This window comes from Trichophyton benhamiae, assembly GCF_000151125.1.
Source record: "Trichophyton benhamiae CBS 112371 chromosome Unknown contig01989.5, whole genome shotgun sequence".
Taxonomy (NCBI): domain Eukaryota; kingdom Fungi; phylum Ascomycota; class Eurotiomycetes; order Onygenales; family Arthrodermataceae; genus Trichophyton; species Trichophyton benhamiae.
Window position 1 is genome coordinate 1,081,427 of NW_003315112.1, and position 831,907 is coordinate 1,913,333.

At 49.4% G+C, this 831,907-nt stretch overlaps 273 protein-coding genes and 1 pseudogene across 274 annotated transcripts; 135 read left to right on the top strand and 139 right to left on the bottom strand.

The window, feature by feature from the left end:
* Positions 1-2,147: 2,147 nt before the first annotated feature.
* ARB_05094 (uncharacterized protein) lies at positions 2,148-3,041 on the top strand (the record flags this gene model as incomplete). The annotated part of the gene is made up of 2 exons (XM_003016755.1): positions 2,148-2,433; positions 2,575-3,041. The coding sequence occupies 2 exons, from the start codon at positions 2,148-2,150 to the stop codon at positions 3,039-3,041; spliced, it is 753 nt and encodes a 250-aa protein (XP_003016801.1).
* A 125-nt stretch (positions 3,042-3,166) lies between these two features.
* On the bottom strand, positions 3,167-3,502 carry ARB_05095 (uncharacterized protein; the record flags this gene model as incomplete). Its single annotated transcript, XM_003016756.1, has 1 exon — positions 3,167-3,502. One exon carries the CDS (start codon positions 3,500-3,502, stop codon positions 3,167-3,169), a length of 336 nt encoding a protein of 111 aa, XP_003016802.1.
* Positions 3,503-3,630: 128 nt separating this feature from the next.
* On the bottom strand, positions 3,631-4,560 carry ARB_05096 (uncharacterized protein; the record flags this gene model as incomplete). The annotated part of the gene is made up of 2 exons (XM_003016757.1): positions 3,631-4,422; positions 4,477-4,560. 2 exons carry the CDS (start codon positions 4,558-4,560, stop codon positions 3,631-3,633), a joined length of 876 nt encoding a protein of 291 aa, XP_003016803.1.
* An 884-nt stretch (positions 4,561-5,444) lies between these two features.
* ARB_05097 (uncharacterized protein) lies at positions 5,445-7,667 on the bottom strand (the record flags this gene model as incomplete). Its single annotated transcript, XM_003016758.1, has 1 exon — positions 5,445-7,667. One exon carries the CDS (start codon positions 7,665-7,667, stop codon positions 5,445-5,447), a length of 2,223 nt encoding a protein of 740 aa, XP_003016804.1.
* A 1,625-nt stretch (positions 7,668-9,292) lies between these two features.
* On the bottom strand, positions 9,293-10,724 carry ARB_05098 (uncharacterized protein; the record flags this gene model as incomplete). The annotated part of the gene is made up of 3 exons (XM_003016759.1): positions 9,293-9,528; positions 9,639-9,961; positions 10,102-10,724. 3 exons carry the CDS (start codon positions 10,722-10,724, stop codon positions 9,293-9,295), a joined length of 1,182 nt encoding a protein of 393 aa, XP_003016805.1.
* A 134-nt stretch (positions 10,725-10,858) lies between these two features.
* ARB_05099 (uncharacterized protein) lies at positions 10,859-12,572 on the bottom strand (the record flags this gene model as incomplete). Its single annotated transcript, XM_003016760.1, has 2 exons — positions 10,859-12,231; positions 12,299-12,572. 2 exons carry the CDS (start codon positions 12,570-12,572, stop codon positions 10,859-10,861), a joined length of 1,647 nt encoding a protein of 548 aa, XP_003016806.1.
* Positions 12,573-14,785: 2,213 nt separating this feature from the next.
* ARB_05100 (uncharacterized protein) lies at positions 14,786-16,531 on the bottom strand (the record flags this gene model as incomplete). The annotated part of the gene is made up of 1 exon (XM_003016761.1): positions 14,786-16,531. The coding sequence occupies one exon, from the start codon at positions 16,529-16,531 to the stop codon at positions 14,786-14,788; it is 1,746 nt and encodes a 581-aa protein (XP_003016807.1).
* A 691-nt stretch (positions 16,532-17,222) lies between these two features.
* ARB_05101 (transcriptional regulator PacG/VIB-1) lies at positions 17,223-19,004 on the bottom strand (the record flags this gene model as incomplete). Its single annotated transcript, XM_003016762.1, has 1 exon — positions 17,223-19,004. The coding sequence occupies one exon, from the start codon at positions 19,002-19,004 to the stop codon at positions 17,223-17,225; it is 1,782 nt and encodes a 593-aa protein (XP_003016808.1).
* Positions 19,005-20,549: 1,545 nt separating this feature from the next.
* On the bottom strand, positions 20,550-24,092 carry ARB_05102 (uncharacterized protein; the record flags this gene model as incomplete). Its single annotated transcript, XM_003016763.1, has 2 exons — positions 20,550-23,823; positions 23,953-24,092. The coding sequence occupies 2 exons, from the start codon at positions 24,090-24,092 to the stop codon at positions 20,550-20,552; spliced, it is 3,414 nt and encodes a 1,137-aa protein (XP_003016809.1).
* A 2,018-nt stretch (positions 24,093-26,110) lies between these two features.
* Positions 26,111-26,963, top strand: ARB_05103 (glucosamine-6-phosphate deaminase, putative; the record flags this gene model as incomplete). The annotated part of the gene is made up of 2 exons (XM_003016764.1): positions 26,111-26,605; positions 26,658-26,963. The coding sequence occupies 2 exons, from the start codon at positions 26,111-26,113 to the stop codon at positions 26,961-26,963; spliced, it is 801 nt and encodes a 266-aa protein (XP_003016810.1).
* A 488-nt stretch (positions 26,964-27,451) lies between these two features.
* On the bottom strand, positions 27,452-29,012 carry ARB_05104 (betaine aldehyde dehydrogenase, putative; the record flags this gene model as incomplete). Its single annotated transcript, XM_003016765.1, has 2 exons — positions 27,452-28,475; positions 28,537-29,012. 2 exons carry the CDS (start codon positions 29,010-29,012, stop codon positions 27,452-27,454), a joined length of 1,500 nt encoding a protein of 499 aa, XP_003016811.1.
* A 988-nt stretch (positions 29,013-30,000) lies between these two features.
* ARB_05105 (uncharacterized protein) lies at positions 30,001-31,704 on the top strand (the record flags this gene model as incomplete). The annotated part of the gene is made up of 2 exons (XM_003016766.1): positions 30,001-30,250; positions 30,323-31,704. The coding sequence occupies 2 exons, from the start codon at positions 30,001-30,003 to the stop codon at positions 31,702-31,704; spliced, it is 1,632 nt and encodes a 543-aa protein (XP_003016812.1).
* An 827-nt stretch (positions 31,705-32,531) lies between these two features.
* ARB_05106 (N-acetylglucosamine-6-phosphate deacetylase (NagA), putative) lies at positions 32,532-33,881 on the bottom strand (the record flags this gene model as incomplete). The annotated part of the gene is made up of 2 exons (XM_003016767.1): positions 32,532-33,452; positions 33,504-33,881. 2 exons carry the CDS (start codon positions 33,879-33,881, stop codon positions 32,532-32,534), a joined length of 1,299 nt encoding a protein of 432 aa, XP_003016813.1.
* Positions 33,882-35,288: 1,407 nt separating this feature from the next.
* ARB_05107 (uncharacterized protein) lies at positions 35,289-35,732 on the bottom strand (the record flags this gene model as incomplete). Its single annotated transcript, XM_003016768.1, has 2 exons — positions 35,289-35,456; positions 35,607-35,732. 2 exons carry the CDS (start codon positions 35,730-35,732, stop codon positions 35,289-35,291), a joined length of 294 nt encoding a protein of 97 aa, XP_003016814.1.
* Positions 35,733-35,794: 62 nt separating this feature from the next.
* ARB_05108 (DUF895 domain membrane protein) lies at positions 35,795-37,274 on the top strand (the record flags this gene model as incomplete). The annotated part of the gene is made up of 4 exons (XM_003016769.1): positions 35,795-36,175; positions 36,212-36,849; positions 36,921-37,016; positions 37,076-37,274. The coding sequence occupies 4 exons, from the start codon at positions 35,795-35,797 to the stop codon at positions 37,272-37,274; spliced, it is 1,314 nt and encodes a 437-aa protein (XP_003016815.1).
* Positions 37,275-37,804: 530 nt separating this feature from the next.
* Positions 37,805-40,542, bottom strand: ARB_05109 (C6 transcription factor, putative; the record flags this gene model as incomplete). Its single annotated transcript, XM_003016770.1, has 4 exons — positions 37,805-39,433; positions 39,491-40,005; positions 40,060-40,235; positions 40,313-40,542. 4 exons carry the CDS (start codon positions 40,540-40,542, stop codon positions 37,805-37,807), a joined length of 2,550 nt encoding a protein of 849 aa, XP_003016816.1.
* Positions 40,543-43,839: 3,297 nt separating this feature from the next.
* ARB_05110 (extracellular salicylate hydroxylase/monooxygenase, putative) lies at positions 43,840-45,351 on the top strand (the record flags this gene model as incomplete). The annotated part of the gene is made up of 2 exons (XM_003016771.1): positions 43,840-44,435; positions 44,520-45,351. 2 exons carry the CDS (start codon positions 43,840-43,842, stop codon positions 45,349-45,351), a joined length of 1,428 nt encoding a protein of 475 aa, XP_003016817.1.
* A 303-nt stretch (positions 45,352-45,654) lies between these two features.
* On the bottom strand, positions 45,655-47,784 carry ARB_05111 (uncharacterized protein; the record flags this gene model as incomplete). Its single annotated transcript, XM_003016772.1, has 1 exon — positions 45,655-47,784. One exon carries the CDS (start codon positions 47,782-47,784, stop codon positions 45,655-45,657), a length of 2,130 nt encoding a protein of 709 aa, XP_003016818.1.
* Positions 47,785-49,250: 1,466 nt separating this feature from the next.
* ARB_05112 (uncharacterized protein) lies at positions 49,251-50,998 on the top strand (the record flags this gene model as incomplete). Its single annotated transcript, XM_003016773.1, has 2 exons — positions 49,251-49,647; positions 49,827-50,998. 2 exons carry the CDS (start codon positions 49,251-49,253, stop codon positions 50,996-50,998), a joined length of 1,569 nt encoding a protein of 522 aa, XP_003016819.1.
* A 1,668-nt stretch (positions 50,999-52,666) lies between these two features.
* On the bottom strand, positions 52,667-54,919 carry ARB_05113 (uncharacterized protein; the record flags this gene model as incomplete). Its single annotated transcript, XM_003016774.1, has 3 exons — positions 52,667-54,361; positions 54,507-54,616; positions 54,709-54,919. 3 exons carry the CDS (start codon positions 54,917-54,919, stop codon positions 52,667-52,669), a joined length of 2,016 nt encoding a protein of 671 aa, XP_003016820.1.
* Positions 54,920-55,103: 184 nt separating this feature from the next.
* Positions 55,104-57,496, top strand: ARB_05114 (uncharacterized protein; the record flags this gene model as incomplete). The annotated part of the gene is made up of 2 exons (XM_003016775.1): positions 55,104-55,439; positions 55,541-57,496. 2 exons carry the CDS (start codon positions 55,104-55,106, stop codon positions 57,494-57,496), a joined length of 2,292 nt encoding a protein of 763 aa, XP_003016821.1.
* Positions 57,497-59,930: 2,434 nt separating this feature from the next.
* ARB_05115 (uncharacterized protein) lies at positions 59,931-60,869 on the top strand (the record flags this gene model as incomplete). The annotated part of the gene is made up of 3 exons (XM_003016776.1): positions 59,931-60,007; positions 60,069-60,155; positions 60,221-60,869. 3 exons carry the CDS (start codon positions 59,931-59,933, stop codon positions 60,867-60,869), a joined length of 813 nt encoding a protein of 270 aa, XP_003016822.1.
* A 1,222-nt stretch (positions 60,870-62,091) lies between these two features.
* On the bottom strand, positions 62,092-65,852 carry ARB_05116 (uncharacterized protein; the record flags this gene model as incomplete). The annotated part of the gene is given in 9 exon segments (XM_003016777.1): positions 62,092-62,240; positions 62,296-62,461; positions 62,481-62,647; positions 62,698-63,243; positions 63,299-63,433; positions 63,480-64,669; positions 64,779-64,963; positions 65,077-65,515; positions 65,713-65,852. 9 exon segments carry the CDS (start codon positions 65,850-65,852, stop codon positions 62,092-62,094), a joined length of 3,117 nt encoding a protein of 1,038 aa, XP_003016823.1.
* A 497-nt stretch (positions 65,853-66,349) lies between these two features.
* Positions 66,350-70,514, bottom strand: ARB_05117 (uncharacterized protein; the record flags this gene model as incomplete). The annotated part of the gene is made up of 6 exons (XM_003016778.1): positions 66,350-66,850; positions 66,911-67,090; positions 67,151-67,338; positions 67,390-67,669; positions 67,729-70,240; positions 70,297-70,514. 6 exons carry the CDS (start codon positions 70,512-70,514, stop codon positions 66,350-66,352), a joined length of 3,879 nt encoding a protein of 1,292 aa, XP_003016824.1.
* Positions 70,515-71,101: 587 nt separating this feature from the next.
* Positions 71,102-71,905, bottom strand: ARB_05118 (uncharacterized protein; the record flags this gene model as incomplete). The annotated part of the gene is made up of 1 exon (XM_003016779.1): positions 71,102-71,905. One exon carries the CDS (start codon positions 71,903-71,905, stop codon positions 71,102-71,104), a length of 804 nt encoding a protein of 267 aa, XP_003016825.1.
* Positions 71,906-73,466: 1,561 nt separating this feature from the next.
* ARB_05119 (uncharacterized protein) lies at positions 73,467-76,020 on the bottom strand (the record flags this gene model as incomplete). Its single annotated transcript, XM_003016780.1, has 5 exons — positions 73,467-75,162; positions 75,233-75,338; positions 75,401-75,670; positions 75,793-75,842; positions 75,998-76,020. The coding sequence occupies 5 exons, from the start codon at positions 76,018-76,020 to the stop codon at positions 73,467-73,469; spliced, it is 2,145 nt and encodes a 714-aa protein (XP_003016826.1).
* Positions 76,021-76,763: 743 nt separating this feature from the next.
* On the top strand, positions 76,764-79,046 carry ARB_05120 (uncharacterized protein; the record flags this gene model as incomplete). Its single annotated transcript, XM_003016781.1, has 4 exons — positions 76,764-76,790; positions 76,879-77,008; positions 77,090-77,155; positions 77,239-79,046. 4 exons carry the CDS (start codon positions 76,764-76,766, stop codon positions 79,044-79,046), a joined length of 2,031 nt encoding a protein of 676 aa, XP_003016827.1.
* A 362-nt stretch (positions 79,047-79,408) lies between these two features.
* ARB_05121 (uncharacterized protein) lies at positions 79,409-84,002 on the bottom strand (the record flags this gene model as incomplete). Its single annotated transcript, XM_003016782.1, has 4 exons — positions 79,409-80,392; positions 80,461-81,201; positions 81,253-83,547; positions 83,619-84,002. The coding sequence occupies 4 exons, from the start codon at positions 84,000-84,002 to the stop codon at positions 79,409-79,411; spliced, it is 4,404 nt and encodes a 1,467-aa protein (XP_003016828.1).
* A 559-nt stretch (positions 84,003-84,561) lies between these two features.
* Positions 84,562-85,395, bottom strand: ARB_05122 (uncharacterized protein; the record flags this gene model as incomplete). The annotated part of the gene is made up of 3 exons (XM_003016783.1): positions 84,562-85,021; positions 85,078-85,244; positions 85,327-85,395. The coding sequence occupies 3 exons, from the start codon at positions 85,393-85,395 to the stop codon at positions 84,562-84,564; spliced, it is 696 nt and encodes a 231-aa protein (XP_003016829.1).
* Positions 85,396-86,548: 1,153 nt separating this feature from the next.
* ARB_05123 (uncharacterized protein) lies at positions 86,549-87,391 on the top strand (the record flags this gene model as incomplete). Its single annotated transcript, XM_003016784.1, has 2 exons — positions 86,549-87,039; positions 87,082-87,391. The coding sequence occupies 2 exons, from the start codon at positions 86,549-86,551 to the stop codon at positions 87,389-87,391; spliced, it is 801 nt and encodes a 266-aa protein (XP_003016830.1).
* Positions 87,392-88,032: 641 nt separating this feature from the next.
* Positions 88,033-90,707, bottom strand: ARB_05124 (uncharacterized protein; the record flags this gene model as incomplete). Its single annotated transcript, XM_003016785.1, has 2 exons — positions 88,033-90,281; positions 90,359-90,707. 2 exons carry the CDS (start codon positions 90,705-90,707, stop codon positions 88,033-88,035), a joined length of 2,598 nt encoding a protein of 865 aa, XP_003016831.1.
* Positions 90,708-92,851: 2,144 nt separating this feature from the next.
* ARB_05125 (uncharacterized protein) lies at positions 92,852-95,288 on the bottom strand (the record flags this gene model as incomplete). The annotated part of the gene is made up of 6 exons (XM_003016786.1): positions 92,852-93,708; positions 93,767-94,125; positions 94,179-94,214; positions 94,356-94,615; positions 94,668-95,093; positions 95,172-95,288. The coding sequence occupies 6 exons, from the start codon at positions 95,286-95,288 to the stop codon at positions 92,852-92,854; spliced, it is 2,055 nt and encodes a 684-aa protein (XP_003016832.1).
* A 231-nt stretch (positions 95,289-95,519) lies between these two features.
* Positions 95,520-96,281, bottom strand: ARB_05126 (uncharacterized protein; the record flags this gene model as incomplete). The annotated part of the gene is made up of 1 exon (XM_003016787.1): positions 95,520-96,281. One exon carries the CDS (start codon positions 96,279-96,281, stop codon positions 95,520-95,522), a length of 762 nt encoding a protein of 253 aa, XP_003016833.1.
* Positions 96,282-97,867: 1,586 nt separating this feature from the next.
* ARB_05127 (uncharacterized protein) lies at positions 97,868-101,682 on the top strand (the record flags this gene model as incomplete). The annotated part of the gene is made up of 2 exons (XM_003016788.1): positions 97,868-98,041; positions 98,194-101,682. 2 exons carry the CDS (start codon positions 97,868-97,870, stop codon positions 101,680-101,682), a joined length of 3,663 nt encoding a protein of 1,220 aa, XP_003016834.1.
* Positions 101,683-102,411: 729 nt separating this feature from the next.
* On the top strand, positions 102,412-103,384 carry ARB_05128 (uncharacterized protein; the record flags this gene model as incomplete). The annotated part of the gene is made up of 3 exons (XM_003016789.1): positions 102,412-102,526; positions 102,593-103,201; positions 103,257-103,384. The coding sequence occupies 3 exons, from the start codon at positions 102,412-102,414 to the stop codon at positions 103,382-103,384; spliced, it is 852 nt and encodes a 283-aa protein (XP_003016835.1).
* A 1,962-nt stretch (positions 103,385-105,346) lies between these two features.
* On the bottom strand, positions 105,347-106,316 carry ARB_05129 (uncharacterized protein; the record flags this gene model as incomplete). The annotated part of the gene is made up of 2 exons (XM_003016790.1): positions 105,347-106,009; positions 106,113-106,316. The coding sequence occupies 2 exons, from the start codon at positions 106,314-106,316 to the stop codon at positions 105,347-105,349; spliced, it is 867 nt and encodes a 288-aa protein (XP_003016836.1).
* A 538-nt stretch (positions 106,317-106,854) lies between these two features.
* On the top strand, positions 106,855-110,180 carry ARB_05130 (universal stress protein family domain protein; the record flags this gene model as incomplete). The annotated part of the gene is made up of 7 exons (XM_003016791.1): positions 106,855-106,943; positions 107,117-107,286; positions 107,429-107,711; positions 107,739-108,129; positions 108,254-109,098; positions 109,130-109,495; positions 109,583-110,180. 7 exons carry the CDS (start codon positions 106,855-106,857, stop codon positions 110,178-110,180), a joined length of 2,742 nt encoding a protein of 913 aa, XP_003016837.1.
* Positions 110,181-111,615: 1,435 nt separating this feature from the next.
* On the top strand, positions 111,616-123,422 carry ARB_05131 (nonribosomal peptide synthase, putative; the record flags this gene model as incomplete). The annotated part of the gene is made up of 2 exons (XM_003016792.1): positions 111,616-112,263; positions 112,335-123,422. 2 exons carry the CDS (start codon positions 111,616-111,618, stop codon positions 123,420-123,422), a joined length of 11,736 nt encoding a protein of 3,911 aa, XP_003016838.1.
* A 290-nt stretch (positions 123,423-123,712) lies between these two features.
* ARB_05132 (uncharacterized protein) lies at positions 123,713-124,573 on the bottom strand (the record flags this gene model as incomplete). The annotated part of the gene is made up of 1 exon (XM_003016793.1): positions 123,713-124,573. The coding sequence occupies one exon, from the start codon at positions 124,571-124,573 to the stop codon at positions 123,713-123,715; it is 861 nt and encodes a 286-aa protein (XP_003016839.1).
* Positions 124,574-126,676: 2,103 nt separating this feature from the next.
* Positions 126,677-128,281, bottom strand: ARB_05133 (uncharacterized protein; the record flags this gene model as incomplete). The annotated part of the gene is made up of 3 exons (XM_003016794.1): positions 126,677-127,123; positions 127,149-127,605; positions 127,713-128,281. 3 exons carry the CDS (start codon positions 128,279-128,281, stop codon positions 126,677-126,679), a joined length of 1,473 nt encoding a protein of 490 aa, XP_003016840.1.
* A 286-nt stretch (positions 128,282-128,567) lies between these two features.
* On the top strand, positions 128,568-129,487 carry ARB_05134 (uncharacterized protein; the record flags this gene model as incomplete). The annotated part of the gene is given in 3 exon segments (XM_003016795.1): positions 128,568-128,669; positions 128,689-128,887; positions 128,976-129,487. The coding sequence occupies 3 exon segments, from the start codon at positions 128,568-128,570 to the stop codon at positions 129,485-129,487; spliced, it is 813 nt and encodes a 270-aa protein (XP_003016841.1).
* A 585-nt stretch (positions 129,488-130,072) lies between these two features.
* Positions 130,073-132,043, top strand: ARB_05135 (uncharacterized protein; the record flags this gene model as incomplete). The annotated part of the gene is made up of 5 exons (XM_003016796.1): positions 130,073-130,087; positions 130,161-130,313; positions 130,398-130,733; positions 130,805-131,932; positions 132,017-132,043. 5 exons carry the CDS (start codon positions 130,073-130,075, stop codon positions 132,041-132,043), a joined length of 1,659 nt encoding a protein of 552 aa, XP_003016842.1.
* A 422-nt stretch (positions 132,044-132,465) lies between these two features.
* ARB_05136 (uncharacterized protein) lies at positions 132,466-133,705 on the top strand (the record flags this gene model as incomplete). The annotated part of the gene is made up of 3 exons (XM_003016797.1): positions 132,466-132,591; positions 132,647-133,407; positions 133,465-133,705. The coding sequence occupies 3 exons, from the start codon at positions 132,466-132,468 to the stop codon at positions 133,703-133,705; spliced, it is 1,128 nt and encodes a 375-aa protein (XP_003016843.1).
* Positions 133,706-133,979: 274 nt separating this feature from the next.
* Positions 133,980-134,747, top strand: ARB_05137 (uncharacterized protein; the record flags this gene model as incomplete). Its single annotated transcript, XM_003016798.1, has 3 exons — positions 133,980-134,252; positions 134,339-134,461; positions 134,622-134,747. The coding sequence occupies 3 exons, from the start codon at positions 133,980-133,982 to the stop codon at positions 134,745-134,747; spliced, it is 522 nt and encodes a 173-aa protein (XP_003016844.1).
* Positions 134,748-135,717: 970 nt separating this feature from the next.
* Positions 135,718-137,237, top strand: ARB_05138 (uncharacterized protein; the record flags this gene model as incomplete). Its single annotated transcript, XM_003016799.1, has 4 exons — positions 135,718-135,951; positions 136,025-136,156; positions 136,231-137,079; positions 137,139-137,237. The coding sequence occupies 4 exons, from the start codon at positions 135,718-135,720 to the stop codon at positions 137,235-137,237; spliced, it is 1,314 nt and encodes a 437-aa protein (XP_003016845.1).
* A 3,924-nt stretch (positions 137,238-141,161) lies between these two features.
* On the bottom strand, positions 141,162-141,731 carry ARB_05139 (uncharacterized protein; the record flags this gene model as incomplete). The annotated part of the gene is made up of 1 exon (XM_003016800.1): positions 141,162-141,731. One exon carries the CDS (start codon positions 141,729-141,731, stop codon positions 141,162-141,164), a length of 570 nt encoding a protein of 189 aa, XP_003016846.1.
* A 723-nt stretch (positions 141,732-142,454) lies between these two features.
* Positions 142,455-143,468, top strand: ARB_05140 (uncharacterized protein; the record flags this gene model as incomplete). The annotated part of the gene is made up of 3 exons (XM_003016801.1): positions 142,455-142,740; positions 142,816-143,033; positions 143,094-143,468. 3 exons carry the CDS (start codon positions 142,455-142,457, stop codon positions 143,466-143,468), a joined length of 879 nt encoding a protein of 292 aa, XP_003016847.1.
* An 855-nt stretch (positions 143,469-144,323) lies between these two features.
* On the bottom strand, positions 144,324-144,679 carry ARB_05141 (uncharacterized protein; the record flags this gene model as incomplete). Its single annotated transcript, XM_003016802.1, has 2 exons — positions 144,324-144,426; positions 144,489-144,679. 2 exons carry the CDS (start codon positions 144,677-144,679, stop codon positions 144,324-144,326), a joined length of 294 nt encoding a protein of 97 aa, XP_003016848.1.
* An 898-nt stretch (positions 144,680-145,577) lies between these two features.
* Positions 145,578-148,406, bottom strand: ARB_05142 (uncharacterized protein; the record flags this gene model as incomplete). Its single annotated transcript, XM_003016803.1, has 2 exons — positions 145,578-147,656; positions 147,717-148,406. The coding sequence occupies 2 exons, from the start codon at positions 148,404-148,406 to the stop codon at positions 145,578-145,580; spliced, it is 2,769 nt and encodes a 922-aa protein (XP_003016849.1).
* A 243-nt stretch (positions 148,407-148,649) lies between these two features.
* Positions 148,650-149,823, top strand: ARB_05143 (uncharacterized protein; the record flags this gene model as incomplete). The annotated part of the gene is made up of 3 exons (XM_003016804.1): positions 148,650-148,793; positions 148,993-149,273; positions 149,319-149,823. The coding sequence occupies 3 exons, from the start codon at positions 148,650-148,652 to the stop codon at positions 149,821-149,823; spliced, it is 930 nt and encodes a 309-aa protein (XP_003016850.1).
* Positions 149,824-150,464: 641 nt separating this feature from the next.
* Positions 150,465-150,761, top strand: ARB_05144 (uncharacterized protein; the record flags this gene model as incomplete). Its single annotated transcript, XM_003016805.1, has 1 exon — positions 150,465-150,761. The coding sequence occupies one exon, from the start codon at positions 150,465-150,467 to the stop codon at positions 150,759-150,761; it is 297 nt and encodes a 98-aa protein (XP_003016851.1).
* A 474-nt stretch (positions 150,762-151,235) lies between these two features.
* ARB_05145 (NlpC/P60-like cell-wall peptidase, putative) lies at positions 151,236-152,272 on the bottom strand (the record flags this gene model as incomplete). The annotated part of the gene is made up of 3 exons (XM_003016806.1): positions 151,236-151,521; positions 151,575-151,903; positions 151,973-152,272. 3 exons carry the CDS (start codon positions 152,270-152,272, stop codon positions 151,236-151,238), a joined length of 915 nt encoding a protein of 304 aa, XP_003016852.1.
* A 1,556-nt stretch (positions 152,273-153,828) lies between these two features.
* Positions 153,829-156,243, top strand: ARB_05146 (RING finger domain protein, putative; the record flags this gene model as incomplete). The annotated part of the gene is made up of 5 exons (XM_003016807.1): positions 153,829-153,894; positions 154,011-154,147; positions 154,172-154,724; positions 154,823-155,808; positions 155,841-156,243. 5 exons carry the CDS (start codon positions 153,829-153,831, stop codon positions 156,241-156,243), a joined length of 2,145 nt encoding a protein of 714 aa, XP_003016853.1.
* A 406-nt stretch (positions 156,244-156,649) lies between these two features.
* Positions 156,650-157,647, bottom strand: ARB_05147 (uncharacterized protein; the record flags this gene model as incomplete). Its single annotated transcript, XM_003016808.1, has 2 exons — positions 156,650-156,914; positions 156,974-157,647. The coding sequence occupies 2 exons, from the start codon at positions 157,645-157,647 to the stop codon at positions 156,650-156,652; spliced, it is 939 nt and encodes a 312-aa protein (XP_003016854.1).
* An 861-nt stretch (positions 157,648-158,508) lies between these two features.
* ARB_05148 (uncharacterized protein) lies at positions 158,509-160,822 on the top strand (the record flags this gene model as incomplete). Its single annotated transcript, XM_003016809.1, has 4 exons — positions 158,509-159,245; positions 159,323-159,928; positions 159,987-160,258; positions 160,320-160,822. The coding sequence occupies 4 exons, from the start codon at positions 158,509-158,511 to the stop codon at positions 160,820-160,822; spliced, it is 2,118 nt and encodes a 705-aa protein (XP_003016855.1).
* A 231-nt stretch (positions 160,823-161,053) lies between these two features.
* On the bottom strand, positions 161,054-162,262 carry ARB_05149 (DUF833 domain protein; the record flags this gene model as incomplete). The annotated part of the gene is made up of 2 exons (XM_003016810.1): positions 161,054-162,101; positions 162,207-162,262. 2 exons carry the CDS (start codon positions 162,260-162,262, stop codon positions 161,054-161,056), a joined length of 1,104 nt encoding a protein of 367 aa, XP_003016856.1.
* A 454-nt stretch (positions 162,263-162,716) lies between these two features.
* Positions 162,717-164,933, bottom strand: ARB_05150 (MFS siderochrome iron transporter MirB; the record flags this gene model as incomplete). Its single annotated transcript, XM_003016811.1, has 7 exons — positions 162,717-163,114; positions 163,291-163,630; positions 163,696-164,115; positions 164,172-164,276; positions 164,326-164,390; positions 164,453-164,612; positions 164,679-164,933. The coding sequence occupies 7 exons, from the start codon at positions 164,931-164,933 to the stop codon at positions 162,717-162,719; spliced, it is 1,743 nt and encodes a 580-aa protein (XP_003016857.1).
* A 3,620-nt stretch (positions 164,934-168,553) lies between these two features.
* On the top strand, positions 168,554-170,399 carry ARB_05151 (uncharacterized protein; the record flags this gene model as incomplete). Its single annotated transcript, XM_003016812.1, has 2 exons — positions 168,554-168,629; positions 168,688-170,399. The coding sequence occupies 2 exons, from the start codon at positions 168,554-168,556 to the stop codon at positions 170,397-170,399; spliced, it is 1,788 nt and encodes a 595-aa protein (XP_003016858.1).
* A 3,101-nt stretch (positions 170,400-173,500) lies between these two features.
* On the bottom strand, positions 173,501-174,907 carry ARB_05152 (uncharacterized protein; the record flags this gene model as incomplete). The annotated part of the gene is made up of 2 exons (XM_003016813.1): positions 173,501-174,490; positions 174,566-174,907. The coding sequence occupies 2 exons, from the start codon at positions 174,905-174,907 to the stop codon at positions 173,501-173,503; spliced, it is 1,332 nt and encodes a 443-aa protein (XP_003016859.1).
* A 167-nt stretch (positions 174,908-175,074) lies between these two features.
* On the bottom strand, positions 175,075-176,708 carry ARB_05153 (uncharacterized protein; the record flags this gene model as incomplete). Its single annotated transcript, XM_003016814.1, has 3 exons — positions 175,075-175,245; positions 175,403-175,533; positions 175,598-176,708. 3 exons carry the CDS (start codon positions 176,706-176,708, stop codon positions 175,075-175,077), a joined length of 1,413 nt encoding a protein of 470 aa, XP_003016860.1.
* A 650-nt stretch (positions 176,709-177,358) lies between these two features.
* Positions 177,359-178,102, bottom strand: ARB_05154 (uncharacterized protein; the record flags this gene model as incomplete). Its single annotated transcript, XM_003016815.1, has 1 exon — positions 177,359-178,102. One exon carries the CDS (start codon positions 178,100-178,102, stop codon positions 177,359-177,361), a length of 744 nt encoding a protein of 247 aa, XP_003016861.1.
* Positions 178,103-179,106: 1,004 nt separating this feature from the next.
* Positions 179,107-180,367, top strand: ARB_05155 (uncharacterized protein; the record flags this gene model as incomplete). The annotated part of the gene is made up of 4 exons (XM_003016816.1): positions 179,107-179,165; positions 179,189-179,425; positions 179,491-180,166; positions 180,233-180,367. The coding sequence occupies 4 exons, from the start codon at positions 179,107-179,109 to the stop codon at positions 180,365-180,367; spliced, it is 1,107 nt and encodes a 368-aa protein (XP_003016862.1).
* A 321-nt stretch (positions 180,368-180,688) lies between these two features.
* On the top strand, positions 180,689-182,668 carry ARB_05156 (uncharacterized protein; the record flags this gene model as incomplete). Its single annotated transcript, XM_003016817.1, has 1 exon — positions 180,689-182,668. The coding sequence occupies one exon, from the start codon at positions 180,689-180,691 to the stop codon at positions 182,666-182,668; it is 1,980 nt and encodes a 659-aa protein (XP_003016863.1).
* A 764-nt stretch (positions 182,669-183,432) lies between these two features.
* ARB_05157 (LysM domain protein, putative) lies at positions 183,433-184,931 on the top strand (the record flags this gene model as incomplete). Its single annotated transcript, XM_003016818.1, has 3 exons — positions 183,433-183,850; positions 183,907-184,171; positions 184,238-184,931. 3 exons carry the CDS (start codon positions 183,433-183,435, stop codon positions 184,929-184,931), a joined length of 1,377 nt encoding a protein of 458 aa, XP_003016864.1.
* A 1,200-nt stretch (positions 184,932-186,131) lies between these two features.
* ARB_05158 (uncharacterized protein) lies at positions 186,132-187,946 on the top strand (the record flags this gene model as incomplete). The annotated part of the gene is made up of 1 exon (XM_003016819.1): positions 186,132-187,946. One exon carries the CDS (start codon positions 186,132-186,134, stop codon positions 187,944-187,946), a length of 1,815 nt encoding a protein of 604 aa, XP_003016865.1.
* A 648-nt stretch (positions 187,947-188,594) lies between these two features.
* On the top strand, positions 188,595-190,097 carry ARB_05159 (uncharacterized protein; the record flags this gene model as incomplete). The annotated part of the gene is made up of 1 exon (XM_003016820.1): positions 188,595-190,097. The coding sequence occupies one exon, from the start codon at positions 188,595-188,597 to the stop codon at positions 190,095-190,097; it is 1,503 nt and encodes a 500-aa protein (XP_003016866.1).
* Positions 190,098-190,671: 574 nt separating this feature from the next.
* On the top strand, positions 190,672-191,769 carry ARB_05160 (HVA22 domain membrane protein; the record flags this gene model as incomplete). The annotated part of the gene is made up of 3 exons (XM_003016821.1): positions 190,672-190,700; positions 190,742-190,921; positions 191,007-191,769. The coding sequence occupies 3 exons, from the start codon at positions 190,672-190,674 to the stop codon at positions 191,767-191,769; spliced, it is 972 nt and encodes a 323-aa protein (XP_003016867.1).
* Positions 191,770-192,710: 941 nt separating this feature from the next.
* Positions 192,711-193,372, bottom strand: ARB_05161 (uncharacterized protein; the record flags this gene model as incomplete). Its single annotated transcript, XM_003016822.1, has 2 exons — positions 192,711-193,229; positions 193,370-193,372. The coding sequence occupies 2 exons, from the start codon at positions 193,370-193,372 to the stop codon at positions 192,711-192,713; spliced, it is 522 nt and encodes a 173-aa protein (XP_003016868.1).
* Positions 193,373-195,937: 2,565 nt separating this feature from the next.
* On the top strand, positions 195,938-200,314 carry ARB_05162 (uncharacterized protein; the record flags this gene model as incomplete). Its single annotated transcript, XM_003016823.1, has 4 exons — positions 195,938-196,234; positions 196,373-199,708; positions 199,779-199,862; positions 199,925-200,314. 4 exons carry the CDS (start codon positions 195,938-195,940, stop codon positions 200,312-200,314), a joined length of 4,107 nt encoding a protein of 1,368 aa, XP_003016869.1.
* Positions 200,315-200,658: 344 nt separating this feature from the next.
* On the bottom strand, positions 200,659-201,988 carry ARB_05163 (uncharacterized protein; the record flags this gene model as incomplete). Its single annotated transcript, XM_003016824.1, has 3 exons — positions 200,659-201,461; positions 201,634-201,873; positions 201,931-201,988. 3 exons carry the CDS (start codon positions 201,986-201,988, stop codon positions 200,659-200,661), a joined length of 1,101 nt encoding a protein of 366 aa, XP_003016870.1.
* A 351-nt stretch (positions 201,989-202,339) lies between these two features.
* On the bottom strand, positions 202,340-203,878 carry ARB_05164 (uncharacterized protein; the record flags this gene model as incomplete). Its single annotated transcript, XM_003016825.1, has 4 exons — positions 202,340-202,962; positions 203,018-203,252; positions 203,312-203,529; positions 203,596-203,878. The coding sequence occupies 4 exons, from the start codon at positions 203,876-203,878 to the stop codon at positions 202,340-202,342; spliced, it is 1,359 nt and encodes a 452-aa protein (XP_003016871.1).
* Positions 203,879-206,898: 3,020 nt separating this feature from the next.
* ARB_05165 (uncharacterized protein) lies at positions 206,899-207,327 on the bottom strand (the record flags this gene model as incomplete). The annotated part of the gene is made up of 1 exon (XM_003016826.1): positions 206,899-207,327. The coding sequence occupies one exon, from the start codon at positions 207,325-207,327 to the stop codon at positions 206,899-206,901; it is 429 nt and encodes a 142-aa protein (XP_003016872.1).
* A 358-nt stretch (positions 207,328-207,685) lies between these two features.
* Positions 207,686-208,045, top strand: ARB_05166 (uncharacterized protein; the record flags this gene model as incomplete). The annotated part of the gene is made up of 1 exon (XM_003016827.1): positions 207,686-208,045. The coding sequence occupies one exon, from the start codon at positions 207,686-207,688 to the stop codon at positions 208,043-208,045; it is 360 nt and encodes a 119-aa protein (XP_003016873.1).
* Positions 208,046-209,177: 1,132 nt separating this feature from the next.
* ARB_05167 (uncharacterized protein) lies at positions 209,178-211,531 on the top strand (the record flags this gene model as incomplete). The annotated part of the gene is made up of 5 exons (XM_003016828.1): positions 209,178-209,614; positions 209,707-209,732; positions 209,792-210,187; positions 210,243-211,375; positions 211,439-211,531. The coding sequence occupies 5 exons, from the start codon at positions 209,178-209,180 to the stop codon at positions 211,529-211,531; spliced, it is 2,085 nt and encodes a 694-aa protein (XP_003016874.1).
* A 2,432-nt stretch (positions 211,532-213,963) lies between these two features.
* On the top strand, positions 213,964-214,344 carry ARB_05168 (uncharacterized protein; the record flags this gene model as incomplete). Its single annotated transcript, XM_003016829.1, has 1 exon — positions 213,964-214,344. One exon carries the CDS (start codon positions 213,964-213,966, stop codon positions 214,342-214,344), a length of 381 nt encoding a protein of 126 aa, XP_003016875.1.
* A 2,076-nt stretch (positions 214,345-216,420) lies between these two features.
* ARB_05169 (NDT80 / PhoG like DNA-binding family protein) lies at positions 216,421-218,368 on the bottom strand (the record flags this gene model as incomplete). The annotated part of the gene is made up of 2 exons (XM_003016830.1): positions 216,421-217,951; positions 218,121-218,368. 2 exons carry the CDS (start codon positions 218,366-218,368, stop codon positions 216,421-216,423), a joined length of 1,779 nt encoding a protein of 592 aa, XP_003016876.1.
* Positions 218,369-229,057: 10,689 nt separating this feature from the next.
* On the bottom strand, positions 229,058-230,190 carry ARB_05170 (uncharacterized protein; the record flags this gene model as incomplete). The annotated part of the gene is made up of 3 exons (XM_003016831.1): positions 229,058-229,354; positions 229,456-230,086; positions 230,174-230,190. 3 exons carry the CDS (start codon positions 230,188-230,190, stop codon positions 229,058-229,060), a joined length of 945 nt encoding a protein of 314 aa, XP_003016877.1.
* A 495-nt stretch (positions 230,191-230,685) lies between these two features.
* Positions 230,686-231,890, bottom strand: ARB_05171 (uncharacterized protein; the record flags this gene model as incomplete). Its single annotated transcript, XM_003016832.1, has 3 exons — positions 230,686-230,979; positions 231,040-231,541; positions 231,616-231,890. The coding sequence occupies 3 exons, from the start codon at positions 231,888-231,890 to the stop codon at positions 230,686-230,688; spliced, it is 1,071 nt and encodes a 356-aa protein (XP_003016878.1).
* Positions 231,891-233,001: 1,111 nt separating this feature from the next.
* ARB_05172 (uncharacterized protein) lies at positions 233,002-234,532 on the top strand (the record flags this gene model as incomplete). The annotated part of the gene is made up of 3 exons (XM_003016833.1): positions 233,002-233,196; positions 233,287-233,495; positions 233,551-234,532. The coding sequence occupies 3 exons, from the start codon at positions 233,002-233,004 to the stop codon at positions 234,530-234,532; spliced, it is 1,386 nt and encodes a 461-aa protein (XP_003016879.1).
* Positions 234,533-235,824: 1,292 nt separating this feature from the next.
* On the bottom strand, positions 235,825-237,393 carry ARB_05173 (uncharacterized protein; the record flags this gene model as incomplete). The annotated part of the gene is made up of 4 exons (XM_003016834.1): positions 235,825-235,868; positions 236,056-236,370; positions 236,435-237,147; positions 237,236-237,393. 4 exons carry the CDS (start codon positions 237,391-237,393, stop codon positions 235,825-235,827), a joined length of 1,230 nt encoding a protein of 409 aa, XP_003016880.1.
* A 2,602-nt stretch (positions 237,394-239,995) lies between these two features.
* Positions 239,996-241,867, bottom strand: ARB_05174 (uncharacterized protein; the record flags this gene model as incomplete). The annotated part of the gene is made up of 4 exons (XM_003016835.1): positions 239,996-240,598; positions 240,777-241,400; positions 241,550-241,654; positions 241,826-241,867. 4 exons carry the CDS (start codon positions 241,865-241,867, stop codon positions 239,996-239,998), a joined length of 1,374 nt encoding a protein of 457 aa, XP_003016881.1.
* Positions 241,868-244,977: 3,110 nt separating this feature from the next.
* ARB_05175 (uncharacterized protein) lies at positions 244,978-246,528 on the top strand (the record flags this gene model as incomplete). The annotated part of the gene is made up of 1 exon (XM_003016836.1): positions 244,978-246,528. The coding sequence occupies one exon, from the start codon at positions 244,978-244,980 to the stop codon at positions 246,526-246,528; it is 1,551 nt and encodes a 516-aa protein (XP_003016882.1).
* A 442-nt stretch (positions 246,529-246,970) lies between these two features.
* ARB_05176 (uncharacterized protein) lies at positions 246,971-248,969 on the bottom strand (the record flags this gene model as incomplete). The annotated part of the gene is made up of 3 exons (XM_003016837.1): positions 246,971-247,063; positions 247,130-248,608; positions 248,664-248,969. The coding sequence occupies 3 exons, from the start codon at positions 248,967-248,969 to the stop codon at positions 246,971-246,973; spliced, it is 1,878 nt and encodes a 625-aa protein (XP_003016883.1).
* A 2,184-nt stretch (positions 248,970-251,153) lies between these two features.
* Positions 251,154-251,795, top strand: ARB_05177 (uncharacterized protein; the record flags this gene model as incomplete). Its single annotated transcript, XM_003016838.1, has 1 exon — positions 251,154-251,795. One exon carries the CDS (start codon positions 251,154-251,156, stop codon positions 251,793-251,795), a length of 642 nt encoding a protein of 213 aa, XP_003016884.1.
* Positions 251,796-252,831: 1,036 nt separating this feature from the next.
* Positions 252,832-253,587, top strand: ARB_05178 (uncharacterized protein; the record flags this gene model as incomplete). The annotated part of the gene is made up of 3 exons (XM_003016839.1): positions 252,832-253,099; positions 253,161-253,213; positions 253,276-253,587. The coding sequence occupies 3 exons, from the start codon at positions 252,832-252,834 to the stop codon at positions 253,585-253,587; spliced, it is 633 nt and encodes a 210-aa protein (XP_003016885.1).
* Positions 253,588-254,226: 639 nt separating this feature from the next.
* ARB_05179 (uncharacterized protein) lies at positions 254,227-255,953 on the top strand (the record flags this gene model as incomplete). The annotated part of the gene is made up of 2 exons (XM_003016840.1): positions 254,227-254,723; positions 254,792-255,953. 2 exons carry the CDS (start codon positions 254,227-254,229, stop codon positions 255,951-255,953), a joined length of 1,659 nt encoding a protein of 552 aa, XP_003016886.1.
* Positions 255,954-256,293: 340 nt separating this feature from the next.
* Positions 256,294-257,596, top strand: ARB_05180 (uncharacterized protein; the record flags this gene model as incomplete). Its single annotated transcript, XM_003016841.1, has 2 exons — positions 256,294-256,460; positions 256,576-257,596. The coding sequence occupies 2 exons, from the start codon at positions 256,294-256,296 to the stop codon at positions 257,594-257,596; spliced, it is 1,188 nt and encodes a 395-aa protein (XP_003016887.1).
* A 220-nt stretch (positions 257,597-257,816) lies between these two features.
* Positions 257,817-258,497, bottom strand: ARB_05181 (uncharacterized protein; the record flags this gene model as incomplete). The annotated part of the gene is made up of 1 exon (XM_003016842.1): positions 257,817-258,497. The coding sequence occupies one exon, from the start codon at positions 258,495-258,497 to the stop codon at positions 257,817-257,819; it is 681 nt and encodes a 226-aa protein (XP_003016888.1).
* Positions 258,498-258,646: 149 nt separating this feature from the next.
* On the top strand, positions 258,647-259,381 carry ARB_05182 (uncharacterized protein; the record flags this gene model as incomplete). Its single annotated transcript, XM_003016843.1, has 3 exons — positions 258,647-258,846; positions 258,920-259,002; positions 259,071-259,381. The coding sequence occupies 3 exons, from the start codon at positions 258,647-258,649 to the stop codon at positions 259,379-259,381; spliced, it is 594 nt and encodes a 197-aa protein (XP_003016889.1).
* Positions 259,382-259,616: 235 nt separating this feature from the next.
* On the bottom strand, positions 259,617-260,498 carry ARB_05183 (uncharacterized protein; the record flags this gene model as incomplete). The annotated part of the gene is made up of 1 exon (XM_003016844.1): positions 259,617-260,498. The coding sequence occupies one exon, from the start codon at positions 260,496-260,498 to the stop codon at positions 259,617-259,619; it is 882 nt and encodes a 293-aa protein (XP_003016890.1).
* Positions 260,499-265,027: 4,529 nt separating this feature from the next.
* ARB_05184 (uncharacterized protein) lies at positions 265,028-265,561 on the top strand (the record flags this gene model as incomplete). The annotated part of the gene is made up of 1 exon (XM_003016845.1): positions 265,028-265,561. The coding sequence occupies one exon, from the start codon at positions 265,028-265,030 to the stop codon at positions 265,559-265,561; it is 534 nt and encodes a 177-aa protein (XP_003016891.1).
* A 1,049-nt stretch (positions 265,562-266,610) lies between these two features.
* Positions 266,611-268,315, bottom strand: ARB_05185 (snoRNP assembly factor Naf1, putative; the record flags this gene model as incomplete). Its single annotated transcript, XM_003016846.1, has 2 exons — positions 266,611-266,683; positions 266,841-268,315. The coding sequence occupies 2 exons, from the start codon at positions 268,313-268,315 to the stop codon at positions 266,611-266,613; spliced, it is 1,548 nt and encodes a 515-aa protein (XP_003016892.1).
* A 525-nt stretch (positions 268,316-268,840) lies between these two features.
* ARB_05186 (uncharacterized protein) lies at positions 268,841-271,609 on the bottom strand (the record flags this gene model as incomplete). Its single annotated transcript, XM_003016847.1, has 1 exon — positions 268,841-271,609. One exon carries the CDS (start codon positions 271,607-271,609, stop codon positions 268,841-268,843), a length of 2,769 nt encoding a protein of 922 aa, XP_003016893.1.
* Positions 271,610-272,314: 705 nt separating this feature from the next.
* ARB_05187 (uncharacterized protein) lies at positions 272,315-273,740 on the top strand (the record flags this gene model as incomplete). The annotated part of the gene is made up of 3 exons (XM_003016848.1): positions 272,315-272,587; positions 272,648-273,445; positions 273,495-273,740. 3 exons carry the CDS (start codon positions 272,315-272,317, stop codon positions 273,738-273,740), a joined length of 1,317 nt encoding a protein of 438 aa, XP_003016894.1.
* An 858-nt stretch (positions 273,741-274,598) lies between these two features.
* ARB_05188 lies at positions 274,599-274,683 on the top strand (annotated as a pseudogene). Its single transcript has one exon. The product of its transcript is annotated as a tRNA-OTHER (tRNA).
* Positions 274,684-276,211: 1,528 nt separating this feature from the next.
* Positions 276,212-278,350, bottom strand: ARB_05189 (C2H2 transcription factor (Rpn4), putative; the record flags this gene model as incomplete). Its single annotated transcript, XM_003016849.1, has 1 exon — positions 276,212-278,350. One exon carries the CDS (start codon positions 278,348-278,350, stop codon positions 276,212-276,214), a length of 2,139 nt encoding a protein of 712 aa, XP_003016895.1.
* A 12,104-nt stretch (positions 278,351-290,454) lies between these two features.
* ARB_05190 (uncharacterized protein) lies at positions 290,455-292,950 on the bottom strand (the record flags this gene model as incomplete). The annotated part of the gene is made up of 1 exon (XM_003016850.1): positions 290,455-292,950. One exon carries the CDS (start codon positions 292,948-292,950, stop codon positions 290,455-290,457), a length of 2,496 nt encoding a protein of 831 aa, XP_003016896.1.
* Positions 292,951-293,333: 383 nt separating this feature from the next.
* ARB_05191 (uncharacterized protein) lies at positions 293,334-293,495 on the bottom strand (the record flags this gene model as incomplete). The annotated part of the gene is made up of 1 exon (XM_003016851.1): positions 293,334-293,495. The coding sequence occupies one exon, from the start codon at positions 293,493-293,495 to the stop codon at positions 293,334-293,336; it is 162 nt and encodes a 53-aa protein (XP_003016897.1).
* Positions 293,496-293,624: 129 nt separating this feature from the next.
* On the bottom strand, positions 293,625-294,019 carry ARB_05192 (uncharacterized protein; the record flags this gene model as incomplete). The annotated part of the gene is made up of 2 exons (XM_003016852.1): positions 293,625-293,953; positions 294,010-294,019. The coding sequence occupies 2 exons, from the start codon at positions 294,017-294,019 to the stop codon at positions 293,625-293,627; spliced, it is 339 nt and encodes a 112-aa protein (XP_003016898.1).
* Positions 294,020-294,308: 289 nt separating this feature from the next.
* Positions 294,309-295,235, top strand: ARB_05193 (centromere protein Cse4, putative; the record flags this gene model as incomplete). Its single annotated transcript, XM_003016853.1, has 4 exons — positions 294,309-294,353; positions 294,492-294,788; positions 294,836-294,896; positions 294,958-295,235. 4 exons carry the CDS (start codon positions 294,309-294,311, stop codon positions 295,233-295,235), a joined length of 681 nt encoding a protein of 226 aa, XP_003016899.1.
* Positions 295,236-295,696: 461 nt separating this feature from the next.
* ARB_05194 (uncharacterized protein) lies at positions 295,697-298,643 on the top strand (the record flags this gene model as incomplete). Its single annotated transcript, XM_003016854.1, has 4 exons — positions 295,697-296,085; positions 296,280-296,619; positions 296,756-297,098; positions 297,169-298,643. The coding sequence occupies 4 exons, from the start codon at positions 295,697-295,699 to the stop codon at positions 298,641-298,643; spliced, it is 2,547 nt and encodes an 848-aa protein (XP_003016900.1).
* Positions 298,644-300,269: 1,626 nt separating this feature from the next.
* ARB_05195 (conserved glutamic acid-rich protein) lies at positions 300,270-300,861 on the top strand (the record flags this gene model as incomplete). The annotated part of the gene is made up of 3 exons (XM_003016855.1): positions 300,270-300,361; positions 300,432-300,511; positions 300,584-300,861. 3 exons carry the CDS (start codon positions 300,270-300,272, stop codon positions 300,859-300,861), a joined length of 450 nt encoding a protein of 149 aa, XP_003016901.1.
* Positions 300,862-301,362: 501 nt separating this feature from the next.
* On the bottom strand, positions 301,363-303,381 carry ARB_05196 (uncharacterized protein; the record flags this gene model as incomplete). The annotated part of the gene is made up of 4 exons (XM_003016856.1): positions 301,363-301,530; positions 301,601-301,984; positions 302,055-303,055; positions 303,129-303,381. The coding sequence occupies 4 exons, from the start codon at positions 303,379-303,381 to the stop codon at positions 301,363-301,365; spliced, it is 1,806 nt and encodes a 601-aa protein (XP_003016902.1).
* Positions 303,382-304,494: 1,113 nt separating this feature from the next.
* On the top strand, positions 304,495-310,801 carry ARB_05197 (transcriptional corepressor of histone genes (Hir3), putative; the record flags this gene model as incomplete). The annotated part of the gene is made up of 5 exons (XM_003016857.1): positions 304,495-308,771; positions 308,873-309,053; positions 309,110-309,265; positions 309,324-309,623; positions 309,677-310,801. The coding sequence occupies 5 exons, from the start codon at positions 304,495-304,497 to the stop codon at positions 310,799-310,801; spliced, it is 6,039 nt and encodes a 2,012-aa protein (XP_003016903.1).
* A 359-nt stretch (positions 310,802-311,160) lies between these two features.
* On the bottom strand, positions 311,161-313,855 carry ARB_05198 (uncharacterized protein; the record flags this gene model as incomplete). Its single annotated transcript, XM_003016858.1, has 6 exons — positions 311,161-311,462; positions 311,548-311,608; positions 311,660-312,199; positions 312,255-312,382; positions 312,438-313,455; positions 313,514-313,855. The coding sequence occupies 6 exons, from the start codon at positions 313,853-313,855 to the stop codon at positions 311,161-311,163; spliced, it is 2,391 nt and encodes a 796-aa protein (XP_003016904.1).
* A 343-nt stretch (positions 313,856-314,198) lies between these two features.
* On the bottom strand, positions 314,199-315,449 carry ARB_05199 (uncharacterized protein; the record flags this gene model as incomplete). The annotated part of the gene is made up of 4 exons (XM_003016859.1): positions 314,199-314,828; positions 314,888-314,947; positions 314,999-315,167; positions 315,229-315,449. 4 exons carry the CDS (start codon positions 315,447-315,449, stop codon positions 314,199-314,201), a joined length of 1,080 nt encoding a protein of 359 aa, XP_003016905.1.
* A 763-nt stretch (positions 315,450-316,212) lies between these two features.
* ARB_05200 (uncharacterized protein) lies at positions 316,213-316,797 on the top strand (the record flags this gene model as incomplete). The annotated part of the gene is made up of 1 exon (XM_003016860.1): positions 316,213-316,797. One exon carries the CDS (start codon positions 316,213-316,215, stop codon positions 316,795-316,797), a length of 585 nt encoding a protein of 194 aa, XP_003016906.1.
* Positions 316,798-317,008: 211 nt separating this feature from the next.
* On the bottom strand, positions 317,009-319,176 carry ARB_05201 (uncharacterized protein; the record flags this gene model as incomplete). Its single annotated transcript, XM_003016861.1, has 5 exons — positions 317,009-317,095; positions 317,169-317,785; positions 317,869-318,734; positions 318,805-318,871; positions 319,068-319,176. The coding sequence occupies 5 exons, from the start codon at positions 319,174-319,176 to the stop codon at positions 317,009-317,011; spliced, it is 1,746 nt and encodes a 581-aa protein (XP_003016907.1).
* A 1,437-nt stretch (positions 319,177-320,613) lies between these two features.
* Positions 320,614-322,274, bottom strand: ARB_05202 (Zn-dependent hydrolase/oxidoreductase family protein, putative; the record flags this gene model as incomplete). Its single annotated transcript, XM_003016862.1, has 2 exons — positions 320,614-321,856; positions 322,045-322,274. The coding sequence occupies 2 exons, from the start codon at positions 322,272-322,274 to the stop codon at positions 320,614-320,616; spliced, it is 1,473 nt and encodes a 490-aa protein (XP_003016908.1).
* Positions 322,275-322,733: 459 nt separating this feature from the next.
* Positions 322,734-324,309, top strand: ARB_05203 (uncharacterized protein; the record flags this gene model as incomplete). Its single annotated transcript, XM_003016863.1, has 2 exons — positions 322,734-322,907; positions 322,975-324,309. The coding sequence occupies 2 exons, from the start codon at positions 322,734-322,736 to the stop codon at positions 324,307-324,309; spliced, it is 1,509 nt and encodes a 502-aa protein (XP_003016909.1).
* A 1,196-nt stretch (positions 324,310-325,505) lies between these two features.
* ARB_05204 (conserved proline-rich protein) lies at positions 325,506-327,936 on the top strand (the record flags this gene model as incomplete). The annotated part of the gene is made up of 2 exons (XM_003016864.1): positions 325,506-326,446; positions 326,505-327,936. The coding sequence occupies 2 exons, from the start codon at positions 325,506-325,508 to the stop codon at positions 327,934-327,936; spliced, it is 2,373 nt and encodes a 790-aa protein (XP_003016910.1).
* Positions 327,937-328,697: 761 nt separating this feature from the next.
* ARB_05205 (GTPase activating protein (Gyp3), putative) lies at positions 328,698-333,597 on the bottom strand (the record flags this gene model as incomplete). The annotated part of the gene is made up of 7 exons (XM_003016865.1): positions 328,698-331,244; positions 331,265-331,639; positions 331,771-332,002; positions 332,192-332,362; positions 332,418-332,781; positions 332,976-333,295; positions 333,356-333,597. 7 exons carry the CDS (start codon positions 333,595-333,597, stop codon positions 328,698-328,700), a joined length of 4,251 nt encoding a protein of 1,416 aa, XP_003016911.1.
* A 186-nt stretch (positions 333,598-333,783) lies between these two features.
* On the top strand, positions 333,784-335,363 carry ARB_05206 (uncharacterized protein; the record flags this gene model as incomplete). Its single annotated transcript, XM_003016866.1, has 2 exons — positions 333,784-333,840; positions 333,996-335,363. 2 exons carry the CDS (start codon positions 333,784-333,786, stop codon positions 335,361-335,363), a joined length of 1,425 nt encoding a protein of 474 aa, XP_003016912.1.
* Positions 335,364-338,965: 3,602 nt separating this feature from the next.
* Positions 338,966-339,232, bottom strand: ARB_05207 (uncharacterized protein; the record flags this gene model as incomplete). The annotated part of the gene is made up of 1 exon (XM_003016867.1): positions 338,966-339,232. The coding sequence occupies one exon, from the start codon at positions 339,230-339,232 to the stop codon at positions 338,966-338,968; it is 267 nt and encodes an 88-aa protein (XP_003016913.1).
* A 3,682-nt stretch (positions 339,233-342,914) lies between these two features.
* Positions 342,915-343,658, bottom strand: ARB_05208 (uncharacterized protein; the record flags this gene model as incomplete). The annotated part of the gene is made up of 2 exons (XM_003016868.1): positions 342,915-343,158; positions 343,300-343,658. The coding sequence occupies 2 exons, from the start codon at positions 343,656-343,658 to the stop codon at positions 342,915-342,917; spliced, it is 603 nt and encodes a 200-aa protein (XP_003016914.1).
* A 979-nt stretch (positions 343,659-344,637) lies between these two features.
* ARB_05209 (uncharacterized protein) lies at positions 344,638-345,582 on the bottom strand (the record flags this gene model as incomplete). Its single annotated transcript, XM_003016869.1, has 3 exons — positions 344,638-345,166; positions 345,230-345,385; positions 345,458-345,582. The coding sequence occupies 3 exons, from the start codon at positions 345,580-345,582 to the stop codon at positions 344,638-344,640; spliced, it is 810 nt and encodes a 269-aa protein (XP_003016915.1).
* A 1,138-nt stretch (positions 345,583-346,720) lies between these two features.
* Positions 346,721-347,926, bottom strand: ARB_05210 (uncharacterized protein; the record flags this gene model as incomplete). The annotated part of the gene is given in 3 exon segments (XM_003016870.1): positions 346,721-347,347; positions 347,367-347,688; positions 347,739-347,926. 3 exon segments carry the CDS (start codon positions 347,924-347,926, stop codon positions 346,721-346,723), a joined length of 1,137 nt encoding a protein of 378 aa, XP_003016916.1.
* An 869-nt stretch (positions 347,927-348,795) lies between these two features.
* On the top strand, positions 348,796-350,200 carry ARB_05211 (cytochrome P450 oxidoreductase, putative; the record flags this gene model as incomplete). Its single annotated transcript, XM_003016871.1, has 2 exons — positions 348,796-349,244; positions 349,270-350,200. The coding sequence occupies 2 exons, from the start codon at positions 348,796-348,798 to the stop codon at positions 350,198-350,200; spliced, it is 1,380 nt and encodes a 459-aa protein (XP_003016917.1).
* Positions 350,201-350,636: 436 nt separating this feature from the next.
* Positions 350,637-352,164, bottom strand: ARB_05212 (uncharacterized protein; the record flags this gene model as incomplete). Its single annotated transcript, XM_003016872.1, has 2 exons — positions 350,637-351,539; positions 351,601-352,164. 2 exons carry the CDS (start codon positions 352,162-352,164, stop codon positions 350,637-350,639), a joined length of 1,467 nt encoding a protein of 488 aa, XP_003016918.1.
* Positions 352,165-352,791: 627 nt separating this feature from the next.
* Positions 352,792-354,223, top strand: ARB_05213 (uncharacterized protein; the record flags this gene model as incomplete). Its single annotated transcript, XM_003016873.1, has 2 exons — positions 352,792-353,800; positions 353,874-354,223. The coding sequence occupies 2 exons, from the start codon at positions 352,792-352,794 to the stop codon at positions 354,221-354,223; spliced, it is 1,359 nt and encodes a 452-aa protein (XP_003016919.1).
* A 2,402-nt stretch (positions 354,224-356,625) lies between these two features.
* Positions 356,626-358,682, top strand: ARB_05214 (uncharacterized protein; the record flags this gene model as incomplete). The annotated part of the gene is made up of 2 exons (XM_003016874.1): positions 356,626-357,589; positions 357,706-358,682. The coding sequence occupies 2 exons, from the start codon at positions 356,626-356,628 to the stop codon at positions 358,680-358,682; spliced, it is 1,941 nt and encodes a 646-aa protein (XP_003016920.1).
* Positions 358,683-367,438: 8,756 nt separating this feature from the next.
* ARB_05215 (uncharacterized protein) lies at positions 367,439-368,563 on the top strand (the record flags this gene model as incomplete). The annotated part of the gene is made up of 3 exons (XM_003016875.1): positions 367,439-367,786; positions 367,842-368,294; positions 368,396-368,563. 3 exons carry the CDS (start codon positions 367,439-367,441, stop codon positions 368,561-368,563), a joined length of 969 nt encoding a protein of 322 aa, XP_003016921.1.
* A 191-nt stretch (positions 368,564-368,754) lies between these two features.
* ARB_05216 (uncharacterized protein) lies at positions 368,755-369,488 on the bottom strand (the record flags this gene model as incomplete). The annotated part of the gene is made up of 2 exons (XM_003016876.1): positions 368,755-369,319; positions 369,451-369,488. The coding sequence occupies 2 exons, from the start codon at positions 369,486-369,488 to the stop codon at positions 368,755-368,757; spliced, it is 603 nt and encodes a 200-aa protein (XP_003016922.1).
* A 108-nt stretch (positions 369,489-369,596) lies between these two features.
* ARB_05217 (uncharacterized protein) lies at positions 369,597-369,953 on the top strand (the record flags this gene model as incomplete). The annotated part of the gene is made up of 1 exon (XM_003016877.1): positions 369,597-369,953. One exon carries the CDS (start codon positions 369,597-369,599, stop codon positions 369,951-369,953), a length of 357 nt encoding a protein of 118 aa, XP_003016923.1.
* An 800-nt stretch (positions 369,954-370,753) lies between these two features.
* On the bottom strand, positions 370,754-371,632 carry ARB_05218 (methyltransferase, putative; the record flags this gene model as incomplete). Its single annotated transcript, XM_003016878.1, has 1 exon — positions 370,754-371,632. The coding sequence occupies one exon, from the start codon at positions 371,630-371,632 to the stop codon at positions 370,754-370,756; it is 879 nt and encodes a 292-aa protein (XP_003016924.1).
* A 1,196-nt stretch (positions 371,633-372,828) lies between these two features.
* ARB_05219 (uncharacterized protein) lies at positions 372,829-374,443 on the bottom strand (the record flags this gene model as incomplete). Its single annotated transcript, XM_003016879.1, has 2 exons — positions 372,829-373,899; positions 374,024-374,443. The coding sequence occupies 2 exons, from the start codon at positions 374,441-374,443 to the stop codon at positions 372,829-372,831; spliced, it is 1,491 nt and encodes a 496-aa protein (XP_003016925.1).
* Positions 374,444-378,090: 3,647 nt separating this feature from the next.
* ARB_05220 (uncharacterized protein) lies at positions 378,091-380,254 on the bottom strand (the record flags this gene model as incomplete). Its single annotated transcript, XM_003016880.1, has 2 exons — positions 378,091-379,181; positions 379,267-380,254. 2 exons carry the CDS (start codon positions 380,252-380,254, stop codon positions 378,091-378,093), a joined length of 2,079 nt encoding a protein of 692 aa, XP_003016926.1.
* A 71-nt stretch (positions 380,255-380,325) lies between these two features.
* ARB_05221 (uncharacterized protein) lies at positions 380,326-380,916 on the top strand (the record flags this gene model as incomplete). The annotated part of the gene is made up of 1 exon (XM_003016881.1): positions 380,326-380,916. One exon carries the CDS (start codon positions 380,326-380,328, stop codon positions 380,914-380,916), a length of 591 nt encoding a protein of 196 aa, XP_003016927.1.
* A 4,127-nt stretch (positions 380,917-385,043) lies between these two features.
* ARB_05222 (uncharacterized protein) lies at positions 385,044-385,997 on the bottom strand (the record flags this gene model as incomplete). The annotated part of the gene is made up of 2 exons (XM_003016882.1): positions 385,044-385,824; positions 385,888-385,997. The coding sequence occupies 2 exons, from the start codon at positions 385,995-385,997 to the stop codon at positions 385,044-385,046; spliced, it is 891 nt and encodes a 296-aa protein (XP_003016928.1).
* Positions 385,998-395,966: 9,969 nt separating this feature from the next.
* On the top strand, positions 395,967-397,668 carry ARB_05223 (C2H2 transcription factor (Con7), putative; the record flags this gene model as incomplete). The annotated part of the gene is made up of 4 exons (XM_003016883.1): positions 395,967-396,398; positions 396,427-396,608; positions 396,807-397,144; positions 397,304-397,668. The coding sequence occupies 4 exons, from the start codon at positions 395,967-395,969 to the stop codon at positions 397,666-397,668; spliced, it is 1,317 nt and encodes a 438-aa protein (XP_003016929.1).
* A 1,791-nt stretch (positions 397,669-399,459) lies between these two features.
* ARB_05224 (uncharacterized protein) lies at positions 399,460-401,344 on the top strand (the record flags this gene model as incomplete). Its single annotated transcript, XM_003016884.1, has 7 exons — positions 399,460-399,512; positions 399,570-399,751; positions 399,847-399,929; positions 399,968-400,533; positions 400,591-400,741; positions 400,917-401,025; positions 401,121-401,344. 7 exons carry the CDS (start codon positions 399,460-399,462, stop codon positions 401,342-401,344), a joined length of 1,368 nt encoding a protein of 455 aa, XP_003016930.1.
* Positions 401,345-401,991: 647 nt separating this feature from the next.
* On the top strand, positions 401,992-403,648 carry ARB_05225 (uncharacterized protein; the record flags this gene model as incomplete). Its single annotated transcript, XM_003016885.1, has 3 exons — positions 401,992-402,053; positions 402,212-402,366; positions 402,438-403,648. 3 exons carry the CDS (start codon positions 401,992-401,994, stop codon positions 403,646-403,648), a joined length of 1,428 nt encoding a protein of 475 aa, XP_003016931.1.
* Positions 403,649-405,264: 1,616 nt separating this feature from the next.
* Positions 405,265-407,716, bottom strand: ARB_05226 (pentatricopeptide repeat protein; the record flags this gene model as incomplete). Its single annotated transcript, XM_003016886.1, has 2 exons — positions 405,265-407,043; positions 407,111-407,716. The coding sequence occupies 2 exons, from the start codon at positions 407,714-407,716 to the stop codon at positions 405,265-405,267; spliced, it is 2,385 nt and encodes a 794-aa protein (XP_003016932.1).
* A 590-nt stretch (positions 407,717-408,306) lies between these two features.
* Positions 408,307-413,086, bottom strand: ARB_05227 (repressor protein; the record flags this gene model as incomplete). The annotated part of the gene is made up of 2 exons (XM_003016887.1): positions 408,307-412,434; positions 412,499-413,086. 2 exons carry the CDS (start codon positions 413,084-413,086, stop codon positions 408,307-408,309), a joined length of 4,716 nt encoding a protein of 1,571 aa, XP_003016933.1.
* Positions 413,087-413,771: 685 nt separating this feature from the next.
* ARB_05228 (uncharacterized protein) lies at positions 413,772-417,260 on the bottom strand (the record flags this gene model as incomplete). The annotated part of the gene is made up of 5 exons (XM_003016888.1): positions 413,772-414,426; positions 414,508-416,258; positions 416,315-416,440; positions 416,499-416,776; positions 416,954-417,260. The coding sequence occupies 5 exons, from the start codon at positions 417,258-417,260 to the stop codon at positions 413,772-413,774; spliced, it is 3,117 nt and encodes a 1,038-aa protein (XP_003016934.1).
* A 512-nt stretch (positions 417,261-417,772) lies between these two features.
* Positions 417,773-420,885, top strand: ARB_05229 (uncharacterized protein; the record flags this gene model as incomplete). The annotated part of the gene is made up of 5 exons (XM_003016889.1): positions 417,773-418,046; positions 418,204-418,410; positions 418,471-418,934; positions 418,995-420,719; positions 420,778-420,885. The coding sequence occupies 5 exons, from the start codon at positions 417,773-417,775 to the stop codon at positions 420,883-420,885; spliced, it is 2,778 nt and encodes a 925-aa protein (XP_003016935.1).
* Positions 420,886-421,230: 345 nt separating this feature from the next.
* Positions 421,231-424,539, top strand: ARB_05230 (uncharacterized protein; the record flags this gene model as incomplete). The annotated part of the gene is made up of 2 exons (XM_003016890.1): positions 421,231-421,659; positions 421,732-424,539. 2 exons carry the CDS (start codon positions 421,231-421,233, stop codon positions 424,537-424,539), a joined length of 3,237 nt encoding a protein of 1,078 aa, XP_003016936.1.
* A 1,347-nt stretch (positions 424,540-425,886) lies between these two features.
* Positions 425,887-429,463, top strand: ARB_05231 (cytochrome P450 oxidoreductase OrdA-like, putative; the record flags this gene model as incomplete). Its single annotated transcript, XM_003016891.1, has 8 exons — positions 425,887-425,995; positions 426,060-426,266; positions 426,337-426,484; positions 426,547-426,875; positions 426,942-427,919; positions 427,982-428,349; positions 428,371-428,529; positions 428,588-429,463. The coding sequence occupies 8 exons, from the start codon at positions 425,887-425,889 to the stop codon at positions 429,461-429,463; spliced, it is 3,174 nt and encodes a 1,057-aa protein (XP_003016937.1).
* Positions 429,464-430,022: 559 nt separating this feature from the next.
* Positions 430,023-433,217, top strand: ARB_05232 (centrin-binding protein Sfi1, putative; the record flags this gene model as incomplete). Its single annotated transcript, XM_003016892.1, has 1 exon — positions 430,023-433,217. One exon carries the CDS (start codon positions 430,023-430,025, stop codon positions 433,215-433,217), a length of 3,195 nt encoding a protein of 1,064 aa, XP_003016938.1.
* A 614-nt stretch (positions 433,218-433,831) lies between these two features.
* Positions 433,832-435,102, bottom strand: ARB_05233 (RNA polymerase II transcription factor SIII (Elongin) subunit A, putative; the record flags this gene model as incomplete). The annotated part of the gene is made up of 2 exons (XM_003016893.1): positions 433,832-434,824; positions 434,917-435,102. 2 exons carry the CDS (start codon positions 435,100-435,102, stop codon positions 433,832-433,834), a joined length of 1,179 nt encoding a protein of 392 aa, XP_003016939.1.
* A 597-nt stretch (positions 435,103-435,699) lies between these two features.
* Positions 435,700-436,932, bottom strand: ARB_05234 (uncharacterized protein; the record flags this gene model as incomplete). Its single annotated transcript, XM_003016894.1, has 2 exons — positions 435,700-436,058; positions 436,146-436,932. 2 exons carry the CDS (start codon positions 436,930-436,932, stop codon positions 435,700-435,702), a joined length of 1,146 nt encoding a protein of 381 aa, XP_003016940.1.
* Positions 436,933-439,483: 2,551 nt separating this feature from the next.
* ARB_05235 (uncharacterized protein) lies at positions 439,484-439,780 on the top strand (the record flags this gene model as incomplete). Its single annotated transcript, XM_003016895.1, has 1 exon — positions 439,484-439,780. The coding sequence occupies one exon, from the start codon at positions 439,484-439,486 to the stop codon at positions 439,778-439,780; it is 297 nt and encodes a 98-aa protein (XP_003016941.1).
* Positions 439,781-439,971: 191 nt separating this feature from the next.
* ARB_05236 (MFS alpha-glucoside transporter, putative) lies at positions 439,972-441,413 on the top strand (the record flags this gene model as incomplete). The annotated part of the gene is made up of 5 exons (XM_003016896.1): positions 439,972-440,433; positions 440,501-440,672; positions 440,728-440,765; positions 440,821-441,222; positions 441,279-441,413. The coding sequence occupies 5 exons, from the start codon at positions 439,972-439,974 to the stop codon at positions 441,411-441,413; spliced, it is 1,209 nt and encodes a 402-aa protein (XP_003016942.1).
* A 319-nt stretch (positions 441,414-441,732) lies between these two features.
* Positions 441,733-443,357, bottom strand: ARB_05237 (uncharacterized protein; the record flags this gene model as incomplete). The annotated part of the gene is made up of 5 exons (XM_003016897.1): positions 441,733-442,163; positions 442,226-442,743; positions 442,797-443,146; positions 443,206-443,305; positions 443,353-443,357. The coding sequence occupies 5 exons, from the start codon at positions 443,355-443,357 to the stop codon at positions 441,733-441,735; spliced, it is 1,404 nt and encodes a 467-aa protein (XP_003016943.1).
* Positions 443,358-444,587: 1,230 nt separating this feature from the next.
* On the top strand, positions 444,588-445,346 carry ARB_05238 (uncharacterized protein; the record flags this gene model as incomplete). The annotated part of the gene is made up of 1 exon (XM_003016898.1): positions 444,588-445,346. The coding sequence occupies one exon, from the start codon at positions 444,588-444,590 to the stop codon at positions 445,344-445,346; it is 759 nt and encodes a 252-aa protein (XP_003016944.1).
* A 423-nt stretch (positions 445,347-445,769) lies between these two features.
* On the top strand, positions 445,770-446,113 carry ARB_05239 (uncharacterized protein; the record flags this gene model as incomplete). The annotated part of the gene is made up of 2 exons (XM_003016899.1): positions 445,770-445,934; positions 446,000-446,113. 2 exons carry the CDS (start codon positions 445,770-445,772, stop codon positions 446,111-446,113), a joined length of 279 nt encoding a protein of 92 aa, XP_003016945.1.
* Positions 446,114-446,539: 426 nt separating this feature from the next.
* ARB_05240 (uncharacterized protein) lies at positions 446,540-447,619 on the bottom strand (the record flags this gene model as incomplete). Its single annotated transcript, XM_003016900.1, has 1 exon — positions 446,540-447,619. One exon carries the CDS (start codon positions 447,617-447,619, stop codon positions 446,540-446,542), a length of 1,080 nt encoding a protein of 359 aa, XP_003016946.1.
* A 1,325-nt stretch (positions 447,620-448,944) lies between these two features.
* ARB_05241 (MFS peptide transporter, putative) lies at positions 448,945-451,028 on the top strand (the record flags this gene model as incomplete). Its single annotated transcript, XM_003016901.1, has 8 exons — positions 448,945-449,154; positions 449,210-449,261; positions 449,319-449,362; positions 449,424-449,751; positions 449,808-450,153; positions 450,210-450,388; positions 450,443-450,810; positions 450,867-451,028. 8 exons carry the CDS (start codon positions 448,945-448,947, stop codon positions 451,026-451,028), a joined length of 1,689 nt encoding a protein of 562 aa, XP_003016947.1.
* Positions 451,029-452,384: 1,356 nt separating this feature from the next.
* Positions 452,385-454,758, bottom strand: ARB_05242 (malate dehydrogenase, putative; the record flags this gene model as incomplete). The annotated part of the gene is made up of 6 exons (XM_003016902.1): positions 452,385-453,462; positions 453,529-453,877; positions 453,939-454,017; positions 454,082-454,194; positions 454,248-454,354; positions 454,496-454,758. The coding sequence occupies 6 exons, from the start codon at positions 454,756-454,758 to the stop codon at positions 452,385-452,387; spliced, it is 1,989 nt and encodes a 662-aa protein (XP_003016948.1).
* Positions 454,759-455,572: 814 nt separating this feature from the next.
* Positions 455,573-455,938, bottom strand: ARB_05243 (uncharacterized protein; the record flags this gene model as incomplete). Its single annotated transcript, XM_003016903.1, has 1 exon — positions 455,573-455,938. The coding sequence occupies one exon, from the start codon at positions 455,936-455,938 to the stop codon at positions 455,573-455,575; it is 366 nt and encodes a 121-aa protein (XP_003016949.1).
* Positions 455,939-457,589: 1,651 nt separating this feature from the next.
* Positions 457,590-459,597, bottom strand: ARB_05244 (uncharacterized protein; the record flags this gene model as incomplete). Its single annotated transcript, XM_003016904.1, has 4 exons — positions 457,590-458,063; positions 458,233-458,912; positions 458,972-459,275; positions 459,328-459,597. The coding sequence occupies 4 exons, from the start codon at positions 459,595-459,597 to the stop codon at positions 457,590-457,592; spliced, it is 1,728 nt and encodes a 575-aa protein (XP_003016950.1).
* A 438-nt stretch (positions 459,598-460,035) lies between these two features.
* Positions 460,036-462,364, top strand: ARB_05245 (uncharacterized protein; the record flags this gene model as incomplete). The annotated part of the gene is made up of 2 exons (XM_003016905.1): positions 460,036-460,459; positions 460,494-462,364. The coding sequence occupies 2 exons, from the start codon at positions 460,036-460,038 to the stop codon at positions 462,362-462,364; spliced, it is 2,295 nt and encodes a 764-aa protein (XP_003016951.1).
* Positions 462,365-463,050: 686 nt separating this feature from the next.
* ARB_05246 (uncharacterized protein) lies at positions 463,051-464,399 on the top strand (the record flags this gene model as incomplete). The annotated part of the gene is made up of 2 exons (XM_003016906.1): positions 463,051-463,220; positions 463,313-464,399. 2 exons carry the CDS (start codon positions 463,051-463,053, stop codon positions 464,397-464,399), a joined length of 1,257 nt encoding a protein of 418 aa, XP_003016952.1.
* Positions 464,400-465,874: 1,475 nt separating this feature from the next.
* Positions 465,875-466,402, bottom strand: ARB_05247 (uncharacterized protein; the record flags this gene model as incomplete). Its single annotated transcript, XM_003016907.1, has 1 exon — positions 465,875-466,402. The coding sequence occupies one exon, from the start codon at positions 466,400-466,402 to the stop codon at positions 465,875-465,877; it is 528 nt and encodes a 175-aa protein (XP_003016953.1).
* Positions 466,403-468,760: 2,358 nt separating this feature from the next.
* Positions 468,761-469,234, bottom strand: ARB_05248 (uncharacterized protein; the record flags this gene model as incomplete). The annotated part of the gene is made up of 1 exon (XM_003016908.1): positions 468,761-469,234. The coding sequence occupies one exon, from the start codon at positions 469,232-469,234 to the stop codon at positions 468,761-468,763; it is 474 nt and encodes a 157-aa protein (XP_003016954.1).
* An 813-nt stretch (positions 469,235-470,047) lies between these two features.
* On the top strand, positions 470,048-471,235 carry ARB_05249 (oxidoreductase, zinc-binding dehydrogenase family, putative; the record flags this gene model as incomplete). Its single annotated transcript, XM_003016909.1, has 2 exons — positions 470,048-470,635; positions 470,789-471,235. 2 exons carry the CDS (start codon positions 470,048-470,050, stop codon positions 471,233-471,235), a joined length of 1,035 nt encoding a protein of 344 aa, XP_003016955.1.
* A 492-nt stretch (positions 471,236-471,727) lies between these two features.
* ARB_05250 (uncharacterized protein) lies at positions 471,728-472,414 on the top strand (the record flags this gene model as incomplete). The annotated part of the gene is made up of 3 exons (XM_003016910.1): positions 471,728-471,759; positions 471,821-472,181; positions 472,241-472,414. The coding sequence occupies 3 exons, from the start codon at positions 471,728-471,730 to the stop codon at positions 472,412-472,414; spliced, it is 567 nt and encodes a 188-aa protein (XP_003016956.1).
* Positions 472,415-472,962: 548 nt separating this feature from the next.
* Positions 472,963-475,314, bottom strand: ARB_05251 (uncharacterized protein; the record flags this gene model as incomplete). The annotated part of the gene is made up of 3 exons (XM_003016911.1): positions 472,963-474,487; positions 474,590-474,807; positions 475,003-475,314. 3 exons carry the CDS (start codon positions 475,312-475,314, stop codon positions 472,963-472,965), a joined length of 2,055 nt encoding a protein of 684 aa, XP_003016957.1.
* An 820-nt stretch (positions 475,315-476,134) lies between these two features.
* ARB_05252 (MFS transporter, putative) lies at positions 476,135-478,084 on the bottom strand (the record flags this gene model as incomplete). Its single annotated transcript, XM_003016912.1, has 7 exons — positions 476,135-476,346; positions 476,402-476,750; positions 476,805-476,857; positions 476,900-477,290; positions 477,355-477,560; positions 477,636-477,731; positions 477,814-478,084. 7 exons carry the CDS (start codon positions 478,082-478,084, stop codon positions 476,135-476,137), a joined length of 1,578 nt encoding a protein of 525 aa, XP_003016958.1.
* A 1,544-nt stretch (positions 478,085-479,628) lies between these two features.
* ARB_05253 (uncharacterized protein) lies at positions 479,629-481,099 on the bottom strand (the record flags this gene model as incomplete). Its single annotated transcript, XM_003016913.1, has 3 exons — positions 479,629-479,973; positions 480,046-480,461; positions 480,541-481,099. 3 exons carry the CDS (start codon positions 481,097-481,099, stop codon positions 479,629-479,631), a joined length of 1,320 nt encoding a protein of 439 aa, XP_003016959.1.
* A 2,233-nt stretch (positions 481,100-483,332) lies between these two features.
* ARB_05254 (uncharacterized protein) lies at positions 483,333-484,217 on the bottom strand (the record flags this gene model as incomplete). The annotated part of the gene is made up of 1 exon (XM_003016914.1): positions 483,333-484,217. One exon carries the CDS (start codon positions 484,215-484,217, stop codon positions 483,333-483,335), a length of 885 nt encoding a protein of 294 aa, XP_003016960.1.
* A 3,677-nt stretch (positions 484,218-487,894) lies between these two features.
* ARB_05255 (uncharacterized protein) lies at positions 487,895-489,300 on the top strand (the record flags this gene model as incomplete). The annotated part of the gene is made up of 3 exons (XM_003016915.1): positions 487,895-488,021; positions 488,127-488,938; positions 489,001-489,300. The coding sequence occupies 3 exons, from the start codon at positions 487,895-487,897 to the stop codon at positions 489,298-489,300; spliced, it is 1,239 nt and encodes a 412-aa protein (XP_003016961.1).
* Positions 489,301-490,870: 1,570 nt separating this feature from the next.
* ARB_05256 (uncharacterized protein) lies at positions 490,871-497,012 on the top strand (the record flags this gene model as incomplete). Its single annotated transcript, XM_003016916.1, has 2 exons — positions 490,871-496,681; positions 496,737-497,012. 2 exons carry the CDS (start codon positions 490,871-490,873, stop codon positions 497,010-497,012), a joined length of 6,087 nt encoding a protein of 2,028 aa, XP_003016962.1.
* A 932-nt stretch (positions 497,013-497,944) lies between these two features.
* Positions 497,945-500,256, top strand: ARB_05257 (uncharacterized protein; the record flags this gene model as incomplete). The annotated part of the gene is made up of 2 exons (XM_003016917.1): positions 497,945-499,479; positions 499,665-500,256. 2 exons carry the CDS (start codon positions 497,945-497,947, stop codon positions 500,254-500,256), a joined length of 2,127 nt encoding a protein of 708 aa, XP_003016963.1.
* Positions 500,257-501,647: 1,391 nt separating this feature from the next.
* Positions 501,648-503,075, bottom strand: ARB_05258 (uncharacterized protein; the record flags this gene model as incomplete). The annotated part of the gene is made up of 1 exon (XM_003016918.1): positions 501,648-503,075. One exon carries the CDS (start codon positions 503,073-503,075, stop codon positions 501,648-501,650), a length of 1,428 nt encoding a protein of 475 aa, XP_003016964.1.
* Positions 503,076-503,515: 440 nt separating this feature from the next.
* On the bottom strand, positions 503,516-506,865 carry ARB_05259 (uncharacterized protein; the record flags this gene model as incomplete). Its single annotated transcript, XM_003016919.1, has 3 exons — positions 503,516-504,596; positions 504,657-505,772; positions 505,829-506,865. 3 exons carry the CDS (start codon positions 506,863-506,865, stop codon positions 503,516-503,518), a joined length of 3,234 nt encoding a protein of 1,077 aa, XP_003016965.1.
* A 1,339-nt stretch (positions 506,866-508,204) lies between these two features.
* On the bottom strand, positions 508,205-512,358 carry ARB_05260 (uncharacterized protein; the record flags this gene model as incomplete). Its single annotated transcript, XM_003016920.1, has 3 exons — positions 508,205-509,124; positions 509,267-511,598; positions 511,681-512,358. 3 exons carry the CDS (start codon positions 512,356-512,358, stop codon positions 508,205-508,207), a joined length of 3,930 nt encoding a protein of 1,309 aa, XP_003016966.1.
* A 1,259-nt stretch (positions 512,359-513,617) lies between these two features.
* ARB_05261 (uncharacterized protein) lies at positions 513,618-517,544 on the top strand (the record flags this gene model as incomplete). Its single annotated transcript, XM_003016921.1, has 6 exons — positions 513,618-514,106; positions 514,207-514,950; positions 515,072-516,475; positions 516,543-516,642; positions 516,729-517,063; positions 517,230-517,544. 6 exons carry the CDS (start codon positions 513,618-513,620, stop codon positions 517,542-517,544), a joined length of 3,387 nt encoding a protein of 1,128 aa, XP_003016967.1.
* Positions 517,545-519,481: 1,937 nt separating this feature from the next.
* On the top strand, positions 519,482-521,186 carry ARB_05262 (uncharacterized protein; the record flags this gene model as incomplete). Its single annotated transcript, XM_003016922.1, has 3 exons — positions 519,482-519,515; positions 519,585-520,208; positions 520,261-521,186. 3 exons carry the CDS (start codon positions 519,482-519,484, stop codon positions 521,184-521,186), a joined length of 1,584 nt encoding a protein of 527 aa, XP_003016968.1.
* Positions 521,187-522,119: 933 nt separating this feature from the next.
* On the top strand, positions 522,120-524,758 carry ARB_05263 (uncharacterized protein; the record flags this gene model as incomplete). The annotated part of the gene is made up of 9 exons (XM_003016923.1): positions 522,120-522,407; positions 522,483-522,680; positions 522,735-522,983; positions 523,038-523,161; positions 523,216-523,258; positions 523,373-523,670; positions 523,724-524,099; positions 524,155-524,282; positions 524,339-524,758. 9 exons carry the CDS (start codon positions 522,120-522,122, stop codon positions 524,756-524,758), a joined length of 2,124 nt encoding a protein of 707 aa, XP_003016969.1.
* Positions 524,759-525,415: 657 nt separating this feature from the next.
* On the top strand, positions 525,416-526,051 carry ARB_05264 (uncharacterized protein; the record flags this gene model as incomplete). The annotated part of the gene is made up of 3 exons (XM_003016924.1): positions 525,416-525,534; positions 525,672-525,798; positions 525,881-526,051. The coding sequence occupies 3 exons, from the start codon at positions 525,416-525,418 to the stop codon at positions 526,049-526,051; spliced, it is 417 nt and encodes a 138-aa protein (XP_003016970.1).
* Positions 526,052-526,854: 803 nt separating this feature from the next.
* Positions 526,855-529,665, top strand: ARB_05265 (uncharacterized protein; the record flags this gene model as incomplete). The annotated part of the gene is made up of 5 exons (XM_003016925.1): positions 526,855-527,092; positions 527,163-527,240; positions 527,418-528,158; positions 528,225-528,401; positions 528,458-529,665. 5 exons carry the CDS (start codon positions 526,855-526,857, stop codon positions 529,663-529,665), a joined length of 2,442 nt encoding a protein of 813 aa, XP_003016971.1.
* A 178-nt stretch (positions 529,666-529,843) lies between these two features.
* ARB_05266 (uncharacterized protein) lies at positions 529,844-532,605 on the top strand (the record flags this gene model as incomplete). Its single annotated transcript, XM_003016926.1, has 6 exons — positions 529,844-529,850; positions 529,945-530,461; positions 530,573-530,737; positions 530,799-531,904; positions 531,966-532,348; positions 532,411-532,605. 6 exons carry the CDS (start codon positions 529,844-529,846, stop codon positions 532,603-532,605), a joined length of 2,373 nt encoding a protein of 790 aa, XP_003016972.1.
* Positions 532,606-533,341: 736 nt separating this feature from the next.
* On the bottom strand, positions 533,342-536,691 carry ARB_05267 (uncharacterized protein; the record flags this gene model as incomplete). Its single annotated transcript, XM_003016927.1, has 3 exons — positions 533,342-536,230; positions 536,282-536,482; positions 536,557-536,691. 3 exons carry the CDS (start codon positions 536,689-536,691, stop codon positions 533,342-533,344), a joined length of 3,225 nt encoding a protein of 1,074 aa, XP_003016973.1.
* Positions 536,692-537,060: 369 nt separating this feature from the next.
* On the top strand, positions 537,061-539,530 carry ARB_05268 (uncharacterized protein; the record flags this gene model as incomplete). Its single annotated transcript, XM_003016928.1, has 6 exons — positions 537,061-537,208; positions 537,262-537,379; positions 537,427-537,559; positions 537,635-537,919; positions 538,098-538,761; positions 538,821-539,530. The coding sequence occupies 6 exons, from the start codon at positions 537,061-537,063 to the stop codon at positions 539,528-539,530; spliced, it is 2,058 nt and encodes a 685-aa protein (XP_003016974.1).
* A 624-nt stretch (positions 539,531-540,154) lies between these two features.
* Positions 540,155-541,828, top strand: ARB_05269 (uncharacterized protein; the record flags this gene model as incomplete). The annotated part of the gene is made up of 1 exon (XM_003016929.1): positions 540,155-541,828. One exon carries the CDS (start codon positions 540,155-540,157, stop codon positions 541,826-541,828), a length of 1,674 nt encoding a protein of 557 aa, XP_003016975.1.
* Positions 541,829-542,305: 477 nt separating this feature from the next.
* On the bottom strand, positions 542,306-547,240 carry ARB_05270 (BTB domain and ankyrin repeat protein; the record flags this gene model as incomplete). Its single annotated transcript, XM_003016930.1, has 1 exon — positions 542,306-547,240. One exon carries the CDS (start codon positions 547,238-547,240, stop codon positions 542,306-542,308), a length of 4,935 nt encoding a protein of 1,644 aa, XP_003016976.1.
* A 2,246-nt stretch (positions 547,241-549,486) lies between these two features.
* ARB_05271 (autophagy protein Atg13, putative) lies at positions 549,487-552,508 on the top strand (the record flags this gene model as incomplete). Its single annotated transcript, XM_003016931.1, has 3 exons — positions 549,487-549,618; positions 549,687-549,767; positions 549,857-552,508. The coding sequence occupies 3 exons, from the start codon at positions 549,487-549,489 to the stop codon at positions 552,506-552,508; spliced, it is 2,865 nt and encodes a 954-aa protein (XP_003016977.1).
* Positions 552,509-553,805: 1,297 nt separating this feature from the next.
* ARB_05272 (isoamyl alcohol oxidase, putative) lies at positions 553,806-555,456 on the top strand (the record flags this gene model as incomplete). The annotated part of the gene is made up of 2 exons (XM_003016932.1): positions 553,806-553,970; positions 554,038-555,456. 2 exons carry the CDS (start codon positions 553,806-553,808, stop codon positions 555,454-555,456), a joined length of 1,584 nt encoding a protein of 527 aa, XP_003016978.1.
* Positions 555,457-555,592: 136 nt separating this feature from the next.
* Positions 555,593-557,569, bottom strand: ARB_05273 (TPR domain protein; the record flags this gene model as incomplete). Its single annotated transcript, XM_003016933.1, has 1 exon — positions 555,593-557,569. The coding sequence occupies one exon, from the start codon at positions 557,567-557,569 to the stop codon at positions 555,593-555,595; it is 1,977 nt and encodes a 658-aa protein (XP_003016979.1).
* A 2,886-nt stretch (positions 557,570-560,455) lies between these two features.
* On the top strand, positions 560,456-561,143 carry ARB_05274 (uncharacterized protein; the record flags this gene model as incomplete). The annotated part of the gene is made up of 2 exons (XM_003016934.1): positions 560,456-560,706; positions 560,771-561,143. 2 exons carry the CDS (start codon positions 560,456-560,458, stop codon positions 561,141-561,143), a joined length of 624 nt encoding a protein of 207 aa, XP_003016980.1.
* Positions 561,144-561,711: 568 nt separating this feature from the next.
* ARB_05275 (uncharacterized protein) lies at positions 561,712-563,911 on the bottom strand (the record flags this gene model as incomplete). Its single annotated transcript, XM_003016935.1, has 2 exons — positions 561,712-563,663; positions 563,695-563,911. The coding sequence occupies 2 exons, from the start codon at positions 563,909-563,911 to the stop codon at positions 561,712-561,714; spliced, it is 2,169 nt and encodes a 722-aa protein (XP_003016981.1).
* A 598-nt stretch (positions 563,912-564,509) lies between these two features.
* On the top strand, positions 564,510-569,136 carry ARB_05276 (uncharacterized protein; the record flags this gene model as incomplete). Its single annotated transcript, XM_003016936.1, has 4 exons — positions 564,510-564,810; positions 564,905-567,688; positions 567,743-568,393; positions 568,541-569,136. The coding sequence occupies 4 exons, from the start codon at positions 564,510-564,512 to the stop codon at positions 569,134-569,136; spliced, it is 4,332 nt and encodes a 1,443-aa protein (XP_003016982.1).
* A 222-nt stretch (positions 569,137-569,358) lies between these two features.
* ARB_05277 (uncharacterized protein) lies at positions 569,359-570,487 on the bottom strand (the record flags this gene model as incomplete). The annotated part of the gene is made up of 2 exons (XM_003016937.1): positions 569,359-570,008; positions 570,082-570,487. 2 exons carry the CDS (start codon positions 570,485-570,487, stop codon positions 569,359-569,361), a joined length of 1,056 nt encoding a protein of 351 aa, XP_003016983.1.
* Positions 570,488-570,942: 455 nt separating this feature from the next.
* On the top strand, positions 570,943-571,068 carry ARB_05278 (uncharacterized protein; the record flags this gene model as incomplete). The annotated part of the gene is made up of 1 exon (XM_003016938.1): positions 570,943-571,068. The coding sequence occupies one exon, from the start codon at positions 570,943-570,945 to the stop codon at positions 571,066-571,068; it is 126 nt and encodes a 41-aa protein (XP_003016984.1).
* Positions 571,069-574,337: 3,269 nt separating this feature from the next.
* On the top strand, positions 574,338-574,967 carry ARB_05279 (uncharacterized protein; the record flags this gene model as incomplete). The annotated part of the gene is made up of 1 exon (XM_003016939.1): positions 574,338-574,967. The coding sequence occupies one exon, from the start codon at positions 574,338-574,340 to the stop codon at positions 574,965-574,967; it is 630 nt and encodes a 209-aa protein (XP_003016985.1).
* Positions 574,968-576,720: 1,753 nt separating this feature from the next.
* ARB_05280 (uncharacterized protein) lies at positions 576,721-579,809 on the bottom strand (the record flags this gene model as incomplete). Its single annotated transcript, XM_003016940.1, has 4 exons — positions 576,721-577,659; positions 577,815-578,838; positions 578,901-579,183; positions 579,302-579,809. 4 exons carry the CDS (start codon positions 579,807-579,809, stop codon positions 576,721-576,723), a joined length of 2,754 nt encoding a protein of 917 aa, XP_003016986.1.
* Positions 579,810-580,303: 494 nt separating this feature from the next.
* Positions 580,304-583,048, top strand: ARB_05281 (uncharacterized protein; the record flags this gene model as incomplete). Its single annotated transcript, XM_003016941.1, has 2 exons — positions 580,304-580,778; positions 580,836-583,048. The coding sequence occupies 2 exons, from the start codon at positions 580,304-580,306 to the stop codon at positions 583,046-583,048; spliced, it is 2,688 nt and encodes an 895-aa protein (XP_003016987.1).
* Positions 583,049-583,416: 368 nt separating this feature from the next.
* ARB_05282 (uncharacterized protein) lies at positions 583,417-584,079 on the bottom strand (the record flags this gene model as incomplete). The annotated part of the gene is made up of 2 exons (XM_003016942.1): positions 583,417-583,757; positions 583,821-584,079. The coding sequence occupies 2 exons, from the start codon at positions 584,077-584,079 to the stop codon at positions 583,417-583,419; spliced, it is 600 nt and encodes a 199-aa protein (XP_003016988.1).
* A 1,189-nt stretch (positions 584,080-585,268) lies between these two features.
* ARB_05283 (uncharacterized protein) lies at positions 585,269-587,495 on the bottom strand (the record flags this gene model as incomplete). Its single annotated transcript, XM_003016943.1, has 3 exons — positions 585,269-585,626; positions 585,755-586,767; positions 586,821-587,495. The coding sequence occupies 3 exons, from the start codon at positions 587,493-587,495 to the stop codon at positions 585,269-585,271; spliced, it is 2,046 nt and encodes a 681-aa protein (XP_003016989.1).
* A 1,823-nt stretch (positions 587,496-589,318) lies between these two features.
* On the bottom strand, positions 589,319-591,394 carry ARB_05284 (uncharacterized protein; the record flags this gene model as incomplete). Its single annotated transcript, XM_003016944.1, has 5 exons — positions 589,319-590,656; positions 590,720-590,924; positions 590,993-591,104; positions 591,166-591,288; positions 591,352-591,394. 5 exons carry the CDS (start codon positions 591,392-591,394, stop codon positions 589,319-589,321), a joined length of 1,821 nt encoding a protein of 606 aa, XP_003016990.1.
* A 3,783-nt stretch (positions 591,395-595,177) lies between these two features.
* Positions 595,178-598,423, bottom strand: ARB_05285 (uncharacterized protein; the record flags this gene model as incomplete). The annotated part of the gene is made up of 2 exons (XM_003016945.1): positions 595,178-595,603; positions 595,682-598,423. 2 exons carry the CDS (start codon positions 598,421-598,423, stop codon positions 595,178-595,180), a joined length of 3,168 nt encoding a protein of 1,055 aa, XP_003016991.1.
* Positions 598,424-599,588: 1,165 nt separating this feature from the next.
* ARB_05286 (uncharacterized protein) lies at positions 599,589-600,415 on the top strand (the record flags this gene model as incomplete). The annotated part of the gene is made up of 2 exons (XM_003016946.1): positions 599,589-599,991; positions 600,183-600,415. 2 exons carry the CDS (start codon positions 599,589-599,591, stop codon positions 600,413-600,415), a joined length of 636 nt encoding a protein of 211 aa, XP_003016992.1.
* Positions 600,416-601,185: 770 nt separating this feature from the next.
* On the top strand, positions 601,186-602,343 carry ARB_05287 (uncharacterized protein; the record flags this gene model as incomplete). The annotated part of the gene is made up of 2 exons (XM_003016947.1): positions 601,186-601,515; positions 601,657-602,343. The coding sequence occupies 2 exons, from the start codon at positions 601,186-601,188 to the stop codon at positions 602,341-602,343; spliced, it is 1,017 nt and encodes a 338-aa protein (XP_003016993.1).
* A 1,088-nt stretch (positions 602,344-603,431) lies between these two features.
* On the top strand, positions 603,432-604,833 carry ARB_05288 (uncharacterized protein; the record flags this gene model as incomplete). Its single annotated transcript, XM_003016948.1, has 2 exons — positions 603,432-604,262; positions 604,321-604,833. 2 exons carry the CDS (start codon positions 603,432-603,434, stop codon positions 604,831-604,833), a joined length of 1,344 nt encoding a protein of 447 aa, XP_003016994.1.
* Positions 604,834-605,640: 807 nt separating this feature from the next.
* ARB_05289 (MFS transporter, putative) lies at positions 605,641-606,756 on the top strand (the record flags this gene model as incomplete). Its single annotated transcript, XM_003016949.1, has 2 exons — positions 605,641-605,936; positions 606,114-606,756. 2 exons carry the CDS (start codon positions 605,641-605,643, stop codon positions 606,754-606,756), a joined length of 939 nt encoding a protein of 312 aa, XP_003016995.1.
* A 1,026-nt stretch (positions 606,757-607,782) lies between these two features.
* Positions 607,783-608,812, bottom strand: ARB_05290 (uncharacterized protein; the record flags this gene model as incomplete). The annotated part of the gene is made up of 2 exons (XM_003016950.1): positions 607,783-608,423; positions 608,485-608,812. The coding sequence occupies 2 exons, from the start codon at positions 608,810-608,812 to the stop codon at positions 607,783-607,785; spliced, it is 969 nt and encodes a 322-aa protein (XP_003016996.1).
* A 673-nt stretch (positions 608,813-609,485) lies between these two features.
* On the bottom strand, positions 609,486-610,326 carry ARB_05291 (uncharacterized protein; the record flags this gene model as incomplete). Its single annotated transcript, XM_003016951.1, has 2 exons — positions 609,486-610,207; positions 610,263-610,326. 2 exons carry the CDS (start codon positions 610,324-610,326, stop codon positions 609,486-609,488), a joined length of 786 nt encoding a protein of 261 aa, XP_003016997.1.
* A 776-nt stretch (positions 610,327-611,102) lies between these two features.
* ARB_05292 (zinc-containing alcohol dehydrogenase, putative) lies at positions 611,103-612,335 on the bottom strand (the record flags this gene model as incomplete). Its single annotated transcript, XM_003016952.1, has 2 exons — positions 611,103-611,280; positions 611,350-612,335. The coding sequence occupies 2 exons, from the start codon at positions 612,333-612,335 to the stop codon at positions 611,103-611,105; spliced, it is 1,164 nt and encodes a 387-aa protein (XP_003016998.1).
* Positions 612,336-612,725: 390 nt separating this feature from the next.
* ARB_05293 (acetyltransferase, GNAT family) lies at positions 612,726-613,976 on the bottom strand (the record flags this gene model as incomplete). Its single annotated transcript, XM_003016953.1, has 1 exon — positions 612,726-613,976. The coding sequence occupies one exon, from the start codon at positions 613,974-613,976 to the stop codon at positions 612,726-612,728; it is 1,251 nt and encodes a 416-aa protein (XP_003016999.1).
* A 1,178-nt stretch (positions 613,977-615,154) lies between these two features.
* Positions 615,155-616,190, top strand: ARB_05294 (uncharacterized protein; the record flags this gene model as incomplete). Its single annotated transcript, XM_003016954.1, has 4 exons — positions 615,155-615,289; positions 615,346-615,785; positions 615,837-615,870; positions 615,927-616,190. 4 exons carry the CDS (start codon positions 615,155-615,157, stop codon positions 616,188-616,190), a joined length of 873 nt encoding a protein of 290 aa, XP_003017000.1.
* Positions 616,191-617,776: 1,586 nt separating this feature from the next.
* Positions 617,777-619,848, top strand: ARB_05295 (G1/S regulator NimO, putative; the record flags this gene model as incomplete). Its single annotated transcript, XM_003016955.1, has 2 exons — positions 617,777-618,271; positions 618,328-619,848. 2 exons carry the CDS (start codon positions 617,777-617,779, stop codon positions 619,846-619,848), a joined length of 2,016 nt encoding a protein of 671 aa, XP_003017001.1.
* Positions 619,849-620,579: 731 nt separating this feature from the next.
* On the top strand, positions 620,580-621,694 carry ARB_05296 (uncharacterized protein; the record flags this gene model as incomplete). The annotated part of the gene is made up of 2 exons (XM_003016956.1): positions 620,580-621,020; positions 621,083-621,694. 2 exons carry the CDS (start codon positions 620,580-620,582, stop codon positions 621,692-621,694), a joined length of 1,053 nt encoding a protein of 350 aa, XP_003017002.1.
* Positions 621,695-622,036: 342 nt separating this feature from the next.
* On the bottom strand, positions 622,037-622,601 carry apg12 (autophagy associated protein Atg12; the record flags this gene model as incomplete). Its single annotated transcript, XM_003016957.1, has 2 exons — positions 622,037-622,263; positions 622,328-622,601. The coding sequence occupies 2 exons, from the start codon at positions 622,599-622,601 to the stop codon at positions 622,037-622,039; spliced, it is 501 nt and encodes a 166-aa protein (XP_003017003.1).
* Positions 622,602-629,055: 6,454 nt separating this feature from the next.
* Positions 629,056-629,390, top strand: ARB_05298 (uncharacterized protein; the record flags this gene model as incomplete). Its single annotated transcript, XM_003016958.1, has 2 exons — positions 629,056-629,182; positions 629,254-629,390. 2 exons carry the CDS (start codon positions 629,056-629,058, stop codon positions 629,388-629,390), a joined length of 264 nt encoding a protein of 87 aa, XP_003017004.1.
* A 2,030-nt stretch (positions 629,391-631,420) lies between these two features.
* Positions 631,421-632,124, bottom strand: ARB_05299 (uncharacterized protein; the record flags this gene model as incomplete). The annotated part of the gene is made up of 2 exons (XM_003016959.1): positions 631,421-631,820; positions 631,895-632,124. The coding sequence occupies 2 exons, from the start codon at positions 632,122-632,124 to the stop codon at positions 631,421-631,423; spliced, it is 630 nt and encodes a 209-aa protein (XP_003017005.1).
* Positions 632,125-632,952: 828 nt separating this feature from the next.
* On the top strand, positions 632,953-633,980 carry ARB_05300 (uncharacterized protein; the record flags this gene model as incomplete). The annotated part of the gene is made up of 3 exons (XM_003016960.1): positions 632,953-633,402; positions 633,553-633,815; positions 633,947-633,980. The coding sequence occupies 3 exons, from the start codon at positions 632,953-632,955 to the stop codon at positions 633,978-633,980; spliced, it is 747 nt and encodes a 248-aa protein (XP_003017006.1).
* A 170-nt stretch (positions 633,981-634,150) lies between these two features.
* Positions 634,151-634,980, bottom strand: ARB_05301 (uncharacterized protein; the record flags this gene model as incomplete). The annotated part of the gene is made up of 3 exons (XM_003016961.1): positions 634,151-634,482; positions 634,606-634,896; positions 634,968-634,980. 3 exons carry the CDS (start codon positions 634,978-634,980, stop codon positions 634,151-634,153), a joined length of 636 nt encoding a protein of 211 aa, XP_003017007.1.
* Positions 634,981-635,570: 590 nt separating this feature from the next.
* Positions 635,571-636,575, bottom strand: ARB_05302 (uncharacterized protein; the record flags this gene model as incomplete). The annotated part of the gene is made up of 1 exon (XM_003016962.1): positions 635,571-636,575. One exon carries the CDS (start codon positions 636,573-636,575, stop codon positions 635,571-635,573), a length of 1,005 nt encoding a protein of 334 aa, XP_003017008.1.
* A 1,463-nt stretch (positions 636,576-638,038) lies between these two features.
* On the top strand, positions 638,039-639,058 carry ARB_05303 (uncharacterized protein; the record flags this gene model as incomplete). The annotated part of the gene is made up of 1 exon (XM_003016963.1): positions 638,039-639,058. The coding sequence occupies one exon, from the start codon at positions 638,039-638,041 to the stop codon at positions 639,056-639,058; it is 1,020 nt and encodes a 339-aa protein (XP_003017009.1).
* Positions 639,059-640,759: 1,701 nt separating this feature from the next.
* Positions 640,760-641,529, bottom strand: ARB_05304 (allergenic cerato-platanin Asp F13; the record flags this gene model as incomplete). The annotated part of the gene is made up of 2 exons (XM_003016964.1): positions 640,760-641,213; positions 641,366-641,529. 2 exons carry the CDS (start codon positions 641,527-641,529, stop codon positions 640,760-640,762), a joined length of 618 nt encoding a protein of 205 aa, XP_003017010.1.
* A 1,699-nt stretch (positions 641,530-643,228) lies between these two features.
* ARB_05305 (MFS drug transporter, putative) lies at positions 643,229-644,972 on the top strand (the record flags this gene model as incomplete). The annotated part of the gene is made up of 2 exons (XM_003016965.1): positions 643,229-643,442; positions 643,531-644,972. 2 exons carry the CDS (start codon positions 643,229-643,231, stop codon positions 644,970-644,972), a joined length of 1,656 nt encoding a protein of 551 aa, XP_003017011.1.
* A 779-nt stretch (positions 644,973-645,751) lies between these two features.
* Positions 645,752-647,710, top strand: ARB_05306 (uncharacterized protein; the record flags this gene model as incomplete). Its single annotated transcript, XM_003016966.1, has 1 exon — positions 645,752-647,710. One exon carries the CDS (start codon positions 645,752-645,754, stop codon positions 647,708-647,710), a length of 1,959 nt encoding a protein of 652 aa, XP_003017012.1.
* A 678-nt stretch (positions 647,711-648,388) lies between these two features.
* On the bottom strand, positions 648,389-649,826 carry ARB_05307 (subtilisin-like protease SUB6; the record flags this gene model as incomplete). The annotated part of the gene is made up of 4 exons (XM_003016967.1): positions 648,389-648,630; positions 648,692-648,797; positions 648,859-649,425; positions 649,503-649,826. The coding sequence occupies 4 exons, from the start codon at positions 649,824-649,826 to the stop codon at positions 648,389-648,391; spliced, it is 1,239 nt and encodes a 412-aa protein (XP_003017013.1).
* A 3,197-nt stretch (positions 649,827-653,023) lies between these two features.
* ARB_05308 (cytochrome P450 oxidoreductase, putative) lies at positions 653,024-654,794 on the top strand (the record flags this gene model as incomplete). Its single annotated transcript, XM_003016968.1, has 3 exons — positions 653,024-653,224; positions 653,345-653,578; positions 653,643-654,794. 3 exons carry the CDS (start codon positions 653,024-653,026, stop codon positions 654,792-654,794), a joined length of 1,587 nt encoding a protein of 528 aa, XP_003017014.1.
* Positions 654,795-654,922: 128 nt separating this feature from the next.
* ARB_05309 (uncharacterized protein) lies at positions 654,923-656,170 on the bottom strand (the record flags this gene model as incomplete). The annotated part of the gene is made up of 1 exon (XM_003016969.1): positions 654,923-656,170. The coding sequence occupies one exon, from the start codon at positions 656,168-656,170 to the stop codon at positions 654,923-654,925; it is 1,248 nt and encodes a 415-aa protein (XP_003017015.1).
* Positions 656,171-657,000: 830 nt separating this feature from the next.
* Positions 657,001-657,636, bottom strand: ARB_05310 (Mitochondrial import inner membrane translocase subunit (TIM22), putative; the record flags this gene model as incomplete). The annotated part of the gene is made up of 3 exons (XM_003016970.1): positions 657,001-657,215; positions 657,273-657,471; positions 657,568-657,636. 3 exons carry the CDS (start codon positions 657,634-657,636, stop codon positions 657,001-657,003), a joined length of 483 nt encoding a protein of 160 aa, XP_003017016.1.
* An 847-nt stretch (positions 657,637-658,483) lies between these two features.
* ARB_05311 (uncharacterized protein) lies at positions 658,484-659,852 on the bottom strand (the record flags this gene model as incomplete). Its single annotated transcript, XM_003016971.1, has 2 exons — positions 658,484-659,734; positions 659,790-659,852. The coding sequence occupies 2 exons, from the start codon at positions 659,850-659,852 to the stop codon at positions 658,484-658,486; spliced, it is 1,314 nt and encodes a 437-aa protein (XP_003017017.1).
* Positions 659,853-660,203: 351 nt separating this feature from the next.
* ARB_05312 (uncharacterized protein) lies at positions 660,204-660,738 on the top strand (the record flags this gene model as incomplete). Its single annotated transcript, XM_003016972.1, has 2 exons — positions 660,204-660,459; positions 660,641-660,738. The coding sequence occupies 2 exons, from the start codon at positions 660,204-660,206 to the stop codon at positions 660,736-660,738; spliced, it is 354 nt and encodes a 117-aa protein (XP_003017018.1).
* A 2,216-nt stretch (positions 660,739-662,954) lies between these two features.
* ARB_05313 (uncharacterized protein) lies at positions 662,955-666,080 on the top strand (the record flags this gene model as incomplete). The annotated part of the gene is made up of 6 exons (XM_003016973.1): positions 662,955-663,176; positions 663,227-663,352; positions 663,493-663,536; positions 663,613-664,129; positions 664,188-664,374; positions 664,438-666,080. 6 exons carry the CDS (start codon positions 662,955-662,957, stop codon positions 666,078-666,080), a joined length of 2,739 nt encoding a protein of 912 aa, XP_003017019.1.
* A 415-nt stretch (positions 666,081-666,495) lies between these two features.
* Positions 666,496-668,100, top strand: ARB_05314 (uncharacterized protein; the record flags this gene model as incomplete). Its single annotated transcript, XM_003016974.1, has 3 exons — positions 666,496-666,693; positions 666,764-667,981; positions 668,005-668,100. The coding sequence occupies 3 exons, from the start codon at positions 666,496-666,498 to the stop codon at positions 668,098-668,100; spliced, it is 1,512 nt and encodes a 503-aa protein (XP_003017020.1).
* A 458-nt stretch (positions 668,101-668,558) lies between these two features.
* On the bottom strand, positions 668,559-671,991 carry ARB_05315 (uncharacterized protein; the record flags this gene model as incomplete). The annotated part of the gene is made up of 2 exons (XM_003016975.1): positions 668,559-670,118; positions 670,177-671,991. The coding sequence occupies 2 exons, from the start codon at positions 671,989-671,991 to the stop codon at positions 668,559-668,561; spliced, it is 3,375 nt and encodes a 1,124-aa protein (XP_003017021.1).
* A 935-nt stretch (positions 671,992-672,926) lies between these two features.
* On the bottom strand, positions 672,927-675,112 carry ARB_05316 (uncharacterized protein; the record flags this gene model as incomplete). The annotated part of the gene is made up of 3 exons (XM_003016976.1): positions 672,927-673,549; positions 673,691-674,659; positions 674,734-675,112. 3 exons carry the CDS (start codon positions 675,110-675,112, stop codon positions 672,927-672,929), a joined length of 1,971 nt encoding a protein of 656 aa, XP_003017022.1.
* A 2,315-nt stretch (positions 675,113-677,427) lies between these two features.
* On the bottom strand, positions 677,428-678,501 carry ARB_05317 (uncharacterized protein; the record flags this gene model as incomplete). Its single annotated transcript, XM_003016977.1, has 5 exons — positions 677,428-677,506; positions 677,574-677,736; positions 677,795-677,939; positions 678,000-678,209; positions 678,283-678,501. The coding sequence occupies 5 exons, from the start codon at positions 678,499-678,501 to the stop codon at positions 677,428-677,430; spliced, it is 816 nt and encodes a 271-aa protein (XP_003017023.1).
* Positions 678,502-680,579: 2,078 nt separating this feature from the next.
* ARB_05318 (uncharacterized protein) lies at positions 680,580-682,513 on the top strand (the record flags this gene model as incomplete). Its single annotated transcript, XM_003016978.1, has 4 exons — positions 680,580-681,421; positions 681,480-681,887; positions 681,916-682,081; positions 682,277-682,513. 4 exons carry the CDS (start codon positions 680,580-680,582, stop codon positions 682,511-682,513), a joined length of 1,653 nt encoding a protein of 550 aa, XP_003017024.1.
* A 1,578-nt stretch (positions 682,514-684,091) lies between these two features.
* ARB_05319 (uncharacterized protein) lies at positions 684,092-685,868 on the bottom strand (the record flags this gene model as incomplete). Its single annotated transcript, XM_003016979.1, has 4 exons — positions 684,092-684,727; positions 684,796-685,142; positions 685,262-685,478; positions 685,560-685,868. The coding sequence occupies 4 exons, from the start codon at positions 685,866-685,868 to the stop codon at positions 684,092-684,094; spliced, it is 1,509 nt and encodes a 502-aa protein (XP_003017025.1).
* A 1,084-nt stretch (positions 685,869-686,952) lies between these two features.
* ARB_05320 (uncharacterized protein) lies at positions 686,953-688,566 on the top strand (the record flags this gene model as incomplete). The annotated part of the gene is made up of 5 exons (XM_003016980.1): positions 686,953-687,135; positions 687,259-687,386; positions 687,484-687,725; positions 687,795-688,003; positions 688,075-688,566. The coding sequence occupies 5 exons, from the start codon at positions 686,953-686,955 to the stop codon at positions 688,564-688,566; spliced, it is 1,254 nt and encodes a 417-aa protein (XP_003017026.1).
* Positions 688,567-696,968: 8,402 nt separating this feature from the next.
* Positions 696,969-700,584, bottom strand: ARB_05321 (morphogenesis protein (Msb1), putative; the record flags this gene model as incomplete). Its single annotated transcript, XM_003016981.1, has 4 exons — positions 696,969-699,567; positions 699,648-700,009; positions 700,148-700,189; positions 700,357-700,584. The coding sequence occupies 4 exons, from the start codon at positions 700,582-700,584 to the stop codon at positions 696,969-696,971; spliced, it is 3,231 nt and encodes a 1,076-aa protein (XP_003017027.1).
* Positions 700,585-701,531: 947 nt separating this feature from the next.
* On the top strand, positions 701,532-703,452 carry ARB_05322 (uncharacterized protein; the record flags this gene model as incomplete). The annotated part of the gene is made up of 2 exons (XM_003016982.1): positions 701,532-701,744; positions 701,845-703,452. The coding sequence occupies 2 exons, from the start codon at positions 701,532-701,534 to the stop codon at positions 703,450-703,452; spliced, it is 1,821 nt and encodes a 606-aa protein (XP_003017028.1).
* Positions 703,453-705,116: 1,664 nt separating this feature from the next.
* On the bottom strand, positions 705,117-705,725 carry ARB_05323 (uncharacterized protein; the record flags this gene model as incomplete). The annotated part of the gene is made up of 2 exons (XM_003016983.1): positions 705,117-705,310; positions 705,476-705,725. 2 exons carry the CDS (start codon positions 705,723-705,725, stop codon positions 705,117-705,119), a joined length of 444 nt encoding a protein of 147 aa, XP_003017029.1.
* An 86-nt stretch (positions 705,726-705,811) lies between these two features.
* ARB_05324 (uncharacterized protein) lies at positions 705,812-707,332 on the top strand (the record flags this gene model as incomplete). The annotated part of the gene is made up of 4 exons (XM_003016984.1): positions 705,812-706,079; positions 706,137-706,214; positions 706,372-706,526; positions 706,583-707,332. The coding sequence occupies 4 exons, from the start codon at positions 705,812-705,814 to the stop codon at positions 707,330-707,332; spliced, it is 1,251 nt and encodes a 416-aa protein (XP_003017030.1).
* A 1,674-nt stretch (positions 707,333-709,006) lies between these two features.
* ARB_05325 (uncharacterized protein) lies at positions 709,007-710,848 on the bottom strand (the record flags this gene model as incomplete). Its single annotated transcript, XM_003016985.1, has 2 exons — positions 709,007-710,426; positions 710,490-710,848. The coding sequence occupies 2 exons, from the start codon at positions 710,846-710,848 to the stop codon at positions 709,007-709,009; spliced, it is 1,779 nt and encodes a 592-aa protein (XP_003017031.1).
* A 409-nt stretch (positions 710,849-711,257) lies between these two features.
* ARB_05326 (uncharacterized protein) lies at positions 711,258-712,279 on the top strand (the record flags this gene model as incomplete). Its single annotated transcript, XM_003016986.1, has 3 exons — positions 711,258-711,300; positions 711,438-711,703; positions 711,773-712,279. 3 exons carry the CDS (start codon positions 711,258-711,260, stop codon positions 712,277-712,279), a joined length of 816 nt encoding a protein of 271 aa, XP_003017032.1.
* Positions 712,280-713,060: 781 nt separating this feature from the next.
* On the bottom strand, positions 713,061-715,774 carry ARB_05327 (PHD finger domain protein, putative; the record flags this gene model as incomplete). Its single annotated transcript, XM_003016987.1, has 3 exons — positions 713,061-714,929; positions 714,999-715,624; positions 715,768-715,774. The coding sequence occupies 3 exons, from the start codon at positions 715,772-715,774 to the stop codon at positions 713,061-713,063; spliced, it is 2,502 nt and encodes an 833-aa protein (XP_003017033.1).
* A 2,240-nt stretch (positions 715,775-718,014) lies between these two features.
* ARB_05328 (uncharacterized protein) lies at positions 718,015-720,496 on the top strand (the record flags this gene model as incomplete). The annotated part of the gene is made up of 3 exons (XM_003016988.1): positions 718,015-719,948; positions 720,009-720,352; positions 720,414-720,496. 3 exons carry the CDS (start codon positions 718,015-718,017, stop codon positions 720,494-720,496), a joined length of 2,361 nt encoding a protein of 786 aa, XP_003017034.1.
* Positions 720,497-720,907: 411 nt separating this feature from the next.
* Positions 720,908-721,636, top strand: ARB_05329 (uncharacterized protein; the record flags this gene model as incomplete). Its single annotated transcript, XM_003016989.1, has 1 exon — positions 720,908-721,636. The coding sequence occupies one exon, from the start codon at positions 720,908-720,910 to the stop codon at positions 721,634-721,636; it is 729 nt and encodes a 242-aa protein (XP_003017035.1).
* Positions 721,637-721,805: 169 nt separating this feature from the next.
* On the bottom strand, positions 721,806-723,481 carry ARB_05330 (uncharacterized protein; the record flags this gene model as incomplete). The annotated part of the gene is made up of 2 exons (XM_003016990.1): positions 721,806-723,325; positions 723,412-723,481. The coding sequence occupies 2 exons, from the start codon at positions 723,479-723,481 to the stop codon at positions 721,806-721,808; spliced, it is 1,590 nt and encodes a 529-aa protein (XP_003017036.1).
* Positions 723,482-723,843: 362 nt separating this feature from the next.
* Positions 723,844-724,807, top strand: ARB_05331 (uncharacterized protein; the record flags this gene model as incomplete). The annotated part of the gene is made up of 4 exons (XM_003016991.1): positions 723,844-723,867; positions 723,945-724,129; positions 724,194-724,612; positions 724,680-724,807. The coding sequence occupies 4 exons, from the start codon at positions 723,844-723,846 to the stop codon at positions 724,805-724,807; spliced, it is 756 nt and encodes a 251-aa protein (XP_003017037.1).
* Positions 724,808-725,818: 1,011 nt separating this feature from the next.
* Positions 725,819-727,483, top strand: ARB_05332 (uncharacterized protein; the record flags this gene model as incomplete). The annotated part of the gene is made up of 1 exon (XM_003016992.1): positions 725,819-727,483. One exon carries the CDS (start codon positions 725,819-725,821, stop codon positions 727,481-727,483), a length of 1,665 nt encoding a protein of 554 aa, XP_003017038.1.
* Positions 727,484-728,530: 1,047 nt separating this feature from the next.
* ARB_05333 (uncharacterized protein) lies at positions 728,531-738,137 on the top strand (the record flags this gene model as incomplete). Its single annotated transcript, XM_003016993.1, has 14 exons — positions 728,531-728,573; positions 728,671-729,109; positions 729,171-729,479; positions 729,566-729,909; positions 729,983-730,576; positions 730,641-731,115; positions 731,311-731,485; positions 731,549-731,983; positions 732,036-734,843; positions 734,894-735,588; positions 735,641-736,124; positions 736,183-737,269; positions 737,320-737,565; positions 737,755-738,137. 14 exons carry the CDS (start codon positions 728,531-728,533, stop codon positions 738,135-738,137), a joined length of 8,517 nt encoding a protein of 2,838 aa, XP_003017039.1.
* An 87-nt stretch (positions 738,138-738,224) lies between these two features.
* ARB_05334 (uncharacterized protein) lies at positions 738,225-738,467 on the top strand (the record flags this gene model as incomplete). Its single annotated transcript, XM_003016994.1, has 1 exon — positions 738,225-738,467. One exon carries the CDS (start codon positions 738,225-738,227, stop codon positions 738,465-738,467), a length of 243 nt encoding a protein of 80 aa, XP_003017040.1.
* A 1,669-nt stretch (positions 738,468-740,136) lies between these two features.
* Positions 740,137-740,976, bottom strand: ARB_05335 (uncharacterized protein; the record flags this gene model as incomplete). The annotated part of the gene is made up of 4 exons (XM_003016995.1): positions 740,137-740,203; positions 740,250-740,614; positions 740,647-740,757; positions 740,866-740,976. The coding sequence occupies 4 exons, from the start codon at positions 740,974-740,976 to the stop codon at positions 740,137-740,139; spliced, it is 654 nt and encodes a 217-aa protein (XP_003017041.1).
* Positions 740,977-743,457: 2,481 nt separating this feature from the next.
* ARB_05336 (uncharacterized protein) lies at positions 743,458-743,819 on the bottom strand (the record flags this gene model as incomplete). Its single annotated transcript, XM_003016996.1, has 2 exons — positions 743,458-743,634; positions 743,775-743,819. The coding sequence occupies 2 exons, from the start codon at positions 743,817-743,819 to the stop codon at positions 743,458-743,460; spliced, it is 222 nt and encodes a 73-aa protein (XP_003017042.1).
* Positions 743,820-744,420: 601 nt separating this feature from the next.
* ARB_05337 (uncharacterized protein) lies at positions 744,421-745,034 on the top strand (the record flags this gene model as incomplete). The annotated part of the gene is made up of 2 exons (XM_003016997.1): positions 744,421-744,593; positions 744,713-745,034. The coding sequence occupies 2 exons, from the start codon at positions 744,421-744,423 to the stop codon at positions 745,032-745,034; spliced, it is 495 nt and encodes a 164-aa protein (XP_003017043.1).
* A 517-nt stretch (positions 745,035-745,551) lies between these two features.
* ARB_05338 (uncharacterized protein) lies at positions 745,552-747,582 on the top strand (the record flags this gene model as incomplete). Its single annotated transcript, XM_003016998.1, has 1 exon — positions 745,552-747,582. One exon carries the CDS (start codon positions 745,552-745,554, stop codon positions 747,580-747,582), a length of 2,031 nt encoding a protein of 676 aa, XP_003017044.1.
* A 77-nt stretch (positions 747,583-747,659) lies between these two features.
* ARB_05339 (uncharacterized protein) lies at positions 747,660-748,589 on the bottom strand (the record flags this gene model as incomplete). The annotated part of the gene is made up of 1 exon (XM_003016999.1): positions 747,660-748,589. The coding sequence occupies one exon, from the start codon at positions 748,587-748,589 to the stop codon at positions 747,660-747,662; it is 930 nt and encodes a 309-aa protein (XP_003017045.1).
* Positions 748,590-748,941: 352 nt separating this feature from the next.
* ARB_05340 (uncharacterized protein) lies at positions 748,942-751,291 on the top strand (the record flags this gene model as incomplete). Its single annotated transcript, XM_003017000.1, has 3 exons — positions 748,942-749,184; positions 749,241-750,368; positions 750,422-751,291. 3 exons carry the CDS (start codon positions 748,942-748,944, stop codon positions 751,289-751,291), a joined length of 2,241 nt encoding a protein of 746 aa, XP_003017046.1.
* Positions 751,292-751,770: 479 nt separating this feature from the next.
* Positions 751,771-754,233, bottom strand: ARB_05341 (CP2 transcription factor, putative; the record flags this gene model as incomplete). The annotated part of the gene is made up of 5 exons (XM_003017001.1): positions 751,771-752,078; positions 752,140-753,152; positions 753,224-753,736; positions 753,836-753,969; positions 754,144-754,233. The coding sequence occupies 5 exons, from the start codon at positions 754,231-754,233 to the stop codon at positions 751,771-751,773; spliced, it is 2,058 nt and encodes a 685-aa protein (XP_003017047.1).
* A 4,871-nt stretch (positions 754,234-759,104) lies between these two features.
* On the top strand, positions 759,105-760,095 carry ARB_05342 (oxidoreductase, short chain dehydrogenase/reductase family; the record flags this gene model as incomplete). The annotated part of the gene is made up of 3 exons (XM_003017002.1): positions 759,105-759,316; positions 759,373-759,923; positions 759,980-760,095. 3 exons carry the CDS (start codon positions 759,105-759,107, stop codon positions 760,093-760,095), a joined length of 879 nt encoding a protein of 292 aa, XP_003017048.1.
* A 1,743-nt stretch (positions 760,096-761,838) lies between these two features.
* ARB_05343 (VHS domain protein) lies at positions 761,839-763,252 on the bottom strand (the record flags this gene model as incomplete). The annotated part of the gene is made up of 2 exons (XM_003017003.1): positions 761,839-763,059; positions 763,238-763,252. The coding sequence occupies 2 exons, from the start codon at positions 763,250-763,252 to the stop codon at positions 761,839-761,841; spliced, it is 1,236 nt and encodes a 411-aa protein (XP_003017049.1).
* Positions 763,253-763,772: 520 nt separating this feature from the next.
* ARB_05344 (myo-inositol-1(or 4)-monophosphatase) lies at positions 763,773-765,122 on the top strand (the record flags this gene model as incomplete). Its single annotated transcript, XM_003017004.1, has 1 exon — positions 763,773-765,122. The coding sequence occupies one exon, from the start codon at positions 763,773-763,775 to the stop codon at positions 765,120-765,122; it is 1,350 nt and encodes a 449-aa protein (XP_003017050.1).
* Positions 765,123-765,361: 239 nt separating this feature from the next.
* Positions 765,362-765,955, bottom strand: ARB_05345 (uncharacterized protein; the record flags this gene model as incomplete). The annotated part of the gene is made up of 2 exons (XM_003017005.1): positions 765,362-765,735; positions 765,811-765,955. 2 exons carry the CDS (start codon positions 765,953-765,955, stop codon positions 765,362-765,364), a joined length of 519 nt encoding a protein of 172 aa, XP_003017051.1.
* A 783-nt stretch (positions 765,956-766,738) lies between these two features.
* ARB_05346 (nuclear membrane fusion protein Kar5, putative) lies at positions 766,739-768,779 on the top strand (the record flags this gene model as incomplete). Its single annotated transcript, XM_003017006.1, has 4 exons — positions 766,739-767,710; positions 767,787-768,008; positions 768,172-768,502; positions 768,556-768,779. The coding sequence occupies 4 exons, from the start codon at positions 766,739-766,741 to the stop codon at positions 768,777-768,779; spliced, it is 1,749 nt and encodes a 582-aa protein (XP_003017052.1).
* Positions 768,780-769,490: 711 nt separating this feature from the next.
* Positions 769,491-770,111, bottom strand: ARB_05347 (pre-rRNA processing protein, putative; the record flags this gene model as incomplete). The annotated part of the gene is made up of 1 exon (XM_003017007.1): positions 769,491-770,111. The coding sequence occupies one exon, from the start codon at positions 770,109-770,111 to the stop codon at positions 769,491-769,493; it is 621 nt and encodes a 206-aa protein (XP_003017053.1).
* Positions 770,112-771,099: 988 nt separating this feature from the next.
* Positions 771,100-774,067, top strand: ARB_05348 (lipase/esterase family protein; the record flags this gene model as incomplete). Its single annotated transcript, XM_003017008.1, has 4 exons — positions 771,100-771,168; positions 771,232-771,637; positions 771,828-771,969; positions 772,021-774,067. 4 exons carry the CDS (start codon positions 771,100-771,102, stop codon positions 774,065-774,067), a joined length of 2,664 nt encoding a protein of 887 aa, XP_003017054.1.
* Positions 774,068-774,446: 379 nt separating this feature from the next.
* ARB_05349 (uncharacterized protein) lies at positions 774,447-775,097 on the bottom strand (the record flags this gene model as incomplete). Its single annotated transcript, XM_003017009.1, has 1 exon — positions 774,447-775,097. The coding sequence occupies one exon, from the start codon at positions 775,095-775,097 to the stop codon at positions 774,447-774,449; it is 651 nt and encodes a 216-aa protein (XP_003017055.1).
* Positions 775,098-775,870: 773 nt separating this feature from the next.
* Positions 775,871-777,508, top strand: ARB_05350 (vesicle-mediated transport protein Bfr2/Che-1, putative; the record flags this gene model as incomplete). The annotated part of the gene is made up of 2 exons (XM_003017010.1): positions 775,871-776,115; positions 776,164-777,508. 2 exons carry the CDS (start codon positions 775,871-775,873, stop codon positions 777,506-777,508), a joined length of 1,590 nt encoding a protein of 529 aa, XP_003017056.1.
* A 117-nt stretch (positions 777,509-777,625) lies between these two features.
* Positions 777,626-778,885, bottom strand: ARB_05351 (uncharacterized protein; the record flags this gene model as incomplete). The annotated part of the gene is made up of 3 exons (XM_003017011.1): positions 777,626-777,828; positions 777,956-778,766; positions 778,835-778,885. The coding sequence occupies 3 exons, from the start codon at positions 778,883-778,885 to the stop codon at positions 777,626-777,628; spliced, it is 1,065 nt and encodes a 354-aa protein (XP_003017057.1).
* Positions 778,886-780,082: 1,197 nt separating this feature from the next.
* On the top strand, positions 780,083-782,088 carry ARB_05352 (bZIP transcription factor AP-1/Yap1, putative; the record flags this gene model as incomplete). The annotated part of the gene is made up of 2 exons (XM_003017012.1): positions 780,083-780,529; positions 780,604-782,088. 2 exons carry the CDS (start codon positions 780,083-780,085, stop codon positions 782,086-782,088), a joined length of 1,932 nt encoding a protein of 643 aa, XP_003017058.1.
* A 1,199-nt stretch (positions 782,089-783,287) lies between these two features.
* Positions 783,288-785,381, bottom strand: ARB_05353 (uncharacterized protein; the record flags this gene model as incomplete). Its single annotated transcript, XM_003017013.1, has 1 exon — positions 783,288-785,381. One exon carries the CDS (start codon positions 785,379-785,381, stop codon positions 783,288-783,290), a length of 2,094 nt encoding a protein of 697 aa, XP_003017059.1.
* Positions 785,382-786,746: 1,365 nt separating this feature from the next.
* On the top strand, positions 786,747-790,671 carry ARB_05354 (uncharacterized protein; the record flags this gene model as incomplete). The annotated part of the gene is made up of 3 exons (XM_003017014.1): positions 786,747-787,004; positions 787,059-790,503; positions 790,559-790,671. The coding sequence occupies 3 exons, from the start codon at positions 786,747-786,749 to the stop codon at positions 790,669-790,671; spliced, it is 3,816 nt and encodes a 1,271-aa protein (XP_003017060.1).
* A 195-nt stretch (positions 790,672-790,866) lies between these two features.
* Positions 790,867-794,944, top strand: ARB_05355 (uncharacterized protein; the record flags this gene model as incomplete). Its single annotated transcript, XM_003017015.1, has 3 exons — positions 790,867-793,745; positions 793,914-794,686; positions 794,757-794,944. 3 exons carry the CDS (start codon positions 790,867-790,869, stop codon positions 794,942-794,944), a joined length of 3,840 nt encoding a protein of 1,279 aa, XP_003017061.1.
* A 1,328-nt stretch (positions 794,945-796,272) lies between these two features.
* Positions 796,273-797,115, bottom strand: ARB_05356 (RNA polymerase II mediator complex protein (Med7), putative; the record flags this gene model as incomplete). The annotated part of the gene is made up of 2 exons (XM_003017016.1): positions 796,273-796,791; positions 796,852-797,115. The coding sequence occupies 2 exons, from the start codon at positions 797,113-797,115 to the stop codon at positions 796,273-796,275; spliced, it is 783 nt and encodes a 260-aa protein (XP_003017062.1).
* Positions 797,116-799,184: 2,069 nt separating this feature from the next.
* ARB_05357 (uncharacterized protein) lies at positions 799,185-800,799 on the bottom strand (the record flags this gene model as incomplete). Its single annotated transcript, XM_003017017.1, has 3 exons — positions 799,185-799,876; positions 800,010-800,171; positions 800,322-800,799. The coding sequence occupies 3 exons, from the start codon at positions 800,797-800,799 to the stop codon at positions 799,185-799,187; spliced, it is 1,332 nt and encodes a 443-aa protein (XP_003017063.1).
* Positions 800,800-801,718: 919 nt separating this feature from the next.
* Positions 801,719-803,576, top strand: ARB_05358 (uncharacterized protein; the record flags this gene model as incomplete). Its single annotated transcript, XM_003017018.1, has 2 exons — positions 801,719-802,822; positions 802,887-803,576. 2 exons carry the CDS (start codon positions 801,719-801,721, stop codon positions 803,574-803,576), a joined length of 1,794 nt encoding a protein of 597 aa, XP_003017064.1.
* Positions 803,577-804,464: 888 nt separating this feature from the next.
* ARB_05359 (uncharacterized protein) lies at positions 804,465-805,149 on the top strand (the record flags this gene model as incomplete). Its single annotated transcript, XM_003017019.1, has 2 exons — positions 804,465-804,742; positions 804,798-805,149. 2 exons carry the CDS (start codon positions 804,465-804,467, stop codon positions 805,147-805,149), a joined length of 630 nt encoding a protein of 209 aa, XP_003017065.1.
* A 255-nt stretch (positions 805,150-805,404) lies between these two features.
* Positions 805,405-807,045, bottom strand: ARB_05360 (carboxylesterase, putative; the record flags this gene model as incomplete). The annotated part of the gene is made up of 4 exons (XM_003017020.1): positions 805,405-806,436; positions 806,505-806,676; positions 806,736-806,808; positions 806,880-807,045. 4 exons carry the CDS (start codon positions 807,043-807,045, stop codon positions 805,405-805,407), a joined length of 1,443 nt encoding a protein of 480 aa, XP_003017066.1.
* A 4,234-nt stretch (positions 807,046-811,279) lies between these two features.
* On the top strand, positions 811,280-814,155 carry ARB_05361 (uncharacterized protein; the record flags this gene model as incomplete). The annotated part of the gene is made up of 4 exons (XM_003017021.1): positions 811,280-811,501; positions 811,567-812,982; positions 813,044-813,481; positions 813,544-814,155. 4 exons carry the CDS (start codon positions 811,280-811,282, stop codon positions 814,153-814,155), a joined length of 2,688 nt encoding a protein of 895 aa, XP_003017067.1.
* Positions 814,156-814,325: 170 nt separating this feature from the next.
* ARB_05362 (uncharacterized protein) lies at positions 814,326-815,857 on the bottom strand (the record flags this gene model as incomplete). The annotated part of the gene is made up of 2 exons (XM_003017022.1): positions 814,326-815,089; positions 815,143-815,857. 2 exons carry the CDS (start codon positions 815,855-815,857, stop codon positions 814,326-814,328), a joined length of 1,479 nt encoding a protein of 492 aa, XP_003017068.1.
* A 976-nt stretch (positions 815,858-816,833) lies between these two features.
* On the bottom strand, positions 816,834-818,154 carry ARB_05363 (uncharacterized protein; the record flags this gene model as incomplete). The annotated part of the gene is made up of 2 exons (XM_003017023.1): positions 816,834-817,526; positions 817,594-818,154. The coding sequence occupies 2 exons, from the start codon at positions 818,152-818,154 to the stop codon at positions 816,834-816,836; spliced, it is 1,254 nt and encodes a 417-aa protein (XP_003017069.1).
* Positions 818,155-818,898: 744 nt separating this feature from the next.
* On the bottom strand, positions 818,899-824,865 carry ARB_05364 (uncharacterized protein; the record flags this gene model as incomplete). The annotated part of the gene is made up of 7 exons (XM_003017024.1): positions 818,899-819,095; positions 819,190-819,378; positions 819,417-821,894; positions 821,968-823,636; positions 823,710-824,341; positions 824,418-824,512; positions 824,603-824,865. 7 exons carry the CDS (start codon positions 824,863-824,865, stop codon positions 818,899-818,901), a joined length of 5,523 nt encoding a protein of 1,840 aa, XP_003017070.1.
* Positions 824,866-826,393: 1,528 nt separating this feature from the next.
* Positions 826,394-827,111, top strand: ARB_05365 (phosphoserine phosphatase, putative; the record flags this gene model as incomplete). Its single annotated transcript, XM_003017025.1, has 3 exons — positions 826,394-826,677; positions 826,747-826,895; positions 826,966-827,111. 3 exons carry the CDS (start codon positions 826,394-826,396, stop codon positions 827,109-827,111), a joined length of 579 nt encoding a protein of 192 aa, XP_003017071.1.
* Positions 827,112-827,466: 355 nt separating this feature from the next.
* On the bottom strand, positions 827,467-828,333 carry ARB_05366 (uncharacterized protein; the record flags this gene model as incomplete). The annotated part of the gene is made up of 2 exons (XM_003017026.1): positions 827,467-827,836; positions 827,894-828,333. The coding sequence occupies 2 exons, from the start codon at positions 828,331-828,333 to the stop codon at positions 827,467-827,469; spliced, it is 810 nt and encodes a 269-aa protein (XP_003017072.1).
* Positions 828,334-829,879: 1,546 nt separating this feature from the next.
* Positions 829,880-831,058, bottom strand: ARB_05367 (uncharacterized protein; the record flags this gene model as incomplete). The annotated part of the gene is made up of 2 exons (XM_003017027.1): positions 829,880-830,813; positions 830,916-831,058. 2 exons carry the CDS (start codon positions 831,056-831,058, stop codon positions 829,880-829,882), a joined length of 1,077 nt encoding a protein of 358 aa, XP_003017073.1.
* Positions 831,059-831,907: the final 849 nt, after the last annotated feature.

Consider the following 831,907-nt stretch of genomic DNA (forward strand, 5'->3'; position numbering starts at 1 on the left):
ACCTGACCTAAGCCATGGTGACTAAGCAGTCATGTGTCGTGAAAAAAATCAGCGCCCCGTGACTTTTCCTGGCTTAGCTAAGCATCTAGACTTTGCGCCTTTTTGCTTTTTGCGACGTCGCGGCATCAAAAGCGACGCAGCGAAACAGCACGCAACAGCAGCGCAACAGGAGGGACTGCGAGACGGCGGAGGTGAGGACGCTGCGTTGCTCTCAAACTCGCCTTGTCGTGGTAATTCTCCGACCGGCTCGCCTCCAGACCCGATGACACTGTAATCACCACTACTCCGTACACTACATACATACTTACAATGGAGCAAGGCATGGATATTGCTACTTACTCCTGCTACTTACTACAGCTAACTACTAGACAGCTGCGGAGACGGTGAGCCCACGAACAAGCAGGATCCTCCGCAGCTGACTGCAAGAGGCAACTCTAGACCTCCTCGCTTCGACGGCGGCGGGCTGGTTTGGTTTGGCTGTCGTCCGTCTTCTTCGTCAGCCGGGAACTCGCCTGGCTGGCAGTCTGCTGATCTGTTTCACCAGGGGCTCACCGTTCGAAAGTGTATGTATAGCCCAAACCATCCTCAACAAAGACCGCCCGACAGGGCCTCTCGGGCGATCCAGACAGACAGTGACTTACCGATCAGAGACAACGAGACCACAGCGCAGGCGGGCTGGCCAGCTTACGGATGGCGACCTGTTCCAGGCCTTGTCTCGTTTGTTTTCTCCCCCCCCTTTTTTTACTGTTGTTGGTCTGCCGTTGGACGGATTGGCCGTTCGTTTGTCTAGACGGGGACGGGCATATAATTCAGAGCTCCCAACATTATTTTTTTGCTCGTTTCCCTGTCACACCGTCAACGCCTTTCTTCATTATTCCTCCCGATGGATGCACCCCCAGAGAAGTCCTTCTTTATTCATCAACTCCGCAAGTAGATCACTCCGGGGTAGCAGCTCATCTATCTCGACTATTGAAAATCCAGGCTGGCTCGTTGCCTTCGATGCCTAATAGTACGGATTCAAAAGAGAGTGCTTTGGTCTTCACTTCTTCTTTTCCGCAGAACAACATTATTTAGTTGCAGAGCGGCAGAGCCCATTATTCTCAACAAGATTTTACACCTTATTTGCCGTCAAATCGTACCTTGATCGCCCAGCTTGGAGCCTGGCCCGCGGAAGTTAAGCGTACATACGCATATGCAGCCCGCATCACCAGTCGGTCATTTTTTTTTCTTCCTTCTGCCATGTACGGGTACATGCACGATAGACTACACAGGGCGTATCCTGCCCATCCTCCCCCTCCATCACGCAATTGCTGCTCTGTGACAATCCCAGCGGCGCTCCTGCTTCCATCTTCATATCGAGCATGAAGACAGAAGACAGAAGACAGACAAACAGACGGACAGCAAGGCTGCCTGCCTTTCTGCCCAAACCTCTCCTTTTCCCTCCAACCCCCTTTCTCCCTTTCCCCCGTCAAAACTCCATCTCCTTTTCACCCCCTGGATGATGATGTAACCAGCGCCTCCTCATAACAAAAGGGTGAAAACTGGGGAAACCCCAGCAACCGGTTGGCACAGCCGTCCATCTATCGTCTTCCTTTCTTTTCTTCCACCCATCGCTCGTCTCTTCTAGTCCTGTCTTGTCCTTTTCTCCCTTCTCCTTCGCCCCCCTCCTCCCCATCCCTGACACCACGTTCGGACCGGTCGACAGGCTGACAGGCTGACGGGCTGACGGGAGCTGGACTTGGTAGCCAACCGGATACTGCGCAGCCCAATCCAGCCTCTCCGACCATCTTCCATTTACAACTGCACTGCTACGCTCTGCATCCATCCACTCAATCCATACACTCTCCAGCAGACCTCGCAGGCGCAAGATAATTTAAAATCCTCGTATCTTCAACCCTCAGCCAGTCATGGGAAAGGCGTGCTGGGCGGACCAGCCGGACTTGGTCACATCCTCCGTTTGAATCGTAGTTTTTATTATTCACTGTTATTACTTTCGGATTTCCCAGCGCCCTTGGGGACCTTGTCTGCTGCCCTGGTCTAGTCAAGCACATCTGAGAGCTAGCAGCCATGGCTAGCTACTTGGATGGCAAACTCCATATACCTTGTTGACTCGCTAGTTCACCAAGTATCCGACTCTAGAAAAGTCCATGGACGGAGCAGCCTGCCGTGTTTCATCTTTTTCCTTTTTTTTCCCTCTTCTCTTTCGCTCTCTTGGTTTTTTTATTTTTATTTTTTTTTTTTTATTTTTATTTTCATTTCTTGATGGATGCCTTACCAAGGTTACTCCTGCGAGGAAACGAGAGAAGCGCTTCTTGCGACGGACCTTGATCGTTGGTTCTGCCTCTTCCGTCCCCCTTTTTTTGATTGTTGCAATTATTACCTTGCAGCTCTATTTTTTCCTTTCCCTGGCTTTATTTCTTTCTTTCAGCTTCGGTATTTAAAAGCTTTGTCTCTTCCGCTTCCCTGGGAATTTCTTCTTTTCTTCTTCTCTTTCTTTTCCCCAGACTTTTCCTTCTCCGCATTTTCTGACGTTGAACAAGGACTCAAAAGGCACAGTTATATAGCCTCTCCTAGCCAGCCAGCTATTGAAACAAGCAATACCAGACAGCTATCAGTCCAATCTATCAATCAATATATTCGTCAGCTCGTTTGATCGTCAAGAACCTTCATTTGCAAGACGTGTCATTTCTATCAACCAATATCAACGGGGCAGGATCCCTTCCATCTACCAAATATCTTCAGCCAATACCACGACCACCACCAAAAAATACACATCGACAATGGCTTCAACCATGACCCGGTCTGCTCATTCCTCGTTGCCGCATACCATGCATCCTTTCCCGAGCACTGGTGCCGACTCAACTAGCCCATCCACCAAACAGCTCTCGGTCTCAACACTCAGCCTCGACATCCAGCGAGCCATGCAATCATCCTCCAGCCAGCCAAAATACATCTCTGCCGGCAACAATGACTTCGAGCACCCACCTCCACCGCCTCCATCTCCAGTCGGTTTTCCCTCCGGCTCGACTAGCTGGAGGTAGACTCCTTCCGACCACATAACCCTGACAAAATCATACTCCTGTCCTGATGTCCCGCCCCGGATACACGGTCAACGAGCCAACGTCCAAAATCTTCAGCTGCTTTTTCGTCCTTTTTCTTTTCGCAATTATAATCTTAATTTGCATTCGGGTCGGGATAGAACGGAGTTGTTTTCATAGATGGCTTCCAGCTTCTTTTCTTCTTCTTTCTTTCTTTTTCTTCTCTTCTTGATATCCCTGTCCAACGAGCTGGTTTCTTCAGGTGTTTCCCATACTGTTTTCTCAGCGAGATATTGTTTCCTATGTCGGTTTTGCTTCTTCAACCCAATACTCAGCCACACAACAGTGGTCTGCTTGCTTCTTTTCTTCCTCTGTTTGCCGGAACACATGTCCTCCTGACTGGGTATGTTGTATCCGTGACACCGATGAGAGATTTTTTTTTCTTTTCTTTCTGTATCAATCATCCTCAAATAACCGTCTTTTTCCAAGTTCCAAAATGGGCTCGTAGTTGGCTACAGAAATCAATGCCTAACGTAGTCGAACGGTCATGAGACTGTCGGGGAAATATTTCTCTCAATCCAACAAGGCCTCCTCAGGAGCCTGCAGGTTCGCTAGCCGTAGGCGTTGTAGATCCCGTCTGCACCCCAGACCCACGACTACCCTGGTTGGAAACCTGGCCGCTGCCGCTCCGCTCGGCGTACATCTGCTCCAATGCACGCATCGCATCCCCATCACCCTCCAGGGCCAATTTATTCAACCTCTCAGCCTCCGCGACAGCCGCTTCAACCCTATTCCATCCCGCAATTTTCTCTTCCTGAATCTGGCTCTTTTTTAACGGAAACACAGTCCTGACAGCATCGGTTTCGCCCCTGGAATGTTTCGCCTTCGCCAGCCGCGCCAGGAATCGTGCCTGGTTGCTCATTGCAATCCTGGATGCATCGCCCATGTCCTCCCCAAACACGCTTTGGCTCTGACCGCCCGAGCTGGATATTAAATTGGCCTTTTGGCCTACGATCCTCACTCGGTTGGCGCACAGGAGCTCGCTGCTGTCCTCTTCATTTCTCCAAAGCGGAGGAGTTGAGTTTGGCTGTCTCTCAGATGAGCGAGTGAACATCAACTCCGTCCCAATCATGTCGGCCCAGGAACAGCTGAATATCTGGTTACCATATGAAATTATCGGATTAGGGGAGTGAAGGTCCATTATCTGGACTCGGCTTTGCGACTCTTGCTCTTGGTCATTGTGATCTTGCCCTGCGTCACCGTCAAGCGAAGGTGTCATGGAAGGGTCAATTGGAGAGTGGATTGGAGTCGAAGTAGATGATCGCTTTCTTGGAGGTCGTATGGGCCCGTTAACCGAGGATAGCTCGAGGTTGATATAAGCTGTCTATATGTAGCTCTGGTTAGCACCCGGTCGATTGTAAGCCGCGACCTCACGTACCTCTGTTTCAAACGGATCATACTCATATTCGTAATCTGAATCATTGCCATCCACGTCCATAACAATAGCCTCAGGCCGATCCATGGCTGTGAATAACAGCACCCGTCCTGTGTGATCTTTAGATCTTCGCATAGACACCCTTAACAATGCATGAAGCATGTCAAAAAGTCGCTTGTTGAGCCGCAGCCGACTTTTCAGCGCCAAATTACGTCATCAATATGATGATACCAATTTAAATGAACACACTCGAATACTGTGACTGGTCTAGGTGTTGATTCAGCTTTATGGACGAATCCTAGATACCTTAATCGCCTTACTCTATTGAGATACTTTATCATATTGAACAACTATGCTTCCTAACCAAAAAGTCAACTTTTCAAATCATCTGCAACTCTGCTGCTCCATATGTATCGAAGCTTGGAAATCTGGTATAAGCTGCGTAGAGTGCAAACGAACCAACAATTACCGGTGCTGATCTCCAAGTGAAACCGATCAAATATGTAATTTCAGATATACAGTCATCACTTATATAAAGCCAATGGGAACTCCATTGTCTTAAACAAATCACACCACAAAGAATTTGAAGATCCGTAGAGTGTAAAAACAAGAAAATATCAAGAATCAATAAAAAATTCCAACGAGCGAAGGAGGAAGGGACCTCGGTGAAGAAATGACAGGACGCAGATGCAAGCTAGACAAAAGAAAGACAAAGTGATATGCATGAACTTTATGTACTCGGGACGAAAGAACTGGGTTATTTGCTAAGGAACGAGAGGGATAGGTAGCGAGAAAGCGAGAAAGAGAGTCAAGGGTCAGGAGTCAGGTATCGGTGGGAAGGCTTGGTTTGGGGACGGGCGGCGCCTAGGCTGTGTATGCAAGATGAGAATTTTTGCCCCAGAGAGAAAGAAATATGCAGAGATGCACGGAAGAAAGGGAAACCTTTAGGGAAATGTATATAATATGACGCCTTAATGCAGCAAAGACCGATTCTGTTGATGAGTATTGTTCGTAAAGGATATGTCGCTGCCGGCACTCCTTGGCCTCTCGGGGCTTCCGCCTCGATGCTGGACTAGTCGGTCTGTGCTCTCGCTGTAGCCATGCCTTGGCTTGGATGGCGGTGAGTCGTGGTACGGCTCGTAGCGGGAGATATGGTTCAGCTTGCCAACTTCTTCGTCGTGCATGTACCCGTGGGATTTGGGCCTGAGCAGAATTGAACCCCGAGGATCGAGTGGAGTTAGGTTGTCTAGATCTCTGTCGAAATTTTCTGTGAAAATACAAGTTAGCCGTGGGGAACGGGAATGGTAAGAGTGAAGTACGAGAGCATGCTTACGTTTCTCCTTGTGACGCTCCTCGTGCGGATTTTTGCCAAACAGTGTCATTATACCGTTGATCAAGATGAGTATGCCCAAAATGGCCGCAAGACTAGTCTGGACGGCAAGGAGAGCAACACCAGTCACAGTCTTTGTTGTCTTCGAGATACCAAACTCGTCAACAAAGACGATAATGCATGCAACAGAAAGTACTCGGACAACCTGGATGGAGATATTAATCCATCGACCAGATTTGGTTTCGAAAGGACGAGTCCATAATAGAAGAATGAGCATGAGGCCTTCAACAACAAACTGACCAGCAGATTGAGCGAGGCCATGCCCATCTGCGCCAGCAATCACGCAGCCACGGGCAAAAAGGTACACGATAACAGGCACAAAAATCCACCAGTAATCCTTCTTATAGTGGTCGTAAAAGAGACTGTACTTGCGCCAAGCTTCCTTGTCCTCAAACAGAGCTGAAGCAGTTCCCTCCGTCTTCTTGAGGCGTTGGGCAAGGGACCAGATGCGGAAAGTGAAGTATCCAAGAACACCTGTGAACAGCGCCAGGGTGACTGCAGCAAGAGTTTTAGCGGCCCACGAGTCACCACGAGTGAACTGGAAAATGCAGTAGAGAGTCCAAATTCCGTAAAGCAGAAGAATCAAGTTGGTGATGGTCCTAGCAAGGAAACCCCAGTAATGTTGTCGGAAGTTTGACAAACGCTCTGGGAACGTGGAGTACAGAGCCCAGACTTCCAACACGACCTTCCCTAGTAATATGCCTGCGGCAATGACAGCGATGACAATGGCAAAGATAAGTAAAACAGTCATGAAAGTATTGGCCGCTGGAATAGAGAGTTCTTCAACGCCCTTTTTGATGCCGCTAAGTCGGTTGTTGACTTCCTCCTGTATATCACGGGCCAGGAGCTGGACATGGCGGGATGTGAGGTCAAGCGAGCGCTTCTCAGCAGTGCCATTTGTGCCATTTTTTTGTACTTGCAGACTCCGAAGATAGTTGACGCTGTTTTCCGTGAGGTTTCCGCCAGTCGCATTCCGAAAGTTATCGATGGATTGCTGTAGGTTTGTCCAGGGGAAAAGGCCCAGGCTGAAGCTAAAGTTTTTGGTAAAGCTCCTATAGACGGGAGGATAATCCACACTACACAATCCGTTCAATGCAATGGCCTGAAAAACACCCATAACTTGAATGAAAGATGGACTTGCGCCAGGTGCTCCAGGGTGAGCGGTACCGCCTACAGCACCAGCGCCAGAGAAGACCAGGGCAGCACCAGAGATCCCAGCGGCAGCGTACGATACCATCGGGGTGTTTAGGGAGTGTCCATTGCCAACAGTTGACTTGATGCAGGAGAGTTCATTTTTGTCGTCTTTTTGATTCAGCTTCAGTGTAGCTTCGGCGTCTAAATCTGGCACCATGAAGGCAATACTCGGTATTCTGGATCCAAACTCTTCCGAGATCGGTTGCTGACCTTTGGCAGTGAAACGGCCGGCAGGCACTAAAGTAACCGTCAGTACTCCTGGCTGGTGTCTCCCGTATTGAGTTGAAAGCAATATATACATACCAGGGCAAAGTTGGTCTATAAACGTGTCTGACGAACATGGATCAAGATTCTGTGTGAACGTCTGTCCGTATGCAAGGATGGTAATGGTGGCAGTGACATTTTGTGTTTTGATGTTCATCCCAACGAAATTGTAGGTGACTGTCTTGCTTGCGCGGTTAAGGATGAAATCCAGCTCCTTAATCTCGATATCACTGTTCTGAAGGCAAGAATTAAACCCATTGTTCTTGAGCACGTCTCCAGCAAGCGTAAGCCCAGCGTTTAGGGACATGAAAGCCCACGCAACGGTGGTAAGGGATATGAACTTCATTTTGCCGAAGGACGAGTCGAAGTTGTATGGGCTTCCGAAAGGGGTAGTGACCGGGCCTGACAGGCCACTTTCTTTGGAGGGAGACTGTAACCGAGCGACGGACAAGATATGCGTATGTGAAATTCAAAGCGGATAAAAAAACGAGAGTCGAGAAAGGTACGGAAATGCAAGAGAACGACGGAAATGCGTTTGCTAAAAGACAGTATGACTAGCAGGGTCAACCCGCATAGTACGATGCAAAAGACGGTCAAAAAGGAACAATGCTGATTCTATTCTTGCACGCGGAGAACATGAGGAAATAAAGGAAAATGATAGAAGGAAAGGAAGGCGGCAAGACGAAGGCCGTTCAGCATTGACGTCCCTCAGGGGCTAAGCGATTGGCCGACTCTCCATAACCGTGCTAAAAACGAAGGATAAAAAAAAAAGATGGGCGGTTGGTGATATCGAGAAAAACGGCTGCCCAGATAAAACCGATAAACGCAAAGACGACACAAGCGAAGGTTAAGGACAGACGGAGATAAACAAGGGAGGGACTTTTTGCTGTCGCAAGAAAAAGTATGTGGTATGGTGATATTGTTTCAAGAGTGCCTTTGCAGAGGCCCTTTGGGGGAGGAGATGAGCAGCCGCCGGTGATTGGAGACGACGCACCTGGATGGCAACATGTCGTTTCTCCGGACCATAAGATTTAGCGGGCCAATGCAAGGGTGTAGCCACTCGTAGGCCACCGTTGCTCCCCTTTCGCTGGCAAACCAAGACATTCACGGCGTAATTATGGAGCTAAGGGGGACATCTTTCGCGCTGACCTTCAGTCATGCATCCGCCACGTATCCACCGAGGCACAAGCACATCGCTGCTAGTGGTATGGAGCATGACTTATCTGTCGCTCATTGATTGTGGTCCGCAGCTGTTTCAATCCAACATGGCATATATTCAGCCATGCATTCCATAGAAGGCTGTGTGAACAGAAGGGTTGCAAGCAAAGGAAGAGAAGGCGAGCTGCAGAACATTCGAGCAGGATAGTGGGCCAGGGTAGGCTCAAATTTAAGAATTAAGGATTAAGAAACGTCAGGAAACCCCTGGGCAATTGGCGGGTCTGATCCACCGTAGGGCAGGCGGGAAGCTAGACCATAAGCCACAGCCACGGCCAAGACGGTTCTGGCCTGGACTCTTGGTTGAACTGTTGAAGGCTGAAAAGAACGAGTCGGCTGGCGTTCTTTCGAGTCGTTTGTTCGCTTCAAAAAGGAGCTCTTTTCCGGAGTATGCCTTCGTGGCATACCATAAATAACTCCAATAGCCTTTAGTTAAGGGTGTCAAGCCGCCCTCTGCTGCCTGTCCCGCATAGATAAGGGCTTGGAAAAGTTGACGTGTAGAAAATTGCATCTCCAGTTATCTCCAGGAGTTTATGAATTCGAGGACCAGAATGGGGCATGGGGACTCCATTTTTAATCAAGTCTGGAATACTCCGTACATACATTTATTCGGACATCTTGGGCACTCCGATAGAGCAGGGTTGTAGTACATGCTGCTGGCTTCGTTGATAGAGAGTCCACTCCTCCCCTCGTCTCTTCCATGTCACCTCGTTTTGTCCGGGGAGCAATATATTTCGGAGAACGCAAGCCAGCAAGCTACTTCTGAGCCTTGTTCTGCTGCTCTCGCATGGCTGCTCTGGCACTACGACTTCCCCCGAGTTTCGGTCCACGTGGTGCGTCTGCCTTGGAAGTTTTAGTGTTCCGGGTACGGGCTCCGCGTCTTCTCGAGTGAATGGCGTCAAGGAAATCTCTACGGAACTGATCTGCTATTCGATCATCTGCGGCCTGATCGTCCTCATCTGCGTGGCTCTGGGGCTCTTCATAGACATCGACTGATCAACCCAGTAATGTTAGCATAATACCCTCCAGCTAGTGTGCAGGATGGGCAAAGGCGAACGCCGCACTGGAAAAAAGGAAGTAAAACCAAGGTGACAAAACTTACGTTTACTTTCGCGCAAAACTTCTTCTACGAGCCGATCTCGCATTATATCTTCACTATTACGCCTTCTCCTCCCGCTGCGAGTTTGTTTGCCTTTGTTCACCGTTTCCTCATCTTCGGGTGCCGCGGAATCACCCTTGGCAAGGTTCCTGGTGGCAGCCTCTGTCCTTGCAATGTTCTGGAGCTTCGAGTCTGGTCCGAGGTCTATCTCGTGTAATTTGCCTAGAGTTGCAGGCTGTCTCTGTGGAAGCTGCAGGTCGGCAGCAGACGTATGTTCCGCCGCCTGCCGCGACTGGTTCTGGCCATCTGCAGGATTGGTAGGATCGCTGTTTTCCGACGGTAACGTCCCATGGCGACGTTTAGCCATCTCAGCTTCTATAAACGCCATCCTTATCACGTTAGTTGTTGCACCTGTAATGTGCTGACAAGACGGACGAAAGAAAACATGGGTGAAAGGTCTGCGTACATATGCTTATCAACGTCGACTTTCTGGCCTGAGTGTCCAACAAACCGATCTGATATACCACTTAACCGGCCTTCGGCCGTGGTCTCAGCAGCTGGCACGAGAGCATCACTCCGCGACGAACGAGACGTCGAGAACTCGATGCCGCCTTTCCTGGCCTTGTTCTTGCGAAGTCGCAATATATCAGCGACTCCCATCTCGTCTGTTTCCACGCCATCTGGAGCCGATGATGCCGGTGTATCAGGCGCAGTTGGTGTTGATGCCTTCGCTTCCACTTCGTCTTCGGGTCTCGTATCGTCAGCTCGTCGGCGCATGAACTTCCGTCTCTTCGCAGGGTTGAATAGGGGCGCATCGACATCCATGATGAGTATCAGCAGGGGAGTATCTCCTCGTCTGGCGGTGTTTTTGCTGAGCTGAAGTTGATTGAACTGAAGTCGATTTGATTTCTTTTCGCCTTCGCCGGTAGGTTTCTGGATTATGTAATATAAACTTACATAATCTAGAACTTTCGTTGCATTAGTTTGGGAACACATAAAAGGTAAAAAGTAACGATGACAACAAGAAGGACAAACAAGACGCGATGGATGGATGGGCGTGGATGAGAAGTGGAAGAGATGAATGTGCATGGTAAGTATAGTCGTCAAGCTATGTACAAATTGATAATTAATAACGAAAACCGCAGCAGCCTGCCACCCGTTTTTAAAAAGCACCAGCAAATATATACGCCTGTCCCAGATTCAATAATGCAAGAGAAGATCGATCAGCTCAAGGCCACCTTAGCACCATATTTGCTAGAACAAGTGACGGTAAGCAGCTCGGTCCATGGATGTGGGTCTCTTGACTCGATGTTCTTGAAGGTCTGCATGATTCTGACTGTAGTGTAGGAAGCTTCGGTAAGAGCAAATTGTTCTAAGACATAGCCATTATTAGTATGCGAGCGGAGAAATGGTAGGGAATAGAAAAGAGACATACGGCCGAGGCAGATTCTGGGACCACCATTGAACGGCAGATAGCCCCAGCCAGGACGGATGGTCTCCCATCGCTCAGGCTTGAACTCGAGAGCATCCGGGCCGTAGATGTCGGTACGACGATGCATGGAGTATGCACTATATATGACCGACGTTCCCTTGGGTACGAAGACGGGAGATTGGCCGTCTGGGCCACCGCCGCGAGGGAGAATGGTGTCCCGGATGGCACTGCGGGAGTTGCCTGGCACAACGGGGTATAGTCGAAGAACTACATCATTTGTTAGGGTGATCCAATAGCTGATGGGGGGAAGGGGGAAAGGGAGGGGAGTGAAGAACGCACCCTCATTCAAGGTATAGCGGAGATACTTCATGTTCTTGATCTCTTCAAAAGAGGGAGCGCGGCCGTCGAGTGTCTGAACCTCAGCCTGGAGTTTCTCCCAGACATCCTGGCGTTTCGATAGGGTGTTCCATAGCACACTGAGCAGACTGGCAGTGGTATCACGGCCGGCAAGCAGGATGTTCATAAGTTCCGACCTCAGCACCAGCGGATCCTGTGTCTCCTTGACCAGCTCGTCCAAAAAGACATATCGGCCAGACTCATCGGCTACGTCTCCAATCTTCTCCCGCGAGTTGTACCGTTCGATTCCTTTCCTGACATAATGGTCCGCAAAGGCATGTACATCCTTGACTCCCTGCCTGTACTGCTTGTTCCCCCAGCTGGACGGCAGCCCAAACCTGAAACGCTTCCCAATGTAGCCTGTGCAGTAGTCGAACGATTGGCCGAAGATGTCGCCTTTGGGGGCGGTGCTGCGGTGGCCGGACAGAGTGCTGGCGGACTCTCCGAAGAGGAATTCGGTAGCAGAGTCGAGTGTCATACCAAAGAAGAGCTTCTGCAGGTCGACCGTCGAGCCGTCGGTGGGGATCAGCTCGATAAGCTCGCGGACGTGACGCTCGAACATATTCAGGTCTGCGATCTGGGAGCGCGAGAAGTTGGGACGCAGCATCGCCCTGGAGTGTTCCCAGTCGCTGCCATCGTTGGTGAAGACTCCGTTGCCGAAGAGCTCGCGGAAGCCGGCTTTGCGGCGTGGCGGCAGTTGGTAGTCGTTGAACTTTACGGCCAGCACTGTCTTGACGTTCTCCGGTTCACAGGTCGTTATTACTGCAACTGTTAGAACTTGGGCGCTCTTCGGCTATAGCTAAAGGGGAGGGAGGAGGGCGAATATGACACATACTCGGCAGGCCGGTGAGCTTGCTGGTGAAAGTGTTGCCGTACTTGAGGTAGCGCTTCCGGACGTCCTCGAGGAAAGTGTCGTGCTTGTTGCTCTTGATGGCCTCGAAAAAGAGCCCCAGGCCGAAGATGGGTTCGAAATCGGGATATGCTGGCGCTGCCTTGCAGCCATGCTCCTTTGCAGCACGACGGCGGGCGAGCGCAGTCTGGATGTACAGGGCAAACCTGTAGAGGACGAAACTACCGAGCAGCAACCAGCCGAGCGACAGAGAAAGCATCTCGATCGCTCGAATATATATATATATATATATATATATATTAACTTATATATAAACTGAGACGCCCACCGGAAAAAGGACGAATATATATATATATAATTTATTTTATATGAAAATAAGACGGCGGATATCGATGAAGATCTCGGAAGGTCAAGCAAGACAAGAGAAACCAGGCTCCAGACGAGCGGGCGTTGCGGTATATAGAGACGGCCAGACAGAATAGCTAGCTCATCCCCGCCGATTCCCCCAAAGTTCAACAAGGCCACGGCATTTCTCTGCGTCTTCTTTACTTTCCACTCCACAAAAGTCTCTCGGCTGTCGGTTGGACTTCACATGGAACACGATAGGCTGGCTGAAAAACGAGGAAGCGGTACAAGAGCTGAAAGACACGGAGCAACAAGCAGGCCGTCTTGTCCCGCGGTGTCTGCTCGTCCTGGCACAAACTCGCTGCACAACCAGGCATAACTCGCTGATCAACCTGCCAAATTCGCCCGGCATGTCCGTCTATTTAACGAGCATCTCAATTCGCTGGACAAGCCCGGTACAAGACAGCCACGTACGCCAGTTGGGCACGGTCATACGGAGTGGTGGGAGGAGAGAAGATAGCAGCTACAGCTGTGCGATGGCAGATCGGCTCCGACACCGATACCGACACCGACATCACGACATGGTCACCAGAGGATGATTTCACCACGACGCGGAATGATGGACATCTTTCTCCGAGAGATTGGTCGATGGTGTTCGTGATTCGCCAGGCACTGAGTATGGAGCAAGTAACCTCCATGGCAGTGCTTAAACTCGCATGAGGCGCACTGGATCCTGCATACTCTTTCTTACTGTGTAGGAGCGATCTACACCCCGTTTCAGGGCTTATATGGGAAATGGACGTCGTCAGAGGTGCTCTTTTTCTGGTTTCCCGCACGGATGAATGTCCATTTCCAGCGGTCACCGCTCTCGGCTTTGGCCGTTGCGATATGGGCCAGGTAGCATGCAGTATGCGGAGCGACCGGGCCAGTTAACAGATACAGATACATCTCCTTATATGCGTCCGATGACAGTCTACGTATATCCAGGATATAGGGTCAATCAGATAGAGCCTGTCTACGGAGTATACTCCTGAGGGATACCTGATAACCAGGAACAGCCCGGTAATTATCCGTGAGGCGAGCAAAAAAAAAAAAAAAAGAAGGGCTGGGAGTTTTATCGCTGCTTGCTTTGCTGGCTACGGTGTATCTCGCACCACTGAGCTTGTCCGTCTCTCATGTCTAAGATACATGGCAGGGTTGCAAGGCTCCATATCTCAGCGCAAGACAAGGGGCTACTGTGGTTCCTGGGTTCAGAGGAAGGCAATTTAAGATATAATCGAGACTCCTCAGGGAGGATCCAAACCAAGGAATAACTAATGGTTATATCGTCATTTCGGGATGGAGCAAGCTATTGACAGAGCTCTGATTGGTCCGTAATAACTCCGAGTAACGTGACATGAATATACCCGACCCACCGAAGGTGAACCCCTTTTTGCATTTCGACCTTGCAGCCCGCCGGCGAGAGGAATCCAACGCACCCAAACATGTCTCTAGGTGTGATTGTTGTAGAGCTGCAGGGCAGTGTTGGTAGGTAACAGGAAGAGCAAGGAGTTTATTGGGAATTCTCGATCGGCCAGCAAGCTTGATGTCTGCCGCGCGCTTATCTCACGTGAGCGCCAGTTAGCTTTGGAAAGTGGACACGCGATTCATAGCCGCGAGCCGAGGTAAACAATATCAACATCGAGTTATAGTAAATAGAAAGTAGAAAGTCATAAGAGAGAAAGAAAGTAAAGAGAAAGAGAGAGAGAGAGAGATGGTGATGACATAGATTCGTTTTGGCTATTTAACATTCGCATGCATGCATGCCTCGACCCGTGCCCTGCACCTAGGCACTGTAATACGTACTTACTAGACAGTTAACAGATATATGAACATGATGAATAAACGATACTATGAATTTGAAAAAGACCCTGTCCGCCGCGAATGGAAAGAGAGTGAGAAAGAAGAAAAAAAAATAAAGTCAAACGCCGCCTGCTGGAAGACTCGAGAAGACTGAACTCCGCGCCAAGGAAAGCAAAGGATGGTATGTATGTAATGTATGTATGGGTCATCAAGGAGTGAGATGGTGAAGGACCGGTCGTAGAAGGGTTGTGGAAGGATTGTAGATAGAGAGAGAGAGAGAGATGTCTAGGAAGAAGGTGACGAGGGGAGAGCAACGGCCACTGCCACGGCGGCGCCAAAGATGCCGCTCTCTGGCGCAGGGTCAAGGGATATCATCGGCTTGTCTGACTCGGTCTCAGTGGCGCTGTCTGAACCTGAATCTGCAGAATCGGCAGTGGAGTTGGAGCTGGAGTTGGAGTTGGAGTTGGCGTGGGAAGTGAGGCTGTTGAGGTAGGCCTGGCAGGTACTTCGGAAGCCCGGGTACTTGTTGATGACTGTCCCGTCACAGGCAATGGTGACTGCTTGGCCGATCTCGAGGTCAGCTGTTGTGCTGAGGCCCTTGGTGAGCAGGAGGTCGTCTCGGGTGTGTTCGGGCGAGGAGGAGGCAGGGGACTCGCTCTCGTTGCTTAGACGCCAGAGGGAGTATATGGCCGTGGCGAGGTATGCGGCCCCTCGTCTGGAGACGCACTTGCAGACAGTCTGCAGAAACTGCATGTCTGCCGTCGAGGGGGCCACGGCAAATGCATGGCTGGCGGTCAACATGGCTGCCGACTTGTCGAGGGTGGACGAAGTGTCTGCCTCGATGCAGGCCACGATGGCTGTGTCGAGGGAGTACGGCAGACGTAAGGATGCCGGCAGTTCACCCGCAAACAGGCCCGCGACGGCCACGGCCTCGACGACGATGAGACGCACGATCTCGCCGATGTACCGGCCGGTGACCAGGTACTCGAGGGGCTGGTAGTCGGGCTTGATGTGGGCGCGGTTGAGGTCGTCGTCCCAGCGAGTCATGGGCAGCACGCCGCCGCCGCCAAACATGCTCATCTCGGTGTTGATGATGACATGGCTGGCCTTATCGAACCAGGCCGCGGGCCTGTCGCCGAACTTCTCGCGCCCAATGGCCCGGGTCGGGTAGTGGATGGCGACGTTTGTGCCGGTGCCGAGGATGAGGGACATGCGGGTGGACGGGTCGATGTAGGCGCGCGAGAGCAAGGTGGCCGAGCTGTCGTTGACGATGGCCTCGATGCGGACGTTGAGCTGGTGTTTCCGGCACGCGGCCATGATCAGGTCGCCCAGGTCCTCGCCGACGGTGCCGTTGGAGCAGAGGAAGCCCTTGCCCATGCTGAGCACGAGGCCAGAGCGGATGGAGGTCTGGTCGATGGGGAACGACCAGGAGAGGCCCATGGGCAGCGGCGAGGAAGAGTCCCGCCCGTAGCCCTCGTCGCCGGCCCGCAGCATGTCGAGGATGCGCAGGGCGATCCAGTCGAAGAAGGCCCGGCCCTCGAGCAGCTTGACGGGCTCGTCGATGGCGGAGGAGGCGATGCGGCGGATGTGCATGGCGCCGTGGCCGGCGAGCTCGACGAGGGCGACTCTGAAGGTCGAGCCCCCGACGTCGAGGGCCAGGAAGGTCCCGCGCTCGCAGCCGGAGGGTAAGGCATGGTTGAAGGAGGGCAGCATGCAGACGGGCGAGGACTTTGCACAGCGGTCGAGCTGCAGGCGGATGCCGGCGGCCATGGCGGCGAGGCGGGCGGTCGACAGGTGGGAGGTGAACTGGCGCTGGACGTCGGCGGCGAGGTCATCGAGGGAGCGTCTGCACCGCAGGGACGACGGCCGTTTCTCGCATGTCTTTGAGGGTGTCTTTGAGGGTGTCGTCGCTGTCGTCGCTGTCGTCTTTTGCTTCTGGGAGAGGCGGAGGAGGCGCTGCAGGACGGAGAGCAAGCTGTCGAAGAGCTGGCGGAGGCGCAGGGCGACCTGCTCGAGGGTGCCTTTGCCCATTTTTTTTTTTTTTTTTTTTTTGATACTGCAGGCTGGACAGGCTGAGGATAGACGAGAACAAGCTGCGATAGACCGGGGAAGAGTGGTGAAGAAGACGAAGACGATGGTATCTATATAGCAGGCTATGCTGTGTGCTATGCTGTGCTATGCGGTGGTGCAGGGGACGAGCGGGTGTAACTGGCCGCGCTCATGGTGAAAGACGAAGACGCCAGCAAGGACGGCAGAGACGGCGATAAAATAATAAGCAGACGACAAGACGAAGCAGCAGGAAGAAGAATCGTAAAACAAGAGCAAAAGGACAGCGCAGACGAAAAGCAACGAGAGTGGAGGCCGCAGGGTGACATCGAGAGCTGCGATGCGGGCGTTGCGAGAGACATACAACATCACCCCCCAGCACATAGACATACATACACACCATACATACTACTAAGAGCACAGCAGCAGCCATGATTAACCTCGCACGGCAGCTCCATAGACGCAGGCGAGTAGCATTGCAAGGTTGGCCTTAGTAAGGATGTAACATGGGCGAGCCAGAGTCGCAGTCGCAGCGTTAGTGTTGCCTAGTGTCGCAGCGGGCGGCTTTCAGGGGGTGGCAGGCAGAGAGAACAGAGATCGATATTAGCTAGTTATTTGATATGTACAGAAGAGAAGCGAAGAAGAAGAGGAAAATAAGAGAAAGACGGGGCCAATGCTATGATTCAAAGTAGACTTTGCTCCGGCGGGCGGCCAGCGCCTTTGCATCGCCGGCCAGCGCGGTGTGGTGCACGACGTGCGGCCGGTAGACGGCGTCCACGGGCGCCTGCCACTCCTCCAGCGCCAGCGGGAAGTACTCGTACAGCACGTCGGCCCTGTCCTCCGCCTCGCCCATGATAGCCGGCAGCTGGTGGTTCTGGTGGTGGTTCTGGTGGTGGTTACTTTGGGGTTGATGTTGGTGTTGATGTTGGTGTTGATGTTGATGTTGATTCAGGGGGTGGTGTTGGTGATGATGATTCAAGGAACCGTCGTAATGGGATGTAGATCTCTTCCGCCCGGGCTGCTCCAGCTGCTGCTCCAGCTCGGGGATAGGGAGCGAGTGCGGCGAGCTGGCCTCCTCGTCGTTGAAGGTCAGCGTGATGGGCGGGATCCCGGAGCTCATCCGCCGTCGCTTGCTCGACCGGCTCTCCTCCTCCTCCTCCTCCTCCGCCGCCGCCGCCGCTGCTGAGGGATCAGATATAACAGCAGCTGCCGCCCTCTCCTCCGTCTTGACCGGCGAGTTTCTCTTCCCGCCGCCTGCTGGTACACTGCCGGCGGGATTGGCTGGAGGACCTCCTGCGTTGGCCCTGGCCAGAGCTGCGGCCTGCGTGTTCTTCCTCGAGGCCGCCGCGCTGCCGCTCAGGGGCACATCCTTTCTGGACTGGAAGTTGCGCGGACTGCGGCCTCGCACGATGATCGGGCCCGACTGGCTCTCGCATATCGAGATCTTCGCCCCCGTCGACAGCGTCGCCACGATCTTCAGCCTCAGCACGAAATGCTGCTGCAGCTCCCGCCGCCGCCCGTTGTTGGCGGTTGCTATCCGGAACTGCAGCCGCTTCCACGCGATCGAGAAGGTAGCAAAGTCCGCGTCTGCGTCCTGGCCGCCCATGGTGTCCAGCACGACCGGCGCAGGCTCCTTTTCCGTCTTGTCTTCCACCATTCCTCCACCGCCAGCACCACCACCAGCACTACCAGCACTACCGCCGCCACTGCCACCGCCAGCAGCACTCCCCGATGCATTGGCGGAAGAAGAACCACCCGCCGGAGTCTTCCATGGCACCGAGATGATTTTGACCGGGTTGCCTTCCACCGACTCCGTGGCAGAGACCGTCAGCTCCTGCGCCAGGATGGGTATGCGGTCGCCCTGCTCCGTCATGATATACCGGAGTGTCCGCGGCAGCGTCACCGAGCCTGTGATCTGGAACAGATTCCGCCGGTAGCAGGTCAGCTCGGCCGGCCCAACGCCTACTCCTACTCCCACGCCCACGCCCACGCCCACTCCCATGCCCATTCCTACTGCGGGTGCGCCTGTGTTGACGGCCACCGGTGTGTCGCCGCCGGGAGAGGCCGACCAGCTCGACTCGGCCAGGAAGAACATCCCGTGTAGCTGCGCCGTCATGTTCAGCGAGGTCCGTCGTAGCGAGTAGTCCAGTAGAGTAAAGTTGTAGGCCGGCACCGAGAAGGACAGCAGCTTGTGGCCGTGGTCTATCGAGTCCTCCTCCGTCCCTTGTCCTTGTCCTTGTTGTTGTTGTGGTTGAAGTTGTTGTTGTTGTTGATGCTGCTGCTGCTGCTGCTGCTGTATATGCTGATGCGGCGGTTGTATCTGCTGCTGATGCGGTACCTGATGCTGCTGCTGATGCTGCTGCTGCTGCTGCATGTCGACATCAAAGAGCGTCGCGGGAATCATGTCTGCGATCTCAGGGAAGGGCTCCTCGAACTGGCTGCTCGAGAACCGCCGCATCATCGGCTGCTGCGAGTAGCTCATCTCGTCCGCACTACACACATTAGACCACTACACCGACATAGACATAGACATCGCAATAGACAGATAGAAGTAAATACCTAGGGAACGTCTCGTCGTAGGGCGAGGGCTGCGGCATCTCCATGGGCGCCATCGGGGCCATGAAGTCGCCGTGCGAGATCGCGGGCATCGGCGAGCCCATGTACGGCAGCGCCATCGCATCGTAGCCGTCCATATATGGCCATTTTTCTTTTCGTCTATCCTCTCTCCGTCTGTTCGTCTTATATAGTCCTGTGCGCCGTCTGTCGCAGTGTAGAAGAGTGGCGGCCGAGGCGGAGGCCAGCCAGGATAAGCGAGCTCTCCCTGTCACTAACTATTCCAGCCGGATCTTCGTCTTCTTCGTCGTCCTCGTCGTCGTCCTGGCCTCCGTCTTAATCTCTATCGTGTCGTCGTCGTCGTCGTCCTCGTCGTCTTCTCTTGTCACGGCCGTCTCGTCGTCCTCGTTGTTATCTGGGGTAAAGCGCAGGAAGAAGAAAAAGGAGATCTTCCGGCCTAAACTTGCTTAGCCTCCAGCTAAGGGCTTTAACTCTTCGACTAACTTAGCCTCGTTTACGGCGATGCGACTCGAAGATACACACTTGAAAAAGAGGGACGCAGAAAAAGGACGGACGAGATAGCGCGAGATAGAGAGAAAGACGCTGAGATAGATGCGTGGAGCAGCTGGAGAGCCAGGTCCGTGGTGGTGGATAGCCATGTCGCATCCCGGCCATCACTCACATACATATACATATACATATATACCATCCATACATACATCCATAACATATATCATCATCGGCCTCCCTCCCCCCCCCCCCCCCCCTACCGATCCCCTACGATCCCCAGCGGCCAACCCTGCTCTCGACAGCTGGACTCGCTGGACTCGCTCGCTAGTCTGATCGGACTGACCGGCTGGCTCTCTTTTTCATCTGCCATCCTCTCGCCCGCCCGCCTGGCTCTTCTAGAAGCTTTCCCTAGTCCCTTTTCTCCATCTTAGCAGCCTCCTCTTATAGCCCTCGCCGGTCAGGGGCCGTCGGCTCGAGAGAGCAGCAGAGCCAGAAGCGTCGAGGTCGAAAATCCCCGCTGCCGGCTAAACTCGATCAAGCAGGTGAATAGCTGCAGGCATTCAAAGTAAGTACTTAAGTCCTCAAGTATATGGTGGAATGGGTGGTCGATATGCGGAGCTCGCCGTCTCCCCCTTTTGCAGTGTTGTATAAGTAAAATAATAGTAAACGCCAAAAAAGAAAAATAATAATAGTAATAAAAAAAAAAAGAAGAAGAACAGAGAAGAACTCCCTTGGTGATGCTAACAAACAAGCAAGGAAACAGGGAAGCGACTGGCCGAGGTAAGTAAAAGGTCAGCGTCCCCAGGCGGCGGCGTCACAGGTCAGTTCCTCGAAGCTGTGTAGCACAGAGAAGCCCATCGCCGTCAGGCTGTCAGAGTTGCCATCGCCGTCAACCTAAAAAGTAGTGCAAGTTACTTTCGTCAGTCAAGAAGCCATGGCTTTAATCATCATCAGTAATCAGACGCCAGGCTACTGGCCAAGCGGTGCAAGAAGTGCAAGAAGTGCAGAGAGTGCTAAGTATAGCGCGGGCTAGAAAGAAGTATCCTTGTAGCCAGACCGGGTCGTCCTCGTACTCTGACGCACCCTGATTCGACGGAACAGGGATGCGATGGAGTCGACAAGGCAGATCGAGATACAAGAATAATATAATGAAAGAATACAAGTCAAAGCGGGTTGAAGAAGAAGAAGAAGAAGAAGAAGTAAAAAGAGGGTAACTCACGCAGTCGAGGATCACTGTGTTGCCGCCCTGCTTGCGGATCTCCTTGATGCCCAGCACGATCAGCCCTTGGACCAGCATGGCATATTCTCCGACAGACGGAGATATCACTGGCGACGAGATGCCGCCAGCACGCACTCGAGCCTCCCTGACCGCCGGCACCAGTCGAGCCAGCGACGACCGCGCATTGTACACCACCACGCTGCCCACCAGCGTCTCATTGCTGTGGCCGTGGCCGTGGCCGTGGCCATGACCATGGAGTTGGTCGTGGAGTTGGTCGTCCGCCTCCAGGCCCAGCTGCAGCCCGTCAATCATCATCTCCCCGTCTCCATCTTCTTCGGAACCTGCGTTGACGACATCATTATTATTATTGGCAGACGCAGCATTCCCGTTTGCATTAGCATTAGCAGGAGCAGGAGCAGCACCAGAGGTTATGCTTGTTTCCCCAGCTTTCTTCGCCCGTATGATGCCGCAGTGTGGCCCTCCAGCCAGCGCTGTCCGGTACACCTCCGCCACCCCCTGCCTGGAGCTCGTCCGCACATGCTCGATCACCGCATCTGTGTACTCCTCGCCAAACACAAGGTCATACTCTACCTCGCCGCCGCCAATGACGCTGCTGCTGCTCCTGCTGCTCCCGCTCCTGCTCCCGCCCTTCAGCCCGTCTGGCTGCACCCAGCTCTGCACGTCCCGCAGCACCATCGAGCACAGCGGCCGCGAGAGCGCCATCGACCATCCCAATTTGGCAAACCAGCGCCGAAGCCTCCTCCGCTCGACCGGGTCAGTCCTGGGAATGCCAAGGTAGACCCCGGGCAGGCGAGATCCCAGCTGCAGCTGCTTGATGTCCGGGTGTTGCCTGAGTGTTTGGATCGCTCGACTGTGGAGTGAGCTGCCGATGCCCAAGCGGCGCCGCGCTGGATCGACTAGTATCGCGCCTATCACCCCGGTCCCCGTCGAGCGGAAGAAGTACGTTGCGCAGAAGCCGTTGATCGCGTGCGTGCTGCTGTTGCGCACCACCAGGTGGCATTCCTGCACATCCGCACTCTTCAGCAGGAAGGTATCCGCTCTCACGTTTGCCAGGATGCTGCTGGTGCTGCTCGTGCTGCTGCTGTCGATGCTGCTGCTGCTGGGCCCCATCTCGTTGTTGTGCGTGTTGCTGCCCGTACTACTATTAATACCGCTCTCGCTCTCTCGTATCGACGTCAGCAGGGTGTCCAGCGCTGCAGAGTCTCGCTCCTCGTTCCATGTCTCGACCAGCCATTGCTGCCGGGGCTGGCTCGTTCGTCGTGCCGTGCTCTTGCTCAGCGTCCCCGGCATCCGTCCGGTAGGTGATACCTCCCCATAAAGCACCCTCACCAGCGCCTGTAGAGCTGCATCTGTAAAGTCGTAGGTACACACATACGTCCCGATCGTCGGGTCTTTGGCAAAGTCGTACGGCGAGCTCACTGCTACCACCACGACCGCCTTGGGTCGCTGGTAGCCCGCTGAGTTCCGTCTCGCACTGTTGTTGTGTGTGCTGTTATTGCTGGTACTGTTGTTCATGCAGCTGCTGTTGCAGATGAGTGAGACGTGCTTGGTGAAGCCGTGCTGGTATAGGTTCCGGTTCGAGTCTGCAGTAACTATGATCACCGCACTGGCCCGGTTAATCAGGTTCTCGTGGATAGGTCGAACGCCGCTGGCACTGTACGATGTGTGAAGAACCCTTCCGTTCCTCCGTCGGGCCAGGGACCGTCCCAGTTCGCGAAACACGGCCTCACCACTCTTCATATTGGACGACATCGAGCTCGAGGAGGCGTCGATCGAGTTTGTCGACTCTCGGCTGCGCTCACCACCAGCATGCCCTGCTGCCGCTGCTGTTGCTGCCGCTGTTGCTGCCGCCGCAGACGCCGGTAAAGGCTTGACCAACGGTGTTAGGAGTAGCAGTTCTTCATCCGGTTCGAGTATGCTGGACAACGGTAGGAGGTTGCCCCTATCCCTGACCACCGTTATCGAGCTGTTGTATGCTTGCATTGATAGGTTTGTATGCGAAGGCCGTAGTCTCGATAGCAGGCTGATTCCCGGCGGGTTCAAGGCCTGTTCCCAGTTCGTTCTCCTGGCTTTCATCGCGGATACCCTGGCCAGGGACTGCCGTATCCTCTCCTTGCTTATCATCCCGTTCTCGACTCCCAGCCTCAGCCCGCTGATGGCCTCCTGCTGCACCGTAAACGACCTGCACAGCAGCACCAAATCACATCCGGCCTTGAGGGCCATAACCGTCCCGCCTCCAACGCCAATATTGCTGCTCAATGCTTCCATCTCTAAACAGTCGGAGACCACCACCCCCTGAAAACCTAGATCGGACCGTAGTAGGTCCTCAATAACCTCTTCAGACAGACAGGCATGCATCACGTTCATCCCCTGAGATATCATCGAACAGCCGCCCACAATCATCGAGTCCAGCCCTTGAGAGATTGCGCTGCGGAAGGGGATAAGTGCGCTGAGCCGGAGCTGATCAACCGTGTCTGTGATGACTGGGACATCCGACTGCGATACCATCACCTCCAAATTCCCATATGAGGGGAAATGCTTCCCACACGTAGCTACTCCTCCATCTTGATACCCTTTCATCGACTCAACTCCGTACGTAGCAACTTCTTGCGGATCGTCTCCTACGCTGCGCACTCCCAGCGGTTGGTTTTTGCCATCTGTCAGCACGTCCAGCACCGGTCCCAGGATCCAGTTTACCCCAACAGCTCGAAGTTCCTGTGCCGTCGCCTTAGCTACCTCTCTAGCTAGCTTTGTCGAGCCCGTGGCCGCGACCCCCATGGCGCTGGGGAACTGGCGTATATACGTATCATCGAACAGACTGTTGACGCCGCCGTTCTCCTGGTCCAGTCCGATGAGTAGCGGCAACTGATGGCCGGCCTGCCGGGCGATAGTCTGAAGCTCCAGAACGAGCTTTGCCGTTTCATCTGCGGCTATCCGGGAGTTAGTTTTTGTTTTGTACCTTACAGCAAGGTAGCTAATTTATTATACGACGGTTGTAATGGGAGCGCAAAAAAGTTATGCGGAAGTAACGGGAGTAAATGAGAATGTGGGCAAAGAAAAGAAAAAAGTAAATCAAATCTCGAGAGAAGGGATGATTGTACACTTCAGGTTCTTGGCTGACAGTAAGATGGCTCCGAGATGGTAGTCTTCAATCAGCGAGCGGATCTGGGGGTCGACGGTGGTACCATCGAATCCCATGACAAAAAGCTGTCCCATTTGCCTGTATCCGATATCCAGCAGCATCGTGATGATGCCGGAAGCTTCAAGTCAGCCAATGTACCCCTCTCTGTAGTGTGTTCGTCGCATCCACGGCGCATTCGACGGCGCACGCAGTTGAATATGCTCTGGTTTGGAAGGACATAGCTGGAAAGCTTTTTGAGCCAGCCCGTAGCACCGTAGCAATGGCAGGCACAAGCCGGTATAAAGCTCCCAACAGCCCAAAGCGCAACCAGGCCAAAGCAAAAAGGTACAAAGCAAGGGCCGTCGAACGAACCTGAGGTTTGCATCCCACTCAGGGGCTGCCATGTCTGCTCTGGCCGCCATGGCAGGCCAGGCATCCCGTGCCTCTCCCCCCACGCCACCAGCGATGCGACTGTGCGTCGTAGCGTGTGTATATCAATTGCAGCGAGCTTGTGTGTGTATCGTCCGCGCGTGTCTGGCGCCCTGGAGAGACGGTGCGATCGATCGATCGATGGGACGGGCGAGTGAGACGGCGGGAGTGGGTAACTAGGTAACTCGGGGGCCGGACGGAGCTGGCGACCAGGGGAGCCCAACGCAACCCTCGGGGGAGACCTGTCACAGGCCCTGGTCGGCTGTCACGGTCGCAGTGCAGGTCGACGGCGTCCAGCATGCACGTAAGCGCGTCGAGGCCGCCTTTTTAGCCGCAAAATGAGGCTACAAGTCGCATAGAATAACAGCAAAAGCTGGAGTTGAAGTCGAGAAAGCGACAAAAGCAAGAAGAGAAGCTCAAAGAAGGTTGCTTAGTAAAAGATTAGTAAGGCTGATTAAGCAGATGACTAAATGATAAGATGAGTAATAATAATAAGATGAGTAATGTATGACTAAGATTATTACTAAGTTCTGACTAAGATTTCCTCTTTCGTCTCTCCTGCTTCTTCTTCTGCATCAACTTCAACTTCAAACGTCGAACTTCTTCCTTCTAGAGATCAACAGTCACGGCCAACATTACCGATGGCACAGACAGTCAAGTACAACAACGGGAAGTCTTCAACACTCTTTGACTCATCGACTCGATAAATGCGACGTTGCAGTGTAAGCCCCGCGTATTTACATTACGGTGTAATCTTGGATACCGCCCCGATACAGCCGATACTAGCTCTAACTTACCGCAGTTCATCTACTTCGTCGGCCTCGACTTGATACTTCGAGATGCATAAACTTGCAGGATGACTGCAGCAACGATGACAACAGTATGGTGATGGCAAGAAAAGCAGATCGCCGGTGATATGGAGAGTGGTCCAGAGAAGTCTGGAGTCGGGGTCAAGGCACCAACCTTGATCCCCCGCCCGATAGAAAACGCAGCATGAGTCTCCTCTGGAGTATACATTTGAGTTGTCAATGTATACGGCGTAGCATCACGCGCTCAGGAAAGATGTTACCTTTGGTTCAGGTTACAGTGCAAAGCAAACTATGATCCAGGACCGAGAAATGCTGGCTCCGGAGGGATGACGTTGGGTTGTGGTCAAATTGGTAAAACTTATATGAGCACTCATCGCTGCTTCGTTCTGGCCGATATCCTCTCCTTCAAGCCCAACCTCTACCATAGACTCCTTTTTTTCAGCTGAAAGAGTCTAGTCGAGTCAATATGTGGGTTTCACCCCCTGATTATTCGCTGGGTGCTATATACTGACGGCAACTAGGAGAGTGATCATCAGAAAGGACCCGGTGGCTGTGTCTGAATACATAGCAGACTACATCGTCAGTATGTTGTCCTCTGCCAATTCTTCCTACTCTTCTTGGCAGGAACCTCTCTAATATATTCATCATAGGCCGCATCAATGCGTTCGCACCATCGACTGCCAGGCCGTTTGTGCTTGGGTTGCCGACTGGAAGCAGTCCCGAGATCGTATATAGGATCCTAGTCCAGCGGTACAAAGCTGGCCAGATATCCTTCAAAAATGTGGTGACTTTCAACATGGTATGTTTACTCGTCTCTACTACATAGAAAAAGATCTAAACTAAAGTGTTAGGATGAATATGTTGGACTGCCCCGGGACCATCCGCAGAGCTATCACAGCTTTATGTACAACAATCTCTTTGCCCATATCGACATACCACCCCGAAACATCCACATTCTAGACGGCAATGCTCCTGATCTTACCAAAGAATGCCAAAACTTTGAGGCAAAGATCGCCAAAGCCGGCGGCATAGATCTCTTCCTGGGTGGAGTTGGTCCAGACGGCCACATTGCCTTCAACGAACCTGGATCCAGTCTCAGTTCACGCACCAGAGTCAAGACCCTGGCCTACGACACCATCCTTGCCAACTCCCGTTTCTTCAACAATGATCTTTCCCAGGTGCCTCGCACTGCACTTACAGTCGGCATCAAAACCATCATGGATGCGCGAGAGGTTGTTATCGTCGTGACTGGCGTGCACAAGGCTAAGGCCCTGCAAAAGGGCATCGAAGGAGGCGTTAACCACATGTGGACCCTCTCCGCTCTCCAGCTACACCAGCACCCTCTCATCGTAGCTGATGAAGATGCAACTCTCGAGCTAAAGGTGAAAACAGTCAAGGTATGCTCGCCTACTCTCACCTTATATAAATACAACCTAACAATATGGATAGTACTTTGAAAGCATCGAGCTCTCCGGCACGGACGCACGCACTCAGGGCCCTCCCCTTGTTCAATTCACAAAGCCATACGTGCCCGTGGCTCCACCGGCAGACCTCGGCACCCCCGTCAGCTCGAGAAAGGGCCTCAAAATCGACACTGCTTTCAATGCCAAAGATAGCGATCCGGACGAACTCACGCCCGACAGCATGTCTTCGCGCATCGTCGACTCTGCTATTGCGGGCCTGGACGAAACCATGACCCGTGGCGGAGATCTGATTTTCGACCGCATGGGTTCTCGAATTCCCACACAGGGATGAGATTGATGATTTGAATGCATGATGGGACGAAAGTGAAGTATTGGCTGGTCTCTTTATCTTTCTTCTCGGTCATTTTAACATAGCATTGTAGTATTTATCATTACATCCAAATTAGTCTGTACCTGGGTTGTCTATTAGTCTTTGTGTGTGTTTGGAGTGGTTTACGTGTGATGTTTGATGTATATTATGTGTTTTGCATGTGTTTAGCGTTCCGTCCAGCGTTCCGTTTGCACATATTTTTTTTTATTTCAGCATTTGCAACAGAAAGGAGCCTTAGAAATTGGTCACTTTTATCTGCCTTTTACTATTTACCACTATTTACCACTTTTGCAGTCATTTTTTAAACTATATTCATTGAATTAAATATTGAGCGGTGTGCTAGTCTGTTTACTCCAGCCAGCCGTCTCCCGCCTATAAGCCAGGTATATCGCCGAGTCAACCAACTGGATCAGCAAGCAGCATCCGGGTAGTTAAGACTAGCTAGGGAGCTACAGCTTCGTAAAGCTGGTCGCTACCACACCGCTCATATCAACCAGGGTGCTCTTTGTCCTGACCCAAGCCTCGATCCCGCGTCGACCGTTCTCAACGCCAACGCCGCTCTGCTTCCATCCGCCCACGCTCATCTCAGCCGGGGACTCCCCCCACGAGTTGATCCATGTGATGCCGGCCTCGAGCTGGTCAATTACCCGATGAGCAAGGTTGATGTTCTGTGTAAAGACGCCAGCGGCAAGACCAAGAGGTGTCTCGTTTGCTCGCCTGACCACCTCGTCGACCGTCTCGTAGTACAGAATCGACATGACGGGGCCGAATATCTCTTCCTGGACGATTTTCATCTCGTCCCGGCAGTCGGTGAAGATGGTGGGTGTGATCCAGTACCCCTTGTCAAACGATGCAGAAGGTGAACTGGCCTTGGGCTTCTCGAGCCCGCCGTACAATAACTTGGCCTTGTCCTGCTCGATGCCGTGTCTGATGTAGTCCGTCACCTTTTTGTAGTGAACATCCGACACCAAGGGACCGAAATTGGTAGCTGGGTCCATCACGTCGCCGGCCCGGACGTACTGCATCTTCTTGAGCAGCAGGCTTTCAAAGTCCGCTTTCAGGCTCGAGGGAACGAACACTCGAGTCCCGTTCGTGCAGACCTGGCCTGTACTAAAGAAGTTTGCTAGGATGGCCCCGTCAACGGCACTGTCTAGATCGGCGTCTGGCAGCACGATGAAGGGACTCTTCCCGCCCAGCTCCATGGTGACGTACTTCATGCCTCCGGCCGCAGAGCCAGCGACCTTCTTGCCGGTGGCCACCTGGCCGGTGAACGAGACCTTTGCGATCGCCGGGTGTGCGGTGAGATAGGCGCCGACGTCTCCTGCGCCGTGGACAACGTTGAACACGCCTGCTGGGAGGCCGGCCTGCGTGTACAGGTCTGCGAGGATCTCGCCGTGCAGCGGAGTGAACTCGCTGGGCTTGTAGACCATCGTGTTGCCCGCAGCCAGGCAGGGGGCCGACTTCCACAGCGCTCTATATACATCAGCCAGGTAGTCAGCGACAGGATGAAATATGGTAAGCAGAGCCAGCTCACATCTGTATGGGATAGTTCCATGCTCCAATGCCGGCACACACGCCCAGGGGCGCCTTTTTCGTGTAGACCCAGGCGTCGTCTCGTAGCTGCACCGTCTCGCCGTTGAGCCCGCCGCCGGCCACCATGCTGGCAAAGTACTCCAGCACATCCGCGCCCGTCGTCACGTCGACCGTGCTCGTCTCCGAGAAGGGCTTGCCCGTGTCCGCCGTCTCGACCCGGGCGATCTCGTCGTTCCTCTCGCGCAGCAGCTGGACGGCCTTGAGCAGGATGCGGGCGCGGGCAACATGCGGCGTCCTCGACCACGCCGGAAACGCCTTCTGCGCTGCCTTCACGGCCTGGTCGACATCAGCGCTCGAGGCCACGCCGACGTCAGCGAGCACTTCCTCTGTCGCCGGGTTGACGCTCTGGAACGTCTTGTTCGAGGTGCTGGCCTGCGGCTGGCCGTCGTAGTAGAGACGCTGCGGCTTGAACGACATCTCGACTTCTGCAACAACTGCAACAACTTCAACGATAGCAACAGCCAGCAATGCGGACGAGCAGCAACACCGCTTAAGATCGAGCAAAAGCCGAAGAGCCCCTCACGGTGATGTCACTCTGCATGCGAGCAGCTTCCTTTTCGTCTTGGCCGCGAGGAAATTAAGCAGAAGCGAAAAAAGGGCCATCTCCGAGGTCTCGGTTTCAGCGCAACCCTAGGGGACAGGCCCATATATCGCCCGGGCAGATCTGGCGACACCGTCATCCCACCCAGCGGAACAAGTGGAGGAGGCGCAAAAGTCAGAAACAGACGAAAACGAAGGGCGGAAGAGGGTCCCCTAACGGCCTCCCCCGTACCGCTGCCTCGACGGCCTTCAGTAGTGGTCGGTGGTCAATTGGGGGCAGTCTACGGAATCCCTGTGCTAGATCGCTGCCGACCCCAGCATCGACTCCGGACAATTGCTGGCCATACGAAGCGCCGTTTGACCCAGCTCGATGCCATGATTTGCGCACTCGAAGGCCCCATGTCCAGCCCGGTGCAAGCTCTCGCAGCGAGCGATGGCGCGGAAGCATGTCCAGAGACTCCGGTGGCCAGGGATTCGATCTCCAACTCGCCGCCTGTGGAGACGCTGCAAGATGGCCGTGATTGGTGCCGCAGGGACAGGTCGATGGAGAAAACGAGCTGGAAGTTATCCAGAGTTCGTTTCTCGGCGAGCAGTTTATCTTTTTTTTGCCCTACCCTTCCGTCGTGGACGGGGGCGGGCGAAGGAATCAGGTCATTTATAGGACTCTATATATATCAGGGGAGCCGCCGCCTCAGGGTCCTCTTCTCCTGGTGCCTGTTCCCATCCCTCCTGATACTAAAGTCATTGCCGCCAGGGGCTTGCTCGCACCGCTCTTTTGGATAACTACAACTGCCGACTTCGCAAACTCGGAGTACGCTTAGTGTTTCCCTTTGCCTACCCAGATTCGACGATACACCTGTTTGAAATGGCCAGCCCAGTCACTCACATTGCCCCGGCAGATGCCGACAGCTTCGACTATGTCATTGTTGGCGGTGGCACGGCCGGCTGTGTGATTGCTAGCAGGCTGGCAGAGTATCTTCCACGGAAGAAGATCCTGCTCATCGAGGCCGGCCCTAGCGACTACATGGACGACCGTGTTTTGAAGCTGAAGGACTGGCTGGGCTTGCTGGGCGGTGAATTCGACTATGACTATGGCACGACCGAACAGCCCATGGGTGAGTTTTGCAGGCATTGACTCGAAGTAACTTGTTTAACGAGCGGGAAGAAGCTGACATTCATATGTGCAGGTAACAGCCACATTCGCCATTCTCGGGCAAAGGTGCTGGGAGGCTGCTCAAGCCACAACACCCTAATTTCCTTCCGTCCGTTTGAATACGACTGCAAAGTGTGGGAGAGCAAAGGCTGCAAGGGCTGGAGCTTCGACACCTTCACTCGTGTGATCGATAATCTCCGCAACACCGTGCAGCCCATCCACGCCAGGCACCGCAACCAGCTCTGCAAGGACTGGGTGCAGGCCTGCTCGACCTCGCTCAATGTCCCTATTATTCCCGACTTTAACAGAGCCATTCGCTCCGAGGGCAGACTGACCAAGGGAACCGGCTTCTTCTCGGTGTCTTATAACCCGGATGACGGCCGCCGCAGCAGCGCCAGCGTTGCCTACATCCACCCCGTCTTCAGCGGAGCGGAGAAGAAGCCCAACCTCACCGTCCTGACTCACGCCTGGGTGTCCAAGGTTAATGTCAGCGGAGACACCGTGACCGGAGTTAACGTCACTCTCCAGTCAGGCTCCAAACTGACCCTTTGCCCCAAGCGGGAGACCATCCTCTGCGCCGGCGCAATCGACACCCCCCGTCTCCTCCTGCTCTCCGGCATTGGACCACGCGAGCAGCTCTCCGCGCTCTCCATCCCCGTCGTCAAGGACGTACCTGGTGTGGGAGAGAACTTGGTCGACCACCCCGAAAGCATCATCATGTGGGAGCTCAACCAGCCCGTTCCACCAAACCAAACCACCATGGACTCCGATGCAGGTGTCTTCCTTCGCCGCGAGCCCATCAACGCAGCCGGATTCGACGGTGACTGCGCCGATATCATGATGCACTGCTACCAAATCCCATTCGGCATCCACACCGGCCGTCTGGGCTATGACGTCCCCGCCAACGCCTTCTGCGTCACCCCCAACATCCCCCGCCCTCGCTCCAGAGGCAGACTCTATCTCACCTCTGCCGACCCAACCGTCAAGCCAGCCCTTGACTTCCGCTACTTCACCGACCCAGAGGGTTACGACGCTGCTACCATCGTAGCTGGTCTCAAGGCAGCCCGTAAGATCGCTGAGGAAGAGCCATTCAAGAAATGGATCAAGCGTGAAGTCGCCCCGGGCCCAGCCACCACCACAGACGAGGAATTGAGCGCCTACGGCCGATCAGTCCATCACACCGTCTACCATCCTGCTGGCACCACTAAGATGGGTGACGTCCAGAACGATCCTATGGCCGTTGTCGACCCAACTCTCAAGATCCGTGGACTCAAGAATGTCAGAATCGCAGACGCCGGCGTCTTCCCTGACATGCCTAGCATCAACCCCATGCTTACTGTCCTGGGCGTTGGTGAGCGCGCAGCTGAGCTGATTGCCGAGGAAGCAGGATGGCGCCCATCTTCCTCTCGTCTGTAAACCACTGTTCACGACGAAAACCATCCAATTTTAACGAGTTCGGATGATCTAAAACGGTTCTGGTGTCTTTTCCCATTTTTGAATATATATATACCATCCGGGCAGCATGTTTTTCCTTTCCTTTAACATTTTTCCCTGGCTTTGGGATCCAGAATTAGATCCTCGATATATAGAGAAGCAATAACGAATGTTATGTCTATACAATTTCATCCTTTGCAGTATCAAGTGAAGGCTCACATGCCAACAAGTTGATAGATGGTAATGATGGATAGATAGATGGTAATACACTGGTAACTCTTAAGAATTTCGATGTACTACGTTACAAAAAAAATACGTTGATTTGCCTCGTCTTATCCGGAATTAGGTTATAAAAAGACCCACTTTTGTTATCGATAAAGAAAAATCCGTCTTCGGACCTGGCCGTGTTCTCAATATGGTTAGACTGAAAATATTTTCCTCCTTTTGTCCCATGGGAGCACCTGGCGCTAACTACTTTCGGCATTGACTTTGCCGCTTCTGGAACAGCACTTCTTTGGGACTAGCGGACAGTGCTGTACAAGCTAGTCCCAATCAGGCTAGACGGTATATAAAAGTGACCTTATTTTGACGCCGAATTCAACGTATTTACGGGAAGGAAAGATGCAATGCTGTTGCTGAATATCATCTATTATTATACACTTTTGTCATCTATCATAACCTCATAATCAAGTTTAGATGTAAACTGTAGCTATTTAACATGCGTTCATGCCGGAAAACACAAATCAATGCAAGCGAGTGTCAATGCAAAATGAAATACAAGGGTAGACACCAGATCTTCGAGCCTTCCTTCAAGCCTTCTCCTTATCAAATACCTTGACACCGAACTTCCACACCTGGTCAACGGTCAGGGTGCCCATACCTCCATCAGCAGGTCTGTCTTCTCCAAGTACCACAAGGTCTGCATCTGCTCCCGGGGCCAAGGTACCCTTTCTATCAATTATACCCAACATCTTCGCCGGAGTCTCGGTAACGGCAGCAATCGCCTCGACGGTCTTGGCTCCAGCCCATCGGCGGAAGTTGTTCACACACTCGATCAAAGTGGCTGAACTTCCGGCCAGCTTATCTGATCCCTCCAGAGTGAGCATGGCGCCTTTCTTCACGATTCGGTCTCCGTTGGTCCACTCGTAGACACCGTCAGGCATACCGCATAGCTTCATTGCATCCGTCACAAGGATCATGCCGGCCGGATGGGCGTTGTATGCTATCTGGATGCTGGTGGGATGCAAGTGGATTCCATCCGCAATGATACCATAGAACGGACGATGTTGTTCAAACTGGCCCAGAAGACCGAAGATACCTGGATGACGGTGGTAGAAGGGTCTCATGGCGTTAAACATGTGTGTGATCATGGTTGCTCCCTTTGAAACTGCCGCCATGGCTTGTTCGTATGTTGCATCCGAGTGGCCAATCGAGTAGAGGATGTTCTGTGACTGGATTGTCGGGATAAGAGATAACATGTTGCCCACCTCGGGAGCGGCGGTTATCATCTTAATAGGCATGCGGTCTGGAGGAGTTTGGTTCTTGCAGAAGTTCTCTAGCCCGTAGCACTGGATGAGGTCGTTGACGTCGTTTGCAGCGATGAGGACTTCGGGATTATGTATGCCATTCTTTCCTGGGCTGAGGAACGGACCTTCAACGTGGGCGCCGAGGGACTCTGCGCCATCTTCTGCCCGACGGCGATGACCAGATGGTCCTAGAGATGGTAGGACCTTGTCCAATGTTAGTCAACGTTATACCCAGTTAAACGGAGGACGACCTACCTTTGGATATACTTCTTTACTCTGGCTGGTGACCGTGGGTAGGTATGATGTCACTCCCATCTTCACCAATGCCTGCGCAGCATCCCTCAGCCCATCATCAAACATCTTTTTCGTCGGCTGAGGGACCGAGAAATCAAACCCGTTTGCCCCGTTTATCTGCACGTCGATAAAGCCTGGGGCAAGGATACGTCCACCCAGATCAATGACCTGATCAGGACACACCTTATCTTCATAAAAGGCATGTTGGCCCTGCATGATCTTGCCAGAAACAGAGTCAACCCAGAGATCTTGTTCGATAAGCTTCTGCCCGTTGGGTACACGGCAGTTCGTAAACTTGGTGACCCGGGGAGCAAGGACTTCTCTGGTAATCGACGGCATGGCGTCGATATATCTTATACCAGCAGAGATGCGCGACCCTTTATGAAGAAGAAGGCAGGCAGAGGGTCAAGATATTTTTGATTTGAAAGTGTGTGGTGGTAGTCGGAAGACCGAACTACGACAAAGCTCTTGAACCCCATGGGACGAATGTACGAGATTATATGTCTCTGGTATTGTTTGCCTTCCCGGAGTTCCCTTCATTGGCCCCCATCTTCCTCCAATAGGCGGCTTACCTTGGAGCAGATGTTGTCGCCGTCCTAGGTTGGGCCATCCTCTGTTCCATCTGGCAGAGAGCCTCGAAGTTGCCGTCGCATCCAAACAGCCCTCTGCCTGTTCAAGCAATGAAGTCATAAATGCGACATAAGAACCTTATTTCCTCGCCGTTTTGGGTGGAGTCCATACGCGAAACACAGACAATACGGTTTTAAAGACGGTATCGTATGGTAACTCCGCAGAATCAAAAATACGATAAATACCACGGTATCCCAGGTTTCTGACTCAGCGATCACATGACACCTGATGCAACCAAAGACGGAAAAAGGAAGTTTGACGTCGCAGAACGAGACGGCGAGGGCGGGCAAGGGGCAAGATGGATGGGATGGGAGGATATCACCCCAGACGCTCTGCAACCCAAAGGAGAAGCTGGTGGTGTAGGCGTGTAGACGAGGATATGTGGTGGGGGGATGATCCTGGAGCGATAACCATTATGGAGGGCGGATGGTACCATAGCAGGCGGACGTTACTGTCGCTGATATACCCCAAGCAGGCGTTCCCATACTTCCCAATAAATTATTATTATTCCGAGAACGAGGTTGTTCTTTGTGGAGTTGAAGGCAAGCTTTGATACCCCAGATAACCGCGGGCGCTAGGCCAGGGGTTGGCCCGAGCCAGGCGCGCTTGCTGCTGACTTAGACGCGCGGATAACCACTTGATACCAAGTGCCATTTCAATATATGCATTGGCATGCATATATCTTCTGGTATATAGCCATCTATCTATAACTCATATAGATACTGGGATATTTCCTGTATAGTCTGAAGTTGCTTGATACCCTCGATATCTTCCGTCTATCTTGACTTGAAGTTGATGGCAACGTCCACAGTAAATGTAGGGAGAAAGTGAATATCATCAATATGGTAACCAAGAGCACTACCATAGAGGAACTGCCACTCTTTAATGATATACCCTAGATATCAGATGTCTTATGGAACATTCTAGCTGTCCTGGTAGAATGATGTGAGCTGCTTTACATGACACTCTCACCTTCCTCTCTGTCCTGTTGCTATAGAAATGGCGCTAAGGACAGAGCCCAGCCCCCATTTTCCAAAGTGAGGTGAGGAACCATGTAGAATGCACTCTATAGCCTGCTTTTTGGCGCTATTTTCCTCGCATTCCTATGTGTATCCTCTACTTTGAGCTCTCACTTCTTCGCTTACTGCTTTTGCCCTCTCTTTTCTGTCCTCCTCTCTCACCTTCTACCACACACTCCCACCTCTTTATTTGAATCTCTTTAACCATCAACTTCTTCTTCCTTTCTTCCTTTTTCCTTTCTCCTTCAGCCACCTTCTTCTTTCTCTACACCCCGTCTATCATCCTTTCTGCTCTACTAAACGCGTCGTTCACGGCTCTACAACTTCTCTACACAAGGTAAACAATCTATTCTAATCCCATAAGGTCCGGACTGATGCTGATATCACCTTCCTTTGATTATTAGCACGCATATACAGTCTCCTGTGAAGATGACTTCTGTAGCCTCTGGTCCGGATGCAGCCATTCCCGTGGGAACCTACCAGCATAATGGTCCCAGATGGATGTATCGACAGCTGAAAATTGGCCGTTTCTATACCCCATGGTTTGCATCTCCTGTGGCACAGCTTATCTTGGTGTCCTTGGTCTGCTTCCTTTGCCCTGGCATGTTCAATGCTGTTAGTGGCCTTGGTGCAGGTGGTCTTGTTAACCCTCAGGATATCGATAAAGCCAATGTTGCCCTCTACAGCACCTTTGCGGTTGTGGCCTTCTTTGCAGGCTCCATTGCCAATCGGCTTGGTCTTCGCTACACCCTTACTTTTGGTGGATTCGGTTACTTTCTCTATGTTGCCTCTATTTTGTCCTACAACCATAACAAGAATGCTGGTTTTCTCATCTTTGCTGGAGCTCTCCTCGGTGTTTGTGCCGCCTGTCTTTGGACTGCTCAGGGAACTATCATGATGAGCTACCCTGATGAGTACTCCAAGGGCAAATTCATCTCCTGGTTCTGGGCTATCTTCAACTTGGGCGGTGTCATTGGCTCATTGGTAAGTAATCCCCCCTTTCAGCCATCCAATCCATAGCGAACACTAACCTTCTGTTCGAAGGTTCCCCTTGCCAATAACCTTCACAACAAGTCCAACTCTGTTCAGGATAGCACCTATATCTTGTTCATGGTCCTCATGTTTGTTGGCTTTCTCCTTGGCTTTGCTCTTGTCAATGCTAGAGACATCAAGCGTTCAGATGGCACCCGTGTCATCCTCATGAAGAACCCATCCTGGAAATCTGAACTCATCGGCCTTGTCACCGTTCTTAAGTCTGACTGGTACATTATTGCTCTCTTCCCCATGTTCTTTGCCAGCAACTGGTTTACCACTTACCAATTCAATGCCGTCAACTTGGCCAAGTTCAACATCCGTACTCGTGCCTTGAACAATGTTCTCTACTGGATTTCCCAGATGATCGGCGCCTTTGTCTTTGGTTATGGTCTTGATGCTCCTCGTGTTCGTCGTTCTATCCGCGCCCGCTATGCTCTCGTTTCCCTCTTCCTCATTACTATGGCGATCTGGGGTGATGGATGGTTCAATCAGAAACAATATGACCGTGCTGATGTCACTGAGACCAACCGTATGGACTGGACTGACCCTAACTATGCTGAACCAATGGTCCTCTACATGCTCTATGGATTCTATGATGCTGCCTTCCAGACCTGTGCTTACTGGTATGTTGCTTTTTTCTCCCTACTCTCTTTAACTTGTCCTATAACGACTAACAATCTCTATCCCTGAATAGGTTCATGGGTGCCTTGACTAACAACTCCCGCAAACTTGCCAACTTCGCTGGTTTCTACAAAGGCATTCAATCTGCTGGTGCAGCTATTGCGTGGCGGTATGTATTTTATCTTTGTATACATACTATTGATGTATCACTAACAAATTTGTCTATAGCATTGATAGTCTCGGTGTCTCTTACCGCGCGATGTTCATCTCTAACTGGGCTCTCCTTGCAAGCTCTTTGATCATCGCCGCGCCCGTTGTCTGGAAGAAAATCAAAGACATCACTGATATTATGAAAGATCTGAAGTTCTCCGATGAGAACCTGGAGGAAGTTTCCACCGCTGCTGCTATGGAGCTGCGTGGTAGGTAGTCCATCACTTACAGCTTTTGTTTCAGCCCCATCAAGCCTCCTGATACTTAAGCACTACTACCCTTACAGCTATAGGCTGTTCTCTTCTTTTTTTTACTCTTTGATACAAGTCCCGTTTTGATGACTTTATCTTGATCTTTCATCCTCATGTTTATGCTCAGGGCATTGGAATTTTTTCCTCTGCCAGAAGCCATCAAAGTTGTTTGTTCTAGCCCTTAGTCTTTCTTACAGCTAAGGATGAAAAATCCAAAAACATTTGCTTTATAAATCTCCTTCGCTTTCACCGTAGTTTTAAGGACAATCCTATATCCAATGATTTAAGGGTTGTTGCTAACCTTACTTCAAGGCCTAAGTACCCAGAAACTTTGTAGAAGTAATCCACATAGGAATATGGAGTACTTCCCTGGTTACTCTTTACATAATTCTAAGGAGGAGGAATAGTACTTAAACCAAGGACAGCTAAGGACATCAACAGGGGACATTTCTAAGAGTATTTTATATACATAATCATCGTATCATATCCTCTATCTCTAAGGGTCGTGAAGCCAAGCCTGACCGTCTATATCCATACCCAAATCCGTACTCTCAATTTCCTTGAGTTCTTCTAATTTTTTATCGTTATCATCAAATTCTCCCTTGATAAAATCATCTCCAAGCTCAGGTAGAGTGAAGGTAGCATTGATAGCATCATCTGTAGTCAAGAAATCTGTAGCAGTGTTTTCGTCAAAGTTGATCAACGCATCTAAGTCGTTTTGAGTAATATCCGCTTCGTGGGCGAGGGTCATGAATTCAGCTAGACTGGGCTCTGAGGGATCAGTGCTGGTGTTCAAAATATCATCCACAGTAGGATCGTGGCTTATATTTTGCAGACTTCCATTCTCACTGCTTGCTGAATTTGGCGGCGTCGAAACAACAACTCCAAAGTTGTTGGTGTCGACGGGCTGTTCGACATTACCTAGGTCGGACTTTAGGGACAAAACTGGATCTATGAAGCATTCTGGGCTCGGATCTGGCGGGGGCGTAAGGGTGTTCACTGGTTGTTCGGGTTTGACCCTTTGTGGCTGCTTCTCCTGCTCCGTTGGCTCGATGTTTATGTGAACGCCTGCTTTACGGATAGCGGCTTCAAGGAACGAGGTTGCAAAATCGGCAGATGCATAGATCTCGCGCAGACGTTGCAGGATTTGCATACACTGATAAAATCGTCCAAGGCTGGCAGATCGCAGGTTGATGTCACTTGACTTGATATCGAGTAAGTGTATAATGACAGCCGGAAGGAGAACAGTAACTCCGCTTGTCGGGAGGTATCGCGTCAAATCCAAAGTATGTAGCTCCTGAGCAACCTTTGTGATTTCCACCGCCGCAAGTCTGACTTTCGCTCGAGAAAAGGATTGTAGTTCCGCTTCGATCGTGGTCGTAGAGTTAGCCGGTAGGACTTGTGGTCGGTGTAGGGCACTCAGGGTAGTCAAATAGATCATCTGGAGAAGGCCACGGTGAAGGTGAAGCACTTCCTCTCCACGAGATAAGCTCCATGAAGTCGAAGGGCGATACACGGTCACATCCGGCTGTCCGGATTTCCAACTCTCAAGCTCAATATCACATGCTCTAACTTCACAAGCTTCTGTGGCAGTTTTCTTCGGCACCAACATCATAGTGGTTTCGGTTGTGCCGCCAAATTTATGGCCAAGCACAGAATACTGTGCTGACAGGACGTGGCTGATGCACAAGCATAATTTCGTTTTCTCAATGAACATCATGGCAAGGTCCTTCTGATACCTGACGTTATGGGTCAACTCGCAGTCTCCTAGAACCTGAAGAACTTCGGTGGAAAAGGGGGCGATATCAAAATCATCAATCGTCAGCAAGGGCATGTCGCAATCTTCGTCCTTTATTCTAGTAGGTCTTCTCATCCCCAGAGCAATGAGTCTATCGCGGGTATAGGTACTCCACCATATTCTCTTCCAAAGCTTCTGTCGTTTTGCATCCATGTTTGAAGTTGACGGGTCTCTGTGGAGGCCGATGGTATGAGCAAGAGAAAGTCCAACGCCCATCCAATGCCATGTGTCCTTTTGGTCATCCGGCATTTCATACCAATGCGTCATGAGAAGTATCGACTGGACAAGAGATATCCGATCGGACTCGTAATCAAAGTCATATAGAAGCTATGTCAAATCAGTAATTGGTTTCTCTAGTTGCCCGTGGAATTATTCTATACACACCCTTGCTTTTTGAAAGAAAGCTTTGCGAGCAGCCTTCCGCGACCCAAACCCAGCAGCCTGTAGATGCTTGATATCGACAAACGCAGTTCCGGCAAACATAACTGCCTGGAATAACAAAAGACTCAATCTCCTTGATGCATCATTTCGCATGATTACACGTAGAAAATCGTCCAGGTCGAGTAGAGGCATATACGTATGCACGTATTGGATGTAACTCTTAAGCAGCTCGTTCCTAAGAGAATCACTGGGGATAGTCAAGGCCCCCTTTCGTTCCAGGTAGTCGATGTCTTCCGTCAAGAATTTACATGGGAGAGGCTGGATATAATCTGGCAGGCTGTTCCTGGGGGAAGGTCGAGGAGGTGGGGAGCGCATCTGTCCAAGCCCGGTAGATATCAAAGGCGTAGCTGTGACCTTCGGTGGTACGGTGTAGAGAAATGGAGAGTTGATAGTTGTGCTGCTCGATAGCCGTCTCCTCCTTTCCTCATCTTGCATACGCTGTCTCTTCTGGGTTTGATCTTAACAGAGTTCATTAGTAACAGCCACACAGGGATAGAAGGAGGGTATCTCACATATCATATGAGGCACATGCTGTTCGTTCTCTGGGTATCTTCCCGGCGATACTGAGGGCCATGAATCAGAGAGAGACGGGAACAGCCTGTTAGAATCAGACTTGTTGCCGAATATAGATGAATGATCCGGCGACGAATCCTTCGGTGTTTCCACCGCAAGCTCGACATGATGTTTCCTATACAATCCTTTTAGCTGGCGTTCCATTCATGAAGGGTTTCGGTCTACTGGTGGTGAAGTCCAGCGGTTACTGACTTTTTGCGTTTACTCTCTGCAACGACACACTCGACATCATCTAGACGGCAATTGGTACATGGAGAGCCATTCTCAACAACATCACAACGAACTTTGCGAGCCCGGCAGCAACAGCAAGCCTTTGATGCTCTTCTTTTGACTGGGCGAGCCGAGTTCTGTAAACTGGCCGCGTTGGACTTGCGTTTATTCTTAGACAAATTGTTGTCTAGAGATTCGGGAGACGAGACCATGACGAAGAACAGTGTCCCAACGTGTTATTGCATGAACTGCGGCGGGACGGTGATAATGATGGTTACAGGCGTAGAAACATGAACAGAATGAGAAGCAGCAAAAGCGGACGTGTACTCCGTATAAGTATACGAGTGTATATGACAAAAGGGCGTGGTCTGTATCAACAACTTGCTTGGAAGGAAGAAAAATGTCAAGAACAGAACAAGCGTGGGGTATGGGTGGGATGGAGCTTTCTAATATATGGAGGCCTCGAACTTCAAGACATCGTCATAGCCCCTAGGTTTCTCGGACTTATACACAGGCAAAAGGGGGGGACGGCATTATTGGCCAGTAATGGGGCGAGACCGTACTTATACTTCTTCCCCAGACCCCTGTAACTATAGAGCAATTCGAGTTTGGGGAAATAATCTTCTTGGACAGTGGGGAAGGTTGTGTTTCTTTAGTGGAGATTGGAACGCTTCAGAAAAGACGGGTTCACCCCCCCGGCGAATGTCGAGTTCGGAATATGTCCTTAATCTTTCTGGGGATGCGCCTAGTTATGTACAGACAGAAGTGTTGCAGACCAGCTTTTGACGTTCCTGGATCGAGCTTAGGGATAGCAATGCTGGTGTTGCTGCTGAGGGGTTGTTTGTTTTTGGTTTTTTTTTTTTTTTTTTTTTTTTTTTTTTTTTTCGCTAGGTTTTTGTCACACGACATCTTCCACCCGGCCGGGCGAGTGCAAACTATCGGCCAAGCCCATCTTCGAAAGTTGAAAATGCGTACGAGTACCGTAGTAAGTAATTTATGGAGTACTCCGTTTCGATGGATCTATACTGCCGAGATCCCGCAATTGGGAATCTGGAATCTGTCAAGACAAAGCTACCTTGTGTTTGAATTCAATCCCAGATTGTTATTGGGACAGGTACTGTGCCGAACCCAAACCATGAATCATAATTCTGAGTTGCCCCTTAAGGCTGTAAAAAGGGCCAACTAACTAACTAGTTGGAGAAACCCCCCCAGAAGTTGGAGATATTCGATGGTGGCTGCGTAAGTGACGACATGCAGGATACCCCCCTCGTGGTGCATTAAAAATGCTCATGGATCGGACATGAAAAAAAAAAATGTCAAGTGGTCACAGGCAAGCTTGACGTGGAGCTGCATGCCACCCTGTACGACCAAGCTCCACCCCTGTAGATGTGCAGCACGCCTCGTGGAGTTAGTTTCTAGCACCATATCAGGGCTGGCGAAGGGGGGTGAGGAACCCAAACGCTTCTAGCAGAAAAGGCGGAGAGGGACCCCGATCGCCCAGTCCCAGTTCTGTCTGGCTCGTGAGAAGTCGGTCAAGTTTGAGAGGCTCGGAAAGAAGGCCGTTGGGAGTGAGTGGCGGCCCCTTCTGTCTGCCACCAGGTCAGGAGTGCCATGGTGACGGCGAAACCTCCGGCCGAGCCTCTGCCTGTGATTGGTGGCCAAACGCAAAATGGCATTGCTTACTCCGTACGTAGGCTTTCCGCAATACGAATGTGTTCGGTCTCTGTCAAGCTCTTGTTTCAACCCTTGCTCGGATCACGGCACCGTTCAGCCAGGGAGTCACAAAAGCTCAATAATAATGGCCATGCTCCTTTCTTGTGTGCCGGCCGCCAACGACCATCATCAACCATCCTGGCTGACGACGCGAGTCCTTAAAGTCTCGTCTATCGAAGCTGAACTGTCTTATAGTCATCTCGTAGGATGATAACTAGTTGATGCTGTGCGAGGTGGCCATCCTCAGTCGCGAGCAGCCCTTACTCTCTGTCTCGCACGAGTCGCCGTACGAGTCGCCAGTCGTCTCATCTCTCCAACTAGTGGCAGTCCATAAGTCACAGTTAACCAGGCAGTCGCTCCTTGTCCTGGCTCCAGAATGCTCGTCTGCCCGTCTGCCAAAGTCTTGATGTCGTTGTTTTGGCGTTGTTGGCGTTGCAGAAGAAACGAAAAAGGCAGAAAGTCGGTGCAAGTTCGGCACATGACCTCGTAGCCGCTGCTAGTCCCGGAAGGGCAATTGCTTGCAGCGAGATCGGAATCTCCACCACCACCACCACCACCACAAGCAACAAGCAACAAGCAACAAGCAGCACCAAGCAGCGGCAAAAGCATGAAGAGGCATGAAAAGCATGGAACAGGTGTCAGCATGAAGCAGCAGAGCAGAGAGGAGAGAGGACGGCCATGGAGGATTCATGCATGCAGGGAGTCACGGCGTTGCGGGCGGCAGATGCGACGACGGCCAAGGTCGTGAGTTTCCGCAGGCAGATTTACATATTTGACACTTGACAGTCCGGCTCACCATGCAGCGCAGGTTTGGTGAACTATATACGTCGACGGCCTCCTCCGAGTCGTAGTTACGCAAGCGTAGCTTTCAAATGGTTTCCTGCTGAGTAGTAACTGGTATACGAGTGCTGGTTGGTGTCAAAGCGGCCGATGTCGAAGTCTGGGGTGACGACGAATGATAAGCTATGGGGTCCTTGGCCAGGGGCCTCTGCATCGGCCTCGCTAACTGGTTACGGAGTCCCTGAGGGACGGCAGCCTCAGGGTTGGTGAAAGTGCAATTTTAGACCCTGTTGGTGGCAGGGCGGCTAGGATATTGCTTTTGAGGGAGCTCATTTCGCCTACGGAATGCCACCGGCTGGCTACCCGTTGGCCCGACCACTCCATTGCAGAGACAGCTGTCCACAGCTAACGACTTACTTAGCCTTCCAAGGCAGCGAGGTAGGTATAGGATGTAACTGCGGTTGGGTAGACGCTCCCGATCAAGAATGTATCCCGAGAGCAGTGACATCAGCTCGGTCATCTGCAGCTATATTATTATAGCTACTCGGTACTTCTTATAGCTCCTTATATTGCTCTCTCTATGGAGTAAACTTGAAGCCCAAGCAGTGACTCGCTTGCAGGATGGTCTCTGTCCAAAGACGGAGCCATGGGCCTTAATATGGCCAGCTAAGACCCGACTACATACTTAGCTGCTTCCAAAGGAGCTGTTCTTCCTGGCGGGCCCTTTCCACTGCCAGAGCCTTCTCTTTGTATCAATGACGGTCGCATCAAAGATAGTGGTTGATATTGAACGAACATGAGCTGTTCAAATCAAATATCATCAACCTTCGTCAGGCCAAAATTTGGTTCTCTCCAAATCCTATTTTTAGCATCACAGAACTAACCAAAAGAAGAAGAAGGCAGCAACATTCTCGCTGCAGCATAAAATGGTCGAGTCTCAGCGAGATGCTTGCGGAGCCAGACCTCCTGATATTGTATATTTACATTGTCAAACAGATAACTAGTTACTTGCCACGATGAAGATAGCAATAATCGGTGCCGGCATCAGTGGATGTGCGGTCTATCTCGCCTTGAAGAAGAGACTCCCAGCCGGAGAGGAACATGAATACACCATCTATGAAGCATACGAAACCTCAGCATCATCTCCACAAAACTATGCTGATGGAGATGTACATTCCTCGAGCTTCGTCGTGGGTGCCGGACTGGCAATCTGCCCAAACGGCTTAAGCTGCGTCAGACGGCTTGATGAAGATATATACCACACCATTACTAGGATGGGATACCCATACGCATACCAGCAAATGAAAAGCTCCCATGGATGGAATCTCATGAAGATGGAAGCCTCTGGCTCGAATCCAAAGATCAACTCTGTCTCGTTGAGTCGGCATGCCCTGTGGCGATCCTTTCGAGATCGTGTCCCGGATGATATCGTCGTCAACAAGCGAGTGGCATCAGTCGTTGCGAAGCCAGATGGACGAAATATTATCAAGTTTGTTGATGGTAGTCCAGATGTAGAGGCAGACTTAGTCATTGGTGCCGATGGACTCAAGAGCGTCACTAAGTCAGCTTTGTTTCCGGAGGATAAGGAAGACCGATACCCACCACATTATGAGTGAGTCTCTTTTCGACTATATTACCGAATGAACAAAGAGGCCATCTGCTCAAGTATGAGTTTGCCCAGCTAACAATGCCTCAGAGGAGTCGCTGGAGTAGGCGGGTTCTTCCCGGCTGACCAACTACACGACCAAATCGAGCCGGGTACCATGAACCTGGTCTTCGGCGGAAATGGGTTTTTCGGCTACTGCTACACCAACAGTGACAAGGATGAGCCAAATCGCCATATACCTCAAGGAGTACTCAAACCAGGCAACACGGTAATGTGGTGGTCTACATACGAAGCTAAAGAATGTCCCGATACCAAATCCATAGACAAAGCCACCATCATCCAAGACGTAAAATCCCGACATGCCTCGTGGAAAAGCCCCGTGGTGCAGAAAATACTCGCTTCAGCAGATATACAGAACATGTATCCTGTCTGGACTGTGCCGGAACTGCCTACGTGGGAAAGACATGGAGTTGTACTGATTGGTGATGCGGCACATGCTCTCCCACCTACTTCTGGACAAGGTGTGTCTCAGGCAATGGAAGATGTAGAGTGTTTCTCTATATTACTGTCTCATAGCTTGGGCAAGGAAGGCCAGGAATCTTCCGAGGAGAGTGCGCTTAAGGCTCGAAAGGCGAGTATATCGTGGGCAGCGAAGAAGTTCATGGGTATACGCATGCCTCGGATCAAGGCAATTATCGACCAGGCGAGGAAATATCAAATTCAGAAGCGGAATCTTTCTGTCTTCCAGGAATGGTTTATGTATTTGATGATGTACCTTATGAGTAAGTCGGATCTTTTGGGTGTTAAGGGAACAGGCACTAATGACCCGTTTATAGGTTTCTTTCCAGCTCCGCCTTGGGTCAAGGAAATATATTCGTATGATATTGAGAGTGAAACCCGAAAAGCCATTGAAAAGTCATAGCTATCGTTGGAACTTGTCCAAGGGGAAAGATTGCCCACCCAACCCTAGCCTCGTAGCCCGAATTGGGTTTATATATCTGTATAATAGGACCTCCCTACTCCCTACTCGTATATAATTTTTTTTTTTTGGTCAATTAATTAAACCTGGAAATCTCATTGCTGTGTGGTATCTAGGTGGACAAGCTAGTCAAAAAAAACAAACACCAACATAACAGAAGCATCAGACTCATAAACATCAAAAAAAAGGACCATAAAAAGGTTAGCAAGCAGATTCGTGATTAGTACTGTAGTTCCGGGCTTCTAATCAATTGCCACCTCTTCCCATTCTTTCAATCGAGCTCATAATGCCACTTCGGCCAGGGGTTTTCGCCATAGCGATGCCACTGGGAGCGGCTTTAGTGCCAGATGGAGCTCCAAAACGTGGGATTCGGGGAGTATGGCTTTGTGGAAGTTGACGGGGACGGGAAGAGGTAGAGCTCTTTAGTCCAATATTGCTGCTGCTGCTGCTGCTCGCAGCTGGCGTTGGCTGGGAAATAGGCATCTTCTCGCTTCTTTCTTCCTCATTTAGTTCCTCACACGGTGGAGTAGATGGTTTCTCTGCTGGCTCTGGGGCTGGTTGTGAATCTTGTTGCATCTGAAGCCACTCATCCACCACTGCAACTAGTTCTCCTTTCTCTGCCCTTTCAGCCTTGAGTTCGGAGCGTAGGGCCTCGCTATCTTTCTTGAGTGATATCATCTCTTGTTCAAGCCCCTTGATCCGGGCCTCCAGTACCCGTTTCTCAGCCTCTAAGCCTTCGTTCTCTCGAAGCATTGTGGCATCCCCTGGTGCGGTCTCCTCATCAGCAAGTCTAGCTTTTGCTCCATTCAGCTCAGACTGAAGGTACTTGATTTTCTCCAAGGCATCCTTGAGCTTGTTTTCACCTTCTTTTACTCTCTTCTCCCAACGAGCTTCATAACTCTTCTTCAAGGCGGCAACCTTTGTCTCGTGTTTACCCTTGTATAAGGCGTGTAGTTCACGAGCAACTCTTTCTACAGCATCTTGAACTTCTCTGGCGGTCTCATCTGAGCTCCTGGTGTCACAGTTGATCGGCTGAGCGGAGCCTTGTGTACCAGTACCATTGTTGCTCCGTGCAGCCGAAAGCTGGCTTTCTAACTCGACCAGCTTTCCCTCCATCTGTTCTCTGGCCCTCTCGGCCTCCTCTGCTCTATGAGCAAGTTTTTCTCTTTCTCTCTCGCCGTCAGCCATTTCTGCCTTGACAGATCGCAACACATCTTTCATCTCCTGACTCCTCCTTTCCCATTCAGCCTGTTCAGATTCAAGGGCTTCCTTTTTAGCTGTTTCATTCCTAACCTGCTCCAATGCCTCTCCAACACGCCGTTCAGCGTCAGAGACAGAGTCTTTGAGGCTAGCAACTTCGGCATCTTTTCCATTGAGAGTAGCCTTTAGAGAGGATATCTGCGACAAGAAGGATGATTTCAAGGATTCCAACTCTCTAGGAGTAATTGAAGGAATAGACCGAGGAGTCGCAGGTGGTGGTATATCAAAGTCAAGAAGAGAAAACTTGTTCGGAGACCTAAAATTCTCCCCCGGCTTTCTTGGCGAGTTTCGTCGAGCCCTATAGGGAGACTTCTGACCCTCAAGTGTACCGTTGGTGGGAATATCCAATTGGTCCGTAAAGTCTAGAAGGTTGGCGTCATCCTCAACGCGCATATACTTCCGTACAGGAGAACGTGGGACACTGGATGATTCTGTTTCGCTAGATGACATGCCTGGTTCTCTTTTGTTCAACGCTCGTTTCGCTGATCTAGGAGTCACTTGTGACATTTGATCTCTAACATTTGGGGTAAACTTAAGTGGAGAGTCGTCTCTGAGCTTGGAAAAGAGAGTCATGTCGGCGTTAGGCACTGCTGAAAAGGTACTGAGACTTGTATGATCTCCCACACTGTTATCACCATGGACACTGTCGCATAAAGAACTATCTCCTTCGTTTTGATGGCGGACAATGCTCATGTGCTCATGGGTATTTTCTTCCACAACTGTGGCCAAAGACTGGCGTGAGGACTCTGGTTCAACGATTTGTTTGTCCTCGGGGGTTTCACCCGCCTCAACAGTGTCAGCTGGTGTATCCTGTGGTACGTTTTCTTGCTCGTTCATATCAAGGTCATGTTCGGTGTAATCTTCGTATGGGTTATGTGTGGGCTCAATATGGCAGCTCTCATCAGCGTCAAAGAGCGCAGCTGGTCCCTCGTCCGGTCGATCTGTATACTCAATATTTATCGAGTCTTGAAAAGGAGAGCTAGGAGGATTTTGGAAGCCGGACTGGTCATGGTGGTGGTCCTCGTGAATATCAAAGACAGGGGAGTTCCTGGTTTGTTTTGATGGTGTGGTGTTTTCATCGTAGTACAAGTTATCTAGGTCCTCGGCGTCTCCCATGGGACTTTTCGATAGTGGTGAAGCAAGTGACTGAAGGTGTGATGGACGAGAATTGAGTCTCGAAGGTGATAGAGGTGACAGCGGACAGTCCATTGTCACAATCGATATTTCCGTCGTTTGCTGTGACTTTTTTTTTTTTCTTTGCGTTGTTACTTAAAATTCAGCATTGAGGGTATCCTGCATAGGATATCACAAAAGTCTATCAAGTGATGAAAAAAGCGATGCGTCGCTGATGGGCCGAGTGAATGTAATATATCTCCCAGTTTTGTCTGCCTCTTGTGTTGCATGAAGAAAAGAAAAGCGAGCTTTTGCGATTGTTTTGATAGTTTGGCCCAGCAACCGAGTAAACAGAGGATGACATAATTCATGACATAAGCTCGGAGTGGGGTTTATTGAAATTAGATACACACTCGATACGGCGCTAATACAAAAATTACAGCACGGTGCAAAGCTTGGCGCTTAAAGCTTAAGTAAGCGTGAACCTTATATGCGCCGCGTCTTTTTGCCTCTTTCGGTACTTTTCGACTTCATCTTATCAACATGCAAGATGCATGCAGAGTGCGTTGTTCACTCTCAATGCGACTCAGGATAGGCCAGACGGCCGGGATATCACGTCCCTGCGGGTTTGAGTGCGGCGGTTTGACGGCGGAAGATCGTCAGTTGCGTTCGTCTCATATGAACACCCAGCGGGGTCTCGAGACGAGTACCTTGTACCAGACAGCCGGCCTTCTCCACCAGCTAAGACCGGCTTCACACAATTTCTTTGGCTCAGTTGCCGCTTGCCCAAGGTCAGAAGCGGTACTACGTCACCGTGTAATTCGGCGGCTAAGGACCATGTTATCCATGGGTTCTGTGTACCAGTCAGACCGCCACTCGTGATCAGACTTTTTCTCATTTCTCCTGAACAGCGAACTTTCTTCCCACTTCCACAACTCTTAACTCCACCGCCAGCCCAGCAACGCACAACAAACACGACCAACCTGCACGCTTGCACAAGCCGTCTCAGTGATTTCTGGTCTCGAGTCCACCTGTTCTGGTTATTGAGAACCAGCCCAGGACAGACGAGCTCACGACAACAAGCAACCGTTGGCAGACAGACGTGACTGAGCAGCCTGACGAACACCACCTTTTCCCTAAACCCCTCTTCGCATCAATAAATATAATTGGCCTTCGCTGGCAATACTTCCCCAAGTTTTACCTTGATATTGAATCTTCCAAGTCGGCAGAGCGTGCAGTGTCTCGTCTTCCATCTCAACTGACAACAGGTTCTGGTTGAAAAGAGGGAACGGGGGTTGCGTGGGAGGATAGCCGTAAGAACCAGACTAGAATATATAGAACCATGAGATTAACACCTCAGGCAAGACACCATAACTCTTCTCCTCCGACTTCGTCTCGCGCCGACGACGCTTTCCCGACCGTCCAGCTATTCATCCTAGGTGAGTTGACGCCAATGGCTTGTCTCATTAATGGCCTTGAACTGCACTAACAAGCTTATAGCGGTATGTCGCTTTGCAGAGCCGATCGCATTGACCTCCATCTTCCCATATTCATGGGTAATGGTTAAGGATTTCAATATTGGAGACAAGAGCAATGCGTCCTTTTACGCCGGAATTATCATTTCCGCCTTTGCCTTGTCGGAGAGCTTGACTGGAATGTTCTGGGGAAGCCTGTCGGACAAAGTTGGTCGCAAGCCTGTTCTTCTCCTAGGATGTGCTGGTACTGTCTTGTCTCTTATGATAGTCGGGTTTTCCCGGAACTTCTGGATGGCTCTCCTCGGCAGAGTTGTTGGCGGCCTCCTGAATGGTAATGTTGGGGTTATCCAGACAATGGTTGGCGAAGTTGTTAAGAATCCAGACCATGAGCGTAAGTCAGACGTTCTGATATCATTTATTTTTGCTTACATTTATATACTAACATACTATAGCGCGAGCATATGCTGTTATGCCATTTGTCTGGTCTATTGGGACAATCATAGGCCCAGGTATATCCCTTTCCCAAAACACTCCTTTTTTTACCTTGCAGTAACTGCTAACTCTTACTAGCGATTGGAGGCACGTTTGCGCAGCCATATAAATCCTTCCCTTCGCTCTTCTCTCCATCAGGCTTATTTGGTACCTTCCCTTACCTTCTCCCTAACATAATATGTTCGCTGCTACTCTTTATCAGTATCTTTGCTGGGTACTTTTTCCTAAATGAAACGCATCCCGACCACCAACCCCAGCATACGCGGACTGAAGGTGCAGAACAGCATACCGATGAGGATGATAATGACACTATTGGTGCTCCACTTTATGCTGTTGCCACAGCGGGATCTACAGCTCACGCTGGTGCAGACTTGACTGCCAAGTCATATGGCACTTTCAACGAGGTTGACATGCACGAGGATGAGGAATGGTATGTCAGGCCAGATGGGAAGTCCCTTCCAGCCCCGGATGCGGGTAAAGTCTTCACAAAGCGTGTGACTATGCTCATAATCGCCTTGGGTATCTTCACCTATCACTCCATGACCTATGACCATCTTCTCCCGATTTTCCTTCAGGATCAGCGAGACGGACTTATCAATCACCGCCCAACCTCTCCGCTGGACATTCCAGGGGGATTAGCCCTATCCACGCAAACTGTTGGCTTGATCATGGCCGTTAACGGAGTTATTGCCCTGGTAATCCAGGCCTTCGTCTTCCCTGTTGTCACCGAATGGTTAGGCGTATGGAGCGTCTTCGTTCTCGTCACTATCCTCCATCCCGTGGCATACTTTATTGTGCCTTTCTTGGTTTTCCTGCCAATCCGCCTCTTATACCCTGGCATCTACACATGCCTTACGATCCGAAATCTTTTCTCCATCCTGGCCTATCCCGTGCTGCTCATCTTGATCAAGCAAGCCAGCCCGTCGTACAATACCCTCGGAAAAATCAACGGCCTTGCTGCATCCGCTGGAGCAGCCTGTCGAACACTTGCCCCGCCGATTGCCGGGTACCTTTATACTGTCGGGACCCGAATTGGGTTTACCGGAATTGCCTGGTGGGCTAGCAGCCTAGTCGCTATCTTTGGAGCCCTGCAACTTTGGTTTATGAGCGGTAAACCACACACAAGTGTTTCCATACTGGCTCGCCCACCTTGCTTTTCCAGACATGTGGAAACTCATCCTCCCATCATCCACGTCCATGTGGAAGAGCAAGAGCAACCGACGCCACATGAACGTCAGCCATTGGTATAATTAGGTTTCCACGGGGAAGCCCCGGAGAGTGATTCAAAGTGATTTCCTTTCTTTCTCTTTTTAATTTTCCAATTTTCAAGGAGATACCTTCATCGCCTATTAAAACGATTCCTGATTCAAAGTCAAGACTCGAAGATGGACTCTTTATTCCTTCATTCAATTTAGCCCAAAAACTTGTTGGAGTCATGGTTTTACTTTACATTTCAACGACATCCGCAGTTACTTTACGATGTTTATTGTTTTGCTTCTACAGGCAGGCAGCCTGTTAAATGTGAGAAGCACGGGTTCGGTTTCATTGTAATGTCATATATTATCATGCCAAATTGAATACATAATGATCTACTATTAGCTGTTCCCAAGTAGCTTTGATTTAAATATATCAAATATATAAACGATGGCTCTGGTGCCAGCAAAACATAAGATTAAGCAATAAAAACGGATGGTCATCGATCAATATAAACACAAATTTACAAAGCAGTCGTGAACCTGCAAATTTCGACATGTAGAGACCCTAAAGAAAAGCGCCGATTCACCCATCGTGTCAACAAGACATGCCTACCCAAGCGATCAAAATGCCAAGTTCAAATCATGACCAGCATAACTAGTTATCTGCCTTCTCCCTCGGATGAAATAGGGAGATAAGAACGCCTTTCTCTGAAGCGCTGTAAAACGGTACTCGGTTAGATGGAACAGCCAAAGAAAACCCAACAATCTTGATGGGAGTGGATTAGCTTAGCATAACGTACCTGAATCCATGTCTCTGCCCACGGCTTGACTGCAGCCCAGGCTAACAAACTCGCAGTTGCAATGATGAATATGAAAACAACAGCCTTGTCTTTATTTGAATCTCGCTCTAGATGTTCAATATTAACGTTAGCAAACGCTCCACCAACCCGCCACCACGCCCTGTTTATCCTCTACCGTAACACTCACGGAAACAAGTCGTAAAAACATTCTCTTCTACTGCACCCTTGCATTTCGGCAAATGCTGGTCTAGGCAGAACCGTCTATTGCAATCATTACAGCTTCGTCCCCCGTGGTCTTTCGCCTCGTCGTCTCCCTCGCCACCGTCCGGCGTGGGCAACTTCACCACCCCATTGCCTCGGCCGCTGATGAAGTCTCGAAAGGACAGTGTATCTGGTGACCGTGGATCTAGCGGTGCGACTGAGCCTGGCGGGCCGAGAGGTATGATAGTGCTGTTTGTCCAGCAAGTGCACTTGCAGAAGGACGTTGGTTCTAGGCAGATGAATTGCTGGTTAGCCGATCGGTTCGGATGGAGATGATACGAGGCGAGAGAGGAGCTGACGTACTGCCCGCGGAAACAAGGGAGAGCAACGGCACGATGAAGAGCAGCAACACCTGGAGCCGGATTCCTCGCAGTATCATGGTCGCAGATGTTTGGCTGGCTTTATCCTGCTGTTAATGTCTTTCTTTCGCCCTTCAAGAGGCCGCGAGTTGCGGTAAATGCGACGGATGAGGTGATGCTTATGTAAGATCTTATCTTATCAGTTAAGCTGACGATGGACGAGCGGAAGAAAAGACGACGATGAACAGCGGCCTACATGAGATGAAAGAAGATGAATGAGGGATGGAGGGTGGAATTTAGTGTAGTTGGTGTAGTTGGTGTAGTTAGTGTAGTTGTTTAATTCATGCGTCGTGGTATCTATGCTATTTTCTGCCCCGGGAGCTATGGCTCCTGTTCTCCCTCTGGCGCCTCTCCTTGCCTGCCTCTCTTCTCCTCCGTTTCCATGCTCGATTGTTATCTCCTCTATTCTCCCAGAACCATTGAGCAAACTCGCTGTCCTCAGCGGCTTCCTTTCCACGCTTAGCACCGGGCTTGGTGGGTGAAGAAGGCAGCTCCCTCTCCGCAGAGGGTGTATCCAGCCTGTCATCGTCATCATGTAAATCATTCACGTTAGAGTCCTCTCCCCAGAAAGTGATCTTCGTAGGGAGCGCAGTATCCGGTGTAGGAGCCAGACTCCGCATAGACCTGGACTGCAAGTCTTGTGCTGTAAAGGGAGTCTGCGGCTCAGTATACAGCTTGTCACGAGCCTCGTCCTCACTGCCAGAGTCTTCTGCGTTGCCGAAAAAGCTGAATTGGGTGTCGATAGTCAGCTGGGGGTTTGGGATTGAGATGTTAGACGGCTTGGGGCGCTTGAACAGTGCTTCTAGCGGGTGGACTTTGGGGGTATCTTTATTTTCTTCAACGGTTGGGGCTGGAGTTTCCTGCTCGACAGCCTCTGGTTTCTCAGTTTCAGACTCTTCAGAGCTAGATGTTCCAGTGCTTGAAGTGTCGGAACCGTCTTCCTCCTCCTCCTCCTCCTCCTTTTCATCAGACTCCGATTCAGACGAGCTATCTGACCCTTCTGAGCTGGTGTAGTCCTCGCTGCTGGAGGATTCGGCTGCTGAAGACTCGCATTCATCACTAGCAACCGGTGACTCTCCACCCTTCTTCGCATCTGACTTGGGTATCTGCTTAGACACTACAGACGTCGTATGAGCCGGTCTCTCACTCTTCTTTGGCGGCTCCTCCTTGACATTGCCCTCCCGGTCTACCCATCCTTTCCCTTCGACGTACTCTCCAGTAAGCTTCGAAGGTGGCACATTCTCCCCTGTCTTGACAAAGCTTGGATGCTTGACTGTCTGTTTAAACTCGTGGACCGTCACAGACTCAGCTCCTCCCTTCTTCTTCTTCTTCTGTTTGCTCGAGCCTGACTTGGTCTTTGCCGACTTGCTCGCCGGCGGCACAGTGCGGAACAAGCACTCTGAGCCACTCGAGTACTTTGACGGCTGCTTGCTCTTCTTTGCCTTCTTCGAGTCCTCGTCCTTCTTTTTCGATCTGCCCGAAGAGGAACGAGGCTCAGTCCATCCTCGCATTACTTTCCGCGACGCCGGCAGCTCGTAGCCCTCGATAACGTGGTCAATGGCCCTCCGCTTGAGAGCCACACCCTTCTCTGGCCCCGTGGATGGTGCTCTGACCTCTGGCTCAGCGTGCAATTGGCTGCTGGGAGCCGGTCTGGCCGCTTCTATCTTCAGCTTCCTGCCCTTGAGAAATGCGCCGTTGAGCTTCCTGGTGAGCTTCTCTGCCTCGGCCTTGGGGAGACTGACGAACCCGTAGTTGTTCTCCGGGTGCGTCTCTATCGTATGCAGCGAGATATCAGTGGCAAGCGGGCGTATCGAGGGCTGCAGCACTGTCTCGAGGATCGCGGCGTCTAGAGGCGTTATGTGCAGGCGTTTGACTGCGTCCGACATCCGCCCTGGTCGAATCTCTCTGCCGCCGGCTGTTTCTTTTCTGCCCTCCCGAAGCCTCCTGGTCCTCCTCAGCACGCTGCTCCGAGTCTCTTCTGCTCGTCGTGGTGTGTCCTAAACGCTGGTTGCTGCAGTTTGGCGCTGTGAAGAAGAAAGAAGAAGCAATTCACATGAAGCGACTTTTTTTCCTTTTCCCGCCAAGCTCGTGACCTCCAAAGCGCCAAAACCTCGAATTCTCCGGGCGAGCCGTCTCACTCACAGCGAGAGCGTCGACCAACCTCAACTCCTCGCACTGCACGGCAGCTCTGCATCCGCCACCATCCAGCAGCCGGCAGAGAGCAAGGCACTGTCCGTCTGCGTTGCTGCGTCCTACGCCTAGCTGAGCTGGCCGTCTCTCCGTACTCGCGCAGGCCGCTTGTCGACGTTGGTGCAGGGAGGTACTTGGACAGCTCGTAACTAACTACCGGACCCTAGAGCAAGGCGAGCCAGGGAGACAGATACACGACGGCCATCCCCCAACAGGACAAGGAGCTGGAACAGGAGAGAAGAGACCTTGAGAGAGATGCTAACCAGCCTCTCCCGGCTGATACGGACCGTGCCGGATACCTTCTTCGCCTCCTGATACGCCTCCTCGTTCGCATGGCAACCGGTGTCCCGTTGGGAACAACGCATCGCCTGCAGCCTCCGTTGCCCTTCGACCTATCCTCGAGACACCGTTAATGCCCCTTTGAACACCCAGGTATAAGCATAGGGAACTGCTGTTTGACCATAAGTCTGCTCGATTCACTCGGAAATCACCTATCCTTGACCGCCGCGAGATAAAATCAAAACAAACCTCTGCTCTCTGTCCATCAGGATGGGAAACGCAGCTACAAAAGAAGCCAGGCCTTCGGGCCTCAGGCATGGACAGTCGCGCACATACCATGACACAGATTCTCCTCATACTAGAGGCGCACAGGAGCGGTCGTTCCTTGGTTTATCAGGCAATGACAGAGGCACATCGTCTTCAGAACCACGGCGGGAGACAAGACAGGAACGGGAAGCTCGAAAGCGTGAAAAAGAACGAGCAGCAAGGATAAAGGAGAGAGAACGGAGTATGAAGACAGAACATGTTGACGGTGGCTATCTCGTTACTCAGGGTGTCTATGTTGGCACAGAGGACTTCAACAAACCTATTGTCCGACAGCTGATGGTATGATAAATATATGCCCTCTCCGGCAGCTATGTACTTGTATGACTGACAATCGATTGTAGATCGAGCGGCGAATTGCTCCGTTTTGGAGAGGTTTACAGGACTTCTCAACTTCCTGGGCAGAACATCAGATCATGGCTGCTGCTCGAGGCCTACCTATCCCCCCGGCAGACGAAGTCCCTCCAGAACTCGAGTACAAGGCACCGCCTCCAGCATCCCAGGAAGACCGCCAGAACGATAAATTCCTGAACACGCTTACCGTTCCAATAGCCTCTAGGTCTCAATCCTTCAACTCTGACAGCTCAGCTGGCGCACGGAAGACTCCTCCCCAGCCGCAATCCCCAGCCGGCACAAACCCATCTGGGTCACAATTATTCAGAGGACGAGCTAAGACTCTGGCATCGTTAACCACTTCATCCAAGTCGAATTCAAACATGGCACCGCGAGAAATCCAACTCCCGCACGATCCATTTGTGAACGGCCAGCCAATCGAAGTCTACCTCTACAAGGACCCCATGGAATGTCCGATCTGCTTCCTCTATTACCCGCCATACCTCAACAAAACCAGGTGCTGTGACCAGCCTATCTGTTCAGAATGCTTCGTACAGATCAAACGGGCAGATCCACATCCGCCTGAACACGAGCAGCCAGGAGCAAACCCGTCCCGGGACGCTGAGTCACAGACAAACGAGTCTGAACACCAACTTGTAACCGAACCTGCTGCCTGCCCCTTTTGCGTGCAGCCTGAGTTTGGTGTAACATACGCGCAACCCCCGTTCCGCCGTGGTCTCGCTTATGCCCCAGGACATGGCGGCCATCACCTGGGAGCAGTAGCTTCGCCAATGTCGTCGTCAAGCTCGTTGAACTCCGCGAATGCAAGCCCTGGTACGACTACGACACGACGACGTGCCACCTCCTTATCTGCGGATGCACCGGGAGTCATCACCACCGATAAGATTCGCCCCGATTGGGCGCAAAAGCTAGCTACAGCCCGAGCAAATGCCGCGAGACGATCAGCCGCTGCCACCGCTCTGCATACTGCAGCATATCTGATGAACAATAACAACAATAATAATAGCACATCCAGTTCGAATGGTGAGTCTAGAAACCTGGCAAATATTGGAAGACGAGCTCTCCTACGCCGAGGCACTGGTAACGACAGCCCTACTAGCCGGAGCAACTCCACCCATGTCAATGCCTTTGCTTATCTAGCCGAGAGGCGCGCAACCGAGCGTATCGATGGCGAGGAGCAATCCAATAATAACTCTGCAAGGGGTACATCAAGACGAGAACGGAGCAGAGCGGAAGAGATAGAAGAAATGATGATAATGGAAGCCATCCGCCTCAGTCTTACAACCGAGGAAGAGAGACGGAAGAAGGAAGAGAAAGAGGCGAAGAAAGAAGCGAAGAAGCGTGAGAAGGAAGCCAAAAGGGCTGGAAAGTCTGCAGCTCAGAATGAAGAATCCTCCAGCACCAATGAAAGCAGCAGTTCTACTACCGGCCTTACTTCCACTGATGCAGGGCTTCCAGAAAACGTCTCCTTGCAGGATAAAGGTAAAGGCGTAGCTCGCCCAGCTCCAGATCCGGTTCCAACTCCAGCTGAACAAGGGGAAGCATCGTCTTCATCTCAGGCGACTGAACAACCACCTAAATTAACCCTCAACACCCCCCTTGCTGGCGAATCCTCCGCGCACGCAGGAACGTCTCCTTCACCTCGACCACATCCACGCTCCCATTCCAGCGCCTCATCATCCGACATATCACTGGTTGAATCCGCATTCGACGACCAAAAGGACACTGGCACTCCCAACGGTTCGAACCCCAACATTGACGCCGTGTTTAATTTCCGCAGCCTCGCAGCCATGGTCGGTGATGCAGAGAACGAAAGAACCGAGGCTTCAAGCCAGCCGGTCCCAATTCCCGCCAGCGGCCAGGCTAGCGACTCCGGGAACTGTGACCCTCAACGCGAAAGCTCAAAGGCCCAAGATCCCCCCTACGAAGGGAAAGAAGCTCAGTCGCAGTCCACGGAGATCTCCTCCCAGTCTCCTATCAGTTAGATGCGGGTGTTTATACAACAGAACTTATATACACGGCAAGACCTCGACTTCGAACGGGTTGGTTTCTGCCCGACTCTCCTTTTCCCCGGGTGACATTCGTCGAACCCCGTTTTGTTTTTTCCTTTGTTGTGATCGTGATGGGCGGATGGTAACTATGAGACTGGTATCAGGGGAGCACTTTGCACTTTTTTTTGATCAAGGATAAATTGCATAGCTCTGTCTATGGAGTTCACGGTTGGAAACTCAGTGTCATTCTCTGTCTATTGGGTAGGATTTTGATCTTTTTCTTCTTTTCTTCTCTTTTTTTATTGTTTAAAATTGTTTTATTGCACTCACTGGCTTTCGCTGCCGGACTCCCTTTTTTAATTCTTGATTCTTTTTGTATAGATACGTTCTTCTAGCATTGCAAAGGTCTCTCTACTCGATGGACTTTCTACATCATTCACCTGGTGGTTGTCTGAATATATAACTATAGCGCTTGTCAACCCCTTTCGAAAGCCAACTGACCCGTTATATTAACCGATTACATGCCAGGGATGTGATATAGCTGTGTTCACCGGGCCCCAAGACCCCCATATGTCACCGTTGCTACCCTGATACAGGGTAACGCCGTCTGTCTCGCTCCAAAGGGATGGCTGGTAAGATCACCACTTATGCAGCCAAGATCAGAATAACTCGTTTCCTACTTCTTCCTCTTCGAAGAAACAGTAAACAAAAGGGCAGCTCGGGCTCCTGTTCGTTTACCTGCCTTTACCTGCCGCCGTCAGCTGCTATAAGAAGCCCAACGAGGACAGCCGGTGCCTAAATATATATACATACTATACACTCGACCGTTGCGGGCCTACGATATGTCGCCGGGACTGAACGTCGGATCACCAGGCAACGCCACCGACGAAGCTGCAGAGACCGAGGCAGCGCGAGCATCTCAGTCAATGTCGTCGCCGTCGCTGTCTCGAAGTGCCTCCAGAGCGATGAGGCCTCCTCTGATGCCGCATTCGACCGCCTCGTCCAGCGGCAGTGTGCAGGGCGACAACACAGGCGTTGGTGGCGGGCCGGGTGGGTGTCTTTGGCTACCTTACTTACTCCCCCCCCTGACAGGCATAAACAAGATAGTTAACTAACATGCAACAATACAGGCCCGCTGCGTCATCCCAGGCCCATGACTATATCAGACATCCATCTAGAGCTGGAAAAAGAGCAAGAAGCAGTGGTATGCATCTACCGTCGCCGCCCCATGACCGTGTTAGCGAGCAATAGCATACCAACCTAGACACAACTCGGCAGGTAAACCGTCTCACGCGAGAGCTTTCTCTTCTGCGTGCCCAGACAGCATCCGTCGCCTCAACGGCGTCGTCCACGTCCACAAACGTTAACGACCAGGCCGACGGGGCACCGTACAGCGCCGTAGCCTCCCCCCGAGCCACGTCAACCTCCCGCCATAGATCATCGTCGACTCTTAGCTCCCGAAGCATCGGCGGATCGAGCTATGTGCCCGGCAGCGCCGTTGCAGCGCTGACAAGCGTTGTCCCGTCGCGAGACACCGGAGCATCGTCCTCACGCCAATCGATGGACTTCCAGCGCCCGACTGCTAGCCGTGAAGCGTCTGGATCGTTCCCCCGCCTGCCAGAAATGGCGTCTCCGCCGCTACATTCACCGCATAGCTTGGAGGAGTCGGCGATGCGAGCTCACCGTCGGTCGGAGTCAGTCTCGAGCACGACTCGGTACGAAGAGGGTGCGCGGCACCGAGCCGAGCTGGAAGTGGTCAAGCGGGAGAACGAGAGTCTGAGACGGCGGGTTCGCGAGCTCGAGAAGATTCTGCGCGAGCGTCGTAACTAACAAGTAGCTTCGAAGCGAAGCGGGTTGTCAGGCCAGGGACAAGGATGCTGCTAGACCGGGACGTGTATTCCGTAGACATGGGCTGATTTTCAGAGACAGGGTTTCTTTTTGTGCGTTCTCAGAGTATTCAGTGGCCACCGTATGGGCCAGCAGTAGCAATTGACCAGTGTCATCAATCTTTCCTCTACCCCTGGCTATAGCCACGCCGTCCCAAGTGATATCCAGGACAATGACAACCACTCGACGGTACTCCCGTAATATAAGAATAACAATAGCCGCCCGCACCGCCTCGTTTCACATGGAAAAGGCGAACGTCATAGGTGGCTCGTGCGATGCGACGTCACTTGTGGCGCAGGCGGTGACTTTTTTCTGCCCCGCGCGCTTGTTTTCTGCGGGCGCTTCGACTATAAAAAGACAACAACAGCAGCAGAAGCAGAGAAGAAGAAGAAGAAAAAGAAGAAGAAGAAAAAGAAGAAGAAGAAAAAGAAGAGGATTATATCAGATATACTTACGCTGGGAATACTGTGACTCGACGCTGTTTAGCCTTGAATACGCCTGAATATACCTGAGTTTGCTTTAAGGATTATCTCGACTCAATATGTCTTCTACCGTGCATGTGGCGAACATCTCGTCCAAGACCTCCGAGAAGGAAGTCAGAGATTTCTTCAGCTTCTGGTAAGTCGGGGCGAGAAGACGCTGTCTCTTACGGGTCAATGCTAACGGGCGTCCTGCTTAGTGGAAAAATCACCTCGTTGTCGCTCACCCCAAGCAGCGGGGACGCTGAAGCCACCCAGTCGGCAACCGTCACATTCGAGAAGGAGACGTAAGATATTACCCACAATCCCCCCAAGTAAAACATGATAAAATACTAACAAGGGTACTGGATAGTGCCGCTAAGACTGCCCTCCTGCTGGACCAGACACAACTCGGCCCCTCTGCAGTTAAAGTCACTGCTGCACCAAGCATCGACGACCTAGCTGGTGAAAAGGCTACCACTGCTCACGGAGCCAGAGACGAAGCCAGCAACCATCTTGAGCAAGAAGACAAGCCACGCTCTCGAATCGTTGCAGAGTACCTGGCCCACGGCTACGTCATCAGCGACCAGGCCATCGAGAAGGCCATCAGTTTGGACAAGACTCACGGCATCTCTGCTCGATTCAACGCTGTCCTGAAGAACTTTGACTCAAAGTACCATGCTACCGATAAGGCCAAGGGCATAGATGAGAGCTACGGCATCTCTGACAAGGCTACTAGCGGCTGGCGTGGACTCAGCTCCTACTTCGAGAAGGCCCTAGATACCCCCACCGGTCGCAAGATCAGAGCGTTCTACCTTCAGAGCGACAAGCAGGTCAGAGACATCCATAACGAGGCTCGTCGTCTCGCAGACCTGAAGCATGCTTCTTCTCCGTCCCCTGAATCAGCCATGGGACAGACAGCACAGACTACTGAGGGTGCCCCAACTGCTCCCACGGGTGTCCCAGTCGGAGACCCCTCTGCCCCCAAAACTGCATCAGGAACCGCCGCCGATGCCAAGTAGTCGGCAGCTCAGCTTACCTTCTATTTCCCCCCCTGTTTCTTACTTTCTTCTCGGCTATGCTTGTTTTATATCCTTATAAATATGTTCACTTCTGTGCCTAGTTATGATATTTATGATATCTAATGAAAATACCAGTATCGTTCCAGTGAGCGATTTATCATGAATCAATCAATTGCTATACATGACTGCAGTATTTCCATTCACCATCGCTCACCGTATTGATTTCCCCCTCGTCCATTGCAGTAATCCGTAGAATCAGAAATTAATAGCCCGAAGATCCCAGCCCGTGAAAATCTTCGCTCAGTCTCCTGTGCTTCAACTGCGATGTCTCTGCAAGAGGATGCACTGGGTTGCTCTCCAGCCCTGTCACACCTGGATCTTTGCCGTGTGGATCGGACGGGTTATCGATCGAAGACGTTCCATGGCTTGGTTGTTCTGCTTTGCCGGACCAGGTTGGGATATCGCCTTGCTGGCTTCCGCCCTGTCTCGATGGAGGAGGAGACTGACGGCCGGACTTTGGAGCGGACATATTTTGTTTTTTCCTTTGCTTTTGGTTTGTTTGAGAGTTCGACGTTTGGAGTAGCAAGTATTTATATCGATGTGATAAATATATCAGATGGATATCAGATATGTGTATGGTTGATTGTTCTCTCTCTTTCTTTCGATTGAGATGTCAAAAACTTCAACATCATCAAGAAACAGCCTCCAATATATAACCATCCATCATATCTACATCCTTGATTTTTACCCGTATGACGTCAGTAGGTATATCAGTTCGAGAGCAAACACGTCTCGCCACGTAACTGGTACCTAGTCCCTATGTACCTTTTCCAGGGATATGAGCCCAGTAGCACCGGGATATATACATCTTCCTCCTTGTATTCCTCCTTGTAGGATATGCTTGCAAAGATCTACGTAAAAGAAGCAGATAAATATGTCATCATATTTGAGACTAACAAGATGAAAAAGCTGCTAGACATTTCGTCCTGGGATATAAAAAGGGAGTAGCAAACGGACAATAAGCAAAAGGTAAACCACCCCAAATCTAAAATGGGAACAAGGGGGAAAAAGGGCCGAATAAAGTAAAACATTCTTATCATTTTTTTTTTTTTTGTTTGGTTGGTTATATTTCAAATTTTTTCGTTGGTTGGCTGAAGAGAGTGAATTCTTTTTCGCAAAAATCATTAACATTAGATAGATACCTACTTTAAGTTTTCCAATCTTAAGAACCACCGTTTGCCTTATCTGCTTTCTCGGCTGTCATTGCTATTTTGGTAGCTTCGTTGATCACACCTTGGATTATTTGCTGTTCCTCGGGGTTCAAAATTTTGGTTAAGTTCTCGTATAAGTGTGGTTGTTCTTGTTGAAGGTCTGCAGAAGTATGTGGTTAGCGTGAACGGGAACAAACAGGTACGGAGGGACGTACTCATTAACACATCCTTGAATAGGCCGTATGGTTCAACCTTGTCAAACGGTGACTCCAGCAAGCTAGCTTCATATAGATCGTCTTCCTCCTCATCGTCAGGAACTTGACCGATTTTCAGGGCCTGCAGAGGATTGTTAGTATTCAAGCACATGTTGAAATACATACCCTGTCTTAAGGGAGCATACCTCTTGGTGCAGGAATTCAATGTAGGCAGAGCTTTCATCAGTCACGTCAACTTCCGGACCTTCAGATGCATCCTGTTCAGACCATTCCACATCCCGACCACTCCAATCATTGTCTCCATCATCATCTTCATATGGGAGATCTGCATCTTTGGCTGCTTCGTCTCGCACTACACACACATTAGTCCCGCACTGTATGTAATATATCCATAACACTCACATTTAATTGCATTTGGCAAAGTCTGGAAGAGACGAGTAACACCCTGGAGAAGACGTGGCCATCCTGGCTGGATGCTAGCTGGAACATCTTCGGCTCTAAGAGTCAAAAGTGCAGAAATGGCCACAATTGACAGTTTCTTGTCATGAACACGCTTGAAGTTGTCAATGTTGGAGAACCAGGTGCTGAAAAACTTGTTCGTCCACTGGCCGCCTTCTAGAACCTGGAGTGAGAGGCCGGGGTTATAGTAGATGGCATTGATGACCATCTCCATAAGGTGAATCAGATATGACTTGGTTTGGGTTTCTTCATTGCTCAAGACCTGCATGGCCAGGCTGATGAAGACAGGAATATATTGGTCTGCGTGACCGCGGAGATTTAGCATGATAGCCTCTGCAAGCTTACAGCCGCAAATTCTATCTACACCACCACTCTTTTCATCTCGGAAGATATCTTCTACCATACTAACGACGGCTGCGAGATATTCTGGGTTCTGAGCCAAGGTGGCGGCACCATAGGTCACGAAGTTGTCCAGGGCAGGTAGCATATCTAACGCGGGAAGGTGAGCAATTAATAGAATATTAAGGACAACGGATATACAAACCTTCGAGGTAAAGCTCCGCACCAGCCTTGAAAGTCTTGTGTATAAGCACAAATGCCTGCCACATACTGGGAGAGATGGACTTGGCAGTAAACGTGCAGGAGTCAATGATCTCAAAGATCTCATTGTAAAGATCTGCTAAAGTTAGTTATTGTTTCAGTCTCCTTGTAGAAAAAGTACTAACCAAAGAGCTTGTTCTCCAATGTGATTGTAATCACAGGCATGAGAACACTTTCAAGGTGCAAAAGAACATCCGGAGTGCTCTCAAGGGTGAGTATCAAAGTACCAATAGTCTGCAACACACCGATTGCCGTAATACTCTTGTCATCCAGCAGATCACCGTACATATCGTCCTCAGGCTTACTTGACTTTCTCTCAAGGAGACCCTGGACAATACGCATATAGGTGTCCCTAAGCTGCTCGCACAAAGCGACGGCGAAAGGCGTAAGTTCGGCGGAAAAGACCTCCACAAAGTCTTCCATGACATTTGTAAGAGCATCGACATCGACTTCATTTGCGAGTTTCAGGAGTTGTTGCATAATTTGAGGAATATTTGTTCGCATCGAAGAGCGGATGATGCTATGACGGATCAATGGTTGAAGAGAAAGGGCGGCCTCCACTCTTACAGGCAGGTCAGGATCAGCAAGACAGTCGAGGATGTTACGGTAAATTGTCATGAGGTTGTTAGGATCCTTGAAGTCCAGCTGCTCGAACTTCTCCAAGACATCACAGGCTCGTGCTCGCAGATATCCGTGTGGACTACGGAATTCGGGAAAAACGTGGCGGACAAAGAAGTACTCCACTTGATCTGCGATGGGGCTCTTTTTCCCCAGTATAACAGAGGAAAGGGTTCCGATCATCCGAAGAGCACCCTCCTTTTCTCTTGGGAGCTTCTGCCCATCGGGCGCAGCTTCATACTTGCTGACGATTCCATTCACGAAGGTAAGGATGGAAAACGTTTGCTTCTTCCTTGTCTTTGTCAAGGATACCAGGAAGTTTGTAGCGGCGACTCCTGGAACAGTGGCCTCCTCGTAGACGTTCAGCTTTCGATGCAAATACTCTGATGGATCAGTCTCAAACATTTCGATATCCTCGTCTGATAAGCATAAGATAGGGAAGATGAAATGAGCTAGGAGGTTATCCATATGAGGCTTGAGGATCTCCCAGGTAACCTTTGGCTTGATACATTCCTGGAGGTAGATAAGGGTATAGGACAGAGAGGGTCTGCTCAACCATTGGCCCTTGGAGACCCATTTGTCTATTTCCTGAAGATATCCATTCAAAATTTCGGGAGCAAAAGTGGTGATAAAGGTCTTTGCAAATTCAATGTACTCGGGGCCACTTGATTTTGAAATTGCAGAAGGATTACCATAGCTAGGTATTATGGTTAGCAGGACATACGAGTCACGAGTTTGCGCAAAATAATCGAAAAGGGGTAGCCCAATTGTATCGAAAAACCATGTTGATGATCTCCTTAACATACCGAATGAACAGGCGGTTCAGATTGGCGTATGACCACTTTTTGCACTTCCACCAGTGGGACTGTTCTCGTTCATCTGTATCGTCTTGCATAGAATTTGCTGGGGGCACCTTTCCTATTACTCTTAAGAACAAGGTACACCAACCGACCGTTGCCTGCTGAGTAGTAAGGGCGATGGGAAGTTCAAACTGCGACGTTGTTAGCAAGAACGGCCCTGCACCCGAGACAAGGGCAACGAATAAGGAAAAAAAAAAAAAAAAATAAAACAATAAAAAATAAAAATAAAAAATAAACCACATACATATATAGCATTTTTGAAGGCCTTGATGACAGTTCTTAGCATCTCTCCGGCCTCAACACTCTCCTCATCAATGAGACGAGTTCCAATATTCAACAACTGAGGAAACGAGATTTCAACAATCTTATCAAAATCGCCTCGCATCTCACCGCCCTTGAATCGATAAACCCTACATATCGCCAGGAGACACTGCAGACCAGCAAAAACAGAGTTGGCATCATTTCCATTCAACAGCTGAAGCATTATATCGATATAATCCGGCCATTTTTCAGGGAAATCGAATTGTAGAATTTTGGAGAGAATGGGGATCAACTGAACCCGGATATTAGGAGGCGACGAAGCGAGAACGGGAATAAGTCGGTTGCGCAACGATGGTCTCTCGTCCTCAGGTATCGACTTGTATATCGAGTGTTCTTCCTCCGGCGCCCATCCTCGAGTGATCCTATTCTTCAGATATACAACCGCTGCGCAATACGGTGTTAGCCTTGATCCTCATCCGACCAAGCAAGGAATTGCCCGGATCTGGTGATGCATCCTTACTTGAGAGTCGAACTGCTGGATCCTGCTCGGCTTCGAGAATATCAATAAGGGCGTTCGGGAAGCCCGGCTGGTTCTCTGCCTAAAAAATACGTGGGTTACAGGTTAGCTGTCAATTCAGCAAACAACACGCCCCAGCAGCCAGCACCCACATATTTCAAGTCCAACTCAGCCTGTCTCCTGGTATCCCCATTGCTGTCTAGGGTCGACTTTATACGGTCCCTGAGAGTAGCGACATCCATTGCGCGCAACCCGGTCCAACGTCTTTTTTTTAAAGAAAAAAAAAAAAAAAAGGTAACCCGTAGTGCTGTATACGCACGATCAGGTAGACTCGACGAGGGGCTACGCAGTCCCACTGACCTCGAGCAAACGGCGTCCGAGCAAAGCAGCCGGGGGGATATAAGGGCTGGTAGCGGTGCGGGTGCGGTAGCCTGGCTCTTGTATATATCTCAGCGTCTCTCCTCGCTTCTGACGTTGGAATTGAAAGCAACGAGAACGATTTGGCGGGGACGAATTATTTTTGGCGGTGCCTTACGCTGTAATTACGTACAGTAACGTTGGGCGATCTATGCTGTGTGCGCGGTGTATTTACAGGCCCGTACGCCGTGCCTTGTATTTTTTATTTTGACTTTTAAGCTTAAAAAATATATTTGAACCGCGCGAAGAAAAGGGGCAAAAGGGGTGTTTTGATATTGCACGAGAGCGCGGCAGACGCTGGGGCTGGAATTGAGATAGACGGCTAGAGGTAGAGTGAAGCTGCAAAGATCACATCTCGCTTGATCATCTCCTGCGCCAGCTGCATCTTGTTGTACAGGGATGGATCTCCAACAAGCTTGGCAGCGTTCTTGACCTCGCGGCAAGTTTCATCCAATCGACTAATTACCCGCACGATAGTGCCCTCCATGACGTCCGTGAGGTCCGTGATGCGGTTGAACGTCATCCCTCGTGCCCACTCGTACACAACTTCCATCAGGTTGAACCGTGGTTTGCTCGCAAAGTCGTTAGCGTCGTCGGATGAGAGCACGACCTGATGCTTGATCTGCAGGTCGTTCACCCGGTCGGATATTGCTATGATAGCTTCCTTGCCGGCCTCCAGACGGGGTGTCAGGTTTGGTTCGTTCTCTGTCTTCTCCTGGAAGACAAACGCGGAGAGGAGGGCTACGATTTCCTCTGGCTCGTACTCCGCCAACACGTTCTCAAGTATCAGCTCGGTGAGTACCAGTTCATCCGCTGAGTGGATCTGGTACCAGCGTCGCACAATCAGTTGTTGTTCAATAAGACACGATCGGTAACGACTTACCTCGCAGGCGACCTTTCCCTTGAGTTGAACTCGGCTGGCTTCGTCGACGAAGCCCAGGTCTTTTAACACTTGGATTCGTTGTTCATAATCAGGCAGGAGCTGGAGGTTTTGATCTGACATTAGCAGTTTCAGCTGCGAGATATTTTCCTTCACCTGCCATTCGTCATGTTGCATCTCAAACTATCCAGCAAGTGTCAGCCTATATCAGCTTATATCATCGTCCATTAGGACTAGGCTTACATGTTTGAGGAACTGTGGGCATTGAAGGCATGCACAGGACCTCGCAATCTTAACTTGTTGAGCCCTTTGCTCCAGCACTTCCCTGACAGACATGTCCTTGACTCGTTCCCAGTCAAGCTCATCCCAGGATTTGTCTGTCCACGATGCGCAAAGTTTTGAAAATTCCTTATCTGCCACTTTCAATGCCTCTAAGTGAAAGTTAGCTCAGCCTTATAGATCTCATACATTGGGTGACGGACCTTTATGGATATTGAGACACCAAGTTGGGCCGCCAACCCGCACCGTTGTACCTGTCACACACTCGAGATTGGCGATCGGTACTTTGCAACTCTTTAGAACCATGTTCTCAGGCGATGTGGGCAGCGGGTGGAAGTACTCCCTGAAAACGGGCATGTACGGAAGTATATCACTGGGAAATCTTCGAGATTCAACTGGGCCGATCTCGAAAACGTTCAAGGATGGTATAGGTCCACCGGTGACTCCCTCCTTCATCAGTACTCCAGCCGTCCTGACTCCATTCTATAGATGAAGAGTTAGACTTTATTTACGTATTCGGACGTATAACATATATTGCTTACCTTTTTGAATACAACCAGCTGTTTTGCGGCGTACATACGTTTGCCAACAGGAGAAGCCAGGAGCAGTGTATGCAGCTGAACTGTTAGACGTTCATACTCAACGCTTGCCTGGTGGCAGGCCGCAAGGTCAACATCACAGACTGCACAAGGCTCTCGCTTTATCTTTTCCAAACTGGCTTCAGACAGCTGCACTTGTTTCTCATGTTCAGGGAGAAGTGCCTGCGTAGCATTTTCGCTAAAACTTCGCTTAATCATCTCCTCGATCTTCAACGCTTCGACACGTAAAAGATTCAGCATCATGTTATACGTGAGTCTGAATTGAGATCGTAGCTTCGTCGGGTCACCGAGTATCATCTTCCTCAGTGTCGTGATAGGCGGGGCTTCGTCACGGCCGGATGTGACAATAATAACCGATCCAACTGTGTCAAGACCACGACGACCAGCCCTACCAGCCATTTGGGTATATTCTCCAGCTAGGAGGTCTCGGAAGCCCCTTCCGTCGTGCTTCCGGTATCCAGAGAAGACAACTGTGCGAGTAGGCAAATTTAGACCCATTGCAAAGGTCTCTGTTGCAAATAGGATCTTTACAAGTCCTTTTGCAAACAATATTTCGACAATTTCCTTAACGATAGGAAGAAGGCCACCATGATGGACGCCAACACCTCGACTAAGCAGTTCACGAACCTTACGGATCTGTGGGAGATCTCGATCTTCAATCCGGAGACGAGTCAACGATTTTTCCACGACCATGTGGATTGCACTCTTATCTGCAGCAGTGCAGAAGTCCTGATTAGAAAGAGAATCCGCATTCTCTCCGCATCGTTTCTTAGAAAAGACGAAAATGCACGCCGGAAGCATTTCGCGTTTTCGGAGATATTGCACCAAATGTACCCATACATTACGGTCCTGTGCAGCAGAGGTCCTGCCACCGCCACGTCCTGTCCTTGCAATATTGCCAATTCCCCGAGCTGATGGCTGCCCTCTGCCTCTTTGTTGAGGGCCACCCCGTTGCCCTGTACCGCGTTGACCACTTCCACGCTGACCCTGGCCACGTCCCCTCTCCGACTGATGCCCACTCCGAGCTGCCTGAGCCTCTGCTGCTTTCTGAGCTTTGACTTTATCACGTCCTGAGAGTATATCATCGGCATCTTTCCAGCCTTTTTCAATGAACCGTTTCTCCGAATCAACTATTTTGTATATTTCCTTTCCAGCCCAGAGATAATGTTCCAGTGGTACTGGTCGTTTTGGCGTTGAGATAACATAAATATCTTTCTTCTTTGTCCGTCCCACCCACGAAGCAAACTCGTAGGTGTTAGGTACCGTGGCAGATAGGAGGATGAGGCTAACGTGCTCCGGCAGCATGATGATGACCTCTTCCCATACAACCCCTCTTTCCAAGTCATTAACATAATGGACTTCGTCGAATATGACAAACTCCACGTCACGTATCAAATCGGCGCCTCGATAAAGCATACTTCGAAGAATCTCCGTTGTCATAATCAGGCAGCTTGCCTCTGGATTAATCTGTATATCTCCGGTTAAGATTCCAACATCATCAAATGTACCTCTGAAATCGCGGAATTTCTGGTTACTCAAGGCCTTTATTGGAGATGTATAAATCGCTTTAGTCATATGCTTATTTGCTAGAGCGATTGCATATTCTGCAACTACTGTCTTTCCGGCAGAAGTGTGAGCAGCGACAAATACGGAATCTCCATTCTCCAAATGATACACTGCTTCCTTTTGAAAAGTATCCAGTTCGAATGGATATTCCCGGGCCATATCGGGAACAAGCTCGTAGAAATTGGTTATCTCCTTATTCACATCCACGACATGAGCCCACTCTTTGCGAGACTTTTTCAAAGAAGACTGGATGAGTTGTCCCCTAGGCTCCAAAGCAGGGTATTCCACAGGTAGAAGTGCATCGATATCCTCTTCATCCTCACTAGTTGAGTCTTCGCCACCTTCTTCAACGCCTGGTTTTCTGGCAGTATCTCCAGATTCCTGGCTCGGTAGATGCTTAAGTTCAGTTTCATCTTCACCTTCAAGTGCTTTGCGGACTTCTTCTACTCCTTCTTGGGCATCTTTGGCCTCTTCGATTTTAAACTTGAGCCCACGGGTGAATCCAGGGGGTATCTCTAGTAAACCACCTTCAGAACCGAAATTGATAACTCTGTCAAGACCTGATGATTTCTTCGGTGGACTTTCCAGAGTCTGGCCTTCATCCAGCTCCGCCTCTGCATCAATGGCTGAAATGTCATCAACTGCTTCAAGGCCACCTGGTGCAAATGGGTAGAATCCTGCAGCTCCTCTGACGAAATCTGCACGACTCGCTGGTTTTCTTCGTAGAGAAGTAGAGTTCTTCGCCGTAGCACTTCCGGCTGGAACAGTGACTTCATGGTAGCCGGTGACTTTACCTTCTAAGCCTTCACGGTTGAACCTGATGATGGTCCGACTCTGGGTCGGTGCAAGCTCAAAGAGCTTCGAGTAGTCTGTTGGATAGTCCCATCGCCTGGTGTGACAGGTGTAAGCATGGTATCAATAATCCGGGGATATATTGCAACTCACCTCTGAAGTTTGTTCAGCCAGTGAGTGTTGAAGCGCGGAGACGGTATCAGAAACTCTCTCTCCAGCTCAGCTTTCAGCTCCTCTGCCGGTTGGATCCTGCGGCTACGCGGCTTCTCTACTGCATCATCTTTAGCCCATGCATCAAGGTCTCCATCTGGATCTATAGCATCCATCTTTATCTTGAGTTGCTGCATAGCAGCCTCTAGACCGTCCGTCATGGCGGCGCATTGAAGTCTACCGTCCCTATTATTCTCTGGCGAGCCAAAAATACCAGCTCTCGGTACAATATCAAGAAATAGCACCTGTTTCCTAAATTCACGCCGTTCTTGTTATGGTTCAACGTTTCCAAGCGCCTGAAGACGCCTTGATAGAAATTCGCTTGTTTCTTTCACGTGACTGGGTTTCAGCCTCAACTTCAGGAACGATATCAACCAGAACCCTGATTGATATAATTTGATTGGCAGCATTTACTATTCATCTAGCTAGTAATTTTCACGGCAGGAGTCACTCTGTGTGTGGTTATTATTTTCCTTTTCTTTCCTCTCATGTTAGTATTGAAAATGGTATCTTCCAAGGTGTATCCAATTTTCCAGGCCGAAAGGATGTGGAAGGCGAGTTGAATTAAATTGCTATATGTCTAGTTACATATCTCGACAACTCATTATCATGATTCTATACCCGTGAACTTTTCTCCTCTTCATGGCGAACCATCCAACTTACGACTCGCTCGAGCAACGGCTTCTTGGGGCCTAATTCACAAAAATCAGTTAATAAAAGCTGTTTAATACATTGTGCGGAACTTTCACTAACCTTGCTGTGGAGGTGGTTCCTGAGAACGCTCCTTTTTCCGCCCTGTAATGCACCCAAAAACGGTAGATGCGCTGGGAAGGATTAGGGCGACGGTCTGAGCAATAAAGAGATATATCGCAACCATATCCGTCTCAGACTCGATGTGGTTCCGAGCAACAATAAGTTCCGTCCAAAGAATAAGCATCCAGCCGAAAAACAACATCATGAGTGCGGATCCTAGCGGTATTTGGATGTACTTGTTGAGATACCACGGCATCTTCTTCCCACCCTCTCCATAATGGCGGTAATGATATGCAGCAATACCTAGCTGGATAACCCCAATAAGGAAAGAGAACGCCAACATGGAATCGGCGATTTGCCAGAGCAGGAAGAACGTGTGCCAGCCTTTAGTGAGAGTTCTCCATCCGAAGAAGAAAAACTGGTATTCTCCGATGCCTTCAGGGAGGTTTGTCTTCCAGCTCACCCAGGCGGAAACCGTATTTAGGATCATGACACCCGCTGAGCCTAGCGTGAGAATAACCGTGGTGATGAGATCGCCCGACGAGACGCCGCCGAAATATGTAATGGCGTAAATGAAGTTGAAGTAGACTGGTAATAGAGAAAGGGCGTGAAGTTGCTTTGCTCGTACAGCTTGGTACCATTGGATTTGTGTATACCAGTTATAGGCTAAGAAGCCAATGTTGCTGGGGCAGTTGTTGCCAATTCCAGAAACAAATTGGGCTGGAGTCAGCATCATGCTGGCGTAGAGCAGCCACCTGTTGGTGACGCTGAACCCCTGTACGACCTGGTTTGCGGTCATTTTGACACAGAGCCAACTCAGGGCAATTAACTAGCTGCGGGGAAGCCAAAGCAGGAGGATCTATCAAGCAGCCAGCCACTATGAGGCAATCTATGAGGAGATATTAGTTATGATTTTAAAACACAGGGTTTGTAGAGTAAGATTCTTGCATACAGTAAGTAATCAATTGGACAACGGTATGGAGAAGTGAAGCAGCGCTGGCGCCTATATGGTCTCGTCAACGCCGTCCTTGACCAAGGGAAGGTCAAGCTTTTATCCCTAGGCCCCTGAAGAGCCGCATCGCGTCCTATGAAGAGCGAGGCTGAGCTCCTCGTGCCCTCCATTCTTTACTGGCTGCAGCTTTGCCGAGACTGCAGCTTAAGCGACTGAAGCCCTGTCACCAGACCCTGTTGCTCGTCTGTGCCTTCGCCCCGTCCCGATATCGTTTTAGTGCAGCCATAAATAGAAACAGGCGGGAAGCCCTGAGCTGCGAAGCGAGCTGGTGATTTGCTGGAAACTGGTAGTATGCTTGGCTGAAAATGACCAGTCCAGGGTTGATGCAGCTAAAATTTGGAGAACCTGGCTAGTGGCGAGCGTTCGCAGCTCGATAGGGGGTATATATTTGCCTCTTGATAGTTAGTTGACTCATGTTCTGCAGAGCCTCGCCTACCCTTGTCAGAGCTAAGTAACTAACTAGATGTTACATTCATTCTTCAAGCGAAGAAACCAACAAGTTGCGTAACCCTGTTAGATGGTTAACTAGTTACCAGGATAAGAGGCTGGATAGTCGATAGTTAGCTAATCCTGGGGCTCTGGGGCCATACATTTCCTTGCCTGAAAAGGATCCAACAGTGTTTTTTCATTGAACTTACTCCTCGATGTATCAGACCAAGTAGTTTGAATAAGTAAATAAATCAGATTTGATTAGATTAGTGGAACTTTTAATTAGCAAAGACCGAGCAAGCATGAATCAAGACACAAAACGATTGATAACTGGGTAGAATCTCCGTTGAATAAACAATATTCAACTCCAAACCTACCCTTGTGTTTGTTGTTGGTATGAAAAAAGAATATATAAGAACCCCCAGGCCATACCTGTCCCAGCCAACTCAATGCACCAAAAAAGCACTATACAAAAAGAGAGATAGAGAGAGAAAGATGATATCGAACGCTTGCTAGCGGGGGAAAAGAAAGTATTAAAAAAAAAGAATCAGCCAAAGGAAGGAGGCTTGGGAAGCAGAAAAAAAAAAAAAAAAAAAAAAAAAAAAAAAAAAAAAAAAAAAAAAAAAACTAAAATAAAAGGCCGTAGATCAAAAACGAAATAACAACGCCTATCCAAACTGACAAGTTGGGTATTTTGCAAGCGGGTTTGGGCCACGGAGCCCTTTATAGAGTATATTTATTGCTGAGCGAATTTTTTCAGCTGTGGTGCCCATGCATGTTACCTGCAGGTAAAGGCCGGGAAGGTCTTGCGATCCGGAATATTGATATGGTATTCGAATATTCCCTGCACGGTGCCAATATATCTTTACCGAGAGTTAGCATTTCGATTCGATAAATGAGGACAAAGGCAAAGGGAAACTCACAAAGTCCGCCCATCATCACTCCACCCGACACCAGCAGTTCCCACGCCCCACCCCGATTCTCGACCGCCGTAAATTTCTCCAGAAAGATTCCGGATCCTAGGACTGGCTCGAATGTTATCGAGCTCTAACACACGGCGGTATTGTTGTTCCCATTCACTGAGCCGCTGGTTTTCTTCCACAGCGGCCTGGCGTTGGGCTCGTAGGCGCTCTGCAGCTAACGTAGATCTTAGTTCGGAGTCCATTGTATTACGTGGGTCGAGACGCTCACCAGGGACACGAGTGGGCCTATCAGCACGGCGGGGGATTGACCGTGAGCGTGCAAGACGCTGGCGTTGTCCTGTATTGGGCCGGCTACTACTCGACGATGTATCCTCCGGCTGCTGTGCTCTAGATCCACGATGGGTAGAGTTAGACGGGCCGGTCTGCACGCCGTCTTCGTTAGGTGATGGGATGCGCGGGAAGTCTTCCTCCATACTCAGATTGTCTGTCTCATCGTTAGGTGCTGGGACTTGATTGGGTGAGTAAGGCCACCTCAATGACATGCCTGGGTGAGGGATTAGTGCGGAAGATGTATGCACGGTTGGACGGGACGAGCTGTCCTGAGATAGGATGACGGAGTTGCGTCTCCGAGGGGCTCCTGTCCGGGGCCTTTCGGAGTTGCGAGATGGCTCATTGCGAGTTATATAATGATCTGGAGGTGGAGGAGGGGGTGGTGGAGGCGGCGATGCGCCTAAATACTGACTTGAGGGCCGCTGCTGGTAAGAATAAGAGGGATTGGGCAGAGGACTAATTAGATGAGGCAGCCTCTGGGGACCTTCTTCAATAGAAGACGCCCAACGAGCTGTATTCAAGAAATCGATAATCTGTCTCTCGCGTGCAGTTAGATCACGGGCCAAACTATCTCGCATTACTTGTGACTCTGCCTCGATTGCCGCTCCACGACGTCGGTGGCGGTTAGAGTCAATGGCTCGCTGTAATGCCTCCTCGGCTTCATTTAATCTGGAATGGGTTGCAGCATTCTCTGGTCTGTGAATATCACCATCCAAATCGAGGTCCGATTCCGGTTTGTCGAGATTGTCTGTTTTGACACGTTCAAGACTCGGCTCGTCTACATCGAGAGTTATAATTTGGCGCCTGGAAAAGCCCTGGCGAACATCCGCTATACCAAAGCGTCCGTGATCTTCAACCCAAACTAGGAGGTCCCAGGGCTGAGGAGAAAACGACATGCAGCGAATAGCACCACCGTCAAAGCAGGATCTGGAGGATCTAAAGACACAAAATATATCTTCACGTCCAGATCTTCCATCTGGATCATCATTGAATATGTCTTTGACGCTAAATACCGTGATGACACCAGCCTGAGATGCAACTGCACAAAGGTGGCTGGAAGGAGAAAATGCGACGGTGAAGCAACATCGGTCGTCATAATGAGGATCGGAGTCGAGCTCAACGCTTCGAAGGAGTGGCCAGGTCCATTCTCGGAGCAGTTTACCACCATCGGTTGAAACAGCATTCTGTTTATCAGGGGAAGGAATGGCTCGGTAGAAATATACCCGATTCTCATCGCCTACTGCTGCAAGCAGCTTTGAGTTGGGGGAAATAATGGCAAAGTTCATGCATACGGGATGACGGATTGTCTCGATAACTTCCATTCGCGGTAGTGAGAAGATACTCACTGTGGTATCATTATTGCTACATAGAGAAGTCAGCTTTGGTATCCTGACAAGAGTAAAAAGGAGACACAGACTGATACCAGGCTTACCTGAGAACTGCGATATCTTCATCGACGAATTCATCTCCATTGGCTGGAAGACGATGAAGGGTCACAGAATTGACGATACTTCCCCCGAGCTCACGTACACTGACATCTATATAACGAGTTAGAATCCCATGTCAGGGGAGGAATACAATATATACGGACAGTGCTCACTAGGCGGATAGGGGAGTGCCCTCCTCGATAACGAGGAATCAAAGTCAAGCGGAAGAGGAGAGTCAACATCGGCAGGCGAGCCAGGCCCAGCAGGCTCCGGCAGAGGAGAGGCTGCATCCAGCTTAATAAAGGCACAATCTCCACTCTCCGTGCCGCCTACGCCAATCCATCCATTTCCGGCGGTAAGGCATTTTGGATCGAATGGGACAATGGTGAGGATCTCTCTCTTGCGTGACGAGATGTGGATGGCGTAAATTATCCTCCCAACGGCTACATATATCCTATCTGGATCGGCTGTGCTGATATAATGGCGAAGCTGGTGGTGTCTAGATCCAGGAGAAGGGGTAGAAAAGTCAATAAAACCAGTTCCTCAGAACATCACTTCTACACACTAATTGCAACAGCTGTCAAAACACCAGCACGTAAAAGGAGAATATGGTCACTGACGTATTGGGGATTTTAAAGGGGAAGAAGCGTCGGCCGCCGGGTAGGAGAAGGGCTTCAGTGGGTCGATGCCTGCGCACAAATAACCGCCGTTAGCAAGGGCCTGCAAGTGGCCAAACGGCCCGCGGGGAGACACAGCTGCAGGAGACGCACAGTAACTCGGTATCAAGGGCCATGATAGACGGGCGGATGGGGGCACATGGAGGGGGGGCTTGTCTCGCCGGCTCTAGGCAGGTCTCTCGCGTGCCAGGCTCAAGCTGGCGGCCCGCGCAAACCAGACTCGTGGGCCGGCTAGATGCAGCAGCTGGGCAAAACAATCGTCTGCGAGCGGCTGCCCGTGTCTCAGGCTGGCCGTCTGTCTTGTGTCGGCTGTCTGTCCTTGTCGGCTGGCGTGTTCTCTCTTGTCGCCGGGCGGTTGGTTGCTGCGAAGGCGATGGTGAGGTTGATGTGCGAGAGGGCAAAAAGCTCGATGACGGAAGCCAAAAAGGAAAAAAAGAAAAAGAAAAAGCTGGGGAACTTTCCTTAAGGGGGAGGGCAGCTTGGCCCGAGCTTTTTCCCAAAAGGACGAAGACGAGGATCACGTTATAATCACGTGTATGTTGACTAATATATGACTAAAATTGTGACTAATAGATGAGTCAGCGCCAAGAAGTCGTTGCTTTTCTGCCGGTTTCTAACGCGACCGCCTTTCCCGATGCGGCCTAGCCCGCTTATCGTCCTGTTGGCTTTTTTTATCTGAAAATTTTTCTCGCAGCTTCGAAAAAACTTCTTCATCTCCAACATCAACTTCCAACCTCACCCCGTCGCCAACCACCACCACCACCATCAATCCCTTTCCTCTCTCTCGCGCTTCCTTCGCTTCATCCATTACGCCCCTTCACTTCTTGTTTGTGTTTGTTTTTGCTCCTCTTCACACATAATGCTCGCCTCAAGAATCTGCCGCGCGGTAAGTAGTAGCATTGCAAGGGAAGCTCTGCAGGAGCTCGAAAGAAGTCCATTGAACGCAATTTTTTGACTGACATCTAACCGCCTAGGCTCCTCGCGTGCCTACACAATTCATTCGCTCCCCTGCTTTCAGAGTCCCATCGACCCCGTTCAGACGATGGAACTCGACAGAGGGTGGTGAGGAGAAGGTCAAGGGCCAAGTCATCGGTATTGATCTTGGTACGTCTTGATCCCTATATATGTGATAGAATTGATTATGGGATTATCAATGGCCATGGGCTAACAATTGGCTGCTCACAGGTACCACCAACTCTGCCGTTGCCGTTATGGAGGGAAAGACCCCAAAGATTATGGAAAACTCTGAAGGTAAGCCAAACAGGCGGTGTTTCATCTGATCGACATACAAGAAATAAAGAAGTAAAGTAAACATGGACTAACGATCTACATAGGAACAAGAACCACTCCATCCGTCGTTGCTTTCACCAAGGATGGCGAGAGATTGGTCGGTGTTGCTGCTAAGCGTCAGGCTGTTGTCAACCCAGAGAACACTCTCTTCGCTACCAAGCGATTGATTGGTCGTAAATTCACCGACCCAGAGTGCCAGAGAGATCTGTCAGAGGTTCCTTACAAAATCGTTCAGCACACCAATGGTGACGCCTGGGTTGAGGCTCAGGGCCAAAAGTACTCTCCCTCTCAGATCGGTGGTTTCGTCCTCCAGAAGATGAAGGAGACCGCTGAGGGATACCTCAACAAGCCAATCAAGAACGGTGTTGTCACTGTTCCTGCTTACTTCAACGACTCTCAACGTCAGGCTACCAAGGATGCTGGTCAAATTGCTGGTCTTAACGTTCTCCGTGTCGTCAACGAGCCCACCGCTGCTGCTCTTGCCTACGGCCTCGAGAAGGAGCAGGACCGTGTCATTGCTGTATACGATCTTGGTGGTGGTACTTTCGATATCTCCATTCTCGAGATTCAGAAGGGTGTGTTCGAGGTCAAGTCCACCAACGGAGACACCCATCTCGGAGGTGAAGATTTCGACATCACCCTTGTCCGCAACATTGTCCAGCAGTTCAAGAAGGACTCTGGCATCGACCTCTCCGGCGACCGCATGGCCATCCAGCGTATCCGTGAGGCCGCTGAGAAGGCTAAGATGGAGCTTTCTTCCGCTTCTCAGACTGAAATCAATCTCCCCTTTATCACTGCTGACGCTTCTGGCGCCAAGCACATCAACTCTAAACTCACTCGTTCTCAGCTCGAGGCTCTCGTTGACCCCTTGATCCAGCGCACTGTTGAGCCAGTCCGAAAGGCCCTCAAGGATGCTAACCTTACTGCCAAGGATATCCAGGAAGTCATCCTGGTTGGTGGTATGACCCGTATGCCCAAGGTCACCGAGTCCGTCAAGAGCATCTTCGGACGCGAGCCTGCTAAGTCCGTTAACCCCGACGAGGCCGTTGCCATCGGTGCTGCCATCCAGGGTGCTGTCCTTGCTGGTGAAGTCACCGATGTCCTGCTTCTCGACGTCACTCCCCTCTCCCTCGGTATCGAGACCCTCGGCGGTGTCTTCACCCGTCTCATTAACCGCAACACCACCATCCCAACCAAGAAGTCTCAGACTTTCTCCACCGCCGCTGATTTCCAGACTGCCGTCGAGATCAAGGTCTACCAGGGTGAGCGTGAGCTCGTCCGTGACAACAAGCTCCTCGGAAACTTCCAGCTCGTCGGTATCCCACCAGCCCACCGTGGTGTCCCACAGATCGAAGTCACTTTCGACATTGATGCCGACTCTATTGTCCACGTCCACGCCAAGGACAAGTCCACCAACAAGGACCAGTCCATCACCATTGCTTCTGGCTCTGGTCTCTCTGACTCTGAGATTCAGAACATGGTTAACGATGCTGAGACCTACCGTGCTCAGGATATCGAGCGCAAGGCCCTCATTGAAGGTGCTAACCGTGCCGACAGTGTCTTGAACGATACCGAGAAGGCCCTCAAGGAGTTCGAAGAGAAGCTTGACAAGGCTGAGGCCACCCAGATCACTGAGAAGATCACCGCTCTCCGTGAAGTCGTTGCCAAGTGCCAGTCTGGTGAAACCACTATCACCGCTGAGGAGCTCAAGGCCAAGGTCGACGACCTCCAGACCTCCTCTCTTACCCTCTTCGACAAGATGCACAAGGCCCGCCATGAGGAGAGCCAACAGCAACAGCAACAGCAGCAACCACCACAGGGCGAGGAGAAGCCCAAGGATGGAAGCAACTAAAAAGTGAATCAGAAAAATCCCCTTGATACCATCAATTGAATTCTTTGGAGTTGGGACGCTTTGTTAGTCATACGGAGGGTCATGAGGTCGTCGGATTTGTGCCTCTTTTATGTAAACTAACATTTGTATTTTTATAAATAACGTGTGTAATATTAGAAATGAATGCTTAAGACTAATAAAATACCCCCTCTCACAAGAATCTATATATCAACAATAAAGCATGCCCCCCCCCCCCCCCACCCCCCCTTTTTTTTTTTTTTTTTTTTTTTTTTTTTTAGAAATCTCATTAATTACCGTTCATTAAAAATATGTATTGGGAGATATCAACAAAATACCTAAATACAACCCCCCCATCCAATCAATCATGCCATAGCAAAGCCAAACAAGACGTCCATGTCCACCCACTGCCGTCCACACTTCTTCAAGTACCCATCCACAACCGATTTGACTGTGTCAAACCGTGTCCTATTCCATGCAATAAGTGCTAAGATTGCCTCTCTCTTTTCTACCGAGGCCTCCTTCTCCGCCATCCCCTTAGCTTTCTCAACATCCCACAGTCCAGCAAAGTACAGCAGCTGGTTATATAGCTGCTTTTCACTATATTCATAGTGCATACGACCAAGACAACCTTCAGCACGTCCACGAGGCCCTAAACATCGTTGGCCGTAAACGCTCATTTGACGAGTTCGGTTGCCGCAGGCAGAGTCGTCGCAAACGAGCCAGCCTTCGTAGTACTGTGCGGTCTGGGCTCGGATTTGACTTTCTAGCTGTGCAACAATGGATATGACCGTAAATGCTTTGCCACATGAGGGTTCAGGGCATAATAGGCCGTTGGGAGAACACATATCTCGTGAGGCAACAAGGCCCTCAAACGTGGATTTTTTGCGGCAGAAGCGGCATTGGAGGTTTAGCCTGGCAGCTTTCTCAAATCTAATTGAGTCAGGGATTTGTGATTCAAGGGCGCATAACTCTGTTTCTTGCTGGCCGTGTGTGGCGTTGCTTGAGATTTGGTATTTTCTAACATCCAGGCCGAGACATTCAGCGAGTCGCGCAGCGTCTGTACCGGGAATAGGGGCACATAGTCGCTCAATCGGAGGGAATATCTGCTTTAACAGGTAGAATTCCACGTCTGGCTTCAACCCAGAATCGGGTTTGATGACATCTTGGAGGGTGTATGAGCGTTTAGCTGGTTGCAGCGAGGATGTCTCTGAGTCACCCAACGTTACTATATAAGAAATAACATCATTTGGGCGTACGGATTTGCCCCTGGCAAGCTCACGCAGAGCTACCTGTGCGGGAGGCATAGTCTCCTTGTTTGGGTATTCATCTGGTTTTTTTGATAGTTTCTATGAGATAGGTTAGAGAAAGTATATCAAGGTGTCAATGTAGAATAAGCTTTAGAGGCTCGACGTACCGTATAAATGACATACTTCTGGACCGGAATTGCATATTCATGCATCTTCTGCGCTAGTTCCCGCAAGTAATCATGGATTTTGTTAAGGACAACTTCAACATCATCTCCTGACAAGATCTCATGCAGTAACTTGGTGGAAACCTCCTTTGACAAAGCACAGAATTCTCGACGCTTCATATCCAAACCCTTAACTTCGAGATGTTCAACGTACTTCCCATCAACCTCTGATAAGTTAATTGCGGCATATTTCTTCTTTGCGTGCAGAAGAAGCCTCTTGAACACATTGTCAATATCAATCTCAAGAAGTCTGTATCTCTGATTGACCAAACGTTTGAATTCATTGCCAACTTTGAGTGCCTCCTGAACATTGTCTGTGTTAGTATTGATCATGACTGAATCGGTATCTCCGTAGATAACTCGAAGTTGGTTAGTCTCTGCAAGTTCCTTCGTGTTCCGTAGAATTTCTCGTCCTTTGAATGTTGTAAGCATGGCAAGAGGTCGGGCATAAAATCGTGATTGTGTATAACCCAAACATCCGTACATGGAATTTGCTGTTAGTTTCAAGGCTAACTGTTTGGTATCCCAAAGAGCAAGTTCTTCGGGAGTAGCACTTTTGTCTTTCATCAATTTTTTCACTTCTCTTCGGCGGCTGACAAGAGTGGCAATGAGACGTGGTAGGATGCCTAACGGTTGATCGCTATCTGGGACCTCGGGAACACTCTCCTCTCGGTCATTTTCAGACTGTGTACTCATTAGTATACGTGCTCGCTATGACAAAGCTAGGGTACTCACTGATGCATGTCGATCTACCGTTGTGAAGCAGATATTGAACTCCTGGATGATACTGGGGTACAAACTATTGAAATCCATGACGAGAACGTGTTTGTCGTACAGACCCTTTTCAGGTTCAAAGACGAGGCCACCCTTGTATTTCTCCTTCTTCTTTTTGTCTGCTCCATCTTCTTCTCCTTCATTTTCCTCAATCTTGATCTGGGTCTTGTGTCCATATTTGTCCGGGCAAATATATTTACCACGGTAAAACTCATGAAGCAAAATGTACTCATTTCGCTCGGCTCTAGTTCCGCTAAGTGTTCTAGACCAGGAGTTTCCAGCCAGGTTGGTAAGGACTTTAGTTAAAGGAAGCATCTGTAGCTTGAGAACAAGTGCAGCAATGAAGTATGTATCTGCTTCACAATGGCTGAGAAAGTTCATCAGCCCTTCTTTACTAGTTGCCCATGTTTTGAGAGCAGCTTCGGTGTCGACTTCTCGGCGCTGATCACCCTCGCCCAAGTAAAGTTGGCACATTTCAGTCAAGGTCCACGACTGACATTTCATCATCAAAGACTTGCCCATGTCATTAGCAACATCGCAAAGAAGTCTCCCTGCTAGAAGTTGTCTGTCACTGAAGAATCCGGAGCCTTTTGAGAAATTCTTAGGCCATTCGCCACGCTTCAGTCTGCCAATTCGGTGCCATCCAGGGGTTTTCTTCTCCTTCAATCGGCTGAGTAGGACGTTAAAATCCACCTCTTGAAGCTGATGGCCCATGATGACGTCTGGGTCAATTTTTTCGAACAAAGCCAGGAACTTGCTGAGAAGAAATTGTTCAGTTTTCTCGAGCATGACAGTACCACGCTGCTTTTTAGCTTCGGCTTCAAATCTAAGGGGGTAAGAGAGATTTGAAGGCCTCATAACACTAAAGGTCTTGCAAGGCAGGTTCTCAGGTGGTGTGGTATCACTGAGAGAAAGATTCTCATATACACGAGCCGAAGCAACGATAATCTCTTGCTTATTTTCCTTGACATTTAACTGTGTTCTGAAAGACAAGCTCATGAGTGTCAATGGGGGCGTTTCAATCTCCTCGGAGTCTGGAACTAATGAAATTTCGGCAGGATTTGTGACCTGGCACTCAAGCTTGCACCATGAAGCTCCATTGACCGCTGTGAAGTCTGCATCTTCAATTTTTAACCAGCAGGGACCCATGATATTCTTCCACAGGACAAATTGCTCAAAAAGAGCAGTATTCGTTCCGAAAACATGAGAAAATGTCTCGCCTTTCAATTCCATCGGTAAGGCAGGTTTCGTGTAGGGATACATCAGCTTGAGGTATTCGGCTTCTTTAGGAATGTCTGGCAACTCAAAAGCGTATTTTCGAGTGCAAGGTTTGATTTTATGCATCTCAACTTTCGATCTGCTCATGATATTATCCACCTCCCCATAGACATCTTCCATGTCAACCTCTTCACTGGTAGTTTGGCCACGGATATATTTGTATTCTCGGGGAAGGAAATATAGTTTCCTAAGAATATTGTCGACTTTAACAAAAGCACTCACGTAGTTGTTGTTGGTCTTATTCTTGACTTTTCCGAATAAGCAGAGACTACCGTTAATTTCAGTGTAGTCCAACCAGAAAAACCTCAAGCTACCGTCCTCCTCCACAGCTTCCTGACAGGTAAGTTTTCCGAATCGTTGCATATCAGTGACCGAGCTGTTGAGAACATTCAACTTGTTCGTTACATCATTCCAGGATGAAGGATTGATCATTTCGGTTGTGGCCCGGGCCGGAGAAGAAGCCATAGGATCATCGTATACTTCTTTCTTGACTTTTGGAGGCGGCCGCTTTCCAACCATGTTGACGCTTGGTGTATTAGCACTATGGTCCGCAACAGCTTCTGCTACATCCAGCATATCGTCGTCTCCATCATCGTCGTCTTCTTCCTTTTTGATTACAACTTGTTTCGATCTCGAGGTACCGGCTGTCTTCCGCTCCACTGCACTAGCAACTGGGGATGAAGGTAATGGCTGCTCACTCATAATGGCATCGTCGTCACCACCATCAAGGAAAACATCATCTTCAAATTCCACATCTGCTGCTGAATTATCTTTTGGGTGGGGACTATCATTCTCCTGGTCGATCTCGGTCTTCTTCACTCTTGGCTTTGGTTGAGCTGGAGGGGAAACAATCCGTACTTTTCTCCTGGTCTCGGACTTTACGGATTTCTTGACAGGAACATTCAAAGGGGCTATATTCGTCTCAACGTCACCTAGAATATCCGCAAGAAACGCTTCGTCATCAGCCGTAGCAACAGGCTAAATAACAGAAATTCGTTAGACACGGTCACTGCCATATTTTACCGAGGAGTGAAAGTAGAGGCACATACCTTTGGTTTCGAGGCCTGTTTGGTGAGGGTGGCCGTAAAATACTTATTAATTCCATTGTTTATTTCCTCCTTTTTCTTGTTATCTTCTTCACGCTTCCGCTTAGCGGCTTTCCCCCTGACTGGCAAGCCGTCACTGTCACTGTCGCTAGCTGCAAGTCGGGTATCATCCCACTCTTCCCGACCGTCGTCTGCGTAGCCCTCGCCATTATCATCAACCACAAAGTCATCGCGATCTAGTCGTTTTCGGACAACCTTCTTATACCCTTCCTCGTCAACTTGTTCGTAAATATCTTCGTCTTCTTGAATTTCGTAAGTCGAAAGCCGCTTCTTTCCAGAGGCACGGAGAGCCCTCAGCTCTTCTAACTTTTTGGCACGAGAAGACATGATGAAATTGAAGGCCTAAAACGAAAGAAAACAAATCATAAAAACGCAGTGTCGTTAAAAGAGTGTCGACTAGGCGAACACTCTGGTCATGATACCTCGTCGTCCTTGGGGGAAAAGACGAGCATTTCTCACAAATCGCGCGTTGTGAGATCCAAACCAATTAACAAACCTTAAAACACCGCGTTTCGCGTCAGTTTGACGCGCGCAAATAAAAACTTTAGTCATGTGACTAACCTTATTTGAAAGTTAATTTTTCAGCAATTTAAGCGAATAATATTATGAGAATAACATTTGCTCCAGGTCATTATTTCAACAGGAGCAAGAGCTCGTCTATAGATGGGGAGTGGAACGTGCCGAGCGAGATGAAGACGAAGACAGTCATCTACGTTCTATAGAGCACACTTAAAAGAAGTTGGAGTAATCAGGGGTTTGACATAATAGGTTTAGAGTCTACCTCAAAAGACAGATATTTGACATTCGTTAATACATTAAAACCTCATGACCAAACCACCCGTTAACGCCCAAAGTCCGACACCATTTTTTTTTTGTTTCGACTAGCTTAGTTCATCTGTTTGATGAGGGCGTTGATGTTCTCCTCACGGTTACCAGTGTCACCACCCTCGATGAAGTGCTTGAACTTGCGAGTGCGGAAACCACCAGTAGGGTTGGAAAGCTTGAATGGCCACAGGAAGTTGCTGGCCTGCTTGAAGTTGGGGCCGACAGTGTAGATCTCGTGGATCAAGTCTTCCATGCAGACAATGCCGTACTTGCCAAGGTTCTCCTCGATAAGCTGGTTGTCGGTAAGGGCAACACGCTGCTTGTTGATCTTTCCGTAACCACGCTTGTAGACGAGCTCACGGACGCTCTTGAGGTTGGGGTAGCCGTAGGCAATGTATGGGTCAACAATGGTCAACATCTCAGCAGTAGCCTTGGTGAGCTTGACGAAGACTCCGTTGTTGATCTGGAGAAGACGGAGAAGCTGCAGGATCTTGCGAGGCTTAGGAGCAATCTTGTTGATACTATACAGTTGTTAGAATGCAATGTTATTTGATTGAGAAATTGAATTGGTACTAACCCCTTGATACGGACAACGAAGACAAGCTTGGGCTGAGCAGGGACATAGAGGGTGCCCTCCTGCTTGCTCAAACGAGCCAAGCGGATCTTCTCGCGCTCAGCATCACGGTACTCCTTGACATAGGACTCGGCACGCTTGAAGATGACAGCACGCTTGTTCTTGTTGGCCTATAGATAACATTCAGTCAGTATAAACGTTATCCACCAGAGATGCTGCAATATATATTGTTTTGAGTTGCAACTTTCAGACCCGAAAGATGGTTAAAGTGAAAGCGACAGCATCGACCTGAAGGTCTAGTCGCATCGTTGGTGATATCATCACAATACAAAGCAAGAAACATAACATAGGCGCAGGATATGCAAAATAATGGTGTCAAACTAACCTTGCGGCGCTTCTCAAGTTCAGCGGTGCGGTTGGCTCTGGCCTTCTCCTGGCTCTTGCGCTTCTTCAAGAGGGTCTCAGGAACAAGGACCTGGTCCTGGGTTGGGACAGTGCTAAATGCCCGATGTCAGTATAGTCCGATCCACGTATAGTGAAATAATCTCGCCGAGTGTAAGAACTGCAGCTTATAGTGCCACATTCTCAACTGAAGGCGTTTAATAAAGACTCGACGAAATGTTTTTAATCAATGAAGACTTTGGATTGTTTTCACAGTAGGTACTAGCATATCCACGCATATACAGTTGGATTTAGCTTTCCCGGTTGCTTGAACTATCGCAAAATATCCTCAGTTGACAAAGCCCCATGCAATTACTGCGCGGGATAACTGTGCCTGTCTATTTTCGCAATCATATGGACAACCAATGCCTCATGCAAGGACCGGTATCCAATTCGCGTAGACCCGACAATAAATTTCAAGGAGAAAGCTATGACACCTTCAGCCTCAATGCCCCATTGACGTCTCCCTATAGACCTCCATTCCTTGCTATCTGTAGGCCACTTGGAAGGGTTTCTGAGGGAGCGCCGGGATTGTTCGAGCTGGTGCTAACATCAATCACAGTCAAGTGATACGGTGCAAGCGACTCCAGCGAGAAGGACGGACTATAACCCAACACTACACACACGGGACTGAGATTAGTGAGGAGAAGAGAGAAGGGAAGCATACGTAGAGGTGGGAGCCATGTCGAAAGAGTCTGAGGTCGACTTGTGCTGAATTTGCTGGTCGAAAATGTCGTTGAAGTCGCGAGGTCAAAAAGGAAGCAGAAACGAAAGTTTTGAAGAAGTTTTTGTGTTTTGTGGAAAGCAGAAGGCGCTAGTCCTGATTAGTCAGTGGGCATCACGTGGATGTTGCTTTTGGACTTTTAGGGCTAAAGTTGATGAGTCAGCGGTTTTATCGATAAGAACGAACGACGCAGGAAAGACCTTGAGGACAGCAAAAGAGGAAGAGAAGAAGACAAGCAACATAGCGCGAAGAAGAGAAACCCGACAAACAGGAGGTCACAGGCAAGTTACGAGACAATAAGCGCTCACTATGTCGTCCCGTCGCGGTGTTGGACTAGGAGCGTTTGTGAATAAGAACCAGGCTTCGCAGTCCTTTGCAACCCATGGCGCCAACCTGAAGTCAACACATGCGAGCTCTCTCCAGACACAGTTATCAGTTTTCCAGTCCCTCCTACATACCTTTGCCCTCGAACATGGAGAGACTATCAAGTCAAATCCGACCTTCAGAGCAGAGTTTGCCCGCATGTGTCATGCCATAGGAGTCGACCCACTAGCTGCCAGCAACATCAAGGGGAAAGGGAAACGGGGACTCGGCGAAGGTGGTAGTTTCTGGACGCAAATACTCGGCGGAGATGTCAACGACTTTTACTTCGAAGTTGCTGTCAGAGTAGTTGAGCTTTGCCGAGAGACGCGCGCGGAGAACGGCGGCTTGATCAGTGTAGAGGCTTGCCGGAAGGTGGTGGGAGCTGGTAAGGCTATTGGAGGTGGATTGGAGGTTTCCGAGTACGCCGGCTCTCTTGAGTGTGTGACTTATGTTTGGCTTAACTACTGACATTGTATTAGGGATGATATACTCCGTGCTGTCGAGTCTCTGGTACCACTCGGATCCGGCTTTAAAGTCGTCAAAGTTGGGAGCAAGACATTCATCCGGTCTGTTCCCAAGGAGCTTAATACGGACCAAGCCACCGTTCTGGAAGTCATCCAGCTCCTAGGTTTTGTAACGGTATCTATGCTACAGTTAAATTTACAGTGGGAGAAAGCGAGATCGAAGACGGTTATCGATGACCTTCTTGCGGACGGTCTTGTATGGGTTGATTCACAGGCTGAAGAAGCGGAATACTGGTCGCCCCAATATCTACAAGATAGCGGGTGAGATGGTCGTGTATTTGACTTGAAGCTGAAAAAACTTCCCGACTCACTAGTTGGCCTATCTTCTTACCCACACACGAGCCTATGTCGCCCGTGTTGAACACCGTTGGTGAACGCACCCACCGCTAAATACTAGGAAGACGGACGTTACCTGTTGCCATCCAACGATTGGAGGCCCTCTACCACCGCCATGGTAACGAAATGTTGAATACTGAAGCCTGAAACACCTGTCCGGTATATTCGGTGCCCACCTAAAGTTATGGATGGCCCGATGATAGTCAGCTGCGCCCGGAAGGCAGGAGTATTTATATTTAGAGTCAACATTCGATAGTCGAATATTGAAAAGTGAACCACTGAAGTTTTGATTTATTTAACCTGCCATTGATCGTTTATAATATGCATGGACATTTTTGAACCCTGCCAAATGGCGTAGATGCAGACTCAACCCCAAGCATTCACTGAAGACAGAGCCGGTACACGTAAATAGGAAAAGGAGTAAAAAGAAGACAAGAACCATTAAGAAAACGAAAGTAGGAAATGATGCTGACACAGAAAATCATAAAACACATCATTTCATTAACTTCTTGGGTGTCAAAAAAAGGGGGGCTTGGTGATAGAAGAAGGGGATTAGAAGGGATAATTCTTTCATGCTCGGATCGCTCCACCAAGGGCACCACCGCCGAACTGCTGGTTACCGGGCCTTCTACCTTGTCCTCCAATACCACCACCACGGCCACCACCACCTCGCTGTCCGCCTCTGCCACCTCGTCCACCACCTCGTCCGCCATGACCCTGGTCACGTTGGAACGCATTGGTCATGCCTTGTGTTCGTTGTTCAAGGGTCTTCTCGTTAGCTTCTAGCAGAGACATGGACTTGTCTGCAAGAGTAACGATTTGACTCTGGAGTCTAGAAAGCTCAACGCCCTTGCGGAAGACAATGGCGTCGTTGACTTGGTCGAGGGCAGCGCTGAGTTCTTCGTGAGAGATCATGCGGCTGACAATAGCAGCAATTCTCTTCTCAGAGAGCTCGAACATGGCGGCGAGGGTGCTAATGGAGAGGGTATCGTAGAATGGAGCGTAGGTGAACAGATAGGTACGTAGACCTTCCTCTTGGATTTGTTCGGCAAGCATGACTTTGATCTTGTCGGGCTGGGCCATCAAGTCCCAGATCTTGATGGAGTTGAGGGTGGCAGAGGCCTTCTTCCAGTCGCCGGCTGCAAGGAACTTGGCGCTCATGATAACACCATCACGGGTGTTCTCTGGTGGGCCGGTGAAGACTTGTCGCTCGTTGTAATCGAGCATTCTTCGGAATGTCTTGGAGATAATGCGGCGCTTGAGTTCGGGGGAGGAAGAGCTCTGGGCCATCAGGGGAACCTCAAGGAACATGCTGGAGGTAAGGTAGATGCACTCGAGGAGCTCAAGGTTGATGTGCATGTGGAAGGGGAGCTGGCGTTGACGCTCAAGTTTCTCCTGCTCGGGGGAGACAGAGGAGTATCTCTGCATGATGATTCCCTGAGCCAGAAGCTCCTTTTGTCGTCCACTTCCGCAAACCTCAGAGAGGGTGTTTTGGGCTTCATAGACAAGTCCGGCACGGAAAGCGCAGAGACCAATCTGCACAAGTGTCCGGTTGAAGAGGATCTGTGTGCTGACGTCAAAGTTGGAGATGTTCTCTGTGAGATGGGACATCAACATGAGGTCTCTGGCGCGGTGGTATTTATCATGAAGGGCGAGGAAGTAGATCTGGCAGAGCATAGCACGAGCTCTGATGATGCCGTCACTGTACTCGAACAGATAGTTACAAAGGGTTTGTACCAAGGCGGTGACATCTGTGCTCTTTGCTCGAGGCGTGATCGATGAGTCGAGCTTCTCAGGGACAACCTTCCAGGAGTTTTCTTCCATTATGTTGACAACCTGGGCAGGTTTGAAGTAGACGTGCTCTAGTCTTCGCATCAGAACTCTGTTCACGCTATCTTGTCTGGGCTCGGACTTCTCGATCTCATTGAGGTTCTCAACGTAAATCAAGGCACGAACAATGTTGTTGTATAGTAGCTGCTCGTCACTGAGTCTCTCAATGTACTCGGCTGTGTGAGGGTCGATGTGTTGCAGCGAACGGGTGAGCTCATCATCTAATCGTTCAACCAGAGAGACGATGCTTCCAGGAACCTTGAGAACTTCACCAGGAGCCAGCTGTGGCATCTTCTCATCATCTTCCCACTCTTCAGCACCTTCAGTGACAACATACGAAGGGTTCTCCTCCAGGGTCTGGAGCAGGGTTGTAATCTCTCGCTCAGCGAGTTTCCATTGATCAGTACCCAAGAAGTTGTTTACCGAGGTGGTGCTGAGGTCGAAACGAGTAGAGATGAGGGTCAGGAGGATTCGGATGGTGTGGTATGGTGTTGTGGCAACCTCGAGGAGTTTTTCCATAGTTCGGATCTGCTCCATGCGGTCGGTGTTTTTCTTGCCTCTAGACTCCACAACAACACGGAGGTGCTTGAGAATACTCTCTGGGGTATACTGGAGAGCCTTTCCACCACGGCCAACGGTCGAGAATCCAGTATCGTCTCCGATAAGAACATCCTCAACCCGGGTAGCGGCACGGGGAGCACGCTCCACAACCACGACTTCTTCCTCCTGGTCTGGTTCCATGTACTCCTCCTTGTTCTCTCTGTACTTTTCGATCTCGGTGACATATTCCTTATTGTTCTTCTTTAGACGCTGCTTGACAGTGTTGAAGCCCTTGGCGTTGTTGGCGTTCATTTTCTTTGTGGACACCTTCTGCTTCGCAAGCGTCTCGTTCATGAAGTCCTCCAGATCGGCAATGGCTTTGATATAGACCTTTGGAATAGGACCAGACTGGACAATCTTTGCAGTCTGCCTGTTCAGCTTATCAAACTCTACACCACCCAAGTCAGTTTTCTCTTATCAAGGAGCACCACCCCGCAGTCCACGGCCAACCATTCTGCAGACATACCTGTAGAAATAACAGCCCAGTCATTGATTCTCTCCGCATTATCAATGACCTTGATTGTGTGTTCCAACTCCTCTAGCCTCTTATCCTTCGCACTCTTCATGACCGTAACCCGCTCCTCATCTTCGTCCGACTCAACGGCGGCCTTGGTCGACTTGTAGAACTTGCTCGCACCCTGGAGACCACCATCGTCATCGGAATCACTCTCCTCCTCCGAGGACTCCTCCTCGCTGGACTCTTCTTCGCTGGACTCCTCCTCATCGTCTTCGGGCTTATCGCGATCGCTGTAGAGCTCCTCCTCGTCTGAGGACGAGCTTTCGCTGTCACTGCCGCCGTGGAAGAAACGAGACATCGTGCTGATCAGGACAGGCGTGCGGGCTCCTTGTTTCGTGTGCTGATCTCTCGACAAACCTGACGGTAACGCTGGAGATATCTGTGGTCTGGTCGGTGGTGGTTTCGTTCGCTCGCTCGCTTTCTTTTCGCTCGTCAAAAAACGACAAACTCGATAAAAAAATCTAAGCGAGGGTGGCTAGCCTGATCGGGTTAGCGCGGGTCATATAACAGCCCAGGCATCGACAGGCAAAATCGCCAACGACAGTGCTTCCTCTGGCATTTGATAGCTGCTGATAGCTGTTGAGCGCCTTTGATGGCTGATACTTCTTTCACTGATCAGGAGTAGCTAAAATTATTACTGAATTTGTCCTCAATATGCTCATTCCTTTTTCAAGAGTGCCTGTGTCATGAAGTCAACTTCATATACCCAAGTCCCCTGGACTAAAGATGTAGCTATAGCAGAGATCATCTATCAAGGCATGACGGCAGTTGATTCGGTCGTTGGTACCTAATCCTGGGTTGTGCCATATTCTATCACGATAACTACAAGAAACCAGACGCCGTCGAATGCTTTCTGCAATTGCGTGCCTCACTTCTGCTGTTTGCAGATGACTACATTGCCCACTTAATGGATCTATAATATATGGCCACCTAGCGGGTAAAACATCGCGGGGCTATTTCATATATCTATTCTGCTAGGCTCTGTACAGAGGGATTGAATCTCTTATCACAGAGCTTCATATCGAAATACTGCTTGATGGGTTTGGCATCTAGCCATTGAACGTGGCACTCACTCCAGCCAATCTCTAATCAAGCCAACACTACTCCGTACGTTCTACCATGGATTCGTCCTAATGTCGCAGGACTTTAGCTATAAAGCCTCACAGTTATCTGGAACCCAACCACTCAAGACCAAAGGGGCAGGAAGATATTGTCGTATGACTTCTATTGCCCCTTTTCACCTCGAATATAACTTGCTTGACCAGGATCCAAAGTAAACATCAGGAATACTTTTCAGAAGGGAAATACTTCGATCTATTGCCGGCTCATTTTTATCATTCTAGCTAGACTTAGATGTCAGAATGAACCTTTTCTTAGCTTCTGAATACCCTAGTCACTGGACGTGAGCATCTTCCTATATATCTACAACTAACTACACCCCCAGCATCTCTTTCCAATCTAGAGTGAGGCGGGTCGATATAATATGTTATGAGATAACATAACTACCAACTCCAACGCTATGGTTAACAGACTAGAGATAAAGGCGTAAAAGAAAAAAAAAAAAAAAAAATTCGAAGTTCGAAGAATGACGTATCTCAAAAAGTCAAACGGTAAAGCTGATAGAGAAGATGAAGCGAAGCAAAGTGGGAATATAGAAAGTATAAGCCTTTAATCGGCCCATCAAGCGGTTACATCCTTGTTTGTGGATGTTGTTATACTGGAATAGAAAACAAAAAAATAGAGAAAAAAAGACGACCACTTGAAGGTCAAGAGATATAAATGTTGATAAAATAGGGGAATAATAGAAGGGAATATATAAAGGTAACGGAATGAAAAGAAAAGAAAACAGGGGGGCATTCATATCTCCTTCTCCTTTTTTTAACCCTTTTGTCTCATTCGTTCCAGGAGAGGCATCATTTTCATCCACCAATACCTAGCCAACATACACAGAGCATAGCATTCCACTATATTCATCATCAGTGATAATTCTGTTCTTGTCCTTTCTCTCATTCGTCGGAGCTAATTGCCTCATCCATCGTCAACCAAGTTCGATTCAATTCAACTTGTTTATCCCAATACCCTAAAATCCAAGTGGTGCGGGCGTTCCATCGCGTGATATAAGTGTGTGACCTGTTTGGCGCGCGCAAGACCATTGGCTATGTGCACGTATATTGCAGATGCCTTGCGAAGAGTATATAATGTTTGATGAGTGGAGTGGAGAGGCAGGGGGCGGGATGTTGGGTAAATGTACATAAGTGAGCCAAACCCGGGATTCAAATCCAGGGAACGTTAACCCTTTCCAGAGCCCGATTGCGTTATTGGCTTTTTAGGGTGGTAGTTTGTTTGAAGCTGTACGGCCAATGGAGGTGAGCTATATCCCCAATTGGTACAGTTGGAATAAAATAAATGTGAAATGGTATTTGGAAAAATTTTCACGTTCAATCAGTGCCACTGGTTCTGGTTCTGGTTCATGAAGCCATCTCCCAGTGCCCCATCTTCGAGACTGCGGATGAAGTCTCTATTTCGGCCGTGTGAACCGTTGTTTCTTGCCCGGCTAGTTCGTCTTTGACCTGGGCCGGAAGCGTCAGGGTACCCGTCTGCCGGAGGTGGGTAGTACGCCGGGCTAGGCTGGAGTCGAATGGGTGAGTTGGGGTCCAAGTGACTAGCTACCCGTTGTATAGACGGTGGAATACCACTCTGCTGTTGATCCATTGTCGTAGCCCGTTGTCGACCTGCGCGGGTAGTTGCTTGCGCGTATAGGTTTTGAGAGGAGCCATACTGTGTCTGCTGCGGTGGCATGGACATATGGCCAGATTGCATGATGGGCATTTGATATCCCTGTTGTGTAGGATAGGGTGGTGGTGGTCCCTGTTGCTGCTGAGGCTGTTGCTGTGGAGGCGGGGCCGGGTGTTGTTGCTGTTGCTGGGAATTATACATGTTGTTGTAGACTGGTGGAGGTTGATTGTGCGGTGTGTTGAATTGGTTCATTTGAAGAGCATAAGCAGACTGGGCGGCAGCGGCAGCGGCAGAGTTTGCTTGGGCTTGGGCCGCTTGTGCCTGTGCAGCTTGGGCGCGTTGTTTGGATGCTGCTTCTGCTTGTTGCTGTTGTTGAACTCCGGGAGCAACAGACTTATTAATAACGGAGGATTTGAGGTGGACCGGCGGGACGAAGGGCTGGGTGAACTTTTGCTGCGTGATAAAGGGGTGGAGTTTGGCTTGTTGCGGAGACCATCTTTCAAGAGGGTTAATGGATAGGAGGCCGCGAACAAAATCAATGAATGCCACGCGGTTGTTCATTTCTGTTGATCAAAGAGTTAGTTATAATTCACCGCAACATGCTTGGGGCAATACACATACCTCTGTCAATTTCGGCCTGCTTCATGTTCTTTCGCGGCATTGCGTATGACCTGATGATTTCCGGCAGTGTGGTAGCTTGGAAGTACTTCTTGCTTGGCTGTTCCTTGGTGTTGTGCTCGCGAGAATATTGTTCCATGCTCTTCAGTCTAAAACTCTGTCGGCCAAACTCATCTTGTGTCTTCTCGAAGAATTCACCAGCCTGCTTCCCGTTCTCGAGCATCCATACTGGAGGCAAGCCCAGCATCTCTGTTATTCTAGCTATTTGGTTGTATTCCGATGATCCAGGGAAGAGAGGAAGCCCGAGGAAGAGTTCAACAACAATGCATCCGAGGGACCACATATCAATTGCCGAGGAATATCTGCAGGGATGTTAACAATTAATTCTAAGAGTGCATTGAGTAAAACTACTTACGGCAATCCTAGGAGAACTTCGGGTGAGCGGTAAAATCTAGACTGGATATAGGTATAGACAGTTTGTCGCTCGTCACACGCGGATCCGAAGTCGATAATTTTGATTATAGGGCTCTCGAGGCTTTTTATCAAATATGTTAGTTATCAATTGTAAATTTCAAGGAAAGCGGCAACGTACTTTTTTAGCAAGATGTTCTCCGGCTTTAGATCGCAATGTATCAATCTAGCTTTGTTCAAGAGTGCGAGCCCGTTAAGCAACTGTTGAGCGAACACCCTCACGAGTGTGGTACTCAATCCACGAAACTGATTCTGCTTAATCAACTCGTAAAGATTAACGCTGAGCAACTCAAACACCAAGCACAGATGTTGACGATGGATGAAGGTGTCCTTTAGTCGAAGTAGATGGTGGTCATCGTTCTTGTCTAGTTTGCTGCTAATCTGCTAACTGTTAGCTGCAAGTCTAGTCCGACAAACGTTAGCATCGACATACCAAATCCAAGACCGAAACTTCCATCATACTCTGATTGAAGTATGCAGTCCTATTCTTGATGACTTTCACGGCAATGACTTCCTGAGTCTTTAGATTTTGACACTTGACTACTTGTCCAAAAGTTCCTTGGCCGAGGACGTCAAGGATAAGGTAGCGGTTCCTAGTTGACAAGGAGTCAGTATGCTGCTGTGGACTCGACGTGTGCAATGTGTCAAGAGCGTCGTACTTGTGGTTTGCTTCCTCACTGCCGAGAATATCGTTGACATAAAGAATATAGTCGCTATCGTCGTTATCGTAGCCATCGTTCTTGACACCTTTGCTTGGCTTCGTCAGCACACGTCGAGGATTCCTAGATGATTCGTACTTGAAGGTCGGGTTGCAAATTCGATATGTTGCTGGTAGATGTGTTGTGAGGGCTTGTAGAGGCTAGTGTGAAAGATAAGATAAACAGATTAGCATTAGCGTCGATATAGCGATAAAGGTGAGCGCTGCGGGGAAGCATACACTGATGAACCCTCCCTCTGGGTTTGCTCGTCGGAAAGCTGGCTGCTTGTTGATCCTAGGTTGTAGCTCACTGATGCATTTGATACTCTGGAACTTTGGTACGGGACCCCTGCCCATGCCGACACTAGGACTCCCGCCAGCTGACTGAGGCTGATACGAAACGGGGCGATGAGATTTTGAGTCTTGGCCAAATGCGGAATGGAGCTGAAGGGTCGCCGACTGCGGATAGTATCTCTCCGGGCTCATATCGTTGGACTGCACTGGGGGTAGGCGTGGGGCATGCGGTCGTGAGGGTGCGGCTGGAGATGTGTTAGTAAGATGACGGTCAATGTAAGAGTTCGCTGCGTGTTAAGGAAGAGCTGGTTTATGAACGGTGAAAAGGAAACGGTCATCGTTAGGCTTAGAGTGTAGTGATGGAGGGTTGCTGAAATTCCAGTCCACCTTTGGCGAGATGGGAGGCGTTGAGGCTTCCTCTCGCTCAGTGCTGGCTATGGGCTGTATCAACAGTCCGCCAGCGAGGATAGGCAGAGAGTGAGGTGATTGAGAGTGAAACAGGACTGAGAACATACATGGTGGTGATTGATATGATTGCGAGGCCGAGTAGTTGTTTGCACTGGTCGTAGGCGAGGGATGTGAGCTGGACTTCGCGGTGGGAGGGAAGGCATATGTATTCTGGGCGGCGTTGGGACTCATGTTATACGGCAAAGTGGGCGAGATAATGTTCATGGGAGAGTATCTGCGGGCAGCGGAGGAGGTCTCTTCATTAGCGAGGTATTGCGACGAGTTTCTCTGGTGCGTGGGCGGTCGAGCAGAGTACTTGGCTCTGTTGTAAGGGTCCGCGTCCTCCATGTGGGTGTCATGATCCAGATCGCGAGTGTTGGGCGTGCCGGAGCCGTTGCCGTTGCCAGAGGGCGAGGGGACCATGGAGGTCGGTCTGAGGCTTGCAGGCACCTTAGACACGCTGCCTGGTGGTTGATACGTCTCGTACGTGAAGCCGCGAGGAGGCTGGTGTGTCTGTCCGTGGTCGACGGCTGAGTGGCCAGTGTTGGGAGTGAACTGGCCAGGCTTGTTCCCCGGTATATCGGAGTAGTTCTGCCACTGTGGTTCCATATTTTCTTGCTGCCCGAGGAGCTTGCAATAATAATAATAACAATAATAATAATATCCGCTCTATCAGCCTGCCTGCGTGGATTGCTGTACGTGCTCGTTCGCCTCTTGTTTACCACTGGGGTGGCTTGTTTGACGCAAAAGCGATTGCCAAACGGGACACCGGACTGAACTGCCCGTCCGTGTGCAGTGAGCAGAGGCAGCAGGACACCCTGATACTCTGTGTATTTCGGCTGTGGGTATGTCTGCGAGTCGGAGGAGCCGGCGCTGCAGAGGCGTAGACGTTGCGACTGGGGGAGTATTTCTAATATGCTAAACGGGCGGGCGAAACGTCTAGCAGCGCATCATCGAGCCGGCGAGACGTCGACAAGCTCACAGGCAGAAGTAATTGCAGTATCCACGGCCACTTGCCCGGCCATGCAGCAGTCTCGTAGACCTGGAGCAGATATTACTGAGCGGCCGCTCGATGGCTGCAGCGGGCAGTGGATGGCTTCGACGGTGGAGGAGCAAGACGGGCGGCGGTGGCGGCTGGGGGGGTGGGATGCGGCCCCTGAAAAAGGACTCAGCGGACGGGCGGCAGGATGAAGAAGCCCTGGGCCTGTCAGGCTGCTCGCTCTGGCTGTCCGTCTGTCGAGTGCTGCTGTCGCTCTGCGTGGTGATGGATGCGATGAAGTGGACGAGGACAGGCGAGGGAGAAGTTGAGGTTGCAAGTCCGCGAGTTGCGAAGTCAGCACAGGCGCTTTTCCCTCCCCGTGCAGCAACAACATCAACAACGTCAACCTTCACTCAACGTCAGCGCCTGGCCACGCTACCGCTTGCAACCACGCCGTCCTCTGCGTTTACCTGGATAGACTGGCCTTTTGTTGTTGGGCTTACGGGCCGGTAGTGATGGTAGTGACGATGGCTACAGACTGACAGGGCTTGCTACGACTACGGTGGAGAGACGCAGCTTGGGTGCGCCGTAGATGTACCTGACTCCAGCCCAAGGACGTCGAGCTGCCTGAGCAAAAGCAAAGAAGAACGAGGACGGAAGAAGACGAGTAGCAACAGGGGGTGAGGAACCGTCGGCGGCAGACTCGGTGGTGAGAAGAAGGTCTGTCACTTTGCTCGCCTCCTCGTCGAGTATACTTAACACCCCCATTTCTGCGGCTTCCATCTGGGCCTTGACAACCAACCCCCAAGCAACGGAGTAACAAATAAACGCATCACTAACAGTCTTTTTTAGACCTCCAAGACCTCCAAGGCAAGAGAGAACAAGTACGAAACCATGGCTCGGGCTGACTAATCTCGCATATTTAGTTAACTAGTGAGCTGCAGCCTGGAGAGCTTCGAAGGTGATAAAATGATAGCTGAGAAGTGAGAGAGATGAGAGAAGAGATAAAGAAGAAGGAAAGTGGAAGAGAAAGAAGGAAAAACGAGGTCACTGACGGCATGGCTGGTCTCTACTGAAGGACTAACCCCGGGGTAAAGAGCTCTGGTTGGTCGTCGAGTCGATATATCAAGCGTAACGGCTCGCCTCTCACAGGAAGCTAGCCAACTATCTACATAAACCCGATAATACATCCATATATTGCCAGCTCTGCTCGACGATGGCAAGGTTAGACCAGGATAAACGCCAGGACGGCTCGTCAGGGACCGCCACTGATGCGCCAGCTGAACCCTCACAGCAGGATGTCCAAGGAACTGACGAGTCGAGCCGCCTGCGAGCCCTCAATGCCGACATCAGAGATCAGGACGATCTCGAGAGAGATATCACACGCCAGGTGTGTTGGCTGTTGGACATGTTTCACCCTCCTGTCCCCTGGGCAGACCTTAACTAACCCTGCTCAATATAGGCCGACAAAATATTAAGGGAGCAGGCTAATGAGCGAGATATACGACGCCTTGAGCGTACCAGAAACGAGAAAGTGTACAGTCTTGCCCCGACTCCCGATTCAACCCAGCTGTACAAGTTGACAAATATATATGGTGTAGAAAGATCGAATCTCAGGTTCTTAGACTTCATCAGCGACTATCAGAGCCCATCGGTACTTCTGCCCGAGTAAAGTACGAGGCAGATATCAAGAATGCGGAAAGTCGCTTGACGCAACTTGAGACGGATCTAAAAGAGATACAGCAACGTATCGAAGAGCGCGGCGGAGAAGAGGATGCTGCTGGTACCAGTGCTGGGCGTGAGGAAGGGTCGGCGGCTGGGAGATTGCCCAACGAGTCACGGAGGGACTATCTCATACGCACAGGCAAGATTACTCCCTTTTCGCGCATGGGTGGGGGTGCTGGAGATGATGCAGGAACCACGCTGCAGAGCGCTTTGTTCGAGGCGGAGGATGAGCGAGACGAAGAACTTGCGCTTGAAGCTGCTGGTGAACAGCCCGTCGCTTCACATCGGCACTTGATGAAACCTGGGTTTGATGATAGCCAGTTTGACGAAGCTGTCCGCCCGACGAAGAGGCGCAAGGTAGCTGGTGGCTCTGGCGTGGTAGCTAGCTCGCCTATCGTTTCAGACGATGAGTACCTCGATGCTGATGCTGAAGAACCTGAGGATGAGGAGGAGTCTGTAGACGAAGAAGAGCTGGATTCAGATGAGGCAGCAGGGCGAGCTCGGAGGAAGAAAGGAAAAAGCAAAGGGAAGTCAAAGACTGCCGGTGCCATTGAAGACTTCAAGGGGGTGGATGATGGAGACGAGCGAGTTTACCAGTCACGACTACGGGATTGGGTTCATAGACGGTCTGAAGCCCGTGATCGCGCAAAATTAGAGACGCTTCGCCTTTCAGGGGAGGACAATGCCAAGCCAGAGGACGAACAGACGTCAGATCAACGTTTGGAAGAAGAATGGCACTTGCCGCATCCAACTACTCCCGATACGGAGCTGGATGGTGGCTACCGGCTTCCAGGAGACGTATACCCGTACCTTTTCGATTACCAAAAGACAGGCGTCAAATGGCTATGGGAGCTGTACCAGCAACAGGTTGGCGGCATCATAGGAGACGAGATGGGCCTCGGTAAGACAATACAGGTTATTGCTTTCCTGGCTGGTATCCATTATAGCAAGAAGCTCAAAGGTCCCATCATTGTCGTCTGCCCACCTACTGTCATGAAGCAATGGGTTAATGAGTTTCATCGCTGGTGGCCACCTTTCCGTGTCTCAATACTACACACCTCTGGAAGCGGGATGGTCAATATCAAAAGTGAAAGCCAAGCTGAAGATAGATATACCTCTGGCGTCTGGGGGGATCGAAATTCTACCACACAAAGAGGCAATAAGGCAGCTCGCCGCATCCTGAAAAGAGTCCTAGAAGACGGCCATGTACTGGTTACCACCTACGCAGGGCTGCAGACCTACTCCTCGCTTCTTATACCTGTAGACTGGGGCATCGCTGTGCTAGATGAAGGCCACAAGATACGTAACCCAGACACTTCAATCACCATTCATTGCAAGGAACTACGGACATCTCACCGCTTAATCCTTTCTGGCACACCCATGCAGAACAATCTTACAGAGCTATGGTCATTATTCGATTTCGTCTTCCCCATGCGTCTGGGCACCTTGGTCAATTTCCGAAACCAGTTCGAGTTCCCCATTCGAACAGGAGGGTATGCAAATGCCTCCAACTTGCAAGTTCAGACCGCAGCAAAGTGCGCTGAAACACTCAAGGATGCCATAAGTCCATACTTACTACAACGATTCAAGATGGACGTCGCAGCGGATCTGCCCAAGAAGAGCGAGCAAGTCCTCTTCTGCAAGCTAACTAAGGTACAGAGAGCGGCGTATGAGGCCTTTTTAGCATCGGGCGAGATGTCATCCATCTTGCGTGGACGGCGAGAAGCACTCTACGGCATCGACATGTTGAGGAAGATATGCAACCACCCGGACCTGACACAGCATAAGATCCTGTCCACAAAGACAGATTACAACTATGGCAGCGGCGCGAAATCGGGGAAGATGCAAGTTGTCAAATCCCTCCTGGAGCTGTGGAAGGACACAGGTCATAAAACGCTTCTATTCGCTCAGCATCGAATCATGCTTGATATCCTAGAACGTTTCATTAGAGGGTTTGACGGGTTTAATTATAGGCGTATGGACGGTAATACACCTATCAAAGTCCGTCAAAGCATGGTGGATGAGTTTAACAACAATCCAGACCTGCATGTGTTCCTCCTCACTACGAAAGTAGGCGGTCTGGGGGTAAATTTGACGGGTGCAGACAGAGTGATTATCTATGATCCAGATTGGAATCCTTCTACAGATGTGCAGGCTCGTGAGAGAGCATGGAGGCTGGGCCAGAAACGTGAAGTTACAATCTACCGGCTCATGACCGCAGGAACCATCGAGGAGAAAATATACCATAGGCAGATCTTTAAACAGTTCCTAACGAACAAGATTCTGCGGGATCCAAAGCAGCGCCAAACTTTCCAGATGAGTGACATACAGGATCTATTCACACTGGGTAACGATGGACCCACGGAGACCAGCCAGATGTTCAAGGATGCAGACATCGTGTATGAAGACGACGCAGCAAAGGGTAAAAATGCCGGATCTTCTGGCCGCCAGCAACGACGCCGGCAACCCGAGAATAAACCAGTGAAGGAAGAGGACCAGAAAATCAGCCGTGTGACTGGCGTTGCTGGGATGGAAGAATATCACGACGAAACCAGTGGCCCCGGTACCCCTCAACAGGAGAAGGAGGCAGAAGGAGAATCCAAGAGCAAGACAGACGCCCGTCTGATGGAAAATATCTTCTCTCGTTCTGGGGTCCTCTCAGCCGTTGAACACGACCAGATAATACACGGAAAGCGAGCAGTCAAAGCGGACCCGAAAATAATCGAGACCGAAGCCAAGCGTGTCGCAGCAGAGGCAGCTAGGGAACTCCTCAAGGCAGAAGAGGTTGCTCGCACCGTACCAGCTGGTACACCTACTTGGACTGGCCAGTTTGGCACTGCAGGTCGTCCCGGCCTCGACGTGGCACCGGCCGGTACATCGTCTATCTATTCTGGCGGCGGGAGCACTGTCCGTCGAGCCATGGGCGGACCATCATCTGCCAGCCTACTCGCTAATCTTGCCAGTCGAAGTTCTGCAGCAGGCGGTAGAGCAGGCACTGCATCCGGCTCTGGATCTCCTTCTGCCTCTGCCTCTGCTTCGGCCTCTGCGTCGAGAACAGGCACACCGCGAACAAGCACACCGACGGGGAGAGACTTTCTGGTGATGATACGTGACTATATCATCACGCATGGAGGAGCAGTGTACACGCAGATGCTGATCGACCATTTCAACCGATTCTGCGACTCTCCCCGAGCCACGGCCGAGTTCAAGGAGATCCTCCGTACGATAGCCGTGCTGGACAAGTCAGGGACAGGGACGCGGGCGCGAGGTAAATGGGTCCTGAAGCCTGAGTATGCTAAGAAGTGACTTCATCTTGTAGCCAGCAGCCAAATAAAACCCTTGATCATCATCCATCGTCCTCTTCATCTTCCCTCTCTCCATGTTTTCTATATAAAGCGAGCGTCGCCTATGAAACCTGCGTATCAGGGGTAACCGTATTGTAACTTATTCACGTGATACACACCACTTTTTGCTTCTTTCAGCAGAGTTTTGATTGTCCCAGCCGCGTATCGTACTGTCACGATCTACGATCCAAGAGCTTTTTTTTACTTCAAGACTCTGTCTCACTTTCTTTTCTTCTTTTTCCTCCTGCAACAGACAATAATAATATCTTCGACTCTCGCTTCGCTGCATCTTTTGACAGGGCTGCGTGTTTCCTTTCTTCTCAGCTCTTCACGTTCTTTTAGTCCCGCTCGTTCCTGTTGCCCGCTGTTGCTGTGTGTTCGAGCGTTCGTTACCCATAACTACCGGGTACTAATAATAATCACCACCTTTTGCCGTTCGCCCTTCACGGAGCCTCCTTCGTCACCGAGGGCCGACTCAGCACGATTCAAAGGCTCATATTACTATATCGTCAGCCTTACAGGTACAGGAGACGGATAGTCGAGATATCCTACGGTCATTTTTCAAAGTGCCTCCTCATCGAACAGCCTTCTAACGAGGTCGATAAAGGCTGCCAACCTAAGGCAGCCGGCAGCTTCACCAGAGTCCATTCAGTCGACCGAGAGTCATTCTGGTAGACGATAGTACGTCAGAATGAGGTCGTTCAAATTCGCCTTCGTTTTCCTTTCGCTGGTTATACTAGTATCACTCGTTTCAGCATACGCACCTGCGCGGAACACTGGGATTGCCATAAGAGCAGATGCAGCGTGTGAGTTTATTACGATATCTACAACTACTTCAAGAGTCCAAGCTGCTAACTTTTGACCCTCAACAGCCTCTTCAGGTGACTCGAGCCAGACAGACAAGCCGAGCCAGACAGGCGAGAATAACAGCGAGGCCACGGGGTCAGACAGCCAGAGCAACAGCCAGAGCAACAGTGACGAAAACACCAGCAACAAAGATAAACCCTCCCCAACTGATAACAATGGAAGCTCCAAGACAAGTGACAAGGGAACCAAGACGACCAAAAAGCCCAAGACTACAGTTGATCCCCGTCTTCCACCGGGTGGCATTGTGATGGTTACTCCTGGTCCCTTTGACCCATCGACCTACGTTAAGATCGGAGCAAACGCTACATTTGCATGGAACTACACCTCTCTCGAAATTACTCCAAGTGCCGTTGATATTGTTGCATACTGCTCGAAGAACGACCATTATTACACCATTGCTTCCAACCAGTCCGTTCAGGAAACCGGAAGCGCCGTCTGGGATACAAAGCCCTACAAAACTGCCTCTGTGCGCCTCTTAGTCGAACATTACACTCTGATTGTACACGACTCTAAGCGCGGCCCCACTGATGTTGCCCCAGCTGGTGAACTTGGTGTCTCCAGACCTTTCATCTTTGGAGTTTACGAGCCACATGACAACCCTAACCTCAAGAAGAGTACGCTTAGTCCTTGTTAGCCCCAAGCCTTTTACCTATACTAACACCTTTATAGAACGGACTATGGGCAGTGCTGCTATCTCGACCACCGATCGTCAAGCTGTCTGGTTCATGATGGGAATGGTTGGAATCACCATTGCGTCATTTACCTGGTTTGCCAGCGGACTAGGCTTATTTGCCTAAAGAGCCATGATTCCAGCCCTCATCTATTGACACGACCTTTGTTCCGAACTAAAAATATTTACAACATTTTAACTATTCTTTGAGCCATTATTTACTGATGCCCATCTGTTTGATTGAGATTGATATTGCGAGCGACGTTTTCTTCCATTTCCCTTTTCTTTTTTTCACCTATTCTTGATGCTTGTTTAACTACGGATCTAACAACGCCTTCGAAGATATAATTCCCCCTTTTTTCTCTTCTCCTTCTCCCCTTCGATAATAGTTCACTTGATAGGGCTGGGCTGGGCTGGTCGAGGCTGTATATAATCTGTCCGTCTGTATCTTTGGTGTGGAGTTTTTTGTGCTTCGGGTTTTGGTTGAAATAAGGACGTTTTTTCACGCAGAAAAAAATAAGAATGTCTTTTCAAAACAATACTAATAATCATTTCGGCCCTCTCAGTGATAGCCAGATCCATACCGCAATTAGGTTCCTGGGGCAAACATGTGGCTTTTCTTACGCCAGGCTTTCAAATTATGTACCTGCATTGTTGCTTGCGCGATCTGTAAGCACGCGCCTAGCTTTAAGCTCTGCGTGACAAACAAACCTGCATTTACCATGCGTGGCAGAGGGGGCAAGTTTGGCGATCAAGGGCTGTGGAGTTCAGCGGATGCATCCTGTTGGTGATGACATTTGTATTTTGCCCGGCTAGGCCTTAGCTTCCTGCTGTCAAGCTGCCAATTTGAAGGGGAGACTGGTATCCATCGACCGATGTTTGTTTTGCCGATACAATCAAAGTTGATTCCAAATTACGAGTATGAATAATCAACAAACTACTTCCCCATGACCAAATATCGACCCATTTTCAAAGTCAAAAGTAAACAGCGTGATATATGACTACATCACTATATTTGGATGTTTGCTTTTTGGCTAATTAAAAACATGAATTTAGATATATGTGATTAGGTAGATAGATGAACATATAGGTACGGAGTATGAAGGGGTAGTACTGAATAGTCATATGCTAAACAAATTGCGGTCCTTTGCTTAAACGACGAGCGGTGAGATGCAGGTATGTATGTGTGTTGTTATCCCAAAATGATAGATTAGTTTGCCTGGGCCTCCTGATGGCTATAAAAGTCCTGATGTAGAATGCGGTAAATGGAGATGGGAGGAAAAACAAGCCAAATACAGCGAAAGACCAGCTGGCCTGAAGATTCGCCTCTTTTCACCCGATATCTATCGATAGCCGAGTAGGATCATCGCAAGAAATCATAAGAATATGTTGTTCTATCGTCCACGTCACCAGATTGGCTGGATATGGCCCAAGGACCCTCAACCGGGAAACCCGCTTAAATGGCCGATGGGAAGAAGGTTGAAGGATGTCTTGACCAATAAAGGCCCGGATATGTTTATCGGGCGTATCGATAGAGCAAGCCCAACCCCACATACACCTCGATGGTCGAGATGGCACGATATATACAGCTATCCAGGCGATGGTGACAAGAGCATGTTACCACCTATCCTGCCATTTTCTGACCGAAAGCTGCAAAGATATGACTTTCGAACGAGAAAATATCGTAACGTGGATGAGAAGGCCTGGAGCTTCGTGGAATATCCTGATCCCGGTGAAACAAACAGTGTGAATACGCCAGTCACCGTCTGGGATGTGAATGGTATCAAATATTCATATCCCCATTGGCAGCTTCATTATGGAGAGGGGTTTGGAAATGCACACTAGAGGTTTGATGCTCTGTTGAGTGAGAGATCAGATGCATTGCGGATGGAACGGTTCCCAGGCCGTCTTGCAGTCACCGTTGGATGTAGTTACTGCCTTTGGTTTTCTTACGGTAGGAAGCTGCGCGTTGGAATTAATCATTTTTTTGCATGAGACGCATGGGGATCTCTTTATGTCCGCGTACGAGGCAAGCATATCCTATTGTAACGTGTTAAGTGAGATGTACGCGAGAGCTGATATGTATTAATCAACGCACCAGAAGATACTGAAGGTCCCACTGCCGCTGCCGTGACTGAATGCAACCCAAGATCTCAGTAGCTAACTTCGACTGGTTCTGCTGGTGACCAGTGCTGACATGCCACGTTTCTGAATTGTCTCCGGCAATGCCACTGGACATTTGAACGTGGAAAGTAGTCGATACGCTCTGTATGTCCATGCAAAACTTCTTGGTTTCGTCAGAGGGTATAATCTGCATACTGATACCCGGTATATTTTTGCTCTTGAATGATTCGACAATATCTTTCCAAGCCCCGACTGTAGATTCTAGCTTCTGTTTTTCAAGTGCGTCTTGCTGTAGAGACTTCATCTCTTCCATCTTCTTCTCTTCCTGGTCAAGGGATGCAAGGGCTTCCTCGTAATCGCACTCCCACATGTTGTTCATGTAGGGGTACTCACCATTCCGGTCCTTGAGCCTCGCATCCACCCGGTCCAGGATGGTGGTCATCTCAGGTGAATTCCAAGAAGACTTGAGGCCCTCAATCTCGGCCATGCAGCTGGGAACTGATTGAGACAGTTCCTGATATAGTTCTTGGGGGGTCTTTTGGTACTTGTCACACCCTGGAGGCTGGTTGATGATAGGTTTCAGAGGGCCTAGCAGACGCCCAGGAAGAAGGTCTCGCAGTTGGTTAATCTATGCTTGGTCAGTATAGATACATGCGTAAAAGCAAAGGCCCCTATAGACCTCGTAAATTTTAAGGCCCTTAGGGGCGGAGCGGTGCTGTATGTCCACTTACTCTACCGTGCATCTGCTGTAGGGTACAGAGAGCAGTCAGGAGCCGCCGCTCATCATCCCAGCTTTCTGGGTCCTTGGAGTCTGCCATCTGCAAGTCCTCCGCCGGTTCCGACTTGACTACACTGCCGTCTACCGCCATGCTCGGAGGAGGCGGTGCATTCGTTAGGCTGGCAGCTGTGTTATTGCTACCTGTCTGGGAATCCATCTGCAACGTCGCAGTCGGCTCTCTCTCGCTGTTTAATCACGGGTATCACTGGATGATTGGATATAAGGAATTATTCAAAAAGCAAAAAAAAGGGCCTAGCCACGGCTTTCCCGCTCATCCGCCCTGCCGTGATCCTCTACTGCTTGGTATTGCCGTCCGTTTTCCTTTTGCATGTGTTGCTCCAAAATACGTCGATGAGGTCAAAAAATAGATATCACGTGAATTAAGGTGCTTAGTAAGACCCGCCGCGGCCTTTCCCTGCGAACTTCCGACTCTTCTTGATCGCTGGCGAACTAACTAGTTAAGCGAGCTAGTCGAGACTCGCGGTTAGTTATCTCTGTTAAGGGCGGTCAACTTGCCTGAGAGACGACTTATATTCTGGGCTATATTTCCTCCTGCTCAGTGACGAGACAGGAGTTGTTGGCGGCTGTGCTGCAAAGAGGTGAGTGAAAGCCACCTTGAGGACCCACGGATTTGCCCGCTGACTGATATCATAAACTTGGCAGCTTGCGATCTCTTATCGGTGGCACGCTATCTCATGACAAACTGCATCCGACTCAAAACATTCCACTGCCTGAAGAAGACGGACAAAGAAGAGGACGACACTCAAGACGCTGTTCGCTGTTTGTGCGGTGCGAAGTTTCCACCTTAGACCGCTTTGGTATCATAGGGAACGGGGTTTACTCCAAGTTGTGGCTGGGCTGTGATGCTGTCATCGCAGTCTTTGCAGTCCTCGCCGGCAACCAGTACATCTGCTTTGGCCTCAGATGCTGCCTCTGGAATACACCATGACGGTCTAGGAAACCACCAGACAGATGGACCTTGCTATTCAACGCTGGAGAACCGCTTGCGTTCACGATCCATCCAGTTCAACACCTCGAGGACAGATGCAGCACTGCGGGAACGGTCAACAGCCAGCTCAAGGAAGAGCAGCTTGAGGAGACTACCATCTCCACCGCCTCCAAGGTACGTGAGTCTTTCCCTGAGCTGTGGATTGCTTTTCGCTTTTTGTCTGTGTTTCTACATTCTATTCTATTTATCCCATACCCGTCAGAGTTTCTTGAGCGCTCTAGGCAAGTGGAATGAAGTGCGGCATGGCCCCTGGTTTCTAGGCATCTGCTTGAGTGTCTTAGCTTGCAAATTCTCTATCGCATGCTCGCGATATACATGCTATGTATTTGTGTTGGTTTGCTTGCATAACGCTTCTAAACTCAAGAGTTTGAGATGTGGATGCCCCGGCCCGCCGCCAACAAAGATCGATGACCCGTGTCAACTAGTGTCTTACCCGATTGAGATATTTTTTTTTTTCTACAAATACCTTCATTATCTTTTCCTTCGGCGAACCTTGAATTTTGAATGCGTTTCTCTGGCTGATGAATCGCCTGACCATTACCTGTACTAATGATCACCCCTTATTCTCAGCGCCTATAACCGTGGAGTCTCCTTTGATACCTTTGACAACCGAGATGCCACCGAATTCTCGTTGACGTTGAACTACAAACATAAAGATTACAGGAATACGCGCCGCAGTCGGACCTTCCTTTGCGGCACTGACCAGAACGATTATTCGGACTTTGCTCTGGAATGGCTTATCGACGAACTGGTAGATGACGGAGATGAGGTTGTTTGTCTACGGGTTGTGGACAAAGACTCCAAGATTGCGAGTGATTCCGGCGTTGAAGAAGGCAGATATAGACAGGAGGCAGAGAAGCTACTTTCGCAGGTGATTGCAAAGAATAAACACGATGAGAAGGCCATAAGTTTGGTCATGGAACTTGCGGTTGGTAAGGTTCAGGAGATCATTCAGCGGATGGTACGTTGGTGTCTATCTATACCAGACAATGCATGTAATAACTAACCTTATCGATTAGATTCAAATATACGAGCCTGCAGTACTTATTGTGGGCACCCGAGGCCGGAGCCTTAAGGGGATGCAGGGTCTACTTCCTGGTTCTGTATCGAAATACTGTCTGCAACAATCACCTATTCCCGTCATAGTTGTGAGGCCATCGAGTAAGCGGGAAAAGAAGAAGCAAAAACGTTTGGCTGCAGACCCTGCCAGAAAGAGTTACAGTCAATTTTTGAAGATGAGTGAGTCCCGAGGGGGCTTGGGCATTGATAGTTCACCCAGTGGGAATAGCAGCACTTCCAAACTTCCTGGCGAAGAGGAAGAGACAGGCGAGCCTTCAACCGTAGCCAACACCATTATAGCTTCCTCCACCAATGGAGACACCGAGGAGAATGGCCATGATCCCCAACCTTCTACGCCAAAGGGCTCCTCCGGCGATGCCGGTAACGACGATGACGACGACGATAACGCGGCCGGAACCAGAAGAAATTCTACTGTTACAGAAATTGAATCACCTTTAAAAAGCCCTTCTTGTCCTGTCCTGGAGAGCCCCAACATGAGCGCTAATGAAGATGAAGAGGACGTTGAAGACGAGGATGATGATAACGATGGAGGTGAAGGTGATATTACCTACACAGATACAAGTTCTCGGTTGACTTCTGCAACGTCGATTGCAGATACAGACTCCAAGGGTGATTCAGCGGAGGAGACATCCGCATCTCAGTGTGGTGATACGCCAACAAACATGGAAAGCAAGGATCGTACGAGCAATAGCAATGGCAGTGCGGATGAGACCCATGATGGTGGTAGTAACATCGACCTGCCTAATTATGATGCTGCAAATGCTAGCTCCACTGAGGATTCTGCCTTAGCTCATGTCCCCGACCTTGCTGGACAACCAGTTGATAAGTCTTCAGCAACAGGGGCAACATAGTAATTTCGATCTGGTCCTGATGCTATAAAGCCATCGCCACAAATCACTTGCTGCATTGGTTATATTTCCAAGTTCCACAACAACCTATACATTGATGGCCATACACCATACCACCCGACCATCGCTTCGATATACATACTGCGCTGGCTTCCACCCTCTAGTTGGATACAAGGTCCAAATGCCCCCTCCTCCCCTCAAGGTTTTTCCTCTCATGCAGGCATCATCAGATGCTAACCCCTTAGCTCGACGCTCCACGTCCTCTGGTTTTGTTCTCTTCCCACGTAATGCAACTGTGCAATTTTGGCGTTCAGATGGCCGGGAATTGATGCCGGATATCCAGGCTCGTTGTTTCTCTCTTTTCTTTTTCTTTTTTTCTTTTGTTTCTATGAATTTTCTGTAAGAAATTTAAGCCTTTCTTTCGATTTCGCTCCGTAACTCCGTAATCCACGACGTAAACTTCGTATATCCGATTCTCATGTACAGCCCCAGCCGGACGCGACGGGCTTTCCCTTGCCTCGTTCTGTTCTCAATGTATTCAATGTACTCCGTAGACGTTTCTTTTTTTTTTTTTTTTTTTTTTTTTTTTTTTTTTTTTTTTTTTTTTTTGTTCTTACTTTTTATTTTTCTCAAGGCAAAAGAAATTCCACTGGGTTCTCATGTATATGCAGTTTACCCTGTCACAAACCTTCGGGCCATGAACACATCCTCGAAAGTCCTATCCCTGTCTCGCCTACTCTGCATATCATGGCTGAACTATTTCAAAGATGTTTCCCCAACCCACATTGGCGCATGTACTGGATCTCAAGCATCTGGCGGCTGTTGCTTGCGGGCTCCTCTGGTTGGCTTGTTGGAGGAGAGACGAGGAGGGGGGAAGATGGTGATGACTACCAGCATTCGTGTTGCGCCTCAGCCCCCTCACACCGACTGGGGCTTATTATCAAAGGATTGCGTCTTATCCGCTTCTTATCCCTTTTCCTCCCCTGACTGCTCAAAATTTGGTCTGCTTATTTCATTCAGGGGGGAAAAGCGAGGTTTCTGGTTGGTCCGATCACGTGAAGAGCGGAAAGGGGATCCTCCCTAACTAGCTAATTTCGACCTCACGCCTTCAGCCTTCGTCCACTCACTCCCTCACGGAATATTATTATTCGTTTTGGAAGATCTTTCAAGCTCGAAATTTCGTTTCTTTTGCAAGTCAAGTCCAGACGGAGATATTGAGGCCGGCCTGGCGAATAATGACAGGCCCAGGCTGCATGATTCATCCTGAAGCAATACCTTGCTTGAGGGCTGTTGACATCTCACAGGCCAAATGATTGGTACCATCAAAGGCCATTCCAAGCCACCCGCTCGAGAAGCCTGCATGGACCGTCATGGGGCCGGGCCAAGGAAGACGCATTGACTTATCCATCGGATCGGGCGGACACATCTGCAGAAGCAGGTCAAGAATAATGTGTGGAACAAGTCAATTGAGGAGGGGATACATGCTGGAACTGACATGGATCCATTACCTGGGTCAATTGCTCCCAGTGGAAGCGATTGGCATAGAGCATCTAGGGTCAAATAATAATGAGATGTGTTTCTGTCATGCATCGAAGACCGTATATCCGTGCCACAGCTGTCAACCCCAAGGCATAAGTACTTATGCTGTGGAGAAAGTGAGAAGGTTGATGCAGACTCGAATGCATGTTTCTTTGGAGTCCCTGCAACTCAACAGCCACGTCGATGTTCGCATAATTTCGAGGTACCGTCTACTTGTATCCTCAAATCAGGTCATTGGAGTGAACAAAGTAATCAACTGGTTAGCTTTTGGACTAATTGACTAGTTGGTCTCGTATAAAATCCCGACCTTTTATACTAAACTCGGAATAATCAGGCTGGACTCCTCTCTGTTTGCTCAATTGAGCGATGCTTACGGAGGACTCCGTATAGTTTCTTGTTTTCCCGGTCTTGTTGACTTTTTTCAGTATTTTCATTGATTTTATCTTCCTCTCTAACTAACTAACTTTTGCTTCCATCCTTCCCCTTTCCAGCCTATCGGATACGGCCATATGAATAATTTTCAAAGATTCCCTCCTGGTGTGGACTCGAATATTGACTTGACTAGTTGAAGCTTGCTCAGCGAAGAGCCAATCAACACTCATATCAACCCTGCTCAAAGCAGAAATACATCAAACGGGCCGATCCCTTGGACATGGCAATGATGAATTGAAGCCAATGGCCTGTTATTATTACGATCTTGTGTGTCCTTGCCTGTCTAGCGTTCGTTGTTTTTGTTGAAGCGTTGTTTTACTTGCAGTGCATCTTACACGTCCAAGTCTTGAGCGTGGTGTGGCGCATGGTGCTAACTTATGCATCCCAAGGGTATTCCTGGAATATGGCTACTCCATGCACCCAATGTTAGGAATGTTTCTTGCAATTGACCCACAAAGTACTCCTCCCACCAGCTAAGCTCAGGAGCTTCCAGCTGAGATTCAAATTTGGGCTTTTTCCATCTCGAAGATTTGCGGATTACAAAATGAATGGGCTCCCGGCCTCACCCCTCCATTGTTAGACATGGCAATGCTGATGTTTGTCTGAATCTTTTTGGCTACCAACGGCCGAACACTCTCAAGCGGCAAACATTCGTTGGTTTTGAACAGGACAATCATCTCAGCTCGACTCGCGGAGACAGTATGGCACCCTATCTCTCAACACAAGCGAGTTTCCCCCTACCTGTCGATCAATTCGAAAACCACCCAACTTCTAAAGTCCCGATTGTTCAAGTTAAAGAAGAGCTTGCGCAATTTTGCCTTGAGCTGTCCTCGGATCTAGAGGACTTCTGTGCCAAATCCGGAATTACCTCCCTTCAAATCCTCCTTGCAGCGTGGGCGATTACGCTTCGTTACTACACTGCCTCGGAATCTGTGACAATTGGGAGTATAGTATGGCATTGCGACGGGCCATGTTATAACGGGCAATATGAGGTGGGGTTGGACGATGATACGCCTCTACTTCGAGCTGTTGAACAGTTTAAGCACCAGCCAGACTGTGTCTCTCGTGATAGCAATAGCACTTCACCCGACACATTAATGGTTGATACTTTTGTGATACAAAATCTTTCAACCTCGGCGCTTCCATTTAATCACAGCCCTATCTTTAATATAAGAGGGTGTAAAATTCCCACCTCAGTAAGTGTCTTATACTGTACAGAACGTACAAATAATAACGGTGATTATCTAACATATACATAAATTGACAGCATACCATCATCGTTGACATAATCAACAATGGACGCAGGGAGCAAGTGGAACTAGACATATACCTCAATGAATCATGGGGGAAGCACATAGTCAATATGTTGAGGACCTTTGAGCAGGTTGTGGCTGAGATGCTTTGCAAACCTACCGGAAAGTTGGGAGATTTGGACCTATGCAGTGCCTGGGATATTACGACGCTGGCTACCTGGAATGGTGAAATATCAACTGAAGGATCTGACAAATGCGTCCATGATATGATTAGCCTGCGTTGCGCTGAAGACCCGAATTATACCGCCATTCAATCCTGGGACGGAAACATGTCATACGGAGAGCTTGATGAGCTTTCGTCTGCTTTAGCAGTACGACTGATAGCTTCACATCCAAGCGTTGGACCGGAAACATTCATCCCGTTGCTATTTGAAAAATCTAAATGGACTGTGGTATCCCTACTCGCCGTGATCAAAGCTGGTGCCGGATTTGTACTGCTAGATCCCTCTCTACCACTAAAACGTCTTGAAGATATCTGTCGTCAAGTCGAAGCAACCGTGGTCATTACTTCTCCTCAGCATTCTGTTCTTGCTAGCACTTTGGAAGCCCCAATGTTTATTGCCAGCGAAAAAACAATTGGAACACATACTCCGTTGGATTACCACCTAACTTCGGCTCAGCCTTCAAATCCACTTTATGCAATATTTACTTCCGGCTCCACTGGAAATCCGAAGGGAATTGTCATCGAACACGGTTCTTTTCTTTCTAGCGCCCTTGCATATATTAAGACTGTGGACTTAAACCGGACATCCAGAGTCTTGCAATTTGCATCTTATGCATTCGATGTTAGCGTTTCTGATATCTTATACAGTTTACTATCTGGTGCTACACTTTGTATCCCTTCGGATGCCGAGCGTAACAATAACCTGGTAGAATTGATTGACCGTTTGAAGCCGAATTGGATGGACCTCACCCCGTCTTTCTTGAGATCTCTCTCACCTGCGGACCTTTATACCGTCAGGACCATTGTTCTAAGCGGGGAGGCAATGACTCAAGATGTCATTACTAAATGGGATAGCGAAGTACGCCTACTTAATGTATATGGGCCGGCTGAATGTTCTATTCAGTCTACTGTCCAGACTGCTGTAGCAGCTGACCCTGTAAACATTGGTCATGCCATCACCGGAGCCTCCTGGGTAGTTAGTCCATCAGACCATAACCGTTTGATGCCGATAGGCGCCATTGGAGAGCTCCTGGTCGAAGGGTCCCACGTTGGGCGAGGTTACATAGGCAACCCAGAAAATACCCAGAAAGTCTTTATCAAAAGCACAGAATGGTTACCAGAGTTCCGAAAAGACCATCAGGCGCTTTATAAGACCGGTGATTTAGTACAATACCAGCCAGATGGCTCTATGCGGTATATTGGTCGAAAAGATACCCAGGTGAAGTTACGTGGGCAGCGTATTGAGTTAGCTGAAGTTGAGCATTATGCTCGCGAATGCTTTAGCGAAGCAAGGGATGTTGTGACAGAAATGGTTAAACCTCAATACGAAGGCGGGACCCCGATGCTCATTGCATTCGTCTATTGCCCAGAAGATCATATTGGGCGGAATGCCAGTGAGTCCAGAGAGGAAGCCATATTTGCCAAACCGGACGATTGTTTCCGTGACCGCAGTGCTAATGCCCGGGAAAAGATGGCCAATAGCCTCCCCAACTATATGATTCCAACTATATTCATCCCACTAGCCCGTGTTCCCCTTTCGGCTACTGGGAAAACGGATAGAAAGCTCCTACGATCTCTAGCTGCTGCTCTACCTCGGGTTAACCTGGACTCTTACTCTATGAATATCAACAAGTCACGAATACTACCGTCAACGGATATGGAAAAATGTCTTCATTCAGTTTTTGCAGAAGTCCTCAACCTGGCTCCAGAAATGCTCAGCATTGATGATGATTTTTTCCGTAGTGGTGGGGATTCCATTACTGCTATGCAGGTCATCACTCAGTGCCGTAAACAAGGGATTGTCCTAGCTCTCAGTGAGATCTTCCGTTTAAAAACAATAATGAAGATTGCAAAAGGGGCTACGTTTGGGGCTACGACCACCCTCTCACGCCAGCAACAAGAGGACCACATCGGAGTTCCATTTGGTTTATCTCCGATTCAAGACATGTATTTCGAAGACTGCCCTGAAGGGCACAACGACTTCAACCAAAGTTTTTTCCTTGCATTTGCCCGCCCTGTTGGAGAGGTTGAATTGACGAATGCCATAGAACGTCTCATCACCCGACATTCAATGCTTCGAGCCCGTTTCCATCGGTGTTCGGAAGGCAAATGGACACAGAGCATTTCCCGGGATGTACTGGGTTCATACCGTTTAAGGAGCCATCAATTGTCACGTAGGGAGGAAGTGACAGCTATTATGGTCAAGAGTCAAACGAGATTGAATCCTCAAACCGGTCCCCTTTTCTCAGTGGACCTCATTGAAATCGCAAACGACAAGACCCAATATGTATTTCTCGTGGCACACCATTTGGTCATCGATCTAGTGTCTTGGAGAATTCTCCTTGCTGAGCTGGAAGAGGTCCTGGAAACCGGGGCCATTTCACAAGACGTCCCCATGCCGTTCCAAGCCTGGTACCGGTTGCAATCTGAGTATGCTCAGAAATATTTGCCGCCGCAAAAGGCCCTCCATTTCAGGCCAGTACCTATAGAAACAGATTACTGGGGCATGAAAGGCAGAAAAAATATTTACGGCAATGTGATTCACGCACATCTGAAAGTCGATGAAGGATTGACGTCTAGATTGCTAAAAGATGCTAATCTAGCATTTGATACCCAGCCGGTAGAGATTCTGCATGCTTCTCTCCTGCATTCGTTTATGAAATGTTTTCCTGACAGAGAACCTCCTCTAATTTTTAATGAAGGTCATGGGCGAGAACCATGGGATAACTCAATTGATATCTCCAGAACCGTAGGCTGGTTTACAACAATCTGGCCTACTGAAGTCTTAATGGATGATAGAAAAGATGTTGTTGACTTAGTCCGTCGTGTCAAAGATGGGAGACGAAAGGTTCCAGGTAGAGGTTGGCCATATTTTGCTTCCAGATATCTAAATGACGAGGGAAGAGAAGCTTTTAATGGATACACACCCTTCGAAGTTGTTTTCAATTTCCACGGGCTTTACCAACAGTTGGAACGCAAGGATGGTCTTCTCCAGCAAGTCCCCTGGAAGTATGAGGCATCGTGTGATAACGGACCAAACGTTGTACTTCCTGGACTGTTCGAAATTACGGCTGTTATTATTCATGGCAGTCTCCAGTTCGAGTTTATGTATAGCCGAGAAATGAAGCATCAAGATGCCATTGGACAATGGATCCGAAACTGTGCTAGCTCCCTTCGTGAGGCTGTAGAAGGCTTGATAGCACACGAGGAATCTCCAACATTGAGCGACTTTCCACTCTTACCCCTAACTTATCAGGGTTTAACACAGTTGACTACGGAAGTCCTTCCTCAATCAGGGTTATCATTAGCCGACATAGACGAAATATACCCTTGCCTTCCCATGCAAGAGGGTATATTGCTCAGCCAACTTCGAAACAACTCTCATTATCAGACCCGGACTATGATCGAACTGATCTCGGCCAATGGGTCAATAAATATGGATAGAATTCGGGACGCATGGCAACAAGTTACTGACCGACATTCTTCCCTCAGGACAGTCTTCGTCAAAAGCAGCCTTTCCACCGCTATGTATGACCAGCTGGTATTAAAATCCATGCCAGCTCAGGTTAATATACTTCCATGTGCCGTTGATAATGATGCAGTTGAGATACTCCACAGGGAGCGGAGAACTTTCAGCGAACTCGGAAAACCTTTGCATCTTCTCACAGTCTGTACGAATTCGGACGGCCGAGTGCTTGCTGATCTTGGCTTTAACCACGCCATCATTGATGGTATGTCCATTTCGACCTTGCTTGAAGATTTTGAGCTTGCATATCTCGGAAAACTTCCACCATCCCAAGGCCCACGTTACAGCGAGTTTGTCACCTATATTCGGAGCATGTCACAGCAAGACACTCGCGACTATTGGATGAATTATTTGAAGACCTCTGAGCCCTGCCTATTCCCAGTTATTACTAATGGAACCTCCTTGGTCTCAGAAGAGGAGCCGAACAGTCTAGAGAGAGTTAAAATCAGCTTTGGTAACCTGTCAAGACTGCAAGACTGGTGTAGGGCACAAGACATCACTCTATCAACCTTGCTCAGAGTGTCCTGGGCTCTTGTTTTACGTTGCTTTACCCATATGGATGATGTCTGTTTCGGGTACGTGAATTCCGGACGAGAGGCCCCAATCGATGGCATTGAGGGTATTGTTGGTCTATGTGCAAACATTATCACCTGCCGATTTGACATGTCGAACGCAAGGAGAATTGCGGATATTATTCAATCTGATAAAGTGGATTTCCTCAATTCCTTGTCACATCAGAATGCCTCGCTAGCGGATATCATGCATGAAATAAATATGGCGAACCAGGCTCTTTTCAATACTGTTCTATCAATACAAAACAAATCGACTGCAGGGGATGAAAAGAGAGATTTCATGGTGGATGAACTCTATGAAGTCGATCCAACTGAATATGATATCAGTGTTAATATCGAAATTTCCGGCGCCGGCAAGAATATCGATGCATACCTCGGATACTGGACTTCAAGACTTTCTCAATGGCAAGCAAACAACGTTTCCACAACCCTAAGCCATATCGTCTCTGAGATAGTGGCCACTTCAACCCTTCCCACCGTGGGCCAACTCGATTATTTTGCTGCAGAACATAAATGGCAGGTTGCAAAATGGAACATCGATGAAGCGGCCACGGTGAATTGTTGCACACATGAAATCATACAGACACGTTCTAATCGCCAGCCTGAAGCCCAAGCTATTTGTTCATGGGATGGAAACTTCACATACCGTGAGCTTGACGAGCTATCCTCTAAGCTAGCTACAAAACTAATTGGTGCCGGCGTGAAGCCTGAAGCTATCGTACCGTTATACTTTGAGAAGTGTAAATGGGCCCCTGTAGCAATTCTAGCAGTTCTAAAAGCTGGAGGCGCATTTGTTCTTCTTGATCCATCATACCCGAAGCAACGCCTTCAGAAAATATACCATGATAGCAATGCTACCTTAGTTGTTACGTCTCAGCACCTTGCCACGGGTGCCGAACAGCTGACTGACAGGGTTATTATTGCCCATGAAGATATATCAGCCTGGGATATCGATGAAGCCTCTTTGAATATGACGTCTGTGACTCCCAAGAATGCTATGTACTCAATATTTACCTCAGGTTCTACTGGAGAACCGAAAGGTGTTATTATCGAGCATGCAGCATTTCTGACCAGTGCCCGTGCGCATACTGCTGCACTTCATTTAGACTCTAGAAGCAGAGTGTTTCAATTTGCTTCGTATACCTTCGATGCCTCGGTGTGCGAGATACTCTCCGTCCTTCTTGTTGGCGGCTGTATTTGTATACCTTCAGAGCAGGACCGTTGGAATGATATACCCGGAGCCGTAGCACGGCTCGGTGTCAATTGGATTTTTATGACGCCTGCACTGGCTAGGTCTCTAGATCCTTCTCGCTTCCCCTCCCTGAAGACCATGGTGGTTGGAGGCGAAGCCATCACCCCTGTCGAGACGCATCTTTGGTGTGATAAATTACAACTGCTGCTTGCCTATGGCCCCTCGGAGTGCTCGGTGATATGTTCCGTTACAAATCCTGTAGCAACAACCACAGACCCTCGAAATCTTGGGCGTATCTTCTCTGGCTCTTCTTGGATAGTGGATCAAAATGACCATAATAAATTAGTTCCTATAGGTGCTGTTGGTGAACTGCTCATTGAGGGGCCGCTTATTGCCCGTGAATATATCAACCGCCCAGAAAAGAACGCCGAGGCATTCATAGAGGATCCATCTTGGCTGTACAATTTCCGATGGGGACAAGGGTCGCGGTTTTACAAAACAGGCGATCTGGTCCAGTATGCTATCGACGGCACAATTAGATATATAGGGCGGAAGGATACGCAAGTGAAGCTTCGAGGACAGCGACTTGAACTTGGGGAAATTGAACATCGCCTGCGCAGGACTTTCCGAGGCGCCAAAGATGTTATTGTCGATGTTGTTCTCTCTAGTATCAAGAAAACGCGGATTTTAATCGGCTTTGTGTACTGCGGGCATACAGAGACATCATCGCTGGACAGATTGTGGGATAATCCATCGCAGGAATTTAGCCTGCTTGTGCAAGAGGCAAAGAAAAGTTTGCAAAAGGAGCTCCCAGGCTACATGATCCCGGACATGATCCTCCCGCTGGCAAGCATCCCCCTGACCAAGAATGGCAAATGTGATAGAAAACTATTGCTAAAAGAGGTTGAGGCAATGTCCGCCGAGTCTCTCCTCATGCTCAGTAATGAGACCCTATCAAAAAGCATGCCATCGAATGCCATCCAACGGAAGCTCCAGAGCCTTGTATGTCAGGTGCTCAGTCAACCAGAAGACGGTGTAGGGATGGATGATAGCTTCTTCCATCTCGGAGGAGATTCTATCAGCGCTATGAAGCTGGTCGGCGCTGCCAGGTCTGAGAAACTCAGAGTAACTGTTGCCGATATCTTCAAGTACCCTCGACTTGAAGATTTGGCGTCTGTTTTACAGCATCATTCGAATGACCAGACTGGATCGATTGAGCCATTCTCGCTATTGGGAAGTGGTGAGGCCCGCGAATCCATTATCCAACAGGTTATCAACACGGGTTCTGTTGAAAGGGAGGAGATTGAAGATATTTACCCCTGCACTCCGCTACAGGAGGGTATGATGGCGCTCAGTATTAAAATCCCTGGGGCTTATACCATGCAGCATGTTTTCCAGCTGCCAGAGTCAGTTGATACAAAGCAACTTCAAGAAGCATGGGATAAAACTATCGACGCCCACCCTATCCTCCGAACACGCATTTATCAAGGTGATTCTGGAAATGCCCAGCAAGTGGTTGTTCGTGAAAAGTTCTGTTGGCAACAATCAAGCAATTTGAATTCCTATCTTGATCAGGATCGAAAGCGGCCAATGAGGCTCATGGAACCTTTGATTCGGCTCGCCTTGATCAAAGAACAGGCCGATACTCCTAGTCAATACATGGCATTGACACTACATCATGCTCTGTACGATGGATGGTCAGAGTCCTTGCTCCTGGGAGCTGTTGAAGCAGCATACCGCGGCGAAGAATTGAAACTAACACCGTTTTCACCGCTCATAAAACATATTTCTGATGGTCATGAAGCTGCTGGCAACTTCTGGCGGACCCAATTCTCTGATATTAAATCCGCTGCCTTCCCTTCGCTGCCATCAGAGAACTACTCTTCTACCCCTAGCGCTTTCATTCAACGGTCAGTTCGTCTAGGATCCATCCATCGGAATGGCTTCACTCTCAATTCTCAGCTACGGTTAGCATGGGCCGTGGTCATCTCTCAGTATACAGCATGTGAGGATGTTGTATTCGGCGTGACCGTCACTGGACGAGATGCACAAGTGTCGGGAATTGAAATGATGACTGGTCCTGCTCTTGCGACTGTTCCTCTCCGAGTACGGCTACAGTCAAGCATTAATGTCAGAGGCAACCTACAGCAGATTCAAGATCAATTTGCACAATCCATACCATTTGAGCAGTTTGGGCTGCAGAATATTAGTGCTCTAGGTGAGGATGCTGCTGCGGCGTGCCGATTTAACAGCCTGCTTCTGGTTCAACCGTCTGTGGAGGACTGCAAGCTAGATATCTTCAACAATTCTGTCGCTGTACCTGATCAATCAACCTTTGATACCTATCCCTTGACTCTCCAGTGTACTTTGGGAAGGGATGTCATTGATATTCAGGCAATATTCGATGCCAACGTACTGCCTCATGAAACGATGGAGAGAATCCTCGATCAGTTTGCCCATCTTTTCGAGGAAATATCAAAGAACATAGACAAGCCCATGGGTACAATTGGTTTAGTCGGCCCAGAGGATATGAGAATGCTGAAAGAGTGGAATGGCAAGCCACCACAGAAACAGGATTTACTTACTCACGAGCTTATCCAAAGACAATGTGAACAGCAACCTGATGCCCAGGCAGTTTGTGCCTGGGATGGTGACCTCACATATGGCCAGCTGAACGACCTTAGTGGACAACTGGCGGCGTACCTAAACGGACTTGGAGTGGGCACGGAAATGATCATTCCACTCTGTTTTGAAAAATCAAAATGGACAACAGTTGCCATGCTTGGAGTGATACGGGCCGGTGCTGCATTTGTTCTTCTCGATCCCTCTGCGCAGCCAGTCCAGCGGATGTCAGAAATGTGTCAACAAGTCAGTGCTAGCCTGATTCTTTCATCTGCAAAATACGCCTCCTGCCTCCAGCAGCTCAGCTACCAAGTTGTCACCATTGCAGAGGCAGAACCTATCTGGACTACAGATATCAGCACCTGGCGGCCGCCATCTATCAGTCCCAGCAATGCGATCTACTCCGTATTTACTTCCGGCTCTACCGGAAAGCCCAAGTGCATCACTATCGAACATCTTGGATTTTCCAGCAGCGCAGATGCAAACAGGGAGATACTGGGCCTAGGAAGCAAGACGCGTGTCCTGCAATTTTCTTCATACTCTTTTGACGTCTGTATTGAGAATAACTTAACTACCCTGGTGGCTGGTGGCTGCATATGCGTGCCTTCAGAAGCAGATTGCAAGGGGGACCTGGCGAAATCCGCCCGAGAGTTCAAGGTAACCTACGTAGATTTGACACCTTCGGTTGCCCGAATCCTTGAGCCCGAGGATATGCCAACCGTTGAAATTGTTATCCTGGGTGGAGAGGCTATGGCATCTGAAGATATTGCTCGTTGGTCAAAGAAAGTCCGTTTAGTCAACGCCTACGGTCCAGCCGAGTGTTCAGTCACTTCTACCATTCAGCCAGACGCCGGGCATCAGGAGAGCCCAGCGAATATCGGACATCCATGTGCAGCCAGATGCTGGGTCGTGGATAGACATGACCAATCAAGGCTACTTCCCATTGGGGCCATTGGTGAGTTGATCATTGAGGGTCCAATTGTTGGTCGTGGTTATTTGAATAATGCTGCAGCCTCTGAAGCGTTCATTGAGGCCCCGAAGTGGCTCTCCACTATTAGGGAGGGCGAAAGTTATCGCATGTATAAGACTGGAGATCTTGTCCAATACAACTTTGACGGGACTCTTACCTATATCGGAAGAAAGGACCTGCAGGTCAAGCTTAATGGGCAGAGAATCGAGCTGGGCGAGGTTGAGTCTCATGTTCGGCGGTGTTTCCGTGCCAGCCGAGATGTAGTTGCCCAAGTGGTAGCTCACAGTCAACTCGGTAATAAACCACGTCTTGTTGCATTCGTCTGGCAAGGGCACGAGCAAAATGGCATCGTGAAGGGCGAGGAACCCTCATTGTTTGAGAGTCCTAGTGACCAATTCCGTGCCGATGTAAAACTGGCAGAAGAAAAGCTCCGACAGTCTGTTCCAAATTTCATGGTGCCAACTACATTCATACCCCTATCCAGGCTTCCTATTGCTGCATCTGGAAAGACGGATAGAAAAGGCCTACTGACTGCGATGCAGGCGTTATCGCGGGAAGATATTCAAGCATATTCCCCGGTCAGAGAGAAGCGACCAGTGTCAACAGATATGGAACGGAAAATTCAAGCAATCTGGGCCAAAGCATTAAAAATGAGCCCTGCCGATATAAGTGCTGGAGACAGTTTCTTCCAGCTTGGAGGCGATTCGATTACTGCAATGAAAGTTGCTGCAGCCGCCAGGACAGAAGGTGTTTTCATCTCACTTCAAGATCTCTTCCAAAACGCTCCTCTCGAGAAGCTCGCCAAAGCCGGAGAGGTCAAAATAGACGTTGCGGATGAGCCGATTGACTGGAAGAAAGAGGTTGCTGTCTGCCCAGAGCTTGAGATGCCCCTGAGCAAATTCTCTCCTCGTCAATCCAGCAGCGACAAGATCGAAGTTATTCTCACCGGCTGTACCGGCCTTTTAGGCAATGAGATCCTCAAACAGCTCGAGGCAAGTGCTGAGATCTCGAAGATCCACTGTGTAGCCATCCGAGCAAAGGGAACAGGAGTTGCAAGAAAAGGTAACCTCAACTCCGAGAAAGTTGTGACATACACTGGCGATCTCTCCCTGCCCCGACTTGGTCTATCAAAAGAAGACGAAGAAACGATCCTTGCTCGCTGTGGAGCAATTATTCACTGTGGCGCCCTGGTATCCTTCGTTCAGGGGTATCAAACGCTCTACGGCCCCAATGTAGCGTCTACCAAGGAGCTTGCTAGGTGGGCCATGAAGAGATTCATCCCCTATCATTTCGTCTCGACTGCGGGAGTGGGCCATCTCAGTGGCGCCGACTTCTTCGACCAGGTCTCTGTCTCTGAATACCCACCGCCCACTGACGGATCGGACGGATACACTGCATCGAAATGGGCGAGCGAGGTATACCTGGAAAATGTGAACGAGAAGTTCGGTCTACCAATTTACATTCACCGGCCTACTAACATTCTCGGCACTGCTACGTCTCAGATAGACGTAGTTAACAACCTGTTGACATATTCCCGCAAGATGAAGATTGTGCCTCGCTTCATAAACTGGACGGGATATCTGGACCTGATCAATGTCAAATACGTTGCCTCGGATATCATTGAAAGTGTGCTGAAATTGGGACCTGCTTCCACAGGCAGATACCAGGTGGAATTCATACATGAGGGAGGCGAGATCGTTGTGCCTATACAGCAGTTGGGGGAGTATTTGGGCCAGGAAGCCGGTGGCGCTGCATTTGAGACTGTGACCTTGGATGAATGGGTTGCGAGGGCGAATGAGAGCGGAATAAACCCATTGGTGAGCGAGTATCTAAAGGACTTGAGAGACCAGGAGATTGAAGTATCCCTTCCACTGGCTAAATGCAATCGCACGATGGAGGCGTTGGCCAAGTTGAACATGGACGTGGGAGTCAAAGGTACCAACGGCACAAACTGTTCCAGCACAAATGGAACAAATGGAGTAAATGGAGTTCACTGAATCTGCGGGAAACATGGATGTATTTTTTTTAAAAAAAATAGATTGCTATAATATTTCCTTCAGCTATTCTCAGTTAGAGAGTCAGGTAGACCATGTCTTGACAGTAATTAGTAGGGTATAAATTTGTCCATCTATAGATCTAATCATAACCTATATAGTGACATTTCAGAAGATGGCATCGTATCACATAATATCAATAATATCATAACGCATAAATATTCCCAACCAAAACCGCCAGCCCCCAACCAGCGAGGAGTAGGACAAAATAGCAAGAATAAGAAGCGTAGCACCTAACCATGCAACACCGAAGAGCGAGAAAAACAGTATCCGAGAAGTGGTACATCTTCACCATTATCGTCACTCTGAGCGATTTCAGCCCCCTTTTCTACCTCTGAGCTTGTCAAGGTTTCCTCTATTGTGGGGGAAGATGCAGCGAAGTAGTCAAAGCTATTTCGCCTTGGAGACGAAGGCTGGCTGTCATCATCCGATTCTTCGTCCAGATCATGAAGAAGTTCAGGTGGCTGCTGGATGTTGTCTCTAGTATAGTGATTATAATCTGTCTCTTCTTCTGGTTCTGCATCGGAAGGGGCAGAATCTAGTTCGTTGTATAGTGTTGAAATGGAGCGCTTTCTCTGGACAGCACGGTTGTGGGCATCCAACATGAAAACGATGTCCTCTCCGCAGTCTGATCCAGATCCAGAGCTGCAGCTGCAGTCTGATCCGCACTCGTCATAATCATCATCGTCGTCGTCGTCAAATTCGTCATAAACGTCGTCATCATCTTCACTGTCAAAGTCGAAATCGGAGGTAGGATTCCCGTGTGTATCATGAATGTTGTCGTTGTTGAAAGTCGTTACAGCGTTTCCAGCATTAGCATAGCTAACAGCCTGATTGAACCAGTCTTCCTGCTCGTTCTCTGCCTCAGCCAGGTCTGCCATGAGGCCATCTAACATGTTTGCATGTGCGGTGAGGACCCTGAGGTTTCTATCAGGCTGTCGAGCGGCGTTCATCAGCTTATGGCGAGCCACCTGGGCAAGAAAGTAGGTCTGAGAGAGGCTCATGTTGCTTTGTTGTCTCCTGCTCGTCGATGGCGATGTTGACTGTGGTGGGAGAACAGAAGGAGAACAGGAATCCTCGACGGCGTCCGCCATGATGATATCCCCCCCTTTGCTCATGGCAGATTGACTTTCTGACTCAAAATGGCGGAATGCGCTGATAAGATAAAGGGAGCCAGACAGAGAGCCCGTAGATAGCGTTATCGGCGGCTCGTTCACCTGCAACTCATTTACTGGGTGAGCCAATAGCGATGGGAGAGAGGCTTAACCAAGGAGAGTTCAGGGGTTTTAGGTTGATTCCTAGGCAATCTGCGCCGGCAACGGGAGGTCAGAACACAGGTTTAAGAAAAAGTGGCAAGGAAGAAAAGCACGACGAACATACCCAGCACGCACGGCGAGACGGCGCCTTTTAAAGAATGCAGCGAGCGTATTCTGGCAAACAGGGTGTGCGGGATGTGCTACCAGGGCTCCCCGACCCTGCTCCATCCATCCGCGTTATGATGTAATGGGTTCGCGGCAGAAGCAGGAAAATCCTGGTCGCCAAGCGCGCAGCCGACGCGAAAAGCCGGCAGATGCAGGCTTAGTCACGGAAGACGAACTGCTATAGCAGGGCTATTATACTTCCCGTCGGAGGTCGGTTGCTGGAGTTTGTCGAGACGCAGCTGTTGCGGCTGTTGAATGTGAGGTTGAAGTCGAGGTCGCGGAGGAGAAGAAGAAGACGCAGACGAAGACGGGCGGGTGACTAAGCGCCGGCTCTATCTCGACCTCACAGCTTCGGCGGGCAACGATGATAGTCAACTACCAGCAGAGCACCAACAGCTGCTGCGAACGGACGAGACAGTGATACCCAGAGATGCTGGCCTCCGCCTGGCTGGGCGACGGCAATGGGCTGCGTACTCGCCGTAGCATCAATGTCCTGCTTGATACCCTTGAACGGCCACGGTCTAAAGTTCAAGATCAACGGGCAGCAGCATGAAACGAGACTCTAGACTCAAGATCCAGAGCCCGTGAAGATGCAGAATCTGCGGACTAGCTCTGTCAAAGATACCAGATGACCCTCCATACCAGTGTAACTCCCGATGCGATCCAGACTCGGATCCTCTATGGGAAGGGGAACGGCAGTTTGGTACGCGCCCGTGGGACAGCTCATTCAGGGAAGCCATCTCGAGTTCGCGCCTGGCTTTGCAGTGGCGTCCATTGAGCCTCGGATATTGGACACTGACTGGCGCGCTGGCGACAGCAAGGTAGTTCTGGTAATATCCCGATGACCCGGTCAACTGTTTACAAAAAAGTGCGGTTGCGTGGGCTCCCGAAGCTTATACCAGAGCTAGAGAATCGAAATAATGTGGACATTTCAAAAGCGAATTCTCCTATTTGATGGGAAAAAAAATCTTTGTATCACTGGTCGGCGGCAGTGGGGTCATCTTCGGCATTTGATTGCGCGGAGTATCCATTTTGTCCGGCGCAGCTCGAGATAGCTACTTGGATCTCGGAGTAACTCGCTGTTCTAGGCCTACACCACTACAAAGAGCTCTGGTCCTCTTCACAGATCAAGTTCCGAGACAAGATCGAAGGACATCGACCACTCATATCCCACCACCAAAGATGCAGGGAAGTAAAAGAAAAAGAAAATACGAGATATCACTGCTACCTAATTTCCCGTCCATGGTTGCTACGCGCAGCTCGGCTGATCTGAACCACCCAACCCACCCAGACCCAGCCTCGCGCGGATGACGGACCTACCACAGCATGCAAACCTTCCAGCAACCAACTCACCTTAACCTGACTGCGCAGGCTCCTTATTTCTCCGTTTGGTTCCACAAATTTGCCAACAAAAAAGACACAAAAAAAGTCGAGATGCGGAGGATGACCTGCTTAGTCATATTTACTGCGTTACTAAGCAAAATAAGCTTAAAGGGATGACGTCATCCCGTGACTTGCGGCTCTCTGTGAAAGCAAAAAGGAAAAATATTGTGATTTTGATATTGTTCAGTTATGCCGATGACCTTGCCACAGAGCCAATTTGGGCATGAGGATCCTTGGGTGTGTTAGCAATTGTGTGGCTTCGCTGTGGATGGCAGGAGGTATGACCAGCTCTTCACGGGCCACGTCAAAGGGGGCCAATTGAACCCCGTAACTCTTCTTCTAGAGTACTGCACAAGAGGAGCTAGATAAAAATACATTGCAGGCGGCAGGGAGCTAGCCCAATCTCAAAGAAAAGCCAGCTCCAGCCTCTGTTGAGCCAGAATCGCCTCCCCCAAAAACATTCGCAAAGTCCAGCCTAGGTGCTTCCTCCCCCCTCCTGGGCGCCTCGGGGGTGTCACGCTTCCGCCTCTTCTCCAAATTCGCCTTGGACGGGAAGGTAGGAAACATCTCTTTGGGCTTTGGCTTGGGATCTTCACGAAAGTACGGGTGGGACAGACATGACTTTGCTGTTGGTCTGGCTGCCGGATTGAGCGCGAGCAGGTGAGAGAGCAGACTTAGGCCTGCAGAAGTAAGATAGGGAAACTTTGAGCGAGATAGTAGCGGGATGGCCGGGCCAGAAGGATCAGAAGAAGACGGTGGGAGACGAAGTGATTTGGCGTTAGGGAGGGAGCGAAACCCTGGCCATGTCTGGGATGTTGGTGGCCCGGTAAGGGCGAATATCTAACTGTATCAGCAGGTAACTCACTTCTAACGAGACGAAAGACGGTAGGGAAGACAGAAGATTTACCTCTGAGAGTTGGGCTACTTCGTTCTTGCCACGAAGCAGAGGCTCCTTGGTCAACAGCTCCCCAAATATACAGCCAATGCTCCACATATCGATCTCGGTACCGTACTTGTCTGCTCCCAACAACAGCTCTGGCGCCCGGTACCACAGCGTAACAACCAGCTGCGTCAATTTCGGCGGTGGATCGCCATAGTACCTCGCCATTCCAAAATCAGCCAGTTTGATCTCCCCACGGTTGTTCATCAGTAGATTCGAAGTCTTCAGATCCCGGTGCATGATCCAATGTGAGTGCAGGAACTCAGCTGCACCGAGCACCTGAAGGAGGACCGTCTTTGTCTCGGAGGGCAGGAAGGGCTCTCTCATCTCGTCTAGTAGGCTCTTGAGGTCGTGTTCGATGAAATCCATGACCAGGAAAACGCTGCGGGAAAGCCGAGTAAGGACAGACAAGGAGGTTAATGACTATCAATGTATCTGGGCTTTTCACCAACAACCACGAGCTAAAAGGGGGGAAAGGGCATGGCTTACTCGTCCACTGCGTCGCCCATGACCACTTCACGCAGCTGGATGACATGCGGGTGTCTCGAGGCAAGCAGGGTCTGTATCTCGCGCAGGCCGGTGACGGGGAATCCATCGTACGCGTTCTCCATCTTGAGCTTCTTGATGGCCACGATCTGGCCTGTGGCCGTCTCTCTGGCCCTCGAAACCCAGCCGTAGGATCCTTCTTCAATTGCATTCAGGTTCTCGAAGTTGTCGATGTGTCTGCAGGGCCCCCATTCCGGGGCTGGAAACTGCAGCAGCCTTGCCGGTGGTGCAGGTGCAGCGCCAGCATCGTCGGGGGTTTCATTCGACAGCCGGCGTCGTTTAGTAGGCGGTTCACTTCCATTTTCTGGCTTATCCGGCTGTTTATCACTGGGCTCCGTCGATTGTTGTGTTTGTTGTTGTTGTTGTTGCTGCTGCTGCTGCCTTTCTGCGATGAGTCGCTGTCGCTCTGCCTTTGCGCGCTTCTTTGCCTCCTTCTCCTGCTTGCGCCGCTGGAGTTCGGCCTCTGTCTCCGGGTTATCGTCTGCCCATCGAGATTTGGCAGGGGCTGACATCTTCGCGGCCTTGTCTTCACTTCTTCCTGTCTGTTCTTCGAGCTCTCGGGGCTACGGAGTTGATGTCTGGCCGGACTTAGGATGTTCCGCTGGGAGGATAAGGCCGAAGAGCCCCTCGACACAGCGATATTACGGATGACATCGACCTTCTACACAGGCACTAGAGACCGCGGAGTGATGGAGTGATATAGACCTAGACTGATTCTCTAGTCAAAGAGAGAGAGAGAGACGACACCATGATCGAGCCATTTCAAGTACGGTTGGAGCCCCCTGATTTCAATAGCGAATGAAGCCCACGAACGGACCAGAACTAGTTAACACGGCTACAGGCAACATTCGCGGTGCCCTTGACGTGCGAGAGCTGCATCAAGGATATCTCGAAGCCGTTGTATGAGCTGTCCGGTTAGTCTCTAACTCCCTCTGGGTTGGCTGGTCATGGACGGACACCTATTGACAAACTACAAATTAAAGGCATCAAAAAGGTCGATGCCAGCTTAGCAGACCAGTTGATCGTGGTTGAAGGCACCGCTGCACCCTCTGCCATCGTGGCTGCTATCCAAAGCACTGGTCGGGATGCCATTTTACGCGGCAGTGGGACATCAAATAGTACGTCTACAAAGTTGGCAAGATACAAGTCACATCTTTTACTGACGGGGTGGGGTGAGGAGGAAAGATGCTTCGGTGTGTATCCTAGAAACACACAAGGAGGGCGTTGCAAATAAGATACGAGGCCTGGTACGCATGGTACAAGTCTCCAGCGGCCTGACAATATTCGACCTGACGATCAACGGGCTCTCGCCGGGGCGATACTGGGCCACTATCCGTGAGACAGGAGACGTCTCCCGCGGCCCCGAGTCCACCGGTGGAGTCTGGGAAGCCATCAAAGAGCTGAAAGAGAAACAGCAACAAGGCAGCAGCGGCAGCGGCAGTGATCCACGGGGAGTTGTGGGCAGTGTGGACGTGGACGAGAATGGCAAAGGCAATGTCTTCCTGGACCGGCCGATAGCCGTGTGGGAGATGATCGGACGCAGCATGGTGGTATCAAGGCAGCGCGAGGGCCCCTTCAGCATCGATGACGAAGACACCATCGTCGGCGTCGTAGCTCGCAGTGCCGGCGTCTGGGACAACGAGAAGATGGTGTGTTCATGCTCGGGCAAGAATGTATGGGAGGAGCGCGAGGAGCAGCGCTCCAGGGGGATTGTCTGATGTCTCTCAACAACACGACAAGAGACTGCTCCAGTCTTCAATGCGGCCTGAGGGATATATAAATGTCGCATCTAGTGAATCTACCAAAATTACCAACCGTCAGCCAGCATTGAATAATTTCTTTGTAGTCGTTGGCAGCCACTGTGATTCGCCGCTCTGCTAACCGCCGGCCTCAGCTTGGCTGCAGCAGCGCCGGGGACAGCGACAACCAGCTCTCGACCAGACCAGACGAGAGGGTTTGTGTCTCACCCAGCAGGCCCGTGGATGGGCGGCGTCGGTGGGCTGACTAGTTATATAAAAAGGGCCAGCGTCCGTCCTAAGCGCCCGCCGTCTCTGCATGCTGCATCGCCACGAGCAGCCAGAAGAAATCCTGCAGCGCATCCCTGGCCATCACACCCGGTCACAGTCTTGTCCGCTGGGCGCGCCACCCGCCATCGGTCCAGCCGTCCGTGGAAGCTCCCGGTCGATAATTCGCTGGCGAGAAAAAGACGATACGAGTCGATATATCACTGCTAAGCGCCCGCCCTGAGCTGCTGAGCCCGCCGTCAGTTTGCGTCCGTTGCTGCCAGGACACCATCAATCGCCATGTCGTTAAAGCAGGTCAGTCCCTCCAGGCTCTAGAGACAGACGCGGATGCGCAGAGGAAGATGCCATGATAGACTGACGCGGACAGCAGGAGATCGAGACCTGGGTCCAGGCGCTGGCTCACTACGATAACAACGAGTTCGAGGACGCCATCGCCGTCTTTGGTGGGATTGCAGACACCTCCAAGATCCTCTTCAACTGCGGCGTCATCTACGCTACGCTGGGCGAGCATGCCAAAGCAGTACGTCTGTGTTCTTCTTGTTGTTTTATAGTTATGCTGCTATGGGAAATGGTGGGATGCTTGCTAACGGGGGTGGTTTGCTAGGTGGACTGCTACCAGAGGGCCATCGCCCTGGACAAGTACCTCGCCATAGCGTACTTCCAGCAGGGAGTATCGAACTTCCTCATCGGTGACTTCGAAGAGGCCCTCGCCAACTTCAACGACACGCTGCTGTACCTGCGAGGCAATACGACGATCGACTACGAGCAGCTCGGCCTCAAATACAAGCTCTACTCGTGCGAGGTCCTCTTCAACCGCGGGCTGTGTTATATCTACTTGCAGGAAATCGAGTCGGGCATGAACGATCTGACCTACGCTGCTAAGGAAAAAGCAAAGCCAGACCACGATGTCATCGACGAAGCCATTGCTGAGACAGCCGAGGTAAGCCTTGCTCAGTTTATTTATTCTTTTGTGTGTGTGTGTGTGGCGTATTCTGATGAGCTGTTGTCTAGGGATATACGGTGTTTTCTATACCGGTGGGCGTGATATATCGCCCAAGCGAGGCCAAAGTCAAGAATCTCAAGACCAAGGAGTATCTCGGCAAGGCGAGACTGGTGGCTGCTTCTGATAGGGCCAACACCTTCACTGGCTTCCAGGGTCATGAGACCAAGATACCCGTCTTCGAAAGTTCTCGAGATGACCGGCCGCCAGAGAACATCTCGTATGGTGCTACCAATCTCGTGCAGAAGAACCTTGCAGCCAGGAGCAGACAGCAGTCTGAGCCGCCTATCAGCCGCAATGCTTTCCCTCCAACACCACCGCCAGACGAGAAGGCTTCCTCCCTTGCACCTAGCAATGGGTCTACCGGTAGCTTGACCCGCAAACAGTCACTGACCAGGGCAACTCGACCACCTGTTCTCGAGCTAGGAAGGGCATCCTCTGAACAGACACAGTCCATTGGAGGATCTACAGCTGTAGATTCACAACAACCAAAGCTCCAACAGGAAAAACCCCGGGTTGGCACTGTCCGAACTGCCTCTGAGCCACGCGGGCCAGCCTCGAGACTCTCGGCTATACGCTACGGGCCTCCTCCAAATGGAAAGCTGCTCTTCCGCGAGACCACCGGCCAGCATCGACGGCCCATGTCCAACATCTCCCCCTTGTCAGAGGAACCACAGGCTTACTATACCATGTACGCCCCCGGACTGGGACCAGGCTACACCGCCGAAAACGGCCACACTCGACTTCCCGAATACATCAACGAAGAAGGCTACGAATCCGAGCCCCTCGACGACGATGCAGGAGAATGCATCCAGTTCGAAATGGTTGGCAGCCGCCCACCCCAACACCAGCTCTCCAGCCGCCACCGGCATTCTTCCCGCCGTCCCGAAATCAAAAAGATCCGCGTCAAGGTCCATGCCGACTCGGATACGCGCTTCATCATGATCACGCCCACCACGGAATATGCCGAGTTCGAAAACAAGATCCGTGAAAAGTTCGGGTTCACGGGTAACCTGAAGATTAAAATGCAAGATGACGGGGATATGGTCACCCTTGCGGACCAGGATGATCTCGACATGCTCGTTGCTGCGGCCAAGCAGGTCGCTCGAAAGGAGAATAATGATATGGGCAAGACGGAGGTAAGGGTCTCATGCATTCCGCCTGCTGGCTTTGCACCATGTGCCTAGCTAACGCGTCTGGCATGTCTTTCTCTTCTTTTACAGGTCTGGGTTGCCGAAATACTTGCATGATGGGATTTGTCTTCACTTTTAAAGTACGGTCTATTATGCTGTGGCCTTTTATATGGCGGTAATTAGTTCTGATAGATGGCGTTTTTTTGGGGGGATTTGGGTTGCTTTGGTAGGCTTAAAGCTGGGGTTAGCATGGAGTTTTTGGTCATGTCCATACTGGTACCTGTTATGATTGATGTCTCACGTCTTCTCCTCCTCTTATGATCTTTCATGCATCTATCTCTTCTCTCCGTCTTTTCCTCGTCGTTTTATCCATCAATTCCTTGTATATCGTCGTCGTTATTGTCCATCCGCTTTTCTTCCTCACTTGTTATGCGATGACTAAGCAATCCTATCAAAAGAACGACGTCTTCAACTTCTACAAAACTCCGCATATGCAATTAATAGGGAGAAGACGAAAGGAAGACAGCGGGTAATCGACAATGACAGACCTCACACCAGCAGTCAATGACCTGCTCAGGGCTCGCGGCAGCTCTCTTCTCTCCGGCGAGACGAGTAGTCCCTCCGACGCCCAGGTGGACGAGTTCTTGAAGGAGGCTCATAGAATCGTACGTGGCCATCCCGCCCGCCCAATGCCCTACATAACCCACTAACGGACAGTAGAACGTCCATATATCGTCTCTCCTGGCATATCTCAAGTCCATACGAACCGTGTATCTATCCACCGTACCCGCCAGACCATCCGGCCACACGCAAAACACAGACTTCAACCCGCTCAGCCCGTCTTCAAGCTCGATATCTTCCCACCTAACCGACCCCGAACGAGACTCAATAGATTCCTCCACTGCGTCCTTACTCCAAGATCTATCCCGCTCTATAGGGAACCTTGCATCAGCTGAATCGCTACGTGCCCAAACTCAGGCGTCTGTGTTGCGCAAGAAGTACGGTCATGGCAAGCTAAATGAGCGCCTCTGGCAGTGGGCTGGAGGCGGGGGCGCAGTGGACGTGCCTCGGTCATCCGAGCAGGAAGAAGCAGAAGATACAGAGAAGAATATCGTTGGCATGCGTGAGAGTGTTCTCTGGTTTCTCAGGCGGGGGCTCGAGGGTGCTGCGGAGGTGCAGAGGGAGATGGTGGAGAAGAGAATCGAGAGGGTCAGAGAGAAGGAGAAGAGTGTGCTGTATAAGGCTAAAGCTGGCCAGATGCCTATTCATATGCAGGCCGAGGGCAGTAGTGGTCGAATTAGTGGTGGAAGTGGACGATATGATGGTGGAGACGAAGATACGTTACGCGGCAGAGATGTTTCTATTGACGAGAAGGAGGCTGCTGCTATTGAATCGCAGCTTTCACCGGAGCAGCTGCAATTGTTTGCGCAAGAGAATGACGGCATGTTGAAGTATTATGAAGATACTCTCGGCAAGGTCCAGTACGTGCAGCGCTATCCATCTGTTATACATATTAACACCTGCTAACATAAACAAAGAAATGCGGAGAAATCGCTGCTGGAGATATCTTCTCTGCAGCAGACGCTGGTGGCTCATCTAGCTACGCAGGAAGACTATATCAACCAGTTGGTCCGGGACGCTGAATCGACGCACACCAATGTCGGGCGAGGCAATAAGGAGCTGAAGCGGGCGAGCGAGCGACGCAGCGAGGCCCAGATGGTTTTCTGGGCTACCGTTGTCCTTTGCGTCTGGTTGATCTTGTGGGATGCCATTTTCTAGTCAAGCAAACAAGCCTAGGGGGATACTGCAGCACTGTTTGACCTAGAATAAACGACTACCCCGAAGTGCTAAATTAGGACTCGACGAGTGCCACGGGTAAGGACTTAACAGTTTAACAGCGTAATATCCCCCGAGTGATATCCAGACTGCGCCTTCTCAGCCTTATATGACACCCCCCAACCTGATATCAATGATGTTGGCACCAACTGCGCAAAAGTACGGAGTACATCTACAGATCTACTGTGTACCTCTTTTTAGATCAGAAAGAGCAAAGATGGGCACTGTGTTAGATATCCTGCCACAAATCCCAGCTGCAGATCCCCAAGACGGAGACGGCGATGGTTCCAGCTCCGACTCCCAGCTTGGTGTCGAGGCTCAAACCCAACCCCAACCCGAACCGACCTCGCAGCTATTTACCGCCGGCCGGCTGCTCGTCTTTTCTCCACTGAAAGTAAGGCTCAACCCGTCCGCGGGCTGGACCTTTGCCGGCGAGCTTCCTCCATTCCACGCGCGAGCGAGCCTCGATCCGCCTGACAGGAAGATATATGTGGGCATCACCGACGGCCAGCCCCAGATACCGACACACAGTCCTAACCAACCTGTGTTTCTCTCTCCTTTGACCCCTTGATGCAGGACAACTACTTGCTGCGCGACAAGAAGCGGAGGACCGTCCCGGAGGAGTTCGTTGTGTTTGGCCCGGAGTATGAAACGGTCGAGAGCCGCAAGAAGGCGGCCCTGGAGTTGCTGTGGAATGGCGTATATTGTGGATAAGGCAGCGGAAGCTTCCGAAACGTGAAGCGTTCATTATATGCACGCTTGAACAGCTGCGCTGGGAGGCCAAGTTCCTGGAGAGCGAGTGGTTCATCAGGGGCAACAGGGGCAACGGGGAGATCTTCCCGCCAGACACCGCCGACAGCAGGGTCCTGGAGGCCATCCTCGAGCTCGAGCAGATGGCGCCCTTCCAGCCGCAGCCCAACTAGACTTTTCTATACTTGATTTCTCTTCTTCTCAGCTCAGCTTCTTCTTTGCTTCTTCTCTATAGGCATCTATATAAAACACGTGACGTAGATCTGAAAATGGCAAAAAACGACGTCGACGATGCAAAACGCCAGACGAAACGCAGCAAAAACACGACGAGACGAGCTGAAACGCCGACTGGACGCCCATCGGCCTCCCGTCCAATCGATCTCGGATTCCCCCCCAGCGCTCCCGAGACTCCTTTGCCTTCGAGAAGCTCGTCGGCTGTCCAGCCTGTCCAGGCAACCCCCCAGGCGGGCCACACTGGATCCCAACACGAACACCTCGATCCCTGCCGGACAGGCCGGAGCAACAAACGAATAAAGAAAAAGCGCAGCGAGGCAGCGAGGACGATGGAAGAGATCGGGCGTCGCGGGTGCGTCCAGTCAGGATGGTTATCGCAAGGTCATCGGGCAGACAGGAGCAGGGCTGTGCAGCCTCTCAGCAGGCCCGGCGGCCCTCCCAGCAACGACCGACAAGTGTCAGCGAGAAGGCCTAGAAGCAGATGAAACAGACGTGAACGCGATCAGCCATGCGGCCGCTTTTCTTTTTCTGGGGCCCTTTTGCCCTTCTTTTTTTTCTCCCCCTGGTCCTGACGGAGTGCCAGGTACCTCTGGCCATGTACCGCAATCCCGGTCGACCTGCAGGAGCGGCTACGGGCGCTGAACACGCGAGAACATGAGACAGCGAGCCAGCGCCAGCGAGCAGAGCAGACCGGACAGACAACTACTATATATAACGAGCTACGCTGCTCGCTCGCCGGCGGTGAATTCTTCGTCGTTCTGCTTCGTCTTCTTCGTCTGTTCTTCTGTCTGCCTCGGAGTTAGCGGCGGGAAGCACCCTCGGATCCACCTCCGTCTTGCTCTGCAATTCCCCCTGCGGCCTTTCGCCTTCTTCCTTTCTTTTGCCTGTCACACGCCCGACCTGCCACTCTGCTGCTACTTCTACTTCTCCTGCGGCCTCTCTCTGCTTCTCCTGCTTCTTCCCTGTGCAAGATGGCTCCCGCTGCTGTTTCGACCATCGCCCGCGACCGTCTGGATACTGTCTCACGCCACATCATGACGCCCAGCTTCTTCACCCCCGCGGCTGTGCCCAAGGCTCCAGAAGACCCTCTGTTTGGCCTCGCCGCTGCCTGCAGAGCTGACACCTCCGACAAGAAGATAGATCTCGGTATCGGTGCCTACAGAGACTCCGATGCAAAGCCATGGGTCCTCCCCGTCGTCAAGAAGGTCGGTTTGATGCTGCTGATGCTGCTGATGGCCAAAAATGCCACATGAAGACACATGCTAACAACTATCACAGGCCGACCGAATGCTGCGGGAAGACCCCAAGCTCAACCACGAATACCTTCCTATCGCCGGACTCAAGGACTTCACCACTGCTGCTCAGAAGCTCATCCTCGGCGAGAACTCCCCTGCCATCAGAGAGAACAGAGTAAGACAACCAACCTCGTCCAGTCACATATGTCTACATGAAAAGCAGCGCTGACCGAAAAACCACCCCCATAGGTCGTCACCTTCCAGACAATCTCAGGCACCGGTGCCGTCCATCTTGGAGGCCTGTTCATCTCCAAGTTCTTCCCTTCCACTCCCAAGCCCACCATCTACCTCTCCAACCCAACATGGCCCAACCACCCTCAGATCTTCAAGACCGTCCACCTCGAGTCGGCCTACTACCCTTACTTCAACCCGGCCAACAAGGGCCTCAACCTCGAGGGCATGCTCAAGGCCATCCGTGCAGCTCCCTCTGGCTCCGTCATCCTCCTTCACCCATGCGCCCACAATCCCACCGGTGTAGATCCCACCCAGCACCAGTGGAAGCAGATTGCCACTGTCATCCGCGAACGCAACCACTTCCCCTTCTTCGACTGCGCTTACCAGGGTTTCGCCTCCGGTGACCTCGCCCGTGACTCCTGGGCTGTCCGTTACTTCATCTCCGAGGGCTTCGAGATGTGCGTCTCCCAGTCCTTCGCCAAAAACTTCGGTCTCTACGGCGAGCGTGCTGGTGCCTTCCACTTCATCACTGCTCCCGGACCGAACGCCGCCGAGGCCCTCTCCAATGTTGCCTCCCAGCTTGCTATCCTGCAGCGCTCCGAGATCTCTAACCCCCCTGCCTACGGTGCCCGCATTGCCTCTCTCATCCTCAATGACGCCACTTTGTTCAAGGAGTGGGAGGAAGACCTCCGAACCATGTCCGGCCGTATCGTCGAGATGAGAAAGGGTGTCCGAGAGCGCCTCGAGGAGAAGGGCACCCCAGGTACCTGGGACCACATCACCAACCAGATTGGCATGTTCAGCTTCACCGGTCTCACCGAGGAGCAAGTCCAGATCCTCCGTGAGAAGTGGCACATCTACATGGTACGTCTTTACTCTAACCCAACGCTTTATATACTATTAATATACTAACATCCTCTCAGACCAAGAACGGCCGTATCTCCATGGCTGGCCTTAACGTCCACAACATCGACTACTTCGCTGAGGCAGTCGATGCCGTCGTCAGAGAAACTACTAAATAGACTACACCACACTCCATTACAACTATCGCCTATCACCCATAACTACCCCTACTGGTTGAATGTATAAAACCCCCTACCCAAATAATTTCGGATATACCTTTTTATTCCCTATTCCGTTGTCTTGTATCTACTTATCTCTCTTCATCTCATTTTCTCTTCGGGGGGCATTGGAAAAGAAAATCAACTAAAAAGAGCATCATCACCACTGGTTAGTTACTGCACTCGCTAGTCGGTTACTTATTTCATGATATGATACGAACATTCTGTTTACTCCATCCCGTCCGTCCTGTACTATTTACAGCATAACTCCTATCAATTGACTTTTTAACACTGTCCATCCATCGGTTTCACAAGTATACCTGCATGGTAGTTCGTATCATATCAAGTCTCGGCGCATCTACGCCCTGCCGGCTATATATTACGCACATTGACCTGCTTGTGATTTTGTTCGCTGCGGAGTTCGATCATGCTCAACGGCGTCTCAAGGATCTACGCATAGACTCGCATATGCACATTTCTCGCACCCCCCTGTCGTTACATACGTGTTTGGTCTGGTATCAAACAGGCATCATCGCCGATACGAGATTCATCAAGAATTTGATAACCAACCAACGAGTTAACTAACAAGCTAGGGAACTAACCAGGAACGCCTTGTTTATCTGCTTATAACACTCGGCATATAGCAAACAGCCAAACATTCACACTGCTCCGTCAGAGACCAAGAAACTCCAAGAACTAGTATACAAACAAGCCCCTGACATGCTACCATATGTTAGGGTATCATCTCTGAAAAATTCAATATCCAGCCAGCTCAGTCATCATGTAAAGATAGATAGTGAAAATGAGTAAAGGTCATCGAGGGTTAGTAGGACGGTGCCTAGCAGAGAAATATACGGGGTACTTGGAGGTCTATAGCAAAGGACCACAGAGGAGCCATACTCTTTGAGTGTGATAACTGTAACAATCTGGCAAGATGGCTATTCTCTCTGCTGTCAATTGGTAAGCGTGCCTTTTTGGCTCAGCCGTTTGATAATATTCTGCTGATGCCATCAATGTGCTTTTGATATCCTGGGAAAGGTGCAGACTGCTACTGCGGTGATGATGTTAGTGGCAAGGTGGTGGATTATCTCCACTGCATTTAATCGTTATCAAAATATCTCCAAGTCGGTCAGTCATGTCGCGAATTTATGTCCCAGGGCATGCTGGCGGAGGTCCGCGACATACTGAACTCTCATTTTGTCCATTCCCAGAATCATGTGGAATGGGTAGGAAGTCGGCAGCATAAAACCCAGCGAAAATAGGCTGCAAATCCGGGCTGGAATGGCAGCTCGTCATCTGCTCCGTTGTGATCCTGAGGCCGCATTACCCGGGCATTCAACGAGCTTCGGAAATGTGAAATATAAACATTGTGTTGCTCGAAGGCTTTCCAAATATCGAGGCAAGGTCTTTTATTGAAGAAGTATGGACGTGCTTTCCGCATCGCACGCCACAGAAAAATAAATATCTCCTCAACTCCATTAACCAGCCAAGTACACAACCCGGGGCACTTTTCCGCGGGAAGACAGCACTAGAGCCACTAAAGATATGCTGTGCATCTTGCTTTATATTCAAAAATGTATGTTCTGTTTGAACTTTTGCGTGGTATTTAACCTGTCCACCCCCGACAGCTGATAGATAGGTAGCTTTGTGCTAGGGATATAGTGAGAGAGGCGCTAATTAGTTATAGACTGTGAAACATGGGCCATGTTGTTGTCATTGTTGTCAGACTGCTCGCCATGCAATGGCGAATAAGAGAGTCCGAACAGGGTAAGTTTGCAGGCATGGGATAAATATCTCGAAGATGAGTGAAAGTCTTCGACTCTGCAGGCGAAGTCCTGTTTTTGTAGCAGCAACTTATGCAATAGTGTCAGGGGTACATGTAAGCTTTCGCCGTCAACTGGGCGATAGCAGGTCCTTGAGACTGAATTGCTGGATTATTGAATCGCACCTTTCCATAAGTTAGCATTTTGAACACCTATACGGCATACCTGTGTTCTTTCATATTTACATACTTTCAAGGTGAGCCTATACTCGTCTTCAGGCTGATAGGCAAATATCCCAAAAACAGAGTCCTTTTTTTTGCCTTTCACTCAATTGGTGCAGGCAGCTCAAAAGTATTTCCTCACCCATAAGATATACCTATATGTGAACGCTGGGGTTAAGAATGCTTGAGTAGTGCAAGTAGCTCGAAGATAGTTTCTCGTCCCTGGATCGACATAGACATGGACGCTGTAGTTGAGAAGAGATTTTTGTAACTCTTCTAATGCCTGCTTACGTCTCTTCACCAACGACTTTGCCAGGGACACGAGAACAGTCATGGTATAGGTTCAGTCATAATAATCGTACTGCAGGCATCCAAATCGAAGATTCGAAGATTGTTCCTCGTCCCTGGATCGACATGGACATGGACGTTATAGAACACTCATTATATATATAGCTTGAAGATAGTTCCCCATCCCTGGATCGACATAGACATGGACACTGTAGCCCATGCGATGAGTGCGTCTAACTCATTATTCCACTCGAGTCGATGATTGGTAGTCAGCTCTCCCTGGTTATAAGAGATGGATATGAGGCTTCATCGCATATAGCCGTTATTCTTATGTGGGCAAAAATAGAGTCCTTGGTAAGAGGTTCGGAAACGTAGGACGGGCAGTCGATGAACGGGCGACACAAACGCATGATGGCAGGCCAGGAGCAGGCCAGTGAGGAGTAGTTACGCCTCGCGGAGTAAAGAAAGCAACAAAAAATATTTCGGGGATATTCCATGAACTGCATCTGATCCCGATGTGGTGCGGTGACTTGATGGATGATACTTTGTCGCCTCACTCATTGCGCTCCATAGATCAACGATGCGTCTGCTGACACGACTCGCCCCCTTGAGCAAATGGTTGAATCCAGAATCCTTCTGCTAAGCATGAGTAGAGGATGATTCGGAATGGTCAGCCGCCGTTAGCAGTTGGTAGAATCAACCATGATCTCAACAGCTGTGTATAAGCCTCGCATAGGCATTAGCAGCACATGCCTTGATCGAAAAGAGACAGGAGAAAAGTAACACGGGTAGCTGGGTTGGGATTGATGAGGCAGTAGGGTTATATTTTTGTAACCTGAGACGTTCCTGGAGGTGTTGTGTGGATGATTTGTCGGGGTGAGTGCATCGACTCTGATGATATATCCAGATGCAGCGAGTGTAGCTCAGAGTAACTTAGGACTGTTATGGTATATGCAGCTGCGTGGTATATATACCCCCGGGGATACCCCTATAGGGGTGGAATAAAGAGACATGAAAAAGAATGTACTTCAGGGACGAAGTAGAAAAGGAAGAAGAAAAGGAATCCAGGAATTGGGAGATTGGGCAGGCTTATATACCCCAAACCCCCCTGGATAATATTCACTTATAGATAGGTATGTCACTGACGTGTCAAAGTCCCAGTGACTGCAGCCGGCCACTGTTACAAGACAGTGACTCAAAAAATCGGGTATATACTTATATCAGTGAATAAAGAAATTCAATACCAAGAAGTAGAGTGTACCAATTATTATGCGAAGAGTGGAGCTTGAACCCTGAAGATACGGGATACAACATGGAATATCCTATACACGCAGCAAAGATCAGTGAAATGAAATACATACCAAAAAAATACATCAAAAACCAAGGTGACAAGCATAGCAAGCAGGGTTAGTAAGATTGTTAGTTCAATAAAGGCCTGCTTAACAACCGAGATTGATATTCCCGTAGTTTCCAATATTACCACTTCCACCGCGTTCATAACACAGCCACAGATGAGACAAGAATGATTTTCCATATCAAAGAAAAGATCAGCGTAGATTCTCAGTCCAGTTCATCCATAGTAGTCACGTCCCCGTCACTATCAGTCTCTCCCCTTAGAGATACTTACTCGAAACCACCATGCTTGTATCCAGCGAAGTAGCACCAGCCACCAACGCCTTTGCTTCCTCCTCCACCATCCCAACCTTCACCCAGCATGGCTCCAGATCAATAAACCCACCATCTGCCAACGCAAAGATGGCGCCCATCACCCAGGCCCGACAGGAAAACTTCTCGGAGTCCCGTATGCTTGAGGACCGCACACACTCGTCTACCGCTGCCAACCACTCGGCGTTGACATCGGGTAGCTCGCCCACCTTGAGCGCAACCAACATGGCCCGGGAGGTAGTAACCTCTGCAGGTTGAATGCTATACTCCCATTCTGCTTCATCGTTGGGCCGGAGCTGCTGCAGAACTGTGCCGGCGGTGGGTGAGTGGGCAATAAGCAGAGCCCAGTGATACTTCTCGTGTTGACCCATTTCACTGAGGGTCAAGTAGATGCCGTTCGGCGAGAGGCGGATGCCATCGTCTGAGAGATTCGAAGTCGAGGAGTTCGGAGTGTCCGTCTCTGGAGTCAAAGATGGAGTCGTAGATGTGGATTGGCAGGTGGATGTTGGCTCCGCCATGGCTCGTTTCTATGTTGATCTTTGCTCTTGCAGGCGGTTTCGTTCCGATCGGTTATCTGGGGGGGAGGGGGTATTTTAGCCTTTCTTGCGCAGCCCTGGGGATGGGTTAGGGCGCTTCTCTATGAGCCCAGCTGGCTCGGCGGCGGGTCAGAAGTTGCCTGCAGAGCGAGATATCGTCATGATCTCAGCAGAGGGACACGAAGATGCAGCTGAAGTTGAGGCGTCGTCGGCGTCGCATTTTGACAGCAGAAAAGTTGGGGGGGTAAAAAAAGAGGGGCACGTGATGGATTTGCACTGTTTGCATTGGTTTTTCTTGCTTATAAATAAGCCTTCGGTATAATATTAATACCCGTCCGTGATTAGTCATGTGATTATATAATTTGGAAGGTATTAATATTTGACCGGAAGTTTATTAATCATCAGGAAAGCTTGTGTAAACAGTGCAAACAAGTCCTCTTCGGGGCTGATAAAAGGCTGGGCTCTTCAATAAAACAAATGGTTGTCTTCATTTGTTGGATTTTCATCTCTCACAAGTTTCGGGTTAAATAGTCAATGGGTTAGGAGAAAGGGAGGCGAACATGGCTCTTCCATCTAGCGAAGTTATCGGCTCCCTGGGACGCCGCTATATCTTCAAACAATTGATCCAGGAAAGACCACATCTCGGCCGCGTTTGGTTGGCAACGTGAGAGTACACCAGCCCTCAATATTATGCTGGACTAACGCATGGGATATTTCAGGTCCGGTCAAGAAAATTTCGTCTTGAAGGACATCCCAGAAGCTATATTTTCCAGTTTTAATGAAGATATCCGACCACGGCTGCGTGAAAGCCCATTTCTACGACTACCCTGTGATACGATTCCAAACCAGCGAACTTTTGTCTACAAATATCTGGATGATGATCTCCTAAGCCTTGTTAGAAAGCAATTACCGGTACAAGCCCGAAAACAAATTTTAAAAGCCAGCTTGAGAGGTATTGCGGAACTACATAGCCACGATATTGTTCACCTAGGTAAATGAATGACGGGTCCTTTTACCTCAGCCGTTCTCATGTCAGTATTAGTGTGAGTCTAACTGAAGATTTTAGATATCAAACCTGACAATATTATGGTTAACTACCGTGGTACTGGTGCAGATATGACCGTTGACCAGGTCCAGATTATTGATCTTGAAAATGCAGCCTATCTTCCCAAGGGGAGATGCATCAAAGGAATGCTTGCTGGTAATGATAACTGGCGAAGCCCTGAAGCCCATCTGAAGGGCGAACTCAATAAGCCATCTGATATATTTTCCTTTGCAGCTGTGGTAAGTCTTCTATTCGAATTAATTATTTACTTAATGGCTAACTTATGATTGCTTAACCAGTGCATCTATGCCATGCTTGGAAAAGTCATTTTTGGTGCTGACGAGGATTTGCGCAAACACGAAGCACAGGGTGCGTTCCCTTACGTTATCCGTTTGCAACGTCAAGTTTCATATTTCGGGGATCGCAAGGGATTCAATGGGCTCATAACACATATTGGAGACGATGAAATCAACTGCCAGGTCCTTGGGTTTTTATGGGACGATCGAGTGGCTGACTACCACCCTTACAAGCCTTTCTCAGAGTGGTCAAATGTCATTGATGATGCCGAGTTCAAGGATATTATCTTAAAGATGACGAACTTGGACCCCCAACAACGGGTGACGGCACATGAGGCATTGGAGCATCCCTGGTTTTCCGGCTCTGAAATTGATTAAATGCGTCAACTTTCCCACATGCGTTCGTTATCCCATGATCTGCTTTCTCTGCTTGTATTAACCTTCCGTAGATTATCTCCCCCTATTTGATTTACTAAATTGTATCTCATTAAAATTAATGCTTTTTATATTTGCTAGCCTTGTTTTCGATTCAATATGAAGATCTCCAGGGTAACTAGTATCCATGGGAAGAGAGGAAGAGTGTGGTTGATGGGGGTGATGGAGCGAGTTTGACGGCGGCGGTCGTGATTCGTCCCATGACTATTTACGCGCCGCAGAGCTAACCAACTAGTTAGTGTCCTCTATCCTCATTGGCGTAGCCAAGATAGTTCTCCGCTTCTCCCTCTTAAGTACTCCGTAGTTATTGCCCTTTTAACGCTTAATATTACGGTTTGGCAGAGCGGTGGGTGAACAATCTACGTAATCGTATTGATCAATCATGTTAGGTACGTAACCCTGATTAGACAAGTGAGCTAAGATAAAGGTCTAGTTAGTTATGTAGATTACCCAAAAAGCTTTTTGATCCCCTTTTCACTAGTTAACAACTTGTTTGCTTGGATATTTATCGAAGTCTGCCACTACACTAAAAGGAGTGAGCCCACACTAATGGTAGGCAGAGCTGAAGTTTGACAATATTTAAGGCTATAGAAGCAGTGATTGCGATAGCCGCTGGTCATCGATTATCATGTACATAGAGCATGGCGCCAATTAACAGTAAAACAGAAACAATCCCCATGTCGAGGACCGGAATGGGGTCACCTTCCTAAGTACGGAGTAACCTAGGTGCATTCTGTGCTTCTAATTGCGCCATCCGCCGCCTCATGACGTATCAAATCCACAACAAGGATCGACTGCTCATTTATAATAGTGTTTGGACGCAACAACCTTTTCGTCCTTGTCAAGCTCGAATACGGTGAAATGCTTCGCAGGATCGTTCTGGCTTGGATGTTCTGCCTCCCTATAAAAGATACTATAAGCGCTGAAAGTTATTGGGAGTAACCTGAGAGTGGGAAGACCTACTTCATAGCCAATGTCACGGTCTCAGGCTTGATAGTATCTTTGTACTTTTCAGCAACTGCAGCAAACTCATTCTGGACTTCCTTTGAAAGAAAGGCCCTTTCCCAAACGTCCGTTTTCGTAACAAACGCAACCCTGATTTGTCGCCCCGCGGAGGTAGTAATATACTTGATGAATTGACAGGCTCTGAACATGGTGGTCTCGGAATTTTCGAAGAGGACGAAAGGTAAGGATAGACTTGGTTTATGTCAAATATGGGAAATCAATAGATGGTGATTTGTATGGAGGACAGGTTGAAGAAGCGGATTTCCCATGGCTGTCAGGATGAGAAAATAAATATATAGCAGTCAAATAGTAGGAGGTGCCAGGATAAGCGCCAGGATTCGAGTCACACATTTGGGGGCCGTGATCCAACATGTAAACCAGCGTCCTTCGACCAAACGGCTTCTTCAACAGGCTGCTCTGCGCCTCAAATGAGAGAATTACGGCGCGGTCCCCTGGTGATGAGACAACCATCCCAGCTAGTTGCATGCGGCCCACATATCGCGTAGGCGGTCTTATCACCTATTAACCAATCAACCCACAAGTGAGGGGACCTGTGACCATCGTATCTCTCAGTGCTTGAAGAAAATGGCTGCCTAGCGACAGGCTATGGCATAAGTGATATACAAAGAGGAGAATGTTAAGGGTATGGGTGACCGGAAAGACCAAATCTCAGTACACTGGAGTATGCCCTCCAAAGATAAGAAAATTCATAAGACTCATGTAGTAAATATTTATGTGTATAGGACGTATAAGGCAGACGAAGGAAGGTGTTTGGCCCAGCCAGAACGGATCCTAAGCCATGTTTGGCTAAGAACATTAAAGAAAGCAGTTTGTGCTGGTGCTCGTGCTGAAGGAGAGAGTAGTCTATAATATAAGCGATAAAATCAAAAGAGCCAAATGAAACGTATGGTTAACAATCTGGGAGAAGGAAAGAGGGAAACTTTTTGATCCATCCACGTAACCCAAAGAGATTAGAAATTCAAATCACACCGTATCGCGCCATGCCTCCCGTCATTCAAAACAATTCAATTCAATTGATCAACTGCGTTAGACACGCGGGGGCCCTTGGCCTAGGGGCGCCTGACCTTGTTGTCCCTGACCTTGACCCCTGGCTATGATGGTAGCGGGATGGACAGAACCCTGCGGGGTCGGGCTCTGGCTGGAGGGACCGGGCTGGCCGTACATCTGGGCTGGTGGACTAGCTGCCCTGAATGGGTTATTTGAATTCTCGTAGTCGTATTGCTGGTATTCGGTAGCGGGTGTATTGGGTGACATGCCTTGACGGCCAGATGGGTTCTGGTTAGGGTTCTGGCTCAGGCGTCTGTGTCCTGTCGAGGGTCCGCGGATAAGATGTTCTTGTGTAACATTTGCTGAGGACGGGGTGCTTTCCATTGGGGGACGGGAGTTAAGGGCGCTGGCGAATGCAGCTTCGGGGTTATGTGGTGAGTGGACGTTGGACGTTGAGTTGCTCGCTGTGGAGCCGCGGTATGTTAGGCCTGAGGCGGAAGTTGCTGCTGCTGCTGCTGCTGCGGCACCTGTACCAGCGCCCGGGCGAGGAGATAGGGGTGCAGGATCCGCAGAGAGGGCCTCGTCCATCTGGTCCGTTGGAATCATGCGTTTGGCTTCCTTGTTGGCGGCATATTCGTCCTTGCTGTGCTGGGCTTGTTCATGGGAGATGGAGACAGAGTACGATGGCTTGGAGATATCGCCGAGAGCGGCATCGCCACCTCCAGGACCGTAGATCGGGATTTTCTTTATAGCTAGGACCAATGCACAGAGGAACTTGGATCGTCTGGTGGCTCGAACCACTTCATTATGCCAGTTGGATTTGTGGTGGATTTCAACCTTGAGCTCAAGTTTGTTCATCTCTCCGAGACCCGAGACTTCGATATCGACATCTGGGCCAAAGTCACGGGCGTTATCCTTGGCCCGGACAAAAGCTTGCATCTCACGTTTGAGAAGCTGTATATCGCCGAAAGAGGTACCAAAGTCGCAGGTTAGCGTGATCTGTTCACGCATGGCCTTGGAGCGAGTGACATTTTCAATCCATTGGGTGTTGAGCACGATATTGGGTACCTGGATGGTCTTGTGGTGCTGAATGTTCCGGAAGACGGTGAACAAAAGAGAGATGTGCTCAACCATGAGCTCATTGTCGTTGATATGGACACGATCACCAACATCGTAAGGATGCTTGACGAATAGGTAAATGCATGAGCCGAGGACCTCCTGGGCAGTGGCAGCGAAAACGAAGGAGAGGGACAAAAGAGCCGTAGCTCCGGCAGCCAAGGTGGTGCCAAACCCCTTGTTTAGGAATGCGACGAAGACGAGAACGACCAAAATGAAGACGACGGCTAAGAGGAGATTGTCAAGGACGTTGATGGCCTGGTCAACATCATGCATGGACTTGCTCATGGACTGTCTCGCCTTGCCGAACTCAGTGACTGTAAGGATCATCTCGTCCAAGCTGATATCGCCATTATCATCTCTGTCGAGAGCAGCCATGCACTCCTCCGCTTCGGCACGGTGGTCTGGCCCAAAGACATCATATAAGTCATCAAGGTACAGAGCATCTCGTCCCTGAAGCACAAACGACATCCACAGGCGGCGAGCCAGGGCCTCAGAAGATTTGCGTTTCTCGAGTGCCAGAATAACAATTGAATGGGCAGAAGTGGAGTTAAAGACCTGCTTTCCTGTAATTTCTTGCGCGACATGGCCGAACGCGGCAGTGATCTTATCACCTACTCGGCCCACGTTCTGGCCGACGTTCTGGATCAAACGCATGGGAGAGGCAGATCCTGAACGGCCATGGCCCTTCTTCTTGCCTGTTATGCCCATGATGGAGTCGTTGATAATGTAATCTTCCATTTCGAACTCCTTGCAATACTCCGGGAACATTTTGCGGGAGGCAGCGTAGAGCATGCTGATCAGATGGACGTTTCGTTTCGACTCTTGGATCTTCGAGTCGAATTGCTTGCGGTGGTAGGAGATTGAAATCAGCTGAACGAGGACCTTTTCGGCAGCCAGAATGAGAGATGAGATGAAACAGGCAAACAAGATATTGTTGACAACCGTCTGCCATGGCTGGATCCGGGGGTCCTTGATATTATCGGGGTTACGAGTCATGACCTAGACACAATAGTATTTAGCATTAGTAGTAGAAGCCGATGTTGACAGGAGAATACGCACTGGAATAAAAGTAGCCAGGGAGGTAATGGCCCATCCGACGAGGGAGAAGGGAATCTCCAACGCCCTGAGGATGAGAGCATATTTCCTGGTCCCTGAGCTGACGATACCGCAGAGGAACTGAAAGACGAACGGCACATAGTGAGCCACGGCCTTTGACACCCACAAACTGAGCCAGACGATCTCAACCCAGGCGAAGAACCAGACGATGCGGACACCACCAATGCTGGCAGTGGGAGCAGCAACGGCACCAACTATGATAGGCACGGCAAAAAGCAAAGCGACGGGCAGGACGTAGATGAAATATCTAGTGACGACGGAGAAATTGAGGATCTTGTTGTAAAATCTCCCCATACGGGTGATGGTCCCGTCTTCGTCTGAGGTGGCCGATCTGTCACCGTAATGGTGGTGGCCGTGAGCTCGACGGCGGCCGCCTATCTGGCGTTCTGCGCCCTCGCCGCCGGCATCACCACCACCACCATCATGATTCTTTTCGAAGTAGTGCTCGCCGTCTTCTGGTTTGCGAGCACCGGTCTGTGACACACTAGGCACGGCCGTCAGAGGGATGTCGATAGTGGCGTCCTTGGACATGCCGCTGCCGTTGGGATTGCCGTTGGAACTGGGATCTGAGTCCGGGAGGATGGTGAACCTGTCGTGGGAGAACCGCTTGCCGATGCCAGGACGGCTGGACATGGGGAATGATTGACAGGAGAAACGCGAGCAAGCAAAGCAAAAGCAGATATACGGCGGGAAAGAAGGAATATATAAATATCTACTTCGATGAACCGGGAATAGATGTAATGAATGTCAGGGTTACTGTGATATCAAACGAGCGAAGGGAAGATCCCGGCAAGAAACAAATGAGCGTGACGATGAACAAGGAACAAAGCAGGTAAAGACTGATCAGCGGAGTTAAAAAACGAGAGAGAGAAAAAGATGGAGATGGAGAAGACGAGAGGAGAGGGAAAAGAAAAGGCCGAGATGAAGAAGAAAAGAAAAGACGGCAGCGAGAGGCGGCGGGTTTCATCTCCACCAGGCCCAGAACAACGCTCCACCGGCTTCGTGGGCATTGAGCATTACGTATCCTTGCGTCCAGAGGGCTGACAGGTCGACATTGGGGAGATGACCGTACGCCGTGCGTCTATAGCAGGGGTAGAATTAGTTACTCTGGTCTTCGGCGAATAGCAGTTAAATTAACTGACTAGCTAGTTGGATTGGACCGAGTTTGAGTCCAACGGCTGATGGATGAAATTGTTCCTGATGAGCCCAGAGATAAAAGTCGAGACAGCCCTTGACGGTCCTTCAGCGTGGCAGCCAGGGCCTCGATGCTATCAAACAGCTCCGTAAAGCCAACCGTGCCCACGATGACCAGCCAGTCCGTCGGGGGCAGCAGACAGACACCCCCCTCGATGTAGCACTTCGGGTGCGTCGAGAAGGCAAACTCCCTCACGGCCGGACAGGTCGAGACCTGCTCATCCTCCCCCAGGGCCACAGGCACCAGTTTCTGCTGCAGGCAGAGCATCGTCTTGGTGACCCATTCCTGGCCGCTGGCGGAGAGCTGTGGGCTTGCGGCTGAGAAGCGGTTGCAGTAGCGGTCTCCATAAGCGAGAGCGTAGCCGTCCGGCCCACAGGGGATCCCTTTCTCGAGACACGCCGAGTAGAAGCTGCACGAATTCGGGGCTGGCGACGAGCATTCATCTGGTTCTTCCCGTCTCGCCAGAGGGCTGATGCAGCAGCGGCCGGTAATGGGACAGCTGGGGTGCCTACAGCTGTCAGTACCCGATTCCAGTCCAACGCCAGAGCCAGAGCGAGGAGACAGATACCATTTGGAGGTTCCGAAGCACCGACCGGCGACCTGGCAGATTCCACGGCCCTGTTGGCGTCGACAGTTAGTCGGTTGTTAGCTGGCGGTGCTGGATGTCGTCGAAGAAGTGTCGTTGACGTCGAGATGTTGGAGTTTTCCTACTTCGGGCGTCTGGCAAGGGACGAGAGGGACGTCGACGGCCGAAGCAGCAGCAGCAGCAGCAGAAACCGTGAACAGCGCGAGAAGAAGAGACTTCATGGTGAAGACGATGGTATATCTATTGTCTATGATCTATTTATTCTCTAGGATAACGGTTTGATGCTCTATGGATGCTCTGTGGCCGGCCTCTCGCTTTATACCCGTCACCAAGGCCAGGCATACGTACTCTACGCCCTCGTCTTCAGCCAGATACGCTCGCTCTTCGTACCAGGAGAGTGAGATATTCTCGTCTTTCGTCTCATCAGGTCCGTTTAGCTCCTGGATGCCTTAATTTCCTAGGGCGCGGATGGCTTACGGGCCGCAGTCAGGCTCAGGGGTAGGGTCGCCACGAACCTCTACCAAACACCCTCCTTTTTTAAACTGACGGTCCGGAGTGGTGATACAGGAGCACTGCTTGCTAACTGCTTCTTCTGCTAGTCAAACGCCGGGGGATAATGATATAATTAGGTCACTTGGACCCCCGGGACCCTGCAATCTGACATCTCAAACACGGCCATGTCGGTGCCAGGAGACACTGCAACTCCGGTCCTCAGCCCTACGGATATTGCCTGCGGCCATTGACCTGATGGTTATTGTCTTGCATTTATCTTGTCCATGGTACTCGGTGTCGGCTGTCGCTGTTGTTGTCCATATCGGGATGGATATGAGATATAAAGATAGAGAGGCATCATGGTCCAGTTGTATAACGCCATCCCATCATTCTCGGCCAACGTCGAGAGATCATCAGGATGCATCCGGCAACTATTCTGCTACTCGCGATCCCTGCCCTAGCCCAGCCCAATGGCCCTGGCTCTAAGTTCAAACGAGACTGCATCGGACCTGACGTCAATGACCAAACCATCGCCCTGATCAAGCACTTCGAAGGGTTCTTTCCTCGTCCTGCTCCAGACCCAATCGGCCTTCCAACAGTCGAGTACGGCCATCTCTGCCGCACAAACGGGTGCTCTGAAGTCCCCTTTTCGTTTCCCCTGACCGAAGAGACGGCTACCGAACTGCTCATGCAGGATGTCAAGGTAAGGACATAGTAGGGCTGCAGAGGTTGAGCTAGCTTCGGAGAATACCGATCAGCCTGCCTTGCCTGTGGGCTGTTAGAACAACCCGATAGGATAGTATTTTTGTGGATGTAGGAGTGGATGTCAATTAATATATATTGGATATCATGCTTATTTCGGTGAAACGAGCTGTGATATTTTTAGTAATTGCGGAGGAGTATCTTGATGGAGGTTGAGTAAGATTAACTTAGCTAAGACTATAGTAGAACTGCTATAGCAATAGTAAGAGGTCGAATATTAATAGTAATAAAATAGACAGTTAATGTGACAAGTGGTATAAGAGGAGCAAAAGTCTTACATATTCAGGGGTAGAGGCTTAACAAGAGTAGTAAGAGCAGGGGTTAACTTATAGCTAAACCGTAGTTAACTGGCCGACCTCAGCCCATCAACTAAGAAGAAGAATAGTAGGGTATACAAGAAGAAAAGACTGCTATCTACCAGTTCGATTTACTCAAAGCGAACGACGTCTGGACAAGGCTTCTCGCCGAACCCTGAGATGCTGTTCTCCTGCACCTGGTTGACATCGTCGTTGGGTGCATTCCACATACGATCCCCAGAGTCCCTAGAGGAAGTCAGCAAATAATGAAAAGAGAATAGACGACGAAGATGAAGACTTATAGGATGAACATACATCATCAGGCCAACATGGTGAATGGTATCTGGGTTTCCACAATCACAGCTTCCGCCGAAGAACACGGCATCTCCCGGCTTACGTTCAGCAAAGGGGTATTTCCTAGTCCATCGTTAGTAACAAGGTAAGCCATCATAAGGAAACATGGAACATACTTATAGCGCAGCTTCTCCTCTGAAGCACAGTACATGGATCTAGTAACTCGCAGGCCTTCGCTGAACAAATCTCGCCCGGTGACCTGGCAGACAGCCCAGCCTATGAGGCCGGAACAGTCGTACCCGATCTCACCGTTCTGCCAGGGAGGCATGTCGTGGGTTGGGCCTTCGCAGCTGCCTCCTCCCCAAGCATACGGTACGCCCGCTGCAGTCAGAGCCTTATCGAGGATCTTCTGGCCGATACTGCCGTCCCCTGGGGGTGGGGGGTCGTTATCGTCTTCTCTCTTGATGCAGCATTGTATGTTATCGCCGCCTGGGCATGGCCACTTCTAGACGGCAGTATTAGCTTTATAACTAGTTCATGGGTAGTAACAGATGTAGACAGATGGATGTCATACTGGGCCGGATCCCTTGTCGAAACGACCGCCTGGACAACCGTTTGAGAGGCTGCGGCAGAACCCATGGCCGGCACCGGTGCTGCACTCATGTTCAACGCAGCATTGGACGTCGGCTGGATCGTTTGGGCAGAGAGCCTGAGAGTATGAGATGCCTTTGCAGGCACTTGTCTGCTGGCATGATCCTTCGCCCTCGGGAGCCGTGCATTTGGATCCAACGGTTCGGGTGAGGAGGGCAGTGCGGGCGGGAGAGGCGCTAACAGCGCTGAGGAGCAGGCTGATCAGGACTGGAGAAAGCTTCATCTTGAAATGTCAAGTATAGTTGAAAGTTGATGGTTATCCAAGTTGTCGTTTTCGAGCTGTAGGTGGTCGAAGGGGGTACTCATATATCTATAGCTGGACGATAAATATAGAAACAATCCCACTGATCAGCACTGCGGCTCGACTTTTGTGATACGACTTGAACTGCCATCGTTTTGACTGTTGCTGGAACCTGATCTCCAAGTGTGTCCGGTCTGGTCTGTCTTTGGCTCTTGTCAGGGCGTACTCCGTACGCAGGGCGGGTAAGAAGGCAGTGCTGGATTTCTCAATACGAGATCGACTTTTTATTCCGCTCCCGCTTGGCTTAGGGATACGAAAGGCACCGTTGCATCAGTACTTGTGGATAACAGCCCTTAAATTATGCTTAAGATGTTGATATAAGCTGGAGTCCTTGTAGTAAGACTTGGGGGAGGGGGTCAGTTAGAAGATGACTGCTCAGGGACCAGAGCGAGAAGCTGGACTGGCGTAAGAAGACACCACTCCTCAGCCTCTGCCTGTATTATCTGCGCATTCTCGGTCTCTTCTAGATCTGATCTTGTCCTTAACTCGGCCCTTGTAATATGTTGATATAGATGGCTCACCATCCCTATCAGGTTGTCAATACCAACAACCAAGTCAACTCAATCGAAATCAATCGATATCAAGCAGGTTAAATCAAGATGAATCTCTGCCGTCACCACGGTGCTGATCAGTAGTTATACTCTCCGTCTCTGTCTGTGAAGACACCCGCCTCCAGGTGTGCAGGCAGGTAACTAGGCAAAAAGGACTGCTGACCCGTCGACGCGACCTGGTCCATCTGCACTAACCTCATCTCCAATGGTATGTATTCTCTTCTCTTGATCTTAGTCGGTATCGGGCATGCTGATAGACTACTAGACGGCCGTCTGTATGTCTCTGGCTGGTCGACCAGCGGCATCTGCGACATCTACAGCTCGTCCAACTGCGAGGGCGTCAGCAACACGGTCGACAAGGACCTTCAACGTCTGGTCTGTCCAGTTAGATGTCCGTCTTTCTGTCTTCTCTGGGTATATCTGGACATTCTGTACCAGGTGTGCATCTCTTCTGTATCTATCCGAGTCGTTTGTTCAATTGATCATCGTCGAGTGTTTAGTTGAGGTTGGATATTCCGCTTTTCCGCCGGCAACTACGGAGTATCACCACCAGATAACTGTCTAATGGACTATAGAACACATAACCAGACCTTTTTGATATAAAATGCAGCCTCCTACTGATTGTATATAGCAGTATATAATGTCTCTTGTCTTCTTCTGCTGCTTCTTTTGTCTCTCAAATATATTGATATCAATAAAGGATCATCTCTACCATCGCAGCAGCCACTGCTACTACTCTATAGATGCTTGCAAGGCATCACTGCTTGGTCTCTGCCAGCATCATCTGAGTCTTCTCGGTCTCTCCTCAATCTGATCTCGTTCTTAAATCGGTCCTTGTAGATATGAAGATAGGGTATAAATGTGCCATCAGGTAGTCAATATCGACAACCAAATCGACTCAAACAACATCGAGCGAGTTGAATCAAGATGAAGCTCTCTGTCTTCTGCCTTTCTTCTCTCTCTCTCTCTCTCTCTCTTCTCTGGGTATCTCGGGTATGTATCTTGTATCAGTCCATTGAGCCTTCGATTGATCGCCAGCCTCCACGGCCACGTCTCTCCACGGACTGTACATAGTTATCGCATCTCCCGTTGGCCGCTGACGTCTCCAGCAGGAAGATCAGCCGCTAATGCAGCGCGAGAGGAGAAAAGGATGCGGAATACGAGGCCAGGCGGCGCGCAAGAAGGCGATCTCGCTGCTCGGCTGGAGAAGCGCTGCCCAACCACCAGCGCCCGCAGCGAGCGAGCAGTAACAGCCGATCGCCTCGCATAGCAATCGCAAGCAAGCAGCAAACATCTTCTGGAGCGTCAGCAGGGGGTCTACATATCAGCCGACTGGAGAGAGCATCCAAAGTACCTCGAAGTACCGCCGGGTCGCCCGCGAGACATCCGGGTTTCATCTTGCGTCGCCGTCGATCGTCTCATCTCCAACCTTCACTTCCTCAACTTCACTTCTGCAACCTCAACTTCTCACATCTTCAACCTCAACTTCCACCTCTCACTCTCATGTCCCCAGCATGGCCTCCCTCTGGCGGCTCCTCGCCCTCGGGCTCAGCCTAGCACTCGCCGCCGCCCAGACGATCACGCCGCTCGACACCCGCGGCCAGCTGCAGGTCGGCAGCCCGCTGTACTCGCTCGACCTCGACCCGGAGCCCTACGACGACCGCGTGAAGCTGCATCTCTACCCGTCGACATCGAACCTCTACGCCCCCGATGACTCTCTCAAGGTGATCTCCTTCTTTTCTTCTTCGTCTTCGTCTTCTGCTGCCGCCGTCGTGCTGCTGTGGTGGTGTTGTGGCGGCGGCAGCGGCGGCGGCGTTGGTGTCGTGTGCCGTCTGCATAGTTCTGTATAGTTATACTGACTGCGGCGCAGGGCCTTCGCATCGTGGGCCGGCTGGTCATCGTGAGCCACAGGAACGTCCAGCGGCTCAAGGAGACGGACATTGCGTATCTCTCCTGCGACCCGGACGACTACCCGGGCAACATCGACCCAAACGACACCCTGGGCTCCCTTCTCGCCGCCTCCCGCCGTCCCGCCGCCATCCTGCTGTACACCACCCACGCCGTGCGCTGCGACTACGAGGCCGACCACGACGAGGACCCGGCCACCACCTACAAGACCATCTTCTCGCTGCGTGACCCGGAGCTCGCCAACGCCCTGCTCACCTCGACCGAGCGCCATAATGCGACCATCTCGACCGCCGGGCCCGTCACGGCCGCCCAGTCGCTGCAGGAAGACCCCCAGCCCTCGCGGCCGCACCAGGGAGACCCGCGCAACAACGGAGTCGAAACCACCCGCAACACCGCCATGATCATCCTCTACACTGTCACCGGCATCATCACCCTCCTGTTTCTAGCAGTCATCGTGACCGGTGCCATCCGTGCGCACCGCCATCCGGATCGCTACGGGCCTCGCAATGTGCCCGGTAGAGCCAGGCAGAGTCGAGCAAAGGGGATTGCCAGGGCCATGCTGGATACGTTGCCCATCGTCAAGTTCGGCGAGGACAGAGAGCAGCGCTCGAAGCAGCATGACGTCGAGCTCGGTGACGATGCCCATCCCCATACCCGGCCAGAGTCTCAGCAACAGAATCCAGAACAGACAGAGGCTGTTGCTAATACAGATGTTGGTGCACCTGCACCAGCACTATCTACAGCGAATGTCCCGGTAGAGCAGCAGCAGCAGCAGCAACCTCGCTCTGCGTCTCCGTCAGGCTCAGCTGCCGGCTCAGCAACTTCTGAGCGAGAACCATCTACTACCTGTCCCATCTGCACGGACGAGTTCGTTCGTGGCCAGGACGTCCGTCTCCTGCCATGCAACCACTCCTTCCACCCAGAGTGCGTCGATCCATGGCTCGTCGACGTCTCCGGCACCTGTCCTCTCTGGTACGTCTACCTCTACATTTTACTTGTGTATGTCTACATATATACTAACAGCCTGATAGCCGAATAAATCTCAACCCGGATGCACAGGAACAGCAACAGCATCACGATACCATCACCGGCATCGAAGGGGACCCTGCCATTGATGCCAGGGAAAGAGACAGGATCAGAAATGCCCGTGCCTCGACGGGAGGTACTTCCACCGAAGCCGGAGGCGACGAGGCCATGCTCCAGCATGCTCGTAATCTACGGTCCAGACACGCAAATGCAGAGGAACGACGACGCAACCGGCTCTCTGCCCGCTTCGTCGAGCGCTTCCGTATACGCACCAGGCCGCACGGGGAGGCCGACGCTCCCCCTGTCCCTGTCCCCAATACCACTACCGCTACCACCGCCAACGCAGGTACAGGTACTACCACAACTACTAACCCGAGTACGGAGCCGAGTACCAACTCAAGTACTTGATCTACCTACCCATTTAACATATCTATTCTCCTTCTTGTTGATTATTTGATGTTTTATTTTCACTGTTACGGCGCATGGTGTTCGGTGTCACCAAAAAAAGCTCTCCTTACCCGGGATGTCTTCGCATGGACGGATCTTACTTTCTTTATTTCTTACCTGTCTACGGCTACTTTTCTTGCATTTATTTATTTGGGACTTTAGCTGGCTGGATACATGGATGACCCACTTGTGTACATATACCTACATCTATCCACGGCTGTACATACTGCTCACAGCTTGAGCAAAGCACATTGCCATCTACACCGAAAAAAGAAAAAAAATACCAGCGATCTGTAGATGAGTTTTGTCTATCCTATTATACACGCATGCATGCTACCAGCTATAATACACTACACTACACCACCGCCTATGTCTTCTTCCAGGGGTACATGACCTCGTCGTCCTTGCGTATCCAGATCTTCGACTTCTTCTTGCTCACCATGTGCTCGACAAACACGTCCTTTGCATAGTTTGCCTTGAACTTGCGGATCCAGCGGGGATCCCACAGCTCGCTCGCAACCCCGAGGTCCTTGCAGCATCTCATCATCGCGTTGGACTTGCACCCTTCCGTGGCAGTAGGTATGCCGTCTGGACTGAAGTAGTCTTGCTCACCGCGGGATACAGATACAAGCCTGCAGCTTGTCAGTATCATTCATCACCAGTAGATATAATGGAAGGATGTCAGACTTACCGTCCATGGGCGACAAGAGCGTATTCTCTTGTTACTGTCTTGCCTGTAACTATGCTCTCACTGCGCGGTACAAGACCCCACCCGCCTGGCCCAAACGCCTTGTTGAGTATACGCCTGTACTTGATTTCAGGCAAGTACACTATCCCATCAGGCTTGATCTCGACATCGTCTGGATCAACAGGTGCAAGCAGGACCGCAGCAGCTTCCTTTGAGAACGGCTCGGCGCTTAAGCCGTGGTATGAGCGAGTCCAGTCGACGTGGCCATTGGGCACGTTTGCGGGCTCCAGCACGAGATCTGGAGGGGCATCTGCAAGGCCTGTCTTGGTGATGTTCTGTATCGGGTGGGAGGTCGGTGTTGTCGTGAATGCCGGGGGTGAGGATGTGTCTGAAGATGAAGCTGGAGTTGCGGGTGTCGAGGAGGCGGGTTTAGGAGCTGAGCTTGACGAAGCCGGTGAAGAAGAGGACGGGGAGGACGACGGGGCCTTATTGTAGCTGTTGTATGTCCTCCTGGGGTAGTTACTAGAGGTGCTTCGAGTGTATGTTGTTGTTGGCTTTGAAGCTGCTGTTGACGCCGGCTTGGAGGAAGACGATATCAGGCGCGAGGCCGGCGAGCTCACCGCGAGGCTCGAGTATGTCGATGGACGAGACACGCTGGCCCAGCTCACCCTGCGCATCGCCCGTGAAGCCATATTTCTTCCTTCTTCCTTATTCCTTCGTTAATGTCCTTTTTGGCTGGCGTTCAAGTTGGCGTTTGAGGCCGAAGAAGAGAAAAAGCTGGAGATCCCGTGATCGATTGGTTGATATTGATAATAATAATACAGGCAGTAGGAAGACAGGAAAAGAGAGATAGAGTACAGCCCAGAGAGCAGAGAGCAGAGAGAAGAGAGAATATAGCCGGTACAAGAGGAAGAGACAGGTCTAAGCATCGCGAGTCTCGGTTCGCTGGTCGTTGCCGTGGCGCTTCCAGCACTCCCGGAAGGCCTGCATCTGTAGACAAAAACCGCCGTCAGCATCACCGTCAACAACCAGAAACGCCGTAAAGACAGACATCGCAGCCTCAGATCCAGCGTGCCGGCAGGAGAAGAACCCTCCGCTGGCCGCAGCTGCGTTGCTCGGTGGCCTTCCGGGCTGCAAAGAAGCAATATAAAAACATCCCCCTCAGAGACACTGGAAAGGAAGAGACACACCTCCTTGCTGCACGCCCGCCAGTCCCTCTTTGCGTAGTAACAGTCGTTCATCTTCAGCTGCTCGTCTGGTCTCTGTCAGTGCCACTGTTGTCAATATCTATCGCGGTCCACAGGGCGTTTCTACCTGCGCAGCCGGTGCTGAAGATTCGCTTGTCCCTGTGCGGGTCAGCCAGAAGAAACACCACAACACAGTGAAGTCGATGCAGACAAAGGATAAATAGAGGATAAATACCAGTCATCAGGCTCGTCGTCGTCGACTTGGACCGTCTGCGGCCGCTTCTCCGTCCCGGACATCGTGGTGGCCCTGTCTGTCGTGCGCTGCGGCTGCTCGGGCAGAGGCAGAAGAAGATGGAGACGAAGAACTCCTCCAAGAGACTCAACGTCCTGGTATATTCCGGTGCGCAAACCTACCCTGACTGGCGAGAAAACATTCTGACGGCGCCTCCAGGCAATGGCACGACCGTGGACTCCGTGCGGCAGTGTCTGTACACCTTGCGCCGCATCCTGTCGCCCAACTACGCCGTCATCCCCGTCACCGGCGAGATGGTTGTCGGCGAGCCCTGGACCGCCTCCTGCGCCCTCTTCGTGATGCCCGGCGGAGCTGACCTGCCGTACTGCAGGACCCTGAACGGCGAAGGGAACCGGCGCATCAAGCAGTTCGTCCAGCGCGGCGGCAGCTATCTCGGCCTCTGCGCGGGCGGCTACTACGGCAGCGCGCGGTGCGAGTTCGAGGTCGGCAACAAGAAGCTCGAGGTCGTCGGAGACAGAGAGCTGGCCTTCTTCCCGGGCATAGCAAGAGGATGTGCCTTTGCCGGCTTCGTCTATCACTCGGAAGAAGGGGCCAGGGCGGCGGAGCTGCAGGTCTCGCGGTCTGCGCTGCCCGTGGGGAGCGTCCCGGATACCTTCAAGTGCTACTACAACGGCGGCGGCGTCTTCGTCGATGCGCCCAAGTACGCCGACCAGGGGGTAGAAGTGCTTGCCAGCTACACGGAGAAGCTACATGTTGACCCGGGCGAGGGCCAGGCGGCCGTTGTCTACTGTCCGGTGGGAGACGGTGCGGCCATCTTGACTGGGCCTCATCCAGAGTGAGCTATACCTTTACCATTTCTGAGACGACAATACAATTTCGATATGGTGATATATTTTTGGCTAACGAGGGTAGATTCTCTGCTGCGAACCTGGACCGAGACGAGGCTTCGGCCCCTGACTATTCCTCTGTCGTGGATCTGCTGGCCAGAGACGACAAGTTCCGGACGGACTTTCTGAAGGCATGTCTGGCCAAACTCGGTCTCCAGATCAACCAGGATACAGCTACGGTACCGTCCCTCTCTCAGATCCATCTCTCTGCCCTCGAGCCAGGCGCTGCTCTGCAGGTTCTGTCCTCTCTGGACGATGTCGTCACCACAGAGGATGGCGAGGACTACATCAAGGATGATAATGATACCTTCATCCTCGAGAAGCGGCCGTCCTCCATGAAGATGAACAAGGTTGCAGAGGCACTGCCAGAAAGCTCAAGCACTCCGTCGACCACGACTGAGGCTGCTGCTACTGACGTTGAGGACAGAATAGTCGATTATAACGCCGTCGTCAAGCGGCTGGTGGTTAACGACGAGCTACCAGATACCAAGACGACCCCTTACTTCAACCACCATGCCTTTTACTCGAACCTGAGGGAGTATAGACACCAGTCGAAAGAGGACTCCCGGGCCTTTGGCTCGCATATGCTATATGGTGAAGTCGTTACCAGTACCAATACCATTTTAGAAAAGTGAGCAGATCAGCCAAACCCCCAACACAGCTTCATGGTGTGACTAACAGGGATGAAGAAACTCCCGTCTACTACGAAGACTACCCAACGGCACCACGGCCACGGCTACCGTCCAGGTTGCCGGTCGTGGCCGTGGTTCGAATGTCTGGGTCTCTCCGCCAGGCCAGCTCATGTTCTCCGTCTGCGTTCACCACCCAGTCGACAAGCTCATGTCTGCGCCTGTAGTCTTCATCCAGTATCTCGTTGCCATGGCAATTGTCCAGGGCGTCAAGACCTATGATAAGGGTTACGACACCTTACCAATAAAATTAAAATGGCCAAACGATATATGTATGTCATCAAACAATCAATCATTTTTTTTAGCATATACCCTGCTAACCAGCATTTACAGACGCCCTGGATCCATCTGATCCAACCTGCAAAACATACACCAAAATAGGCGGCATCCTCGTCAACGCCCACTATTCATCAAGCGAATACATCGCCGTGGTAGGCGCAGGCCTCAACGCTCTAAACCCAGCCCCCACAACATCCCTAAACGCCCTCCTACAAACCTTCAAAACGACATCAAACCCAGAACCTCCGTCTCTGGAAAAACTCCTAGCCCGTATCCTTACCACCTTCGAAGAGTTGTATGCCCGCTTCCTCCGCACTGGCTTCGACAAGGAGTTTGAAGACATGTATTACTCCAACTGGCTTCATATGGACCAGATTGTCACGTTAGAGGCCGAGGGCGGAGTGCGTGCAAAGATCAAGGGTATCACGAGGGACTATGGACTTCTGATTGCTGAGGAGTTGGGATGGGAGGACCGGCCAACGGGGAAGGTCTGGCAGTTGCAAAGTGATAGTAACAGCTTTGATTTCTTCAAGGGGCTGTTGAAAAGGAAGATGTAATGCTTTGGTAGCATTAGGAGAAAAATCATTTGATAGAAACTCCGTAGATATATATATGTATACCGAATAACGCTCAAAACGCCTAGAGTCATGCAGGTTCATTCATATACAGTTATACCAATAAAGCCAGCCCAGTCTATAAATGGGCCTTTGCCTGTGTCTCTCACTCTCCAGCTCTAGATAGAAATCAGCATTAAAACAGCCCAGACACAGTCAAAAAGCGAAGTAACCCTACCGTTCAACCACAAACTCAAATTCCCTGTCTCCCTCCCCAACTGGAATCTTCCTCGCATCATCCCCATAAAGCGTGCGTTCAAAAAACTTCACCCGCCCTGACTCCTCAACCAAAATAACAGTCTGCTTCTGCGTCCCGTACATCCCCTTCAGATACAACGTATGTGCCTCCGCACCATGCGAAACAACAGCATCCACTCCCTCATCCGGATCTCCAACTGCAGGTATGAAGATACTCTCACTTAAAAACGGTATATATTCCTCCAACGTGGCACGATCATGTAATCTCGGCAGCGTATCCGTGCTCAACACGCCCAGTAACCGCTCAATAAGCTCCGATTCACTCTCCTGTTTGGCATAGCTCTTCTGCAGCGCTTCCTTCACCAGCCTCTCGCCCTCCAGAATTTTCGGCCATGACCGATCCCCAAACGCCGTATTGCTTAGCCCAACCGTCTGGTTCCGCCCCGTAGCTATCCAGGGTATTTCATCGCCCGCCGAAGCACGGTTGGATACTATACCCAACGGCCCCATTACATCGCCACATGCAAGACTGAATCCGCCGGCCGCCTGTCCCTCGCCCCCGGCAACAAGCTCCTCGATGTACTGCTGGGCCGTCATGGGGCTGTCTGGCGGCAGCACAAGGAAGCCATTGATAATGGATCCTCTGCTGCGGAGACCAACGACGGACTCGGGGGTATTTTCTCTGTAGTTTGTAAGAACGGCCAGGCGGCCTTGTTTGGTCACTCCCATCCATGTCCCGTGGACTTCTCTGGCGAGGTCCCGCGAGCCTAAGACATGGGAGTTTGGTTCTGCCCACCAGTCTGCGGCTGATGTTGGGCGTCGGAGGTATTCCTGGGTACATGTTAGTTGGCGATTCTTTGATGTATGTATGAGTTGGGTGGGTACGGGGAATGTACGTCTCTGTTGTTGATGAGGATCAGACGATAGCCCGGATGAGCGGTCGAGATCAGAGCTATGCACATGATATACTATAGCACTGGGGTATTTATCTCCACCTGGTAAGAATAGGGATATATAGTCGCTGCTATAGGGAGCCGGTCGGTGTTGATGGTGTTAGCTATGAGGTTTGTCTGCGGATGCGAAACTTCGAGGCTTTAAATAGTTGGCGCAGGCGAGGCTTCGGACCCACTTTTTGCATTTAAGGTTGTCGGACCACTCTAAAACATCGTCACCTGTAACTTGCATATCCAACACGGTACTTATAGTTTGGAGTGACTATACTCTATCATGAAGATGGCAAGGGATATAGCCACGGGTGTGCGAGTTCATGCTGGTTATTTTGTAGAGTAGTATCTGGAGTATCCAACGAGGTACCTGGACAAGGTAAGATCGCTTGTTAGCCGACTAGAATACAGCTGATATACCCCAGGTAGCCTCATCTAGCGGTGTAGCGAGATTCCTATTCGTGAAATAACAGAAGACGTGGCATCTCGCTAGACGGACAACCAACCGTGTAACCAAGCAAGGAAAGTTATTGGTTAGTGGTAAAGGAAATTTAACGACGAGAGAGAAGATATATTAAACAAAGTGTATTAAATAAACATGCGGTATCATCCAAACAAATATGAAGATCGCCTTTTTTTAGTTTCCATCCATATATGATATGATAGCACAGATCTAAACTGTAGATACTGGACGTCTACACCTTAACAGCCGCAGCATCGGCGCCCGAGCTCTCATCGTCAGACGAATCCTTGTCCGCAAACGCAAGACTCTGCTCTTTTCCAAGCACAGGATCACGCAGCACGAGAGAGAAGGCAATCAGTAGCACCGAGAGACATATTCCGGCAATACACAGCAAGCGCTGGACATGCTTGTATGCTTCGACGGCATGGTCTCGGTCAGGGGTGCCGATGGGGTTGGCGGTGGCAAAGGGGAATGGATCACTGTATATTTCTGCCGCGAGGGTCTGGTTGGATATGCGCTGCATCAAAGCCTGGGGGAGGATTTGGTTCCATATCGAGCCTGAGATAGTGTTTCCTAGGGCTGAGCCGATGTTATACGAGGCCAGGAACAGACCAGTGATGACGGCGACGTCTGTGACATGTTAGTTGTGGGCTGGTATAGCTGATATCGGTGGAGTGCATGACTTACGTTCGTGCTTGGTAGCGGCTTGGATGGATGTTTGGGCAGGATACGGGAACATACCACCGGCTAGGTGGATGTTAGCTGATGTATAGTACATAATGGCATAATAGGTTGGGTACACTTACCGATTCCAAGCAAGACTTGAGCGCCGATGACACCTGCATGGCTGGAATAGCCTGATCCACCACGGTAGTAAATCAAAAGGCCAAAAGCAACCAGGAACAGCACCGTTCCAGCAACGATGATAAGCTTGAGTCGTCGGAAGAAGTAAACGAAGACACCCATAGCAACACCCGTGATGACGGAAGCAAAGCTGTAAATGGAGGTGATGCGGGTAGCGCTCTTGATGGACTCGTTGAACGCAACCACCAGCACGGTATAAAGGAAATCTCCCTGCATGTACCATGCGGTGTTAAGCATAATGGCGATTCCAAGCGCGCCCCACACACCACGGTCTTTAAGCAGCTATAAAGCATACAAGTTAGCCAAGGGTACCTTCGGCTCAAATTCGAGATGGTAGATAGACGTACTCTGAAAGGAACCATGGGATGCAAGCAGGTAGACTCCCAGTAGAGCCAGACGGGGATAAGCAAGATGCCAATGACGAGCGGTGCGATGACCTTTGCGGTCTTCCATTGCGTTTCGACACCACCTGCGATGGTGAATGGGACGAGAATCAAGGCGAACACGCCTAGTAGCAGGATGACTCCGACGATGTCAAGTTGCCAGAACATGGCGGTGACGATCTTCTTGCCGCCGTAGATCTGGAAGGGGGTCTTGTAGCTGTCTAGGGCACCGGCTTTCTTTGCGCGGCGCTGGACAATGTACAGGATTGTGATGGCGGGTATGGCGCTGACGGGGTATATGATTGCCCACATGCCGATACCCCATTGCCATGTTGAGTGAGTGATGACGGCGTTGGTGATGTCTCCACTGACCCAGGTGTTGATCTAGAGGGGAGTTAATATGGGTCTTGGATTGGGGTAAAAAGGTGAAGAAGACTTACGAGGAAAGGCGTTGCTGGGATGTAGGAGAAGAAGAGACGGGTTTGAAGCGAGGTCACGTCTGCGATGAGGACTTCAACCAGGAGTAAGATCGATGTATAGCCGATCTATACGGTGTTAGTAGATGTATCATGGGGGAAGCAAGCTATAACTCACTTGGTACAGCACTGCACCGGCACAGAACGCCTTGACGCCGTCTGAAGTAGCCTCCACAATGGTTCCTGCAGTAGCACGTTAGTATGTAATCCTAGAGTTAAATATGTAATACCGATGTCCAACGTACCAATAACGTAGAAGACAATGGTGAACAAGATGACTTCCGCTCTGCCAAAGACATCCGCCATTTTAGCGGCGGTGGGTTGAGCAGCAGCCGCAATGACGGCACGCAGGACATTGACGGTGGCCAGCAGACTGTGCGAACTATACGACGCAGTCGCATATGTCTGTACTCATGAAGTATTTAGCATTATCGTGAAGTGTTAGATAGACATCGACGACGTGAAACTGACCTGGAATGTAAACCGCAGCGTGCCATCAAGACCATAAGCATAAGCAAGCAGGAAGATGCCGATGAAGAGAATAATGCGGTCCACGAGCGTCATATGCGAGGAAATGACCTCAACACGCAGCACGCCGGGGCTCTTCTTGCCCAGTATCACCGGCTGCCCATCAGCAGCGGGCACATGGCCGTTACTCTGCTGCGTCTTGTAATCGGGCGGGGCATCAGCAGGCGCGGCGATCTTCTCCTCGACTTCTACGGCCATGTCTTCAACTCAGGCCCCCAGCTCACGCGACTCAATTGAAAACATACAAGCACAGGAAGTAAAAAATGGTAGACGTCGAAAAACCAGGGTCGTTCTCAACGGCGAGAAGGGAGAGGGAGAAACTGGGTCTTTTAAATAATAACCGCAGCAGCTCCATAACTAACTACCCGGAGGGCCCCTTGCGCCCACTGCAAGGGTCCTCATCTAATCAATCAGTGAAATCAGCCAGCTTTAGCTCGAGCAGTTCCGTCCTCTTCCACGAGTTCCAGCCAATGACACAGCCGCGAGGGGCGAAATAGGCTTTGAAGCAAGGAAAATTTTTCTCGCGCATGTTCGTTATCAGATTGATAATCTCTTGTCTTGTCTAATCTGATCGCGGCTAGGTTTGAAGCCATGCCTGTTTCGGCAAGAAGGTGGGGTCAGCACAAGAAGCGAAGCGAGATTGATACATCTTCTTTACGGACGACGGAGCTTTTCTCTGCGTTGTTCTGTGATAAGAGAACGTGGTGATGAAAGAAGAACGTGAGAGGAGGGAAGAAGACAGGTAGGTAGGTAGTATCTGGCTGTGGCGGTGGGATAGATGGACATGAAAACTGGGCGTTAAGTTGACTGTCTTGCTGGTTTTGCTCGTTGTACAAGAAAAGGAGAGATCATGTCATGGATGTAACTACTCGGCCGGGGAAACAGAGCCGGGCAAAGCCGGAGCAACAAGCAGCCTCTTTTTTGACCTGACCCGTGAGAACGGGAGGCATCCACCTGCTGGACTCGCTTGGGTAACTGTACAGTGCTACTTCATTCGCTGGGGGTGCACGGCCGGGGGATGACAGGTTCGTTTCCGCATGGCGTGGCATATCGTGGCACGGCATGGCATGAAGATAACGAACGACTTATGGTGTCTCGGAGGATGAGTCTCCAGGAAGATGGACAGTGACTTGACAATGGAAATTCAACAGGAGACAAAAAGGGAGAGAGTGTGTGGGTTGACTGGAGAGTAAACTGAGAGGGGGTATTGATAGCTCAACCGGACATCCCACAAGAGGCAGCACTTGTGGAAGTACTGAAGTACTCCGTGACATGCGGCTGGTTACACCGGAGCATGCAGGAGGCAGCAGGGAAGAGACGAAACGGCCTGTCAAGACAAGAACCGCGGGAAGGCTCCGTCCGTTTGTGATGAGTAATGATCACCTGATAATTATCGCAAAAGATACAGCCCCCGTGATTGTGCCGACCTTACTAAGCAGCGAGATACCAAACTTGGTAAAGTCGAGGGGATAAATACGCTTACTCATCATGGTACCTACTATAACCAAACTTACCATCTCCATCCAATAAGACAAGGGTATCTCTGTATGTATCTTACCGGCACGTTTATTCTTCCATCTCCGCAAAAACGCCTGGCCGTCTTACCTAAGCACCCCAATCTCCCTTCCCCACCTGACCAAACCCCAAAAAAAGAAGCAAAAGAAGCAAAAAAAAAAAAAAGAAAGAAAAAAGTGGCTTCGAAGTTCTCCATCTGCAACCAACAAAAAATCTCCATCGACATCCCGAAAGACAAATAGAAAAGCAAAACAGGGGGTTGTTTGTATGTGTGAATGTTTGTTGCGAACCTTTGCTTTTTTTGTTCCCGCTAACTTTTTATTCTCTTATTTTATTTTTCTCGGTCGCCTTAAGTTGTTCCGCCAATAAGAGCCAAAAATAGCTTAATATCTGCTCCGGAGTCATGCACAGCCTGCATCCCTGTTGGTGGGAAAGTGGAAATTAATTTCATGGAATAATGGTAAGTATTATACCGCTTAAATTAGTCCAGTTTCGATGCGAGGAGCACGAGGAGCCCGAAAAAAAAATAAAATAAAATAAAACTCTGGCTATCTTGAGATTGCAGAAGCTAGGCTAGGCTAGGCTTGGATGGATACCTGGGCCTTTTTATTTTTCCTCTGCTGGAGACGAGGAGAGACGGGGCTAGGCTGGACGAGAAGATGTCACCACCCAGCAGTTATTGGTTGTTGTTGGGCGTGAGTTGCGGCAATAGATGGGGAAGATAAGAGAGGGAAAAGTGGTAGAAAGCGACAAAAAGTGGATAAGAGATAAAGAGTAAATAACTCCGTAAAGTGTTGGTTGGAAAAACACCGCGGATGACCGAGCAGTGTTTATATATATATATATATATATATTTATGGGTGTGTGTGAGAGTGTGAAGGATGCAACAGGCATGCGATGGAGGGCTGGCTGACAGGTTACAGGTTACAGGTTACATGGTGCTTGTACGCTGGTCCTGGTGCTACCCAGCGAGGGTGCAGTGGAAAGTCAGTACTATAAGCAGTGCTCCGTCGTGGTGCAGGAAGCGGTTATGCTTAGTGGTGGTGGAGTCAGCAAGGTGCACTGCATCGGGCGTGCGAGAGTCGTCTATTTTTACCCGTTCGCGGCGAGACGCCCGAGGGTTTGGTAGGCGTTGGGAGGGTGGAAACACTGGAGGAGTTAGTGACTGTTGGCAGGAAGCAGGTTGATTATTACATTGCTGTTAGTGATCAGAGTGAGCCAGCAGTTAGAGAGCAAAAGAGGCGTCGTGCGGCGTTCTCCGGGCACATGCTGGAGTTGGCCTTGCCTGGTGGTCGACAGAGCAGCAGCGCTGGCCGCCCGTCGCCTGTGAGCTGATGCCATCGCCGACTCTGACTGGACGGGGGAGGGAGGACGGGGGGCGCAGGGCCTTCTTCCATGGCTTCCACTGGCCTTCTGACGCAGGCGAACCGGCATCATCGCATCATCGTATCAACGCCATCGCTCGCATCATCATCGACGTCCAGTGCAGGCCAGGCTCTTCCGAGTAAGCACGCACACGACTTGCGCGGAGATATTAGTATTCACCACCATAATTATTATTGTGGACGGGGCTGCCTATCACCCAGACCACATCCAGGTCGGTCGACGAACGGAGTGAAAAAGCGAAAAGTGACGGGTCGTCCGAGGCAGACAAGCAGCGACGCACCGGCAGCAAAGGACAAGCACAAGGCGCCAAGCCAAGCGGCCGGCTGGAGCTTGGTGCGAGCTTGTTGCCTCGAGGCGGGGCGGCTTGGCGCGTCAATCAGCAGCGGGAGGACGAGCACGCGGTTGAAGGCAGCGCTGTGATTGGCGCGGCAGCCCATGGCGGGTGAGGGTCTTGCCAAGGCGCGCCAAGCGGGAAAGAGCCGGGGGGGGCGGTGGTCGATAAGGCAGAAAGAGGAAAGGGCGAAAAGGCAGAAGGGGGAAGGAGCGCAGGGGGTCGAGGGCAACTGCGTGCTCAAAGGAGGAAACTGCTGCTTGCGCTCCCACGTGGGATGCGCCTTGGACGGAGCCCTCGCGAAGTTTAGAACAGTCAGCAGAAAAGCCAGAAAAGCCAGAAAAAGTCAGAAAAGTCAGCGAGAGGTCGAGCTAGTTAAAGTGACTTCGCCGCGAGGTTAAAAAGACGTCGACTGCCGTTTCACCTTCCTCTGCCTCTCTCTCTCTCTCTCTCTCTCTGTCTCATCCTCGCCCTCGCCCTCTATCTCCCGCCATCTCTCCCTCGCTCGAGCTCGCTCTCTCGATCTCTCGATCTTCCCCCCCCTGCTTCCTCCAGCAAAGCAGCGACCGAGAGAAACACCGCCATCATGCTCGACCAGTACACCTACATCTTCGCCATTGGCACCATGTTTGCCATGCTTGACGCCTTCAACAACGGCGCCAGTAAGTTGAATCCATCTATCAATCTGTAGTAATAGATGACAGCGACTGACTGAGATAGACGACGTGGCAAACTCGTGGGCGACCAGTGTCTCCTCGCGCTCCATCTCCTACCGCCAGGCCATGATCTTCGGCACCGTCTTCGAGCTGCTCGGAGCCATCACCGTCGGCGCCCGAACGGCTGAAACCATCAAGAACGGCATCATCCCCAACTCCGCCTTCCAGGGCAACGCGGGCGTCCAGATGCTCGCCTTCACCATCGCCCTCGTCGGCGCCTCCTCCTGGGTCATGTGGTGCACCCGTCACTCCGCCCACGTCTCCTCGACCTACTCGCTCATCTCCTCCGTTGCTGGTGTTGGCGTGGCCACCGTCGGCGCATCCAAGGTCCAGTGGGGTTGGAACAACGGCAAGGGTCTCGGTGCCATCTTCGCCGGCCTGGGAATGGCTCCCGCCATCTCGGCTGGTTTCGCTGCCTCCATCTTCATGCTCATCAAGCTGGTCGTCCACATGCGCAAGGACCCCGTTCCCTGGGCTGTCTACACCTCGCCCTTCTTCTTCCTGATTGCCGGAACCATCTGTACTCTGTCCATCGTGTACAAGGGATCCCCCAATCTCGGTCTCGGCAAGAAGCCCGCCTGGTACATTGCTGCTGTCACCATGGGAACCGCCGGCGGTGTCTGCCTGCTCGCTGCTCTCTTCTTCGTCCCCTACGTCCACGCCAAGGTCATCAAGAAGGACGCCTCCGTCAAGTGGTATCATGCCTTCATGGGCCCGCTCCTCTTCAAGCGTGCTCCCGTCGCCCCTGCTGACCGTGCTGCCGTCCCCAACTATGCCGTCGTCCAGCACGACCCCGATCTCGACGAGACCCCGGCCGGCGGTGATGCCATGGCCAAGGCTGAGAACGGCTCCAGCACCCCCGACGACAAGGAACAGAAGCTCGCCTCCATCGACGCTCCTCCGCTCACCCAGAAGGAACTCAATGCTCAGGGTGACGCCCGTCTCAACGCCAAGCTCCGCAAGAAGCGTGGTCCTCTCGGCTGGGCTCTTCGCACTCTCCACGACAACCCCATGGGTCCCGGCCAGATCTACGAGATCCACAACATCAAGATCATCCTCAAGCGTATCCCTGCCACCATCGTCGCCGGTCTCCTGTACGGTATGCACTACGACATCCACGCCGCCCAGACTGGTATCGCCGGCACCCCTGAGGGTTCCCGCATGGCCCGTGTCTATGACGCTGCCGAGAAGTACCCCAACGAAGTCGAGCACACCTACTCCTTCGTCCAGGTCCTGACTGCCTGTACCGCCTCTTTCGCCCACGGAGCCAACGATATCGGAAACTCCGTTGGTCCCTGGGCCGTCATCTACGGTGCCTGGTCCACCGGTGATGCCGCCAAGGCCAAGGCCCCCGTCCCCGTCTGGCAGCTCGCTGTTCTCGCCCTCACCATCTCCTTCGGTCTCATCACCTACGGCTACAACATCATGAAGGTCATGGGTAACAAGCTCACCTACCACTCCCCATCCCGTGGCTCCTCCATGGAAATGGGTGCCGCCATCTGTGTTCTCGTCTTCTCCCAGTACTCCCTGCCCGTCTCCACCAGTATGTGCATCACCGGTGCCACCGTCGGTGTCGGTCTCTGCAACGGCACCTTCAGAGCCGTCAACTGGCAGCGAGTAGGCCTCTTGCTGCTTGCCTGGATCATGACCATCCCCGTCGCTGGAACCATCGGTGGTGTCCTCATGGGCCTCTTCCTTAACGCCCCTCACTTCTAAACGCCATCCCCCTCTCTATCTCTTTATTTCTCTTGTATTTTCATTTGCATCTTTTTCTTCATCTTTTCTCAACTGGCTTGATGACTTGACTCGTTGCGCGCCCGACCACATCCGGACATCTCATCTGAAATTTTCCCCAACCGCCTTTCCTTTCTCATCTTGTAATAAAAACGCCCTGAACGCGACCCGTCATAAGATACCACCTCTACCTAACCTACCATTATCTAATAAAAACATCAAACGATTTCTTCTTTGACTTCGTTCTCATCGTCTTCTTTCCCTATACTCCGTCAGTATCATTCAAGCAAAACAACATCCATGCATGTCTTCAGTGTAAACAAGCTTCGTACTCGCCTATTCCACCCATGAGGCCAAGCCATCAAACACCTCAAATCACACTGCATCAAGATATGTACTACCAGACAAACATATTGAAGTACCCATTTTTGCAAACTCCGCATCTCGGGTAAGATCAGACAGTGGAGCGCAGACGCAAAGTAAACAGTCCCCTGCCATGTCATATCGCATCTTGCATGCATAAGTTTTTCGGTTTCGTCTCCATGCTCATGCTGCATTCCCACTCTTTTCCCGCCCCTCTTACCCGCCATGCCTGTCCCTGCACCCTACTTAAGTTGCCAAAAACTCAACTTAAGCTTTTACTCCCTTTCTCTCGTCATTCTCGCTTTTCTCCTGCGAAACAGGGTATATGTGCACGCGACGACCAAGTCTGTTCTGACATGGGACGGCATTTTGGTACGCACCGGTTCGTTCGTGTCCATTTCGGTAGTTCGGTTGGAACATGGTGGTTGGCGCGGTAAGCGAGAAATTACTTCCCCCCCTGCTCCTGGCTCGCTTTTGTCTGGACTAGGCGACGGTTGGTGTGGTGCATCGTGGTTTCGGCTTGGCTCCTCTTGAGCCAGGAACATGTGTGTATTCTGCGGTCGTCGGGTTGAAGGAGATGTATATCTGGGGTTTGATGATGTCCGCCTTCGTCGAGGCGGAGAAGGTGATGTCGAAATAAACTTGGGCTTGTCACGTCGATCTTCTGTTAAAGCGGGGCAAGGTGGAAGGTGATTGGTTGGATGATTAGTCATCGTGCGGAAGTATTGTTACATTTCTATCCCTACGTTGGACAAGCATGAGGGCGAATATATATATTTGATAAATTTGATAAATAGAGTCTTTGAGAAATACAAGAGGCGCGTGGGGTCCTGGCAAAATATCAAGACGGCTGTGTTACACTTGACACGTTAAGGCCTACTCCCTTTCAGCCATTTTCGTTGACTGTCTCCTGGGGTTACCGCTGGTTAGCCCCTTGTAAGACTTCCTACGGGCTATGGGCACGTATGGCTATCTTTGGTGGATAGAATGAGGTTGATTCTCTATCTACGGTTGAAGCTAGCCCTCCTTTCTACATACATGCCCCACCTAACTGTGGTACTACCTTAGGTACTGTGGTAACAACCACCTCACTTTCCAAAGTCCGTAACACTCCTACTCTGGTATATTGGGGCAAATCCACCTACATGACCTCTCGTTATCCTTGTGTTAGTATGGGGATGCCGCAACCCCCCTAGTGCAATTCGCCGCGGGTTAATCATCTGGAACCCACTTGAGTATCAGTTAGTATATATTTCATATCCCAGTGTGCTGTTGCTTCTGTTATTGTTTGCTGCAAGTTCGAGCCTTCTTTCCATACTTATAGAGTAAAACTCTAACATGGTAATTAAACAGCCAAATACTCGGAATGCTGGTTAGCTGTAATATGGTTGGAATTTGTGGGAAAGAATAAGCCTTGGAACACGCAGGTTTAGAGGTGCCATCGAGGTACATCGGTCGGAAATATCGTTATCCACTAGATAAGGAAGGAGAAGCCAGGCTGAGAAGACGCGGGATGGTACGGGATTGGAGTATCTGGTAAGTGATATGCTACCATATGTTGGGGCGATGTCAGCGGCATGAAGTTATCCTTATGTGCCATCGTAGACGTCAAGTCAGACGGGCCATCGGCATCAGAGGGACAAGCAGTTGGTTTATGATCTGGCCAGGCGTAGTGTTAAAGAGGCTCTCGAGCTATGAAGATTGCTTTAGTTGCTCTGTGGGTATCAAAGCTTCCGAGGTAGGCCAACCATGCGCAGTGCGTAACTGCATCAAGTCAACCAAGGGTGGGAGAGCCACATGCATGTGTCCGAGTAACCAAACCTGCTTGTCATTGATGTGGGTTCGCTCTTATGTAGTTAACATTTGACACGCAGCGGAGGTTGCGGAGAAGAACGAGAACTTGAAATCGAAGCTGAAGAATCAGCCATATTTATAGGGCTTACTTTTTGCCGCATTCACCACTCCGTATCTTCACTCTGTTTACTTCACTGGATTCCCCTTCACTGTGCGAGGATGAGCCGCCATGAGTAAGCATCGGAATAACCCAAGCTAGGCCTAAAGCAGACAATTATTTACCGGGATATCACATGACACAGATAAATCCTGACTTTATCATGTGACCCACAAATAGCAAGTGGGGCCCTTACCCCTGATCCTGCAACATAAAACTCTGCTCGTCTATGTATCTAGCACATACGACCACAGGAAGTGGAAAACAGAGCTTCCCGTCCGCTCAGCTGTACTTAAGCCACTTGCCGGTCGGTTAGTAGTTGGGTGGGTGACCACCAGCGAATCCCGACTGTCGTATGTTTTTTGATCACCCATTTTTTTTGTTTCCTCTCGATAAATATTGCTTTTTCACCCCCCTGAATATAGCCTACATGAAGCCACCCAAATTCGCCTACGCAGCAGGTGCATCATTATTGACGCGGCACAATCATACAGATCATATTACTGCCTCCTATCATGGTCGTGATCAGCTATGAAGTACGTAAGTAAACTTATCGGAGTGGACAGTTGATATTACTATTCTACTTTTATAACATATTCATCGATCTCGACCTCCCCTGAGCGACTCCTGAACCACTTTGGCGATGTAGACGAAACACAGCATACAATATACTAATCCTTTGCCGACTCAGTTCTCCGTCCAGCGCTGCGCATAATATATAAAGTGCAGAGTAAATACTGAAGTCAGTGCAAGCTAGAGTATCACCATACTACTTGAAACATTTCTTGAGTAGCCCTTGGACGAGGTTATCCTTGCGCACGAATTCTTGTGAGAAGCTCTTAAGGCCATCAGGCGTGAGTGCACGGCGCACATTCGCCGCCTTTTTGAATCCTTCACGTGCCCCCTTGACTTGGACACCTTCAGCCCCGATCAGTAGACCAAGAATGGCAAAAGGAGCTCCCGCCGGGTTCTCGACAATATCAACGATCGTAAGAGCAGCGTTGCCGATCTCACCAATGATAAGGGCGGCCGTAGCAAACCTGGTAGCGATGCCAACTGCCTGTCCTGCAAATCCCACAAAAGGTATAATCGAAAAAACAATGGATAGAATGTTTAGGATAAGCTCCTTCTTCTTTGTATCATGATGCTCTTTGCCAATCTTTTTGATTTCCTCGATCGATTTGGAAGTGTCCTGCAGCATAAAAACAGGCATGCTGAGGGATGTGATAACATCAGTAATGTCAGCATCCAAAATCCCCATGTTCAGCTCATAGGAGGTGATATATGCAAGGCCCAACACATCATCTATATGAGGAATCGCTTTGTCGATCAGATCCTTGGGGTCCTCGACTTTGATCTTATTCTTATCTGGAATGCGGCTGGGCACATTCACATACTTCACGTAGTTGTCGTCGCAAGGTTTTGGCGGGCAGAACTCATCCTTTGGAGGACAGGTGGGGCAGTAATCCGGCTCGGTAATCGTTGTCCATTCAATCCACTCCTTACTAATGCCAGCGTCCTTCAAGAGGGCGTTGTAAAATCCTTCCTCGTCTCTCACGGTATACTCAACAGTGCGGCCTCCAAGGTCGGCGTGGTCCGGGTGGTCAAGGTTCACTTCCGTGCAAGGGCCTTCTCCCTTCGCATAGGGGGTAGACCACTTACAGTCCATGTATTTGAGACCCTCGCCGGTTTTTAAAGCCGTGAAGTTCCTCAAACGGGGTTCGATGGAGTCCTTCACCCAGTCGGCATACCACTCAAACTATCTCGCGTTAGTCTGGATTCATCAAAGATAAACAAAGAAAAGGTTCACACAGCGCTGGAATCGATAGCGTACTCTCTGCTTATAATCATCTGAAGACGAAACTTCCCTGTACTTATCAACGGCACCTGCAAGCTCATTAGTTAAGATATCCATCAGAGCCATGCCACGGCAAGGTGTCGGCACCTTGCCGATATTTGCGTCTAGATCTTCGATGGTCTTGGGCCATGCGTTTGGATCACAGTCGAGATCAGCTGGTTCCAGCGTCCAATCCATGGTTCCGTTTTCCCTGATTCCAGTAAACCAACCCCCTAAATCAAGGGCCCAGTCGCTAGTTCCGCCCATATTCAGACCTTGAATCCAAGAAATGCGCCTCGCTTTAGTGTTATCATCCATATAGGCAGCCCAGTCAGTCATGCCCTGACCCCGTGTGCCGTCTAAATATTTAAGTCAGCCAATGGTAATAATGTACAAACAACAACAGGTATGAAGTATCGATATGTGGGGAGATGGCTCGCGTTCTTTAGCAGGAGATAATTAAACATACTATATCATGGTTAGCAAGGTCCAAAGCTATATAGAATTTAGTGAGCTAACCAGGTCATAATATCTGAGTCCGTCTCTGCATCATACCACTTCTTAGCCTCGAAGCCCTTTTCTCCTTCGTCGGTATACTCAAGAATTTTCTGGAGCTCAGCATTTGCAACTGTCATTTTTAAGTCAGTGGTCTCCGTATACTTGGTAGAAATGATGAACTAAATGAAGATATTAGGACTCACTATAACCACCCGTGCCAGTGCATTGACCTGGCTCTGCCTCTGAATGCCCATAAGCACCAGTAAATGTACACTGTGGGCCGGTGCAACTTGGGTCTGACATTCTAAAACTTCGCCCGTAGCTAGAAACACCCACAAAGACCTTTTCAGGTACCACACCGGCCTTTGTGATCATAGCAAGGGCGCTATATGTTTCTGTGCGGTTAATATGTGAACGAAGGCAATTCCCATTCGGACATCCAGGGTTTGCAAACTTGTTCCCGTAATCTAGAACTTCGATTAGAGTCTCTTTGTTGGCGATTAATTTTACGGAAGTTGGGAGTATACATACCCCATTGACCATGAAGATCATACGTCATGTAAATGAAGTAATCAACGACCACTGAAATTGCACGAACTGGGAAGGGTTTGAGGTACCAGTATGACGCTGGAATAGCAATAGAAAGGGATCGTGATCCAGGGGCGGTTCCGAGAAGGACTCGTAATTGAGTAAGAAATCTGTAATAATTCTCTGCGTCGTAGGGGTTTGATGCCGGAATTCCTTGGTCCGTGGCACCAGGGTACTCCCAGTCAAAATCAATGCCGTCCAGATTATGGCTATCAAGGAACTTCACAACATTTTGAGCGAATATGAACCGGTTCTTCGGGCTTACAGCCTCCCGATAGCGACTGTAAGTTCCAGGTTCCGTTGACTCGGCCCATCCACCCACAGATAAGATCTTTTTGAAGGGTGCCTTCATCGCATTGAATAAATCGAATTGCTCCCGAATATTGTCTCCAATATTGATGTTGAAGTCCTCAGTAAGACCTGCAAATGCAAAATGCACGTGGGTTAGATCTTTAAAATTCTCTTCGATCTTTCTAGCGTCAAGGTATAAACAGTCCCGGTTGAAGTTATAAGCCTGAAAGTAACCGACTCGAGCAAAACTACCTCCCGGAGTCTTATTGCCCACGATTTCAGTACCGCAATTGGAGATACAGCCATTGGTACCAGGTTTAAAAGACCCAGGGGCACCTGTATCAGCCGGAGACTCTGTGCAGAATTCAGCAGTTATGCCGCAAAAGCCCCAGCCTGAGCAACAAGCATTTAAAGGACATGGGTTGAGCTTTGCTAGATCCCAACCATCAAATTCACCAGAAGGCTTCCTAGTTCCAGGTTTCTGTGGGCCGCAGTCAACTCCAGCAATTTCAGCTGGCATAGGGGTATTTCCTTTACTAAGGCAGATAACTTGGCCAGGCTGAAGTCTGTTACAGCCGGCCCAACCCCAGGTCCCCTTATTTAGTTTGTCTATATCATCCACCGTAATCCCGTAATTGTCAGCGATGGCAAAGCAGCCATCTCCGGCAACGACAGTATGTGTAGCACATGTGCCGTCAGGTTGGGGTTTTGGCCTTGTATCTGGAAGAGTGCTTTCCGAGCAGCAGACCCACTGTTTTGGCATTAGGGTCGAGCAGAGATTTGTCGTAGGGTTGAATTTGAGGAAATCGCTGCCGCGAATACCGCATCGTACTGATAATGCCGTGCAGCTGTCCCCTACTCCGACTTGAATGGCTCTGCAGTCCGCTCTAATTGAGAGTGAGTGAAAACCAGACTTTGCGTGCGGTAACATTGGTCGGGTATGGCGCCGCATAGGCCGGGTATCTGATTCAGTGAGATTGCTAGACTCGCCAGCAGTGAGAACGCCTAGCTCAGCAATGTTTGCAAGGACTCGACTCCTGGGAAAATAAAGACACCCCCCATTAGCCCATTGTTTCAACGCACTCTGGACCATATATAAGTCCTCGGTTTTTTCAACCGCAAATAGGCCAACAGTGCGTGCTTCCCTGATTGAGGTATTACACGTCTGTATAGCCTGAGCCCCCTTTCTGAGAACAACACCTATAATAGAACAATTAGACACACGGAGTATGCGATCGGGCCGGAATAAAGAAGGGCGAAAAAAGAAATTTGTAAAATTGGTATTACTCTCAGCCTGTAATTAAATCCGAAGTTTACCGCACTTATTCAGAAAAAGGTAGACGGGAGTTCCTTACTAAGAAGCGTAGGTCACGAAGTTAGCTTCGGCGACATGACATTGTGAAGTTTAAAATCTTACCCGAATTTATTGATAGTTTTAGCAGCTGCAGTAATCTGGACATCCGCACCAATATATAGACCAACGACCACGGAGCCCAGTTTAGCGAGAAGAATTTTTTCACCGCAAGAAGCACTATTGGCAAGGTGGGATGACAATATGCTAACAGCGGAGGTAGTATCATCCCCTGGCTTGAGAATGGATGGGTTGATGGTGAAGAGGACATCTATAATGGCCCCTTTTGCACCACATATGGATGAGGAGACGGGCTTCATAGTATTGGGCATTAAATCCTGAGTCTCAGCTGTTGCATTCTTTGTGATATTGTTTGAGTTGTTTGTAACGGGGATGGATGAGGCAGCACGCTTGGGTATTGGTTTTTCGGAGCTAGCTGTGCAGGCGCGGATTATAGGATATCTGGTCTCAGTGCCTTGAACGTTAAGGTCGAACAGTAGGGGCAATTTGCAATCCGTGAGGGCTGGCTGGGTGTATAGAAGTGTCCAGTTGGCAGGATCAGAACCTACGACGCTACAGCGCTGAGGACATCCATCGATAAGTCTTGAGATCCAAGGATCATCAATCTCGCCAGGCCCTAACTGAGTAAGTGGAACAGTTCCTAAATCGAATTCATGCTCCGTTGAGTTGAAGCCTGTAGTTTTGAAGACTGTTGGATAAGTCTCTATTCCAGGGTCTGTGTGGTTCTGGCTTGCTGCCTTGACGGTAAGGAACAAAAAGAGCGTAAGAAATGAGAATCTCCCCATGGTGGAAGTATCACAAGTTGAAAGCGAGTGGTGGAAATTTGGCTGATCTCACAGTTGCCTTTGAGATAAGGCCAGGTCATAGTTCTATTTTAACGTCATTCTGAAGCCAGCTGTGACGCCCCTTTTTTTTCTACAAGGGCTGAAATGCACCAGCACTATCCTCTTTAGGTCTCCGAGGCCTTGCTGCCAACACAGCAACAGAGATGGGGCTGGGTATTTCCGTGTAGAGAAAGAGAGATATCAACCAACGCCGCAGTAGGGGTTCGGCCATGAGTAGTAGCTGTTTCTATCCGTAAATAAATCCCCGGAAGAAAAAGAGAAACATGACCAATAGCTAGCCTAGCCTGCAGGGGTGAGAGGGAAATAGTTACGGGCTTGCCACCAGAAGCGAATGTGCATGCAGGCCACATATTTTCCATGCATCTACCCCCAGCTGTCAGGTGAATTTGTTCAAAATATCATCTTGGCCGAGTTACGCTGGACCGTTAGCGCGGCGCGATGCATGTTCGCTCGTCGCCCTTGCCATGTCGTTATACCAAGCAATCTTCGCGCGCGATCCCGTCGGGCGCTAGTGAACTTAGCTAACTCTAATCTTATTACCCAACCAATAATCTTTGGGCCGCTAGATATAAAGGTGGAGCACTAATAACACTAAATGTGTCGATATATACATATTCCCGCGCATACCCAAGGTCGCCTTGGCCACAGGTGCAATTAGTCCTATTGTTGTCCGGCATGGCCCCAGTCCCCATTTCCCTGGGGTCGGGTACTACATAGCAATGTAACCTGCAATTGAGCAATCTACCGGCAACTCAACGAGGCTGACCCAACTATACTATTTGCCTATCCGAATAGTATCAACCCCTGGCCCTGGCAGGCCCTCGCATTACATCCAAGCGGACTCGGAAATTGCATTTTCTTGAGTAGCATTAGCAATTATAGGCTGGTCTTGGGGCCTGCCTTTGGTGCTGTGACCAGCGTCACCGCCGTGTGGCAAGTAGATGATGATATTGAGCCTTTTCCCTACATATTATCTCTCTTTCCAGGTCTATGTTCTTATTGTGTAAATCAGACAGGCCTTTCAAGCTGGAAATACCCAACGGCCACTCTTCTCAATTCATCATTTGTTCTACCATTATACCCATCCATTCCAATTGTGAAACTAGGCATGTTCACCATGCGCGGTATACTCATTACTTTCCTCCTTACCTGGCTGCTATCTCTTTCTACCTATGCTAGCGGCGCCGATGATGAGCTTAAGGACAATAAAGTATCTCACGTTTTCGAGCGCATATGGCTGTGGGAGATGTATGACTTCATCTGGTAAGCTTTCTCGCCCTGATTTAGTCACATGAAATTCGCTAATTAGTTATCCGTGCTATAAATAGCGAAGTTGACACCCCCGAAGGACAGAAACTGCTCTTCCCTATTGACAAAACAGTTGACCGGTGGAGGCACAATGTTGGCTCACAAAGGGATAAAAGATTAACATACGCCCAGTTCCAGAAACGATTGCAGGAAGGAGGAAATCCTCAAGGCGGCGCACTACCTATGATAAACTCACCGGCAGAGGGAGACCCTTTCAGGTCAGCCAGACAGCTCCTAGACCTAGGATGGGATGGCAAATTTTCACTGAAAGAGGTAGCTCCAAGGGTAAAAGATGTGACATACAGAGGCCTCATAGCCGTGACTGAGCAATATTATTCACAATATCGTATCGATCTGGAGAAGCAGCCATGGGGCAGTGCAAATGATCCGGTCCGTATCGCGCGCATTGCGACCATTACCGAGGCGATCAGGACCCTTCGCTATCAGGATAGACACCAGTACATCACTGATACCGTTACATCGAAGAAAATCGGAGGGCTCGGGTTGGCGAAGGTGGTGGCAGAAAAACTCCCGACGGCACTGACATATGAAGGCAGCCCACTAGGTCCCGAATACTACGAACGGACAGATTGGCAAAAGACTTACAACGCAAACTGCATAGGCGGAGATGATTCAAAGCCAGGTCCAGAGTTAAGAGCTATAGGAGTCACAGAGAATAAGAAGTTTAAGGAGATAGTAAGTTTGATTCTCTGGTATAAGTCAGCTAACTACTATCGAAAATACTGACAGGGACAAAAACAGATGTTTAACTTTGGTAAAGAGAATGATAAGGACTCCTCTGCAAAAGACAAGAACCATCTTCGCACCCTCAATCTCTGGAATGACGTTCAAAAAAAAGCCCATAAGTCGGTGGAAGAACTCATACAGTGCAAGTGAGCTAGATAACATGTTCGACGATAGGAGTACTGTATATTTAACTAGCCGGTGACCAAACAAATAACTAGGCGGTTAGATGTTTGTTATATGCAGGGTTGTTAGCTACTTAGATGTAACTACAGAAGGGATTCTTTGTTTAGTCACAGTTATAACTACCCTGTCAACTACCCAAACTGGTTAGAGCAGCCGAGCAGCCAACCGAGTTCTGTGACTATTTAAATTGGCCAGCAGCTCGCACTTTTGTCCTCAGCAAACAACGCCAGCATAACCTCACCGGAGCCAGCAGTACCTTATAAATACGGCCAACAGAAGCAAAACACGATGCATGGAGGAGTGCTAGAAGGTGAAGAGAAAAGATGTGACTGTGATGATATGTTCTGTTACCTAGACGCAGACGAATGCATCGAGTACCAGGCCTATCAAGCCCAGCTCATCGCTGCCCTTCGAGGTGAACAGGTGCCAGACGAAGAACACCTTGACAATCAATACCACGCCCCTCTTTGTCTCATTCGAGGCATCCGCTGTCACTATGAGTTTGCAGCCAGCTCCGCCGTGAAGGATGTTTGCGTCTCCCGTCCGGCTCTCGCCCGCGCCCGCAACGCTCGCCTTATCATGAGCAACGTGATACCTGGGCCTGAAGACATGGACGACACTGACCGGACCAGACACCCCTACTGTATCTGGAATCCTGATATTGCGGCCGAAGATACCTATCGCCAGTTAGCCCAGCGCTTCCCTTCAATGCGCTATCAGGTAGGCCGCGCCTGTGCTGCTGCTGGGTACGATGGTCTATATGCAGAATTGGACTTGTTGCCAGACGTTTCAATCGCCGAGGAGGCGAGGGAGAGCGAGACACCGGGTGGGCAGGCCATCTTCAAGATGATAATGGCTGCCCCCTATCGCTACGCTATTATGAATGATTACGACCTGTCTATCAACCTTGATAGTAAGGACCCCGGCGCTCCCGCGTTCTTGAACGGCCACACAACTGTGCGGTGGAAACTTCAACACCGTAAGGAGTTACAAGAAAAGGCATACAATTTTAGAATCTGGAGGGCGAGGACATGGAAATGGAGCATTGAAGAAGACGACCATCTTGATGAAAAGGAGTCGCGCTTGCCTGACAAGTACAATACCCTCACTCCAGAGGAGGTTCGACTTCTTTACACCCCTCTCCCTCAGGATCTACCAACCATGAAGAAAGACCTTCACATTCAAATGGCAGCTTACGACGGCAACGTAGACCGCTATGCTCGCTTGGCATCATACTGGCCGATGGATGAGGTTGAGCGGGTCTGCGTGATACGAGGAATATACTACAACACAATGTTTGCGCGCTTCTGGGCCGAGGAGATAAAGCAAAATACCCGACGTGTGCAAGGTTTAAAAAAAAACGGATTATCGCTTATCAAGGAGGCTATCTCTGCTCGCCGCATCATGATCAACGACGTTGAAGAATTCATTAACGGATGGCCGGAGGGTGAGCCACAGCCAAGGGTTATCTGGAAGCCCCTGAAGCCGTGTGAACATGTACTCAAGCTGCTCGCGGAGAGAGTACCCTCAATGAAAAAGACAGCTGCGCTTGCATGTATATTCTGTGACTACGAAGACGCTTACAATGAGATCAACTGTACGCCACACCCCGACCTCGCCATGGCAGCAAAAAGGTCTCTCAATCCCTTTTACCTTCGAGACATTAAGCAAAAGGCAGCCGAACAGGGTATTGACCTTTACAAAGGCTACGTTATGCCAATATGGCTAGATGAGAGCCTGGAGATCCTTAAGTCACACAGTATGTATACAAATTTAACAGACGGTATGGGAGTGCACTGGAGCGATGATGTGTGGAAGAATCTTCAAAGCGTTTTTGGAGGAGATGTCCCCGAAGATTATCCGGTTCAATTATACGTATGGGCATCACCCGAGAGACTCCGGCTGCTCGATATTTGCGAGACAAGCTGTCCTTGCCCTGCGAGGTACTACCCGGACTATGAGGAGAACTGGGAGGAATACGTTGAACGTGCCAAACTACGCAAGGAGCGCATGAGACGAGAGGAAAAACATAGCAAGATCCGGGCGGCTGCCGCACTTAGACGGCCCGGGGAGAGTGAAGATGCCTGGAAGGCCAGACAAAGTTTATATTTCCTCAGGTACAATGGACGCGTGCGCGCAGGGGAACCCGAATGGGTTGAATTTGCTCGGAAGGCCAAAGAAAAATATGAAGCCATTGTTGCCAGTGAGGGCGGGGAGGTTAGCGAACATGAAGCTTCCTCCCCTGACTCAATGGTTGTATGGATCTAGTAGCCATGTAGTTATTCAATGATTCCTTCTCTTCATTCTCTCCATGCCGCACTGTCAGCTCAGACTACCTGGTAGATAGGCGAATGTAACCCAAGACATAGCATGCATATTTCATGATTGTTTGTATCATGCCTCGTCCGCATGGGGATGGGAGGCCGGTCTACTCGGTGTAGCCCCTTTTCAAGACACCGATAGATGTGGTGATTAAAAAGTCTCGGCAAATGTAGCTAATCAACAGTATGTATGAATCTCCTGACTGACCGAATCGCAAGGTTGTTCGTTGTCCCTTGCACCACGCCTGCCGCAGCATCATATGAGCCATGGACAGGGGGTTTGATATATATTCCGCCTGGTATAAACTTCCAAACAAGGATTAAGAGGTGCATACTTTTCCCAGTGAATTTCTGGACAGGGTCGACGTGCATGAGTTCTAGACCATGTTCACGCATATGCCCATGTATGTATGCACATATACTCCCATGCGGACCGGAGTTTCTCTTATCTCCCACCGCTGCCACCAGGCTATGAACTTCCTGGCAATTCAGATGAGGGCAATAGAACTGACCAATCCTCCCTTCACCTTGCTGCACAATCTCGGTAAAAGCTGGATATCTGGTTCCTGATCGTTTGATTTGTCGAGATACCTGTGCGGCTGGCAAGAGGAGAGATTTATATAAACCCCAGGATATAGGTAGGCGAGGAATGTGCCAACAGCAACAATCAAGCCGTTCTCGGGTTAATCTCCTCCCGTCGGACTCATCATTATGGTTTCTCTCAAAGTTTGCTTTCTGCTCCTTGCCAGCTCGGAGTTGGCGTTTGGCGCTGCCCCTGGCGCACGTTCTCGCCGCAGAGGTACCGCTCCCGCCAACCCGTACGACAAGGATACAACCAGTTACTGTACCTGGTGGCTTGATTATAACGAGGAGCTTCCATGTGACCAGGTGCTCCAGGCAAACTCCATTACCCTGGAGAAGTTCCGGCGTTGGGTAAGTGGCGGACAATCTAATACCCCCATTAACCAGTGGGAGAATCATAAGGCTAACCATAAGGCTAAGAATCCATCAATCACCGGTAACTGTGAGGGCATGACTGTAGGCAAGTCCTATTGCGTGGAAGCAGCATTTGAACCAACGCCAACAGCTTCGCCAACGGGGCCATCAGGGCCAACGGGCACACCTGGTAGTAAGTTTCTCAAGCTGCTCTGTGAAATAGGGAGGATGCTAACATGTCCGTCTTAGCCATTGAGACCCCTTTGCCAACACAGCCCGAGATTGCCCCTAATTGTGATGCATTTCACCTTGTCAAACAGGGAGAAGATTGCGGTACCATTTCTGCCACTTATGGAATCACCAGTGCCCAGTTTCTAGCCTGGAATCCAAGTGCTGGCAAAGACTGCACCGGGCTTTGGGCAAATGCCTATGCTTGTGTGTCTATTGTTGGCCATGAGCCGCCCAAGACTACATCTCAAGCTCCTCAACCAACTCCAACTAAGCCATCTAACGGGTAGGCATAACCATACTACCACCACAAGCGCAGACAGAAATGACTAACCAAGCATGTGCGCGCTAGTATTGAGACGCCTCTCCCAACACAGCCTAAGATTGTGGACAACTGCGACAAGTTTCACTTGGTCCAGTCTGGTGAGGGCTGTGCTGCCATAACATCTAAGTATGGTATCTCCTTAGCACAGTTTACACAGTGGAACCCAGCAGCTGGTAGCAATTGTGAAGGCCTCTGGGCTAACGCATATGCCTGTGTCTCTATCATCGGCCACGAACCCATGCCGACTCCGACCAAACCTAGCAATGGAATTGAAACACCACTGCCTACCCAGCCTGAAATTGTCGACAATTGTAACAAGTTCTACCTCGTCCAGTCTGGCGATACATGCACCACAATTGTGTCGAAATACGGCATCACCCTATCTGACTTCACGAAATGGAATCCCAAGGCCGGAAACACATGTGCAGGCCTCTGGGCTAATGCCTATTCCTGCGTGTCAATCATCGGGTATACTCCAAAGCCATCACCAACCCCGACCCCAACAAAGCCTCCAAATGGTATTCAAACACCCACTCCGATCCAAAACGGGATGGTTACGAACTGCAACAAGTTCCATTTTGTTGAGAATGGGAATACCTGCCCGGTCATTCAGGCGAAGTATAAGGTCACGTTGGCAGATCTCGTTAGATGGAACCCAGCAATCAAGGCTGATTGTACCGGCTTATGGGCAAAGACTTATCTCTGTGTTGGGACTCTTTGAATCAACCAGCGCTGGCAATATTCTGTTTGAACAGAATGTAAGTCTGTCTAGGTCACTATGAGTAGTTCCATATCATCTGCTTCGGGCTCCGGCCGTCAATGTCGCGTTTAGAGCTTTCATAAGCTCTACTAGGTAGCCAGATAACAACAATCCCCGTACGTAATTCACAACTTGATACGTCTTTGAGCTAGAGATCATTTTTAAGGGTGGGTATCAAGAGATCGAGGCGTAATAAGTGCGGTGCAAGCTGATATTTATCTCGAAAATGAGACGTGGGCTTTTCTTCAACCCTAATCCTAACACTTCTCTCGCCTTTGCTTTTTCGGGCTCCTTCACACCCTCAGCATCCAAGCGCCATGATGGAAAAACCAGGTAAAAATGAAAGAAAGCACTCAACTAGGGCGTCGTTGAGAAAGGCAGCGATATCTTGTCAAGTAGTTAGCGGGCATGCGGATGCTTGGTCAAACTGTTGTCGTTGATGTTGTCTCGTCATGACGTGGCAGCGTGGTGACGAGATGGTTTGACCAGCGTCTCGGATATACGATACGCCGCTAGCTAGTTAACTAGTTAGGTCGAAGTGAAAGCTGTAACTAGTTTAAATGTGACAGTGGTGGCGTAGCTAGCTATTCACTAACTAACTAGTTGGTTGTTATATATACGAGACGCTGGTCTCCTGAACCTACAACTCCAACGTCTCGTCACCAAAGACAACAGCTTAACCAGATAACAACTTAACCAAGCTTCCGCATGCTCGCTACTTAACAGATCTGATGCTCCTCCTCTAGTGTAGTGGCAGACTTTGACAAATTAATTATTTACGATGGATCATTCAAGTCAACAACGTCAATATAAAGTTTTCGGAAAGTCAGTGCTGGTGGTTCAGCTTTTCTCTTCCGATCTATATAGCTATCGCACGAGTCATCAGCCATCACCAGGAGAAGTCATGTAGGTACCTAAAGTACGCCCCGGATTTCTTCAAAGCAAACAATCACTGCATAAACAAAAGCGTGGGTGCTTCGGGGAAGCAGTGAGCCCACACTAATAGTAGGCAGAGCTGAAGTGTTTGACATAACTTTAGGAAAAGCACTCATATCTCCCCATCTCACTCCTGCTACTCTGTTCTATTTCATTAACTAGCTCCCTTATTGCTCTTCAGTCCTTTATACGGTGGCACTCGCAACTTCAAATTCTACGCCGACAATGGAGGGCGCCCAAAAGCCAACGTCTGCTATTGCTTACGCCGGGCCTCTCCTCACCCCAGTCACCTCTACCAGCACTCCATCCACACCTCGTCTGAGGAAACGACAAAAGGAGGGCTCTTCTGAAGATGACGGACCACTGCTGCTTGGGGATAACGAGATTCACAACGAGGACTACAGATGCGGTGGTCCATCTCTAGTTAGACTGCCTGCCCAGAACAGACACCTTGCGAAGAATGATGAATTTCTTCTTGCGTACAAGGAATTGGAAGATGCTATCATTCATGTACTCCATATATGGAGCATCGACGTGCAGGGTAGAACTCCTCTCCAGAGAGCTCACCAGACTGAAGGCTCAGTTACTTGGGTCAATACTATCCTCATCTCAGCGCGTAAACATGAACTCAGCAACACATGGTTCAGGGCCTGCAAAGAGATCAGACAAATCCTTCTCGACAACAACCTAGGTGATGTATCTCTTGAAATGATTGATGAAAGAGCTTCTCAGCGCATTTTATCAGCTCCAGTGCCGCGTGAAGACCCATTTTGTTCCATGTGGGAAGATCTTCGCTCACGGATTTTGAACATTCTTGGAGATAAGGAATGGACGATGCTGTCGCCGCAGAAACGTGGGATATCTGGCGGGAATACTCCTGTCACGATCGTCATTCTCGTAAGAGAGGATTCTACCTCTGATTGGACGGTGGTCAGAGAAGCAATCGTGGAGATTCTAGACAGCATGGAGTTACACCATGTTGCCGTTGAGCTGCGTCGTGGGTCGCTTCTACAATTCCACACTCGCCCATCAGAGGAAGGATTTCTCACCAAGGATGACTGGAGTTTTGAGCCGTGTATGGGTGGAAGCATTGGCCCTCATTCATCAACTTTCTCTTCCTTTACCTTCGGAGGCTTTGTGGAAGTACAACATCCTTCCGAGGGATGGAAGCTCTATGGATTGACGAATCATCACTGTGTCACTGCCCTCAACTCCACTGCAGACTGGGATAAACAGGGAATTATGCCGGGTGATCCAGAAAATAATCTTACCATTGACTACCCAAGTCTTGACGACCACCTTCTTGCTATACAACACTATAAGGCAAAAATTGAAGAACTCAGTTCTTCAGAGAGTTACGTTTCGATAAAGAAACGTATGGACGAACATGACCCTTCTGTTTCGCGCAACGAGCAGCATGCTTATGAATGCACTCGGACTGAAATCTCACATTTGAAAAATACATTGAATCATGCTCACAGGTATTACCTGCGTGATCAGCTGCTTCTCGGAAAAGTTTACGCATCTTCTGGGTATCGAATGAACATAAAGAAATGCATCCTAGACTGGGCCTTATTGGAAGTGGACAGCAACCGTGTCTCCAAGAACAAGTTACCTTCAATCAACGACATTCCTAGGGGCTCCCGTGCATCATACCTGGCTACAAAAGAGGTTTTGGATGGACCTGTTGCTCTGGGAGAAGAGATGGGGGTCTGCAAGACCGGCCGAAGCACTGGATTCTCGGAAGGGATGCTAGGTGAAATCAGAGAGACGGATATCCAATGCTGGTTCCGGGATGCGAGTGGGAACTGGGATAAAAGGCGGGGGCTTGCATATCTTGTTTACCCAAAGGCTCCTCGGCTTACTTTTGGAGAACCAGGGGATTCAGGATCGTTTGTCTTCAGCCTCCAAGGCTCGTTTGTGGGACTGTACATGGGAGGGGATCGAGAAGCGGGAACTGGCTTGCTTATCGAAGCCAGTGACCTATTGGAGGATATCAAACAAGTGACAGGCGCCTTAGATGTTCGCATTCCGTCGTGATCGAGAATGTTTTGGCTTCATCGCTCTTCGTTGTTGTGTATGAACCATAATATTATTGTGGTGGATCTTTTCGGTCAACCTTAACTCCCGGGCCGCCGCACGGATAACTATCATGTGACTGTAAAATAGCAATCCTGTAGCCAATAATAAATTTCATAAGTAATACTCAACGATCTGTCCAATTAGCAAAGCTCTATATGATTCTGAGATAGTTGATTGGCTGGGATGCAAATAAAATTAATAAAGATACCTTCAATCAATAGCAATATAGAGATCCTGAAAAATTGATGAGTTACAAGAGGCTTGATGGCTTCGTCGTGCGATTTTCAACGTGCTGAGCCACCGCTGGGCTTTTTGCTGCACCGTCCTGGAACACGACCGCAAGGGCGTTGGAGCCTTGAAGGGCGTGATGAGAGCTGAGAGCCAGTTGGGCAATAATCGTGTTCGTTTCGGCGCTAACCGGATTCGCGCTGAGACGTCGCATCATCCCATGGTCTGAGGTAACGACAGAACTGACCACAGTTCACAGACACGGAGTATCGTCAACCGAGACACATACCTATATCAAGGTCCTACCATTACGCCCATAAACACTCATATCATTTTCCTAGTCCATGGCCGCGGTGGCTCAAGTCGCTTTCAGCAACAATGGCACTGGCACTTCTTACCCTCCCCCCGGAAATCCAGATGTTGATCTTCTCCTATCTGCCCAACAGCACCATCAAGAACCTACGTCTAACATGCTCATCCATAAAAAATGCCGCCCGTCTCAACCTGGACCGAGTCTTCTTATCCATTCAAAAGCGAGATATTGAGGTATTCCGCAGCATAGCCAGTCATGACACTATGCGCCTGCAAGTCAAAGAAATCATCTGGGACGACGGCTCATTCAGCCAGAGTCCTCTTGAAGAAGTTGTAGAGCAGGACGGGGAGTATTATGGACAAGTGAGCGGTCTGCCGTATGAGAAGGTTCCTGCGGAGCAGGGGTCCTCACCAAAGTTCTGTCCAAATTGGTTCTCGCAGGAATGCGATGAGAATATCTCGGGGTTCGCTGCAGATAAATTTGGTCCCGGAATGGCGGAAGAGATGATGTGGTGGATGATGAAGCTTCAGAGGCCCCTGCCGTGGAAATCATGGGAAATGTATAAGGAGTATCTGCGAGACCAGCTTGAAGTACTTGATTCCGAGGCGGATGTTGAAGCACTCAAGTTTGGTCTGGAGCAGTTTCCTGCTCTTAGGAGGATAACTATCATCCCGACAGCGCACAGGAAACTCTTTGAACCGTTATACCCAACGCCTAACATACGGAGCTTTTCGTGTATATTCAATTACCCCATTCCGCAGCCATGGCCAGTCTCGAACGAGGATACATTTCCCGTCAACGCTACGCCATGGACCGAAGATGCCGAGGAGTTTCTCAAAGAAAGATGGCGAGGCTTCCGGGTAGTTACGAGGTGTCTTGCAGAGCAAGCTGGTAAACACCACGTTTCGGAACTGGTCATTGATCCGGGAAACCTCAAAACTGGCATTAACTACAATATCTTCAATACTCCTTGTCGAGAACTCTCTAACTTTACCACAATGCTAGAGCAACCTGGCTTCAAGCGGCTTGATCTAACTCTCTTTGTCGGTGGGAACGAGGATATCGTCTGGACACCGTTTAAAGACAGCCATTACCACTCCGCCTTTTCCAAATGCCCAGATCTAGAGCATATTACCTTCGGCACGGATAGGGGCATCTATGCAACCGAGGAGCTGTCGATGGAACATTTCACTTCCCTGCTATCTCTTTTCCCCGTGCAGAAGTGGTCGAAGCTCCGACACTTTGGCCTCTCAAGCTTTCCCGTGGTACAGTCTGATATCATTGACTTGCTCGATGCGATGCCTTTGACGCTTCGGACCGTCGAACTAACCGGGTTACTCTTCATCAACGACGGGGAGAATTACAACTCTCTGCTGACTGCAATGCGTGACACGCTTAATTGGAAAGAGAGAGCCGTTGGGGACAGGCCTCAGGTAACTTTCTGGACGAAAAGCTCTGTCAACATGCTGCATGCGCACATGCAGAAGACCGTCAGCAACTATCTGTATGGCGATGGAGAGAACCCGATGAAGGTTGGACCTGATAGGAAGATGTATTTTTCGGGGTAGAAACGTGATAGAATACTAAGAGAGAACTCTTGTCCTGGCCTTATGGAGGTCTTCGTGGGTTGTTGGGTGTTATTCATAGTTCTTCGTCACCTTAGGTCTAATTCTCGTTCAACCCACTGGCCACCAGTTCAGCCTTCTCTCGTGGCCCATGAATATCTTTTGATCTTTTCTTAGATGCTCAACTGTAAGGACTATATGACTATACGACTATGTTCATGTTTGTTGTTTGTGTGGAGCTGGTGGTGGTGGCAAGACCAGCTTCCCTTTTGGCAAGTTAGGCCGAGCCCAGCGTCATCGCCTCTAACTAAACCTTACCTAAGTCACCGCAAGCAGCCCGAGAGAGTCCATTGACACACCCAGTGACAACCTCCGTCGACCAGCGGCTGACAGCTCATGACACGTCTCTGGCGCACAGCTGGATCAATTGGTTAAGGATTTTCGTTGACCGCAGCCCGCAGGACAGGCAGCTACATTCTTGCAGCATCCAACCAGCTAGCCAACTACAGCCAGGGCTTACAGGGCTGAAGCAAGCTCACCAACATCCCACTTCCACTCTAACCAACTAGTTACCGCGATGTTTGGCATCATCGCGGACCTGCTGGCGTGAGTCTACACCGACGAGCCGTTGGGCATGCACTGTATAGCGTACAGCTAATTGACAATTCTGACAACAGGGCCGTCGCCACGGTTCTCTTCCCGATCTTCGCATCGTACAAGGCCCTCCAAACCCGTGATGTGACCAACCTAGCTCCCTGGCTGATGTACTGGGTCGTCTACTCGGCCATCACCCTCGTTGAGTCCTGGACGTTCTTCATAATATCATGGTGCGTTCCCTAGACTGATATGCGTCGAATCAGAACTACAAAATATACTGACAAGCAGACTGGCGGACAGGTTCCCGTTCTATAGCTGGATACGTCTCTTTGCCCTCTCCTACCTCGTCCTTCCGCAAACACAGGGCGCAAAGAAGCTCTATCTCGAACACGTCGAGCCCTTCCTTCGCCATCATGAGCGTGAGATTGAGGAGCTTATCGGCCAGGCCCATTCCCGCGGCAGTGCGATGGGACTGCAGTACCTGAAGAAACTCATCGATCTGGTCAGGACAAAGGCGATGGGTTTACCGCCTCTCTGGGAGGGGCAGGCACAGGGACAAGCGGACACCACTAACGTTGCGGCACCGTCGTATGCGCAGACTCTGTTTTCGCGGTTCAATTTGCCCTCTGTGGGTGCTGGGGCGGCTCCCGGCGCTGGTGGTGCCTCAGGTGGCTACGGAGCACCGGATTTCGTCAGTATGATAGGAAGCGTGCTGGGGGGAGCCGGAGGGGCAGCAAAGAGCCCTGACGCCCAGGCAGCGGAGCTAAGTGCGTCCGGCCGTCTGCTACCTCGCCATGTCGCTGCTGCCCCGCGGTCAGAGCAGGCAGCATACATCGCTTCCCAGCGAGACCATCTGAGGGTTCTCCTGTCGGCGTATGATCGGGAGTTCGGAAGCCTTAGCTCCGGCGCTGGCGTGCCCGATGAATCCGTCGGAGGCTTCGAGAGCAGCGGCCTCCGCAAGAACAGAAGTGATAACTCGTTTGAGAACATCGAGCATGAGGACCTAGGTGCCTCGTCGGCCTTTGATACACATCGGTACGCCGACTATCGACGGCCGAGGATGGGTGATTTCGAGTGAGGGGACGGCCATTATTATTATTATCATCGATTATTGGGTCTATGCATGCATCTTGGGTCAACATATATACATTTCCACAACTATCCTAGGTAACTCAATTACTGGATTTAACTATCGGCGCCATCTCGGCTGGCTTTTCTTTTTTTTTTTTCTTCGGAAGTAATAACGGGTAATCAAGTCTCCCAGTCAGCCCGCAGAAGAAATACTTCTTCATGCGAAATGACGCTGTGAGCCTTGCTCATGCTTACTCTCCTTGACTAGCTACCAGCGGGTAACCTGTCTACTTGGTACGTGCCACCATCTACCTGTCTGTCCGCCTGTCTGTCCGTGGGCTCCATGGGTCACACTGGGCCTCCGTACGCCCTTGCCTGTCTGCTCCATCTGCTCGCCCTGTCAGCCATGCATCTCCCGGCGCATCCAAGGTAGCCATTAGTTCCTCCGTGCTCTCGCTGTGTTAGTTTGCTTGTCCCGTATTTACGTCTTTAAGTTACCCTTCGCTGCCGTCCTTGACTCCTTAACTTCTACGCCTTGCCTCTCTCTCCCTTCTTTGCCGCCACTCCTCGCCCTCTCGTCTGCAACCGTCCGCCGCAACCTCTGCCCGCTAGCTCTTCCGCCCGTCTCTTCCTCTCTTCCTATTCGCGCCTTCAACTCTTTTAAAGCTATTTCGACTTCACGAAACACCGTGAATATTACCAATTTATTTTACTGTATCAGAGCTGTATTGTTTCTGGCTTAGCGCTGTATCGACTCGGTAATACGGCAATTAGTCAGCTTAGTAAGCACCATTACTTCCTGAGCTATGACGACATCGAGTAAACAAGCAAGCCATCGCGAGAACTTCTTTGATATCAAGTTGAAGTTGCCATCTCATTATTATTATCATCATCCATTATTTATGATGATTATTATGATTCTTACATGACTCATGGCAATGGATTCAATCAATGTAAGGGCAAATGGAAGACAGCGTGGTCCGAGGCAATGCTGGCCTCTTGCTCGCAGCCCTCTTCCTCGCTGTCCTCCTCCATCCTCCAACTCTCTCTGCGTGTCTCTCGCTCCCACTCCCTCCTCATCTTCTCCTTCTTCTTCTCCATTTTCAGCTGTTTCTTTAACCCCTCCTTTTTCTCCTTCTTTCTCTTTCTCTCTTCCTTCAACTTCATCTTCAACTCCCTCTTCAACTCCTTTTCCCCCTCCTTCTGCATCTTCAACAGCCTCTTCGACTCCATTTTTCTCTCCTTGATCTTCTCCTTCACTTCCTTTAATTCTCTCTTCATTGCTTTCTTCTTTTCCCTCTTTATCTGCCTTCTTCCCCACTTCGCGTACCCCTCTTGTATCAACTCTTCTACTTCCTCAAGGTGTCGTTTGATTTCTGCTTTATCTTCCTCCGGGTCACTACTACCAATTAGCCGGCGTTTTTCAGCAATCCGGGGATCAAGAGTACTCACTCTCGCTTTACTCTTCTATGGTATTTTATTTTACCATTAAGTTTGACAAGAAGATATCTATTCTCCGTCCACCAAAGAAATACACCCCAGTTGATATAAATCCTACAGGATGGTTAAAATATATATATCCTGCCATCAAGGATAGTGGTACTTACCATTCTTCGCCGTCATGCCGTTCACCTCGTCCCCTGCTCTTTGTGGTAGAGTCGGCCGGTGGAGGAGCAGTACTACTCATATTTTGGATATTTGACTGGATGTATGGGCTGTCTTGAAAACTAACGGTAGGGAGAGAGCAAGTGTATCTTTGGTAGGGAAGGTATCTGAAGGACTGACAGTAGAGACGAAAAGGATAGAGGGATAAGAAAGTAGATGACAAGAGTCGGGTTCTACTTACATAGTTACTGAAATATCATGCCATCGTCTCAAGAGTCTATGTCGATTACGTCTGCCTGAATTTGCCCCTTAGTCGATGATGCCAGCCACAACTCTATCTAGTCGCTCAACTACAAAATGTAAAACCTTTCTCCCCATCCTTTTATTGGATATTTCGCTAGACAGCCCCGATACCTTTTCAGACCAAGGAAGTAAAAGTAGTAGCACCAATAGAAGAGTACCATGATAAAGTTAAGCTATATTACCACCTAGTAATGGATTAATAAAGGCTGCCCCAATGTCTGTATCTATCCACTCTCATATTCCCCATTATGCAGAAAGGCGTTGGATTTTTCACATAGTAATAAGGAGGAAAAGCACAGGGAAGAGAGGGGCTGATTTTCGTTTAATCTGAAGAACATATAACATTATTCAACCCGTAGAGTCGACCCTGGTGACTTCTTCTTGGCGTTGAAATCGCCACCGGCATCATGAGCCACAACATAACTGCATTCCATACCCAGGCGTTTTCCAGTCTCTCATCTTCGGTCCCTCACACCCTTTTTTTGTCCCCTGTCCGGGTACGTTTTATCTGATAGACACAGCAGTAGATGAGTGGAAAAGTAATGGGTTGACGTCTGGATAAGCTTAGCGTGCGGCGTTGATCTTCCGTTAAAGTGGGACCAGATGGGTCGTTAGTCAGCTCAATTGAGCAAGGATAAGGGGCAGGGTGGATGAATGGTATAAGAGGTCTAGTGCTGGTGGAGTGGTAAATATTCGTCTAGTAAGGACCTGCTATTTGAAGCATAATAGATCAGAAGCGAACAGAGACAAGTATGACGATGGTCACTCTACTTAAAGGATCAAGAAGGATAAGTGCTTCAGGCAGATATACTGAGTCTACAACATATTGCTTTCGTAGAATCCTCTCCAGGTAAACAAGTTGCAGAATGTAAATAAAATATACTGTTGATTCTGATATGGTGGTACTGGTAATTGTACAGCGATTGGGCGAGTATTGAAGTTGGGGCTTCCTAACAGTCCACGCTCGGCACCGGGTGTATTGTGGAGAGGGTGTCTCTCTTTTCTTTATCTGTATTAATACTCTAATGGTATTATACATCATCTCCTCGTCGGCTAGTCTAATCTGTATCTTTATACTTTTCGAGTTAGACTCCTTACTTCCCAAGCCCATTCGCTATCTCATCCATGTTCTTTCCTGATATCCGGGAGAATGGCCTACTCTCTATGGTACCTCTTGCATACAGTTAGTACACACTGCCTATATATATGGTATAATCTTTTTTTGCATGTAAATGGGCTTACCAATGTTAAGGTAAAGGGTCATAGAGTCAGTATTGGTAACATCAGGGTCAGCAGTATCACCATCCACAGCAGTTAAGCCCATTATATTGATGACTGACCTTTCATCATGAAGTCATAAAGTGATTGATAGACCTTGAGAGCCTCTCAGGCTTTTGTTTATCTTCCACAACAAACAATAATGTCTGATACTTCACTCTTTCCTCTTTCGGGACGAGACTCTTGCTTACATAATACGCTTACCACATCTCTGAGTCATCAATTAGTCACCTCTTAGTCATGTACTGTCACTCGTTATTGTAACTTACAATACCGTCACAAAACCACCAAAAAAACCCAAAGTCAAAAAAAAAAAAAAAAAAAACTTCTTTTTTTTTTTTTCCGCACAAGAAGAAGAACGACGACGAAGTTCGACGTTCGACTTCAACTTCAACTTGCAACCACCAACAACAACAACTATCAACAGTCCACAAAACCAACGAAGAACCCCCGGAAGCGCCTCAGAACCCCCTGTTGCGCCTCTTTTCCTTCTTTCCAGGAAACAGGGCGCTCCGCGGTCTCGCTCAGCCGTCCTTTTCGCCCGCCTGTCTGACCGTGGTCTAACTCGTCTTTCTCTTACTACTTCTTCACAGGCAGGGCCTCCTTTCTGCGGGTGAGTTGCCAGCGCTCGTTTCTCCCTTGTTTGCTGTCCGGCTGCGACCTCTGCGGCAATCTCGACCTTTGCGCCGTCTCCCAGTGGCTCGTCTTTTGCGCCGGAGTTGCCGCCTCTGCGTGGGCGCTGGAAAGTCGGGCTCTTGCCGCACTGGACCCTCCTCCCCCCCCATCACCATCAATATCTATCCTTTATTTTCTCCTGCTAGCACTGCTGAAAACTGCTGCGAGAGGCCCAGCTAACAGGTCTAGTCGCAGCATCTCGAGTTGGAGCTGGAATCTCTTGAGATCCTCTGTTCACCTCGACCTTCCCACATCTCACCTGCGACGCCGCTACGAACCCCCTACATAATACAGCCCAACAACTGCCCTGTTTAATGACATCTGTCTCCCGGCCTAACCTCCGCTTCGGCGCGGTCGAAGGCTCTCCTAGGATGGGACCGCCTGCCGTCCCAGCTAACCAGCAACAGCAGCCACAGCAAGCACAGCAGCAGCAACAGCCACAGGCCTCGTCCCTTGGTGTAGGCCCTTCAAGCAACTCGCGGGGCCCTTCGCCGCATGCTTCTCCTTCTCCCATTCCACAGCCCTTGGCCAGCGGCGGTCGTCCCCCGTCTTCTCTCCAGGGCTCAGGGAATAACTTGAATTTCATAGCTGATATGGACCAAAATGACCAGGTTGGTTTTCTTTTTTCTTTTTTTCTTTTTTTCTTTTTTACCCTTTTTCATTTTGATTTTTTTTTTTCTGCCTTTTTTTGATATATATAAAAAAGATATAATTATATATATAAAAAAAAATGCGTTAACACTTAATAGCGAAACATGAGGCCAAACCACCAGCCATATCGACCGCATCCCAATGCTCGAGGCGGTCCAAACATGAACCCTCGATACAACAATACCCAGCAACGACCATACAGTGGCTATCCAAACCCTCCTCATCAGCACCGGCATCAAAACCATCACCAACACCAACACCAGCATCAGCATCAACATCAGCACCAGCACCAGCACCAGCAGCCCGGATCGAGCCCCGCGCTCTCCCACACGAACCCGGCTACTCCTCAGATGGCTCCCGTGCCCCTGACAAACCCGCAGATGCAGGCCCAGCAGTATGGTGCTTATCCGCAGCCCATGGCAGCTCAACAAGTAAATCAGCATCCTTTCCCTCCTCGTCCTCCTTCTACCAAGTTTCACAGCAAACGCCGCTCTTCTTATCAAAAAAAGCACTATTCTTCCTCACATTATACACCTGCTCCTCCCTATCATCACTACCCCCATCACAATGCCCCGATTCCTCTTCCTACTCCACCACTACCACCACCACCTCCTCCCCAATTGACCAATCAATCATATCAGCCCCCTTCTTATGACCCTCCATCTCTCTCTTCTCAACCACTACCACTTCCTACTCCTTCACCAATCTCTACACTAGAGCGACAGCCACACGAAGAGCAGCAGCAACCTTCTTCTCACATGTCCCTCTCGCCAGAAAGCGGTAATTTTGAACATCTTCTAACAAAATTCAAATCTCAGGGCTACCCTCCATACGATAACAATGCCTACTATTACCCTGGCCAATATGGCATGCAGCCCATGCCCATGGTCCCCTCGTCTCCCCGAAATACTTACGGAATCCCTCAACAGCCTTATATGCCCGGCCACTACGCAGCTCAGCCACACCAGATGCCACAGGGTGTACCAATTGCCAGATCTTCCTCTCAGATGTCTGCTACTGACCGGCCCGGCAGTAGCCTGAGCCAGGTCCCTCCAGCTCCTGGCCCAGGCGGTCCAGGACACCACCACACAAATAGCCGTAGTAACAACAATGGAAGCCCCGTCAACCAGTCCCCGTTCGTCGTCCCAAAGAAGCACAGCCCTCTGATCATCCGTGACCCCAGCAGCGGCTCCGTCGTAAAGCCATCAAGCTCGCCTGCTCGTGGATCCGCTTCTCCTGCTAAGCCAGGTGTGACGCCTACTTCCACCCCGCCGCCTCGCACCGCCAGCCGCGGAGAACCAGATGCTACCGATGCCAAATCCCAAACCGGAGAGGAGAAGAAGCAGAGCTTCCAGAATGCTGTTGTTCAGAGTCTTCGGGAGAAGGAAGCTGCCGCTTCTAAGGCCGAGGAAAAGACTGCTGCCGAAAAGCCCACCCCCAAGCCAGAAGCGACCCCCGCCCCAGCTCCAGCTCCAGCTCCAGCTCAAGCTGAAGCTCCAGCCCCAGAACCAGTCCCAGCTGCCACTACCACTCCGGCAAAGGAAGAAGAGAAGAAGGAGGAGAAGCCAGTCGTAAACGAACCCTCCAAGGCCGTTGAGGAGGACGAGATCGATTATGATGCCATTGAGAGGGAGATGGCTGAGATTGAAGCCCGAGAAGCCGCCGCTGAAAAGGCCTACCAAGAGAAGAAGGCCAAGGAGAAGGCCGAAGCAGCCCTCAAGGAAAAAGAGAGGGCTGCTGCCGAGGAGGAGGCGCTCAAGAAAGCTGAGCGCGAAGCTGAGGCCGCCGAGGAAGCACGTATCAAGAAACTCGAGTCCGGCGAGAACGAGGCAGACAGAAAGGAGCGCGAATCTCTCTTTGCTTCGCTTAGAGGCAAATCAGCTACCCCAGCAGAGAGCCCAGCTGTTGCTACTCCCGAGAGCGGCACCGCAACGCCAGTCTCTGATACCTCCATGGGACCACCACAGAAACTTCTGGCCGGTGGTGTTGGAAAGCGTGAGAAACCTGCCTCGCTCAAGCTCGAGACAACCAAGCAGGTTGAACCACCACAGCCTAGCGCCGCCATGAAATCTCTGCACTCCGCCCGATTCCTCGAAGATCCAAGCAACGTCTCCTACCCACCCTCCATTGTCTCTCCCAACCCAGCTCTTAACAGCAACGCCCCCGCAGACCGCAAGTTCAAATACAACAAGGAATTCTTGCTGCAGTTCCAGAACGTTTTCAAGGAGAAACCCTCCGTCGACTGGGATGCCCGCGTCCGCGAGACTGTTGGCGATGGATCCGCTGATTCTGCCCGTACCCCCGTACGCACTCCTGGCCCTCGATCGGGTGCTAGCCGTGGCCCTGCCCAGGGCCCCATGATGGGCCATTTCAACCAACCTGTCCGGACACAAACACTACCCCCTGGCTCCGATCGGTTCCCTGTCATGAATACGCCCCGAGGCTCGTCCAAGGGCGGCAACCCATTCGGCCAATTCGGCCCTCTCAACCCCATGGGTGCTCGATCTGCTTCTGCTGCTGGTTCGCAGCTTGGTGGCTCCCGTAACCCAAGCCACAGAGGTGCTCGCACTGGAAGCAGACAGCAGAAGAAGAAGGAAGAGGAATTGAGCAAGACAATGCCTCTAACTGCTAATGCCGACATCAAGCCTCTTAACACTTCCACCACCGGCTGGAAACCACGCAGCATAGGCCAGAAGGGACCTACCCTCGCCCCAGATGGCCACCTACCACCTGATGTTGTACAGGGTAAGGTCAAGAGTAACTTGAACAAGATGACGCCCGAGAACTTCGACAAGATATCCGGCCAAATTCTCGACATTGTTGCTCAATCCAAGGACGAATCTGATGGCCGCACCCTCCGACAAGTCATCCAGCTCACTTTTGAAAAGGCTACTGACGAAGCCCACTGGGCATCCATGTACGCCAAGTTCTGCATGCGTATGCACGAGAGCATGAGCCCTGAAATCAAGGACGAGAACATCCGCGACCGCAACGGCACAATAGTAGCTGGAGGCAGCTTGTTCCGCAAATACCTACTTAATCGCTGTCAAGAAGAGTTCGAGCGAGGCTGGAAGGTCAACATGCCCGAGAAACCCGAGGGTGTCACCGAAGAAGTTGCCATGATGTCTGATGAATACTACAAGGCTGCGGCTGCCAAGCGACGTGGTCTGGGTCTAGTCAAGTTCATTGGTGAGCTGTTCAAGCTGGGAATGTTGACTGAACGAATTATGCATGATTGTGTTAAGAGACTGGTTGACTATGACGGTGTACCTGATGAGGCTGAGGTAGAGAGTTTGGCCAGTTTGTTGAGAACTATTGGTGCTAGTTTGGATAGCTCTGAGAAGGGTCATGCTATGATGGATGCATACTTCGCCCGTATCAAGTTGATGATGGATACGACCGAATTGCAAAGCAGACATCGCTTCATGCTTATGGTACGTCCATGCTCCCTCTTATCATGCATGTCAAGCTCTGGTCTGCTGAGTACTAATTTGATAATTATAGGATGTTATTGATTTACGGAAAGCCAACTGGATATCAAAGGATGCTGATAAGGGCCCCAAGACTATTGCTGAGATCAGAGAAGATGTATGTCCCCTTTTAGTTCCCTTAACATACTTTTATATATGTCTGTATGCTAACTGTTGTAGGCTGCCCGCGCTCAACAAGAACAAGAAGCCGAAAGAGCCCGCCAACAAGCCAGCAGAGGCGGTGGCGGTGGTAGCGGCCGCATGCACCTTGGCCGCGGCGACGCCCGCAACTTCAGCGGTTACGGCGCCCAAGTACCCCCACCAGATTACTCCAACAAAGTCGGCAGCGATGATCTACGTCGTCTAAAGACAGGTAGAAGCACAAACCAGCCTGCTTCCTTTAGTCCATCTGGCCTGCTTGGCTCGAGGAGCGGAAGCGGACGAAGAAATCTAGGACCCGGAGGAAATCTTGTGCGAGGTGGCGAGGATAGCGGCGCAAGTAGCCGGACTGGAACACCACCAGCCGGAAAGGAGAAGAAAGATGAGTCTTCTCAAAACGCATTCGGGTGAGTACAACATACCTTCTACTACGACACGCATATCCGTACGATGCTAACAGATTGATTTATAGTGCCCTAGCAGCTCTGGACGCAGGCGATTCCTTAGCAACTTCCCCATAGCCGTACTTAGACCTTTCCGTTGCAGTCTCAAAACAAATATGAATGCATCATATCATTTTCACAAAATTCGAGCCCGTCGTACTAATTTTAATCTCCCTCCACCTTCGCCGCCACGCCATCACTACCTCCCTCGGCTTCTTCTCTCCCTTTTACTTCTCATGTTTGCTTCGCCCCTGCATGTCCATGTTCCATCTTGTTCTTGTCATATCACTGTCTCGTCCCGTTCTTGTCTATCTAGTTTCCGCCTTTCAAAAGCAATATATGCACCGTATACCCCGTTCCAGAAGCCAGTGTAGACCCAACGACTTCATCCTTCACCCTCCATACCCGAAACTCCTGCAAGGCTTCTCTCATCCACCCCTCAAACACCTCATGAGACCGCAACTGCTGGCCAACAACGCACAGCGTAGGTCTCTCGGGCCGTTCCTCGCCCACTGACGGGCGCAAGCGACATATATCAGCACACGTCGCCACGAACGGAGCAATCAATGCATCGTTGTATATACAATCGCATGCAACCAGTAGGTCGAAGCCGGGGTCATCTTCGGCAACGTCAGCGCCGATCGAACGTTTCAGCATATCAGGCGAATCCAACTCCCAATCCAACGGGACAAATTTGATCTTCTCCGGCACTCCACCGCCGCTATAGTCGCCGGAACCACTTCCATCATCTCCTCGACGAGCAGGGCTGTTTCGCCGTTCACGTTCTGGCCGGTGGTGATGATGGTGATGGTGATGTTTACCACCCTTTCGCTCAACCCTTTTGCCAGATCTATTGCCCATTGAACCTGCATGCGAAGACGAAGAATCCATCTTCCCATTCGTATGCAGGTTCTCATTGAACAGCTTCCGAACATACTCTTGATCAGTCGCGGCGTAACACCCTACTTTCGGTCCAAGGGATACCGCCAGCACCGCCGAAGTACCGCATCCCAGCTCGACGACGGCCGATTCCGAATTCAAAACGGATGATTTCCAAAGGGGGTTGTCCTTCTTGCAGAGCCATTCTGCTAGTTTGGGAGTAACTTGCCAGAGAACTATTCCTGTTATCAGTATTTTCCTTTTTCATTTTCTTTTCTCTTTCGTTCTAATTCAGTTCAGCTCAGCTCAGTTAGGTTGTGTGTTTGTTCGTTTAGCTGTAGTTTTTCCTTCCATGTGTTTTGTAACCGTGTCATGTTAGGTAGTGAAAAATTTGAACGGGTATTTCACTAATAATTGCTCGAACATCCCATCCCAACCATCCACTAGATAGATGTAACGGTAATGGATATATGGGTATGTACGTACCAGCACCTGTAGTTCCGCCTGTTCTCTTCGAGGATAAGATGGTTGGCGATTGGCGGATGGTCAGCTCTTCTCCGCCAACGGTGAGCTCGACAGTGTTTGATCGAGGATCAACAAAGCCCAAGTTACTCGAGGGTATAGGGTGTGAAAATTGGATAAAGGCATCTAAGACGGTCAGATAACGTAAAGAATTTGCCGTTTGACTGGTTTATGCATAGCTACCGTCTTCTGCGTCTTCAACCTCGTGTCCAATGGTACCCAGCAGACCGAGAAGGTCCATGATGAACGAATGTGGCGTATTGTCAGCTGCTGGCGATTGTACCTGACATATAGATGTTTATTTCGCTTAGGATCTGATCAAATGGCATGTCTGCGTCTGTTGCGATGTGTTTGAAGCACTGGATAGTGTCAGTGTAGTTGCTAGGTCGTTTTGGCTGGGTTATCTGGCTTTTTATTTCCAGGGGCGGAAAAGCCGCTAGCTAAAAGTATAAACGTGATAATGGAGTATGGGAGCAATATGAGACTTCATAAATGGTATATATGTTCATTCGTGTATTCATTCAAAAGCTATGTACATGCCTGAATATTCTATATAATATCAAGACGAAGAAGAAAAGATCTGGCGATTAATTTACCAGCGGTAACGGGCTGGTGGGCCGTTGTACCGGAGGGAGTACACACCACGCTCAATGCTGTTGAGGAGGATGTATCCGCTCTTGAAGTATGGGTAGGTGCTCCAGCTGCCGTGGAAAGAGACTTCTCCGTTCATGTGGTCGTCCTCGGGGTGGCAGTCGAAGAAACCGGCCTCCTTGAACTGAGAGCCATCGGGCTTTCGCTCAATGGAGCTGACATCGACGATGCGAAGACCAGAGCCGTAGTTGGACTGGTAGGTTAGGCCGTTGAGAACATACTGGTTGTGGTCAATAGACTGGGCAGGGGACTGGTAGAAGCCGGTGTACTTGGGCTTAGCGAGCTGCTTGATGTCAAAGATGTAGGTCGTGGTGTGGTTCTTGCCGAGGGCAGTGCCGTCCTTCTCGTCAAGCTCGTCGTCGAGAAGCAGGTAGGTCATCTTCTTGGGGTCGGCGAGCCAGCCCTGGTGGGTGTAGGCAGAGCCCTGGTAGGGGGTCTTGGAAATGATCTTGGGGTTCTGCTTATCGGTAACGTCGTAGATGGTGAGGGAGTCTTCGTTGTAGCCGAAGCAGATTTCCTTGCCCTTGTACTGCTGATCAGGGCCAGTGTAGATGACGCATTGAGCTGGATGTACATTAGTATGGTTCGGCTCGATGATATGGCTTGGATCACAACTCACCATCGTGGACGTATCCGTCTGCGTTCGCGCAGCCACGGGAAGTTGGCTTGCTTGGGTCAGAAACATCGACCATGAACAGACCGCCGGCACACTCAGTCTTTCTGCCGGTTCCAACGGCATAGATCATCTTAGTTGCTTCGTGGTGGACGATGTTGTGGGAGCTGCCAAAACCGCTGAAGAAAGCGGTCATGTCATCCTTGATGGAGAAGGTCTTTGGCTCCTTGAGATCGAGCAGCTATATACCTTATTAGCAACTTACTATCGTCATCTAGGAAGTCAAAAACTTTAGTTTACCTTGCGCATGTCAAAGACTTGGAGACCGTGGTCACGAGACTCAGCTCCAATGTAGACGTATCCGTCAATGACCTTCATGTCACGCCAGATACTGGACACAGTCTGAGTCGGCAGTCGGCCCTTATACTCGAGTCTTCCATCCTTGAGAACCTCAACGAAAGCAGTTCCATCGGTCTGACCGATGGCACCGAATTCACGGCCATCCCTCGAGGTCCAACCTGTTACCTAGTCAGTATTTGACATTCCGGCTAGCGCATTACGCAGTGAGGCGGCACTTGACTTACCCCAGACATCGTTACCCTCACGAGTAGTGCTGCCCATCTCTTGGTGGGTAAGGAAACCGTGCTGGTCAACCTTGTTGCAGGAATATTCTCCAGACTTGCCGTGTCTGCAAGGAACAAATTTGTTGGTAGAGTTGCCATATCGTCCAGGAGCGAACATTCCCTTAGCTCTGTACTCTTCACGCTCAGCGACCTTCATCGACATCAGTCTGTTCATGGCAAACTCATTGGCGGCAGAGGCCAGGCCAGCTGCAGCAAGCAGCGAGACAGAAACGGAGAACTTCATCTTGATCAACAACAAACAACTCTGGAGATGGAGATGATGATGGGTTGGAGGGGATGGAGGAGAGAAAGGGAAATATTTCTGAAAGATGTGAAAGACGGATGGCCATCTTTATAGTAACGATGGTCGTAGGACGCTCTCCCGTCATTCCCGTCAGTCCCGTCTCATCTCCGTGGTTAACAAATACGGGGGTATAAACCAGTCCCACAGAAAAGCAAAGTTAATATGGAATTGTTCTATTTTGATTCCCTGCTTGTGCTCTCCAGCTTGTTATCTCGACGTTGCAAGGAATATCCCCGAGGCCCATGAGCTTTGCTAGGGTCCTGCTGGCTGCAACGTCAAGACACTGTGCAGAGGCAAAGGCAAGCCCCAGAGAGAGTGAAAAAGTAATTCCCCAGGTTACAGCACGAGCGTGGTGACAAGTCTGACATGTCAAGATATTGTATTGCAGAGCTTTGCCATCTGATCACGACGTCGGGCCTTAGACCCGCACGTAGCCGTGATGGTGTGCTTTGGTTGGTCACGCCAAAATGTTTCAGCATCCATTGGAAGAAGAAACGAAGGACTGACTAACACTTTGAGGACCTTCACAGAAGCGCTAGAATCCGGGGTATCAATGATGGAAGAACAGGGAGCGAAGGCGGATAGAAAAGAGTGAAAATGCACTGCGGAAACCTAAGCGATGGAAATGTTCCATGCCAAGTTATCTTTTGCCAGGATGTGAAAGTTCACAGGCCCTTCTGCTTTACGAGATTCCCCATCTCAGCCGTTGTTCACCATACATATCTGTTGTTCAGAAAATCTGACTTCGGCTGCGTGCCTCGCGTTCGTCCTTTCGTGAGCCGCTAGACAAAAAAGGGTATCCTTTCTCCGGACTGGTCTGCTGCCTGCCAAGTCGACATCTCCATTTTCTGGGGGAGGAGAAGAGGAGGTCATACTCCGGAGTTCGCGTGCCAAGTGGAGAATTCTAATCTCGTTACGAGCGGTCAAAGATATTGCAATGTTTGAAGCTTCCGGGAGAATATTGGACGGCCTTGGATTTGATTCATGTCGCCTCCCGCGGCTGATTCTGGGGGACTAAGCTAGTTATCCCTTGGTCCGGCCTGCCCTGAAATTGGCATTGATTCGATTCACTCTAGCTTTGCGCGGTGTCCAGATTAGACGCACCCCGCATGTGAAATACTTCGAACATTTTCGTATATAAAGCAAGTATTCTGCCTGGGAACAGAGAGTTAGACTTTAAGCTGCGAAGCTAATGTCGAAGATCCTCTCCCAACGATGACTGGTGGCTGGACGGGATGGATAAAAGTGGGCACTTTTAACTTTCGTTTCTTCCTGTGTCCTGAGATCACACACTCTGTTGACCTCCTTGAACGAGACTAGTGTGGCAACGATAATGGCCTTTTCGTGGGCTGGTGTGCAGGTCCAAATTTCTGAGGACTTCGCGATGTGGTCAAGGCGATGCTCAAGGATTGGAAAGGAAGCATTTTGATCGACACCGGAGATCCCAGGTTGAACCCAGATGGCTGGGATGAAAGTTGATACATAAGGTATAAGGCGACTGTCCAGCCATGCATGGAAGTTGTTCAGGTTGTTTCGTTCTGGTTCTCTGCGTTTGCGTTCTCTATCATCACACGGGGGGCTTGGAGCCACACTGAGCCTTCTTGCATAGACAGACCCCCTCTTTCCTCACTTTCGCAGGTACGGGTTGTCAGAGTTAGACGCTAGTCGACTAGTATGGGGGGATTAGTGCGGTTTACCCCTGGTTTCCACGAAGAGAGACTCATCTTGGGAATTGGTGAAAAGAGGCTGTGTGGAGGCTGCGGAGATACTTGCCTGGAAGAGTAGATGGCGTCTTGAGAGGGAAACCCTTCCCCCAGAAACCAAGGATACGGATACCGTTTAAGTCTGCAGCCGTACTGTGCCCAACAGGTTCTCACTGCAGAACCGGGGAAGCTGATCACGTTTGACGTCGTAGGCCAGATTGAAATTGTTTGCTTGCCGATATCCACTCCGATAAGTGTTGATGAAATATACAACTATTAACTGATAGAAAACTAATCCTGCGATAAGACAAGTGCGATAGTCATGGTTGATTATATGATTGATGCCATCCACGGTGGCATGGCCCACTTTGCAGACATTCCAGGGCCTTCGATACGGCTATCAGCTTCTTGACTAGACCTTAATACGTTATCTGGATATGTATCAAGACGGAGACGTTGATATCGTCATTTAAGAATGACGCTGTGATTTGTAAATGCGGTCGCTAGATTCGGGCCACTGTGCATGCGTTGCAAGCCTAGGACAGTCTTGCCGAAGTCTTGATATCGTTCAGTCGAGGATAATTCATGCATGATTCACGTAAAAAACGGGGTTTGCACCTAGGGCTTGCAGGCATATCCCTGAGGTCGGGAACCCCTCACCTGACCAAGTGAGGAAAGGTTTTCTAAAGAGAGCAAGCATCCAGGCCTGGGCATCTACGAGCCCGATCCTGGGGAAAGGATGCCGAGAAGCCGGATAGGAAGAAGGTCGTAGAGGAGGAAGCCTTGCACGCCCGTTCCTGAAGTAAAGGAATTATTTGACTCCATATCAATAGCTAGAATATTGGCCATGTATGCCTTTTTCGGCCAGTGAAAGTAAACATGAAGAGTAAAATAAAGAGAAATGTAAGATGTGAAGAGAGATTGATTAGCACTGTCTGCTAATCCCCAGGCCGGGTCCATCCCCGCACTCGTATGTCAGTAGGCCCGTTGGATAATCCTGGCAAGTCAGGCAGTCCAGGATACAACGTAGCTGGCTTTAAGTGTTAATATAGCAGGGTAAAGTAAATAACCGAACAGGTATTATACTCCCTGCTACTACGCTAGCTATGTCATCATGTCCACGGACGAAGGAAAAAAAAAAGGAGGAGGAGGAAAGGAAGAAAGAAACGTATCATAGATAAGAATAGAACCACGGAAAACCGGAGAAATGGAGAACAGACCAAGGAAGCCAGAGGAAGGGCGAGGAATAGAGTGCTGTTAATTGGGCATGCCGCACTCCTCGCAGCTGCATGGGGGGCAGTCGCCCAACTCTGTGCCGCAACTCCAGCAATCCGGCAAGGCTCCGCAACCAGGGGAAGGCGAGCGTGGAATGGCAGCCTCCAGTTCCTGCTGTTGTGCTTGCTGTTGTTTCTTCTGGCTGCCTTGGTATGTAGTAGTTGTAGATGCAGCCGGCCGTGATATTTTCTCCAGCTGTCTCGGATTGACTGATTCTCTCTTCGCCTTGAAAACCTTGAACTTGGCCGTGGCTGTTACCTTTGAAGAGCGGTTCAAAGATACCGGCTCCAGAGCAGACTTGATACTGACATTGGTGTGACGGCCTTGTTTGCACAGGGTATTTAAATTATCCATAGATTTCTTCGGCTGAGCTGCCTTTGTAGTTGTTGCGGTCTGGTGTGCTGGCGGCATCTTGGAAGCGCGTATACCTGTCTTCCTCAGGCTCCGTCCTGGCTCTGGCTGTCCTGCTGGATGTCACTGCACTGAGATGTGTCCTTTGAGGGGCGTACTCTTGAGGGTATCTTGAACGCTCTTTTATGCTGTCGAACCTGGTGGGAAGTTCCTCGTTCCTCTATCTGCAATCAGCTCAGCCAACCTACCTCGACGTCATCTTCTCTTCACCCCCCAGGGGCAGGACAGTGAAATAACAGTGACAAGCAAGCAGCTTTTACACATTCACCTCACTCCATCTCCTCCGCCTGCATCTTCGTCTGCATCTTCGTCTTTCGTCTTTGACGTCGTGAGTTTGTGTTTTTATAGAGGAAAAAATATGGAAAAAAGAAAAAAAAAACATTATAAATATTGTGCTCACGCTTACTATCCCAAAGAGGAAATAAGCAACTACATCGACGATTTAGAGAGAAAAAACGCAGAAACGACGATAAAAAGACAACCTCGAGAAGACGATGAAGACGGCAATGAAGTTGATGATGGAGACGATGAAGATGAAGACAAGGCAGAGGTGACGGAGGACGTTGAAGCTAAGGATGATGGAAGAAGGGCGAAGAGTAGCCTGGCTCCCCCGACGCTGTCACTGCCACTGACTACGAGTTACTCTACAGCAAGATCACTGCCGAACCGACAAGACCGAGACGTGCCGGGCAGTGACAAGCCGGAAAGCCTGTCGTGATAGACCGGTTGGTGAGACACGAGCTGCCGAGGATGCAGCACAAGATCGGATCTATCACTGGCAGCCAGATCTGCGGCAAGCTTCCTAGTTAACAGATAACATACACTCCATAAAGAGTCATGATATTCAATCAATAACACTCGCCATGTCGCACTTTGCCTTTTTGCCAGCCTGGACGAGTTGCTCTCCGATAGAGAAACGCCACGAACTGCTAACTAGCTGTGTTGGCCCGGGCTATATACAACTTCTCCCGGGGTAGAGCAGTCTGCCTGACCGTCGGCCAAGTCGCTGCCCGCGAACCCAAGGATCTTGGAGTTCCCGACTGATTGGCTACAAATAGCCGACTGGGACGAAAGAGGCAGAGCAAGTGGTTGATGGCTCGCTCAACGGCCTGTCTGGGTGCAAATAAACCGGGTGCTAGTTCTGGTAGAGGTGGACGCCAGGGCGGGAGAACCAGCGAACCCTGAGCTGGGCTTGGCCGGGTAGCAGGAGTCTCTCTGCAGGCAGTCCCTTTTGCGGGTGAAGAGGCCCATGTTTGCTTTTGCTGGCTGCTCGGAGGGAAAGGGGGAAGGCAAGGTGACTGGCCGTCCGCTGGCTTTGCCAAAGCGATAGAGCGCCATGATAGACCTGATAGAACGGGAGCAGAGACAACTAGAGCAAACGGGCTGAGTCTGTCTGCTGCCTGCCAGCCTCTTTCTTCTATATATTTAGCTGTCTCCTTTACTGTGTTCTCTCTTTTTTTTTTCTGATACATCCCGCCCGTTGCTCAGCAGTCGACTAGTTAGTGGCTTTTAAACTCGCCTGGTAAGAAAAACCCATCTCCATCAGCATCTCCACCCAGGGGGCCCTCTCCTCCTCCCAACAACCTCAACAAAGTCAACCAGCTAGCTCGGTTAACGACCTGCTCGACCACGGAGCACTTTGGCCGGTGAAGACGCAGCAGAAGACGCCATCGATCATCACTGCTAACCAGTCGCCGGACAAAGACAGCCTGTCGTCTTTGTCCCCTTGCTGCCTGCAGAGAGCTCCAAGCAAACCCGCCTCGCACACCAACCAGATCTCCATCGATCCACGCGAGCTGCCCCCCGAGAGCCTTTTTTTTTTTCTTAGCCCTCTCTGCTTCAAGCCCAGCATGTCGAAAGACACGGTCTTCTACCCTCGCGTCTTGAAGAGGGGTCCCTTCACCGTCGAGGCAGCCGGCTACGAGCCCGTCGAAGGAGAGACCGTTCCACGACGTCACCCCTCGGCCAAAGACGAGCTTCTCAAGACGCCCAACCCAGAGATTGCTACCACCTACGACAACCTCAGATGGAGCGCAAAGACGTACGGGAACTCCAAGGCCGTCGGCTCGCGCAGGGTCGTCAAGACGCACGTTGAAAACAAGAAGGTCAAGCGGCTCGTCGAGGGCGTCGAGCAGGAGGTCGACAAGGAATGGACCTACTTTGAGCTCAGTGGCTACAGCTACCTGACCTTCACGGAGTACGAGCAGCAGGCTCTGCAGCTTGGTGCCGGTCTCAGGAAGCTCGGCCATCAGGCCGGCAGCAGACTCCATCTCTTCAGCTCTACCAGGTCAGTTCTAGCTCTCATATTGTTTTGTTTCTCATGAAGAAGAATATTTTATTCAATTTTAGGGAGATCATCCTGGGCTAACGTTCTACTAGCGCTCACTGGCTGTGTCTTTCTCACGGTAAGCTTGGCTATAGCTTGTTATATATAGCTGCAAAGGTAGCTTCTAACATCATCTAGGCGCTGCATCTCAGTCCATCACCATTGTGACTGCGTACGATTCCCTCGGCGAAGAAGGTGTTCGGCACTCCCTCCAGCAGACTCACAGCGAGTCCATTTTCCTAGACCCTACCCTACTCCCACTGCTACGAAAAGTCCTCAAGGATGCAAAGGATATCAAGAATGTCATCTACGACACCAATGCGGAACCTAAACAGGAGCACATCGATGCACTCAAGGAGGACTTTGACTACATCAACATCATGACCTATGAAGACCTCCGGAAACTGGGCGAGGAAAACCCCGTTGACCCGGTACCCCCATCCCGCGACGACCTCTGCTGTATCATGTACACCTCTGGTTCGACGGGTCCGCCAAAGGGTGTCCCTCTCACCCACGGAAACGTTGTCGGTGCTAGTAAGTCATCCGCTTAAACTGACGAGAGAAGGTACATGGATCTGACAAGTTTTAGTGGCGGGTGGTGATTCAATTGTTGGCCCTTATCTCGGCCCCAGCGACGTGCTCCTGACATACCTACCTCAAGCCCACATCCTCGAATTCGTGTTTGAGAACCTCTGTCTGTTCTGGGGTGGCACCATGGGCTACGGAAGCCCCAAGACCCTCTCAGACACGTCCGTCAGAAACTGCAAGGGTGATATCCGCGAGCTCCAGCCAACTATTCTCGTCGGTGTCCCCATGGTCTGGGAATCCGTGAAGAAGGGCATCATCGGTAACGTCAACAAGAACAGTGCCATCGTCAAGAGCATTTTCTGGGCTGGTATGGCTGCCAAGGAGTTCCTAATGTCCACTGGTTTGCCCGGCGCCGGCATACTAGACTCCTTTGTCTTCAAGAAGATCAAAGATGCCACCGGAGGCCGTTTGCGCCTCACTCTCAGCGGTGGTGGACCAGTCTCAAAAGAGACTCAACGATTCCTCTCCATGGCCGTCTGCCCCATGATCAACGGTTACGGTCTGACTGAGACCTCTGCTATGGGTGGTCTCAACGATCCCATGGCCTGGACCAACGATGCCATAGGCGAAATCCCAGCTGCCGTCGAGATGAAACTCGTCGACTTCGCTGATGCAGGCTACTTTACCAAAAACAACCCACCCCAGGGTGAGATCTGGATCCGAGGTGTGAGTGTTGCAAAGAGCTACTTCGACAACGACGAAGAAACTAAAGCTGCCTTCTCACCTGACGGCTGGTTCATGACCGGTGACATTGGCCAGTTCGAGCCCAACGGCCATATCAAGGTCATTGACCGCAAGAAGAACCTCGTCAAGTCCCTGAACGGCGAATACATCGCTCTCGAAAAACTTGAGTCCATATACCGCTCTGCTCCCGTCGTGGCCAATATCTGCGTATACGCCGCTCAAGACCAGGCTAAGCCTGTTGCCATCATCGTACCTGCAGAGCCAGCCCTGCTCCAGCTTGCAAAGTCCAACGGTATCCAGGGAGATAGCATCGGCACCCTTGTTCATGATAAGAAGCTCAACTCCATCATCTTGAGGGACATGCAGAATGTAGGCAAGTCCGCCGGTCTGCGTGGCTTCGAGATCATCGAAGGTGTCGTCCTCTCAGATGAGGAATGGACTCCTCAGAACGTAAGTCATACACCTTCCTTTATATATATATCATAAACTTCCTTCTCTAACCACGTTGAACAGGGATTTGTCACCGCAGCACAGAAGCTACAGCGCAAGAAGCTGGTGAACAAGTACCAGAAAGACATAGATCGCGCCTACGGAAAATCTTCGTAGAATGGAGCGAATTCCCCTCGTCCAGACCAATACAGCGGGCATCAAATCTCACATCATCCGTTTGCTCTCCTAGAAGCATCTCACCGCCGCCGCCTCTCCAACTATATAATATACCACTCAAACAAACAACAAAACAAACAAAGCCTTACTCCTTCCTCCTTGCCCGACTGTCCAGCTTTTACCATCGACTTAGCTTGCCGTGTACTTGATCGATTGGCCATATATAGCTTTGTCTCCTTTTTTTTTCCTGGCCATTACTCCTTTCGTTTGCTATTCCCATCCTTACATTTACATTTATACCTACCTCCTGATGTCTCCATGTATGTTCCTGTCTGATTCCACCCACTCCTTCCTTCGGTAGTCTATTTTCAGTCTGTCCGAGTCCAAGAATACTCTCACCGCTGGAATTTTGCAAGACTTTCCTTTCTTCTTTTTCGTTTCGTATGGCTTTTTTTATTTTTATTTTTCACGACCGTTAGGAAGGAATAGTTGAAAATTCTAGTTTAACTAATTATTACCATGCCCGTCTCCTAATTCTGCATCAGTGGGTTATCTTTCCTTTATGCATGCATGCATGGAGAGATCGAGTTGTCAGTGCATATGCAAGGCGAGATGAATGAGATTAGATGAAAGGAGCAGGAGAATTGCGGTCAGACCTTTGCAGGGCTTGGACACTTACCTAACGAGGCATATGAAGATATCAGTATTTACTGTCCATATCCGACATCCAGTTACATCTTTTATGTATGTATGCGTAGGCGCAAGGGTTTTTGATATGCCAAAGACGGGGCTTCAACGACCAGGGAGTAAACCAGTTAACTGGCTACCAGCAGGGATAAGTTGCAAGACAACCAAATACGTTGGATGCAGCAATGGCTACAAGCAATACTCCGGGTCTACAAGGCGCCCGAGTCTCACCAAGTTGTGCCCCCTGAATCACCCTGAACGTCCTTTTTTTTATATCTTGGTGACCAGCGGCGAACGTTATTCATGCAAGTCATCCTCCAAGCTAAACCCCTTTGGGCCAGCAGCATCCGAGCTTCTTCTATCAAACTTCAACGTCTCGACTTCGCCTTTTTAACAATCGAACACAGCATTATCATCGCCAGCCAGACAGGCCAATCACGCACATTTGCAGCCAGCCAGCCTCTTGAGACACAAGACACCATGTCATTTTGGACGTATGTAAGCACCTATCCAGAAAGAAGCAAAAACGAAGACTCCGCTAGCCTTGCATGGCATATCTGAAGGGTCAGCCAGCAAGGGAGCTTTGCCCTCCTCTAACCTTCAAAAAGGCGGCAAATTGAATGAAGTGGAATGGACTGCGCTGAATTAATTGAACGAAATCACCAGATCTTACCGCTCGCTAAAACCTCGGACTCGTCTTCTGTTCGGCCTAGGCCTGATGGGTTACGCAGCCTTTGGGATGTGGGCATCACCCAAGCTCGAGCAATCGCTAGGCATGACCCCATCAAAGGAGGAGCAAGCAGAGCTTGATCGGAAGCTCTCGATTAGCGTCTCAAGAGTGGATAAATGAGAAAGGAAAAGATGTCCGATGGAAGTTTCTACGCAGGCGCGCAATACGTGGAGAAAGAGCTTCAGGGAAAGCCAACACGACACCACATACGCATACGCATAATGGCAGCAGCTATACTTTACCTCTTTTTTCCATTGTCCGTCGTCCGTCGCCCGAAGAGATATAAGTTCAGACTTTTGAGTTCCGAGTGCGTGTCCCCAACGCGGTTTGAAGCAGGGTAGTCGAGAAAATTGGCAAAGAAGGATGCGTGCAACAGGCATCTCCTATTCTTCCTTTTCTTTCTTTTCTTGTTAATTCTTTTGGCTAGGAGGCGTGAGCGTCGGGCAAGGGAGGGATGGTGAGAGAAGGGCGAAACGAGAAAGCAAGCAATTCGGATGGGTGATCAACTAGGCAATTGAGGAGGGAGTCGTCATTTCTGTTCTACTGCCGGTCTCGGGATACACCGTTGTGAAACCACAAAGCTATTTTGACCATCCTTCCCCCCGTCATTCAGCCAATTACCCAACTCACCAGGCCCCCCTCACGAGCTTACGAAGATATGAGTCTCTTCCTTTCTTTTACAACTATTTCCTGGCATCCAGAATTTGAGCACATCCTTCCTTGTCCTCAGCTCTTGGTCAGGAGCCATCTTTTCTCATTTTTTTGGAGCATCTCGATGCACCGCCCGGCTCTGCCCTGCCTGCTTGGCAAAGGCACGGAAGAAGTGGTTTCTTACTACTATTTTCGGGGATACCCCAACTAAACAACGCGACGATGACATTGTTAAATTTCATTTTGTCTACGTTGCAGTGGCGCAGTATGCTGTGTCATGTCACCATACTCCTTTGGGCGTTTCGTTGGACTCTGAGCCAGAGAATCCCATGTATAATAGTTGGCGCTTAATATTCCTTTCTTGATGTTGTTTCTTTTCCCTCCCGAAACATCCTGGTCTTTGCTTACTTCTTTCCCTTTCGAATTCGCTCCATTCCATAATCTTATGCAGCATGGACACCGCCTTGCCTTGTCTTTAGCTGGCGACGGAGGGCGGCAAATTTATGACGAGCATGATGGTCGATGTGCTGATGGACTCTGGTCGGCCGATTATCATAGAGATGCCTTGGTTAACATGCAGCATGCGGCCTTCCTTGAAATAGCCTTCCATAACATGCTTGGATGGATGCTCTTGTTCGTTTTTTCTTATCTCTTTCCTTTTGGCTTTAATGCCACCAATGCCGAAAGCTACCATGGTTTATACACCATTGCTTGCCTTGACGGCTTCATGGAAGCCATATCGTGATACCACGGTTGCCAGGAGAGTGGAACCCAACCTAGTTCCGCCTCTTACTTGGCCGTTATTTTCTTTTTCTTATAACGACCTTCCAATTGTCAACCATCTCTTATGAGTTGCAAAGAATGGCCTCTTTCCTAAAGCCAGCTATTACGGGTCTCACCGGCTACGTTTCGCTCTGTCATGGCGCATAATTTTGTCCCCCTGATCGTATCACATATGGGAGAAGGGGTGGGAAGCTCAGGCGAACCACTCTAGCAACCACCTTCTGCGATTCGTTTCCCGGTGGATTGTCCTACACTCCCCTCCTCCTTCATGCATCCCCCCCCCCCCCCCCCCCCCCCCCCCCCCCCCCCTTTTTTTTTATCTTTTTATTTTCTCGGATAGAAGGCCTTGGCCGAATTCCAAGTTTCCCAACCTCCCCATTGCCTATCTATCCATGTCCGGGGAAGATAGCTTTAGATTACCTATACCTATATCCAAACTTTTCCACTCCATTATATTCTCAACACGGCACGGCTGGCCACACAGGGATTGTTCTGGTTCAAGGTTCGATGATAAAATAATTGAAGGAATGTAGGATCTTAGTTTCTCCTATCACAATCTTGATTTCCCTAAATGAGTTTTTTTTTTTTTTCGGGTCTATCTGAGGATTAGCAGTTTTAGCAAACATACATGTAGAGAAAAATAAGCCAGGACAATCCTTGCGCGAACAGGCCTGGTTCGTGTCCAGGAGAAACGAGGAGACCCAAATCTTGAAAGGAGATAGGATGGGGTGGAATAATTGGTATGGGAATAGGGGTATATGCCCTTGAAAAAACGCCGACATCAAGTCATAAGCTAGAGGCAGAAAAGTCTAGCGGTCATCACATCAATTCAGAAAAAAGATACAATAACAAGAGAATCAAACAGTAGTTGGCTGAAGAAAAGAAAGCAAATGTCCCTAAGCCTGGAAGTAAAAGGTGGAAAGGAAGGAAAAAGGGGCCCAAGTTCAACGTTTTTGACGGAAGATGCCTTCCTATGTATGATTTTGTAATCCATCCCTTTCCCATTTTTTGACCAAATGTCCATTTCACCGTATTGCCCTCAAGATTCCCACCCATGAATAAGTATAGAAAACCCTAACTGCCAATTAATAGGAGAAAAAGTATTAGGAAAAAAAAAAAAAGAAAGAGGAAGAAAAGGAAGAAGGCGGGTTCATGAAACCAAGCAAGCAAGCAAAAAAGGGAAAGTCATCAAACTGCAGCACCTCCAACAATAGTATAACATGCAAATCATCATTATAATTTTTTTCCTTGTTTTTTCTTCCTCACCATCTTTCTTGTGAGGTGCTGAAACCCTAATCATGAGAAGCAGAATAGCCATTCATAACATACATGAAGTACGAAAGGTCGGTCCACCCAGCGAATCAGAGGATATCAAGACAGTGTCGCTTGTGGAGAAGAAAGAGTCATCATTATTTGAGGTTCGGCCGTGTGTGGAAACGAGCATTGAGGAAGTTATCGGGCCTGGCTTCTGGGGTAGCTGTAGGTCGGGAAGCTGCCACAGTCTGCAGTAGAAAGGAGGCATAGGCTCCTCACGAGTCCAGAGTAGTGTTGAGTTAGATTATTAACGATCAGTCGCTATCATGGCTGTCATCTCTCATTAATGTCGAAGGCCCGAAGGTTCAATAAAGAGAAATAGGGGAAAGGGGCAAGAAGTAGTGGAAACAAAGGAAATTGCGGGTCAAGGAGGTAAAAGAGATATTCAAGGAAAAGATGCGCCCAGGCGGAAAAGCAAAAATACAAGTCATTACCAGGAAATGGCCATCCGAAGACCAGTGTGCAGTGTCTTCAAAGGGGAGAAAAGACAGCCGGTCCTTGGTATGCTGATGGTGGAATGTCTTGATGCAACAGGTGGGGAGGGGGGCGGGTATAAAGAAAAAGAGGTAAAGTGAGGACATCCCTCAAAGAAATGCCATAATTTGGGAGTGTGTAATCAGCCAGGGAGAAGAGAGTCATAAAGAGTGAAGTGCGTAGAAAAATTAGGGAAATGAAGTGATATTTGTGGAGTGCGGGATGAGAAGAGGCGGTTGAAGATGAGTAATTAATAACGAGCGTAGTGAGCAGTCGGTCTGCTCGTGTAGGAATTATGCATTTTCATTCCGTTCCTCAGCCCATGGTCATCCTGGCGGTTGAAGTAATGATTGTCTGCGTTGTCATGATGCATTAGGGAAACCATTGGCTCGAAAGGCTCGACATATCCGCCATCCTGTGGATCCTGGCTTTTTGTTGTAGTAATTTGATCATTGAAAGTAGGCATGTGGCTGCGCATGCCAGACGGTTCAATGCATACCTTTCGCTGAACAGCTGAAGCCGAGTTATACGACTGATGGCCATATGCATCAACATTGGTGTCTTTCATAGTTTCCATTGGATTCATGGAATCGTTCATCATTCCGAAGTCAAACCCGGGTGAAGAGGAAGATGAGGAAACTAGGGATCCTGCGGTTAATGGAGGCTGATCGGTGGCCGTCATTCGTCGGCCATGGCTTTGGTCATACGTAGAAAGCAAAGGAGGCGGTTGTCGTGTGCTTTGCACCATCCCGTTAGTAAGACCGCTCATTCGCCCGTCTCCTGAAGCTCCAGTGTCGCTCTCGGGTCCAATGCTCGTCGTACTTTCACGCCGTCCATCCTTGTAATGGCCGGGAGATCGTCCTCGGACAACCATGGGGTATGAAAGGCGCCTCGCAACTAAGATCCACTGTGGCGACGATTTCGAGTTGGGATCACTGACATCGGCGTAAAGTTCGGTCACCAGCTGGTAAAACTGTTGCTGCGCACGACGTTTGCCATTGTTAGCTGTTGCCTTCTGAAACTGGATTCGCTCAAAGGTATGGGATGTTGGTGCGGTCTGTACCGCCTGAGAGTGACCGCTCCCAAATGCAGAGCCACAGTCGAAATGCATGGGAGACTGAGGGGGCATCGAAAATGCCATATGGTGATGGCCGTTGCTCACTGGCCCTGCGTTAAGCATCAAGGATGGTGGTGGCTGTGGTTCGAGAGAAACTTTGCCTGGGCGTCTCTCGGACTGCTTATCACGCTTTGGCGTGTGCTGGACCAGTTCCCGCACCTCGTTTTCCTGTCCATGAACCACTGCAGAAATGGCCATGGCAAACGATTTGACCCTCGGGGTGGTACCGTTGGAAAGCTGAATGTATGGGGTAGAGCTCTGCATCTGGATCCAAGGCCGCAAAGTGAAGGAACAGGATAGGGAAAAGTAATTTCGCCGGTAACAGGTCCATTTACCGTCAACCTGGAAGAACCCCTTGTGAATCTTCGCGTTGATGTCCGGCCTCACAGGGTGGTTGTTTATCAACAGATTGTGCAAGACGGTGGTTTCGTGGAACGGTGGAGCTTCAGGGCTTGCTGAGCTCGACTGCCTTGATGCTGGTGAGTCGAAAACAAAGCCCCCGGAAGCACCAAACATTGTGCCACCCTGTGCATTCGAGTTCATATCCATCGGTCGTGTTGTCTGATAATTGGAGTAGCGGGATAGATTATTCATCGCAAGTCCGTTGGAGTTTGGAAACACGCTCCTGGTAGGCTGATGGTATTGGAGATGGTAGCCATCTCCCCTGGGCATCATACCAGGCGACGCGGGCAAAACTCCCCCAGAAGATTGCATTGTGGATGGAATTCCAGGTTGTGGTTGAGTGCAGCTATTCCTCCCAAAATACACAAATTTGTCAGATATACCAATTCAGAACATAAGGAAGGTGTTTACCTTGCGGCACCGGTACATACAGCGCAGATACACTATGCAGTCTGTAATCAGTCATATTCTGGTCCAACTCGTTCCTCGATATACACGGCGGAGTAGTGGCAGCAGATGCCACGTCCAACGTAGCAGAGTACGCGGAGGAAGAGTTCAAGCTGGCAGCCGAGGACAGGGAGCTGGAGGTTGATTCTGGAGAATGCCTGGAGGTCAGGGAGGGATAGGTTGAGTCTATAAAATCCGATGTGAGTTCACTAGCACGTAAGCTAAGAATCATGGGCTCTTTTCTCTCCCTCCTGACTATTAGTTAACTGGCTGGTCTTCTCAATCCAGGGCACAGTAAAGCATGGGAAGTTCTCCAGTAAGGGGAAATGAAATTGATAGTAGATGCCGTGCATTCGTGTGCTTGGAATAAATGTGAATAAACAAGCCACGTAACACGGACAAAACAAATGAGGGGTAGAAAGAGAGCAGGAAACGAGCAGATTTATACTTGAAAATAAAAGGGAGGAAGAGAGGGAAGGGTTTATAAATGAAAAAGCCAAGCTTATGTCAAGGTAGACTGGTCAAAACCAATGTTTATCAGGAGTCATAAGGGGTGGGTGTGCCGGAACATTGTAGACAGACAGGACAAACTCATAAAAAAATAACGACACTTCATAAATCATAGTAAATAGATCAACTTACAGCTCATGCTGCCCCTATAGCAATGGTAAAGGGTTGAGAGTCCGTGGCCGTATTATTGCTGAAAAGGAGGTGGTTGGTCTTTGGTAGGTGTCTAGTTATAGGTAGACAGAGATGTGGTTCTGATGCCTGGAATAGGTCTGATGCACCAGGTATTCTCGTGACCTTCTTTTGTTTTGGGGGGATATCTTTAGTAAAAAAAAGAGCCTCGCAACTCAAATCGTAAGTGTCAGTCTCCCTTGGATGTTGCCTGTAAGCAGATAGTGACAAGGTTGGAAGAGTGCTTTCAAGCTTCCTAGAGATAACAGTGATGTTAGATATCTGCTGCAACTGTTAGGAAGTATACACACACGCACAGGGGAAAAGCTCTAAGAAAAACAACAGCCAGAGCGTTTTCATTTTCAACAATAGGATTAAACCTTGTGCTGTTTAATATCACACCTTTATTGCAGAACCAGATACAAGATGGGTACACCATGTCATGCAGTTAAGGTGGAAAAAAAAGAAGCTGGGAGCCTACAGTACGGGATTCCACAGTGGGTAATGGAAGAGGTTTGGGGGGAGGTAAGAGAAAAAAAAAAAAAAAAAAGAATGAAATAAGAAAATAAAAAAGCAGGCAGGGTCACCCTTACCAGTGTGGGAGTGGAAGAAAAAGTAAAGAGGAATGAAAATAAAAAGGATATATAGCAAAAAAACGTGGATGAGTCCTGGTCAACAGTGAAGAAGGGGATGAAGATGGAGAGGAAATAGCTCCGGATAACTATTTTTCAAGTAGCACCAGATGAAATTAAGCTTACCAGGCTTCATTTGTCAGATCAAGGCCTTCGCTCACTCTGGGGATGATCAACAAAGGTAAAAATGGGAAAGACTTGGCTTTGGGAAGAGGAATAAGGTTGAAATATAAAATTGACCAGAGAGCAGAGGCCTCCTATCCTTAGACACCAATAAACCGAGATGGCCCGGATAATGGAATTTGGCCAAGTGGCGTGGTGATTGGCCGCTTTTAGAATCTTAGGCAGAGGCCTGGCTACCAGCCTGTTTGGGGTGTCTGTCTGGTAGTTAAGCTTTCGAGATCTTAAACAAGAGCGGTGGGAAAAGACCAAATGTGCCAGTGTCTGCAGTCTCTCAGAGGCTGATGAGAGGCGTGGGGACTGGAGGTGTGTGTGAGCGCGCGTGTGCGTACGGAGTACGCAGCAGGTGTGTGTGAGAGAGAGAAGGATGGTGAGAATATTGATCGCAACCACTCAAAGAGTATTGATGGAGTCGCGCGTGAGGGCTGAGGAGGGTCCCTTGACCAGGTTGTTGGACGTCATGGGGAGACTATAATCGCCCAAGAAAGAAAAGAAAAATCATAAAACAAGATGGAAGGTTATTTTTAAACCAAAATTTACGTCTAGGGGGGGGGAAGGGGAATTCCAGCGCATCGGTGTACAAAGGAATGAGGTGCCAGAAATGCGTCCAAGGCCAGACGTAAAGGCAGACGGGAGTGCTTTGGGGGCACATAGTCATATGTATGTAGTATGCATGTATGTATGCTGTATGTATGGCGGAGACCCGGGATATCAAGGACCAGCGAGGGTGGAGAGAGATGTGAGAAACGGAGTGGAAGAAGGGAGCCAGGGATGGCCAGTTGGGCCAGATGGGAATATGGGCCACCTTCACCTCTTCTTCCCCCCCCTCCCCCCCTTATCCTCAAAAGCCAGAGTGACCATTAACCAGTAGCGAATAAAAGAAAATAAGGGTCCGGGGGATCACCCACTAGAGAATTAGTTAGCCCTTGTCCAGCGGAAGCTAAGAAAAACAAAGCACTGTCTCGCACCCACACACGTAATAGTACTGCGCAGTAATGAAATAACCAGATCAGCTCGACAAATCCACTGCTAAAAGCAAAACTAAGGCTGGGCGAACACTTCTTGAAGCATATCGCGAATAAGGTGCAATAGTAGGCTGAAGACAGACACAATGACGTACCGCGATATATGGTGGATGGGAATGACGGAAGAAAGCAGTTTCGAGGGAGGTATCGAGAGGTATTCGACACGGCATAGTTCAAGCCAAATGCAGGCTGGTTGATGTTGGTTGGAAAGGCACATCCTTGTTAGGGATCCTCCCCTCTCTCAAAGGAAATGCTCGATGAGAGCATATATTCGGGTGATCTGCACCAACAAACCTGCAATATCATCCTCACCTCCTTCCTTTTTCCTTTCTGGTTCCCTCACTTCCAAGCTGACCACTGCCCATGGTAGAATGCATTATTCCGTTCCACAGATATGCTCACTACCAGAACGATTAGCCTGGACTCGCTTGCTAAATCTTGCTAATGGGTTTCAGTACATACTAAACAGCAAGAGGAAGATTGGAAAACGTATGAATGTACCTAGCTTGCTCCCGATAAGCGTCATATTTTCTTTTTCCAATTTCCATTTTTTTTTTTTTTTTGTCTCTTTGCTTCTTTTCTCAGCACTGTTCTCTTTTTTTCATTTTTCAAAATTCAGTTTGTTGTTACTTTTTGTTTTTCCTTTCTTGACTTTTGCAAAATAGGTTTGGGGACCAATAGAACAGGGGGTGATATTGGAGAATCTGTAGGAACCACACATATAGATACTTCATAGTCATCCGGGCTATTCTTGGTATCTTCGACTTGGTCGTGGAATTAACCAGGGTAGGAGTGGGGAATTATGCGCCAGGCCGGACGGGCGGCCCAATAAGCCAGCTTTCGGAGATGGCCTAGCCCACTCAAAGCCGAATTTGGTGTATACATAACAACATGCTATGGTTGAAGCATCTGATGCTCTAGGCATTTTCATGAGGGTAACCTTTACCCCCGTACGTTTAGGATCGTGTGCCGAAAAGAGCTTATTTAGTGTGGTCTCGTCTCAGGGACATGAGAAAGACCAGAATTACTCCGTAAACGGGTTTCTAAGGCATTAACATATCTTGGTGTTCCGTACCTGACTCGAACATCTTGCATTCAGACAAAACATCTTTCCTCAGGACAAACAAGAATGGATAGATCAACCTGAATGGCATCAATTTGGTGGAAAACATAATCGCACCCCTTTCGCAAGGTGGTTAGTTATGGTTGGATATCCGGAAGGCCTTCGAGCCTCGGCTGAAGCAACATTGATCAGTCAGGTCTACCCTCCCAAGATCCAGGAAGAGGACCCAGTAAAAAAAAAACAGTCTTATAGAGGATAAACGGCAAATCGGCTGGATTAGCCAAAGACTAATATCCTCTTTTTTTTTTGCTCTTTAGCCTTTTTGCTTTGCTCCCCGCCAGGTAACGGACGTTAACCGGGACCACTCTTACATATAATTGTTGATATAAACCGTGGGGGGAGGGGCAGGAGGCCCCATTTCTTGAGGGACGAGCCAGCAGTTTCCACCGCCTCTGGGTATATTGACAAGGATATTCCCGTAGCTATGGTCCACACAATCCAGGCACCTCACGTGTCGAGGGTTCAGATATACGGGAAATAAGCGTATATGTAGCTGATTGTATGTGTCGAAGTCTAAGTATATCTCGAGAGGCCCCAGGGCCGACGCTGCGACGGTTTCTAGCTCCAGTCGCGATCAACAGCCGCAGCTCTGCAAGCTCACAGTGTGGAAGAGGCGGACGAAGAGGGTCAACCGCGACGCCACAAGCCAGGATTAGCGACTGAAAGAAGGCCAAACTTGGACCAAAAACAACTAGTAACTCCATCAATCACAGGCCGAACTCCGTAGTAAAATCCAATAACATCCCTTCTCCCTCCGGTCTGTCTGCTCGCTGTCCTTATCTTGTCGGTCGTGTCTGCCTCAGCCAGGCCCAGCTTGGCCGTAGGCTAGTTAGTTAGATAGTGAGAAAGCCAGCTGCGAAAAAGCAAGCAGGAGTTAGTTAGGGAAGCCAAAGGGAGGGAAAAGCAACGAAACTGGAAAAACAAAGCGGGCACCGCGTAATAGCAACTAATGGGCCAGAAGAACCAGGCGATCGCCTCGACCACAGCCCGGCTGGCCTGACGATCTGACTATTGGATGGCTGCTTTGGCTCTTTGGCTCTTTGGCTCTTTGGCTCCTTCGCAGCAGTGAAGGTGAGGATGATGATCGACGGAGGTTTGACTTGCCCAAAGCGGGCGTGTTTGGGCTGTTTGCACGTGACGTTGCTTTTTCCCGTCCTTTTCTCGTCCAAGCAAAGCAAAGCAACTTTTCGACTTCATCCCAAAAGTTGCTCTGCAAAAAAGGACAGCGAGTTGTTACTTTTCGTTGCTTTTTTGCCCGCCAGCTCGCCGTTCCTTTTTCCTGCGACTCTTTTTGCGGTTTATTCCAGGCCGGACGGCTACTGTGCTGGTTCTGGGGAAGCTAGTTTGCCGCGCTATTGCCATGATTCAGGGCCGGGAGGGCGAGTCAGGGAGCGAGGCAGCAGGACGGCTGCAGGTGGTGAGAACCAGCTGAGAATTCGGCCGTTCGTGAGTCGGCTCTTTCTCCTATAGCAGCTGTACGTTAGGAAGCTAAAGCTTGAAAAGAAGGTTGTTCTATCCTGCTCGGGCGCGCGTTGTGTGGGCGGAGTTGCTCTGGGAGGACAAAAGAGAAGAAAAAGGTCGTGAGGTCGTATGTGAACAATGTCTTGCATATCTGCTGCTGTCCTGGGCGTGGTACAAGCCAGCACCTCTGCATTTTTGCACGACGGCGGTGGAGAATCCGAGAAAGCAAGAGGCGTGCCATTGCAACCCTCTTCGATCTTGATTACGGAATGATTTATACCTGGACATGCTCTTTTCGAAAGTACTCAGTCGGTCTTGACTGGGCAGACGCCTGTATAGTACTCCCGTACACTGCGTCTCCAAGCCAACAAATACCGCTGGGGCCTCTCTCTCCACCCATTCGTCGACGGGTACCTACATGCATCAACCGAGTATATGGGGCAGGGTATCTTCTCTTGGAACTTCAAGGGGCGTCTAAAATCAAGAATCCATGCATGTCCACCAACTACTAGCAGACCAGTTCCATCTTCACTCTGATGGAATCCGAATTCCATCTTATCCTTGACCATAAGCTATGAATTACAGGGCAAATAACATACCCTGCCGCCGAGTCGACGCGACTCCATGTTCGAATTCGACTCTCCTGTTAGGGAAAATGGCCGTTCGTCCGTTTTTTTGCCCCCCCTATATGCTGCAATTATAACACTACCCATGCCCACTCTTCCTCCAATCATCAGTCTCCTCACAGACCCTTGAGCCTCCTCTTTGCCGTGCATCTTACTTTCACGCATTCTGCTCAAAAAGAAAAAAATAAAAATAAAAATAAAAATAAAAAGACGTTGAGCGCTGACTTTCGGCTTCGAGGCAAGGTACATCTATGTGTGACCCTGACGTTGCTTTTGGTATGTATGTGCCCATCCCGAAACTGAAAAGAAGTTGCTCAGAACACAGCAGCTATTTTCTTTTTCTCTGACATTTGTCTTTGGTGTTGTTACCTTCTCAACTCCGTACCCGCTGCATATAGCTAGATCGACAGTTGATAATTGGTTTGCTCGAAATAGAAACAAATATCAACTGCCCGTCTCTATTGCGAAACATAGACCTCCTTTCTTGCATTGCTGCTTTTCTTGCCTCTCAACGTCATCCGAGGTAATGTACTCCGTGCTGTCAATCCTGTTGGGTATCTTTTTCCCCTTATCCGAGAGACACACATCTACTCCGTATCTCATGCGGATTTTACTAGGTGTGCCAGTTCTTGACCTCGGTCTTGGGCTAATAATTTTAAATCAGACTGTCAGCAGCACTATCAGAATGTGTCGGGTTTATCCACCTGCGATTCGATCTTAGAAGTGCTCGAGGCTCCTCAAATCAATTATTATGTTCAATAAGGTTACTTGATGTGGACTTCAAATTCCTGATTCGCCGTTAAAACTCCATATTTGACAAATACACAACTTCCACGACTCAGTCTCGAAAGTGTTGACATCCACATGGTCGCCTTTGTATTGTTTTGTACCTTTTCTTTCTCCAATCTCGCAGCCGGGCTCCCTACCCGCCCAAACGTTTTTTTTTTACATATGTTGCTGTGTCACTGTGGCAAGTGACAACTCTTAAACCAAATCCAGCAGCCGGGATAGAAAACAAACTTAACCCATAACCCGAGAGGCCTCAGTAACCGAGACATTCGCCTTTCCCTTGCTCTCAAGGAGATCCAGGTCCGTGGGCCCATCATGGCCATTGTATGAAGCAGGGAAATCAGATATCAAAAGCCTCAGTCAACACCTGTCACAAAAAGCCGTCTTGGTCTGCTCTCGACTAGCCCCCTTCAATACGGAGTATACCCATACCTTTTCCAAAAAGCCACAGAAAACGAATTTACAAGGTCTCCGTGGCATGCACTTCAGTCGAGCTTTTACAATCAGAGCTCCAACTGTAAGTTAGTCGACCTCTACTTTTTCCTGACATATCGACCGGAGGCACGCTCGTGTTACATTAACCGTTGAATACCCGCTTCCTCATTCCCGATCGGCTCCACCGGAGACAGCCCCTTTTGTAATGTTTCATTCCGTTCTCGCGATGCCTTGGATACTATACTGTCTGGGGACCAATTGGCCTTTAGCGAACTGGTTACATGCCCAGAGAATGATTGTTATTTGTTATTCGAGGCCTTGGAAGCTATTGTGGTTTTCAAGAAGACTAGGTATCTATCTTTTGGGACAACGGCCCCCTTGCATATTTCTTCCATGAAGGGGGCTGCCTCATGCCACTTTCGCGCAGGTCACGGGTATGTTGACCCGTACATCATATTCACCCAACAGGAGTTAGCATAACTCCTGAGCCAGCCCGAGCTAATGCGTGCATACGTTGCCCTCGGTTTCCATTTTCCGTATATCCCTTCCAGCTTCATCAATGAACACATATGCTGCTTTCATATGCATCACTCCGGGTTTGTAGAACATGCCCTCAGTACGTTCCTCAATCTCCACGTGAATTCAAGTTGCTCCAACCATAAATGAAATGGATGGTTACTCTTGAGATACCCCAACATAGAAATGCTGTGCTCGAGATACGTTCTCGACGTGAGCGTTGGCTCCATGTACAAAGTACGCAGGACAAATAAAGGGCAGACGGAGAATGTGAAAAAAAAAAAAAAAAAAAAATACCCTCTCGAGAAAACCAACCGCAAACCCGGTCCGTTTATTGGCCTGAAGGTGTTTGATTCTTGCATACCCGTGCCCGTTGCATTGTGAAAAGAATGAAACATAACAAAACGGAAATAAGAAACCAAACTAAACAAAGCCATTCTGCCTTGTAGGGTGAATACATGGAACCCGCATCGCAGAGACGGCAAGATCAACTGACTACGTAGATCAGGGGAACTGCCAAAGTGACATCCTCATGGCCTCTCATATCATCTCATACATGGCTCGCGGCCTTGGCAGACCGTCTGTGAAGCAGCCTTCATATTCCAACAGAGAAAGGCATCTACAATGGTTTTCCTAGTGTGCAACAAAGCTAAACTACCGTCCCGTCAGCGCCTGCTAACAGTTTTTCTCTAACCAGTGAAGAACCTGTCCGACAACACCTAACCATATCCGAGATGATATGCATGAAGCGCGAAGTCGATATTAAATCTAGTTCTGTCTCACAGGTGCACTTATATCTCGATCAATAAACACACGCACGGTGCGCACGCAGCTTGTGGGCTAATCTGCGGAATGCCGAAGGGGCGAAATTGAGAGAACGGCCAGGATTCCGTACCCTTTTACGTGTCAACCAGGTAGAGGTAAGGCCAGGCCCCTGATAGACGGGTGTGCAAGAAGTAAATACCGGTCGATATGCAAATAATAATGTCGACAGGAGCACCTTGCACAGCGGCGTCTTCAAGCCGTGCCTTAACTGGTTGCTTCACGATATACACCCCAGCATGGACATGGGGCGTATTCGCCGACGAGCTATGATTGGCGCAAGCTACGAAAACCGTTAAAAGAGAGCGCTTACATTTTTTTTTTTGGAGATCTCGATTCTATCTGCGCATCCATGCTGTTTGTACAATGATCTATCCGTCGAGGAGTGGAAATAAGTGGTGATGCATGATTGGCGGTGCAAATGTCACACGCTGCTATGTCAAGGGCAAAGGAGGCGAGCAGTCAAGGCTAGATGAGAGGGTGATAACATGATATCGCTGGGTATACCGTATCACGGTGAAAGGTAAGGGTCCATGTTCCTGTGGTATAACAAATAACTATGCCTCGCAGGTGGTTAACCGTCATGGCCAGCTATTTTCGACAACGTACACGTACGTCTGCTGCTGACTACTTCTCTACAATAACCCAATGCAGCCTACCGTTTATTATTCCTATCGTGTTCCGGTCTTCTCCCCCCATACCCCATGCTCCATAACGGCTCCTTCACTTTTCGCCCTCTCCGTGATCTTCTTGCGGTGGTGGGGGGCGAACCAGACGGGAGAGAGTTGCAAATTTGCCCTGTCATTCCTTGCTTGCCTTTGCCAAAAAGGTGTGTTCCGTACCCCGTCTGGAGTTGCTATTTCTGACGTTACGTTTTGCCCAGGCCGAGCTTCAACCCTTGGTTTCTTTTCTTTTGTTTTACTCTTCCTTTTCTTTTTCCCCCTTTCCTTCTCCTCACTCATGCTTCGGACAAGACCGACCTTCGGCCCTTTGGGATCAAAATCGCTACCAAACTTAGAGAGCGATAAGCACGAATCACGAAGGAGCCAGGGAAGTGGCAGAGCGTTTCGAAGGGAAGATCCAGGCTCACTCAGGTCTACCCACTGACCTTCTTGGCCGCTTTAGATTATGCTCTCTCCGCGCGGGAGCCTTGTCGAATATTACCTAGATCTCACTTTGATATCAAGGTGCTATGACCTGCAGATGGACGCCTTGCCTCCTGGTTCGCTCAGCCTTCCCAACTCCAAACCACTATCCAGTTTCGGCTATCCGGCAAGACGAGCTGAGATCCAAAGCCAGAGGGTGAATGGAAGCCAGCCTGGGGAAAAGTGATTTCTTAGCGGAAACGAATAATCCCGCAAAATCCAGACTCCTCCATGGCTATTAACCCATCGAGCAGAGGAGGAAGGGTTGCATCTGGGACGGCTTACGAATCTTACTCGGATCCGTATATTGCCTCCTCCACGCGCATGTATGGGGAACGGGGGCTATGTTCAGCTGATAATATATTAGGGTTATGAGTATACTCTATTCCATGATCGCCGTTGAGCAGTTTTCATTTCCGCGGGATGGTTTTGTTTGCGGGAGATATCAAAGAGGTATTAAATGTGGTATAGAGGAGGTGCTGGGGGGGTGCCTGTAGGTACCTATGCTACCTGATGCAGGAGGCAAAACTTAATGTGACATCGCCTTCTACAAGATATCAAAGTACTTGCTTGCCGGTAGAGACAGACAAAGTGTACACATACACACAGTAATTTAAACATGACTACAACATGACTACAAACAAGCTTTTTATACAGGTATCTCCTGACCAGGGGCAGGTGCATAACATGAACCTCAGCCCTATACAAGGCCAAAGAATCTATATATCATAGGGCTGGATATTAACGACGCCCGTCTGTCCATGCTGTCTCCAGACGTCTGATAGAAACAGTGTGAAGCGCTTATACCAGAGCCGCAGGTCTCCTCTTCCGCCATCTCAAATTGCCCGTTTATGCTGCAGTGACATCACATACATATCCACCCCGTATATCAACCAGCCCTACAAGCAGAAACAGAAAGACAGAGTTAAGCCTCCACCACCCCCAACGGCGTTCCATGACACCGCAAAGCGTGTCGGTATCATGGTTCACAGCCACATGGCGAAGGAATGGTGCTTCCATCCTCAAGAGCCCTGACACAGCACTAAGATAGGCGTGGATTGCTATGGCATGGCACGGCGGCATGGCAATCCATAGCAGCCCAACAATAAAGCTCACGAGGATGGCACTTTTGTGAAGGACTCACGAATATCGAATATCAGAAACGGTGACACCTACACGGAACCATCATCCTCTCTATGTGTAGCGTGGTACATGACCGACGATTGACTTCGAATAACCACAGGAGATGTGAAGGGAAAGGGTGTGTGGGTGGGTGGGAAGTGGAAAGGAGGCAGTGCTTTTCTATATCATTAGCATTAGGCCATTGATTCGCAGAGAATAGAGCGTGGAACGAAATGCAATTTTATCGAGACATTATAAACAACAGCTTGGATCCCATTTCCCAAATGAAAACAAAAAGAGCAGGGGAGGAAGGGGAGGGCAGGATGAAGATAAGATGGCGTCAAGGTAGAGGATTGAATGAAAGTCATTATTTGGAGTCCGCGCTCTTCTTAGCGAATTCGACTCGAAGAATCAAGTGTCGATAACCAACTACACACTCATTAGTTTCATGTTCAAACGGAGGGACCAAAAAGACGAAATGCATCAACTTACAGCCATCCATTTTGTCACAAGCACGAGCAGCATCACTCCTGTCCGCAAAACTGATGAAAGCAAAGCCCTTGGCCATATTTGTTTCTCTGTCCTTAGCAAGGAAAACTCGCGTGACTCGTCCGAATCGCTCAAACATATCGCGAAGTTCTTGTTCTTCAGCCAGCTCGGAAACCTAGTCGATTGAAGAGAGAAAAAAAAAAGGAACGGGTTAGCCAACGAAGATATCCTCACAGAATAGTGCCCAGATATATAATTAGTTGGAATAACACTCACATTGGTAACACGCAGCGTCGCCAGGTCATCTCTCTCATACTTGCCACCCATCTTATCACCAACACCAGCACCGCCTTTCCTCATAGCAGGAGGAACATAGCTTCCTCCGCTCTGGCCCAGTCCACCAGGAGCTGGCTTATCATCGCCGCCATCCATATCCATACCCGCACCTCCAGCACCCTCGTCAACAGGTGCCATGGTATCTTTGAACGGACATCTGGCAGTGAAATGCTCGCCGTTACAAATTCGACATTTGACCTTCTTGTCCTTCAACTGTTCCTTCAAACTGCCCTTCTCGCCCTCCTTCTCGACCTCCTTAGCCTGGGCCTTCCAGTTCACGCTGGGGCGGAATATAATGTTCTCTCCGACGGAGGTGGTATCGAACGAAGGACCTGGCGGATGGCCCTTCTCCAGGCCGAATTTAGCCCATCCTCTTCGCTCAGCTACGCGCGGGTTGACGTGCTCTTTGACGACTGTTGTGCGGATACGACGGGTGGTCTTGACTTTCTTGCCATCGTCGTCGAAGCGGTATGATATCACGGTCTTGGTACCGTCTTTGTTTGTAAGTACTTGCTGGGGCGGGAGCGCGTTGGAATCATCGAATTCCTCGTCGTCAGCCCAGTCAGCTGCCCTGTAAAGAGATTGTTAGTGTTATTTCAAAGCGAATACTTGAGAAATTGCGCTGTGGCGGCTCTTGGGGGGTATTCTCTCCACGTACTTTGGGGGCTGTGCCATTTTTGAACTCTCTTTCTATATATATTCTCTCCTTCCACTGGTTCTTTCAAGACTGGCGATAGCAAGGTGCAGCGCAGTGGTTTGATTAAGCAGCTCGACTGTTCGTGTCTTTTTCTCTACAGAACTAATTTTGATATCAGATTTCGTGGAGTTTAGTTATCTTTGTGCCCGCGATAGATTATGTAATCATAAGAACGTTAAAAATGCTCCTACCAAATTTTATACTTTTTTGACACAAACAATTTGTTCTAAGGAAGAGAATTATTGAGTCCAAGGTGGAAAGAAATAGGGATGGATAAATAGTTTAAATGGGATATATACAGCGGGAAAATGAATGCTAGTATGTAAAAGCAGTCATCCCCCCGTGAAGGATCAAGTGTACGAGCAATCTTTCAAAGGCCCAACGCACATGAAAACGCCGATCTACCGGCATGAGACGTCGTTAAAAAACAAAAAGAACAGCAGAAGAAGGGGAAGAAGAAAGTGAAAAAAAGTCTACAGCTTAGGCTTGGTGAGGTAGCCGTTGCCCTTCTTGAGCCAGGAGACAGCATCATTGACGAGCTCGTCGACGATATCCTTGGCTGGCTTCTTCTCGTTAACCACAGCGGCAGCCTTGCCCATGAGGTGAGGGCGGGCGTTGTCGATGGTCTCGTCGTCAATATCCTCCATGTGTTCAAAGTCGTGCTCGACAGGGATGATACCCTTGCTAGTGAGCTCCTTGATCTCCTCGGCACGGTTCTCCTCCCAGTTGGTGATGTATGCGTTATTGCGGACTCGCATAGGCCGGCCCTAGAACATGTTAGTAAAAGCTGGCAGAAACCAGAACAATGGGGAGAACAAAATGCATACAGTGAAGATGATGGTTCGGACGTTGTCGTCGAAACCGGCGGTGCGAACAGCCTCCTGGTGGTCCTTGGGGGCACCGGCCTCATCAGCAAGGATGAATCGAGTACCAACCCAGACACCGGAAGCACCGAGCATGAGGGCAGAGGCAACGCTCTGGCCGTTGAAGATACCGCCGGCAGCAACAACCTGGACGGGCTGGCCGGTCATGGGGCTGGTCTTGCCCTGGCAGAGCTTAGCCACGGTAGGGATAAGGATGCTGGTAGGGACGTCTCCGGTGTGGCCACCACCCTCACCACCCTGGGCGCAGATGATGTCGACACCAACGTCGAGACACTTCTGTACATGCTTGGGGTGGCCGATCATGTTCATATAAAGAATTCCAGCCGCGTGCAGTCGGTCAACGACATGCTTTGGTGGCACACCGACGGCAGAGACGAACAGCTTGGTGCCGCTCTCGATAACAACGGTGATCAGCTCGTCAAGCTTTCCCTTGGTGTAGTCGTAGCTAGAAATTGAAGCAATATCCGTTAGCAAAAGAAGGAACCTCGGTACCGCATCCCAGGACCAGGGTAAACAAACTTGGTCTTTCGAGCGTTGCCTCCAACCTGTGGGAGCAACAAGTCGACACCAAACGGAGCGTTCTTGTCGACGAGGTGGCTCTTGATCTCCTCTACCTGCTCTCTCAACATGTCTGGGGTGTAGCCGAGGCCGCCAATAACACCCAGTCCACCAGCGTTTGTGACAGCCGCAGCGAGCTTAGGACCGGCCGCAACGTTCATGCCAGCCAGCAGAACGGGGTGCCTGATCTTCAGGAGTTCCGTGAGAGGAGTCTTGATCTGTTCTGTGTCCGTCATGGCCTAGTCAGCAGTCTCGTTCTCCCGTCAAAGTCTTCAAGTCTTCCTGGTGTTTTCCCAGGGCCAGGTACTGTTCTGGAGGGCGGGTCGCAAACTTACGTGGAGAAGCCATGGCGGGAGAGAGATAGCACTGCTCTGAAAAGACGAGTATATATAGTCAGACGGAGTCCTGTAGCGGTAGCAAGAGTCGCAGAGTCGCAGGAGTAGAGGGAGACAGAAGCGAAGAAGTCGACGAACGAAGGGTTGTTGGCGGCTGGCGCAGTTTTTATCCTGTGAAAAAGAGCCTCGGCTCGACGGCGGCGCCCTGGGGTAAACGCACGAACTAGCCGAGCTTCACCTGACAGTCATACGAGGTGCAGCCCAGGAGGCCGGGGGAGCAGCAGGAAGACGAGCTGCGCCGATGGTCGAACACGGCCGTGTCCAGCAGTTGGGAGGAGACTCCTCGTCGCCCGCAGAGCAGCCAACCGAGAGAGTCTTCTTACGCTGCTTTTGTAACTATCTCTTCCGCTAGTTAGTTATGGCCTCCGAGACCATCTCGCCGTCGGATCATCTATAACTAGAGTGATGACTAAGCAGACAAATCTCCGATGGAGCCAAAACAACGGATGGAACGACGGCGAGCTTGACGGCGAGCCCAACAGCAAACGGAAGAGATGAGCCTTCTTTGTCGCCCGGGTCGAGGTCTTGCTGGCTCCCTGGGCTCGCTCGGTGAGAGGCCTAGTGCTCGAGTCTGTTACAGCGGTGTCATCGTGTAGGGATTTACTCTTTTTTGCTACTCTTCTTCTATACCCCCTAGGTGAACATAGATATCTTAGACTAACAATAGCAAAGGACCCCTTGTTTGGTTAAGCATACCGTATCCGCGTCGGGGAGGCATTATGTTGGGCGTGCAGCTGTCACTTTTAGAGCTGTATCATTAAGGGAGTACTCCCAAGGCACGCTGTCCCACCGTGATAGGTCTTTGAATCACGGTACTCAATGCAGGCAGAAGCATGGTTCACTTCAAGCACCGGGACTGCAGGCCAGACCAACTTGTTGCAATATTTCCTCTAGCCTATTTGCTACCGCTGGGAGAATTGGACATGGTTGCCGGTTGGTGTCTACATCCGCGATGGCCACTCCACACCCCACTCAGCGAGCCTTCATTGCTCTTGGAAGCAACCTGGGAGACCGTGTAGCTATGATCGAAGAAGCATGTCGAGAGATGGAGGCGCGAGGCATTAAGATTAGGAGAACTAGCTCTCTTTTTGAGACTGCTCCGATGTATGTGGTGGATCAGGGGACTTTCCTCAATGGGGCATGCGAGGTAAGAAGTTGATCTCGCTTTAATAGCAGTTGTTTTTTTTTTTTTTTTTTTTTTTTTTTTTTTTTTTTTTTTTTTCTAACACTTGGGTAGGTCGAGACTTCAAAAAGCCCCATGGAATTACTGGATACCCTACAATCGATAGAGATTGACATGGGAAGACGCAAGGTTATAGATAAGGGCCCTCGTAACATTGACCTGGATATCCTCCTATATGGCCATGAAACTGTCTCCAACGACCGGTTAATTGTTCCCCATAAGCTCATGCTCGAGCGAGAATTTGTCTTACGTCCTCTCTGCCAGTAAGACCATTTACCCTCCGACCCCATCTCAACATCGATACTAACAATAACCCAGGCTGATACCCAATGAATACCCGCTGGTCGAGGGGGAGGGCAAAACGTATACCTCTCACTTACAAGCTCTTCCTCCATCTAACCCTCCCCCCATAGCGATGATACCAATGCCCGCAGGCCTTCCCCCAATCACACCTACAAAGCCCTCCCGTAACACTCTTCTAATGGCAGTCCTCAACGTCACCCCGGACTCCTTCTCCGATGGCGGGATCCACTCTTCCACAGACCCAACTGCACTCCTTGAAACAGTCAAGGCATATATAGATGCCGGAGTCTCCATTATTGATGTAGGAGGCGAGAGCACTCGCCCCAACGCTGAACCAGTCACTGAGGCAGAAGAATTATCCCGTGTTATACCGGCTATAGAACTCATCAGATCTCTGCCTGAAGCGTCGAAGATCGCAATCAGCATTGACACATACCGTGCTAATGTAGCTGAAGCAGCTGTCAATGCAGGTGCGGATATAATAAACGATATATCGGCTGGCCTCCTCGATCCAGAGATGCTTCCTACTATGGCCCGACTGCAGAAAACAGTCATGCTGTCACATACGCGAGGAACACCAAAGACAATGAACAAACTCACACATTACCCTGACGGTGTGCTAGCCGGAGTCCAATCTGAGCTAGCTGAACGTGTTCATGCCGCTGAACAGGCAGGTGTTCGACGATGGCGCATCATTGCCGACCCGGGTGTCGGCTTTGCCAAAACACAGGACCAGAATTTGACCATTCTCAGAAACCTTGACCAGTTACGGCAGGCAGAGGAGCTTCAGTATATGCCCTGGCTCGTGGGGGTCAGTAGAAAGGGGTTTGTTGGTCGTATCACGGGAGTCAAGAAGGCTGGTGAACGCACTTGGGGTACTGCTGCGGCTGTTACGGCGGCCATAAGCGGTGGAGCCGACATTGTTCGTGTACACGATGTCAGCGAGATGGCTCAGGTTACTCGTATGGCTGATGCCATCTTCAGGCCGAGCTTGTAAACCCGAGCCATTGAGGCGATATTATGTCTTGGACCTGGAATTTCTGTAGATATAGCGATATAATATACTTGATCTAGGATAGTTGCATCTGGCCCTACGCGTATCTTAGCATCGTCCAGGCCTCGTTCCCCTTCATACGTGATTCAGCGTTCAATAATGCCAGCGATTCTTACTCTACGGTCCAAATTAGAGAGCATTAGCTCGGACAACTCAGGCCTTCAATTTGAAGCTATTAGCATAGGAATACGCCCCTATAGAGTAGGTGTTTCTTTCATATCTGATTATTATTTTGATCATGTAGCCCCTAATTAACGTCAATCTATCGCCGTGATTATTAAGTGAATAACAGCTTCAATTCTAATTGATGGAAGCAAAGTTGAAGTCTGTGCTGGCGGGCCGAAACTTAGATTCAACCACCTGGCCCGCCAGCTTATTTGGCAAGTCCAGGGGTACAAAGTAATAGGAAGTGCAGGCCTTACTAAAATGATAACCTTGATCGTATATTTCGTAGCTCGAGGGATCACTTAATAACTAAATTAACATTGGAGAATTTACCCAGCAGTCACCCTAACTGATGACCAATTTCTAATTACCAATCTCAGGAGTATCATTTCAATTACTGGGGAGGGTATTAACCTAGCTGCAATCTGGGCCTCAAATTATTTACACAATAGATAGCTTGATTCTCAGTTATTTGTTCTCATATTTTCCATAGAAATTCTAGCTATATTGAATTGCAATAGAGAGGATATAAATCATGCTATATTGGCAGTTTGAAGATCTACATTTGAAAAGTCACATGTAGTTTCCCCCTTTAGATATAAGTACTGGACGGGGATTATGTACATGTTTAATTGATATCATGCTAGAAGAGACAATTATTCACGGGTAGACATGAATCAAACTTGGAGTATGGGAAAATGCAGACAATTGGAACACATAAAGTCATTCAAACTATTCTAAATACATTTTTAAATCGCCCAACAGAAAGAGCACCGAGACTGCAAGGCCAACATTGAGTGTTCAACGAATACAAACGGGGCTAAAAAGTAGAAAAAGCCCCGAGAAGGCGAGGGTTGAGAAACGAATAAGTACACGCACACGCATTAATTCACTGACCACAAACCATAAAACACGTCTTGCCCACCTACCTCCAAGTACATATTCCCAACTCCCATAAGCTATGATTGGACCCAAGTAGTGGTCAAGAGCATCCCATGGTGGAATCCAAGCCGAGAGTTGCCCTCTGCCTTTTTGCTAGGAAAGTAGCAGACCGAAAAAACTCCATGATGCTAGAGAGGAAACTTGCTTGAGAGAGAAAGAGAGCGCCCAAATACTAAAAGGGAAATTGGGGATGAATCATGACTTATGGGAAGAAGAGGATTAATAGTAAAATTCTCTGAAACAGCGTTTAAGATCAGCTATTGAGATAATGACGGATAGCGCCTGCGGAAAAAAAGACGTCAGACTGTGTATATAATGAAATAGAATTCAGTGAGATAAACGGTTAAATCCTCACGTACCATGAAGTCTAACAGCGCCATCACCAACCAAGTTGGTCAAATTCTCAAGATCATCGCCCGCGGTAATCCCGAATTTCCGAACAAAGTCCTTGGCTGCCGTTTCCAGGTCGCCGTAATCATCACCAGCCGGAAGTTCATCTTCAGGGCGGCCAAAGTAAGCATTGCTTGATATCGAAGTAGCGCCTTCAAAGTTGCTGAGTCGAGTCTTAGCCTCGGCCTGAGCTACGGGGTCAAACTGCTCTCTGCCGAAAAACTCATCCGACGAAATACCCTTCTGGTTGCCGAATTTGGATCTTGTTTGCTCTAATTCTTCATCTGCATGGAATTCGTTAGTGATTAATGCAAAGAAATAATGGATGAATCAGCAAGTTACACGTACCATCAACTGCGGAATTAGTATGTCCAACAGCACCGAATCCCAGCTTCTTTGGAGCTGGAGCCTTGGGCTTTCCAACTTGACCAAAGCCAAGGCGTCCCATACCCATGCCCAATCTCTCAACCTCACTTGCACTCCGGTCATGACTCCGTGTGGCTCCAAAGCTAGTTCTGGGGCTTATTGGAGTAGGAGAAACTATGGATGAAGCAGATTTCCCTTTTGTAGCAGCCTCCTCTTCAGCCCTTTCAGACTCAGGATCGTATCCCAATTTTGCAATTCTCTCCGCCTCTTCTTTTGCCTTTCTCTCTGCCTCGTCAAAATCAATAGCGTCTGCTCCAACAACCTTCTTTGCGCCCAGCTTAGGTCCTTTCTTGGCCCCGAGAACTGATGTTTTCTTTCCAGTGGCAGCTGGTCCCTTGCGGACAGCTGTTGCCGTCCGGACAGCGACAGGGGGGGGAGAAGCATTGCCCTTTTCGGTGCTAGAAAGTGGAGATTTGGGTCGCGATCCGTTACCGTTGGGCCCTGGAGTGAGGAAAGGGGAGCTGCGGCCTCCAGAGGACGGTGTGCCAACACGTGAAGGGGGGTTGCTTGGTCTTTTGATGGATGGTTTGTCCCAAGATGAGAAAAAATCATCATCCGGATCGCCAGCGGGTGTGGATGAGCCTTCTGGGGTAGCTGTTGCAGCCACATCCGTGATCACTACCTCCTCAGGATACCTATATTAAGTTAGCCACATGAGGGCTGCAAGCATTACACCACATGACTGGTGCCCAAAGTCCATCCAGACAGGGATGCAAGACATACTCTTCTGCATCTTGAGCTGCTCGCCGCTTCAATTCTTCTTTGTACTTCACCGCTGCACTGGAAGTATACTTTATTTTGGAGTCCTTGCTGTTTAACGCAGCCGTCCCGCCATGTGACTGGAAATATTTGGTAGCCGACTCATTTCCGCCCACTTTCATAACGCGTAGCTGTTCCCATTGCCATTCTATAATCAATGTCCCATTAGTATGTGCGATCGACACCGAGGATCTGTAATGGGCGGTGAAACACACGGTCAAGATTGGTTGAGCGAACAAACGAGATATGGACGCCGAGGTTTCGATGATTCGACGAACAGTCAAGGCAAAGGTATATTCCAAAGGGAACCGACGACCACGTCGGGTTCTTCGACCCGCAATCAAAACATATCTAGCTGAGGTTAGTAGCCGTTGGAACTGTCAGGGGCGGAGAAGCGGAATGGCGGGGAGAGAGACACGGTACCTTGTTTGCGGGTTTGGTCTTTAGTTTCTCAAAGATTTTCTGAGACTGCGCCTTTGTAGCACTCATGGTCAGGTTCTGCAGTGTGCCTGGTATCGTCTCCGGGTTTCTGAGCAGCGGCAGCAGGCCTAGCAGAAGAGCGAAGTCGTTGAAGGCGAAAAGACATCAAAAAAAGGAGTTTCAACTTCGTAAAAGCGTTCGATTCTGCCACTCTGGCCGCCCTCGCCGCACCTTACCGTTTTTGGATATCACGTGGTATTTAGAGATACAGCTGATGTAAGAATTAGATAAGCAGATGATATAATCCATTGCTTATGTAAGTTTAAAGGTTCCAGACGGCAGAAGCAGAGTTTCGAGCTTTTTGCTTCAAACACAGCAACGACGGGGAAGAAAAGACGAAGAGGAAGATGGTGAGCTGAAGGGCAGCTCATGGAAGCATTGGGAATTGATATTCTGACAGATAATGGTTCATTTACAGCACCATGAGTTCTCCAGCCCGATTTCGCCCGCTTCGACCTGATTCTCTGCTCGTGCGCCTGGCCCGGAACAGCAGCAGCAGCAGCAGCAGCCTGGTTACTCCAATCCTTATACGATATAACCGTTATGCGACCCAGAGCAGTCTGGGTAGCTCGAAAAATGGACAGTCACCGAGGAAGTCGATTACTGTAACCAGCGATGACGGTGCGGTCAAATGGGGACAACTTTCGCGTGCAGAAAAGGCTGCACGAGCTACACAGCAATCTGTCAATTTTCTCGTCATTTTGGCCGGGGCTGCGATGACGGTTAGTATGGATGGAGACTACTGCAGCTATTTGAGCTGCCTAATACGGAGGGGTTATGAGAAATATATACTAATTGGGGTATCGATTGCAGTGCGGAGTTTTCACGTTTCTATACCTCGACGTATTTGCGCCTGACAGCAAGACGAACCAATTCAATCGTGCAGTGAATCGCGTGAAAGATAGCGACGAATGTTTGGCTCTTCTTGGAGATAGGAAGCAGATCCGAGCCTATGGGGAGACGTCATGGAACAAGTGGACGAGAAACCGTCCAATTGCGTAAACAGCCCAATGCCTGCAAATACGGAGACACAACGGCTGCTAACCAATCCTTTAAGCACCACAATTGACAAAGATAGTAAAGGCAACGAGCATATGAGGATGAATTTCCACGTACGTCATTATCTTCTCCGTGGTCCATTTGACCGAATTCTCACACCTAACAAACCATCACAGGTCAGCGGCCCACTCAACGATGGTGTGGTGTTGGTCCACCTGGTCAAGATGGCTGGACAGAGTGATTTCGAATACCACCTCCTCGCCCTAGATGTTAAAGGTAAGCGAAAGGATTGAACTTCCATCCTTATCCTCAGCCTTGTGTACCAAAATGCGCGGCTGAATGATTGAATGAATCTAGGTCATCGCCGAGTTTATCTCGAGAACGCCGGTGCGGGCAAGAAGTCCGGATCAAAAATTTTTGGCATTCAGTGGCGGTAGTTCACATGTTCTCGGTGAGTGTATACTTATGGGTATGTACGATATTGGGTATCTCTACATGTGGTGTCACAGTCCACCTCCCAACTCTGAAGCTGCAGCCTTATGGCTTTGGTAGACCTGAAACTGGCTTCCGGTGGAAGTATGTTTATCTTGTGGCTTCATCTTTGGATCTAGTCCTCTCCTGTTATGTTAAAGTTGACTCCGGCGATATATGTGCCTTGTTTTTGCGACGGGCAATTAAAATACAGGGCAATTGTACGTATACGCACTTTGATTTCCGTTTATCTCTCCTGCGAATTTGACTGGCCCGAGGTTGCCGTCAATGCATGGTGATCCGTCAGGATAATTGCGGAGTACTCCGTACTCTGTACATCGTCAAAGATCTCCTGCATTGCTGTATGTGTGGGCTGTCTAGGGGGCGTTTTTTCCTACAAGGTCATCGTTTGGCCCCTCGCTCCGATGCATATACTTATTTCGCCTCTTATCAGCCAACACTTGCAGGGATACGATACCCCGGTTTTTTTCTAGAACAAATGATTGCCTGAGTCTCAGAGTTATCTCATTTACTGGCCGCATTCCTGGAGGCCAGGGGGACACGCCTCTGATTACCAACCAACAGGCCGTCTGCTATGAAATAGTTCACTTAACTATTTCCATACCCCTACCTGGAAAATCAATAGATTTCTGATATGCTGGTACGCCTCTATAAAATATAGGCCAGAGTAAGCCACTAGTCACGGAGGATAAATGGGGCCGGGCCCATAAATTGAGGATTACAGATAACTCGTAACTTATGTCAACAGTTGGATCAAACCACACGAGCACGCTGCAAGACTGGCTTCGCTTCTTCAGATCTCCACCAGCTCTTTCCATCTTCCCCCGGAAAGGAGTATTTTTCCATGCTATGCGCCTTCATCTGCACACTATACCCAGGCTCCATGGGTGTAACGTAATACCCGTTCCGCACCCGAGCCGGATATTCGAAATGCTCATGTAAGTGGTCCACATACTCCAGCACACTCTTCTTCCCCGTCATCACTACATAGTCAATCGTACTCAAATGCTGGGTGTACTCCGGCAGGCCTACGCCTCCTGAATGGGGCACGACAGGGACACCAAATTTACGAGCCAGTAGTAGGATGGCTAGGCATTCGTTGACGCCGCCAACTCGGCATGCATCCGGCTGGACGACCGAGAGAGCGCCTGACTGGAGAAATTGTTTAAACATCACACGATTTTGGCACATTTCTCCAGTTGCGACACCAATGGCGCCGTGAGGCGTGTCTTGAAGGGCTTCACGGATGGCTGCATGGCCTAGAATGTCGTCTGGAGAAGTGGGCTCTTCGATAAACCACGGCTTGAACTGCGCAAGCTCCTTCATATGGGAGATGGCCTCGGGAACTGACCACACCTAAACGCACAGTTAATAACTCTGGAATGATGACTATCAATCTGGCTTGACCATATACTTCTGAGTCGTAGGACTGTTGCTTTGTATAAATGTGCAGTTCGCTTATTTAGGCGAAAGGTCATCCGTATAGGGCAAATGGTCTTGACAAGAAAACATGACAAAAAATGGGTTGACATACCTGATTGGCATCGATCATCAGAACATTTCCCTTGTCGTATCCAATGGCATCCCGAGCGATCGCCAATCGCCGTTTATCCATGTCCAGGTCTCCGCCAACTTTCAGTTTGAAATAACGGTACCCATCCTGGACACTCTTCTCAAGCAGGCTCTTCACCTTCTCCTCATTGTAGCCGAGCCAGCCAGCACTGGTCGTATATGCCGGAACTGCTTGGTTACTTTCCGCCTCCTCAATTCTCTGCCTCTTGTCAGGCTCCACCTCCCGAAGTAACTTGATGGCTTCCTCAGGTGTAAGGGCGTCAGTAATGTATCTAAAGTCAATGCATTTCACCACTTCTTCGGGCGTCATGTCCGCGACAACCCTCCAGACAGGCTTGTTGAGGGTCTTTGCCCATAGATCCCACAGAGCATTGACGATGGCTCCGAGCGCAAGGTGGATGACGCCCTTTTCAGGGCCGATCCATCTTAGTTGGCTGTCTGACACCAGATAGCGCCATGTCTTGCCCCAATCAGCGGTTAGAGATTCAAGCTCTTTTCCAACCAGTAGTGTTGCCAGCGCATCAATGGCCGTGCAAACAATCTCATTACCTCGGCCGATGGTAAAAGTCTTTACGGGCGATATTTTCTAGTCAGCCTGCAGGAGCGGAACATGAAAAAAAGGCAAAAAAGCAAAGGGTAGACCCGACGGTTTGGGTGAGTGATCAGAGCTGAGAGGCAATGACAAGTCAAGGCGCTATTATTTTGCTGTACAGGACAAGGTGGCCACATACATACCATGCCATGACCTGTGTGGGTCGAGTCAGTCTGTAGCACGCAGTAGGCGGCCGAGTAGTCAGTAGCTGCATTCATAGCATCGGAGCCAGTGTTGTCCAGCGATGTCTAAGAGTAATTCCCAATGGTCAGGCGCAACTCATTAGCGAAGGAACACTATAGGACAAGGCCATAAGGCACGGAGTAGATACGGAGGATTCCGTCGTGAGTAAAGGGAGATCCTTTCCCGGCCCCCAGAAAGAAAGCAACAAGTACGGAGTAAAAGGCATAGTAACATACAGGGAAGCGCACATCGTGCGAAGTGAAGCCCGTGATCTTCATGCTGGTCGTCTCGTCTCGAAAGCTGCGTATGCGGCTGTGGGATTTGCTGTTGATGCGCTCTGTTTGAACTACTGCAAGATCCCTCTGGGTGATCGAAGATTTGGCTCCTTTTTTTGCGCTTGATGCTATCTCAGATGTGGAAAATGGTGCGGCAGAGATGCGACCTGTCACCTTTTCTGGTTTCTCGGCCAGCTCGTAAGTTAGTTATATAAGTAAGCGGGCGCTAAACGGTGGAGAGATGTCCGGTGGCTTCTGGGTCCTTGCGCTGCCCAGGGAAGCCAAAGCAAGGCCTAAGGCAAAGCCTAGCAAGGGCCTGCAGAGGCGGGGAGGAGGGGAAAAGCCCGGGAAAAGGCCCGGCAAGAGCAAGGCCGGTTAAGGCCAGTTAAAAATGGTCTCTAGTTCGAAGACTCGGGCTCGGTAGAGGCAAGGTAAATCAGTTAAAGCCTAGGTAAAGGTTAGTGAACGGATGCCTCTAATTAAAGAAACAGAAACATTGGACCCATAGACATACTTATATATAGACATCCCTTCAGCTGTTGGCCCCCTTTTCATAGCAGCATTGCTTTATAAATGTCTCAACGCGGCATTTCCCCTGGTTCCTTGGTCTTTCTGTGGCCGCGTTGCATCCTTGAAGCAGCCGTGTTGCATGCATCTGCATCTAGTACCAGCACCAGCACCCATGTTGAGGTCAGGATCGTACTCCGTATGCTGTCAAATTAACTGAGAAAAGCATAAAAACACTCGCCCGCCGGCCGTCTGCAGCACGACGTAATATGCTCAATAATCCGTACCGATGGTCATCCATTGGCTGCGGTGGCTGCTCCCGATGCAGACCATCTCCAGGACGCCAGACGGTGGAGCTTTGACTGGGAACGAGGCGAGACTCTTCCAAGCAGTTAAGTTAACAGCGAAGCCACTCTGATATGCATGCTGGCAGGCCAAGTTTTTTCGTGCATGCAAGCCCTGCAAGGCCAGCAAGCCGGGTAGTGAAGCGAATATATCGGGGTGTCAAAGGGTGAAAGTTGAAAAAGACTTCGCGATGTATTTTTGATGGCCCGGTACATTGCCTAATAGGGCAATCATTTGCATATCAACGATTTCCGAAGCGCTGCGCTCCTAGTGGCCAGTTAATTGTTTTTTGTCCAGCCTTCTTGGCCAATCAACAACTATTACTAGTGGCTCATTACTAAAAATAGGGGCATAATTAAGGATGATTAGTCATATCACATCTTAAGTTGACATCCTAAGCATTTAAGGGGCATTAAGGGGCTGTGAAATCATTATTAGTTAACGGTTAATATGCCCGCAGCTCCACGGAAACCGGGGCCTTATTTTGGAAGAATGTTATAAGAATGGCCTCTAGTTGGTTAATCGATGTGTAAACCGAATCCTGAGGTAGATGCTGGTCCTGTTCCCCTGGAAGAATAACCCTTGAATAGGCGACGAAGATCCCAGGTAGAGCATGGGGTTCCTGAACAAATTCCATGGTGGAAGGGATCAACCGCCAGCAACAGGTTGCATCCTAGATAAACCTGGGTGTGCTCTGCACAATAATATAGGGGTGACTATATACCCCTGAAGGTCCACTGTGACTGCTGCAGGGACGAGACCCGAATAGTTCATGCTCTAAGGCTGTAGTATCTAAGTAGTTCGTTCGTATTAGGATTGCTGAATGCCAGGCGCCCATGAGCATGGTCAACAGACGGACAGAGGAAGTAAGTCAGACAAAGAGACTATACTTCCATCCATGAATATTTTGCGAAGGAAATTCATGGTTAACGCTCGGAGGGGTCTCTTGCATCCACTTTCATGCTATTGTACGTAGTAATCTCCGGCTACAACGCGGTCAGGCCCCTAATGTATTTCTTCTCAGGGGAGACTGGCCCTAGGGGTAACTAACCCGCCCAAGCTGGCTCTGTCCTAGCCACCAGTCTCGCGATAGATAATTCGTCGCCCGAACATGACCATCTTCTGCCTCAAAAAGCGAGCCGATCTCTTGGAGACGGAACTGTGAACGCGCCGCCACGTTATGAGCCGAGTTGAGATAAGACCTTTATATTTTCTTAGGGGGCATGGCCGGTCCCTGTGGTTCCCGCCTTGTAAGGACCTTATGCGGAGCCCTTAGCTTTAATACCTAAAATGAACGGAACGCTGACGCTATTATTGCCTCTCCAGGAGCTCTTTGGACGGGTATGACCGAATGTGATATGGTACTCGGAGCCGCCTCGCTTGCCAATATTTTTTGGGGTCGTTTCAGGGGAATCGATTGCATCACGACGAAACCTGCGTAGAGAAAGATCTTGGCACACATTTTGTCTTATTGATCTCGTGCCACAGGATGCGCTGGAGCAATGGAGATGACGCGTTGAGTCAGTAACTCGAGCATGAAGGTCCGGAGAACGGAACATGGCTGCATCGAGCAGAAGATCCGTCCCAAATACCAGGAACCAGCTTGTCAGAGCATCAAATGGCCACAAGTGGTGCAAGAGATACGGAGTACTAACATCACCAAAAAAAAAAAGGAGGCTAAAGCCTTCTTGCTTTTCTCGTGTATAACTGCGATGTTATGGCGAATTATTAATATGGCGTGGGTTAAGTCCTTTCCGAATAATTTGATACTAAGGCTTGGGAAAACAAATGAATAAATATAGATTAGCTAATACGAAAGAGTGGAGCCATATTAAGGTTTAAGTGAAGGTCCAAGCGGAGAGTCCCGTCTATAATGAGACACGCTAGCGGAGGCGCTAACCCCGATAGGGAACGCTTTACGAAGCGCCTCGACCGGGGAATTTGGTCGAAGTCGAGGGTACGGAGTAACCTGCATCCAAGTTGAACCCATGCATATACGCCAGACTCCGTTCCCTGAGCTACTACCTGTTCAGGTGACGGGGTGGGGGGGGTGGAAGATGCATGCCAACGGGCAAGCAGCCGCTGTGCTGCTCGGTCGAGCAATTGGGCGACCTCCTTAAATACCAGGCATGGTCTATGCTAGGAAATCACTTTTCTTCACCCATATTCCAGCTCCCCATGACATTTGTCTTCTTCCTGCAGTTAATAGCGATTGTGTTGTCGTTTGATTCTTTATTTTTATTTTGTTTTCTCCTTGAAGCATGGGCTCCTGCATAAGCCGTCAGCTACCTGAGGATCAGGAGCGCCGAAGACCCCGACTATTAACCAAGTGGAAGCAACGCCGAGCACTGAAGAAAGCCGAACGGCATTTTAGAAGGGCTAGCCCGACGTTTGAGGAGACGAAGGAGATCGATACCCTGCGTGCAACAGAGTACACACCCTTGAAGGACCATGTGTATCTAGACTATACTGGCGCAGGCTTGTACGGTGAGAAGCAGCTCCGAACACACTTCGACCTGCTTCGGTCCAGCATCTACAGCGATTCCAGCTCGACTTCGAACGCAGCTGCAATCCAGCGAATCAGAGAACACGTCCTTTCATTCTTCCGGGCCTCTCCGGACGAGTATGAGCTCATCTTCACAGCCAACGCATCCCATGCCCTTAAGCTGGTAGGAGAATCTTACCCATTTACGCCACAAGGCGAACTGCTCCTCTTGTGGGACAACCACAATTCTGTTCAGGGACTTCGGGAATTTGCCCGTGGCAAGGGAACACCCATCACCCATGTACCTGTTATGCCACCGAATCTGAATATAGATGAGGCGTTCCTAAAAAAATCGATCTGCACCAGCTCCGATAGCCATCGACTTTTTGCATATCCTGCCCAATCAAATTTCAGCGGTGTCCAGCATTCGTTGAAATGGATTGAAGAAGCCCAAGCTCATGGATGGGATGTTGTCCTAGACGCTGCCAGCTTTGTTCCGGCAAATCGTCTAGACTTGTCCCAATGGCATCCCGATTTTGTCCCAATTTCGTTTTACAAGATGTTTGGGTATCCCTCTGGTATCGGCTGTCTGATAGCTCGCAAACAGACGTTGGCGAAACTCCAGCGCCCATGGGTATCAAGTGGAAAAGTCCCTACCATGACCATGAATTTGCTTGATAGCACCGACAGCTCTGACGGGGACCAGAACCTGGTTGTGGCTCGGAAGTGGCACGAGGTATTCGAAGATGGTAGTGTCGACTTCTTCGGTCTTCCCGCCGTCGAGATCGGGCTTAACCATCTATCCAGCATCGGTATGGAGACTATTAGCAGCCGTGTCAAGCTGCTCGCTGGCTGGCTCATCGATCGCCTCCTCGAACTCCGCCATTCCAACGGCCAACGCGTCGTTATCGTATACGGACCCCAAAACACCGTCAACCGCGGCGGAACTATAACCTTGAACTTCTTCGATCCTACTGGCCGCGTCATAGATGAGCGTGTTGTGGACAAACGTGCTCTCCCTATTAATCTTTCCCTCCGCACAGGATGCTTCTGCAACCCCGGCGCCAGTGAAGCTGCATTCTACCTCACTGAAGAAGCTCTGCTCAACGCATTCAACCAAGAAGCCGCAGCGAAGGAGCAAGAGGGCAACCCGAAGACATTCGACGAATTCCTGCTTGACATGGGTATGAAAACCGGCGGAGGCATTCGTATCTCCCTGGGCCTAATGACCAATTTCGCGGACTGTTTCCGATTCCTTCAATTCGCACACGGATTTATCGATAATATACCGACTGAGACGGACCTCAAGCCACGGCCACACTGCTAGTCGATGGTTTTCTTTGACGATCAATAACGGTTAATGATTGGAGGATATGTGATAATGACTTTTGGAAAAATTTGGGTATTGTTTCAAAACGGCGTTTGTGAAGTAAACGGTTGATGACTGCATAGGACACGAATCACGAAGCATTTGAGCATTCACTAATTTATATGTCTATTCTCTTCAGCTTATTTCTGGATTGACTTGTCAAATGTGATTAGCATAGTGATGTTGTTGTAAGGTTGTAAAGTTTGCATGGTTAAATTTATTTTTATCTTATCTGATCCGCGAGCTAATTGGGCTCACTAATTTCGTAATTCTTGCCATGGAAGTTATATGCTTTAAAACAGCCAAAACCAATAAAGCAAACAAAGAACAGGAAAAGTGTCAGTAGTTTCATTTCTAGTTTACAGATATCTCCGAGAAGAGAAACAGCTTATACTAAGAACTAGCTTGAGAGGCCTCTCTTTTCGCTCTCAGAGAAGAACACAATCATACGCCACAGCTTCTTCACCAGAACCTCTGCCTCTTCGTCAAGTGCCTAGTTGAATAGATACGTTAGCAGGTCCGATAGAGACAATAAACAACAAGGATATGGAAAACTTACCCCTTCAAGCTGCTCCACGAGATCCTGAGGGTTACCTCGCTTCCGGATATGTTCCTCCACAACATCAACCAGCATCTGTTCCTGGACACCGAGATACTCCATGATCTTCTTCTCAACGAAAGGTTTGAGCTGGTCGCTAAGGACTGCCTCGTCCACAAACTCCCACTTAACATCCCACTGCCAGAGACCTTCTTTATCTGAAGGGATCTCGGCTGCGAGTTGCCTGGCAGCCTGAGCACGTTCTTCATCAGTGAGCCCTGCGGTTTCGGCAATAGAATCGAATTTGATATCTGTAAGGGGGCGTCTGGCAGTTGCAGAGGAATCTTCTTCGTCTTCAAGCAGGCCCTCAACCTCAGCAACGGTCCTTCGTTGAGCTTTCTGAGCAGCGGCTCCAAGAGATAACTTGAATCGCTGAGGCTCCTTGCGCGGCTGGCTGCGAGATTCCATCTCTTGAGCTTGGCGGGCGAGGAAGTCTTCTGCCATACCGCGAGCTTGTTCTTGTTGCTGGGCTTCTTTAGCCTTTTCTCGCTCCTCGGCCGCTCTGTCGGCTTCGTCCATGGCAGCCTCCCGATTCCGGAATGTAGCACGCTTGCGAATCCACACTCCACGGTCAGCATAGTATTCTTCTACCTTCCGGCTTGCTTCCGTATCATCATTCCACTCCCGTAACCGTTTTGCCATAGCTCGCTTCTCTTCTTCCGCACGCTGTCCTTCTTCCCGCTCTCGATTCTTTTCTCTCTCCACAGCAGCTGTTCTGCTTCTTTCGCGGTTTAGCCACCGTCTTTCCTGATCTAAAGCTTGCTTCTCCAGTTCTGCATTTCGCTTCTCCTGGTGCCTTCTTTCTACCTCAGAATCGCTTGCATCAGTATCGTCCTCTTCCGGAATAATCTCCGTTTCATTGTTGACAAACGATACACCCTTTTGGTAGTCCTTTGGAATTTGGTGTCCATATCCCTTTGGTCCAGATGGGGCATTTGGTACACTTCTATCACGGGGCCCAAGTGGAATCCCATTAGCGCCGCCAGCAGGGCCAGACGTTGAACGCGATGGAGACGACAGTCTGTTCGAACGCGAATGACCAGCATTCCTAGCTCGCTCTAGAGACTCGATCTCCTCTTCTCGCTTCAGTCGCTCGAGATCCCGACGATTGCTCCTTTCACGGAATGCCGCAATCTCCTTTGCAACAGTTTCTCTCATCTCAGCAGGGATATCTGAAAGCTCATCCTCCACAGTGATCGGAATGGTAATCACTTCAGCAGAAGTACCATCAGCCTGCTTTTCTCCATCACCCATCGCCGTATCACCATCCTTATCCACTCCCTCTCCTTTGACTTGAGCAGAAGGGTTGGTAAGTTCTGCTAAAACAGCCGCAAGATTCTTTCTCGCGGTTTCGAGACGTGAATGTACTGCTTCCGGTTCTTGGGTATTGTTGGACTCATACTGCTCAAGGTATTTAAGGGAGCTATCGTCGACAACAACCTACAAACTTGTTAGCACTACAAAGAAAAACAAATAATAGGATATTTAAACTTACCATTAGTTTACTCATTTCAACTTCTTCATCGTCCTTTTCACCGTCAGACGGCCGCTGTTTGTTGACAGGAACTTCGATATCCCTTAGCACCTCGACAGCAGTATTAAGACTTTCTGGGTCCTCGTACTCTGCAAAACCAAACTTGCAAGGCTTATTGTCCGCATCAGTTGCCCGAATCCAGCGCCTGAGGTTACCCGCCGATCGCAGAATGCGTTCAACGCCTTCGTCACCACCTGTGCCTTCAGTTATACCACTAACAAAAATCGTGCGTACAATTTCATCCTTTGTCGGCGGTTGCAGCTGCATGATCGCTTCGCGTATATTCTGACGCTGCGATTCTATTGAAGCTGCGTGGTGCTGGCCTCCCCTACGCCCTCCCGCATCTCCACCCCGCTCACGGCCACTTTCATGCGGAGTCGTCGATTTAGGAGGGCCTGAAGTGCCTAGGCGAATTACAGGCGCGGAGAAATTGATATTTGGCATGTTCGCAGGAGGCTGGAAGTTTGGTGGAAAGCCGCCGGGCCTGCCTGGCTGTTGGGCGTTGTGCTGCTGCATTCCCGGTGGTGCACCGGTCCCTGGAGGTGCCATACCCGGAGGTGCCAATCCTGGCGGACCTTTTCAACGATAAGAAACCACAGGTTAGCTATACAATGTGCAAGTTACGCGGTCAAAGGGGACTAAAGAGGACAGGCGAAGCTCACCACCAAGGCCTGGGGGCGCGCCAGGATAGCTCCCAAAATCTGGCGGTTGGCCATACGGCCCTGTAGCTATAGACAAACGGTTAGCATTCGCAACAAACGAGTAAATTGGCCAGTCCTACTTACCTTGGTATGGATTATACATCCTGCTTCTCTTACACACGTCCTATCCTGGTAAAAGCAAAGAAACGGTAGAGGACCAGCGCTGTAAACGGGTTCAAAGGGCGGTCGGTGCGTATAATTAGCACGACAAAGCAGTCATCTCTGGGAATATCCTCTGCGTTGTCTCACTTCACGTCCGCTGTCACTTTTCTTGCACTTCTTCTTGAGCGCTTTTGATGCCTTTGATGCTTTTGATGGAGGTTTTTAGTCGCAGCGGATGGCCCGTGCTCGATGTCACGTGCCATAGTTCTTATTTTTACTTTGACTTTTATTTTGACGAACGAAATCGACGACAACAACAATGACAACAACAACGATGCAAATGAAGACGAGGCCGATAAGTGAGGGTTAAGATGGAGCATGGCAGATGAAACCTGTGTTATTGATGTACGCCACAGGGGCTGCATTATAGAAGTACTATATTGATGTTTATGAGAAAAGAGAGGCTACCCGAGTACCACGCCTTCATTGTGATACCCTGCTCTCGTCCACATACCTAGCCTCAAGTGATCCAAACGGTTTAATATTGAGCTGTTGAAATTGAGCTGTTGACATGTGTGAATACGAAAGAGTATTTTTCGTTTAGGGGGCTTCAAGACCTTTCAAATCCCAGTTTTGGATTCCTTAATCTTAATCATGCTTGATATTCAGTCAAAAACATGAACTGCGATAATCATACTTACAAACGTCGAGAAGGGCTAGTTTTTTTTTTTTGAATTGATAATTCCCAGTCATGCGAAAAATAGACTACGGAGACAGAAACGGCTAGCAGGCTATCTTCGAACAGGCAATAAGCTTGTTTCTGATATCTATCGGGAGCTGAAGTTGCTATCGTGATCTTTGGAACGTTTCAGTGTGATAACTCATGTATTGAATTCATTCGAGTCATTATAAGAGCTACTCTAGAAGTGCTGCTGGTTCTCTATCCCTGGAAATGTTCCGTCCTACGTCGCCGTTGCAGTTGTATCAACAGCGCAATCATAACTACAGGTGCCTTAGATTTGAATGTGTTAAGCACCGATACCTCATGATTTCAGAAAGTGTACATAAATCCAGCCAATCTATTGCTGGGAATCTTCCAAGTTTCCTGAAATCGGTGTTGATGAACTGTTAGGTTCATGCGCATTCAGAACTACGCATGTTGTTTATATTACTTGATAACTTTATGGGCAAGAGAGAGACTTTGCGATTCCAGAATACTAGAAAAGAGGTCAGGATGATCAACCTTATCGGGGCCATCTTCCGCCTGATACACAATCGAAGGCAGGTCAAGACCAAAGGTGTGAAACCATGTGGTCCTTCATGCATCGAAACAAGGTAAGTACCCGTGCAGATCCGGATCTCTCCCCAGTTTGATTCGACGGGTCATTATGGATATACTTGGAACGGGCTGCTACAATTTGGCAATGATAGTCAAGAAGCGGCAGATCTTGTCATGCGACAGAGAGTCATTCACTACCTCGAGTCAGCTAGCCTTCGAGCCGTTATTCGAGGGTTGTATATAATGTGATCGTCTACGCTGGAGCTCAAGAGAACTGCCGTGCAAAATCTCTTCATTAAAGGAAGAAGAAGAAGAGGCAGAATCTCGCAACGCACATTCAAGGCGTTTCTCCTTGGTCAAGGCACAAACATGCTCGCCTCAATCAAGTCCGCCATGGAAGGAGCCGCTAATCTGGTGTCTGGGCAAGCGGAAAACACGAAAAGAGCCCGTGTCAGAGTAGTGAACAATACCACCAGGCCTATCGTCGCCATCTCGGTGATTCACAAGTGCCCAGGCAGCAGCAATAGCCACAAGAGCCATCAAGAATGGGCAATGGTGCAGCCGGGCAAAGCATCCATGCCTGAAATGGAAGTCGAATACCCAGCCGGCTCTGGCTTCAGTTCCAATGCTGGCGGTGACAGCTCGTGGCTTGCCGTCTGGTACAGCGAGGACCTGCAGGCGCTCTGGCACTGCGAACCAAGCGAGTCGATGTTTCCGGTCGATATGCTAGACAAACAGTCTCGAGAGGAGATCCAGAGGGTTGAAGAAGCCCTCGCTACAGGCAGCGAGCCAGGTTCTAAAGGCGCACAGCTAGCTACTGCGCTGGCAAGGTCGACGACGGATCGAGCATTTAATTCGAACAGCCTAGAGGGATTAGTGCGTCATCAGTTGCGGGATGAGGATGCAAACGAGGTGACTGAGTTGGTTATCAATGCCAATGAGACGATGACTTTTAAATCCAAGTCTGGCACCACAGAGGCCAAGGTTAATTCTCAGCCAGCTGCCGCATAGTCCATTTAACTAGTTAATCGTTTGACGAGGGCTCCGGCACAGAGATGATTGATGTGTTGGGCTTGAAGCTGTGAGTTACTTTCTTGTCCAGGGCTGCTTAGTTGAATACTCTCTTTTTTGTTTCGGGCAGTGCAAGCGACCTGTAATTGAACCACGACTGTTCAGATAGCTTAAGTTAAATTAGCTTGATGAATAACTTGTTCGTATTGGATGCTTATATTGCCCCTTTTTTTGAGCTTCGTTTGTTGCTGGCCAGTTGCAGTTGAAAGGCTGACTGGATGGCTTGAGCCTGGGCCTGGTCAAGGATGCATACAGCTAGCTTGGTGATGGCTGGTCAGAAGGTTAACTCAACGGGTGTGGTCTTCGTGTCAGCCTCGCATCGTTCCGTCTGGTGTGTTCATTCGTAGTTAGTATTATTGATGAAGGAATTAGGCTGTCTACTAAAAAAGCCCTCTTCAAGAGGCGGCTTCTTGTACGATGAAGAAAGGAACGGTGAGCAGGAGATGTCTCTGTTCGATCAAACGGGCATTTTTTCGGCAGCCGCCAATCTCGGGTGCTAACCGACAAATTACCTGGGGGATGGACGGGCTTCTAACTAGTATGGGTACGGGGAAGAATGAATGGACGGTAGGGAAAAAAAAACTATTTATATCTTCTCGTGGCTGCGGCTTAGAGCCCACCAGGGAGCCTGAAGGGTAAAAAGGGGTAAACAAGCACATTGACATATGGACCAGACCTCGTTTCCAGCTGCGATGGTACTGGTTACGGAGACGAATGGCTGAACCTAAGCAATTTGTTCATGGCCGTGAACAGCTCGTCTGCCTTTTGCCTGGTTTCAGCCGCCCAAGCCCATAGAGGAAAGGTGAGACGTATAAGAGGGAGCTCAAGGCCCGCCCGGGGGATTTATATATCTATTTCCCCATCTCAGAATCAGTCATTCGTTTGTTCCAAGCCAGCAAGCAAGAAAAGTCTCAGCACATACCTTCTTTATACCCTTTAATATCTTCTTAATCCGTTAATCCAGATCTTCGTCAAGATGCGCACTGGTATCTTTGCTCTTGCTGCCCTCCTCGTGAGCGGCGTCATGGCCGATGATGGAGAATGGCGCAAGGTTGAGCCCCATACCATGAAGGCTCTCCGTGAGCTCCGTGCCCGTCAGAGCGGTGGCTCTTCGTTCATCCCTGGCACCACCCAGGGCCACGGCAAGAACTGTGTCGACGCCTTTGGAGCTGGATACGAGCTGTGTGCCGACAGCAAGGTCTGCTACAACCCAACTGAGGGTGATCTCTGCTGCTCTGAAGGCTGTATGTCCATGAATTCGAGCCATTCATTCCTGATACCAAACACCTGCTGACCATCTGATAGACCCCTGCCCAAATGGAAGCTTCTGCTTGACCAAGGGATACTGCTGCCCCAACGTGAGTCATTAACTCTTGTGGTATATATGTATCAACAGGCAGGCTGCTAACTGCTTTTCCAGGGACTTGACCCCAAGGAGTGTGCCAAACAGCACAACGTCGAGCTCCCTCCAACCTATGGCAACGGCAACACCAAGCCCTCTGGCGCCCCCTATCCCACCGGCAGCACTCCTCCCACCGGCGGTTCTCACTCTACCGGCGCTCCTAAGCCCACTGGAACTCTCCCAACTCGCACCGGCACTCTTCCCACTGGCACTCACACCGGCCCAACTGCCACCAGCCCACCAATCTACACTGGTGCTGCCACCCACAACACCGTCCAGGGAGCTGCCGCCGCCATTGTCGCTCTCGGCCTCGTCCAGAATTTCTTGTAAAGAACCTTCTCGATCGTTCCCTGACCTTCTCTCACATCTCTATCTGCTAAACGAAACGTAATGGACGGTGGTTGTCGCAGGGGGGTATCTCGTATCTGGCGGGCAAAGATGTAGTAGCTAGCTTTTGTGTCGATATGTAATCTAATGCTGACTTCTTCGGTTTCATCTCGTCCCTCGACTCGTCTTCTTCCTCTTCTATGCGTCTTCCACCGTCTTCCAGGCCGTCTTTGTCTCCATCGTCGCCGCCGCCGGCCCCGGGTCTGGACAGCCTGGGCAGCTCGCAGGCTGAATAATCCAAGGATTTTAGTTGCTTGCTCGTGGCACCGCCGGCCCGGGATACCTGATCAAGCGCCATCCGGGACAGAGGAACATGCAGGACCCGGTCAGCGCCAGCAGCAGGCCGGTTGTTGCGGGTGTCTCTTTGTCACATACATACATATATATATAGCTGGTGACCTTGGTCGTGGGTTTGTAGACGCGGAGGTTTGACTAAGTTGCAGTTGCTGCCCCTCAGCTTGACATCATCATCATCATCATCATCATCATCACCTCGAACTCGACATTGAGAGCAGAGCAGAGGACAGAGGCCGAGGACGACGAGACCAGACGGAAAAAGAAGAGGCACAGGATACAGTCGAGATGCCATTCGCACAAGCAAGCAGCCTGGAGGCCTGGAAGGCCCTGGAGCAGCACCATACCACCGCCGGGCGCCACATCCGGCTCAACGAGGAGTTCCAGAAGGACTCGCAGCGCTTCGAGAAGCTGTCTCGCACCTTTTACAATGAAGCAGACAAGTCGGAGACGCTGTTCGACTTCTCCAAGAACCTTGTCACGCACGAGACGGTCTCCCTGCTCGTCAACCTGGCGCGGGAGGCCGGCGTCGAGGAGCTGCGCGAGCAGATGTTCAAGGGCGAGCCCATCAACTTCACCGAGAACCGGGCCGTCTACCACGTTGCCCTGCGCAATGTGAGCAATCAGCCGATGCAGGTCGGCGGGAAGAGCGTCGTCGAGGACGTCAATTCGGTGCTGGAGCACATGAAGCAGTTCTCTGAGCAGGTCCGCAGTGGTGAGTGGAAGGGCTACACCGGAAAGAAGATCAAGACCATCATCAACATCGGAATTGGCGGGTCAGACCTGTAAGTCTTCTGTTGGCGCCGGGTAAATAAATACTTACTAGTTGGACGCATGCTAATTGGTGCTGTAGCGGCCCTGTTATGGTGACCGAGGCGCTGAAGGCGTATGCTGACCGTAGCTTCAACATCCACTTCGTCTCCAACATCGATGGCACTCACATCGTCGAAGCTCTGCGTGACTCAGACCCAGAGACGACTCTGTTCCTCATTGCCTCCAAGACGTTCACCACTGCCGAGACGACTACCAATGCCAACACGGCCAAGGACTGGTTCCTCAAGACCGCCAAAGACGAGGCTCACATCGCCAAACACTTTGTTGCCCTTTCTACCAACGAGCAGGAAGTCACCAAGTTCGGCATCGACAAGAAGAACATGTTCGGCTTTGAGTCCTGGGTCGGTGGCCGCTACTCTGTCTGGTCTGCTATCGGCCTCTCCGTCGCCCTGTACATCGGCTTCGATAACTTCCATCAGTTCCTCGCCGGTGCTCATGCCATGGACAAGCACTTCCGCGAGACTCCCCTTGAACAGAACATCCCTGTCCTCGGCGGCCTGCTGAGCGTCTGGTACAGCAACTTCTTTGGCGCTCAGACTCACCTGGTCTCCCCCTTTGACCAGTACCTACACCGCTTCCCGGCCTATCTCCAGCAGCTTTCCATGGAAAGTAACGGTAAGGCTGTTACCCGCAACGGCGAGCATACCAAATATACCACTGGTGCTATTCTCTTTGGTGAGCCAGCCACCAATGCCCAGCACAGCTTCTACCAGCTGCTGCACCAGGGCACCAAGCTCATCCCCACCGACTTCATCCTCGCGGCTGAATCCCATAACCCCGTTGAGGGAGGCAAACACCAGCGTATGCTTGCATCCAACTTCCTCGCCCAGGCAGAGGCTCTCATGGTCGGCAAGTCTCCCGAACAAGTCAAGGCTGAGGGTGCCCCTGACGAGCTGATTGCACACAAGACCTTCCTGGGCAACCGCCCTACCACCTCCATCCTGGCCCAGAAGATCACCCCGGCTACTCTAGGTGCCTTGATCGCATACTATGAGCACGTCACCTTCACCGAGGGCGCCGTCTGGAACATTAACTCCTTCGACCAGTGGGGAGTTGAGCTCGGAAAGGTCCTTGCTAAGAAGATCCAGAAGGAACTCGAGACCTCTGGTGCTGGAGGCGACCACGACGGCTCGACCAGTGGCCTCATTGCTGCCTTCAAGAAGAAGGCATCCCTTTTGTAAGTAAGGGATAAACGACAAATGACTTTGTTTCTCGTAGCTAGATGATGATGACTTTGCTGCTTATGCATTTAATAACTATGAAAATTTGTATTGATTGCCAGCGGTCTCTAGACCATCCTTGAGCATTCTATCCTGGGAAATTTAATCCCCGGTCATACTCTGTATTGTAGTATCCTCCGTAGATCTTGTTCGTCTCGTTGCCGCAGCTGTAGATTGTATAGATTTGCCCCTGAACGCCGCCAAGTCTGATAACACTGTGTGCTTAAGAAAATGAACCCCAGAAAGAAACATCTACCGCTCTACCATCCGGACGCCCGCAAGGGAGTATTATTGCATTAATATGACTTTTCTCAAGCGGATACTGATATCCAGCCCGCTCTACTTGGTACTTTTCTCCTGTCTCTGCGCCGTCGTGAGCGCATCCCGGTTAACACACCTGGACAATCCCGCAAAACCAGCATACAAATACGGTGATAACCTCCCCATCAGCTGCCTGAACAGAACAATGTAAGTTGGCTCCCTTTTGGTTTGCTTGTTTTATGGGATCGTATTTAACTATGAAATCAACCAAACAGTGACGATGGCCAACACGTACGAAATACAACCAATTCCTACCATCCAGCAGCGATCACCGATTAACCAACCAACAGGTCACCGATGTAGCTGGAAAGCTCCAATTTATACCCTTCCCCGAATGCAATGAGACCGGCTTGCCTCTTGCGTTTCATTATGGCGTCTCCGAAACAATAACCTGCACCATCGACTCGCTCTCCGATTCCCTCTACCACCTACTAGAATACTACGTCCACTCCGATGTCCCTCTCGCATGCCGCATACCTACCGCCCCCCTAGACGGGTCCAGCACCAAATTCAGCTCGAGAAAAGATGACATCAAGGAGAAGGACAAACATAAGAAGAAGAAGAATAAGAGCAAAAGCAAGGATAAAGACGAAGACGAAGCAGAGAGCGGGGATGAGCTTTCTTCGACGCCGTTTACGCCCATGACTTTTGCGGTGCAAGGAACACTCCAGTACAGCCATTTGCACATGTGGACGGATATGAATGTTCTCTTCCACCGATCTACAAGCATACAGTCAAAGGGCGCAAAGCCTTCCAAACACCACATAAATGGCCAGGTTGTAGCTGGATCGGCGTATTCGTTCCCGCTGGCAGCTAAACGGGATAAGGAAGGGAAGCTTGACAAGACAATAAGCGTGCCTCTGGACCCCTGGGCGGCGGGGAAAGGGAGCAAGATTGTTCGTGGGGAGCCAGTCACTTTCACATTTAGGGTCGGATGGGTGGATGAGAGTGACGTCTCCTTCCTCTCGGCACAACCTCGTGGAAGTTGGAGTGCATTCGGAACGATGATATGGCGGGTCAGCATGTTTGTTATGGCCGGCGTCGCTGGAGGTATTCTTGCTATATGGTGGGATCGAACACTTGGATCAAGACGAAAGGGAAGCCGATGGGACGGAGATGGGTTGTTAGGCAACATATCCGGTTCATCAAAGGGGTTCTTTGGATCACGACGTGCTGGTACGGCGTCCAGCAGCACTACGAGTATAGGTGGTTATGGAGGATACGGGCTAAGCAGCGCTGGAAGTCATGGTTACAATGGCTTTTCTAGCGGGAAAAGAGACTGATCTCCATGATGCCAAAGCATCTTGTCCTTTTTTTCTTTTGAATGGATGTTGATAAAAATAGATTTTGACACGTTTCTAGGAGGAATCTTTGATATAGTAAATGTACATGATAAAATGAAATTAAAAGGCATTTTCAACCTTCATGATGCTAGTTATACATTTGACTTCACACGCCCATAACCAGAGAATCCACAACCAACAGCCAAAGATTGGGGTCACACTACCATCCCTGCCTCTTCAACTCCATGCATCTAGCAACCTGAACCTTGAACGACTTCTTAAACAATTCTCTCCACAGTTTCGACTTTCTGGCCTTCCGCTTCCTGCCCCGACGAAGATGGAACCTTTGAGCGTTTTGGTCGGACCTGATCTTATTTCTCGAAACCACACCCTCCAACATAGAAAAAGCAGTCGTGGCATCAATGCCTCTCGATGGGTCAACTGCAATCGTACGGCCTAGTTTCGGGCCCAGTTTTAATTCAGGGTATTTCGGAACAGCACGTCCTCCCTCGTTTGAGCTGTTTGCAACCGAGTCTCGAACAGCTCGCGTCACCCGCCCAACGTCTGCATTTTGAAATAGGTGGCGGAATCCAGCTGTGATGTTTGAGCTACTGGGCGGATTCGACGAGCCCACTCGCTCATATACATCGTCTAGAAGGTTGCTAATCGAGTCCACATCGAAGTTGTTCTGGCTGGGTGAAGGTGTCTTTTGCTGTCTTTGCTGCTGCTGGGAGTCTGCCGGGGCATCTTTCCGTCTATCCGATAGTGGCTGGGATGTAGATATGGTTCGTACCGGCTGGCAGAGCGGTTGTGATATGTATGCTGGGCGAGAGAAGTGTTGGCGGACGAGGCGGGAGGTGTGCTTCGAAACCAGGCCATTGGCCATCCGTCGGACGTCCATCACGACTGGCACAGCTCAATGACCATCCGATGCCCCGTATCAGCGTAAAACGAGCGTCGTGGCAGGCTGTAGCGTCTCTTTCTGCTGTTTCTTGTCGCTGCTTCGTCGTCCCTTTTTGATACTTAAGGTTGAAAAAACGTCCATCGAAAATGCCATCGGAGAAACTCCGGCCTTTTGTTTTTCCGTTTGTCTCACGTGACATCTCTCAAGGTTTTATCGATAAGGAAGTTTCGACGTCGCGAGTTGAATTAAAAGAAAATACAAAAACAATTGACGATCAGCGACGACGACGACAACGAAGAGCCGACGAGAAGAAGGCTAGAAGTAGTCTAGAAGAAGAGACTGTCGTGTGTTTATAGCAGGAGAGCAGTGTGCGATACCGCCAGAGCCATGTCGTCCATCACCATCGCGAGTCTGCCTAGGATGGCCCGGGAGACGCTCTCTGCGATCATCCAAACACCCGCAGCGGCCAGCAATCTTGCTATCATAGATGTCCGAGATTCTGGTTCGTCTGTTCATCCCCTCATATCCCTCCGTGCGACGTCTAACTAGGCTGTATTGTCGTCGATATAGACCATGTCGGCGGCAACATCGTCACTTCGCAATGGGTGCCCAGTTCCTCCTTTGATGTTCATGTCCCAGAGCTTATCCGGACTCTTAAGGACAAGGAAAAAGTCGTCTTCCACTGTGCTCTGAGCCAGCAGCGCGGCCCATCAGCTGCTTTAAAATACGCGAGAGAACGAGCCAGAGTGCTCGGTGAGGATGAAAGCGCCAAACAGACCATCTTTGTTCTTGATGGGGGCTTCGTCAAGTGGCAGGAGGTCTTCGGCAACGACCCGAAACTCACTAATGACTATGTCAAAGATATCTGGGACGACTACTGATTATAACCTTTACGATGATGGCCTTTTTTATTCTTGCCAATTGCTTTGCATATGATTAGCGCGTGGTAGACTAGCCTTGACTAGACTATTGACAGTAGCGAGGCAGTCGGCGTTCTTACACTTTATACATAGATCTTGCTATTAGCATGCGACTCACGATTACAGAACATTCAGAAACAAAAATACCAAAGATTCTAGGTGTATATATACATGTAGAAGTATTTACTTGGTGTAATTACATCCGAACTTCACCACCAAAGCCTACCGGTCGTCTCTTGCCCCCGCTCTCAGGAACAATAGCCATGGCCTTGTAGATCCTACCCATCCCTCCGCCCCCACGCTCAACGAGACGCTGCCAGGAGCTTTCTATCTGTTTGCGCTTCTCTTCATCTTTCACATTGCGAAGTAGCTGGGCCGCCCTTTCTGCAATGCCTAATGAACGTAGAAAGCTCCCCTGCTCGTTAGGGCCGTATACTTCAACACCAGGACTAGCATTGAGAGCAGACTCAGCAAGGCCAGTGAAATCCACATCAGCGCTAAGGTCGACTTCTCCTGGGGTTGCGAAGGGCGACACAACCTGGTGGTTCTTGATTCCGCGCAGAGAATTAACGGGAATGGTAGACGACGGCCCATAATCAAGTATCAGCGCTGCGCCAGCTGGGGTGCGGGTCGGTGAAGGGTTTTTATCAGTTGGATTGGGTCCTCCTATCAGTCGGGCTATTTCTTGGGCGTAGGTATGACTTTCTGGGCTGATCTCAATTGTTGATCCACGAGTCGACTTAAGTGCCTTGTACCGAGGTGACATTTCTGGCATGACGAGCGATGCTGGAGTAGGAGACTTTGCGAGTGCTAGTCGGAACTCAAGCTTCTTGTCATTCTTGACGCTACTGTCGTCGCCATCGGGCTCACGTTCTGCCTCGGGGTTTGTAGCAACAACCAGCTCTCTCCATTGTGTTCCATTCAGGGGTAGCGAAGGTTGTCGAAGTTCAGCCGGTCCAGTCGGTGTATTGATTGTTTCTGGAGGAGGGGAGTGAACGGCTTGGAATGCATGGATCGGAAGGGCATCGAAGAACTCGTGAGCAATGATGAATGGTGCCTTGTCCTCGGCTGGTATCATTGTTAGTCTGTAGGTATTACGGGTTCAGACAAGAATGGAAGTACTCACTCTGAGGCAATATGCGTATATGCTCTGTCCAGTAAACCGGTACTCCTAGGTGAATGCTAGTGCTCTTATAGCCAATATCACACTCTTCCATCGGTGCATCTCCGCAGAGTGCCTTCTTTTGGATTTCTCGCAACGTTGGACTGGCCTCTATCATGTATACTCCCTCAACACTCGAAGCAAACCCTTTAAAGTTCCTAACCGACTGGTACATATCCCCCATCAGTTGAAATTTCCATGCTCATTATGTAAAGAAAAACTTACTCGTAATATATCCGCCATCAATGTTCCCTTGCCTGGCCCAAATTCCATCAATTGGACTCCACTGCTGCGTCTCCCCTGAGACAGCCATTCCGTTACTATCCATATTCCTAGCAGCTCGCCAAACATTTGAGATATTTCCGGCGACGTAACAAAGTCTCCCTCCTTGCCGAAGACATCACTGCCAGGTGTTCCACGGGATGTATAGTAGCCGCCTTCATCGGAAGTAAGGCACTGACGCATGAAGGCCGCAATCGAGATCGGTCCCGTAGTCTACGTCAAGAAAGAATTAGCAAACCAGCATTCAAATCTAACTTATAAATAGTATTCAAGGAGTAGCACGGGAAGAACCAACATTGATTGCATCCGTGATTCTCTTTGCCAGGGGAGTCGACCATTCCCGCTGCGAAGCCGGCCTCAACGTGGATAGACACCGCCGGCCGTTTGGCACTGCCAGCCGCGCGGGTCGACTGGCATTTGCCAATCGGTATACTATCCTAGAGGCACCATTGCTCATCTTTCGGCGATGAGAGGTGCTGTTTCGACAAACTGTGACCTCGAAGAAAGCATTCAAGACCTCAAATATCCAAGACGGACAAGCATGCTTCCCGAGAGGTCGTGCTTATGTAATTAAGATTCGACTTCGGCGTTTCTAAGCGCAAAAAGGAACGTTTGGGATATAAAAAGAACAGACGACGGTGAGATTTGGCTGATGGGCGGGATTGGCATGCACAGCAACGATGACAGGGAGGTAGGCTGTCAAATAGAGGCTCTTCCGATGCGAAGGAGTCTTCATCTTGGTGCCCGGGGTCTGTCTTGTGCTGCTAAATATGGGCTGCCAGTTGTGCACAAGTTTCATCAAGCGAACTACACCCGGAGGTCGGACGGACATTGATCTTATCATGAGAAGGACAAATATGCGGGAACATGAGAGGGAAGACCATGTCGCACAATATCATTCAGCCAAGGTGCTATCATGCCTTGAGCTGCTCCGGAAGACTTTTGATCAGCTGAACAGTACTTAGCAGACTACGAGTGTCCAAAGCACCAATATGCATACTCCTCCGTCATCACATTTTCGTCGCAGTTAACTCGCTGGCTGAGTAGTAAACCCTTCCTCATCACGTCTACATGTCTATTGGTTGAGGTGTAGGGAATCTAATGTGCTGCAATAAACGGTTCTTTGATACCAATATTACTTACTGCTTTATAATTGACATTTTGGAGGCATGTCAATTTTACGTTTGGAGGCCATCATCCGGGCATTGAAACCATTTGGGTTCGCTGGCAGAATTGTCCGTTGAACCATGGGTTGACCAACATTTGACCTACCGAAGGCTTGCCCAAACGTCCAGGCCCATGAAGAGGATGGGCAAAATGCAGCACTTTGCACGGGGCAGTCTGGGGACTGCTGAGAGGTCATCGACAAACCACTAAGTGGCAAGTTCATTCCTCTGGTTTGTGGGAAGCGTATCTGTGGAAGACGGAACCTGCCCGGGAGTGGCGCAAGATTGGGAGGATTTGATTCTGAAGTTTGACTGAGAGTCAATTCCTAGCAGGTGGGATAGATATCTTGATGACATGTTTATTGATGCAATAAATTAGTGAATACCCCCCATAGGTACCAGTGCCTCTTGAAGAACGACAATGACATTTAACTCGTCGAATTATGAATTTCTGGTGTCAATTGGGCTCGAGCTTTGAGGCTTCTTACCTGCTTAACTGGCAGAATTTTTATGGTTTGTTGTCCTTGAACCTGAGGTTCTAGCTGTTGCATCATAACAGCCACATTCAATGGCTTAGCCCGAAGTTTCGGTGGGCGAGGAACATCTTCTGCTTTCGTAATCTCTCTATTATTATCAAATTCACCGTTGTTTTGGCATGGGTGTTGACTCATAAGATGGAAGTAGTGTTATTCATACAAAAGCAAAGAAGTAAATGTCCTCATCAGATTGGTTATTGTTGTACATAGGTGCAAAATGCAGAGATCAGGCGATGGCAGAGTTGTTTCACGATCGAAAGCTCTCAAGAACATCCAGTATGAGATCCAGCGCTGCCGCGCTAAAATGAGTGGGCCAAAGCATAGAATTGTTACTAACGTCTCCGGGACCTAGACGGCTGGGAGTCAACCATCATTGTATCATACAAGTCAGGCTTGGCTGAATTGTGCTGTTTTTCGGTTTGTCTCCGAGCTCTTCCCCAGTTCTGGCCGTTGTGCCTATGGTCTTGATCATAAGAATTGGGCTGTTGCTGCCGTGGCTGTTCTGCTGGGTCCGCAAACCCAAAACGACCATCTTGAAACTCCGCAGGACGACGATTTTCACGGCGCTCCTGGTCTGCCAGCTCACGACTACTGTCAAATGCCGATTTGGTCCTGGTAGCAGAAGCAGAGTTCGATTGCGCTAATACTGTAGCCGGGTTAGCTGTATCTATCCGAACCTGGATCACTCTTCCATCTGCCTGTACGTTTACGTTAGTTGGCATGTCAAGTCATAATAAGGTGGAGGTAAAACAAAGTTGGGGCAAACCTTTTGTGAATTGAAGGCCGCCACAACGCTATCAGCTCCCCGTCTTTCAGCGAATACCATCTGCGCTGTTACAGAGGGGTATGACTTTGTAATTCTGCATTGGAGAATATCCCCTCCAGTGGGGCTGAACGCAGCTTCAATGTCCTCCGCAGTGGTTCCAGGCGCAAAGTTACTGCCAATGACGACACAGGGGCCAGATGCACGGCCTTTAATATTCAAACCAGGTCCTTGTGTCTTCGTGCGATCGGTATTTTCAATTATTGGGAGAACGCCTGATAGCAGGCGACTTTCTCGGGTTTGCCGTGTGGTTGTAGGCTTTGCCTGTTGCTTCTTCACGCCCGCGGACGCCACACGCTAAACGATGATGACTGGTCAGGATACGTTCTGGTTGGGCAAGCTGCAAGGATCGCGGGGGAGGGAAACCTTTTCGACTCTGCTCGCAAGGCTCCCAGTAACTGGGGAGCCTCTTCTGCTAGACACATTGGATCCTGGAGTGCCCGATTTTCTTGCTTTTCCGAAAAAATCGTCTGTCAAGGCTTGCTTTTGACGTCGGAGACGGGCTATATAATTTGAAGCGAAATAAATCAGCCAAAGCGAACATCACCATAGTTGTTATATATTTATCATAAATTCCACTCACCATTATGAATAATTGCTTCAAAAGACGCGCTCTCTTCCTTCTTGTTCGGAGCCATCTCGGTCCAAGGGCGTTAGTTAACAAATTTGACGGGCTTAACAGCCGTTGACTATAGGGGGGGAAAGGCTGCAGTCGTTAGGGCCGATGTCGAAAACTCCCCGAGCTAAAGACACAAAAATCCGTGGTTTGGGTGCGAGAGAAAAGGCTGGAGAGGCGAGAGTTCATGAATGTCCGTTTTGTTCAGTGACGACATGAAAGCTGAAGTTGTGAAGAAGCGCGCGCATGCGTTGCTGACTCATCAGCCTCGTCTTTTTGCCGCCTTTTTTTTAACTTCCTTCTTTCCAACGTCGAATATCAAAAAGTTAAACAGGGTTGAGAAGACAACTTCGACCAGAAGACGGAGACAGCAGGCTTGTGAGTAGGGAAAGCCTTACTACCACACCATTATACCCCAAGGCTCCCCAGCAGCACCGTGAAGTGCGTCATTGCCTAACTCAATGGCAAATTCTGGAATTTATGTTATACTCCAAACCAGATGGCAACTGTCGGGGCCAAAGTCTGGGTCACAACAAACCACCAGCAAAAGAATCAACGGTTCGACCCAGCAGAAAGGGTAAAACGTCAACTAAGGCCTTGACTATGGCTGCTGCTGTGTTGGCAGATAAGTATCTCCTCTCTCACTGGGAGTTGGATATTTTCTTCTTCTTTAGTCAACTCAGGTAGCTGTGTCTTCACAGCTATTGACGCTTGGTTAATGGAGTTGGAAGAGATGTTTTTTTCTTCTAATATTTGTTTCTATTTCTATCCTTCCACTGTTCTCCTTCAGTAATGGAGGCTGATATGAATTCGTCTGCTCGCCAGGTTCCTAACCGGGATACTGGTAGTATGTCTGTTGAATCAACTACCTCAAGGGGATCAGTGAAGAGGAGCTGGAGTTTCCCCCGGGTCTTTGGAACGCGTTTTAACAGACAAGTGTCTGCCCTTTCTCCCCGGTTGATATATCTCCCGGTTGCTCACGTACATGTAGGGATCAGCCACCGGCCCTTGTCTCGGACGGCATGGAGGCAGCAGACCGCTCCGTTTACAGCACCCAAGGCCCTGGGGTGAACTCCAGGAGCACACGGAGCAGCTTCCGCTTTTTCTCCCGCCAAAAACTCTCCACTCCGCCTGATTTTTCCGAAACACCGCTCAGGCGGGCAAAGTCAGCGCAGGGCTTTTTCGCAGGCACATTCAAGGCAACCCCATTTTTCAAACGTGCCAGCGTTGTTCCGAACCAGGCTGACCGGAATGAGTCTGATGATAACGGCACTGGCTTTGCGGACTCTGACTCGGATCATGAGAGTGACGTGCTTTCAACGTTTGCTCCCATACATCCTGGAGAGTCGCTGGCAGTTCAGTCATCTGGGTCCCTTGGAGAGACTAATGATAGCCATCAGCTTAGCGAGGAGACTCGAGAAGCAACCTTGGAGGAGAAGAAGAGCCTCCTCGACCCCACCCCAGAATCGTCAACTCGATCCGTCATTTTGGTGTCTCGGAGACTGAAGAACTACTTCCGAAAAAACAGGAGCTTCTGGTCTCATGAGGTATGTTAACACCCTGGCTATCTCTGATCTGCATGCACTTCACAGCCCCTAACGTTGAGTAGAATCCAAAACCTCGCCCTGTTGGCAGATGTACCCCTGCGAACAAAGTGAGTCCAGATTGCTGCCTCCCTCCTTCATCTTTCAATGTGCCTCCCCCGTTTTCCTGCATGAAATACATGGAAATAGCCCCTTCCCCTTGTCACCCCTGCTTCCTTCCCTAACAGTTTATTTACATCTAGCCTCAAACCGGTTATGCTGACCAACCATAGCCTCCCACAGAACGCGACCTTGCTCGGCAGCGTCTGTTAGAAGATTCTTTGCTCATTTGCCCAGAGAAGTTCCCGATTGCGGCGCAGAGGCTAATGAGTGGCGGGATAACGGCCAACTCCTCTTGTGTAGCCTCACTATCCGCGGTTTCTTGTCGGGGTCATGGGCGTTCCACAATTAGTCTTTCTTTAACCACTCCGTCTCCTCGGTTACCAACTCATTTGCGGTATATGGTGGAGGCTATCGATAGACCGTCAGCTGAGCAGTTTATAGAGAGTACAAGCGCTCCACCATAGTCCGGGCAGTTATATGGGTTTATTTGCTCTGTAATAAATGTTTAATAGACATAAGAGCTCGATAATATAATGACCAATGAGGTGACTTTCATCGAACCATAAAAGCGTATGAATGGATAAAAAGCCACTACTAGGCTCCCTAGGTCTGTACCGTGCACCAGTCCATGAAGACTAGCATAATCAAGACGCACTCGGGTACACTTCCAACATGGGTACAATGTTTCTGCTCCAGTTTGGCCCTGTCCTTACTAAACAACTCTATAACTAACCATCTCTTCACATGGGGCCTATGAAACGCTCCTCTACCACCTGGTATTTTCATTGGATATGGAAGCTTCACGCAAGTCCTCAGAGCAATAGACCCGATTTCCTGTGCTAAGGTTATGGTTTTAGGGGCTTAGCTACCCAGTCCTAATACTGCTATCCCTTTGGTTAATTGACGCATCACGTATGCTTGGTATTATAAGCCGGATAATATCCTTTCTAGGATGGCGATTATGGTAGTAGACATTTGGTGGCACCGATTCTCTCAAGGCACAAAGGAGGTATCAGGCCAATACCCGGGGTCCTAACTTCGTTCGTATACCCCTGAGTCACGAAAGGGCCACCTCCATCAGTTTTACCACGTCCGATCGCCCCTGCCCCCACGTCCTCTACCGCCCCGGTCGTGGCTCCTTCCGCGGCCTCGGCCTCTGCCGCCGCGGAACGATCTTTCACCACCATACTTGTCCGGAGTATGTGGCATTTCCACAGGTGCTTCACCACCCATCAACTCATGCAGACCTTGCGGCCGAGCAAGACGTCTATACCAACCGTTTTCAGCGTCGTTATCGTTGCTGGTACCATTGTCATCATAGTTGAGCTCCGAATGTCGTAGATTTGAAGGTGGATGGGATGGACCTTTTCCTCGATTGCCTCCTCCGCGTTCAGTTTTCCCTTCACGTTTTCCTTGACGCTTCAGCTTGAGCTGCCTCTTATACTCAGCTTCGGCTTCATCGTCTGAGAACTCTATCTGGTCATCTCCCACTTCCTCATCATGTAAATTCGAAGCATCACTTCCCTTTAGACCCCTGAGTGGCTGTGTGAACACAAAGGTTGAATGGTCAACAACATAAAAGACAGGTGTTTCTTTCTCTAATCCAGCTTCTTTAACTGCTTCTGCATTTGGGAATCGAACGGTATATAGAGGTTGCTGAACACGGCCGAGTGTTTCCGATACCACCCCGATTACCTTCAGGTTGACGGAGCATAAAACTGAGCCTGTTTCTAGGACCTGATATTCGCCAGATATATTTGCTCGCACCAGCACAACATTATCCACAATACTCTCGACATTTCCTAGCATCTCAACCTTCATTTCAGGAGTGATAGTGATGTCTGGCATTGGTACAATCTCATCTGGCTTCTCATTCGCCGTTCTGACTTCAGTTATCACCGCCCTACCACCGTCCCCTCCTTCATCGTCCGATCCGCCCTCTGCAGCCATCAACAAACGAGCCTGCTCTTCTGGACCCAAAAGTTCATAGTCATCATCATCATCCTCGTCAGAGTCACTTGAGTCAGAATCAGTCGAAGACTCAGAAGAAGACTCATACGGAGACGAGTCAACCTCCCACTCGGGATGATCGCCTCCGTCAGGTTGTTGCTCTCCTTCAGTAGCTGGGGGTATTCCTTCTATCATTTCAGCCGCAAGCGCAGCGATTTCAGCTTCTGCGGATAGAGAAGCATCAGGTATGGCATCCGTCCTCTCTTTAGCATTAGGGTTACCAGCAGAGTTCGTAATGTTCTCATTGGGAACCTCTATTCCATCCCCAGACATAACCATATCTTCTCTATCGGTAGTCTCGGGTACCTGCCCGACCGTGTTCGGTGACGGTTTAGACACACTTTCAAGCGGTTGATTACTACTATTTCGATGGTCTTCTTCACTGAGTAGCGTAAGACCTGGGATCATAATGCGCGGCCTCCCAGATCCTTCTGTGGCGATGGTTTCGTTGTTCGAAGGGACTGCATTCCCCGGTTGAAGAGACGGTCCCACGTTTAACGGTGTATTATAAATGTCGCTCCCCTCATCCTTTGGTGTATCCGTGGCTACTGTAGAAATTGTACCATTGACTGCAACGGAGTTATTGTCCATCCTGGGCTGCTCGGTAGGTAGGCTCCCAGTGTGAGTGTCGTCGCCCATCGCAGTGTCCTCCATGATATACAAAGTATAATTCAGGGTTAAACAAGGAAAATAAAGGTATCTCCAATGATCTCAAATCATAAATGTAGCAGATTCTGCAGAGCCAAATCAAAGTGAATCAAATTTCATCGTCACAAGCTGTGGTTTTATATCAGCGACTTTTGTCGAAGCTCAAAACTTTCTTTGGGTTTTTATAACTTTTTAACCTTTTGCGATAAGATAAGGTACTACGCTAGCATTGATTAGGGACTAGTACGGGCTTACCTAATTGTTTATATCATGTGACATGGCTGGCGCCCACCTTTAATGTTTTCACAATTTCGGTTCAGTTTTAGAAAGTATTGATTTATTTGCTTATTGCCTACAGTTGCATATGGTAAAAGGATAGTCGGGGATGAGTCATTAATTGGAATGCATATGCCTCAATATTGAGATGTCATAATATTTCTATGGTATCTATTTTTTCTATGTCACTGGCTAAATTCATCACATCATATCCATCATTACTATGGCTAAACGAAACAGCAAATGAGGGCCATTCTATACGATTATAATTCTCCTCCTTTGATCCAGATTCAACCCCCAGACTCGGAATGACATATGTGCTTGCATTTCATGGTTTTCGTGAGGCCGTAACTCCTCAGGAAGGGTCTGAGCCAAGACCGTGTCTCTCAGGTCAAGGCACCGCTCAAACTCTGACCAATTCCAGGAACATTCTGAGCCAAACGCCTCCCCATCATGGAATAAACCCCCTTCCCTTGCCACGGAAAAACTATTCCAATTCGAAGACCACTTCTCCGGGAGATCTATCCCTGGAAAGAACTTCATGCTGCTTCCAAGGGCTGTCTGTGAAAAGGCAATTGCATTCATGAGTTTCTCGGTTACTTCCGCCCATGATTGAAAATCGGAGGTATGAGACTTGATTGCTTCGTAGGCTGGGTTCCAAACACCCTCCAGTACGTCCGGAGCCAGGGCTATAGGTTTGAGAAAGGACCAGAAAAATTGTCGAAGGTTCCAGGCATATTCCGTCTTAATACCTGTTGCATAGTTATCAAGCAGGCCTACCCTTTCTTTGACAACCATCGATCCCACGCCTGACCAGTCCCTCTGGTGCTCCTGTTCCGTATGCCGGATGAATTTCCAGATAGCAGCTTGATCACGAAGCATCCAGCCTAGTTTCTCTTTGTAGCTCTGCCAAGTAGATTTTAGATTTGCTTCTAGTGTATTGAAGCCCGTCAAGCGAAGAATTCCGAAGTCAACAACAGCCTTTCTCTCAGCGGTAACTAAATCAACGTCCGAAGCCATCGGAATCTGTGTGGGATCAACCTCACACAGCTCTAGTAGACTTGAATAAAATTCTTGAATCTTTTGGGTGGTGGTTTGAGAGACGTGTCGAGGCACATCAAATGGCCATATCGTCCCATGCTCTTGACCACATGGAAGCCGCCACGTCACATCATCATCATTTGGATAGGCAAGAGCCATACTGACCAAAGACAAAAATGAGTATGTTCCCTTCCTTGGGTCACGTCTCAGAACAACCGGGTAAAGCGACTCGTTCAAAAGAAATATTGAATCATCCCCTATCTCATATTCCTTTTCCTTCAGCGAAATCAGTATATGGCCATGGAGTCCCTTATTGATGACTATAAAGTGCTGACCATTTTGGGGGTTTTTAGTCACACTGTCCATAGGGGAAATATCACATAATTTGACCGCAAAAATACTCAGCGACCCGTCTGAACCAATCTCTACCTCTTGATCAAGCCCTACCGGCAACTTCTCTGGGTTATGAAACTCAAAAGGGTATAAAATCAGTACAGACTTTGATTCTCCAATTTCAATTTGGTCATCAGTATCGTTGACCCATGTAGTTATGTCGAATGAATTGTCTACCTGTAGACGCTGGGAGTAATCGGGAACCCAAGAAGGTAAGTTTAATCGATGTTCATCGGCTCCCAGTAGGTCAAATAATCGGAAGCTAAGGTGGTTCTGCAAAAGGTATGCAGTTATTCCGGTATAAACGACCTCTACAGGGAGACTGTAATCGATGCTAATTCCAGTCTCACCTAGAAGTCCAAGTATTGCATAGATTTTGTCTCGGGGATCTAGGCATTCATGAGTTAAGGCGTGGCGTAAGATGATATAATAATTTTTGTCTATCAGCCTTGTCCATGCATCTCTATTGAATAATAGAAGTGAAGCGCAGCGCCGTATGCCGTTCGGCATGGAGGGCCAATATGGCCACGGTATCGAACGGTCTCCGCAGAGTATCAGTGGGCGTTTGGCATAAATGAGCTGTTGGACAAGCCATAGACCGGAAAAACATGGCCGCTTGAAGAGAGATTTCAGTGCACTCTTCGGTTCCTCCTTCGTAGCGGCCACCCGACTAAGTACTGACCGTCCCATTTGTATCAAGCTCAATAAATCTAGAGCAATGTCACTATCTCCAGAAGGAGCTCCAACAAAGATCATCGACTGTAACGCGTTCGCAAAGACACACTTAATCAATGCCACCCATCGTGACTTATCATCGCTGCTATGTTGGTCTATGGAAATTAAGTCTACCCAAACTGGTAGTGCTGCGCTTAGATGTCTGACAGCTTTGAGACCAGCTTCGCAGTTTTTCGTGACATATATAACATCGCAACTGGGGTCAACATATACCGGGCGATTCCTTGGTTGGGGTTTATGAAGTATGTTTGTAGATGCCTCTTCTGGATATTGGGGTTTCTGTTCTGAAAGCTTTTCGTTGGAAGAGTCTTCGGAAATGGAAGTAGGGTCGTCGAATGGGGAATAAGACAAAGTTTGGTAGGGCAGAGCTTCCAAGTTCCTGAATGGTAATTCCATTAAATCTCCTCGAACAGGATCATCGCTCTGACCGGGGTGCAGCCATAACAACCTGATGTATCCTTCAGTAGCATTGGGGTAGGTGTCAAGTCTATTGGTATTTGCTACCGAGGGTACCAACTGCGGATCATTGGGAGGTTTAGATCCTGGTAAGGACGGGATAGATATGTCATCATAGGAAGTATTAGGATGGGTATATCTCACTGTTTCCGGCCAAGAAAGATTCAAATGAGACAGAGATTCGATATGAGGAACAGTCAACGTGGAAGTCACTTCAACTGACTCCTCGTGTGACCAGCGAGATAAACAAGATTTACATCTGGCTGTATCGTCTATGATAACAACATCTGGACGTTGACAGCCAGCCTCATGCCAGTGATGCATTTTAGCAATATATATTGTTCGTTCGGAGTGTGGTAGAAACAGAAGTAACACGATGGATTCTGTGACTCTTTCCATCGAAATATAAATAAGGCAGCAACTAGATTAAACTTTCGGAAAGAGCCGCATCCCGGTCCAAGGTTAATCCGATATAAAGTGACGTCACGTGGCAGGTCTCGGGCCAAGATGGCGTTTTCGACCTCCATGTTTATAATCCAAAGCATCAAGCTCAATTCAAGCTATTCTCCGCGTTTTGACGAACTAGTCGACATCATGCCACCTCCTAATTCCCCGGGAGATGTCCCAACGTCGACATCTAAATCAAAGTAAGCTCCAAGAACTTCACTTTCAATTCTAAGCGAGCTAATCTAGGGGCCAACTAGACAGGCTCCTCCGCCTTTCTATCTTCCCATTAACACAGTATTCTACCTATGCCTTCTCTCCAACACCCTTGCCGCCGCACTATCGCCTATCCAAGACTGCGATGAAGTCTACAATTACTGGGAACCCGCACACTACTTGACCCATGGTCACGGCCTACAGACTTGGGAGTATTCTCCCGAATACTCCATCAGGAGCTGGTTATATGTCGGTCTACACGCTGGTCTAGCTAAGGCTCTGGGACTTTTTGCACGGACAAAGTCAGCGCAATTCTATATGGTGCGGTTAGCCCTTGGGCTTTTTTGCACGATATGTGAGACGCGCCTGTTCGCTGCGATTTCTCGGTCACTTAATCCGAGAATTGGGCTTTTCTTTCTTGTGATTGCGGTATTTAGTCCTGGGATGTTTCATGCATCTACAGCGGTCCTGCCGTCCAGCTTTTCGATGTACATGTCTATGCTGGGGTTAGCTGCTTTCCTTGATTGGCAAGGTGGATTGAAAACCGTTCAAGGGATCATTTGCTTCGGTATTGGGGCCATGGTCGGCTGGCCATTCGCAGGAGCATTGGCTATACCATTTTTACTAGAAGAGATTGCAGTGGCTTGGTCTCTAGGAGATATTGCACCCGCTATCAAGCGGGTATTGGAAGGGGTCTTAAAATGCTTGTTAATCTTGGTATGCCTTTCTGTCTACAAATCCAGCCGTTCAAAGTACTGACAATTAATTTATTGGCAGTCTGTTGTGGTCTTGGTTGACAGCATATTCTACCGTCAATTCGCCCTTGTTCCATGGAACATTGTGGCCTATAACGTCTTTGGCGGCTCCGGCAAAGGTCCCAACATTTTCGGGACCGAACCATGGACTTTCTATTTCAAAAATCTCCTGCTCAATTTTAACATGTGGGCCATTCTTGCGCTCTCCAGCATCCCTCTGCTGGTTCTCCAGGCCCTGTTCCGTCCTCACAAAACCTCTGCACAAACACTTTTCAGATCAGTGACTCTGGTAATGCCGTTCTACATGTGGTTCGCCATTTTTACTCTTCAACCTCACAAGGAAGAACGGTTCATGTACCCTGCCTACCCGTTCCTAGCCCTCAATGCCTCCATCAGTCTGCATATTGTTCTTGCATATATCGGATCGTCGGATCCTGGAACATTGATTGGCAAAATACCCGCTAAAGCGAAGCTCATTATAACTGTCATCCCTGTGTTACTGGCCATAAATATTGGACTTTTAAGGACCGTAGGCATGGTGACAGCTTACAGCGCTCCTCTACAGGTATTTGATGCGCTACTGCAAACGGACGGTGCTCCACCTGAGGGTTTCGTATGTTATGGAAAGGAATGGTACCGATACCCATCTTCCTTCTTCCTTCCGAACAATAATCTTCGAGCGAAATTTGTCCAGAGCGAATTTCGAGGGCTGTTGCCAGGGGAATTTGCTGAGTCCGGGGCTGGTCTTGGATATTTCCCAGGAACATGGACTGTTCCTAAAGGGATGAATGACCGAAACCTGGAGGATCCAGAGAAATACGTAGGTTTAACGACAACTTTTTACCTAACGGATGCTAACATGTTATTAGACTGATATTTCTCAATGCACATATTTGGTGGACTCCTATTTCCCAGGCGACAAGGAGACTAAGCTCGAGCCTCACTATATTCTCGACACCGAGATGTGGGAAAAGGTCTCATGTAAGCCATTCTTGGATACCCGCCGCACCGGTGTCTTAGGACGAACAATCTGGATTCCAAACCTACCTTTTATACCAAACAAATACCAGCGTGTCTGGGGAGAGTACTGCCTGCTTAAACGAAGAACTGTCTGAGACGGACAACGCATACTTATGTCACAAACTACCTACTGCTCTCAACGAAAGCTGCTATAGTCACTGACACTGTGACGCCTATCGATGCTATCAGAAATGGCCTACGGGCCAGAAAGCTCCCGTACAACGAGCAGGTCGAGCCAGATAAACGCTCCGGATGGGTTGGCAGAACAAGGAAGCCTTGCCGACGATGAATGAAATGACTGGGTTTCTGACATAGCTGCTTGTGTGGAGGTTTTGCATGGGGAGGAGCAAATAAATGACCAAGGGAGGATATATGTGAGGACAACCTATGAGCCGTGCTGGGCGCTATTATAGGATAGTTGCGTGAAAATAAAGGGATACAGCGATGCTTCCGCCGAAAGAAGCGATCCTGCCGCTATACTTGGAATACTACTCGGTATCTACCAGCCAGATAGAGAGCAAGGACATACGTCTGGGTGTGAGTAGAAGAAGAGACTAGTAACTAATAAATGCTCAATAATCAATTCAAATGTCAACTCCTTCAACTGACGAGTTATAAGACCGTGACTTGACGACTTGAAGCAACAGAACCGTGTAATAGGAGATAGGAGGACACCATATGAGAAGCTAAATATCTACGGCCTAAGGCTGTACCTTCTGCTGTACTGTTGGCTGCCCGGACACACTTATACTTCGCGCGTATAGGCGGTATTATGTAGCGAGAGAAACAGAGATAGCTGAATCTAGATGACTGCAATGGCTCTCAGAAACTGAGGAGAGGATGAGATGAATTCAGGGGCAGTCGAGGCAGGACGAACTAGGAAGCATCCAAATACTAGCCCTCTGGGAACTGGGTATATGAGGCACTCTGTTAGTGATTCTTTCAAGCAACAAGCGTTGATGGTGTAGCGGTAGCACACGACTCTTCCATCACACCGACTGATAAGTTGAGATCCGGGTTCGACTCCCGGTCGACGCAGCGCTTTCTTTTTTGCTCTTTTTTTTTTTCGTCTTTTGCTGCTCGCTTCAAGCCGCTGACTAAGAATTCTTATTAAGCCCATCCAGTCAATGACAAAGCGCCAATTAATAAGCGCCTGCCAACCTCGGTTCAGCGCCGTTCTGGCCAGCTTGCAGCTCGCAGCTTGGTTTTGGTTGCTTGGTTGCTTTCCAGCTTGCCCTTGGTTCGCCTGGAGTCAACCAGCTCGCGAAACAGCCTATATGACAGCTTGCTACGTCGTCACCCAGCGACTTTGACAAAAACTTAGATGAAGACAAAGTTCGCTCAAGGTCAAGTCAATTCAAGAAGATGATGAGAAAATAAAGCTGTCGATTATGCTAGTTTGATGATGCGTAATTGTATACCTATTCGTACAAAATGCTCCCTTCCCTCTCTAAGTAACGCAAACGCAAAATGCAAAAGAGATGCCGAAAACCACCGTGTTTTCCATGCCCCGTTCAAATTGCCCAATGCACGCATTCGTCGCCCATTTGCATAATTTCACTCCATTGCGTCGCATCCTAGCCAGTTTCCAAGTTCAACCGCAGTATGGTGTGCGGTTCGAATGCTGCCGTCATCGTTCATTATGGTTTTTTTCTTTTCTTCGCTGCGATCTCATGTCTCCTTTGCTTCGGCGCCGAACTAACTCCACCAATCCATGTTCATGTCGATGATGATGTTCCATGCATGTTTCATGCCCAACTTCATGTAGGAGAAAAAAAAGGGAAGGGGAAGGGGAAGAAAAAGAAAAGAAAAAGGTAAAATATGGAAAAGCAAAAAAGAAAAAAAAGGTAATTAAGTATGAGTTCGTGGTAAGTATATATAAAAAGTTGCTTATTTGGAAAGGGAAAGAAACAAAAAGAAAAAAAACAAGGGGGAAACCAGCCAACCTATGTAAGTAGTTCGAACCAAAAAAAAAAAATCATAAGTACTCATTAACACGAACAAGCAGAAAGGAGAAAAACGTCCCAAGAAGCCTCCCAGAATGACAATAAAAATGAGGAAAAACGCTTGCTTTGCTTTCATCTTTCATTGCAGTAGTAATATTTTGTGTAAGAATGTCATCTTCGTCTTTCCTTCCTTGTTCCATTTCCTTTTTCTTTCCAGAAAGAGAAACTCCGATATGCAAATGACGAAAAGGGAAAGAATGGTGCTAAGAATAGGATAATTGAGTAATGACGTCACTGCCAAGACGATCGATCGGCCAGGCCCCACTTCGGTCCGGCTTTTGATTCTGCCAAACTCTAAAACCGCGTGGTTTTCTTGGTTGGGGTGTGGCCGTGACGTCATAATAAACATCATACCCTCGCTCTCGAAAGGTAGCTTCAAGCTCGCTCTCGAGATGGGGTGTACGTGTTTGTGTGCGTGTGCGTGGGTGTGCGGTGCGCAGTGCGTTGGGTGCTTTTTTTGTTTTTTATTTTTGCAAAAAAGTCAGGAATCCACAATTCGATGAATGCTATGAGCCAGGGGAGGAAGGGGAGAGAGGAGAAGAGAAGGAAGGAAGGGAGGTTTAGTCCTCGCGACCTCTTCGCTTCTGCTTGCCCGGCCAGGTGACGTTGGGGTGGACGACGCGCATGTGCCGGGTTAGAGCATCGTTGCGCGAGAAGGTCTTCTCCTCAGTGCACAGGTGGCAGCGCACCTTTTGCTTGCGGGAATTGTGTATCGTATCTTCATGGCGTGTAAGGTCGTACGGCCGCGAGAAGATAGAGTTGCATGGCTTGCCTGTCGATGGGTTGGTGCGCTCACATCGGTGAGGTCCGGCCTGGGAGTTACGGGCGCTAAGTCCGCGTGCTCCCAGCGTCGAGTTGTCACGCGAGAGCATGTGTGAGCCGGGCGTAGTCTGGCGGTGGGCCTCGCGCTTATGTTTTTGTAGCCGAGCGGGTGTCTCGAAGCGCCGGGTACAGCCGTGGTAAGTACAGCTGTAGGTGCCAGCTTCAGAGGTAGTGTCGTCTGGTCGGCCGGTAGCCAGATCTGAGTCGTGATCCTGCATCTTGCGGTCGACGCCAGCGGCCTGGTCAAGGCCGGCTAGAGCGGCAGCGAACTCGGCGCTGTTCTGCTGGTGCTGGGGGTGGCTGTGGTGTTGTTGATGCGGGGGCTGGTGTTGTTGTTGGGGAGTGTTGGTCTGGTATTGTAGTACGTCCGCACCGGCAGTCTGGCCGAGGAAGTAAGGCTGGGGAGTATTCTGGGAGGCGGAGGAAAAAGGGGCAAAGGCATCGTTGGAGAAGTCGGTATTGGCCAGTGTTGTTGCCACGGCAGCCTCAAACTGAGAAGCCTCGGCCTGGGAAGGGAAAAGGGGCATGCTACTGCTGTCTGCAGGAGACTCGTGGAACTCAAGCATGGCATCCTTGGGTGATATGGTCTTGGGCTGCTCTTCGTGGCCATTGTGGCTCATGAGCTCCATTCCTCGCAGAGACGAGTTCATATGCGATGGGTGGTGAAGCGCATTCTGGAAGACGCTGACCTGCTGGGCCCAAGGAGAGGCATCCCGGGGGGAGTTAGCTCGGGCGTTCATGTGACCCTGAGGTGTGGCTGACGAGTTGTGACTCAGTGTTGATACGGAGGGTGGGAGAGTATAGGAGGGGAAAGTAGTTGCTTCTTCCTCAACGGCGTGAGCTGCCTGTTGCTGACGATGCTGTTGTTGTTGATGTTGTCTCTGCTGTTCAAATACAGCTCGTCTCATTGCCATTTCCATATCTGGATGGTCCCCTGCATTTCGGTATGAGGAAGACGGGTCGTAGGAAGGGAATTGTGGCTGACCCAGAAAGGAGGCCTGCACGGGAGTCTGCTCGGGAGTGGGCAGAGGTTTGGAGGAGCTTTGGTCGTAACCTGAGTAGCTGTGGTAGCCTGAAGTGAGGGAGACGTTGGAGGAAGAGGATGGGGTGCGCCTATGCTGGGCGGGTTGCTGATGCTGTTGTTGCTGAGATTGTTGTTGTTGCTGAGGTTTTGCGATGGCGCTTGGGGTTCCGGGTGTCTGGCCGGGTGCTCTGGGAGAGAGACGGTGACGGTTACGTTGTTGTGGTGGCAGCAGCGTCTGGAGATCTCCTTCATAAGATAGGCCGGACTGCAACAGCATCTGGTTGTTATTGTTGTTGTTCGCGGCGGCGGCGGCGGCGGCAGTGGTGGTGCGGTGGTTATTATTGGTGTTGCTGCTGCTGGTATGCGGCGAAGACTGGAACACCTTTATTGAAGGTGGCGGTGGAGTATGCGATAGACCGTCTTCCCGAGGCGGGAAACTCTCGTCGGGCATAGAAAAGCCGCCTGCGCCGTGGTATAAGGAAGAGATGAAGTCGGTCTCAGGAGAGCCCTGGACAGAGAAGACAGGGGAGGCGGAGTCGTAGGCGTAAGGGGAGGCCACGGCAGAAGAAGAAGACTCTGGCGGCGGCGTAGAGCAGCTGTGGTAAACAGGGAAGGTCAACGATGGACTATCACTGATATCACTGAAGGTCTGGTGGTGGTGATGTTGTTCTTGCTGTTGGTCTTGCTGGAGGTTGTGGTTGTGGTGTTGGTGGTGTTGATAGGAAGAGAGAAGCAGCTGCGACTCGAGCTGGTCAAGCTGGTCGAGCTGGTCTTGTAGGAGGGTTTGCTCTGCAAAAGGGCCGGTGCTGTGGCGGATATATGATGTCGACAGTGAAGGGATGGAGGACAGCATCCTCTCTAATAGATATACCTGCCCGCGAGTCCGGAAAAAGTTGCAGCGAGGTTCAAGTGGCGAGAGAGCCAAGACCTCAAATCAACCTCCTTTAGGGCTGAAACTCTGTGGAATGCCTTTGCTTTGTACCACTGGATTCGAATCAAAAAATAATAGTAATAATAAAAAGAATATATAGTAATTAAAAAAAAAAAAGAGAGAGAGAGAGAGAGAGGGAGGGAGAAAAAGGTGGGAGGTTGTTTGTTATATCTGCGGTGCGGCAACCCAATGCGTGGTCATGGAAGTTCCCTTTGCGTTTTGGCCCTTTTCTTTTTTGCTTTTCAGCTCCCTTCGGGTGGCCTTGGTAAGTTGGTGTAAGGTGTGGCTGGTGCAGGGAGGTTATGCTGTGTGAATTGGAATGTCGTCGGCTGCGGCTTTCCTTGCTGGTTGGTGGTTGTTGGTCTGCTGTTGACTTGATGTCCTGAGGAAAGTGATGGGAGCAAAATATCCAGGCAGTTCTCTTTTCTTTACTATATAGTATCCGCGTCTACGTAAAAGTCTAATTGTTTTTTGCAAAGGTTAATCTACGCTAGGCCGGATCGGGAAGATTTGACGTGGCTCTTTTTTCATTATTGCAACCTTAATCTTCACCGCCTTTAGTCATCCGCGCTAGGCTGGATCTGGATGCCAAGGCCGTTTCCGCACTAAAACTTCGGGCTTGGGGGCTTGTGCACAGGGCTATTATGCAGGACATCGACGACATCGAAAGAACATGGAAGAAGCAAGCAGGGCGAGCCCTCGACGACGAGCAGACGAAGCGCCCTTGCTGCCTTTCCCGTCTCTGGACGCAGAGCATCAGGGGTCCCAGAGAGGCCCCAGAGAGCGCAGGGAGAGGGAGAGGCCATTAGGGCTATTTTCCCAGGCCCAGGCCAGCATGTCCGTACGCCAACCCTAGCTAACTACTTAAATCACCCCACGACTCGCGGAATTAACAGGTTACTTCTTAAGACTAGATACAAACACAAAAAGGGCAGCCGAACTACTCCGGTCTCCGTCCTCCGTCTTGCTCCGTACTCCGTATGCGCTTCTTCTCCCTACCCGGAGATACTGGAGTCGAAAAGGAAAAAGCGAAAAGGAAAAAAAAAAAAGGTGTCGAGTGGTCTGTGGCTTTACCCTTGCCCTGTCCGGTTACACCGATCGAACTCCGCCACAATGACATTAACAAACTAAGAAGTCAAAAAAGCAACGAAACTCAACCTGCATGCATGAATGCGACCTGATGCAGTAATTCATCGTCATTTGGTTGTCCCTTCTTGCTTCTTCCGGTTACGACGAGATTCTAATCGGGCTCGCTCTTTTGCAGTGGCTTCGTTGCTTTTTGGAGGGTGATGAGTTTGCTGCTCTCTTCTACTTCTTTTTTTTTTTTTGGCTTTCCCTGTCCCGTCTGTACTTGCTTGCTTACTCGCTACTTACTTCACATGTACACTGTGCGGTTAGCTCATCATTAATATGAGCGACTTATGTGGCTAGTGAAGTCGATCGTGGGGATCGTCGTCAATAGCAGCGCATAGTTCGAGAGCACACAGAGAGATGATGATTATGGTGGTGGTGATGATGATGATGATGATGAGACCTCCACGTTCTGTTACTCCAGCCACAGGATTGACCATCCATGGGTGTAGTGCTGTTCCGACCACGCTGCATCATCTCCAGCTGTCTTCTCAATAATCCTGTGTTATCCCCCTCCCCCCTCCCCATCGCTGCTGCGACGAGCCCGCCCTGGCTCGGCTGTCTGACTCGTGGTGGTCATCTGACCTCGAACCCCGGACGGACTTATCTCGGCCGCCCGGAACATCAAAAACCTCAAGGTCGACTCGACAGTTACATAGGCTGCGCGAACGGGAATAATAATATTAATACATCCAGCTTATCCCCGACCGGCAGCGAGGTTCTCGCCGGTGACTACGGTGACTACGAGAATGATTACTATCGATGACTACTCCTGACGTGCCGATGACACAATCACTCGGCCATCGGGTCTCTGAGACGCTTCGACCCAAGCTAGTCAGATACCCTGTCGACCGGGTTCAGTTTGACAAATCAGAATAATAACAGGAATACATTATTCAATATTGCTGACTAGTCATTAGAGGGCACGGCAACTACTTCGTGTCCCGTCGTAGTGGTACGTAGGGCCTAGCAAGGGACGGTAGGCTCGGGAAAGGGTTTGTCTGGGTAAGGATAGGATAGTTTCCGAAATCCTGGGCTCTCTCTTAGTTAACTATCTCTTTTTCTTTTTTCTTTTTTTTTTTTCTCTCCCCCTTCTTAGTCTTTGTTGCTGTTGATTTACTGACTTTACGACACGGGCAGAATCCGATACCCAGATTGCTCCGTTGACTGGGTTCACGAGCTCGTCAATTCCTGGTCACCACTTTTTAGTTACTACTGGGCATCGCGTCTCTTTTCTCGGCCTTTTCCACCGGGAATCTCGAGATAGCAGAGCAAGGGAAACAGCCAATCCACTGGATTGAAAGAGCAAAGCAAAACCAAAAAAAGCAATGAGAAATCCAAGATCCGTAATTCGATAGATCACAGAAGTTAATCTCAGATCTCAATCTCCAGTTCTGAAGTTTAGCCAGGGAGAAAGGAGGAGAAACATGTGGTTTTTAGTGGTGGTGCGATGGTAAATGGTCTGTCTTGTTGTCGGCTGTAGATCCATATTGCACCATCAACCCTCTTGTACGGCCCAGATGCGAGCGATCATTCGTCCGCCCATTGTTTCGCACGACTATGGCATTATTTTAATTTAGGGGTCTGAAGCGAGACGCAAAATGTCGGCCTTAGGGATTTGAACGATAACCTAGTTGGTGTTTCCCCCTTGTTCTTGGTTTTGGTCATGTCGTGATTCTGATGCGAAACAAATCTTGGTCCCGAGCTGGGAGTCAGGCAGGAGTGGACATGAACTGGGCATGAACCGTGTGAGCAGTGTAACGCTCGTGTTGGTGGTTGATGTTCATGGTGACGCTTATTGTCAGCCATTATTAATTGTTATGATATCAATACACATAACCCCGTACCAAGCGGTGTTAGTACTACGATATCTGCCCGTTCGAGATCGATGATTCCATCATCAACGACATCAGATCTCGTCATGTGGCGGTGCAGCGAGTGAAAAAAAGACAGCATCGTTCTTCACACCTCGACAGGGCTTGCAGCCAAAAAGCAAACAAGGAAAAAGAAGAAAAAGCAAGAAGCTTCCCAGAAGTGGAAACGAGAACGATGATTGATGGATTGAAAAGAGAGCCAAAAAGCAAGAAAAGGCAGAGGAACGGGAAGGGTTAAGCGCCAGTGTACCATTGGCGAGGGACGAGGTAGTTGGTACATGCACGAGATTTCGCGGATAACCTCACGATACCAAGATACAGGAGCAGCGCAGCCTGCCGGACGGTTATTTCACCTCGGAGTTGGCATCAGGAGACAGAGACGGCCGACGGCCAGTCTACGGGCCCGACATCCGACGCCGACGACGACGACGACGAGGAGGAGCATGAGCTATCGGATGTTCCGACGGAGCAACTCGCTGCTATCCTGCCTATATTCCATTTACTAATCGAACGGAGCATCTGCCGGGCTGTTGATAACCTAGCGGGGAGGGCAGAAACTCGTGGCAGCTGTTGGGAGTTCCGAGGAGCAAAAGTACAAGCTACCCATGCGCAAAGGCGGGTACCTACAGCCCTACGGACAACCAAGACGGACGCTCAAGCGACCATCCTTCCCCCTTTTTCCCAAAGGAGCACACCGCACTTCTTCACGATATCCCATCAGCCAACTAACGAACTGGCCAGTGGAGAGAAAATGGCACAAAAGAGGGAAAAAAAACCCACCTTCCAATCACGATGGGGAGAAATGCCTGCACAGCCACAGCTTGAGTTACCCTCTTTTTTTGCTTTTCGCTTTTTTTTTTTTTTTTCGCTTCGTGTGCCCGATCTGTCTCATCTGGCGGCTAAAAGGAGCAGAGAACGTGAGCCGCGATGACGATCGGGCGTTGTCGATCGGTTGAATGCTGCCGAATACGGCGCTTGGCTCTGGCTTGCTGTGCGGAAAACGAGAAGGGCCACAAGTGAGGCTGTGCTGAGCCACGGTGGCTAGTGCAGCCAACTCAAACTAGTCATGCGCGGTGATGGTGTTTGATGGAGTCAGCGATGGGATGGGAATGGGGTTTGGAGAGATTGACAGGCAGTTTGTGGTGGTTTGTGGCTTGCAGGGCCCATGGTCCCTCTCAAGGGTCAAGTTTAGGTGGCATGGAGAGCTCGACGGATGCTACATGTCCAGCGCTATTCTTCCTACGGAGTACGCTCGCTCTTCACCGGTGACATCCTGTATATCGACCAGGCTGCTGGCAGGGCAAGCGAGTCATGAGATCCTCTTTGTCTAAGACATGCCGTGGCCAGAGCTCGTCAGGTTCGCTCCCTAGTTTAAACTACTCCGTACCAGAGTCCAGGCCTGGAACCAACGTGCCCGGCGCGCAACGGGGCCGACGGGCCTCTAGGCCAGAAGCCAGCAAGATGCAAAAGAGATGCGATCGGTGGGAAAAGAAAGGAAAAGGGAAAAAAAAAAACTCTTCACCCAGGACACATGGCATCTCGTATCCTTCTTCCCAGCGTCGTTCTCTCCGCTGATGATTGGCTCTATGCAGCCCTATCTCGACTCCCCCACCACCCTTGCGAAGAATTTTTTTTTCTTTTCTTCTTCCTCTTGTCTGTTTCTCTCCCTGACTAAGATCAGCGCTTCCCAACCCATTATCATCTCGCTTGCTTGCTTTTTTCTTTTTTCCAACCTTCCCTCTTGTCTATCCCTTGCATATCCTGTCCCTCCCCCTTCTTCCTTCGTCCACTCTCGTCTGTGCGCTTGATGAAAATTTTACTTTTCTATTTTTAATTTTAAGCCCAAAAGCTTAAAAGTAAAAATATTCTGCCGGTCTTGGCGTGCAAAGTCCTCGCATCAAGCAGGGAAAAAAAGGCTTTTTGCAGGGAAACGAAACAAAGACAGAGAGAGGCTAGAGAAAAGGGACGGAAGACGGCGACCGGAGATGCGAGGCTTGATCTTGTGTTGCACGGCCTGGACGTTTTTTTTTTCCCTCTTTGTGGCTGAGGTGTCGAGCTTGGACGACACATGGCATTCCTACGAAAAGGAACCGCATCCGCACTTCTACCGGCTCTGCTCTCGACAAGCTAGCATACTTATATCGCATCGCTTGCTCCTCTCCACACGTTCTTCTCCTCGCAGAGCCATGATAACTGCCAATACAATACATGGGCCCCAATCCGCTTGGCGCAATATGTCACCTCGTTTCTTTTGCATTTCTCGTTACCCACACCGACAGAGCATATACTCACGGAGTTCTTCAGAGCAGGCTTAGGGTTAGTAGGTAGGCATATAGATGATCGATGAAACAGTGGAAAGCGGGCGGTGGTGGACCGTCAACCCTCTCTCTGCCCCGGCCGAGTTAGGAGTGACAACCCCGCAGAGAATCCTGATTCGCAGAGCAGAGCATGCACATGAACCCCGTGCTTATTTAGACAAAACTCGCCACTTGAGATGTTCATTGCCAGGCTTTTTCGGTTTGGGCCTTTCTCTTTTTGGGTGGGGGGGGGGGGGGGGGGGGGGGTAGGTTTGAGGGACTGGACAGTGAATTCGCTATCCAACCGCCCCCCCTTTCTTCTCTTCTCAGCGTACAGATGTTTACGGCGGCGCAGGTGTTTACGTCGCTTTGACAGAGATATTCGTCAATGTCAGCTGGGACTGACCCTGACACGAGCACAGGCATTGACCTTTGACCAGTCTTGAGCTGAGTGAGTATGGTTTGACAGGACGAGGCGAATATTTTTATTTTATGTTTCGACGGATTTTGATTTTGATTTCGTCTTCCTTCTTACCAGTCCCAAGGCTCTGGGATCCAGGGGTCCATCCTAACCGTCTACCAAGTTTGGGTTGGGCTGGTACCTTTTTGCCTCCTCCCCCCCGTGAACACTGACATACAGACACATCCTTGAAGCATGAGCCGTGACTTGCATGTCGACTATCCCTCGACGTCTAAGTCCCCTCCCCACCCAGCCATGACGTACGCATGCAAGACTCGCTAATGTATGCATCGCTGTTGATTATTTTCCTGATTACTATTCCCCCTTAACTAGTTAGTTACTTTCTGTCTGACGTGCAGAACCGTTACGCAACCAGCGCCCCGGAAAGGAATTAACAGCCACCTCGACTGTTCCCTCTCACCACACATGTATATGCGGGCATATATATGAGGTGACGGAACTCCGCAGCCCATGGGAACATATATAAACATGCATACACGACGCCACACCTATTTTCAAGCCACAACTCTCTTTTTACTCGTCTCGTCATACTCCTTTTTTGCCTCCTCTCCCGTTTCTCCGTTCGGTGAAGAAACGAAGAATAAGAAATAAGAAATACTAAGCTGAGGGAGGGAGTGGAACCTGGAGAAGAGTTGAAGGTACTCTACCGACTTATTTTTACGCATGTGCACCTATCATCACCGAGATATGCCTTGGTACGATATGGCCATTCTCCGTGCGTCAATTGGAAACCAGCTGGCTACCTTTGCCTCCCACTACCACTCCCACCAGCAACTTCTAACCTACCACCAGCAATATCTTACCTACCATCCAATCACCCAAATACCGATATCCCATGAAGGTAGTTGCTCTGAGGCAAACGAGAGGAAGAGAAATATGTAGGGCATTACGTATTCTCGCCTCTCTGCCCTCACGCAACCAACACCATCACTTGATCAATCAGGTGTGACAGGAAGGACGAACATGCAAAAGACCAAACCGTCCAGTCGTTACTGTCAAAAGCCAGAATTCAACCAGACCTTAATGTAACGGGTACATTTTTCAAAATGGTTAAACCCCAGGGATCTAAAACGAACCTAACCCATCGTGCCGGAAACTTGATGCGCAGTACGGAGTCTTCTGATATTATCAGTCCAATTATTAACCACCCCCAACGACCTACCACGGACGAGAGTGAAAGGCCCAGTGCCCCCTTTACCTAACTAACTAACCGTCGCCTTTCTTTTTTCCTTCTCATTTCTTCTTCTCCTTCTCACTAACTAAACTAACTAACCCCCAACGAACCACCCTAACTGCCCTATCGACTCCCCAAACCCCCTTTTTCCCAGCGACTCTCATGTCCATCTCTACTCCAGCAGCCCAACCAGCATCCTTTTTTCTGCCGGTGGATATTGGTCTTCCCTCTTTTTTTTTTTCTCTTTCTTTCTTTCTTGCTTTCTTTCTTTTTCTTACCTCCTGGCTGGTCATCATTTTTCAACTAATTAATATTATTTTTTGCAATCGGTTTGTTGCTCAATCTCCTCCACAGCCTCAGTTATGCAGTACTGTATCTCCAGTTAAAAAGGCCGATAGGCGTTCCCTCTTGTGCTCCGCCGAATTCAGCTTACTTCGAAATACCGGGCGCCTGTCTCACGGGAACATCTAGAGAACTAAGCACTACCAGCAGACTACAACACACACGTATATAAGACCTCGAGTCGCGGAAACTGCGGAAAGACGTGTGAAAGAAAAGAAAGAAAAAGAGAAAATAAAATAAAAATCAGGTTCATCCGTCTGCCCGCTCTGTAACTAGCCTTAGCTAAACAGCTGCACGGTATGATTGATTGTTCTGCTCTATCCATGCACACCCATCTATACCTGGCGTATATGCCATTCCGGACCAGTGCTGGTTTATTTGGCTATCCTTCCATCCGTACCTTGATAGTTAACTAAGCAAGCAGCTGCTTGATTTTTGTGCTCTTGTTGGCCGAGGACGCCTCACTCTCCTGTTAGCTGCTGCTTGTTCCATTACACTACGACCAACTATGTATCTCGACTCGCTAAGCCCCTTTACTATCCAGCGTTGCTAACCAGCTAGTTAACGAGTGCATGTATGCAGCATCCAGCAAAATGGGCCATGGGGATTTTTATTTTCTCCTTTTATCCTTCGTATATGTCTTACCAGCTACATGTCAAACTTTGCGGCCCTCCTTCTTCCACCTTACACCGATCCGGGAAATGGTACAGCCATGGCCCTTTCACGCTCCCCGTGGACGTCGACGGAGAAGAGGAAAAAGGACGTCGGGATTCAAGGCAGGACACGAGAAGCCATCTCACCAGCCAGCTAACTCGCTCAAAAACAGGGAATCGAAACGAGGAGGAAAAGAAAAAAAAGGCCCGCACCAATGTTTAAAGTGTCTTCTAGGCGAATTTCTAGAAGAACTTTCTTCCGGGTCTTTTATTTGCGTTTCTCGTTGCTTTTTCTCTTCCTCTTGTTTCTTCTGCTGGGCTGGCTGGCTGCTGGCTGCTTTTGCTGCTTGCTGTCTAATTGCTGGTGGTGCTGAATTTTTCATTTCCCAGTTCAAGGCCAGGGACGGACCGAGCACCAGCGCCAGCGTGAGCACGAGTGAGCATCTGTCCACCAAGGGAGGGGGGGGGAATTCGGGGATGGCCCCATCTCTGGATTCTGGGTCGGAGTTTTGGCGACCCAGTTCGTGATCAGGATTCGGAATTCTTTCATTTATGCAGCGGCCTTGAATAGGAAACGAACAGGGATGGTGTGAGGAGATTTTTTGCTTCTTTATAGATCATTAATGATATAAAGTGATTGTCGGCAGATATGGTTCGATCCCGGCCGACGAAAATAAAGGGGAGAGGGGAGTGAGTTGGTAGGAGTTTCTTTTTTTTTTTTTTTTTATCTCTCCTCCTCTCCCTCTCTCCCTCCCTCTCTCTCTCTCTCTCACCCCGTGTTGTTATGCTTATTGTGACTACCAAGGAAGAGAAGGTTCGGTGCGTGCAGCATCAAGGAACAAACGTATCAGAGATGTTGGTTTCTGGCTTGCGCTGACTTTCTTCCCGTGTCTGTTCGCTGAAGAAGTCCGAAGAGTGATCTGATCTGCCAGGCCAAAGCAAAGCAAGATAGCAAACCAGCATCTGGTATGGGCATCAGCGCATTAAGGTTGAACCGCATAAGATAGTTATTTTAAAAATGGGTCCCATCATCTGGTCTCATGCTTGTTCAGGTCGCAGATTGGCTGTGCTGTTAGATTAAGATGACCGACCAAGAGTTGGTGGTGCTTTGTCTCCATCCAATATAATGGCTGGGACGTGGGATGTCACTCTCGAATATAATGCCTTTCTCCGAACCACTCTGTCTACAGCAGTCAGTTTGATACCTACCTATAACAACGGCGGTTATAGGGGCGACAAAGAAGGGGGTGATGGCTGGCCCGATCGGGAAGGTATACACTGTACACCGTAAGACACACACTCCCCCCTCTCCCCCCCTTTTTTTTCCTGTCCCAAGGCGCACACGTCGGAGTGTCCCGTATATGTACGGATTGCTGCGTATGATATAATGCTGGACTCGATAATGAGGTGCAGACGGGGGGAGGAAACTGATCGTGCAACAGGCAGAGCGAAAAATAGGAGTGGGTCGTTCCCACCATCCCGCTCTGCCCTGAACTGCAAGTAAATGTTATTATTATTATTATTTAGTGTAGTGGTAATATTAATAGTCGTAGGGTGCTCCGGATGGAAAATATCAGTCCCCAAACTAACTTACTACTAGTTAGTTGGCATTAAATTCTCACTCCAGCCAGCCAACAGTCCGCTTCACCAGACTCTGCTTGCGTTTCATGGACGCAAAAGCAAAGAAAAAGGGGACGCTCAAAATGTGAGCAATCAGGCGGCTCTCGACTTTATTTATTTTTATTTTATGATGCTGCTGGGGTATCAAGGCAGAAAAATGTGATCGTGAATCTGGGAGTTGAATCCCCCTGATCTCAGGGGGCCAGAAAGAGAAATAAGCACGCAGTCTTTCTCAAACCGCCTCGATGGAGACGAGACGGCCATCGAGTCGATCGAGGTCTTCTCCGTAGTCTCCGTACAGTAAACTAGTAAACTAGTTAGTGCGATGTCCGCAGACGTGCCTGAGGCTGCTTGTTTGTCTAGTTACCGAGGGCCATCCAATAGCATCCCGCATGCTTGAATCATCGCGTGCGCCCATCAAGTCTTACGATGAAGGATCTGTTCCTTTCGGGTATGGCCTCCGATCGATCGCTCGATCTCCTTGGAGATTGGCCATTGGACCTCCCCCCCCCCAGCCATGCAGCGAGTGATGCAGTTGGGTGTCATTTGTCAGAGGGTAGTCTGCAGCCAAACAGCCCTGGCCCCCGTTCTCGAGTCATATGGGATCTCTTGATACCTGACCCTACTTAACTGCCTAACTAACCGCCAGACGAGAACGGATGAATCTGGAAGCTGCAGGCGCTTCCCGCAGCAAATACGAAGGATTTCACCGTCTCTGCAAATACGGTCTGGTCTGAATGGCGACATCGGGCCTGGGAGAAACAGCCGACGTCAATATTTAGTCCCAACGATCATGGACAACTCAAATCCGTCCTGGTCTGGCCTGGCGATGGGATAGTTAACAAGTTAGTTAACAAGGATGGTCCGCTATGACCGGCCGGCGTGTTTGTTTGGTTTGGGTGTTTTGGCGCGGGATGAAGATAAGCAGACATAACTAGTTAACTATCCCATCCTGCAAAACCGATGGATGCGTGTCTATGCTTGTTCACCGATATTCCTTCCCGGCAAAAAAATAAAATAAAAATTGGGCGTTGCATCCATGTCGAATCGCTCTTCGTGTATGTATCCCATCTCAGATTCGATATGAGCGAAGTGTATACGAAGTATAGACCATAGACGATACAGGAGCGTGTTCACCGCTCCCGTAAGCGTTGCTGATATGACGTCGTAAAAAGCGCATCTTATGACATGCCCTGCATAAAGCCCAGCATCTCCTGACGTGCAAACTCGCGATATACAACCATGCTTGATTTGCGGTGATATCTCGGGCCCGAAAACAAGCTTCATCCTAGCATTCATGGGTATTTCGTGGTATGGATGGATGGTAGGATGCTGGCAGTCGTTTTCATCCATCCATCCATGAATTCGGTGTATGTGATATTCTGCATATATGTGTCAGTTATGTCTGTCGATCGACGCATACGGCATGCATATCAGATACATACTTACAAGCAGGGGGGGGGTGAAGGGTGTAAAGAGTGTGGAGTGTGGACTTGATATTCAGTGCGTTAGAATTATGCATTTTGACACGTCGTTTCAACGCTCGAGCCGATCGATCCTACGGCGAACGTCAGGCATAACAAAATGTACGTGCAAATAAAACCAAATCCCGATGGTGCAAAGGTGCAAATCAGGGGTATGTAAGGGTCGTACTTGTTGTGGGGTTGGAGTTGATCATCTGGTGATATCAATTGAGGCATTTGCTGATGGTGGGATATGGATATCAAATTGTCAAAGCCTAAGTTTATAACATGCTATTATTGAGAAGTAGTAGAGTATTGAAACCGAAACCAATATTCATTCATTCACTTTTATTCCTACAGAGAGATAGATAATCCATATTGAGCCACCAACGGCTCAAAAAACCAATCAATTCAATTCAATTCAAAACATGCAAAAGGGCACCCGAAACGCAGCAGGCAACCAAGAAAGAGCAAGAACCAAACATATAAATAGGCAGAATAGATACGACTAGTACCTCCAATTCACACATATTAGCTGTATAGATAGATGATAGATAGATGGTAGACGGGATCCGGTCCGTCGGGTTCAGTATCAATTTTGTATGTTTTTTTGTTTGTTAGTTAGTGAGTCCCGTCCCATCCCATGCCAGTGGGAAAGGGGGGAAACCCAAGAAGAGAAAAGCAAGAGCAAAGAAAAGGAAACGCAAAGGAAGGACTTGATGTATGTGATGCAATATGCGCGGGAAGTAAAATATATTAAGGAGCGGAATCGCGGAAACCAGCTGAAAAAACGCATCAAGCGGGAAAAGGTAAATAAAATAGATAGAAGCCGAAATGGAGTAACCAAGAAACGTAGATAGAGATGAATAGAACGGGGATAGATATCGACCCGAATATAGTGAGAATGAAAATGTGCTTTGCACTGGTATATAGAAAAAGAAGACGAAAAAAAAAAAAAAAAAAAAGGGAGAATGCTGAAAAAGGAGGCCGTTCAACTTGATACACGCAGGCGGAATAAACCGGACCACAAGGATGTCAGACGAGGCTTCTTGGACCGATCTGCTGCCTGTCCCTGAGCCGTGGCAGGAGACGGAATGTGCACTGACATTGCGCGTGGTAGAGGGGGAGGGGAGGATGCCCCTGAGGTAGGCAGGCGGGGGGTACCGACCAGGGACATGGAGCGGGAGGTCTGCGCAACACGGGAATTTGGTCGTGGTTTGGGAGCAGACGGATTTCGCTTGATGAGTTTGCGAGCTTGGGGCTGTTGGAAGTCAGCTGGTGCTGTCACTGTTCGAGACATGGATGGTGGTTTTGCTGGTGGTTTAGAAGTAGGAGCTGGAGGTGCCTCGGGGGTAGGAGCAGAAGCTGAACCAGATGCCTTGACTTGGGATTGGGCTTCGGCAGGAGTTGGCGTTGTAGTGCCACTTGCCTCCTCGAGAGGAAACGATTTGGTCTTGCGGTACTGCGACTTGTAGTCCTCTCCGCTGGTCTTGGGGGTAGAGAGCGTGGTGGAGGAAGCAGACGCGAGGTTCGAGGTAGGCACAAGCGAAGGACAAGACATCGAGGCCCGACTCTCAACAACAACGGCATCAGTTTGAGGGTGTGCCTCGTCTTTATCAGTGATATCCGTCATGGAACTTCCGGTGAACAAGCGAGAGGATGCTCTGGGCCATTGGGAGCGCCTGCTGGAGCGCGGCCGAGGCTGAGGGCCGTAGACAGATCGCTGGCGTATGGCAGTAGTTTCTTCCTCGACGGTAGCAATCTGGACTGTGTCTGGCACAACCATGGAGGCACGCAAGAGAGCGTAGAACCGGGGCTGTTTAGATGCCTGTTCTGCAGACGATGGTGACGCTGTGGAAGCGGGAGCCGGAGCCGCCTGCATCTGCTGCAGGGGTATCAGGGGCGGGTTTGGCTGCGGGTTCTTGTTCCTGGTGAGATCGGAATCGAAGACCATGGTGTTTCGACGGGCCATGTCTGAGGCTGCTGGGGTGCCGCCTGGGGTGTTGTAGGATTGCGACCTGACTGCTACTGCTGACGCTGGCCGGGGCATTGCGGCTGCGTTGGAGGTAGCTCGTCTGGCTACGGCTGCAGAACCAGAAGTAGTGGGACGGGGCCTAGCAGCAGCAACTGAGGCGGATCTGTGGGCGGTGGATTGATGAACCTGGCGGTCGAGACTGGAGGTACTTGATGAAGCCATTGGGTTTGTAGCAACGCCGGCGGCAGCAGGAGGAGTAGCGGGAGAGCCAGTGCCGTAGTAAGAGTGACTTCTGACAGCCGAGGGAAGAGTTCTGCGAGTAGATGCTGCGGAATCAGCTCGAGGGAGACTGGAGGTACTGGCCGAGGCAGACGGGTTGGCCGAGTAAGCATGATATGTCTTAGGGCCACCGGGAGCAGCAGACATGGGCCTTGCAACAGTAGAAGAAGTAGAAGATGTAGTAGAAGTAGACGAAGTAGTCTGCTGGCCCTGTTTGTCCAAGCTGGACGAACTATTTGATGCGACGAGACTGGAGCCAGAGTATGCATGGTACGAGGGACTCTGTGTTGACGCCGGCGGCTGGACAGGGACAGGGGGAGGCCTCCTGGTTGGCTGTGGAATCTGATGGACGGACGTCAGACTGGACGAGCTTGAAGACGACCCAGAGGCCGACGTAGCCGTCGAAGCAGCCGTAGCATTCGCAGAAGTCGTAGTACTAGCATTCACAGAAGTGATAGGAGAAGTCGTAGCAGGAGTAGTAGTAACAGGGCCAGCGGTAGGGTATGCTGCATGGTAGGACTCCTTTCTGAGCAGCGATCCAGGAGAGCGCCTGACGGCGGAGACAGCCTGGTAGGCCTGTCTCTCGATGGAGGCCGCGTCCGAGGAGGAGGCCGCCGAAGCCGAAGCCGCCGCCAACGGCACCGAGGAGGCCGAGTATGCATGGCGGTAGGGCTCGTTCCTGGCGGCCGCGGTGGACATGGGCCTTGCAGCGGTGGACCGGGGAGCCGGAGCATAGGAGGCGGCGGACTGGGACTGGGACTGGGGCTGGGGCTGCTGGGGGTGTCCGCCTACCGCGACGGAAAAGGGTCTATCAACGGGATTCAGGTGTCGGGTGCGAGAGGCAAGCGGCCGGCCGTTTGGAAAGGAGAAGCTCTCGGCCCAGGGGTTTGTCGATGTTGATGTTGATGATGTTGGCGATGCAGTTGTAGTGGTGGTGGTATCGAACTGCGGGAGGTTGTTGACCAGCGAGTGCAGCGACTGGAAGTTGCCGATGGAGGGCAAGTAGACGGGCTCCTCGTCCTCGGGCACGTCTGGAGACGCAGATGCAGGGCCCGGATAGGCCTGGTACTGCTGCTGCTGCTGCTGCGGACTGTAGTATCTCTTGCTATCCTGTTGTTGTTGTTGTTGGTGTTGGGTATGCAAGGGCGGGAGTTGCTGGAGCTGCTGCTGGCGGTCTCTGGGGCGAGTGCCGCGGATATACTGGCTGCCTCTCGACGCCGAACGGGGCTGCATCATGGCTCTTGGTTTCTCTCTCTTCACTTCGTTGCTACTGCTGACTGACTATCGTTACTTTACCTGAAAGACGGAAGAAAGAGAGAGCCTTATAAAGTCTGGTCTGCTCAGCGACGGACAGGGAATTAGATTAAAAGAGACGAAAAAAAGGCGAGCCACCCGGCACTCCACCAGGTGCGCAAAAGGCGAGGTTGAAACGGCTCCTGAAACAGCGTGAAACGAGCGTGGACGAGAAGAGCGAGGGACTCAATCAAACGAGGGACATCACCGGTGATGGACGAAGGAAGTATATGAAAAGAGGTCAAGAAAAAGAAGAGGCAGGGAGAAGAGAAGTGCAGAAGGGAAAAAGAGAGGAAAGTTGCAGGTTGAGTGTGGATGCTGCGTTACACCGTGGCCGTGGATGGAGGGATGACCAGCCAGTCGAGCGGAAAAAGCAATTCACTTAATCTCAGGTAAGCGAGAGAGAGATAGAGAGAGGTCGATGAAGCGAAGGTGAAGCTGAAGATGAAGTTGAAGAAGTATTCATTGGCAATGCCAGCAGTCATGAGTATGATATGATACAGACTCCATTAAGAACAGAACAGAACAGAAAAAGCAGAACCCCTTAACCGATGAACCCCGAAGAAAGAAACCCAGTCGTAAAAGCGTCTAACCACCGAAACCATAAAGGGTGCCTAGAGGGTGTTATTAGTATAAGAAAATAAGAACGGTAATAAGGGAAACGTACGGCCCTGGCGCTTGAGAGCGTAGACGACATCGAGAGAGGTGACTGTCTTGCGCTTGGCGTGCTCGGTGTAGGTGACGGCGTCGCGGATGACGCCCTCGAGGAAGGACTTGAGCACGTTGCGGGTCTCGCCGTAGATCATGGCGGAGATACGCTTGACACCACCACGGCGGGCGAGACGGCGGATGGCAGGCTTGGTGATGCCGTGGATGTTGTCGCGGAGGATCTTGCGATGGCGTTTGGCACCGCCCTTGCCGAGTCCCTTTCCTCCCTTGCCTCCTACAGGTCGTTAGCCTGGCTCACTCACTCACTTCAAGCAGAGTAGAGACACTTACGTCCAGTCATGATGAATAGAGTAGATGTAGAAGTGGAAGTTTAGAGTAGAGACTTGACTTGACTTGACTCTTGACTGAGAGTAGATGTAGATGTAGTAGATGTAGTAGTTGTAGTGTAGTTGTTGTTATGAAGTTGAAGTTGAAGAAGCGAAGAAGTCGAGAGCTTTTCTACTTTCGGCGCGTCGGGCGTGATCTGGGGATCAGCCAATCAGCGTCGAGGATCAGGATCACTAAGCAGATCAACCAGCAGAGCGCGAGTTCTGATCTAGACAGCCCAGCGAAGGGCCGCCAGGACGCTGATGCGAGGGGAGCCAGCAGCTGAAAAGTGGCAGATCAAGGGCCAAGTGAGTGATCCTGCCCTGGCTTCACTGCCCTGCGCCTTTCGCTGCTGGATCACCGCTGGATCACGCGCAATCTCCGTCTTCTGGCTGCCGCTGGCCTCTCCAGATCAACTTCTCGCTCGCCAGATCAACCCTGCTTAGCTAAGCACGCCTGCCAAGCCGCCGCCCCTACAAATATCTTCGCCTTTTCCGCCTTTCGCTTCTTCCCCTCAACTTCTTCTCTTCACCAGCAAGACATCAAGAAGCATCTTCATCACGAAGCATCTCTCTTCATCAACAAGCAGCTTCATCTTCATCTTCTCATCAAACAACTCTTCTCAAGACTCTCAGTCAGCTCTCTCGATCTATCAAAATGGCCAGAACCAAGCAGACTGCCCGTACGTCATCCTCACTCCTCACCTCTCCCTCTCGCTCTGTCGCGTTTCTGACTGTGTCCAGGTAAATCCACCGGTGGCAAGGTCCCCCGTAAGCACATCGCTTCCAAGGCCGCCCGCAAGGCCGCCCCAACCACCGGCGGTGTCAAGAAGTCCCGTCGCTACAAGCCAGGTAGATGCCATCACTCGTCAATCTTTAACCTCGAGCTGTCTTTTCTAACACAATAAAATAGGAACCGTCGCTCTGCGTGAAATCCGTCGCTACCAAAAGTCCACCGAGCTGCTCATCCGCAAGCTCCCCTTCCAGCGTCTCGTCCGTGAAATCTCCCAGGACTTCAAGACCGACCTGCGCTTCCAGTCCTCTGCCATCGGCGCCCTCCAGGAGTCCGTCGAGGCCTACCTCGTCTCCCTCTTCGAAGACACCAACCTCTGCGCCATCCACGCCCGCCGTGTCACCATCCAGCAGAAGGACATCCACCTCGCCCGCCGTCTGCGTGGTGAGCGTTCTTAGAGCACTCGCGCCATCCTTCTTTTTTTAACGACACACGGTCTGGGGGTTCATGTTTTTCTTCTCTCTTGCTCTCTTGCTCTTTTTTAACCACTATCGAGGCTCGGACATGGGTTTGGTCAGAGGCGTTTTCATCATGTTATTTTCTCTTTAAAACTACCTTATGTGTATAATATCCAGCTGCAAGGCTGAGGACGTAGCTTGATCTTAATCGACTCACTTTACGTCTACCTTTTTTTGCTATTTTTCTCTTGTTATTCTTCGCGTCGTGGTCGTGTCAGTCGGTCGGTCGGTCAGTCATGGGGCGATGCGGCTGACTCGGCTCGTTTCGGTAGATTTTTCACCAGTCATCAGCATCACCACGATAACCACAGTATAACCACCAGACAATATAGACAACACTAGACAACAGTGTATAGAGATAGCGACAATGATACTGATTCTGATGCTGCAGTGCCCTTGAGATGCTGCGTCCTCGTCTCCTGGCGCTCCGTCACTCGCGCGCCTTCACCTCCTCCTCCTCCCTCGCAAAGCCCAAGCCATCCACTCTCCCTACCACTACTACCACTATCACTCCGACTTCAACTTCGACTTCGACTTCATCTACGGTATTGTCAACCGCCTTCTCACGCATCCAGGCTTCCTCCCTCGGCCGCGCCCTGCTCTGGTACGGCGACAAGCAGAAGAAAAGACCCTACTGGACGCAGTTCTTCAGCACCGTCGTCATCTTCCTTCTCTCCGACTTTAGCGCCCAGCTGCTCGTCCCCTGGATCACCAACGACACCACTCACGATGACCAGCAAAAGACACAATCAGGAGATAACGCAGAGGCAGCGAAGGGGATTCTAGAAAAGTACGATCCCGTGCGCACTCTGCGGCATGTCAGCATTGGCGGGTTCGTGGCTATTCCCAGCTACACATGGTGAGCCTACTATCTCCAACATCATCCAACATCATCTATACAGCACCGCTCTATCCTACATACTACTGAGATCTGAACATTATCCTACGAGAATATCCTATGAGAAGATCATCCGTTGACAGTAGTGACAGGTTCATGTTCGTCCACAACAACTTCAACTACGCCTCCAAGTTCCTCTCGATAGCAACCAAAGTCGTCCTCTCGCAGGTCATCTACGCGCCCCTCTTCAACGTCTACTTCTTCTCCGCCCAGTCGCTGCTGTCCGGCGCCAGCTGGGCGGAAACCCTCCAGCGTCTGCAAGTAACCCTGCCCGTCAGCATCGTCAACAGCGCGAAGATCTGGCCGGCCGTGTCGGCGTTTATGTTTCTGTACATCGATCCGGCGTTCAGGGCCATATTCGCGGGCACTATCGCACTGGGGTGGCAGACCTATCTCTCCTGGCTGAACCAGCTTGCTGCAAAGGAAGTTAGGGAGAGAGAACTCGTCCGTGGGAAAGTCACTGTCTAGACATTCTTTTAGATCTCTTTTCGTATATATTTTTTTTGGCTGTATATAGATTGGTATATAGATGGGTATATAGATGGTTGCATAGAGTTGGTAGCTCGGCAGGCAGCAACATCTCCTTCTCTCGTTCATCAACTCAACTCTGCTATCTATGTCGTCCTCCTCCTTCGACTTCCTCGAGGGCTGGACAAGCGATGACAGCCACAGTCTCTCCGCCAGCGAGTCGGAGCTCGACATCTCGCCCGACGAGGCTCTCCTGCTCGCCGACCTTATCGCCTCCGTCGCCGATAAGCCGGCATCCTCTGCTACAGCCTCGAGCCAGCATCATCACCAGGCCGCCCCAGACATAGAAGACCATGAATACCTGCGTCTGGCGCTGGAGGAGACCTTTCTCCCGGACGACGATAGCATCCCGGACCAGGAACATCAGCATCAGACTAGTAAGGCGATTTCTCTATCTTCTCTAACTCTTTACTGACTTGGCCTGGCTAAACTAACAGCGCTCTGCAGCAGCCCGCAACCCCATACAACTAGACCAACCCAAAGACGCAGATAAAGACAATGCAGATGGGAACAATGGAGATAGAGACAGAGACAGTGATGTCTGTGAAGAGAAAGACTCTCGCACACCCCTCGAACGCTTCAGACGACCCCCCATGAAAGGCCTGTCAGTCTCCGACCTCGTCTCCCCGGCCTGGTGCGAGCTGCAGTACACATATACCCTCCTCCACGGGCCCAAGCAGACCACGCCCGCCATGAAGCGCGGCACAGTCGTCCACCAGAAGCTCGAGAACGAAGTACACACCTCCGTGCCCGTGACCGTGCTCAGCAAGGAAGACGCCTGGGCCCTGCGCATCTGGAACGTGATATACGCCCTTCGCACGCTGCGAGATACCGGTATCACACGCGAAATGGAGGTCTGGGGGATGCTAGACGGGGAGATCGTGACGGGCGTGATCGATTGTCTCTCTCGCGACCGCCCTACTACACATGCTGATCTGCATCCCTTGCCCGCGCCGTACTCTGGGGTCCGCTCGACTAAACGACTGCATAACACGCGCGCTGGATGGGCGTTCGAGCACATCGGGCAGAATATTATACCACTGTGCGAGGAAGGGGGTATATATATTACTGAAGTCAAGACGAGAGATGCGGCGAGGACCGGTACGAGGCTACCTGCGCTTGACTCGCCTTCTTTCAGGCCTGCGCGCATCCAGTTACAGCTTTATTACCATTTCTTGACCCGCATGGTGGAATCAGAGGATGTCAGCGTGTTTGATATTGCGGAGAGGTATGGGCTGAAGCCTCATGCCCCGCTGTCGGACGCCTTTCTGGCGCAGGTCGGCAGCATCAACGACGATTACTTTGAGAACGAGGCTTGTTCGTGGAGTCAATCGAGGCCCGACGAAGGAGGGGATGGAGATGCTAGTTCCATCGGTGATAGACTGGATTCGCTGACGGTGCTACTGAATCATAACTCGCTGTCGAATCTGTGGGATCTGCTCAAGGAGAATCTCAGACTGACCTTTTTACGGCCATCTACGTCTGCTTCTACCTCTACGTCTACTTCTACTGCTGCAGGGGATAACCAGGTGACGCTGCTATCGCCTATACTAACAGTGTCATACATGGCTCAGGACAGACCAACCGCAGACACGGAAAGGGAGCCAGAAAATACAGAATCAAAAGAAGAGGTACCAACTGATGCAGAATCAGGATCAAACACGCCCACCCCGTCAGAAACCCACAGCCACAACTACACACAACTAGGCACACGCTCGTTCATCTTCGACCCGGACTCGCTCTACCCCTATCTGATCGAGGGCTTGGCCTGGTGGCACGGCCGACGGCCTGCTCACGCCATCCCCGACTCGCAGGCTTGGAAGTGTCAGTCCTGTGACTTCAGGGGGACCTGCAGCTGGCGCCGGCAGCGGTTCGAGATGCACATGCAGAAGATCCGGGAGAGGGGCAACAGCAACAGGTAGCTTGCGATCTGTTTGATGATCTATTGATCAGCTGGGTCATATAGGCAATAATATAGTATATAGCTAGAAGGGTACCCCCCCCTAATTGAACTGATTTGATATCCCACTTCTCCATACATGAGTCAGTCTCGAAGGGTCCAAATTAGACTGCCGACGTGACACGCTTGATGTAATAGCCGTCCCATCAGACTGGAGCTGGGCCGTGGCAACGTCCCGGCGAGCAAAGTCAAGCAATAGCCTATCTGCTGGCCTCCATGAACGCGTCAGGCACAGCGTGGAGAAGTGTTTAAATTGGCATTGGCATCTAATAGGGGCGGAAGTTCTTCGGCAACACATGTCGTTGACAGCTATTGCCTTATCACCGTTATTACTGCTGGAATATATCAGACGTCCATATATCTGTCGGCGTGGGTATTGTAGACTCCGATGAAACTCCGTGGTCTGTTGATGTAGCATGATATACCACGGTTGATCAATATGTAGCTACGGTGCCGCAGCAGCAAACACCCACCACGGCGAACTCTCCAGTACCTTGGGTGATTTACATCCTAGAATAAATCAGATATACTCTATAGACATGGTATATATGCAATTACTCCGTGTCACGCTGTAGTGGTGGAGGGTCGGACGAAATTGCTGATATCAAAATATATTTTTGCATTTTTTATCAAATTTAATTATTTCCACCAAAACTACCAAATAATCAAAACAACATTGATAGACCACCCACCAGCCACCCAAAAAACGGCCGACTGACGGATGGAAAGCCCGGAAACTAGTACTCTGTAGATAGATAGATGGGTTAATAGCCGATATGGAGCAACCGCCTGGTGTGTTGCTGGCCGTCTTGCCCTCCTCATGCCCGCTCTCTCTCAAGGTGTCTGTTTATCTGGCAGCGAAAGACCGCCAGCTTGCCAGCTACCTACAGGGATACCAGCTACTACCAAGAGATCACGCTTATAGGCGTCCGTCAGCTCATCCTGGGATCATACGAGGCCAGCCAGGCGTCTCTTTACCCTCTCTCTCTACACAAACACACACACTCTCTATAATTGTCTGTTGTTGTTGTTTGCATGGTATGAATGGTATCGCGATTACAAGATAGATTACAGGATGGTATCTGTGACAGCCCCTGGTAGCTTCAAGTATCCTCGCACGCATCCGCAGCACCGAAGATACCTAATGCTACCCCAGCTGGGCCTGCAGGCGTTTGTTACGCATCATATTTAACCAGCCCAGCATGCCGCAGCCATTGGGCGCAGGGCGCTGGAGCCGGCCTGCAGCGTCCTGAGTGTTTACTTTCAATACCAGGCAGCGTCACGGCCGATACGGGGATGCGGCGTCACGTCTTGTCACGGCGCCCGACCTGGCCTGCTTCTTCGCCTTCGATCGCGCTGCTTTTCGTCTTTTTCCTCTCTCTCTCTCCTTTCGCCTGACCTGAACTCGCCTCCTGCTCTGCGTCCTGCGCCTCCGACACGCTGATACACGGGTACGTTGACGTGGGCTTGCTCGTCCAGTTGGTGATACTTAGATCTGGCTGAGCTGACAGGCGATAGCTGTAGATAAACCACCTCACCACTTACTCGCTTGATCGCATCCCTCAATTGACGACGGCGACGACCCACAATGACCACGCGCAAGAGACGACAGGAAGCCGGCGAGGAAGAGGAGCTCCAGGCTCTTCCTAGCGACCAGAGTGACGAGGAGGAGGAGGAAGAGTAAGTCGCGTCTTAGCTGTTTTTGCGAGATGGTTGTTGATGGCGAGGCTGATGCTGACGTTGGTGCTAGGTTCGACGATGAGTCTGACTTTGAAGGCGAAGAGGAGTCGGAGGAGAACGAAGACGAGGAGCCTGCTGAGGAACCAGAGCGTGAGTTTGACTTTCTTACCTTGTACAGGATGGCTGCTCCTCGGGACGTGATGGGATGCTAACGCGGTGCAGCATCGGCTAAACGACGCAAGACTGGTCGAGCAGCAGCTGCTAAGAAGGCTCCTGTTGACGACGAAGAAGAGGATGAGGAGGAAATAGAGGAGGAAGAGGAGCAGGAGCAAGGAGAAGAAGAGAAGGACGAGGAGGAAGAGGCTGAAGGCGACGACGAGGAGAAGGACGGCGATGCTGAAGACGACGATGAAGTCGCTGAGAAGCCTGCCTCGGACAAGAAAGCTGCTGCTGCCGGAGAAGAGGAAGAGGAAGAGGAAGAAGAAGAAGCCAACGAGTGAGAACGAACTCGCTGGCATGTACGAGAATGTGATCGGGAAAACTGAACCTGAAGCTGATTTATGAAATGTATTTGATAGAGGAGGACAATAGGAGTGTTTGTTTGTGTTTATCTGGGGGGTATCATCGTATATTCTGTAGGGCTGAGACTCGGGAGCCATGTAGATGGGCTATCCGTCTACATACTTCGTCAAGAGCCCCTATTCACGGCATCGCCAAAGTCGATAAAAAACTACGGGACGGATGTAAAGAAATGAATTTTTTATATTTATATCGCCCCACTCCCCTGCCGTTCGATATGCGTACACTATTAGCCCGTAAGTACCTGGGATACGGTCACTATTCGTTCGTTCTGGCGCCCTGAGGCTGCACGGCCAATGAGAGTGAACATCATGGCATTTAATGCTATGTATAGAGCAAGTAACTCATGCATGCAGATAGACAGACACGTAGATACAATCCATATAAGTTTAAGGAAAGAGACGAGTTTATAAGCAAGCAGTCTAGCCGTCGCTTCCGCTGCTTCGGAACGTCGCGCAGAGCTGGCAGTATTGGTGCGTGAGATCGAGGATGGGTTGAGGCAGGTTGGTCGCCTGCACGATGCTGCGGACTTTGACCGCGCCCTCTTCCTCGATCAGCTTGCGGATGATGTACAGCAGGTCCGGGGAGAACTGCTCGACGTTAGCATCACCAATCAATACAAGACAGCCTAGAATAGCAGGAGACTGGGGGGTGACATACCTCAGAGTACCAGCGGTACTGCCAGGCTATCAACCTGATCAAGGCGTTGAGCATGCCTCGCGTATCGTTCTGGCGCTCGTACATCTTCAAGATACCCCGTAAGGCCTTGGGCGAGAACCGCACAGACAGACAGTACTTGTACGCCTCGATGGCCTCGGGCAGGTGGTGCAGTCGCTCGGCCAGCTCGCCGAGGATCTCCCACTCGGTAGGCGATTTCTTGTAGTCAAGGGACTGTTGCCGGGACTGCGCCATTTCAGACCGCCAGATGGTGTACACCCGTAGATCTTCGTACAGCACCATGAACAGGTTGTCCAGCCAGCGCTCGCACAGACGTTTGTTGTGGAACTGGGACGTGGAATTGGTGTTTTCCTGCTGCATTTGGTTCTAGTTAGCATCGCGTTTCACCTTCATCTTTGTCAATATAAGTCAAGGAAAAAAAAAGAGTAAAACGTACATCGTCGTTGCCGGACTTGACTACCTCTGAGGCAACTGTCTGGTTGGGTTTCTCGATCCCATGGTGCTCAGAAGACTGCTTGGGTTCGCCGCCTTCACCTCCATTTTGCTCCGAGGCTCCCTGCTCATTCTCAGACTTGTCACCATCATCATCGTCGTCGTCGTCGCCGTCGCCGTCGCCGTCTTCCTGGGTTGTCCTGGTAGCCTGACTTGCGCCGTCATGTAGGGCTACTGTGCTGGCATTGTGAGTGGTGCTTCCTGGTCGGGTTGCCGTCTGTCGTTCCACCCTGTACTCTTCCTCCATGACAAACACCTCGCTTCGGATCTTTAGGAGCTGATCCCATCCAATGCTTGCGGCAATCTTGGTCAACAGGTTGTACGCCTTCAAAAACGTTCCCTGATAGTTGCCTGCATGCAATTTTCGTAGAGTTGGATGCACCATGTCATGCGGAGTGCCTTCTTTGGGTTGGCCCTCATCAATCTCGTCCAGCAGGCTTTCGGGAAGCACAGGAAGGATGACGCGGGTTGGCTGAGGCATCCGCGGTGAGTCTCGGTCCTGGTAGTTGAACATCGGACAAGAGTTCAGGGTCAACAGTGCCAGATTCCACTTTTCAAGGCTCACATATACCTCCGCCAGCCGGATCCAGGAGCTAAACTCGCTCGGTGCCGCCGTCACGCTGCGTTTGGCGCACTCAAGCGCCATTTCATGCTCACCTTTGCTTTGACAGAACGCAGCCTGGCAGTCCAGCAGAGCATAGTCCATGGGTATATCCTTGAGAGCATCGTGCATCAATCGAACAGCCTGCACCTCTTCATCGGCTGATATCAGAACCCGTGCAAGAAGAGATGATACCTCTACTTCTCGTGCTCGGAGCTTCTCGAACAGGTTAATGCCAGACACATATCGTCCCGTTGTATTGATGTATTTTAAAAGGCCGGAGGTAAGATGGTTGGTGACTGTGTTGGGGACTTGGGTTTCAGGGTCGGAACTAAGTTGTCGGCCTAGAAAAAATAGGGGGAGGTCCGCCGTTAGCCAATTGTACACTATTCATGACATATTTGAAGGATAACGAACCGTTGAAGAAGAGCCTTTCTGCCGCATCGAGGAATTTGTGTTCCATCTCCGTGTTGGTGATCGGGTTGAACCGTCTCACGCCCACGATCTTCTTGATGGCATCCCCGCTTCCGTCGTCCGCATAGGAGTAGGACCTTAGCACGCCGCACACGAATGTCTCCAGCCATAACGCTTCAGTTGCAACACGCTTGTCCCCTCGCTCGTCGATGCAATAGCTCTCCAGACTTCCGGGGATCTTCACCTCAACCCTCATATCTACATGAGAGAACGCATTGTAGCAGCTATCCCGTACGTTAGCGGCTTGTATCGACACCGGAGGGACCATAACTGATGGATATATAGTATATACCAGTATATTCCCGCAACCACTTTATGTTGCTTGTCAATCGGCGAGTAGGTAAGAGTGTTCACGTAGGCCGCTAAGCTGGCTGATGAAGACGCATCTATTCCCGTTACATGGTGATATACTCCGGTCTAGGCCACCAATCGCTCAGTTAGCCCAAAAAAGAATAGTCGCTTGAAGGATAGCTGCCACGAGCTAGGAACGGCGCATCTAACCTGGGTGTTCGCAGCAGATTTGGACTGCTTCACTAGGTGAACGAGATCTGGGGGTCCGAGTTCTCTCAGGTTCTGTAGGGATTCCGTGCGGGCATCTATGGACGAGTAGAGCGCATCGTCTTCCTCGATAAGCCTGTCTCATGCAATTCCCGTTAGCATACAGTCAACAAAACCCATCTGTAGCAGCCCCAATCATGGCATTATCACGAGTGATAGCTCAACGCATGCCGGCTGGCCAACACTTACTCTGGAACAGCTGGCGAAACCATAGTCACTAGTCGCCCACCCCTAAAAGAGCAGCTCTAGGTGTAGGCAAAAGAAAGACAGGAGAAGCGCTTGAATAGCAGAATTGGATGCCTCTTCTCTTCGAGCAGTGACTTAATCAAACGGCATAGTGAAGCCGGCCGGGCAGGATGGCGCTGTTGGGAGGTCGTTGTTGGTTGTTGTCCGCTGGCCAGTTAGTTCATATTTACTTCCCTGCAGGCGAGCGAAGAGGCGGTGCTTTTTTTCCTTTACTTACGTTAACTTACGCATCCACGCATCTCGCGCCATGCCCGATCGGGAAGTTCGCGACCTCCCAGCTTCATCTTCGCCCGTCGCAGGCCTGCGCTTCTACAAGCCAACAACCGCCGCCAACAGCTTCGAACGAGGGCGATTTCCAGTGGTAGGAGAGTAGAAGACGGCCTGATTGTCTCTGGCCAGCTTCTTCATCGGCGTTTGGCTCGTATTTGCTCCTATTTTATACCCTTGGAGGCCCCGGGCTGGACCCTATTATATATCAGTGGACTCTCACAGGGCAAAACCGACCATGTCTACCTTTGCAGCCCTGAACATAGAGGCCGATGACTCTCCGGAGGAAGAGATCGATGACACTCGCGAGATCCAGATAGAAGAGGCCCTCAAGCTATACCAGACTGCCCTCAAACTCCACTCGCTGGGGCCAAAGCACTACAAGGAAGCCGCAGAAGCTTATGACGCGCTCTTCAAGTCAGAGATATTCAAGCTCCCGCAATACACAGATCTCGGAGCAGACGTATCAGACGATGGTTTCATAGAAGAAGTTGACGAGCCGTCGGCCGTCTCGGTTGCTGCCGTGGATGAGACCGAGACCGCTGCCAGTGCGCTGCCGCAAACTCTTTACCTGTCATACAAGAATTACGGCCAATTCTTGCTGGACACTGTTCGACATGCATGGGAGCAAGGCGGAGACATAGCTGATACCACTCCTTCCACTGAATCAGCCATCAGACACTTTGCGGACGCCCTGGAGCGCGATGATACTGATCTTGAGCTGTGGCGCAAGTGTGGTAGGGTTGGGGATGCCCTCAGAAGTCACCGCATCTCGAGATTCTGCCTGGAGAGCGTTTTTGAAGGGAACGGGGATGGTATCGACGATGGATTTGAACAGCTAGGCATTGAGCAAGCCGGTGCTGTGGGCGATCTACGGAAGTTTTTCACTGCTCTACACGACCCCTTATCACTCGCACAGCTGCCGCAGAAACAACCAAGGAAAGCTCTGCTTAATTTTTTGCAGCGGCAGATAGATCCATTTCCGTACCTCCCTTCCGCCTTGAAGCAGCTGAACGGGGGTTCTATATCCTGTGCACTCGCTCTTCCTAAAATTAAACGCCTTACTGTCACCCCTTCCGCCAACTCCTGGGCTGCTCTAGGTGAAAAGCTCCTTGAGCTTCTAAGCAAGGATGACTCTGATCAGGGCACAGCCGAAGTACAGGGGAACCTGCAAATTTGTCTAGCAGACTCGGATGTCACGATGGCATCTCCTGCGGCCACTCTCCCAATCATCCAGGGCCGAAGACCATCCAAGCACAAAAGCTCTACTTCCACCGATATGGGCGAAGCAGAATCAAAACCTAAAGCGAGCACTGAAGAAGCTACTGCTAAAGATACTGAAATGAAGGACTCCGCCCAAGCCGATGAAAAACCAGAACCCAAGGGTAATGGTGAAGTGAATGGAAATACTGGCGAAGATGCTCAAGATGATACAGCCAAAGAAAATGAAGATGAAAATACCGTTGACAAAGACAAAGAGGAAGGTGAAAAATCGAATGAGCCCACGGATGATATAGAACCAAGGCCTGGTCCCCAGACAAGAAAGCGCTCTTCAGCCTCAATAGTCAATGAAGAACCAACAGACGGAGTAAGGACAAAGAGCAAGCGTATCAGGGCGCGAGAGTCGATTGCCGACACACAGGCACAGCCAGAGGAAGTGATTTTTGACCAGACAAGGTACTTCGAAGATAGGCTCGAGATCTATACCCACGCCGATGAGTGGATGTTTAGCACCGCCAACGATCTTCTGTCAAAGTTCGGCGTTGAGGAGCTTGGAAGTATCGATCAAATAAAGCAGATGCTCGCTTCTACTGAATCTGATCAAGACACCACGGAGATCACTCCTGAAACCTTGGCCGTACGTGACTTGAGGTACATAGTTGAGAACTGGAGTGATGCCTTTGGAAAAATAGCATTGCACAGTGATATATTTGCAGATACCCAGGATGGCTTAAAGGGCGTGAGGAAATCCGGTCTCAGTGTTTTCCTTGAACACTCCAAACAAGTTGGCGCAAAGGCAGAACAAGAGGTAGATTTGGTTGACAATGAAAGTTTGGAGCAGTTTGCAGAAAGCGTCAATAGCAGCAATCTAACTATACAGGAGGTTGCTTTCAAGTGGCTTGAGAAGTATCTCAAACCCGACCTACAATCTCTCGGACACGACATATCCACTGTCACGGACTCTAGCTATGCAACGCAACGGATGCCGCAAAACACTCGGGACACCCTTACCCAGATATTGGTACGACTAGATGGATTTGTCTATGCCAGGATGAGAGAATTCGCCTTGAGCCTGGAGAAACGGATCCTTTCGCATGCGCACGAAACACCATACTCCTTCACGCCGGATGACCTTACCGCCGTGGAAATGTCACAAAGCATTTACGAGCTGCATCTGGATATATATGATTCGATTATCTGCCAGAAGGAAAAGGATCAGGAAGCGGCCGTTCTACAGCAGGATAGGCTTAACCGATGGAGGGCCCTTACGCGCGGTTACATCAGCTACTACCTCGACCTATGTGCCGTGGATAATCGACAGACTGCCATTGTTCTAAGACATCTATGGGCCACAACTTTCCACGAAAATATGCTAGATGACCAGGATAGGGAGTATGTTTTGGCATGCCTCGGTGATATTCGACGCGCTCTAGTATCGTTGGGGGACCCGGTTATCACACTGGCAAATAATACCACCATGCCAGAGATATCTACAACTGCAATTGACCAAGAGGTTTCTCGCCTTAAGGCTATGAGCTTCTTCACGGACATATTTGGCTCCGGAAAAGATGATCCTGTGCATCTAATTGAAACTATAGAGCCGGTCCTGGACCCGTCTGCAGTTCGGTATACCGACGAAAATGGCAACGTATCTGAAAATATCGAGCCTTCAACAACCGTGCAGAATTTGATAGAGTTCCTTAACCAAGGTGATGCGACTCTCAAGCTGTTTCTCTGGCGCCGTCTTCGCGAGGCATATGATTCCATCGATTATCCAACGAAAGTCGTCTCTTGCCACTTCCGGGCCCTGGAGACTGTTGTCCAGGAGCTGGGTCGCCCAGCTCGCATGGATTTTCCTGTATATGAGAGGCGATCTAGCCTGCTGAAGTGGCTAAAACTAGCGGATGATATACTTACCAGTGTCATGAGGAGGGTAGTTAACAACTCCGAGGTTTCTTTCGAGTGTTTCGACTGGGCCCACCTGCAAATGTCCATGTCTTCCCTTGCTCGTCTTTCGAGGATCCTTCAATCTTTCGCCTTTTACGAGGATGGGGTTCGTGTTGGCCAAATAACGCCGGCTGACGTTCGCCCTGCTTCAACTGCAAAGTCCCTGGAACAGTTCAAAGAAAAGTTACGCGGCTTATTTGTGAAGATATGGATGGTGCAGTATGCACTTTTAAGAGAAGGTATTGGTCAGAACAAAGACTTGTTTGATACCCCCTTGGATGACCGCATACACTTCTTACGGTCTGTTCACAACGCGCTCGGGCTTCGGTCATATTGCAAATACCCGAAGAATCTATTCGTTAAACTTATGAGGGATGAACTCTTGACATTAGAAACTGATGACGTCTACGAAGATGACCTTGCGCAAGTGCTGTACGACTTATACAAGTTCAAATTCTCACCTCACCTGGACGTTTCGTTTGAACATGGCTGTCCATATGAGCCTCTCGATCAAGAAATAGCTCTGAAGTTAGTTGACTTTACTATTTCTCAGACGAAGCGGATGGATATCAAAGATTATTTGAAATCGGATCTAAAAACGACTGTCGACGCGCTACAAAGGCAAATAGGACTGATGGGCAAGTCAGAGGTATCCACTCCTCTCAACAAGAGAATCCTGTCTAGATTTTTGAAAACCCCAATAAACCCCCTGGATCTTTTCCGTTGTGTACAAGGTATCACTGGACTGTCTATGATCCCCGTATATTCCAGGAGTGCCGAACTTGCTGATAAAGGCTGGTTCACCTTCCTGGGTTCCGCGGCGCTCGCCAAGTTCCGGTCTTTGAAGAAAATAGGTCCCACTCCAACAGATGACCTAGATCTCGCTGCTACTCTATTCCGCCATGATCTGGAACATGGAAAGGATCGGTGGGAAACATGGTATCAACTTGCTCAAGTATATGATCTACGACTTGAAGAAGACGTCGCTTGGTCTGCAGAAAAGCTCAACAACGACAGAGAGGATCTTGCAACTATAGAGCGCAGAGCTATTCACGCGTATTCTATGGCTGTTGCAACTGCTGTCCAAACAGGTGATTTGAAGCCCAGCGAAAAGAAGCAAGTTTCCGATTTATATGCGGAATTTGGCCTTCGAATCTATGCATCTACAAGAGAGCCGTTATCAATGGGTGCATTTGATGTGTCTCCATTCATGAGACACTTCAGCAGTGATGCAGATCAGAGGATGTACGAGGGAAAGCCGTTCAGTGCTATGAAACCGTTTTCTGCATGGTACTTTGCGAGCTTTCTCTTCCACAAAGCAACTAAGGAAAATCCGATGAACTGGAGGTAAGTCTTGGTTCCATGTATCCCTTGGATGGTGCTGTGCTGATGATTTGCCCTAGAAACCACTTTATGTTCAGCAAGTGTCTGTGGAAAATGTATTGCAGTAATGACCCGCTCAAGGAACGATACAAAACCATCGAACCGTCGGATATCCTGGACTCTTTGACAGACGCCATTGATGCTCTCCCGAAAAAGAAAGATGGCCGAGCGTCAGAGCCGATTCTGGAACCCCATTTCAAACTTGTTTCAATCACACATAAACTTGTGCGACGAGGTGATCTCAATGTAAGTGGGACATAATTCCAGGTACTAAATAATTACATGGACTAATAATGCAACAGCCGAAGGAAGCTAGCGAAAAACTACTTGCTACCCCGTGGGCTAAAGGGTTATCACCAGCTACAGACTTGGAATCCTGGAAACCATTCATCCTGGGGGTTCTTAAACAGCTTCAAAATGCTGATAAGTCCAATTGGCATCATCGTATTGTTTTAAGGGTTTGTATTCATATCCGGTTTGGTCATATTAGGTCACGCTGCTAATCTTGCTATATAGGCTGCCCATATAATATACGATGACTCGAAAGACAAGGAGGCCGCAATTGCGGCAAAAAACGACCTTACCCAGCATATCTTCACGAAGACTATGACCGTACAAGTCTGGCGGCCAGAAAACGAGAGAGCCGGAAGACATTTCGTCTATACTACCCGATATGTTTACTTTTTCGTTCAGCTTCTGGATCAGCTTGATGATCGTGCAAACCTGGATATGTTAGTCCGTCGCGTGAGACGAAAAGTCAATGATTATTTGAACTTTCCCAAGCTTTGGGAGGATACGTGCATTACGTATATAAAGGTAAACATATAAGCCCAGCGTATTTGTGATCAGGCTGGCTAATGAGTATGCAGTTGCTTCGACGTATAGGTAACATACCAGAGGGAAAGGAAGACGCCGTCTTCAAGGGTGTTAGCCTCGATGACTTTACTCTCTACTCTGGCCGTTTGGATGCCTGGTGTCAAAATCCAGCTAAGGAGGAGATACCGACAATAGAACTGTTGCGAGATGCCGTGGAGCTGAAAAAGTTGAACGGAACCGTTATCAAGTCAGGAATGTTTGACGATCTCGTTGCTGATATATATGCCCAGCTATATGAGAAAACGCTGCCACAGTTTGTCGAGCAAGTTGCTGGAGAGGAAAATCGGGAGCGAATGAAGGTAGACCACTTGCTTATGGCGGGTGATTCTGGTGATGGGGCGGAAACACCTCCAGCGACAACTTCTGCGCAAGCACCAGCGCCTAGACCTCGGGCAAAGGGGGTGACTAGAAAAGAAGTGCAGAAAAAGGCTGATGCTATTGCTGCCAAAGCCCCACGCCCTGCACCTAAACCTGCAAAGGCTGTTGAGGACGAGGCCAAGCAAACCCAGGCAGAGCGTCAGACGGCGGAGGAGCAAACCGACAACGGTCCTGCTACCGAAGCTGCTCTTGATGAAAACAAGGAGGAGAAAGGTAAAGAAGATGCCAACGCAGATGATAAGGATGAGAACGACGGAGTAGAAAAAGAGGATGAAAATAATGAGGAAGAAAAGGAGGAAGAAAATAACGAAGAAGAGGAGAGGGAAGGGGAAGAGAATGAAGAAGAAGACGAAAAAGAAGGTGAAGATAACGAGGAGGAGAAGGAAGACAACCCTGAGGAAGAGGATAAAGAGGGAGAAAATATTGAGGATAAGGACGCGTCTGGTCCTGATCCCAGTATACATGATACCACGGAAGAAGAGAGTGGGCTCAGTGAACTTGAGACTGAAGCAGGTTCAGGGGACACTTTGAAGCCGTCTAGTCCTATATTCCAGCACCTCCTCAGGGCCCGCATGCTCTCCCCAAAAGCAGGGTCGGAGTTATCAACTGTCACCAGCGGTGAAGGCGGGGATAATGATTCGATCCCCGCTCCATCTATACAGGATACCAAGATGGAGATAGACGGGGAGGCTGAGGCTGGAGATGATGGATCTGACACAGAGGAGTTACCAGAAGATTGACGGTAGCCCGTTTTCACAAACTGTATTATATACTTCCTGATGACTTTCTGCTTTTTTGTCACTCGGATCAACAAGGCGTTCTTCATATATACGATCATTCATATACTGAGCTCCTTTGTAGCATATATTTTATAGCATTACCATTGTTAAATAAATATCAGTATATTTGATATCAATTATTAGAGGTTCTGCAGTTAATATTATCCACAGAAGCCCGATACAACCGCATAGAAGTGCCCCCGCATTTATCGATATTTCCAAGAACCCATATTAAAATCTGGTACAGCTGTTAAGGGAATATACATGAAACAAACAGGGAATCGTAAATCGTAAAGTGTCCACCCAAGGAAACCCTAGGTTCAATCATATGCGCCTTCGGGAGCTAGATCCCACTGTCTGGTAGTTAACTTTTTCGGTTTTCCAGACTGTGCAAGTGGGCTGGACTTGATATTGAACTTCTTCATGTCGAGCTGGGTATTCTCAGTGTCACTTTCATTAGCGGGTATGAAGCTGTAATCTGTGGAATCAAATCGACCGGGTATAGTGTTTTTCTTGGATCTAGTTTTTTTTGTTGGAGATCTAGAATGGAGTTCTCTTTCCAGTTGCTCTATTTTGCGTCGTAATGCATCATTTTCAGATTCTAAGTCGTTTATTCTTTCGGCTGAATCGGGAGCAGGATCTTCGTGTACTTGGGGGTGTCAGCTCTGGTTCCGGTGCTGATATAACTGAGCTTGATATGCACTTACTCTTAATACCTCGGGAAAGGATGTCGATCTTCATATCTAGGTGGTTCTCATTTCGAGAAGTCTAGAGCGAACATTAGTATGGGTTGGTACAAGCAGGAAACTGGATAATTACCTCTTCATCCAAGGCAGCTTGCCACCGTCGTTTCTCTTCGTCCATACGTTCTTCCATCTCGGCCCAACATTCTTCTCGAATATCTTGTTCGATGACTAGACATCGCTCTTCAGCAGCTTTGAGCTTGAACTCTGCTTCAATCCTCAGGGCTTGTTCCTCAGAGAATCTGACAGCAAGTGCTTCATATTCATCACTTATCTGCGCAATTTCCAAGGCCGCGAGTTCTAGCTGGTCTGCATAAGCGGCTTGAGCCTTACTTGAGGCACCAGGGCCGGGCTTTGGTGTAGCTGAGCTAGGGGGAGCAGATAGTATCGTGCTGGTTATAGATGGAATTCTTGGAACAGTAACCTCTCTAGCGAGAGCGGAGTATCGTAACATCTGAGAGGTTGCGTTGAAATCACCTAGGGGGTCGGCCATTACCAGCATGACGGCCCTTTGGGAATTCCTTGGATGTGAATTTGACGATGCATTGTTTGGTGACGGGAAGGAATTTGAAAACAGGAGCTCTGTGAGTTTACACTGCCTGAATGGTACGAGGGCCTATTAATTCCAAAATTAGATGAACTCCATGCAAGTATATAGAATCGAAACGCACCTTATTACCATCCTGGAGATCTGACTGCATCTGTAGACATTGCCCAAGATACATCAGACTCTCGTTAATTTTACCAGCTTCCGCAAGCGTGGCTCCGGCAGTTTTTGCGTTTCTTGCTCGCTCAGAACCTTATATCGGCTGTTAGTATATCTGTATCCTCGTCCGTAAAAGGTAGTAACTTACCCGCAAGATCAACAATGGTAAATGTATGTCCGGCCCATGATTCGTAACCATATCTCCTATCCACGACCTTCTTTTTGACTTCAACGCAGAAGAACCCGTGGCTTCTAGAGCTGACGCTGTTGCTTCCCGTGCCTGTAACTCTTCGCTCAGTCAATCCGGTCTCAAGGACCATCAGGGCTTCCTCATATGTTGAGCAAACAACTTTCCGTAACCCGGCAACGACTTTACGATCTGTTGAGCCTTCGGTTGATTTGAAAAGCAATGGTCGTCGACGGTCTTTCTGGTTATTTGCAGCTCGCGTTCCGTTAACTTGGCTGGCTGGAGAGAGGAGGTCGAAGATTCGGTCGTTATACACTTCGTACATCGACACAAGGACAACATGCTCATCGGTTTCAGGGACGGAGATTTCAATGCCACTTGTATCAGGGTCTTGGGGTAAGATGCTAACTCGAGGGAGGTGGGGGCGACGCGAGCTTGTTCCTATGAATGAATCCTTGAGATGCCGTTTAGTAACATTCTTTGATGTGTTGCTGTGATTTCTGTTCCAAAAGGGCAATTGAGAGGGAAGCTTTGGTGATGTGCATGGGCTCCAAGTTGTGTTTTGATTATTATCGGACTTATAGGTTGGAAGCTGAGGGATAAAGGGGTATATATGTGCTTTTTGGTGTATTTGTTCAAGTGCTGAATGAGATAAAGCCGATGTATGTACATTCTTCCCCAATAATGCTGAGATGCCGAGTTGGGATGAATGGCCTACCATGGGCGTCTGAGACCTGGACATTGGTGTCTGCGCTCTTGAGATCCGTCCTCGATCTCCGTCACCATAGATCATCTCAAGAAAGTGGTCTGCAGCGTAAATCTGGGCTTCTGACGGATCTGATGCTGCAACGGAATCGAGGAGAGGATTCTCTGCTTCATCGTCCGGAACTTGTATGGTTTTTTCGAGAGACCTAAAGATGATATCAAGAGACATCTGTGTTATACCTCTCTGCGTCTTGGATCCTAGGATCGTGTGGCTCTATATAGACATGCCATCAATATCAAAATCGCTAGTTCAGGAACCTGTTGCAGCCTACCTTCCCACTTCCTGTGACTCCCAGCGTCGCCACCAGGCTATCCCTGTTTTCCAAAAGCACGGCATTAATCAATGATGGCATGCCAGACTCCTGAAAGACGTCGAGCTGTGTAGCTTCTTCCTCGAACACTTTGGTGAATGCGAATTTCTCGACGGCCCGTTTTCTCGCATCATTCGGCGGCTGGACTGTGATGTGAGTTGGGAACGGCTCATCGCCCTCGGGAGGCTCAATGGACAAAAAGGGCTCTTGTTTTGCATCATGTTTGTTCTGGATCGGCGGGCGTAGTCGCAGATAGACCTGGAACAGCGACGTTTGTCCGCTCGAAGACTTCGGCCGCTCCATCGCTGTATATATGTAATTTCCAGTCGACCTAGGTGTCTGCTGTCCGTTTCTTTTTCCCCTTCCTTTTGCTTTTCTGAGGCGACTCGATCTCGACCGTTAAAAGTTGCTTTGGTAGTTGTGAGTTATCAAAAAGTTGGCGCTGGCAGAGCGACTTTTGAGCCGCCTCAAAAACACTAGCGGTTGCCGGGGCAACGCGAGAGCGATAAGCGCGGGAATAGCCGCGGTGGTGTATAAAAATTAGGATTTATACCAGCTAGAACATACATAGTTGATTAAACTAATATAACACTTACAACACGGCAGACGTGGAAATAAGAGGAGGGGGAGCCTGCTGCGGGGCTTCTTAGGTAGCAGCAGCTTTTGTGCGTGACACTCTTCCGCTCGTTCGACGGGATGCTGCATCCTTGTCAGCCGCCTTTTTCGGTGCCTTTGCAGCTGGCTTCTTCTCTTTCTTCTCTTTCGCTTCTTCTTTTTTGGTATCTTTCTTCTTCTCGGTCTCTTTCTTCTCCTTCTCCTTGGTATCCTTCTTCGCCGTCTTTTTCTCTTTGGCGTCTTTGGTATCGTCTTTCCTCGCCTTCGCCTTCGTCTCCTTCGCCTCTTCCTTCTTCGCTTTTCCCTTAGCCTTCTCCTTGGGCTTCTTTTCCTCCTTTTCTTTCTTCTCTTTGGCAGTAGTCGCCTTCTTCTCCTTCTCCTCCTTGGCCTTGGACTTTTTAGGCTTCTTTTCCTCAACTTCCTCGTCTTTGGCTTCTTCCTCTACCTCGGGCTCTTTGCTGTCCTCTGATTTAGTCTTATTTGCCTTGGTCTTCTTTGCACCAGCTTTGGCACTCGTTTTGGCCTTTTTAGTGGCTGGCTCCTCGGCCTCGTCAGCTTCATCAGTCTTCCTCTTGCCTTTTTGTTGCTTGGGTGCCTTTTTGGTCTTGCCACTCTTCTTTTTATCATCCTCGTCCTCGTCGTCGTCTTCATCCTTCTGATTCTACTCCAGAGTAAGTATATGTATATATCTAGATAAGTGTAGGATATAATGATGCCTACCTTCTTCTTGGACGCTCTCACTCGAAACCCGACCTTTCCAGGGCGGTTCATCTCCACATCCTATAATAACACGTCATTAAAGAAAACTTATACGGCGAATGACGAACATACACCCTTCCAGTCCTCATCATCGACATGGCCTTGTTCGACGGCATCGGCGATTTTCTTCTGGCTGTCGGCTGGGATCTCATCGTAGCCATCCAGAAGCGTCATGTCACGGTCTCCATTCTCATCAACAATCTCCTGGATACTCGCAATTTGCCTTGGAGTCACACACCCCCTAGTATCACGAATCAGTATTCGCGCGATGACCAAACACGACAGTAGATAGCACAACTTACCAGTGCTTCCACGCCCAGCTTTGGAACTGCTCGGTGTCAACGAATGTGCCTAGTCTAAGCTCTCCCTTAAGGATCTTCTCCTTTTTCTCCTGACACTCTTTATTCTTGCAGCCAGCCCTGCCAGTACTGGCCAGCTCTAGTCGTGCTTCGATGTTAGTATAGCTCTTGCGGGTCGCGTCACGGCGCGTCGTATACAACTCGAGAACAAGCAGCTCAAGCATCCAGAAAGTAACGGTATAAATCTACTCACCAATACGATAGGTTGGCATACTGATCTACCAGTCCGAAGGCACAATACGATTGCAGGCCGTGATGATGTCAAGCGTGAGAAGTTGAAAGACTGCGACGTTGCTTTCTTTCGTGGTCTGCGACCAACATTTAGGGCTCGACGGATGTATAGCAGCAACCCTTGCGATTATTACGCACGCTCGCCTATTCAATGTCGGGTATTTGGACGCATGAACAGGGCTTTATTTAGAATATTTGACACTTGGAATTGTTCAGTAAAGCATCAGTGGCTTGTAGGAATACGCCTGTGATGGTTGCTCTGCAGTAGAAGGTTAATACACCATAACTACGCATCTCTCTTGCTCCCGAGGAAGACTGCAAATAATTTCACGGCATCTAGTCCGAATTTTACGTGATTTCACTATCAAACTTATCGTAATCTGATTCACTTCATGTTTAATCAAAATATTCAATTTACAAACTGCGTACTGATATTTTGTTAAAATATATCACGTGACCTGCGATTTTGGCCTTTGAAGACGTTGAAAAGAAGAAGAAAAAGATTCAACTTCAACTTTGACGAGCTTCAGCTTTCTTCTTCAACGCAGGATGCGGCAGGCAGTTTACACGGACGGTTCCGAGCTATTTCACGTATCCATTTGTTAAGGCGAATATAAGATACACTTGGGCATATACACATACTAGGAGATACCAAACCCATAGCCTGTCAAACGACCACTATTGGGCATCACCACGATGTCAGAGCCGATCCCAGAATCCATTCCCACAAGTCAAGATCCCCGAAGCAAACGCCCCACGAAACGGCGGGCCCTTACCCCCCTCTCTGAGCAAGCACAGGAGATAAAAACGCTGTTTAAAGACCCCTCAAAAGAAATCAGGTTACCGGAACCATCGAAACCAAAGACCCTTGCTCCGCCGCCGGAAATAATAGCGAATGTCCAGGGATCCTCCGCGGGAGCTGGATCAGGAGAGTTCCATGTCTACAAGGCTAGTAGGAGACGGGAGTATGAACGGATAAAGCTTATGGAGGAGGAGCTGAAAAAGGAGAAGGACGATATCGAATTCAATAAAGCGAGGGAAGAAGCTAAGCGGAAGGATGAAGAGAAGACAGAGAAGAATAGGAGGAAAAGAGAGAAGAGAAAGAAAGGCAAGGGGAAGAAGGGAAAGAGTGGTGGTGATGATGATGGTGGAGGAAACGATGCTACTGATGCGGCTGTCAAGGGACGTGCTACGAATGGGGATGCTACTGTGTCGGGGACCAAGGAAGACGGACATGACAACGGCGAGGTTCCCGGCGTTATTATCCATGATGAGGATTGATACGCGGGTCTAGACGGGTGATGCTGTACTATAAAGAGATGATATGATACCCAGGCGAATTTTAGTTTTTGATATGACACGGCCATGCACACATGCATGCGGCCAATTGATTTCTCTATTCCGTTTAATTTTTTTTCCCTTGCATTATGTATTGACGGCGATTTTATGTGCCAGATCGACATATCCCAATCATGAAAATACTCCAGACCGTTTATTCTTCACCGCCTCCCATGTTGGCAGCTTGGTTTAGGGATTTAGCGCTGCAGATATCATCAACACGCAGTAGCAGGCATGCAGACTAACAGAAAAGAAATGTACGTTAGCAACCTATGTAAAAACTAGGGGAAATGGTAAGAAAGGTAAAAAAATACCTCAATAGCGGTCTTGACACTCTGCAGTTTGACGGCTTCGGGCTCCCATACGCCATACTCCTTCATGTCAACAAGCTTTCCGGTATCACCGTCGATACCCCAAGTGCTGCGGCCTTCGACATGCTTGGCTCTCAAAGCAGTGAGGACCTGGATTGGGTTGGCACCGGAGTTCTGGACTAGAGTTCGCGGTATGACTTCCATTGCATCGGCGACGGCCTTGTACGGCCATTGCTGGACACCTTCGACCGACTTGGCTAGGTTAGCAAGCTTGACGGAGACGGCCATCTCAGTGGCACCTCCACCAGGGGATAGGCGAGGATGGTAAATAACGTTTCTGGCCACGGACATGGCATCTTGAAGGTTTCGCTCAACCTCGTTAAGGATATCCTTGGATGGACCTCTGAGGATGATGCTGCAGGCTTTCGGGTTCTTGCACTTTCTGAGGAACGAGAAGTATTCATCGCCGATCTTTTCAATTTCGAAGAGACCGCACTGGGTTCCAACATCGGATTCCTGTAGGTCATCCACACGGTTGACGATGGTAGCTCCAGTAGCACGGGCAATTCGATTGTTGTCCATCTTTCGCACACGTCGAAGGGCAGTGATATTCTGCTTAACTAGGAAATGTTGCGCCAGATCTAGGAGAAGTTAGTCACGTCAAAGCCGGGGTCAATCCAATTACAGAGGTAGAATATCATACCGGAGACACCCTTCTCAGTGATGACCAAGTCAGGCTTAAGAGCAATGATGGCATCACACATGCGCTTGACCTGCTCTTCTTCGATCTGTAGAATCTTATTCCAATCGTCCTCTTTGCTGACTTCAATGTTGGTCTGGGATTCTCCCTTCTTATACTCCAAAGGACAGTCAAGAAGGATGATTCTTGGGTTTTCTATCCTTCTTCGCATCTTGGGATGGGTTATATCCTTATTGATAATGACACCATCTATAACCTCACTGTCTTCGATCTGGCCGCCGGGGATTTTCTCGACACGCGCATATCGTTTAATATCAACTTCCTTTCTACCACTGCCGTTATCAAGAGATACGGTTCGCACTGCCTTCAAAGCTAGGCCGCACATGAGTTCTGACCAGCGAGAGACGAATTTGGTTCCGATCGATGACTGTATCAGACTGTACATGGCCTTGTCATCGTCCACTTCGACAGGGAGGGATATTTCCTCGATTATGGCAAGAGCGTCGGAAAGGGCTCGCTTGAAGGCAGAGATTATGAGAACAGGGTGGATGTTGCGTTCGAGCTGGGGAAGCGCATGCGCCAGAATTTCTCCGGCTACAAAGAGTATAGTAGTTAGTACAGTCCCAAAGATCATAACAGATACACTAAAAAAGGACACACCGAGAACAATGACAGTCGTAGTTCCATCGCCAACTTCTTCATCTTGTGTCCGGCTCAGCTCGATCATGCTTTTTGCGGCGGGGTGAGCAACTTCAATCTCTCGAAGGATTGCATGGCCATCATTGGTCAAAACAATTCCGCCCATGGGATCAAGAAGCATCTTAAGCATGGCTTTCGGACCCAGACATGATCGGATAATATCAGCAACGCTACATATCCCCCCTTTCGTTTAGTAACCATATCATCGTAGATAGAGGGGTTCGCGGCAGGCTTCCTCACGTTTTGGCAGCTGCGATATTTGACATCTGTGCCTTTCGGCCAATCTGTCTCCCTTCATTCTGGGTATCTGGAGCCTGATATTAGCAACGGTACGAGAGAAAGTAGGCTGCAGGCAGAAGCCCGGGAGTATTTGGACCTACTCATAACAACCACAGGGGCCTGCATCTTGGGCAACGGCGAGCTCGATTATAAAAGAATAACAGTATAAAGGGAGTCCCAGGCGGAACAAATGAACAAATAAACAGGGCTCGGCCACAAGACACCTCCCACAGCGCAGATATCTAGACGTGCCGGAGCTTTCTTCTTGGTCTTCCTGTTCTTCTTCTCTGATATCAACTTTCGACTTTCGCTTTTTGCATAGAAAAGCTTCATGTGGGAGAGATCCCGCACTAGACCCAAAGAAGACTAGCGCATTTTACTCCAGCTTCGACATCAACAACATTTTGATTCTTTGCTAGATGATGACAGGAATACGTCTTACAACAGGATTTTATATTTATACTTTTACATTATATATAATAAAAGGCCCAATACGTTCATCCTCCTCATGCGCTCGAGTTCGGCCTTAGGTTGAAAAGCGGTTAGAATGACTCTCAGGTTTCGTGGACGTGAGCGGCTAACTTACTGCTGGACCTCTTTTGAGGTCACTATTGACCCCCCTGGAAAGGGGTCAACCTTGGATGAGCTGATACATCCATCTAGGGCCAGTATCATTCTGGCAATGATTTCCTTGACATTATTCCATCGCCGGCTCGTCCTTCAGGTGAGGGACGAAGGACGAGCCGGCACACAATCACCTCCGAGGTTGTCCTCGGAGGGACCTCTTATCCAGGTGGATATATTCCCATAATTCTTTTATTGAACGGTACTTGGTCTTTCTATTATCCTGGCTTGTTAGTTGCGCAGTAATACTAGAGGAAAAACGCGACTATACGTACCTTTTCCCCCATGGTAGGGGGACCCATGCCCTCGGCTGGAAGTGTGTGTTTCCTATTAATTCTTCCGATCTTGTCGGTTTTCTGGAACCTCACGGCTCGGCCGGGGGCGCCGGGGGGGCACACCATTGTCGGTGCCCCCCGGCACCTCTCGTGATACGAGAGGTGATGCCCTTATTTCACCTCCAAAATTGGAGGTGATATCGATTTTTTCGATACCCAAATATAATGGAATCCGGAATATCAAGTTTTCCAACAAACTCTTGACAGAGGAAAACGTAATAAAGGGTGATATCTATCACCACCCTCCCCTTAGCCCGGCTGGTGTTTGGTCCGAGGTAAGGGGGGCCAAGGGGAGGGTAACGTCTGCAAATTGCTCCCCCCAATGGGGAGCGATATGAGGATATATTATCGTCGGTTATATTAATACCGAATACCGATATCGATACCCTTTATTCGCTTGTATGAGGAACAAGCGGGTTAGCAACGTCAACCATGGCTTCGAAGGAGCACGTTTCTTACCTGTCGTGTACATCTTATTGCAGCAATAGCAGATAATAATCCTGATAGGCAGGATATATACATAAGACAGCATATATATGTCTGGTGAAGAGGAGAGTATATGTATAAAAGAGTGTGGTTTCATTTGTGTAAAGAGTTGTTTGTTATGGACAGGAAGAAAAGAGAGAGAGGGAGGAGAAAGAGAAAGAAAAGAAGGACAAGAAGGAGAAGAAGGGGCTTTTATAAGGACATCCCACCTGAGGACGGGCGTCAAAACAAACATGCACACTATTCCAAACAGGGACGCTCGGCGGCGACAACAGGCTGTGAATGCCCAAAGGGGAAGGACACCTCTATATCAGATGGCCATCTCTTACTGTGCACGAGGCCTGTAAGGTACACTTCCACAGCAAGGGTCATAACCCCTTTTTTCGCGCAATTTCATCTTCAGCCACTCGGACCTGTTTTCGCAGAGAGACTGCGGGTCCACCGGTCCGCGAGCAGCGGTTTGAGGGTATCCTATGGTCTGGCCAATTCCAGTGATATTGAACTTGCCGCTTTCACACCCCCGTGCGACGCAAGCACGCTCAAAGTCGTCCTCAATTGCTCTGGACTCTTCGTTCGTGGTCCCCCAGGTGCCATAGCCTATGGCGAGGCCAAACTGGGCCCCCAAGTCCTCGAGCATCATTATCGCATCGGTGGGGTCGCAGTTCCTCCCGCTCCAGAGAGTACGGGGTTTATATCCGCCGATTGGGATGCATGCAAGATCTATACAAGGGCGTATGCTTCCGATGATCTTGCACAACTCCTGGGGACAGCGGTTATTGGTGTACGGACGTTTTGCAACCCTCGTGAAGAGTGGATCCGCGCCGGGCGGGACATCTTCTGGAGTCCGGTATCCAGTTGCCCTGGTTAGTGAAATGTTAGCATGTGTATAGTTACCATTGAGGATACGAGGTGCATACCCGCAGAAATAGACATTGCACATTTCCGACCGTATCAGCCAGGCAGCCCAGAGCCCCTTTGCCCTGCTCCCCGGGCCCATGGGGCTTTCATACTGGCAGGGAAGACACCATATAGTGGCATTCACGTCTTTGCGTTCTTCCCATCCAGCTTCCACAATCTGAGCGGTGTCCGATGCATTGGCGTATGGCAGGGACTGAAAGTCCACCTTCTCATACCAGTCAAGCTCGGTCACTGTATCGATACTATTCTCTCTGAACCAGTCCCCGCATCCTCTCGGGACAATAAACTGACAGAAGGGATGAATCTTATGGATCTTTTTTATCGTGCGATATGAAAAGTGCTGAGGGTGGCTGTTAGAAATCAAGACGATATCGATAAAGGGGATATCCTCGATCTTGCACGGCGGTGGATTGAGGCGGCGTTCCTTCACTCCTCGATACACACACGTATCTTCAAATACAGGGTCACAAAGGACAGTGAGGCCACTCCAATAGAACTCCATGTAAACACTCGAGTGTCCCATCCAGGTTGCGTAGATGTCATTCACTCTCGCGGTCCACCGAAAGTTCGGAAAGGTAACATCCACTGCAGGGATTTGGAACAGGCGCTTGAATCTTTCATGGAGTCTCCTGAACTGAGAGTTAGTTACCCTTTGATGACAAGTGGGATGGTTATGCGTGTCATATTTTTCTTACTGTAAGTGTGCCTCCGTGGTTTTTTTGTCCCTCTCGTCAATCTTTTCCATACGCCTTTGGAAAAGTTCTGAGCCTAGTGGCCTATTCGTTTATTAGCCTGACTAAACCCACAATATACATTTATCCAAAGAGAGAATACATACTCCCAGCTGTTTACGAATGCCTCGGTATCAGTGGTTGCATGAAGCTCATCTGTCTGGGGACAATGGTACTTGACCAGGGTAGCTTTATAGCAGTAGGAGTCGGTCGGTTCCCCTAATTCTGCAAGTTGCATATCGTGTTTCTTCTTAAGGTCCAAGCAGGCTTGGATCTTATCTTTGACCCTCTTGAATATACCCGAGGGCCTAACTTGAAGGTCAGTCTGAGGCGACATCTTTGTCACGCGTATTAATATCAAGCTCTAGTTGGTATCGTTATCCTTCTAGAGCAAGGGGTATCGTCTGATTTACGGCCTAGGATGGTTAAAGATTAGAATCATTTCAGCATTTCGGGGAAAGAACTCCCTTTTATATACTACAGCACTACGGATGTAAGTCGAATTCGTCATATCTAATTCCAATGGCTGTCAACACCGTCATTTCAATGTCGTTGACGATATCGACAAGTCAATGACATCAGTTTAAGTAAACATTCAAGATTACATCATCAACCTTATTTAAGCCGCACGGTGTTATTATTATCCGTAACTCACAAAGTTAAATTACATAAGCAGAGTCAAAGCAGCGACGGATATCAAAAAAAATAAAAAGTTGCGAGCTTCGATTCGGAGTTTGGATAACAAGAAGACGATTTGTCGCGATATGAGATAGGCTAGAGCTGTACGGGTACACATATGTTGGGAAAAGATGCTGCGGCAATTGCCTCCAGGTCAATGGAACCGAATGGGGCGGCTGCTGACCAGGCAAGTTCTGTGGCAGCAGCGAAGCTGAACTTGACAGCAGGAAATGCCATCCAGACGGATAAAGGGTTGTTTGCACAGCTTTCCGATAACCCCTTTTTCACAGCTGTAAGTGGTGTAGAAGTCGAATCTCGGCTAATATATACACTAATACTCATTTTTGCTCAATTGATAGGGATTTGGATTAGCAGGTTTAGGAGCAGGCCTCACACTTGCGCAGCGTGGAATTCGACATGGGGCTATACTTTTACGCAGACGGATGTTGGTTGACGTGGAGATTAGCATAAAGGACGACTCCTACCCGTGGTTTTTAAACTGGATGACGCTCTACCAACGCTCGCAACTTACGAATCAAGCTGCTCGAGGGCAGACGCAGACATCCTTTATGGATTCACTGCTGAACAAGCTCACACCCGGTATGCGTCACCTGTCCATACAAACCGAGAAGATCGAACACGCAAACGGGGCGATGCACACGCACTTCGCCCTCATACCGGGCCCGGGAAAACATATTCTCAGGTACAAGAACGCATTCATCTTTGTGAATCGCGTCCGAGAAGCCAAGTCGCGGGACCTGCAGACTGGGCGTCCATGGGAGACTGTGACCCTTACCACGCTATACTCGCAACGGCATATCTTCGAAGACTTGTTCAAAGAAGCACACGAGTACGCGGTGAAGACGCATGAAGGAAAGACTGTTATCTACAATTCCTGGGGAGCAGAGTGGCGCCAATTTTGTCAGCCTCGGCGCAAGAGACCATTGAGCTCGGTCATCTTGGATGCAGGAGTCAAGGAACGAATTGTGGCCGACGTAAAGGACTTTTTCTCAAGTGGAGCATGGTACCACGATCGTGGTATTCCTTACAGGCGAGGCTACCTGCTCCACGGCCCCCCGGGTACCGGCAAGAGCTCTTTCATCCAAGCGCTGGCTGGAGAACTAGACTACGATATCGCAGTACTCAACCTTAGTGAGAGAGGCCTGACGGACGATCGATTGAATCACCTGCTTACTATCATCCCGGCACGGACCCTGGTCCTACTTGAAGATGTGGATGCGGCCTTTAGCTCACGGCGCGTACAGTCCGACGAAGATGGATACCGGGGTGCGAACGTCACCTTCTCCGGTTTGCTCAATGCGCTCGACGGGGTTGCTAGTGCAGAGGAACGAATTATTTTCCTCACCACTAACCACGTCGATAGGCTGGACGAAGCTCTAGTGCGGCCCGGCCGAGTGGACATGACCGTTCGTCTTGGCGAAGCCACCAGATACCAAGTGTCTCAGCTCTGGGACAGGTTCTACGGCGAGCTCGACGAGTCTAGCGCGTACAAGAAGGAGTTCCTTGACCGGCTCACGGCGCTTGGTATTATTGAGGACGAAGATGGCCAGAAGCGAGACCGGGCTATGGGAACTAGCGCCGCCGCTCTCCAAGGCCTGTTCCTATATAACAAGGGAAACATGGATGGCGCTATCTCGATGATAGAAGGCCTGGTCAACCGTGACGCTGCATAGAAGCTCCCCCCTTCACGTGTACCATACTAGAAACTAGAAATATATATACTCAGTACGACCCCCCGTGCCACACCTCCGCACCGCATGAACAAATCCAGGATCCCATGGCCCTGCGGGCGGTTACGCACCCAGCCTCCCTGCTACCGGCCACACCAACCATGCCCTGAAGAAACGAAATCACACCCCAGCCAGGCGATGATGCTTGTGGTCCTCCTTTGCGGTCCCTGCAACCGCCAGGCCCAGGGGGACCCCTTCTCACGTGATAAGCCTAATTTTGATGCCCGTTTTTAACTAAGTGGGTCTTTCCCTTTTGGCTCATCAAAGCCTCAATATAAAAAAAGCAAAACATCCGACCGCATGTTGCTCTCGACAACGACGACAGGAGGTTCGCCAGGGCGAGATGCTATAATTACGACTCCAATAAGCAGACGTGAAGGGCGCTGTTTGCTTGTTAGAAGGGCTACACTAGTTCTTCTAGTGCCCTCCAAGCACCGCATTGGTCGCGCCGATCCCCTGTCCTCTCCAAGCGCCTGGTTCGTGACGGGGATGCAGGGGGCCCCCGCCAATCGATGGACTGGTCACATCTTCTGCACCACAGCCTGCCAATAAGTACGGCGGCTACCCATCCCGTCTCCGTGCAGAGCGAATCGGAAGATGCCAATCTTGACAACCCAGCACATATCGGGAAAGGTTTCATGCACGGTGATTCAGCCGATCCATCGATTCCTTCCTGAAATGGCCCTCCTCGCTAACACTGGAAGAATGCAACAAGATTCTTCCAGACAGAGACTTTGATGTGTGGCGTGGGGGAACAAAATAAGGGACTGGTGGGAATTTTTCATGGTGTGGTGCTAAAAAGGCCCAGCGGTAAACCGTCGCACCGCCTTCGTTGATCGTTCTGGTTGGCCATATCCCGTCATCCGGGGGTTCATTTTTGTGCCCTGTACGATAGATAATATGTGATCCGCCGTTTTCACAATGCGGGGGCTCACTTTTTTCTTCCTTCTTCTTCTCTTTCATAGCTGAAAGAGAGAGAAACTGCTTTGTTTCTCCCGTCTCTGATTTTCCCTGTTTCTTTTGCTCACCGAAAATCCTGCTGAATGTGCTTCGTGCATCGCATACCCGGCCAGTATTCCTGTTAACTGACGTCCGTTGGCCTGACCGTCTTTTTTTTTTTTTAATTTATTACACATCAGATGCCTGATTCCCCTGAGGGACAATTCCAATTGTCTCCCGCCATGCAGTCCTCGAACAAAACCGGGCAGAGCAGCATCAACAGAAGCAGCAGCAACGGCAACATCAATGCTTCTATGCGTGCACACCGCCCTCGAAGGACAAAATCTCCTCGAATGTCTCCTGTTCTCGAGGATACAAAAGTTGGCGGTCAAACTGAAGCTGTGATTTTGCGGATAATCGAAGACACAAATAGTATTATACCATCTCAACAGGCACGTACGGAGCCAAATTATCCAAATAACACGGCATCCAGAGAAGATAAGATTTTTGTCTTTCCACAGCCTCACAGAAGGGTATCTCCGTCGCCGTCATCCATGTCGAGATCAAGCATGCCAAAGTCGGTAGACAGCCAGTCACCACCACCAGTCCCACGGCTAAATGGGAACTCTCAGCATAAGTTTGCTGTCTTTCCTCCTCCCCGGTCATCTACCCCGAACAGATCCAAGTCGACGACTTCCTCGTCACGTAAAAGGGCGAAGACTGTCAGTTCTACAAACTCCCAGGGCGATTCAACCCCGGGAGGATGGTCATCACCTTCGACTTCGGAGGGCGAACCCCGTGATGTTGGCAATTCGCCAGGACAGGACAATTCATCACCTCTTCCTCCACCTCCACCGCCTCCGATGAGATCTATATTTCCTCGATATGATCCTGACCTGCCTCTGAGTCAACAGAGATATTATCCGAATGCAGGATCACCTAGAAGTAGTTCGGACCAAGCACCGTCGCGAGTAGACTATGGATCTCTTTCACCTCCATCTACTTCTGCATGCCCCAGTTCATTTACATCCATCGATGGGCCCATGATCGCTCCAGTGGAATCCCTTGAAAAGCTATGGAATGCCACGTGTGGTGAAAGCTCTGGATCTGATGCCGGCACTTTTCACCTGAATATCCGAAGGTAGGCCTCGTCTGGTATTTTTCATGGGATATCTAGTCTAAAACTAACAACGACGTAGGATTGATTCGTTCACGTATAATATCGGTGCTGGATCTGTGGCTTTCTACACACTGAAGACTGACACAATCAGTGATTTTGAACTTCACAAGACACACCCAACCAAGCCGAACACCAAATCTCCGGTCGTAACCCTCAATCTTGACGACATCCAAAACCGCAGCAGTACTACCATTCCCATTTTCCCGAAACTGGCAGAGATCCTAGCAAGGGAGCAGTCATTAGAATTGGCAAGACAAAATAAGCTATCCCCTGTACAAGCCATGGAAGCCGAGAGTGCTGCAGTGAGCCAAGTGAAAGCAAAGGAGACTTGCCTCTTTGAGTGGCAGGATGCCCAATCACGCTATAAACTACACTACCAGGCGATGATGAACTCCTCACCAGCTACTCCTGGAAGCCGCCCTCAATCAGCCCGGTCAAGCGTGCCTACATGTCTCCTTAATGCATCAGTATCGAACTCTCTACCTCCATTCGGCGGCCCATCATATGGCCCTACCGTTGTCGTGTCAGCTCCTAACAGCGGGTCGTCCTCGAGGGGGACTGATACACCGTTGGCAGCCGTGGATTTAGAGCACATGACTCTTACTATCTTTTCGACCGATATTCTTTCGGCGGTCCCATCGCTGCACAGCATTGATACCCTGGTCGCAGCCATTCTCACCGTAACCGTCTCCAACGAAACCACCAAGCAGGTTCTTGAAAGCATCGACATCTATGCCCCCAAACCAGAGGAATTCCCTGACCCGTACCGGCCTCCAACACCAAGCCCGGCCTCTGTTCTTGCAAACCATACCCCGACCAACAGCAATGGCAGCGCTAACGAGCATTCCAACCCCATTTCGACATCCACCTCCACTCCCAATAACAAGCCTGCTTGTATTGAGGAAGAACGTCGATACTTTACACCAACCGGCAAACAGATCTTCACGACTCAAGCTGAGCGTGAAGAATACGAACAAGAAGCGGAGTTGATGGCGCAGGTTAGGCGAAAACAAAGGAAACCGAAAAGGAACCAGTCGGTATCATCCTGGAAATGGCCTTGGAAAAGACAGCCTGAAGTCGAGGAGATAGACCTTGAAGCTGGCATTGGCAGATCCTCCAACGCAGTCAAGCAACAGCAGCGGCGGCAGCAGGGAGGTGGTGGACATGGCACCACGACAACAACAAAACAGCAGCAGCAGCAGCAGCAACAGCAGCAGAAAAAGAAAAGGAAGCCCGCTCTGATGGTTGAGGAGATTGACGTTGAGCGGTACGGACGGTATGCGGATGGGACACCGCGTGCAGGGGAGAAGTTACCTGGGCCGACCCGGGCAGCGCTGCGGGCGTTATTCTGGTTCTTCTCACTTATAATGTGGTGTCTTACTGCTTGTGTGAAGGGCGTGGCCTGGACGCTTGTTAGTCTCACGCAGTGTGTAAGTGGTAAGAAGGGTTAGTTGAATGGTTTTAAAAAAGGATGTTTAAGTGAACGGTGTACTGGAGGCAGGGCATGGTTAAAAACGGGGTGTTTTTCGGCAGGTGGTTTTTTAGACTTCTTTTTCAACGAGTGTATTTTGTCTAAATATATAGATTTTTAACGGCTGACGGCTACTTTGAATGAAATGATTTTATCCAACGATTCAATTGATTGCTGGCTTATTTATATAGGAGGTTTGTTATTTTCATCAGATGCTACATACACTCTAGCTCAGTTAGAGTGCTGTAGCCAGTCTGGGGTTTGTTTTGGTGGTTCTATTTACTTGTACCTAGGTAGTCTGGTCTATAGGTGAACAGACATAGGTAGATCTATGGATGCATGCAGTACGTATGTATAAAAAAACAGAGTTTTTTTTCGACAGGCAGACAGGCAAGCAAGCAACGCAGCAGGCTGTTGAACGGACATAAAAGAGATAGCACGGCTAAGGCGAAGACGACAAAGGCTGATGGATGCGGGACAGTAAACGAGAAGAATAACGCCGGTACCATGATGATCATCAATCAAGAGAGGAATATGTATGCATATGCAAGAAGTAAAAAGAGGGTATGTATGTATGTAGGTAGGTATCCAAGCCAATGGAGGGAGGGCTGGAGACAAAGAGGTAGGTAGACAGTAGAAGTGAAGAGGACAAACGGGAAGTAAAGAGATAAAAAAAAAAAAAGAAGAAGAAGAAAAAGAATCGGACAAGAAACGATTGACGCGAACGATGGAATATCGGATTCACTGTTTGAAGCTTTTGAAGCTCCTCCATGCGCTGGGGGAAGAGCTGTTGGCACCCGTACTCGGCCTGCCGCTAGGATCGGTCTTGAACTTCCTTGGTCCAGCCAATTGAGATAGCCGATCCTTGCCCTCTCGGATAGCGGCTCTTCGAGCCTGGCGTAGAGTCTCCACGCGAGCCTGGGACAGTTTGAAGCGGCGAGCGAAACAGTCCATCATGAGCTCGTTGGGGTCGATCATGCGCTTGGGAGCGGTCTGGACGACCTGGAAGATCTCCATGGGATCGCCGAGGGAGACGATTTGTTTCTGGTTCATGCGGAAGATGGAGAGGGCAACGCGGAAGAAAGTACGGGAGCCCTCGTAGAATAACACGTCCCAGACGCGTAGGGTTGTTTCGAAGGGCAGAGTGCTGATGAACATGGACATGAGCCAGTTTGTGAGGCCCAGGGTGATATCCGGCAGCCGGGTGGCGGTACTTAGGTTGGGAGGTTTTGATCTGGAGGTTGTAGGGGCAGTGCTGACGACTTTTGTGTAGACGGATGGGAGGGATTCCTTGAGGGCGACCATGAGGATCCAGAGGTCTGCGTTGGCGCCTTCGAGGCTGATTTCGTGTGTGCCCGGGAAGAAGGAGGAGGTGATGATGTGGAGGAGCCAGAAGGCCTTTTCCTCGGGCAAGAAGAGGATGAGGAATCCGGCGATGAAGTTGAGCGACTGGGTATATCCGATATTAGAATTATGTAGGGAAAATGCATATAGTACACGGCGAAGGGACTGGATGATGGGGGTGTCTGGCGAAGATGAGCTGTGTTTGAGATTGCTGCTGCCGCTGCCGCTGGAGGCGCCGGCGTCCTCGGAGGAATCTGGCTTGTAGTGGACGTTGTCTGGGAACGTTCGATGGAGATCCCGCTCAATGTGTTCCTTGTCGTCGTTCATGGGGCTGCGGAGGGCCGTCTCGACGAGGCGTCTGTACAGGCCCGGGTTGCGCCGTATGTAGTCGTATCCGCCGGCGTACCAGAACCAGGCCGCTCCACGGCACTCTGGCGGGATGCCCTTGCGGATGTACTTTTTCAGCTTTGCAGACCGGATGGGGAACGTCGTGGGCACTGCCTCGTCGATGCCGCTCGCCTTGAGCAGCGCATACCACTTCTCGCTCCGGATCTTCTGGTATTCGGCATAGGATTGATACCAGGAGTCGTACTGCTCGACGGTCACGTGGGTGGTTGCTTTTCGAAAGCCATATTGGTCCCGGGTCTTGGTCGGCTTGAGCAGCGGCGGCGGCTCAGAGCTGATGGACAAGTCGATGAAGGGTGGTTGTAGCTGTTTCTGCGGGGGCTGCATGTCTGTTGAAGTAGTAGTAGTAGCAGCAGCAGCAGTATCGGGAGGAGGAGGAGGAGGAGGAGGAGAGGCAGAGGGCGAAGGGAGAGCTGTCCGGGGCCGCGGTGAAGGGCTTTTATCACCAGCAGGCTGGCTGGGAGCAAAGTCGAAGTTGAAGTCGGCGGAGTTGAAGTTGCCCGGCGTCAGTGACTCTGGTTCGGGGGTGTCTGGGGGCGTGCTGGCGGGTTTAATATTATTATTATTATTGTAGTTATCATCCTCGCCGGCACCAGTGCTGAGCAGGGCCCGGACGAGGGCAGCGGACTTCCGCTTAGCAGGCGAGCCGGGAGACGGGTCGTCTGCGAAGCCGTCCAGGTACATATCTATGGCATCGTCGACACTCATATCGCCATAGCCGAGTGTACCCTGGCCCTCCTCCTGGCTGTTGTGCTGCAACTGGTCCTCCTGGCCGCGGTGGTCTCCCTGTTTCCCCCCCTGGCCCTCCTCCTCTGAGATCTTGGGGGACAGCTCCGTGGTCGAGCTGGTCTTGGTGACGACGCTGCTCCTCTCGGTGCCGCTGGTCTGCTCCACGCTGGAGGCCACGGTCATGGCGGACTGCAGGCTGGTCCGCGAGGGCGGCGGGATATCAAAGTGCAGCTCCGGCGTGTAGTAGCGGTGGTTGTTTGGCCGACTTGGCGAGAGGGCCATGGGAGACGGTCTGGGGGAGGGCTTGTCCGCCTGAAACGGCGAGTAGCTCTTCTGCTGCCGGACATTGGGCATGGATGGAGACGGCTTCAGTCGCGGCTGGGGCGAGTAGGGCCGCTGGTAGAAGCGTTGTTGCTGGTGCTGGTGCTGGTACGGCTGGCCTCCTGACGCCGAACCTGAAGCGGGAGCTGTAGCAGCAGGCGAGCCATGGCCACGACCGGCCCCGTCTGCGGGCTGTATCTGCGTAGGAGACTCCGTGAACGAGGCCGCATAGGAGGCCTTCCGCAGGCCAACCGGCGGGTGTTGGTACTGCTGCTGGTGCTGGTACTGCTGCTGGTGATGCTGGTGCTGTCGAAGGGGTCGAAGGCGGGTGGACGACGCACCCTTCCGCACGGCGGGAGACAGCGACGGCGACGGCGAGGAGGAGACAGAGGAGGCGGACGAAGCTGGAGAAGGAGATGGAGATGGAGATGCCGCCGCCGCCGCCTGGCTAGCCGTGCGGGTGTCTGCAGAGGGCCTCCTGGAGCCACGCTGTGTGATCATGGCCACACCAGAGACAGCGGCGCCGCTGGGACATTGGTTCGTTCTGGCCGCGGAGGGAGGAGAGTCGGTCGGTCGACGACGGTCAGCGGCGTCTGTATCTGAGTCGGAGTCGGAGTCTTGAGTCTGAGTCTGGGGCGAGTGTCGAGGCCGCCGTCCATGGCCGGCTGGAGGGAGAAAGACGCAGCTGGGGCGGTGGTTGTTGTTTTTTTTTTGGCGATGGCGATGGCGATGTCGACGTGACTGACGGTGGAGGCTGCAAGGGAGGCCGCCGGGTGGGAATTTTTTCTGGAGCAAGGAAGGCCGCCCGCAGAAACAGCCCTGGAGCGCGCAGCAAGCTCGAAGACGCAGATTTCAGGCGGGCTCAGGCAGAGACGAGGGCCGGTCTGCTCGAGTGGTGAGCCTTGGTCGAGGCGGCTCAGCGAGAGACCAGAAGCGCCTCGTATCCGACATCTCGAGCACCGGCATCGCGGCTGGCGGACACGAGAGCAGGAGGAAGCTATATATATATATATACGGAGTACATGCAGAGAGAGACAGAGAGAGAGAGAGATGGAGACAGAGATGGAGATGGAGATGGAGGAACAAGGCCGTCTACGGTGTTGCTGCGGCGTCTGGGGGAGTGAGTGGCTGCTGGTTCTTTGATATAAGAGCCAACAGAACATCTCCCCGCGGCATCTCTCCATAAATAGGCATTGATGAGACCCTTGTGATTATGCAGGAGGGCCGTCTTTACGCTGGCTGCCTGTCTTCAGACGAGGGTGCTGGTCGCCAACAGGTAGAGATGTACGGGGGTTGGCATATCACACACACTCGCACAGAGACAGACAGCATGGGATCGTGCATAAAGAAGACGCAGAGGCTACACGGGGATGTTACAGGCGGCCGGCAGGGAGCAAGACAGGCTGGCTACTCAGGTGCTCTACGCCCTGTCGTACACGGCGGTGCTGGCTGCAGCCCCGGGAGGACGAGATGGCTCCCGTTCATTCTCAACCTCCGCCAGGCCAGGAGACATCATAGACATCATAGACAGCATAGACACCACGATGAAGAAGACCACGATAAGACGAGGAGACACGCCATGCTGCGAGTGAGCGGCCGCAGGGTTGCTACTAGCTGTCTTCAGACCATGCAGGCTCGCGTACGGTGCATACGGAGGCCTACCAAATACGGAGCACGGAGTATGCATATAGCAATATTTGGTAGCAGCTCACGACGACGACGGCAGCGTTTGATACAGCTCGAGCAGCAAAGGAAGAGCTTAAATATGTTACAGCCACTGCCACGGCCCTTGAAATCGCCGAACCAGAGACCAGAGAGAGGGAGGTTGGCTGCCTCCAGCAGAGTCGACCCCTGGTTTCAACCCTTGGCCCGCCGGAACCCAATATCAACGCCTGTTCTCTCGCCACGGTCTCCCATCCCAGGCTATATCGTGAGAGTTCGAGATGATGATGATGATGCTCGTCTACAGAGTACATACATCTCTCTCTGTCTCTCGGTATGGACTCGACCTGGGACACATCTCTGACTAAGGACGGCTCGACGGTGATCCAGGAGGCCAGCGAAGGGAAGGATTGGCATCTACCCCAGCTCCCCGACGACGAGGCCTACGTATGCACCCATCGACTGCGCTGTCGCTCGTAATATGATGCCGCGGGAACTGGATGGCCGCTGCAGCGCTGTCTGCTGTCTGCTGGACAAGCGGTTTCACGATTCACGCACCCTCTGCGCCTGTGGAAGGCAAAGCGACTCCCTCCTCGTCTTCCTCCTCTTCTCCTTGGACAATGGCTCCTCGACGGATCCGCTTAGCATGCTCCACCGGCTCAGCACAAGAGGAGGGCTGTTTCACCCGTTGTGCCTGTTGTTGGCCATCATCATCTATGGCTGCCACCGCGATGCATCTTGGTCTGATGTACTCCGTACAGAGTGCCAGAGTGTCTGGTAGCTGGTACGCTGGTACTCCGGGCCCAGGCACATCCACCGGGCTGCCAGCCATGTACCGGTGACCAAGGACTGTTCTTCCAGCAAGCTTCTTCTCTGTCCTACTGGGCTCACATGCGACCCAGCGTCACAGATAGACATTCTCCCTTTCGACTGTTCACTTTATATATATTATTATACTTAGGACGATCGGAATCATCCTCCAGGGACCCGGTTCGCAGACAAGCAGCATCGCCGGCCAGCCTTCTAGGGCTTTTCTTTTCTTTTCCTCCGCCGCCTCTCCCTCTCCTCGCTTGCACGAGGCTTCTTCTTCTTCTTCTTCTTCTTCTCTTTCTCCTTCTTCTCCTTTCCCTTCGCTTTCGGTTTTGCCCCCCTTCTCCTCGGTCGAACTGCAATCATTCATTCTTGCGAGTTCAGCCTCTCGCTTCCCTTTTTTTTTATATGACCCCCTTTTCAACGCCCAGGGGAGAATACCGCTTCTTCCCTCTCTCCACGGCCCTGCTAGACCTGCATTAATATAGACCTTGCTTCTTCTTCTTCTTCTTGGGCCTTTTTTTTTTTTTACCTTTCTTATCTACTTCTCGCAGCGATGGCCTCCAAGGCAGGACCTTTGGCAAAGCCGTTTATCGACACCCGATGGGCTGATGTACGTGCAATATCAACCGCCCTCCCTGCCCCCCAGAGAAAAGTGATCAATATCAGAATCAGATCGGAGATGCGATTATTGATTAACTAGACCTTGCGACTCCACCGGCCACTGAATTTGTGCTGACCCCGTCTCGACAATCGTCAACTTAATAGGGCCTCCGAGGAATCGCTGCTCTCTTCGTCGTTGCCAGCCATGTCACCCTCTGCTTTGCTCGCAGCGTCATGCCGCCCTCCATATCGACCGACGGGCCCCGGAGGCTGTTCCAGAACCCTTACCTGCGCCTCATCGGCCAGGGAAACGCTGCCGTCTCCGTCTTCCTCGTCCTCCTGGGCTTCGTCAACTCCCTCAAGACAATCCAGCTGATCCGCTCCGGCTGCCACCAGGACGCCCTCTCTACTCTCTCGGTTGGCGCATTCAGACGAACGGGCCGGCTCATGCTCCCGGCCACTGCGGCAACGCTGGTCTCCTTCTCTCTGTGCAATCTCGGCCTCTACGGCCTTGCCAGGAGCTCGGATGCCTACTGGACCATGACCACCGCCGCGGCCCCGAGCCCGACCATACTAGACGGCATCAAGAGCGTGGCCTGGGAGATGATTGCTGTCTGGATCGTGGGAGAAAACAGGTACGACCAGCCGCAGTGGGCGCTGGCGCATCTGTTCAAGGGCTCGTTCTTCATCTACATGGTTCTCCTGGCAACCGCCAGTGCCACCCCGGCCTTTAGACTTATCGCTCTCTCCATCCTCTATGCCTGGGGCTGGATTGCCGGCGACAGTACGTTTACCCCCACCCTCTCACAGTACTTTATATACATAATACTAACCGAATGTATAGCCATTGTTCGACCAAATGTATTCGCCGGCATGATCCTCGCTGAACTGACCTACCTCCCGGCACCAAGGAAGTCCAAAGCGACAACTGTCATCCCTTACCTCGTCGTCGCATTGGGCCTCTATCTCTGCTCCTTTCCCGACCGCTTCGCCGACCAGGCCCAATGGTCCCGCCAGCTCGAAGAGCTCGGCCGCATCATCTTCCCCAAAAACGCCGCCATGGGCCGTGCCTGGCCCAACATCGGCGCACAGCTCCTCTGCTTCGCCGTCATGTACTCGCCTCAAATGCGCCACTTCCTCTCACACAAATGGCTGCACTGGATCGGAAGCCTCAGTTTCGCCCTCTACCTCCTCCACGGCATGCTCATGCGTACCGTCCTCGTATGGCTTGTCTTTGGACCCAACTACCTCCTCGGCATCACCAAGCCAGGCAAACTCGCAGATGGGACCGACGGCCAAGTCGTGCCCCAGCCAGGCGACCTGATCATCGTATGCTTGCTGCCCGTCTTCTTCGCCATCCTGCTCCTCGTATGCTCTCTCTGGAATCGCTTCGTCGAGCCATACTTTGGCTACGCGACCGCCGGTCTCGAGTCATTCGCCAAATCGCTCTGTCGGAACCAGTGGCCCTTTAACTCGCTGAATTCAACGCCGAATGGCGAGAAATCCATCCTGCCCACTACTCGCAGGGATTGAGATGTCGTCACTTTTGCTACGGACTTCTGCTGCTGTCTCATGTTACATCCCCTTTGGTGTGACACAGAGGCACAGCAGATTACTTCCTTTTTTTTCTATTTTCCTTTTTTTTCGTGTATATTTGTACCATGTTCCATCGAAGTCGGGGTTCCATCAGCTGCCCTTCTACCACCTTGCTGGTTTTTCTCCTTTTTTTTTCCTTTTTTTTATCCCGACGGTTCATTGATCGGAGTTGATGCTGATTTGTCCATTTTGGCCTGATACTAACCATGTAGCGTTTTCCTTCTGGTTTTGTGTTATTTACAAGACGCATTTATTTCCCAACCTCCTCATTCGCCATTTTGCATGAAAGATAGAAGATCATATCCGACTGAGATGGCATTCTTGAGATACCTTGTTATGTCCGGCATATACTTCTTGTATACCACGCATATTTCAAAGACTAGACGAAGCGGTTTTTTACCCATCAATACAAAAATAGTAATGCATTTTATCTGCATCCATACATACACGCATCCAAGGAACTGTAGAAGTCGAAACAATGCCAATCAATCGCCCAGGATTAAAAGAAAAGAAAAGAAAAACATGCGTCATGATAGTCATGTTCTAAAACACCGTCTCTTCGTCTATACATCCACCCCGGCCCTCTCCCTGTTGCCCTCACGCACATCTATTTCCCTTCCCCTCCATTCCCCGAAGCATACTTCCTCGTCCAATCCCTCGCGATCTTCTCGTACTGTTTCCGATCGTTACTGTATTGCTCTGCGATCCTCCCTTCCACCGCATCATCCGGCATCGGCTCCACAAGAAGCTGTCTCGCAAACTCCAGCACGGCATATAACTTCGACGACGGCTTCCATTCATCTGACTTGAGCATACCCAGACACATCGTTCCCTTGTCGTCGTTGGAGACGTTGGGATGGTATATTTTCGTAGCGAAGGAGACGGTCGGCGGCTTAAAGGGATAGTCTGTTGGTAGAGTGAGTCTGATCTCGAATATTCCGCCCTGCAGTTGTAGATAATATCATTAGCAGTGTGGCTGGACCCGAGAAGGTAACGGTGACGCACTTGGTACGGTGAGCCCTCGGGGCCTTTCATCTCGACGCTCCATTTGTATAAGTCCGAGTCATCTGCCAGAGCGACCGTGACGCCGTCTGGAGGCGAGCTTAGAAGCTCGTTGAGTTCCTATTACACCCCCCATGGTCATCGGTTAGCCCATGGCTACTAGATAGATGCACTATACAATATGGGCCATAAGGTACCTTTGAAATGCGCTTCTGACTCGCCATGACGCCGTCTCCGAGTATCGAGTAGCCGAACGCACGACTTCCAAAATTTCGCCTGGATGTGTATCGAACAGGCCAGACAAACGACTCGGCGAGGAATCACTGCCCTTTTATATGCCGGCGCTTGATGTTGGATGCTAGGCAGCAGCAGGCAAGGGCTCGCGGGGTAGTCAGCTAAAACTGTTGGATAACCAACTAGTTAACTAGCGGGCGAGACAAGGATATTTATTTCAGCCAGTGGGAAGGGCTGCCAGGCTCCAGGCTGCTGTACTGCTGGCTGGACTAGCGTATGCGACGGCAAAGGCGCTGGAGATTCGACTCGCGGGTCGCTTGGTGTGTTGAGCTTTTGAGGCGAAAGTTGACTTTGGCTTCCGCGAAAAGTCGGGTGAGGCTGATCTGCCCCTTTTAGTCATTTAGTCATCCTGGAGAATAGCCGATTGACCAGACTGGCCGGAGCTATTTTTCTTTGATGACCTACGAAAGAGATCCGGGCTCTTCATTGGAGGCTTCGAGGAGCGATATTGGATACTGCTCATTGTATCCGTGAAGCCCGACCCCATAGTAACTAGTGAGCTACCATATTGAATGCGTTTCTCTACGAAGTACAGACACCTCTAGTTGGAGAAGCCTCTAGAGATATAGGACATTTATCGCGAACATAAAGGTCCCGGGGCTTGTCCGCAGGGTCCCTTGGTGTTAGTTGGTCCAGCCTCAGATGGCTGGCATAATCCGCGTGCTTCCATAGCTGGACGTATTACACGAACTTGTTTGCATCGCAAGAAACTCGTTGTGTTACGGTACTCTGTTTGATATCACAGTGGGCATGGTAGAGTATGTTTTGTAGCTCCTACAAGCAACGTCGTAATACCTCTGCCCTTAAATGTAATACGATGGCGTGACTCACCAACGACTGGCCATTTGAGCGCTTTCAAACCCAGCCGGGTTGGATCGGTCAAGGCGTCCCGTCTTGACGTCATGCTATTGCTTGATCCTTGTTAGTTCTTGTCGGAGCCTGCCGAGAAATTCCTGCAGAAATTTAGATGCGCAAACGAATGGAGGCTCCCAGCACCAGCAACGAAACAACTCTACAGCGGTTGTCTTATTTATCAGCCCATACCCACTTGATAATCAGGTGCTACCCGGTGGCCCGAGGAGAAGAAATACCAAGTTAAAGGGCATTCAAGGATGTAGTGGCCTGTCTGAACATGTAGAACGCATATGGAGTCGCAAAAGAGTGGGTGAAATCCAGTTGTCAAAATATGGATTTCGTCAAGTGCAAAGACTGAGGAAATTGGCTATCTCCTGACCCTCCTAGCCGCCAACATCACTTCCGATCCACCCATTTTGTTCCTCTACCCTGATCCTCCACTGGACTTGATATGACGATAAATGTACTCCCCGCTGAAGCCTTTTTCTCCGACTTGTAGATGTGAATCGAAACCACTGGCATGAACGCCAAGCAATGGCTATGACGCCATTTAAGTTCAAAGCGGGCCGGGCCGCTGATGCTTATTATAGACACACGCAGAGAGGCTCAACATTTGTCTTCGTCTTTCTTGGAAGTGCGTACGGATTAATGGGGTTGAATATTTTTGTTCTGTTGGTAGACGAGTATGCTGACTAGCTTTTCGAAAGAGACAACAGTATCAGCAAATATTTACATATAGAACAGGCCAGATGTTCTCAAGAGGAATAGTTTTCTCGAGACACTCGACTCTACAAGGTTGGTTCTTGGGAAAAGTTGAAAGGTACAGCTAGAGGGCTCACTGCCACGGGTACTTCATACAGTCGGAGAGACGCGACTGGATATGTATCAGTTACGATAACACATTTTGCGATGGTAAGCAGGAAAGGTACCCCTTGGGCAAATCTTCGCGGGTACTCTTCCAAAGGTAAATCAAACAGCTATCCTTTTCTACTCGGCAAAACATCCATGTTTGCGCTATTTTATTGGTTATGTATCAATTTTTATGGACTCACGCGTAGATAGTAGTTGAGTGAACAGGGTAATTAATTGTGTTGATATTATTTTTAGTTTTATGTAAGTAGAAGAACTGCTCTTCACAAGCACTGCCAGTTTCAGAACAAATTATCCCAGAATTAAGTAAGAGATTAATATATCCATTCATTTCCATCCCATTAAACGAGGTATCATATATCGTTAAGAGAAAAAAAGCCCGTTGAACTCCAGAAGATTTTTTTCCGTTTCCATGTCACATCCAATTCGTCCGCTCGCTGATAACCCAAGAATCCCAAAAAAGCACTTTTAATGACTGAAAATGTCGGTTTGTTCGGCACGTTGATTGAATGAACCACTTATCGGAGAGCAAGGTAAGTGGCCTCGGCGTGGGCAGCCTTTCGCTCCTTGGAGTCGTAGGACTTGGGGCTGCCAATGCGGGTCTTGGAGTTAGAGCGGGACAAGACCGGGGTAGATGGCATAGTGCGCTTTCCATTGTCAAGAGAAGTGCGAGGAGTGTGGAAGCGGGAAGAAGCAGCCGAGAAGGCGTTCATGGAGTCGCGCTTCATGTGAGGAAGCTCGAAGGAGGCGTAGTGGATGGCGAAGTCGGTAGCGTTGGAGGCCATTGTGATTGTTTTAAGTTGTTTGGTTGAGGTGGTGTTTGTAGAAGTAGATATGATTAGGTTGTTTGTTGTTGCTGTTGAGTATAGACTCGAGTGGATGGCAAGTAGATCGTTGATTGATTGTTGTCTTGGTGTTGCGTTGTGTGGATGTCTGATTGTTGTGGATGCTGATGATGATGAGAAGGACGAAAACTCGAGGGATGGAGCTCCTTCTTATAGACGTCCCGTCGACCACTTTCGGTGCCTGTAGGAAGTTTCTAGTTACCCGTGGGCCCACGACGGTACCGTGGGCATGGCCGCACAACCCGCCCTGGCCCCCCTCGACCCTTTCGTCGTCGCCATCCGCCAGCGTCTTCTGTCTACTTCTTTTTTGCTTTGTAAATCCTTCCGTGTATAAAACTTAAAAGAGCGGGTCCGATCCCCTGCGGGTCTGTGCCTGGATTAGTCAGGTCGTCTGACTAATGACACCCCGTGACGTCACTTTCCGTCGCTTTTCGTCGACCTCAACTTCGACTTCATTCGCCTTTTGCTGCTTTGCAACCCGCGTGTTGATGTCTACGAATACGGGCCCGCGGCTGCGATGACTCGGCTGAGCGTGCGGTGCTCTGTGTCATCGGCCTCGTACAGTGCGAAAGGCGTCGCGGGAACAGTCAGACCATCGCATCAGACCATGTAAAAATAGCTTCGGGAAACAGAGACTTTTCCACGGCCCCTCCAGCGAAAAATTTTTCCCAAAAATTTTACACGCCTGCCTGGCTCGCAATTCCCGCCGAGGGCTTCTAGACGCGCGAGCGGATCGTTTGGCATAGCCAATGGCATGCAAGAACAGGCATCGGGCCGTCGCGATAAAAAAAGACTGCGCAATTTTTGCAGCCTGACCTGCAGCGTCTGCACCCTGGACGTCATCCACTTCGAATCTTCCCTGCCTCAGCTGGCGCCGGGCGTCTAGGCTGGGATGAACCAGCGCCAGCACCGGCTCAGTGTGCCCTGTGCACAGATGATGGCTGGGCTCACCGGAGCTTCCCGTCCGCCTGCTAAGGTCCTGGCACACATTTGCGCGAAGCCTACAGAGGACGGAGTACCAAGCTTGGTCTCGGAGTACGGCTAGCCATGCACGTGTAGTGCGTAGGGCGCTGAGTGTTATTATTGCTAGGTTTCATTTAGACGTGAGATGTATCGGAGTCCATTATTCCTCGAATTATCCGGATGGGAGGCACCTTGTGCAAGCGATTCCCGTTTCTCTGGGCCAACTATGGAACAGTACCCGAAATACAATTTGAGAATAGATGAAGCGGATGGATCGATATACGCCGTATCCATTCATCTGTCCACGATTCCACGAGGCATGCTCGAATTTTTCGTCCAAGGTAGTTGGAAAAAGTTAACGCGCAATGCTGGATGGATATGATTTTCGGATCTTCAGCCTGGTGGGTGGTGGCCAGACTTCACCTTGCAAGGAAGCGACATGGATTGAGGTTTTCGTTACCTGGTGTGTCCACTCATGCCCGTCTGTGCGTGCATGTTTTTCCATCACCAGGTTCGCAGGTTACAGTTCAACGTCTGGCCTGGCCGAGTTGCCGTTATCCCTGTCAACGATTATTGATACCCAACATCCCAGCCACATTCCTGCTTAAATTTTCACACCACTTTTGCTCTCCTACTGCTTGCTCCTTCGAGGGATGCAGGAACCAAGACGTGCCGTCTTAACCACTTTTCGGTTTTCTAGTGTCGGGAAGGCCCTGCGTCTTCGAAGCTCGGGTTTGAGCTCAAGGGTTACGATCATCGCCACCCGTTAAATCACTTACTAGTCCAGGAATAGGATAATCAAGGAAAACAGGAGATCCACTCTGGCGGGATGAAGAAAAATTCCTGTCTCGCTGCGTGTGTTTACTCAACGTGCCCCTCCAAACACCCCTCCGAGTATAGATACGTAAACAGTGTCAGGATGGATGGTATATACTGCTGACGTTGATCAAGTAGATCATATAAAGCAAGACGATCATATAACTAGCAGTCACCAACCAATATCCATCGGCTGCTCGGCGACTCGGTGAACTTTCCGGTGAGCCTGGATGAGTAGTCTGCCTGTTCGTCGCACATGCATTTGTCTCATCTTGACCTTGAGACGTCTTTATTTGCGTTTCTTTGTGGCATTTTGATTGAGGCTGAGCTGGTGTGGATTCTCGGCATGGACATGGATGTTTCCTAACCAACGACTGTGAATATCCGGCCAATATGCTCCGGGTTGTTTGGCTGGCTTGTGCCTGGACTCTATCACGATCGCATTCTGTTGGCTCATAGGCTCAAGGGCTGGTCGGCAGACGTGTGACAAGAATGGGCGGTGACGAGTTTATCCGGTACAGGTGTCTGGGTCCATTTGCTCTGGATGTCTGTACTCTGAATGGTTCGAGCCTGCCTTCCATGCATCTTCCATCTTGATTGACCGCCCATCAGTCACACCACATCTTGCATCCCTTGACGCGAGAATGCGCGTAATGCCGTCTCATCTGACTGTGGCGGATTCACCTAGATGGATCGACCTTTACTCCCGGAAGGTCCAATTCTGAGTACGGATGATTATTCCAGTGACGAGACTAATATCACACGCGGAACATGTTGTCCAGTGGCCTGGTAAGTTCTATATCAGCTGAGCCAGGAGACTAGCTGACACGATTGATGACACTGACCTGAGATGCAAGGATCGAGGCCTATGAATGAGTCGTTGAAGTTAAACGATGTGTGTATAACCTAAACAACAGGATCATCTAGAATATGTTATTTTCTTCAGATAATTCCATCAAACCGCCTACAAAGACGGGTCGGAGGAAAATAGTACTACCAACCAAGTCCAAATATACTCCGTACATGAAGATACCTTTCAGCTGCGGAACGCCACATATACCAGGCGTAGAACATTTCCTTGATACCTGATATGCATCTAGCTAACCTGTTCAAGCCAATACTTGGGCAGTTTCCTTGGATACCATTTATGGCGGCAGCGCATCATATACCGATCCTTGGCTAAGATAATGCTACAATAATAATGGGTATATGCAGGATGTACTTGATACCACAGGCGAAGCATAATCAACAAACTTTAGCTAGGATCATATCGGAGCTGGTCTATCATATCTGATAGCCAACCTATACGCAAGGCAATATAATTCGCCGCCAGGCTGACAATACGTATAGAAGTGCGCTTGCCCCGAGCTCCCCCCCCTTTCAGAGGCCGTTGTTTCAAACATTTGATTGATTCTGGAGTCCCTCGCAGCCCAGAGTACATTGGTTGAGGAATACGGCAATTTCCCAGCAACCATACTCTAGTTGAATCCACAGTGATTGGGTATTCTGAATTTGTCTGCCTTGAGGCACTGTCGACAAGGAGATGTGCAGCCGTCCAATGATGTGAAAAACACCGTGGTCTGGTTGGGATCCAAATATAGAGTCGTAAGGAGGGAATCAAATTAAACCATGAACCAACTTGTCGCGCCCTGCCATGATATGATTGACGCACATGCTATTCCTAGGGCAAAGCACTCGCTGCATGCATCGGGCGCATACCAACATCCACGTCAAACGAGGAAATCAGGAATGCAAAGTTAAAAAAAAAAAAAGGGAGAGGAAACCCAAAATATTATATTTTTGTCATTGAATATGGATGATTCTTTGTTGGTTGTGCCGGTTTCTATTCCCGTTGTAACATCACCATTACGCCCATGATTCCAAGCAAGACCGTCTTCATCCATGGGTTTTCTGCCAACATGATCGTCACGTATCCAACGGCTGGAATGTATCCTCGCACACTACCTACAATATCGAGTTTGCGGTCAAGGTAGTCTTGGCCCTGTGCGTAGAGTTCGGTGTCATCTGCGATATTGTTGTCGCCTTTTGTGAGCATCTGATGGGAGACGGGTGAGGATAGGCCGGGTCTATACGTGAATCATCAGCAGTTATTCGATAATATGACACGCGTACTTCCTTCAATCGCCGTTCATATGATCTTCAGACCGTAAATATATCCCGTTCAATGTGGTCATCACCTCCCGCTCCAGATATGGTAGATAACTCACCCACTGCGTTTATCCGCCTCCCTCTCCAGCCTTCGTTGGCTCTTCTTCCCTCCATCTCCTGTTCCGAATGCCTTAATAACTCGATGAACGATTGGAATATCCTTCCCCTGCACATTATACACCACGATCTCCCCAACTTCTGCGCGCGGACTATTGTTCCATAGAAACAGTAGGTCGCCGCGCTGGAAGGCTGGCTCCATGCTTCCTGATAACACCACAACAATGGGAGAGGACGAGTTCGTGTATACGGATAGGGCCTTCCATCCCATGAAAGCCGTGGAGAGGACGAGGGCAAAGTTGAGGAGCTGAGCTAGCGTCTGGCGAGGGTTGGAGAGGTAGGGGGCGAGTTCGGCGAACATGATGGCGGCGTCCTCTTGATACGGGTATTAATCAAATGGAATAGCAATTCTTTTAGTCCCAGCTATCAGGCACAGCTCATTGCCATTCGTGGTGCCGAGCTGTCGAGCTGCTTGCTGGTTGACGCTGCGGTTGAAGGATGTTGCGGCTTATCTGTTCAGTTGGAGTGAAGCTCTTGGCTTGGCGTTTGCTTACTTTTGAAAACACTAATCAGTGACATCTACAAAGCGAGGCTACACGCAACTACAAGGAGAAAAGAAGATGAGATGGCCGAATGTCTCAATTTCCAGCTATAGTGGATGAACCACGACAGAATAATGGTAACAGTGGAGGTGTAAACACATAAGATACAGGAGAAAAAAGACCAAAGAAATGGGGGATTTCACGGGAAATTGTCAATCTCATGTATTAGTTTGGATGCGGTGCGCTGCAATTTGGGTAAAGAAATAGCTAAAAGACGAGAATATTTAAACAGAGAGAGAGAGCAGGTCTTGGTCCTATTGTCGAAGGAAGACGCAGTCTGTTCGAACAAAGGGTGAGTCCGGCTCTCTCTTCCTAAGCCAAATCAAGTGCTTGCGGCCAATCTCGAGAGAAGCGAAGTAGTGTTTGGAGTTATTTTCACTGTTTTCAATAGATCAGTCAATCCAAGGAGAAGAGAGCTAGATGAATAAAAAACAAGATAAAAATTTGCTCGGCACGGTACTTCATTCTCCTTCATTATCATGTTGCACAATTTGGTTTAGGGAGGAGTTGGTTCAATTTCTTCTTGCTTCCATTCTTGACCGACCGAGCAGGTCGATACGATGAGTTCGTTTAGTATGCAACCTATAGGCCATTTCAAATGACTTTAGGAGATCGGCTGTTGCTGTTTGTTTGTAAGTAAATAAGCTAGGTGAGTAATTATTAAAGAGATAGAAGGAATCTCATAAAAGCATAAAGCCTGAACTTGATAGTTACGAGAGATGAAAAAAATGGAACAGATTAGCCTTGACAGTCAGGAAATTGGGAAGCGTACCTGAGCTCCACGACATCATCAATGTGGTTGCACATGGCCACGAACAAATCGAAAAACAATTTGCCGCCGCTCTCCATCTCCATCTGCATGGTTCCACTCCTCTTGAAAGTCTTGCGACTTCGGATTATCAGAGCTAGGAAGTGAGCGCGGAGTCGTGACTCGGAGTCTGGCGTATGGTCGTACGTATACCGCGCCGATCGAAGGATAATATCGACTGGGATACCAGCTTGAAGGCCCTGCTTACGCAGTGAAAGGCGCTTCAGCTCATCCAAGCCGTACTTCTCAGCAGCGCAGTAGATGACTGTGTCTCGTAGGAGATAATCATTCACACCAGAGTGGAAGATTGTCGCTTCGCATGACCCGCGGCCACCGGTTTTAGAAAGATCCTGCGCATCTTCGAGTAGCCAGGTGTTGCGACGCTTGTTATGCATCAAGCGTGGGTAGTAGTCCCCCTTGTACAAGAATTCGAGGACGCAGGACAATATCTCGGGTTCTCTGGGCAACACACATTAGGTACATGTGTAAGCAGGTGACTGGCAACATTTACGAGAGACTCACTCATCAGGCAGGGCAATCTGTTTCATATCACCATCGGAAGCTTGCTCCCTAATGGCAGACGAAAAGAAAGGCGAAATAGAAAGGATGTCTTCATGGGCAGCGAACAGGCGACTTTCTCTGCCTACCACCAGCGTGATGATAGGGCTCGTAAGGGTGCTAGCCATAAATCAATGTCGGTTATATGCGCAAACAGTCTGATAAAATGTAGCATGGTGGGGGTTGACTAACCTCCCAATCGGCGGACTATCCAGACTCTCCTGCAGTTTAGTTCTCAAGTTCTCGCGGTATGTCTTCTTCGCAGGCTTAACAGACTTGCCCGCCCGGTCTTTTGAGGAAAAAGATCGTTTGAACATGGCTGTCAGTGGGAATCCTAGCGAAGAACTGGAGTTATCCTAAGGTCACAGGGACAACCAGCGAGTAGCGAGGGTCGAAAAACGAGCGGCCGAAGAACCTCGCGGACATATATAATGAGCGTATTGATGGGAATATAAAGGAAAAGAAGTTTGACGCTTTGCAGTATCACGCACGTCGCATGGGAGCCTTGGAAAGCTGTATCCAAGAACAGCCTTCCTCTGCCGTGTCCCTGAGAAGCCCCGGTGAAGGAGAACGCGAGGACGTCAGCAAAAGAACGCAGATCCTTGAATAGGCTTTGCGCATGAGATGACACGCAAGTGCTGTCTCGATGCGGAATCTTGACCGGTCCTGCGAAGCGTGGTGTAAAGAGAAGAAGAGAAGAAGAGACGAAGAGACGAAGAGACGAAGCGAAGTTGATATCGATTACGACCGGTCATGTGACGCCTTTCTGACTCAGACTGTATAATCACTTACGTAATGACCAATCGCGATGTTTTGATTTTCACAGTCTGGCGAAATCCTTATTCTTCAATAGTAATTAATACCTTGGATCCCAACACATATGGGATTGGAATACTATCACACAAGCTCACGAGGCGTCAGGGCTATCTTGACCGTGTTACATTCATGTTCGATGGGCTGGGATCTTCGGGTCCTTTGCCGCTGGATCACAAACGGAATTAAGTGACATTAACGTGTTAGCGGTTCATGACTCCGGCCACGCCAGCTTTAGATACTTGTTAGTCACTGTGCTCAGAAGGCATGCTTCCCGAGGCGTGTCCGGAAGGCCGAATGCGTGTGACATAAAAACTATTCTACGGGACTTGGTGTACACTGTACCGGGAAACTAAGAAGTTCTTCTATCGGACTCGGACATAGTTACGTACATGCTTACGACTTGCCTTGCGCAAAAGTTGACCGGTTTGATACCCTGTCTACCCCCTGGAACCGGGCAAGTGAGGCATTACCGACACCACCAGTGAATCCCGATCTGCTCAGTGGTAGATGCCGCGTTGCTTCTGAAGACATACAGATCTCCGAAGCTGGAGTTTATCCCTACAATACAGGGAATGGCGCGATTTTATCGGTGCTTTCGATGTCTCATTTTTATATTCCGTATTATTTCTTATTTATTTCCTAGGATGATGGGGCCGCTGGCTTCTTTGCAATCATAAGATACATTGGTGTAAAAAGCCCAGCCCTACCACCAGCAACAAGGTTGTCTGCACCCAATGACAGCTCGTCGGCTGTCTGCGCAGTACCTGATGGCGCAAGCTTGGCAGCTTCGAGGACTCTTAGTAGTGTACTGACCGACGCTCGACCAAATTTGGTCACTCGAAGAGCACTGAATAGATCCCACAAGCTGCGAGCCTGTAGTTCTCCTGCAAGTGGTGCGTACCAGGGGATTATGTCCCCTTTGTCAGCCATATCCTCCTCATGTTCGAGGATGAATCCAGCCGCCTGTATGGCTTCCATGGCATGCTTCCGAGGCATCATGGTGGCGATTCCGTTTCCACGCTCAATCCCTAATTTTATGGCACGGTGCGAAGGATCTGAATCGTCGTACTTGTCCGTCATTACCCATTCATACACGCCAAATGTTCCACCGGGCTTCAGAACGCGGTAGATCTGCTCATATACCCCTTGTAGAGATGGCGCATGAACTGTTGCTTCAATGACGTACACGGCGTCAAAGGAGTCATCTGGGAAATCCATCTCCTTCGTTCCGCAATAGTCAGGAAATGAGGTATATATAGCTGGTGACTGTCACAATAAGACTCACCATGAAGTCACTTTTGACAAAGGAGACGTCTTCACTTCGGCCTTCCTTCTTTGCATGTGCCGTGGCTCGTTGGATCTGATAACCGTTGTTGTTTACACCAACGACCTTGCAGCCGGTGAAGGTAGATATCTCCCTTGCCGGGCCACCAACCCCACACCCCACGTCAAGGACCTTCATGCCTCGTTGAATGCCCATCCGAAACGCAAGATAGTGTTCGTGCCTTGCCAGAGCCTGGAGGAAGGGCTCGCGAATACCAAAGCGACAGAAATGAAATGATTGCGCCCATGCTTCTTCGTAAAAATCAGTTGCGAGGTCGTAGTAGCTATCTTCTCGTTAGCGTCGCAATATCAGAGAGACCATAAGGCTACTTACCTGTTCACTAGTGACATGTAATTATCTTTTCTCTCCCCGCGCTCCTTTTCATCCCAGAAGCCAACATATTTGTCCGTAATCTCGCGATGCGATTCATTGCCTTTCTTCAGCATAGCCAGGAAAGCATTGTGCTCTTCTGCCGACCTCCCATGCATCGGGTCAACCGCAGGGGCAAAGTGGTCAGCCATCTTCTCGGTGGTTTCTGAGATATCTTGTCCGCGGCCAAGGATAGAATCTGGGGGTATCTCAAAATCCTATATATAAATTCATCCCACTATGGGGGACAGGGGACCTTGCCGCTGTGCCAGAGATCAATGCGAGGCCCCAAGCCTCACGTCATGACAAGGCCTGAATTTCCGAGCCCGCCACGCCACTCCAGCGTCTACGTCTCCGAGATCCGTCTAGCGACTAGTCAGCCCGCTGCCGCCAACTAATTTATCGGGGTACGCATCTTGACTAAGGAACGTCGGCCGGCTTTACCTCAGCAACGCTGTTCGAGCAGTTGGTGGTGGCTTCTGGGCAGCCAATCACTAAAAGGCGCGCTTGGTAATCCGCGGAGGAGGATCACGGGATTCACTGGTCGAAACTCTAACTTTCGTTTTCGTATAGTTTCGGCGTCAAAGAGAAACTCCGGGGCCAGAGTACACAAATCATAACACAATTAACACGGCTTCCAAATTATAGGAGCTGACTGCAGGCCGCAGAGTGCGGGATGCATCCTTTCCCACGCGTGATCAGTTTTGCTTGATTCTTCGTTTCCGTAAGCAGACACGATGGGAGCACAAGTCTGGCTGATCGTGGCCGCTTTTGGTACACTCTGTCATTTTCTCCTTGGATATCTCAGTCCAAAGTATGATCCCCGCGAACCGAAGCTGCTCCCGCAGTCGATCCCGCTGGTTGGCCATGTCATCGGTATGGTCCGTCACGGGCTTGGCTACTACACGACTCTCAGGCAAGCAAATCCCTCAATGTTGGGCAAGTATTGAAAAGCGTGACCAGTGTGGTTAGTTGACCGTGGAAATGCAGAGACGTGCCGTCGCCTATCTTCAGCATGAGCATGCTGAACAAGAAGTTATATGTGGTTACTTCTGCTGCTTTGGTCTCAACAATCCAACGTTCTGCAAAGTTTGTCTCATTTGAACCTTTCTTGAATGAAGTCGGAGATTGGCTCGCTGGGGTCAAAGGCGATGGACTGAAGCTCCTCCAGAAACCTATTAAAGGTGGTGGAAGCCTCAGTTCGGCGATGGTGCACGTTATGGCTACCGCTATTTCAGGCAGCGGCCTTGATAAAATGAACGATACCATGATATCGTTCCTCCAAGCATCCATGGAGGAATTGTCGACTGCAACTGAAGATCCCATTGATCTATATGCATGGTGCCGGGATGCAATAACAACTGCTAGTAGCGAGGCGGTTTGGGGAGCTAAAAATCCTTTACGGTCTAAGGAAATGCAGGATACATTTTGGTACTTCCATCAATTGATATATTCGTGGACTGGCTCGATGTAAATGTGTTGACAGATCATATAGGGAGTATGAAACGAACTTGCTCATGTTATATATCAATATTTTGCCTCAATTCACAGCAAAGAAGCCTTTCAAGGCACGAGAAAGACTGGTGAAAGAATTTTTGAAGTTCTACGAAGCAAATGGACAATGGGAGGCCTCGGAGTTATCTCTCGCGAGATGGCAAATTCAGCACGAAGCAGGCGCTACTATTGAAAACATTTCACGCATGGAAGTTACCTTGTGCGTTGGTGTTCTCTCGAATACCGTTCCAACCCTGTTCTGGACCACTTTTGAAATTTTCTCTCGCCCCGAGCTCTTGTTGAAACTTAGGCAAGAGGTCTGGGATAATGCAGTGCATGTTTCTGTGAGTTCGGAGGGCAACACTGTCCATACCCTTGATGTCGCAGACGTACGAAACAAATGTACCCTTCTCCTTGCTACCTTCCAGGAAGTGCTACGTCTACGGTCCAGCAGCGCCACGATTCGTACTGTTCTTGAGGATATTGAGATAAATAACCAGCATCTACTCAAAAAGGGTTCAATGCTACAGCTTCCGGCACCGTTTCTCAACCTTGAGGAATCTACCTGGGGCTCGGATTCAGCAAACTTTAACCCTTACCGATTTATTGATTGTGATAAGGAGAAAGTTGGTCGTCTAAGATCGAAGGGTTACATGTCTTGGGGTACATCTCCTCACATGTGCCCAGGAAGACATTTTGCAAGTGGGGAGATTTTACCTGCGGTTGCTATGTTTTTGGTACGATATGATATTACACCTGTCGAGGGTAACTGGCAACATCCTTCGATAAATAGAGAGGTGATAGCAGCATCGATTCCTCCACCAAAGGAAAAGTTCCTGGCTCGACTCTCCGAGAGGGATAATCGGGATGCATTGAAATGGGAGTTCAGGCCTTCCGCAGAACACGGAAGATTTAAATTAGTTACTGGGTAATGGTATTATAAAATTGTGGGAAGATAAAACTTGATGATAGACACGTTTTACTCAAACTGAGGCTGTAATTACCATTGATCTGCTTCTTGCCTTCACTCCGCTCTGTGCGACAACTTCTACTATTCACACTTTGAACCGCGGCCTTGGCAGGGACATGGGGTTGCTATTCTTGGCATACGTCAATTTTAAGTTCTGTGCCTGTAGCTTATTTAGTGGGTCTCTCTTGTTGTGAATTTCTTCTCTTGACCCAGGATACAGAAAAAAATTTCATTACTCCTTACATTCCTCTCATTTACTTTCTTCTTCTATCTTTCATTCATTTCCTCCTTCCTCCTAGTACTAAGTAGACTCTATTTATATTAAAGCATTCTTGTATTTTTTTTTTCTATTAAATAATTTTGGAGTTTTAAATCAACCATCGCTGTGGTTTGTGAACTTATGAAGTAGACTCATTTACATGCATCGAAGCAAGAATTGAATATTGGCCGCCTGCTCCGGCCCATGAGAACACCTTCTCACGGAGAGAAGGATTGTCAATCTTGGTTGCGACTAGAATGTCGTCCGTGTCAGGGCCTTGACCACATTGGTAAGTTGCGTTGATACCCCACGTATACGCCTTTCCTTCAGAAGTAATAAGAACATTGTGATCAGACCCTGCAGCAGCAAAGGCGCAGTTTGGAATGGGAAGTGGAGTGGGTTCAAGGAGGATACGCGGCTTTCCGCGTTCGGAGATAACAATATGTGGGTCATCAAGGTGGAGTGTGCTGTGGTCAATACCCATTTGAGCGCCGTCCATGCGACCCCAGACAAGACACTGGCCGTCTTGGGTGATACCAATGGAATGGTGACGTCCGCCTTGAATCATCTTCAGCTTTTGACCAATAAGCATGGTTGCCTTCTGTGGTCGAACGATGGTGCTGCCACCCTTTCCAGCTCCCACGTTAACGGCAGTTTGTCCAAAGTTATTCAGGCCCCAAGTCCAGGTATCTCCGTTGGAGTCGATGGCGAAGGAATGATCACTGCCTGCGTGGATGGAGATAATTCTCTTGCTTTTTGGTAAAGCGACGAGGCCAGGAATAAGGCCAATGTCGTTGCGTAATTTGTCGATGGACGCGTTCTTGTTACTGGCAGTCTTGCGTCGATCAACTCTGATATGACGGCCTAGCTGGTCTTGCTCGGGGCGGCCCCAGGAGAATACTCTGCCCCTGTGGTCAAGAGCAAGGCAGAAGTTGTTGCCAGCACTGATTTGAACGATTTTCTCGAGGCCGGGTATCATGACTGGGTCCGATTGCATTTTGATAAGCTCTCCATTCCACCATCCACGTTCTCCCTCGGTAGTCTAGCAGAAAACATGTTAGAAGTAGCTTGACATAACAGGAAGGAAAACGAATGTAACATACCACAAATGAGCCCCATCCATAAACAAATCCATCCTCAGTCAGAGCAAAAGTAGCACTGTCACCTGCAGCTACTTGGCAAAACTTGGTATCGTCTGGGAACTTTTCACGTGGAATGGCTGTAGGAATGGCCTCTCGTGGGTTAAGTTCAACCTCGTCGCTTGCAACAGATTCGTCATCCTCGGCCATATCTTTTAAACCGCCATCCCAGGTAGTCTCGCGTCCAAGGGCACAGTTGTCATTGACACCCCAGGTCAGGATGTGGTTATCGTGTGTCAAAGCAGCTGCATGCATGCCTCCAGCGCCAATATCAACGACTCCAACCTTTTCTGCATCGAGGTTGGTATTCAGACGTGGTCTTTTGACGTCGATTGCATTTTTTGGGCCAAGGCCAAGCTCAGCACTGCTGCCAGAGCCAAAGACGTAAACATTGAGCCTCTGCTTGGGTATGGTGTTGGAAATAGATGACTCGGTTTTCTTTGGGGCCCTGGTCTTTTGGACTGCTCCGCGGCCAGCACGCTTGCGTGGGACACTCTTGGGAGCGGGTTCAGCCTTGTGAGGAGCCATTGTATTAGACAGTTGGTACGGCTGGTGATTTGAGATAGAGTAGAGAAAGTAGAAATTCTAGAAAAGGTGTTCTAGAGTGACTATGTAGTTGAGAAGAAGGTATGCTGCAAGAGAGATAGTAATTTGGCGAACGGCAAATTACTTCGGCATAGTAGTCGGGAGGAAGCCGACTACTATATAGTCTAGCGCTCTTCATTGTTCCTATTGATGGTTTTTGTCTTGTGTTCTTCGATCTGGAGTGTTGTTGCTCTGATACTTGGCACCGACCGAAAGCGGCTTAGTCGCATTTGTCTTGGCGACACTCCCCTCTCCGAAACTTGTCTTCGTCATCAAAACCAACATCAACAACTGAAGGTCAAAGACTAGCAACGTTGGAGGACAAAGGGGACAATAGTACAGGACATATATTTCATCGCTGCCGTCCTCGCAGATTCATTCTAAATACTCCAAGCTATCTTTTTATTGACGAAGGACATGTCCTGATCATCACCGCGCAATCGACTCTATTCACCTCTGTGTTTTGGTTAGATTCAACAATAAATTCACTAGATACCCATACCCATATCCATATCCAATTCTGTTACTATCACCTTCTTGCCCTGCTATTCATATTACCCGCAGGACACCATGGCAATGCAATACATGAAATCGATTAGGAGGAAACCAGTGGCGAAAACAGAGTCGACATCAACGCCAGCAACAGAAACACATGGTCCTGTATTGACGGATGAGGACGAGGCATTCCTACACCATGTTGCAACCTCATCGTCTATATCAGGAAGTGATAGCGGTGACAAACAGCCTGGAGGATCCAAAGATGAACAAGGCAGGGCACTTGTTGATGAGCCGTTGGACGATGACTTGAGACGTTTGGCTGAGGATAGAGGCTCGCAGGAGAAGCTCGACACTCCTGATACTGAGCCTACCGCCGCCACTGCATCGTCTGCCTCCACTGATCAAAAGAAGATGGAGAAAGGACACAAGTCACGCAAGAGCCTGTGGGGGATACTTAAAGATAGAAAGTGGATGGGAGAAACCGAGAAAGTAGACAAGGGGAAGGCTAAAGTGGCTGATGATACCCAGTCAAGCGGCGAAGCGGCCGGTAAAGGAAAAAATGAGGAGAGAAAGGAGGATCAAGATCTATCCAAAGTCCTAGAGCAATTGAACCTGGCAGCTGTCAACAACCGCGTCTTTTCGATTAGTAGCGATACACAGGCGCTTCTTGAACAGTTCAAACAAGTGTTCAAAGACCTGGTCAACGGAGTACCAACGGCGTATCGTGACCTTGAGTCCCTACTCACGAATGGCGACCAGGAGCTACAGAAGAGTTATACCAAGCTACCCAGTTTTCTTCAGAAGCTTGTCGAAAAGTTGCCCAACAAGATGACGGAGAAGTTTGCGCCAGAGATTCTTGCAGCAGCATCGGCTAGAGCGAGCAAGAGTGGTATCAACATGCAGCATGTAGACAAGGCGACCAGCACGGCAAAGAAGATAGGCATTGAAGTACCCAACCTGAAGGAGCTGGCCGGCAAGCCTGCAGCCCTCGCGGGATTGCTCCGGTCTATCATTGCATTTTTACGTGCTAGGTTCCCTGCTTTGATTGGAATGAATGTTCTTTGGTCTCTGGGGCTGTTCAGTATGTGTCAACCTCGGTGAACCTACGCTGCTTTACTGCTTTACTGAACTAACCATGCTAATAATAAAACTAGTTCTACTTATGGTTCTATGGTACTGCCACAAGCGCGGCCGTGAGGAGCGGCTTGCGAGGGAAGCTAGCATGGCCGGAGAAGGTGAGAAAGCAGACGGTGAAGAAGCTAGGGTGATCGATGTCACAGACGAGGCATCGCCGTCGATGACGCCTGCGGCCGTGGGAGCACCAGCAGCAGCCACAGGGACGGTAGCAAACACCGAAAGTGATGCCCAACTCACAAGGCAGGTGGAGGGTCAAGTGCAGGCTGCAACGACGCAGATCGAAGCCCCGACCACTGCCACCTCAGAAGTAGCTGCAACAGACAAGGAACCACGTCAAACGAAGGAAGAGGATAATGTGAAGGTATAGCCTTCCGGGAGCCAATTGAACCATGCAGAGCAAGGAATGGCATTGACAGTGTGGAAGGTGGAAATACCACATCAGGGGATCAGTTTAGAGGTAATAAGTATATTTGCGATATGGAAAGGGTTAGCAAGGTAAATACTATTTTTAACGCATCGGTTGAACACGTCAGGAGAGGAAAGGTTGAAACGTCTTCCCTAGCAAGCGAGGCAAGCTGGAATTATGTATAGCGCACAGCATTCTATATTTTCTGCATGTGCGGAATAATCTCGGCTACCTGCAGCAGGCCTGTACGTGCATACGCTGATTCTGAGACGAGACATGATAGAGATAAGATCGGGTGTGTGCGGTTTTCTCGTTTAGCTCCTTTCGGTTCCAGTCCAGGGTTTTGTCAATTTCTTAGTTAATAATAATGGAGATAGTCGATTCACTGTTGTTAAAACGAATACTGAGTGCCGGTTTATGACGTCTATATGACTTACCCACGTAATCATGACTCCGTCTATTTGCGTGGTGATAGAAACGAGCAATCGCTGCGCTGTCGATGTATGGCTAGCTAGCGCTGTTTATCTCACATCTCAACAGCAAGATCCAGTACATTATGCACATCATTATCGTCATATTGCAGTCACAATCCTTGCCCCATGTTACATACCCTTTGTCTCCCGCAACATACGTTATCATATGCATGGAGCAGATGGAATTGCAATCCCACTTTCAGACCAGGGAGTGAGAATACGGGCGGTTAGAAAGAGTGGAAGTGGAAGAAAAAGGCGGAAAAGGCAGAAAAAGGGCCCCATCTCCAACTCCATCTCCGTATTTATACAGTCATACGGAGTGAGTACAGTGGGACTTAATCACAGTGGATTTGGTAGCCTTCGTCGCTGGTTGGAGTCATGCATGGAAGACGGAAAACAAAGTCTCCTCTTTCTTGCTCCTTTCCTTTTTTCTTCCCTGCAAACGAAAACTGTCATCGACTCATCCGGCTCGTGAAGCTGGGGGGAAGGCTGCACGGAATGTGATGTATGCTGTTCGGAGTGCAGAGTGGGCGAACCTGGCCTGGTCCCGTATGTATTAATCTGGACTAGCGACTGATGCGTGTAAAAAGACCCTGGTACCAGGCGGAACGAGTAACATGTCTCGCGCCAGCTTCCCCAGACAGGATCTGATGCTTGAGGATGCAGGGCCCCTGGTCAGTCTCCTGCAAGATGAAATGCCATCTCGCTGACCGGTCTTCTAAATCAGGAGGAAGTACCCCGTACTCCGTAGTTAAGGGGGACCATCAGAGAGGAGACGACTCTGTAGTAACTATGTAAACCGTCAATCCATCGCCCGTAACAATGTAATTAACTAGTTAACTAGCGCTCCGTCTCGTTCGATGCATGACGTCGAGCTGAATATCAAAAAAAAAAGCCAACGACGGGGCAAAACACGGATCACGTGCAAATAAGTTTTCTGGCAGTAAAAGACGGTGAGGAGCGGCTGACCAATCACCGCGTTCCGAAAGTGGAAACCCACGCCAAGACTCTCCGAGCGGCAGAAAATGCTCCGGGATTACGTTTCTCCGTCGCCGACCGCCTCGTCATGCCGATCTTTGCCAAAAGCGGAATTGAGAGGGTGGTCCCTGCGTTTTGCCTTTCTTTTTTCTTCATCATCGACTTTCTTCTTCTTTTCACCTTTCGACTTCACCAACTTCACGACAAGCCAGAGCAGCGTCGTTCCTCGCAGACAAGCACCCCATCACCAGACACAGAGACCACCACCCGTACCAAATATCGTCGATTGCCCTTTTTCTCTTCTTGCCAGCATGGCGGTCGCTGGGCTCTAAATTCTCCCTGCTGGGGGGGCATCGTACCCTCTAAGGGACCCCCCAGCCCGAGATTAGTCCATCGAGTTCAAACAACAAGAAAAGAAAGAAGAAAGATTCTACCAAATCGACCTCGACGATATTTGAAGATAACTCTTTCGACGACCTCTGCTTCGTGCGTCGGAATTGCCCCCTCTTGATTGCAATTTATTATTATCGTTGTAGACGCAGCTTTTTTTTTTTTTTCCTCGACCGTTTTTCGCCTTCTCTAAGAAAAAAAACCCCTCCACCACCACATTCTACCATTATACTATACCTCCCCTCCGAGCCATTGTCACCTCCCCTACTCTACACGGCCGAATATAGTACCCCAATACTATATATTCCTATCTCCTTTTGGCTGTTTAAACAGGTGTATCGAGGCTCGTTCGACAAGATCAAATTCCCACCTACAACAAACCTTAAAAAAATCTTGAGAGCAAAAAAGGAAAATTTTTCCCTCCCTTCAACATTGATAACGCAAAAGTAAAGGAGGGTGATCAAGGACAAAAGATCGACAATGGGTCGTTCCGGAGTAAAGACATCTCGGCCATCGTCGTCCATGTCTCGTTCAAAACAGCGCCGCCAAACCATTAGCGGAAAATCCCGTTCGTCGCAGCTCAAACTTAGGCTGAAGAAAAACAACAAACGCAGAGCGCCGCCTTCTATCTCAAGTGGTGATTCATCCAGTGAAGATATGAATTCTGGTAACGAAGACGATGACGACGAAGATGGCGGGGACTCGAGTGAAGATGATGATGAAGATTCCACCCCAGCAGCGTTTGCCCCGTCTTATGGTGGCAAGAAACGACTTGGCCATAAGACGGGGCGTACTGGTGGGATTTCTTTGTTGCAGGACAGGAAGCTGAAGGGTGAGCAGGATGCTGCTGCCGACGACGATATTAATGAAGATGCAATCTCGGTTAGCTCTGTTAGCTCTGTTAGCCCCGGTGATATCGACGATTCCGACGACTCTGATGATTATCAGGGTGTTGATGAAGTCAGTGATGGCGAAGACGAAGAGTTGATGCTGGAGAAAATCGAAGAGGAGATCATTCTGGAATCTGAAAATGAAAGGTCTACGTTAAGCAGGCTGGCCGGTAGTGTCAGCGGAGGGGACGAATGGACGGGGTTGGATGACCTTGAGCACCGTCCTTTCTACTCTGCTGGCTCTTTCTTCGATGATGAGCATCTTCTCCTACAGTCCGGAGGACACAGTGACGCCGTTGATGCAGGAATGACCAGCGAGGCGGCTGAGACACCTGTTCAACGACGAGTTCACTTTGAGACGGATGACTCGTCCGACTCAGATAAATCTAGTGATGAAGATGAGCTATTTCCCGACTTTCTACATCAGGATCAACTTGACCCTGATCTACGACGCATGATCGAGACGGATTCCACTCCTGGGCGATCACAAAGTTCCCTTGATCTGTTTGTCAACAGTGACTTCTGTGACTTGCCTGATAACATCTATCATGTGGAGGAGTCCGATAACTCGATGGGAAGCTCGAGTGGTTATGAATGTAGGTTCCTTGTTGCTTCTTCCACGAAGCAGATCAGCTTGTTCTTTTTTGTCGTTTCTTTTTCTAAAATATTTCTTTTTTCTCATATACTGACTATCGCCTGTTCCTCTCTGCAGCTGATGATGGTGAAACCACTGATGAGGAGGATTACCTTCCCCTCGCTACCATCACTCATCCAAGGTCCCTTCTCCGCAGAGAGTCGAGTGCCTCACTCTCCGGGGACGAGGAAAACAAGGCTGACTCTTGTGTTCCTCAGCGAGGACCTCTGAGAGGAACCTTCATTGCTGATCCACACAAACCAGTTGCTGTCGTTGCTCCCAACGGCAGACAGCTAATTCTTATACCTCCATATGCATCTTCCCGCCATGAGTGGCTCGAATCAGCTGCCGGTAGCCTGGTTAACACCGCCAACAACTCGCCTCGTACTAGTACGATGCACAATGTCGACGACAGTGATACCGATGCACTGGTATCTCCTCGTCACACCGACATGAGCCCTATGTTAAGCTCCAATGCCAACCTTATGATGAGTGCACTGGGAAATGACTCGGTAGGCCAGGTCACGGGCCCTCCGGAGGCATTCTATCCTACCAACGGCTACTTGATGGATGCTAGTTTCGATGAAGACGAAGATGACAGCGAAGCCATGCTTAACGTCGATGACTTCATCAACTTCAGCGACGATTCGTCTGACGATGAAAGGGATGACTCGGATGAACCAACTTCCCCAGCTGCTACATCTACTATTGGCTGTCAAACACCAACACCTAGACGCCCTTCTGGTACTGCAACAGACAACGACGAGACCCCTACACAGGCCAGCAGTGCTGAACGACTTCTCAACCACCTTGATCGCGGCATTGTCACTGCCTTCCGCCGCAATCATAATAGATACCAGGCACTGATCCGTCTCCCCCATCACAGGGAGTTTTTACCTGCAAACTCTCCATCTCAGCCTGCAAGCGCCTTCAAACGCTCGAATCCTCGCACGCCCACCAGAAAGAGACAGGCAAGCACATACCTTGGCAGCGAGGCTGTCCGGAGAAAGCTGGTAGACTCACACCGCAGCAGAAGAAACACTGTTGCTTACTGAAAGTATATCATATGTATCCGGAATGACACAATCGAAGTTGGTCTACAAGAAAAACCGATAAACACGGCAATGGATCACCAAACTCTCCCCTCTTGCCCGCTATATTACTAGCTACACAAGCGCAGGCGCAGGCACACGCACACACACACACACACACACACACACACACACACAGGCGCCACAGTAGGGCCGCACAATACGTGTCTTACTCATCTATCTATCCGATGTGCTGTCAGTGTCAGAATTGATGTTTTCGATGTTCAGTTGAATAACTATATTTTTTAATTGGCTCCCTCCAACCTCTGCTTCAATTCTTTTCAGTCATATTATATCACATTACACGATCATTGACGATCTTCTCCCAAAAAAAATAAATAAGCTCCCCGTCCCTTGTTTACTGTTCGCATCGTGATCGATATACCTGTCTGAATACTGTGGATGAACTAAAGCACATATCAAAGGTATAAACGAACACAATAACGATATTGCCACCCTCTGTTTTCCCTTTCTGTTGCCTTCGAACTATATGATTATGTCTCGATTGTTCATACTCGCATGTGCTATTGTGTTACGTACGTATACTCCATTGACGAGTATTGCCTGCCTAGTGTTTTGTGATAAGCGTCTATGCGTCGAGCGCCTTGAGTGTCGCCGACTAATTGAACAATATAGGAAAGAAAACAATGAATGAAGAAAAAAAAAAATGAAAATAAAAATAAAAAATAAAAAATGAAATGAAAAAGGGCAATCGGATATGCGTTACGAAGGAGCCGACTGGAAGGAAACCATATGCCATTCTGGCCTCCCAAAAAGAAGTATATTGTAACTTGATTTACTGTTTTTGATCATGACAAAAGTTATATGACGTCAAAATTCTTGCTTACCGTTCGTCTCGCTTCTCTTCTTTGACCTTCAGTTGCTTGATCCTGTTTGAGGACTTCATCTCATTTGTTGTCGTATAATTATTCCAATAGCCACGCATCTCTTATCCAGGCTCGTGGCTTTCCGTAGTTTGCCTTGCTTGCCTCATTTCTTGTTCCCATTATTCCGGCTCCGCGCGGCTGATATCATGTCATAGTGCTTAACATGCGCGAGCTTTGATTGCTGAGCCAGAGGATCCTGCCAACTTCCCTGTCATTCTGTCCATAGTTCGTAGAAGGTGTCCCTGGTTTCGAGAACCCCCATATCACGATCTCGTTCCGCATCTCCTTTTGTCCTTCCCATGTCCTGCTAGCTAAGCATCTTCCCGTAACAACCCACAGACGGTCAGAACTCGGATATAGCAGGAAAAGAAACAGGAAGAGCAGAACAGCCTGACTTGGCCTCTTGGTCTCGCCAACGTCCTCGCTATCCAAGCTTATGCCCAGCCGGCACATGTGCTCTTGATCAGAACATATCGTGATCGAAAACACACCCCCGGCCCTTTTGACCGAAGCGCGAGTTCAGACAAGATACTTCGTCATGAGAGGGCACGGCTTGTTTGACCCCCCTTCACCTCCCCGGTGTGAAGCCATCGCCGCATATGGAGTACTCCGTGGGCAAGCAGAGAGGGGGTTGACTTTCGCTAGACAGCCAACCAGTTAACTAGCTAACGAGTTAGCCAGTGCTCCGTACGGAGTAGAGCAATGTTTCTTCGGCTCCTCGAACGCCTAATTAGCCCGTGTGTCCATGTTTTGTCTTTTGGGGCTATCGTTTGGACCAGGAGGTGATCAGATATGCAGGTCGTATATGTAGAATAGCCTTCCATGATGCGATTTGAGTTAACAGGGGGAGTCTGTCATTGGATCTGAATCTGGAGAAGTATGCATGCGACTCCCTGCAATCTAGTAGCAACTTTGTGTTTGTGTAGCTGCTGGCTAGCTCGGCTAGTCAGGGGCAAGCTACTGTCTGGAATCCGTGGATCGTTCCATCGCCGTGGAAAGCTAGGACGGTTGTTTCTGCGGAACGAAGACAGCCCTGCCCTTGTACTGATCACGGTTCAAAACTCCGGCGAGGGAGGCCACAAGGTCGGGAGAAACGCTTGGTATGGTATCTTAGGAATTCTTGATATTGTGGATTGTGGGCTAAGAAGGTAGTTCTGCGCAACTACTCCATACAATCCCTAGCAATTAAACCGCTGGCAAGAAAGGGGAATCAGATATCCCCTCGCCCCAACGGCCTTGACGGCATCATCTACCCAGTCCTGACAAGCATATCGGGGCTCGTTGGAGTCAATCTTTACCGTACCATCATACTGCCTTTTCGGAAGAAGGTGTAGAAGCGCACACGTCCTTGAAGCCAAGTAACCCAGTATTCCAGGGAGCTCTTTTTACCCTGGGACGAAACAATCTCATCTGGCTTTTTCTCCTTCTCCCTGGTCTCGAATGAAAGCTCGTTGAGAGAGTTCCGTAGACATGTCTTTTTTAGGCTCGGCAAGTGGCTGGATTGATTTCAAAAAAGCGGACGTGGTGGTTGCATGAGTCGTAAGCAACTCGGTTATACCCTGTAGGGTGGCTTCATGGGACTTGATCTATCGTTGTTAGCCAGGTGAGGGGCGAGAAGGTGAAGAATATAGAGTTTTATATACGAGATATCCTGTACCGATTTGCGGCCTGGGTAGAAAACCTGGGGAGTACACAAGGCCTTGCGTTTGCTAGTGGATTGTACGTAGCCGACGTAAAAGTATGGACAGGAAGTTGTCCTCGCCCTGGCGAGTGTTATCCCTGAGTGAGTCGATATTCCCGCTAGTTCCTGCAATCATCTGAAAATGGCGTAGCAAAACTGCAGCATACAGTTTTACTAGATAGTTATTGGACAAGGATATCTCTTTGATACGGCTGCCCCCGGCTATGCTTGTATATAGGTGGTCTGTATACATAGTTTGGCGGCTTCATTGGAGACAGCGATGGTTAGGTTATTGCTAGTTATCATATTCAGAAGAGGCGGGTTTGATCAATTTAAATATCGTGGTGGATGCTACTTTGAACCCTTCCTATACAACCAGGGGCCTGGGAAACGTTGATTTCTCGAAGATGGAATGAGGTAATCCCAAGTTCTCTCTATGTCTTCCGAGTCTTCCTGTTGATCAGGGGTATGTCCTTCTACGCCATCGATGCTGGGAAATAGCTGGTCAAACAAGAATAGTGGCCTTTTTTTTTCAGGAAGAATATAGATGTCCAATTGACTGATGCATGTATGGACCTCAAAATTTCATTGATTTTCTATGGTCTTCAATAGAGCCACAGAAGAATGCTGATTTGGACACGGAGATACACTGTTCATGCAGTTAGCTGCCGCCTCTGTATGTTAAATATAGAAGGTTAGTAACCTTCTTACGCCCGTAGTATACTCTAGCCAACGTGTCAATTGTATATAGCTTGACTGAATAGAAGTAAAAAGATCGTGATATTTTGTTTGAGGCGTATACAACTCAGTAAATGTATTGAGTGGGAAATGATCTGGCGGCCACTTGCTTGGGAATATAACCAACCCAACATATCACTTAAATAATAAGTTGCTAGATGGCTAACTACGATATTTGCTTGCCCAGGTAGCGGTGAAATGTAGTATCTGTCAGGATATCTTTCGTATCAAGTAACAATGGAAAGCTGGCACTTGAATGAACCACGCGGTCTTTCATGGCGTGGCTGTTGATATCAATCAAGTTGGTCAGAGTTCGTCAAAGCTCAGCCTTGCAATGCGGCTCTTTCAACGGACATCGCGTGGAGGATTGTCACTCGATGACTATCAGACACAATAACTGTCTTTAATACCGCGATATCTAATAGCCAATCTAGAGCTAGTTCAGAATGCGAGATATCTGATCGGCCTATATTGGTGGAGACTCTTGTTGATATTCCATATACGGCCCCAGATCTCCCTGGCCCTCTTCCTACCCAAGGTCAGATCTATAATGCACCCCTTCTTTCACAGCGCGCAGATACAAAAATAGTCCAAATAGATGATAAACATGCGGTTAAATATGGCCTGGCTGTGCAGTCTCCTTTTCCAGGGGGCCAGAATACCATCTTCCTGAGGGCAGTCACCAATATCCAGGTTCCTAAGCTATGCTCTGTACACCATGCATGACGCTGAAATTGAGGACTTTGACTCTAGAGTTGAAATGAATTATATGGGCATGGAATTAATCGACGGTCAAACACTAGAGGCATGCTGGGACACCCTCATCATCGACGAAAAAGAGGACATCGTGGCAACGCCCATGGACTAACTACTTCATAGAACTACGCTCTTACCATATCCAAGATACTACAGCTTTCTCGGACGTTAGCCTTTCTGGGACCATGATGTTCGGCAGCGTGGAGCCAATTCCGGCGATCAACGGACTGGTCGAGATCGAAGAGGACTTGAATGAGGCAATGATTCTCAGTTACACCGCTCGCAGGCCGAAAGAGAGAGCTGCATTCATGAGACAAGTCTGCATTCACATAAGCAGATCTACAATGCAAGAATATCATTGTCAAGGAGAAGGAAGTTCATAACCCAAGCAGGAAAGACTGGAAATATGAGGTTACTCCGATTGACTGGGAAGAGGCTGGATGGTACCCTGGCTACCAGGAATATACTCTCGCCGCACATGCATCCGGCTGGTAGACTGACTGGCCAAACCGGCTACCGAAGCTGATGGACCCATATGTAATGACCTTTGAGTTTGCGTGGATTGACAGAATATGTACATGTCGTATTAGTTAACTACGGCGGCCTCTTAAGAGAGCTGTCAAGTTCCTCTCTTCTCGCTCCTCTCCATGACCCCAATCATATAATTACTCCTGTTCTTTCGAAGGGTTGGGGTCTCCAGGAATAACAACGATACTAAGTGCTCGCAAAAGCACATTATTACGTGTCTCGAGGACTCCGTAAGACCTCGCGTTGCCTCGTCTCACCCTGAACAGCCGGGACTCCATAGCGGTCTGGCCTGATTGGTAGCTTCACCATTCGCTAGAGGAGACCATGACATCAAGGAAGCTGTTATGTTGGAAGGTGCCGAAAGCCGAACAGTTCCAAGACTGCGAGGGAGGGTGTCTTGCAAGAATGTCCACTCTGAAGCCCCTTTATTTAACTGATGCTACCTGTTTCAACTCTTCGGAGAATTTTCTGTTTGGTGAGAAAAGAATTTTTTTTCCTACCTGCTTGTTATGGGGGGTAGCTAAGTACATGGCAGAAGAAATGGCGAAGTTGAACAGCGGAAAGCCGAACCCCTTTTAAAGGCCGATTGGAAGACGCCGCTGCGACATTGACTGCAATCCCTGGACCTTCTACTACACTAGGGGTTAAGTCTGCCAGCCGTTGTGTACGGAGCGTGCACTCGTTATGCATGACCTGGCTGTGGATCACATGTGTGAATGCATCTACGTTTTTAAGTAGTTACACCGGGAGTCCATGGGGCTGGACCATAATAATTTACAGCAGATGCAGTAGCGTTTGGAAGAAGCAGGGCATTATGAAATCCATCCATTCATTCGATGGAATAGGTATGACAGACCGTCTATTTATATGCGGGTATAAGAGAAATGTAATAAGTAATAAATCGGTCGTCGGTCAAGTATAAGGGGCTATTTTTGCACTATAGGAATGGCGGGTCTGCTGGTGAGACCTATTCCAGGGGAGCTCGGGGACTCCGGAAAGCAAGAAACCCAGGCAATACTGCATATTTATGGAAGATGTGTGCTGGAGTATAGTCCACACTTCGAAGAGCGAGAAACGCGCCCTTTCTCGACCTTGAGACCCAACAAGATATTATTTCAGAATACAAAGAGACGCTGAAGTAGGATGTCTTTCGGCTTGGGTCAAAAAGAGAGTTACCGTTCGACAGCCAAGGTACCAAATCAACGCAACTCTTCGTTACCCCTGCCAAGTAAACGTTGCGGGTAAAGTCTCCTGTGCGACCTTTTCTGCCAGGCACCAAAGGCTCCTCCACACGAAGATGGACCGGGTCAACAGAAGGGGAGGTATAAACTGTATGGATATACCCTGGCCAGACAGGGGTGTATTTGGCTCAAGCATCCGGAATGCTACAACCTGCAGGCCCCGGTTTGAACAGACTATCTCGGAATACCCCGTACTTGAATCAATATTTACGCCAGAAGACCGGTCTCTTCACTGGTAAAAGCTATCCATCCGACTCGCGTACTTCTGACAGCTAGAGTAGAGCGAAGATATCTTCATGACCATTGTTGGGTGGCTGTGTACTTAGTTGAAACGTGCTTTTCCAGCACGGGGAAACTCCGCCCGAAGAGGGGTGCAGGTAGTAACAGGGCTACACTGCTTGGTACCTGTCCTAGGAGTTTTCGGAAGATGGGAAAGTCTTTTTCTGGTAGTCTGGTGTGTTGAAGGTTTCTGCTGAGAACCACCGCTGGGCCGGGGGGTCCATTGATCTACCCAGAGTTAACGACTAGAGAGAAAGAAGTTTCAGGAACGAACTAATAGGGGCGCCCTCTCTTTCCCCTCAGGCATTCCAAGGCCCAGAGATTTTCCTCCCTGCTGTGGCTCAAACGCCGAGCTGGGAACCTTGGAAAATCCACTCTTCCGGCAGGGTTTATTGAGCACAAGAAAAGGTGTTTTCCGCAGCGGTGGAGAGGATGTGAGCTCTTGTCAGGATACGAGATCCTAACGACCGATCGCAAGGTGTGGCGAGTATTCTCCGTGAGCTAGCCATGTCGGTACGACATCAGTGCTCCCTTCTGCCATTCGTCCCTGTTTTTTCTCAGTCACCCTTCAGACAAAAGCCCATTTCCGGGACGTCATCGTTAGCAGTAGTTATTATCCGCAGGTAGAATATGGATGATTTAGACAGGTGTCGTAGGCGTTGCGCTGACAGGCAGCATACGAAGAGCAAGCCGTCGTACAGCGTGGCAATGGAGTATGTATGCCAACATTCCCTTCTCCTGCTCTCCCCTCTTCGCAGTTTCACATTGAGACCTGCTAAGAATCAAGCTTTGCTTGGGTGGAGAAGCGATGGCCGGCGCTAACTAACAAGAGGCGGCCATGCAGAATGGAGCACTGTTGCCCGTGAGATTCCGCGAGAGCACAGTGGCAACCATATTCACGCCCGCCAGCCAGCCGTGGAAGTAAGTAACTAAGTGCAGTCAATTTGACCTGTACCGGCCCCCAGTTCCAGTTGCAGTTCCAGCTCCAGCTCAGAGCCAATACCAGGTGCCAGCTGGAGCAAACCTGGGCAAAAAATAGAAACCGAGTGCGGAGCGGGCAGTCGACCTGTGCGCCTGTGATGTGCGCCAGACATCTCCTAGCCGCTGGATCGCCCGTCTGCAGCGCGCGTTCGACGGCCGACACGCCCCGTGTAACTGGCCCAGCGTCCAGCTGCGTCGTGGATGAGCGGCTAGCGGTGACTTTGATATACTCGAGGCTGCGCGGCGAGTTTGCGGGCGGCGGAAGTCGCTGGAGGTACCTGCTGAGTCAGCATCCCCTTTTGGGGAACTTCCAACGTCTTCTCTTCGACAGCAACACAACAGCAACAGCAACACAATAACAATAACAACAACAACAGCTACTACTCTATGCTCCGTACTTGCAGACGGTACGGAGGACGCAGAGACAGGACCGGCGGGAGGTTGCAGGGGCCGACAGCATGACGCTGCAGACAGGGTGCGTCGCAGATGCGTTGGGCGAAGGTCGGGGCTGGCGGTTTCGAAAACGGCCTCTGCAGAGCTCGGGGGGCCTCGCATTGCCGGTTGAGCCAGTAGCATAACTCGCGGCGGCATTTAGCCTCGGTGACTTGCCTGGTGGATGTGCAAATATGCTAAATTTAGCCGGACGAGGAGCTCTGGAAGCAGAAAAAAAAAGGGGGGGCGTGAGAGGGGAAAGAAGATTGCCCCTAGCCAGCCCTGCGCATTAGCCATATGCAATGAAATGGACGCTGATGCATGCAACAATAATCCACTCTCTCAAACCAGCAGAAATCGCCCCCTTGCTTCTAGATTGTATGGCCGCTGGCGGTTATTGAGATACTATGGCGAGCTCGCTGCTCTGCTTGGAGGATGGCTTGCTCTTTGCTTTTGCCGTGAGTCTGCTTGGCAATGGCCCAAAACACCCCGGCGCTTCACCCCGTTATGGGATAGGGCAAGGTCATGCCATAGTGACTCCATCCACACACTGTATTTGCAATCCGGACTGATGCAAGCTCCTCGCTTCCCCTGTCAGTTCAGCCCACCCTGGCGCGAACTTTAGGCTCCAGCGCTACTCAGTGCAGCGCTCCATACCAACTATACCCATGATGATACTCATACTACACTTACTCTCAGCCGGGCAGCGCGAAACAAACCATTGACCGAGAGGAAGCACCTGTGGAGAAAACTTGCGTTCCCTTTTTTCCTTAGCCGTGGCAACCCCCGTCAGCGCAGGCACCCCCATAGGCGGGCGGCGCTCTTCCAACGCAAAACGGAAGGGCGGGAAAATATCATGTCTTCACGCTTGGTATACCCGGACTGGTGGGATATTAAATGACCCTCAAAGCCCCCCTCAATTCTCCCTGATCTTTTGGTCCTTCTCTCCATCATCTTTTTTCCTCTTTCCCCCTCCCCCTCCCCTTTCTCCTTTTATACTCTTCGTTCTCTACCCTCGTTTATTTAAGGCTCTTTATCTCTTTACTCAAGAGATAATAGCTACTTACTACTCTAATCTTAATATCGCTGGCTCGAATTACGTCAGTGCCGCCCCTCGTTTAACCGTTTCCCATACGGACACAATCTTTTACTACATCTGGTTCACACAGTCGCTACTCAATTCACTCGCCTTTCAATATGAAGGCTTCTATCGGAGCCTTGGCGCTCCTGTTGGCCCAGCAGGCCAGCGCTGCCTACATCCCTACTGGCAGTACCAAGGGAAGCCCCTTAGTCCGCCGTCAATGGGATGGTTTCAACGGAGGAGGTGAAACCGTTGACCCCGGGTACAATGAACCACCACCCTGCCCCGAGTGTGAATCTCAGTGCCCTGGTGAAAACTGCGGAGGAGGATATGAACCACAACCTCCGTGCCCCGGTGGAAACTGCGGAGGAAACGGTGACGGAGGCGTTGGAGGTGGCATCGGTGGAGGAATCGGCGGTGGCATTGGAGGAGGCATTGGAGGAGGCATTGGAGGAGGCGGCGACGTAAGTCCATCATCCAGAAGGCATTAACCTAGCAGATAACTAACATTGTTAATAGTGCTGGGGTGGAGATGGTGGACAACCTCCTGCCTGCTTCCCTGTTCCAGGCAACACACCTCCAGATTGTACACCCGAACAGCATGATGGCTTTGATTTTATTGGCCTCATTGAAGGTGCTATTGATTTCTTCGGCGGTTGCGACTTCTCTGGCTTCACCTGCGTGGATGGGATTGTCAAGGGGGCTTTGCAACTCGGTGGGAAGGCTATCACTGCTTTGCTCGGAGCAGGTGGAGACAACGTTCCCACCATCTCTAAGCCCGGCGGTGGATTGACCATTACTTCTATCGTGATGCATGCTGAGGTTACAGTCCAGGTTATCCTCGAGTTTACCATGAAGGATGGTTCTATATGCCGACAGTTTGCAACCTGCTCACCTAATGGTGAAACCATCCTTAACGAACAGTGTGCTGGTGCTGTTAGCGTGAGTTTCCGTCTCTCAGTCACGAGCAAGGTCAGTGTCTGCGCGGTTGCTATCACGAAGATTAATTTCGGCTGCGAGCCGCCAACCATCCCAACCTGGCCATTCCCACCACTTCCATCCCCAACTACCAGCCTCCCGCCACCAGAGACGTCAGGTGGATACACAACCATTCCAGGTACCAGCGAGAGCGGTGGTTGGTCTTCAATGCCATCTTCATACAGCATGCCAACTTCCGGATACACGACCGTTCCAGGCACCAGCTTACCCTACACTACCCCCAGCGGCGGTTTCCCAACTAGCAGTGGAGGTATCCCCGGTCAAACTACTGTCCCAAGTTCTCCTGCTCCTACCACCTGGACCTCTCAGTCCATTTCCACCATTTACACTACTTCTACCATGACCGTCACCAGCTGCCCGCCAGAAGTTCCCGACTGCCCAACTGGCTCCACTTCAGTTATTACGATTCCTGTCACCACAACTGTCTGCCCTGTCACCATGACCTCCGCAATTCCTGGACAGCCCGGACAGCCAGGTCAACCAGGTCAGCCCGGACAGCCAGGTCAACCCGGACAGCCAGGTCAGCCAGGTCAACCCGGACAGCCAGGCCAGCCAGGTCAGCCAGGCCAGCCAGGTCAGCCAGGCCAGCCAGGTCAGCCAGGTCAACCAGGTCAGCCCGGACAGCCAGGTCAGCCCGGACAGCCAGGTCAGCCCGGACAGCCAGGTCAACCAGGTCAGCCAGGCCAGCCAGGTCAACCAGGCCAGCCAGGTCAACCAGGTCAGCCAGGCCAGCCAGGTCAACCAGGCCAGCCAGGTCAACCCGGACAGCCAGGTCAACCCGGACAGCCAGGCCAGCCAGGTCAGCCAGGTCAACCAGGTCAGCCAGGCCAGCCAGGTCAGCCAGGCCAGCCAGGTCAGCCAGGTCAACCAGGTCAGCCCGGACAGCCAGGTCAGCCCGGACAGCCAGGTCAACCAGGTCAGCCAGGCCAGCCAGGTCAGCCAGGTCAGCCCGGTGCTCCCGCTCCTTATCCACCAGTCGTTCCCAGATGTATGGTGACCTGGTTCACCATCCCCAAGTGCGATTCCAACAGCCATATCGATTGTCTCTGCCCGTCTAAGGAATTCGCCCTGAAGGTGGTCGCCTGTATCCGCTCTTGGTCAAAAGATGAGGAGGAGACCCAGGCCGCACTTTCCTTCTTCCTGGGTATCTGCGCCACTTACATTCATCAGAACCCTGGTCTCGTCGACCACCTCCCACCAGGCATGCCCATTGCCCCAACTTTCCCTCCAAATGGCCCAGCTCCTCCAGCGGTCACCCTTACAATCACACCTACTATGACTGGAAACCACACTGCTCCCCCCACGACGATCGTCGTTCCCACGATTAGCTTCGCCACCCCTACATCCGGTGCTCCCAACCATGCCCCTTACCCTGTTCCTGCCGTTCCCACATCGGAAGGTGGTTCGGCCCCAACTCCGGCTCCTGGTGGTTCTCCTGGCGGCGTTCCTGCTCCTGCCCCACCATACGGCAGCACTGGCTTCATGACCGTCTCTCCTACAGGTGGTGTTCCACACCCAACATCTACCACCGAGCCCTACATTGGTGCTGCTTCTAGCGTTGAGGCCTTCCTGTCTCAATGGGTCATGATGGGCATTACTGCTATGGTCGGTCTGATCCAGTTCGCTCTCTAGATTACCTAAAATTTAGAGGTGAATAATTGCCTGGCAAAGCTCGCCAATCTCTTATATGTTTATTATTTATCTCATGTCTTTGTCGATGTCTTGTTTTCTTTTTAGGTCTAGCTAGACCGTTAATAGTTCTCCCGTCCTACTAGACATCTCAAAATAACATTCCTTTTATATTTCTTTTTTGTGTCTTTAGTATTCTTTGGTTTTTGACTATATTATTTTGAAGAATTTTTCTATAGGGGAATGGGTGGTTTCAAATATCTCTAGTCTTATTAATGTGCTTTTATTGAGGTTTGTGTTATGGACAACATAGTAATGCAGTTTGAGTTGACCATATATCTATCGCATCTCACCAGATGCCTGCAGTATTGATTTGACTACAAGCACTGATCCATTTATCCATTATTATATCCTGCAAATACGTTATTATCCCAGTAAGTTCACATTAATAATGCTGTAAACCGGAGCAGTTGATGCCACTAGTGTAATGCTAACCGTTTCTCGTTCTAGGTATTTATCGACCGATATCTCCCAACACAAAGATGCAATCTTCTGTTGATGTTGATGTTGATTGATAGATCGATCAAGAAGCTTTTTATATCATGCAGCTTAGTCAAAGTTAACTTTATTCAGCTTAGTCATACTAAGTTAATATGTTACCACGTGACACGACCGCCGCGATCTTGACCGACGTCAACGCAGGAAGACAAGCAGAATTATAGGCTCATATTCAAAACAGCATACAAAGACTACGTTGACAAGCAAGAAGGTAGATGTGTGGTTTGGCCGCAGGGAAGAAGCGCCTAGCCGAAGACAAACACTCGAGTCTCAATGCTCTCACGGGGCTTTGCGCCAGCCGGGGTCCGGGGGTCGGCAAAGGAAGCATGGGCTGTCCGCCTGGCGACTGCGTCCTCCTTACTGTCCATGATCATGAAGGCTAGCCTGTCCTCGTTGGTCATGCCAGACCAATAGTACCATTTGTGGGCTGGACTGTACTTCAGCATCTGCGTCTCGCTCTTATGCTGGGGATACCGCAGCTCGATGCGCACCAGGTCGTCATCCGGGACCGAAGATGGCATAGCGACGGCGAGTGGGTATGACTGAACCGTACCGTTTATCGGTCTCCAGATGTTGAGCACCCGGTATCGATCCTTGAGAAGCTCTGCTACTTCCTCGGGCGGGAAGAAGAGGCCTATCGCTTCCTTCGTTGATGTGAGGGTTTGATCGATGTGAGCGCTGATTAGCGGGGAGTGTTCAGCGCCAGGCTGAGAACGGCGGACAATGTGGTTGAAGATAAATATGCGTTTGGCCTCGGGGAATAGTTCGCCGACGAATTTCTCGACTTCTGGATACCAGACTGACTTGATGTTTTCCTCGTCACAGAACGACGGGTCCGCGGCCGAGGGCACGTTCGATACGCCCTGGAAGCCATGTTTTGCAAGCGAGTATTCAGACTCCTTGCCGCGGATGTCGGTTATGGAGATGGTGTGTGTGCTTAGAGGGTAGTTGGGCTGGGTTCCGCCCTTGAGATGGCCCTCCATGAGGTTGTATGGCTCCGACCCGTCTTCAGGATACTCGAAAAACTGCATCGGGGCTTCTACGTCGCCTCGGGGTATGTGGTTAACATCGTTTTCGAGGACGACATGGGGGTCGGATGTGGTCGTGGTAGCAGTAGCCGACATGATCAATTGCCTAGATGAGCAGCGGTTAAGGCAGTGCGAGGAATGGCCTGATGTACTATCGATTGCAGAGGAAACTCGAAAGGGGTGAGTGTGTGCAAGGGAGGGCGATATATGCCCTACATACATATATATATAGGTGTTTGTCCTCTTGCTACCCCCCGTACACTTACTTCCCCATGCAGGCCACCTTGCAAGCTGCATTCAGAAGCATCCATACGCCTCGCATGCGCATATGCCAAGGAGCGACTTAACACAAGCGAGCCGTCATTCGAAGGCGAAGGATATATTAAAGAAGCATTCCGAGCTAGTCATAGTGACCGCTAGAGAATCGACGCCGCTTGGGGTTTGTGCCTCAACCACGGCCCCTTCTGGCTAGCGGAACCAAGAGCTAGAGTCAAACTGCACAATATATATCGAGCCTGATACCCTGTAGCCGGGGCCGGCAAATGTATCATCCCTGGGCCTTAGGTGTTGCTGATAACTACTACCTGCCCCGCGCCGGGTACAGAGGCCGGCGTACAGAGTGCGCAGGAAACTCGCTCGCTCGCTAGCTAGCTCTACCAGGGTTCGTGCAGAACCAGAGTATCAATATCCTCATGGTGGACGTGGGAACGAGGAAGAGAAAGAAGAAGAATCGGAAGAAGGAATGGACCCGAGAAACAACAAAGAATGTGCTTGATTAATTTCATGCAGGGTATTACGTCGAAAGGTATACAAAGCCCCATCGCTTAAACAAAAGGCTCGCGCAACGCCAGCTCTGGAACGGCTAAAGCCACAGCGATCGGTTCCATATTCAACGACAAACAATCGCCCATTGTGTGATCTTCCTCCTGTGTCGCATGGCATGGCATCCACCCCATGTACAGCATGCAGATGTAGCCAATGATCTACCCAACTGCGCCCTTGTGTATGCCCATAATCGAAGGCAAAAAAAGAAAAAAAAGTGAGCAAAGGCGACAGAAGTCGAAATGGAGAATAAAAAAAACAAGGAGATTTCCGCCTGTAGTGAGATTTGTATGTGCAACGCCTATAACACTTGAGTTTTGCCCGCCGGCCCATAAAGAAAGAGAGAAAGAGAAAAAGGTGGTGGGTGGCGGGAGGGAGAACAAAGAAAGGAAGAAAGAAAGCTCCCTGGTATATCCCCGCCATATTCGATCGTGAAGTACTCCGTTAGCCATGGGAAAAAAAACAAAATATCACGATTTCCGAGGATTTGCCCGGACTAGATGAACGTCCATGGTTGGAGGGAAATCGGGGTGCAAAGAGCCAACCTTCGGGGGATTGTTGTTGTTGCGAGCGGGAGGCTGCTCGTCATCCGAGCCCATGAGAGTGGTCAATAGGCTATTGACCAAACGAGTATCTATCCACCCCGGTGGCTTTGTGTTCCTCAGTCGTTCGATACGAGCAAGGTCGTCTTCAATCTCCTCCGGCATCAGAGCGGGCGGAGTTGGCGCGCTTGATGACCCATTTGGTCGCTGGTGATAGCTACCCAGGATGTAGTAGGGAAGATTTGTGCGAGTAGAGTTCTTTTCCGTTAATTCTCCGAGAAGGTTCAAGGCACCTGTGCCATTAGTGCGGGTGGAACGAGTTGCGTGGACGTTCTGGCTGGCCGAGCGCTCCATATCGGCTGCTCCAGGCGTAGCGTCTTCCTGGCTGCTTGCATCGCCGGAACCAGATGCCTCGTCCTTGTCTACAGACTGTCCGTTTGCGTTCTGGTTCGCTTGTTTGGCACGCTTGGAAGCAGAAAGGAAGTGGACCGCAGCGACGTGGGCGGCATTGCTGTGCATGGCCAATTCTTTCTCGGTGAACAAAGATAGGATATTGTACGCCGGGGCATTCTGCTGCTGGGACATTCTCGACTTGGCTCGGTCTGCGGGGGTCGACAGGCCATCATGGTTTGGAGACGCGCTGAACTCTTCGTCTATCGCCTTGCGCTTGCGTTTATTGATTGGTTCGCTCATGATGCCGCTTCCGATGTCGTCGGCGTCAAGTCTATGTCGCGTGTGTCTTGTTTTTCGATTGCCCTGGATCCCACCAGGACTGCCGGGGTTGGCTATGCTGAACTGATTAGGGTGGAGAAGCAACGCGTTGGTGTCAGCAACATCCAGCTGTTCTTTCTCTCGCATAAGCCGATTTTTTCGGTGGGAGACTGATTGGACAAGTCGTTCACGGATGGTCTCTGTGAGCCGCTTGTACTCTTCGGCAGCGAGCTGGATCCGGAAATCCCGTTCTTGTTTGATGCGGTTCAAAGAGTCACGGTGTCGGTTCTATAAGAGGGGGGAGAAAAACATTGAAAGTGACATCAGAAAATGGAACCTCCTTTATAAAACATCCAGTCAAAGAAAGGAAAAGGAAAAGAACTTTCCAGTCACAAAAAGTGACGGAACTTACCATCATAACAGCCAATTCTGCATCTCTCTCCTCCTTGCTTCGATTTATCTCCTGAACGAAGTTCGAATACCATCTCCCGGAGATTGGGGTGTCTGAAGTTATCTGCCCACTGGCAGCTAACTGTGTCAATTGCTTTGCAACATCTTCGGGGGAGTCACTGATGGGCCAGTCCTCATAGACCTGTGCGTTTGAGATCAACGCCATCTCATTCTGAAGCTCATGCACTCGCTGCCGGAAATGATAGTCTCTGTTATTCCCGAAGGCCTCCTTCAGCTCGTTCACTCTGTCTTGGAGGGCATTGCGTCGCTTATCTCGCTTGGAAAGTGGAAATTGGCCTGGAGGTGGGGTGTCGGTGTAACGAGCTGTCGAAGGCCCAGCAGCTGCCGAGGGAGATGCTGGAGCAGCTGCAGGGTATGCCATTTCGCGGAAGTTGCCTGGTATTCCGCCAGATGAGTAGAGCGCTTGTTCTCAGAGCGGGTTGAGTCAGTCGTCAACGTCACGGAGGTGAGAAGGCTCGGCTATTGGGACAACTTTGAATATTAGCACCCATCCTCAACCGAAATCGAGCACAGCTAGCACGGTATAGAAAGAAAACAGCAGAACAGAATATCTGGGCGAAAGGAAAAGGGGAAAAGAGAACCACACCTGTTTAGATCGATCCAGTCAACACTGGAAGTAAAAGAGAGAGAAAAAAAATTCTTTTCGAGGTAGCGAGAATAGTCAAAGGTAGCAAGGACGGAGGAATATCGCTCTCTTGCTAGGACTGCCTGTATTCTCGGGTTTCCAACTAGCTATCTGATCTCGTTGCGAGGAGATGCTATATTGCTAGTTTGCAGGTCTGCGGCAGATGGTGTAGAGTGTAAGCGCTGCGGCTGGCAGACCCCCTCTGGAGGTCCGTATCTTTGCAATATAGCAACAGCTGCGGGTAATGCAAGTATAGAAGGATGTACTGCCAGGATATCAACGCTGGGAGGAGGACGTAGGGATTTGCGAAGCCAGGAGGCCGAATGGAGGGCGGAAGCAGAGAGAGGCGCAAACCGGGGGTGTTTTTTGGCTTGGGGCTTCGGCCGGCAGGAATAGGAATGCAGTCGAAACTGGAGGCAGTGAATCAGAAGCCGCAGGAGGTGACGGCGGACTCTGTAGGGCAGGATTCCGGGCTCGGTGAAGTGCGGCACATCGTCTGGCGCTGGCGGCTTGCTGTCGTCGTCGGCGTCAGGACAAGCAAAGTCGGAGTCGCTTTTTCTTCCTCTTGCGCTGATGTCACGGGGCCCGGATAAAAGTGGTGCCATTAGCCGCCGTCACGTGGACCGGCTCCCAATAGATGATGTAAGGTCCATTCCTTCCAATACATCCATTATTCCAATAACTACATGCACAGGAAGACAATATAGAAGGGCTGAAACGGCGGAGGCGCTGGTGTTGATGCAGGCTGTTGGCCCATAAGTGTGGAAGATACATATATTTGACTACATTCCATGAATGGCTAGATGGTACGCTTTAACAGAGAGAGATTATCTAAGTTAGCTAGTCCAGAAGTTCCAGCATTCGTAGCCCATGAGGGTACTCCATAAGACGCAAAGGAGCACCGAGCAGTGAGGACGCTGGATTATCGTCTTTATCAGCCAGCCAGTCGAGCAAATGTCATGCGGCTTTGCGAGGGCTAGACTTGACACGTGACTAACGCAGCTACTCGTCACATGACCTGTTTATTCCCGTCTGCGTGTCCAAATCCACAAACGGAAACAAAACACTGCGATTGTCTGGCCGCAAAGCAGGAAACGCGGACGTTGACCGAGGCACTGTGGTAGAGTGGTTAATACGTTGCACTGCTACCGCTATACAGTTCTCTGCATACATAGCCATGCAATTCCTTCGGGAGCCAGGGTTCGAATCCCTGCGGTGTCGCTTCTTTTTTTCTCCTCCGCTTGCCCAGAGGAAACGCGTTTTTTAGGATGTCGAACACACATGATACCTACCCTCTGGCTGTAGACGGATATATCACATAACCAGTATGGAGCAACATATGTGTGGCAGCTCTCGTCTGTTGGGCTCTTTGTTCTGGGCCTTCGAGACTGTTACAAGTGACTGCGGACAGACACTCGCTGCAGGCGTGCTCATGTCTCTCCGTAGGACGGCCGTCCTCTGCTCCGTGGAGTTCAATAGGGCAGAGCCTGCCTATGCTCAATATACATACCTGGACCAAGTTCCGTCCCTGTGTTTCAGGGAGAACTACGGAGTACCACGAGAGTAGTTCAAACCTGATGTGATCCCTGAGGACGCCTTTCTCAGACCGAGAATCACACATGCATAGCCATTTTGGAAATATCCAACTGCAGCTGCAGCTCTTTTCACCACCTGCCAATTGAACGGAGACAAGTTTTATTATCCCACATGTACGTGTAACTTCGTCTGTGTCACATTTGGAAAGCTCTTTGCCGTCTCTCCTACATCGTGCACATCACTTTGGTAAGCATGCGAACATCATGATTCCAAGCCCAACCAAGGCTTGACATATACACAGTATACGACCATTTCTTGCCACGGAGGCTCCCTGTATAGCTTTCTCGTCAGCACCTACTCAACTGTGTCCATTCTCGAGCAACATGCGACTTACCCTCGACGATAAATACGCCGGACACTTTCTCAGTATAAACCCCAGATACCCAGTTTAGTGTAACCCAGAGGTTATCGCTATCATACCTAGACTAACATGCGGTAAGGCATGGCTCGCCCGAGTCTAAAGTGCTCATTGAGGCGCCTTTTCAGGGTATCGAGTCAAATAATGTTGGGAAGCGGCGGGTATAAGGAACGTGCACCGCCAGGCTGATAGGCTCAAGCTTGGGTGTCGTATGGGTGAAATGATCGACCAACATTTCCCTTCGAGAAGAATGAACGAATGCGACAGGATAAGTAGCATTGGCAGCTTCATTTATTAACTCGCAACTGTTATTCTTTTCGAAGCCCTATATGGCATGGGTGGGAGCATTCAAGCCGGCCGAAAAGGCTGACTTCTTTCTCGAAAATGATGCGTTGGGCATCAAGTTACCCACCCAGACGCCGTTTGGAACAAATATGCTCAATCTCACCAGGTAGAAAGGAAAGGTTTGCGGAGAATTAAGGCGGTGGACGTCATTTTCTAACTGATATACGTAGCAGTCCTGAAACGAGGCCAAGTGGTAAAGTTACGGCTGAGGCGAGGAGGCGGGAACTCCATACTAAACAAGCCAGCTCCTTTTAGTGCAAAATCGTTGAACTAAGGGATAAGCTTGTTTTTTTTTTTTTTTTGTCGCTGGTCATTCTACGTCAATCAAGCCCTGAAAAAGGCTGATGACGGAAGTGATGCCAAGTAGGAGTGGGATTCGTAGGCACGCACACGTAAGAGCAATATTAAACGAGATCCATATGTATTATTCTAAACATGGAATTAAATAGGTAGGGGGTATTCGGTGAAAAGAGTAAGGGGAAAAAAACAGGCATATAGGGCACTCAAAGGGGTGGGTTGTGAGATGAAACAGAATGAGAAGAAAAAGAGTAAAGAAAAAGGGGGACGCCATCATGGGATGTTAGGAAAGCGGACATACATAAGGAAGATAAGAGATGAGGGATGAAAGGAAAGAGAAAGTAATTGAGAAGACATTCCTGGAAATCGAAAACTGGAAAGAGATAGAAGGTTTTCCATAAAACGCCCCCTTATCCAAGCCCGTGTTTTTTTACCTACCTGTACCTCGTTACAAATGAAAAGGGGATGGGAGGGGGAAAAGGAAGTAGAGAACCTGCATGTATGCCGGGGTAAGGGAAAGGAGATACAGTAGATATGGTGATAAGGGAAGAGAGAAAATGATGTAGATGTAGAAAAACTCCTGGTATCCTGGCAAGCTGACTCCGTATTTTTTTCATGTTGCGTTGCGCTGTTCAACCCCGTTTTTGTGCATGTTAGAAAGACCTAACCGGATCAGACCCGAACCTGGTATAAACCGAATCGAAGACCTTAGAACTCCTCCTCTGGAAAATGTGAAATTCGTTCTGCCAATGCCGTTGTGCTTGTTTGCTAGTAATTTGTAGGTGAATCATGTAGATGGCTGTGATAGGGAGCGCCGGATGACGAAGATGCCGACTTCCACGCCTTCTCGCTCAGCGTCGTCCATGGGCTCGGTTACTGCTCGCTTGCGGATGCCATCGACGACATCTCGAAGGACCATGGCACTAGTGACTTCTCTGTCCATACCCATACCTTTGCTGGCGGTGTGGTGGCGGGTGCGGTGGTCGTTGCGCCAGTAGTCGTCAAGTATCTCACGGGCACGAGGGGATTCCTGGGCAATGTACCATTCTGTCCAGAGGTCGCGGGAGAGCGGGATGCAACCGGGAGAGGCATACGAAAGAGTAAACGTGGTTCGGTCGCGATATGTCAGAGAGGAGCAAAGCTGAGAGACTTTCGAGTGCATTGTCTCGAAGGGGTCCATATGTTTGAGCGCAGGCGTGGAGCTAAGTGCCGTACCGATGTCGGAAGGCAGGGAGTGTAGACCGACAAGGTTGCGTAGTAAAGGGTCCAGGATAGGGTTGAGATAGTGTTGTTTGAAGCATTGGGCGCCACGCAGAGTGGGGTATACAAGAAGTAAGGTACCGTCACGCGGCGAAAGTTCTCGAAGACGGTCTAGAAGTACTGACGGCCCGCTGGTGGTGAACAGGTTTTGGTATTCACATGTTGAGGTTGGTGGGAGGTAGCGCTCGACGGCAGCGATGTTGACGCTGTATGGGGGAACAATCGGCGTGGGCACGTATGGTGCTTGTGACTGCGCTCCGCCAGATAAGGATGACGAGGAAGAGGCGCTGATGAACGGGTAGTGAGGTGCAGCCGTAGCGTTAGAGAAGACGGTCATGTTAAAATAGTCGTCTCCGGGAAAGAGACGATTGGGTGTACTTGGTGGAGAAGTTGGTAGGCTGGAGAGGGAGAACTTTGGCGGCACTGCATGGGTGATGTTGATATAGGGCGATTGGTCTGGTTGGAGGCGGGACTGGATCGTCTGAACAATGGGGCTAAAGACGCAGGCAGGCGAGAGAGAGCTCGAGTTGGGGAGATTATTGGACGGAGGACACGGGAGAGTTTGGGAGACCAGCTGGACAACCTTTGCAGGATCCTTGGATATAGCGAGGAATGATACTACAATCAAGTCAGCAACAAGTTTGCATCAGTATGAAGAGGGGGGTGGTGAGAGAGTGGGAAAAGAAGTGTCATATGGTCGTACCAGCAGTTACAATTCCCTTCTGCAGAAAGAGAAGTCTATCGTTCCCGTCCTGCAGCGGTATACCACTCGGTATTGGCAGCGGGTGGGAATCATCTGCACTGTCCGGGTTGTTCTGGTCCGGTTGTTGTTGTGTGGATTGCTTGGGAGTGCAGCTATCCTGGGGCTGTTCCTCCTTCATGGTCACCTCTGCAACGCCGGAAGATTCCTCCTCTGCAGGGACTGTGGCTTCGGACGAGTCATTGTTGGGAGCGCCGGTGGCGGCAGGATTCCATTGGACATGATCATCCGATTCAGGCGGCGTGATGGGTAGTGGAGATGGATATGAGACGTCCATCCGCGAGTTGGGAGAGTCAGCAAAGGGAGACGAGGACTTTGACGGCGAGGCTGCTGGTATGGCGCCGTCGATGAACGAGCCAGAGGGCGAGGTAGACGGCCGCTGGTCTCTCTCCTGATGGGCTGCTGCTCTGGGCATGTTGTTGGGTGATGGCGTGGCTATCCCCAGCTCTTCGAAGGATGGCAGCTGGAGCTGTCGGTTCTGCTTGGGCAGGAACTGCATGGCCAACGAGGATGAGGACGAGGACGAGGACGAGAAATGCCGGTCTAGATCGTGGCGTAGGCCGTCCGACGATATGCTCCTCCGAATCCGTTTGGGGAACAGCGGAAAAGCGTTCGACGCTGCCTTGTCCGAGCCGTTGTTCTGGCCGAGGGCGTAGCGTGACCTTGGCCCTGGGGAATTTTGACGGACAGAGAGGCGATGATGCTGCTCTGCTTGCTCTTGAGGCTGCTGCTGCTGCTGCTGCTGCTGCTGCTGTTGTTGGCGAAGATGGAGGCTGCTGTCTGTCAAGGTTCGCTCACATGATACGCTACGACGGCTCTGGCTAGGTTGCTGCTGACGACAACCGGCGAAAGGGAAGGGGAAGACGAGACAGGAAGACGGTCCTCCGGTATCGATGTGTATCTTGTCGTGGCCGCAGGTTCTCATGTTCATATTACCATCGGTGTGGAGGGCCGCCCGAAGCAGAGGGTCATTCTTCTGCTGGAGCATTCACGACAGTCGAGATGGCTGTTGATGCAGGCGTGTTTTTTTCGTCTTGCTCGCAGGCTCTGCCACAGAGAAACGGAGTCGACCAGCGTATGGGTTATGTGATGAAGAGGAAGAAAGAAAGTAAGGAAACAGAGGGAGGGCGGGCGGAAGAGAGAGAGAAAGAAAGGCGGGCTTCTTGGGTCGACAGAGAGATTGGCAATTCAGCTGGAGCTAGGCAGCGTTGTGTATCTCATTGGCGGCCCGGTAATGGCTTGAAGGCCTTGAAGACGGCGTCGAATCAGTCAGCCCTGAGCCGTGATCAGGAGGGAGTAGGGCACAGTCTTTCCTCACGGGGGGAGGGGGGGGGAGGAGGCAGCCTGAAGCCGTGGAGATGCAGAGCAGGAAGAAGCGGCCCTGGCGGCGAGATATCAAGGATGTCTGCGGCGAGCAAGACGCAGCAGAGAGAGGAGAGTAGGGGAGAAGCGGAGGGGGGCGTCCACGTCCGCCCTCGAGGCCCGCGAGAGAGACGCAAGGAGGCAGGGAGTCCAACCAAAAGCGCAGCAAAAGCACTGGCCGTACCGGAAATACGACAGCTGCGGCCCCGGTTTGCCCGCGTCCATGCGTAACTTTGCGTAACTTTGGTATGCAGATTACCGGGCGCTCGAACCAAAGGTCTAGACCGGGCCAAGAGAGGCTCGGCGGCTGAAGTGTTATTCTCGGGAGTTTAAAAAGCTGAGTGTTATTCAACATCAAAGACTGAGGAGGACGAGGAAGACGACGACGACGGGGTCGAGGGCAACGAGGCCGCAGACGACGGTGCTGGCGGCAGGACGGGGGTCGTCGGCGTTGGCTGGGAACGAAGGGGGAAAAGAGTCGACGTTGGGTCGGGGTGCGGTCGAGGGGTTTAGTAGACGGCCGGGTGTGAGTCGAGGGTGATAGATCAGACATGGACTCGTCTCGCCACTTAGTTAACTCCAGGCAGCGAGGTTGCTTTTTCCTCTGGCCCTGGAGTTTCTGGCCACCAGCCTCGTGGGCACGCAGACGAGCAGCAGACAAGAGACAGTCTCACGGTCTCACAGTCATATGGAGCTTGCTGGCAAGCAAGCCTCGAGTTCCTCCCACAGGCGAGCTGGCTGCCGTTCGGTCCGCCTCACATCGCTTGTTTCGGGCCCTCTTGCCTGCCCGTCTGCCCCTGGTCCCCTCCTGTCTCGCTCGCGTTGCCTGGCTGCTCCGTTCCGGGTCTGGCGTGACCGGCGCCCGGTAGCATGTACTTATGCTCGTAAGTATCATGTATGTACGTACGCCGTACGTCTCAGGATATGCGTCTGTGCAATGCCACTAGTGGTGTGCAGCCGTGGGCCATGGTGGATGCAGATCCAAGTCGGTCACCCCAAGCTTGCTCCACGTCACACAGCTGCCCTTCTTCTTTGATCTCCCCCCCCCCCGTCGTCTGAAGGCTGGCTGGCCGCTCCGTCAGGCAATAATGAGTAAGGAGAGCTCAAGCGAGGACTGTCACTGTCGAGTGCAAGTTAAAGCGTAGGATGTAAGTGTAAGCGTAGGCACACACATCACCTACTCCGTACTCCTCCTTTTTTTTTTCGTGAGTTAACGAACATGGGGCCGGGACCGGGCCCTGACGTCTGTCAGACGGTCCAGCTTGCTGTTGGACATTCGATAGCGAGTTCAAAGTTCGTCCAGAGCCAGGTTCTCGATCCCACCCCCTCCCCCTCCTCCTCCTCCTCCTTCTCCTTCTCCTCCTCTCCCCACCCTCTTCCGTTACTCTCTCACTCCCTATTCCCTCTCTGCTTCTGGGCCTCCTTTTCCTCTCCAATCCACCCAATCGAGAGGCAATTAAAGATGGGCGATGGCGAACCGCCAGCCAAGGAACGCCAACGTCTAGGCCGCTCCTTTTACTATATATGGGTTCTCCAGGGGGAACATTGGATCAACTGACTCCTCCTGTCTCTGCTGGTAGGCTAGTTAACAGCCGGCAGCATCCTATCATCCCCCATCATCCTCTCGTCCTTATCTCGTCCATACGGACAGATTCGCGGTCATGGTACTCCGTATGCAGTGTTGCATTCTCCGTAGTTCCATCACCACCCTCTTCTTCATCTATCTTAATACAGATAAAGAGATAGTCCATACCGAGTACTGTGACGCAATTAGCACGCCCAACTAAAATAGACGATGATCCCAATCGATCACTTACATCGATTCGTGAGGGTCCATCGTCTGCCACCCAGCCATGGGGGACCCGTCTCGCCAAATTCAACCTAGCTTCTACTATGGCCAGCCATTTTATCCAGGACATGCTCCATATCAGATAACAAGCTACACGCTTTCTTCTCCGCAAATAACATGTCTTGCCCTCGCGTCAGGGGGAAGAGACGCCGTCAAGCCTTGATAAACTGAACCCACAGCTCAAAAGAAAAGCACGGAGGAGTGGATGCCGGGAATATACACGAGAGTGTGGAGAACATCACTAGTATGTCAATTATCCCCTAGACTGTGGCTAGAGGCCTGTCGGACCCTACGCTGGGACATTGTTAGCGGCCGCGGTAGGCGTAATTAATTCTACCCAAAACCACATAGTTATACTCACTGATCTTGCTGCGTTATCCTTCCTCATACAAAAGATTTATGGTTATATACCCCCTAACGAGGGAACGAGCACCTTGCCAGCCAACCCTCCCGCAATACGTAGTTACGGAGTACCGCACCATGTACCATGTACTTCCAGCCCAGGAGCTCGGATACATCGTGTCTGTCCGTCCTCTAGCTCCCTTTTTTTCCCTTTCTTTTCTCATGTCCCAGTCCAGCTGTACGTGTAATGTGATCCGCAAAGTGCGGCACCATGGCCGCGAGCTGAGACCCCCAAACCCCATGATTCAAATCCATCAGCCCAAGTCTGCGCGTATCCCATGCAAAGACGTTACCATTGGGGCCAGCCACGCATGCTCGCGCTCATCCCGTCGGTACGAAGACCCCCTCCCCCCCTGAAGTTGGCGATGGCGATGGCGATGGCGTTTCGCTGTAGGCGAGCGAGACGTGAGGTACCGTAACCAGATTTGATGGCCGGTGGAGACAAAAAGACATGCGACGGAGAGCCGTCTGGGCCGTTCTCGAGGACAAGAAGCGAGTTAAGCTTCCTCTATTGAGTTCTTCGCTGAGTAGCTTATCTTCTTTTCGCTGCCTGTGCTTCGCCGGTGGCGGCTGTGCCTTGATCTTGCCCTGGTGTTTGTTGATGTGATGTTGGCTGGTTTGGAGACGTCACCTTTTTGTCCCTTGCTGCGTCCACAGCCACAGCCACCACTCCTCAATTCACACTGGCCAGTCATCCAAGCCGTATTGGAGGAGAAGTCGATGCAGTCTCAAGCCACTGAGGCATCCTGATGAGGGCCCTGTTCGAGTTCCGGCCGCATTTTCACAGCCACATTGTTTGCCTGGATATACCCTCTCTTTGAACACAATCCATCATCCCACGAGAGGGATGCCTGGCTATCCCGTTTACCATGCAGATACAGCCATCGATTTGCCCTCGGAACTGCGTCCCGTTAGCCATGGCGTCCCAATTTTGAACTTGAGCTCCTTTGATCAAACCGGGGAGGGTGGCTTGTCCGACTTTGGTGAATCACTGCACGTCTCCAGCCCGTTGACTGGCTCTGCATGCCTTTTGAAACAAGAATGCGGAAGAAGCCCTTCCTGTCTTATGAACAATGTCCATGGAAGGAGTTGAAATTGGGTTTGGATAATATCCTGGCTCACTCCGGCGGGTCAATTCAGACTCCTCAGCATGAACATGAATGTGCCAATATTTATCAAAGACCAACTGCAAGTTGATCTCATATTACTGCCTTGGCAGTAATTGATGCATTCAACTAGTGTGCTGCCTTACAAGAAATTATATCAGTTGATAACCCATTTTATATCGTTGGCTCAGAATGGCAAATTCCTCAAACCCATATCTCAGTCACTGTTTCATATGCCAGGGCTTGGTACGGTCTACCAGTGAAAAGGGGTAAGGATGAGAGTTTCTTTCTTGAAGATGATATTCAAATGTCATCATGACGGAATAAATACCGTTTACTCTCCCTATAGTTTTCGGGGAATACCACAACCGACATACCAGGTGCTATCAACACCTATTAGTCGTTTATGATCAGGGCTTTGGTTCAACAGATTGAAAGGACGAAGATTGGTAGAGCAGGAGGAACCAAAACGTTGTTCTCCCCTGCTTTGAAGTGATACTCGTATATGATCTCGACGCATATACGGTTAAAGGGGATGAAGTTGGTCGTGAGATGCATTGATAATCCGCGCGCCCTACGAACTGACTGACGGGGATGAGACTTTTTGACGCCTTTCCGTCGTCTTCTAGAATCAGGGCGATGACTGCTATTGTTTTCTATCGCCACCTAGTAAATATAGGTAGGATTGTTTGATCCATGATAGCTATTTGACACGAAGCTGAAGTTAGATATGCGGTATACCCATCCGGGGACATACACATAATCCACATGCCGTTTGTTGGATCAGGGGTACTTAAACGATGGTAAACGCCCAAGAAACAGGGTAGTTAAGTGAGGTTCACATATATGGCAGGTCAGGCAAGCAATGACAGAAATGAATTTCTGATAATTTATACTACACGAAACATCACTGTACGGTTCCAAAGAACGAGCCTGGTCATACATCCATACCTTAACGCCCGGCCATAACCCAGAGCAATAAACATAGCCTCTCTTCTAACTTACACTGCAACAGCTGTGCTTCTACTGTGCTTTCGAGGGGTAAACCCTTGGCCTCCAGTGCGAGGCAGTAGTTGAGAGCGAGATCTATTCTTCTTCGCCATCAAAACAAGTTCCTCCCATTTCTCATGCTCAATATTCTCCTTGGGCATGAACAAAGGCTGTGGGGTATCTTCAATATGGATCCTAGGCCTGCCATCTGCAGTAACGCCTAGGTCATAGTCCAGCGGCCGATGAGGGATCTTATAGCCAGCATCACGAATCTCGAAGCACTGATAGACAAGCTTTCTGGTACTCAGATCCATGTATACGGATCGGTCATAGGTCTCCATCCAGTAATCATAGCCCCAGAAATAGTCATTAATGACTGCCTTCGCAAGGGACTGCATCCAAAAGTTGAAATTTGGTAGCTTCATGGACGGCTCCATCAGTCCAACATGGGACATCCAGTTGGACACTCGACAGGCAACAGATACTATGCGTATCAGGGGTTCAGAGTGGAAGATGTGAAGGACGACGCAGGCTGGGCAGCCGTTGGTCATGCACCAGTCAGGCTCGTCGGTAATAATAGAGCGAAGCCATGTAAACGCGTTGCGTGCTTCACCGTGGAAAGCCAGCTCTGGGTCTGATACAAGATAATCTGGGAGCGAACGGGATGCTATGTCGGTTGCGTGGATGATGAGTTGCTTCAAGGGCATGAATACAGCATGAAGGATGTCTCGGTGTAACTCGAAGACTTTCTTTTCATCCGCAGAAACGCTGGGTTCATGGGCAGGACAGAACCTAGGGGACGATCAATCAGCCCAGGAGAGCTTCACCAGGAAACAAGCCTATCATGACACTCACCTGAGCATTATGTTTTCACCCAGCTGCTTCCTTAGAGCCCGAAATACGGGATTCAAGGCCAGCTCTTCCTCATCCCGTTTTTTGACCCTCAAGGGAGAAATAACCTTCATGGTGTCGAGCTATTGACATTCCAAGGGAGCTGAACCGGTCCGCAAAGCCTCTCTGGCGCTCGAACTCACAAATTGATACCACTATTCCGGCCGAAAACGCGTGGAAAGGATCACAGGCAAGCAAAGGGAAAAAAGGACACACAATATTAGTGCAAAGGTACGGTCAACAAGAATAAAAATAATGGTCCGATAATTGCATGGTCACATTCCATTGATCCGGGACATCCCCATCCCTCGTCAGGCGGGCAGGCAGATGACCATTATTCTTCCTTCTGGGTATTATGAGCTATCTCTTTACTTCAGAGTATGGACTTGATCCAGGACAAATTGGAAGTGACGAGCAGGCAAGTGCAAGACTCAACCTTCCTGGTTGAAAGGAAGAAAATAAAAAATAAAAAATAAAATAAAAATAAAATAAAAATAAAAATAAGCAATAAGAAATAAGAAGTAATAACGGATAACGATAAACTAAAATGCTAGAAAAAGGGCTCTGATGAAACATCTGATGAGATATCAGTGTTCAATTTCCGCTGCATGTACTCCGTACATAGCTACCCCGGTAGGTGTTTCAACATGGGTGAGCCATCGCTAGATAGATAGTCGGGTCAGTCAATGTAACTCATTGCATCCTCTTGCTCGGAAAACAGCTCAACGGTAATCTCAAATGCACAAGGAAGGACCCTGGATACTCTATGCTCCTGTATCTTCAAGGGTGTTGGATGATGAAAGTGAGGGGGTATCATGGATCAGACTATTGCCGTTGATTCCCACCGAAATCACACGAAACGCCGCATATATTAGGCATGGCAACTCGTTCCCCCGACGCTGCCGTTGCACAGCTCAAAGGTCCAGAAGCATCGAGGGCAATATCAGTTGTCATATAGCGTGCCAGCTGGGGATGGGGCCGGTGCAACAGCATATCAACAGCATATAAACTAAACATCGACTGGTCATTAGTTTCATATTTCAAAAGCTTGTTTGATAGTGTCATGCTGCTAATCGACGATCTGAGGATCCAGATTGCTGTCCAAAATGTGTTGAGTACTGGCATCCCTTGTCTTGTGACATTGATGCCCTGAGGTTGGCCAGAGAGATCGGATCCCCGAACGATCCATGAAACTAGATCTCCCGCTTGACGGGCAATCTCCATTCTCCGGAGGCGGCAGACCTTGTCGGTACTCGGAGACCTTCCAGGGCGACGACTTGAAATAATAAAACAAATAGCATGTTAAAAGATGATCGCATGGTATATATTATTTGCGGGAAGCAGATAACAAGGGCATCGAAGGATTGCCAATATATCTGAATTTGGTGCAAGAACCAATGTTCACATCATTGACATCTTGTACGGAGTGCTCCGTACTAAAGAGTCCAAACCCAGATAGATCTTCAAGAGAGGGCATCAATATTTTTCGCCTAGCTTTTCGCTGCTTTCTTTTCTTTTCTTCGTTTTCCTTTTTTTTTTTTTTTTTTTTTTTTTTTTTTTTTTCCAACCCCCTTTATGTTTCTTATTTCTTTTTCCCCTTCACCCCTCGAGATGCCTGTTAACCCAGACCTGTCATGCATACTTAGATAGAGGTCTCGTAACTATCGAATGGCATTTGGATGCGCTAGTGAAGCCGCGTTGCGGCAGGGGCTGGATTAGAAGCTTCGCAAGTTCTCCGGCTGCTTCGAGATGTCTACTACTCCGAGTGACGGCGTATCCGTACAGAGTACTAGGGAATATGCCCAGACCAGCCGTAGGGAAGCTCAGCTTTACCTGAGGTTGCTCGGAGCTTGCTCATAGGGACGAATAGTTTGGGAGCCTTTGCTCTTGCGGAAGACCTACTGTACTATTCCACTCCCTAGTCTCGTTACAAGGACTTGGGCATTACCGTTCATCATCAGCATCTTGACCGTATCTTCCCTTTATTTCTTCTTCTTCAGAAGGGAGGAAACAGTATCAATTAGGCAGCTCTACCCCGAGCCCAGTTTGCCAAAGGAGGCGGCCAATGATTAAAAGTGCGCAGGCTCCCAGGAAATCGGGATGCCGTCCCTTGCGAGTTGAAGTATATCTGGGGCTTTTGTTTGTCCCTCATTCGCTTATTCCTGTTTCAACCAACAATATTTTTGCACACATTAGCCTTCGATCCCATTTAAAACAAGGTTGGGATACCAAAGACGTTTACGTAGAGGATCAAATCCTTTTGCCTGGCGTATCTCCGCAAGAAAAAGGAACTGTCACTTCCCTGTCCCTTGGAAGATAACTGTCCTTGACCGGCGAATCAAAGAAATACGGGCGAGCATGGAGAACATGACAAAAAGAAAGTTCCCCTTTGCGTTTGATATTTTGTGGCTGATTTGATTGGCTTTCTTTCCTTTTTTCCCTCTCATTTCTTTTCTCCCTTGCTTGATTCCATTCGAACAATAATATATCTGAAGTTTTCTAAGAGAAGGAATAATTAGTTCCTGTGGCTTGATGTTGAGCTTCGTCTCCCTAACTAGCGAAAGCACTATGAAAGCTAACAGGTTGCTCGAAACGTGGAAGATCATGGGGAGAACAAGAGTACGCTACTAACGTTGCACATCCAGAAGCTGGATGGAAGAGTTCGGCGAGTTCCTGCCGTCATACCATATACAGCTGGTCTTAACACTTTACTTGTATGCAAGACAGGCCGAACAATGAAGGCGATGCCATGGCATGCACCTGTACTCCGTATATGAACTCCATCTCTCCGTACTCAGCTGTTGAACACCCACCCTCCAATTTTACATGTCCTTCTTTATTGGCAGACTCTTGAACGCCGGCGAGAACACGAGCAAGCCGTGCTGGGGTCAGGGTAGTTTAGGCTCCTAATAATAAGAAGAGTGAGAGAGACATGCCCGTACTTTAGCGATAGGAATTCTGTAAGTAGATGTCAATAGACTGTTGTTCACACAGACTTGAGGGGCCAAAGGTGAACAAGTCAGCGGATGTGCCTGCTGCCATGAGGCAAAAGGGAGAATTTGGAAAGTATCAGCATTGCGGAGTAGCGGTAAATCCATATCACTCGACATACCCCGTAATTGCTGATGATAACGCCATATCTCGAGGTCATTATGTATTTCGCCCCCCCTGTTTGAGCTGTTCAGGGGAAGGGACCGGAAGAAGCCTGGAAGCGGAAAATATATCCCCTTCTTGACTTTTCAGCGTGCTCTGCATCTCTGCATCCGAATTCCAAACTTCTGTTATTGTCGTACCGGGAGCTTGAACCGGATGTATAATGTTTCGTAAGACTCCGTTCCCTCTGCCGAAGACTTACGTATACACTCGTTAAATTTTGGTGATGGCACACTTTTTTCATCTTGCATGGCATGGATGACGGGGTTGAGATCGAGGTTGAGTTAGGGGGGGTTACGCCCTCCGGGAAACTCAAGCTCAGGAACAATGCACGATGCCAATTGGCTTAGACAGCCGCCTCTCCTCTCACCTTTCCTCCCTTTTGTCCTACTCCCTAATGCCGCAGCGAGCAGGGGTCAAAAAGGTTTCCGGATCCGAGGAGTTTTGACTTGAAGTTTTTTTTGGTTCAGGGTGGCGGTGGTGGCCAGAGTCATAGTAAGTGCATAGAATGCACGATTGGATCGTTGACCCTTGCTCTTCGTCTGTTGTTGTCAGCCGATTGTGTCACCAAGCAAGAACGTTGACCGTTTGAATTGATAATTCTTTATTTTCTCAAAAGGAAATAAAAGTCAGGAGAGCTATTTACCCTTTGTTCCAGAAGAATCGAAACTGGATTACTTATCTATCCCTTTTGACACGTGGAATAGAGGCAAAAAAGTGCAGTTGGACTGCATATATGTTCAATGTGGCATGCATGGACGAGAAAAGGGTAATCGAGTACCTTGGATGGGAGAGCAAGGCTTCTCCGTATTCTTCTGCCGTTTTGGGCAACGGGCTGCCTCTGATGATTTCATGCGCGCTGAGTATGCAACAGCTCGGCCCCTGGCCTATTTTCTTTCCTTGTTCCCTGAAGAGGAACGCGGGTCTTGGTCGTCCTGTGAACATGCCGAGCCTGAGTGATTTCAGAGAAGTACGATTCTTTTACTCCATACATATGATGAGAACTGCATGAGGCCTCTCAGTAGTATGTATACTGCGGAGACCAGGCGATGATCATTGTGTACGGGTTAAAGGCATTGCGCTGACACGAGAGGAATCCCTCCCGCCACAGTATCAGCTCAACAACAAAGGTGAGGTTTTAGACGCCGGCATACTCCCATACACATGCCATGCCATGCTACCTGCTCCAGGTCATGATGGCAGTTAGGTTTAAATATATATACAGCCTGCGATAGGATTAATTAACCAGCTCTCGGGGATGGTACACTAGGGTTAGTTCCCACCTGCTAGCCAGTACCCTTCCTCTTGTTCTGAGGGTGAAGGGGGGCAGAAGCTTGGTGCCTGATGATCGTAGATCTGGCTCTGAGGCTCGAGAATCTAGCTATATACGTCACGAAAATGGGGAGAAGAAGAAGGAAAGTAGTCTGTTGGTGATAAGTCGGGAGGAGTGAGGCTTGAAACTGAGTGCTGCCCACACCTCGGCGTGTACAGGATATCATTCGTTGGAGATGTGAATTGTTGAGTAACCGAGTCTCAGAGAAGACAATACCGCAACTGCCGTTACTGATGAAAAAGCGCAAGGGGGAACATTTGTTTCACGAGTTCCATCACTTTGGAAAAGTGGCATGGTCTACGGAGTAAACGAGATGTCGAATGCTTTGCCTCCGGGATCCGTAAGTACATCGTCCTCCGTGCCATGGTGTGTTGGCACAGATGTCCACACCGGAAGCCTGGGACGGCGCACTGAGGGTTGGTTTCTATTTTCAACAGAGAGAGTTCTTATCTCGAGCAAATGAACTTCCATTGCTTCGTATTTTTTGTCGAGATGGAAAGCTGTGGATAACTCGGAGGCACTAGAGGATGTGGCCATGAGGCTAGATTTTGGAACGTCAAGGAGGGTCAAAGTCAGCCATCCACGTTTCGTCAGAAGCGGCCGCGGCCTGGATTAAACCTCAGCTGGTCGAAAAGCTTGTTGCGCATGGCCTTTTGGGGTTTTGGCAAATGCTAATATATGGGAGACTCGTTACTAAGAACAACCACCCCGTATTTATAAATAATTCTGCGTCTGACGGGGTTATGCCTCAAGTCTCCAGACTCTGCAAGGTGGTCATGTCTGTAATTACCTGTTCCTGAAGCGAAAACTAACGAGCCACCCTCGCTTGCACTGAACCGCGGGATTTTGCCCTTGCGAGTTCATGATTCTTTCTTTCTTTCTTTCTTTTTTTTTGGGCTGGGTTAACCGCGGTTCTGAGAAAAACTAGAGTGGAGTTGGGTTGAGGGGAAGGAAGGATGAAGGGAAAATGAAGAGATGTTTTGACACAAACTGAGTCAGAACGTGCATCGGGCGTGATATCCCAAGTCCATGGAAGATTTTATGGGCCACTTTCATCCAGGTTCCCAGCAGTCGACAGCGTGTGACCTCGTGCAGGCTCCCCAAAGGAGGACAGTGCCTCTTTGAATCCTTCTGAGCCCGCACAAAGTCACCCTCACATGGTGCATACGGCGATGGACTGCGCAATCTTGAGGGAAAGGGAACAGGGTCACCTTAATGACACTCTGACTGGGGTGCTTTCACTCGGTATCGGAGTATATTCCTCGTTCGTCACGAACAGACCGAACCGTTGTCCGGAATAAATAGATCTATATATGATCTTGAGTCTCACCTTCCAGGCAATCTATACTTCATCCCCCATAGTTGTTTCTGCAGCCCTCTCAGATGTACAGTGTGAGGGGAGGAAGGGAAAAAGAAGCAGCTAAAACGGTTGTTAGTCTGCCGGAGAATTTCTTTAGTGTTTTGTAATTAACCAGATCCCTGACCTATAGCAAGGATGGATGTACGGGAGCACTTAATTTGTGATTAAGTCAGCCAACCCATACATACCAGGACAAGGAGACTATTTACTCCATTCGTAGTAGAAGCGGACACACAGACCTCTATGGAGGACAGCTTTTTAAACACCCATGCAGGATGCTCCAACCTGACATCCTAACACTAACACTCCTCCGTACACATCCCTCCATCCTGCGGCCGTGTCGGTGCAAACCAAAAAAAAAAAAAAAAAGGAGAAGAAGTGGTGTGCAATCCCAGTCCCACACTCGGCAGTTGGATGCAACTTCATACGGAGCTTGGTTTAAAAACGACAGATTGCAGTGTAAAGGACCTTCTGTCGATGCATGCTCGTTCAATCTTTTTTTGGTTGGTGGAAAGAGTGTAACGCTAAGCCCCAGATTTATTCTTCCCTTGATGTTTCTTGTTCTTCTCGTTTCTTTTTCTTCTCTCCTGTTCCCTTTCTTCTCATTTCTTTTTCTCCTGAGCGTTTTCCTTTTTCCTCTCTTCTCCGTCCTGTCGGCGGAGGACCGATGGCCAGCGAAAGGAGGGATGATCCACGACGAGCAGCAGCTCGGCCAGGCCAGAGTGGAAATAATTAACGGGAATTAGTTTAATCCCGGGAAAGACAAGCCCGCAGGAAGTATACTTTATGGGCTGTATCGAGCTTGTAACACTGGGGTCGCAGCCCAGGGTGCATGGACTTGGCCTGGTTCCTGGTTGGTCTGCTGCATCGATCGCTCGCTGGGCGGGGAGTACATCGGGGACCATCCTCCCCGACATCAGGTTATTGTTCGTAGTCTCCTGGACCGCGCAAATGCAGTGCCTGAAGGCGATGCATGCGAGGGCCTGCCTGGTCGTCGTGGAAAAGCAGAGATGAGGTTGAGGTTGGAAAAGGCCGAAAAGCTGCGTGGAGTCGCCCAAAAGGGGGCTAGCACGTCACGGGGCCTGTCACGAGACCAGGAGCGGGTTATAGTTCCTCCGCACCTCGTGACCTGTCCCGTGACCGCTCTAACCCGAAAAAGAAAACAAAAACAACCTCCCGGCTCTCTTTTTTCCTTAGTCATTACTTTTTGCTTCCAACCTCAACCTCCATCCTGCAGCGAGTTTGTTACATTCACGCTTCTTTTTTTTTTTTCCTTTTCCCCTTTTTTCTCCAGCGCTGGTTGGGCGTTGTTGGTTACGCTAGCGGACGTACTAGTACGGCGTATACTGCGGTTGTAAATAATACACCAGAGGTGAGGTGAGTTCTCCTCTTCCCCCGCTGGCGCGTTGCTGGAATCAAAAGGCACCAGCAGCCCTGAGCTCTCAAGGGAGGGGACCACTACCAGATGTCCGAGTACCCCTGGTTGCATATAAATACTTTCCAGCCACGAGTTGATGCTAATTCCAACCCCTTGCTAGACTCCTTTTTTGGCTTCTAAAATTGATTAGCCAGGGCTGACTTGGACAGGGATCCTCAAACTGAGATCTAAACCGCTGTCTTTCGAAGAAGCGCTTCGCACAGTCGATTCCAACGTCAGCGAAAGCAAATAGGCCAAAAGAAATATTAAACGGCGGGCAAGGTTGTGCCGTCTGCGGAAGGTACAGAAGTGACAAAACCAGAGTCTTTTGAACAGCAACATCTCACTCATCGATCCGTACTCCGTATTTTGACCTGGGAATCATCAAATCACGGAAGAAAAGAAAGAGAGAAAAAGCAAACAGGAAAAATAAAAAAGAGAGAGAGAAACGAAGTCAAAAAAAGTATATCAGTGAAGTTATTGAGAGAAAGCAAGACTGGCAGGACTCCACATATAGGTTGTCCACACACTCACATCGTACTTCTCGAACCCTCCTTCGCAAACCCTGGCTTGGTTCTCGGTCACCTTTTTTTACGCTCCAAAGGTGGAGAACGACCTTTCCCCCATCGGCATACTGCGGTATCCGGAACCTCTCGCCTCCTCCCCCCTTCCCCAAGGCAAAAGGGAGAACAAAAAAAGAATTAAAGTACAAAAAGGAGGAGAAGGACAATTTCCTTTTTTGGCCTACGGAGTATCAGACAAGCTGGACGTGGCATCGTATTTCCCTGGCATATCTCGAGTTTCTGCTGTTCAGACCTCACTTCGGCCTCCAGCGGCTGCGTCTACTAACCAGAAACTGGATCAAAGCAACGGCGACATATTGATCCGATTACTTCGAGAAGAGAGGAATCCCTGATTGGATGATCCAGGCACAAGTGTTCTTTTGATATTTCGCTTGTGATTGCGCCCTCACCGAAGGAAGGCCGCCTGAGAGAGGCCGAATTATAAAATTACGTCCCCACAGCCAACCAGACGATCCACACGCCTTTTAACTTCTTCTTCTTCTTTTTTTTTTTTTTTTTTTTGCAAGGAAGGACAGCAGCATTATCTTCCTGCTTTTGACCTTCGACCAGTTGGTATCTGTACCGCAAGCCGCCAAAACGCCATCTTGACGCCAGTATCAGTTTCCTTCAGCTCAACTATCAGGTGCTGCATCGATTAAGTATCGGTACTCCATACAGTTCTCTTTCTCACTCTACAGCCTCCCTTCTTCTTTACTTAATCTCCGTGATTAGGTTCACATAAGCAAGAACGTGACAGCGAAGACAAGAGAAGCAAAGAAACGGCCAATAGTGCTGCCACTCCTTTTTTGCTCATCCATCATCTTTTGACTCCATCCTCAACCTTCCTTTCCACCTCTTTATCAGCCCGCAAGGAGATACAAAAAACAAAAAAAGGGCATTGGAAGAGATATAACTCTCCATCAAATCCATAATTTACCACCAACTCCTTGAGCGGTCCACTTGGCGGATCCCTATTATTTTTTCCCCCAAGCAATTGGGTCGTCGCCTCGGTGCAAAACCCAAACGGACAAGCCAGGCAAAAAGCAAAGAGATTGTCTTTTTTTCATTCGTTCCGACTCTCCCCAAAGGCCCACCCTTGATAGACGCTCCAAACTACCCTTTTAAACGGACAGCTGGGAGGTTTGGACTTTATTTTTTCTTTGGTCAAAAGCCGGCCGCCTTGCCACTGTCTCAGCACTACGACCACCACCGAAAAAAAAATCCCCCCTTCCTGTGCAGCTAGGAACATTCCAACCCTTCCTTTTTTAGTGTCGCATTTCCATCTCGAAACAGACGCTATTAATACTTCCTGGTTTCTTCTATTCCCATTGACTTTGGCGCTACTGCGAATCGATCACCAGGTGCTGTCAGCAACGAAATAGCACCACACGCTACCGTCTAGACGTCCCGATTGGAAATAAAGCCATACTCTCTTTGTACTGGTGTCCTTTTCCCAAGGGTCAATCTTTTTTTTTATTCCTTTTTTTATTTTTTTATTTTTTATTTTTATTTTTTTTTTTTTCGCTTGCGACCTGCTTAAACTTTTCCGGTTTCTCCCTGGTTCACGCGGCTTCTTCCCCCTAAAGTTGACGGACAACGGGCACTTAAGCACGCTATATTTGAGAAGTGCATATCCAAAAAAGCATACAGCGGATACACTCAGCAGCAAAGGAAAGGGAAAAAAAAAAAAAAGGAAGAAGAAGCCCCTTCTCCACGCGACCGTTCTTGACGAAAGCAACAATAAGGACCAAACCATCCTTCGTTCATCCCCCCAGCCCTTTTCGAACTACTTCTTAAATCCAACCCTAGTTCGTTTCCACGAGCAGTTCGGCGCGTCAAAGTCCATCTTTGTTTTTTTACTTCTTCGACTACTTTTCACCATCTGTTTACTCGACTTACCAACTACCCGCTAAGAACCCCCGAATTCTTAGCTTCCCCCTCGCCATCGCTGGACCGGTCTTTCTCAACGGAGCACACTACCAGGACAAGCTTCGAAACCTATCTTCTATCACTCTTTTCATTTGCCGTCTTTGCTCCTTTCGACAAATAAAACCATTGGCGCGCACCAACCTCTTCGGTCTTTGGCTCCTGCTTGTGACTACTACTGCTCCTACTTCCCCGGTTTGAGGTAAAACTCGTTGGAGGAGAGAGAGCCAGAACATAACACCAGGGGAAGCTTTGTTACCGTTGAACATAACGCGGCCGAAGCTATTTTATATGGACAGGCCTGCCTCCGACTACGCGCAGCCAGGTTTGAGCCCTCAATATCCAAGTCTCCCGGAGGCACAGTCTGAACAGTCAACCGCAGATCAGGCAACTGCTTCTGCTGCCGTCGCATCCCCTACCCAGACCGAAGCTCGTCGAACACCTCAGTCCCAGTACTCAGCGCCTCCAGAACCTCGATCGGGCGGTATCTCGGCCTCGAATACCCCCCAACCAGACTACAACTTGCATCAGAACTCTTCCCATCCACCACCGCCTCCGGCCGCCGCGCGCCCGTCTCCGTACCCTGAATACCTGACGCGCCAGCCTCAGTACCACCACGCTCCTCATACTCAAGCCGGCGGGCCGCCAGGTATGGCTCAAGCAACAAGTCCGTCCATGAACCCGCAAGATGGGCAACAGAGTGACCATCGAAGTCCCGCGCAAGTAAAGTCTGACACCGAGGTTCCTATAGATCCCTCGATTGCAGCCTCGAGTCCGTCCTATCCTCCACCATATTCTCCTTACGCTCCTCAAAGTCACGACATGGCGCAATATCAGAGTCACCCTCCGCAGATGTACGCGCGACCAGACTGGCCACACCAGTATGGCGCTCATCAACCTGGAATGCCAGGCCCTTATAGTTCCCCGGCTTCGGTGAGTTCAGCTTCCCCCGCTGCCACCGCTGGGCCACGACCTGGACAGGTACGGATCCTTCCATTTTAATGTTTCCTCTCCTCCCTTTCTTCTCTTTTCTTTAGAGGGCAAGTTTCTTATGCCTTATGACCACCAGTGGACTGAACAGGCCATCTGATGTGTTTTTTTCTTCTTTGTCTTGCATTAGACTCATTATAGATCCCAGGTTTTCTCTTTTGTGCCTATCCCTGGCTCTCAACAACACAAGCGGCCTCGACGACGATATGAAGAGATTGAGCGGATGTACAAGTGCGGCTGGAATGGTTGTGAAAAGGCCTATGGCACACTAAATCATCTCAATGCACATGTCACAATGCAGTCACACGGCGCTAAGAGATCTCCAGATGGTTTGTATTCCCTTTTTATTCTCCTATCCTTGTGTCTTATAGAGGCTACTCTATATTTTCCTTGCCATCTCCCTGCCATCTACCCCCTTGCATCCCTTAGCCTGTGTAACAGAAGCTTGGGTCGCTGCTCGAAGCCTGCATCTTGGTGGAGTGTGCAGTAGCGTCTGAACCAACCCCAAAGCTTAAGCAGCTACCCTTCACTATGCCAAGACTGTGCTAAAGCTAGTACCAACTTTCACTTTTGGCATCTTCTACCTCACGTCTAACTAGTTATTGTTATTTGACTAACGAGCTGTTGATACTTTATAGAATTCAAAGAGATCCGCAAGGAATGGAAAGCCCGCAAGAAAGAGGAAGATAATCAGCGCAAGGCCGCCGAGGAGAGAGAACGGGCTGCAGCCCAAGCCAACCAGGTTGATAGCAATGGCGCTCCGAGTGGTAGCGGCCAGCCCAGCCAGCCAACTACCTCCTACGCTGCCGGTGTTCGGCCTCAGCTGCCGCCAATAGGCTATCAGCCAGCAGATGGTCAAGTGCCAGGTCAGTATGGTGCTCCTCCTGGTGGTTTGGTCTATCCGCCTGGCAATGGCCAGATGCCTGCTACCTACTCTCCAAGTTACCCCCATTCTCCTTATGGTCAGGGCAGCCAGGTCTACCCACAACCACCGCGTGAGTGATATCACGACCCTGTTTTTCTACATTTCTTTGTTATCTACCTCTTCCCCATTCTCCTACATACTTTTTTAATTCCCCCCTACCCTCATGTTTATCCTCGTTACTTGCCGGTTGTCTACCCTTGCCCAAGCTACAGATTGTTGGTCGTACATTCAACCCCTATTCCTCGTATTCTCACAGCCCCGGTGAGATCTGGCAACCAAGAAAGTTAACTGGGCAACGTTCACCTTACTTATCATGCCCTGTTGTCTTCTTGGAAAGCGAAGTTAACACCAAGAGGCAATTCAAAGCAAGAAGCTGATCCAACTCATCTAATTGGCGATGCTGAACGCTAACATGATCATCCCAGAGAACCAGTCCAACAACTATCCATAAATTAATCTAATCAAGACTGCGGAATAGCCCCCTCCCACCACTCCCCCTTTTTTTGACCCTACACTTTACGCTATAAAAAAACACTTTCTCCCACTCGTCTGTTGATGCTCCAATTACTTTAATTGCGTTTATCCACGGCCCTACCCTCTCCCCTATGCCCCTTCTCCCCTGTGCCCGGCAAATTTTTTATCTTACATAAATTTTTATCCCCAGCAATGGCTTGTTACCACCCTAGTTTTTGCTTTCTTATTTTACACGCCGTCGCCCAACCCAACATCCTGGATGAAGAAAGGGGAGAGAAATAACTAGCTAATCCTAATATGTTTGCTGGGAGCCGGGGCCTCCCACTTACATTTCTCCTCATTCCTCTTCTACACTTCCCTCCCAGAATATTTCATTACCATGCCGCCCCTTTCAACTAACCCGGTGGCCCTATTATGTCTCTATTACAACTCTTGATATCCATCTCGCCTTTCATCTCATCTCTTTGGTCGTCTTTTCTTGCATTTCTTTACTGTCTTTGTTTCTGCACTTAAACCCATCTCAAATCAAATAGAGGAGGATCTCTTCGCCCTGTATGAGGAACCAGTGAAGCGAAAGGGAAACGGAGGAAAACATAACACAAAACAAACACATGACAGTCCCGTATAAAGGGGGAAAAGGAACATGAACTCAAGGCCTTTTTTTAATACTCACGAGCAAATGGAATGAAACCGATATACCTTGGTAACAACTCTAGAGGCAAACGGTGGCGGTGGGCGGCGGTCAGAAGGCGTAACGTTCTTTTTTTGTCTTTATTCCTCAAATTCTCTTGCTTCTTGCGTTCTTTTGATTTCCTGCCAGGGGTTGCTGGTTGTTGGTTGGGTGGTTTGAGGCGGTTTTTGCATGGTTCTGAAGCCTTTTCTCTACCCTTGGTTACTTGCTTGTTGCTTGCTGTTGTTGCTGCTTTTAATATGTTTATTACCTCCCTATTTGAGTCTCCTTTTGTTTGATGCTAGTTTAGCTCTTCCAGCTGTTTTTATTTAAAATGTATTCTCTCTTCGCCGTCTCTTTCCTCTCGATAATGTATTCCGTTCAGTAGAGTCGGCAATCACTTTGCTGCCAGAATTGGTAGACCTGTCCTTGATTTGACAGGGGGGCTGTGTGGTGTAGTTCTCCCTGTACACCCAGACACCAACCAGTGTATAGTGTATATATTTCTCACCAGATAGTTATAGCTCCTATATGTTTCGGAGGCGGCAACAAGTAACATCGGCTTTTCTTCTTTATTCGGTTTGGTATGTGTTTGATGATGTCAAGCTGGCGCTAGTTATGCCGAGCACAGGGTTTAGTTAACTTATCCAAGTAAAATAAATAACTATCCATCGTCGCTTCTACCAAGGCGGGCAGTTCAATAACCAACATTGCGGGGAACAAATATGGGACTGAAGCGTGTCCTCGTCATCGCAGGCTCGGACAGCTCGGGAGGGGCGTAAGTATCGGCGCCATTCATAGACAGAAGCGTTGATTGATGTTAATCACCGAATAGTGGCCTGGAGGCTGACCAGCGAGTTCTTGCTGCCCATGGCTGTTATGCACTCACTGCAACGACGGCATTAACCGCGCAGAACACCCTTGGGGTCCAGGATGTCCATGTTGTGCCGACAGAGTTCGTAAGAAAGCAGATTAAAGCCGGCCTAGAGGATGTTGGGGCCGATGGGGTTAAGATAGGTGCGTTGGCAAGGTCCCATCGTCTCATACTTCTCTGCCTTGATATCAAGATGTGACAACTATTAGCCGAGTACTAAAAATATATGTGTATCCAGGAATGCTGGCTTCTGCTGAAACAGCGGTAATGGTGGCGGAAGAATTGAAAGCTCATGAAGTGCATTCAATCACATTAGACCCCGTATGTCCATTGACCTAACGCGGGAGAAAGACTGTTAGGGTCTAATTGTTTACATGAAGGTTATGATATCTACCAGCGGTTCACAACTGCTGCCACAAAATGCAGTTAAAGCAGTGCGAGAACATCTGCTGCCATATACCACCGTCCTAACCCCGAATATCCCAGAGGCAGTTCTTCTGCTTCGAGATTCCGGTGTGGACGTGAAGGAGCCAGAGAATCTACATGATGCAATCGCTCTCGCAAAACAGGTCCATAAACTTGGTCCCAGGCATATACTGTTGAAGGGCGGTCATCTCCCTCTGAACGCCCAGCGAGAGAAGCCTACGGCGGATGCAGATGCGGCCATTGTTATTGATATACTATACGACGGCAAGACAGTGACTTTAGTCGAAGCTACCTTTTCAAGGTCTAAGAACACCCATGGTACCGGGTGTTCCCTTGCATCTGCGATTGCAGCTAATCTTGCTAGAGAAATGGAAATCACACGGGCAGTGAGGGAAGCATGTCGATATGTTGAAGCTGGGATTAACACCAGTATTGATTTGGGAAAGGGAAATGGACCCATTAACCATTTTCATTCCCTCTACTCACTGCCTTATGCACCGTAAGTGGTAATAACACTGTGGGAGTTTATGTCCTTGCTACTAACACATTATGAAAGTGGGCATTTTATAGATTACATCCTGGAGCGGCCAGATGTTCAGCCAGTATGGAAAGCTTTCACTGAGCATGAATTTGTGCAGAAGCTTTCCATCGGGGCGCTTCCTGTTGAGAATTTCAAATGGTACCTTGTTCAAGACTATTTATATCTGGTATGTGGTACGCCAACTGGGAGGCTTGATATATAGCACATTCTAACACCGGCAACAGGTAAATTTTGCACGAAGCAATGCACTGGCTGCCTATAAAAGCCATACTATCGATACAATTGCCATGGTAAGGAACCATACTTCAGATGAAGGAGCTCATCCGCTGATTTTGTCCTAGTCTGCCCAAATTGTCCTCCATATCCAGCATGAGATGAAACTGCATCTCGACTACTGCGCCTCATTTGGTCTATCAAAAGAGGACATTGAAAGTTCAAAAGAGAGCTTGAGTGAGTCCTCTACCAACCGATGGCCCCTCGTCTGGGATGACTATTGACCGTTTAATTAGCGTGCACGGCCTACAGTCGGTATATCCTTGATATAGGCCAATCGGGTGACTGGCTTGCCCTTCAATTTGCACTTGCTCCTTGCCTCCTCGGCTATGGTGCAATAGCACAGCGGCTCTTCCATGCTGAAGAAAGCGTTCGAGAAGGCAATAACTACTGGAAATGGATTGAAAATTATGTTGCAGATGATTACTCTGCAGCCGTCAAGCTAGGCTCAGGTGAGAACTTCTACATACATACCATCTTTACATGTTTCTGTTAAAGCACCTCTAACTGGCTTACTCTGGTAGCCACACTCGAGAAGCATTCAAGACACATATCGCCTTCCCGTGTGGAAGAACTGGTCCGGATTTTTATCCGAGCCACGGAGCTTGAGATAGGATTCTGGGATATGGGTTTGCGGGGGGAGTAGCTGGGCTCAAAATACTGCTTATTCTGCCCCGCATGGCAGCCCTGACACAGAGAATATAGATACAAGATACAAAGTATATAAATCACCCCAAAAGGGCAGATTACTCGTTAAATAAAAGAAACACCAGCCAGGTATCATCGCAGTGTTAATGAATGCTGCTAGGTATCTCTTTTGCCTCCGATTTCTATGCCGAAGTGCTTACTAAGTAGAATTATGTAATAGATTACACGTGACCATGACATAAGCAGAAAACTCAGTTTGACTTTTGAAAAGAAAAAATTCAAACGAAAAAAAAAAAAAAAAACTCAGAAACTTTTTTTCCGCTTCGAAATATTTATTTCAACGCCGCGCCTCAACTTCATCTCATCAACAACCAACGCCCCAACTCGCCAAACTTCTTTCACATCCATATTCTCCTTCTGATCTATTCCGGAGAAAAAGGCTGTGACTGTTACTCTTCATTTTTCCGATCTACTCCTCCTTTGAATCCTTTGATCATGTCTTACGGCGGTGGCGGTTACAGAGACCACCAGGGTGGTGGAGGTGGTTACAACTCCAGGTAAGCATAAGCTGGTCTATTTCTGAAGTGTCTGTCAGTCGCTCGCTGGACAGAGGGACCGTTCGGGGGTGGTGACAGAATCTCTCGACTCAGTTCTTCGCGGAGCAAGGAGGAGGGAGCCTCGTTCTAAGACGTCCACTAACTCATTCAAGATACAGGGGTGGCGGCGGTTATCAAGGTGGGAGCAGCGGATACTCCAACGGACACTCCAGCGGCCCCAGCTATGGAGGCGGCTTTGGAGGCGGCTATGGAGGTGGTGCCGGCGGTGACAGAATGTCAAACCTCGGGGCTGGCTTGAAGACTCAACAATGGGGTATGTCTGCCTATTATGGGGAACGTTATCATCTTCTTGGAAAATGTTATCACTAACCTGCTTATTTCTAGATCTCAGCTCCATGCCCAAGTTTGAAAAATCCTTCTACAAGGAACACCCAGATGTTTCGGCCCGAAGCACCCAGGAAGTTGAGGCTTTCCGAAAAGAGAATGAAATGACTGTCTACGGAAAGGATGTTCCGCGCCCCGTTCAGACCTTTGACGAGGCTGGTTTCCCACAATACGTCATGTCTGAGGTGAAAGCCCAAGGGTTTGCCAAACCAACTCCGATTCAGTCTCAAGGCTGGCCCATGGCCCTCTCTGGACGTGATGTTGTCGGTATTGCAGAGACTGGTTCCGGAAAGACTTTGACCTATTGTCTGCCGGCTATCGTGCACATCAACGCACAGCCTCTCCTTGCCCCTGGTGACGGCCCTATCGTCCTGGTTCTCGCGCCAACTAGAGAATTAGCTGTCCAGATCCAGGCTGAAATTACCAAATTTGGAAAGTCCTCCCGTATTCGGAACACTTGTGTCTACGGTGGTGTCCCTAGAGGCCCGCAAATACGTGACCTGACACGAGGCGTCGAAGTTTGCATTGCTACGCCTGGTCGTCTTATCGATATGCTCGAGTCTGGAAGAACTAACCTTCGAAGAGTTACCTACCTTGTCCTCGACGAGGCTGACCGCATGTTGGACATGGGTTTCGAGCCTCAAATCCGTAAAATTATCAGCCAGATTCGCCCCGATCGTCAGACTTGCATGTGGTCTGCTACTTGGCCTAAGGATGTCCGCCAGCTGGCTAACGACTTCCTTCAAGATTACATCCAGGTGTACATTGGATCTCAAGACTTGTCTGCTAATCATAGAATTACCCAAATCGTTGAGGTCGTATCAGAGTTTGAGAAGCGCGATCGAATGATAAAACATCTCGAACGCATTATGGAAGATAAGAAATCGAAGGTCCTTATCTTCACAGGTACAAAGCGTGTCGCCGACGATATCACCCGATTCCTCCGTCAAGACGGCTGGCCAGCGCTATGTAAGTTATTAACCATGTTCACCTTGTTTTCTTTTATGAACCTGAATCATTTACTAACATATGCGGGTTTAGCTATTCACGGTGATAAGCAACAGAATGAACGTGACTGGGTATTGAACGAATTCAAGACCGGCAAGAGCCCGATCATGGTGGCTACAGATGTAGCTTCGCGTGGTATTGGTATGATAAATCTGCAACCCCCCTTCCTCCCCTTCTCCAAACCCATTTCCATCATGTCATAGACATTGCTCTATCTCGAGCCAATGCTGTTGACATGTCACCCATCTTGATGTCGTGTGATCGACTCAAATGCTTTGCTCTCATAACATGTTGGTAAACATGACTACTTGGGCCTTCCTTATGGTTTCCCTACCCAAGGAATCCTTGGCTTTAGGATGCAGTGTAGCATGCCGTGCTTCTGATTATGCCTCTCCAATCTGTTAATCCACGCCAGGAGAGAGGCAGAGTTCTATTGTCTGAACTTTTCAAACTGCGTTTCTAAGTTTATCCAGGACCAAGAGTAACTGTCAAACCCATGGACTCGTAAACAGGTGGATTCTGAAATCAGTCCGAGAGAGTTATGCATCGAGTCCCACACGACGGAGAAAAGGGCCATGGCCATTTGATTCTCTCGTCTATCTTTAATGTCTGCTAACCCCAGTGTTGTGAAGATGTTCGCGATATCACTCATGTGCTTAACCATGATTATCCGAATAACTCGGAAGACTATGTCCACCGTATCGGCCGTACTGGCCGTGCTGGTGCCAACGGTACCGCCATCACCCTGTTCACCACTGAGAGTACGTATACTTCTTATCTCCTATTTCCATATTCATCCCCATAATAATGATATGATACTAACTGTCACTTAGATGCTAAACAAGCCCGTGACTTGGTTAAAATTCTCACCGAGTCCAAGCAGCAGATTGACCCCCGTCTTGCTGAAATGGCTCGTTACGGTGGTGGCGGTGGTGGCGGCCGTTACGGTGGCCGTGGCCGTGGCCGTGGTGGCTTCACTGCCTCTAACTCTGCTCCTCTTGGAAACCATCGACGATGGTAAATCACGTAGTACTGCCTGAACAGCTTTCAATCTTTCGATTCAACTGTATTGAGGATAACTGTCTACCTCAATATGTCGATACCTCTCAAATTACCGTCCTAAGGACCAAAAACCGTCATCGCGATTCCGCACGATAGACAGTAATGTCACCTTCGGCTCAATTTCCTTATTCCCTTTAACCCTTGCTTTTCTCTCTACGTTCGAACTAAAAACACAACTGGGCCATCCGAATACCTAGATTTCCTCCTGCTTGTTCAACTTTTATTTCTTTGCTTTCATATGTTCCGAGGCTTATACAGGTCTTCCGCTTTTAAATTACGGGCGACGGGAAGTTTTGTTGCTGCTTTATGGTTTAAAATTCTTCCCCCAGATTGACTGCATACCCATGGATTGTACTTCGACCACGGAAGGGTTGAAGGTATATCTGTATTTTATTAATCTTACGTTTAGACATTAAAAGTCAAATAATTAACAGTTCATTGATATTTACTCTCAGTCTTCATTAGACTTATTCGATGGTTATCAACACTGTAGTTCTAAATAAGGCTAGTTAATAATGCGGCTCAAACAGGTCTGAAAATTGATATTGACACAAAGCCCAAGTCTATCAAGTGATCTAGGAAATGTTTTTATCATCTTTCTTGAATGGTGGGTAACTTTAATGACAGTAAAGAAATCATTATATATATTAATACAACTAAACGAAGCGGGTATCCGTCGACATGTATCCGAAGAGTGAAGGGTATCTTGCCTGAAAACACAGTCCGCATTCCGATATTGACCACTTAAATGGTTGTATTAAACGCCATGATTGCGGTCAGATTCAACATCATTGTCAATTACTTCTCGGCTTGTAAACTGCTTGAAGTAAGGGGCAAACATAGACAACCTCTCGCAATCTTTGGTGAGCCAATCTCGATCTGAGTCTGAGAGGAAGGATGGCACCGAAGAGCTTTCAGGAGAGGACTCGGATGCTGATAGCATAGATCGAGGGTTAAGGATTCTCCTGTATAGAGAAATGGACTGCCACAAAACTCTAAGCAACTCAATGCGGTTGGGACCTTCTAAAGCTTTGCCTGGTGCAACAGAAGACTGGACTTTGAGTTTTCTCAGTGCTTTTTGTACAGTGACGTCTTTTTCTGCATCGTCTGGTCCTGCATTCTGTGCAGTGGTCAGTTCTCTTCCATTACCCTGAGATGAACCAACAAAGCCCGGGTCTACGGGCATTCTTTGGTATCTAATGTAGCCGAATGCAAGTAGCTCGATGGCATCCTGAGTACGCAACCTTAGATGGGTAAGGGCTTTGAGAAGGCGTGTTTGGTGTAACTCAGCAGGTGCAGTTGTCGGGCTATCAAGAGAATGTTTTAGTCGAATCTTGTTTATATTAGCTGAGTCTGAAATGAGTTTCTCCTGGTTAACAAGAGCCCGGACAAGCTCTATATATCTCAGTATGTAGCTTGGGTCCAGTTCTGGGGCAAAAGAAGAAATATCCAGAAGTCTGTTTGCAATGTCTAGAACATTTGGGTTGTTCCTGTCGCGGGAACAAGTGCTGAGAGCGATGGTAATGGTCTTTCCGGCGACTAAATTTTCGGGAACCATGTGGTTCTCGACCACTTTTAGAGACTCAGCGCTGGCTCTATGGTGGCGGAGAAGACGAAGGTATTCATGACAAGAACTAGAGTCAGGTTTGACATTGTGACCACCATTGTCAGTAGTAAGAGTGGTCCAATAATGCCGACCGTTGGCCATTCCATTATGTGCCATATTTTGGCAAATTTGGATCAAGAGTGACAGCTCGATGTTAGTTGGAGATGGAAGATTAACACTGGGATTCTTTTTGGAGCCGGCTTTTCCTTTCAGCGCCGTACGAATTTCCGCAAGGTCAACGGGATCGAATAGGTGTAGCAGCATTTTCCTTTCTTCCTCCCTCTGCCTCTTATCTTCCTTTGTTAATAGTTCATCGTTGTTTGATGTTTCTTCCTGTATGTTTTGAAGGCGTATAACTTCGGATTCAACAGCCGGTGGAACTGGAAGGCCCATACATTGCTTGTACAAGCGTAGAACATCCAAATATGACTTCTCAGTATTCTCTATTGTGAGTAGACGGGCCATTGAAGTTACCAGCTTTGAATCGAGTACCAAGTCTCCTTGCCGCCATTTGCCAATGATCTCACCCCACAGCTTCTTTCCGGATGAGACAGCTATCCTCATCCTTCTGGAGATTTCTTTGACTGCCCTTGGTCCTTTGTTAGGGTCTAAAGTATCGGTGAATTCCAGTACAGATGTTCGTATGGCGTTCAGAATTATGGTATATGTGACTGAATTCGGTGCACTTTCCCCATATTCCGGGATATCTCCTGCAAAGGCCCAGAGACTCTTCATATCGCGGTTGCGAGCGCACACGTTCAGTACGGCATTTATGTGTATGATATTAGGTTTAGACTCTGACTTGGAGTTTTTCAAGGATTCAAAAAGGTTGAGGGCGGTTTCAGACGAGTGCTTTGCCGAACCGGTCGCCAACCCCGACAGGAGTATTGTAAAAGTTTGCTCGTTTGGAGGCCGGCCTCTCTTTTTCATCTATAAATGGAGTAAGAACACGCCGTCAGTCACATCGTGGGGAGTTAATGGCGGAAAGCAGACTTACATCATTGAATAACCTGACTGCCTCCTTTCGACGCCCAGTTTTCATCTTGTGCTCTATCAATGTATTCCAAGAGACAATGCAGTCAATCTTTGCATTCTGCGAGGCCCAAACCAACAGCGTCGCTTTTTCCTCATGGCCAAGCTTGAGTAACTGGCTCACCCTTCGAGCTAATGCCACCCTGTCATACTTGATATATTGCATCTCCCTCTCGAACTCTGCTTGGCTCATTCTCTTTTTGGGCTGCCGTTTTATGTGCTCATCCTCTTCATCTTCATTCCCTTCGCCCTCTTCTTGGTCTTCCAAGTTCCTATCCTTCGCTGTTTCTATAGCTTCTCTTTGAGACTTCCGCTGCCATCGGTTCCTCTTCTCTATTGTTAGATAGCGGTCCTTGGTGCCCCATTGTGTTGTACCAGGGCTAACCCCTCTGGGCACACTGGAATCGCGTCCTTTCCAAGTACGCAAAGGGGTATAATGGCGGACAAAATAGCTAGGGTGCTGGGTTCGGGAGACTGCAGCAATGGTAGTTGCGCTTGTGGTGGAAATTAAGATAGTGCTCGCCCGCGAAGCACGAGTGCAACTGAGTTTGGTATTACCACAACGAAGCATTTAAAAAACAATGTAATTGCTATCCGTGAGTGAGTGTAAAAGATATAGACGCTTTCAATGTCAAATGCCTTTGATACCAAATCTTCGCTTTCTTCAAGAGATAAAAATAAACTTTTGGAAATTATTCTGCTGCTTCCCACCGCCTTTATGGATAAACTATATTCCTTGATTATATAATCAAACAAAAGCTTACATCAGCAAAATTTGGTGACGTCACTACAATTTGTAGTTATTGAATCTTCCTTAACCAAGTATATAGATGGAGTGTTAAATACCAAGGAAGGGCTAAGATAATAACATTATATTCTATTCCAATCAAAGAAAAACCAAATGGTTTATAATTTATATCTTAAAGAGAGGCAGTAGAAAGGAGCTAAAGGCAAAAACAAGTTTAAATTCCCAGAGAGTATTTGGGTATGAGGCTTGCTCGGGAACAAGTAGGTGCTTAAGAGACGGATTTAATTGTTCATAACGGCAGCCTAGAAGGATCCATCATTAGCGTACTGAGTAAGTAGAAATAAGGGTTACCAAGGAAATAGACGTACTCTTGCATCTTCATAAACTGGTACCAGGCCAGTCCAGTGTTCAAACTACAGGAAGCAATGTTGGTTAGCTTGCATATTAAAACTGCACACGTATTCAAGGGAGCTGTAACAGACCTGGTAGACTCCTTGGGCAACGAGAACTTCCAGCCCCTTGACAATTTTCCAACCGGCAGGTGATGCTAGCTGCGCAATAGCTGTCACATCAGGTTTATAAGCCATATCTAGTATAATGCATTCTTCAGAGCCCTCTTGAGCCTTCTTCATGATGAAGGTAATCAATTCTTGCAAAGGCTTGGCGATTTCCTGGTCACCGGGTATGGTGCTAATTGCTACCTTAGGAAAGGTTTGGACCGATTTGATGTCCTCAACAACCTGGACGTTGTATTCAGCTGGGAAGCTGGACGCCAGTTTAGTTAGGTTTGCAGGTGTCCTCCCAACAAGATAGATGGGGGAATATCCCATGCTATGAAGCGAGTAGACAGCCGCTCGAGCAGTTCCACCACTGCCAATGGTAAGGGCAGATTCTCCATTTTTCAAATATATTGCTCCAGCATCCTTTAAGCATCGGGCCATACCTTGCCAGTCGGTATTATATCCGACTAACTTCCGAGTTGCTTTACCCTCTTCAATGACAGGAACAATGGTATTTACGGCACCTATGATCTTGGCTTCAGGGGAAATTTCATCAAGTAGTTCCATGATGCGCTCCTTGAGTGGAATAGTCACTGAAGCACCGCCAAACTCTTCCGAGTAGATGAATTCCTTGACATCTTCGACGTTGTCTGTCTCTAAACGACCATATTCATGTGGGAAGCCGGCCTCGGCAAAGAGCGTGTTGTGCAAAGCAGGAGACCTTGAAGCGGAGATGGGTTTCCCAAAGAGAGCAAACTCCTTAGCATCCAGTTCACCCATGAGCGTGAGAGCTTGTCGAATTTCCTTCGCGGAGAGCTGTCCTGGTGCGGCCTTAAAGGGAAGAGCAGGATGTGAAACTGGGGTCATGAACCCGTTCAGTATACGGCTGAGGCGCCCTTTATTGCCCATATTGATAGCAATTATTGGGATGGGGTAGGACCTCTCTGCCCAAGCTTTGAATTGCTGAAGGGTCAGGTTATCGTCAAGAGATTTAGCAACGCCAATGAGTTTGATAACGTCGCCATATTGTAAAGCTTTGTTGTAGTATTGAATCCAGGATCCGTTAGACCACGAGAGCTGTCCATTGACATCGTGATGGGATGCAATGATTTTAGAAAATCCTTTTATCTCAGTCACTGCATGCAGTAGGTTATCTGGGAATGATATTTCTAGGTCAACGAATTCAGATCCCATACGAATGGCAAGCTTATATAACCCCAATGCCTCATCAACGGCACTGTCAGGGAACAAACCTCCCTGTGCTTTGGTGCGAATAGTGAAGATGAGTGGTAGAGACGCCTGGCTCCGGAGGAAGGATATTTGCTCCGCAACATAGCTGATAGAGGGGATAGCTGAAGTTGAAGAAGGGTCTTTGAGAAGATCAACTCTTAATTCGACGGCGTGAGATCCGAAGGAGGCTGCTTGGAGGATATTTCCACATGGTAGAAGGTCTGGAAGGGTTAGGGACACAAAAAAAGAATGGCTCCTCTTTTTCAACAGCTCAAGGTGATCTGTTTGGCCCATGACCACATTGAGAAATCTCGTGAAACCTTGCATTGCCGCATCCAGCTCGCTTGGCTTTGAGTGATGGCTATAATACTGGAGATTGCTGCATTCCTGATACCATGGTTCTCGACGAAGCCATACGCCCATCATGTCTTCAATGTAAGCAGGGCGAGACTTGTCCATCTCAAGATATTCAATAACCTTCTTGATGTTGCGCATGATAAGGAAGACGTTGCCTTTGGTTTTATGATAATTGATCAAGAGGTCGCGCGCTTCTTTAGTTTCAACAATGCCGCCGCCACAAGCAAAGACGTGCCCTACTGGTTTCTCAGCTATGACATGCTTAAGCAAAGCGAGTTCACAGTCTCGGAACCCTTCCCATCCTTTTTCCTTGATGATATCCGGAATATTTTTCCCTTCAATCCTCTCTAGCTCGGTGTCAAGGTCGATGAAGGTGCGATTAAGGGCCTTGGAGATACCATATCCACTAGTGGTCTTACCTGCACCACGCATGCCAATGAGGAATATAGATGCAGCAGACCTCGAAGATTTCCGATTTTCAACATTTCCTTTGATTATCTCCTTCCCATCCAGCGTCACTTTGAATGTTTGAGACAAAGTATCCCACCATGCGGGCCAAGTTTTTCCTACACATTCCTTCTCTAGAATCAGGGTGGGTTGGGAAGAGGCGGCCGACGCTAGTACACTGAAGCTCATAGCAACACGATGATCATCGTAACAATGGACTCCATTGAACGGTACCTTCAATGCCATACGGTCAATACCGTCAATTTCAATACCATCTTCGTGTTCTCTGCAAGTAACCCCGAACTTGGCAAGTTCGTCCTTCATTGCCTTGATGCGGTTGCACTCCTTAACTCGCTGATTTGCTATGCCATAGATACGGGTAGTATTACTGGACTTGTCTTTGGCAACGGCTGCAAGAACGGAAGCTGTTAAAAAAGCATCGGTCATTGGTTCCATGTCAACGTTAGCGATGGGCTTCAAGGCACCGTCTGTAGGTCCGGTAACGGTGGTGGAAGTGTCAGTCTGCTTAACATCACAGCCCATGGGACGCAATACATCAACGGCAAAACGAGCATCACCCTGGAGTGATTTCGATCCGATGTTAGGAATAGTACAAGTGGTTCCAGACATGGCAGCGATGGCGAGAGGATATGTTGCCGAGCTAGCATCACTCTCGATAACGTATTCGGGTGGATTCTTGTATTGACCTTGCTCAATGTGATAGGTATATTCTTCGGTCGTGGACTTTTCAACATTGATTCCAAAGGATTTCATCATAGCAGCCGTCATGGAGATGTAGGCCTCAGAAATGGGCTTTCCTCCAACAAGCTTGAGGGTGACCTTTTCCTTGGCGTACGGTGCACACATCAGTAAAGAAGAGACATACTGCGATGATACCTTAGCGGCGAGTTTTATCTCTCCGCCCTTGAAGCCGCCGCATGCAGGAACCTTGAGGGGAAGGCTTCCTTGTTGTTCGATGTATTCGATGGGTACCCCGTTAGCTTTGAGAGCATCAACCAAATCGCCAATCGGGCGTTGCTTCATTCTGGCATTACCTGTTAGGATATTGTGGGACACATCTGCCTTGTTATTGGAGAGGGTTGCGACGGTAGTCAAAAATCTTGATGCTGTGCCAGCATTGCCCAAGTATAACTCGTGGGAACTGGCATCTAGCTTACCGCCCTTTCCATTGACGACGAGAACCTCGCCCTCTTCCTCCCATGAAAAGGTGGCGGCGCCTAGTGCTTCTAGAGCATTAAGCATAACTTCTGTGTCGTCGGAGTGTAGAAGGTTTCTAATGCGGCAGGTTCCAGAGCCAAGGGCAGCTAAAACAAGCGCTCTGTTGGAAATACTCTTGGATCCAGGAGGAGTGCAAGTAACCTGGAGTGATTTTGGGATTCCGGGGTAAACTTCGACACTGGGTGCGAGAACGACTTTGAGCTGCTCGTTGGACACAACACTTGCCTTCTGTTCGTAGGTACGGCCAATGGCGGAAAGGAGAACAACCTTCTTCATCGGCCCGTCGTTCTTTTTATCGACAGCCATGAAGGCAATGAGCTTGTCAACAGGGCATTTCTTCCCTGCACTTAGACGTCGAATTCGGGCGTCCTTGAGAGATGTAGGCAGTCCATATCGCGTCAGACATTTGGCAAGACGAGCCACGGCGGCACCTTTAAGAACTCCCAGATAGCGAGCGAGTTCCACTTCCTTGATCATTCCGATGGAAACGCATTCTCCGTGAAGAACTTGTGGGGCGAGGATTGCCTCGATGGCGTGGCCGATAGAATGGCCAAAGTTAAGGAGATTCCGTAGCCCGCCTTCTCTTTCATCTTTGGATACTACATCCGCCTTGAATCGCGCTGAAGCTAAAATGGTTCTCTTAAGGATGTCCTGGATACCACTGAAACGAGAGCGTTCTGGGGTATTTTCAGTTTTGAGTGCTGCGGCAATGGCGTCTGCGTTTTCCTCTAGTTCTGCAAATGTCGCTTCACTTGAAATTGCGGCAGTCTTAGGGTAGTGTAAGCAAGTTAGGTTTCAAGGGTGAGGAGGCTGGAGCAAGCTAACTACTCACCTTGATGACTTCTGCCATTCCGTTCGTAAATTCCCGTTGTGGTAGTGTGTTCAAAAATTCCATATCCAAGTATATTTTCTCTGGCTGCCATATGGAGCCTATCAAATTCTTTCCATTCGGGGTATCAATAGCAGTTTTACCTCCAATTGAGGAGTCCACCATGGCCAGTAACGTAGTCGGCACTTGTACGAACCGAATGCCACGCATGTATGTCGCTGCAACGAAACCTGACAGGTCCCCAATCACCCCACCTCCGAGAGCAATTAGCACTGTGTCTCGACCACATGGCGGCTGGCAACTCAGCATCCAGTCCTCGATTTCTGCCTTGGTTTCACGGCCCTTTGACGACTCTCCTGGCGCGATCTTGTAAGTAAGCAGCCGGGGTTTCGGGGATTTTCCGGCTGCGGCTTCTTCGAAGGCCTTTTCAAATTCCGGAACGTACAAGGGGGCTATGTTCGTATCAGAGATGAGGATATACGTCGACGAGGAGAGCGTCTGAAGAAGATCTTTAGCAACATGGCGCCTCCAAATGCCAAAATCCGCGACTATGCTGTCACGGCCTAGGATCTGAATTGTTGTTGGCTCCATGGTGAAGGGCCCGACAGTTCTGAGGCGTGTGTGGGGAGCTATAGAGCAGGGGAGGGGCAAGCTCTCTCAGCCGGTCCTTGTGCTGGTAGTCGACAACGGTAAAACGAGTCCAACGTCGCGGATTAATTCATTCCAGGCCCGTAAGCAGTCAGCTTAGCACCGTCCTCAGAGTCGCGGCCGGCTTCAATTGAGATGGATGGTTGCCAGAGAGGAGGAGAGAAGACCGAAAATTGAGCGCAAGCTAAAGAAACTTAACTAGTTAGTTAAGCTCCCTGAGCTATGAGTAATATCTAGCCAGCCCCGACGATCGGAGGACCTCGACCTCTCGCAATATAATAATTCAACGGAAACAGCGAAGAAACAGCCGCCGCAGGCGTAATATTTGATTTTTCCAGATAGTCTCAAAATACAGCAAATTCACAAGCAAAAGAAAAAGTCGACGTCGTTAACTTTTTTTTTTTCCGGTTGAAGTCGAAAGAGGGTTTCTGCCATCATTCACCGCCTTCGGTCCGGTCTTGGTCGTTTTTCTAATAATAAATAATATCGAGAGAAGATAACAAAAAAGGCCGCGATGGGGACAGGATATAAAAAGAAAAAAAAAGCAAAGAAAAGAAAAAGGAGATAGATGGCGGGAGCGTTCTATATTCGTACAGCTATACGTAGACTAAGCGAGTTCAGCGCTTGCTTAATACCTGCCATACCCGTCACCTCGACCTCGACCACGCCCGGAGCCCCTGGAGCCGTAGTAGCCTCCTCCTCCCCTGCCATCATAGGATCCTCCTCCTCCTCCTCCGCCACGCCCATACCCGCTGCTTCCGCCGCGCTGGTAGTGAGCGCGGTCCTGGTAGGCGTTGCGAGGAGGGTGATTGTAAGCTGGGCCGTCGTGTTGGGCCCAGCTATGTGGAGGTGGTTGCTGGTAATGGCCCCCATATCCTCCGCCGTATCCGCCGCCGCCGCCGCCGCCGCCTCCCCGAGGGTACCCTCCCTGAGACCGGTATCGATCAGGGCCGTTGTACATATTTGGGGGCGCAGGATTGTACCCAGGTGGCCCTCCACCCATGTGTGGTGGGGGAATATAGCCTGGGGCTACATGTGCAGCAAAGGGGTTGGGGCGGTCGTTGCTGGCGTAGGATATCTGGCCTCCACCTCTTCCGCCTCCCCTGCCTCTACCACCGCGGCTAGAATGGAGTGGTGCTCCTCCGAATGACCGCCCAGAGTGTCGAGCTTTGTTTCTGGTGATCTCTAGATCTGCCTTGTCAAGAGCTGGCTCCTTGAACTTGACACCCCGAAGCAGCATGGATTTATGGGTATGCATGGACCTGGGCATTTCGTAGTAAACACTGTTTGTGTCGCAATGTGTTAGCAGACAGACAAATATATACGTAATACATATTAATGTAACCGGGGGCCAGATTTTTTACCTTATTGACCGATCCTCATCGAGTGCAGGGATATCGGCGCCATCCACCTCCAGGGATAGAGAACTATGGGGTAGGTATGATTCGTTCTTCTCGACTTTCCCACCTAATCCCTCGCTGATACGCATGTTCAATTTGAGCTTCGACGATACTTGCTTTTTGGAGTAGAAATTGGCTGTCAGAGATTCGTAAAGGGGGTGTTTTTCTGACAATAGTAGTACATCCTTCCCCATGGCATTGCGGGCTTGCTCTTCCTCCGACAACAGGTGATACCGCTTACCCATGGCTGCCAGTAGACGTTTCTCGTCGATAAATGGCAAAAGAGCAACTCCCTGCCATGCAAACTTTTTCCCGTTCAGGTCAACGGGGAAATCTTCGGGGTAAAAGTCGATAATCTCGCTGTTCTCATCAGACATGAGGTCCCGGAATACCTCTGGAATAGCATGGTTCGAAGCTGCAGGTAAGACACCCATCAGCTGTTCAAATGGCTTGAAAGGAGTCCCTTTTGTAAATTGCACATCCATTTCGCCAATGTCAACAAAGTCGGCGGCAAATGGCGCATAGTGGTACGGGTAGTACCAGGTCCAGGACGGACATCCCTGGAAATAATACAAAAGAACCCAACTCAGTCCTTCAACGTATGCCCGAGCTACCTTATGTCGGAAAGCGATATCTTTGGGGCTTACTCCGAATTTCTGTTCGTAATACCGGTCTGCATATCCATCTTCCCACAGCCGCACCGTATCCGGGGGCATTTCATCTTCTTTGGGCTTTGCCGGGACCTCAACTGTGTCTTCCTCTTCCTCATCCTCTTCTTCTGCTTCCGCTTCTGTATTTGAGTTTTCAAATACGTCCGACTTGCGTTTGCCAAGTTTTGAGCCGGGTATCCCTGAAGGTGCTGAGTCCTGAGCATTTGTAGTATCAACGCCGTCTTCTGCTGTGCCACCGGATAAAAGCTGGGCCTTGAGAGCGGCGGCAGCGCTTTTGTTTGCCATGTTAGCCTTGTAGACTGCGCCGCGGTTGACAACCATGGCGTGTGTCAGTTCTCTCTCAGCTCTCGATAATTCGCCTTTCCCAGGTACGACGAGAGGTGGAATATCTGGAACTGGTTCAGCACCGCGGGAGCCTCTTCGCTTCTTCCGAGCATGGTCGTTGTTATTGTTCCTGCGTTGACGGTCTTCCTCCTGGCGTCGTTTAGCATTTGCATTCCTTCTCTCCTCGGTCTGTCGCCGACGGCGGAAGATTGCGTCTTCCTGTTTGGCTAGCCCCTGTAAAATTAATTGTGCCTTTGCCAAATCAACCCGGCCATCCTTCGTTAGATAGCCACCCATTTGTGGGATATTATCACGCCAAATTGCAATGAGTGTATCTATGCCGTTCTCACGAATCTCCAACGACGGAAGATGAGGTAAGAAGTCGTTACCAACGAAGAAACACATGAATACCCAGTCATCCAAAGCTCTCTCGAGATCAAAAGGAAATGGTTGTTGAGGGACCTGCATTTCTACAGCCAGATATTCACGAAGTACGGAAACATGAAGCCAGATGAATGGTTTCAGGGGGTTTCCTTTTTGTTTTTCATCAAACTCCCCTCGCTTTTCTTTCGCCTTTCCTGTGCAGGCCTCTTCAACATGGCCGGCTTGCCCACATAGTTTGCAAGTTCTGGCTTTTGATTCCTGGAAAAAGACATCTTCGCGCAAAACTCGGAAGTGTGGCTCATGAGTGCCTAGCCCCAACATAATCAAATCGGCATCCTAAAAACTAGTCAGCGACTGCTTATGCTAGATGTGTAGAAGTATACGTTACTAACCAAGCCGTAAATGACATGCCGAGTATTGGGATCATACTCTGGACAAGCACGCTGAGAACGAATGAACTCCATAATTTTGTGTTCTCCCTCCCCTGGAACTGTGGCATCGGAGATAATGACTTTCAACTAATAAGAGCAATTAGTACACATCCAAGCAGGTTCAATGATGATGGACTCGACTAACCTTTTCCCAACCAGGGTCAGTGCTTAGCTTATATGCGACCCAATATCGCAGTGCAAGTGCAAGGATATCCATAAATGGTGTTCCTGGCGTGATGACATTGGTATCCCAAGTTTTTGTAATCACCTCTTCAGTAATTGTTACATCTTTCTTCCCACGTTTCTGCTTCTTGAGCAACTTTGCGAATTCCACTTTCTTTTCATCTTCAGCCTTTGCATCTTGCGCAGAACGGAATCGACGGGAGCGTTGCTGGTTCATTTTTGCACGCGGAGCGACGCCATCTAAAGTGAAAGAACCCAACATTAGTACCAAACATATAACAAAACGAATAGATGCTAGTGGGGAAAGAGAATGAAAGGCTGTAACTCCCCTTGGCGACTATGAACACATCATGCATATATAATGTAGCCGTCCGAGGGGAGACCTCTAGATTCCCCACAGCCGTAAGCCCGACATACCAACAGCAATCATTAGCACCTTTCTTGGCCGGACCATGTTCACCACCCTGTCTGTATATTTGAAGATTTCCAGCATCATCTCGCCCTCGTTTGCCGGTGGAGGTTTGCCCTCGGGATGCGTACATGGGTGGACGATACCATTCATGTCCAGATACAGGTTATCCATCTCCTCGCCATTTGGGTTCGGTTTGGTGATATCGACTGGTATTTCCTGCCCGTCTATCTCCTGCGGCTGTTCTTCAACGACGGCGGAAACAATCTTTGGGTACTTGGACGAAAGCCATCGGAAGAGGGCTGGAACACCCATCGCGACGTCGTGCCGGGAGCTATGCCGGCGGTAACGATGGGAAAAGAAAACCCAGTCTCTGTCTGCAATTTGCTTCCTTTGCGCTAAACGACTGATACCAATGATAAGGCTTTCCGAAGCGTGTGCACTCTTGGTTTGCCTCTCTTCTGTTCTGCCTCTGCGTCTTCTTGACGTCGCTTTCGGCTTTTTCAATGATTTAAGATCAAAAAAATATCGAATATTTTTCCGAAACCTAAATTATGACCACAGAGTTAAAATAGCTAGGCCACGTGATATCTGCATTACCTAAGGTATCTGGAGCAAAATAAACTACTTGCAGCGGATTTGAAGGTTGATATTGATATTGTTACTGGCCGCAGAGACAGCGAGAATAGAAGAGAGCCAGCGTTTGAGGGCGTGGGACTTGCTGCTGCCAGCTCCGAGTTTACTTTAGCCATTTCCTTGTCCCTACGTGAGCATGTGCGGCCCCATTGACCGGCGGTGATGGTGCTGTTTCGGTTCCATAACACACGATGTTTCGCATCCTCGAATCCCAAGCTCCCGCGCGGCAGACAGCGACTGACACGATAAATACGCTGAGCAGTCGGCTGCAGAGCTCTACGCTGCTGGAAGATCGCCGGGCAGCTATACTTGGGCTCCGGAGCTTCGCCAAGGGATATCCTGCGTCTGTTGCATCCGAGGCCCTGAGGCCACTGATCACTTCTCTCCGCAACGATGTTGAGGACGTTGATACGATCAAGCTGGTCCTGGAGACGTTGCTGATGCTTTTTTCTCCAGAGGAGAATAGTGTGGGTTGCATTGGCTGCCTCGCATTACTAAGTGGGAAACTAATTGTTCATGTCAACAGCCGGAAGCATCAGATGAATTAGCACTATGGCTAGCGGACGAATTTACTCAGGCAAGTCGCTCATTAAATTTGGCAGAAGATAAAGATGCTGACAAGGCAATGGACAGAGACAAGATAATATTACAATCCTCCTTGACCTTCTAGACACCAAAGAATTTTACTCCCGGCTCTACTCCCTCCAGTTAATATCTCAGATTTCGGCAGCTCGCCCGGAGAGAACGCAGGAATGTATATTGACAGCACCATTGGGCATATCTAGGATTGCTGCGGTATTGGATGACTCAAGAGAGCCAGCTCGTAATGGTACGAATAAGAATATCAGCCCAAAGATCTTTCTGGACTGCTAACCTTTACCTCCTGTAGAGGCACTTCTTCTTCTCATTGCACTCACAGTGTCTTCTGCTGAGTTGCAGAAAGTTGTGGCCTTTGAAAATGCTTTCGAGCGGATATTTTCCTTGATAGAAGCTGAGGGATCTCTGAAGCATGGATCTAGGACATTAGAGGATTGCTTGGCTTTGCTGGCCAACCTTTTACAATTAAACCCCTCGAACCAATCTTTTTTCCGGGAGACAGGTTGCGTGAGGAAGCTTGTCCTGCTTTTGGAAGATGCAATGAAGGATCGTAAGCCTGACGAAGAATTCCCAGTCTGGATGCTGGAGCAACGCAATAAAAATATCTGGGGAATCCTTGCTATTATCCAGCTATTTCTTGTCAAGCGCGGTATCAGCACTCCAGTAAACCAGATGGCTTTCTGGCAGAGTGGAGCCATGCAACAACTGCTTATAGCTGCATTCAATGAAGAATTTGATGTTTCTCTCAAATCAAAGGTCAGTTCCCCATTTCCAGTTAAGGATTTTTAAATGTGTTTAGCTAACATTCAAGCGAAGGCTCTCCTTGCAGCTTCGGACTTGATCTGTTCCAATGCAACGCTCCAGGAAAAGTTTTCAGATATGGAAGTTACCATAACTTCTACACCGGCGGATCAGAAGCTGGTTAATGGAAATGCACCAGCCCGGACTGTCGAAAGGCTTAACGTTCTAGAAGCATTGTTGCGCCTGACCTTGCAACAAGGCCCGATAAACATGCTGGATGCCCGCCTCGCGTCTTGTGACTGCATTCAGGCTTTCTTTACGAATCATTCAGGAATCAAGCTTCACTTTTTGAACAGAGCAATAAGCGGCCACACAGGTGGCGGCGATGAGATTCCAAACATATTGTCTATCCTTATCCGCCCATTAGATTTCGATACTACAAAAGATCCTTACCAGCTATGGCTAGCCTCTGTCCTGCTATTTCATCTAATATATGAAGACTCTGAAGCTAAGGCTGCCGCAATGAAAGTTACTGAGGGCGATGCCGAAAGTGGGGAAGAGGTGGTAACGTGTGTTCAGGCAATTGCTGGTAATTTGATCACCGGTATCCAGCGCAATGATGACGAGAGAATATCGGTTGGATACTTGACCTTACTCTGTGGCTGGCTATTTGAAGACCCAGACGTTGTCAACGACTTCTTGGGTGAGGGAAGCAGTATCCAAAGCCTGATCCAAGAAGCCAAACAAGAGGGTTCCCCAGAGTCACTTCTTCCGGGGCTATGTGCTGTTCTTCTTGGGATTATATACGAATTTTCAACAAAGGACTCCCCTATTCCCCGGTCAACCCTACATCAATTGCTGATAAGCAGGCTTGGAAGAGAGCAATATATTGACAAAATCACAAAACTTCGCGAGCACCCACTGGTTCGGGACTTTGAGGTTCTACCACAAACGGTCCAGGGGCAACATGACTCTGGGCTTCCTGACATCTTCTTTAAGAAAACCTTTGTGGATTTCCTAAAGGACAATTTTAGCCGACTCATTCGGGCTATTGACCGCGATCCTGGAATGGAAGTACCTGTACTGGCAAATGGAATTCCTAAGGGGATCTCGCGCGAACTAGTGGACAACTTGAGAGCTCAGGCTGAAGAGCGAGCTCAGGCTATTCAGAACCTGGAGTCAGAGATGTTGGATCTGCAGCGTAAGCTAGACCAGGAGCATATGGACCACAAACGGACCAAAGATTCTACCAACCATGAGTTACATAGGCTTAATCAGGCCAATGAGTCAATGAAAAAGACGCACCAGGCCGAATTGTCTAGATTGGAGGAGCAACATACGTTGGCCAAGAGTGAACTTGTCAGGAACCATGGTGAGCAACTGCATGCTCTCGATAACCAACTAAAGCAAACTGCTAGTGAGCATGAAAGGCGAACTACTGAGCTTAGAGACATGCATGAAAGCGAGGTCACAGAATTGAAGCAAATGGTGCAGAAACTAGAGGCGAGCCTTGATAAGGCTAACAAGGACCACATCCTGGACCTCCAGACTGCCCATGAAGAGTACTCGACAAATCTATCAAATCTAGAAGCAAAGAACCAACGAGCAGAGGAAAAGGCGCGGCAGGCGGAGGAGCATAACAAGATGCTGGAGAAGAGCTTGAAGGAAGCTCGGGAACGAGCCGAGAAGCTGCAAAAGGCCAGTGAGGAGAGCGAAGCCGCTCGCAAATCAGCACAGAACGAATTGGAAGATCTGCTGATAGTGTTCAGCGACCTTGAAGCAAAGAGGAAAGCAGACAAGGTAGGTTATCTAACCAATATCCTTCTCTCTAATCGAACGTTGCTAACACCGGTTTTAGAAACGGTTGGAAGCCCTAGGCGAAGAAGTATCCGACATTGACGAAGATGAAGACGAGGACGAGGATGATGAGGATGATGAGGACGAAGGTGAAGGGGACGCGGAATGATTGCCAGCTGGATGGTAGTGCATCTGATAATCAGACTTATTGCGGAACGAGTGACGAAATAATCATATATTCTTAGCCATTGACATCTATCTCTTCTTGAACATTGCTCCTAGAGCTATTTCCTGTTTGCCTTTCTTCATCCGAGTCGTTCCTTTGTACATATGAGTCACCAATGTGAATGTGGCTGCTCAAAATCCTGCTGCGAAAAGGGGGTTTTGGGCCAGAATTTCCCACTTGCCGCGCTGACTCACAAATTCCGGCAGGGCTTAAATAACTAGCTGCGACTGCTCGCCCCCCACACACATCTCACACGCAGCAGAGTCACAGCACTATCTTCGCGACGCCATGTCTATCGATTTTCCAAAGGAAGAGGAGGCCATCCTCAAACGATGGAAGGAGATCGGGGCCTTTGAGCGTCAGGTCGAGTTATCCAAGGGCAAAAAAGAGTACACCTTCTACGATGGCCCGCCATTTGCGACTGGATTACCCCACTACGGGCATTTGCTTGCTTCCACCATAAAGGACATTATTCCTCGATACTGGTCGATGAAGGGCTATCATGTCGAGCGCAGATTTGGCTGGGATACGCACGGCGTTCCGATCGAATATGAAATTGACAAGATGCTGGGAATGTCGGGCTCTGAGGCTGTTGAGAAGATCGGCCTCGAGGCCTACAACGCTGAATGCAAAGCTATTGTCATGAGATTTTCTACAGAGTGGAGGCAGACCATTGACAGGCTGGGTCGTTGGATTGATTTTGATAATGATTATAAGGTGGGAGCGCTCTTCCCATGGATATGATGGTGGGCTAAAATGACCTTACTGACGGTTTGTTTGCTTGTCTAGACGATGGACACCACCTTTATGGAATCTATCTGGTGGATATTGAAACAGCTATTCGACAAAGGCGTTGTATATCGTGGATATAGAGTCATGCCCTATTCGACCGCACTTAACACCCCGTTGAGTAACTTCGAGGCTCAGCAAAACTACAAGGACGTTCAAGATCCGGCCGTTGTCGTTTCATTCCCACTCCTTGATGACCCCCAGACTTGCCTTCTGGCTTGGACGACCACGCCGTGGACCCTTCCGTCCCATGTTGGACTTGCAGTTCATCCGGATTTTGAATATATCAAGATTCACGATGAGGCCTCAGGCAAGAACTATTACATTTTGGAGGCTCTTCTGGGGACACTTTACAAGAACCCCAAGAAGGCAAAGTTCAAGATACTGGAACGTGTCAAGGGTTCTGATATGGAAGGATGGAAATACGAGCCCCTCTTTGACTACTTCTACGACAAGTTCAAGGATCATGGATTCCGCGTACTCACTGCGTCTTATGTTACCGCCGATAGTGGTGTTGGAATCGTCCACCAGGCTCCCGCGTTCGGTGAAGAGGATTACAACGTTGCTATGAAATCCGGCGTCATTAGCGGGGACAGGCTGCCTCCAAACCCTGTAGATGAAAGGGGTCGATTCACCAAAGAAGTCAGGGACTTTGCTGGCATGCATGTCAAAGAGGCTGACAAGGCGATTATCAAACACTTGAAAGGCACAGGCCGAGTAGTTGTTGATAGCCAGATTACCCATAGTTATCCTTTCTGCTGGAGATCTGATACCCCTTTGATTTATAGAGCAGTTCCTTCTTGGTTTGTCAAGGTCACACCCGTTATTCCCGCTTTGCTGGAGTCTATTGAACAGTCATACTGGGTTCCGTCTTTCGTCAAGGAGAAACGCTTTGCAAGCTGGATAGCAAACGCAAGGGATTGGAATATTTCTCGAAATCGTTATTGGGGTACACCTATCCCGCTCTGGGCGAGTGAGGATTTCGAAGAGATCGTTGCTGTCGGAAGTGTGCAGGAACTAAAGGAGCTGAGTGGTTATACCGGTGAATTGACCGACCTCCATCGTGACAAGATTGACCACATCACCATTCCTAGTAAGAAAGGAAAGGGCGTGCTCCGTCGCGTGGAGGAGGTGTTTGATTGCTGGTTTGAGTCCGGAAGCATGCCATATGCCTCACAGCATTATCCGTTTAAAGACAAAGAGCGTTTTGAGGACAAGTTCCCAGGTGACTTCATCGCCGAGGGTCTTGACCAGACTCGTGGATGGTTCTATACCCTTGCAGTTTTGGGCGTACACCTTTTCGGAAAGCTGCCATTCAAAAACTGTGTTGTCAATGGAATTGTCCTCGCTGAGGATGGGAAGAAGATGTCAAAGCGTCTAAAGAACTACCCGGATCCAGGCTTAGTGATGGATCGGTACGGCTCTGATCCGCTTCGACTATACCTCATCAACTCGCCAGTGGTCCGCGCGGAGCCATTGAGGTTCAAGGAGTCGGGCGTCAAGGAAATTGTTTCCAAGGTTCTCCTGCCACTGTGGAACAGCTACAAGTTCTTTGAAGGCCAGGTTGCACTGTTGAAGAAGGTTGAAAATGTTGACTACATGTTTGATCCTAAAGCGGAGTCCACTAACACCAACGTCATGGATCGCTGGATCCTGGCCAGCTGTCAAAGCTTGCTCAAGTTTGTAAACGAGGAGATGGCCGGTTACCGACTCTACACGGTGGTTCCAAGATTACTTGAACTCATTGACAACACAACTAACTGGTATATCCGATTCAACCGAAGACGCCTAAAGGGTGAACTTGGATTGGACGATACACTGCATGCCCTCAACACCCTTTTTGAAGTCCTCTACACATTAGTTCGTGGACTAGCCCCCTTCACGCCTTTCATCACCGACACCATCTATCTTCGCCTCCTACCACATATTCCTGAGAAGCTCCGAGGAGAAGATAGTCGATCAGTACACTTCCTTCCCTTCCCAGAAGTTCGAGAGGAACTATTCAATGAGACAATTGAGAGACAAGTCGGGCGAATGCAGAAGGTGATAGAGCTTGGTAGAGTTTCTCGTGAGCGCCGCACCATCGGTTTGAAGTGTCCTCTGAAGTCCCTTGTTGTTATTCACAAGGACCAAGAATACCTCGACGATGTCCGCTCACTAGAGTCATACATTGTGGAGGAACTCAACATCCGCGACCTGATCCTCTCATCCGATGAAGCTAAATATAACGTCCAGTATAGCGTTGATGCTGACTGGCCAGTTCTCGGCAAGAAGTTGAAGAAGGACGTGCAGAAAGTTAAGAAAGCCCTGCCGTCACTCTCTAGTGACGACGTGAAGAAATACGTTGAGACTGGGAAGATACTAGTCGACGGCATCGAACTAGTAGCGGGTGACCTTGTTGTGAAGCGAGGATTAAAGCGAGACGAAGGCTCCTCTGAACTGGAAACCAACACTGATGACGACGTCCTTACCATCTTGGATGCAGCCTTGTACCCAGACCTTGCAGACGAAGGGATTGCGCGAGAGATTGTCAACAGAGTCCAGCGCCTCAGAAAGAAGGCTGGCCTGCAAGTAACGGATGACGTTGGGATGGAATATCGTGTTCTGTCTGATCCTGATGACATTGGAATTGAAGGGGTGTTCGACAGGCAAGCCAAGGCTCTTGAAAAAGCACTTCGACGGCCCATGGATAAACACGTCGTTACTGAGGTCGAAGGGAAGATCCCTGATGCTGAAGAAGATGTGATCATGGAGGAAGTTCAAGAAGTTCAAAAGGCTATGTTCCTGCTTCGACTTGTTAAGCTATAAAAAAAAAAAAAAAAAAAAAAAAAGGCACTGTGCTTCCCCATAGTGTGGCTGTTTAGATACAATATTAGACGTATTTTCCTGGTCTACTCGCTCTCGAACTATTATTGTAGTCCGCTGGGTTTAATCTGATGGCGTGAAATTAGAGGCTTTATCGTCTCTTTGCAGCGGCCTGTATCAGCGATTAGCATAGCCCGATGTAACCGGGGAACAAACACGTACCAGGTAGCAATCCTTCAGCTTCATAAACTCTTTAGCACACATATCCTTCGATACAGCAGTGTAATCGGCCAGGATACACTTGCCATACACCGTTGCCTGACTCAACATGGTAAGCACGGGGCTTTCACGCTATCATCCAGGACATGATCTCACCTCGGCAGAGCATTTTGCAGCCGCCTGTGCAAACTTTTCAATTGGCCTTGTCTTTCCGGGCATGGTGAGCTAGGAAACAGGGAAACAGCCGTCCCCTGAAACCTTTTGTCGGGTATATTTCTGGATAATATCAAATGCTGCCTGGTCAACCAAACTGGCTCTGTAGTGAAAATAACCAAAACCTGCACGCTTGAGGCTAAAAAATGGATGACTAAGACGTATTAAAGTCACGACCATTACGGTATTTAATACTCAAATTAGCGCGACAGCAATACGGTGGATACGCACAAAACACAACTAGTTATGCAAAGTTATGCAACCATTCATAAAAAGTCATAAAATATCTCCATGCCTCGGAGATGAAGTGTTTGACATCCTCGGAGGACCAACGGATGAAGAGCATTAATTGCCATGCGCGGAAAGCCCTGAGATATTATTGTTGACACTCTGTTGGCTTTCCACCCAGCCGGCCGCCCAGAGAATAATACTACTGTATTGCCCCTTATTAGGTAAAACTCCAATCACCTGACTTGTGCCTCGGCTCTGGTGTCTCTAAGAGGTGTCCCGTTGCTATTTTTCATCTCGACTGCACTGCCATGATATCAATATCTATCAACCCTTTCTTCTGGGCCTTCGGAGACCGGCAGACCGCTCTCTCGGCTACGGCTTCCGGTAGACCCTATTGGTAGGGCTGGCAGGGCTGCGACCGTTTGATCGGAAAGACCGACTGCAAAGACCTGGCTCAGCATGGATCAATATTGAGAAGAAACCGCCCAGGGCCAATCATGTCTGGCTCAATGGCAGCTGACGTCAAAAGGCATTTCCTGCCCGCAGCGGGCCATGATGCTGCTCCTTGGTCTCTTGTTCGAGACAATAATATAATATAAATATATTCTCAAGACCCAGGGCTGGGTCTAACTCTTCCAAAGTCTTTGGCTGGATAGCTAGTTAGTTACAGAGGAAATATTGGACAACATGTCTGAACCGATTCCTGGGCCGGCACCGTTGCCCATTGTCGGGAATGCTTATAACCTTGATCTTGTAAACTCCTTTACCACCTTTGGGAACCTCACAGATACATATGGTGCGTCTTGGTGATTTCAAAGAGATGTTCTGAGAGAAGGGCGTTCTGACAAGATGGTGTGAAGGACCAATCTTCAAGCTTACCCTGGGTGGTGAGGAGAAGATCTTCATCACCACTCAGTCCTTGATGGATGAGGTCTGCAATGAGAAGCGATTCTCGAAACTCGTCGCTGGCAGTCTGGCCCAGATCAGAAACGGAGTCCAAGACGGGCTCTTCACAGCTCACCCGGGGGAACACAACTGGGAGATTGCACATCGTGTTTTGATGCCAGGTAAGTAGCGGATGAGCGATGGGGTGATGTTCGTTGATTCGAGGCAGCTTTGCTGATGTAAGGGGGTAAGCGTTTGGCCCATCATCAATTCGGGCCATGTTCGATGAGATGCATGATATTGCATCACAGCTAGTGATTAAATGGGCGCGGTTTGGTCCCAACGAGAAGATACATGTCACAGATGATTTCACGCGGCTGACTCTTGACTCTATCGCCCTGTAAGTCTGGCATTACTCTTAGCTCGACCACTTGTGAGCTTGCTTGCTGATGGATGACATAGATGTGCCATGGGGACCCGATTCAACTCATTCTATCATGAGGATATGCACCCCTTTGTTCACGCCATGGTTGGGTTCTTGGCCGAGTCTGGAGCCAGAGCAAGTCGGCCAGCTGTTGTTCAATACTTTATGCACTCAGCACAACAACAATATGATGCCGATATTGAGCTGATGAAAAAGGTCGCCGGGGACCTGGTTGCGGATCGGAAAGCCAACCCCAACGACAAAAAGGACCTGCTCAATGCCATGCTCAAGGGGAAGGATGCTAGAACCGGAGAACATATGACCGAAGATAGTATCATGAACAATATGATAACCTTCTTGATTGCTGGTTAGCTGATACCTTGTTCCTGATCTTACGCTTTCGCTGACTTTGCATCGCTAATTGATCTTATAGGCCACGAGACAACCAGCGGCCTTTTGTCGTTTTTGTTTTATTATCTCTTGAAACATCCATCAGCGTACCAAGCTGCGCAGCGTCAGGTGGATGAAGTCGTGGGCCGTGGACCTATTACTGTCGAGCATATGTCGAAGTTGCCTTACATAGAGGCTTGTATGCGTGAAACTCTCAGACTTTCACCTTCTGCAATTGCTATCCAAATGCAGCCCCGGCCAGACGGTCAGGAGGATCCTATTTACCTTGGCAAGGGGAAGTATGAAATTAAAAAGGGCCAGGCAATTGTTTGCGTCATCCCTCAAATCCATCGTGACCCAACAGTGTATGGAGACGATGCCAACCTCTTCAGGCCAGAAAGGATGCTGGATGAACCTTTTGCTAAGCTCCCTAAAAATTCCTGGAAACCTTTTGGTAATGGTGTACGTGGATGTATTGGAAGGCCATTTGCATGGCAGGAGACCATCTTAACTGCTGTAATGCTCCTCCAGAACTTCAACCTGCGATTTGACGACCCAAGCTACCAGCTGCAGATAAAACAGACACTTACGATTAAGCCCAAGGACTTTTTTATGCGCGCGACGCTAAGACACAACGTTGACCCTGTTCAGCTGGAGAAGATGCTTCATGTGAATATAGAGGCAGAAGCTAAGGCCGGAGAGAAGGACAGGGCAGCCGGCATCTCCTCTGTTGGACCGGCAAAGAAACCCATGACAATACTTTACGGCTCAAATGCAGGAACTTGTGAGGCGCTGGCACAGAACTTGGCTAGAGATGCCTCGAGCAGAGGCTATAGTGCACAAGTTGGCCCCTTGGATTCGGGTGTTGACAAAGTACCCAAGGATCAGCCAGTGATCGTCATATCGTCCAGTTATGAAGGGCAGCCACCAGACAATGCCGCACATTTTGTCGAGTGGATCCAAGGGCTCGGGAGTGGTGCAATGACCGGAGTGAAATACGCAGTTTATGGCTGCGGGAATCGTATGTATACCAATCCCTCAATTTGTCTATCTATGCATCCAACCGGTTGCTTACGTTTGTAGATGATTGGACCTCGACGTTTCACAGAATACCAAAACTCCTGGATGCAGAGTTCAAGAGGTGCGGTGCGACTAGAGTCGCTGATGTTGGCCTTGGGGACGTAGCAGATGGGGATATCTTCAACCACTTCGATAAATGGCAAGACGAGCAGCTTTGGTCCTCTATCGGCGGCGACGTTGACCCTGCCGAAGAGGGTACCGTGGAAGTTGACATCGATACAGATGCTCGGAAGTCTACCCTCCGTCAGGACGTGAGAGAAGCAACTGTCATCAGTAATAAAGTACTGACTGCACCCGGAGAACCAGAGAAGAGGCACCTTATTTTAACGCTTCCTACCGGGATGTCGTACAAGTCTGGGGATTATCTTGCCGTACTTCCTATAAACGACTAGAGGAATATCCGACGAGCCCTGAACCGTTACAACCTCCCGTGGGACGCAATGTTGACAATCAAGGTTGGTGCTAATACTACCTTGCCAACGGGTCACCCTGTTTCTGCAATGGATGTATTGAGTGCATATGTCGAGCTGGGCCAACCAGCGACGAGAAAGGTATGTTTTGGAAGTGATTCATGGTTCTATTACAGTTGGCTCACTGTTTTTCGAGTAGAACGTTGCTCGAATCGCTTCCAGTATATCGGATGAGAAGGTCCGTGAGGAAGTCCTTGCTCTTTCAAAGGAAGGATTTGAAAACGAGATTTTGAAGAAATGCCGCTCTCCGTTGGATCTTCTCGAGGAATATCCAACAGCCGAGCTGCCTCTTGGAGACTTCCTTGCAATGCTGCCACCAATGCGCATTCGCCAATATTCAATTTCCTCCTCGCCCTTGGCAGACCCAACAGTTGCGTCTATTACTTGGTCAGTTCTCGATGCGCCGTCTCGGGTTGCCGATTCAAAGCGGTTCCTTGGTGTGGCATCCAACTTCCTCTCCAAAGTCCAGGAGGGCGATAGGATCCATGTTGCCGTGAAGCCAAGCCATGGCAACTTCCACCCTCCCAAGGACACCGAAAATACACCTCTCATGATGTTCTGTGCCGGGACTGGCCTTGCCCCTTTCCACGGTTTTGTTCAAGAGAGAGCCATCCAGATCCAAGCGGGCCGAAAAGTGGCCCCCGCGTACCTTTTCATCGGATGCAGACATCCCGAAAGAGACGCTCTGTTCAAGGATGAGCTTCAGAAATGGGAGACTGACGGCGTAGTGACGGTGTTTTATGCATTTTCCGCAGCAAGTGAGCAAAGCAAGCACTGTCGATACGTCCAAGACAGGCTGTGGGAGGAAAGAGGTGAGATGAGAAAGGTCTTTGACCAGGGAGCAAAGCTGTATGTTTGCGGCACTAGCAGGGTTGGAGAAGGCATCGCATCTACCGTGAAGAAGATATTCCAGGACTATTGCGCTTCTGTTGGCAAGCCAAAGACGGACGAAGAGGTAGAGCGCTGGTTCCAGGATATCAAGAGCGACCGGTTTTCCTCGGACGTCTTCGCATAACGCTGGCTGGATATATCTATACTATCCGGCCGGGGATGTCGTCCGCTCTAAATCGCGACATCTCGCTACTTTAGCATTTCAGCATCAAAATCACAAAAATCAATCGTCATTTGTCAATTTGCACCAAAAGAACAAAATTTATATCCAGCGTTGAAACTAGAGAAGTAGCTATATCTGCTTACATAATGCCCAACCGTCGCCAGCCACCAGCGAAAAAAAAAAAAAAGTCGCATAATAGTTAGCTAGCTACGTAGTTAGTTACGGCGAGACAACAAGAACAGCGTCAGCGAGACGGCGCGACGACAAGACGACGAGGATTTTATCCGCCCGCGCCCGCGTGGTTTGTTTTTGGATAGCGTTATTCTTCGTCCTGGCAAGACTATGCGGCCTGGGGCGTGCCTTTACTTCTGTCAGTCTCGAAATGACGTCGCTGCGCAATTCGCGACAACGGCGTAGATCGCGGTATAACCATAATTAAATCTTCAAATGCCTTCAGATCCTAAGGACCGGGCAGTCACCTCACCGGAACAGCTGGTTCTGTCGGACCAAGGTCAGTCTGATGGGCTTCCTGCTCGCTGCTGGAGAGTTGGAACTGATTCAGAGCTATAATACTACAGACGTCGAGCTTCTCCACGAAATTGTGACACGCGCGGAACAGCACCCGGACGCTGACATTCTTCCATTTCGCGTTATCTTCTCGGCCTACGATGCTGTACTGTCTGAGCATGGCATTCCAGTGGAAAGCGACCAGACATATCTGCCTTTCTTGTTCCAACTTGGGGCTGAGCGAAACGGTACCATCTCTGAACGGTTTGAGTCGCTCCTAGCGTCGCTCGGTATCCGACTAGAATACGGCGAGGATGCAGAATCGAATGAGCCTTTGCCGACGAACGGCGTTGCGTCGCGTTCTAGAGAAGACAGTGCACGCATTCTACAACAGAGACCAAATGGGATTCTCCCACAGAGAGCTGAGGATAGGCGTCGCGCCTCATTCGATTCGGTTTACGACACAACCCATGACTTTGAACAGCGCTTTGCCAACCGGCCAAACTCCAGATCTTCTATGTCCAGACTGGAGGATGGGACAATCAGATCCTTAGACTTTGATGCAGAAATCAAACGATTATATCCTTACAAGTCGGACCGTTCTCCTCAACATGAAGGATTGGGAGATGCTGTAGGTCGTGATGTCAACGGCATAGCTTCTCAGGATTCAGACGGTGGCGCAAACTCACTCTCTTCAGAGAGCTCAGAGAATTCTAGTACCCAAGAATTCGGCAGTGCTCACAGAATGAATTCGAACAAAATTTTGGAGCACCAATATAGTGAAAATGCACTTTCCATTGCATCTGATGAGACACCAGAACCTCCTCAGGTACCACCGGAACTATTTTATCAACCATCAAATACACAGCGTATACGTGATGCCTCGGTTTTTGATATGTACAGACGAAGAAATGCTCTCCGGCTAATGTTGTCAAGCTGGTCTAAATCAGCGAAGCGGAAGCGAGAGTTAGTTCAGGCCATGGAGCAGAGAGCCATATATTATGATAGCAAAACTTTGGTTGTTCAGGTCCTGGACTTGTGGAAGGCTGCATTGCAAGACAAACGTGAAGTCGCAGAAGCTGAGAGAGAAGCGGCACAGAACGAGAAGTTTTTCAATAATCTCGAGGAGCGAGCTGCTCGCGCTCGAGACATATACCTGCTCACGAAAGCGTTTACCCACTGGTCACAGGTTGCCTCTGAGGAAGTTCATAGAACCGAGGCTGCCCGCCGCCATCTGCTCTGCATCAAATATTTTAACGCATGGCGCGAAATAACAGCCGTCAATGAACTCAAAGCCCAGCGCTTTATGCTGAGAAAACCATTGAAACTCTGGAGTGCCCGCCACCAACAAATTGCCCCGCTAGATTCTCAGGCAGAGGAATTTCGCCAGAGAAGCCTTAAGAGATACGGGTATTCACACTGGTTTTGGTCTTTCTGTGACAGGCTAGCACCGCGGTGGAATAAGGAGCGCTTGAAACAACGGTCTTTTATTGCTTGGTTGCGTGCCCTCCGAACTCAAAGGGAACGTGATCTTGCAATCGACTCCAATCGTTCTCTTAATTCTCTGAAAATTACATTTCAAACTCTTGCTCAGAAATATCGTGAAGTTTCCTCTGCTGAGAAGAGCGCGAATAACCATTGGAAATACCATGTCACATCAAACTATCTAACAGAATGGTCAGTCAAGCAAAAGTACAGGCGGCCTTTTGCAGAATTGACTAGCCTACTAAACACTAGGTTAGTGCGCTCATGTCTGGAGGACTGGTCTCAACAGACACGCATGGAGAGAAGAGCGCGGGACGCTGACAGACTTCGTGTTATGCGTAACTGTTGGACAACCTGGAATGACCATCTTCGCTGTCAGGCCTTGTCTTCGCGCACAGAGGAGCGAATTGTCTTGCAGTCATTATATAAATGGATCCTTATAGGGAGGTTGCGCCTACTAGACCGAATTCACCAACAACGCCTAAAAGCCAGCTACCTCAAGACGTTGATGGAAAATTCTCGGAGCCTGTACAACGAGCTCCTTGTCAAAGAAGCCAGATTTCGAACTGATAGAAAACGAAAATTGGCGCAAGCCACCTTTAGCTACTGGAAACAACGTCTCGATATCCAAAAGCAACGTGAACTGGTAAGCCGAGCATTTTATGCTCCTCCCGTCCAGCAAGAGGTGCTTCAAAACTGGAAAGCACGCAGCGAGCATTTGGCAACTCTCGATACCTGGGCAAAGAAATCGGAGTATTTTTTCTTGACTACGAAAACGCTGAAGCAGTGGCGGAGTGCAGCAGCAGAATCGTCCAAGAGACGACGGTTGGAAGCATATGCAGCCATTCGGCGCAAAGTGAAAATGAATCTAGCCACTGCTGTTATTTCCGCCTGGCGGTCTCGCTGCGCTACTGTTCGTGAAATACATCAGCGATCAACGGAGATGTATGGGGAAAAGCTCATTGCAATCGGAACTAACATGTTCCACCTCTGGTCGGAAAAGGCCACACAACGAGCGCAACACCTTGCGGATGCACAGCTATACTATAACCGACAGTTGGTTTACAATAACTTAACACACTGGGCAGGGATGCAACGGTCCTACCAAATGCTTGATGAGAAAGCGACCCGGTTTCTAGAGATCCATGTCTCCGGTATTGCCCTTGCTCAAATTCGAAAGTTAAGCCTTCGGATATTTGAAGTTAAAACACGACTAGAAACTGCAGATGCACTGTATGGTCGCAATACTCGAAAGCACTACCGGAATATGATTCATCACTGGCGCGAGAAAGCTAGAATTTCAAAGGACTTTGACTCTTTTCCAATAGAAACTCCATCCAAAAATGGCCATAGTATTCAAGTTAACGACCCGCATGGATGGCCAAGGAGAGATCATCCCAGAGAACGAGAAGAGCCACCAATACGACAACCGGATTTTACATCTCACACCCCTATGTCAACACCAGGTTATCTGAACAGCCCCTCGAAGCGGGCCGCCAGAGCAAGGGCTTTGGTTCAGATGTCTACAACTCCAGCAACCCCATTACCAACATCATTTCCTAGCAAGCTGTGGGCCGCAAGCGAGCCCAGGCTACAGCCTATATATTCAACGAGGAGAAGTGCGTTTAAACGTGGTGCAACGAGCACCAATGTACGATTTGCTATTGATGAAGAACCAGAATCGCCTACTGAAGGCAGATCAACTGGAAGGGAGCTAACGTGAAGAGAATAAGGCGAACATGTAACATATTTACGAAGAGCATAAGAAGGAAAACAGAAACAACAGAAATACATAACTTAACGAACCAGCCCAATGAGCGCCCACCGTAGTAGTATTTAAATTACCCATCTCAAGCCTGCCAGTATATTTCCATAGCCTCTCCATACACCTTATTCACAAATTGTCATCCCAAATGGTCACACCCTCGAAACCCAAATAAAGCCAATGTGGATAAATAAACGCGCGGGAATAATATCCCTGCAGTGAAAAGAACGGGTGAAAATACGGGTCCAGTTCCTATGATTCGGCCAAAGCGTAGCACAAAAAGGCAAAGCCAGAGTTGCAATCAGAGCCAGCTAGGTTGCGTTGTATGAGATATAGCCAGCTCATATCGGGCATGGTGTGTTGCTTCCAAGGAATTATGGGTATTTCGGGGGGGGGGAAGTGCTAGAACAAAGGTGTAATAAAAATTTGATGAGTATCTCATCACAATCGAACTGAAAAGACTCGCAGAGAGCCGAGGAGTAATGCCAAGAGAACGGAGTATTAGATAGTTTGAAATATTAGTATCGTTGAATCGTTCATCTTGCGTTATAATAGTCGGCTTCTCGTTGCGTTCACGAAACTTTCAGTCTTTTCTGCTTATTGCTTAATGTGGATCTAGACGAGGTGTGATTGCCCTGTCTCTTCTTTCCTAATTCTGGTCTGCTAGACGAGGCATCATGCGGGGGGATTGTAGGATTTCCACGGTTCACATTAGGTCCAGTCGGACCAGGAGTAATATCTGAGCTCGTTCGGGCACTAGCCAGTGTAGGCTTGAATTTAGGGTCAGAGCTTCTAACGGAACGTGACGTTTGAAGCTTTTCAGACATATGTATAGATGTATCGGTAGGTGTATGGTCTGGAGTTGAGTCGTGACCCCTAGGTGGCTTCTGCGGGATCGCAGCAGGCTTCGGAAATGGCACTGTGGTGACATTGCTGCGAATAGGGGGCCGGGTAGACCGGTTGATGGGGCTTGAATTCTTTTGGTGATCCTCAATAAAAGACTTGGGAGCTTTGATGATACGGGAGGCCATAGTATTGAGTTTGTGGGTTGGCGTAGACAGCCTGTTATTCCGCTTGACGGCCGCCGGTAATGCAGACTTCCTGGCTCCAGAAGAAGCACCAGAGTTGGATCTAGAAGACAGCTTGGGCGGGACAAGTCTCCATTGCGGTCGATCCTCCCACGGCTTACCGTTACTGGGGTCACTGCTCTTCGTGCCTAATGCGAAAATAGGGGAGATACCGCCCATCATGCGGTCATGGTGAGCATGCCGCTGAACAGTAGTAGGCTTTTCTCGGGGGAGTCTCATTTGCTTTACATCAACCAGTTTGGGAGTGTGCTTTAGCTTCTCCTTGTCAAGGCCTTGTAACGCACGTTTCATGCGCTCTGCATCCTCGTCAACTTTCTTGGCAGCTTGCTCCCTAAGAGATGTATAAAACTGATACCAACTCTCAGGGGGTTCAGTTAGATCCAGAGTCTCCCAGAAGTATATGTCACGCTTGATAAATTCAATCCAGAGTTCAGCATCGTGCTCTAGAAGATGTGGAGATCTTTGCTCAAGTTCATACTAACCAAGTAAAGTAACGAGGAAGGTATAAGTTAATAAAGTGAGATTTGGCATGGGTTTAGTTAAAGACGTGCCTCTAGGGCTGCACTTACGAGTTGCTGGGGATTCTCAATCTTCTGAAGGATAGGGCGGATAATTTCATAACGGGCCAAGCCAACATCTGTTATTTCTAGTTTATTTACTGTTAGTTGGAAGCTGGAAAGTGAGAGGATACAAATCATAAAGGTATGTATGCTATACTCACCCCTAACTACCTTGACACACATCCGGCGGGCCATCAGGAGGAGAGGCGAAGCCCCTATATTTTGGTTCGACGAAGAAGCCATATGATCAGAAGGCCCAGACGGACCATATATATACTGGAGAAGGAGGGAACAGAACACACAAAATTAAGACAGAATGGCGAGACAAGAAAAATGCATCAGCTAAGGCTTTTGTAATAGAATTGAAGAATGTAAGCGGAAGTCAAGAGATCGTGTAGGGGTTTCTGTCTAGCTAGTTATAGTATGAGACAGGGTAAATATTTGCCTCGTCGAACCTGTGCTCCCCTCATATACTGACGAAAGAAGTGAATAAGACAACGCCGGCGCTGCTCCTCAATATTGCATAGCTTCAAATGGTTATCATTGATGTTGTGAGGTTTAAATAACCAATCCATCCATTTAATATCAATCACGTGCAAAAATTACGTCAGCGCCCGGGCAGCCTTAGGTAATACGCGGAGCGGATAAACAAATTGACCTTAAGCTAAAAATAGACGGGAGTCCATAATTAGGTACCTTATGTAAGCTCCACATAAAAAGTAAGAACAAGAGACAAAACGAAAGGAACAACAAGTGCGAGTAAGAACGAGAACTGCAAAGTAAAGCAGGATGCTAATCCCTCCCTTCACGCTCCCATTGGAACTGAGGGGTTAGCATATACAGATGGTCCGTAATAGCGACCCGGTGAAGGTGGCTTGACTTCCGCCGGTGATGCCTTTCTGGAATACATGAGCTTACAGCAGACCAGATGGTTACACCAAGCCTCGTCATCAACGAAGATTTAGGGAGTGAGAGAGGGATACAGTCGATATTACTCTCTATGGCTGTGCCCGCGATCGGAGCCTGGGTTGCATGGTAGAATGAATTAGCCGCCTCATAAACCTGGTCTTCTCGTTCTTGACTTAGTAGCGCGCCTTTGGAAGAAGCTGACGCCAGCCAGGCGGGATCCAGAGGAGAGATGAGCCTCCCAACTGGCCGTATGAAGATTATGGCACACGCGGCTGGTCTCCCACGCGAGATTGACTCATCCAGTATCACGATTGTGTTACAAACCTTACATTTGACGCCGAGTCCATTTAGCTCAAAATGATGACCGAAGGGATCAGGTATGTTTGATTTGCCAGCGCAAAAAAAATCAGGAACGTAGAGGTCCACAATTCTTTTGTCGGCCGTCGTCATATGGGGGCAGACTGGGTAGTTTAATTTCTGGCATAGTTCTGCGAACCGTTCCACGGAAACCTTTTTGCCTCGAGGGAACAGCCGTATGCCGGTCACTACTGATGTTTTGGGGGAGGAAAAGAGGTTCCAGAAGGAGCCCTGTTGCAGAATATCGATGTTTTCCTCCAATTCCTGTGTCCTCCTCATCTCCAGTACCTCGTTAAAGCTCTTGGGGTCTGACCCAAATGCTCCAAATGCCATAACCTTCTTGGTTCGTAAACAATAGCGCTCTGCGTGGCGCTTTTCCAGTTCATCCTTGGAGAAGTGAGAGGAAGGGTGCGTGGTGAGGCAACCCCGGCAGCAATACTCCTTTATCTGTCCGACTCCTTCGAGCATGCACATGACAATGAACTGGCCCATTTTGGTTGATTTCAGCTCGCGTTGGGCCCCTGCAAGGATGGTAGAGAAGTAGAACCGAGCACAGGTGAGTGATAATGCGAATGAGTTGTTAGGAGGCAAATATTCGTGAATGATCCCGAGCAGTTCGGCCGGCAATCTGTAGAGGGGGCTATATTGGAAATTATGACGTTCTGCCTCGCTCCAGTCGTGAGTGTGCTTTTCGGGAGCAGCGAGCAGCTGGCGAATATGCTGGAACAGGTTCCATGAGTGTTTGGATGCTGGGTCCATCTTGGTTAAAGGCTTCGAATAGTGTAGCTTTGGAATGAATTATGTAGAGTAGCTTATGAGCCTTCATGTTGAGGGCTATCCAGTGTCCTTTAAATAATCTCGACTGGAAGCAGTGGAGCTTGCAGGATTCGTTGACTGGGTCGAGTGATTGTAATGCCTTTCAGTGTAGTTTGAAATAATGCGACGAGGACTGCAATTGCACATATTAGAATAGTTGGATATTGGATATGCCCGATAAACATGCGCGAGGCTTCAACTATAGTATAAAGGGCGACTGGGTATATTAGGCATTGGGCTAATAATCCATTCAAAGAGGTATAATGATGAACTATCGGAAGAGTGGGAAATATCCTCCTTTCCTCCATGTGACGTTTAATCCTCGGCCACCCGATCCTCGAGGCAGTACAATGGGGTGCCATTATCTCTAAAGGGGATGGGGGATATTAAGAAGATGGGATACGCCATGACCGTAGTAGGTTCTGGGAAGTTAAACCTAGTCCAGGTGCATAGCTTAGCTGATGGCTGCAATATGTGATGCTCAGGGCCTCACTGTGACATATGGTCATCCGGGTTAGATGGTAAACCCCTGTAGTCGAAGTAAAAACCTAGAAACCGATGGAAAACATAATGGAGACGATAGACTGCCTAAAGGATAGAGACTGTAGGGTATGAAAGCTCCCTACGACGTTGAGGGAAAGTAGCGACATTAATAAATAATGCCTTGACCATTTGTGCAGTTAGAAAAAGAACCGTATTGAGATGTCCCATTCAATAGAGCACTGCAGGCTGGATAAAGGAAGAAACAGATGAAAGGAGAAGCTCATGTCTAAGCTCTTCAAGAGTTGAAAGACCGCAAAAACTTGGTGCTCTTTCGCCACTGAATGGGGTTTCAGAATAACTGCGAAGAAGGAAAGCACCTTGCAAGAAAGACTTCTCTATGATGAATCAAAGAGAAACCGATACCTCTCAGTCTTAGGTACAGGCTAACAGTGTAATATAGAGGAAAGCAGTAGAATAGGGGTATAATGTTGGAGTTGAAGTTCACTGCAGCCAGAACCTTCTCCTAAATGACAGAAAGTTGAGCTAGGAGTGGCTGTGGCTCTTCCAAATACATCAGCTGTGGAAGATAAATAGCATCAATATCAATGTAGTGTATCAACCTAATCCACAATTAGAAAGTAATCCTGCATCTCTTCTTACTGGATAACTCTGGTATTGCTCCAGGAATACCCCCGAACTCTCTACTTGCTGTCCAAACTGCAACGGGCTCACGAGGTGTCCCACCAAAACGAACGGGTAACCACCACGCCAATAGCTCCGCGATGTTCATTACAGCAACATTAGTGGTATCAATCTCCACGGCAATTCTAATCGGAGCCGGTTCAGCAGGGACCTGGTCCATATGGTGGTCGACACACCGCAACCCACTTAACTTGGCGAGAGAGGTGGAGAAACTTACGCAAAGAGTCCAGTATATAGAAAAGACTCTGAAACAGACAAATACAGCAGACCCTCCTGGAGATGACCGGACAATATCTCAAACCAATCAGGGGACCAATCATAATGACAATGCTTCAGTCATAAGAGCGAACGACGACAATTGTGATACAGTGGATGTATCAAACGAACAATCGAAAAACGGTATACCATTAAAAGTGCGTCATCAATCAGCATCCGAGAGCATTAGAAGGCCAGCAACTCCAGTGAATACTCATGCAGAGAAAGGAAAGGAAGTACAAGGAGCTCGTTAACGATTTATGGGGTATGTGCCTCGATATTTGGGCGTTGTCTGCTATCTATCCTACTGACTTTCTGCAGGTTCCTCAACCACGGGCAAAAAGCCACGACAACCGGCACTCCCAATGTGCCTTTTTCTTTCTTTTTAATTTCCAGGAGCGGCATTTATGGGGAAAACCATTATTCTTTGGGCCTAGCAGAGCGCGAACGCGAACGTCTCTCCTTGTTTTATTCTGTCTTGTTTTGCTTTGTTGTTGTTGTTGCAAAAAGTAGATAACTTTTGAATTTGGTGAAATTACATAATAAAAATGACGTAACCCGACTCGTTATGTCACATGATCATTCTTGCGGCTCAAAGCTGAACTGTATTAATAAGGAGTTTATTATGGGCGGGCGCTAACCACATCAGGTAGCCCGTACTCTCCTACTCATCAATTTGGATTGCAAGAGAGCAACCACAAGAGTAAACACGCAGCCAGTCGATCATTAAGAGGCAAAGAAACGAAGAAAACAAGGGGGGAGGCCGAGTGAAATAACTTGTTATCTAGAGTTACAGCGTCTACGTAACTGCACCGCTGTGTACGATACCCCGGAGCCTTGGATACATATATAAGATAACCACCTCTCGTATTCCTACGAGTCGAGGGCCGAAACCCCATGTTACCCCGTATATTGGTAGTGTATAGATGCACACCTTCCCCGCTGTGAACGCAGGTAAACAGCGGCGAAAAAAGAGAATCAACGTGAGGCCAGGAGCCAGCTCTAGATCCAGCCGATAGCTGCCCAGTGACTGAAACTAGCAGCCCTGTCCACGATGGCACTACCGGTGGCGGACGACGATGACCTGCATAAGCTGAACCAGGAGGAGCGGGAAGCTGAAGTGCGGCTGGCAACGCAGAAGGAACATGAGATGGGCGTTGTCGAGGCAATCAAGCTATACCCAAAAGCCACTGCTTGGTCACTACTCTTCTGCATGGGCGTTATCATGAACGGGTTTGACGCGCAGGTGATAGGGAATATGTTTCCCGTGGCTAGATTTCAGCGAGATTTTGGATACCAGTTTGAGGGGAAGTGGAATATATCCGCTGCCTGGCAGTCAGGCTTGAGGTGAGCAGTGCCGCTGAGTTGACGGGACAACTATGAGACAGTACGCACATGAAAATGTGTTAACGTGGTGGAGCAGCATGGGAAGTCCCATCGGACAGGTTGTTGGCGCCCTGCTTGTCAGCTATCCCATGGAGTGGTTCGGTAGAAAGCGGACATTTCTTGTACGTATGGCCTCCACACATCGTTAAACGGAGGATGGATAACTCATCTTTCTTGTTCTTTTTCTGGCAGGCTTGTGTGGTGATGACGGCTGGCTTTATTTTCATCCAGTTCTTCGCCCGTTCACTCGAAGTTCTTATTGTCGGCCAATTACTAGGTGGTCTGGTCTTAGGCACATATACTGTAATCGCGCCTACGTATGCCTCCGAGGTCTGTCCGGTGGCACTGCGCGGTATCTTGACATCCTACGTCAACCTCTGTTTTGTTATCGGCCAGTTCCTTGCCAACGGTATCTCTGCCGGCACACACAACCTGGATTCACACTGGGCTTATAGTCTGCCCTTCGCTCTACAGTGGGTTTGGCCAGCTATAATACTGTGCACAGTTCCCTTTGCCCCTGAGAGCCCCTGGTGGTTGGTGAGAAAGGAGAGAATGGAAGATGCAGAGAAATCACTACGTCGCCTTGCATCATCGAAAGTCGACGTCAGACCCGATCTTGTAAGTAGTCATCTGGGAAAATCCATGAGCTTGTTTCTAAATCGTTTCCTTTTCTTCCTCACCCCAGACTATGATTGTCGAAACGGACCGATTAGAGCAACGTATGGAAGCTGGTACTACACTTCTGGACTGTTTTAAAAGCGTGAATGCCAGACGCACTGAGATTGCTGTTGGAGTTTACGCAATCCAGGTCCTCAGCGGGATATATCTTGTTGGCTATTCAAACTATTTCTTTACCCGTATGATACTCCCCATCACTCCCAGAATACTAACACTTCGCTAACTTCCGCCTAGTTGCTGGTCTTAGCACCGATGATGCTTTCAACATGGGGGTAAGTTCTATTTCTTTCTTTCGAAACAAGCCTTCTTTTTTCTCACAAGTAACAGCTCGGGTTTCTCGGCGTTGGATTTCTGGGCACTGTTCTCTCGTGGTTCGAGCTCGCATATTTTGGCCGTCGTACCATCTACCGCAATGGCCTAGCGATGCTCGCGGTCCTCCAGTTTGTTATTGGCATCCTCGACTGCGTTCCAAACTACGAAAAACGCCCCAACGTCATCTGGGCCCAGGCATCGATGATGGTAGTCTGGAACTTTGCATATAGTCTGTCCGTTGGACCCGTGTGTTTCGTCATCCTGTGCGAATGCTCAGCGACAAAAGTTCGGTCGAAGACCATTGCGCTGGCCACTGCTGTACAAGCGATGCTTGGTATCGTCATGACGGTTGCGATTCCGTACATGATCAACCCCGATGCAGCGAACTGGCGTGGGAAACTTGGATTTTTCTTCGGGGTACGTATCGGCTCATCTACGGGATTGGATACTGGTACTGAAACATTCTCTTCCAGGGCCTTGCTACGATATGTTTCATCTGGACTTTTTTCAGAGTCCCAGAGACAAAGGGTAGGACGTATGAAGAGCTTGACATCATGTTTGAGAGAGGCGTGTCTACCCGGAAGTTCAAAGGCTACAAGTTTGATTAGGCTGCGGACTGTTCTACAAATTCAGGTCGTGGTTAATGATAATGTAATGCTATTAATGCTAATGATGTGTCTATTGTTAAAACAAAATTGCCGAACAAAAGAAAAGAGCCTTAGGTGTAAAGATAGAGAGAGACATTAGATGCTTCTGCTAATGCCTGACCCATGAGATCAGGCGCGCATAGGCTGACAGAAGCTGACAAAATTGAGGTGTAAAGAAAGATACAAGTGACGGCTTGCATAGGGTATAAATCAAGGAACTAAAAACAAGGGAAGTGAGGTAGACACGGGGTACAGATGGACAGACAAAGTTAGCCCTCCTTTAATTCCCGTTAGCCTTAACCCCCGCAAACTTCTGGGGGTTGACTGGATGCTGCTTCTCCGGTGGTGGCATTTGAACCATCCAGTTTGGTGGTGCAATGCCAGTTTGTTCATGAATGGTAGAGAAGAGCGGAGGCATCGACTGCATGAGGTTGCGTAGTGGTGCGGTTGCATCTGCGGCGCTGGAATTTCCGTCTGCATTTCCGGTGTTCCAGACGGAGATCTTGGGCTGAAGACCCTGTATGGCTTGGCCATTTGCTTTGGCGAGCTTCTCGTAGGTACCGCTTTGGATCATCATGTATTGGAGAAGACCTTGTGGTCCTCCAAGAACTTCGGCCATGGCTCCGTAGCCCTTTGCCATTTCTGCCATGGCCTCGGCTTCTTTCTGTTTAGCGTAGAACGCAGCTTCGGCTTCTTTGGTTTGGCGATAGTCTATAGGGCGGTTAGTATGAGAATATACACATGGGCAGGAGAAGGAGTATGGATATGCATACAGGTTGCATCGGCTTCCATCTTGCTGCGGTACAAGCTGGCGTCTGCTTCCTTTGTGCGGCTGAAGTAGGTGGCTTCAGCGGTCTGTTCTGCAGCCTCTCTGGCGGCTTTGCTCTTGGTGACATCGAGTGCTCGAAGTCTCTCGAGCTCGGTCTCGGCACGCTTGGTCTCGACGTGTTTCTGAAGCTCAGAATCCTTTGCTTCGGCATGACGCTTTGCCTGGATTCTTGCAAGCTCGATTCCCATGTTGAGCTCAGTCTGGCGGTTGGTGAGCTGGGCATCGGCCTGGAGCTTATCACTTCGACGCTTGGTCTCAAGGACTGCAGTCTCAGCGTCGATTCTGGATATCTCTTGCTTGGTCTTTCCTCGTTTCTCTGCTTCTCCAATTTCTCCTCTCATGCGAGCTTCGGCGACCTCGATCTTGGACTGGTTGAGGGCACCTTCATGGGCCTTACGGCTAAGATAAGTGAAATATTCGCTTCCGGGGGCATCCTGAAGCTCCTTGACGTTGGCGTTGTAACTGTTGAAGGTTAGTCTGTGATCTTCATTTAGTATAAATGGACGGTAGCTTACATTCTGAGACCGAACTGGTCTAGTTCCTTTTGAACGTTGTCGATAACATGTTGCTTGAAGAGCTGGCGTTCCTTGAAGATCTCTTCCATTGTCATGCCCGAGACGATGACTCGAGTCTCACCCTCGATGATACCTTTGACGATATCCTGAACATAGTTTCCAGACGCATGGGAGGAGTTGCTCTGGCGGCCAGATTTTCCAGAGAGCAGGAGGGCGTATTTTTTAAGGGAGGCGAGGTTGTTGTCTGGACCGATGGTGAAGACTGCAGGAAGAGAAAACTGGAGTTTCTCGATGGTCATAGCCTGCAAGTTGAGGGAAAAGTCGAAGGGCGAGATGGAGATACGAGTACACTATGAGGAGCTGTTAGTTATGAGGCTCTTGGATGCCTCTGTAGACCATGGTACTTTACCTTCTGCCATGGTAGGAGAAAGGCCGTCTTTTTGATGAGGACATCTTGGATGCCAGCACCGGTGATGACCAGGTACTCATTTGGCTCGGAGACGTTATACCTATGTGATGTTAGATGGCATTGAAGCAACCCTCGGTGGAGACTTACCACATGGTGAGCGGAGGTTCGTAGAATAAGATGTGGATCTGTATTGAGTGTCGCTATTATAGCTGTTGAGGATGGTAGAGCGTATGAGCTTCTGGGTGTTTCGAGCTTCGGATGTGAATGTTCACAACCGGATATTATGAGTATGAGTATGGGTATGGGTATGAGAGAGTATGGTCGTGGTGGTGAGGATGGTGAAGATGGAGTTGAAGATGATGGCGAGAGAGGAGAAAGCTGGAGGCCACAAAGGACTTTATATAACTAGCTGGCCAGGCGGCGCTTGAAGAGAAGGCGATACAGTCAGAGAGCCGCTGCACATCGTCATGAGGCAAAGAAGGGAGGCAAGCTATCGCCCAAGCTCTAAACCCCCGGTCTTGCTCCCATATCCAGCGGAAAAACGGCTACACGGCGCAAACTGCATTGCCATGCAGGGATTCCGGTTAAGTTCGCCAGCGGAACCGTCCGCCATCCCATCCTCTGCCCTTGGAAACACATCTCTGACCCAGGGATACGAGAAGCTGGGGGCGCAATAAACGAGCAAAAGCCGCCTTGTCTGCTTTGCCGGCATGTATCCTCTCCCTGTCACTCCATAGACCATTACCAGCAACGCCCACGCGCCTTTTTGCTGCGGCGCTTTCGAACAAACGAGCCTCTGCTGGCGCTGCTGCGGAGATCAGAGCCGCATGCTGATCCAGAACTCGGCATGGATCATCTCGCTAGTCGACACGAGCGAACAGCCTCATTGGCGGAGCGGAGCGGGCGAGCAAGGGGGAAAATGGAGCATGGCGCAAGGCTTGGAGCTGCCGGGCGCTCGTTCGCTCCTCCTGTCGCCTGCGCTGTTTGGGGCAGTGCATTCCATAAGTCATATGTTAGATGTTGCTGAATAGGGGGGGTTGTTTCGATAGTTTGGTTGTTGGTTGGCGGTTCGTCCCGGCGAATGTGGTGCTCTGATGTCTGGCTCTTGGGACTCGAACATACTTAGCGCAAGCGATGATGCATATTCCATGTCTGTCTGCCGGCAAATCTGGTGCCATCCAGCCGAAGTCTCCGCTGTTGCATGGCTGGCGAATATATCTACCGGTCTTCCGTACCTTGGTAGGCCACCATCGCACATAACGTACGTCCCTCGATATACCCGTCTGGCCTGCGGAGCCCACCAAAAAATAAAATAAAGACAATCCAGGCTATAGCTATAGCCCTTATTTACCCCGTTTCGTCATCCTTGTGACTTCATAATAATGGACGAGGCGGTTCCCTCGTACGAGGAGTCTGAGGCCTCCTTTGCGCAGGACAAGAAGCAGCCTCTGCATGCCAGCCCGCCTCCGTCTCTGCTCCCACAGCATCTTGCAGAAACAAGGACACAGCGCATCCAGTCCATTCTCACCGCATACGTCGACCCTCTCCTCTTCTCCCAGGGCAGCGACGGCCTGTATAAGACCACCTTCGTCCTCGTCCCTTCTTCCGTCGCCAGTCTCCAGGACGCCGCCGGCAATGCAGCCGCCGCCACCCCACAGGAGCCCCAGGTCATGGGCTTCCCTTCCGACGAGGTGGTCAAGCTCATCCGTCTCCAGGGCCCGGGCCACACCATGGAGTTTTGGCGACAGCCCGCCGTCGTCGCTGAGCTAGACTCCGCCTTGCGTGCCCGGCTCGCAGCGTCCGGCCACCGAATCTACGAGCAGCCCACCGATACCCCCGCCGTCTCTGAACACAAACCGGAGCAGCAAAGTCAGCAGCAGCAGCAGCCGGCACCTGCACCAAAAGGAAAGCTGAGACGCTCCTTTTGGCGGCTGGCTGGGGGTTCGGATGATACGATCAACGACCAGAAGCTGGGCTGGCGCGCCGAGGAGCCGGCCGACGAAGCCAGGAAGATTCCCACGGGCCTGGTCAAGGTCACGATCGCCTGGAAAGAGGTTGCTCTGCGCATTTCCAACGAGATGGGCCTTTACGATACCCAGCGAGGGCCGGCGCTGTGTCTCACTGTCGAAGTTGGCTCGTAGTCAGCCCGTGGCTGCTCGGCCAACTCGTCTGTATCTTAGTTGATGCTAGCTGCTCTCATAAAGATAGCCATGACGCTTCCTTCGTCTCTTCTCGTGTTCCTCTCACCCTCCATCGTCATCATCGTCCATTATCCTCGTCCATCGCCGTGTATCTGCCTGAATATAAATAATAATATCTCGAACGTCCTTCATTCACCCGCTATATTATGATGACGTCAGCAGTGTCATCCACGTGACCTTATCGATAAGACTGCATCCCACCTGCTTGTGTTTTTTTTCTCTTAGAACACTCGAGGAGATGTTGAAACAACATCAAACAGCTCATCAACCAACAAAGACAGCAACGTCAGTCTTACTGCAGCTACTTGCTCGGTAGCATACTGTCCCAAGATTCTCACGGGTCTCTCTTCACAGGGCTGTATAATGGCGCCCTCGACACCGCTCTCCATCGCAACTGGCGCTGTCCAGAGGCTGGTCAAGGAAGAAGCATCCTACCAGCGCGAGAAGAAGGACCAGGAACAGCGTCTCGATAAGCTATCAAAGGAGACCTCCGATGATGAGAACCGCGAGTACATGCTCAATCAAGAGGTTAGATCACCCCTTACTGTTTACTCTTCAGGTGTAGATGTATTTACGGCGCTAACAGCTTTTAGCGCAAAGCTCTAGAGGAGACTGAGAAGCTTCTTCCCCAGCTAAAACAGAAGATCAACGAGGCGGTTGCAAAGTTGGAGCGTTTGCTTGTGAGTTTGGCATTCTGCATTTGCTAGCTGCTGTCTATCTCGTGAATCATAACTAATCTCTACTTCGTTTCGTCGGATATTAGGCTGAAGAAGGTCAAAAGGGCGCGGAGAGCGACGTCGCTCAGATAACTGCCGCGAAGGAAGCGATCTCCCATGCCAAGACCGCCGTTAGGGAGATTTCGTAGGTCGCGGATTTTTGGCCATGAACCCGAGGAAACTGATGAACGGGGCAAGGCGTAAAATGACAGGTGATAATTGTACATGTATATGTTCTGGCTTGTAAGGAATCCATTGGCCATTTCGTCTTTTAATCGTGCCCATACCTGTGTAAATGAGTCCATGAATGGGTATCCAGGGTGTATTGTAAGTAATGGGCCAGTCTAAAACCCTGGTGTGTTCTGCGGCTTGCGTTCATGCTTGCAAGAAGTAATTGAAGGAAAACTCTTAGGTCAACTAAGTGGTATCCATTTTCTCTGTAGACCGGGAATCAGGTATCTCTTCTCCTTCTTCAAAATCATCCTCCATAGCCTGTGAGGTTGTCCCCTCTTGAGCCTCCCCTTCGTCCCCAGAAATCTCGCCCTCATCCACCATATTCTCGTCCCCGTCGTCTTTGGAAATCCTTTTTTCTTCTGGAGTAGAAGTTTCTGATGCAGTAATGGTCTGCCTAAGGGGAGTGCCACCACGCGTTGCAGGACCAGACTTCTCGGCCTGAAGCTTTGCAACCACGGGATTCGTTTCCTCCCCTCCAGCACCAGTACCAGTTCCAGTCTGTTGCGAAGGAGTCACGCTATTCTCTGGGTCTGGCCGGGGCGTGCTGGCTGCACTCCTCTTCCCTTTGGAACTAGCATCCCCCTCATCTCCGTCGTCATCCTCTTCCATCCCTTCTCGCCTCTCCACTTCCTCTTTTTCGTCTCTGATCAACCGCCTAAGATGCATCCCTTCATCAACAATACGCCCAAACTGCTCTCTTCGCTCAGCCCATGTCTGCGCGTATTCTGAGCTCTCCTTCTCCAGTTTCGCAATCTCAGCATGCAGCTTTTCTAGATTCGCCTGCTGATCATCTCGTGGTCGAAGCAATCGGTTAGAAGTGATCTTGTCCGCTAATTCGTCATATGTTTTTCGTAGTGCAAGCGTATTCTGCGCTTCTTCAAGTTGCAACCGTAGCTCGGTGGTGTTATCTCGAACCTCCTGCGCCGTCGCCATAATCTCTAGCTTCTCCGCTGCATACCGCTCCCGCTCCTTCTCGTTACTTGCCAGGAGAAGCTGGATTCGTACAAGGCTGCTTTCAAACGCGGTAAAATCCAGGGTTATATCCTCTCGAAGTTGTCTCCATTCTTCCAGCATTTTCTGCTTCTCTGCTTCATGCTCCTGGATTGCATCGGCGTTTCCAGGTGTCGCTTCAGGCGGCGGTGTTGCAAGGAATGAGCCCGGCGAGGATATTAGGGAGTTTGGAGCAAGTAGGCGCTTTGTTATCCGCTTGAACGGTTTCTCTTCAACGTTTAATAGGCGGGATTTGTGAAGCCCATCTGTCATGGTTGGTCAGCTTTGCACATGCCTTCGTCGCCCCCTAGCAAACCCAGCTAAGTAGCCTCTAGACTCACCTTCATCCGCCTGATCTAAGAGCGAGTAATTCTCCATCTCGGGCAATATAGACTTCCCTGACAGTGTGGGAGAGTAAAAACACGGCTCCTTCGTCAGCTTGCTCCAGGCGACGGTCTTTGGTTGAAGCTTGAAAAAGCTCAAAAGCCGCTGAACGCTTCGCGATGCCCAAACGGGACTAGTGCGTCTCCAGCCCGTGGTCACTCTAAAGCGACTTCAACAACTTCAACCTCAGCAATCCCATGGAGTATCAAACAAGTATCAAACATCACCTTCTTCGCACAAGGACTGGCACGAGTTGGAAAGCCGACCAGCCACACTGCCCGGAAGGGAAAGTTACATGAACTCAAAAGTGCAGATTCGTGGTTTACTTTGCATAGGGTTACTTCCATCCAGCGGGGGATAACTCTGGACGCCAACTGGTGGCGTTACGACGAACAATAACTAACTAATTTGAGAGAGAGAGATTGCCACAGTGCCGCCGCGCGAAAATTGGCTGAATATACCCTTGGATCTTGTTATACTGCTCTATAGCTATCTCCCAGCAACTCTGGAGGCGATGCGATTCTCTACGAGTAACGCACTCCAGGCCAGGCCGATGACCAATTTTATTAGTTAACTAACTAGTTACCAACCGGTCTATGCTGAATCAACAATGCGAAAGGAGGCTGGGCCGTTACGAAAACACTGGAAATTGGTTGAATTTGACCATGGATGGCAAAAAGCTTAGTTCCTCTCACAGCCGTCATATAAAGTAAACAATGTTTTATATGCTATGTTTCATATCTTCAACTTCCAGGCATAGGCTGATAAAAGGGAATACACGACCGACTCTCCTTTCCGCTATGCACTAGGAAATGAAAGAACCCTGACCGCCGCTGAATTTGGTGCAAGGGAACAAAGTGGGAAAACGTCATAGGGCGAGCGATGTTCAACAATGTCCAAGTTCCATGGTTGACACACTATAAACTCGTCCATGGATGCATACATACCATAATAGGAATTGGGCCATGGGGTAACGTCACCACCGGTCTCACTTTCCCATGCCACGCTGATGATGTTTCCACCGTCCTCTTTTTGATACCCCGCAGTCGAATTGTGGGAAAACTTCCCTCTTATACCCAGCTAGGGTACCTGCGCCCTTCTTTTGCTCACCATCCTCTATTCCCGTCTCCATATCAAGAGTTTCAGGCTTCCCCATCCCTTTCATTATACCTATACCCCAAATAGCCCCGTCAATCTTCGGCAAACGTGTTCAAATGGCTGAACCGAAAGACATTGAACCTGAGCAAACGAGCAGCCCTCCTGTGCGCGAAATTGTCTCGACCTCTAGCGAGGATGAGCCAACAGAGGAGGAACTTGCAACCTTGAGAAAGGTGGCTGGTAAACTGCCATGGTCGGCATTTCTCGTCGCTATTGTCGAGCTGTGTGAGCGATTCGCGTACTATGGTCTAAATGGGCCGTTCCAGGTAAGTTCTTAGGGCCGTAAGCATTAAGAGCTATGACACTAACTGTTGTTTTCAGAATTATATGCAGCATAAGTACAAGGAGCCCAGCGGGGTCCCTGGAGCGATTGGTGAGCTACTTTGATTCTTAACCAAATCCTTCGTCTATGTACTTACGCTCTGAATAGGGCTTGGTCAATCCACAGCAACGGGACTTAGCAGCTTTTTCCAGGTATGGATGACCCGGTTGACATCTCGGAGTTCCTCTAATCTAATCTTCTCCATGCCTGCAGTTTTGGTGCTACGTCACTCCCATCATTGGTGCGATCATTGCAGACCAATACATGGGAAAGTACAACACTATTGTGATCTTTGCCTTGATCTATATCTCCGGCCTCATTGTTCTGTTCTGCACAGCACTTCCTGTTGCCATTGAGCATGGAGCGTCCCTTGGTGGTTTGATAGCAGCAATGATTATCGTTGGGCTTGGCACAGGCGGAATCAAGTCCAACATATCTCCTTTGATTGCCGAGCAAGTGACTGCGACGAAACCTGAAATAAAGACCCTGAAGACCGGTGAAAGGGTTATCGTTGACCCTGCACGCACTGTGGAGCGTGTCTGTAAGTGATATTAGCCCGTGGCGCATTTTAATGGACTAAGCTAATTGAATTCATAGATATGATTTTCTATATGTGTATTAACACTGGATCACTGGCTGCAATCGCAACTACAGAACTAGAACTACACATTGGATTTTGGGCTGCCTACTTGCTTCCACTCTGCATGTTTATTGCTGGGTTCGTTGTACTTATTGTAGGTCGAAAACTCTATGTTGTCCGACCACCAAAAGGCTCTATTTATCTACGTGCCTTCAAGGTCATGTATATCGGCATGAAAAATGGAGGAAACCTAGATGCTGCCAAAAGCTCCTCCCAGCGACACAGAGGTGGGCGTGTATTTCCTTGGGATGATCAGTTCGTGGAGGAAATGAAACGAGCCTTGGTAGCTTGTCGAGTTTTCATGTAAGTGATTTTACAGTCAAACCTAGGTCTTCCTGTCACTGAATTTGGTTATATAGCTATTTCCCTATCTACTGGGTTTGTTACCAGCAGATGGTGAATAACTTTGTGTCGCAAGCCGCAACTATGCAACTTCATGGGATTCCCAACGATATTATGCAGAACATTAACCCCCTAGCAATCATCATATTCATTCCAATCTGTGATAGGATCGTTTATCCTCTGCTGCGTAAGAGAGGTAAGTCGTAATCAATTCCCCTCGAAAATACAACACCCGCTGATATAACCATAGGCATCAAGTTCAAACCCATTACACGCATCACTACGGGTTTCCTATTTGCCTCCATTGCAATGGCTTATGCCGCTATTGTGCAGCATCTCATTTATAGTAGCCCCCCATGCTACAACGCTCCCATGAAATGCGATGCGAGCAAGGACGGAAAGTTGCCAAATCAAGTCCATGTTGCCATCCAATCTCCTGCTTATCTTATGATTGGTCTCTCTGAAATATTCGCTAGCATTACTGGCTTAGAATACGCATATACAAAGGCGCCTCCTTCCATGAAATCATTCGTCATGGCCATGTTCTTACTCACCTCGGCATTTGGTGCTGCCCTTGGCATGGCCATATCCCCTGTTGCTAAGGATCCTAAACTTGTGGTAAGTTTGATCTTCTCTCCAGGATAACCAGTAGTTCATCTCTAACCTCAAATTAGTGGATGTATACTGGATTGTCTATCGCGTCGGCGGTGGCCGGCATTATTTTCTGGATCCTCTTCAGTCGCTACAATGCTAAAGAGGAAGATATGAATGCTCTGGCAGAAAACGAGTTACGCGAAGATAGACCAGTTGCTGCAAAACAGAATTCCATCATCTGAATAGTGTTTATCTTTTTACGAGATGGATGGTTTGGAATAACTACTGGGCTGCTTGAATGTCTCTCAATGAAACACTCGGAGGGTGGGTGTGATGTTCCGGATGATTTCTACAGATTCTTCTTGATCACTAAAATGATCCACGACGGAATATTAATCACACACTGCCTCTATGGGTATCTAACAATACTAGTAATGGATAATGTATACTTTACGCTTATGATCGATGCACATGTAAACCCAAGAAGCAGCTGTTCGGCCAAGGTACCATGCTACTTCGCTTCCCAGACTTATCGAACGAAAACAAAGCAGCCGGGACTCCTCGGTAGTTACCCCTTTCCATGCTAACCATAAATGCATGAACATGAAGGGCGTGAGTAATGTCATCGATCTTGACAACCCTGGGAGTCCCCCCAGCGACATATGTACATATGCACCACCACACACCAAATTCTCGTATTGATTGCATCATCCCATAACCAATCGGCAGGACCGTGCTTAAATGCAAGACCATGGGCGTTGTCGGAAAATATAGGGACCCCAGAAGTATATCTATCGTCCCAGTCATACTTGAAATCCGAGCCGAGGTGGTCTCTTTTCACAGCTCCCGACTCTTAACACACGGAACATTCTTTAGCTCACATAACTACCACGGGCTTCGGCTGTGGGGGCGGGAGGTGGATGCATCAACGAGAACTAGCATATGCCTTGGATGCATAATTGTTGTTGTTCAACAGCTGACAGGGCGTTATATTACACCATACGACACTATCACAGCCACGTTTTGGACGTGTGGAAAGCAGAATGTGATGGATGTATGACAGCTGCGCCTTGTAGACACAGACATGCCATGCCCCCTTGGCGGGACGTCTCCCAAGACGGGCGACAAATGTGCTAAGAGTCGGCGAATTTAGGACATGGCGGGGACATCCTAGGGACATCCCAGGGACTGCCGAGGGGCATGCATGGATACTCTACGCAGTCTAGAAGGTCAAGTCAGGGGAGGAAAATTAACTCCGACACTTGTCTCTTTTTTGTATGTATGCTATCGTCGATTCGCCATGCAAAAGCCAAAGGTACTCGCTCACACAAGGAGGGTAGAAGTGGTAGTAGACAGGAACAAGACAGGAACAAGGGAAAAAAAATGGGACAGGACAGGAAACCAGGGGGTATGGACTAGGAGGAAAAGTAACTACACAAAATGAAAACCGTTAAAAAGAAATTAGTTAAAAAAATTGGATGAAGGAGAGGAAGAAAGGGTCAAATATCGGGGGGGGTCAACGTTGTCGCGTGAAGGGGATTTGAATGCAGAGGAACGGGGAGAGAAAGGACAGACAGAGAAAGGAAAGGGAATCAGTACTAGAGCTTGGAGCCTTGGTCTTCACCACGAGGCGATATGTCTCCGTTCGAGGTGCCATTCATACGACCGATGGAGGAGAGGAGAATGCCAACTTCGCGTTCGAGCGAGTTAACCTCGGAATGCGGGTTATACATTTTGGATTTGATCCAAGAGTCCAGATCGGAGTCGGTGAAGGTTCGGATCGCCGTTTCGCGGTCCACCTTGGCCTCCTGGGCGGCACGGATGACTCCTCTGGCAACGGCCACGCTGACTTCACGGATTCTTGTGATTTCAGGGTATAGTAGGCCTCGGTCAAGCTCCTCGGTTGTCAGGGATGTCGAAAGGGCGTCTGCAGCGGCGTAGATCATGCTATCGGTGACTTCGACGGCCTTGGAGAGGATAGTTCCGAGTCCGATACCGGGGAAGACATACATGTTGTTGCCCTGGCCAGGGTAGTACGTTGATGTCTCACCAGCGCTGTTCTTGAAGGAGAACGAAGGGAATGGAGAGCCAGAAGCGAAAAGGGCACGGCCGTCGGTGTGTGTGATGGCCGACTTGAAGTCACATTCCGAGTTAGCGGAGGGGTTCGAGAGAGGGAAGATGATGGGCTGCTTGTTATTGTCGGCCATCTTCTTGAGGATCTCAGGGGTGAAGACGCCTCCAAGGGTGGAGAGCCCCATCAGCATGGTGGGCTTGACATGGTCTACAACTTCTTCCAAGGTCTTGAACTGCTGGCCGTTGTTATCATGACGGGCAAAGTAGACTTTGTGGGCTGCGAGTCTGTCGCCTCGGTCCGCAGTGACAAGACCCTTCGTGTCAACAAGGTAGAAGCAAGCTTTGGCCTCATCCTCGGTCATTCCCTCCTTGACGAAGAAATCGACGATCTGCTTAGCAACACCAACACCTGCACTTCCAGCGCCGAGGAACACAGCACGGTGGTCCTTTGGTGGAACGCCAGATCGCTTGACGGCATTTATCACACCGCCCAAGATGACGGCTCCAGTTCCCTGGATATCATCGTTGAAACAGGTGTAGTTGTGCCGGTATTTTTCGAGGGCTGGGAAGGGATTCTTGAAGTCTTCAAATTGTATAACAATACTATCGCATTGTTAGCCAGATAACGATAATTCGGCCAATGGCCCCATCATAATAATAATTGCTTACCCAGGCCATCTCTCGGTCAACGCAGCCATAAGCTCATCCATGAACTCAAGCTCTTGCTCTTGAGTAACCTTGCCGCGGCGGCTACCCATGTACAGAGGATCTTCTCTTAGAGCCTTATTGCTGGTTCCCAAGTCAAGGGTGAGGGGGAGAGTAGCTTCAGGCCTGATGCCAGCACAGGCAGTATAGAGAGCAAGCTTGCCAATTGGGATGCCCATTCCGTTGATTCCAAGATCACCCAATCCCAATATTCTCGAGCCATCGGTGATGACGGTAATGTCAACATTTGGCTGGGGCCAGTTCTGAATAACTGCAGCAATGTTTCCTCGGTCTTCGTAGCTAAGGTACATTCCTATACCAAAATTAATATGACACAGCTCGTAGCAGGCGCAGAATCACACAACAAAGCTCACCTTCGGGCTGCTGATATATCTCGGACCATTTCTGGCAAGCCTCACCAACAACGGGTGTGTAGATCAGGGGAGTAAGCTCCTGCACAACGGTCAGTCTTCCGCCCACCAATCGCTTGTCTAACGGCCCAGGATCACGCATATACCTGTAGATGGTCCATGACCAGGCGGTAGAATAGATGCACACTGTTCTTGCGGATTGTGCTGAGGTAGAGGAACTTCTCGATGGGGGTAGACTTGAGAGCTAACTGGGCAAGACCTGTAGCGGCAGTCAGCTTGTGCACCGCACTGTGAAGCTTCCTGCGCACTTACATCTTGTCTTCTGCACCTCGTAGCTCTCTGCGCGCGGCGGCGTGAGTCCGTATGTCCGCAGGTACTTGCGGATGTATCCTGGGTTCGCAGTGTCAAAGTAGCCGTCACTAGAGAAGAAGCCCATCCAGACAAGGCAGAGGGCGGATGTCAGCAAACCGAAAACGGCAAGGCGGTGAGGCTATACTGCTGGCCCAAAAGGGAAGATCTCGACGTCGACGAAAGAACAACGCCAACACAAGCACACTTACACTGGAGAGCCGGTCGAGCCAGCGGGCGACTGGGCGGGAGACGAGGAGTGCATAGCGTTATACTGGGGGCAGTACAGGCTGGGACCGAGCATGCTGGGTTTGGAGCGCAATGGCAGTGAGGCAAGGGGGGCAGCAGAGCGAGAGGTGAGTGTGCGAGTGCGAGCAGCAGTAGCAGCAGCAGCAGAAGAAGAAGAAGAAGAAGAAGAAGAAGCAACAGCAGCAGCAAGCCTGTGATGCGTCGAAAGAGGTGGACGAGAAAGCATCTCCCTCCCGAGGAATGAGGAAGAGGCCGTTGATATATAGTTAATGGTAACCAATCTTCTTCCAGGGGCCCACGTCAGTACGGTTTCTCGCTATGCTCTCCTCTGCTTTGCTTTTGAAACCAGGATTGGAGCCGGATTCTGGGGAAGGGAAGGGGACGGCGAGCAAGGGCAGGGAGAAGAGGAGAGCAAGCAGAAGTTAGCCTGGCCGTCACGACAAGGAAACTCAGTGTGAAGCTTGCGATGCCTTGCGGAGGTAACTCCTTCGGGATCGGGCGATGTCGGGACAGTCTGACTGCAACGCCGCTGGCGCGCTCGAGCTGGACTGGACGAGATGCGTTTCACCAAAGCCCAAGGGGAGCAACTCTTCCCGAGAATTTGAAATGCGACAGGGCGGTCACTGGCTGGCTAAAACTTCGTTCCCGGCGCTGAACGCGCATATCAGAGACTTTTTTGGGTGGGTGTCTGACAGTGTCTGAAGTATACTCCGTACTCATACATAGTTATGTTCCTGCGTCATGGAAAAGAGCTGACTACCACCAGAGCGAAGCAAAGCTCCTGCGCACGATCTCCAAGGAAAGACGTTGTTCAACCGTTCATTGCCCGATCGTGCAATGACGAACTTGTGTCTTGGCCTACAATTGCTTCTTTTCTGATTGCTGTTGTTGTTGTACCTTTTTTTTTTTTTTTTTTTCGCTTCCGCTTGTAAAGGTGCTTTGATCATCGTACCCAGCTCTGGAGGGCCCCGAGTCTAAGGGTTTGGTTGCTAATACAACTATTCAAATGGTGTTCGAAATTAAATTACAGCCCTCTGTTCTCAAGTCCCCTTTTTGGGGCATTCAATACTCACCACAAGAGGATCCTGGGTTTCTTCGACGTCCCATCCTGACAAGGGAAGCTCCCGATCCGCTGCAAGCTTGACAAGGGTGGTTTCTGACAGGGTATGGATATGCTTCCTCTCATGCTCCACCCTAGACGAACAGGGAAGATCCCTGCCAGCCATGGTTTGAAGACGATGTTTGGTTTTGGGGCTGCCCAACAAAATTTCAAGGGCCCAGAACCCAAAGTATGGACAAACAACCCAATCATACCGACGAATATATGATTCCACAAGCCACATTTTAGCAACCGTTGGGCTCTCTTCTTTGCAGTTCACCAGCCGTCGAATGGGGTTCAAGGTCATTACTCGACGACATCATGAAGAGAAGTTTCCTGAAGGTGAGAGGCAGTGCGCCTCCCCGGGTTGTCGCGATAATTATGCCTCGTTCGGCAGTACGAGGACCTTTGGTCGATAGTTAATCACCATCACCCAGGCCTGGGTCTATAATGCGCAAGGGCGATCTAATGTTGCTCCCATATCCGAATATTACTAATAATGGCGCAATAATCTGTTGCAGGCACATTCGTGGCGTTGTGAGGGTCACTGCTCCGTATCGAGCGGCTGAAGCAAGGCAGAGGCAGATATTCACGGCACCATGGTTCGTATCCATTTCATGTCTAATAATAATTTTACGCAGAGACAAACAGCCACCATGCTCCTCTCACTTTGATGAATCACAAATCAGACTAAAAAGGCAGCGCTTCTTCACGCAGCAGCAACAGCCCAACTAGCTATCGACTACTACCACCCCAACGAGAACTTTCAACAGTACGGAGTACTCCGTGGTATTTTGATCACCGAACTAGTTAGTTACTGATGAACGGTGCATTCTAGCCGGGGAGTTTCGCTCACCATAGGTTATCCCGTTTTGGAATGCGCCGAAATGAATCGCCGTTCCGATACGATAGGCCACAGTCGGCTCCTTGTTCCATCGCAAACCACCCCTTGAGGATTCTGACACAGTCGGGCCATACCCATACCCATGCTGCTGCAGGCACCGTTTCGCCCTTCCATTGCCTTCCAGAACATCCGCTAGCGCCGAAAATTAGTTAGCTAAGCCGCTCATAGCCAATCCATTCCCAACCACAGCCACCAGACAAACAGCACGGTCTTTCGTATTGTACTCGGCACTAATATGAAAGTGGCTAGTTAACGCCGAGCGGCTTTGACAATTGGGCGAGAAGGCTGCGGATCAAGTTACCGTGGCAAGACGAGCTGATGATGATGGACGTGTTTGATGTTACCTTTCCGGGTTCACAGAGTAATATCAAGTATGCAACAGGTTTAAGGATTTACGGAGTACGAAAATGGAGTAGGATTTCGCATTACATTCGCGACCATGGCTGCCCCTTTTCATGCATGTTATCATCACCCTCCCTTCGTCCCGTCCCGCACGACCTCTTACCAGATTTGTTGACTAGCCTGCTAACTAGTGAACCCGAATGATCGACTGTTTAGTTCCCACGACGGCCAAAAGGAGCAGAGACATGTCTGATAGCTGGTTGGTCACTCCTTACATGAATGAGGAACTGCGGGAAAATGAAGTGATACGTCAAACAACCAATTGTATTACTCTTCAGCGGCGTTTTCATGCATCGCGTTCTACGGAGTACTGTGTCCCTGTATTCAGCTCTAATAACAAACGCAGATAATCCTACCCTCAAGGGTGTGAACACAGCCGGCTGTACGGAGTACGGAGTAAGCTTTCAAAAGAGAGAACAACGGAATTGGCCAAATCTAAACGATGGCTGATCCTCTACCGCAAGAATTGATATGCAAGAGGGACGGTTGGGGTTAATCAGCCCTTGGGATACGCAAGCTGACCTACCCGCTCCCCTCCAATCGACAGACCCAGCTTCCACTCCAGCCTAACACAACTCACACTATATTTGAAACCCATGTGTGATATACGTGTTGTTCCCGCCAAAGTTACCAATGCTCATCGCCCCTTTGCTTAGACGGTCATGAAGTAGTATCTCATGGCTGAATCATATTCCATCAAAACCTCCGCCTCCATATCCTCAATCCTTACAATTCTCTGTTGCGAGACAAACAGCTCATAGGCGTCCACCATGATTGATGGGGCAACTGCTGCACAGATGTACTTAGAACCGCAGCCGTCGCCATTATCCTTGGCAGCAGCCCTGGTCTGATCAAATGCGCCTTCGGGGGCAAGCAACATGAGAAAATGAATCGGGTCGTTTGGTGACTGGGGAGTAACGCGCACAAACATCCCAGGCCTGAGGCGTTCTTTGAACGGGATGGCCGGTTCCTTCGGTTCGCTAATCGTGGCGCTTTTAGTCTTTAGGGAGCGGGAGTCAACGTGGAGCTGCCATATCTTATCAAAAAAGGCTCTGGCCTGCTCGGGCCGTACTCCATCTGTCTTTAGGCATCGGGAGACAAATTCACTCTTAGACAGCTTGCATATCTGTATCCCAGACTCAGTGGGCGCAACGTGCGATGGGTCTACAGGAGGTGAACCGGACTACTTATGTTAGCTGTGTCAGTTAACATGTTGCCTCCGTTCGGGGTGAGAGGGAAAGAAAATGGGACCGAGCGAAAACAAAGGGCATGCTTAGATGAGGCCAACAACAGACATTGTTCACAATCCATTCTCGCAGCTGCTTGTTAGTCCAGGTACGTGGGACCGCTGGATCATAGACAACTGGCTTCAATTTTGGCACCTGAACCCTGAGCATTTCTGCATATCGAAGGGAACTCTTCCCCTGATTTGCGTCAATAGCGCTGGGGCTAACGCATGCAACGACGGCAGTCTTGCAGGAACGATGGCTATTGACGTCAAACACATGTTTCAGCACCTTGGTGAGCGTGGTGTTGCGGAAGGGGATATGCACATGTTTCGAGCTAGTGCCGCCTGAAGCCGTATTCTCGTTGATGTTCCAGGTAGCGCGACCTCGAATACAGTCCTTGAGCGTAGAAAGAGAGGAGTTGATATCTTTTGTTTCTTTCATGCGCTCTGGTGTGTGGTCCTTGGAATCCGCCGCTGCCTCACTACCTGCTAGGTCGACCAAAAAGAGTAAACCGTCAGGACAGTCGGGATCATCCTTGTTTTCGATCCTGATTCGGCAGACAGCGTGTGAGCGCGAAGAAGCATCGTTTTTAAGCGTCGGGGCACTAGCACGGAAGATCATGCTTGTCTTGATTAGGTCGAGGAAATCCTCGATCGTCGAGGGGGTGCGTTCGACAATACCTACCAACTGCGTCTCTCCAAATGAATCTTCCATGACGCTGATCCGATGCTTGTCATTGAGGAGATCTGAATGCAGTCAATAAATGAAAACGGGTGCGCGAGGGGGGAGGGAATGCGATCCCTACCAAATGCAGCCTTTCCTGCCAGCTCAAACACAGACATGTGAACACTGCGTCGGCCAGGGATCTTCCCGCCTAACAAATCCGATGCGATGAAGGTTTCCATTTCATTTACGGTAAAGGTCTTGCCTGATCCAGTCTGACCGTATGCAAAGAATGTTCCAACGCCGCCGCTCCATGCCCATGGCACCAGGGGAGCTACAAAATCGTCGTATATCGACTTTGTTGTGCTCTCTGGCCCATACGCTCGGTCTACAAGGAAGCTAGACGACTGTGACAGGTCTTGGTAACATGAACGTGGAGAAGCCTGCTATGGCGTATGTACTGTTCCAGGGGTATATCGCAGATGTTCATGTACGTACATTCAAAGCAGGTTGTCCGTTGACCTTGAGTCGAAGTTCATGCACATCGAGCTCGCCATTTCCATCACTGCGAACAAACAAGCCTGGAATATGACCAGCTTCCTGCTCGTGAGGGAGAATTGGGCGTATCCTCGCTGAGATGGTCGTGTCAGAAGAGACCTCGCTCTCGTTTCTATTCTTCGTTTGTCCAGCGACGGGCTTTGGCTTGAACTCCCTGACTTTCTCAACAAAGAAAGCCTTGTGTTCAGCGAGAGAAATCGGAAGTGCCATATCTCCTGTTATTTGCAACTCTTCTGTTGTTGGTTCTGGGTATTAGCATCTCCCTCCTCAGCAAAGTAACCCGCCAGGCAACCACTTCACCTTCTCTTGGCCTTTTATGTTTATGACTTCTTTTTGGTCTAGAACGGCCAAGAGGTCGGCTGCCGGCTTGGCGCCCGCCTGCCCCAAGCTTACAGCTTATTACGTAGTTTTGGGAACTCAAGGTTGGATGACCAACAGCAAACTGGGAAGAAAACAGGGTGTGACATGTCGGTGCTCATTTGCACACCCTATATAGGGAGCTGATCTGTCCAGCTGTTGTCCTGCTTTTATCTTAAAAGGAAGCCGAGCTGGCCGTGCATGAAGCGAGGATAAATAGCTGACCTCTGCTGCCACATCCCACTATAAGAACTCCCTCCACAACCTGCCCAAACCAGGGAAGAAGACACAATGCTGTCGTGCTGCAGGCCACGAAAAGATGCTACCGGTGAACGAGAGCCTCTGCTTCCAGCCTCAGAGTCAGAAACTGAGCTGCAGCGGAAGGTAAAGCAGAAATTCCGTCAATATGAGATGTTCCGAGCGTTGTCCGCTGGTTACATGCCCACAACAGAGCAAGCAGCAGCTCTTCTGCGACTTGTCCTCGTTTCCGATGTGCTGAACCCAGATAACCCCATGCTGAGTCCGAGGGGCGGAAGGATAGCAAAGGATTGTCGAGCGTGGACCCGAATATTCATTGCTCTGCTGCGAGAGAAAAACAGTGGCGATCAGCTACAGGAAATCATAAGCCAGTTCATCCACTCGAACGTTTCTATAAACACAGCCCAGGTTGCTTCTGCAGCATCAAAATCCAAGGCCAGGGCAGATACTATTGCTGGTATTTTTGAACTCTTATCCTTTGTAGATATCAGGTCTCATATTGCTGAATGTCTGTGGCGGACAAGCTAATTATCTGAATATCATAGCATACGAAAGCGTACGCACCGTTGGTAAACTTCTTATGACCAATTCGGACTTTCGTCGTTTGATCGGAGACATTACCACTATTGGCCGCAGCATCTTTTCTGACACCACGGCATCACTCTCAGACGCTATAAGTAGGGTCGCAGAGGAGGTGGAGCCGTCGGAATCACAGAAAAACAGTGTCAAGGCAACAAATGGCGATAATAAACAGGCTCCCACCTCTGATGAGTTAATGCAAGATGGGGAGCAAGTTATGGAGACTGCGAAGGAAGGGCTGGAGGATACCGGGTGTGCAGCCAAAAAGAGTGCTGAAACCAACATATCCACCGAAGTGCAAGATTCACTCTTGTACCAGATGAAAAAGACAGTGGAAGACTTGCGGTTAAGATCTGATTACGATAAATCCGTGTCAACCATATCAGGGCTTGTCCAGCGGTATGCTGGAATATACATGCAGACCATAGGATCCACAGTTGAGGGTGCTTCGGATGCTTTGGACATCGACCCAGAGTTGCATGACGCCATGAAGAACTTATGGGAGCTTGCAAGATCCTTTGGTAGCCAAAATGAATGGCAATCTCTTGAAAGTAAATTCCAGCAGCTGATGCAAGGTGCCAAAAGAAGCACTGGAGTTAATGACACACTTGACCACATTGGACAATCCATTTACAGCCTCTTCACTGACCCCAGTTTCTGGGACTCTGGAGAGGACACCGTGAAGACCCTGAAGGAGAAAGTAAAGGAGACTGAAGGCGACCTGCCGCAACAGGAATTCAAGGACTTCATCTATCAACTCAAGAAAACACTGATATCTGTCACCCAGGATGCCGCTATTGCGAAACTCATCACAGCCACAAAGAAAATTGCACTGGGTATATGTGAAGCCTATCGTAATGAAGGTATTCGTCTTATGGCAGACGCCCTCAACATCTTCCTCCCTCTATTAATTCGAGCTATCCAATATATCCCCATACCAAGATTGGAAATCTCGGTCCCTCAAATGGATCTTCTGCTTGAAAACGTTGTGATTGAACCAGGTCACACTGTTCACAATTCTTCGTTTCTTCCATACCAAGTCCTAGTCACCACAATAAGCAACATGGAGCTTCGTAAGACCCATTCGAAGGAGGCGGTTTCAGGCATGAAAAACGTCGTTAACGTCACCCTCAATGGCCTTTGTTTTTCCGCAAATGATTTTGGCTACTGGATAAAAGCACATAAACCTCCTTTCCCATCCATCTTTGACGAAGGAATCGCTAGTTTCTGCCTTGATCAACGCGGAATCGATGTGTCTTGTGAATTCGAGGTTGGCAAAGAGCGGTTGGAACAGATTCTGTCTCTCCGTGCAGTGAGAGTTCATATCCATAAGTTGGACTACTCTATTGCCAAGAGCCGCTGGTCATGTATCTTGTGGGCTCTCAAACCTTTCCTCAAACACATGATCAGACGCAGCCTGGAGAAAATGATAGCCGAAAAGATAGTTGGCTATGCTAGGACAGCAAATCGAGAACTGCTCTTTGTGAGAGAGCGCCTACGCGCCGCGCGCATAGCTGATCCTGACGACTTCCTAACTTTTATCAGAGCAGTTATGGCTAGGCTGAGTGGGAAGGCGGACCCAGATATATTCACTAGACTCGGGTTTGACGCTCAGCGGGGTGGTATCTTCGACGGCGTCTATGCCCCAGGCAGTCTTGCCAAAGCCTGGCATGAGGAACAGCAGAGAGCGGACGAGCTTATTGAAAGAAGCAGCCAGGACAGCCTTAACCAAAGGCCGACTTGGAGGAATAGTATATTCGACGTCCCAGCCAGGGGCCACTAATCCAGCTACTGTTTTGATCTTATGCAGCCCTCGCTTTTCCCTATATTGTGAGTAGTACTTATTTCGGGCGAGATAACACTCTTCAACCTCACCGCAAAACGATCAATCTATGCAACACCAGTATTTCAAATGGAAGCTAGCTCCTATCAACTGTCTCTTCGTCTTCAGCTGCCCTTGTCTGCTTCTTTCACCAAAAACATTATTATTTAGGTACATAACTACATGGCAGATCCATCCATTAGGTAATTGTACAGGAGATTATGTAATCCACGGCAAAAGGTTTATCCTTTAGGAGCTTCCTCCAAACTTTAAATTCGAACACCTAATCGATAATAAGGGAAGTTGATAATCTGGCATCAACGCGAGCATCGAGTCGGCCATCGATCATCTTCTTCTGCTTCCCTCCCGCGGACAGCCAGCCAGTTTTTGAGCTGCTGGAAGAGGAGTGAAAAGCGCCGGCAACTTGACCTGCCATTGGCAGATTCGCCAGCCCCTAGCTTGTCCTCCCAGCTTGCTGCACCCGATACATATATTTCACTTCTACCCACCGAAACAGCTACTCTTGAATCCTGATAACACAAGCAGAATACGTGCTAAGCGCTTAAAGCGCATTCGGCTTTTCCATATTACTATACTGTTTATTTTCACGTACTCTAGTTTTCGGGGATCCTCCCCAGTCGGTCACCATGCTCGTCTTTCCGCTTCTCCTGCTCTCAACTCTCTTCATCCTAATACCACTGACAATATGCGCCGAGGACTACTACAAGATACTGGACATCGATCGCTCAGCTTCAGAGCGTGACATCAAAAGGGCGTACAGAACACTAAGCAAAAAGTTCCATCCTGATAAGAATCCGTGAGTAGAATGCACCGGCGCAAATATCTGTCAGCAAGCTGTAATGGCTCAGGTTTATTATAAGTGAACAACCTTAACTAAAGATTTTGTAGTGGTGACGACTCGGCACGTAAAAAATTCGTCGATATTGCTGAAGCGTATGATGTCCTATCCACAGCTTCGACAAGGAAAATATACGATCAGTACGGTCATGAGGGCCTACAACAACACAAACAAGGCGGAAGTGGTGGTAGACACGACCCATTCGACCTATTCTCCCGGTTCTTTGGGGGTGGAGGGCATTTCGGTCACCATGGCGGCCACAGGCGTGGTCCTGATATGGAGCTCCGCCTCGACTTACCACTACAAGACTTTTACAACGGCAGAGAGATAGATTTCAAGATTCAAAAGCAACAAATTTGTGATGCTTGCGAGGGTTCTGGCTCTACTGATGGGAAAGTGGATGTCTGCAGCCAATGTCAGGGCCATGGTGCCGTAATTCAAAAGCACATGATCGCTCCCGGCATATTTCAGCAAGTTCAAATGGCCTGTGACAAGTGTGGAGGGAAGGGAAAGTCGATTCGGCATCCGTGTAAAGTGTGTGGCGGCAGCCGAGTTGTCAGAGCCGAAGTTCCTATATCAGGCACCGTCGAGAGGGGCATGGGCCAGGGATCGAAACTGGTGTTCGAGAACGAAGCCGATGAAAGCCCCGATTGGGTTGCGGGTAATTTGGTTGTCACATTGAGAGAAAAAGAACCCGTCATGGATGAACATGAGGCTCAACGCACCGATGGAGCATTCTTCCGGCGCAAGGGCAAGGACCTTTTCTGGAGAGAAGTTCTCAGCATCCGAGAAGCTTGGATGGGAGACTGGACTCGAAACCTAACACATTTGGATGGGCACATTGTACAGATAGGCCGCAAACGAGGCGAAGTTGTCCAGCCCTTTACTGTGGAGAGGATACCAGAGCAGGGAATGCCAATATACCACGAAGGACATATCCACGAACAATCTCCACATGATGAGTTCGGCTCGCTTTACATTGAGTATATTGTTGTTCTTCCTGACCAAATGGATAGTGGGATGGAAAAAGATTTCTTTGCCTTGTTTGAAAAATGGCGAAGGAAGAATGGTGTCGATCTCCTGGAAGATTCCGGCCGGCCAGTCCCTCCAGAGGTTGAAAAGCACGACGAACTATAATATATATACATACAAGCATTCCCATCGTTATATCTTATTCCACCCGCCCTCTTCCACCCGCTTTTCAAATATTCTTTTTCACATTGTATTTATTTGAACGCCCATTTGGACTTTCCCGTTCCCTTGCGATTGCAGCTGCTTTAGAACCTAGAAGATGAATAAAAAGGATAGACAAGGTATTTTCTCTCCAGGATCTGCATTGGCTATTTCAATCTTCACTGTGAATCAAATATCCGGCAAACAAAGAATATCACACACCAGTCACTGGAGGGAGACTTTTGAAGGCACTTTAGTACCTACGGAACTTGCTCTCTCTTAACGAGGGAGCAGGCCTGTTACCTCTATCAACATACCCGGCGCTTCAATTTATGGTTTGCATGCCTTGGTTATAAAGACTATTCTCTTCAATATATCTCTATATGATAACATGAAGAAAATGCGAAAATATCTCCTCGTCATGCTCTTGCTCCTATACCTGACTGTGGGAGCCACATGCTCTACCTCATCGGATCGCCGCAATTCTCATAAAAGAGTAGCGGATGTGAAATTTGCTGATTCCGTGGCAACCTACTTACAACGTAATCTTGATGGTGAGTACGTATTAATTAAAGATGCCTTCCTTCCAGTTACATATATACTAAGAGAAATCGCTCTGGATAGGAGCGTGTTTATCTCCCTTGAGCTAACAGTTACTCCCCCTAGGCAACCCGCTTCAAAATCTAATCCCGAAGGACTTCCTCTATCCCACAACTATGGATGGCCAGCCAATCCTTGGGCCGCAAGGCCAAAGAGGTAGAGCCAAGAGGTTTTCGCCGAGTATCAAGCAAAGTCCTATTAAAAATATCATCAGCATGGAGAGCATTATCCTTCTGCTACATGTTATCGGGGCAGCAGAGAACGCAGAGCAGGTCACAAAGCTATGCGAGACGGTAAATTTCAAACGGATTACAGAAAACGGGCTAGATGGTGCGATGCTTGAATCGATGATATGCAAACGAAACGATCTTGACTTCTACATTCCGGCAAACTCGGATGCAGTAAAAGAGCTGTTGTCAACGTGGTATATGGGATTATGGATGCAAATACTTTATGTTGCATTTGCAGGGCATTATCCAGACCTGTGCAAGATATTCGAAACGAAGAAGATGTCTATTATAAATATGAACGGGACGTTTTTGGAACAAATACTGTGCTCTTTGTAGGTATGGTTTTGACCTACAAAATGAAGGGGCAAAAAGAGTTTCTCCTTCTATATGAATGGATACCTGGTATGCCCCATTTCCTGTAAGAACTGATACCAGCTATTTTATTGTTTGTGTTTATTCCTTTGTATATTCATTTGTGAAGCTGGACTCGATTGATATGTTTGATTTTTTAACTATGTCTTAATATCTTTGTCTCTCTGACCCTAGGATTATATCAAGTTGCCAAACCGCCCACTGAGCCCGTATTGATTACCCTCACATCATTGAATATCAGGCTGCTCTACCTGGAATTATATTCCCAGAACCATCCCATTTTACGTTTCTTACTGTCAGTTGGTAGTGCCGGCCTCCACTCCACTGCTGATACCTCCTATACCCAACATATGAAAGGACAATCAGGATCACACCCACAAGAACCCCAGTAGCAATGCCCGCAACTGCACCTTGTCGAAGCCCTATTCTTAAACTTCCAGCCAAATCAGCCTTTATTGTTGGTTGAGTGCTAGGCACTTCACTTGCGGTAGAGCTGGGGAGCATAAGGTCGCCCGATGTGTTGCTAAAGCAGGGGACTCGAGGATGAAAATTCCTGGAAGAAATATATCTAATATCGGCACATGAATACAAAGTCTCTGTGTTGGCAACGTGGTCAAAGCGAGCTTGATATTTGATCTGCAGAGTGGCATCTGTTTCATTCATGATATTCTTTGGGGGGTCTGGGACGGGATAACATCCACCACCAAGGGCAAGACGTTTGATTCGGTTCGGTTCTATAAGGACAACGAAATCATCATTGGACATGGGATCTAATTTACTCGCTAATTAGCAGTGCTCGGTTCTTTGATTAGTTCGGACTTCTTTACTTTCTTTGTATGATATGCTCAATTGGATATTTGAAGCATCCTCTTCAATTACAAGCGCTAGAACTCCATGTGCTAGTTAAATCTTTATTAATACGCTCCACTTGCTCTACACGAATCGCATGAGGTACGTTATGCACTCACATAGAGGAAAATAGGTTCGATTTATCACACCCATGTCTGAGTCGCAGGGAGCAGTGTTGTGTTGGGCCCCATTCTGCTCTCGGCTATGGGGCCATATGAATCTTACAGGGTCCATCGTGCCTAGTTCTATTTTGATGCATCTACAATAACCGACCCTGCAGACTATTCCCCGAGTACTTTAAGGCGAAGGCTCTACACGTGATATATATACGTATATCTTTATTATCGTCGTCAGCAATCATACGACCTAGGTGTAACATCATTTGTTTGCCAGCCAAAGCTGATGTGTCGAAAGCCTATATGAGGGCTGAAACTAGGTTTAATGGCCTTATGTCTTACACTTACACAAGGGAGGGGGGGCTGCCGAAACATCCGGGCATGTTATATGTACGCATAAGAGCGAATCATCACTTCGTCGAATGCTTCCAGGAGAGTTGCAGTATTTCCATGATAATTAACATCATAGGCGCGGGCATAAATGTGAGATGCTACAAACAGCTTGAATTATGATACAGCTTTATTAGTATAAAGGTAGTGATAATCTGCTATTCTTAAGAGAAACCACCGTGGTGACTTACCTCTCCGTCCGAAACTTTGTTGAACTTTCTAGTTTTCGTTGGTCAAATAACTAGTTATCTCTGCCTGACACATTCAAGCCAAGTTCCGACGGTAACACCAAGTCGTAACTATTATACTAAGTTGTTATAACAACTTCCCAAAACTTATATTACATTAACGATCAAGTGATCAAGGGTCATAGCTGTATCTTATAACTGAAGAAAAAGACCTCCTCTCTTGTCTTATATACACCCTATGCACAAGGCCGTTGTCTTGGAAGTTTATTCTGATCTGATAACTTAAAGTCGATATTTACAGACCTTCTATTGGTCAACCAAGCTTTCCTAGCCCCACTCTGATCCTTATCTGATCTTATCTATCAATAAGCTCCAAGGGTTGGCTGAAGGAATTTACCATGTTTTACTCCGTACAACGGGCATTAATATTACCATCGGTACCAATCGTTAGAATGTATAGTATTCTTTCATTCATGTAGGCCCTAAGCCCACGGCAGTCTCTTACCTTCTAAGAGCAAAGTCCTCTCGGAGCGTAACCTTTGAACGCTGATAACAACCGGTATACAACGAATAGTTAACGTGACTTGGATAAAACGGGTAGGTACTTGGGCTACATGCCGTCCATGTCAGTTATCACCTATGAAATGCAGTGAGTTTATCAACTCTTAACAAAGCTATTAATGGGGCAACTCAAGATATAAACCGTATCATTCACGAGGGTTGTTCACAAGCTTGAAAGGCCGATTCTAACAGCGATAGTATAAGTTTGACTTTATTAGTGGAGTAGATAATGCTTAAGTATCTTCTCTAAACGGTGGTCAGCACATCCTATGAGAGTTAGGCAGACGCAAAGGGCATGCGGATAAACCTGGATCCCTAGCAAAAGCGAAGACCCGCAGGACCGAGTTACCATATATCCCGAATGCACAGGGTATCCTATGACTTTTAGACACATTCCGGCGTAGCACCATAGTATTTAGGGTAACGTCTTCAGGGTATCCTTAGTTGACTTCCAATTATTATTTCGAAGAGGGAGATCCATGACGATACGAGAAACCTCCTTAAAGTTGTAGTAGATGGAAACCACACGACAAAGTAGGTAAGCCTAGTATATGATGGCTAGCCATCGGCAAAGCGCCCAAGGTATCGTGTGTTAGAAATACGAGAGGAAGTGCAAGTCTGCATTCTCAAGTGTGTTAATATTAAATAATAAATACATGTGAAAAGAAAGTATTAAACAGATATATCCAACGAGATACCGAGTCCATACCAGAAGGAGGGTGGAGGGAAAAGAAGAAAAAAGAGAAAGAAAGAAAAGTAATTGCGTCGATGCAAAAGGGCGCTTCCGCTAACAACTTCCAGCCAGTGCTGCCGATAAAACGCCCGTCAAAGATATCCGGCTAAAACAAAAAAAAAAATGGCTTCCAAAAATAAACTAGAACGAAGGCCGCCTGGAGTATGTCCGCATTCCTGAACTCATGCACTGCGAAAGGGTAGCAACTGGGTCAAGATGAAAAAATAAATGAGCGAGCGGCATAGCTTAGGCACACACAAGCTAAGTGTAGAGTAGAGGACGGAAGCTAGCAGTGCACGACTCTGCTTCTCCGTCTGGCTTTTAATCGATGTTCGGTATCCATGAGTTTGTTCTGCACCCATAGCCGGGATTCCTGATCCCTCTTAATGTCGCTGCAGTTGAGTAGGTCGATCAGTGCGAGTTTGACCTGGAGATCGACGTCATTTGACCTGTCGCCATTGTCGTCGGAGAGGTTAAGAGTTGGGTCAAGGATGTCAGCAAAGCAGCGGGATGAAGGTGGAGTGGATTGGTATCGAATTGGGGATGGATGGCGCAGTATCCTGGCAGGCGGAGGGCATGGAGAAGACGGAGACTGTGAGGATAGCTGTGGCGACGAGGTTTGGTGATGTTGGATGTGAGTATCGCGCAAGTTTGAGCGACGGGCGGCGAGAGCCATCGCGCAGCTACGGGGGGTCGTTGGTGATTCGAGAATCGGTTCGTCAATAGAGAGAGTGTTTATCGATATCGGAATTGACTCCATCTTGGTGGTTTAAGTGTTGTATGTATGTATGTTGGTGGTGTGATTTTATTTGACTGTGGCGGGCCCTTCCAGGGGGCTGTATGCGAGCGAAGCCAAACTGCCGCTTCAGGAGAGGAAAAGGAGTGAGCAGCAAAACATCAGATGTCCTGCTGGTTCGATGGGCAGGGGACTTTTTATGGAGGGCGTCCTCGTGTTTATACGCAGGAGTAGGTGCGTTGGGTTGAGGGAGGGCAAAAGGGGTTATTTATCCCGTCTCTAAGGCCCCCCTTGCGACCCTCAAATCAACGATCTCCTCTCCTCCCTGTTGCTCCTGGCCAGGCCATGTCATCACTCCAACCACTAGCGACAAGTTGCTGCGCAACCTCGAGTCTGGCCGCTGTGGAACCATGATGTAATGGGCTTTAATTAATTATGGAGATATGAACCCCCTAGCCGCGGCCAATCATGCCTAGCAAGTTTCGCCGTTTAACTGAAGGATCGTTACTGACATAATAAGCCTGTTCCCTCCCATTGACGGTCCCCAAGGGCAAGGCTATCGGGAGCGGCCTGTTGGGAGTTCCCGGGGGTTACGGAGAAGCCCACATAAAAGGGCACGCCGCAAGCATGAAGACACCATGAGCTTGGGAAGCGGAAAAAGCGAAGATAAAAAAAGGACAATAGAAAACTTGCTGGCGGGAGGGGGAAAAAACTCTGTGGAAAATCTTGCCTGAGGTCAAGGCCACTATGGGGTCATCGAGGAAGGTTATCGCAGTACTTGGCCCAGGCCGGGCGGAGGTTGTTGATCGGCCTCTGCCGGTGGTGAGGGACAGGTTTATGCTGGTAAAACCTGTTGCGATTGCGTTGAATCCGACTGACTGGAAGCATATTGACGCGGGAGTGGTGGGAGCCGTCGTGGGCTGCGACTATTCAGGCATCGTGGAGACCATAGGCAAGGGAGTCAGGAAGAAGTTCAAGAAGGGCGATCGGGTCTACGGTGTCGTCCATGGCTGCAACAGACAAGAACCAGACGACGGGGCGTTTGGCAACTACATCCTTGTCAAAGCAGACGTTCAGTCGCATATTCCAGACAACCTATCCTTCGAGGAGGCCGCCACACTCGGGGTGGGCATCATAACCGTGTGTCAAGGGTTGTATCTTGGTCTCGGATTGGATCTGCCCACCTCCCCCAGCTTCAAGAGGACGCCGGTGCTGATATACGGCGGCAGCACGGCGACTGGCTCGTTGGGCATCCAATTTGCAAAACAGTACGTTTTTCCAAAAAAAGAATACACAGAAAACGAGAGTAGCGGTTTGAATATACCCACGGAACGTGAAATGTCCAACCAGAATCCGAAAAAGCCAATTGCAGTTTTGTTCTGGAAAAGGAATTATTTTGCAAGCCCTTTTTGCTCCGCATATATAGTAAACCAACTGCTTTTGCTGACGATCTGGAGTTGAACTCGTAGGTCCGGCTTTGCCCCAATCGCAGTCTGTTCCCCGCGGAATTTCGAGTTCGTTAAAAGACTAGGCGCCGTGGCGGCTTTCGACTATCACGACTTGGACTGTGGCCTCAAGATCCGTGAATTTACCGGGAATAAATTAAAACTGGCCTGGGACACCATATCGCTCCCTGCCAGCGCACGCATATGCGCTCACGCCATTTCCACCAGTCCCGGCGGTCGATACTTTGCTCTGCTGCCGGAGCCCTGTCCTCGAGACGACGTCGAGTCGAGCTACACCATGGCCTACTATATGTTTGGCGAGAAAGTCCAAATGTCCGAGGATGGGCCGGTGATACCCCCGGATCACTCCGGGTTTCGATACGCGAAGGAGTTTGTCTCCATGGCAAACCAGTTGCTTGCGGACGGCAAGATCAAGGTCCATCCTCAGCAAGTGTGCGGCGGTGGCCTTGCGGGAGCACTCGAGGGCCTAGAGATGATGAGAGACGGCAAGGTGACTGGCAGCAAGCTGGTCTACCGGGTGGCGGAGACTCCTGGCCTAGAACCCCCCGACTCGACATAAAGGGGGGGAGGAGAACTCCTGTATGCATGTCTCTGTTCCGTTTTTAGAATTTTATATGACGAAACGGCTCGTGTTGTCTCTGCCAAGTTGGCCCCCTTGTCGGTACGTACTTCTGAGAGTACTTAAGTACTCCGTAGTAGTGTGTCCTTGAAGTCAACAGCAAAAATGTATTTTTTATATCTCGAGCGAATGAGGTTGGAGAAGTCGCAGTCGCTGAACTTTGCATAAACGGCGGACGCTGATTGGTTGCTTAGTCACCATACTTAGTCATGACATTATTTATGCTTAAATTTCACGTGATGCATAATAATGTTTAAGCTCATTTTAATGCATGAATGAAAGAGTCACGTGATTATAATTACATAATAATTGTCATTGCTTAGTCATCTCTTATCGCTGTCAATCGAAAATTCGAAAGTCGCAAAGCAAAAGAAACGCTGAAGCTGATGAATATTGAACAACTCGGGAACAGGTCGATAAAAGGCAGGCAAGATGGTCCGGAAACTCAAACATCACGAGCAGAAGTATGCAATTCCTAGTCGTTTCCTTTCTCCGCCAGTCTTCGCTAACTTTTTCTGTGTGCAGGCTCCTTAAAAAGGTCGACCTGTACACATACAAATCCGACAACAACCACCGCGAGGCCACTATCCGGCGCCGCTACCATCTCCAAGATCCTCTAGACTATAAGAAATACAATGCTTTATGCGGCTCCCTACGGCAGTTAGCTCATAAACTTGCAGCACTTGACCCGGACTCGGACCCAGTGCGCAAACAGCTCGAGTCCCAGATGCTAGAGAAGCTTTGGTCGATGGGAATATTAAAGCAGAACCGTGAGCAAGGTGCAGGACTAAGTAAAGTCGAGCGAGAAGTTACTGTTAGTACATTTGCGAGGAGGCGGTTGGGCGTGGTTATGGCGAGGAATGGGATGGTGGAGAGTGTTCCGTCGGTATGTGTTCATGCGTTGCATACATGACTTGCGACTCGGTTACTAATAGTACGTGATAGGCTGTTAAGTTTATCGAGCAGGGCCATGTGCGCGTTGGGACAGAGGTCGTCACTGATCCTGCTTTCCTGGTGACGAGAAATATGGAAGATTTCGTAACGTGGGTTGACTCTAGTAAGATTAAGAGGAATATCCTGCGGTACCAGGAGAAGCTGGATGACTTCGATTTGCTATAATTGTTGGATTTTGTGTCGTTATATAGATATACCCTTGCTGCTGTTTTTTTTGTCGTGACGGAATATAAAAGTACAAGATTAGAGAGGAGCACTGGAGCAATATAACAAAAGCTTGATGTGTGATCAACTTCGGTAATGGTATTGAATTATCTATGCTATGTATGCAGAACAAATGAAACGGGTTACCTCTAACCCTCGATTGCCGGTGGGAAATAGTGGGAAATATGCTTTTGACCGCAAGACGTCTGGTATCATATGCTTAGGTGGGATGGTAGGGGTAGCGCAGGGAAGCAGGAACTGGGGGTGTAGAAATCATAGCAAGTACAATTGGCGCAACATTATCAATTGCAGGAATAGTGACGAAGGGGAATGGGAAAATGTCCTGCAGGTTGTCGTATAAAGGGATGGTGCTCTGCTGTTCGCTGTTCTGTGAAATCAATTAAATCAATTGTGTAATGTGAATGTGGTATCATTAGAATCAGAATGCACGGGAAAATGGGGATTTAATGAGCGGTCGTAATGCGTAATGCATGAAAGTGGTATGAAAGCTAGACCAATGACGAATTACGTCTGTTGATAAAAGGCCGCCATTGCTTGGTGGGAATAGGAGCAGACTTCTCCTTGACAGGCTGAGCGGTCTCGTTCTCTAGCTTGAGTCGAGTCAATGCTGAGACGAGTCCATTTCTCAACACACCTAGTCCTTGACGTGGCGGCTGATCGGCAGATTTATCGGCTTCCTCTTCCTCTGGGATATCCATGCGGAACCGCCTCACACTGCCATCGTCCTTTGCATGACCGGCCTTGCATTCTTCGAAAAAGGGGGCTCGAGCATCTTTACTCTGACACCACTGGGGAGCAAACTTCCTCCAGGCACCACGGATCCCACGACTAGCACGGTCAATCTTTTCATATTCCCTCCGTCTGGTTGAGGGAGACGTCCAGTCGATTACTGTCTTAGGGAGAGGCGGTGGTGAAGAGACGTTGTTTGTTTGGTCATGGATGGGGTTCCACGTAGACTGATGGGTGAGTGGAGATGGGGCTCCATCAGACTGGAATGGAGAAGTAGGTGTATTTTCTGGCCGGAGCAGCGGAGACGCAGAAGCCGAGTGTTGAGGCTGCTGTGAAGAAGAATATCTCGCTGATGCGGTAGGGACATGTGAGTGGGAGTGGCGTGCCGATAAGGAGTTACGGTCTGTAGGAGACGAAGATAGCTCTTTATACGGCCCCATCTGGCTGAAAAGAAGACAGCTTTCACGGTGGAGGGCAACGAGATCTCGCTCGTTACGCTGGGAGTTGCTGCCCATGTCTGACCGAGAGGGTGTATAGTTGGTATAAGTCCCTGGCCCTGCCCCCGATCTGCCGCGAAGATGTTGCATGCTGCGCCTTGGTCTGGTCGACGAAGTAGATCTGGAAGACGAAGATGCCTGTCCTCTCGATGTCCTTCGACGCTCTAGAGAAAAGGAAGATGCTCTGGATCCCGCATCGCTTGGTTTGCGCGCTGATGCCGCGGTAGGGGTAGCCGTGGTGGCAGGCGGCCTGATCAAGCTCTGCACCTCCGGGACGTCCTCGTCGTCTGCGCTGGACATCGAGAAGGCTGATACTGGGCTCCCGGTGGCCGCGTACGTCCTGCTGGGCAACGCCAGGTCTGTCACCGTCTGTCTCTCGAAGTCTGTCACTTGGAAGGGCGGAAAGTAGGATGTTTCATCTCCGACAGAGGCATCAAAGGGGCGCTCATCCTCGAAGAGAAAGGACGTTATATAGTCCTCTTTCGAGCTGGCGTTCAGCTTCTTCTGAGTCTTGGGTATGTAGATAAAAGGAGAAGAGACAGCATTGTCTTCACTGATGCCGCCATCACTTGCTTGGGTCTGGCATGTGAGGCCGGCCATGATGGCTGGTGCCGGTAGGTTGGTGATGCTTAGTCGGACGTTGTAGCTGTCTTGTCTTTCTTCTGCCAGAGTCAGCAGACAAACGTCTTTAACCTCAACCTCAAACCTCAAACCTCCGCCCTCATACTGTGAATGAGCCCACTTACACTCTTTATCTGAAGAAGATGGAAGATCCCTCTTTAACGGCCTATCTACCAGGAGATGACATGTGAAAAAGAAGAAGACACAAAAGACAGCTTGGTGATTGGACGCGCATGTGTAGGCAATCAGGAGACAGGCAGTTGATCACTTGAAGCTCGACCTCGAAGCCTTGCTGACAGCCTTATAGGTCGAGACGATGGTGATAATAGGGATGGGGATGATGGAGCTTGGTAGAGGAGCCACCGCCTGCAGTGAAGAGTTCGGGCGTATATATATCAAGGGCATGAATATATATAGAACGAGGACTGCAGCATCAAGCGCCGGGGAGCACTCAAAACAAGAACGGAGGAGCCGATATCCAGGCGCCTACTGAGACAGAGAAGCTCACCAGTCATGTCTTCACACCTTCATCTCTGCGGGATGACTCCTGTCACAGCTGGCGCGCAAGATTTCTTCCATCAGGAACAGCCAGACAAGCAGACAGGGAACCCTCGGCCGTTATAACTAGTCAGTCGAACTGGTGCAACTGCAGAAGCAGGACGCCAAAAAAAATGGACAAACCCCATCCTCGGAGCGGGGCAAAGAGACTAGAGGTCCTCTTCTTCGATCGATCTTCTTCGTCTGCTTCTGTTTCTGCTTCTTTAACGTCCACCTGATTGGGCGCCATCGCCTCTCCTTCTCACCGTAAGTGTGTGAGAGCCCTGTTTGACGGACGGGAGCATGTTGCCCGCGCAGGGGCACACGGGAAGGGCGAACCAGGAGCAGAAGCAAAAAAAAAAAAAAAAAAAAAAAGCCCAGGAAAGGAGAACAGGCGGTTACAAGGAGGGAAAAAAGGAACGAAACCCGCATGACCCTTGCCCATGCATCATGCATCATTCATGCACCTCTGGAGGGAGAAACTAGTCTGGCGAATCGTGGCTCAGCGTGGCGGCGCATCGAGCTCTGGCTTGCTGGCCGGTTATTGGGCCTGCAGATGTTTATCAGGGTTAGCTTGAGTTAGTTCCTCCCCGGCTGGCCTTGTCGGGCTCGGACTGGAGCAGATTCTGACTTGAGCTGCAATGCATACTGCGTGGCACTCTAGTTCGCACTTACAGACGGGGTTGATCGGCCAGGGGAGACGAAGACGAGAGCAAAGTTGCGGTCGAACCGAACGAACCGGTTCGACATAAGGACATCTTCAGTTCATGCTTACATCCGTTATGTGTACGGAGTACTCCGTACGTGCACTCCGTTCTCTGTCCATGGGGTACACCTGGTGTTGCGTCAACAATGAACCGGAGAAATGGGATATCCGCACATAATACTATTATTATTGTCGATAGACGGGGCGAGATGCAGGCGGAGCAAGTCAGATCGACTTGCTTAGTCGGTCACACGTCCGAAGTCGCTGGCAAATGTCGGACAGAGAAGCAGGTCACTTGCATACTTAACCAGGAGCTACATAGTAGCGGTGACTTTGATGCATGGATAAGGAGACACTGACGCTGGACAGGTAACTGTGCATTTACATACGTGGGGAAATAACTTTGACAGGTAATTCAACCTCTTGCTAGAGCTGAACGGAAGAAAGAAGATTCATTGCATGCATGTCATGAGATACAGTACGTTAAAACATTCACACTGAGTAAGTAAACTCTGAGTTCTCCATGTCCGTGAGGTCAAGCCATCTATCGTGAGGTCAGTCGGTCAAAAATCATGAACGAGGAGGGGAAGAAGGGACATACTCCTGGTTTTCGACCTTGGTATAGCCTGGCTCAGCTCTGAGCTTGGCCTTCTTTGCGTTCTGTCGATTATACCACCACCAGATGAAGTACATATCGACCAGACAGGCAGAGAAGCATGCCAGGATAGTTGCCTTGGCCGGCGTGTACTCAGGCGCATGTTCGGGGCGGAATGTTTGTGGCCCTGTATGGATATATTAGCACGACTAATGACTAGCAGACACAAGTTGTCGACATACCGATGATGTTGCCTACACAGTATCCGATCAGGTACAGTGCAGCAACGGTGGTTTTCTTGGTGTATCCTGCTACATTCGAGGATATCAAGCCCAGGATACACACAAAGGGAGTCGGGCTGGCCAGGGTCAGGTAGTATCCTACCAGACGGCCGACGGAGAGGCTCTCGGGCAAAGCTATCATGAGAGCAGTGCCAACGATTGCGACGAGGAGGCCGCCTGATGAGACGAGAATGCGTTGCTGGTAGTAGTCGCCGAGGAACCCGTTGAGGAGGAGGGCAACAACCTCGACGGCGCCGGCGGGAGTGCCGTAGAGCAGACTCTGCTCAGGTGTATACCCGAATCCAACGATCTATACACGTTAGCCTACTTGATCCTACTCCGGGGGTAGGATAGAGACACTCACCAGCTGGTTAAAGAAGTTACTGATGCCGCCTGTTCGAGCCCCATTAGCATCTACTGTTTTACACGACCATCATTGAACAGGCTTGGCTGGCTCACCATTAGGGATATCTGCTGCAACGGCATAAAAGACAAACGCCCAGGTCATCGGGTCGGCCAATGCTTCTTTGAACTGATACAGCTTAAAGTGCTTGTTGCCGATACCCTGCTGGTTGACCCTCACTCTCTCCACGGCCAGGATACGGTCTTCCTTCTTCAGCCAGCGGGCATTAAGCTGATTATCTGGAATCAGCCAGTAGAACCACACGCCCAGCGCGACGGTCAAGAGACCTGTAAGAAGGAAGACAGTTTTCCATGGTGCGATGGCCGAGCCGACCGTGCGAGATCCTACGGCTATGCCGTATGCGACCAACCCGCCGAAGATCTGAGCCCAGCCGTTGAAGGAGAACCAGATGTTGATGCGGGTCGCTTGTTCGTGTTTGGTGTACCACTACAGCATCTGTCAGCCTGTACTCTACTCGCATATGTCCGTATCGAGTTGGTTACGTATGTACCTGGGAGGTTATGAGGGCAAAGCCGGGGGTGACAGCAGCCTCGAAGACACCGAGAAGGAATCGAATTGCAACGGCACCGGGGAAGTTATGCACGACAGCGAAGAGGGTGAGGATGAGGCCCCATGCGATGATACAAAAGGCAGAGTACTTGGCCAGAGGCAGTCGTTGCAGCAGGACGGAGGTAGGATACTCCCACGCCAGGTATCCTACGGCAGTCAGCTATCGCCCTCCATATCAACACGTCATACGTAAATGGGTACAACTTGGCTAGATGAACATACCGAAGTAGAACATGCTGCCGAGCCATTGGTAATTGTCCTTGACGAGATGGATATCCTTCTTCAACCCCATCACGCTGGCGTAGGATAGTGTCGTCTCTACATGATACATCCATCATCCATCAGCACCAGCACCAGCAGCACCAGGCATGTACCAACCAACTCGGCGCCAGAGACTTACTGTCAAGATAATTCAGCCCGTAAACAACACACATCATGGGCATGAGATGCCAGTCGATGATTTTAAGCAGCCGCTTGTTATCCTCGGCCGTCAACTCGATCGAACCCCCTTCGGCAAACGCCTTCATCGCCTCGTCCGCATCATGGCTGACGACCTTCTGGCTCTTCTCATGGCCCTTCTCAGCATCCTCGACTTCAACCTCGACTCGCTCCTCCTTGCTCGTCTGGCTCACGCTGACCTGCTCTGTATGTTCTTCGGGTTTCTCGTCCATCTTGTCTCTCTGTACGAGTCTGTGTAGACAGAGCTCCGAGACAGACAGGCCTAGACGGCGCAGGCCGCTCTCTTTATGTACCTGGGATGCCGTCTCCTACTTCCCGGCACCCAGCAAGTCAAGCAGTCCGTTGAAATGGAGTTCTCCACCGGCTTGTAGGAGGCAGACGGGCTAATTCCGGCCTCTCAGGCTGGTGGTCCGTAGGCCAAACCAAGATCGAGAGACGGCGAAGACGAGCTGATAGCTAAACTGCGTTAGTGACGGCCAACTAGACGTGGACACGGCCTATCTCGCTACTCATCGTGTTTTCTACTCTTTGAGTCTTGAGGATAGATTGAATGGCAGGAATGCATGCTGGTTAACTAGTTACTTGTCTGTCCCACACGCAGAGACGTATGCTGAAAAATGCGATTTTGCGGAGAAAGCAGGGGGGTGCCGCTCGCTTCGTCTTCTGCAACTGTTTGCTGGGATGCGATGACATGCTGGCCTACTTGCCTGCCATGCCTCTTGTTATCCGTCAAGGGTGTCGTCAATCAAATCGACTCATCCTCGGTAAACCCGATGACGGCGCGGGGAGGAGTCTTTTTGACTCTTATCTCTCTGCTTTGTTCTTCCCGTGGGTGGTTGGGTTGTTAATACGAGGGCTTCCCCGGATCTACCGTGTTAGCGTGAGACGAAACAAGAGGTCAGCGTGGAGTTCGTTCCGCTGTTTACTTGTTTTCTACGTTGCTTCGGTGATGCGGATGCTAACTATTATTAATTAATACGGGGTAGCACTAATGGAGAGGAGGTTGGTAGGTAGGTTGATATGAAAGGCGGATGAATAGTGTATTAAAATGTGTATATAGCAGGAAGAGCACTAGCTGCCTTCCTTTCCCTAAGGTATTTATTGTACTGCTATGTACTCAAAACGTCATCAGATATTCTGTAGTTGTGACCGTCTCCGAGTTGGTAAGGTTTTTAATTTTGTCCCCGCTGGATGCTTGGTCGATTGGATTGAATGTAAGATGATGTTGGTTTTTTTTTTCTTTTCGGTCTTTGGAATGAACGAATAAGGAGACGATGCACACTGAAAACCCATTGATATTTGAAAAAGCAGCCCCGTGAAGGTAAAAGTTGAAAGGTTGAAATATGTAAGGAAGAAGCGGAATAAACGCCGTCACGCCGTGCCACGCCGGGGGAGAGTAAATAATCGATTCGGTGCCGAAGGAGAGGGGGGGATCTCATCTGTGTCGTGAAAAGGGGGAGAGAGAGAGTTATCGTGGAGAAGAGAGGTCTATCATTCTCTAGTGATCTATTTGTCGTTGTCTGGTCGTTGGTTGTTCGTGTAAAGTAAGATATGTACTCGTGTATGTGTTTGGTAGTGAATATGTACACCTGTGGGGTCAAGAAGGGAAAGGCGTCGTCTGGTAAGGTCGTTAAAAGGATAGGTCGTTCCGAGTCATGATATGATGGAGTCATTGGTCATGGAAGCATGTCAGGCGTCGAGAGTGTGAGATACCAGGCGTTAGGCGTCAAAGCATTGGTGGAGGGACCCCCTTATTCTAGACCAGAGCCCAGGCGGCAATGGCACAGAAGGAGAGGAGCAGAGCATTGCTAACAGAGTGGATTGCACCAGTACTGCCGGGAGCCTGCATTGCCGGGCTGGTTGGAGATGCACCGCCATCGGTAGGATTGTTGCTGCCGCCGCCGTTGGTACCTGTAGGGACAGGATAGCCGGGAGCGGAGCCAGAGCCAGAGCCAGGGAGAGAGCCGGTGCCGGTAGGAGCGCTTCCAGAACCAGTAGAGGTAGTCATGCCATGTCCGCCGTTACCAGACGAAGCCGAAACCGAGGACGAGACAGATCGAGAAGACCGGGAGGTATAATCGGAGTGATGAGATGTTGATTCCTACAGTTCGTTAGCCTCTTGTGATCTCTTTCGAACAAAAAAATATAGGGGTAAGAGAGTCTCACGACTTACAGCAGCCGATGTCGGCGTTACGACTCCCCCAGTTCCAGTCTCGGTTACGATCCAGCTGCTGGGGAGCCCTACAAGGGAAGTCATCGTTGAGGAGGGTCCATTTGTCAGGGTATTGGAAGGAGAGGATCCGGTGTTGGGGGCCTGGGGATTCCCGATGCCGCCCCCTGGGACGGTGTGAACGGGGACATGGGCACTGGTGCTTGGGCTAGATGGTAGCGTGGAAGACTCTACCTTAGGGCCCGACCCGGGCTTGCCAGACTTGTTGACCTGTCCGTCAACAGCTTGAATAGACTCCCACTTGCCAGTCATGTCCTTGTAGACGTATTCCTTGCCGGTAGAGTAGTCGGTCACCTTGATGGACTTGACGAACATGGTGAAGGGGACTTTGGAGAAATCGGTTTCACCGCCGGCCCATTCTATATATCATTACATTGTGAGTATCAACCGTGCTATTTGGCAGCGAAGAGAGAGAGAGAGAGAGAGAGAGAGACATACCGATGGTTCCCTGGTTGTTGGAAGGGTCACCGCCGGCCCAGCTGCCAGCAAGGACTCTCATGGGGGTCTGGGGGTACTGTCCTTTAGCGGCATCCGGGGTGAGTTCGCGGACGTTCTGGCCGTCGATGTAGAAGGTCGTCTTGTCCGCAGTCCAGTCCACGGCGTATTTATGGAACTCCTGGTTGTTGTTTGGAGCTGGATGGAACTTGACCCGGTCGTAGGTGGTGGTGTCTCCCTTGCCGAAGAAGTTGCTCTGTACCTGGTTGGGGTCGCCGCCGAGGAACTCCCAGTCGATCTCGTCCAGGCAGTCCGACAGCAGCACGGCGGAGGAGACAATCCCCTTGCCCGGGGCGGCCTTGATCTCCCACTCGACGTATCCGAACATGATGTAGAAGTCCGAGGTCAGCTTGGGGGCGTCGAACCGCTTGCCGATGGTCAGGCTGGCGCCGTCGTTGCCGTAGGTGGGCGTTCCGCCGGTGGCATGGAAACGCGGGCTCTCACTGGTGAGCCCGAAGTCGGCAGAGCCAGCCAGTGCAGGGTCGGCGGGACATTCTAGCATCACCGTCAGCAGCGAATTCTCCTGGCGAGTGTATCAGCATGCTTACTCTGCTTGAGGGGGTTGCACTCGGTGGATGTCTGCGCAGAGACGGCGAGGGCGCCGAGCAGGGCGGCAGCGAGCGAGAGCTTCATCGTGCGAGGTTTGTAGTCTTCTGGAATGTTAAGTAGATGATAGCAAGAGAAGAGCAGAAGACCAGGAGAGAGAGGAGACCTGAAGAGGCCCCCGAGGGCTCTCTATATATACATAGACGGGCAGGTCAGATACGAGGCCGCAGAGGAAAAGCCGCCAGCCACCCGGCGCAACCAGAAAAGAAAAGAAAAGAGAAAAAAAAAAAAAAAAAAGGCAAACCCAACCACCGAGAAAAAGCAACGCCGCCCAACCACCAGCCGCCAACCACCGCTCTCACCCCCAGCCTCCCTTGCGCGCGCGCTGAGACATGCCTGCGATCAGTCGCAGTCGAGGAGGACCCGAGAGGAGACCCAGATGGAGATGCTGCGTCTCGGCCAGCATCATAGGAAGCGAGCTGCGACCTCCTGGAGCCCCGATCTTCGTGCTGACGCAGCCTCTGTCGATAGTACAGAGTACTTCGTTACGGGATAAACAAGATGCTGATGATGTATATACTTGATAGACACCAGGCTGGCTTGTTACAGCGTCGACTAGTTTGTCCCGCCTGTCGCCTGTCGCCTGTCAGCTACGGAGTGCTATTTTATTATTCTTTGGCCAGCGGGCTAACCTCTGGCGGCTGTCAGCCTGTTCGCCTCCAAGCCCACCCGATAGTTAGGTCGACTGCGGCCCACCCCCAAAGACTGGCGCAGGAACCACTGCTCTGCTACTGCTAGAACCAGGCGAGCTTCGCTGGAGCCTCTCCATAGCGACGACATCACCATGGAGACGAGATATGGGGGGGAGGGGAAGGTGTTAGGGGATGGGATGGGATGGATGGGACCACCGGGCGGAGCCCTGTTTCCCCCCAGCACCGCACGGCGCCAGCACGGCGCGCAGGTAGCACACAAGCTACTGCACGACAGGACAGGACAAGGACAGGGAACATCTCCATGCTTTGTCCAACGTTACATGGCTACAGACGTCTCATGATGCGCACGAAGCCTCGGATCTCGCTTGCTTAAACCTCCGCTGTGCTCGAGCTCCCAGCAGATAGATAACAACTTACTTGCTGGGATACGTAAGACATCCAACGCAGCTAGTTGACTAACTAGCGAGAAGGAGAGAAGCTCAGGCGAGCAGTGGCATAAAGGCTGGGCCCCTTCAGAATACGCCTGGCTGCACGGCCTGCTCGACTATTTCATGCAAGGTACCGACTAGTAAGGAGCTCGCATTATTACTCTCAGGCGAGCCTCTCGTGGTGGCATTCAGCGCTAGCTCGTTAAGTTAATCAGTCTCTTACTCTGGGTCTGGCTGGAGGAGCTTGACTAGCGCAATGCCGGCTTCCGATAGCCATTTTTATTTTTAGACATCCGGCTACTTGCAACTATCCTGATTGTGAGACTGTGTCTTGGAGCATCTCCTGCGGACGCTGAATAGTTTGCCGCCTCAAACCTCTGTTTATTGAGTGCTGATAAGGAGATGAAAAGGAGGAGAGAACGGAGCGCTGCTAAGGGGTGATGCAAGACAGCGGCAGATGAAGGAGTAAGACAGGCCGCAGAAGGATTGGTCATGCAGATGGTTCGACTTTCTCTCTCCCTCTCTCCCTCTCTCCCTCTCTCTCTTCCTTCCCGTATATCTGGAAAAACTGTATGTCATCGGTGAGACAGCCAACGGGATGGTAATCAGAGCCGAGGAGATGAGAAACTGAGCATATGCAAAGCTGAGAAGCTTGCTGTCATTGCGATGTTGCACAGTTTGCCATTGACGCCGAATCAAACTTGCCCTGATAGCATGGCTGCAAGGTTGGCACCTACTCCGTACGCTCCCTTATCTCGACTTCATATCTCGGCTTCATAGTTTGGCCATGTTACAGCAGCGGGATATGAAGATTAATTTATTTTATTTTTCTTCTTTACTTTACTTTTTTTTTTTTTTCGAGAAGGGGTGGGAGAGGCTGGAGACTGACTGGTTGTTGCACATATGCTGTCCAACATCGGGTTCCAGCGGAGCGTCCGATCTATGATCTGTATACTTCTCTCCGCACGCTCCATCACAGATCAATTTCCCTTACGGCAGTCAGAACTTGACTCTTTATACGACATCTCGTCAGTTAAGCTGACTATCATCATGACAAATACCCAAGATAATCTCTCATTTTCGCCAGACCCTGCATATCCCCTTCCACAGTGCCAATCATCCCTCCATCCACGAACCGCGGGCTCTCACTGGCCCCAAATCCAGTAACCCATGCATTGTCTGTCTTGTCAATCAGTACATTCTCTGGTCTCACGTCCCCCCATATGATGCCGTGAGCATGCAGCTGCTTCACCACTTCTCCAATCTGAGCCATCCATTTCACCCGCTGTTCGTTGGAGAAGCCCTCAGACTCGGTCGTGCCCAACCAACCCTTCGACCCAATAGGCTCTAGCAGAATGCCGCAGATGACGTCCTGCTCGTCAGAGTAAGCTACTACTCCGCACAATGTTGGAACACGTAGTCGCTTGTTGAGACCTAGTGAGACCAGCTTTTGAAGGATGCCTAATTCGCGGTCGAAGCAATGGGAGTCTCGGACATGTTTGAAGGAATACTCTTTCCCATCTAGCTTGACTTTATCTGAAGATGGTACTAGAGACGGAACAATCTCGACTTTGGATGTATCGATCAAGTGGACGTTCTGCCGGGACTCGGCTAGTTCACTTATCTTCACTCCCGAACAGTCAACATTCTTCACTGTATCGCCAGGCAGTGGTATCGGAGTCAAGTATCCGTCTTTGTTAACCAGTTTATAGATGAAACCAGCCTCGGGCCTATAATAGCTCTGCACCGAGAACGAAGCCTTTTCATGAGAAGAAAAAGGCGCGAGCCTAGCTATTTCGTCTTCCAGAGCTTCGAAAACCCAGTATATCATCTTCCGTTCTTTCTCAGCGTCAGTGATGATAGCGAGGTATTCTTGCTTCACCTTCTGCTCATTGCCGCCGATCTCCAGATCTGCGCTAGCAAGACTAGCCATGAACTGCTTGCTGTTGTGTACGAGCGTACTTTCAGCTCCACATTCAGTTATGCGGAGGCTTCGCACATGGTAAGACGGCGAGAGTGGCATCTCTGTTCCTCGCTTAGATCACTACTTCGGTGTCTAGTCTGTTACACATATATATTGACGTTTCTGCCTGCCCAAGAAACCTTCTTCCCCAGCCTCGCCCGCACAAATACGGTGCATTTGTTCTCATCGAAAAGGAAAATAACTATATTACCAGTCACATCCATTGAAAAGCCATGAGAGTAAGCGATAGCAGTCAATATCAAATCACAACGTCAAGTGTCAATAGTTTAAGATCAACTAGATATTTATTATCGTTATTGGTATGAAGGACTAACAAGATTTAGCCAATCAAATTGCAGGTATTTAAAAATTAAATTCATTATTACACTTTTTTAAAAATATCAGCCAATAGAATTTTGAGTAATGGTAGCTCATGATTATGTAACCCGTCTCCAAAAAGTCCATCTTGCCCGCAAAATCGCGATGGATTTATTGTTGATGAATATTTGAACACCCTGCATCAACGACTTCCCGCGCCCTTTCACCTCGTAATCCATGAGTAAACAGCAATGCAACTGCCCAAGTATGACCAACCCACCTGTACATGTCTGCATCACGCTGATGTCATCCAACAAGAGTTACGCCAGCCACAGGCAGACGGCCATGCTGCCATCCTGTCAATCGAATAAAATAATTATATTTGCCTGTTGCTATGGTAGATATCTTCCCCAGACGCCAGAATGAGACGTGCTAGGTCTCCATCGAAGAGCAATAGAGTTAGGCCTACTCCGTACTACCAAGTCTTCCAATACCTCGACTTGCAGTCTGAAACTATACCAATCTATCGCTGACCGCGGAATATACTTTACTTACTAGCTATGCCAGTTCTAGTGAAGAAACCCCTCCAAAGCCCAAGTATTGGAGCAAAATTCGAAACGATTGGTCAAATCAAGGCGTTTCCCCTCTCCCACTCTCAAGTTTCTCAGAGAGCCACTGCTGGATGTTTGTGCACGCTAATACACAAGTAAGAATGAAGGGCCCGGCTATCGAAGGAAATACTAATATGGGGTTAGAGAAAATGATCGATGACACCTTGGCTGGTTCCAAATTAGATCATTTCTTCCGTGCTCGTCCCAAAAAAACTGATATCCTTGGGCTTCTTAGGATAAAATTAATACTTCTGGTCCTTTATATTCTCCTTCATGGGAGAGGGGATACAAGAGCTCAAAAAGGAATAGAGCATGGGCAATGGATAAAGATTAGGTTTTGTTTCGGCGGCCAAACTAACTTGTTAGCTTGATCGAACTAGGAAAATACCCGCCCCACACTTTTGACTTCCCGGCGGCTAACTAAATAGCCGCTCTGCACGTTTCACCAAAAAGCCTATGAAGCAGCCAACTTAGTATTAACACGGTTGACGAATATACGTCTTCATCTGCCACAGTTCCGCATCTGGCTCAACGTAGTGATCGTCATCATCGCGAACTCTTGAATAGAGTGCACATATCCCAGGTTCACATGAGGTCTCGACGGGATAGTGTGTGACTGTCAGAAATACCACTATCATCATCATTCCGCTGCCGCTAAGTAACTAGCTAAGCAGCGTTGCTTTTATAGTGTGACAGTGATTAATCAAAGTCTCGACACCCGCTGTTACAAAAAGATCTGTCGGCCCTAGCATCAAGCTCAGCGTCTCAGCGTAAAGTTTCTTCATTTATAGTGTACTCTCAACATCGAATCGCTCGTGGCGGTACATTTCCTTTTCATTCGCGGGGTATTCTTCGAAGTGGAGACACCGAACGTGCTCCGCATAGCATTCTGTGACGCTGACACGTCTTCAGGATTAAAAGCGTCATAATCGATTGGGATTTGGATTGGTAGTGGTCCCTGAGACGGCTCTGGGAGTGCTGGCGTAATCCCCTATTCGCATGGCACGCAGGTCATTTTGTCATCTTGCTAGCCCGTTTCTACCCCCACATATGCCATATCACCCCTTCGAGACCGTGGAAGTGAAACAGCCATCCAGGATATCGATGGGCCACCGCTGACTTCAATATACACGAAGACGTTATCCATGGGTTGACTTTGCAATCAGTGTATGCAAGGAAAGCACATGCCACAACTCCGCTTAGCAAGCCCAGGCAAATATAAGCTCGGGAATATGACCCTGTTCGCAACGAAACCATTTCCGATAGCCCAGCTAAGAGAATAGCCTGAGATTAGTCAGACAGTTATGGGCCGGGGATATCAAGATCTTTCCCAATGAAGAACACTTTTGAGTCTTTCGTTGACTAGGTCGAAATCAATGTCCCGTATTGCCATAGTGATCTTTCAAATCCGCACCTGGATGAAATACCTCTATCATAATCGTGAGACCTCCAATGGTTGGGCAGATTGTTCAGTTCTCGAAGTAATGCCGGAGCTCAACCAATAGACTAAGGGATATCTTAGTTAAGACGGGAAGCGCAGCCAAATGTTGAAATAGGAACCAATTGTAATAAGTACTTCTCAAGGAGCAACCTTAGCGAGCACTACACCCTTCGTAGAGTGTATCTGAATAAAATAGGTATTTACCAGACCGTCGAAAGTATTTATAAACTTGGCTCAGTGGAAGGAAAACAAAAAAATTGTTCAGGGGGTTCAATTTGAACTAAAATGCGTGCATGCTCCACTAATAGAGGTTCCCCTTTAGTTGACAGGTTCCCTACAGCAAGTCCAGCACATCTATATATGTTTATTAGCCATTAATGCCAGATGGACTGGAGATATGGCAGTAGTTAACCTACCCCATCTTGTTTTGGATACTGTAGTAAGGCAATATCATTAGTGACGTCTATTAAACAATACCAGGGATAGTCTAACCGGGTTACCTACAGGCTGTATCTTGGGGCAGGTGATGCTTGCATCCCAACATGCAATCCAGCATGACTGTAAAGTAGATATGTCTCCTTCGACTGGATAAGGTAGAGCTGTAATCCTGGGAAGAACGGACGCCACGACGGCGAGTAAGATTGGTAGGGAGAAATTCATCTTGGATCTTGGGGTTATATGATCGATGTGATGGCCAAGAAACTTATGGGTTGAGCAATGAAGGAGTTCACCAGGCTTTATAGGGTATTTCCAATGTTCAATACTCATGTCATCCTCTACATGCATGACGCCACGCTAAGCTCATTTAACATAAAATAGGCGAGTCAAGAGCAACGTTCCCTCTCATCTGGCCGGGGGAGGATTCCGGGTTGCTTGTCACAATGCTGCATGATAAAAATGGTTCGCTCGGATTATCCATTTCGAGTATATGCGATGGATGGTCTCTTCCACTGAAGGTAATGCAGCTGTACGTTGACACGTTATCCCTGTACCCGGCATCAAAACATGGGTATCAATTCCTCTATATGCGTACAGAGATCACCAACGTGTCTAGAGGATCTCTAGACCTGGCGCATCCAAGGCATCAACAGCGGACTAAATGTGTAAAGGCAAAGCCTTCCAAGGTTCCTTTTTCGGAACTTTTTTGTGTAGATGACTAAGCGATCGAGACTTATTGCACGTGACTAATTACTCAGCAATCTCCCCCCGCGAAAAATGTTATTAGGAAGAAAGCGAGCAAAGTCGAAGATTCATCAGATCAAGAACAGCGCACAGCCATGGGGTCAGAACTAACGCCGCAGGAGAAGATCAAGCTGATCACACAGAACCTACAGGAGGTTCTCAAGCCAGAAATCCTTGAGGATGTAATCGTCAAGCAGAACAGACCCCTGAAAATCTACCTAGGTGCGACGCGAAACCCCACTCACACGAGTCATAAGAACGAGCATAGCAGATAAGAGAATATCAGAATTCAGCGAATACCTTGCTAAGATGTGTGACAATCTTTAGGGACTGCTACCACCGGTCGACCGCACTGCGGCTACTTTGTTCCCATTGTAAAGATCGCGCACTTCCTCCGGGCAGGATGTCACGTCAAGATCCTGCTGGCCGACATCCACGGCTTTCTCGACAATCTCAAAGCCCCCATTGAGCTTGTCAACTTCCGTGCCGACTACTACCGCTATGTAATAACGGCTATGCTCAAGGCCATACACGTACCTCTCGAGAAGCTCGAGTTCGTGCTGGGATCTTCGTACCAGCTCTCGGCAAAATATACGATGGACATATTCCGTCTAAGCAGCATGGTGACTGAGCATGATGCCAAAAAGGCCGGTGCAGAGGTCGTGAAGCAAGTCGACAATGCGCCATTATCTGGATTGATTTATCCACTCATGCAGGCTCTGGACGAGGAGCATTTAGACGTTGATGCGCAGTTCGGCGGTGTTGACCAGCGGAAGATTTTCACTTTGGCTCAGGAAACGCTGCCGCGCATTGGGTATAAGGAACGAGCACACTTGATGAACCCGATGGTACCTGGATTGGCTGGCGGGAAGATGTCTGCCTCCGATCCGGATTCAAAGATCGACATTCTTGATACCGCTGAGGCTGTTAAGAAGAAGATCCGCAAAGCTTATGCGGTACCCAAGGAGACCGAGGGTAATGGGATGATTAGCTTTGTTGAATATGTCCTCCTTCCTGTTAGCGCTCTGGAGAACGCAGATGGTAAGGGTGCCTTTATTGTCGAAAGGAGTGAGGAAGAGGGTGGCACAATAGTGTACGATTCTATCGAAGCTGTCAAGGCCGATTACCAGGCTGATAAAGTGAGTATCTCTCTCTTTGCCCTTTTGCCCTTTTTATTTGATGTCCTCGACTAATGGTATAGTTAACACCTCAAATTCTCAAACACTCCATAACAACTGCGTTGAATAAAATTCTTGCACCAATCCAGGCCGCATATGCCGCAGACCCTGAGTGGCAAGAGTTAGCAAAGAAGGCTTACCCGCCTCCTCCTGCACCCGAGAAAAAGCAGAAGAAGCCAAAGGACAAGGGTAATAGGTACCCTGGTGGTGCGAAGAATATTACCGCCCAACCAGATGGATCAGTGGAGGGCGAAGCTAGTGCCAAGGCTTCGGTAGGAGAGAATGTCAACGAAGCTATCAAGAAGCTGGAGGTGAAGGAGTAGTAGACCTCTAGAGAAGTAAAATTATGAATAATATATCAGGTATTAAAGATACCAGCTTTAACTTCTCTTTTGTCCAACTTACTTGTATCCAAGGGGTCGGCGGCACTCACGTAAATTCAGAGACGCGATAGCTGCGCAGTTGAAGTATGGATCTTTGTCATCAGACAAGGCGAAACAATTGCAGTGCTGCCGGTCCCGTCGCTGTTCCGTTCGGGCCGTTCTGGGAGCTTACCAGAGTATATACGGGAAGGTCATGTTTCGTCTAGATAATGACGGGTTATAAAGCTAGCTCCATTTCTGTGAGGCTAATATCGCGAAAGTAACAATATTATCATTGCGTTGCTCCTGGATGGCAAAAGGGATATATAAGCTGCCAAAGCCAAGATCGCACTCAGCGCAACGGGTGGAGAGAAACGGCCATAACTTGGATAGCCACCCTCTTATCCATGACGTATCTGCACTGGTCTTTCCATATCCCTGGGTATAGGAGGATGGCATATGGGGATCTCGATGAAACAAACGCGAGAGATCTCAAACTGGAGTCGTCGTGGAGCTGTTTCAGGGCGCAGAGCTCCTGTGGGGGGCTCTCCGTGCCGCGCTCTGCCCTGATCACTTCGATCTTGCCGTCGACGTCCACGTTCCCCATGTTCCCAGCACCACTTCTGCCGTTTTACATCGCCGTCGTCCCCCGTCTTCGCCTCGCTGTCTGCCCTTTTGATGCCTCGACGTCGACTTTTTCCTGTTTCGTCCGTTGCTGACTGTCGCAATCACGTGAGCAGAGCCCCAAAAAGGCAAAAAAGCGACATCGACGTCGCCGTTCGACGACGTCAAACGACGAACAAACAACATCCCGACAGATTCCCGCCGTCGTCGCACGCTGGAGAGCGCTCTGATAGGACAGCTGAAGGTTTTTCGAGCTGGAGACCGCTGGCCAGGCGCCCTGTTGATGCTAAAAAGGTTGCTATGCAGCCAGGCCAACGCCTCCGTCCCGGTGTGAGAGGCAAACAAGAGAGATCGACCGTCTAGTTAGTGTCAACGACGAACTGTATTGCCTCCTGCGCCCACCTGCGAGAGTGACAGAGTGACAGATCAAAGCAGAAAGGCAGCGGCGAGACAGAAGAAAGAAGATCGATCCAGCCAGCCCTGGCGTCGGGCGCGCTCTCGTCTGTTTGCGGGCCGCAGCCCTCCGTGCGAAACTGCTTCCCTTTCAGCTCAGCGAGTTACCTCTGCGGCTGTGCGCGCCGTCCTTGTCCATCGCACTGCTGCTCTCTTTAACTACTCGCCTGCTACGCCCAAATTCATCGCCTTGACAAGCTTCTCTTAGCTTCGTTCTCTCGTCGAATGCCACCGGCCCTTGGAGCCCGCCGGTTTGGAGCGGGCCTCGCATGTTCCATACGCCGACATCGAGTTGGACAATCTGGCGACACCTGGCGCTTTGACGGACAACTGTGATAGCTGTCTGACTGCGCAGGGTTTTGTCTAGCTTCGGGTTTCCCTGTTCCTTTTTTGCATTGAGGGGCTAGTTACTGTCGAGCTCACATTTTGTCCCGGAAAAAGCGCCAATCCGAAGATGGCCCTTGGCCGTGTTGGTCATGATGGCCCTAGCGCTACGTCGTCGCCCATGTTGCCGTCCGATGGAAACCACCAGCAACAGCAACCGCAGCAACAGAAGCGAACATTCTACCACGACTCCCCTGAGTTACCGCCGTCGACTTCATTCGACCCCTTTTCTCGGTCAAATAATCTTCGTCCGGACGAGGACGAGGACGATGGAGACAGCCTTCGACGGCCCTCCGTAGCCAGTGCGACCACCGTCGGTAGCCAAGGGTCTCGCTCCCACGGAGGGCGATTCCACAAGCGCCTCCAGGGAATATTTGGCGACGAGTTCGAACAGCAAGACCTTTCCTTTCCAACAACGCTGAGATCGTCTAGTCGACTGTCAAGCTCGAGGCCACGGACGGGCTCTGCGGGCAGAGCGCGGAAGGGATCCACCAACTCATTAAGTCTCGATCGAACTGCTTCCCCTGATCCCGCTCGCCCGCGAACCCCCATACCTTCCAGCGAAGTTACTCCTTGGGAATACCAGAACTTCAGAGATATCCCCAATCTGGGTGAAGCTCCTGTCAGGCAAGCTCCCACTACTGATCCCTCTGAGAATCAGCCGCCGGCTCCGGCGCCCAAGGTTCGTCCGACTCATCGTCTTCACCTCACCGGCCACCGCCATACGCAGAGCAAGGAAGACCCGCCGCCCAATACTGCCAACATCAGCACGCCGCTCCCGCCGCGACCTGCTTCGGGTCGTGATGAAATCCCGCCCCTTATGCGACAGTCGAGAGAGCACAGCCTGCAGGCTCCGACTCCAATGAGTTCTTCTACTACACTCGGCGGTCGTTCTGCCAGCCCTACGCCTAGCACACGGAGCCTCAACCCGAGAGATGCGCGCGATCAATCCTCCAACCCTTCTGCGCCCAAAAGATCTCTATTCGACCGTATTCGCCGTCCCAAAGCTACCTCCAACTCTCTCAAGAACCTGCCCTCACCCTCAAAATCTGTCCAGGATATGGCTAAGGCTGCTAGTTACTTTACTTCCGAGCCCGGTTCCATTCTCCGTGGCAGAAAGGGCAGTTCAGAGTCGACTTCGCGAGAAAATAACGACCTTGACCGCAAAAAAGAAGGCACAACTAGTAAGGCCCTGTCTGCAATAGGGCCTAGTCGGCTTAGACATGGTCGCCGACTTCTAGATGGGAAGGGCGCAAGGGATCGCCGGAATAAGGCTGATAGTAACCAGGTCTTCCTTGATACCAATCTGGGTGACATGTCGGGCATAGTAACACAACCGGACGCCATATCTCCAACAGACACAAGTGTTGGCATATTCGGAGGCGCAAAACCATTCCCTGCCAATGGAGAGACCATCGCTCCTCTGGACCTTATTGGTACTGATGATTGGCATCCTCCTGATAGCTGGCAAGTTAAAAGGCCAACGGAGGATACTGGAACGCGCTTATCCAGTGTGGCTGACCCTGGCCCGGAGAAGGAAGTTGATGAGGACGGCCACCCGTTCTGTATACGTGTTTTCCGTATCGACTCAACCTTCGCGACTCTATCTGCTGGCTTAAACACCACCGTTACTCAGTTGCTGGAGATGTTGGGTCGCAAGTCCTTTTTACAAGAGGATCTCAATAATTATGAAATCGTGATGCGGAAAAACGATCTCAGTCGAACCCTGGAGCCTAATGAACGCCCTATCCTGATGCAAAAACGTCTTCTCCAACAAGTCGGTTACCACATGTCCGACCGTATCACTGAGATAGGTCGTGAAGACAACAGCTATATATGCCGTTTCACCTTTCTCCCTACTAAGCTAGGCGTTTATTCAAATCTTGACCCTGAACTTGGCTTCACAGATAACCAGAAATACAGCCATGTTGACCTCGAAGGGAGAAGTGTGGCCACGATACCCCTGAAGCTATATAAAAAGGCATCGGAAATTATCTCCCTGAACCTCTCGAAGAATTTGGCCCTAGATGTCCCCAAGGATTTCATCCAAAGTTGTATTAACTTACGGGAAATTAGATTCACTAGCAATGAAGCCTGGCAACTTCCCCCCAGTCTCAGTCTTGCTTCTCGCCTGACGTACCTCGACATATCCAACAACCGACTGGAAAAGCTTGAACACGCTAATCTACACAAGTTGAAAGGCCTAGTCAGTTTGAAGATGGCGAACAATAAGCTGTCGAGCTTACCTGCCAACTTCTGGGATTTCCCGTCATTGCGCAGTCTGAATCTCTCCTCCAATAACTTCCGTGCTCTTCCTGACTTTTTGGGAAATCTTACCAGTTTGGTCGACTTGGATATTAGTTTTAATCAGATCGAGGATTTGCCCACCATTGGCCAATTTACTTCCTTAGAAAGACTCTGGGTTACAAATAACAGCCTGAGCGGACCGCTAGTCGAAACTTTTAAGGGCTTGACCAAGCTCAAGGAAGTTGATGCACGGTTTAACAACATCACCTCCATCGATAACATGGCCTCTCTCCCCAGGCTGGAAACACTACTCGTTGGCCATAACGCTGTCTCTGCTTTCTCCGGGTCCTTCCCTAGGTTAAGGACATTGGTGCTGGACCACTGTCCCGTCACCGAATTCGACATCACATCACCATTACCCACGTTGCATTCTCTAAATATAGCGTCGGCTAAGCTGGTCGAATTCAGGGACTCTCTATTCGCCAACGTCCCTAACCTAACCAAACTTATTCTAAATACTAACCATTTCGTTACCCTTTCACCTAATATCGGTTCTCTAAAGAAATTAGAGCACCTTAACCTGGCAAAGAACCCTCTTTCTATTCTACCGGCATCAATAGGCTGTCTGACTGAGCTCAAGAGCCTGAATCTGCGAGAATGCAACCTTAACAGGCTTCCAGCTGAGATCTGGTACTGTCTTAAATTGGAGAGCCTAAACGTCTCATCCAATGTCCTGGAAATTTTCCCAAAGCCAGCTTCCTCCCCACCTCTCCCGCCGTCCGAAGCAACCAATAATTTAACTCCAATGGGCACCCCGTTGCTACGCGCTGATAGCTATGATGATGTTGGCGGAAGGGGTGAAGAATATGATTTCCGACGGCCAAGCCATGCTTCTACCGGTCGTTTACAGGTTGGCACACCTCCAGACTCAACTAGAAAAGGTTCAATACCATCAATGAGTTCGCCCGGCGGAAGGAAATCGTCAAATGCTTCCCGCGTAACTGCTGAGTCAAGGAAGGATTCCACATTTTCGCAACGGATAGCTAGTACCTTTGCCAGCTCGCTCAGACAGCTTTACCTAGCTGATAATCGGCTTGAAGATGACATCTTCCATCAAATCGCGCTACTCACAGAGCTGAGAGTGCTGAATCTATCTTACAATGGTTTAACTGACTTGCCTCCGGGGTTTATTCGGCGCTTGCAGTACCTCTCTGAGCTTTATCTGTCTGGAAACGAGTTGAGTTCTCTTCCTTCCGACGACTTGGAAGAGTCAAGCCATCTAAAGGTCCTCCATCTCAACGGCAATAAATTCCAGGTCCTTCCTGCGGAACTCTGCAAGATAAACAAACTTGCTGTGCTGGACGTTGGAAGCAACTCGCTCAAGTATAACATCTCCAACTGGCCGTATGATTGGAACTGGAACTGGAATCATAATTTGAGATACCTTAACTTCTCTGGAAATAAACGATTTGGAATCAACCCGTCTAGTGCCTATACGCCAAGTACTGACGGAACCCCATCGACAGACTTGACAGATTTCAGCTCCTTAAGTTACATACGTGTTCTCGGTTTGATGGACGTTACCATCACTATACCAACCATTCCTGAAGAAACCGAGGATAGGCGTGTGCGAACTTCCTCCTCTTTGTCAGGATGCATTGCATATGGCCTTGCAGATAGTCTTGGCAAAAATGAGCATCTATCCATGATTGATATGGTCGTCCCACGTTTCAGGGGTAGTGACATGGAAACAATCATTGGTTTGTTTGATGGCCAGCCGTCAATGGGTGGGGGTTCAAAGATTGCAAAGTTCCTGCATGAAAACTTCACAGCTACATTTATGGAGGAACTAGGGAAGCTTCGCAAACAAAATGGAGAAACACCAGAGGATGCCTTACGGAGAACATTTTTGGCTCTCAATAAGGATATGGCTACCGCTGCTTACAAACCTGTGGACGATAAAGAGTCGCGTCACTGGGATCGCAACCCTACTGCCGCTAAGCTGCTTAACCGTGAGGATGCTTTTTCAGGTGGCACTGCCACTGTCCTGTACTTGCAGAACATGGAGCTTTTTGTTGCCAACGTTGGCGATGCCCAGGCCCTGTTAGTCCAAGGTAATGGACAATTCAAGTATCTTACGAAAAACCATGATCCTGCAGAAGCTTCTGAGAGAGAACGAATTAGAGAAGCCGGCGGCTATGTTTCTCGCAATGGAAAACTAAATGACCAGCTATCGGTTTCGCGAGCATTTGGACACTTCCACCTGGTGCCTGCTGTTATCGCGGCTCCGAGCACGGTGAAAGTCACACTCACGTCTCAGGACGAGATGATTATCCTTGCATCTGGGCAGTTGTGGGACTATGTGACGCCGAATGTGGTTGTTGATGTAGCGAGATCCGAACGGACTGATTTGATGATTGCTTCACAAAAGATTCGCGATTTGGCGATCTCGTATGGCGCTACAAGCAAGCTTATGGTGATGATCGCTGGTGTCAATGATCTCAAGCGACGAGAACGCAGCAAGTTTAGAAGCACCAGCTTATCAAGACCCTCGCCGCTCAATGACGAACATATGTTCCCTCTTACCAAGCGCGCAAAGAGGGCCCGTGATATCCCTAGTGATTCTACCCTAGCAAGATTGGGCCATGTGGAAGCTCCTACGGGTGAACTTGCTATAGTCTTCACTGATATCAAGCAGTCCACTTCCCTTTGGGAGACATATCCCCTTGCTATGAGATCTGCCATTCAAATACACAATGAGTTGTTCCGGCGGCAATTGCGACTCATTGGAGGGTTTGAAGTCAAGACAGAGGGAGATGCGTTTATGGTATCATTCTCAACCGCCACTGCAGCACTACTATGGTGTTTCACTTGCCAGATGCAACTTCTAGAAGCTCCTTGGCCGACAGAAGTACTTCAGACGCCTTCTTGCCGTGAGACGTATGATGATGATGGCAACCTTATTTACAGGGGATTGTCCGTCAGAATGGGTATGCACTGGGGCCGGCCGCTTTGTGAAAAAGACCCAGTTACCGGCAGAATGGACTATTTCGGACCAATGGTAAATCGTGCTTCTCGAATCTCGGCTGTAGCCGATGGTGGACAGATCTTTGTTTCAGCCGACTTCGTTACTGAGATGGAGAGGACCCTGGAAGCCTTTGCAGATTACGAGCGCACCAACTCGGATTCGTCAGAGGATACATTTGGAGACGAGGCACTGGGTCAAGCTACCCGCCGCGAACTTTACCAGTTGAGCACACAAGGTTTTGAAGTTAAAGATCTTGGCGAACGTAAATTAAAAGGCCTTGAGAACCCAGAGTCAGTATACCTGCTATACCCACATGCCCTGTCTGGGCGACTGTCTGTCCAGCCAGACATGGTGGCATCTGGCGAAGCATCTTCTGCAGGAACTCTAGGCAAAAACTCTACCTTGAATATCGATGCAGATATGTTCTGGCAACTCCTCAGGATAGCTCTTCGCTTGGAGGCGTTTTGTAGTACCCTTGAGAACCCCGGTGGCAGCATGCTACTTGAACCTGATTTGCAAATCATCAATGCAATCAAGGCCCGAGGTGATGAGATTGATGATGCTGCTGTTATGAAATTACTTGAACATCAAGTAGCACGCATAGAGGTGAGGCATCTAGCATGTACATTACACGGACCTATAACTAACCCTTATTCTCCAGACCTGCACCAACACTCTCACGATCAGAACTATGATGCAGCCTTTCAAACCGAACGATACCCTCCTCGACCATGCCGTTCCCATGTCTGACATCCTACAACAACTCCAATCCCAACTCGCAGAGTTCAAAGCACTCAAGACTCAGATGAATCTCACCGGTGCTCCCACCACGCCTCCGCCGAGTGGCTACTCTGTCGAAGTACCAGAATCAACGATTTCATCCGCCCAATCATCCGCCATCAACCTTGCTGCTCCTCCACATCTAGCCCCAAAATGATATTTGGAATATTTACTTCAATTTTCCCACGATACCCCTCGCGTGGCATATCTATTTCCTCATCTATGACTTGCATATTTGTTCATTTCCGCCAAAAATATCTTGTGTATTGTTATTATTATTTCTCGATTTCCTTCATGCCTGTTTCATGTATACTCAGCAACTGCGGTTAAGGGGACTGTGGACTTTGTTTTACACGCCTGGAGTTTACGGAGATCAACGAGAGAGGGGATGAATTATGGTTTATCATACTTGCTCAGCCTTTTTCCCCTGAGAGCTACGCCTTTCCTTTTTCGCTTTTTGCCAGTATTTTATTCAGTTTCCTACTTCTTTCCCGGCTGCGAGTTGTATACAGTGGTTTAACGGGGTAAGGCGTTGTTGAATACAACAAGAGGCAAATAATTATCATGCTCATCTGTCTATAGTCAACCTTCTACATTGTCTTATTCGTCTCATCTCGTCTTCGCCTTTTTCATTCTCGATGGGAAAAATATGCTTATATAAGCGGATATTTCCCGCGTTAGGCTGATGTAATCAAGAGTGGCGACTCTGTCACGTGATCGTGTTTGTTTTCCTGTTTTTGGTTTCGCCGCAAGAAAAGCCCGAACGACGTCGTTCAAAATCTGATATGGAGACTTTGAAATATCGGAAGGGAATGAAAGAGGTTTGAAAGGAGAGAGACGCTTATTACATGGCTCTCTTTGTCTCTGCTGTGTGAGAAGTTCTTGCCAGGCGGCAGATGCCCCTCTCAACACGCTTAGTGGTTGCCTAGGAGACCATAGAAGTTGACAAATATTACACAACTTCCATCACCAGAAGAAAAAACGCTGCAACTTCTGATCAGGTTGATAGAGGCCCCAGATACAGCGAGGGCGTTACGAATACGCTGGTTTTGCTAGATACCGTGTTTCTACGGATCCCCTACCTTCGTTATGGCGTCGAACTCGGATACAAGCGATGAGCTCTACTATCTTCAACCGGGTTTCGATTTAAATACGCTGACAGTGCCGCGACTTCGATCTATTCTCGTGAACCATGATATCTCATATCCGGCATCTGCAAAAAAATCCCAGCTAGTTGCTATTCTGGAAAGTGAAGTTATCCCGCAAGCTAAGAAATTGTTGCGTGAGCGGGATCGCGTTCGAAGGACAAGCAGGGGAATAACAAACATGCCATACAACGGGGAGCCCGGCGGTGAGCCAGAGGAGGAGCCTGAGACAGTTGACAGGCGTCAGAGAAGCAGATCGAGAGCAACAAGATCGAGTACTAGGGCGTCGACTGCTGAATCAGAATATCGGGCCACTTCTCCTCTCTCTGCAGCAAAAAGAACAACGAGAGGCGCAAGCAAACATCCGCGGTCGTCGGATACTGACATGCCGGAGAACCACGACGATACCCCTCTGGCTACTCCAGTACGGCCAAGTGGAAAGAAGTCGAGAAAGAGTGAGGCTTATCTAACACCCCACGCATCTCACTACGAAAATTTCGAGACCCCAACAGCTGTCAAGAGTGAGTATACCGCGGATACTCCATTCACCGATGACAATCCTTTCCAGGGCGGCAGCTCTCCACCAAATAGTCCCCAATTCAGGTCTCCGAGCTCAGAATACCGGCGGAAAAGCGGTATAAGTCGATTGTCAGAAGTTGAAGAGAGGAGAAAACGCAGATCTGAAGTTCGGACACCCGCTAGGGTGAAACAAGAAGAGGATATACGGGTTCCCACGCGATCTACATTCACGTCACCGATCTCTCATGTTGAGGGAGTGCCACGATTTGAGGAGTCGTCCGATATTGAACCTGGAGAAGAGTTCACACCTGATGAACAGCTAGCGTTGGACCAGGAGCAGGCGTACAATGGGAGACGAAGATCTGTATTGAGGGACCGATCTCAAACTGGACAGAGTAACAGCGGAATTTTTGCATCTTGGTTTGTGATTTTAACGCTGCTGAGTGGCTTTGGACTCTGGTGGCGGAAAGAAAAGATCGAAATAGGATATTGCGGCGTTGGAAAGACACATTGGTCTTTAGAAGACACAAATGTGCCAACTTGGGCAAATATCATTGAACCACAGTGCGAAACTTGTCCTCAACATGCTTTCTGTTATCCTAATTTTGAAGCTGGATGTGAACAAGGCTTTGTTCTTAAGGCTCATCCACTGTCATTAGGTGGCCTCATACCTTTGCCTCCCACTTGCGAGGCTGATGGTGAAAAGGCTCGGCGTGTCAAGGTGGTTGCAGATAAAGCTATTGACGAGTTGAGAACCCAACGAGCGAAGTTCGAGTGCGGTGAATCCGACAAGGAGACCGACGACGTGGTGTCTACACCAGAGATGACTGCTTCCGAGCTTCGAGATAAAGTAGGCAGTTTGAGGAGGAAGGGAAGATTGAGCGAAGAAGAATTTGACAGTCTGTGGGATTCCTCAATCGGCGAGATAACTGGGCGTGAAGAAGTTGTTGTCAGCACAGGGTGAGTAATGAAATTTTTTTTCCCCCGTTTTTCCATTATTCTTTCCATACCACGACTTCAGCATGTCGCCCAACCAGCGTGGCATTTCAGTGTTTTCTACTGCTTTCAATTATAATGTCCAGCTATTGACGTGCTATGCTTCAACACTAACAGAACCGCGTACGAACCCACAGTCCATCGTCCAGTGCAGATTTCAGATTCGCATCCACATCCCTCGCAAAGCTCTCCTTCACCTGTTCCATCCGAAGACACCTCAGACTCTCTCTCCTCGCGTATCGACTCCCTATTCTCATTATAACTTTGTGTTGCCTACTGGCTGCTTATATCCGATCACGTATCCTAGCCGGACGAAGTGATGCTGCTCGCGTTCCATCTTTAGTTGGTATGACACTTGACAGGCTTGCTACACAGGCCGCTCTACATGCACGCGGTGAGGCATTAGAACCCTGGATATCCGTTGGACAGCTACGTGATGACGTATTGCGTGACGAATTACGAGGCAGTCGCCGTGAGAGGCTGTGGAAGCATGTTCGAGCAATCGTTGAAGGCAATGCCAATGTTAGAGCTTCCGTCCGTGAAGGCCGCGGTGGAGACGTCTCCAGAGTATGGGAATGGATTGGTGGTGTAAGCGGCGTTGCGAATGACTCGGTTGTTCGTCGAGAGAGCTCAAAGGTCAAATTTTCGCTTTCACCTTCTTCCGAGAATGTTGTACATTCTCCCGACTCAGGACTTAGGAGAGAAAGCAAGAAATGGGATGAAGGAAGAGCAGTATATTAATATTCCTTTTATTTACTGCTTTTTCTGCCTTAGACCCTTTCTCTCGATTTCACTCTTTTTTCTTACTTTTGTATTATACCTATATACCATTCCTTTTTTTGGGAATTTCTTATTTTTGGCCGAGATTGTATTAAAAATGCTCTTTCTATCCCGTACATATTCAACAAGGTTATATTTCCCTGAACGGCTTATTGCAGGTATGGTAATACTTTTCCTCAGCCAATATCTGTATGTTTCCGGCGGGAGTCAAAGATGTATCATCTGCCACTGCAAGGCTCCTTTTGGAGTAAACGATGCACGGCTTCCTATTTTTCCTTGTGCACGCGCCCGGGTGATGGATGATGTCAAAGATTTACTTACCGCAGGCCTCTTTACTGGTTATAAATAACACCTTCGCTCTTGTTTCGAAGTCGCCAGTTCAAAGTCTTCATCTTCAAGCAGCGATCTATCCCTCGTACAGCGATAACGATCACGCATTTTTCTCAGATATGCACGTCTTGACATTTTTGATTACTGGTCTTGCCTCTCTGGCTGCCATATCAGCCTATCCTAATCGCAGCTCCACCTCCCACCCCAACGAGTGCAAATATCCCGTCGGAAACTGCTGGGACAGTAACTGTAATGGAGACGAAAAATCACTAATCTGCCACTCTGTAAGCTTCCTATTCCCCATGGAGTGCAATTAACAAATCTAATGGATGATAAGGGCAAATATGTCGGATGTCAATGTGGATATGGCTGCAGCCGGAATTTCTTCCAACAGTGTAATAAGAATGGGTGTAATGGGATAAATGGTCGTTGTACGAATAACTATCGAGGCTGCACTTGTATCTAGAGCAGCTCCATCAGGCTCTTACTGATAGAATATTTGACTAATGGGAGGAAAATATTGACCAAATTATAGCTCTCTGTGATTTCATTTGCTCGGGTTGATTAAACTACCTTTCTGAATATAATGTATTGACACAAATCGCCGAGATTGAATATGCCAACATCTTCATGCTTTAAGCTTAAGTTAGCGGGAAAACAAGCTTATTGCCTTTAAGGTTTGGACTTTCAATGCTTGGCATCAGCCGCAGATGATACTTTCTTACATCGCAAGGAGCGGATGACAGTTTATACAGTACCACCAACATATCTACTCCTTGGGCTCAGCCACCTCCAGTCTGGAGTACTGGATCTTGGGAGCTTTCTCCCAGCATCTCTTACTATGCAGTGTATCCAAAATATTTAGCTTGACGTAGACGGAATGCATTAAACGCGTCTATCCAAATATCATGTTGAGCTAACAATAATGGACTAACTATAAAACAGAGTAAAAATATAACATCTCCACGACACAGGGCTGCAGAAGAAATATGGATGGGACACCAAGCTCTGTTCACCACTGTTCAAGGGCAAATTTCCTCATCAATCCAATTTAGATCTGAACTAAACAAATCCACCAAGGTGCTCTCTTCGGACAGGTACTCGACCGAGCGCTTCATAAACTCCTTGTCACCCGGGAGCTCGATTCCAGAAAATCGGCCTGAGTTGCATAAAAGATTAAATGCCAATCGTGCACTGCCTGATAACGGTTTTACTCCAAGGTTAGCAATTTTCTTCAATCGTGATTTCCAGAACATCCATCTTTGGACACTGAACCCTACTTCCGTTGCCTTGACGAAATTTGTAGCAAGTTCTCCAATATTGGTCAATCTATTCTTATCGGCCCCGCAAATAATGGGCTTGCTTACACTCAAAGCCGCAAGGGCTTTGCTGCAGGTAGCAAACAATGTGATACATGGAAATAGAAGGTCATTGAGTGTCAGATTCGCAAACTCCTTTTCGATCATGTCCATGGTATCATATTTGCTTTGATCGTGCTTTTTCTTCTCTTTGGCTTGGCGTTTATTGTTTTTGGCCTCATCCTCCTGGTTATACGACCCGTACTCGTCTTCGTCCGAGTCTTCCTCCTCTTCAATAATGGCACGAGGCGTCTCCAGTGTCTCCCGGATAAACCAGAGGGCAATACAGCCAAAATATTGATCGCATAGACCCCCGGCAATCATCCGACCAAGGAAACTAGTCAGGCTGCACCTTTGTTTTCGCTCTAACCGGCCTATCATAAGAAACTTCCTGTCCAAAAATGTATGTAGAAGTGGCAACTCAGTCCACAGGGCGTGGCCATTGACTCGGATGATTTCACGCACCATGGGAACCTCAGCTCTGCTCATTTCGTTCTTGTCGGAATCAGGCAGTGTAGCTCCGGTACTGGTACAATTCTCATTCTCAGTCTGCTTTCCCGCCTTTCCATTCTCCTTATTTTTATCGTCCGGCTTATCCGAATCTTCTTCTGTGGTTGGTAATAGAATTTCCCCTTCACTAGGTTCTCTTGTTTTTGGTGCGGGCTTCCTTTTGTTGACAAAAATCTTAATATCTTTGCCTGTCGCGTCCTTCCATAGCTTGTTCAGATCTCTGAGACTTTGTGGAATTTTCATGTTTGGATCATGGACCTGTTGACTTATAGGGACACTATGCGTCAGGTTGATGAGTAGAAGCACAGCTGAATCTAACATCGGATTGTTAAACTTGGTGTGTATAACGAAGTCGAATAACATGGCCCACACTTCCAGTACTTCTTTCTCCAGAGTGATGTCTCCTGGAGGACTGATCAATGAGTGCTTAACAGTGATGAGTTCAATGTGGCGCTCAATATCTCGGATCCTGTTCCTCTTAATCTCAATGTACAGTTCTGTAAATGTTTTTAGGGGTCGGGATGCTCGGAGGTAGGCAGGAACGCACTCGTGGACGCCATTATGGCACTCCGTGTGTTCCATGCTGCGTAATCTATATGGGGATAAAATATGTAACAGCTTATGATAAGAGTTGATATAATGTTGCTGTCTGGTGCGTAGCGGAACAAGCTATGGGGTATCTAAATAACCGCCAGTTCATTGTTGGTATCAAGGAAAGGGGGGACCTATGGCCTGTAATCTGTGGAAGGCGCTGCCAGTTAAGTTAGACGAGAGAAACAGTATGCACCAAAATAAAATAAAAAGAACTGATAGCCGGAAAGGTGATGATAAAGGTCAGTTTCAATTTTTTTTTGTCAAACACTACATTGAATATTTAAATAACAGTTGTCCAATGTATATGGCTCTACCGCCTCCATGGATGGCGATAGTCAGATATATAAACCGTTTCAATGGTACAATAGCTTCTGACAGTTGTTGTCACTCACTACTCGTGGCTATATGTTCTGAGACGGTACGGTCAGTTAACGCATGGGGCTCCCTCCAAACATGGGATACTTTCCAACAGCCCCCGAATAACTGCTGCTCGTCGGAGTTAATGCTGTAGATCGTCGGAACATCTGACGTGGAGTTGTCGGTGGATTATCGCCTACACCACCGTTTGTACCCAATGCGCCGCCTCCTGGCCCTGCGTCTGGCGTATTCCGTCCACTTGGAGGGGAAGATAACGAGGCTGCTGTGACTGGCCCTGACATTTTATGGTTGTACACTGCTAGCCCAGAGTTTGAGGGTTGGTATGCGGGGACTCCAGCTGATTGCGGTTGATGACGGGGCGGAGGACGGAACCCATGTTTTACACCTTCACGGAAGATTTCTTCAAGCATTTGATTGACAATGCCTGCATCTTCGTATTCTTGGAATTTCTTCCATAGTCGCAGGGCCATACGTGCGTCTTCGATGGAATCATGGCCTTCAGCGGTGGAAGTGGCGGGAGTTGAAGTCGGATTTGATGTGGGGATGTCAGGGGTTGCTGCTGACGTCTTTGGTGAGGGACTAGGGTTTTCTTCCTGGATGTATTCTTTAAAGACAGCCCAGGCAAGATATCGGAGACTCAGTCGGCGATTTTTAGAGGGGTGGAAAAACAGGTATTGGGTATCGATTGTTTGGGCCTTGGGGACTTGAATGTTGATTTTCCGGAAATCAGACGCCAGTCCGTGGCCGACGAAGACGCAACCTAGGTTAAGTAGGAGCCATAGCTTCTTATACGCTACCTTAAGCGGAACGAGGTTGTGTGCACTTGTTCGTGGGTCTAAGTCTCCAGGTTTGATGCCTGAGTATTGAGTGACATAGTCGACAATGGGGTCTTTGATGGTGATATAATCGTCGATAAAGGGGGAGCTTTCGAGGGTACCGTTACCCCGAATAACGGAAACACGAGCGAGACCACTCTTGCTGGGTCGAATCATCTCGTGGGTTCCGTCGGCTTTGACTTCGATTTCTGCCTTTTCCAAGTCTACGAATTCAGTGTCCAGAGCAATGGCAGTTCCTGGAGTAGGCTTCTCATCTGGTTTCAACACCTGACACGACTCGATTGGGCGACAGTTACTAGAACATATAATGTTAGTTAATGAGTTGGCAAGTAAATAAACTCCAGGGTAAACTCACTTCATAGACCACTCGTAGAAAAGTAGAGTGGTGTCCAAGGCGTTCTTCCACGAGTCATCAACCCCGTGTCTGGCAGTTGATATTTGGTAGGACAGCACACACGGTTGCTTCCACGGCTGCTTGAATGATAACACCTCATTTTTATCAACTTCAGTGACAAGGAAGTCGTTGAAGAGATGCCATTTGCTCTCCTCTGTTGGTGTGGTCGCAGAGATAGCCACATCAATGAAAGACACTAGATGAGGCTTCTTTTGCTCCACAACATCAATCTCAGCAACTAAACCAACAAGCTGATATACCAGCAAGTTAGGCGTCTTTTCACGTTTCTGCGCTTGAAGCTCTGCTCCTTCAAAACATCGCATCTGTTTACCGTCGGTGATAACCCCGACTTCCTCAGGCAGCCAGCCGGGAATGGACCAGAACTGTCTGCAGACGGGATTATTAATAGCCGCGTTAATCATGAGGACCATTGGCATTCTCTCAACTGTTTTTCTAATGGCGACTTGTTGGTATCGTCTGCAGGTACTGCACCAGCCGCGATTTTGGGCTTCACGCTCAATACTAGCGCGAAGAATGTTGGAGAATCGGCATGCTGGGTTACGTGCTGCCTGCTTGATGTCGACGGCTGGGTATATCAGTTCGCTTACGAAGGTGTTGCCTGCGCGAACAATTTCGTTACGGCAGTACATGCATCGGACTGACTCTATTGCTGAAGTGGCAAGTACTTGATCTAGTTGATCGGAGCCCGGGTATAGAAGTCTGTAGTCGTTGGATATCTGATTTAAGAAGAACCGGTTGACGGATTGGATGGTGGAAGCGAGGGACTTGTTGCTGAGATTTTCTTCCAAGAGGCCGAGGTTAGCTGCTTCTCTGAACCCGCTGAACGTTTTGAGTAAGTTTGTTGCTTGACAGCTTTGGCCGTTTGCTTTGTCTAGCATGTCAAAGAGAAATCCCATCTCACAGAGAAGACAGTTTTCGTAGATGCAGTTTGTCGCAGCATGATGAAGGGCGAGGTTTTTGGCGAGTGGGATGAATTTAAATAGCTGGAGGAGTGCGTTTGTGAACGAGTTGGAGATGTGTGTTTCTAGACCGGAGAAGTTTGTCTTGTTGTAATACCTAGTTATAGCAGATTAGTACAACTGCGAGTAAGCAATGCAAATAGGGTATCTTACCTGAAATCAAAATCATCGACGCCAAACTTGCTATATTTGATTTCTACATTACTATATTTCAACAGAGGGTCGTTTTCCGCTTCCCCGTTGATCTTTAAACCATCTAAGTCATCCAAAGGCTCTTTATCACCAAGGGACTTGGACTTGGTATGTGCTCTGGCCTTTTCACTTAGGAACTTGGGAGCTGCAAGTGCAGTTTCAGTGGTGGGTTGACACCGGGTATTCTCGACCTGATATCTATGCGTCTTCCGTGGGTTTGGGGCATATTGACCCATATCGCTTGGGTGCAGGTAGGGGATGATGGCCGGATCCACCTGTTTAGGAATACTTCCTACCTCGAAAACAAGATGGCTGGGCCAGGCTGAAAGAAGGCGGTCATGATAATATGGCATACCAATCACATTCAATGGGGTATCTGCGGACCAATCTAGCATTGGTGGTCGGGGAGTGACGTCAGGGAATTCAGTTTCCTTGCTCATTTCATTGAAGTGGATTTTTGCAGGAGACCCCCAGAGATGGACTGAGCACTCCGCATCATTGACGGCTAGGGCTTCGCCGGATGGTGAAATCTCCATGCCCAGCATGAAGCTGACATTTGCCTGGCGAAGGCTGATGGAATTCGGATTCATGAGGTCGACGACTTGTAGTTGGCCGGACTGAGAGGCGATGAAGCTTGTTGTTTGTAGTCTGGGATGCATACGCACATATGCTGCTCCGGCGTGAAAGGGGACAGGGGATAACGGGGTGAGTGATTTCAGGTCGTACACGTTTGCAAGAGGGTCGACAATGGGCGTTCCAATATGCCGTACGGAAAAGCCGCATGTGACCAGAAAGTCGTTGCGGGCATCCATATCATTGATAACCGCACCATGGGCCTTCCAGCTCTTCAGCAGACTATAGTCCGTCAAGCTGAGGACGTGAACCGACCCTGCGTCCGTGGCAGCGCAGAGATGTCGAGATTTCTTCATGATGGTATAGTTTGCTTCGGCAGGTATTTTCTCCACCACAGTGCCTTTGTCCAGATCTATAATGAGCATCGTCGCTTGACATCCCGCGACGATGAGACGGGACGGATGCGTGGTGAAGCTCATGCAGCGCAGGTCGACCATTTCTGAAACGGAGAGATGCCATTGTGTAAGGCCCCGGCGGGAAGCCAGATGAACGCTTTTGGATGATAGCGATATCACCCCCTTGTCGTGGAAGAGGAGTTGTCGAATGGGTCCTTCGGAGGTCGGGTGGGCTTTAACGGACGTATATCGAGTTAATTCTGGGCCATGGAAGGAGGTAACGCGACCCTAAGCTGCTATTTAGCATAGATCATATTGGAAGAGGAGAAGTAAGAGACGTACAAACTCGTTGCCCGCCCATAAGAGCTCCTGCGTATCGTCGAATCCAATCGCCGTAGCTACGGTGGGCAACAGGTGCGGTCCCGGAGGCGGCACCACAATGCGCGACACCTCATCCCAGTCCGCCTCCATGCTGGTTCTTTGCGGTCTTTATCAAACCGGCTCCAGAACGCTGCGAGCGTTGTGTATGGCGCGGCAATCACCTTCTTGAGTCGGCGGGGGTTTCGTTTCGTCTCGCTCGGCGGTCAAAGCAGCGCGCAGCGAGTGAGGTATGCGTCCGTCGAACTCGAGCTACCCGTACGGGAATAAAGGGATCTTGTTCATCCTCGTCCTATCGCATTATATGCACGCGGATGGTTATACCATGTATATGAGGATGTCGCACTGTGTCGAGTCTTTTGGAGTCGTCGCTGAGCCGAGTCGGCGATGCTGTTGCGGCAGTGCGGGATAGTTAGGTACTAACTAGTTAGTTAGTTATAGCTGCTAGTGACTAGTTAGCGTGGCAATGTAGGGAACCATGGGACGAGCAGCAATTGACAACAAAACCTCATCAAGTACGTCATCTACACCCGCGCATGGCCATCTCTGCAAGTTGATTATTTCGATATTCACGTTGAAGCTCGATCAAAGTCGAAGTTGAAGTCGTTTTTTTCCTCTTTTGGACTTTCGATGGTTGCCGGTCACGTGCTGCTGTTTTGCTGCAGAGACGAAGATATCAAATATTGAATTGAACATTGAAAAGGGATGATAAAAATGAATTAAAGGTAAAAATAAAATAGTTAGGTGTAATTTCTAGCTCTTTGCTTGTTTTTTTTGTGCTATCTCTTTTTTTTATCTGTCGTCAGTCAATCAATCTGTTTGTTCTTCACTCCTTTTGCCCAACCAACCAGCTAGACTGTTTGTTAGTCAAATTCCAAAATCAGCTTTGGCAAGATATATATATAGTTATAGATAGAAGAATTGAACACATGAATGCTTTAGATAAATGCTTAACCAACGGAACCCAATGTTTGGAAGAGCGCTATAATATCTACCTCCTCGATCCCGGGCCCGCAAGTCCGGCCTTGACAGCATCAAGAATCATCTCCCGCGCGAGCTCGACGTTGTCCCTCGAACCTTTGACTTCAATCGCTTCTCCGCCAGCCTGGCCCTTGGGGACGTTGATCCTGCATCCGGTCTTGGAGCGGATGGCGTTGATTTGAGAACCGCCCGTACCCACGACGAAGCGGTAGGTCTTGGGGTCGGGCAGGATCAAGTAGCCCGTGCAGCATGGCTGAGCGGCCGAGGCTATAGCGGCGGTAAGCAGCGCTTTAGCCTTGGTTACGTTCTCAGGAGAACCGGAGAGGACCCAGGGGATTGTGGTTGAAGCTGAGTCAGAAGGTGCACTGGCTGGCTCGACGATTTTCCAGGAGAATGTGTCGGGGGTGGAGTCGTCTGCGTCAGTGATGAGTGGGAGGGAAGTTGAGTCTGCGCGCGACTCAACGGCTGCAGGGGAAGGTTTGGCGGGCACTTTGTGTCCTGCATGGTCAACGGTGACCTGATGGTTGTTCCGCAGTTGGCGGAAAAACGCGCCGTTGTCGGATATCACATGGTGCAAGTGTGCTGGGACCTCAACGGTTTCACCTTGCTGGTCCCTGAGCATGGTTTCGATGTGTGTTTTGGCTTGTTCAACAGCCGCGGAGGGACCCTTGATCTTCACATCGGTCCGGTTCGAGCCCTGCTTGGGCACGTCCAGAATCACGTTGAACTGGGATTCGAGTTGGCGGCGGGTTTCGCCTCCTCGGCCGATGAGATGGCGGTGTTGGGATTGAGGGACTTCAATGGAGATGGTCACTTGGTCCTCCTTCTGGCGGACGAACTCTTCGATTGCATTGATCAGGCTGGTGACTACTGCCTCCTTGCCTTCGAGTTTGATGGTGGTTTCATCGCTGTCAGCTCGTGGGAACTTGACTACACGGGATGCAGTGCTGTCGTCTGGCCCGCCGCATTCCACGATTAGTTTACGGATGTGAGCGCCTAGTATTATTAGTATTTGTTAGCAAATAGTTTTGAATCATAGTTTGTGAGTAGAGGGGGGGATAAGGGTACATACCACCAGCACCGATGAGAGCCTTATGATACTTCTTATCAACCTCAATGGTACGAGTAATGGTCTCATCAAAGTCCCTGGCCCTAGCAAGAAGCAGTTTCTTCGCATCGTCAACCTGCTTTTTCGTCCCCTTGAGACGAATCTCAACTCTAGCTCCGGCCTCGCCCTCTCCAGTCTCCGGTCCAGGAATGTCAATCTGTGCACCCGTTTCAGCACGGAATTTATCCATTTCTCGTCCCCGCTGGCCAATGAGAGACGGTATCTGGTCGCGAGCAACCGAGACAACCGCTGAGTGGGAGTGGTCTACGAGCCATTGATAGAGCGAGAGGATTTCATCGCGGGTGCTGTCGGCGCCCTTCTTGGGCCCGCGGATAATGACTTCATCAGCTGCTTGGGGGGCACGGGAACGAGCGCTGCTGTTGCCATTGGTAGGGCCAGCAGCTTCGCTTGTATCGGCTATGGAAACGTCATCTGGAACATTGTTGTTGGCACGGGGGAACTGAACACGAACGTTGTAGCGTTCCTGGAGACGGTTGACCTGGCTTCCCTTCTGGCCGATAAGGTCACGGTGATACTGCGGTGCAATCTTAAGAACATACGTAGCTTCGTCTTCGAGTTTCTTTGCCAGAGCGAGTATACGAGTCTTTGCAGCTGCGGCCTTAGCAGGCGGTCCCTTGATGTCTACCTTGCCGTTTTCGACTTTGATATCTACGTCAAATTCTTCACGCAGCTTGTTGATGTTTTCGCCTCGTTTGCCGATGAGGAAGTTTGCGTATTTCTGGGGGAAGTCGAATGTAGTTACGTGGTTGCGTTCACGGTCATCGCGTTCCTGGTCAGCTACGAAGGTCGCTAGCTTAGCTACCAGGTTAGCTACGTCAGCGGAACGGCCACGGATGGAGGCGTTGTTGGCGTTGTCGGCAGCAAAGGCGAGGCTGACGGGTATATGCGTCTCGCCGTAGCTGGCTTGGTCCTGGGCGACGAAACGGCGCAGTCTGTCATGGTATTTGGGCGGGATGGGGACAGACTGGGAAGAGACGTCCTTGGGGTCACCTAGGACCTTGTGCAAATACTCCGTCGCTTCACGCAGGGCCTTCTGGAAAACGGCGGCGTCCTCGCTTGAGGGGCGGCGTTTGAGACAGGGGCTCTGGGCGGTGACTTCTTCTGGGCCCTCGTACGCGAGAACAAGGTTGACCGGCCTATCGGATGCTGGTGGACCAACGGTTTCAGGAACAACCAGGTGCACGCCAAACTGTTCTTTGAGCTGGGGCAGGCCACGCGAGCGGAGATATCCGTGCAGGTAGGGATCGACGGGCACGGTGGCCAGCTTTGACGGGGGCAGGGCCTGGATCAGGTTCATGATATCAGACCGGGCCAGAATCGTATTTTTGCCGTTCCGCGAGTAGACCTCCCAGGTGATTGGAGCGTTGGAGGAGCTAGCCGTTTCGAGAGGCAGGACGATGTGGGAATCATGCGTCTTTTCGAGATGTTCGATGACCCGTCGGTGCTGGAGATAGGCCGTCAGAGCGCGGGCATGGACATCCGGTCCACAGGGGGCATTGGGGTGCTGGCGCGAGACGTCGATGTTGGCCATCTGCATGCTGGTAGCCAGGTCCATGGCGCGGTTGACACCAGCCTCGATGCTCTCTGCAGGGCCTGTGATGGTGAGGAACTCGGTATCGTCTGATGGCGGGGGCAGGACGATGGCACATCCGGTGGAGGCCAAAAAGTCGTGCAGGGAGTCACCCTTGTCACCGACGATGAATTGGTGCTGTCCACGGTTGATTGCGAGCTGGCGGAGGGTGATACGGTTCTGCAGCAGTTGGGCTCTGCGCTCGATCTGGGAGCGGGCTTCCTGAGCAGCCTGTCGTTCACCGACGATGATGATATGCTGGTCTGGGTCGGGAGTGTAGAGAACCGGTCCCGAGGTCGAGGCAGGCTCCTGTGGAGGGGGACGGTGGCCCCAGGTGTGGTACTTGGGCACACGGATCTGGGTCTTGGTGAGCTCCTCCAGCCTGTTGATAGACTGGTTGTGCGGACCGGCAATGAAGGGGAAGAGTTCCGGGGCCACAGTCTTGAGACGGAGGCTGATGTTGGAGGTGCGTTCCTTGACACGGGCCTCGATCTCTCGGCGGGCCATCTCTGCAGCGAGGGCATCACCTTCAATGGTGATTTCAATTGTGTTGTCCTCGTCATCGTCGTCAAGCGGTTTGGACTCGTCTGGCTTGGGGACGTCGATGCGGGCTCCGGTGCGGTCGAGGATGCCTTGGATGACGGCTCCTTGACGGCCAATGATGTGTGGTCTGGCCGAAGCCGGCACCGGGACCTTGACGGATTTCTACAACAGTTAACATTTGTAATATATAGAAAATAGAAGAAAAGAAAAGACAACGATTAGATTAGATGGAGAAATGGCTTACCGTACTGCCAACCTGCTGGGCAACCTCCTTCAAGGCCTGCCTGACGGCATCAACGTTGCCTGTGCCCTCGAAGATGTAGACACCACCGGCACCCTCCCTGACCTCGAGTCTGACCTTGGACTTTTTGCTGATATCTCTCAGGATGTCAGACACAGGCTTCTTGAGTTCCGAGCGAGGCAGCATCTGGGAGGAATCGAAGCGGAATTGGTCCACATGTTTGCCTGGAATGGTGAGCTGTCTTGGGGTGGACGAGGCCGGAGTCGGTGCAGGAGCAGGAACAGGAACAGGAGCTGGAGCTGGAGCAGTAGAAGTGGCACCAGCAGCAGAACCAGCAGGAGAAGGCTGTGGTTTGCTGCCTCCCCAAGCCACAGGGACGGCAGAGGGACGAGAGGAGGCCTTGGGACCGCCGAGAGCCGGGAAGGACTCCTCAGACTGGACATCGAGGGCAGCAGCAGCAGCAGCAGCAGCAGCAGCAGCAGCAGGAGATTTAGCGGGAGCAGCGGCGGCGGCGGAGGAGGAGGAGGGAGGCGGGTGAAGGATGTCCTCTTCGTCGACGACATCCTCTACCGTGGGCCCCTGAGCAGCCTCCTGGGCATGTTGGGCCATGAGCTCCTCTGCGCGAGACTTGGGGGCGCCGTTGACGATCATGCCGGTCTTCTGGGTCTGAGAAGACAGCATGGTGTGACGAGCGAGCTTCGTAGTATCCGTACCGTTCTGGGAGTGACTGTTAGTGGTAGGTCTGGCCTTCAGCAGTCTTCAATGGCCTTCACTGGTCTTCAATGGTGGTCAATGGCCGGGGAGGGGGGACGCTTACAGGGTGGTTATCGAGTAGGTCGTGTGCAGCAGGGAGCAGGAGAAAAGACGGGCTGAGCAGGCGAGAAGATCACTCCATCGTCGAGCGGCACTACCAACGCATTCACAAGAGACAATTCAGACAGGACAGCAGGCTTCTCCTCTGCAGGACGGGAGAAGGGCGGTTGGCGGTTTGGCTTGACGGTTTGGACGGTCTGAAGATGTTTCTGGTTCGGGAAGTCAAAAGTCGAAGTTGGCGCTGAGGCGACGTTGCAAGAGCTTAGTCAGCAGCAGGTAAGAAGCGAACAGAGCAAAGACAGCAGAAAAGCTGGGCAAAGGATGATAGAAAGGGAGTCGAAGAAGGCGGGAAGATGATTAGGATGAGAGTAGGAGAAGAGGATAATGGGATAGGCTGCTTTTCCTGCTGTTACGATCATATGTATGTCTGGACTATCCTCCTTCTATGAATCTATCTATCTATCTATTAAGTGGCTGTCTCATTAACAGCAGATGAAACAGACAGCAATAGATAATAAGGACGGAGTAATACATAAGAGTGAGAGTGGGAATATGAGGAGTCAAAAGTCGAGTCTTCCAGAAAGCAGTCTCTTCTCTTCTTCTCTTCTTCTCTTCTCTCTTTACTGGTGATCAACAGTCGCTCTACTAGTTAGTAGCAGCAGATCTTCTCCATCTGCCGGTACTTCTTCACTCTCTCCCCTTCTCACCTAACTACCCACTCACTCCTACTTGTTCACTACTACTCACTCACTCCTCTTGCTCTCTCTCTTTACTCTCTTCTTCACTTTTACTATCTTCTCTTCACTGTCTTTTCTTCACTGTTAATGTAATATTATTGTAATTTAACGTAATTAACCGGGGTAATTAAACGCAAACAACAAAAAGCCAAAATAATAAAAAAAAATAAAAAAATAAAAAATAAAAAAACTTAAGCGTAACTTATTTTAGGTGCAACTCTTGGGCCCTTTTAGGCCTTTTTGGGCCTTTTGGGGCCCTTTTGGGCGGTCACTTCTGGTCCGACCCTGTACCCGTCTGTCACTTACCGTACATGACGGTCTCGCTCGGTCTGGCTCGTCCTAGCTCCTCCTAGCTCGCACCTGCTGTTCTGTGCCTGTGGAGTACGCGTCATGACAAGACGATACCGCCTTGGCCCCCCCCGTCCCCTCTCTTCTGCGTTCTCCTCCTGCAATTTGCTTGCTTTGGCTCTTCTGGCTTGCTTCTTCTTCTTCTTCTTCGCTTCTTCTCTTCTTCTTCTTCCTCTTCCTTCTCCGCCTGGGCTCTTTTTAATCTTCACGCTGTCTCTGCTCTTCTTCTTCTTCTTCTTGTCTTCTTCTTCTGCTTCTCTGTTTCACTCCCTTCCGCGCTGTTTCTCCCTGCCTGCGACGTGTTTGCACGCTCAGAGCTTCACCCAAAGCTCGCCCAAAAAACCTCCAATCCTGCAGGCCAACTTCGACCTCCGCCCGGCCTCACGCCTTCACGATGGACTCCGAGCCATCGCCAAAGCCGCACCGCCCATCCTCGAAACTACACAAGCAGCCGCCCAGCTTCCTCCAGCAGTCCTCCTCCTCGTCCTCCTCCAGCCCGCTCTCCTCCCTCAGCAACCTCACCTCGCCATGGTCCGTCAGGAAGAAGCACTCCTCGACCTCGCTGCAGCGCCATCCCTCCGCCCCCGTCTACCCGCGCTCCTACTCCGACAGAGAGCGGGAGCGCGACCAGGCCCGCGAGAGAGACCACTCCCGCACACGCTCGAGTAACTTTGCCTCCTCGTCGGCCTCCGTGGACCAGCTGGCGGGCGGTGTCGTCAGTGGTGGTGGTGGTGGTCTTGGTGGTCCTCCTGGGCCCAGTCCGGTCAACGGCGTCGACTTTGGGCGCTTACAGTTGGTCCAGAACAACACGCACACGCCGAACATCAACAACAACATCATCAACAACAACAACAACAACAACACACAGATTATGCAGAACGGGAGAGTCTCGAGTTCTACGGGCGAAGAGGATGACATTCCCTCGACATCTCACAGCAACGCCAACAACAGCGGTAACGAGATGACAGAAGAAACGATGGTGCCCAGCCGGCCCCCCATGCCGCACAGCTACAGATCCAGTCCGGAGGTCTCGCCTAGCCTCAACAACTCCGCTGGGTTTGGACCCTCTCCCGCCACCACCCCCGGGGCGGGTATTGCGACCTCGATTCCGCTCAATCGGCACTCAGACGAAGCGTCGAGCTCACCCGCCAATCCCAACAATGTGCACAGCAGTACCACTGGCAGCGGGAGCGGCGGCGGCGGCGGTGGTGGAGGAGGAGGGGGCAGCAGGCTCTCGCTGAGCAGGAAGAAGACCGGCTTCAGCAACTTCGTCAACAGCATGCTGGGCTCGCCGAGGAATATCAAGATCTCTGCGCCAGAGAACCCGGTGCATGTCACTCACGTTGGCTTTGACAACCAGACTGGACAGTTCACTGTATGTCTCTTGCTCGCGTCACCTTTTTCTCCTTTACTGTTCTATCCCACTTCACTTCCTATCTGCTTCACTGGCTACTTCACTATCCTGTTAACTTCACTTCATATGCTAATCTTCTCAGGGTCTACCAAAAGACTGGCAACGCATGCTGCAGGAGTCCGGCATCTCAAAGAAAGAACAAGAACAGCATCCACAGACAATGGTTGATATCATGAAGTTCTATGAAAAGAACGCTGCTGGCCGTGACGACGAAGGTGTCTGGCACAAGTTTGACAACGCTAGACTGGCAGACCACTATCATCACCACCATGAGCAGGTCACTCCTCTTGCTACCAGTCCTGGTATCACATCTCCGAGGTTCCCGCAGAACCACGAAGGAAGCTTTGAGAATCCCCGCGCACCGCCTCCCATTCCTCGACAGACTCCCCTCGCCAGTCCACCGCCACCTGCTCCTCCAACTTCGTCGTCTGCTCCGTCATCGTCTACGCCTATCTCGGCCCCGTCCGCTCCAGCATCCGGATGGGTCCCCAATCGAGCAGCTCCAAAGGCTCCTAGACCACCGCCACAGCCATTGATCACTCCTACCAGTGCTGGCGCCTCTTCTCTCCCCTTTGGTGTCCAGACCATACCAGAGTCTGCTCCCTTGCAATCGACCCCCACGCCGACAACTACTCCGCCAGCCACGGCTAGGAGTCGCTCGAATTCCAATGCCAACGGCGGGATTAGTCCCGGTGGTTTGTCTCGAAAGCCTTCTACGGCAATTACTTCACCCGCTGTTTACCAGCAGATGCAGGAGCAGGCCATTACCGCTGCTCAGCAAGCCATTACCAACAAGCAGATCGAGCGGTCCAGGAGCATGAGACAGCAGCAGCAGGCTCAACAACAGCAACAACAACAACAACAACAACAACAAATGAATGAGCCGTCTCCTATCGACTACACGGCTCCGGATGGGAATTACCCCCAAATCCAATCCCAGAACTACCCCCTACAACACGCCCAGGGTCCCCGAGTCGTTCCAGCCCCTGTCCCAGTTCCAGCACACGCCCCTGTGCCAGGGTCAGCCCAGATCCATCCGCAACAGCAGCAACAAATGCCACTTCCTCCCGGGGCCTCCGCTCGTCCGCGTGTCCGCCCCCGCCAGCCCCCTACCCCCACGATCGACATTCGCGCCCGTCTCAACACCATCTGCACCACTGGCGATCCCACCCGCAAATATCGCAACCTCCACAAAATCGGCCAAGGAGCGTCTGGTGGTGTTTACACTGCCTACGAGATCGGCACAAACCACTGCGTAGCCATCAAGCAGATGAACCTTGAATTGCAGCCCAAGAAGGATCTTATCATCAATGAGATCTTGGTCATGAAGGAGAGCAAACACAAGAACATCGTCAATTACATGGACTCGTTCCTGCACGGCGGAGACCTCTGGGTCGTCATGGAGTACATGGAGGGAGGCAGCTTGACGGACGTGGTTACTTTTAACATCATGACTGAGGGACAGATCGCTGCCGTTTGTCGGGAGGTAGGTCGCCTTTTCCCCAACATCACTTAGCTTACTCGATATACAAACGTCTAACTCTTCTGTCTAGGTCCTGCATGGTCTCCAGCATCTGCATTCAAAGGGCGTCATTCACCGAGACATCAAATCAGATAACATCCTTCTCTCCCTCGAAGGCAATATCAAACTAAGTTAGTCCCCTTGCATTTCTTTTAAACTGCCACAAAAAAAAAAAAAAAAAAAAAAAAAAAAAGCTAGATTTCTAACGTTTTCTTAGCCGACTTCGGCTTCTGTGCACAAATAAACGATGCCCACCACAAACGTAACACAATGGTCGGAACGCCCTACTGGATGGCTCCCGAAGTAGTCACTCGCAAAGACTACGGTAGGAAAGTGGACATCTGGTCTCTGGGCATCATGGCCATCGAGATGATCGAAGGTGAACCACCGTATCTCACCGAGTCGCCACTCAGAGCACTCTACCTGATCGCCACGAATGGAACTCCTGCCATCAAGGACGAGCAAAACCTCTCGCCTGTCTTTAGAGAGTTCTTGGGCATGGCGCTGAAAGTGGATGCAGAGAAACGGGCTTCAGCGCATGATTTACTCAAGGTAGGATCCTCTTTGTTTTAGTGATTTGTGCGTATAAGTGCGTTACTAACAGTCTATATAGCATCCTTTCATGGGCTACTGTGAACCACTCACTAGTCTAGCGCCCCTTGTTAAGGCCGCGCGCCAAAATAGAGCGCAAGAAAAGGCGCAGAAAGGCGGCGCTTAGATGCCGCCGCATAGTATGAGACAACATACTATATGCCATCACTACTTTTCACGCTTGACTTTTATTCTCCTTCTATTTCCCCCTTTTTTACTTCACCTTTACATTACTTTATTCCGCTTTTACCTTCTCCTATCTACCCATTTTACTCCTGGCATCTCTTACACCGTATACTATACTCCATGCACTGTCTTCTCTCAACTCCACTCCGCGATACCCACAGACTTCTTCTCCCGCTTTACGCCTTCACTTTACTCTCTGACCAACTTCTTCATGACTTCTTTTGCTTGTTTTCTCCAGGTTATTCGGTTCAGATAGATCGGTTTTCTCTCCCCCATCATGTTTTCCCTTTTCTTCCTCGTTTTTTCTTGCCTGTTTTTTACACCTCTGGGAATGGATCGGTGGATAGGTGGTATGCTATGGTGCATCCGGGCCAGAAGATATGAGACGATGACTCGACTTGACCTCCCATGACCAAAAACACAATGCAACCCAACCCAAAGCAAGCGAAGCAACAAGCAACAACTACTTCTCCTCTGCTTCCCCCCCTGTTCTTCAACGCGATATGTCCTGCCTTGCTTTTTTACCTGCCCTGCCCTGCGAACTGCGAACTGCGAAATATAAGTTATACGTGACATGAATATGAGATGTGATCTTTTCCTTTCCTACCCCTTTTTCTTCGTTTTCAACGCACCAAACCTAGTTACGGCATTTCTTCTTGCTTTTATGTTTTTACCACTGCTCTTTCTGCTGGCCTGATCTTGATCTGCTTCCTCGCTTATCTGCCACGTTAAAAGAAGATGGGTTTTTCCTTCATGTTATGTCCATCCGATATGTTCCTTTTAAACCAAAAATAACAGCGACGAATTTCCTTCCTGCTTGCTTCGTTTCCTCCTCCCTTTCTGCTTCTCCCTGGCTCTTGTCTTTCCCACTATCCACCGGCTATCCATCTAGCTATTGTACTCGTCTTATCCTAGTGTGCCATTATCTATCTACGTCTATTCCTCCTCCTCCTCTTCTTCTTGCTCGTCTTCGACTCACCTGCTACCAAATACTAGATGCCATCAATAATAGAACTTGTTTTGCCCTGCTCAGAGCCATCTGCTTACGTAAGATCCACTTAAGCCACGTACCTATTACGTAATTATGCCGCGCCACGAAAAACGCGCTCAGCCCTGCGCTGACGTAATCGAAGCCGCATCCGCCGGCCTTTTCTTGACGCAAAGCAAAGCAAAAGCCAAAGCCAGGAAACACGATCCAAGGCAGCATCTCCAACACCCCATACGCACGCACGCCGGACTCCCCTCAAACGGCTTCGGAAGATATACATATACCACCACTCGCCCGGCGCAGGTTCTCGCTTCAGGTGTACACTGCTGGCCCCTTGTGCGCACTGCATATCATACAGCTTTGCTAGACTAGATATCTGGCTGCCTGTGCGGGGTTTGGCGCCGTACCTTACATACGACTGTACCTATCCACGAACGAACGAGGACGAATAAGCGAAGACTGAAGAAGGTGCTGTACGGAACTGTTTTTCGATATGTTTCGTGTGCAGCAGAATGCATTTGATGATGCTGTCGGTACGGTTCCTGCGGCTTTTCCATCGTTCTACGCAGCTGATGACTGATGCTAACTGCTGTTTGCTACTATAGCTAAGGCGACGGATGAGAATCTGACCTCCGAGAACTGGGAATATATCCTTGTACGTTATGCCCCGGCCCACAGGTGATACTGGGATGTCGTGTGGTGGTGGTAGCTAACGGATAAACCCTGGTAGGATGTTTGTGATAAAGTGTCGTCGGATAGCTCTGGGTAAGGGGGATCGTCCCCTATTAATAGATTGAGATGGAGGGTGGAGCTTACTAACGTGATGCAGAGCGAAAGATGCTGTTGCTGCATTGATACGAAGACTGGCACATCGAAATGCGAATGTTCAGCTTTACACGCTTGAGGTACGTTGGATGCGGGTGCGGGTGTCATGGTCTATCTAACCGTTGCTGACGCCGGTATAGCTTGCGAACGCCTTGTCACAGAACTGCGGACAGAAGGTATACCAGGAGCTGGCCTCTAAGAGCTTTACAGATGCACTTCTACGACTTGCAAATGATCGGGTAAGCGTGTCCCCCCGAATACCGTTAAGTGGTCTGGCTAACGGATGGTTATAGAACACCCATCAGCAAGTAAAGTCGAAGATACTAGAACACATAGAGCAATGGACGGAGATGTTCTCTAGTAATCCCGACCTAGGGATCATGGAACAAGCCTACCTTAAGCTCAAGTCTCAGAGTAAGCATATGCATCGCCCTTTTTGAAAAAATGTGACCTCCGATTGGTTTCCGGGCTAACGGGCCGCAGACCCAAACCTTCAACCCCCGTCCAAACCGACCAAGCGGGAGATAACAGAGTTGGACAGACTAAAGGAGGAAGAAGAGCTGCAGATGGCCCTTGCGCTGTCCGTCAAGGATAAACAACCCGCCACCGAGCAGCAGCCACCAAACAGCGAGTCCTCCCAGCAAGCCTCTGCTGCAGAAGGGTCCAATACTGCATCTACATCCCAACCTACAGCCATTGCATCAGGTACCACGGCTGCCACCGTCTCTCGTGTTCGAGCATTATACGACTTCCAGCCCTCGGAGCCAGGCGAGCTTCAGTTCCGAAAGGGTGATGTCATCGCTGTTCTGGAATCGGTGTACAAGGATTGGTGGAAAGGTTCTCTGCGCGGCCAGACCGGTATCTTCCCTCTAAACTATGTCGAGAAACTCTCGGATCCCACGCAGGAAGAACTGCAGCGGGAAGCGCAGATGGAAGCAGAGGTGTTTGCGGAGATCAAGAATGTCGAAAAATTGCTGGCCCTTCTTAGCACGAGTAATTCGGAACTAAACGTGCAGGAGAACGAGGAGATTACCACCCTCTACCATTCAACTCTAGCTATTCGACCGAAGCTGATAGAATTGATCGGCAAATACTCCAAGAAGAAAGGTATGTCGTTTGGGTTTCTTACGGTATGAAGGCACCGAACTAATGTGAATAGATGACTTTACGCAATTGAATGAAAAGTTCATCAAAGCTCGTCGGGATTATGAAGCTCTGCTTGAATCTTCAATGGCACACCCTGGTCAGCCGCAATTTGGTCGTCCGCCGCCTCAAGCTGCCTATGCGTACCCACCTTCCGGGGTACAGCAGTACCCTCCTGGCCCTGGCCCACACCAGCCTGACCAGCGGTACTTTACTCCCCGTCCAGGTAAGGAAATGCAGCCTTTTAAACTTGAAGCCGTGGATCCTGGGCTGACCATGTTTATAGGAGCTCAAAATGCGCCACCGTCAAATGACCCTTCAGCATACTATGGCGCTGGCGCTGAGCAATCTGGCCCGCCATACCCATCAGCCGCTTCTCCCGAGAATAGGAAACATACACCTGTTCCCGGCCAGCAGGCCCAAGATGCCTACAGCAACCCACAGACACAGTATACGATACAGACCAAGTTAGACCAGCCACAGGAACTCAGTACATCGGCATATGACTCTCCTCAAACAGCAACCAACCCTAATGCCCGACACTCCTACCATCCACCTACGCATGAATCCCAGCCTTCTGCAACTCATCCGCAGCATTATCCACACCCACAACAACCCGTCGCCTACCCACCACCAGGCGGTGCATCCGCACCCGCGCCTGACTTCAACAACCAAACCGTCCAAACCGCCCCTCCTGGTTCTAACCCCCAATATCCCATGCCACAAGACCAGTCGCAGCAGCAACAACCACAGCATGGCCCGCCACCAACCCACCAGCCCCCTTCAATCCCACAATCCACTTCCCCGCAACCTCCTTACCCAAGCTACCCCGCTCCGACGCCGTCTGCTCCTGGAGTTCCCTCGGGATTCCAAGCTTATCACCCCCAGCAGCCGGGTGGTCCAGTGAACCCTAACACAAACCCCAGCCGGTACTACCGATAATAATTTTCTCATCTGATGTTTTTGTACTCACTCACGCTCGCTAAATCTTTTGGTCTGGGTAATTCAGAGGAGCTGTCTTTCGGCCAATTACGAACATCTATAAACGTGCTGGGGAAATCGTTTTATCTTCTAGCGTCTTACTTGGGTCCTCAAATCTCTACATTTCTCTTTTCTTGGTCACTGCTTCAAAACTGACATACCCGTCTCAATATAAAATGCCATCCCGTTTTTTTACGCATCATTCAGGGGTAAGGCGCATTACCTCGAACCAATAAAGTTTAAGATCTCCGATAAAGTGTAAAGTTAGTAAGCGCTTCCGCCCGGTAAACCTTAATTCTTCCACAGTTCATTGGCTAAGTTTTAAAACCCCTGGATTATTCAGCCAATTTCGGTCCATCGGAAAAGCGAGGTCAGAATAAATATCCAGCACCCTTATCGCCTTTAAACCAACCTCGAACAAGTCACAAGCACCGCAATGCGATTAGGAATATGGCAGAAGGCTACGTCCCCGTCGACAAAGATGAAGACGACTCACATAGTATACGCTCCACTCACGTAACTCCGGACGACCATACCATCGAACAAGGCATTGAATACACCCCCGTCAGTGCATCCGTGCTGATCGGCTCGGGCATTTCGCTCCACCCAGACTACGACAGTAACGGATCTCATTCAAATAGCCTCCTTTACACCTGTGTCAGAGAAAGTGATAGCGGCACTCTTCTAGAACACCATTCACATGTTCCGGTGAGACGCCAATCGAAAACCAAACCAAACATGCATGTAGTGCCGTTGAAAAGTCAACTGGCACCATCCACGCCGCGGCCCTTCTAACCCCGGTCGATCAATGTGTCAAAATGGTAACTAATTATCCTTTTCTGATATTAGCAACAGCATGGCTGGGCTTCTCTCTGGTTCGTGAAACATCCTTGAATGCATGCTGGTGTAACGTCATGTTACCATGCTTATGCTAATTTGTACCTCAGGCTAGCCTATCAGTCGATTGGCGCTATATACGGAGATATCGGCACGAGTCCTCTATACGTCTTCTCAGCAACGTTTTCTACCCAGCCGGTTCTGATTGATTTGATTGGTGTTTTGTCACTTATCATTTGGGCTTTGTTGCTCATTGCTACCATCAAGTATGTTGGTATTGTGCTTTGCGCAAACGATAATGGAGAAGGAGGATCCTTTGCATTACTATCAATCATTCGGAGACATGTGAGCTACGTTACTCCTTGAACAGGGCGAAAGTGCTCATGTGGCTATATTGGTAGCTAATGATGACGAAATTAGGTGCATCTTGATTGGCGTGATGCTAAAGCTAAGCTTGAAGATGACTGGGGGGATGGTAAGATGGATGAAACAGTCGGGTTTAACGGATACGTTAAACGGTGGTTGGCAAATAGCTCTGCTGCCAAACGCGCAATCACTGTTCTTGCTGTGCTTGGTGTCTGCATGGTCATGTCAGGTATCGTCTCCCTCAACTATCCAGTAATACTTCACCTAGTGGACTAACACATCGTATAGATAGTGTGTTGACTCCAGCACAATCAATCCTCGGCGCCGTCCAAGGTACCTTTCCAGCAATGGCTGTGCTCATTCCCTCCAACTGACATACTTATAGGTATTCAGATTGCTGCACCGGATATCCCGTCCCATACTATCGTTGGCATCACATGTGCTCTGATAGTCATACTATTTGCACTACAGCCAATCGGAACATCAAAACTAAGCAACTACTTTGCTCCTATTGTTACTATTTGGTTATTGTGCAATACATCATTTGGCCTATTTGTCCGTATCCCTCTTTAATTCTACATATGGAACCTTGAGACTAACTGGGTCTAGAACCTGGTGTTGTATGACCACACCGTCCTAAAAGCATTTTCTCCAACCTTTGCTATTTCTTTCTTGCTTCGGAATGGGCTTTCGGGCTGGAGATCACTTGGCGGTGTTCTCCTTTCCTTTACAGGTTGGTTACCTTGTCCCAGCATTGAAAGTTCATGCTAATTATATTACTCTGCAGGTGTTGAAGCCCTGTTTGCCGATCTAGGCGCATTTTCTGCAAAGTGAGCCCCCGTATTCAACTCATTTGTATACAGTAACACTAATTGGTACATTTGCAGAGCTATCCGGTTCTCGTGGCTTTGTTTTGCACTACCGTGCTTGTTGATTATATACAGTGGCCAAGCTGCGTATATCAGCGAGCATCTAGACGCATTCGAGAATCCATTATTCAAAGCAGTTCCGCCAGGCCTATACTGGCCCACCCTTGTACTCTCCATGATTACCTCAATCATTGCATCTCAGGCCATGCTTACTGGCAGCTTTCAATTGATATCCCAAGCTGTTCGGCTGGGGTATCTTCCCAAACTTACCCGTGTGCATACATCAAAGAGGATAACTAGCCAGATATATATACCCCTGGCAAACTGGTTTATGATGGCCTGCGCACTTGCTGTTACCATAGTGTACCAAAATGTGAGTATCCTGCAGTTCATGGAGGTCATATTCGTCGTAACTGACTTTAGTAGACAACTCGTCTTGGAAACGCCTATGGTGTCTGCGTGGTTGGAGTAAGCTTCATCACAACCTGGCTGGTGACATTAGTTGCTATCGTTGTCTGGAATGTTCACTACCTGATTGTGATCCCCATATCACTATTCATTGGACTGGTTGATACCTTGTTCCTATCCGCCGCTCTGGCTAAGGTGCCCTCCGGTGGATGGTTTACACTTGTTTTAGCTACTGTGCTAACGACAACCCTGCTTGTATGGAGCTATGGAGAAGGATCAAAGTGGGCTGCACGGAAGGATGAGAGGATATCTCAAGCCGTCGTGTATCCGAACCAGAATGGCCAGTTGATACTGCGTGAGGAGGGTGTGGATCAACCAGTAAAGAAAATCAAAGGTGGGTAATATATGCATACACAGAACATCTATGCGAAGTGCTAATTTCAACGTAGGGATTGGAGTGTTTCTTACTGACCATGATGCCGGGTCACCTTCGGTGTTCAAGCATTTTGTCCACAAGTTTGAGTCGATACACGAAATATCCATCCTTCTTCATGTTAAACGTGTTCTGAAGTATACTGTTAGTAGCATGGCTGCCCACTTTTATTGTCTGCATGTCTGACCCATGTCCTGCAGGTAGCCGATGAGCGCCGATTCACATTACGACAAACAGGAATTCAGGGGCTGTTTCATGTCACCCTGCAATATGGCTACGGAGACACCGTGTCCTGGAACTCCTTTGAAAGAGACATCCTAAGCGAACTAGGAACCATCACTCCGGCATGTCGGGATGATCTGGAGGCAGAGTCTCCCACAGCTGATCTTGGTGAAGAGTCATCCACCGCGATACCACTTACCACCAAGAGACCGTCCACAAAATCTATCACATATATAGTTGGGAAGGACAAACTCTACCTCCTCCCAACGTCCAACCTGATCCGGCGAGTATTTCTATGGGCGTTCATCCACCTGAAGAACCGCGAGAAGACGAAGCTAGATCACCTGAATGTTCCTGTGGATAGGTTGTTGGAAATCAAGTTCTCGAAAGGGATATAAACGGGCATGGAACAGGCGTCTGGAGTTTCTGGTAGGAATGCACATCATAAATTATTTTTATAGATATAGACATAGACACGTAACAATGTAAGATGAATGTGCTCTGGTGTATGCCTCCTCCTTCAGCCCCTTTCCCGCCTATCACATGCATGACTAATCAAGTCATGCTTACTAATATTGTTCGGAGCAACTTTCTTCCCGCGCATGAATCAGCGGGCTCTGATTGGTCGGCAAAGATCAGGTCACCTCGGCTTCTCTTTTCTTTGCCGCGAAAACGACGAGGAGGAGGACGGCGACGGTGAAGAACGGATGGGATATCTAGCAGTCCACGGCCTTGATATTCACTATAAGAAGAGTACCTACTCCGTACATCCTGTCAAACTATCCTGTAGCCTGTAGCCTGAGTAATATCCGCAGTGTTAATCGTCGATCAGGCCCTCCAGTTCTTGGCGCCCGCTCTTTGAGTTCAACAATAAAAAAAAATAATAATACTTTATTTAATTCAACTATTAATTCAGGCCCGACAAAGCATTCGTGACCTCGTTCGCCCTTTGAACTTGCCAACCGCCATCCTCCAGCCGGCTACAGACCAGATCGCCTCTTCCAACACTTCACCAGCGCCGTCGCAATCGATATACTCCCTCACCAGCCGCCATCATGTCTACCGATAAGGAATTCACCCTCAAGGAGGTCGCTGCCCACAGCACCAAGAAGGATCTCTACGTTGTGATCCATGAGAAGGTCTACGACTGCTCCTCTTTCATCGACGAGCACCCGTACGTCTGACCCGATGTCTCCCCTGCTCCTCTCTTCCGTGCCGCGGATCATTGAGGCACCTGTGTCTATATTCCACCGCATCAGACATGCACGTACCTGAAATCAGGCGGCTAACCTGCTTATCTGTTCAATTTAGCGGTGGTGAGGAAGTCCTGCTTGATGTCGCCGGTCAAGACTCCACAGAGGCCTTCGAGGACGTCGGACACAGCGACGAGGCCCGTGAGATCCTCGAGGGACTCAAAGTCGGCACCCTCAAGCGCCTGGTATATGCCCTTCTATGCTCCGCTTCCTTCTCTTCTCCGCATATCGGGGGAATTATTCTGCTGACTTTTCTCTCTCTCGCAGCCTGGTGACCCTGCCCCAGCCGCCGCTCCTACAACCACCGCCACATCCACTAGCTCAAGCGACTCTACTGGCCTCGGAATCGGTCTCTACGCCGTCCTCTTGGTCGGTGCTGCCCTCGCCTACGGTGTCTACCAGTACATGGCCACCCAGCAAGCACAGCAGCAGGCATAGACGAAATATAACTCCAGTCTGTCTCTTAAGAAGCAATAAACGACATGATCCTTTATTATTAAAGACCACTTATGATCAATCACCTTGCCGGATCTATGACCCCTTTTTCTCTTGGTCTTAATTACTTCAACACATTATTCTCCCTTGAGGCTTGAATTACACTTGTCAAGAGCTCACCTTTTAGAATTCTTTAGTTTATGGGACTGTTTTCTTCTTTTATCTTTCTCCCGGCCATGTGTTGCTTGCTATTATTTATTTGCTTTCATTCACATTTTTTTTTGCAAGGAACTCTCCGCCTATAACTGATGGGCTCAGTGATCGATTAGATGGCTCTTTTTCCATATCAAAAACCAGGCCAGAGGAGTGTGGGTATACAATTTACCAGGTTCTTGAGACAGATTACCGTCCTCTTTTCTTACGTATATCATCCTCAGCCGTGGTGGTGGCTTTCTATCTCTTTGCACGCCCTGTTGTAGATTAAAAAAAGGGGGGTGTACCGGTAACCACCAGATCCGAGTACTGAACAGCCACCGGCAATTTTCGTATCCCAATTTCTCCGAGAATAGAAGGATAAGCAGCGTATATCTTTACACCCCTGTGGATATCATTTCTCAATTCTCCGACATGTTCTCTGCAGTGCCTCTTGGACGTTGTAGCTCTCATAGTCCGTATTAAACTAAAATTGGCTGACCCCACGAGTAACACCGAACGTTGCCTCTTCGACCCCGCCAAACTCCCGTTGAACGACCAAATACAAGGCATCAACTTCAGCGACTGCCGTTGATGAGAAAGAAGTACGCAATATGTCGCGCCATAGAGTGAAGAATATCAGTTATGACGATGACGACCTGGACGACGAAATCGACGATAATGACGATGAGCTTTCTCCCGAAGACCGCGAGCAGATGAGGCTCGCGACAATAGAGGTGCAGCAGCTGCTACGCTCGCAGATACCAGCCATAGAAGCCAAAGAAGACGATATATGGGAGACTCTATGGCATTATTACTATGACGTGGATAAATCTGTTGACTACTTGACCAGTATGACTTGTGTCTTTGCTATTTTCGGCTAGTTCCTAGAGTAGACACTGATACCTGCTACTCTGTGTAGAGAAATATAGATCGCAGGAAAAGAAGGAAACGAAAGCAAAAGCGTCCACTGCTGCAACAAAAAAGAAGAATACAGCTGGTGAGTTTGTTTTCTTTCGTCTTTCCTCATTTGAAATCCTTTTTGGACGCTGGGGAGGTCCTCTCAGATATCGGTGCATATCCTGCTCTACGGTGCGTCACCATTTCAATTACACTCATCTCAGCGTGGCTTTAAACGCCCTCCGGAGATGTTACTTATATCAATAAATCACTTAAGCTATTGCTAATTTGTTGAATTTTACTTGTCTAGTTACAGATTCGCCAGCGTCGACTTTACCACTGCCTTACTCGAGCCACTTTTCTGTGCATGACTTCTTCAAAGACTCCCCGTGGTTAAATATCCCGCCACATCGGCAGGCGGATATCTTGATTGAACCACTATATCCTAGACTGGGATTATTAGGGGGATCTTCCTCCGAGCAACCAGGGAAGATGTCAAAGTTGGCCGCTCTAGCTGCTGCACGCAAGAAAAAGGAAGCCGAAAGACAGAAAGCTCAGGAACAAGCAGAGACAGGAGGGTCAGCAGAGGAAACGAATAAACCCCTCTCGCTACGGGATAGGTTAGCTAGTGGTGGGAAAAGCAGGGCACCCGCGCCTTCTAGTTCCAGGTCATTGACACCGCTGAGGGGTCTGAGTCGGTCTCCCAAGAATGAACAGTCACAGGAGATTGGAGATGGCGCAAACATCAGCCAACGGCTTGCAGCAAAAGAGGCTCAGCAGGAACATGCTAGCAGAGAAGCTGATATATCGAAATCCGAGGAAAAGCTTGCGGCAGGCCCGTCTGACTTTGCAGCAATAATAATCGGCGAGAGGAACAAATTAGGGGAACCTGCTTCCAGCGTCTCACCTCGTGCATACAACCTGTTTGATTTCGTCGTGCAGGATCTCACTGAAGTTTACAATTTTGCAGAACCGAGCCCCGATGATGTCGTTATTAATGCCCAGAACGCTGCTAAAGGTTTGTTAGATCCCATCTAATGTAAGGGCTTCGCAGGATAAACTAACTAGGGCTGGTGCTTTACAGAGAAGAAAGCAAAACGAAATGCCAACCAGCAGGTAGCTGGAAAGGCTCAAACGGAATTGGCTGGCGGTGTGCAGCAGCTATCAGTTGAACCTGTGAAGGTGAAAAGCAAAAACTTAGATGTATTAGAAGAACATCGAAAAGCAAAGAGGAAAAAAGCAGCGAATTTTGTTGTTATTGGTTTGTTGCCTTGAATTGGCTGTCAAATAGGTGTCCCACTAACAAACATATTATAGGTCATGTTGATGCCGGGAAAAGTACACTTATGGGGAGGCTGCTCTACGACCTTAAAGCGGTCGACCAGCGAACAGTCGATAAATACCAACGAGAAGCCGATAAGATCGGAAAAGGATCGTTTGCGTTTGCATGGGTTCTTGACCAGGGCGCCGAAGAGCGGGCTCGGGGCGTCACAATCGACATTGCTTCAAATAACTTTGAAACAAAGGATACCAAATTTACAATATTAGATGCGCCAGGACATCGAGACTTTGTGCCTAATATGATTGCTGGCGCGAGCCAAGCCGACTTTGCCGTCCTGGTCGTGGATGCCAGCACCGGCAAGTTTGAATCTGGACTGAAGGGACAGACTAAAGAACACGCTTTGCTGGTTCGGAGCATGGGTGTGCAGAAGATGGTCATTGCCGTTAATAAGATGGATATCGTAGAATGGAATAAGGACAGGTTCGATGAGATTGAACAGCAGATATCCGCCTTCCTGGTAACAGCTGGCTTCCAGGCGAAGAATATCTCATTTGTTCCTTGCTCTGGCCTTCAGGGAGACAACATAGCGCGGAGATGTGAGGATAAAAAGGCCGGTTGGTACACTGGCAAGACACTTATTGAAGAACTAGAGACTTCTGAGCCATTCTCATATGCGCTCGACAAACCTCTACGAATGACGATAGGAGATATATTCCGGGGAGGTATCCAGAATCCCCTGTCTATATCGGGGCGGCTTGACGCTGGCCATCTCCAGATGGGCGATCAGTTTTTGGTCATGCCCAGCGGTGAGAAAGGAGTTGTCAAGAGTTTGGAAGTCGATCATGAGCCAGTGGATTGGGCGGTGGCAGGCCAAAACGTGGTCCTCCATTTAGCTAACATCGACCCCAAACACCTCCGAATTGGTGATATCGTCTGCAGCACCTCTTCGCCAGCTCAGAACATCACCAGCTTCACCGCAAAAGTGCTTGCTTTTAACCATCTGACACCAATGCATATTGACGTGCACCGCGGCCGGCTGCATGTCCCTGGTCGGATTACGCAGCTGGTAGCGACTTTGGACAAAGGGTCAGGCAAGCCAACGAAGCGGAAACCGAAGATTGTGGCTCCGGGAAATGTCGCTAGGGTGGTGGTAGACCTGGAGCAGTCTATTCCGCTAGAAGCTCCTGCGCGGATAGTTCTGCGGTCTTCAGGGGAAACCGTTGCTGCGGGTCTGCTAGAGTAGTTGCTTTACTTTGTAGATAAGGACACGTTTACCGCATAGTTATTACTTACAGAGTACTCCGTCCATTGCCGTCTCACTACTCCGTCCTCTCTTCCTCATCATCGTCGGCTTTTCGGTTTTGGCCTTTGATATCAAACCCGTAGCCAATCAGAAGCCGTCAAGTCGTCTCAGTGGCCACATGCTTAGTAATAACGCTTACTCATCATTATTGACCAATCGCAACACGCGGAGTAGTCTTCGCTGTCGGTGAACGGGCGCGCTAAACCCGAGACGGCCTAGCGCGGCACGAGTTTGAAGAGGCCAACTTGTTCCTTTTGCGTTTTGCGCTTCTCTTCATAAAGCAACATCCACGGCTCGACCTCAACCTCAAACTTCATCTTCTCTTCTTCTTCTCTTCTCCGTCCACCCTCACTAGGAGATTTTCTTCTGCTACCTCTTGGTTGCCTCTTCTTTTCCTTTTATACCCCGCCGTTGGAAGTTCGTCGGCTCAGGGAGTTGATCAGGGCTCTTGCGGGCAGACTAGAAGCAAGCCAGCTCTTCTTCCGGCCAGTTTGCCTACCATCACTATTCGTTCGGTCACAATTACATCCAAGATGTCCAGACAATCGAGGCGGGGAGCGTCCTCGCCCTTTGCGTGGACCACCATCCTCTACCTCCTCTTTGTCCTAGTCGCTCCGTTTGCGCTTCTGGGAACCGCAAACGCCGGGGACGCCCAGGCGCCCATTGAGAACGAGAACCTCAAGAATGGTATGGAATTTGGAGCCCAGCTATACAAGGAACTGCAGATACTAATTGGGTTATAGTCATTGGTATCGATTTGGGAACTACATACTCGTATGTATCTCTCCACATGTCCCCCGTTTAACAGCTGTGTGGGTAGGAATGAATGCTGATTGCCACTCAATAGCTGTGTTGGTGTTATGAGAAATGGAAAGGTCGAGATTCTTGTCAACGACCAAGGAAACCGAATCACCCCTTCATACGTCGCCTTTACCGATGAGGAACGATTGGTCGGAGATGCTGCGAAGAACCAGTACTCCGCCAACCCCCACCGTACCATCTTCGATATCAAGTAAGTTGGATACAGACTATGATAATTGTATTGTTGAACTGGGGTACTGACAGGAGCATAGGCGTCTCATTGGTCGCAAGTTCTCTGACAAGGACATTCAGAAGGATATCAAGCACTTCCCCTTCAAGGTCAGCGAAATCAATGGAAAGCCGTCTGTCAACGTTGAAGTCAACGGAAAGGCCCGCAACTTCACCCCCGAGGAGGTCTCCGCCATGGTTTTGGGTAAGATGAAGGACATCGCCGAGAAGTACCTCGGAGAGACTGTCAGCCATGCTGTCGTCACTGTCCCCGCCTACTTCAACGACAACCAGAGACAGGCCACCAAGGATGCTGGTACCATCGCCGGTCTTAACGTTATCCGTGTTGTTAACGAGCCAACTGCCGCAGCTATCGCCTACGGTCTTGACATGACTGGTGACGAGCGTCAGATCATTGTCTACGATCTCGGTGGTGGTACTTTCGATGTCTCTCTCCTCTCCATTGACAAGGGTGCCTTCGAGGTCTTGGCTACCGCTGGTGACACTCACTTGGGTGGTGAAGATTTCGACCAGCGTGTCATCAACCACTTCGTCAAGCTCTACAACAAGAAGAACGATGTCGATATCACCAAGAACCTCAAGACCATGGGTAAACTCAAGCGTGAGGTTGAGAAGGCAAAGCGCACCCTTTCTTCCCAGAAGTCTACCCGCATTGAAATCGAATCTTTCCACGATGGCAAGGACTTCTCCGAGACCCTTACCCGTGCCAAATTTGAGGAATTGAACATGGATCTCTTCAAGAAGACTCTCAAGCCAGTTGAACAGGTTCTTAAGGATGCTAAGGTCAAGAAGTCTGAAATTGACGACATTGTCCTTGTTGGTGGCTCTACCCGTATCCCTAAGGTCCAGGAGCTCCTTGAGGAGTACTTCGGCGGAAAGAAGGCCAGCAAGCAGATCAACCCCGATGAGGCTGTTGCCTTTGGTGCCGCTGTTCAGGCTGGTGTCCTTTCTGGACAGAAAGGTACTGAGGACGTTGTTCTCATGGACGTCAACCCATTGACCCTCGGTATCGAAACCACCGGCGGTGTTATGACCAAGCTCATTCCCCGCAACACTGTCATCCCTACCCACAAGTCCCAGATCTTCTCTACCGCTGCTGACAACCAGCCCGTTGTCCTCATCCAAGTTTGTAAGTTACCCTCTGAGAGCATTCTATTTTTACTATGACCAAGCTAACAGTTTACTACTAGATGAGGGAGAGCGATCCATGACCAAGGACAACAACTTGTTGGGTAAATTCGAGTTGACTGGCATTCCACCAGCTCCTCGTGGTGTTCCTCAGATTGAGGTCTCTTTCGAGCTTGACCCCAACGGTATCCTCAAGGTTACTGCTGGAGACAAGGGAACTGGCAAAGCCGAGTCTATCACCATCACCAACGATAAGGGCCGTCTCTCTCAAGAAGAGATCGACCGCATGGTTGCTGAGGCTGCCGAGTTCGCTGAGGAAGACAAGGCCATGAAGAGCAAGATCGAGGCCCGTAACGCTCTCGAGAACTACGCTTTCACCCTCAAGAACCAGGTCACCGATAGCGAAGGCCTTGGTGGCAAGATCGATGAAGATGACAAGGAAACTGTAAGCTCCCTAACCCCTACATCTCCTTACCCAGTGCGTCGTACTAATGTACTTTTCGACAGCTTTTGGAAGCCATCAAGGAAGCCACCGAGTGGCTTGATGAGAACTCTGCCACTGCTACCACCGAAGATTTCGAGGAGCAGAAAGAGAAGCTCTCCAACGTCGCCTACCCAATCACCAGCAAGTTGTATGGTGATGCCGGTCAGGCTCCATCAGCTGATGATGATGATGACACCCCATCTCACGAGGAACTTTAAATGACCACTGGAAATACCCCCAATAAATAATACAAAAAAACAAGAAAGAAGAAAATGATAAAGACATCGAGAGTGTGGCATAGTTGGTTGCTATGTCGCTAACAAACGCTGCTTGGTGCATTGCTTACTACCGCCAAAATGGATTCCCGTTTGGTCCCAACCATTCAGCATTACTTGAACAACTCATACACATAGAACCATACGTACCTTGACGTGAAAGCAATGGAAATCCAGTCGACTTCGTCTGCTTTGCTGTTTTTTTTTTTCGCTTCTTTCTCTTTTGCTTTTCATGCCTACAACCATGTATTATCAAGATGAAGGAAAACGGAAGTCAAGGTAGTTAATATACAGGAGTTCTTTATTTTTTTTCATATTAAACCTTGCCTCAAGTAGACCGGTCTATCGGGTTATGCTCGAGTAGTTCATCATTTAATTCATTATTTGGGGGGGGTATATAACGAGGCAACAACTTTCTCGCATGAGGTACCATGCCCAAGCACCCCCTTGTACCCAAGCTATACACTGCAAGCTCGCCTGTGAAACTGAATTTTCTATATCTTATCCAGCCAACCGTCACCCAAGCAGAATAGCTGGTTAGGTATCCCATGCCATTCAAAGCAATATAAAAGACAAGATGTACGAAAGCCAAGTAACGATAGACAACAATGCATAGGGAAGAAAAGGAAAGAAGGACAAAGAATACATAAAGTGAAGTTGAGACACCCAGTAAGTATCATTAGTTAGCTGGGGCCCGCTCATAAAAAACAAGGTATGCCTGCTCGTTTTGCAAGTTATCAGGTGAAGAACGGGAAGAACTCGGTTGGAAATCCGTTACTCGTTGATCATCAAATTTCCGCCAACATCTGCGTTGCTCATCTCTAACTAAGGAGATGTAATGTCCTTCATTCATAGTTGAACCAATGTGCCGGACAACGGCGTAGGCGTTATAAATATATGGACTGGACGTAGCGAGCTCATTAGTCTGTAGCGCTGATTGGGATTTTAGGGGGGCATGGGAGTTGGATTTCGAATCGAGTTTATCGTCGTTGCCATCCGGCAGAGGAGAGACGGGGCGAGAAGATTGGGAATGTTGAGGATGTTGAATCATAAAGGGGGTCATGTCGAGGCCGCTAAGCGGGAAAGAAACCGGCGTGTGGATTTTACGCGCCTGTTGCCGTCTGGAGGCAGAAAATCTCTTGAAATGAAAGACGAGGAAGCGAGGAGCTCGGGTGAGGATGATTTGTTTTGCGGCTTCTCGCTCTCGTTTGCAGTATGGGCATTTCCAAACTTCGTCACCACTGAGTACTTCTTCTTGACAGTAACTTTTGAGGCACTGATAAATATCTCCTGTTCCTGTGACGGGGATTTCGACACTAATGCTATAAAATGCCTCGTATGTCGTGGAAGTCTTTCGGCATGTGGTGCAGCGAAGTCGACTGGCATGCTGTCCAGCAAAAAGGGAGGACACATACGATAGTTCACGGTGCGAGTATCGGGCCCATTCGATTTCCGATACCTTGTGGATTGGCATTTGTTCTCGGCGCATTTCCTCTGCAAAGGTCAATGGCCGTAAAGGTGTGCGTTGCCAACGTAGATTGAGATCTTCATGTAAACAATCAACTAAGACATCAAAGAACTCCTTTGCGTCTTGCTGCTGGCTCCCTGCCCACTCTGTGTTCAATCGACCAACAAATTTCCGGAATGATGTAGGCCGAATTACTTCAACGTCATTCTTCCACAAAGACCGTATCAGATTTGCGAACAAGCCCGGCAAGACGCCTTGCGAGCCTTTCCAGTTCTTTTGAACTTGAGCGTGAAAGCGATTATCGACAAAAAATTTGGTAAGGAGGACAGTAGCGCTAAGACTTTGTATTATTGAATTCATATAACAGGTTGAGCCCAGGTTGATAAGGCCAGTCCGAGGGAGCCTCAGTCGATCTATGGGGGAAGAGTATAGCGCTTGTTTATGGGCAGATGATTGCCGAGCAAGCGGAGGTTGCGTCTGACCACGGTCTGCCACACCACTATAGCTGGGTCGAGGAATGGCGGGTGGTGGCCTCGACGGAGCTGGTACGGCTGCAGCGTCGTACAGTGGAAATTGTACTGCATTTCCCGCATGTACCATAGACTCTCGGATGTCGTTTGGCTCAGGGAACCTCCTAAGAAAGTCCTCGTAACTATGTACGAATGATGCTGTCTGCCGTAGAGTGGATCCGTCGATATCTTCTGGTTCTTCAGTAATGTCCCCCTCCTCAGCAACGTAGCTGGTGTCTATCTCCTCGTCCTTCGCCTTTTCGAGCCAGGCTCGTTCTTCTTCAGGGTTGAGAGGCTTATAATCACGCAGCCTCCTCTTTCTCACCTCCCAGCTTGAATTTGCGCTAACAGTAGGATTTCTGCGCAAAGGCTGGCTGGAATCAGGCGCTTGTCTTCTAGCACGGACAGAGCTTAGTATCGCGCTGGTTTGGGACGTAGCTAGAGATTGTGGCCCGACCAAGTCAACCCATGCATCTAGACCACCAACTAAAAGAGCTGGAGGTCGGCCACCTTTTAACGGCTTATAAAAGTTGAACTCATATAAAGTATCATAGAGAGCTCGCAGATGTGGAACTGCACTTCCAGCGGGAGACCCTATCAAATATGTTGGCTCAACGGTGCTTTGGTCATAGTAGACGATAAGGTCAAATTCGTTTCGCCTGTTGAATAATGACTGTTCTGTGTCGGGTGAGATAATCAGCCGATCCTCAAGCTCTTCTGCAGATATGTTCTCCTTCAACACTACTGGCTCAATGCACAAGATGGACTTGGCATATATGTGACCGGCATCATATTGATCGCGTGACCGAACGTCGATGAGCAGGACATCATATTTTCGAATGTATTCTACCAGCTTTGTAGCAGTAATCGTGGGGCCAACATAGATGTCCGGGCTTCTGTTTCCAGAATCAGCCTCGGGGCGGATCCCGTTTGGAGTTTGCGAGCGGTACGGGTTATCTGTAGAGGTGTTAAGGCTGCTGTTGGAGTTTGTTGCTCCGGTGTTTGTCTGTTTGTAGATAGTATTGCGTATGCTTTCGACGGATGTCCTAGGAGGGTTCGGAGTTGGTATTGAGGGCACGGTCCACATAGGGTTATAGGCAGGGCTTGGGTATCTGGGGAGAGGTGCATCTACACCAGAGATGGGGACCTTTGGAGGGACAGTCGGGACAGATGGGTTCATCTCTCGGGGCCCCAGTGGTTTCGAAGGCACAGGACTGCGCTGTCCTGAATGAGCCTGTGAGTGTAGGTGTGACCGGTAGGTAGAGTAGTTCCCATTGGTGCTACTGGTAGAGTAGGAAGAGCCGTTTGCTCCCTCGTTCGATGGGCTGCTGCCTGGATGTCGATGGTTTCTCAAGCCTGCAAGTCTCTGAGCAAGGGGATCCTGCACAGGTATCGACTCACTGGCAGGCCTGCTGCCTCCTGAGCTATGCGAAGTGGTGTTTAATGGCTGCCTGTGAAAGTTGGTGGGGCTTGGCATGCGTAGCGGAGCAGAAGATGGAGTTGACGTCGAGCGTGAGTGTCCTGCGGCGTTGTTGCTTTCTGTGATTTTCCGCTTAATGTCTTCCATCGTCTTGTGCTGTGAATCAACGAGCTATGGTATCATTAGCTACCCTGCATCTCACGGTCGTCGGAGTATACGCACCATCATTAGCCTGGCAAACTGGTCCGCCCATCTTGGGTGATTCTGCTTCATATACGTGAAATCTGGGTGGCGGGGAATCATATTGACAGTGATATCAGAGGCACGGAGGTAATAGACGAGAGCAGAATCATATTTCCCTCGCTGGGCGAGGGTTTTGGACTTGCTGATGGCATCTTCGGAGATATGTAATAGCTCATTTAGCTATACCAACCCCGCTGTTAGCACTGCCTGGAAGCTCTGGAGAGGTAAACCAGGGCGAAAGGTAAGCAACATACCGATGGATCTTCACCCAAGTTCAAACAAGCTGCCATGTTCTGCAATTCTTTCATCGAGGGATAGGGAGGCCTACCCGCACCTGGGACGGGAGCTCCATCTCCGGCACCCCAAATCGGCTCCGCTGGTTCGACCATCTGGAATCCCGTCGGCAGCGCGATGCCTCGAGCAGGTCCCGGTTATATCATATGTCCAACGCCTCTCACACTCCCGTCTCCTCGCTGCTGGAAATGCTGCTGGCTAACTGTCTTCCTGAACGAGCGTCATAGGCCCCTCTCCGTGCCGCGTAGCAAGGCCGAGCGGCTTCAAAAATAGCTGGAGATCGTGGCGTGTCTCCCTGTTAGTCTCTCGGGAAGTCCCTATTGTATCCCATCCGCATCTCTAGCCGCACCATCGAGGCATCGGTGTCGTGTATCGTCTTTGTTCAATGCAGATAAATCCAACTGCTGGCGCAACGTTCTGTCGGGTATAAGCTCCCCACGTGATCTACCTTGTTCTTCCATCACATGACGTCGATTTATGGAATCAGGCACTCAACATTCAAGCAGAAGCAAAGCAACAGAAACAGAGGAAGAGAAGACGAAGACGAAGACGAAGACAAGCAGACGAAGCAGGCAGTGGATGCGCATCTGGAGAGATCGCCGTTGAGCCCCTGTTATCCTGCTGACCAGCCTGACGCTGTGCTTCGTTGACAGCTACAGCTATAGCTACATCTACAGCTCCAAACATCCCAAGCTTCTCCCTCAGTGTCGTCATCATGGCAAGCTGGTTCACATCGTCGTCCCCGCTGGACGACCAGGTTGAGAAGGCTACGTCCTCCAGCTTGTAAGTAATAAGTCTCGATATACCTAGCCGCTGCTAACAGTTACTAGGGAGGATATCGCTTTGAACCTGGAGATTTCCGACCTGATTCGATCCAAGACAGTGCAGCCCAAGGAGGCTATGAAAGTGCTGAAGCGCAGGCTGGAGACGAAGAATCCCAATGTTCAGCTCGCGACGCTTAAGGTCTGTGTATTTGTTGGTCTGAGATGTCTTACTCCGTTGTAGGATCTTGATCGCTAACAGGGGCTCTTTGCGTAGTTGACCGATACCTGCGTGAAGAATGGCGGTCGGCATTTTCTCGTTGAGATCGCATCTCGAGAATTTATGGATAACCTCGTTTCCTTACTCAGAACTGAAGGCCCAAATTCCTTAAACCATGATGTCAAGACCAAGATGCTGGAGCTTATACAGAACTGGGCCATGGCCGCTCAGCCCAGGAACGACCTATCTTACATCGCCGAAACTTATCGGAAACTACAGAACGACGGATATAATTTCCCACCAAAGACCGAGATCTCAAGCACGATGCTAGATAGCGATGCTGTAAGTCGGCAACTTGTTTCGTGCCGCAAACTTATAATATAATAGATAGCCAACTGACTGTGCCTGGTAGCCCCCGGAGTGGATTGACTCAGATGTATGCATGCGATGTCGCACTGCATTTACATTTACCAACCGCAAACATCACTGTCGCAACTGTGGGAATGTTTTCGATGCACAGTGTTCTAGCAAGACCCTGCCACTACCGCACCTTGGGATAATTCAACCTGTCCGTGTGGACGATGGCTGTTATGCAAAACTTACGTCGAAATCCACCAGTGCAGCCGCTCGCTCGTTTAGTAATTCATCAAACGTACCAGCAGTTCCCGCGAATAAGCCCCGCATGGAACCTCGGAGTGCGTATGCTGATAACGATTTTGACGAAGATTTGAAGCGGGCGCTACAGATGAGCTTGGAGGATTCAAAGGGGCGGCAGTCCTCTGGTTATGTTCCACAACCCAAATCTACATACGCCTCGCCAAAGGTACAAGTTAGCGCACCAAAAAATGATGAGGAAGAAGACGCGGATCTTAAAGCTGCTATTGAAGCATCATTAAAGGACGTGGAGGAGCAAAAGCGAAAGCATACTGCGGCTCTGAAGAGCTCTGCATTTAGCGACAAGCCAGCGTCCAGCAAATCTTCCGCAGTATTGCCGAAAAAAGATTATGAGTTGACACCTGTCGAAGCTGAAAATATCAACTTGTTGGCCACGCTTGTGGACCGGCTACAACACCAACCTCCAGGAACCATTCTACGAGAACCCCAAATTCAAGAATTATACGAAAGTATTGGTGCCCTACGACCGAAGCTCGCTCGAACATACGGCGAAACTGTCAGCAAATATGGTAAGATGTTATCATTATAAGGGTGACCCTTGAGACTAGCTAGGTGCTGACTGTTCTAGATACTCTTCTTGACCTTCATGCTAAACTATCAACGGTTGTGCGATATTATGACCGCATGCTGGAAGAACGACTCTCAAATACATACTCGCGCCAGACCTTGAATGCTTATGATAATGTTCGCCCCCAGTCTGGTTCCAACTTCTACCCATCTATGACCCAGCATAACACAGGTGGCCATGAAGGTGCCGAAAACTTTTATCTTGGAACTGGCGCACCATCTGAACCCCATCAGTCGGTGTACCCCCAATATCCAAGTACTTATTCACAACCGCCGCAACAGCAAGTACACGACTACCAAGGTTCAGCACTGTCATCTACTCCTTCTTTTGACCGGAGAGCTTCTACCCACGGTAGCCTTCACTCTCAGCCCAGAAATTCTGAACAATTCTCCCGGCCACCTCCACAGCCCTCTTATTCGTACACCCCTCAAGATCTCACGCATTCTTCACCACAGGGAGCAGAGTCCGTCTCTCCACCACAACCCATAGCACATCAATATCCACCTACCCAGTACCCGCCACCATCTGCAACCCCTCACCAAACTGTCTACACCCCTCCTGCTCCGACAAACGGACAAAATCCTAACTATAACTACATGTCACCCGCCCTACAGCCCCCCCTACAACATCACCAGCAGCAACAGCCGCCTCCACCACAGCAACAAGCTGCTTCAAAACCTGTCGTGGAGGAAAGTCTGATCGAACTTTAACCAATAATGATAAGCTGCTAATAAGTACTTCGTGAAATTTCATGATATGCCATCTATTTACCCAAGCATAGTCTATTGTTAATCACTAAAAAGATTGCAACATGTATCCCTTTTCATCTTTTTCTTTTGCCGAAGCATATTTCCTACTTTGGGATATTCAATAGAGGTTGGAGATTAACATCATCATCACTCTTCTCTCCTATGCTAATAATATGGAGAAAGTCCCAAGTCCCCACTTTGTAACGTTTATAAATGAGAGAATGACAGTATTATTGTATTTGTATCTGATATCTGATAATCTTAATATTACTTTCGACAACCCCGCGCTAATAGACGCTGTAACCGCAAGCCAAGAACTCTAACCGCGGATCTAAAAGGCTGGATCACGTGCAGTCAACCTCAACTTTCCGCCTTCTTGATGTTATCAGAATATTCGATCAAAACAACGAAGTTAGCGATTCGAGAGGGGAAGATTGGTACGGCCTCCCATCTGCACTCCCCTGCAAGCACATAATGTCGTCGCCTCCGAACACGCATGCCCCGCCGCACAAGCCGGCTGGGCATAAGCCTCACCGTCCGCATGTGGTTGGAGGACAGCGCGCGCATGGTCGTAACACGTCACAGATGAATCTGAATAAACTGCAGCGGTTGGCTATGGCGCACAACGCTATAAGCGATCTCCACGGAGGACAAGAAACGTCTGTGACCGGTCGACGTCATCATGCGAGAAAGAAGTCTGCCCCTTCATCACCCGCCACCAGTCCAAAGACCGGCCACCATGTACGGTGGAACGGCTCTGCTGTGGCATTGGGCGGCGTATCATCAAATAATCCAGCAATGAGAAAGAATCTTTCAACTCCCATTTTGAAGCGAGAAGGCTCAAGTGGTAATATTATCAAGAAGGGACACTTACTAGGCGAACTGAGCAGGATTGAAAAGACAGAAGAGAAGAAATCAGTGGGCTTTGAACTCGCGGGCTCTGACGACGACGACGACGAATGGGAGGACCATAGCTCTCCTTCGGGAGCAAGCACAAGGCGAAATTCACTTGTTATGGGTAAGGCCGGAAATACTGATGGAAATCCCCAAGGCACCGCCTTGACGTTTACCAAGTCGCCTTTGGTCCAACAGAACAACGCAGCGGATATGAAGCCTGAATTGAGTGAGGGGCCAGCAGCTGGTGAAGCGCAGCCTGATTCTACAAAGTCTGCTGGAGACACAGTCCAACCAACAGAGCAAGGGCAAAACGACGTACCCCAGCGGCTTCTCAGCCGACAACACTCAGGCATGGTGCCTCCAGCGGTGTCATCAGTTTCCGCTACAGCTACCCAGGCACCGCCGGAACGAAGCTCTCGAGTATCATCATTTGCCAATCTATCGAGCCTCGGTGGAATAAATCAGCCCGACTCTCGGCACAACAACGAAAGGGAAGACTCTCAGCGGTTCAGTCCTAATGCTACACCCTCATCTACTGATGTAGGGGTATCTCGGTTTCTAATAACTCATCCGAATGGGGGTAGTCATCCTGGTGGCCGCTCCGAATCCGACTTCTCGACCCCTTCCTCATTTCTTCCTAACTATCAACCTCGCACTCCACCCTCTCCGGAAACAGCTATAACGAAAGCACTCAAGTCACCTTCTCGACGCAGGCCTACAGAACCACACTCCCGTACACAGCAAAAGCTATGGCTACAACGAACTGCAACACTCTCAACCTCACCATCGGAGACCTCAATGGGGCCCATGACACCAGCTGTAGTACCTCAAGTAATCGATTCAAACGCTGCGCATACTCGACTAGCCCTCGATCCTCACCGTGCAGCCACTGCTGCTGGTGGATTCGCAGGCGGCCCTTCAACTGAAGGAGAGTCTAAGAGAATAAAGAAGGTGTACGAGCGACTATCCACTGAGTTTTCGGTCATGCATCGTTTCCGAAATCCAGTCGTAGACAGCCTAAATCGGATGTACGACATGACCAATCCTCCTGCAGGACAGGGTGGAACATCTCAACCAAGCGCTTCTTCTAACTCTGGACATTTGAATACAAATGATATCAATCATGAATCTTCCTTACACACACGCAATGGCAGCCATTCATCAAATACCAATACCTCAAAGCAGGGGAAACAAGGCTCGGTACGGTTCAAAGATCATGAAGAAGCTTATAATGATGACTCAGATGACCTTAATGATCAAAGCAATGATATCTCATCGCGTTCTGGCTATCACCTTACGGAAGAGGAGCTATTGGTCCGCCGTATGTGGAATAGCCTTGAAGTTGCTGCCCCAGGAGATTAAATGGCAGTGTCTTAAGGGGATTATTTCATACTGTTTGTGTACGACTATCTTCAGCCCATATATTGGCTGCATTTATCAACATTTATTAAGTTAGCCAGCTTATTAGCCGTTAATGATAACATCTAAATTCTTGATATGAATATAGAAATGCCCACGGTATCATAAATATTTATTTTGAAGGATAAAGCCACAGACAGTTATGGACGGTCAAACGATTTTTTCTATACAACATACGAGCTGAGCTGTAACCCGACAATATCATGGTGCCTCTATCAAATCAATCGACAAGAAACGGTAAAAGAGAGTTGTGAAAAATCAAATATCCGAGCATATAGGTTATTAATCAAACAATATTATTAAATGATATAAGCCAGGCGATGGGTGTTGGACGGTTGGTGGGATAAACTCCCAGTCCAAAGTCGAGATTAACTCAAAGCTTTGCAGGACATTGAATTAGAACGGCAAAAGAGTAAGGAATCAAACGTTTTGGGCACGAGGTGTTCCGCCGCCTCGTGCAGTTGCACCTCTATGTCGACCTCTGCCGCGGTCCCGGTCTGAGTGCCGTTTCTTATCCCTGTCATCTGTTTGGCCAGATGTTCGTCTCTGAGGTTGTGAGTGCCCAGCTGGGTTATTTGTTGCTGTCCCCGCTGATAGGGCGGCCTCTGCACCGGCGGATCTAGGAACAGATCCTTCAACGCTTCGGGTAGTATTTGGGCGTGATTGTCCCCCTCTTCCTCGTCCCCTTCCACCCCTGCTAGAATTCCCCCTTCTGCTTCTTGCCTTTTCGCTTTCCATCTTTGCTCTGGCTTCTGCAGCTTGCTCCTCTTGCATCACGCGCTTGCTCTCTTGGTCCCACCATTCCTGGAACTCCTGCTCGATCTGGATGTCATGCAGGTTATGTTTTGCGGTTGCTGCTTCGTGGATCTCATCCTTTTCAGTCTGTTGTTGAAGTAGAATAGTTGCAAGAGATATTTGGGACGTGCCTAGACCAGTGGAGGCAGAGGGTGAAGATTTGGTATGGGGTGTACTGAGAACCGTGGGTTTGGGTGCTTGAGTGCGGGGAGGTGTTTTTGGATAAGTGGGTTTCATAAGCGGGGATGATGAGCCAGGAGTTGCGCTTGACCCTGCTACTGTCTGGCGTAGGGTAAGCGGTGCTTTTGGTGTAGCGGAGCGTGCTGGATTTGACGTTGATATATCGGCATCGGCTTTTGTTGGCTTGAGGTTGGGTGACCGGGGAATTTGCCAAATAGGGGTATTGCTAACAATACTGGATTGTTCCTGCTCAGCAGCCAGCTGCTGTTGTTTAAGCTTCTTTCGTTCCTTTTGGGACAGCTTCGGGGAGAAATTCCGGGTTGCTTCTGCCTCAGGGCGAGAGAACCCTTCAATACGATATGGAGGTGTGCTTGGGCTACTTGATTCAGCTATGATATCTCTGAGACCACCACGGATTTTTGTTGGAGTGATGGAAGACCAAGGGGCTTTCGGTGGTGGAGAATTTGGAGTAGCGCTATTGTTGGGGGTACCGGTAGATGCAGGTTGAGGTATATCCTTGACTTTGGACATGGTTCTGGGTGGCTGAAGAGTAGTATATGAGGGCTTTGTTGAAAGATGAGGAAAAGTAGCAGGCCCTAAATCCAGACCGAGGCCAGGTCCTGAGCCAGGGGTTGCGGGTTGGGGTTGGCTTCGTGGTGAGCCGCGGGAACTTCCAGCTGGCGTCGGTCTCAGACTATCTCCACGGCGATTATCGGCGTGAAGAGATGGCTCATCATCCATTTGGAATATGAGATCACCAACTGATCTCTTCGGAGCAAGTGTAGGGCTTGCCTCAATAGGTGGTTTATCCGACAACGGTGTGACGATACCTACTTGTTTTCCTTTCCGTGACAGCGGAGACATGGATGGCTTATCCCTTTCGAGACTTCCAGGTCGCAGCATTGTGTCGCGAACCTCGTCTTCATGTAAATGCGAACGAAGCTTCATTGCATCAACGCGGCAGTTTTTATCTTGTTCAATAAGTGGGATAATATCTGGATAGCGTTCGGCAAGGAAAGTCTCAGAGTTACGGCCACGCGAGATGGGTTGAGAGGTAAGCTGCTTGTCCTGGCAGATTTGGTCGAGTTCCCAACGCAAGTCTGGATCGAGCTCATCCAGTAATCTGTTTTCAAGCATAATCTCAAGGTTAAGGCAAATGAACTCTAATGCTGCTCGTTTGAATTCCTTCACGGAGCACGGCATCACAGCGTTAAGAAGTTGACATACGTTCTGTATGGTAACGAACGTGCTTAGCCTCCGCTGGCATATTTGCGCCAATCGGTCAATCATCAACTCGTTTGCAACGCTTAGCACATCAATGACAATATCCATGAATGCATCAGCATTGGAAACATGTACATCGTCGAACAACTCTTCATCGACGTCTGAGTATATATATCGCATGACGAAATCCCATACACTGGGTTCCACGTGAGATAAATCAACGTGTATAGGCTCATGGACATCACGTTCTGTACCAGAAGCTCTCGCGTGTAACCAACGGCCACCTGCTCGACCCCTGAAAAGACCGTCAAAGAATGTGCATCGGCTGTAGAGTACATGGCTATGAGCTTTTACCTCTGCGTCTCCACTAAGCTCGATCAGTACGTCAGCTGTGTCAAAGAAGGAGGTATCTTGTATGGCGGTGGCCATGTCATTATGTAGGGCTGTTGCTGGTTGGGTCATTATCCTCGCTGCACGTTCCAGGCCGGCCATCTCCAGTGCCGCCGCTAGTTTGAGTACCTCAATGCGTACCTGCCTGTATAAGGCTGCATTGGCCAAGGTTGCATCTGTTTGCTTCTTATCATTCCGATTCCTGAGCCAGACATCATATAATCTATCTGTATACAAGTATACTGCTAAGTTGAAAAGTGCCAGGAATGAGATATTGGAGAATAGGACATGCACTTGTCCTGCCTTATCGTACTCGATTGACATAACTCCTTGAAGACAGAAGTAGTATTCCTTCCGGAACGTGGAGAGAGCGTTACGAAGGACATGGCTGCGAGATGATAGCATGAACTCGTGTACGGGAATTCGGGTGTCACTTAGGGAAGTGGATAACCAGGCAATCGACGGGCTGGAGAGAGATGGAGAAGCCCGCTGGGTATCAAGTAAGGAGGCCATCTCCTTTTCAACGTCAATATCAGCACCCTGGTCTGTATCTTTGTTTCCAGGAAGAGATTTTGGCTTGCAAATGTCAATTCTCCCCTGTCCTTCATTGGTAATTTCTACCATCTCTTCGAAGGGCATCAAGGGTAGAATATCAGCTCGTAATCGGGGCTCGTCAACCACGACGTTTCGTCTTGCTACGTCGCTGGTACGCTGTATAATAGCATAAGCGCCAAAGACATTGCTACGGACTCCCACAGCACGAGATATGTTAGGGACTCGAACAAATTTATACTCCTTGCCAGCTGCAACACCTGCAACAGTAGGTTTAATACCCGCTCTTCGTTCTTTCAGCCAGGCTGTGCCAGATTGAGTGCAGATGATTATGGAGCCATCCTGTCCGACATCCACGTCGCAAACAGCCATGTGACTCTTCTTAACTGCCCAGGTACGAATAGGATGCGGAAGAGAGTTGCGGATCTTTGCAGGATTGGTGGTTGACATTGAGGCTGAAGTTGACACTTGCCTGCTGCCCTCTTTGCCATCTCTGTCTCTTTCTTCTTCACGTCGTCCAGGGACAGAAACCGTGAAGACTTCGCCTACATTGGAGAGGGCACAGATGGTGTTTCCACCTGCGCGTATCTTTGTCACATAGCTCTCTCCGGCACCATATCGTGTAGCCATGAAACTGCTACGGATGAAGCTGGATACCGACCCGGTCAGCGGGAAAATGAGCTTTGAGTATCCATAATGCGTAAACACCCAGACCTCATGGTTTTCCAGTAAAACAACCGTAGCTCGCTCAATAGCACAAACAGAGGAGATAGAGACACTGAACAAGGAAGCTCCCACTTTACGAGGTATAGGTTGTGAAGTGAGAGACCTAGCATCAGCATCCATGAGGCCAAGCTGACCATCATTGCGTCCAAAGGTGTACAGGGCAGATGACGTGAAGACAGCGGAATGGATAGAAGAGGCAGCTGCGCCTAGGATACGGTCACGTTTGAATGGGTTAAAGATTTGGCGGGGAGACAGTTGAGTAGGAACATCGTTGGGCGAGCTTGCGGTAGGCTTAGTCTTCGGCAATGCGTATCCTAGCTGGCCATGTTTGTTGCTTCCCCAGGTAAAGACCTCGCCCTGGTCTGAAATGGCAATGGTGTGGTCTAGACCGAGAGCAACGGTGGTGATGCGTTTGCCGGTGATAGCACCGGAGTCCACACATACTGGACTGAAAGACGTTCCCTCATGTCCAGTCCCGAGCCTTCCACCAGGACCAAACCCACACATGTACAGGTTACTGCATGGATCTGTGGTGAGGATTGCAGTATGTAGCTTGGACATGACCACGTCCTGCACGATGAGGGGTGTAGACCGAATAAGGAACGGGATCTCCTCTGGTGTTTCAGACTCGAGTGAATTTTCATATTTCTCCTCGTAAAATCGATGTATCAAGGCCTCTGGACGAGGCAAGGTGATACGCTCAGGGAATTGCCGATCATCGCTGTCCCCCACGCCCAGAGAGAGGTTCTTGTTGCTTCCAAAGGTGAACAGCTCGTCACCATCCAGGTTAACTCGTGGGGCAACAGATCTGGCGTTACCGTACTGCTCTCCTCCAACTTCATCTTCTGCCTCGAGACTTTCTTCATCGTCACTATCGTCCTGCGCTCTTTTTGTGTCCACCGGGGTATCGTAAATAACACTAGAATGGAAGACTTCAAACGGACTGTTCCCTTCTCTGTCTTTGATCTTGACAAGCCCACCACTACCTTCTCTATGTAGTATTGCCTGTGCAATAGAAATGTTTCCAGCATAGAGGGCCCTGTGCAAGCATGTCCACCCACTCTCGGCATCTTGCACGTATATATCCAAAAAGGGCCCCGGAATCGCCAACAAAGCAGACGCAAACCCATATGCGCTCTCCTTATCTGAGGAGGCAATGAGGTGCATCAGAGTCCGGCCATGCTTATCTCTGGCATTGATATCATTCCGTGTCAGCGTCGTATTGGACAAGGCCTGCCTGTCCGCTGGGGAGAAGGAAAACGAAATGGACGACTTCCGGCGGTGCTTGGAGAAGGCTGTTGGCGAGCCATAGGAAAGAGACGAGGCGCCTATCACCGCAGAGGAGCTTTTGTATGCGTTGTTGGTGTTGCTGCCGCTGGCGTTGGTGCCGGGAGGTGCGGCCGCGGTGGTGAACGTGGCGCTGGCCAGGAGGCGAGAGAAAGCGTCAACATCGTCCCGGAGAAAGAAGTGAAGCAGTTGCCAGCTCATGTGCCGCAGCGAGAGGGCTGCCGTGTGAGCCCTGGCTGGCTTGTCTGCCTGTATATCTCCTCCTCTGCTGCGTGTTCTGTATAGCTGGTTATCTCGGTCGACGATCTCGGTGATGTGGCTCGTTCGGGTTGTCGGGAGCTATCTGGGGTCCCGGCTCAAGTCACTCTGCCAACTCTGCGGTCTTGACGGCGGCTTCAACGACGATGTAAATTGGAGATAAAGACCAGATAAAGATGACGACGGCGAAGATGAAGGATGAAGATGAAGATGACGATGCAAACCGACGAAGCGCAAAGTGGGATGTCCCTCCCTTGGGGTCCCCGGAGGAAGCTCAGAGGTCGCAGGCCAAGCTCGCTGGCCAATCAGAGGCCGCAGAACCCCGCGAGCGCACGAACGTGGTTTGATTATGTCATCTCCAGCCAGTGAGATCGCGAGTTAAAGCTTTAGTTAAAGCTTCCGTTAAGGGCTTAAGTAAGTTAGTTAAAGGCCCCCCCCGGAGTTTAGTTAAAGAGACGCCGGAGCTCGTTAAAGCGCCTCCGCTGCGCCCTCGCAAGGTCTCCGCTACAAGCCCCAAGCCCCGTCACAGGGTTGCGGCCCTGATAAGGTCAGCGTCTCTCGTTCCGCATCACCAGGACGAATGGCTCGCCAAGTGACTTGCCACGGCTGACTGGCTGCTGCGACTCGCCTAGACGTCGGTATCCGCGCCGTCACCCTCGATCGACATGGGACGTCAACGTTGATGTCAACAGGCAGCAAGGGGCGAGATGTGATGTGTACGAAGCATCCTCATGCGGTGTGTGGAGAGGAACAAGGGCGGTTTGTTTTACATGGCTGGTGACTCCCCCCCTTGCAGGCCCAGGCAGTTATGACTCTTATCCGGTCGCTTCCCGGTTTCTCTTTCTTTTCTTGTTCCCTTTGGCTCTTTGACTGTCTTTTCATCTTCTCTCCATCATCACGCTGATCGAGGAGAAAGATCGACCAGTAATGTACGGTACAGAACAATACCAAATGCCGATAAATTACACACAAAGCAGGGGTCTTTTTACACCAGTAGGAAACGAGGCCGTCTGGCTGGGCGGTGTAGGACTGTTAGTCAGCACGTATATTTCGTATGTATTGATGGTACGGTACAGTACAGTGTGAGGCTCTGTTGCCGCCGCAGCAGTTGAAGAGACACCAGAACATAGCAAGGATGGGATTCCATGCAGCCATCACGGTGAAAGAAGGCGGTGAATGTCTACAATAATGAGCACCTTTTAGTCTGTAGTCTTTGTGCTATCCGACAACAACATTATTGTAACAAAGCAGGCCAGGCGCCTGGCAGGTAGAAAAGCAGGGCGAAAGCACGCCAATAATACTCCGTACTCAATACTCAATACAGAGAAGAGCGAAAAGATACCGCTGAGTCAGCTAGTTATCGTCCCGGGGGGGCGCCCAGGTCATGTGTTCGCCCGATTCGGTCATCTCAACCTCCATCGCTCGACTTCATCGACGTCAACTCCGTCTTCTTCCTCTCCGCTGGCTCTCGTCTTCATCTTTATATCTGCACCTGCTCGCCCGGCTGCGCAGAGACGCTTGTGGTGGTGCTGGATTCTTCACCTCCCGTGTGTCTGCATAGCCTGCCAAGCGCATCTTCTCTCGGTTTTAGTGTGGCCCATCCCTGTGGAGGAAGCTCCCCGGCGGTACCTAGCTATCCCCGTCAAAACAGCCAGCAACCAACAGCAGCATCCAGCACACACAGCCAACCTGCATCAAACAAACCACGTCTGCGGCGCTTCGTTCTTCTGCCGGTTTCTCGTTTCTTCTTCTTCAGTCGCTTCTGCCTAGCCAGAGATTCTTGCTGCCTTTTTCCCGCTGCGGATCTCCTAGTCACCACCCAGTTCTAGAACCCAGCATCCACCCCCAAAAAGCATGGTCGTCAGAGGCACCACCGCATCTGCCTGTCCCGAGCCAGCTCAATAACCACCTCGATCTCTTCCCTTCCCGTCACGTCTCGATTTCTTTTCCTCCTGTTCCTCTTCCTCCTCCTCCGTCTCCTTCAACAGGAACAAAAGAGCTTCCAGGGTGCTTGGGCTATGTTATCATGGCCTGTGATTCATCCCCTTCCAACGCCTTCTTTGCTCCCTCTGCTGGAAAGTAGATAGACACCGCTACTACCACTACCACTACTACCACGACGACGACAGTCATCCTCAGCCAAACACCAACAGTCAACAACGCCATCGGTGCCGGAGAGGCTGTCGATAATGCATCAACGACCGCGGCCGTTACCCCGGCCGGCCTCGGAGGCTCCTAACCCTCCCATACCGGCAGACGAGAGACCGCTCTCAGACAAACAGGTACAAGACCAGATCGCAAAGCTGAACCAGATCATCCAGGTATGTTGGTAGAACAGCAGAGCTAGAAGCTGGAGCGAGTGAAATATATGCTAATGAGTGTCGTATAGAACTACCATACCAAAGCGGCGCTGATTATTCTTCATTCGAGGACCGTTTTACGGCCGATATACAGAGAGGGTGTGAAGAAAGTAAATAAATGGGTACTTATAGAGCCTCACCCTTTGGTTTTGTTATATATGTCTATCTTTCTGTTGTTCTAGGATGCTAACTGCCGCAGTTCAATGTCGAGGTCGATGACACAGATACCCTGCGAGAAGATCTCACCCAATGGCGGAACTGTACCGCTACCGATAAACGGCCCGAGCCGCTCATCATCGAAACCTTTCTCGACGGCTCTCAGCTCCAAAAGCACGAAGAACTCGTCATTCTAGATGATCATGGCAAGCGATGGGATGTCTTTGACGCTCTCTCCGATACCCCTGGAGGGCCACCGGAAAAGAAACGCGGCACAAGGAATGAGGTCATTCTGGAAAGATGGGTTATCGAGTTGGGCTCTTCCAACTCTTCTGGTCTACCAGGAGACATGACGCATATCTTACCAACGACATACAAGAAGTGCATCATTACATTTCGCTCCTTGTTCGCTTACTCTAAATTACTGCCTGCCTGGAAGTTCACTAAACGCCAGTCGAAGGTCGCCTCCCATCCAGCTTTGCGGCTACAGCATCGCATAATACCAGCAAGCAAAAGCCAATACGGCAGCCGTTCGGATCCCTTGGCTATTCCTCTGTGCGGCAGCTCAAGCGATGAACCGGATACCTACTCCTTCGGTGTCACTGAATCCCCGGCTGGACCACTTTCGATTCGTGTGACTTATCGGATTAACTGTGAATTTCGTGTCGACGACGCTGAGTCCATGTTCAGCTCGCGGTTTATGGGGGTGGATGATGACCTATTCCGCCCCTCCCTACCATCGGCGAATGACCGTGAAGAGCAAGTTCGAGCCCAAAATGTAGATATCGGCTCTTTGCCGGCCAAGCATAGGGCCTCGAACAATCCGGATCTCAGCCAAGCATATGGCAGCATGTCAACCTTCCATCGTGCCGATCCAAGCATCAAGGGAAGTCCCATATCTGCCCTCCGCGCAGCTAGGGAGTTAGTTGGTGGCTCGCCTTCTCCTCCAACACAGATGCCTTCACCGAAACTTGGTCATGCACGGGTTGCTTCACTTTCCGGCGAAGACGGACATTCAATGCAGCGCAGGCCGTCAGTCTCCTACCAACCATTCAAGGCACCACCACTCTCAGCTTCTCCTGGTCCCGGCGCTCCTCGTAGCCCATCAACCAGGGAACCCTTAAATATAAGCGTCAACCCAGCCCAGAATGTCCTAGGAGCCTCTCCATCTCCCAGGAGAATACCGAACTCATCCACCCGCCCTCTCTCAGCGCACGTTTTGCCCGACCAGGCTGTCTTCTCCTCGATGTCTGCTTCTCCAAAACAAGCTCCTATCTCAAAGTATAGCAGCTCGTTCAGCCACAGACGTGGCCGCCTCTCTACCGGCGGAGGAAGCAAGACCGAAGAAGACAATAACTCGAGTGGAAAAGCAAGCATCAGTTCATCGTCAGCGATGGCAACAGGACAGCGAGACTCGACCTCTGGTGTTTTCCCTGTGGTCGATACTGATGAAGACAACATCTCTGAGTTTCTCAAGATGCTGGACCAGCGGAAGGATTTGCTATCCAACGGTCCTGATGGTTCGACTTTCGATCCGGCATCGAGCAGAAGGACTACCACAGCAACACTATCTAGGTTCCAGAAGATGAAGGACACTAATACCGCCTTGTCAGATTCTATGACTTCGTCTCTCTTACTACATCGGTCAACTGCCTCCTCATCTAGCAAACACCTTCCTCCAGCCGCAACAAGCAACCCGACATCTACGGCTGCAGCAAACTCGCTACCTAGCGGCGTCTCAGGATCCATATCATCATCTCCGGGCAAAGCTATCTCCCCACATACACCACATACCCCAGCTGTTCCATCTAGGCTGAGCTCAAACAGCGTGATTGAGTATCCTAGTCCCGACGAACCGGGCCATATCATTACCACAAATACCCGCTCGCGTCGCGCTCCTCGCCATGAATCTCCCCTGGGAGAAGCCTCTGAGCCTGACCAAGAATCAGAATCAGGACCACCATCCCAAATAACTACTACGGCCAATGCGATTGATATACCGCTGCCTGCCTCTCCACATAACCGACATCACCGGGGAGCATTCATTTCTAGTTTCCGTCGCTCCAGTTCTGCTGCTCAGCGTCGAACTAGCACAGCAAATTCAAACAACACCGCAACAGGAGACGAAGATGTTCCTGACTTCTTGCCCTTCCCGACAACTACCAGAAGTATCAGTCTAGGAGCGCAAGACAGATCCCCGCCATCTATCAGCGAGCTGCTGCAGTCTGCGAGTCCGGATGCGGAGAACCACCCTGCAGTCCCATCCCCGGTCGACAGACGCCAAACGGAAAGCCCTCAGACTCTTGACGCGGAGAATACAAAAGACAGAACAGCTTTGCCTTACCAGCCTCGCGTTACTCCTCAACCGCTTGACCGAGAACCACAGGCACATCCCTCACATACACATGCACGACGAGCTAGCGCAAGAAGGTTCAGCACCGCCCGTTCACCATGGAGCAATGTAAACCCTTCATCGAGTCCCAACCCTCACGGTAATGGAATTATGGACGAGGATGAACCACTATTATTCACTATGTCGGATTTCGGAGCGGGAATCAGTCACCGCACAACTACCCATGAATCAAGACGAGACCACGACAGACGTCGAGATCGCGAGAATAATCGAGAAAGTGATGGTGGCGGCGGCTCTGGTTCTGGCGGTGGGAATCCCTGCTCATTTCATCCTTGGGATTAATTTGGTTCTTTTTTTGTTGTTGTATACCCATCTCCCCCGTCTTTCCTACACTCCGTTACACATGGCGGTTTAAGTGGTTCTAGTTCTACGTTGATACGTGATCATGTTCTTACCCCATTCTTGTTCTTGTTCTGACGGAGAGCCTTGTCTTCTTGTTCAGGTCCACGATGGTGTTTGTGGTTGGACGCTGGCGGTGTCCCTACCATATTGCCCATGCCCATGCCCATGCCCATGCCCATGCCCTTCTACCTCCACATACCCAAGCCCACACAGATCGCACTAGCTGCTGTCTCCGTGTTAGCCCTCTTACTCGTCACCATCTCGCTACCACTATACATCATACTCGCCTCACTTGCCGCTTTAAGTGGTAATACTCACTCGTCCTCGCTCCCTTCCCCTACCATACGGATGCAGACCACTTGTGGATAAGTTGGCTTCTCATCTTCATTCCTGCCCTCAGCAGCCTTTTGTTACTTTTATCCTTTGCATTGGCTTCCTATTTGTTTGTCGAGTACATTGGTACTACATGGCGCGGTGCCTTTGACAGGTTTGGTCTTCTAATCCCCTATTAACCCCGCCCTTCTTATTCTTTCGCATATCTTCTACCAACATTTTTCTTTTCTCTTCTTTTCTTTTTTGGAAAGAACCATGCCATATATCTCACATCTATTCTGCTCAAATAAAGCACAGCAGCCTCTTTATTTTTTCCCCCTTGAACTACAGTTTGGCACATTGGTTTGTTAGTTGGATTGGTATCGATTGCTTGTTTTGTTTTTTTGTTTTTGGTTATTGAGTTGTTTAAATAGTTACCGTGGTTCACCGGCCGGTTGATTGGGCTTCGGTTCGGCTTCGGGCGTTGGTCTGCTGTCTTTTTGTCTTCCTTCGTTTTACCATAGACATCACGATTCGATTCGACTTCATAACACATATTAGGCTGCTAGGGCAAAGAGAATGGACATATAGGGATAAATGGGATCAGGTACTATGTGATATATTCAACACGCGTTGTGTATAACGAGATCTCCATAGTAGCATAATATCACGGTTTTTTATTATACGTTAGTCAACCTGCCATTCCCTAACATTGATATAACTATAGAAGGGTCTCAAGTCTTTTTGAACAAAGCAATCACAATATTTCAATCCGGGTGCCAGTTAGTTAGCTTTGAACTGATCATCAGAACAAGAACAAAATCCTTCAGCCAGGTTCTATTTTGATTGGTGATCCTTCATGAAGGCTTAACAATTATCGATGTGTGAAATACGGGGCAGTTGCCAGTTCTTTCTGGCCGTTGCGATGGGCAATCAAGCGTATTCATTTAATAAACACTTGAGGTCACCAGCAGAGATGAGATTTTTCCGTCAGCAACTGGCGGTAGGCCTTGAGCTTGCTGCGTTCTCGGTTGATACCCTGGCGACTCAGAGCCAACCCAGCGCAATATCAGACTATTGCGTCCAGGCAGTAAGTCTTTCTAGGGCAATGATGCTGTTTCATGTAATAACAATTTATAACTAACAATTTCATACAGTGCAAAGCTTTGACGAGCAAGCTTGCAGACCAGGTCAGTCTGCCGAATACCACCGTCTATGACGAGGAAAAGACGCAGTTCTGGTCTTCTCAGCAATCGGAAACATCTCCGACATGTTTCTTCCGTCCTAAAAACTCACAGGATGTCGCTGCTGCTATCAAAATCTGCCACCGTACCGGGTGCCCCTTTGCAGCAAAATCAGGGGGTCATGCTGCTATGGCGGGTGCTTCAAATATTGCCGGTGGTCTGACCATCGACTTTTCCTCCCTCAAGAGCATTATTGTAAGCAAAGATAGACGTACTGTCTCTCTAGGTGCAGGGAACACATGGCTCAACGCCTACTCGCGGCTCCAGAAAGAAGACCTGGTAGTTGTTGGCGGCAGGGTGGCTGATATCGGTGTCTGTGGCCTGACACTTGGAGGAGGCATCTCTTTCTTCAGCAACCTATACGGATGGGCGGCGGACAATGTTCGAAGTTTCGAAGTTGTCACGGCTTCTGGTGATATTGTTCTTGCAAGTTCCCATCAACATACTGATCTATACTGGGCCCTCCGAGGTGGTGGCAACAACTTCGGCCTAGTCACTAAGTTTGAGGTCTTTTCATACCCTTTAAGACGGGGAGAGATGTGGGGAGGGAACTTGGTATACCCAGGGGCTCAGAATGCGAGCATGTTCCGGCATTTGGCTGAATATACCAGGCACGGTGCAGAACAGGATCCCAAGTCTGCATTGATAGTGAATGTTGTATACATCCAGCAGTTCGATCAGTATATTTGCGTAGCTCAAGTGGAATATGCCGAGCCTATGAAGGACAACAGCACCCATCCTGCGGTCTTTGACGGGATATTTGCTGAACCAGGCCGGGTGATGGACACAGTAAAGTCTTCTACACTGGCACAGATTGCAACGGATTTCAACGATGCCAATCCCAATGGCCTGAGGGAGAGTTACTGGACAGCAACGATCGAGGCTGATGCGCAGCTTCTCTCGGACCTCCTGGACCTTTGGGTTAAAGCTATCGACCCTCTACGAAAGAATGTCAAGGGGTATCTACCGGTATATTCACTGGAACCGATTGGTACCCCGATGCTCAAACCAATGGCCAGACGGGGCGGTAATGCATTAGGTCTAGATGATACAAAACCCATTATCATCATGAATCCCAGTGCAAGATGGGAGAACGCAGAAGATGATAAAGTTGTCATCGACGCATATGTTGGCTGGCTTGAGACAGCAAAAGCAAAGGCTGAGGAACGAGGCCTCTGGAATGACTTTGTTTATATGAATTATGCCAGTGTCAAGCAGGATCCTATTCGAAGCTACGGAAAGGCCAATATTGAACGGCTTCACAAAGTGGCTAAGAAATATGACCCCGAAGGTATCTTTCAACGTCTAGAGCCTGGATACTTCAAACTCTGAGCATAATGGTACTCTAAGAATGGTTTTTTTTATTGTTGATAATATCTAGATACATGGATAATTTTGACGTTGGTAAATATATAGGTTCGGCGGCACAGTACCCGGTATATACCATACATTTTCTTCCCCATAAGAACTACAAGGCACGAGCTGCCTGCAGCCATTGCTCAATGTTAAAGAGAGCTTTGCGTGGTAGGTCCTTGTACTTGTTCTGATCGTAAGTGTCGAGGATATTCTGACGCAGACGCTTGGCCCTGATGATGGCAATTTTCTTTGGCTGCTGTGCGCTTTCTTTCTTCCTAAAATTGCCGACCTCTTTTTCAAGGTTTGCACGCTTTTGACGTAATTCCTCGCCATCCGCCTCCTCGGCAGCACAGAGCTTGCATTGACATTTGAAGCCCCATGTTCGCTCAATGGTTGCTACCCTGGTGCTGTAATCACTGTTCTCATCGTAGCAATGAGTTAGTTCCTCCCCGGCTAAAATTCGACGAGTAGCACGCAGGATAATCAGGTCACCGATAAAATCTTTCTTGGTATTTGCGACACAGGAATGGTTGATATATGATGCCCGAGACCAGAGCCCGGTACTAGCATTGGTGACATCTTCATTTTCGGTCTGTTGGCCAGGTCCAAAGGCGTTGCGCTGCACGATATCATGCAGTTGGAAAGTATCCAGGACAGGTTGGCCATCAATTTCGCGAAGCTTGTTACCCAGTCCTTCGTATTCTCCACAGAGAGCCAATACGCGTTCCACTTGGGAAGGGTTGTTCATTAGTTTTTGTACTATAGCTTTGTGAAGACCAGACGGGAATACTCTGATTTTAGCATTGTCTCGCATGTCAATGGTCAGACACGACATTGCCTCCGGGTCGTGGCTCCAGACGACGCAGAACGCCTTCTCGTACATGATTGTTTCGTTAGGCTCTATGTCACGCGTCGCAAAGAGCCCACGTCCGGCTCCTGGGCTCTCTTTGATTTCAGTGAATCCATAGTAGCTTGCGACATCAGCTCGGCCCTGCAATTTGGAAAGGCTGGATGCCACTTTCTGTAGATCATATATACCTGATTCCCTCTCTTGGGCTCGCAGTTTTATTCTTTTCAGGTTAATCTTGACCAGTCGATCATCCGGCTGGAGTTTCTCCTGCTCCTCAAAGAAGCCTTTGGCTCTCTCAAAATCACCAAGGCTGTATGCTGCACTACCGGCACGAGAATAGGCCTTTGCATCAAGGGCCTTCTGTTCCTCTTCAGTTCCATGAGTGAGAGAGGCGAATGCGTCAGATATTGCCTCGTCGTAACGTTGCAGGAGAAGGTTGACGTAAGAACGGTTTCGATAGATATCCTTACGTAGTGTGCTATCGTCATCTTTTGGAATCGATTTCAAACCATCCGAGTAGCAGGCGTGGGCCCTCCAGTATGCTTTTTTCCCAAGAGCCGCATTTCCTTCTTCCTTACACTGGGTAGCCGATTTAGAGGCAGTGGATGCCGAGTCCTTGTTGCCTGTGTTATTCCGCCATGAGGACGGGCTGTCACTGTACGTGGTAATGATCATATCCGAGGGGTGGTCGACGCGAATCACAGATTCATGGTTGGTATTAAGGGTATAATAAGGCTCCTTAATGAAGAATGCTGAGGCAGAGTCTAACATATCTTCTCCACTCCTCGTGTTGTGGAGGGACAGCTCAAGCCTGTCTGCGTCATCCGAGCCTGCTTCCTGCACGATAGTCCAGCTAGACGATCTTAGCTTGACCACTGGGGAGATACGGCGGAGAGAGAGCACTCGGCCGCGATGGTGCGTTTCCATACGAAGGTCTGATAACTTGATGGGCTCTAGATCTGCCAAGCTGGCTGTGCAGGGCAGATATTGACACCCAACTGCATATGCTGGCACGGTATCTTCGGTCTTGTCCTTTGGCAGTGTACCCATATCTAAAGCTGCCGCTGCAAAGTCATCCATCACGGATTTTCCAACGGCTTGTTGGACCAGGGCCTTCGTGTCATGGGCCTCTCGAGGCTGGCCAGCCTTCCCCTGGCGTTCCTGGGCATGTTCCTGGGCTGTTTTTTGTATCCGCTGGGTCTCCGCCGGCGTCATGAAAAGAGTGGCGGGGGACGCCATGGCTATTAGCTATGCCCCCAATAAAGTGCTGATATATGGCCAAGCTTGCAGTTACTCGGGCTGTCACCCCGCCAGATTTCTCTATAGCGAAGCAATTGCCGCGGGACGGTTAATATGGTTACTCGCCCTGGGTTGGTTGGTTTGCTTGTTGTCTTGAGGAACCGCAACCGCAACTGTTGGAATTTATCTAGTTGTGTGATCATATGAGGCTTGGCATCCCGTGCGGCTCCGCTAGTTAGCAAAGGGTTTTGCCTTGAGAATAAAATATGTATAAAAACAGGAGAGAGACAAAGAGAGAGAGACAGATAGAGAAAGTGATCTCTTATTCTACGGTTATTTGTAGGTTGGTCAATAGGATAGTCATTGGCCATGGTAGTTCAATAAGTAACATATCATCACTATGCATATCAACAAGGCCGCAATAACAACGAAACAGACAGTCATCCTACTACCTGTTACTCGGAGCCGACGCAGTGAGTCGGAGATTGTACAGAAGCTCAGTACTCTAATTATATAAACAGAATTCCTTCGTGTGGCTCGAGATGGTTGGGATTGAAACCTTAGGTACGATGTTGAGAATCAACCATCAAAGACACACTAAGCATGTTTTCCCACTTGTCGATGGGCAAATACCAGCGTAGTGGATTTTCAACATTTTACTCCACTGGGGGGTCCCGTATATGCAGGACTTCACTCTGGGTCTCTGCGGAACGAACGAATTTTTACTGAGGACAAGGGGAACATAAATTCCATATCCCAAAGGGCGTAGACGTAACAGCTCACGCTTAGCCATTAGGTATGGGTGGACAACTTTTTCCAGGCCCAGGGGGATTCATATCGGGGACATAGACTGATAATCCCGATCTCCCTTCAAGCACTATTGGTTCGGCCGGAGGAAACGTACCGGCCGTTGATGCAGTAGTTGTCATCACCACCTAGGCTTCCTGGGGTATACCATGCGCTGTCAAGATGCTAAGATGTACTCCGGAACTCGGGTAGAGTTGTGTGTAGAAGTTTTTGATATCCTCACTTTAACTCGGGACTTCAGCATTCCGGTGGGCTGTAGATTAGTTCCAATGTTTCGAGGTATATCCGGGGACAAATGGAGCATCGCTACTCCATACACCTCCAGACTATCAAACTGTTGCATCCTTGCAGGACGACTGAAATATTTCGTATCTTGCTCGTCTTTTGTCTTTTGACGTCTTTTTGCCCTTATTTTTAAAGTATTACGTCATTACAGCGATGCTTAGTAATAAATAACTAAGCTTAGTAATCGGTTCGACCAGAAGCGGAAGTTGGAACGTCGAGGTCAAAATTTCGATATATCAGAGACTCTCGAGGGAAGACGTCAAGTTGCGAGACGGATGAAGCGAGGTTCAGCTGCGTGGAGGCCCGACTTGCATCCTACTGTCTCTCCGAGATGCTGACCGGGTCAGTCGTAACATGTTCTCGGACGGTCGGTCGTTGTCTGCGACCGAGGGGGAGACACTAGTTTGCTTCGTCAGTTCATTGTCATCCTTCATAACATCCCAGCAAACAGCTGCAGGTTTATTTGCTGCTATTTTCCTGTGTCGGCGCCCTTGCGTGGAATTCGGAAATCGTCGTTCCGGCTTGGCTGGGCTCCTCCAGACAGATCAATCCTTAGCTGATCCTGATAACTCCTGTGGTGTCTGTCCAGCTGGTCTGAAAATGATATCCAAATGAACCCTGGATCCGTCGTACCCTGGCTAACCCGTACAAGTATCTATTATTGAGTACAACTTTGGCTCTCCAAATACGTTTTTGTCCCTCTGTTGGAGGGCGTCTGAGGGCATGCATCACCTGCATGCCCACCAATCGCTGTATTCCACAGAGTGCAGATCCGTGAAGCTCGACCTCCGAGTCGCAGAGTGGCTCAAGGCTGAAGACTTCTCGAGCAGATGGTCCTCAGCCTTTCGACTTACAGTCATAGGAAGTCCGATCAATGATTCTCTTTTCTTTACAGTTCAAGGAACACTGTAATCTGCAAAGTGCGGAGTACAGAGCATGTACTTCAAGCGGTGGCTTGGATTTCTGTGAGACAAGCTTCGCGGTACACTGTGCCAGATAGTTAGCTGCGGGGTGGGTGGTTCTGTCCGAGGACCGAACTTTATAGTCTCATGCAAACAGCCGCAGGCGGGCTATTCGCGCTATCCCCGGGCCGCATATAACTCCGTAGCCCCTGTTCGTGGGCTGAGGGGGTGCGCAGGTATTGCAGGTCAATAAGGCCGCCAGGGTCGGAGATAGCAAGTGTCAAAGAAACCCCGGGCCGCCTGCCCACTCTGAAAGTTGTATCTTATGAGCTCTTCAAACGGGATATCGGCACCTTACAGCCCGCCTTTCAACCCTCTGAAGCGTTCGCGAGGGAACTCAAGGATTCTCACCCATGGCCAATAAGGCCGGCCTACAAACGAATGCGTGGGGTACATGGTGCGAATAAGAAATGCTGCAGGAGACTGAGGTATAAATGAGACGCTGTTAGCCTGTTCTGCTCTGTGCTCATCGATCTACTACATCTTCTCAAATTGAATATTCAGCGTTGAATCTTCTGCCATTTCCAAATACGCGAAATATTTGTTATCTATATATCAAGTATGGAGAACCCAGTAATCACTGATATTGACAGGCGAACATGTACCCGCGTGGTCCCTATGAAAGTGATATGTGCGGGGATGCCTCGCACCGGAACATTCTGTATGTTGGCTCTGCTGCCCATCGCCAGATCACTCATTCACCCAGGCTATAGTGTTGTACTGATCTATCAACCAGCTCTCAGGACAGCCCTAAAAATGCTCGGCTTCGAAGACACATACCACATGTATTCCTGCGCCGTAGAGAACCAGAGGGATTGCGAAATGTGGATTGATGCTACGCGTGCGAAATTCGAAGGCGTCGGCAGTTTTGAAAAAAAGGATTGGGACGCTCTATTGGGCCATTGCCAGGTATGATGCCAAATACATCTTCTCAAATTATAAAAGACTTCCTGGAAACGGAAAGCTTACTTGCCTCCAGGCTACGACCGACGCTCCCGGTTGCGTCTTTATTCCTGAGCTCGTAGCGGCTTATCCGGATGCTAAGGTTGTGCTGAACAAGAGAGATGTTGATAAATGGTATACGTAAGTATCGCATTGCAGTATACACTACAATATACCCATGATTCAATTTCTGACTCCTATTCAGTTCTGTTCTCGACACTATTCACAAGGCCCATATTGCCAACAGGGAACTGGGTATCCAAGGGAAGCGAGTGGAGATGCTCAATCTGCTATGGGGACATTTGTTTCACGGCGATTTCCGCAAGAATGGAAAGGAGGTCTGGGAACAGCACTACCAGATGGTCCGTGACTTAGTTCCAGCGGACAACTTACTCGAGTTCGAGGCGAAGGATGGATGGGAGCCTCTCTGCAAGTTCTTGGGCGTGCCTGTCCCTGATGTTCCTTACCCGAGGGTGAACGATACAAGTAACTTCTGGGAGAGGTATGAGAAAGGAACCGGCGCAAGCCTGGAGAAAGTCAACGAGATTGTAGCCAAGGTAGAGTGCGGCCGTGCTTAGAGTGATTGATTAGTCTTCCCCCCCGGGGTAGGAGTTCCAATAATAGATGTGGTTATGCCTTTCATTATATATGCATGTTATCATAATTTTTGTCATTCTTAGACGCAGCAGCTCTAGGGTTGTACAAAATAGACGAGGCTTGAGCATCTTATCGGAGGCTATCAAAGCCCGATGGAACCTCAAGGCCCGATATGACTTCTTCCTGCTTGCTGAAAAACAACCTCACTGAAGTCTCGTCGCAGGTCAAATAGCAACTGGCGGTAGAGGCTCGGTTTACTAGGCTCATTAATTCTCAGCCTGGCCATCAATAATTACCAGCATTTGCCAGTCGACTTTGTTTCTCATCACAGTCGAGGCATTCAAGGATATTCAAATTAGCCATTGACCGTAACATGTCACATTTGAGTACCGTGTAAGGCCTGATATCGGTTCCGGTTGGCTACATAGAGCCGTAGACTTGCCTGTAAATGCCATGTAGGTACCGAGCAAGGGAGACGTAGGCATTATCCGTATTGGCAATACGGGGTTTCCTAAAAGATATTGAACGGGTATATGAGCAACGCCACTATTACATGTTTCTGAACGTATTTCCGGAGGCACTTCTGCGGTCTTTCTTCTGGTAGCTCGTCCGATCAATATTGTCGGCCGCTGGTCTAGGCTTGGGTTTCGGCTGGGGTGCGAAAGTGACAGTTTTCTCCCCCCCTGATCGTGCCACTGAAGGGCGCTCCTTGGTTTGGTGCTTACGAACTCTGGACTCAAATGAACGATCGTGCGTGCGTGAGGCCTTAGACGATGAGGTCACTTGCATCTGAGGCTGTTTGGGTTTGCTTCGTCTATAAGAAGCAGTAGATATCTGTTTAGAAGACGGCTCCCGTTTCGATCGTGGGCCTTCATCTTCCGAAGACGAGTCATCTGAGCTTGAACCTGGAACTTCATCAATAGCTTCCTCCTCAACAGCTGTCAATCCTCTCTCGGGCTTAGGGGCAGTCACAGGAGCATTGCCCGAGTGAGTGAGAAGGTATTCCCTGGAGTTCTCATCAATCGCGAAGTCTTGATCATCGAACAGCTTGCTGAAACGTGAATCACCAAGTAAGCCACCAGTACTTGGTTCGGCAGGGCCGGTGCCATTCTCTTCCTTCTTGGCATTATCATCTCCTCCTTGCGCCAATACCCTGCGGGCCTGAAGCCGTTCTCTCTTTTCTTCCTTCTCAAGCAGTCTCTCTGCAAGCTTTCGGTTAACCTTTGCTGCAACCTTCTTCTTTCCGCGAACACGACTTTCTCTCTCTTTATCAATCTTCTCTTTGATTTTTCTATCTCTTTCTTCTTCCCATATGAACGGGTTGGCGATAAGTCGTGCCTCTTCATACAAGCGTTGGGCAACGAAGTAACCATGCATGTATGGACGTAGTAATGTAGTGGTCCCAATGAGATGGTCCAAGTTCAAAGTACGTAACTGAGGAACAGTGAGGAACTTGTAATTATCATAAACTGAGCCGGATTGACCAGTAGCAAATGCATGGGGGTCATTAGGGTCATCAGCCATTTCTTCGACGAGGTTGTCCAGGAATGCGCACCACTTTGGTGCAGGCCCCAATTGTGGAATGAAGAACGAGTGCTGCTGCCTTCCTTCGTTGGCCGTTAATAGCATACCACTATCCTTGCACCAGGCTACACTGTTAATATCAACAGCCGGTTCTACAGACGTCCATGGAGTACCATCCCGTTGATCCCATATTTTGATAATGCGCTTATCGGATGACATGATTTTCGGGTCACTTGTCTGCTCGCGGGTTGATATAGATGAAGTAAGGAAGGTTAATGTGTGGATGGGGTAGCCGTAGCCTTGGTCCTTTTCGAGAATGGGAATGGGAGATCGAAGATCGTATAAATGAATGAGACCTGTAGACGACCCTGTGGCAAGAGTAAGCCCCGACCTGTTGAATTCTAGGGCGGTGATTTCCGATTTCTCGTTTGTGTAAGATGGAAGAATAGCCGCTCTGGCTTTTGCGCGAGGATCCCAGAGCTCCACAGTCCCAATGGACGTTCCAAAAGCAAGCAGATTATGGCTTTCCTCGGCTACTGCTCCAGTGTTAACACTTCCCGTGTGTATGCCACCTTGAAGGGCTCCTCCACCAAGAGAGGTGAAATCATCACCTCCAACTTCAACTTCGTAACTGCGCATATACCTTCCTTGCTCCAAGTTCAACCGAAACACCTCTCCCATGCCGTTTTCATTGACTCCAACAGCGGGTGTGAGCGCTTCTGCGGATTGTCTATCGTACACCAAATCCCTGCCGTATCGAGGCAGTCGGGTGGTGTAATGGCATCCAGAGGGCGTATGGAATTCCAGGGACCGATCTGATTGTAAATGAAGTGATTTTGAATAATCTGATGATAGGAGCAAGAATGTCGTATTTAAGGATATCGTATGGCGGGCATACGATAGAGATAAATGTGGTAGGTAATGTACATGCATTTGAGGCTTGTAGGTACCTGTGTCGTTTCCAGTTAAAAATCCATCTGTTCATTGGAAACACTCGACAATACTGACCTGTGCTCATCACCCACTGCCCATCCTCACTAACCCGAATACACTGACTTGCTTCTTCAAACTCGAAATCTTGCAGCAGTTCTACCCGGTTCGAATACTCTGCGTCTGCTTTCAAGCTTCGCTTCCGTCTTCTAGCTAGCCATTCTGGGAGAGGCCTAGCAGTAGACGAGCCAGATATCGTGTACACTGGCACCGCTGAATGGTTGGAAAGCTTCATCCTCGCTTAACACCCTGCTGCTCCCTTTTCACTGCCTTTTCACTTCCTCTTCGTCCTGTTGAATATCAAAAAATTTCCTCGAACAAAAAAAAGGTTATTTTTATCTTAAACTTTAATCTAAGCTTTACATCACGTGGGGGATCTATCTTACATAAGCGCAACCTTAATTGAAGGTCAAATCAAAACGTTTTCGAACGCGCGAGGATGAAGATGATGATATCAAATCCAACTCCTGGTGTTCACGGGTTGTCTCATCTCTAGTCGTCGTCATTATTGATACCAGATTCCGTGTGGATGAACCACTACTCTTTATGTGACTTTCCACCCCTGAAAGTGTGACGTGATGCCTTAGGTGGTCTCTCATCCCTGGAGGCTTCAAGGAGAGGTCCAGTCACATATATGGTCATATCACTACTGGATCTTGCTATTAGAGATGCTGCCACGGGGATTTTGGGCATATTTCTCTTCTGTTCTTCTACTCTCAATGGCGAAAAGTTATCTCTGCGCAGAAATTTTTAGCAATCATGGAGTTTCCAATCGGAGCGGAAACCAACGGTCGAGTCTTTGTATGTCTATTTTACAACAGCAAGCTATGTTGATGCAGTTAACACTAATATCTAATCAGGATGAACTCTCAACCTGCCACTGGAAAGTTTATGGAGTTGATTCCAACGGGAGTGATCTTGGGACCTCTGGGGCTTCCGTTAATCAGCTCTTTAAGAAAATCCAAATATGTGCATTAGCACTACGAGAGGCTGGGTGTCTTACGTGCCCGTCTTCTGATGGAACTGGAATTTGGGTGTTCTCCCTTGATACCGAGTTTTCTAGACTAAAATCATTCGCATCAAATCAGAGCGAGGATGCAGAAGGCCTAATTGTTGGGCAGGTGCCGATATACGGTACGCTACTCTTATTTCTTTACACCTATGTTATTATACAAGGATAATTGCTGACTAGATTTTATAGAATATTGTGGAGGAACTACGTCTGTAGCTGAACTTTCTCAAAAGCTACTATCCAAAGCCTCAGAAAACTCCCGAAATTCTAGTCTGGCTGAGAATCTATCGAGAAGAAATAAGCTAGAGATACCCGCATCCTTGGAACTAACGCATTCATCTCTATATGCGTCGTTCATTAGCTCAATAGCCTGGTCACTGTCGCTTCATTTGACTAAGCGTTATAGGGCCATACCCCTCGGGAAACGGACCTTCTTCACAGCCGCAGACCCCGACATGTCCCCTGGCGGTGCTTCTGCCTCCATTCTTTCAACACTGGATATAGAATTGTCCCAAAGTGGCAAGGTGGTCATATCGCTTCGATCCAGATCCCAACCTGGGATAAGCCAACTTTCAGAAGGCCCTGTGGTCAGTAGCATTGGTGAATTACGATTGCATGACGATATATGGCTTGCTCCCACAGGAACAATAGCAAGGTATATAGGTATAGGGGGTAGTGAATATGCACTCGGTACCGGCAACTCATATCATTCCAACATACATGGTTCAAGGAATGGGTTCTCTGGCGAGGTACAGGACCCATGGAAATTGGCGGTTTGCTCCTGGCTTGAGAGAACGGGAGTTCCTATAGGAATATCAGATAACATGAGATGGGTACAGGTTGAAGTGGTAACCCGTCATCAACGGTTAGGCCAGGGTAAGGCTACTGGTACCCGAAGAATTTACTGGCCAGCACAGTTATGTTTCAAAAAATCCCGTTTCCCCACTGGCTCTCCAATTCAAGGAGCTGAGACTTTATCCCGCGACAGTCTGGGCCCTCTACAGTATGCTCGCCAGTGGTTAAAATGCTCTGTACCTAGAGACGAAGTTTTATCACGGAATGCTGCATCAGATGTAGCTCAGCACCCCGAGCAACACCCTCAAAGCGAAACACTGGCATCCCCCGATGGAATTGATATCCCAAACACAACTGAGAGCATGGCAAGAGCATTAGTATATCCAGATTTCCATCCAGCTACGGTATATCCAACTCCTCCAGGAGGTGCATTAGGCCTCGGGCAACTTTCTTCCGACCACTCTGGCGGGCAGTACCCTCTTGAATTACCCCATATTTCTAGGGAGGACCCCGATGCTAACATAACCGAATCCTTAAACCCTAATACCCGATCTTTGCTAGAAGCAACGTCTCCTGGGCTTGGTGCCGGTACTGGGATGTATGACACGGCCGATGATGACTTATTCGAAGAGATGGATGACAATTTTGATAACAAAGGAATTACTGAGGCGGATTTCAATTTTTTTGACGAGCCTGGACTCTCTGACACCAACTTGGATGTTGACTCTGGGAACCCGAGCCATAATTTTGTCATATCAGACCATCCCACAGCAGAATCAAAGCCAGATCTAGAGATGAGTGAGTCACTCGCCTCTCTAGAACCAGCTCCGCCTACCGAGCCCCATAGAATGCAAACTCCAATGTTAAACAATGCTGTGGAAGAAGGCACAGATCAAGGACACAGTGGAATTAAAAGCAGCGAACCCACGACTAGAGAGGCCGACACACATAGGAATACGGAACGTCCAATAAGCCCACCACTAAGCCCATCAGGGGTAAAACGTATCTTATTTTCAAGCCCTAAAGGGAATTCAGAGAAGCCCAAAAACACGATAACCCCTGCCACAAACCTTCCAGTGGAAGCAAGCAGTCAACCAGGGCAACATAAAGGTCGTTATGACGCAATATCGTTCCAACATGAGCTGGACTTCTCCGACAGAAAATATGGGATTGATGGTAGATTCTGGTTCCTCCCTGATCATAAAACCTTCAATCACAATGCCGATTCACATACGACGAAAATACCCATGGTTAATGATCCGTCAGTACCATTCTATAAGTTAGGGCAGCAGACATACCCTCATAAAATCAACGAACGCTTGGATAGCGCAGACAGCGAACGATGCTCGTCTTCTACCTCCTCCACGTCCTCTGTTTCAGGGAATCACTATGAACAGGCTGGATTCAATAAGATGCGCCCTGTAGATCCCATCGATAACAGGTTGAGGAGGGGAGATTTGGAAGAAATCTTCTCAGTTAGTTCCTCTCTACAAAGTCCTGGATTTAATGTTAGAAAACCTTACACAACACACTCTGATTTGGAAGAGGATGTGCTATTAGCTGGGCTTGTCTACCCAGCTACTGATTGGTTATTGTCAAGCTATTTTACAGCGTTTGAACCCAGCATTCGCTCAGCTCTCTGCGGTCGAGATGAGACGCTCCATGTGGCACAGCTTTTGGTCGACCAAATAACTCAATCTACTTTAACGCATAAAACGGAGATCACTTATGAGGAGAATGAGAAAGATATTTGGCAGGCATCAATAGATGACATCAACGCACTGGGCCAATCTCGCAGGCCCAGCCTTAAGTGTTATGCATCCATAAGTGACATTGGACCCAGCCAGCAAATAAAGGATACCACGGGCGGCGCCATCATTAATTTAAGGCCACCTCATATGCAAATCAGGCGTGGAAATTGCTCTCTCGAAGTATTACCAACCGCTATCTCCTTTTGGGAGACATTCGGCCTTGAGCCTCTCAAGGGCAAGAAGGATATCATTTCCTATTGCCTACACCCTGTGTCTATGCAAGAGAGCGCCAATGCCTTCCTTGATAGGCTGGGTCTAACATATTTGGGTGCCAATCTTGGTACATTCGCCCGTCATGGTAACGCAAAGGGTTTGGTTCCATGGTCCCTGAGTCAGGATAAGCTAGACTATACATCAATTATGCGGAAGTTACTGCATATCTGTGAATCTTTAGGTACGTATTAGATAAACCTTCCCCAAATTTCCATTAGTATTAACACTGGAATAGGAACTGCGCTGTCAAATCTATCGATGAACAACAAAACCGTCGTTGTGTACATCATTAATCCTTTCAGGATAGGTGCAGCGATGGTTGATATATGTGTAGCTTTCTTACGTCTCTTTCGTAAATATGTGGAAGAGGCTGACAAGCGTTCAGTCCGTCGCCTCAATGAATTGGTGTTGCAGATAGTCCCATCCGACTTCATCACTGGTGATGATTCGTTGGTAATACCCACACAAAATGACTATCTCCGACTTGCATTAGAGGTCTACTCCCGCTGTCCCCCACAAGATCCCATATCGGATATGTTTGCGGGCGCTCCTGCATTTACCCTAGCAACATCTGTCCCAAAGATGATTCCTTTCCGGTTAACCTCAGAGGAAGGTTCTCCCATGGATGCTGGACAGGCATGCCATGTGGCATATTCTGTTAGTCAGGATCAGCGGTGGGTTACTGCGGCATGGTGTGATAACCTAGGCTTGCGCCAGCTAACCCTGTCATACTCACTGCGACAAGACGTCTCTCATACTTGTAGACCACTAGCTGAAGTTCGAGAAGACATTTGGCAAGTGACCGTGGACATGACAGGAATGTCTCGCTGTCGTTGGCGTGTTGTTCTTGCAAAGGATGAGCCAATGGATGCCGAGGAAATAACAGGTATAAATCCAGCTCTTGCCCTAAGGCTGTTATTTATGAAAAGAAAAAAGTACTGACCACTTGGTATAGCTTGGACGAATCTTGCGGCTCGCCACAACCAACATCGCTCCGGTCTCGTGGATCTAATCCTACTTACCGTAAATATAGAACCAAACCTTCACCTGAAGCTACCTCCTCCGCCGCCTCAACTGAACGCCCTCTACCAATCTGGCAATATGTCAACTCCGGTTTCTACTCCAAAACCCAGCATATCTTCTCCCGATCCATCAACCAGTGCCCCAACCCCACCCAATATAGCCAATACAACAAATTTTTCATCCGAACCATCCCAACCTCAGGTCCAATCCCACTTTCAGGTTCACCCTACCCAGATATCGGTGGAAACAAATACTGAAACACTCCTAGTCGACAAGTCTGATGATTCCTGGGCCTTGGTTCTATCACAGCGTTTAAATAACTCCCACTCGTTCACCAATTACAAGCCGGCTCTTGCAAATGGATATCTTATTCATCGTAGCGGCACCAGTGACACTGACTGGAAAGCTTCTTTGATGGTTAATCTGATACATCTCCAAAGTCGAATTCCTCCCAGCATCGTCCTGAAGGATTTACTAAGTATATTTCGGGATATGTCTTCTCTGACTAGGACAAGAGGACTTGTCTGTTCTCGGGGAAATAATGGCCTTCCCTGGCACATTTCTACTGCTATTAAAGGACAGGAGTTGTTAGGATGTATATTATAGAGTGCTCAATGTCACTGTTGGTTTTTGATACCCTTGAATATTTAACTCTTAGGGAATAATTCATGTCAATGCGATTGTAAGTTGTTCATTTCCCGCCTTGGCTAGGACTGGTGCGAATAGAAATTCCGCCACATATGCATGCTCAAAATTCAAAACCCGCCATTCTATTAACACATTTACGCTCACAACTGTGGTCAAAGTTACTTCGGATATCTCTCGCAGCTACACTTTTCCACCGAATATTTCCCGTAGAGAATGCTCCAGCATGTACCTGGTTAGGTCGTCAACATTCGCATTCGCCTTTCTCATAGCTTCGTCAGCCTCTTTTTCCCTCAGATCCAGAGCCTTACGATGGCGCTGTATGTCCCCGAGTTCTTCCCGAAACCGAGCTTCGATGATCTGCCGTCGGGACTCTAACGACCACATAAATACACTCATCACAGCATGCACATTGGAGAGCTGGAGCTCTCTGTTGTTATCACGAATTGCTCGCAGAAACAAAATCGCAGCCTGCGTGATATCCTCGAGCTTCTGAAGGCTTATCCGTTTACGGTGAACAGCGATGTTCCGGATCTCATAACCAGAGTGGAGGATTGACCTTATGTTCGGATAGTCCTCGGCATTAAAGGCGTGAATAGGAATTTTGTGGATGACTTTGTTTAAGGCCAAGGTCCATTTACTCAGCTCAATGGCTTCTGGACAGTCCCACATCTCCGTTGATATCAGCTCAGTAGCCCATTTGGACGCAAAGTCGAAGCATGCCTGCTCGAGGAGAGTCTGGGTCTTCGTGAGAACTAGATGTTGTATTGGGAATGGGGCATGGGAGAGATTTGTCGAGCTATAATCTGAGGAATTTTGGCTTGCGACTTCATCTACACACACAACAATCAGTATACACAACCTTTCATAAGTATCTGAGCGCGTAGCCATAGAGAGGACCTATACCTTTAGAAGAGGAGTTCTCCAGGTCTTTATCAGCCACATTTTCATCTATATCGCCGCTTTGATCTTTTTTTCCCGACCCCCTATTATCGCAACTTGGTTCTGTCGGCTTTGAAAGAGCCGATATGTCAACATTAGCTCCCTTTTTTGTTTGTTGACGAAGCAATATTGCACTTGGAGGTTCTTTGGCTATAAGTTTGGGGGCAAAAGCATCATCTGTTAACAGCGACTGTAAGATATCCACGATTTTGTCCCGGCCTAAGTTCATAATCAAATCAGCATCAGGACATTTGAGAGACTCAATTCTCTTAATTATCGCCTTTTTCTTTCGTATCAACGCGCTTTCTCCAACGAAGAGTGGCCGGTATGCCTGGAAAACCCGTTGTCTCTCATCTTCTTGGACCTTCATCATATTCGTCAGGGGTAAAATTCGACTCCGGGGATCTAGTTTCGACAGTTTGCCTAACGGTGAAATGCTCTATGTCAGACAATATTAGTTGAGAACTGGGTTGGAAATATGTGATATACACCTGGATTTATGTCAACAGCTTCCATACAGTAAACAAATTGTTTCTAGCACGGCAAGTGCCGTAAATAGTCCCCCGTCCCTACAGTAACGCTTGCGTCTAGCAATGCGGCAAATGAAAGCTGAACGAGAAATAGAATGCATAAACGCAGCCAGGAGGTCAATGGCTATGTAGTGAGGCAGTGCTCATGAAGAAGGATACTAGTTAGGCATCTTTGAGTCGGGACACTATAGCTATGTATATTCCAGATATATGGTCCGGGCTATGAGTGGTAGCGCCGCGTTTTGTGACCAAATGGCGCCGTGCTATACTAGGGTTTCTTCCTGTACTAGGTAACATGCAGGAAGAGCAGCCACAAAAGAGGAACAAGAAAAAAAAAAAAAAAAAAAAAAAAGGGAAGAAAAAGGAAAAGGGATGGGAGGAAGGACGCCGCAGCCAGAAATATTCAGTCTTCCTGACATAATGTCAGGCCATGACTCCTCCGTGTTGGTTTTATGAGATAAGGCTAGATATGCCATCCTTACGGAGGAGGCCTTGTTTCCGGTTGCTTGACCAGGTCAGCAACCGCAGCAATATGCAAGTAGTGGCCGTATTTTGAAAGCAAACATAGTCAATTTACCCCAGCCGGTAGGATTGACGTATTTTCAACACCACTGTATGGCGGAAGATTTGGTAAAAGGCCTGAACCTTGGCATAGAACGACTAGACTGGATGCAGCGGGTTGCTTCGGAGTAGCGGCGTCATTCATACCTATGAAAAGTTGCCTTACTCCATGGTTGTGACTGTGATGAGCCTATCCTACCTTCGGTGATGCCGGGGCTTAGCAAGAAGGAGTGGGAGACATCCGAGAGAGAGTATGGGTATGTTAACAAGGATACGGGGGAGGGATTTTAATCACCCCGGGCAAATTCCTGCTTACATGGAAATGAATAGCGCTTTCTAGACATCGATGACGGAGGAAAAAGAAAGATAGGTAAACTAAGTAGAAGTGGATATCAGACCGTAGTGGAGAGCAGGATCCAGTCATGGTAGAGAAATTCTGCATGGACGCCGCTCGCTCATCACTCCAAAAGAGTTATTGGCCCGGGATAAGGGTGGGAACGAGCAGCGAGGGGAAAATCTGAGCACTGCTGCCTGGAGTATAAACCACATGAGTATGCATGAACGTCACAGACCGGCGGCCAGCGCCAACCTGCGCAGTTTCATTGGTGATCAACCTGCAGGGAAAAGAAACAGGGGGAAAAAAAATGATGTGGGAAAGAGAGGGAGGATAATAAATCTAGACTGAGGATAGTACGGCGTAGGTAGGCTATGCAGTCTCCCTAATCTTTGAGGTATTCTGGGGATCTGTTGCCACTGGCAAATGAAAACAAATGCATACTCTGGCCTGGACTGGTGGTCACTAAAACCAGAGCAATGCAAGGCAGAATTTCTGGGTCTGAACACATGAGATGTCGAAGAGGGTCACCATAGGGGTCGGCACGGTAACAAGGCACGAAAGCATAGCATGTCATCAGTGATATGGCACAGGCGATTTGCAATGTCTGCACCACCCCAAGTTGGAAGTTCCCTCCGTGACGTCAACACAGAGAAATCTTTATTCACTGCAAGGCTGATACGAAAACAAATATGAAGTTTTGGTAGGGAGAATCGTCTAGCACGATTCCTCCAAAGCATATCCCCAACCCCCACGACTAAGGAAACCCAATTATGGCTGTCACTTCTAAGTATCAAGGGTATTTTGTAGCGGCTCTCACTCTATAGACCGAGCTTCTTGTCTTCTTATTATGGAATGGTCTATTGGACACGAGAAAAAGTCTCCATTCCGGCTTGGAGATCATCGCCTGTGCTGGGAGCAACAGAGAGTTTGAGGCGCAAGCGCGGAAGGACACCCTCTAGAGCAGGCGACCCAACCCATCTCTGTGGCTCAAACCGGCCCCTTAACCCCCCCTGGCCGTGCTTGTCGCAGAATGGCTGTCAGTTGATGTCTTGTATGGCCAACGTTGCTTGTTGTCGTTGTTGACGCTCGACGTTGGCGCTTAGAAAGAAAGAGCCATAAATAGAAGTTTGTTTTGTTTGCTCGTGTCATGTGACCGTGCAAAAATAGAAACGCCTTTTTTCAACGTCAAACATCGAAAAGCCGGCGAGGAGCAAGCGAAAGACAACAACCAACGCGAAGAAGAAGAAGCAAAGCGCGAGATGTTGGGAGGGAGGACAGGAGTGCTGCCCCTGACAGCCAACAAGCGAGGGCTCAGGCTCGGAAGAGAGACGCTAGCCATTCGCGGCAAGTCTGAGGTTCATCTCAGCTGGGGTGGTCAGTCTGCTGGGAGGGCAGAGGCGGTGCAAGGAGGGAAAAGGGGGCCAGCACCAGCCTCGCTCGTTTGTTAGTCTGTGGCTCGAGTCAGACTAAGGACATGAACCCGGATGGACAACTCTGGCTCCCCGGGTGTGGCTTCGGCGCGAAAGATGCTCAAATACGGGTTACGTTCTTTGCAGCTCTGTATGATGTTTTACTCCCCCCCCCCCCAACTAAGTACTTAGCTCTCACCAGCCTCATCCATCGCGAGATGTGGCTTTTGACGCTAAAAGAAAGGCAGGCAGAGCATGCTTGAGCCTCAACTGCTCGGGCGTGGGCGTAAGCGAGTTTGCAAAGTGTATCTGCAAGTGACTCAGTGAGACGATTTGCGCTGCCTGGTCATCACCCCCTCAAAAACTATGAGTGGTCATCTGAGCGAATGAAAGGGTTGAACCCATCTTACTCAATAGCTAGCTTGAGGAGTGAATGTTCAATATTTCGACAACTGTTATTGGGCAATGCTAGTCACCCCATGCACCAGGCAGTAAGAACAGACAAAGGCCAAGGTAACTTTCCTTGAGTTCTGCGTCATCCGGCAATCGACTCGCACACACAACGAGAGACACCCCAACCATGACCTATTATTATTATTATTATTTTCATTCTTTATGTGGATGGCGAAAATGTTGAACTAGGCCGCAGTGAATAGCCAGTTGGTTCACGGAGAGATATTTTGGAGACACAGTAACTTCCTTATTTTGAGAACAGTATCAGTTTGCCTTGGACGAGAGCATGATTGACCTGATCAAAGAAAAAAAAAAAAAAAGATGATACCCCCCTGAGGAGTTGGTGGCGATAAGGTCAACCTCGGCGTGAATTTCGTGGGAAACCAACTCTCATCGGCTCCTGCTGCGAACCTAACTAGTGTCAATGCAATGGAATGTTCCGCCTTGCATATCCCAGCTGGCTGCGCACACATCCTGGAGCGTGGAGGGTGTGAGGGTTTAGGCATCCACCTTTCACGCTTGGCTGATTCTCATTAGTAATAATAGGCACCAGCAAGATGGTTTTCTTCGATTGGCTAAGCCTCACTCCGCAGCACGACTATTGGGTGCAAGCTGCATCCAAGCTGCATCCTACGATCTCGTAAAATAGGGTTGCCCAGCGCGGATACTTACAGGAGGCTTGGCTTGAAAGTCTAAACGGGTCTGAGCTTTTTTAGTTGCTGCGATGAAGATATCTCCAACTAATTTACTTGCTCATCAGCCCCCCTCGGAATATAAAAGGCCTGTCATACCCCTCCTTCGTGGAAGATTTTTCCACATCAAACTACGACAACAACAGATACCCATTACTTGCTTACCTTTACAAGACTTCATTTGTACTACATCAGCAAATCTCCAGTTAAACACCACTGACCCTCACCAACACTCACAATGCCTTCGATCACCTCCCCGTCTGCTCCCCCGGCCATCTTTAGCCACCGCCGTATGCCCTTAAGCCAGGAATATCATGTCATGGACCGGTATGCCGGACACGCTTCCCGCTGCAGAGTCTGTGCAAACCCAGTAGAGGCCATCACACAGGGAAGGAACCTATGTGACCGTGGTATTCGACATGCACACAACTTCATTCTCTGTATTCGGAGCCTTGAGGGTAAAGCATATGCCGCCGCCGACATCGAGTTCACACCGAAGGAGATAGACATCCCACCTCAGTTCAGCGTTGTCAGTGACCTTCTTCGTGCCCTTGACCTAGGTCTCCTAGCCAAACTTCAGAAACCACAGCCAGTAGTTATCAACACTACCAACAACACCCGCAGCTCCCGAGAAGACAACGTTCCATCCAGTCCTGCCTCCCCGTCCACCTCACTACCCGAGCGTTCAAGTAGCACGGTCGTGGTTGTATCCTCCCGCAAGGGCAAAGAGACGTCTCGTGATGATCTTTCCTTTTCTCGTCGTGGAACTCTCTATCCTGACGAGACCACTGGCCAGCTTGTCACTCGTACATACCACTCCACGTCTTCTAAGTCAGGAATCCGAGTCCCATCTACATACCTATCGTGAAGGCTTCTTCCATGAAACTAGGCAGACAGATTTAAGGCTACCTTTGATGGATCAATATACCACAACACTTCCGGCCAAGCACCCAGTTATAACGCCTCTATTTGGATCCCAGAGGGGCATTGCCCCCACCCAGCCTTCCTCTCGAGGAGCGGACACCCACACCCAGGTTCCCACCGAAACAGCGGTTGAAGAAATCTCTGATGTTCAGCTTTTGGGACACCTCATGGTATTCTGCTGCGTCGAGCCGTTCCACACCTATGAGCACATCTGTGCCGGAACTAGGTGTCACTCATCTCGCCGCCCATTAGTGGCTGGCTTACTACCCGTTGTATCCCTATTTTCCTATTATACTTAGGAAGCCCCACCGTAGGGGTAAGGACAAGGATAAAAATAGGAGAATCAAACTCTTTCTATCTATTTGGTGTCACAGGACATAGTGTATGTATGATATTTGTTCTGATACGATCAGGCTCTCTCTCTCTCTCTTTCTCTCTCTCTTTTTTTTGTTGCGCCCTTGAGCATCAGAGCATGTATTATGTACTAGACCAATTTTTTGATACTTTCGATTAAATAATAATAAAAAGGAAATCAGCATTCTTGCTTCCTCTTCGAGGCATCCTGATGAGTACACTGATGGAGCCGCATCTACACTATTGGCAAATAGGCACCAAGCGCGAGAAATTCTACAAGCGCCGTGGTTGCCGCGAGGTCACATGATAATTCAATCTTTTTCTCCCTTTCAACTTCCAATTGCCAATCGCAACTTGTTGCTCGAGTTGACTGAACGACCAGTTTTAACTGTTTTCTTCCGCACACCATGGCTAAGAAAGGTTGGTTACCTATTATTTTAGCAGTATCTGCTCGTATTTTCACCTTGATGCTTAATTGCTAATTTTTCTACGAATATAGCTAAATCTCGAACGATCGCCGTCCGGCTTATCTCCATGGCAATGACCGGCTACTACAAGACCTTCACTAGACCAAGAGCCAGCCGTCCGCTCAGCATGCTGAAATATGACCCCGTGGTCAAGAAACAAGTGTTATTTTTGGAGGCGAAACGGCGGAAATAGAACACGCAATCTGAACCTTTGATAAGACGACCTACACACCAAGTCGCATTCGACCGAATTGATGGACTCTCGATTTCAATTGATGGACTCTCGATTTCAATTGATGGACTCTCGATTTCTTCCCCGTGAATGGTCATACTCTAGAGATTGAAGGAATGAATTTATCCCTCAACGATGTCATATGTGACAATCTGCTCTTACGGGTTCATAGAGAAGGCAAAGGAAACCGGGCGTTACTGCGATGAATAATCTGTATATTATGGACATCTTTCTTCTTTTTTGACTTTATTATCATTATTAGCATTAAAGGCATTGGGGATGCACTTAAATCAAGCCCATATTTGACCTTCCCGGCCTTGTTAACACTGCTAACACCCCAATGGGGCCTTCCGCAACTCGAACTGCTTGCGTAGAAATTAAACCCGATAGTGATGAAGATACGCAAGGATGACTGAATAGGTGAAACTGACAATATTCTATGGCTAACTGAGTATAACTCCTAACAGACATATCACAGGCCTTCTATATACGTCACTATTCTATACTGAAGTTCGTGTAGATACTTATATTAACACCACGTCACCTTTTAGTGAAAGGCATATTTCTGCCCGAATCTATTGTTGAATGTTTCTTCTGCTCCATGATCAGTATTTTAGAATAGAGGCGATTAAAGGCCTATCTTCTTACTCACCTCTACGTCTCTTTCTTCTGTGAACTCTCGACTGTGACATAAAGGTATCTACAGACTGGTTGACGGTCCAGGTTGTGCTGTCTTGTTGATTCGTGATCACAGAAAGCGAAGGACTTGGAGTTGGCTGCGGATCGAAAAATCTAGATGAAATGCGAGACTGACGTCTAGGAGCCGTGGGTGCAATGGTTGGCCTTTTCTTTTTGTTTCCTCCTGAAGGGGTATGGAATTGTGTTTTGCGCTGTGCTGGCACGGCAGCCATTGGCTGTATTCCATTGAGGATTGCTTCGGCCGAAGTGGATGTATCATCTTTCTCTTTCTTAATGCCGGCATTCTCAGAGCCACTAGGTGTGGTAATAGACAGAGCACTGCTGAGGGCGCGTGCTGGTTGATCAGAGCTAGACCTGCCCTTTTGTTTTGTAAGGACTGCATTTTCGGTCTTTAGAGCAGCATTTTTAGCCTTGACCTCAGCATTCTCCTGTCTCAAGACAGTGTTTTCTGCTTGGATAATTGTCCTCTCTGCCTCAATAGTAGCTTTGATTGCGCTGAGATCCGTAATTTGTTTCTCTCGTTCTTGTTTCTCTGCCTGAATATTTGCATTCTCTTTCTCGAGAGTGTCTAATTGTGCCTTGGTATCTGCAACCTTTTGTTGTAAAGAGACATTTTCCTCGTGGTTAATTATATTAGTCTGTTGTAGGGTAGCATTTTCCTGCTTTAGGGTTACGTTTTCTCCCCTAATAGTCATGCTGGTGAGCTTTAGCGTTGAAATTTCCTGCTTCAGTATTATATTCTCATTTTGAATAGCTTGAAGTTGCTGTTGCACGTTCTCTTTCTCGCCTACTTGTGAAGTTTGGTACTGTTTAAGCGCAGAAAGTGCTTGTTCATGAGCAACAGATACGACCTCACATTTATTTTCAATATCTTTTACCCTCTGCTGATAAGAAACAACCTGAGTTATCGTCAGTGATACAGGGAATATCAAATTCTTCATGGTCCAAACATACCGTAGCCTGTAACTCTTCGTGTTTTGAAATACTATCTGCCTTCAAAGTTGTTAGCGTAATGCAGGAGCAGAAAAGTCATACATACCAAAGATAGTTTCACAGCCTCTAGCTCTTCTTTCCACTTTGCAGCCTCTGATTCGGCTTGCTGTTTTTCTCTAGTAAGTGTGTGTCTTTCTTGTTCGAACCTAGCACGCTCTTGATCTTTGGACATTAAGCTTGCCCTAGAAAGCTCCTCTCGTATCCTCTTCTCGACTTCCTTGGAGTTTAACTCGAGGACAGACTTTTCGGACTCAATTTTTCGAGCAAGGGCTTTTGCTTCTTCAATAGCTTGGTTCTTTTCAGCTAATAGCTGCTCTATTTCCTTAAGATGGGACTCCTTTGACTTTAAGAGGGATTTAAGTGCATCTTCTTCCGCAGTGAACTGATGAATGATCCCAGTTAGTTGAGCCTTATATTGGCTAATGGTCTTTCCCAGCCCTTTGGTGCTTTCGGTGAGATAGTTTAGATTGTCATGCATTTGATCCTTCTCCACGTTCAGTGAAACTTGTTCTTTTCGAATGGCTCGATACTCTTTGAGAAGCCTCTCTTGGTGATCTGCAATTCCAACCATGAGGGCCCTTATCTTACCAAATTTAACTTTCCACCGCTCAACAGACTGTTTCTGGGCAACTTTTTCCTTTTGCTGCTCTTTGCACTGACGGTCTAGCTCGTTTATCCGAATAGTAAGCTGCTTGTTGCGGTCATCTGCAGTACAGAGGCCTGCTTTTAGCTCATCTATCAACTTTGATGCCGCTACTTCAGTCTCTTCCCGCTTCTTTAATTTTTGTATCAGCAGGTTGAATAATTCATCTTCGGTAGCTTGCTGGGTATTAATAGGAACAGCTCTTTCTATATTGTTGGATAGATTTGATTGTGGGATATCTTGAGTAGGTCGCACGATTTCTGATGTTGGTTTGGTAGGCGTAACCCTATCTAACGAAGGGGATACAGTCCTGGCCCTCTCTGGGAATTTGGTCTTCGCTCTGTCTACAGAATTGGTATCCAGGACGATAACCATCTCATCCCGAGATGACGCATCTGGTGGCAATGCCCTCTCATCATCTCCCTGGCTGGAATGAGAGTCAGCACGAGGGCAGCCCAGTTGGAAAGTAGTAGCGCCATATGTTGATACCTCTGAGATAAACATTTGTCCTCTTCACTAGTAGCCCTAGAAGACCTGGTTTGCGGATGCGAAGTAAAGGCCCTCCTTGGGAGTGTTGGCCTTGCAAAGTAGAATCCAGCATCCTGTGCGCCGGAGCTAGGTGGCCTAGCAACGAAGGAGACACGGCTGTCTATGACAGCAGCAGCAGGCAACTCGACAGTACACTCCTTGAGTATCTTCTTCGAGGTAGGGGAGAGCCCATCGTCATGCATAGCAGCCTCAGCCATGATGCTGCTAGTTGGTATCTTGAAGACTTGAAGTCAGGAGGAGGAGAACAAGAGAAGACGTTGGATGTTTTCCCTTTTTGGCCATCGCAGGTCACGGGATAACTAACTACCTTAACTAGCCCACTCGCCAGTTAACGAACCAACCTCCGACTTCATTTGATAAGTCTAACAAAACCAACTCCCAGTCTCTATGCACCAGGGATAAATAGGTATAGGATAATGTGTTGGAGGAGCTGGGTGAACGCTTTTCACGCCTTTGAGTGCTTCTGACTGTTAATATGACAAGATGAAGAATTATCAAACGAGCGATAACTACTCCGTACGGAGTAGTTACGGAGTATACAGCTGGAGCAAGACCAAAGGTACCTAATAATGAGAAGAACTTCGGGGACATTATTGAATATTTAACGAAGGAAATGCTGTTTCTGACAGAATTAACGCTAGGGAACGAACATGGATTGGTGAACTCCGATGGAGACATTTTCCCCAGTAAATCGCCTCCAAGCCCGAAGGATTCAGTTGGATCCCGCCTTGGGCGCTTGGTTAAAACAAACCAACCAGAAGCCAGCAAGAACGAGACAGTCTCCATTCGCTCGCAGCAATGAAACGCCTTTTGGTTGGCCTGGCTTTGAATGACGGGGAAAACAACCATTCTCATTCGAACCAGCCAGTTCAACTTGTCAGAGTCTCATAGCGCCATCTTATCACAGCCCTAAGAGAGCTTGAGAATGATTGAGGGAACACGGGAAGGCTGTGGCTGTGAGCTCGCGTATTGTCACCCAGCCGGCAATCTCTCCATGAGGTTGCAAAGGTCCCTGGCCGTCCCTTGTTTAAATATAAGGCTGAAGGGTACGGGGTAGTGACAGGCTTACTTTCAGCCCTGTTTGTTCCAGCTGAGTCTTTTTTCTCGTGCTGGGTTATATCTGCTGTCCGGTTGTTTGCGGACAAAACAAATCGAGCCTGGCAGTTCTGGCACGGTTACAGCTCCTTTGTTTGTCTTAGGAATTGTTGTAACTAATTAAATCCCACTTACTGCGATAGCCCTACACTCCTCTGTTTTCTTCTGGTCTTTATCTCTTCTATCCTGGGAGTGTAGATACATACGTTTACGGAGTACGTTCCAGAGTTCGCCGGGACTCTGTGCAGATGGAGCCACGGCGAGATTCCGATTTCGATCAGATCTTCCTCCATCCGACTACGAGCAACCGCTCTCGTGGAGGAGACTCAATTGCATTGTCATCGCGGAATAATGCTGCATATCGCCGTCTATCATCCGCTGAAGAGCCATATCTTCATTCATACGAAGCACATGGCTCCTCGAATCCCGCAACTCCTCCCACTTATCGAGATGCAGCGTCCAGAGGGTTTGGATTAGGGATTGGCCAGCCCAGAAACGGACCAGTGAGTGGAATGGGAGAAGAGTCAGACTTGGGCTACCATCCATCTCACCACTCGAGGCATTTCAGCGAGTCTTCGCTGCTAAGAGAGAGTGCAGATACTTCTCCAGACTTCACTACAGCATACCATCGCCCATCACCTTCATTCAATTCATCTTTCCAGTCCTATGGTTCGGATTCCAACACGGTTCGCATAGTTGAGCCAGAAAATGGACAGGAATATGGTACGTTAAGCATATGAAATACCTACATGTGTAATTATTCTAACATCCTTTCCATAGACCGTCCGAAGCGTGTGAAATGTCCAACGCGGAGACATGTTGTTCAGCGACGAAGCGCATGGCTATCGATTGCAATATTAGTCCTTGCATTCTATTCAACGGCATTTTCTGCGATATACTTTGTTGTTGCTTGCATAAAACCGCATTATGGAAACAGGATCGGGGGCAAAGGAGGCCTGGCACCGTCTACAGCTACTTTGTTAAGTGCCTTGTTTGCGAAGACAATCGAGTTGTCATTTGTTACCGTTTTCGTTGCTTTCCTAGGCCAAGTGCTCAGTCGAAAAGCCTTGGGCAAAAATGCCGGAGGAATCACAATTGCAGATATGTCGATGCGTACCTGGGTTATGCAGCCAGGAACCCTAATCACTCACTGGGAAAATGTTAAGCATTCGGCCCTTACCTTGCTAGGGATCATTGCAATGACAACGACCTTCGTTGCCATGTTTTATACCACGGCCGCGGAAGCGCTTGTGTCGCCTAGACTCACGGCCGGTATTCCTGAGACGAGGGAACTTACAGGAGAAGTTAACACTAAATTCGCCAACTCCACCTATCTGTTCAGCAACTGCCAAAGCCCGGTACCCCTGGCTGTTGACCCAGTGAATCGAGGCTCAACTTGCATGCAGATTGCATTTTCCGGCAAATCGTTTCATAACTACGAGCAGTATCTGGGGCGTTGGACTGAATTTGGTGCTGGTCAGGGTTCAACGGACATGCTTCTACGCCCTCCGCCAAGTGGCACCTGGTACGACAACACAACAGTCAAAGGTAGCTGGATTGAGCCCTACAATATGACAGAACTCTCTATAAAATGGGGCCGGATGGTCGTCAATGTTACAGCAGCAATGCCGCACGCTGGTATATTTTCGGCAGCTAGACATCCCAAAAACAACATCCGTTTGCCAGAGGATCTTGGAGGACAAGGAGAGTTCAATATTAAAGCTGCCGTTCCGTCACCGATTGTCAACGTGATTTGTGCCGGCATGACGGAGGAAGAACTAGCTCCCATCATTTACACCAAATGGCCTCATCCTAACTTTGAATTCAATGCATCTACCTGGCTTATGAATCAGACAACCGATATGCCTAATTACCCGGATTGGTTGAATGCTACTGTGGTCGATGACATTTTTGAATTTGGGGAGAAATTTGGCGATAGAGGCCAAAGACCACCTATATTTCCCAAGATTCCACTGGAATATAACACGATTATCAATGTGACAGGGAGATTCGAGACAAACTCAATCTACCTTCTAGGGACATCCCCTCCGTCGATATATCCACCTCACTATTTATGCCAGATGAAGGGAGGCCTGACACCTCAATGCCTAACAAAATATGAAGCGGCTTCTAGTGGAGGTGTTCTTTACTCCCAGTGTGGTAAGGCAGCGGATTCAATGACATACCAATCCGTTGTCCCAGATGTACCTCCAATTATGATTGATAAAGATTGGAAAAACGTTGCTGAGGAATGGGCCAGGTCTATTGCATTAAACACAGGCCTATCCGATGGCTATGGAAGCAATGCTCGGCTGTTATCGCAGCTAATATCCAACTCAGACATCAAGACAAACATTTCATCCTTGGATCCCCATCTCCCATCTGTTGCTGAAGCCTTGGCAGCAATGGCCAGCTCACTCCTATTACTTGGGACACAGGATGCTACATTCAACCATAGAAAGACTTTCGCTGATGCACGGATGGCTGGACATCATGAGCCCATGTACGAACAGTTCCACGCTACAGTATGGGCGTCGGACTACGCCTCGGGAGCGAATTCACCAGCATGGCAAAATGTGTTTTATGCCGTGCTAGCACTCGTCCTGGTCACAAATCTGATTTGTTCAGTGTACTTGTACTTAGCCTTCCGAGGCGTCCAGCTGACAGATTTCACCGAACCTCAAAATACTTTGGCCCTCGCTCTTAATAGTCCCCCTAGCATCCATGTTAGCGGAGCCTGTGGTGCCGGGCCAGAAGGCAAGCAACTTACGCAGCGATGGATGATTTCCATGGACGAGAAGGAAGAACACTATTATATGACGAGCGCAGAAGAGGTGGAGGCAGAAGAGGCCAGACTTCGGCAGAGAGGACCGTATAATCATGACTCCATTGATGATGATAATGTCGCTAATATAAAGAATGCGGTCAGCCCAAAGGTGTCAGAGTATCGGAGGATTTCACGCGCGAGCAGTTCTATTTCATTGCTAACATAAACTGCTACTGGTTTACTGCATGGCCTTACGGAGTTGTCTACATTGGAGGGGCATTTCATTTGTTGCATTAATTGGATAATGTATATTGGCGGCCTCATGGTTTATATATCTAGCTTGTTTGGAAGCTCTACTGTTTGAGTGTATTGCTCGTATATTTACAACGAGAAGCAGAACACGCTATCGTGGTTAATAGTGTAGCCTTACATGCGGTGCGTATAAAATGGTATCATTAAAAAAATATCTAAAAGCAAAACCGTTGACAGACAGCTAAACACCTTTACTCTAGACAATCCCTTAGAAGAAAAGCATAAACCAGGCTTCACATTGCGGCATAAATTTCTGATGAGTATGTTCGAATACCAGCTCCCTCATCTACTGTCCTTGGATGAAAGAAGCTTGGAGAAATTAAAATCTGGTTTTCCACTGCGTCCTTTCTCTCCCTCAGCCACACGCGGGTATTGATCAGTCGGCTTAGCCAGGCGGTTTTGATAGTGAGACATTGGATTTTTGGGCTGTAGTGAGGACTTGGGTTGCCGTGATGCCACTGCCTTGGCTCCCGCGGGGGTCATTGGGTATTGACCACGGCTTCTGAATGTGGGCGTCAATGGAGATTTGATGGATTCGGCGACCTTGCGAACTGAGTATCGCATCGTTTCTCTCATTGTCCATTGTCTCCGCTTTGCTTGGTAGAAAAGGATACCGGTAGTTACTATGAATAGTTAGATTGATGGATACATCAGAAAATGGATTTTATAAAAGGGATTAGACCTACTTCCAATTATAACAACAATTACCACCACGATGATGATTGCTATTAGGCCGCCTTTTGGTATCTTGATTGATCCGCCCTCTGCTCCAGATGAACCCGTGGATCCGTCCGAACCAGCATCTCCAAGGCTTCCAGGAACAACCCCTTCATAGTCTGTTGAATCAGGATGTGGTGCTGGAACAGCTCCTGTAAGTCCTGATACCAGCAGCGAAAATAGCGACAGGGGCAGTAGATTAAGACGGAAAAAGGGGGAGTTCGTCATTCTTGTGTTCCTGGCTTCGTGAGTCTCCGACACCAACAGTATATAAGGATAACTAGAACAGAAGCCAGGGCACTATAGAGAGATCAGGTAAGGACAGTAGTGGCAGCACCCTTGCTCGATTTTCGTGTTGACGGTAGGAATTAGCTAGTTATGGATTCAAGGGATTGTAGATGGTATAAAGATGGGCGAACCATCGTCTATATAGGAAGAATGCACAGCGTCGCCCCGCCGCCAGAAATAACGTCGAAGGCACAGAACCCTAGGGCCGGCGTCTTGGTGCTGCTGTCGAATGGCTGCAACGGACGGCCCGGTTCCCAATTTAGAACTGCTGTTAAGCGCCCAGGGATATCAAGCATCAGGACTAGCAGCCAATCATGGCGCTGCGACGAGAGTTTTCACAACCTTCATCCAACATATCACAGCTTGATCACACTTGATAGGCTTACGCCAAGTGTGATGTCAAGGAAGGGCTCCAGCCCGTCAATGCAAGGGCGGCAGGAGAGTGTTGGCCAAGGGAGGCCATGTAAATCCTGGTTTTCGCGCGGACGTCCGGGGTGGCCATGTCGAGTATTTTGCAAGCCGCCTACGCTGTCAGGCACAGGATTGGACATTCCATGAGGTATTCATGGATTTTCGGCCATGATGGTTGATTTTGCGCATGAGTATACCAGGAGTTGGGTAACTAAAGGAGTTACCGCGATCTCGGGTGTCTTTTGTTCCTTGTCGATTCCATGTCAAGACCTGAAGAATGAGCGACAGCAGAGCGAATGTTATCAACGATCGTGAAACTCTTCTCGTTTGAGTGACTCTCGTAGCCAGTCAATGGATAATCTCTGCCTCTGTTTGAGACAAGTAACTAGTTAGTTGGCTAGTTGTTTAGCGGTCGAACGGGTTGTTCTATTTTTGCTTCCTTGAGTCTCACCCCTTATGCATGGCCTTCATTTCACCGTGATACTCGGTCGTCAATCATAGGCGAACGAAGACGTTAAAGAATATCGATATTAAACATAATCCACAGGTAATCATGATCCCAACCGTCCAAACGTCATATATACATGCAATGCAAAAGCACAAGAGGAATAAAAATAGCATAAATGATACACATATGCATGCATGCCCCTTTGCTCCAGCAATAAAACCACCAAATATCCAAAATCCAAACACATTAGTTGATATATCCAGAAATAAACTAATAATTCTCCGGCAAATCACCAAAATCAGGAATATCGTCACCACATTTGAACTCCGGTTCATATGCTTTGGCAGGTAATATACCTGCTGCCATCCCCTTCTTCCAACTCCACTGGGCAGCTGACTCGCTGTCCCAGGTCCAGTAAAACCAGCCCCAGCCTTTTTCAAAGGCGGAGATCTGAGCTTCAGCATATAGCCTGAGCCATTTCTTGTAAGAATCTGAGTATTGCGACGGGTCTGCATTTGCTGCATCACAGGAACATTGTTTGCCGCTTGGACAAGATGGTGTGAGGACGGGATCTCCACCGATGGGGTTTTTGTCCATTGTGCCTGTCCAGCGAGACCCGACCCCAACGCTGTTTATGTAGATTGTACAGTCGGTGTCGGCCTGCGACCACTCACCGCAGATAGTCGGACCATATCTATGCTGTGTCAGAGACTGTGTGAAAAAGGCTAGATATTAGGCATTGTATATATTACTTACCCACTCCCTTTTGTGCTGCTCTTTGTGATTAAATCAACCCAGCTATCGCAAACAAATTCAAGCTTCTTCTTGTGAGTCAGTTTGATCAGGTCGGCGTTGAAGATGGTGTACTGGTGTGTATCTATAATCAAGTCATGGCCAGTATTTTGCAATATACTCGACCATTTTGATAACTTCAGGAAGCCATCTCCAAAAACAATTTTCTGCTTCATTCCATTCCCGCCGACAATATCAGCAGCTTTGGTGGTCCAATCTAAAACAGGTTCAATGTCCAACTTCAACATCATCGGTTCGTTTGCGAGACCATATAGAGCAATGACATTCTTATATCGAGGTTGAGCAAAGAATTTAGATAGTTGGTCGTGTAGGTCAAGTGCTCTTTGGCCCCATTTAGCGCCATCATCACCATTGAGCCACTTTATCTCGCCCTGGCGGCCGGAGTGGTTCCATCCGTTCTGGCTCCCCGGAACGCCGTGTAGGTCCAGGTTCACGCGTAAGCCGAATTTCCTGCAATACTCAATGGCTCGCAAGAGATATCGCCAGCCCATCTTAGCGAAGTAAGGATCACCATCGTAGGTTGTCACTACCCAGTATCCGTATGGTATTCGAACATGATCAAATCCAGCATCACGAATCTCTTTGAACGACTGCTCATTTACGAATGTAGCGTAGTGTTTTTCTAACGTTGGTTTCCCCGCATTCCCCAGTCGTTTAGTAAGGGTATATTCGTCCACAACGTTATCTCGTGCAGAATATCGCTGGAAAAAAGAGGGGGTAATGAATGGTTCCATGGAAAGCCAGCCACCGAGATTCACACCTCGTATAGGCTGTTTACCGTAGGGAAACGGTTTGTCCAAGGCTGGAACCTTCTCATTTGCTTGGGCAGAATCGTCCCAAGTAGAATTTAGGCCCATGATAGGTAAACCGCCAACGGTTTCGTCAGTATATGTGACATTGAAATCGGCCGTGTCATACCATGAAAACGGATCTAGATGGGTCCCTTTTGCATCAGGCTATAATACGCATTAGTATTATTTCTGAATAAAGGGAGAGGATAAACACATACCGGTACAGAATCAGGACTTATCCCATCAAGCTCACTGTGAGATGGACCAGTGGTTACAGGGCCGTCAGGGTGTTTCCCGCCGCCGCCGTTCTTCTTCGACACAATTATGGCGACGGCAATGATAATCGCAAGCAGAAGAAGACACACTCCGACCACAACGATGATCTTTTTCCTCTTGGACCAGTTCTGAAAACAACCGTTGCCAGCACTGCCCTCTTCTTCATAATCGTAGCCATCACTGAAATAGTAGTCATCTCCTCCACCACCTCCGCCTCCGCCATGATACTTCTCGGTGCGGCGTCTTCCACCTCCTCTAGTTCTTAATTCAGGACTTCTCCCTTCTTCCAAATAAGCGCCAGAAACAAGCCTTTTCTTCTCATTTTCTCTGTCTTTCTCCCTCCTTTTCTTTCTTTGTATGTCTCCTGAGCTTTCCCAGCCTTTCTCCCTTTCCTTCTCGCTATCTCCGGCAAACCCGCTTTCAAAAATGTATTTCTTCTTCTTCTTTTCTTTCTTTTGCTGCTTGATTTCCTCCTTTCGAGCCTTCTTTTTCATGTCCTCGTCTGCTTTGCGGTTTAACTGGTCGAGCTGCGCCAGCGCATCAGAGCTAAGCAGCACAGTCGCACTGTTCGCAGAGTCGTTGCTGGTGTGCTTCTCCCGTCGTCCATGCCGTCTCATGTCCCTACCATGATGTTCACGCTCCTGGTCCGTGTCATAACCCCTTATCCTTCGGTCTCTTAATCTTCTATCACCACCTTCGTCAGCGGTGCTATCCCTTCTAGGCCGATGTCTGTTATGCCCTTCCCGATCCCGTTCGCGATCCCGTTTCTTAGGTGAAGTGGCGGGTGACTCTTTCGCTTTATGCCCGGCTCTGGGACTTGGATAATGCGAATGTCTTTCTCGGTCCCGATCTCTTTCATGCCTGTTAGCGCGAGGAGAATGGTTTGCGTTCGGCGGCCGCGCAAAAATCGGCCTCGAGTCAACTATGTCCTCACTTTCAGTCGCACTATCCCACGCAACACGTTCATCGCGCGTTCGCACTCGATTTCTGTGCTGTCTATCTCTGGACGGCCGGTGTTCTCTCTTCCTACTTCTATGTCTCCTATCATCAAATACATCATCTTCATCTTGTGTATGTACACCTTCATCCGCGGCGTGGGCGCCCCGATACCCACTTCTTCTTGTTTTGCTTTCTCTTGCCCTGCTTTCTCGTCGTTTTCTATAAGCACGGTCATAGCCATCCGAATCGTCGCGGTCGTAGGTATAATCGTATTGAAGGTCATCGCTATGATGGCGGCCTCGAGACCGATGAGGTGGGTGCGGCGAATGGCGTGTGCCACTCATGGGAAGGCAGTACTATTGAACAAGGCTAAAGACTAGATTTGATGAAGCTGCGTTCGTCGAATGGTAGAATATGCGGCCGTCACAATGAAAATCGTAGCACGTTAACGCTAAACGGGGGTAAGGAGAAGTTGGATGATAGGAGGTTGACATCAGATGGGACAGCCTAATGCATTGTCAGTATTCGCCAGTATACCCATGGATATCCTGGGCGTCCATACCTTGGACTGTCATGTATATATATCAACCGTCCGTCAGTCTGTCGGTGTTGTTTGTTTATGTCGTGCGGGAAGACAGAAAAGTTTACGGTTCGGCCCTTGGCGCGTGTCCCTGGCGGCAGCGCGGCTAAAATGGACGGTACAGGTACCCGCGCCGGTAAGCGCAGTCGATGTTTTACATGTTTCCAAGTGCTATCAAGGTCAGCAATTCGAGAGGCGAAGGGTTTGTTAAAACAGAGACATGAAATGAGGAGATATTATTCGTATTTTTTATCAGTCTCGCTAGCGCTATCGTTAGGTAAGGTATATGTGGCAGAGTAACTATGTAGACAAGTATGTGGGCAGTATCGAAAGAGCCAACAGCCATGTCCAGGATCGATTTATCAGGGGAAGAGGGAGCATAAAAAAAGAACCACCAAGACAGTGTGGGAATAGGAAATAACAAGCCCAGCTCACAAATGCAACAAGCACAGCAAACGTAACGCATAGCATCGCATATGAAAAGAGGGAATCAAAAGAATGGAGAAGAAAGAGAAACAAACAATGCTCCCAGATTGAAGTCGAGACAAAAGTCAAAAAAACATCCCGTGTAGATGGACAAATACATGAACGGACAGACTGGGTGGGCGGTTTTATTAGCTCTCGAACTGAGATAAGAGAGGAAATGGGGGGTTCAATATGAGGTATCAATGAACTAACGCTGGCGAAGCAAAGGGTAGCGAAGTAGAGCTGAAGGGGAAGAAAAAAAAAAAAAAAGGGCAAAGAAGTGAAAAGAAAACGCCATCCAGCAGTCCGTCTATAATGAAGAAAGAACTAAAGGAGATACCAAAGGGGAGTATTAAAAAGGAAACTGGGAATAGAAAATATCGGGTAAGAAATCCATCGCGTCGTATCCTCGCACCTTCACCAAGTAATGGCATATCATATTGTTATTGAGCTAGGTCAGCCGGAGATCACAACTCGCGCGCCCTCCTTGCCTAGTACTCCACGCTCGGAGGGTTTCGGGCTTCTCTCCCTGCCCTTCTTTCGGCTAAAGAAAGAGAACATCCCGCCAGAGGTATTGCCGTGGGCACCGGTAGTAGATCCGGTTCCATTTGGTAGACTGTTGCCATTCACATTGTTTGGGAGTGCATCCCCGTTAGTGGTCTGATCAGCCAGTCCAGACCAACTGCCTGTCTCCTCGAGAACCATTTGGACACCTCCAGATTTACTCCGATTTCGGGTCGCACCGCGAGGTTGGGGTTGAGAGAGTTGAGCCGGCGGTGGCGGAGGCGGGGAGAACTGTGGAACGCCTTGGTTGGTCGAGGTGATGGTATGAGAACGGTTAGCGTGGCGTTGGGACGGGAGCGAAGGGGGACCGGGAGGAGGTTGGGTTGGAGGAGAGCGAGAGAGGGCGCCGCCGCGATCAGAGGATGGGGAACCAGGGTTTACACTATCGACTGGTACATTATTCTGGCCATGTGCGTCGGAAGCGGTAGATCGGTAGGATTTTTCTGTCCTAGTTGACTTGTCCGTTCGGGTCGACCGATCTGTTCGGACCGATGGCGAGGAGGAGCCTGAGCGACCCTGGGAATTGGTATGCCGGTGTCGACGTCGCTGGCTCGGCGATGTTGTCAAGTTGAGGCAGTCTTCGGGGTTAGCAGAGGCGGCGATGGCTGCCGCAGCAGTGGTTTCATAATTCATCGTTGTGTAATCAAAAGGTTCGAACATGGTTTCTATGATACGGTGAAGCTCGTCCTCTCGGATTTCTTTGGCTGTAGCATCATCCTTGAGTTCAGCGCGGGGTTTCTGGCGGCGGGCACGCGCTTCCAACGGTGCCTCCTCAAGCAGAAGTTCTTCGAGATCGTATGTAGCGTCAAAGTTGGTCTTGTCACTGGACGGCACGAAGACTGGTTCAATCTCCTTTCTTTGGAGGGCATCAAAGTCGATAGGTGCGAAGAAGGCGTGAGTAGTGAATGATTCAAAGTTCATGGCACCAATGCGTTTCGTCGGATCCTTTTCTAATAATGCACTGAGGGCATGGAGACATGGGACAGTAACGGCAGGGTTTGTGACGTAGTACTTGGGTTGAGTGCGCATGATAGCTTCGCTGAGAGAGCTATGGCTTCGGCCATCGAAGGGTCGTTTACTGTAGATGCATTCGTAGAAAGTTACGCCGAGCGACCACCAGTCAACATTCGATAGGTAGCCTCCTCCTTGGAAGACTTCAGGAGCGAGGTATGCCATTGTTCCGGATCTGCTTGTAAGTGGCTTCGAGGGTTTGAAGTCCGATGCGACATTCTAACTTCGAATTAGGATATTGCCTTGTCTTGAGGTCATTTGAGGTTTGTATAGGTGACTTACAAAATCAGCGAGATGAACGTGTCCTTCAGAGTCCAGTAGGATGTTGTCTGGCTTAACGTCCCGATGTACAATGCCCTGCCCGTGAATATAGTGTAGAGCGCACGCAAGCTCGGCCATCCAGAATCGAATTGCCTCTTCGGTGAAACATTTTCTCGATATATGGAAACGAAGGTCACCGCCGTTCATGAGGTCGACAACGATGTATCTAGAGATTGTTAGAATGACGATAATCATTGAGATAATCGATACGCCATCTGTGTTCGCTCAACATACATGTACTCCATATCCTGGAAGCTGTATCTCAAGTTGCAGAGAAAGGGGTGGTTAAGATGTTCCAGCATGCGCCGCTCGCGAATAATGTTCCGCACACTCTCCGACCGGACGACTGGTTAATGCAGTGAGTATATGACGTTGATTCCGTAGAAGACGGAAAAAGGGGAGCCTACCTTCATCTTTTCTGATATATTTCAGGGCAAATGTAAGACCAGTATCTTTCCGCTCGACGATGCGAACCTTTCCAAAAGCACCTTTTCCCACGACACGAAGTAGCCTGAACTGGTTTAAATTGACTAGCAGAGAAAACGAGTATTAACCTACACGTCTGCGGCAATAGGAACGATGAAAACACATACCTGGGTGATCTGGAGAAGAGAGCTTGCCCTGAGAATTACCCATCTCAGCCGCAGCAGCCGCTGTGCGCGTTCGATTGGATTAAGGAGTCAAACCCGCTCTGCATCGACAGATAAGAAGGCAGAAAAAAGTGGTAGCTAAGCTGGGCAGAATTTCCTTTGGCGTCGAGTTCGGGGAGCAGTGTCCGTTGAAAGGGGAATGGTCGTTGGAAGAACTCGACGGAGTGAGCGTAATGGTTGATGATGATGATGATGATGATGATGATGATGATGGAGGAGGAGGAGGAGAGTCGGTAGCCAGGAAGGCTAGAGGCCGTTGTTAGTGCCAGACTTTTGGTGGAGGTACGTGTGTCCGAGAACGAATCTGAAACGCAGAAGGGAGCCGTGTGGATGATTTTCTTTTTGCCCTTCTGGCATGGAATGACGAGAACCAAGTGAGAGTGTGATTGGGGAGGAAGGGAGAGGAGAGTGGACCGGGCCCAGGACGGAAGCAAGCCAACTCGTCCCAGATACTGGATACTCGCCCGTTAGGTTGAGGTGTAGGGATGTTACCTCTTCAATATCAGCGCATGGGTGCCTGTCTGGTCCTCTCTGATGCTTCTTCCCTTTTCTCCTGCGTGAGGCTGGAGGGATAAGAAGACGCTTGAAGGATCTGGCGAGCGGCGAGGCTGGTTGGGTGGTTTAAGCAGGGTCAGGGCGGGCGAAACTCCGCAGATCCAGCCGTTTTCTGGTGGCCGTATTATCCGTATCTTCCGTGACAAGGTCGTATACTCGAACTTCGCCGTCCGGGCTCGACGTGTGAATCAATAAAGTAGTTATGGAGTCAACCGCAGCGTGCAGGAAGTGTCGAAGTGTGTGTGTTGTTTCTCAGTGTTGAAAGCGCACGAGTGAGGTTGAATTTGAGGTTGACGTTGAGGTTGAGGTTGAGGTTTGACGCCGCTTATTTTATTATTACTACTCTGCTGTTGTTACGGGAAGGAGCGAACCTCAGGTTTCGCTCTTGACGCTTTTTTTTATTTCCTTCACAGTATTCCACGTGGAACTTCCCTTTTCGGGCATGCGCTTATTTCTTTTTTTTCTTATTTGCAGAAAAAGAAAAAGAAAAGAAAATAAGAAAGTTTAAAAGAGGAAGGAGCGCCGATCTTGTCTGGTTCAGGAACAGACAGGTCACATGTCAAATCACGTGGAATCACATGATATACGCCAGGCGAACGCAGGGCGCCAAGCCGTCCTCACCGCCCTGGGCCGTCCTGCCGCCGCCCGCCGCCCTCGTGGCGCCACGTGAATTGCTGACTAAGGTGGCAGAATCCCAGCATTTTGTTAAGTCGACGCTGCCAGCGAAGCAGAACCAGCAGGACAAGCAGGACAAGCAGGAGGACAACACGCCTTGGATGGGACATCCACGGCGCGGACCAGGAAGACGGGGGCCGATGAGATGGCGCTAGGTCGTGGAGAAACATGGGGAGACGGGAGCGCGGATTAATTCATAGTCCTCCGTCTGAGAAGCTGAACTATATCTGCTAACACAGCGATCAACAGTGGTACACAACCCACCAACAGATGCCGAACCCATCCCTTGTAAGGCTCAGCAAGGCCCTTGATCGCTGACTTCGAAAAAGCCAAACTCGCCTGTTCTAGGCTAGTCCGGTTTTTTAAGCTTACTTTTCTAGTGTGTCCAACTCTGGGGCCCAGAGAGCCACCTCCCCCTTTTTCAGGCCCATACTTATTATTATTATCTCTCGGGCTTCATTTCGGATATTTTACTTATAGGACTGACTTTTATATACGCTCTGTTGAAAGTGCTCTGAACTGAATTCTCCCAGGCGGCAAGCTATCCAAGAAGGTGCGTGTCCGCGCGTCCCGAGCCATATCCGTAGCTCACTCGAACTGGTGCAGGGGAAAAAAGCAAGCATCAGATAACAAGCCAGCCAGCCAACCAAGGGCGCCAACTGACGTTCGCCACGATCAACCACACCACTCTTTCCTGGTTATTATTGTCATGTTCTTTTTTCTTTCCGTCTACCTGTTTTGGTGCTATTATTGTGGACTGGTGACAGAGCTGACAGGTCCTCGCGCACCCTCGGTGTCAGGACAGAACCACTCTTTCAATATTATTACTCCTCAGCGAGTCATGCTAGCCAGCTCGCCGACCAGATTGTATTAACTTCAATAATCGACGATCGATCGATGACGCGATCGATAGAGCGATGCACGTTGAAAATAGAGACCTTACTATAAGTGTCAAAACGACAGTGCTGACGGGAACAGAGCCGGCGCTCCGCCCACCAAACAGGGCATCTGGAGAACATCTGCGGAGTGCAGAGCCGGTTCTTCGTCTATCCGTTATCAACTACGGAATACTCCGTACGGAGTGCTGGCCTGGTTTCTTCTCTTCCACGGTATGTCCGATGGCAAGAAGTTCAATCAAGGTTGCTCGCCATTAGCGTATCATGTGATCTGCTGACAAAGCTACTCCTTTCCCCCGGTTCGGCAGCAGCCAAAAATAGGGGGTTCACCCTGGAAAGAGAACCGACAACGCCTGGTTTCTATATAGCGATACGCTCACAGTCAATATGCTCCTCGAACTCGTTGCGGTGTCGAAAAACTGAGTGTCAAGAAGAATCCTCCGCGGCTAGATGGATAAATACGAGCAGCCTCAACTCAATTCTTTTCCCTCGCCTCTTTCTTTGTCCATGTCTCTTGGCATTTTTGTTGCTTGGCCAAAAAGGGTCCCGGCCTATGCCTGCTTCGGCATGGTGAAACACGGATGTTCACTTCCTGGCGGCCAGCCACAGGGTGTCGATGGGCTATTCTGGGAACCGGTAGGGATGCTCAATCTGGTACCCTTTTCCCGGCTGGTCTTGCCTTTTTTTTTTTTTTTTTTTTTTTTTTTTTTTTTTTTGGCTCGAAATATCACCTTGCCTGAAGTGCTTGGCTTGTGTGCGAGGATGGACCCTGCCGGTTGATAGGAGCTAGGTAGAAGCGAGCTGGCCTGGTCCGCTGTGTTTCGTGGAACACACCTTGTACAGAGGGCGCAAGAATATCTTTAACCGTCGCGTTTGATCGCTCACAGCTTGACCAGTCATATCATTATGGGACAGAACTACAATTTGAGAGGCGCAGCTAAGAAAAAAAGAAAGCTGAACATGAAACGCTCCCTGCATCTGAATTTGAGCTGTCCTCTCACTTAGCTCAGATTCAGCATTGCTCGACATGAAACGGAATCAAGCAGGTGTCATATCTGCCGATGGTGCTATGCATGGGCGGCAGAGAAATTTCCAGCCTGCTGGACAGGAGTACCAACACATATGTATCTCTTTCACTATGCATGCACATGTACGGAGTATAGCTGTATACGTGAGTATACATATGTATATCCATGCATCTAGTCCTTTTTTTTTTTTTTTTTTTTTTTTTTTTATTTCATTTTATAGGTTATCCCAGTCTTAGGCAGAAATCGGACGGATGGGAATTTACACGTGGAGGCGAGACCCTTCCTCCACGTGTTGCAGGATTTTCTAGAAAGATGGAAGGAATATTCGTTTGTTGTTCTTTTTCTCCTCGATCCTAGTTTGGGTACTCGACTCAAAGAACCGGCACAGGCCAAGGTCCTCCTTGGTGAAAGATGCGCGATTATTGCCCTGTCAAGGCTGGTTGGCCTTACGATGCTGACAGCCGAAATTATGATGGATGCAATAACCCTGTAGTTCCATTTTTATGAAAAGGAGATATATGCACTCAACCATTATTATTGCGCATATAGATGTATGAACATGACATAACCTCAAAAGTATGGATGGAGTCGTATCACCCACATTTCCCCGTAGCCCTACCATCGACGCCCATAGATGGGGTCCTCCCTCTTTGAGCCGGCGCTCGCCTTGCGCTCCATAACCGGCGGCGTGGCTCGCTTCCCGCTCCCCCCTTTCCCATAGCCACCGGCTGTCTGAGCCTGATAGCCTGTCGCCATCTCCTTCGAGTCAAGAAGCTTATTACTTTTTGTCGTAAAGCTTAACTTGCCATCGTCCCATGACCGTGACTCCGCATCTCGACCAAAAAGGGCCAACATATCTTTCATTGTCAGCTTGCCAGCCGCAGATTTACCCTCAATAGTAGACTTGGCTAGTTCGCGCTTGCGTTCTTGGAGCTCAAGGATACGCTCCTCCACCGTGCCCTTGATTGTCAACTTGTACACTTTGACATCAACCGTTTGGTTAAGGCGGTGGACACGGTCGATGGCCTGTTCTTCCACAAACTACAAAACGATGATAACGTTAGGCTTGGGGCAATTCTAAGAATAGAAGTATGGGGTTGTCAGGACACATAAACTTACTGGGTTCCAGAAAGGCTCGAGGATCACGACTCTGCTTGCGGCCGTTAGGTTCAGCCCCAATGATCCTGCGCGTAAACTACAAAGTAGTACTCGGGTGCCGCTTGAGTTCCGGAGTCGGTTCAAACTCGCTTCTCGGAGGTCGTTTCTCATACCGCCGTCGTATCGGGCATAACCGATACCTCCGTTTTTCAGGAAGGGCTCGATTTTATCAAGCATAGAGGTAAAAACTGAAAAGACAATGAACTTGAACTGACCGGATTCTCGTTTGAGAACCCTCATTAGATGTCGTATTTTGGCCGAGGTCTGGACATCATGGATGACATTGGGCATGGGCTGAGATAAACCAGCCTCGTCTTCATCCTCATCCTCGTCGGTTGCTAACTCAGTGGCATCTTCCTCATCCTCATCCTCATCCTCATCGTCATCCGTGCCAGAATCCTCAGATCCAATCCACTCCCCTCCCCCGTCAGCATCTTCGCCGTCAGATCCCACAGGGGCGGTAAGGTTTTCAGAGCCACGTTGTTCCTCGGGAACAAGCCATTCTCCATCCTCATCCTCATCGTCACTATCAATAATAATAGGTCTGGCCCGGCGGTTCCTTGCTCGCTGGGACTCTTTCTCCACTTTGGCTTCCACGGGCTCTGGCTTTGACCTTGCCTTAGTGTTCTTTTTCTTGTGCTTGGGCTGTTTCCTCGTAACGACCGTGCTGATAACTTGGGCCTTCAAGTCTTCTTCGCATTCACCACAGCGAGCCGCGCCACCAAGGGTTTCGTCCTTGCTCAACTCAATCTGACACACATCACATCTCTTAGTAGCCATGCTCAGCCCACCGAGCATATCGGCAATGTTGTCAATATCATTGTCCTTATTCTTGCCCTGGGTATCATCACCCATCAGGGCATCTTGCTCTTTGGCAAGTTCGCCCTTGACTAGGTCAGGATGGTTACAGGCCTGACGCAGCCTGAGAAGCAAAACCAATGCTCCAGCATAGCTTATATTCTGACCACCAATCATTCGCTCTAAGCTTCTGTCCGCACGTTGTTCGAGTCTCTGGTAGAATGCCCATTCTTCGGGACTAAACTCAGCCTCGATCTTAACGATGTCTCGCTTGACAATTTTGAAGCCTTCAGAGGGCCTTTGCTTTTGGTCACTACTCAGTTCCTCCTCATTGGAGTCCTCAATGTCTGGTTTTGAATCCAGTTTTAAAACATCCTTTGTACGTCTCTTCATGAATGCTTTGAGGTATACTTGTAGACGGCGAAGTGCCAACCCACCCCGGCCATTGCTCATGGGCCGAGTTATTTGTTCTCTCCAAGCAGCCAACTCGTCATACGGCTTGATCCGTAAGAATCTGATCAAGCTTTGTAACTCGTCCAGGTTATTCTGCAGTGGAGTTCCAGTAAGACACCATCTATATTGTGAATTTAATGCATAGACGGCTTGTGTGGCTTTGGCATTTCGATTCTTAATTGTGTGTGCTTCATCTAGCACAATCCGATACCAGTGGACCCCGAAACATCCATCGCTTTTCCCGTGCTCAGAACTGAGTGTTCCGTATGTTGTAATCACAACGTCAAAGCTGTCCAGGTCATCCCTGTGTTTTGTGCGCCCAGTGCCGTGATATACGCAAACACTTAAACGGTGAGATCGCTCGATTTTAGATTCAATCTCGCTTTCCCATTGCTTTATCAAGGCAAGAGGAGCTACAACAAGTGTGCTTTTCGAGACATTTGCAGGTATCTTGGATTTATCCTTCTTCTCCTTCCCTTTCTCAAATATTTCTTCCTTACCCTCCGGCTTCACTGGGGGCCGGGGGTTAGTGAGTAGTAATGCGATGGTCTGAACAGTCTTACCAAGACCCATGTCATCAGCAAGAATACCGCCTTTCGGCAGCACGCCTCTAGTCTTTTTAAGCCCACTCTCTTTATCCTTCATCCATGCCACTCCGTCGATCTGATGAGGTAAAAGCTTGACCTTCAAACCTTCCACGCTTCCATCATCTTCTTCTTCCTCTTCCTCTTCCTCGACTTCTTTATCTCCTGATTTTTCGTTGTCACCGTTCTCATCCACCTTGACTCCCATGAGCTTGTCTGCTAGTTCATCAACTTGCTTTTCAATCTTTTTCTTGCGTGACCTTGTCCGAGGCTTATCATCTTCATCCTCAAACGCGCCCTCAAGCAATGCTTTGATATTTTCGTTGGCTTTCTCGCTGTCAATGTAGGAATATGCGTCTGCCGAGCCAACTATTTCATCTCGAAAACTGTTGTTGCTGCTTCCATATCCAACATCAGGCGTGGTAAGGTCCATGAAATTCTTTAGCGTGCTGGCTGACTTGCCCATTTTTGGGGCTGATGGTTTTGAGGTGAACATTGGCTCTGGTGTCCGCCAAGTAGTCCGATCAGCATTCATAGGCTTCATTATTTCTACCACACTATCATCGTCAGGTATTGTTATGGTAGAACGGCTTTTGAAAGAAGATGGCTTCGTAGCCTGGTATGGATTGAACGCTCGCTTATCGTTTTCTTTTGATGCGTTATCATTCAAAGTCGAGCTAGGCGCGGGACGGTGATGTTCAGGACGAGGTCTGTTGCTTTTTGGAATCACAAATGGATGACGCTGGTTTGCACTCATAGACCCAAGCGGTGACGGCCTTCCAAACTCTACTTGCTTCGGGGGCTGTGTCTTCTTTCCTTCCACTCCGGGGATGGAGGGGATCTTTGGAGGCTCCCGCTCTTTCACCATCTTATATTCCGGTCAAGTTATAAGTAAATATCAATCACGACTTATCGTGGTCTACCTCCCTATTGGAATGTTAGATTCTGATTTTTTTTGTTGCTTAGATTTTAATATGGCTCACCTTCAGTCTATTATAACCATGCAATATTATGGGATTGCGGGAATCTGATGCGAGATCAAAGACAAAATAACATTCACGCCAACAACCAAGATAAAAAAATAGTTACTATCATGGCCTTGAATGCGCAGTGAAATGTCGTCGTCCTTTGATCGACGTCGTTTTGCCCCCTCGTGAAAATAACAATAAACGTTTTTCTTATCGATAACTGTCCTGGCAACCAGGCCAGCCTTAAACAGTCTAGCGTGTCAACTGCTTAGTAATTGGCACTTGATGTATCACGTACACGAGTCTCGGGTCGCTCCAACCTTCCCATCAACCTCAACCTCAGGCACCGTCAGCGGCTAACTGCTGCTTGCCAGACATTGTTTCATTGTTTAATATCAAGATACCCTAAACAGCGTCTTCTCGCTGCTTCTGTTTGCTCCTCTGGCCCAGAATCATTCCGCTTAATAACCGATGTATAGGCTATCTTGGATGGTGTCTACCTACGTTGGTGATTTTCGTCGTATAGACGAGAACCCGGAATTAAAACAGGGATGAAGAGAATGAAGCAAAAGGGAGGATTAAAGCATTATATGATGATGGGGTGCCGTTCTTCTCGAAGGAACCTATACGAGACATCTACCAACAGCTAAATGGAGACGTACCTTCAAGCCATGAAATAAAAATCAAAGGAGCCGACGGGGTGATTGTTGAATTTGAACTGAAGTCTGATCAGGTAGTTGAGTCAGATGATGCTGAGTTGGAATTTTTTTTGTAGGTTCATTATGTGATTATGTTTTGTGATAACCGTGACTTACATGGAGGTAGAACAAAAGCTGGCATTGACTATATGTTGCCATTTCTTCTCATGCATTTATCTACGTCACGATGATTTAGCTTATTGCAGTATGGTGATATATCATACCCACGTCTTGCGGAATAAATATTCCAAGGAACTTATCGTATCCCCGAATACATCATCCATTGTTACTGTTTCTGCATTCTTTGAGAAGTACTTAGAGGCATGAGAGTTCAGCAAAATATGCCTCTTAAGTAACTTTGGACAGGATGGCATTCCCTGCGAATTTTAAGATCGATAAAATTATTGCATTTGCATGTGGTCGAATTGCTCAGACTTTGGAAGACCGGCCAAGCCCTTGGGCAGATATTATTAAGCGACGGGTATCGCATCAGCACAGGTTGATATGGACACGAAAAGCTTTGAGCAAGTGGATAGGCGTTCGAGGTATTCAGCGCTTTACACAGGATCCTGCATACACTACCATTGATTCTGAACTTCTCAAAATGCACGGAATCACCACAATCCACGATCCTAAAGGTTTCCTTATGATTGACAATCCTACCCTGGTGATCTCAATGGCGCCAAATATGCTTGTGAAAGAAATAATCGCACATATTGCACAACCGGCCATGATTGTATGGGATATTGATAATGAAGAAAACATATTTGGTAAAAAAACCCTACCTCCCTCTCGGGCTATAGCTAATATATCTTCGGCCGCGTGCTAAAACAAGTCTAGTACGGATCTAAGATCCTCGCGAGTCAACGAATTGCTCAATAGTTCCTATTCTAGAACCGAATTCACTCAAGTTCCAGATAACTTCAGAGATATGGTAATATATACATAGCTAGGCTTATAGAATATAACCAACAAAGTGGTTGGCTGGAATGCCCACCGCAAGTGAATATTCATGACACACTACATAGCTGCATCGGACAAGCTGTTAGTGAGAATATTTACGGTAAGTGCGGAAACACCGAGGGCCTCTTTGCCTACATCATGCTCAACAAGAGACCTTCCACGACGATTGGTAACCTGTTACCGACCACTACCTCGTCGATTAGTAGCACTCATTTCGAATTCTTATACTAAATTATAATTAATGGCTGTTACTGTTATCATTTCACTAACAACTAGACATTACGCTTGACTAACGCCTGGACCCCCTGTCTTGTGTCATCTTTCACCCAGGCTGTTAGCAAAGGATTCGCGCACCGTCCACGGAAGCACGGCTGTCACGATCTATCATCAACAGGTATTAAAATGTTGACATACACCAGCTGGCCCGAGTTTAGGGCTGGCTCTTGAGGCTGGGCCCAGCCTCTCTAGTTAGTTAAACTGTTGAATGTCAGAGTGGTTGGCTTTCGATAACTACCCCGATGAGGCATTTCCCAGGCTACCGGTACTCTAGGATACGTAGTCCGGCACAACGCCACAAACCGTGTTGGTTGATGGCGAAAGATCAGGGAATAAAGAATACCCCTCCAATAAGTGACCATTAGGAAACCAGCATATGGCATTGCTATTGGCTGTCGATCTAATTTCTCGTCATATGTACCTACCCGGGCGGTTGGATGGAGCTGTTGGATGTACAGTACTCACAGGTCACCTCATACCCCTGTAAGCTATGACGGGGACCACACAGAGCCGTACAAAGGGCACATACCGGGTCAATCAATATGAAGTGCTTCTTACTCAGGGAACCGCCGTCTTTTCCAACGTGGGTTCCTACTCCATATTTATTTAAGGAGTTTTGACGTCTCATCCAACGCTCATCAATCCTGAGCTCAAATCTCCTTGATAGAGAATTATCAAAGTGCTCCCAATATACCTACTATCACGGAGCTTTGATTCCAAAAACAATGACTACCCAACTCACGGCATTAAACCTGGCTGCTGTCAAAGAAGCATACACTTTGATCAAACCGAAGATATGGAAAACTCCAGTCTACAAATCAGCAACACTATCACATACCATCAGTAGCTCCATATTCAACAAAGACAAGATTGGAGCCACCGGCATCCCAAAAATCAATGTATTTTTCAAGTGTGAGAACTTACAAAAGACCGGTTCGTTCAAATTTCGCGGCGCCTCCCATTTCCTCGCAAGACAGAACGATCAGGCGCTCCGAAATGGCCTAGTCACTTATAGCACTGGTAGATACTATCTCCATGCTCTCTCCTCTCAGATGGTATGATATGGTCTAAATTTGGCTAACGGTTATATGCAAGGCAATCATGGCATTGCGTTGGCCCAAGCAGCGGCGTATGCATCGGAGGAGCGAGGTTTCCCCATACCCCTGACTGTCATTATGTCCAAGTCTGCAGACCAGGGCAAAATCTCCATGATAGAAAAGCTCGGGGCTACTGTATCGGCTTGCTATCCGACAATGGAGGCTTGTGCAGTACGGGCAGAAGACCTGCAGCGGAAGGCTGGGCTGACCTTGGTCCCAACGTCTGGTCACTGTCATGTTGTCCTGGGCCAGGGTACTGTCATGCTCGAGTTCCAACAGCAGGTTGCAGGCCTGGGAGAGAAACCACTAGATGCTGTCATCGTTCCTGTTGCTGGAGGCGCATTATTGGCTGGTACAGCTCTGGTATGTCAGGAAGCGAGCTCCCGCATCGATGTCTTTGGGGCAGAACCGCTTGAGGGTGGACCCTCGCTCTTCCAGGGCCGCCAAAGGGGTCGTCGCATCAGTACCTTATGTCCCGACAAGTCAACCATTGCGGATGGTCTTCGTTGTCTCGTGGCCAAGTCGAACTGGGATATCCTTCGAAGCAAGACGCATGTTCAGGATGTATTCCCAGTAGCTGACAGTGAGATCCGGACAGCTATGCGACTAGTTCTAGAGGGCACGAAGCAGCTTGTTGAGCCGAGTGCAGCAGTGCCACTAGCCGCCCTGCTCTTTAATAAACGTCTCCATTCCAACTTGGCTCGGAGGCACGGCCCGTTAAATGTTGGTATCATATTGAGTGGTGGAAACACAAGCGTAGAGAGGCTGCTTTCGCTCTTTACGTGATCTAGAGGGAATTTTCATCTGTCAGCTGTCTTTTTTTCCCCCCAATAATAAGAGCACCAGTACGAACCAACATGTTGTTTTGATAGATCTTTTTGGTTGATTGGCTGCAATATTGTTAACTAACTAATCTAAAAAGGGTAATGGATAATTACACCCTCCTGATGATATTCTCAAAGCTGTCTGGGGGTCAAAGTCACTCACGGGCGAACTGGCCACTCAGCCCCTGACAACCCCAGGCGAGCAACGAAAGCAGCCGATAGGCCGGATAGCGAGAAGAGGCGCAGGCTAAATGGCCAACAACCGGCCCACCAGCTATGCAGCGAATAACTAGTTTAGCCAGCTACCAATTCTGTTAACTGAACAGTTCAATATGATCGATTGAATATGAACTGTGGTGGGAAAATATCGCATTCGCTCTTCGGGCGTCAAGGAGCGATCTGCTTCTACCCGTGAACAAAAGCAGAAGACGCCAGTTACGAAACCGCTATCATATTTGATTGCATGTTGCCCAGCCGGCTTCAGGTCTCCAGAAAGATGTAACTAGTGAAGCGGCATCTAGGTTACTATCTGATACTACTCGCTGTGGATGGTTCTCCGGTTCCTGTTTGCGTCCGTTGGATCTCACATCGTACTCCTGGGATCCACGCGGTGTCAGCAATGACGAGATCTCAATGCTGGGTCGCTGACCTTTTAATCCTACCTAATCCTCCCAAGATTAGCTACTTACTTACCTGACTGTCTGATTCCTGGAGGAAAAGTCGAAACCAATCGACGGATAGACAGTCCGGAGCCATTATACCCTTGCACAATCGTACTGTTAATATTTGTCTATGTGGCTACGTTTTCGTCCTGCTGCTTCGGGTTGCTGGCCTCCTGCCGGCGCATATGGAAAAATGCCTCACGGGAGGATCTCACTGCCATCCAACCCGTATAGATGGTATACTTTTGCTAGCTGGGCTTATATAGACGGCTCCAGGAGCTATCCGCATCTCTGAAAGTATGGAAACGATACTAAGCTTGTCTGCTACCGTTCCCTGTATTTTCAATACCTAATATCAAGTACCAGCCCCTTCTATACGCCTTTCTTGATGCATACAAACCGCCAGGTACTCCCCAGTACCAATGCAAGCAGCACTACAACTCTGGCGGAAAACGCATGTGGCTGCCATTCCAGAGATATATCTGTCGATGACGTCCACAAAGTCGAAGCCATACCATCAAACTCCCTAGACAAGGCTCCCGATGGAGGTCTGGTAGCATGGACTCAGGCCACCATGGCCCATCTAGTCGTATTCAACACATGGGGGTTCGCAAACTCCTTCGGTATATTTCAGGCCTACTACATGGGATATCTGGGCCGGTCTCGAGCAGACATAGCCTGGATAGGCTCAATCCAGATCTTCCTTATATTCATGATTGGGACCTTTTCTGGCCGTGCAATCGACGCTGGATATTGCCGAACAATTCTCGTGGCCGGCCTGTTTCTGCAGATACTAGGAGTGTCCATGACCTCGGTGTCTCGAGAATACTGGCAGATATTCCTTGCTCAGGGCGTGTGTCAGGGTATAGGGAATGGGTTAATATACACCCCAACAGTATCGCTAGTCTCGACCTACTTTTCCAAAAGAAGGGCTATGGCCATGGCTATAACTTCTGGTGGAGGTGCCACTGGCGGAATTGTGTTTCCCCTTGTTGCCCAACAGCTTCTACCCAAAGTAGGATTTGCGTGGACTGTTAGAGTGATGGCATTCATTATGCTCGCCAATGCATCTATCGTCATATGTCTTATGCGTGGAAGAGTTGCCCCAAGGAAAAGTGGCCCTATAGTCGAGTGGTCGGCTTTCCGCGAATTGCCATACTTACTGTTCTGCCTTGGCTGCTTTCTTATCCTGTGGGCTGTCTATTTGGCCTATTCTTATGTAGGTTGTCCCCTCAGGAAACCAAGCTCCAAATATTTGCTAACCCCTGACCTACTAGATCAGCACTTTCAGTCACGATATCATCGGAATTTCTCCCTCTACCTCCCTAACCATCCTACTTATTACGAATGCCGTTGGCATCCCCGGTCGTGCTATTCCTGCTTTTCTTGCTGACCGATATACCGGGCCCCTTAGCATGTATATACCAATGTCGCTAGCAGCGGGGATTTCCCTTTATGCATGGTCCGCAGTACGGGACTTGTCTGGTCTCGTAGCATTCTCAGTCATGTACGGACTCTTCGCAGCTGCATGTCAGGGCCTTTTTATCGCCTCTTGCTCCTCCTTGACAGTCGACCTTAGCAAGATGGGCACCCGAACAGGCATGGTATTTACTATTATCTCCTTTGCAACATTGACAGGACCACCTTTAGCGGGGATGCTCATAGAAAAGAGGAATGGTGATTATCTTTATGCCCAAATCTTCGGCGGTACATCGTTCATTCTAGGATCGCTGATATTGATCGGGGCAAGGTTCGCTCACACTGGGACCAACTGGAAGTGCCGTGTGTAAGCTTGGTATATTTTTTTTTTTTTTTGGACTTATTTAAATCTGTTGGATGCATTCCTGGGCTTTGATAGCATGGGTTAAGTGTCTGCATATACTCTTTTCTAGTAGTTAGCAATAATCATGATACTGTTACTTCTTCACTGGTTAAGCCTGAAATAGGATCACTACAGAGACACCACCACCAAACCATAGATATCATCAGCACAGAATTCAGTGCACCCACCAAACTACATATTTCTGTACTCTAACTACTCACAGATATTTTCGAGTCGCTCCCTAGATGTTCCATCATCGATGTCTCTCCGGGGATCCTCCGACGGAGCACTTTAGTCCGTGGTTACTCACTTTTTAACTAGCCGGCCGTCGTATAAATATCGACGTCCGCGATATCCAAGAAATTATATCTCTCACAGTCTCTCTCATTCTATTTCTATAAAGACGAAGAGTCGCAGGATGTTATCCTTTAAGCTTATACAATGGCTGTATAGAGAGTTCGGCCTTGACTCCGTCTACCGGACGGGGCCCGATACCTGGTTCGTGATGCTGGCGAGAACATGCCGGATGTTTGCGTTTGGGGCTATCTCTCTGATCCTCGCCCTATTTATGTCGTCTCTGCATTTCTCGGACCTTTGGATTGGCTTCTTTATGACGATGACATTGGTCGGGGACGTTATCCTCTCCCTTCTTGCAGCCCTGGTGGCTGACCGTGTTGGGCGTCGGCGGATCCTCTTGCTCGGAGGTGCTTTAATGGCACTGTCTGGCACAGTGTTCGTGTTCTTCGAGAATTACTAGATCCTACTTATGGGCGCTATGGTCGGTGTCATCAGTGCTACTAGCGGTGATTTTGGCCCTTTTCGCTCTGTTGAAGAGTCTACAATATCCCATCTCACGACGCCAGCTACGCGAACTGATGTGCTGTCCTGGTATGTTACGACTTCAACGCTGGGTTCTGCCTTGGGGAACGAAGCTGCCGGTCATATAGCCAGCTTTTTGAAAAGACTTCAAGGCTCAAAGCAGGATATTACGGATGTGTATCATGCTCTGTTTTGGATATATGTTGCAATGGGTGTACTCTCCATGATATTTGCATGTCTGATGAGCAGGAAGTGCGAATCTACCGAAGTGCAAGTGAAGTCTGCTACCGAAAGGCCTCGGGAGACTGAACCACTACTTAATCCTGGAACAGCAGGAGAGAATACCCTTGAGCAAAACGACAGTGACCCTGTTTAAACACCTTCCGCAAACCTCCAGCAACCATCAAGACCACAGTCTTGGTTTGGTAGGCTATGGTTCAAAAGCAAGATTGCGGAGATATCACAGGAGTCTCTCTCTGTGGTCATCAAACTCTGGATACTTCTCACAATTGACTCGCTGGCTGACGGAATGGTGTCCTACGCACTCACAAACTACTATCTCGTGCGTAAATTCGGTCTCGCTGAGTCGTATCTAGGAGACATTATGTCAATCTGTTTCCTGCTCATGGCCATATCTACCGCCTTTGCTGGACCTCTTGCGCGACGTCTAGGGCTTATCAATACCATGGTATTCACTCATCTTCCGTCTTCTCTCGCCGTTCTGCTGCTACCGGTACCCCAGAACGTGGGCCTGACCATTGCTCTACTATTCATACGCACTGGGCTGAATAGTATGGACCAGGGACCAAGAGCCGCGTTCATTGCGGCCGTGGTAAAGCCAGGAGAACGCACAGCGGTCATGGGTATCACGGCTATGCTCAGGACGTTGGGATCTACTATAGGACCTAGTCTTACTGGCTTTCTTGCTGACACGGACAAGTTCTGGATAGCATTTGTTGTTGCCGGGGCCTTACGCGTTGCCTACGATTTGGGGCTCTTCTACTTATTTGTTGACCTGAAAATCAATGCTCCTGAGCAGGCAAAGGACCCAGCGACAAATGATCAAATATGAAACTAGTTAATTCTCTGGTGATGAAAGGGGAGAAAGGTACTTGGCTAATAGGAAGAGCAGCAGAATGGTAAATATTATTAATGATTGGCTATAGGCAATAAGAAAGATAGCAGGACGGAGTAACCAATTGGCCTTGTTGGAAGTGAGAGATTGAGCGATGTGGGAAGATGGGTCTGGCTCATTCTTGAGGTATTCTCCCAACGTACACTACCTCCGAATAATTCGATAGTAACTAATATACGCGGATTATAAGTTTAGAAGTCAACCCCAATAATATTTTCATAAACTACAGCGAGGACCCAAAGAGAATTGGTTAGATAATCCTGGGTGACTTTTGTGACAGATGTTATGTCGACCCAAACGTCAACCCACTGAGGATGGACATATTATTGGCGCTGGACAGTTCCGAAGCCCAGATATCATGCTGAATTTGCGCTGGGGTCCGCCAATATATATCTAGTCCTGCGGTGCCATACTAGGTCTAGTCCTGTGACAAGTTGTGCAATGTTATGAGCTGACAAGTTTATAGCTAATCAGCTTAGTATGGGGAAAGGGCTGGCACATCTTCAAGCCAGAGAATATTTACCCGGAAGATGACAAGTACCCGGCGTATATCATGATCAAACGAATCAATGCTTTGGGCCACTTCCCGAGAAACTTACGGATATTGTGGATGAGAAGAGAGTAACCATGGCAACGCAGCGGATTTACTACGTTGAGAACTTGAGCAGTGAGCAATGCAGGGCATTTGCTCAAATGGAGGATGATGCTGAGCTTTCCAGGGAGACTCGAGAATTTTCTCTGTAGAAATAATGAAACTGCAACCGCCCCCGCCCCCCCCCCCCCCCCCCCCCGCCCCGATAAACCAACAGCAATGCAGCTGTCGGAGGACAAATGGTTTAATGGAACTTAGATTATTATACTCAGCTACAGAGGAGGCAGCTGACACCAGAGGAAAAATAAAGGAGTGTAGTTTTCATATGCGATCCGTGTTTTGTCAGTTCCCTTTCCCATGTTCTATGACCCTCAAATTTCACCGATCACATCTTTCAGTATCTCTGGAAGGATCACACTTGAATCACCTTGGAATAGCCAGTCAGTTGGGTCCAGGCCCCCCTTGGGGAGGTGAGTGGCATCCATATTAATCACAGCAACACGAGCGCCTCTATCTCGGCCTTCTTCAATATATAATGCAGCCGGGAATACCTGGGCACTTGTACCGATGACCAGGACTAGATCAACCGGGCCCTCATCGAGGAATTTATCTATACTGTCCAGTGTATCGTTAGGAAGCTCCTCGCCGAACCAGACTACCCCAGGCCGCAGAAGCCCGGTTGAGCATTTCGGGCAATGCGGGAGATCGTCTTCTGTGAGACTAGGAATTGGAACGTTTGCATCTGAAATGTCCAAGTCTTCACCTCCAGAAGGGGAGATCTTCTCATCCAGGGCAGCATGTATGGCTTTGGCAGCCTGTTCACCAGTTTTATCATCCGTAGATGGATTCAGCTGCGGACCTGCCTTAGGGATTGCAAGACAAGGGACAAGCGGGTCTTGGAAATCGTTGTCTCGCGAGTAGGTGCAGTACTCTGAAGCGCATTTCACAGTAAACAGAGAGCCGTGAAGACGGTGGAGCTGAGACTCAGGGTGATCAGCTCGTTCCGATAGGCCTACAGCAACGTTAGCACAGTTCTACAAAGTACAAGTTAACGTCAATATAATCAAGCATACCGTCAACATTCTGAGTCAAAGTCCAGAACTGTGGGATCTTCCTGGCCAACGCTGCGAGGGCATAGTGTCCTCTATTGGGATGAGCCACCAGGGACATATGCCGTCTGTAGCTGTAGAACTGCCACACGAGCCCTGGGTCAACACCAAATGCCTCAGGAGTTGCCAGGTCTGGTGCCCGATGAGAGCGCCATAATCCGCCGACCCCACGGAAGGTAGGCAGGCCAGACGCTGCAGAGAGGCCAGCACCAACTAAGGCCAGGATACGCTTTGATTTCTTGAGATGCTCACGGAAGCTGAGCAGGTCAGCCTCGGGAATACCTGAGGCCATGGCAAAGCGACAAAGCAGGTGCCAGACGAAGGAATCTGGAGGTCACTGGAGGTTAGGCTGTGCCACTACAAGGAAAGAAGAAAAGAAGGAAGGAGCAAGACGGAGCGATTTTATGCTTCTTTTTCCTCCAGCGGGAAGGCCCCACTTGCATGCAGAGCCGCAAGCTTGGGCGTTGGCGGACGGTGAGTGGAAGTAACGGTACGGATCGTTAGGCGTGGCGTGGTAACGGTCCAAGCAACGACAGCGCGTGTGCTGTTACTTCCACTGCGAGGATCAGGTTATAAGGACACCATTCTAGTAGATACCTGGCGATTTTGCGGAAAGAGGGTCCATTGGCTAGTAAGAGCCTCTTCTGCATCTATCTACGACCTTTTAAACGGATTAACTCGAGACTTCTATGGGTTATTGTGCAATGTTGGTTGTGGTGGAAATAATATTGTTCGTGGCATTTCTAAACACAAAAAACGGTAACAGTCCCGGACTGTTCCCATTTGGTACTGTTACCTCCACGTAAATACCCAAGTTACAGCCACGGGTAACCAGCGTTTAAAAGAAGCGTTGCTATTGCATCGTTATGCGAGCTCTTAAAAAGTGGCTTTCGGCTTATATTTGAATAAAAATAGTGCAGGAACTGAGGATGTCCATTAAATATCAGAATTCGAGTCATCGTGGTTCAAGGAGCAGGAAGCTTCATTGCAGCATATGCATGCTTCTTGTTCTCCTCTGTTACCTTGGAAACGTATTCTTTTAGATACGCTGGCACCTCTTTCACCATATTCGTCGAGCTAGGGACAGGCTCGCCAAGGGTCTGCCAGACAGGCACGATACCAGACCACACCTTCTCCCTCACCTCCATGCTATCGATATCCTGCTTCTCATCTGACACTTCACCATCACGCACCTTGCCGCTGCCAGCAACAATCTTTACACGCAAGATGGTCGTGCTCTGGAACTCGCCTGCCGTTGGGGGAGTCCGTGAATTGTCCCATCGTTTAGCCACGACGCCGTCAGTGATCAGCTTCATGGCATAGTTCTTCTCATCCTCATCCGTGACCGGCACACCATAACCATGCAGAACAACAGAGCGGTAATTGTAGCTGTGCGAGAAAGGAGAGAGGGATAGAACAAGACCATCCACGTGAGTTGCTGAGATGCAGAGAGGGAGGCCTTTATCCCCAGCCGCCCGTGCCATGTTCATCATGCGTGCACTGACATATCCGTGTATATAGCAGTCCAGAGGCTCGTCGATACCATTGGAAGGGAACTCGTAGGATCCCATTTGTCCGATCATAGGGATGATTGTAGGGAATGGATCGTCGCCGCCAGGCACGAAAGCGACATCAAGGTGAGTTGCCGCATTGATGATGGAATGAATAGGCCCGAGATCGTAGGTCACTGGTCATAGACATCAGCGCGTCATTCTCTATCCAACTGTCAGATGAGAGTTTACCTCGCTTAGCGTAACGGTTGGCCGTGTTGCTAATACCCTTGGGATACACAAGTGTCTTGCCCATTTTGATATGACTCTGACGGTTCTATATGCTGGGGTAGTGGGTAACGGAAATTAACAAAGATAAGTTGGTCTTTTGATCTTTCGATGACTGGGAGAAGCGTTTATATAGATGTGTCTGAACGTGTTGAAGGAAGGGCGTTGCCAAAAGGACGATGATTCATCAGCACGGTTAAATCGTCTCTCCATACTAACGTATCCCCAAAGCATCATTTAGCCGTGCCCCGCCATGCTGCCTTGAACACCGTAAACCATACCTTACTCTGTCTGAAGAACCGTTCTTGGTCCCTTTCCCCCAGTCCATCCCGAACTCTCGGCCATCTCATCGCCCGGCTTTGGCATTTGGGCCGAGCCTTATCGCCTTATCGCCTTTCCGCGGCTTAACTGTCTCCATCTTTAAATAGAATCCAGCCAACCAGCAGGTTTTGATTGACAAAATTCCCCCAGCCACGCTAACTCGTTTAGACAGGTTTATCCGAGGTCGGCCCTGGAGACCAATAGGAACTGATGACTAATGGGAAATAACATTAGGCTTTTTTTCTGCTTAGTAATTCTCAGCCTCTGCTGGAAGAAGCAGGGAAACTTCCACTCCATCTTCTTCCGAGCTGATAATCTGCACGTATCAGAATAATCAATACGGAGTACGGAGTACATTATAACTAACAGCAGCAAACTCCTATAGACACGCGGCAAACATATGAGAAAACAATATATACCAATATACTCCATACAATACCCAACTATATTGAAGATTCGACCTGCATTTTTGGCAGACATGCCCTATATTCTGATGACCACTTTGCCCATATGTTTGGCATCATATAGGTAGTCAAACGCGGCCTGCGAATCATCAAAAGTAAAGACCGTGTTATCCAGAATGGGTTTTAAATCGATTTTCTTCTCGGATAAGAAATCAGACAGGTTCTGGTGGTCTGTTTTGGAGCCTACGGCGCCCCCTCTAAAACACACAAATATCGTTAGCAGTGTTTAAACCTTGGAGGAATGGCTATTCTAAAACGATAGCTACCTTATGGTTGCTGTCTTGGTCAAGAGAGGCGTGATTGTATCTGGGAAGCTCTTGACATCGAATCCTCCCAAGAATCCCACCACGGTAATGGATCCTCTTCGGGCCAGAGATGTAATGCTCTGTGCTATCGTCCTAGGTCCCACGGTTTCGATGACAAAATCAACTCCGCGACCATTGGTGAGGCGAAGCACTTCATTCTCCCAATCAGGGTGGGTTCGGTAGTTGATAGTGTCGACTTCTCCTGGCTTGCCAAGAGCTCGCACTCGGTCTAGCTTCTCATCAGATGAAGAAGTGATGATTGGGCGAATTCCGGCCGCGAGACAGATGAGAAGACCGAACATGCTTACTCCTCCAGTGCCTGGGAGGGAAGTTAAAAAAATGCTGCTCTTCAATGTGGTTGTATTTGATGGAAGTCCTACCTTGAAGCAGGGCAGTGCCCGTGGAGCGAGGCATTGATAACGCTCTCCATGCCGTGGTACCAGCACAGGTGATACATGCTGCCTATGGAAAGTTGGCATGTCAATATACCCGTTTACTACTTTAGTAGTTAATGCTTTGCTTACCTCCTCCCAAGATAGGTAGTTCGGCAAGTGAAATAACACGTTTCTGTCGAAAACTGCATATTGACGCAACACTCCATCAATATGTCCTCCTAACGCAGCTTTATCTTCCTCGTTGTCATGAATATTTTTCACATCAAAGATAGGTGCAACATGGTCTCCAATCTCAAAGTCCTTAACGTCGGACCCAACCGCTATAACCTCGGCGGCACAGTCGGAGGCGGGGATACCTCTATCGAGAAACTTGATGGGATATTTGCCGTGCAACATGGCTACATCTCTGTAGTTCAGTGATACAGCGTGGATGCGAATCAGGACTTCTTGGGGCTTAAGGGTAGAGGGGATCTTTTCTGTGATTGGCTCGAGAGTTTTGAAGTCACTGCCCTTGCTGCGCCTGTAGGCCTTGGTGGTCTTTGGGGTGGACATTATATGTTTTAGTCTCAGGATTCACCAATGTATTGTTGAACGCTAGTATTATATTATATTGCTAACGATGCTATGAAACAGTTTGTTACCAAACAGCGTCGCCTTTATATAACTACGTTTGGATTTATAATCGTCAAAAGGATTTCGGCACGTTCCTTCAAGTCCGAGAGAGAACTATGCATAAGTAATGCATACATGCATGCTGGCGTCATTTAAGGGTATATCGGCTCCTGTAAACGGAGTTCATAGGCTGCCAGCATCTTCCGTTAATTGTTGGGATCGCCTGCGCGTTTACTCCTCTCGTTACATGGATTTCATAGTTACCTTAGCTGCTTTTGGCATTTGGGAAGGAAAAAAATCTATGTATCTATATACGTACCTCTAAATCCGTTATTCATTAGAGAGGCCCTGAGTACAGCTCCAACAGTCCTTTCCTGCGCATACCTCCCCCACAATCCACCTCATCGCCCAACCGATCTCTCCTCCCAGCTTCTGCATCACCCGCTGGCTGGCCTTGTTCTCCTTATTAACATCCGCAAACACCCAGCCTTTCTCCCTCCCATCGATATCGTCTTCCAGCTGAAGTGCATGGATAGCGTCATTGCCCATGCCCCGACGCATGATCTCTTTGGAGAGCAGGGCCGCGAGGCCTCGTCCACGGTGCTCCGGCTCAACATGTAGAACGATCATGCTCCCGTCATATGTGAGGAAAGCCCAGCCAATAGGCATTTCTTCGACCTTGTCTACACCGTTCCCGTTTATAGGAGCAACAAGGGTTTCACTCTGGCCTTTCGCAGCTACATCTGCCTCTATGTCGTCATGGTAGAGAGCTACGCTGGCAGGGAATGAAGCCCGAGTGCGTTGGATGTGTGTGCGACTTAGAACCAGTCCAAAATGATGATCTTGGATCCCACGGCGGCCCTTGTTGTCATGGAATCGGTATCCCTGCGGTGGTTCGTTGTCACCAGTGTCATAATGGGCTCGGTCAAACATGTACTTCTCGCATAGATCGACACGGTTGATGTGAAAGAAAGGCTTCTGGTCTGAGCCGTCCTGTTCCCTGGGTCCCAATTGGCCGAGCAGCTCAGCCAGGCCATCATTTATTGTCCCCATCAGTAGACCAGTCGGAGGAACGGCAGGTAGCTTCTTAACTCCGTTTGGCTGCGAGCCGGGGATGTTTCTCTCAAGGGCTCCTGGGGTGGACAAGAGTGATGGCAGCAATTTTGAGCGAACATACGCAAGCAGATTCCTGAGCTGCTCTCGAGCCTGCTTCAGTGTCCCTTCATCGGCCATCAGGGTGGTCTGCATCGTGTCTCCAATTATCTCGTTACGCCCATCTGCCTCTAGGCTTGAGTACGCCCACATTTGCGTCTCAGGGTAACGGAATACATCTACATATGCCACCACCCATGGTTCCTCCAGCTGTCTCTTATTCTCTGCGGCGTCTGATCCTGATCTTAAACCCCAGGTTGATCCTGATTCTGGGGGAAATGAAGCTAGGACACGCGCTTCTGCAGAACGTGGGAAGACGCCAAAGGATTGAATGATTCGCAGCACTGGTCCGGAGTGTGGTAGATGACGCTGCAGACGCGGGACTAGGGTGCGAGCGGGATCCGGATGGACATGTATTGAAGCCACCATTGTTATGTCCCTGGATCTCCGAGTGTGAAAAAAGAAGGGGGATACGGTGAGAGGAAGAAACGAAGGGACAATGAGGTGAGTAATTGTATTATAAATAGTTTCCCTATATATAACTAGACCAAAGCCCTTGTATAGTTACCAATCTCCGTTAGCCGTATGACAAGGTGGCTCACTGGATGTTCGTATAACAGATCCTCTATAGATTCACTGCCGCACAATGGCCTTCCACATTGCCCACTGTGAAGCTAAAACTGCGAATCTCTGCTGGATCCCTAGAATTGATACCTGTTATCTTGGTCATGATCAGTCAAAACGTCGCCACGAGCCGCCATTAAGACAATTTGAAGTCAGTCGCGTGCTGAAGAGAAGAACTTGATTACATAATTAAATGTATTTCTATCTCGTAGACTGCTCACGTTATCTAAACTTAGAATTGGCCAATAGAAATTCCAGGAATTGAAGCTCAAAGCTTTGTTTGCATTAAAAAGCAACTGGTATCTCGCTTTTTATCTGATCCTTGACTTGGAAGCTGTCAAGCAACCAACTTCTTCCAGCACACGGCCAGCAGACATCTTAGGCCCATTATGTCGACGGGAACCCGGTTATGGAGACAGTGTTCTCGAAATATCCCCTCATTACAGGCTAGAGTCCCCCAAAGCAGCGTTATCGCTGCTGCACTACGACGAAGATACAGCTCCATCTCCGCCGCAGAGCTCCAGTTTGGCCAACCACTGCACGAAACGCACCCTCACCTATTAAAAGCCGGAGAACGTCAGTTGCACCTCGGTTTAGCTGAGAATCACCACCCCGTGAGCTTTTGTGAGTAAATACTTACTTCTGGTTGGTAAATGTATAGTAACCCCGGGCATCACGGCACTCGAATATGACCACCGCCGCTCAAAACTTGCCTCCAAGCTACCTAAGAACGCCGTCGCTATTGTTCGCGCTGCGGAATTGAAGTATAAGTCGAAGAACGTGTTCTACAAATATCACCAGGACACCGATTTCTTTTATTTAACCGGTGCGTAAGTCTGCTGGAACGCCATTTTTTTGACATAAGTAAATGTTGACGGCGGTGGTCTAGGATTCAATGAGCCTGGTGCTCTAGCTATCATAGGTACGTACGGACTGGAAGAAGATAGATTGGTTATTAGGCCATTTTGGTACTGATGTTTGCGATGGTAGCAAATACCGGCGAACCCGGCGAGCATACTTTCTACCTCTACGTTCGAGAGAAGGACACACGAGCAGAGCTATGGGAGGGAGCAAGGTCAGGGACACAGGCAGCCATGGATGTATTCAATGCTGACGAGGTATGCATCCCGTCCGACACGCGACTAGAAATATAGGCTGGCTGACCTACGTCTAGTCTGGCGACATCGACCATCTAAAAGACTACCTACCGGAAATCCTATCTGGTGCATCAGAGATATACACTGACATCAGCGCTGGACGAGGCCGCTCAGCTTTTTCCCGCTTCATATCCAGCTTCTCTGACTCCACGAGTTCAGCTAGTGATGCAAGAGAAGAAGCCATGGAAAAGATCAGGCCGTTGTCTCCGATAATTAACGAACTCCGCGTATTCAAGAGTGACGCTGAGATCGCGAATATGAGACATGCAGGACGTGTGACTGGTCGAGCATTTACCGAATCTATGCGCCATGGTTTTGGCACTGAGAGTGAACTTGATGCCTTTTTGGAGTACCAGTTTCGTCGTCAGGGCGGTGATGGGACGGCATTCGTGCCTGTTGTTGCCGGTGGATCGAATGCGTTGAGTATACATTATGTTCGGAATGATAATGTGTTACGGTATGTACCTTGGCTGCTTGTGGTGTGAGGCATGCTGACTTTTGAGCACAGAGATGGGGAGTTAGTTCTGGTTGATGGTGGTGCGGTGAGTATATTGTATGTTGTCTGATCTGTTTATGAGTCTGTTCTGACGCCATGCAGCAATACGCAGGATACATCTCAGACGTGACGAGAGTATGGCCGGTAAACGGCAAGTTTACTCCTGCGCAAAAAGAACTATACACCGCCGTCTTAAATGTACAGCGGTCATGCATATCTCTGTGCCGCGAGTCAGCCGGCCTATCACTCGACAAGATCCACGATATAGCTGAGCGAAGTCTTCGAGAACAACTAGACTCTATTGGTTTCAATACCTCTGGCAGTGTATGGACATTCTTTCCCGCTCAGTACATGATCGACTACTAACATCTAGCTACAGGCCATGCGAACGCTTTTCCCTCATCATGTAGGCCATCATATCGGCCTTAGCGTGCACGACTGCGGTGGCTACTCAAGGCAAGAAATGTTGCGCAAGGGCCAGTGTATCACCATTGAACCGTAAGTTTTCCCGTACCGAAACAAAATACATTGACAAATGGATGCTGACGAGGATTCAAAGGGGTGTCTACGTACCAAATGACGAACGTTGGCCCGAGAAGTTCCGTGGTATCGGCATCAGGATAGAGGATAGCATATGTGTCGGAGACGACAACCCCATCATCCTGTCTCCCGAAGGAGTCAAAGAGGTAAGACTTGTTGTTATCACTGTCAGATATGGCCGCATCAACTAACAGTTTCTGGTTTAGATTGACGACATCGAGGCCCTGAGATAGAATAGAGTGTAAGAGTATATTGTATATTGGCATGTTTCTTTTACTTGTATTATTTGCATGATGTCTCTACTTGTATCTATATATACACCCTTCACCTCCGAGGACAGCCACTCAATCGCGAATAAAATAGATAGATAATTATCTCTCCACCTAAGAATAACTACCATATTCAACGTCATAAAAAAAGAGAAGGGAAAAAAAGTCGAAAAAAAACAAAATAGACCAGGCGGGATTTGAACCCACGACCTCCGCATAACAAAATGGAGTTAGTCATATCACTTCCAGGAAACGATATAAGAACGGCACGCTAACCACTGCGTCACTGGTCTGTCTAAGGGGGCAGTGGGCCTTCAGATTATTATAAGCTTAGGCAGCCTCCTTGGCAGTGCGCTCTCTGATTTCCTTACTACCTAGTGGTGCCTGCTTGCGCCGATGTACAGGGCGAGAAAAGAGTGGCGGCGGCGGCGGCGGCGGCCAGGTGGCTAACAAGAACTCATGATGCATTTATTGGTTTGTTTGAAAGGGTCAAGTACCCCCGTTATTATATCAGATCTATATACATAGTGAGGTAGCTGGTTGGCGTACAATCATACACAGCGAAAGGAGCCCAGCGATGCAATAGGCCTTCTCTGGAGCGATCTACACTCTCTATATTACTACCATCGCCGCCATATCCGGCATAGCCCCTCGTTCTGTCTGCTGTTGAGTGTCTCTTGACTAGGGCTTAGGGTACCTGGAGTAAAGTCGTGAGGGACGGTTGCTGACTCAGCAAGAAAAACGTGACCCGATCTTTGTTTAGAGCAAAACAAGACGAGGAAGACGAAGACGAACGCCGTAGACATCGCCAACCACCACAGCCAGCATCGTCGTCTCAAGGCACAGCGATGACTGCGTCCTCCTGACGGGCTCAAGAGAGCGTCCTCCGCCTCCTCTTTCGTTCTCTCCTTTGTCCCTGTTGTGTTATTGTCCTTTTTTACGTCCTTCTTTCAGTCATTTTACCCGTGTCTCCATCGCGTGTCGTCCTGAGTGAGGCTCTTTTCTCCAGCTCTCACCAGACAGAAAGAATACCAACAACAAGTCTTCGCCCTTCACTCTAATCCCCGGTGCTTCTCACCCCTCAGACCCGTATTGTTATTCATGGCCACTTTATTCGTACCATCTCCACACGCGTTGAATGCAATGACTACCCGAAGAGCGCCTCTGGCAAACGTCCCCAATGCTACGAACTCCCCTCACCGAGCCGTCTCCACGGCCACGGCTGCTACCATGAAGCGCACTCGCCCACCGGGGCTACCATGGGATTCTGCCGCGGCCCCTCCGCCGTTGAAGAAACAGGTGCTCGATACTGCTGACAATGCGGACGCGCGATTCTCTCAGCGGTCTTTGAACCAACAGCAGCCCCAGGCGGGAGAGTCGAAGATATTCACCCGCAGAACTAATACTCAACCCACCGCCTTCGAGAAGAAGCTGGCTGCAGTGAGAGATAAGCCAAAACAGCAGCAGAATGCGCTTAAAGTGAGCAGGAACATCAAATATTGTCCAGAGTCGGTAGAGAGTGTTCGCCAGTGGCAGAGACACTATCGAAAAGTCTTCCCTTCTTATGTCTTTTACTTTGAGAGCATTCCTGAAGAGGTCAGGAAGAAGTATGTCAGGCAGATCATGTCACTCGGTGCTGTAAGTTGCTTAAACTTCTCCTGTTCAATCTGCCGTATACTAACTGATGTGTTTAGACCGAGGAAAAGTTCTTCTCCCGAGTAGTTACCCATGTCGTCACGTCCCGGTCCATCCCTCCTGAAGTTGAATCTGAAAAGCATACGGAAGCAGCCCAGTCAGCGTCTGACCAAAATAACATATCGGGCTCGGTCCAGACCGTAAATCCATCGATGCTGGAGAAGGGTATTGATGCTCAACTAGGAAAGACACGGTCGAGAACAGGCTTCGGGATGATCGAACCGGAAAATAAGAAAGGTATGGGTGGCGGCAGTGGGGATCTTCTTCACCGTGCTCGTCAAATGAACATGAAGATATGGACCCTGGACAAGCTTCAGCGTGTCATATTTACTATGAATGATAAGGAGCTGGCACATATACTCCAGCCCACCCGCAATGGTACTGCGCCGGCGAAAAACAAGACCGAAGATGATCTCTCCTTGGCTCTTCAGCATGAGAAACTCCACGCCCCTACTGACTCTGACTCCCTGACGGTAAACAAAGGGCTGGTCCCCTTCAAGGGACCATACCTGTATATCTGGGATTACAACCGGGAAACACGCCCTGTAGTTATCCGAGAATATCCCAAGGTTAACAAAAAACAGGACGGCGCCTGGCCACAGTTCCGCAGTGTCGAGCTAGGGAAATGTCCCTTTGTTGAAACCGCGGGCAGCAGGAGAACAGAAAAAGATAGGCAAAAACAACAACAGCAACAGGCAAAAACTAATAATACCCAAACCACCCTAGTAACAAAAACAATGGCGCCTCCTGCCAGAGGGCCAAGCAAAACACCCAACCAACAACAACAGTCTAACATGACCCCTACTAACCAAGATGATACCGAGTCTGCACCCGAGGACTCTGCAGGTAGGCCGGTTGAGCCTATGGAGAATACTGCCGCCACCACCACTACTACTACTAATGTAGGGCCAAGGCCAGTTTCCAAAGGCTCAATCTCGGCTTCTTCCTTATCCTTTAAATTTGGAGGTGAAATCGCCGCTTCCGGAATTCAGCCATCAAACATTACATCTGCCATCCGATCGCAGATGATATCCTCGACAGCAGCTACGCAGGGCGCCAGAGCTAGTACCAGCAAGGAAGTACACGAACTCAAACGCAAGGTTCTGGAGAAGAGCAGTGGCATTGTCTCTACCGCCATCTCCTCCTGTCACAGGGCTGATGCAGCAGCCGCTCCCCAGTCCCAGCCTGTTAGAGTGCCAATTGCCCGCGCGGCCAAGCTTAAAGCCCAAGCGAATGACAACAGCAACGTACAACTGACAGAACGGAACAGACGCGCCAGTGATGTCGCTCCCAAGAAACAGAGCGGGCTGCGAAAACAGCAGGCTGGCAGCAAGAAACGTGACCCTAAGCCAGGCTACTGTGAGAACTGCAGGGAGAAATTCGAGGATTACGAGGATGTATGCTTCTCTCAATTTTTCTTCTTCCGTTTTAGACTGGTTGTCCTCAAGCTAACTAAAATCGCAGCACATTGGGACCCGGAAACACCGCAAGTTTGCTTCGAATTCCATAAATTTCTTTGAAATAGACGCATTCATTCTTGGCCTGAATCAGGGTCATGATAGGTATCGGTAGTAGCATACCTGCAGATAAACGTTGTGTGTTTGCCTTGACTTGCATGGCCCTCGAAATATTTGTATTTATAGCGAAGCGACTTCAGCGTAAATTCTCAAAGCACACACCTTCTGATTGCGAAGTAATTAATATACCACATACAAGTCGAATCCTTTACTCCTCGTCATCTTCATCTCATCCTTTTTGTTACCCCTATCTATCCCCTGCGCTCCCAGCTGTATCAGCTTGCTTGTCTGCCTTTCCCCTTGCCAAGCAATATCACATGACCAGTGGTCTCGTGACTGTCTCTCGTCCATCCAATCACATGCTTCTCTCCCGGTAGTGACGGAACGAACAAGCTAAAAACCGAACTAACGACTCTCATATTCTCTACTCTACGCTGCATAAACCATCACGTACAAAATATAAAAGAGCTGATTTTTCCCTGGAACAAAAGGAGAGGAAGGAAGAAAAAGACTCAATCTGATGGAATGGGTTTCTCTCGTTTAATTTCGCACAACAGTTTATTTTTTCATAATTGGTTCACATATACCTTGACAATATAGCTAGTTATCCCAGACCATAATTAGATACCCCCCTGATATCATAATTGAATATACAGCCTACTCCTCTTTTGTCTGTGTGGTTACGATATATCTCCCTGCCCTCTACCTGCCCTCAACTTCCACTTCAAAACACCATGGCATCTCGACTCTGCTCTCGCTTGGCATACACCCGGCCAGCCACTGTTGGCATTCGATTAGGTGGCGTCATCCGGCCCACTGCAACTACAACATCAACATCCAAGTCCTTCCCACCTGCCGCAAAGCTAGCTGCTACAAGACAGCAAGAACGATATAGTTCAAACTCTCCCATGGCACCTGCTCCCGGCCATGCCCGGAAGAAGGTTACCATCAAGTCATTGGAAGCCCTGTACCGAAAGGGGGAACCAATTACCATGATGACGGCGCACGATTTCCCTAGCGCCTATGTATGTGAGGCTGCGGGCATGGAGATGATCCTCATTGGAGATAGTTTGGCAATGGTTGCTCTGGGGATGAGTGACACAAGCGAGGTCACGCTTGAGGAGATGATTGTGCATTGTCGTAGTGTCTGCAGGGCGGTGTCGTCGGCCTTTGTGGTATGTATACATATATCCCTGATTCCTCTTTTTTCGCAAGTGTGTGGCTGATGGTATGGTAGGTCGGTGATATGCCAATGGGTTCATACGAGGTTTCGGAGGAACAGGCGGTCCAGACCGCCATCAGGCTTGTGAAAGAGGGTCGTGTCCAAGGTATCAAGATCGAAGGAGGCCAGGAAATCACGCCTACTATCAGGCGCATCGTCAAGGCGGGTATCCCTGTAGTTGCGCACGTTGGGCTAACTCCACAACGACAAAATGCTCTCGGAGGATTCAGGGTACAAGGTAAATCCATGGCCACAGCAATGAAGGTTTATGAAGATGCTCTGGCTGTCCAGGAAGCCGGTGCTTTTATGACGGTGCTTGAAGCAGTGCCTGCTGAGATTGCTTCTATCATCACGAAGAAGTTGCGTATCCCGACTATTGGTATTGGTGCCGGCAATGGATGCTCGGGTCAGGTGCTGGTGCAAATCGATATGTTGGGCAACTATCCTCCTGGAAGGTTCTTACCAAAATTCGTCAAGAAGTACGGCGACGTGTGGTCCGAGAGCTTGAGGGCCATCGAACAGTATAAGAGTGAAGTCAAGAGTAGGGAATACCCGTCGCCTGAATACTCATACCCGACTGCAAAGGAAGTCGTTGAGGAATTTGAGAAGGTAGTGGGGGAGAAATAGTGAGACATGGTTGCATGTTGTTCCGTCTGCAAACATTGTGTCGGCACATATTCCATCCTATACTGGCGCTTGAAGATTAATATCTTGTTTTGTTATGCGGAGCCCAGGCCGTACCGTACATACACATACCTTTAGAAAGCATTCATGTAAGTAATAGCAAAGAGTGAAAGAATACAACATACACGCAGTCAGACCTGCTCTATTTACGATTTAGAACCATCATCCACCGCCCGCTACCTTATCATCCGAAAGCCGGCGTCATGGAATATGATATAATCAATTGATCATCTGACTTGAAGCACTATACAACAATACACCGGTTAGTTAGGTTAAACGTGCAAGTTAAATTGTGAGAGCAGCTAGACATACCCTCCACAAGCCACCAATTCCCTCATCCAACCCTGGGGCAAAGACACTGTTCACGTAGCAAAATACGGAGTCCGTATCCTTGCAGCCTAGCTTCTTCCTCAAGAAGCGAACGATGGTCTCGAACTTCTGAGAAGCGCTGACTTTGAACACCTTGCTCTGAAGAAGAGGAGCAGATGGCATAGGCAGGAATCGAACAGTAACTATCTCAGGGGAAAACGTCAATAAGCATAAAAAGGAGAAGTAAATACCCGCTAAATGGAATACCTTTTCTGTTATCCAGCGCTTCTATTTCTTCCAAAGCCCGGTGACTTGACTTGGGAAGCACCGGTAGCACCATGGAGGTGGACATGGGCAGGTTAGCTGGGTCTCCAGTATCTGGTATAGGAGCTGTCGACCCTCTTCTGCCACTATCTTCCATACTGGATCTGCTTTGGCTGGCCCTGTCGCTGGATATATTCAGTCCTTCAGTGGTAATATGTCTTGAGGTTCGTCGTGAGGAGCCTGGAGAGGGCGACCCAAACGGGGTATGCTGCGACATCTCGGCGTTCCGGAGAAAACACTCCCGGAACAGGTTTCCAGATGATTAGCTAGCTAGTTACTATGATAAGTGACTAGCTACAAAAACGAGCTGTCTTAGTGAGTCGTCTTTGTGAAGTCGAATATCTAGACAACCAAGTTGTCTCTCAAGCGCTGCGTTGTCTCGAAAGCAACAAGGGTGCTTAGATAAGCTGGAAGTTAATAGAAACTTAGTTACATAAGCCCGAAGATCACAGTTTGCCACTAACTATAAATAGTAAAGCTTATTACCTCATCTGGTTAAGCTCTCCACCGGCGGGCTCAATATAAGCTTCTCTTCCGGTTCTCCCCTTTTTTTACAACCAACCTATGTTTCTCTGCCTTCCATCAGTATAGAATTGACAACTTTGACAGAACAGCTTATTTGATATTACCTCGAGTTAGCTATCTATCAGGCGCAAATCAGCCGAATATGGATGAACATGGCCCAGGATACGACGTCGACGGCCTCAAAAGCGCCCGCTAACCCCATTACCCCTGTTGATTTATGTAAGTATAAGCTTAAGTTATGTTCCCTATTTCCCTTCTAGAAGCGGCCTAGATGCGATGAATTGCTTCTAACAGTGAATGCTCCGTAATTGTTTTGTCCCTATTAACGAGTAGTGTAACAAGTGTCCTTGAGTAGCACAACTGTATCGAACCCGAGCTGAGCGCCAACCCTGCACTACATATAGAGAGCTCCATCGATAACCAAACCCCTGCTCGGGCTCCGGACCGAAGCCAGTCAAGACAAAAAGGAAACATAGGCACGCAAATCATCTTACCGAGATCGGGAGAAGCGTCGAGTCAACACACCGCTATCTTTGTGCTGGGCAACTAGGAGATAACAGCAAGAATAATAACTACCTCCTGCACCTGGTTCCTTTCTAGTGTTAAGTTGATAGAGCGACAAGCAAAAGCCAAAAAGTGCCAAGCACGAATTATTAGTCATCAATCTGACTAATCATGCATATCAGCGGGAAGAACAACAAACATCCCACAGCCAACAAGTTACAGGCAGACCAACATGCGAATAATATAACAACATCCAGCAGGACAGAGCATCTCGTTTGTCTGGCCCAGAGCATCTCGTTTGTCTGGCCCAGGAACCGAAGTAGGTGAAACAGACTGTGGCTGACGCTAGCAACCAGCATTGCCCATTTGCTTCTAGAAACGCTTAAGTGAGCCAAGGTGTTGCGAGACAGGCCTTGTCCGTTTCGACCACGGTTTCAATGCTTGATTGACGGAACGCGATGGACAAGTAAATATAGATGACAGTCGAAGGCTGCTAGCAGGGGCCAAGCGGATCCCTATTTTCGAGAGTTCAATGTCATGCCTGATGCTGCATACTTGCATGCCCATAGAGAACTTTCACATTACGAAATCCAAGATGCGATCTTCGAGCCCTGCGTGGCAGAAATTCTCCTAGGCTATTTTTACCGACCAGCTTTATTCGCTGTGTCATATGAGCTCGTTACTGACTTATTGCTCCATGAGCTGGCACGAATCAAGATCGGACTAATTTAACCCTTGACCGCCCTTCCAGGTGCCCAATGCCATCCTGCCGCTGCCAGCCACGCTTACTTACAGGCCACACCACATGTTGATGCACAGCCAACTCCCAGCTTCAAACTGGTCAGACACCCTTTGGGCTCTCGACATGGTGCTGTGGAAAATCAGTCTGTTCCTTTGAGGTGTCGCAGGTCCAGGTCATCGCCCAGCGGTGTACGGAACAAAAAACAATCCTCCATCCCATTGCAAAGCTTGTTCATGTGCTATCAGTATCTCCGTCAAAAAAAGGCTATATATATTGAATACGAGCGAGAGGTGGTCATGGATGCCACGAGGGAAAACCAAAGGCCCTTAACCCCACAGGGGGCGCGGGTTGGACGGGAAGATCCCATCCGTTCTTGATCTCTTGCGCTGTGCGAGCCTTTTATTTCACTGGCTCTCGAAGGATGCCGATTGCGACCCATCTGGTTTCTGTACTGCCAGGTACGAAGAGTATCCAGGGTAAACAGAGTATAAGGCACAATGCAAGATGATTATTTCGCGCGTAAGAGCGCACGTACGGAGCTCTCTCAGAGGGATTCAAATAACTGTATATTCATTGTTAGGAATCTATTCTTTGAGACTAGTGGTTTAACTAGCTAACCGGCTGTTAGTACCATAGCTGATGACCGACTGACTATCCTGTCAGCCGGCGGAAATCCTGTCATTCACTTTACGCAGTGGGCAACACACTCTTCCCTTCCCTAGAGCTCTCTCTGTCAACTACCGTTAGTTCGGTGAAAGTAGGCGGGATGAGCGACTTCTAACTATAGATGAGGCTGGGACCGTTCTCGAAGAGCGTACATCTTTTTCGGTACGCCTGCTTGCGCCTCGGACTTGGAGAGAAAGATCTAACGAGCCACAAAGCAGGCCCTCAAGAACAGCCATCGTGATTGCATACGCAGAACCCTCGTGGCTTCAAGTGAGTTAACTAGCCACTTGCTTAGTTACCTAGTCATCGCGATGGTGCAAGACTATGCTGGGGTATGACCGAGGACAGCGAGGTGCACATCCCTGACCAGAATACTACCGCGACTGGCAATCCTCACCTTCCTGTGGGACCGTCCGCTCTTTATGAACGTATGATATGGGAAGCCCGTGTTTTTTAAACTCCTCATGGTCAATGAGCCCAGTCCCGTTTGCGGCCAGCCCTGGGGCCTGGTAGCGAGCTAGTCAACTTACCAGCCAAAAATTGCGTTTCTCAGCCTTGCCCCGAGTTGAGCTAGGTATTGATACTCACTGGCCAAGAGCCCTGACAGGATCTCATTTGGACATATTTTCTCCGTACGGGTTTTACAAAGAACAGCAACTGGAGTATCCCTACCGCCATGTGAGTCTAGTAAGACCAAGGCAACCTCAGCACATGTAACCTGCATATTTTAGTATCGACATGGACCGCATGAAGACGACAGCTTGCAAGGGTTCATGATCCCAGCACCACTCACTCCTTGTCCGTTAGTATGCACAATTTATTCAGCTGCATGAATACGGTGACACACTCAAAACACGCCCGTCCCACAGTGTATCGGCTCCTACAGCCTCGTGGGGCCCTACGGTTCAACCTTGTCCATTGTCCAGTTTCTTTCTTATTAAAATGACACTCCTGCTTGCCAACCTCTCGTTAGGAAAGTGTTAGGCGGTTTAGCTGCTGGATCTATTCGTATGTCCAGGCTCGTTGTTTTCCTCGTTGGCTGCTCAGGTTGATTAAAAGGCCTTGCTCCGCAGGAGTGTCAACCAACTGGCCTGCTGGTCGTTACTGCAGCCCTTCTTGCTCGCGATGGCAGATCTGTCGAAGATTCCCATTGCTCCCAACCCGAATGGCGGGCCACCCAACTTTGCTGACCCGCCATCCTTGGAGTCGACCGTCTTGTCGCTGGGCCTGGCGCTCATATGTATTAGCATGGCGTGTTTGACGTTACGGCTGCTCTCTAACTACCAACGAACGAGCAAGTTTCGTTTGGACGACTGTATGTGCATGGCAACAGATGTTCTGATTTATGGCGAAGGGTCCAGCCTTGCGGGCTGAGTGTTGCTGCTAACATGATGCGCTGCCAGATCTGTGTATATTCGGGGAGATAGCCGGCGTTGGATTCTGGGGCATAGTTTATTCCGGTATGTGAATTGAGCATTCTTCGTTATGTCGCCTTTTGAAAGAACCCCGACTGATGGTAGCTCAGTTGCCCGAGATGGAAATGCAAAGCACTCGTGGGATGCTCCAATGAGTATAGTCACAGCATCTTTCATAAAAGTGAGTCCACTGGACCATCATCAACAGGCTGAACTCATCGCATCAGCGACTTAAATCTAACTGGCGTAGAGACATTTTGCGTCGCAAATGCTTAGCTATCCAGCCTTGTGTGCGACCAAGGCTGCTGTCTTAGCTCTTTATATCCGAGTATTCGACAACTCACGATGGATGCGTCGAACATGTTATGTCCTCATGGTCTTGATATTCCTGGCATATGGAGTCAACATCGTCTTGGTGATCGTGTACTGCCTCCCGCGAAAAGGTGCGCCGTGGGATACCGCCGTCCTTGATAGGTGTGGTGATCCTGGAATTCTTGCTATCTCTTTCGGCGCCTTTTCAGTCTTGTCGAACATCATTCTGTTTGCCTTACCGTTTCCGATTATCCTAAGCCAACTTCTCTGTCCCATGAAGATAATTGGTCTAACAGGAGTATATCTTGTTGGAATATCGTAAGTTCAACAATAGCCATAAACTAATCCCTGTGATCTCAAACTGACAAGTGGCAGGACAATTGTCACAAGTATAATGGCACTGCGTTATCGAGTCAAGACGTTTCTTGGGGAGGATCAACTTTGGAATGGATTTACTGTTACCATCACAACGTACTATTAACCCCGGAGATCATTTTAATGATAGAGTCTCTCGGAACGCTAACAGCACACTAGGTTCGCCGAAATATTTGGAACGGTTTGCGTCAGCTGTGCTCCCGCCCTGTACGCCTTTTCTATGAACTTTGTGCAGAAGAGCGACCTATATCCAAGCCGTCGACCGAGGCCCTTATCTTCCAAGAAAAGGACAAAAACGGACAACTCCTCTGCGGACGGGAACAAGTTCGACTCCATGTCCAACTTGAAGGTTCACCACGATTGGACGGATAAGTGCGCGATGAGCCACGGCGTAAGGTCAGGCCCGCTGACAAGGATATATTCCACAGTCAACCCATCATCAACTTACATCCCGATGACGAATGGCATAGCCAAATCAACGCGCATCGACCAGTCCTCGACGATAGTCGATCCCAACGCGAGCACGCACCCGCAGAGCTGGCCGGAAAAGATGTGACCAATCAATACTAATAATTAGTCGATACCTATATGATTAAATGGCGTTTGTTTCCTTGGGAAAAGGCTGGGTAAAGGGGTATCAGGCGCTCGGATGGATGTATCTGATAACTTGTATGTATATAACTAACTAGCTGTGTTAATTCAACACCAGCACTTTTGAAGTCTCTCAGAGCATTTGTCGATTCACTATGGGCTAGTCAACTCAATCAAGGGCAGCCGCCTCCACATCCATCCTGGCTAACCATCGCAACCTGCGTTGAGCAAATTTTGCTGGTTTTTTTTAATGCATCATGTGACTTCACATTCACTCGCTGACTAAGACGCGTGCACATGACTTCGTCGGGCCTTATCGATAAGCACCTCGACCTCCGCCCGACGAAGCGACTTCATGCGTCTTCCTGGCTTTTCCTCTTCTCAAGGTTGCTGCAGACACCTCCACGCTCCTCACGCCTCCTAACAAGCTCTCCAGCGTAACCATAAACGCTGTGTTGGCTCTGCTGCCACGCCCGAAATAGCTGCAACAGCTCCTTGCAAGCTGCCCTGTGACCCCGAGACTCCAACGACCCCGCTAGCACCTTCTCCCTCCCGTGACAAGGTCGAACAACTGTGTAGCTGTTCACCAGAATCGTGAAAAACTGTCTGACCTTCCTCTTCTGCCCCGATTTGAGCTGTAGAACCGTCGAAAGCAGCTTTCACTATCCACTGAAACTCTGATACGTTGACTCGCCACGTTCACCGCCTACACCCGGCAAGATGAGCAGCCCAAAGCGAAGAATTGAGACAGATGTAGGTCCCTGAAAAAGCCGATATATACCTTTGCTACCAGGGAAGAAGTTAGACTGACTGGGTGGCTGTTTTGTTTGCTGGGTAATTATAGGTTATGAAGTAAGTCTGCGTTTTCCCCTGACTAGCAAACTTCGTGCTTCATTTTGCTGACTTGACGTAGGATGTATGGCTTCCTTACTTTCCACCAAAACCCAAGTTCAGGGATACGCAGATTGCTTCTAGTATTGCCATGCTATATAGCAATCGGTTGAAGAGCTTCTCCTTGACAACCTAGATACTAACGTGGACATTTAGGTTGATGAGTGACTATGAAGTAACATTAGTCAACGACAACAGTAAGTTGTATTCAAGAGACCTTGAAATAAGACCGTGGAGGCTAATCTTTCTCTTCTATTATTTAGTGTCCGTGGTATTCCCCGTTAGGCATAGTTTGGATACTGGTGAAATTGATATCTAACCGCCGAGAACGCTTTAGGCAAGAGTTCTACGTACGATTCAAAGGGCCGGAAGAGAGTACGTTCTCCAATATGGACATGATATATTTTTACTTGCTGCTTACGAATAATAGCTCCATTTGCTGGTGGGATTTGGAAAGTGCACGTCGAACTGCCTGACCAATACCCGTACAAAAGCCCGAGCATCGGCTTCGTAAACCGGATCTACCACCCGAATATCGATGAACTGTAAGATCACCATTCTGTACTATCTGGTATTTTGCTAACATGCGCTTTAGGTCTGGATCAGTGTGTCTGGACGTTATCAACCAAACCTGGTCGCCGATGTACGACATGATCAACATATTTGAGGTCTTTCTCCCACAGTTACTTCGATACCCCAACCCATCAGATCCATTGAACGGTGATGCTGCTGCCGTTCTTTTGCGTGATCCCAAGAAATATGACGCCAAAGTTAGGGGTAAGTCTTGGCTCTAGAGTAAATACTTGCTTTCAACTAGTTGAAGATACTAAAAACAACAAACTCTTAAGAATACGTCACCAAGTATGCCAGCAAAGATGCTGCGGATGATGGCGGAGAAGACACAGAGGATGACGGCGAGATGAGCTCGGTGGGCAGCTACGAGTCTGGCGGTGAAGAGCCCGCTGGTGAGATGGACGATGTCTGAGCACCGCTATCCCGTTCTTGCACACCCTTCGGCGTATATTGTCTTTCTTCCTCCCATCAGTCCTGTTTTCCCCTTTGGATATATCAAGTATAACTCGGCGTTTTAGCGGTATTCACATCAACTCTGAAATGGAGTTCTATTGCCTGTTGAGCCTCTTCGCTGGGAGCATTGCGTGTATGGTGCTCGGATTTCTTTTGTCTGCTTTCTTCTGTCCATGGAGCCAAGGGCGACAGATCAAAGCCGGACAGTGAAGCTTGTCTATACTTCTTTGATTCTGCCTCGACTGTTGACTTCCAGCTGTCCCTATTGCTACTATTCAACTAGTCTATTTCATTAGAATCTGGTATCTCCCCTATATCCGTACTATATCGTCCACGCCTTGAGGTATATATCTATATCTATATACACATAGATTCTCAACGACACCATAATATCAACTCCAGCTTTCATCCCGCTTACACGCTCCGCGGTGTAACACCCGATGTTTAGGCAGAACTCCATCCTTGAATGGAATCTGCCATGCAATTGTCTGTATATTACTTGGATACACAGTGAAGTGACCCCTTTCACTGACATCCGCCGTATCCGCAGCAATGATGGCTCCATTAGCACCTCCCCGTATCCATGCTTCTTCCGTCCTGTTAGGAAGCGTAATATGCGCCACACCAGAGACAAATATTACCCATCTAGAGGACATCTTAACAATCTTGCCCTAACAAAGTAACTATAGTATGGCATATCTTACTGTGCAACAGGAGCGTTGTGTAAGCCACCGTCAAAATTCGGTGGAAGGACAGAGTACTTTGCTTCCCCTATGAGACCATCTAGGGGTAAAACTGCGGTACCCTTAGTACCTGGATCGTCTGAGACGTCGAATCTGCGCTCAAGTTGCCAGCATTCTAGCGTTGATTGGCCGTTCTCTCCTGTCAGGGTAGTTATATTCAGCGTCCCTGGGACTTTGGTCTCTGGTATCGTAGCATATGCCAGGAGTGGATATACGGTAAGACTCGATAATATGGATAGGAATGGCTTCATGATTCTTCGCAGATTTCAGATAGGTATAAGGATATAAGTTTTGCCTGAAGCGTATAGTTAGAGGATGGTGCGGTTATATAAACGTTGAATAGCCCCTGAGATGGGATAGCCTACTGCGTCGGAGCATCATCGCCGATAGAAAGGCTACCAGGATGCATCCTTCAGACAGTAGGCGACGGTTGAGCTGAAGAGATACCCGAGTAACTAAAGTAGTTAACAAGCTATTCAGCCATCTGGATGAAACCCTGATGCCGATCTCAACGCCGCTGTCGTCATTAGTTTATAGTGGAGAGATCTTCGCTGATAAAGTATAACCAACGAGATGTCCATTTGATAGCCACCATAACTATGTTGTGCTTAAAGAGTTATGATAAATATGTTCTGCTATGCTTTCTCGGAGAAATTCTTTTTGCACGGTTTGTTATTTTTTGAATTTCGGAACAAAAAGGGGGGCTAATCTATCATACATACCTGGACACCTGCGGGTTTAGCAGAGCCCATTCACTTCGCCGAACAGTGTTTTTCAAAGCCCAAGAACAAGGGATGAAAATGGGAGGAGAGAGAAAGGAAATCGTGTTGGAATATGACTAAGTTTGGGAACCAGTCGGGTTGTACTGGTGCCAGATAGAGGGGGTAAGGTGATGCGGCGGAGGTAGATATCCAGCTTGCCATCCTTGTGTTTTCAATGCAAAAAAGGAGGAGAGGAAACAAAGAAAAGCTCTAGAAGTAGGAAATAAGAAGCGAAGGAAAGTAGAAGTAATATCGACTAGAAAGGAAAAGGCAAGGTTCTGTGACAGGATAAGGATATCTAGAAAGAAAAGCGAAAAGCGGCTGGCCGGGTAGTGTGCGTATGTATGAACGGAAAGTCATATGTTTGGTCGTCATGAAAACCGAGGGAAGATTCGAGAGGCGTATCCTTGTGGATCGTAATGGTGATTGGGGGTGAAGTTATGAAGTAGAGTGATCATGTCGTGGGCCGAGTATGCACGAATGGATCATTTGACCTTTAACACGCCAAAGACGTCTACCTCGTCCTTTTGGCTGTCGTCCAGGTTCAAGGCGGGCCTGGTCTTCTTTCCTTTTCTCGTGCTCATCACGACCTCACCCCAGTGTTTGGGCACGGCAGAAAGGTTGACGTTATGAGGGTAGTCTGGGTTTCGGTATGACACATATCTCATCCCTGCGAATTCGCCGGGCATAGGGGATGAGGATTGCCGTGAAGATTGAGATCTCTGAGATGCTCTGGGAGGGGACTGAGTCGAATTATATGTATCGGCTTTGAAGGTAGCCTGGGTGATGGTTGCTTCTGAACTTGGGATTCGGGACGCTTGAGCACTGCTCTGACCCGAGGGCACGAATGGCTGAGACTGGATGGCCCAGATATCAACGACAGAACTGGAAGTTGGGTTACCCTGTTAGCTATACTATGCCCATATCAAGAGGTCTTCTTGTCGGGTGGAGTCCCTTACTCTGACGCTCGCTGGCAGATGGCCTCGAGAGCCTCCCTCTCACGCTTCAACGTCTCAAGCTCCGGGCCCGGCGGAGGGCCCTGGACAGTCCCGTAGTTGAATCCGGCCTGATATATGTCTTCATCTAGCAAGCGCGAGGACTCGGACTGTGATATATCGCAATGCGACGGGCTACCAGTCAGTAAACGCTCTCCTACAATGCGCCCCAGCCACCGGCGGGCAGATGACATACCTCAGTCCTCTCCTGCCCATGCAGGCACGACAAACAGGCACCCATCGGCAAAGGGTATGACAGAGGTACTGCGCAGATATATTAAGACGGTAGCGATCGGTAGGTAGCGACCAGAGGTGGGCCGTTCAATAGTGATGTCAAAGTCGAGGGCGGGTGGTCTTCACGAACAGCGGCAGCCGGGCAAATAGGCCTGAGGAGAAGCCCATTGAGCGACCAGGAAACACAAGCATCGGGCAGCCAGCGGGGGAGCAGAGAAACGGCGGGCCTGTTCCTTATTAGTTACTCGCTATTCCATCATCCCTTCGACTTCGTCTTCGCCTGCAGCGACTTTTGTTTTTTTTTTTCCTGCTCTGCTTCTTCCTTGCAGCCGAAGTTGAGCTGGCAAGTCGCTGCTGACCAATCAGCCCCCGGCACTTGCAGCGTCAACTCGTTATCTTCGCCCTGCAGTGAGACTCGCGACGGTTGACGAACACATCCTGACTTGCAGCGGCGGGACAAGAGGACGGCAGCGCTGGAGCAGGCTCAGGGTCTGCGCAGTCGAGGACGGCGACCCTGCTGGCAGCCCCGAAATCAAGGAAGAAAAGCAGCGAAACGCACCATGTTCGCGTTACCAAGTGCCAAACGGTAGTTAAAATGCCCTTGTCGCACAGCTTCTTCCAGGCGTGCGCACACACGCACTTCAGCAGATTGCAGCGCTTCTAACTAGAGTTCTAGGGTCTGCCGTGATGATTTGAAGTCCCCCGAGTCGTCTCGGGCTTCGTCGCCCGAGAGTTCGGCTGCTACGTACGCCGCCACGGCGCTGGAGAAGGCCTTCTCGTCCTTTGAGATGGTCAATTCAAAGCTGCCCACGGCCTCTGAGGGATTGGCACAGGAGAACACTGGGATGGGCGAGGACGCGGAAGAGGAAGAACAGGAGTTTGAGTTCCGGCTCTTCAGCTCTGTGTCTACCAGGAAGACTGCGGACGAATCTCGATCGAGGACAGAGGGACACGACGGCAGTGGTTTGGGAGGAGTCCAAAAATTAAAGATACGGTTACGGTCTCCTTCGCCATCAGCACGCCCGCCGGGGGATGGCGGCTTCGTCGTGCCATTTCGAGGATGGGACTACTACTTTTCCAATCCGGAGCTGGTTATGCGAGCCGTGGGGGACACCTCGTGGCAGAGAGGAGCCAAGGACAAAAATACATCGAAGCAACTTGATACGTTGAGATATACGTTTAGAGATACAGCTGTGGACGGGGAGACTATCCTTGCTCGTGCTGCTTCGGTGACTTGGGTATGTACTTTTTTTCTTTTTGGCTATTCGAATCTCTCCCCTACAAGTTTTACTAACAGCTCTTAGCCTGGTTGCCATCTTCCATGGAGAGTCGCACATATTCCAGGACCGAAGATAAAGTCGGCTTCGAGTGCGACGCCTACTACCAAGTCGGAATCTTCTTTATCCAAGAAAAAGAAGAAGCCCGGCAAGAAGAGACGGATAGCACTACGAAAGCGGGTTATCATTAAAAAGATGGCTGAAGAAACTGAGAAGGAAAAACGAAATCGGAAGAACCGGGAGAGAAAAGTAAAGAGGAGACAGAAGGAGAGAGAGAAGAAAGCTGCGGCCAGAGCAGCTGCAGGAGAGGGTGAGCCCACGGCCCAAGTGGCTTCTGATACCACTGCTACCGCTGGGGTGACGATTGATAAGTCGTGAGCGACAGCTACTACTAATACTGTCGGAATATGATATATTAACTATATAAACCAAGGCAAGCCGAATAGTCACACCTCGCTGATATATCAACTGTACTAAACGTCATATTAACGATATAATATATTAGGAGAGAAGAAAAGAAAGAGAAACAGGAGAAATAAAACAATCACAGGGGTATCCCAAAAGTAATTAAAAGCCCACCTCTTTGCTTTGGCCGATATCAAAGCCTCCATAACCTCATTTTATGACCATAGGGTTAAAGAGAAGTCATACTGAACGTTAGGCTCTATTCGGAAAAACGGTTATTGGTCGCAAAGGAAACTGTCCAAGCTTACTTGGCGGCGGCAGCTTCGGTGGTAGGAGCGGCTGTTTCAGCCGGCTTGACCTCCTCGGTGGCCTCTGCGGCGGGAGCTGGGGTGGGTTCTGCGGCCTTGGTTGCGTCTGTGGTGGTGGGAGTTGGCTCAGCGGGCTTCTCGACTTCGGGGGCTGGAGCTGGAGCTGGAGCTGGAGCTGGGGCGGTGGTGGTAGTATCAGGCGCGGCTGGAGTCTCTGCCGCCTTCTTCTCTACTTCGGCCTCAGTGGTAGCTGGTGCAGGTGCAGGTGCAGGTGCAGTCGGTGCAGGCTCTGGCGCCGGTGTCTCAGGGGTGACCTTGTCCTTGTTTGCTATGTCGGTGTTAGCAAAAAAAAAAAAAAAAAAAAAAAAAAAAAAAAAAAAGGAAAAGAAAAAGAAAAAGAAAAAATGTGTTCAGCTACGTCTTTCACCTGCGTGTGTGTTCATATGCATACCATCTTCAGTTGTGGAGGGTTCCTCCTGGGCTCCCTCTGGCTTTGACTCTGCGGGGGCAGTCTCAGGGGCCTTGGTGACCTCTGGTGCTGGAGTCTGCTGAGCAGCACTTCCTTCAGTAGGGGCTGGGGCTGGAGCAGCACCTGGAGCTGGTGCTGCAGGCGTCTCTTCCGTCTTCTTGTCCTCAGGGGCAGTTGTGGTAGGTGCAGTGGTTTCCTGGTTCTGCTTCCTGTTCTTGAGACGGCCAAGGAAGTTCCTCAAGCCCTTCTTCAGCTGGTTAATCGCATCTGGGGCTGCGAGGAGTTAGTCTTGTCCACTTCCAAAGTCCCTTCCAGGGCGTCTACTTGATCATCAAGATACTTACGGACACCTGGCATCTTGAACGGGCTTGGTCCGGTTTAAGGGGCTGCCCTGATAGATCTATAACGGCGAGTAGACGTTGGCGCGGGGAGCTCCCTTCGAGTAGACAGGATGCTTCTGCTGGCTGGCAACGAGTCTGCAGTGGTGCAAGGCGTGGTCCTGAGCTAGTTGCGCGCCTGAAGTCGAAGCTGATCTCCAACACCTTGTTCGTCCGTCGTTCTCAACGTCTCCTCAAGCGAGAAAAAACGCGGCAAAGAAAAAGGTGAAACGCCGAGCACGGGCCATAATAAACACCATGCCACGTGATCCGCCCTTTGAACCTTAAAGGGGTTACTGTTACGGAGTGTGTCTTACTTATTTTGTTGATTTTTATATCTGTCTCTACTTTGTCTTTTGCCGAGTTGTCTACATTGCTACAGAGGCAAATCTACCGTTTGGACGTCGTGACAGCTATTGTATCAAATATCGACTAACTTCATCTCCATTTAATTAGCATGGAGAACGGAGTTTGTGGAGAAACGGAGAATGCTTGATTGTCGGATAAAGGGATAAAGGGCCGTCTCTCTGTTGCTGGAGATGGAACCTTGGAAGAAGGTGTAGTCTTCCACTAGTGGGTATTAGCATCTAGCAGGCTGTCCGGTAAGGCCATCTTGACTGGAATGTTGCCTGACAATCCATACAAACTCTTCGAATCCTTCAGCCAGTGGAATAAACAGCTACCGCAGCCACTCATAGCGCCAAAGGGATTAATTTCAACAAGCTGCGTTGATCCATCAGGCACGCTCAAAACATCAAAAGTAAAGCCCTCCCGCTCCATCATCTCGTGTACAAGCACATCTGGCAGGTGGCGTGCGGTCTCCATAATCCTGCTGTGAATCTGCAGGGAGTCAAGGTGCACCCGATTGGCCACCCTGACTGCATCTTCCATGGTGTTGACTGAAAACGGGCTTGTCCACCTATATTGTGATATGGCAGCAATGCTATTTCCTGGTGGTGGACAGAAGACTCGAAACTCGCGCGAGGGGTCCATCTGCTCGTTATACGGAACGAGATAAACCACAGGCTTGCTCACGCCGTCCTCGAGGGTGTCCAAAATGGCCCGCCTTCCTCTCATAGAAGTACACAGCTGCCTAATAAGATCGTGTACGCTTGTAATGGGTTTCATGCCGTTCTCACCGTCCTTGGTACTGCAGCTGTCTAGTCGGAGGAACCACTTCTGATGACGACCAAATATTTCCTCGGTCTTCACACCGGCCAATGACTGCTTTGGAAACATTTCAACCAGGCCATTGAAGATAGACGGTCGAGAAGACGTCCTTGCGACCCAGACCTGATACATTTCTGTCGTCTCAAAGGCCAGGTAGCGAGGTAGCTCGAATGTGTGCCATTCTTCTGCGCCTTGGCTAGACATTATCAACGACACCCAATGTTGGTATAATGTTGAGAAGAGGCCTGGCTTGATGTGCTTGAGGTTTTGTGTCTCCCGTACCAGCGCGTTAATATCTTCGAACGAGTGGCCGTGGGTATTGAACTTGTCTGTGTCTGCCCAAGCCTCCTTTGCTTCCTGCAGAGCAGTCTGCACCTCGCTGAATGGAATAGTTACCAGCTCCATGATAGTGGGTGTAATCTGTGCATATACTTGCTATTAACTGTCAAGTAACAGCCTAAATCCACTGTTGGATTTTACCAGAAGGCAGAGCATTGTTAAGTCTGGGAAAGGATGACCATGGACGTTCTCTTTCCATTTCCATGTTTCGCGCAACAAAGTAAAATAAACAAAGGAAAGTCTCCCAGTTGAGTTCTAGTCTAACAGCTTTGGAGCGCTCTTTGCTCCCAATCTCCTGTTCACGGGTCATAGGCTTTAAAAAAAAAAAAAAAAAAAAAGGAAAAGGCTGTCAGAAAAGCTTAGGATGCCAGTCACAGCCCAGGCTCAAGCGAAGAGACCACCGTATTCACAGCAGGCCCAATATCGCCACATCTCAACATCAGCGGGGTCTGATGTTTATAAGCGATATAAATAATATATACCCTCTCGTCTCGCGCTCTACATTATATAGCCTTGAAAACGCTCCGACTTCTGGTGGTCACTTTTTGATACGCACACGTGACGTTGGCTGCGGGCGGGATGTCCCATCCCTGCCAAGGTTCAGTCTCCACCCTGAGCCGTGACTTTATTTTTGTTTTCTGAAGGTTTGATTGGACAACTCGGTTCAAGCCCATCAATTCTATTGGCTAACTTCAGATGATCTGAGCCAAGAAACGGAGCCGCGGAAGCGAGGTTTTGCCGACAGCCGACATTTCCGGACCCATGGATCCCCGGGCCGTCTCCTTGAAATGCTCCCAGTCCCAGGTATTACTGTCGTGTTCTCCCAAGGCGGTCACAACAATTTGTTTCATCATAGGCGACGTTGGCGGCATGGTTGCATTACTCCCACCGAGTCTTGGAAAATTCCGTTACTTAATGCTATCACATACGAGGTCTCCGCTTTAGGTCCATGAAGCCGCGGAGTATAAGCTCTATCCGCAGTACATGACCTGCGAAACTAATCAACAACCTCTCTTTTGTGGCTACATTTAACCTCCTGTCGGAATGCAGGGCGTCCGGAATATTCAATGGGAGGCTTGCATTCTCAAAAGTTTCCATTGGGGAGAATGCTGAGTGCCAGCATTGGAGCATTTTCAGTCTATAACACTCCTTGTACACAAGGAGATATGGCCAAGGCACCTATAACGGAGGTAGATTTGACCGAGAACTTTTAAAATAGCCGGAATGCGTCGGATCCACGGAGACTCGAAGTTCCCGCCCTGGGTCTACGTTCTTAACATTGTTCCGCTGCAGGCAGCAAACGGGCCATCTGGTGGAAAATATCACCAGGGGTTTTGAGCTGACGAAGGCCTGCAGGTGGTTATAAAATCTGCCTGTCTCCCGCCGTCTATTGCCCCTATAGCTCATTTTCCTTCGCTACTTCCATACGCCCGACAGCTTTATCTTACGATCCATCACGGCTTACGGCCTCTTCAAGAACTATATATTCACTTTGAATACCAAACGTTCCGCCAACGAAATATCCAACAATGGAGCGCGTCTATCTTATTACCCACCCTCGCTCTGCTTCTAATCTGCTTGTCCAGATTCTGGGATTGGAAGAGCAGCCAATGGTCAAAGCTCGCCCGCATGCTGGCTACTATTTCCTGGAGACCCTCATGTTCCTTGGTGAAAAGGGTCTTCGAGCTAAGCATGTCGACGAGTGGACCGAAGAAGAAAAAGCCCAGGCCCATGCCATGTACAACAAGGGGTATGATGCAATGATGAAGGATGTTGCCGAGTCAAAGGCTGCCGGCAGAATCTCTGTTGTCAAGGAGCACGCCAACATTCTCCTCGAGCCCAGCAGCCAGACCAAATTTATGTTCAAGACCAACGACGTTAAAGAAGCACCACTTACCCTCGACGTCCCCCAGGGTTCCGAAATTGTCCGTACCCCGGGAAATCAAACCATCTTCTCTGATGAATTCCTCCTTACCTGGAAGCCGGTCTTCCTCATCCGCCACCCCGCTCTCATGTTCCCATCCTTCTACCGATGCATGGATGACTTCAGAAAGATGAAGAAGGAAGATATCGGCACTACCGCCTCCCTCGAGGCTGGCAAGCCTGATCTACCCATTTACATGAGCCTGCACAACATTCGCTCCATGTTTGACTGGTACAGCGAAAAGCTCCAGCAGACTGGATCATCTTCCACCGCCCAGCCCTGGCCCATCGTCATCGATGCAGATGATGTCATGGCCGATGAAACTGTTGTCCAGAAGCTGGCTGATATTATCGGACTGGACCGCAACCACCTGAAGTTCACTTGGGATCCCGTCAGCGAAGAGCAGTCCAAGAAGTACGACCCCATGGCTAAGCGTATGCTGTCTTCTCTCAACGCCTCGAACGGTATCATGAAGGACAAGCTTGCTGCCAACATCGATATCGAAGCTGAAGCCCCCAAGTGGAAGGCTGAGTTCGGTGAGATCGATGGAGCTAAAGTATACAAATGGGTTAAGGAAGCAATGCCCGACTACGAATACCTGAAGTCTCGCCGTCTCACCGCATAGATGTGTTGATCACCAGCGGTTAACCCAATAATGCTCCCTTCCTCCTTCCACGTTATGATTCTTTATTTGTATAGAGTGCATTTGTTTTATTCCCATTTCAAAATATAGAAAGGAAAAAAAATTTTTTTGTTTAATCTTGAGTTAGTACATAATGAAATATATACCTATATATATATCCGCGGTGTTGGACTGCAAACCTGATGGAATTCTACCGTTATCGAGGTAAGTCTCACCTTGACACGGAGAGACGAGACCCTTTTTACCGTTCCCAAAGAGCCCCATAGCCCAGCTAAATGGTGTACATAGATCAACTTAAGATGCGGTTAAGGATCAAGCCTTGACTATTTCTTCTCAATAAACTTCTACATCCCATTAAAGAGCATGCAAAATAGCAGAATAATTGGGTAACCCGGCTTCAACTCTTCTGCTAAGAGCCTAACCTTGTCCATACAGTGAGGCTGGACCCAATAGCAGGAACATCCAGCCCCGCCCGTGCACCAAGCCTGGGAGAAGCCCCGTTAGTTGGCCTTCTGTGGTGATTTGTAATGTCTTTCAAGCCATTAGTACAATGTATGCGTTTTGATAGGATTGGGGAGAGTATGCAAATACAGATTCACATGGATACTTGCGACAAGTTGAGTTGTATAGATCTGGAGGTCAATATAAATATTCAAACATCAGCCTTGGGGGTAATATGTAGGTAAACCATACACCAGAACTACCATACATAGCACAGATATTACCGTCCAATACAAAAAGTCAATCTATCAGCGACTATGTTCGAGCTTTTGAGCAAAGTCAGCCCTCTAAACAACCTTGTTCTCTTCGTGTTTGGCTACGCCGTGGTAGCAGGATTTGTCCATCTGCTTCAATCGATGAAACCATCTCCGCCCGAAGATCCGTACGAAGATAGCTCGAATGAAGCACGAGAAGGAATGAATGTAAGTATCCCGAAGAGACGAGTATTCTGATTGTTGGCTAATAGGGGTGATGCCAGGGGACACTCTTATGATAAACGCATAACTACCATACTCCTGTACGCGGGGTACCTGTGATACTCTATTCGAAGACTCTAAGCATTTTAGAACTAACCGGCTACCTGATATGTGGGACAAGGAGTATTGTTGGTTGTGGGATGGGGTCATTATTCAAGTTAAATGAGTTAGGGAGTTAGGAAATCCGTGTGTGGGCAACAGGAATTGTATCTGCATAGCTACCTGCTGGCAAAGTAGCCAATATACAATTCATTTCTATGTGATATCCAAACTTGTATACACCTGGCAACCCAACTAAACAGGGAGTTAACTAGACTGTTTATCATCTCCAGTTTGGAGATGCACTTACTTGGCCCCGTTTGCATTTATAACTAGATGATTAAATAAACCACCGGGCCAAAAGAAGGTGCGAAACAGTGTTAACTAAATGGTAGCTTATTCTATTTTAAAGCTAGCAGCTGTTATGCTCCACAGTTGACATCATTAGCACATTGCTTTTCTAGAAGTTAAACTAGGATGAATAGACATCTACAATAAAGACTGGAGGAAGAGATAAGAGTTGGTCAAGGAGCGTTGAATAAGTCTAGTCTATAACATAATCAGGCATTCAATATTATTAAGGAGTGATATTATCCCGGAGGCCTTCTAGCCTCCATCATCGGTAAACATATTCTTTCACAGCAGAGGCACACCGGCTGCTAAGTTCTTAAGCCTTGAATCCACAGTCGGTTGGCAGAGCATCTTCGAAGGTGACGTCGATTCTGCCGAGTTGTCCGGCCTGGTTGTTGGTAAGAGTGTCCATTGCAGCCTTGGCGACGTTGAAGCCATCGGCCTTGTCGATGGAGGTAACGAAGATAGATTTGTTGAGGACAGGCCAAGTGACCTTGAAGCACTTGCCGCAGTTGGCGCTGTTGTATCCCTCGACGGCAAAGGAGCCACCAATGTTGGGGAAGTTGGGGAGAGAACCGGCGGTGGTGAAACCCTTGGTGATAAGGCCGTTGGTGCCATCAGAGCAGGTTACCTGAGTAAGACTGAGGCCGGCATTGTCGTACTTTGGGTCGTAGGAGAGGGAAACGGTGCCGCTGATGGCAGCAGCAGAAGAGAGAGAGACCATGAGGCCGAGAGTAGCTGGGATAGTGAACTTCATTTTGGCTGGTGGGCTGGTTTGAACTTGGGTTTGTTCGAGAAGTGGGTTTGTTTGTAAGAGTTGGGTTGGTAGAAGTAGATTGATTGCGACTTGTCTTTGTTCTTCTTGGAGCTGTGTTTTCTGATGGAGAGAAGAGGGAAAAAGCTCGAGACGGTGGTTACCTACCTGGGGTTTATATAACTTTTCTTCACGGCTATGTTGACAATCACACTGAGGGTTGAACACGGTCTTTCAAGGACTCCGTTGTCTTTGGAGGCAGCTACCTCGCATATGCAAGGTGATCTGCACTGAGGGATCCATGGCTGGAAGCTACCAGCAAACGCCTTCATGGCCTGCAAGCCTGCAGGTTACATTCTGGGAGCTCTTCAATGCACGGCCGGTTGAGCCCGTGGTTCCCGAAGGCTTTCGATGCGGGGCAGGGCAATGGAAAGCGACATGTATGGAGTACATTATGAAACATTTACAATCAGGAAGCATGTACAAGGTGTTCACAGATCAGGTGAGACACCTTTGCATCCAAAAAGACTTTGTATGCTGTCATCGAGTGTGTTCCGGTATTGTCCCGTATACTCATGTAGAAAAGCGGCGGGTACAACCACCACAGGGTACATGCTTGCGGCGTGCATGCTCATCGCGGAGGAAGAGAGACATGAATCCATCATGTCGCAGCAAAGCCCCAGTAGAGCCATAACCGTGAGCCATCATCTCCTCCTTCAGCCAAGGTAGCATTGCCAGCCATCTGTACAGCGGGGGGCTCGCGTTGTGCAAGAGCTGGAGGGAAAAGCAAAGAAGCAAGCTCCAGATCCAGTGACACGGTAGCTGCGAGCTTTCGATGAAGATGAGAGGGACGAGCTTGCTCTCATTCTGTGATATGATCGGCACAGGTATGGATCTGCATCGCTTGATGCTCTATATTAAGCAGGCTTTGTCTTGCTAGCGTGCAGATGTCTCACTCTCTCATCATCCTCTGCTGCACTGACTATCGGCTGAGGGCATCCGCCTGCGCCCGTCAGGTTACATCTCGACCAGAAGAAAGCTGGACAGACCTGACATCTTCTGACAGTTTATCCGCGGCGGCGCTGCCCCTAGACTGCGCTGTCAGGCTGTTGATGTTGATTTATCTCGATGTCTTTGAAGTTGTTTTTTACTCTTTTCGGCTGGTGAGCTTACCTAAGGCAACTATTCAGTCACGTGTAGGTCATGTGGTCGCTTGATCGGAGCCTCGGATGTCAATTCCCGGATGACTAAGATTTACTTATATAATCAGTATGGAAGGACAGCAAAAAATACTCCGTAGAAGGATTGGATATTATGGTCAACGCTGCTCTGGACAATTTGCAGGATGAAAGTCAATGGAACGCTGCGGCTGAGCAGATCCTGTGGTGGCCGCGTTGGTTAACTTGCAGCAGCGTGGCTCTTGCAGGTGTTCGAGAAGAGTGAGACAGGTTGCACCAAGCGGTCAGGCTGCTCGTACAGTCCCGCTGCTTCTGGGTATCAGCAGCAGCAGCCCCGGCTTACAGGATATGGCCTGTCTATTTCCGGAGAAGCAGTGCGGAAGGTAAATCTGCTCCTTACCGGGTAAGGTTATGTTGCTTCGGGAGGATTGTTACAGACCGACCACAGTAGAGGTGACGGAGCACCCTTGGTGGGAGCTGTGCAAGCAGGGACAATCCACGTACAAGGTGAGTGACTGCAGAGTCCCCCATAGAGAGGAGAGAGAAGATTGTCACAGCCGGCTAAACTGAAGCTATCAGCTGCTTGTTATTCCGTACTCTTCCTAGAGTTAGAGATAGGCGAAGAAATCCAAATTCGCTGGAGATCGGCTCATAATCAGGGCCAATTTTGCTTTTTCCTGATACGCGGAGCTGTCCCCGGTCCGTACAGCCCTCAACACACTTCACCCCACAGTTTTCCGGGCTGAAAGAGTCAGGACAACACCTAGCCGAGATGGCAATTCTCACTGTCTAAGAACAGGCAAAAACAAGAGGCAGGATCGGTCCCATCGCATTTGCTTGCGAGACGGTGAGGATGGCGACTGGCTCTCAGAACCAGCATGTTACTCACCCTCCTCCATCGGAAACCTCACCTTTACTGGGTGACAGAGCGAATGCAGAGAATGGGGTTCCTTCGGGTGAAAGTGAAGCGAACGATACTGGCCTCCCTCTGGTAGAGGAAGCCAGCTTCGGTGAGCTCTTGACGATATTGATGAGTACTTGGGTCGGTGTGTTTTTTGCAGCTCTTGGTATGTCATCTCTGTGGACCATAAGTCTTGAAATAAGAAAGAGTTATCAAAGATTTATGGACTAACTAGAGTGATCGCATCTTTGAAGATGGTACGATTGTTGCGACTATCTCGGCTCAGATATCTTCCTCGTTCAATTCACTGTCACTGATATCATGGCTTGCCACCGCATACCTGGTCTCGAGCTCTGCCTGTCAGCCGATCAGTGGCAAGCTTACCGACATCTTTTCTCGCCGAACAGGCCTTGTTATATCCAACATTCTCTTTGGAGTTGGTAATCTGATTTGCGGCCTTGCTACAGAAGAATGGGTCATGATCCTTGGACGGACTATCGCCGGAATGGGCGGAGGAGGGCTGACGGCCATATCTACATTCCTTACCTCTGACCTTGTACCTCTGCGCAAGCGAGGTATCTGGCAAGGCATTGGAAACATCTGTTTTGGAATTGGGAGTGGCCTCGGTGGTATATTCGGTGGATATGTGAACGACAACTGGGGGTGGCGGTGGGCATTCCTTATCCAGGTGCCTTTTGTTGCTGTCTCTGCTATCCTAGTGTCGATATATGTCAATGTACCCGTCAGAGTGACAGACACCTCTCGGTGGAAGAGAATTGACTTCCTCGGTGCCGGGACATTAGTCTGCGCCCTCGTTCTCTTCTTACTTGGACTTAACTCTGGCGGGAATCAGGTGCCATGGACGCACCCCTTGGTGCTCACAACCATTCCGCTCTCGGTTGTGCTGCTCGTTGCCTTTATCTACATCGAGGATAGGGTTGCGGCTGAGCCGATTATCCCTATCCGCCTCCTTATGGACCGCACTGTTCTATCCTGTTGCTTGACCAACTGGTTTGTCACAATGGCTGTATTCGCCCTCTTTATTTATATACCCGTCTTCCTCCAAGTACAAGGCTACACGACTACATTAGCTGGGACTCGCTTGGTTGCACAGGCTTTTGGTACCTCCGTCGGCTCTCTAGGATCCGGATACCTGATGCGCATGACTGGGCGCTATCTCTACTTCAACTACGGCTCCGTCGTCTTGATTGTCATCGGAATAGGATTGATATGCACCGTCAATCTCGCAACGCCGGCTGTTCCGCCTTTTGTCTACTTGTTTATATCAGGCTTAGGATACGGCGGCATGCTTACCTCCACTCTTGTGGCCATCATTGCTGCCGTGGACCATGAACACCAGGCCGTAGTTACTTCTGCCTCTTACGCCTTCCGCAGCACTGGTAGTTCGATCGGTATATCTGTCGCTTCGGCCGTGTTCCAAAATCTTCTCCGGTCAGGCCTCTGGTCTCGCCTCGGACACCTTGGCGATGCTGAAAAGATTATCCGAAAAATCACAGAGCGGTTTGGGGAGATTCGCAATCTCCCTCCTGATATAGCTGCGATTGTTCGTGACTGCTACATGGGCTCACTCCGAGCAGCTTTCTTGACTGCACTGGGACTGGCTGCTATGGGCGCCCTGGCAAGTTTGGCCATGAGAGAGCACAAGCTGCATATGAACCTGGCCAGAAAGGATTAAATAGAGTATTTGGATGGTAGATCTACATAGAGAGGACTTTGGATTCATTATATAACATCCCGTTTTTCTCCATATCAAATAGCGCCGGCTTGTGCTTTTGGTGGCAACAAGAGCAAATCTTTTTAACCCGCCCGGAAATAAACTTCCCTAAGTCCATTCCCCGTAGTTAAATTATCTGAACAACACAACTGAACGTTCAACTTCATCCGCCTTTTGAACGCCCGTCAAGCCCTTTTTGACCGACAATTATATCCTATAACAAAGGCCAATCTCCAGTGGTAGAAGGTAGGTGATCGCTGTCCTCGACCTTTTCTTTCATGCTACCCTGCCCGCTGCGACCGTGTCTTTACCGCTCGTCCATGGCGGCAAACGGCGGACAGCCTCAAACTCTCCATTTCGCATATATATATATATTAACCTTGCCTGTCATTTTCTAGGCTTTCATAGGGCAGGGCAACATCTCAGAATAGCCCATATCTCCTCTGTTGCCAGACGGAACCGAGCCCTTGCCTCCATGTCTTTGGAATGCGACTTGGGCATCCATGCGTAGCCCCTGCACCGGATGCGATGAGATAGAGGAGAGCGTCGGTCAGCCCCAGAAACGAATTACAAATATCACCACCTCGCTGGCTCTTCTGCGGGTTCTCGGCGGTTAATTCGCTAGTTATAACCAGCCATTTTGCTATAGTTAACCCCCCCGGCCAATAACAAGTAACTTGCGATCTGGACTCCCGGTCTCTCGAGATTTAACAACGTCAACGCCCACCTCAAAAAATCCCATGCAGATGGCTGTCGGGGTCAAACAAATGCTGAATGGGGAGCGCCTGGACTCCAATCCTACATCGAAGTTCGAAATTATGAGCCCTGCTCATATCAACGCCAGCCCTCGAGATGCGAACCCTTGTCACGGCGAGAAGCGTCCGGACGGTACTCGCCTCGAAGACTGCATGATGGACGGGCAGAAAGGCATACCTTCGCTTGGAAGGGCTGATAGGCACACCAAACGGGTTATTTTAGCAACCAGTACGCCGTTCGCTGACACGATTGTTCGCTCGCTATATCGAGATCCCGACGTCGAGCTTCGATTAATCGTACCGCAGGGCTTGGGTGTTGGACAAGAGGAAATGGACAATGTGGAATGCTACGAGGACGCACCGCAGCGAGTTACGGACACCACCAGTCAACCTTTGCGGGGCCAGTTCAATATGACAGCTGCAAACCTTGCGGATTGGGCAGACTTGTTGATTATAAGTCCCATGGATGCCGGAACGCTTGGGTCAATGGTTTGTGGATTAACTACGAGCCTTACACTGACGCTGTTGCGAGGCTGGGATGTTTCTAAGTCTATTATTCTTGTTCCAGGGATGACCACTCGCCAGTGGGTTGCGCCTATCACGCGAAGGCATCTGGACGATATCCAAGTCTTTTGGCCATGGGTTAAAGTGCTGCCGCCTATTCTCTCCAAGTTTGAAGCTCCTGATCGCCTCGCCGAGCTGCCGTGGGATGGGAGGGAGTCGTTTTACGATGAGATAAAAAAGGCTCTGGGATGGTCTGTGGAGATAGGTATAGATGGTAGAAATACCCCTTCGCAAGAAGTTGAAATCCCTGGGAAGGAAAACGGACTGAATGAGAAACAAAACGGGATGATAGCTCCCCCCATTGTGAACCTTCAGTCAAGCGACAGCTTCTCGTCACAGACGACAATTACACATCCGACTCCAACCCAGACTGCTCTTCCTTCTGAAATATTATCAATGATCTTCGAAGCTCTCGGCGACTGGGAAACCGCGGCGGCCGTAGGCATCTACACCCGATTACCAACTCCAGACCAGTGGAAAGCTCTAATACCCCGTTCACATTCCTCTCAATGCACCCTTGAATATGCCATTCTAAAACGGCCGTTCTCTGAAATCGAACAGTACCTCTCTTCAGCCTCGCCGTGGAAACCACTGTCCTCACTATCCGCCCATCTTATTCTTAAATTTTCACGCATAGATATATTAGACTTTATTATCACTTCTCGATCAGATATTTTCTGGTCCACTCCTCGGCTCCTAAACCTCCCATTCCGGGCTTCAGCTATATATGGCAATACTGCCCTCCTTGACTGGTGGCTTCATTGCCCCGAACTACCGAAGAAAGACTACCTGACAGATGCGATGGACTCCGCTTCACGCGCCGGGTACATCCATGTCCTTGATTGGTGGCGCAATTCGGGCCTTCCGCTCCTCTACACCGAACGAGCACTGGAATCTGCATCAGCAGAAGGCCATATACCTGTACTATCCTGGTGGAGAAACGCGTCTGAATGCTCCCCTGAGCACTCTCTGCCTCTAAAGGTCGGTAAATCAGTTTTACTAGCCGCACAATCTGGGCGGACCAATTCAATAGCCTGGTGGGACCAGTCGGGCATACCCTACTCGTATACCGAATCCGTCGCGCGCATTGCGAGTACCCATGGCCACGTTCATGTTCTAGAACTTTGGTACAAGCTGAAAGGCACGAAGATGATATTTGACAACCAGGTTCTTGTTGGTGCCACAAAAAACGGGCATGTGGACGTCCTGGAATGGTGGCGGAGAAGTGGACTCCATGTCGAGTTCAAGACTTGTGATATCGAAGAGGCCCTTGAGGATGCAATTGCCGGCTCAGGAGAAAAGGTACGTCGGTGGTGGGAGAGAAATGGGTTGAATCTAGGGGTTGGAACAAGCGAATGGATGAAAGTCAAGGTATTATAAGTTGATGTCGTATATATACTTATCTCCTATACACATATTGCGTGTGGTAAATCATCGTTCCCCGCTCATTCTATTTTTAATTACGTCACTATCCAACTATTCGTTCAACCTACTGAGTACTCAAATAGAAGTTATGTCTGGTCGGTGGCCTCTCATGGCTTCTCTTAGGTATCGCCTGATAACCAAAAAGGCTCTGTATGCCGCTTTTGGCTGCTAGCCTCGCCGCTTTAAGACAGCTTACTTATGCTTAACCCTATTTTAACTAGTTAGCCTCAGCCGAAACCTTAATTGGAATATGCTTAATTTTTCGTACAACATCGAAAGCAGGAAAAAACCAGGTAGATAGCATCTAGCCCAAGACAGGCTGTCTTGCATGGAGACATTGGGTTGAATAGAGAATATACTACTAGGGAAAGATTCAACTATTGGGTAGCCCGAAAATCTTTTGCCTATATATATAATTTATATTCGTCTGTACATATATATGTATGTCAAATATATCCAGAATAAAAGGAGTATGGCACAGCCATAATGGGCGAATGGTAACTATTGGTGATTGCCAGCAAGTTCCAATCGTGCAGCCCACATATTTTTTTCAAGTAAGGATTGTCGCCTATCTTGATGCAATCAAGAGACTTGAGGTTCGGAGGCAGGTTTGTGATGGTGGAGTGCACCAATTTATTTGCCGCTGCCGTTGTAGATAAGCTTGCTGGTGGTGTCCTCACCAGGGCTCTGGATAGCATCATTGGCCATCTCCTTGATGGTGTCACAGAGACCAGGGCCACCTTGCTTGCCCAATCCGATGAGGTAGGCACCGAGACCGCAAACGTGAGGAGAAGCCATGGAAGTACCAGAGAGAGTATCAGTGCTGCCGCCTGGCTTAAGGGAGGTGATATCCTTTCCTGGGGCATAGACGTCGACTATAAAGAGATTGTTAACTTCAGTTCAATGTCATATCAGCGGTAAACAAAGAACACTTACCGGCAGAGCCATAGTTGGAGAAGCTAGCCTTGCCATCATCCTTAGTGGAGGCAGCGACAGTGCAGACGGATGGCTCAGAGGCAGGAGAAGAGTGCTGGGCGTCCATCTATAACATTTCTAGTTAGACTGACGGATCTATGTGTAAGAGGTTGGGGTTTGCAACTTACGTTTTCGTTACCAGCAGCGACAGCCAAGAAGATACCAGCATCAGAAATGGCCTTAGCAGCCTGGTTGGTGGCTTCAGAGCGAGGTCCACCGAGGGACATGTTCATAACAGTCTTTCCAGCAGCCTTAGCGGTGCCATTGCCACCACCAGAAGCGTCCCTCATGGCCCATTCCATACCCTTGATGACACCAGAGTTGGATCCGGAGCCCTCACAGTCAAGGACCTTGACAGCAATGAGGGAGACACTCTTAGCAAGTCCGTATTGCGTTCCACCAACAGTTCCAGCAACATGGGTTCCATGACCATTGCAGTCCTGATCCATGTCATCAGCAAAGTTCTTACCCCACTTAGCACGACCTCCGAAATCTTTATGGTCGGTATCGATACCAGTATCGATGATATAGGCCCTAACACCCTTGCCAGCGGAGGGATCATAGTAGTAGGTTGTGCCACCAGCCTGCTTAGAGCCAACGCGGGCAAGTCCCCAAGAGGGGACGTTGTCCTGGTGGGTGAGGTTAGTGCCGTTAGTGGTGGTCCTCACAACAAAGTCGGGCTCAATGAAGTCGACCTATTAAATAACTGTTAGTTACTGCCGTTTCTAATTTCAGGCATTAAATGCTTTCAGGGTTGAGAAATCTCTCATACATCATCGTGGCCGGAAATATCTTTAATCATCGCCTCATCGAACTCGCCAGAGTAGGCCCTGAAGACATTTCCAAGGGAGTACTTGTCTTGCATTCCAGCCATGGGCTTGGAGCTGCCGGCGCGGCGCATTAGGCGGCTATTGAGGGTTTGGCTAAGCCAAGTTGTATGAGCGCTGAAAGCTTCTTCGGAAACATCCTTCTTCATAACAACAATGTACTTGTTTGGGATGGTCTCGGCATGAGGACCGGCCTCAAGGATTCTAGCACCATTGACAGTTGACAACGCCGCCAGGACGATAGGGATGGCTTTGGTAATGAAACCCATGATGGATAATGCAGGAAGACAGGCGACTAAGGAGGGTTAAGAGAAAGAAAGGTTGGGGTTGATGGTGAGGATGGAATGAAAGAGAGAAAGATCTGAAGCGGGAGAGGGAGGCCTAGATATAGACTGCCCAAGGGTACGGCAAAACCCGGCATTCCTCATGATAATCAGCTCTGAATCGTATCTTAAGGGTAGTCAGGCAATATTTCAGGCAATATTTGCGTCATCTGCTACACATTGCACGCTGGAACCCCCCCGCTTCTCGGGCAAAACGCTTCTTGCGAGGTACGCTCCAGGTATATCCAGGATGGACGCTGTGATTAAGAACCTTGAGGGAACCGATCGTCAAGGAATAACACGGCTGTATACCCTGCTGTGTGAAGCAAAGAACAAGAGAATGACAAGGTAAGCCAGCGAATGTCCATCTCAAAACGTGTTGTGGGGATGGGGATATTGCGTTACTTGCATTAGGTGCAGGCCGCATCAAAGGAGATAGAAACTTTGAAGAATGCAGCGCAGATCAGATTGCTGCGATACGATGAACAACGTCCAAATACTGGCGCTTGCCATGCTCCAGAGAGTAATGTCAGGGGCCGCGATGCGGAGAATTTCCTGCAAGACCCACAACTTCCCGTCTTTGCCCAGACCGTGTTGCGTAGATAGGGCCACATTGCCAGGGGACTGGCCAGGGATAGCTATGGAACACGAGAGCATCAACGTGCAGAGCATATACATAGGCCTGCAGGACGAGGAGCTAATGATGCTGGGGAAAACAAGGCGATCAAATGTATAACCAGGTACATAATACTTGGCCAAGTCGAGAACATTTAGCATGGTTGAAGCAGTTCAACCATCCACGATCACTATCAATCTCCCTGAAAAATATTCAGTACAGTGAAATTAAAATAGAATCAATGGTGCCTTATGGGGTATTTCCACATGGAGAACCAGTTCTCTAACCCGTGTTTCGTTTCGAGAACCTTTAGTGTGGAAACTAGTCAAACGACTCCGCTTGTGCCGCATGTTGCGACTGTGCTCGCTCGAACGGAACGGTGAAGGGCTCTGACTTGTGAGATTAGCGCTCGGAGTTTTAAGAACTGCCGATCCCCAGATTCTGCCAGTCAACTAATTTCCGGCTAATTCCTGGCCAATGGGAAGTATTTTTTTTTTTTATAAATACGGAGTCTTGATGGAGTGATTTGGCACAAAAATAGTTGACCGGTCTTGGTAGCCCCTCCGGAGTACGTCAGAACGAGCCTTGTACCGTGGTGGAAAACATGGTAGAAGAACGGCAGAATAACCCTGAGCTTTCGAATATCCAACGATGATCAGATGTGATATGTAGAATATATGCACTCCCTATTGATCATGAGGCTGCTGAACAAATGCTAATATCCCGGGGAGAGGTTGGGATCTTCAAGTTTGCCACCCCTCGGTCAGAGAGCAGACAAATGACTCGGGGAGATGAGCATTTTCCAGAATATTCATAACCATTAGTTACATCGAGCCTTGGCGACAGTCGCAGGTTCAAGCTGATTTAACTATGATACGAGCTCCATAAGTATCCATGGCTACTGATCAGAAGGCGGAAAGACCGAAGTCGTGGCAGTGGGAAGCTCCTGTTGTGGGGTGATCGTATGGCCTCGATGGTACCCAGCTGCGTCATCAATGTCAGAGCTCTCTAACGAGCACAAATGTGAGCCCAGCTTTAATAAAAGCTTGAAAAGGCTTTGGAGAGCAGTCCATTGATTGGCACTTTAAGGCAGTGTTCAATCGAGTCCCCACATGCTCATGTTTCAACCTCTGGGCATCAATGAAAACCTCCTGTTTTAGAGTAAAAGTCACAAAAATTATCTTCTCAGGTGAATGTAACACTTGATAAAAAGACAGACGGATGTTAAGCCAGCTTCTAGCAAGAACACGTCCTTTTCTCTTTAGCTGTGAACTAATTTGGTTTTCAGGTTTGCTGTTCAACCAGTCTAGCATACACAGTACTCCGTACTCTTGCTTCATATCAAACATGTCGATAGCATCAGCCATCCGCACCCAAAAGCTCACTGCCATCAACTTACATGATTTCTTTACTTAGCTGAACTGTTCAGAATGGCTCATTTTGATGGAGCAGCTTGAGGCAAAGGTTGCTGTATGGTGGAGTTGTCCCTGATTACCGTAACTTGGGCAGTACCAGCATTTCCACTTCAAAATGAGCATTTTCCACGTCAATTCTTCATCGCTCGCGCCACAATAATAGGGCAAAAATATTATTCAGGGGCTGTTTTTCGCTCGCATCTCCATCCGAGTGGTTGTGGGTGTTGTTGTGTTGCGGCTTTTGAAGTTGTTTATCGCCGTTAAGGCTGTGGCTGTTACTGCTTATGTAAGTTAAGAATTTTTTATGATGACTAATTAGTCACGTGAGTATATTTATCGCGACCATCATTGGTCATGTGATGATAGCAGCTTATCTAAGCTACTTGTTGTTACATAATACTGCTTACTCATCCCGGCGTTAGCTTCATACAGAAATAATACCAAATTTCAGCAATAACAGCCAATAAGATGCTCATAATAGACCCATTTACGTATCAAGATACGGATCCCTTACTGCGCTCTGTATATTTTTTGACACTGAAAAGTCAAATCCAGCGACGAAAAGAGCTGCGAGTCAGCAATTGACTGGCTTTTCAATAGCCCGCAGGGAATTTATTCTCCTGGAATGGCGGCGGAGGGGGTTTGCTGGACCGCTTTCCATTCAGACTGAAGAAACACGAAACCCTTGGAGTTTTGAACAAGCTTCTCACAGCCTGCCTAGAAACCCAAGGCCCTAACTAACGTCTTGTTACAGAGTTACAGAGTAACTAGTTAGCTAGATAAGTCGCTACTTCATACACGAGCAACTACTTTAACAGTTATCAAAGCCTTGAAGCCGCGGCTATGTGCTCAGCTTTACATCTACCGAAACCCGTTATTGATACGAATGCTGAAATCCTTGCCCCCGGGCATCAACCAACCAACTAACTTGATGTTCACAGACGGAGGGTTTCATCTCCCGAACGCCGTGATGCCACAGGGATCCTGTTCAGCCGCTCGACTCCTATACTATAACTATGAAAATATATCCCCCCTCCTAAGGCCGTGTGGACCAAGGAGTCGGCTGCTTTGCTCAACCTCTAACCGCTAGGTTTGGAACGACAGACGTCAAGATGGCCACTTTACTTGGGCTTGGTTTGTCCGTAGCCTTGACGTTTCTTCTAGTCTCCTATTTCCCCAAGTATTCCATTTCTGGGTCCTTTGCATGGACGTTGCCAGTTCTCTTCACGGCTTACCTTGCCCTCCGAGCAGTGTATCTTGTCATTTTATACCCTATCTTCTTCACACCATATAAACACCTGCCCGTCCCACCGGTAAGTCCGCCCATGATCCTTGGCTAAACCTATTGATTATGAACGTATAATAAATTTCCTGACTTTTACAATGCTATAAAGGGAAGAAGCATTTGGAATGGACACTTCAAAATTCTACAGGCATCTTCCCAAGGTACTCCAAGTGCAAAATGGACCAGAGAAGTACCAAATGACGGGATCATTCGCTATTACTTTATGTTGAACCGAGAGCGACTGCTAGTCACATCAACAAAGGCCCTGGCAGATGTACTGGTCAATCGGGCTTATGACTTTGCAAAGACCCGCGCATTGGTTGCATCTATAGGCTGGGTTACCGGTACTGGTGTCATCCTTGCGGAAGGAGATGTGCACAGGGTATGCCCGCTGGTGCTACAGCCGCCTGTTACCCCAGCCTTTGTAGCTGACGATTTCTTAAAAGGTCCAACGGAAGAACTTGAACCCTGCATTCTCGTTCCGCCATATCAAGGAGCTCTACCCTATTTTCTGGCAGAAATCGGTAGAGATGGCCGAAAGGATAGCCGAGGACATAGCTCCCCTACCTACAGATGAAAAGATCATTTCATTTGCTGACTATACTGGAAGGGCAACCTTGGAGATAATTGGACTGGCTGGCATGGGCTATGATCTCGAGTCAGTAAATGAGCTCCGAGAAGAGTACCGAAAGATGTTCACTACTCCAGGTCCTTTTACTAGAATCATTCGGAATTTCGTCTTCTTGACATGGCCGGAATTGTTCTTCTACTTACCACTGCCATATGTAAGGACAATCACTGCTGCGTCTCAAAAGATCCGCGAAATTTCTCGGTTGCTTGTTCAGCGGAAGCGATATGAACTCTCTTCCAAGAAGATTGATGACTCAAGTGGTGATATTATATCCGTCGCTCTTGAAAGCGGCAACTTCACGGAAGAAGGTCTAGTTGATCAGATCATGACCTTCCTGGCTGCGGGCCACGAGACAACTTCCATAGCTCTGCAATATGGCACGCGCATACTATGCACCCATCCAGAGGTCCAAAGTCGATTGCGTGAAGAGGTTAGGGCTAAAATTCCGTCACCGGGGCAAAATAAGGATGCAAATGGATTACGACATATCTCATCCACCCTTCTGGACACATTACCTTACCTCAACGCATTTTGCAATGAGCTTTTTCGTTTCTACCCACCAGTTACCATTACTACTCGCCAGGCAATTCGCGATACCGTCATTGCCGGCCAGCCTATCAAAAAAGGAACAAATATTGTCATTGCACCTAGAGCAACGAACCGAAATCCCGAATTCTGGGGAGAAGATGCAGATGTCTTCAACCCAGACCGTTGGCTGGCTCCCGGCTGTGCAAACACCGGTGGTGCTGAGTCAAACTATGCCTTCCTTACTTTTATACATGGGCCTCGAAGCTGTATTGGGAACACTTTTGCGAAGGGTGAGTTAATGTGTTTGGTCGCTGTACTTGCAGGAAGGTTTGAGATGGAACTTGAAGATCCGGATAAAGAACTGGAGATCACACCTGGTATAACTAACCGGCCAGCAGATGGAGTAAGGGCTAGGTTAAAGGTCTTGGAAGGTTGGTAGGATGCTTTACGTGGATATCTTAACGGAGTATATTTTATGTTATGATGTATGCAAATTTTAACGAAGAATACGAAACACTTTAATGAAATAGGTTTATGAATGTGTGTAATGCTAGCATAGTGTTTTATTTAAGAGTAGTACTCGTCTCTAAACGCCATCATTCTCTCCCTTAGTACACCATCGGCATCTTCTTCCGTCCAAGCACGAAGCATGCCGCCACGGTTGAAGTCAAATACTGCTTTTCCCTTAATAGGCTCTTCGCTCTGACGCTCTTCAGCATCGTGTGGCACTTCGGCTTCGATACCAATGATTCCTCCCGAACCTTCTCCGGTCACTCCCCACCTTGGGCCTGCTGAGCGCTGAAGTTCTCCGCCAGGTCCAGCAATGGCAGTAATAGCATCCGCAAGCGAATCCTTTGCACCCAGCTTCAACAGTGAGGCGGCCGAGTGAGCAGCGGCTACACGGACGAACGAGTCGCCGTTACCGGTGCAAGACAGTCCGAGAGCCCGACGAGTTGACGAGCTGGGAACATCCCAGGCCTCAGCCCAGTATCCAGTCCCAAGCGTTGGGGTATCGCCAATCCGCCCGGGCAGTTTGTTGGTCAGCCCTCCTGTGCTTGTGGCAGCAGCAATGTTCCCCCATTGGTCAAGGCATACACATCCAACTGTTCCTTGACTGAGATATTTCGAGATATCTTCTCCCGGTTTAGGCAAAGTGTCATGGTCAATTGAAGCTCCTTTACCTAGTCCCTTCATGTGCTCGTCCCATCGTTTCTGGGTGAAAAACCATTCATCGGGTTTGGATTCCAACCCCCATTCCTTCGCGAGGGATTCCACATACGGACCACAGAGATGAGAATGCATGCTCTCGCCATTACCCCTGTGGCCTTCAACGTCATTTCGCAGAAGAACTTCCCTCGCTAGTTGTACTGGATGACGAACGTTTTTCAGCATCATGACTCCGGCACCGCGCTTAATCAGTGCCCGCTTTACATCTTCGCATCCCTGGGTTTCAGGGAGGAGTGAACAAACCATCACTGAAGCCTCCATCTCGTGAGTGCCAGTAAGCGTAAACACGCTTCCCCGTCCACAGTTATATAGTTCGTCATCTTCTAGCAATGACACAGCATGTACGGCTGCGTCAATAGCAGAATATGGCGTAATCTTCTTCTTGGTCCCGTCTCCTTCTTCCTGCTCACCATTGAGAAGAGTAACAGTCGAATGCAGGTATTTCAATAGGGACGCTCGATATCTCTCGTATAACTCTGGGGGGATCCTGGAGCGTACAATATTCCCCGCACCGCCGTGGATGATAACCGTTGGCCTAAAACGCGGCTGCGGCGTGGATTCCGAGGAGGCCGCATATGTAACCGTCATGATGTCCGCGTCGGTCAGCTAACAGGCGGGAAATAGGTTCTTCAGGTGGCTTTGTACAATGAAACTGATATGGATCCAACTCCACGCTCGGCTAAACGGCGGAGGAGTAGCCGTTGCACCTGGGCTGGGCAGGGGTATGGTCACGTGGAGCTAAAGCGGCAAGGGGGACATATAGGTAGGGTGGGAATGGGAGGAAACAGTACAACGTCGATCAATGAGTTAGTTGCAATTGATATGGCTTTTTTTCACTGCAATGTGTAGGTAATGTACAGGGCGCGGAAGGTATTCTCGCTTTCCAACAATCATTAGCGCCAAAGGAGAAGAGAGAAATTGGGCATATATCCATGGGAATTTGGGAATGCATTGCAGATGTATGCGGCATTACCCGTATATGCGCTGGGGGGCATGCATAATTTATGAGTGTAGCTAAACAGGATGAGATCGGGACAAACAGTGAAGGAAGGCTTCAGGCGTTTTTTGGAGAGGTTGATCGAGGCATCCTGCGAGAAATCGGAGTTTAATAAGGACATTATAAGAAGGATAAGAAGGGAGGATTGGAGGAAACCAGAGGGAAAGTGGGAAGACAAGTAAACATCATCTATTTATAACCCATGCCCCTGACAAATAAAACGAGACCGAATAACTCCAGATAATATGGGAAAGTCGAAGGAGAATATGAGGACAACGTTAAGCCCCAAGCAAGGCAATAGGTGCCAAAATAAATTCGTTGGCGTGAAAAGAATCGAGGCACGAGGCCAGCTTGGTATATATGATTGGACTGATTACGCAGCCATTGTGTTCGATGAGCCGCTGGGTGGAGGTGGAGGTGCCTATATGCGATATATATTAGCCGGGTGTGAAAAGAGAAGAAACTCTAGAAGAAAACTCACGTCTAATCTGGTGTTATCAGCCATCATTCTCTGGAATCCGATACCAACACCTTCGATAACAGCCAAGAAACAAGCACACATAATGGCGGAGTTTCGTGCAGCCCTCATTCCACCACGGATAGCCAGTGCACCACCGGTGAAGAATCCAGCAATAACTAACAACAACTAGTTAGTTCACGAGTCCCAAATGATGCTATAAATGATTGACGTACTGGCATTGTAGGGATCCTCCTTCTTCCGTATTCCCTTGACTGTGCAGTCGAATGTTGAAAAGAGACCACCCCAGACACCGAAGTTACCGCCGAGAACTGGTGCTCGAGCCTTGATAGCTGTGATGGCTCCTATTCTCCGCTCACCGTATGGACTGTTTCTGAATCCCTTAACACCGTGCCAGACTGCACCACCGATAGCCTTTATATAGATAACAACCAAGTCAGTTCAGCTAGGCCAATTACTGAGGAGGGACGAATATTGAAACATCACGATTGGTACAAGGGATAAACGTACACCCATGCTAAAGGCACCGCCAAAATCACTGAGGATGACATAGGGACACGGGTCGCGGGTGTGATCCATTATGCCAAAGTAACTGCGTGCAAGGTATTATAATATCTGAAATATGGCCGAAATCGTGCAATTCGAACTGATCCTCAAGCTTAGAAAGAACAACAGGCCAGCCTTGTCCGGTATATTGTACAAATCGAGGTTTATGAAGATTTTTCTTGTAGTGATGGAACGGCGTCGGGATGCTCTTTTAACACGGCTGCGTTGACAGTGCACGGGAATCAGGCGGTAAAAGGATCTGATCCAAGAGAGCTCTTAAAAACAACAGCAGATTTCTAACGGGTCGACGGTGGTGTTTTTTGCGCCGTCATTCGTCTCTTCGATCTTCGTCTTTTTGCTTTGAAGCTTTTCAAGAAATAAAACTAAAAAAAAAAAAAAAAAAAGATCGGAAGCCCTTTTGCACGTGACGTCATGTGACTAATTTTGCCTTTTCAGCCTCGACGACGGACAGCCAGAGATATCAAAGTTGGATTTCAGCAACAGACTAGGAGGAAGACCTGGAAACAGCTAAAAGAGTGGATAGTTGATTGAGGAACTAAGTTTACGGTTCTGATTCGTGTTATTTTTCGTGTATCCCGTTATATATCACCCTTGCGGGCTAGACGGGCTGATCTAGATCTATATCTAGATTGAACATATAAACGCCCGCAACAAAAATACAGATAGAAGAAAAAGACATCCCACTCTTTAAATGAAGATAAGTATAAGCAGATCCAAAATGTGGGATATAAATCAATCGAAAAGAGAAAAAAAAAAAAAAAAAAGGAAACACCCGGATAGGTCATTAGATCCGGTGGCGAAATCTCACGTATACATGACGGTCATCAGGAACAATACAACAAAACAAAGGTGCAGGACATCAGCTAAACAGCTTTCTCAAGGGGGAGGGCTTCTTCTTCTTCTTCCTTTCCTTCTCCTTCAGCTCATCTTTCTTATGCTTACTCTCACTGTGGGACCGAGACGTTTTGGAGCTTTTGGAGTGCCTGGACGAATGTGAGCGGCGTGAATACTGCGAGCCCGTCTCGTACACGCTGCCTCCAACATATGAAGACACTCGAGTTGGCGCGGGGAGTATCTGACTGCTTCTGACTTCGCTTCGACGGTCATTATCGTACGCGTGCTGCTCATTAAGCATCACACGAGACATTGCTGCTGCTGTGGGCGTGATGAACTCCCCGTCAACAGATGTTCCACAACTCTCGGCCTCAGACTCTGCAACTCCCCTTCTCCAGCCTTCAATGCGGCTCATGCCAGAATTGATTTCAAGCAGCTCGTCCACCATAACAGGAGCTTCGAGTTGCCGTTCTTCCATTCCTTCTGGCTTCGATGAGATCTGTTTTATGATCTTGTATCCTCCAAACATGACTACTGTGACACCGATACCCACACCGGCTGCGATCATGAAGTGCGGGCTCGCCAGGAGGGCGAAGACTGCTGGTGCGCTGGCTCGCAAGGTCGCAAGGGCTGTGGGACCGAGATCAGACACTAGCTTGCTGATTTCAGCCAAGGTGAGAGCAACAGCGGCCATGGCATCTGGGTTTGACTGCAGGTGTGCAATCGTTGCCGTAACCGAGTGGTGTGCACAGTCAGCTTCAACAAGGAGATCCTTGACCCTCCCTACGAGTCCGGGCATATCGCTAGGTTCTGGGTCGAGCCGATCAAGTGCAGATTGATGGAATTCGCCGTATGCGAGATCCATATCGACTTTTGGAAGAGTGTGGGCGCGTGCTTCACCGTACGAGGGCCTAACAGGCTTTGCCATGGAAAGGTTATGCTCCGTATGACGCCGTGCGAGCTGTGAGTTGGGATGGTAGCCATCTGGATACTCGGATCGAACTTCAAATTCGAATGACCGGCGTTTTTGCGACCTACTTGAGTGATGACTGTGATGTCTGCTTTGTCTGTCATCGTCATGATGCCGAACAACCGATTTGGCTCGGCCTAGGTGTCGTTTAGAAGTCGTGGAGCGGTCATCCTCGAGGGTGTATGCTGCGAGGGCCCGGCGGGTATCTCGTTCTGCCTTTTTTGCTTCCTCGGCGCTTCGGATGACGGCCTTACGTTCCTTGTAGGCAGAACGAGCTTCTTTGAACACACTGAATAGATGTTTGCTCTGGGCAAAGCTTTAGCCAAAATACTGGTGGTGGCAAGACAACAGCGGGACTCACGGTGCTAACAACTTTGCCAGACTTATCTATCACGGAGATCGTCTGACCTATAGCGGCAGCCATTTTGACTGCTGAAATAGGCGTCTAGCTCTGGATGAACCAGTACGCAATGTCTGGCCAGGGAGAAGCTGTCCGAAGGCTTCTACTACCATATGCCCTCAATATGAAAAATATATGGATTAATTCGGATGTGCCAGGAGGTCCGTCCTGAAATGCAGTGTCTTGCTGAGTATATAACTACCACTGCCAACTCAGCAATCCGGGATAGTAGTTATTATTATATGAGGCGGGACAATCCAGCCAACGACTGCCATCCGATCCACGGCGATGCCTATCCGCCCACTCTCTGCTAGCCAACTGGCGCCCTACTTTTTCTCTCACCTTTCCCTGTCTGGCCTCAGTTGGGCTGGGAGAATGAAGCGGTTGGGCTGCGTGATTGGCGTGAAAGAGAACGAAGGAAAAGAGACGCAGCCAGTCGATGACAATGTGGCGGTGAAGCGTGGCGCAGATTCTCGTATTATATGCAAGAACAGCCACAGCAATTTGATATTCGATTCTGTTGATGATGCAAAGCTGCAGAATTGTTCTATACAGAATCTTTCTCTGGCTTCCAGAGGATGGCTCTTTGCTCGCTCCTTTGCTTCCCCTCTATTCTGGGGACGGGTGCGAGGTAAGAAGTTGGATAAGACGAGTGTGATGGGGAGAAACGACGGTGTAGGGGTCGGTATATTCGAGTGGAGAGTAGCGAGTGGACCGCCGGCCGCCGGGTAGCCATTGGGCTAGCCATTTTGACAAGCATCCCGTCTTCGCCTGGTCCACTGCTTGTTTTCATTCCTTGCAACAACCGACAGACAGAGCTATCGGGCGAGTTTACCTAACTGCGGCCAGCAGCCAGCCGTCCATGACTATCAAGACTCGAATATCCATCGCTATCTTCTTCATGGCGTAGTTAGCTACTTATGCAGCGGCCACTTTTGTTAACCACTTCATAACCGATGGAAACGATGTCTCAAACGAAACCCCTGGGAGGTTTTGACTGCTGTTGAAACAATTCCCATCACTTTTTCGTCGAAATTTCCGTCTCTGGTGCCGCCACGGATCAGAGGTTTGATGAAACCCCTTCCAGAGTCGCGACGGTCGATGCTCTGAATAATAATACCACAGAATGGAAGCCATCATCTATCCAACTCTCAAAGCTTCGTGACGTCCGCATCTGCCCATCCAATGAGTTAAACAGTCCTCCGTACATATTCTGATCATCCCTTCAGTGTTGTCGATTCGGCATTCAGTACTCCGTACTCCGTAATTAAATGATACTAAGAGTTTCCGGCACAATATAAGTATGTATGAGTCTATGCGAATCCAGACGCTCGGCAGGGGGATCTACATGGTCGTCCGACAGCTGAGCCTGCTGATGTGCTAGGACATCCATAGATTTCAATAGGTTTAACGGAGTTCTCACTGTGGTAGGCTTTGCAGTCCGGATTTGGGAATTCCCCATACTTCGTGAAGGTAAGCCTAGAGTCGGTCTGTTGCCAGACTCAAATTTTTTCGTGTCCCGTATGGAAAAAAAAAGAGCCCAGGCCCTTTGTCCCTTCTTCGTCGTAACAATGCACACGGAACTTTCTGTTTTTCCCTCTCCCGTCTGCAAGGCAAACTTCTACCCGCGCTAAACGTAGGAGTCTCACGCTTCAGCATGTATACCTAAGCATATACACCAATCAAAAAATCACACAAGAGACGGGAGTTGCCTTGCCCAAGCAATATCTTGATCATGGGGGTTTATCTCTGATTGGTTGGCTTATGCATGATGAGATGCCTCGTCCCCTGGGTTCACGGTGGAACATGTCCCTATCTGGAGTACCCTGTACGGGGTACCTGGTCGCGATAGTAAAAGAGCCGACACCCCGTATTGTGTAGTTCTCTTTCCTGATTCTTCGTTAATGACCGTAAATAAGAAGCCGAAATGATATCACGTAAACTGCATACACATTTTGCAGAAAGAACCTACGCAAGAGACGAATCCATATCAGCCCACGTAGAGGATATTCACAGGGTCCTAAACCTTCGTCGTTTTGTTTCGTTGCCCTTATTCATCCTGAGGTGAACCCACAAGCTAATCAAGTAACCGTCTTCTGCGGCAAGCCGGGCCGCATGAGCTATCCAGCCTTGCCCGCTATGCCGGTCTCGCCGCCAGGGTGCCTCCGTAGAACCGGCGATTTAGCAGACCATTACTCCGTAGTTAACGGGCTTAACGGCGTCTTTCCTAAGCGTTACCTATCCGGCAACTCGAGATCCAAGCCAAATACCAAGCTCCAAGCTCCAAGCCACGCCTCACGTCCTCGTTTGAGAAACACGGCCTAGCTGCAATGCCAAACCTAATGGCAGTCTCTCTTTCGAGCTATAGATGCGGTGAAGCTGCGCCAGTCGATGCAACAGGCTGGCTGGTCCCTTGAAACCAGCAAATTCCCACGATAACAAACAGTAATTGGTCTGCCGATAATCCATTGTGCATCATGCATCGTTGATTAAAATATGGTCGAGTGACCATGTCCTACCTCCCATTTATTTTCCCTCTGGCGTAGAAAAGAAACATAGCTGGTCACTTTCGTTCACTTGTCGACACTTTTGCATTCTCTCGTTTGAAATCCGTCGTCATAGCATTATCAAGCCCATTGCTGCTGTTGCTCTGTTGCTTGTTTGATTGATTTAACCTCCCGCCGACCTCCGATCACAGCCATGCCGCCATCCGTCACTCGAACGACGCTGAGATATGGCATCAATTACAGCCAGTCTGCAGCCTTCGGTAAGTCAGTCTCATTGCAATTCCGCTGGTCCGCCGTCCTCTGCCTGTATAAGCATCTTCTCTGCCTGTCGTGTGTGTGGCTGTCGATGAGATGGAGTTGGTGAAAGAAGAACGAAAAAGTCAATCCACCGCCACACGATGTCGACATCGGCTCGATGGGGAAAAACTCCTTTTGGGCCAAAACCTCCGCCAATTTGCACCAACATAACATAGAGATATTCATAGCATTTATCATTGACACAGGACGCAGCTTTCTGCAGATGAGGTGGTGGTCCCGTTAAATTAGTACATTAACTACAAAATTACGAAGGAGCTGGCTGGGCATTTTTGGTAGTTCTCATCTTGGATATACTGACAGCATGGATGATATAGACCTCAACGGCATTGATACAGGCTTCACCAAGCTCTCAACAGCTGAAACTACTGGAATGAATGCACAGGACTCCGCCGATTCATCGCCGACAACAGAGTCCAGAACTGCTTCTGGAGTGGCTCATCGGTTGCAGGCCAGCCGTTCAGTGCTCTCGTTAGCTATTGGCAAGGACTGTGTATTCGCAGGGCTTCAAGGAGGCGACATCGTTGTGAGTACCACGGCTAGTATCTTTCGCAGTTCAAAGCTGATTCAGGATAGGCATGGTCACTTTCAACTTATGAGTCCATAGCTTCCGTGGCAGCACACCAGGAGAGCGTCCTTGGGCTTCATTTGTCCCCAGATAAGGAGCTTTTATTTTCTAGTGGCGGGGACTCTACCGTTAATGTATGAACCAACGAATGTACTTATCGCAAGAAGTAGAGCTAATAAGTCACAGGTTTGGTGTACAAGAACGCTGGAGCAGTTGTACTCGATAGAGTCACATCATGACCCCGGGGACATATTCACTACGGTGTACTCTGCAGACAGGGGAACGGTGTATTGCGGTGGCCAAAACACAAGCATTCAGGTATGGTTTGCATCTGTTTAGATATCCGGGCTGCTTACTCACAGGTTTTCCTCTAGTGGTGCGATCTTCAACAAAGTGATATCCCTCAGGCAGTTGGGAACAAGGCGAATAAGCCGCATAAGTTCTTTGACTCCACAGGCCCCGGAGCTACAGAGCCCATTTCTACTGCCTGTCAAAATGGAATCGAGAGCCAAGGGCAGAAACTATATTTTAGAAAAGACCAGCATCGGTTATTCGCCCATAACGGATACGTTTATTGCATGAGACTTGTCAGGGGCCTGGTAGAAACCAGCGGTGGAGAGGTTCTTTTAACAGGATCTGGTGATGGATCTGTAAAAATATGGGAACTCGGTCATGGCCCGGGCGTGGCGCCAACGGAGCTTTTTACGCTTCAAAATAGAGACGAATCGGTTCTATCCATCTCGGTTGATGGGACATTCCTCTATTGTGGTCTCTCGGGAGGGGCAATAAATGTCTGGAATTTGGAGTCGAGACAGATCATCAAAACAATCTCTAGCCATACTGGTGACGTATGGGCAATTGACATTATCAAAGGGTTCATTCTGAGTGGTGATTCGGATGGTGTCGTGAAGGTAAGAATACCTAGCTTCCAACTGACAAGATGCAGTGAATGTTGTCTAACTCATCTAGAAATTCAACTCTCGTTTTGAGGAGCTCGGAACATGGACAGCTCATGATGGGAAGATGCTCACTTCTACCTCCGGGAATGTTAAGAATAGATGGATCTTTGCTACTGGTGGTAATGACAACACAGTTGCTCTATGGGATTTGACGGACGAAAAAGCTGATTCACAGGAGATACCTGCCATTAGCAACGGTACATAACGGCCCCCTTTCCCTTATTATACGTCATTTTCTTTCTAACTTAAAATATTTACAGATGAGATGGTCAACACGCTGGCAAAATTTATTGCATTCAAGACAATTTCCGGTTGCTCAGCGTTCGCTGGCGAATGTGCTCAGGGAGCAATCTTCCTCCGCAGACACTGCAAGTATCTAGGAGCTCAGACCAAGCTACTTGGGACAGGACAGAAGAAAAATCCAATTGTGTTTGCCAAATTCCCAGCGAATGCACCTGTAAAGAAGGACAAGTCCATTCTTTTCTATGGTCATTATGATGTTGTTGGAGCTGGAGCAAGCCATCCTAAGTGGAACACTGATCCATTCCACTTGACCTCCCTAAATGGGTACTTATATGGTCGTGGCGTCTCCGATAACAAAGGGCCATCCCTTTCTGCTCTTTATGCTGCAGCAGAACTCTATCAGCGAAAGGAGTTGTCTTCCAATGTTGTTTTTCTCATTGAGGGAGAAGAAGAATCTGGTTCGCAGGGGTTTGGACAAGCTATCCGTGAAAATAAAACCTTGATCGGCCCAATTGACTGGATTCTCCTGGCCAACAGCTACTGGTTGGATGACCACATTCCTTGCCTGACATACGGATTACGAGGAGTGGTACATGCAAATATTGTTGTATCAAGCAATCAACCAGATCTCCATAGTGGAATTGATGGAAGTTCTCTACTCGACGAACCTCTCAAGGACCTGACACTGCTTTTAGGAACGATAGTCGGACCCAAAGGAGCGATCAATCTCCCGGGCTTTCATGACCCGGTTTTATCATTAACACCCACCGAAAAGGCACGCTACGATGCTATTGCCGAGGCGTTACTACCGCACCACCCCGAGATCAAGAATTTTGAATCATTCACGGAATCTCTGATGCATCGTTGGCGTGAACCTTCGCTAACCATTCACTGCATTGACATTCCTAGTTGCAAAAAGTCGACCACCACTATATCAAGGAAGGCGAAAGCCTCGCTTTCTATTCGTATCGTTCCAAACCAAGAGTCAAGCAAGGTGGCAGAGGACTTAATCAACTATGCTCAGGCTCAATTCTCCGAGTTAAATTCGCAGAATACCCTCACCGTCGAAATTACCGGAACTGCAGATCCATGGCTCGGAGACCCTGATAATGAACTATTTGAAGCTCTTTCCCATGCCGTGACATTAACATGGACAAAGCAAGGCAATGGTAGCCAGGAATATAACTACCCTCCACTGAATAAACCGCAACTACGCAGTCGTCCTGCACCAATTCATACTGATTCTACTGATGCCGCACATGTCGTTACTTCTTCATCCTCACCGAAATCTCCTGCTGCGACGCAAAAGCAGTATATTCCAACGTCTTCAACTCTTGTCGATCAATCGACCACCTCTGGTTCAAATGGCATAAAACCTACTTCTACATGTGAAAGTCAAGGCTCTGCCCAAGAAAAACGCTCTCAGTCTATCTCTGGACAGGCAGACAGCAACGTTAGAAACCTCATCAAGCCAATCTACATCCGTGAAGGAGGATCCATCCCCACCATTCGACTTCTGGAAAAAGAATTCGGTGCTCCGGCTGCCCATTTACCCTGTGGTCAAGCCAGTGATAATGCCCATCTAGATAATGAACGTCTAAGGATCCAAAATCTGTACAACAGCCGTGAAATTTTCAAGAGCATGTTTTCTGGACACTAAATTTAGTTACTGCATATACCCCGTTTGGCTTTGCTTTCTCTTTCATGTTTATTTTTGGGTTAAACGGACTGGTTGGGTTTCGTTTTACACAGTGAAAATTGGGCGTCTGTTACCTTCGGCCTGAGTCAGCCTTTCTCTCCTTCGATATTTAACAGGCATATGATAGTAAGTAATAGCCAGCCAATAGCATTATCTAGTTGGGCTTATTTAATATAGCCAGTTGATCGTCGAATTTATCATGTTTTCTCTGGATACGAAATCTGCCCATCCGGAAGCGAGGTTCCCGGGCTGGCTGGGGAGGCACCCGCTTTAGTTGCTTATTTAGTCCGGGGAAAGCAAACGTCGCATCCAACGTTTCTTCAGCTAATATTGAATCGCTGTTTACCAATTTCTTGTCCTCGTCAGTTAATCAAGCATGGCCGTGCTCACAGTGGGCACCTACGCTCTGCTAGGTTTTATCGCGGCTATCTTTTTCAATGTCGTCTATCAGGTGCTTTTTCGCCTGCTGAACAAATCCAGGCCCCCTTTAGTCTTCCATTGGATCCCATTCCTGGGTAATACTATCAGCTATGGAATGGATCCATATAAGTTTTTCTTTTCTTGCCAAAAGAAGGTGAGTGATGAATAAACAGCAGCCTGTAGCGTGCTTCATTGACTAGCTAATACTGATCATCTGGCTCTAGCATGGCGATATCTTCACGTTTGTCCTCCTGGGTCGTCACACTACCGTATACCTGGGAATCAAGGGAAACGAATTCATTCTCAATGGCAAATTAAAGGATGTGAATGCAGAGGAGGTGTATTCCCCTTTAACAACTCCAGTCTTTGGGTCCGATGTGGTCTACGATTGTCCCAATTCCAAGCTCATGGAACAGAAGAAATTCATTAAATACGGTCTCTCATCAGCAGCACTAGAGGCTCATGTTCCCTTGATCGAGAAAGAAGTTTTAGATTATCTTGATACTTCTCCCAACTTCCACGGAAAATCCGGAGACGTAGATATTTCGAGCGCCATGGCTGAAATAACTATTTTTACCGCCGGTATTACCCTTCAGGGGGAAGAGGTACGCTCGAAACTTACGACCGAGTTTGCCGCTCTATATCATGATCTGGATAAGGGTTTTACCCCTATAAATTTCATGCTACCGTGGGCCCCTTTGCCACATAATAAGAAGCGGGATGCTGCCCACTCTCGTATGCGTGCCATCTATACCGATATTATTGAAAAGCGACGTCGCGAAGGAGCCAAATCCAACAATACCCAGACGGACATGATTCACAATTTGATGCAATGCACCTATAAAAATGGACAACCGCTACCGGATAAGGAAATTGCGCATATGATGATCACCCTCCTAATGGCCGGTCAGCACTCCTCGTCTTCAATCAGCTCCTGGATTATGCTTCGTCTAGCCTCTCAACCAGATATAGTGGAAGAACTTTACCGAGAGCAGCTAGCCAATCTGCCACATACCGGCCCCAATGGCTGCCTAGCTCCCCTACAGTACAAAGACCTTGACAACCTTCCGCTACATCAAAATGTGATCCGCGAAACCCTCCGCCTCAACTCATCAATCCATTCGCTCATGAGAAAGGTCAAGAACCCGATGCCGGTTCCTGGTACCCCTTATGTGGTACCAACATCGCATGTCTTACTCGCATCTCCGGGAGTAACGGCCCAGAGTGATGAGCATTTCCCCAACGCGATGAAGTGGGATCCTTATCGATGGGACGCCCAAAAACCCAAGACTGATGAAAAGGAGGAGGATATGGTTGATTATGGCTACGGTGTTATGGCTAAGGGGTCTAATAGCCCATATCTCCCATTTGGGGCTGGCCGGCACCGATGCATTGGAGAAAAATTCGCCTATGTCAACCTAACGGTGATAGTTGCTACGGTGGTGCGTCACTTGCGCTTATACAGCTTGGAGGGGAAGAATGGCGTACCTGCTACAGACTACTCATCACTGTTTTCTGGACCAATGAAACCCGCGCGGATTCGCTGGGAACGACGTCCTAAGTCACATTGAACTCACCGTTATTGAACAGTTTCTGTAATTATCTTGCTGCTAGGAGAGAGAAGGCATCGGGGGACGAGCCAATAATAATATTTACTTTTCTATCAGCTGTATTTGCATGCTCTAGTAACACGGTTTATTAGGCCTATTTGAGCGCTGAAAATGTTTTCTTTCTAATTTATTATGCTATAGATCATGATAGACTTATTTAATCATGGAGCAGGCGAATTTTGAGACTGCGGCTCATTTATGCTTAACCCCGGACCCACTTCCATAAACCTTCTTTATGGTCAGTCTAGAGTACACTTCGTCGTCGGCCTACTCAGCTCTTAGCCCCATTCAGTAGAGAAATGTAGAGTAGTCCTCTGCCATATGATCTCTCAAACAGCTAAAAGAAATGAACGTCTTCTGACTTTATTCCCTATTCTAGTATTGGTAGCAAAGGCGTTGAATACATTGATTACCATATCCTCTTCGCCGCCATTTCGTACCTTTTCACATTTTCCAGCCCATGAGCCCCGCTCCCAGACCCGCCGGGATTATCACTCCTGCTCTTCGCTTCGCGGTCGCGTAGTCTTCGCAAACCCTCAGGGTCATCGACGTATATCCATCTTCTTTTATCTTCTCCAACCTCCACAGCGCCCCAGCCGCCACCACGTCGACCTCCTTCTATAATATCGCTGTTACTGTTGCTGTTGCTTGCGCTATTGAACGAGGATGATTCGATATTTTGAGCAGGGAATGAAGGCACATGGGGCAAAGGGGATGTGGATTTCATGTGTTGTTGGTGTTGCTGGCGACGTTGTTCTCGTTTCTGCTGCGCTGCGTACTCACGCTCACGGTATTTCATGTTCTTGTATCTTGTGCGGGAGTAGCCAAGAAGGATCATGCCCAGGACAAGCTTTCCCAGAAGTAAGGTTATATAGAGTAGTAGGACAAGGATGACGGTGAAAATAGGGACAAATGATTCGGGAGAGGGTGTGGCGTATGATACGAGTGTTTGGAAAATGGAAGAAGCTGCTTGTGCAATTGTCGAGAGCGATATGGAAGATAGAATTGTCGATGCGGAAGCATTGGAGAAATCGGGTATAACAGACGATAACGAGGCCGATGAGCCTGAAATAGGGGCGTAGTGACTGTGTATCTCAGTCAAAGATGTAGCATTCGACGGTGGGGGGTAAAAAGGAGAAGATGATAATTGCGGCAGCCAAGCAGTTAGAAACATCTGGTATGTCTGAACTGAAACGCGAAAAAATAAACAAGCAAGCGGTATAACCGGTAGTCCGAGGCGGCGGTTGAGATTCGGATCGGAAAATGCGCTGCTGTAGTAATCTTTGGCAAGGATGTCGAGGAATCTGCCGTACATTGCAGGCTTAAGGTTGTTAAATTTGCTGATGTAGGCATGTTTAAGCCAGTCAACTACCATTTCGGAACCTAGAACAACAAGAAAAGGGGCCAAAAGGTGGCCAATTGCAGGGAGAATGGAGTTAACACTGCTCAAGGATGAAAATACAGATGATGGGATAAGAAGGGTGAATGATTGCGGGAGGATTGACGTAGATGGCTTAAAGGCAGTTGTGCTGTTCGTGGTAGTTGTCGCACTGCTTTGAGATGTCAAGGCATTTCCGAGCTTGAAGCCTCCTGTTTCCACAAAATTTCTGGATGCGATTATGATGAGCATGAGCCATAGCTGGAACCGCTCAACAACATCTGCACAGGTGAGTTGAAAGAGATTCTCCTTTTCAAACCTTTTGAAGACCGTCGATTTAATCTCGACGAACTGGTTAGATAATAGTAGAGTAATCAGTGCATTGGAGTATGAGTTCACTGCCACATTCAGGGTCATCACCTGATAGAAGAGCGCCGTGGCGTGGATAACGGTATATATAAGAGCGAAAATAAACATCCAAAACGGGCGTACAACTTTGCTTCGGCCATCCGGTCTTCGTTCCAGTGCTTCTTGAGAGAATAGGCATTCGAGAACATCCTGGCCAATGGCGGAAAGTAGCCGGTCACCAACCTAAGGAGGGGATCAGTAAGATAAATTCTTCAAAGTGAATGAGTTTGTATGCACCTACTTCAAGAACGTTATATATAACGTAGAGCTTGATAGCTGCCTGCCCTCTAATCCAGTGGTACATTCGACTTGCATCGAAGTACATTAGAATAGTGCAGGTAAATATCATCAGTAATCCCTTGAGGATATCTGCCTTGTCATTTTCAAGTAACGTAGACGGAATAGACTTGGTCCTCCGATGTCTTCGAGTCGTAGATCCACGACGTCGACGCGCTTCTGAGCCTGAAGCTGGATCTAGGGCTGGACTGCCATCTATTGGCGATGGGTCAATGGGTATAAGCTTCGGTGAAGCATCTTTGATATTGATTGGTTTTTCATGCGTTGTTTCACGGACAGAGTCACGCCGTCGTCGACGTTTCCACATCCGACCGAGACCGCTCACTATATACGAGGCGACAAAACGAATCTCAAGTCCAAGGTTAATCATCCAGGACTGTAGCAGGATGTAAACCGCCTTTAGAAATTGTAACGGGAGAAGGGTGAAAGTATGCAGCCACGAGTCGAGACAGGCTAGAGTGCCGAAACATAACGCCTGTTCTAGAAGCGGAGGAAGAAGAAAGAAATTCTGCAATCTTTCTAACATTACCCGAGAGCTTTCATAGGGAAAATCATGAGCTCCTGATCGATGGATGTAGAGGGATGATGGCCTGTGAGAGGACAGTTCGAGCTGGAGGTATGTCGGTATAGAAAAGGGTGGAATTGGAATAGACGCTGGTACGGGAGATACGCTTCTGTTTACACCCGATGAGCGTGTTGACCGAGAACCTGCATCTAGTTTCAACGGGGACGGCATCCGTCTTGAACGGTTACCTGAGCCATTGTCGTATAGCCGCTCTCTTTCGGCCGCAGGCACTGGGCCAGACACAGATGAAGCTTTGTCTCGAGGACGAAATGAGGTAGGAAGAGGCTGGGAAGGATCGCTATTAACACGCCGGCCATGAAACTCCAACGGATCCTGAAGATGGACTTGCTTCTTCCCGGTGCTAGACCGACGTGTTCGCGCACGGCTTCTATTGCGATCCTTTATTGCACCAATAGAGCCAGTGCCAGTGCCCATATCTACGTCGTAGATACCTACTTCCTCATCTTTCGCCTTCAAGGATATCAGTGGAGTTGTCGATGGTTCTAGTTCCGGTCCTGTCTCTACTTCGACAGATGCGAGGTCAAGAACTGGTTTCGAGGGTGGTATCTGCTGAATTTGTGGCCTCTCGGCATCAACTTCGATATCAGTGTCAGCATCATCCGTTACTCGCAGACAAGTAAATTCCGGCGAAGACGCTAAATCCTGTAATTTCGCGGGAGACAGCTTCTGGACCTTGTCTCTTTCTTTTGTTGCGTCCGTCCCAGCGCTCTGTTTATTTGACTTTGATGGGTGCGACGGGGTATATGAGTGGTCTTTAAGCGTAACATCGGCTGCCGCAGGTCTTGGTATCTGGCCAGGTGGCCTCTTCAGGGTGGTAGGGTCTTCGTCCGTGGCATTCTCAGGCCATATATTTATTTGACTCTCTGGCTCTGGCGTTGGGGCTGGGCTGGGTAGTTGTCTGCCATCGACATTGCCGCCAACCCCCACGGCTGCCACTGTATTTACTTCAGAGCTGCTGATGCCCACATATTTATCCCTAGCTTTATCCTCTTGTTTCCCTTGTATCAGCGCAGCCAGAACCGGCTCTGGGCTCGCTGCCGACTGCTCCTCATAGTCAAGTTCGTCGGCCTCCTCGCTTCGTTGTTTCCTGCCATTTAACAGGGACGAGCCGACCATCGTGCCCGGAGAAATTTCGCCTTTTCCTTCTCCATCATCAATGCCTAGTCCGTTCATTGTATGGCACCCATCACTTGTCATGCTGCATTGTTCGGCTGGTGGCGGTGTAGTTGAGGGATATAAGTATTTTATCGGGCTTTCGAGGTTGGATGTCGTGGTGACGACTGACAACGCAGGTGAAACTGGTCCTGGTGCTTCAGGGTGGAATACACGGCGTAGAACTTTGAGTTGCTATGAAAAAGAACAGCGGAGGAAGCTCCCTGGTGGCTTGGTTAGCTATTTGTGTATGATGTCGTGGCCGCGAAGCGCTCCAGGCGAATGTTTTGTTATCTTTTTTCTTATCAGATCTACAGCTGACACATCAGGCTTGCCGCTTTAACAGCATAACTACCAAAAGTCTTCGAACACATCGTTCTCAAGATGCAGATTGAAAGAGTATCAGTCCATATATTCTATTTTCCGTCCATTAAAAAGGCATGTCTTCCGTATTTTCCATGCGCCTAGCTCGAAGTGGCGAGAGACATGAACTTTAACCTGAATCGCCCAGAAAGTCTGCTCCATACAGTATCCCCCATGAGGTTTCTTCCAACACAGGGGAAGGTAAAAAAAGGGAAAGGATAGAGGGAATCGCTTCAGGCGTTTTGCAAAAAGTGAAAAAAGGGTGAACAATAGAAAGAGGGAGAGAAATACCAGTTGAATAAAAGATGGTCAGGAGATGAATGTTTGTAAATGGTGAAAGAAGGATATCGGAGTCAAAGGGGGCAGTCAATCAGTCAATCAATGAATCAATTGGCGCATCTGTCGTTAAACAAGTGAAATGTCACTAGGTAAAATTGGGAATCAATCAAGAAGAGTAAAGATAACAGAGTATAGAATGGGTCTTTAAAGAAAGGAGCTCGTAAATCGGTAAATGAATGGCCAAAGAAGGGGTATATGCCAGTTAACAAGGAGAAAATGAAGAAGAAGCAGTAGTAGTAGAGAGAATGCCACATTTATGGGTTAAAGGAAGGGTGCGACCCATTTTGTGTGCCATTTGGTGGTTGTATCTGGGGTAATTGAGGTTCCTGCCGTAGATCTGGCTGTTGCCCATGGCCCTGACTACCGGTTTGACTGTAGCCTACTTGGCTATGACTGTACTGGCCTTGAGATGGCAAGGGTGCGGTTTCTGATCGTGGTGGCATGTCTTGGCCCCCTGGAGCAGAGTAAGGAGCTAGCGACGGCCGGGCGAAGTTTCTATACGGTGCCCCGTTACCGTGCGTAGGAGGTGCACTTGGCGTTGGCGTAGGGGCAGACGGTATCTGTGGGACGGAAGACATCTGTGGGCCATCGTATGGGCCGTATCTTTCACGTTCTCGGTCACGGCTAAATGATGGCGCAGGCGTAGATACGGATGGTGGAGGAGCAAAGGCAGTGCCAGGGCGGGAAATTGATGGGAGCGTTGGTTGGGGGCTGTGTACTGGTAGATCGGGCACTTCTGGTGCATCCCATGCTTGTTGTTGTTGTTGTTGTTGCTGTTGGTGGTGCCGGTGGCTCGATGGGGTTTGGCGGCCGATTGAACCAGGGCCCGGGGTGAGAGGTCCAGGAGTGCGAGGGCCCGGTCCGGGCGTCATTGGGCCTGGAGTACGCGGACCTGGACCTGGTCCAAGTATCATTGGGCCCGGAGTACGCGGTCCTGGACCTGGTCCAGGAGTCATTGGGCCTGGAGTACGTGGACCTGGGCCTGGTCCGGGAGTCATTGGTCCTGGTGTACGCCGACCTTGACCGAGTCCCTGAGCGTTGAATACTGACGCAGTGGATACAGATAGCGGAGTGCCGTATCGTTCGACGGGCGGCAGCATGGGCGTCTTTGTGTATTCACGCTGCATTGGGTCCTGCTGATGGTGCTGCTGCTGCGGGTGTGGTGGGCGATAATTGTATTGCGACGACGGCGGCGAGTATCCAATACCACCAGCGTTGTTTACTAGGGAAGCAGAGGCGTCATCTGAGTACTGCGTTCGGTGCATCGAGTTAGAGGATGCCATGACATGGTCACCATGCTGGTCATGATCATGGTCATTATAATCGTTGTCGTACTGATCATGTTCATGGTTGTGGGCATCCCAGTCAGCTTCTGGCAGAGGCGGCGGTCGATCAGTGTTGGATGTGTGTGGTCTATAAGGTGGCAAGGTAGTGACGGTTGTCTGGCGTGAGAGGGGAGGCATCTCCGGCAGCTTAGGTTGCTGCGGCTGCTTGAGATCCATGACCGAAGGGAGAGTGGGCAAGGTTGGGTTGCGCTTGATAGAAGCCACTCCGGTTTCTAGATCGGTGTTGGTGCGCTTCCTATCTTGCAGGACAACAGCATTCGTGAGAGCCTTGTCAACCTTCTTCTTGACGATGCGTTCGAGTCGCCTGTTAATCTTGCGACGGCAGTAGACCGAAAGCGTGCCATCCTCTGACGGGATATGGTGCCAGAGGAAGAGCAAGTAAAGCAACACGGAGACACAGAAAGAGAGAAACTCGAAGGCCCAGATAACGAGAGTGAAAAGCATGGAGAAGAGAATGAGGGCCTGTAGCCTATCTTTTTCAGCTAGGGCTTCAATGTTGATGAAGAACTGGGAGATTGCCGAAGTTCCCTCTGGTGCGGCATGTTCGCCGATTGGGATAAGATTGAGCTGTGCTACAGAGTAGAGGGTGATTCCATTGATGACCTGGCGTGGTCCCTGAGCAAAGATGACTCTCAACCATGCTAAATGCCGTTAGATTGAGGAGTATTTCAGAGGAGTTGTGCCTATAAAAGAAAAAGAAAAAGAAAAAACCCACCCTCGAAGTTGAAGTAGGTAAAGATGGCAACATAGTCTGCTCCCTTCCTACTCTTGGTCAATTCGGCGAAGACAAGGAAGCGTCTCCATCCTGAGGCACGTTTACTGGTGCGAATACTCTGGACTTTGACAGCAATGGGGTCAAGATAGCACTGGGCGATACCGCCGGACTTGATGACCCTGATGGCACGCAGCCAACGGTAGACGAGCAGCACGAGCGAGAAGATGATACACCCGGCGAAGATCCACTTGGAGATGTCGAGGGGGATGGCAGGCTTGATCTGACTGGACCAGCGAGAGAACGCAAGCAGGTTGACGGCCGTGAAGGTGTCGAGCGCGTAGACTGCCAGGGAGATGATGACGTTGAAGTAGAGGATCATGTACGAGACGGGGATCCAGCAGGACTTTGTAGTAAAGTCGTTCAAGTTCTATCTAGTGTTAGAAGACAATAGGCATGGCAATAAGAATGTTTGGGGCCTCACAATGTAATCCCATTTCTGCTCCTCTCTGAGCCTGACCTCCTCGTCGCGGCCCCCGCAACAGCCCATGGTGGTGATTCTGTAGTAGTGTGTATTATAAGCAACGGCGCAAAGAGCGAAGTAGCAGCACAGCCGCACGTATATGTCAAATATAGCAGTACCAGCACAATGCGACTGGCCGTCTTTTCTTGTTTTCTTCTTCTTCTTTTTTCTTCCTTTGTTCCTGTCTGTGTGTCTCCTGTCCGAACCCGCGGACAGAGCAGTATTGACGGCGGCTAAAGGAGCGGCAGGACGGGCATTTATCAACAATGCCAGGTCCCTGGGCGAAGTTCCGGTCTGTCTCGACGTCAAACAGCAAGTCTAGCGGCACCACGCATCATTCCGAGCGGAGAGTGGTATGCGCTGTGTGGTGGGAAGTAAGTAGACGAGGCAGACTAGAAGTAGCAGCAAGTAGATATATGGAAGTAGACAAGAGTCCGCCGGCCAAAAGAGCGAGACGCCGGCCAACTAGCAAAACAGCAACAGCTAAAGAGCGACAGCAGTAATGAACGAGCGAATGAGTGTCTGTAACAGGCGCTGGGAATGAAATGATATCGCGATGCCGCGAGAGAAGCCAAACTGCGAGACCAGAAAAGCCGCCGACGTCGAAGTTGAAAAAGGGAGAAGGCAGGCGGAGCAGCCAAAAGGGGACTAGGGCCGCCAAGAAGTCAAAAGATCTTCTTTTTCAGGGGGACAAAGCTTGTTAGTCAGCATGTGTTATTCTTTTTTTTCGTTTTCGTGTTTTTTTTGTTTTGGATGATTTTGGTCTTTTTGATGGACGTCGATGTTGGCGATGTCGATGATGTCGATGGTGGTGTCGATGACTGCTGCTATTGCAGGGCCGGTGGCAGATATAGGCAGGATGACATGCATGGGCTAGTCAGGCTGGCGACTAACTAGTTTGAGGGTCACGGCGGGTCGCGACGATGCGCTTGATCGCTCTCTAAGTGGGCAGGTCTGAAACACGGCGATGGAGATGTGGCTGAAACGACTGCGCTCGGCTGGCGGTGCAGGCAGATACTCAGCCATAGCCATCAGTACTTTATACACTGCGGTCGAGCCCGGATCAGCTTGTGTCGTTGGCCGTGTGGTGGCGGCTTGATGCTTATTCTCTACAGAGCAGTTCATAGGCAGAACCATGTCGATATTGATGATGATGGCAGCATGACGGCGACACCTAGGACTCTGACGGCACGGTGCAGGCGCATAGCGAAGGGCAGCGTATACGGAGTCAGGCTTGGCTGGCTATCCCATGCAGGAGCCGCTCCGTATTCTACTTACTTACGGCTGGTGGCTTTAGCTTGATACACGATTAATCTACTGAAATGATATCCTGCTGGATTTATATATATGACACTCGGGGGACGGGTCCGTACGAGTTTTGGGCCCCCCGTTTGGCTGAGAGTGATCTCCTCGTCTCCTCTCAACAAAATTCTGCAGGTTCGCTCTCTCTAGATGGCTTGTTTGGCTCTCGATGGCTCGTTGATTCTGCTTGGCGGTGGTTACACCTGCAGAGCAGCCGTTGACTGGTTAGCAACGCTCGGATCAGCGTGTAACCAACTGTCTCCCTCTCAACCAGTCAACAAGTATCTGCTGACGGTCAATTGATGATCAGCTGCAGTTCCAGCGCTTAGCTTGCGTTGCTGGATAACTACCCTGGGCTGTTCCTGTCTCTACTTCATACATCCCACTCGAGGATATCCTGGACCCGACTCAAATGCTATATACATATAACTGCATGGGTAACGGGCGACTGAGGAGATGATTATTGAGCATCATCTGGCATCAGCATGGTAGAGCCGGCCAGAACTGAAATACACCACTAAATATAGGTGGAAATACCCTGCTCATTCACGAATGTTCATGCATATACACAGCCCAACCGCATGTCAAGGGTCAAGTACGGCGCTTAGAGATTAACTCTGAAAGACAATAGAGAATATTCATGTAAGTATGTATTTACATTGCGTATGTTCATATGTGCAGGTGCGGGAGCTATGTACGGTGGTATATATATACACATATATATATAACAAGTGAAGAGTATTCATTGAGCCAGGTCGACCGCAGACCGAACCAAGCCATTCGTCATTCGTTCGTTGCCGTTGTTCTCCGGATGATAACCCTATCTCATATCATCCGCAGAGATACTTGCCGGTCACTCGATTGCGAGTAATTTAGTGGCCGGCACGGAAGGCTCTCCAAGACTGGGCAATGCGGTTGGCCTGGCCGGGAGTGAACTGGTTCATGCAGACACTAGAGAATACTAGTCAGTACATTATTCTGTTTTCGCTCACTATAAAAGAAAGAGGGGGGAACGTACTCGTAGCTGTAGTCCATATAGTTGTGGATAGAGTCAACACCGCCGCCAGGGCAAGAGTCCTGAGAGCTTGGGCAGCCGCTGGTCTTCTTGGACTGGGCGGGAGTGTCGGCAACCATGTCGGCATCAACGCAAGAGCCGTTCTCGCTGAAGACGTGGTAGAGACCTGCAGACGTCAGCCATACATCTTTATACTCAGTGATAGGATAGGTGTAGTAACATACCCAAGAAGTGGCCGACTTCGTGGGTGGCAGTCTTGCCCTGGTTGTAGTTGGTGGTCTCACCACCGGGGACGGTGCCGGAGCGGACCATGCAGCCATCCATGATGATGGTGGTCTGGCTTGGGTTGGCGCGTGGGAAGTAGCAGATCTAGTATTTGTCAGTCACCATAATACTCTTGATACGAGAGTCGATAGGACAAAGACTTACTCCCAAGAGACCGCTGCTGAGGTTGGGGATGAAGTAGATGTTGAGAGAGGAGTAGGTGCCCATGTGCAGGGCCTTCTTCATGCCAGCCTCGTCTCTGCCGCTGGCCCAGTTGGCGTTGTCGGTGCGGGTGGCCTTGACCAATTTGAACTGCACGCCAGCTTGGCTGTAGTGCTGGTTCATGGCGTTGATCTGGGCCTGGAGCTGGGAGTCCTGTAGCATTCGTTAGCAACCAACCCAGAGCGACGTTTCTTCTTGACCCAGACAGGGAGTGGGAGTGACATACGGGGATGTTTCCGGTCTGGCCGCTGGTGAGGACATGGAGGTAGGTGTCAATGGTGATGCCGGCAGTCAGGTCAGCGCTGGCGGCCTCGGGGCTGAGGGAGTTGAGAGCCTCGGTGAATTCCTTCTCATAGGCACGAGGAGGAACAGCACCGCAAGTTCGCTCAGCAGTGGCAATGGAGCCAGCGGCAGCAAGGCCGGTGAGGAGGACGGAGAAACGCATGTTGAAAGGATGTTTTTTTTTTTTTTTTTGTGAGGATAGGGATATATCTCAATGACTTTCTGGCTTGTTCTGGTCTGGTCTTCTCTGGTTTCTGGCAAAGAGAAAGAAGAGAAATCCAGCTCGACAGCCATGGACGATCATTCCTTATATACTCCTCTCTCTGAGCTCAAGCCCTCTCGACCAAGCAGGTCATCGCTCCGCATGGCGGAAATTTGTCCATACGAAAGTCGCCTTGGGGAATATGCGGGTTCAGTGAGCTAACATCTCGCATGAAGCCTTGGCTCCCCGGCTGCGAACCGTCACTGGGGAAGGGTATATCAGTCGCCAAACCATGGCTGGTATCTCCTCCGCAATCCAGTTAGCTAAGGGGCAAAGGATGAAACCGACCGTAGCCGTCCCCGGCGCTCGAGATAACCAGCTAAAGAGCAGGAAGAAACAGGAAAGAAAAGAAAAAGAAAAGAAACGAAAACAAGAAGGGCACTTATGAAGAAACATCCATAGTACCAAGCGGTGAAAAGAAGGCCTGTAAAGCTTCGAGTGACTCGAATGTCAAATATCAAATGTCATATGTCATAGGTCAATTGTCAAATGGGTCCCCCCCCAAAAAAAAAAGAACAAGCCGGATATTAGAGGCCGGGGCGGAGGCAGAGAGAGAGAGAGGAGACCTGCTGCTGGATAGCTATAGGCCGTGGGATGGAGGCCCTGCTATCTCGAGCACCCAGCTGACTCGGCTACCCAGGGCTTGTGGAGCTTGATACCATGCCTCTCAAGCACGTCGTAGCAAGCCGTAGACGAAGAGGAACGGTATCAAGTCAGGCTGAAAAGCAGAGGGCGCAAGATGAATGTCGAGAGAGCCCCCTTTTTATATAACTTGATATTGACCGATGCTCGATCGTCGCCGGTAGATCAACACCATAGCCGCCATCTCGAAGCGTACATTTTCTTCGCATTATTCCAGTCGATCAGAGAGTAGATCATGATCAGAGGCACACCTGACGGCCCGTCTTCTCTTCCCCTGGACCAGAATAGCACATCAACTCTGGCATGTTCCCCGCTGTTTCATCATGCAGGAGTCCGGGGTGCAGGCTGCAACCCTGGACGGAGAGCCAAATCATGCTAGGTTATCTTGGACGGGGCAGGCCGTTCGTATTAGTCCCAGAATCCAATCCATATGTCGTATTCACCTGCTGGTCACAGGATATCTGCGGGGACGGCCATGGTGAGTTTGTTGATGCCCGGCGATGGGGCGAGACGCCGGGCTTGATATCGCCTTCACACGGCCACAACCAGCCTGATGAGAGAAAAGAAGAGACTAAGTCAATGGTAGTCGACAAGCCTATGACTTCAGCATGTTCGCCTCGCATTGAATCATCTCGAAGATGCCGCAGCCAAGCCGGCTGGCTTCAGGCTTATTTCGCGCCCCTGCGATGGCTGGCGGCGAGATGCAATGCCATGGCGTCTTAATATTATTATCATTAACCTGTCCAGCAGGCTGGATAAACACCTGTTTGCCTGTTGCCCTGCTGGAATTGACATGACATTCTCCGTCATCGATGCCGTCTTATTTCTCCGGTTCTTCTCTTAATCTCCTTGTCCAGACCGGGTTTTGGATATTAGCACGCCAGAAGCCGAAGCCCCTGAACTAGTTAATGGTTAGCCAGCCACCGACTTGGGAGGCATCAGCATGAGCAGCTATCAATATCCAGACACTGCTCAGAGTGCTCTTTGCGGTAATGCTTCATCCGGGGCGCAATAAATCGTACGGTCCATTAGATGTTATTAGTTATTGTGGACTCCATAGCAGTTAATAACCGTTGGCTTATTGGCCCTCGGCTCCCGGGATTTCCTGCTCCCTTGCTAGGCTGTTTATAAAGCGCGGGACGGTGGATAAGCAAGCTGAAAACTTCTTCCGCCGTCGAGTTTCTCATGATTAATTGATTTTTTATTTTATTTATTTAATTTTTTTTTTTTATTTTAATTTCCTCGACCGTGTGGATTTTGATGCATCAATTGATTAACTGATTAATTGACCGATTAATTGCATCTAGTCTGGTCTTCGCTGCTCAATATCAGCCGTCATGGGTGCCAGCCAGCGAAGGGGCCCAAGGGGGGTCGAGCAGCCCGCAGCATCAGGGTCAACGTCGACCAATTTCACCGACGGCGCCTCGGATGAATTCGAGTTTGGCGGCTCGCTCGGAGCTATGGGCGTCATGCTCGGGTCCCCGCTGATAATGTGGTATATGTGGATTGGCGCAACATACTATGACGGCGCATTCCCCTGGCCTGCCGCCGGCCAGAGCTGGACGGACTTTGCCCTCCATCTCGCCCATCTGGTGTACGAGGGCGGCTATCCCACGGCCAAGGCATGGGCTATCTACTGGGTGTTCTTCGTTGCTGAAGCCCTGATGTACTGCTACATGCCGGGCGTGTCGAGCCATGGACGACCGCTCAGGCACGAAGGGGGTCGCAGGCTGCCTTACTACTGCTCTGCGTATTGCTCGTTCTACGCGACTTTGGCTATTGCTGCAGTCTTGCATGTCACCGGCCTATTCCCGTTATACACGCTGATCGATGAGTTCGGCTCTATCATGACCGTTGCCATCTTGTTTGGCTTCATCAATAGTGTTATTGTCTACGTTCAGGCGCTGGTGCGAGGCCGAACCCACCGTCTCTCTGGATATCCCGTCTATGATTTCTTTATGGGTGCTGAACTGAACCCCCGTATTGGGATCCTGGACTTTAAGATGTTTTACGAGGTTAGGATTCCGTGGTTTATCCTGTTCCTTATCACCTGTTCCGTCGCTACTCGTCAATATGAGACATACGGCTACGTTGCACCTGAAGTCATCTTTTTGGCTGTTGCCCACTATCTCTATGCCAATGCATGCGCCAAAGCAGAGCAGATGATTATTACTAGCTGGTGAGATCGTCGAGTTTAACGATTAATCCGACCTTTTGTATACTAACCTCGAACCCAGGGACATGTACTTTGAGAAGCTCGGCTGGATGCTTACCTTCTGGAACATGGCCGGTGTACCATTCACCTACTGCCATTGTGCCTTATACATGGCCAAAAACCACCCGTCAGAGTACCGCTGGAACCCCATTGCCCTCTCTGCTCTCGGTGTCGTCTATCTCTTCATGTACTGGATGTGGGACAGCGCCAACGGCCAGAAGAACGCATTCCGTCACAAGGAAAAGGGCCAGCTCATCAAACGCAATACTTTCCCGCAAGTGCCCTGGCAAGCCATCGAGAATCCCAAAACCATCAAGACAGACGTAGGCGACCATCTGCTTATCGATGGCTGGTTTGGGATCATCCGCAAGCCGAACTACGTCCCAGACATGTTCTTCTCCTTCACCTGGGGTCTACTCACCGGCTTCAAGTAAGTCATAAACCATATTTTTACCTAGGACCATGGCTAACGAGTATTTCAGGAGCCCCTTCCCTTGGTTTTACTTCGTCTTCTTCATGATCATGATCATTCACCGCACTCGGAGGGACATTGATAGATGTCGACGGAAGTACGGCGAGGCTTGGAAGCAGTACGAGAAGGCTGTTCCCTACATCTTTATCCCAGTGAGTATTTAGCCCCAGATCTAACAATTTACGTATGCTGATAAGTCCATAGTACGTCATCTAGTGGTCAACAGTTTATAGATGGTCTTTCCCTACGAGAAAGCCGCTCTTCTGTGACTCCTATAGCTCTACCATAGCTGCTCCACATGTATAGTATAATTATCTAATTATCCGCATTGGCTAATAGAATATTAGATAGATAGAATAAATAGATATGATCAGCGTTATATTCGAAGTCTTCATATCAGCAGCAAGGTCCCTTCCAATATCAACAACTCAGTCGGTTGGTTTTTCCCAATCGACCTCAGCCTGCAATTAACCGGAAACATGGGATCGACCCTTCAGATTGTGATAATAGGATCGTTCCCTGTCAATCGATTAATCTCCAAGGACCAGGCCATCAAAATGAACATGTTGACTCAACATTCTTAGAAAATGAAGCATATGATTGTTTTATGGTCTTCGCCATGTGCAGACATGATATGCAACCTCTCTATAAAACCAGCATCCCATGTGGTAGGCGAAATATGGCTCTCATAGCAGATTCATGTTTGAATATGGGGGTATCACCCTTATAATACTGCGCCTTCTATTGAGATTTTCATCACCTATTCCCATTGCGTATCTCAATAGCCAAGCCCCATTCCAATTCAGTCTTGTTCTCCGCGAGTCTGCCCCAGATCTTCTCAGGAGTGGGAATATCGAGCAATTCTACGGCTCCGCGGAACATTTTCCCATACAAGACCTTCAACTGCATCGAATAAAGCGCTTACGCGTCAATTCATATCTGAATTGACAGCCATTCAGAATCCCGCAACCATATTCATCTCTCCCGGGTATTGAAATTGTTGTGAGGGCAAAGTTGATGATGGGAAGCAAGGAAAAGCCTGCCATGCAGCTGGGGTATTGACCAAGGACATTTATCCAACTTACCATCGCCTAGCTTAGCCGCGGGTAGGTGACGGCCGGCTAAATGGTTAATGCTCCAGCTTCTGGAATGTTACATTAGTTAGCTATTCGGTTGAGTGGAATTTCACCTCCATCTTATTTATCCTTTCTAGGAGGGTACACTACAGAGTATAAGTAGTATGCACCCATTACTCCACCCACACAAGCGCTGCACTGCATTGGAACGTTGCCAAACACAACCCAAGAAAATGTCCTTGTCTATATCTTTGCTTCCTTGACGATATCAACGCCCTGGCCGACAATTTTTCAAACATGGCCCCTCTAGCTTGACTTGTAACTGAACAGTTTCATTCCCTGAAACAAGGGTGGCGGCCTGTTCTCGTGAGCATACCCCAAACCCCAAACGTGCCTCTGGGTTCCTCTTCAGACCAAGATTACGACCGTGTTGGAAGAGGATACGTCGTCGACCAGATTTGTCTCTAATTGCCTCTGGCCTGGATATTCTCGGTGGTGTTGATAATCGGTCTTTGTCCATAATAGGGATGAGGTCCTGCACAAAAGGGGTATTGAGAGTATGGGGCCATGGATCATGCCATGGCCGGTGTGCCGACAATGCCGCCTGTGCAGGAAATTTGGCGTCTGTCTCATGAACTTGTTCGGACTTTTAAGCACTTCATTCGATGTGCGTGGAGCATTTCCTGGCTTTATTACGGATGGGTCTGAGGTATCGTGGTATCAGCGCAGGATGCATGGACGAACGCTTTCTGGAACCTCCGCATTGGCCAATCCCCGGGATAATCAACACAGGGGCATGGACTAGATCTCATGATTATGCTATTGAGGTTGGGTATGCATACATATAAGGGGGACTGCAGTTGGCAAGTCACGTCACAATTATTATTATTATCAAGTCACTAGTATATTGAAAGGTAGCATTCTTGGCTCTGTCAAATTCATCCCTGTACATTAAAATTATGGCATATGAACGCTGGATGCCACGGGTTTCTATGTAAGTTAGTATATATGTATACATGTCCGTATGCATGCATGTCTATTATCTACAGAGAATGTATGTATATATATATATCATTCATTCGTCGTTCATACAATCGGCGCATAGAAGCTGAATTTCCCATCGGGGTCATACTTCTGCTTCAGCGCCTTGAGCTTGTCCTGACGCCATTGCTCGTAGCCGTAGCATTGTTGAGGAGTCTCGGTACCAAAAGCGTAGTTGACATATGTGTGGAGCTCCGAGCGACCGCTGCCCTTGAGAAGGATCTGACGCAGCTGTTGGCCAAGATCAATGGCCTTCTGGTCGAGATCAGAGCCGGTGGATTCGTAGCTGATGAGCGGAGCGGCAAGGAAGTTGTCTGACCTAAAGGCGTACGCGGCGCTCTTGGGGTCGACGGCCTTGACACCCTGGGTAGAGTACCCTTCGAACATGAAGATGGAGTTGTGGAATGGTCCAGAGACATTGGCCTGAGAGGCATACAGCTTGTAAGCTTGTTGCATGGCCGGTACATTGAAGGACTCTAGGTAGATAGGGAAGCGAGGGTTGGAGGCACCGGTCTTCTGGCATGGTGGTGAGTCAAGGGCGATGCCAGTCCATCTGCCTAAGTCCTTGTAGGTACCCGAATCGGGCTGAACGCTGAGGGCACCAATGTCATGGAATGGGCCGGTGATGGCCGGATCGACTTGTTTGACACCCTCTTGGATCAGGTAGACAATTATAACGGGCTAGAGGATATTGATATCAGCAATGGGAAATATATACGCCTGTAAATATTATTAAAAAGAAAACTGACATTGTTAGCATCGGCACTGGGGTTGTTGAGCCAGTACGACCAGTGGATTACACCTTCTGGCTGATTTTTCAAGAGGTTGTTGGCAGCCGTATAGACAGGCACGACCTTATCACCAGAGAAAGTCAGGGTCTCGATAGCCCAGTCTGTGTGTTCGATATCGTAGATCTTGAGAGTGACGGAGGTGACAATGCCAAAGTTATGGCCGGCACCGTTCATCGCCCAGAAGAGATCGGAGTTACTGTCGATGGTCTTGAGGGTGCCATCAGCAAGAACAACGTCCATCGATAGGAACTGGTCGGCAATGAGACCATGGTGACCCTGGAGCCAGCCGTGGCCGCCCCCAAGAGCTGGTCCGAGATAGCTGACACATTCGCAGGTTCCGGTTACTAAAACGCGAGTCAGTAATCAAATAGGTCATAAAAATAGATGTAATAACTAAGTAAATGAAAAAAAAAAAGGGACTAACCGGCCTGTTTCTTAGCATCCCAGAGAGTGTCGACGAGGTATTTGGAGTTTATTCCACCTCCAACCTTGACTGATTTACCATCCTGGGCGATTTCGACACTGTTGAGCTGTTTCATGAATATCTCGATGCCACTGTCTACCTTGCCCAAGGAGGTGAGGGCGCCATGGGCAGAGTTGTAAGCTAGGAACTTAACACCCTTCCTATTTGCGAATTTGACCTGTCTCCCTGTGAGTAGTCCGTATGCTTATCGCATAAATGAAATTTCCGAGAGGAGAAAAGGAAGATAAATTGAGCCTACCGTTTCAACGACATCTTGAGCAACGGCTGCCGAAATGGCAGCGTTAACGACAGGTGCTCCAAGGGCAGACCAGCGAGCTGTGGCAGTGTCAAAGTCGCCAGAGCCAGGGAGATAGACCTTCGCCTCTGGCGACAGCTTCGGGACGAGTTCCGTTTTGATATCGTCTACCCAATTATCCATTGCTCTGGGGCATATATTCACAGGCGTAACATCGCTAGTTGAAGGCTGTTGCTGCTGGATGCTTCTGGCGGCTGAGCAGTTAGCCCACGCAGCCAGTGCTATGATGATCCCCTTAAGAAGCCCTTGCATCTTTAATGGTCGTAAGGGGTGGGCTGGGCGGATGAAAGGGAATGGGGGGAAGGAAAGATGTTGATGCAATGTTATGCAGGAAATGAGAGGTTAAAAACCCCAAGCCAAAGCCAGAGGAGACGCCAGCACCACATCCTTAAGATCGGCAGGCAAGAACAGAAAAAGAAGATGATGAGCCGAAAAGAATAAGCAATATTGCGGGCCCTGCAGACTATTTTCACACCGTACTCCGAAGCTAGCGTGGTGCAGACCAGAGAGCAAGGCGGCATGGCAGCGCGGCAAAGAGGTTAGTATCGTCAAATATAGACCGGGGGTTCAGGGGGGAGAGACTGATAAAATACCATCATCCCGGACCCCTGTACCCCTGGATTTCGAAAAATGGGCCATTTGGAAATCCAAAAGAAGGGTCCATCTCCACTCTCGAGGTATAATAATAATGATACTCTGGGAGGGTTCACGCTGTACCACGAAATGGTTGATGGAACCCCCAGAGATGGGCAGAACTGGACGGCCCATCTATTCGGTCTCAGGGTCCATACTTATTGGCCACAGCCCAGACTGGCCGTTTGTTTTTTTCCTTTTTGCCATGGGCTCCGTCATGTTTTGCCTTCAGGACCGTCCGTGGCTGTCAGGTCGCACCAACTACTAGTTCTGCTGGTGGTGTTTGTAGATTTCGAGCTCGTATCCCTCGGCCTCTCTGGCAGTTCACGTACTTAGAATGCAACCAGGGCTCGGGCGATCAGACGGCAGGGGATCCCGGATGCAGCCAGAATACGTTCTCTGTCTGCGTCTCATAAAACTCAGGTCCCTCGTTCTCTTCCGTGGCATGGTGGTCGATTCTGCTTGCTTGCTTGCATTGCTTGCCTGGTTTGATGCCTGGCATCCTGTACTCGCCCTCCTCGTCCTTATGCCTGCATCTCAATCCCTTCCCCTGGACAGAATCTCGACCCTTTTGAACAACCTGCTCCCGACGATGCATAGCCATTGAATTGGGAGACTGCCTCGATCTATCACTTTTGCGCCTGTCCGACCACCCCCGTTCCGCTCTGCTATAGTATATTTATATATATCGAATAATTATATCATGTTGCCAACCAGCCCGGCCGAGGTGGCTGCGGCCCAGGAAGCTGGTCGCAAGGCCACGATCGAGATATGGACGCTCTTCGCCATCGGCTTCACGGCGACGATGCTGAGGATCTATGCACGCATACACGCCGTCGGCGTCAGGAACCTGCGGCCAGACGACTTTCTGGTGCTTGTAGCTTTGGTTAGTTGAGGCTGGCGGCCGTCTGTTTTGTGGCTGTCTGCGTGGTGGTGACGGGGTGACGTCCGTCCCCGGTCGATAGCAGGAACAAAAGAAGCGCTGACCATCCATGTTGCTCTCCTGCAGGTCTTGTATGCAGCACAGTCGACGCTGGGCTACCATGTCGGCACCAAGGCCCACGGCCTGGCCAACAACTTCAAGCTGGACTCGGAGCGGGCTGCCCTGCCGGTCAACAGCATCGAGTACGAATTCAGGTGAGTCGGTTTTGATTGGAAGTGGAACGGCGGAGAGACACAAGACAGGCAGACAGACAGACAGACAGGGGGACTGACGGGCGAGTAACTAATGTAGGGTCACCGGGTCGAAGATTCAGCTGGCCGGCTGGACGACGTACACCTGGCTCATCTCGATGCTCAAGTTCTCGATGCTGGCGTTCTATATCAGGCTGACCGAGGGCGTTGGTGGAACGTACCGCATGCAGATTTTCATCGGCTTTGGCCTCGTCGCGGGCACCTGTATGGCCTCGCTGCTCACCATCTTCCTCTCCTGCAGGCCCCTCCACAAGTACTGGCAGATATATCCAAACCCAGGCAGTGCGTTATTTTGCTCCATTACTACCTTGCTATTATGCATATACATATATAGCTAATGCCGGTCTTTAGATGCATGCCAGCCTGCGGTATCCAAGCCGGTTGTCTGGGTCTCGTTCGCCGCCAACATTATTACTGACATCTATCTGATACTGATTCCCCTACCCATGCTGTGGCGCTCAACCCTGCGGACGATCAAGAAGATAGCAGCCAGCATTGTGCTCGGTGCAGGTATCTTTGTCCTTGTCTGCGCATGTCTTAAGAGCATCTTCGTTCTTGTAGTAAGTACTTACTGGATATATACCCCTATATATATACAAAATTTATTACACAAGTGTACTAACAAGGTAAGAACCCTGTGCATGGCGCACAACTTGCTGGCGCATGGGGAGTACGAGAGGCCTTCGTCGCTGTCATGGTGACCAACTTGCCCATGATCTTCCCTCTTATCCGTGCTATGCTCTCTCCATGGTTTTCCAAGCTCTTTTCAACCCAGAAGAAATCCAGCTACAAAACCCCGGGGCTCCAGACCATCGGCGGCACCCCCCACGGAGGCAACTCGTCCTACAACAACAACAACAATAACCGGAGTAAGGGCCGTCGACAGCCCCAGAGTGACATCACGACCAGCTTCACCCTCAATGGCAGCGATGAACGTATAATGCACGACGACGTCAAGATGCAGGACCTCAAGACCTTCAACTCAATAGACAACGAACCCCAGGAACCCCTACCAGCCAGAGGCATTATGATCTCCAACTCCGTCGAGATCATGCATGAGGATAGAGGCAGTTTACACGATGAAGAGCAGCAGCGTGTAGAGAATGTCCGTGAAGTCTGGTAGTTTACTTTCTTACGGGTTCTTTAAATGAGGCATGACGTTGATGTTCACCAAAAACAAAAAGAGAGAGGAGCATTTCCCCCTTTTCCTTCTACCTTCTATTCTTATCTTATAATTACCTGGTGGCTTTGTCAAGGGCGTCGAGACGGCAGAGAATATCAACTATACGATATCGACCATGGAAACGTGGCTACGACGACTACGAGATTATGGCTCGACTTAACAGCCAGTCTTGGAAGTCGACTTGGCCCAAACCGCCCAACTTGACCTGCCACCTTTTTTTTTTTGCTCTTTTACCTACCGTTTTGGTCCTTAGAGTGGTTAATCCATGATACCCATTCCATTATTATCTTTATATTATGATTTCTTTTTGACATGCTTGTCGGTTTCCCCCTCTTCACCCGCCCTAGTTCGAGCTTTTTGCATGTTTCCCCCACTATATACGGAGTACGAGCGGAGGTCTCTGAGCATTTCGAATTCTTCTTCGTTGATACCATTTCTTTTTTGCCTTTCTTTCTTCTTGGACATGTCTGTTGTATTATGGAGTACTCCGTACACATGCATAGTTTATATCTATCCGTTCTGGAATGATACTTGTACCAATACCTGAATTAATAAAGCGATATCGCATCTATTATAGGACAAAAAAAAAAAGTCACCATTTGGTGATCAGAATTGGCATTCACAAGCTTTTAGGTAGCCGAGGAATGTGAGGTGGCTGGTGGAATTAGCCCGCGATGGGAAATTAACCCGGCCGGTAGTTATGACACTAATCTACAGAAAATCTCAAGGCGTTTGGATGTACCAAAAGGCTGCCCAGTTAGTGCGCCTTAGCACGGCACATATTAACACATACGGTGCAACGTGGGACGGGACGCACACCTGAGCAAATCGCACTACCAACGTCAAATTGGTTGCCAGATATTATTAGTTTGCCTTCTTCTCGAAAGAGGGCGAGAAACGGCGACCAAGATTATGTACAGAGTACGGACACTCCGTAACTAACACCGGATCGTCGCCATCCACTTGCGGATGAACAGGATCTTCTCCTGACCTCCGAAGGTTCGCTGTGGCATCATAGCACTGAACGTCTCGCATAAACTCTGATGCAGGCTTTTTCTGATACATAATAATGTGCCGTGGGCCCAATTCGTCACCTAACAGCAGGACTTTTATGCCCAAATGCTCCGTTTTCTAGTCGTTTATCTTGCGTTTTATGCATACTTGTTGGTCACGGTAAGCACACGAGCTGGCTTGAAATGGCACCTTGATGGCTATCTATCAGGTTAGCTCGGTGTTTGGAGCATGGCGACGGTACGTATCATCATCCCGGCCGCCCAGGTGGTTCTCAGGCATTAGCCTGATGATGAACCGCCGAAGAACGAAAAAGCGGCGCACACACCTCCATGCTAGAGCAGCGAGCGGAGTAAAAGCGTTCATACATCACCGAGATGAAACCACGTTACACCTGCAAATCCGATCAGCAGATGAACAGAAATGATTATACATACTTACTCCATAGACTCCAGGAGCCTCAACCTCTTTGCCTTCTTCGTCACTCCACTGACTGCCAAGAAAGGGACAGAACAGCCACGTTGAATAATAACCCCCTGATGTCCCATTGTTTTTCGACTGGCTGGGGAGAGAGGCTGGACGCCTCTCGGATACAGGCCCAATTTAAGATGCTACAAACGCCCCTCTCGAGAGATAGTGATCTGACCAGGTTGACGCTGGATTATCTCGCTAGGGTCGGAGTACTCCGTCGCTCAGTCATGGCTTATCGGGCGACAATAATATGCGAGCTCACCTCTCGAGAAACAGCTTCTCCATCCTGTTGCAGGGGCGTGACCTCGTGGAAGCAGTGAATCCACCCCGGAATGCGGCCTGTCTCCTTGCTCTATGCTGCCCATCTTCTTGGTATATCCTGACATTGTTGCTCCATAGATTGCTGTCTAGCCATGCCCTGGATCCGAATCCCGAAAACATGGGAGGTCCACCGATGCATATAGACTGGATCTCAAGATTCCAAGGAGAACGGCTACGGACTTTCAGCCCGGACAGTCCTAGTGCGCGCCAGCACAGTTAGAGCGTCTCCTCGCGCCTCATATGACCTCTGTTTTATTCTCTTCGGGACAAGAGGACCGCTTTCCGAGAGCCATGACCATCGCAAGTTAAGAACAGCTTTGCCACCCTGAAGAAGCGAGATCTGAAGAAGCGAGTCTGCGGATCCTTGTCGGCAACTAAGCATAATGCAACGCTGTGCCTGTTGCTGTGTGGTGAGTGTTGTTTTTCTTTTTGGCCCCCCTATTCTGACAACGGAGTATGAACGATCTGCCCAGTTCACGAACGGATGGCCGCCCCATCCGGATAACCCACTAAAACACCTGACAGACACTTTGCTTGACGGGCAAACTCCGCTCCGATCAGCAATACCTGTACACTATTGTCTCTTGATACCCATCTCAGGTTCTAGCGTGGCTTCTGGTTGGATGACCCGAAGATCCGACGCCACGATGGCGGCAAAGCGTAGATCGGATCTGACGGCGTTGAGATCTCATAGTTGCCCGATCTCTTTTGTTGTCTCACTCCATTTTTATTTCTCTCCCTTCTGGTGTACGGAGTAAAGTGCAGTCTTTAAAAAGCTTTTCTCCCATGGCCGAGCGATGCACGTGATCCCAAGCTCACCCACCTGCACCTGCAGGCCAGGGCATCGCTGGGTGGGAGAACATGGAATGGACTGTCTATTTGTTGATAAGCACATGGTATTATTGTGTCATGCTTATACGAGCTATATTGACGATCTCACAATGGTGACATTGGTGATGGTTTTGATATACAGAATGACGCCGGCGATGTATCGAACAATGTACTCCGTGCACCCACTGGAGCTGTCTTTATTGGCTGAAATTTAATAAACCTTGTGAATTACCATTGGTCTTAAAACTTAAATTAAGCCAATACAGTAGCTTAAATTCAACCAATGATATATTTTAAATTCATACCCACTTTTAAGCTTTCCATCGACTTTTTCAGCCTCAACGTTCAACTTCTCATCTTTCGTTCTCTCTCTTTTGTAAAATTTGAGCCCTTTCAGCCCATTGTCTATGTTATGTTTTAGCATCGTGAAGCACTTTGCTTCTCCTACATGTACTTGTCGCTAGATAACCCAAAATTAACCACATAGCTATCTATTGCGGCCATCCCATAGAACGACTGGCGCGTACCTTGATTTCTCCACTCCCGCAGTCTCCACGATGGATCCAGACGGTAGTGGTGTCGGCTACAGAGCTCTCCTCTTTCCGTCAAGGGAGGAGCCTTGCTTGACAGAATAGAGAGCAATGAAAAGCGGAGAAATATTACCGAAAACTTAGCTTTATAGGTTTCCCCAGGGAACCGTTACTCTTCTTCCCTTACGAATCTAGGAACACCTACCTCACGGCGAACCTTTTAAGACAACGTCCATACCCCAACTAACAAGTCTTGTCCATCATATCTTCGGGAAAGACTTTTAAAGGGAAGCTCGGTGTCTTATGCGAGATTGTAAATAACCATCCCGGTCTCCAGTCACAATAAGCGAAAGTATCGGGCAGAACTTACTGAGGAAAACCTGGAGCCCTCTAAACATTGCATCGAACTAAATGTACATGATATTATAGTTAAATTAACCATGAAGGGGACCCACCGTCCAACTTGCTCTTGGTCTATGGGAAGGAACCAAAGTGCCCTTGCTTACTGTCCTTAGCGCATAACCCACTCCATAAGCCGACCGCCGGCCATCTCCGCGTTAATTTGTGGCCAATGAACCCCGGAGAAAGAGGTTGTTTAATGGGCCAGGTACGGAGGAAAAGTTGATATACTAGAGGGTTTGGCGGATAAACACATGTGTTCTATCTCAGGAATACCATGTCGTGATTGAAGAGGCGGGGAATAGTTACATCACCAACAGGCGATTATCCTTCTAGACTACAAACTCCACATATCCTCTACCGCCTGTTGGGTATACCCAATACGATACTAATGCTAGCAACCTATATCCATGCTCTTTCATTGCATGTGTACTCGGCATCTGCCTAGTAAACTGCCGATTCATTCCCATGGAACAAAATCAACAAAAGAGGAGCTTGGTATCTACATACAGTAATCCTTACTTCAATAACGTTCCAGCACGGATATTGGAGGAGTAGCGGCAAAAAATACCCTTCCTGGCTGCAAATAATGTGCCATCCCAACCCTACTCCGAATATCCCTGGCTGCCTTGGACCTGCCATTTATACTCTCCAGAGCGCCGCAGTCTCTCTGGATAGAGAACCTTGATTTAGATCCTCACCTCAACCCTTGCCCATGAGAGGCTACTCTTGACCAACATATACGAGATGATATGTTCGATCCTCACCATGTTAATGCTAGTCAGGTAGATGGCCTTGTACGCCACAGCGGTTGAATGAAGGTTTCAACAAGAGGTGGGGGGAGGGGCAACCAGAGCCAGTCCACTCAATATAATGCCAACGGGGCACATATAAGCTGCCATAATTCAGGTACGTTTACACTTCTGTTACCATACTTGATCTACTAAGTGGTAAAATGAGTAAGTAGAGTAGTTTTGGTTCTACTAAGTTGAGAGATACATCTTCAAGCTCACCCGGCCTGTTTATTTGGTTCCACCTCATATCCATTCTCTATCCTGCTTATAATGAATGAAGTGAGGGCGATTGATGCTCACAGGATTGATGTTTTAGTATTGGCCATCTTAAAGACTTGATATGTATAATTGGTATCGGAGTAACGGCAGGCGGCAATAGATAGTTGATGAAACTGTGATATTGATCTTCAGTCAAAACAAGGTATTTGTATATACAACACTCTTCTTCAACGGCAACATTTCGTTTCTTTAGGTACTACTTTTGAAATGAGACTGTATCTATATGATGAATATCATTCGTACACAGGAATTAAGAGGTCGGTTGGCTACAGTTCTGTGACACACATAGACTTCTTTCTGGGCTTTTCGGGCTGTCTCACTTTCCTCATAGCAAAAATCTTCAAGTCCTTAGATAGGAGTTTTATAGTTAGAGCATCAATCTATGGCTTTTATCTTTAATAAGCAGCTTGTTACCCCGCGAGTTCGTGTTTCGCGTCAACAACTTGATGGTCTAGCCGATTTAAGGTTTCAGGACAGCATTCCGATTCCGCAGAGCCGCGCGCTTAAGATTGAGCCTCATGCTCGCCAAAGGATAATTGCTCTTCTTCGTGCTAGCTATTTTGTCTATCATTAATATACTGCAGAAATTCAACTCTGAAAGGTTGATAAAGAGAATTACTCCTTAATGTGAGTAGCAAGGCAAATAATTGTTTGCATATTAACCAGGTATCGAGCATAAGGCGTTCCCGGGGTTAGCTACTTGTTGGATGAAGTATCCATGTGCTATTCGAAGCGTGGGTCTTTGTATACACAGGGATGATAGAATAGCAGCTCAGTACTCCGTAGATGGAGCCGGAGTACCGAGTACAGGAGGGGGGTTCAGTGTTTTGTCCCTAATCTTCCTGTTGATAAAAAAATAAGGGAATGATACAAACTATCGCTGGCAACGACATACGATCGTACAGCACTCATCAATCGACTAAGCACGGAGTACGGAATATGGTAACAAGATTAAGGCAATTTATATTTTCCTTCTAGCTATGATCACTGCGACTGCAGTTGCCCGAGATAGAAGCATCACCCTTACTCCGTATCTTGCCCACGGAACCCCAACCGCGACGATTTATGCACCATTGTGTCAGACACATAATCTGACCGAATACTTCGATTATCCGAAGCCACCAGGCGCATCGGTATCAGCCATATGGTTGCATGCCACCAAGCTTCTCAAGCCCTGCAGCTCGACTGCTACCTCTAGAATTCGTGGTTGCCCCTTTCTTAAGCCCTCTGGCTGATGCAGTCTCCCTACTTCCATTCCCGCGTCTGTACGGAGTACTACCCGCCTACTCCTCATACGGAAGCTCGGCGTTTGTCTGGTGGAAATCATAGCTCTGCGGCCTTTTCACTCGCTGAACAGCGTCCCATTGGCTGGTTCAAGGCAAAGCGTTCGTTTTGTAGTGGCGCAACATGGCTGAATGAAAGCATTATCTATGGTGGGTGCTATGCCGAAGCCGACCAAACGTCTGGCTCCAGCGTTTTGGACGGGCCAACGGTAACAGCAAACCCTACAGCCATGCCAGGTGCAAGAGCAAGCACTACGAACGCCATTCCACCGACTGGGCGCCCAGAGGCCAATGGTGCTCTTGATCGGGATAGGATCTGCTCTCTGTGGAAAGCTGCCTATGCCTAGGTAGTCTTGGCCTTCATAAGCTCGATGGTGTAGCTGGGTATCACAACAGCAAAACTTTGGTTTCCTGGGGGGCTGAAAAGGGGTTGGTTCCGTTGTTATCTGTTCGTCTGTAGTTGAGTTTCTTCTCCATCCTGGTTCTCCAGCTGTTCTGATGGGAATAGGGGTAAAACATAATCACACCCTTTCAACACATCCTCCTAATGGAACGCCAATTTCCGAGCACTCTTATCAAAGCCCTACTAACGCCCCATGTTGTTTGACTATCTTCAGTCGCTGATATTCGACGAGGCTGAAGTCGAGATAAGCAGTGATTACGTAAGATAATCACAAAGATAAGAGCCGATAAGCTTATCGCTTGTCGCGAGATAGAAAAAGACGAAGAATGAGGAGTCGAAAAGTGGCGCTGAGGCAGAATAGCAATTTGAGCACCTGAGGAGGACCAGGAGAGTCATATATTATACATATATACGCTGCGCGTAGCTAGAGAGCAAGTCACAACATGTCCGAACAGCAAGGTGCCCAGATCGTTTCGCATGGGCGCGGAGGTAGGGGTTTTGCTCCTGTATACCCACCTTTCATCTCTTGAAACCAGCTAACTAGAGATTCCTACTTGCGATTCATATAGGCCAGGGAAATATCACTGCTGATTCTACAAAGTTGGTTTATACCTACGCGAATGCGACATGTTTCAGTCAATCAAACCTTTCTAATGTGGGATATAGATATGTTGATGCAGAAATTGTCCGGGAGGGCGTTGAAGGAGACCAAGGGGATGGCGCATATTCTGCGGGGGTATGATATGGATCATTCAAGTATTATGCCGTGGGAACATTACTGATTTCTGGGTTTTTGCAGCGTGGAGGAGCAGGGAATATAGGATCACCCAATATACCTCCATCTCGCGGCCAACCACATGACGCAGATGTTATTCCCCCCACTGCAATGAGGCAGCCTTCTGCCACTGAATATTATATTGGGGTATGTTGTGTGCATTACTCTAATTTATGTGGTTTTGGGGACTAACAGATGTATAGAGGGGGGGTCAAGGGAACGTACACAGTGAAATGTCTAAGGAAGCGGAGAAGCCAAGGGCAACAGAGGAGCTATCGGGCGATAAGAAATCTAATGAGGGGTTTGTGGATAAAGTGAAGCAGATGGTTTTCGGTCGGAAGGAATAGTTAGGTAATAGCTACTGTATCATGTTGATTTCCTTGGAAGTATATTGGTCAATGAAACTCTTTACTCACTAATATTTCAAGCCCTAGTTTTGTATATTGATAGTAGGTAATTAGAGACTAGACTAGGCTGTTAAGAATGAAATGGTAAATGAGACTTTATAGTAAAGTGCAGCAAATACGCAACGCAACACAAGGCAACATAGATAGTAAGGTAGAGAGGTAGGATAGAGTAAAGGTAAGGGTAACTAAAGGTAAAAGGTAGGATATATAGAGAGATAAAGAGATATTCGAGTATCCGAACGTAGGCGAATAGGTTATCTATCGAACAGGTGGAAAGAAGTTGTGAGAATATAGAAGGTGGAGATAACATATGAGATTTGCCCGGGTATAAAATAAGTAGGTAAACAAATTCTGGTCTGGCTAGTACTCAATGATTGATATCAAAGAGTTAAGGAGGCGAGGAGAAGTAGGTGGATGGGTATATATGGAATACGGAATATAGATAGGTAAGTAGGTAGAGTAGAGTAGGGTAAAAGGGAGAAATGTCAAAAAACTGGAGAACGCTGTGGATATATCAAACTGCAGCCGAGCAAGGCAAGAGAGAGGACGAAACTGGTTTGAGGAAAGAAGAGGGAGAAAATTGGGGTATGAGAACAAAGGAGATTAATAAAATAAATAAAATATTAAAACAGATGTAGGAAAAGAAAGAGAGACAAGGAATCAGGCAGACAGATAGACAGGCGTGAGCAAGCTCTTTTGTGTTCTTTTTGGGTAGTCAATCATCACATTTGATGGCGTAAGATTGTTGGCTTCATGGATCAGTTGGCGCGGGAAGATTCCATGTTCTTGGTCAACTCAGCGACGCGGGCCTTGATGCGTGCAGCGCGCATTTCAATTGCTAATATTTGTTAGTAGGAGCATAGTATATGTAAACAGGGGTGTCAAGGAAAAGTGACTTACTCTCTTGCTGGCTAGCTTGCTTTGGCGCAGAGGCAGGAGATGCGGGAGCGGCAGCAGGGGCAGGAACAGCGGCCGGGGAAGCGGATACGGCAGCATCAGGGACAGCGGCGCGCTGGGCGGCATTCTTGCGGATCTGAGCCCAGCGGTCTAGAGCAGGAACTTCGGGCTCGGGCTCTGGCTCGGTCTGTGGCTGCTTTTGTGGCTGCTGCTCAGGGGTAGCAGGGGCGGGGACCTCCTTTTCGGGCTGGACGTTGAATGTTTTCGACTCTGTCTGGACGGGGGCTGGAGCAGGAACTGGAGCGGCCTTTGGCTCTGATTCAACTGGAGAAGGAGTCTCGACGGGGACACAAGCGGGCTGGTCGACTATGGGGCTCTGGTGGGAGAACGAGGAGAAAGCGACTGCATCTGATTTCTTGTCATCGGGAGAAATGGGTGAGACGGGAGCGGACTCTTCTCCTGCGATTGGACGCTCGGCCTCTGGCGGAGGAGGCGAGACGCGAGGTTCCTTGGCTGGTGCGGGAGCTTGTGCGGCAGGAGCTGGGGCAGGAGTAGCCTTGACCGGCTTGCGCTCTACAACAGCGACTGGCTTGGACTTTTGGCCATCTTCTTGGTGTTTCTTCATGCCAAAGCCGGATAGACGGCGGGTATGCGGGATTCTTGAAGAAGATGCAGGAGAGGAGTTAGCTGAACGCTGTTGGGATTGGGACTGAGCGGTTCGGCTCTCGAGAGCGGCACGGGCAGCAGCTACAGCGGACTCCTTTTCGGTGTGGTCGGCCTTGGAACCGCCAAACATGCCCTTCAGGCCGGTATTGCCTGCTTTCTTCTTCACTTTCTTGTCATCTGCCGCGGGCTCCTCTTTCGTTGGCGCTGGGGATTCAACGCGGGCTGGAGTTGGGGCGGGAGAGGTCGTTGCTGGAGTGGAAGAAGCTGCCGGAGCAGTAACAGCAGCAGCAGCGGCGGCGGCGGCAGCGGCAGCAGCAGGGGGTGTTGGAGGTGTAGGCTTGTCAAAGTTGATATTGCTTGCCGGACCGGGGATAGGAGACTCGGTCTTTGGCGGAGTGTCTGGGGTAGGAGAAGTAGTGGTAGACCTAGGCAGACGTTCGCGGATAGAGGGTATATCGCGGCTGGAAGTAGTGCTTTCATGCTTTGGTGGTACCTCTGGCTTGTTCTGATCCGTAGACGACCTCGATCTGGATCCCATATCAAGACTTGAGGCAGGCTTTCCAGTTCCGGCAAGGGAGTTTTCCAGATATGCGTTGCGAATGTTGTTCTTGTCGTAGTTGCTTGCCCAGCGCATAGCCTGGGACATTTCTGATATCATTGCTGGCTGCAGTGTGTGGACCGAGTTAGTCTTGGAAGTCTGGTTCATTTCTGTCTTTGCGCGCTCCTTGTTTGCCTCTTCGAGTTCCTGTTCTCTTCGCTTTCGCTGGAGGGCGGCGGCAGCAGCCTGGATTCGCGCATGCTGGTCTGGTCCTATACTAGCTTTGCTTGATGGACCGGTGCCGCTGTTGTTGTTGTACTGTTCTCCGATAAGGCCACCCTTCTTTATGCTAGTCTTGCTTCTGCCGAGTCGGCCCTTTCGAGTCTTGAAGCCAAAGAAAGTCTTCTTCTCGGCGATGTAGGCACCGGCTTCTGGTTCAGGGGCAGCTCCCTTGATCTGTTCTTCAAGAATAAGCCATTTCCCGCCTGGGATGACGGTTTCGAGCAAGGCGCATCGACCGAAGACGGCCTTTCGGACGGCTGATTCTTCGCCTGACAAGCTGCTCACCCAAACCCACCAGAAGGAGTCGTCGAGGTCGAGGGTGGAGATGCTGGCGAGCTCACCGGGATCGAGCATGGAGCCATCATCAAATCCGCGTTTGTGCGATTGAGATGATTGCCCACGCACAGCCTGGAGTGGAGGGAGGATCTTGTCTGGAGGCAGCAGGAGTGTAGTCGGTGACTTGACTCCGTTCTCCTCTGAGAAGCCCGAGGAGAGGAAGTCTGCCCAAGACGGGGTGGTAGGTCGACCAAAGTCAGCGGTGCGAGACTCAGGGGCGGATCTGAGTCCCATTGGCGTACTGCTAGCTTTCTTGGAACTGTCATCTAGATCGTCTTCGATGGCACCACCGAAACCGATATCCTCAAAGCGAGACCATGAGGCATCCTGTAGGCTGGTCGATGCCTTGACAGTGGATACTTCCGACTGATTTGTAGTGGCAATGCAGCATAGGACACGCTTGCACTCCTCTGTCAGCGCGTCCTGGGGATCCTCGTAGCTGGAAAACTGCTGCAGGGCATGGTCACTGGCGCGGTACTCAAAGTTCTTTGCGCGGCGCAGGAGGGCAAACGGAGTGGGAGAGACGACATCGACTAGCATGACGACCTTGGTAGTGGATGTCTGGAGCAAAGAGGGCGTCTCTGGAGGGTACTCTGTGGCGCGGACCAGGTTCTGCAGCGATAGGGGGAGGGTCGAAATTCCGTTGGTACCTCGTAGGGAATCCGGCGACTGGGATCTCAGGTATGCAAAGAATAGATGACTCGTAGCATCGGCGGCACTACAAAGTCAGTCATTTTGTCCTTTTGAGTAGGATACATATAGCTTATAGTATCGAAAAGGGGGGCGAGGGGTATCTACCTATTCCATGTCTTGTAGCTGGCCTCGAAGCCCTTGCCGGTGTCTGCATGTTCAAAGGCCCACCATCCAGCGTATCTGGACAGCTTTCTGCCTCCGAGGCCGTTGGATTTTCCGTGGGCTGCAATGGCGGCCATGAGATCGAAGAAGGCAAAGATGATCTTTGTGCGGGCATCCGAGTCAACGCTGAGCGGAATGAAGGTCGAGAAAGCGTCTCTGGCAAATTGGGCATCTTGAGATAATCCATCATTAGCATTTCCTTTCCGTTCACGAGCATGTATGTCATGGATATGAAGAGCAGCACACCATTCTCGCCGACTTTGAAGAGCTCGTAGGCCTCCCAAGTAACTACTCCACCGGGCAATCTAGCCCAGCACCACTTCATCACACTACAGAGCACCTAACGCGCGTCATCCCATCAGCGAATCGTTCCCAATTGTCTTATTATAAGATCGTCTACCATCACTTTGAATAAAACGAAAGAAAAAAAAAAGAACACGTACCATTGGCTCCGAGAGACGCAGTTCCTGGGCGAGCTGGCTCCCCTGCAGCGGTCCTGGCCTGTCCGTCCGCTCTGGCGGGGGGCTAAAGAAATTGCGGATAAACGACTTTGCAGCAGACGGGTCGGACGTCGGTCTGAACGGGAGGAGTAGAAAGGGAATATCGAGGGCTGCCAATGGACATTGTGTGGTCAGTACAAGCTGGTTCATACAAACGCATTATCTAGATAAAGAGAACGGGGAGAGGAGAGATAGATACCCCTATCTTTGAGCTCAGAGGTGCATCCGAGCAGCAGGTCGACGACCTCCTCCGGCTCGACCTCTGTCCTGAGCCATGCGTCGGTCCATTTGGGCTTCTCTGGCTCAAGCGGGAGCCCGTTGAGCCTGCCAGACTTCTTCGAAGGGTCCTTGGAGCGGAAGACGCGCGAAAAGAAAGGCATCCTGCATGCCGTAGCGGTAGTAAAACTCCTAGGGGGGAGGAGGGGGGGACCCTGTTCGGAACGAGAGAAATTGGCGGGTAAACAAAAAGCACGACGGCGAAACAAACGAGCGTAAGAAGGGGAAGCGAGCGACCACTCGGAGAAAATACAGGCAGAAGAGGTGAGGGAGGAAAAGAGAGAGAGAGAAGGAGAGGGAGAGAGGGAGAAGAGAAGAGAAGAGACGGACAGGAAGAGGAAGAAAATCCGCTGGTGGTGATGGCCCACTGGACGTGCTGCAGGACTCAGGGGTAACGAAGGAGAAAAAAAAGACAGCCAGTCCTTAGGAGGAACCCGTCGAGGAAAAAGCAAGGAGCGGGACCAGTCACATCCAGGCCGTTTCGCTGGCTGCTCGCCCACGCCAGCCGCCTCACCACCTTTTCCTGCGTCTTTGACTTGATAATATACTCCCTGATGATGGAATCGCCGTCTGTTTACTCTGTTTACGCTCGCTTTTGCACGCCTTTGCGAGCGTCGACGTCGAATTAAGGGGAGCCGGCGTGGAAGTACGAGCCGCACCCCTGACCTTAATTCTTACTGCCACGGCGCGCGCGGCCCGTCGCTGAGTCAGCGGCCTTAAGTCGACGTCCTGCTGAGTCAGCGTCTTGCTGCCACGGCCTTTTTCTATCTTTAGCAACTTTTTTTCTTCTTCGTCTTTTTATAGAAATTTCTCACTTTTCTATGTTTAGAATAACACAAACAACCAAGCACGGCGACGCCAACATCTCGAACCCTCGATCTATAGCCAGCGAACGCTCCCAGCAGGCGACGGCTCCTTCGACGGCGAACGGGCGGGCTCGACAGCCGAGACACGCACGCGGGCGCGGGGACCGGCCAGGCACCGCGACTGAAGCGACAGAGACGACGGCGACAGCAGGCAGACGCGGACGGGAGGGCATGAACTGTTGGCCATGGGCCGCCGCAAGATCGAGATCAAGGCCATCAAGGACGATCGCAACCGCTCCGTCACCTTTCTCAAGCGCAAGGGCGGCCTCTTCAAGAAGGCCCATGAGCTCTCCGTCCTCTGCTCGGTCGACGTTACTGTGATCATCTTCGGCCACAACAAGAAGCTGTACGAGTTCTCCTCCGCCGACATCCAGGAAACCCTCGGCAGATACCAATACGTGCGTCCCTCCCTTTTTTTTTTTTTTTATTATTTATTATTTTTATTTTTTATTTATTTTTTTATTATTTTTGTTGTATGTGATGCTAACGAACGTCTAGTATGGACAACCGCACGAGCACAAGGGGCCGGCCGACTTTCTCGGTAAGGGCGCGCTCGACGACGATGAAGACGAGGAGTCGCCCGCGCCAGACGACCAGCAGCAGATGGGCCCTGTCTACCACCCGCCGCCGCCACCGCAGCAGCAGCAACACCAGCATCAACAGCCGCACCCGCATCCGCAGCACATCAAGCAGCCTCCGTCCGTCTCCCCTCCGATAGACGGGCCTCATGCGCCCCCCGGACAGGCGCCCTCGCGGCCATCGTCGCGCAACCATGTCCAGCGGATGGCCATGCACCCGCAACACCACCCTCAGCAGCAACATCAACACGGCACTCCCCCTCCAGCGCCGACAGCCGGTGCGCAAAACGGATTCTACATGCAGAACTACCCGCAGGCGCCGCCGCAACAGCAACAGCAGCAGCAGCAGCAGCAGCAGCAGCAGATACCACGGCAGCACCCGCAGTACTATTCGCACCAGCCACTGCCACCGCCTCAGCACCACCACCAGCAGCCGCACCACCAGCACCCGGCAATGGCCCAGCAGTACATCCCGGATAACAGGCGGCAATCCATGCCCCCTGCCCCGGCTTTCCAGGAACAGCATCACCCGCCACAACACCCGCAACAACCTCAACAGCAGATCAAAGTGGACCGGAGTCCGCCGCCGCAGCCCAAGCCCATGCCCACCAAGTCACGATCCATCTTCACCCCCATAGACGATCGTGGTTCGGTCCTGGCACAGCACTTTGGCTTCGGCCCGTCAGCAGAGTCGCCCAAGAAGGAACCCAGACAGCCTCCCAAGCAGCAACAGCAACAACAACAGCCACCACCACCACAAGTCCAAGCACAACCACCCCAGCAGATACCCCATAGAACATCAGTCTCTTCCATCCCGCCGCCCTCGAGGACAAACAGCATCCAGTCAAATATCAAACGGCCCATTCTCAAGGTCCAGATCCCCAGCGAGACGTCGGACGCAGGCAGCATCACTGCCGGATCCTCGCCTGCGACGGGAACTAACCCTGCTCCCGCTGTTGGTGGTGGTGGTGCTGCCGGCGCCGCATCAACCTCCACCGGACCTGGCGGACCGCCTACAACAAGCAAGCCCGCAGAAGCAAGCCACTCAGCCGTCGTCCTACCGCCGCCATCCCCTTCGGCATCTGCCTTACTCAGTGCCGGTGCCCATGGCCCGCCTAACCCCTTTGCCCGCCCCCCTCCACCAGCATCAAACAGCCAGCCATCCAACAACGGGGGCAGCACCAACAACAACAACAACGGCAACAACATTGATACCCCCATCTCTGCCTTACCCAGTCGCTTTGTGTCCGATACCCTACTGCCGTCTCCGTCCAGCTTCTATCCTGAATGGGGCTTTGGCCGCTCCGGCCCCGATAGCAACATGCTTCCTAGCCCGCTGACTTTCTCAACGCCTGTCCTGCAGAACCCTTCTCAGCCGTTCGCCAGCAGCAGCGGCGGCTCCAATGCCAATGTGCATGGTAACGCTGGTGCCCATGGCAACGTGCGAGACGACGAGTCGGACCGGAAGAGAAAGGAGCCTGAGTCTAGCAGCGAGACGGCCGTTGACAAGAGGCTCAAAGTCGAGTAGCCCCCTTTACTTCCCACTTCTTCCCTTCCCTTTCCATTCCTTTTCATCTCTAGTCTTCTATTCTTGTTCGTATTTATATATGTCTCTCTTATCTATCTTTCTGTCCGCCAGCCCATCTTTCTTACAGTAGTAATTTCCTTCTTCCCTGTCTTTCCCTGTCTCTATCTCTCTATATCTCTGTCTACCGGCGCATGGCATGGTACGCGGTTAGTGGTAGTCTAGGTCGGCGGTCAATCATCAGAATTTCTATCTCTCTTCTCTCATCATCTAAACATCATCGTCTAAATACTGTCTATATCATCGTCTAAATATTTGTCTAAATATCAAAATCTACCTTCGATTAGCTAAAAATAGCCAAGACTCTAAACTCAAAAGCTGAATCACATGACTAGGGCTCGCTAACATCCGCTTTAGGCTTAGCGCAGCCCAAGACACAAACTTTCACAAAAACTTCAAGAAAAGGAAAAAAGTCGAAGCGACGAAGACGAAGACGAAGACGAAGAAAGACAGCGACGACGAACACCTCAGGGGAAACGACTTGGACTTCGACTTGGAACTCATACGCCTTCTTCGGTCGCGGACACAGTCGTCAAGATGCCTTCCGATCACGGTCACAGATGTGAGTACTCCCGATGCGACTGACGTTGATCCTGATGTTGTTGATGTTGGAGATCGAGATCGAGATGATGGAGATGAAGATGATGCTGACTGACTTGTGTAGTATATGTCAAGTAAGCGCCTACCCTGTCCCTGTGATGTGAATTGAGAGGAGAAGCGGAAGAGCTGGATCCGAAGAGGTGGAATATCATGCGATTGAAGGTGTGATGTTGGACCAAGAGATATATGGTTGAATATGTGATGGCGGTGGACGAATGCATGAATCTGGAGTGCGAGAATGGAGACGGATTGGACTGCAGAAGATACCAGTTCTACAATGGATGGAAATGCTGATTGTGTGTGCTGTTTAGGGGTCGACACCTGAGCTACCAGCGTGGAAAGCGCGTCACCAACCCCAACACAAGGTATGCCCTTGATACCAGCTGCAGACGGTACCGGACATGAAGATAACTAACAGTGTACAGTCTCATCAAGCTCGAGGGCGTTGAGGACTCCAAGGCCGCTACGTATGTCTTCCATCTATGAACCTGGTGTGATACATGCCCAGGCCAGGATACACGTTCTCTAACGTATTATACCAGTTTCTACTCCGGCAAGAAGGTCGCTTTCGTCTACAGAGCCAAGCGTGAGGTCAGAGGGTCAAAGATCAGAGTCATCTGGGGCAAAGTCACCCGGCCACACGGTATGTTCAAACACGACTTCCAACATGAAGAACAGAAGAACGGCTGTGTTTTGGATACTGACGGTTGACAGGAAACTCTGGTGTTGTCCGTGCCCAGTTCCGACACAATCTACCCCCCAAGTCGTTCGGTGCATCCGTCAGAGTCATGCTTTACCCATCTTCCATCTAGATGCGCGATGTTGGTGGTGGTGGATGTCGAGAGGAGTGCGAGGAGACGAGTTGCAGAGACGAGCCACTCGACCGGCTGACGGACGACCCGACCCGACTCGAAGCTGAAGAGACGAGCCTCGCGCGTGCATTGAGAGCCTGCTGACGGACGCTGTCTTTCTCTTCTTTTTTTCCCCTTTCATTCTTAAGTATACGACTACAAATAATGGCGGGAGGACGGTCTGTCTGGCCTCGCTGCTGCCTGCGGTGGTGCTCCTGGTCCGCGTCTGTCTGTCTGTGTCGGTAGACCGAAGAGCTCGCTGTCTCTGCCGGCGTTACGATAAATCAAAAATAAATAAATAAATACCACTTCGTCCACCAACTGTCTGTCTGTCTGTCTGTCTGTATCAACTGTAACCGTCAAGCGTAGAGGCAGCGCCGGCGATGATGTCAGCGCTGCGTGGCTGGTGGAGTTTTGCCCCAGCGACGATCCCGGCAGGCCAGCGAGAGAGAGACATCCAAAGCAGCGCATCCTGGCCCGCCAACGCATAGCTAAAGTCACCTAAGTTAACGAACGGACTAGCAAGCAAGCAAGCAAGCTGCCCAGCCACTCCGAGACATCTTCGTATCCTTTTTTTTGCTTCTTCTCCGCTGCCGTCTGGCTGTCTGGCCGTCTCGCTGGCCGTCTCTCGCTGGCTGTCAAGTCTGCCTGCTTACACAGCGTCCTTGGTACAACGCGCCACCTTTTCACGGCCTTCTGCTTGTTCTGCTTCTTCTTCTTCTTCTTCTTCAGCCTCTGCTCGCTATCTTCTCTCTGTCGCTTCATCGTCGTCGTCTAGAACTGTGCTCGCCTCGTTATCCGTTGTGCGCTCGACAGTGCTGTCCCTGATCTGCTCTGTATAGTTAATCGCCATGCCAGACCAGAAAGCCGGCAAGCTCGGGCGAGTCCTCAGCTTCGCCAGCAGCAAGTCGAGGAAGTCTGCCTCCAACCAGCAGCAGCCGCTGAGCCCGCAGAAGACCTCGAGCTCGTCGCAGCAGCAGCCGAGAAGCCCCGGCCAGCGCCAGTATGGCCACGCGAGGAACAATACCGACCTGTCGGACAAGAGCGCAGACCGGCCGGGCAGCAACAAGATGCGCACCCACGCCGACCCCACGCTCGCCATGAGCGAAGCACAGCCTGGTTAGTCCCTCTACACTACTGTATCTGTGTCCTGGCAGCCAATGCTGACGGTTGTAGCTGCAATTGCGCTGGAGGAGTCGAGTCTCGGACAGCTGCGAGGCATCCAGCACAAGGACCGCTTCGGCAACCCCATCAGTGAGTGTCCATATATACACACCATTATCAATTGAGACTTCGCTGGCTAACAAGACGTAGCGGAGCCGGACCTGTCGAACCCCACGAGGTATCGCTTTGAGCGGCCGCTGGACACTATCAGATCGTTCGAGGCTGCTATCGACGGCACTTACGGCAGTCGGCGCATGTCATACGCCCGGCCAGGTTGGTCCACCACAGCAGCCACTACGACCCGGACTAGTTATTATTACAGCTCCAGCTAACATCCACCGCCCCCCCCTCCAGATGAGAGTACCAATGGCCACAGCAGGCCGACAAGCTTCTTTGGAGGTGGTACGTCATCGTTCCTGCATCTGCCCGTCTTTGTCGTTTGGGCTGCCAATATCTAGATCTACAACACCCATACTAACCATGTTTCAGATCGGTCGAATGGCCAGTACTACCAACGAGGTGGCTACGACAGCTACTCGGTCTCCCGTGGCTACCAGTCAAGGCCAGAAAGCTACGTCGATGCGTACGGCAACGGCTACGGTTCGGCCGTGGACATGAGCCAGTACAACTACAGCAACCAACGTCCTGCTCGAGCCGGACCTCCCCGCCAGGCTCCTCCACCTCGCACTAACTCAGACCCTAACTATGCCTACAGCTCTTACCCAACACACTACCCCAGCAATGCCAACTCTTACTACCCCCAGCCGCAGTACCAGGGCCAGCAGGACAACCCGAACTCCAACTCTCCCTCGGGCTCCGGCGGTAGATCCGTGGACCACTGGGTAAACTCAACAGATCCGAGCTCTGTCAACAGTTCCATGGATAGGTTGGCGCAGCAGCACCAACAACAACAACATCCCCAAGGCCAGAAGTATGATGACCAGCCTGCGGAGTCATATGGGTTCGCTGGCTTCGGCACTGATCCACAGCTAGAACAGTCCCAGCAGTCCCAGCAGCTCATGAATCCCGGCCAGGAGAATATCTACAGTTCGCCTCCTCAGCAGCAAATAAGACAACAGTACCAGGCTCCCCCTCCCGTTCCCCGGAAGGAAGTTCCCGTTTCTGTTCCTCCCCCGGCTGTGACAGGGGCAACACTGCAGGAAGGTAAACGCAAAAGCTGGTTCAAGCGCCGGATTAGCAGGACTTGATCCGGCCATGTACGATTAAAAAGAAAAAACAAAGCGAAAAGCCTACGCATTTACTTTTTCTTTCCTTTCCTCTTAACTATCAAGGTTAGAGAAAAAGAAAGATTTACTTTGCTGTTTACTCTTCGGTCGATGGGACGGCCCAGGATTACTACCAAGGATGTGCCATTGAATTGTTCCCGTTTGTCTATTCACTTACTCACTGGACCCATATTTGATGATACCACGACCCCCAACTCTACCGTTTGATTGTTTCCTTTGTTCTACCGCTCTGGCAAACGATATATCTCTATTAATCCCTTCAGCTTCAACTTCAACGTGAACCCTCGTTTGATTTCTCTGTTTATATCTTGTGATCTACGGCAGTCGGTTTTTTTTTTCTGTTGGTAGTTTTATGGTACGGGTACGGTACGATATGGATATGGATATGGATATGGGTGGATGGAATGCAATGGGGGTGGAACGGAAAGACGGCGACGCAACTGGATTTCGTGCTGATTTGATACCTTGACCTTTCCCCCCTTTTTTTTTCTCATTTTTCGCCTTCCTTTGAATTTAATTGATCAGGCCTGGTGTACGCTCTGCTCCTGTAAATATTTTACTTCAAGAATGAATACCAGCCCTGCAGTCTCCGGTTCTCTATTATCAAACATCAAGCATCTGCATTGCTATATAACCATGACTTATAGAGTATTACCCAAACAAACACAGTATTATCTTATCTATCCTTCTTGAACTCGCCTGCAGCCTTCCTCTCGATCTCGTTGTCCTCTCGAATGGCAAATATGATGTACACGATCAACACCACGTTTGCTGCTCCCGCCGCTGCTGCGCCCGCATACGTAGTGTTGCCTACACCCATCAGTTAGCAAGGCCATGAGTAGAACAAGCAAGCCTAAATCAAATTGTAATTTGCTTACCGTCGAATACCCTGTCGACGGTCCCGTAGTATGTCCCGAGAGGGCAGCACACGATCATCACCGAGTAGAGTATGAACTTCCATAGAACGCCACTGCATCGCAACCATTTAACCAGTTAGCTACCTTCCGAGTACAAACAGATCTCACAAAGAGCCGGAAGGATAATCATACCCGGGGAGAGATCTTAGCTCAGTACCGGCTGGCTGCGAGGGTGCCGGCTTTGGTGTTGATATCTCGGACTGCGTCTCCTTCGCGGCCCCGCGGCGCGTAGCCATCTTGCTTTTTTCTGCTTATTTGGTAGTAGCTGTGCGAGTGAACGGCGAGGATGATGCCTTTGGCAGTCGGCGGGAATATATCGAGGAGACTGGCGTGCGATGGGGGTGTTTTGAGCCTTGTGTCGCGGAGTTCTGGGATATCTGGACTCTTTGGCGAGCTCTGGGGAGGTTCAAGCTAAGTTCGAGTTCGAAGTCGAGACCCCCGGATATTTAGTTAACTAGCTTAGCCTATCAACTGGCGACGGACTTCGTAACTGACCATTTAAATGTACGAACGGCCAACCAGCCTGGTCCGCGTTGGTTGCAAGGATGGAGGTTGATATTTTCCAGGGGTCAACTTAGCTGCTTCATACTCTACGTATTCAAAATATTCAACAATTGGCCGACTAGGTAGTTATATATATCCATAGCTTTAGCTATGACGATATTTACATGGATATCAAGTATCAAGACCAGCCAGTAGGAGCTAGAAAAATACTGCATTATGCTACTTTCTCTTGGGCTTTTATTCCCAACTTGCTTTTAAGAGCTGCCACTCTCCCCAGTAGAAGTGCTTTGATATTCCTACGAGGTGCCTCCTCGAGGGTAACAAACCGACGGATTATCACATTGAATATATTCCCAAATGCGAGGGCGATAACTGTACTTGTCAGGATGATGACATTGTATGGCATGCTGAAGTCGGGCGTTGGAAGCGGTAGAAGAAGATTGGTGGTGCGTAGATAGACGGGAGGCGCCATTATCGACTCGTTTCTGTTTAGAACACGGACGATGGCGGGAGCAACATTGAAGCCTCGGTTGGCATCTGGTGGGTATTCCGTGTACCGAAGGATGGCCTTCTCGAACTCATACACCAGGGTGACTGTCGAGGCTGGAGGGACAGACAAGACGAGCTCCAACTGCGTGCCACGACGACGGTCAATAGCAGGCCGGTAAAAGATGTCCTTGATAATGTCAGAGAGCGGTACTTCGACTGCAGGTTCTGAACCATAACTGATCTTTGTCTTCATCGTGTGCAAAAATGGGCGCATGAACCAGGGGAGAGTTTCAAAGTAGACGAAGTTAGCTGTGTCGGTTTGCGAAGGGTTGGTCAAAATAGACCTGAGTCCTCCTCGTTCTTGGCCGTGGCCGATTATGGTCCTTTCCAAGTGCACAACTTGGGCCTCCAAGGAGCTGCTACTGGAGTGTTGCGCGGGGACGACCAGATTGAAAGGCTGGTTGGGATGCAGAGAATAACAGCGCGAATTGCCGTCTGACGCACGCGTTTCTACTGCGTCAGAGCCCGGTAGTACCTCCATGCTATCGGGGACCTTGATACAGACAGTTTGCGCGTCATCCCGACCGAGAGGGCAGCTGGAGGGTATCGTTCGCCCGAAGACGTCTTCAATGCTCCATGTCTGCGACCGGGATGCCCCAATAGGGTAACAAAAGTCTCCGGAGTGATAGGGTTTGGATTCGTCACAAATCAAGTCCGCAGCAGGAACAGGACGAGGAATAGGGTTGTCTCTGGGCCGCTTTGATCTATCCAGATCCAAGACCATGTCCACGGTTTGCTCAATCTCGACATGGCATATTTCAGAATTGTCCTCCGCACAAGCCGGCCTAACATCAACGGACATAGTCTGCCACGACGCATCAAAGAGCTTGTGGCCGTCAAAGAGTCCGGATATGCCACTTTTACCTTTACATGGCAGAAGCTTCAGAAAGGGCGTCAAGTTCTCGGTGCACACAACCTCACCCGGCAGCGTGCCATGGAGAAGATGTAGTCCGTCATGCGGTATAGTTCCAGTGGGGGTAAAAGTAAGAGAAGGGGTCGTGGTCCGTGTCGAGTCAATGAAATTCATAGATGCACAGAATAGTCCAGATAGCGACTGCGTGAGCGAAATCCACTTTTTGAATGCTCTAGAATAAATATGCTGTATTAGCCATCTATTTCAAATATTGACTGCTTCAACATTATCATACGCATCAGCGTCCTGCGCCTCAATCCACGCCCAGAGCTCTACTCCAGTGCCTCCCTCCTTAAAGCCATGCCAGGGTCTTTCTCCCCAGTTCTCCGCATCCCATCGTCCGGTGGTAAATCGCAGATGCAATTCTTTCGTATGTGTATGCTGTAGGATCTGGCCTAGAGAACGGGGGAAATAGCGGTAGTTCTGCTGTTCGAACGCAGCACTGGACTCATTGCTGCGGAAGTTGAAGGACGCCAGCAGGTTTGATGGCGGTAGTGGGTGAAGCACCAGCTGCTCATGATAGTCGATGGTATTGGCGGCGGCGAGCAGGGCTGAGACTACCAGTGTCCAGAGCAGCGAATGCAGGGAGGACATCATATCGAGGGAGCGAAATGAAAAAGGGTTGTCACTCCCAGCCAGTTCGCACCATCCCTGACCTCCAGCTTGATCCCGTCTTCTTTGTATCGTCTGCGTCTGCCTCGTCTCGTCTTCGTCTTGGTCTCCTTTTTGCGGGTGTTTCTTTGCTTTTTGATGCCAGTATAAATAAACGCGCGCCTAATAACTAGGTTAATTATTGATTATGTAATACTAGCGGCTAATGAGAGTCTCTTTTCTTGCTTTTGCGCAAAAGTTGAACAACGTCTTGTCTTATGGAGACAAGGAGGAAGATATAAGATCGAAGTCTCACGGAGTGATCTGTATAGAGACAGTTTATTTGAGCAAGCTGCATTGACTATTATCTACCAATTGGCACCGTCTCTGGTTTGCGCCTCCACAACTCACAATGGCTGCAGAGCAGCGGAAGCTCTTGGAGCAGCTCATGGGAGGTAAGTGTTTTCTGCATCTAACCACATCAAACTAAAAGCGCTGCATAAACTAACTTGTTGCGTCTCTCAAGCTGATCAGTTGGTTGGGGGACCTAGTTCTGGTCGAAACGCGCAAGTTGCGATCACCGACCCGAAAGTCTGCCGCTCTTATCTCGCTGGTACATGTCCCCACGACCTCTTCACCAACACGAAGCAAGACCTAGGACCCTGTCCAAAATTGCACAGCGAAGGCTTGAAAGCTGAATATGATGCTGCATCGTCACACGAAAAGGCTAAATGGGGGTTCGAGTACGACTACTTGCGAGATATGCAGAAATACATCGATGAATGTAACAGGAGGATAGATTCGGCACAACGCCGTCTTGAGAAGACGCCAGATGAAATACGGCAAACAAACCATTTGGTAACTATTGTCACTCCGTTAGTGTCCTCACAATTCAGTCTGCTAATGTGAAATGAACCAAATCAATAGTTGTCGCAAATATCAGATCTGAACAAAACCATCAACGCTGGACTCGAGGAAACGTCCGTTCTCGGTGAACTTGGAGCAGTTGCTACTGCTATTGACGAATTCTACAAAGTACGAACCGCTAAGCACCAGAAGGAGTCTCTCGAACGAGACCTTAAGGCCCTCGCAGATACATCTGGTCCTTCAGGGCATCAGAAATTGCAGGTTTGTGATGTGTGCGGAGCGTATCTCAGCCGACTAGATAATGACCGTCGCCTTGCCGACCATTTCTTCGGGAAAATGCATTTGGGATATGCGAAAATGAGGGAGACCTACAGTATTTTGCAGAAAGAGATGAAGGGGCAGCCTCCGTCTAGGCATGATGACGGTCCATCTGGTCGCGGTGATGCTGGCTTTGATGACGCTGGCTGGGGCCGAGATGGCGGCGGTGGATATGGCGGTCGTTCCTACAGAGGTAGTGGAGGTGGCCATAGAAGAAAAGGAGGCGGTGGTGGTTACAACAGATGGTGATCAACTTGCCAATTCTGTTAATTTCATCTGCAAAGCGCCGGCGTTGCTAGTTTTTTAGGTTCCAAAAGATAGCTGATACTAGTACCGATTAACGTACATCGACCTGTAAATCGTTCTATCTTTTAGTTCCCTATCCTCCTCTGTTTCGGAAGCTCTTCTTGTTGAGCACTCGTCCATATGGAGGCATTGTCTACGAAAATATAGTGTGACAACATTAAATAGTCGACGTTAATACAATTTTCTCAATAAACCTTGATGTTAGCGTCACCAGACAGAATTGCAATTGCAAAGGTAATAGAATCATACAAGATATGCCACAGTTCTCCAATAAATCAAACACCACTCAAACATGGCCCATGGCATAGGATAGAGACAAAGAAAAGTACAAACAAAATACCACCCATACGCCACACTTCCATGGATAATTTTCAGTGCTCGGGATCTTCCAAAGATGTTAGAGGCACGCCTTTGTCGTTTTTGTGGAGAAGAGCAAATAAGGGTAAAAGAGAAATTACACACACATATGTACACGAATACAGGTATTGAAATAAGCGTATCTCGGGGAGAACGGTTCACTCAAAACAGAAAAATAATCGAGAGGTATGTTCAACACAAGTATGTTCAACACAAATACTACTCGGTAATAATATTGGTTGTCCGGGCTTAAAGGATTGAGACAAGCTGTTAACTTTGTGGGTAGGAAAAGCACCAACTCGCTGATTGCGGGTAGAACTTGCGTAGAGAGCATAACTGGGTATCAATGAGCACAACCAAATGCCTTTTAACTCGACTGTGTGCCATTTGTTGTTTGTAAAATCGCACCCATTAGCAGTTGGAGGTTATTTGCGGCCTGTGGATTCTGTCTCAAAATGCCTGCTATTACATTGAGCTGCTCGACACTCGCATTAGGCGCTCTCTGCAACAGCTCCTGGATAGCGGGAGCCGCAGCTAATGGTCCAAGCACGTGAATGGCTGCCTGCTGCCCAGTGAGAGCTTGATTAGGCGACGGGGCGTTGGTGGAACCGTTGTTGAATTGTCCTTGTTGGGGATTAGGACCTTGGGCAAGGGTGTTCCCCTGAGCGTGGCCTAGCCCTGCGGGATCGACTGGGTTGTACTCATTATCCACTTGCAAAGGACTGGCAGCACTTCTGGAAGGGGCCTGGGGGGTTGTATGGGAGGGTGTAGACTGGTTGAAGTTGGTTTTGACAACAAGAACAAAGAGGAGAAGGCGAGTTGGTGTCGGGTCTTGGACTTGGTTGTTCTCGAGTAGTTCAATAAAGTCGGGTTTCTTGCTGTGACCAGCCTCCACGGGCACTAGGTAGGCATCCTTGACCGCAGGAAGAGGATGTTTTCCGACCACTCCGTACCTTTTGCGGTCCATGAAATAATTGAACAATCTATTGAACTGTACGGCATCGTCGGCTGCATGGGGCTGCTCAAGGGCCACCACTGAAATATCCGTAGTATGGCTATATCTTAATCCGCAAAGGTAATTACTTGCCAATTGGACATCGATGCGACCATCCACTGTAATTCTTGGAGGGACAAGTTGTGACCAGGGAATCTTTGCACTGAGGTCCGCGCCACCGACATGCCTCCCGGCAGTACGAAATTCTGCTACAGAGCTCATAGACACAGAACCGTGCCAAATGTCTCCATCGTCCTGAATGTCCTTGGGAGAGTAAGGAGGGGAATCAGCTTCGTCCCTTAATAAGTTGTCAATCTCTGCGTCCTCCTGGACTTTGTTCATGGGGTGTGGAGGCTCATTGAATGAGGATCCCGGGCCGAATTGCTGTTCCGAGTGAGAGGCGCCAGGAGAATGGACGCTGGACCAAACATTCTCAATATTGAAATTGGAAGAGTTTCGACGATTGGTATCAGAAGTTTCGCGCGCAGTCCGATCTGCATGTGGTTGACCATGGGCAGCAGTTGGGCTGGCATGTCGCGGGCTCTTGGCGGATGGTAGCTCACTTTCGGTGGCAGTGTCCCGACGAGCTGGTGCGGTAGAGAAGACGGATTCGGTGCCAATGGTCTGTGGATCGGACTCTACCAGCTCTTCTCCTTTATGGGTCCGTCTGATACGAGGCCCCTGCTCCTGGATGATAGTATGCTGTCTCTCAGCCTCCCGCTTGATCTCTTCATCTTTTTCACGCAGTTCTTGGCTGGCCATGTTCTGTGTGCTCATTGTCGATATAGCATCTGGTGTTGTACGGCCTACAAGCAGACTATCACGTAACGAAGGATTTTTCCTTACATTGAACAGGATGGTCCGCAGTTGGTTTTTATAGGCATCATTAGGCTCCCCGGCTGACCCACAAAGATTCCTGTACATACAATCTTCTATTTCTGTTCCGAGCCTTTCACCGACAGCCTCTTTTGTGCTGTCAGATGGGATAGTGAAGGTCCCAGCAGCCACTGCAGTACCGGCAATCTCGGTGACCAGCTTGGACAAAGCGGTTGCGGCGCTTCTCCTGGCTACAATCAGGTGATCGGTCCCAGCTGTAGACCCAGACCGAGATTTCAAATTGGGGCCCTGGCTAGGAGTCATTGGGCTTGTGGCACTTTGCCTTGCACTTTGCATTCCACTCTGAACAGGTGAGGATGATGCTGGGAGGTTTGTAGACAGCTTTTGAAGTTTCTGTCTCGAACCCTGCTTAGGGTTTTGTTATGGTAAGCTTGTATATAAGGGAAAAAGGGGGACAGATATAGGTGAACTTACGGATTCCTGCGTAATACTCTCCTCTCGTTCCTCATGTTTGCGTTTATGGGCACCGACGTCCTCATGATGAAGAGGCACAGCTACTTCAATATTGTGCTGCATTGGGGGCGACTGTTTGTCACCCTTGGCCATAATTGGAGTATCGCTATGCTCTGGTTTGACGTCACTTTGCCTAGCCTTCTTTCCTCGTTTCCCACCCTTCTTTTTGCGAGATTTCCTCTCTTCCGCCTCTTGTGCTCTTTTTGCTGCCGCTTCTTCCCATGGTTTCTCACCCCTACTTATCTTGTCCAACAACTCCCTATGATTCTCTGGTTTGCACCGCTCGCAAAAATATTCAGCTGGCTCTTCTCCCTTTGGGAAGACAAGTCCCATACAGTCGTTGTGTTGCCAGGCAGCACATTTATCACAGCATATCATATCGCGTTCGACGTCTTCCTCCTCCTCGTATTCGCCACATATACATCGGATTATTTCGTCTTCTTCGTTTAACACTGGCGGCGTGGGTTCGTTCGAGCTTTGTTTTTGACCCTTCCCTTGGCCCTTGCTTTTTCGTTTGTTTTGCGGGGGGTCGATATCGAGGTTCTTGTGCTGGCCTTTGGTTGCTCGGCCGGAGCGGCGTGGTTCGTCTGTCACCGTATGTTAGCTTCCGTTCATAAAAACGTGGCCTGTTCCATCCACGACGCTGATGGCCGGGATTTCACGAAGGCATCGCTGTTCTGGATGCTCTCTGGCAAACCAAGAATGTACAGTGTGGGATACAAGTGCTTACCAGCCATGATCTTATAAGTTAAGGAGACAGAAACGCTGTTGATAACCGATAGACTACAATCCTTTGAAGCTCAGGAGCGTCGAGGGCTGTTGATTCTGCTTGCAACCCAACGAAACCGTTTTGACTACAGGCATCGAAGGTGCTTAAGAGTAATACACAGGGCTTGTCTCTGATGACAGCAGACGTGACGGATAACTGATATCTGAACTCCCTCCTTGAACGTAATATCGTGTATACCAGAGTGATACTTTTCTTGTGCGGGGAAAGCCTCCACTCCCAGACTCAATAGCCGTACCGTAAGAGAAGGAATCGTAATTATATCTCTTCTCTTTATCAACTCAAGTCTATGCAGTGACGGTATCGCTGCCCTGGAAACAGGAAAATGCACTCTTGCTTATCGCTGCTTGTATTGGGGCTGTCTGCGCGAATGGGATGAAGCAAAAAGCGCGCTCAGGACACGTTGCGATGTGGTATCTTTTATCAAGCAGAGGACAGGGTTATGATAAATTATCATAGGGACCCCTAATATTCATGAAACAAAAAGCGCGTAAGGAGAAAGAAAAGAGAGAAACTTGTTATTTTGCTGCGATGTTGCTGAAGTTGTTGTCATAAGAAGAAAGAAAAAAAGTTGGCTGACAAATAGTTACTAGAAGAGGTTAGACTCTCACGTGATAGCTTACTCCAAAATCAACGTCAAAAGAACAACTTTAAATCAACAGCAACAACAACGTGGAGGAAAAGGAGAACTTGCTTACTTTTATTTAGCTTAGCTGAATACTGATATCTTTATATCATGCCTTTATCTGATTCTATATGAAGCTTTAAACTATCTAGAACATTATCTTTTTGCAAGAAAAGCCATAAATCATAAATAATTGCAACTCACAAACACAAGACAAATAAAACAAAATAACAACTGGTGAAAATCACCAGGGAAATACCCCTTGATACAATTCCAATAGGGCTAGATAATAGCTCAGTATGTTTCTTGAACATATCTTACCAGCTCAACTGCTCGTTTCTCTAGACATATAGCAAGTCACTGCAGATCAGGGCCCTGGTTAATGCTTTCACTGGAGAAAGCTTAAGGAACTTCAAGCTGAATTCTATCAAGTCTTTTACAACATTTCTTAAGTTGCCAGTGTCATTAGGTATCCTGAGCCTAGAACGACTGCCCTTGATGGCTAAATGTTGCATGCGTTTCCGGAATTGCGAGCCAATCGACCATACCACGGAAGCTGGCGACAGAGCTATCTGAGGCTCTGAATTCTATACTCACGGTATACTCAGCCTCCCTTGGGCTGCAGCAGCTGCTTTCAATGCTGTTTTCTTAGAAGTCAAAAGCCAGTTGTCTGCAACCCAACCAGGAAGCAGCACCAGCAACGCGTTGTTCTCTGTCCCGGAGTTCTAGAAGCATACTTCTGGATGAAATTTCTGTGCCATCCTGGAAGTAATTGACTAGAATGGCAGCTCTCTTGCTTTCCAGATCTTTTTGCCGGGGTGATGAGATTTCCCTCTAGCTTCCTGGTTTAGCAGCAGTGTCACCGGGATGGCTTGCATTAAATATTTTGGTGGAGAAATAGGAGGTGAAAGGAGTTATTGGGGTAGATGCCAGCGCCGCATCCATCCTCTACCTAGGATCGTTTAGTCTGATGGCCGGCAATTCCAAAAGCTATGAAGGCACAATAATGCGGTAATAACTATTAAAAGACTGGGACATCGATCGAGCATGCGTGACCATGTCGCCTAGATCAAACAAACAAATGGTATTTCAAGGGGCGTCTTCGTGCGAGTTAAGACCTTGTATATTACAGCACCAGGGGAAACATGGGAGTATCTATGTATACACTCGTCTCCCAGTTAGCATGGTAGCGAAACCTAACCCAGGGCTTGTTTCATATATATTCTCGGCTGGTAACCAAGAAACACCGGATAATCTGATGCATAACCGCCCGACTAGGGTCGACAAACATGTCGTCCTATTTATAGGACCTCTGTGAGTATTTTTGCCTATTCTTTATGCAGGGATGGTTAACTTGTGATATCAGCAGCCCCGACGCTTAGCTGCATAGACACTACGCGCTGCTTCCCAACAAGCAACTACATCAAGGACAAATATTTCTCTGGTCTCTAGCTTCTTCATCTTCCTTCTCCTTACATACTGGCAGATAAACTCTCCATGTTCACCTATTATTGCATCCAAACTACCTTTTATCCCCAGCTAACTAGATTTTGTACGCCTTCAAAATGCAACCGGACCTAGTATGTGACGGGAGTATTATCGACCACCACAATCATAAGGACAGCCCGGCTATCACTTCGGTGGATAATCAGATTCAAAATTCTGTCAATCACTCTGATGATACATTATCCAAACCAGGTGACTCCTCTCCATACGACTCCAACTCTGCCAATCGTATCAAAGACCCCGGTCCGGACCAAGATGGCTCAATAGATGAAGATGATGTCGAAGAGCTTCCTCCTCATCTAGATACGTTTGATCTAAATTATTCTGCCGATGAATCGGGATATGCTGCTCCAGCCAATGGATACCAGGACTTGAAGGATGGTTCAAAGCAACTGATGAACAAGCAGAATCATGTTATCAAGAAGTCCCGTGAGACAGAAAGAACCAGATGCTTAGCTCAAGGCCTCCATGCGGACAACCTAGAGTCTCAACGGCCGAGGAAAATGATGCGGGCTCAAAATTTGGCAAAGAAACAAGCTTATGGGGAGGAGCAGTCTGACACCGACAGCTCCCTTGGGGATGAATCTAGATCTACTCCTTGGGTATTTGAGGATGAAGCAGCCACCTCCTTTACTAATTGTACCAAAGGGGAGAAGCAAGTGTCGAACGACGATGATCTGGGAATTACAGAAGATGATGTGGAAGACCTTCCTATTCGCTGTGACATACTTCACCTGCGATACCCTGCTGATGAATCAGGATATGCAGCTCCAGCCAAGGGATATCAAGAATGGCAGGACAGAATTAAGGAAAAGAGGGATAGAACTAGGATAATGGGCAAAGCACAAGACACAGAAATGCGTCAGCAGCGCCTGGATCAGATTCTCCTAGCCGAAGATTCAGAAGACAGGCAGGACAGAAAGTACGCAAGCGCAAGAGGGCAAGCTGAAAAACAAATGCTAAGCGAGGATGCATCTGATACAGATACGTCGCTTAGTGCCAATGAATTTGGGTCTGACCCTTGGGTACTTAAAGAGCCAAATGGCCCTCAACTGTCTGGTGATAGGCGCGTAAAAAATTATCCCAGAACTCATCCTGATCCTGTACCCGAAACTATGGATGCATCGGAAAATATCTCACTCGAGGACCAGGAGATACAGGAGAAAGTTGCTAGGCTCGGGCTGCCAAAATATCGTGTCTTTTCTAAGCCATATCCACGCGATTTCATTCCATCATCTGAGTTTGAGAGGATGACAAGGGAAAAGAGACGAGCCAAAGGTATACCCACACCTCCTCACCTGCCATCAGCTCCACGCTCGCTCTTCGATTGGTGTATTGGTGATGGACCAAGTGTAATAGGGCTTCAAGAAACCGAGACTGACAATATACTAATCAACGAATATGAGGCTGACACTGGAGAATCATCCCCGGTAAAATCCCACGATTCTCTGGACAGAGTCATTTCCCCCGATTTGCAACCTACAGTAGAGCCGGATGAGGATGAGCCCATTTTTGCTTCCCAACAGGGACAAGACACTGAGGGTGCAAATGAGAAAGAGGCAGTGACTGCACCCCAAAGGACAGAGAATCAAGATGAGAATCAAGAAGTTACACACTCTGAGGTACCAGCTGCCAATACCCTATATCATTCAAGTCGCACTTCTGCGGAAATGCCTATGAATACCAGCGGGGAACCTGGGTCACCTCGTTACCGTAAGCCATCCATGGATGTTTCGACAGATGACGAGTTACTCATGTATGACAAATTGCATGGTACCAATATTTGCGTGGAGCCTATGAATTTTGATGACCCTGATGTCGTACTGATGTCCGAGTTTGATTTTATGGAACTGGAGGAGAGAAGATGCATGGGCGGGCCTACTCCTCCATGTTGCGCACTCTCACCATCTGAGAATGCCCCCACGGAAACTTCTTCAGATGACTTTTATGAGCGGGTGAAAAGACCAAGATACCCATGTGCTGGTCAAAAATGGTATGTAAACCCATAGTGACACCCCGGTTTCTGCTTTTCTTTACTAAGTGATACTTATAGGAATACGCGGCGTCCGCATTTTCCCATTCCAAAACCCGAGTCTAGAAAGAGGCATCGGGCTACTTTTGGCGGGTATTACTCTTCAGAAAAGGAGACTGAGATAGAGATACCGAGAAGTGATACCTCGCACCGCACAAGGACGAGATACAGGGAACATAGACGAGCAGTTCCTGTGCAAAATACAAGCGAAGATGTGAATATAGTTATTGATTTTTACCTGAACATTGACCCGGAACTCCAAGCAAAGGTCGGCTATGGTAAACAGAAGTCTGGGGATTGCGTTTTAGAAGACTCCATTAAAAGTCCCGTAGATGTGCCTGCGCCTGAGCCAGAGGCGCAAAGGGGTAGGTTCATATGATACAATATTCTAATTTTGGTGATTTATAGCTAACTGAAAAATGGCAGTGGAGTTCGAGGTTATTGTGACAGGCCTAGTTGGCCTTGCTGTTGGATTAGCTGCTGGAATGGTGTTTCGACGATTCAAATAGATCTCTGGTTTAAGAAAGACTTTTGAGACGGACGACTTTCCTACATTATCTTTGACTATCGTCACGAAATTATGAATGTAAACATGATGCTATATAGGATAATAGCTCATCTCTCTTCCTTGCATTCTTTCTGGTCTCCCTCGAGGTCTGGTCAGTTATAATAATATTGTTGTGATGGAAGTGCTCCAATGAAGCTAAAATTAAACATAGAGATAAACTTTAATTGGCTAAGTAATCCAATACACGTGATTATAATTAATTACATAATCAATTAAGATTAGCTGGAGCCGCAGAAGGTAGCGAGCTAAAGACGAGATGGCTTACAGCTCTTGATGGCGTCAACATTCCAGGTCGACTACACAGGCCGATTACCAAGAATCTTTGTCACTCGCTCACACCCAGAAAGTCACTATGGTAGATGTTCGGGAACTCCTTCGAAACGAACTCGCGTCAAGACAACTCCCAAGCTCGAAAGCTGCCAAAAAACGCAGACACGGCCCTGACTTGGAGCCAGCACGGAAGAAGCCCAGGGCAGACACAGAAGACGGGGCGGAAGATGAGAGTGACCTGACCGTCAATAGTACAGCAGAGATACCTGATGAGCCATCACCTCCCCGAAGCCTTAGTGCGGATAAAACGGAGGCCGCACCTGAGATGATTACCGAGGAGATTCCACCTCCGCCTGAAAATCAAGCTGTCGACGAGGATGAGTGGGCAGCTTTCGAGCGGGAAGTTGCTCAGCCTTCCAGGGAGCAACAGCCTACCACAATAAATACCTCGGCGACAATATCTGCTGCCCCCGTGTCTGCCGCTGAACTTGAGTCGCGTGAACGCGAGGATCGGGAGGCGATGGCAAAGAGCCGGGAGGCAGCATTGCTGGGGGATCGTGAGGATGCTACTAGATTCTTAGAGGAAGAATTTGACGAGATGGAGGAACTGGATCAACGTGTCAAACGGTTAAAGCAAATGCGGGATGAGATTCGCCGCAAACGAGAAGAAGAGAGTAGCAGACTCAACGATGTACAAGAAAGTGGGCTGTTGGGTAATAACCACACGGCCGGCGATGGAGACAAAGATGAAAACGATGATGACGACGATGATGATGAGGGAGAAAGTTGGGATGATTGGGGATTTAGATGATGAAGAAAGGATTTGTACAAATGGTTGAAAATTGTCCTGAATCAGTCATTTATAAGCGATACCCTACATTTAATTCGTCTTCCAACGATTATGTTCGTTGATGTAATATAGCATAGCGCGATACCTATTTACAATTAGTAGCATCAGAATATATGCGGTACACACGCAGCTAAGTGTCATCCATATAACTTTTTAGACCCTCTCTGCCCACTTTCATAGCTCTCTGAACCTCCGCATCTTCCTGGCGGAGGGCATCTTTGCTATGCATAACTGCTCTCTGCTGCCTTCGCTTCTCTTCTTGCACTCTCATTTCACGGTCATGCAAGGCCTTCTCTCTCTTTCGCCGTTCTTGCTCTTTCTTTAGCTGTTCGGCCTTTTCAGCATCATCTAGCGTATCTGCTTGCTCTGGCGCCGCGGGCAGTGTAAGGATGTAAGACTCAATAAGCTCATCTCGGGTTTGCGAAGGTAGGGATATATATCGAATGTCGGATAGGATTTGCTGAGGTAGTGAGTGGATCGAGCTTGACATGTTAAGTGCTGATAGCGGGATAGACTTGAGTAGAGAAGATAGATCGGACTTTCGAACACTTTCTGGAAGTTTTAGTCTTGCTATATGGTCACGGTAGTGCTTTTCTTTCTCCTTTTCTGGTATTCTGCTATCTTTCATTTCCGGCTCCTTTCGATACTTGCGCTTAAACTCAGGCCAATAGAGTTTAGGGGTAGCATGTTCATGCAGAAGCGCAAAATATCCAATCTGAGGATTTGCCTGTTGTTCCTTCTTCTTGCGTTCCTTGTGCTCATGTATTCGGTCACGGCTCCAACTAGACCAGACCTCCCGTCTTGATTTCATATTCGGCAGAACCGTGTACCTCGGATCAAAAACTATCTTCCCTTCTTCGATAATAGTTTCCCAAGGAGTATATGGGCTTATCCTGAAGTCGTCAAGTAAGTCACGGAAAAGAGCAATGGTATCTTCTTCAGAGAGGGGTGGCTCCTCTTCATTCTCTTGCCATTCAGTTTCGCCAGCTTCGCCATATTCGTCGTACTCGCCGGGGTCACCACCGTAGTCGTCGGCCATGGCAGCCAACTGATACTCGATGTCGTCCTCGTTGAATTCGACCTGCTGGTTAACTTCCTCGTCGGTTTTTATTCGCTTCGACGGTTCTTCCTCTTCATCGTCCGTCACTTCCACCTCCTCGTATTCGCTATCCGAGTCTCGTCTCTCGGGCACAACTTCAGTGGGAATTGGTGTTTGTTCTAATCGCTTTTCAGATGGTTCAATACCAGCCTCTGCCTTCGGTTTCTCCTCTCCTCCTCTCTCACGCCTTTCTTTAGCTTCTCGCTCAATACGGTCATATTCCACAACACCCTTCATCACCTCGGCAGGATATTTCCAAAAGCTCTCGTTTGTCTCTGGGTTGTGGACAAACCGACGGCCCAGCCTTGTCTTTACCAGAACCCACGGAGCACATCCGGGTATAGCATGTTTTGTCTTCGGCCGGTCTTCGGGATGACGGTGTTTTCTATAGGGCTCTCTAGTTCGAGAGAGTCCTTGGAAGTTCGGGTCAAAGCCTCGCGTAACATAGGCAGGTGGTTGAAATTGTAGCGGATATGACGGTAGTGCAGCTGGTACCGCCACAGGCACCGGTGTCTCTTCAACAGGCCGCTTATATGTTGACTGTTTTGTCTCTGCATTATAGTAATATCGATGCCCTGGTACATATAATTGTCAGGATAAACCGTGATTCAAGGGTAACGCTTCTGTATTTCCTTACCTGAGGGCGCTTTGTGCTCGGTCCATCCTGGCGGGAGGGCGTTAGCTGGAGTATAAGTCGACTTCAGCATCCTGTTCACTATGTCCCCAAAGTATTCGCCGTCCTGAAAGACGTATTTAATTGTTCTGCTGTTGTTCTCCCTCTCTTCGCCTTCTGCCTTTCTGGTGTTTTTTATGTCGAAGTTCTGCGGCTGCTCTCTGATTGGCCCGAGCTCTCTCTTGGTACGCGCGATGCTTTTGGTGGCCTAACCTAACTCACTGAAAGTTGCTTCTTGAGCTATCCGAACAACAACGACGACAGCCAGACAGACAACGGGGAAGCAGAGGGAGAACACATACACGAGGCCGACACTACTTTCATACCGGGCACTGGAAGTAGATTGCTTGGGAGTAAACTGTTTAGTGACACGGATTTGCACTTGGAACAGGACAAATGGCGCGGAGATACGACTCTAGGGTAGGCCTCTCTCCTTCCAACTAATTCGGCTCGCTAGCTAGCTGAAGGCGCCAGACTGACGGTGATGCTGGCTGTAGACAACTATATTCTCGCCGGAAGGCCGCCTGTATCAGGTTGAATATGCTCTAGAGGCCATCTCCCACGCCGGAACTGCCCTCGGCATCCTGGCCAAAGATGGGATAGTTCTCGCTGCGGAGCGGAAGGTCACCAGCAAGCTTCTGGAGCAGGACACCTCTGCAGAGAAGCTCTACATCTTAAACGAGTCAGTTATCCTCCATGAAGCAACGCCGTTCTAATCCCGCCCGTTGTTAACAATATGGTTATAGTAACATGATATGTGCCGTTGCCGGAATGACTGCCGATGCCAATATACTCATCAACTATGCCCGTCAAGCTGCTCAACGATATCTCCTCACCTACAACGAAGATATCCCGTGTGAACAACTAGTCCGTCGATTATGTGATTTGAAGCAGGGCTACACCCAGCATGGTGGTCTTCGGCCGTTCGGTGTATCATTCATCTACGCTGGCTACGACCCACTCCGGCAATTCCAGTTATACCAGAGCAACCCTAGCGGCAACTATGGTGGATGGAAAGCTACCAGTGTCGGGGCTAACAATGCTAGCGCACAAAGTCTTTTGAAGCAAGACTACAAGGAAGACTGTGATTTGAAGGAGGCATGTGGCATGGCTGTCAAGGTTCTGAGCAAGACCATGGACTCTACCAAACTGAGCAGCAAGAAGAGTAAGCACTTCATATCTCTTCCACGATTATTTGTTGGATATATCTAACCTAGCATGGGGAATTGTAGTTGAGTTTGCCACTGTTGGAAAGACCAAGGACGGCAAGATCTATCACCACCTTTGGGGTGCTGATGAGATCGATGCTCTTCTAAAGGAGCATGATCTAGCTAAGCCTGATGACCAGGAGACTGGATAAATGCTAACTCACGGTTCTACAGCCATGTTCTGCCTATAACGAGACGGCGTTCTGGTTCTGTGTTTACTATGCAGCGGGTCAAGTCTATCAATCATTGCAGCCCATAATATAACCACTTGGGACTTTGGTCCTTGCGTTTTGTCAGCATATAAAGTCGTAAGCTTATGGATTTTCCCGTCCCGAGCTGCATTATTTCTAGGTCTTTTTCTAGTCAGCATTATATCGTGCAGGTATATAATGCAGCCTAAGAGATATGTGCCTGGCAGCTATGTAAACGTCCCCTATTGCGCTCGACAATTCTCCAGTAATGCCTGGCTAAAGAACTCTCGCGTTTCTCGTAGGCGGTTGGTCGAGTCTCTCGAGGTTGTCTGGAAGTCTCTGCCAAGGCGGCAAGTAAAGCAGGGACCTAACTAGTTTTAAGCCAATCAGAACTTGTTAAAATGGAGCCAATCGAAAGCAAGGATCCTGGACCTTAACTGGCTCTGATAACTGCATGCAAAACACGAGTTCAGCCCGGATGCTCCAACGCAACACAACGGTCAGTATCAACTGCTGGCCTCACAAATACATAGATACTGGTACTCTGTCGGGTGTTTTGCGATATATCTATGTAGTAGATTGCTGTTAGGATCTGTGTTGATACCCATGGTCAAAAGTTGCCGGCACTGCTCCTGAACGAGATGCCAACTTGCTCCAGGGATTTAATGCCATGCAAGCGCAAGAGACCAACCGGAAGGGACTGACGGGAGTAAACGGCCATTATAGGGATCCCTGTCGACATAAAAACACCCGGTCTCCTCAGCATGCTCGCAATGCATACCATTTTAGGATTGGTGATTGACAATGTGGGCGACTTTTTGTGCCCCCAAACTCTGTTGATCGAAATATATATATATATTAGTGCTGCCAACTGAATTGTCACGACTCAAAGATAATGTCTCTGCTCAATAGCTATCCGCTTTCTTGAGGCCTGATAGCAACGAGCTGCATAACTGCTGGGCGTTGGCCAATATGAGAGAACCAACTGCTGCCTGCTCCCGAAATGATACAAATACAACTCCAACAGGGGTAGGAGTACACGGCCAGGCCGATACCATTAGCACGGTTATCTCTACGAAGAAGACATGGCGTTTTTGGGCCATATTCCCTGCACTATGCATGACTACCTTTTTATCTGCGCTCGATACATCAATTCTCTCAACGGCGCTGCCTACTATATCCAAGGATTTGGGCGCTGGTCCTCTATACATCTGGATTACGAATGCGTACGTGCTTTCGTCTACTGTCACGCAACCCCTCTTCGGTCAATCAGCCAACATCTTCGGTCGGAGATGGCTCTTAATCCTCTCGGTTGTCTGGTTTGCTGTCGGTAGTGGATTAGCTGGAGGTGCGAACGGAACTACCGTTATCATTTTAGGCAGAACTATTCAAGGTATCGGCGGCGGGGGCATCAATACCTTGATAGATATTGTCATTGGGGATCTGGTACCCATGCGTGAACGAGGAAAATACGTTGCGCTAATGGGTGTTATCTGGGCCATTGGCACTGTGATAGGGCCAGTACTTGGTGGCGGCCTAGCTGAGCATGCCTCCTGGAGATGGATTTTTTATATAAACCTCCCTCTCTCTGGGTTATCCCTGATTTTGCTGTATTTTTTCTTGCGTGTGGCATCTCCGCCAGGTAATGGGTTCTACAAACAGCTTTTACGTGTGGACTTTATTGGCAATGCCATACTTGTCATGGCTGTCATATCTATTCTCTTGTCATTGACCTGGGTGGGCACGCTCTACCCTTGGTCTTCTTGGAAGATCATTTTACCCCTCGTTATTGGGTTCCTGGGATTGATTCTTTTCTATGCACATCAGACATCACGTTTCTGCCGTGAACCATCTATCCCATTGAGGTTATTCCCCACACCTACATCCCTCTTTTCCCTCATCCTAGGATTCACGGGTTCTATTCTGATCTATTGGGTTGGCTACTTCCTGCCAGTCTACTTCCAGGCTGTGCTAGGAACGTCCGCAACGAAGTCTGGTCTTTTCGTTCTTCCGATTACAGGTGCAGTTGCCCCCTTCGGCATCCTGGCCGGTATTCTCATTTCTGTCTGGGGCAAGTACCGAGCTTTCCATTTCATTGGTTTCGGTCTTATGTCAATCGCCGTAGGACTCTTCTCAATTCTTGATCAACACTCATCGGCTGGATATTGGGCAGGGTTCCAGATAATTTTTGGAGCTGGGTCAGGCCTGATATATTCGAGCACATTACCGCCAATCCAAGCCTCTTTACACGAATCTGACATGGCTACGGCAACTGCAACCTGGGCATTTATGCGGAGTTTTGGATCCATCTGGGGGGTTGCTATCCCCACCGCAATATTTAACGAGAAGACTGAATCCCTTCTCGGAGGAATCAGCGATCCTTCTTTGAGGCGTCATCTCTCGAACGGTGGAGCATATGCACTCGCAAGTTCCGGCCTCTCATCCTCCCTCATGCATGACCCGAAACTATTATCGGAGGTGATTGGATTATATACTCAATCTTTAAGGTTTGTATGGTTGTTAGCAATACCCTTCGGCATTTGCGGATTCGTTGCCAGTTTTCCCATTCGCCAGCTTGAATTAAAGACACATCTGGAGACTGAATTTGGGCTGCAAGAGCAGCGACAGGAAGGTTAGGGATAATCGTCATATTCGCCGCAAATCTCTAATTCGTCAAATTATAACACACTCTTTCATCCGGTCAATAAAGACCATATAAACAGCCAAAGGAGACCTGCTCTCCTATGTCACTTGAAATAGAGCGTGTCCTTATTTGGAGGTCATCCCAGCTACTCGTCAGATGTGACTGCGTACGGGATTTGCTTTGTTATCATAAAGGCGGAACTCACGTCACTCAGGTCCCTTAGTGTCTTGGTAGCTACATCTTGTCGACTTTCCCCCTGACACCCCTGAGGATGGTTCGGGGGACGGAGTTCCGCCAACTTGGAGTAAAGGTCTGGAAAGGTTATACATGCACATGCGGAAGTGTGTATCATGCGGGGACAATCAAACAGAAAGTTATAAAACGTGCCTAGGTGAGCTAGGGGGGATATGTCGCTGCCTGCTACTAGAGATGCAATCCCAAGGATTATCGGCTTTTAATTGGGCGGTATTCCCTGAACCTGGCAGGTGGAATGCATCAATGCCAGGACGCATCAAGGCAAATACGGCATCCACAGAGAACCAGCGTAGAGTGTTGAGCCGGACTACTGGGACAGGTGGAGGCGGTGAATACTCCTAGCCATGCCGTAGGCGGCTCAGGGAGAGTTAACTGTTGGATATTTGTCCTGCCAATCCCTGTTTGCGTCTTAAAGCCCAAGCCTCCGCCTTCGATAACATCATGCATTTAGAGGGTGTCCGGAGTATTAATGCAATCCCAAACATTCCAGAGTATGGACATCCTTGATTGCATGCATTCACAAAATTATCCCATGTCTGGCAATTTTGCGCAGCCTGCTTCGCTCCAAACGACCCGGCAGCGGTAGAGATAACCGGAGACCCATACACTATGTTAGGGGCCTATTCCCGCTCCTCTATTGATATACCTGCTATATCACCATGGATTTCTGGTCCCTTTCTGTTCAAGGATAACTCAGAATTACTCTGGGGTCTTTGTTAAGGAATTATACCTTTTCACCTTTGGCCGTCGGAGGTAACTAGTTCTTTACTAAAGCTATGGGAAATATGGCAAACACCGTTGACGAAGGCATTGCCATTGTTGGCATGGGTAAGTGGCCTATTGCTTCACTTTGGATATAAGGGGTTGACAATAGCGTACTCAAATCTACCAGCTTGTCGCCTTCCTGGAGGTGTAACCTGTCCAGAATCATTCTGGGATTTCCTCCTGAGCCAGCGCTGTGCCCGTGGCCCAGTCCCAGCCAGCAGATTTAACGCCGCAGCCTTCTACAATCCTCAGAAGGACCGGACCGGGTGCATTCGTTATACAGAGAGCTACTGTATTAACAATGATCTCGAGGATTTTGACAATGGCTTTTTTGAGATGACGAGTGCGGACGTCCAGACGCTAGATCCTCAACAGCGCCAACTGCTCGAATGCTGCTATGAAGCTCTCGAGTGCGGGGGTATTACCCTCAACCAGGTTGCAAATACAATGACTGGCGTCTATATTGGTAATTTTGCCAGTGACTACGAGTCACTGGCGTTCAAAGAGCCTGAGAAAATCGAGGGCATGCAAGTTCTGGGTATGGGGAGGACGACTGTGAGCAACCGCGTCAGCTATCTGTACAACTTGAACGGACCAAGGTGAGCTGTCTCTGTTGAATAGTTAGCTACTCTGAGAGTATCATGTTAACAACTAGATTAGCGTCACCATGGACACAGCTTGCTCCTCCACGATGTATGCTCTCCACTTCGCCGTTCAGGCTCTTCGCAACGGCGAGATCCCAGCCGCGTTTGTCGGCGGCGTCAACCTTATCTTGACGCTGGAATACCATTTTGCTATTGGCCAAATTGGCGCCTTGTCTCCAACCGCCATGTGCCACGCCTTTGACGCGTCTGCTGATGGCTACGCGCGGGGAGAGTCCATCAATGTTTTATACTTGAAGCGGGTCTCTGATGCGTTGAGAGACGGAGATCCTATTAGGGGGGTAATTAGAGGTGTCTCTTTAACTGCGTGAGTCCACAGGGAGCCCGTATGAACCGACTATTGAGATAGGGAGGTTGATACTGCGCAGCTCCGGAGTACTAACCCTCGAATAGGAATGGCAAAAACAATGGTATCACCTTGCCTAGCGCAATGGCGCAGGAGTTGTCTATCCGAAAGGCATATGAACACTCGGGGCCTATTGATTATAGCGCCGTTGGGTTCGTTGAATGCCATGGGACTGGAACGCCCATCGGTGATCCGATCGAGACCACAGCGATTGCGAACGTGTTTGAAGACAGTCGAGACTGGCATGATCCCATCCTTATCGGATCAACAAAGCCTCAGGTAGGCCATGGTGAGGCCGGGTCTGCCCTGACAAGTATCATCAAAGTCGTTCTTGCGATGGAAAAAGGAATTATCCCCGGAACAATCGGTATTAACAGGCTGAATCCAAATCGTGAGTGCCCCTGATTACTAGTTAATGCCATATGTGTCGGACGCTGCTAACTAACTAATGCCCGGCTGATCAGTGGATTTGCGACGGGGATGCCTGGCTGTCGTCGCCAAAAACACTCCCTGGCCTGCAAACAAAGCAAAGCGCGCATCCGTCAACTCTACAGGGTACGGTGGCGCCAATGGGCATGTAGTGCTTGAAACTATTGAGGAGTATCTGAAAGGCTCAAATGTGCTGCTGGATACGCAGGTACAGCTCTCTATCGACCCTTATACGTCCATTTTACAGGCACAGTTTTTACTCCCGATCTCCGCCCACGATGAGTACTCACTTTTGAGAAACTTGGAAAACGTATCGGACGTATTGCACAGTGGAAAATATGACATTCATGGGTTGCTCTATACCTTAGCTGAGCGCAGGACTAGATTTCCTTATCGCGGCATCATACCCATAACAATTTCCAATCATGAGTATGCCTTCGGCAAACCGTCAACGGGGAAGGCAAATCTCGTTGTCCCCACGGTAGCTTTTGTTTTCACCGGGCAGGGGGCGCAATGGGCGGGAATGGGAAGAGAACTTCTAGATAGTTTCCCTGCGGTTAAACGAGTTTTCTGGAGGCTAAATAAAGCATTAGCTCAACTACAGCCTGCTCCAGCATGGAAACTCCAAGGTAATGTCTATAAAAGAGCACATTATGTGGGAGATTATGATGCACTAATGCAGCTGCCTAATAGAGATACTGCTTGAACCAGAAGAAACAAGCAGAATTGGAGACGTTGCATTTTCTCAACCAGTATGTACGGCGATTCAGATCGCTTTAGTGGATTTGCTCCGCGAATGGGGAGTGAATCCCGTAGCAACAATTGGCCACTCATCCGGTGAACTTGCTGCTGCATATGCTGCAGGGCTAATTTCAGCGGAGAATGCAATTATTGCAGCTTATCTACGAGGCGTGCATGCTACTTTGACGCAGGAACCGGGGGCTATGATGGCAGTGGCAATGGGGGTACTAGATGCTGAGAATCTCCTTGCAGAGCTGGATATCCCTCCTGAAGATGTTTGTGTTGCTTGCATCAACTCTCACAAGAGCGTCACGCTTAGTGGAAAGCTACAGCCTATTAATAACCTACACAGTGTCTTGAAAGCGCGCTCCGTGCTGTGCAAGAAATTAGCTACCGGAGGCAAAGCTTATCATTCTCCCAGCATGAGGTCAGTCGGCTTAGGATATAGTGATGCTATAAGGGAGGCTGTTGAAATACCAAACGGTATAAATTGAACAAAGCAACAACCTAACGGCCATGGTTTAGTTGCGGCTGTCAACTCCACGCCGTGTAGCACTAATAAATCCACAGTACAACCCCATTCAGCTGCTACCCGACGACATAAGGTCGATGGTAGTTCCAGGCCCGTGATGATTTCGTCGGTTATCCTGGAACCTCTTCAACCATCTGACATTTCGGGTGCATATTGGCAGAGAAACCTGGAATCCCCAGTTTTGTTTGACCCGGCATTAAAATATCTGTTAGAGCTTACATTTGGCCCTGAAGATCGATACGTGGACTGTCTGATAGAGATAGGGGTATGCCCTCCCACTTTTCTTCAATAGTATGTGAAGTCCTACTAACAATTATGCTTGCTGCAGCCTCATAATGCTCTCAAGGGCCCCATCAATCAAATCATCAGTTCTCCGGAAGTCACCGAATTATGGAAATCAAACCTCGGAAGTACACCAAAGATATCATATGAGTCCACTCTTGAAAGACAACACAATGCAGAAGACGACATGATGAGACTCGCTACGAACCTTTTTATGAAAGGCTGTTCAATTGATATGCGTCAAGTCAATGGTCAAGCTTCCTATCGACCCGAAAAGCCTATCGCTGGCCTACCAATGTACCCCTGGAACCATACAAACCCACACCCACTTATTGTTACCCGTGCAACTAAGGACTATAAGTTTGCTACCCATCCAAGGCACGATTTGATTGGAAGCAGACTTCCAGGCAGTAATCGACTGGAACCAATCTGGCGAAACAATCTCCGCTTGAAAGACGTGCCTTGGATTAAAGATCATGTCGTAAGTTGACATATCTACTGTGTATGTCATCTATCAACTAACGTTTAGATAGATTGGTAATGCAGTCCTTGTCCCCGGAGTGGCGTATATTGCCATGGCAATCGAAGCTGCTGCTCAGTTTGCTGAAGACGAGACTCTTGGTGGCCCTGATTTCGAGTTTGAGGATGCAAAATTCCACTTACACACTATGGCTGTCAAAGCTGCATTAGTTATCGGTGCCAGTGGGACAGCAGACATTATGATCAACCTGCGGCCAACTGACGCTTCGGCTGCACGTAACCGGTTTGATTTCAAAATTTGTTCTGTAACTGATGACCGGTGGACAGAACACGCTAATGGATCCATTTCCTACGAAATCATGCACGGCAAGCGGACAATGAAGTCCTCTTTTGCTGACGAGACAGCCGATCCCATATTTGAAGAAAAAATTGGCAAGGACTCTTGGTATGATCGACTCAAGTATCGAGGTTTCGATTTTGGGCCTTTCTTCCGAGTTATAGACGAAATCGAGATTCTACGCTATGAGTCTCGTGCTCGAGCCAAAACGCCCATTCTGAAGACTATGGCTAAGGATACCCCGCACGAATCTCGGTATGCAGTTCACCCTTTAACAATTGATGCAGTACTCCAGGGCCGTGTTGTTGCTGTTTACAATAGCCGGGTAGACAAGGAAGAGGCGACCCAGATCCCCGTGTTTGTGGAAGATATGGTAATTTATCCTGCCTCCTGGGCAAAAAACCAGACCGGTATCATTGACAGTGTTGCCTGGACCGAGGGTGCCCGAAGTGGTGGCTCTCACTCCAGGCTAGTAACTGAGGATGGCTACGAGATAATTTCGACTAAACATGTCAGATGGCGCCAATTCGAGAACCAGGGTAGCCAAGAAAAGTTGGCAAAGAGTACTGCACGAGAGCCATACTATCGACTACATTGGAAACCAGATGTTGATTTTCTCAATTCGGAGAAGGCCAATGGCTTGTACCATAGAGATTTCAAGTCTCCCCTGGGGATCAAATACCTCGATGAAATCTACAATATTCGCATTCGCCTAGAAACAGTGACTGTCCTTTACATATGCAAGACCCTTGAGCTTATTAGCAAGGAAAACCTCCCTTCGGATTCCTCATTGCGGTGGATCCACGCGTACTATGACTGGATGCGACATGTTAGGGCTGAGGCGGCAGCTGGTAACATGGTACTTTGCGATGATCATGCTACACAGCTTGCCCCTGGTATGCGAGAACGTCGAATTGAGACCTTGCTATCGGAACTTCCTTCAAACTTTCCCCAGCTAGAATATAATAGAGTGGTGATGGAAAACATGAGCGGAATCTTGAATGGAACGACTTCTGGTGTGAATTTGGCGGTTGAGGCCGAAGTCCTTGCTGGTGTTTATGCTGACGGTTCGATTCATGATGCTGCGCGTAAAAATCTTCGATCTCTAGTTGATAACTTAGCCCATAAAAACCCAACCATGAAGATTCTCGAGGTGGGTGCGGGGACAGGAAGCTGCACGTCTGTCGCTTTGGACATTTTGAATACCTACGACAAGAACAACGGGCACGCAAAGCGATATGCAGATTATACCTTTACTGATATTTCACCATCCTTCTTTGAGAAGGCCGAGGAGATGTTTTCGGAGTACTCTGCTATAACCTTTAAGGTATTTGATGTCGAAAGGGACCCAGAAACCCAGGGCTTTAAGAACCATGATTACGACCTAATTCTTGCATCCAATGTGCTTCATGCACCTGGAAATACAGATAAATTGCTCGCGAATTGTTGCAAGCTCCTCAAGCCTGGTGGAAAGCTGGTCATGCTCGAGATCACCCAAACCGAGAGTCTCACACCTGTCCAATTTGCGTTTGGTACTCTCCCTAGCTTTTGGGGCTGCCTTGATGATGCTGATGGTGACCGTCCCCTGGGCCCGTTTAGAACGCTGCCATCTTGGGATGAACAACTTCGCCTCTCTGGTTTTAGTGGCTTGGATTTGATTCTGAGAGACTTCCCAGAACCCCTGGCACTTGAGAGTGTCATGATGTCAACTGCTATTCACGCATCAACTAGCAATACGATTGTCTCGGAAATTGGTCCTGTAATCATTGTAAGTGGGATATCCTATTTTATGTGGACAACTGCTAACATCGTTAAGGTGCACTCAGCTAGCCAGGCAGACTTAGCCCTGGCTATTGCTCAGCTCATTGAGAAATCGGGAGGGAGTGTCAGATATAGCTCCATGGCAAACCTTCCCGAGCTTGTTGACTCGAGTCAGCCACAAGGATATATCGTTTTGGAAGAACTCGATAAACCGATTCTAATTGATATGCAGCCAATGCAGTTCGAAGGTTTTAAGAAGCTTGTCCGTACAGCCTCAAGCATTCTCTGGGTTACTGCAGGGGACCTTATGGCCGGAAAAAATCCATCAGCTGCCATGGCCCACGGAATCAATACGGTCCTGATGAATGAAAATTCAACGAAGAATCTTAGATTTGCTACCCTGGACCTTGACGATGCCGCTATCTCTGAAACTACGACAGCTGTTAAGCATATCGCGGACATATTCTTATTGGTTGCAAAGGCGCAATCAAGAGAAGATTGTGAAACGGATTTTATTCTCAAAGACGGTGTCATTTACATAAGTCGTGTTGTTCCCGACGCTCAGCTGAACGAAGAATTCAGGTTGGACAATGGAGATGGTCGCGTAGACCAAGATTTCCCAACCTCTGGGAATGTGCAGCTAGCCCTTGAAACGCCAGGTCTTCTCGACACGATATACTTCCGTGAGCAACCTACTTGCGACATTGATCTCGGCTCAGATGAGCTGGAAATTAATGTTAAAGCCGTTGGCCTGAATATGAAAGTACGTCTCTTCTCACCCTAACAACTGCTCAAAAGCTTACAATAGTATAGGACTATGTTATTGCTATGGGAAATTTCGAAAGCGTCAAGTCCAGCATCGAATCGACTGGGGTTGTATCCCGCGTTGGTGCTAACGTTAAGAATATCAAACCTGGAGACAAGGTTATATGTTTCGAGCGAGGCCATTATGACACGTTCTTGAGAAGCCCCGTTGCCAAGTGTCTAAAGCTAAACGACGGTGATGACTTGATTGAAATGGCTACAATTGGCATTGCACTTGGTACCGCATTATATTCCCTGAGATACCTAGCACAACTTGAAGCTGGAGAAACAATTCTCATTCAAGCTGCTACAGGCGGTCTGGGCTTGGCAGCAATACAATACTCAAAGCTCGTCGGAGCAGAAATATATTCAACTGTTGGTACCCAAGCCAAAAAGGAATATTTGATTAACGAATTGGGGATCCCAGAAAATCAGATCTTTTGGTCTCGCTCTCTTGACTTCAAGCAAAACCTGTTGAAAGAGACAAAGGGGAGAGGAGTTGATGTAGTGCTTTCTACAATCTCCGGCCCAGGCTTCTATGAGGGCTTTGGCTGCCTGGCGCCATGTGGAAGACTAATTGATGTGGGTAGAGGGAATGTTTTGGACAAGGGAAAGCTGGGATTGCATGTTTTTGATGAAAGCATTAGTGTGTTCTCTTTCGACCTCAACTTCGTGCTCGAGAAAAAGCCTCAGCTTGCTTCACGGTACGACCCCCATCCACCTATCTCACACTAGCTTTTGGCTAATAATCTTCAGACTTCTAGCAGATATGACGGAGCTCCTAAGGGGAAAGAAGATCAAGCCAGTCAAAATAGATCGGACATTCCACATTACTGACCTGGAAAAAGCTCTTAGATACTTTGGCCAAGGACAACATATCGGCAAGGTAGTATTGACCTATGGCCAAACTGAAAATAAGGTCAAACTACATGGAGCTCTAAAGCCCCGCGGAATTCACGCCAACAACAGTTATGTCTTAGCTGGCTGCCATGGTGGCCTTGGGCACAGTATTGCAGATTGGTTGATCGAGCACGGTGCCCGGAATTTAGTGTTTTTGTCTCGTTCCGGGGAGAAAAAGCAAGAAAATGCGTCCTTCATATCACGAGCAAAAGTGAGGGGCGTCAATGTTGTATCTCTGAGAGGAGATATATCCAGGATGGTGGATGTGGAGGAGGCTGTTACTAGGGCAATCTCGATGGGCCCTTTGAAAGGAGTGGTGCATGCTGCAATGGTTTTACAGGTAAGTCCAGATCTTCTAAGTACAACAACATCCTGCTCACATAGCTAACTATTAAAAGGATGCGTTTTTTGATACTATGACTCTAGAAACTTTCAATGCGGCTATTCGCCCCAAAGTACACGGCGCCCTTAACCTGCATAAAGCGACACTTGATGCACAAGCCGAACTGGACTTTTTCTTCATGACGAGCTCCACTGTGACTTATGTTGGACATATTTCTCAATCTAATTATGCGGCAGCCAATGCAGTTCTGGACAACCTGGCAAGGCATAGACGTGAATTGGGCCTTCCAGCGACAACAATTTCATTAGGGCCGATCAAGGGGGTTGGGACTCTAAACAGAAAACCAGAATATGCTGAAAACCTACTACGATCTGGTTTGATTGAAGCACCAGAGTCCGAGTTTATTTATCATTTTGAGAGACTCATCAAGGAACAAGAAAAGTCACCACATTTCGACAGAAATACCCAAGCGCATATTCTCACAGGCGTGGAATATAGCAAACATGACCTGAGCATGGTTCAGGTAACTAGGATTGAAAAGGATCGCCGTTCCGCTCTGTTGGTCACTATTTTAGAATCCCGTAAAGCTACAATCGGAGAAGGTACCGCTTCGGCTGAAATGATGGGTGACGAAGCGTTAGATATCCCGGAGGACAGAAACGCGGCTATTATAATCCTGGCAGATGCGGTTGCTCAGAGGCTGGCAAAGCTACTATTTGTTGCTTCTGATGACATTGATATCACACGCCCACTATCACATTACGGCATCGATAGTATGTCTGGCAGCGAGATGGTACATTGGCTGTCCCAGAAATTTTCTGTTGGCATGTCTTTTCTTGAACTCCTGGACCCTATGTGTACATCGAAACACCTAGCTGGAGTTATATATGACACTGCACAGAAGTACAAAGAGTCAACGGTAGCCAAAGACGCTGAAGCTACAGATATCGTTATTGATACAAATGAAAACTCACAAGCGGAAGACAATGGCACAAATGGGGCTGGATTACTACATGAGGTTGAGGAGAATCATCAAGGCTCTGGGTCCCATCTAGAGATGTTTTCTACATACCTTAAACAAGCAGTTTCGGGACCGAAGCCAGTGGCACACTCCTATGTCTGTTCAGTGATAAATAAGGATGGTAAGTTGACGCTCTAACTTGCATGTCAAAGCTAATGGAAAATTCTGTAGGTGATCAACTGTACTCCCACGCGGAAGGCTCAATTTCACAACATTCAAGTGAAAGGGCAGGGTTTGATTCAGTCTACTGGATGGCCTCAATGACAAAATTGATGACAGCAATTGCTGTCATGCTCTGTGTCGAACGTGGTCAAATATCCTTAGACGAGGACATTGCCACGGTTTTACCTGACCTATGTTCTCTCCCGGTTCTTGACCGTGTTGATGCCAAAGGGAAGTACTCGACTAAGACGCGCAGTAAGCCGATCACCCTTAGACTCCTACTTACTCACCAAAGTGGTTGTGGGTATCATTCTAGCCCGTATTTGGCGCGATGGGCCAAACAAAATGGCCGGACAGAGAGCATCTTTGATAATGACTTTGTAAGGATCTGCCTCCTTTATCAAATGTATTAGGTAGGGTATGGCTAACTGTTCCCGCAGAAAGTTATGGAAACCTTTCCCTTGATCTTTGAACCAGGGTCAAATTTCATGTACGGATCAGGTTTTGACTGGGCTGGCGAGCTTGTTGCACGTTTAAACGGGGTGAGCCTTGAGGAGTTTTTGCAGGCTGAAGTCTGCAAGCCCTTGGGGATGACTTCGACAACCTTCCACCCTGACAAACGCGTTGACATGCTCAAACGACGTGTTGAATTCTACGAACGCAACGATGACGGGTACCTCATGCCTGGCGCCGAATATACCAAACTTCCAGCGGCCCATGAGTGTGGCGGACATGGCCTCTGGTCGACACCACGCGACTGGAACAAGTTTGTCCACATGATTCTTAGTGACGGCAGACCCATATTGCAGCAGAGTAGCGTGGACTAGATGTTCAAGCCACAAGCAATTGCAGGTGATGAGTTACGTGAATTGTTATCTGGCCCTCTCCGCGCATCACTGCGCTCAACTGTCGATATGGAGGCTGAAAACATCCAGATTGCCATTGCTGGGCCAGTATATGTAGATGGCATCCCTGAAAGGAGGTCTGCCGGCACTGTACAGTGGTCCGGAAAACCTAACATGTTTTGGTGGATTGATCGCCAGGAAGGTATTGCTGCAATGACCTTCACACAAGTTATTTCAGCATCAGATGCACGGTTTGAGGAGCTGACGACTACGTTTGAGAGAGCCGTCTATGCAGATCTTACGAAAATGTAGGTATTTTACGGCAAACGGCACCTTATTCTGAGACACTCTAACGATATATGTTCCCTCTTGCCACTGATTTTAACGCACTTGTACGGAGTAGATAGAAGGCGTTTTTAGGCAACTAAATATATAATTGAATATCTAACTAGCCAGTACTCAATCCATCTATTTTGCGTAGGAGGTACATGCACAGGCATTGCCAAACACACGTCGGCTCAACTCCGTCCACTTGGATGTTTACTTGTGGCGTCAAACCTTTAAAGTGTCTCGAGAAAAAGGTGAAGGCCCGCGGGCCTTATTAGCATGACGGAGTGATACGGAAAGGATATTGACGGAAGAGCTGGTTAAAGGCAACATGTGGTGGCCGAATGGGGACAGAATACGGCGAAGCTGTGACCCTGCAGGGTCTGGCATGAAAAAGGGGTCTCGGGGAAATTCAACAATAGCTCCCGTGTGTGAAAGGTACCAATTTCGGCCAGTGAAGCTGTAGGAATATCTATCCGTATGAAACAGCGCCATAGACTAAAGACGTGGGAGGTTGGCTAGACGGTCAATTAGCAGTGGGTAAAGGGGGACAAGGGAGCGGGCGGTAAGCAAAACACAACGGTCCCGGAGCCCGTTTGGCCCGCTCCATGCGGCCCAGGCTTTCTTGATCGCATGGATGCAAAGTCTGAAGGCGGCTGGCAAGGGTGGGATAAAAGGAACATTTCAGGGGGCGTGTGTTCCATGTAGCGCGTAGCAAATGCGATAGGCAAACAGCGCTTCGTAGCCGGGCTTATTGACAATAACGGCTCCCGGCTGGCCCATTGATGCCAAACCAAGGTGTAAGCCCAACCTGACAGCATCGTCCACAAACCTCTACAAGTTTATTCTGCTGTCATTTTTCTGATCCAGGATCTCCTCTTGTCGTTGTTATTTCTCGTTATTATTGTTTCCCCCTTTTGATGTCAAGAAAGACGCGGCGGCGCTTACATCACATGATACTCAAGGCAGACGCGCGCTTAGACGCGGTGCCCAAAACTGCGCGCGAGAAGCGTAGACGAGGTCACGGGCCTCTCCCGCCTTTTTTATTTTTATATTTTTCGTTATTTTCTTTTTCAACGTCAAACGACGAAGAAAAGCGCAGAAGAAGAGCGGAAGAGAAGCAGAACGGGCAGAGGAAAAGGGCCTAAGCGAGGTGCTAGACGGGCCAGTCTGTCTTTCGCGCCGATGGAAATTTCATGCGCGAGCTGCTCGGCTGCGGCGCAGGCCCGCCCTGTGTGTCGCGACGCCCCTGGTCATGGAGGAAAATGATAGGCGGTTAACGACAGATTGTCCCAAGCACAAAAGACAAAAAGCGACCCCTTGGGCGCCTAACGCCAGAATATCCCCGTTGTCCAGGGCTGGCGCGGGGCCCCTGAGACGGCTGTCGATGCAGCTTTTACGAAAATCCATTGGCAACCGGCGACTCTCAGCTTGCAAATGTGACAACGCTAAAACAGATTCCATTCAATCTTGGTCCACTAACTAACTAGCTAGTCAAATGTCCCTGCTCCGTGCAGTCATTGCTAGTCCGAAGTCCATACTATCCTCATTATCCCGAAAAGGTGTTGCAAAATCATAACCAAAAAAATCCACAGGGAAGTAAAGAAAAAGGCAAAACACATGAGAATGCAGAGAAACGAAAACGAAAGCGTTATTACATGATATCGTTAGCAGTTGATACCTCCTCTTTTTCTTTTTGCACATTGGACCAACACTCCATGCTTCACTCGATTTTTGGCCCCCGCATAAGTCCCTGGTCGTGCTTACTTGCCAATGGATCTCTGTTTCAATTGTCTCTCATGCTCCAATTGGCTGATTTCCTGTTCGAAATCCTTGACCATGGCCTGAGATTTCTCCATGGAAGCTTTCATGACGCTTCCTTCGCGGCGCCACCGGTTAATACGCTCAACCTCCGTGTTGCGTCGGCGGTGCTTAGTTTGGATCTTCTCGCAAAGCTTGCAGATGGCTTGGATGTTCTCGGTATTGTGGACGAGTTTCATGCCGCAGGTTTCGCCCATTCGATATTCGTGGTTGCACTTGGCAGCAAAGCTGCCCCAGGCCCAATCACCGCAGAGGAATCTCTTCTGGCTGTAGAAGCACATGGTGACTTTGAAACACTGTTCATCAGTCTTCTATACCTTTGGAGCTTTCAATGCGCACTCACCAGCTCTTTTTCTTGTTGTTTTCTCGGTGTTTCAAGTGTTGCTTCTATGGACCCGATGGCGGATCGAGTTCCTGACTGACAAAGCAGTTTGTTTGGCAAGGTAAAGCTTGACTATTGAGGAGGGAAGTACTGATGATGTAGGAGGAAGCGGTGCTTGCAGTTGTTTTGTGTGCTGATTTTATCACTGGGAAGTGTGCTGTGGTCGTTGCTGCTGCTCACTGGAGTTGTCTGCTTTGCTGATGATATCTCTTCCGCATTCTCGGGGGAAAGATGGCGATATTTATGCCTCGACGCAGAGAGCACCTTTGGATATTTTGATACCACGTCCATCCTGCATATTGAGGAGATGGCCAATTGTCGTGTTGGCATGATTGCTGCCCACCTTCACTGGCCTTGGACGGCACTCTGCCTGTCTGTCTATCTGTCCGGCTCTCCTCTGATCCCCCGGTCTGCTTCTCCTCAGCTTGGCTTCTGTCTGTCTTGACATCTGGTGTGGAGTTGTCTGAGAACCTTTTTCACATTTGCCTCATGCATTCGCAACTTGGCCTAAGCACCCTTGCATGCTGTGTAAATGCGATCCGGTTTAGCACGGTTGACCAGATGTCGTGGACACTCCCTTGGCCAACGACCACCCTTCTGTTCAGTTGAAGATCTATCAATTAACTTTTTAGCCCATGCTCGCCTTTCTCCTAAGGGGGTGTCGCAAGCCCTCTGCATGTCCTTACGTTCTCCTATTCTACTTCATAACCCCTGCATTTCTTGCTCCACCTCGGGCTTTCTCTGAAACTCAACTGTGGGAAGGGAGAGAAAAGAAGCTGGTTGTACTACTCTTGGTCAAAGTGATCTCGCCGACGTGCTGCAGCATCCTAACTGCCCAGTAGGCCCCACACACATTCTTTCCCTGTCATTCCAATATCAAAAGACTATTACAATGAGGCTGGCCACATACTATGTCGTTCACGGGATTCAATCCGATATACCCCTCCCCCCCTCCCCTCCTCCCCTCTCTTCCTTCTTTTCACTGGCCACCAATAGACCGGCTCATTCGAAACGAAGCCGTCTTACATACATTTTCATAGTTGAGCTGCCTCATCCAATTGATATGGTCCATGGGGGTGTTCAGATCACTTTCAGCTCGTTTTCAAGTCAATCAAACTTTCCGACTTTCATTTCTCTCTTCTTCACCCTGCTGCAGTCTATGTGCAGTGTGACAAAGAGAAAATTTCATCACCAGGGCCGGATGATTGATCCCTTCCAATAATTTTAGTCATGGTTAAGTTAAAAACTTTAGTGCCCGTTTTCCCGCTAACGGGCCGGCGAAAAGAAACCAAGCGATACTAACCAATGTCCCCGAGCTACGGTGATTGAACTTTTTTTTCACCCTCTTCTTGCCTATGCACTGGATCATGCAATTGATTGCCTCATCCTTCTCTCGCTTGGAAAAACCAGATTTTGATGTGGCAAAAGAGGAGAAATTCTGACTCCCCCTGTCAAGGAGGCTAGAAGTTTCGTGTGCCTTCCTTGAGCCAGATTGCCCCCCCCCCCCCCCCCCGCGTTCTCAACTGTCTTGACCCTCTTAGAGAATGTGCCCGGTTGTACAAGCCATGGAATGCATGAATCTCAGCTGATCGGATGATGCGGCGTCGATGAACCTAACCAGGCAATTCTAACCCTTCTACCCTCCTCTTCAGGCCTTGCATTAACTACACTAGGACACGCAAACTTGAACACACGGCTTGTGAAAAAGGCAGGCGAGATGGCCCCCCATTCTGTCTTGGACAGGATGGCTCGGGTAAAACGGTTCAGCCTGGGTGAATGACATGGATGATGATGACACCAAGCTGGATTTCTCCAGACGGTCTGACGTGGCAACCTCTGGAGTGATCTGACATTGTCTCCATAATGATCATGATCATGATGATTATAATGATTATGAAGTAATATCAGCTTAGTAAAAGCGACAAGGCCCTATCAAACGATTTCGCCTCGAGTCCCTAGGACAGTGAGGAACGCATCCGAGTTTCACAATGGGAACATTCACCAAGTGATTCCCTGCAAACTAACACATATACGGAGGAATGAAATACCCTAGTTAGGCTATGCTGTCGTTGGCGAGGTCAGTGCCATCGGTATCACAGCACGAAGCACACCACAGCACCATCTACCCTACCTAAGAATCAAGCAGGGATCTTATATGGCCCTCATCCGGCATTTTCTCCCAACCTGTTCGTTTCTGATTGATATCAAGAACCTGACTCTGTCATCTACCATCTTTTGATGGGAAAAGGGTGCAGAACCAAGTATAGCAAATGGGCAGCTACATTCACAGCAGCATGAACGTTGAAATTGAATTTTGGATGCACCGGCCAGCGGATCCATCGCGCTGGGTCGAGGTTACTCAGCTGATCTGAACACGGACTAGCGGAAGCTTGCGCTGCATAAAGTGTCCGAAGGGCAAATCAGACGGGGGGGGAGACACAAGAAAACAACGATCTCCCCCGGAACGCATCTTACATCCCTGACAAACAAGGAGACTGCAGTTTGCAGAGACTTAGTGTTCAAAAGCAAAGAAAGCAAGCGAAAAAAGAAAAAAAAAAAAAAAAAAAAAAAAATTCATGCAATGCAACCAGCTGCACGGCCGGAGCGAACCTTGGGAGGGAACCGTGCCTGATCAATGCTGGCCCACTACCTGCAGCTGTCAGTTGTTTTCTTTTTCTTTTTTTGTCTTTTCTGCTCTTATACTTCGGGCTACAATGAAGACTGAGACAGAGCAAGGCTGATGATCCCTGAGCTGTCAACTGTCAAGCTCGGTCAGCTTCGTTTCTTTTTCCTGTTGGTTCCCTCTCTGTTTACATTTCCGCCTCCTTCTTGCCTCCACACCCATCTGACTTTGAAGGCGTTTGAGTTTGTGTCCTGTTCGAGTTCACTTTCGTTCTCGCTTAGCTTGCTGTCTATTGATGTTGATATTGATGTCGAAGTTGAAGTCTGCTACATGCATGATTCCAACTGCATTGATTTTTTTCTCACCTAACCAACTGTAGCTCAAAAGCACATTTTTTTTTTTCTTTTTTTGACAGTTCAACCCTCCTGTCTGCAGGGTGAATGAGGCTGCCTGCCTACCTACTTACCTCCTTTACCTTCCCTGGCTGTTCTCCCTGGCTGCTGAGGACCATCGTATCCAACGGCTAAGCAGGGTCTAGTTGTTGTCTTTGTCCACGCAGATCGGGCACTTTTGGCTTTCCCTTGACTATCTCTCTGTCTGCTACGCCGCAGGAAGGGCCTCCAGCTTGTCAATGGTCTAGCAGTCTACCTGTTGACGTGGCTAGTCTGCTTTGCTCAACCATGGAAAGGCTGTGGACTGAATAATGAGTCAGGCATCACCACTTCTCCCTCCGCCAACTACTGCATCCTGCACCTCTAGCACTTCCACTACAACTTCTTTAGCTAGCTGCCCACTGACGGCATCTAACTACTATCTGCATCAATTGCATGAGGCTTAAGCTCTCCACTTTCCACCTAGCTTGCCTACCCATGTCTTCTGCCTCACTTCTACCTAAGAGCCTCTATGCACGCTGCCTGACTGCGCCCCGTCTAGTCTAGCAATCACCATGGCTATCCATCGACGAGGCCTGTCTACCAGGTCTACCAAGCAACCATGCTCCTGTCTACGGCGCATCGCCCCCTTATCCTTGTCCCCTGACGTCTAGCGTCTTACCTAAGCAGTAACTCGCTAGTTACCTCGGCACCCCATATCAAGGAAGAGCTCCACGTGACATGACGTCAGCATCTGCAGCAAAAGAAGGCGAGGGGGAAGAGAGGAGCATCGAAGCATTCAGGAAGACATCTATCAACAGCAACATCTATCTGCCTATCCAAACTGTCTATCAAAATAAAGACCTATCTTCCAAGCTTTCTAAGAACACACTCCTAGAAGAGCCATCTATCAGGTGATCATCATGCTGCAACTTCGCCTCCTACGACCAAGTCTAGGAAGTCTGTCACTACTACCAAGTCTAAGACTACGTCCGACTGCTGGAACAACGAGACAGGCCAGCAGTAACACTAGCGACGGCATCAACACCGACCGAGGCGAGTACTCCAAGACAGGCGGGGATAGCGAGGTTGCTTCCCAACGAAGCGCCTACGACATCTGCTACCGCGACCCTGCCGACGTCCGGACAGCCTCTGACCGCGAGGAAGAAGCCAACGGCCACCGCGACCGGCGCCCGCTGGAGGTCAGCCCGGCCAACAGGGAGGTCTCCCGCTTCACCGACGAAGGAGGAGGGCAGCACGACGAAGAAATCCGGCCGAGCAGGAGGGTGTCGCCGCGCAAGGGCAAGCGGGTGGACTACGGAGGAGCAGACATTAGCAGCCATCCCAGCAAATAATCCAACTATCTCCTCTGTACTTTTTTCCATATTCTTTACTACTCTTTGTTGTCAAGTATCTGCCATCTACAACTTCTTAATACTGCTGCTTGCTTCTATGCCTCTATACTTTCACTACCTTGACTTTTAGGGCTTAGGGCTAGGGCTTTCCCCTGTATTACTAATTTCCCCGTGCTGACTAAGATCACGCAATCCCCTGTTGAAATTTACAAAGCAGGAAAGCGCGCAGTTGGCCGAAAGCGGCAGGAGCAGTACGGCGTAACAGTGAGTAAAAACAGCTGAAGATGGCGTGATAGAAAGGGGGGAAAAAAAAGGGCGCTTAGCAGCAGAGATGAGATGAGATAAGATGAGATAGATAAGGGGGAGGACTTCACTTCCTCCTCTTTACCTCACTCTTGACTCTCTCTCACTCTGCTGCTACCCCTTACTTTCTGCACTCTCTTGCTCTTCACTCTTTCTACCATATTACCCCTGGCTGCGACTGTTGCCACCACTGCCACCACCACTGCGGCCTCCTATGACCTCTGCTATGGCCTCTACTATGCCATCTACCAGACTCGGGGCTGGTAGCCTCGCGCTGGGCTTCCTCGGCGAGAGACAGAAGCTCAAGAGAAAGAGAAGCGACAAGGAAAGAGACAGGGCAGCCAGAGTGATCGTACCGGTCAGGGCTCTGGGCTGTGTCCGGGCGAGTCTCGAGCAGGCCGCCTTGCTCTCCCTACCACTGGTGGTGCATCTAGTAGGAGAGGATGATGACAGTGTCGAAGACAGTGATGCCTGCATCGAGATGGCAGCAGAGCTGGGTGTGACCCTGATAAGCTGCCAGGAGGGAGACGAAAAGAAGACGACGGCATTGGCGGTGCAGGTTGCTCCGTCAATGGTGCTTCACAAGGATGCAGCAAAGATACCAGCGGAAGAAGATGCAGTCTATGACTTGCCGCAGACAACAGGGGGAGAACTCAAGACCAGTAACAAGTACGAGTATCACGGGCCTTCGGATGCTGTCTCCGTGGTAGCTGTCTTTGGCCATGCTGCTGCCAGTGATGCTCTCAGGACGACAGGACTGTTGGTGGTCAAGACCTGGCCGGCGGGGGCAGACGAAATGGCGAAGGTCCTTCCAGAGACAATCAAGACCGTGGGGGTCCTTGGAGGCCAGCAGGAGTCGCTATTCAGACAAATGCTCCCTCTCGGCCTTAGAGTGGCCCTGGTAAGCCTGACCAGCAGGACTCTTGGTGACTTTACCGGAAGCGAGGTTGAACAACAAAAGACCGTCGAGAAGGAGAAAATAGACATAGCCGAAGAAGAACAAGAAGAAGAAGACAAGGTAACTGTTGAAGATGTTACTAAGGGGCTTCTCTTCAAGGAGGCTCTTGGGGCAAAAACGACCTTACCAAAACTCCCAGCAAAGACCTACGCTGTCACCGTCAAGGAGAACCGCAGGCTCACTCCAACACACTACCACCGTCATATTTTCCATCTGGAGCTAGACCTGGGTGACTCTGGCTTGACATACGAGATAGGAGAGGCCCTAGGAGTACATCCCGAGAACTCTTCTCAAAATGTGCAGGAGTTTGCTGCCGCTTATCCCTTAGATCTGGATGAGATAGTCAGTTACCGGACAGAAGAAGGCAGGCAGACGCAGACGACCTACCAGGCACTCAGAAGGCTCGACCTTTGGGGTCGGCCGCCCAAGAAATTCTACCTCGACCTTAGCGAACATGCTACCGACCCCAAGGAGAAGGAGAGACTTGCTCACCTTGCATCTCCGGCGGGCAAAGACGAGTTCAAGCAGCGTTCAGATGTTGACATGTTGACGTACGAAGACATCCTCCTGGAGTTCCCCTCGGCCAGACCTACATTCACCAGTTTAGCCGCCATGGTAGGCCCCGTCAAGCGACGAGAGTACTCCATTGCTTCCTGTCAACGCCTAGCACCCTCCATCGTGGCCCTCATGGTCGTCGTCGTGGGCTGGACAGACGGACGTGGCAGAGCTCGCTCAGGTCATGCATCTACCTACCTCTCCAGACTGTCCCCCGGTGCCCCCCTGACGGTCAGCGTTAAGCCCAGCGTCATGAAACTCCCTACCGACCCCATGGCACCGCTCATCATGGCTGGACTGGGCACCGGGCTCGCTCCCTTCCGCGCATTTGTCCAGCACCGAGCCCTGGAGAAGGCTCTGGGCAAGGAAGTTGGTCCTGTGCTGCTGTATATCGGAGCCCGTCACCAGCGAGAAGAATACTGCTACGGCGAAGAGTGGGAGGCCTACGCTGCCTCGGGCGTCATCACTCTGCTTTCGACCGCCTTTTCACGAGACCAGCTACACAAAGTCTACATCCAAGACCGCATGAGACAGACCCTTCCCCAGATAGCCGATGCGTACCTCGCTAAGCACGGCTCATTCTACCTGTGTGGGCCGACGTGGCCTGTTCCCGACGTTACCGCCGTCCTTGAGGAAGCGGTAGCGTCTCTTTCCACAGACACCAAAATAGACACCCGCGCTGAGATGGACCGGCTTAAGGACCAGCACCGCTTCGTCCTGGAGGTCTACTAAACCCACTTTCGGATAATTAGTAATTTTTTTAATACTTTTCTTCAAAAATTAGAATGATTTTTTTTTTTTTTTCTTGTTCATGTCTTTTTGGTCTTCCCGAATGCTCCCCCTTTAGCTCGCCGTAGTTCTAGTGCCCGCTTATATGGCGGTGCCGTCGGCTTCTGCACCGGATCCAGACTCACATGGTCTTCCGGCAATTCATAAGACGCATCTGCGTCCCAACCGCTCACATCTCCACACGCCACGAAGCGCGCCATATACCGTTCCGTAGACGTAGTGCCCGTAATAGCGCGCTGCGGGCTCCCCTTGTAGTCTCGACACACCACGAATGCCTCAAGACTGCTCGCCCGGCTGCTCCTGGGTTTTGCAACAACCACTCGTCCAAACACGCTCTTGAGCTGTGCATATAACACATCCACGTCCCGCCCTCTAAAGATCTTCGCTACAAACGTCCCACCAGGCCGGAGTATTCCCATGGCCAGGTTCAGCGCCGCATACAGCAACTGACTCTGCACATATATGTCCAGATCGTGCAGGCCAGTAACGTCGGGCGCTCCATCGGACAGTACCAGGTCGACTTTCTCCTCCTCTCCTTCATCGTTGAGGGCATTTAGGAGCAATGGCACCGTGCTCGGATGCGTGATATCAGCCTGTAAAGTGGTGATGCCCTCCAGCGGCGCCATGGGCTGTAAATCCACTGAAACAATCTTCACATCTCTCCGCGGCCGCACCTCCTCGGCGACATCCCCCGTGCCTCCTCTGTCCAGCTCGTATTGTCTCCTACCGAATGACTCTCCGCGGATTAGCACACGGCTGAGCACCTGGCTCCAGCTGCCTGGTGCAGCGCATAGGTCGACCACACGCCGCACGCTATCGGGGTCAGAGTGGGCGAATAAGTCGAATTCCTCGTCAAGGTGGATGAGTTTGAAGGCTGAGCGGGCGCGCCAGTTTTGTTCTTTGGCCAGACGGTAATAGGCGTCACGCTTGTCCTTGGAGGATTTCCCCATAGCGGGCCGTCACCATAAGCTACGTGCTGTCAGTGCTTCGTTGGGTATTCAACCGCCGTCGTCGTAGGCGACTGTGATAGATTTCTATCTTATCTCTCGTTCAAATATGGGTTGTTGCGAATTGTGATATGGAAGATGATTGGTCGGCGAGGTAAAATGCCCTCCACGACCCGATTAGGCTTAGACCAATGGGAGGTCTTGATGACTAATAAAGATTTAGAGTTTCTCTTGCAGATAAGATAAGATGTCTTGGCATTGACTTTTTTTTCCCCTTCTCTTTTATCGACAACGACGTGGGCGATAAACAATAGCTAGCTACATACATTAACAGCATCGGGTCATTAATGCTGCCATGGCAAACAAAAAAAGGCAGACGAAACCCGCGGAACCGCCGAAGAAGCGACTCAAGACCAACAATTCCGATAAAAGCAACGGTACCGCTCTGACAGAAGAAGTTACCAACATCAATGCGTTGAACTGGCAGACCGTGCAGCCTCCTGATATTCTTGAGGATGCAGAGGGTTTCTACGGCCTTGAGGAGATAGAAGGAGTGGATATTATTAGGCCTGCGGATGGGGAGCAGTTGAAGTTTTTGGTCAGTCATTACGGTCCTTGGTGAGAAATGGCGTGGTATGCTAATGTTAGATGTAGGCTGCAAAGAGCAGTATTAAGACCGGCGACAACGAGGAATTGGATGATGATGACGATGGAGAAGAGTGGGAGGGTTTCAGTGATGAGGTCAAGCAACAGCCTGAGCCAGAACAACTGCCATCCAAATCAACGGAAAATAAGAAAAAGAAAGATAAGAAGGAGAGAGAAAAGCCTAGGCAAGAGAAAGACAATGCTAAGGTCCAATCGATACCCTTCAGCGTTCTGAATGAAGCCAACGAAGAGGCTGACATCGATGTTTCAGCCTGGGATTCCCTTGATCTACGTCCAGAGCTCCAAACAAGCCTCTCCCGCCTCAGGTTCGCCCAACCAACTCCCATTCAAAAGGCAACCATACCCGAAATTCTGGGCGGACGGGATGTTATTGGTAAAGCAGCCACGGGTTCGGGTAAAACGCTTGCTTTTGGCCTGCCAATATTACAGTGTTTGCTAAACAGACAAGAACAACGCCCTTCCACCTCATTAGCTTTATCGAAGTCCGGTGATAAAAAGCCAATAGCGCTCATCCTCTCGCCTACCCGCGAATTAGCACATCAGCTCGTCAAGCATCTGAAAGAAGTTACCAGCTCCGCTCCTAACGTTGATGCATACATCGCCTCCGTTACAGGTGGGCTATCCGTGCATAAGCAACAACGCCAGCTCGCTGAAGCAGACATCATAGTCGGAACCCCTGGCCGGCTTTGGGACATGGTTAGCTCCACTCCTCAGATCCTCACCAAGTTGCGGTCCATCAAATTCCTTGTCGTCGATGAAGCAGACCGGCTACTTAGCGAGGGCCATTTCAAGGAAGTTGGGGAGTTACTTTCCGCTCTTGACAAGACGAGGACATCTGATGAAGATGTTGACGAAGCCCCCGAAGAGGAAGAAGAGCCGGCTGGCAGACAAACATTAGTCTTTTCTGCGACATTTCAAAAGGGGTTACAGCAGAAACTCGTGAAAAGAGATCATTCATTCCATGATAATCTTCTGGATAAAAAGGAGTCGATGGAGTATCTTCTCAAGAAACTCCGGTTTAGGGATGAGAAGCCTCGTTTTATCGATGTCAATCCTGTCTCACAGATGGCAGATAACCTCAAAGAGGGTATAATTGAGTGCTCTGCCATGGAGAAGGTGACTTTAACCCCAAATATTATTTTAAAGATCGTCATGCTAACGTTCATCAGGATCTTTACCTCTATTCAGTGCTGCTCTTCTATCCAAAACACCGCACCCTAGTCTTTACTAACTCTATCTCCTCCGTGAGGAGACTAACTCACTTCCTCCAAAACCTCAACCTCCCTGCCCTCTCCCTGCATTCTTCCATGGCCCAAAAAGCGCGCCTTAGGGCGGTTGAACGTTTCTCTTCCTCTACAGCTGACCCTTCCCCCATCCTCATTGCCACTGACGTTGCTGCCAGAGGCCTAGATATGCAAGGCATCGACCTAGTGATCCACTACCACGTCCCCCGTACGGCAGATACTTATATCCATCGATCTGGCCGCACCGCCCGCGCCTCAGCATCCGGAAAATCGATCCTAATATGTGCCCCTGAGGAAACCGCAGGCGTAACCCGCCTCGTCGCCAAAGTTCACCACACACAAAAACGCAAGACTTCGTCCAAGGACGTTCAGCTACACTCCATCCACCTTGACCGCGGAATCGTAACCCGTCTTCGCCCACGCGCAAACCTCTCCAAAAAGATAACAGAATCCGCTCTCGCCAAAGAGAAAATCTCTTCCGAGGCGGACTGGTTACGATCTGCCGCCGAAGACCTGGGCGTAGACTACGACAGCGAAGAATTCGCTGAGCAAGAGTCAAAGAGTCGTGGTCGAGGCAGAGGTGGCGGGCGCCAGGCTAAGGAAAGACAGGCAAGCAATGTGTCCAAGGCGGAGATGGCGAGGCTACGTGCTGAACTACGTGATCTTCTTTCCAAACGGGTCAACCTGGGTGTCAGCGAGCGCTACCTTACGTCCGGCAGAGTAGATATTGATGCTTTACTGAAAAGCGAGGGGAACCCAGCGTTCTTGGGACATGTCGAGAAACTAGATTTTTAATCAGACTTCTTCTCGAATAGCAGCATATTGTATATGGCCTCCATTTGTTTTTTTATATTCGCCGCCGTAGTTACCTGGCGGCTTTTCCTCCGTAAGCGGTATTAAATGAAAATTACGCTCACTGAACAATATTACATACAACAGCCGCCGAAATAGGTGTAAATATCAATTAGTCATCAATACCATGTGTTTTCCGTTAACCGTCCGTCCCTGAACTTCCAACATAAAACCATCGAAACCATTTTCTCTTCGTTCTGAGGCAGCCCGAGGACCGTCCAAGAGAAAGCCTGGGGTTGTCTCCAGCCCTGAACAGAAGTCGACGACACCGCCATGCATCATCATGCGTAGACTCGACATTAACGACTCTATAATATAAACGCTTATGCATTCCATAGCCACCATCGCTTTCCCAGCTTTTACCGATCCAACAACTATCTACGTTGCAAATTGTTTCTAAATGCTAACAGACAAAATCATACCTATAGCTCCTGCGCTGTGTCCGAATCAAAATCCATATTAACGTCCAAAGGCTCTTCATGCACTTCCAGAAAATCGAACAATACTCCTTTTCCCTCCGGCAGTGCTTGCACTGCGAGGTCATCAGCAACAACACTCAGCCCATCCTCGTGGATCAACAGAGTGTGTACCTTGCCCGTCGTCTTGAATTTCCACTTCTTCACCAGGGCGTCGGTGAAGGCTTTCGCTGTTAGCTGCTGGATATATATTGCGTGAAAGTAACCTTCATTCCCTCTGTTATTTTGCCGTCGTTGCACATAAAAACAATATTCTAAAGAAAATGTAAGTATGAAAGCTAGCAAAAGTCATACATTGAGGTAAGGTATATTTACTTGGATCTTTTATTGAAGCTTTGCTCTCCGTTTCGGCGTCTGGCCCAAGGGCATCAGCACTAGTCCGTCGTGTATCCATCTCCAAGGGGAACAGGTCCATGTCATCTTGAGGCTCTCCCCTAAGATTAAGGATGCTGACTTCCCGCCTGGACATAGTCTTATCCGTCAACCGCTTCAGCTCCATACGAAGATCATCCTCAAAGGGCCCTTTCATTGCAAGGTCCTGGCCATATGACCATGGGATTTTGGAGCATTTCCGTGTCTTTGTCGTGGACTCGTTTCCAGTGATCAATCCAGACCCATTGCACCTTTTTCGCTTGCCACCATTGGAAGTTCCCAGTGTAGCTTCGGAGATCTGTTCCTTCACCTGTTGAATAAGTTTTTTCACATGGATAAGGTCATTTGAAAGCTTCCTCTCCGCCCCATGATCTCGAAATAGCTTGACTTTACAGTAGCTAATTTCAGAGTAGTTTGACGCTCCAGGCATCTCGTGAGACGATGAAATCGCCTCCGTCTTTGCACAGAGTCTGAGGGGAACTCCCTTCACTCCCTTGGAATAACTAAAACTCGTCGACACAAAGTTGAATCGAACATATATGGCGCAGTCTCGCCGATTATTAATCTGATGAGGCGTCCATATTACCGAAAATCCGTCGAGGCTGTTATGTTCTAGTTGAACTTGCCGATACCGAGGCTGCAAATCTTCACCCTGGCTGTGTGGTACATATTCAACTGCCAGCAGTGTGCTCTCACTCTGATAAGCCCTGTTGGCACCACGGCCCTCTTGCCATAATTTCCAATAGCTCGCCGGCTTTAAACGTTGTTTCTCGTCGTCAAAAGTTATCCGTACCGTGGTACGATACTTTGTAGGATAATGACCACCAACGTCCGAGACACCGGCATCAGATATGGTCAATGTGTATATCTGGCCTTTGTTAAGGTAGGTTATGGGTATATCATCTGGACCCTGCACCATGGCAGTGGCTGCATGCAATGTGGAGTGGAACCGGAAACTAGACAAAATACCCCAGAGTTAGCGCGCTAAGTTACCATATTCTGCCGGGCATTGGAAGGAGCTACTCACTCATCACCAAAGTCAGAATTCCTTGGGGAACCTGCTGACTCTCTATGACCATTAGCCGTCACACCAGCTGCGTCACGGCCAAGGTGCAGACCATTCGGTACGTTGCTCAAGGTACTGAGGTCCGGCATGCCGTGAAGAAGGGTGGCAGGTGCATTGATATTGCGCTGTTCAATCTCACCCGCCGAGAGGCCCGTTTCAAACGACACCGGCATTTGTGGCAAAGCAGCCGCCGAGTCCACGGCGGAGTGTGATAACAGAGACTGGTCCATAGACGAAGTGCAAGGTATCGTATTTGAATCCACAGCATCAAATGTTACTGGCTGGGTTAAAAGATCAATGGAGCGATTTTTATCAGTCAATACTTCTTCAGGGGTCTTGCAGGGGTTGCATGACGGGGATATATTGGTAAATGTCGAGAAAGGGACGTCGTCGGGGTACACAAGTGGCTGTGTGAGGGCCAACTGGTCAAGCTGGACTTTTAATGCGGGATTATATAAATTAGAGCCGTCCGGTCTGCGTCAGGAGCCTTATTAGCCCGTCACCAACATACGCTAGGGATGACCTGAGATGATGAAAGGGGCCGCTGTCTTGTAGCGAGTCCATGCGACTAACCTCTGACATGGTAGTTGTTTGAGGGAGGGACTTGGTATAAATGCTTTTGAGTTCTTTGAGTCACCAGCTTTGAAATTGGCGCTTGCGTTGGGATATTTCTGTCTAAAGTGAGTGTATAGTGCCTCGTCTGGCTTCTGTGAACTTCTTCTATGGTCATATCGGCGGCTAGTTAATTAACCTATCATGCAACAGACATTCAGTGGGAGGCCAACAGCCCTTTCATAAGTACGTACCGACTCCTTAACATGATGCAGGCGTATGTTGAATAACCCCTAGATATTGCTCAAGTTTATTCAGGCGTGAGGTACTTGGTCAAGATCCACGAAGAAGTTCGAGATCGATTTAAATGCCATATCCCATGCATATATATAGTGGGACAGGCCGCTAGCAGTTCCCATGGCAGCTGAACCTAAGAATCTATATAATCAACGTATGACGGAATGTATATTTCCTTCGTTCTTCTCCAGAACGCTAGTTAGCTATTATCTATCCGATCCCAAGCCAACTGCTCCGCAAATGGTTACATCCATGCAACTGATCCACAGAGACAAAGCATATCAGAGAACAGATCTGCACCGGGTGCAGAAACATTGCGTCACTAAATAGGGCTCCGAACGCCCATTTGTCACTTTTGAACGGAGTAGACCGTTTGTATCTCATGGGAGGACCATGTAGACGTGCTGAGCTAAACCGAGACGCGGCCAGCAACCCCTTGCAATAGGGTGAATCCGAAGTTTGATACAGTGAACTTTCCCCTTAGTTAATAATGAGCTGCATCATTTAGTTGCTTGTCCTACGGATCTTGCTTCCAAAAGAGACCAAACGTCATTTGGCAGATACTCGATGTTGGCTGTACCTTCGTCCCCACGGTACCCGCATCTTAACACCAGCTACAAGCCATCCATTCTAGGAGAAAGGTACATGAAAAGGAAAAAGAAAAGAAAAGATAAAATAGGCGAGGACGAATATATAAATCTCGCAAGGTCCATGCATAGGTAGAAGCTATCGGGTATTGAGATCAAAATAACGCTTAACCAGGCCGATTTAGCTCTAATACAACATCGCGTGTCGCCTGTAGTCGTATCTCCAGAGAGCTATGATCCGTAACACCCGAGGGAGCAGGGCATAAGGTTGTAGACAGGCTAGGAATGGGGCCAATCGGGAAACGAAGGACCCGCGTGTGTTTCGAGAAACAGGCTGCATGAAGTGCATAGAAGCGGATCAAGGTAGTCATAAATGGATCTTCGGCTCAGGAAAACACCTTGCACTTACTATGTGCAAGTATAGCTCCACGCTTCCCCTCAAGTCAAAATACATGCCGGGTTAGCCCTTGCCCAAGCTCCCTTGAACGGGTTACAACTTGATCCTCCTTATGACTTCTGTGTCTACTGCAGCGTTTTTTCCGTTCATATCAAGATCTTTGGACGCTATATTAAGGTTGATGTTGGATTTGTGCATAACGAGTTTCCTGATATAGGTCCCGATGGTATGTTTTTGCTGTGTCAGGTTACCAATGCTGTCTTGGTTCAAACAATATGCACGCGTAAGCTGGCGCATAATAAGCCTTCCAATCACTATCACATGGAGCCGTCTTCCAGCTAGACGTTTTCGAGCACCAAATGCCGTCGCTGTAAGTAACAAAGTTAGGTCGGTGACTATCCCCACATAGACCTAGAACAGTCAAGGTATCCTGGAATCTAGGAACTACGAGAGCTGAAGAGCTGAGGTGATTTTCTGTCTTTTGCCCCTTGTTTTCAAACGGCAAGAGAATGCCACGTTCGATTGTAGAACCCTTTTAGGCCAGGATATCTTTCTTGATAACGTCACAAGCGGTTCAGCTTCAGTTTGACTGGTTTTAAGGTTGAAGAATCAGCCTTGTACAGGGGTTGCCAGTTAATTAAATAATACCAACTGGTCTGTTGATACCAAAGGGTGTGTAGTACGATGTAAACAAATGGTTCGCGCCAAACCCAGCAACCAGAGACCTCATGAACCGACAATACAAACATCGCACGCCAGTGGAATAGCCTTCTCGCAAGAGGAACTAATTATTAGCCTCGGCGTTCAATACACTTAGGGCTTCAGTTTCTGGGTCTCTCATCGAGCTACATGGCCTGCTCCCTTGCCGGCCCCAGCCCGAATGTGGGCATATCGGAGCTCCAGTCCGCAACTCTGCTAGACGTGAAATTGGGACAGGGATCCTCGGCCACACTCTCTGGCTTCTGACTGGGTGAGGGGTTTGAGAACTGAACCAGAATCTTGGCTGGAGGCTGTCAGCAAGAAAACCCACAGTGGAGGGCCAGTGATGACCGGGGCCACTGGAGCCAGGGGTAATCAGTACAGTAGTTCGAGTTGGATATCGTGGGTGTGCAGTGATCCGGGATAAGGGCTGGTGAAATAGCAACCGCTCCCGGACCCCATCATGGTCTTGACACTCGAGCAGCACAGAAGGGACTTAAAAGGCCGATGATCTCGAAGAGGGTACCGTAAAGTAGAGTATGTGGGATAAAGCAGGAAATGTCCGCCATTGGGCATGCATCATGACGTTCCATATCACTCAAGCCGGTGTTTGAAGTCAAGAAAAAAACCAACCTTGTCCAAGGCGGCCTCGGCTTGGCGGGGTTCCCATTACTAATAGCGTTCGTTCTTAGTAATGAAACAGGGGTTATGTAATAAAACGCGAACCACTCTCGGCTTTTCTCCACAAGCGCGCGCTAGGCTATTTTTGGCGTCAAAACTTGGCTCCCGGCTTGGCATCCGCCCTTCCTGCCCAAAGCTCCCGACGCGCCCCCCCGCATCCCACGTGTTGATGGCCAGTGCCTTCAAGATTCGCACGGCTCTTGAATCGCCCGAATCATCCTGGCAGCAAGACAATGAGCAGATATCAGTGGCAAACACTGCTTTCCCGAAATCTAGCATATGGAGCCTCAGAAATCTGCGTCTTCTTCTATGTTGTTTTTTATTAGTGGAGTTATTCATTCTAGACCTCTCCTAGGATGGCGCAGTTTGCGTGGAACAGGGCTACCCAAGAAGTATGACTTCATATGCGAATATTATTAAAGAGGAGGGGGAGTCGATTACTACCGATTTGGAATCCTCTATATGAGGAAGTAAACATCCCCATAATTATTACGTATGTATGACTTCATAGTGCTCTAGTATTCCTCTGTACCTTCACCCGTTTTCGTGAGCAAGTGTCCGCGCTTGTCAGGCCACTTTTACCTTCGAAACTCATAGGACATCAAAGGTGAACTCCTCTGGCAACAGTTATTGCCTCAATTTTGGATATAAAGAAGTCATGGAGAAAGCCAACAAGGATTGTTTTCAGACGCGGATAATGTAAACAACAATTCGCTGAGAACCAACATATTGTGAAACAATAGCCCTCAGCAACCCACAACAGCCCCACGCTACGCCTCACAATGCCTCAATACAGACAGGGACAGAATGTTTTATATAAGCCTGTGGGAGGTTCGTATCACGAGCCCAATTGTTCCTTAATCTTGTAATGCTTCTAATGTAATGCTGTAGGCCCCGAGTCTCAAACCTCGGAGAGTGTTGGTTGCATCATGTCTGTCCTGACGCAACCCGGGACTCAAGCGGGGCGTAACGTCGATGCGAGCCGGTCTCATCCCCGTTATGAGGTAGGATACTACCCTACAAAAGCACAGGTTGTGAACTAACAGTAAAGTGTAGATTGAAAACCAAAACACTGGAAAGTCGACCTCAGTTTATGAGGAGAATATCTTGGGCACTGTTTGAGAGTGATAGCTACAAAAGATGCAAAGCTTTGATACCAGGACTATCACACTTCCCCCTTTCATTATAGTTGTTGGCTATATAACTCCTACACTCGTTAAAATTATAAAAAGTATAGTTGGTTCATAGAACCCTCAACAAATACTATCCTTAGTTCTTACTTCTGCCCATATGAATTCCTTGTTTTTGGTTACAATTACACCGTAGATATGTTATATGTATGACCGACTAGGAGTTGCTACTGTGTCAATTGATCCCGCTAGAAAGGCGAATACTGATTATTAAAAAAAGTCAATGGGCTATTTGTAAGTAATTTTACTTGAACTATATTTCAAGAGCCTCGAGAATGCGGCATACCGGTTTGCTCTGCAACTCCAGATTTTACAAAAGTCAAAAGGCCGACATGAGCCTTGTGTAACCGAAAATCATACTCAAAGACGCTACTTAACCCAAAAGACTAAAATCATTCCAATTTTTTCCATTTTAAAGAAAATAATGAAGAAAAATTGTGTAACTATTGCTTGATGATCAGTGTGCTGAGGAATCTTGGAGCTATCAATTATCTGTCTACCATGAGGGCATTGCAATGTTAATCATAACCATAGAGGCTGGAGGACATCGGAAATATTAACAATTAGGGCGGTTGAAGTTGCTGCTTTTTGCGGTTCCGCTTATGAATATAGAAACATGGTGTTTGCTCCCGCAAGCAGTGAGCGCATTGAGGATAACTTTGATCGCACACTATATTAACACGCGTACATGTTGTGCAGGGAAATTTGGACCGTTGGATAACGATATCTGGAACAAAAGACTCGGATTCTGCAGCGGTATTAGAGCAATAATGTTCCTTAATTAGGTAGGATGCACCGCGCATACCAGGTGCCTGTGCAACATCACACGTTTGGTTGGGACTTATGTCCCTAACTCGAAATAAGTACTGAAGGAGCTTAAACATCACTCTTTCAAGCCTTTCTTCTCTGGTAGGATAGAATTTCTAGATAGAACTTCACAAGGCTAAGATTGAGCGCTTGCGTGTATGGTATTCACTTAGTTTAGTCATTTATTGGCAAGGAATGAGGAAGCACCTTCGGGTGAGTGTCTCCCTTCTCTCTATTTATCATGGAGCAGCTGATTTTTGCCAAGTATGTGCCGCCGTGTGTAACTAATTATGACGTGCGGCTCGACCACTAGGCTGGGGATCGGCAACCTTAGTTATCCAGTGTCAATCAATCCCAACAATTGAATTTAGCTTTTGGCATCTGTGTGATCCCAAGGATGCAGATAATTACATCATCAGACACACCTCAACCAAGGTCTCCTACCAAGTATGATGCCCGGTAACGGGAACATCTCGAGATTGGTAGCCCCTATGATTTCATAGAAAAATTGATTCGCATATATATATATCCCCCTTATTGAAATGTCTGTGTGACCATCTTAGAATTGAATTTAACAATATATCCTTTTCTCTACTGTCTTTAAAAGAAGTAACGAGAGGGTTTGATATACCATGACATCTACGAAGGATCTCACTCAAAACCGACTCTTCGATGTCAAGGGATTCGTGGCGGTGGTGACAGGTGGTGGATCCGGCATTGGTTTGATGGCAACCCAAGGGCTTGTAGCTGGCGGTGCACGCGTCTATATCGTTAGTCGCCGTAAAGAAGTCTTGGATGATGTGGCAAAGAAGTACTCGCAAACAGGGCCAGGGGAGATTTTTGGGTATATTATCACCATATAAAGAAACATAATAATGATGGAAACTAATGTTTAATTAGCATCAAGGCGGACATTAATGATCCCAACGATATTGAAAACCTCGCAAAGGAATTAGAGACCAGAGAACCGAAGGGAATCAATATTCTTATTAACAATGCAGGAGTGACCCAAGAGGCGGAGAAAAAGGGTCATGCATCATCGGTTGACTTCCATTCCGCGGACTCGGTGCGCTCCTGGCTTGAGGGCAATGGAAGAGATGTTTGGCAGCAAACGTTAGCTTCAAACTTGATATCACATCATTTTGTCACTGCAAGGCTTATTCCGGCTCTAGATAAGGGAAGTAGTATCGTCCCAGGGTATTCTTCTTCTATTATAAATATCTCCAGTATCTCAGGGACGGTTAAATCGACATCAGCAGGCCAGTATGCCTACGCCGCAAGCAAAGCAGCCTTCACGCATCTGAGTCGCCAGCTGGCACACACACTATATCCACTCTGTATTCGGGTCAATTGCATTGAGCCGGGTTTATTCCCAAGCGAAATGACCACCGGAGGCTCTGACGAGAATCAAAAATCAAAGATAGAAGGCGCGGGCAGCAAATTCCCAGCAGGTATATTCTCTTTTCTGCTTTCCGTGGATTGAATGGATACTTAGAAGAATAAATAGGTCGAACTGGCCAGGAAGCTGATATCGCAAGCGCTGTGTTATACCTTGGTAGCCGTGCTGGCACATTCGTTAACGGAGAAACAATTCATGTAGATGGAGGTATGCAAAATGGGTAGCGAAAATAATCGTGATGTTATCGCTGGCTAACAAGGTATATAGGAGCCTTACTCCAGTCACCCTCCACTGCATGAAGAAGAGTGATTGATTGAATGGGCTTCCAAAAAAGTTACGGATATGAATGATTAGTTGGCAGTTATATATAAAATTGGGATTTCTCACCAGCGACCTTCCCATCGACTCTTTTCAATTGTGCAAGGTAGCTTGAAGGCTTAAGAGTGGTCGAAATAGAGTTCCTATCTACGCCTATATAGGTAAGATACCCTGCGGGTAAATGCTTTCCCGAGTAGTTAGTTATTCTGAAACTTTAACTAATTTAGCCTCGAAGTTAAAATTTCTATCCCATTGACCTGTATGTTGAATATGGATAGGGGGTTATTGATAGTATGATGAACGGAAATGAGAGCCAGTTTAGAAACTATTCAGCTTTATAATTTAACCACCCATGTTGTATCTTGTCTGCTTTTTCAAAAACAACAAGGCCAACTGGGGCTAAGAGCTAACTCGAGACCTTAATGAAAAGTCATGACAGGAAAGAAATGTTATATGAAAGTGCTCAGGCTTTCTCAAGCTCTCATCAATAATCAAGTAAGGGGCTTCTGTCTGTACCTCTGTGTAGGTGGGGTTATATAATACGTGAGTCGCGTTTATTTCATACAAAAGACGGTATAACGGGAATATGGGCGCGAATGTCAAGTTACATACGAGGTTGATAGAAGCGTTTCGAAGTGTTTGAAGGAGAAGCCCTAACATATTACCGGGACGCTATTTACAAAGTAAGAGATTGACTGTATGGTTCCTGAATGACCCACGTCCGGGACTACAACACAAAGCTGGGTTATCAAAAGTGCATGAATCTCAGTCGCTTGTTTGAGTACAATTTATGCTAGGGCTTTTATAGACCGAGTCTTCTGCAGAAGAAGACCATGACCTGTTTCGCGTACGACTGAGGCCGGCAGTAGCGTATGTTGCTGCAACCACTCTGTCACGGGGTACTGGCCGTGGAGCCTGGTACGTATAAGGGTTGAAATCAGGATATTTCCTAGCTGACTTTCCGAAGCACATAACTGGAGAAAAAAAAAAAAAAAGCACTTCGTTGTGTGTGCCGTTTTAAACAATATGGAGGAGACCGGTGTAGCCGTAAGTATAGATCAGCAAAACCGGGAGTACCTGACAGCGACGTATCGTTGTGTAGACTGGCTCCAAGGATTAGTCCTTGTCAGTAGCTATATAAAACATTGAACACTCTCGTTTGTTTTTTGGGGATTTAGAATGCCATACTTTTATGTAGGTGACTGCAATCATCAACCAACATACAGTGTAGGTGTAGTTCAGGAATGCTTTCAATGGTTGATGAATAAAGGTTTTCAAAGAGGGTTATGGGAAGAAGTAGTAGGGGAATCCCTCTCCTTAAATAGCTACTTGCAAATCACTCTGCAATCCAGTAAAGTATTGACATGCACGTATCGAACGTGAAAATGTTGCCTATCATCTGGTAGGCTTCACTGAAGGTGATATGTACCAGCTTGTAAGAACTCAAGAACTGGATGCGTCATAATAACCAGCAGGAGCGATGATTTCGCCACCGTAAGAGAGTTTCAAGAGGGTATGTCTCAAAGAAGTAAGGCGCGGACTTAGATTTTTCGGCTACACAACGATAACAGCCAGCAGGTGAGCTACACTTCTCGCCTACGTGAAGGGGTTAGCAGCGGTGTTGAAGCTGGGTGAACCAGACCTAGCACTTACCAGGTCATCCCAGATTTTTCCAAAGCTGGAGTACTGATGGCATTCCTGTCGCCAAATGGGTTGTTAATGTCATCATCCTCTTCTGACTGTTCGCTCTCGCTTTCCAAATCGTTGTATTTATCGACCTGTAAGGTTGGTACGGTCTGTGGGCGTGGGGGTTTTGCTGGAGGTAAGCCTTGAGTATTTGAATGAGCCGAATCTAGTTCCTCCTCGCTATCACTATCATCATCCACGCTTTTATCCATGACTTCAAACGCTAGGAGGGCGTTAATGATTTCTTCATGGCTATGAATCAGGATCCCAAGATAATTTTCGTCATCAAGTTTGTGGATGAATTTAAGGAGCTCAGACCGGAGCACTTTACACTCATCAACGCGGCGCATGACCTCTTTATCCTGGCTGACACGCATCGTCTCGCGGTTGACAAGCTTCATAGCGTTTTCTAGACGGGTTATGGCGAAACCTACATCCGCAACGGTACGCTTTATGCGAGCAACATCCTCATCAGAAGCCTTAGCTTTAGCCTTAGCATGTCTATCTGTTATACTGTTTGCAGTTGACGAATGCTTTTCCGATTTTTGCTTATTCTTCTTCTTTGAGTCGAAAAGTGATTTCGAATTGGAGGATGAAGATGGAGTGGTCGAGCTTAAGGTTCTTGACGGTCCGTCGCCTGCGACTATAGAGACAGAGTGACCCAAAGGTTCATCAGGTGACTCTTTGAGGATATTCGAGTTCTCGGGACCAGCACGTTTCTTTCGTTTAGGAAGTTGCTTATAAAGGGCAGTGACTCGCTCCATCCCAGCAACACCTTTGAATGACACTGCCCATTGAGAATACAGTTGCTGACATTTCTCCTTGACCGATGCATCGGTATGAGGGTCAGTCGCGATGACCCTCAGCCGTTCAAGGAGTGGCTCATCGGCAAAATTTCTGTGAAATCTTTCTCCGGCATTTTGTACGAGAAAGTCGAGGATCGTGAGAGCTCTCAGTTGACGATGTACATTGCCATACTTCCTGCAAGGAAATGTGTTAGTCATGAAATTAAGCTGTGCGCTTCTTTCCCTTCCAATAGACAAGAATAGAACCACGAACAGCTTCTTCCTCAAGGCGCGACTAGCTTCTGAGGGTCCGCTGGCCTGCAGGCGGATGACCTCGATCAGGTCTGGAATGCCGCTCCAGTCATCAACTTCGTATTGTTCGGCCGTGAGACTATCTATCTGCACCGTTATCGCCGTGTACGGTTTTTTCTAAGCCCAAAAGAAATGCGTTAGCAACTGTAATGACTACTTTCCCATCGGCACTTCACGTATAGATACAGACACTGCACTCTAAGTACAGTATCTAAAAAACAAAGGTGAACAGTAGCTGTGGAGGGAGAAGGGGTTATATATATACCGATCCTGAAAACATGGCTATGCAGTTCGGGGCCTACCGCCTGCTAGTCGGTGCGGGGATTTCGGGGATGGGGATGTGTTGGAATAACAAGGTCTTTGTAGCGTCGCATCCAGACGTGCCTCCGGCCAATAAAATAAACATACGCCTAGTCCAGGCACTGTCATGCAAAAAGAACCTGATGGCGATATCCAGAGGAAGCGAAGAGAAGCAGATACAACGCGCATCAACAATTCTTCTTTCTCCCGCATTTGGTTTCTTCACACCGTTTGAGGCTGTGAATGAATGACGTCTTGATGACTAATATATGACTGATCGAGATGACTAAGAAAATGGAAAAGTTACTTACAAATCCTTTACTAAGCGGCCAGACCCCTCGAGCTTATTAAGCGCCAGCAATAGCCGACGCCAAGGCCTGGACTTCAGCAGTCTCAGAGCGACGCGCAAAGGGAAAGCCGAGCCGAGGCGGGCCGGACGGTGAAGATAGAGTAAGCAACTCGGATAGACTCAAAGTCAAATAAGCTTAAGTAAACGTTTCATGTCTGGGATGCGAGACGAAGATAAGACGGGAGTCAGGGAGCGAAAGGGGAGAGGAGAGAGCGAGTATAAAAGCCCATCGATGCCTGCGAACTCTCTGTCGTCCTCCCAAAGATCGATATCACCACTGTCTACTCTTCTGGTTGCTTTGCTCTCGCTGGCTGTGGCATTGCTCGCTCTGAGGACTACTGTTTCTCCTACTTCCGTTTCTATACTCCTCCCCACGTTTTCCCCTCTTCGTTTATCTCGCCACTACAGCAATACTGCCATGTCGTCCACACCCTCATACCGCCAAGAGCTGCGAGTAGCAGAGCTGGCAGTCCAGCGGGCGTCTCTCCTCACCCAGAAAGTCTCGCAGCTGAAGGCTAAAGGCACCCTGTCCAAAGATGACACCTCTCCAGTGACAATTGGCGACTTCGGGGCCCAGGCTCTCATCATTCAGGCTATCAAGAAGAACTTCCCGGACGACGAGATCGTGGCCGAGGAGGAGGCTAGCTCCCTCAGAGAGAACAAGGCTCTTAGCAGCCAGATCTGGGAACTCGTTAAGGAAACCCGTCTCAATGACACAGAGAGTGACTGGCTTGTCGGTGGCCAGATGGCCAGCGAGGAGGTCTTCCTCGACACCCTTGACAGCGGAAAGAGTGCTGGTGGTCCCAAGGGTAGAATATGGGCCCTTGACCCCATTGACGGTACAAAGGGCTTTCTCCGTGGTGAGCAGTATGCCGTCTGCCTTGGTCTCATCGTTGACGGCGATCTCAAGGTTGGAGCTATTGGATGCCCTAACTTGCCTGTCTCTGACGCTGCTCTCACTCCTACCGTTGGCCAATCCGGCTCCGAGGGCATCGAGACCGGTGTGCTCTTCGGCACTATCAAGGGCGCCGGTTCCACCAGCCGCAAGCTTGGTGACGGTGCACTCCTCCCCAGCAAGCCCATCTCCATGAGGCCTGTTCCCAATATTGCCGATGCCTGCTTCTGCGAGAGTGTCGAGTCCGGCCACTCTGCCCAGGGTGACAATGCTGAAGTCGCCAGACTTCTCGGCATCACCAACCAGAGCATCCGTCTTGATTCCCAGGCCAAGTATTGCTCCATTGCCCGAGGAGCTGGAGACATCTACCTCCGTCTCCCCACCCGCCCTGACTACCAGGAGAAGATCTGGGATCATGCAGCTGGAGACTTGCTCGTACGTGAGGCCGGCGGTCAGGTTACCGACATCCACGGAAAAAGACTTGATTTCAGCATCGGCCGCACCCTCAAGGAGAACAAGGGTGTTGTGGCCGCCCCTGCTACCATTCACGCCCAAGTTATCGAAGCTGTCACCGCAATGTACGCCGCCAAGGCAGCCAAGGCATAGACATTCTCTCTTCATTGCGTTTCGCTTTTGTCTTCACGATCAAGCAGCTTATAAATGATGTTCAGTGGATCTGGTAACTATAGTCTTATCAGGAGTTCAATGCATGCAAGACATGCTGGAGGAACATGGAATGAACTGCAAAACAATTGTATAGAAATACATATAACGCCGAATGACACATATATTGTACAATGAAAAGACAAGACACACATGAGCAATTCCGTAGATCCATCTTTCGTTCACTTGATCTTCTTCGCCTTGAGCCTGATGGTCTCTCCGTTGACGAATATACCTTTGCCTTTGTAGGGTTCCGGAGGTCGCCATTTTCTAATGTCGGCGGCGAACTGTGTCACAACCTCCTTGTCGATACTTTCCAGGAGCAAAGTCGTGGGCTGCGTAGTCCGAGCCTTCACGCCCTTAGGAATACCGAGCTCAACAGGATGTGCGAATCCAACCTTCAGGGAGACAAATTGCTGTCCAGGGTACTCAGGAGCGAGGGTGATCGCAGACGATTCGACGGAGGCACGGAAACCAACTCCAACTAGCTTCAAGATGCATATGTGGCCTTCGGAAACACCAAGAATGTAGTTTCGTAGATGCTGTCGAATGGTTCCTACAACGTTCCCCGTTAGCTATGTAGTCCTCAATGGCAAAAGGCTGCTCAGAAGCAGGAATGTATTTCGCATACCCCACATGGCAGCCTGGTGCTTGACAGTCACATCCTGTACTTCAAATGACGCCTTTCTCGATTCTGAGTCGTAATTTAATGTTGAAAATGGCGGGATTTTCAATGTCAGTGATCCTGTTTCCCAATTGCGAGTTAGCCTTTGCATTCAATCCGATACTCCAAAGCAGTCTTCTCCTTACCCAGAGGGCCTGTTACATCCACTGCAGTGACGGGGGCATATTTAGCCTGCGCCTTTGATACAGTCTGGTCTAGAGGCAGGTCGCGGAATTGTAATGACACTTCTGGAGGCACTGCGATAGGAGCAGCGCCGATTCGCGATTGTCTTGATGCGGAGATTGAGAATGGCCTCGAAAACGCAGGGAGCAGGAAAGACGGCGGTGTTGCGGAACTTGGAGCTGCATTGAGTCGAGACGACTCCCTTAGGAGCCGTGTGCAGCAGTTTCTCGATGTTGCCAGCGCCATACTGACAGATTCCAAGTACCTGCTCAGCCTTTCCTGACTTTTCATCTCAAACTATTTTTTTTCTTCTACCTGGGGCGCCGATGGATCACGTGATCCAGCCCTCGAGTCACCGATTTCCAACGAAACACAAAAACGTCAGGAGGCAAAAAAGCATCACGACAACTACGTCAAGATGAGACTCACAGTTCCGCGTTTCATCTTTCTTTACGTCCATAAAGGACATTTATACATTCACTCTTTGTAAACTCACTATACCCACTGCTGTGATCAACTCCCAGTAGTCAATCCTCTAGACACCGCTCGGCCAATGTTGACCTCTTCCCCATACCAGCAACGGTTGTTTAACAGCTAACTAAAGTACCGTCCACATCCCGGATCCTCCATATACTCCCGATTATAATTTTATACACTTCTTTTTCACTCCGTTTAATCCCTCTATTATACCTGCTCCAGACCAAGCACAGAAATGGCATACAGCGCATCAGCTCCGCGAGTGGTTCGCATACTTTCTCTCTTTCTCTACCTTCAAATACTCTTGTACACTATCGGTAGCGTTACTGGATTCAAACTGCCTTCGTTTCTGAACAGTCAAGCACCCGCTGGCCTCAGATTTCAGGATACTGATAAATTTCCAGACGATGACTCCCAAATTTCAATTGATCTTCCACTATTACTCCATACAAATCCCGCTCAAAGGAATATTTTCTTCTCTAAGGCTCTGAATTTACTAGATTCAATGCAGCACGCGCCATCCTGCAACCAGCGTGCTGTCGCAAGTTTGATCACATCTTGTCAAGCCTTATCACCTGAGACAAGTGAGAGGAGACATTACACTCACTCTGACTTGGACCATGTCAAATCGTTATATGCTGCTCGATTAGCAGTATGCGAGATAACTGGGACTGGAGCCACGATACCCGAAAAATGCTTAGATACATTTCCTTCTCATAACGGCTGGAGACCCCAGTACAAGGACAGTTCTCAGGGATTCCAAGTCGCAGACGGGGAAAGGAATATCCCCGCGGCAGTACTGGAGTTATGTCTCAGATCCCTGGAATCAAAACCACAGTGGTGGACAAGCTATAGCAACGGTCGTCAAAATGCTGCTGTGATGTGCCATGCCGCTCGCTTTGAGATTGAGAAGGAAGAACTTCTTAATCATCATAGAAGCCTAACTGAAGTTACTCATGGATTAAACATGCACTTGAACCAATCTCTGGAAGATTCTTATACCCAAGCTCAGCAGCATCGTGAATTTATAAGGAGTATTGATACCCTACAGCAAAGTCTACTACGTGACCTACGTAGAAATAGCAACAGTATTCAAAATCAAGTTACGGAGCTCCTATCAGGTACCAGAGATATGTTTCGTAATGCAAATGGAGAATTCCGGGGGTTTATTGAAACCACTTTGACCGAGACTGCTACTCTCACTAAGGTATCCTTCCTCCAACTGAGTTGTGTAGTTTTCTTATTACCCAATGGAACTTACGCCTGATTCTAACTGGTAACAGCAAATTAAATCGTCCATTATCTCGGCTCAAGAAGTAAAAAGAGCTTTGAACGAGGTACTTGTCAAAGAAGTGAAGCAAAACTCAGACTTAGTTTCTGCAGAGCAGACTGCTCTCCTAGCCAATGCTCATCTTATTACCGATATTCAAGGCTCACTCACCGAGGTAAAGCAGGCTGGAATGGGTATCATAGCGGAAGAGCTGAAACATCTCCACATGTCGATGGTAAATATCCCTGGCTTTGTGTAGCTCACCAACTAACGGGAAGATAGCGTTCATTGAGTGAAATAGTATCCAGTGTGAGCCAAACGCACGCTTCCCTCGATGATGTATGAGTGTGACTTGCCTGATGCCATTGGCATGATAGCAACTAACAATAAATCTGCAGCGTGTGAAACATATTGATGCAGCCCTTAGCCACTTTGAAGAGAAAACTGCGTTTCTTCAAAACGTGATGACTACGCAGATATTAAACCAAACTCGACTCCAGCAATCTTTCCATGAAGACCTTCGTGCAGCTCAAGCTCTTTTACACAACATCACAAACTCTGCTATATATCTACAGGCCACGATCGGAGATGCCCAATCTACATTCAGTACACTTATTCCGCGGAAAGGATCACTAATATCTATAATATGGTGGCTGTGGTATGCCACAGTATTTGGCATCCTGACTCTATTTAAAACAAAACTTATAGTATATGCTATCTTTTTTTCTGGTAAGTTTACCCTCGCTGTGTGTTTTATTTCCCATTGCTCATTAGCATCATAGTCTTCGGAGCAGTTCTTTTCATATTAGGAGGTCATGACTGGCTTCAGACCATTCAAATACCCACTCTCATCACCCTACGCCAAGTGACACCCGTCGAGATAATTTGCTTTGCACTGGTATTTGTTATTAGTGCTCTTACCATTGTTATTATTACTGTCAAAGGATTCCCTTCTAAGTCAAAACTCGGGATGAACACGAATTCGGAAGCATTGAGGCTTCCTTAGCCTCCCGGGTTATCTATATGCGCAAATCCAGAACGTTTACCAACTACAAATCCACCTATATGCATTCCCCTTTATGATTTTTATATTCGGCAAATATTCGGCAATTTATATTTTATCATTGCTATTACATCATGACCTTCTCGTTTGACTCTACTTTCATACGCAGACTCAGTTTATTGATTGCATCACTTTGCTATCACAAGATGAAACCTAAAACCTAACTGTGCCTTCCGACTCCATTTTTCATTAACTGCATCGAATTACAATTCTAGCATTAATCATAATGTGCATGAGTATATACAAACCCAGTGGCTCTATTTTCTATTTTATAGGACGTCTATCATCATCTATGATGCATGTAAGAGGAAAATCCTCTGCTGCTATTCCGCAGTAAATTCCAGTAGCGAGTTTCACCAAAGCCGTTAACTGTCGAAGAGTATCCGTGGCATAATTGTTCAGGTATCTGGATTATCGTAGTAAAACATTTAGCGCCACGACTTCCACTTGTAAATATAACTGAGGTATCGTCGCTAGTATGGACCGCGTATGGGGGTAAGAGGCGTCATAGTAAGTTCCCGTTGATGGTAAGACGCATACCTTTCCGTTGCCTGGTAAGCTGGAAAATTGGGTTCGTAAGCTTCAAAGAGAAAATTCGGCTAATTTTCTCTGTGGCCATATTCACGATTATATTGTCATTCGGATTGCGGTAGGTCATCTCTTTTTCCTGCCAACAACTTTGGTAAATCCATCTTCGTCAACTTCTGGTTCCTCGCGTTGTTTTGGTGCCGATCGAGGAACGGGAGCATCTTCCATATCAATATCATCATCGTCTTCATCCTCACCATCATCGTCGCCGTCATCATCGCTGCTATCATCCACGCCATTCACTCCAACTCTATTGATAATATTAGCAGGTAGCTTGCTGCCACCGTTTTGCTCTTCTGCTTTGAACTGATCCCACATTGCCTCCACACGTTCAAATTTCCCTTTTTCGATCTCTGCCTTCAATTCACAGATCTGATCGGCGATCTGGCTAATGCTTCCGTCATCAACAACCACGTCGAACTCATCTGTCATGACTTGTATTAACACATCTTCAAGGTCTTGTGCATCGGTTTCAGGGTGAGTGCTGAAAAGCTCTGCAATGGCACCACAGAACCAATCGCGTTTGCTCTTTGAATTAGGACCTCCCCAGGAGGATTCGACGGCCAGTGTGAGAGATGGCCAGGAATATAAGGTAAGGGTTATAGCGAGGTCAAGATGCGCGGAGGGAGAAAGGGAAGTTGCCCCTTGAGTCTGAGCAGGAGGTTGTTGAGGTCCTGTAGACTCCATCATGCGACAGTTATCCTATCGGTTCAATAAGTGGTAAACGGAAAACTGGGATAGATGGCAGATCTTTGATTGTCAGTCAATTCTCATACAACATCCCACATCGAACTTTTCTCTATCAAGCGCAGAAAATCAAAACTTTATTCTGATTACTAATCAGTATGTTCATACGTAATCCATTGAAACTCTCGTGCCGCCAGAAGCGCAGCCGCTAGTCACTAGCCGCCGTCCCCTCAATCTTGCTTGCTTCAGAGGAAAGGGACAAGCTGCTGCCTATAAGCGGCGCACAAAGCAATTGTCCACGGGGTGGGTTTCAATTGGAAACATATCAGCTCGGATAAATAAATATTTCTATCTGGTTTTCAACAGGTACTACCGTTAGAGTCACAAGCCACAAGGGGTAGTGACTTGGGTTTGTTTGTTGTAATGCTATTTCATGATTTTCTTGAACCCGTCTTCCATCCTGCAAATCCTGAAATGTGTTCTGACCGTTTCGGCCCGCAGTAGTAGCGCGTCTCCTTGCCATGAACCAACTACGAGGCCTAAACCTTAAAGTATTCCAGTATACAATATCAACCATATAAGTCTTTCTGCCATGAGTGCAATTGCCTTGTTTACTTTGTTCTCCTCCTGCTTGTACGGCCCAGATGACAAAAATATGGCAGTGTGGTTGTGCTTGCAGTTATGACGTCATGTGCGTATGGATGGAAACAAATAATTCACGTAATAACTTTGTTAGTAAGGATTTAACCTTAACTAAGCTATGACCTCATCTTTCTTGTTCCTTTTTTCCACTTCAAGCTCCCTTTTTATCCCTGCTCGAGTAAACAACAAGGCAAACTTGAAAAGCCCCGATGCCGCACAGAGTCTGCTGATGTTCTGCATCCTACTAGAGCATGGCCCGTTACTCCCCTCTATACTCGGTGTCCATGGCTGTGACTGCTATCCAATGGCTTGATATTCACTGTTGGTGATTGGATTGTTCCTAGAAATGCCATTCAACATCCTCTCCGTGGCTTTCCATGCCTCCTTTACCGCCGTTTCAACCGGCGTAACGCATGTATGTCCCGTAAAGCTTTCAAACTTCGGCCACGCAATGCTAATACGATTTTCTCTTGAGTAGTATCTCGGCAAGAAGCCTGTCAAAACAGAGCCTGCTGCACATTTCTCATACCATAGCGGACTTGAGGTTGTTCGGCGGTTCCTCGAGCATGCATCGCGCCATACGGTTGAAGAACTTCAAGCCTTTACCGGCCAGAAAGTGCCAGCGTCGTATTGGGTGGCAACTGGGAGTGTCATTATCCCTGCAGAGCACATAGAGTCTGCAGCTCACATTCTCGTTGCACAGCTAGGGCCAGAAGGCGTATCCCTAGTTGGTGGGAGCAAGTGGTGGCAGTGGAGGGACACCGAGGCTGCCCTTGTTGCAGAGTGGCTTGAGACTAGAAGAGATTATAACGACCGACGGGCGCGGAATGCCAAATCGAACCGTATTATTCTCTATATCCATGGCGGCGCATATTTCTTTGGTAGTGTGGAAACCCACAGATACCAGTTACAGCGACACGCCCGCAAATTAAAGGCTCGTGTTTTTGCTCGGTGAGATTTACATTTCCTCCATCCAAGTTGATATGAATACTAACCGCCTTGCTAGTAAGTTCCCTACTTCTTCCATAAGGTATTAGCGTCTATGAACCATACCGTTAACTATGGAGACCATAGCTCGATTTCGATTAGCTCCACAATTTCCATTTCCATGTGGGCTACATGACTGCCTTGCAGCTTATTTGTATCTAATAACCATCCAAAAACCAGAGGAGATTATAATAGCTGGCGACTCCTCAGGTGGTGGGATGGTGATGTCGTAAGTACATGACTCGTGCATATAAGATTTGTAAAGCTAACTTAAATGTAGGATGCTAGTCACACTCCGGGATCAAAAATTTCCATTGCCCGCTGGAGCTGTTCTGATATCCCCTTGGGTTGACTTAACGCACTCTTTCCCAAGCGTTGCTGGTACTGGAGTGCATGATTACATTCCCATTTGCGGATTTAGGCACCGACCGTCAACTGCATGGCCTCCCCCAAGCGCAGACGAATATGGAATAGAGTCAACGACAGGTGAGAAGATTCTTAATAAGATCAATTCACCCCCCATGGTGGACAAGCCATCAATCACCGACACCAAAGCTATCGAAGACTTTTATACCAGTCAGGCCTGTGCTACAGCTCAGTCGGCTCATGTTGAGGATTACACAACTTCTGAACTTCAAGAGTCAAATGGCCATCGTCGAAACACCCAGATGCTGGGCGAGCTTCTCCGAGTTGAAATCGACGGTGCAACTATCGAAATTAAAGATCAAATTCACCTATATACGACTAACAAGCTTATATCACACCCCCTGGTATCTCCTGTTCTCCAACCGTCTCTGGGAGGCCTTCCGCCGCTACTTGTTATCTCTGGTGGAGGGGAACTCCTTCGAGATGAGCAGATATATCTTGCACATAAGGCAGCGAATCCAGAAGCATACCCCCCCAATGACGATATCCTTGCCAAGTATGACCCGGACTGTAAAACACTGTCCCAATACAAACCTACTTATGTACAACTTCAAGTCTGGAATAACATTTGCCACGTTGCACCGACCCTGAGTTTCACGCGGCCAGCAAAATATATGTATAGATCAGTTGCCCAATTTTCCGCCTGGGCCCTATCAAGAGCACAGGAGTCGAGTATTGATATACCAGACTCATCCCCTACCTCATCTGGTGACTTATTATCAAACGCTGAGGAAAAGAAAGCTTCAAATAAACAAACCGCTGAACCAGAGCTAGCTCAACATGCAACCATTGGGAAAGCTGGTGACCCAATACCGCCATTTCAAAACCATATGATCCGCCAATTGGTTGATTCGGAGGGCCATTTGCTCCCACTTCCTGACGAACATGACCTTCCCGCTCTCCAAGTCCCGCGGAACCACATTGGGGTACCAAAACCCATACCGGTTCGCCGCTGGCTTGCCGCCAAAGAAGAATGGGACTCCAAATTCGTCAAAGAAAAGCGTAGATTACAAAAAGAGCGACTGAAGCGGATTCCTATCGGAATTGATGATATAGCACCTGGAGACCGTCCTCCACCTAGCTCACGGGCTGCACGACGAGGAGTTACTGTCAGTGAAGTGCGGCAACCAACGAAGAGAAGCATCATGCTGTCGTTCTGGAACAGATTAGGTGCAATTCACGATGCCAAAGTGATGGAAAAGGAAAAGAAAAATAACGTTGAAAATAAGTTTCCAACTCTGTGGCGAGGGGGTGTTCAAGGTGAACAGCGAGCTGCGGCCAATGTCTCACTGCCAAATGGACAAAGCAAAACTCAGGTTGTTACGGATATTGGTCAATCCAACGAGTCACAGCGGGATTTTACTACGAAGCCTAGTAGGGCGATTCCAGAAGCATCTGTACCACAAATCTGGAGATCCCCTAGCAGTGAAGAGCTTGGGAGAACACGCTCTCCACGTCTAAATAGCGAATCCCAGGGGGTTGTTAGTGACAAAGGCCGGGGTCCAAAAGATGAATCGCCTGTTGACTCACTACTTGATGAAGCAAGTATACGGACAATTCGACACTCGAAGGGAATAATCAGTCCTCCACCGGTTTCAGCTGCCCCTCTATCCGACTACCAATCTGTGCTACAGCCTGGGCCATACAGCGTCGACAAGACAATCGTTGGTGGACCAACACAGAAGAATGAAGGTACCTCTGGAGAGTCAGATGCAGTCACTCAGGATTTACCTGGTGAGGTTGTAAATCGCATGGATGGGAATAAACTACCGATGTTTGATTTTGAAGCAACAGGCAGCAATCCGCAGCGGGAGCTGGGGCCATTCCCTTCCTCACTGAATGGAAGTGGTGGTGGTGGTGCTCGGGATAACCAGAGCGGGTATTCCAGCAACTACAGCTAACAATCATTCTCTGGTCCGGGTAACAGTGGGTTCCGCTGAAGATGAAGGTAATTGTGATTTATTTGAAATGAATTTATCTATCAAGAAGCTATGGTGGCTACATTAAAGATCATTAAACCGTGACCCAAATACTACCCTTGGGTTTTTAATTTTAACTTGCGATTTACTATTTGTGTTATATACTATACATTAGGCTAAGTTTAATCTCGGTTTCATAATAACAGCCAGGTTTTTATAAGGCAATAAGTATACTTAAAGGATATAGAGCCTCACCTTGAAGCTTCAGGTGCCTCCGGCAGGCAAGCAAAATCATACAAAAGGTATATGCGAGGTGACGCTGAATGAACAGTATGAGGGTATTATTCGCCTCAGACCTGTCTCACCATTCGAGTCCGACTTTTTCTGCAATTTTCTTTGATACATCCAAGAAAGCATTCCGGCGAACGCTTCTATCATTGCTTTCTTCAGCCACGACAGTAGGCATACCCCTATCTGCATCTTCACACACGCGCGCATCAAGAGGGATGTCTCCAAGGAAATCAATACCAAGGCGTTTACAGGCCGCAACAACTCCGGTATTCTCACCATGACTGGGCTGGTGTCCTTCATCTCCCGCGGCATGATTGTTCGATCGTGAGAATATCTTAGTCTGCTTTCCACAATGTGGGCAAGCAAAATAAGCCATGTTCCGTATCATTCCTAATACAGGGACATTCATCTTTTCAAACAAGCCAAATCCTCGAACGGCGTCTCGTAGAGCAATATCCTGCGGCGTAGACACTATGACAGCGCCATCAACAACTACCTCCTGGTTGATGGTAAGCTGCACATCTCCTGTTCCCGGTGGAAGGTCTAATATGAGCACATCTAGCGGGCCCCATGAAACGGAATGGAGAAGCTGGTTCATTGCCTTGCTGACCATGAGTCCTCTCCAGGATATGGGAGTGGTATCCATGAGCGGCGAGCTAGGGTCATCCGTCAAATGTCTCGCATCTTCAGGCGGCGGTGGGAGCAAATATCCCATAGACATCGATTTCAGGCCATAATTGGTCAAAGGGATGAGGCAGTTATCTGAGAGAATGGAGAGAAAAGGAGCGCTCAGCTGTTTGCATCGGTGATGGGGTCAAAGAGAAGACATACTCCCGTCAAGCCGCGGTTCCCCAGATAGATTAAGAAGAGTAGGTATGGATGGCCCAAATATATCTGTGTCGAGAATTCCAGTCCGGAATCCTCGTCTTGCCAGTGACAGCGCAATATTCACTGTCAAGTCCGGCCTTAGCCCTGAGCCCAAAATATACCATTGACATTCTAACCTGCAATTGTAGATTTCCCGACTCCTCCTTTTGCCGATGATACAGCAATGACCTTATTAACATCCTTGATCCTCCGTTTCTGGGGCAGCCCACGGCGGCTTTGAAATGTTGGTGGTGTCCCAGACCTGGGCAGTCCCTAGAAGTAAAACATGCATTAGCTAGAGGTCTAAGGATAGAATTGATGGAGATAACATACTAATGGGTTTTCATGCTGAAGCTGGCGGCAGGTGGAAAAAAAGGCCCGCCGCATGGTAATCGCACTCTATTTGAGAAGTCGTAACAGTTTATCCTGTCCTCCGCGCCGTTTCTTCTTGGGGTGGATGTTTTGAGATGCTTGAAGTTGCGACTCGGCAAAACTTGCTCTGGTGGCTGCGAAACTCAAAAGGAAATTTTTCCCGAAGTTTTTCTCGATAAGCCGAAAAAAAAAAAAAAGCTCAAAGGTAGATGAACAACTTCGATAACAGTGACTTGCTATGCCAGAAGGCTCATAATGTCTGTGAAGAAAGGACGAGATAAAACGTTGGCGGAGCAGATCGCTGAGCTCGAAGATCCCACTCCCAAAGGTACGCCCCCTAATTGCTATCTATATGAGATACTGGTTGAGCAGTGGACTAATAATGCAACGACAGAATTCGACCCGGAGGATCAGAGTGATGGCGCTCAGGAGAGTGATAGCGACAGTGGTAGCGATGCTATAGATCTTGATACTGGGAGAGAGCATTACGAAGCCGTGAGGTATGTTGCAGATAATCTATTTCCAGTATTTACTTACTAACAGACCAGCAGCAAGAGCAAACTCAGAAAAGCAGAACAGATAGAGCTAGGAAGCGAATACGCTGGGTCGCGGGTTAGCCGACACGATTTGAATGGATATGACTCCAGCGGATCAGGTTCTCTAGAGGAGAGAGAGAGTGAAGGAACCGACGATAGTTTTAGTGACGGATTTTCCGCAAGTGAGGAAGATGAAGATCAAGACATGAGTGACGGATCCGAGACGGATGGCGTGGAATCATACGAAGATGATGAGTCTGGCTCTGATACATCTGGCTCTGATAATATGGAGGAAGAACCACGAAAGAAATCGAAATCAGAATCCACGAAGACTGCTGACAACGACCGCGAAGAACTGCGACGACTGATGGCCAGTGGGGATAAGATCGTGACCGCATCAATATCACAGGCCGCCAAAGATGATGCTGTTAAAGGTGCAGCTGTTAAGAAACAGAGATTTACATTCGATGCGTTACTGAACTCCCGGATTAAGCTACAGAAGGGTCTCACTTTACTCAATGGAGAGACTTTACCTGCAGACGAGACTGAAGACCTGATAAAGTCTGCTGAAACGGCTGCGTTATCTCTATGGAATATGCTGGGTGACCTTCGACAAACACTCGCGGAACACCAGGCTGCAGGTGACGCTAACCAAAAGAAACGCAAGAGGCCTGCTCCTGCAACGGTAGAGACAAGCTCGGCAGACATTTGGGGCCAGATGTGTGAACTTGAAGCCCAATCCCTCTCTCACAGGCGTGGAGTGCTCGATAAATGGTCTCGAAAGGTTCGCGGAGCACGTAGCAGCACTCTTTCTAATAACAACCGGGGCAAGCTGTTGAATACCAGCTCAGACGAGCAGAGCATGACTGCTGTTCTGGAGACGTATGTTTCTAAAGAGAGCAGAAGTGATAAGTCATCTGCTTCCAACACCAATTCTGAAACGCGAATAGCATACGATGATACAGCGTTCTATCAATCACTTCTCCGTGACTTGGTTGAGCAACGCATGGCAGCATCTGCCAATGGTGGAGTTATCCTGGACTCGATATCTACTCAGCTTCCCAGGAGTGGGACTACAAATCCCATTACAGGAATGCGCAAGGACAAGGTGAAGCGGACAGTAGATACCAAGGCTTCCAAAGGGCGAAAAATGAAGTATAATGTGCATGAGAAACTACAGAACTTCATGGCTCCAGAGGATCGCGGCTCATGGTCTAATCGAGCCAGAGACGAATTCTTTGCTTCATTGTTGGGTCGAAGTGTGAGTAATGTACTAGGCGAGGATGAATACAGTGATAATGATGGTGAGTCTGTGGATGACGATGCCGAAGGAGGGTTAAGGTTGTTTAGAAGTTAGCCCTGTCGACAGCTGATAGAAAAGGATGGGTTTGAACAATGCTATATAGAATGACGAATGCATATATAATCATTATAATTACCAGCATGAGACCGCCTAGCGCGTTTGTATATTCTTTTAATAGTAACAATGTGATTGATTCAATTGGCCAGCCTCCCGAGCGCCATAGAAAAATGCAGTGCTTGCCGCGATCCTGCGCTGTGACCAAGTTAGCCAGGGACTTTGAAGGAAATATAAAACCACGGCAGAGACACGGGGAATATGGAGTAAAGAACTATGCAAAAAGCAGATGAAAGGCCTAGTAGACGTCATCTTCTTGACTATAAGTGTGGCGGCTACGGGTAGGATCCTTGCGCATCTGCTGCCCCGAACCGGTAAAGCCAACTAAGACGAAACCCAGTTAGTAAATCTAAATTGACAAGCATTGGAAGAGAATACAAGTCATACCTCTTGCATTTATTCCTTCTGGTGTCCTGAACATGGATTCCTTCTTGACCTTTCCGAATTTACTCTTGCTCGTAAAATCTTGCCACTTGTTCTTGCCGGCTTCCAAGTCTTTCTTCCGTTTCACCTTGCGGGCGGCCTTTGACGGCCGTGGTAAGCCATCATTCTGGCCGGCCACATTCCTTGCCTGATTGGCGAGGTCGGGGTTGATATCAGCTGCTGCTGAGATAACACTGGATTCGGCGCCTACATGTGAACCGGCGCTACCGTCATGACCCGTACTCGAGCTGTTGATGTTGTTGGGGGCTAAACTGCCTGGTGATGAGGATATATTATCAGCTTTTCGCTTTTTCGAGTCAGGAGCAGAGAGAGGGCGGATATCCTTTGCCGTCAAGGTCTCAATAGTGGAGTATGACTTGAAGGAGACAATGTAGATGGGGTTAGTGGCTGAGCCAGTAAGGGAAGTGATGCGGGCAGGGTAAAAAGCGCCATCACCCGATGTCCAGCGGGCGAGGACGTTGTCGTTGACGCAAAATGAAGCCGGCTGAGTCTGCTCCTCCTGCGGTGGGGTAGCGTCTGCGGCGGCTGTTGGAGCTGGAGGGGCTGGTTTGCGGTATCCAGCCTGGTACGCGGGATGATTCTCCTTGGACCACTTCTCCTTGACTGGTTCTGGGGCTGGCTGAGGCTCGGTTGGGGGTCGTAGTTCGTCGATGGATTGTTTGGTAAGTGCTATGAGTTCTTCCAGCTCTGTTTTTAGACTCTGCAGTTCTGTGTTATCAGGGTCGACCTGCAAGCTGGACTGTACCGTTTCGAGCTAAAAAAAAAAAAAAAAAAAAGTACAGTCATTCCGTATTCTAAGCATAACAGGGGGAATATCAGTACCTGTAGCATAAACTCCTTTACCTCCGCCTCCATAGAAGCAACGTCCGTCATGATGTCGGTGTGCTGAGCAGATGGCCACGGGCGTCAGTTTTCAGTTGTATCGTGGGCTTGATGGTTTCAACAAGGACAAAAAGAGGCAGCTAATGAAAAATAAAGGAAAATATTGCATGCCTCCGCCTTTCTCGAAGATAACGCCCTTAATGCTCTTTTCGTGATCTACTTTGGCCTTCTTCATCGTCTTTTCCTGGCGGCTTTTCGGTGACTGCCCAGGTGGAAATTCAGTCACGTGGTAGAATAGGTCACATGATTTATTGGTTTTGAATCATGTGACATAAATTAATCACGTGGATGATAATCAGATAAGAGCTTAAACTTTATCTTTCTAATTTGTCAGCAAGCAGCGACCCCTTAAAGCGGCGGGCGATCGTCCCGCTTTCGGCCTTCGGCGCTTGCTGGCCCAAAGAAGAAATTCTCGACGTCAGCTTCAACTTCAGCTTCGGCTTGATCCTCAGCCTCGTCGCTCGCTTTTGATAACTCGACGATCTTGCTCTGAAAGCAAGCAATTATTAGTCGGCTTTCGTTCCCCCGGTTGCTCCGTTGCTGGCGCTGTGCGTGTCAATTGTCCCTGGCTACTTTTAGCCGCGGCTCGAAGTGTTACAGACGGTGAAATACGAGACCCCCGTTCTCGGCCTCCCGCTAACGAGCGCCCTTCAGGCTTCAGCCACCTGCGTGTTACCTCCGGCCAGCTGTCCACAGACGGGCGATGTCACCGCGTGAGAGCTGATCTCAGTCGCTGTTCGCCTGTTCCACCGTCTTCTGCACACTTCGAACCCGCAACGCACCATCCTGGCCCTTGTCCTAGTCCTTGTCTGGTTGTGCCGCAATTTGGCCGGCAGCTTATTCTCCCTTCGATCGCTGCCTTCCACCGTTCTTCCAAGCCTGACCGTTTTTGCCTGGCCATCGTCAAGGCCATCATTCTTCTGTCCTGCAATTCTAGAAGACGGGGAAAAGAAAAAGACTGCTCAGTTACACCCTGGACAGCTTCTAGAACATATTGCAATTATCTCTTTCTGATACCGCTGCTATTGTCCTTCCCACCACCCCACGCTTGCCCACGGGGACGAGTTACTCCGGCTCATCTCCTGCCTGGAGAGGCCCATCATTTCACTCATCACCCACTTGACCGGATCTACTTGAAGTATCGCTTCCGTCATTTTTTTTTAGCTCTCAACGTCCACTCTTATCGAAATGGCTGAATTCGACCCTTCCTTCCAGCGTAGCCTCTATCTATCGCCCGACCAGCAGGATTTGCTCCTCGCTGCCCTCTCATCCAATAACCAGCCAACCAAACCTGGTCCTCAGCCCAATCACCGCTCTGCAAACGGCTCATCTGGAAACGATATCTTTGACTCACCTCCTCAGGATATTCCAGGCTCCGGTCAACTCAGCTTCAATCCGGATGACAGCCCATTCCTTGGACTCGACCTAGATGCTGAATTCGATGTCTCGGATCAAGCCTTGATTGGAGACCTCCCGGCCATAGAAGGTGAACAGCAGATCGCTGTTGAGCCTCGCGAAAAGAGAAAGAGTCTTGACGGCGGGGAAGGCGCAGATACAGGGAAAAAGCGCAAAGAAAATGAAGAAAAGGTTGCGAAGAAACCTGGGAGAAAGCCCTTAACTTCAGAACCAACAACCGTGAGTATCTTCTGAGTCTTGCTCTTCCCTTACATCCCCTATTAACTTCAGGTACTAAACGGTTTTGGTCATAGAAACGGAAAGCTCAAAACCGAGCTGCACAGCGAGCGTTCCGCGACCGCAAGGAGAAGCATCTCAAGGATCTCGAAACCAAGGTTGCTGACCTTGAACGCGCCTCTCAAACCGCAAATCAAGAAAACACATTACTCCGTGCACATATCCAGCGTCTCCAAGTCGAATTGAAGGAATACCGCAAACGGCTATCATGGATCAGCAGTGGCAACAGCTTTTCCCCAACAACTAGCTTGCTAAATCAAGCGAGAAGTCTGCACGCTCAGTCTCGCTTGAACAATGATTTTTCGTTTGATTTTCCCAAGTTCGGCGACCTCCCTGGGGCTCATATGAACAATATGGGATCGTTGGCGAAGGGAACCCCCAATGCTCGCAGCCAGACACATCCAGCCCTAGGAATCAAAGCCACCAGCCATATTGGAGCTACTCCACAGTTCACGCCGTCAAACGGCAGTACATTCAGACAAAATGGCCAATCTTCCAACGCAAATAAAGGCCATGAAGCTCCCGGCAGCACCTACAATTCGCACAACTTTGAAACCTCCCCTGCTACATTCTCCGAGTCGCCCTCGGCTTCGTCAGAGTCTCAGCACATATCATCGATATGCACGTCCCCCGAGTCTAGCCTTACATCGCCTACCATCGCACAGAAGGGAGATGCATCCAACTCTGCACAGGCCAACGGCAACGGGAACACAAAAAAGAACAGTCCTTCACAGTGCGAGCTGAAATTTTATCAGCAGCTAGGCGAAGCATGCGGTTGCGTTGATAACCCCATCCCCGCAGCCCTTGCAAAGAAGTCAAGCCAGGGGTCTACAAACCCCAAAAGCCCAGAAAATGCAGCGAGCACCCTTTCTCCTGCAAACTCAACGCCAACTATGAGTACCAGTACTGCGTCCGAAAATACAAACAATACCCAAACAGTATCTGATCCCAGAGGGAACGGTTCCGCAACAGCATCCTCCAACGTGCTCTCTGACCCCTCCATCCCTAGCTTTGACTGGCTCGCGCAGCAGAATGGCGGCCACTTTGACCCAGTCCTGTTCGGCGATTATCGCGACCCACAGGACGCTGTTCTTTCCCAGGATTTCAGCGGGTTCTTTGATGATGCTTTCCCTCTACCTGACCTAGGCGCATTTGATGCTGCCACCCCCGGCTCCACAACTAAGACACCTGGAAAGACTGATGCCCCGGTCACCACGGTAGATATCGATGATGACGAAGAGGTGGTACCGGGCGAAGACAGATCTCAGATGCTTTCCTGCACTAAGATATGGTCAGTTCCTGCCGTCAAATCGGTTGATTCAAGCGATAGTTCGTCTAACCTGGTTTCTAGGGATCGTCTTCAACGACTGGAGAAATTCCGCAACGGTGAAATTGATGTCGACAACCTTTGCACTCAACTCCGTACCAAAGCCCGTTGCTCCGAGGGTGGTGTGGTCATTGACCAAAAGGACGTCGACGATATCGTTACCAGAGCGATTTGATCTTTGTTCGTTGATTCGAGATTAATAATTGCATACCAGTCTCCCGCCTTGAAACAGGAATCAGACTTCTCGATTGATGACTATTCCCTGTTTGCGTTCCGCTTTACACGCCAGTTCGCTCCCTTTCTGCTGCTCTACTATTCTCCTTGCTCTCGATTTTGTCCAATATTTGTTTTTTAAGCTCTTCGAAGTTTTGGCTACATGCCCACTTCCCAAGGATCATCCGCAGACGGCTCCTCTATAAGGACGATTACGATGGTCTATATACCTCTATCTTCCTTCTTTTATTTCTCATGAACGTGAACAAAATAACCTCCACCTGATTTATTTCTTGATCTTCTTTATTGACATCATCCCCCCCGTGTTGGTTTGGCAGATTTCTTTGATTTTTTGACTTGCTTTGATCTTTGTTGAAATATGTATATTCTCCTGCTTGCAGGACAAGGGCAGTGAGATATAACAGAGAGCATAGTTGACTGCCGTAGCTACGGCTGTCTTCTTGTCCTTTCGTTATACTCCATGGTATGCCCGATTTACTTTACAACACAGAAAGGCGCGAGTGGCCCAGATGGATGGACTGGTGTACGGATGGACTACATATTTAGCGTCTATAGCGTTTGATTGTTTTAATACAGAAGAATCTCTATCTCCAGATATTGAGAACCTTAGCATGTGGAGGCTAGCTTTGGTTACAACAATAATGGGGGGTGATCTGTAAATATAGGATTTTGATCATCTAAACGGAAAGGCATTCGTAGTTAGAGTCCAAGCAATACAAAGACATCTACATTTACATTTTAGAGACGGGAACGCTTTACTGGTGATCAAGTACGCAAGCTGCCAATATAGTTAGGGAACCTACTGGTCACAAGGAAGCTGATTAACATATTGAGTACAGGATTTAAGGTATCTCAGGTTCAGGGGGGCGAGGAATGGATAGAACAATGTTACGTTTAAAGGGGATATAAATAATTGGGAATAAAGAGAAGCAGAAGAGGGAGCGTTTTATGGAACAGTTTTGATATAGAAAAACAGGGGTAATAGGATTTCGAATAGCAATGGAGCAAGGTGTTAGAGGGTACGAGGACAAATATGGAGGCGACAGTTAGGAGAAGGTAAAAGAGTAAGTAGACAGGATACATCCCCCGAGAATGCACGGAATACGGATATCTAAACAGCGATGTCTCAGCACGAATCAATCATGACTCGGTAGCCGAAGGAGTGGGCTTGTCTCCCGCAGGGGCTGGAGTAGATGCAGGAGAGCTCGATTCGCCAGCTGCTCCCTTGTATCCCATGCCTCGTCCACCACGGCCACTACCTCTTCCGCCTCGCTCGCCACCACGTCCGCCTCTTCCACGTCCTCCGAATCCTCCTCGGCCTCCTCTACCGCCCTCGCCGTCACTGGCTGCGCTTCCGCTCTGGTAACCGCTGCGAGTGTTTGCTGACGAGCCACCGCGGCTGCTGGCCTGCCATGTACCGGCATTTCCCTGGCCATCGCGGTTGGAGGAACGGTGTGAAGCCCGGTCTTCGAAGACCTTGACATTGGGCTTTCGGTTAGGTCCAGCAGGGCTGGGTTTCTTGTGCTCCAGTGGCTGTCTCTCGAGAGCAAGCTTGGAGTCTTCTGGTGTAGCAAAGGTGACTACAAAGTTGAATTTGCCCCATTTCTCGATCTTGACGATCTTCGCTCGGTCTTCTTCAGGCCATAATTGTCGAACTGCCTCCTCAGTGTCTACGTTGGAGATGAAGAGGCCGCAGGTTAGTTTTTTGTCCGTGGAGCTAGCCGATTTTGAGTCTGCTTGTCCTGGCTGCTGGGCAGAGCCGTTGGCTTCGGATGCAGAGTCCCCGGCAGATGGAGCTTGTTGTTGTTGTTGCTGCTGTTGCTGTTGGGGTGCAGGAGTTCCGGCGAGAGGAGTTACTGGCTTGGGGGTTGCTGGTTTCTCCTTGTTGGCACCAATTGGAGCAGGAGAGGCGGTAGACTTAGGTGGCAGAGGCGGGTGTTGTTTACCTTGGTTGGGGGTTTGTGTGGAAGAGACCTGGGGAGGATACTGGTTGCCGGTGTTCCGTGATGGTTGGGCCGGTATCTGCCCAAATTGCGGTGGCGCTACTCGGGTATGTGGAGGTCCTCCTGGCCCTCCGGATGTGCCTCCTGCAGCACCAGAAGGGTTGGCGAGCGCTGGAGGAGCAGCACCGGTCTGGGGAGCACTGGTAGTAGTAGGTTTGCCGCCTCGGTGAGAGAAGTTGAAGCCCTGGGCGCGCATCTCGGTACCGATTCGGCCGCCCTCGATATCGAGGACCAGGTATCCAAACGCAGCGTCGGCCAGGTTGAAGTTCCACAGATTCTTGAAGGCACTCTCATCCACTTGGCCGCCTGCGTTGCTTGCTGTTACTGGTCCGCCGAATGGGTTACCTCCGTTAGCAATGCTAGGCATCTTCTGGACAATGTCCAGGGCGTTGTCCAGCAGAGTCTTTTGGGCTTCATTTGCATTTATGGCGGACTCAACTTCACCGCGGACTGTATCCCAGACATCGTTGAAGGAGGCCTTGGAGGCAGCCAGTTTACCGCGGTAATGGTCGAGGGTCGGGTTGACGCTGAATTCGTTGTAGGAGCTTCCGTATCTGAAGTGCAGGCCGGCAGAGATGGAGAAATCGGCTTTGAGGGTGACGGAGAGCTGGTTCAGCATGCCCTCTCTGGCAGGGGATGCATGAGTGACGAAAATACGGGTCTCTGCAGGGTCGTAGACACGGTTGGCAGTATCAACTAGCTCGCCCATCTGCAGCAGCGTGGTCCACATGGTACCCTGGCCACCGGCAATGGTCGTCTTGCCCTCACCGTTGTCAAAGAGCTTGTGCATAACAATTGCGCCTCCGAGGCCAAGCAGACGAAGCTTGACCCCGCCGATATCTAGTAGTCTCGAATTGGCCTCATCGATAATGTGTAGCTTGTCGACCTTGTACTCGCCAGAGCGGAACTTTTCCAGCACACGGACATCCTCACAGGCGCCCCACACGGTATAAACTGGCACATCGAGGGTCATCTGCTTGTTAAGGAGGAGGGGGAGTTCGGAAAGTGGGAGCTGCTCGGGACTGAACCGTTGCTTGATGGATTGCTGGGGAGGTACCTGAGCAACGCTGCGCTTAATGGGCTCTGGGAGCAAAGGAGAGTACTGTGCAACATGTTTAAGGGTCCTGAACAGGAGCAACGAAGCGTCAGTATGTGCGGAGAGGGAGACAGGACAGGAGAGAAATAGAATAGTTGGCTTACTTGTCTGCAATTCTCTCCAGAGAGCTATCATCGTAAAAACCAAAGTCACCAGTGTGGATGATGTGGTCAGCTCGAGCTTGTTTGGCGAGTTCGTTTAACGACTTGAGGTTTCCTGCAGCAGCATTTCACACTCCATGTTAGATATTAGGACAGCACACAGGTAGCGGCAAGCATCAAATTTGTATATTCCCCCGTATTCCCACGAAAAAAAAGACAGGTGTAGCAACGAGGCTTAACGGGGGGGGCAGGTCCTCACCTCGCACGTCCGCAATACAGAGGATCCTCACAGCTCCATTTTGAATGATCCTGCCGTTGTTTGGTAGCAGCGGCGTCGCCCCCGGAGTTGGCACCACCGTCGAACCGTTCGGCAGGGTATAGGGAGTGCTCGTGAACGCGTGAGGAGGATGGGGCTACAGCAGAGACAGAAGACAGGGTCAGTCGGCTCCGCACAGCCAGCGAAGGGGGGGAGGGGAGCGCCTGGTCTTTGCTAGCATCGCAGCGCTGCGGCAGACTTACTGAAGCCATGGATGACAGTTTGACAGCGGACTTTCGTTTCGTTCAGAGAGACAGACAGACAGCTCAGGCGGCTTCTCACAGCAGAGACAGCGAGAGCGAGGAGAAGAAGAAGAGAGAGAAAGGAGCGAGGGAGCTTCGGGTTGGGTTGTTGATATTTCTTGAGATGCAGCGAGAGAGCGAAATTTGAAGGTGTAACTAAATAGTCTCTGCGTGGTTGTCTCTTCTTCTTCTTGTTCGCAGCAAACGCACCAGCCACGCCCGCCGTCTACGCGCTCCCGCCGCCCGCCGCGGCCGCTCTTTATTACGCCCGCACGCCTCCTACGCTTTCTACTGCCTTCGTCTGCAACGCTCCCTTTTTCTATACTATTATATTTATATATTCTAGCATCGCAAAGCCTTTTTCCGCCCTTTTTTTTTTACTTTTTGGCTTCCCCCTTTTGGCCCTATCCACGTGACATGATTAGTCATCCATCTCTGTGACGTCGAAAAAAAAGCCAAAAAAGACGGCAAAAACAACGACAACGACAGAGCAAAAGACCAACTTGAGGGCGACGACGAGGGCGAGCGACAGCGACAGCGACGACGACGAAGAAGACGCTGTCGAGCTGCTTTCTGGCCCCTGCCGCGGCTGCTACTTATATATACGAACAGCTTCGGCTTCCCTCTTGCTGGCCGCGACGGCCGTGGCCTTGATTCCCCCCGATATGACGTAGCTGAGCCAGCCACCAACGACCGGCCGATATATACGACAACCAACATCACCAAACGGCGGACGACCTGCTGGGACTGTCGAGCGGGTGCTTGACGTGATATAGATACACGCGAGACGCGGCTGGCACGCTGCTCCGGCCCTGCGAGATACCGTCTGAAGGCCCCGGCGATGAGGTTCTCCTCCGCTACTGCACTGGCCGCCCTCGGCGGTATAGCCAGTCTCTCCCAGGCTGCGCTGACGGAGATCCACGAGGCTGGCCGGTGTGCTATTAGAGGCAACTGTGGGAAGCAGTCCTTCTTCGGCGGCGAGCTGCCGTGTCCGGACAATGGACTGGCCCATCAGCCTGACCAGAGAGTCCGGCAGCAGCTTGTAGAGCTCTGTGGGAAGAAGTGGGAGGACGGGCCGGTGTGCTGCAAGGAAGAGCAGGTGAGCACACTCTCTCTTCGTCTCTACCGCGTTGTTTGTGCTAACCGGCTCTAGATTAATGCATTGTCGACAAACTTGAAGCTCGCTGGGGGAGTCATCTCATCCTGCCCAGCTTGCAAGGAGAACTTCTTCAACCTGTTCTGCACCTTCACCTGTTCCCCGGATCAGTCTTTGTTCATCAACGTTACCAATGCGGCCGAGGTGAACGGAAAGCTGCTGGTCACCGAGCTGGACAATGTCTGGTCGGAAGAATACCAGAGCAACTTTTATGACAGCTGCAAGAATGTCAAGAACGGAGCTTCTGGCGGCAAGGCCATGGACTTTATTGGTGGAGGGGCGAAGAACTACATGCAGTTTCTTAAGTTCCTAGGTGATAAGAAGCTTCTCGGCAGCCCGTTCCAGATCAACTTCCTTACCGAGCCTCGACGGCCAAAGGACGGCCAGGGCATGAAGCCGGTGTCTGATGAAACAAGATCCTGTGCCGATAAGAATGAGGCCTACCGCTGTTCGTGTATCGACTGTCCCAGTGTCTGTGCAGAGCTTCCGGCCATAAAGGGAGAAAAACCCTGCAAGGTAGGAAGCTTGCCCTGCCTGACATTTGCTGCAATCCTAGTATACTCCATCTCCCTGATGCTTATCGTGGTCCTGGCAATTGCCCGATCTGCCTTCAAACGGCACCGTTCCCGAAACATACAGCGAGTTCGTCTTCTGCAGGACGATGCGCCGAGTGATGAGGAGGAGGAGGCCGAAGTTATTGAGGATACCCGGATCCCTCAGCCATACATGCTCAATCATGTACTAGGAAATGCCTTTAACCGGCTAGGTGGGATCTGTGCAAGGTTCCCGGCATTGACGATTACTTTGACGGTGATAATATCGCTACTACTCAGTCTTGGCTGGCTTCGTTTTGCAGTTGAAACTGACCCTGTCAGGCTATGGGTAAGCCCTAACTCGGCTGCCGCAGAGGAAAAGCACTACTTTGACTCCAATTTTGAACCTTTCTACCGTATCGAGCAGGTCTTTGTTGTCAAAGACGTTGAAGCCGACAAGCCAGAACCCGTGTTGGACTACGAAACCTTGGGCTGGTGGTTCGATGTAGAGAACCGTGTCCGCAGAATGATCTCTTTAAACAGACGCCTAACCTTGGACGACGTCTGTTTCAACCCAACCGGACGTGGTTGTGTTGTCCAGTCAGTTTCTGGCTATTTCGGGGGATCCTTCGCCAATGTCAATCCAAACACTTGGAGGTCCCATCTAGAACATTGTGCTCAATCCCCAGGCTCAAGAGACTGTCTTCCAGACTTCCAACAGCCTCTAGCGCCGGAGATGGTTCTGGGCGGGTTCAACGACACAGCCGATATCCTGGACGCGCGCTCCCTCATTATCACCTGGGTGGTCAACAATTACGAACAGGGATCAGACATGGAAGCACGAGCCATGGACTGGGAAGAGACGTTGAAGCAGGTTCTCCAGGTTGTGCAAGAGGAAGCCTATGAGCGCGGCCTCCGTATCTCATTCAGCACTGAGATATCCCTGGAGCAGGAATTGAACAAGTCGACCAACACTGATGCCCGAATCGTTGTCATCAGCTATGTCATCATGTTCATATACGCATCCCTTGCGCTAGGTTCTACAACCATCAGCTGGAAGTCCCTTATTCACAACCCTAGCCATGTTCTCGTCCAGTCGAAATTTACGCTTGGAATCGTCGGTATTCTTATTGTCTTGATGTCCGTTTCGGCATCTGTTGGCCTCTTCTCTGCGTTTGGCATCAAGGTCACCCTTATCATTGCTGAGGTGATACCCTTCCTAGTCCTTGCTGTGGGTGTAGATAATATCTTCCTCATAGTACATGAATTTGAACGAGTCAACCTAAGCCACCCAGACGAGGAGATTGACGAGCGCATTGCCCGAGCTCTTGGAAGGATTGGCCCGAGCATCCTCCTTTCAGCTACCACGGAGACCTTTGCCTTTGCACTGGGAGCCTTTGTGGGCATGCCAGCGGTAAAGAACTTTGCTGCATATGCAGCTGGCGCCGTGTTGATTAATGCTTTGTTGCAAGTCACCATGTTCGTCTCCATCCTGGCTCTTAATCAGAAACGTGTAGAAAACCTGCGGGTGGACTGCATACCTTGCATTGCTGTCCGAAAGTCTGGGAGCACTGGCATTGCCGGCGAGGATAGGCCAGATTTCGGTGAGAGCATCCTCCAGTGGTTTGTTCGCAAGATTTATGCCACTAGACTGCTTGGTAAGAATGTGAAGGTCGCGGTAGTAGTGCTCTTCCTGGGCCTGTTTACTGCTGGACTGGGCCTGATCCCCATGGTGAAGCTAGGGCTGGACCAGCGGATCGCCATTCCAAACGGCTCTTACTTGATACCATACTTTAACGACATGTCGAAGTACCTGCGTGTTGGTCCCCCAGTCTACTTTGTGACGAGAGATGTGAACATCACCACCAGAGAGCACCAGCAACAGGTCTGTGGCCGATTTACGACATGCGACGAATACTCTCTCGGTTTTGTCCTAGAGCAAGAGTCCAAACGATCAAATGTCTCGTACATCACAGGTGCAACGGCCAACTGGATGGATGACTTCTTCTACTGGCTCAATCCACAACAGGACTGCTGCAAGGAGAACGGCAAGACGTGTTTCGAAAACCGTCAGCCCAGCTGGAACATTTCTCTGTATGGAATGCCCGAGGGCGCTGAGTTCATCCACTATGCTGAGAAATGGCTCAAGTCACCCACAACCGAGAGCTGTCCACTTGGCGGCAAGGCTCCATACAGCAATGCTCTCGTCCTTGATTCCAACCGCATCATGACCAACGCAAGCAGCTTCCGGACATCTCATACTCCCCTGCGCACCCAGGCCGACTTCATCAACGCATATGCCTCTGCACGACGTATCGCCAACGACATCTCGACAAACCACGGCATTGACGTCTTCCCATATTCCAAGTTCTATATTTTCTTCGACCAGTACGCCTCCATCGTCAAGCTTACAGGCACTTTACTCGGGGCAGCAGTCGGCGTGATCTTCTTGATCACATCCGCCTTGCTTGGTTCCTTGTTCACCGGTGGAGTGGTGACGCTGACCGTAGTGATGATTGTGGTGGACATCATCGGTACCATGGCGGTGGTGGGCGTCTCCCTCAACGCCATCTCGCTCGTCAATCTGGTAATCTGCGTGGGCATCAGCGTCGAGTTCTGTGCTCACATAGCGCGCGCCTTTATGTTCCCTTCCGCCTCCCTGCTAGAGAAGGCTCCCCTGAAACTCCGCCACCGGTCCGCGAGATCCTGGGCTGCCTTGGTCAACGTCGGCGGCAGTGTCCTCAGTGGCATCACCATTACCAAGCTTGTGGGAATCTGTGTCCTGGCATTTACTCGCAGCAAGATTTTCGAGATCTACTACTTCCGCGTCTGGCTGGCTCTGGTCATCTTTGCCGCCGCTCATGCTCTTATATTCCTGCCTGTCGCCCTCAGCTTTGTAGGCGGAGATGGTAAGCTAACCCTCGGCCCGCTTCTGCCATAACCTCCATGCTAACTTTCTACCAGGCTACGCTGATTCCCACGCTGTTGGCGGCCTCGAAGAAGACCTCGCTGCCCGTGGATACAGGTCTCTGCTGCTTGACGACGACTACTACGACTCCGATGACGAAGAGCTGTAGTATTGCTCTATCTATCCATCTATCTTTATTCTTTATCTTTCCCTACTGCTTTGGCTGTATATTCTATCTGTACTCCTTTTCCCTTTTGGTTATCAAGTATGTATTGGCCATAGACTTGCGAGTCTTGTACGCTGGAGTCTCCTCCTGCTCCTTTTTTGGACCTGGCAGAGTTCTTGATTGTATCGTATATATACAATGCCATCTAATATCTTTATCTCTATCGAGGCGCCGCTGCCTCCCTGCCACCCCCTATCCTATCTATCTATCCGTCCGCCCTTGAGTGTTACTAACACAGCGAGCATAATAATAATAGCGGGGAGCCAGAAAGCACATGATTTCGCTTTTTCCTTCCCCACCTCAAAAAGGGAAAAAAAAAACGTTCGACCAAATTTTTTTTTTTCTTTCTTCAACTTCAACGTCAACTTGAACCACTCGAAGAACGCCGGCCTTTGCTGCGCAGGGAAGCGAATTTCTCGTTGTGATCGGTGCTGGCAGCGTGATCTTTTCGTTATTAGTCCAGCGAGGTCATTGAGGTTCGCTCGCCGATCTAGTTACAGGCACAGGCAGGCACAGGCAAATCGCGTGCCAGGCTCGCTCAGGGCCGTCAGTCAAGATGGATCAAGCACAATTCCTGCAGCAATTGCAGATTATATTGAATCGTCAGTTAAATACTCCCCGGATATTCCCCTCCTGCTGCTCTCGTGCTGCTGCTTTCTTTTGATCCTTATCGTTATCTCTCGCTTATTACTAACATGTCTCACTGTAGCAAGCCAAGGAAATGTCAAGGAAGCCACAAACACTCTGCAAAAGGTGTTCTATAAAAACCCTGAAGCGCTCCTCTTCCTCATCCAGATCGCTACCACACATCACGATGCCGACCTGAAGCAGCTGGCCGCCGTCGAGGCTCGCTCTCTTGCCATTAAGCTGTGGGGGAAAGTCCCGGATGCACAGAAACCACAGGTCCGCGAGCAGCTTCTGCGCTCGACCCTGAGCGAAAGCTCTGCTCTCGTCCGTCATGCCTGTGCCAGGGTCATCTCGGCCATTGCTGAGATCGATCTGACCGATGGCGAGTGGGCGGATCTGCCGCAGTTCCTGTTGAACGCGTCCACCAGCGCGAAGGCTGAGGAGCGTGCTGTGGGCACCTATATCCTCTTTGCCATCCTCGAGACGCTCGGCGAAGGCTTCGAAGAGAAGTTCATGGACCTTTTTGCCCTGTTCGAAAAGACGATTCGTGACCCCGAGAGTGCAGAGGTCCGCATCAACACCCTGCTGGCCCTCAGCAAGCTGGCCGTCCATCTCGACTCGGACGAAGACGAAAAGCCAGTCAAGGCCTTCCAGCAGATTTTCCCTGCCATGGTCAACGTCCTCAAGGATACGATCGACCAAGGTGATGATGCCCGCATCATGCAGGCCTTCGAGGTCTACCAGACTCTTCTAGGATGCGATCCCGAGCTTCTTAACCCTCACCTCAAGGATCTTGTTATCTTTATGAATGATATCTCTGCCAACACCCATGCAAGCGACGATACACGGACTCAAGCCATCAGTTTTCTCATGCAGGCCGTCAGCTACCGCAAAATCCGTATCCAGGGTATGCAGCTTGGTGATCAGCTTACTCGTACCTGTCTGTCCATCGCTACCGAGCTCGACAGCTTGGACTCCGACGAGGATGACATCACTCCGGCTCGTTCCGCTCTGGGCCTGCTTGACATGATGTCTCAGAGCTTTGCTCCCAGCCAGGTCGTTGTACCACTCCTCACTGCAGTTGGCCAGTACTTCAACAGCTCAGATGCCAGCCACCGCCGAGCTGGTATCATGTCTCTTGGCATGTGTATTGACGGAGCTCCAGACTTTATCAGCACTCAAATGCATGAGATCTTCCCCGTTCTCTTCCGTCTACTCCAAGACCCCGAAGCTAGCGTTCGCCAGGCGACTCTCGACACTGTTGCTCGCCTTGCCGATGTTCTGCCAGACGATGTCAGCAAGCAGCATCAAACCCTCATGCCATTGCTCTTGAAGAACCTAGCCAGCGCCATGCAAGAATATAACGGCGACGAATCTGGCCCAACAGTAGACATGATCAAGTCTTCCCTTAGTGCAACCGACACCGTTGTTGACGGGATGGAGGGCAAGGATGTGGCTCCTTACCAAACCGACCTTGTCCCATTGCTGCAGAAGCTGTTCAAGCACCCTGACTTCAAGATCAAGGGCCACACCGCCAGTGCGCTCGGATCAGTCGCTTCCTCTGCTGGCGAGGCATTCCTGCCTTACTTCGATGAGTCTATGCATATTATGCAGGAGTTTGCTACCCTCAAGCACAGCGAGGAGGAACTCGAGCTTCGCGCCAGTGTTATCGATGCCATGGGTGAAATGTCATCTGGTGCTGGACCCGAGCATTTCAAGAACTACGTTGGCCCATTGATGCAAGCCAGCGAAGAGGCCCTTCACCTCGACCACTCCCGCCTAAAGGAGAGCACCTATCTCTTCTGGGGTGTGATGTCCAAGGTCTACGGATCTGAATTCACCCCATACCTAGAAGGTGTTGTGAAGGCCTTGATCACTTGTCTGGAGCAGAACGAGACCGAGATGGAAGTCTCTCTCGGAGATGCAGCCAAGGACCTGGTTGGCCAGGAGGTCACTATTGCTGGACACAAGGTCCGCGTTGCCGGTGCTGACGATAACGACGACGATGATGACGATGAGTTTGAAGACGTGGACGATTGGGAGAACCTCAATACCGTCACCCCCGTCTCTCTGGAGAAGGAGATTGCCATTGAGGTTCTTGGAGACGTTATCACTCACACCGGCAAATCCTTCATGCCTTTCTTCGAGATGACCATGCAGCATATCCTCCCGCTCACCGAGCACTCATACGAGGGCGTAAGGAAGAGTGCTATGTCCACTCTTCACAGATCATATGCTGCTCTATGGCAGGTCTGTGAGGAAACCGGGCAAATGCAGAAATGGCAGCCTGGCAAGAACATGCCTCTAAGCGAGCCTCCAAACGAGCTTAAGAAACTCGGTGAGATCTTAATGAAGGTTACCCTTCAACGCTGGGCCGAGGAAGACGATCCGTAAGTATTCTTGTCTCCTTTTGTTTCTTACATACACCCCCTACCTGATTTTTTTTATGATGACAACACTCGTTACCCAGCTCACGCAGACGCCCAAAGGGCGATTGCTGATACAGCGATCTACCTATCTGATTAAATATCTCTATCTTCATATCTCTTGACTACAAGCCACGTTATGGTGCTCATGCTAACCGCATATCATAGTTCCGCGATCTCTGATATCAATCGCAACTTTGCTGATAACCTGCGTTTCTGTGGCCCTTACTTGATCTCCAACCGTGAGAATCTCGAAAAGGTGACCTCCTTGGTTACCTCAATCATCACCAAGCAGCATCCATGTCAGTTGGATATTGATGCCACAGATGAAGACAGAGAGATGATGGAGGAGCTATCCGAATTTGACTGGAATGTCATTGACACCGCTCTCGATGTTGTTTCTGGCCTCGCTATCGCTCTTGGCGCTGAGTTCGTTGCTCTCTGGCCAGCATTCGAGAAATATGTCCTCCGCTTTGCTGCTAGCAGCGAATCTCTCGAGCGCTCGACCTCCATTGGTGTTCTTGCCGACGTGATCTCTGGGCTCGGAAATGCCATCACCCCATACACTGGCAACTTCTTCCGCCTCTTCACCCACCGACTCACCGACGAAGACATGCAGACTCGTAGCAACACCTGTTATGCTGTTGGCATGCTAGTTGAAAAATCCGAGGCCGATGCTGAGCTCGTGGCTGCTTACCCCGCCATTCTAGAGAAGGTTACTCGCTGCCTTCAAATCCAGCAGGCTAGGCTCCCCGATAATGCTGCCGGATGTATTGCCCGCCTGATCATTAAGCACCACGAGAACGTTCCATTGGAGGAAGTTCTTCCTGCTCTGGTTGACGTCCTCCCACTGCAGAATGATTTTGACGAGAACGAACCCATCTACCGCATGATCTGCCAACTCTGTATGTCTCCCCTGATATTTCTATTAACTCTAAAAATTTTTTTCTGTGTGGTTAAGCTAACATATCCTAGATAAATGGGAGAACCCTACAATCAGCCAACTCACACCCCGTCTGCTGCCGATCTTTGAGTCTGTCCTCACTGGAGACAGCGACCAACTAGATGACGAACGCCGGTCCGAGCTAATTGAGCTTGTCAAATGGATTAATAAAATGCAGCCCGGTGGAGCAGCTGCTTTTGTTGAAAAACTTAGCTCATGAATGCCAAAGCAAAAAGTGGATAGACGGGGATGAGACATACATACATGTTATAGAGAAAGCCCCTGCCCCAATTAACTGATTAGGGCAGGATGGTGCGAGGGAGATAGGAGATCAGAATCAAGATACCCCCAGCTGGAACCGGCTCGGTGCCGGGAACCAACCATAACGATAATGAGATAAGAATTGTTATTTATTGCCTGCCAGATGAAAAAAAAAAAAGTACCTTTTGTTCAGTTTACTACTTTCCCCTTTTTACCGACAAATTATAGACAGCAATGTACTACTAGACTAAACAAGCTCCACGCCAGCCTGCAGCTGAGACACGCTTTCGCTTACCTGCCGTCTCCATCTCAGCTGTGGCTATCCCGGCCTCGTCATCATGATAGTCGGCCAGCTAACCCAGGGGTACACCGAATGTAGCAGACGCAAACGTATTTAACCAGCCACACGCCCCTTACTCTCGTACGTCCATGCTCTCAGCTCAGAAGAAGCCAAGATCAGACAAGCAATTCCAAGACCGTTGTGACCCCGTACCAAGGCCTGCCTTCATGTACGTTATTGCGACGTTGGAAGTTGAATATGTCCGAATAGCTGCTAATAAAAATCTGCATAGTTATCAACATGGCTGAAGCTACGAAAACTACCCTGGTCAACGAGACCTTGCCCACCTCCTCTGGTTCGTCTGCGGCATCCTCCGTCACCAAGCCTATCAAGGGCGTCTCGAAGCCGTGCTTCGGTTGCGGTTGCGGCGACGAAGACTGCGAATGTGTCTGTGTCGTCATGTAGACTGACTTCGTCCTCCCATTTCGGTCGGTCATCGAGGGTTGAATCAACAAGCAGGAGAATGGAGGAAGTCCTTGGGGTATCGGCTGGCTGTACATAGTTGATAATGACCCATTTCCAACAAATACAGCGTTCGCATCTATAATTCTTTCCATTTTTCTTGTCCACACTGCTTGATAAAATTTAAGATATTCGCTTGACTATCCCTAACCCTAGGGGTAGGACTGGAAAGCAACTGTAACTCCCTTAGAGCATCACCTATGTATAGGGTGCAATAAATTCTACAAAGCTGTCTCCCTAGCTGAAGCCCGGATTCTTCAGCTGCACTTGAAGGGCTGCTTTTGATCCAGGCCAGCTCTGCATTTGTCAATGCCGAATGAGGAATGCCTGCTCTTATGTGTGTCATCTCGAGGAGATGTTTCCTGGAAATGTAGCCTGTAGGCAAGCCGACTCTGCAACCGTTACAGCATAGAATTAGTATGGGGGAAGGTAGGTGTGTTTGATCCGGCCAGACAAGGCTGTGGGTACCGGTAATGCATCCAGCTTCATCCAGCTTCTTCGATCTCATCCAGAAGCCTCCACATCACCCGCGCGTCCTCAATCTCACTATCATTTTCTGAGACCCGCTTAAGATTTTCCTTTTGGTCGTCTTCTCCCTCTTTTTCGATTTGCATCTTGTCATCGCTGGCTTCCTCTACTTTATCACTCTTCGACATCATCTCAAGCCAACCAGCAACTCTACCTTCTATCTCCTCCATCTGCTTCACGTCTTCCTTGGCCATCTCGATGCGTCTCTCGATCAGTTCGCTCAACGACTCTCGTGCCTGGTGGGGCCGGTACAAATTCAATAGATGGTATGCATTGATAAATAATGTGCGAATCATCTGTAGCTTCTCCTCAGCATGTTCCGGCGCAATGGAAAGGATTCCAGTGAGCTCGAGGAAGTTGAGCAGTAGTGACTTGGTGATTTTGGTAAGATGATATGCGTGTCCAGACGTGGCCGAGGATGACGGATAGAGTTGAGTTATTCCCTGGTCGCCCAACGAAGGGGGATTCGGGGAGAGCTGTAGCCTTCTGGTCAGTTACTGCAGTCCTCACGGACTAGGATATGATGAATCCCTAACCTGCTGCGTTTCGCCAAAGAGCACATAATCCGTTGTTGGCGGCTCTGGCGGTATCAGATATTTCAGCTCTGGCGCCACATCTAGCGCCTGAAGCTCAGCTGGCGTCCAGTCCTTGCTCGCCGTCCTCTGCTCGTGGTCGTCATCTGGCCGCGCTGCTCGCTTCGCATCCTCAAGCTTGTTCAAGTTGGCCCGGCTAAAGTGTCTCCAAAACGGTGGCGGCGGGGGAAATGCTGCAGTGACGCCTCTCTGGGCCCCTTCTTCCATGGTAGCGCCTCTCAGATGGCTCGTTCTTCTCTCCTCTTCGTCTATTTCTTCTTCGATCGTCGTCGATGTCGTGTTGTTGCTCTGGCTTGTCTTTTCTTCCCTGCCTTCGCACGTCGTTGCCGAAGCTCCTGCTTATGTAATCCCGCCTATCAACAAAAAAAGCCAAAAAAACATCCAAAGATTCAGACGTGAGACCGAAGTTGCAGCGCCGCGCGAGGAGACGAAGAGACAGCGGACTTGCAGGGAAGACTCTTGGATGGACGTGGCTGGAAGACTAGGCTGGCCGGAGAGAATCTATTCACTCGTTTACTATTGACTCTCTTTTCCAGCGCCGAAGGCATATGTGAAATGCAAAAGAGGTGCGCTTCCTCTAGGCTAGCCCCCTGAGCTACGAGAACGACAATGGACGGACGAAAGGCTTCAGAGCTTGCTCAGCAGCCTGGCTGTTTGGGGGCTCTCGTGCGGTTCTGGCGCCGCTCATATGGCGGGGACTATTCGATTCTTATATTCCTCGTCTTTGCGTGGGTGATGGTACGTTTTTGCGAAGTTGACCGACCCCCTGATATCAAGCAGCAGCTAGCTAACTAGCGTATCAAAGCTACAACTCTTGGTACACCCCTTCTACCAGCTGTTCAGCCTGGATAATTCCTCTATTCAATACCCTTTTGCTGTCGTCGAGCGAGTACCAGTCTGTAAGGCACCATACACGGCCGTAAAAAAGCACGTCACAGTCTATCTAACATGTCTTTGTACTAGTATGGTGCATCATATACTCCGGCATCTTCCCTCTCCTTGCAATCGGTATCTGGTGTGTCCTCTTTCGGCCAGGGAGCCACTTCGTCCATGTCACCCTCCTGGGTCTCATCGCTTCGCTGCTAGTTACCATCTTTATTACCGATATAATCAAGAATGCCGTTGGCAGGCCACGGCCGGACCTGATTTCACGATGTAAACCAGAAAAGGGCACCCCAGAACATACATTGGTCGACCATACAGTATGTACATCGACAGACACGCATATCCTAAATGAAGGTTGGCGGAGTTTCCCAAGCGGACATAGTAGCTTTGCATTTTCGGGATTGGGCTACCTTTCTTTGTAAGTATTTATTTATCACCAGCTGCTGTCCAGGCACCATTATTCTAACAGTTGGAAAGCTTCCTTACTGGTCAGCTCCGGGCCTGGCGCCCTCGATCAGGACTTGCCCGTCTGCTTGTCTCCCTGTCTCCACTGCTTGGGGCACTCATGATTGCCATCTCCCGCATAGCAGATTACCGTCACGACGTGTATGATGTTTGCAGCGGGTCAATTATAGGTCTGGGGACAGCGTACTTGGTGTACCGCTGCTATTATCCTTCTCTGTGGTCTGCAGATTGTGATACACCTTATCATCCCGATGACCAGGGGGCGATGCATGGCTTCCAACGGGTTAGCGATGAGGAGCAGGCGTTTCAGCCGCAGCAAGTGTATAATGAGCAGGCGTACCATATGCAACATCTTGACAGCGGGCGGTAAGCACTGGTATCCAGTTTGTGATCTGTATTTTTAGAATCATTCATGGTGGGCTATGCGAGGCGTTTCTGCGCGTTTGTACTAGTGATTATCCTTATCTTTTTCTTCTTTTTTTACTACACAGCATCAAGAGTGTCCATACACACAAGGCACACACACACACACATATATATATATTCATAGCAGTTCAACCTATTTACCTCCACTCTGATTCTGTTGACCAACTATGCATTATAAGTCAATATATATAATTCTGTAAATAGTAGCTCTCGAGGCTGGTATTAAACAAAATAAAACAATAAGGGTATTCCATGGGTAAGAAATTTTCAAGGTAAAGACGAGAGAGCCATAGCCTGTGATCATACCGGCCCTGTTATAGAAGCTTGCACACGGAAGCTCAGCGCTGAAGTAAGTAATTAATAGATATAAAAAAAAATAATATGTAAATCATGCCGGGACTGTAACTTGGAAGGAAATGGGAACCAAATAAGAAAATATATATTCTCATCCGGGACGGTTAGAGGTTTGGTTGTTGTTTCTCCGTTTGAAACTGGCTTCATTACCAGGTATCACCCAGCTGCTCTAAAAAAGCAGCTCGCTCTCTGAGTTTTGCTCGTACTGCTTCCATTTCCTGAATAGCTTTAAGGACCTCGGTCAGATTGCTGCCATTAAGCTTTTCAGGGATATTGAAGTAGCAGTGATGCGGAAATGGGTTGGTACGGTGTGGTTGAGATTTAGTGGAGGGCGGAGGGAGAGGTTTGTTGCTCGGCGGGTTTGGAGGGGATGGCGCAACAGATGATGGATTGGTTTGCGCGGGAGAAACCGGGAGATTATTCGCGGATTGTGTTCCGTTATTACCGGCCGCCTGATTGGCGTTAGGCTGAGGGCTGTTCATGTGGTTGACGTTATGGCTGTGGTTATGGCTTTGGCTTTGGTTATGGCTTTGGGTTTGGTTATGGTTGGGGTTGATGTTGTCGTGACCGCGAGCACCGTTGTGTACGTTGCTCCTTATGTCGTTGCTAGCATTTCCATTGATGGTGTTGCGATGGGGATTAAAGGAGTGTTCATGTAAAGGCAGGGGGCGAATTGCCGTGGGATTTGAGGGCGTAGCAGACGATGGCGTATTGGGAGTGCGTGGGGTTCGTGGAACTATGGAGGCCCTCTTGTTCCCGAGCTTTGAAGGAGTCGGGTGAGCATGGCCAAGTACGATATGGTCAGGATCTGGAGGGGTCATGTTAGTCTCAAGCGTGTCTGGGGGTTATACCTCAGAGAGATGGGGGTAGACGTACGGAAAGAACAGGTTCTAGGGTTGCCCGTCCAGATGCAACTGGCACAGGCGCCCCTTAGGGGTGGCTGGCCAGTTGGGTTTGGGGGACGGACGCACTGTTCAAAGGGCCCCCTCCCGCGCAGACACGAAGTGCAGGGTTCAGGAGCAAGTTCCCCCCTTGAGAAATAAATGGTTGCATCTCGAGTCCATTGGTTGCGGAGCTCCCTCGGGGTGGCATTGCGCCAGGCAATGGGTCTTGCGCAGGGAATATCACGGAGGCTGGAGGCAAGTTGTGAGTTAGGCGTAACGTGCAAGACGGGGAAATTTCCAGATCCGTGACCAACAACCGTGACCATGACGCTGGGTCTCGCTTCTACAAATAAAGAGAATTAGACAGGGATGTCAAAGGGGCGCAGCGGTGAGTCCTACCTGGGACAGGGGTAGAGGGCGTTTTCACCCTGACATCTGGCTTCTCTGAAGTGGGCGCAGGCAGTATATTTTGTGAGCCATTGGGTGTGCTGGCAGTAACAGACAAGGGAGCTTCCACTGTCGGGTGAGGGTTGTTGGTCATGGAGTATGGAATATCTGCATCGCCATCTGACAATGAGGAGTCGGATGACGAAGAGACATCACTCTGCAACATTTCTTCCCTATTACCACTCTCAACATCCACGATTGTAGGCCGGGGAACAGGCTCCTGCGCATGTTTCTGCTGCTGCTGCTGCTGCTGACGCACTTGGAGTTGGGAACCCGAAGTATGCCTGTGTAGTCCTTGTGCTGCTGCTGCTGCCGCCGCCGCCGCTTCTGCCACGGCTATGTCCTCAGCTGATGCCATCGGCTCCGGCTCTGGTATAGGTGTGAACTTCTGGCGCTTGGTCGGCGGCTCGTCTGGCGCCTCCTGAGACATTCTGAACTGGTGATACGTATCCCAAAAGGCCGGGGGGAGCTTGATACGTAGAATGCGGCCCGACGTAACGCTGTTCGTGCGACTAGTAGAGCTCTCGGGAGCACTCTCACTATCTATCGTAAAGGTATTTGTATCCTCAGTCGTCTCGCCCGAAGCTCCGCGATGCATCTTAAACAGTAAAAAAAAACCGGTTAGCAATGCTGTCCGCGCAACAAAGTGAGGTTTAACTGAATAAAAAGACGAGACAGATAGAGTCTCACTCTGTCGGCTCGCCTTATATCACTTCTCTGCCGGTTCCTGCGACGCTCTCCGCGCGAGTTGCCGACGCCTTGGTCAATCCGAGATCGCGACGTACCTTGGAGGCTCAACAAGCCAGCGACATGTGGAACCCGGAAGAAAGCAAACAAAAAAAAACAGGCGGCACTCGGCCTCGCCCCGGATCTGCGTCTCAGTCCGCCTCCAGCAGCGCCAACGAGGGCGCGCGACGTCGAAATGAAGGCCGCAGCTGAAGCTCGAGAGCGAAAAGACGTCGAAGTTTTTTGCTTCCTCGTCGATCGTTGATATTTCCTAATCGGGCGGAAAGCAGTTATAATAGTGAATAGTATCACGTGAGCTGATGTCATATTTTGCTTACCTAAGATCTCGAGTCCGTCGGCGACGTCGAAAAAAGGCGACAAAATAAACAGCGGAAGAAGGAAAAAACGACGAGCTGAAGATGCGGAGAAGAGCAGAAGAACAACGCGGAAGGAAGCCTGAGACGGACGAGACGCAGCAAGGAAGCGCGTGCGACGGGCGGGCGAGCGGCAACAGCGGGCGACGCTGCGATGTGCGGCGCAACCACAACAACTACTAGTTACATCAACATCAACGACGTCAACAACGAAGGACTATAGATACGAGCCTCGACATATGAAGGACTATGGCGGAAAAAGCAGAGATTGAGGACGCTGGGGGTGCGCCGCAGCCTCCCCCGCGCGAGTCGACCCCTCTGGGCTTCAGAGACGCCGTCAAGAGCAGAGAGGATGCGCCGAAACCATCGCCAGAGACGCCACAGCGGGCGAGCCGACCGCATCTGGGACTCTCGCTGAACATGCCACAGCCGTTTAGCCCCAAGAGCGGCCATGCAGCAGCCCGAATACCGCTGTCCCCGAAGCTGGACTCCTCGCACTCGTTCGGTTCGCCGGCGTCTGTCCTGCCGCGGCGTTCTCGAGGGCTGGACTTTTCGCGCGCTTGCACCAACCTACACCACTCTACGCTGGCAGAGTCGTCTCCAGACTCGTCTCCTGTAGTCAGCGGCAGAGGGATTGCCATACCGCAACGGCGTGGGACTGCAGGAAGCACGGGGATGGGGATGGCTGGGTCTCCCAGCAGTTCGCATCACCAACTGCACAATTGCCTTACCTCTGCTGGCAGCCATGCTGAGAGGACCGCCATTTCAAGCTCGGTGGGCAGCGTCAACATGATCGACTCAGACTCATCAAGCACCGATGACGAAGACGATGACGGGTCTATCCATGGCTTTGACCGTGGGGACCCCGGCGGAATCACTCCCCAGGCAAAGAAGTCCGGACTAGGACTCTCTGCTCCATTTTCTCCCAGTTTGATACCAGCGTCAAGTGCAGACTGGATGTCCGGGTTCTCTGCCGCAAAGGCGAGCTTGATGAACTTCCAGCGAGCACGATATCGCAGCAGTAAGAAGAGACACAGCTCTTCCAGTGCGAGCGGTGCCAGTCCCAGGCTTCTTGCTACCTCCCGATCCCCACCAGCAGAGAAGGCCCTAGATAGCGTCGGTGGGAGTTCCCTGTCCCAGAGCCTAGCCCCACGGGACATCAAGTCAAAGCTAGATGAGCTAGCCCATATTCCCTCTGACTTTCATCTGTCCGACGGGAGTGACGACGTGGACGGCGGGAAACAGGCCGGCGTCAGCAGCCCATCTAGTGGTTCACTTGCCGGAGGCTCCAATTCCGAGTCTGGTCGTCGAGGCGTCATTCGACGGCCCGTGACCAGACGAGGGAATCTTTTGGTATGTTCTCGCCCCCCGATATTCTATTCTTGTGCATCTAATACCATGCTAATCATGGCTACAGCCAAAACCCAAAAATTTTGCTCGTATCAGGGCTACCCTATTTGAAGAATGCGCTCCGGTGGAGAGCGATACTAAGAAAGAGGCAGAAGTGGTCCGCCAGGTGCGAGAAAACGATGCGTCTGGCGCTCCGCAGCCCCAATCCATCCTGCCCAATGCGTTGGAGATCAAGGATTCCACCCCTCCCAGCCTTGTCCCCGAGGAAGCGCATCAGAGGCCGCCCACCAGCTTCAGCCGGCAGGTATCCCGGAACTCTAGTGGTATCGACTTCTGGAATGCCTTCGATGGACGGTACAGGACTCCGCCGCCCCTCTCAGCGAGGGATTCAACCATGGCGTCTCCAGGCATGGAAGCTGGCATGCTGGGCCGACAGCCCAAAGACATAGACACGGAACCAGAATCATTCGCCAAGATCAACAAACGACGGCGGGGAGATGACTTTGATCTGGCTTCATTCAAGCGCCGGGCTGTTTCTCCAGGACCCAGCGTCCATAGTAGCCCTGTCCAAGGTCATGTTTCTGCTGGTTCAGAGGCCAACCGGGTCGGCCACCTATCCAAGGCCATCTTGTTCCAGGGGAGCCATCCAGCTGAACCCACCGCCAACACCAGCTCGCCCTCCGGGCCAGTCAAGCGAGTCGGTCTCCAGGGCATGACCGAGACCAGCGACGGCTTCATGAAGATGACCATTGACTGATCCCCCTACCCTTGCTCTCTCCATTCACTCTATCTTCATCGACACCTTCTGCAGCGTTTCTACACATCTATACCATTTAGCGAGGCATCTCTGTCTATCAACGGCGTTTATCTTCTCCTGTATATACTTCATACTATCCCCCTTAATTCAAATGCTATCCATGTATCGATCGATCTTATCGGCCGCTTATCTAATCTGGCTTGGCGCGGGCTGCACCAAATAACAACATCCAAGCAAGCCGACGACGCGGCGCATCATCAACTCCAGTAGTTAACGAGCAAGCAATTAATTCTAGAGACCTGTTCTTTTTTCCACCTTCGACCTACTGCTTTTTCATTTATCTCTTTAGATCTGTGGAGACGGTTTTCACTGCCGGCCTACCTCTATAATGCCTTCTCAAGCCGAAATCGCATCCTCGTTTATAGAGGGAGCCCCGCCAGGCGAGGTACGCAAGGCATCACCATTGCAAGATAGCACATCACCAGCTAACTTATCCATTTAGCTTAGAGACGTCGTCGCCGGTGAGCCTACAGATGTGTAAAGCGGTTGATCTGGACATAATTCTAACAGGGTGTTGATACCAGATATCAAGGCATTGACCTCCAACTCCAATCTTATCCCTTCCCTCGAACCGGCCTTTAGAAGATACAATGAGGCACAGCTTGCCGCAGTAAAACTGCCTGGAAGCAGTCGAGAGGTATACTCTATACTATAAACTAAAGTGGGTTGGGATGCTGATGTTAGGAAGGTCATCGTTAGCTCCTATAACAAGCTCGAAGACGGCAGGTATTTTGATGTTGAGAGCCAGACGTCCTTCGACTTTGACCATGTTTCACAAGTACGCTCTGTCTTACCCTTTCATGGATCTCCGTGACTTTCACGTTGCTGATGATAGGCCGATATAGACAGCCTCCAACCCCCGATCATATGTGCTTGAATCTCAGAACGCAGACCTCATGTCAGTTCACAGCTAGCGCCTCCTCTGCCCCTTGCAAGCAGCCAATGCCAATACTAACCGATCCATTCAGAAAATCCTACCTTAAACTTCTCTCCTCGCATGCCAGTGAACATTACCCGAACAGTTCATACGGCGTTTATCCCTCGCAGGATGACTCTTCCATCGCCATCCTTCTAGTAGCGAACAAATACTCTCCTAACAATTTCTGGTATGGAAAAAATCCCCACACAAACGAATTGATCTAGGTACTTACCCTGGTTTAGGAACGGTAGATACCGCGCCATATACAACGTGCCGGTGTCCTCGGGTGGCACAATCACCGGCACAATTCATGTGGACGTTCATTACTACGAAGACGGGAATGTTTCTCTCAACAACAAGAAGCCGGTGTCCATATCGATAACCTCGGCCTCCCCAGCCGATGCTGCCTTTAAGCGTATTGTAACTACCGAGCGAGAACACCAGGAAGAACTGAACGATGCGTTCAACCGGTTATCCGAGGGTGCATTCAAGGGCCTGCGTCGACAGCTCCCTATTACACGACAGAAGGTCGAGTGGGAGAAGATTGGCGCATATAGGCTTGGAAAGGATATATCTGGTGGCACAGGCTACTGATAAAAATCAACTGCTTAAGCTGGAATTGACCATGTAGATAGGAAGAGTATATATGTCCATGCAACTAGGTCCAATTATAGACAGGACACTCCGAATCCGGTGTCACTATTCCGAGTCTCTATCCACGAGACAAATAACACGACAATGCAACGAGATAAAGGGGGGGGGAAAGAATGTAGTAATAATGACCGTAACCTTTAATGCGCCTTGAAAAAAACAATGCAAGCAAGTATGTTCATGCAAGTATGTGAGTGATTACGACTCCGACAAGATCGTCCTCTTCCACCAAAAGTCACACTCCTCCTTGGTGTAGCTAATATTGCCCATCCGGGCCACGACGCCGATACTGTTCCCGCCAGCACGCTCATCGTTCCCTTCTCCTATCACCATGGTGCCGCTCTTTTCCCCTGGGGTAAAAGGGGCCCATCGAGGCCTGTCTGCATATCTGCCCTTGATAGCATTGGGGTCTCCGGTGGTGGCAAAGGAAGTAAAATAAGCATGCAAGTATCCCGCAAGCAGGTTTTGGGTCTTGGATATCTTTCGAATACCAGGGTTGTACAACTCATACGCAGACTGGTCTGCATGGCTTGCTCCGCCTTTAACGGTTGTGTTTACAGCCCAGTGGTACAAGAAAACAGGGGCAGATTGGCCTGCCGAGGCGTGGTATGCGGTCTGTTGGATGGGACATATGTATGCATACTGGCCATATGCTGCTGTTCCACGCTTGTACTGCGAACCCACATCTATGGGACGAGTGTCGTAGTATGGTGATTCTCGGTGGACGGCCGGATCCGGGTATAGGTTGTTAAGTTCTTTCAAATCCGACTCAGACAAGGCGGGTATCAACTCCTTGAAGAACTTGGTGAAGTCCTCCGAGGTATCCAGGCGGGTAGGCGTAAATGGAGATCCCTCATCAGTGTTGAAGCCAGTAAGGATGGGGATCTTGTTCCATGTACCAGATTCCCAAGCGGATATGGGTGCTGCACGGATGATCTTACCGTCGATAACAGGCTGGAAGGCCCACCGGTCAGAAGGGTTGTAGCGGTTGAACACATCAATTGAAGCCTGTCCGACAGTCCTAACGGACTGCTTACGGAGACAAGAAATCATTTGGCCCCTATCGACATTGGAACAGCCTGAAGCAAGAGCAAACTCGTCGAACTGAACTGAAGGTAGAGGAGCCTTGGGTGGGTAGACAGCGCGAGCGGTGGTAGCCCCGGATTCCAGCAATGCTCTGTGGAAAAGTGGGCGTCCGCCATTCTTTGTATACATGATCTGGTGGCCGATCTGGGGAACAAGCATGGGTTAGTTAGCTGCCAGATGTACTCTTTGTTATAGATATGCAGGGTTCTTACCGAGTGAGCGCCGGCCGAGAGGCCCATGATCGTGACCTGGTTTGGATCACCGCCGAACTGCTCGATGTTTCGTTGAACCCATTCGAGCAGCATGAGTTGGTCGTACAGGCCTGTGTTGAGCATGTTGGAGGCTGCCATCAGCTCTCCTGACAGGAAGCCAAATGCACCGAGACTGAATGCATGAAAATATCAGCCTGTCAGTTCCAGAAGAGACGATGCATAGACACGTACCGATAGTTGAAGTTGAGAGCAATGAACGGCTTCTCTGACCAAGCCAGAAGAGCAGCTGTGTTGTGGAATCGGCCTGGTTAAAAGGGTCAACATCGGGGTCCATCGTAAATATAGCCAAGCAGGCACAAAGGCAGAAGAGCATACCTGCACCCAGATTAAAGGCTCCTCCATGGAAATAGACGACCACCGGCAGCTTCTGGCCTGCCTTGGTCCCCATGGGACGGAAGATGTTTGCGGTCAGGCAGTCTTCCCCCCAGTCATTCCCGTCGAGGGAGCCAGCAATGCATCTATCAGCAGGGTCAGCCAGCATGAACAGCAGCAACAACCACGACAACATGAATAAGAGCAATACCGAAGACCATATTGAGAGGCATCTATCTTGCGCGAGGAGCTCTCGACCGGCTCTGGCCTGGCAAAGCGCCTCTCTCCCGTCGGCGGGAGCGCATAGGCGACGCCCAGGAAAGCCTCCAGTGGATGCGGGAAGTCAGCATCGTCACGGATCGTGCCCATCAGGGTTCCCTGGCGCAGGACGACGATGGGCGCCTGTCGAGCGAGCAGAAAGGAGGCCGTCAGATGCGCCCATGCCGGCAGGACGGCCGCCAGCGAGCGTTCAGAGAGGACAGACCGGCGCAGGCGACGCAGCCATGGCGAAGACGCAGACGAAGACGCGGAATATGAGGCCCCCGAGAAGACTGCGGCCAGGACGGCTCCCAGCACAAGCAGGACGAGCACTATTCTGGCCTGGCGCCGGCTGGAAAACATGGAGGCGACGATGGTGCTGATGGAGCGGCTGGATGGGTAGGGAGTCTGCCGCGGATGGGCGTATCTCGCGTGCTCCATCTCGAAACAGGATCCCGGCTATTAGTCAAGAATATCAACAAATGTCTTGGTCGTTTCTATACACGACGATGCCAGGACTACAGACGATAGAAGCACAGCCGAGTCAACGGCGGGAGCTGCGTGCATCTTTATATATATACATATACGGAGTATTTATATATACATATATATATAGCGGCCTCTGCACGACGCTGCGGACCTGCTCGCGATCTGTGGTGGTGCTGCTTCTTTCAACTCCTCGACCGTGGCAAAAGCAAAGAAGATGCAAAAAAAAAAGTCAGGCGGGAGACGAGCAGCAGGCGGCCTGAGAAGCTAGACTGGCCGGTATGGGTCACAATGGCCCGTTCGACCCCGGTTGCCTCCTCCTTCGGCTGACTTCTGGGGGGAGAAAGGCCTCCGGGGGCAGTCAGTCCGCGAGACACCATGGCAACCCCAGAGAAGCAAATATAGGAATAACTAGTTGACTCTCGCGTTAGCGAAGTCACCGGGACGATCATCGACCAGGAACAAACCCTGACGACCCCGAGATTTGGGCCTCAACTTGCAGCATGGTGCCGTTGCACTGCATGCGTGCCAGCAACATCAACAAAGATTTGGTTTAACTCTTCTGGCCCAGCTTCTGCAAGCCATTCCGATGCCATGTTTCCTGCGCGACCATACGGCGGTGGTGGGGAGGAGCTGTGCCTCCTCTTTTTGCTGGTGCTGCTCACTAACTACTGCTGCAGCTCGCAGCTTGCACGGCGCCCCCTGACACGGCTGGACGAGCCGGTCAGTCTCTACAACCCCTTAAGAGGTCGAGGGTCAAGCTCTGGGGATGCATATCAGGTGGGACTTATAGGCCCATCTCACCCGCTTCTGCGGCTCAACTCCCTAGATCCCTCCACCCGAGGGGATGCAACCCAAACCTACAGGTCTGCTAAATTTGACTAGATCGGTGGTTATTTGTGTCTGGCACGGCAGCAGGGCCTCCAGACGGTTGACTCGGGCTAGCCTTGGATCGCCTCCGTGGGCCTAACTAGCGATGCACATCAAGGGAAATCCTCCAACCAGCCCGGCCGTTGATATTGCCCTCGCCTGTGTATTATTGGTTATCTTATATCAGTTACCCTGCTACCGACTGACAATCACCCTCTCAGCTTGCTAACTGCCTGTTGACTACGTAAGTCCTCACTCCCACTGCCATTCTTCACGCTCTGAATTTCTTCTTACCCATTCCTCGAGCATGGCAACTATTCATGCAGGTAAATGGGTCAACTGAATATAATGTAGTATTTGGCTCCATGGTCATGTGGATATATGATTTCTTGGTTCGCCAATGTCAAGGTAGATACTCCGTATACATGTTCCATCTCACGGTGTCACGGCCTTCTCGGCGTGAGATCACCCTTTATCCGAACCTCGGCCGCAGCTTGGTAGACACGATCAAGTGTTTACATCTGGCAGAAGGCGTAATTATCAAAGGCATCGACAGTAAGTAGCCAAATTCTGTAGTGGTGTGGTTGCTAGATGTCCAAAAGTAAACGATATCATGCAACAACAGCCAACCAGTTAATTAGCTTGTTACAGGGATATATGCAGACGGCCAACTAGAAGACATCGCTAAAAGGTCGCAGGCATCTGGGGAATTAATATATCTCGATGCCTTGACACAGCTCCGAATCAACATCCCTGACATTGACTATCATCTCGGTTCCTACATTCGGCAGTAAACCAGAAACGCTGAATATCAGACGATAGATCGAAAACGACAACCATGGAGCTTTCTTGCCCTCCGCTGGCGGTCTGCCACGTTTAATTAAAGCAACATGGTTGGCGACGATCTCCATGTAGCTGAACGTCATGGCATTAAATGGGTCGCTCGCTCGACATGATTAGCATTAGGAGAAAAAGCAGAAGACAAGGCTCCTAACATCAACTCCAGTGTGCACCAAAATTTGGATTTTGAGGCACTTGAGACCATAAGCCGAATTATTCAGAAACATCTCCCGACGTAGATCAACAGATAGCTGATCTTCTGTAACTTGTAAGCCGTATCTGTCTGGCGGACTCGAATCTGTGACTGGTGGAATCCGGAGATTTGAAAAAGTACCAGTATTGCAGTAATGGCATAACTGATCAATCGGCATGTTGCTGGTTTCCCGTGCTATCTGAGCGTTATAAACAAAAGTACGGAGTAGTTACCATTAAGCAGAAACAGGACGGCAGTTGTCCTAGCTCTGGGCATAACAGTAACGTCTCAGCTCGGGAAATGGGTAGAGCGCAAAATGCTTTAACAGCCTCCGTGATAGCCAGTTATGTATCTGTCGCGTGATCTAGCACGCTAGTTAGTATCGATCCTGCTCTCAAGACTGCCGTTATTTATTCATGAGCTGGCGGCGTTACATGTTTTTATACTCGGCCAAAAAATTAAAAATAGAAAATGATGATATTCACGTGACTCATGAGGCTATCTTCAAAAGTCGACTTTTATCGACCAATCATAGAGAGCTAAATAGGCCTTCGGTTTGTGGTTGGCTGATATTCAAACTTGATTATATAAGCCGGGACGAACCCTAATTTCAACTTTTCTACTTTTCTACTTTCAACGACGTCGCGACAACTACAACAACATCATCGTCATCATCATCAGCAGCAGCAGCAACAACAAGTAAGAGGAGAAGGAAAAGTGATGTGGGAATACCGGAGTTGCGCCCCAGGATAGATCTACACTGCGAAATAGAGTCGCTGGTGGCTCGGATTACAAAGACGACTACAAATTACCACCCAGCGTACGCTGACGCCGGACCTCGGAAATTACTCTGCACTTGCCATCATGACTAAACCTAGCCATAGTCAGCAATGCATGGAGCCGGGTTACAATGGCTTTTACCCTGCGGCTCTATGCATAGACACTTATCAACACACGGTTTCAACTTTATTGGCTTCGATGGAGAATACAAAAGTTCCCGTTCCGTATCCTCGGAAATTCTGGGCATTGTGAGCCTTTTTCCGCCCCCAATGCGGGTACAACAGTAAAATGTTGTACTCCAGACATCTTGGTCACCTAAAATGAGGATCAACAATGCAAGAGGCTCTGTACGCAAACTTCAGCCCGCCCATTACATAGGTAAATAGATCAGAGTATCCGCCCCAGGCTCTGTTAGGCGCTTTGTAAGCTAGACTGATACCCATACTGCTAGCATTGCTGCGTCGGTCCGTCTAGCTATTTCCCATGGAAGTTGTCATATATCCAATCAATATCTCGTATGATTTGCTCAAATGTTAGGATTCCATCCGTTTATCTCGGAAATGGATATTCTCAAACAGGTCGATGCATGTATTGTCATCAGTCACCATATCTTGGATGCTATGCATGGCTTAGATGGCATACATTTTTGCTCAGTCTATACAACACTTAATGGAGAGCAGAGTAGAGGCAGATAACAATGACTTTACTCCATCATGACATGAGCACGGCATTCGCCTTAGCTGCTCCAGCAGGCTCTGCCTACTTAAAGGCCATCAGTATCCGCCTCTACAGCTGGGGATACAGAGATTATCCAGAAAGCCCTCGCTTCCTATCTTGACATTCATTTGATATATTGTCTGGATTTGCCAGCTCCTACGGTCTTTACTTTTTACCACACTCGTTTCGATAATACACTCTTTTCTTACGCCAAAATACCCAAATACCACACTACTTATCACATTCTTTAACATTGACCATGAAGATTTTCTTCTTTCTTTGGCTGTTTAGCCTTCTCCTACCGGCAACTCAAGCAGAGAACCCCAATTCAAACCATCAATCTGATGCCCAGACTATAGCAGCCTTCGCCGAGAAAGGCTGGTGTTTTAACTATGGCGGTTTCTGGCAATCTGAAAATACGTTGGCCCCCTGCAGGAAGTACTGTGAAACTCATCAGTCTGGGCCATTAAATGATATTTCGGTATGAAGCTCCAAGGATCATCACCCAGACGTTCGAGTATGAAAATATGCTCACTCATATTTAAGTGTCTTTCTTTTGGTGTTTCCTTTCAACAAATGAAGGAAATGGGCCTCTCTTATATAGACGATAGCGGTCATGAATTCGTGACTGGAGAATGCAGATGTGATCTTGACGGACTTGGAAAAGTCATCATAGATACCCTTGTGTCCGGGCTTTCGCGCCTAGATGATATTCTATGCGGCGTCCTCGTGACTACTTTCGAGACCATCCTGGACGCTGGGCTTGTGGCTCTGCCAGTCGGTCAAATCAAGAGACTCGAGACCTTCATCAGAGCTGCCAAAACCGTGGCTGAGAACGGACTAGATGCAGGTGTATTTTTTGGCAGTTGGGCCAACCCCATTTGCGGCAAGGGCTGGGATAAACCCTCAGAAGACCATGTCTTCGCTGAATTGGCTCAAGCGCCACATGAATATGGAAGCAGTTTGGGATGCAAGAGAATGGAAGGTTGCCCCGAATCTCATAACCAACGCAGAGGGTTAGATAAGGATGTGCGTGGATTATTTGGTAAAGGCGGAGGACGGAAGGGCGGCGGAAAGTCTGGTTCAGGGAAACCAGGTGATAAAAATGGCTCTAATCCCAAGAACGAGTCTAAACCGGCCGACAAGCCCACTGACAAGCCTAAATCGGATGATAAGCCGAAATCAACTACCAAAGAGGAACCAAAATCTACTACGAAGGACAAGCCGACCACCACAGAGGAAAAACCGAAAGAGACAACCACCAATAAACCGAATTCTACCACCAGGGATAAGCCAACTACGAAAACCAACGATGCACCAACGACAACATCGAGACCTAAGTCTGCAACCTCGACCCACAGCAAGCCAACGTCTGATAGCGAGACACACCCTATTTCACCTACTACGAGCCACTCTAGGTCAACATCTAAAGATGGTAACGCCGGGACATCATCCACAATAAAGCCTGGACCAACCACTACAGATCGCCCTGGTGTTTCTTCTACGAGCTCCCACAAATCTAGCTCGACCAAGCATAGTAGCACCCAGGTATCATCAACTACAACTCAGGGGCGGCCAACCACTTCTCCAATCTGTAAGCCTGGAAAAGGAGTTGGTGGGTGCTCAGCATGTTCCAATGTACAAGCATGGCCGCCAGGATATTTCAAAGACGAGGATAGAGGTGAAGAAGATGATGAAGAAGTTTCACACCTTGCAATCAGAGGAACCGGTTTCTTTGGGTGGGAATCTCATTCATTGGAGAGAAGGGCAAAGAAGTCTACAACTTCGACAAGCACTCCAAGCTCAACGAGCGGAAGTCTAACTGCAACTAGCAGTACCTCAACACAAACAAGCATACCCCCTCCTCCGGTTTTTAAACCGAGCAAAAATGGAAAAAAGGTGCAGTTCTGTGACTTGGTTACCAACACGGCACCTTATCCTGGTCCTGCTAAACTAATAGGGGTACGTATACAATGAGTTACATGAAATTTGTGGTTGTTTCTAACTATCAATGGGATTTTAGAACAAGAATGTTGGGACGAATGTTATTTTTGCCCTGAAAAACCCAAAAGAGTGTGGGGATTTTGAAATCCGAAGACGTCTGAACTCACTCTATAAGACCGATTATAAAATGTTAAATTCCCCAAAGCACGACCCCAATTATGGGCTTGCAACCGAACATGTCTTGGAAACTCAGCTTATTAGCCTCTTCTCTGAGGAAATATCTAAACAAGCAGGGAAGAGATTTATTGACCCTTCTGACAAATCAGGTAGCAAAATGGTGGACTTTTGCACGTACATGACAGCTTACTGGGCCGACAGCAACAAGAACTTCCTCCCAGAGATTGGGGGAGTTTCTAAACTTGGTGTACAATGGATTGCAGATCAATTCCCTATCACCAAAAGCTGGGTGGATGAATTCTTTTTACTTCCTGGTGCACCAAATGGGATCAAAGGAAGAGTAAGTCGTTCTACGTTCATGCCTACAACTCTTCAGCCCTTCCTAGCTAACACATTATTTAGGCATGGGGTAACGATAAAATTTTTGTCGATGACATGAAGAACTCAGTCAACAACAGAGATTTTCTCACAAAGAATATGCTTCAAGAATCAGAATTAGTCAAGGCTATTATCAGATTCAAAGATGTCATGTTCGCTTATAAGTATATGGCTATGAAGGATGTCGGAACCGTGTTCAATAAACAAGTACAACGGATTTCGAATATTCTCACGGAACTTGACGAAGCAACCGCAAACATTAAATTTGAAAAGAAATCCACAACAGTTTTCCACGATTACGTGCCTCAGGGCCTTGGAAAGCAATGGGACAAATGGATAAAAGAGCGCACTGAAGCTACCATCAAAAAGACTGAGATGTTTTTTGATGACCAGTATGGCCATTATACCAAAGCTCGTGCTGAATTGGAAAAGGAGCTTAAGGCAGCAATCAAGTCTGCAGAGGACGAGGAGAAAAAGAACAAGAGCAAGAAATTGAATGCTCAGCAGCTAAAGGACGCCGATGCAAAGAAAAAAGAGCATGAGGCACGAAAAGAAAGATACGAAACTGTTATTAAGTACCTTCAAAACCTGGAGAAGTCATACACAAGTATGAAGAAGTGGAAGAACCCACTGTAGGGATCAATTCGAGATCTCCACAATTAGTCTTCATTTGCGATGGGCGCTTCAGCTAGAGTTTTACCTCCTCATACCTCTAGTTTAGTCAACAAGCATATACTTCGTTTCTGGAGGCATATTGCTTAACAGGAAAAATACAATATAAGCAATTCATAATATGCATGGACATTTCAATGATGGTAGTTTATCAGCCCATTTGGCCCCAGTGCTTCCATCCACATCTGTTCGATTTCCTTGCTCGCGCGCCAGTTGTTCCCAACATCGCATATTATTCTGGGTCTTCTCCGATGGCCCCTTTTGTCGAACCAGAATTGGTCGCCAGGAGTTTTATAATAAATACTAAACCGCCGTGTCAGGCCTTCCGCTTTCACATATCCTGGTTGAAGCTTTACCTCTCCAAAACATAAATGCAGGGACTCGAGTGAAGAAGCATGACGAATAACTAGTGCCATCGCTTTCAAGAAAGGATCGATCCTTTCTGGGACCGGGATAGACCGAAACATATTCACAGGCTGATCAGAAACTCGGAAATAATCGTTGATATATTTTCTATCATTTGGACCCATGAATTCAGAGTCAGACGCAAGAGCTGGATCCCCTTTAAAATACCAGTCCCCATCGGGTGTATGGGCACTGACAGAAATACACAAGCTTGTCAAATTTGGCCACAGTGGCTTTGGGGCATCTTTAACATCCTTATATGGCCATAATATATCGGAAGAGTAAGGAAGAAGTCCGCAAATGGATATGTCTGAAACGTTCGCTCGTTGAATGAATTCATGTATTGCGAGACTGAACGTGTCCGTCGACGAGGCGGATGAAATAAACTTTGGTGGAGGCATTGCTTCGTCAAGCATACATCCAGCCCATGAGTCTGATCTAAGGCTCAAGTCTTTCACAGACTGAGTATAATTTGATAAGGCAAGACTGAAATCTGTATCGGTTAAGTTAGCTATGGTAATTTTATGGTCGGCATAGGAGACAAACCGCGTCGATTATCTATTAGCGTCTTTTCTTTGACTCCTTTAGTCCCACCTTCAGTACACTCCCACGAATCACGGTAGTAAGTAATGCAACGATTCAGATTTTTCAACTTGCTTGCCATTTGTATCCCCGCAACAGGGTCAATTCGACGAGACCACATCCAGGCGATGGGGTAAAAGGACGTCACGCACTCTAGTGTGGGCAATCTTTCGGGGTTTAGGAGCTTAATGAAGGTTCCTTGAAATTTGTACTCTTTATCAGCATAAGGAATGTCTTCATCCTTTGGGGATTCAATGGAGTTCAGCCTGATTTCAATTCCAACCCCCCTTGTAAAATTAGCCTTGACAGCTTCATCTTCATTAAACGTTTCGAGGACCTGGAATAAATCATGGATAGCAGTGGAGAATATTTGATTATTGAGCTCTTCGTGCTGATGACAGTCATCTCCGTCATAAAGTGGCAGCTCGATAGTGAGGTCTATCTTCCTGACCAGAGCCTTTCTGTGGGCTCTGGCTGCGCCCTGGAAAAGAGAAGCAAAAGTCGACAGCTGGGTGTTGTTGAGTTTAAAGCTCTTGAAGGGGAAGCGCTCGATGGCACGCTGCCAGCGTTTGGAGATGACTGCAAATGGCAAAAAGGCCTTCTCATTGTAACGATGGCATCCAAGATGGTCAAAAATAGCAAGAAAAACCTCCTCCGGGATAGTCTCCAAGGTCGCCATGGTACTCTTTATCTTTGCGGTCAAGCGATAGTAGGGCTGGTTGGTTATGTAGCGGTTAATTATCCAGGGAGATCTATTACTCCCCAAGTCCAAACATGAACTGATGAAGAAGTGCGGAAGCCTGGCTTTAACTAGTTACCAACAAGTTAGTTAGCAAGCTGGTTGGTCACAAGTCTATGACTCGCGGTATTTGGGTGCGAACGGAGTCAACTCACCCACGGACAGTCCAATTCGCCAAATTCACCAGAGGGACCTCGCTTCGGGGTCGTTTATCTATCTCGAGTCCGTAATGACCAGTGTTTATGGCGGAGGATAGTCATGAAATATCATTTGTACTCCGTAACTGGGTTGTCTCAGTTAACTCGTTAGTTACTCCGCCCCGCGGCGTGTTCGGTTTTCTTCCGGCCGCAGCGTAGATTAGTTAAATAACTAGTTATAACTAGTCTAGGGCAGGGATCGAAAGGAATTCACTGAAATATTCGTCAAGTTACCGCTTCTTGAATGAAACGCCTCGTCAGACGAAGGTATCTATAACTAGTCGAGGTCAGCTTAACCTTTTAACTAGGAAATTAACCTAAGGCGACCACAGAGCCGCAACCTAAATTGTGAGCCTCAAAAGGTTGTGGGATGATTTTAACGTGGACCTTCCGTTAAGCTGTGTTACTGGTCACAGCAGGGCTCCAACGGAAGACTGGATGCGTCAAATTCTTGCTTTAAACGCTCCTTTCTCATCAGTGGACCTACCAGTGCTGCCTACGCTTGGAGATGTAAAAGTTGGGTATATAGATAGTGATTCGGGAATATCCAATAGGTGACCTATGCAAACATACTTGAACGCACTTCTACCAAACCGCGTCAAAAAAAGTCATACAACACTGTAACTGAACCCATTTTATCCTCTCATCGAGGGGACTCGAACCCCATATATCTTCACGGGCATAACTCATAAACACTGAAGCGGACAAACCATACTGGCCTACTTTGTGGCGCCCCTTTCCAGCTCCTCACTAATCTCTACTTGATCAGCCCAAGTGCCCGAGGGTTCCTTCGTTGACAAGACATCAGGAGCTTTATCCCACGCCGTTGCACCGGTCCTCTCCCCTTTAGTATCACCCTGCTTCTCTGAACCAGGCAGAGCGGGGAATTCGTCTGATGCAGGAACCTTTGCTTGCTGCTCTGGAGGGGATACTTCGGTATTTCTGTCCTCTAGGACTCGACCTCTGCCGGCACCTCTTCTCCCCTGGCCTCTTCCACCTCGACTAGCTCGCCCTCGCCCTCGATCTCCAAAGGGTGGACTGGGTTGGTTATCATAGTCGCCTGCCGACGTCGGGGGTGTCGTAGCACGTGTATCATTTGCTATACTTCCGTGGGCTCCTCTGCGATATGCTGAGCCTCCCCGGCTGTGTTCAGAGAAGGAATCCTGCGATTTCTCTGCGTCCCATTCGCGACCTGTCTGTGAATTCAGCTTCCTCTGTCGGTTCTTTTCTCTCTCACTAAGCATGACACGGCGGTTTTGCTGCTCCTCCAACCGTTTCGCCAGAGCTATCTTCTCACGCTCCTGAAAAGAGGCCTCGTCTGCTTCGGCTCGCGCATGAGCAGCAGCCTTTTTGGCAGCAGTGAGCTTAGCCGCGGCCATCCGTTCGGATAATTCTTCCTCGGTCAATTTAGGCTGTTTGGACATAATAAGTCAGTTATTATATGGCCATGCAACTGTGCTTTCTCAAAGAGAAACATACCTTTCTAATGCCCCCTGTTCTACTCCGATCGCCTCGTACGGCCGGGACCCTCGGTGATGCAGTCTCTTTAGCTTGCTCTGCCTCCTGGGGCACATCTTCAGTGCTATCAAGGTTCTTATCTACTTTCGAGGCATCAGCAGACTGTCCTTTCTCTGGCTGCTTTTCTTGAGCATCCGCATCACCGTTCAGAGCCTGATGCTGGGTGGGAGTCTCGGTTACAGCAGGGTGAGCCGAAGGCGAGCCGCCAGATTTCTCAGGCGATTTGGATGTGTCAGGTCTCAGCCTGCGAGAAAATCCGTTCCCTCTCCCTCTTCCTCGACCGGCTCCACCTCGTTTGCGGTGCTGCGATGTTGCCGCGTCCTGTTTCGGAGGGAGGGCTTGCTCAACCTGCGACGGCGGACCGGCCGAATCTATCGGTTCTTCTTTCGGCTGTGTGGAGGAATACGGCGCGGTATCGGGCTCGTCAACAGGCTCATGGACTGGCTGAGGCTGCGATGCAACGGGTATCACGTCGTCATCAAACAGGTCGTCAACGCCGCGGGTTTGCGCAAACTCGTCCATAGCGGCTAACTATCGGGAGCTTCGACCGCAGTTAGTAAACTAAGAAGTTAGCTACCTGGAGGACAGGCCCGCGGGAATGAACAGGTCGAGCAGGGTCTAATATGCAGTTCACGATGGACACTAGTTATCAGTAAAGTGGTGGGTTTGCTCTGCGTCGACCGGAATTTAGTGAAGTTGATGGTTGCTGAGCCCAAGTTAAGTTTAGTTAGCGATAAGATAAGAACCAACGACCGCCCAGCCCTACAAGAGCCGCCGATATTATTAGTAAACGTGACTTCGACAATAACTACCCGGCCTATAGCTAGTTAGGTGAGACTGCCTGCAAAGGGCAGCTGAAGATCGCTGCAGGTGTATGTAGTGTAGCAAAAGACATCTCAATTAATGTAGTTAAAGATCTGGCCCCTTGAGCTACTAAAGATACAAAGACAGAAACAACGATCGAGTGTTTTTAGTAGAACGCCGCTTGCCACCCTTTGTCATTCCGATATCATATCAATTTCAAATGCATATCATTTCGCGTTCGGCCTTTCCCGTTCAATCCATTTTGTGCTGGAGGCAGTAAAAAGTCATTTTCTTGCAAGAGGTGGTGTAAGGTTCTAATCAAAAGAGAAAAGAATTTCATGAAAAGAATTGTAGTTGGGCAGGGATGATGAGAGAGGATTATTTACTATGATGTTGTTCCCAGGGACAAGTAAAGTAAAACCGGGTAATGTAATAGAGGTGGTGTTAAGGGTCTTTATCTTTTTAAGAGAGGTGGAATGCGCCTTGTCCTTCACGCATTGCGATGCTGAGTTTGTTGAGGAGAACTTCGGCAGAGGAGTAGTCTGGCAACTTCAAGTAGTTCACGCAGGTCATGACACTGGGGAGATAGTCATCAGGGGTGTATGGTGGTTCACTTGGCCGACAGACCACGGTAAACATTGGTGTGAGACCTTTGAAGCCTATATTGCAGATGCTATGGTCAGTCACACTTGAAGAGAAAGAAGCAACAGGGAGATTGGGGTGGGGGGTGTAATGTGAGAACTGTTTACGTACCACCGATCGGGAGCTTGGGACTTCCAGTGACGAACTGCAAAAAGTCGCGACGCTGTTGGAGGTTGAACTCGCTCAAGGTTGCGAGCAAGTTTCGAACACTTCTGCTATCCATGTTAAATCCATGGTCGGCCTTGATAGAATCCATGAGGGCTGGTAAGGTAAAGTCAGTAAATAGCCTAGACAAATCTTCTATGGTATACAGATAAATGGAGAAAGAAATGACTTACTTTCGATAGACCAATCTTCATCAACCTGGCCAAAAAGCATCACCAGTTCATCGGGTGTAAAGGTCTTTAATGATGAATATAAGAATACTTGAGAAAATCCAGCGGCAAATGCGTCAAGCTGTGCCTTTATCCCAGTTCCAAGGGTCATATCGATGACTCTCTCAATGTATAGCCCGACATTTGACATAGTAATAGGCGTGTTCTGGCCATTAGGTATCAGTTTAATGTGTGGGTATCCAGGCAATGTGAAATCAAGGCCGAGGTCTGCGAGTTTCGTGTCATCGATTTCACATTGTTCCATTGCACAAGCGGCTTCCGCTGCCGATAGAGAAGCGTCCGCTTTAATAGCAGCTGCCTTGTCGGCAAACTTCTTCAAAAACTTCAAAGAATTCGCAAGCTCTGCATCTACTCGCTTCACGGAACCAATGGATGGGGGCTTCTTGGTGTATGCGCCTCGGCCAACACTGAAGAATAAGGGGTTGAATCCAATGTCAATAATACGCGAGTCAAGCATGGAGCGAGCGACAAATTTGCCTAGCGCTTTGAAGTACTGTAGCTGCTTCTTTCCTGCTTCCTGTGTAACCTGCTCTTGACTCATCGGCGCTGGGAAAAGCCCCAATTTATTGTCAACGTATTCTCCATCACCGCTAGCATCCGAGTCCCTCCATAGCTTTAGCTTGCGCTTAGCAAACTCTTTGGAAACCGTGGAATAGAACTCAAGTGTAGGTCCCAACCCGGTTCCAACTTCCTCAAAGTATTCGATTTCCAGGACACTTGGCGATGAACCGTACAGCTCGAGAACCTTCATAGCTGACTCAAGAATGCGTGTCCGTGAGATTCGTACCTTTTGTCTCTGAAGGCGGCCGCTGTAGGCGCGGTCATCTCTTCGGCGCTCTCGCTGGCCATCGTCATTTGACTGAGCACCTTGCCAGCGAACCATGGACCTAGCGTAGCCAAAAGACGTAGACTGTAAGAAGAGATGTCGCGTTTCAAATGGGAAGAGGAAGGCAAAATGACGACCGAGGTCTTCACTCCAGCTAGGCAAACAGCTGCTTGCCACTATCAAAGGTTCTTCAAGCTGCCGATTAAGTTTTGCGGTCAGTTTCGTGTTGATAAACTGCGACGGAGGTTCTGGTGCAATTCCAATCACTCCGCTGTCGTTTGCCAACTCATCATCTGACTGAGAATTTAGATTGTGCAAAGCTCGAAGGAGTCGAAGAATCGATGCTGTTGTTGGAACGTTATTGAGGGACTCTGGCATGTCAACGTCGTCCACCATGGCAGACACGTTCGAGGAGGCAGGAGTAAGTGTTGTTGGCTCGGGCGGCGGTGGCCCCTGAGCTCGCCTGAAATAGATAGTGTGGACAGTCGACCAGACATTTCTAGCAGGCGAGTTGTTATCACTGGCTCGATTGCACTGGACTGCACGGTAGATGGTAGTGTCATTTGTTATGGGTTTCCCATTCACAACGAATTCGATATGCCAGTCTTGAGGCATGGCTAGCATTGCAGCGGCATATGATGTGAAGGACCTGCCAGCCATGGAAAGAGACCGGCCAAATGATTGGGGGCTCGACCTTGCGAGGGATGCTGTCGATGACTTGGCTACAGGGGTGGACTGGGAAGGAGTAGAAACTCTTGTGCCGTCCTCCTTTCTCGCAGTCACCTTGCCTGTAGACGCAACCTCCATATTGACGGCTGAGGGGTCAGGAACGTCATCTTCCGATAGATCGTCATCAATGTCATCCACAATGGTGTCGAGGGTATCACCTTCTTCGTCATCTTCTTCGTCATCACTACCGTTTGGTTCATCAGCGCACTCTAATGGCCCATCAGTGTCATCACTTTCCATGGGCGGCGGTGGAGGCTGGTGCCGAGCTGAGCGCCTACGTCCCACTCCTTCACGTTCTCCATTACCTGAACCCTGGAGTGTTGAGGGGCGAGCTGATCTTCCTTTGTTTGTTCCCCTGGAACTGGTTCCGTTTGAGCTGTCTCGCCCAGTTGGCAACCGATATGATGGGAAGTCGGACAAGTGGGGGGATCCGGTATCACTTCCCCGGCTAGCTGATTCCGGATCCTGCGGGTTTGTACCACTAGGGAGATGTGGGAAGGTTGGGTCGCGATGCCGAGAATGTCGCGGCCGCTCAGAGAGACTTATTCTTGGGCGAAGGTAGTCATCCAGAGTCTTGAAATTGGCAATGGCATGGATAGAAACCATCATATTCTTATACGGCTTGGGTATATTTGAACCCTCCTCAGCTACCAACCGGAGCCGGATTTGCTTTGACAGCATGGATAGGGTACTTCTGCTATCAAAGGCATTATGGTGGACAGTAACAACCTCAAAATTCTCGGTACGACTAAGGAGGTCTTGAAGTTGGTGGATAAAGGCACCGAATGCAGATTTGCGCTCAGAGATGTGCTTTAAAGGCGACTGTGAGCACTTGAATGCCTTCAAGAAGTCTGCACCAGCTTGACCTATATGGAGACATTAGTAACGTTCAACAACTAAGAATGTCTTCAGTGTATCACTCATAGGAGAAATACGTACCTTTTGAGTCCTCAATGACATCAACAAGCACACGAATGATACCAGAATTCAATAGTTCATAGCTTGTGATGCTGTCAAAGGCATCTTGATCAAAATAGGCTGCAAGCTCGGAAAAGAGCTTAAAGCCTCTGTTTCCCACAACGGGAGCTTTGTAGCAATCCTCTATTTTCTTAGTGAGGCCACGGAGGGTTGCTAGTACGACTTCCGCCTTTTCATGCATGCCAGCAGTCTTGCTCTCTTCGTAGAGTTCAAGGAAATGTTTGGCACCGCTTGTTATAAGGTCTTGGAGAGTGTGGTCAAGAGATTGAGCAGGAGGGTGAACAATCGAGGATGCTTCGCTGTCTGAAGCGTCATCATGTTCATGTTCATGTTCATCATGGTGCTCTGGATCGTCAGGATAGTCCCCATTAAAATCATCCTCATCATTACTCTCATCCTCATGATCGTGGATGTCATCTTGAATATCATGTTCATTCCCACTGTCATTATCGTGTCCGTGGTTCACGCCATCATCGTGAGAAATATGATGTTTTGATCCGAGAACCGAACCAGTCTTCTCCTCTGCCGATTTATCATCTTTACCCAGCACTGACGCGGTAGCTAATATTTTGATTTCGTTTATGACCCCTTCTCGATGGAATTGATATTGGTAAATATCTCTCAGTCGTTCATATAACAGTTCTGCACACTGCAAAGCAAGTGCTACGAGAGATATGTGATCCTTTTGGGATAATATACCTGCCAAGAAAGACGCATACGGTACAGAGCGCAATGCTTCTTCTATGATGTTGACATCAAGGGCTTGGACCATCTTTAGTTGTGCCAACAGTACCTTTTGCCTTACCCTCAGGTTCACAGTACTAGAATAGACATCCGTAAGGGTCGGCAAGAGAATCGTGGCAAACCGTTTGATTTCTGGCTGGCATTTTTTCAATAACTCCAATCGCTTCTCACCCATGGCTTTGATTTTGGGGGTGGCCGAGAGTGGTAGGGGGCCACCACCAAGCGTGAAACGCAGCTGATCATCTAAAAGAACAACTGATCCTTTTGATGCAGCAGGGAGGAGCTCATAGACAATATTGAGGGTTTCGTAAACTTGCTCGCGGGGCCGATGGATCAAGGCCTGCATAATGTGCACGGTATCAGACTTGGCCGGGCCAATGCTTTCGTCCGAAGGTGGTGAAACTCCTGTGAGGATTTGATACAAAGTATCTACTATATTCATTTTCAGGAGCTCGACAGACAAGCGCGGGCTTGATTTGCATATTATTCCTAGGATGCGGAGGAAATATGTGTGAATGTGTGGACCGATCAAGTTTGTGGTACCTGGTAGGAGTAATCGAAGGACAGCCCTTAGAAGGTCCGGTTCAATTAATTCTTCTAACTGCTCTGGCTTGTATCGGAAGCTTTCTACCACGCGGCAAACGCACAGGCAGCCCTGCTCAACAACCTTTTGGTCGCTACTGGAGAGCACATTTAGTAGTATGGGCATGACATCTTTCACAACAGGAAACGAGTCTTGCGGTACGTTACGGCAGCAATTCGCAGCTGTTGTGACGGCGGTACGTTGTGTGCTGGTGGGGAAAAAATCAAGATATGTGAGACAGGCTGTGAGACCTCCTTCCCGCACAATCGATGCAGGGAAGTCCACAGATATCTTTGCCAGAGTCTAGTATACCAAAATGCGTTAGTACCTGATGTCTGTATGTATAGATCGCTGGGAAGTTTTAGAACGGACATACACTTAGAGCTTGCTCAGCCAGGTCAATGAATTGGATATCCAGCAGCTTTTGACAGAGAATGGGCACGGCGCCCCCCTGGACAACGCTGCCGGCGGAGCCTCGAATAGCTTCCATCATGTTCGCCAGACATCGGCAAGCTAACAGCATTATTTCGGGGTTTTCTTCTCCGAAGTCATTCGGCTGCATCAGATTTACTAACTCGTGCACATAAGGATCTGGGGAGAAGTGGCCAGCAAGATTGTCCTCGTTCGAAACTAAAAGAAGGTCTGACAGTTCCTGCAATGCAATTAACTGGACGGAAGGATCTTCATTTGTCTTCAAATTCGACAGGATATCCCGGAGTCGAGAAGACATGCCAGACATCATGCCGCTGAGAGCACGCAGCGTACTTTGTAGGCCAAAATGGCCCCCTGATCCAAAGATGCCGTTACGAAACGATTCATGTTCATCATCCTCGGCGGTATCCATCTGGTTGGCTTCTTCATGGCTATCGCTGGTTGGAGAGGTTTCTTCATCATCTTTCTCATTCGCCTTCTCCTTACGTTCCTCGGCTCCATCTTTCATGTCGACATCAGTATCTCGTTTACCTCTCTTTTTCTGTCGACGGGGTGGAGAAACGTGTTGGGATGAGTCTTGGAGGAATGAAAATGTCAGCAGGGTTTATTCATCAGAAAAGAGCCTGGAGGTACGCTAGGATAGCTTGCACACCTCTTGTGGTCTTTCTATTTCGACTAGTGCGGTTCTTCGAGGATGAAGACGAAGCGGCGACGGACTTTGGTCTCTCTTCAGACCCTCCGGGGGATCTATGCCACATCAATATTAGTACTTATACCAAACACAACCCCCCATTAATGCATAAACAAGTCGAATATTGAAAATAGATATCTGCATACCTAGGCTGAGACATGGCTGCAGACTGTCGAGCACTGTGCCGAGAGGCAGGCTGACGAGCAGGAGTCAACTTCTGGCGTTTGGAGCGCGATGCGGGCTGCGGTGACGGAGGGACCTCAGGGTCAGCCCGAGCTACCTCACGGCGGGAAGGAGCCTTTCGTTTCCGGGTTTGAGGGGCAGGATTAGGCGGCGAGGTGGACTCTGACACACTGGCAGCACTGCCGGCAGCAAGCCTGGCGGCCGATCGAGTTACTCTGCGTTCCATGGCGTTAGTGTATCATATAGAGACTTATGCAGAGTAAAGGAGGGGGGAAAGGCCGAAGTGAAATGACCATCCAAGATGAAAAGAAAATATGCAACAAAACCAACAGTTGAGTAGGAGGGATGATGAAAAGGTGAAGACCATGAGGAAAACGAGGGGGAAACAGGTATGAAAGGTTGAAAAAAAAAAAAAAAAAAGTAAAGCATGGATGGGAAGTGAAGATGGAGACTTGAGACGGAATTTACCTTGGAGACGAGGTCTCTACAGCAGCCTTCTTCTCAGCGGGCTGTCCGGACTGGTCGAAAGAAGAGAGAGCACTTCGCTTGGCCATAAGTAAGTCATACACAGCTCACCCGTCAACCCGCCATCCGCAGCTGTGGGAGACTGGGAGGAGGAGGAGGAGGAGTTGGATGTGGGTGTTGACTCTGATGTCTGTTGCTCGGTCTTAGTTGGCTGATGTGACTGTTGTCTCGTGTTCAGCACATCGCAGGAAACGTGTCGGGGATGCTGCAGGCGAGTAACCAGACTCGCTCACCACTGGTTCCGGGCGTCTGCTGCTTGCAGTCGAGGTCCTGTCCTGCTCGAGGGGTGGTGAAAGACGAAGCTGGCGTCGACGGTGGTCGGAAGTTCGTCGGTTGACGTTGGAAAAAGGCAAAAGAGGCAGACGAACAAGCGCCAAGAAGCGCCGTCACCGCCGAACAAAAAAGAGCCGCAGGTCACGGGAACTTCGCTTTTGCCGCGCGCCGCCGCCAGAGCGCAAGTACCAGGTACCTTGGCCGCCGCCCGTCTGGCGCCCCTTGGGGGCAAGCTGCCCAACCTGGCGAGAGACGGGGTGCGTGTGCGCTGTCGAGTGCGACGGGATGCGGGCCGGAGAGGTGCGTGTATGCTGAATTTTTCTGTCCGTACATGGAGGCAGACGGTGGCGCTGGTGGTGGAAATCTCCAGCGGAACGCAGCGATGTTCGCCGTGGATATAAAGATGGGCAGACATCCCACTAAAACCCCCCTACAAAACCCACCGCTACAACCATACAACCAATCCTGCTAAAGACACCGACTTACGACCGCTGCGGCAGCTTTATAGTGTCAATTGCACTGCTACGGCCATCATGGGATCCCTCGACTCGCTGCCCGCTATGAAGAGCGAGCCAAAGATCATCTTCTTTACCGATTTTGACGGCACCATCACGCTGCAGGATAGTATGCTTCATGGAAAACCATTTGAACAGACAGGGAGAGATGCGAGTCTAACTGTGGATGCCACTCGCAGGCAATGATCACTTGGTAATTATCTATATTCTTGCTTGAATGCTTTCTACACCCATGAACACTTGGCTAACCAGACCCCTCCAGACTGACCACCTCGGGTTTGGCGCTGTCGAACGAAGCGCAAGGAACACCGCCATCCTCGAGGGCAAAATATCTTTCCGGTAAACGCTCGATTGCCATCGTCCTGCTGCTTAATAATGAAACCCATTCGGCTTTTTTGCTGACCGCGCTGTCTCCTGACAATTAGGGATGGCTTCCGGGAGATGCTTGACAGTATTGACACCCCCTTTGATGAATGTGTCGAGTTCCTCTGCCAGAGAGTCACACTCGACCCACACTTCACCGAATTTTACAACTGGGCCAAGAACAACAACGTCCCTATTGTGGTGCTGTCGTCTGGCATGGTCCCTATCATCCACGCTCTCTTGGTGAAGCTCCTCGGACACGAGCCCGAGAACATCCAGATCGTTGCCAACCAGGTTGCCAGTAGAAACGGAAAGGATATCAACTCCAAGGGAGGATGGCAGATTGACTTCCATGATGATAGGTGTGTTCATGTTATTGCCCCATGATAGTCAATTTCCTTGACTAATACTCGATGCTTACGTGCAAACAGCCACTTTGGCCATGACAAGTCCCTTGAGATTCGTCCTTACGCTGCAATCCCCAAGTCTGACCGCCCGATCCTCCTCTATGCCGGAGATGGGGTATCCGACATCTCTGCTGCCCGCCAGACAGACCTGCTCTTCGCCAAAAAGGGCCACGGTACGTGCTTACCCTGCTGGTTTGCTGATCAACGGATATTGAAATTGATTGAATTGACAATAAAATACAGACCTAACTATTATCTGCAAACGTGATAATATCCCATACACCACTTTTGAGGATTGGTCTTCCATCCTCTCCACCACCAGAGATCTCCTCGAGGGCAAGACGACTCTAGATGTTGTTATCGCTGCACAGAAGCAAGATAACAACTAGACTTTTACCCCACTTTTAGTTCTGATCGTTTATTATAGACTGACATTGTATATGCTGTTTGACATATATTTTAAACATAAGACAATCTAACTATAGCTGAGGTATAGAGTATCATGAGAAATAGATAGAATGATTATGCCATGTTTGATCTGTCATTTCCTTCCCCCTGACGTTTCCGGTATCAGCCCTTCCTTGTTTCAGCCTAAGTTACAGAACATTCTACCCGTCATAATCATGAAATATTGTCCTCGAACAATGTCCCAGAGTAATTACTTGGGCGCACCTCTGTACATTACTATACAGTTTATGATCGTACTCCTACCTTGAAGCGTAGAAGTACCCCTCTCGTATACGATCACAGAGCCAATGTCAGGGCAGTCTTATAGTCAGCCATATCGAGTCCATCCGATAGCTGTTCGCATTCCGCCAGCATGCGATCAATAGAAGGGATAGCACACTTCGAGTGGCTGTAGAAAAAGGTGCTCGTCCTCTGGGCAGCTGGAAAATACATGCCATGTCGAAAACGATGAGTAAAGTCCTGGAGACTGAGGCCTGTATACGGCGACTTCGGACGGTGTGGCAGGATATTGAATGCTCGTAGACGTTTTGTCAAGGCACCAACCATCAGAGCATCACACTCGAAGCTACAATGTTCGTTCTCCAGGTAGTCATCTAGATGACCAATGAGAGAAGATATTATCCGCCTTATAGCCTCCTCTCGTCGGCTATTAATTGCATCTGCCATAATGTGGCCAGTCAGCCAATGCATTCATCATTGATACCTAGGTCGGTTATGCATCAGGGGTAGCTGCTCACCAGCAACGAAGGACGGGACTGGTAACTCATTGAAGGTCAAGGTACCCCGTCCATGTCTCAGGATCAGCCTGGTAACCCTTTTGAACTCTTCTGGCTTGTTAAAGACCCAGCAGACACACGTCCAAGATGGAATATCATCCGTATAGCAGTTAGGGATAGTGGATATCAGATTACCGAACCAGAAGCCCGCAAACACTTCGATACGCTCGTGTAGCTCATACTTGTCAACTAGTATTGCAAGCTGGGTCAGCGTCTGAAGGTCCACTTGAAGCGGAACTTGACGCAAATGGCCATGAATAATGTTCAGTATAATCAAAAAGGCATCCGGGTCATCATCGGGGAGAGGGATCTCAACGCTGCCCACCGTACGCAGAGTCTGGCTTTCACCGAATCTATGCTCAAGCATCGCACGAAAGACGGATGACGCAAGAATCAAATGCCGGGATGAAACACGTATGGAGATTTCTATCATTGTTAGCGTTGTCCAGACTTGGGAAATATGAAACTGGGGATTCCACTAGATACCCTCTTCGCCATGACTGCTAGCTTTCGTTCCGCATGAGTCTTTGGGCGCTTGACAGTCTGAGCTATCGTCGACATACTGCACAAACCGGGTCATCAAAAGAGTAACCTCTCCATTTGGATCCAGCTGGTGTTGTTCTCTGCCAGAGCTCATAGGCTTGGTGACAAGCCGCAGCGGGGACGGCGTCCTGAGAGACGGCATCTCGATGGACAGCTATTCACTCTCTCCGACACAGGCTTGTCTCTGCTCACATTCCAAGAGCGTAGTTATTGGGACGGGGAAAAGTCATCGCATGCTCTGCAGCAAGGGCGCGGCAATTTTATATAAATAATATCTCACACCAAACGGACAAGACGGCTCTTCCTAGCGAGCCATCCTCATCCATCGTGTGACATGCAAGCAGTCGTCCCCTCGTTCCGGAGTAAAAGGAATCGTGCATGCTGGCCACGGAGTCTCACTGCATGGCCAGCTGCAGCCTCTCTGAGCTTTCGATCGATTGAGTCCTGATTGGAATTGCAAACGGGACCAATTGTTAGCCGCATCACCCCCCGGCCTTCAGGTCCTCTTGCACCCACTGACTCAACCGAATGTGCTTAGGCACGCCACCTATGACACCCGGCATTTCTAGCTTCTCGACTGCCCTAATCTGTCCATATATGAAGGGCATCCTGGTATGACATGGATATGTACAAGTTCCGCATCCTGCTCGATGGTCCTCGGATAGTTACATCACCAGCTTTGTTTCCGCCGTGGGTACGCCTTTATAAAACACAAGCAGGCAGCTTATTAGTTAGCCATCCAACTGTTTCCAAGTCACCCGATCGATGGCTCCGACATGCCACTTCCCCATGTTTTGGCCCAGCGGCGGGACAATGGCAGCCTTGGATGATGTACTCGGTACCCTGGCCAGCGACCAGCCAGCCTGCTTGCAGCACCCATCGCACTGACATCCTTTATCCAACAAAATGCCGCGGAATCTGCGGACAAACAGCCAGTTAGAATCCGAGTCTGCATGTCCCAGATGTTGGTTGTACGAGAGGCCTTGTCAATATTCGTGTTGGGCATTCTAACGAGCTGCTGGCCACGACAGTCCAATCCCGAGTCGACTCAGAGTGCCTATCGATGCCTGCCGAGAGGGACGGCTACCGACTAGTCGGTATAAGAGTGTCATTTTCTGCATTATCCTGTCTTCGTATTGGTGATTGAAGAAATCCATAGTTAACCTACTGGTATGCTGCTGTCATTAACGACAAGCCACTTGTTAAGCGACTTGAGTTGTTGGTCGTTGGTCTTTGGTAAAAAACCAACTAATAAACACTGGCGGCTATCACGAGCATATATACACGCACAAAAGAAATATTTTTCGCGTTGCTGCCATAAATAAGAGTGTGCGTCAAATGCAGTTGACTGATTAGCTGGCTAATACATACTAGTTTTGGCCGCTTCGCAATCCGGGTAGCATCTCGTATGCAGCATGATCATCCCGAGGCTGGCTTGCTGTCTTCCTGCCAAAGAGTACGCCGAATGTTAAGATATGGCCGAGTTTTGCTAACAAGGACCGATCATCCTTCCCCTGATCAGCAATAGTTTCCGCGTTACCATCTTTTGCAACATGAATGAGGTGGTTGGAAGGCAAAAAGCGGGAAGGGTTCCATATGTTCCACAGGACAGAGTTGACCAGCATGAGGGAGGCTTCAAAAATATAGTAGTAGTATTCATGACGTAGGATAGGGCTCAAATTTTTGAGTTTCTCTATATCCTCCAGGTCCACAGCTGTGTTCCCCAGATGTTCTATCAGGCGATAGATGCAGCGAATGAGGATCAAGGCCATACTCATATACAGCGTGATTAACATGGTGATAATAGGGCGATAGTATACGGAAAGTATCTGGGCTTTGGCACAGCGGCGATGCAGAATGCTTGCGAGTGCGAGAAACGTCAATATGACCGCAAACTGAAGGGATAAAGCTGCGATGGTCAAGCTGCTTCCAAGGTGTTGCTGGCTCGAATCTGCTGACGGGTTAGAGCTAAGTGCAACACCCAGCGCGTTCAAAGTCTCAACGATTAGCATTATCAGTCCAAACGTGGACACGACCTTGCCCGGAGGAAATGGCGCAAGATGAGGGATATAGTAAAGGACTCTCCCGAGTACGTGGTAATTGGCAAGTTCGAGAAGCGGACTAGTTATATAGTTAGCTCTCACAGAATATGGATAATTGCTACCACTGATCTGCAGAGCACTGACGGGCAAACATATATAAAGACCTGTCCAAGGATGAAGATAATGAGGGTTGTCATATCTCCTGTGTATATATAGTTGAAGGAGCCATATTCTCTCATGGAATAGCCCACCGTGAACATAACTGCACATAAGGGATGGAGCCCGACAAGATTCCACGAGTTATGTTGTCTACTCACACCCGTGAGCTATACAATCATACCACATATGATCGGATCTTGCTCACAAACACTGCCAGATATGGCCCGCCGCAGAGAGGGCATAGGCAACAGCAAATATGACAGGGGCGACTTTATTGGGAGCATACACAAAAAGACTGCCCAGAACTGTATAATATAATATCAGCAGAATAGTTCGAGGGCAGAGCATCACACCTGAGATACTTACCAGGCGTTCCGTCGGCCGCCATATTGTCTTCGGTCTTTCACTAATGCTCACACAGAGTACTAATGGAGAAAGATTGATACTTAACGACAAATCTTCAGCGATAGCTTGCATACAATGTATCCGCACCTTGTTGGGGAAACTTTACCTTGGTGAAAAAGTAGGAGCCTGGAATATGCTTGAACTAAGCTCAATCGGAATGAAAAACGCCATAACGGTGAACCAGAACAGTTTGCTGGGTTAAATGATTTCTTTCTGGAATCCTTCATCCTGATCCTTCGACTTGACTGGGGAGCTCCCCTCAGCCACACTTAGCACATATGTATACACAGAAGGAACGGAAATATCAGGGATTTATCGCGTATTCGTGCAATAATGATGATTTAAGAACTTTGAACTGGGATTAAGATATGAAGAGACATCCCTCTTATGACATTGGGTGTTGATGCTTTGAAACACGGAGATCTCACCTAAAAAGTTGGGAATCAGCCAATCGGCAGCGAAGGCGGAATATCAGCCAATCAAGAATCAGGTAAATTTAGAGTAGACCCACTTCCCGCTCTTCTGGTCAATCTGGGCCCACCCCCGGAATTAGCGGCGATAGGAACATTAAATACACAGGAACTATCTATCCACTACTACTAACTAGTTACAGGTGTATCGAAAATCGGTAACGAACAATCTAGGAGATTATGACCTAAGAAGGGAAGCTATTTTATCTCGAGTGCTGATCTGGCGAACATTTGAGATCTGGCCTATAATGGTAGCTGTCAAACAAGCGATGAAAAGTAAACCAAGAAACATGAAGCTGATGGAGCGTATCATCCATGGAAA